We start from the raw sequence: 1153433 nt of genomic DNA, 5'->3' as shown, positions 1-1153433 counted from the left end.
CAAAAGCAGCTTTAGTCACTGACTGTTCATTTTTTCCATTTTAATTCTGTTATACAAAATATCATAGAATAAACAAGTAATATAAAAAATACTCTCGGAAAATTTCTGTGGGTTTTGTTAAAAGCACATCCAAATACTCAAGACCAATTCACAATAATGCTATTTTAAATACTAATTTTGAACACATGTATCTAGAATAATAAACATTTTCATTTAATTTTCAGTAAATGAAAGGTAATTTTAGATTGTAGAGAGGCAAATAGAATGAAAGTCTTGAGAAGGTGAGGCACTACTTTTGCTTGTCACTCACAGGTGGAAAACAGAGCTGGTACCCGGTATCCAGGATTGCTCCCTCCCTTTAAGGATTGATAACATTTTGGAACTCACAGGCAAATCAATATACTTTTCAAAGCACATTTTTCTAGAGGAAAAGGAAATGTCTTGGGTACTTAGAGGAGCTGTTTCACAAATTTATTAATTATTTTTAAGTCATTACAGAGGGAACTCTACTGACATAAATCTCTGTTTATATACCCATGCTATAGAAATTCCAGAAATAATCCAGAAATAATCAGGTTTGCCATACAAAACAGCTGCTTCTTCAAAGTGGCATGACTGGGGATTGGGTTATGTCCTCCCCAAATTTATATGTTAAAGCCCTAACCCTTATGTCACTGTATTTGGAGATATGGCCTTTAAGTAGGTAATTAAAGTAAAATGAAGTTGTAACGATAGAGCCATAATCCCACAGGACTAGTGTTCTTATAAAAATAGCAAAGAATACCAAAGCATGCCCCTCTGTTCTCTGTCTCTTTCTTTTCCCCTGCCCTCCCCTGACCCTCACTTCCCCCAGCCTGACACACTTATAGAGGGTAGGCCAGGTGGGGACTTGGAGAGAAGGTGGTCTTCAACAAGCCAGAAAGAAAGCCCTCACTAGAAACCAGCACTGATGGCACCTTGATCTTAGACTGCTGGCCTCGAGAACACTGAGAAAACAAATTGTTAAGCCTCTCAGTCTGTTGTATTCTCATATAGAAGCCCTACAAATTAATACACAAACGATATATGTCACATGTATGTCGTCAGCAGAACTTTGAGTCCTTAACTGCTCTGCCATTTTGGGTAAATCAATTAAACTCTCCAAATCAGCTTCTTTAAAATGGAAAGAGTAACACTTACCTTGCAAAATCTTACAGATTTGTGTCAAAAACCAAAATAGCAACATATATGAAAACACAATAGTATTGAAATATATTAATTATTATTATTCCTTGGCATTAGGCTAATGGAATTTATGGTGTATCATGGTTTTAGTGTTTTCACTATTTTCAAATTGATGATTTAATAACATCCTAGTGGCTGCACAGGCACATACTCCAAGCAGTTCAAAAGCTATTTCCTTATGGAAAAATGTAACTTCCCAATGTGTGTCAATGATCACTGCCTTGGATTGAGTTCCTAAAGACCTCTGACAATATCCCCATGGGAGGATTGAACTAAATTAAGCCAGCCTCACATATAGGATAAATGCCTAAGCATGAATCAAGTATATTATATCTATCTGGCAGTTTATTTCAAACCTAGGACACTGTTCTCAAAGGTCTACACACCTATATTGCAATTATCTGATGTACTTGCTAAAATGCAGATTTCAGAGCCCCGTACTAGATCTGCTGACTTAAAACTTTGACAATGGCATCTGGAAACATCCTCCTCCCTCACATTTATTTTTAATTTTCTTTATATAAGGAACAAAAATCATAAAGCCAAAGATATTTTTGCATTTATATACCACTGAGATCAAGATACACAATATTTCTTGTACCTTAGCAGGCTTCCTCATACTCACTAATAGCCTGCCCTCTAATCCCTATCCCTATAGACAGCCATTTTTCTATCACCACTCTTCACATTTTATAAACCTGGCATGGAAAACTTTCTTATTAATCCAAATAGTTGCAAAAAATCCAATTTCTGATTTACTTATATTGTAATTTGTGCTTTGAATTTATTTATATCAAAGTCTTGATTGCAAATTTTAAAAATTAAGATACAATTCACATACTATAAAAATGTACTTTTAATGTATACATTCATGTTCTTTTACAACATTTGCAAAGTTGTACAACTACCACTATCTACTTTTAGAACTTTCTCATTTTCTCTAAAAGGAACCTGGTAACCATTAGCAGCAGCTTTTTACCTCTTCCCACCATCCTCTGGCAACCACAAATCTATTCGTACTTCTAGTCACTATGAATTTTATTATTCTGGACATCTCTTATAGATAAAATCATATGTCTGCCTTCTTTTACTTAGCATAATGTTGTTTAGGTTTATGTGTATAGAACTGAATAGGTTTGGCCAGCGCCACAGCTCAATAGGCTAATCCTCCGCCTGTGGCGCCGGCACACTGGGTTCTAGTCCTGGTCGGGGTGCCAGATTCTGTCCCGGTTGCTCCTCTTCCAGTCCACCTCTCTGCTGTGACCTGGGAGTGCAGTAGAGGATGGCCCAAGTGCTTGGGCCCTGCACCCTATGGGAGACCAGGAGAAGCACCTGGCTCCTGCCATCGGATCAGCGTGGTGCGCCAGCCGCGGCGGGCATTGGAGGGTGAACCAACGGCAAAGGAAGACCTTTCTCTCTGTCTCTCTCTCTCTCACTGTCCACTCTGCCTGTCAAAAAATAAAATAAAAGAAAAAAGAAAAAAAAGAACTGAATAGGTTTATCTGAATAGAACTCCATTGTATGAATATATATTTTATCCAGTTATCAAATGTTGGATATTTGGGTTGTTTGCATTTTTTGGTTATTTTGAATAATATTGCTAGGAACATTCATGGATAAGTTTTTATGTGGCTATACATGAATTCTTTGGGTCATATATCTAAGATTAGAATTGCTAGGTTGTGTGGCAACTATGTTTAATGTTTTGTTGAATGTCAAGCTAAATGCCCACCAGGGTTCCAGTTTTTCCACATTCTCATCCAAATGGCTTATTGGCCACTGTGATATCTTCTTTGGAGAAATATCTATTCAACTACTTTGCCCACTTTTTAGTTGGGGTGTTTTCTTATTGCTTTATTTAATAGTTCTTTATGTATTCTGGATACCAGATACGCAAGTATTTTCTCCTATGGATTCTCTTTTCACTTTCTTGACAATGTCATCTGAAACATGAATGATTTTCTATTTTTCTCAGGTTGTTTTTGCAGAATATCTATATTTAACAAGAAAACCAAGTGATATGCTCACTAAAGTTTGAGAGCCATGTAGAAGTCAAAAGGAATTATAAACAGTAAGTTTTATGCCTTGAAAACCATCTAGTGAAATTATATGAGGTCCTCTAGAGTGGTAACAATGTCTAGGAAGGAAAAAGATACCTAATGTAGTCTCTGACATATGAGTTCCTGAAGAAAACTTTTTTGAGCAAACAGAGAAATAAAGCACAAATTAGAGTGCTCAGTTCAATCACTCCATATTTTTTGAAATGTTGACAATGATGTGCCAAATACTGTTCTCAACACTGCAGATAAATCAGTGGAGGGAAAAACCTATTCTTCATGGAGCTTACATGCCATTTGAGGAATATAGACAATAAGCAATAAATAAATTACATAGTATGTTACAACTTGATAATAATGGAAAGGCAGAAAAGAGAACAGAATAAGAAAGACTGGAACTGCTACAACAGTAGGGAGGTACCGGGCTCTACTAAATAGGGTGGTCAATGCAGGGCAAGATTTGATGAAAGATAGGGATGGAGCGGGCTCAAAGGATCAGTATCTGTAGGAAGCATTCCAGGCCCCAAGGGCCTTCACTGCTGATAAGCAGTAGATAAATGGTAAGAGCAGCAGACAGCTAAGGAGAAGAGGGAGGAGGTACACATATCATGTCCTACCAATCATTGCATCTTTTTTTTATTCTGAATTCCTCTGAATGAAGTAAAGTGCAAGGCTTTCATTATATGTGAGGGACCCTCAAAAGTGAAGCAGGGGCTGGCACTGTGGCACAGTGGGTAAAGCCAGCGCCTGCAGCACCGGCATCCCATGAGGGCACCAATTTGAGTATAAGCTGCTCCACTTCCAATCCAGCTCTCTGTTATAGCCTGGGAAAGCAGCAGAAGATGGCCTAAGTCCTTGGGCCCCTGCTCCTATGTGGGAGACCTGGAGGAAGCTGCTGGCTCCTGGCTTCAGATTGGTGTGGCTCCAGCCATGGTGGCCATCTGGGTAGTGAATCAGAAGTTGGAAGACCTCTCTCTCTCTGCCTCTGCCTCTCTGTAACTCTGCTTTTCAAATAAACAACTCTTTTTTTTAAAGTGAAGGGAAATGTGTAATGTGAAATAAATGATTTATAAATTTCAAAGTTTTTGTACCCAAACTGATAAATTTCATTTTCACATGATCTTTTTCAAGTTTCCTCATGTGTGTGTATACATATATGAAGTAACCATTAAACATTGTAAGCTACGGTTACAAACCTGATTGGGTACCCAAAGAACTCAGCATTCTTTATCAAAAGTTCAGTCATTTGGGAATGGCATTTTGGCACAGTTGTTTACACCACTGCCTGAGAAGCTGGCATTTCATATGAGTGCTGATTCAAGTCCTGACTGCTCTACCTTTGATCCAGCTGCCTGCTAGTGCACCTGAAAAAGCAGCAAATGATGGCCCAAGAGCTTGGAACCCTGCAACTCATGTGAGAGACCCAGAAGGACTTCTAGGCTGTTAGCTTTGGTCTGGCCCAGCCTTGTCCATTGTGACAAAGGGAAGTAAACCAGTAGATGGAAGATCTCCCTGCCACTCTCTCTATAACTCTGCCTTCTAAATAAATAAATAAATATTTAAAAAAGAAATTCAGTAATTTGACATCTCAAGCAGTACAGAATCTGAAAAACTTTATAATATATATGCCACAAATATACAACACATGTGAACCACTCCCATAACTGTAAGAAAGCAATGACAAGAATATCCTCAAGTGACAACACATTCTATGACAAGTAAGCCTGCCTGATTTCTTTTATACATGTATTCACCAGTATTTATTGAGTGCTTCCATGTTCCATGTACTGGGGAAAGCAGTTGCTAAGTAAAACTAACGTTCTCATAAAGCTTCTGGTGGAGTAAAGATAATAGGTAGTAAGCAAGAATTTAAAAAGTGCCACGGAATGTTTAGTATTATGAGAAAGAATAAAGCAAGGTAAGGCAAAAAGATCTGGCATGGTATAGGGATGGTCCAAGGCAAGCTTCCATGATAAGAGTCTATTTTAGCAAGGATCTTAATGAGGTAGGTAGTAAGAATTTTGGAAAATGGGAAACTGTTTTCCAAACAGAAGTTTTCTCAGGCACAAAGTGTCTGAGGTGGAGGATGTCGCTGGAGCCAGAGTGACCCATGACAAAATTCTGCCTTAGGCAATGTGCTCTGCTATTTTCTGAACATTTATGCCCCCCACCCTTAACTGCAATGCTGTAATCCTCATGCCCAAGGTGAAGGTATAGCTTTGGGAGGTGATTAGGTCATGGGGTGGAGCCCTCATGAATGGAATTAGTATAAAGAGATCTTAGATTCTCTCATCCTATCTACCACGTGAGTGGACAGTGAGAAGTCTGTGAAGCATACCATCCCCAGGCACCAAATCTGTCAATGCCTTTAACTTGGACTTTCCAGGCTTCAGGACTGTGAGAAATAAATTGCTGCTGTTAATAAGTCATCCAACGTATTACTTTGTTAAAGCAGCCTGAGCAGACCAGGGAACACTTCCCAATGAATTCAGTGCCATCTTCCCCTATAGCCATCCTCCTCTCTGGCTCTCAGTATATTTCTCAGAGGAATCCCAGAGATTATGTTTTTCCAAACAATCCCCTTTAGGGAAATTTCTATGGTGAAAATTTCTGGCTGGTGCCAGGGCTCACTAGGCTAATCCTCCACCTGTGGCACCAGCACCCCGGGGTTCTAGTCCCAGTTGGGGCGCTGGATTCTGTCCCAGTTGCTCCTCTTCCAGTCCAGCTCTCTGCTGTGGCCAGGGAAGGAAGTGGAGGATGGCCCAAGTGCTTAGGCCCTGCACCTGCATGGGATACGAGGAGGAAGCACCTGGCTCCTGGCTTTGGATCGGCGCAGCGCCATGCTGGCCGTAGCAGCCACTTCAGGGGTGAACCAACGGAAAAAGGAAGACCTTTCTCTATGTCTCTCTCTCTCACTATCTAACTCTGCCTGCAAAAAAAAAAAAAAAAAAAAAAAAAAAAAAAAGAAAGAAATAAAATTTCTAAGTGGAGTGAATCTTCATTTGGACATACTGGAATATGTAGAGGTGTAGAAATTCAAATTGTTATCTAAAAGACTTAATTAAAGGCTGAACTAAGTGAGAAGCTGCACTGATTTCAGCCAAAGAAAGATATCAGAAAAACAAAAGAAGGCCCATGTTTCCTGGACACTGATTAAGAGAAATTTTCAGTAAAGAACAGACAGAACAGAACAGAGACTCTCTGGCCAATACAGACAGACACACTGCCATCAGCCATGTTGCAGCCACTCCTGCATCTGCATGGCTGGTACCCAGTAGGAAGCACTATCTTGTGAGGGTAAGGTGAGAGGAAGCTGCTGTAGTCACCATCACTGGCAACTTTGACTGAAGGAGAATTCCATGCTCCCCAGTGGCTTTGAGTCTGGCTTGGGGAGTAGACTGGGGTTTGGGTGACCACATTGCTCCATGAAGGGAGATCACAGCAGAAAGCCTTAACAGGCATGGTGAGGCAGAAGTTGGAAAAAGACATTCCATGTAAATGGAAATCAAAAGTGAGCAGGAATAGTTATGATCATATCTGACAAAACTATTACAAGAGACAAAGAAAGTCATATGAAATGATTAAGGGTTTAATTCAACAACAAGATGGAACTACCATAAATACATAGGCTTCCAATCTGGGGGCACCAGGCTTTATTAAACACATGTTAATGGATCTAAAGGGAGACATAAGCTCTAGTATAATAATAATGGGGGACTTCAAAATGCTACTGTGTTCAATGGACAAATCAACCAAACAAAATCAACAAACAACAGAGCTAATCTACATTACTGACCAAAGGACCTAATAGGTATCTACAGAACATTTCATCCCAGAGCTGCAGAATATACCTGAGTGCATGGGAGATTTTCTAGGATAGACCACATACTAGGCCATAAATCAAGTCAATAAATTCAAAAATTTGAAATCATACTGCGTATCCTTTCTGACCACAATGGAATGAAGCTGGAAATTAACAACAAAAGAAACTCTAGATAATATACAAACACAAGTAGATTGAAAAACATACTCCTGAACAAATAGTGGGAATAGGGGAAATCGGAAGGTAAATAAAAAATTCCTTGAAATCAATTAAAATTAAAACACAATATGGAAAACTTATGGGATATAGAAAATAATATTAAGATGAAAGTTTATGGCAATAACTGCCTACATAAAAATTGGAAAGGTATCAAATAAATGGTCTGACAACATATACCAGAAAAATAAGAACAAACTAAATCCCAAATTAGTAGAAGTAAAGAAATAATACAAATTAGAGAATCAAAAAATCAGAAATCAAAAAATACAGGCCAGAATTGTGGCACAGTGAGTTAAACTACCACCTGCAAAGCCAAATCCCGTATAACCACTGATTTGAGTCCTGGCTGCTCTACTTCTGATTAGCTCCCTGCTGATGTGCCTGTAGAAGCAATGGAAGATGGCCCCTGCACTTGGGTACCTTCACCTACATAGGAGACCCAAATGAAGTTCCAGGCTCTTGGTTTCAGCCTGGCCCAGCCCCAGGCCATTGCAGCCATTTGAGAAGTAAACCAGCAGATGAAAGATTTCTCACTCTCTCTGTCTCTCCCTCTCTCTCTGTTAGTCTGATTTTCAAACAAATAAATCACACATACACACACACACACAAAAGATCAATGAAATGAAAAGCTGGGTTTTTTTTTGAAAAACATAAAATTGATACACAATTGGCCCAACTAACCAAAAAAAAAAGACCCAAATTAATAAAATCAGAGATGAAAAAAGGAGATGCTATAACTAATACAAAAGAAATACAAAGAATCATTAGGATTATTACAAACAGCTATGTGCCAATAAATTGGAAAATCTTGAAGAAATGGATAGATTTCTGGGTACATATTTAATTTACCAAATTTGAGGCATGAAGAAATAGACCGATAACCAAGGCTGAGATTGAATCAGTAATAAAGAGCTTCCCAAAAAAAGAAATATCCAAGACTGGCTGGCATCACTGCTGAATGTTAACAGACATTTAAAGAAGACCTAATACCAATTCCTCTTAAAATAGTCAAAAAATTGAAATGGAAGGAACTTTCGCAAACTTATTCTATGAGAGCAACTATAACTTAATTCCAAAACCAGAGAAAAATCCAATCAAAAAAGAACCACAGACCAATATCCCTGATGAACATAAATCCAAAAATTGTCAACAAAATACCAGCAATTGAATCCAACAACACATCCAAAAGATCCCACCCAGGGGCAGTGTTATGGCATAGCAGGTAAAGCTGCTACCTGCAACACTGGCATCCCGTATGGGCACAAGTTTAAGTCCTGGCTGCTCCACTTCTGATCCAGCTTCCTGTTACTGTGCCTGGGAAAGCAGTGAAAAATGTTCCAAGTGCTTGGGCCCCTGCACTCCTGTGGGAGACCCAGATAAAGCTCTTGGTTCCTGGCTTTGGCCTGGCCCAGCATTGGCTTTTGCAGCCATTTGGGGAAGTGAACCAGCACATGGAATCAATCTCTCTCTCTCTCTCTCTCTCTCTCTCTGTCTTTCTAACTCTTTGCCTCTCCTTCTCTCTATGCAACTCTGACTTTCAAATGAATAAATATAAAAAAAAAAATCACCCAGAAAGTAATATTTATTCCAAGGAAGCGGAGATGGTTTAACATATGCAAATCAATTAATGTGATATATCACATCAACAAAATGAAGGATAAAAAACATTTGATTATATTAATAGATGCAGAGAAAGCATTTGATAAAATATAACATCTTTTCATGATAAAAAAAATCTTAAGCAAACTGGGTATAGAATGAACATACATCAACACAATTAAGGCAATAAATGACAAACACAGCCAGCATTATATTGAATCTTCTACTAAGATGAACAATCAGGTAAAGATGCCCACTCTCTCCACAATTATTCAATATATTTCGGGAAGTTTTAGCTACAGGTATTAGGTAAGAAAAAGATATCAAAAGCATACAAATGAGAAAGGAGAACATCAAATTTTTCCTGTTTGCAGACAGCATGATCCTTTATGTAGTGGAACCAAAAGATTTTACTAAGAGACTATTAGAACTCATAAGGTAGTTCAGTAAAGTTGCAGGGTATAAAATCAACACACAAAAATCAATAACATTTGTATACACCAACAATGCTCTGCCAAGAAAGAACTTCAAAGAGCAGTCTCGGCCAGAGCCGCGGCTCAATAAGCTAATCCTCCGCCTGCAGCGCCGGCACACCGGGTTCTAGTCCCGGTTGGGGTGCCAGATTCTGTCCTGGTTGCCCCTCTTCCAGGCCAGCTCTCTGCTGTGGCCAGGGAGTGCAGTGGAGGATGGCCCAAGTGCTTGGGCCCTGCACCCGCATGGGAGACCAGGAGAAGCACCTGGCTCCTGGCTTCAGATCAGCGCAGTGTGCCGGCCGCGGCGGCCATTGGAGGGTGAACCAACAGTAAAAGAAGACCTTTCTCTCTCTTTCTCACTGTCCACTCTGCTTGTCAAAAAAAAAAAAAAAAAAAAGAAAAGAAAAGAAAAAAAAAGAAAAAAAAGAAAAGAAAAGAAAGAAAGGAAAAAAAAGAGTAGTCCCATTCACAATAGGTACAAAAACAATTAAATACCTTAGGATAAATTTAACCAAGGATTAGAAAGATCTCTACAATGAAAATTATAAAACATTAATGAAAGAAATAAAAGAATACACAAAAAGGAACTACTTTCCAATGTTCATGGATTAGAATAATTAACATCATCAAAATGTCCATACTACTAAAAATAATTTTTAGATTTAATGTGATTCCAATCAAAATCCCAAGGACATTCTTCACAAATCTATAAAAAATGCTAAACATTCATATGGAAACACAAATACCCCAAACAGCCAGAGCAAATTTTTTTTGACAGACAGAGTTAGACAGTGAGAGAGAGAGAGAGAGAGAGAGAAAGGTCTTCCTTCCATTGGTTCACTCCCCCAAATGGCCACTACGACTAGCGCGCTGCACTGATCCAAAGCCAGGAGCCAGGTGCTTTCTCCTGGTCTCCCATGCAGGTGCAGGGCCCAAGCACTTGGGCCATCCTCCACTTCCTTCACGGGCCACAGCAGAGAGCTGGATTGGAAGAGGAGCAACCGGGACAGAATCTGGCGTCCTAAGTGGGACTAGAACCCAGGGTGCTGGTGTTGCAGGTGGAGGATTAGCCTAGTGAGCCGTGGCGCTGGCCTCAGAGCAATTTTAAACAATGAAAACAAACTGGGAGACATCACAATGCCAGATTTCAAGATATTCTACAGGACTGTTGTAATCAAAACAGGCTGGTACTGGCACAAAAATAGACATGTAGACCACCGGAACAGAACAGAAGCCCCAAAAATTAATCCACATAATTACAACCAACTAGTCTTTGACAAATAAGCTAAAATCATTCCCTGGACAAAGGATGGTCTTTTCAATAAATGGTGCTGGGAAAATTGGATTTTCCACAGGCAGAAGCTTGAAACAAGATCCCTACCTTACAAATTATATAAAAATCAACTCAAATTGCATCAAGAATCTAACTTTAAGACCCAAAACCACAAAATTACTAAAGAAAAACATAGGGAAAATGCTTCATGACATTGATCTAAGCAAAGACTTCTTAGGTTAGACTCCAGAAGCACAGACAATAAAAGCAAAAATAGACAAATTGGATTCCATCAAGCTAAGAAGCTTCTGAACAACAAAGGAGACAATTAACAAGTGAAGAGGCAACTAACAGAATGGGAGAGAATACCTACAAATGATATGAATATATATATATACATATTTATACACACTTACTGTATAGAATATATAAGGAGGTCAAGAAATTCAACAGTAACAAAACAAACACTTCAGTTAAGAAAAGGAATATGAACAAGAATTTTTCAAAGGGTGGAATACAAGTGGCCATCAGACATATAGCCATCAGGAAAATGCAAATAAAAACTGCAATGAAGTATCACCTAACCCCAGTTACAATGGCTATTACCCAAAAATCAAAACATAACAAATGCTGCAGAGGTTATGGAGAAAAGGAACCCTAATACACTGTTGGTGGGAACACAAACTGACATAACCATTAAGGAAAACAGAATGGAGATTCTTCAGAAAACCAAAAATAGATCTACCGTACAGCCCAGATATCCCATTCCAAAGGATATATCCAAAGAAAATTAAACCAACATATGAAAGAGATACCTGAACTTTCCTGTTTAGAGCAACTCAATTTATAACAGCTAAGATATTTAATCAAGCTAGATGTCCATAACTGATGATCTGAGAAAGAAAATGTGATCTCTCTATATAGGATGGAATACTAGTCATAAAAAAGAATGAAATGCTGACATTTGCAAAAAACAAACAAACAAACAAATAAACTGGAGATCATTAGGCAAAGATAAACAAGCCAGGTCTAAAAAGACAAATATCACATGTATTCTCTTATTTGTAGTAGTTAATATATAGAGAGAATATAAAAATCATGTGAATGTCATATCATTTGGTATATGGTTATAAATATTTCTTCACTGAATCATATCATGCAGTTGCCAATATACTCTTCATTCTCATATTTAAAAAAAGGAAAGGAGAGGGGGAGAACAGTGAGGACTCTTGGGGTGCTAAAAATGTTTTGTTCTTAATTTGGGTGTTGGTTATTAGTGTGATCAGAGGACAAAAACTCATTTATCTGGATACTTAAGTGCACTTTTTGATACATATACTGTGTTTCAATAAAATGTTTATAAAAAACTAAAACTGGATTTTTAAAAAATATTTATTTATTTGAAAGACAGAGTTACAGAAAGAAAAAGAAAGACAAAGACAGAGAGAAATCTTCCATCTGCTGGTTTACTCCTCAAATGGCTACAACAGCCAGGGCAAGGCCAGGCCAGAATCAGATTCCAGGAGCTTCTTCTTGGTCTCCCATGTGGGTACAGGGGCCCAAGCACTTGGGTCATCTTCTGCTGCTTTCCCAGGAATATTAGCAGGGAGCTGGGTGGAAAGTAGTGCAGCTAGGACTTGAACCAGCACCCACATGGGATGCTGATATTGCAGACAGTAGCTTAAATCACTGTGCCCCAATGCCAGCCCCCAAAACTGGATTTTCAAAGACAATTTTGAAATTTATACATATACAGCCCATGATTTTAACTTAACAGCCATTTTCATTTTCTAGCTTTCTTAATTACATTAAAACTTTTTTAAAATGAAAAATGGAAAACACTTTCCTTCCATTTTCCCATAATCTTTGCCCATTTGAAAATATTGAACTATTGTTTATAAAGATTTTCTTAATGTTAATTTTGTTTATTTGAAAGAGAGAGACTGAGAAAAGAAACAGACTGACAGATCTTCCATCTGCTGGTTTACTCCAAAATGCCAAAAGCTGGGGCTGAGCCAGTCCAAGGCCAAAGCCAGGAACTCTATCTGGGTCTCCCATGTGGGTGGCAGGGACCCAAGTACTTGAGCAACCATCAGTTGCCTCCCAGGGTGTGTATTAGAAGAAAGCTAGAATAAAGAATGGAGCCAGGACTTGAACCCAGACACTCTGATATGGGATGTGGGCAGTTCAAGTGGCCCTGCACTAAACATCTGCCCCTGAGCTATTATTTCTGATGCATTACTTTTTTGTATTTATTCTTTCTCTCTCTCTTCTCCTTCCCTCTATCAGTTTTTAGAAGAAAATATTCACGCACATATCTATTCTCAAAATAATTAATACATTTTTATACAATTTCTATGTTCTCAACCTATGAATTCTCAAACTAGTTTGCTTCATACTTTCTTTCTTTGGGGGGAGGGAACATCTATTAATTACAAATAAGGGGGCTGCCGCTGTGGCATAGTGGGCTAAGCCTTTGCCCATATGGGCACTGGTTCATGTCTTGGTTGCTCCTCTTCCAATGCAGTTCTCTGCTTATGGCATGAGAAAGGAGTGGAAGATTTGCCCAAATGCTTGGGCCCCTGCACCTACAAGGGAGCTCCTGGCTCCTAGCTTTAGATTAGCTCAGCTCCAGTCATTGCTGCCATTTGGGGTGAACCAATGGATAGAAGACCTCTTTCTTTGTCTCTCCCTCTTTGTAATTCTACCTCTCAGATAAATGAATAAATCTTTTTAAAAAATTACAAATAAATAATGTCAATAAATATATCCACTTTTTATAAAAATATCTTAAAAGTGTTTTATTTCAAAATCATTTGAAGTCAAGCTAACAAGAATTAAGTCATTTAAAGGACATAGACTCAAAGAGATGCTTACTTTGAAATAGCCTATAAATCAACAGCTGTGCCTTAAATATGTGAAATAAAGCATTGTAAAGTTATAAAATATCATAGTGTTAAATGTTTTTAGAAATTATCTTGGTCACTGGCCTTTATAATATCAATCAGCTGCATGAATTTCAGAAATATAAATGAATATTTCTTTTTTATCCAGTTGTTGCCATGTTAAATGTTTCTTGCATAAGCACATTTAAGTAATATGGAGATTTACCTCATGAACCCAAAGGCGTTTAATTACTTCTTTAGTTTCTGCTGTTTCTGGTCTTGAAAGACAAATACCTTGAATGACACGTGAAAAATCACGGAGGTTGAACAAGTAGTGAGATTTAGCTGGAGTAGGCAGGAGATTCTTCATTGCCTCTTTATACAGAGTCATAGTGCCATTTACAATCTGTGTAGTCAGGTCTAGAAATTCTTCTGGAAATTTATAGCTTTACATATTTTAAACAAAACAAAGAAAAATATTAGAAAATACAGAACTATTACACATAAGTGATATATAGCATGAATTAAGTTGATCAATTTCATTCATAAATTATCATCTTATAATAATAATAAAAATAAAATATATATTTTTTTAATTTTTTTAACTTTTATTTAATGAATATAAATTTCCAAAGTACAGAATATTGATTACAATAACTTCCCCTCCATAACGTCCCTCCAACCCGCAACCCTCCCCTTATCCACTCCCTCTCCCCTTCCATTCATGTCAAGATTCATTTTCGATTCTCTATATACAGAAGATCAGTTTAGCATACATTAAGTAAAGATTTCAACAGTTTGCTCCCACACAGAAACATAAAGTGAAAAATACTGTTTGAGTACTAGTTATAGCATTAAATCTCAATGTACAGCACACTAAGGACAAAGATCCTACATGAGGAGTAAGTGCACAGTGACTCTTGTTGTTGACTTAACAAATTGACACTCTTGTTTATGGCCTCAGTAATCACCCTAGGCTCTTGTCATGAGCTGCCAAGGCTATGGAAGCCCCCTGGGTTCACTGACTCTGATAATTTTTAGACAAGGCCATGCTCAAAGTGGAAGTTCTCTCCTCCCTTCAGAGAAAGGTACCTCCTTCTTTGATGACCCATTCTTTCCACTGGGATCTCACTCGCAGAGATCTTTCATTTAGGTTTTTTTTCCCCCCAGAGTGTCTTGGCTTTCCATGCCTGAAATACTCTCATGGGCATTTCAGCCGGATCCGCATGCCTTAAGGGCTTATTATGAGGCCAGAGTGCTGTTAGGACATCTGCCATTCTATGGGTCTGCTGTGTATCTCACTTCCCATGTTGGACCATTCTCTCCCTTTTTTATTCAATCAGCTAGTATTTGCAGACACTATTCTTGTTTATGTGATCCCTTTGGTTCTTAGTCCTATCATTAGGATCAATTGTGAACAGAAATTGATCACTGGGACTAGTGAGATGGCATTGGTACATGCCACCTCGATGGGACTGAATTGGAATCCCCTGGTATGTTTCTAACTCTACTGTTTGAGGTAAGTCAGCTTGAGCATGTCCCGAATTGCACATCTCTTCCCTCTCTTATTCCCACTCTTATATTTAACAGCGATCACTTTTCAGTTGTTTCAGCACTTAAGAAGAATTGTGTATTGATTACAGTATTCAACCAAAAGTATTAAGTAGAACAAACAAAAAAAATACTAAGAGGGATAACATATTAAGTTGCTCATCAACAGTCAGGGTGAAATAGATTTTTATTTCTTTAAGTCTGATTTCCATTCACTATTTATGCCATGTCCAAGAGAACTCCATGACATAAACAGGAATAGCTTAATGTTTTTAAAACTATTCAAATAGGCAAAGAAAAGAGCCAGCCAAGAAATGCAAATGTTACCCTAAATCCAGTTGCTACCAGACAAATGCTTTCTAACCTCTTTCAAACTTTAGCATTCTCAACTACATATAAATAAAACCCATAATGAAAATTGGTGAAACAGATTTTTCATAATAAGAGAATAAAGAAATAAAAATACATGAAAAATAAGGAATACAGAGGGAATAAAAATCAAATAATCAACCAGAATTAAAAGGGAAAAGTGAGTGATTAGTGTAGAAAGAAGAAGGAGCAAGAATATTCATTTCGAAAGATCATCCTTGTTAATAGGAGGCAGGTATCCCCTCCAACACCACTACTTAGGGCAAGGAGTAACAATTTCCTGAGAATGGATCTCAGGGAGCTAAGACTTCTACTGCCCAGTCACCTTGGTTCTTGGATATCTATGCATCTTGTGCAGTAGCACAGAATCCTCAACAAGGATTATCAGTTCCCAGGGAAGAGGTTCCAAACCTATACTCATACTTGGATATGGATAACCTTTGTAGAAGTCAAGAGTTCTACTAGAGAGTATCACAGTCACAGGATCTACCTGGCATTTCTTTCCAGCATCAGTTGTATTTAGCGGTAGGAATTCAAATCATTGAAACATGGATAAATGATACAGTAGAATGCTCTAACCCCTTTCTTTTGTGCTGGAAGGTAAGAGGAACAGTAGGGACAAGGTACATGTTACCTTTTCCTTGTCTAGAATTGCTTTCATGGAAATGTTTGATAAGTACTACCTATATTACACTTCTAATAGATTTTATACTTCTTAAGAAAAAAACAAATATTAACTTACCATATTTTAAAATGCCAGGTTAAAATTCTAGAGAAGATTGTAAACATGGATTTATCACTGAACTCATTGATTGTTACAATATTGAAATGTCGCATGTATCGAGGAGTTATTGGATTTCGACCACCACCTAAATATTTAAAAGGGTAACTCTTAATAATGCTACTACAATATTTTCTCCAATATTTTACAATTTAAAATAACTTAAGAGATGGACAAATTCATAGCACCAAAAGAAGTTGACAGTAACCAACTGTTTGGATAATTCTGACATCAAACCATTTCCTTCTCAAATTCAAGGTACTGCCTTTATAGTTAAATTATCTCACTGAGTTAAATTATGTAGACATAAACTTGGGTTAAGTCTATGTCACCCAAGGCCAGACAGAATCACTAGATATGTTCTCCACAGTTCACAGCTCAAAGCAGAAAACTGCTACCATCCTTACTATGTGAGTTGCACGGTTGGCTCTTCTGAGTTTACTAATTTCTTTTGGAAAATATAAAAGATCTTTAAGAATTCATTCTTTCTGTAATTTCCTACTTAAATTCTTCCTAGTGGCCTCTCTACAACCAGAGACTGAATAGGGCTTAGTTGGGGTAGAAGAAAGATTATCTCTGAAGAAAGAATAATCTATACAGTTGAAGCATTAAGAAATTAAACAAAGGGAAAGGAGATGATCCAGGGAGATCTGGGTTCTCAGAATGCAAGGACAGGAAATGGGCAACAAAGTCCCAGAGGGTGAGAGGGGAAGAAAAAGGATTTGGAAGAGTTGGTGAAGAAATGGCTAGTCTCTGTGATGTATACTACTTTAGGTCATGATAGAAACACACAGAATATATACACAGCACTGTTAATTTCAATTGTTCAACTGGGTTTTTCTTTCTTCAGTTATTTATCTCTTTAAATATAGCTAGAGTGACTTTCCATCTTAATAATTCCAAATTCAGCAAATGTACCTGGAGGTCCCATAGCACACATGATCTGAATGTCCACAAGTTTAATCATAGAACAGTCTTTTAGGTCATACCAATTCCAGTGATCTAACCACTGTCTAAGTAACTCAATGGGAGGTTGAGCTCCATAAACCTCCCGAGCAGGCATATTCACATCATCTACAAAGACAACCTGAGAATAAGAAGAGAAGAGGCATTAGAAAATACCTTAACATAATGTCCAATTGTGTGAACAATGTTGAGGCATAATAGCTAAGATTATCTTCTTGTAGAGTACATATGTAGGAAGTGATGGTTTCTTTTCCAGACAAGAATAATATTCTTAGTTCTAGCTTTTAAGGAATAGCGAGACATTTTCTGTATTCCTTGTTTGACTAGAAATACAGAGACATTATCATCACTAATCTTTATAGGTTAATCACCTAAAATTAGTCATCCTCTTAGAGAATTTGGTTCTCAAAATAGCTGGTCTGTTTTCTTCTTCAACACTTAATTCACTAAAATAAATCATAAAGGTGTGATTTTTAGGTGATTTTAATAACTTTTGATTGGTGAGAGGGTGAAAAAGGTGTTCTTTGCAGAGAGACATATATAAGTCAACCGATACCTTTCTTGTTAAAGGTTCAGGAAAGTAAGCAGCAAAGTCTCTGCTGAGTAAAATGTTAGTGAAATAATTAAGGTAGATAATTTTCCAAATAAATATTGTACTTTCAATTCAAAGAGAGATTCTGGTTTTTAACTTCAAGTTGTTTAGGGTACATACAAGTAGAAAGACACTTTTAGGAAAACTTTTTAAACAGAATATGTGATTATGAAAACAACTATCAAAAGACTGTCAATCCTAGATAAATCTGGTTTCATTGTTCTGACTGCAATAGTAGACATGCATGAGACTGGGACTAGACTGAGTTAGGACAAAGCCTTTACCATTCTCTTGCCCAAAGGAGGGCCAAAAACTCCCTTTCTTCTTTTGTCCAATTTTGACATGATAATATTCTGAGTTTGAGCTGCTGTAGTTTGTGCAGAGAAGTTAATCAGCAGAGGTTTGTAGACATCTTTACTAAGTTGATTTAAAAGAAAATTCTATATAAAAGAAAATAAAAAATAAACCATAGTTAGAACTATGCTTTGATATTTCAAAATAAACTTGGAGCAGCATTGTTGACATACTTAAATTTAACCTCCTGTGTCATACCAATGTAAAAAGAGATGAACTCAACAGGTTAGCAGTTGCTATGCCAATAGAGTGTGTCTGTCCATCCAGGCCCTGATTTTCAAAAACAACCATCAAGAGCACACATTCCTCCTCCTCCTCCTCCTTCTCCTCCTTTTCTTTTTTAAAGATTTATTCAAAAGAGTTAAATACATACACACACACACACACACACACACACACACATATATATATAGAAAGAGAGAGAGAGAGAGAGAGAGGGAGGGGGGAGAGAGAGAGAGAGAGAGAGAGAGAGAGAGAGAGAGAGAGAGAGAAAGAGACACAGAGAAAAAGAGATCTTCCACCCGCTGGTTCACAACCCAAATGGCTGCAATGGCCAGAGCTGGGCTGTTCTGATGCCAGGAGACAGGAGCTTCTTCTGGGTCTCCTTCATGGGTACAGTGGCCCGTGGACTTGAGCCATCTTCCACTGCTTTTGCAGGTATATTAGCAGAGAGCTGGATTGTAAGTGGGGCAACCAGGGCTTTAACCGGCACCAATATGGGATGCCAGTGCAGCAGGCAGAGGCTGTACCCACTACACCACAGTGCCAGGCCCATCACACATTCCTTCTTATTAAAGTCACAGGAACTCAGAGGTTATGAGACTTGCCTGCAATTTCAGAAATAGGCTAGAATTCAGACTGCCATTTGTTTATTTCTAGAACAATGTCCTTTTTTATTATTACTAATAATGCACTTACATATCAAATTATCTTCCTGCAAGTTAGGAAATTTAAACAATATAATTGTATTTTGTACATGGAATTCACCAGAAATCAATTGGAATTGCCATTGTTTTTAGTCTTTATCTGTTACGGGAATGGGCATATCAGAATTTCCTGAGCTCTTCAAGTTTACCTCTCCTCCTCCATCCTTTTCCTTTTCCTCATTCTTTTTTTGACAGGCAGAGTTAGACAGTGAGAGAGTGAGAGTGAGAGTGAGAGAGAGAGAGAGAGAGAGAGAGAGAGAAAGCTCTTCCTTTTCCATTGGTTCACCCCCCAGTGGCCGCTGTGGCCAGCACGCTGTGGCCGGTGCACCGTGCTGATCTGAAGCCAGGAGCCAGGTGCTTCTTCTGGTCTCCCATGTGAGTGCAGGGCCCAAGGACTTGGGCCATCCTGCACTGCACTCTCGGGTCACAGCAGAGAGCTGGACTGGAAGAGGAGCAACCAGGACAGAATCTGGCACCCCAACCAGGACTAGAACCCAGTGTGCCAGCACCGCAGGTGGAGGATTAGCCTAGTGAGATGCAGCGCCAGCCTCCTCATTCTTCTTAAGAGCCCTGTACAAGGTATAATCTCTCCTCAGGTAAGACTCCATTTGTTAGAAAATCTTAAGTAAGTCACATCTTCTTAGTGAGCACTACAATCTATCACATAGGTAGTGGCACGCAAATGATGAGGTTTTGGTTTTCCTGTTCCAAACTTTACTTGCATTAAGTGCATTTACTTGCATTAAGTGCATTCAGCTTTATTGTGTATAAGATACCAGATTATTTTTTAATTTTAAAATTTTCAGTATGTCTGAAAGGCTGACAGAGAGAGGGGAGGGAAGAGAGAGAGAGCATGAGAGAGTGTGTGCCAGAGAGACCTTCCATCTGCTGGTTCACTCCCCAAAAGCCTGAAACAGCCATGACTGGCCCAGACCAAAGCCAAGAACTAGGAACTCAATTTAGGTCTCCCACATGGATGGCAGCGACACAACTACTCAAGTCAATCATCTACTGCCTCCCAGGTTGCGTTAGAAGTGAAGGCGCTGGGACTCGTATCTGGACACTCTGATATGGGATGTGAACATCCCAAACAATGTCTTAACCATTGCACTAAATGGTTGCCCCAAGTTATAGATTGTTAACCTAAAATATGAAATTGACAAAAGAGCTTAAGCTAGTCCCTTTTTCATGACATAATGTTACCACAATTAAGTAAATAAAGATTTGGAAAGTATATGTTGAAATGTTAACTTATTTATCAAGGCAATGCCTACATTTTAAAAAGAAACTATAGTCCAGTGCCATGGCTCACTTGGCTAGTCCTCTGCCTGTGGCACCAGTACCCTGGGTTCTAGTCCCAGTTAGGGTGCCAGTTCTGTCCCGGTTGTTCCTCTTCCAGTCCAGCTCTCTGCTGTGGCCTGGGAGGGCAGTGGAGGATGGCCCAAGTGCTTGGGCCCCTCACCCTCATGGGAGACGGGGGGAGGCGCCTGGCTCCTGGCTTCGGATTGGCACAGTGCACTGGCCGTAACGGCCATTTGGGGGGTGAACCAACGGAAGGAAGATCTTTCTCTCTGTCTCTCTCTCTCTCACTGCCTAAGTCTGCCTGTCCGAGAGAGAGAGAGAGAGAGAGAGAGAGAGAGAGAAACTACAATATTCCAGTAAAGACAGAGAGAAAACTAAGAAATGAGGGTAGGAACACAACTGTCATATAGCAAGTAATCAATACATTTTGGATGGATGGATGGATACATGGCCAGACAGATAAATGAGCACACTAAATGGAACAAAAATAAAAATAAATTCTTAACACACATATAAATTTTGGCATGAAAAGTTTGGCAGTGAATATTGAGACCATTTAAAAGCAGAATGAAATCTATCACAAACATAGTTATAAAAACAAAATCCATGTGTAATCAATATAAAACTGAAAAATTTGATGCACAGTATTAAAAATAATTTAACAATAATAAATAGAGATTTAAAAAATCTCAATCTTCTCAGAAAGTGCTGAAACAGAATAAGGAATAAAGCAGTAATTTCCCACTCTTTCTTGGTAACTGGGGAAGGGAACAAAGTTAATGGGTCATTTACACATACAATTTTTTTTAAAGATTGATTTATTTATTTGAAAGTCAGAATTATAGGTGCCAGGGGAGGGGGTAAGTTCGATCTTCCATCTGTTGGTTAATTCCCTAAATGGCCACAATGACTAGGGCTAGGCCAGGCTGAAATATGGAGCCAGGAGCTTCATCGGGATCCCCGATGTTAGTGCAGACACCCTCCACTGCCCTCCTAGGCAAATTAGCAAGGACATCGATCAGACGTGAGACTAGCCAGAACTCAAGCCAGTACCTATATGGGATGCCAGCACTGCAGGCAGTAGCTGAATCCCCTGTGGCACAGCACTGCCCCATTTATACGTAAAATTTGACTTTCAAAATGAGTTCTAATGAATTAACTTAGAATCCACATGGAGGAGGGGCCATCTGATAAGTCCTTCACTATCCTCTGTAGCCTGTATAAACCTACCATTTGGGATATTATCTACTATAGCAGCTAGCATCATCTTAACCAACATATAATGGGGTATGACTTCAGAAATCATTAAGGAAAATCAGTTTTATTACTACATAGTAATCATTCTTCAGATATAAATTAATGTAGAAAATCAAGTATTAAGTGTAATTAACATACTATTCAAAGGATATGAAATTGTCATCCTATATACACTATTTTTATTAAAATATCAGAAAAATGGGATAATAATTATGTGATATATATGAATTTTTCTAAAATAGACAATTACTAAAAAGCTTTCTGTGGCTCAAATATCAAAACTTGAACATTAAATGTTATTTAAGCCTACTATTTAAACAAATAATATTTCAGGAATATTATGCTCATTCTAATACATAGATTTTTATAATACTTACAATAATATAAACACTCTTTCCAGTTCCTGTTGGTCCTACAAATATTGAAGGTTTTTGATGGGTGGTCAGCAATTCCATTAATGCAGAGTATCGAATTGTGTCCAAAGTTGGTACAATGATTTCATTAAACAGCATATCCCTAGGAATTGGAGGAGCTCTTTCCAATTTTTTTATCCATTGTTCCCATCTGCCAATTCCCTGTTTATAACAAAAAATTCAATAATGAATGTTACAAGGTAAAATATTTGCAAACTATAAGGCCATGCCATAATAGAAAGACCAAGACAAAGGTATGCAGATACCTCAGAAATCTGCAAATAGATCTACTACCCAGCCATCCCACTTCTGAGAACTTACTCAAAGGAAATGAAATCAGCATATGAAAGTGTTATTTGCCCCCCATGTTTATAGCAACTCAATTCACAATAGGTAACATGAAATCAACCCAGATGTCTATCAACTGATGACTGCAGAAAGAAAATGTGGTATAAACACATGAAGGAATACTACTCAACCATAAAAAACAATAAAATCCTGTCTTTTGTGACAAAATGGATACAACTAGACACCATTATGGTTAGTGAAATGAACCAATCTCAAAAAGATAAATATCTTTTTATGATATGCAATATAGTTAATATAGAATACAAAAAACCACAATGTATAAGAATGAAACTGACATCATGATTTGATTATTGTTTATATCCCTTTATATTCCTGAGGAACAGTGGTATTTCTACTATTTACTTGTTGAACATTATGGTTAATGGTGAACTAAGCCTGTGATTACATAGTAAATTGAAAGTACTTTATTGCCAAAATTAAAGGAAAAAAATTAAAGGAGGGGGAGACTTAGGGTGGGAAGTACAGTTATATGCTTAGAACTGTATCTATAAAATACATGAAATCTGTAGTCTTTATATTAAAAATTTTAAAAAGAAAAGATCAAGATCAGCAAACCCCAATATTTATATATTTGTATTATCTTTTAAAACATTTAACAATTTGAAAATTAAATTTTAGGGCCAGTGCTATGGTGTAGTAGGTAAAGCTGCTGTCTGTGGTGCCAGCATCCTATATGTACCAGCTGCTCCACTGCTGATCCAGCTCCCTGCTAAAATACCTGGGAAAGTGGCAGAAGATGGTCCAAGTTCTTGGGCCTCTGCACTCATGTGGTAGACCCAGAAGAAGCTGCTGGCTCCTGGCTTTGGCCTGGCCCAGACCTGGCTGTTGCAGCCATTTGGGAAATGGACCAGGGGATGGAAGATCTCTCTCTTTCATTCTCTCTCTCTCTCTCTCATCTCTCTCTCTCTCTCTGTCTCTCCTCACCCTGTTCTCTGTAATTCTGCCTTCACAAATAAATAAATATTTTTAAAAAAAGAAAAAGAAAATTAAATTTCATGAGGAAATAAAAGAGAAACTATGTTTTTAGATGAAGAAAAATACAATGACAATACTGTGACATTTGTGCTGCCATGAAGCCAGAGTTTATGCTACTCCAAGAATTAATTTTTGTAGTCAAACATTAGATTCTGTAACAGCTTTGAGAAAACTACTAATCAATGGGTTAAGAATAAAGAATTCTATTCAATAATGCTAACCAATAAAGAATTTTGTTCTCCCTATATCAACTTCTGTTGCATATTGTTTGACTTTTACAATGTTATTTTGTAATATCAGCTCATCATTTCAGGAAAAATTTAAGAAAACATAAAGTTTGTCCTAGAAACCATTGAGTACCATTAAGTAGTTTTAACTACAGTCTCACTGCTCTGTAACAGTTCTAGAATGGATAAGATTTTTTTATATAATTGTTATTATTAATTAGCATAACATTATATCTTTTCATCTAAATAGTTTGTGAACTAAAATTTTAATTTGCTATGAAAGTGTTTATACAAAAATTTCAAAAATATCATGTTAACTCTCTCTCCTTGGAAAAATGCTACTACTGTCTCCACTCTTATAGAACAGAATTTAAACTCCTGGTCATTAGAAGCACATCAGGGCCAGAGCCGCAGCTCAATAGGCTAATCCTCCGCCTGTGGTGCCGGCACACAGGGTTCTAGTCCCTGTCGGGGCGCGAGATTCTGTCCCGGTTGTTCCCCTTCCTGTCCAGCTCTCTGTTGTGGCTCAGGAGTGCAGTGGAGGATAGCCCAAGTGCTTGGGCCCTGCGCCCGCATGGGAGACCGGGGGAGGGGGGGCGGGGGGGGGCTGGCTCCTGGCTTCGGATTGGCACGGTGCGCCAGCTGCAGTGCGCCGGCTGCAGTGCACCGGCCGTCGCGGCCACTGGGGGGTGAACCAACAGAAAAGGAAGACCTTTCTCTCTGTCTCTCTCTCTCACTGTCCACTCTGCCTGTAAAAAATAAACAAATAAGTAAATAAAATTTAAAAATTAAAAAAAGAAGCACATCAGAATTAAGACATTTCTTTCCTTCATGTATTCCACTGCTAGGCTTCACTGATAGGCCTACCGGCTCCACACATTCCCAGGACTCCTTGACTTTGACCCAAAGACTTACTTTGGTCCAGATGTGACAGGACTGTCTTCTAAAGAGATTATAAACTCACTGAAGATAGAACTGTATGCTTTTTCTTAATTTTTTCACTTCTGTATCTTTCAACACAGATATATATTTTCTGAGGGCATTAACTTTGCATAATATGAAAGTTGTACTGCAAAGAAATATCGCTAGAACTCATAAAGAAAATCCAGAAGTCATGTAATCCTGGGACAATCACCCAAGCTCCCTGAGCCCTATTCCCTAAATTATAAAATTTGCAAAATAATTCTTTTGTCCCTATTTTACCAAGGTGTTGGAAAACAAAACAGAAATAACGTTGGAAAGTTTAATAAATTGTGAAGTACTCCGAAAATTAGGTTTGTCATTAGTAATTTGAAATGAAATAAAATTAGCAAAGATAGAAGGATATTATCTGTGTTGGGTAAGGAGGAAATTCCCTGTTGAAGTGAGCTTGGCAATGCATCTCCAATGCCAACAAAATTCAAAAATCAATACAGTAATGCCTTACCGAGAAATCTATCTTAGGAGAAATCAGGTTCATGTACCATAAACTTATTCACCAAGCAGTACTCATTAAATTGAAAAGCTGAAAACTACAAATATAGCCCAATGACCAAGGGCAGGAAACTGAATAGATCATGGTTCATCCATATTGTAGACTACAGGAAGGTGTAAAAGACCTAAGTTTACTGAAGAAGCACTATTGAAATAGAAAGGAGTTCTCTTTATTAAGTAAAAAAGAACACAAAACTCTTCATTGTGGATATAGTGTGATCCCAGTTGTATTTAAATCTGAATGTATTTAAACATTTATTCTTGAACTTTGTTTTTGGTATAATATTTGTGAGAATTGTTACATAAAAATAAACAAGCAAACACCATCCAATTATTGTCATCCTTTTGGGAAGTACTAAATTAAATTTAAAGCAGCTGTGTTCCTACAGGACCTATTAGCACCTGAAGGTGTACTAACATGCATCATGAATCTCTAAGAAATAACCTTGAACAGTATGTGCCTGGTGCTGGACGAGATATCATAAAGTGTAATTCTATTTAATGAGTACATTTGGCCCATCAGGTATTTTATTATCACATTTAATCACCAAAACTATGTTCAGGGAAATTAACTAGTCCAAGGCTACACAAAAAGAAAGTGACTTTTACTGGGACTTAAAACCAGATGAGTCTTGGCTTTAAAGCTGATGTACCTCTCTTTAGCCCATGCTGTCTCTTAAAGTAAAAAAGTGATGGATAAAAGGCCAAAAAGCCATTACATGCTGTGTGTCTCAGAGGGAAATTTGCCTGGGTGGCAGTTGCAAATCTTACTTCAGAACTCTTACCTCAGTGACAAATTGATAATCATAAATTGTTCCTTTCTCAGGAAATGCCACAGTTAGTATCTTTGAGGTGGTTTGTTCAGTACCACTCTGCAATTTAAACCTGTTTCGAGTTAGATCTGAAATTGGACCTTCCATTAGTTCTCGAAGAATCTTATTAAATTTCAAACGATCATCATCTGTACAAGAAGCACCGACGGACCAGATCAATGAAAACAGAAAAATGCCCTACATTGGAGAGATAAGAAGATAAAGTATAATTAAAGAATAACTTTAATCTATCTTTGAAGCTTGAATCAGATCAGCCAGATTAATATCCGAAAGGAAATATATAAGCTGATAATATGATTTCATAATAATTAGTTTCTTAAAATCAAATTGAATGTCCTATAAAATCTTAAAGATGATAACACAATACAAAGTGTAAATTCTAGCCATAATGAAACTTTAGAATGATTAACCTAGTAAATCATGTAATATTTGAAATACATAGCAGAAAACTGATATTAAAAAAATTGATACAACTTTTTATTAAGGTATTAAGCACACCATAATAAGGCAAACAACCTACATTATATACTTTTGAGGTTTAAATCTTGATATGTCAGGTTTATTTTAAGCAGCATAAATTAAAATTTTTGATTTATAATAATATCTGAGCTTCAACTGTATAAATGAGAATTGTCATCCAAGCAAAAGATACTAACTTCCTTCTCACCTGACTATGGCAGAGGGAACAGGGTAGAAGACAAGGCCAACAGATTAGTGAAGAAAATCATCTTGCTTGTTTTAAAATCAAATCCATTTTAAAATGTAAAGTCAACAAAGTCTCACTTATACTTGTAGAAGTACATTCTCAGGGGAGAATTAGAGAAAGCAGCAGTGGGAATTGTATGGAAGGAAGAGGGACACTGTGGATTTGTGTGGAAGGTGCAGACACGTAGCAATGAGAACAGACACAACACACAACACAACAACCCCAGCATCCAAAAGCCAGAGGAAGTGTGAGCTGTGAGAGCAAGGTGAGATCAAGATGCAGCAGCTCATGCCACTGGTTTTATAGTCAGAGCAAGAGCAAGAGCCTGGTGAACTACACTGTCTTTGAGTCTGGTCTGGAGCATTAAAGGGGACATGGTACGTGCTAATTTAGTGGGAAAAAGGCGGGGCACATTTTTCTCTCTCCCAATCCCCACCACAACTGCACCAGGCAGCTGGCCGAGAGAAGGTGGATGCCATTTTGGAAATAAGCAGCAGGTCTGGCAGCTCTTGTGCACGCACCCAGCAGCTGGCGGGGACAAGACACTATGTTGAAAACAGTCGTGGTGGCAGCAGCTCAGGTACACAAAGGCAGAAATGGATGGGGAGGAGGAGCCATTCTGATGTCAGTACCAGCTGAAGAGGCTCTTGTGACCACCTGCAATTGGCAGGGAGAAGGTGCCATGTGAAATGAGTAGAGGTTGCAGCCAGCAGCTCTGGTGCACGCATATGATCCAAGGATTTTACTGGAAGGAAAAATCCATGTTCCCCACTGACTTTGATAGTGGCGAGGAGGACTGACAGGGGGCTGCTGGCTAGGATGTGGGGAAAAAGTTTCCATAATCTACTGTAGGTGGGAATGTATATTTTTGAAGCAACTGTGGAAGACAGTAGGGAGATACCTCAGAAAGCTGAAAATAGATCTGCCAAATTTCTCAACCCTCCCACTCCTGGGAATTTACCCAAACAAAATGACATCAACATATCAAAAAGTGATCTGTACCCCCACATTTATTGCAGCTCAATTCATAATAGCTAAGATATGGAATCAACCTAGATGTCTATCCACTGATGACTGCATAAAGAAATAATTATGGTATATATACACTATGGAATACTACTCAGTGGAAAATAAAAAAAGAAATCCTTTCTTTTTAACAAAATATATGCAACTAGAAAGCATTATACTTATTGAAATAAACCAGTCCCAAAAAGACAAATACCATATGGTCTCCCTGATCTGTGGTAACTACCAGAGTACCTAAAAGGTAATGTATAGGAGTGGAGCTGAGATTCTGAGATCTGATTATTGTTTATAGCAATTTTCTCTACTGTTAAGGAACAGTGCTTTTTTTTCATAATATTTGTTGAACTATTTACTTAGTGGGTAGGTTTAATCTTATGAGCATAAAGTAAGCTGAAAATAGATCTTTGTAAAAATTAAGAATGGGAATAGGAGAGGGAGGAGGAAGAAGGGTGGGATCATGGGTGAGAAGGAGGGTTGAGTGAGAAGTATCACTATGTTCCTAAATCTGTATGGATGAAATACATTAAATTTATATACCTTAAATAAAATTTTAAGAAAATCTAAGAACATTTTCTTGTGGTGTGGAGGAAAGTGTCACAGTTTTATGTTTCATGCTTTCCTAACCCTCTCTGAGAGTACAAACTTACATTTTAATGCCATTTTTCTCTGAACTTTTTGAAGTACCATTGTGTGTATTTGTATTTTAAATTTCTATTTCATAAAAAAGAAAATGCAAGGTAAAACAGCAATACATTGTCATGGTGTGGACAGGAGATAAATCATCACAAAGTCATTCACAGGCATTTTGAGAATGGCTCACATCTGATGCTTATGAAATCACACAAGATTTCAGTAGCATATTTGAGGTAATCACTGGGCTCCATCCAATCTCATGATGCAGCAGAAGTGTCAGCTGAAATACTTTGCCGCCAGCACTGGGTATTTTGTGCCTGGCTCTTTCCTCGCTCTTCAGCTTACTCCCAGTCTCTAGTTCCAGATCCCCAGTCTCCACTTTCAGAGGTAAAATGAGTTTCATAGTAGATGTCTGCCTTTCTACTGCAAGACAGAAAAGGCTATTACCTTACCTCAAGCAAAGAGTAAGCTTCTCGATCATTTCTCTCTCTTACTTTGCCTTCGTCAGCAAAATCATCCATAAAACAGTCTATTAGATTCATTAAGGATCGGACCAAGTTTGTATCTGAAGTAGGACATAATTCCTGAAAAGTTAGAAAGCATTTACAAAACAAATTAAATTATGCAATGGTTAAAATAGCGTCAATTCATCTTTATTGAACACAGTTAATATTAACAGTCATAATATCTATGAAAAGGTACCACTGGAATTTTAATCTTATGGAGGAGTTGGTTTACTGAAACACACATGAACTCCATTCCTAGAGTATGGCAGCACAGGGCCGGCCTTCACATTTAAGTAGTGTGTACACTTCAAATTCTCATGTCCAATCTCATATTTCCCAAAAATGTACTGTCAGTTAATTTAATCAAAGATATAGATCTATGTTATGCTGATTTTATAAATCAAACCATTAAAAAAGTCTTAAGAGAATGTAGTTAATTTGCACAACTATAACGCTTCATAAATAAAATCCATTTCAGGACATATTTTTAAGCCACGGAATTACTCATAATTCTGTGGGATGCAGTTCCAAGGAGCTCATAAAAATGTTGGAGTGCTGTGGTTCACAAGAGCCAGAATCTGGAATCAAGCCAGGTGTCTATAATCAGATGAATGGATAAAGAAAATGGAGTGCAAATATATGCATCTACACACACACACACACACACATACATACAGTGGAATATTATTCAGCTATAAAAAATGAAATATTTTCCTTGCCATCAAAATGGTTGAAACTGGGGGACACAATGTTGAGTGAAATAAGCTGGACATAGAAAGACAAACATTACAAGTTCTCCCTTATACATGGGATCTATCATTTAAAGAAAAATCAAAATCAAAAACAAAAAGAAAAAAGAAGGAAATACCTCTGTGTATCAGTACTGCTACATATATACTTGTATCAAGCTTCGTTAAAAACACCATACTACAGGGCCGGTGCTGTGGCGCAGCACATAAAGCCTCCGCCTGCAGTGCTGGTATCCCATATGATGCCAGTTCCAGTCCCAGCTGCTCCACTTCTGATCCAGCTCTCTGCTATGGTCTGGGAAAGTGGAAGAAGATGGACCAAGTCCTTGGGCCCCTGCATGCATGTGGGAGACCCAGAAGAAGTTCCTGGCTCCTGGCTTCGGATTGGCACAGCTCTGGCCGTTGTGGCCAACTGGGGAGTGAACCAATGGAGGGAAGTCCCCCCCCTCCCCCCGCCGCCACCTATCCTCTCTTTGTGTAACACTGACTTCCAAATAAATAAATCTTTTTTTGAAAAAAAGTGCCATACTACAATGATCTTTTGTTTCAAAGGCAGAGCTACAGAGAGGCAGAGGCAGAGGCAGAGAGAGTTTTCTACCTTCTAGTTCACTCCCCAAATGTTTGCAATGGCCAGAGCTGAGCCAATCTGAAGCCAGGAGCCAGGAGCTTCTTCCGGGTCCCCCATGCAGGTGCAGGGGCCCAAGCACTTGGACCATCTTCTATTGCTTTCCCAGGCCACAGCAGAGAGCTGGATTGGAAGTGGAGCAGCTGGACTTGCTCCAGCGCCTATTAGAATACCAGTGCCACAGGCAGAGGCTTAGCCCATTATGCTACAGCACTGGCCCCACTACAATGGTTTTAATGATCTGTGATTATTTTTAAAATTTGTTGTATATATGAGTTTAACTGACATCTTTTTATTTACTATTTATAGCTATATTTCTGCAGAAGTTTTTTTTGTTGAACTCTATTCAGTGGAACATTAGGTCTTTGACTACAATTGAAATTAAAAACTTTATCTCAAACAATGTTTAAAATGATACAATGAATATCAGTCCTGGCAGTTACTGTTCTGAATCTTGCATGAAGGAAGAGAGCAACATGCAAAATACCAGCTGTCTCTTTTCAGACCTCCCCAACCCTTTCTGAAGGACCACAACTATGATTTCTGTAGTGACCAGCATGACCTTTCATTTATGCAGCATGAAAAGTGCTGTAGTAGATTCTGAAACTTGTGAGATATGTTTATTTTTTTAATTTGAAAGTCAAACTTGGATAGCAATTGCTGTTGGCATTTTTAATGAAATGTTAGAGAGCCGTATCATAGATATATTATTTTTTGGCATCTCACCATGACAATGCATAAAATAAATGAGGAAACATTTACAGCTCCTAGCACCTTGCAGCACATAGCATGTTCCCAACACTTAAGATTCATGCTGCTGGGCTGGTGCTGTGGCATGGTAAGCTAAGCCTCAGCTTGTATAGTTGGCAACCCCCACGGGTGCCAGTTTGTGTCCCTTACGCTCTTCTTCCGATGCAACTCTGTTCTTATGACCTGGGAAAGCAGCAGAAGATGGCCCAAGTGCTTGGGCCCCTGAACCCATATATGCACCCTGGAAGAAGCTCCTGGCAACTGGCTTCAGAATGTCCAAGCCCTGACTGTTGAGGCCATTTGGGGAGTGAACCAGCAGATGGAAGACCTCTCTATATGTAACTCTACGTCTCAATAAATAAATTCTTAAAAAAGTGATTCACACTGCTCCATGGTTAATATGTAAAGATTAACTCTGGAGATGAGCAGTTACCCCAGCAGAAGATAACTGAAATGACAGCTGAGTATCTGACTAAGGATGGCACTCTTACTGATGCAATGCTAAAATAAAAATGGCTGCTATGGCCGGCGCCACGGCTCAATAGGCTAATCCTCCACCTGCGGCACCGGCACACTGGATTCTAGTACCGGTCAGGGCACCAGATTCTGTCCCGGTCGGTCCTCTTCCTGTCCAGCTCTCTGCTGTGGCCCAGGAGTGCAGTGGAGGATGGCCCAAGTCCTTGGGCCCTGCACCCGCATGGCAGACCAGGAGAAGCACCTGGCTCCTGGCTTCAGATCAGCGTGGTGCCATTGGGGGGTGAACCAACGGAAAAGGAAGACCTTTCTCTCTGTCTCTCTCTCTCTCAACTGTCTAACTCTGCCTGTCAAAAAAATGGCTATTACTACAAATAATACAGATATTTACTGTTACATAGTAGCAAGCATTCATAATTTCCTCAAGAGAGGACAGAAGTATATATTTTAGAAACTTTGAACAACAAGTTTTATGTTTTGCTATAAAAAGGATAAGTTCTAGTTATATGGAAAATTCAATTATTTGTTATACCTAAATTCTTTGAGAATTGAGGTTAAAATCTCATAGTGCATTTTCTTTTGACTCTCAGTTTATATAAACTGTTTTTTTAAAAGATTTATTTATTTATTTGAAATGCAGAGTTACATTTAGAGAGGCAGATTTGAAAGAGAAAGAGGGAGAGAGAGAGATATCATATGTTCTCCCTATCGGTGACAACTGACCGAGCACCAAAAAGGAAACCTGTTGAAGTGAAATGGACACTACGAGAAACAGTGACTTGACCAGCCCTTGTCCTGACTGTTGATGAACAACTTAATACTTTATCCCTTTTAGTATTTTTTTTGTCCTACTTAATACTATTGGTTGAACTCTGTAATTAACACACTATTATTCTTAGGTGTTTAAATTTAAATGAAAAGTAATTATATAAGAGTGGGAATAAGCGAGGGAGGAGATGTACAGTTCGGCACATGCTCAATCGGACTTGCCCCAAATGATGGAGTTAGAAATGTGCCAGGGTATTCCAATTCTATCCCATCAAGGTGGCATGTACCAATGCCATCTCACTAGTCCAAGTGATCAATTTCAGTTCACAATTGATCATACAGATAGGTCTAAGAGTCAAAGGGATCACATAAGCAAGAATAGTGTCTGCTAAAACTAACTGATAGAATAAAAAAGGAGAGAACAATCCAACATGTAAAGCAGGATTCATAGCAGACTCATAGAATGGCAGATGTCCTAAACAGCACTCTGGCCTCAGAATCAGCCCTTAAGGGATTCGGATCCAGCTGAAAAGCCCATGAGAGTATTTTAGGCATGGAAAGCCAAGACACTCTGACCAAAAAAAAAAAAAAAAAAAAAAAAACCTAAATGGAAGATCTCTGCGAGTGAGATCCCAGTGGAAAGAACGGGGCCATCAAAGAAGGAGGTACCTTTCTCTGAAGGGAGGAGAGAACTTCCACTTTGACTATGACCCTGTCGGAATAAGATCGGAGTCAGCAAACTCAAAATGCTTCCATAGCCTTGGCAGCTCATGACAAGAGCCTAGGGTGATTACTGATGCCATAAACAAGAGTGTCAATTTGTTAAGTCAACAACAGGAGTCACTATGCACTTACTCCTCATGTGGGATCTCTGTTCTTAATGTGTTGTCTAATGTGAAGTAATGCTATAACTAGTACTGAAACAGTATTTTACACTTTGTGTTTCAGTGTGGGTGTAAACTGTTGAATTCTTTACTTAATTTATACTAAATTGATCTTCTGTATATAAAGATAATTGAAAATGAATTTTGATACAAATGGAATGGGGAGGGAGCGGGAGATGGGAGGGTTGTGGGTGGGAGGGAAGTTATGGGGCGGGGAAGCCATTGTAATCCATAAACTGTACTTTGGAAATTTATATTCATTAAATAAAAGTTAAAAAAAAAGAGAGAGGTCTTCCATCCACTGGTTCACTTCCCAGATGGCCGCAACAGCCGGAACTGTGCCGATCTGGAGCCAGGATCCAGGAGCCAGGAGCTTCTTCCAGGTCTCCCACATGGGTGCAGAGGGTCAAGGATATAGGCCATCCTTTACTGCTTTCTCAGGGCACAGCAGAGAACTGGATCAGAAGTGGAGCAGCTGGGATTGGAACTGGTACCCAAATGGGATGCCAGCACTGCAGGCAGTGGATTTACCCTCTATGCCACAGTGCTGGCCCCAAAGTGTTTTTTAAAACCCGATTCATTCATATCTACAACATATTTCAGCTATCAGCCAAGTTTCTTGAAAGAGAAATCTACACCCACTGTCCTGTTAGTGTCTCTAATATTCCACAACCAACTTCCTAGGAGTGACTTATCTCTCCCCTCTGAAGTGCTTAGGCCAAGGTTCCTCATGATCTTCTCAATTGCCACATCTTGGGGACATGTATCAGTGCTTTCTTGTCTTGACCCAGGCTCCTACTCGTACTTGTTAATACTGACTACTTCCTTAAAATGTTCTTCTCCCTTCCCTCTTGTCTAGCCACAAGTGCACCTGAGATTCTATCCTTGGCTCTCTTCCTTATTTCTATGAGGTTTCCTTTTAGGTCATCTACATTTACATGACTTTAAATTGCATTTTCCAAAACTGTACCTTGAGTCAAACTTCTGCCCCAAGTTCTTCTGTTTTATATATATAACTTTTCCAAGCCAAAATGCATCTAGAAGACCTTTGGCCAACATCTGACAAAACTGAAATTAAGCATACTCTTCCTATCATTTCCAGCTGGGGCAGGCTAAAGAGCCTCACTGGTGCTCTCTAACTATCAGAGGCAGGAGATTTCTGCAGTCACTTTTATCCCTTTTAGTTTTTCCCCCAATATGCCCCAGGTGTAGTGAAAGAAAGACAGATGTGCCTATTTTAGGACTTCTTTGTAATCCTTCCACCATGAATTGGCTTATTTTAGGAACTTTGGAAAAGAAAGCAAACTATGAAGATGGAAATTATTTAAAATACAACATCCCATCAGAAATAAGAGATAATATTTTTGGGCAGGTTTACTAAGGCATGTTTATGTAGGCATTTGAGATTTTACTGTAAGAAAATAATGATTAGCACCAATAACATTTTCACAAACACTAAAGTGATACATTTAAAATTTTTTTAGAGAATAATTATATGAATTAAAGTCCTTTCATTTTAATCAGACGGTAGTTTTAACTCAAAGCAGTCAAAATACTTTAATATCTGTTAGTTGATAATAAAATATACATTAAAATTGCTATATTTGGTTAATTTGAGCTTCCCATTTTTTAAAGTTAAAAATCCCCATTCCTCTTACCTTTGTATGCTTTCTAATAAATTCAACAGAAATGGGGACCATTCTGTCAAATAAGCCTATTATAAATTCCTTCTGAATGTCACTGACTGAAGAAGGTAAAAGATTTATCCAAGACAACATCAGTGGTCTCCAGCCGAGCATGTGAGGCTCCATGTAAATCATACCACATCTGGAGACCTGGAAACACAGCAGTTCCATACCATCAAGGTGATGCTTACAAGGATAATGTAACTGGGCACATCTGTTTTTAATAACCTTCAGAAAAGTCTTGGGGAGAAAAGTCTCAATTTTCTATAATTTCACGATCACTATTTTCATGTATGACTTTACCAAATGGTCTCAGATAAAGAAGAAAATACCCCAACCATTTAACTGAGCAAACAGATACATCTGTTATTTGAGAATTACAGATTGCTCTTAAAGTGAATTCTACTAATATTTTTCAGAGTCAAAGCTACTAAGTGAGTAAGTACATTTAAAACATTTTGCAGTTTTTAGGCAGATGTCAAATTTGAGAACTTACAGTGGCAGGAGAAGCAACTTCTAAATCCATTGGTTCAAAAATAAGATTCATTTGTGGTGACATTTGAATAATCTCCCCACTCATCAGACATAGCTTTTTGTTGTCATCAAGCACAGTGTTCATATTCTCAATCCATACTGCATCAACTGGCCCATCAAAAATTAACCATTTCCTATCTGGAGTCTATTTTATGCATATAGTGAATAAAAGGCAAAAAGTAATAATGATAATGTAAGAAAGCAGTTCAATAATACTATTTCAAAATTTGAAACTATATCCCTATAATTGATTTCACCATAAAAATGTAAAGGCACTCTTTGAATAAAGAGTGTGTGTGTGTGTGTGCATGTGTTTTTTTTTTCTTTTTTTAACTTTTATTTAATGAATATAAATTTCCAAAGCACAGTTTATGGATTAAAATGGCTTCCCCCTCCCCCCCCGTAACTTCCCTCCCACCCACAACCTTCCCCTCTCCCGCTCCCTCTCCCTCTTCTATTCACATCAAGATTCATTTTCAATTATCTTTATATACAGAAGATCAATTTAGCATATACTAAGTAAAGCTTTCAACAGTTTGTGTGCATGTATTTTTAATTTGAAAAAGCCTATTTATGCCATGGACGAGGCAGAAATACAATATCATCCTTTTTTAAAAAGGTTAATTAATTAATTAATTTGAAAGTCATAGTTAAAGCCGACTCATTAATTTATGGGACAGTTGGTCTGTCTCTAGCTCAAGTCAACCTACGCCTTGGTAATTACCTCAAGACCAATTTGCCCCTGGGCTGTGGACTTCCCCATGCCTGTTCACCATCTCTTTAGGCAACACTGCTAAGTAAATAATACTGAACTTCACTGTCTGAAGGACCTTGCCTTTTCATTTTGCTTTACTAATTCTAAGCTATGTGACTTTGGATAAACTAATCTCCCTTTGATCAAGTATTTATGGGACATAACTTCCTGGAAAATCTAATACATGCTATATAATTGATTATAGAGATATCTCATAATTACTTCTGTGTAAGAGACTTCACGTGTTATCCTGAGCTAGAAGGTGTCCATTGTGGCAAGAGAGAACAAAAGATACAACATCAATAGTACTAGAGCTTCATTTTTGCCTCATGATTATTTTTATCCTCAAAATTATCAGAAAACCTTGATACTGGGCAAGATGTTTGACCCATAAAATTCAATCCTTATGTTACTCATTGTCCAAGGTCTTCTCATAAGTTCAGAGCTGAAATTTCTATTACACCATTGACTCATAAGTCATGGTCTACTGGGTCTTAATTGGGTAAAAAGCACCAAATTTAGAATTACAGTAATCAGAATAAAGAAAAGACCTATAGGGGATGGTGCTGTGGCATAGCGGGTAAAGCCAACACCTTCAGTGCTGGCATCCCATATGGGTGCTGGTTCAAGTCCTGGCTGCTCGATTTCCAATCCAGCTCTCTGCTATGCCCTGGGACAGCAGTAGAATAAGGCTCAAGTCCCTGGGCCCCTGCACCCCATGGGAGGCCCAGAAGAAGCTCCTGACTCCTGGCTTTGGATCACCACAGCACTGGCTATTGCAGCCATCTGGGTAGTGAACCAGCAGATGGAAGGCCTTTCTTTCTCTCTCTGCCTCTGCTTCTCTGTAACTCTGCCTTTCAAATAAATAAATAAATCTTTAAAAAAGACATCTATATAAAGAATGACTTAATAGTTATAAGCTAAATGCCTCTAGCATGCACCCTCTTCCTACACTACCAGTCTTAGGAAACTGTCTCCCATGTAGTAACACTACAGAGAACTTATTGAAATAGGGCAACTGAATTAACACCTAATGGCCTGAGAACCTTTCTACTGTGAGAGGAGACAACAACCACCTTGCAGAATAAACCAGCAGTAGTTAAGTGCTCCCCTCTTCTCCCATTCAGAATAGCCAGCAGCTCACACATTCTTTACTTTGTGGCTTTCCACAGGGCAGCCATTCTTTCCCTAGCACAATGGAAGGCAAGGATCAGAATTTTCAAGATAGCATTTTATAAAGGTGTGCAATTTCTTCTCTAAGCATTGTTATATAACACTCAGTGTGGATGACAACAGTAGTGGCTCAAAGTGTGGGAAAAGGAAGAACACCTCTGAAAAGGCAAAAGGGCCAAGTTACCTGGATAATCTCCCTCCTGGACCATCTAGCTTGAGAGAAGGCAATCAGAAATATTCTGCCCTGTCCTTTGGCTTCCTGCTCCCTTTTCGTAGAGCCCCAGGCCAAAGGTGCTTTCTGCCATGGTCCTTGGCATTTCTGTAAGTGCTAAGACTGTCCTTCACAGAAATGCTACCACACTATCCAGTTATGTCTTCTAAGTAATATTCATACACTATAAGTGTTTGTTTAAAATGTCTGAAAAAGTCAGAAATTGATCACAAGGCAATAACATTTAAAAATATGCATATAAAAGTATTAGTTCTTACCGCTGAAGAGGCAAATGCTCTAAAACTGACGGCAAGGATCCCATCAGACCACTCATGAGACACTAAATCAAACTGTCCATACAGCTGACCCATGGTGACAGACTTAGGATTTAAAACAGTTATTTGAACCTTGTTTTCCTCCATTAGGCCCTTAATGAAAATAAAAAGATAATTTATTTTGAAGAATATTATCTTTGTTCATAGAAAACATGTGTACACTGAAAATCCCAAGGATTCTACAAACTACCAGAAGTAAAAAGTGAATTTTATAAGGAGCCAGCATACAATGTCAATATATAAAAATAAATGGTATTTCATATATAATACCAATGAACAAAACTAGAGTTTTTAAATATTATTTATATTTCAAAGCTAGCAAAAGACTTAGGAAGAAATTAGCAAATATCATCCAAGATCTATGAATCTAAAACTAAAAAATAGAATTTGACTTTCTTTAGGGGTATACAACAAATATTACAGACTTTACAGGTTTCCTACTGTCTCTTACATACTGATGTTCTTTGTTTCTCTTTTTTAAGTATATCCAACTTCCTTCCTTCCTTTCTTTTTTAACAAATCCTTTATTTTTTTAGAAAGCTTTTATTTAATAAATGTAAATTTCATAAGTACAACTTTTGGATTATAGTGGTTATTCCCCCAAACCTGCCCTCACACCCTTAAAGCATCCCACCTCCAACTCTCTCTCCCTCTCATTCTTCATTAAGATTTGATTCATTTTTAATTATTTTTATATACAGAAGATCAACTCTATACTAAGTAAAGATTTCAACAGTTTGCACCCACACAGACACACAAAGTATAAAGCACTGTTTGAAGACAAGTTTTACTGTTAACTCTCATCGTACAACTCATTAAGGACAGAGGTCCTACATGGGGAGCAAGTGCACAGTGACTCCTGTTGTTAACAAATCTTTTAAAATGTTATCACCAGGGAGCAGCAAGATGGCAGAATAGGAAGGGAGCACACTGATAGTCCGGGAAGACACAGTTTAATAAAAGTGGAGATACTGCAGGTTCAAGGAAGAGTAGGGGAAGAAACAGCAGAGGAAACTCTTCCAGAACGAGTGATTCACAGTGGACCTGCATGGAGAGCGTGGGAGCCCACAGTTCGGGACACCAGCTGCAGAATGAACACACCAGTGCTGGAACGTGAGGTGAGCCGAACCTCAATAGCCCAAGACACTGGCGGGCAAGTGGAAAGAGGAGAGTAGAGGGAACGAGGCTTGAAACCCCATGGGGAAAAGTTCACCAGGCTAAGTAGAAGAGAGAGGAAAAAAAAGCGACCGATACGGACAGGAGTTTCTCTCCGCTCACCTCTCAAAGGTGAGCAAGACAAAGAGCAGGTGCCATTTTGGACATATGTCATAAGCAGGGCGACCTCAGGTCTCCACCAGCCCTCAGCCTAGCAGAAAAACCTGAGTCTGGGGGTGGGGGGTGAAATAATAGGAGATTAGGACCTAGTAAATGTGTGGTGCTAATGAACTGAGAATGTGAAAAAAGAGACGGTGGGGGAGAGAACTCACAGAATTCACCTGAGTACTCTCCAGAGATGCTACAATTCGGTAACCTTGGCAACCCAGTGGGAGACTGCAGGAGAACTTGAGCCCACACTGAGGGCAGAACAGATTCCCTGTGTGGTCCTTGGGAAAGAGCTTCCGATCTCTGGCTCCTGTGGGTATATCATTCGCCTGCTAACTACCTCCAATTTGGCTCAGCTGTGTGGAATTACTTCCCTTTTGAATCAAAAAAAGAAAGAGAGAGAGAGATTTACCACGTCTAACCTGGGAGTGTCACCTTTGGCACACCCTTAACCCTGAGGAACCAAGCAGAGCTCTCAGGCCACACCCATCTCAAGCCTCTAAGGCTCCATCCAAAGCAGACAGTCCACTTAATACAGTCATAGTGTTGGGCACCAAAAAATATGTTGTGCCCAGATAGTTAGATCCCCGCAGAGACCCTCAGAGAGTAGATCACACCAAACTGCAAAAGCAAGGTTTATTTGGGAGTACAAGCCGCGACAGGGACCCCATCCAACCAACCGGCACAGCAGAGGAAGGAGTGAGACCTGGTCTTTGTTTGGGAGACTTTTAAAGGAAAAAAGGGCTACATAAGCAGGAAAAAAGAGTTACATACAGCATGGAAGCTTTGGGTACAGTGAGTTACAGCGGGGGCTTACAGCACGGAAGCTTTGGGCACAGGGAGTTATTTTGTTCAGCAATCTCTACTGTGCTGTCCTTGGTCTACCGAGCTAGCTGTCCCTGGTAAGCTATGATATCTCTGGAATGCCTGAATGCCTGCTTTTACAAGGACCTGGATCTGCCATGGGAAATGGAGGCTGCTTTTTTTATTGTTTAAAAATGGAGTCACTTTGGTTCTTCAATAGTATAACAAGAAAAAACACCACAGCGAGGGAAGAAGAATCCAAAGAATATCTCCACGATGCCAAGCAACAAACACAGAAACTGAGGACACAAGAACAAGGAAGACATTATGATACCCCCAAATGAACAAGACACCCCAAGCCAAGATTATAAAAATGATGAGATGGAAGAAATGCAAGATATGGATTCCAAAAACTTTATGCTAAGAACAATTAGAAGTTTTCAAAAACAAATGCTTGATGTACAGAATTCCTTACTGGACAGGATAGAAAATCTCCTTTGAGAAAATGAAATCTTAAGGAGGAATCAAAATGAAACACAGAAACTAGTAGAACAGGAAAGTGTGATAGTGAAGAGAAATCAAAATGAAATGAAGAACTCAATAGATCAAATGACAAACACATTAGAGAGCCTTAAAAACAGAGTCAGTGAAACAGAAGAGAGAATATTGGACTTAGAAGACAGAGCACAGGAAAGTATACAGTCAAACCAAAGAAAAGAGGAAATTAGAAATCTAAAAAATATTGTTGGGAATCTACAGGATACTATTAAAAAACCCAACATTCGGGTTCTAGGAGTTCCTGAAGGCATGGAGAGAGAGAAAGGATTAGAAGGCCTTTTTTAGTGAGATACTAGCAGAGAACTCCCCAGGTTTGGAGAAGGACAGAGACATCCTAGTACAGGAAGCTCATAGAACCCCCAATAAACATGACCAAAAGAGATCCTCACCACGACATGTTGTAATCAAACTCACCACAGTGAAACATAAAGAAAAGATCCTAAAATGTGCAAGAGAGAAATGTCAGATTACTCTCAGAGGATCTCCAATTAGACTCACAGCAGACTTCTCATCAGAAACCCTACAGGCTAGAAGGGAATGGCGAGATATAGCCCAGGTATTAAGAGAGAAAAACTGCCAGCCCAGAATATTATATCCTGCAAAGCTATCATTTGTGAATGAAGGTGAAATAAAGACCTTTCATAGCAAACAGAAATTGAAAGAATTTGTCACCACTCGTCCGGCCCTGCAAAAGATGCTTAAAGATGTGTTACACACAGAAACACAGAAACACGGTCATCAATATGAAAGAAGGTAAAGGAAGGAAACCTCACAGCAAAAGATCACAGGGAATTCAAAGCATATATTAGAAAATATCTTTGGCAAATGGCAGGGCAACGTTACTACTTATCAATAGTCACATTGAACGTTAATGGCCTGAACTGTCCAGTTAAAAGACACCGATTGGCTGATTGGGTTAAGGAACAAAACCCATCTATTTGCTGCTTACAAGAAACACATCTTTCCAACAAAGATCCATACAGACTGAAAGTGAAAGGCTGGAAGAAGATAAACCATGCCAACAGAAATGAAAAAAAGAGTGGGCGTAGCCACCTTAATATCGGACAACATAAACTTTACCACAAAAACTGTTAAGAGAGACAAAGAGGGGCACTATATAATGATTAAGGGATCAATTCAACAGGAAGATAAAACGATTATCAATGTATATGGACCTAATTACAGGGCACCGGTTTATTTAAAAGATTTGTTAAGGGACTTAAAGGGAGACTTAGACCCCAATACAATAGTACTGGGGGACTTCAATACTCCACTCTCAGAAATAGATCGCTGGTGCCGCGGCTCAACAGGCTAATCCTCCGCCTAGCGGCGACAGCACACCAGGTTCTAGTCCCAGTCGGGGCGCCAGATTCTGTCCCGGTTGCCCCTCTTCCAGGCCAGCTCTCTGCTATGGCCCGGGAATGCAGTGGAGGATGGCCCAAGTCCTTGGGCCTTGCACCCCATGGGAGACCAGGAGAAGCACCTGGCTGCTGCCATCAGATCAGGGCAGTGTGCCGGCCGCAGTGCACCGGCCGCAGCACAATGGCCGCGGCGGCCATTGGAGGGTGAACCAATGGCAAAGCAAGACCTTTCTCTCTGTCTCTCTCTCTCTCTCTCACTGTCCACTCTGTCAAAAAAAAAAAAATAGAAATAGACAGATCAACAGGACAGAAGATCAACAAGGAGATAGTAGATTTAAATGACACTATAGCCCAAATGGATCTAACAGATATCTACAGAACTTTTCATCCTACACAGAAAGCATTTACATTCTTCTCAGCATTACATGGAACCTTCTCTAGGATTGACCACATACTAGGCCATAAAGCAAGTCTCAGCAAATTCAAAAGAATTAGAATCATACCATGCAGCTTCTCAGACCATAAAAGAATAAAGTTGGAAATTAGAACTCAGGAATCCCTAGAGCATATGCAAACGCATGGAGATTGAACAACATGCTCCTGAGTGAACACTGGGTCATAGAAGAAATCAAAAGAGAAATCAAAAACTTTCTGGAAGTAAACAAGGATAACAGCACAACATACCAAAACTTATGGGATACAGCAAAAGCAGTGTTAAGAGGAAAGTTTATATCAATAGGTGCCTACATCAAGAAATTGGAAAGGCACCAAATAGATGAGCTTTCAATGCATCTCAAGGATCTAGAAAATCTGCAGCACACCAGACCCAAATTTAGTAGGAGAAGAGAAATAATTAAAATCAGAGAAGAAATCAACAGGATTGAATCAAGAAAAACATTACAAAAAATCATCCAAATGAGGAGCTGGTTTTTTGAAAAAATAAACAAAATTGACACCCCATTGGCCCAACTAACTAAAAAAAGAAGAGAAAAGACCCAAATCAATAAAATCAGAGATGAAAAAGGAAACATAACAACAGACACCACAGAAATAAAATAGTCATCAGAAATTACTACAAGGACTTGTATGCCAGCAAACAGGGATATCTATCAGAAATGGGTACATTCCTGGACACATGCAACCTACCTAAATTGAACCAGGAAGACATCGAAAACCTAAACAGACCCATAACTGAGACAGAAATTGAAACAGTAATAAAGGCCCTCCCAACAAAGAAAAGCCCAGGACCAGATGGATTCACTGCTGAATTTTACCAGACATTTAAAGAAGAACTAACTCCAATTCTTCTCAAACTATTCAGAACAACTGAAAAAGAGGGAGTCTTCCCAAATTCATAGACGCAAAAATCCTCAATAAAATTCTCACCAATAGAATACAACAACACATCAAGAAAATCATCCACCCAGACCAAGTGGGATTTATCCCTGGTATGCAGGGATGTGTCAACATTCACAAATCAATCAATGTGATACACCACATTAACAGACTGCAGAAGAAAAACCATATGATTATCTCAATAGATGCAGAGAAAGCATTTGATAAGATTCAACACTCTTTCATGATGAAAACTCTAAGCAAATTGGGTATGGAAGGAACATTCCTCAATACAATCAAAGCAATCTATGAAAAACCCACAGCCAGCACCCTATTGAATGGGGAAAAGTTGGAAGCATTTCCACTGAGATCTGGCACCAGACAGGGATGCCCACTCTCACCATTTCTATTTAACATAGTTCTGGAAGTTTTAGCCAGAGCCATCAGACAAGAAAAAGAAATCAAAGGAATACAAATTGAGAAGGAAGAAGTCAAACTATCCCTCTTTGCAGACGATATGATTCTTTACTTAGGGGACCCAAAGAACTCTACTAAGAGACTATTGGAACTCATAGAAGAGTTTGGCAAAGTAGCAGGATATAAAATCAATGCACAAGAATCAACAGCCTTTGTATACACAGGCAATGCCACAGCTGAGGAAGAACTTCTAAGATCAATCCCATTCACAATAGCTACCAAAACAATCAAATACCTTGGAATAAGCTCAACCAAGGGCGTTAAAGATCTCTACGATGAAAATTACAAAACCTTAAAGAAAGAAATAGAAGAGGATACCAAAAAATGGAAAAATCTTCCATGCTCATGGATTGGAAGAATCAATATCATCAAAATGTCCATTCCCCAAAAGCAATTTATAGATTCAATGCGATACCAATCAAAATACCAAAGACATTCTTCTCAGATCTAGAAAAAATGATGCTGAAATTCATATGGAGGCCCAGGAGACCTCGAATAGCTAAAGCAATCTTGTACAACAAAAACAAAGCCGGAGGCATCACAATACCAGATTTCAGGACATACTACAAGGCAGTTATTATCAAAACAGCATGGTATTGGTACAGAAACAGATGGATAGACCAATGGAACAGAATAGAAACACCAGAAATCAAACATCTACAGCCAACTTATATTTGATCAAGGGTCCAAAACCAATCCCTGGAGTAAGGACAGTCTATTCAATAAATGGTGCTGGGAAAATTGGATTTCCATGTGCAGAACCATGAAGCAAGACCCCTACCTTTCACCTTACACAAAAATTCACTCAACATGGATTAAAGACTTAAATCTACGACCCGACACCATCAAATTATTAGAGAATATTGGAGAAACCCTGCAAGATATAGGTACTGGCAAAGACTTCTGGGAAAAGACCCCAGAAGCACAGGCAGTCAAAGCCAAAATTAACATTTGGGATTGCATCAAATTGAGAAGTTTCTGTACTTCAAAAGAAACAGCCAGGAAAGTGAAGAGGCAACCGACAGAATGGGAAAAAATATTCGCAAACTATGCAATAGATAAAGGGTTGATAACCAGAATCTACAAAGAAATCAAGAAACTCCACATCATCAAAACAAACAACCCACTTAAGAGATGGGCCAAGGACCTCAACAGACATTTTTCAAAAGAGGAAATCCAAATGGCCAACAGACACATGAAAAAATGTTCAAAATCAATAGCAATCAGGGAAATGCAAATCAAAACCACAATGAGGTTTCACCTCAACCCGGTAAGAATAGCTCACATTCAGAAATCTACCAACAATAGATGCTGGTGAGGATGTGGGGAAAAAGGGACACTAACCCACTGTTGATGATAATTCAAATTGGTTAAGCCACTATGGAAGTCAGTCTGGAGATTCCTCAGAAACCTCAATATAACCCTACCATACAACCCAGCCATCCCACTCTTTGGAATTTACCCAAAGGAAATGAAATTGGCAAACAAACAAGCTGTCTGCACATTAATGTTGATTGTGCTCAATTCACAATAGCTAAGACCTGGAACCAACCCAAATGCCCATCAACAGTAGACTGGATAAAGAAATTATGGGACATGTACTCTATAGAATACTATACAGCAGTCAAAAATAATGAAACCCGGTCATTTGCAACAAAATGGAGGAATCTGGAAAACATTATGCTGAGTGAATAAAGCCAGTTCCAAAGGGACAAATATCACATGTTCTCCCTGATCAGCAACAATTAACTGAGCACCAAAGGGGAAACCTGTTGAAGTGAAATGGACACTATGAGAAACAGTGACTTGATCAGCCCTTGTCCTGTTGATGTACAATGTAATATTTTATCCCTTTTAGTATTTTTTTTGTTCTAGTACTATTGGTTGAACTCTGTAATTAACATAGAATTATTCTTAGGTGTTTAAATTTTAACTGAAAAGTGAACCTTGTTAAATATAAGAGAGAGAGGGAGGAGATGTACAGTTTGGGACATGCTCAATCGGACTTGCCCCAAATGGTGGAGTTAGAAATGTGCCAGGGGATTCCAATTCAATCCCATCAAGGTGGCATGTATCAATGCCATCTCACTAGTCCAAGTGATCAATTTCTGTTCACAATTGACCACAATAATAGTTCTAAGAATCAAAGGGATCACACAAACAAGACTAGTGTCTGCTAAGACTAACTGATAGAATCCAAAAGGGAGAGAATGATCCATCATGGGAAGCAGGATACACAGCAGACTTATAGAATGGCAGATGTCCTAAATAGCTCTCTGGCCTCAGAATCAGCCCTTAAGGCATTCATATCTGGCTGAAGAGCCCATGAGAGTATTTTAGGCATGGAAAGCCAAGACACTATTGGAAAAAAAAAGAGGACCTAAATGAAAGATCTCTGTGAGTGAGATCCCAGTGGAAAGAATGGGGTCATCAAAGAAGGAGGTACCTTTCTATGAAGGGAGGAGAGAACTTCCACTTTGACTATGACCCTGTCGGAATAAGATCGAAGTCAGCACACTGAAATGGCTTCCATATCCTTAGCAACTCATGACTAGAGCCTAAGGAGTTTACTGATGCCATAAACAAGAGTGTTAAATTGTTAAGTCAACAACAGGAGTCACTGTGTACTTACTTCTCACAGGATCTGTACTTAATGTGTTGTCTAATGTGAAGTAATGCTATAACTAGTACTGAAACAGTATTTTACACTTTGTGTTTCTGTGTGGGTGCAAACTGATGAAATCTTTACTTAATATATACTAAATCGATCCCTCTGTATATAGAGAAAATTGAAAATGAATCTTGATGTGAATGGAATGGGAGAAGGAGCAGGAGATGGGAGGGGTGTGAGTGGGAGGTAAATTATGGGTGGGGGGAAGCCATTGTAATCCATAAACTGTACTTTGGAAATTTATATTTACTAAAGAAAAAAAAAAGGAAAAATAAATGTTATCACCATTCCAAGTTCATTGGCATTATTAAAATAGACTTTGGACTGAATTTGGCCCGTGGTTTGTAATCCATATTAGAGAGAAAGTAAAAAAAAAATGTAAATATAGAGAAATATGTATTTTTCATGGAATGAAAAAGTTAATACTGATAGAGACCAGCGTTGTGGAGTAGTGAGTTAAGCTAACACTTGCAATACCAGCATCCCATATTTTCCCATGAGAGTGCCAGTTTGAGTACCAGCAGTTCTGCTTCTGATCCAGCTTCCTGCTAATGCACCTGGGAAGGGAGCTGAAGATGGCCCAAGTACTTGAGCCCCTGCCACCCACATGGGAGACCCAGATGAAATTCCTGGCTCCTGGCTTCAGCTTGGAGTATTTGGAGGGTGAACTATCAGGAGAAATATCTCCCTTCTCTTTGTTGCTCTGCCTTTCAAATAAATATTGGTAACTATTAATTTTGGTAAAGCCCTAAATGTTAGTCTATGACATTATTAGAATAGAGGTTAATGCCTTTAGGGGATAAGGTTGGTTTTTAAACAATTATTATACTTTATATTTTTAGAGTAATTTCAGTTTACAGAAAACTTGAGGAGAAAATACAGAAATTTTCAAATATTCCCATGGATCCCCCAACAGTTTCTCCTATTATTAACATCCAGTATTGGTGTGATATGGTGTTGTGATTAGTGAATTGAAATGATACATTATAATTCTCTAAAATCTACCTTTTAGAGTTGACTCCATATTATACAGCTGTATGAATTTTGTCAAGCGTATAGTGCCATGTATCCACCAGTATAGCATCAAACAGAATAGTGCACTGCCCTAAAAATCGCCTGTGCTCTACTTATTCATACATTGAATTTTATGTATAATAATGTACGTTCAGCTCTTCCAAAACTGCCTTTTCATCTGCCATTTCCAGAGCTTAGATACAACCTGCCAAACTAATGAAAATATGTGGAAATACCCTTCAACAATGAAACAAGTTTAAGGTCTTTGATTTCTTTCTCTCTGTGCCCAGGAAGAGGATAATAACAGACCATCATAAATTCGGAAACATGAGAAAACTTTATCATCTCCTTATAAAAGATAAAGTTGTTGCCACAAAAGAAAAGTTTTTATCCCAAATTCAGCAAGGCTAGTGTGAGTCTCTAGGTTATATGTGGTGGCTAAAGAAGTCTGCCACCTTCACACAATGTCACTCTTAGAATTTCCTAGTAATGAAAAATTTGGATTTTACAAGTGAAACGTAAAACATTTTCATATCTTCATCATATTTTATTCAGAGCAGCACCATGTTTAGTTTTTTAGAGACTATTTTTATAACAAAGATAATTGCTCTATCTTACAATAAAACAAAAAAGAACAGGAAAAACACATATAACAAAACAAGAAAAAAGGCAGCAAATTGGAAGGGTGAAAAAGTGAAGACATAAAGAGACGGGAAAAGGAAGAAAAGCAAGGAAGTAACATGGAAGGATAAGAGCAAAAGAAACAGATGACAGAAAAAGTAGCTTACCAGTTTGTATGACAATAAATATAAAAAAACTCAAGTTCCCCTATGAAAGAATTAAGGCTATAGAGCCTGGAGAAAATAGAAATCAATCAAACTATTTACTTTATTTGGGGGAGATATTTTAAAACATTATTTAAGCTATGCAAGTTTCATGTATTTCATATATACAGATTTAAGAACATAGCAATACTTCCTAGCCCCATCCTCCCTCCCACCCAAGCTCCAACCCTTCTTGCTCCTCCCTCTCACATTCCCAGTCTTAATTTTACAAAAATCTATTTCCAGTTTATTTAATGACTGTATAGTTAACCCTATAGTAAGTAAAAGAGTTCAACAAACAGTATGAAGAAAAAAAAAAAAAAAAACACTGTTTCCCAACAGAAGAGACAAAACTATTTACTTTCTATAAAGGTAAATCACACTGTCATCCAAAGATACAATTAAAGATATTGGCAAATATATCTGCCAAGTAGAGGCAGCAATACTGAAATTAGACCATGGGAACACAAAGCACACAGAATAAATAATTTCATATTGATTGAAGATGATACACCACAATGGAGATATACAATGATCATAAATCTCATATAGGATATCCACATTGAAAGACATGAAGAAAAAATTTCAAAATCCAAGGAGAGGTAAACAGATATGCAGAGTTGGAGAATTTAAAACAGTCCTATTCTGTCGCTCCCCCTCTTCGTGGAGGAACGACACTAAACCCTGCCTAGGCTTCATATCCGAGTCACGGCACCATTATGTCGCTCCCCCTCTTCATGGAGGAACGACACTAAACCCTGCCTAGGCTTCATATCCGAGTCACGGCACCATTATGTCGCTCCCCCTCTTCGTGGAGGAGCAACACAAGACCCTGCGCTGTTCTTTCGTCTGCTCGGCCCTCCCCGGGTTTGCTGCTGGTTCTTCCCGGGTTGGCTACTATCCCTTCCACCTCCGTGGAAGGGCAGTTCCCCCTGGCCACATTCCCCACTTCCGCAGGGGAGCGGCACACCGCCGGCCGGCTTTCTTGGGGGCTGCACAGATGTTCCCCTTAGATGTTCCCCATAGATGTTCCTGGTGCATGCCGTCTCTCTCCTCCTTTATAGTCCTCCTCCGCCAATCCCAACTCGGCTGCCCACACGCCGAGTACGCTGCTCTCCAATCAGGAGCAAGTCCTACAGTTTATTAGTTGAACTGGAGGCAGCTGTGCGGAAGCTGTTTACTTCTCTCCCAGCGCCATATTGTGGGAGAGCAGATGCACAGAATAAGTCTTAATTCCAGTAACTCAGTCTAGTCCAGGTTGCTCCCCACAGAGGGAGAGCAGATGCATAGAATAAGTCTTAATTCCAGTAACAGTATAGTCCGAGTTGCTCCCCACACTATTCCTTCAGCATGTCAAAGCAGATCAAAATGTAATGTGCATTAGAATTCTGAGTAATATAATAGTCATTGCAGTCACATACATGTGTGTATCCATGCAGACACACACAATCCAATTCAATATCACTGGCAGACAATATGAGAAGCTTGCATTACAAATCTAACTACACAGAAAATTTTAAAAAAATTCTCCTAGAAGTATTAAAGGAAAAACCTGGAGATTTTTGTTTCAGACTTTTTTTCTAAATTAACATGTATTACATTAATAGTTAAAAAGTGAAAAAAGGTTAATTTAATATAAAAGCAAAGTTGTGGCTAACCTTTATACACTAACTTCCTGTTTCATTTTACTTCACAAATTTTATTTTCTCTTTGACTATTTTTCTCATGATCTTTGTTGTCCCTTTCAAAATATATTTTATTATGACTGTTACATTCTATTTTGCACAAAATTGACTACAAATAAATAAACCCATTAAGAAGATACCTACCTTTTCACATATATCATTTAATGCTCCAGCTAAGACACGATATGCACTTGTTTTTCCTCCAAATGGTTCTCCAACAATCATAAAACCATGACGCACAATCATCATTTCATATATTTGAAGAATCTTCTCAGTAAAGAATTTAGTCATTTGCAAATTCATGGAGACACAATTGTCTTTGATAGCTGCCAGCAAATCATTGTAATCTGGTTTTGGTAATTTTACTCCAGGAAACAAATCTGATGTAATTCCCTGGTGAGAAATGAAGTGGAGGATTCACATTTTATATATTTACATTAAATACATATATTTAATACTGATGGAGTCATTAATTCAACAGCATTCTAACAGCTTTATAAATTATCATTTACATACACAAAACTGCATATATTTAAAGTGTATGATTTGATCAACAACACAAGGTTACAACCAAGGTAACATCTAGCAGCCCCAAAATTTCCTTTTGACCTTTGCTAATCCTCCTTTCCCCCTCTGCCTGCTGCTGTCTACGCTTTTCCTCAGAGGACCACTGGTCTGCTTTTTGTTACTATTTTTATTTACATTTTGCACAATTCAGTATCAATGAAATTGTCCAGTATGGGTACTACTTTTTCTTTGGTGTGTATCAGTAGTTCATTGCTTTTTATTGCTTTTATTCCACTGCATTGAAGTACATCAGTTCTAAATCCGCTCACCTGTTGATAGACATATTATTTGTTTCTAGTTTTTAGCTATTAAAAATAAAGCTGCAGGAATGTTTATGTAAAGACTTTGAACAAATGCTTTCATTTCCTTGAGTGAATACTGAGGAATATAATAACTGGATAGCATGAGTGGGTGTTGAATATTTTAAGAAACTTCCTAGCTGTTTTCTAAATGCTTGTACTGTTTATATTACATCTAGCAGTGTGTGTGAGTTCCAATATTTTATGATTTTTTAAAAATTTTAGCCATGTTGTGTAGTGATATTTTATTGAGGTTTCAATCTATATTTCCCAATGACTAATTTCTTTGTGTTTATTTGCGATATATTTATCTTTGGTGAAGCTTCTTCAAATCTTTTGCCCATTTTTAGTCTATGTATTTATTGGTAAGCTTGGACAGCTGTTTACATATTTTAAATATAATTGTGTAAGTTCTTTATGCTTTTGGTATTTTAATTAATCAATTTTTGCCTAACTCAAAGTTATACAGGCTTTCTCCTGTTTTCCACTAGAAATATTACAGCTTGGGTTTACATTTAATTTTATGATATTTTTAAGTTAAAAGTTAGAAAACTAATACTATCTCATTTCAAGTCTTATTATAAAGACCATCATATTGGTATTAATATAACATATGTAATCAATGGAACAGAATAAATAGTCTATAAATAAGCCCACACATAATGAGTATATAAAAAACTGATTGCCAACATGGATGCAAGGGCAACTCACTGAAAGTCTTCTTAATAAATGGTGCTAGGACAACTGGCTATGCCAAAATATTTCAATGGATACATTGTCGTGGATTGAGTTGTGTCCCCCCACATTACATGTCTACCGAGGACCTCAGAATGTGAGTTTATGGGAAATAGGGCATTTCCAGATGTAATTAGTTAAGATGGCATCATACTGGATTCAGGTAGGCCCTAAATCCAATGACTGCTGTCTGTTTAAGCAAAAGGAAAGAGAGAGATTCAGGTGCAGATGCAGAGAGACACAGGGGAAAAGCCCACGTGATGCTGGAGGCACAAACTGAAGTGAATCAGTTACAAGCCAGGGAACACTAAGTATTTCAGAAGCTAGGATGAGACAAGATTGAGAGTCTTTAAAGGGCATATGACTTCTCAAAACTTGATTGTGAGATAGCCTCTAGAATTGCAAGAGAATACATGCTATTTTAAGTCTAAAGTTTGTGGTGCTTAGTTATGGCAACCCCAAAATCAATACAATCATAGAATATGTGTTTAGAAAGAATTATAACTTCATATTTAGTGTATATGATTTCATAAAGTTAATTGCAAGTTCTAAGAAAGTTACCTTTATAAACCAGTAAGGCTATCTTATCAGTATTACTACAACTTATGTGAGAAATATGATTACTTTTTTTACTCTAAAGGCAAAAGAGAAATTTCAGAAGTGTTTAATGTGAAAAGACATACTCAACTATACATTAGAATTTATGAGTTATTGGTTTAACCATCCTGACATTTAATCCTTTAAGTGCTGTTATGAAAAAGACATCCAATTCACCCAAGTGATAATTTTTCTTGAGGCAAAAGAAAGGAAAAAATACAGTATGGCTAAGAGGACTTGGTAGCTTGCGTGGGTGGTGAGAATCCCTGTCCCTTCATGTACTGATCATAAACACAAGTTACTTATATCTGTGGCTCAGTTACACCATATGTAAAAGAGGGATAATGAAAGCACCTATTCAGTTGGGTCATTTCAAATATTACATAAATTATTATTCACATAAAACTTAGATTAGTACCTGCTCCACATTAGGGACATAATGTTTGCTAAATAAACATCGTCTTTTCAGATCATTCAAATTGCTTATGCAAACCTCTGAAAGAAACAGATAACTCCAAACATATCTGTCATTCAAGGTTCTCACCCTGGCCGGCACCACAGCTCACTAAGCTAATCCTCCGCCTGCGGTGCTGGCACCCCTGATTCTAATACCGGTTGGGGCGCTGGATTCTGTCCCAGTTGCTCCTCTTCCAGTCCAGCTCTCTGCTGTGGCCTGGAAGTGCAGTGGAGGATGGCCCAAGTGCTTGGGACCTGCACCCCATGGGAGACCAGGAGGAAGCACCTGGCTCCTGGCTTTGGATCGGTGCAGTGCGCTGGCCATAGTGGCCATCTGGGGGGTGAACCAACAGAAGGAAGACCTTTCTCTCTGTCTCTCTCACTGGCTAACTCTACCTGTCAAAAAAAAAAAAAAAAAAAAAAAAGGTTCTCACCCAAGACTACCATCCCTTATTCCCTCACTCTCCTGCCAGGTGGAAAGTTTGAAATCTGTCATATTGTGAAATGTGCCTGTCGTTAAGGGAAAGGTCTAGGGCAGCAGGGAGGGGCAACATAGAATGCTTAATGGTCTGCTGTCCATAAGACAGCCATGTATAACAAGAGATTGTCCCAATTGAGGTACCTTTCTCTGAAGGGAGGAGAGAACCTCCACTTTGACTATGACCTTGTCTGAACAAGATAAGAGTCGGAGAACTCAAGGGGCTTCCATAGCCTTGGAAACTCATGACTGGAGCATAGGGAGATTACTGATGCCATAAACAAGAGTGTTAATTTGTAAAGTCAACAACAGGAGTCACTGTGCACTTACTCCTCATGTAGGATCTCTGTCCTTAATGTGCTGTACATTGAGACTTAATGCTATAACGAGTACTCAAACAGTATATTTCACTTTGTGTTTCTATGGGGGTGCAAACTGTTGAAAGCTTTACTTAATGTATACTAAACTGATCTTCTGTAAAAAAAAAAAAAAAAAAGAAGAAGAAGAAGAAGAAATTATCAATTCCCAACTTGACTCTCACTGGGATTAAACATGACAATAGGTCTGATCTGATTTCATCATCATTTATAAAATCATTTATTATTTTTCACTTTATGTTTCTGTGTGGTAGCAAACTGTTGAAATCTTTACTTAATGTATGCTAAACTGATCTTCTGTATATAAAGAGAATCAAAAATGAATCCTCATGTGAATGGAAGGGGAGAGGGAGTGGGAAAGGGGAAGGTTGTGGGTGGGAGGGACGTTATGGGGGGGGAAGCCATTGTAATCCATAAGCCATACTTTGGAAATTTATATTCATTAAATAAAAGTTAAAAAAAAGAGATTGTCCCAATTGTAAAACTAATCATGTTCCACTTGAGAAACACTGTTCAATCAATGTTCACCAAATGAATACACAACTGCATGAGAATACATTTAGTGAGGTACATTTCCCCTTTCCAAAAAAAAAAAAAAAAAAAAAAAAAAACCCAGCTTTTTCTCCTAGAATATCTGTACAGTGCACTAGGAAACTCAGAGAAAAACTTTAGAAAGAAAATCTGAACTCTTCCGTTGTTGATTTATTCCATAAAACATTTGTACTTCCCACTCTAAATCATAAGGAAAGCTCCCTTCAGAATGATGAAACACGACTGCTATGGATAGCTAATCACACTGGGCTAAACTAATGGCTCTGTCTTCTCCCCCTTCTCCGCCACAACCTGTCCAGTCTTTACATGCTGAAAGCTAATGCCTGTACTACAAGGCAGTGTCAACTACTACAACATCTAATGACTAGGAGGAGTCCACTGAGTTCCTGATGTCATCTACCTGGTATTGGGGAAAAGGACAACAGTGATATCAAATGATACTCTGGGAAATTAATATTAACACTTGCTTGCAAGGACTCATAATCCTATCTGAAATATAATAAGATTAAGTCTGGTTCTTATGTTAAATTATATAATTTCATAAAATTCATTTAAGGAAATTAACCTTATTTTATTCCTGCAGTCATAGTATACTAGACAAATTATTTTTCTTCATGGAGTCTATATTCAGATAGAATTTATAAGTGAAACACTTTATAATTTTGTGTATTGATTATATTCTGCAGGGAAAAACATGTACTATTTAAAAACCCCAAGCTGTTTAAAATCATCTGAAGCAAAAAAGCCAGCTAACTACACTTCAAATAAAACATGGAATGATCCATGTTGCTTGGAACCTTTTCATTTTTTCTATAGTGGAAGTTCCTCATAAATTTGCAAACTTGGACAATTTGATAAATACATCATAAGAGTTTTGATACGCTGGAATAATAAATGTCCTTACCTCAAAGAGTGGCAAATCATGGGATAAAAATTTTGGCAGATTTACATCAATAATAGATCTAAACAGCAAAATTTCTTCATTTTCATTTGGATATTTCAGCTAAAAGAAAACATATTCATTATGTTATCTGTAACTGCTGACTGCACCAACCTCAAGTGTGTACACACTTGTGTACAAAATGTTGCTCTTATTTTCATTTTATTAGATTGCTATTAGTTTTGGACACCAACACTGACATTTTGAATTTTTTTACTAGTCTATAATAAAAACCTAGGTTCAACTAATTACCCTTTCACTGTTACACTGAAAAAAAAAAAAAAGCCATTTTTGGCCATGAATTCATTATATCTTGGAATAAAACTTGCTTGTCCTATGTATTCAAGACCAGCAGTGGGTTGAGTAAGTGAAATCATTACAAGTGGTCAATCATCTTGAAAAGACACATTTACATGTAACACATATAAACATTCATTTATTTCCTTATGTTGATGTCAAGACTTCCTCTCTGAGTGTAAGTTTCTTCGTCCTTTCTCTCTCCTCATAAACACTATATCAATAATGGATCTATCCTCTTAAAAGATAATTTTAAGGAAATTTAAGTGTATTTTTTTAATTTAATTACAGCATGTAAATTTAATGTATTTCATATACACAGATTCAGGGACACAGTGATACTTTCCACTCTAGCCTTCCTCCAACTGACACTCCCACCCTTCTTCTTCCTCCCTCTCCTATTCCCATTCTTATTTTATACAAAGATCTATTTTCAGTTTATTTTATACTCATAAGCTTAACCCTACACTATGTAACCCTACACTAAGAGTTCAACAAAAAGTATGAAGAAACAAAAAACTCTGTTCCTCAACAGAAGAAACAAGGGCTGTTCAAAATCATCACCTCTCAAAGTGTCATTTTTCACCTATAGATTACCTTTTAGGTACTCTATTAGTTACCACAGATCAGGGAGAACAGGGAGAACATACGGTATTTGTCTTTTGGGGCCTGACTTATTTCAAATATAATGTTTTTTTTTTATCTGTCAACAGTTGATGGACATTGGGGTTGATTCCATATTTTAGCTATTGTGAACTGAGCTGCAATAAAAATGGGGGTACAGATCACTCTTTCATATGCTAATATCTTTAGATTTGGATAAATTCCCAGAAGGGGGAATGCTGGGTCATAGGGTAGGTCTATATTCAGATTTCTGAGGTATCTCCATATAGTCTTCTGGTGGCTGCACCAGTTTACATTCCCATCAATGGTGAATTAGGGTACCTTGTTCCCCACATCATCACCAGCCTTTGTTGTTTATTGATTTCTATATGAGAGCCATTCTAACTGGGGTGAAGTGAAATCTCATTGTGGTTTTGATTTGCATTTCCCTGATGGCAGTGATCCTGAGTATTTTTTCATGCGTCTGTTGGCAATTTGGAATTCCTTTCTTGAAAAATACCTGTTCAAGTCATTTGCTCATTTCTTAACTGGATTGGTTGTTTTGTTGTTTTTGAGTTTCTTGAGCTCCTTATTGATTCTGGATATTAATCCTTTATCAGTTGCATAGTTTGCAAATATTTTCTCCCATTCTGTCAGTTGCCTCTTCACTTTGCTGAGTGTTTCTTTTGCAGAAGAGTAGCTTCTCAGCTTGGTATGATCCCATTTGTCTATTTTTGCTTTGATTGCCTGTGCTTTTGGGGTCTTTTCCAAGAAGTCTTTTCCTATGCCAATGTTTTGCAGAGTTTTAACATTTTCTAATAATTTGATGGTATCAAGACATAAATGTATTGTTTTATAAATTTAAATTTTTTTTTCATTTTATATATTTTTCTCATCTACATCTAATTCAAAGTCAGTATTTTAGCATTTCATCTTTACTAAATTTTTCTTAAATAATGAACTCAGTTTTCATGGAAACAAAACCCTTCTTTTCTTGTTTAAGTACCATTGGTTTCCCCATCATGTAACTGGATGACATAATAACAGTACCACATCCAGCCGGCTTTAAAATGATTCATGAATGAGCATACTAGTTTTTGGTAAGGAATCTGCTCACCTGAGGGAAGCCAGAGTGGGACAGCAGAGCAGTGTGCTGCCTACTGGCTGTGTGCTCACTAGATTCTGTGTGTCAGTGAGCACAACAGAGAATGGAATAGGCTGGCTTACAAGCTAAGTCAGTTGAGTAGATGTTAAAGGGGTGTTAAAGAAAACTCTATATTCACTTCCAAAACATCTGAGGTATAAATGAAGTTTACTAGAAATCTGGTTGAATTTTAAACCCATTACTCATGTCCATAAGAGTGTTCACATAAAATTAAGAGAAATTTAAGTATAGAATTACTTCTCCCAGCTTTAATACTTTATCACCACCTCACTCCAGTTTCTCATACTATCACACATTTATTTTCCAGAGCCCTCTCCCTTTTCTATAGAATATTTCTGCCTGATAAATGCCATGTTCCACCTAACTGGATTAGCCTTGCAATAACTGCACAATGCTGGCTATCAGGTTTAGCCATATCCCAGTGCCAGTGAGCCCTGTTCCTCTGGACTTTTTATTTGATCAATCTGACTACACATAAATTACAAAATGTCACAAGTCAGCTTTGTTATTTGAGAGGCTGTTATTTTGAAGCAAATGTGCAAATTATTTCTTGACCTAAAAGAAACAAACTTTCAAATATTCAGGCCAACACATTCAACAATTCTGAATTAGCTTTTGACAAAGAATGATAGAATTCATTTGCAGGATTCATTTGCTCAGTAACTTTAATAGCTCAATTCCATGGTGAAGATTTCAGTGATGACATACACTAGGACAATGTATTATCTTTCCCATTATCTGACCACACTGGAATCCTGACATGCCAGTTTAATACAAATTGTTGCCTCTATTAACTTTTGTTTATTACAAAATACAATGACTTGAAGCTATGTTAGGCTAATGTGAAATAGAACATTACTGCTATATATCAGAATTCTTGATAACATTAGTACTGAAGATAAAAATGTATGTCACTGTTCTTAATCATGTAGATACATTTTAAAACCTGTATCTTCTACAAATAATGAATGTGAAAATTTTGCATTCTGCAAGGTCATATTTTAGATTTTGCTGTTAGGTATCACCTATCTTGCTTTCATAAGAAGCTGACTAATGTAGTTACATTTCACGGTTCCACAGAATATTTCCAATGGAAAGCCAACCATGTCTTAAAAGTATTTGAGTTCTTCATATATGAGAGGGCTTCTAAAAGTTTGTGGAGGCCGGCGCTGCAGCTCAATAGGCTAATCCTCACCTGTGGCGCCGGCACACCGGTTTCTAGTCCCAGTCGGGGCGTCGGATTCTGTCCCGGTTGCCCCTCTTCCAGGCCAGCTCTCTGCTGTGGCCCGGGAAGGCAGTGGAGGATGACCCAAGCGCTTGGGCCCTGCACCCGCATGGGAGACCAGGAGAAGCACCTGGCTCTGGGCTTCAGATCAGCACGGTGTGCTGGCCGCAGCTTGCCCACCGCAGCGGCCATTGGAGGGTGAACCAACGGTAAAGGAAGACCTTTCTCTCTGTCTCTTTCTCTCACTGTCCACTCTGCCTGTCCCAAAAAAAAAGTTTGTGGAAAAAAGATTTAAAAGTTTATTTTGGTACAAAAAAATGAGATTCATGTAATTTTTTCATTATATGCAGTTCTACAAACTGAAGATCCTTCTTATATACTTAATATCTAGATCATTTAATTTTTTTCATTTTTAAAATAATATTTATTTGGAAGGGAGAGAGAGAAAGAGAAAGAGAGAAAGAGAGAAAGAGAGAGAGAGAAAATTGGTTCCTATCTTCTGGTTTACCCCTCCAGGCTGAAGCTAGAGGGCCAGGCTGAAGTTGAAAGCCAGGAACTCAATCTGGGTCTCCCATATGGGTGGTAGTAATCAAGTACTTGAGCCATCACTTGCTGCCTCCCAGGGTAGGAAGCTACAATCAGTAGTGGTGCCAGGACTTGAACCTAAGCACTCTGAAATGGGGTGTGGGTATCTCAAGCAGTATCCTAATCACTAAACCAAATACTCACTCATCTTTTAATTTAAAATTTATTTATTTACTTATTTATTTGAAATGGAGAGAGATAGAAAGAGAAAATAAACACATACTCCCATATACTGGTTCACTCTCCAGATGCCTGCAACAGCAGGCCCAAATCAGGAGCTGGGAATTCAATCTGGGTCTCTCGTGTAGGTGGCAGAAACCTAATTACTTGAGCCATCTCTACTGTCTCCCAGTGTCTTTATCAGCAGGAAGCTAGAGTCAGGAACCTGAGCTAGACATCAGAGCCCAGTACTTTAATATGGAATGCAGGTATCCTAACTGGCATCTTAACCACTTTGCCAAACACCCATCCCTAGATCATTTTAAATGCAAACATTATACACAGCAAATCACTTACTGCTAGTCCACAACTAACTGCAATTGCATTATAGTTATATTTAATCATATTAAGTGATGTTGTTTATGGCTTTTTGAGCATGTTTATTAATTATACATTATTTATTTTAAATTAATTCAAGTTATATAGGATCAAAGCCTTCAAAATATTTTTCAGAAACAAGCAATTTTGTTGCTTAGTAATATTGTTTTATATTTTGAAAATTATGAGACAGAACTTAAATCACCAAGAATTACATGCATAAGGTTTTAGAAATCATCATGAAATTTCTTTTTTCAGGTGTGCAAAATAATAAATTGTTTTATACAGTAACTTATTTTTTCACTTAGTTAATGAAGCCAACTTCTAATTGAAATTTTGTAAAGATCTACAGTATTGAGCTTTATTTTATTTTTTAAAAAATCTATTTTATTTATTTAAAAGGCAATGTTACAGAGAAAGAAAGAGAGGGAGGAAGGGAAGGAGGGAAGGGGGAGATGGAGGAAGGGAGGGAGGGAGAGAGAGAGAGAGAGAGACTGAGACTTCCAGTGAACTGTTGGTTCACTCCCCAAGTGGTCACAATGGCTGAGGCTGGGCCAGGCTGGAGTCAGGAGCCAGGATCTTCATCTGGATCTTCCACATGAGTGCAAGGACCCAAGGACTTATGGGCCATCTTTCACTGCTGTTCTAGGTACATTAACAGGGAGATGGATCAGAAGTGGAGCAGCCAGGACTTGAATCAGCACTCCTATGGGATGCTGGCATTGCCAGTTACAGCTTAACCTGTAACACCACAATGCTGGCCCAGGTATTGGGCTTTACAAATGAGCAGTTTATGAATCAGAAACCCTCTAGTTCTCTACCTTTAAATTCCCAGCAGCAGTAAGCACTGACTTCACAGCTCTCATTCCATAGTCGTAGTGATGCTGAGATGATAACTGCTCTGAACACAACCGATAAGTAGCCACAATTTTCACTGACAGTGGCCGAGCAGTAACAAACCCACAGGAGTACAGGACTATTTCAGCAATCATGGCATAGTCAGGCACCATCATTGCTACTGTACGAAAGAGAGCCTATGGGTACAAAGAAAAGGTCCTGTTAAAAAGATGATAATAAATAAAATCCTATACTTTGTTTCATAACATGTTATAGCTTTTTGTAATGCAGCATCAAATTGTAATGCTGAAGTAATACAGATAAAAACACTCAAAAATTAGGTTCCTACTATGGTTATATAAAATATATCATTAAACTTTTGCATCACTTTTTTCCCATCTAAATGTTAAGTACCAATTAGGTTACGTTCTTTGGGGAAGCAACACAATACAGGGAAATGAACCTCAGACTATGCCAGGATTTCCACCAGCCTCTCATCTAGGCTGCTGACAAAGCATCTGCCTGTTTTGGGGCAACTGGGCTTCAAGCAAGGCTTTCTAGTGGTCTATTTAATTTTATAATCTGGGGATAAAAAGATAACCCATAATAACAAAGACTATATTAGACAAATGATATATTTTGAGATTTGCTTAAAACTTTTTTGTCTGTAGCCATTATCTCAGTCTTTCTTCAAGTATAATAAAGAAAGCTGGGAACAAATAACGGATGATTGCTACTGGAGTCAAATGAATTTTCAAAGTTGTGAAGATAATTTTTTCTCATAGTATTTTAAATACCATTAGACAAGTAAATGTCATGTGATGAGAAGTAAACATAAAACTGAGAAGACTAAAAAAGAATAAATAAGAAAATTTAAATTTGGAATATTAGTATGCTCATGCATTAAAATATCAAATTCTTGTACTAAAGAGAAAAATTAACAATATTGTAGGGGACCAAAGGATCACCTCAGATGAATTACAATCATATTCAGATAGTTTGTAAGTGCCTTCTGGGAATTACTTGAATTACCAGAAACATAGGTAGATAGAAAATAAGAACATCTTGCTTAAGTCAACATATTTTCTCCACACTGAGAAAAAATAAAATTTTGCATCAAGCAAGACCTTTACAATGTATTAATTTTCAGCTCAGACCTTGGTCCTGCAGTTTTGTCTTTCATTTATTTTAAATATTTACTTTTATTTATTTGAAAGGCAGAGTGACACAGAGAGAAAGAGATCTTCATCTGCGATTCACTCTCCAAACGGCCTCAATGGCCAGGGCTTGGCCAGGCCCAAGCCAGGAGGCAGAAACTCCTTCTGTTAGGCCACATGGGTGGCAGGGGCTCAAGAACTTGGGCCATCCTCTGAGTCTTTCTCAAGAGTGTTAGCAGGGAATTGGACTGGAACCAGAGTAGCTAGGAATCTCTAACAGGCAGTCTGATATGGGATGGCAGCATTTCAAGCAGCAGCTTAATCTTGCAACACAACACCAGTCCCTGAAATCTTGTTAATGAGGTTACCATTAAAGAATGGAAAGAATAACGTTTTAAAATACAGCTTACACAAATAACTTGGAAGAGAAGCTTAAACAAGCATTCTCAATCACTTCATCCATGAGAACAAAGAATACAAGAAAATTGCCATACACATGGTACCTCTTTTACAGTGTAGGCTCCCAACAACTACTTTTTTCTTAATGAATAGAAGAAGTAAGGACTGAATTAACAAATCAGTTGTTAACCTCAAGGTTAGGGTGATACAGTCTTTCTACAATAGCACAAATTACAACAGTTTAGAGCCAACATCTGTACATTGCTGTAGGTTTCCCTCTGACCACCTAAGGTAAATTTCCATTCACATTGTTTCAACACCATTAGCAATGTTTCATTGGTTGGGGAATACAATGAAACAAACTCCTCGGTATTTCAGACTTTTAGGTATTTCCATATATACTAAAAAAAAAAAAAAATAGATGTTCCATAGAAACTCTAATCAAGAACACTGTGCAATAGAAAGAACAACAACAAAGCTATCTGAATTTGTGAACAGCTTTTGACTTAATGCAAAATGAAACTATGTTACCCCAAGAACCACAAGATGTTTGCTTTGACATTTTTTTTCAACATATACACTGTGGAAAAGTCTGCAGACAGCATTAACAGATTCAACCAATGACTCCCAGATTTCTATGCCTAGCTACACAGAGAATTTTGCTTTTCCTGCTTTATAAATATTTATGCATTCGAAGGTTGATCCTACTGAATAACATAAGTGAATGTAAAAGAAATTGCTGCAAAAAAAAGCTTTCCAAACTAAATCTGCATTAAAAAGTCACAAAATGCTTATTAGGTAAAGTATTTACCAGTTTTCACTTTTTAGCCATAACTGTCTTCACTAAGGTACAAGTGCTAAAATCTCTGTTCCATCACCAAAAAGGGCATGGTGTGGAAATATAAAAGCACTTGGCAACAATTAGTCATATGAAAAGTCTTGGGAGGAAAGAAAAACTGCTCATTTACTCCGAGAAGCTGTCAGTCTAAGAATTGAATGGTGGAAAGAAGATAGGATTTATTCAGAATATTGGTTTTTTTTCATCTTCAATTATTACTGCATTAAACTTCAACATGGTTTTCCATGCAGAGGCAATAAATAAATGCAATTCAGTAGAAAAGACATAATGTGGCTGACAAAGACATGGAGAAAATGCTATATTCAACTATGAAAGTGTTTCAGTTTCTTATAATAAAAAATTAGTGCTGACTTGATGAGAATTGATATATGATGTAAATTCTTTCAACCTGTGTTAGAGGGCAAGTTAGCCACATGATTCTTGGTCCTATGACTCTACTTAAGGAAATATCTTAAAGTAGAGAAAAACCTCAAGTAAAAAACTGCCTATTTTGATATTATTTACAATGCAGAAAAACTACAAACCACCTAAATGTTCAACAATGAGAGTTATGTAAATTTATTTACAGTTTAAATTATGTTTATAATGATGGAGAAATGCTCATGTTACCATATTAACTTGAAAAAAAGCCGGCACCACGGCTCAATAGGCTAATCCTCCTCCTGTGGCGCCGGCACACCAGGTTCTAGTCCCCGTCGGGGCACCAGATTCTGTCCTGGTTGCCCCTCTTCCAGGCCAGCTCTCTGCTGTGGCCCGGGAGTACAGTGGAGGATGGCCCAAGTACTTGGGACCTGCACCCTCATGGGATACCAGGAGAAGCACCTGGCTCCGGGCTTCGGATCAGCGCAGATCAGCGAGGTGCGCCGGCTGCAGTGGCCATTGAGGGGTGAACCAATGGAAAAGGAAGACCTTTCTCTCTGTCTCTCTCTCTCACTGTCCACTCTGCCTGTCCAAAAAAAAAAAAAAAAAAAAAAAAACAAACAAACAAACAAAAAACTAAGCAAACACAATTTTCTTATTTCAACTGTATTTTTAAGTATTTATTTTAAAATTGGAGGAAAGAAAACTACAATATAGTAATCAATGGAGTACCATTTTAGTATTTTTCCATATTTTAAAATTTTCTGTAATTAGCATTATTTTAAAGCCAGAAATTTTGGAAACTGTACCTGGTGTGCATGTCTGTTTTCTACAGGTACTTAAAGTTTTGACGGGAGGCATTGGTGTAAAAGTGATGAGCACAGCTGTCTTCGTTTTAAAAATTCTCTCTTAGGATAATTTTCTAAATTATTATAATACTTAAGGACATCTATTTTCACAAAATTCCAGGGTAGCATATTCTTTCTTTTTATGTATTAACTTTGTATATCACAGAAAGGAAGTAGAGGATATCATCATTTCCCTCATACCTTCAGATTATCTGGCAGTTCTGATCGCCCAGCATACCCAGGGTTCATGGTTATGAACACAGCACATGTAGGGTCAAGTTTCAGTTCAGTTCCTTCAAATACTAGTATTTCAGCACCTGCATTAATACCTGTGGGTAGTCAGGAATGAAATGACTCAGTAATACACATATAAATGTGACTTGTACCATTCATTGCCTCACATATTTCTTCTATTTTCACATAACGCAAAGACAGACTAGTTCATTACCTCTTTGGATAGTAAGGATTTGTTGAGCAACCACAGAAAGTACTTCTAAATCAATTCTGTTAAACTCATCAAAGCAAGCCCAGGCTCCACAAGATAACAGTCCCTGTGAGAAAAGAGTAATGAAATTTTTCAACTTTATCTGATTATTTCATTGAAATGTTGCATTTTCACCTGATCTTTTTCAAGGATTTAATATCCTATCAAGGAAATTGCTTATTCACCTTTATCTTTAAAGACAGCTTATTTTTCATTACTGATTCATTATTCTCTATGAGTAAAGAGTTTGTTCAATTGAAAATTTTTCCCATTGACTTTTTACATTCCTTATATATCTTGGCATTTGGGTGTACATGTGTAATTTGAAAACCTTTTTATTTTTTATTTACAAGTTGATTATACTTGCTTCTTTCACATTAGTTCAATAGAATGGGTTAGAGAAGTTCTCTATATAAGACGACTTTTGCTGCCACCAAGACTGCTTTGTGGTCTGAGCAGCTTAACAGCCAACTAATATAATTTAAGGCCCCATTTGCAATCCTAACTCACAGCTACCCAGCAACATTGTGACATCTGGCGATAAGGAAAAACTTTAAAATCAAGCAGGAGTAGAAGCTCTGTCCAAATTCAGGTTTACTTTTTAAGAATGTACAACAATTAAACAAGTATTTATTAAAAACATGTTTTATAGATTTTGGTATGTGAGATTTTGGTATGTGCCTGGCATGATGCTGGGCACTATATACATATGCATGCATGTATAAATGTATGTATATCTATACAAGTGTATGTATCTATCTACCTATTTAAGAGGCTGAAAGGGCAAGTGCTCATCCATTGATTCACTCCCCGAAATGTGCATGAAGGCCAGGACTGGGCCTAGGCCAAAGTCCAGATTCAGCAACTCAGTATAGATCCCCAATGCAGGTGGCAGGAATTTAATTATTTGAGCCATCATCATTGCCTCCCAGGGTCTACATTAGCAGGAAGCTGGAGTCAGGAAGGAGAGGCAGGTGTTGCACCCAAATACTCCAAAGTGGGATGCAGGATCCTAACTGGCATTTCAAGTGCTAAGCCAAACATGCATCCCTGTATATATCTTTTCTGCAAGAAAAAAAGGCTAGAACAAGTGTTGCCACACAGTAAATAGTGGCTGACTTTAGATTTTTACACAGTTCATTCTACTGAATCAGGCTGTACTGCTCATGATGTCATAAGAAACAGTACCTTCTCAATATTTAGAAATTCTGTCCATGACTTCAACTTCTAATCAACAATGTAATCAAAGAATAGAAGTCACAGAGAAGAGAATGCTTATGAAGTCACATATTCAAACAGCTGTAGAGATTGTGAGGTTCTTGATAGGAATAATCATGTATTTTTAAATTTTGCATCCTCATGCGTCTTTAGACACTTAGTAATATAGCACCTATTTAAGCTATGTGTTGATTCTTTTAAATTTGCTATTTATTTCTTAAATAATCACCACAGTAAGACTGTATGTCATTTCAGAGGATAAATTAAAATGTTAATTGGCCATTTACATGTTTCTTCCTAGTTTATTCATTATCATTTCAATTGGCTTTTGAACCCACTCTAATTGTTTAAACATCATGAATACATAGTCTTCTACAACTCCAAATTTACTACAAAATGGCCAAGCTATATTCAACCAGGAAACATTTCACTGTATTGGGGAGGAGTCATATGTTCCTTTTGTTAGTGTGTTTGTTTTTTTAAAATGCCAACCTTTCCAAAGAAAATTTGGGAAAGAACATATTTAAGAATATTTAAAATGTATCTTGAAAAGTACAGAAAAATTACATAAATAAAAAGAAAAAGTTAATCTCAAATAGATCATTTTGCATTCAATTGTAGCACTTAACATTTTCAGGAATAACAGGTTTTAGCAAACAAGCTGCTAAAATGACCACATGTTTATAGGTTTACAGGCAGGCACTTTGCTGATTTCATGCCAACTTTTGGAATCCTATAGAACCATAAAAGTGCAAATCTGACTCAGTATAAGGAAAAAAGAATCCCATAAAACAAGACCAAGATTTAAAGTTCACTGAAAATTATTAATTAGAATATGTCTATAAAAGTAAGTTACTCATGGGGTGGGCACTGTGTTGCAGTGGATTAAGCTACCACTTAGCATGCCCAGATCCTATATCAGAGTCCCCAAGATTAAGTCTCACCTCCAATTCTGATACAGATTCCTGCTAATGTGCCTGGGAGGCAGCAGGAGATTGAGTCCCAAGTGGTTGAGTCCCTGCAACCCACATGGGAGACCAAGATGGAGTAGGGCTTTGACTTGGCCCAGTCCCACCTGTTGTGAGAATCTGGAGGGTGCGCCAGAGAATGGAAGATAACGCCCCTCTTCCCTTTTCATCTCTCCCTCTCTGTCACTCTTTCAAACAAATAAATTAATAAGTCTTTAAGAGAAAGTGAATCACTGGGACATAATACGTTTTTGAAAACTAAGATCTATAAGTTAAAGATGTCTTTAGATTCCTATAACCTTTATGTAAGGCAGAAGTCCTGAAACTTTTATCTGTCCCAGTGTATTTTAAAGACACCCTTCACTCTAAGCAGTAATAATGACCAATCATGGCAGGAACTAGAGAGATAGTTAGAGCTGCACCCCAAACAAGTTTTTCATGTAACATCACTTCCCTTGAGAATTACTGAGACAAGGTTTTAGTTTTTAACCTCTATTTAAGCCACAGAGTTTTTAATTTGCAGTCAGTTTCTCTTTATAAATAATCTTCCTCTATGATCAATTACTCTAGTATAAGGAAATGAGGAATAAATTCAAACCTTAAAGAATTTTCCTAAAGCCAAATAATCTAATCCATCAGAGCAGTTGAAAACAACACATTGTTTGGCCACAGCTTTTGCCAAGTCCTTAGTTGTTTCAGTCTTTCCAGTGCCAGCTGGACCCTCAGGTGCTCCTCCAAGGTGCAGGTGAAGAGCTCCAAATAAGGTTCTAAAATAGAAAAGACAGATAGTCTTTATATAATAGTATGCTTTTAATATATATATATATCAAAGAAAAGCAAACATTCAGACTGAGAGCCAAAATTTTGCACTTCCTCCTTAATAATTTCTTCCTTCCCACTAACTTTGGGAAATCTTCAACAGTATATTACTTTGATGTTGTATTTTGCTTCTGAATAGCTGTTTATATGACAAATTTAGCACAAATTCATTTTTGAAATTCAATGATGATTTCTGGTAAATATGGAGAATTCAGCTGATCCTGAGCCACCTAACCCCCCTTACTGCAAGCACATGAAATGTTGCATGAACAAAAACAAAACAGTAACTTTAAAATACACAGCCATTTTTTCTTAAAGCATGAAAGGAAAATCACCAACAAGAAGGGAATGCAAAGTTGCAAGGTAATGAGATACTCAGGCTGCAGAGACCCATATTGTTTTAGTATCCACACATAAACAGAAGTGGATTTATGCCCTCATAGAAACAGAAAACAAGTTCTCAGAACTGAGCAAGGTGTGGAGCTGGAATGGCTCCATCTGTATAAATCTAGAATCCACAAAATGCTGCCTTGGCTCAAAATAGAAACTAAATTTATTCCTGCAACCTAAAGGAGGTAGACAAAGAAGAATTCCAATCACAGAAGAGACATGGCAGTGTATCCTTCATGCAGGACCCGGTGGGATGCTACATAATTAATTTAAGGGAGGGGATTCAAACTTCCATTAGCATAGCATAAGATCCCAGACTAACAAATTAGCATTAATTTTTTTCTGGACCAGAGACAATCACGTAGCTCTCTTCAGAGATAATAGTGAAACTACTCCCTACTAAAGGACACCTTAACAACTAGGAACATACAAGATTACATGGGTAAACAACCACTACTAAAACAATTTCAAAGCTAAAACCAGGCAGAGGTAAAGGTTGAGTCAGACTAGCAATGCCAAAAACAGATGGACAAAGTCTGGAGGTGTTATAACATAAATGGCATCCTGCCCTCTTTGGATCCTGGTAGTCTATTAAATGAGATTTTAAACTGAAAAAAAAAATGACACCAGCAAATTGTGTGTGTGTGTGTGTGTGTGTGTGAGAGAGAGAGAGAGAGAGAGAGAGAGAGAGAGAGAGATGTCAGTTTCATAAGAGACAACTTGAAATGCTAGTAACAAAAATATAATCATAGTACTTCTGAAAACTCAATGAATAGGGTACATATTAGGAAAACATTAGGAAACAATATTGTACAGTGGAAGGTAAACAATGTTTCATAGATGCAGGGACTGTATATAAGAAAAGACAAAGTAAAAAGAAGAAAGTGGAGGAGCTGGTGCTGCAGCATAGTAGGTTAAGTGCCTGCAGCACAGTAATTCCATGTGGGTTCTGGTTCAAGTCCTGGCTGCTCCACTTCTGATCCAGCTCCCTGCTGATGGCCTGGGAAAGCAGTGGAGGATGGCCCAAGTCTTGGGCCCCCTGCAGCCACGTGGGAGACCCAGGGGAAGTTCCTAACTCCTGCCTTTGGATTGGCTCAGCTCCAGCCTTTGTGGCTATTTGGGAGGTGAATCAGCAGACAGAAGACCTCTCTGTAATTATGCCTCTCAAATAAATAAATAATTTTTTTTAAAAAAATAGTAATAGCAATGAATACCAGGAGAGTATTATCTTTGGAAGACTGAGGGAAAACTATTATTCATCTACAATTCTATTCCTAGCTAATCTATCATTTAATAATTGAGCTTAGGCCAATAAAAAAAGATAATATAGATGAAGACTGATAGAATTGATTATTTTCAGAGCCTCACAGAGAGAATTAGTAAAAGAAGTTGCCTAGTAAGGAGAAAATTAAACCAGAAGTAATATAAAACAAGAAGCAACAAGGAGTAAAGAAGATGATAAAATCTAGGGCAAACCAATATATATATATATATATATATATATATATATATATATATATATATATTAGCTGTAAAAATATGTAGGACTATACCAAATCTTTATTTTCTGTCTCAAAATTCTGACTAAAGTCCTGAGCACAAGAAATGTCAGATCATCCTATCTTATGGTCAATAGAAAAACTGTAAATGAGAGTCCAGAAGAGAGGATTTCTTTAGAAATAGCTATTGGAGTGTTACCTATTTTGCATCTCAGTGATAGAGAGAGAGCAGCACTCCTTCCTTTCCTAAGCTAATTGAGGGGCCATTAGACAATTACTTGAAGAGGTTTGGCTTGCCATGCACACCCCAGGGGATTTTTTGGAACACAAGAGCTGAGAGCTGACTCACAACTTAAAATATTTAAAGTAGAAAGAATTTTTGGAAATGCTAATAATACAGTGGGATACAAGAGGACAATATGATGGATGTACACCTATTGCTAGCAAAGCAAATGCGTATCATTTGGGCAGATCCATATTCCTCTAGAATGGAGCTAGATTTAGCCACACTGGATAAGATACTATACAGGAAGTCCAGCTGGAATGAGAAGACCCCAAACAAAGGGCCTGTGTAACCGACGTCAGCCAGAGGCTAAAGTGAAGTCACCAGCAACCAGCCAGAGACGCATAATTCTACAAGTGGGAGAACCCAGTGTCTGGGGGGCTCTCCATGTCCCAAACACTCCTTATAAGATCTGGCAGATCTGGGTTTATGCCAACACTTATAGCACTAAACTTGTAAGAAATAGTTGTCACATATACAAGTACATTTTCTTCCCTTCTCTCTCCCCTCCTTATTCCCCAATCCTGGGGGCACCAAAACATGAGCTGTGGAGGAATGAATGCCAAAGACAGGGGAAAAAGGACAAACGATTGATCATGTCTGCTCAAATGTAGGCTTTGAGCCTGAGTCAGGCTTGAACAGAGGGAAAAGGGAAGTTTTGATGGATGAGAGATGTTAACTTTGGTATTAAACCTAAGTGGACTTTTAGTATCTGAAAAATGTGACTTATAAATTAATATCTTAGAGTGATAAGAAAAGCTAGGGAATCTATCCTAGATTTTGTCTAGGAAATGGGAAAATATTTGATAGAACAATTTTAACATAAAAAAACAAAATGGCTTTCTGCATGAGCCCTGAAACAAGTATGTTCAATAAATTATTTAATTTTTTTAGAAATTAATTAAAAAACAAAGTTAAATTCAGTATTTGACAATAATTTGGAATATGGAAGAAAGGAAATTTGAGTTAAAGTAGTGAAAGTCCTTTCATTATTTAGAAAGAAGACAGAGGTACTTATTGGTTATAGACTTCATAATGAAATAAGCAATTTTAAAGAGTAAGGTAACCTTTGGGGGCCAGCATTGTGGCTTAAGAGGTAAAGCCTGCCTGAGATGTTAGCATCCTGTATTGGAGCCAGTTTGAGTCCTGGCTGTTCCACTTCCAATCCAGCTCCCTGCTAATGTGCCTGGGAAAGCAGCAGAGGATGGCCCAAGTGCTTGGACCCCTGCACTCATGTGGGAGACCAGAAGAAGCCCCTGGCTCCTGGCTTTGGATTGGCCCAGCTCTGGCAATGCAGCTATTTGGGGAGTAAACCAGCAGACGGAAGATCTCTTTTTCTCCCTCTCTTTCTCTGTAACTCTACATTTCAAATAAACAAATAAACCTTTAAAAAAGAGTAAGGTAACCTCAAGAGAATAGAAAGAATCCCATGCCATATTCCATATTGCGTCCATCTGAGATCAGAGAAATGAATAAAGATAATTATATCACTTAACAGAAGATAAGACAGAAGGAAAACAAAGCAATAGAAAATAAAAATTAAAGCTTTGAGAATAGAAAGCACAAAATACAATGATTTAGGTAAGTCCAAATAGTCAACTAATCACATTAAATGTAAATGGATTAAATTCTCTAGTCAAAAGATACATTACCCCTTAGCATTTTCATGTGGCTCAATCCCCTTCTCCTTTGATATAAAATTGCCACCCATATCTCGAGTAATTTTCATTCCCATCTGGGTTACATGTACCTGTATCATCTACTGTTTCACTCAGTACACTCTTTAGTAATCATTTTCTAATTTGCCTTTCCCATCTAACTGAGAAACATCTGAGTACAAAGACTCTATTGTTCTCTGTTAAGAGTACTACCAGAGCATATGGTATATAATAGCTAATTGCTAATGCTTCTTAAATGAGTAAGTAAAATTTAAGAATTTTTTTCCATCACACCTAAATGGTGGACACATATATATATATGTTAAATGTAAAGGAATTTCTATATTATAAAACCAATAATGGCTACAGCTGGGAATGGGGTATATAAGCAATAGTACTAATGTCAGATTTCAGGTAGATTCTTCAAATGACTGGGCCTGTCCCTGTGTCATGTAACTGGCAGAATATCAAAACATATTCCAGTACTACTGCACTGCTCTTAGCTTTAATCCTGAACTACTTTCCCCGATTCATTTCATATTCTATAAATAATAGTCCTGCCAGGACTATGAGGAAGACACAGGCATTAATCACCATCTTCTATCAGAAAGACATCAGCATTTTAAATAAAACACATGAATAGCCTTACAATTCACTAAAACCATTTACAATTCTAATCACTTTCTAGGAACCAATATAATTTAAAATTGCTGTTCAGTTTATGGGAATTAAATATATTTTAATAAATGCCTACTTTATGTCAGGAAATGTGTTATATTGGGTTACAAGAAAAATAAGATATAATCCTTGTCCAGGAAAAGATTGCAATCAAATATATCAAACATTTTGGGAAGTGAACTAGGAGATAGGATCTTTCTTTTTTCTCTCTGTATACCTTTCAAACAAAACAAAAATATAAAATAAACATATTTATAATCCATTGTGGTGAACAATAGAACAAGAGGGAGACACCAAGTGTGAGGGCAGTCATATTGAAATCTAACATAGATGAGAATGTCAGAAAAGGCTACTTATTTAATAATTGGTAATGTCCTAAAGGATTATACCTCCTTGAGGAAAAAATGAAGAATTTTCTTGGAAAATGAGATAATGTGTACAAAGGAATTCAATTGAGAAGCAAAATGGTATGTACAAGGAAGAGTTTGGCATTATTGGACTATAGTTGTCAATTGACAGATTATATTCATCCTCATATGCTATGGTTTTTTGTTTGTTTCTTTTGACAGGCAGAGTTAGACAGTGAGAGAAAGAGACAGAGAGAAAGGTCTTCCTTCTGTTGGTTCACCCCCAAATGGCTGCTATGGCTGGTGCGCTGTGCCGATCCAAAGCCAGGAGCTAGGTGCTTCCTCCTGGTCTACCATGCGGTGCAGGGGCCCAAGCACTTGGGCCATCCTCCACTGCCCTCCTGGGCCACAGCAGAGAGCTGACCTGAAAGAGGGGCAACTGGGACAGAATCCGGTGCCCCAACTGGGACTAGAACCCCGAGTGCCGGTGCCGCAGGCTGAGGATTAGCCTAGTGAGCTGCGGCGCTAGCCTGCTATGTTTGTTTTTAATAAATTGTAGAGGGCTATTAAGTAACTAGTAGGTCAGAGCTATTCAAGCAAACATGAAGAAAACAGTGTTGGGTGGAATCTTCCTATTCTTCCACTCATGTTAAATATATCAGTCACGTGGACAAAGTTTCCACCAAAATTTTCAAGTTTCTGTCCAGTCAGCTCACACCTAGGAGGTCAAATGCAGACTTGAACGGAAACCTGTGAAGTAGCGAGCAGGGTCACTATATGATTCTCACTCCTAATCTAAAATTGGGTGAGTTGACGTGACTGTTCTTTCTCTTGGATTCAGCTCTTCACCCATATGGAAAGTATGCTTAGCATTAAGGAGAAGAAAATAATTAATTGTTTTTATGCTAGGTATATTCTTCTATAAATATTGTACATAAGAGCTTTAAATTGATAATCAGATACTTGCTCACCTATTTATATACTAACGCTTTGCTTTCCATTGACTTAAGCTTTTTGGATACTCTGGATGGAAGAAAAACATAAACTCTAAACCCCTAACTCATATTTAAGGAACAGTTCTAAAATAAAATCAGATCTTTGACAAAGAAACAAAAGCAAAAAAATAAACAAAAGCAATTCACTGGAGGAAGGATACTCTCTTCAAGAAATGGTGTTAGGGTGCTGGTGCTGTGGTGAACTGGGTAAAGCTGCAGCCTGCAGGACCAGCATCCCTTATGGGCACTGGTTCAAGTCCCAGCTGGCTCTCTGATACGGCCTGGGAAAGCAGTACATTGAAGATAGCCCAACTCCTTGGGCCCCTGCACCCATGTGAGAGACCTGGAAGAAGCTCCTGGCTCCTGGCATCTGATCAGCCCAGTTCCAGCCGTTGCAGGCATTTGGGGAGTGAACCAGTAGATGGAAGACCTTTCTCTCTATCCCTCCCTCTCTCTGTCTGTAACTCTCCCTATCCCAAATAAATTAATAAAATATAAATAAAATGGTGTTGGTAAAACTGTATATCTACATGCATAAAAAATCAGCCCTCAACCTGACTGTTGATGAGCAGCTTAATATGTTATCCCTGTTAGTATTTTTTTGTTTGTTCTACTTAATACTTTTGGTTGAATACTGTAATCAATACACAATTCTTCTTAAGTGCTGAAACTTAACTGAAAAGTGATCACTGTTAAATATAAGAGTGGGAATAAGAGAGGGAAGAGATGTGCAATTCGGGACATGCTCAAGCTGACTTACCTCAAACAGTAGAGTTAGAAACATACCAGGGGATTCGAATTCAATCCCATCAAGGTGGCATGTACCAATGCCATCTCACTAGTCCCAGTGATCAATTTCTGTTCACAATTGATCCTAATGATAGGACTAAGAACCAAAGGGATCAATAAACAAGAATAGTGTCTGCAAATACTAGCTGATAGAATCAAAAAGGGAGAGAATGTCCAACATGGGAAGTGAGATACACAGCAGATCCATAGAATGGCAAATGTCCTAACAGCACTCTGGCTCATAATCAGCCCTTAAAGCATGCGGATCCAGCTGAAATGCCCATGAGAGTATTTCAGGCATGGAAAGCCAAGACACTCTGGGGGAAAAAAAAAAAAAAACTAAATGACAGATCTCCACGAGTGAGATCCCAGTGGAAAGAACGGGTCATCAAAAAAGGAGGTACCTTTCTCTGAAGGGAGGAGAGAACTTCCACTTTGAGCATGGCCTTGTCTAAATATGATCAGAGTCAGTGAACTCAGGGGGCTTCCATAGCCTTGGCAGCTCATGACAAGAGCCTAGGGTGAATACTGAGGCCATAAACAAGAGTGTCAATTTGTTAAGTCAACAACAGGAGTCACTGTGCACTTACTCCTCATGTAGGATCTTTGTCCTTAGTGTGCTGTACATTGAGATTTAATGCTATAACGAGTACTCAAACAGTATTTTTCACTTTATGTTTCTGTGTGGGAGCAAAGTGTTGAAATCTTTACTTAATGTATGCTAAACTGATCTTCTGTATATAGAGAATCGAAAATGAATCTTGATGTGAATGGAAGGGGAGAGGGAGAAGGAAAGGGGAGGGCTGCGGGCGGGAGGGACATTATGGGGGGGAAGCCATTGTAATCCATATTCTGTACTTTGGAAATTTATATTCATTAAATAAAAGTTTAAAAAAAGGAAAAAAATTAGCTCAAAATGGATCACTGAATTAAATGTTAAAATACAAAACTATAAAACTTCTAGAAGACAACATAAGAAAAATCTAGGCAAATTTTGGTTTGATGAAAACTTTTTAGATCAACACCAAAAAGCAAGATCCATGAAATAAAAATTAAAAATTGGACTTCATTAATATAAAAAAACTTATACTCCATGAAAGACACTATTTACAGATTGAAAATGCAATCTATAGATCATAAGAAGATATTATTCATAAAAGGCATATATCCAAAAATATACAAAGAACTCTTAAAGCTCAATGTAAGAAAACAAACAAACCAATTACAAATCAGGCAAAACATATGGGCAAAAACCTCAACAAAGAAGATATTATTTGGGAAACAAGCATGGAAAGAAGCTTAACGTCATATTCATTAGGAAATTCCAAAATAAAGCAAATTTACATTTAACTATACATCTACCAGAATGGCTACAATCCAAAACACTGGTAATACCAAATGCTGGCAAGGATGTGGAGCAATGGAATCTCATTCATTGCTGGAAGGAATGAAAATACTACAGAAATTTTGGATGCAGGCTAGGAGTTCCTCACAAAGTTAGATTTACTCTATGATCTAGCAATCATGTTACTTGGGCATTTATACAAGTTAAAACTTTTGTCCACACAAAAACCTGCACACAAATATATGTATCAGTTTGATTCATAATCACCAATACTTGGAAACCACCCAGGTGTCCTTCAATAGGTGAATGGAAAAACTGTGGTATGCCCTTAGAAAACATCATTATTCAGTAATAAAATGAAATGTGCTATTGAGCTACAAAAAGACATGGAAGAACCTTAAATGAACATTACTAGGTGGAAGAAGACAGTTTGTGATTCCAAGTAATAAAACTCTAGAAGACACAAAACTATAGTGACAAAAAGTGATGGCTGTCAGGGGCTCAGGGGGAAGGCAGGAGGAATGAACATATAGTGCAGTGAAACTATTCTGTGTGACACTGCAAAGATGGATGTTTGATGATGCATTTGTCAAAACCCATAAGGCTATACAACATAATGGACCTTGTAAACTATGGACTTTAGTCAATAATACGTTAATATTAGTTCATCAGTGGTAATAAAGTACTATAGTTATGAAAGATATTAATAATAATGGACCATCAGAAAGGGGTATTATTTAAGAATTTCCTGTACTTCCTGCATAATTTTTCTGTCAGTCTAAAACTGCTTCAAAAAGCACTTTCTTCATAAGGACAATAGAATGTAAAATAAAATTGTATTTATTTTTACCACATTTGAGAAGACAAAGAGCCTGGGAGGAAGAAGCCGTCAGATAAAAAGAAGTCAGAAATAGAGTTGAATGGATAATAACACAAGAGAGAGTTGAGAGAAAAAACAACAAAAGATAAATTTATAGTATGGAAGATGATTTTGTATTTTTAAGTGAATCAGTGATCTGGGGAGTGAGTGAACATTGTATCCAATAAATCGTTAAATTAATGGGTTTACCTGTAGCATCGATCAGTGAGTGGGGTAATAACCAGCCTGGGGGAATTACCCAGATACTCATATCCATATCGCAAACCAGCATTGATCATCTTTGTTTCTAAATGATTGTTCTAGGATAAGTCAGATAAGATGAAGTTAAAGAAAATTTTAAATGTTATAAAATCTCAACATCTTTAATAATAACAACTATAATACAGATAGTATCTTTAAAATTCATTTTTCAGGTACGATTTGATTCAGTAGAAGAATCTAATTTCTAGTTTCCATGGATAAGTAATTGAAGTCACTGGCTTCAATTTTCTCCAAAAAATATTTTAGCATTTTTCCCTTATCTTTCCCATGTTTTCAATAGTTTCTATTTTTCATTAGTTTACAGAAAAGAAAACTGATGCTTACAGGAATAAGTAACTTGCTCAAGTTACATATCTGCTAAGGAATGACAATTCTGGCATTAGAAACTAATTCAATCATCTGAGCTCCTAACCACAATATATACACACTGCCCCTCAAATGACTTCCCAAGATGTTATTTCTTCTTCTTGTTTTTTTTTTTTTTCAACAGGCAGAGCTGACAGTGTGAGAGAGAGACAGGGAGAAAGGTCTTCCTTTACTGTTGGTTCACCCTCCAATGGCCGCTGCGGCTGGCACGCTGTGGCTGGCGCACCGTGCTGGTCCAAAGCCAGGAGCCAGGTAATTATCCTGGTATCCCATGGGGGTACAGGGCACAAGCACTTGAGCCATCCTCCACTGCACTCCTGGGCCACAGCAGAGAGCTGGCCTGGAAGAGGGGCAACCGGGACAGAATCTGGCACCCTGACTGGGACTAGAACACAGTGTGCCAGCGCCATAGGCGGAGGATTAGCCTATTGAGCTGTGGTGCTGGCCCCAAGATGCTATTTCTTATCTCTTCTCTCCTCCTCCCCAGCAAATGTTCATGAAATCCTATCCAATGAGAACTTCTGAATCTTCATCTTCATCAGCTCTCTTTGTCCCTACTCAGTAGGCTTAATCTTGTCCACCATGCTGTTCCTTCTCCTGCTAACTTACCAATCATGATTACCATCACCACCTATCCAGATGACCTGATAAACGCCTTCCTTCTAGACTGCATTTCTAGCTCCTTCAACTGATCAACAAGGAGAAACTTTAACGACTAAGTCAGACCAAAAAGTTATTTCTACCTTCCTCAGATGCCTCCAGAATCTAAAAACACAATTTTAACTAGCCAGTCCCAACCTTTTGCATACTCAACAAGCATAATGCCTTATTAAAAGTGAGTAATTTTTGATAATTGTCATAATTTTTGTATATATATGTATTTTATATATACACATATATATAAAAAATACATTTGGCTACAGGCAAGGTGGTTATATAGATGTACAGAGATAGCTGTTGACTTCCTCACTCTTCAGTCTAGAGAAATGTTCACTTGTGTATAGTCAGCTATAAGCAAAAAAAATCCTTTGTTACTGATAATATTTCCCTTGTGAGCAAGCAAGCACAAATTAAAAAGCTATGAGCTGAAATTGCTGTGCAATAACATTCAATATTACTTACTTGCCAGTAGTACCTAAGCTGACTCAACCATTCAAAGTCAGAGTCATCACTAACTTTTTTCTTTACAAGTGTTGAAAGGACATCTCTAGCATGGACATCCAGTACAACAAGGGCTCCCAGGGTAACACGATTCTGTTTGGACAATTTACCACGGACCAAAGTGACAATATCATCAATTTGTCTGTTACATTTCTCCAAGTATGTCTCAAGAACCTGAAGGAAAATAAAGCAAGATATCTTGCTCAAAGTGGTCAGTCATTTTGAACAAAAACATAGTTTGAACTAAAGTTTAAAGAATACTCTCTGCATTTTAATCACAATTTTCCATATGATATATTTTGAGATAAGTTTTCTTACTACAAAGTGTTGGGTGAACTGACCCAATCTGACCCGATATAGTGAATACATGTTCACAGTCCTTTTCTAGTCTCTGTGTGGTTGGGTTGGACCACCTCCAGGACAACATGAAAGTAGGACTATGGGACCAACCACAGCCAATCAAAGTTCTTCCTGGGGACTGGTACACAGACTGAGAGAACAAAGTGCTTTTCACTAGGCTTTGGTATATGTGAATACGCCAACTCGAAGCTTCTGCAAGGTATCACCATCTCTGCAGGATAAATCCTTCCAAGGACTAGTAGAGATAAGGGACAATGATAGAGAGCAGTGATAAAGCCCTGAGTCCTGATTCTGTCTGCTCTTCTTTTGAACCAGTGAGTCCTATGAATCTCTTCCATGAAATTTCATTTTAAAAGAATTTTTATTTTATTTTAGCTATTAGAGAAAGACAGGAGAGGGAGAGGGTTAGGGTGAGGGAGATCTTTCACCCACTGGTCCACTCCTCAAATGCCTGCAACAGCCAGAGCTGGGGCTAGGCCAAAGCTTGGAGCTGGAAACAGTCTGTGTCTTACACATGGGTGGCAGGAACCTGAGTTGTGAGCCATCACTGTTGCCTCCCACAGTGTGCATTAGCAGGAATTTGGAACTGGAAGAGGAGCTAAGACTCAGACTCAAGCCTCTGTTTCAGGATGCAAGCATCCCAAGTGGTGTCCTAACTACTATGCCAAATGCCTGCACCTTATGTGTAAACTTTCTGAATGGGATTTGGGTCATTTGAAATGTAAAGATTCTAAGTCTAACGAAGCATTGAACATTTAAGTTTATGGTGAACTAATGCCGGTTTGGAGGGCCAAGCTTGCTTTGTCATCTCTTCTCTGGTAGATAAATCTAATGAACAGGCTTAAAAAGGAAAAACAGTTCATGATGATGAAAATAAAAATAGAATCAGTGAATACCACTGTGATGAAGAGAAGTGCCAATATGCTCAAGAGGCTAATATGGTGGCAATCTCCAAATTAATATTTAATAAATGTTGTATACCAAAATACCAAAGAATATTTTACTCTTTTAGTGCCATTACTAAGCAGTAGCAATGAAACAGAAGGTGAAGATTTCTGAGAATGAGAAAAAATTTAAAAGACAGAGTTGGGGACTACAAATTGTTTCTCTAAGGGAGATTTTTCTTGTTCCTTAAAATATTTTATCTTTTTAGTTATTCTTTTTTTTTTTTTTTTGACAGGCAGAGTTAGACAGTGAGAGAGACAGAGACAGAGAGAAAGGTCTTCCTTTCCATTGGGTCACCCCCCAAAATGGCCGCTACGGCTGGCGCCGCTGCAGCTGGCACGCTACACTAATCTGAAGCCAGGAGCCAGGTGCTTCCTCCTGGTCTCCCATGCAGGTGCAGGGCCCAAGGACCTGGGCCATCCTCCACTGCACTCCTGGACCGCAGCAGAGAGCCGGACTGGAAGAGGAGCAGCCCCAACCGGGACTAGAACCTGGGGTGTCAGCGCCACAGGCAGAGGATTAGCAAAGTGAGCCGTGCGCTGGCCCTTTAGTTATTCTTAAGAAAGTCCTTTCTTTTTTCAATGGTTTTATGGTTAAATGCTATTTTGTTTATATTATTCACATGGTTCATTTGCTATTACTTTGTTTCCCAAGAAGGAAAAAAATAAATCTCTGTCTCACCTAGGTTTAATCACATAACTATTTTAATTCCTAGAGCCAGTTAGTGAATTTTTGGAGACTGATTATATATACTAGTAAAATGGTTTTTATCCTAGGAACAGAAATTTTCCCTGTTGGGAAAACTCAGCTTCCTCACCATCGAAACTCAGGATCCCTAAGCACCTTACCAATTCTCATATTCTGACACAGAATAGTAGTGACACAGAATAAAAACTTATCAATTGGACCTGACATGACAAATTTTATGCATAAGAATTACTACTTATACTAGAAAAACATTTTCCTATATGAAAAAAGTAGATTTAGAGCTGAGATTTAGTTTAGGAACTAGGTTATATGAGTCAATGAAATTTTGATGAGCTAAATTGGAAAAAAAATCATGATATTGATAGCATTTTTGTTACATTTGTTAACCATTCTTATGATGAGCTAGTGAATCTGGAAGTAACTACTATTATACTCAATCCCCCAAAAAGGCTTATCTGAAATCAAATATTTGTATTATATTTGTATTATATTGAATATATATATATATATATATTCTACATACACCATGAAACACTGACTGAAAAATCACATTAATCTTTATAATATCCTAGCCTCTATAACAGTGGTAATTATTTATTTTATAGATCCTATAATGCTTTACACACACTAGTTTCACAATGAATACTCACTGAATAAATAAGTGAAAACACAGATCCTGAGGCGAACAGGCCTTCTGGGAGTGTGAGTTTACAGCATGATGGTATCATAGCTTTGAACTCCAAGACAGCTTGGGGTTTGCAAGGACTGGAAACACCCAGTCTTCTGTGAGACCTCTAAGAGTCTTCTGTTGCTCAAGCAAACTCATCAGTTTCAAATATGAACCATCTACTTAATTAGGGGGGAATTATAGAGTATTAAAACATCTGCTAGCTTCCCTTGATAGAACCACACATTGGATTTTTAAAAATTCACCAAATGCACCGGCGCCGCGGCTCACTAGGCTAATCCTCCACCTTGAGGCACCGGCACACCGGGTTCTAGACCTGGTCGGGGCACCGGATTCTGTCCCGGTTGCCCCTCTTCCAGGCCAGCCCTCTGCTGTGGCCAGGGAGTGCAGTGGAGGATGGCTCAAGTACTTGGGCCCTGCACCCCATGGGACACCAGGATAAGTACCTGGCTCCTGCCATCGGATCAGCACGGTGCGCCGGCCGCAGCACGCCGGCCGCAGCGGCCATTGGAGGGTGAACCAACGGCAAAGGAAGACCTTTCTCTCTGTCTCTCTCTCTCTCACTGTCCACTCTGCCTGTCAAAAAAAAAAAATTCACCAAATGCTATAGAATACTAAGATAGGGACTAGTCCCTTGAGCTACTATAGATTTGGGTGGTCTGAATATGTATGAAAAAGGAACAGGAACAAGGTAGAGAAAGTCAGAACAAAACAGGGAAATCACAAGCAGATGGAAAGAAAGAAATTGATTTTGAGGACATACTAAAAATATGTATTTCATGCCACAAACCTTAACTATGAAAGCACCATATTAAGGTTATAGTAGCAGCCACTCAAGGGAAAAGCACAGGCATTCATTTTGATAATCTCAGTGACTGTCTACACACCTATACCATTCCAATATTGTGGAAGCAAAATAGAAATGTACAGGCCTGATTTAAGCAACTCACTCTAACCTAAAATTGGTGGGTATTATCATAAACAAAACAAAAAATTGGGGTTGTAGGCAATGTGGTAAGAGTTATAGGTAGATAGTTTGAGCAGAGGACACATTAAGATGAATATTATCTACATTGCATGTATCCTGAGATGCAAATCATTCTGGGAAGTTAAGTGAAGGCAGGAAGGGACTATCATTTATGTCTTAATGCTTTGCCTCAACCTCTCCCTGTTCTAGTCTGCTTTGTATAAAACTAGATTTTGACAGAGTGGGTAGGGGTTTGACAAATACCACGTTTAAACTGAAGGAATCTGGAAAATGTACAAAAAGTTGTCTAATTTGCCAGTGTATTTCCTCCAGACTATGTCTACACTCTACATGTTAACAAGTGATAAAGTTGATGTGATGGTTTGGGGGCCAGAAAACACTAATAGAGATTCCAAGAGACTATTTATGTCCTGGTAGACTACCTTGGTGATGGAGCAACTGCCCTGTGCAGGGAGGGTGGTGAATGGTAGCTTAAAAGTGAAAAGACAATCCCAGCTCCTGATTTCAGCCTGGTCCAGACTTGGCTGTTGTGGCCACTGGGAAAGTGAACCAGCTGATAACAAAAGCTTACCTCTAGCCCCTCTGAAATCGCTGTTTGTACTTCTAGTGTCCAAAAGGTTTGCGATACACAGAGCACAGTCTGTCCAGGCCAATCTCTTACCCAGTTAATTCGTTCATTTTTTGTATAGGCAAGAATGGCTTCTCCAATTACCTAAAAGAAAAAGAAATTGCTAAAGATGAACAGTTTCTTGGATCAGCTCTATAACAAATAGCTAAACTCCTAAACTATATTAATTCATATTACTCATCATTTTAAAACATTCTTAGCCAGTTACAAAGACTCACTTAAGACATGTGATTAAAATATTTAAATTCAAATTTATTCATATACTTAGGAGCAAAACAAATATATCACATGACATGTTATTTTGCTGATACATTATCAATTTGTGTGAATCACATTATAACAATTATTTATTTAATCATATTTAGCTAAAGATACCTGAAATACATTTGGATTAAAAACAAGCATAAATAATTTATTGGTAAAACATAAATTCAAATATTTTTGCACTTAGATACATCAAATAACTCATAGATAATGATTTCCTTTTAATTCAATCTGATCTCCACTCAGCCATAGGCATGCATGTACATCTACACTCAGCCACATGCATATATGTACACACACAGCCACATGCATGAGTGTACACGCACACTCAACATGTACATGAGAATACATGTACACTTAGGAAAACTACACAATCCCTCCAAAGTTCCTTCTGTATTGCACTTACAGTGTGTTGCACTCACTCCCTCTCAGTCATATAGTGCGATGCCCAAGGCAATGATGACAGGGATAGATATGTAACTCATTCATACAGAGTGGAGGACTGCAAAGTCAGGTAGTCTAATTTTTGTTCTTTGCTACATGTTTTAAGTCTGGCCCATGTACTTTGCCACATATGTTCAGTGGGTTGACATATCTACTTTTTTTTAACCATCTATCAGTGGGAAACACTCTATTAAATGATTCAGCTAAAAATAATCCTGTCACCTAGGAGGTGATACACACTTCAATGTTTGAATTTCAGAAGAGATTGTCAAAATTAGATTTTTCTGACAGATATATAAGGATGCCCCCATTCTAAATTTTGAGTCTACCTGGGAGATTTATAGAACTGACAAAGATAAAGGGCAGAGTGCTGGCTATTGATAATAAAAGAAAAATTTTAAAGCCAAAGAAGTCACAGAAAGGGCAGGTGAAAATAGCCAACTGTGGGCTGAATAGAAAGGCTCAGCAGAGATATGTCAAGAACATGGAGTAAATATGTGTTCTAGAAGGACACTGTGGAAAAACAAGAAGACATCAAAATCTAAATTATAAAAGGGATTTCTATATGGATACATAGGAAGAAATAATATGATTATATAAGATTTCACAATATTATATATAAAGCTACCACCATTATCATCTCCCTGTAGTATCTTTTTTTTTTTTTTTTTTTTTTTGACAGGCAGAGTGGACAGTGAGAGAGAGACAGAGAGAAAGGTCTTCCTTTTGCCGTTAGTTCACCCTCCAATGGCCGCTGCGGCCGGCGCGCTGTGGCCGGCGCACCGTGCTGATCCAATGGCAGGAGCCAGGAGCCAGGTGCTTTTTCCTGGTCTCCCATGGGGTGCAGGGCCCAAGTACTTGGGCCATCCTCCACTGCACTCCCTGGCCACAGCAGAGAGCCGGCCTGGAAGAGGGGCAACCGGGACAGAATCTGGCGCCCCAACCGGGACTAGAACCCGGTGTGCCGGCGCCACTAGGTGGAGGATTAGCCTAGTGAGCCACGGCGCCGGCCTCCCTGTAGTATCTTATATATAAACATCCACATATATATGCAATAGCTCTTTAAGAAAACAAAACAGCACATAAATACATATATTTCCTATCTGTCATATTCATATTGCAGTTGCTTGCATATTTTACTGACAACAACCTTATATGTGAACATTTTGGAAAGATATTTATTTCTCACATAATTTTTGCCACTGCATCTTAATGCTTTGAAATGGCAACCAAAATATTTTCTTTAAGCATTGATAAAAACAATAAAAGAATAGTTAAAATAGTATCAGGTGTCCGCGAAAATAATGAGTTATCACTGTATACTACATCAGATAGCAAACCATATACTCCAAGCCAACGCTGTTAACTAGTGCTCAAAGAGAAAGTTATTTCATCGCTAACTGCCACATCAATTATAATACCATTTGCAACACAAATACTATTTCTAACAAGGCCTATAAAAACTGAACATTGCTGACCCAGTGTTTCTATACGTGAGAAATTATCATAAGAAAATAGTTCAATCAATGAAACAAGCTATATGCGTAAGTACACTCATTTAAATATAATTCATAGTAAGGAAGAAAATGAAAACTGCCCAAAAGATCCTACATTTACTGGAAAATATTATGCAGGCAAGCATTAAAACCATATTTAAGAAGAGAAAGAAACATAAGGGCACATAGAAACATCAAACACCTATATTCCAATTAATCTTTCCAAAAATGTGTAGGAGAATCAAAAAAAGTAATTAGCTAATTAATTAAACTCCTCTCATGCTTCCTGGCTCAATCATGAATCTTATTCTTGATGAATGAGGCCACATTTCAGTAAAAAGAAAGGGGGGTGGGGTGGGGGAGGCAGACATTTGGCCTAGAATTAAGAGACCAATTAAGATGCCCATACCCCATATCATGGTGCCCTGTTCCAGTTCCTGACTCCAGCTTCTTGTGGATGCAGAACTTGGCTCAGTAATCTTTGAGTTCCTTCCACATATCCAAGGGACTTACACTGAGTTTCCAGCTCTGGGCTTTGGTGTAGCTTAATCCTGGACATTGTGGGTGTTTGAGAAGTGAACTAGAAGATGGAGCTCTCTGTCCCTCTGTATCTCTCTCTGAGTTTCAGTAAATTTTAAAATAGAAAAAAGGGTAATTTCCTTTCCATAAATGAACTTGAATACTCAATCTGTATTTGTTAGCATAATTTTTAATTCTCTAATTACAAAAATAATTTCAAATGACAGTATGTTTTATATGAAGTGGAAACAATTAATTGTAGGAAGTATATATTATTTTATAGCATTTTGGTATGTATCTTAAATACATACAGAACAAAAAGATTTATACATGTTAAGGAAATTCATGTGAATCTGTACAGAGATAATTCTAAAGCAAGACTAAAAATAGACTGGTAGATCAAAGTGTTTCTAATCAGTGATGAAGGAATTAGCATGTAGCCACAAGAAATGAGATGTGCACTACAAAACCAAGTTTTCTGTGGTGCAGATGGTATTTTTCCCACTTTTAAAATGTCACTACAAAATTACTATCATAAGATGCCTTTGCTGTCACATTATCTATTATATTTGAGTTGGTAATTCATATTCCAATTTCTGTCTAAATAACGGTACATTTATCAATGACTCATTTATAATAAGATTAAAAATATATCATCTTTTTCTTAAATTAGTAACAAATATAACCAGCTACCTTGTGGATGGAGTTAATCATAATTCTTTCTAATTCAACCAACCACTTCTCCACTTGACCTCTTGCTTTGGCTGTTGAAATGGTCTCTACAAGTTCCACAACTTCTCCTTCACTACTCTTCATGTGAGTAATGTCTAAAGTTTCTGTAAATTCTACCTTTGCAATTCCTTCAAAACATTTCTTCAAGTGAGGTTGCACCCTATTAGGAAAAAAAGTATTTTTAAGAGAGTCAATAAAATTAAAATATTTCCTAAAAGCCAGTATTCTTTTGCACCAATCTTCATTTAAAATTCATATATGTGTACTAAGTATTAGGCTCATGCTAGATGCTACTAGGGATGAAGTACCAAGCATAAGCCAAAAACACACATACAAAAGAAAAACACAATCTTTCTTACATGGATTATATAGTCAAATGGAAGGTCAGCATTAATTGAATAATTACAAAGGGACATGTAAAATTGCAATCAAAGTAATAGCTACAGGGGCCAGCATCATGGCATAGTGGGTAAAGCCACAGCCAGAGACATCGGCATCCCCATATGGTTCGAGTCCTGGCTGCTCCACTTCTGATCCAGCTCCCTAATGATGTGCCTGGGAAACCAGCAAAAGATGGCCCACAGGTTTGGGCCCCTGCCACCAACATGGAGGACCTGGAAGAAGCTCCTGTCTCCTGGCTTCAGATAAGGCCAGCTCTGGCCATTGTGGTCATTTGGTGAGTGAACCAGTCGATGAAAGATTTTCTCTCTCTGTTTCTCCCCTCATACCGGATCTCCCTCCCCTCCATAGACTCTGCCTTTCAAATAAATAGATCTTTTAAAAAAATAAAGAATAAAAAAGAGTTACAGAAGAAACATGTATAAGGCTTCACTTTTAACACAATCATCTGAAAGTTGCTAAAAGTAAAATAAGGAGCAAATCCATTTCAACAGATAAATATGCTAATCTGAAGAATCTTCGAATGCAGAAATGTAGTCATTTCAACTGGGATCTTCAGAGGCTTCTTGAAAATTATGGGGTAGGTTTAGTGCTTTGAGTACTTCAGAGTTTACTAAATCAACTGCTTTGACATTACCCAACTGTTAGTCTATTCAACGTAATATAGATGGACTGACTAAACCCCTTATTTTGGTGCATTACCAATAACCAATGCCATTCATCTTTCAAGTGGGTAAAAAGAAGTAGAGTATAAAATCTCAAATAGAAATGTGAGAGTGAATTTATCTTTTTGTCTGAATTACTTGCTTCCTACTTTGAAGGCACAGATGCAAAAGTAATGAATTAACAAGTATCTATTCACTGCCTCCTATATATTAGAGGCTCCTCTAAAGACTGGGGAATCATTGCTGTGGGGAGAAAAAGTAAAAAGTCTTTGTCATCACAGAACTTACCTTCTGCTAGAGAAAGAAAAGCAGTAAACAAATAATTAAATTGATTAAATTGCAGGGTATACCAGATGTTAACAAGTATTCAAAAGGAAAATAAGACAGGGAAGGCAAGTTCAGGAAAGATGGCCAGAAAGTGCTAGAGGCATTGCCACTTTAAATATGATGACCAAGGAAGGCCCCCTTGATAGCAGATGCTTGAGCAGATTTCCACAAAGACCTACAGGAGGTAAAGGAAGCAGTCGTACAGGCATTTGGGCTAGGAGCATCCTAGGCAGAGAGCGCAGCACACTGAAGGAGGAGGCTGCCCTTTTTATGGTGGAATTGGAAGCAACCTGGTGAAGTGTAACAGAGTGAACAAGAAGATGACTAACAGCAGATGAACACAAAGGATAATGAGGACCATCTGTGTGTATCATTGCAAGCTATCGTGAGAGCTTCTGACTGTGATGTAAAGGAGTGATGTGCTTTGAGAATCTTGTAATAAAATAGGAGATAAGAAATCCATTCCCTAAGGTCATCACATTTGGGGAAAAATACCCTTCAATGATACCAGTTATGCTTTTAACACTTATTCAAAATCAATTTTTGACAATATTTAGAATATTATTAAAGAAAATTATCATACAAATGTGATTACATATATGTAGTTATATTCTACCTTATTCTAAAAGTTAAATTTAAAGCAGATAAATTTAGCCATGTGTTACAGCACATGTAAGTGACTTACCTGGTGGGATCTTTAGTCTCAGACAGTATCTCAAGAAGTTCATCATTTGACAAGAAAAAGAATCTGGGAAAGAAGAGACGTTTCTTTTCCAAATATTCATTAAGTCCTTTAAGAATGAGTTCTAATAGTTCATTAGATTTTTTCAGCCTTTCCAAAATTCTCTCAATAGTTACAACTGTCAAAACATGTTTATTCTAAAATAAAAAAAACCTTAAGATTATTAGATATTAACATATATCAAATTATAGTTGGAGTTATACATTTGATCATACAAGAATTATGCAAATTTTAAGGTGAATATTTATTTTTAAAAACTGATCTTCTGTATATAAAGAGAATTGAAAATGAATCTTGAATATGAATGGAAGGGGAGAGGGAGTGGGAAAGGAGAGGATTGCGGGTGGGAGGGAAGTTATAGGGAGGGAAGACATTATAATCTATAAGCTGTACTTTGGAAATTTATATTCATTAAATAAAAGTTAAAAAAAATAAATAAACAAAAAGTAGTCCTGCAAATTTTATGTCTACCTGGCCTCTTTAATTATGTAAAAGTCATGTTGCCTTGATCTTTAGACATCTTATTCATAATTTCTAACTTGGAAAGTATAAGAAGTAGAAAAATATCATACAAAAGGGAAAAAAAAGAGAATACAGTCTAAACTAACAGAAAAGACAGGGAAACAAAAAGAATGAGATGTGACCCCTTTTCTTTCATTCTTTAAGGACAGAGTACTCTAGTTATTCATCAATAATAATAATAATAAAATATAATATCTGTTTTATAACTATAGATGAAAAAAGAAGCCAGGGTAGAAGTTTTCTATAAAGATTTTATTTTGTAAATAACTGTTCTTGGAACTATACATGGTATAGTTCAAGATGTGCTCTTTCTGAACTCCCTACAACGTAAGACTTTCCACTTTTAAGGTTTAGAATTCTGAAAATGTCACTGTGAACTGTTTGCTTTAAAGTAGTTCAAATACAATCAACTACTTTCAAAATAGCTTTCTTTTATGCTGCAGGATTTAAAAATAAGCACTGCAACCGAAAGCTGAGCTTAAGAACTCATATTATTTAAAAAATAAAAGGAGCTTATTGATTTCATAAAATGTCCATACAGGAAACACTGAGTTTATAAAAATCATTAGAAATACTAATAGTTCCCTGCTATTGGCCAAGGAAAGACTGTAGAAAAGGATCCAAGTGGTTAGGTCCTTCTACCCACAAGGAAGACCCAAATGAAGCTCCTGGTTTGGGCCAGGGTTATGGCCATCTGTGGAGTGAAACAGCAGATGAAAGAGCTTTCTCTCTCTCTCCCTATAATTGACTTCCAAATAAATAGATAAATAAATCTTTAAAAATACATGTGTATACATATATATGTATGTGTATATATATATAAAATCTAGCTATAGCTGAAATGAAATTCTTTTTCTTTTTATTTACTGTGTGGTTCTTGTTAGCTGGGCCTATTTTTGGTCTTATAATTCCAAACTCAATGTTCACCATTGACAAAGTAAGAACATTTCTTCACAAAATAAACATAAAAATGTTAAAAAGAGTTGCTAAAACACAATACTGCAGAGATTTCAGTCATCATACCAAATAAGAAATGTCATGAGTACAAACCAGACATTTATTAATACATAGGATATTTTATAAAATTTAAGTGAAATTAAATAAATAGCATTTTTCCTAGTTAAAAATTAAACTGAATTTTTATATTACCTATTCAAACTTATTTTTGGTATTCAGTCACACCTGGGAGCTCAACCATACATGTCAGCTTAAGTTGTTTCACAGGAATTTTATTCCAGGGCAGAGGTCTCAAAAGTATTTTTGTTAATGTACTTTGGAATCTGACTAAAAAGGAAAGATATAACTTTTCTTCTTTGTTTTGAATTTGTCTTGGAAACACAGTAACTTGATAAAAAATAATTATCACTAATACTAGTTGTCTCAATAAAATAGGAATATATAAAATATGCAGTATGATTATATAAACTTTAAGGGTATAAAAATTTTACACGGCATTTTATTATCCTCCCTAACAGTTTTATGTTTCAAATAGACATTAAACACACACACTGCAGGACAAGGACTCAAGTCATAATTTACGTGGGCAATTCATCCAAATAAGGATAGAGTAGAACTACATGCTTAAATTCAAAAATCAAAAGAGTGTTCTTAGAGTGCCACCTTCTGGAAAAGTAGGCTATTCTTTGGGAGAAAAAAAAAAAAGCTGAATTGTTGCTAATAAATGAGAAAAACTCCTTTCACAAATTAACAGTATTTGTTTTATTCTCAGCCAAAGAATTTATTTCAATGTTATTGTTCCATATAAAAGACTCAAAGCTTAAAAAACAGTTATTGAAACAAAAGGTCACATTCCCTTCATCACATACTAAAATCACCAAGACAAGAACAACAACAAACAAAAAATCCTCTGGAAATACATAGCATTCCAGTAAAATATTTTCAACCATTAAGTTACTGAGGTCAAACCCATTTAACCAGGTAGCTCAATGACTCCGAACCAAATAAGCTACTCCTAAATGAACACAGGCATTAATCTATGTACCTGGGGCTGACGCTGTGGCACAGCAGGTAAAACTGCTGCCCGCAGTGCTGCTATTCCATATGGGCACGGTTTGAGTCCCAGCTGCTTCATTTCAGATCCAGCTCTATGCTATGGCCTGGGAAAGCAGTAGAAGATGGCCCAAGTCCTTGGGCCCTTGTACCCATGTAGGAGACCCAGAAGAAGCTTAAGCTCCTGCCTCCTGGCTTTGGATTGGCCCAGCTTCAGCCGTTGCGGCCATTTGGGGAGTGAACCAGTGGACGGAAGCCCTCTCTATCTCTCTCTTAGCCTCTGCCTCTCTGTAACTCTGCCTTTCAAGTAAATAAATAAATCTTATTAAAAATAATCTATGTACCTTTGTAGATGGGCTTTAAATATATTAAAATTATCATATCAAGACTGCAAATGAAATAATTCATTCTCTCCTAGTAAGAAAATGAGAATAGAGACTGCTTCAGATAAAGGAAAGAGCCTAAAATCAGTTTCTATTCCACACCCTGCTCCTTGGGAACTGGTGACTTTGCATGATCATATGCCTAACCTGAATCTTTTAATCTTTTCCTTATCTTCAAAACAGAGATAAGAGCCCTCTCTCAAAGCTGGCATGAAGATCAAAGTAGACAACATACTTGAAATGACTGATATAGTGCCTCAGACACATACACTTGAAACTACCCTTTTCATCTTCTCTTGGTCTGGGGGAGAGAGAGAGAGGGAGAGAAAGAGAGAGAGAGACTGACTGACTCTGGAGGGAGGAGAGAATGTGACATCTATATCACTCTATCAGTTTTATGGAGTTAAAATGAACATTTTATAACCCACCATCCTTCAAGCAAGATTATTTATCATAGTAAATATAAAACTAACTTTAAATCCTTTGCCATAAACTCCTGGTACAGAGTACGCGTTCTATGAATATTGTTGAATGCTTGAGTGAATGCAGGATGAGTCAATCCTGTGGATACACAGGGAACCTACAGCTCTTCAGGCTGAACTAGGGCTGGTACTCAGCTACAATCTAAGGACTTAACAATAGGATGTTGTAACATGAAGCCACTAGAAATTTGAAAAAGTATGACTTCCTTGATACTTTCTGTCTCCTAGAAGGGAAGAAAGGAATTCCCAACACATTTCCTAGTTAAACAAAAGATTTTACAACTTTTAGCTCTCTCTCTCTCTCTCCTTCAAAAGCATCACTAATTTCATCAATTCAAATGACAGTTTGCCAGTTGTCGACATTTCTAAACTAAATGACTGATACCAAGGGCTTCAAACCTCATTTGAGTGCATAGAGAGAGCTTTCTAATTACTGCTGCCAGGGAAGTTCATGGAAAACAGTTCTGTATACTCAGTGGAATTGAATTCAAGTCTGTTTAGTAAGTTTCTGGAAGCGAAACTTCGTGGACAGAAATCCCTGTACAAAAGAAAACTGATGGTTCTAGCATTGTGGCACAGCAGGTAAAGTCACCACCTGAGAGCTAGCATTCCATATGGGCATCAGTTCATGTCCTGGCTGCTCCATTTCTGATCCAGCTCCCTGCTTATGGCCTGCAAGGGCAGTGGAGAATGGCCCTGGTGTTTGGGCCCCTGCCATCCATGTGGGAGACCTATTAGAAGCTACAGGCTTCCGCCGGGCCCAGCACTAGCCGTTGCAACGATCTGGGGAATAAATTAGTGAATGTAAGATCTTTCTATTTCTCTGTGTCTCCTTCTCTCTCTGTAACTTTTTCAAATAAATAAATAAATCTTTTAAAAAATAGAATAAAGATAAACAAAAGAAAACAATGATAAGAACCTTATTAAATCTTTTCAATAAGGAAAGAAATGTGGGTCAACTGAGTAAAACTTTAAGCCCCCTTATAATTTTAAGATTCTTTGACCTCTGGGGGCAAGCATTTAAGTGTGAGTCCTACGGTTTTCTTTTCGGAGAAAGAACAAGTTTGTTTCTGCCAGGTTTCGAACCGGGAACCTTTCGCGTGTTAGGCAAATGTGATAACCACTACACTACGGAAACCACCATTGATCTTCTGTATATAAAGAAAATCGAAAATGAATCTTGATGTGAATGGAAGGGGAGAGGGAGTGGGAAAGGGGAGGGTTGCGGGTGGGAGGGACGTTATGGGGGGGAAGCCATTGTAATCCATAAGCTGTACTTTGAAAATTTATATTCATTAAATAAAAGTTTAAAAAAAAGATTCTTTGACCTCATCAGGAATAGAAATCCTTCGTTTAAGACCTAGAATCATTCTAGGATTAATATTTCTAGAAGTCAACTTACCTAATGCCAAATTTTCACAGGAAGTTTTTCAGAATAATTGCAGAATCTTCAGAACTACTAATTCAAGAATTAATCTCAATTATTAATTTACTCTTTTAAGAAATATTTTTGAGGTCCTGCTACATGCCAGTCACTATGCTAAGTGTTTGTGTGAAAACAGTGGTCAAAACAGACAAAAATCCCAGGCTCCATGGGTGAGACAGATAATAAATAGCAAGTGTAACCATTCATAAATTATATAAGTCAGGAAATGACAGATGTAAAAAAAAGTGAAAATATATAAGAAGTGCCAGGAAAGGCAAAAGCAGGTTGATTTTAAATAGATTGCTTGATGTGAACCTCTTTATAAAGGTGATATCTGAGAAAGATTTCAAGGCAGCAAAGCATTCACTCTGCAGATATTCAGAGGTACAGTGCTCCAGGCAGCAAATTCAACCAATGTAAAGGCCTGGGGTTCAGTGTGTTTGGTATGTGCTATTAAAGGAAAGAGAAGAAGGAAACCAATGTAGTTGGAATTGAGTAAACAAACTGGAAAGTTATAAGGAAAGAGAAGTTAAAAGATGGAGGGAACATATCAAGAACTTCCTATTCAATGAAACTAGTGAAACATCCCCACTAAGAAGCAGCTCTCCCCTGGATACTAATAGTAATGTAGAGAAAAAGCCATTACTAGATTTCAACTGGCAAAGCGAGAATCTTAATATAGAATGGGACTGGGAATGGGAGAGGGGAAGTGGAGAGGAAAGTGGAGTAGGAGTAGGGGTGGGAGGGCAGATATTCTGGGAAGAATCACTATTTTCCTAAAGTTGTACTTATGAAATTTATACTCATTAAATAAAAGGTTTCTTTGTAAAGCAAAATAAAAAACAACAACAATAAATAAAGATACTGAGAAGCGAATTGTTGCGGGTAGCTTATCAAGTGAACTGGTGAGAGTGTCATTCCGACTTTCACTCCTTAATTCCCAGACCCATGTAGCCTGCTGACAGGAGAAATCATATATTTGGAGCTGGTGGAGAACATACAGCATGTATACTAGAACTGCACCCCAAATAACTTTAAAAGGAAAAAGCAAAAAGACCCTAGTTTAGAGGAAATATAGGCAAGGGCTATAAAAAATAATTGAATATAAAGATTACCATTTCATCCATATACAGTAAATTTTAATTTCAGATCATTTTTAGTTTTAGTTTCAGATCATTGAAACTACTATAGAGTAAATTAAAAATATATTATCTTAGAAAGAAAGAGGGAGGGAGGCAGGGAAAGAAATATATTATTAAATCTAAGAACTATATTGAATCTGTTAAAAACTAAGAATAAAAATGTAAAAGAACTTCACTTCAAACTCACAAACTATTATCTTCCCTGAGATACAGTGAATGAGTCTTCAATATGAGCCATTTCACTTTTCCTAAACTCAATGTTCATAGCAGGACCTATTAATCTCATGTGTATCAATCAATTGCCTCACTTCCTTGCCATCTGAGTTCCTTGGTAGAAGCAATGTTGTGTGGAAATATGACAAAATGAATAAGTCGCTCAGGAAGTGAGCAATAGTGTTGGCTGGAGCTTGGGGTGAGGAAAAAAATTCATCTGTTACAAATTACTGCTCCCATCTCCACTGAGTCAGGACCATTGAAGTCAACTCCTAAAAAATGGTTACTAGGTCCCTCCAGGTGTGGCTCTGTATCAGAAATATTATGTTTCTAATAATTTCTGTTACTGGCAGTAGTGTAGATGAGGAGTAGTTTGTGATGATGAATCAAATCCCATAATTCCCCTCCATGCCATCATGACTTCTCTGTTTATAGCTAGAGTGGCCACTTATCCTAGTTTGATGAGGGGAATTCTGATTTATTCTTCATTTCCTATATTACTACTTATTTTAACTCTCAAAGGTTCTCCAGTATGGACAATATATTACATGACTCTTATTTCACAGCTCACTGTACACACACTGACATATGCTGGTTGACATTCACAAAATAGGTCAACTGATCAACCATATAATTAAATGCCTCCCTTTACAATGGCACCTTTTTTCAAGAATTCACATGGAACACCAATATGCTCACATTATAATCTATTCTGTGAACCCTTTAATTGTTCTCCTTTAGACATTCTTTTTCTGATCTTTCAATTTTGTTTCTTTTAAGTCCTTAATTATTCAGTGGAACTATTTTTTACTGACAATCATCAATGTAGATCCAAGAAAGATTAAAAACAAAAAACCTAGAACACTCATTGAAGTTGTGCCACTAGAAGGATTCCTTGCTCTTGTTCTTTAAGACCATTCTAAAATAGGGCTGTAAGTTCCAACTCTGAATAGTACAATCTTATTCTGTACAAAGATTTTAAAGTCAGTCTCTAATTTCCTTCAATTTCGTCAAGTATCTTTAACCATTTCACTCTCATTGAGATGGGCCATCACAAGCCAAGTTTAGTCAACAAAGCAAATAAAACAGAACAACTCACTTCTCTTGGAAGCACTTTGAAACCAGACTCTGGTAAGTGAACTCACATCAACAAATGTGACCACATCTAACTTATTTTCTTTCTTCCCTGAACAAGCACCACCACAATACACTTCCACCCATATTTCTACAGACATCTACCAAGGCATCTGGCAAAGACGGCAAAGGAGGCAGAGTTTGAGGGTCAGCATACCCAGAGTCAATCAAATCCACTCAACTGTCCCCATTTCCAGTTCTCACCATCACACTCTTCCCCAGTGAGTAACCTCTCTTTCGCATAAAATATCTGGAAAGAAGGTTAAGGACTAAGTTAAATTGCAATTTGGCAACTCATAACATTAGACTCTATCACTCTTTTTTGCCTATGTCAAACTTATAGCCATGAGAAATAAAAGGTTCTTTGAGGACAACCACAGAAGTTCCTCAGTTATCTGACCATATCTTTTATACAGAATTTGAAACTTTGAATCATGCCATTTCTTTAATTTCATCAATGCTTTTGGATGAATTCAGCCTATCTCATACCCCTTGTATGTCAAATTCCTACCATATTTATGTATTTCATTAACCATTTGGTCCAGCAAAGACTTGCCTATGAACCAGACTGTTCCAGAAGACAAGGAGCATCAATTTACATAATCAATTTTTGTACTGCATGCCAGGTACTACAAGTGTCCTTTTTTCAAAGGATGACATCATTACCCTAAACCCAACTAAGTAATTCTAGCTTCCATCCTTGAGGTTCTGATAATTTATTCAAGTTTAGTAGGGACTCTCTCTAGGTATATTAAGAAAAAAAGGAATTTAACAGGGAATGAATAACAAAATCTTGGAACAGCCATAAGGAATACATTCCAGGCTGGGCTTCCTAGAGGGATTTCAAAAACAGCATAGAGGGCTGGTAGCTGTGGCGCTGTAGGCTAGGCCTCTGCCTGTGGCACCTGAATCCCATATGAATGCTGGATCTTATCCTGGCTTCTGTTTTTCCAATCCAGCTCTCTGCTTGTAGCCTGGAAAACAGAGGAAGGTGGCCTAAGTGCTTAGGCCCCTGCACCCACATGGAGACCCAGAAGAAGCTCTTGTCTCCTGGCTTCGGATAGGCTCACCTGCAGCCATTGTGGCCATTTAGGAGTGAACCAGCAGATGGAAGTCCTTTCTCTCTGTCTGTCTCTGTCTCTCCCTCTGTAACTCTACCTCTCAAATAAATAAATAAATATTATAAAAATAAAAAGAATACTATGGAACTGGCCTTTTAGGGCTTACTACCTCTGCCTCCAACAGGACAAACTGATAGTACCACTGGACTACTGAGTTCAAGAAACTATAAGGGGGGCTGTGATTTTAGGATCAGAAGGTAGGATCAAGAGACTGCTATCACCAGTCTCTCAATACCCATAAAACTGATGGGTAGACACTGAAATCCTACTGGAAAAGTAAAGAAGTTATGTGTCCATAATCAGGATTGATAGAAATATCTAAAATGGCAAGAGGGCCATGGTTTTACTTATGTTTTCCATATCCCAAATGAGCATGTCCACTTGGAAAATCTAATTCATTTCCAGAAATTTAGATGCTAAACAGCCAGGGAAATGTCATTTCTAGCTTTCCAGCTCATCAGAAAAAGGTGAGGTGCTTGGTGCCAAGTGGTCATATTTACTATACAAAAAAAGAAAAAAAAAAAAGAATGACCCCAAAGTTTTTGTCTGAGCAGCACAGAGTATGACAAGGGATTGAACTAGAAGAGAAAAGGGTTTGAGGAGAAATTCAAGACTGTCTTCTGCCTTGGATGGAATACAAAATATTTGGCTGAGCAAAAATTCACAGTTGGGGGTGAAATGCAGTAAACATGAACAGAGATTATCCATTTCTCTCACCTCCATCTGGTGGGTAATTAACTGATTCCTACCCCTGAACCTTGGGAAAGGCACCTGAGAGTCATCATAAAGTTTTCACCTGCCAGAAAAGACAGACAGAGCATCTTTCCCAGCTGGAAGTCTGCTTAGCTGCCAGGTGTGCTGACCAGCTCCAGTGCTACCAGAACAGAAAAAGAACCATAGGAGAATGTGGTGTGATGGGACAGCCAGATGAACACAGGTGAGGACCAGGTGCTCAGGGTTATTAAGAGGTAATGAATTCTACTTTTCTCAGACTCCACTTTTGGGCTAAGGAAGGCAGGTGAAATTAAGGTGCAGATTTGTGAAATACTGATACACCATGGAACAAAAATACACATATATCAGAGCAAGTGGCAAAAGGCAGGTTTGAAGATGCTGCCAAATCTCACGGAGGATGACTAAACCCACATGGGTGCCCTGTTGGGTTCTTCACCTGTCTACACTGAGCCAATGGGTGCCTTTTATCTATCCACAACTGGTCAAAATGCATGACCAGTTATGATGACCAATAGTAAAAGCACAGTGCCTGGATGTCCACAACAGGAAGGTATCCATTTTATGATCTCTTACAAAGAAGAACAGCCAATTTTGCAACATCAGTTACATCAGGAAATGGGTTTTCACTTTTGTGATCTTCCTTCCTTCCTTCCTTCCTTCCTTCCTTCCTTCCTTCCTTCCTTCCTTCCTTCCTTCCTTCTCTTCCTTCCTTCCTTCCTTCCTTCCTTCCTTCCTTCCTTCCTTCCTTCCTTCCTTCCTTCCTTCCTTCCTTTCCTCTCCCTCTTCCTGTGTCTTCCCCATCCATCTGTCCCTCCTTCTCTTCACCTTATCCTTGTTCCAACACCAATGATGAGCACTTAGGATGCAGAGAATGAGTGCAGGAGAGTAGTACCCAACCAAGTCTCCCCAACACTGGAGCCTCAGGTTTCTCTGCATTGTGGAAGAAGCAGAGCTCAGAATAGAACACTGACATTCTGAAACAAGTACAGTAAGTCTTCACAGACTAAACTATATTAATAAGCAAAAGTGATATAAATTTTTGGATTACACTGGAAGGCTAGTAAGGGAGCCTCCTCCAGTGAGAAAGGGGGCTTTGGTCAAGCATAGTTGGTAGCAGATACCAAAACAGAAAATCATATCAGGTTTATACCTCAAGGAACCAAGATGTCTCAATCAAGCCAGTTATATTAACAATAGAAATTACATTCTATTTTTAATCTTTGAAGCTTTTTTTTTTTTTGCAAAGTAAGACAATCTTCATTAGAAACCCTTAAGAATGAAAGTGATAACGTTTTATACTGAGCAATTAATCCAGTGGCCTCCACTACCCAGATTGGCTCATTAGACTTCCTGAGAGGATACAGATTCATGTTTATTTTCAAACCTACGGAGGACATGAGCAAAAAATGCCTTGAATATTAATATATTGAGAAAGAGAAATGCAAAGAGTTGAGGAAGAAAATTGTCTTGCAGCAAAAACAAAAAAAAATTAAAATGCCACCCCCCCAAAAAAATCTCTGCTTACTTAGCAATGAGGGCAAATAATGTTTTGTTTGCTTTTAACTCAGAAATTTTATAAGAACAAAAACCTGCCTCCTTTATTTGTCAGTCCCAGCATAGCTGCCCCTTTCTAGGCACTGAAGTATCTATAAAATTCTTGAGCTACATGGAATTTTGAAGAATATTTTTATCAAATCTCAAAAAAGTTTAAAAAAGTAATGACACTAAACACAACATTTACTTTTTGCTTTTCAAGCCCACAAAAAATTTCTTCATCCCCTTTCAAATATAGTACATGTTATAAGTGTTTGTTTTGTACTGTAGTAAGAAAACTATATGAAAGACCAAACAGAAAATAAATTAATTAAAAGTAAGTATATTATAAAATGACTCACTAATAGATCCTTTAAATTTGAAATTAATTCAAGTGTGAGTAATTTTATAAAAGCTCTGTTTTATAGAGATTTAAGTATATATTTAAATAGAAACTAATTAAATAAATTCATATCTATCTGTCTGGATATTTTCCTGTCAAATAATATAGCTTATGTCAATACAGTATTATCAGTACTTAGGCAACTTTCAAAGCCTAAAAAATGAATATCTACATATTTCTACTTAGGGGAGGAAAATTATAATATACTACTACTCCAATCTTATATTATTGTATTTGATCAAAAATCAATGCAGAAATTATAATCATTTAATGAAATAATACCTATTTTTCTACTTTAACCTTAATTTTATAACACAAACTATGTGCTACAGGTAGTAAACAAATACCTTCTGAATTGAAGAAAATCTGTGTTTTTCAGTGTTATGGTTTTATTAAATTTTCTACTTAGCCTAAATTGCAAGGTCTCCTCCACAGAGTTTATGTATTTTTTACTACTTTACTGAAATGCACTGCATTTGTCGGACTCTAAAGATCTATTTGTCTTGACAACTCATCTTTTTGAAGTCCTTATCAGAGAAACTTGTTGAATGAGTAGCTGACATGCTGACATAATCCTACTGCAGACTATACCAGAAGCACTGTAGCCCACAGTCAGGAAGTCACAAAAAGATGGAGACAGCATGCACTGAGTACAGCACCTTTCTACCAGTACTTCTGCTAAGAACCACGAATAGAACCAAAGGTCACTGAATAACATACATTCAGTTTGGACCTTAAGGAGTAATCAGGACAAAATATCTACTTTTGTTTATTATATTTCTTGTTCCTAGTATTCTAAAATAATAGCTGAAAAGAAAACATAGAAAAAAAGATAATGACTTACCAAAACCACTAATTGGTTATACAGATTTTTGCAAGTCAACCAAATAATCATATTTTTGAAAAGTTTTACCTACTTGTATAACACTTTTCATTATATCTCTCCATGTTTTATCCACAGCTGTAAATCGTCTGCCTTCCTCAGGCATTTGAGACATGATGTCTGGAGAGCTGAAAATAGGCTCCAAATACAGCCACGTGGCTTGGACCTTAAGCCACTCATCCAGAATCTCCTGAAGCAGCAGGAGCTTACCCTCCCATTCTCTGAAAAGCAAAAAAAAAAAAAAAGTCAACACACAACACCTCAACAGCAGACCAAACAATGCATCTGATGACAAAACTCAGAGCCAAAACTAGATTGTCAATCTTTTGTACAATGTTGTTATTATTCCAGTTTCCTTTTATCTAGTTTCATTCAATGATAAATCACAAGATTTATCCTACAAAATCTATATTAAAATAATAACATCAACATTTATGCTTATACAGATATACTTGTACATGTTAACAGCCCACCTATCTACAAATGGGCTGGTTTCTGTATAAGTCATGACAATAAACTTTTCTAAGACCCAGTTCCATGGCTAGAGGGTACCAATTGAGAAATGAGATTTTGAAGATAATAAAGGTATTCTCAGGGCAAGAATACTCAGAACTTTGAGCCAATGTAACATATACCCAAAACACATTTCCTTTAACATTCTTTTTAATCCCCTTAATTTAGACCCTTAACAACTTATTTCTAGAAAAAAAAATTCAATTTCTAGGATGTAACTGGCATTCAAAGAAAAACCTACATACTCCTAAATATTAGTATGGCACTCAGGAGAAGACAACATATTTCAATTTTTAATAGATTATTAGTTTATTTCTAAATATGAAGAACATAAATACTGACTTAATTTCCTCAGGAAATTACATGCATAGTTCTAAGGTGTCAGTGTGTATTTACTCCATCTTCACAACAACCCTTTGAGGTAGGTTCCATTTAATATCTATTTATGGATGGGGATACTAAAGCACACAAGGGTAAATGCCAGGCCCAGCTAATAAATAAGAGAGCCAAGATTTGAACCTTGACAGCTGGAATCACTTTGCTATTAGAGATAACCTAGCCTTAAAGAATGACTCATCAATAGCAATAGAATATAAGAGTGACATCACTTTATGTACTTTGTGTACATACTAACACATTACTCTTGTAAATGATGATCCATAATTTTAGATTATTAAAAGCAACAAATGTAAATAGGAGCTATCCAAGTCACCAGGCAGGAATTTTCAAATTCGTTTTTAAAATACTTTCAATGTTTATAAGTGAATTTGCTTAACTCTATGCACAAGAAAACATGCATGTCTGTCCTTTCTTCTGCCATCCTTCCCTCCTTACCTATTACTCCATCTGATACAGAAAACTTTCCATTAGCTAATGACATTATGCATAGTCCCTAAAAATGCATCTAGATATGACTTTTAGAGTAGCTAAAAATTCTTCTATTGAATTTTGAACATTGGAGCAAGCTGGCAGGAGGCAGAAGAAGCAGAGAATGAGCCAACTCCAATGAGAGCATGCCCCTATTTATGATAATGTACTAGTAACCAGCAGTAGATAATACCAAGCACTTAGCTTTCCCCTGCCATGCAAATTCACATTAAAATTATAGTCTAATTTGTTTCTATTAGTTTTTAAGATAAAATATAAACCACTTGGCAAAAATTATAAAACACTGGAAACACTGATAGACAAGAAAAGACTTTGATGTATTTGGCTGTGTCTGATACTTAAAACTCCAGATTAAAACCATTATTTTCATTCTTTGCACTTATTAGCCATCTTCATGCATATGAGTAGAAATTCCAATAGATAAACAAGGATCATCTATGACAACTAATTAGTATACAGTCATGCACTGCTTTACCCCAAGGATACATCCTGGGAAATATGTTGTTAGCAAATAATGTTGTTTTGCAAACATCACAGAGAACACCCACAGAAACTAGGATGTCTACAATGTCACTCGGTTATATAATCATATGGGACAAGTGAAATACATACAGTCCATCTTGGACCAAAATATCATCATGTGACAGATGACTATATTTATTAAATGATATTATTACTTTCAGTTTCATAGTTTTTATGTTCTCTAAACTATGTTCACAGGCATAAAATTATTTTTAAAGCCCAAAAATAAGATCATATCGTGGGAAATAAAAATTAGTATCTGAACATTGATTTCTACTGCTCTTGTTATAAATATAGAAGTTAACAAAGGGGCCAGTGCTGTGGCATAGTGGGTTAAGCTACCACTGCAGTGCCAGCATCCCATATGGGTGCCAGTTTGAGACCTGGCTGCTCCACTTCTGATCTGGCTCTCTGCTATGGCCTGGGAAAGCAGTGGAAGATGGCACAAGTACTTGGGCCCCTGCACCCATGTGGGAGACCCAGAAAAAGCTCCTGGCTCCTGGCTTTGGATCGGTGCAGCTCCAGCCATTGTGGCCAACTGGGGAGTGAACCAGTGGATGAAAGACCTCTCTGCCTCTCCTTCTCTCTCTGTGTAACTCTTCCAAATAAATAATTTTTTAAAAAAAGAAATTAACAAAAAGGTTATTAAGATGGTAGCAAAGACAATGAAGGTTATGAACTACTTATATATATACTACTTAAAATATCATGCATGAAATTTAGAATCAACTCTCAGAAGAACTTTACATTAAATATTATAAGCAATTTTGATAATATAGCATAAAACACTGAAATAAATATCATTTTACCTCATTTGTTTTTCATAAGGCTTAATGAAAGGAGATCCTCGCATAGTTTGTGTTTTAATAATATGATCATCCAACAACATCTGAATTTCATCAACTGATGATAAAATATATGTCCCACTCTCTCTGTAAGGAAGAATGACAAATTCCATTCCATCCCACTCATTAATCATCTTCTCCAGGGACTTTTCAAGAGAGTATTCTTTGCTAGCTGCTTCACTAATGCCTTCAAATCTGTCTAAGTATGGTTCCAAATTCATTTCTAAAAAAGAAAACACAGTGGAGTCCTCGGATGGCTGTAGGGGGTAGCCAACAATGGCAGACATGGCATCCCAATGCCTGGGGCGCAAACCAGGATTGCAGATCACTTGAATCAGAGGAATGTGTTGTTTGAAATCTTCTACCCTTGCTCTTACTTTTTTTGTCATTGCCAATGCATTTGGAGAATCATGGAAGATTTTCTCCAGCTTGTATAGTCCTCGCCAATAATTTCCAACATCTGTTTCCACTTGGTCTGGATTCACCTTGTGATATGGTCCTTCTGTCCACATTCTGTGCTTGTTGCTAAACTCGACAGCAGTTTCATAGAGACGAAGATAAGGGTTCAAACCATCCTGGATTTTTTTACGTTGAGGATATGTTGACGTTATCCAACCAAATGCCTCCTCTTCAGCATTAAACTGCTCAATCTGAAAATACAGGCATAAAATATCTTCGTTATTTTGAAAGCAACAATAATGAAAATTAGGTTTTTTAAAAGTATGTATTTCAAATGTGACTCCAAAAACTCTCACTAAACAGTAAAGTTACATTTATAACCTGTTCCCTAGCAATTTTTAATTGAAAATAAAATTGTTTACATTTGTGATGTATAACATGATGCTGATATATGTATATACTGTGGGAAGGCCTAAATCAAGCTAACACTTGTATTACAAAAACATTTTTGTCATTAGAACACTTGAAATCAATTGTTAGCAATTTTAAAGTATATAATACGTATTTATTAATTATAGTCTCTGCTGATGTAAAATAGATTGCTTGAACTTATTACTACCACCTAAGCAAAAGTTTTATATTCCTTGACCAACATTTCCCCAATCCCTGTTAACACCTACCCAAAGCCCTCTGGTCCCTGGCAACTGTAATTCTAGTCTCTGCCTAGTTTGATTTATTTTTATTTGAAATGGAGAGAAAAAAGGAGAGAGATGAAAAGAGATCTTCCATCTACTGGTATTCATTTCCCAAATGCCTGCGATAGCCAGAAGCAAAGAACTCCACCTGAGTCTCCCATACGGGTGGCTAGGACTCAAGCACTTGAGCCATCTGCTGCCTCCCAGGATGCACATGAGCAGGAAGCTGGATCAGAAACAAAACCCTACAGTCCACTGATTTGGGATGTAGGCATCCCAAGCAGCATCTTAACTGCTGTTTCAAATCCCCGTCCCCAAGCTTGACGTTTTAAGATTCTGTATGATGGAGCCAGCATTGTAGCAAAATGGGTTAAGCCACTGCATGTGACAACATCATATGATATCAGACTATTTGTTTCAGTCCCAGCTATTCTGCTTCTGATCAGGCTTCATGCTAATGTGCCTGGGTAGGCAACAGAAGATGGCCCACAGAGTAGGGCCCCCTGTCATCCATGCATGAGACCTGGATGGAGTTCTTGGCTCCTGGTTTTGGCCTGGCTCAGATCTGGCTTGTTGTGGCAATTTGGAATATAAACCATCTGGTAGAAGATGTCTGTCTGTCTGCCTCTTTCTTTTTTTTTAAGCTTATTTGTTAAGTTATTTATTTGTGTTCAACACACATCCTGGTCCTTTCAAACTAATTAAGAGTAGCATTAATGAGCAAAATTGGAACAAAAACAAAAAAATCAATGAGATCTGGGTCAGAATTTTTAAAAATCATACAAATTGTTGCAATATGAATATAACAATATTATACAAACAATATATTCACCAAATAAGCAGGAGATAATTTAGATAAAATCATTGCTTACAATTTCTTTTTTTTTATTTGTCCATCATTTATTCTTTCACTCAAAACATGTTTATTGAATTTCTTTTTTTTTTAACTTTTATTTAATGAATATAAATTTCCAAAGTACAGCTTATGGATTACAATGGCTTCCCCCCCATAACGTCCCTCCCACCCTCAGCCCTCCCCTTTCCTTCTCCCTCTCCCCTTCCATTCACATCAAGATTCATTTTCAATTCTCTTTATATACAGAAGATCAGTTTAGCATACATTAAGTAAAGATTTCAACAGTTTGCTCCCACACAGAAACATAAAGTGAAAAATACTGTTTGAGTACTAGTTATAGCATTAAATCTCAATGTACAGCACACTAAGGACAGAGATCCTACATGAGGAGTAAGTGCACAGTGACTCCTGTTGTTGACTTAACAAATTGACACTCTTGTTTATGGCCTCAGTATTCACCCTAGGCTCTTGTCATGAGCTGCCAAGGCTATGGAAGCCCCCTGAGTTCACTGACTCTGATCATATTTAGACAAGGCCATGGTCCAAGTGGAAGTTCTCTCTTCCCTTCAGAGAAAGGTACCTCCTTCTTTGATGACCCGTTCTTTCCACTGGGATCTCACTTGCGGAGATCTTTCATTTAGGTTTTTTTTTTTTTTTTTTTTTTTTCCCCCAGAATGTCTTGGCTTTCCATGCCTGAAATACTCTCACGGGCTTTTCAGCTGGATTCGCATGCCTTAAGGGCTGATTCTGAGGCCAGAGTGCTGTTTAGAGACAGAATGGCAGATGTCTGTCTCTTTCTTTATCTCTCTCTGATTGTGTATGTGTGTCTGTGGTTCTGCCTTTCAAATAAACAAATAAAAATCTTTAAAAATTTTTTTCTATATGTAAGTATTATCATACTATATTTATCCTTATATATCTGGCTTATTTCACTTAGTATAACATCTGTTGTCCCAGGTGATAGGTTTTTCTTTTCTTTCCTTAAACTTGAAGAGTATCTCCCTATTTCTTTCTGATTATAATTTTCAGAGAGACATGCTTGATTAAGTTAGTTAAAAGTCAAATAAATTTGCATAAATAAAAATTTGTTGCCCTCCCAGACATACTGAGGACACAGCTTTATTCATTAACAAGAATGTGAGTACTTTCAATAAACATGCATTCTATTAAATATGGGTGAAAATTGAAAAAAAATTATATTGCAAAGTATCAACTCCAGTGAGTTAGTAATCCAGCTCTGGAGACAAACAATACATAGGTGGAAATATAAACAGCACTTATTTGATAAATCCATACGGCAAGAGAACACAGCAGTACCTGTTTCCTATAATATGAACAGTATACGTCAAAAATGTTAATGCTCTGTGGTACAAGGAAAGCATAGTCACAGGTGCTTCTGCAGGGAAGATGCGGCTGAAGCTAAGTCTTGAAGATAAGAAGGATAAGAAGAGGCAAGGAAAGTTCATTTCCCTTTATGATGTGAGTAGCTCAGAGGAGAAATCTATGGTATGGGAAAGTGTGAGTTAGATACACCAATTAGCAGTTTATTTAAAATTTCTGTGCCTTTGGTTTGAAAAAAAAAAAAAAAAACTAGCTTTTCTTTCCCAATTTAGATTGACAAACTTGGGATTATTATAAACTATTTAATTACCTAGATGGATAAAATATTAAAATCTTTTAACTTGAAAAAATGGGAGGCTATTATAATATTAATGTTTTCATATCTCTCCTTTTTATAAACAATCAAAATTTTCAAACCTCTTATCTGATAAGATGTATGGCTTTCCCTCCTCTAGCTTCTTGTAATAAGAAAACCAATTTCTGAAACAGCAGCATTGGGAACAACGTAGTTTGGTGGGAGAAAATTATGAGTTTAGTTTTAAAGCACAGCTGCCAAATCTAAGTTGGTCTCTATAAATTAGAAAAACTGGATACTAATTAGGTGATATTTGCCTGCTTCTGTTCAAAACTATGGATTCTCAACTATCATAGAACTATGATGTAACTGATTAAAGGACACCAAGTAAAAATTAAGCAGACCAATCCACAATTGTATTTTTAAAATAAAAGATGAAGGTCACTGTTTTCTATTGGTAGATTACAGTGATACTACAAATAGAAACCAGCAATATTAAGTAGAACAAACAAACAAAAAATACTAAGAGGGATAACGTATTAAGTTGTTCATCAACAGTCAGGGCAAGGGCTGACCAAGTCACCATTTCTCATAGTGTTCATTTCACTTTAACAGGTTTCCTTTTTGGTGCTCAGTTAGTTGTCACCGATCAGGGAGAACATATGGTATTTGTCCCTTTGGGACTGGCTTATTTCACTCAGCATAATGCTTTCTAAAGAGCCTAGGGCGATTACTGATGCCATAAACAAGAGTGTCAATTTGTTAAGTCAACAACAGGAGTCACTGTGCACTTACTCCTCATGTAGGATCTCTGTCCTTAATGTGCTGTGCAGTATGATTTAATGCTATAATTAGTACTCAAACAGTATTTTTCACTTTGTGTTTCTGTGTGGGAGCAAACTGTTGAAATCTTTACTTAATATATGCTAAACTGATCTTCTGTATATAAAGAGAATTGAAAATGAATCTTGATGTGAATGGAAGGGGAGAGGGAGAGGGAAAGGGGAGGGCTGCGGGTGGGAGGGAAGTTATAGGGGAGGAAGCCATTGTAATCCATAAGCTGTACTTTGGAAATTTATATTCATTAAATAAAAGTTAAAAAAAAAAGAAACCAGCAATATTATTCCTTGAAGCATGTCTGTAAAATCAATTTGAGTTACTTCTATTATATTCTAAGTAAATATAAACTGTTTTAGTTGGCTATTTTTTAAGTTTATTATTTTTATTTATTTGAAAGGCAGAATGACAAGAGAGTTAGAAAGACAAAATGACATCTTCCATCTGATGGCTCATGCCCTAAATTCTTCAACAGCCAGGACAGAGCCAGACTGACGCTCAGAGTCAGAAATGACATCTGGAAATCTCACACAAGCCCTTGAGTCATCATCAGTTGTCTCCCAGTGTGCACATTAGCAGGAAACTGGATCATAAGTGAAGGCAGAAATTGATTCCAGGTATTCCAATGAGATCAGGGTGTGCTAAGAGTAGCTTAAACCTGCTGAGTCACAATGATCATCCCTTTATATTTCTTAAAGATGAATATTAAACACAAATTCAATTATTTTGCAATTGAATAAATTAATCTCTTTATGAATTTCTAAATTATACCTTGTCTGCAGCTAAATCCAACTTTGCATTCAGTGTCTGAGCCTTTTTCAGGTACCGCTGTACATCCTGAAGGTCTCCAAATGAATAAAATTCTTCTGCTTGCTTAGCATAACTCTCCAGTTCCTCCACAAATCGTTCGCATCGTAACTAATAAAAATAACATTCATTGTTACCATTCATCGGCATCAAAAGAAATTTTAAATGTTTGTAGAAATTATCAAAATTATTATTACTATATTTTGTCATTGGCAAAATATAAAGAAAGACATGACCGGGAAGAGGATGGAGATCTCAAATATGCCAAACTTTTTAAATTTAAAAATAATGGGTTAAAATTCCTCTAATTCACAGATTAGGAAAAGTTTATCCAGTGTTTATTTATGTCAGAAGCTCTAACAGGATAAATTAAAACACATTAAATGGTAGTATTCTTTAATATGTTCAAGAACTTATGTTAACAAATGATTTGTAAACATTTGAAAAATCCCATAATAATAAAAAATTGGGCTAAATGAAAACTAAGATTTTTTAAGGATGTAGAGATATCTGTGGCATTATTACAAGCAGCTGGAAAAAATCTGCATTTCCCTTGTGTTTTGATAATCAGAAATCACTTCAATTAGCAATTCTAGAAGAAGATACCTCAGGGTAATTTCTCTTGCCCCATGAGTTCACTTCACAATAAATGTGTAAGGCAAATAAATCCAGATTTAAAAGCTTGAAAACTATAGTGTTCCAATATAAAGCAGATGTGAGTATGTTAATAAGAATGGTTTATTTTCACTGGCAAGGTATTCCAAATTAAATGGCTCCAAAAATAGCTCTTAATAACATATTCAAAAGTCAAATCTAGGTTATTCAAAAATAGATTTTTCAATTTTACAGATTATCTAGGTTGATTTCTGTCCCTTTTTATCTAGATTCCTGGCAAATTTATTGCTTTGGCTCAGTGGGAAAAGGAGAATGAGAGAGACAATTTATCAAAAATGCATAGTTTAGGCTCTGTGAAGCAGGGGGTTAATGCCCTGGTCTAAAGCGCCGGCATCCCATATAGGTGCCGGTTCAAGACCTGGCTGCTCCACTTCCTGTCCAGCTCTCTGCTATGGCCCGGGAAAGCAGTGGAAGATGGCCCAAGTCCTTGGGCCCCTGCTGGGAGGCGGCTCCTGGCTCTTGGCTTCGGATCAGCACAGCTCTGGCCGTTGCGGCCATCTGGAGATGAACCATCGGATGTAAGACCTCTCTCTCTCTCTCTCTCTCTCTCTTTCTTTCTTTGCCTCTCCTTTCTCTGTGTAATGCTGATTTTCAAATAAGATAAAATAAATTAAAATAAAATGTGTAGTTTATGGAATAGCATACTTTTCAAGAAAGGGTATATAACTGTAATGACCTAGCAATTTTTCTATTATATTATAACTTAAGCACCTAATATTTACTTTTTATTATGTTTTCCACAGGTTGTTAAGGATTCTGAAATGGCCTAATGAAAAAAGGAAATGTAGACTATAGTTTAAATTCAAAGGTTTGTTTTTCAAGTCTATGAATTATTCTCCAAATATCTTATACTGTCAATTAACAGTATTTGTTGTAGTGCAATAGGAGAACTGGGCTTTATGTCAAAAATCATTTTGACTTTCTGACCTGAAACAAGTTTCTCAATCTTTGAGAATCTTGGTTTTTTTCTTCTATGAAATGAGACTGAAAATACTAAGCTACTTATTCAGACAGCAGCAATGAAGTGTTCATGGGATTTCTGTATCTTAGCTGCTGTGTGAGCTACAGGGATATAAATGAACAAAAGACAAAAATAAACAAGGAAATGACCATTTAATAGGGAGATAAACCTGACAATAATGGCATAAGGATCAGATCACTAGCCTGGTTTGAAAAATGTTAAAGCAGCACTGATGTCTGACTGAGAGGGCTCCTCAAGAGACACATTAAGCGCAGACAGGCAAGCCCTGTGTGGTCAAGGTATGCTTTGGAGTAGATGGAGAGAATGTGCAAAAGGTGAGAGATGTAGGAGAGCAGAGACCTAGAAGTTGTTCATTATTTAAAAAGTCATGAGCAAGGGTTGGAGATGAGGCTAAACAGGTAGACAGGGGCAAGTCACAAAACATCTTATATGAATAACAATAAAAAATGTTAGAGTACTTGAATGTTAGAGCAATGATCCTGGCCACAGGGTTTAGGAGATTCTGAGCAATTTTGAGATAGGAAGGAACATTTCACAAAGGGAGCTGTGATATGCAGTTAAAGAAAAAATGTAAGTAGTATTGTAAACTGGGAAGATATATACCATTTTTACTAATGGTCACTAGTGGGCAATACATTCCAATAGTTTCTTCCTATTTCCTTGGACAATCAAGAAATGATCCTATATCAATCAATATATTACTCATTAATCATCCAGTAAGCATTATAAAAGATCCAATAAGTGTACTATGTTCTACTAAATTTTAATATGAGAAACCTAACATAAACATCCCATGAAATAAAGGCATTGACAATGTTAAAAAAAAGTTAAAATTTAAAGATTTCCAGAAAGTGAAAAATCATTTAAAATATCTATAACACTAACCTTAAGACCTTCTTGATATTGTTCTGTTTTTTCTTTAACGATTTTCCTGTGCTCATCAAAGATTTCTCCCATTCTTCCATACCACTGGAAAACATTATTATTTAGCCTAATATCTGTCGGAGAAAAGTTAGCATGCTCAATGAGGAAGGCAAGGCAGTTTTTGGAGTCCACTAATCTCTGTTCCAGCTCAAGCATATCAACTCCCTCCACTTTCTGAATGTACGCCTGGTGGAAAACAAAAATTACAAAATGTCATTTTGATGTGCAGCCTATGTTTTAAAAATAACCTTTGAAAATACATAATATAGATATGTATTTTGGTTAAGAGAAGAGACTGCAGCAGTTTACTTGTCATCTCTCCCAAGCAGTTCACTAAAAGGCAGAAGAAAGGTAGAAAATGCTTAAAACACATAAAAAAATCTTTGGAAAACCAGCACTGTGGGCTCCTGGGAGATATGAAGTATACACTGTCTGAGTGATATCATCTATTATTTTAGAGTAACTTTTTGTGCACCTGTTGTATGTCTGACACTGCCAGGTGCTATTAATTCAGCATGAAAAGAAAGATAAAAACAGATATGGGTCTTGCCCTCATGCAGTTTTTAGTTTCATCAGGGAAGCAGCTACTAATTAAATAACCACTAGAAAAAATGTAAAACTGAAAGTCTCAGAGAGACAGGTGATGCAAAGGAAAGGCACATTGCTTTGGAAGTATAATAAGGACCTGAAGCAGTTGGAGGTACAGGGTAGTTGCCCACAAGCTGGGAGCAGGAACATTACGTGGAGGAAAAGAAGCCATGTGGGATGGATGGAAGGAGAGGGAAGGGGGCATTGTATGAGCCTAATGACAAGAGGGAGCCTATGTGGCAGCCAGCAGAGTTGAAACAGAGCAGAAGATCAGGAGATGGGACCTTTCCAATTCACACAAGACACCACTGGGTCATGTGAGACCTAGTCAACAAGATAGTTTTTTTTTTAAATGCATATATGCTACAAGGTTAACAAAACTGCACAGAACAAACATTCAACCAATCACATGGTATAGATTCAAGAGAAGTAGGAAGAGTCCAGAATAACAGATACAAAATAGATGTAAAAAAATTAATAGTTTTCCTAAATATTAGTACTATTCAGTTTGAGAAACCACATTGGAAAACATCAATCATTCTTAACAGTATCAAAAACTAAAAAAACAATGATAGGCAAAGTTAACAAGAAATGTGTTAAATATATTTGAAGAAAACTATAATATTCTATTGAAGAACATTTTAAAAATCTGAATATAGAAAAACGTAAGACATAATATTGCAAAGATATACATTCTTTAATCAGTCTATAAAATCTATGCAATTTTAGTCTAAATTTCAATGAAATTTTCAAAAACTAAGTTTGATATTCTTTTTTTTTTTTAACGGTTTATTCATTTAGGGATTCCAAGATGATAGATTAGGGAACAATGTACTGCACTAGGCTGGGGATAGTTTTTTTTTTTTTTTTTTTAAGTGTAGGAAGTGCATTCTCAGAGGAGATTTAGAGAGAAATCCATACTGGAAATTCTACAACAGGAAGAGGAACACCTTGGACCTGCCTGGAAGGTGCAGACGCACAGCATGAACAGACACAACATACTGCTGCAGCAGCTGAGAGCTGGAGCAGGCGACAGCTTGGAGACAGAGGTGAGACCAGACTACAGCAAACCATAGTTATATAAATCAAGGGAGAGCTTGGCATGAGTCTGGACTAAAGCCCTAGGAGTGAGTGGTTACTAACGGTTACCCATGGATCCACTGGAAGTAAAACAAGCATGTCTATCTCACCCTATCCTTGCCACAATGATGTATGCTGCCTGGTTGAGGGGGGCACCACTATGGGATTAGGAAGCAGCTGCAAAAACATTGTGCATGTGCATAGCAAATGGCTGAGACAGGAAGCCATCTTCTTGGCAGTACTGGCAGCAGTGGTGGGGAGAGGGCAACATACGGCCAGTGGTTCTTATATACACATGTGATCCAGGGATTCTAGTGGAGAAAAAAATCTGCAGTACCCCATGACTTTGAGCCTGGCTGGGGGGATTGACAGGTGGCTGGGCATCCACATAGGTCTGTGCGGCACCCCCAGCTCCCAACATACCACAGGCTCCAGGGCTCAAGATGCCTAGGCAGAGCTGGCTCAGGGAATATCTGCCTCTCTGTTGGCTGGACAGGTTGGCAGGGCAAAGTAGAACCTCTGCACCGAGCAGCTGTGGGAGCCTTATGTGCTGAGACTGTGGGACATGGTAGCTACAAAAGAGGGTACAGGATATAGTGGGGTCTCTGGCCAATCCCTGGGTTGGGCTCCACATGCTGGGAGCTCGTGAGTTGCCTAGGGAAGGTCATGGTAGTGGGAACTGTCCTCAGGCTAAGGACTGTGCAGATCATTCATGCAGTTCATATGGCAGCACAAATGAGTGTTGTACCCAATGGGGGCTAGTACCCAGGCATTGTTCACCATGGAGGAGGGGAGTGGAGGAGGTGATCACACCAACAGAGGTGACCATTCCCCACTTCTGTTAACAAGAGGAGAACTACCATGCCCAAATTGGGTGTTATTGTGGATACTTACCCCACCCTGGAGCACTGTCCAGAGCCACACCTAGCACACACTTCTGAGTATTCACTGAAAGTGCAGACATTCCACTAAACCACAGAGGCATAGTTCAAAGATAAAAGCAATCAGAGGGAAAAAAAAAACAATAAGTAACTCCATAAATGCCCAAAAATAAATGCAGAAACTCAAGAAACATGAATAAAGAAGACACTATGAGAAGGAATTTTTCTTTTCTTTTCTTTTTTTTTTTTTTTTGACAGGCAGAGTGGACAGTGAGAGAGAGAGAGAGAGAGAGACAGAGAGAAAGGTCTTCCTTTTTGCTGTTGGTTCACCCTCCAATGGCCGCCACAGCCGGCGCACCACGCTGATCCAAAGCCAGGAGCCAGGTGCTTATCCTGGTCTCCTATGCGGGTGTAGGGCCCAAGAACTTGGGCCATCCTCCACTGCACTCCCGGGCCATAGCAGAGAGCTGGCCTGGAAGAGGGGCAACCAGGGCAGAATCCGGCGCCCCGACCGGGACTAGAACCCAGTGTGCTGGCGCTGCAAGGCGGAGGATTAGCCTGTTGCGCCAAGGAGCCGGCCGACAAGGAATTTCAATATTAGAATGTGAAGATGAAGAGATGATGAAACGCCAAAAACAGAATTCAAAAGATTAATCAAAGGATTACTTGAAAGTAATCAGAAGCTAATCCACAAACTAAAAAAAACTATACATAACATGAATGAAAATTTTCCACAAGAATTGAGACTTAAAGAGAAATCAAAATGAAATATTAGAACCGAAGAATTCAATAGATCAAAAAAATTTGGTGGACACACTTAACAACATATTTGGTGAAGCAGAAGAAAGAATATCTAAACTAGAATACAAACCTTTGGAAATCTTTCTATCAGATAAAAAAAAATACAAGAAGAAATTAGAAAAGTTAAAAACAGTGTTGGAGATATAATGGATTATTAAATAACCCAACATATGGGTCTTAGGAATTCCTGAAGGTATGAATGGAGAGAATGGACTAGAAGGTCTATTTAGTAAAAAAATTATGGAGAAGTCCCCCAGTTTAGAGAAAGAAAGGAACATCCAAGTACAGAAAGCACATAGAAATTTTAATAGACATGTCCAGAAGATTTTCACAATGGCACATTGTAGTCAAACTCTCCACAGTAAAACATAAATATTCTAAAATGTGCGTGAGAGAAATGCCACATTACTTTCAGAGGATCTCCAATTAGACTAACAACTGACTTCTTTTTTTTGTAGCAGAATGTTAATATATTTCAGACAAAGTATACCACAGGACAAAGAAAATTATCAGAGACATTAAATAATGACAGAAGTATCAATCTGTGAAGAAGATACCGGAAACTTAAATACATATGCACCAAACTGGAGAGCTGCAAAACACAAGAACTGATAGATTTAATGAGAAATAGACAATTCCACAGCTATAACTGGACACTTCAACACCCATCTCTGACAACCAACTGATAGAAAACTGTGCAGAAACTTAGCAAGAACACAGAAGAGCTCAACATTATCAACCAACAGACTGTAATTTATATTTATATAACACTCTGCCCAACCACAGAATATGCATCTTTTCCAATTGCCCAGAGGACATACAGCAAAATAGAGCATATTTAGGCCTATGACATAACCTGATAAATTTAAAATATTTTAAACCATGCAAAATATGCTTTCCAACAACAATGCAACCAAACCAGAAATCAATAATAGAAAGATAACATTAAAGTCTTCAAATAATTGAAAACTAAAGCACAAAATAATCCATTGGTCAAAAAGGAAGTCTTATATATATATAAGACTGTATATATATATATATATATATATATATATATATACACACAGAAGATCAGTTTAGCATATATTAAGTAAAGATTTCAACAGTTTGCACCCACATAGAAACATAAAGTGAAAAATACTGTTTGAGTACTAGTTATAGCATTAAATCACACTGTACAGCACATTAAGGACAGAGATCCTACATGAGGAGTAAGTGCACAGTGACTCCTGTTGTTGACTTAACAAATTGACACTCTCTAACAACTGACTTCTTTTTTTTTTTTTATTTATTTAATGAATATAAGTTTCCAAAGTACGAATAATGGATTACAATGGCTTCCCCCCCATACCGTCCCTCCCACCCACAACCCTCCCCTTTCCCACTCCCTCTCCCCTTCCATTCACATCAAGATTCATTTTCGATTATCTTAATATACAGAAGATCAGCTTAGTATACATTAAGTAAGGATTTCAACAGTTTGCTACCACACAGAAACATAAAGTGAAAAATAATAGATGATTTTTTTTTAATGATGATGAAATCAGATCAGACCTATTGTCATGTTTAATCCCAGTGAGAGTCAAGTTGGGAGTTGATAGTTTCTTTTCTTTTTTTTTTTTTTTTTTTACAGAGGATCAGTTTAGTATGCATTAAGTAAAGATTTCAACAGTTTGCACCCCCCATAGAAACACAAAGTGAAATATACTGTTTGAGTACTCGTTATAGCATTAAATTTCAATGCACAGCACATTAAGGACAGAGATCCTACATGAGGAGTAAGTGCACAGTGACTCCTGTTGTTGACTTTACCAATTGACACTCCTGTCTATGGCATCAGTAATCTCCCTATGCTCCAGTCATGAGTTTCCAAGGCTATGGAAGCCCTCTGAGTTCTCCGATTCTTATCTTGTTTAGACAAGGTCATAGTCAAAGTGGAGGTTCTCTCCTCCCTTCAGAGAAAGGTACCTCCTTCTTTGAAGACCTGTTCTTTCCACTGAGATCTCACTCACAGAGATCTTTTGCCAGAGTGTCTTGGCTTTCCATGCCTGAAATACTCTCATGGGCTTTTCAGCCAGATCCGAATGCCTTTAGGGCTGATTCTGAGGCCAGAGTGCTGTTTAGGACATCCACCATTCTATGAGTCTGCTGAGTATCTCACTTCCCATGTTGGATCACTCTCCCCTTTATTTATTCTATCGGTTAGTGTTAGCAGGTACTAGACTTGCTTATGTGCTCCCTTTGACTCTTAGTCCTTTCATTATGATCAATTGTGAACTGAAATTGATCACTTGGACTAGTGAGATGGCATTGGTACATGCCACCTTGATGGGATTAAATTGGAGTACCCTGGTATGTTTCTAACTCTACCATTTGGGGCAAGTCAGCTTGAGCATGTCCCAAATTATACATCTCTTCCCTCTCTTATTCCCACTCTTATGTTTAACAGGGATCACATTTCAGTTAAATTTCAACACTTAAGAATAACTGTGTATTAATTACAGAATTAAACCAGTCATATTAAGTAGAACAGACAAAAAAACTACTAAGAGGGATAATGTATTAAGTTGTTCATTAACAGTCAGGGCTATGCTGATCAAGTCACCATTTCCCATAGTGTCCATTCCACTTCAACAGGTTTCCTTTTTGGTGTTCAGTCAGTTGTCACCAATCAGGGAGAACATATGGTATTTGTCCCTTTGGGACTGGCTTATTTCACTCAACATGATGTGTTCCAGATTCCTCCATTTTGTTGCAAATGACTGGATTTCGTTGTTTCTTACTGCGGTATAGTATTCTAAAGAGTACATATCCCATAATTTCTTTATCCAGTCTACCGTTGTTGGGCATTTAGGTTGGTTCCAGGTCTTAGCTATTGTGAATTGTGCTGCAATAAACATTAGGCTGCAGACTGCTTTTTTGTTTGCCAATTTAAATTCCTTTGGGTAAATTCCAAGGAGTGGGATGGCTGGGTCGAACGGTAGGGTTATCTTCAGGTTCCTGAGGGATCTCCAGACTGACTTCCATAGTGGCTTGACCAGCTTGCATTCCCACCAACAGTGGGTTAGTGTCCCTTTTTCCCCACATCCTCGCCAGCATCTGTTGTTGGTGGATTTCTGAATGTGAGCCATTCTAACCGGGGTGAGGTGGAACCTCAATGTGGTTTTGATTTGCATTTCCCTGATTGCTAATGACCTTGAACATTTTTTCATGTGCCTGTTGGCCATTTGGATTTCCTCTTTTGAAAAATGTCTATTGAGGTCCTTGGCCCATCTCCTAATTGGGTTGTTGGTTTTGTTTTTGTGGAGTTTCTTGATCTCTTTGTAGATTCTGGTTATTAACCCTTTATCTGTTGCATAGTTTGCAAATATTTTTTCCCATTCTGTCGGTTGTCTCTTCACTCTCCTGACTGTTTCTTTTGCAGTACAGAAACTTCTCAATTTGATGCAATCCCAATAGTTAATTTTGGCTTTGACTGCCTGTGCCTCCCGGGTCTTTTCCAGAAATTCTTTGCCTGTGCCAATATCTTGAAGGGTTTCTCCAATGTTCTCTAGTAACTTGATGGTGTCAGGTCGTAGATTTAGGTCTTTAATCCATGTTGAGTGGATTTTTGTGTAAGGTGTACGGTAGGGGTCTTGCTTCATGATTCTGCATGTGGAAATCCAATTTTCCCAGCACCATTTATTGAATAGACTGTCCTTGCTCCAGGAATTAGTTTTAGATCTTTGATCAAATATAAGTTGGCTGTATATGTTTGGGTTGATTTCTGGTATTTCAATTCTGTTCCATTGGTCTATCCATCTGTTTCTGTACCAGTACCATGCTGTTTTGATTACAACTGCCCTGTAGTATGTCCTGAAATCTGGTATTGTGATGCCTCCGGCTTTGTTTTTGTTGTACAAGATTGCTTTAGCTATTCGAGGTCTCTTGTGCCTCCATATAAATTTCAGCACCAATTTTTCCAGATCTGAGAAGAAGGTCTTCGGTATCTTGATTGGTATTGCATTGAATTTATAAATTACTTTTGGGAGAATGGACATTTTGATGATATTGATTCTTCCAATCCATGAGCATGGAAGATTTTTCCATTTTTTGGTATCCTCTTCTATTTCTTTCTTTAAGGTTTTGTAATTTTCATCGTAGAGATCTTTAACGTCCTTGGTTAAGTTTATTCCAAGGTATTTGATTGTTTTTGTAGCTATTGTGAATGGGATTGATCTTACAAGTTCTTCCTCAGCCATGGCATTGTCTGTGTATACAAAGGCTGTTGATTTTTGTGCATTGATTTTATACCCTGCTACTTTGCCAAACTCTTCTATGAGTTCCAATAGTCTCTTAGTAGAGTTCTTTGGGTCCCCTAAATACAGAATCATGTCATCTGCAAAGAGGGATAGTTTGAGTTCTTCCTTCCCAATTTGTATCCCTTTAATTTCTTTTTCTTGCCTAATAGCTCTGGCTAGAACCTCCAGAACTATATTGAATAGCAGTGGTGAGAGTGGACATCCCTGTCTGGTCCCAGATCTCAGTGGAAATGCTTCCAACTTTTCCCCATTCAATAGGATGTTGGCTGTGGGTTTTTCATAGATTGCTTTGATTGTATTGAGGAATGTTCCTTCCAAACCCAGTTTGCTTAGAGTTTTCATCATGAACGGGTGTTGTATTTTATCAAATGCTTTCTCTGCATCTATTGAGATAATCATATGGTTTTTCTTCTGCAGTCTGTTAATGTGGTGTATCACATTGATTGTCTTGCGCACATTAAACCATCCCTGCATACCAGGGATAAATCCCACTTGGTCTGGGTGGATGATCTTTCTGATGTGTTGTTGCATTCTATTGGCGAGAATTTTATTGAGGATTTTTGCATCTATGTTCATCAGGGATATTGGTCTGTAATTCTCTTTCAGTGCTGCATCTTTTTCTGGCTTAGGAATTAAGGTGATGCTGGCTTCATAGAAAGAATTTGGGAGGATTCCCTCTTCTTCGATTGTTCTGAATAGTTTGAGAAGAATTGGAGTTAGTTCTTCTTTAAATGTCTGGTAGAATTCAGCAGTGAATCCATCTGGTCCTGGGCTTTTCTTTGTTGGGAGGGCCTTTATTACTGTTTCAATTTCTGTCTCAGTTATGGGTCTGTTTAGGTTTTCGATGTCTTCCTGGTTCAATTTAGGTAGGTTGCATGTGTCCAGGAATCTATCCATTTCTGATAGGTTTCCCTGTTTGCTGGCATACAAGTCCTTGTAGTAATTTCTGATGATTCTTTTTATTTCTGTGGTGTCTGTTGTTACATTTCCTTTTTCATCTCTGATTTTATTGATTTGGGTCTTTTCTCTTCTTTTTTTAGTTAGTTGGGCCAATGGGGTGTCAATTTTGTTTATTTTTTCAAAAAACCAGCTCCTCGTTTGGCTGATTTTTTGTAATGTTTTTCTTGATTCAATCCTGTTGATTTCTTCTCTGATTTTAATTATTTCTCTTCTCCTACTAGATTTGGGTCTGGTTTGCTGTAGGTTTTCTAGATCCTTGAGGTGAATAGAAAGCTCATCTATTTGGTGCCTTTCCAATTTCTTGATGTAGGCACCTATTGATATAAACTTTCCTCTTAACACTGCTTTTGCTGCGTCCCATAAGTTTTGGTATGTTGTGCTGTTATCCTCATTTACTTCCAGAAAGTTTTTGATTTCTCTTTTGATTTCTTCTATGACCCATTGTTCAATCAGGAGCATGTTGTTCAATCTCCATGTGTTTGCATATGCTCTAGGGATTCCTGAGTTGTTCATTTCCAACTTCATTCCTTTATGGTCTGAGAAGCTGCATGGTATGATTCTAATTCTTTTGAATTTGCTGAGACTTGCTTTATGGCCTAGTATGTGGTCAATCCTAGAGAAGGTTCCATGTACTGCTGAGAAGAATGTAAAATCTTTAGCTGTAGGATTGAAAGTTCTGTATATATCTGTTAGATCCATTTGGGCTATAGTGTCGTTTAAATCTACTGTATCCTTGTTGATCTTCTGTCCTATTGATCTGTCTATTTCTGAGAGTGGAGTATTGAAGTCCCCCAGTACTATTGTATTGGGGTCTAAGTCTCCCTTTAAGTCCGTTAACAAATCTTTTAGATAAACCGGTGCCCTGTAGTTAGGTGCATATACATTGATAATTGTTATATCTTCCTGTTGAATTGATCCCTTAATCATTATGTAGTGTCCCTCTTTGTCTCTCTTAACGGTTTTTGTAGTAAAGTTTATGGTGTCTGATATTAAGATGGCTACGCCTGCTCTTTTTTCATTTCTGTTGGCATGGTATATCTTTTTCCAGCCTTTCACTTTCAGTCTGTATGGATCTTTGTTGGAAAGATGTGTTTCTTGTAAGCAGCAAATAGATGGGTTTTGTTCCTTAACCCAGTCAGCCAAACGGTGTCTTTTAACTGGACAGTTCAGGCCATTTACGTTCAATGTGACTAATGATAAGTGGTAACTTTGCCCTGCCATTTGCCAAAGATAAGTTCTAATATATGCTTTGAATTCCCTGTGATCTTTTGCTGTGAGGTTTCCTTCCTTTACCTTCTTTCATATTGATGACCATGTTTCTGTGTTTCTGTGTGTAACACATCTTTAAGCATCTTTTGCAGGGCCGGACGAGTGGCAACAAATTCTTTCAATTTCTGTTTGTTATGAAAAGTCTTTATTTCACCTTCATTCACAAATGATAGCTTTGCAGGATATAATATTCTGGGCTGACAGTTGTTCTCTCTTAGTACCTGGGCTATATCTCGCCATTCCCTCCTAGCTTGTAGAGTTTCTGATGAGAAGTCAGCTGTGAGTCTGATTGGAGATCCTCTGAGAGTAATCTGACGTTTCTCTCTTGCACATTTTAGGATCTTTTCTTTATGTTTCACTGTGGAGAGTTTAATTACAACGTGTCGTGGTGAGGATCTCTTTTGGTCGTGTTTATTAGGGGTTCTGTGAGCTTCCTGTACTAGGATTTCTCTGTCCTTCTCCAAACCTGGGAAATTTTCTGCTAATATCTCACTAAAAAGGCCTTCTAATCCTTTCTCCCTCTCCATGCCTTCAGGAACTCCTAGAACCCGAATGTTGGGTTTTTTAATAGTATCCTGAAGATTCCCGACAATATGTTTTAGATTCCTAATTTCCTCGTCTTTTCTTTGGTCTGACTGTATCCTTTCCTGTTCTCTGTCTTCTAAGTCTGATATTCTCTCTTCTGCTTCTCCCATTCTGTTTGTAAGGCTCTCTATTGTGTTTTTCATTTGATCTATTGAATTCTTCACTTCAGTCACTATCCCAGTTTCCTGTTGTACTAGTTGTTTCGTTTCATTTTGATTCCTCCTTAATATTTCATTTTCACGAGAGAGATTTTCTATCTTGTCCATTAAGGATTTCTGTAGTTCAAGAATTTGTTTTTGAGAACTTCTTAATGTTCTTATCAATTTTTTGAGATCTGCTTCTTGCATTTCTTCTATGTCATCATCCTCATAATCTTGAATTGGGGTGTCTTTTTCATTTGAGGGCTTCATGGTGACTTCCTTGTTTTTATTACCTTGGTTTTTGCGTTTGTTATTTGGCATATTGGAGATATTTGGTTTCTTCACTGTGGTGCTTTTTCTTGTTATACTATGACTCTAGATTAAGTGGACTATCTGTTTTTTATGGAGCCTTAGGGCTTGAGATGGGTGTGGCCTGAGAGCTCTGTTTGGTGTGCCAAAGGTGACACTCCCAGGTTGGGCGTGGTAAACCTCTCTCTCTCTCTCTTTTTCTTTTTTTGATTCAAAAGGGAAGTTATTCTGCACAGCTGAACGAAGTTGGAGGTAGTTAGCAGGCAAATGATATACCCACAGGAGCCAGAGATCGGAAGCTCTTTCCCAAGGACCACACAGGGAATCTGTTCGGCCCTCGGAGTGGGCTCAAATTCTCCTTCAGTCTCCCACTGGGTTGCCAAAGTTACGGAATTGTAGCGTCTCTGGAGAGTGCTCACGTGAATTCCGTGAGTTCTCTCCCCCACCGTCTCTTTTTTCACAGTCTCAGTTCAGTAGCACCACAAATTTACAAGGTTCTAATCTCCTGTTAATTCGCCCCGCCCAGAGTCAGGTTTTTCTGCTAGGCTCAGGGCCGGTGCAGACCTGAGGTCGCTCTGCTTATGACGTATGTCCAAGATGGCGCCTGCTCTTTGTCTTGCTCGCCCTTGAGAGGTGAGCGGAGAGAGAGAAATCCGTGTCCATACCAGTCACCTTTTTTTTTTCCCCTCTCTCTCTCTTCCAGTTAGCTTGGTGAAGTCCCCCCCCGGGGGTCGTTCCCTCTAGTCTCCTCTCTCCGCTTGCCTGCCGGTGTCTCGGGTTATTGAGGTTCGGCTCACCTCGCGTTCCAGCGCTGGTGTGTTGAGTCTGCCGCTGGTGTCCCGAACTGTGGGCTCCCACGCTCTCCACGCAGGTCTGCTCCCCTTCCAGCGCCGATGTGTGGACTCGGAGCCCTGGACATCCCAAGTCTCCCCGCTGTTGCACTCCACTTTGAGCACTTGCACGCAGACCCTGCAGCTTGCGCAGCTCAGTCCCGCGGCTCCAACAACTGACTTCTAATCAGAAAACTTACAGCCTAGAAGAGAATGCTGAGACACACTCCAAGTCTTAAGAGAAAAAAAAAACCTGTCAACTCAGAATGTTGTACCCTGTAATACTTTCATTTATGAATGAAAGTGAAATAAAGACCTTTCATAACAAACAGAAATTGAAAAATTTTTCACCACTCATCCAGCCTTACAAATGATGCTTAAGAATGTGCCACATATAGAAACACAGAAAGACAGCCCTCATTATGAAAGAATGTAAAGGCAGAAAATCTCCCAGTGAAGTACAAAATAAATTCAAAGTAAACAATATTTATGGAAAAACAGAAGGGCTAAGTCATCAATTATCAAAGGTTACCTTAAATGTAAATGGTCTCAACTCTCCAGTTAAAAGACACAGAATGGCCAAATGGATTAAAAACAAGACTCACCTATTTTCTGCCTACAAGAAACACATCTTACCAACAAAGATTCATGCATTGAATGTGAAAAGATGGAAAGATATTCCTCGCTAGTGAAAAGCAAAAAAGGGCAGTTGTTGCCACCCTAATATCAGATCAAATAGACTTTAACACAAAAATTGTTAAAAGAGACAAATAAGAGCACTATGTAATGATCAAGAGACCAAATCAACCAGAAGATGTGATTATAATAAACATATATGATCCAATTACAGGGCCCTTGCTATTTAAAAGAAATGTTAATGGATCTAAAGGGAGACACAGGCTCCAAAACAATAGTAATGCGGGACCTCAATATCCCACTTTCATAGGGACAGATGAACTAGACAGAAAATTAACAAAAAACAAAAAAACAAAAACCAGAGCAAATTGACATTATGCACCAAATGGACCTAAATGATATCTATAGAACTTTTCACTACGGTGGCAGAATACTCTTCTTATCAATGCATGGAATTTTCTCTAGGATAGACCACAGGCAAACTAAAAAAAAATTGAAAACATACCATGCATCTTCTCTGACCACTGTGAAATGAAGGTGGAAATCAACAACTCAAGAATCTCTAGGTCATATGCAAACACATAGAGACTGAACAACATGTTCCTGAATGAATAATGAGTCATAGAAGAAATCAAAAGAGAAATAAAAAATTTCTGGAAATGAATGAAGATGACAATACATCATATCAAAACGTATAGGATATAGCAAAAGCAGTGTTAAGAGGGAAGTTTATAGTAATTGGTCCTAAATCAAGAATTGGGGGCCGGCGCCGCGGCTCACTAGGCTAATCCTCCGCCTAGCGGCGCCGGCACACCGGGTTCTAGTCCCGGTCGGGGCGCCAGATTCTGTCCCGGTTGCCCCTCTTCCAGGCCAGCTCTCTGCTGTGGCCAGGGAGTGCAGTGGAGGATGGCTCAGGTGCTTGGGCCCTGCACCCCATGGGAGACCAGGAAAAGCACCTGGCTCCTGGCTCCTGCCATCGGATCAGCGCGGTGCGCCGGCCGCAGCGTGCCGGCCACGGCAGCCATTGGAGGGTGAACCAACGGCAAAGGAAGACCTTTCTCTCTGTCTCTCTCTCTCACTGTCCACTCTGCCTGTCAAAAAATAAAAATTAAAAAAAAAAAGAATTGGGAAAGGTACAAAAGAAATGAGCTATCAATACATCTCCAGGACCTAGAAATACAACCGCAAATTGAACCCTGAATTAATAGAAGGGAAATAATTAAAATTAGAGAAGATATAAACAAAATTGAAACAAAAAAAATACAAAAGATCAGCAAAATGAATAACTGTTTTTTTTTGAAAAAAAAAAATTGATACAGCATTGGCCCAACTAACCAAAAAAAAAAAAAAACCAGAGAGAAGATCCCAATCAATAAATTCAGAGATGAAAAGGAAATGTAACAATAGATACTACTGAAAATAAAAGGATCATCAAGAATTACTATAAAGAGCGGTATGCCAACAAACTGGGGAACCTGGAAGAAATGGATAGATTCCTATACACACACAATCTACCAAAATTGAGTCATGAAGACATAGAAAACCATAACCAAAACAGAAATTGAATAAGGAATAAATACTTTTTCAACAAAGAAAAGGCCAGAACCAGATAGCTTCACTGATGAATTCTACCAGACATTTAAAGAAGAACTAATTCCAATTCTTCTAAAGCTATTAAAAAACAATTGAAAGGGAGGGAATCCTCCCAGACTCCTATGAAGCTAGAATCACCTTAATTCCTAAACTAGAAAAAGATACAAAGAAAAGTAGAACTATAAACCAATATTCCTAATGAACATAGGATGCAAAAATCCTCAAGAAAATATTAGCTATTTGAATCCGATAACACATCAAAAAGATCATTCACACGGAACAAGTGGGATTTATCTCTGGAATACAGGGATGGTTCAACATTCACAAATTAATCAATGTGATACATCACATTTACAAAATAAAGATCAAGAACCATTTGGTTATCTCAATAGATGCAGAGAAATCACTTGATAAAATACAACATCCTTCAACCTTAAGCAAATTGGATATAGAAGGAACATTTCAACACAGTGAAGGCAATTTATGACAAACCCATAACAGGCATCCTGTTGTATGGGAAAATGCTGAAAGCATTACCCCTATAAAGGTAACCAGACATGGATGCCAACTCTCACCACTGCTATTTAATATTGTCCTGGAATATCTAGCCAGATCCATTAGGCAAGAAGAAGAAATAAAAGGGATACAAATTAGAAAGGAGGATGTCAAACTATATTTGCAGAAGGCATGATTCTGTATACAGTGAATCGAAAAGACTCCACTGAGAGACTATTGGAACTCATACAAGAGTTTGTTAAAACTCTGGGATAGAAAATCAACACAAAAAATCAATAGCCTTTGTAAACACAGACAATGCCATGGCTGAGAAAGAACTTCAAAGATCAATCCCATTCACAAGAGCTCCAAAATTAAATACCTTGGAATAAATTTAACCAAGAATGTGGGTGATTCTGTGAGGATGCTTGTCCTGCCCATGCAGGAGGTTGAGGGGGCATGGAGCACCATGCTCCCCCCACCCCAGGGAGAGACCCCACAGTTTAGCTGCTAGCAGGCGATGGGAGCCCCAGGCACATTTCTCCCCACTCTTGCCTTCTGCCAATCAGGTAAACTGCTCCTGGTTGTGGCCCAGGCCCACCTGGAAAGTTACCCTAGCTATGTGACTTTCAAGCTGATTGGAGAGGCATATTGGCACCAGTGTCACTTCTGTCCTATAGAGTTAGTGTTCCCCTGAGTTAGTTACATCCAGAAGCCTGTCCCTGGTGCTTCTTGTGGAAGAACACTGTTGACCTGCTCTCCTTGTCTGTGAGGCCTTGCAGGATAAGTCTGCACAAGGAGGTCAAATATCTCTAAGATAAAAATTACAAAATATTAAAAAAAGTAGACAGGAGAAACCAATATGGCAGAATAGGTGGAGTCTTCAGTCTGAGCACGGACCCTGCAGCAATGATTCACCAGGAATCAGAGAGCCCTGAGCATATTGAGCCACCCTCAGTGATGGCCCAAAGACCTAGCCATATGCTGGGCCCTCACACACAGTCAGTGTTTTCACAATCCCACCACACAAGGCTTCTACAGTCATGAGCACTCAGCCCTCTGTCAATTCTCCAGCCAGACTCAGGTGTTTGGTCTTAGCTGGTTGCTGGGCATGTGGACATGAGCTAGCATAGCTGTTACATATGTCCAAAATGGTGCCTGCATCTCCAACATGGAGAGAGTGCAACCTCAGGGAAGAGTTAAGGGGAAAATAGCTGTGGAAACTCCATGCAAATTAGAGAGACACTGGATCTATGTGGAGGGTGCAGTGTGCCCAACTCAGGACCCCAGCAGCTGAGAGCCTCAGATCCAGCATTGGAGAGTGAGGTGAGACCAGACTGCAGCAGCCCAAGACACTGGCAATAAGGCTGCAGGAAGAGGCTGGTGTGAGTCCAGCTTAGAGCCCTGTGGAAGACAGTATACCTGCCAAACTAGAGAGGAAAAAAAAAAAGGAGGGCAGGTTTCTCTCTCCCCAACCACCCAGCACCAGTGCCCTGTAACTAGCTAAGAGGGGGAGGGCATCATTTTGGACGTATATAACAGCTGCATGCCCAGCAACCAGATGACACGAAATGCCTGAGTCTGGGAGAATTGACAGGGGGCTGGGTGCTCGTGACTGTGGGAGCCTTGTATGCAGAGACTGTGAAAACAATGGCTACATGTGAGAGTGCAGAGTCTGGCTGGGACTTTGGGTAGTCACTGTGTGCAGCTCCACATATTCGGAGCTCCCTGTATCCTTGTTCAGGGTCATTGCTGCAGGATCCATGCTCAGACCAAGGACTGCACAAATCCTTTGTGTGGTTCTCGTGGCAGCACAAATATTGTACACATTGGAGCTAGTAACCAGGCATTGGTCTCCTTTGAAAAGGGGAGGGGAGTGTGAGACTATACCAACAAAGCTGATTAAACCTCTCCTCTAATTAAAAAATAAAAAATATTTACCACACTCAATTTGGTTGTCACCTTGAATACTCCCCTCACTCTGGAGCACTGAACAGAGCTATGTAGCCACACCCAGCACACATGCCTCAGGGTATTCACTGAAAGAGCAGACACTCCACTAAGCCACAGAGGCATCATTCAAAGATGAAAGCCATCACAGGGAAGAAAAAAACCCAACAAGTATCTCTACAAATACCTAAAAATAGATGCAGCATTCAAAAAACAAGAATAAGGAAGACAACAAGATGCCCCCAAAGAACACAATACCTCAATACAAGACTGTGAGGATGAAGAGACTGAAGAAATGCCAGAGACAGAATTCAAAAAACTGATCATAGAATTACTTAGAAGTCATCAGAAGCAAATCCACAAATTAAGGAAATGCATACATGAAATGAATAAAATTTTTCCCATGAAATTGAGATATTAAAGAGAAACACAAATGAAATGCTATATTGGAAATGAAGAATTAAATATATCAAATAAAAAATGCATGGGGCCAGCATTGTTTTGCAGCAGGTTAACACCCTGGCCTGAAACACTGGCATCCTATATGGGCCCCGGTTCTAGTCCCAGCTGCTCCACTTCCGAACCAACTCTCTGCTATGGTCTGGGATAGCAGTAGAAGATGGCCCAAGTCCTTGGGCCCCTGCACGTGCATGGGAAACCCGAAAGAGGTCCCTGGCTCCTGGCTTCAGATTAGCACAGCTCCAGCCGTTGCAGCCAAGTGGGGAGTGAACCAAAGGATGGAAGACCTCTTTTTCTCCCTCTCTGTCTCTTCTTCTCTCTAACTCTGACTTTCAAATAAATAAATAAATCTTAAAAAAAACACAATGAGGTTTCACCTCATCCAGTAGAATAGCTCTCTTACAGAAATTAGAAAACAATAAAAGCTGGCAAGGATGTTGAGAAAAATGTACCCTAATCCACTGCTGGTGGGGATGTAATCTGGTGTAGCCACCATGGAAGACAGTATGGAGGTATCTCAGAAATCTGAATATAGACCTATCATATGATCCAACCATCCCATTCCTGGGAATTTACCCAAATCTAAAGACATACTCATATAAAAGTGTTCAATGTACCCCTATGTTCATTGAGGCTCAATTCACAATAGCTAAGATATGGAATCAACCCAGATGTCCATCAACTGTTGACTGGATTAGGAAACTATGGTATATACACACACGCACACACACTATGGAGTATTACACAACTATAAAAAAAGAAAGAAATCCTTTTTTTTTTGCAACAATATAAAAGCAACTGGAAACTATTATACTTAGTGAAATAAGCCAGCCCCAAAAAAACAGATACCATATGTTTTACTTGATCTGACGTAAATAATAAAAGTATTTAAAATCTAATGTGTTATACTGAAATGGACATTTTGAGATTTGATGATTTTTTACAGCCATTGTCTCTTCTTTTGAGTAACAGTGTTTTATTTTTTCTTCATATTATTTTTTAAACTTACTTATTGTCAGATTAACTTATGATCATTAAATAAACTGAAAGTAGATCTTTGTAACAATTAAGAGTTGGAATGGGAGAGTTAGGAGGAAGAAAGTTTGGTGCATGGGGGTGATGGAGGATAGAAGTATCACTATGGAGGGAAGTATCACTATGTTCCTAAATATGTAGTACTTGAAACTTAAATAACAAATAAAATTTTTAAAAAAGATTTATACATTTATTTGAGATTTTAACTCCTTTGTCAAAGAGCCCATGAGAGTATTTTAGGCATGGAAAGCCAAGACACTCTGGCAAACAAACAAACAAAAAAAGATCTAAATGAAAGATCTCTGTGAGTGAGATCCCAGTGGAAAGAATGGGCCATCAAAGAAGAAGGTACCTTTCTCTGAAGGGAGGAGTGAACTTTCATTTTGACTATGACCTTGTCTAAATAAGATTAGAGCCGATGAACTCAAAAGGCTTCCATAGCCTTGGCAACTCATGACAGGAGCCTAGGGTGATTACTGACGCCATAAACAAGAGTGTCAATTTGTTAAGTCAACAACAGGAATCACTGTGTACTTACTTCTCATGTGAGATCTCTGTCCTTAATGTGTTGTACAATGTGAATTAATGCTATAACTAGTACTCAAACAGTACTTTATACTTTGTATTTCTGTGTGGGTGCAAACTGTTGAAATCTTTACATAATATATACTAAATTGATCTTCTGTATATAAAGAGAATTGAAAATGAATCTCGATGTGAATGGAATGGGAGAGGGAGTGGGAGATGGGAGGGTTGCAGGTGGGAGGGGAGTTATCAGGGGGAAAAAGCCACTGTAATCCATAAGCTCTACTTTGGAAATTTATGTATATTAAATAAAAGTTTAAAAAAAGAACATTTCCCACAGGAAACACATCAGACTCATAGAATGACAAATGCCCTAAACAGCACTCTGGCCCTTCAGGCATTTGGATCTTGGATCTGGCTAAAAAGCCCATGAGGGTATTTCAGGCATGGAAAGCCAAGACACTGTGGCTTAAAAATGAACTAAATGAAAGATCTCTGTGAGTGAGATCCTAGTGGAAAGAAGGGGCCATCAAAGAAGGAGGTACCTTTCTCTGAAGGGAGAACTTCCAGTTCGATTATGGCCTTGTCTAAATAAGGTCAGAGTTTGTGGACTTAAGAGGCTTCCATAGCCTTGGCATCTCATGACAAGAGCTATGATTACTGATGTCATAAATAAGGTTGTCAATTGCTAAATCAACAACAGGAGTCATTGTGCACTTGCTCCCCATGTAGGACCTCTGTCCTTAATGAGTTGTACTATGAGAATTAATGGTAAAACTTGTCTTCAAACAGTTCTTTATACTTTGTGTGTCTGTGTGGGTGCAAACTGCTGAAATATTTACTTGGTATAGAGTTGATCTTCTGTGTATAAAGATAATGAAAAATGAATCTTAATGAAGAATGGGATGGGAGAGGGACTAGGAGATGGAATGGTGTGTGGGTGGGATGGTAGTTATGGGAGAAGAACCACTATAATCCAAAAGTTGTATTTTGAAATTTGTATTTATTAAATAAAAGTTTTCTATTAAAAACAAATAACTGGCTGGCGCCGTGGCTCACTAGGCTAATCCTCCACCTTGCGGCGCCGGCACACGGGGTTCTATCCCGGTCGGGGCACCAAATTCTGTCCCGGTTGCCCCTCTTCCAGGCCAGCTCTCTGCTGTGGCCCGGGAGTGCAGTGGAGGATGGCCCAAGTACTTGGGCCCTGCACCCCATGGGAGACCAGGATAAGTACCTGGCTCCTGCCATCGGATCAGCGCGGTGCGCCGGCGGCAGCACGCTGGCCACAGTGGCCATTGGAGGGTGAACCAATGGCAAAAGGAAGACCTTTCTCTCTGTCTCTCTCTCACTGTCTACTCTACCTGTCAAAAAAAATAATAATAATAACTGCTACTTTGTGACCAAAAGTAGGGAGGCTTAGAATGGCAAAGAGAAAATATAAAAAGAACTTGGGTTTCCAACCTTGTTTTTGAACAGTTCTATAGAATCCATTCTTGTTATGTGGGAAAATTTTATGTGAGAAAAATAAAATTCATATTTGTGTAAGCACAAAACAAAACAAAAAAAACGAAACAAAAAAAAGAAAGACAGTGTAATCAGGGGTGTGGGGTGTGGGAGACAAATCTTCCATCCACTGATTCACTCTCCAAATGGCTGCAACTTTTATGGCTGTGCCAGGTTGAAGCCAGGAGCCAGGAGCTTCATACAGCTCTCCCACATGTGTGGTAGGGGCCAAACTACTTGGGCCATCCTCTGATGCTTTCCCAGGCACATTAGAAGGGAGCTGGATTGGATGTGGAGCAACTGATACTTGAACCAGTGCTCATAAGGGATAGAGGTTGCAAGTGGTGGCTTGACCTACTGCACCACAATGCCAGCTCTATATAATTCTAAAACCAAAATAGCAACTATCCAAGAATAAGAAAGATAATCATGAAAAAGAAAACTATGAGACCACTCCTGTTAACACCAAAGATGTAGTAATTTATAGATGCAGTAGGTTAAATACTTGTGCTGCCTTCAGAAAAGAGAATAGAACAGAACAGAAACCATTCAGGAGAGATTCTAGAACATAAATGCAAATTTATAATGATAAATTGCTTAATAAATAAGGGAGTAAAATGGTTATTGATTTTGAGGAACAGTAAGAACACTCATTACCTATTTGTAGAAATACATGGAAGGTCTATTGTTTAATGAATAAAGTAGTTTATAGAAGAATAATAATTCTCTTTCTATGAATACAAATCTATGTATGGCATTTCAGGTAAACAGGAGAAATAAGTTCTAGAAATCCATGTACAACACGGGAACCACAGTTAATTACAACATATGATACTCATATTCTTGAAAGTTGCTGAGAGTCCATTTAGAAAAAATGAAGAATGTGAAGCAACTCATATATTAATTACCTTGATTTACTTATTACACATGGTATAAATACTTTAAAACATCATGATGTACATGATAAGAAAAATATAAAATTAAATTGATAAATTAGGTAAATTGTAAAAATTTACAAAAATTAAAATTAAACTAATAAATTAGGTAAATTGTAATCATCCTTTTCATGGAAAAGATATTTTAAAAGAAAAAAATCTATGCTTATTTTGTATTTATATATATGCAGGTGTACATTCTGTGTGCACATACATATAAATATTGCTCTCCCAAAAGCTATTTTAATACATATGAATTTATTAGTAATTTTAGTAGCATAAATTTCCAAAAGAATCCTACTATCCACAAGGAAATGAGAAAAGTGCAAATGAAGTCTAACTACTATATTAATTTCTTCTGTTATGTACTCAGCTCCCTGTCCATGAAGTTAAAAAAAAAACTAATATTTTTTAAAAATAAAAACGCAAAGTTCTTTTTAGTCTCTAATTACATCTTTGTGTCTGCCTCTTTCATTTCTCTTTCTCTAGCAATTTACATCTTTGCCAAAGCCAGGAAACTCAAACTCCATTCAGGTCTCCCACATGGGTGGCAGGGCTCTAAGCACTTGAGCCATCATTGGCTGCCTCCCAGGATGCATTAACAGGAAGCCAGATTAGAAGCAAAGGTGGGGGGCCGGCACCGTGGCTCACTCGGTTAATCCTCCACTTGCAGCACTGGCATCACATATGGGTGCCGGGTTCTAGTCCTAGTTGCTTCTCTTCTACTCCAGCTCTCTGCTGTGGCCTGGGAAGGCATTCGAGAATGGCCCAAGTGCTTGGGCACCTGCACCCATGTGGGAGACCAGGAAAAGAGCACCTGGCTCCTGGCTTTGGATTGGCATAGCTCCAACCATAGCGGCCATTTGGGGGGTGAACCAGCAGAAGGAAGACTTTTATCTCTCTCTCTCTCTCTCTCACTGTCTAACTCTATCTGTCAAAAAAAAATTAAAACACTGCAAGATATAGGTACCAGCAAAGACTTCTTGGAAAATACCCAGAAGCACAGGCAGTCAAAACCAAAATTAACATTTGGGATTGCGTCAAATTGAGAAGTTTCTGTACTTCAAAAGAAACAGTTAGGAAAGTGAAGAGGCAACCGACAGAATGGGAAAAAATATTCGCAAACTATACAACAGATAAAGGGTTGATAACCAGAATCTACAAAGAAATCAAGGAACTCCACAACATCAAAACAAACAACCCACTTAAGAGATGGGCCAAGGACCTCAACAGACATTTTTCAAAAGAGGAAAGCCAAATGGCCAACAGACACATGAAAAAATGTTCAGGATCACTAGACATCAGGTAAATGCAAATCAAAACCACAATGAGGTTTCACCTTACCCCGGTTAGAATGGCTCACATTCAGAAATCTACCAACAATAGATGCTAGAGAGGATGTGGGGAAAAGGGGACACTAACCCACTGTTGGTGGGAATGCAAACTGGTTAAGCCACTATGGAAGTCAGTCTGGAGATTCCTCAGACACCTGAATATAACCCTACCATTCAACCCAGCCATCCCCCTCCTTGGAATTTACCCAAAGGAAATGAAATTGGCAAACAAAAAAGCAGTCTGCACATTAATGTTTATGGCAGCTCAATTCACAATAGCTAAGACCTGGAACCAACCCAAATGCCCATCAACAGTAGACTGGATAAAGAAATTATGGGACATGTACTCTATAGAATACTATACAGAAGTCAAAAACAACGAAACCCAGTCATTTGCAACAAGATGGAGGAATTTGGAAAACATCATGCTGAGTGAATTAAGCCAGTCCCAAAGGGACAAATATCATATGTTCTCCCTGATTGGTGACAACTAACTGAGCACCAAAGGGGAAACCTGTTGAAGTGAAACTGACACTATGAGAAACAGTGACTTGATCAGTTCTTGTCCTGACTGTTGACGTACAATGTAATACTTTATCCATTTTAGTATTTTTTTTTTGTTCTACTCCAATTGAGTAGCAGGAACCCAGTACTGGGGCCATCACCTGCTGCCTCTGAGATGCATTAGCATGAAACTGGATGGGAAACAAGGTGGGACTCCATCTCAAGTGCCCTGATATGAGAAGTGGACACCTAATATAGGCATCCAAAGTGGCAGCTGAACCTGCTGCTCTACAAACTCACCCCAAGTAATGATTTTTAAAATTTATATATGTAATCATTTGAGCTCCTTTTATAATTTGTTCCACAAAACATGTGATGTACATGTTTTAATGGGTTCACAAATATTTTAGAATATAAAAATTAAAGTGGCTATATTTTGGATTTTGTAAATACTAGAAAATGAGAAACAGAATTCTGTGAAAGCTTAATAACTTAATACTTTCATTCTTATAAAAAGTTATAAGAATTAAGAGAATAAAATGATGATTAATTCATTTCTATCATTTTATTAGACTTCAAATACAGAAGTAATATGAAAAATAAAGCTTGACTTGCCTAATTTTCAGTGCCATAAACTCTATTTTCAAAGCATAATATACTTTCAGGCAATTATCATAGAAAATTTTAGTCTATTACAAAATATACAGAAGACAAAAAATAATATTTAAGGATTAAATATTTGTTGATCATAAAAACATAAAGAATGAAAGCCCATCTCAGGTTGCTCAGGATAGTTCTGGTTTATTTTTGCCTGTTAATCTGATAATAATTATTAATATTGCTGTTAAAAATATTCCCAGTAGATAACTGCATAATTGCTCTAATACTTCACCCCTCCAGTATCCAAGCCTTGTGGTGTACTCTCACTCTGACTTATTTTGGTCAATGAGTCATTTCTAATGTGACACAAGCAAAGATGTGAAAACTACTTATACAATTGGGCTCGTGTGTCTCTACTCTATCAGAAGAACATGCCCAGGTGAACCTCTGCTGGAGTTGAAGAGACAAGTAAAGCAGAGTCAAATTGCTGGAAGATAATTACACTAGTCAGCCCAACTGAGAGCTGATGGCTGAGCTGAGTGACACAACTGAGTGACCCCAATGAGGCCAGAAAAACTGTCCAAGAGAGTCTAGCCTAAATCACCAAACTGATGACTAATGCAGTAAGTATTTAAATGGCCCTTAATACTCATTTTTAGACACTGTCTCAAGTTTAGCAGGGATTTGTTCTGAATTATTGTGTCAATAGTCAACTGATACACACATAACAAATAAAAGAGTTTATGAACAATACCTTCATTTCCATTAACTCTGCTGTATTTGGAGGTGTACTCAGAGCTTTTTCAGCTATCTTCTCAAATTCATCACATAATCTAAAACACCAGACAAAGCCAATCTTACACATTTACAAGGAAATTTCATTCTCAGATATATTCCTGTGATTATTTATTGCATGAAAAATAAAAATTGTACCTTGACTACATGACATCTAGTGAATTAAAAACAAGTTTGTGTTAATTTACTTATTCAATAGATATTCAGTGACTATTACATTCTCAACTACAATATCAAGTGACAGTTATAGAAATTAATAATGTAATAATGGCTTCCAAGAAGCTCATAATCCAGTATGGGAGACAAGGCTATCAACAGTCATTTCCATGTTGGTGTTTTAAGGACTGGAGCAGAGTTAGTTGAGATGATACAAAGTAGCACAAAGGTAGGGAGTGATTAACTCTACTTGGAAGGAATAGTTAAAATGGGCCTCTGTGATCAGAAACTTCTGGTATTAATTTGGGTTGTGGACTGTCGCTCCCCCTCTTCGTGGAGGAACGACACAGGACCCTGCGCTGTTCTTTCGTCTGCTCGGCCCTCCCCGGGTTTGCTGCTGGTTCTTCCCGGGTTGGCTACTATCCCTTCCACCTCCGTGGAAGGGCAGTTCCCCCTGGCCACATTCCCCACTTCCGCAGGGGAGCGGCACACCGCCGGCCGGCTTTCTGGGGGCTGCACAGGCGTTCCTTCAGATGTTCCCCTTAGATGTTCCCCATAGATGTTCCTGGTGCATGCCGTCTCTCTCCTCCTTTATAGTCCTCCTCCGCCAATCCCAACTCGGCTGCCCACACGCCGAGTACGCTGCTCTCCAATCAGGAGCAAGTCCTACAGTTTATTGGTTGAACTGGAGGCAGCTGTGCGGAAGCTGTTTACTTCTCTCCCAGCGCCATATTGTGGGAGAGCAGATGCATAGAATAAGTCTTAATTCCAGTAACTCAGTCCAGTCCGGATTGCTCCCCACAGTGGACAATGTAAATAATGAACTTAGAGTAGAAAAAGAGAGTAGCAGTAGCTAAGGAAGGCCAGAAAAAATATGGAAAAATCCTTCAGAAAGACTTGCTGTAATATGAGAGGAAGGAGTAGCATGATGATGATATTAGACTGAAGTTGGGGGCTTATAGATGGAAAAGAGTTTTGAATCCTTGTTGTAAACCCTTGCTTGTAAACGGCAGAGGCAGAATCAACACAGGAGAGGGTTAAAATAATGGATACAGGCATGCTAACCTGTGGAGCCAGAGGGACTGGAAGCAGTGGGGTTGAGCCCATTGGTAGAGACACACACACTGAACAGTGCAACAGACTCCTGCCTCTGCAGTATGGGAAACAATTAGGAATGGCTTCATGGAGTGGTGAGTCAAGACACATAGGGGAAAGATGTTGAGATCATTCAAACCTACTGGTTCCATACTAATTCTGAGATGCCCTCTGTACATCCAGAAAATGCAGCATTCAGAGGGCATAAGAGGCAGGGAAAGTAGTAATGAACTTGAAATATTTCACCCAGAATGAAATGTTGAAGTAAAAGTCATTTTCATATTTTTTTCAATACTTTCAGAGGAAAAGATACTTTAGCTAAAATATGATTATTTTTCCTCAATTGTAGATCTCTTTCATACAATGCCTCCATCTTCAGCCTTCCCCCACACCTCTCTTTCCTCACATATCTGTGAAAGCAACACAAACCACTTCTGGTTCTTAGAATCCATCATGTCATTTTTCACACCTCACTGCCTGCTACATATTTTCTCTACCTGGAACTCTTTCACCCTCATTGTTCACTTTAAAGACTCTTCATTCACTCAGATAATTTTCCTTCAGAAAAGGAAAATTATTCCTGTCCTTCTCCATTCTACCCCATGGCTCAGGATGTACTGCACTCCACTGTAATGTGCTGGTTGTATGTCTATTTCTGCTTCTACCTTGTAATGTCCTCCATTAATTCTATTAATATTTAGAGCCTAGTCTTGGTCCAACACATAGTATTTGAATAAAGCTTCCTTTAGGCTTATTTACAGCTTGAAAATAAGATTTTATAATGATCTATCTTTTCTCTGATATCCGATATATTTTTCCCCATGTAACTGATAACAGAATGCCCACATGGGATGCCCTAATTCATTACTTTAAATGAGTGACAGTTAATTCTACTTCACATAGCCTCCCAAAAGATAGAAATATCACCAATCTCACATAAATACCTTGTATTTAGTTCCTGATGATCTTTGAACATCTTAGCTATAAGTTTCCCACAAAGTGCATCTGCTCGCTTCACCAAAGCTCTGATTAATTCCTCACAGTGCATTTCAAACATTCCTAAACGAATAGTCTGTAATATATTAAAAGTTTAATAAGTATAAAAATAAAAATTCTCAGAATTTTAGTATTCTTATAATATTCATTTCGTATGTGATCTAACAAGATTTAGCTTTTAAAACTTATGTGAAGCAGGGAGAGTCTTCAAAATTTTACAAGTATCTTTTGGGAAAATATCCTTGAAGAGTTTATTGTCTTGGAAGCCAATTCCATTCAATAATAATGATTTAAAAAGGGAGAATTGAGTTAGTAAATACATAATGTCTATTTCAACCATTATATTTGTTCTCCATAAAAATTATATATTCATGGTCACAAATCTGAAAAATGTAAATAATGGGAAAAAATTTTAACACTAGTATCCTACTAAACAGAAGTAGCTATACTTTGGTGTAATTGTCATATTTTCCAAAGAATTCATAAAAATTGAAATTTGGTGGAGGAGAAAAATTACACAAAATACTTAAACGGCAGAATTGCAGTAGTCTCAACTACATGAGCACAAGACTTGTCTCTGTTTTGTTTGCCTCCTTATATACAAGGTTTACCACACTGCTTGGCATATATTATTAGACCAATAAATATTTTCCTATTGATAGTAATAGTCTTTCACTTTATTGAAAAATGCAAGCTAATAAACTTGGAAAAGATCATTAGCCACAGATAACATTTGTACAAGCTGGAATGATTTACCTTTCTAGATGTGTATTGTATTTCCTTCATGAGTTTTTGGTATTTACGAATTTCTTCTATTATGTTCTCATAATGATGATTTTCTGCAAGGAAATTATCAACATCTTCCTCAGCCTTTTTGGTAACTAAAAAATCATACTTGTCATAGAGCTTGAGGTGCTCTATAGGTGCCATGCTCTCTCTCATAATCACTTCCTTAATCTTTTTTTTGTGAGCATCTACAATTTCATCCACAATTATGGGCTTCAAGGTTGTTAGTTTAGACTTACTTTCCTAAACAAAGGGGTAGGAGGAGAAACAATAGGTTACTTTAAATCATAGTAATGTTTTAAAATATAGATTTCATATTTTTTGTTTTCCTTAATGCTGCCAAGATGTGTTACATTTTTCTGTATAACCGAAAGAATGGTTTCTTGAATATATATACAAAATCAGATTTAGAAAATAAAAACAGAAAAATTCTCATTTCATTTGTGTAAGTGTATTATGCTAGCTTTATAAGGTAGCATTTGCACTGTATATCATTAAAAGAAAATAATCCAAGCTTAATGTCATACATCATACCCTTTAATCACTGTACTTTTTCCACTTCAGGAAAAATCTATCTAGGGCAAAGAAAGATTGTTAACTCATTCACTGGCCTTTAATCTTCTAACAACAACTAAAATAGACTAAAAAAAACCCTTAGTTAATAAGTTTGTATTTTGCTATTCCAATTAGAATAATGGTGGGCAAGAGTGGACCAGACAACAACTTTAAATAAGCAAACAAATAGGTCTCATCTTCCCAAATAAGAAAAATGTTTCTATGTGATTTATTATCTGAATCAAATTACTCTACACACATATACACACACACATACATCATTCAGAAGGGATTTTTAACTCTAAGCAGCAAAAATCATTGTCCATAGTGGATATTCTAAAACACTCAAGCTGGTCATGTCAAAGAATTACTTAGAATACAGAATAATTGGCTTGTTTATTCAGGGGGCATTTGCATGCTATTCTCCCTAGTTGAAACTTCCTCTTGCTTAGAGCTAGATGCTTGTGAGAATGTTAGTGAGTCCTACTACCACCAATACTAACACCATCATCATTTCACCCCTGTGCTCAGAAGATGTTTGGTGTAATCTTTTCTGAAAAAGAAATATTAGGTTAATACAGTGTATTTCATGTGCTGGGTGCAATGTGAACTTATTAGTTCTCATGTGAAGTCTATTAGTATTAATTATAGAATGTTTTTAAAATTTATTAACAGCCCCCTTATCTCTAAAGCCTACAGATTTTTCTAAACAGAACTATATTAGAAAGCAAAATTTTAATATGTATTCTAATTACCTCCTCTAAAGTTAAGAGTGATATTTTGCATGAGACACCTGAGATGTTTGAAAACATAATAAATTATATCATTAGATAGTGGTGTGCTTGGACTCACAATAAGCCAATTCTTACTGGTTTGCCTTCCCCCAAGAAAGTGTGTTTTGATTTACTTTCAGTTTCTATTAAAGGTTATATAATAGATGGCTATGTGAATTCCACTTCTGCAGCTGCTGTCAAAGATCACTGAGATTGTGTTCAATTATCTTACTCAAGTTACCCTGTTATTATTTTTTTCAAAAACTGACAAATTGCCAGAATCATCTAGGCATATTTTATCAGTGCTTATTTCTGAGTACCAACTCTGTCATTGTGAACCTGCACCTTTGGGATAAAAGAGAGTGGTATTGATGTTCCCTGGAATTTGTACATTTAAACTGTTACCAGGTAATTCTAACACATAAGGTTATCACAATCTACCTCATGTGTAATGCCCTGTGTAGGACTTAGCTCTCAAAATTTTGTCAGGAGAACTATTCTATTCCCTGGGTTTACATTAATTATTTTAATCCTAATTAAATCTTGTCATATTTTCCTCTTTAGAAACCAGAAAGCTTAGAAACATATTTTATAACCATAAAACCACAGCAACTATTTTCATAAAGATAACTTTAAGAGTCACTTTTCCCCACTTGGAGCTTTGTCTAGTAATTCTTATAACTTGCTATATTTTTTGCTTCTTAAACTACCTCAAATTATTATTGAAGAATGTTGGGTAAAAAGAATAGTAACAAATAGATAAATTGGAATTACACAATGGACAAAGTGTTCAGTAAGCTCTTGAGAGATTTCTACTTGTGGCAATATGAGAAACAGATATCCAGAAACCAAATACCTAGGTCAAAACACATAAATATGCTGGGGAAAATGCTACATTTATCTTTTATTGTACATAGCTAAAGGAGCAAAATCATAAGGGAAAGTCTAAGTGGCCAAAATCAGAGGAAGTATAAATTGGAGAGGTTGCTATGTGCAGAAATGAACAGCTAATTTGCAGACTCTGTTGATCATTATGGCCTAAGCTTTGCTTTTGAGCCTCCAGCAAGGTGGGTATACAGAAGCAGGGCTGAGAGAGTGGAGTGGATGTCAGGGAACAAGGCCTCAATCCTGAGCAAAGCTTCTAATATAAAATCAAGAACACTCCAAGATGACATACTTCAAAGTGAGGATTTGAGGAGACAAAACTTCAGAATGATGAAAGGTGGCCAAACCTTTGAATGATGGGAGTGGGAGAAATGCAAGGAAAATGTCCTGGTTTTGCTTTGTTTCACAGTAGAGGAGGGAAAAGGGGTGGCCTTAAGAATTTGTAACCATCAGCCTATCCTAGTACAGGTTTGGGTAAGTATTCATACTGCCAGTCTTACCCACAGAATTGTTAAGCAGGAATTTAGTTTAAAAATGATCACTGGTCTGTAGGGACCTCCACAGCACCTGTCAGGAAAATATGCAATTTCCAAAGGAATCAACTTAAACCAAGGCCTCAAAGACTTCCCTGTATGAAGCTCATATATCATAAACCCATTAAATAAAGAAAAATACCAAGAGAAATAAACCACTAGGAGCAGGAGTTATCAAAACCAAAATCATAATGACAAAGACTACAGATATTAGCATTATTTACCACAGAATAATATTAAAAATTTATATGTTGTTTAAAAAGGTAAAAGTTTAATGGACACACTAAATGAACACAAAATATTATCAACAATAACCAGGGTTTTTTTTTTTTTACAAAGTGTATACTCATGTGAGGCCCAGGCAGGGGCTTTGGGGGGATCCAGGCCCCATGCTCTGGGATCCCCTTGCTCAGGGAGCCCCTCCAAGGAGACACCCCAATCCCTTAAATACATACATAAGTTGAATGAGAATAATATCCTCAAAATGGAGAATTTTACAATGTTAGATGAAATAAAACAAGTAACAGATTACTTATGATTCCAGTTATATAAAGAGATGGAAATTCTAAACAGAAATTGTTATGGATATATGGTCATGTAGTAAGCCTTATTTTAGAAATTAAGAATAATACCTCAATATTCAGGATAGTGACTCTTATTGAAAGGTATAAGGATGGGGTGTGAGTAGAAAGGTATAAAGAGAGTTTAGAATATTACTAATATTTTATTTCCTCAGATGGCTATAGCTACCCAGGTATTAACTTTATTAGTGTTTAAACCTTTCAATATTAATCTCGTACAATTTAGTATTAGTGAACTATTTGAAAACTAGAAAACAAAAACTATTGATTGGACTTACAAAGTTTGCAAACCTTGTAAGCTAAAGAATCTTCAGATATACTTCTCTAATATAGACTGCAGCTGTCATAGACAGCATCTATGAGTTGAAGAGACTGAGACAGGAACTCTATTAATGGAAGAGGGTGTATGAGGAGGACAATCAAGCAACGCATGGTTTTACAAAGTATCATGGACGTCTACAATGCTCTATTAGTGCTACAGCAAATGGTATGAGAGTGACAGCAAACATTCATTCAAACCCAATAATAACTTTCATTTTTTCCCCTCAAAATATTCTCAGTGAAGCCCAATAATGGAAGACTGCACTAGGAAAGCAGGTAATTTTAAGAGTAGCTAATGGGAAATGGTATTTTTGAAATAATGTTTTCTGATATGCCAATATTACTAGGCCACTTATATTCTGTGAAGTAGTGAATACCTATCTACACTTTCCAGAAGCTATTGAAGTGATTATTATTATGTAAATTCAAGCAATCAGAATATCATTGTTACTTACCCACTTGGAATACAATTTTGTTTCAACTCTTGGCACAAAGCTGACAGCCTTAATCATGATATTATAAACATTTAGGAAGATATCTATATAGTCATTAAAGTCTGGTTCAAACTTAATGGTATCATTTTCAAGGATCAGCCTCATGATGAAACCTGGATGTTCAAAAGCTCTAACAGAATCCTGTATGGGGAAAATGTTCATACATGTAATACACACTTGTATATGCCAAGGAACTGTACTAAAACATGCAAAAATGATTCCAAGCTAGACATATTGGTATCTAATATCCATTTATCCCACAGCTCAACTATAAAATCTAAAAAAAGGAGGATGTGCATGAATAACAGTGGAGTTTTAGAATCATACAAGCAACAGCATAAGAGAAGAACATTTCAAAGCCAAACTCTTCTCACACTGTACCATGACCAATTTCTAGAGAGAGAAAACACTCCTTGTGAAAAATTTCCCCAGCATGCATAACCCAAGTTTCCTAACTATGGAAATTTTAACTTAGTATCCCTAATATTTACCTAATGTGATGATAATATATTCTTAATATGCAAGTAGACATTTTTTAATGGATAAGTGTAATATGTCTGAAGATTATTTTCTGGAGGCAGACAGTGTTGCACAGTGGATTAAGCTGCTACTTAGGATACCCACACCCAATATCAGCATGCCTGGGATCAAGTCCTAACTCCACTCCTCCACTGCCAATCCAGCTTCCTGCTAATGCACCTGGAAGACAGCAGATGACGGCCCAAGTACTTAGGTTCCTACCACCCATGTAAGAGACCAGAATAGCGTTCCTGGCTTTGGCCTGGCCTAGCCTCTACTGTTGAGGGCATTTGGGAATGAACTAGTAGATGGAAGATCCACTCCCTACCACTAACACCCTACCACTCACTCTGCCTTTCACATAAAAAAAATGGTAAACTTTCTGTTCTCTCACTGGTAAATGTATTTTATCCCTATCTGAAAGAATTTTAAAAATAATAAATACATAAGGGTATAACTGAACTGTACTTACAGGGGGTTGTGCAATTAAGTCTGTGAAATCTTGCATGGAGACTAATGCGAGGTCCTGCAGTTGTAAAGTCATAAGTGTAGCAGCACAATTGAAAAAAGATTCCAATTTGGTACTGCTGTCACCAGTTGGCAATTGCTTTTTTTTATTACCTTGGTAATAAATATTCTGCACTTCTGGAATCCACCTTGAAAGAACAAAAGACTTTTAAAAGTCAATACTTACAGTGAATTATTCCTTTTACATTAACCATTAACAGTAATTTCTGGACATACAAAGGTCTTCCTAGAGAGGTATAATGCTAAGTGACATTATCCACTCTCTGAAATATAAGTGCTACAATATTTCATTTCTCCTAGGGAAAGAAACTTAAAATCACAGTCAATAGGAAATGAATCAATGATGTGATTCTGTGGGAAAGATATAAATCTAACTTCTGGACTATGATTCCTACTCTTTTTGAAGAAATATGAAAACCAATTTTAATAGATATCCAAAGATACTTCCCTCCAGGATCTAAATGTTCTCCAAGAAATGTATTTGTTAGTTTAAGGCTAAAGTACGAAGAACAGATTAAATGAGGGGAGAGTTTATATCAAGTTAAACGCACCTGGTATTTCATGTTACTCTTTTTCACAATAATTTGAAAACAAGATACAAAATCATGTATTTTATTTCTTTTCATTTCCCTTAATATGAAATCCTGAAAGAGTAACTGATCTAAAGCACAATTTCAAATGTGTATGTGTCCTTGTAATAAAAATATAACTGAAGTTTCATATATAGATATATCATGATGATAACAAATGAAATTTTCAGCTTACAAATCTACTGCCCCTCACTACAGAATTATGGGATACTGGTACCTTCTTTCCTAAGAGAAATGAATTTTTTAAATAGTCAACATAATATCGGGAGTTGCCTGAATGTTGAAGAGAGAACATTTAAATTTTAAATACATTTAATTATTCCTGTGATGAGTCTGTACTGAATGTCTACTATCTGCTAGGAACAGTGTCACAGAAGACATACAAAATCATGATCATCACTTCTGTCATAACAATGAAGGTAATGTGTATAGAAGAAAAACAAATCTTAAAGCAAATGACAGAGATGTAATTTTTCATATAAGTAATGGGAAAGAGTTTTATAGTAAAGATGACAATTAATCTAAAGGACCAATAGAAATGAGAACGAGGAAAACTCTGAGAGATGGGTCTAAAATAGAAGTAAGATAAAAAGAAGTGAGATAGGTAGGGCTAATACATCTGATCATTTTACTCTTTAAAAGATACAATAGATCATAGAGACAGACTAGAAAACAGGAAGAAATAACAGGGTGTAGAACACGAAGCTGAAAATAAGAACTTGTGTCAGAGGCTCTAAGGAGAAGTCATGGATGATGCTTCTGCACTGGGATGTCTCTGTTATAGCAATAGGCAAAGAGGACAAGTAGCAGGTATAGGTAGAGAAGGATAGTATTAGCTTAAATAAGGGAATGGAGACTCTTCCAGCAGTTCTGGCAAGAGATGAAATAGGTTTGGGTTTGGAAGACTTGAAAAAAAGATAAGTAAAGTGCATTTTTAAATTATTCATTCATTCATTATCTCAAAAATATTTATACAATTCCCTATTATGTACAGAATGTTCCATGTAAAAACTGCTTCTAGACTAGTAAAGGAACATGCATAGAAAAATATCATAAAAGGAAGGAGTTATAAGACAAAAAAGTACCAGAAGAAAGAAATCACTTTTGATATGTAACAGTGTGGATCTTACAGAAGAATCATTTAGACTCAGGACTGAAGATCAGAAGAGAAGCTTTTCCAGTAACAAGTTGCATGAAACGTTGTAAATATTGCGAAGCATAAATATTTTGATGATGGTGTGCAAGAAGTCCTTATTTCTTTAACCTCTGATTGAATCATTATGATTATTTATGCAAAGATGACAATGCTAAAAGTCACAGAGTTTAAGAGAAAAGTCATTGGACAACTTTTGAAGTTTCCTAGAGTTCTTATCTCACAGAAACATACAAGAAGTAACTATTTTAAACATCAATAAGTGGTTAAAAGTGAGAAAAAGAGCATCAGATGTGGTCCTTAGGTGAATTTTTAGCAGTGACAGGGCATGGTTACAAACGAGTCACAGAATTCTTCCTGTTTTATTTATCAGGACCATTTCCACAGCCATGGCCCAAGATGAAAATCTCAGAAGTGAGGATGCAAATGACAGTTTTGTTCATGTTGCAGAAGATAGTAAAAAGCAGGTTAAGAAATATGGGATTATTTTGTTAACAAAATGGAGGCACTAAACTGGAGAATACTTTAAAATTCATCTGGCTAAGCTTGAAAGGGTAAGATACCAAAGACAAAGGGATATAGCATTTACTCATATTTTGCAATGGTCAACATGGGTGGACAAAAGGGCCTGCCAAAGGGAGTACCAGAGATAATTGGAACAAGGGGTAAGCATGGAAAACGCTTATGAGAGGAAGTCGAAAGTAGCTGGTGCTCATAAAATAAGTCTTAATAAATGTAAAAGGATTCAAATCATACAAAGTTAGAAATCAGAAACAGAAGAACACTTGTAAAAATCACAAAGATATGGAAATCAAACAACACACTCCCGTAGGCAATAAATCAAATAATTAAAAACACAAGGAAAATTAGAAAATAATTTTATAAGAAAGAAAATTATGAGAAATGTGCCAAAAATTCATAGAATGCAACAAAATCAGTGATCATATAGAAACTTATAACCATATAGTGTGCTTCAAAAAGTCTACGGAAAAACAAAATTCAAAGATAATGTATATTTTCTATGAATTTTTTAAAAAATTAATTTATTTGAAAGGCAAAGTTACACACACACACACACACACACACACGCAAAGCGAGATCTTCTATCCACTAGTACATTCCCCAGATGGCTGCAATGGCCAGCGCTAGGCTAGAACAAAGCCAGGAGCCAAGGGTTTCATCCAGTCTCCCATGTTGGGTGGCAGGAGCCCAAAAATTTGGGCTATCTTCTGCTGCTTTTCCCAAGCAAAGTAGCATGGAGCTGGGATTAGAAGTGAGGAAGTAGGACACGAACCTGCACCCATACAGGATGCTGACAGTGCAGGCAGCAGCTTTACCCACAATACCACAATACTGGCCCTTCTATGAACTTTTTTTTTTTTTTGCTTTCAAACTTTTATTTAATGAATATAAATTTCCAAAGACCAGCTTATGGATTACAATGGCTTCCCCTCCTTCATAACTTCCCTCCCACCCGCAACCCTCCCCTTTCCCACTCCCTCTCCCCTTCCATTCACATCAAGATTCATTTTCGTTTCTCTTTATATACAGAAGATCAGTTTAGCATACATTAAGTAAAGATTTCAACAGTTTGCTCCCACACAGAAACATAAAGTGAAAAATACTGTTTGAGTACTAGCTATAGCATTAAATCACAATGTACAGCACACTAAGGACAGAGATCCTACATGAGGAGTAAGTGCACAGTGACTCCTGTTGTTGACTTAACAAATTGACACTCTTGTTTATGGCCTCAGTAATCACCCTAGGCTCTTGTCATGAGCTGCCAAGGCTATGGAAGCCCCCTGAGTTCACCGACTCTGATCATATTTAGACAAGGCCATGGTCAAAGTGGAAGTTCTCTCCTCCCTTCAGAGAAAGGTACCTCCTTCTTTGATGACCCATTATTTCCACTGGGATCTCACTCATGGAGATCTTTCATTTAGGTTTTTTTTTTTCCCCAGAGTGTCTTGGCTTTCCATGCCTGAAATACTCTCATGGGCATTTCAGCCAGATCCGCATGCCTTAAGGGCTGATTCTGAGGCCAGAGTGCTGTTTAGGACATCTGCCATTCTATGGGTCTGCTGTGTATCTCACTTCCCACGTTGGATCATTCTCTCCCTTTTTGATTCTATCAGCTAGTATTTGCAGACACTATTCTTGTTTATGTGATCCCTTTGGTTCTTAGTCCTATCATTACGATCAATTGTGAACAGAAATTGATCACTTTGACTAGTGAGATGGCATTGGTACATGCCACCTCGATGAGATTGAATTGGAATCCCCTGGTATGTTTCTAACTCTACCGTTTGAGGTAAGTCAGCTTGAGCATGTCCCGAATTGCACATCTCTTCCCTCTCTTATTCCCACTCTTACATTTAACAGCGATCACTTTTCAGTTAAGTTTCAGCACTTAAGAAGAATTGTGTATTGATTACAGTATTCAACCAAAAGTATTAAGTAGAACAAACAAAAAAAAAATACTAAGAGGGATAACATATCAAGTTGCTCATCAACAGTCAGGGTGAGGGCTGATCACCGTTTCTCCTAGTGTTGATGGCCCTTCACAAACAGCTACATTAAAAAATAAGATCTCAAAACAATAAAGCAAAATTCCACTACACGGTAGAAAAAGAATAACAAATTAAACTCAAAATAAGAAGGGAGAGAATAACGATTTACATGGGAATGAATAAATAAGAATAGAAAAACAGTAGAGAAAATCAGCAGTTCTCAAAGTTGGTTCTTCGGAAAAAATAACCAAATGGACAAACCTATAGCTAAACTGACCAAAAAAAAGAGAGAAAACTCAAATTGTTAAAACCAGGAATTAAATGGGACTTGACTTTACATAAATAGAATTATGAGGGAATATCCTGAAAAACTATCTGCCAACACAGTTGAAATTCTAGAAAGGACAAGTTCTTTTAAAAAAAAAAAAGATTTTATTTATTTGAAAGACAGAGTTACAGAGAGAGGTAGAGGGAGAGAGAGAGTCTTCCATCTGCTAGTTCACTCCCCAGACGGCCGCAACAGCCCGGAGCTGCGCCGATCTGAAGCCAGGAGTCAGGAGCTTCTTCCAGGTCTCCCACGTGGGTGCAGGGGCCCAAGGACTTGAGCCATCTGCTACTGCTATCCCAGGCCACAGCAGATATCTGGATCAGAAGTAGAGAGGCCAGTACTTGAACTAGAGCCCATAAGGGATGCTGGTGCTTCAGGTCAGGGCTTTAACCCACTGCGCCACAGCACCGGCCCTGAAAGGACAAGTTCTTGAAGGACATAAACTATCAAATGATCAAATGACTCAGGAAGAAACAATACAAGCAGATATATAACAAGTAAACAAACTGAGATAATAATCAAAAAACTTAAAAAAAAAAAAGAGCAGGACCCAGTAGCAGAGGCTCCATTGGTAACTCCTACCATACATTTAAAGAAAAATTAATACCAACTCTTCACAGACCAAAATGGAAAAGAAAAGGGAACACTTCCTATATCATTCTACAAGTTACCAATACCAGATAAAGGCATCACAGGGAATAAACCTAAATAATAATATACCTTATAAGTATAGACCAAAAAACAAAAACCACCCTGAACAAAATACTAGTAAACCAAATCCAGTAGCACATACAAAATATTATACTCCGTGACTAAGTGAGACTTACAGCAGAAATGAAGGTTGCCTCTACATGAAAATCAAAATCAATGCAATACACCATAAAGATAGAATAAAGGGGGACAATCACATGATCATTTTAATAGATATAGAAAAAGAATTTGACAAAATCTAACACTACTTCATGATTTAAAAAAACACTCAAGAAACTAAGAATTCAAGGAACTTTCTCAGTTTGATATACTACATAGCTAACTTAAAGGTGCAAGAATGAAAGCTTTCCTTCTCAAAGAACTAAAGAAGGATGCACACTCTTGCCACTTCTGCTTAACATTGTACTGAAGACTTTAATAAGGGAAATTAGGCAAGAAATAGAAAGACCACATATCTAGATAGAGAAAGAAGTGTATTAATATTTTCTTTCTGTATTTGGGTATTCCAATATTGGGTATGTTTGTGTGTGTTATTCCTTCTTGCTGGAGTGAACTCTATCATTATAATGATCTTTCTGGTCTCTTTGTATTGCATCTGATTTAAAATATATTTTATCTGATAGAAATATGGCTACTTCTTTTTTTTTCAGGTTGCATTTTCATGGGATATCTGCTCTATCACTTTATGTTCTATCTATGTGTATGAATTGAGTTTCTTGTAAGCAACACAGAGTTGGGTCCTGGTTTTTTAATCCATTCATTCCCTGTGTCTTTTAATTGGATAATTTATTCCATCAACATTTAAGGTAGTTATTGATAGATAAGGACTTACTACTGTCATTTTGATATTTTGCTTTATATTTTAATTATAGTCCCTAAATTTCAATTTTCATTGTGTCTGAGTGATTTCTCCTGGATATATACTCTGGGTTTTTGTTTGTTTTATCCCCAGAAACCTTTTATTTAAGGAATACAAACTTCATGCATTTCATAAATACAACTTTAGGAATATAGTGGTTCTTCCCACTCTACTCACCCTCCCACATCTCTTCCTCATCCCCCTACTATTCCCATTCTTATTTTTAACTAAGATCTATTTTCAATTAATTTTATACACATACAATTAACTCTATACTAAGTAAAGAGTTCAACAAATTGTATGAAAAAAAAAAAACTGTTCCTCAACAACCAAGACAAAGGCTGTTCAAAGTCATTGCATCTTGAAGTGTTTATTTCACAGAGGCCGGCGCTGTGGTGCAGTGGGTTAAAGCCCTGGCCTGAAGCACCGGCATCCCATATGGGTGCCCATTCTAGTCCGGCTGCTCCTCTTCTGATCCAGCTCTCTGTTATGGCCTGGGATAGCAGTAGAAGATGGCCCAAGTCCTTGGGCCCCTGCACCCACGTGGGAGACCTGCAAGCAGCTCCTGACTCCTGGCTTTGGATTGGTGCAGCTCCGGGATATTGCGGCCATCTGGGGAGTGAACTAGCAGATGGAAGATCTCTCTCTCTCTCTCTCTCTCTCTCTCTCTCTCTCCCTCTCCTCTCTCTGTGTAACTCTGACTTTCAAATAAAGAGAGAAATCTTTAAAAAAGAAGTGTTAATTTCACTTCTATAGATTATGTTTTAGGTGCTCTATTAGTTTTCAAAGATCAGGGAGAATATATGGTATTTTTCCTTTAGGTACTGGCTTATTTAATTAAGTATGATGTTTTCCACTTTCATCCATTATGTTGCAAAACAACAGGACTTTTTTTTTTTACCGTTGTGTAGTATTCCATGTATACATGTCCCATAATTTCTTAATCCAGTCTTCAGCTGATGGGTATTTCGGTTGATTCCATATTTTAGCTACTGTGAGTACAGCTGCAATGAACATGGGGGTGCAGATAACTCTTTCACATGCTTATTTAATTTTCCTTGGGTAAATTCCAAGAAGTAGGGTGGCTGGGCCATATGGAAGGTCTATATGAAGATTTCTAAGATATCTCCAGACTGTCTTCCACAGTGGTGGCACCAGATTACATTCCCACCAACAGTGGATTAGGGTACCTTTTTCCCCACATCCCTACCAGCATTGGTTGTTTGTTGATTTCTGTATGAAAGTATTATAACTGGGGTGAGATGAAACCTCATTCTGGTTTTGATTTGCATTTCCCTGACAGCTAGTGAACCTGATCATTTATTTCAAGTGTCTGCTGGCCATCTGAATTTGCGCTCTTGAAAAATGCCTGTTCAAGTCCTTTGTCCATTTCTTAACTAGACTTGTTGTTTTGCTGTCGTTGAATTTCTTGAGCGCTTTATAGATTCTGGACATTAACCGTTTATTAGTTGTGTAGTTTGCAAATATTTTCTCCACCATTTTGTTGGTTGTCTCTTCACGTTTCTGAGTATTTCGTTTGCAGTGCAGAAGATACTTAGCTTGATGTAATCACATTTGTTAACTTTTGGCTTTGATTTCCTATGTTTCTGGGGTCTTTTCCAAGAAGTCTTTGCCTATGGCAATGTCTTGTAGAATTTCCCTAATGTTCTCTAGTAATTTGATGGTATCAGATTATAGATTTGGGTCTCTGATCCATTTTCAGTGGATTTTTGTATAATGTGTAATGGAGGGGTCAATTTCCATACTTTTGCATGTGGAGATACAGTTTTCCCAGCATCAATTGTTGAAGAGACTGTCCTTTCTCCAATGACTGATTTTAGCTCCTTTGTCAAATATAAGTTGGTTGTAGATGTTTGGATTGATTTTTGGTGTTTCTATTCTGTTCCACTGGTCTATCTGTTTTTGTACCAGAACTAGGTAGTTTTGATTATAACTGCCCTATGGTATGTCTTAAAATCTGTTATTGTGATATCTCCAGCTCTGTTTTTGTTGTATAGCCTGCTTTAGCTATCTGGGGTCTCCAGTGTTTCCATATGAATTTCAGCATGATTTTTTTCTATATCTCAGATGAATATCCTTTGTATTTTGATTGTTATCCTTAAACTAGTCAGGCTGCCTGTGCCATGCTGGTTCAAGATTCTGCAGAACATTTCTAACAGCTGCTTTGTCCCAATGAGGCCTGTAATAGTGAAAGTGTTTGCTGTCAGAGAAGCCTGAACTTTAGGGTTGTCAAAGTGGATCACTGTTCTTTGGTTTGTAAACGTATTCAATACCAGAGATATTGTTTATCCCTTATTTCTTTAAGGACAACTGAAGTTTTTTTATCATCTGCTATTGCTGTTCTGCAAACCAACTTCTTTCTGCAAGCAGTTCCTTTCCCACCAATGCTCACTTGTGCCTGCAGTTTGGTGAGTTTTTCCTGGTTCAGAAGAGTTTATTTCATTTTGTCTGAGCAGAAATGTGGCCATGCAGGGCACTAGGGTTGTCGCTCAGGGGTCTCGGGCAGACCAGCTGAGATTAAGCACACACACACACATGAAGCAACACACGATGGCACACAAGATGGCAGCTAGAGGGAGGCCGCCTTCCGTATTTTAAGTCTCATCCTGTTCCCTCCTGATCTGTGAGATTTTTGTTGAGAAGTCTGCAGTTAGGCAAACTGGGACCCTCGCCGTGTTATTTGCTTTTCTCTTATAGCTTTGAGAGTTTATCTTTATCTTTAACCTTGGAGAATTTGATTATTATTCTTCTTGGGGTAGACTTGGTTATGTTGAATCTGACTAGTAACTTTTGACCTTCCTGTACTTGGATCATTGTATCTTTCTACAGGTTTAGGAAATTTTCTGTCATTATCTCTGAATATGCTTTCTATCCCTTTGGCATTCTTAAGTCCCTCTTTCATCCCAATAACTCAAATATTTGCTCTTTTAAAAAAGAGGATTTATTTATTTGAAAGGCAGAGTTACAAAGAGGGATGGAGAGAGAGAGAGAGAGAGAGAGAGACATATCTTCTACTTGGTTCACTCCACAAATGGTCACAATGCCTGGGGCTGGGCCAGGTCAAAGCAAGGAGCCAAGAGATTTGTCCAGGTATCCCTGTGGACAGGAGCCCATGCATTTCCATCTGCCCAAAACCATCTTCCAATGCTTTTCCAGATGCATTAGCAGGGAGCTGGATCAGAAGTGGAGCAGCCTGGGCTAGAACCAGTGTTCATGTGGGATGCCAGCATTGCAGGTGGTATTTAACCACTGTGACATAACAAGGGCCCCTTCAAATATCACTCTTTTCATGCTATGCCATATTTTCCATAAACTTTCTTCATCTTTTTTTAAGCTTTATTTATTGGAAAAGCAAATTTACAGAAAGGGAGAGGCACAGGCAGAGGGAGAAGTCTTCCATCCACTGATTCACTCCACAAATGGCTGCAAATGCCAGGGCTGGGTCAGACTGAAGCCAGGAGCCAGGAGTTTCTTCCGGGTCTCCCATATGGGCACAGGGACCCAAGCATTTGGACCATCTTCTGCTGCTTTCCCAAATGCATTAGCAGGTAGCTGGATCACAAATAGAGGAGCCCGGACTCCAAACTGACGCTCATATGGGATGCTGGCACTGCAGATGGAAGCTTAACCTGCTATGGCACAGCTCCAGTAACTCTTCATTTCATTGTTCTTTTATTCTTTTTTTTCTCTTCCAACTGTGTCTTTTCAAGTACTTTGTTTTTGAGCTCACTGATTCTTTTTTCTGGTTATTCTGCTACTGATGACTTCCATCATATTTTAAATTTCCTTTAGTGTATTTTTTAGTATTTCAGAGTATTTTCAAATATTTCTGCTTGATTATGTTTAATTATTGTTATATCTTTATGAAATCTTGGTTAGAATAACTGAATTGTTTCTCTGAATTCTCCCAAATTTAATTGAGTTTCCTTAAAATGGCTATTTTGAAATATTCATCCATGCAGTTGGAAATTTGATATTGGTTTCTGGCACCTTAATTTGATCTTTTGGGCCGGTGCCACGGCTCACTAGGCTAATCCTCCACCTCGCGGCGCCGGCACACCAGGTTCTAGTCCTGGTTGGGGCGCCGGATTCTGTCCCGGTTGCCCCTCTTCCAGGTCAGCTCTCTGCTGTGGCCAGGGAGTGCAGTGGAGGATGGCCCAAGTACTTGGGCCCTGCACCCCATGGGAGACCAGGATAAGTACCTGGCTCCTGCCATCGGATCAGCGTGGTGCGCCGGCCGCGGCGGCCATTGGAGGGTGAACCAACGGAAAAAGGAAGACCTTTCTCTCTGTCTCTCTCTCTCACTGTCCACTCTGCCTGTCAAAAAATAAAAAAAAAAATTTTTAAAAATAAAAAAACTTGATCTTTTGGTGAGGTCATGGTTCCCTGGTATTTTCAAATATTTGTTGGAGTACAACATCATTGTACACTGAAGAATGGGTTATAGTAGTCTGGCTTTAGTTGTGGCTGTTACAGAAATCCTAAGCAGTCTGTTCTGTTGTTGTGGTAGGCTAGGGTTTATCTGCTGCTGAGGTGGACTCAGTGCCTAATGCTGAACCTATCAGACACCAGTAATTCTGACTGGGGTATAAGACTGCTCAACCAGGACCATGGACTCCCCTGGAAACTGAAGCATGTCCACAGGCATTGGTCTGGGACAGGGACCATTAATTATCATCTTATCAATGCTCAGTTTTATTAGCCTGGCACTGAATTCGAAAACAACCTTGCTGTCTGAACACGGTTGTAGGAGGAGTAATAGGGACAGCAACCTTAACAACACAGGCAGGTCCTAGGTGGGTCACACTTGAGTCTCAAAGTCACCAAGGCCTGCATAATCTTGGAAGTGCACACCAGGCCTGAGAGAAGCTGGTGGCACTACACTCCCAAACAAGTCTCTCTTACTAGGGCTCAGGTCTCTGCCTGATATTGCCAGAGACTCTGTCCACAGACTCCAAGCCATGGTCCTAGGCTCCCTCTCGTGAACTCTCCATGCTGACAGCTGGGGGAGGAGTGGCAGAGGCTGGCATACTGTGGAAGCTCCAAATATTCATTCCACAGCTCAGGGTCTAAGGAATGGGACAAGTAGGCCCAGCCCAGCTGACTTTTTTCACAGTGGGACTAGCACTGGGATTCAGGTCACTCTCCCTCTCTCAAGCAGCAGGCATCTTTCTATGGAGCTGAGGGAGGGGTGACAAAGGCAACTCTTTCTTCCTTGTATTCTTCAATGCACCATTTCTTATGGTAATAAGACTAGATATTGTGGTCTTTTATTTGGCTCCCAAAGCTTTTGGGAAGGTGATGTGGTGTGTGTATAACTGTTCACATTGGTATCTCATCAGGGAGATGGTCCCTGGAGTTTCTTATATAGCCACCATCTTGGCTCTACCCTTACAATATAATATTGCATGGCAACGAGAAGGAATGATGTGTTAATACATGCTATAAATTGTATGGATTCAAATAAAATGCTTACAACAGAGAAATCCATAGGGATCAAACATGTATTAGTGGTTTTCAGATACTTATGGGAGGAAGAATGTGAAATAACTGCTAACAGGTATAGAATTTCTTTTGGTGGTAAGGAAAATGTTTTGGAATAAGTGGTGATGGTTGCATAACATTGTGGATATGGCATAAACCACTGAATGTACCCATTAAAGTGGTAGATTTTCATGATAAATGAATTATATCTCAATTTTGAAAAACCAATAACAGTATACAGACAGGTATGATGTGGTAAATGTGCACAAGCAAGAGAGCCAAAAAGGAAGACAAGCAGTTAAAATGTTTACATTACATACCAAAGTGTTTGCACTCAATACCTGGCACTGTCATATGACTCCAGCTTCCTGCAAATGAGACCCTGGAGGGGGTGGGCAGCAGTAATGGCTCAAGTAACGGGGTTCATCCTACCTATGTGGGAGACCTGGACTGGACTACCGAATCCCAGCTTTAGCCATTGGCCATGCAGAGGCCTATGCAGGCATCTGTGGACTGAACAAGCACAGGGAGCTCTTTCCTTCTTTCTCTCCATCTCTCTCTTCCCTTCAAATAAAAATTTTAAAGAGACAAGCGGCCAGCACTGTGGCGTAGTGGGTAAAGCCACCACCTGCAGTGCCGGCATCCCATATGGGCACCAGTTCGAGTCCTGGCTGCTCCACTTCCAACCTAGCTCTCTGCTATGGCTTGGGAAAGCAGTAGAAGATGGTTCAAGTCCTTGGGCCCCTGCACCTGTGAGGGAGACCTGGAAGAATCTCCTGGCTCCTGGCTTTGGAATGGCCATTGCAGCCAACTGGGGAGTGAACCAGCATAATGGAAGACCTCTCTCTCTTTCTCTCTCATTCTCTCTCTTTCTCTCTCTCTCCTCCTCTCCTTCTCTCTCTGTGCAATTCTGACTTTCAAATAAATAAATAAATCTTTAAAAAAAGAGAGAGAGAAAAAAAGTCACCAGGTTTTCAACTTGGCCTAGAAAGGATCCAGAACACGCAGAGTAGCAGGTTTGAAAGAAAGGGAATGAGCACTGTTATGGTCATGATGAGACTCAGATGCTGGCTTTGGGTTCCTCTGAAGGTACTCAATATACTGTAATAATAAAGTTCAGCATACAAATAGGATACTGAGACACAGACACAAGTGAAACCACAAAATTATCAAGAGAATATCCAAAAATAGAGATACCAGCACAGCCCTGGAGAGCACCTACTTTTGGGGGTAGTATGCAGAAGTAAAACCAGAGAGAGGTAGCAAAGAACAGAAGGAACAGAGAAGCACAAAAGACAGGTTTCCTGAAGACTAGGTGATAAACCGTGGTAACTGCTGAGCAGGAATAGAAGATAAAGGAAAGAAAAGATATTTGATGTTAATGTGTATATTTTAATTAATCCTTTGTTCATTGCATATCAAATATGAGCTGATGTTCTGCCTTTTAGCCACAGGAAACAGTTTCAAGCTTTCTACTTAAAGTGTGGTCAGAGTTCCTCCCTTACAACCAAGCAGAAAGCATCAAGAAATACAGCTAATCAGTCTATATTTCTCTGCAGAAATTATTCCATGAAGGCTTGCACTCTAATCTGTACTTGACATTCATTTCACTAAAATTTAGCTAGTAATGTATTCCTGGTGTGTAATGCTGAAGTTACAGATAAAGATAATTTATTCATATTCTGTCCCTAAGGGGTCATTTTCTTCTCTGTACTTAATTATAGGATTTCATTCCTTGCCTCTCCTATATTTTCAAGTTAACCAAATATATTAAAGAAAAATCTAACGTTCTTATAAGTAATATCAGAAAAAATTGAAGGGCTGACATTGTGGCACAGTGGGTTAAGCCACCACTTGGAAAGCTGGCATCCCATATCAGAGCACTGGTTCAAATCCCTGCTGCTATGCTTCCCATCCAGCAAGGAAGGCCCAAGCCCTGTCACATACATGGGAGACTTAGAGGGAGTTCCAGGCACCTGACTTAAGCCTGGCCCAGCCCCAACAGCCATCTGGGAAGTAAACCAGTGGATGGAGGCGCTTGCTCGCTTGCTCTCTCTATCTCTCTCTTTCTCTCTCTCTCTTTGTCATTTTGCCTGTCAAATGAATAAATATTTTTTAAAGAAGAATTTGTTTCTAATACACTGAAGAAGAAAATATAAAGGAAAGATTTAATTTTAATTATCAAGATATAACTCAGATTCCAAGATGGTAGAATAGGGAACAACATAGTACTCTAGGCTAGAGAAAATAGTAAAAAAAAAAACAAAAGTGTAGGAACTATACTCTTGGGGAAAATTGAAGAGAAAACCACAGTGCAAATTCTATGGAAAGAAGAGAGGAATGCCATGGACCTGTGTGGAAGATGCGGATGCATCGCACAAACATGGATACAATACCTGACTGCAGCAGCTGAGATACCGAGCAGGCGGCAGCTTGGAGATGGTGGTGAGACCATACTACAGCATCCTGCAGTTATACAGCTGAAGGGAGAGTGTGGCATGAGTCAGGCCTGGAACCCTAGACACTAATGGTTACTTGTGGAGCAACTGAAAGTAAAAGGGGCAAGTTTCTCTCACCACATACTACCTACAATGTAGTCTGGTGCCTGCTGCCAGACTGAGAGAGGGCAGGCACCATTATGGGTTTGGGAGGCATCTGCAGAAGCCTTTGTGTGTTTGCACAACAACTGGCTGAGACAGGATGCCATTTCCTTGGCAGCACTGGCAGCAGTGGCAGGGAGAGGGCAACACTTGGCCAGTGGTTCTTGTGTATACTCGTGATCCAGAGATTTCTAGTGGAGGGAAAATTCTGCAGTCCTCACTGACTTTGAACATGCTGGGCAGATTAAAAGGAGACTGGGTACCCATGTGGGATTGTGAGGCACTCCCAGCATCCCAACATAACACAGGCTGGTGAGTTCAAGTCACCTAAGCAGAGCTGGCTTGGGCAACATCTGCCTCTCTTTGGATGGGACAGGCTGACTGGGCAGACTGGAACCTTTGCAAACAAAGCAATTGTGGGAGCCTTGTGTGCTGAAACTGTAGGGACTTGGTGGCTTCATGAGAGGGTGCAGGGTGTAGCTGGGTCTATAAGCAATCGCTGGATGTGGCTCCACATGCTCAGAGCTCATTGGTTGCCTGGGGAGGGTCATTGCAGCAAGAATCAAGGGCAAAGTAAGGACTGTGCAGATCCTTTTTGTGGTTCGTATGGTGGCACAGATGAATGTTGAACCCACCAGGAGTAACACCTGGACATTGCTCAGCTTGGAGCAGAGGAGGTGAGGGAGTGATCAAACCAACAGAGGTGACCATGCCTTCCCTTATATTAACAGGAGGAGATCTACCACTTCCAATTTGTGTGTTATCCTGAATACTCACCCCACCCCTGGAGCACTGACTAGAGCTCTCTGTCCACTCCCACCACACACTTCTTGGTGTTTATTGAAAGTGTAGGCATTCTATTAAACCACAGAGGCATAGTTCAAAGATAAAGGCTATCACAGGAAGAAACTAACAAGTAACTCCACATATGCCTAAAAATGAAAGTAGAAATCAAGAAACAAGAAGAAGGAAGACATCATGACTCCCTCATCAATGGAACAGATCAACATTTCAATATTAGAATGTGGAGATGAAGAGACTAATGAAATGCCAGAAATGGAATTGAAAAGATTAATCAAAGGATAACTCAGAAGCAAGTCCATGAATGAAAGAAAGCCATAGATGACATGAATGAAAATTTTCCCCATGAAATTTAGATTTTTAAAGAGAAAACAAAATAAATATTAGAAATTAAGAATTCAATAGATCAAATTAAAATGTGGTGGAAAGCCTTAGCAGCAGATTTGGTGAGACAGAAGAAAGATTATCTGAATTAGAAGACAAGTCTTTGGAAATCTTTAGGTTAGTCCAAAAAAAAAAAAAAAAAAAAAAAAGATGAAGAAGAAATTAGGAACTATAAAACAGTATTAGAACTAATGGGATACTATCAAAAGATTCAACACATGAGTTGTAGTAGTTCCTGAAGGTGTGGAAACAGAGAATGAACTAGAAGGCCTACTTAGTGAAATTATTACAGAAAACTTCTCCAATTTGGAGGAAGAAAGGGACATTGAAGTACAGGAAGTACACAGAACTCCTATTAGACATAACCAGGAAAGATATTCACCACAACATATTGTAGTCAAACTGTAAACCACAAAACATTTCGATGACTGTATGTGTGCTAGAACCTATCCATTTATTTTAGGTTTCCCAATTTGTTGGCATACAAGTCTCTGCTGTAATTCTTGAGGAGTCCTTTTATTTCTGTGGCACCTGTTGTTACATTTCCTTTTCCTTTTTTATTTTTTTGACAGGCAGAGTTAGACATTTCCTTTTTCATTTCATTCATGATGAAAACCTTAAGCAAACTGGGAATAGAGGAACATTCCTCAACACAATAAAGGCAATTTATGACAAATCCATGGCCAGCATCCTATTGAATAGGGAAGAGCTGGAAGCATGCCCCCTGTGAACAGGAGCTAGGCAAGGATGTCCACTCTCACCATTGCTATTTAGTAGAATACTGGAAATTTTAGCCAGAGCCACTAAGCAAATAATAATAATAATAATGATAAAGAAATCAAAGGGACATAAATTGGGAAGGAGGAACTCAAAATATCCCTATTTGCAGATGGTATGACTCTATAAATAGGGGATACAAAAGACTCGACTGAGAGACTACTGGAACTCATAAAAGAGTTTGGTAAATTGGCAGGATTTGAAATCAACACACAAGTCAATAGCTTTTGTATACATAGACAATGCCATGGCTGACAAAGAACTTCTAAGATCAATCCCATTCACAATAGCTACAAAAAATTAAATATCTTGGAATAATTTTAACCAAGGAAGCAAAATATCTCTATGATTAAAATTACAAATCATTAAAGAAAGAAGTAGAAGAAGACTTAACAAATAGAAAATTCTTCCATGTTCATGGATTTGAAGAATCAGTATAATCAAAATGTCCATATGACCGAAAGCAATTTACAGATTCAATGTGATGCCAATCAGAATATCAGTGACAGGGCAGGTATAATCAAAACATCCTGTTACTGTTACAAAAACATACATTTAGACTTATGGAAAAGAAAAGTAACTCCAGAAAACAGTATTCTCAGGTACAATCAACTTTTCTTTGACAAAGGAGCTAAAATCAATCCCTGGAGAAAAGAAAGTCTCTTCATCAAATAGGGCTGGGAAAACTGGATCTCCACATGCAAAAACATGAAACTAGACCCCTACCTTACACCTTACACAAAAATTCACTCAAAGTGGATCAAAGACCCAAATCTATGATCTGATACCATCAAATTACTAGAGAACATTAGGGAAACTCTGCAAGACATTGTCATAGGCAAAGACTTCTTGAAAAAAGACCCCAGAAGCACAGGCAATCAAAGTCAAAATTGACAAATGGGATTATTTTAAGCTGAGAAGATTCTTCACTGCAAAAGAAATACTCAGAAAAGTGAAGAGACAACCAATAGAATGGGAGAAAATATTTGTAAACTACACAACTGATAAAGGGTTGTCTCCCTTAAATCTATAAAGAGTTCAAGAAATTCAACAACAACAAAACAAACAATCCAGTTAAGAAATGGGCAAAGGACATGAACAGGCATTTTTCAAGAAAGCAAATTCAAATGGCCAACAGACACTTGAAAAAATGCTCAGGATCAGGGCCAGCGCTGTGGCGCACTGTGTTAACACCCTGGCCTGAAGTGCCGGCATCCTATATGGGTGCTGGTTCGAGACCTGGCTGCTCCATTTCCAATCCAGGTCTCTGCTATAGCCTGGGAAACAGTAGAAGATGGCCCAAGTCCTCGGGCAACTGCATCCACATGGGAGACCCGGAAGAAGCTCCTGAATCCTGGCTTTGGATCAGCATAGCTCCAGCCATTGCAGCCAATTGGAGAGTGAACCAGCGGATGGAAGACCTCTCTCTCTCTCTCTCTCTCTCTCTCTGCATCTCCTCTCTCTGTGTAACTCTGACTTTCAAATAAATAAATAAAATTTAAAAAAATGCTCAGGATCCCTAGCCATCAGGGAAATGCAAATCGAAACCACAATGAGGCTCTCCCCTAATGGCTCTCCTCCAGAAATCAACAAACAACAAAGGCTGGTAAGAATGTAGTGAAAAAGGTACCTTAATACACTTGGTGGGAATGTAATCTGGTGCAGCCACTGTGGAACACAGTATGGAGATACCTCAGAAATCTAAATCAGATTTAACATATGATCCAGCCATCACGCTCCTGGGAATTTACCCAAATCTAAAGACTTCAGCATATGAAAGAGTTATCTGCACCCCCATGTTCATTGCAGCTCAATTCACAATAGCTAAGATTCAACCCAGATGTTCACCAACAGTTGCTTGGATAAGGAGACTGCGGTATATATGCAATATGGAGTACTGCTCAGCTGTAAAGAGGAGAGGAGAGGGGAGGGGAGGGGAGAGGAGGGGAAGAAGAAGAGAAGGGAAGAGGAAGGGAAGAGGAAGGGAAGAGGAAGGGAAGGGAAGGGAAAGGAAGGGAAGGGAAGGGAAGGGAAGGGAAGGGAAAGGAAGGGAAGGGAAGGGAAGGGAAATCCTGGTGTGGAAATACTGTAGTCTCAATGAAGAGTTAAGGAAAAAACTGCAGAGGAAACTCTTCCGGAATTAGAGGAACATGGTGGACCTACGTGGAGGGCACAGGTGCCCACGGCTTGGGAGACCTTCTGCCAAGAGAGTCTCTACTCCCACACTGGAAAGGGAGGTAAAACAAAACCGCAGTAGCCTGAGAAACTGGCAGAAAAGTGGAAGGAAGAGCCTAGAGAGAACAAGACTTGAAGCCCCATGTGGGAAAGTACACCAGCCTAACCAGAGGAGAGAAAAAAAAAATAAAAGGGACCAGTATGGAAATGATTCTCTCCACTCTCCTTACAAAGGTGAGTGAGACAATATAAGAAGTGCCATTTTGGACATACTTAACAGCTGCGCCAGCTCAGGGCTGTGCCCGCCCTCAGCCAAGCAGAAAATTCTGACTCTGGTGGGGAGAAATAACAGGCGACTAAGACCTAGTGAACATGTGGAGCTTATGAACCAGGACTATGAAAAAAAATAAACTGAGGGTGTGTGGGAGAACTCACGGTGTGGCTGAGACGTGAGTAGCCTCAGTGGGAGATGCCACAAATTTGGGCGGCCTTGGCTATCCAGTGAGAGACATCGCAGGGGAATCTGAGCTTACACTGAGGACTGCACAGATCCTTTGTATGGTCCTTGGGGCAGAGCAGACAAAATTATACCCACTGGGGCTAGCACTCAGGCACTGATTGCCATTGAGGAGAAGAGCTCAGCTGAGCAGAATTACTTCCCTTCTAAATAAAGAGAGAGAGAGAGACAGATTTACCACGCCAAACCTGGGTGTGTCATTTGGCACACCCTTAACCCTGAAGAATTCAACAGAGCTCTCTAGCCACACCCACCACAAGCCTCTAGAGATTCACCAAAAGCAGAAAGTCCACTTAATCTAGAGTCATAGTATAACAAGAAAAACCACCACAGCGAGGAAAAAAAAAAAAGAAGAAGAAACCAAAGAATATCTCCACAAGGCCAAACAACAAACACAGAAACCAAGGAAACAAGAACAAGGAAGACATGATGATGCTCCCAAAAGAACATGACACTCCAATACAAGATTATGAAGATGATGAGATAGAAGAAATGCAAGACAGAGATTTCAAAAAATTTATGATAGGAACATTTAGAAGTTATCAAAAACAAATGCATGAACTACTGAAATCCATACAGGACAGGACAGAAAATCTCTCTCATGAAAATGAAATCTTAAGGAGGAATCAAAATGAAATGAGGAATTTAGCAGAACATGAAATTGAGATATTGAAGAGAAATCAAAATGAAATGAAGAATTCAATAGAACAAATGACAAACACATTTGAGAGCATTAAAAAGAGAATCAGTGAGATAGAAGAGAGAATATCAGACTTAGAAGACAGAGCACAGGGAAGTATACAATCAAACCAAAGAAAAGAAGAGGAAGTTAGAAATCTAAAAAATATTCTTTGGAATCTACAGAATACTATTAAAAACCCAAAATTCAGGTTCTAGGAGTTCCTGAAAGCATGTAGAGAGAGAAAGGATTAGAAGGCCTTTTTAATGAGATACTAGCAGAGAACTCCCCAGGTTTAGAGAAGGAAAGAGATATCCAAGTACCAGAAGCACAGAGAACCTCCAATAAACATGACCAAAAGAGATCCTCACCACAACACATTGTAATCAAACTAACCACAGTGAAACATAAAGAAAAGATTCTAAAATGTGCAAGAGAGAAACGTCAGATTACTCTCTGAGGATCTCCAATCAGACTCACAGCAGACTTATCAGAAACCCTACAGGCTAGGAGGCAATGGTGAGATACAGCCCAAGTACTAAGAGAAAAAAAACTGCCAACCCAGAAAATCATATCCTGCAAAGCTGTCATTTGTGAATGAAGGTGAAATAAAGAACTTTCATAGCAAACAGAAATTGAAAGAATTTGTTGCCACTCGTCCAGCCCTGAAAAAGATGCTTAAAGATGTGTTACACACAGAAACACAGCCATCAATATGAAATAAGGTAAAGGAAGAAAACCTCCCAGTAAAAGATCACAGGAAGCTCAAAGCATATATTAGAAATATCTTTGGGAAAATTGCAGGGCAAAGTCACTACTTATAAATAGTCACAGTGAATATAAATGGCCTCAATTTTCCAGTTAAAAGACACAGATTGGCTGAATGGATTAAAAAACAAAACCCATCTACTTGCTGCTTACAAGCAACACATCTTTCTAACAAAGATGCATGCAGCCAGAAGGTAAAAGGTTGGAAAAAGATATCCCATACCAACAGAAACCAAAAAAGAGCTGGCATAGCCATCTTAATATCAGACAAAATAAACTTTAACACTAAAACTCTTAAGAGAGACAAAGAGGATCAATTCAACAGGAAGATGTAATTATTATAAATGTATATGCACCTAATTACAGGGCACCGGTTTATTAAAAAGATATGTTAAAGAACTTAAAGGGAGATTTAGACTCCAATACAATAGTATTGGGGGACTTCAATACACCACTTTCAGCAATAGACAGATGAACCAGACAGAAGATCAACAAGGAAACAGCAGATTTCATCGACACTATAGTCCAAATGGATCTAACAGATATATACAGAACTTTTTCATCCTACACTTAAAGAATACACATTCTTCTCAGCAGTACATGGAACCTACTCTAGCACTGACCACATACTAGGCCATAAAGCAAATCTCAGCAAATTCAAAAGAATTGAAATCATACCATGCAGCTTCTCAGACCATCGTGGAATGAAGCTTGAAATTAGCAACTCAGGCATCCCTAGAGCATATGCAAACACATAGAGCATGAACAACATGCTCCTGAATGAACAATGGGTCATAGAAGATATCAAAAGAGAAATCAAAAACTCTCTGGAAGTAAATGAGAATAACAACACAACATATCAAAACTTATGGGACACAGCAAAAGTAGTATTAAGAGGAAAGTTTATAGCAATAGGTACCTACATCAATAAATCGGAAAGGCACCAAACAAATGAGCTATCAATGCATCTCAAGGATCTAGAAAAACAGCAGCAAACCAGACCCAAAACTAGTAGGAGAAGAGAAATAATTAAAATTAGAGAAGAAACCAACAGGATTGAATCCAAAAAAGAGAACATTACAAAAGATCAGCATAACGAAGAGCTGTTTTTTTGAAAAAATAAACAAAATTGACATACCACTGGCCCAACTAACTAAAAAAAGAAAATACCCAAATCAATAGAATCATAGATGAAAAAGGAAACATAACAACAGATACCACAGAAATAAAAAGAATCATCAGAAATTACTACAAGGACTTGTATGCCAGCAAACAGGGAAATTATCAGAAATGGATAGATTCCCAGACACATGCAACCTACCGAAATTGAACCATGAAGACATCAAAAACCTAAACAGACCCATAACTGATACAGAAATTGAAACAGTAATAAAGGCCCTCCCAACAAAGAAAAGCCCAGAACCAGATGGATTCACTGCTGAATTCTACCAGACATTTAAAGAAGAACTGACTCCATTTCTTCTCAAACTGTTCAGAACAATCGAAAAAGAGGGAATCCTCCCAAATTCTTTTTATGAAGCCAGCATCACCTTAATTCCTAATCTGGAAAAATATGCAGCATTGAAAGAAAATTACAGGCCAATATCCCTGATGAACATAGATGCAAAAATCCTCAATAGAATTCTGGCCAATAGAATGCAACAACACATCAGAAAGATCATCCACCCAGACCAAGTGGGATTTATCCCTGGTATGCAGGGATGGTTCAACACTTGCAAATCAATCAACGTGATACACCACATTAACAAACTGCAGAAGAATAACCCTATAATTAACTCAATAGATGCAGAGAAAGCATTTGATAAAATACAACACCCTTTCATGATGAAAACTCCAAGCAAATTGGGTATAGAAGGAACACTCCTCAATACAATCAAAGCAATCTATGAAAAACTCACGGCCAGCATCCTATTGAATGGGGAAAAGTTGGAAGCATTTCCACTGAGATCTGGCACCAGACAGGGATGCCCACTCTCACCACTGTTATTCAATATAGTACTAGAAGTTTTAGCTAGAGCCATCAGACAAGAAAAAGAAATTAAAGGGATAGAAATTGGGAAGGAAGAAGTCAAACTATCCCTCTTTGCAGATGATATGATTCTTTATTTAGGGAATCCAAAGAACTCTACTGAGAGACTATTCGAACTCATAGAAGAGTTTGGCAAAGTGGCAGGATATAAAATCAATGCACGAAAATCAACAGCCTTTGTATACACAGGCAATGCCACGGCTTAGAAAGAACTGCTAAAATCAATCCCATTCACAATAGCCACAAAAACAATCAAATAGCTTGGAATAAACTCAACCAAGGATGTCAAAGATCTCTACAATGAGAATTACAAAATCTTAAAGAAATAGAAGAGGATACCAAGAAATGGAAAAATCTTCCATGTTCATGGATTGGAAGAATCAATATCATCAAAATGTCCATTCTCCCAAAAGCAATTTATAGATTCAATGCAATACCAATCAAAATACCAAAGACCTTCTTCTCAGATCTGGAAAAAATGATGCTGAAATTCATATGGAGGCACAGAAGACCTCGAATAGTTAAGCAATTCTGTACAACAAAAACAAAGCTGGAGGTATCACAATACCAGATTTCAGGACATACTACAGGGCAGTTATAATCAAAACAGCATGGTATTGGTACAGAAACAGATGGATAGACCAATGGAACAGAATAGAAACACCAGAAATTAATCCAGACATCTATAGCCAACTTATATTCGATCAAGGATTTAAAACCAAATCCTGGAGCAAGGACAGTCTATTCAACAAATGGTACTGGGAAAACTGGATCTCCACATGCAGAAACATGAAGCAAGACCCCTACCTTACACACAAAAATTCACTCAACATGGAATAAAGACTTAAATCTATGACCCGACACCATCAAATTATTAGAGAACATTGGAGAAACCCTACAAGATATAGGCATAGGCAAAGACTTCTTGGAAAAGACCCTGGAGGCACAGACTGTCAAAGCCAAAATTAACTATTGGGATCGCATCAAATTGAGAAGTTTCTGTACTGCAAAAGAAAGAGTCAGAAAAGTGAAGAGGAAACCGACAGAATGGGAAAAAATATTTGCAAATTATGCAAACAATAAAGGTTTAATAATCAGAATCTATAAAGCGATCAAGAAATTCCATAACAACAAAACAAACAACCTACTTAAGAGGTAGGCCAAGGACCTCAATAGACATTTTTCAAAAAAGGAAAGCCAAATGGCCAACTGACACATGAAAAAATGTTCAGGATCACTAGACATCGGGGAAATGCAAATCAAAGCCACAATGAGGTTTCACCTCACCCCGGTTAGAATGGCTCACATACAGAAATCAACTAACAACAGATGCTGGCGAGAATGTGGGGAAAAAGGGACACTAATACACTGTTGGTGGGATTGCAAAGCCACAATAGAAGTCAGTCTGGAGATTGCTCAGAAACCTGAATATAGCCCTACTATACAACCCAGCCATCCCCCTCCTTGGAATTTACCCAAAGGAAATGAAATTGGCAAACAAAAAAGCTGTCTGCACATTAATGTTTATTGCAGCTCAATTCACAATAGCTAAGACCTGGAATCAACCTAAATGCCCATCAACGGAAGACTGGATAAAGAAATTATGGGACATGTACTCTATAGAATACTATACAGCAGTAAAAAAAAATGAAATTTGGTCATTTGCAACAGAATGGAGGAATCTGGAAAACATCATGCTAAGTGAATTAAGCGAGTCCCAAAGGTACAAATATCATATGTTCTCCCTGATCAGTGACAACTATCTGAGCACTTAAAAGAAAACCTGGTGAAGTGAAATGGACACTATGAGAAACAATGACTTGATCAGCTCTTGTCCTGACTGTCGAGGAACATCTTACTATTGTATTCCTTTCAGTGTTTTTTTGTTCTACTTAATACCATTGGTTGAACTCTGTAATTAACACACAATTATTCTTAGGTGTTTAAATTAACTGACAAGTGATCCCTGTTAAATATAAGAGTAGGAATAAGAGAGGGAGAAGTTGTACAGTCCAGCACACATTCACTCAGACTTACCCCTAATGGTAGAGATAGAAACATGTCAGGGAATTCCAATTCAATCCCATCAAGGTGCATGTACCAATGCCATCTTACTTGTTAAAGTGATCAGTTTAAGTTCATAATTGATCAAAAAGATAAGATTGTCAAAGGGATTACATAAATAAGACCAGTGTCTGCAAATAATTGATAGAATTAAAAAGGGGCCAGCGCCGCGGCTCAATAGGCTAATCCTCCACCTAGCGGCACTGGCACACTGGGTTCTAGTCCCAGTCGGGGCGCCAGATTCTTTCCCGGTTGCCCCTCTTCCAGGCCAGCTCTCTGCTGTGGCCCAGGAGTGCAGTGGAGGATGGCCCAAGTACGTGGGCCCTGTACCCCATGGGAGACCAGGAGAAGCACCTGGCTCCTGCCTTCAGATCAGCACGGTGTGCCGGCGGTAGTGCACCAGCCACGGCGGCCACTGGAGGGTGAACCAACGGCAAAAGGAAGACCTTTCTCTCTGTCTCTCTCTCTCTCTCACTATCCACTCTGCCTGTTAAAAAAAAAAAAAAAAAAAGAATTAAAAAGGAGAGAATGATCCTCCATGCGAAGCAGGATACACAGCAGACTCATAGAATGGCAAAAGCCCTAAAAAACTCTGGCCTCAGAATCAGCCCTTAAGGCATTCGGATCCGACTAAAAAGTTCATGAGAGTTTTGCAGGCATGGAAAGCCAAGACACTGTGGCAAAAAAAAATCTAAATGAAAGTTCTCTGTGAGTGAGATCCCAGCCCAAATAAAGGGCCATCAAAGAAGGCAGTACCTTTCTCTACAGGGAGGAGAGAACTTCTACTTTGAATATGGCCTTGTCTAAATAAGATCGGAGTTGGTGAATTCAAGAGGCAGTGCATGACAAGAGCCTCAGGTGATTACTGACGTCATAAATAAGAGTGTCAATTGTTAAATCAACAATGGGAGTCACTGTGCACCTGCTTCCCATGTAGGACCTCTGTCCTTAATGTGTTGTACTATGAGAATTAATGGCAAAACCACTGCTCAAACAGTACTCTATACTTTGTGTGTCTTTGATCTTCTGTATATAAAGATAATTAAAAATGAATCATGATGAGTAATGGGATGGGAGAGGGAGTGGGAGATGGGATGGTTGCAGGTGGGAGGGAGCTTATTGGAGGGAAAAGCTGATATAATTCAAAAGGTGTACTTTGGAAATTTATATTTATTAAATAAAAGTTGAAAAAAATAATATCAAAAAAGAAAAGAAATCCTGAGTTGTCAAACAAAATGATCCACTTGGAAATCATTATACTTAGTGAAATAAGCTAGTATAAAAAAGATAGATACCATAAGTTTTTCCTGATCTGAAGTAACTAATAGAGCACCTAAAATGTAATGTATTGGAGTGAAATGGCCATTTTGAGATACAATGATTTTTCCAGTCCTTGTGTCTTCTTTGAGGAACAGTGTTCTTTTTTTTCCATGCTATCTGTTGAATTCTTTTACTTAGTGTAGGGTTAATCTTAGATCATTAAGTAAACTGAAAGCAGGTCTTTATAAAAATTAAGAATGAGAATGGGTGAGGGAGAAGGAAGGGTTGGAGCACGGGTAGGAGGGAAGGTAAGGTGGGAAGTATCATTATGTTCCTAAATGTGTATATATGAAATACATGAAACCTGTATAAGTTAAACAAAATTTTTTTAAAAATTTTTAAAAAGATAGAATTCTGTGGCTGGCATTGTTGTATAGCAGGTAAAAGCTGCCACCTGCAATGCCAGCATCCCAAATGTGTGCTGGTTCCTCTCCTGACTGCTCCACTCCAAATCCAGCTCCCTAATATGGCTGGAAAAGAAGCAGAGGATGGCTCAAGTGCTTAGGCCCCTGCATCAAAGGGAGATACAGATGAAGCTCCTGGCTCCTGGCTTTGATTTAGCCTGGCTCTGACCATTGTGGCAATTTGGGGAGTGAACCACTAGATAGACAACCTCTCTTTCTCCTTCTATCCCTCTCTCAATCTGTAACTATGCCTTTTAAATAAATATTTAAAAAAATACATTTCTAAGTAACTTTTAGAAATCATAAAGCTCTGCCAGTTAATTCATGTCCTATTTGTTTAAATTTGATCTAATTTTAATGTTTTTATTTTAACAACTTAATATGATTAATGATATAAACAGTTTTCTTTTCTTTTTTTTTTTTTTTTTTTTTGACAGGCAGAGTGGACAGTGAGAGAGAGAGAGACAGACAGACAGAAAGGTCTTCCTTTGCTGTTGGTTCACCCTCCAATGGCCACTGCAGCAGGCGCGCTGCGGCCAGTGCACTGCCCTGATCCGGAGGCAGGAGCCAGGTGCTTCTCCTGGTCTCCCATGGGGCGCAGGGCCCAAGTACTTGGGCCATTCTCCACTGCCTTCCTGGGCCACAGCAGAGAGCTGGCCTGAAAGAGGGGCAACCGGGAAAGAATCCGGCGCCCCAACCGGGACTAGAACCCAGTGTGCTGGCGCCACTAGGTGGAGGATTAGCCTATTGAGCCATGGCGCCGGCGAATAAACAGTTTTCTATATGATTTCAGAATATATTGTCTGTTACATAATTATCATCTGTGATTATTCCTTCATGAATGGCCAATCCAAGAAGATGCTTAATTATCTTTTGATAATTCTAACCTCCAATGAGACTACAACCTCTTTTAAACAATATATTTTCACCAGCTAATCATTTTTTAACTTTTCCTGCATCCATCATCCAAAATAAAAATAAAGAGGCATAGTGCTTTACATGTGTTAATAGTAGATACCAAATAACTATCTGGAGAATGATTAGTTATGATCATTTCCACATGATATCCAATGCCATTCTCAGAACAAAGGCAGAAACCAAACAGAAAATAAATAACCACTCATGGTTATTATTTCAATTCCTGCACAATCTATCCCGTGTAGGGCATCTGGATAAACATTACAGACCACAGCAATTAAAACATTACATTTAACTCTCAAACAGAAATGATTCAAAATTTGTCAAAAAGGAATTTTTTGGTGTGGAAATACAATACACCACCAATCACGTCTGTAAACTTATGTTTTCCTACATGAAATTTTAAAAACTTTACGTTTTAAGTAGAGTCTCTTTTGCAGATTCCATGTGTTTCATGATAATGCTTTGAAAAGCTGACAGCTCTAATGCTTCTTGGCGATTGTGAAAGTCTTCTATATCAACTAAACGTAAATTTCTGCAAGAGATAAAAATGAACATTAATAAATATGAGGTACTTTGGGTATTTAATTATTTGCAAACTAGTAAAAAAAACCTGTGTTCCATAAAATTAAATATTTAGTAACATGAGATAGCATAATTTTAAGAATAATTTTTAATGAAATTTAATAGGAACAAAATATATCATGAAACTTCACTCTGAAGTAGAAGGTGGCTGCAGTAACTGAGATTGATAGACAGCGTATACTGGTTATTGCTTTCAAAATGGAATAATTTAAAATGAGAAAAGATATACTTTTTAGTGCTTAGGAGGATTCACCACTACTAAAACAAAAATTGCACACTCTCAGAAAATAGTCTTGAATAAAACAGAACAATGGATTGAGGAGTTTTCACACTAAGCTATAATGCATCAAAATATTTCAATTTCACAGATTATCTGAGTTAGCAGTTTTCAATACTTACTATCCTTTTTCTGACCACAAGACTAGGACTGTCTCTCTCTGTTTCTCTCTGTCTCTGTCTCTCTCTCTCTCTCCATATATATATATATACATATATATAAAGATATATATATAGATATATATATAAAGATATATAGATATAGATAGATATCTTTATAGATACATATAAAGATCTATAAAGATATCTATCTATCTATATACATATATCTTTACTCATCTAAGACTTCTCTATGGCAGATTAACTAAACTAAAAGAACAATATTAGTTACCACTAGTATCACTGTGTTATTTAATTCAGCTACAGATTCCCTCCCTACTGGAGAAACTGCTATTTAATTTCCATGTAATTAAGTAATTTTTATTGCATTTCCAATTTGGTCAAGCTGCTGAATTATTAAGAAGGTGGGAAATATTATCAGAAACTGTTCTTGCTTTCTCAGGTTGGTTCCTATAATGGTTTAGAAGTGGAGCAACAGTTTAAACTATTGGTTTAAGACAACAGAAAAGGTCTGGGAAAAGAATATTTGTATTACTGTACATTAGCTTGAATTTGGTTAGTAAATAGAAAATATTTTCTTGTTGACAGGTTTTATGATGATGACTCTTCTAACCACCAAAATCACGTCTTCATTTCAATTTTCTATAGTAGAATCATGTAGCTCCAAATCTCTCCAACTGTGAACCTTAGGATCTTCTCTTAACTCTTCCTATCCTTTATGCATCATATCCAATTGGAAGTAAATTTCTATAAAATCCTCTGTCAGTCATATTCTCTCTCCTGTCCTTACCTTTGCCATTTGAGTCTGAAATCCACTTCAATCCTTAGCTCCATCACTGATTTCAGGTAGGAGCAATTCTTGCCCAATACCTTGGACTCAACATCAAGTCAGTTTATTACTTTGTTCTCCAGTTCTCAAAACTAATCAATCTCATTCCAATCCCATTTCTTAGTTGTCTCAATTTTTCCCTTTCTTGGAGATATGTTTTGCTTCTACCAATTACTCTATTACTTTCAAAATAGCACTAAACAGGCAGTGTCTACACCTGCTGTTTTTACTTAATAAAAAATGTATCCTCGGGCCGGTGCTGCGGCTCACTAGGCTAATCCTCCACCTTGTGTCGCCGGCACACCAGGTTCTAGTCCCGGTCGGGGCACCGGATTCTGTCCCGGTTGCCCCTCTTCCAGGCCAGCTCTCTGCTGTGGCCCGGGAGTGCAGTGGAGGATGGCCCAAGTCCTTGGGCCTTGCACCCGCATGGGAGACCAGGATAAGCACCTGGCTCCTGGCTTCGGATCAGTGCCGTGCGCCGGCCATAGCGCGCTGGCCGCGGCGGCCATTGGAGGGTGAACCAATGGCAAAAAGGAAGACCTTTCTCTCAGTCTCTCTCTCTCTCTCACTGTCCACTCTGCCTGTCAAAAAAAAAAAAAATGTATCCTGCAGACCTTTCCAAATATAGCACATTGAGATTTTTCTCACCCATATTTTATAGCTATAATATTCCATTATGTAAATATACTATAACTTATTCAACCAATCCACTATAGATAGATACTTGGTTGTTTCCAGTGTTTTGCTGATAAACAAATGCCACGATACAGAATTTGATACCTATAGCATTTCAAACATTTTCAGGTGCATCTGTAGGTTACTTTCCCAAAAGTGAGATTGCTAGCATCAAGCATAATTTGTAAAAGTCTTAGTATGCCTGTGTTCCCTTCAAAAGGGAACCAGTTTCCAAGTTTCACCAAAAAAATGAGATGCCAAAATGCCTAAATTTTACCAAACTGAGGGGGAAGGAAGTAATATTTTTTCACTGTAGTTTTTATTTCAATCTCTTTTCATGTATTGTTTTGAGTTAGGCTAAACATCTTTTTAATGTGTTGACTGATTTAAGTTGTATCCTGAGTGCTGTACTCATAAAATAAATGAATTCATATATTTTATTCTAACAGTATTTTCCTGGGTTTACCATAGTCTAATCATGAAGTTTTAAAAATCCACTTTATCTTTTAAAATGAGCTTACCTTTCTTAGACACCTCCCATTTACATTTAATTATTGTAATCTATACTAAAATTTCTATATTTTGTTGGGATCCTCCTGTATTTTTCAAGCAAAAGTAAAAATTGTGCTATATAGATTGTGACTGCATGACAAGTGCTGTTTCTTAAGCTACTTCTGTACATGTAAATACCAAATGACAGGAATGTGCACATTCGCATTGATACAGCATCCCATCAAGTTTCCATGCCATTTATTTTAGATCATTCAGATGATTTTGGATACTAATATTTCCCCATCCACTACCACATACAGAGACAGAGATGTCCTATATTTTCAAGTTCTGCTGAGATTCAAAGCAAATGACTGCCACCCAGGGCATGGATAACATGTATATTCATTGCTGACTACTACTCAGAAGGGTAGCACTCATTAATGTCCACTCTACTCTTAATACTCAAATAGAGTAGCAAAACTATAAGCCTTCAAAGGTTGGTGGGGTTCTCTCTTCACCTACAGATCCCAAAACTTCTTTCTCATTTGTCTTTATTATCCTTGGAAAAAGACAACATCTTTGCCATGACAAACAGGAAGCTTGAATATTGTTTGTTTGTTTAAGATTCATTCATTTATTTGAAAGTGAGAGCTACATAGAGAAAGGGTAAGACAGAGAGAAAGAAAACTCTTCCATCCATTGAATCACTCCCCATACGGCCACAACAGTGGAGCTTGGCCAGGCTGAAGCCTGGTGCTCCATCAGGGTCTCCCATGTGGGTGGTGGGGTCCAAATACTTGGGCCAGATTCCACTGCTTTTCCCAAGCCATTAGCAAGGAGCTGGATTGGAAATGGAGCAGGCCAAACATCCTATATGGATGCCGGTGACAGAGCAGGCAGCTTTACTCACTATACCACATGCTGGCCCTTAGAGAACCTAAATTTTGGACACAACCACTATTCACTGCTTCTTATCTTGGCTTTATTACTCCCCTACCATCTCCTTTCATTTTCTTTTTTGTATCTTGTCTCCTGGCATTGGCTATACCCTTATGGATTGCACTGGGCCCCATCCCTCCAGTTCAGTGTGTTTGGGCATTCCATCTGTTAATGTATATGAAAGAAAGCAACTTGTAGAATTATTTTTAAATAAAATGTGCTAATGTATATAGACATTCTTTGTAAAAGTGACCTACTATATTGTATGACACATGACTGCATGCATGGCCCTTGTCAGGAGAAGGTATTTGAGCCCCAACAGCCCAAACAAAATAAATGAGAAAAACATGAGGCAATGAGATGGCCTCTTCATATTCACTGTAAGCCAAATTAAAACCAAGAAACTCACACCGAATAACGAAAAATTGGAAGAACTTCCTAGCAGTATGTAATATGACAACCAAAAGCCAGTTCTAAGAATCCTAGCCCTTCTCTGAAGTCACCATAGATATCTGAAGTATGAAAAAAAGCCTGGAATGCTTTAGAAACCCAGTGTAGTATGACCACATTCTACAGGCCATGGTTCATCCAGCAAAATTGGCTGCAAGGCTCCAGAGAGTTTCCTGGTATGCAACTGGGAATGAAGATAGAAGGCAGCAACAAACTAGAATAGCTAACTCACACATAGACGGTAGAACTTCCTGAAAATGAACTGGAATGAAACTTCCTGCTCAAGCTTTTCCCCAAAAGAGAATCACTCAAAATTTATAAAGCAATCCTGTACTAAGGGAAGTTACAGCGCATTCTGTAAACAGAAAACCTATATAAATAAAATCACAAACTCTTGCTGTAACACAAGCATAAGATCAAATATCAAAATTAATTAATTTACTAAATAAACATGCTTATTTTCCAAACTTAACATGAAAATTTAATATATTACAACAAGAATATAAGCATATTTTCTTTCTGTCTTTCCATATTTTGAATTAGATAAAATAGCCCTAAATTTAATAAGGAAAAATGAGGGGGTATTTGGTCTAGTGCTTCAGATGTACATGTCTCACATCAGAGTGTCTGGGTTCACATTCCAACTCCTCACACCAGCTTTCTGCCAATGCAGACCTTGGGAGGCAGCAGTGATGGCTAAAGTAGTTGGGTTCCTGCCACCCACAGAGGAGACCTGGATTGAGTTCTCACCACCTGGCTTCAGTCCCGGCCCAATCCCAACTGTCTGAGCAGTAAGCCAGAAGGTGGAAGCTGGCACACTCTCTCTTTTTTTCTTCCTATACCTCTCAAATTAAAAAAAAAAAAAAAAAGTTTAGGGGCCAGCACTGAGGCATTGTGGGTAAAGCCACGACCTGCAGTGCCAGCATCCCATATGGGTGCCGGTTCTAGCCCCCACTGCTATTCTAATCCAGCTCTCCACTATGGCCTGGGAAAGCAGTAGAAGATGGCCCAAGTCTTTGGGCCCCTGCACCCTCATGGGAGACCCAGAAGCTCCTGGCTCCTGACTTTGGATTGGCACAGCTCCAGCCCTTGCAACCATTTGGGGAGTGAACCAGCAGATGGAAGACCACTCTCTCTCTGCTTCTCCTTCTCTCTATGTGTAACTCTGACTTTCAAATAAATAAAAAAAAAAAAAAACGTTTAAAAATGAAAGGGAGCAGACATTTGGTATGGCTGTTAAGACACCACTTGGGATGCGCATGTCCCATATGAGAGTCTGAATTCAAGTCCTGCTCTTCTTTCAATCCAGCTTCCTACTAAAGCACACCCTGCAGCAGGTAATGGCTCAAGTACTTGCATCCCTGCCACTCACAGGGGAGACTCGGATGGAATTTTAGGCTCCTGGCTTTGGCCTGGCCCAACACTGACTGTTATGGGCATGCTGGGGGCAAACCAGCACATGGAAGCATGATGTTTTCCCTTCCTTCCTGCCTGCCTGCCTGCCTTCTTTCCTTCCTCTTCCTCTTCCCCTTCCCCTTCCTCTCTTTTTTTCTCTCTCTCCCTCTCTCTCTGTCTCCTTCTCTCCCTTCCTCTCTCATAAATAAAAATAAATACATATATAAAACTTTTTAAAACTAGCCAAAAAAAGGAGCCTAGAGGTTAAGATGCCCGCATTGGACTGCCTGAGTTTGGTTCCTGATTCTGGTCCTGGATCTGGTTCTTGATTCCACCTTTCTGCTAATGCAGAACCTGAGAGTAGGGGTCAGCAGTGATGGAATAAGTGGTTGGGTTCCTGCCACCCATGTGGGAGATGTGGATGGAATTTCTGGCTCCAGACCCCTGGCTCGGGTCCAGACTGGGTCTGGACCAGGAATTGTGGGCATTTGCAGAGTGAACCAGTAGACACAAGCTTTCAAATAAAATAAATCTTTAAAAAAACTTAAAGACAATTTAAAAGTTTTTCAAGGAACCAAGGAGATCCCACATTCAATTTACTGAACAGGAGACTTTCTTAACGAAGACTGGGAATTCAATTAGAAATGAGAGAGAGAGAGATTAACAATATAAAAATTTTTCAATTTCTGTACAACTAAGAGGATTATAAACTCAATCAGTGACAAAATTATAAACCTGGGTTTTTGTGGTTATTTGATTTGTGTATTTTAGATTATAGGCAAAGAATTAAAACTTCTATTATACTGAGATCATAAAATTGATAAGACAAAGAACTCAACAGGAAAATAGACAAAATACATAAGAGAATTCAAAATCAAATTCAAGTAGGCAACAAATATAAAAAAAGATACTCAAGTTTCCTAGCAGTCCAGCAAATGCAAATGGAAGTAATGACAGGATAACATTTTACACATTGATGGGACAGATGCTATAACACATACAGGTAGAGTTTTGGGAGAAGTTCTCATGCACTGTTAGTGAAATGTAAGGTATCAAACATTTCTAGAAATAAATCTAGTAATATCTACCAAAATGAAACACAGCAATACTTTGATCCAGGAGTCCTACTTTTGGGATCCTACCCTAATAAAACACAAGCACCAGGAAATAAGGACACACATACACATTTACTTCCTGATACATTATTCATTTTTTTAAAGATTTTATTTATTTATTTATTTGAGAGGTAGAGCTACAGACAGTGAGAGAGAGAGACAGAGAAAAGGTCTTCCTTCCGTTGGTTCACTCCCCAGATGGCCACAATGGCTGCAGCTGCACTTATCTGAAGCCAGGAGCCAGGAGCTTCTTCCTGGTCTCCCATGTAGGTGCATAAACCCAAGCATTTGAGTCATCTTCTGCTGCTTTCTCAGGCCAAGCAAAAAGCTGGATTGGAAGAGGAGCAGCCGGAACTAGAACCGGCACCCATATGGGATACCGGCATTGCAGGCGGAGGATTAACCTACTGCGCCATGGCGGTGGCCCCTGATACATTATTCATAATAGCAGAAACTGAAAGCAAAATGAATGTCCTTAATGGAGGTATAGCTGAAAAAAAATGATTCAACCATACTGTGAAAAATTGTAGGCCTTTGAGAAAGTATAAATTTCATTCACATATCTCATTCATGGGGGTTATTGCAAAATATTCTTGAGAAAATTAAATAAAATAGTATGTATGGGCATTTTTAAGGAACAAAAATTATATATGTATAAACTTATGCTACAAATGTATTTATGTGTGAGGGTATACAAATATATGTGGCCATATTAACACAAAGGAAATATGGGGAAATACCCACCTAGATTGTTATCATGTGTCATTTGGCTGGGTTTATGGAAAGTAGGATAACCATGAGGAAAACATATGGGTGGGAGTCAATTAGAGAAAAGAAAAACAAAGGCTGTACTTAAAGTGTGATCACATAAAAGTATGATCACATTTATGTAGTTATATAAATATTACATGTTTAATGCATCAAGAAATTTAACAAAAATTTGTTAAACAAAAGGAACAAGAGAACAAAGGAATGAAGGAGCCTTAGACACCACACAGTCTCCAATCATTGGGATTAGTGTGGGAAAACTGAGACCGGGGAGAAATTACAGATGGTGGCAGAACTGGGGCAAGCGAGAGGGCTTCATTTCCTGGAACAGGACCCAGGAGTAGGGTTAGGGTTAGGACTCAGTGTCCTCTGGAATCTGATGTTGGAAGCTAGCATATGTTTGGGAGGTTCTAAGGGCAGAGAGTCATAGCATTTAGCGCAATTTTAAAGGCAGCAGTTTTCCTTTAGCCAGTCTGGGACACAGAACAATGCATGCGCTCACTGTGCCCTCCTACAGGTAGGAAAACTGCAATGAAAACCAGGAGACCCTGGAGAGACACAGCAGAAGCTGTGGTTGGGGTGAGTGAGTAAGGGCTGGCCAGAACAACCCTCTCAACCTAAACTTTGGAAATCAGAGTGCCATCTCCTAACAAGGGCATGGACCCCTCTAGGTTTCGAGAAAGGTAAAAGGATGCCTTCTTTAAGAAAAATTCTGTAAATCTGTACTAGTTTTTGCAAGTTTTATGGAAACACAAGTCCACGTGAGCATTTTACTAGGATGCCTCTGGCAAGGGAGGGTGCATGAAATCACAGCTCTAATTCCAGATGGCAATCTCTTCTCCACCCCAGGAACCAAGCTCTCTTTCTCCAGCTGCACCACCTGCCTTCAACTCTAGCTCTGCCAAGCACTTCCCACACAGGGCTGCAAGGTCCCCCAAGACAACACTTAGGAGGGCAGGTCATGATCCCCAGCAGGAATTTCACTTCATGCCATTCACTCGGGCAAAACTACTAGATGTGTAAACTGTTTAGAGAATTGTAGTAGCTAATGTACCTTGCAACTTTAAAAAAGGTACAACAATTCAGCCCCTTAACTGTAATCATCTTGAGTATGGGCGATAACTGGATGGGGAAGAGGAAGGGCATAATTGGGTTTGAGATAAAAGGCAATGTTCACTTTTTATTTTATATTCATCTACATTGTTTATTTAAAACCTTGTTTTAATACCTACATTAAATTTTTAATTAGTGTTTTAATTTGCAGTTAAAATTGTAAAAGAAATAATTAAGATCTGATTAAATAACTTTCATGTCTTTTAAAAACCTCAATAAGACCATAAATACTCACTTATAAGTGCTGTGCCACAGAGCTAGCACAGCCAGCATTGTAGGGTTCATGGCATTCAAGTGATCCTTAATATAACTCTTTGCGGCTAAAAAAGATTTCCTCCATGGTTTTGGCAGAACTTCCATTCTAAAAACAAAGAGAAAATATTTAATTTTCTTCTTTAAAAAAGTCAAAAGAAAATACCTTTAGGGCAAATGTACTTTTTGAATAATGATTTTATTTTAATAGAAAATATATATCAATCATGGTGATAAAACATGCAATTATGTTTTAAAATATAAAAATACCATACTCTTCAGGGTTTGCAATAATTTAATTATAATAACAAATGATTGTAAAATTAGAATTGGATTTTTAACATGCAAGTTAACTCATTTTTGTCTCTAAATACCTAATCCTATTGACTCCACAAATACCTTACAACGATCAAACGGAAACAGCAACCAGCTATCTATTGTAGTTATCCTCAAAGATTCTCTATTTCAGGACACACAACATTTAAATTTTCACTTGATTTTAAAAATACTTTAAGGATACAATCCAGGCTGCCTGTGGAAATACCCTTGAACTTTGTCCTCTGTTAACGTATAAAGGTGATTTGCAAATCAAATCACAAACACTCTCTAATGTTCTTTTGTGAAAATACATTTATTCTGTAATGTCCATGACTTGAATAATCTTTTGTGTATTGAAAGATATGCCATCTTAGCTTTTCAGAGTGTAGAGAGCTCCAACTTATAATGACTCAACTTTACAAAATCAATTCACCTTTAGTAGAAACTATAAGTTTGAATTTTGATTTTCTCCTGTGTTAATGATAAGCATATGATACTTTCTTGTATGCTGGGAAGCAGCAGTGAACACAGATCTCAGTCACACAATCATGAAAGCAAAAACTAACACTTTAAAGTGTACTGTGGGGTTAAGCTATGACATGCAGTGGATTAGGTGAATTAAATGCAGTTTTGGCTTAAGATACTTTCAACTTAATGAGTTTATTGGATGACAATCTCACTCTAAGTTGAAAATCATCTGCATTATTTAAACACTTCCACTGCACAGCTATAATTTTTAAATTCTCAATGATTTTAAACTCCTAATCTTGCTTTATTACATAGTCAGCTTGATTCAATTTCACACATGTAGCCTTACAATCAACTTTACAAGTATGAAGGGTGATTTTTATCTTTCCCCAGGAAAAAAAAAGCTGTTTTCCATAGAAAATAAGAGGAACTGACAACAGTACTTTTTTTCGTCTAGTGGAAAACAATTTGGAGCTTTTTTAAATGGTGTCATACGAAATGAAATTGATTTGGTTACTTAGTAATATAAGTTCCATTCTTCAAATTATTTAAGAGATTTATTCTTAAATGTCATTTTTAGGGAAAATATATAGCAAGTATTTTTTCCATATTCTATATTATAATCCATGTAATAAATTGAAATATATTATGCATAAATTCTATAATGCGCCTGTCATTGGGTAAACTGTCATCAAGTTTTATGTCCCCCTCATATCTGAAGTCTGTGCTAGCTGTTGTGAAAATACAGTGAACTACATCAACTTCTGTCCTTCAGAGTTCTTCTGTTTTAACCATGTAATTGTCCACTTGCCCATGTGTCTATCTACTCATCTATCCATCAATTGGTAAATGTAGCCTATTAGGGCTTAAGTACATAAAGATCATAACAACTAGTTGGATATATGAAACATATACAAATGCATAATACTGCATCAATATATTTATACAAAATTATAAACATGTATATGAGAAAATATAACCAGTATAGAAATATATAAACAAAATAAAGAAATAGTCACATAATCAGTATTCTTAGAGAAACCTGATTGCTTACTCAGCACGATGGGGTAAAAGTTCACTTGTCTTTTTATCATCTTCTTTTTCCCTAGGATCTTTTAAAACAAAATCAACTGAAAGAAAATTGAAAAGTTCTGATAAATAACCTTATATTAATTACAGTGTATCTCCAGGAAACTATAAAACTAATTCTATTAATATCAAGCATCTAAATTATGTTAAACTGTTTAAATAATGAGCATCTTGTGTATTTATACATAAAAAGAAAATAAAATTTTATGAAAAAATCTTTCATGTCAGTATCTTTGAGAATGTTTCCTTTCTTAACAATATGACTCTGTTATTTAATTTGTAAATGATAATTGCTTTTAATATTATATTTTCTTTTATAGCTACTCCACCAAAAGTGTTCATTTTGAATGGAAGGTCAACAAAACAGAGAAGTCATTGGTTTCATCCACTAAGGAAAGGCACATATTACCAGGTTGCTCTCAAATTATGTAAGAGCATAAGACAATCTTGCTACAAAGTCAGTAGCAAAGTCAGCAAAGCTACCTTTGCTCTGTCATATTTAATTCTAATTATCTTGCTTGTATTTCAAACATGCTCTAAAATGTAAATGTGTAATTTCCTCTTAAAATACCTGAGACTCTCCTTTACCTTCAAATGCTTTTAAAAAAGAATAAAAGGCATACAGGGCCCTTCAGATTCTGTCCATTCCCCAAAGTACATCTTACACTTTTGCCATCAGAACTGCTTGCAAGTCTGGAATAGCCTTTCATGTACATGTGCCATCATTCACACCATCTCCTAGGCCAAGGACGTTCCCCAGTAAACTGTTCATCATTCAAGACTCAGTTCAAGGATCTCCAGGGTCTTTCCTTACAAGTATGAGATGTATGAGATTACCTCATCTCCCTCAGAGTATATCCTCTATTTCCCTCTTCATTGCACTTGCCACCCTGCTTTATAATTTAGTAATTTCTCCATCTCTCTCACTACACTATGAACAGTCTGAGGTCAGAAATTTGACTTTTTGTTTTCATTTTACTAGGATACTCAATAAGTGTCTTAGATGATACGAATGCCCTCCTCCTTGAAGGGTCCCCAGAGTACTCAAAAAGCATTCTAATTTTCCCAACTTTGAACATTTTTATACCAGGTTTACCAAGAAAACCAATTGGAGAATCTTGTTTAATATGCACATCCAATGTCCTAATCCAGGGGTTTTAATTCACTTGGGGCTGGAAATCAGTATTTTATTTTATAAATGATTCTTATGATCTGTCAACCTTAGGATCTCTTGTTCTGTATCATAGGTCAACAAACTTTTTACAGAAATGGTCACATTGTAACTATACCCATCTTTGTGGGCCATAAGAATTCTGTCACAGCTACCCAACTCTGTTTCTATAGTTAAAAAGCAGTCACAGACAATAAGCAAATAAATGAGTGTGGCTATGTTCCAACAAAACTTATGAAAACAAGCAGAAGCCAAATACGACCCGTGACCTATAGTTTGCCTACTTCATGTCAGTAGCAACAAATTATAATTGATCACATTCTAATTCATGACATCATAAAAACATTCATTATTAATGCTTAAACTGTTAGATAATTATTCATGTATTTATGTCTTACCTCTCACATCTATAGTAAAAGTTCCCTGAAGTAAGTGTCTATCTCAAAGAGAGAGACCATCTCCTAAATGCCTATGTTTTATATAAATTAAACACACAAATATTTTGAGGGGCTTAAATAAATACTTGATAATTTTATTCAGTGTTGCCATTCATTAAGGTGATTTTTAAAAATTTTTGTTGAACTTCATTAATAAAATTTGTGTAAGATTTTTAAATATATCATCAGTGTAAGAAATGGCATAATTAATGTAGTAGGTAGTTCCAAGTATAAGTATTAGCTTTCAACATCAAAAAACTATATTTAATGAAACACATACTCAGAAAAGAATAATACCAATTTACCTATAGATTTCTTTACACTAAGAAGATAATCTTCTCTCATTTCATCAGACAATACATTTATACTGTCAGTGAGGACTTTCAGATGTTGTGGAATTAAATCTAGTACATGGTTCAGCCAGGAATCTTCCATTGGGGCCACATGGTCTGTATCAATTCCATGGTGAATATAATAATAATACCTCTACAAAGAATAAGAGATGGAAAATGTAGACAGGTTTAGTAGTATAATAAAAGAGGCATGTCTATCAAAAATACTGAGAAAAATTTAAGTTTTAGAAGAACGAAGTATTAAAAAATTATAAAAATACATTTTGTATAATTCATGTAGGCATTATTTAAGATCTCTTAAAGATATGCTTCATGAAAATTAAACTCTTAGCTCAGTTCATATGTATACTGTAATATATGCTATTTTACCAAATATATGATGTATATAACAGTATATTTTTGAAATTTTTGAAAATGTGCTATTTTTTATTCTTGTATTACTGATAATCAAAAGTAGATATTGAAGCATAAACACATCAGTGCCCTTATATATTAATCCCAATATTATAAAATAGAATTTAAGAGATTTCTATCCCATACTATAATTCGATAATTGCTATGTATATGTGCATAAACTACTCATTTAGGATTATTTCTATAAAAGTGAATATTTAGCTACAATATATTTCACAGGCTTTTACATGTCAATATAAAAAATTTTAATATCAAACTACTTTCAAATTAGCAATGTTGTCTTTGTTATTTCCATTTTTTAAATTTACATAATTGGAATACTGAAGAATGACTATTTCTAAAGGAAGTTAATTTGCTTTGTAAAATGTACATTATATAATTAAGACAATTTCTCATAAAATAATCAAGGCATGGAAAAGCTATATATCACTGAGGATAGCTTTAACATGGGGAAAAAGTAGATTTGAGATTCTTTAATTGTGTTCTCAGATGGCAAAGCAAAGAATTATTTTTTCCATTGCTCTACTATAGCAGTTCAATGGAACTCCGTATTTACTCCTATGTCCTCAGAGTTCCACAAGGGATTGGAGCACGGAATAATCCCCAAAGGATAAAAGTAGCTTCAGCCCTTTCTTCGATGTTCAATTAAACTGACAAAAGAAATAGCTTGTTACCAGGATGTCTTTCTCTATTGCAGATGTTGTTGCTTTTGGTAATGTGCTTTCATCGGGTTCAGCAGAATCTAAACTTGCATCTTGTTGCCTAAGAAAATGATAAGCATGCCATTCAAAAGTATGTAAAAGAAAGAACACAGGGAATTTGGTACAAAACCAGCTGTTTTAGTTTTTTACTAAATCCTAAGAAAAATACTGTTAAACAGTTGATAGTGTACACATTTGTTTGGTATCATATTTTACCCCAAATAATTTCTCTTCATATCCATGGAGAGACAGTTAAATTTAGAATTATTTGCAATACCTTATTCAGAGGCTACACCTTTCTTGATGGCCTTTACTCATTCTTTGTTATTACTCCAAAATCAAGCTTTCTCAGCACGATTTTCTAAAGGAATATTCATGGATTACTTCTAAACTATGTATCGTTATTTATAAATATGGATTTTATTTTTTAAAGATGTATTTATTTATTTACTTGAAAGTCAAAGTTACACAGAGAGGAGAGGCAGAGAGAGAGAGAGAGAGAGAGAGAGGTCTTCCATCTGCTGGTTCACTCCCCAATTGGCTGCAACAGCTGGAGCTGTGCCGATCCAAAGCCAGGAGCCAGGAGCTTCTTCTGGGTCTCCCACACGGGTGCAGGGGCCTAAAGACTTGGGCCATCTTCTACAGTTATCCCAGGCCATAGCAGAGAGCTGGATAGGAAGCGGAGCAGCCAAGTCTCCAACTGGCACCCATATGGGATGCCAGCGCTTCAGGCCAGAGTACTAACCCACTAAGCCACAGCACCAGCCCCTAAATTTGAATTTTAGAAGGAACACTGATGGGCCAGCGCCATGGTTCAACAGGCTAATCCTCCACCTTTGGTGCCAGCACCCTGGGTTCTAGTCCCGGTCGGGGCGCCGGATTCTGGGATTCTGTCCCAGTTGCCCCTCTTCCAGGCCAGCTCTCTGCTATGGCCCAGGAGTGCAGTGGAGGATGGCTCAAGTGCTTGGGCCCTGCACCCCATGGGAGACCAGGAGAAGTACCTGGCTCCTGGCTTCGGATCTGTGCAGTGCGCCGGCCACAGTGTCCATTGCGGGGTGAACCAACAGTAGAGGAAGACCTCTCTCTCTGTATCTCTCTCTCACTGTCCACTCTGCCTGTCAAAAATAAATAAATAAAAAGCCTGCGACAAGGTGTAAAAAAAAAAAAAGGAACACTGATGGAAAGGACTTAAATGCCTTCAGAAGGCCTTTCCTTCAATTTCTACAGATATGAAGTTACCCAGTGACATGGAAACTCATACGTCCCTATGTATTTATTACCAGGGACATGTTCATTCAATGCTGTAATGATTGTGACCATAATTCAATTCAAAAATCTATGAGTCACATTTTGCAACCTATTCTGGGGGTCTACTGTGCAAAAGCATAGGTCACAACTTCAGGAAAAAATAGTAAGTTTTCTAGAGTAGTTTTAGCCTCTTTATCACTGAAAATACTGTGTTCTAGACACCAACTTCATTTGGGATTAGCACAGGTCAATAGTGCTATGAATTAAATATTCCTTTCTCACTATCTGGTGGCTGGAGACTGGATGTTTATACAATATTTGTCTGAGATATCACATCATATTAGGTACCTTGAAAGGATCTTCTAACTTACATTTATTTATCTAGGAATCCAGTATTTTGGAAATATCACCCTTATTTTTTTCATATGTATGAATGAGAAAAAAGAGTCAAGACTTTGTGTAATGTTTCAGTTTAATTCAATACATAGTAGATGTTCAATATATGTTTATCAAGTGAAGGGATGCAAGAACAAAAGTAGTGGGAGATCTTCAAGGTATTCAGTAGTAGGATAGAGAAGGATTGATTATTTGAACTATAAATTTAATCTCAAGTTATTGACTGCATAGAAAAGAAGACCAAACACAATAGTAATACATTTCAGGAATCAGGAAATCTAGATTGAGGTTCTGCCATTATAAAGTGTATGACTTTAGTAACTGTTTTTTTTTTTTTTTTAATGGCGTAAATGCTTGTTTTGCTGACCTTGTTGAATCATGAGAATTAATAAACTTCATCACCTGTGTGAACAATGGCAGCCTAGAAGAACGTGGCAAAGCAGGGTGGTAGCTAAGGAGGAAGATGATTGGGAGTGGTCAGAGTGGCTACAGATCGTCTTGCAGTCATAATGAAGATCCCTTCAGCTCTAAAACTCCTAAGATTTTGTAATTCTAGAGCTATGGGCAAAGATTTTGATCACTGGAAATAAGAATAGCAAGAGCTTTTTATTGTTCACCTACTCAAGTCTTCAATAGTTTCAGGGATATTATCTAATACTCACATCTATTGTTAAAAAAGTCACAATGACATAATTATCTCCATTTCACAGATGAAGAAAATGAATGGCAGAGATATTAACAATAAATTCCCTTTTGTCAGACAGCTAATTAGGTACAAAAAGGAGGATTTGCTCATCAACATGTGCCTCCAAACAGCCATGCTCTTTCTAATAGAACAATATTTCATTCAGAAACAAAACAACATAGGAGACACTTGGCCTGGTCAAAGAAAAAATATGATGTACTTTGTTTCTAGAAATGGAAAACAATTATATTGATTTTCCCCTTTTTCTAAAATTAATAGAGGATTTGGATTCAATATGCAGGCATTAACATCACTTTTTTAAGCTGTTCTGCTTAAAATGTGAAAATGGTACCAAAATAATTTTAACCCATGATTGTAAAGAAACTAGAAGGAAAGTCATCAGCCAAGGACATAGTTCAAAAAAATTTCTGAAACATGAAACATGAAAAGCAGACAAAGGACAGAGGAAACTGTTAAAAACACCACAGCCCACATGACATGCAGCAAAGAAAGCAATCTATCTGGAGACCCATAGGAAAGACTCTGGTCTCAGAGTCAGCAGCTACAAAAAGAGGGAATGCACATGAAAGCTGAGGTTATCTGAACAGCTCCATGACATTAAATTAGCTTGTGGAAAGAACACATTCCCACAAGGCCAAAATAAAATAAAATAAAATAAAAGCACCAAACATAATCTCAGAAGAAACAGAAAATCTGAACAAATCTACAACAATAGACTAATTGAATTAGTAATTAATAATTTTTCCCACAAAGAAAAGTTCAGGTCCAGGTGGCTTCACTAATGAATTCTATCAAGGAAGGAAGAAATAATAACAATTCTACCCAAACTCAGAAAAGAGAAGATGGGGGCTGGCATGGTGGTACAGTGGGTTAAGCCGCCACTTGCAATTCCAGAATCCCAAATCAAAGTGCTCGTTCCAGTCCTGGCTATTCTGCTAAAGTACCCAGGAAAGGTAGCAGGAAATGGTCAAAGTATTTGGGCCCCAACCACCTGGGAGAATAGGATGGAGTTCCTGGTTCATGGCTGGCCTGGCCTAGACCTTGTTGCAGCAAATGGAAGATATCTCTCCCTCCCTCCTTCTCCATTTCAAGTAATAACATTAATAAAGAAGTACTTGTGTTTATGGAAGAAAAAAACTAGAACTTACAATTAACATTGTACAAAAATGTGAAAGACTGAATACTTTGTTGGTAAGAGTAGGAATTCTAATCTCACCAATTCTTTTTAACAATGTCCAGTGCAAAAAGGAAAGGAAAAGCAAAGCATATAGATTGAAAAATAAAAAAGTAAAATTATCTTTATTTGCACTGTGACATTTGCATATAGGAAATTCTAAGGAAAATTGAAATGTTCTAGAAAAGCAAGCAAGTTTAACAAGGCCTCAGATGTAAGATCAATAAGCAAAAATCAATGGGCTTTTCTATCTACTGGCAAAGAACAATCAGAAAATGAAATCACATAATTTCATGTGCAATAAAATCAAAATGGAAAATACTTAGGAAAAAATATTTTAAACTCTTTGCAAGAATTGTACACTAAAAATTCAAAATAATGCTGAGAACAATTAAATAATAAGGTACATCAATAAATGGAGAGAAACAATGTGTTCGTGCACTGGGAGATTCAATATTATTAAAATGATAATTCTCCCAAAATTATCTAAAGACTCAATACAATGCCTTCTAAATCCTAGAATTTTCCTTTTTTTTTGCAGAAAATGGCAAGATCATCTTAAAATGTACATGGAAATGCAGAAGATTTAGAAGACAGTATACAATTTTAAACATGAATAATAAATTTTGAGGATATAAAAACCTGATTTCAAAACTGATTATAAAGCTAGAGTAATCAAGACAAGCATGATGTTAGTATAAAGATAGACAGACCAATGAAACAGAAATGGATCCTTATATATTAGAAATTCAAAAATGTTGATAGGAAAATAGGACTAAAAGATAAAAATAAAAAGGTAAATTTCTCAACGAAAGCTCCATCAAGTTCAACACACTTTTGAAAACAATAATACCAAACATTTAATCCATCTCTAAAGACTTGAGGGCCCTGAGAATTTAACCATGTAAATATAGACCTTTTTTGCAAAATTATCTCAAAAAAAAAGATGCCCTTTAGAGATTTTTTTAAGATTAGAAAACAAAAAGAAGTCAGACGGAGCCAACTCAGGATTGTAAGATAAATGTCTGATTTTTTCCCCACCCAAACTCTCACCAGACTGCCCTTTAAAAAAAAAAAAAAAAAAAGACTTATTTACTTGAAAGGCAGAATTACAGAGAGGCAGAGAGAGTCTTCCATCCGCTAGTTCATTCCTCAAATGGCCACAACAGCCAGAGCTGCGCTGATCCAAAGCCAAGAGCTAGGAGGTTCTTCTAGGTCTCCCACATGGGTGCAGGGGCCCAAGGACTTGGGCCATCTTCCGCTGCTTTCCCAGGCCATAGCAGAGAGCTGGATCAGAAGTGGAGCTGCCAGGTCTCTAATAGGCACTCATACAGGATGCTGGCACTGCAGGCGGCGGCTTTACCAGTTACACCACAGCACCGGCCCCAAAATTGCCCTTTTTGTGAGAAAAATGAGACGGACATCCTCAAAGTAGAGAAGGACCCTCTGGTGAAGTTTCCTGGGCATTTTTTGTTTTTGCTAGAGCTTTGGCTAGCTTCCTCAAAACACATTTTTTGTTTGTTTTTAAAGATTTACTTATTGGCTCAAAAGGCAGAGTTACACAGAGAGAGAGAAATAGGGAAAGACAGAGACAGAGAGATCTTCCAACCACTGGTTCACTCCTCACATGGCCACAATGTCTGGGGCTGAGCTGGTCTGAAGCCAGGAGCCAAGAGCTTCTTCCAGGTCTTCCATGTGGGTGGCCAGGACTCCAACCAGTGCCCATATGGGATGCTAGTGCCACAAACAGCAGCCTTACCCACTACACCACAGCACTGCCCCCTCAAAACACATTTATAATGAGCAGACATTATCACTTTGGTTCTCCAGAAAGTTAAACAACAAAATGCTTTTAGCAGACCCCAAAAAGTTTTTATGACCTTGACACTCAATCAGTACTTTAAAAAAAAAAACCTTTAAAAGATTTGACAGGTCGGGCCGGCGCTGTGGCTCAATAGGCTAATCCTCCGCCTTGCAACGCTGGCACACCGGGTTCTAGTCCAGGTCAGGGCGCCGGATTCTGTCCCGGTTGCCCCTCTTCCAGGCCAGCTCTCTGCTATGGCCCGGGAATGTAGTGGAGGATGGCCCAAGTGCTTGGGCCCTGCACTCACATGGGAGACCAGGAAAAGCATCTGGCTCCTGTCTTCGGATCAGCGCAGTGCGCCAGTCGCAGCGCGCCAGCCGCGGCAGCCATTGGAGGGTGAACCAACGGCAAAAGGAAGACCTTTCTCTCTGTCTCTCTCTCTCTCACTGTCCACTCTGCCTGTCAAAAAAAAAAAAAAAAAAAAAAAAGATTTGACAGGCAGAGTGACAAAGGGACAGGGAGAGACATAAAGAAATCTGCCACCTACTAGTTCACTCCCCAAATGCCCACAACAGACAGGGTTGGGGCAGACCAAAGCCATGAGCTAGGAACTCCACTGGGGTCTCCCACATGGGTAGCAAGAACCCAAGTGCTTTGCCCATCATGTGCTGCCTTCTAGGGTGCACATTAGTAGATTCAGTCCTTCCTCTTTTGCTTGTACTGGATCACTTCCACCTCTTATAGGCATTGTTTATATTGTGCTTTGTCTTCAGGCTTATGCTGGTAAAGCTATGTTTCATTTCTTATTCCAATTCTCTGAAGGAATGCTTCAGGATTTTGACTATGAAATTTTTTAAAAGGTAAAGCTACAGAGACAGAAAGCAGACCAGTGATTGCCTGGGACAACCAGTGAAGACAGGATTAATTGAGTTGGGCATAAGGAAACTTTTATGGATGATGAAAGGACAGTAGGTATGTATTCTAAAACTAGATTTTGGTGAAGGCTATACACTGCAGAAATTCACTAAAATTCATTAACTTTTACAATTAATGGGAGCAGGTGCAGTAGGTTAAGCTACCTCTTGGGATGCCCACATCCCCTATCAGAGGGCTGGTTCAAGTCCCAGCATCTCCTATTCTGCTCCAGTTTCCTGCTAATGCATCTAGGAAGATAGACAATAACAGCCAAGGTACTTGGGTTCCTGCTACCAAGTTGAGAGACCTGGACTGATTTCCTGACTCCTAGCTTCACCCTGGCCCAGCCCTGGATGTTTTGAGGATTAGAGAGTGAACCAGTGTACTGAAGATCTCTGTCTTCTCTCTCTTGCTCTAGTGCTGTCTCTTTGTCTCTGTCTCTTTTTTTCCTGTCACTTTGCCTTTCACTTAAACAAATTTTTAAAAGGATTATAAATCTTATAATTAACACAGATGAATTTAATTCTGTCTAAATTATCTCTCCAGGGCCGGCATTGTGGGGTAGCAGGTTAAGCTGTTGCCTACAGTGCCAGCATCCCATATGGGCACCAGTTCCAGTCCCAGCTACTCCACCTTTGAACCAGCTCCATGCTAATGTGCCTAGGAAAGCAGTTGGGGATGGCTGAAGTGCTTTGGCCCCTGTGCCCACATGGGAGACCTGGATGAGGCTCCTGGCTTCTGGCTTTGCCCTAGCTTAGCCCCAGCTGTTGCAGCCATTTGCGGAATGAACCTGCAGATAAAGACCTCATTCTATCTCTCCCTCTCTGTAACTCTGCCTTTCAAATAAACAAAGTGAATCTTTTTTTAAAAAATTATCTATCCATAAATCATTCTGAGGTCCTTGTGAGCTCTTCAGGAAGAAGACAGGCCAAATGAATTTTGAACTTTAAAAAATATAACTTAAACTATGTGGCTTAAAGCACTAGGTAAACTCTAAATCAATACAATTATATTTCAGGATCTGGCATCGTGGCACAATAGTTAAGCCATTGTCTGTTATCCCAGCATCCCATATGAGTTATAATTCAAGTCCTGGCTACTCCATTTCCCATCCATCTCCCTGCTATTGCAACTGGAAAAAGCAGTGGAAGATGGTCCAAGTCCATGGGCCCCTGCTACCCACATGGGAGACTGATGGAGTACCAAGCTCCTGGCACCAGCCTGGCCCAGCTCCACTGTTGTGGCCACTGGGGAGGGGAACTAGTGAATGAAGATCTCTCTCCCTCTCCTTCTATTTCTGTATGTGCATATATGTGTGTCTGTTTTTCGGGTAAAAAGACTACAGAAACTATAGATTGAATTTCAATAAGCCCATTTATATCCTACGTATGAAAGGTGCAACTAAAATGACATAAAATGGTTAAAAACAGGCTTCTGTTTTTTATAACACAGCAGCTAAGATTATCTGGAAAAAACTCTAGTCATAAATACTTTAAATGCAAAGCTGAGCTCACCAGAAAGAAACGGTATATTTAAGAGGGGAAAATAAATTAAATGGCAAGGCAGGAAAATCCTGAGGCTATGTTTGCCCTTGTTGGGTAGGACACTTGAATTTCATGCCCAGGTGAGGAAGAGATGAGTCCTTAGGCCTAAGTGATATGGGAACTTCAAATCAAGATCATGTATAAAGCTAAAACCAAGATCAGCACTGTGCTCAATTAAAAGCATAGAAAATCAGATTTGGGGTGTTTTTATCATAAATAAGTAAATATTTGAGGAGATAAGTAAATTTATCTTGAACAGACATTATACAATGTATACATGTATGAAAACATCAAATAGATGCCATAAATATGTGAAATTCATGACTGCCAAAATTTTTAAATAAAAATTAGTTAAAATAAATAAATAATTTTAAATGGAGGACCAGGTATAATAAGCACAGGAAGTTGTGCCAAGAAAGCCAGGGCTCCAAGAAGAAAAATATATTTCTTCTAAGAATTTTTAAATGGGAGGCATACCCTCCCGTTGATGTGAGTGCTTGTTTTAGACTGTTGTGTGATCTGAGAGTGTTTAATCCAAGGCCACAATAAAAGTGGGCCAAGCTGGTAATAGTTTCGTGGCACCAGGCAAAAACAAGCTCAAAGCCACTACAGAACTCTACTCACCTGCACAGGATTCCCACAAAATTCCCCATTGCCCTTTGTAAGCACTCCATACCACTGTACTCTTTTTGATGCAGGCATTCAGTGAACAGAGTGTCACATGGAGAAATCAGAACAGGATGCTATGGATGAGTTACTTACACCTTTGGGTTATGAAACTCCATTTGTTCCACAAATGGTAGTGTGTGATCAGAGAGTCAGGGTGAAACTTCAGAGGGTACTAAGTAACTGGCACAAAGCTGTGCATAAAAACGAGGCAAAGGGGAACTAGTAACTCACTTCTAAATCGCCCTCCCCACAAAGTTCTGAAATTCAGAGCAGCCAAGCCCAGGCCTTGGTCCCAATGCTGAGCATTCCATACCAAGTCCTTGTCTACAGTAAAAGATCCAAAATGTCAGAGGAGTTACTACATCACCTAGGCAGACAATACAGAACAGAAAAACTCCCCAAATCTTCCCCCAGCGATCACGGCTACAAACAGAACACTGGAATTTCTGCTGACTCAGTTGACATTAAGTGTGAGTATTAACATCCGTACCTTTGCAATTCATGATTGTTTAAAAATGGAACATGTTTAATAGGGTTAAACCCTATCTCTCATTTTTCAGTTATACTCTGACCTCAATCCAACAAGTCTTTGAGGCATCCTTAGAGATGCATCAAATTCTTATATTTTTAGATAAAATTTTCCCATGCGGCTCTAACTAGGGTAACACAAACTGGTCAACTTATGGAACTTACATAATGACATTGACAAGAGTACTTCTAAAGTTTTCTCGTTCTTTATGAGGAGATTTGCTTTTTGATTTGGAAGTGGACGGTCCAACACCACCATCATCAATTTGGTCGAGTAATTTGCCTTTTTTCCCAAAGTTTTCCATGTATTCAGCTTGAATTTTTTTAAGAAAAGACAAATTAGTAATTTACAAAGCAAGGTAGAACATTTAAGTACTTACAATAAAATACTAAAGCAACTTTCAACAAAAAATACATGCTATAAGTTCTCAAGTAACCCTAAGTATAATTTGCTTTCTTTTGCCACCAGGATTAAAGTTCTCATGTTTTATGTAATCATGATAGAAACCTCTATTTCAACAATATTCACTTGATTTATATTATGACTAATATATCAATAAATACATTTTAATATACAAATAAATTTGTCAATTATATTTACACAGAATCTAATATGAAAAAGATAAAAATTATAATAAAATAGAATGTAAAGCTATCCTAGATAATTTAAACTATCACAATGAAAAACTGTTAACATTAATGTAATCAGCCTGATGAGCACTATAATTAATTTTATTTATATATAATTTTATTTTAACAAGTCAAAATAAAAAAATTAAATTAACTAATTTGGAAATAATGCTTACAACTTACTAAAATCCTTGTTTAAAAAATTGAGTCTTTGAGGCCAGCACTGTGGTGTAGCAGGTAAAGATGCCACCTGCAGTGCCCACATCCCTTATAGGAGCCAGTGCAAGACCCAGCTGCTCCACTTCCCATCCAGCTCCCTGCTAATAAGACTGGAAAAGCAGTAGAGGATGGCCCACGTCCTTGGGCCCCTGCACCCCTGTGGGAGACTCAGAAGAAGCTCCTGGCTCCTGGCTTCAGCCTGGCCCAGCTCTGGCCATTGTAGCCATTTAGGGAGTAAGCCAGCAGACAGAAGAGTGATCTATCTCTCGCTCTCTGTAATTTTTTCCAATAAATAAAAATCTTTTTAAAAAATTGAGTCTTTGGTGAGAGGTAAATTCAAACTATAATAAATCAAAATTTTATGCTAAACATCCCAGTTCCTAAAATTTTGATTCTTACAGCAGTTCCAAGAGCCTGAAATAACTAAGAACTAGAAACAATTGTTTTCTGAGAGAGAATGAATGTTTAGGAGAAAATTTTCTACTTGACATAAATGTAATTTAGGTTATATGATTTTATTACTCTATGAACTACATGTTATACTTTTTTCTGTAGAAAATTTCCTTAATTTAAAATTTTCCTTAATATTTCCTAGCATTGAATATTAAAGTTCTTACCATATGATTGCTCATTCTTAACACTAAATTGTTCTGGAATCTCCTCATCCTGCTTTACATTCAAATGGAATGATGGAGCTGCCTGCTGCCACTGGGGCTTTGTACTCACCTAAAGGATAATTTTAAATGAATAAAAAATGTCAGAAAAAACTTTTTCCATGATATGTATACATAGTTATAAATAAAAACATTTTCTAAAATCAAGACAACTGAAAAGAAGGCAAAACCACTCAATGTTCTTCAACCTGTGAATGGATGTGGTGTTCACTATTTGGGAGAAATTACTAAGAGCCTTGATGCTAGTTTCAGAAACCTAAAACTGGGGTATTCATTTCAGAGAATCTTTTCACCCTCAGATTTTGGTACCTATCTCTAAGCTTTCTATTTTAACAAGAAGCACTCTTCACTGGTTTCCAGGGCTAATCAATTCCCTCTGCATCCAGCTCCAAGAGGTCTTTCCTGTTTTCACAGTTTTGAACTGCCCTGGAATTGATTCCATCACTTAGGAAGCATTCACAGATTCTTAATGCTTATACATCTTGAGAAGACTACTGATGATATGTAACTGATACTCAGGGTACATGCTGAGGGAACAACACTGTGTGATGGGAACTATGGCAGACAGGAGAGCACCCACATCTTAGAAAAGGGCAGCAACTAATTGGCTCTGTCAAATCACTCCAATACCAGAACACAGACTCACTATTGCTAGAGTCTAAAGTTCTTCAATAATCCCAATCAGGTGGATTTAAAAGAAATATCTATGCATTTTTAAAAATTCTTATGATTTAGTCTATTTCTTCCTTTGAGAACCAGACCACCCTGATAGTCCATGTATGTACTGGATTCTTCTTGTTGGTTTTATTCTAATTCCTTATTCTTGCTTCCCAAATAAACATCCTGCATGTAAGTCCTTGTTTCAGTATTAACTTCTTTCATAGGAAAACAGGCCAAGACAATTTATAAGTCAATGCTCTTCCATCGTTCTACTTGCCCTTCCAATTTTCCCATTCTCATCTTGTGCCATTAAAGATTTAGGCTTTGTGAAAGAGCTAAGTTAGGCATGCAGAACAGGTGCAGAACCAGGTCTTCAGATCAGAGGCTGGGAGCTAGCTACCAGTTAGTTATCAACTTGATTTCAGCTACAGAGGTCATCTCTAGAAGCAAGAAGGTCTACAAATGAAAACCATCCCAGGCCTTATAATTACTGCTTTTCCAACTGTAAACCTCAATATTCAAATGAAAATAGTTTTTTTTTAAGAAAAATCAATGGATTATTTTCTAAAATACCAATTTCTGCTAAAATTCATAAAACTCAAGAATGCTGAAGGAAAAAATGCATAATATGGACAAATATGAACACAAAATAAGGTTCAAATTAGCCAACTAAAGCATTTGAAACAATTATATGCTTCATTGACATGAAAAGATTATTATTAATCTCAGCCACAGACATTCAATAAGTAAATTTAAATTAAGTTTATGTTTCTAAATCTGCATACTAATAAGACAGACACAACAAAGTAAGGACAATTTTTCAGATTTAAAATGTTTTCAATGCTGAAAGAGAGAGTAAAATATTCCATTTTAGGAGTTTGTCTTTTATTTTTTTTAAAGTTTATTTGCTTGTTTTTATTTCTTTTAAAGAGCAAGAAGAGAGTTTTGGTTCAAAGAAAAATTTTCCACGCACTGAGTCATTTCCCCCAAATGCTTGCAACATCTGGAACTGGACCAGTTGGAAGCCAGAAGCCAGAAACTTCATCCTGGTTTCACAGGTGGGTGGCAGGGACCAAGTTCTTGAGCTATTATCTGCCACCTTAAAGGGTACACATTAGCAGCAAGCTGGATGGGAAGCAGAGGTAGCTTACTCCTATAAGGGATGTAGGCAGCCCAAACAGTAGCTTGACCTGCTACATGACAACACCCACCTCAAAATCTTGTCTTCTAAACTAGAAAGCTTAACATAGATTTTAGTACTAGGGAAAATGTTACAGCTCAGTTCTATAGACGTGATATGATAAGGCATTAATAACAGAACTATATTTTCAATTAAAATGTTTATTTTTAAACATTCAAGATAACTTATCTAAGAATATTAATTCTAGTTTCTAAATGAAAATGTCCTTAAATTCAAATTATCAGAATTGTCTCTGTGTAAAGTTATATAACTTCAATTATATAATTTTTTTCTGAGTTTTAAAATTATATTCCAAAACAAATAATGCTTTAGATGAACCTTAAAAAATTAAAATAAGCCAGACACAAAAACGACAAATATTGTTTATGATTCCATTTATAGAAGGTGTCTAGATTAGTCAACTTCATAAAGACAAAAAGTAGAATTTTGTTTATTTTTGGCCAGGGATCAGGAGAAGAAAATTGAGTAGTTACCATTTGATGTATACATAATGTCATTTTGGGAAGATGAAAAGATTCTGGAGATGGGTGGTAATGATGGTTACACAACAGTGCAAATGTACCAAGTGGCACTGAACTATATACTTAAAATGGTAATCACAATTAAAAAAAAAAAAAAAAACAGTGTTTGCACTACAATACCACTTAAGCTCAACTTCCAGAAGTCACATGAGTGTAACTCAATGGCATTAAACTCATCATAACTGCTAGACAGTAAATCTTATTACAGTAAATGAAAACTTGTCCATCACCCTCAACTGAAAATGCCTATTCATGGCCACAGGAAAATAAGTTATGGTCAAAATACTGAAAATGGGTAACAAGATGTATCCAGTCTTTTGTAGCACAGCACAGTAGTACTGGAAGAGCCATCTCCTCAGAAATCATCAAATTAACTCTCTGATTTTCAAGCACAGAATCTGAAGGTCAGAGAAGTAAATGACTCCATATGCAGAACCATGTGACAAAACGTAAACCCAAACTCTCATTTCCTGGATCCCACACTGAAATTCCTTCCGCTAGTCCATCTTGAAAATTATTTCATTCAGAGTACTCATATCCCATAAATATTAAACAATTATAGCTTGGAGTTATTTTAATAAGAAGGCATGCTTCATAATATACACTTTACAGAATTTTTCCATTAGAAAAGAATCCAATAAGGGCCAACATTGTGGCATGACATGTTAAGCCTTCACCTGCAATGCAGCATCCCATATGGGCTACGATTCAAGTCCTAGTTGCACCACTTCTGATCCAGCTCCCTAATAATGTGCCTGGGAAAGATTGCCCAAATCCTTAGGCTCCTGCCCTCATGTGGGAGACCTGGAAGAAGCTCCTGGCTCCTGGCTTCGGCCTGCTCTAGCTCCAGCCTTGCAGCATTTGGGGAGTGAATCAGTGAATGGAAAATCTCTCTCTCTCCCTCTCTAACTCTCCCTTAAGAAAATAATTAAACAGAGCATAAAATTCAAAATCAGAAATGCACTTACTTATTTTCAAGTTGGAAAACTAATAATAAGCATTCTTAAAAAGGCAAAAATCTTCAATAGAATGTATAGGTAAATTACCGTAGACAACTGTGGTAAAGCTCTTGCTAGTGCCTTGGATTTTTCTTTGCTGGATGATTTACCCTGCATGAAAAGTAAAAACCTTTTTATTCTGTTAATGCTAAAATTGATTCACTCAGCCAAATTTTAGATTTTCTACTATAAAGTAAAGCACATGCAAGCATATTCATCCTCTACTGTTTTTAAATTCTTACATATATTAAAATTGTTTTCTTTAGAGTAAGGAAATAAAGTACTTATCAGAAAGCTTTCAAAAGTGTGCAAAGTATTTTATTTATGGCCCTTTCTTCTGAGAATTTATGTCAGCCTAGTTAGTGACTGGGACTTCGTTGAGCTCTGCTTCTCTCCACTGCTAAAATATAATTTTTGTCCATATTGACAGATCACAATGGTCCACTCCCTAAGGTGACAATGCATTCAGGTTAATGCACCCTCAAGTTCAATTAACAGCCAGAGTTTTTAGTAGCACCTTTAACAGAAAAGTGCTGCTACCTCCTTTGCAGTAAAGAATAATTCCATAGGAGGAATTTTATCAAGGTCAGAGGAAGCACTGTCGACAGTGTTCCCAAAGGCAGAGCTCTAAGATGAACTACTGACCACATCAGACTTCACAGGAGCAAAGAGTAACCTTTGCTGGGCTACATCTCTGAGATTTGGAGGTCTGTCTCTTATGCTTGCTAATATTAATTACCTCAACTAACAGAGTCAACAACAATATTCCCCTCTATCTTCCTGTTAATTTCTGGGCATTTCTTCAAGGCCAGATAAAAAAATTTAGATTTTCTTTCTTAATGCCAACTGCAGGTAATCTCCTTTGAATATATGTAGTATTTAACATTTAAATTCTTTCTGAAATATAATCTGTGTGTGCATCTACCTTATTCTGTTCTTCTTACCCCTCATCCCCTTTCACCTCCATGTACTAATCCAGACTTGCAAAGCTGGATAAACTTACATTAAAATAATTTTAACTTCATCTTAGGGAATTAATAAAAGGTGAGCCAATCTCTAAAAAAGATACAACAAAATGAAGGAAAGGAGGGAGGGGGGAAGAGTGGGGAGCACAGAGGGGAAGGAAGGGGAGGAAGGATGGGAAGGATTGGAGGGATGGAGGGAGGCAGAGAGGAAAAGCAGAGAGGGAGGGATAGAAGGAAGAGAGAAAGGGAAAGAGGACAGAGAAGTGAGGGAAGGAAGGAAGGAACTCAACTTTGCAAAGTACTTCTGAAGACACAGAACCAAATTAGTGAATGTTTCCTACATAGCCAATAACATAGCCCAAATGGCTCTGTGTTCTACAATTCCCAGTGGACTACCTGCTGCCAGGGAAATATGAGCATTTTTCATGCTAAAAGATGGGACAGGTGTTCTCAAAGTTGAAGGCTTCCATTTGAGGAGAATGAGAGTATAGCAAAGGCCTGATAAAAATACAGTTATAAATGCTTAAGGGAAAGGCTCTTGGAGGTACAATACAAGTGTCCCAGAATTTTCATACCAGATACAGATGTAATTCAAATGAGATGTATTGTAATGGGTCCTCTACAAATATCCAAAATGCCTACTCAGCTTCAGCCTCCTCCACAAACTCCCTACTTATCCAACTTCTTAGGATGCCTATTATGCCTGCTGAACGATTTCCCCCAGTCTTATCAGCACTTTTGGTAGAGAAGGGTGGTAAGGACCTTAATGTTACCTTCTTATGCAGTAGTGAAGAATATATTATATTTTGTAGATTATTTTACAAATAGTGGTTCTCTGACTAACCAAAAAGAGTAGTCACATATAAACCAAAATATCATGTAGCTAACTATATGGCTCACCACATATCACATCCTCCTGGCCTCACCTCTAATTCCAGACATCACAGAGAGGAGCAGTTATGTGTTGGCTTCACCTAATATAGCAATGAGTGTTATACCTCAAGGAAATGCATTTTTCTTCCTGTGGGGGAGCACCTCCATTGCCATAGCACAGGACTCTAGGAATAGCTCACTCTGCCCATACACATGAGCAGCCAGAGAGTGTGGGAGTTAAAATCCCTAGGAGCATGCAAGATGAAAGATGATAAATGGTATTCCTGAATCCGCCTCATGCAGCAAATACAGGTAGCATTCTATATGCTCATAAGGCCATGGTAGGATTATCCTAGTTACCTTCTATAACAACCAACTTAAGAGCCCATGCGTGTATGAGTTTTTCTTCATAGCTTTATTCTCCCAAATCCCTTACTGTGTCTCCTCAGGTCACCTTCAAAATAAACTAGCTATATACAAATCCTTTTCTCAGGCTCTCTTTTCACAGGAAAACAAGTTAAGACAAATGAAAAATCAGTGCTCTCCCATCCATCTACCTGCCATTCCATTATTTCAGTCTCATCTAGTTCTATAAAGGATTAAGATTCATGGAAGTGCTGAGTGAGGTTTGCAGAAGGGGTAAAAAGCAGGTCCCCAGCTCACAGAGGTTAGAAGCCACCAGTCCTGGATCAACTTGATTGCAACTACAGGGCTCATCTCTAGAAGGGTCTGTAAAGAAAATCACTCTAGGTCTTAATTTCTCATAAAGAACTTTCATCCAAATGTAAACTTTAATCTTCAAATGAAAATACTTAAATCAGGGGCTGGTGTTGTGGCATAGTGGGTAAAGCTGCTGCATGTGATGCCTGTATCCCATATGGACCCAGGTTCATGTTCAGTCTGCTCCACTTTGGATCCAGATCCCTGCTAATGGCCCAGGAAAAGCAGTGGAAGAGGGCCCAAGTGCTTGGGCCCCTGCCGCCTACATAGGAGACCCAGATAATTTTCCTGGCTCCTGGCTCCTTGCTTCAGCCTGGCCCAGCCCTGGCTGTTGTGGCTATTTGGGGAGTGAATCAGTGAGTGGAAGATCTCTCTCTCTCTCTTCCTCCCTCCCTCCATCCCTCCTTCATCCTTTCTTCCTTCCCTCCCTCCCTTAATAAATCTTTCAAATATACAAATAGATCCTTTTAGAAAGGAAAATGCTTAAATCAATAAATTATTTTTAAATCTCTTTAAAATATGATTTCTCTTAAAAGACGTAAGAGTTAAAGAATTCAGAAGAAAATCAGAAATATATAGCAGAATATGAACTGAGTGAATAGTTTTAAATCAGCCAATAAAAGTATTTTAGACAACTACATGCCTTTGTTGGTGGGAATGGATTACTCATCTCAGGCACTGAATATTTATGCAGTAAATACATTTATATACTTTAAATGACAATCTAGAAAAATATCTATTTCATTTCACTTATTTGATTTATTAACTAGAAAAACTTACGGTAGTTATTTAAAAAGCCGGAAAATGATTCTGTGATTCTATTTTATAGAATTTGATGTAATAATCTTGATATTATCACACCATATGGTCACCACTAAAACACATACATTCAAATGTTCAAGAACATTCACTAAAAATTTTATTCAGGTTTTTTAAGCAGAATTTCTGATTTCAAATTATTGAGCATTGTCTCTGAATGCTGCAATGAAATTCCATTATAGAGTTCACTCTGAGCTTTTAAAATATATTTCAGGGCAAATTATGCTTGCATTGCAATTATGCTTAAACTCAACTTCCAGATATAATATCAGTGAATGGAATTAAACTCAACATAATTACTAGGGAGAAAATCTTATTACAGTAAATGCAAACTTGTCCAGCACTTTATCAACTCAAAATATCTATTTGTGGCCACAAGAAATAATTCATGGTCAAAATAATGAAAAGGGATGACAAGATGTATGAAATCTTTTATAGCACGGCATTGTAGTATTGGAAGGGTCATCTCCTCAGAAATCATCATATTAACTCTCCTGATTTTCAAACTCAGAATTTGAGGCAAGAGAAGTTAAATGACTCCCCAAAAGTCACATGGCCATCTGTCAAAACTTAAATCCATACTCATTTTCTGGCTCCCATACTGATATTCCTTCTGCTAGGCCATTTTGACAATTACCTAATTCAGAATAATCAAATATTCTGTAAATATTAGGCAATTCTAGTTTACAGTAATTTTTAACCATATAGTAATTTTTCATAATATGCATACCTCATAGACTTTCTCCACTAGAAAGAATCAAATGGAGCACAAAATTCAAAATAAAAAAATGTAGTTACTCATTTTCAAGATTTTAAAACCAGTCAACAACATAATTATAAAAAGCAGTAAGATATGTCATATTGGTAAATTACCTTAGATGACTGTGGTACAAATCGTACTGGTGCCTTGGATTTTTCTTTGCTGGCTGATTTATCCTGCATGAAAAATATGATAAAACTGTTTGTCCTGTTAATGTTAAAATTTATTCACAAATTCTACAGTGTAAAGTAAAACATATATCATCTAAAAGTATTCTAAAACATACACTCTATATAATATGGTCTTGTATATAGAAAATCCTAGGTAATTCACCAAGAAGTTATTGGAACTAATGAATGAGTCCAACAAGGTGTCAGGATACAAGATCAAGACACAAAAACCGTATGCATTTCTAGACACTAGGAAGGGACAACCCAAAGTTGAAATTAATAAACAATTCCACTTACAATCTCAGGAAAAGGAATGGAATACTTAGAAATAAATTTAACAAATTAAGTGCAAGACTTGTATGATGAAAGCTATAACATATCATTGGAAGAAATCAAAGAATACCTTAAAATCACAAAACATTCCATGTTCCTGGATTGAAAGATGAATATTGTTAAGATGCAATATTCTCCTAAAATTACCTATGGATTTACCAAAATTTCTATCAAAATTTCAGCTGTCTTTTTTTTTTTTGGTAGAAATTAACAAATCAACCAGAAAGTCCACAAGGAAAAATACAGAACCCAAACAGCCAAACACTATTGCAAAAGAAGAACAAAGTTTGAAGAGTCACATTTTCAGATTTCACGAGTTACTAAAAAATTAAGTAATGAAGACTTCTTGGTACTAACAAAAGGAAAAACATATAGATCAAAGGAAGGGCAATTGATTTTTTGCCCTAAATTTATGGGCAATTGATTTTTTTGTCTTTGGCAAGCGTGCCAAGACAAGTCAACGAGGAATGAGTTATACCTTCTGAGAATTTATTTGAATCTAACTTGTGTCCAAAGTTTACTCAGCCCATTTCATTTCCCCATAGCTAAAATTGCATTTTTTCCCAGAATCACCCACTTCCTAAGATGAAAATGTTTAACAGTTAACATTTAAGTTGCCATAGGTACTATTTGTACTTTTTAGCAGAATCTTTGAGAGAAAAGGACTGCAACTCCCTTTGCAGTGGAGAATAATTCTTCGGAAGAAATTTCACCTAGGTAAGAAGCACCTCTGTTAAAGATAACAGTGTTTTGATCTACAAAGTACATAATGTGAGTTGTTTTTTTTGGGCAGTTGCCAACAACTGTCTCTCAGCTCTGAATCTATGCATTTTGCTCCTCTTTCAGATATTTGACAAGACTCTAAAACATTTCCTCTATGCCAATTGGCATAATGTTACAAAGGATACTGAAGGAACAGTATGAAAGGAAGCAGTTTTCTTTCTGGTTATAGTGCCATTTTTCATTCCTCCCATGGTGTGGCTGCCAGTAGTCAGCATCCTTGTATGGGCACCTTCCCCCACTATAGTACATGGCTCACCTAATGGCAGATACCCTCCAAGTTTCACTGGCATTCCTGTGAAACTAGCTTTCCACCAGTTCCAGTGACACCACAGAGGGAGACTTCTTTTCAAACTTTCAGCATCCCAGGCCATGGTTTTCATCTCCCTGCCCAGGCCTGAAACACCCCAGAAAGTCTCTCTGCCACCCAGTGGACCACAGCAATACTATCTCCACTGAGGTCTCAACTAAGCTGCCGGCAAGCTATGGCTTTCTCAAGTTTTCTCCTTGAGCACACTCCCTTATACCTACAGAAAGTAGCTGTTCCTTATACCTGCTACTCCTCTATTCTTAGAGCTGCACTATCCAAAGCAATCCACTAGCTCCCACAGATGTTGACCACTTGGAATGTGGCTCATCTAAAGTAAGATGTGTCTAAAAGCAGATTTTGAATACTTAGAACCAAAAAAAGCTTATAAATTAATGCATTATATTAGTTTGCTAGGGCTGCCATTACAAGTACTACAGACTGAAGGACTTAAACAACAGAAACCTATTTCTCACAGTTTGAGATCAAGGTGTTAGCTGGGTTGGTTTCTACTTTCTCCTGGACTTGTAAAGGGCAATCTTTCCCCTGGGTTTTCTACCATCTTCCTCTTGTCAAATCTCCTCTTGTTATAAAGGTACTGGCCACACTGGATTATGGTCAACCATGATTTTCTCAGTTTAATTGAATCATATCCCTTAGAAACCCTATCTCCAAATACATTCACATTCAGATACACTGAGGATTAAGACTTCAAATTATGAGTTTGGAGGGAGGATGATGCAATTAAACCAATAACATTCATGATTCTTCATGCTGAGTACAGTACATTTTGATTGCATTGTGTGCTAAGCATTGTTCTAAGACATTTACATCTAAGAATCACAATATTACTAAAGTTGTACTTATGAAATGTGTACTCATTAAATAAACAGTTTCTTTGGGGAAAAATAAAAGCATAGAAAATCTGAAAACAAAAAAAATTGAGATATAAGAAAACTAGTATGTTTTGAGTTGAGATGTGAAACCCTAAAAACTCTGAAATAGTGATGTGCCACTTTCGTGCAATTGTATAGATGAGGACTTCATTTATGTTGTGTTTTTTCCCACACAGAGAATAATCAAGTTAATGTTAAATCTATTAAATGGGCCGGCGCCACATCTCACTAGGCTAATCCTCCGCCTTGCGGCGCCGGCACACCGGGTTCTAGTCTCGGTGGGGGCACCAGATTCTGTCCCGGTTGCCCCTCTTCCAGGCCAGCTCTCTGCTGTGGCCAGGGAGTGCAGTGGAGGATGGCCCAAGTCCTTGGGCCCTGCACCCCATGGGAGACCAGGAAAAAGCACCTGGCTCCTGCCATCGGATCAGCACGGTGCGCCAGCCGCAGCGCGCCGGCTGTGGTGGCCATTGGAGGGTGAACCAACGACAAAAGGAAGACCTTTCTCTCTGTCTCTCTCTCTCACTGTCCACTCTGCCTGTCAAAAATAAATAAATAAATAAATAAAATCTATTAAATGAAGATAAATTACTTGCATCAGAGTATTCTATATTTATAAATACTTTTCACAGTCTCTCCATTATCACCCCAGTTTTCTTCTCCAAAATAATGAGAAGGCTATTTTCAGTATGTCTCTCATTAATACTTTATCTGTCTTTTCTCTTAGTTTTAAATTTTTCTGTATTTTTTCTCTGTTTTCTGTTTACCTCATATGTGCATTTACTGTCTTTATGTTGATTGGGATTTAATGAACTTCTTACTTATCTATTAAAGGACATTGTTTTTGCCCCTGCAACTTGAAACTTTCTCTCATGCATCATTTTTTCCTACTCTGTGAATTCTTTTCACTGCCATGCAAGTATGCTACAGTAACTGTCATCTGAAACAATCTTTTTTTTTTTTAAAGATTTTATTTATTTATTTGAGAGGTAGAGTTACAGACAGTGAGAGGGAAAGACAGAGAGCAAAGTCTTCAGTCTGTAGGCCCACTCCCCAGATGGCCACAACAGCCGGAGCTGTGCCAATCCGGAGCCAGGAGCCAGGAGCTTCCTCCTGGTCTCCCATTCGGGTGCAAGGGCCCAAGCATCTGGGCCATCTTAACTGCTTCCCCAGGCCATAGCAGAGAGCTGAAGTGGATTAGGGGCAGCCAGGACTAGAACCGGCACCCATTTGAGATGCCAGCATCGCAGGCCGAGGATTAACCTGCTGTGCCAAAACGCTGGCCCCCTGAAACAATCTCAATCCTACATTCCTTCCAGCTACATTTCCATTTTTCTGCCCCAGTTTTTCCTGAATGTTCTCCCATGAGGTTTCTGTTCCTAATACACCACTCTCAACGGAGGCTCTGAATACCCCAATAATGCCAAGTCATGTGGTGGTGAACTCTTGGGTCTCATTTTACTCAATCCCCTAGGAGTGTTAAGACATAGTTGATCATTATCTCCATGAGCACTCTCTTCACTCAATTTCAAGAATTTTTTTTTTTGCTACTCCTAACACAGTGAACATTTTTTCTAAATTTCCATTGCTAATTCCTTCTTTTTAAAATTTATTTGTATTGAGAAGTTTTTGTATGGCAAAAGAAAGAGTCAGGAAAGTGAAGAGGCAACCGACAGAATGGGAAAAAATATTTGCATACTATGCAACAGATAAAGGGTTGATAACCAGAATCTACAAAGAAATCAAGAAACTCCACAACAACCAACCAACCAACCAACCCACTTAAGAGATGGGCCAAGGACCTCAACAGACATTTTTCAAAAGAGGAAATCCAAATGGCCAACAGACACATGAAAAAATGTTCAGGATCACTAGACATTAGGTAAATGCAAATCAAAACCACAATGAGGTTTCACGTCACCCCGGTTAGAATGGCTCACATTCAGAAATCTACCAACAACAGATGCTGGCGAGGATGTGGGAAAAAAGGGACACTAACCCACTGTTGGCGGGAATGCAAACTGGTTAAGCCACTATGGAAGTCAGTATGGAGATTCCTCAGACACCTGAATATAACCCTACCGTTCAACCCAGCCATCCCCCTCCTTGGAATTTACCCAAAGGAAATGAAATTGGCAAACAAAAAAGCTGTCTGCACATTAATGTTTATTGCACCTCAATTCACAATAGCTAAGACCTGGAATCAACCTAAATGCCCATCAACAGTAGACTGGATAAAGAAATTACGGGACATGTACTCTATAGAATACTATACAGCAGTAAAAAAAAAATGAAATCCGGTCATTTGCAACAAAATGGAGGAATCTGGAACACATCATGATGAGTGAATTAAGCGAGTCCCTAAGGGACAAATATCATATGGTCTCCCTGATTGGTGACAACTAACCAAGCACCAAAAAGGAAATCTTTTGAAGTGAAATGGACACTATGATAAACAGTGATCAGCCCTTTTCCTGACTGTTGATGAACAACTTAATACTTTATCACTTTTAGTATTTTTTTTTCTACTTAATACTATTGGTTGAACTCTGTGATCAACACACAATTATTCTGTTTAAATTTAACTGAAAAGCAATCTCTGTTAAATATAAGAGTAGGAATAAGAGAGGGAGGAGATGTACAATTTGGGACATGCTCAATCGGACTTGCCCAAAGGGCAGAGTTAGATATGTGCCAGGGTATTCAAGTTCAATCCCATCAAGGTGGCATGTACCAATGCCATCTCACTAGTCCAAGTGATCAATTTCAGTTCACAATTGATCATAATGAAAGGATTAAGAGTCAAAGGGGGCCGGCGCCACAGCTCATTAGGCTATTCCTCCGCCTTGCGGCGCCGGCACACCGGGTTCTAGTCTCGGTGGGGGCACCAGATTCTGTCCCGGTTGCCCCTCTTCCAGGCCAGCTCTCTGCTGTGGCCAGGGAGTGCAGTGGAGGGTGGCCCAAGTCCTTGGGCCCTGCACCCATTGGAGACCAGGATAAGCACCTTGCTCCTGCCATCAGATCAGTGAGGTGCGCCGGCCCCAGCACACCGGCCGTGGCAGCCATTGGAGGGTGAACCAACGGCAAAAAGGAAGACCTTTCTCTCTGTCTCTCTCTCTCTCACTGTCCACTCTGCCTGTCAAAAATTAAAAAAAAAAAGAGTCAAAGGGATCACATAAACAAGAATAGTGACTGCTAATACTAACTGGTAGAATTAAAAAGGAAGAGAACAGTCCAACATGGGAAGTGGGATACACAGCAGACTCATAGAATGGCAGATGTTCTAAATAGCACTCTGGCCTCAGAATCAGCCCTTAAAGCAAGTGGATCTGGCTGAAGAGCCCATAAGAGTATTTTAAGCATGGAAAGCCAAGACACTCTGACAAAAAAAGAAAAAAAGACCTAAATGAAAGATCTCTGTGAGTGAGATCCCAGTGGAAAGAACAGGCCATCAAAGAAGGAGGTACCTTTCTCTGAAGGGAGGAGAGAACTTCCACTTTGACTATGACATTGTCTAAATAAGATCAGAGTTGGTGAACTCAAAAGGCTTCCATAGCCTTGGCAACTCATGACTAGAGCCTAGGGTGATTACTGGCGCCATAAACAAGAGTGTCAATTTGTTAAGTCAACAACAGGAGACACTGTGCACTAACTCCTCATGTAGGATCTCTGTCCTTAATGTGCTGTACATTGTGATTTAATGCTATAACTAGTACTCAAACAGTATTTTTCACTTTATGTTTCAGTGTGGGTGCAAACTGTTGAAATCTTTACTTAATATATACTAAATTGATCTTCTTATATAAACAGAATTGAAATTGATGTGAATGGAATGGGAGAGGGAGCAGGAGATGGGAGGGGTGCAGGTGAGAGGGAGTTATGGGGGGGGAAGCCACTGTAATCCATAAGCTGTACTTTGGAAATTTATAAAAAATATTTTTAAAGTTTCAAATAAAATATACATATATAATTATGGTATTTTTATATGTGTGTACCACATGGTATTTTGATATTTGTATAATACAGAATGCTAAGTCAAGCTAAATAACATGTGCTAATTCTTTTCTTATTCTTTTGTAGTGAGAATGCTTAAAATCTACTCTCATCAATTTTTTTTTCACTTTAAAACATTTATTATGAATGCTCTCAGACATACTAAATAAGGTATTAAAGTAAGTAGTATAACAAATATACCGGTACAAAATACTTAGAAATAAAATGTTAACAACAGAATTGAATGTTCCTGTGTATCTCATTACATGGCTCCCCTTTTCCTTATGTAAACTCTTGGGTTTTTATCATTCTTACACATTTCTTGGGGAACAGTTAATGTTATCCTCTTTTTTTGCATGCTTAAATGTGTGAAATATCCTGCTGTAAATATGTATTCATCTAAAGAAAATAAAAACAGTAAATGTTAGTATTTTTAGAACCCAGAAGAGATTGTGGAAAACAAATTCCCTTTAGGAACTTGCATTGGTCTTCCTTTGCCATAGTGGCTCCACAAGCTCCTGAAACTGTCCCTCATGACCCCTATTTCAAGATCTAGATAACCCTTAGCTAGAAAGGACTCTATTCCAGGTCCTCTTGTGTCATAACACTTTTTCAGTATATATAATACATTGTTATGGACTATACCCACATTGTGTACAATAGATCTTTTTAATGTATTCTTCCTGTTCCTTCTCATCTTTTGATCCTCATATGACAGGCATCCTTCTGTTGTCAGTTATGTTTCCTTCCTAATTGACTCCATTCAGCCCAAATATTTCAAATATCCATACACTGAAATCTCCCAAATTTCTCTCTCCAGAATTAATGTTTATCCTAAATTCCTGATACATAGATCTGATTTTTATTTAGTTATGTCCATTCAGAAATCTGATACCTCCAACTTAACATGTTAAAAATATGACTTGGTTAATAAACACCTATATACCCATAACTTCCTCATATTTCACTGAACTCAGAAAATGGTATCACATTAACACTATTGTTCAATATAAAATCCCTGTTGCTATTCATGACTTTTCTCACATCATACATTTAATCCATCATCAAATCCTTGGAGTCCTACCTACAACCTGTATTTAGAAATCAGGCGGGGGGGCGGAGCCAAGATGGCGGAATAGTGAGGGCGCGCACCGATAGTCCGGGAAAATTTAGTTTAATAAAAGGGGAGTTACGGTAGCCTCAGAAAAAAGAACCAGGAAAATATTGCAGACAAAACTCTTCTGGATCCAGTGGGCGTGAATCGGAGGACCTACTGGGAGAACAAGGTCGCCCACCGCGCACGAAAGCCGAGCCGCAGGACCGAGCCGCAGGACTGAGCCGCGGAAGCCGAGCCGCGGGACTGAGCTGCGCAAGCTGCAGGGTCTGCGCGCAAGTGCTCGAAGGGGAGTGCAACAGCGGGGAGACTTGGGACGTCCAGGGCTCTGAGTCCACACATCGGCGTTGGAAGGGGAGCAGACCTGCGTGGAGAGCGTGGGAGCCCACAGTTCGGGACACCAGCGGCAGACTCAACACACCAGCGCTGGAACGCGAGGTGAGCCGAACCTCAATAACCTGAGACACCGGCAGGCAAGCGGAGAGAGGAGACTAGAGGGAACGACCCCCGGGGCGGGGGGGACTTCACCAAGCTAACTGGAAGAGAGAGAGAGGGAAAAAAAAAAAAGGTGACTGGTACGGACACGGGTTTCTCTCTCTCTGCTCACCTCTCAAGGGCGAGCAAGACAAAGAGCAGGCGCCATCTTGGACATACGTCATAAGCAGAGCGACCTCAGGTCTGCACCGGCCCTGAGCCTAGCAGTAAAACCTGACTCTGGGTGGGGCGAATTAACAGGAGATTAGGACCTAGTAAATTTATGGTGCTACTGAACTGAGACTGTGAAAAAAGAGACAGTGGGGGAGAGAACTCACGGAATTCACGTGAGCACTCTCCAGAGACGCTACAATTCCGTAACTTTGGCAACCCAGTGGGAGACTGAAGGAGAATTTGAGCCCACTCTAAGGGCCGAACAGATTTCCTGTGTGGTCCTTGGGAAAGAGCTTCTGATCTCTGGCTCCTGTGGGTATATCATTTGCCTGCTAACTACCTCCAACTTCGTTCAGCTGTGCAGAATAACTTCCCTTTTGAATCAAAAAAAAGAGAGAGAGAGAGAGAGAGAGAGGTTTACCACGCCTAACCTGGGAGTGTCACCTTTGGCACACCAAACAGAGCTCTCAGGCCACACCCATCTCAAGCCCTAAGGCTCCATCAAAAACAGATAGTCCACTTAATCTAGAGTCATAGTATAACAAGAAAAAGCACCACAGTGAAGAAACCAAATATCTCCAATATGACAAATAACAAATGCAAAAACCAAGGTAATAAAAACAAGGAAGTCACCATGAAGCCCTCAAATGAAAAAGACACCCCAATTCAAGATTATGAGGATGATGACATAGAAGAAATGCAAGAAGCAGATCTCAAAAAATTGATAAGAACATTAAGAAGTTCTCAAAAACAAATTCTTGAACTACAGAAATCCTTAATGGACAAGATAGAAAATCTCTCTCGTGAAAATGAAATATTAAGGAGGAATCAAAATGAAACGAAACAACTAGTACAACAGGAAACTGGGATAGTGACTGAAGTGAAGAATTCAATAGATCAAATGAAAAACACAATAGAGAGCCTTACAAACAGAATGGGAGAAGCAGAAGAGAGAATATCGGACTTAGAAGACAGAGAACAGGAAAGTATACAATCAAACCAAAGAAAAGAAGAGGAAATTAGAAATCTAAAACATATTGTCGGGAATCTTCAGGATACTATTAAAAAACCCAACATTCGGGTTCTAGGAGTTCCTGAAGGCATGGAGAGGGAGAAAGGATTAGAAGGCCTTTTTAGTGAGATATTAGCAGAAAATTTCCCAGGTTTGGAGAAGGACAGAGAAATCCTAGTACAGGAAGCTCACAGAACCCCTAATAAACATGACCAAAAGAGACCCTCACCACGACACGTTGTAATTAAACTCTCCACAGTGAAACATAAAGAAAAGATCCTAAAATGTGCAAGAGAGAAACGTCAGATTACTCTCAGAGGATCTCCAATCAGACTCACAGCTGACTTCTCATCAGAAACTCTACAAGCTAGGAGGGAATGGCGAGATATAGCCCAGGTACTAAGAGAGAACAACTGCCAGCCCAGAATATTATATCCTGCAAAGCTATCATTTGTGAATGAAGGTGAAATAAAGACTTTTCATAACAAACAGAAATTGAAAGAATTTGTTGCCACTCGTCCAGCCCTGCAAAAGATGCTTAAAGATGTGTTACACACAGAAACAAAGAAACACGGTCATCAATATGAAAGAAGGTAAAGGAAGGAAACCAAGGAAGGAAAGCTCACAGCAAAAGATCACAGGGAATTCAAAGCATATATTAGAACTTATCTTTGGCAAATGGCAGGGCAAAGTTACCACTTATCATTAGTCACATTGAACGTGAATGGCCTGAACTGTCCAGTTAAAAGACACCGTTTGGCTGATTGGGTTAAAAAACAAAACCCATCTATTTGCTGCTTACAAGAAACACATCTTTCCAACAAAGATCCATACAGGCTGAAAGTGAAAGGCTGGAAAAAGATATACCATGCCAACAGAAATGAAAAAAGAGCAGGCGTAGCCATCTTAATATCAGACACCATAAACTTTACCACAAAAACCATTAAGAGAGACAAAGAGGGACACTACATAATGATTAAGGGATCAATTCAACAGGAAGATATAACAATTATCAATGTATATGCACCTAACTACAGGGCACCGGTTTATCTAAAAGACTTGTTAACGGACTTAAAGGGAGACTTAGACCCCAATACAATAGTACTGGGGGACTTCAATACTCCACTCTCAGAAATAGACAGATCAATAGGACAGAAGATCAACAAGGATACAGTAGATTTAAACGACACTATAGCCCAAATGGATCTAACAGATATATACAGAACTTTCAATCCTACAGCTAAAGATTATACATTCTTCTCAGCAGTACATGGAACCTTCTCTAGGATTGACCACATACTAGGCCATAAAGCAAGTCTCTGCAAATTCAAAAGAATTAGAATCATACCATGCAGCTTCTCAGACCATAAAGGAATGAAGTTGGAAATTAGCAACTCAGGAATCCCTAGAGCATACGCAAACACATGGAGATTGAACAACATGCTCCTGAATGAACAATGGGTCATAGAAGAAATCAAAAGAGAAATCAAAAACTTTCTGGAAGTAAATGAGGATAACAGCACAACATACCAAAACTTATGGGACGCAGCAAAAGCAGTGTTAAGAGGAAAGTTTATATCAATAGGTGCCTACATCAAGAAATTGGAAAGGCACCAAATAGATGAGCTTTCTATTCACCTCAAGGATCTAGAAAACCTACAGCAAACCAGACCCAAATCTAGTAGGAGAAGAGAAATAATTAAAATCAGAGAAGAAATCAACAGGATTGAATCAAGAAAAACATTACAAAAAATCAGCCAAACGAGGAGCTGGTTTTTTGAAAAAATAAACAAAATTGACACCCCATTGGCCCAACTAACTAAAAAAAGAAGAGAAAAGACCCAAATCAATAAAATCAGAGATGAAAAAGGAAATGTAACAACAGACACCACAGAAATAAAAAGAATCATCAGAAATTACTACAAGGACTTGTATGCCAGCAAACAGGGAAACCTATCAGAAATGGATAGATTCCTGGACACATGCAACCTACCTAAATTGAACCAGGAAGACATCGAAAACCTAAACAGACCCATAACTGAGACAGAAATTGAAACAGTAATAAAGGCCCTCCCAACAAAGAAAAGCCCAGGACCAGATGGATTCACTGCTGAATTCTACCAGACATTTAAAGAAGAATTAACTCCAATTCTTCTCAAACTATTCAGAACAATTGAAGAAGAGGGAATCCTCCCAAATTCTTTCTATGAAGCCAGCATCACCTTAATTCCTAAGCCGGGAAAAGATGCAGCACTGAAAGAGAATTACAGACCAATATCCCTGATGAACATAGATGCAAAAATCCTCAATAAAATTCTCGCCAATAGAATGCAACAACACATCAGAAAGATCATCCACCCAGACCAAGTGGGATTTATCCCTGGTATGCAGGGATGGTTTAATGTGCGCAAGACAATCAATGTGATACACCACATTAACAGACTGCAGAAGAAAAACCATATGATTCTCTCAATAGATGCCGAGAAAGCATTTGATAAAATACAACACCCGTTCATGATGAAAACTCTAAGCAAACTGGGTTTGGAAGGAACATTCTTCAATACAATCAAAGCAATCTATGAAAAACCCACAGCCAACATCCTATTGAATGGGGAAAAGTTGGAAGCATTTCCACTGAGATCTGGGACCAGACAGGGATGTCCACTCTCACCACTGCTATTCAATATAGTTCTGGAGGTTCTAGCCAGAGCTATTAGACAAGAAAAAGAAATTAAAGGGATACAAATTGGGAAGGAAGAACTCAAACTATCCCTCTTTGCAGATGACATGATTCTTTATTTAGGGGACCCAAAGAACTCTACCAAGAGACTATTGGAACTCATAGAAGAGTTTGGCAAAGTAGCAGGGTATAAAATCAATGCACAAAAATCAACAGCCTTTGTATACACAGACAATGCCATGGCTGAGGAAGAACTTCTAAGATCAATCCCATTCACAATAGCTACAAAAACAATCAAATACCTTGGAATAAACTTAACCAAGGACGTTAAAGATCTCTACGATGAAAATTACAAAACCTTAAAGAAAGAAATAGAAGAGGATACCAAGAAATGGAAAAATCTTCCATGCTCATGGATTGGAAGAATCAATATCATCAAAATGTCCATTCTCCCAAAAGCAATTTATAGATTCAATGCAATACCAATCAAGATACCGAAGACCTTCTTCTCAGATCTGGAAAAATTGGTGCTGAAATTTATATGGAGGCACAAGAGACCTCGAATAGCTAAAGCAATCTTGTACAACAAAAACAAAGCCGGAGGCATCACAATACCAGATTTCAGGACATACTACAGGGCAGTTGTAATCAAAACAGCATGGTACTGGTACAGAAACAGATGGATAGACCAATGGAACAGAATTGAAATACCAGAAATCAACCCAAACATCTACAGCCAACTTATATTTGATCAAGGATCTAAAACTAATTCCTGGAGCAAGGACAGTCTATTCAATAAATGGTGCTGGGAAAATTGGATTTCCACGTGCAGAAGCATGAAGCAAGACCCCTACCTTACACCTTACACAAAAATCCACTCAACATGGATTAAAGACCTAAATCTACGACCTGACACCATCAAGTTACTAGAGAACATTGGAGAAACCCTTCAAGATATTGGCACAGGCAAAGAGTTTCTGGAAAAGACCCGGGAGGCACAGGCAGTCAAAGCCAAAATTAACTATTGGGATTGCATCAAATTGAGAAGTTTCTGTACTGCAAAAGAAACAGTCAGGAGAGTGAAGAGACAACAGTCAGAATGGGAAAAAATATTTGCAAACTATGCAACAGATAAAGGGTTAATAACCAGAATCTACAAAGAGATCAAGAAACTCCACAAAAACAAAACCAACAACCCAATTAAGAGATGGGCCAAGGACCTCAATAGACATTTTTCAAAAGAGGAAATCCAAATGGCCAACAGGCACATGAAAAAATGTTCAAGGTCATTAGCAATCAGAGAAATGCAAATCAAAACCACAATGAGGTTCCACCTCACCCCGGTTAGAATGGCTCACATTCAGAAATCTACCAACAACAGATGCTGGCAAGGATGTGGGGAAAAAGGGACACTAACCCACTGTTGGTGGGAATGCAAACTGGTCAAGCCACTATGGAAGTCAGTCTGGAGATTCCTCAGAAACCTGAATATAACCCTACCGTTCAACCCAGCCATCCCACTCCTTGGAATTTACCCAAAGGAATTTAAATTGGCAAACAAAAAAGCGGTCTGCAGCCTAATGTTTATTGCAGCTCAATTCACAATAGCTAAGACCTGGAACCAACCTAAATGCCCATCAACGGTAGACTGGATAAAGAAATTATGGGATATGTACTCTTTAGAATACTATACTGCAGTAAGAAACAACGAAATCCAGTCATTTGCAACAAAATGGAGGAATCTGGAACACATCATGCTGAGTGAAATAAGCCAGTCCCAAAGGGACAAATACCATATGTTCTCCCTGATCGGTGACAACTGACTGAACACCAAAAAGGAAACCTGTTGAAGTGGAATGGACACTATGGGAAACGGTGACTTGATCAGCATAGCCCTGACTGTTAATGAACAACTTAATACATTATCCCTCTTAGTAGTTTTTTTGTCTGTTCTACTTAATATGACTGGTTTAATTCTGTAATTAATACACAGTTATTCTTAAGTGTTGAAATTTAACTGAAATGTGATCCTTGTTAAACATAAGAGTAGGAATAAGAGAGGGAAGAGATATATAATTTGGGACATGCTCAAGCTGACTTGCCCCAAATGGTAGAGTTAGAAACATACCAGGGGACTCCAATTTAATCCCATCAAGGTGGCATGTACCAAGGCCATCTCACTAGTCCAAGTGATCAATTTCAGTTCGCAATTGATCATAATGAAAGGACTAAGAGTCAAAGGGAGCACATAAGCAAGTCTAGTACCTGCTAACACTAACCGATAGAATAAATAAAGGGGAGAGTGATCCAACATGGAAGTGAGATACTCAGCAGACTCATAGAATGGCAGATGCCCTAAATAGCACTCTGGCCTCAGAATCAGCCCTAAAGGCATTCAGATCTGGCTGAAAAGCCCATGAGAGTATTTCAGGCATGGAAAGCCAAGACACTCTGGCAAAAGATCTCTGTGAGTGAGATCTCAGTGGAAAGAACAGGTCTTCAAAGAAGGAGGTACCTTTCTCTGAAGGGAAGAGAGAACCTCCACTTTGACTATGACCTTGTCTAAACAAGATAAGAGTCGGAGAACTCAGAGGGCTTCCATAGCCTTGGAAACTCATGACTGGAGCATAGGGAGATTACTGATGCCATAGACAGGAGTGTCAATTGGTAAAGTCAACAACAGGAGTCACTGTGCACTTACTCCTCATGTAGGATCTCTGTCCTTAGTGTGCTGTACATTGAGATTTAATGCTATAACTAGTACTCAAACAGTATTTTTCACTTTGTGTTTCTATGGGGGTGCAAACTGTTGAAATCTTTACTTAATGCATACTAAACTGATCCTCTGTAAAAAAAAAAAAAAAAAAAAAAAAGAAAAGAAAAGAAAAGAAAAGAAACTATCAACTCCCAACTTGACTCTCACTGGGATTAAACATGACAATAGGTCTGATCTGATTTCATCATCATTAAAAAAAAATCATCTATTATTTTTCACTTTATGTTTCTGTGTGGGAGCAAACTGTTGAAATCCTTACTTAATGTATACTAAGCTGATCTTCTGTATATTAAGATAATCGAAAATGAATCTTGATGTGAATGGAAGGGGAGAGGGAGTGGGAAAGGGGAGGGTTGTGGGTGGGAGGGACGGTATGGGGGGGAAGCCATAGTAATCCATTATTCGTACTTTGGAAACGTATATTCATTAAATAAAAGTTAAAAAAAAAAATTTAAAAAAAAAAAAAAAAAAGAAATCAGGCTTCTCCCGCCGGTGCCGTGGCTCACTAGGCTAATCCTCCGCCTTGCGGTGCCGGCACACCGGGTTCTAGTCCCGGTCAGGGCGCCGGATTCTGTCCCGGTTGCCCCTCTTCCAGGCCAGCTCTCCGCTGTGGCCAGGGAGTGCAGTGGAGGATGGCCCAAGTCCTTGGGCCCTGCATCCCATGGGAGACCAGGATAAGCACCTGGCTCCTGCCATCGGATCAGCGCGGTGCACTGGCCACAGTGCGCCGACCACGGCGGCCATTGGAGGGTGAACCAACGGCAAAGGAAGACCTTTCTCTCTGTCTCTCTCTCTCTCACTGTCCACTCTGCCTGTCAAAAAAAAAAAGAAAGAAAGAAAGAAAGAAATTAGGCTTCTCACAATATCATAACTACAAACCTGGCCTAAGGTGATGGAAAGAAAGGGACTAGAGGATCTGGCATTGTGGTGTTGTGGGTACCCATATAAGTACCAGTTTGAGTCCCAGCTGGACTACCTTCAATCCAGCTCCTTCCTAATGCACCTGGGAAAGGAGCAGAAGGTTGCCCAAGTCCTTGGGTCCCTGCACCCATGTGGAAGACCTGGAAGAAGCTCCTGGCTCCTGGCTTTGGAATGGCCCAGCCCTTACCATTGCAGCCATTTGAGGAATGGATGAAAGATCTCTGTCTCTCTCTCTCTCTGTAATTCTACCTCCCATGGCAGTCCCTCTCGATGATTATTAGATATGGCACCACTTGTGAAATCTTGATTTTAAACTTGATTATGTCATCAGTATATCCTTTGCTTCCAGCAAGCATCATATGGTACCCTCCTCAAAGCTATATTTCTGTGCTTTCATTGAGAACTCAGAATCTAAATCTACCCCCTTTCTCTTACCTTTTCCTCTTTGCCTAGCATATATTCAATGGCCAGTGATCATAACTATACCATATTAAATACTCTCAGATTCCTATGTCTCACACATTTGACAAAAACTGCAATCCCACTGCAATTCAACTATTCACCTTCTCCATGCTTATACCTAAGTAAGTAGGTATATAATGTTGGATGAAAAATCACATCACAAACCCCACTGGACTCACTTTAAGTTCACAATTTTTTTTTTTTTTTTGACAAGCAGAGTTAGTGAGAGCGAAAGACAGAGAGCAAGGTCTTCCTTCTGTTGGTTCACCACCCCCCCAAATGGCTGCTACGGCTGGCGCACTGCGCCAATCCAAAGCCAGGAGCAGGTGCTTCCTCCTGGTCTCCCATGCGGGTGCAGGGCCCAAGCACTTGGGCCATCCTCCACTGCCTTCCCAGTCCACAGCAGAGAGCTAGACTGGAAGAGGAGCAACTGGGACAGAACTGGTGCCCCAACCGGGACTAGAATCCAGAGTGCCAGCACCACAGGTAGAGGATTAGCCTAGTGAGCTGCGGCACCGGCCCCTTAAGTTCACAATTTCTAATCTCTCATATGTCCTCAACATTTTTAAGTTTGTTTTCCTACTTTTTGAGTTGAACTATTATCCCCCAAATTTCTTATACATCATTTAATTGTTGAAAATGTCTTCATTTTTTCTGTAAGCAAACCTATAAATGTGCTTGCACCCATATTGTTCTTCTATCCTGCATCTACAAGCAGTAAAGACACTAATTTACCTTTTATCAGAGGCCAATCACTTGATCTCCTTTATCTCCTTTCACTGTGTTCTAGTAATTCCTTTTCTCTCCTAAATTAGTGATGCCTTTTATACTGGAACGTCCTCATCAACATTCAAGTAAAGAATTAATTTTTTAAAGTTTTATTTATTTACTTGAAAGGCAGAGAGACAGAAATCTTCCATCCACTGGTTCACTCCTCAAATGTCCACAAAGCTAGGTCTGGATCAGGCCAAAGCCAGAAGCCTGGAACACCATCCAAATCTCCCAATGGGTGGCAGAGACCCAATTATTTGAGCCATATCCCACTGCCTCCAAAGATGCATATTAGCAGGAAGCTGGGATTGGAAGCAGAGCTGAGATAAACTTGGGCATTCTGGTAAAAGATGTGGGCATTGTAAGTGTTGTCTTAATCACCGTGTCAAATAATCAATCCTATTTTTCAAGGGAAACTTTAATTGTACTTACTAACCCAGTTGTAAAACAAATTCTTTAATTTTAAATTTTATTTGAAAGGCAAAGAGACAGAGATATCCTATCCACTGGTTGAAAATGAAGACTGCTTCTAATTACAGTAATCTCTATGGTGGTTATGCTGTGTTTGCCCCAAATCAAATCACCATCCTTTTATTTCTTCTCTATGCCTGACCTGGAGGGTTGGAATCTTCTTTTGTTCTTAAGATTTAATTATTTATTTGAAAGTCAGTTACAGAGAAGGAGAGGCAGAGACAGACAGAGAGTCAGAAACAGAGAATCTTCCATCCGGTGGTTCACTTCCCAAATGGTCACAATGGCCATGGTTAAGCCAGACTGAAGCCAGGAGCCTGCAGCTTCATCTGGGCCTCCTACATGGGTTCAGGGGCCCAAGGATATAGGCCATCTTCTACTGTTTTCCCAGGCACATTAGCAGGGAGCTTGATCAGAAGAGGAGCAGCCAGGACTCAAACCAGCACCCACATGGGATACCAGCACTACAGGCAGTGGCTTTACCTGCTATGCCACAGTGCTAGCCCTAAAGGTTGAATTCTATGTATGGGCATCGTCTGGGCCCTCTACCCTCTGGTTTCTTCCAGGGATTAACCAATGAGAAGCAACAACAGGAGACTGAGCAGCAAGAGGAAAGAACTTAGGACATTTACTACCTAGTCTTGATAGTTACGCTAGTGGATGAATTCTTGAGAGCTCAGTTCCTCTCAGGAAACTATCATTTTAATCTTCAAGCTCTCACCAGATTGTGAGAATGCTGATCAGTATGGTGCATCCGTCAGGCCTAGGAGTGATAATCGTATCCAATTGCTACTAATCCCTAAATGCTTCACCGTTCTTGTTGGATCCCTTAATCTTGCCCATACCTCTGCAAATGATCTTTGTATAAATTTTCCTCAACTAAGTCCCTTCCATCATACCATTTATTTTCTATTGGGATGCTGACTGATGCAAGTTCACATTCTACAAGTAAAATGAATGAAGAGAATAGAAGGAGAGATCCAAGATGGCTGAATAGGGCGTAGCCACACTAACTTCAGCTGCTCTGGGATGTGAAAAGAACAAAGGAAGTATGACATTTCCAGCAGTCTGACAGAAATTTTCAGCAAAGAAGAAAATAAAAAAGACTCTGTGGGCAAAGAGAAGACAGAGAGCGCAGTCAGCCACATGGCACAGCCAGCTTCTACCTGTGAGCCACCATCTTACCACCTCAAGGTAGGAAGAAATTGCTGTGTACCCTGCTGCTCGCAGTTATAGCTGAGAGGGAATTCCATAGTAGCCCACTGACTTTTACTTCAGCCTGAGGAACTGACTGGGGTCTAAGCAACTGCCAGGCTTGGAGCAGGAAAGCCACATTGCTTTCCTTTCCTCCCCTCCCCAACCTGCACAGAGTGTCATAATTGGCATCAAAAAGCAATGCAGAGTGCTTCTATTCTACTAGCATTATAGTCAGAGTCAGGGCAACACATAGGGCAAAGGATGGATCCCCTGCATCCTGCAACTGTGGGAGTTTCTGGACATTAGCCCCAGAGCTACACTCGTGCATTCTATGTGAGTTGGGGGATTCACCTAAGCTGCTGGGGGCTTACACCAGTAGCAGCCTATAAAAAAAAATCCACTCCCACTCTGGAAGATCTGGGTAATGACCCCACTATACCCTGTAACACCAGAGCTATAACAATTTGCTCTAAATTTTTCAGTGCCACTGGAATCTACCCAGTGGATCTAGGAAGGAATTTATCTGAATTCCCTCTCTCTGGACTCATACCCTACACAATTAAAATCTGTATACCTTGTAGACACCCTGTAGGACTGGAACAGGGTTCACTTCACATCCTGTAGTCCTAGGGCTATTGGTATTAAAGCCACAGCACCAGTTGGATTCTCCTAGCAGGACCTGAGGAAGGGTCCAACTATGTCACACAATCCCAGAGCCACAGCAGTTGTTGCCACAGACCTGCATCACTCAGTCTTGCCAGCAGGACAAGGGGGCAGCCACTTTTGTCTCCCTCAGTGCCAATAACAAGGCCCTAACTGTCACATTCACCAGGGAGACTGACATCAAACTCTCTGTGGACCAAAGATATACACTGAAGGAAACCCTTACTCATCACAAAGCCACAATTATATCGCTATGAAGTGCAGCAGACTAGTCCACTGTGTCACTTATGGACAAAACTCATAATGATTAAGAAAAATCACTTGGGCTGGCACCGTGGCTCACTTGATTAATCCTCCACCTGAGACACCAGCATCCAATATGGGCTCTGGTTCTAGTCTCGGTTGCTCCTCTTCCAGTCCAGCTCTCTGTTGTGGCCCGGGAAGATAGTGGAGGATGACCCAAGTGCTTGGGCCCCTGTACCCACATGGGAGACCAGGAGGAAGCACCTGGCTCCTGACTTCAGATCGGCATAGCTCCAGTGGTAGTGGCCATTTGAGGGGTGAACCAATGGAAGGAAGACCTTTCTCTCTCTCTGTCTCTCTCACTATCTAACTCTGTCAAATAAATAATAAAAAAAAAGAAAAATCACTGAGAGACTATATATATACTCTTAGGCTCACTTAGAACCAATTAATCAAAAGTCTTCAACCAAGAAAAAGTATGGGACTTTATGGCTTTACTACTGAATTCTACAAAACATTCAAAGAGTAAGTAACACCAATACTCTTCAAACTATTCCAAAATATTGAACAGGGTGGAACTCTGACAAACTCTTTTTATGAGGCCACCATTACTTTGATACCAAAACCAAACAAAGACATGACATGAAAACTACAGACCTATATGCTTAACAAGCATAGGTGCAAATATTCTCAAAAAAATACTAGCAAATTGAATCCAAAACCACATCAAAAAGATCATATATCATGATCAAGTGGGATTTATTCCAGAAATGCATGTATGGTTCAACATTTGCAAATCAATAAACATCATAAATTACATCAATAGAATGAAAAACAAAAAACATATGGTCATCTTAATAGAGGCAGAGAAAGCATATCATCAGATTCAACACAACTTGATGATAAAAATCCTACAAAAATTATGTATAGAAGGAATATTCCTCAAAATTATGAAGGCTATATATGACAAACAAACAGCCAATATCATATTGAATGGGGAAAAGCTATAAGCATTTGCCCTCAGACTTGGAACAAGACAAGGATGTCCACTTTCACCACTCTTATTTGATATAGTACTGGAAGTTTCAATTAGAACAATTATGGAGGAGAAACAAAGGACATCAAAATTGGAAAAGAAGAAGTCAAATTATCCATGTTTGCAGATCATATGATGTTGTACATGGAAAAACCTAACCATTCCACCAAAAAGCCATTAGAGCTAATAAACCAATTCAGTAAAGTTGCATGTTACAAAATAAACATACAAAAAACAATACCTTTTTTGGTACACTGATGATTAGCTCACAGAAAGAGGAATCAAGAAAGAAATCCTCATTCACAATAGCCACAGAAAATTAGGAATAAATTCAAGCAAAGAAGTGAAAAATCTCTACAATAAAAATTATCAAACATTGATTAAAGAAGTCATCAAGGACACAAAAAAGTGAAGATATTCCTTGTTCATGGATCAGAAGAATCGATATCACTAAAATGTTTATACTACCTAAAGCATTCTATAGAGTCAATGAAAACTCTATGAAAACACCAATGACATTCTTTAACAAACTAGAAAAAGCAATCTTAAAATTCATATAGAATCACAAAAGACCTAGAATAGCAAAAATGATCCTGAACAAGAAAAATCAAGCTTGAAACATCACAATACTTGACTTCAAAGCATACTATAGGGGCCAGCACTGTGGCATAGCAGGTAGAGCCTCCACCTGCAGTGCCAGCATCCCATGTGGGCACCAGTTCAAGTCCTGGCTGCTTCACTTCCTGTCCAGCTCTCTGCTGTGGCCTGGGAAAGCAGTGGAAGATGGCCCAGGTTCTTGGGCCCCTGCACCCACGTGGGAGACCCAGAGGAAGCTACTGGCTTCAATCAGCCCAGCTCCAGCCATTGCAGCCATTTGAGGAGTGAACCAGTGGATGGAAGACTCCTTCCCCTTCCCCTTCCCCTTCCCCTTCCCCTTCCCCTTCCCCTTCCTTCCCCCTCCCCCTCCCCTCCTCCTTGTAGCATACTACAAGGCTATGGTAATTAAAGGAGCATAGTACTGGCATAAAAACCAATAAATAGATCAATGGAACAGAAATAGATAACCCAGAAATTAGTCCACATACCCAACTCATTTTGACAAAAGTGCTCAGACCATACAGTGAAGTAAGGTTAGTCTCTTCAACAAATGGTGCTTGCAAAACTAGACTAATATATGTAGAAGAATGAAATTAATCCATACCTATCACCATTTACAAAAATCAGCTCAAGATTGGTCAAAAACTTAAATTTAAAACCTGAGACTATGAAGTTGCTGGAAGAAAACATAGGGGAAACACTCCAAAACATCAGTGTAGTAGATGACCTGGTGCATTGTTGTGGCTAAGCTTCCACCTGCAGCACCAGCATCCCATATGGGTGCCGATTTGAGTCTCGGCTGCTGCTCTTCTGATCTAGCTCTCTCCTATGGCCTGGGAAAGCAGCAGAAGATAGCCAAGTATTTCAGTCCCTACACCCGCGTGGGAGACCCAGAAGAAGCTCCTGGCTCCTGGCTTCAGCTCAGCGCAGCTCTAGCAGCTGCAGCCATTTGGGGAGTGAACCAGCAAATGAAGGACCTTCTCTCTGTCTCTCCTTATCTCTGTCTGTAACTCTACCTATCAGATATATAAAATCTTTAAAAATAAATAAAGGAGATGACTTCTTGGACAAGACCACCCAAGCACAGGTTCAAAAGCAAAATTACATAAATCATACTATATCAAACTCAGAAGCTTTTGCATAACAAAGGAAATAGTGAAAAGGCATCCAACAGAATGGAAAAAAATATCTGCAAACCACCTGACCAAGGATTGATATCCCAAATATATCAGCAACTTATAAAAACTCAACAAAATAATAACCAATCCAGTTGAGAAATGGACAAAGGACTATTTTTTTTTTAAGATTTTATTTATTTGACAGGTAGAGTTACAGGCAGTGAGAGAGACAAAAAGAAAGGTCTTCCTTCTGCTGGTTCACTCCCAAATGGCCGCAACAGCCGGAGCTATGCCGATCTAAAGCCAGGAGCCAGGTGCTTCTTCCTGGTCTCCCATGCAGGTGCAGGGGCCCAAGAACTTCCGCCATCCTCCACTGCCTTCCCAGACCACAGCAGAAAGCAGGACTGGAAGAGGAGCAATCAGGACTAGAACCAGTGCCCATACGGGATGCTGGTGCCACAGGCAGAGGATTAACCTAGTGCGCATGGTACCAGCCCCGACAAAGGACTTTAATAGTTCTTCAAAGAAGAAATATTAATGGCCAACAAATATATGAAAAAAAAAATGCTCAACATCACTAGTCATCAGGGAAATGCTAATGAAAACCACAATGAGATATCACTTCACCCCTGTCAGATGGCTAAAATCCAAAACATGGAGAATGACAAACGTTGGCAAGGATAGGGGAGAAAGGGGAACACTTATACACTGTTGGTGGGAATTTAAATTAGTACAGCCACTATAAAAAACAATGTGGAGATTTCTTTGAAAGTTAGAAATAGACTTGTCATATTATCCAGGAATTCCACTAACAGGCATATACCCAAAAGAATCAAACACAATATATCAAAGAGATCCTGCACCACCATGATCATAGCAGCACTGTTCACAATAGCCAAAATTTGGAACTACCAAGGTGTCCATCATCAAATGAATGGATACAGAAAATGTGACATTTATACACAATGGAATATTATTTAGCTACAAAAATAATGAAATTCTACCATTTGAAACAAAATGGATGCAACTGGAGGACAGCGTATTGAGTGAAATAAAATGGACCTAGAAAGACAAATACCACATGTTCTCTTGTACATGTGGAAGCTAAAATTCAAAAAGAAGAAGGAGGAGAAGGAGGAGAAGGAGGAGGAGGAGGAGAAGGAGGAGGAGGAGGAGGAGAAGGAAGGAAGGAAGGAAGGAAGGAAGGAAGGAAGGAAGGAAGGAAGGAAGGAAGGAAGGAAGGAAGGAAGGAAGGAAGGAAAAGAAAAGAAGAAATGTCTCTGTGTATCAGTACTGTTGCAAATATAGTTTTGTAAAATGCTGGTTTATACCTTTAGGAAAGCAACAGTTAAAAATGATATACTATAGTTTTGTTTTTTTTTTAAGATTATTTTATTTATTTGAAAGGGTTGAAGAGAAGTAGAGCCAGAGAGAAAGAGATGTCTTCCACCTGCTGCTTCTCTCTCCAAATGGCCACAACAGCCAGAGCTGAGCTGATCCAAAGCCAGGAGCTTTGTCCGGGTCTCCCATGCAGGTGCAGGGGTCCAAAGACGGGCCATCTGCTTTCCTAGGCCATAGCAGAGAGCAAGATTGGAAGTGGGGCAGCTTGAACCGATGCCCAAATGAGATGCCGGCACTGCAGCCCAGGGCTTTAACCCACTGTGCCACTGTGCCGGCCCCATTTATACTATAGTTTTAATGATCTGTGGTTACTTTAAATTGTACTATATATGGGTGAAATGGTCATTTTTCCATTCAATTATTATTTATGGCTGTTGTTTATATTCAAACTAAACTAGTTTTGCTTTTTACTTTTCAAGCTTTCTTTTTTTAAATGATCTACTTTCAGGTGTTTTTTTTTTTTTTTTTTTACAGGCAGAGTGGACAGTGAGAGAGACAGAGAGAAAGGTTGGTTCACCCTCCAATGGCCGCCACAGTTGGCACGCTGCGGCCAGCGCACCGCGCTGATCCGATGGCAGGAGCCAGGTGCTTCTCCTGGTCTCCCATGGGGTGCAGGGCCCAAGGACTTGGGCCATCCTCCACTGCACTCCCTGGCCACAGCGGAGAGCTGGCCTGGAAGAGGGGCAACCGGGACAGAATCCGGCGCCCCGACTGGGACTAGAACCTGGTGTGCTGGCGCCGCAAGGCGGAGGATTAGCCTAGTGAGCCACTGCGCTGGCCCTTTCAGGTTATTTTAATACTCATAATATTAACCCTAAACTAAGTAAAAAAATTCAACAAATAGTAAGAAGAAAAAAACACTGTTATTCAACAGTAAACCTCTTACTCAGTGAAGTATGAAGCCTTTTTATTGTAATGTAAATTTAAAATATGGTATCTCAAAAACTAAAAAAAAAGAAAGGGAGAAGGAAGGAGAGTGGGAGGAAGAGATGGGGAGGGAGGGAGGAAAGGAGGGGATATCACTATGTTCTTAGAATCATATTTACAAAGTACATTGAATGTTAAAAACCAATTAAAATGATTTTTAAAAAACAAGAGAACAGAGTTTCCTTAGTCTTGCCTTTGCATTTAGTTTTTACCTTGCTTATCCTTCATCTCTTTGTCTATTGGAATGGATATTTTAACACTGGTATAAACCAAGTGTTACTATTATGATCAAATGACCAGAATGTACAAACAAGTCTGGTTAGATAACCAATTACCTTTCTACATGTAATACGGTCAATGTAAATTGAGTTATGGTTGTTAAAGTCAATACCATATTTTTGGCCTCATAACTATTTTTTCTCTCAATTCTATTTAACATAATGACAATAAAAGATATGAGGAAGGAAAGCAGAGAAGGAGCATCAAATAAATGCAAACTTATTTTGTAACTAGAAAAAGTGCTGGGGCCAGCGCTGTGGCAAGCGGGTTAAGCCCTGCTCTGCAGTGCCGGCATCCCATATGGGCATCAGTTTGAGTCCCAGATGTTCCACTTCCAATCCAGCTCTCTGCTATGGCCTGGGAAAGCAGTGGAAGATGGCCTAAGTCCTTGGACCCCTGCACCTGGAAGAAGCTCCTGCTCCTGGCTTTGGATGGGTGCAGCTCTAGCCGTTGTGGCCACTTGGGGAGTGAACCAGCAGAAGGAAGATCTCTCTCTTTCTCTCTCTGCCTCTCCTTCTCTGTGTAACTCTTTCAAATAAATAAATAAATCTTATAAAAGAAAGAAAGAGAGAGAAAGAGAGAAAACAAGAGGGAGGGAAGGAGGGAAAAAGAAAAGAAAAGAAAAGAAGGGAAGGGAAGAGAGGGGAGGGGAGGGGAGGGGAGGGGAATATGTTCTGGGGAAAAGCTGACAGCTTTTTTCCCTTCTCTGCTCATAATTTTTAGTGAATTTGTGGGGAGCTGCCTGGTCTTTGTACCTTTAAACCTCTGAATAGTTGTACCTTTAAACCTCTGAAAGTTCTTCAACTGAAACTCTAAATGCCTTATTTTAAGTTTTAATTAATTTAAAAATGAAATTAGACATCAAAAAGGGTTGTATATTTCTTTTAAATATGTAACTTAAGAGCCCAGTCGTCTATTCCTGTAAAATGTCACATCACTCCCAACCTTCCACTAATGAGATGAGTCTGTTAAAAATCTCCTTAGTAAATATGATTTTACCACCTGCACACTTCTTCAAACTGAATGAATACATAAGTAAATGTCACATGAAAATGCCACTTCCAAAAGTTTAATCCATTCTGTTTGTTTTAGGTTAAAATATAGAAACTTTTATCCTTTTAAAAGGAAAATAGCACTCTAAATTAGCATAAATTAAAGTATCAAGATGAGGTTTAAAATTACCAATCAAACAAAACAGTGGGAGAGGGCCCTCTGCTGTTTAAAAATTGTATGTAGAAGGTGAAAATAATCCTAAATGAGCTAACATCCATTCATTCAAGGTCCCATTGCCTCTTCACTAAAACATTAAACTTTTTTGAAAGGAGAGGACGACACTGCAAGTGTTATTTGCCAATATCACTTTTGTGATGATTATGGAAAACTTAGAAACTAACTTGCAGGTTTTTAGTGAATACTTTTTAGTTAAAGATGAGAAAATTATGAGAATTGTGAAATAACAGCTATTCAGAAGTGCCACTACAAATGTGATAACAGTGTGTTTTAAATTCCAACAATGCACAATACTGTTCACAATCAGGACTGAAGTGGACATCAAGCAAAGAAGCTTCTTAACCTATATGGATAGTGATCGTGTGTTATTTTTAATAGAATGTGATTACAACAGTATCACATAGAAAAAATTACTAGTGAAGCCTATAAACTAATGCTCCATTTTCTAGCATGTTTTTTTATTTTTGTTTTTTGCTTTTCCTTGCTCATTTGTTCTTTTACTAGTTATTACCTATTAAACTGTGGTATACAGATCGAAGGGTCTGTTTCTTAGTTCTTGGCTTATTATATTTCATTCAGAAAATGCTGAAACCACATTTTCTTGACAATTTAGATATTCCATATTTTATTAATTAATGAATTCGGGTTTTGACATTTTCTGTTAGTAATCTACAATCCAATGCACAGGGGACTATTTTTAACATAGTTTCCACAATAAACTCTAATACTACCAAAAAAGCATTATGAAGCAATGAGAAATAATTATAGTTCAGTATCAAAACAAAGAAGCCAAGCAAGTTTGGCAGGCTTTAAAACAACTTTTTCAAGAGGGATGTTTTCAATGTCCCTTTCTCTAACCCATCTCTACATTAAGAGCAAGGCCTTTCCATTCTGCGCCTGCATTAAGATGGACCCTGGCAGACCCTGGGATGCAGCTGGGATGCCTGATGTAATTGGATCCCTGCCACCCTGAATTCCCGGCTTCAGCTGCTAGGGGCATTTGAGGGAGTGAACCAGCGGATGAGAGCTCCATCTTCATCTCGATTTCTCTCCCTCTTACAATTAAAATTTTTTTAAAGGTAATTGATCATTGTTCTGTATTTCTTTTGGTTACAGGTGTTCTTAAGTTCAAGAGATTTTTTTAAAAGTAGATACTGCAACACGTATTTTTACTACGTTCGCGACTATTTTCTTAACAAGAGCCATCTGCCACTGATTAAAGATCTTTCATGCATTATAATTATTGCAAGGGACTTCCCCAATAAGCTTAGAAAAGGTGTTGTGACTTCTGCCGTCTGCATAAAAGCGGGAGAACGAAGCCTCAGACGCAGTGACCGACGCGGCCAAGTCACAGGTGCAGGAGAGGTGTGGATTCTCATTCCGGCGCCCAGCCCCACCGCGACTCCTGCGGAGGCTTCTCTCACCCCAGCAGAGCCACCATTAGCTCGCCGGGCAGCGTCCGGGCCAGGTTCAGCCGCGGCGCCCCCGTGAGGCTGACGCGCTTGGTTGTTATGACGACACGAAGGGCAAAAGCCCGGGAAAAGAACTTTGAAGGGCATTAGCGGAAAGCGCTCCCCACCCAGGTGGCCACCGGGGATAAGGGAGCCGCGCACCACGGGTCACAGCTGAGGGGTCGGAAGCTCAGGGTCTTCAAACCCCCTTCGAATGGCAGACCGAAGCGGCAGCGGCAGCGGAGGCGAGCCTGGCGGGAAGCCGCCCTCTCACCTGCTCGCTGCTCATGGCGGCGAGGACGCGCTGCCGCAGCGGCAGCTCCTGGATGCTCCTACTCCGCTCCTCCTGACCAGAGAGGAGACGCTCAGGCGACGACCCACACTCTCGGCTCCCTCCGCTCCGCGGCGCTGAGTTGCCTAACGTCCCCACAGCGTCCGTTGCTAGGCAACAGGCCAGCGCCAGCTCCACTTCCGGTCACCGGTTGCTCCCGGAACTGGGCCCGGGAAGCCGTCAGTGGGTCCACGCAGGAAGGGTTCCCACGAACTCCTTAGCGTCTCGGCAGCAGTGTGTTGGGGCGGCAAGGTGCGCGTTGAACTGCTGAGGACGGTGTCCTGCCAGGAGGAATGAATACCCTTTGATTAGTAATCACTTCAGCTGTCTTCACTCACACTCTGCAGCCTCTTAACAGCTGGGTGCAGGAACCGACCATTTGCCTTAAAACTCTGTTAGCTTTATCTGTGCCTGGAAGGTCTGTGAAGACTAGTGTAGTAAAATGATTGCAAATTTGAACGGTGCTATGGAAGAAGGAAATGAAGAGGGGAAAAAAAATGCATGCAAAGCTGGAGCCAGTAAGAACCTTTTCTTGTCTGCCTGCTTCCAACTCCTACTCTTCTGGTTGACTTCCCACAAACAAGAAAACTAGGCCTTGGAAGAGTACTCAAAAAAAACTGTCAGAAACTCGTTTAAACCAACATTCACAGATGGTTTACTACATGAAAAGTATTGTGCTAGGCACTAACTAGACATTCACATATGACCAAGACACAATCACTCAGTAGAAGCTAGGAGGAGGTTCAAGCAAGCATTATGCAGTGGGGAGAGTGTAAAGCACCAGTTTTCTCATGGAAGGGGTGGGGAAGCTGAGGTCTGAAGAAAGACAATGCAGAGAACGTTCCAGTCAGAAAGCACATCATGGAGGACTAAAACAAGAGAACGTGACTGCTAGAACTCAAGCATGGTTCAGAAAGGTTGAGGGGTAGATATGGATAAAGAGGGTTAGAAAAAAGTCTAAATGACCTGAGGTGGTAAGCAAGTATTGTATCTTAAAGATCTTATAAAACATGGCAAAAAAACAGTTTCTTTTCTTTTTTTTTTTTTTTTTTTTTGACAGGCAGAGTGGACAGTGTGAGAGAGAGACAGAGAGAGAAAGGTCTTCCTTTGCCGTTGGTTCACCCTCCAATGGCCGCCGCTGCAGCCGGCGCACCGCGCTGATCCGATGGCAGGAGCCAGGATCCAGGTGCTTTTTCCTGGTCTCCCATGGGGTGCAGGGCCCAAGCACCTGGGCCATCCTCCACTGCACTCCCTGGCCATAGCAGAGAGCTGGCCTGGAAGAGGGGCAACCGGGACAGAATCCGGCGCCCCGACCGGGACTAGAACCCGGTGTGCCGGCGCCGCAAGGTGGAGGATTAGCCTATTGAGCCACGGCGCCGGCCAAAAAACCAGTTTCAGAAATAGATGGTGGTATTGGATTCACTGCCAAAAAACCAGTTTCAGAAATAGATGGTGGTATTGGATTCATACCAAAGTGAATGGATTTAATGCCAAATGCCGTTGAGCTGTACACTTAAAATGGTTAGAATGTGGGCTGGGCATTTGTCAAGCAGTTAAGATGCTTCTTGGGATACCTGTATCCTTTGTTGAAGTGCTTTGGTTTGAGTCCTGCCTCTGTTTACAAATCAGCTTCAAGCTAATATACTCTGGGAGGCAAGCAGGTGATGGCCCAAGTATTTGGGCCCCTGTCTTCCACATGGGAGTCCCAGCTGGAGTTCTGGGCTCTTGGCTTCACCCTGGCCCATCCCTGGCTGTTGTGGGCATTTGTAGAATGAACCTGTGGATGAACAATGTCTCTCTCTCCCTTTTAAACAGATAAATAGTTTTCTCAATGGTTAAAATGGTAAATTTTATGTTGCAAACATTTTACAACACTAAAAATTGGGTTGCATATACTTAAAAGGAGGAAATCTGAACCAAAAAGAAGAAATGACAGGATTATATTTGCATTTTAGAAAAATCACCCTACCTTCAGTATGATGGAATCATAGGAAAAGGCAGGCGTAAATCCTGTTAGAAGGCTTTTATTTCAGTGAGAGATAAGGGTGTATAAACCTGGACTAATGACAATGGGAGTAGACTGAAGTGGACAAGACAAGATATTTACAGGATATTTGTTCTGTTAAGATGTGGGTACTTAAAAGGGAGAAGAAGTAGGTTGAGGGTCATTTTACTGCTTTGGATATTTGGCTGGTGGTGATATCATTCACTGAGGTAGAGAAAACAAGAGAAGCAATTCTTAAAGAGAAAGTGATTAATTCAGTGTGGAGCATGTTGCTTGTGAGACATCTATAGGACATGTAAGTGCTTGTATAGCCAGTAGGTATTATACATACTGATTAGAACTCAAAAAATCAATTCTGAGCTGCAGACATAGATTTGAGACTCGTGTATAAATGATATTTGAATCTATGAGCCAAAATGAAATGGCTCAGAGTATGAGGAACAAGAACAGAAGGGAATTGAGAAAGAAATATATTAACTAAAAATCTTAGCACTGCCAATATTTATGAGTTGGACAGAAGGATATCTAGCAAATGGGACTAAAAAAAGTATGCAGAGTAGAGGAACTCAAAGTATAGAATCACAGAAAGGAAGAGGTACAATATTTCAGGGATCATATATTCAAAAGCATCAAAAGCTTTTGAAAGTAGGTAATCTAAGGATTTAAATATAGTTATTGGATAGTGCAAAGCAGAAGTCACTAGTGAATGTGACAAAAACATTTCAGTATAATGAGGTGAGAGGATGTAAGACCAGATGCCGGAGGCTGAAGAGGAAGTTAAGGAAGACCACCAGTATACACAACTTCAAAAAATTTGGGCTATGAATGAGAGAGACTGGGGAATGGAGTAGTTCCTGGAGACAGAGTGTATTTTTTCAAACAGAAGAATTTTGTGTTTAAATGCAATTAGCAAGGGAAAAGATACAATAATGGGATAAGTGAAAGGAGAGGGGATTAATTCTATGTGAGACTCACGTTGCAAGAACATCTAGTAAAAGGAAGGGGAAGAATGAGTGGAGATGCTGGTGTTTAGAAGTTTGCTGGCAGGTAGTCAGGGTCTTCCCAAAAGATGAGTTTGATTTTGTTTGTGATATGGAAAGCAAAATCATCTTCTAGAAACAAGTGGGAAGGTGGTAGCCAGGAGAGTCAAAAATTTCAGGAAAATGCAGAAAATTTACCTGGCACAAAGAAGAGAGAATACAAATGATCAAAGAACTAGAAGAGGGCTCAGTTGAAGCCTACGAATTCATGGTGATGGCAATCCACCTGACTCTGTGAGACTCTCCAAAGGTCTTCTACAGAACAGGCTTAGGTTCAGAGAAGACCAGCACATGGAGATTTTCCCAGGCTGATACAACAGAAGGACAGCAGGAGAATAAAGAATGGAGAATTTGTAGTAGTGGGGTTGAGATAATCACTGAAATTAATACAGAAGGAAAGAGGGCTGTTAATGGGGAGAAAGGGAGTGTTAAGCAGCTTGGGCGGGAGTCTCATCAAGAGCGACAGATTGAGAGAAACTCTAAAAGCAGAAAGCTTAGGAGTGAGGGTTTAGACTGCAGTTTCCAAAGTGGAGAAGTTCCAGTTGTTGACAGTCCCCCTTTGGTGGCCATGGAAGTGGGTGACTGAAGTGTTTTGGCCATGGAGCATCAGGAACTAAGGTGATAAGGCCATGGCTGTTCCCATGGTTGCTGAAGTTGGAGAGTAGAGAAGAAACCTGCAAGTCAAAGTCTTCAACAGATGAAGCAAGTGATAAGGAGGGAGGATGATATGAGCCTAAATTATAAGAATTTGTACTGGAAAATGGCATAAATATTGCAGATCTGATCTCCCAAACCTGGAAAGTGGAAGAATTGAAAAGTCCACTTTGAAACTGAGGCTTAGGGGAAAGACAAATTTCAGTAAAGGCCTAGTCAAGGGAGAAGCCTGAGAAGGAGTTGAAGATGTAGGGTCAGTTTTTCTTTTCACAGCCTGAGGACACAGGGAAAAGACTCAAACTCCAGGAGTCAGCCGTGTGGGAACAAAAAGCACCTGGAATGCGAGAGCCCTAGAAGGAAAAAGAAATACTTCTGGGTTTATGCCACCTGTGAGAGAGGTATTCTGCCAACAGGCTGCCAGAACCAGTGCCATCAAGTCCCAGGTGTTTCAAAGGACTTTAAGGCCCTTGGCAGAAGTCCACTCTCAACTGGATTACTTCACGGAGGATGATAGTCCACGTGAAGGGGCCGCAAGACAGAGATAGATTCTCAGAAACAGGACTGGACAGAGACGTGCATAAAAGACTCAGCCATTCAACGCCTGCTCTTTCCCATCTACAAACTTTTTTTCTTCATTCATCCCACCCTCAAAAGTCTAATTGAAATTTACAAACATCCGGCTCTTCTGAATTTCTGCTTTGCTGCTGCTTGACCTGGTGTCACCTTCTTGTTTGCAGAATCTTTAAATTTGTCTTATGTATGCTAAACTGATCTTCTGTATATAAAGAGAATCAAAAATGAATCTTGATGTGAATGGAAGGGGAGAGGGAGTGGGAAAGGGGAGGGTTGCGGGTGGGAGGGACGTTATGGGGGGGAAGCCATTGTAATCCATAAGCTGTACTTTGGAAATTTATATGCATTAAATAAAAGTTAAAAAAAATTGTCTTCAGTAGAGTACTTTGCCAGAATGATGGAAGGAAAACGGTTTTATAAAAACTGGTGAAACAATGCTTTTATATTTGTTGAGTATCATGATCTCTGTCAAGCAAAAGGAATATGGCTCCTGGAACTGAATTCCCATACTAATTCTCACAGTAATCAGTGATACCACAGTAAGACTGAGCACTGAGATGAGAGCAATTAAAGTAATCTCTGTCCTCACTGCTAAGGTTAAGTCCAGTTCACAGAAATCACCATATTTCTCAAAATGTTTGTAATGAATTTTAGGTTAAAGATATTGGGCCACCAGATCTTTCAGATTATAGGAATGCACTTTATGACTGCCGCTACTTGTCTCCCTGAAATACTCCCTTTGCCCAGTTTACTTTGAATACAGCTATCTGTATGCTTTTGACTTACTAATCTAGAAATGTGGAAATCCATTTTAAGAGAAGGTATCCGGGAGCAGAAGCTGGTTTTTTCCCCCCTATTAAAGCAAAAAGGAAATACCAAATAGAGAAGAGAAATTGACTTGCTGATGTTTTGGTTCCCTGAGCATGAAGTTCACTTGTATTTATAATCTTGTCTTTTTTTCTCATGGTTTGGGTGGGGTTTTTTTTTGTTGTTGTTGTTGTTAAATTATTCAATTAGACATGAACCAAATGCTTGGTTAAGAATTTCATGCCCATATTTGTGCTAATTCTAATGGAATATTTTATGAGAAGATACTTCATTTTCCTTTAAAAATACATTATGTAAGCTTATACAGCTGCTGAGTTTTGACTTCTTATGCAGTTATTTGTTCCTACTTAATTTTTGGCCTCCTGATTTGAAAATGTATATGTGGAAGGGGACAAGGAGTGCAAGTGTTGGTAATACATTCACCTTTTGAGGCAAGGTGACAGATCTTTATTTATTATTATAGGGGGCATGCATGAGGTTAAGAAAAATTAGTCCAAGAGCTGGTATTTTTGTCTCTGCCCATACTTTTCTCTTTGTGAATCTACACACATCCTTATTGTGTTCATCTTGCTCAGTCACACATTTATTGAACATCTGCTAGGCATTGTTCTGGGCATAGGAGATATAGGAGACAGGTCAAGATCCTCCCTGTTGCTCTAGGAAAAAGAAGTGGAATATTAGCAAGGAAAGAAGGATATTAATAAAATAATTCCAGCTGGTGAAAAAGTATGAGGAGAAAAAGAGCCACAGTGATGGGAGGGAAATCGCTCCAAGGAAACATTTGAGCTGAGACCTGCATGACAAAAAGGAGCCTGCCATTCAAAGGTGTGGGGAATAAGAGAAGCAAGGAAGTAGGAAGTAAGAGAGCAAGTTCTAAGATCTGAATATGGGAATGAGATTCACACGTTTTCATTGTTTGTCCTGGAGAAGGAACATAGTGAGGATGGATCTTGTTTTAATTAGAAACCATAGACTGAAATGAGGCAAGAGTGGAAGCAGGCAGCTCAATTAGTAGGTTATTGGAGTAGGTGAGGGGAGTAACACTGGTGATTTAAACCAGGGGCATAAGTGCTGATGGAGAGAAGGCATGCATTTTGGAAGAAAACCTAAAGGGACTTGTGGGTAGACTTGATGCCAGGGTTAAGCATAAGGGAAAAGGACTTTCAAGTTATTTTGGCTGAAACACTTGGTAGATAGTAATGCCTTTTAAAGGGGAAGGCCAAGGAGAGGGCATATTAGAAGGGGAAAGAAAATTAAAAACTCAGCTTTAAACATGTTAAATATGAGACAACCATTAAAAAATCCAAGTCAGATGTTGAGGAGACAGGAAGCTCTACAACTCTGGGTGTAGCTATAGTTGGGATTTAGAATAGAATTCATCCAGAGCCAGATGGTCATTGAAGCCACAAGATTAGCTAAGGTCATCAAATGAGAGGGAGGGAGGGGGGAGGAAGGAAGGGAGGGAGGGAGGGGAGGAGGAAGGAAGGGAGGGAGGGCGGGAGGAAGGGAGGAAGGAAGGGAGGGAGGGAGGGAGAGAGAAAGGGGGAGAGAAAGGGGGAGGGAAAGAAAAGAGAAAGGAGAGAAGAAAGGAAGAAAGGAGAGAAGAAAGAGAAAGAAAAGAAAGAAAGGGAAGGAAGAAGAAAGAGGTTTAAGGACCAAGCTCTGGGGCTATTGTTTTCTCTATCTGGAAACTGGAAATTTAAAGATTATATATTTTATCAACCCTTTAACGAGATTTATGCAAGCACAAAGAGTTACAATAGATAACTTAGATCTAAAAGAACACTACAAAATGTGGTTGACAATTCAGGCATGTGGTATTTGTGAAAACATTGAGCTATATATGAACCACTTCCCATAAAAACAGGTAACGATGTTGCTTTATTACCACACGTTGACCTTCTACTAATCACAACCAGAGGAGAAAAACACAGCTACTTGTATTAGTTTCTTTCAACACTAGAGGGAGATATATTCACCTGCAAATCAGAAAGAAAAACTATTTTACCAGACTTAGACTGTTTTAAATTTTTATACTTTTGCAACCATCAAGAAATATAGTCATGTATTAAAGCTGGAAAGAATTACATGTTTGGAAAGTAACCTGACTTCTTTATTAAGGTAGATTTAACAAAAGATTATTTCATATATGCTAAAGATATAGTATATTTTAGGTAATACCTTTGTCATTTTTTGTGCATGGGGAAGCAACAATATATAAATAAACTGATTTTTATTTGGAAAAACATCAGATCTTATTCCCTGGAAGCTCTGGAATATGTCCTTCATAGGCCAAAGTGTCAGAACTTTGCCTCTCAACCTTCTGTCTATAGATTTCATAAATGTGCTGTACTTGACATTCCATATTTCACAAGTGGCTTAAAGGTCATTGGCACAGAGTTGATTCTGAACTTTTTATTTGCCCTATAAAGCTTTTCAACTTTGCTAGGTAATCACGTAGATAGGTAGTGTTTTCATGATTGCTTGGGGCAACTAGAAAACTTTCTCTTTATTTGCTTTCATAATCTTTCCAAAGGACATACAGCAAGACATTCTCTGTTCCTGGTCAAAGGTTGAATACAATACCTCTCCAAAAATTTTTAGTCTGTCAAATGTTTTATTTGACCTTGTAACTAATTTGGCAAGTTCTCTTCTCTGTAATTTCAACACTGAAATATTTCTGGTATCTAAAAAAAAAAAAAAGAATAAGTTTTCTGTATCGAGAGCAGGAATATAGTTTAGGAAAAGGAAGTATTTTCTGGATCAAAGCTAGTTTAAAACATGATTTTGTCTCAACTGGTTGGTAGGGTGGGCAAGTTACTCTGTGATTTAAACTACTACTTATTTTCTCTTCTCTGAATTGGTTCCACAGCATTTTAGATTGATTTAGATAATATATTCAAACATCTAGCTCAATTCCTAGTACAAATTAGGTTTCCAAGTTCCCTGCACCTTCGTTTTTCATTCCACCTGCAGTGCTTTATAGAATGACCCTAAAAATCGTAAGTTCATTAATTATGTACTCTGAAGTATTTGTCAAGTACTGATGATAAGTACACAGTGTGTCCTGTGCCAAATTTCCAGGACGAGCTTGTAGAAGTACAGAATGTGACCAGAGTTGTATTGCCTTGTACTGTACACCACTAGGCCAGAAACAGCACTGCAGCAAGGTCCCGTGTGGTCTAGGGTGAGCCCCTGCTATATGTAAGCTTGAGAGTGAGGAGAAGACAGGGAGGCAACTGAAAGTTGGGCAGGGATTGCTTTCCCTGAAAGGAATTGCTTTCCCTTTACCTTCACAAATGTAAATTACAACTTCCAGCCCTTATAAAGGTCCAATTCAAATCTTTCTTTCCCCAAGAGATGTTCCCAGCCTGACTGAACTCCCTCTCCAAACACCTATAACATTTACCCAAATCAATTGTCTGACAATGCACACTTTGCATTCCTATTTAACCACTTCATTTACTAGTCTCCCCCAACCACGAAGTTTCTTATCAGGCTCAAGCACACCCTGTTACATAGTGTATTACTTTAGTACGTATCACAATGCTGTACATGAAGTAGACATTCTGCACATTCACGAATAACTGTTCATGTCAGTTTTCCTTCAGTTTACTTTGTCTCATGCATTTTAGTAATAGAACTCACCAAGGGTAAGGGTACAAATACAGTTTGAATCATTTTGATAACATTTGAAAAATTGTCTTTTTCCTTTAAATTGTAGATTCTTAAAAAGAAAGAACCAAAAAAGTATACATGGTAAGAGACTTCTGTTTGTGCAGTTTACTCTGGTACTCCTGCCATGGTTTTTTCTGAGTATTCACTTTCAATCAGAATGAATTAAAGTTACTATGATATAACAGCCATCACCTACACAGGTAATGAAGCAAGGAGAGTGCGTGATGAACATTTTCATCACCAGTAAGCAAATTTTTTAAAAATCCTTAGTCAAATCATGTTATAAACATGTGAATGTTTATAATAACACAAGTCAAATCAAAAAACTTGTGAATGAGAACTTGACACATACAATAGTACTCTATCTTTACAATAAATAGGACTGAAACAGAAGCTGACATCTTATTATTATTTGTTATTCAGACTGCAGAATAAAAGGGTGCGGAAGCTGGAATTAGAATGTCCTTCAAGGTCATGAAGGATAAAGAATTACACATGAGAAGAATCATCTGTTCCCCAAGTGTCAAATCATAACATTAAGAAGTAATAATGCTAAATCCTTATTGCCTGTTAGCAGTTCTGTGACCCACTTTCAGTATGAGTCTGATTTAGGGCCGCCCCACATTTCCTGTAAGGAGCACCTGGGCAAGGTTCCATGTTCTTCAAAATATATATATATATATATATATATATGGACATACTTTCAAATACTAGTAATTGAAGATAGGTTATTTTCAAAATAATTGCATAGTAATATATTTTTAAACGAATATTCAGATAATGGCTACAGATCTTTTTTTTTAAAGGAAAAACAAAAAAAAGTCATTCAGAGTTTCTAAGCTGCTAAAATAGAATGTTAACATTTACTGTTAAATTCTATACCATTTTCTCCCTTTTTTAATCTCAAATCCTGAAATGGATGGTCTTTACCCACTTAGTCTATTTGTTCATCACCTGATCTTTTTTTGGAAACCCTCTACTATCTGGCTGCTGGTTCCACAGTCCATTGGAACAGCCTTAATATTACTAATGACATTGGTACACTTCTTGTTTTTCCTAACTACTATTCAGAATTTTATGCACTATCACCTGCTTCTTAAAATTATTTCATATTTTGTCCTAGGTGACTGGCTGCCTGATTTCCCCAGTTGTCTCACATTCCCTTTCCTGGCTTATCTTCCATTCCGTCCTTTCATTTGTTGATATTCCTAAAAAATCTGCTGGTACCCATTCCCCTCGGTTCTCATGCCAAAGTTTCATCTGCTTCCCCAGCAGATAGTGATAGGAGTGAGGGTGGGGGTGGGGATAGCTGAGAGAGAGAGAGAGAGAGAGAGAGAGAGAGAGAGATGGACAGAGAAAAAGCTGAACTTCTTAATTTTTTTCATTTTACCTTCAGCCTCACAGTCTTCTAAGCTCAATATCTTGATTATCTTGATTTTCTCTATGTTCTCCAAATTCAAATCCAGTCACTAATTCTTGTTACTAGTTTTTCAGAGATGTGTCTTATAGAGCCTCCCTCCTTTCTGGTACTACTACCACTTTTTAAAGCTAGGTTCTGAATACCTAGATAAGCAATTGTATTGGTGCTTTGCCTCTCTCTCTGCCTCTTTCTCTCTCTCTCTTTCTTTCTCTCTCTCTCTCCCTCTCCCTCTCTCTCTCCCTCTCTTTGTCTTTTATACTCAGTCTATCCAATGTACATTCTTAAAGGAAGAAAACACTCATATGATCCAGAATGATTCATTTTTGATTTGGTGTCATCAAACTCTAAGAAAACTGTCCATCAATTCTATCCTCCTTATCAAACTAGCCATATCTCCCACAGTCCTCTTCTCTAAGCAAAGTCTGTATATTGCCCATCTGCTCCAGTGTACTCTACCACATTTTGACTGAGTATACTTTTCTCTGTTTTTTTTTTTTTTTTGTCTAAATTTATCCCAACCCAACTCACCCGACTCCATCAATAAGCTTTTGCTCAAACATCCAACAATGGTATATTTTTTAAATCACAATTCACACAGTGTCATCTTCCAATTTATTAACCACGGTAGTTTTCATAAATGCTACTCTCTTCTTTTCCTTCTATATTTTGTTCAATATTTATTTATTCTTTAAGTCTCAGTTCAAAGTTCACTTCCTCTACAAAGTTTTCTCTGACCATCCAAGATTAAATTGTGACCCCAAGATGTACCTAGCATAGTTTTTTATGCATGTAATTGAATAGATGCTGAAATCTTCCAGTTGTTCTATATTTTGAAAAAGAATGACCTCAATGAAATTAATTGCTTTCTCAGACCCAAAGGATAAATACATAAATTAACAGGGAGAGATGATATTTTTCTAGGTTGAGGCATGGGTATTATTAGTAGATGCAATAAATGGAATGAACTCTCAGAGTTAGTAGAGTATCAATGGAATTAAACAATAACTCTTCATGTTAGACATGAAATACTTGTCATTATAGTTTATATAATAACCATTATTTTTGTTTATGTAAACTTTTCTCCAATTACAAAAATAATGAGCTGTTATTGCAGCAGTATATGTATTTGTCAATATATAGTTATCCAACCTATAGGATGTACAACATGGAGGGTGTTGTACACGTAAACCATGTACCTTAATAATAATATATAAATATTTGCTAATTATTGTAACAAACATTCCACACTAATACTAGCATTATTAATGATGGAAACTTGGATGAAGGAAATTGAGGTGATATCAGAACTCCCTGAACTTTACACTCAATTTTTCTGTGAACCTTAAGCTGTTCAAAAATAAATATTAATTAAAAATAACATTTTAATGAACCTTGGGTCATAATTATGTGACTATGTAGGTTTTCCAGTTGTAATAAATGTGCCACTTTTTAAACAAAGATTTATTTATGTATTTGAAAGTCAGAGTTACAGAGGGAGAGGAAAAGAGACAGCGAGAGAGGGAAAGAGAGATCTTCCATCTACTGGTTCGCTCTCCAAAAATCTGCAAAGGCTGAGGCTGGGCCAAACTAAAGCCAGGAGTCAGAGACTTCTTCCAGATCTTCCAGATCTTCCAGATCTCCCAGATCTTCCAGATCTCCCATGTGGGTGCAGGGACCCAAGCACTTGGGTCATACTCTGTTGCTTTCCAGGTACATTAGCAGGGAGCTGGATCAGAAGTGGAGCAGCCATGTCTCTAGCAAGTACCCATACGGGATGTCAGTGTCACAGGCAGTGACTTTATCCCCTACATCACAATGCTGACCATTACAAATGTGCCACTTTGGGGATGATGTTGATTATGTAACAGACTGTGCATATATTAGCAAGGTGTGAAGGGGAGGTTTATATGAGAAATCTCTGTACCTTCTGATCAATTTTGCTGTGAACCTAAAAGGACTCTAAAAATAAAGCTCAATAAAAAATTTTTGAATATACTTATAAACCTAAAAAGTAACATTTATTGGAAATTTATAGTAACATTTATAGGAATTTTAGGAAATTTTATTAATATTAAATATTATAGGAAATTTAGGATGCCATATAAAAAAGCAAAAGAAAAAATAAAAATTATCTTTAAGCCTACAGCTCTATCACTGTCAATATTTTAGTATCTTTCTAAACTATCCATTGCTCCATCTACCTGCTTGTATTTCTGTTTGTTTATCTATCTTTCTATTACTGGAGGACACCATACCCATTATTGATGTGACTTGTGTGTTTAACTATGTATCATACTCATATCCCCTGTCAGTAAATACTCTGCTACAACAAAATATTTAGTGATCACATGATGTAAACATCTCCATCTAAATGTAAAATTCTTCACTTTTCCCTTGGTCATAACTTCTGCAGCCTGAATAAGCTCATTACTACTGTCTGAATCTACATCATTATTTTCTTCATGGTATTCACAGCTGAGTTATTGATATCTCTTTCTCAGGATATTTTAGAGTGAGATATGTACAATACTTTATGACTTTCTATATAAAAATTCTTCACTCTCTTTGGGGGAGCACTAGCATTTCTTTTCTGAATATATTGCATCATTAGCCAAGAGAAGTTTTTAATATAAAGCAGCATACATTATTAAAATAATCCAACAAATCAATGTATTTACACTGATGCATATTTTCTATAACGTATGACGTGTCCCTGGATTTATCATTTGGGTTTTTTAAGTCACAATTTTGGGGGTGGAGGCTGGTTACAAGTAGTATCACACAGCCCCCGCATCGATGCACATGAATGGAAGTGATCCATGTGTTGTAACAAAACTACCCATTGATTCTGGCTCATATTGCTCCTGAGAAAGCAGTAGTTATTCCTAATACTGTTTAAGTGTATGTAATATGTCTCTTCTCTAGTTGCTTTTAACATTTTCTCTTTTTCAATCACTTTTACCCAGTTAAGAAGTGTATAAATGTGGGTTTTTTTGTCTAATTTGCTTCATATTCATCAATTTTCTTGAGTTAGATTTTTTCAATCAAATTGAAAAATATTTGATCTATATATTTTCAAATCTCTGTTCCAATATATTCTATTCCTGATAATCCAACATGATATATACCAACTGCATGCTGTGTTCCAAAAGTCACCAAGCCTCTTTTCACTTTATTTGCAGACTTTGCTGTCTCTAGTTTAGTTCTGATGGATTTTGTGGCCCATCTTCAAGATTTGGCTGCTGCAATGTTAAACCTAATGTGGTATTTTTGTTTTATATATTATATGTTTCCATTTTAGAATTTCTGTTTAATTCTTTTTTTTTTTTTTTTTTTTTTTGACAGGCAGAGTGGACAGTGAGAGAGAGAGAGACAGAGAGAAAGGTCTTCCTTTTGCTGTTGGTTCACCCTCCAATGACCACCGCCACAGCCGGCGCGATGCGGCCGGCGCACCGCGCTGATCCGAAGGCAGGAGCCAGGTGTTTCTCCTGGTCTCCCATGGAGTGCAGGGCCCAAGAACTTGAGCCATCCTCCACTGCACTCCCTGGCCACAGCAGAGAGCTGGCCTGGAAGAGGGGCAACCGGGACAGAATCCGGCACCCTGACCGGGACTAGAACCCGGTGTGCCGGCGCTACAAGGTGGAGCCTATTGAGCCACGGCACCGGCCCTGTTTAATTCTTTTTTAAAGATTCTACTTTAAAGATTCTGTTGAGATTGTTTTTTCTCTCAATATGTTCATGTTTTTCTTTTTTTTTTAAAGATTTATTTATTTATTTGAAAGGCAGAGTTACAGAGAGGCAGAGGCAGAGAGAGAGAGAGATCGTCCAGCTGCTTGTTATCTCCTCAGATGGCCTCAATGGCCAGAGCTGCACCCATCAGAAGCCAGGAGTTTCTTCCAGGTCTCCCAGGTGAGTGCAGGGGCCCAAGCACGTGAGCCATCTTCTACTGCTTTCCCAGGCCATCAGGAGGGAACTGGATCAGAAGTGGAGCAGCCAGGACTCAAACAAGTGCCCATATGGGATGCTGGCACTGTAGGCGGCAGCTTTACCCCGTACGCCACAGCACCAGCACCTCATGTTTCTCTTTAAATACTTAAATATATTTATGATAGTGGCCCTAAAATATCATTACTAACTTTATCATTGCCATTATTTGTTCTATTTCTAAGGACTGATTCATTTTCCCTTACTGTGTAATTGGAGTTGGCGTACCTAGAGAAGTTAGCAAAACACAACACTGAGTACTTGGTCTGTGGAGTAAGAACCATTATAACAGGGAAAACTAGAAGCCTCTAGAACTTTCCCTCATTCACCTCACTCCACAAGAAAGTATGTCAAAACCAGTATCCCAGATAGAGAGTTTGGAAGCTCTGTGCCTACCACCCACCTACACTTAATACCTGGCCCATTACATGGGTGTTCCTGAGTTGTTTTATTTATAATAAAACTGTGGTCATAATTACAGAACTTCTCTGAGTTCTTTGAGTCATTCTAGTGAATCATGGAATCTGAAAGGAGGTCATAGAAATCCCTGAATTCATCATCAATCAGAAACATACATTCTTACAGCTGGTGTCTTCAGCTCCAATTTCAGCCACCTGCCTTCCTTTATTCTGCTCATGAACCAAAGTCATGGTTAGTGAGTTTACAACTCCCATTTTCTTTCTGTTTTTCTATCCTCAATGACTAGGAGCCTTTTCTGGAAATCTACACATCATGACTCCTTTCTAGAATAGGAACCTTCCTGGTAACCCTCACATGGAACATACTTTGACAATTGCAGGCTCATTTCAAAAACATGGCATTGAGCAAGCTATTCTCTTTCTATCCCCTTAAGGATGTTAATTCAGTGCCCTTTCCCTAAGAGAGTCTTCAATCTATAATCTGAAGGAGAGAATTTCTCCAGCCATGTATAGGCCAAGCCTGGTTCCATCACCACTTTTTTTTTTTTTTTTTTTTTTTTAGATTTTATTTATTTAAGGGGTAGCAATACAGGCAGAGGGAGAAACAGAGAGGAAGGTCTTCTCTCCGCTGGTTCACTCCCCACATCGCCACAATGGCCAGAGCCTAGCCAATCCGAAGCCAGGAGCCAGGAGCTTCTTTCAGGTCTTCCACACAGGTCCAGGGGCCCAAGCACTTGGGCTGTCTTCTACTCTTTTCCCAGGCACATTAGCAGAGAAATGGATCAGAAGGGGAGCAGCTGGGACTTGAACCAGCACCCAAATGGGATTCCGGCACTGCAGGCAGAGGTTTAGCCCACTATGCCACAGCACCAGCCCCCATCACCACTTTTGACTTTGCCACTCCTCCAACACACACACACACATACACACACACACATTCTGCGTGCCACCACCCACTATGACCACTGTTTCCTGGCTCAGAGATACAAAATGCCGTTATGTTAAGAGATGACTAACATTTTCTTTTTTGTCACACAATCTCTATCAGTTGCCTTTTTGGATTTTTTAGTGATATGCTTACATGAAATATACTTACATAGGAAATGGTACCTAGCCAAAGATATCCAGAAGGTTTGTTCAAAACATTTCTTGTTGGGTCAGCCTTTATTAAATCCTCCCCAGGAGCTGATATTTTGGGAACAAAATATTACTGGTAAAGAGAAGCATGTGAAGTTTCCCAAAGCAAAAGCGTATGTAACCAATGAAAGGATAAAATTTCAAGGCCTGTACAGTAAAGCAGCTGTTAGATGATTTACTGGAAAATTCCTCCAAAACATAATAGAGGCTGCCTACTACAAAGAAAATATGTTTCCTTCATGTCCATAATATCAAAGTTTAATATGCTATGTACTCAAAATACCTCTCTATTAAAATTGGAATTTTGCACAATAGCCTTGACTTTAGAGACTTGAGTCTTATTCCATCCTTCTAAAACGCCCAGTACCACTGGTGTGAGATTCATGATGTGAGTTCTAAACTCCAGAGATTCATTCCTTCCCTGCAGCTTCCAGTATCAGTAACAGCATAAGACTTCATTTCTCAGGCATATGAGTGACTCACAGTAAATAAGCAAATGCAGTCACCTTTCACTTTCAATTAGAGAAATTAGCTTATACTTATCAGTGGGATTTACATGGCAGTGAGAACAACTGCAAAGCAATACTTGCAAGAATCATGATGGAAGAGAAAAAAAATAGGCCATTTGCAACTCCTTTCTTTTTTTCTTTTTTTTTTTTAATTTATTTATTTATTTTGAAGGTAAAGTTACAGAGAGGGGGGAAGGGGGAAACAGAGAGAGAGAGAGAGAGAGAGATCTTCCATCCACTGGTTCACTCCCGAAATGGTCCCAACATTTAGAGCTGGGCTGATCTGAAACTAGGAGCCAGGAATCTCATCCATGTGTCCCATGTGGGTACCAGGGCCCAAGCACTTGGGCCATCTTTTGCTGTTTTTCCCAGGCACACTAGCAGGAGCTGGATCAGAAGTGGAGCAGCCAGTACTCAAATTGGCACTCATGCGGGATACCAGCGCCACAGGCAACAGCTTTACCTGCTGCACCACAGCACTGGCTCCTCCAGCTCCTTTCTCAGTTTTGCACATGGCTGATCAGTGTGCAGAAGAACATCCCTAGATGCTGCTGTGTCTGTATGTTTTGGGAAAGCCCTGGTGGGGACCAGTAAAAGAGACAAGAGAGCCGAGGCAAGTCTAAGTTGTACAGCACACACCACAGTCACTGCTCCATATCACATGCGGGATTAAATGGGTAAAAGCTCTTAGTAGTGCACAAACTAAGGCTTCACTGTTCAACCTGGTCCTTGACTATGCCAACCCACAAGGTCATTTTTAGGAGTTATCAGAAACCTCTTGGACTCAAGCAATGTTGTGTTTGCACATAGAAACCATTTGGCTCAAACCTCAAGGAGGATACCACCTATGCAAAGGGCACCATGGTGCTGACCAAGGAGTAATCAGTCCAGAGGCTTTGATCTACATAGGAAAAATACAAATAGCAATGGAAAAGGATGAATATGGTGCAAACTTAAGTCAAAAACAAGATGTGTTGCCCATTAACTTGTTTCCTTTATTATTTTTAACACCTAAACTATTTCCTGCCCACACATCCTCACTCAATGTGCCAGAGGTGTGGGTTAGGTCCCTGAAGCAGGAGAATGCCTCCTGGACAAGCAGTTCTTTATATGGTTATTGACTGAGAGCAGGGAGGATGCTCTTTGTTTGGAAAGTCAGATAGTACGAGGGGACACTTGCTTTCAACATGTGCAAAGCCTCCAAGCTAAACAATCCTACTTTTCTTAAGAAATAAACATGGAAATGATAAAATGTCAACAAGAACATTCTTAAAGGAACTGTTGTGCCATATCTATGAATGACACATGAATCAGATACTCAGAGTTTTATTTCAACATAAACCTACGTGGTGGGAGGGGAGGGAGGACTGGGCTCTCTGAGAATTGGCCCGTGTCAATGACTCAGCTGTGCTCTGCTCACAGAAGATAAATTGGGTGTCACGTGCTTTATTCTTGGTGAAATAGATTATACTGGAAAAAAGCCATAGAAGGTAACGTTAAAACAAAATCCCAGTGAATATGCAAGGTCCTTATCTGAAAAGATGCACATTTGGCTTGCAATGAGAAATTTTTCTTTGCTTCTGAAAAAAAATTGTTTTCAAAGTTATCTGAAACTGTACTACATGGACCCTTTGAGTTGCACTGAAAGGGAGGGAATCAAACACCAATGGCAATAAAACTCTGCTCAGTCACCGCAAGCACCCTGCCTCGCATGCCACCAGCAGACTTGAGGCTGAGAAGCAATGGTGCAGGCTGTTCTGAATCATTGCAGCAGTCAAGAGAACCTATTAGTGACACATGGCAGGGAACACTTGAGATCAGTTATAAGGTTATTTTTTCATTTTACGTTCTACATTCTGTTGATGTGCATGTTCTGGAGAAGGCAGGCCTCCCTCTTTCCCTTCCTTATCCCTTTGCTAATAGATCCCTGGCTTTATTCAGGGATAAGGCAACAAAATGCCTTATGGGAAGTTAGACTTAGGTCCAGAGAAGAGTCATGATTGACTGCTCCCCTTTGCTCTTGAGTGGTGAATGGTTCAAGCCAAAATAGAAACACTGCTTAGGGGCTTTGCAAAGAGACTTTCTTCCCTAATGAGTCCTTGACATGACTTAGCTGCTGAATTAACACTGCATAACTTAACCTGTGGTGTTCTTGTTTGGAGAGACAGTAAACTCCTAATGGTTTAAACCCCATTGGATATAGTGAAAATTGCAGCTAAAAGTAGCCTAAGTGTTCTCAGTGGTAGGAAGCTGAATTTATATTTCTTGAAGAAGGATGCAGGCTATATGCTATCAACTTCTTCTTCTTCTTCTTCTTCTTCTTTTTTTTTTTTTTTTTTTTTTTTTTTTTTTGATAGGCAGAGTGCACAGTGAGAGAGAGAGACAGATCTTCCTTTTTGCCGTTGGTTCACCCTCCAATGGCCGCCGCGGCCGGTGCGCTGCGGCTGGCGCACCACACTGATCTGAAGGCAGGAGCCAGGTACTTATCCTGGTCTCCCATGGGGTGCAGGGCCCAAGCACTTGGGCCATCCTCCACTGCACTCCCGGGCCACAGCAGAGAGCTGGCCTGGAAGAGGGGCAACCGGGACAGAATCCGGAGCCCTGACCGGGACTAGAACCCGGTATGCCGGCGCCGCAAGGCGGAGGATTAGCCTAGTGAGCTGCGGCGCCAGCGGTGTTACCAACTTCTATATAAGTAGAGAACATAATCATTCTTAGTAAATTGTTTGAACTGAGAAAGTTACCATTGAATGTAACTGGATGCAACAGCAGTAATAATTTCAGAATTTCCTGGTGATTAATGTAGTACAGGTACAGTTCTTAATACAGCATGGGGCACAGGGGGAAGACTCAATTCAAATGTAAGTGTTATAATTATAGAGAAGAGGAGGCAAGAAGGCACTCACTTGCAAAGAAAAAGATTATTTCTGAGACTGGTGGCATGGTTACCTTGTAGTAAAACAAAAGCAAGGAGACAACAGTGTACCAGTGCCTCCTCACCTTGCTTACTCCCTCCACAAGAGTACACAGGTGATCTCAGAACTCTCATCCCTTTTGTCTTCAGGTTTGTGTCCTTTACCTGGTGTGCTGGGTTGAATAATGATCACCCTCCCCAAAGATTCCCATGTCTTAATACTTGCAACCTCTGAATATCAATTCACATGCATGACAAAAAGGATTTTTCAAATGGAATTACATTGGGGATCTTGAGATAGGGAGATTATCCTGCATTATCAAGGTAGGTGTATAAGGCCCTTGTAGAAGGACCACGGTATGGAGTGGGAGATTCCATAATAGACACATTAGATTGGAGTGATGTGGGGCCAGTGTTGTGGTTTAGTGCTGTGTGTGACATCAGCATTCTTATGAGTGCTGGTTCACATTCCTACTGCTCCACTTCCAATACAACTCCATGCTCATGGCCTGGGAAAGGCAGCAGAAGATGGCCCAAGCATTTGGGTCCCTGTCACTCATGTGAAAGACACAGATGAAGCTACTGACTTCGGCCAGCCCCAACCCTGGCCATTGCTGCCATGTAAGGAGTGAACCAGTGGATGGAAGATCTCTATCTCCCTGTTGTTCCTCTCTCACTGTCACTCTGACTTTCAAATGAATAAATAAATCTTTTTTAAAAAAAAGATTGGAGTGATGCTAGGAAGGGGTCATGTTATGGCCTGAATATTGATGTTCTCTCCCAGATTCATATGTTACAACCTAACACCCCTGGGGATAGTATTAAGTCGTGGGGCCTTGCTCTTATGAGTGGATCGGTGCCCTTATAAGAGGCTTGAGAGAGTCTCTTGCCCCTTTTGCCATGTGGGAACTCATCCAGAAGGCACCACCTACGAAACAGAGTCCTCACCAGACACTGAGTCTTGCTGGCACCTTGATCTTGGACTTCTCAGCCCCCAAAACTGTGAGAAATACGTTTTTTAAAAGGAATTACCTGGTTTAAAGTATTTTGGTGTAGCCACCCAGATATACTGAGATAGGCCAGAAGCCAGGAAGTTTCCAGGATCTGAAAAGGGGAAGGAAACAGAAACTGCCTTCAGCCTCCAAAGGATGATGGCCCTGCCAACAGGTCATCCTCAGACTTCTGACCTTCGGAACTGTAAGAGAGCACATCCGTGTTGTTTTAAATCACAAAGTTTGTGGTAATTTGCACACTGGCACCTGGAGCTAATCTACCTGAATCACCAAGTGAGACAAGCCCCCTACCTTGTTAATTTGGATATTTCTGCCGCAAGTAACAGAAGCTGCAATTCAGGAGGTCTTCCACAGTTAAGAGATCTATTACTCACATGTGAAAAGCAGAGTAACCCTGAGGGTGGTAAACGAAACAGCTTGATGACATCGTAGAGATCAGGGTTGTTTCCAGATTGCTGCTCTGCCATCCTCAGCACTCTGGCTGGCTGGTTCATGGTCAAAATTTACTGCATGGTTCCATGAACTTTACCTTTATACACTAATGTCCAAAGGTTGCAAGAGAAAACCACCTCTATCATGCGTCCTTTTTTAAGCACAGGGAATACTATGTTCCCAGACATCTCTCAGGTGGACTTTACTTCTTGTTCACTAGTTGGATTGAAACATTTGGCCAGTTCTAAACCAGTCATGAAGGAGGGAACCGGAATTCAGATACACTCCCTGGGACAACAGAAGCCTTGGTAGCTTAATTCGTGGTTTTTGTTAATAAGGAAAACTAGGAGAGGAGGATGGTATGTAATACACAGTGATAACAGCAGTGTCTGCACACTGTCCTCAAGTATCCTTTGAAAGTCAGTCAACCTTATCAAAGAGAAAAACCTTCCAAGATAAAGTAGGATTGTCTACTAGGTGAAGTGTGCAAACGTCTATAATGGGTACTCTGCTCAAAATATTCTGATGAAGGAAACGCATTTATTTTTTTCATATTTTTCTTTCTTCAAAGTAAGACCTTTGTTACTTTCTGCCTCTAATCAAATTGTTTTCTTACTGGTTAATTCTCAACAGTCTGGGAAGGTATTTAGAATCTGTTGGAAATTTCATGAGACACAGACATTTATATTATATTGAATAAAATTTAAAATACTAATGCTCAGGACAGGTGTTTGGTGCAGTGGTTAAGATGCCAGTCGGGATACCTGCATTCCATACAGCTATTCCTGGATTTAAATCCTGGCTCCACTTTCAGTTCCAGTGAATGTGCACCCCAAGAGGCAACAAGTGATAGTTCAAGTATCTGTGTCCCTGTCACCCACATAGAAGACCAAGATTGAGTTCTAGGCTTCTAGCCTTGGCCTGGTCCAGCCCAGGCTGTTGTGGGCAGATAGGAAGTGACTCGCGGGACGAAGATCCTCATTCTCATCCTCTCTCTCAGTCTCTCTCTCTCTTTACCCTTCCCTCCCTCTCCCCCATGTTTCTCTCCATTTTAAATACATTTTTAAAAATATCTTAATACAATACTAGCCCCTATGTAGAATTATCTTTGTGCGAGTCATTATACAAAGGATTTTACATAACTCATTTAATTGTAGCTGTATGAACTGGTACTATTTTTTATCAACATTTTATAGATGAAGAAACTAAAGCATAGAGACTAGAGAGGAAAACCTTTGCTAGTCCATAAATTCATACTTGGAAAGGTTAAGCAACAGCAAGGGGTATCTCTCTAACTGTGTTCTAAAAGGAAGAAAAAGAATTTAGGAAATAAGTGCCTGAAGTAGGATATAAACTGCAGAAGGATTTTACATTATACTTTAAAAAATTCTTTCTGATGTAAAATTAAACAGCATAGCAGCATTGAAAGCTAAACTGAAAGGTAGACAAAAATATGGGACAAAATGAAAAGTGTGTCTGTGGGAAAGAAACCAATATAAAGCTAAACTTTATAAATTGTGGTTGAAAACTCATTAGCTAGAGGAAAAATGTGAAACTTCAAGGAGTTATTTGGAATCAAGATCACTCAACTTTGCCAAGCTGAGGACCAACATTTTTAATGGTTTTTATGTTTGTAGAAGTATTTTGACCTTTCTCTGAACTAATGTCTTCTTTCAAAAATGTGTATGGAATCTTTGCTACAATTATTTTAGACTTAGGGGTCTAAAGTGTGTTTTGGCTGTTAGACTTTTTTAATCACTATTTATCCATCTTACTGCTATTGTATTTAGATATAATAGAACCAATGGTTTTGTCAATGCTTACAAATATAGAGAGGAAGGAACCAAAATACTGGCATCATTATGCTTATGTTGCTTAGCACCCCAGGAGAGAGCAAGATGTTTCTAAACAATCTATAAACATTTGGAGTTTCTATACCAAGTGAACAAAGGTAATTTTTTAACATTCCTCGTCTGAATCAGTGTGGACACAGATTTCAGAGCAGATAGTTATTTGAAGACAGAACATTGTAGATTACAAGAATAAAGTAAACAAAGGAATGCCTTCAAGAACACGAAGTCCTGAAACCCAAATAGGTAGCTAATTCATGATAAAATACAAAGCACAAAACACAAAAATCCCTAAATCAAAACAATTTTCATCATGGCAATATACTATTTTAATTCTAGCTCTATTTAAACAGATTAAATATCTATAAAGGAAAATAAAAAAAGAAAATAAAAAATATTAGTCATTTATCTGGATAATTCCAAATAGATATTTGATACAGCAGAAGGAAAATAGTAGTGATACAGATTTTCTTCTTTTCACAACTTTGTATCCAAAACTGCTCTTGTTTCAACTATTTCCCAAATGGAATGAATTAAAATAGTTCAATGATAATTGTCAATGTGCTTCTTTTTTTGCATTTAGTTTCCCCAGACTGCTGTATTCTTGTTAAGCATTTCTGGATGTACAATTTCCACTGAATAATTGGATTTTAAATTAATACTTATGTGACACACACTGGTGGGGTTTTAATTTGTCAAAGGTAGGGGCCAGCACTGTGGCATAATAAGTTAAGCCTCTTCCTGTGGCACCAGACTCCCATATGGGTGCCAGTTCAAGTCTTTGCCAATCCATTTCTAATCCAGCTCCTTGCTAATGTTCTGGGAGGGCAGTAGAAGATGGCCCAAGTGTTTGGGCCCCTGCACCCACGTGGGAGACCTGGAAGAAGCTCCTGGTTTCTGGCTTTGGCCCATCAGCCGAGCTCTGTCCGTTGTGGCCATTTGGGGAGTGAAGTAGATGGAGGACCTTGGTTTCTCTGTTTCTCCTTCTCTCTGTAACTCTACCTCTCAGATAAATAAATAAATCTTGAAAAAATTGTCAAAGGCATTTGGTAACCAATTTCACAGAATGTACAAATCTTGCAGTGATATTTTCCTTTTAAGTCTATGATTTCTAAATTAATATGATAACATTATACTTTTAATATGTGGAATAGAGGCCATTGTTGTGGCACAGTGGATTGAGCTGCTGCCCACAACACCAGCATCTTATATGAATACCAGTTTGAGTCCTGGATGCTTCACTTCTATTCCAGATCCCTGGGAAAGTAGTGGAAGATGGCCCAAGTGTTTGGGCCCTTGACACCTATGTGGGACACCTAGATGGAGTTCCTGGCTTTGGCCTAGCCCAGCTCCAGTTGTAGTCGCATTGTGTTCATTTGGGAAGTAAAGCAGAAGATGGAAGCTCTCTTCTCTTTCTCTCTCTCTCTCTCTCTCTCTCTGTTCCACCTTTCCTCCCTCAGTCTCTCTGCAACTCTGCCTTTCAAATAAATAAATAAATCTTTACAAAAATAAAATAAAATGATCTAGAAAATGTAAAGATTTTAAATATTCAAAGATATGTTATACCTGGATTTGGATGAGTTAGATTTACTAAATTAGGTTAGATAATTGAACCAAAAACTAGAGTTTAATTAACACTACATTGTTGTTACATTATCTGGGACTGATTTTGTTTTCTTAGTTTTGATGATTCAGATTCTTCTCTGAGAATCTGACCATACTGGACCCTGAATGTAACAATAACAAAGTATTACATTTTCTCATAGTAAGTATAATAGCTAATATTGATTTAATAATTAATTAATTAATATTACTATATGTCAGGTACTGTGCTAAGTACTCCTTGTGCATGTGGAATTTAATGCTTATAGTAAACATAGTAAACATATATATGCATATAGTAAACAGTAATGTCAGTAAACTGACATTATCGAAATTTGACAAAGGATAAAACTGGAGCACACAGAAGATCCTGCCCTGCCCTAGATCATTCAATTAGTAAATAAGAGAGCTCTAAATTTGGGCTGTTAATGTGGATAAAATCTCCTGAAAAGAAAAACCAAAAAAATGTTACCCAATGCTGATCTCAATAAACACATCCATCACCATAGTGGAAGTGAAGTAAATCTGAGAGGGGAGCCTAGGGTTTGGTTCTTAGAGCCATGTGTGATTTTTGGGGGGTGGTTTCCTAGGTTGAGGATCTGGGAATACAAGTTGGAGAAGTGCTGATTCCAAGGATATCCAGGAGGCAGAATATGAGAAATAATGTGCTTTGGGTATGAGTTCTGGAGCCATAACCACTGAGGTTTGCTTCCTTGCTTCCCCAGCTATTAGCTTTGTGACCTGGGAAAATAACTGGCATTCTCTGTTTTAGTGCCTATGGCTATGAACCCACCTCAGAGCCACTGTGTCTTTTAAATGAGTTCATCTAGAGAAAGCACTTAGAATAAGGCTTGACACATAGTGCTCATTATTTGTTAGCTATCGTAATTTTAGTGTGCAGCTTCACAGTTCTTGGTCTTACGCTCTCTCAGTCTCTATCCCCTGAACTTCCTTTCTCTACTTCATTGTATAGTCATATGTGGCTCTGAATTATTTGGCAGGTAAAACAAGTTATAAATGAATATAGATTGAAAAACAACCCGGGGCTGGCGTTGTGAAGTAATGGGTTACGCCACTGCCTGTGACACTATATGGACACTGGTTCGAGTCCCGGCTGTTCCACTTCTGATCCAGCTCCCCGCTAATGTACCTGGAAAAGCAGAAGAAGATGGCCCAAGTCCTTGGGCCCCTGCGTCCACGTGGGAGACCTGAATGAAGCTCCTGGTTTCTGTTTTCAGCCTGGCCCAGACCCAGCCATTGTGACCATTTGGGGACTGAACCAATGGATGGAAGATCTCTATTTCTCCCTTTCTCTGTGTAACTCTGACTTTGAAAAATAAATACTAAAAAAATACAATTACAATTATTAAAATCTACTTTTATGATATCGAATATTCAAAATGCATGCACTAGTAATCTTGTATGGTTGAAAGAGCATAACTCCAGGAATAGGAGACTTGAGTTCAGGTGTTGGTTAGGTCACTAACTCTAAGCTTGAATAAGCATCAACTCTGTCAGCCTCAGTCTCCTCATCCAGCAGGCAGGGACAACAGCGCCAGCCTGAAGCTTTACTCTGGTGTAAGTACAATCTGGTGTAGTACATCTGTTCCACCATTCACATTTACATTTGCTGAATCCCTGCTCCATGACAGACTCAATATTGAAGGCTAGATATATAGTCTTTCATACTTCGGGTGACTAACAGTGGATGAACATGCAAATGGCTATTGGAGTGTGTGTGTTGTGTGTATGTGTGTGTGTCTATATATTTCATGTATACACACACAGAGGAATAGGAGAGGAGCAGTGAAGTAGATATTCCTATTGCAAATGACAACTTTCAAATTCTGGAAAATATATTAACCACAAACAGGGGAAAAAAGGTAGCATTTGTATTGGCCATTCAGGAATGGGTCTTTTCTTTTTGATTGAAACAGATGCATGTTTCTATGGGACTTTCTACCTATAATAGCCCATATCTGCAATGTTTGTTTTGGAGATTCCATGAACCTTACTCCAGCTTCTCAGAATATTTGTTGTTTGTTTGGCAGAAATTTTTGCACTGCTCATGTTCAGTTATTGTTAGTTAGATTGAAAATATGATATTACTATTTTTCATGCTTATCACCCTTGACATTTTCCGTAAATAGAAACTTTGTTCATTGGCTGAAATCTGTTTAATACTATCCAATGTCAAAGGCAGGATTTGGTACACCAATCTCCTGGGAGAAAAGAATGTGGGTCTCTACTTTAATTACAGATGGAAATGAATTTGATAGCCCCAGATTACCTGCCAGCAATATTTTTGTAGCCACAAATGACCTGGTGACTGAGCATCTTAGCTTTGAATAAGGTCAAAAAAAGGTCTGTTTTGGGTCATATGAATCATTCACTCGCACATTTCTTCAAATGTTCATTTAGTGAGTGCCCACCATGCTCATGTTTGCTCATAGCAGAAAAGTCCACCAATCTGACCAAGGCCATGCATGTCTAGATGAAGTCAGACATCGAAGTATCTTCCAACTGCAAAAGTCTATTGCTTTGGTTTCTAAATAAAGGGAGGAGATTCCAGGAAAAAAAAGAAATCTTAATTTTTTAAAAATATATTTATTTTACTTGAAATCAGAGTTACAGAGAGAAAAGGAGAGGCAGAGAGAGAGAGGTCTTCCATTCGCTGGTTCACTCCCCACTTGACCGCAACGGCCAGAGCTGTACCGATCTGAAGCCAGGAGCCAGGAGCTTCTTCTGGGTCTCCCATGCAGGGACCCAAGGAATTGGTCTATCTTCTACTGCTTTCCCAGACCATAGCAGAGAGCTGGATCAGAAGTGGAACAGCTGGGACTAGAACTGGCGCCCATATGGGATACCGTCACTGCAGGCAGTAGCTTTACACTCTATGCCACAGCACTGGCCCCAGTCAATTTTTTATAATAGATGAGGTGATTGTGCACTGTTTCAGAGGACAGCCAAGATTTCAAACTTGCACTCCAGTCCATGGGGGGCAAGTGGAAGTGCTGACATGTGCAAGTACTATTGTAGTTGGTCCAACATGATAGAGGTAGAAAGCACTCTCTGACATCCAAGGTAGCCAGCATCAACTTCCTGTCTCTGCTCTTCATTGACTATTGGCATGGACTCAATATTTGTGCCTCTCCCAGAACACATGTGTAATAACATTTGGAGGTAGGTTCTTTGGTAGGTAATTAGATCATCGGGGTAGAACCCTAAAAAATAGAATTAGTGCACTTTTGAGAAAAGATAGTAGGGAAATTTCTCCCCCATGTAAGAATGTAGCAGGAAGACAACTGTCTACAGATCATGAACTGAGTGGAATTGCACCTTGATCTTGGATTTCTAACCTCCAGAATTGTGAAAAATAAATGCCTGCTGTTTAAGCTGCCTGGTTTGTTGTATTTTGTTATAGCAGCTCAGGCTAAGACAGCTGTGTAACCTTGGCTGATTGTAGTGCAGTAAAGCCAAGATGGTCATCATATTTACCTTACCATTTGTTATGAGATTTAAATAAGAAAAGGAGTGATAGATTAGAATTTATAGTACCTGGCAAATAAATATTCAATAAACTTTAGCTGCTATGACCATCAATACATTGATCACATGGCCAATACATTTGAAACCTGCTCAGTCCTATGTAGAAAACCTGAGGAAGGGATGCTAAGATAGGTCAACAGCCTCCCATGTTCCTCCATGTTCCTGTCACTGTCCAGGAAATAGAAAAATACAAGCCACGAAAAGGAGTTGAACTCGGAAATACTCTTGCATTCCTATTTTATTTTTGTCTGTATGTGATTATGTGAATGAGTAAGTGTTTGTGTGTGTGCATGTGTGTGCTTGCCTTAGTGGAATCTTTTCATTTAAAAAAAAAAAAAAAACAGAGCAGAAGAAACAGACACTGTCCACGCAGAGCCTTGGGAAATATATTTACTGCTTTTCTACTGAGAGCCCAGCAGGGATTATGCTTCAGGGGATCCATTTTGAATTGCACTGTTCTTTCTTATCCTTTAAAGTTATTCAAATGTTACCAAATGTTTAAGTCCCTGGATGGATGAAAATCTCTGAACAAATTGGTAAATATTGCTGAAGCCCCACGATGGGTTATCTGAGCACAAGGAACGACCTGAATTACTCATTGCATAGAACACAGGGAACAGTCACGACTTTAGCAATAAATTAGCCTGCTAAATCAATGTCCACCCCCAGAAAAAAAGCATAGGACAAGTGTATTTAAAAGGAGGAAGTGTTAGTGAATCCACTGTTACCTCAAGTAGAATCAGTAATCAAAAACTCTAATTCCATATTCTGTGCAGGGCAAGGAGGTAAAAAAAAAAAAAAAAAAGTTGTTTGCTTCCTGAAAAATACAAAAGTTCATTTTTCAGATCTTAAAAAAAGATACAGTTTTAAAACGGATAACCGCAAACAACACTTTCTGCTGAAAACAAAAACCAAAGCAAAAAAAAAATTATTTATGGACATTCCCAAGAAACCGCTGTGGCAAATCTCATTGGAACCTTAATTTCTGTAGAGGCTTTGAAACATCAGCACACAGCAGGAAATGAAAGGGCGTTTGAGGAGTAAAGGACAAGTACAGTTTCCCCTGTATCCATACGTCTGTAAATTGCAAAGAAAGTCTTTATTTTTGGTAAAATTGCTATCACATTGACACACAGCAGTTCTGGATGTGTGTCCACATTTCTGTGCCAAATCACCATATCACTGTGGATCTGAATCCTCCAGAACATTTTGTTTTTCAGAAGTAGTTTTTCCTTAAAATATATTCATGTGGAGAGTAGGGAATGAAAGCTCCACTGGATAATGAGAACTCTGCTCCAGAAAACAAGAGCAATCTGCAAGAGATCCCAATGAGTATGCTATGAAGAAAAGCTCTCTTTTAGCTCCCAGTGAATTCCTCAGCAATTAGTGGTTTGTCTTGAAATGATAGCAGTTGCGAGAACTGTGGCCAGAAATCCACTGCTTGCCTATATCATGGGAATATCCCCGGCCTCTTAGAAAAACAAACTGCATAGAGTTATTGTGGCATGGAATATGTTTCTCAAAACTGTATGACCTCTCTCTCTCTCAATAATAGATGGAGTGAGCAAGTACACTAAAACGAAGCAAAGAAAACTTGTCCTGGATCAGGATTTCATAGATATTACATAGGAGACGGGTGAATTAATATCATTAAGTGTTATTTCTGAACAAGGAAGTATATGTCAGTATGCCAAGTTACCCTCCAAGAACTTAGACACTTGGAAAACTTAGCCCAAGATAAATGGCTGTGGGATGTTGCAGGTAAAATGACTAACTTTCTGGTATTATTCAAAAATATAGAAGTACAGTGCCATGAAATACCATGCACTCCCCAAACCACCACATTTCCTTGAAGACAATCTGTTACTTTAGTTTTACAATTTTTGTGTTGCTGGTAACAGTTTTATACTCCTCCCTGCCCACCCAAATGCCACATTACAAAGGAAACTGCATGGAAAAAATATCACCTATGGTTGTCCACTTTTCCACTGAGAGCCCAGCAGGCTAGACCTAGTTGAAATTATACTGTATGTGTACGGAAGTGGAGAGATTAGCACTGAAGTGTGCATAAAGTTTCATCCCATGAATATGCCATTGTTTACTTAACTATTTCCTGTCTTTTGCACATTTTACACTCTTTGAATGTTTTTTTATCACAATTATGAGGAACATTGTGTACTAAAACATGAAGAAATTTTACCTTACTTTTCTGTGTGTATGTGTGCATATGTCAATTTTGGGTGTTGATACTAGATGTTTTATCTAGTATTTCTTTGATGCAGTTCCTCAAAACTTAAGGAGACTCATCTGTATCTATAATATTTAAACAACCCAGCAGTTCAATAATCAAAAGACAAATCCCCCAATTTTAAAATTGGCAAATGATTTGAAATTTCTCTAAAGAACGTATGCAAATAACCAACAAACACATGAAAATATATTCAGCATCACTAGTTATCAGGGGAAAGCAAAGCAAAAGCACAAAAAGAAACCACTTCACACCTAGTAGGATGGCATAAACAGATAATAACACATATGGGGAAGAATGTGGAGAAATTGGAGCCCTCACGTACTGCTAATGAGAATGTAAAATGATGCAGCTACTTTGGAAAATAGTGTGATGGTTCCTGAAAAAGTTAAACATATTAACCAAATGACCCAACAATTCCACTCTCACAAAAATACCCCCCAAAGAAATTAAATTTTAAATTATATATCCACACATGAATTTATACAGGAATGTTTATAGTGATATAATATTCTTAACAACAAAAAGTGGAAATAACCCAAATGTCTATCTACTAATGAATGAATAAGCAAATATGATATATCCATATGATGGAATATTACTCAGTAAGAAAAAGGAAAGTAGTATTGACACACACTACAACACGCATGAACCTTGAAAACATTATGGTAAGTGAAAGTGTTATAATTTGATGTATATTAGATATCTAGAATAGGCAATTCCATAGAGATAGAAAATTGAGAGGCAATGAGAAGTGGCTAAACAGATACAGTGTCTCTTTTTGAGATCAAATTTTTCCAGAATTAGATATTCCTATTGGTTGCACAACCTGTTGAATCTACTAAAAATCATTATGTTATATACTATAAATCTATAAATGAATGCATTGTATGGCAGATGGGTTATATCTCAATGAAGCAATTACTTAAAAAGTTAAGAAGTCTTAGTACACTGTGGAAAATGTTCAGACATTGGCTTATTTTCCATAATTTCAAGGATACCAAAAATTGACACACCACATTCTGCCAATATAGTTTTCCTAACTGCAAAACACTATTTAGTAACAAATTTCTTTATTTGAAGATACTTAGAAAATGCATGGAAATTCATACTGTGACAAAAACTAGCCAGAGATTACATGTTTGATGTGATCTTATATTCATAAAAGAAAATTTCTGAAGTTTTCTGTGAGGTTTTCAGTTGGTTTAATCAAAATGCCTATTGTTTTAAGATCAGAGTTTAGACTATGCTTCCTGGGTGAAACTAGAAAGTTACTTTTGAGAAAAATTAATCTAATTTGCCACCTTTTATTAGATAGGGAATGCTCATGTTTACATGTAGAGGTCACACATTTGACAAAAAATCTTGACAACAACTCTATAAATCCCACAGGGTGAGGCTATTTCCATTTCTAACCTTTCTAAAAATAAATGACGCCTGGCTGATTTGATTTAGCTGGCAATTCTTTGTTTAACTTTTCACAAGCATTTTGACAGCCTACAAATATCCTCTTGAGTATTTGTTCAGTCAAATGGGGATGGAGAGAGGAAGTGCAAGGTTGTGGAAGAGCAGGAGTGATCATATTTCTGTGTCAGTTTTTAGAAATATAATCTGCTATTGGAGAAAACTAAGTTTGTATTAGTCATTTTCTCTTTTATATGAATATACTTCAGATCCTTCATGAAAGGAGAATCTTTTTCTGACAGGCAGAGTGGACAGTGAGAGAGAGAGACAGAGATAAAGGTCTTCCTTTGCCGTTGGTTCACCCTCCAATGGCCGCCGTAGCTGGCGCGCTGTGGCCAGCGCACCGCGCTGATCCAATGGCAGGAGCCAGGTACTTATCCTGGTCTCCCATGGGGGTACAGGGCCCAAGTACTTGGGCCATCCTCCACTGCACTCCCTGGCCATAGCAGAGAGCTGGCCTGGAAGAGGGGCAACCGGGACAGAATCCGGTGCCCTGACTGGGATTAGAACCCAGTGTGCCGGTGCTGCAAGGTGGAGGATTAGCCTAGTGAGCCGTGGCACTGGCCCTGAGAGGAGAATCTTATGGTATGTAGAGGACCAAAACACAAAGCTTTAAAGGAATTGGAAAGAGCATAATAAAAGAATGAAATGAGGTACTTAGAGACCTATTTTAGCTACCTCTACTCCTGCACTACCCATAAACATGTGAGTGCTCAGTCTTCTACCCATTGAAGTAATTGTTTCTCTCTGTTGATAAGAATGCCAGGTTTCCAACAAAAAAGCTTTGGAATTTCCCCTACAGTTCATCCAGTCACCTCAGCCCATCCTATCTACCACTTTACTTTTCTGTAAGGAAGACTTGGTTTCCAAGCAAGTCACTAAAACTCTTTAATATGAAGACTTGAATAGTGGGAGAGATTATAGCACATTGCCCCATTTCACTGCTCTACTCTGAACTGGAGAGTCACTTCATTCAATCAGCTATGCAATGACAACACCTATATTCATATCTCCTTGGCTAGCCAAACCTCTGAGTTCAAAGCTGTATAAACAAAACCAGCATCACAATCAACACAACCGTAATGGAACCCAACTTCCATATGAATATGTTCCTTCTTCAGTGTCCCCTGAATGACTATATAGATAACCACTGAAATTGTTGACCAAAAGAACATTATGGGGGCCAGTGTTGTGGCATAATGGGTAAAGCCGCCACCTATGATCCAAGCATCCCATATGGGTGCCGGTTCGAGTCCTAGCTGCTCCACTTATGATCTGGCTCCCTGCTAATGTGCCTGGGAAAACACTGGAAGACAGCCCAAGTCCTGCACACATGTGGGAAACCTGGAAGATCTTAGCTCCTGGCTTTGTATGACTGGTCCAGCTTTGGCATTTGTGGCCATCTGGAGAGTGAACCAGAAGATGAAAGATCTCTCTCTCTCTCTCTCTTTCTGTAAAACCTTGCCTTAAAATAAAATAAATACATCTTAAAAAGAAGAAGAAAATCATGAAAATGATCCTTTCTATGATCCCTCATATTGCACATCCAAATAATTGGGAACTCTATAAGTTCTACCTTTCAGATCACACTTGTATCCATCTATTTTTCCAGCTTCCTCAGACACCACCATCCTCTTGCCAAAACCACTGAAATGATCCTCCTAAAAATGGCACCTTTGCCTTCAGACTTATCCCCTTTCAACCCATTCCCCACATGGCACCCAAACCATGATCCTTCTAAAACACAAAAACATGATTATGTTGAACTCTACCTGAAAACTCTTTATTAATGCACCCATGACCTTAAGGTATAGGGCCAATCTTATTAACATGGTCCTGTCTGTTTCTCCAACCTCTAGTCTCATCTCTTCCTGAAGACTATTTAGTTCCTTAAATGGAGTCAGCACTTCCTGCCTCAGAGCCAATGCTATCTCTTCTGGCTGGAGGAGCCCTTCCAATGAATGCTATGTTTGCAAGGTGTTCTTCAGACATTATAGATAGAGAATCATGGGAGACTCATCTTTACCAATTTCTAGTCTTCATATAGCAAGTTGTTTATCAATGTAAGAAATCTGTAGAGTGTCTATTTGTATAATACAAATGGTTGACCAAGAAATATTTTAGTGAATTGTTCCTGTTTCTTTCTTCTGTTTAGCAATACTACATTCTGTAGTGCAACAAATATTGCAATTCAGGGTATTCTATTCTAAATTGAATTAATTTTGTGATACACCTTCAGTTTTTAATCAAATCCAAGTAAATTAAACATTTAATCTAAATTTTATGATACAGATTCCAATTTCTTTCTTCTAGTTTTTGAATAATCTTGGATAATTTAACACATATTTGGTATATTAGGAAGTGCAAAGGCATTGGCAATCAGGTGAATTTGAGCTCAAATCCTAGCTGATGGTAATTAGGTAACTTTGAAATGTTACCTAACCTCACCTCTCTGAGACTCAGATTTGCAGGGTTATTGCAGTTTAAATAAAAGTAGCATAACTAAAGAATCAAATATAATTCCTAATTTATAGTAGACTCATGGCAAATTTTATGCTTTCTCCTTTAAGTATATATTCTATATCTCAGGATACAGGCATATCCACAAACAATTTTTTTTTAGGTAGACACACAAATACCCATTTTACAGAAATACATACCATAGCAACCAAAATTAAACTGGCTACTTAGAAATAATAGAATAGGATTTTTGTCATGTTGCTCAAAAGTACTGCAGCAAACTCAAAGTAATTAAATATCTAACAAATTTAGTAATTTTAAAGGCCCTAGCCATTAGTCATTGTACTTATTCTATTCTGAGAAGAAGGGAGATGGGGATATTTGTAGTATCCCATGCTTAATCATCAGTATTAAGTGTATTAGGACTAGAACTAATCAAAGAAGCTGTTGATCACTGCAGTTTTGTAAAAGAGGTACTTGATATTCACACAGGTTAAAGCAGCCAAAAAGGACTTTAAATAAATGATCAATTTCTTTTTCTTTCTTTAAACTTGTTTTTAATAGTCTTAGTCTGTGATTAAATATTCATTTATTTCAGAGGTCTTTTTGTACAACACCTAATTTATAATCCAATCACATTCTTTTAAATTGGGTTAACAAATGATTTCAAAGGAAGAAAAACTACAATATTAAATCCATAAAATTTGACTTTTTATGACTATATGCATAGTTAATTCAATGATACAATTTAGATATAAAATGATATGGGCTGAAACCAGGGAAGACCATGATTATTGATTTAGGGGGTAAGCAAGGGCTGTGATACACATTAGAGGACATGAAAATTTGTTACGTTTATTTCATCACTAACGCCATCTCATAATTTTCCCCATGTACATTTTGCACTCATTTCTTTGTTATTCAGCCTAACTAGACTGATTGTATGCTTACAAGGGTGGCTGTAATTGGTGACCCAGTTGCGTTTCATAGTCTGGCTGGAAATATCAGTATAATTAGCATATATCTTTTCTTTGGCCTTTCAAAGGGGTATTATGATCACTAAATTTAAATTCCAGTGGTGAACCACAGAGGGTGGAATCCTCACAACTAATTATAAAATAATCCCTTTTCTGCTTATTCTGAGAATTGACCACAGCATAAGGGTTGGCATAAGACCGAAACGTGAGAGATAATTCACTTGAGTCTGACAAAACGTGCACCCACCTTGTCCACTGGAGACATTATTGAGCTATTTCTTTTGTAATTTTCAGGGGAAGGACTTATGTATTTCAATCAGCTGGAAGATGGATTCATTTACTAGGAGGAGAAACTTACACTTCTATATTAGAAGATAGGAAATGTTGTGTGTGTTTTTATGTGTATGAAAATAATATGGGGGATTTATGTAACTTATTTATGCTCACAGGAAAGTTCTGATAAACAAAGTTAGAAGATATGGAAAGGCCTATGCTTTCAGGTCTAGAAAATATTACAAAAGGGGTAAGTTGACAGAGAAAGAAGCAGTGAGACCGGTTTTCTGGTTCTGGAAGCCCAAGAATGGCTGAGCTGAGGGTCTCCGGTTGAAGACCATGAGAATTGCATTATATCAAGGAAACAGCTAAGAGTTTGAGAAGCTGGTGTGGTGCTGCAGCAAGTTAAGCTGAGGCTTGCAACACCAGTATCCCATGTGGGCAAGCGGGTTCCAGGCCTGGATGACTCTGCTTCTGATCCAGCCTCCTGCTAATGTGCCTTAGAAGGCAGCAGACAATGGCACAGGTGCTTGTGCCCTTGCAACCCATGTAAGAGAACTGGATGGAGTTCCTGGCTCCAGGCTTTGACCTGGCCCAGCCTTGGCTATCACAGCCATTTAGGGAGTGAACCAGCGGATGGAAGATCTATGTCTCTTTGTCTCTCCCCCTCTGTCTGATGTTCTGTCTTTCAAGTAAACAAATAAATAAATCTCTTAAGAAAGATACTGAGGGTTCATCAGATCCAGAGTGTCTTGTATCAGAACCTATTGGTGGTTCCTAATAAATGTCCAATGCTATAAAGAGGACTACTGAAAATAGTCTTTCTTGGATCAAAATTTAGGAGACTGCTTTTCCAGCCCCTTCCCCAGTACATGAACTGATTGGTTCTCAGAAGATAACTGGATTTTTTTCCTAGAATAAAAGCCATATCTTTGGAAATCATTAGACTAAATTGCTTTGGTATCTGGTACTATGTCTTCCAAGTAAGTATCCATGAATAATATCTAAAAAGATGTTAGTATTGTCAAACTGATTCTGAAACACACTATATACTAAATTTTTCACTTGAAGATTCTGAGGAATCCTGCAATAAAAATGCAAGGTTTTTCAGTGTTGAACAAAGTGTTTACAAAACAGAATACTTTCTTTGTTTGCCACAGCAAACAGAATGTGAGTGTGGGAAACACAGATGATTTCATCAATCAAGATGCTTTCAGTTGCTAATGACAGAAAACACAAAAGAAAGTGGTTGCACAAAAAGTGCTTCCTTGTTTTTATTGCATGCTAACAAGTTGTGAAGAGGAGGATGGCCGCTATTGCTTCAGTGACTTCAGTGGATCCATGACATCAGGGCTAGCATCTCCAGGATTTCCTTGTCTTTTCTGTCAGTTATGAGATGGTAGAAATAGCCTCCACCTAAAATGATGGGGAGACAGGGACTGTCCACAACATTTCTAGTTTTCATCAAGAAATCAAAAGCCTTCAGAAGCCACCCAGCATGCTTCCAGTTCTTCCCTAACACCAAGTGACCTGGAATAGCTTCTATATTGGAGGCAGTTGAGAGAGAAGGGGCTAGGCTCTGACTAGGGATTAGCCAACCTACAGCATATTCAACAGAGGTAGAATTGCCTATAGGGACTTGCAATTTACCAGCAGCAATCAAAAGCTTTCAGTTTTCACCAAGAAACACTGTTAGAATGAGCTAAATGAAATCTGTTGTTTCTATAGTTAAAGAGTATTCTGTTCAGGAAGATGTTGTTCGAAGTCAGAGAATATGTTGTTCAAAGACCTACGTGAGAAATGTTTCTCAGCTCATTGCTCTTTCCTTCTCCCTGCCAGGCTCACTCAAGAGTCAAATTTACCCAGACACAATTCTTTTGTTTCTACCTTCCTCCTAAAGCCACATTTTTAAAAAAGATTTATTTATTTGAGTTACAGAATGAGGGAGAGAGAGTCTTCTATCTGCTGGTTCACTCCCCAAATGTCCACAACACCCAGAGCTGAGAAGACCCGAAGCCAGAAGCCAGGAACTTCATCTGGATCCCCCAAGATGCAGGGGCCCAAGCATTTGGGCCTTCTTCTGCTGTTTTCCCAGGCACATTATCAGGTAGCTGGATCAGAAGTGGGGTGCCGGTGCTGCAGGCCCGGGCTTTAATCCACTACACCATAGCACAGGCCCCTAGAAAGCACATTTCTAGTGCTGGGTCATTTTCTACAAGGTCTGGTGATATTCAGCAAGATTCTCATTGCGCTAAGACTCAAATATTTTTCTCCTGTGAATATGTCTGCAGGTGACTAGGAAATCTATTTTTTTCCAAAATAGACTTAATTATTTTCAAACAAAATCCCCAATAGGAAGTTTTGGGGACTTTTCTATGGTCTGCATATTTTGACTGCTACCATATACCTTCCCTGATGCAAAGCAGCAGAGTATTCAGACATAAAGGGTGAAATAGAGATTATAAATTAGTATTACAAAGACTATTTGGCTACACACTTTACACAATGCACTGTTTTTTAAAAGATTGATTAATTAATTAATTAATTTGAAATCAGAGTTACACAGAGAGAGAAGGAGATGCAGAGAGAGAGAGGTCATCCATCCACTGGCTCACTCCCCAATTGGCAGCAACGGCTGGAGTGGTGTCGATCCGAAGCCAGGAGCCAGGAGCTTCTCCCGGGTATTCCATGTGGGTGCAGGGGACCAAGGACCTAAGCCATCTTCTACAGCCTTCCCAGGCCATAGCAGATAGCTGGATCAGAAGTGGTACCCAAACCGGCGCCCACATGGGATGCTGACACTGCAGGCAGCGGTTTTACCCACAGTGCAGAGTGCCGGGGCCCCAACACAATAGGCAAATTAAGATGTTTACCTTTTAGTGTTTGTCTTTCTTTTTAGATCATAAGCTCTACCCATTTGACAAAAGTCTCAAGGACTCCTGTGTTCCTCACTTTTTGCCAGATTTTCACTCTTCACACTTTTCACACTTCATAATCCTTACATGACTTTATCGTGTACAGTTGACCCTGATGATTCCCAGACACCATATTAATGAATTCATTTACTAGCTAAAATTTATTTTTATAAATCCAAAATCAACACTGATGGTGTTTTCCTAGTCATCTGCAGACATATTCACAGTGGCTAAAGAAAAAAATGCTAGTCACCTGCCACAACGTGTTCTGAAACTGAGTAAGGCAACTTCTTCAGCTCTCATACTGTAAGACAAATATCCTTTTGCATGCTATTTAGTCTTCTTTCTGCATTTTAATACATTTTGTTGATTTCACAACTTAAAATGACCCTGAAGAATAGTATTTAAGTGCTGTATAATGTTTCTACACAAGACTGTGATGTACTTTATGGAGAAAACACGTGTTAGGAAAGTTTATTCAGGCATGACTTAACAATGCATTTCGTGATGTGTTCAATGTTAATGAACTGTGATTACATGTTAAATAAAATGTCTTTATAAAGAAACATATATAAAACAAGGCTACATTTTGATCACTTAACAAAAATGTTATGAACAGAGCCTTGCAGGAATCTATCCCTGTATTTCCCCTAGAAGCAATGTTTCAGCATTCACCAAGTATGGGAACTTTGTAGAACATGACTACAATGAATAATGGGAATCTATTTTACCTCAGTCCACGATCAGTTTAAACTTTCTTAAGAATTCCGTATTGGGGCCCGGCCCTGTGGCACAGCCCTGGCCTGAAGCTCTGGCATGCCATGTGGGCTCTGGTTCAAGTACCAGCTGCTCCACTTCCAATCCACCTCTCTGCTATGGCCTGGAAAGCAGTGGAAGATGGCCCAAGTCCTTGGGTCCCTGTACCCACATGGGAGACCTGGAAGAAGCTACTGGCTCCTGGCTTCGGATTGGCTCAGCTCTGGCCATTGCAGCCAATTGGAAGACCTCTCTCTCTCTCTCTGGCTCTAATTCTCTGTAACTCCCTCTTTCAAATAAGTAAAAATAAATCTTAAAAAAAGAGAATTTCTTATTCATTTTTATGCAACATGTAGGCATTGCCATCACTGGGACACTTTCTAAAAGTATCAATGATTATCATAGAATAGACCTGTTTGTTTTCTAACTTTTGTGGCATTTCCAATAGACAGAGTCTAATAAACATTTTTATATTGGAAAGGGGGTTCAAAGATGATGAGTCAAAGCTAAAATATTCAGGCAACCATTTAAGAACAGCAGATTTTAAAATGCTTCAAGAAAAATGATAACCACAAATGTATAAAAGTGCTTTTTAATGTTTAGCAAGAAGAATAATTATAATAAACAAGTTTTTTCTTTTACTACAGTATTCATAATACCAGCCAATATGCCTTAAGCAACACGATTATGATGGCACAGAAGTTGGAATTTGTGTGAAATTTATAAATTATTGTTCTTCAAAGTCCTATATGAAATAATAAATTGATAATAATCTCTTAAATTGTAAGTCAGATAATTTTAGTACAACTTGCAATTAAAGTACCAACTGGTTACACCACAATGAATAAGGATAAGTTTCCGCATTATATAACACACTGAAAATTCAAAAATAAACATAAGAAATGTAAACAGTTATAAAGGATCAACATTTATAAATGTTGCTTAGAGCAAGGCTATCAAAGGATGGCCCATGAACTATTTGTGACCCATTCAAAATGAAAATGCTTGTACCAGAATGAAAATCAATTACATCACTAATCACACTGGTGCCACTGACTTTTGTGATAAGGAAGCAATGTGTTGATTTATAGTCTGGCACATGTACCTTATCTCCTTACAGAGTGGAGAACAGGTACTTCTTTTAAAGTGCTATTATAATTTCATTGCTCAGCATTAGGTTAATTTTACTGAAGGGAAAACAATAAAATGACAATTTTAATTATCATCTATACATCATTAATTTTAAAATCTCATCTGGCAGGGATCTTTCTCATAGTATAAATTAAACTTTGCCAAATTATCATGATTTAACAGCTCTCTTCAGATGTATTTATGTGTTACTGATATTTGTTTTTTCATAGAAACTGTCTAGATTTTTACCTTAGTGAGATGGATCATCTGCTTTTGGTATATTTTTAAAAATTTGTGTTCAGTCTTGGAAGAATTGAGTCATTTGTTAATAAATTCTCTTGAAAGATTGGCTTATTTTCACATTCAATCAGTGAAAATATTTAACTTCACCTTTTGGAAGATTGGATTTTTATATTCCTTGTGCAGCCACTGGTTGCTTTCTTACAATAAAACTTACTGTTAGAAAACAGGCATGGAAATTTATGCCTTTGTGTAGTCTTTTAATTAAGGAAAAACAAACTATTTTAAGATTCCCCAGAGAAAAAGAAAGCTGGCATAAAATATTTAAGAACTAGTTTATAGTTCAAAATTTAAACATCTCTTGATTTTTATATTTTGTTATGGCATAATTTCTCTAAAAAACTTAAAACATAGTAACACAGTCTTTTGGAAAAGTAAATATTTCCTCATTATCCAATGACTTACTAAGCTTTCTCTAGATAATTTTAATACTGAAGGCAAATAAATGAACAATCAATAATTTAGACTCATCAGTTTTACATACACAAGAGCTCAATTTAGCTTCTGCAATGTCTAATTTATCAGACCAACAAACTGCTTCTCAAAGAAATTTTATGATATATATGTATATAAGACAAGAGCTTTTTTGGCACCTGAGTTGAGCACAATATACTAGAGCAAAAATTTCTAAGAGAAAATTGTCCAAAAACTATGTTTTATCGATCTACATATATATACATATACTTATTCGTATACAAATATGTGCGCACACACACATATATAAGTAGAAATAACTTTTCCTTAAAAACTGCTGATGGTATGAAAGGAATTCAATATTTAGTTAAATAAAGTGACCTGATGATTAAAGACTTCTAAGTTATTACTAAAGAATTTGCAGTCTTATCAAAATTTCGATATTTTAGAGTAATATTTGATTCAAAGTGGGGAATACCAGAGTTTTTCAAATATGTTTGATAAAATGGTAACATGGTCATAAGATTAGTTATCCTGACATAATAATACAATAGTTTTCTTTTTCAATTGTCACCAGGTAGAAACTCACCAAGAAGGAGTACATGTCCTCCCCCATTGGGACTGAATATAATCACTGGCCATGATTCTGCTCACCTTAGACTTAGCTGCACTGGTTCCAGTAAAAGCCCATAGTAAGAGGCTCTCTCTGGATAGCCTTATGCTGAGCCATCTCAGAAGAGCTTGATGTCATCATGTTTTATGATCATATCAATCTTGCTACTGCTGACTTTGACACTGTATCAATTAATAGTCCTACTGGTGCTATGATTTTTTTATGCATTCTTTTAAACTCTGGATGATTATCTTGTATTCCAAGACTTAGAAAACATGGAATTCAATAAGCTTACTAAAAACAGAACTCACTTACTTTTACATAAATACCTTCTCTAGAAATTCTGCAGACCGAAAACCTCTGCACTTGCCTACCATGTATTCTCTGCTTTCCAGACTTTATTGTGTCTGAAGTATGTTGCGTGTAGGCAAAAGATGTCTGTGTTAAAAGATGAAGCCATGCTGCTCTCCTCACTGCTCCAACATACAGAGAGTACCTCTGATCAGGTTTCTAATAGACTCCTTTGCTGTATTTAAATGGCCTCTATCATATAGCAGACCACATGCAAAAGAAATCTTACATGGTTTCAAATATTTGTAATTACAAAACATTTTCAAATGTAATTTCTCTTAAGTATCTATAAAGTAATGTGTATTTTGGTTGAAAGTTGGCACTGTTTTCCTAAACAACTTATGTCAATAAAGGTATAATAAAGGACTCAGTTTAGAGAGAACTGATTAAACTCCAACATCTTCATTTTGTTCAGTTTATCAACCATAATATAACCCAAACTTTTTTACTGACATGTAAAACATTTTCATAAGTTCATCTAAAAATGAATTGTTCATTAATATGTAAGCTGACATAGGCAATTTCACTTTTTGTCATATATTTAAATATGTCATTTTCCATAGAAGATGGAAGGAGATTATGCCAGCAACCAGCAATTTAACATTAAAATGCTCCCCTACATTCTCCTATACAAAAAATGCATTTATAATATAAACATGTCAGATAGAAGGCTACAAACCACAATCTCACACTGGAGTGGATTAAAAATTTCAAATTCAGTCCCAGTGAGTCAAAGGTAAAAGTGCTAACACAGCAAATCTGAAACAAGTTCATGGGGACTGGGTAATGAATCATCAAAGCGAAATCTTTTAGAAACCATGCTGCTATCCTCTGGGATATTTTCTTTGTCTTCTCGATCACCACAGGTTCCATTACAAGAGGATTTAGATGTCTTGTCTTCAGAAGACCTTACTGTAAGATCCTGAGTGTGAGAGGAAGTTGAAGTTTCTTCAGGGTGAAACAGGCTTCCAAAGTCCCACTGCTGTAGCCAAGAGTGAGAAAGGCAAATTTCTGCTGTTGGTCTTTTCCTTTGAAAGAATGCATAATGGGAAAAAGAACTAAAAATCAAGTTGCAAATGTCTTCAATTTGATAGATTTTTAGACATAAAAAATGCTATGAAAATAACACAGTATAAAATCCAAACAGTTCAGAAGAGATTAATAATGATAATAGCTACTAACATTCATTGTAAATGGTACAGTTAAGTGAAACCTTAATGTTGCAGTGTGTTCTTTTGAACACTGTACCATGTACGCTCTCATGAAGGTAAAAAGTAAAATTATCTTCTGTTCGCTTACTCCCCAATCCCACCTCTGGCTATTTTCTCTACAGACATAACTATGTGTGTATCCATACCACCCACACACAGAGGTTCATGTTTTTCTGCAATCTGCTTTCTTTATCCACTCAGGCTTCTCTCCACATTGGTACAGAGTGAACAGATTAACAGCTATATTATTTAATACTCTTTCACAGGGATTTATCATGATTTATTTCACCATATCCCCACTAATGCTCCCAGCATTTTGGTATTATACTGTTGCAATTAACCTTGAGAAGATGGTTCTTTTTTGATAACTTCTCTCATTATTTATAGAAGATAAATTACTAGTAAAGTTATTCAGCCTTTATATTTTGAAAGATGACAATTGACTTCTAGCTTTCACTCCTACCAATATCTTCTCTAAGTTTTTTAAATCCTTCCTTCTTATAGTACTATCACGATTTTGCTTTTTGAACTAAAATTTTCATTCTACCACCAACTTTTATTTATATAAGGAGAGAAGAAAAATAGCTTTATTTTTTCCAAAAAACCCTTTCTTGGAAAAAAACATTTTCTTACATAGAAAGGATTTTTCATGGACTAACCACTAATTTCTCTAATGATAAATCCCAATCCTAGTCTGTCATTGACTAGAAGATATGGAAAGTAGACTTAATTTTGAAATTTCCTTTTCTTAAGAAATACTTGCCTAACTTTCTAGGTTAAATGATACATTTTTTTTTTCCTACAAAGTAAAACTATTAAGTTCAAATGACTGATATTCTGTGCATTCCTTATCAACTCCAAATCTGAAACCTATTCATGTATGGATCCATTTTATATGTTAAAAGCGTTTCCTACTTGTGATTGCTGAAAGAAGAAAAACTGGAATACCCAGAGTTTCTTTAATTTTGACATATGCCAAAAATTCAACTTATCATAGAATTTACTAGTCAAAAAGCTTGAGAACATATGTTAGTCTGACAAAAGTAATAAAATTACAAAATCTGTTGGGTTTACAAACTTTTTGGAGGAAAATATTTCTAAGTAATTTATACTCTATTGTTATTTTGTATTCACAAAAGAGGCAACTATGAAATATTACAAAGTCCAATCATTAATAATGTTTATTCAATACTTTCGAGTTTTTAAGTTTTGTTTTCTGTTAATGAAAGTAATATCAAATATCACAATTTTTCAAAGAACATCTACCTATACTCCTAATTCCAACCTTCATGTAACTTCCTTTACTATTTAGGACATGTTTCTTTATTCTTTTGTTTCTAGGCACAGCTGTTTTCTGATTATAAAAAACCAAATGTTCTCTATAGACATTTTAGAATCTAGGAAAAAGATATGTAAGGAAATGATAATTGGTGCTGATGTTGTAGCGCAGCAGGTTATGCTGCCTGTGATGCTGGCATCCCATATGAGCTCTTGTTTGAGTTCCGGCTGCTCCTGTTTCCATTTAGTTCCCTGCTAACCTGTCTGGGAAAGCAGCAGATTATGGCCCAAGTTTTTGGTCCCTGGCTATCCCCACAGAAAACCAGGATGGAGGTTCTGGATCCTGGCTTTGGCCTGGAACAGCCCTAGACGCTATGGCTATTTTGGGGAGTGAGCCAGCGGGTGGAAAATCTTTCTTTCTGAATCTCTCTCTCTCTTTCAAATATTTGTAAGATTTAAGAGGTAGGAAGTTGGGGGGGGGGGGGCAGATATATATAGAGAGAGATATATATAGAGATATATATAGAGAGAGATCTTCCATCTGTTGGTTCACTCCCCAGATGGTTCCAACAGCCAGGGCTGGGTCAGACCAAGACCAGGAGCCAGGAGCTTCATCCAGGTCTCCCATGTAGGTGACAGTGACCCAAGTACTTAGGCTATCTTTCACTGTTTTCCCAGGCCACCAGCAGGGAGCTGTCTCAAAACTGAAGCAGCAAGGACACTAAACTGGAGCCCATATGGGAGGCCAGCATTGGAGACAGCAGCTTAGTTAACCTGTTGTGCCATGATGCTGGCCCCAGTAAAATGAATAAATCTTAAAAAAAGAAAATTAAACGGCTTACAAGTAGAAACAAGGCAGTATGATTACTATTTCTATTAAACAGTTATTCGTATCTAAAACTTAGGGAGTGAGTTTGTTTGAACTTGAATTAACCCAATAAAATAATTAAGAAAATTATAAGGGTTTCTTTTAAAAACAGGTAATAGACTGAATTCTCCATAAGGCTAAGTAATTGTCAGAGACAAAAGATCAAACCACTAAAAAAATAAAAATCCCAATTAAAGGTGCCATATTATAGCTTCTACACCATTTTAAAGTAAACAGGCCTGATCTCAACTACAGAAAAGGTCAGCTTTTCCCTTTCTTTCCTGGAAGTTGCCAAGGAGTAAGGAAGAGTCCTGAGCCAAGGTTTCAAGTCACTTCTTCAGGAGGCTGTCAAAGTGCATCTTATCCTTCAAGATTTCCCAATGGTAATTTATACTTATTACATAGATATAATTACTTAATATAAGCATTCACAACAGTCTTATAACCAGCTATGTGTATTGTAAATTTTCTACTAATTTTAGGCAACTTCAGGGATTAAAGGCCGGTTAAAAATTAAATAACCCAAATCTTCTCTTCACTCCAGAATTCCCTGTTGTATATTTTATACTTCAAGTTATGTGTTTGTTATTTAATAATTTTTTATGCCACCTCTCTACCCAGTTTATCTGAAACCGGAGCATATTTCTAATAATTTGATGACCATTTTAGAATATATCTTTCCTAACAGACACATGCTATTTATTTTGTGATAGTATTACAGAAATTAATGTTATTACTTACTCTGGATTTTTTACTAAAAGGCTCTGGATAAAGTCTGTGGCCTGCTGTGAAACTGATGAAAAAGTTTCTTCTGAATAATCTACATTAACTTGAGAAATATTGAGGTACGTTTCTTGATTGTCTTCTCCCACAAATGGTGATGTGTGAGTTAATAACATATATGCTATTATACCAATATTCCTAAAAAACAAGAGAATTTAAAATGTATGTTAACTTTAAAGCACTTATATAAAGTATAATGAATATTCTACATACTCCTTTCCTCAAAAATCAGTATTTAAACCAATTTTGTACAGATTTAAACCATTCTTCAAAGATCCTGTAATTTATTATTAAAAATACTGTGTTACCTCAAAGTATGCTTCACAGAAAAGGAATACAAGGAAATGCACATATATGTTTAGTGAGAGACCTTCAAAAAGTTCACGAAAATGTATATAAGGAAAAAATTATGCCATGGATTTAAAAAATTTTTACACCAAAAGGAACACATCTTTGAATTCTATTTTTTCCACAAACTTTCTGAAGTATCCTATTACACAAATATACTGTTAAATATTTATAATTATACTTTCAATCTAGCCTTCACACAGATACCTGTTTTTGAATATACAAAGTTGCTGCAGCATTTTTAAAATGGTATCCAATGATAAGGTAATGATCTATGAAATATAAGCAGGGGTTTTGTGCAAATGAGAGTCTATAAGTTTTGGTAAAGCACAAAGTGGTGCAAGTAAATTATTTTTTACTGCAAAAATTTTTCCAAGCTATAAATATATTAATGACAAGAACAGTGCTCTGGAGCTAGAAAAAGACAAGTACATGTGTCACAAACTGATTTAGCATAGGATTACTTTTCCTTGGAACACCTATTAGTAGTCTAATGGAGCATAGAGATTCAGTCTGTTCTCTTCTATTTGGTCAATGGAGTCAGTACCCACCACTGGTCCCAACCGAAGTTGCAGTATAAATTCTAGTTCCACTCCCTATTACACAAAAACTCATAATTACCTAGAGATTACCCTCTAAAACTAAACTTGTGTGCAAATACTTTCTCTTCATTCTTCTAGACCTAGGTCTGCATTGTTTGCTGTTTCTTCCATGCTTATTAAGCATTTTATCTTTATTACAGTTACAAATTTTAGTATAACACTATACCATGGCTATTTTGTTCTCTTATCCTATTAAGTCACCCAAAGCAGTGTTCCTATTTATTCCTGTACCACTGGCTCAGAGATTAAAAGCAAGGACAGGTGAATATTTTCCTGTGGCACGATAATGATACTGAGTAAAAATCTTTTCAAGAAAGTATCACTGGGGGCTGGCGCCGCGGCTCACTAGGCTAATCCTCTGCCTTGCGGCGCTGGCACACCGGGTTCTAGTCCCGGTTGGGGCGCCAGATTCTGTCCCGGTTGCCTCTCTTCCAGGCCAGCTCTCTGCTGTGGCCAGGGAGTGCAGTGGAGGATGGCCCAAGTCCTTGGGCCCTGCACCCCATGGGAGACCAGGATAAGTACCTGGCTCCTGCCATCGGATCAGCGTGGTGCGCCGGCCGCAGTGCGCCGGCCGCGGCGGCCATTGGAGGGTAAACCAACGGCAAAAGGAAGACCTTTCTTTCTCTCTGTCTCTCTCTCTCACTATCCACTCTGTCAAAAAAATGAAAAAATAAAAAAATAAAAAATAAAAAAAAGAGAAAGTATTACTGGGGCCAGTGCTGTGGCATGATGCTGCCTGCAGTGCCGGTATCCTATATGGGCACTGGTTTTAGTCCCAGCTGCTCCACTTCCAACCCAGCTCTCTTTTATGGCCTGGGAAAGCAGCAGATGACGGCCCACATCCTTGGGTCCCTGCGTGGAAGACCCAGAAGAATCTCTTTGCCTCTGCCTCTCTGTAGCTCTACCTTTCAAATAAATAAATAAATATTTTTTTTTAAAAAGGAAGTATTATTAACACTGGAATTAAAGAATCCCAGAATATACATTACCCAATTTCCAATAAAGGCATTTAGGTAGCTAACAAAAATCTTACCACATATCTGTTGCCGTGGTAATGGGATCATAGTTCAAGATCTCTGGAGCTGAAAGAGAAAACAAAATTCAAACTCAACTGACAAATTTTAAAACTTCATATGAAATTCAAACTGGACTCAATTTTGTGATGCCTAGAGTTAAGATATGAGATGGAAATTTCTGAGGCCAGAGTGCTATTTAGGACATCTGCCATTCTATGAGTCTGCTGTGTATCCCGCTTCCTATGTTGGATCGTTCTCTCCCTTTTTGATTCTATCAGTTGGTATTAGCAGACACTAGTCCTGTTTGTGTGATCCCTTTGACTCTTACACCTATCAGTGTAATCAACTGTGAACTGAAATTGATCACTTGGAATAGTGAGATGGCATTGATACATGCCACCTTGATTGGAAATTTAAAATATTGATTATCCTATGATAAACATTATCTAATTTCAGTAAATTACAGGACCAGTTGGCTCAGAAATATTGATACTGGGATAGGTGTTTGGCACAGCAGATAAGATGTTGCTTGCAATGCCCACATCCCTTATCAGAGTACCTGTTTCAAGTAACAGTTTTGCTTCCAATCCAGCTTCCTATAATGTGCACCCTGGAAGGCAGCAGATGATGACTCAAATACTTGGGTTCTGGCCATTTATGTGGGCGATCTGGATTGGGTTCTAGCCTCCTGGCCTCAGCCTGGCATAGCCCTGGCTGTTATGGAAATTTGGTGAGTAATAGGCAATTTCTTTCTATCATTCTCTACGTGCGTATATCTATATATTGTATACACACATACACATACATATATCTGCCTTTCAAATAAAATGAAAATAAATACATTTTTAAAAAATACTGATCATATTCTTGGAATAGCTTTGTAGTTAAACAACCACTCATTAGGGTTAATCTCAGAAACAAAATTATGAAGATATTAAATCCTAGAAGCTAGATTTTTAAATTTGTTGTATTGCTTTGTTAGGAATTAATTGACATTATTTTATTTGACTGATTTCAGAGTAAATAGGATGATAAGCATTTATAATAACATTATGAGTAATCATTCATCCTGGAAATGTTATATTTTCAACTACATTAAATATCATTTTTAAACTATTGAAATTTAATTTCCTAAACAATTTCTGTTGTCTTTTCCCTGCCAAAAAATGGTGCAAAATAAATTCTCAATATTTTCTAAAATTACCATATATTTCCAATAGTATTTATGACTGAAAAAAGATTTCACTTGGGCCAGAGCTATCATGCAGGTTAAGCTGCCTCCTTGACAGCGCCATCCCCTATCAGAATACAGGTTCAAGGCCTGGCTGTGTTACTTCTGATCCTGCTCCCCACTGGTATGCTTGGGAAGGCAACAGAAGATGGCCTGAGTGCTTAGGACCCTGCCATCCACATGGGAGACCCAGATGTAGTTCCAGGCTCCTAGCCTCAACCTGGCCCAGCCCCAGCCATTGCAGCCACTGGGGCGTAAACCACTAGAGGAAGATTTCTTTTTCTGTTTCTCCTCTATCTACAACTCTGCCTTTCAAATAATAAATTTTAAAAAAAGATTTTATGGTTTCAAAATATGATTTCATAATTTCCCCCAAAGAAAAACTGTTACCTAAAACCTAACATTTTTATTAATAAAGCATTTGAGTCACACATATTAATAAGCCACCTATGACCTTAGGTATTTCTGTGAGCTCAGTTATTAATAATTACAACCATTTATTTTAGGGTACTTTAGCTCATATTAGCATTCAAAAGTTAGTGATTTACTTTGATATTATTTTTGATAAACATGTGCCTATCCGAGTTGGTACTCTGTTTAGCCATATCTTTTCAACGCCTAAGTACAACAACCAAGAAATGTAAGAAGATTATTGCAAAAATTAAAAGGAAAAAAAAAAGAAGGAAGGAAGGAGGGAGGGTGGGAAGTATCATGATGTGCTTAAAATTGTACATATGAAATACATGATATCTATTCTCTTTTATAAATAAAAAATCCAAAAAAGAATTTAAATAAATAAATCATTTTAAATATAAATATATTTTAAATCAAAATATTTTAAATTCATATGCTGTTTCACATAAATTAAAAATACTTTATATGTATGATCTAATTTGAGGACTCTGTTCACTATTTCTAGAGTACCCAAACATAGTTTCCTTTTCGGTGCCTTTATTTTCAAAACCATCCTTTCATAACCTGCAAAACCTCATATTTTAAAGCGGTAGTATCAAAAAGGGTGGTATCTAGCTAACAACTTCTGTAAAACTGAAGACATAAGGGTGCTCAAAAGTTTATGGAAAATGGAATTAAAAGATGAAAATTAAAAACATAAACTTCTATTTTTTTAACATAAGCTGCATCAAGTTCAAGACACTTTGGAAATGATGAACCCAGCCATTTTCAGGGATAATACCAGTCCAACTGCAATGAACTAAGGATCTTCAGAATTTACCTATGCCAATGTAGTCTTTTTTACATTATTAACTAACGAAAAACGGGGGCCCTTTTACTAAGCACTTTTTAAGATTAAGAAACACAGAGAAATCAGAATGAGTTAAATCAAAACTATAAACTGGACGCCCAAAGGTTTCCCATTAAAATTCTTGCAAAGTTGCTCTTGTTTTATGAGACAAGTAATAGGAGCATTGTGGGACGGACAAGGATTCTCTGCTGAAGCTTTCCCGCGCATTTTTCTAGTAAAGTGTTGGTTAACTTGCTTACAACATTCTCATATTAAGCAGATGTTATCATTCTTTGGCCCTCCAGAAAGTCTACAAGTAAAATGCCTTTAGCATCCCAAAAAACTGACTTTTGCTTTGATTGGACCACTTTCAACTCTTGGTCACCATTACTTGTGCTTTGTCTTTAGGCTTGTACTGATAAAGCCATGTTTCAACTCCTGTTACGATGCCTTGAGGAAATGCTTCAGGATCTTGATCCCACTTGCTTAGAATTCCCTTGGAAGATTTGCTCTTGTCTGAAGATCATCTGCAGCAAGACTTTAGCAGTCAGTGAGTGGAAAGTTTGTTCCACTTTAATTTTCCAGTCAGAATTGTATGAGCTGAACTGATTGAGATGTCTATGGTGTTGGCTATTGTTTCTGCTGTGATTTCTCAGTCCTCTTCACTTAGGGCACAAAGAAGATTAAATCATTTCCTAGCACACTGATGTGGATGGGCTGTTGCTATCATCCTCATCTTCAACAGAGTTTTTTAAAAAAATTCTTATTTATATAAAGGGAACAAGTTTCATGTATTTCATAAATACAGTTTAAGGGCATAATGATATTACTCACCCTACCCTCCCTCCTCCTTCCTTATTTTTCTTTTCATTTTTACAATGACATACTTTCAATTTACTTTATAAGCACAAGCTGATCTCTCCACTGAATAAAGAATTCAAAAAATAATAAGTAGAAAGACTACTCTTCCTCAAGAGTATAGACAAGGGCTATATAGGTAATCAAATCTCAAAATGTCAATTTTGTTTATATACATTACATGCTTTTGTAATCTTGTAATTGCTTTTGTAATTTTGTAATAGTTACTACAAATCAGGGAAACATGTCTTTTGGGGACTTGCTTATTTCACTAAGCATAACGGTCTCCAATTGCAACCATTTTGTTGAGAAGGGCAGTTTCATTCTTTTTTTATGTCTGAGTAGTATTCCATTGTATATATATTCCAGCCACTAGTTATTGGAAATCTGCGTTGATTCCTATACTCCCACATTTATAACTTCTCTTCATTCCTTCTTAAAACAAGTTATCCATTCATAAACTGCTGATTTCTTTGGAGCATTGTCCTCATAAACTTTTCATAAGCCATCAGTGATGTTCACCATTCTTCTACTCAAGCTTCACCATCAATTTTTGATAACATGCTTTGATAGGGGCTCTTTTTAAACTGATGCCTTGTCCTTATTGCCTCAAACTAGTCTCTATTCAGAAAAGTTAGTATGAGTTTATTTTGAGGCAAAAATAATTTGAAATCGATGCAGAATTTCTCTTTAAAATGCATTTTCCATGAACTTTTTGTATTGCAAACAGCTGGGACCCGACAGATGTGGAAGTGTGATGTATCCAACACTCAGGCTTAAATGGTAATCACAGATGACTTGATTCTTTCACCTTTTCTTTTTCCATTTTCTACTCATCTCTGGCTTCCCTCTAACCCATTTCTTTTTTCATGATATACAAAGCCTTTATACACAAACAATAAACTTTCGCACTTATGTACTCAATGTCCTAAGAATTGCTGTGAACATTTCAATTCTCCTACATTCACTACATTTCCTTTAAAATGCATCATAAACCAAGTTTCAATGCACTTGAGCCAAATGAATCCTAGAATTATATGCTTTAATTTTTAAAAAGGTATCATCTTCTTATTAAATTTCAAAATAGTATAGAAAATAATAGGAAATTCTTACCTAAGTATTCTGGTGTTCCCATGATTTCCCGAAGTTCACATGCATTCCCTATTTTTCGAGACATTCCAAAATCTACAATTTTTATGTCCCCAAGAGGGTATATACTGCTCAATAATATATTCTGTGGCTAAATAAAGAACAAAAATTGATAAGTAATATGCTATAAAAATATTAGTTTCAGTATTTCCCCCAGGTTGGATGTAAATTAAGTGGAATTTATTGATTAGCTATTATATATTTCATTAAGACATTCATTAAACATTTACTGAACTATTTTTAGAAGCAGCTATATATTGAATGAGGCATAAAGTCAAAAACAAAATTCTGGAATTGGAGGACATAGAAAATGGATGGATAGGTACAAAGACTAGTTGGTCATGATGTGTAGAATATTCATTAATAAAGATAATACTACATAATTCTGTCCATAAGAAAGTACAAGATAGTTTTATGGCAGAGATATTGTATACAGTGAGTCTTAAAAGATTAAGTAGGAATATGCCAGATAGAAAGGGGTTCTGGGAATAGCATAAAAGGCAGCATGGAGTAATGAATGTACATATACTTACAGAGACAGAAAATGTTCAGTAAAATACGATGGTTCATTATGAGCTGTGTCTGACTGTCCCCAGGTTTGTAGTCTTGACAATAAGATGTTTCATCTGTTGCCTTTTAGAACCATGTGAATCTGCTTTATTATTTTAGGCTTATTAGAAAGTTCTCTGTTGTTTGGGGCCCAGCGCTGTGGTGCAGCAGGTGGGTTAAAGCCCTGGCCTGAAGTACCGGCATCCCATATGGGTACCGGTTCAAGTCCCGGCTGCTCCTCTTCCAATTCAGCTCTCTGCTATGGCCTGGGATAGCAGTAGAATATGGCCCAAGTCCTTGGGCCCCTGCACCCACATGGGAGACCCGGAAGAAGCTCCTGGCTACTGGCTTCGGACTAGCACAGCTCCAGCTGTTGCGGCCATCTGGGGAGTGAACCATCGGATGGAAGACCTCTCACTCTGTCTCTACCTCTCTCTGTAACTCTGTCTTTCAAATAAATAAAATAAATATTTTACAAAAAACAAAGTTCTCTGCTGTTTTCAAAATCTGTACACCAGGCAAGGTGCTGCTACCAGACTATGCAAAAAATCATAATAGCTTCCCAATTTGGAGGGAATATACAATAACTCTATTATTAAGTCACAGAGACTATCACAGGAGGAAAAAGTGAGAGGAATCAGCTATGTTGTCAGCTCAGTTATTGTTTAGATTCAATAAATACAGGTTTATATGCCATCCTTGACTTCAAGTGCTATGTGAGGCTATGTAACACACTTGGTTTGTCCTTAGCAGGAAAAATATCCAACAGGAAGTGGTGGGAATATGATTATACTGTCCTTGACCATGTTGTTTCTTTTTTAGGATTTTATCAATAGGATAAATGGAAGGATCCTAGGTGCTAAATACCATCCCTCCCCTCAACAGAGGGCCCCAATTCAGAAAAATAGATTTTTTGTTTGTTTGTTTGCAAAAGGGCTAAGATGGATACATGTACAAATTAAAGATTTTAAGGTCATCTAAACAGTATCTAATCTGTAGCTGGAAACAAAGATTTGGAAATTAGGAGACAAGCCTGGGCTGTAGATAGAGTGAATGATAATGATAATGATAATGATAATGATAATGATAATGATGGAGGAGGAGAAAGGTGAAGGGGGAAGGACAGAAGGAAAAGAAAGTGATAATGGAAGGAGAAGAATCCACTGCTCAGAAAGTAAGAAATAGATTGATATAGATTTTAAGAATTTTGTGTGGATGTGGAGGATGCCTAAGGGGGAAAGAATAACAACATGAGAGAGAGAAGCATCAAGGTAAAGTAAGGAGCCTGAATGACCTGGAAAAAAACCAAAAGACTAAAGCCAAGAGCCCAGGAGTTCCTGAGTTGCCCACACATGCAGTCTTCCGTTTGCCAGTAAAAAATCAAGTGCACATAGCACACAGGCAAAGAACACCCCAGTGCAATGCAGACAACCACAACCTGACTGCAGTTTCCTATCAACACCAACTTGGAATTGTGTACACCAAGAACTGAGAAGAAACACAGTTGTTCCTTTACTTTAAATCACATATTATTGTTACCTTTAAATCAAGATGTACAATGTTATTCTGATGCAGATAATAAACTCCTTCAAGTATCTGTTTAACAAGTCTGATAACATCATTTTCAGAGACCATTTCAGCCAGCTCAGGTAAACACAAGTTGAAAATTTCTCCACCTGCAGCACTGAATTAAAATTCAAATAACAGAAACTTAAAAATCATTCACCTAAAATGATAGCTTTTAAATTGAGTACACCTGTTAAGTAAAAGACACACAATTTGTGCACATAACACATTTAAAGACATAGCGGAAAGCAGGGGACCTTAAGGAAGAAAATAAATGACAACAATATTCCAAATTCTGAGTACTAACATTTGATATTCATTAAATAAAATTAAATTGCTTTAAAAAATCAAAAGGCTTTACATGAATATTTTTGAAGTACTCTCGTATAGATATACTCTTATTTATATATACTCTTATTTCACTTCAATCCCACCCCAGTCTCAAAACTCCTTGAAGAACTAATGACAAATTAATTTAAGTATCTGTCTCAAGGTAGTGTGGTAAAGACAATCTTAACATTAAAAATTGTGGTTTCCTCTTAAGTTTAGAGTAGCTATTCCAAAATAATTTATAGAAATTGGAAATACATTATTCATAAACTGAACAACTAATTAATTAATCTTCACAAATAATTAATATGCAGACTATCTCTAGTGATTCCTGGCTTGCATGTCAATGTTTACTTCTCACAGCCCTTCTCAAGGTCTCCTGGGGGAGAGCAGAAACCCATGGTATAGACTAGCAGAGACACTTTCTTTTCCTTTCTGGCTAAATTATTTAGTTTCAACTAAAACAATCCTTTCAAAACAGAAAATGGTCTGACTATATTCCTGAAAAGACTCTCAAGACAGTATGATTAATAATATTATATTAAGTAATATGAATAATACAATTGTAAGCAAATAAGAAAATGAAAAGAACAATTGGATTATCTTAGAGTAAGTTCTTGCTAGGCATTTTACAAGCTATAAATAATGACAATATAATCCTTTTAAGAGAAATCAGATCACATAATTTCAAATTATATAAAACTGTATAAAATATCAGTTTAAGTATTTATATCTACTATATACAAAAAATAGATCTGAAATGTCTATTGTACAGCAACATAAGTTATTTGATGACAATATGAACATTTTATGATTATTTATGTACCAACATGTACATTATAGTCACTAAAGTTAATTTAATAACGAACCCCTCCCAACAATTCTAAAATTCAAAACAATATAAAACAAATAAACAAAAAAACACAAAAAAGCAAACTGAAAAAACACTTTCTGGTACCTAAGATATAAGACACCTGGACAGCAGGGTACTTATTGGGTGCCTACTAAAGTCATGACTGCCTGTGTTTCTGTTCTAATTTTGTCACTAATTAGATACATGAACTTGAACATAGGCATAAATGATAGTTTCTACTTCACTAGTGTAAGATTTGGATAATCCATATAAAGTATTGAACACAATTAATGCTATGAAGATCAAAGTAGATAATCTATGTAAGTATTCATAACACTAACACCTGGTAAATAGTAAATATTACTATAATAAGCCAACAAATATTAATTCCAAACCAAGACAACATCCAGCCTTTCTGAATTTGCAAGTTTCTTGTTAAACTCTGATTTTGAAAGAAACTCAGGAAGTCTTTGTTAAAATTCACTTTTCAGAAACATTATATCCTTCATAGAAAAATGTGTATAATATATTCTTAAGTGAAAAAAGAGGTTAGAATTGAGTATGTCCAGATCACAATTTTGTTTCTAAAAGTACATATGCACAGATAAAACATAAGAATAATTTTTAAATATACCACAAAATAACCATAGTTCACAAATAATTTCTATTTGTTTTGCGTGTCTTCTAATTTAACATAATGAGTAGGCATTACTGCTACAACCAGGGAAGAGATCCCGAGGGTTTCTGATTTTGTTGTTTTTAGCTTGTTTCAGGAATAAGATCAAACAAAATGCTATGATTTTCAACCAACCACACTGTCTCTCCCTTTTTGTTTGGTAACTAAAAATGTTCTTTGTTGGACTACCATTTTTCACACAAAAGAGACACATAGACACATAGGTAAAGCTATGGGAAATAGAACCTTAGGAAGAGCTGAAGAGGAGGGAAAAAAAACAGGTAACCCAAGAAGCAGATTGTAAAAGTTAGCAGACACTTGAAAGTGAAACGGAAATAGTGAGTAGCAGAAAAGCAGATGCTGTAACAAAAGCTGCTCAGATCAGTGACTGCAAAAAAGAAAAAATATCTCGATAGTCAGAAAAGCCACTAACACTATTATCATTGCCCTGGCTGGTATCTTCAGGGTACTCCTACAGTTTCTCTCTTCACAAGAAGAGTTTGCCCCTAGAAGGGACCCCAACCCAAATTTTAGAAATTTGCAACATTTGTATTTATTTGCTTATGCATTTGTACATGTGTTATGTGTCAGTATATGTGATAATAGCAACCTACGTGCTATTTAGATATAATCTGTCTTCTACAGTTTCTGAAGCATTGTTCAAAAGTTAGTAGGGAAATAGAGAATATCTTTTAGAAAGATTCCTAAAATATAATAAAAATAATGCTAGTATATAAAATGTTAAAGTTATAATACTTTCCTATCAAAAATGATGAGCTCTGTGGGTTAAAGGAGGACAATATTTTCAATAAAACAAAGTATTATCTCAATTATCCATGAGATGCAAATATAGGCATATAATGAAAGCCACTGAAAACACTTTTTAAGTAAGTACTTATTTCTATTATCAAAATCAAATAATTTTTATATTGTTTATTTTAAAATTATATTCCTATGCTAAATGGGGGAAATAAAATCATAGAATTTTTTTCTTACAGATTTTATTTATTATTTATTTGAGAGGTAGAGTTACAGACAGTGAAAGGGAGATAGCAAGAGAGAGGTCTTCCATCTGCTGGTTCACTCCCAAAATGGCCACAACAGCCGGAGCTGAGCATATTCAAAGCCAGGAGCCAGGAACTTCTTCCAGTCTCCCAGGTGTGTGCAGAGGAACAAGCAATTGGGCCATCTTCCACTTTCCCAGGGCATAGCAGAGAGCTGGATCAGAAGAGGAGTAGACAGGACACAAACAGGTGCCCACATGGGATGCTGCCACTGCAGGCAGAGGATTAAGCTACTATGCCATAGCACCAATAGGATTTTAGAATGGAAAGAAACTAGGCAGAGTATTCCATTGCCTCTCTAAATTAGAGCATGTGATGTGATTACCAATTGCCCTTTTTGGAGAATTGTTTTATGAGTTAAATGGATTATAGATAAAATGTTTAACATAGAGCCTACTGTATGGTAAATGCCCAACATACTTTCATTGTTGAAATTGTTGAGACTATATTGAAATGCACTGCTGTAGTGACTGAGATCATTCCAGAGGATGAGGCTTTCTATTTTGCATGTTCAGTCAGTGTTCATCCTTTTCTGTTGGGTCAGTAATATATTTGGTATATGATAGACAATTTTGTAATTTCCTGACAAAAAGGAAATATGAATTCTCTCCCACATAATCTCATAAAGTTGTCTCCGATGAACAGAAGCAAGTTCCTCTTTCGAGGTTTGTTATTTCTAGGACAAAATATTTGTTCCATATTCTCCAAAAAAATAAGTACTCTTTATAATAAATTTTTTTTGTTTTAAAATTCAGCATTAAATCTTAAAATGTTCAATTAGATGATACCTTCTTTCCAGAAGTAAAATCAAAGATTTGCATATATTTTATATAATTCTCCAAATATAAATAAATACTTGGTCCAGCGAAGTCTTTGCCTCATGGAGAATGGAGATGAAATGACTCAAAATTTCTCCCCAGCTTAAAGAAAGATGTAGTATTACCTTCTAAAAAAGTAGTATTTATATTACTTCTCCAATAAATAGTCAAAAAAAGGACAAAAGATCATTTAGATGCTACAACTGGTAATGAAATATTTTCCTGTAGACTACATATTAAGATAAAAATGAAGTTTTAATAATTGCTTAAAAGCGACAAGCTGACTGCAAGGATGTAAATTTAATTCATAGAAGTCTAAGCAATTTAATTTGGTTTAAAAATAGGGTTAGATTAGGTAGAAGCAAAACAAAAAAAACAAACAGAATCAAAATACTTCTACTCATAGCTGTGGTATTTTAGAGGGAAAGTTTCAGACAGATTCATATAATTAACAAATGTAACAATTTTAAAAGGTTCCTTTTTAAAACAATAGTATGCCACTTACGTGGAGGGACATTTAGCAGCATCTAATACAAATACCTATGCTTTTACTCTTTGACCTAGTAATCATACTTTCATGAAGTATAGTAACACTACAACTCCACAAATAATGCACATCCATGGAAGGCTATCTGAATAAAACAAAATCCAACTATTCAATGGAGTGCTAAGCAGTCATTTAAAAACAGCTTTAGTAAAAATACTTAGGTTCTTATGAACTAATATAGGATGATTTCTGGCTAGTATAAGTTTTAAAAAGAAAGGTGAAAAGGGGTATTTGTAATATGCTAGTTTTTCTGTAAGAAAGGAAACATAAGTTTATAAAAATTTGCTCATGTTTGAAAGAAGTATAAAGAATGAACCAGAAATGAACAAATGTGCTTAACTTATAAAGGTTGGGTAGGAAGATAATAGAAAGTACAGGAAAGGAAGCAAGGTTTTGTAACACACATTTATATATATATATCTGAGCTTTGAATTATGCAAATCTTTTTTACAATTTCAAAATAAGAAACAGAAAAAAAGGATTTAAAGAATCAGATTCTAATACTGAATTACAGACAAAAGCAAATGTGTAACTATACACCCTTAGTGGGTTATATACTAAAGACAGAAAGAATGAAAAAAAAATCCCAACTTGATTAAGAAGTTTGCAATTGATGTTAGTATTAGCTTTGTTATTCTGAAACTACTTCTTATATATACATTTTGGACAAGGCAAATGAGCAAATATTGTTGTAAACAGTATTTTCACTGTGGGAGAAGGGAAATACAAATATAGAATAAAAGAGGTATTGAACAACCTTGTATTGGTGGACTTGAACTAGATCTACGAGAATGAATTCACAATTTTAAAAAATACGATTTTCTGGCCGGCGCCGCGGCTCACTAGGTTGATCCTCTGCCTGTGGCACTGGTACTCCGGGTTCTAGTCCTGGTTGGGGCACTGGTTCTGTCCCGGTTGCTCCTCTTCCAGTCCAGCAATCTGCTGTGGCCCTGGAGGGCAGTGGAGGATGGCCCAAGTGCTTGAGCCCTGCACCTGCATGGGAGGCTGGGAAGAAGCACCTGTCTCCTGGCTTCACATTGGCGCAAGGCGCCAGCCGTGGTGGCCATTTGGGGGGTGGGCCAATGGAAGGAAGACCTTTCTCTCTGTCTCTCTCTCTCTCACTGTCTAACTCTGCCTGTCTATATATATATATGTGTGTGTGTGTGTGTGTATATATATATATATATGATTTTCTAACATTGTTCTTGGAAAATACCTAGAAACAATGATACTCCTTTAAAAATAAGCATGTGTAGTACCCATCTTGCTTCCTAATTACCATTCCCCACTAAGAAGAACCGAAACTTCTTGGAGAGTTGGCTGACAAAATTTTGATGTGCATTAAGCAAAGAAATGCTCAAACACAAATAAGACCATTTCAAAAGGACAAAGGAAGTAGCCTGAAAGCCTATTTATGCCAGTAATTTTTAAAAATTTTTAGTTATTATTTTTATTTGAAAAACAGATACATAGAGAGTCTGCCAAGAATGAAACAGGCCAAGGACAGGAACCAGAAACTCAATCTAGATGTCACATGTGGGTGGTAGAGACTCAAAACTTGAGACATCACCTAATGACTCCCAGGGTACCTATTACCAGGAAGCTGGATCAAAAGTGGAGAAGCCAAGACTAGAATCAGGCAGTATGACAGGGAAAGTACAGTGCCCTAGATGGCAACCTAGCCAGTGCAACAAATGCCTGCCCCATACTTCTACTAATAAATTTAACAGTGATAAACTTGGGACAATTTAAACATGAAAAAAGATAGTGGTAGAAACTGATTAGAGCCAATTAAGTTAAAGCATAATGGTTTATTTTTAATGACTGATTTATTAGTTTAACAAAACCATGGCTATTCAAGTTTACTATAAAATAGATTTACTTTATTAAAAATTATCTGAACCTAAAGAATATTAAACCTAAATTTAGCTGATCTCTTATCTCTTCCAATTGTTACAGACATTCAAACACACATCTTAAATACCTGTGTATCAGACACAATAATAAATGTCAGACAATCATGCAATAAAGGCATTACTTAAGAGCTACATGCAAAAAAAAAAAAAAAAAAAGAGCTACATGTAGGTACCCTAACCATTCTCTAACTCCATCACCCCATGAATTGTTGAATATTTTTGTGTTTTCAATTTTTCACTAACTTGTGGCAAGAGATATTTTATTTCTTATTGTGACAATTCCTAACATAGTGTTTTAAACATCACACATACTAAATGTATTTCTTTAACAAACAATGTACTAGCATACCTTGATGCAATTTATTGTTCTGTTCTCCTTGGGTAATTTTCTTGGAGATGTTTTTCAAATAGGTAGACAAAAATATGAAAATTATTTCAATTCTACTTGTCATCAGATTGTTTTCCAGAAAAGCTCAAACAATTTCTCTTGCCATCAACAAAGACTATATATGCATTTCACTACATTTCCCAAATGTGTTTTTCATTCGTTTATTTTGTGCTGTTATTTTTTGTATGTGTGTGAAGCTGTACCTTTAGCCTTGTAAAAATATTTGAAATTAAACTACCTCTCTAATATTTTATGAACACTAATTTTTAAAGTTCTTAGCATAGTTTTATCATTCTTGACATCTCAATTCAACTTATCTTAAAGCATTAAAACTATATACTATAGATTTACTTCAATATATTAAAGTATCTACTTACTATTCCAATATCAAAATTATTTCACTTGCATTTTCATAAACCTCATGAAGATTAATCACACGGGGACAGGACTTTGCCAATTCAAGTACAGCAATTTCATGTAGGATCTCTGCCCGACAATCTTGTCCTCTTCTTCTCTTTTTTAAAAATTTTGCAGCATATTCTTGGCCAGTAGATTTTGATATACATTGTCTAACCACAGCAAATTTTCCTCTGAAGGGGGAAAGTAAAGACAACTTTAATTTTTCCATAGAGAATAGTTTTTCCATAGAGAATAAGATACTATTATATTATACCTTTAAAGTCAATTCCTTTAAATATTTGTGCCACTAGGTATTTATCTTTCTGTAAACTAAATCAAGCATTATATGTATTTTAAAGTGTTTTTAAAAATTTATATAACAAGAGACAGATAGCTCCCATCTACTAGCTTTATCCCCAGATGCCTACAACTGCTGGGGCTGGCACAGGCTGAGTCCAGAAGCTGGGAACTGAACCCAGGTCTCCTACATGGTGGCAGCAATCAATCACTTGAGCCTTTACTTGTTGCTTCCCAGGGTCTGCATTAGTAGAAATCTGGAACTATGTCAAAATCAGTACTGAAATTTAGGCATTCCAACATGCTATAAAGTGTCCTAACAGGCACCTTAGTCAAAAGGCCAAATGCATCCCCACTTTGTATGTATCTTTGTAAAATTTATGGTACTATTGCATACCAATGTAAATGCCAAACAGAAATAACAAGATAAGACAGAATTATATTTGTTCTTCACTATTAATATGAAGTATTATCATCATAGGAAAATAATATCATTTGTATACCAAGTCTATACCATACTCTTGATATAAATTATTGTAATTAAGTATTATAACAATCCCATATAGTAAATGTTATTTTGTTTTGTATACAATAAAGAAGATATTTAATCTGGTCAAGATGAAGATTTAAACTTGGGTCTTTTTTCCAAAGACTGTACCTTCCATAAAGATCATATTAACACTCTAATCAAAATAGCTTTTCGTCAAACATAAAAAAATAAAATAAATGCAAAAATGGCTATTTGACATATTTCATTTGTGTAATAATTTTGCCTTTTGATACAACTTTTAACAAGCTTTGAAATTTTCTATCACAATTTGACAGCAGTTTTACTAATCCATGTCCTAGTAACACACAGTCTATGAAGCCTATAATAGGCACGTAAGGATATGTATCCTATGGGGAGTATTCAAAGACATTTCATGATCAGCTAAGAAAACTAATGGTATCAACAGCAATGCATAGGGGACAACACTACGGTATAGTAGAATAAGCCTCTGCCTGCCGTGACGGTATCCCACATGGGTGCTGGTTAGTGTCCTGGCTGCTTCTCTTCCAATCCAGCTCTCTGCTAATGGCCTGGGAAGGCAATGGAAGATGGCCCAAGTACTTGGGCCCCTGCACCCAGTGGGAGCCTCAGAGGCTCCTAGTTCCTGGTCAGGTTGGCCCAGCTCTAGTCGTTGTGGCCATTTGGGGAGTGAACCAGCAAATGGGAGACCTCTCTCTCTCTTCTTCTCTGTCTGTAACTCTGCTTCTCAAATAAATAAATCTTAAAAAAAAAAGGACAGCTTTGTACAAACAGACTCATCAAGTCACATTTATCATTTTAGGAAAAAGTATGTTTCTAGCTCTCTCCAATAGTAACTCTCAGCATCTCAGCCAAAATTTAAAAAGACATTGAAAATAAGAGTTTCCATTGGAATATTTATGCATTATAAGCCTGCATTTAGCCAAAATTTAGTTTCACAGAGGCTTAAAGCTATTATGAGTCAAAGACCATTTTGAGAAACTAATAAAATCTATTGACTGTCCACAGAGAAAAATGTATAACTTCCCTTAAAGTAGGAAGTTTTACATACAATTCCAGAAGGTTTTCTGATTTTGAAGTCTGTCTATAAACCTTCTAAGCCTGAGTCAAGGAGATTCAAAACTAAGAACTTTTATCTGAAGGGCCAAGTTACTCCCTAATTTCTGGTAGTAACAAGCCAGGTATAAATAAAGGATCTTTAGAAAAGAACTTTTGTTCTACTACTCCTTGTGACTCAGTTATCTTCAGAATATGTCACCAACACAGCATATCCGGTCTAACAAGGAAAACAATTTCTAAGTCATTTGGTGTTTAGAGGACGTATGAGGGGAACACATTGCTTGATAGTGTTTGACTTGCTATTTCCAAGGACCAGTATTTCAAAGATTCCTACTCTTTATTTCCCACATCACTCCCCCAAATTGATGCCAATGAAAAAGCACTGGAAACCATACTAAAAAAATATAGCTAGGAATGAAAAAATCTAACAAGCTGCAATTTTACCCCTACATTTACTAAAATTTACATCAACTCAATAAATTTGCAAATACAAACTTGATGTTTGAAAGCAGTTTTTTAAGATTTAAAAATGCTTAACTATAAAATACTATCTCACTCTATCCAAAAGGAATACAAAATGCTGCATTTCAGTGAACACACAGAAAAGTAAATTAGTCCCTTTAAATCAAACCATTTTATAAATTTTTATAAATTTTATACTGCATAAACTGAGTCAGAATAAGATTAAATGACTCATGAAAGGTCACATGTGGAAAAGGAGTGCCAAGAATTAAACTGCGGAATCTAGGTTCCTAGTTTTCTGTTCTAACCACTACAAAACAATTCATCTTTTTAAAATTGTTTTTGAAAAGAAAGTTAATAAGTCATTCATGTCTGCTAATTCTTCCTCAGATTTAGAGGAAAAAAGGAAATTTTAAGTTTTATAAAAATAAATTCACCTTGGAAACTTTAGGAAAAAGAAAATTGTGCATCTGAAAAAAAATGTTTAGAGTACCAATGTGGCCATTTAGTTTGGCTACAATTTTATGATTAACCTATAAGTTGGAATTCTTGCAGAAGCAAAGAGGAAAACCAAAGAGTAAAACTTTTTATCTAATTGTTTCAGATATTCCTGAGAGGCTTTCTAAAACAAGTACGGTGCTCATTAATCCAAGGCAACAATGACGAAAAGATATTGATAATAATTTCTTCGTCAGTGTTCACCAATATGTAAAAGCTCCATGAAGGCAGGGATCATGTCAGCAGTTATAAAATCTACACTATTACCTTACACACACAGGAACTGAAATATCTGTTGAATTGATGTCAGAGTTATAACCTTCTATAATACCATATACTATATAATTTTGTATCCTGTACTTAACAGTATTTGTATTTTTAAAAGTTTATTTGAGATTCTAATAAATTTATATGCATTATATATTCATTTATACAGTATAAAGTAAGTAAATATTTTTACCACAATTATCAGATGACTTAGGGGGAAAGAAAGAAGTATTTTTTTTTCCATTCTGAGATGCTAGCTGTAGTTTAGAAGTATCAAAAAATAATCTTCAACATATAATGTTCCTGTATGAAATTTAGTAGAAACATTCAAGAAAATGTAAAACCCTTAACAATAATACTTAATTCATGCCCTAAAAAGGCAAGGCTGGTGAGATTTCCCAGCAGTGAAAAGGTCTAGTAGTTACCCTTCTGCATTCTAGAGCACACAATAAAATGTGAAGGGAGGGGGAAGGTAAGCCACAAAGGAAGCTGACGTTTATTTCTGAATCTGCCTCACCCTTCTAACCACAAGAAGTCCTATGAAATCTTGCTTCAATTGGGGGAGGATGAAAAAAGCTTAAACCAACATGTTAAAAAACAGGAACAATGCAAGTTTTTTGAGAATAGTCAAAAACGAACTGTTAACTTGCACATATTTTCCTTTAGTTTGCTAAGGGAAAATGAATTCTTAAACGCTAACCTCTTAAAATTAAAAAAACATAGTTGATTTACAAAGATAATTTTATCATTCACCAAACCACACGTTAGAATTATATACTTGAAAATGTACAGCTACATGAGAAATAAGATTATGATTCCAATTTCCATTTCACAAAAGCTTAAGATATTAAAATTGGTAACAATATTCAAAGAACCTGAAGCAAGTTTTTGGCAGATAAAGAGCCATGATTTCTAATTTATCAAGGTCTACTAAATAAACATTTCAATATTTGCCACATGACTCATTAGCCTATAACAAGTCAAAGAAAAATGTTACTTAGGTTTCTTTCAGAAAGATATTAGAAGATGGGATACTGGCAATCTGAATTTAAGTCAGATTCTGTCAAGAGTTTTTGCTCTAAAATGTTAAATAAAAAGTACAACTTTTTCAAGTTTATGATTTTTACGATGGCAATTTCTAAGACAATTCTGCATTATTCATCATATGTTTGAGTTCTCTAAAACCCTTACAGAAAAAATATTTTTATGAAATTTCTAGTTTCTCACATCCCTTAAAGAGTTAATTTAATAAATGTAAGAAAATTTGCCTATCAAAATAATAACAAATAGAATTCATTTTGTTCCATGCACTCTTCAAGGATTTATATATTCAATTACCTATTCAAAGCAATTTCTAAACATTTGTTATAATATACAAGGAAACTTTGAGACATTTATTAGTCTATTCTCTCATTTAAAAAGGACATCATACAACCAAGTAGATCACACAATTTTGGATCCAATCCTACATTAATCACATTTAAAGTACAAAAGGTGATGAATAAATAACTTTAAAAACTTGATTTATTTTTATAACTTTCATGTGTATTAAAATAGTAGTCTAAATGATCTCAATCATGTTACTCCTTGGTCTTATGGACTTTCCACTTTGGTAAACCTGAACAGAATTTGTACACACTTTCACTTGCAGAACATTCATTCACTGTGAAAAAGAATTTTACTATCAAATATGAATTAATTAGTTTCATTGAATTTAAGAGTAGGAGAATCTGTTTCTGTTTTTTGTAGCCCAGCACAATATCCTAGAAATTTAAAACAGATTATATAACAAAAACTTTATATCATTCTAAGCATTTTATAAGATTAACTAGTTTAATCTTCAAAGCAACCATGTAAAATAGATACAATTATATTCTTTCCTACTTTTCAGTTGAAGAAACTATGGCACTAAGAGGTGCAATAACTTAAATGAGGTCAAACAGCTAGTAAATGATGGAGACCACAACTGAACTCAGCAGTTCACAATGCTAAGTCTCTTCCCACTAACAGCCTCAAGTAAGAATGCAGATCTATCAGTGACCCCGAAGGTGGGTTGGATGTGCAATATAAACTCACTAAAGCCTACACAGATTAGATGCTGGCTTTCCTTTCCAATCACTGTAAATGGTCTAGAGTAAGTTTTATAGTACTACAGAAAGAAAAAGCCAAGATTTGAATTTGAACAACATATCATAAAGTTTCCTTACCTTCCTAGTTCTTTAGATGTAAGTGTATAGAAATTATTAAAGTTTTCCATTTTCATTGGGGTTTGAGGAGTTGTTGTTAGCATGCCTGAAATACTTCGGCAATCAAATCTTCTTCGTGACATGTTAGATGACTCCCAAATATGCTTCTTTCTCACTTATTTTCACCTATCTAAAAAAAAGAGAAAGCTGATAGATGAAATTACTTAAAGCACAATTTTTAAAAACATGCTATCTCAAGCAGGATGTACATGTATAACTCCAAATATGGCTTAAGATACAACTACAAAAGAGAAGAAACAGATTTAAAAACCACCTTCCAGCCACAAAGAATAGTGAAAAAAAAAACACACATAATCAAGTATCCCCACTATAACACTTGAATGAAGCTGCTAACTTCATTTCAGAATAAAACTGTAAAGATCCTCCCAAATTCTTAAAAATAGTTACCATACAACTATAACACAAGCAAACACTTCACTATTTTAAGCTCATTCTTTACAGTTATAGCTATCACATAACTAGGTGAGTTAATATAACAAGGTAATGATTACTCATTTAATTTTATATATTCAAAGTTGGTGGTAAACTCACATATTATAAATGAATCTACTAATGCATGAATGACTATAAGAAACATAACTTGTTTCTTGGATTCACCATATTTCAATACTAAATTCAGAAACTCTTATAGGCCTTAGAGTTTCTCCTTTGGCAGAACCTAGCGCAAAGGCTTCCATGTATAAAGAGCTCAATAATTTTGTTGAATGAGTAACTGACCACATACTGAGTCTTATTCCAAAATTCTAATCTGTATCTGAAGCTCACATTTTCTGGAACTTTGTGATATTTACATGCATGCAGTTTTAATATCCAAATTACTTTCATATTAACTGATTTTTTTTTTTTAAAGATTCATTTATTTAGTTGAGAGGCAGAGTTACAGTGAGACAGAAACAGGGAGAGACAGAGAGAGACATCGATCTTCCATCTGCTGGTTCACTCCTCAAATGGCCACAATGGCCAGGGCTGGGCCAGGCCAAAGCTAGGAGTCATGAGTCTCCCATGTGGGTGCAGGGGTCCAAGGACTTGGGCCATTTTCTGCTGCTTTCCCAGGTGTATTAGCAGAGAGTTGGATCAAAAGTGGAGCAGCCAGGACTTGAACCGGCGCTCACACAGGATGCTAGTATTGCAGGTAGCAGCTTAACCTACTATGCCACAATGCTGGCCCCCTAATTTTTATAATGTTAGTAAACAATATAAGATATTGCTAGGTTCCTGCTGTGCCTACCTAATAAAAAATCAGGTATTATTCTTCTAGTGTGATGATAGTGGAATGGAATTTTACTGCAACTTATTTTGCATTTCCCTGCTTATTAGTCAAGAAAGCTTTGATTGTGTTGCTTTTAAAATATGGATGATGACAAAATCAGTCTTACAGATCTCTAAGGGTTAAACTTTCAAAAATGATTAACTCATGTAGAATGACACTGGTATAGTGCTACTCGTGAGGGAACGTCTTGATTGTTCCATAATGAGAATACTAACATTCTACTCAAAGATGCTCTCTATATACTTTTTTTTGTTGTTGTTTTTTTTTTTTGTTTGTTTGTTTTTTTTTTGGACAGGCAGAATTAGACAGTGAGAGAGAGAGAGAGACAGAGAGAAAGGTCTTCCTTCCGTTGGTTCACCCCCCAAATGGCTGCCACGGCCAGCACACTGCACTGATCCGAAGCCAGGAGCCAGGTGCCTCCTCCCAGTCTCCCATGCAGGTGCAGGGCCCAAGGACTAGGGCCATCCTCCACTGCCTTCCCTGGCCACAGCAGAGAGCTGAACTGGAAGAGGAGCAACCGGGACAGAACCGGTGCCCCAACCGGGACTAGAACCCAGAGTGCTGGCGGAGGATTAGCCTAGTGAGCCACAGCGCTGGCCTCTCTATATACTCCTTTTTTTTTTTTAACTTTTATTTAATGAATATAAATTTCCAAAGTTCGATTTATGGATTACAATGGCTTCCCCCACATACCGTCCCTCCCACCCACTACCCTCCCCTTTATACTCTTGACAGGCATATTGTTGAGTAGCTACACCGTTTCCACATACAAAACGCTCCCAAGTTATCCTAAACTCAACTCAAATGTCTTTTTATTTTCTGTTTTGACTAATAATCGTGTATCTTGTGCATTCTGATGGCACTCAAGATACACTGGTCACATTACTCTCTGAAAAATCAATATGGATACTAATTTCTATGCTCAATTTTATTTTTCAGATCATCTTTGGACTTTTTAAAGTTTTGCTCTGAAATTAAAAGATCTATGAATATGTATGTTTATGCTAAAATTTACATTAAATGTGTGTAATAGAGAAAGAAGTAATATAGTTGGGCTACATCCCCAACACTTCATCAGGCTTTGGGAAACAGGAGAACAATAAGATGCCAACTGAATCATAGAGACAGAACATGTAAGGCTCTAGGTTCTCAATTTTCAGCTCACCTAAGTTCTGGGTTTTAAGATATTTACTTCATGTTGCAATGTGTCAGCTTTGAAGTGTATAAAAAACTAGACCTATTTTATGAGTAAGCATTTTCCACACCCCTTCCAAGATTCAATATGGGTGTCTTGTGGATATAGTCAGGATTTAGGTTCAATGAAGCATAATTTACAATAGTGAAAAAAATACCCAGAGAACTTGTTGAATCCATGAACTTCAAAGTCCAACAGTGAGGAAACAGTTAAATATATCTAAATAATACAATCTTATACATTCAATAAAAATTGTGCTTTCAAGCACTCTTTTTTTAATTCAATACTAAGTGAAAAAAGGAAGACATAACTTTATATATAGTGTGACCATTATGTGGTAAAATATAAAACCAAAGAAAAGGAAAAACTAGAAAATTGGCAAAATATTAATAGTGGTAAGATACAATTAAGCTTTCAATTATACAGGTACTACTAAAAATAATAGTACATTTGTTTTCCATTTTTTTTAACTCCCATTACGATTATCACAGTAAGTCATAAGTAGATCAGTGAAGGGAGGAAAGGAATGAAAACTCAGATTTGGGGCCAGCATTGTGACACACAGCTGGCTAAACTGCCACTTGGGACACCAGCATCCTACATCAGTGTCAATTCAAGTCCCGGCTGTTCCACTTGAGATCCTGATGCCTACTATTGCACCTGAAAGGTAGCAAAGTTGGCCCAAGAGGTTGGGCCCTGTCACCTACACAGAATACCCATGGGGAGTTCTTAGCTTTGGCCTGACACAGTCTCAGCTGTTGCAGGCATTTGGAGCGTGGACCAGCATCTATGGAACATCTCCCTCTCTCTTTGTCACCATACCTTTCAAACAAAAACTTTTTTTAAAAGAAACATTAGATTTGATCTGGGTCTTCCATAACTTACTTGAATGGAGAAAGCAAATATGATTCAATCAAAAGAAAAACAAAGTCCACCACATAGCTGTATTTTTAAAACATAATCATCATTATATTCATTTCAGCTATCCAAGAAAAATGTTTCAAAAAAATAGAATATATAATAATGAAAATGTCTAGAGAACTATATTGCCTGCTTTTTTTTTTTTTTTTTTTTTTTTTTGACAGGCAGAGTGGACAGTGAGAGAGAGACAGAGAGAGAAAGGTCTTCCTTTGCCGTTGGTTCACCCTCCAATGGCCGCCGCTGCAGCCGGCGCACCGCGCTGATCCTGGCAGGAGCCAGGAGCCAGGTGCTTTTCCTGGTCTCCCATGGGGTGCAGGGCCCAAGCACCTGGGCCATCCTCCACTGCACTCCCTGGCCATAGCAGAGAGCTGGCCTGGAAGAGGGGCAACCGGGACAGAATCCGGCGCCCCAACCGGGACTAGAACCCGGTGTGCCGGCGCCGCTAGGTGGAGGATTAGCCTATTGAGCCACGGCGCCGGCTCTATATTGCCTGCTTTGATTCCTTCATTAGCTCTCAGTTATTTATCTATAAACTAAAGACCCTTTTTTAAAAAAAGATTATTAATTTTATTTTAATGGCAGAGTTACAGAGAAAGAGAGAGAAGCTGAAGTCCTTATAACATGCCATATGTAAAACTAGCACACATAGTTTCATTTCCTGCCACATTTATATCTGAGTAATGCCTCCATATTTTTGTTATATTTCTCTGCCTGAAACATCCTTTCTACTTTTCCTTAAATGACAAACTCTTCTTACATAGTCTTTGTATCTCAATATAGAATAGCATCTCTCCCAGAAAGCTTTGCCTAAAACTCTTAAATTGACTTAAATGCCTCTCTTGTAGGCTTCACATAAGAGGACCCGTGGTATATTTCTTTGCCTCAAAAGGCACCATATTAGACTGTAATTTTGTTTGGTGTCAAAAGGACAGTAAGCTTTACTTTTGTGCCTTAGCAGCATTGTATCTGGTACGAGGCAGGAATTCAAAAAATGTCTGATGAACTGAATTAGCAGAACTATGAGATATAGCAAAAATAGCTTTTGGGTACAGTTTGTGTTTTCAAGGGGTTAGCAGAATTTGAGATCTGTCTTGGAAGTATAGTCCTGGAGCTTCAAACACAGCTAATCCCTGCTTAATTCAGTATTTGGCTAAATAACATAAAAGCATTTAAAAATATTATTAAGGAACTTCAGTTCAAAATAGGGTGGCCACAAAGTCTGGAACGTGGATAAAATTATTTTAACATATATTGTAATTTCAATAAATATAATGTCAATGGGCAATTTATTTTATATTTAACTGTCTCTCTATATTAGGTGATCACCTGTTTTAATGTAAATATCTACTTTAGCTAAAAACATCAATATTTCAAGGGATACCTCAGTCAGGAAATTCAGATACTTGTCCTATTAGAATTGATTAATCTAGATCTTCATGAAGTAATGTGAAAGGCAATGGACAGCAAAGTAAGTCACAAGATCGTAAGAAAGCAGACCTCTCCTACACAGATATTTACTGCATCACGTTTTTTCTAAGAAACAGAGTAACCGCAGAATTATGTATCTAGCACCCATCAAAAGAAAAGGAGGAATGTTCTGCTGGTGTGGTAGAAGGATCTAGTTTTAATTAATCATTAGTTAGAAGTAAAGGCATTGCTGTAGGGATGATGATGATTTTCAATTTCAGGGAAGAAGCTTTATTCCTTATATTACAGTACTTCAAAAAGTTCACAGAAAATGAAATTAAAGGATAAGTTTATTTGGTGAAAACAAAATTTTTAAACTCATGCATTATGTTTTTAGAACACACATTTTCCATGAACTCTCTGAAGGCTTTTTGTATGTATTGTACTAACATACCTTTTTTAAAATATATATTTAACAGAAAGTATAGCTGAAAAGTTTAATCCCTTGAAAATCATGATAGGACACCAGTAAGCTAATTCTAGTCCAACCAGTCTCTATTTTACTACCTCAGGGCTGAAGTCCCAGGCAATGACCCCAGGCCTGATTCTGTGCCAAGCCAACAAGGCTTGATGCTGTCTCTTTGCATCTTTAGAAAAAGAATTAAACCCTATAATTGTTAAGCTAGAAAAAAAAAAAAAAAGATGTTGGAAAACGGAAATATAGTGGGCCAACAAACTCACAGTAGTTGTCAATCATCAGACTGAAAATTAGGTTTCTGTTGTAAAATAAATTACTATTTACTTAATAGTACCATTTAAGTACTGTTTACTCAGTAACTATTACAATGCAAAATGGAATCTGATCTTTTAAGGATTCAAGAAGAAAATATCATCTTAATGTTAAAATTTGTTAACGTCTAAAGTAAAACTACCCCTTTTTTGGAGTAGTTGCAAAGAGCCTGGGATGAATCAAAAATATATTACATAAAAACAGTAAAAGAAACTGATTAATTCGTATGGTTAAGATCGCAGTGAAGTTCCAGGTTAAACAAAAAAGATAAATAAATCAAAGATAAAATTTAAATAAAATGTGCCTTGTAAATAGCAACATATTTAGATAAAATATGTGGTTGTGACTTAAATTTATAAAAACATTTTTAATTGAAATATTCAAAGATATATACTTTGACAATTGTCTATTATAGAATATAGACTATTTATAAACAAAATCATTGTCATCAGTATTATGGGAAAATGAGAGCAACTGGATACATCTGAAGTTTTCCCAAAGTGGAAAGGTAGTACATAACTGTTAATTTTTACATTCAGGAAATATGCACCACCATACACCACACATGCAAGTTTACAGCATGTGGATCGAGGACTGAGTGGAAGTGTTAGTCATTGATTTCCTTGACTTCTGGGTTTTTAATTGAGCCTCTCAGATTAAAATGGGGAAGTTTTGATAACAAAATTCTCCCTTATAAAAGCCAGGCAGCTTTAAAACAAACTTATTAAAAAATTAAAGGTTCACTTAACAGCAGTAAAATATTCTCAGTGCAAGCTTAAAAATAAAATTGATAAAAAATGTAATCCATAAAATGTATCTTCTTCAAATGTGTTATTCATATGTTGACAGTGATCAGTCTTCTCTAGTTCCATCAAAATGATTCTATCTTAATCAAGTTGCAATTCATCAATCAATGACCAAGAGAAGTTGTAACTATTCCATCTACACACAAAGTCTTGAAATTATTACAGAAAGCTTACTTTTAAAACATACCACCATGTAAGTAAACCTATTTTACTTCAATTTTAGATTCCTATTTTTAGAAAAATGATCTAAAATGTATAAAGTTGTATCTCAGAAATGAAACAGCTATTAATAACTCCCATTTTTAAAATAGTTTTTTTTAGTTGAACATCTCAGCTTTTAAAACACTACGCAATTTTCTTTAAGTATGTAGTTATAAAGCTAACATTTTAGAAGTTGTTCAATACTACTTCTGGACAGTTCATCGTACAACTACAAAATAGTGTATCAATGAGAGAGTAGGTTTATCTTTTCCTTCAATTAAATTGTGCTCTTGGATTCAAAATGCCAGCTTACACATGCCGTCACTTGCCCAGTCATTTCTACAGCCCATGCCGACTCAGCTCATACTTTCTCATGGACTTGAAAACTTACAGGGGCTACACCTTATCAAACATCCCTGCAAGGTTCAGCATATCATTGCTACCACAGAGGTAAACATTACATCGGCAAAACGATCAGTGAACGTGATCCACAGACCTAATGTCCGTAAATATTGAAATCTGATCTGCATTATGGCTGGGTTTAAAAACGTATTTTTCTTCTTAATTGCAATTTACAAACTGATGTTGGAGTTGCTTCCAGTCCCATCATAGTCAGACAGGAAGGACTAACACCAGCTATCAGCTGCCATAAAGTCTCAACTTTATCTCCACTTAGACCTCAACGAGGCGCTTTTCCCCACAATAAACCGAAGAACCCGGGCAAATGTCAAAATCATAGTCACCACGGAGCTGTACAGTTTGAGAATGGGTCATGTACACTATGTGCCTTATATACTTTATTATTTTTAAAATATTGCTTAAAAATCCCTGAAAATTCGACTTGTTCTCTAGTCTCTAGCGTTAAAAAAAAAAAAAAAAAATCTGGTTCACAAGAAGTAGCTGAAAGCTCCCTGCAAGATGAGGAGGAACTTCGTCGAGTACGAAAGACAGCTGTGAGCAGGCCGTGTCCGCGAGCCCAGACGTGAACACGTCCTGTGCCCCGAGGACCACGTCGGCAGGACGTGGAAGGGACGCGAGCCCGCCGCGAAGGGCTGCACGGGCTGACCCGCAAACAGGGCTCCCGCGGCTGGCAGGGGTGTCGGGAAGACCACCCCCCACCCCCAACCCGCACCCGACGGGGCCAGCGAAGCTGGACTCTGGCTGGAGCAGGGGGTCACCCGAGGGGCGGCAGGCTCCGAGCCCGTCTCCGCCGAGCCCGGGGTCCGAGAGGACCCCTCTGCTCCCCCAGCTACCCCGCCCTTCTCTCCAAGCCCACCTGCCAATCCCGACAGGCCCGCGGACACGCGAGGCTGAGGACACTGACCTCTCTGGCCACAGCAGGTTCTTCCGAGGCTGCCCCCGTTGAGGGGGCTCCTGTCCCGCCCCGCGCCAGGAACCGCGACAGGACGTGTTCGCCAGCTCTGGCCGGGTAGGTGGGAGGCTGGCAAGATCCACTTTTCCTTTTTCCCAACAGGAAGCTACAGTTGTGACCTGGCCCCCAGTGAGGAGACTCCCGGCGACCGCAGCACAGACGATGACCGAAGCTTACAGTTGAGGTTTGAAAACTGCAGCCGACTCCGGAGGCACTGCTGTTCGCCAGGTCCCACCCCCTGCGGCGTGAGGGCCAATGGAGGCGCTCGCGGAGGGTGGGGCTGTCACGTGACGGGCGGGGCGGGGCGCCGGCCGGCCGGCGGCGCGTGCTACGGGGCGTGGTCCCAGCGGTGAGAGGGTGTGGCCCGCGCCGGGCTGGTTGGCGGCGGCCGGACGACTGCGCTGGGCAGGTGGGGCGCGCTGAGGGGAGGGGTGAGGCGGCGCACGGAGTAGCTGTAACCTTTGCCACGCTGCTTCCCACCCTCAGACTAGTGCGTCCCCTAGGTACGAGGAGCGGTAAGAAGCCAAATTCGTCCCAGCTGCTTGCGACTTTTCACCAGACTTTTGTGCCTTCCCAAGAACTGTTCCCTGACTTACCGGGTCTACTTCCCTGTGCCCCGAAACTGCCCTCCCAGTGGAGGGCCCAGTTCGCTACAACTTGGTAGAAGTTCCTCGGAACATCAGCATTGCTTGGGGGATTTGTGGAGCCTGGGCCCCGCTGTGAAGTCTGCTCCCGCGAAGCGTGTCCTTCTGAGACAGGGGGAGTCCCGATATGTGGAGCTAAGGGGAAGAACGCACATGGCAACCCGCTCAGAATCTGAGACAATGAAAAAGCTGAGCGTTCTTACTTTACCTATAAAATCTAGGGTTGGTGGCAGAACATATTTACACTAGCTACAGCAAACTATTGGGAAAAGATGAAGGGAGTGGAATTGTCCTCTTCCTTTCGAAAGACTTTAAGAGCCATCATTTAAAGGGGAAATTTTCTTGTTCTGTCTCACGAAGCCAAGCCAATTTCCATCAAGCAGTTTGTTTTCTGCTCCATACTGTATGCGCCCCAAGATAAACGCAAAAAAAAGAATGCATCATCCCATCTAATGACATCCATCTGTCCTTACTTACACTGATTCCTCCTGGTTTAATGGGTCTAGCTTCTAAGCCTTGTCAGGTGGAGAGGATTACTTCCATCTGTCTAATTTCTTGTTGCTAACAATTGGCCTGACTGGAGAAGCCTAATGGTGGGATGGAAATAAAAAAGGAAGTTGCATGCTCAGCTGACTTTTCAGGTGTCTGCAAACCAATGACACTGTACTTGTCTTTTCTTTCATAAACACAGGTGCTGCCTGCCAGAGGTCTCAGCACCAGCACTGCAACCAGTAAGTAACCTCTTGGTGTGTCTGGAGTACATCGCTGTGGTGGGTTTTTGTGTATGTGATTATGTAATCGTGGACCTCCTTAATTTCAACATTTGACCAATTGCCAGCTGTTAGTAATCCTCTCACACAGAACCTGCCTTGTCCTTTGTCATAAACCCAGTCCAACATCACTTCACACCTGGACACAAACCCTTCTCTCCTCATCACCACTTCCAACCAATCCTCCCAGTCACAGACTCTGCTTCAGCCACCAAACTTCCTGGGGCATCTTAGCATGTCTTGCATTTTCTTTCCTCTGCCTTGGCTGCTGCTTTTCATTATCTTTTTCATCAGTTTCCAAGTCTCAGAAGGTAACTCTCTCCAGAAATCAGAAATCTTGGCTGATTTCTATTTTCCATTCCCTGCCCAGTCACCTCTTTGCTGTATATTACTGGATGTTTGGCCTACATTTGTTCCATGTCTTTCGGTCATGCTCCTAAACAGGCTGTGAATGGTTGTGTCTGATGTCAGAGTTGTCTACCAGAGCTAATCACACTCTTCCATAGACATTCAGCTACATTTGTTGGTCTCTGGCAATGATGCTCGAGTAACAAGAAATTCCTGCTGCTGATAAGGAGACTGAACCTACTCTGAGGGCTTGCAGGAAAATTCAGGAGACAGTACATCCCTGCAACCCTCCTCTTTTGCCTGGTCTCATTCATATCATATTGAAGCTATATATTCTTGCTCTCATTCCTTTGAGTAGGAAATCCCCATGTGACTTGACTGCCATTCTGTGGTCATTGCCTTTGACCACACAATCCATTAAATTGATCATCCTTTAGTGTTACATTTCTGACCAGCGACGTAAGGCTTGACGTTTGTTCCCACTCAATTTCTGTGTACTAATCCCCTCCCAGTACATCAAAATATAGCCATATTTGGAGATGAGGCCTTTAAAGAGGTAAATGAAGTAAAATGAGATAATATGGGTGGACCCCAATCCAGTATGACTGTTGTCATTATGAGAAGAAATTAGGAGAAAGTCCATACAGACCAAGGGACATCTACCTGCAGGCCAAGCTGTTTCAAGAAAAACTGAATCTGCTGACACCTTGATCTGGGACTTCTAGCCTCCAGAACGGCAGAAAAACAAATGTCTGCCATGTAAGCCATCTACTCTGTGGTGTTTGTCACAGAAAACCCAGCAAGCCAACACAGTGACCCTCCAGGTTGTTACCACACTCTGGCTTAAGGAGGGTGATCTTTCCAAGGCATTCCCAGTGAATTACCACTTGTAACCAGCGAGGGGGATCCCCTCTGATCATGGCACAGTACTCGCCATAGTCTGTCTAGGGGAGGTGACCTTCTGCATTCACAGCAGGTCAGTTACCACATGCTTACCAAATACTGACCAGGAGAGGTGGTTTGCCCCGGTCCCACATTTATCCCCTGTAGAGTCAGAGAAGGAAGATGGAATTTAGCAAAGAAAAGAAGGCCTCAAATTCATAACTTTCTCCTTCAGGAGAAAACCAGTTATTTTTTAAAAAAAAAAATTTTAATGACAAGATCATACAGTTTAATTTATGTGGAAAGAACAAAATAAGCACTGTCTATAGTTGTCTGCTACCTGCTATAAATCAGACATCTATGAACAGGCTAAAAGTAGTTAGACACCAGGGGACAAACAGCCTCTGGAAGGGCATGGCTCAGACCTCCACTTAAGAAGGTACTCATACTGAATGGAAATAGGCTCCTCCTAACGGGTCCCCTCTCTGGAGGTAAGAGTGCTGGATATGCTCAGATGGAGACATGACAGTACATTTATCCCCGGTGCCTATGGCCCATCCCAATTTGGGGAGCATTAACCAGAGAGACTCCTGGAGACCTCACATTATCTGACTCTATTGAAACAAACCCTGTTAGCAAGGGTAATTTAGGCAAGTCTTTCCTGATGAGAGTAGTGACTCAGACTGGTACAGGTGCCTTCCTTAAAGAGTGACACAATTCTTTTCTCCAAAACACCCATGATTGACTCAGCCCAGTATGCGAATCCAAACACCTACAATAGTTTATAGAGTTTAATGCCTAAAACTGTTCATAATAAATGTCAAAGACATTTGTAACCACATTTTGAGAAGTAAAAACAGATTGAATTAATATGTTTTATTTAACCTAATATATCCAAAATATTGCCACTTCATATAAACAATATAAAAATTATGGAGACATTTTCTTTTTTATATTGTCTTGAATCTTGTGTTTATTTTATACTGATAGCGTGCCCTAATTTGGAAACCAAATTTTCATCAAGAACATCTGATCTATATTTAGATCTCAAAAATTTTATTATTGAGAAAAGCAGAGTCACATCCTTAAATTGTTTAAAAGTAAAGGTTTTCAAAAACTGAATGCAGTATTAGTTTCTTAAATTTAATTAAGATGATATAAAATTTAAAATTCAGTCATGCAAAGTACATTTCAAGTGTTCCATGGCCACATGTGGCCACTATATTGATAACATACGTTAAAAGTCTTAGAAATGTACCTTCTAGTTATGTGTAAACCGCAAGTTGTTTAATGTAGTACTAGAGACAGTATAGGTTTCCAATAAATCATAGTATCAGAGAAGTTTGAAACTTCAACAGTTCTTAAGGTTCAGTAGCCCAATTCCCTTGTTATAGAAAGGAAGAAATTTAGAATAAGAGATGTGAAAAAACTTGCAAAAGATCCTTCACCTAAACTAATTGGTGTGTATCAGAAAAATAATTTAGAGCTCCTGACTTTTAATCCTGAGATAATTTCTACCTCTTTAAATCAGACATATTGGGCCAGGTGCTATGGCATAGCAGGTAAAGCCATCAGCTGCAATACCGGCATCCCTGTATGGGTACCAGTTGCAGTACCAGCTGCTCCACTCTGATCCAGCTCTCTGCTATGGCTTGGGAATGCAGTAGAAGGGCCCCTGCACCCGTGAGGGAGACTTGGAAGTTGCTCCTGGTTCCTGGCTTCAGATAGGCCCAGCTCGGCCGTTGTGGCCATTTGGGAAGTGAACCAGCGGATGGAAGACCTCTCTCTTTGTCTCTTTTCCTCTGCCTCTCTGTAACTCTACCTTTCAAATAAACGAATAAATACATAAATCAGACATACTTTGGGAAAAAAGATTTTTAAATTCATTTAAATAATCACTTCAATCATATGGGCAAAGGAAAGCAAGCTTATATCCTAATTACATCTGTATAATCTGATAAAAGTGCTTACAATGTTTAAGATAACCTCCTTCCACTGTGGTTTGGGGTCCAGGTGGCTGATTCTGTCAGTGCCTCCTACCTCAACTTGTCACTGCTTCCTCTTCTTGAAGTCACCTGACTGCACGTCTGTCTTACCCACCCGCAGAGCATCCGGCCACAGTTTTCTGTCTGCAGATGTCCTTTCTCAGCTCTCTGCCATAATTTGTTTAAGGTTGAGCTTCACAGAATCCTTTACATTTGCAAACCAAAATATTCACTAGAATCTTTAGCAAAATAGTAGATTGTTTGTACTTCAGCTACTAATATGCTGGGCCCTAAGGTCCTATCTCGTGAGAAATTGTGTGTGACACAGAGAGGATCTATGTGTGGTTAAGCTAGCATCTGACAGACCTGCAGTCAAGTCCCAATTTGGCCTATTCCTTGTATGACTCGAGTGGCTTTGAGCGATCTTCGGTTTTTCTCGTCTGCAAAATTGAACTATATTAATAGCCATGTTGATGAGATTTAAATATGATAGTGTATACAATGCAGTGTCCAACAAGAGCAAATTCATCTTATTCATGTTTTGTGTAAGCTGCTGTTATTTACCAGGAGTCTACAGGATTCTAAAGGAGAAGGACTGAATATGACTGGATCACAACCGAACCCAGCAATAAGCAAAATGCTTAATAATAGGCCTTATGTAATATTTGTCAAATGACTTTATTGGATACTAATAATTTCCCTCAAAGCTTATTCATCCTGGCCAGTGCCACGGCTCACTAGGCTAATCCTCCACCTGCAGTGCCAACACCCTGGGTTCTAGTGCCAGTTGGGGCTCCGGATTCTGTCCCGGTTGCTCCTCTTCCAGTCCAGCTCTCTGCTGCGGCTCGGGAAGGCAGTGCAGGATGGCCCAAGTCCTTGGGCCCTGCACCCGCATGGGAGACCAGGAGGAAGCACCTGGCTTCTGGCTTCGGATCGGCGCAGCGTGCCAGCTGTAGCAGCCATTTGGGGGATGAACCAACAGAAGGAAGACCTTTCTCTCTGTCTCTCTCTCACTGTCTAACTCTGCCTGTCAAAAACAAACAAACAAACAAACTTATTCATCCTAGGAGGAATCATTGGGGGAAAAATATGGTAAAGTTACTGGTAAAGAAAAGAGAGAAGGAAGTAACTGCCTTCCATTGCAGAATTTTCCTGGTGGGAGCAACAACTTCAAAATGAAGCTCTAAGGTTAAGAAGTGGTAACGTTCAGGAGGCTGTGTAAGATAAAGAAATTAGTCACTAGTGTCTAAAGGGAACTAGATGTTGAATGGAGCTAAGAAATATAGGGTGTAAAATTGCCATTTATTTGAGTTGAAAAGATAATGCCTACCAGCTCTCCCCCAACCAATCTCCTCCGTTTTCACTTTCCTAAGAAACTTCCTCTACCAGCTTAATATACCATGAAACATGACCTGGTATCATATTCACCAGAGCTCACGAAGGTAGAAATAGGGAGGCTTCAGGAACCCTTCACCGAGTGAGTCTTCTTAAAACAGGCAGTGATAGGTATAGATAAGGCAAAGCTAAATTTTAACCCCTACCAACTCCCCTGTAGGAGTGATCTTTGCCTCATCTCCCTTAGGGTAGCAAGCTGAGCATTGAGAAGGTCAGTTTACCCCACTAATTGAATTATTTCATGTTATAAAACTTGTGGTAATATGGTAAATGGTAGTGTTACTGGTTGTTACAGTGTCCAACATTGAGAGTATTCAGACCATCCTTGAACTGTTTTAGTATCTTAGGTTTATACAACAGCTTTTTAGAGCTTCATTTTTATAGAAAGAGTTCAGAGCTGTTCAGAAACTCCTGAAAGGTCACAGATCTAAGTATGATTCTGTTATTTACTAGATGTTCAAACCTTGAACAGGCTAGAAAATCTCATGCCTCTATTTTTTTTTATCTGCAAAATGGAGATAATAGAATACTTGCCCAATTGTGTACACAGTGATAACAGCTCATATAATGAGCCTAGTAATTTTCTAAATGTGCCTTTTCAGTTAATTCATTTAATCCCAACACTCTTGTGAGTTAAAGTACTGTATTTTTCTCCATTAAAAATAAGAAAAATCAGGGACATAAAATTTATACAATGGTACTTTTAAGTTTGTGGGAAAATGGAATTAAAAGATGTGTATTTCATGTAAAAATTTTGAAATTCATGAAGAGTTTTTTTTCATAAAATTCATTTTCCATGAATATTTGGAAGATTTTTTGTGTGTCTGCCTACAGTATCCCAAGCAGTAACTAGTGGGGCCAGCATTAACTGGTTCTTTACTGTGGATATTTAATAATTGCAGCTACTAATAAAGGAGGACAATTTCTTGTGTTTAATTCACCTTAATCCATTGAGTCCCTGTTTCATTCTAAAAATTATTTTGTTTCCTCTTACACCTGTCATTCCCAAATTGCTTACTTGTTAAAATAACTTTATAAGTATATATTTTTTAATTTAAAAATTTTAAACTTTTTTAAAAGGATTTTTTATTTATTTGAAAGGAAAAGTTAGAGAGAGGGAGATACACAGAGAGAGATATCTTCCATCCACTCGTTCACTCCCCAAATGGCTGCAATGACTGGGGCTAGCCCAGGCCGAAGTCAGGAGCCAAGAGCTTTATCTGGGTCTCCTATGTTGTTGCAGGGTCCCAAGGACTTGGGCCATCTTATGCTGATTTTCCCAGGCACATTAGCAGGGAGCTGGATTGGAAGTAGGGCAGCCAGGCCATGAACCGGTGCCAATATGGAATGCTGGTTTTGCAGTTGGCAGCTTAACCCACTATGCCACAATGCCATCCACACAAGAATATTTTTATTTTTCATCCCAGAAAACTTTTATTTAAGGTATATAAACATGCATTTCATAAATACAACTTTAGGACCATAGTGATTCTTCCCACAGTACCATCCCTCCCACCCACACTCCTACCCTTCTTCTTCCTCTTTCCTATTCCCATTCTTATTTTACTTAGATCTTATAGATCTTAGATTTACTAAGATCTATTTTCAATTACCTTTATACACATAAGATTAACTCTATGCAAAGAGTTCAGCTATTTTCAAATAGTATGGGGAAAAAAAGTTCTTCAGCAGGGGTAGGGGGCAGATGTGGTGGCTTAGTAGGTTAAGCCAGCTCTTAGAATGCCTCCATCTCTCTCTCTCCCACTCTCCTCTCTCTCTCTTTCTTTCTTTCTTTCAAGATTTATTTGAAAGATAGAGTTACAGAAAGGCAGAGAGAGAGAGAGAGAGAGATCTTCCATCTGTTGATTCACTGCTCAAATGGCCACAACAGTTGGGGCTAGGCTGGGCCAAAGCTAGGAGCCAAGAGCTTCTTCCAGGTCTCCCACTTGGATGCAGAGGCCCAACCACTTGGACCATATTCCTTTACTTTTTCAATGCTATTAGCAGGGAGCTGTATCAGAAGTGGAGCAGCTGGGATTTGAACCAGCACCCATATGGGATGCCAGCACTGCAGGCGGTGGCTTTACCCACTACACCACAGCACTAGCCTTATGACTGCATCTTTTATCTAGTGCCAGTTCAAATTATAGCTGCTGCTACTATTACTACTATTACTACACTACTATTACTCTTCTGCTTCTCTTCCACCCCTTCCTCTTCCTCCTCATTCTCCTCTTCCTTCTTTTTTTCCCCCTGCTTTCCAGCTACTCCACTTCTAATCCAGCTTCCTTTAATGCACCTGGGAGGCAGAGGATGATGGCTAAAGTATTTGGACCCTGCCATCCATTTGGGAGACCCAGATGGAGTTCCAACTCCTGGCTTTGGCCTGACCCAGCCCTGGCTGTTGTGGGCATTTGGGGAGTGAACCAGAAGATGGGAGATATATCTCCCTCCCCCCATCACTCTGCCTTTCAAATAAATTTATTTATTTATTTTCAAATTTATTTGAATGTCAGATTTACAGAGAGAGGGAAAGACAGAGAGAGGAAGAGATCTTCCATCCTCTGGTTCACTTCCCAGATGGCAGCAATGGCTGGGGCTGGGCTAGGTTGAAGCCAGTAGCCAGATTTATCCAGGTATCCTATGTGGGTAGCAGGGGCCCAAGCACTTAGGCTATCTTCTGTTGCTTTTCCCAAACCAAGCTGTTCTGGGCATTTGAGGAGTGAAGCAGCTGATGGAAGATCTCTCTCCCTCTCTGTCTCTCACTCATTCTCTGTCAGTGTGCCCTTTTAATAAATAACTAAATTAATTAATTAAAATTAAAAGTGGTTTCTCTGTAGTTATATATCCTGTTCTCATTTATACCATGAGCCTTTTGAAATTCGATAAATAAACTATGACTGAAGGAAAGACAATGTAAAATAAACTGTTTAATTAATTAAACATTTTATATTTTTGAAAGGTGAAAAAAAGTGTTGGCATTCTACTTACTCTTGTCATAAACCTTTACCTAGACTTTGGAATTCTGATCCAACTTTCAACTAGCACAGTGTAAGATTTTCATTGTGCTACTTCCCCACTATACAGTTTCTGTAAAATGTGCAAAAGGCTCTGAAGAAAATGGCTGGTGATGCCATGCCATGTACTTAGTTTATTAAACATCATCTCAAGTCTGAGGCAATCAAAATAGTCATGTTCCAATTCTTGTGAGAGTATCTTGTTTTATAGAGTGCTTAAGAAAGGCATGAAAAGCACACTAGATTTCAAATGTACCAAATCATCAAGAAAGGATTTTGGAACTGGTTTCTATTAGGTTACTTTTGATTATTATTTAATGTGATCTATAAAATATAATGCTTTGCTGTTGGAACTGCTTGGCCCTGGAAAGATTCTGCCTTCCACAATTTTACAAGTCAATTTTTAAAAGTATTTTTATTCTAGTTTCCTTTTTCCTGGACATCAAAAGTAAAATGTGTGTGGGGCAGTTAGGCTCTTCAGATCTTCCCATTTCATTCTAACTCAAATTATTAAGGACTTACAATTAATTTGGGGTAGAAAAAGCATGCTCTACAATTGAAATGCTATCACAGATGAAGTATTCCTAGAAGTTGTGTCTTGAGATAATTTAGGGAAAACGAATAAGGTAAGCAACCCATTGCTTCTTCTTGTAATCTTTGATTGTTGGGTTTATGTTTAGGGGTTCTGGAATCTGGTCTGTGTCTCAGAAGAAGGCTTGTATATAGTAGAATTGAGCAGAAAAGCATAAATCAGCACATCTCTCCTAGAGAAATTAAAAAACAGTCCATGTAATAACCAATGATAATCTATTTCTTGCAAGCCTAAATTAGGGGTGCATCCTTTAAAATATGAGGTTTTTGAGTAAAGATGATTGTTTTGGCATACTTGAGAAAAGCTGCATAGGCATAAAATCATTTGACTTTATTTCTTCCTGTCTGTCACCCATGGTATTTTTTTTTTCTCTTCCTGGCAAGAACAGGAAATAGCAGAAATAAAGATTTAATCAGGCCTATTACTTCAGTGAGCCCTGTTCAGTTTAATCTAGGTGAACAGAACATTTATATTTGCTCCCCAAATTAAACAAATTATTAGAATAGGCCAAGTTTGTGTAATATTTTATTTTCTGTTAATCTTCCAGCCCTTGAGTTCTCCTCAACTATTAATCCTAAAGTTTCTCTTTCAAAGTAAAAATAGGCAATACCTTTGAGAAACTTTCCATTACTCATTGACCTAGAAAAATCCCCATCTTATAGCTCCATCCTGAATAGGTCTAAAAGCTTCTAGGCCAGCTGTGCATGCTGAAAATGGCATAAAATATTTTAATATTAATTAATAGCACTTGAAATCTATACAGCATTTTACAGTTATTATAAGCTTTCACATGTAGTTTTTTATCCAAGCTTCAACAATCCTAAGATTACTGCAACAAGGCTAGTGTTACCCCATTTTATAGATGAGAAAAGGGACTGCCAAAGTGACTTGCCCATCAGACATCATGGCTTAGTCTACAGCTGCAGACTGTAGACCCTTTTTAGGCTACCTCTAATAGAAGGACTACAAAGAGAGCAAAAACATCTGACCTGCTTTCTCTCCTCTCTCACCACTCTTTACTGAAACACTTCCTTATAAGCTATGCTATGACAGATCAGCCATGGATAATGCGGAGTAATGGAAAATGCAGTTTATCAGGAGGACCCAAAGTCCAGATGGCAAACCATGCTGAGCTCCACAGCTGTCTTATCTGCAGCTGAGTACAGCGCTATCACCCCAAAAGTCAGTGTTCCCATCTCCCAACTGGCTGGGCCTCTTTCATTCCTAGCCACTTGCCCTGGGTTTCCTGAAGAGGTTTTAGATGGAGATTTAGGAAAATCAAGAATGATTTATTACCTGAAAGTAGTCACATTTAGCACTGAGCTAAAAATTTCAAATCAACAGACAAAATTAGAGGAAGATAATTTAGAGAAAGGAAAGTACTTGTTTTCAAGTTGGCATTTCCATAGTCAGACAATGTAAATAAGAGTACAATGAATTAATGGTTTTGTGGTGAATGGCAGATGGAAATGTTCTAAACAGAGTATGGCAATGCTTGTTTCATGCAAGATGCTATGTATATTTTATTTCACTTCATTCTTGGAACATAACCTAGGGGTAACCATCATTATTCCCATTTCTCAGATGAAAAAACTCAGGTTCAAAGCATTTGAATGACTTGCCTAAGGCCTTATAGCTCATAAGAAGGGATAGAAATTGAACTCAGACTATAAATCCCATGTCCTTTTCAGTATACTGCACTGCAATCAGGTTACCTGTTCTCCTTTTCTATTTCCCATAATGTCCCATCTCTGTAACACACTATATAATCAAGTTTGATTAGTGTAGTGGATACCCATTTTTCTGGCTGTAAAACTCCCAAGGAACAAGAAGTAGACCAAAAGTTCTCCTGAAGAGTAGAATAGATATTACAATGTTCATATCTGAGAAGAATTTCTCCTTGGCAGTGATTCTGTTTTTCATGTAGACTAATTATTTTTAATGTTTACAGGACTGCCATGGTAGAATACTGTGTAACCTTCCCTCTTCTCTTCCAGGGACTGACTATTCTTCCACCTTCACTTCTCATCTTAAATGTCACATTCTCTGACAGGTCTTTTTCTTGGCCCATTGTGACTCCCTGTTTTTTTTTTATTTTTTAATCTTAATTAGTGATCATGGATTTATTTGTTTATTGCCTGTCTTTCATGTGAGATTGTAAAGTCCCCAAAGGCAGGAACCAGGCAGTTTTATTGAACAGTGTTTTCCCAGCATTTATGGCACCTGGCCCAAAAGTAACAACTTAATAAATGTTGACTGGATGAATGGATGGATGAACAGATTTATGGATGGATGCATGGACGGGCAGATGAATCATTCCTAGAAGATCCCAAAAATATCTGAGGAAATAGATGACTTGGCCAACTGTTAAGGATCTTTTTGTGCTCCGGTAGAAATGTCACTTCTCACTACATTTAGAACCTGAAACCTGGTGGTTTCCCAAAGACAATACACAGGAACTACTAAGCTAATCCACCAGGACAAAGGGATAAAGGGAAGTAGCATCTACTGAACACTTGCCAAGTGCAGAGCAATATGCTAGATTTATATAATTTTATTTAACATAAACACTACATGAGAGGGGAAGTATCCCTATTTTGCATATGAAAAAAGAGACTAAGGTTGCCCAAGTTTACACAATAAATAAGTGGCACAGCTAGTATATGAAGCTAATTTGTCATATGTCAAGGCCATGCTTTTTGTTGTTGCTTTTTTCTTAAAAAGCAAATTTATTTAAGAATGTTTTTCTTTAACTGATTTATAACTTATATACAAGAAGTGTTCATATTTTAAGTGTACAATTAGTAAACTTAAAATACTTGTATGTATACCCTCTTGTAACCATCATCCAAATCAAGAAATAGGGCAATTTTAGCCTCTTATGTATTTCTTTGCATTTTTTCCCAGTCAGTATGTCCAAGACAACCACTATTTTAACTTCGATGTCCGTCATGACAGGCTCCTCTTGCCTGTTTTAAAACTTCACACAGGGCCGGCACCGCAGCTCAATAGGCTAATCCTCCACCTAGCAGCGCCGGCACACTGGGTTCTAGTCCCGGTCGGGGCGCCAGATTCTGTCCCGGTTGCCCCTCTTCCAGGCCAGCTCTCTGCTGTGACCCGGGAAGGCAGTGCAGGATGGCCCAAATGCTTGGGCCCTGCGCCCCATGGGAGACCAGGAGAAGACCTGGCTCCTGCCATTGGATCAGCACGGTGCGCCAGCCGCATCACGCCAGCCGTGGCGGCCATTGGAGGGTGAACCAACGGCAAAAGGAAGACCTTTCTCTCTGTCTCTCTCACTATCCACTCTGCCTGTCAAACAAACAAACAAACAAACAAAAACTTCACACAGGGGCATTGTGGCTCAGCAGGTTATCTGAGTGCCTGAGTTTGAGTTCCATTTCTGCTTCCAATCCAGTTTCCTGCTAATGCACATTCTGAGAAGGCAGCAAATAATTCCCCAAGGGCTTGGATCTCTGCCATCCATGTGGGCGCCCTGAATGGAGTTTCTGGCTTCTGGCTTTGGTATGGCCCAGCCCTGGCTGTCACAGGCATTTGGGAAGTAAATCAGTGGATGGAAGATTTCTCTCTCTCTCTGCCTAACCTTCTACCCCTCCATTGCACTGCCTTTCAAATAAAATAAACTTTTCAAAAAGCTTCACATAGATGGAATTTTACAAAGTGCTGATTTGTGTTCGGCTATTGTCTATGAGACTTACGGACAGTATTAGTTTTTATTTTCATTTACTTGAAAGATACAGAGAATGAGAATCAATCTTTTATCTGCTGGTTAAATCACTGGATGCCCAGAATAGTCAGGACTGGTCCAGGCCAAAGCCAGGAGCCCAGAGCTCCATCCAGGTCTCCCACGTGAGTATTAGGGCCCCAAGCACTTGAGCCATCATCTTGCCCAGGATGCATCAGCAAAGATTCCAGGATTTGAAGTGGCACACTGATAAGAGATGTGAGAGCCTAAGGAGCAACTTGTACCACAACTGTTCTACCACAGTGCTTACCCTGGTTATTTATTCTTTTATATCACTGAATTATATTTTGATATATTACTATAATCACCATCTTATTTATTCTACTATGGGTGAACATTTGTATTATTTCTAGATTATTAATAAAAGTGCTATGGAAATTCTTGAACATGTGTTTTTGGCAACATAAACACTCATTTCTGTTGGGTGCACACTCTGTTGTGAAGTTTCTGGTCATAGTTAAGCATATGTCTGGCTTTAGTCTGTGCTGAAAAACAGCTTTTTAAAGTGGTCACATCAATTTACACTCTCACTAGCAATGCAGAGAATTCCCATCATTCCATATTCTTGACACCACTGATGCCATCAGTCCTTTTAATTTTAGCCCACTGTGTTACAGGTCGGTCTTGCCTCTGTAAACTGTACATTGGTGCCTTATCATGGGACATGAACCTTCAGAAAAGGGACGATTAAGAGCTTATTTATGGTCCTTAGATAAAGCTGACATAATTCTACTCCCTGGCTTCTAGTATCTTAAGAAAATGAGGCTCATGTGTTTGGCCAGACTCAGCACATGTTTGAACACCAGAATGGGATTCTCTTGGGGGTTAGGTAAGGGACGGCTCTCTTCACTAGCAGGTCAGATATCAAAATTGCCACTATAGTCATCATATTTTGAGAATCGTCTTTGTAACAGACACGGTGCTTCATGTTTTATAGAATGCAGTGGTCAGGACTGTTGGTCTGTAAGTAGTAGAGTCTAACCTGATTATTGGTAAGATTTACTTAAAAGGGCAGCTATTTATTCTGAGATTATTCTCCTCATATATGTGTAAAGTTTGACTTCTTTTTATGTAATAATAATTAATGATTCATAATCAGTATGAATTTAAATGGTATGTTCATATTTTATGTTATAATCTAATACTATTTATTTTGTTGCTCAAATATTTCAAGCCTTGGCCACTGAAGCTCTTAGTTTGTTCTGGAGTGGGTTCTCTTGGTATGTCTAACATTTTTATCATATTTCAAAAAATTTATTTGAAAAGCAGAGTGGCAAAAAGAAAGAGAGTGAGCAACAGAGAGGACTGTCTTCCATCTGCTGGTTCACTTCCTAACTGTCTGCAACAGCCAGGGTTGGACCAGCTCAAAGCCAGGAGCTAGGAACTCCACTTGAGTCTCCATATGGGTGGCAGGGACCTAAGTATTTGAGCCATTATATGTCGTCTCCCAGGATGTGCATTAGCAAGAACAAGGATCAGAAGTAGATGTGGAGCTCAAACCCAGGCACTCTGATGTTGGATGTGGGAGTCCTAAGCAGTGGTTTAGCATGCTGTACCACAACACCTATCCTCTAATTTTTTAAAAATCACTTTCTTATTTCTGGCACTACAAGATGCTCCAGGTTCATTTTGTAATTTTTCTAGAATCAGTCATTTCTTCAAATGATAGGGTTAATTTTTGAAATTGATTTTATGTTTTCACTAAAGTCCTTATCTGAGGACAAGCTAAAGTTACTTAGGAAACACTAATGTGTACTCATATAACCTCCTCACACCTACACTACATAGTAAATTAGAAAACATATGTACATATACCCACCCGCAACACTACTGGTATTCCTGCTTGGTTCTGAGATTCAGATAGCCTGTTATCTTCATTCCTCCTTAAACATTATGATTGATGTAACAGACAGGTTAATTGCGTATGAGAGAACACAAACCCAAACATTTTGGCTCCAAATCATCAGTAGTGTTGTGTGAGAAAGGGTCTGATGATACAGACTTTGCTTTTGAAACCAATGTATACACATGTCCCTGGCCAAGGAACAAAATGGCATCTTGGTGGGTCACCACATGCGTTCAATAATTGAGGGGCATAGGAACCAGTTGTTATTAAAACTGAAGGTGAAAAACTCCTTATGTTCAAATTGAGACTAAGTTTGATATATGCAAAATTTACTTAAATAAATGAAACATGCATGCAATTTTGTATTAGTAGTATTCAACCTACTTCTCTGTATTTGAAGGGAACTCTATCATTATTGATTATTTGATAGAAAGTTTAAGAAATGCCAACATGGATTCCTAATTGAAAGTAGAGTAAATTAGCAGTAATTGGTGAATAGTTTATTAGCCAACAGTTAAAAATGGCTTAATATTCTTGTTTGTTTTGTTCTGGGAAGCCAATCAATCAGTAATAGAATTGGGCCTCAGGAAATAGTTCTTTTCCATTCTTTCCTACTCAATCCCCAAGAAGAAATATTATTCTGGATCAGCCAGCTTTCGGAATCCAGACTCATGGTTTGTTCTCTTTTTGGATTTTATTAAGTTTCTCTTAGTTTTCTAAGTCATGAAACTAGAAGGTAAGAGAAGGTACCCAGCTTAGAAGAGTATGATTTTACCCACCCAAAATTGGGGCCCCACTTCCTGGCAAATTCTAAGAAGCCCACCAAGTGTTGTCACACAAAGTAAGTTATTTACAGCAAATAAGGAGGCCGTGGTGAATAATGTCCAAAACTTTGACTCTGTGATTGGAGAAACATGTATCTTTTTGTATCTTTTATTTTAGAGGGAAATGAGTAAGTAGAAGGATAAGTTCTTGTTATTGCCTATGGTGTGGGTACAAGTCCACGAAGGCACAGTTCAGAAACACGCACCAGAAAAATTGCTGTTAGGTAAGAGGGATTAAGCTCCTCCTTGGGTGGAGATTTCAGTATTAAAATTGAGCATATGATGACATTTGGATACTTTTTGACCCACCTGTACAGGCGTTGCCCTTACAGTAGGGTCTGGACCAGTCCAGGGTGGCTGGAGATTGCATCTCTTGATGAAATGAGACTGGAAACCTGAAAGACAACTTTGAAGAATATCAGGAGCTGTTTGGGGTCTTGAAATAGAAATGAGTCACTGTAGACTTCTGAGGTATTCGGGCATTAGCCAGTGACATGAACACTTCACACTGGGGCTCTCCCATTTTTCTAGATCCATTGGAAAGACAGGAATTGTTTTCAGGCAGGACTTATCTGCCCTGAAAAGACTTGGGGTGCGTAATGCGCACCAGCTCTACTCTTAGTATTAGAAATACATTCTCTTGGCCGGCGCTGCGGCTCACTTGGCTAATCCTCTGCCTTGCGGCGCCGGCACACCAGGTTCTAGTCCTGGTCGGGGCGCCGGATTCTGTCCCGGTTGCCCCTCTTCCAGGCCAGCTCTCTGCTGTGGCCAGGGAGTGCAGTGGAGGATGGCCCAAGTGCTTGGGCCCTGCACCCCATGGGAGACCAGGATAAGTCCCTGGCTCTGCGCCGGCCGCAGCGCGCTGGCCGCGGCGGCCATTGGAGGGTGAACCAACAGCAAAGGAAGACCTTTCTCTCTGTCTCTCTCTCTCTCACTGTCCACTCTGCCTGTCTCTCTTACTCCTCTTCCTTGGCTAGCTTTTTCTCCCTGGGATTTGTCTTTCCTTTAAAATAAGTGATACAGAATGTCTAGCTCTAATATAGACTTAAGAAGAAAAAGATATAGGAAAACTCTTGGCCTCTTGGTATGTTAGTCTCTTCAGGTTGCTGTAACAGAAAATCAGATGGGGCAGCTTATAAATAATATAAATTTATTTCTCACAGTTCTTAAGGCTTAGAAGCTCAAGATCCAGGCTGTGAACCGTGGGTGTCTAGTGAAGGCCAGCTTCCTGGCTGTCTTTTCCCTGTGTTCTCACATTGGGGTCTCTTCTTTAAGGGCACTAATGCCGTTCAAGATAGCTCCGCCCTAATCATCTCTCAGAGGCCCTTCCTCTACACATTATCATGGAGGGGATTAGGTCTCTGGATAAGAATTTTGGGGCAACACATTAGAAAGCACTTGGTTTCTTTAGACCTGTCTCTACTGACTACAAAGGGTGTTCTTCATATGATTTAGTCCCATTCTAGAGAGATTGCACTGAACATTTGGACAAAAGTCTCATAGCAATGAAAAAACTGGCCTTTACTTGTCCTTGAAGTCAGGAATTTAATTTGGTGAAGGTGATATGGGGAAGGTGGTAAAGGCAAAGAGAGATATATGTTGGCAGTGTCATGACACGTTTCAAAAATTGTAATTGTGTGTGTGCACATTTCTGTCTTTTGAATAAAAATAAATAAATGGGATGGGCTTTTCATCTAGTGGTTAAGATACTGGTTTGGATAGAGATAACCACTGCTGACATTTTAGTGTTAACATTAGGGTTTTTGGTGTTTTTTTTTTTCTTCTGTAGACTTCCATAAATAAGTGTGTATTTTTAAACAAGGCAGGATGCTACATACTAGTTTGTATTTTGATTTTTGTAATAAGAAGAAAACATGACATAATTTTTATCAGTTAAGAAAGAAATAGTCTGGATGCCTGCATACCATATTGGAATGCCTGGATTTGAGTTCTGGCTCCCAATTCTAGCTTCCTGCTAATGTTCACTGTGGGAGGCAGCAGCAGGTAATGGTTCCAATTGGTGAGTTCCTACCATGCACATGGGAAACCTGGATCTGGATTGAATTCCTGATTCTCATCTCATTTTGCAGGCATTTGCGGAGTGAACCAGCAGTTTGGAGCTCTCTCTCTTTGACAGTCTCTCTCTGTGCCTCTTAAATTAAAAAAAAAAAAAAAAAAAAAAAAAAAACAACAACAAACCTTGAACTTGGGGTCTATTTTCTGATATCAGCTAAATACCAGCCTAGATATGAGTTATTATACTACTCAAGCATTTTCTGAAGATGTGGTATTTTATAACATTATTATAAATTGTCAGAGAAATATTTATTAGTGATTTATGTTTTCACAAATTCCTATATTTTCCTTTCTAGAAGAATAAGCAGTGAAAAAGAATCTTTTGGGAGGTTCTATCTGCATAAGAAATCTTAAATAATAGGCCAAATAAAGTATGTGAAACTCATATGTATCAATATAAGTATTATATTTTAATTGGATGTTCTCATTTTAATTTATTCTTGTGATTTCAAAGTTCATTTTGGTTGGCAAGTGTAACATTAGTGAAGTATCTATATGTATATATATATATAGAAAGAAAAAGAACTCATTAATAGGTAAACATTTTTGAGCAAGAAAAAAGAGAAAAGTTTGATGAGAAAATATTCCTTGATTAAAAGATTAAAGGCTTTTTTTCTACTTCATGGCTTAAGGGTGAAATAGAAAAAAAAAAAAAAAACTCAGCATGAAAGACTCCTGGGATGGTGGGTGGTGGGAATTATGCATTATTAAACATTCACTGATTTAGTGGGCTGAAGGTTTACATTAAATGATCATAATGAGGTAGATTTTTTTTATCATAATAAAAGCACATTGAAATCAAAGGGTATAGAAGGAATGTTGTAATTCAAAAACCAGGAAGCCAGTGCCTTGGATACAGTATCTTGCTCTTGCCTTCAATAACAATGTCAGACTTTGGTCAGGTACAGGAGATGAATCTTCTGCTTTTCCTGCTCTCATTTCATATGTTTAATTTCCAATCTAAAATAAATAATACTGAGTTTTATGGCACATCTCTTCCATGAACTCTTGACAGTGTTCCTCTTAATTCACTTGAATTAATATAGCTGGTTTTCAGAAAATACTGGGAGGGACCAGCGCTGTAGCATAGAGGGTAAAGCCCCTGCCTGCAGTGCCAGCATCCCATATTGGTGTAGGTTCAAGTCCTGGCTGCTCCACTTCTGATCCAGCTCTCTGCTATGGCCTGGGAAAGCAGTAGAAGATGGCCCAAGTCCTTGGGTGCCTGCACACGTGTACGAGACCCAGAAGTGTCTCCTGGCTCCTGGCTTCGGGTCGGCACAGCTCTGGCCATTGCAGCCATCTGGGGAGTGAACCAGCAAATGGAAGGCCTGCCTCTCTCTCTCTCTCTCTCTCTCTCTCTCTCTCTCTGCCTGTCCTCTCTCTGTGTAACTCTTTCAAGTAAAATAAAATAAAATCTTAAAAAAAGAAAATACTGGAAAACAGAGACCATGTTCAAGTGAACCCTTTAGTGACTGATTGTCCTCAAGGTATATATTTACCTTCCTCCCTTCCCCTATCTCTTCCTATTAACTGCCATGTCTCAGTAACACTTTAACTGATCAATTTATTTATACTATCAATCAACTATAAAAGATGATGTCGACTAAATCAAGGGTTTCAAATTGATGACCTACAAGGCAAATTCAATCTGTAGATCTATTTGGTTTGGTTCACGTTGTATTAAAAATATCTGAAACTATCACATAACAATTTGAATTTCTGGATGGCTCTTGAAAAGTCAGATGATCTTCCAATACTGTACCTCAATTTCATGCGGATGGGATCTGCTGGAGCAACTTATTAGAGTTCCTCCTTTAGGTAAAGCCCATCTCTGTTGCTCACACCTAACCAGTGTTTTCTCATTAAATATCTACCTCTCTGGTCCCTGTAGCTGTATGATAATGTGACTTTGGCAGGAAACTGGTATGAGTGGGGGTAGTAGTGGTGGTATATATACTTATGAAGTAAGCATAGGATCAAGATGGCTTAACAAATATTCCCAACCTATGTGAGTTAAGATATTATTATTTGTGTTAATTCATTCTAGTAACATTAATTGGTGGCCTATCACACAGTAAAATAATTTTTGCAGGGATAAAAAATATAGGTTCCTAATTATAAATATCATGAAAAAAGAGCTTCCTGTATTTACAGAGTTGCATATGACCCCTGAAACCTCTTACTCTTATTTTTGTCTTCCTCCTCCTCAGATTTTTTTTCCTCCCCAAAGTATGACAAAATCATACTTTATTTTTTTTAAAGAAGATTTATTTTAGATTAAGTGATTTCATGATGCAACATGGTTTTAAACAAAAATAGAGATCAGTATGAAAATAAAACAAATTGTACACATTAAAATATCTTTCCCTCAAAGCATTTCAGAATCATAAAAAATACAACACAGGAGTCAGGGGTTCAGGTGAGGATAATACAGACTTCCCAGAAAACAAACAACTCATCCACCAGTCAGAGACCTAGCCTCTATAGCATACACATGAAACATTTCTAGGATGTCAACAATCTGCATTATTTGCTTTGGAAAAAAAAATGAATTTAAATCTAAGGTGAAATAAGAGCTGTATAATCTTAATGCTAAAAGCAAATATCTCCCATTATTATTATTATTATCTATTAAAAGTCACATTGAATAAATATGAAACTTAACTCAACTCAACCAAAATAGAAATGGTGCTATTAACTGTGCTACATGGTATAGCAGACATAATGAGTGGGGTTGCTGAAGAGAAATGGAAAGGCTTAAAAAAATACACCACCTGTGCTCTACTGAAGTCTTAGAAATAAATGTGTTTTTTTTTTACAGAGCCTTGATATTAAAAAGTAAGCATTATTATAAAATTAGAGTAATACTTTCAGTAAGAGGTGAGAGAGATGCATTATTTTTATTCATTTATTTTGGAATGCCTGCATCCCCATTATAAAAACATGTAATCTTATGCACTTTCCAACATATTAACAACCCCACATTTTAATTATATAAAGAGAAATAGGTTGTAATTACATCTTTTAGAGCATTATGACCCTAAAAGAACATTCAGTTCTGTGTGTTTCCTGGTTAATCTTTCCAAGGTATTTCTTAAACATTAGCCATCCTTTTGTACAGAAGGTGACAGTAACCAGAAGTATACTGATGGTTCCTTACCTGCATCAGTAATAGGTGATTCAAATTGAATCATACAACATGCCTATCAACACTCCTTAGGGTTGTAATATCTTAAAAGAAAGTTGAATAGGAAGAGATCACCTGCCCAAGGCCACTAGACTGAAAAGCACATATACATATACATTGGATTCCAAGAAACCATACAACTAGGACTATCCTATCCTGCTGAATTGTTCAATCAGGAAAGCCAATAAATGACCTCGCAGATAAAACCTAACTAAACATATTTTGGTTTCAATTAATTTCAGGTCTCCAATTGCAATTCAGTTAACTTCATTCTTAAGATTTTGCTTTCTAGATTAACAAGGAACATTTAAACCACCAATAGAAACCATGAAAATGTCTCAAAAGAAATTCGAATGTCAAAGTATATCTGCTAAAAACCAAATTAAGCATAATGAAACAAAAGCACTCTTTCTTTTATTTCACATTGGGTGTTCAATAATAGTAACAATATTAAAAATTCCCAACATATTTGAATCCTAAATTGTGAAATCTCTTGATTGAGATATGGGCATCTTTAACACTTTGGGCTAAATCCATTTTTCAATACAGAAAATGTGAACCTACTGAATTTATAAAATGAGCATATTCCTCACAAAGCAGATTATCAAGCAGTGCCATCACTAGGCAGCATGGCATTCTTTTCCTCAAAGTCAGATACCAAACTAAAGTATGATGATGATACCCCAGCAGCATGCCCAGAGATGATCCTCCCACCCCTCAACCCCTGCTCCACTCCTATCCTTCCCCATTCTTCCACTCCTGGCTCAGAGAGCTGTGATACAGGCAGTGCGCACACTCATTATATCCTTTGTGCCAGCTCCTTGTCATGCAATTAGTGCTCCTGAATCTTGCCAATTAACTAGTAATTAGCATATCATTCTTGGGAGTGTCACAACTGCAGGACTCCTTTCTCTTATACCCCTTTTCATGGGCAGCAGTTGGCCTTATGCTGCAACTCAGAAAGCTTCAGTGTCTCTGGCATTCCTTTGTTTCCCTGCTAGACAAACGGATTTATCCAGAGAATACAATTGAACCAGAAATGAAATGGGTTTTTACAAAATCAGACACTTAATTAGAAGTGATATTCTCATTAAAACTCAGGTCTCATGGAATTATGATAGCTAAGATCGAGAGTGTTGTTACTCATCAACTAAGTCAGAAAGCAGATAACACAGAGCAAGAGGGCCCAAACTCAGACTAGGTTTGGAGACTGGACTCAGCTCTTCTTACGCACATTTTTATAATGCAGAGTTATTGATGCCTTTTTAACGATGGGACAGCATCATCTTCTTGCCTCTGCAGTTTCCTGAATAAGATAAAATTGGAAGGACTCAACATTCTTCATTATAAGATGTTAGCCTATTAAAAATGGTCACATCAGAAATAAAATTTGGGCAGAAAGATAGAAAAAAATCATTTGGATGAATATGAGATCTACAAGGAAGAATAGGGAACCTGCATTGTGGTTCTGTCATCCATATCACGGGAATTCAGCTGTCCAGCCTTTCTGAATACATTCTTATTAAAATTAAAAAAATAAAATAAGGCTTCTTATTAGTGCTGTTTTCCTATTATTTTGTTTGCAAATTATATTTGGGAAAATGGAACTACCATACTATATATAAATCTACCAAAAGCAACCAAATTTTGCCTCCTGTTTTTAATTTCTCATGACAAACTATAAAGAGCAAACATTAAGTTTTTGGGGAGTTTTTTCCATGAATGTACTAATTTCTTCATAGGCTGTTCAGATGGTGTTACAATTTAAGTGCGTTTGTTTAGGAAAATGAGTTTGGATAGACAAGGCATTTTGCACTGAAAATGGAGTATACTGGTACAAACACCAGTCCTCACATTTCTCGAGACTAAACAGAATTGTCTACAAAGTCCTAAAACATCCTGCCAGCTATTCTTGAAAATTAGCCTCAACCCAGATGGGACTTGATACTTCTATCATACAAAGTGAGAATCAATAGTCAATGTACCTGAAAGCACTCTGAAACTCCAAGTACTATGCAAACAGATGATACAAGTGCTGTTATTTTTTTGGAATGCATTTTTATCATATCTAATTGTTATGCAAGAGAAACAGATTTTCCTTTGATTACAGAATTTCTACTAAATGATAAAAATTGTGACTACATTCCTCTGACCAAAATCAATTTATTTTGTGTACAAGAGAAATATTTTAACCCCAGAAGTTGTTTTGAGTCAGCAACTGGGATATTTCACATTGAAAACCAAAGGTACATTGTGATTTAGATGAAGGAAACAGAGGGAAATGATCAGATTTGTTTTTTGCCATTGCTTTGATCATTTGAAGATGCTTGTGTTGAGTAGCTCCTTCACTTTTCAGCTCCTATGTACACATTTTAAACCCTCTTGTGTGAATGCACCCTAAGTTTCACCATTTGACAAGTATTGGCACACTATCACATGCCATGAGTTATCAACAGAAATTACATTTATGTGATTTACTTTTTGCCACTCTATCTCCCACAGATGAAGCCATCGTTGAATCTCCTACATGGAATAAGCTGTGTTCTCCTCACTTTTTCAATGTAAAACTTACAAAGTTTTGCTTACACTGCTTTTTTGGAACTTTGGTGTCTTCTCTAGTCAATTGTGAGCTTCTCGAGGGCAGGCTGAGAATCTTGTAGTTCTGTTTTCAGACACAGTGACTGCACAGAGTAAATGCCAGTGGTGTGCCTGTTCTCTTACTCAGGAGATGTTCTGCATATGTGAATAATATTGTGACTGTCTATGGTGGAAGGATCAGCACTTGTGATTTTCTTAAAGCAAATAAGCCCAGTTATCTGGGTTCATAGTCCATAAAAATATTTATGGGTATTTTTAATTATAGAATATATTAAGGTCTAATTTTGTCTGTGGAAATGTTATTTAATATTTTATATGGTTATTGGTTGCCTTTTATTTTACTAATGAATAATAATAGATAAGTTATCATGGTGTTCTGATATGCTAAGCACATCTTTGATAATTCCCAATTTAGAGAATAATATCAACTAGAGGATTATACTAATTAAGAATGTCTGCATACATTAAAGAGAACAGTTATTTGGGAATAAGTTGGTTGCCTTAACAAAGAAATATATTTGTTAGAAATTATTGAGATACATTTTATTTCAAACCTCTTTTACCTAGCAATATGGCATATGGTAACAAAGTGTCTCAAATCCAAATGAAAGGTAACACAGTCTACCAATGTATTTTTGAAATAAATGCAATGATCTACATCGGTTGCTTAGAGAACACCAGCTCTGAAACATCAAACATGCCATCAGAAACATGATTTTTAAAAAAAGTATGTCAGTGTGTTATAGTATTTGTCTTCATAATGAAAAAATACAAACAAGTAAAAAGTTTTTAAAATTAAATTATACTTATATTCATGATCAATAAGTACAAACTAACATTTCCAGTTAAAATTTTTTTGTCTTCCCCCAATTATGGTATACCAATAAATCTTCCCCTTTTTATTTCCAGATATCTGTAACCTTTTTTTTCTTCTTCAGAACATTCCCCTACACTGAAATATCTGCCTCTAATGCAGGAATGCAACATGAGTGACATTCTTCTTGAAGGTCCCAATAATAAACATAATTTAGCCCACAGGAGAGCAATCAGTTCCTACAAAACACCTAAGCAAACTATGCATATGACCCCTATAAAATATAAGATTGCCAACATCCCATAATGGGAATTCCATGGCTACTTAGAAACATAATTCTTAAAGAAATGTGTAAGCAATGCCTGTAAACCCATAGGCTGGAAAACCGAATGTCAATCCAATGATCCTATTACCCTCAATTTAACTTCACTGTATTGTGCGTCTGATTAGTTATGGCCATATGTTAAGAAATAAACAATGAGGTGGGGTAATCCCAAAAGCAATTAAAACAGGATATACCCTGTCATAAAATTAAGCAGAAATAAGGTTACTGATGTCATGCAGTTTTAAAGATTCCATAGAAAAACTGTTTCCTGATATTGATAAGAAAACTATGCATCAGTGAAAATGCAGGCTTAGAAATATAGTGCTAAGAGTTTCAATTCGTGATGTCTTCACTGATGAGAGAAAATGGGATTCTTATTACTAAAGAGAACTGATCTCCTCAGTGTTGCTGATGGCTCCCTAACTGAGCTCAGTGTTTAATGATGCTGTACAAATAAAAAGCAGTGGGGAAAATACGAAATATCAGTATTAAATGCCATCCGGTAAAGTATCTGATGGATGGAAGAGAGTCTAATGCATTTTAAATAAATGCATATCATACTATCACATATAGTGAGTCTTAAAAAATTATTACTTAGATGCACAGTCCTTGTAGTGGTAGACATGGCACTGTGAAGAAAGTTTGATTTAGAAGCTATTTTCTATTATACTTGTCAAGTGATGGAGTTGCTGTTACTCATATTGTAATATCCCTCAACTTTGGTACATTCAGTGCAAAATATTTCGGGGAGTTTTTTAACCTTTATAAAAATAAAAGGCCCTTTTGTTCCCTTGAGAGTGCTTAAAAGAATACACACTAGTATGATGCCCGAGTAAGCGTGGAACATGGAAATGAAACAGGTTATACATACAGTATAATAGGTAGGTTCTTATATACATCTTAAAGAACATAAATATAATGAACCTATTAAAAAATGAACTCACCGTGTACTTTTTCCTGATATGCTGTGATTAATTGCTAGTTATATTTAATTTTTTCATGCATTATAAAGCATAAAATCTGTCATTAGTAATTCATTGAATAAGTTTGTCTTCACTCATAATTACACATATACCACTTGCATATACATTGTCACAGACCACCTTATTGCAAATCTTTTAAGTTACCTCATAATGATGGTTTCATTTTCACTCGTGTCCCATGAAAGCTGAAACCTATGGTGCACACCATGCAGGCACTCATAAGCAAGAAAAGAATATTCTGTTATAACTTAGGGCTTAACTGAATGTACTTTCATGAAATATAGCTGTTTTTATTATATTATATAACTTGCACTAATTTGGAGAGTGGGCCAAGTGCTGCCAGTTTGGCTTGAAGCATGTTCAAGGGTAAGTTTCAAGATTCTCCTGAGTCCCTAAAAATTATCATGGAACTAGCTGATCATGTACAGGTTCATCTGTGTCTTGGAACATAACAAATGGAAAAAGTTTGGCAGTCAAGAACTGTTGATTGAAAGACTGTTGGGCTGTTCCCTGGGCATCAAGCTCACCCAAATCCTAGCAAGAAGACTCATCACCAGTCCTCAAATGTGATAGGGCGCATGTTCCTGCAATATAACAGCACTCAGCTTCACTCCAATTGAAGCGCACTCTTGAAACCAATGTTCAGTAATTCTTCTAGAGGGCAGTTCCCAAAATTGCTGAAATTACATAAAGAGCTGGGCATTGTGCTTCCAGGTCACTCAAGTCCAAAGGTACTGGTCTCTTCAACTGCTGTCAAGAGTTTTTCATAAAGCATGGAAAAGGATGGATATGGGGGCAGATCCAGACGGTTAAAACAAGTATGAGCCCTGCAAACAGAAGAAGCAAAACACAGTTTAGAACAATTCAAGTGAAGAGAGAATTGTGTGTGGATGTCTATCTTCCTGTTCAAATTCATTTGTTGTCAATTTTCACATTTGTTTTGGAAAAACTTTAAAAACATTTGGCTTTTAGAATTCAGAATTTGATTTCTATAAGAGAAATAGAATATTTAAAAATATTTTGGGGGCAGGCGTTTGGTGTGTCAGTTAAATTGCTGCTTAGGCTACTCACATCCAAATCCCAGCTACATTTCTGATTCCAGTTTCATGCTCATTCACACCATGGGAGGAAGTAGGTAATGATTCGTGTGTTTGGGTCCTTGCTACCCATATAGGAAACCCAGATTGAATTCCAGGTTCCTGGCTTTGGCCTGGCCAGTCCTGGCTGCTGCAGGCATTTGGGAAGTAAATCAGCAGGTAGAAGAACTCTTTGTCTAATCTGTTTGTCTCTGCCTTTCAGATTAAAAATAGTATACATTTTTTCTTTATATTTTCACAACCACCAAAAAGCTGTATCACATAAGACTTTTGTATAGTTACCATTTGTTGAGTTGTCCAAGAGTCACAAAGCTAAGGTTGGTGTTGTGTTTCTCTTTGGTGATAGATTTTTTTTTAAAGACTTGTTTGTAAATAAATAAATGTGTGTGTGTGTGTGTGTGTGTGTATAAAACTCACTTTCAGAGATGGCATTGATGAAAATGTCATCTCTCAGACAATCTGCATTTTATACTGTAGAGCAATAAGTGTCCCTGAGGAACCACCTTATGGCCTGGAGCTTGGGAAACTTCATGGCTGGCCTTTTCTGCCTGGCAGTAGACCATTGTTATCTCTTTGAATCCTGTGTATAATCTGTTTTCTCCCCAATTCCCAAAGCAAAAAATGACCATTTAAATCATTCTATTAAGTATTATTATTTAGAAATACCCCCACCTTTTGCCAAGATAGGAAAAAAATATGTTTTCCTGTTATTTGCACCTGAATCACAATAAGAAATGACAGTCTCCAAATAGCACATCTTATCAGAAAGCCAATCTGCACTTTTGACATGGAATAGGAAACGTTCTATTCTGAATGTACAACAGCTTGTTTGTGGGAGCTACATGATTTCGACTCCCGAAATAATATGAAATTTCAAAAACCATGATTACTTAGACTATTTCAACAAAGTCACATTCTTAAATTTTTATTCTTCTAAATCATTTTTACTTATGAAGTAAACATGATTAATATCCAAATATATAGTGCAGAATAGTGGGATGATCAGAGGTTTGGAGTTGGACAGACTTTGGTTTGAATTCTAGCTCTACCAGTCAGCTGTATGATTTACAGTGAATTATAAAAACTTTGAGCTTCAGTTTTCTTACCTGCAAAAGTACACTAATTTCATTTGTGTCAGAAGGATGCAAGGGTTAAATGAAATAACAGAAAAATGCTTAATAGGGTATCTATAGTGTTTAATCAATTAACAATAAATGTATTGTTAAATTTTATTCCCATCAGAATTATTTACTCTCACTGCCTTCAGTACATTGCCAAAAGTTCATAGTGACTCATGCAAGCTATAAGATAATACAGCAGGTGTGTGGCCATATGGAATAGAAATAAGAATGTGAAGGGACTCTGTTATAAGAATACCAGTGTTAGGACATAGAGGTAGAATCTGAATTTATCATTTCTATTACTACAAATTCTGGGATACACTGGTGTAAATGATTTAATTACTCTTTGATAGAAGAATTGCATTTACTATTGTCATTTTACCTCATTATATTGGAACCCAACCCCTAGACCTAAAGGAAAAGTGTTTACATCTTTTAAAATTCAACTAGTAATTTAGTAAAGACTTGGCATGGTCTGAAATCCATCTTTTATGAAACATGGGATAAAAATATTACATGAAGTTTTTATCTCTATAAGGGGAAGTAAGGAAGAAGCATGGAAGTGAAACATATTTTGAATAGAATTCTGTGTTATACACATGCTTTGTGCTCTAAATATGTAACATTCATTATCCCATTAAACTAACAGATGGTACCTCATTATGAATTTTCATTTATTTGTCACCAAAGTAAAGCATCTTTTCTCAAGATCACTTGTTTCATTTCCTGCTATATGATCTATATGCTCATCTCTTAGCCTGTTTATTTTTTTGTTTCAAATTTTTTTGTTGTGGGCTGGCACTGTGGCGCAGTGGGTTAAAGCCTTGGCCTGAAGTGCCAACACCCCATATGGGTGCCAGTTCTAGTCCCGGCTGCTCCTCTTCCGATCCAGCTCTCTGCTGTGGCCTGGGATAGCAGTAGAAGATGGCCCAAGTCCTTAGTCCTTAGATATTAGCAATTCTGCTAATATCTTAAGGAATCACCATACTTTTTTTTCAGTCTCTCCACTGCATCTGCGTGGGAGACCTGGAGGAAACTCCTGGCTCCTGGCTCCCGGCTTCAGATCGGCACAGCTCCAGCCGTTAAGGCATCTGGGGAGTGAACTAGCAGATGGAAGACCCCTCTCTCTCTGTCTCTACCTCTCTCTGTAACTTTATCTTTCAAATAAAAATAAAATCTAAAAATATTTACTGTTGTAAAATATATATAACATAAAACAGCATTGTAACCATTTATATGTGCACTCTTCTGAGGCATTAAGCACATTCATATTCTTCAACAACCATCACCATGGTCCATCTCTAGAACTTTATCATCTTAAAAAACTAACACTCCATACCCAACACTGGTAACTCCCACATGTCACCCTTCCCAATCCCTGGAAACTACCACTCTCCTTTTTGTCTCGACAATTTCAACTGCCCTGTGTACCAAATATAAGTGGATTCTTAAAATACTTTCCACTGTGACTAGCTTATTTCACTTAGCATATGTGTTCAAGGTTCCTGTTGTTGCACAGGTCAGAATTTTCTTTCTTTCTAAGGCTGAATAAATATTCCATGTATATTTACCATATTTTGTTTATCCATTCATCCACTGATAGACATAGACTGTTTCTACCTTGTGGCTATTGTGAATTGTGCCGCTGTGAACATGGGTGTACAAATATCTGTTCAGGTCCCTGTTTTCAATTTGGGGGGGGGGGGCGGTGGCTGGGTTAATATCCAGAAGTAGAATTGACAGGTTATATGGGAATTCTGCTAATATCTTAAGGAATCACCATACTTTTTTTTCAGACTGGTTTACCATTTTATATTCTCACCAACAGTGCAGAAGGGTTTCAATTTCTCTATATCCTCATTAACTTTTTTTTGTTTTTCCATTTTTCAGAATAGTAGCCATCGTAATGAATATGAAGCCCATTTATCTTTTAAAGCCTAAGGATTTCCTATTGATTTATATAAATGCTATAAATAAAGAGACCCTCACTATTGAATTTGAAAAAGCAAGCTGTCATAAATTCTACAATTGCAAGGAATGAATTCTGTCTCTAACCTAAGGAAGCCTGGATGCAGATCCTTCCCTAGCTGAGCCTCCAGTGAGAATGCAGTCCAGCATTCACCCTGGTTTCAACCTGTGACACCAAGTAGAAGGCCCAGCTGAGCTGGCCCTGGGCTCCTGTCCCATGAAACACTGAGATGATAAACATGTGTTTTTGTAAGCTGCTAAATCTGTGGTAATTTGTTTTGCAGTGATAGAAACACTAGTAACAGGTCTTAACATAGTTGAACAGTCCAAGAAGAGGTGGTAAATGTGATGATACTTGTGACATAACAGTCATCTGTCCAGGACAAATGGTAAAGCAAAGCGGGGAGGAAGCAGCTGTCCTTTCATTCTGCCAGGTTTCTGAGTGATTAACAGGAACTCTGTGTAACTCCTTGCAGTTTCTGGAGTATCCTTACAGATGCTAGAGTACTTTATCCAGGAAATCTACAAGCCTGGGTACTGGTTTCTGCTCTCAGCACAACAGGAAGGACTGTCCAGGTTTTTTTTCTCCTCTTCAGTCATAAGACATCATCTCTGTCACTGATTCACAAGCTAAGGCTATCACTGCTTCTTAAATGACCTCTGGTTGTATAAAATATGGTTAGCACAATATAATTCTCCTTCTGAATCAACCAAACAGCTCTTCTGGAAAAATGTTTCATGAGAATGCAGCAGGCATATATTGTGGAAGGGGAAACTCTATGGAAAGAATAAAGGTCAAGCTGAATCAGAGGCTAAACCAAGAATATAATCTCAACTATGGGTCTCCTAGGGGAAGTCCAACATTAAACTGAAAGCAGGCAGAGTGATGCTCACTTCTCCATCCTTTTACTTCTGCAGGCTGGAGTATTCATTTCATTCCACTCCTGAATCTGAACTGCTAGTTCTTAGCATCCTATGAGATTACATAAACTTTGAGGACAGAGATTTGCAAAATAAAGTTTCAGATATATTTTAGATGAACGACTCAATCACAATATGTAGTTTCTCTGGGAAAAATGACTGAATGACTGAGTCTGGGTCAGCCCAGAAAACCCTGGGAGATACCAGGGGATTTTTAAGTAATCAAACCATCTAGTTCAATCTTAGGCTTGCCAGAATGCAGATACTCAGATGGGTATTTCAGAATGCCACAGATTCACTGGAGGAGCTTGTTTACAATGGAGATGTTTGGTGGTACTCTAATTCAGAAGGTCTGGAGGTGGGCCTGGGGATCTGCACCTGAACAATCCAAGTGACTCTGACACAGGCAGTCTCCACCATTGGAAAGACATCAAGTGGATTAGAAATAAAATATCTACATTGGATATTCACACCAGCATTCTGTGTGCCTGCAAAAGTTTCAAAACTGCTTATAAATAAGACAGCATTGCTAATAAGGAAATTGAGGAATAGTGCGGTTAAATAAATTGCCCAATGTTTACCATCAACTGACTGTATAAGCCAAGAACAGGAAGAAAAAAAAAGGGCAAAACAAAACACAATTCTCTGAGGCTTTTCACACTCCCACCCCCGCCCCATTCCATGTCCTAAGAAAACTCTAGCAGCAAATAATGGGAGGGCCCTTGGACTGTGTTGGTATTGGCAGCAAAAGTGCATCCAGCTATTCAGTCTCAATAAAAGAACATTCTTCAAATCTCTAGAAGCGAGTCACACTAAAGCTATGATGAGTTTGCCTTACTTTAATTTATGCAGCCAGAACCACTCAAGGAGAGCGGGTCTGAACCCATCTTTGGGAAATCATGCTGGCATTACTATCAAGAAGACTTGAAACCATCCAGACATCTGGTCTGACTTCATAGATTCTTGATGCTTTCTGGATTCTTCAAGATCTCATGCTTACCCTCTCTTTTTCTTACAGATTGACAAGTAAATTATCCAAACCAGTGAAACAAGTATCTCAGTTACATTTTCATGACTTGGTTAATTGATTAATATCTCTCTCTCTCTCTCTCTCTCTGTGTGTGTGTGTGTGTGTGTGTGTGTGTGTGTGTGACAGAGACAGAGAATGTACTTTCTCATTCACTTATTTCCCCTTTTCCTGGAAATAATTCTTGGTACCTTATAAACACTGAAAATATAAGATAAACGAGATTACAATCAAAGTTTTAAAATGATGAGAAAGGATTAGTACATCGTAACTTCATTTTATCTAGTAGATGCAGCCCTAGAATATCTTTGCCTCACATAAATCCTTTTTATTTGCATTGTAATTGAGAAAATATCAACACTCTCATTTTCAACTGGCAATGGTGTATAACTCTTCTGATTTTAGTTTTCTTACTCCTATTTCCACCTCTTCATCAGGTAATTTGTAAACCAAAAACAAATACTCAGTGACTGCACATGCGGCATTGAGCTGTCCCCTGATACATGAGGATGAAAAGCCTGATTTCTGTCCTCAGGAGTTTACCTTTTGGCAGCAACATACACAGGTAAATATGCCAGCATGGCTCTGCACTGGGGGATCTTCCTGAGGTGAGTGGGCACTGAATCCAGCCTTCCATTGGCTCTGCTCACCAAACCACACACACGAGCTCACAGCTGTGTTTCTCCAGAGACTATGAGACTTCATTTAACACAAAAGGGTCTATGGGCTACTAGTGGACTGCACACGGTTATGTGACACTGAATTACAAGTCGACAGTGTGGTCAGAGGAGGCTTTATAGAGGATTCTATCTGTACTGAGCCTTGAAGGATTTGTATGTGAGCAGGGTTTCTCTGGATCAACAACAAGGAGAAGGATGTTCCCAGCAGATGGCCGGAAGTGTGAGAAAGCATTGCATCATCAGGAAACCTGGGAAGTGCAAGTGCTCAGGTGACAGGAGCCAAAACTGGACCTGAGGCCAGATGGGGAGGCAGGGCCATGTGAGGAAGTGATCATGGAAAGACCTTTTCCATTTATTTCATGGATGAAAGAGGGCTAAATAACTGGATGTACAGAGTAGGATGGCAGAGGTGGCATTATACAAGGCAGAGCATATAGGGAACCCACAGGTGATAAATTCATAGCCTGTAATCAGCATGAAAAAAAACCAGTGTTACCAATCACACAGAGTGACAAATCCAATTAAAGTAATAACTAACAGAATTAAAGGTATAACTTCTGTGAGGATTTTAAAAATGTTTATAATTTTTCTAATATCTTCATTAATATCTCCTTAGTCCATGGTTGACAGCAGAATTCCTGCTAAGAGTAGGTCACAAATATTTGTGTAACCAATGGTGGCACAACACAATCTTGATCTTTACCAGGTGTTCAATAAACTTAAACTAATGGAAAGGAATTCTATGGTACATACTATTCCAGCTACTCATTTGTCATATACCATTTGGTGGCCAATGACATTGTTGATCTGCTCATGAAAAGTTCTATTCCTTCCTTCCTTGTGTTTTAAGGCCCACATGGACAGAGATCAGTTTATAACTCCCACAGGCACAGGTTTTTCATATATTAAATGCATGATGAGTACCTATAGTATCTATTCCTCTATAAAGGAATTAGACCTGTGAACTAACTAATGTCTTATTTCTTATTTCAATGTCCCACACTAAGCCACCTTGGTGAAAATGTACCGAAATCTATAAATACAGTACAGAATGCTCCTATAGTGGGAATTCCTATACCTGGGGTATATAACAGAAGAAATTCTTAGAAATATGCATTCTTCAGTGGGTAATTTCTTTACCTGTCACTGGGTTTATGGAAAGATGAAGAGTAAATACTTTTAAAATGTCAGAATCTAAATTTAACAGAAAAAGTCTAGTGTGAACAGGTTCAGGAATGGGAACTCTTGGAAGTCTAAACAAAATATAAATATCCAGAGTGGATGTAGCACATTTCTCATGTATATAATGGTTGTAAAATATCATGCCAGCCCTGAAGGTTAGATATTAAGAGCAATAGTAATAATAGCTACATTCATTGAATGATGTGTTAGGCCTCATTTTAAGGATATTGCATGTGTTATTTAATTTACAAAAGTAGTTTATAAGGTAAATAAAAGGGGTCTTCAAAAACTTCATGAAAAATAGAATAACAAGATAAATTTATTTTGAGGCAATGGTTTAGTACAGCAGTTAAGGTTGCTGCTTTGCATCCCATATGGGAGTGCTTGGCTTTGACTCAAGTCTAGGCACTGCTCCCAATTCCAGCTTCCTGCTATGGTGCACCCTGGGAAGCAGAGTTTTGGCTCCTGCTTGGCCCAGCCATGGGGCTGCTGTGGGCAACTGGGGAGTAAACCAGCAGTGAATCTGGGAGAATTCTGTCTTTCTGTCTCTCTCTCTCTTTGCCTTTCAAGTAAACATAAATAACAATTGAAAAATTATTTTGATGCAAAAAATTTTGAAATCCACAAATAGTTTTGTCATAATATGTATTTTTCATGAAGTTTTTGAAGACCTCTTGTCCTGTGTTTCAGATGAGAATACAGAGACATAAAAGTAATTTGAAAGGTGGGGCCAGAGATGTGGCATAGTGGGTTAAGCTAGTTCTTATAAGGCCAGGATCACATATCAGCGCTGGTTTGAGTTCCAGCAACTCCACTTTCAGTCTAGCTTCCTGCTTATGTGCCAGGGAAGGCAGCAGAAGATGCCCCAAATGCTTGGCCCCTTCCATGGGAGATAAATATAGAGGTTCTTGGATCCTGGCTTTGGCCTAGCCCATATCCAGACCTGGTGGTTGTGGCCATTTAGGGAGTACGAAAGTCATTCTCTCTCTCAATCTCTCTCTCTCTCTCTCTCTCTCTCTCTCTGTTTCTCTCTCCATCTCCCTGCTCTCCCTGCAGCTCTGCCTTTCAAATAATTAAGTAAACCTTTTTTAAATAGCGATTTTTGAATATTTTGTCTGAAGGTGGTCTAAAGTCATCCCTCAAGTTTATAAATCCATTAAAAGCAATATTAGTTGGATGCTATACTGATTGGTGCCAGCACAGGGCTCTGTGTTCGGGGCAAAACTGCATTGAATTCAAAAAAGGTCCTTATTCTCATTGGAGTGATATTCTAAAGGGAAAGACAGAAAATCGGTAAGAAAACTGATAATTAAACATGAAGCTTGAGTTGGGGTAAGTCCTTCCAAGAAAAAAGGGAGACAGAATGACAGGTGTACTGGGGCAGAAGGCTTGTAGGCCTTTCTTAGAAGATCTTGGCTAAGCTGAGTTCTTGCAGATGAGAAAGTCAGTCATATGAAGAACCAGAAGAAAGAAGATTCAGCAGCAGATCCCAGAGTCTTGAGGCAGAACTGAGTTTACCATGTTCATGGAACAGCTAGAAGGAGGCTGGTGTATTTCACAGGTCGGGGTGGGGGGTGGGGTGGTAGCGGAGGTTTTTTTTTTGGACAGGCAGAGTGGACAGTGAGAGAGAGAGAGAGACAGAGAGAAAGGTCTTCCTTTGCCGTTGGTTCACCCCACAATGGCCGCCGCAGCCGGCGCCGGGCCACAGCAGAGAGCTGGCCTGGAAGAGGGGCAACCAGGACAGAATCTGGCGCCCCAACCAGGACTAGAACCCGGTGTGCCAGCACCGCAGGCGGAGGATTAGCCCAGTGAGTCGCGGCACTGGCCGGTAGTGGAGGTTTTAAATGTTGAGATTGGACTGGGAGGCCAGACGAGGTCTCCTACCTGGAAATCCATTGGAATAAGCCATTGGAGGGTGTAATCAGGGGAGAAAGGTGACCTGAGTACTTGATCATAGTGGTTGCTAAGTGCAGAATGAATGAATAACAGGGTCCCCAGGGTAGAAGCAGGAAGGCTGCCAGCAGGTTATGCAGAAGCCAGGTGAGGGTGATGATGTCCTGGACTAGTCTCAGGGAAACGGATTGACCTAAACTGTTTTTTGCTCTTGAGGCTAAGAAAAGGGGAGAAGCATTCTTTAACAGTTGTGATGTCTATCACTAAGAATAATTATTTAAAATATGACTGTGAATGGGTTTAACTTGGACTATTACTATCCTCTCTTGCCAGCAACAATTAAATCTCTTTTCACCCATTAAATAATCGCAAATTGCTTAGTTTTTACCTTTAGTGTTTATTTTAATTACTAAAGTGTTCCCTTTTAGACATAGTGTGTGTTTAAGATAAACTTACCTACCTTTGAAAGTAAAGAGCAATCCAAAAGGTATACCACATATAAGAATTTTTAACATAGTAGTTTGCAGTATCTCTGGCACATTTTTGTTAGTTCATGTTGATTCCATGGTAGAATAAAGTTAAAATTTAAAATATTACTCTTGATCTGAGAGGGAAGGCAGAGGGGAATGGAGCTGAAGAGGGTCCTGTATCTGAGACTGAGCTGTGGAGCACTCTAGGCTATGGGAGTCTACTGCCAGTTCCCTCCCAAACCAAAAAACACCTCAGCTGCTCAGCAGGAATAGGGAATTGGGGGAGCGAAGGAGGAACACCTCAAAGTAAATACACAAAAAGGTGGCATCAAGGGGACCATCCAGTGCTCACCTCTTTTCCTATTTTTTAAATTGAGGAAAGAGACATTATATTTCAGGACTTTTCAGATATGATTCTAGTTACTAGCTGAGAGTTCACCCTGACAGTAAGTAGACAATGCTCTCCATACCAGAGGAGAAAAATTTGAATTACTGATGATACTGTAGAGCAATATTTAATAACATAGGAAGATGCTCACGATTAGTGACATAGTATAAACAAGAAGCAGATTGCAAACAAGATGTGCAGTATAATTATATTTTTGCTTTTAAATGTATATGTGTGTGCACATAATATTTTGTAAAAACAGTTGGAAACATACTCCAAAATGTTAACAGAGCTTATCTCAGTAATGGACTTTTGACTAATATGTATGAATATACTTCAAATATATACTTAATATATTTTAATATGCACACATATTTCTTGGCATTTTTTGTAAATGGTTTTTTAATAATAAGAAGCAAAACCAGAGTTTTAAAGTGAAAAAAAATGCTGTCATATCTTCTTTTAAAAAACTATTTTATTTTCTAAAGTTCTAGTCCATTGGAAAAAATGTCTCCCTGAGACACCTATATCATAATTAACTCTTACATTTTATTTCTTAAGTTGGGTCAGCATTTCATTCATAATAATCTCCAGACACAGCCATTTTCAAAAAAGTAATGCTTCCTGCTTTGGCAAAAACTCGTGTTCCCCCATCTCCCCTACAGCTTGCCAACTGCTCTGCCCTATCACCCTGTATGGCAGGAACCTCAGAGATGAACACAGGAGTTTTACACAACATGATCGGAGAAGTGCACTACCCTATATCATCCAGACTGGCATGGGACAACCCACTTTTTGGACTATATGAGAGCAATTGACTTATAGTGAATTGAGTCTCATGAACTCCGGCAGAGCACTGGGGATAGGAAGTCTACAGAAATGCAAAATGCAGAGCTAACCTAACCAGCAACCACAAAGCAGAGGAAGTGCAGTCATGTGTTCAGGCTGAACGTCTCCATGGAGACTGCCAATGGTTTGCATCATTATTTATCATCTGGGTCTCAAGTTACTTTATTACCACAAGAGAGGAAAAAAAGAGCCATGCACTCAACTTGTGCCAGCTTCAGAGACAACCATATATACTTTAACCCATTTCTTGTCCCACACTGTGAACACTGCTATTCACTACTACTGCAAAATTAGAGTAGGAAACTGAGAAAAGAATGAGACACATTTTCCTGCTGGAAGGCTGACAGGCCCTGGGTCACCCTACAGACTAAGATGCTCTCCCTCATCCTGTCCAGCCCCTTCTAACTCTCCAGGACACAACCATCCATGCCCATTTCAAGATGATGCCAGGCTTCTTGGAGGATTCATTTTTTTGTTTTTTAAAGAAGGACATCCTTCCATTTTCCCTCCAATGTTTATGTATAACATCACACTGTAAATGCTAAACATAGTCTCACTAATAGGAAAAAGAAATACATTGGTGCTTACCAGCTTGGGACAGACCAGCTCTTCATGCAACCTATTTCATAAAAGGAGAGTAAAATGGCTCGAGTGAATGTGTTTCAATGGTGGGAAACATGGATGTGGTCATGTAAAACAATCTCTTTAAACCAGAATTAATCATAACCCACCCTTTTTGCACTTAAGGAATAACACATGGTTCTTAAAGGGTGATGATAATGTTTTCAGTAAAGAAATTGTATCTGATAGAACTATACTGTCATGTGTTAAAGTTTGTGTGTGTATACCATATTTTAATGGAGTAGAATAGTAGCTTATAGACATTTTGTATAAAAGTTTTAAAAACAACAACAAAACCAAACTAGCGGCTGGTGTTGTGGCACAGTGGGTTACACCCCACCAGGAACACCAGCATCCAATATGAGTACCAGTCACAGCAGAAGATAGCAGAAGTACTTGGGCCTCTGCCACCAACCATTGTGTCCATTTGGGGAGTGAACCAGTGGGTGGAAAATTTCTCTTTTTGTCTCTCCCTCTCTTTCTGTAACTCTGCCTTTCAAATAAATAAATAAGTCTTAAAAAAAAAAAAAGACATACTACCCTGAGGTCTTTCATATGCATTGTCTTACTCAGTTGTCACAATATTCTTTGATCATGGCATGGTTATTCCTACTTCACAGAGATGGATCTAGGCTCCTGCTTAGGATCATATGGCTCATGTGTCAGAAGGCTCAGATCTGTGCTTAGGTCTTTTAGTTTATATAAGCTGAATACAACGCTGATGTAGAATATTAGTCAAGTGATTTTTTTCCCTTTTATTCATCTCCTAGAGCTAGAGCTTGTTGGAGAGAGTGTCCTGCTATCATCTTTATCTGGGATATTATATAATTTAGGTAAAACTAGGAATGTAGTAGCAGTCTTAGATCATGATGAAGAGAGGAAGAAATCATTCCTGTTACCCAACTGTGTGACTGCAGTGACAATGAAGAACACCCCATTTACAATGACTCAGCATGTGAACTTCCTAGAGCTACCAAGAGAAGTAGAAATGTGAACACAGCCTGCGCTCCAAAATTCTGTATCAGCCTTTCAATGTTACTTTCTACAATCCAATCGAATTTACCAGCCCTTTCCAGTCTTCTACAGATGAGAAAACTGAAGCCTACAGATCAAGTGATCTTCAAAGTCCCAGGGTTAGCTGGTGGCAGAGGTGGGACGGACTAGAACCCAGGTGTTCTAATTGCCAACCCCATGCTCTTGCCTAATACGTGTTACAGGTGATGGTGACAGAATCACAATGACAGCTGCCATTGACTGGATGCTTACTCAGGTAGTAGTGAGTGTCTTACATGAATGATTTTAACCTTCAAAATCACAAACCTACAAGGTAGATGAAGAAAGAGATGCTCATAATTAAGCACATTCACCAAGAGCCCACTGAAGGTAAGTAACAGAGCTGCGATGAAGGTCAGATCTCTGTGACGCTAAAGCTACATGTGTGTATTAAATCACCTTTTACTTCCCACCAGGTTTGGGGAAAACTGCAGTGATTAAATATGAATAGCTGATATTTCTGCTTATTGTTACAGTTTATGCCACATATCTTAGTGATTTTAACAGAAATAAATTTCAACAAAAAGTTGACACATTTATCTGCCCTGTCTTGCTTCTTTGATGCTAATTCCTAGGTTTTTCAGGAGAGTGAAAAACCTTACTGTTTCTAAATCTATTTTGGGAAGACAAATATGTGCTGAATTAAGGAAAAAACCCATTATCCAAGCATAAATAAAATATGCTAGTTTTTAAATAAAGAAATTACAGCCTCCCACATTTGGAGCATCAGGTATGCCAGGTAATGCTTAGGTATTCGGATGTAGCACCTGTTTATGGATTGTGATGCAAGCAAGGTAGATGAGGAGCGTCACAAGCCTCTGAGTTTGCACTATTCATTTCCGTTTGTATTTTCAGTGTTCCCCAGATTTTTTTCACCTGTTGATGCTAAGAACACAGTTCTTAAGAATTTGTGTTAGGGCCGGCGCCGCGGCTCACTAGGCTAATCCTCCACCTAGCGGCGCCGGCACATGGGGTTGTAGTCCTGGTCGGGGCGCCAGATTCTATCCCAGTTGCCCCTCTTCCAGGCCAGCCCTCTGCTGTGGCCAGGGAGTGCAGTGGAGGATGGCCCAGGTGCTTGGGCCCTGCACCCCATGGGAGACCAGGAAAAGCACCTGGCTCCTGGCTCCTGCCATCGGATCAGCGCGGTGCGCCGGCCGCAGCGCGCCGGCCACAGCAGCCATTGGAGGGTGAACCAACGGCAAAGGAAGACCTTTCTCTCTCTCTCTCTCTCTCACTGTCCACTCTGCCTGTCAAAAAAAAAAAAAAAAAAAAAAAAAAAAAAAAAAAAAAAAGAATTTGTGTTAGGGGCCAGCGCTGTGGCACAGCAGGTAAAGCCTCTGCCTGCAGTGCCAGCATCCCATTTGAGCGCTGGTTCGAGTCCTGGCTGCTCCACTTCCTATCCAGCTCTCTGCTATGGCCTGGGAAAGCAGTGGAAGATGGCCCAAGTCCTTGGGCCCCTGCACCTGTATGGGAGACCTGGAAGAAGCTCCTGGTTCCTGGCTTCAGATTGGCATAGCTCTGGCCATTGCGGCCAACTGGGGAGTGAACCAGCAGATGGAATAATCTCCCTCTCTCTCTCTGCCTCTCCTTCTTGCTCTCTGTGTAACTCTGACTTTCAAATAAATAAATAAATCTTTTAAAAAAGAAAAGATATAGTTTAGGGGCTGGTATTGTGGGGTAGTAGGCTAAGTCTCCACCTGCAGAACTGGTCCCATATGGGTGCCAGTTTGAGTTCTGGCTGCTCCTCTTCCAATTCAGCTCTCTGCTTGTGGTCTGGGAAGATTGCCCAATGCTTGGGTCCCTGCATCTGTGTGGGAGACTTGGAAGAAGCTCCTGGCTCCTGGCTTCAGATCAGCCTAGCTCCAGCTGTTGCGGCCATTTGGGGGGTGAACCAGCTGATGGAAGACCTTTCTCTTTGTCTCTCCCTCAATCTGTCTGTAGCTCTACCTCTCAAATAAATAAATAAAATCTTAAAAAAGAGTTATAGTCTTAAGCAGTATAGAATACATTCATGATTTAGTATTTTTTACAAACCATAATGGTAGCTTTTAATGAAGGGATTCTAAGTAGTTATTAACATAAACTTAAAACTTGAACATCTGGAAACATCTAGATTTGAGCCACAATCATAAGCCACAAGTAGGATGACCAATGTTGCTTTACTTATGTGAGCAAATGCATTAATTTTGCGTGTGTTTTATAGTTGAAGGTAGGGGTGGATTTGCCCTTTTTATGGGAGACCTGGGAGATTGCCCTTCAACCCTTCCTGTAGAAAAGTAATCAGAGAAAAACTCACTCTACAAACTTCTTCCACTCTCCCAACCTTTTAACATAAAGTAGTAATTAGTCAATATGTAATAAATTACGGTCACTCGTAGAAATGTAATTTTCTGTTTTACCTGGGAAGAGCAGTAATTTTCCCCCATTTCTCCACACAGAATCTTCTAGGGCCATTGCTCCCTCGGAGAGAAGCAAATCCTTCATAGGGAATGCTGGATGTACCGGTAACAAACTATCAAGCCAAGAAAACAGAAAGGAGCTGGTGAAACCAGAGACCGGCAGGCAGGGAACCATGGCATCACATGGGTGCAGAGCGCCTCAGGAAGAGCAGGTGGGAAAGTTCGGAAGACAGAATTTTTTGGGTGTGGGATAACCATACACAGGAATTCTGACAATCAGCCAGAATGAAATACTAAAAAAGAACAATGCATTATAAAGGGAAAGTTATGGAAGCTTTCTAGAAAATAAGGGGTCCTATGAGCTCAGAAGCTAACCCAGGCATAGTTCCTACTATAGATGAATAAAGTGGTTATCAATTAACTAAGTCTATTAGCATCAGCCCCTGACCAACTCAGGGTTAATTACAAAGAAACAGAATTTCTAGGCCTGCACATTTGAAGTTCAGATCCTTAACCTAAAGGAGCTAATATGCAGTCTGCTTGTAAGGCTGTGCCCGAGCATGCAAGAGCCCGCCTCATGTCTGACAGCTCCTCAGCAGCAACCAAGCGGCAATTACCAGGGTGCCTATAAACAGCACAACAAAATAAAGACTTGCCAAGTGGTCTTGAATGTCATTGTTTTCTCAAATTTGTGGCAAGTTCAAAAAAGAAAAAGAATTCATTGTCAAGGAACTGGGTCCCTGCTCAAAGTGTTGAAGATCATCTTTTTGCTGCTAGGGATGTGGGCCTCTGGGATATCCTGCAGGCCTCTTGCCTGAGGGACCAAACTGCCCTGATGGCAGACGTTGTTCCTGGGATCCTGGTACTTACAGCTCTCGTGAAATGCTCTGACTCAGCTGGGCATGTTCTGCATAGGGACGCAGACACACAGCCCTGCAGAGAAGTCTGGAGCATTTCTAGATAAACATGGTATGTTTGTATGGACAATATTTAGCAATTATTAAAAATGTTGGGGCCAACATTGTTGTGCAGTTGGTTAAGCCCCTGCTTGTGACACTGACATCCCCTAGTAGAGCATGGATTAGAATCCCAGCTGCTGCGCCTCTGATCCAGTTCCCTGCTAATGCACCTGGAAAGCAGTGGAGGATGGCCCAGGTACTTGGGCCCCTGCCATCTGGATGGAATTCCAGGTTCCTGGCTTCAGGCTGGCCCAGCCCCAGCTGTTATGGCCATTTGGGAATTGAACCAGCACTCTTTCAAATAAATAAAATAGATCTTTAAAAACATACATTTCCAACAATAATCATACTGATTCAATATACAGATTTACTAGTGACATCTTACCTGTAACAACCTTAGTCGTTGTTCATTGTTGAATCTTTCCACTGCAGCCCAGAACCACCGAATTACAATATGATTGTCATGATATCCTATCAAACCAATCATGAAAGTCCATATTACTTTGATTATTTTATCCTAAGCCACCAAGATTAGCAACAAAAGACACAACCCCCAGACATAGACCATCACCTTGAATTCTTTAAACGTTGTCAGTGAATTAAGACTAAGGATAATCAAAAGATAAACAAAAACAAAACTAAATGAAACCAACATTTAGTGGTGACTAAATGAAACTAATGGCAAGAATGACAATAAATGAGTTGTTTGAACCAAATCATTTCTGAAAATTCTAATTGCTGTTACTGGAAATGCTTAACTCTTTTGATCAGCCACATAAAAAGTAATTTTCAAGTACCACTGCGCCTAACACAGCACTAAGCTTGAAGATACAGTGGCAAAGAAAATGGACCCTCACAGGGTTTCTAATGGAGGACAGACATATTTATCAAATAATTTATACAAATAAATATATAATTGGAAGCACATATATTTTAAAATCAAATTACTTTTGTGATGATTTACAAATAAAAAGCAAAATATCCTTTAATTCTTTCAACTAAAAATATCATAGTCATCAACTAAATTTTAAACTTTAGTAGAATTTAATAAAGTATTGGAAGTATCATTTATAGGATAGAGGAAGGCAGTGCTTGTGAATTCCAAACCTTTCAGTGAAAAAAAATTTAGAGAGAAGGCTGACAAGGATGATGGTACAATTAGTGATTCAAACCAATTAATAGACCTATTTTATGTACACAAGAACTGCTTTAATTCTGAGTCAATAGTTCCAAAAGAAGGTGAGTAGAAATCATTTTATTTCAGTAGCTGTAGAATCCGGGAGGACTCTCTCTCCCCATTTACCATTTCACTAGAGTTGCATGATCTTCTTTTAGAAAAGAGAGAGACCCTAGTGAAGGGTAAACAAAACTGGATTGAACCTAGTCACACCAGGGTCTGTGTGGAGCCTTTGATAAAGAACAGTTCTCTGGCACTGAGCAAACAGTTTTCTCATCTGTACAATAAATGCAGTGGCTCTTTGTAGCTTTGAAGTTTTCTGGCCTCATGAATCAGTCCTTCTTCTGCTCCTCCTTTGCTTTCCTGGTGCCAAGCCTTTTGGAGGAGGAGAAGTGCATGTGTCTCCTCATATTCTCCACACACAGCTGTGGTATGGACAAATGGCAAGTGGCCGCACAGCCACCTCCTCCGTCAGTGCCAGCTAGTTGAGTTAGCAAATATGGAAGCTGAGTATCTCATCCCTTCTCTGCCCTCTCCCAGGGATTTCATTTGAAAAGATTTATAATAACCATAGAGATAGATCCTTGACTAGTCAGATACAGTAAATACAATTTATACTGTGTAAATATAAAAATAGCCACTTTGATGAACTTCATTGCTATTAGAATATCCTGGAGAACAAGCTAACAGTCATTATTGTAAAAATCTGAGCTATGTTGCATGCCAGAGAAAGTATATTTTAGTTAGTAAAAATAGTCTGGTGAACACAATTGTAACCAGCACCATATATGGGTTATACATAGGGCCAATTGGAAAGACTTAGTTCAGCCACTGAACTTCAGAAATAGCAGCAATGGAAACTGCAATTTAATACAGTCTTTCAAAGAAAATGGGCAAACAAGTTAGCCATGGCAAAAGGACAGGAAAGAAGAGTTAAGCTCAGGCAAAACCAAAAGCAATTTACCAAATGTTAACACATTTTTTTTTCTCAAAACATGTCTTTCCCCCAATATCTGTCTCAAGTACATATAATTGGAAAATGGGTCTGCTAATTTATTAATTTGGTGACTATATTTTTTTACTACTGCTCAGCTTGCTGAATTTTAAGAACCCTGTGTTACTCCATTCAAGTGTTTCAACTGTGAATGACAACTAGTAAGTAGAACTGCAGAAAAACTGTGCTGATTAGGAAGCTCAAAGGGCGTGCCTCTTTGAGTTTTAAAATGAAAATGAAATAGGTGGAGTTTGACCAGCTGGCTATTAGCTCCCCAGTGCGTCACTAACAACACCATAAAGTAATTAATTACTGTTCCTCTGGTCACATTTCCAACCATTAAGAGTTATGACATCCTCAGATGGTGTGTAAACAGTCCTTCCCCCATCTGACAGATGAGGTAACTAGGAAAAGAAGGGAATGTACCTTGCCCAAAGTCTCAAGGGAGACTGCATCAGTCCTATGATTAGAGGGCAAGTGCTTTTGCCTCTCCTATGTTCAGATCAGCACGCAGAACCATACCTTCCTTTAATTTGAAACTTAAAATCCAATGTCTATAAACCAAATTTCACCTCCTCTATATTCCGTGTTGTTTCTCCAGTCACTTAGGTCTATTTCAGCTGTGCCTGCGATGACCAATTCTAGTTCTCTCGCATCAAAAACAGACACCAGTCTGGCATCCACCACCTGTGGAATAATAAGAATATGGGGGTATGGCTTAAGCACCTGGGAAAAATTAAGTCTCATCAGAAAAAGGAGGTTTCAGAGATTTTCAGGAATAATATGGATGTTCCTGTATAGGCACTTGGGAATTTTTTTTAGGATAAAGTTGATAAGACTTCACTCAACAGGATTTTGGTTTCATAATTAATACAGTTTCTTTTTCTCTTTTGAAAAGGAGTTAGAAAAAGTCACATGGAATACATGTAATAGCTCATTCTGACTCTCAGATAAGATTTCATATATCAAACACGTGGTTTGATTAAACATATCTAAGCATAAGTAAGGAGTATGACTTAAATATTATTAGTGGCCATAAACCATCACATGTTCTTTGAATTTGGGTCATAGTATGTTATTTCAGTGACTCATGTCACAAGTACATTAAGCTTTTTTGTGCTCTTGAAACATAAAAGAAAAAATATTGGATTTTTAAAATTAAAAGAAAATAGGTAAATGCAACAGAAGACAAAATGGAATTGTTCCACGCCGTACAGGGAGCCTCAGCACCACTTATATGAGACTGATAGCTATCTTTACCTCATAGAAGCCACGCACTAGGCTCTCTGTTTGTTGTACAACACCCCTTTCAATCCTCCACTTCACCATCCTCTCGATGTATTCCTTCTTGTTCTTCTCTGTCACTGGGATATTGGCACCCCCTGGCTTTAATTCTCGTTCAGTAATCTGAAATTAAAAAAAATAATAAACAAAACAAAAAAACAGGAGGACTGACCAAGGAGGAATGCTCTTGATGTCATAAGAACACTGATACCAAAGAGCTGACCTGTCCCTATCCTGCCCCTACATTGCATAAGCAGGCAGGGAGGCTCTACACAGACAGCACATGTAGGCACAGCACTCACTTAAGACTGGGCATTGGGCTGATGTTTGAGAAACTCAGTGGTTAAAAAATATGCTTTTCAAGTTCTAAATCCTAACAAAGTAAATCTTTTAAGATGTAAATGAATTCATTTCAGACACTAGCCCATTATTAGAAGTAAACATTATTAGAATGTTTAAAAAAGCCATTTCACAAATTCCTCTAAGGTTAAGAATCCAGAATGTCCAAATAGCCAATATCTAAGTAAAGGTTTACTTTAATGAAGCATAGTCATTCTCAAGTGAATGTTAATTGAAAATTTCATTTTTAAAACACATGAAATACAGCAATTCAGCCAAATATTAATGCCTAAATAAGACTATTACTTATGAGATACTATATGGTGGGGGGTATCTTTCATCTGCTGGTTCACTCCTCAAATACTTGCAACAGTGGGGACTCGACCAAAGCAAGGAGCCAGGAACTCCATCCAGGTCTCCCATGTGGAGGCAGGAACTCAAGTTCTTATGCTATCAGCTGCTGCCTCCATGGCTCACTAGGAGAAAGCTGAATCAGAAGTGGAGCAGCTGGGACTCAATCCCATGCACCCCATATGGGATGTGAGCATCTCAAGCACTGTCTTAATCCACAGCATCATAAAGTTCGTCGGGAAAGAAGTCTTTTAACCTACCCTTCTGTCAACATCAAAACAACAACAACAACAACAATAACAACAACAACAACATATTCTCTGTTTTTAAGGCTCCTCCAAAGTATGGTTTTTATTGCTTCAGCCTTAATACAATCAATTTTGATACTTAAATCTGAAACAGAGTTAACTACAAGTAGTGATTAAATAACTTAATATTCAACTCTGGGATAGCACAAACATTTAAACACTGTATTCTATCCAAGCATATGTTCAAATATTTGTGGATATTTTAGTTGACAGTAAAAGAGAGTTTGCTTATAACATACAAAGAGTTACTATAATTGGTAAAAGAGAACATCTTCATCTGCAATTAGCATTAGAATAATCTTTGTAACCAAGATTACCATCACATTGTATGATCTTGGGTTTAAATCAGCCAAGAGTTACAAATGTATAAGCATCTTTACTGACCAATAACCTTCAATTACCATACTCAGACAGCAGGTGTGCACATGTACAGACCTGCCCAAAAACTTCTTCATTCACAGTGAACGTGAGGTCCAGGATGTCATGGATGTCATTGTCTTTCATCCACTGCAGGCTCTGATGGAACTCTTCATCAAGGTATTCCAGATCACTCAGGTCACACAGACTAGGATAACAAATGGATAGAGACAAATGCATGAGGCTACGAGGAAAGAATCAAAGAATTAAAGGCAAGAACACCACCAAACAAATAGGCAGTGATTCCTGGAAAGTTCTTAGTCAAGTTCAGTAACCAAACCTGTGAAATAATTTTGAAATTTGGTGTATGTTAGAAAACCCTGGACATATAAAAATGCCTTAGGACTTACTCTGTCCTCTGTTTCACAGACATAGATCTGGAGGAACAGAATGTCAGTCAACACACATCCACAGTTAACACCAGATCAGGAACCGGATAGAACTCGAGTTGACAACTTGGGTCCAATATTTCTTTTGGCTGCATTACATTACCATAAAATTTTGTTTTCCTCATTTGAAATTATTTCTATATTCCTGCAATATTATACTTTTTTATTTAAAAAATTAAATTTTGTGATGTATATTCCTATATATCCCCTTTTCCTCCATGGTTCTTTTTCTTGTGCTTCTGAAAACAGTAAGCCACAGAATTTCTTTACAATTATAATGGCTTTCCATATTTCTACATTTTGCTTCATTGCATAGAGAGGATCTGCATGAGGTAGAGCAAGTATCATGGTCCTGTTGTAAGGTAGCAGTAATTAATTTGCTACAGTAGTTTTGAAATATTCTTCCCTCTCAGCCCAATTTGAAAGACATTTTGTGCGAGTCAGTATAAATGTTTATCGACATCTTAATGGCTATGTGATGAGCAGTCACTGTGCCCAGGAGCTACTGGTCTAGTTGGGGAAATGGACACACAAACAGATAGTTGTTACGGTAGTCTTTTTTATCTGTAGTTTCACTTTCCATGGTTTCAGCTACCTGTGTTCAACCATGGTCTGAAGATTTTTACTAGAAAATTCCAGGAATAAACAATTCACAAGTTTTAAATAACTTTTATTATAGTAAGTTGTTTTAATTTTGTCTATTTATTACTTATTGTTGTTAATCTCTCACTGGGTCTAATATGTTAAACTTTACCATAGGTATGTACAGGAGAAAATGTAGACTATACATAGTTCAGTACCACCTGCCATTTCAGGAATCCACTGGGAGTCTTGAAATGTATTTCCCTGAGGATAAGGAGGACTACTGTATAAACTGGTGTGTGATAATATGCAGTAGGTAATTTTTAAAATTATGTAATATTAAAAGCATATGCTACACATCAATTTTTAAAAGATTAGGTAGGTTCAGGTAGCTGTCAGAGCAAATGAGGGAGATCTGCTTTGATTTGGAGATTCAGGAAAAGCTTTCTAGAGCAGATAACATCTACATTAAAATTTTCAAGATGTTTAGAAGTTAGAGAGTCCAAAGCGAACAAATGAAGGAGAAGGGGGAAAGCAGGAGCAAGTAACATGAACTGCACACAAAGGCATGGAGTGTCAAGATACTCCCAGCTTAAGAGAACTTACCACAAGGCAGAATTTCCAGAGCACAAGGCTAGAAAGTCAGCTGGGAGCAGGTCATGAGTATCACGCTAAGGAATTGGTGATTCAGAACTATTACAAGGCCTGGAGAAGGCATGACAGATCTGATGTGAGGTGTGAGTCCTCTGGAGACTCAGTGTAGAGGTTTGTGGAGCACTGAGACGGAGCTGGTGGTTATCATTAGAAGGCGGAGAATAGTTAACAGACCACTATGGTAATTTGGCCAAAATTACACAAGGGGTCTAGTTAGGGGAGACTATCAATGGTGGAGAGAAGAAGAAGAAAATGAGGTTTGGGAGGCACAGGTGCAGAAATTAATGGTTTTATTGGGGGTTAAGTATAAAGAAAGATATCTAAAATTGGGGTGGCAAATGAAATCAGGTTGAAAACTGACGTTGCTTAATTGCCAGTCTTGACTGTCTGTAAGTTGAAACTATTTCTGAGGCAACAATGAGTTCTGTGGGAAAAAGTCCCCTGTGTGATTTTCGAACTAGATCATGGGAATGAGATCAGAAGGGAAGAGTAGAGCATGTACCGAGTGTTGGCCATCCCTGTTTAAGGACAACTTCCAATTTCTGAGTAGAGTGGAGAGTGTGGGTCCCACTTTATTGCAACTTGAGCACAGGAGAGAAGGTACATATTTTTAGGTTATGGTGAATTCAAGGTTTAGTTTTAACCATGTTGATTCTGAGGTCCCTGTGAGATATACAAGTGAAGGTATTCAGTGAACTGCTGACCATGTGAGCCTACATCCCAAGAGAGAGAGCAGGACTGAGGGACAGATCTGGGAGTCAACAGATGAAGCAGGAGAAGAATTTCTCCCACGACAGCGTATCAAGTGGGCAAAGCAGGAGCCACAAATGGACACTTCTGGAACACCCAGGTTTCAGGGCAAGGCGAGGAAAGGCCCTACAAGGAGAGCTGGGAGGGCACAGTGGTCTGGAGGCCAGGGGGAGGAAAGTCCCAAGAAAGAAAAGGGCAGGGGCAGTGCTCAGTGGTATCAGAAGCAGCAGAGTGGTCTGATACCACGTCCACAAAGTATTCTTTACACGCCTCCATGTGTTACAGGTATAAAGAAGCCAGGCTACTGTGCATTGAGGGTATGAAGTTGAGGCAAGTGAAAGCACTTGGCAAAGACCACTCATTCAGAAAGCATCAAAGAGATCAGAGACAAGTCAATGAAATGGGAAAATACAAAGTGGACCAGAGAGAGGGAGAGAACGGTGGCCATTACCCAGAGCTGTATGTGCTAAGGCACTGAAAGAAAGGAAGGCAAATGTCTTCCTCTTGACCCCAGGAAGGACCCATAGCAACATTCTGTTTGCTTTCATGTTAAGTCTAAACTTGCATTTTACAGGAAGCAAGTCCATGACCTCAGTGAGGGAATCAGCTGGATAGAATCACGCAGTAATTCAGGGCTCTCCCATTACAAGTTTGAGCTACTACCTTACAGACAGTTTCCTTCTCCTGTTCAGCCTTGTAAATGACTAGGTACTGATTACAGGCCAGACGTGGTTTGCTCTACATTTACAATCATTGCAATCTTTCATTATGATAACAATGAAGAAAAAGTTCTGTGAATGTCAAATTTTCAGCTCCCACCATAAATTACTATTTTGCATATAGAGTCCTCAGGAAAAGTATGACACTGTCCATTCTTAACAAATAAAAAATTAAACACAAACAAAACCAAGAATGAAAATTTGAACAGAGTAGATAGCTGAAAGTTTGCATAAAGCAAAATATAAAATGCATCTCATAATGAATGGGGGCTGTGAGTCACTAAGACTTACCCACAACTATTCTATTAATAATCAGCATTAAGACCACAAGAATTTCAGTGCTGTGTCTGAAGCATAATTGTTTTGAAGAAACATGTGTTGCAACAAACGAGAATAAATTATTGGGTAGAGAGCAAAACTAAGATGTTAGGGCTAGATAGGAATAAAGGGTCAAACGCAGGAAAAACAGTAACCATGAAATTGTATTAATTTCTAAAATCTAAAGCATTATGAAGTTATTGACAACAGGTTTGAGATAGTGAGCCAATAAACAAAGACTCTGACAGAAGATTCTTTCATATAAATACTACATTTTTGTATGCAAATTATATAAGCAAGAAAACTACTCTTACATTCTGAGAAGAGCCTTATAAAAGGGCCGTGTGAAGAAGGCATCCAACAAATACTGGTGTATTAGTGCAAGACCAAGGATCCTACCACTGAACCGGAACCTGCAGAGGAAACACATGAGACAGCTTACACGTCATGGGACAGTTTCTAAATGGTTCTATTTGCTTTCTACAATGCCTTCCAACTCTAACCACCTAAGTTTGTTCACGATTAACTTCCTACTAGGTCCATGAGAGTTTGTGTGCACTATAGGCTGTACCTGAATTAGGCCCATAATTCATATCTACTTGTTAAAGAAATCTGTGTCACTCTGATAAACACTGTTCCACATTTACCTTGTGCCAATAATGTCTACTAAGTAACACCCCACATTGCCAACTGAATCTCCCACTAGCATTTCAATGAAATTTCCCCAAACCTCTTCCAAGAGATGTTGACACAATGAGATCAGAAGAGATAAGGAAAATGTTTCCTGCTAGTTTGTGTGCGTGAATATTAGCTGAACTGCTCAAACACAAACCCAGCAGCAATTCTCTCATGAGGAAGAGCGCAGTCTCAGACTAGGAAAGCTCCATCCCTGTTCTCTCTGAAACTCCGCTCCTGAGGATAACTGTCACCATTCAAGAATTATGCATATGGACATTTGCAGGGATTTTCCTCGTGGGACATTCTGTTCCCTGTACTTTCGAGACTCACTTCTATTCTGAATCACTCTGGAAACTTTATGAAATATATCTGTTTTGACTGATTTCGCTGCCTGAGATGTACACTTATTTTCTTTTTCAAAGGTATTCAAGTTTCTAACTCTTTGAAAGCCTAATGCCTTCCAAAAGAGTAAATCTGTATGGAGACTCATATTCTCCGTTTGTAATTTTAGTATTAGGCAGCTGTTTTAAGATTAATGTCCAGCAGCTTTGCTTCTCTTTATTTCCACTTAATTCTGGCACAACTGTATTAGCCACAGTTAGGACTTCAAATCATAGCTAAACAGAAGTTAATTTGAAAAATAAGGCCTAAAAGTCAATGCCTTTCAAACATCAATATTAAGCTCATGTCTCAAAGAACTTTTTTGCGTGAGTCCTACTCATGTTACTTTGTTTATATCAGTGGATTTGACCAGGCACAAGGTAATAGGAGTTATGCAAATATTTAAAGTCTATAAATGCATGGATTTAAAAAGATGTAAGGATGTTTGGAAGGGGCACAATTTGAGATTTTCAGAATAAATAATCTCCAGCTGGGAACCTTAGCTAAATCAGGTTTCCTTGATGATTTTGTATGAGCAATTGGTTAAAACTTTAAATGGCTTCTACAGAGAATGGCCAGTGCTCGTGACTTCCCACTCCTGCTGTTCCTCCAGGTCACCCCACCTCCCCAGACCTCACTGCTACACTGGCAGCCAGACTCACGCCCTCCTGCTGCCCCGCCCAGTGACAGCCACTTCCCCACTGGGCAGCTGCAGAATCTTCCTGACTGCTGGGTGAGGCCCTCCCCCTTTTCACTCCAATCTGGGCTTGGCAACCATAGACAGCCACAGGTGAGGAGAGGGATTTAGGGCTCTCACTGGAAACCTATCATCATCTGTAACTTTCTTCCAGTGGGGAAAATCTTTTGAATTCTGCCCAGCTTACCTAAGAGTGCCTTTATGGAACATAATCTATTCCTAGCTTGCAGCCTGTTTGTATATTTAAATTTGATATCAAAAACAAAATTGAAATGAGGTATTTAACTGAAGACATGATTTTGTTCAAGGAAAAACACCTTAAAAGAAATCTGGCTTCCTATGGGGGGTGCAGTATCATAGATAATCAACTAAAGAAACTGTTGCAGAAAGACTTACCATTCATGGTGATTGTCTACAAAAGCAGACATGGGACTTATTTGTACTGTGTATGTGTCATTTGCTGAATATTCAAATAAGCCATAATATGGGTTAAAGAGTTCTCTGGATACCAGGAAGAAAAATTCCCTGGAAGGTCCACTGTAATCTAGCCTGTAAAAATGACAAACAGAATAATCAGTTATTTTTTTTCCTAGATATTGGGTACATTTTCTCCAGACATCAACTTTTTATACAATGTTAACTACAAGTCTAATTGTCCACATATCAAGGCTGCCCAAAACAAACTGAAAGACTATGGTTCCTGATTCAATCAAGTCTTGAACCAGAAGGGTGATGCATAGCCCAAACTAAGCTCCACATCAGAGAATACATATAACAGGCAAATGTCCTATTGATTTGTATGTGTATGCATAAAAGGCAGATCTTTTCAATGTCTGGAGTGAAGTTCTGGGGGATGGGAATACAATGGGAAAGCTTTATTAAACAGAGAAAAACCAGAGGAAATCAGCTGTGTACTCATGAGACATGACGTCCTCATGGATGTCTGAAACAGTTTTAAGTGGGGGAAGAGACTTCTGTGAGCTGGAGAGAGACCATTACAGACTCAAGACTCCTGAGGGAAATCATATGTAAAAAAAAATGGAATGATAGGATGCAAGTAAAAATTCTAAATACCAAGGAAAATTAGAAACAAGAAAGTTGAGGTGTCTAAAGCTTCCCAAGGAAGGAATTTGGAGAACAGGCTGAGATCGCAGCACCCGGACATCAGGGTAAATTTGACTGCATTTAACAAAGACATCAGGGTCAAAGTAAAACATAAGGAAAGATTGAAGTACGTTTAAGAATGACAAATGGCTGAAAGCAAAAAATGCAATAAACAGGAGTTCATTATAAGGCAATGTGATACGCTGAAATTAAACATACGAAGTACATCCATGATAAGCATGTGCACATCTAATGCAGTGTACACATCAGGGGAGGAACTCTGAGGGAAAATGAAGGCAACTGATTAAAAGATATTACTGTAAGACTTTTTTCCTTTACTCTTTCTTTCTCTTTTTTTTTGAATTTCTTCTCTGGGCATTGCTGTACTTTTTTTTTTTTTTTTTAAATGAAACAACCCAGTGATGGGACTGTGATAGAGAAAATGATCCAGTGACAGGTAGAAGTAGCAATTGGGATGCTAGCAAGAAAAATACATAAAAATGGCTTTTATATGTCTTACTTGAGAGTTTAATAGACTTTACATAAAACAATGTTCTACTACTCACATACTAATTTCCTCATTTTTGCCATGTGTGAAAATACTATTATTTACTTAATATCTTTCATTAAACCAGCTTTAAGTTGATTTGCATTTTCAGTATGGCTTTGGCTTGCATAGCACTTGTGACACATTGATGTGCTATTTTTCTAATATACATTAAAAGAAATACATAAATGTTAAAATAAAAACAATCAATTTTCATAGTGGCTGAAATCTTTTCACACATTTCAGTGGTATCAACACACCCAGACAGCACTGACAGGAAGCCTACGAGTGCAGAAAAATGCAAACACAGCAGACTCTTGGGAGGAAAGGGGCCTTAAGGTGGCAGACGTCATGGACGCTCTGTGGGGAGGCTGGACGCAGCATGCCAAACAGGTGGCCACAGAATGGGTGACACCATCCTCAGGTTACCCTGAAGACTCTCAAGGCGGAACTCAGGCTGCCTGCAGGTGCAGGAGTGCACAGCCCAGCCCTGGTCATGCCAGGACGCAGGCAGCCTCACTGAGAACAGGCAGCCCACAGGAGTGCTCTTCACATTCTCAGAGTCTTGCTGTCTCTGAGGGCTGACTACATTCTGAGTGCTAATCTACATCCTCAGCACAGGAAACTTCTCCCGAAGTCACTGTGCACAGGGAATCCAAGTTGAGCAGGTAGCATATCCCTGGCCTCTGCCCGCTCCCATCCCTTTGCTCATTCCTGTATGTTCATTGCCCTCCGCCCTCTTTCCAGGCAGGATGAGGGGTGGGAAGTCCCTTGCTTCCTCCGTGGCATCTAAGACTGATCACAACACTTGAACTGTGCTCATGTCAGCAGGGCTTAGAAACTCCTGGCCATGCTTCCCCACTAACGGGGCTAAAATTACCCTGCCTCTCAGGGCAGCCACTTTACTTTGTTGACTGCTAATGAGCGAGTCATCAGCTGAAGCTAAACTTTTCCCTCACACTGCTTTAACCAGGGACTCCCCACTCCTGTCTGCATGTAGCTTTGCTTTTTAAGACCAACATACTAGACTTATACTTCTCCCCTCTAACTTTGGGGGATTTAGTCCCCTGTGTCTTTCCAGAAACAGAGAATCCTGGTGCTCACCAGTATCTTAGAAGACATTTGTCCATCCCCTTGTTTTACAGAGAAGACAAAAGTTGTAGGAAATCGCTTGCTGACATCAAACCAGTGGAAGAACCAGGCCTTGTGGCCTTGAGGCAGGTGTCCTGATCCCAAGTTTAATGCCAGTTACTCCTTTCAACTTTCCTTCCCTTCAGAAAGTCTTAATGTTCATTATGACTGAAAAAAGCATTGCTAATACAGCAGAGTTTAGGCAAACTATGGCTTGTGGGCCAGACACGCCCCATCGTCTGGTTTTATAAATAAAGTGTTATTGGAACACAGCTGTGCCCCTTTATGCTCTCTCTAGAGCTGCTTTCTTGCTACAATGGCTGAGTTGAGTAGGTGCCACAGGACACAGACGGCTGGCAAAGACTAACGTATTTGCTATCTGGACCCGTACAGAAACAGTCTGCCAGCCCTTGTTAAACAAGACAGGACATGGAGGGAAATGTTACCTGATTAAAACACTAGCTTACTACAAACCCTCTTCCGTACAGAAGATTCCTTTGAGGAAACATAAAATGGCTATGCTCTCCCAGGGTGTACAGCACTTCAGGGAGGGGTCGCAACTACTCCTAAGTGTGAGACGAGGTGAGCAGCTGTCTGCCTTGGGCACTGCTCGACTCCAGCTTCCAGGCACAAGTGAGGCCTGTGACAGACAAGGGGTCACAGACAGCTGGAGCATGAGGCAAATAAATACTTCCGGAGTCAGTTTTTTTTACAGAGCGACAACTGGTATAAGTCATGTGGGTTACTTGCTTAAAATTAAACTGTGGCATTCAGTTAAAACGTGCATTTCCCCTGCGCTATAACTGAGGGTTTTACTACTACTGCACTCAGTAGAGTGATCGGTCCATGTGTCTGCTCCGCTACACACACATTAGGCTGTACTTGCTCTGAAGGCAGGCACTATATCTTACTCATTTTGGTATTCTAAGTCCTTTGCCTACCTGATAACAGACAGGGTTCCATATATATTAGTCAGTTGATGAGTGGAATTCTCCAGTGTGCTCTAAAGAAAATCAGCATCGTCTACACTGTTACTTGTCATTTAGCAGAAGGAATAAACTTGCGCAAGTTACCATGAGGTGGTATACTGATTCAATGACATGGAAAGGTTATGCTAGACTTAAAAGACAACTTGAAAATGGTGCCAGAATTTCACAAGTGAATTATGCTTAGAACATTTTGTGTGTGTAGTAGCTTTAATTACGGTAAAGTTTAATAAAGCCACAAAAACAGACCTCATTGATCAGTCCCTTCTCTATGAGGATAAGACATATTCCCTTAGGCATTAAACTGAAAAACAAAACTTTTTTTTTTTCCTTAGAACAAAGCTAATATTCTCTCAAGGAGGAAATGTGTCTTCAGCTGGTCAGGTTTTATCTGCTGTTCTTAACTCTGGAGCCACAGACGGAGTCACTGTAAAACTAAGACACCCTTTAAATGTTGCTCTGTTTACAATCTGAAACTCAGAACTGCATATCTGAGAGCAAACTGTAGATTACTATATATATATGTGTGTGTGTGTGTATATGTCTAGTTAATTCAATAAAACATGTCACAGCAGGGTACATGCCGCATGTACTTCCTGTAATGTCTTAGCAACCCCCTTCCATATAAATAGTTAATATGACTCATATCACAGGGATGATTTGTTACATTCCTGTTTTGCCAGTTAGGTTGGTTCCACAGCTAAAGACTTGGCACAGAAATACAGAAACCGGACAACGGGTGTGTAGCCACACAACAGCTGCATCAGAGGACATTTCTGAATAAGCACAGATGTCTTTTGGGTGGCCATGTAGTTTGGAAATCCAAGTGCTGATGAGGCATTTCAAACACTGTCACATTGCTGGGCTGGCTCACCACGCACATTGTCAGTGTCACTCAAGCTCTGTTAAAATCATGGATTGCACTCTGCCATTCTTTATTTCCAACTAAGAATTAAGGACAGCGAATTATTCCAATGGAAGTAAACTGCAAAATGAAAGAAGATGATGCCCTAGGAAGTCCACCATCGTCATTTCCTGCAAGCTAGCTCAGGCACACATGGCCCATGGACATCCTGATCCTCCCTCAGACATTTATAGCAGCAAGGCCTTGGTTCTTGAGTCACTTAGGAAGGCCTGGCAGCTGAGCAGGGGATTTTGATATAATCAACAAACCTTATACCTGGTGATGCCAAGGCAAAGCCTAGATAGAGACGCACCCTTATTTTAGTGTATTCTTATGATGTTTCTCTTTGGAAGAAGACAAGCAGCACATAAAGTTTAACTTGAAGCTTCACAGATGTCTGAGGAACAAATGGTTAATTAAGCTCAGGACCCCAAACAACTTCTAGTGCAGATCTGACTAGTTAGACATGAGAAGAAGACACAGAGGAGAACTGTTTCAGATCTCATCCTTTCTTCTGCCTGTCTCAGGAGAGAGATTACACAGGAGGTGCAGCAGAAAGAAAGAACAGAAAGTTTTTTTTTTAGTTTTTGACAGGCAGAATGGACAGTGAAGAGAGAGACAGAGAGAAAGGTCTTCCTTTGCCGTTGGTTCACCCTTCAATGGCTGCCACAGCCGGCGCGCTGCGACCGGCACACTGTGCTGATCCGAAGGCAGGAGCCAGGTACTTATCCTGGTCTCCCATGGGGTGCAGGGCCCAAGCACTTGGGCCATCCTCCAGTGCACTCCCGGGTGACAGCAGAGAGCTGGCCTGGAAGAGGGGCAACCGGGACAGAATCCGGTGCCCCGACCGGGACTAGAACCTGGTGTGCCAGCGCCACTAGGCGGAGGATTAGCCTAGTGAGCCACAGCACCGGCCAAGAACAGAAAGTTCTTAAACCCCCAAACCAAAACCATTTCCATATATCTCTTCCCTCATCTAAGTGTGACTTTGCAGATGATTGATGTCATATTGATGGCACCTCACACACAATGAACTCATTCTTTCCTAACAAAAAGGTGCCTTTTACAGGTTTAGCCATGAAGAAAAAAGTGCTGGAACAATCTCAATGTAAACATCTTCTCTTTCTCCAGCCTATTCTTTCTTTACTGTCTGGGGTCCTAAGAAGTTAATGGCTCAGGATGTCTTATCAGAACACATTAGTCTACGTAGCTAACACTGACATCAAATAACCTTCAGTTGTTGGAACTTTTAATTTAAAAAATAATATTCTACTGGAGAATATGTAGTATTTCACTGGTCCCTCTGTAGAAGAACAACTTCTAGGCAGACTGAAGCTCAACAGAAATAAGCAGCACTCAGAGTAGCTGACTCAGTTTCCAGCCACTCCACCACTGCCAACCTCTCCTCTCCTCAGCCTTGCAAGGGGAGATAACCACATCAAGTTGAGGAGAAATTTTAATAAATAGAACAAAATGCCCCAATGAAATCACTAATCACAAGACAATATACAGATACTATCTACCTTTTGTAAAAAGTCAAGCACAACATGAAGTATGAATGAGAAATAATAATCGTCAACTAAAGTATTTAATAGGTTCTAGGATTATTTTCATAATTTAAGAAATTAATTTCAATTTTATTTAGTTTTTAGTAGATTCAAGGTGTTTTGTAGATACAGTTCTAAGAACGTAAAGTATTCCCTTCCTTCCACTCTCCCTCCCACCATCTTTCTTTTTCCCTTTCCTTTTTTTTTTTTTTTTTTTTTTGTAATTTTCAATTGCATATAGGCATATAGGCATCTCCAATATTCTGGGATTAATTGTACCTCATAGGGAATTGATAGTCATCCTATAAATTTCTGACTCTAAATTTTCCTGTAATTCCTCTTGACCCTACTCTTATATTTCAAGGAAACATTTACATGTCACATTTCAGAAATATGCAAAGAAACACCTTAGAGCAGAACTGATGTCTCTCTGTGGGGAGCAACTGGGAGCAACTCGGACTAGACTAAGTTACTGGAATTAAGACTTATTCTATGCATCTGCTCTCCCACAATATGGCACTGAGAAGGGAGTAACAACTTCTATGCAGCTGCGTCTTGCCAGCTTGAATGATGACCTGCAGGAGCTGATCCTGCTCCTGATTGCAGGAGAGCAGCGTACTCGGCGTGTGGGTAGCAGAGTTGGGATTGGTGGAAGAGGACTATAAAGGAGGAGAGAGACAACATGCACCAGGAACATCTAAGGGGAACATCTGAGGGAACATCTATCTGAAGGAACACCTGTGCAGCCCCCGAGAGAGCCGGCCGGTGGTGTGCCGCTCCCCCGCGGAAGTGGGGAAAAGTGGCCAGGGGGAACCGCCCTTCCACGGAGGTGGAAGGGTTGGTAGCCAACCCGGGAAGAACCAGCAGCAAACCTGGGGAGGGCCGAGCAGACAAAAGAACAGTGCAGGGTCCTGTGTCGTTCCTCCATGAAGAGGGGGAGCGACATAATGGTGCCGTGACTCGGATAGGAAACTTAGGAGGGAAGAAACGGGAAGAAGTGGGAAAATACCGGAGAGAGAGACTAGCAAAGAGCCTAGGGAAAAGCCGGACGAAAAGGTGCCGGAAGAAGCTATTGAAAGCCTAGGCATAGACTCGGATATGGACTACGGGGGGAAGCTGGGAGAAATCTTTAAGGTCGAAAGCGAAAGTGAAAGCTAGAACAAACAGACTCGGATGCGGACTGTGGGGAGAAGCCAGGAGAAATGAGGGAGGAATATTGTTGGAAGAAAAGTTAGGAAACATACCGGGTAGAGAAAAATATGTTAGGGAGGATGAAGCTGCGGGGGCAGGCCGAGGCGGAGACGTAAGCCAGCTTGGAATTCTTCAAGTCAGCCAGGGGAGCAAAAGGCGAAAATCTGGAACCAGAGGCAGAGACGTGGGCCGCCAGGTTGGAATTCGCCAGGTTAGTCCGGGGAACTTGGACTGAATGCTAGTGGCGGAGACGTGAGCTACGCTGTGTGATTCGCGGAAGCCGCCACGTGCAGAGAGAGCATGGGGCGTGAATAGATAGGGAACGCGGGGCTGGCGCGAGGCCTTGGTGGGGGTGCGAAGGGCGTGGAGACCGAGGAGTGTGCGCGCGAAGCCAAGCCGCAGAGCCGGGAGCCCGCCACAGGGCGGGTGCCGGGAAGCCACGCAGATGAGAGAAGCGCGGGCTGAAGCGGCTCAGAGCCGGGAAGCCGCCGAGAAGCAGCCTCGGGGCGGGCGCCGGGAAGCCGCTGGGATAAGAGAAACAGAAGTTTAGAAGTAAAATGAGAGAAATAGGAATGCTGGTAGATAGAAGTAAAATAGGAGAGATAGGAATGCCCGGAGGTAGAGAAATAGAGAAAAATAAGGCCTCCCCTCAACATGGCAATGAGAGAGCTTGGATTCGGTCTGCCTGATTAGGGAGGTGGTGAGCACCTGCGGGCGGCTAGCAGCTTATGCGCCGCAGGTCACCGAAGACAGGCACGAATTAACATCAATAAGTCTCCCCACAATACCACAATGAGAAGGCTTGGATTCGGTCTGCCTGATTAGTAAGGCAATAAGCACCAGCAGGCAGCTCGACCAGAGTATGAGCTGCAGGTCACCGAAGATAGGCACGTTATCAACACCAATAAGTCTCCCCACAATACGGCAATGAGAAGGCTTGGATTCGGTTTGCCTGATTGCTAGGGCTTGTAAGCACCTGCAGGCAGTTCTAGCAGAGCAGAGCATGTGCTGCAGGGCACCGAACACAGGTATGCATCAGCGCCTAAAAACCTCCTCACAACATGGCGAAGAGAGGACCCGGATTTGGTTTGCCTGATTGATAGGACTTGTAAGCACCTGTGGGCAACTCTAGCAAGCAGAGCAGAGTGTGTGCCACGGGGCACCGAAGACAGGTGCGTATCAACGCCAAAAATAAAAAGAAAGGGGGATCTGTGGGGAGCAACTGGGAGCAACTCGGACTAGACTAAGTTACTGGAATTAAGACTTATTCTATGCATCTGCTCTCCCACAATATGGCGCTGAGAAGGGAGTAACAACTTCTATGCAGCTGCGTCTCGCCAGCTTGAATGATGACCTGCAGGAGCTGATCCTGCTCCTGATTGCAGGAGAGCAGCGTACTCGGCGTGTGGGTAGCAGAGTTGGGATTGGTGGAAGAGGACTATAAAGGAGGAGAGAGACAACATGCACCAGGAACATCTAAGGGGAACATCTGAGGGAACATCTATCTGAAGGAACACCTGTGCAGCCCCCGAGAGAGCCGGCCGGTGGTGTGCCGCTCCCCCGCAGAAGTGGGGAAAAGTGGCCAGGGGGAACCGCCCTTCCACGGAGGTGGAAGGGTTGGTAGCCAACCCGGGAAGAACCAGCAGCAAACCTGGGGAGGGCCGAGCAGACAAAAGAACAGCACAGGGTCCTGTGTCGTTCCTCCATGAAGAGGGGGAGCGACATCTCTCTGTGAATCTGATAATTCACATCCTTTTTAAAGGGCAATTAGATGTAGTACTCTTAACAATAAATCCCCTTTCCTTTATGTCCTAGCTATTCTGTTGTAAATACTCTGATCATGACAGACAGAAAACTTGATCATTGAGAGACTATCACAAATTGTAAAGTATTAATCCCTCAGAGATAACATAAAGGTGGCACAAAATATTATATATCTACATCTATATCTATATATCAATACCATACAGATTAGACATCCCACAGAACTTTCTCTACATATGTACTTATTACTCTACTGACCTCAGGTATAGACACAGATGGATTCATAAGAAAAAGTACTCTCCCTTGTCTCGACTGTTGAGGAATATTTTTTTTCATACCATTTGTTGAACTCTTTATTTATTTATTTATTTATTTATTTTATTTTTTGACAGGCAGAGTGGACAGTGAGAGAGAGAGACAGAGAGAAAGGTCTTCCTTTTACCGCTGGTTCACCCTCCAATGGCCGCTGCTGCAGGCGCACTGTGGCCGGCGCACCACACTGATCCGAAGCCAGGAGCCAGGTGCTTCTCCTGGTCTCCCATGCGGGTGCAGGGCCCAAGGACTTGGGCCATCCTCCAGTGCACTCCCGGGTGACAGCAGAGAGCTGGACTGGAAGAGGAGCAACCGGGACAGAATCCGGCGCCCCGACCGGGACTAGAACCCAGTGTGCCGGCGCTGCAGATGGAGGATTAGCCTATTGAGGCGCGGCACCGTGCCAGCCTTGTTGAACTCTTTACTTAGTGTAGGGTTAATCTTATGTATATAAAGTTAATTGAAAATAGATCTTAGTAACAAATAAGAATGGGAATAGGAGAGGGAGGAGGAAGAAGGGTGGGAGTGCAGGCGGGAGGGAGGGTAGGATGGGAAGAATCACCATGTTCATGAATTTGTATATATGAAATGCATTAAGTTTGTATACCTTAAATAAAAGGTTTCTAAGTAAAAAAAAAAAAATCCTACAGGCCAAAAAAAGAAAACGAAAAAGTACTCTGGTGGCATCTACTCACCAGATAGCAAGGTCATAAGAAAAGTCATTCAAGGATCCTCCCACAATCCTGACTACATGTTTCCTTTTAACAAACTTTATTTCATAATAGTTTTTGAGTTACAGGTATGTAAAGAGTACAGAGTTCTTGCATCTCCCATATTCAGTTTTCCTCTTTATTGACATGTTATTCACATGTCTAGTATACACATTGTATGCTAGTACAATACATTTGTTATAATTAATGGACCAATATTGATACATAATTATTAAGTGAAATCCATACTTCATCTGGATTCCTCAGTTTTTACCTAAGGTCCCTTTTCCACAGTTCCATCCAGGAAGCTACATTATGTTGAACTGTTATGTCTTCCTTTCTGACAGTTCCTCAGACTCCTCGAATTTTTTTTTTTAATAGCATGACGGTTTTAAAGAACACTGGTACACATATTTTGCACAACATCCCTCAGTTGTGATTTGTCTGATGTTTTTCTCATGGTTAAATTGGGCTATAGATTTGGCAGGGAAGGCCACAGAGGTAAGTGCCATTCCCATTATATCATATCAAGGGCACATATTACCAACATGACTTATGATTGCTAATGTTAAACTTGGTCACATGACTGAGATAGTGTTTTTATCCACTGCAACCTTACTTCTTCCTCTTCATACTGAACTGCTTGGAAGAAAGCCACTGTGTACAACCCACACTTAAGGAGTAGGGAGTTATGCTGAATTATGTGGAAATATTCTAAACAAGAGGCTTTTTATGGTACTCTATTTCTTTATTTATTCAATCATGTGTTTCATAAGTAAGCATATTTATTTTATACTTTGGGTTATAAACCAATACTATCTTACTTTTTTTGTTTGTTTATTTTTGTTGATCACGTTATTCCAGCTTTGGCCACTGGGAGCTCTTCAGTTGGGTCTTATGTCCTTGTGACATATCCCCATCACTGTGGGATTTTTGAGAACTTCTTTACTTTCTGGTAGGCACTACAGTATACCCCAGGCTCCATCTTTATATCTCCTGCCCCAGTCCTAGAATCATCCATTTTTCCAAGGAATCTTGGATTTTTTTTTTATTGAAGAATGATATTAGAAATCAGGATCTGAGTGCCTGACATATATGTTTTTAAATACACATTATGGGGCTGGCGCTGTGGTTTAGAAGGTTAAGCCTCTGCCCGCAGTACCAGAATCCTATATGGGCGTCAGTTTGAGTCATGGCTGCTCTGCTTCCAATCCAGCTCCCCACTAATGCACCTGGGAAAGCAGCAGCAGAAGGCCCAAGTGCTTGAGCCACTGCATCCAGGTGGGAGACCTGTAAGAAGTTCCTGGCTCTTGGCTTCAGTCTGGCCCAGAGCCAGCCATTGTGGCCATTTGGGGAGTAAACCAGCAGATGGAAGACCTCTCTCTCTCACTCTTTCTCTCTCTGTATCTGTACTTTTCAAATAAATAAAAATCTTAAACATATACATATTACTAGCTGTAGACATGAACAACTTACAAAAATGATACATTTTGTGAGCATTAGAACTGGTGAATGGAAAGTAACAGAAAACTTCCATTTCCACTTTTTACCAGTCAATGAACATGTTTGAGTAACTTTTCACTATGGGTATTTATTATAATTCAAAAAGAAAAGCTATGACAGCTTATTTTAATGTGATAGAGTCAATGTGCTTGAGAAGGTGGCAAATACTAAAATAACTCCTTAATTTTATACTGCTTTGAAGTTTCTATTTTTCAGCGAGTTCTGTTTTAATCTTTCAAAACAGTATGTGTATTTTCAGTGCCTCAATAGATGAAAAGCCTCTTTCTAACAATCAACATGTATGATACCGACATGACAAAGCCATGAGTCTAGAAATCTAGCTTCAATGAGCCATATGCACAGGGAGTAATAGATTTAAGAGACTGTCTCTGATAAGTCAGGTCACGCCCCAAAACATCCTCTCCCTTGTTTTCCCTCTGAGGTCACAGGAAGAAGACACATGATGCAGGCAGGAAGCATTTGGACATCAGTAGCAATCAAATACAGAGATGTCAAACCCCACTTAGGCCAGGTCTCCTCCTAGAAACCAATGTCATCAGTCTAAATTCTGGGGAACCATGGATGAACCAAGCAAGATAAGCATCTGTTCTATTCAAACTATATCAGTGCTTTTGAAGATTCTCCCCTATATTTCTGAGATCTCAACACACTGTGGTCCGATAATGAAAGAAGGCAGCTGGAGTTCTGGAGGAGGAAAAGTATTCTCCTCCAAACCAGACTGGTTATGTAAGGAAATACTTGGAATCCCATGCATACCTATGATTAAGCTAACAACATTTGCCTTCATTTCCAATCACGCACCTGCATCCTTAAGCCAACTAACACAAGCTGGAAGTTCATTTACGCACATGAATGTATAAACTTAAAGCCTCAAGTTTCTGCCCAAATTTTGTCATGTCATATTGTATTCCCAAATAATATTTTACTTTAATCTAGTCATAGTTGGGAGATTATACAGCAATGTATGTGACCAGAGCAGAAGTTATGAGTCAGAAGCTAGAATGGTGGAAAGGTTCAAGGATAGGAAAAAAATTCAGATAAACATGAGTTTAGGAGTTTTTCTTGTATCCAAGAGTACTGAATGAGAGACAAAGGCCTAATTTATAATCGTGACTTTGCTATTCTCTAGCTCCATTAGCATATACAAGTTATTTCCCACTTTGGAGTCTCCATTTTCATCAACTGTGTATCGAATGGCTGAATTTTGTTGGAAAATGCTACCATGATTCCCTAATCAAATGCACTTATTCCTGGGCATGACAAAGAAGGGGTAGCCTTAAAAACGGATCTAAATCAACAGAGTCAAGGACATGACCATAGTCGAGACAACTGGATGGTATTTTTTACATTCTCTTTGACAGCCGCTGGGAGCTGGCACCTTCTCAGGCGAGATACAACTGTTATGTCTCTGGTGCCGAAGGCTGTATAGGAGTCTCCACCCCTTCATCTCCTGTCTCTTACCCAGATAAGCATACTCACGGAAGAGTTACAAAAGGCCAGGCACATCTGTGTATGACAGGTGGTTACACTGGTAAGTGTGCTGCCCTCCCAAACCATGAGAAAAGCTGGAGGCAAAGCAGTGAGACCCAGGGTACAAAGTTACTGCTGTGGAAGCTTCCTGGTAGAACAGGAGGATTCTAATTCAGGATTCTGAAACAGATTTATCTAACAAGTGAAGCCCACTCTACTTAGCACTCCAGGGCAGAAAACAAGATTATAGATACTGAAACTCAATTCCTTGTTTTTCCCCTTTTAAATCACTTTCTTTTTAAGATGCATACAGAAAAATAACCAAACCAATCTTTGGCTCTCAAAATGATCTACAGCTATGAGTTTTTGTCAAAGAATTTCTATGTCAAATGATTTAAAAACCAGAGGAAGCCTAAAAAAAAAATCTAAAAAGTGTAAGCTATGAGAACAGCACTTCCTGCCAGAAGGATTTCCTGTTTCAGGCGACCACAACGACGTGGAGAAACATCCGGCCATGGCCACAGCCTAGTTCCCTGTGTCACTTCTCTGTTCTACTCACCCTTCCTCCCCGACAAAGGTAACATACAGCTTATTTCTCTGCAGGTCTTTTCTGGAGTAGCCCATAATCTGATTGAAAGCATCTTCTAATAGATGATCTCTGCGGATTATTAATCTGTTTGTAAAGAGACAATTTGAAAAAACAGATTATTTCCTAATCCTTATCTTTCTAGAATTTGGCACTTGCCATGTAATTACCATTTACTATAATTAGCTAGACAAGCAGAGGAGTTACTTCATATTACTGCTGTCTGCCATACAGTACAGATTTGTTTTTAACTCTTAACAGCATTAGCAAAAGTTACGTAAGAGAATCATTGGTAAATAGGGCACCCCACCTATGGCCTGTAAAAACAACTCAAGGGTCCTTTCTGAACGGTCTAATCATTCATCCCAGAGGGAAAATTATCATAGAACAACACACACACAACTTCGGGTTAGTAAAGAAGGAACAACCCTATGAGGTAATGTTTTCAGCCTGAATACATTTAGACAAGAATTCAATCACGAAGGGCCCAGAGGGAAGACTGAGAAGGAGGAGGAAAAAACTCCTCATTGTCCTCCAAAGCAGAGGAGCTTACACTGTGCTTCATTGAATATTTAAATTGGGTGATTCTTGAGATTCTCTGAGGGACAGACAAAAATGAACGATGCTTGTGGCAAATTAATCTACTTGTTTGAGGATGACAATGCAAATAATTTCTCCACTGATATCAAGTCAGCCTGAAGGTAAACAGACAAAGCAATGAGAGGAAGGCTGAACACAGGAAACCTGGGTCACCCAGATCTTCCCAAGTGAGGTGCGAGAAAAGGAAAGCTCAGGGAAGTATGGGGTTTGGGACAGGTCCATGTGTTTTGAGGGTGCTGAAAGTGAACTGAATGGTGCAAGCCCTCACGTATGGGGCAGTGAGTCACATGCCGCTGTTGCTGGCCTGGCCCCTGTCCCCTCTCTCAGGCAGCCAGGGGCGTGATCTCTACTGAGGATAGGGCAGAGGCGGTGGGGAGGGGGCAGGCTAGCAGCAATGGAACATTCTAGGCCAAACAACATGATGCTGCTTCCATTTCCCCATCTGAAGGGAGGTGGGTAAAGAATGGCAAAAATAACATGCATGGCCCACACGGTTGGACAAATGAAGTTTGCTTCACAGAACCAAGTAGAGGTAAGCACAATTCCTACACTCCAGGCAGCTCAGGGGTCAGTAACATACAAGACAAGACATGGTGATCACTTCATACCTAATAAATATAGTATAAATCAGGAGAAAAAAACATAAACTAGCTTTTTATTTTTCCTATATTTTTTCATGGAAAATAACAGTGCTTTCATGGCTTATTTAAAAACCTTAGGTTTAATCATGCTTAATTCCAGAACTATGTTTTAGAGTATCCTGAAATTTACAAAAGCCAAAATAACTATGCAGACCAAAACAAAAGCTAGTCATCCCAAGTCACAATGAATTTCCTAAATCTCCAACTGCATGTCCCACCTTTCCACCTTTGCTAAATCATGTGGTTTGTGTTGTTATCACTTTGAACTTACTTTAATTTCCCTGGGCCTTGTCCATATCCTTTTGTCTCTAACTTTCTGTAAAAGTTCCTCAGTTTGGCTTCAAAATCTCGTTTGTAAGGGGCTGGAGCACGGGCGTTGGCACGCTGAGTACCTACAGCAAACCACAAAAAGAAGACAGTCTGGATTTGCATTTTGTCTTTATGGTTATCACATCTTCTGCCATTTTCCCTTCTCTAAGTTGAAGGATATAACAAACCCTCACCAGGGTTTTAAGAGGTGTCTTCTTTGAGGAGAATAAAACTCCTGTTTAAATAGTACAGTGATGCCAAGTGTTTTCTCAAATGTGTTTCCCTTTTCAGTCCACAGAGTTAAACAGTTATTCATGTCTAGTGGAAACAGGAATGAAATGAAACTTATTTGCTATTGAAATGATATCACGGAAATTAGAGAGGAAGTTATAATGCAAAAGTATGTAGTATATAAGGCAAGAATATTGGGTTTCTATCACTCAAATTTCTCACCAAAAAAAAAAAATCCACAAAAAGTCCTTTTAGGTAAGTACTACCACCAAGAATGATTTTAGGCACGTAATTATATACATGTTACATTGCAGGCTAAAACAATCTTGTTAAAAAGCAAAATTCAGCTATAATTCCAGAAGGCATATGTCTCATTGTTCCCAAAAGAGTAAATAATACTAGTATTTATTGCATTTTTAGTATGTGCCAAGTACTGTGAATATATAATGGTGAACTAAATATATTTATGAGTTAGTCAACGACAAGGATCATTAACAAAATATAAAAGCAATGAAGTTTTGCTCCTCTTCTCATGGAAAAATTTAGTTTTGTGTCACCAGATGATTAAGCAACAAGCTGGGATGCAAAACTAATGATGAATGTGGGAGTCACACACAGAGCCTTGACAAAAACACTGGACATTTCCACCGAATATTTCTCCACTCAGTAAAAGAATCTAAAAGCAAAAAGTGTGAAGTTTCTTTCACTACACACCATGCAACTTAATTAAAACTTCTTTCAACAAATAAATCAACTAAATGGTTACTACTCATTCCTAATACTCTATTAGGTGGTTCAGCCATGAGGCACCCTAAGTGAGCAAGCTAATGTTGCCAAATTGGATATCCTGGTTGGGGAGGCAGGAAATAAAACATATCAAAGCCAGCGCCGTGGCTCAATAGGCTAATCCTCCACCTTGCGGCGCCGGCACACCGGGTTCTAGTCCCGGTTGGGGCGCCGGATTCTGTCCCGGTTGCCCCTCTTCCAGGCCAGCTCTCTGCTATGGCCAGGGAGTGCAGTGGAGGATGGCCCAAGTGCTTGGGCCCTGCACCCCATGGGAGACCAGGAAAAGCACCTGGCTCCTGGCTCCTGCCAGGATCAGCGCGGTGCGCCGGCTGCAGCGGCGGCCATTGGAGGGTGAACCAACGGCAAAAGGAAGACCTTTCTCTCTCTGTCTCTCTCTCTCACTGTCCACTCTGCCTGTCAAAAAAAAAAAACAAAAAACAAAAAACAAAAAACATATCAAATAATAAGAAAATAATTAAGTCCTAAACTAATGGTATATGATCATAAAGCAGAGTGGAGAAAACTATAGCCCTGGGTGTCGCTCCCCCTCTTCGTGGAGGAGCAACACAGGACCCTGCGCTGTTCTTTCGTCTGCTCGGCCCTCCCCAGGTTTGCTGCTGGTTCTTCCCGGGTTGGCTACTATCCCTTCCACCTCCGTGGAAGGGCAGTTCCCCCTGGCCACATTCCCCACTTCCGCAGGGGAGCGGCACACCGCCGGCCGGCTTTCTCGGGGGCTGCACGGGTTCCCTTAGATGTTCCCCATAGATGTTCCTGGTGCATGCCGTCTCTCTCCTCCTTTATAGTCCTCCTCCGCCAATCCCAACTCGGCTGCCCACACGCCGAGTACGCGGCTCTCCTCCAATCAGGAGCAAGTCCTACAGTTAATTGGTTGAACTGGAGGCAGCTGTGCGGAAGCTGTTTACTTCTCTCCCAGCGCCATATTGTGGGAGAGCAGATGCATAGAATAAGTCCTAATTCGAGTAACTTAGTCTAGTCCGGATTGCTCCCCACAGATCCCCCTTTCTTTTTATTTTTGGCGTTGATACGCGCCTGTCTTCGGTGTCCCGCGGCACACACTCTGCTCTACTTGCTAGAGTTGCCACAGGCTCTTACAAGTCCTATCAATCAGGCAAACCGAATCCGGGTCCTCTCTTCGCCATGTTGTGAGGAGGTTTTTAGGCGCTGATGCGTGCCTGTGTTCGGTGCCCTGCAGCGCATACTCTGCTCTGCTAGAACTGCCTGCAGGTGTTTACAAAACCTATCAGGCAAACCGAATCCAAGCCTTCTCATTGCCTTTTGTGGGGGAGACTTATTAGTGTTGGTTTGTGCCTATCTTCGGTGACCTGCAGCTCACACTCTGGTCGAGCTGCTCGCTGGCGCTTACCGCCTTAAATCAGGCAGACCGAATCCAAGCTTAATATTGTTGTATTGTGGGGAAGCCTTACTGATGTTAATTCGTGCCTGTCTTCGGTGACCTGTGGCGCATAAGCTGCTAGCTGCCCGCAGGTGCTCATCGCCTCACTTGATTAGGCAGACCGAATCCAAGCCTTCTAATTGGCATGTTGAGGGGAGGCCTTATTTTTCTCTATTTCTCTATCTCCGGGCATTCCTACCTCTCCCATTTCACTTCTATCTTCCAGCATTCCCATTTCTCTTTTACTTCACTTCCAAACTTCTGTTTTCTCTTATCCCCGCGGCTTCCCGGCGCCTCGCCCTGCCGGCAGCTTCACGGCTCCGCGCAGCTTCCCGGCGCCTCGCCCCGCCAGCGGGCTCCGCCCCGAGGCTGCTTCTCCGCGCCTCGCCGGCTCTGAGCCGCTTCAGCCCGCGCCTCATCTGCGCGGCTTCCCGGCTTTGCGCGGCTTGGCTCCGCGCTCCGCGGTCTCCACGCCCTTCGCGTCCGCACCACGGCCTACGCCAGCGTTCCCTATCTATTCACGCCCCGTGCTCTCTCTGCACGCGGCGGCTTCCGCGAGTAACACAGCGTAGCTTGCGTCTCCGCCACTAGGATTCAATCTAAGTTCCCCGGGCTAGCCTGGCGAATTCAACCCAGCGTACGTCTCCGCCCCACGGTTTGGCTTCCCGTCCTTTGCTCCCCGGGCTAATCAGACGGATCCCAATCTGGCTCACGTTTCAGCTTCTGGTTTCAACTTTTCGCCCCCTATTCCCGGGCTAACTTGAGAATCCCAAAGTGGCTTTCGTGTCCGCCTCGGCCTGCCCCCCGCGGCTTCAATTTCCCTAACACTTTTCTCTACCCGGTATGTTTCCCCAAGCTTTCCTCCAACAATATTCCTCCCTCATTTCTCCTGGCCTCTCCCCACAGTCTGCGTCCGAGTCTGTTTGTTCTAGCTTTCACTTTCGCTTTTGACCTTAGAGATTTCTCCCAGCTTCCCCCCGTAGTCCGTATCTGAGTCTATGCCTAGGCTTTCAATAGCTTCTTCCGGCACCCTTTTCGTCCGGCTTTTCCCTAGGCTGTTTGCTAGTCTCTCTCTCCGGTATTTTCCCAGTTCTTCCCGTTTCTTCCCTCCTAAGTTTCATATCCGTCCTAAGTTTCCTATCCGAGTCACGGCACCATTATGTCGCTCCCCCTCTTCGTGGAGGAGCAACACAGGACCCTGCGCTGTTCTTTCGTCTGCTCGGCCCTCCCCGGGTTTGCTGCTGGTTCTTCCCGGGTTGGCTACTATCCCTTCCACCTCCGTGGAAGGGCAGTTCCCCCTGGCCACATTCCCCACTTCCGCAGGGGAGCGGCACACCGCCGGCCGGCTTTCTCGGGGGCTGCACGGGTTCCCTTAGATGTTCCCCATAGATGTTCCTGGTGCATGCCGTCTCTCTCCTCCTTTATAGTCCTCCTCCGCCAATCCCAACTCGGCTGCCCACACGCCGAGTACGCGGCTCTCCTCCAATCAGGAGCAAGTCCTACAGTTAATTGGTTGAACTGGAGGCAGCTGTGCGGAAGCTGTTTACTTCTCTCCCAGCGCCATATTGTGGGAGAGCAGATGCATAGAATAAGTCCTAATTCGAGTAACTTAGTCTAGTCCGGATTGCTCCCCACACCTGGGGCTATGTTCAGGCCTATAGATCTGTTTTCTTTGTCTTATAATCTTTTCAAAAGATTGATAATCAACTGCCAACATTAAAATGTTCATTTATTTAAGAGGGAGGGAGGGAAAGAAAGAGAGAAAGAGAGAAAAAATGAGAACGAGAATGAATGAATATTTCCCATCTACTGGTCACTCCCCATATGCCTTCGATGGCCAGGGACAGGAACTGGAATACAATCCAGGTCTCCCACACGGATGGCAGGAACCCAAGTACTTGAGCAATCACCTGCTGCCTCCCAGGGTCTGCACTGACAGGAAGCTGGAGTTAGAAGCCAAAACCACGAATCAAACACCGACACTCTGATGTGAAACACAGGCATCTTGACTACAAAGCTGAATGCACAAGCCCTGCCAACATTTGAAAATTAGGATAGTTCAAGTGAAAAAAAAAAGTCCAGAATTTTCTCTTGAAAACTATTTGGGAAATCTGGCAACAGCTGGTTTGCCTTTCCTGGGGAACATGGTGGAAGCTGCTCCATTAGACAAGCACAAGCTCTCTACGCTGCTAGTCCTCCAACGACACCAGCTGCCTGGTGACCCTCCCCCTGCCAGGTCTCTGCATTTGAGGTCTGCATTATGGGAAAGTAATATTAATTATACAGAAAACGTATAAGTAGAGGTCAAAAAGGAGGGGTGGGTATTTGGTTCAGTGGTTAAACCTCTACTTGGTATATCTACATCCACATTCCATATCTGGGTACCTGGGTTGAGTCTCAACTCTGTTTCCAATTTCCAGCATTCTGTTAATGTACACCCTGCAAGGTAGCAAGTGAGATCTCAAGTATCTGGGTCCCTACCACCCTCATGGGAGATCCAGGTGGACTTCTCCAGTCCCAGCTGTTGTAGACATTTGGGGAGTGAACCAGCAGATGGAAGATAGCTCTCTCTTTCCTTCTTTCAAATAAAAATAAAAATAATTTTTAAAAGAGGAAAATACCTTAGGGAGGAGACTTAATGGAAATCAAAATTTCAAATGGAGGAGAATCTATGTTCTGTATGGGGAAGGGCAGGAGGAGCTAGAATAAGCATTGCATGGGTGTTCATGAAATATTGTGGCCCCATTAACCTAGCATGGAAACACAGTGCCAGCAGTAAAAAAGTTGAAGCCAAATTATGAGAAAAATTTTAAAAACCAAGCTGAGGAGTTTGGGCATGATGTACACAGCAAGAAGCTTCTGTAGGTTCCTGTGCAAGAGAATAGCATACAAGTGCTGTTTCAGTTAAGAAATTATTTTCAGAGTGTGTTGAATGGATTTATGGTGGGAAAGAGAGAAAGAGACAGGAGGGTGGAGACTGAATTAGGAGTTGTTGCAGCAACCAAGGCCTGAGGGGATAAGGACTAGACTGGAGTGTGGTGACTCAGAGGAACATTTACAGTGTGAAATGAGCATTGGTAACCGTAGATAAGTAAGCAAGAGGAATGGGAAGCCCTGATGATAATAAAAAGTTTTTAAACAATAAAAACAGCCATAATTTGTTAAGTGTCTGTTGTTATTAGGAAGGATGCACTTTATGTAGGGGACCTTGAGAAATCCTCACAAGTCTAAAGTGTAAATTATTATTACCATGAACACTGTTTTTAGAGCCAGGAAAATGAAGATGCTGTTTCCTGTTTGGGATTTGAGCCAGGTGTATCTGATGCTAAAAGCAGTATGAGCTATGACATTGGTGGATAGTGTCATGTGATGCTTTACCCATCCTGGGTTGGAGAAGAGAGCTGGCGAAGAGAGCTATAAGCACTATAGGCATGTGAAGACACAGATTGGAGTACAGCTGGAATGATCAGGCCACACTTCTGGATTAAATGAGCTAGTGTGTGATTGGCACTTTGTGCAGTCCCTGTAGCATGAAAAGCCACATATAAGCAAGTACTAGCTGCTATAGCTATCTGCATAGAATTGAATACTAAAGATACAGGGAAATGTCTTGAGGTCTTAAGAATGAACTTTTACAAAATTGGCTACTGATTACTAATATGTCTGGAGGTCTATTTGTATAGTTATGAATCTTCTATGCAAAGAGCTAGGAGTTATGCCATCACAAAAACAAATAATTTTGACCTTAAAAGACCTGAGAATCAACAAGACAGTTGTAAGCAGTTGTCCCGAATCTTCACTGCACAAGAGAATCATTCAGGAAGCTTTTACAGATCCCAGCGTCCAGGCCACACCCATGGCCCATGACATCAGATGCTGTGGGGGTGGGACCCAGGCAGAAGTGCTTACTCTCCAGATGTTTCCAATGTGCAGCCACAGTTGAGAATCATCCCTCCTTTCCAGGAAGGTCAGGCTCAACAGTGAAACGTGGGCAGCATCCAGGGAATAATACCGGGTGAATGCTTTCTGTGCACTTGAACAAGGTATTGCGTAGAACATGCAGCAGCCTGTGCTGCATGAGCAGAGGCTGCTCTCCTGGGTAGATGAGAGGTGGGCTGGCGCAGTGCAGCTGCACTCAGGGTGGCACAACAAAGCTGTTAGTGCCCTCGTCTGAGAAGGTGCAGTGAACCCACACAGCTCAGAAAGTGACTCAACAGCACAGAGAAGACAGAGAAGAAGAAGAAGAAAAAAAAAAAAAAGGACTGAATGAAAATCTCTCAAGACCCAAAAAAACATTTTTTAGTAAGAGTCGATCTTTTGGGGCTGGCGTTGTGGCACAGTGGGTAAAGCTGCTGCCTGTGACTCCAGAATCCCGCACGGGCACTGGTTTGAGTCCCCACTGCTCTACTTCCGATCCAGCTCCTTGCTAATGGTCTGAGAAAAAGCAGCAGAAGACAGCCCAAGTGCTTGGGCCCCTGGCACCTACGGGAAAGAACCAGATAATCTTCCTGGCTCTAGGCTTCTGGCTTCAGCCTGGCCCAGCCCTGGCTGTTGTAGCTATGTGGGGGAGTGAACCAGCAGATAGAAGACCTCTCTGTCTCTTCCTCTCTCTGTAACTCTTTCAAATAAATAAATAATTTTTTTTTTTTAAAAAGAGTTGATCACTTAAAAAACAGCATATACAAGGGGGATTCAAAAGTTCAATGAAAATTCACATTATCTTTTAATTCCATTTTCCCATAAACTTTTTGAAGCTCCCTTGTATATTATTGCTGCATACCTCAAGATGCTTCAAAGGATGTGGGAAATGCCATGAACATTCCATTCATATCAATTCAGACACAATAAAAATTAGATCTGAGTCTGTTTACACTCAGGGTAAAGGGATGAAATTAGAGACTGGAGACAAAAAATTGTTAAGTCCAAGAAAATCTATTGCTAATAGTTCTATTATGGGCAAATCATTTAAACATTATTCTATCACTTAAAATGCAGTAAATCATGCTATTGGTCTTTGTCAAATGAATACATGCCAGTTACAAATGCCAAATTGCCAGTCTGGAAATTTAAAAAGGTCTTACAAGATTGAGCTGACCGAGTTGTATGAGAACCACAGCTGCAAGTGAAGTCTAGCAGATAGTACTCTTACAGAGATGGCAACTGTTTTATGATCGTTACAGTCTTAAGGAAATCAGATACAAAAGGGCAGGGTTACATCTAGTATGTGATCAAATGCGGACTGATTTCATAGATTGTCAGCATTATGCTAATTACACATATTTGCAGGAGAAAATTCAGCAATGGATATTGAGGGTTTTTTCTTTGTCATTTTACTAGATAGACATAAAGAACTTCCTGATGGTGTTACATTACTTCCATATAATGTTACAGAATTGCATAATCATATGCAAACCAAAGAATTCTAGCAGACAAAATATTTCAGATAACACAAGAAAAATGTTAGCATCAAACCCCTAGGCAATGGGAGCCTTTGTGAGTCCCAGTATGAGCCTAAGGCCCATATTGCTTTCACGACCAGCACTTGCTCTGCACTGGACAAGAGTTGGAGCTTGCCGTAATCCAATATGGCTCTAGGCTTTTTTCCTGGGATGGCTAACAGCCTTCAACTCTCCTGATGCAGTTAGAAAAACAAAAAGTAAACAAACACACAAAAATAAATGAATCTCTATGGCTTTTTTTTCTAAAGAAAGTCTTTGTTAGTGAATAAGAACAAACCATCAAATAATTTCTGGAATACTCCATCTTTTGGGACAAAGCTCAACACAGGAAATTAAGGGGAAAAAAAAAAAAACCTCCTAAATAGCTCTCCCAAAGCACTGAAGTCCTTCCAGTTTTTCTTAATTCTCCAGGAGTAAAAGGCCCTCTGGTCACTTCTTGAGATTGCTAATTCATTTATTGAAAACAAAAACATGTGCTCTGATCTTGGCAAAAGTCTTGGCAATGACACAACTTATTAAAAAGGGAAAGCTGGGGCCAGTGCTGTGGCACAGTGGATTAACGCCTTGGCCTGCAGTGCTGGCATCCCACATGGGCACTGGATCAAGTCCTGGCTGATCCACTTCCAATCCAGCTCTCTGCTATGGCCTGGGAAAGCAGTGGAAGATGGCCCAAGTCCTTGGACCTCTGTACCCACTTGGGAGACCGGAAAAAGCTCCTGGCTCCTGCCTTCGGATCGGCACAGCTCCGGCCATTGCTGCCAAATGGGGAGTGAACTAGCATATGGAAGACCTCTCTCTGCTTTTCCTTCTCTCTCTGTGTAATTGTGACTTTCATGTAAAATAAATAAATCTTTTAAAAAAGGGGGGGGGGGCTGAAGGTCATGCCAATGACAAGCAGCCTGAAGGCTCTAGGGTTAAGGACAAGGGAGACCAACAACAACAACAAAAAAATCAAGTCTTTTCAGTTGACAGAAACAGTATCTGGGAAAAGAGGAAGAAAGAAGAAAGGATGGAGCAAGGGAGGGGAAGTGGAGAGAAAATGTTGGTGAAAAGAGTAGGAGATGAGGTAAGCAACTGGTAAGATGCTGTTGACTGTAGGAAGAGATAGAGGAAATGAGAATCCTATGGAGTCCCTTTATGAGTCGGGAGAAATAATGCCCTCAGCTCAAGACGACCTTCATCAGTGACCCACAGGGCTCTTCAGGCTCTCTCAGTCTCCCATACTCCTGATGGAAGTGACTTCATGCTGATCCTAGCTGCCAGGTAGTCCAGTCCTAGTCAGTGAAAAACAGCCCTGTACTATAATTTGTTGGCACAGTGATCTCCTCCCTAAACCATGAAATATTTTCAGTGCTGTATATGGGAAAGCAAGGAGATTAAGTATTTGTTAAAGGGTTCCATCATATAGTAGGTTAAACAAACTCTCATGTAGTTAAAGTCATAGCTTTGGTTACCTGTAATATCCACATAAGAGAGTACATCTCCAACAATGTTAGATAAATTAGGTGTTATTGCATTTAAATTCCTAGAAATGTGGAACTTAAATAAAGTTCTGAGTCCCACATTTGGCATTCCAAACCATATGGTATTTGGAAAGATCTGTTCCTCCTGGCATAGCTGAGGTAGAAATTGCCATTCTAATAGTCCTGGAATAACAAAATTTCACGTTTCAAAATTTTGACAAATTTTAGGTGAGAACTGTAACAGTTGCAAGAAGTAGTAAGTCAAAGTTTCCAAAGCCCCCCTCTCTCCTGTACTTGAAAAGTCATGTAAATGTGCTTGGAATGAGGAAAAAGTGTGGAAAGATTACCAGGTTTCTAGGCATTCTCAACAAAGATCATCAAAATTTATTATTGTCATAATTTTTATATTAGTCCCACACCGCAAAAAGGGGTAGAATCATAGAAGATGACAGATCAGATTACATAAAAAACATGTTTGAAATGTGGCTTTCAAAAAACCTTCTGGAATACTGGTAGAAGAAGTTATTTTATTCATAGAAACAGAAGATTCCTCCAGAAGGGAAATGAGGCTAGTAAGGCCTGCCCTTTTGCCATGTGGAATTCGTTAAGAGTTACGTCCATTGATATCAGGCAGTACATCCCAATTCCAAGATCAAACAAAGCCCACGAAACAGACTAGGCCAAAAATATGGAGAGAATTCTTCCTGAAAATTAAAACCACCACGAACACTGCTAGCAATTTAGATATATTTGGATTACACATGTCTTTGGAAAATGTTTAACTCTAAAAAGTTTCCAGAAGGCATTTTATGACCACTGTGAATTACTCATGGGCATTTGTGATGCTAAATGAAGACATGAACTTAGTCACCATTTAGAATGTGCACACAGTCTTGAAGAATGCTCAGCGAGGCATCAGGAACGTGTCTTTGGAGGGCTTGGGAAAGAAAGAATCTGCTGATTCTTTCCAGTGGAGGATGGGCCACAGAAAAATCTTGGCATGTGCAAGAATCCACACTACTTCCTTTCCCTCCCCATACAACACCGGATAAAGGAGAGTTCATCTTAAACCTCACACCGGTTCTTACCAAGATAGTGTTAAATATCAGATTAGCCAGCTCTTAGATCAGGAAGAAAAGGAGCACATACTCTGTTATGAAATGGTTCCAAGCATGAACAAACTATACTTCTCCGAATGAAATTTCCAGAGAGAAAGGAAAAAGGGATCAAATTAGTGTTTATTATATAGTTACGCTTAAGCCACCATGCAAGTTATTCTCCCAAAAATAACCACAGGAGGAGAGGTGATTATTACCAGGCCCATTTTACAGGAAAAGAAATTCAAGTTCAGGAAAAGTAAATGGACTAAAGTCACACCATTACCAAATGACTAAGGCCTGTTGTGAATGCCCATCAGTTTCCCCCTACTCTTCTAAGCTTGCATGTATTACCATAGATGTGTTTCCTTCATCCTGTCTCATCAAAATAGGTGCCTCTTTGTTCCCAAGTTGATCTGTGTGCTTCTGCCTACAGTGTTCTGCCTTCCCATGGGCCTGGGCTGCATTGATGGCTGCTGCTTTGCCTCATTCAACAAACCACCTTCCTTCCATCACATCCTGTGACCTCTGTACACACAGGCTCAACCTCCTATCCTAAAATCCCTTCTTTTACTCTTCTTCTAATGTCTGCCCTATTTCGCTTTTGGTCTATCTCCATTCTTTGTGAAAAGATATTCTACACTCCTGTATTTTACATTGGGTATCACGATCCAGTTCACATCACAATCCCATTTATAGCCTATTACATCACAGCACTGACCATTTTCAACTTCATGATATTCACATCCAGTACCCTCTTTTCAGACCTCACTCTTCCTGAACACTCTGAGCACTTGATTCTCTTAACCAGTTCTCCTGGAAAACTGGCTCCTTTGAACAGGCCTTCCTAACTGTATTCCAAAATCTGTTGGTTCTCTTTCTTTCACTTGCTTCTCCACCTCGACTTATCCCTTAGATATTGGGGTTCTTCTTGTCACCATCCTCCTTGGTTCTTTTAATCTACACTCTGGGCTTCAGCTGACATTAAGACACTGAGTTCCCAGCTAGCAGTCTCCCTTGGCCCCATGACTGTCTTTTAGGGTTGTCTTTCAGAATTTCTCTGATGGCCCCCAAATTCCTCACAAAACATGTCCGAACCAGGCTCATGCGGCCTTTCCTCTCCAGCCTTACCTTTTTCCTTTCCTAGCGGTTGATGCTAACATCTGCCTAGTAGTCAGGGAGTAAGGACCCTCAAATCTGTCTGGCTCTTCCCTGTCTGGACTCAGCATCATATATATCCCTTGAATTTATTCCCTTATCTCCATCTCCACTACCATGCAGCCTCTTATGTCTTCCAGGATAATGCAGCAGACTCCAAAACTTTTTTTCTCGGACTCTAGTCTATCTTGTCATCTAATCCATGTCCCTATTTCCACCAATCTGATCTGCAGAAAACAGGATATCACTGGTATTCCTTATTATAAATTCCCAGTGGCTTCATACAGACTACAGAGTAAGACTCCAATGACCAAACTGGCCATAGCCTACCTTTCGATCTGAGCTTTGAGAACTTTCCTTCACTTGTATGTATTAATTTACCCTGAACTATGATTCTTTGTGTTTTCATGCTTCTGTGGCACAACTTATACTACCACTTTGACTAGAATGTCCTTCGCTCTCTGGTCTGCCTGGTAATCCATTCATCACCCTTCCAGGCCCCATTTTACCCTGTTATTTCCATCTTTCCCCAAACACCCCAGCCTCATCCCTGGAGGGACAAGTGTTCCCACATTTATGTCCCCATACATCTCTTCATTACAGGACTAACTACAGAACTTTACAGAGCCATTATTGGCTCACTGCTCCATAATTAATCCTTCAAAGGCAAAAACTGTCTTAGTCATCTTTGTAGTATCAGGGTCTAATTTAGTGCTCAGAACATTGTTAGATGCTCAATTAATCTGTGTTAAATGAACAAATTAATAGACCTTTTTTCTGTTCACAGTATTCAATTAGGCTGTCACTTCATTACCATAGCAGTATGTGAAAGCACATGTTATAAATCAAGAAACATACAGCAGTTTTAGTTACACACACAGAGTTTAGATTTTTACTGAGCTAGCTTTAAATTCTAACAGCTGTTCCAGTGTAGATAATATATTGCCTATGGTAAGGATAAATATAGCTGATATTCTGTTAACATCATATTTACCCTCAAAAAACACTTATTTGCTAAGCTGAATTTTCTACTGTTCATTGACATCCACTCATCTGCCCCCTCATACCTTCACTTATAACTATCTCTTTCAAAAAGAGTTGTAACTTAACAAATTTGAGTGTATCTATCAATATGTTCTTTCTGTCCATCTATCACTATTCTTCCCATTTAAAGTAGTTAATAAACTTGGCAGGGGAATATATCCAATGCTATTAAACTGAATAATGTAAATTCTATATTATCTCTTGAGAGTTACATTACACATTATTTCTATTGTCTATCAAATGGTTTCCTAACTACCATTTTTTAAAATGCAGCAAACTAACACAGTATTTGGTTCCCTAATATTTTCCAGAATATATTAGGAATTAAATAATACAATAAAAAGTAAACTCTAAACCTGAGTATTCCATACCACTAACATTTATCTTTCTATTCACTATTTTTCTTCTGAAATCTCAAGGGAAACAAGCCACTTTTATGAGACAGCAAAGACCATGCAACAATGCACCTGTGGTAACATTAAAGATGCATCCAAAGTGTTCCCTTCCTGTGCTCTATGAAGGAGAGAGGTCTGACTTTAGGGTTCACTCCTGAGAATTCACTGTGAGCAGCAGGTAGACTTACCTGGTGAGTTCTGGGGAGATGACACTGGGGAGCCGCGGGGAGACTGACAGTAGCTGGGGTGGAGTAAGGCGTGTGGAGGCACATACGACATTATCTCTTCTTCAAATAAACTGTGGGAAGACAACAAACAAAATGTCTTAGCCAAAGAGGCACCTGCTTCCTTTCTCCCATAGGTAATCCTTGGCACAGAACAGCTGGCTGTTATAACTTTGGTAAAACCTACAGTTATTTTCCTTTTTCACTACTAACTTTGGACACTATGATCTCTATTTTACCATTTTAATATATGGGTTTCAGTGTATATGTTTGTTTGAGAACAGTACCTGAGGTTTTAGATTTGGAAATAAGGTTCAAACACAATAGAAAATGTTGATTGAGAACCCATGATACATATACAAAGTATCTCCATTCCAAGGACTATTTGTCGAGGTCTCAGCCTTCAAAGAACTCCGGATTTAATTGGAGAATGAAGAGTAAAGTAAAATAAAACATCTCCCAAATAATTACAACTGCTAAATAATTAGCTCCCTTGTTTACTCTGGCATTCTATTTTTTTTTAGATGTGAAGATTTTGATTTTAGATTATTCAATTGATCTTTTCTCTTGCATATCAATATTTTGGCCTCTAATACACTCCTAAAAGATAATAAAGAGAGACCTGAGATTTTGGAATCCTAAATGTTTCATTAAATATCATAGTAAAGAAAATCACTGCTGATAGGACTAAGCTAAAACAAATAATCTTGCCCAAAGAGCAGAAATATATTTATTTTTCCTCAAATTTATTCAAACCTAAAAACTTGTTACATTTTTAGAAAACATTCAGTAGAAATCACTACAGTTTAATCCTGCCAAGATTTAAGAAAAGACGATTCTCAACCAAGCTAATGGCTGAGCACAGTTTTGGTTGTTTTAAGAGAGGGAGGGAGTGCTACTGGCATCTGGTGGGTAAAAGTCAGGAGCTGCTGGACATCCTTTAATACAAAGGATAATTCCCTGAAAAGAAGAAGCAGCAGGGAGGAAGAACAGAACTCATCTATCCCCAAGTGTCATTACTACTAGAGTTGAGAAACCTTCAGATACAGCAGTGAAATAACAACCTGGTAATTCTTCCTCTGGTTCTTCATCCACATGTACACCCCTGCAAGACCACTGTAGCAAAAACATTCTACATGATTTGAAGCTACCATTGTACCTTTAGACTATAAGTCAAAGTCACTTAAACAGCAGTGGTAAATAATCTTACCTCTAATACAAAATTAAGCCCTGAAAAATCTAGCACTCTTTTTCAATAAATCAATAACTATCAGAATAACAAATTTAAAATTAGTTGCTAAGCGAAAGTCTCATGGAATAGTTGATACCCCAAAGATATAGTAACCTATAGCTTAATTTGTTAACAAGTAGGAAGCAGCACTCCTCAGACATCTACACTTCTGTTCATAACATTTATTCTTTAATATATATAAATATAACCAATAATCAGAAATCATGTATATCAAAAGATAAATTTCTTTACATAAAAAGTTTAATACATAAAAGAGACTATAAGACACTTGATGTACATCACCTAGGATTAATAAATATTAATTACCATTTTTTCATAAATAAATAGATACATAAATAGATCTGCATATATCTGACTCCATATATCTATGTAAGTGTGGATGTCATCCATATGTATATATGAAGTCCCTTTTATTCTCCTCTCTCATGATTTAACAGGTATACTTCCTTCCATAAATTTATATTTTATAACATATGTGTACAGATAAATAATATATAGTGTTTATAGGTTGTTAAAAATCACGTAAATGTTATGTAAGCATACTCATATGCTTGAGATTGTTTCTATTCAATAATACAGTTCTGATGTCTAAGCAGATACATAAGGAAATAATTTATTCCTTTCACCTGCTTTATAGTAGACCATTCTATGAACATATACTTTAGTTATCCACACCTCTTTTGAGAAATATTTACTTGGTACAATGAACATATTTTAGGTCAACTTTTGTACATGTAAAAATAATTTCCTTGTATAAATAAAGTATATATATATAAAAGTAGATCTGCCTAGTCACTATTATTTAAATGCCGTTTCAACTATACGTGGTAGCGTCAATTTGTACTCCAAAGATGTAGAAAATATAATCCCACAAAGTACAGACCATATTACGGCTCCTCTATCTCATTTGGTATTATCAGGCTTTTTGATTTTTACCAAATAGTGTGAAACAATGTCTCATTATTTTAAATTGTTTTTTCTTATTTATAGCATGTTTCCTTGAATTTAATGGCTAGTCATATTTCAAGGTTTATGAAATGCCCTTGAAATCCTTTATCTACTTTTCCTTTTAGGCTATCTTAATTTGAAGGTATTCTTTATGTATTCATGACATTTTTATTTTATGTATTGTGAATATACCCTTCCAGTTTATTACTTTTCTTTATGCTTTTATTTGTAGTATCTTCCACTATAATAATTTTAAATAGTCATTTCCTATATAACATAGAAAATTTTTCACTTAAATTAGTGACAATCAAGTCCATTTATACCAGAAGTAATTTATTTTTACAGAAATAGACAAAATATAGAAAAGACAAACAGTCTTTTGCTACATATATAACAAGTACCCTGTTTGAGTTTATATTCACCAATTCAAATTACTCTAACACAAAGGAGAATAAAATATAAAGAACTGATGATATGATTAAAATCCAACATTTTCAATAATCCTTAAATATTTTATTAAGCTTTCATATGTAATACATTGGTTTTTGTGTACTATTACTAAAATAATAAACACATTTTGATCAGAGGAAGTAAAAGTCTAGAAATGCTAATGATTACAGAACTATTATCCACACATTAAGTTTTTATACTTCTCCAAAGTCTCCTTAGCTTCCAAGTACATAGTTATTTTACCAAACAAGGGGAAATGCAGTCTTATTCTTTATATATGAATGAGTTTTCAAATACACAACCACATAACACATCTGCAACAGGTCCTGTTCATAGTCTAGTGAAGTTTCTACAGAGAGTGATTACATTCTTTTGAATTATACTTCAATTACATGGTAAAGGATAATAACTTTCTGGTAAAAATCAAGGGGGTAGTCAGAAATATGGGAATAGATACAGTAACTATCAAGTGGAGAGTTAGAAACGGTTAGGGTCAAGCTCATTATGAAAAACAGAAATCAGGTTGTTAGCACTTAGGGATAAATAAAACATTATTTGAATAGTTCAGCATACCATTCCTTTCAACTCTATGGAGGTTATGGAGTAGGTATCTCTCAATTACTGGGTACAGCAAAGCATTACTTTTATTTGGCTTGCTTACATTTTAGGGGTAATACTAAAACTAAGAAAGACTTTTCAAAGCTAAAGTTTTCCCTCTACACTACTCTAAAATTTAAAACCAAAGCTAGTCTAACATCAAGGGAAAAAATAAAATTTTTCAGTTTTATGAAGGACTATCAAGATGGCATGAGTACCAGTGATCAAATTTCAACTTTCTGATCTGATTTCCCAAACCCAAACTCTAAAAACAAAGAAATGTCTTGCATCAAAAATAGGAACAAAGCACATTTTGAGGAAAAATATTTGAAAGAAAATATAGAATGATTTCCCTTCTACACTGAAGGGTAAACTATGTGTACTATATTTAGATACCTTCTGTTCCATTCTCTGAGTGTGTCAATTCATTCATTAGTCTGTACAACTTTTCTTTCACCAACACTTCCTTTACCAGCAAAGTAAAAATAGAATTAAACAGATTTCAAGAATAACAAACACAATCTGAAACAAACTATCACTAAGTCAGCATCCTAAATCTTCAACATGAATATGTCTTTAAGAATAAAGGAAAGACATTTTTAGGTTACCTATTGCCATTAACACTCCATAATACCCAATGACAGGAGACTTTATATTGTAAGACTGTTGTCCCATACCTGAGCAACATGACAAGGTCTGCATCACTTGAGAGACGCACCAACCCTGGGGTCCCTTCAGTTCGGATAAACTGGATCTTCTCCCTATTCAAGCAAAGAAATAGCTCAGAATATATGTGGTAGGCTTTTGGGACATAACTCTGTGGTAAAACTGATTTTATAATGGTAATTTTTTTGTTATTTATTAATTGGCACTTATTGTGTAATACCCTAGGAACATACGTCCAAGAGACTTGGTCCCTGCCTTGAAGAATGACCTTGTGTGTTTCAAGATCTCCCAATTATAACACTGGGGAAAATAGATAATTTTAGTACTGTGATTATTTTGTTCCCTGAGTACTACAAGAAGTAGTAATACCATTCAACCATAAAACCAGTCCCTGCTTTGAGTTAAAGCTGGTTGTGGGTCTGAATTAAGCTGTGGTCATAGGATGATCCATCCTCTTCCAAAAAATAGTCAGGTTCACCCCTCACTGTTCCAAAAAGGGGTTGCATGGGTATATTTATCTGTTTTCCTAATGGTGTATCTTTAAGTCATATGTGATGAGTGCATTACTACTTTGAAGCAAATATGCATTATAACAAGTATATTCAATATAAGTGTATATAGCTTTTAAAATAAGCGAAAAACTCAAATACTTTTGGCTACTACAGTTGCTGAAGTAGATTGTGTGTAGACCTGTGGAAATGTATAAGTATATACATGTGCATATATATAAACACAATGTTACTTCTACTATTATGACACTCATTTTTCTTTTTGTTTTATGAGTCACTGTCATCTTACTATTTTCAATGAATTATATAAATATCATTTCCATAAAAATTCCCCAGCTGTTTCCTCTTATTTACATCATGCTATGTCAAAGCAGGGCTATCAATTTTTATAAGACGAGGAAAAATCTACAGTACTGAAACCATTTCATTTGATTGAAACAGAAAGGCCAAAGCAAATATGCAAGTTTATTCTGAGTGCTAAGGAGACAATAATCAAATTACTGAACTCTGAAGTAAATACCAACCTCTAATGTAAATATGTATTCAGATTTAGTTCTTATCTATAGAGCATTTTACTTTTCCATTTGCTGTTTTTCATCGATTCCCACTGCATTTTATATTTCTAAAATCTGAATTTTCTTAAGGTTACTTACTGGTCTGAAAGCAAGGAGGTAGAAGGCAAAGTTTAATTGTTCAGATGAAAACTTCCCTAATGTATAGAAAACTCAATTAATTTGCCCTTAACTATACATTATACAATGCATGATAAACATTTTAGTCTTTATTTTCTCCTAGCTAGTATCAGTTTGCATAATATTTTTGCATATTTCAGCTTGAAGGCTTGAACCAGGCCAAATATTTTCTTCCAAGTGTTAGAATCCTATGCCTGAGGCACATGATAGAAAACAAGGCCCATTATCTGGAGAATTTTTTTTTGATAAGAGATTGAAATGTTGAAATTAAGACACAAAATTATCTTGGAGAGAAATGAACTGAACCAAAAAGTACTCTTACAAGGGTCAATAAAAATATGCTTTGAGCTTGAAGAATCAAAAGCTATCTCCAACAAATAGGCAGTTTATTTTCTCAGTCTACATCTCGATGAATCCCGGCAAGTAGAACAAAACCCACAGACAGGCTGAGCACCCTCCCATCTCCCTTTACTAGAGCTAAACACAATGGGTTGAACGATGGTAACGATATTATGCTCTGGACAGTGGCTTTTAGGCTTCCTGTGAATAAGAAAACCATCATAGCTCCCTGAGTCACAAGGATGACAGAGTGAGGAAAGGAAAGCGAGAAGGCGCCAGAGGAAGTATGCCAACTGGGAAACTTTTCATCACTTTTCAGATACTAGCAACTAGGCAGTGAAAGCAACTGATCTTATTTTTCATGCAAGAACATACCAGAAGGCAGGCGGAGACTAGTTTTCTACCAGGCCAGTTAATATATCACAATGACAAGCTATGGGTCATATGCTTCCAGAAACCACACTGGAACATGTTATCTGATGTACCTCACGCTACAGGTACTTTCTTATACCACTGTTCGCTCATTCATCAGCACACATTTTCTGAGTCCTCACTTAAGTGCTGGACGTGGGACCACACACTGGGAATCCATCAGAGAGTAAAACAAAATCCCTAGTCAAGAAGCATGTGGTGCAGTGGACGAGAATGGCAACTGGCAATTCTAGTACTATGTGAAAATATTAACCTGTCTGTTCATTTAACTGAACTCTATTTACCCTTTATACCCGCTCCTCTGGTCATTTAAATGTGTCATATAGAAACAAAGAAGGCATTCCTTTATCAACTGTCACAGAGCAGATCAAGGCTGAGGAAGAGAGAAAAGTCACTAGACATCTGAAGTGTCACCAATCTTTTCTGAGAAAATAAAAAAAGGAACCCCTTGTTGTTATTAGGTGTTTACCCAATATTTTGTAGACCAGTGTTTCTCAACCTGGTGTCCTTGTCTAACAGTAATCTGCAGACATAATCTCAAATTCTGCAAGAAGCTTTTGTGTTTTCATGTTGATGTTCAAAAAGACTAAAATGAGATAAGTGTATTTAGTTTTTACTTACTTTGTATATTTTTTCATTCTATAGTTCACAAAAGCTGTTAACATAAGTGCATTCCTTTTGAAATACAAGTTTCCTGATGGCAGAAATCCTTACTCCTTTATCTTTGTGCTCCTCAACTACCAAGTAGTGCATGGTACTGTGCACACAATAAGTGCTTCCTAAAACGCAAGTCAGGCACCTGACCAACTAATGCCAAAATAACAGGTTTGGCTCCTAAAAATTTCCCTTAGTGGTATTTGGAATAAACAGCCTTGCTACCATTTTTTGCTGAAGCCAAAAAAAAAAAAAAAAAAAAAAAAAAATCCAGAAGCTGGTGTCAGATTATATACTAAAACAGAATCTACTATTAAGGGAAACCCAGAGAAGGCACAGAAGCATTCCCTTGGTGAGAAAACTCCCAACTGATAAAACAAGATGCTAATCTGCATAGTGATGACCTCAGGAAAGTCTCCCAGGACTCTCACAAATCTAGGCCTCTGTAGCCACTTCCCCCATCACCTCCACCTCCCTCTGGAAGATCAGCTCTGGCAGAAGATCATTTGAGGACAATAAACAAAGTCTCAAGGTTGGAATTCCCACAGAAACCGACCAACATTTTGGCGCAGTTAAAGAGGAGCACGGGTTCAGAAACAATCAGAAGCAGTTTTGCTCTAAACCGCAAAACACTGGATTGCAGACCAGGGTTTCTGCAGACACAGTTCAGTGACACATTCACAAATACTTAGGTTTCTAAAAACGCCTGAGGGAAGTTTTAGAGAAGTACTCCTGACTTCCCTAACAGTAAAATGTCAAGAAAAGAAAATTAGCATTGACCATTCATACTGATTATTACAGTCAGAAGACACTGGCTGACTTGATGGACAGAACCAAAAAGTAGAAAGTTTTTTCTTTCATTTCCCACTATATAGCTTACATTTGAAAATTCAAGTCCATTGCGATCATGTGATTCTTATAGATACCTAGAAGTGAAATGAACTACCCACATGACTAGGGGCAAAATTTGTCATAAATGGATGTAAAGTATCCCCTTGCTAGGAACTTAGAGAATTACTTAATTCTCTTAGGTTGTTTCCTCATCTTAAAATCAGCATAATTACAGAAGGTAAAGAAAATACCTAGCCTGGAGCCTGTATAGTAAGCACACAAAAATTTTAAACTACTGAGAATATTATTAGAAATGCCTCCTAATTCTGTATTCATTCTTCAACAATCAGCATAACTACTGAAAAGAAAGCCAAACTAGATTTCTGGTGACCCAAATCCTTTTGCTGTTTTCTGTTGTTAGCAAATTGTTCTAATCATGTTGTTCATCTTAGCTTATTTCATGAATATTTACTGAGTATTTCTATGATCTATAATAACCTTTCTATAAAATGGAAGCAATGTTGTATCAAAGAGATAATACATATGAACGGTCTACATGTCTCATAATTCAGTGGATAATGGGAAACATTATTCCCAAATGAAATAAAGTTCTACATTCATAAATAGCCCTCCCTTATCTACATTTTTTGCTTCCATGATTTCAATTCCCCATGGTCAACCATAGTCTGAAATTATTAAGTGGAAATTTCTAGAAATAAATAATTCATGTTTTAAGTAACTTTTACTATCATATATCGTTATAATTGTTCTATTTTACTATTAATCATTGTTGTTAATCTCTTACAGACCTAATTTGTAAATTAAACTTTACCATGGGTGAATATACACATAGGAAATACATAGCATATATAGGGTTTGGTGCTACATATGATTTCGGGCATCCACCGGGGATTTTGGAACATATCCTCTGTGGAGGAGGAAGCACTACTGGGAAACAAAACCATTTCGTATTCCATAAGAGGAATTCACACAAAAGCATCTACCATTCTCACAGTTGGAACCCAAAGTCCATTATTCTAAAGAATTAAGACCTAGGAATATACTGGAATGCTAACCTACAGAGTGATGGTCACATTTTCTTATGAATTATGATAATTTTTTCTGAATTTGGTAACAAGAATTTCAATTTTAAACATACTCAGGACTTTAAAATATATTATGTTATTATTTTATTCTTAAAAATACATACACAAAAACACAAAATATACATACCAAAAAACCCACAAAAATTAGTTACTATGAAACACTTGGAATGGGAAAACCAGCTGCATAGCTCATAAAAGGATTATTGGGATAAGGTAGTATTTTCCAAACAGTAACATAAACATCAAGGCAAAGGAAAAAATAACTTGAAGTACCAATCTCTGGAAAATAATACTAAAAAAAAAAAAACCTGGTAGTTGCTTATATTTTGGCAATCAATAAAAAAATTCCACCTACAACAAAAACATGAAACATTTTGTCAAAAAGCATTCAGTTACTACATAAAGAAAATAAGAAATATTTATTTCAAGAAGTAAAAAGATTGAAGACATGAAAATATAGTTGTAGAAGAAAAAAGGACAATTGTAAATATTTAATTGTACTCAAATTAATTCGAAAATAAAACATAATATTAATCAAATCCTAATGTAATTGAACATTATTCAAAATCATCTCAATACCCAAGATAATGCTATGTTTTAGAGAAATTTAGCTATCAAAATAAATAACTGCTATGATTTTTTGGGATATAAAATACATAGTAGAATATACAAAGATACATCAACTGCTACATTAAAAAGATGAATTCTGTGTCTTTATGTAGGTCACTCTGAGTAACAGAAATATAGCTGCTTGCCCACTGGAATAGTTTAAAGTGTTATTATTAATTCTCAGTTATACATATGGTCTCTGAAATTGATTCACTTAATAAATGCTTATCAAACATCCATTACATGCAACAATGTGAGAAGTCCTATTAGGATTAAAAAGATGAGCAAAACGCAGAAACTAACTTCATATAGCTTATACTACATTTGGGATACAAGTATATGACAATAAATATGGTAGGAAAGCACAGATATTTTTAAATATTTTAAGTGTATGCTATTTCCACTGTAATTTATAAAAGTAAGACACATATCATATCCAGTTCTCCAGTACACTGGCATTATGATGGATTTACAAACAATGTTTTCTGTGTAATGTATCTCTTCCTCCAAAGAATCTGAGGGTAATAACTTATTCAATGTGAAATGTTAATAGTAGCCACTTGTATGCAGGACAATGTGCAGTAAACAAGGTAATTTTAATTTAAGCAACACTGATGCTATGTCAGTTTTTCTGAAGAGAGTTTTCATTACTATCTAAGTCTGCTGCTAGAGGAAAAAAAAGAGAAAAATACTAACAGAGGGAATTCTTATTTTGTTTTCTTTGTAAGAAATACTTCTGTTTCACTAATAATTGATGATTCACTATAATACTAATAATAAATACATGTAAAAACTGATTTCATTAAGAGCATTTTATCCTATGTTAAGCGATACTCAGTGTTCCTTATGATTTTAGAAATGGACTAATTATGCTTGTGGGTTTGGGGAAATCATAGAGGCTGGATTCAGTATTATTTTGCTTTGGTCCACAGAGACTCCATATCTGACCAACTACCAACAAAAGGCAACATTTTACCACATTGTTTTCTTGATAACTGAAACAAAAATAAATGGCAAAATAAAAAGCAAAGATTAACAACTAAAAAGATACAACTAAAACATGTTTATTCCTCATGTGAGAAAAGACTTGAAAACCCTGTTTTATCAGCAAGCAAACATTTTGAAGAAATATCTAGTGGATAAAAATATTTACAATTTGGGAACCTCTCAGTTATATCAGGGAACCATATTTACAGGAAAACAATTTAACAAGTACTTGTTTGTGCTATTCTGAAAAGTATGTAAACTAATTTTGGCTATTAGAATTCTTGTTTGGTGACTTCTTATGTTAAGTAATTGACTAATCAGTATTTTTAAAACTAAAAGTTCTGTAGTTATGGCAGTCTATCCATGAATATACCAAAAGTACGTATACATCTAGAAATTAACATGTCTGTTTAAATAAAATATGAATGGCAATTGTTCCTTTTGCAGAAGTCACAGAACAGGGAACAATACCCCAAATCTCTCATTAGAACTTCTAAGTCACAGCAGGGTGACTACAGTTAACAGTAATTTAATGGATACTTAAATAATAGCAAGAGGAGAGGATTTTAAATATTCTCAGCACAAAGAAAGGATGGAGGAGATGGCTGTGCTAATTAACTTGATTTGATCATCACACATTTTACATATATTTATCAAATAATCATGCTGTACCCCATAAATACATACAATTATTAAAATTTTAATTTAAAATAAAACTAACTGCTTGTGATGTCTTCTGTCTAGGCATGAACTAATCAAGTCTGGTTTTACCATACATGTAAAAGACTTTAGAGTAAAGTTCCCCATCGAAAACTGTATAGGGACCAGTGCTATGGCATAGCTGATAAAACCGCTGCCTGTGGTGCTGGTATCCCATGTGGGCACCGGTTCGGTTCCCAGCTGCTCCACTTCCAATCCAGCTTTCTGCTAAGGCCTGGGAAAACAGTAAAAGATGGCCCAGGTTCTTGGGCCCCTGCACCCGCATGGGAGACCCAGAAGCTCCTGGCTCCTGGCTCCTGGCTTTGGATCAGCTCAGCTCTGGCCATTGTGGCCATCTGACGAGTGAACCAGCAGATAGAAAATCTCTCTCTCTCTCTCTCTCTCTCTCTCTCTCTCTCTCTATCTCTATCTCTCTCTGTCTATGCCTCTATCCCTCTCTAATTCTGCCTTTCAAATAAATAAATAAATCTTAAAAAAAAAGAAAACTGTGTAAAAACAGCTTTAGAAAAATATTCCACCCAGATGATAATCATGGAATGAAAGAGATCCTAGCTGCAGTTCAATTAGATTCACAGGACCACATGTTTCCACTTACAGGTATGGTCAGTCTCAGGAATAGGGATTTTGAGAATTAGAGTAAGTTTAGGGGCAAATTACTTTAAACTGTGTCTCATGGTACAAGGAATAAGTGAGGACTACTAATATAATTATATATATACATATATATAAAATTCACGGTATGCCTTCTATGCTTACACAATAGCAAGTGCTTGATATATATATACATATAATATATACACATTATATATATATATGTCCTTTTAATCTTCAAAGAAATCCCACAACTTAGAAATTTCTATCTTCACTTTACAAACGACAGTTACAACTTGGAAGGTCGTTAAATGCCACATTCAGAGTCACCTAGTGAATAATTTCAGGGTGAGAATCCAAGCCCAGGTCTGTCAAGGCCCACATTTGAGCTCTTAGGATCAAAACCTACTATCTGACCATTACTGCTGGTCTCCCAGGGAGTTATACTTGGGAACCAGATCATTCCACTGGCTTTGACTATGTAGTGTGAATTCATTATTTTAAGCAAGTATCCTTAACAATTCTATTATTATCCTGATGTAAAACCATAGAAAAATCTCAATCTAGGTTTCCCATTATTGAAATTTGGTACAAAAAAAGATCAAAAGATTGCCATGTTGGTCCAGACATCTGAGTGAGCAGAAATAAATCAGAGGACTGGGAGAGAGAGAGAGCAAATCTTAACAGGAAAATGCATAAGGACTCACAGATGTAAACTCATGCTATTTATACTAAGCAGTTAGATGTTAACTGAGATTAATTATTTCTACCCCAATATTAAATATAGAAAAAAAATTGCTATAAAGCTAGATGAGAAATAGGTTAGAAATTTTGAAATCTGGGGTTTGTTTTATGTAGGATAGTTTTTGCAAACTTTTAACTCTTTTTAAATTTTTTTAAAAGATTCATTTGTTTATTTGAAAGAAGAGTTAGAGAAAGAGAGATCTTCCATCTACTGGTTCATTCACCAAATGGCTGCAACAGGTAGGGCTGTGCCAGGCCGAAGCCAGGAGCCTCCAACTCTGTCTGGGTCTCCCATGTGGGTGGCAAGGGCCCACGTACTTAGACCATCTTCTGCTGCTTTCCCAGATGCATTAGCAGGGAGCTGGGTTGGAAGAAGAATAGTCAGGACCGGAACTGGTACTTATATGGGATGCCAGTGTTATAGGCAGCAGCTTAATCCACTGCACCACATTTATGGCCCCAGAAATTTTTACTTTTATTTAAATTTTTAGTCCATAAAAGTCTGTATTGCTTAATAATTCCAAAATGGGTAAATATTATTTTTAAACAAGAAAAGATGGAGCAAAATTAAACTACAATAAAACTTCAGGACTCTTAAAATACCATAATGGTGAATCCTAAGACACATCCATTTGCCTTTTATAGCTCAGAATTTCTTGACTTTCAAGTTACTGAATTTACTAAAAACATAAAATGTGGGATGGTCTTATTTACACAGATGAAAAAAGATCTCATTCTCATGGCAAGGGAATCCGTGTAGAAAGCATTCAAAGGGGAGTTAGCTTGGTGCCCAGAATAATTATCATCAATGCCTGGGGAGAGTGGGAGGGGTCGAGAGTAGACGGCTGGACAATGAGAGAGGAATCTCAGATCTCAACTCAGGTTATGACATCAGATGCTTTTTCATAACACAATATTGTATAAACACCAAAACCAAACATTTTATTGCATGCACATGTATTATATCATTTTGAGGTTGTTTTTAATTATTATTAAAGGTTGTTTTTAACAAGTTTTTCTGCATTTAGATACACTATTTACTACATTCTGTTTCAGTTTTTATTTTCTATGTCACAGTATATAAACATTTTAGTATGAGTAATCACACTCCCAATGAGAACCAAAGATAGTATATAATAATATATAATAATCCAATGGAATACTACTCATTAGAGGTAGTACCAAATTCTGATTTATTTATTTACTTATTTATTTGAAAGTTATTTTCAATGACAGAGAGAGAGTTAATGACAGAAAGACCCTTTATCTGGTTTACTCCCCAAATGCCCACAACAGCCAGGTCTGGGCCACGCCAAGGTCAGGAGACAGGAACTCCATCAGGTCTTCCCCATGGGGGCAGGGGCTCAAGCACTTGGGCTGTTTTCCACTGCCTTCCTAGGCGGAAGCAGGCAGGACTCAAACCAGTACTCCAATGTGGGATGCCAGCATCACAAGTGGTGGTTTAACCTATTGCACCACAACGCCTGCCCCATGTTGCTACCCACTTTTGATGCTGATTTTTCTCATTTGGAAAATAAGTTTCTTCTAAGATTAAAATGTAGAAGGAGAAAAGAAAAGCTTGGTGTCATTCACAGTTACACGACAGATGAAGTTGGAGAAAGCAGTGATATAAATACAGCCGTTGAAAGTAAAAGCCATGTCCTATTGCATGGAAAATCACAGTCATTCCACAGGGAAAGATAGACATGTGAACTCTTATGGAAGAAAAAGCTATATACAGACACAAACTAAATAAATTGCTTATTCTTCTCTGTTTTAGGAGGAATTACAAGAAAAACCCAGAGGTTCTCAAGTCATATCATTTATTTCCCCTTTATTTCATAGAGAAAATAAGCACGGTTCTTTCTCTTGAGTGACTGTGCCACAGATGAGGAAGAACGTATATAGAGTTACCATGGGATTGGTGACCCTTGCCCAGGTCCAAAGTAACCTCTGACACACAGATTACCCAGTATCTCTATGCCACACGTAAATCTGTTATCAGAAATATCATTAAAATGTGAGATTAAATATCTCCAGCTGTTTCTCTGCATTTGTGAGAATACTGATTACAATGCAATTTTAATTATATGAAACAGAATGTTCTTTCATATATATGAACTTCCTCTTATGTTGTTAATGATAAGCAAAATGCTTAACTACCAAAAACTTTGCAGAAAATCAAAGTGCAGTGTGATACACACTCAGGGTAAGAGGATCAGCATTCTCTCGTTGGGTTAAGCTCCTGCTTCCTTCTGCTTATTACTGCTGCATAGTCTTTCCATGGTCAAATTCTGTAAACTTTTCAGAAGTTAGAGGTGGAAACATATTTCAAAGCCTATGAAATAATTTCTTAGCAAGAAATTACCATGTGAGATCTATATTAGAAGATTAATCTTCAGCAATCCTCACGAGATTGGAGACATTTAGACTGAAAAAGCAGAAACAAAACAAAACAAAAAAAAACACAAAAGTTGCCAACTGCGGTCAGTAGCTTTGCCTTTTGTCAGGATTTCTTCAGGTTTCCACAGCTCAATGAAGAGTAATGATCAAGTTAGGTGCCCAGTCAGGTGGATTCAATCACCTAATTTCTCCAATGGTGACGATTTAAAGATGTGTTAACTGCATTAAACAATAATGTGGAGTGCTAGTGCTGAGAGTAAGTGGAAAACTTCGTGTGTGTGTGTGTATGTGTGTACTATCTGGAGCTGTTATCCTGTGCTTAACAAAAGAGGAGAAATTTTGTTTGCCCTGATTTGAAATCTGGAATCTCTAAGATCTTTAATTAGAGCACTGAACAGCTCATTTCTACAATTTTATTAACTAAAACTTCCTACGCAAGACTTTCTAGTGGACTAGGGATTACTGAGTGGATGCCATTAAAAACACACACACAAAATTCATACTTGGATAATTTTCTATAATCTTTTTCTGACTGAGAGGAGCATGCTTATGCTGGGGAAAGCACTAAAACTTGAGTTAGATGTTAACCCTGTGAAACTGTGATTTTTGTAATGTAAGCAACCCTTATAGTGTCATATTTGAAAGCCTTTGGAAATTTTAGAAGTTAATGACAATCTTAAAGACATAATAAACTGAGAACATTGCAAGAGTTATTTGTTAATTAATTTATTTTTAAATATTTATTTATTTGAAAGGCAGAGTTACAGAGAGGCAGAGGCAGAGAGAAAGAGAGAGGTGTTTCATCCTCTGGTTCACTCCCCAGATGGCTGCAACAGCTGGAGCTGGGCCAATCTGAAGCCAGGAGCCAGGAGCTTCTTCCAGGTCTCCCACATGGGTTCAGGGGCCCAAGGACTTGGGCCATCTTCTACTGCTTTCCCAGGCCTTAGCAGAGAGCTGGATTGGAAGTGGAACAGCTGGGATTCGAACCAGTGCACATATAGGAAGCTGGCATTGAAGGTGGCAGGTTTACCCTCTGCACCATAGTGCTGTCCTGGTAGTTTATTTTCCATCAACAAATAAATATATACAGTCACTAATTGCAAAGTGCTATTTTAGGTATTTGAGCAGTAGAGAATCGATGAGTTGGACCAGATCCCTATTCATAAGGATTTTAAAATATACTCGAAAAGAAAGCATAAGGATTTGAAATATCAAAGCATGGAAGTTGAATAGTCAAAAGAGTACAAAGCACACTTTGATACACTACATGATTAATCATCAAATTAGTGTCTAGACCAGAGGTGATTACACCTGGCTGTGCCATGAGAATTACATGGAGAGATTTTAAGAAAATAATGCTTGGCCTCTATCCAGACTTCCTGAATTATATTTCCAGCCAAGGTGTGGGAAGATAATGGTATAAATTCAGAGAAGAGAGAAGAGATAGAAGGGGTGAGGCTTGGAATTTTGAATTTTATAAAGCTCACTTTGGCACAAATGAACCAGTGTTTGATAAACACTGCTGTGGGCCAGGAGGGTACCATTGGGAAAATATATTTATGCCTGTACAGGTAACATGCAGACCAAATGGGTTATGTAATATTTTCAGCAGAAACTCCTTTTTCCACACCTACTGATGCCTAGCACACTGAAATTGAGACAGTCTATGCCAGATCATGAGTGAGAGTCCATAGCAGAGTTGAAAGATTTCAAGGAGGGGGAACTTGCACTAGGCTTTACAAGAAAGATCTCTCTTGTTAAATTTAGATGAGGAAACTTGTCAGAGAAGAGGAGCAGCCTGTCTTCAAGAAAATAAAACCTGGCTTCAAGCACAGTACATTGAAGAGTTGTTTAGAAGACAGGGTTCATACAAGGGAATGTTGGACTAAAGATCCGACTTACTACTTGTGTTCCCCTGTGGGGTGTGTGTGCGTGCATGCGTATGTGTGTAAAAATGTGAATACCAAGTCTAAGACTTTACCAATTTTAATTCAATAAACTCTGTTATTTTGGTTTATTCAAGCTATATTTCAAAAGGATAGTGTCTCATTATTTTAATTATACTCTGAACATCTACACATCGATGACGCATTGTAGCTATACGTTTTTGTTTGTTTTTTCATATCCCTTCTTTAAAGAGAATTCTAGGTGTTTTGGTTGAGCTTATTCAACTCTTATACTTAATGGAGAGAAGCCAGTGTTACAATGACTTGATGTTGATGACACAGAATACTTGTGCACAATATGCCTTTGTAAAGAATGGTAGAAGAAAAAGAGTGAATTCCCAAGGTGATTATCAGTGTTACTAAGACTTAATGGTTGAAACTTAGGCACCTTGAAGCAAGTGAATATTACAGTTACCTGAGTGAGTGATTCCTAGTGAGATCAGGTTGACGCTCCTGTAGAATTTCAAAGATATTGGGTTGACGGAGAAATGCAACAATCTTGTCATTATAAGCTGAAAAATATCAGAAAAGATAACTTTTTTTAGAAAATTTGTAATTTATTTTCTGGCTATGAATCCAAACTTTTAAAAATCTGGTTTTTGGACAAATATTCCTTGTATTCAAGCTCACAGCTTAGAGCTACAGTTTAACTACTACTATATTACATTCTAATTTGTATCTAACCTATTATCTGATTATTAGAAAACATCTGGTGGAAATGGTTTATTAAGCATTTTTTAACAAAATTTTATTTATTTGAAAGTCAGATTTATAGAGAGATCTTCCATCTGCTGGTTCATTCCCCAAATGGCTACAATGGACATGGCTGGTTCAAGCAGAAGCCAGGAGCCAGGAGCTTCTTCCAGTTCTCCCATGTGGGTGGCAGGGGCCCAGATGGTTGGGTCTTCTGCTACTGCTTTCCCCAGGCCATTAGCAGGGAGCTGAATCAGAAGTGGAGCGGCTGGGACACAAACCCATGCCCACATGGGATGCCAGCATCACAGGCAGGCCGCTTTATTCACTATGCTACAATAACAGACACTACTTACATATTTTTATTAAACCCATTTGATCAGCCCCATATTTATGATATTTAGTTCACCAGGAATACTGCTGACATTGATCACTTTAAGCTTACCAGGATCAACCTTACAACAAATGGTAAGTCAGAAGTAGAAAACCATCTTCTGGTCAAACTTCTGATTGAGTATCAGCCAGACAGAGGTTATGAGTCAGAACCAGAGTTGTCAAACTATAATAGTTGCCACTGACAGCTATGACTAAAATGCAGAAGACAGAGCACTCCCAAACTCTATGTGGAAATAAATAACATTAAGCCCCAAATAGTTCTTCACCAAACCAACAATATTAACAGTCATAAGTATCATCATCATCAACCATGTACAAAATATGTTTTTAAAATAACCACTATATCATAGTCAAGTCTGGATGAAAAAATTTAAAAATAGCTAATTAAAGTTTACTAAGGACCTATTAATATTGCTCTTGTCAAGAAAATAATTTTTAAAATGATTCAGTTTGGTTATACTTATTAATAATCGGAAGGAGGCACAAATTCACAGAAAACAGATTGACCCTCAAACAAGAGAGATCCTGGTGCAGTCAACAATTTTGTTTATAACTATAACTAAGAAATATGCTTTCCTAAAAATAACAAGCAATTAAACAAAAGTATGCTTCAGTATTTATGTATCAACTCAAATTTTAGCTACATCACACTATCTATATATATTTTAATGAAATATGAAAAAGACGTTTTAATAGATACTATCTGCTAAAATGGAATCCCACTGCTAACTCAGAGTTTCTCTAAATTAACATTTCATAACACATGAATAATGGAGACACTTATGTAATTGAATTGAAGTTTATATTCTACCCAAGAGCAGAGACTTGATAAATTTTAAGCAAAAATTGTATAGTATTTTAAAATTCGACATGCAATATTTAGTATTGTGTTAATAGTGATATCATAAACCACAAACTGCTAGACTTTGACCCTAGATTTCTTCCTATCAGTAGTTGTCAAACTTCTTTATGTCATGGCCATTATACTTCAAGATAAATTTTTTTAATTAAAAAATTTAAAGCAGAAGCAAACAAATAGAGAATTTCTCTAATTTAAGCTGTAGAGAAGAACTTGTACATTCCTCTATCCACCTGTCTACCCCACCTGCCTTAGAGATTCTATAATTGAAAATCACTGATTTACTTAAACCTTATCATTTAACAAATTTTTTAAAAAGACTGAGTTATTTATTTGAAAGTCAGAGTTACAGAGAGAGAGAAAGATCTTCCATCTGCTGGTTCACTCCCCAAGTGTTTGCAATGGCCAGGGCTGAGCCAGGCCTAAGTTTAGAGCTTTATCCCACATTGGGCAGCAGGCGCCCAAACACTTAAGCACTCTTTCACCACTCTTCCCAGGCCATTAGCAGGGAGCTGGATTGGAAGTGGAATAGCCAGGACTTGAACCAGCACCAATATGGAATGCCAGTGTTGTAGGCTACAGTTTTACCTGCTATGCTACAATGCTGGTCCCAAACCTTATTATTTTAATAACTATTCAAGTTGTTTTCTACTATATGCCTGCATTGATTTATTTTTAACTTTCTTTTTTTTAGGCTCTTGATGCCTCCAATTTGCTACAAAATATCTCAAGAATGTGCTATTGAAGCAGATATTTTGTCTAGTAGATAAGACACCAATTAAGATGCCTGCATACTACACTGGAATGCCTGGGTTCAATTTCTGGCTCCTGCTCCCAATTCCAGCTTCCTGCAATGCAGACTCTGGAAGGCATAATGTGATGTTTCCAGCCTTAGTCCAACTGGGGAGTGAATTAGTAGATGAGAGTCCTATCTCCCTCTCTGATTCTCTCAAGTAAAAAAAAAAATATGCTATCATTGTTTTTTTTAATTTGCGAGGCTATTACAGATTCCCACATCATCTAAATTCTGTCTCAAACCTCAAGTATACACTTGTCCAAATGCTTACCTCACAATGATTGCAAAATAAACAGTTTTCCTCAACTTCAGCAATATAATAGTTCTCAGAAATGGCAGAATAATAATAGTTTTAAAATCTCCTCCTATAGAATTTTGCAAGACAAAGCCCTTGGAGATTTAAGTCTCCAGGATTTGCTCTAAATTTCTTAAGGATAACGAGGCAATTTCTGAATGCACATCAAAAGTAGCAGGCGGACAACAAGGAAGTATTTGCACAGTATACGTGGTTTCCTCTGACATGAAAGCACAAAAGCTTCTGGAAAGGGGTCACATACCCACTGGAACCATGTCCTGGTACTGTGGCCTGCTGACTGTATTGAATGTACTGGATGGCCTGGGAAGAACTGGTGGTCCTGCATGTCGAGAATCTTCTCCTACCTGCAAACACAAGCATCATTTATGTTCTGTGCTCAGAGCTACAGAGCTTTCTATCAGCAATCTCAACCAAATTGTTCCAAGTACTTAACAATGAGCATGGTGAAATACCAAAGGACTGGAACAGCTGCCAGCTGTGGAGCTGAAACAAGGTTCTCAGTCCTTGAAAGCCCCACTTTAGTAGCTGAACAGAGAGAAGAATGGCACAGCCATATCCTTAAAAGGAGGTGGGATAGTGGCTATTTAGCACTGAAGTAGTTCAATATGCTTATGATTACTAAGAATGCAGCAGCTAAATAGCAGACCTGTTGATCAGGAATAACTTCTGCATTGACAGAACACAACCTGCAACAATACTGTCAATGGGAAGAACTGGGTGGTACAAAATATATTGGGACAGTGCCAAGATGTTCCTTCCATTGGCCAAGGCAGGCCAGAGAATTCCCTGTCTCAGCAGAGGAGGGATGAAGAGCAGCAATCTTCCTGTGGGGTTCTGAGTTAATGTATCATCTCCTTAGAAGCAATTTTACATGCCTATTAGAGCACCTGGCACAACAGCTCTTTCTGGTTTGAGCCTCCCACAACAGGGAGCTAACAGCAGCAGGTGTGGAGGAGCTAAATTGGGTTGCCCTAACCTGAATTATTTATTGTACTTATTATAGATTTAGAAACTCATACACAAAAGCAGATAGCTAAGTATACCCATTAATAGTCTTAGTAGAAAGCTCTAACACTAGTCTAGCTTTGCCTTAGCATTTCCCCCCAAATACTAGAGGTCTTTTAAGACAACAGTAGAACAGTAGAAAAAGCAGAGAACAAAAGGAAAAATAACATAGATTGATATATTGATATTTTTAAAATAGAGCTTGTATTCCCACCCACTGAAACCTTCACAACCATTTTATCATACTACATCAGTTAGCCGTTGGCTGAGGATTTTTCTAAAGATCTAACACAAGAAATATCTTCCCCACCCTTTGCTGCTTGCTTATCCCTCAAGAATGCTCTTACCCATTCTTCAAAGCCTGGTTCAAACAGTCCCTACTCAACGAAGACTTCTCTTCCCTTTGAGATCAAGTCAAATGAATCTCCTCAGAGCTTTTGCTATGCTTGATGTGTATTTCTAAAGTAGTTGTAATTATTAACAGTTTTTATTATTTATCAATTATACTTTAGTAAAGGCAGAAAGAGAAAGAAAAAAATCTATCATTATCTAAAAGGGTAAAGACACACTTTTCCTTCTCTACTATTATAAAAGTTTATAAAGCATTTTTCACTCATGTTTATTCATTTGTATTATGATTTTACAGATTCTCTCTCAATTAAGGAAACACATGTTATTTATTTGTGCCCCCTACAACATCAACCACCATGTCGAACACACGGAGTAGGTGTTTGGTAAGCGTTAATGTGTTGTATGGGAAAGATATCAAGATTTCTACTGACCAGAGGATGGGCTGAATGAGTAGGAGATGGAGGATGGAAAGACTCAGATATACAAGTAGGAGTTTTCTCACCTTGCTTGTTTTGAGTTAGTAGCTTAGAGTCACTCTCTGGGGGGATTCAATCATTAACTACACACTATCAGTCAGTCAGAAAATTTATGACCTCAATATGCTGAGATGTACTTTCCCTCCTGTCAGTAGGCTGCCATGTGTTTTCATTTCTGAGAACAGCCAGAGGTCTTCTCGAGACCTCACTTGTGGAATCAGATTGTGGTAAGGATGTGCACACTTCCAACAGCTGCATCAGAAAAGATGTCCCTGCAAAGATTTAGCAACACCATGGCTGAACGCTGTGTCTTGAGGGAGTTATTTCTGTTCTACTGGTCAGTTAATATCAATAGGATGAGAAATCTTCACTCAAATTTTAACAGACCCCTTAGGGTCCCTCCCTCACAACAGTCTAGTGCTGGACCATGAAAACAATTCCAGTTGTAAGGTAGAAGGTTTAAAAAGCAAGTATATCTAACTATCCTATGCATGTTTCCTAGGAAAACAGTCTTGATTGGCCTGAACAGTCAGACTCATGAACTCACAATAAGGGAAGTGGCTCAAGTGCACTCTCCATGTGAGAAGTCAGACAGTCATAATTATGCTACATATTGCATACAGGTCCAAAGGTTTGTTCTGCTTTTAAGACAAATGCTGCTAGCGTCATCTAGTTCACCACTAATGGTTTATATGAGAGCAAGGTAAAGATTTATTAGCTACTCATAAAACATAAATATTTTTTGTACATACCTCATCCCGCAAAAGATTTATATATCATTTTTATATGAGCTTCTCATGTATATTCTTCTGTGTCTACACTTAAAACCAGCAAGCACATGAGGCATTAGAGCAAGCATGTAAATTATGAAGGGAAATTCCAAGAGTGGAATTTTGATGAACCAAATCCAGTTATTTATTGCATTCATAATTTTTTCTTTTAACAGAAGCTATAAAAATATTGGCCCTACAATATAATATTGAAAATATGACATACACACAGATAGAAAAGGCATGCCAGAAAAGAATCTTAATTCTATTTATCTAAGGAAATTTTTAGAAACAATGTACATCAATGATGACATACACTTGAAGCATAAGCCCATATTAAAGGGGAGAAAATTTGTCCTAAAACATTCCTTCTAGTAATTTAAGCTGCTGAAGGAAAAAGTGAGATTTTTTTGGTCCTTTTGGTTAGGATATTAGAGGGCCCTCATGTGGTTACCATGGGTCACTGCAAAATGACAAAGTAGAGCACAGTAAAATTACAGTAATTCTTAGTTCAGCCAATTTTCTCCAGGCAACTCTCAGATGTATAATAATTTAAAGGAATACTAATGAGGATTCCACAATCCCACAGCCTTGGCTGAATATTTTAATGTAATCTAGCAAACCTAACTTAAAAATTTCTTCCCCATATTTAAGCAAATTTTTATCCCACTGTAACTTTCATTTCTTCGTATGGGGCTCTCCTTGGATGTGCAAAAGGGCTTATCAGCATCTTCTCTTGAACTTCCAGTCATTACTAATTCCTTCTTACTTTTCTTCAAATTAAACCAAATCTTTAATTCTACCAACCTTGCTTCATATATCCTCTCTTTTAAATGTGTAATTTAGGTTATAGGTATGTTCAGAGAAGCCCTGTCAATATCTCAGGGCTTTTCAGCCTCTGAACTACACCCTCTAAATCAAACCAGAAAAACAAAGCACATAATAAAAAGTCAAGCCAATTCCATAAACCACCATATTTTAGGCACTTACACCAACCGACAGCTCAGGCCCTAACGCATGCGACTCACCTCACCGGCACTGTGACTGCGTTGCCTTGTCAGGTGTTGCCGATGAACCAGCGCACTCGTGGGTCTGCTGCTCTGAAGTGGGAGCCGAGGGTCAATGAAAGTGGTAGTACGGGAGTTGTGGTCGACAAAAAATGCCTAGGACGAATCCACATGATTAACCGTCTCTACATGCTAAAACACATAGCTGATCTATTATATCACACATTCAGGAAAAGTTCCACTTTCTGCCAGAAATTTAGCATGCACTTTGGCTTGGGGTGGGGGGGAGGGAGGGAGAATGGTCCCATCTGCTGGTTCATTTCCCAAACGCTGGGACAGTTGGGGGTGGGCCAGGCAAAAGCCAGGAGCCAGGAACTCAATCTGGGTGTCCCATGTGGGTGGCAGCCCCCCGCCCCCGCATCACCTCTGCTTCCCAGGGTGCACATTAGCAGGAAGCAAGAAGCAGGACTTGAACCTTGAACCCAGGTACTCCAATAAGGGATGCAAGTGTACTAGCCAGTGTTCTGTTTTACCAAATGCTCACTCCAGACCCACTTTTGAGTAATAATCTTTGCTCCATGTTCTTGCCCTTGGACAATTTCCCCTTACCTTATTAGGACATATCAGAATAGAGAAAGTCATACTTAAATTGGGTTTAGAATAAAGAGAGTTAGAAGGGACATTATGGTTTTAGGAAATAGTGTTATAAGATAGTATCAAGGAAACGGTCTCAGAGAACCCCATAAAAACAGACAGTAAAGCTTCTTTTAACTGATGTTCTTGTCATCCATGATTATTTTGAAGCTCAATTAGAGCTTCGAGCATCATCAGTTTCTCTTGCTTTTTGCTTCTCTTCCTTCTCCTATGCAGTCAGCCACTAAATCCTTCCCATTTTCCCAGTGTAGTGCCCTCTGTTTGTCCTCTCCCAGTCTGAACTGCATTTGATTTGGAAGGGCTCTATCTTACACATATACATACTTGTAGTTCCTCAGTTGTTCCACGTATCTACCACCTTCATTCACTTATAGGTACCTTGCTAAAAGAAAACTCTTTCTAAACACTTCGTCACCACCCTAATCCAAAGCCCTAATGGCTACCTATCATCTACGGAAAAAACATCCCAATTCTTAGGTCAATTTTTCAAGACCCTAAAAATCCCTTTCATGCCTGGGAGGCCCAGTTAGCCGTCCTTTAGACATCTGTACAAACTCATCACATCGCATCTCCGACTTTGAATTAAATCACTTAAGTTCTCTGAGCTAAAGATTTCTTATAAAATACATATCCCTCATTCATAATAAATATTTCTCATCACAGTGTGCTAGGAGGGTGGAAACTATGTTGCTCATGTGTACTGCAGAACCTGGCAACATGAGATCATGAATGAGCATTAACCATCTATCCCAGTATTCCAATGAAGATGGAATATAGAAACGTTCTTCCATTTGTCTAGGTCTAAAACTCTACACCTGTGTAGAGACAAATGTTGTAAATTTTCATAGAAAATATTCACTCATGGTAATAATAAAACCCATTATCTCAAGTACATTTATAAATTCCATGTTTTCCATAATCAGATAAAGTTACTTAGGTCATCAAGAATGAAAGGGACTGTTAAGAAAACCAGGAGACTTGGTGCTGACAGAACGAGTGTCAGGGCATACGATGCATGCCAAATAACATAGGCCAAGGCAAACTGACTTTTCAGACTAATGGAGCTCAGTTTATAATGTTCCTTAGAAGACTAGGAACGGTGGCCAGCATTGCGGCACAGCAGGTTAAGCCACTGCCTGCAGGCTGGCATCCTTTACAGGAAATGGTTTGAGTCCTGGCTTTTCCACTTCTAATCGAGCTCCCTGCTAATATGCCTGAGAAATCACTGGATGATGGCCCAAGTGTTTGGGCTCCTTCCACTCACATGGGAGACTCCGATAGAGTTCCTGTCTCACAGCTTTGACCTGGCCCCATTCCAGCTGTTGCGACCATTTGGGGAGTGAATCAGCAGATGGAAGACCACCACCACCATCACCACATCCCCCTCCCTGTAACTTTGCCTTTCAAATTAAATTTATTATATTCAGTAAATAAATCTTTTTTTAAAAAAAACTAGGAATGAATACATCTGGGAAAATCCAGAAGCATATGGTATATACATGCCTATTAAGAAAACCATGTTCCTGTTACGAAAAAACATGTTTCTTCACACACATAATTAAAACATGGAGCAGGCCGGCACCGCGGCTCACTAGGTTAATCTGAGCACCCCGGGTTCTAGCCCCGGTTAGGGCACCGGATTCTGTCCCGGCTGCTCCTCTTCTAGTCCAGCTCTCTGCTGTGGCCCGGAGTGCAGTGGAGGATGGCCCAAGTGCTTGGGCCCTGCACCTGCATGGGAGACCAGGAGGAAGCACCTAGCTCCTGGCTTCAGATCAGCACAGTGCGCCGGCTGCAGCTCACCGGCCATAGTGGCCATTTGGGGCATGAAACAACGGAAAAAGGAAGACCTTTCTCTCTGTCTCTCTCTCTCTCTCTCACTGTCTAACTCTGCCTGTTTAAAAAAAAAAAAAATGGAGCAAAATAATCTGTAGGTAGCTCCCAGATAGAAAAAAAAACACGACAGCTTCATAAAGAAATAAGCGTAAGGTTAAGCAACAGATGCACTAGAAAATAAAGCAGAAAAATAGGATAAGAATTTTTCCCACACCTTCCTCTTCTTTTCCAATTTCAGGTACAAAGACTCAGTGAAATGGAGGTTCTGTGTGAGATTTTTGTCATCAGCTTAGCGTCTTGGGTAATACCCCTTCTTCTCTAACCCATCAAGTGAAACATCTTTCTTTTCAAGTATTTGCATAAAGCTATACCAGCAATAAACTCCACACATACTTGTACCGACAGGCCCTGCACCCACATGCCACATGAGCTTCTACAACACTTGTCCATTATTTCTGTCACTATTCAAAAGGCCTTAGTGTAGGGATTGCTTTGCATATATGAACATGGTGACTACCTAGTTAGGTACCATAATTAATCTCTTTATGTAAATTATACTTAACACGCTTTTTTAAATTTTTAAAATATAAACCATATTATTTAAAGCAAAAATATACGTAGTACTAAAATAGCATTGCCTATGTACCTAATTTCTTAGGAATGTTTTATAAGGCCATTAGAGTACAATGATGCACTTTTAATTAGAAGGACAAATGAGTGTCTACATTTAGGTTAATTGTGATTTGTATGTCGTGTCATAGCCTAACTTGATGTTAAGAGGCTGTCTAAAGTCTCTTCTCTGAAGAATTATATTGTAAAAGCCTTTAAGGGAAGGACAATTTCTTATTCATCCTATTATCCCCAATCGCTTTGGGGGCTGTCCCTAGGAGCAAGAGAGTGCTCAGTAAGGATTCCTGACTGAAATATAAAGAGACAACTCACCATTAACTAACCAAGTATTAGAAATTCATGTGCTTTGGGGCTGGCACTGTGGCATAGCAGGTAAAGCTGCTGCCTGCAGTGTCTGCATCCCATATGGACGCTGATTTGAGTCCCGGCTGCTCCACTTCTGATCCACCTCCCTGCTGATGTGCCTAGGAAAGCTGGGGAAAGTGGCCCAAAGTGCCTGGGCTTCTGCACCTGCATAGGGACCCGGAAGAAGATTGTGGCTCCCGGCTTTGGATCAGCCCAGCTCTGGCTATTGTGGCCATTTGCGAAGTGAACACGTGGATGGAAGATCTCTCTCTTTCTCTGCCTCTGCCTCTCTATGACTCTGCCTTTCAAATAAATAAATAAATATTTTAAAAATAAAAAAGAAATTCATGTGTTTTTACATAAGCACAGAAACACTTACAAAAAAAAAAAAAAAACAAACATGAGGGGTATGTGTGTGTGTTTTAGGTGAAAAGAGTGGAAAGCCAAAGACCCTAAGAATACAAACCAGACTAAAACCCAGTGTAGATATGAATAAACTACCAGGTTAACTATAAAAGTAGGAGGCAAACTGATGATTAAATATTTAGGAACTGGAAAAAGACGGGTCTGGTTGTGAGCTCTAGTCCTACCTACAAACTAATTAAATGTTTTAAACCTCAGTTTCTTTTCTATTAAATGAGGATGATATCCTAAGTTAAGTTAAAGGCTAAATAAGATGGTTCATATACATTTTTAACACAATGCCTGTGACTCCTCAAATGTGAGGTATAGCTTATTATTAATAATAGTTTCCAATTATAAAACATTTTTTAAGGATCACAATGTTCCTCGCTACAGCCCATAAACCAGTCTAAAAAAATAAAAGAACTAGTGAAAACTACACTTTCCAGGTTTCCATGTAGGTATGTATGGCCAAGACTAAGTTCTGGCCAATGAGACATCACACTTCTGAGAATTTCTCATTACAGAGAACAAGTTGAGACCTCCTTTTTTCTTCCTCCCTCACATACAGATGTACTAGCTGGAGCTCTGGCAGCCACATGCAGCCATGGAAATGAAGGATGGCTGAGGGGCCGGCGCTGCGGCTCACTAGGCTAATCCTCCGCCTTGCAGCGCTGGCACACCGGGTTCTAGTCCCAGTTGGGGCACAGGATTTTGTCCCGGTTGCCCCTCTTCCAGGCCAGCTCTCTGCTGTGGCCAGGGAGTGCAGTGGAGGATGGCCCAGGTGCTTGGGCCCTGCACCTGCATAGGAGACCAGGAGAAGCACCTGGCTCCTGCCTTTGGATCAGCGCGATGCGGCTGATTGGAGGGTGAACCAATGGCAAAAAGGAAGACCTTTCTCTCTGTCTCTCTCTCTCTCACTGTCCACTCTGCCTGTCAAAAAAAAAAAAAAAAAAAAAAAAAAAAAAAAAAAAAAAAAAGAAGGATGGCTGAGTGAAAAGTGAGAAGGAGCAAAGGGCTTTGGAAATTTGATGAACCGCCTAATAAACCCTTACTTGTTCACTTCTGAACTTCTCTATGTGAGAGAACACAATTGCGTGTTTTAGATTTTGTATGGTGTTCCATCACAGTAAGGCTAAGTTAAATCCTAACTGATAACAATGAAGTCTCTGCACTGCAGAAGAAAGAAATCTCTAAAATTTAAGCCAGAAATATGTACCACTATAAAGAAAGATTTTCATTATTTGATAATGGTATCTTTTTATTGTTCACCTTTAATGCACTGGGTTACAGTTCCCAAGCTAGGAGACATGTATGGTAGGAACTACTCAAGCTGGCCTGGTGGAACTATACTGTGTGTTGTAGAAACTAGTCATCCTCCTGTCTGACTGCAAAGCCTGAAGAATACTAACCTCTTCCCATCCCCACCCCCCGCCCATTCTGCTCATGTCTCTTCTTTTTTTCCACTCTGCTTTCTGCCTACCATCTTTTCTTTATGTTCTTCTACTCCTCTCAAGCCTTGTACGAGTTCAGCACTTGATTTTAGAAAAACATTTAAGTCTGTCTTGAATGAGGCTGACATTAACAGTCACTTGAAATATGGTGAGGCCATCACCATATTTCAACACTGCAAAGACTGCTACTACTGATCCCAGACAGCATATTTCACACACTCTGCACCATTCCCCTCGCTAACCTGCTGGAAGCATGACCTGGCATGGGGGCTTGTGTTTCAGAGTCAAATGGAATGCAGATAATGTTTACAGAGGCTTATCAAATCCCAAGTACTTGGGGCAGAAAGTTCTCCATGAAGACCTCTATCCATACCACACAGCTCCAGCGCTAAGAGAATACAGCACTGGAAGGAATTCCTTGGCGAGAGTGTGGCTCTGCCATGGGCCCACTGTGTGACCTTGGATATTTCCTTAGTGCTCTGCTTTATCCATGTAAAGGGGATTACTCAGGTCATAGCTGAGCTGTAAAAAAAAAAAATGTGTTCTATTTTACGGCGAAGAGAGCAGAGAAAAATCACTGTGAAAATTCTAGGTTTGCTATTTGTGACACACAATCAATTATGTCAAGAAAGTGGATCACTTTCCCTCAGGAAATGCTAACTAGTGCGAGCCAGTAACGAAGCTGACCTGATACTTTTTTTAAAAAAAAATTATTAATATAAAAATAACAGATTTCATGTTTTTCATAGATACAATTCTAAGAAGATAACTATTCCTCCCTCCCTCAATCCCCTCTCCTTCTTTTCCTTTAATTTTTACAATATCATAATTTCAATTTACTTTATAAACACAGGCTTAATGCACCACTAATCATAACATTCAACAAGTAAAAAGTAGAATGATCTTTAATTTGGGTCACTTTTATGTTGTACTTTTTGAATAACCTGCCATTATTTATGAAAGTATTTAGCATGTATTAACTGTCTGGATAGAGTGTGTTGAAGATGTACCTGAGATGAAAAACGCAAAAATAGATCTTTGTCACATGAGCCACCAACAAAGCAAATTTTAAACAACAGCAATTCCCTCCTGTTAAGTCTCATTAAAGACATTCACCAAGCCTTTTAGTGTGGGGCCAACTAAGACCAACAATGAAAAACTGAAAAGGAATGCAAGTGCACAAACTCAAATCTCATTTTAAAAAATTCTATCCTTTCACTGCTTCAGGGCATAGCCAGTGTCAGGAAATATGGGCTGGTTGGAGCCAAGTGGTATTTTAGTGAGGCCAAACAAAATACATTGCTCTCTTTACACAATTCTTCCCTTCTTTTTTTTTTTTAAATTCTATTATTTTAAGAAAAGAAAAAGCCATCAGTATTTGTGAAGAAATCCCAACCTCAGGCTCAACAAATCTAAGCTGAAGAAGTTTGAAATTGTTTCCAGTTAACATTTTGCCAAACCAGGAATATGTATTAAAAGGCCATGTAAACAAAATAAAACAAAAGTGCTTGTAACTATGCTACAGAAAGATATAATATCAAGTCTTCTATATTTCTCTCTCTAAAGAGCTATGGAAACAAAGAAAGGACAATGACTGTCAAGTCAGAAGTGCTGCATATTGGATTTGTTCTAAATTCTGGTTTTTTTCAGCCCTACAAATTCTCTGGAATATTCAAAAAGCAACATGTAATCTGTTTTAATTTTTATAAAGACTGTATTTATTCATCCATTCTCTCCCTTCCAAAATATAAATCTTGTCTTAGCTCCCAACCCTCATCCCAGTATCTCCCCAATTGCTTGGAATAAGCAAGCTATTATTTTCTCTATATTAAAGCTTAGACTTTCTCACCATAGTAGAGATGAAAAGAGCTGAATGAAAGAGTTTATTCTAAATAAAAATTAGCCATGTTAATTGGTTCTTTTGAAGGAACGAGTAGTTTCAAATATTTCATGACATTTGCATCAGTCACAAAAATAAGGTTAAAGGTTATTTTGTTAAAGTTCTGTGATCCTAGCTCTTAAGTTGCTAAGAGAGATCTATGATACTTGGCATAGTGTTCTGCAGAGAGCTGGTTGGTGGATGTGGGTAGGCACAATACAGCTGGCCCTCTGTGTCTATAGTTTCCACATCCTTGGATTTAACCAACTGTTCACAGAAAATATTGAAAAAGGGACAGGCATTTGCATGGTGGTTAGGGTGCTATTTGAGATTCCAGCATCTCATATTGGAGTGCCTAGGTTTAAGTCCTGGCTCCACCCCAACTTTCTAGTAGTATGCACCTTGAGAAGCAGTGGTTAATGGCTCAAGTGATTGAGTCCTTCTTGCCACCCACATGGGAGACCTGGATGGAGTTCCTGGCTCCTGGCTTTGGCCTGGCCCAGTCCTGGCCTTTGGGGCCATTTGGGGAATGAACCAGTGGATGGAAGATTCTCTCTCTCTCTCTCTCTCTCTCTGTGTGTGTGTGTGTGTGTGTGTGTGTCCTTCTCTCTCAATAAATAAACATTTTAAAAAACAGTTACAGAGGATCATATAGGCTATGTGCAAAAATACCAGCATATCACTGTGGAAGATTGAGAAGGGAATTACCCAAATTAACACATTAGGCAGAGTGGAAAGGCATTACCATGAAATTTTAAAATAGCATATTTAAAAAGACATCCAATACAAGTCATGAGGACAATTACTGACAAAGAAAAGCCCAAAGGCCATCTCCATACTTGGTCAGTTCCTTCAAGATTCCATGAATCTGGCACTTCACTCAGAAATACACCTACAAAACCACAATGTGTTCTATTATCTCATTCAAAAGGCATGCAGCCTTAGAAATGTACTTTATTTTTTGCCATTTGCTTTCTATTTGTGCTTACCTGTGAGTTATTTTTTAACCTAGCATCTTTTACTCCTTAAAAATAGACATGAGATCCTCAAAAACAATGTGCTATCTATAAATTTAGAGTTTAATTTCATCTCCAGCCAGATTGCTGTGTAACTTCTAGTAACTAAGACAGGGAACCACCACAAAGAGATACTAGTTATTGCAAACATATTAAGGAGATGTGCCACAGAAGGAACACATGAAGTGGCCAACAGACAAAAGACAATTTTGCAAAGCATAGAACTTGTCCTGCCCAGAGATGTTTGGAATCCACTTTGGGACCCTAAATATTAAGATGTATGTTACTCACTGAGATAAGTAGAATTAGACCCATCAGTGGCCATCAGTTTCATGTAGCATTGAAACTAGGGTTTCAGTTGTCCAGAGAAAATTTCTGCAACTGCAGGGCCATTAAGTTCTGGCAAAAGGAGAACTCTCAAGCAGGCTCAGCTGGTAGTAATTTCCACCGTACAACTATGTGTTCTGTTCTAAAATCTATCCTTATTACCACAACTGCTACTTGCTTTTGTTGTCAAAGTTGGTATTTGGGCCCTTTTGATGCTTGAACTCCCAATCTGATACCCAAAGTCACAAATACCTGGGGTTACAAAGCTTGGATATAGAAGAGTACTTCAAAAAGTTTGTGGAAAATATGTATTGCAAAAAAAATTCATGGATTTTAAAATAAATGTATATTGTACAGTAAAATAAATTTGTTTTAATTTCACTTTTCCATGGTCCCCTGAAGTTCTCTTACAGAAACGGATGCCAATTTAGCTAGGAGAGAGTATGGGGAGAAGATGACAGAGTAGGGAGGGTGCTTGCAGCTCTAGTCTAGGAGAAGATAGCTTAAAAAAAAGTGGAAAGAGTGCATTCTCAGGGAAGAATTCAGGAGAGAACAACAGAAGAAACTACGAAAATTGGAGGGACACAGTGGTCCTACGTGCAGGGGGAGGACACGCACCACTCAGTACTCCAACAGCAGAGGGCCTCTGCACCAGCATTGGAAAATGAGGTAAGACCAGACTGCAGCAGTCCAAGCCAATCGCAAAAAAAAAAAAAAAAAAAAAAAAAAAACCTGCAGGAAGAGCCTAGAGGAAATCCAGCTTGGAGTCCTGTGGGGGTTAGTGTACCTGCCAAATTAGGGGAGAAAAAACAAAGGTGGGGCAGGTCTTCTCTCTCCCCAATCACTCTACAACAGCATCCCGTGATAGCTAACAGAGAGAAGGTGCCATTTGGACATATGTATAAGCTGCTTCAGCTCATGTCCGCACCCAGCAACCAGCCAAGTAGAGGCTCCTGAGTCTGGTGGGGAGAACAGATGGGTCTGGGTGCTCGTGACTGTAGGAGGCTAGTGTGCTGGCACTATGAAAACACTGAGGCTGAGGGGGAGGACTCAGGGTGTGGCTGGGATTTGGGGCAGTCATTGTAGGGAGCTCCACATGCTCAGGGATCCCTAGTTACCTGGTGAGGGACATTGCTGGGGAATCTGATCTTACACTGAGGACTGCACAGATCCTTTGTGTGGTCTTTGTGGCAGAGCAGATGAATAAGATAGCCTCTGGGGCTAGCGCCCAGGCACTGGTCTCCCTTGAGCAGAGAAGCTCAGCTGAGTCTATACCAACAGACAAGAACAAACCTCCCCTCTGGTAAAAAAAAAAAAAAAAAAAAAGAAGGGGGGGCATTTACCACCCCAAACCTGGGAGTGTCACCTCAGACACATCCTTCACCCTGGAGCACCTAACAGAGCTCCCCGGTCACACCCATCACATGCCTCTAGGCATTCCCTGAAAGCAGACAATCCACTAATCCACTCATAGTCCAAAGACAAAAGCCACCACAGTGAAAAAAAAAAAAAAAACAAGGAAACTATTAAAAGAGACAAAGAAGGGCACTATGTAATGATTAAGGGATCACTTAAGCAGGAAGCTCTTTGTGTAAACTTGAGAAATAACAAATTTCATACCATTTTTCTTGTTATGCATGTCATTTCATAGCATTATCTCTGTTACACTCTGCAATGCAGCTTCCATGATTTCATTTGAATGTTAAGAGTCTCCTGAAATTCACCCATTATTTCCTCACAGGAGCAGACATTCTCTCCTGGTACTTTCCTTCTTTATGCCTCCCTAGTCCCATTTTCTTTCTCTTATAGTGTCTCTCTCTCTCTCTCTCTCTCTCTCTCTCTAAGATTTATTTATTTATTTAAAAGGCAGAGCTACAGAGAAGCAGAGGCAGAGGCAGGGGGAGAGAGAGAGAGAGAGAGAGAGAGAGAGAGAGAGAGGTCTTCTATCTGCTGGTTCTTTCTCCAGATGGCCACACCAGCTGGAGCTGTGCCAATCGGAAGCCAGGAGCTTCTTCTGGGTACAAGGGACCAAAGACTTGAGCCATCTTCTATTGCTTTCCCAGGCCATAGCAGAGAGCTGGATTGGAAGTAGAGCAGCCGGGACTTGAACCGGTGCCCATATGGGATGCCGGCACTTCACCCGGCAGCATTACCCACTACTCCACAGCGCCGCTCCCCCTATAATCTTTTTTTATCAAAATCCCGCTGATCATCAAAGGCTCAGCTAAAGCATTACTTCTGCTGTGAAAATTTTCCAGGTATTTCATGCCAGGAAAAAAGTCATTGTGCCCGGAACCTATGCATAACCTACATCAGCGCTGTGACACACATTCTTTCAAAATCCAGAGGAGAGGCATTCTGGGTGAGATGGCAATGTCTGTGGGAAGAGTGTTTAGTGGCCTCACACAGGTAGCATGTGATTCTATACAAATATATGGATCTGATTTCAATTCCAGTTGTAAGTTATATTTCAAGTATGTTTTTATTTTTTTTACTTTAAATTTCCTTTTTTTAGTTTTTAACAGATTCAATGTGATTTGTAGATACAATTCTAACAGGATAACAAAATTCCCTTCCTCCTTCCCTTTCTCCCATCCCTTCCACCCTCCTTCCTTCTCCCTTTCTGTTTTTTGTTTTGTTTTTGAGATAACACAATTCAAATTTACATTACATTAAAAAGGCTTAAGATTTCACCAAGGGGCCAGTGCTGTAGTATAGCAGGTAAAACCACTGCCTATAGTGCCAGCATCCCATATAGGTGCTGGTTGAGTCCTGACTGTTCCACTTCCAATCCAGCTCTCTGCTATGGACTGGGGAAGCAGCAGAAGATGGCCCAAGTCCTTGGGCCCCTGCACCCACATGGGCCAGGAGCTCCTGGCTCCTGGCTCCTGGTTTCAGATCAGTGCAGTTCCAGGTATTGTGGCCATCAGGGGAGTGAACCAGCGAATGGAATACCTCTCTCTCTGTCTCTCTCTCTCTCTCTCCGTGTGTTCTCTCTGTAACTCTGCCTTTCAAATAAATAAATATATCTTTTTTTTTTTAAAAAAAAAAAAGACCACAATATATCATTGTGCTTGCAGCCACATTAATAAAAAAGACTTCCAACAGCTAGGTATTTATTTTAATGTGACAGTGGAGTTCTGTCTTACAATAGACCTTGTCACAGATTCTTGGAAAAATCAGCCTTACAAAATAACTTATTCTAATAACCTTTAATTTCATTTCGTCTTCTCAGACTGAAAAAAAGGAAGAATTTGAACATTAGCAGAAAGAGCTGTAGAAAGTCTGCAAACCAACCATCACCAAGCTGTACCAGAGCGCAGGAGGCATGCTTGGGGGCTTCCCTTGTTGGGGAGTGCCTCCATGTGATGGTGCTTCCTCAGGCCAACATTGAAAAGGTTGATTAAGCCAATCCCAGTGTAGATGCAGCATTGTTCCACATGGTAAAACATGGAAGGACCCAAATTTGTAACAAATTCTGTGTCAGTTTTAAAGTTCAGCTGCTATAGTAAATTACTGGGCATTCCCAGTACTTGAATTTGGAACATGTGCACAGGGAAAAGAAATAACAATGCAGTTTATAAGCACTGTACCCTAAGTGGAAAATGTAATGTCTTAAATAAACATGCATTTAACATTGGCCAAAAACAGAGTAAGAAGTTTAACAAGTAAAAAGCAAAAAGACCCTAGTTTAGTGGGAATATAGACAATAGTCATAAACAATAATTGAATGGAAAAATAACCATTTCGCCAAAATACAGTAAATTTTAAAGTAATCACAGGTCATTAAAACTATAGCAGTATAATATTCTTAACCATTGGTTTGACAAAGGTGTAAAACAATATTTACAAAACTATATTTGCAGCAATACTGATATACACAGATATTTTGATTTTTGTTTGGTTTTTAAAACTTAGCTCCCACATATAAAGGAGAACATGTGGTATTTGTCTTTCTTGGTCTGGCTTATTTCACTCAACATGATGTCCTTCAGTTGTATCCATTTTGCTACAAATTGTAGAATTTTACTCTTTTTTTATAGCTGAGTAATATCCCATTGGGTATATATATCACATTTTCTTAATCCAGTCATCTGATGACAGACATCTTGGTTGATTCCAAATTTTGGCTGTTGTGAACAGTGTCGCTATAAATATGGTGGTACAGTGGCCAGCGCTGTGGCATAGCAGGTGGGGCTGCCGCCTGCAGTGCTGGCATCCCACGTGGGTGCCAGTTCGAGTCCCAGCTGCTCCAATTCCAATCCAGCTCTCTGCTATGGCCTGGGAAGGCAGTGGAAGATGGCCCAAGTCCTTGGGCCCTTGCACTCGCATGGGAGACCAGGAAGAAGCTCCTGGCTCCTGGATTTGGATCGGTGCAGCTCCGGCCATTGCGGCTAACTGGGGAGTGAACCAGTGGATGGAAGACTTCTCTCTCTGCTTGTCTTTCTCTATGTATCTCTGACTTTCAAATAAATATACATACGTACATTTGATAGACTCTCTTCAAGTCTTTTAGGTAGTAGGATTGCTGTCTTATGGCAAGTCTAATTCTAATTTTTAAAGAAATCTCCACACTGTTTTCCACAGTGGTTGCACTAATCTACATTTCCACCAACAGTGTATAAGCGTTCCCTTTGTCCACATCCTCACCAGCATTTGTTACTCCCTCTGTTTTGGATTTTAGCCTTTGTGACAGGGGTCAGGTGATATCTTATTGTGGTTTTCATTAGCATTTCCCTGATGGCTAGTGATGTTGAAAATTCTTTTCATATATTTGTTGGCCATTTGTATTTCTTCTTTTGAGTCTGTTTATTAAAGTCCTTTGCCCATTTCTCAACTTGTTTGGTTGTTTTTTGTTGCTGTTGTTGAGTTTTTTAAGTAGCTAATATATTCGGGATATTAATCCTTTGTCAGATAGATGGTTTGTAAATTTTTTCCCCATTATTGGATGTCTCTTCACTCTACTAATCATCTGCTTTGCTGTACAAGCTTCTGAGTTTGATATAGTCCCATTTGTATAGTTTTGCTTTTGTTGCCTGTACTTTGGGGTTCTTGTCCAGGAAGTCATCCACTACACCAATGTCTTTGAGTGTTTCCCCTACATTTTCTCCCTGAAACTTCATAGTCTCATGTCTTAAGTCTAGGCCTTTGATCATCTTGAGTTGATTTTTGTATATGACGAAAGGTATGGATCTACTTTCATTCTTCTACATATATACATCGCGTTTTGCCAGCACCATTTGTTAAAGGATTATCCTCACTCCACTTTATGGTCTGAGTACTTTTGTCAAAAAACAGTTTGGCTGTATGTATGTGGGTTAATTTCTGGGCTCTCTGTTCTGTTCCACTGATCTATTTATTAGTTTCTATGCCAGCACTATGCCATTTTAATTACTATAATTTTGTAGTATGCTTTGAAGTCAAGTGTTGTGATACCATTAGCTTGATTTTTCTTGTTCAAAATTGCTTTGGATATTACAGGTCTTTTGAGATTCCATATGAATTTTAGGATTGCCTTTCCTAATTTTATAAAGAATGTCATTGGTATTTTGATCGAGATTGCATTGAACCTGTAAATTGCTCTAGGTAGTTTAGATATTTTAATGATATTCTTCTGATCCATGAGCAAGGAATATCTTTCTATTTTTTTGTGTGTCCCTCATGACTTCTTTCATCAATGCTTGATAATTTTCATTGTTGAGGTATTTCACTTCTTTGGTTAAATTTATTCCTAAATATCTTATTTTTTGTAGTTGCTGTGAATGAGATTTCTTTCTTGATTCCTCTTTCTGTGAGTTCATCATTAGCATATAAAAAAGCTACTGGTTTATGTATGATTATTTTATATCCTGCAAGTTTACTAAATTGGTTTATCAATTCTAACAGCTTTTTGGTGGAGATTTAGGTTTTTCCATGTACAACATGATGTCATCTGGAAACATGGATAATTTGACTTCTTATTTTCCAATTCTGATGCCCATTATTTCTTTCTCCTCCCGAATTGTGCTTGCTAAAGCTTCCACTACTCTGTTGAGTAAGAGTAGGGAAAGTGGACATTCAAGGATGCTTTTGAAATTCTACCTTCATGACTGAAGTGATGGTAACTGCAATCACCTTGCTCTTGGAAGGCTACTGCTGAAGCAAGAGTGCAAGTCTAGCAGAGACACTACATTAACAACATTTGAGGTAGAGGAAGAGAGAGCATTCTGGGTTATTAGACAGGTTTAAGGCAGAAGAAAACATCCTTCAGAGGTCAAGAACAATGTACATAAAAGGATCAAAGAGGTAAAACTACATAATTCTAGAGAAAAATATAGGACTATTCATTTGTAGCCTTGGGCTACAGAATATTTTCTTAGATATAACACCAAAAATAAATTACAAACAAAAGAAAATACAAATAAACTGGACTGTATTAAAATTAAAAACTTTTGTGGTGGGTATTTGGTCTACTGGCGGAGATACCAGTTAAGACACTCACATCCCATGACAGGGTGCCTGGGTTTGCTTCTCAGCTCTGACTCCTGACAGTTCCTGTCAATGTAAACCCTAGAAGGCAGCAGGAATGGCTCATGGAATATGGTTCCCAGCTCCAGGTTTCAGCCCTGCCCAGTCCTGGCCCTTGTGGGCATTTGGGGAGTGAATCAATGGATGGGAGATCTCACTCGCTCTCTGTCCAGTACTCTCCTTCCCAACCTCTCTCTGTTTCTCAAATAAGTTCTTTAATTTTTAAATTGCCTCTAAAATAATACATAAAGATAATGAAAAACAACCCTGAGAATGGGAGAAAATATTTGCAAACCAGATACTGATAAGGGCCTTGTATCCAGAATATATAAAGAAATTCTGTAACTCAATAATATAAAGATAAAAACACATTTAAAAATGGGAAGGGGCTGGTGCTGTGGCGCAGCAGGTAAAGCCACTGCCTGCAGTCCTGGAATCCCATACGGGTGCCAGTTCAAGTCCCGGTTACTCCTCTTCTGATCCAGCTCTCTGCTATGGCCTGGGAAAGCAGTAGAAGATGGCCCAAGTCCTTGGGCCCCTCCACTGTGTGGGGGACCCAGAAAAAGCTCCTGGCTCCTGGCTTTGGATCAGCCCAGCTCTGGCCATTGTAGCTACTTGGGGAGTGAACCAACGGATGGAAGACCTCCCCCCCCCCCCCGCCTTTGCCTCTCTGTAACTCTTCCTTTCAAATAATAAAATCTTTTTTAAAAAAAAATAGGACACAGAATTTGAACATACATTTTTCCAAAGATATACAAATGGCTAATAAGAAAATGAAAAGATAATTAATCTATTAATTTTACAGATAAGAAGCCTCAGAATCAGGGAATTTAAAAGATGCCTCCCAAGATAGTTAGTGGCCCACTGAGTTCTAGACTAGGCTTGGTATTAGTTAAGTGAGTGTTGGTGTTATATACAGAAAGACCTAGATTGGTAGTCAAGATTTTCCCCTTACACAATTAACTTAGCCTCTTTGATCTTTGACTTCTACATATGTAATGAAATTATTTCTCAAGATTGTTGTAAAAATTAAATGAGCTAGTACAATGTCTATAGCATAGAGCCTGGTTATTAATAAGCCAACCATATAGGGTGAACTCCATTCTTGGCAAATATACTGCTTTCCTAGCATGAGGCCTTATGATATTTAAGCTCAAAGCCATGTATGTGATGTCCTCTGCTAGAACACACTTGTGATTCGACCAAAGCCTAAATGTATGATTCAGGATTGAACGGTACCAGTAATCCTAGCATCTGCCCTTGAACTTCTGTTCTTCGTGATGCTAAAGAATCTCTCATTTCCAAAGACCTTTCCTTCCAGTAGAGTATAGTGATTAAGAGTCACACTCCTAGAATTGAAATCCTGGATTGCTCACTTTCTTGCTAATGCATACTAATTAACTATTTGACACCTCCAAAGTAAAAGTAGGACACACTCCACCTACAGTAAAATGTAGGTAATAATAAAACCCACCTCATAGACTGCCATGAGGTACAAATGAAATATTCCATGGAAAAGTACCTAGTATAGTGCCTGGAACATGGTGCTACATTATTAAATACAGGCATAATCATCATCATTTTTCTAATAATACCCGATTCTCCGTTTTTGCTCTTTAATTGTAAATTTTAAATTAATATTTTGCTTCCCTATATATATATTTTTTGGACAAGCAGAGTGGACAGTGAGAGAGAGAGAGAGAGAGAGAAACGTCTTCCTTTGCCGTTGGTTCACCCTCCAATGGCCACCGCGGCCAGTGTGCTGCAGCCAGCGCACCGCAGTGATCCGAAGCCAGGAGCCAGGTGCTTCTTCTGGTCTCCCATGGGGTGCAGGGCCCAAGCACTTGGGCCATCCTCCACTGCACTCCCTGGCCACAGCAAAGAGCTGGCCTGGAAGAGGGGCAACTGGGACAGAATCTGGCGTCCCGACCGGGACTAGAACCCCGTGTGCCGGCGCCGCAAGGTGGAGGATTAGCCTATTGAGCCACAGCGCCGGCCCTGCTTCCCTATATTTTTATGTGACTCAAACACATTTTTCACCCTTCAACTTCCAGAGTACATCAGATATAGAATCTTACAAAATCTCATTCAATTTCAACCCTTGGCCATCAGTACAGAAAACTAAACAAAAACTCTTCCAAAGTTGAAGACTGCTAAAGTGCAGTATAAGCAGTTACCATCTTATTTAAACATGTAATGTGAAAAAAAAAAAAAAAAAAACAGCATAAGAGAGGTCAAATGGACCAAATCTAATAGCTTCTACTGAGAGTGTAGGAGGCAGAAGGAGCAAGAACGGGAAGGGATCCTGGAAACTTCGTCTTGGTTTTTCCAACAGAGATTACTCAATAACATGGAAACTACAGGTGACAGGTTTCATTCATCAACTTGTAAAAATCTTCTGGGTGAAAGGACTGGGTTAGAAGAAAGAATGATTCAAAGATAAATAAAACAACTCTCAGAAATGGGCTCCTCTGTTGGAGAAGGTAAGACATGTCAAAAACTGTACCAGGAGACAGATGGGAATAGCTGTCATGAGACAACACAAGCAAAATTACACTGGAATTCAAGAAAGATGCAGAGGACTATGCCTCACAGACTATGAGCAACTCAGCCATAATCCACCCTTGTATTCTATGTCCTTCTCAGGGTCCCCAAAGCTCTTACTGGCCATTGCAGCCATTTGGGGACTGAACCAGCGGATGGAAGATTTCTCTCTCTCTCTCTCTCTCTCTCTCTCTCTCTAACTGCCTTTCAAATAAACACATCTTTTGAAAAAAGATTATCAGAACTCAAGACAACAGTTTCAATGAATGTTTGAGGGTTCCTCGCATAAGGACATAGTCCTAAGGGCTTTTGAGGATGCTAAGGGAGCCTGGGGTTGGGACTTCAACCACATTCAAGGAGGTAGGAACTTTTACACATGTCATTTACGGGCAGCCTACTGGATGAATTGTTCTTAGCTCAACGGGCTTAGGAGCTCAGTCCCTCTCCTGAGTTTACACATGCCTGTAACAGCTATTTCTGACTGCCTGTAATTTCTGAGATGACAACTTGGAGCTGAATTTAGAATGAAGAAGAGGCTACTGTGGTATCATTGCTACAGAATACTTGAGCAGAAAGTAGCATTTGCTGAGTGCTGAGCATGTTCTATTTGCTCTGAAAGATCTTCCTCTAATATACTTTAATTCCCACTTTGTTCAAGTATCTGTTCACCTATGGCTTTACCTATAAGGCCTTCCACAACCATCCTATATAAAATAACATTCTCCATTCCTGCCTTTCTTTAGACCCCATCTCCTGCTTTATTCTCTAAACCACAGAATTAATCAGATCTGGGCAAACTGTTTCTTTAACGATTTGTCTGTCACTTGCCTCTGTCTGAAGAATGGCAGGTCAATGAAGTAGCTGGATTAGCTCTTTTGTGTAGGTGTTCAATAAAGATTTGTTGGACAAACAACCTGAGGATTGTTCAACCCTTTAAATATCAAGTCATTTTAATCATTCCTACTGTCCAAGTTACATATTCCAAGGCTTTTTATAGTCAGGAAAACTGAAGCTGGTTACTTACCACTTGGAGAGCACCACGCTGTACACAAGAGCACAGCCCCTTGAACAGAACGCCGGGCCAGAGCCCAGCTCAGCCCCTGCCTATCTCTGTGATACGCCACTGGGATCATTCTGGACCTGGGCTCCTTATCTATAAATGTGGTTTGCTGCTTTATCAAATTGTAGAGAGAACCTTCCACCTATAAACAGTTTAAACTATTCATGGATCACGGTAGGTGCTATATAAGAATTAAACAAATAAAACAAAAATCTCAGCTGAGAAACACCTTCTGGAAAGTACTAACTTTCTCATTCTGATTTTACTCATACAACAACTTCCTGATTGCAACCAGCCTTTCTGGTTAATCTGTCTACAAAGGAAGTACAGATGTGGTTACTCTGGCCTGTGTGACCCAGTTACCTATTTCTTGTCAAAAATTAATCAACGAGTCATGTTTAATGTGCTAACAAAATCAGGGTTCTGAACCAACACGACTGAGGCCCAAACCCAGACAGTATCATGAAGACACACCCTGTGTCAGGTACTTGTTCAGGGATGTCTAGGCATCTTCCCCAAACAACCCTACAGTTTTTTTACTCAAGTTTCTATAATATAAGCTGTACAACTAGCAAGAAGGAAGTATTATTGCCTAAGAAACTTTTCTGTAATCAGCAGAAAATAGTGAGAGATGACAGATGCAAGAACATCTAATGAAAAGCGCATCTCACCAACTTCATTACCTCCCCCCGCCCCATATACTACTTTAGAATGCTTTTGTAACTACTTGTCCTTACAAACACCCTGCTTGTCCAGGTTTCTCCTGGACCAGGCTGGAGCCAAGTACCAAAGCCACAAGCAGCCATTCTCAGGAATCACTCATTCAGCAGCTCCCTGTGGAAATTCCTGTGTTACCTTGCCCTGATGATCATGTTTCATTTCCCAGCCCCTTGGCAGCTCCAGCTGTTTGTTCGCAAACATGTTGAGGAATCCTACAAGGTCCCGGTTATGCTGGTAGCGTTCAAAGTGGTGGGTGTCCCGCCGGACTTTGGTGATCATGTGCTTCAAACACGTGTTGTTTGTAAACATGCGGTAGGCACTCTGGAGAAAAGAATGGAAAGCCAACATTAACGTGCTGGTGACACAGACATCATGAATACCACATATGGGTATATCTATTCTTCTAGTAGGAAACTTACATAAAATGCATATATTGGCTTCAACATAACTCTATAGATTTATATGCAGAAACATCAGACACAGCAAAGTATCTTGAACCAAATAAAATACAAAGACAGTAAAAGGTAAGGCAGTCTTCATCATTTATGTCTAGTTTCCTAAAGAACAAAGATGCTGTGGTTTCTCCTTTCACTAGGGGCATTAGGAGGTCCTAAAGTTGGTTTTATACAAAACACACAGTCAAAATTAAACCATGTTGGGGATGAATATACCACCTTACAGTGAACCTTGACACAGCCAGTTCTCCCTCCAGCATTAGACCAGATCCCTGGCCCCTCGGGTCAGCATAGTTAACACCTGGTGTCAAGCTGCATGGAAGAATACTTATCACATACTTGAATATTAGAAGTAAATGCAATGGAATGAGTTGTTCTTACTGGCAGCCATGTTCAACTGAGATCACTTTAGACTGAAGTTTTCATCTCACACCTTCTTGGAGGTATAAGGTCAGTGACTGAAAGAGTAGGCAGAACTGCCTGGACTGTATTATCTCCTTATTTTAATTTCCCTCTATCTCTCTCATTTTTCTGTGTATATGACATTGAATTTATATGGTTAAAACTCAATAAAACTCAATAAAAACTAATTACCTGGCAAAAGCTTTATATCTTTCATCTGTATAAACTCAAAGACTCCAAGGCATTGATTATAAGTCACGGGTTGTCCACAGTTGAGTCAGTCAACAGATACTCTTTGCATGATACCATGTGCCAATCAGCAGAAAAGGAACAACAGCATGAGAGCTATTTCCTTGTGATATTCATGGAATCGACCAGACCATGAATGATCTATATCAGAATTCAATTTTTTAATTTTTATTTTATTTTTAAAAAGATTTTATTTATTTATTTGAGAGGTAGAATTACAGAGAGAGGAAGAAACAGACAGCAAGGTCCTCCATCCTCTGGTTCACTTTCCAAATAGCCAAAATGGCTGGAGATGGATCAATCCGAATCTAGGGCCCAGGAGCTTCTTCCAGGTCTCCCATGTGGGTGCAGAGGCCCAAGCACTTGGGCCATCTTCCACTGCTTTCCCATACGATTAACAAAGAGCTTGATCAGAAAAGGAGCAGTGGGGACAGGACATATGGGATGCCAGCACTGCAGGCAGAGGCTTAGCATACTACACCAAAGCACCAGTCCCATTTAAATTCTTTTTAGATAGATTAAAAGGGCTTTGGATACCTCCTATCTTTAATATCTCCAGGACTTCATTCTAAGTCTGGAGGCCTTCAAACTTATCTTCATGGGTTCTGTAATTTATTTCAGTCTAAGACAACCCAAGGCAAAAACACCAGATTTCTTGGAAACCATTTCAATGTTCATAAACATTTACTGCTTTTGCTATGCCCACTACTGTGTTAGTTATTAGGAATAAAAGATAAATGAGTATTAGGATAATCAACATTACTCCATTCTTTCCATTTTCCCTCAAGACTTTTTGTGTACAATTCAAAACATTGATCTAGCCAAAATGAGTGCTTCTAGCATTTTCTTCCCTTGGGCACAGCAAGCACAGCCATTAGAAATGTTGATGTGCTAGCTGTTCCAGAGCCTGGGTCCCTGGGTCTCTGAATCACTTCAGGTATCAGAAAATCCTAAAAGCCCAATCTGGAAAGAGAAGCAAACCTGTGTTGGCTCAAAACACTGAGATTTGTTGGTCACTTTTACTGAAGTGTTACCTAAGCTATTCTCACTGACTCATCATCATCACATTCTTTTTGCTTCATATTAAAATCCAGGGGCTGGCACTATGGCATAGCAGGTAAAGCTGCTGCCTGCAGCACTGCATCCCATATGGGTGCTGGTTCGAGCCCCAGCTGCTCCACTAATGATCCAGCTCTCTGCTATGGCCTGGGAAAGCAGTAGAAGATGCCACAAGTCCTTGGGCCTCTGTACCCACATAGGAGACCTGGAAGAAGCTCCTGGCTCCTGGCTTCAGATTGGCCCAGCTCCAATTGTTGTGGCCATTTGGGGAGTGAACCAGCAGATGGAAGCCCCCCCCCCACCCCGCCTCTGCCTGTCTATAACTCTGCCTTTCAGATAAATAAATGAAATCTTAAAAAAAAAATCCTGTTCCCTAATCAAAAAAATGGAATGGAGAAAGGGAAAGAGGGGGAAAGAGATGAGGATGGAAGGAGGAAGAGAGGAAAGGAGGAGGAAGACCATGGTGATCCATCCTCAAATCTTAGCTCCTTTACATCTGAGAATAAAATACTCTGGGGTTGTATTTCAAGCTCAGTCTAAATGAGAGGAGGTTTTGCTTGTTGTGAGAGCAGTTGTGGAGTTGAGTGCACAGAGTGCTGCCAAAACAGGCAGGCCTATGCAGGGGCTCTGGGCAATTAGAAAGCATGAGAGAGTAAGAATGTGATACCATGAAAACCGAGAAGGAGACTAATAAAAGAAATTGGAGGTTGTCAGAGACAAACTGCAGCTAATAGTTTAACCTGTGGCTGACCCTGCCCTGGAGTTTTAAATGCAGTCAGTGAGGCGTCTGTTTTCTGCATTTGGCTCCATCTTGCCGATAGACTTTCTCATAGGCCACTGCAAGTCCAGGACCACACCAGTTTGTTGGCAATGCTAACGAGCTTTCAAGTCTTACACCCTAATAAGCTTCTTTGGGGACAAACTATTGTGGGCCGATTTTGTCACACAAATCATTCTTGCCATCAGCTGCTGTGCTAGAGAGGTGTAGCTCTTGGTCCTCCTCACTGATCCCCCTTCCATTAAAATAAGTAAATAGGCCACATCATGATGCTTTAGAGCACCAGAAATTCCTATAGGTTGCTAAAGAAAAGAAGCACAACTTCATTAGGGCAAGAAGTAGTGGCAATTAGGTGAAAGAACCCGTCCCAGTCTTAGGCTTGAAATAATTCCCTGGAGTTGGACAGCTTTTTAAGCACAGGAATCTTAAGGTCGGTCTTATAATTAATTATGTCCTTTCATCTTCCTCCTCTCCTCTCAAAGAGACACATAGTATGGTGCCAAGTTCGACTGATCTTTGCAGAAAGCAACTACCAAAGTAAATTAGCTGTGAGAAAGACTTCTCTCATTAGTAAATGGCAAACAAGCTTCAGAACCACAGCTTTTCAAGTCTGAATAACATGCACATGACGTGCAGGGTCCATATAAAATGCTGAAGTCCAACAGGAACATCCCTGTGGATTGCTATGTTTTTATAAAGAGACTATTCTTGACCAAACATACACATGTATTACAAATACTGTATACATACCCCAATGTAGTATATATTACAGAGTATACATAGGTATACATGTATAATCATATAGTATATGTATAAAGAAACAGCATCAATAGAGACAGATTAAAAAGTGAGAATTCAGAAAGGATATTTGCAGTCTAGTTCATACAGAGCTACAGTGAGGATTATAGTCACAGCTCTGTTACTCATGGACAGAAGCAGAGAAAGTTTCAATCTGTCTGCCTCAATTTACTCAGTTGTAAGATGGAATCAGAACTGCCCTCTTTCTTCATAGGCATGTGAGATTCAAATCCAATGGAGTAAAGGGTATAAATGTGCTTTGAAAGGGTAAAAATCACTATAAAAATATAGGGCATTACCTAGTAAAAGAACACATTTATACCTAGCACAACCCTATTATAACTGATAAATAACAGTAGTAAAATTTTTTTTTGTTTTTTTTTGTTTTTGTTTTTGTTTTTGTTTTTTTACTTTTATTCTTTGAAGATCTTGGGCCAGCATCCCACTTTCTACTAACTGAAGAGGGGTCTCAAAACCTTTCATTAATTATGTGCTAAGTCCTGGGTGAAAGCATGTGGACACAGAGATCAGCAAGGCCTGATCACTGGAAAGGAGGCAAAGGAAAAGTATAGGTGGAGGCGGGAGGAAGAGGACTGCTGGAGGCAGGTAGCTGGGAAAACAAAGAAACACTGAGGCTCACTGAAAGAGCTGGGGCAGCCAAGTGGGAGGGACCCAAAATGTCACATATGAAGCACGCGGGATTAGATGAAAAGTGTTCAGTCCTCACAGAAGCTGCCATTGACAAAACTGTGGGTTAAGAGACAAGGGGCATCTACATTCATCCTGCGGGGTTTAATGGTCTACCTAGGTTTGGATGTTTTTGTGTGTGTTTGCTTGTTTGTCTCAAAAAAAAAAAAAAAAAAAAAAGATAAACGCCTGTCTCCCTCTCTCTCTTTCTCCCCCATTCCTAAAACAAAAGTAGATTAGGAAAGAACAAATAGTGCCTATTTCAAAACATAGTGTCATGATAAAGTCTAACTGATATGAGTGATCTCTCCTGGAAAGCTGTTGCATGTGGATCCACAGGTAGATAAGGTGGGTTGGCAGTTGTTACCAGTAGACAAGGCCCTTTTAAAGGACACACAAGTTTTGTGTTCCTTTCAGGTGATTCCACATTTCCCTTTAGTTCTGCCTTCTTTATTGCAAAACTCCCTTTCCCAGCCTCCCTCATTATTGTTCTCATCTTCTCAGCAAAAATAAACACAGAACAGCTGAGTGAATGATCAACTGAATTTCTTCAGTGGAATTTTGTTAAAATAAAACTCTTCAGCACTTAAATGTGTTTTGTTTGGTTAAAGACTTTGAGGATTTACAAAGTAAAAAATACTGAGAGAAGTTGAGGGGAATTCTTGCTATTTAGTAGCAGAATGAGAAAATGCTATATAAATACTCAATTCTTTTTTTTTAACTTAAGGGGAGAATGTGTTTCATCCTTTATTTTCAAGGGAAGTCTGTATATTATTAAAACAAACATTTGTTATATCTTTGAATACAGAACTCAAGTTGCAAACATTTAACCATTTTCATCACACATCTAATGATCTAAAATCAAAATCACCTTGAAAGGCTACAGTCTTCCACAGCTTTATGAAAATCATGTTATCAGATTATGGTGACTACTATTTCTTTAAAGACACAATTAAAAATAAAACCCAGTAATATTTAACCAAAAGCATATCCTCATTTTCTATTGCTTGTTTTACAGAATAAACACTATATTAAGATTAAGCCTTTAGACATGAAACATGTCTAAACCCCCTAAAGAATATACTAGAAATAAACAAGACATTTGGAATGCTTTAATATTTCCAGTAAACACTATTTGCATCAGGAACTGCATTGTTGTAACTTTAGCATTTCACATAACTAGTCAGTAACGGCATTTTTAAAGGGTAGGAGTGAGAACAGAAGGACAAGAGATACAAGAATGGCAGGTTTCACACTTATGTTAATAACTCAAAAATCAAAATTACTTTCTTCTCTCTGCATCACAACTATACCACAGACTTGATGCATGTTTTCAGCTTTAATCCCAGGACTCATCATCAACTGGAGTGGGAGTTTGTGAAGTAGAAAACCCTGCAGTTAAATATTCAATTCTTTTCAATCAACTACAATACAAATAACAATCAATTATATCTTGTAAGTTTTTCAATTACGTTGTACTGACCCTATGTCCTGGGTTATGTGGCCCAGTTCTGATTTCAATTACTTTTTTTTAAGATTTATTTATTTATTTGAAAGGCAGAGTTACAGAGAGGCAGAGAGAGAGAGAGAGAGAGGGAGAGAGAGAGAGAGAGGTTGTCCATCCACTGGTTCACTCCCCAAATAGCCGCAAAGACTGGAGCTGGACCAGGAGCCTGGATCCTCCTCTGGGTCTCCCATGTGGGTGCAGGGCCCAAGGACTTGGACCATCTTCTGATTTCCCAGGCAATAGCAGAGAGCTGAATCAGAAGTGGAGCAGCCAGGACTCAAACCAACGCCCAAATGGGATGCTGGCATTGCAGGTGGCAGCTTTGCCTGCTACACCACAGTGTTGGCCCCATCACTTACTTATATTCTGTTCAGTAATACAGTGTATTGCTGATAAATAAAATCTACCTAATTTATTTTAGAAACCCTTCATGAATAGGCATTATGAATTTGGAGTTAGAAATAGCACCACTGTATCCATAGGAAATGTTTCTTATTTTCACAAAAGAGAAGGATTAAACACTGTAAAACATTCTTTGCTACAAAATCTATTATAAACAAAATCCAATAACATTGTTTGCATAAGATATTGCTAGGACATGGAAACTACCCTGTTTTACATAATCTATCTTAATAATATTTTTAATTGTAAAGATTTTACACCATTTTCATTTAACTAAAGAATAAAGAATAAATGGAGGTGACCTGAGCTATAGCACAGTGGATTAAGCCACTGTCTACCATGCTGGCATCCCATATGAGCTCATGTTCAAGTCCAGGCTGCTCTACTTCTGATCCAGCTTCCTGCTAATACACCTGGGAAAGCACTGGGGAATGGCCCAAGTACTTGGGTTCCTGCACCCATGTGGGAGACCCAGAAGCTCTTGGCTTCTGGCTTTGGCCTGGCCCAGCCCCAGCCATTGCAGCTGTTTGGGGAGTGAATCAGAGGATGGAAGGTTTCCCTCTGTAACTCTGACTTTCAAATAAATAAATAAATCTTCAAAAAAAAAAAAAAAAAAAAGAAGAGATGGAGCTAAATTTAAACTTACTAACAACACTAACTATAAACTATCAATTCACCTATTTTGCAATAACAGGAATTCTTAACTTGTATAAATATACTTACAAATTTTGGAGTAATACTTTTGTTCATTAAGAACTAAAGAATTTAGTTGATAACCCGAGAACGTATTTCTAGAGCTCATTAAAAGCCAGAATAGGGGCTGGCGCTGTGGCACAGAGGGTTAAAGCCCTGGCCTGAAGAGCCAGCATCCCATATGGGCACTGGTTCTAGTCCCAGCTCCTCCTCTTCGGATCCAGCTCCCTGCTATGGCCTGGGAAAGCAGTAGAAGATGGCCCAAGTCCTTGGGCCCCTGCACCCATGTGGGAGACCTGGAAGAAGCTCCTGACTTCTGGCTTCAGACCAGCGCATTTCCGGCTGTTGCAGCCATCTGGGGAGTGAACCATCAGATTGAAGACCTCTCTCTCTGTTTCTACCTCTCTCTGTAACTTTGTCTTTAAAATAAATAAAATAAATCTTTAAAAAAAAAAAGGCCATAAAAATAATTATTGGAGACATATGCTGTAAACATTATTCAGCTCATGTATTTATGCATGAAATTAACCAAACAGGCATACCAACTATAAAAGTCATGGCATTAATAACTAAAACTTGAGTTAACAGGAGATATAGTTTATGGAGAAAATTTTGGAAGAAATCTGATCATGACCAGCAGAGGGCAGTAAACTATATCTGAAAGCAACCACAATGCAAAAGAAAAAAAAAAATCCTGCAGGAGAGGGAACCCTGAAAATTTTGGTTCTCAAATTTTCCTTTAAGTTATGGCAGTCATATTGTTACTTAACTTTGTTTTTTTCAACAAGAGTTATATGTAAATTACTTCTGCATGATATTCACTTGCATGACTTTTAATATAAGCTGATATCTTCATATCTATAAAAAAGAATTAGGAAAGATTTTCAATTAAATACTACTTTTACTTGTTGAACACTTTCAGTCTGAACAAGGAATCCATGAAATGGTTATAATCATAAAAAATTCAAAGGAAATGATATAAAAAGAAAACCATAAAGCAGGAAGACCAAATACAGTTTGTTTTGATTCTGCTAATCTAGGAAAAAGAAGACATTCCACAAAGTAATACCTTCTACAAAAAAATTGTCTGACTTATCACCATTCATTCATACCTTTAGACTTTTAGCAAGAAAAATATAGCTACTTTATTTCCTGATATATATGTGTATATATATATATATACACACACACATATATGTCAGAGAAATAAGTCTTCCTAAACATAACTTAAATATTACAGAAATTCAATAAATGTTCAGTATGTTCAGTATGGATCACTGTTTTAGGGAATAATGATTGAAGTTAATGTTGAAGAAGAAAAAAATTAAATGTTCAGAAAGAATACTTTAAAACCAAGTTGGGCTGCCAGAGGAAATTTTAAAATCATGCCCAGGTAAAGGAAAAGACAATAATAACAAGAGAATAAAATAAAGAAGAAAATCTTTAAGGTCTCAACCATATTCTCAGACAGTTAAAATAGCTGTAAAAAGCCCACATGAATTATAATTGTGACAAAATTGGTGAAGTCACTTAATTTAACATCTCTCTACACTAGGAGATCCCAAATTACAAGGAATTCTTCTAATTGCACCAGAACTATGTATGAGGCTTGAAAGGAAACATCTAGGGTCCTTGGACCCACTCTAGACCTAATAAATCAGAATCTTTAAGGAACAAAACATATCCACTTATTTTTAAGTATACCAAAATTTAAAACCACAGCCTTATACCCTAACCCAATGACTGGTTATCTAGCCTAACATTGCACTGAAAAGGGCCTAACAAGGCAGCCTGAATAGAGAAACCAGAACTTGTGCTAAGTGATTTCACTGGCAGCTTGCAATTGGTCAATGCTACAAAAAACAGTTGATGCAAAGTAGGGCTTGGTTTATTGTTTTGTGGGCTGTCTAGGTCATGCGCTGTCTGTGTTTTTAAACAAAGCTTCCTTGGAAGACAGGTCCATTTGTTTACATATTATTCTTGGTCCAAAAGCCTAAAATATCTACTCTCTACTTGGCCCTTTAAAGAAGTTTGTCTCCTTCCATGTGCTTCCCCTCAGATTTAGTCATCACCCCATCAGTGTGTCTTCTAGAGTCTTGAGCTATTGTACTCATAACTCAGGGCATGGTACTGTAACATGTTGTCAAGTCTGGCATTCCAGGGCCCTCCACTGTTAGAACTTTTGTATCCCTAGTACTTAGCTCAGTGCCTGTTACATAATACAAAATCAATAAACTATTGCTAAATTGAATACCCTCTTGCTTGATGGGTAAGGACAGCTAGTATATAAAACCATTGGTCAACCTTCTCCCAAATCTTGACTGTTCCAAGCTAAATCTGTAAACTAGGAGATAATGATGATTACAGAAAACTGGTGCTTATACTTAAAAGCAAAGCTAATGAAGTGAGACAGAAATAGATCAACATCAATAAATATGTACATACTAATGACCTCACTGACAACTCCTGGTAATAAAACTGTGCTGACTTCCAATTTTTCCTATGATCTACTCTGTTTTTCCCAAGGTGTGTACATCATTTTGTTCAATTCAGTATGTTCCCTTTTCATTCCTTTAACAAGTTCCTCATTCTAAATGGCCTGTTACTTAGATATTGTTGTTTATTATTTATGTATTAACACTCATCTTCAGTTTCTCTTCTACTTAGCGACCAAATCTTGCTAACTCTTAGCCTGTCATGCCTCTGATGTTGGATCCCTTTTCTCTGCTTCCTTAGCTCCTAGTCCAGGCTCAATACATGCCATGATGAATGGATTATATACAGCTTGACTTCCATGGCCAATGTCTCCCTCCTTCTAAATTATTCCATGTTCGGCTAAGTCAACCCTCCTCTTATTAACACATCCTGCAAGTTACTTCATCTGCCTTTAGACACTGTGGGGGCAATCCAACTGCCATGGTCTGCTGGTGTACATCCCCTAAAATTCATGCTGAATCTTAACTCACTAGTGTGACGGTATTAGGAGTGAGGGAGGAGAGGGAAGGAGGTGATTTAAGAAGTGACTACGGCATGAGGGCTCCTTATTCATCTCCTGGAATTAGTGCTTTTATAAAAGAGACCTGAGAGAGATTCCTCAACCCTTCTACTCTGTGAGTCTAAAGTGAGAAGGTGCCATCCATGAACCAAGAAGTGGGCCCTTATCAGAGACCAAATCTGCCAGTACCTTGATCTTGGGCTTCCCAGCCCCCAGAACTGTGAAAAATTAAGTTCTGTTGTGTTTCAGCCTCCAGGACTATGGTATCTTTGCTATAGAAGCCTGACAACCTAGGACAGTTTGTTTGGATGAAGTGGATTAGAACACAGAGCACATAACACAGGGTCTGGTGCACAGTGGGTGCTCAGGAAACATTAGCTATTTCCCTTCTTATATTATTACATGAACAAGGATCATTTGTTTGCCCCTCGTGTGCTTTCAGATTTGCTACTCACAGGGTTAGAATGCAGCACGGTGAAGAACTCTGGGCTGATGAGGAACTTCACAGGGGGAGACTGTAACAGTAACGTGAGCCTGGATCTCGAGGTAGAGTGGGGCAAGACGTTCTCCCGTCGGAAATCTGCACAGACAGACCACAGAGGCATTTAGCGAGTGCTCCCTGCAAGCTGGAAACATCTATTCATTTCAGTCTCTATTTTAAAAGAGCCAGAGAATATCAATATCATTTGCTATTATTGTAATCCCCCATATTTTTTTCTTTGCTGTAAATTCACACATAAAACCCAATTGTTCTTAAGCACACTAAAATGGAATTAAATGTCTATTCATTATTAACATTTTAATACATCCTTAGATTTTTAAAAAATAATCCAATTCTGCTCTCCCTGAGATCCAGAGGTTAAGGTAGCTTATATATCTTAAGATTTCTTTGTTTATTTGAAAGGTAGAATGAAGAAAGAGAGGGAGAGGCACAAAGAGAGAGCTTCCATCTGTTGGTTTGCTCCCCAAATGGCCACACTAGCCATAGCTGAGCCAGGCTGAAGCCAGGAGTCAAGAAATCTGTCCAGGAATCCCACATGGATAGCGGGAGCCCAAGCAGTTGTGCTGTCTTATGCTGCCTTCCCAGGGATATCAGCAGGCAGCTAGATTGGAAGCCGAGTAGCCAGGACTTAAGCCGGCATGCTGATACGCGAAGCAGCAGCTTAACCCACCGCACCACAACACTAGCCCCAGTTTACAGGTTACTTGATTTGGGGTACTTTTCTTAGTACTAATGAAAGATTGAAGATTAGAAAAGGTTTCTGATGAATTCTATGTTTTGAAGATCAAATTTTATTCAAGCAAAGCCTTATTTCATAGAAATCCTTACTCATCTTTTCTACTTTTATGAGCTTCTAAAAGTACACAAAATCAAAGCCTCTTACCTGCACTGGCTTGGTGAAAGTCTGCCTCCTCCCCTGCCCCATCGATAGCGTTGGTATTTTCCTCAGGCCTCTCGTTAGTCATGGTTCTGCGGATACTCTGATAGCTAAAATCATAAGTCTAGAGTTACAGTCCAGCAGCTTCAGAAAGGCAGGATTCAATTGTTCCCCCAGGGCACAAACTTCCCACACATTTTCACTCTCAGCCTCAACTGTTTCCTCCTCAAACCTCCATTCCCAGACTTTATAGGCCATCTGTTGGTTAAGTACATTACATTGCACTAGATTTCTTCTGTTCATTATTTGTGGAACATTTTCCTGAGAAAATGACAAAAAATTTTTTTTCAAAAAAAAAAAAAACTATGGCTCTTAATAGAAAAAAAAAACTAAATTTTTACAGTGTTAAAGAAAGGAATGACTTTTATGTTCCATAGCAATTAGTTTTTGCAAAAAGAATGATTTAAAAACCTCGGGCTGGTATGAAAGATGTGTCAGAAATGGAGATTCTAGAGATCAGAAAAGGTATTTGATTTCAAATTGTAAATGTATATATTGTGCTTTGCTAAAAATCAGTGCCTTGGATTGATTAAGAGGGTCATTTATTTCCTCTCTAGTTTCCAAGCAAGGTGTGTATGTATGTGATTTTTTTAAGCACTTCAAGTCCACGAAAAGACTTCAAAAGAACTAACACCTACACCTTGATGACAGAACACCCAAAGATGAAAGCAGCGGCTGTGTCTTCTGCTTCCTAAAGCCCAGCCATACAATGGAACAGGAATAGCAAAAGTGCTCCTCTCACCGCCGGTTCAGCTGCTCCATTTGCTGGATGGAGTTGGATCTCTGCAGCACCTGTGGGGCCGGGGGAGCCGTGGGCCGCTGCCACGTCGTGGTCCTGTTGACATGATCCACATAGAAGATCCTGCCGTGGCTGTCGATGCGAGCCTCCCAGTCTAAACAGCAGTGAGGCACCGAGAGAGGGGTGAGGAGGAGGAGCTGACACCATTAATGTGGTTCAGTAAGTTCAGCACATGTTTTTTTCTCTCTGCCATGCTATAATTTGGGGCTAATAATATACACCTCACAACATAATCCAGCACTTTTCCCCAGTCCACTCTACACTTTGTTGTGAGCAGTTATTAAGCCTATCCTGTGTGTGTTAACACCAATCTCTGAGGAGTCTCTAAAGGTAAAGAATCTTTCTAATCTTCCCACAGTGCTCACCGTCACCCAGTATTCTAGAAACGTGTGTTCTGGGATCACAACTAGGATCACAACACTTCAGACAGCCATATCAAAGTTGGTATTGATGCTTATTTTCTCCAAAAATAATTTTTCTCTACTTTTTTTTTTAGCTTACATGAAAGACTCAAAGCTGGAAACTTCTTTGTGCATATTTACATACAACTGTAGTAAATTTAGTCTTCAAAAGAAAAGTAATTAATGCTAGCTTAGCAATCAAACAGTATCATTATCTACATACTTCAATTTGTGCCTTCTCAAAGATGAATACATTTTTTCAGGGCTTCTTGGCCTCCAATCTCCAATAAATACAATAAATACAAAGCTTTGTAAGGCTGTTTAGTTTAGGCAATTGCACTGATTAAGTGTGTTCATCTTTGTAAGTAAATGCCTAGTGTATGCTCAGTGAAAAATAGAAAGCAGTCCTGTCTTTGGAGCCAGACACCCACTTTTATAATGCTCTAAAAGGCCATATCCCAGTAAAATCTACGTAGCATGAGTTGATGTTTTCAAAAGGCAAAATTATGAAACTTGTTACAGTTGGCAAGAGTAATTTATACAAAAAATAGGAAAGCATCAGAATTCTATTCTTTACTCAGCAAAGCACTTTATATGTATATATTTCCATGTAAATTATTTGAAATTAATAAGCTCTTTCTCCTGAGTAGGTCAGTTATGCCAGATCAATTATTCTCCATATAATCACATGGCTTATGATTAACACCATGGGTCTAATCCTGAAAACCAAGGGAAGCCATATGCATTTTCTCCTGACCACCAAATGGCATTTGTTCTGGAGTGAACACAGCAAGTCCAACAAAGGCCTTAGGGTTGGAAAGACCTGTGTAGTAGATCCCAGCCTGCACTAGACCGCCATGGAGGGCTGCCACCCTCAACAGGAGTGGAAAGATATCTTGTGCTGATCTCAGTACATTGGAATTTATAAGAAATGGCAAGAGAAAAACTGGACTGAAGAAAAGCACCACAGAGACAATAAATCAATGCCACTCATGCTCCAAATTAATCCAGACTCATAATAAACTAGCCTGCCAAATCTGAATTCTTTGGACACACCTACAGCCCTATCAACAGGGGATTTCTGAAAGGCATTATGCTCAGCCTGACAGACAGGAAGCACGTGAAAACATCTTCAGAAACATTTTCCAAAACGCTTTGATGTAGTCCACTGTTTTGTTCTATTCCTTGAATGCTTTCTCATCTCAGAGATTTTGAGAACCCCCAGCTCATTCTTCCCTCATTACAACCAGGATAATTCAAGCACACACTACATGTCAAATCAAATACACAGGGGCTGGCACTGCGGCCTATGGGGTTAAGCCCAGCCTGCAGTGCGGGCATCCCACATGGGTACCCAGCTGCTCCACTTCCGATCCAGCTCTCTGCAAGGGCCTGGGAAAGCAGAAGATGGCCCAAGTTCCTGGGCCCCTGCACCCACATGGGAGACCCGGAAGAAGCTCCTGGCTCCTGGCTTCAGATCAGCTAAGCTCTGGCCATTGCGATTATTTGGGGAATGAGCCACTGGATGGAAGACCTCTCTCTCTCTCTCTCTCTCTGTAACTCTTTCAAGTAAATAAAATGAAACTTTAAAATAAATAAATAAATAAATACTTCTTTTTAAAAAAATCAAGTGCACATAAACATAAATGGCAATTCCTTCCCCTATGAATGTTTACATAGCTCACAACCCTCAACCTGTAGAATAGATCAATTAGGGCTAAGAAATGAGCAGAGATCAACTAAAGGAAACAGAAAGAGTACACGCTGCCAAGCTCTGAGAAAGGTTATTACTAAAATTTGGCCCTAAGTTTTTTGGCAGTTGAGGCAGAAAAGAAAACACATTGTTGCATACTTTCCATTTTCTTACAAAAGAAAGTTAAAAAATATATCTGCAAAGACAGAACATTTTTCTGGAACTAACTAAATAAGAATTTACCACATGAGATGGGTATGTGGCCAATCTGAGGGCTAAATGGGTAGCAATCTGAGCAGGTCAAGAGAAGGATCTCCAAATATATTCACCACTGTGTCTTGCACATTGTGTGTGTATACACACACACACACACGAATGCATGATTTAAAATGACATAAAGCCAGAAAAAGAATGATTCTTATATTCACCTTGCACAAAGGCCAGGAATAACCTTAATTTATAGCTTAATAAAGGTATTTGAATGGTCCATGGAGAGAATAAGAAAACAAGGACCACCAATTTGCTATTAACATGAAATGTTGATTGTGCATCAAGATCACCTCTGCCAAATACTGTCTCATCTAAGTGACATTGTTACTTAGGTTCCATTAACAGAAATTATAAACGTCTGATTTCAAGTGGATACTTGGCATTGGCTCTGCAAAGATTGTGATGCTGCCGGCTTATTTATGAGCTACATATGCAATCCTACCCAAGTGGTCAATACCCTTCCATCCAATGGCAGGAGGGTTACCTGAAGAAATGTTAGCTCTTTGTCATATCTACCACAGTTACTCTGAAAAATGTAAAACTGCCCTAACATCTTATGTCTTTATTTGGACCTGGTTTGATTTTGGTTTGAGAAAGCATACCAGAATTCTTTTCAGAGCATCAACATTTCTTGGAGATATACAAAGCTAAAATCAAATAATCAGAATTAGAAGACTGGGAGCTTAACATTTACGTCTTGTCTTGTTGCACTGTAAAACAGGGTACACTGTACGATAAACTTTTTTTTAAGATTTATTTATTTATTTGAAAGTCAGAGTTACACAGAGAGAGGAGAGGGAGAGAGGGAGGGAGGGAGGGAGGGAGGGAGGGAGGGAGGGAGAGAGGGAGAGAGGGAGAGAGGGAGAGTGCTTCCATCTGATAGTTCACTCCCCAGTTGGCAGCAATGGCTGGAGCTGCACTGTTCTGAAGCCAGGACCCAGGAGCTTCTTCCGGGTCTCCCATGCGGGTGCAAGGGCCCAAGGATTTGGGCCGTCTTCTACTGCTTTCCCAGGCCCTTGCAGAGAGCTGGATCGGAAGTGGAGCAGCTGGGACTTGAGGCCAGGGCATTAACCGGCTGCACACAGCACCGGCCCCCATATGATAAGCTTTTAAGACTCAGCAATGTATTGGGGGAGAGGGGTGCAGTGCACTAAATTGAGAGACCTGATTTCTGGCCATGCCTTGTCACACAATCTGCAAAAAGTCACTGCAGCTCTTTGGATAGCAGTCTTTAAACAGTAGAGGACAGAATTCAACTAAACTCCATTCCACTCCTAAAATTCTATATAATGATGCCCATTTTACTATATTAGACTCAGTAAGGACAAAGCAACATCTTAGCATCATTTCATACATAAGCTACAATTAATCAACTGAACTCTAATTAATTAAGCCTTACAGGGTCTGGGGCTCTGAGTTTCCTTAGGGGTAGGCCCTGTTAACCACTTACTGACCCCATGTGGCCATGGTAGCTCTGATATTATCTCTTATGAATACTAGTGTCCCACATAAGACTCCATTTGCATCACAAACTTTAGGACAGTAATAATGCTTGTAAACTATTAGCTGGAGAAATAGCAGGTAAGACTCTCTGACAACATGTACCATAATTATTTTGAAACTCAACAAAAATGCCAATTCCTAGGATACATGCCAGATCTTCAAAAACAAAGGGGGTACTCTAAAGGGGGACATTTAGTTATCAACGTCCCAGTTGATCCCTAGATATACCAAAATTTGAGAAGCACTGACAAAAATTGGTAAGAACTTAAGATAGCCACTAATTTTCTAGACAAACCCATTGAGCAAACATTAGCTTTCTCAGAGGTCATGAAGTGTGAATACATAGGAAACTAAACTTAATCTAAATATTCCAAACTGGCATCCAGGAATAAGTGGACTCTTAGATGCTCTGAGACTTAAATATAAACAGGTAACTTTAAATAGGCAGACAATAAGGGGAAGTCCAAGTTAGAAAGCATGTTAAGACTACTCCAAGGCCATTGTCACAGAACTGATACACCAGGCAGGACACAGAGGAAGGTAGGGAAGGAAAAGTCTTAAAAAGTTCTCAGTTTTTAGAATCAACGTATGTGAGCAAGTTGTCCTACGATCCCTCTGCTCACCTCATCACTTCTCTTTCCCCACTCCCTTCAAAGCTGGACCAGCCAGCTGGAGATCAGATGAGACATGAACACATCTCAGGGAGGGCTGAGTTAGAGACCAATGACTGAAAAAAAGGAATTACATATTGGAGAAGCCAACACTGCACTGTCTATGTGAATCAAGGGGGAAGGGATGGAGAGGGGACCTGAATTCCTTATAATTGATTCATAACCAAGTACCTGACTGCAGTGACACCCACTTGTAAATACACTATAAACATGACAATAACCAAAATGACAAGAAGGTGAAGTTATAATGACTTAAAGGCACTGTAGAAAATAAATAAATATATAAAAACTTTGTAATAGGCAACAGAAGGCAGTGTTTCCATGATTTTTTTTTCTTATTTTAGCACTCAAGGCATTGTGATTCCATTATGTATGATTTTGGTAGTCAAGGTAGCAGGCCTCCTTCCCATTGGGGGTAGAGGTGGCGATTGGCAGGGGCATCAAGACTGCTAGGGGGCTAATGACATGATGTGAGCTGCCTAGATGTGTTCAGTTGGAGAGAACTCAGCAGGCTGAAGGTGCTCTTTATTTCTAAGATTTATTTATTTTATTGATTTGAAAGGTGGACACACACACACACACACACACAGAGAGAGAGAGAGAGAGAGAGAGAGAGAGAGAGATGAATCTTCCATCCCATAGTTCACTCCCCAAATGGCCACAACAGCCAGGCCAAAGCCAAAATCCAAGAACTCCATCCAAGTATCTGACATGGGTTGGCAGGAACTCAAGTAATTGGCCATCTTCTGCTACTTTTCCAGGTGCATTAGCAGGAAGCTGGATCAGAAGTGAAGTAGCCAGGACTTGAAGTGGGACTCCAACATGGGATACTGGTGTCACACATGGGAGCTTTTCTCAATGCTCTACAATGCTGGCTCCATTAAGGGGCTATTTTCTGCATTTCTTATATTTGAATTAAAGTTTACAAAATTCAAATAGTTGTATATTTTGTCCCTAACTCTGATTTTTTAAGAAAGTGGCTTTTTAAAACTAAAAATATCAAGTTTTCCATCAAAACTAAATTTTAAATTTTTGGAGAATAAGAGCCTTTATTCCTAAATATAGTGGTAGAGACGTTGTTGTAGTGCTTTGAGGCCCAGGAAAGTTCAAGGAGTGCTCAGATGTCTCTCCCTCTTCCTCGGGGACAGGTGAGGAGACTCCTCAATTGAAAGAGAGGTAGGTGGCTACAGTGACCTTGTGAGCCACCATCCTGCGGCTTTGCCAGGTTTGCTCTGCTCTGTCTGGATCAGACTGAAAGCCTCTTCCTCTGTGCAGGTCACTCTCCCTACACCTGCAGGACTCGCTCCTAAAACAGGGCAACATGAGCTTGGACGGCTCCTATACCCAACTGTTTTTCTTTACTTTTTGTTATTACCATTGTTGCTTTTTGAGTTTTCTCTGTATGTGCATTTACGCAGAGCAATCCAGCAAACTTAGGCTTCTCTCTGAAGGTCTAAACAATGAACAAAGGGGACTCAGTGATGTCCTGTGTGGTGCTGCTTCAGTCTCACAGTAGATCACGTGGTGTCTATATGACAGAATGGCAATTTTTTTTTAAATTTATTATCTTCCTAGGTTTTTTTCTTGTCTTTTCTTTTTAAAGATTTTTATTTATTTATCTGAGAGGTAGAGTTACAGACAGCGAGAGGGAGAGACAGAGAGAGAGGTCTTCCATCTGCTGGCTCACTGCTCAAATGGCTGCAATGGCTGGAGCTGGGCTGATCCGAAGCCAGGAGCCAGGAGCTTCCTCAGGATCTCCCACGTGGGCGCAGGGGCCCAAGCACTTGAGCCATCTTGCACTATTTTCCAGGCCATAAACAGAAAGCTGTATCAGAGGAGGAGCAGCTGGGACACGAACCAGCACCCATACGGGATGCAGGTACCAAAGGTGGAGGCTCAGCCCACTAAGCCACAGAACCAGCCCAACGGTGGCAAATGAGTTTCTGCATCTGGTGAAGCTGTTTTTATTTCATGCTTTTTCTTTGTTTCTTTGCAGCTGCTTCCAGTCTTATTCTGCCTTCCTCAGGATCAGGCAACAGATCCTCAACCTGGAAGTTAAGACTGCTCAGCTGCTATGGGGATCTACTCACTGGTTCTCAAAAATCTTACTCTTGCCTTGGGCCACGAACAATGCCCTGTGAGCTTTGTGGGCTGTGCAACTTCAACCATTGGTTGAGAGATGTTTTGATGACTCATAGAAAATAAGAAAGCTCCAGACTTTGTAGGCGGCATGACACTGCTGAGATGCTTCCAGGGAAGCAGACTGCACACAAACTGAGTGCCTTAAGGAGTTGCAGTACCATCTCATTCAGAGGTCATCAGTGTGGCGGGGGGCTCGAGGCAGCCTGGGGACTGAATCCTATTAGACCATTATCAGCATGAGAGATGTTGGTCTTTTTAGAATTAAGATAAGTAAAGAAAGAGTGGCCAGTCCAGTCCTTTCCAAAAAATTCATTTTTCTGTTATTGACTCCAGTGTGATTGTCATGTATGGTGCATGGGAGACAATATGGGACTAGTTTATGTGTTTTTCCACAGAAAGGGGAATTTCTCTAGAAATAGGAATGAACTCAGGATAAACAGTCTGGATAAGCAGCCTCTGACAGGACCCCGGGATAACTGTAGTGGTGTTGACTAGATGAGTTCAAATGGACAGCTCAGGAAAATTCCAGGGGAATGCATGGCATGTTTTTGTTGCATGTTTTTATTATCAAAGCATCATCTAAAATTAGGCAGTAGACCTGAAAAGTATATTAACTGTTGGTATTATCAAACAACAGTGAAGGGCATTCAGTCTATATAGGAGTTGGTACTATTTTAAGTTTCGAGCATCCACTGCAGGTACTAGGATATATGCCTTGTGGATAAGGGAGGATCCCTGTTTACATGAAAAAAAAAAAAGCTTTCCCACAACTCTCGGTGTTCCTAATTCATTTCACTCTCATTATATTTTTCCAGAAATATTTTTCTTTATTGACTCTGATCTTTTCTCCAAAGGTAAACAAAAAGGAAGGTTTTCTCCCCTACCCTCCTCCATCTGCTTAACATGACATATGATTAATCAATCCTTTGGTCTATGTTTTTTAACTGCCAAAATATGTTTCCTCTAACAGCCTTCAGTTTTCCAATCCATGTATATGGGAAGGAGCTATACACAAGAGGATTCCAAAAGGCTCAAGCCAATATTCTGACAAACTCTACATGTAACCATTGGACTCTTTTGGTCAGCACTTAACAAAACTAACCACTTGGGGATTTTAGTCCTTTAAATACATACCCTCTCCTCATTTCATAACACCCTTGTGACAAAACAAAGGGGCAAAGAGTCTCTTGCCACGACCACAGATACAATGGGTAAGAGGAGAGGATGGATAAGAAGAGAAAGCCCAGGGAGAAGGAACCATCCAGTGTTCCCTGAAAGAGGTATCCACAGAGTGTTACAGTAACTCACCACCACGCTCACACAGCAACATCACTTTAGGGGATTCATTAAACAGATTTAACTCTGTTTAGATTTCACCCAGATTCTGACTGGCCATGGGTATCACTTACACCTCTGAATAACAGTTGTGTAACTGGTTCCCTTAGAACCCATAATCCTCAACCATGTTTTCTTTAGCTATGAAATGTTTTCTGAAAGTGCAAGAAATAAAATAAAAGTCTTTCAAATCCCCAGATAATTGTTATGTCTCAAACACACAGTGGAATAATTTCTGAAATTAATGATACTTTCTTGAATACCCCAAAGAAAAAATTCAGAACCTTGTTGTGAATGACTTAAAATGATGTGAGACCAAAAGAGGCAGGGTATTATACAGAATGAGGTTTTTCTAAGAGATTGTACCAATTTGTCTACAAACTGAATTTCATGCTGTTGTTAGGTATAATTTTAAAAAATTCTATTATGTACCCAATTGCCCAGAATACCTGGATCTACTTCCACGATTATAGTATTTACTCTGTGGGAGTACAGTATTTACTTTTTTTTTTTTCTTCTGCCCTTTCATGCAGTGGAATAATGCCAGAGAGGAATCATTGGCATAGCACTTTCTATCAAAATTACAAATACACCATTCCATCAAGTGGCCCCCAAAAATCCAAATTACACCCATTCCATCAAGTGGCCCCCAGCTTCCTCTTGAGTACCCATGGATCCATTTTTTTAAGGTCTGTGGAATATGTGTTCATCAGCCCTTTACCCCGTAATTAAGGTGGACCCTTTACTTAACGGATGCTCACTTGGTGGGAGAGCCTCATCCACCCTCTGGTACCGGCTAACATCCTGGCGCACTGAAGGTAGTGACCGCAAGGGCTGGTGGCCGTTGGCTTGAGAACCTAGGATTAAAGGTAAAGTGTTATTGGGGGATTGCTTTCCCTTTCAGGGTCAAAAAAGCCTTTGTGGAAAAAAAACACCTAACACATCCTGAGGGTAGTCTCTGCTCCCTGTAGCCTCATTTCCCACTTGAGGTCTCAGAAACAAGAAAATAAACAGGAGGTAAATGCTTCAAAGAGGACTTCCTGGAGAATGTCCCCAGCATGCAGCCCTCTGCTCCCCGCCTCTTTTCCCTCCCTTGCCCTCCCTGGCCCTTGTCCTAGTCACGCACCACGGATACTTCAGGGTCACATATTGGCCACAAGATAATGAAAGAAACAAAAACAAAACAAAAAGAGAGAGGAAGAAAAAGATAATTTAGATAGAAAAATAAATTACAGAATAAGAAAATCATTCCTATTTCTATGTCACTTAGTCATAAAAGTACTCTGTACTGCATCTATAAAAGGATTTTTAAAGGAAATTCTAGAAACCCACATTCATTGAGCTATAATACAAATGTGTCCTGTAGATTTACATTCTCTGACTGCTAAAACAGCTTAGTTTTCAAGTGTCAGAATGTTGCACCTAATTAAGTTGACATTTCTTCCACTGTTGAAGACAGATAATTACCTTTGTTGCAAAGCACCTATTAACTCGGTTTGCATGTTATGAAAGAGGTGTGATGTATGATGCTCCTGGTAACCTCTGCAGATAACATGAATGGTGAAGTTGCCAGCCTCTTTGATTTTGTATCTGCGAACCCAGGTCCCCCTGGAGCTTCCTGATTTAAGTTTGAGGGCAGCATGCTGTTTTATAGCCTCTTATCTCAACAATACAAGGATCCATTTTTTTTTTTTTTGTAAAAAATAAATAAATAAATAAAACCTACTGAACTTGAACTTGATCCTACCTGGATGCAAATCACACAGTCTTCTTCCCAGCTATGCAATGAATTAAGTCCCTTGGTTTCCCCAGCTCTGATAGAGGTCTGATCTACAGGAAGAGTTTCAGGTGTCCACATATTTGTTACCCGTTTGCTTTTCTTCCTGGCCCTGTTTTCCATCTTGCCTCCAACCCATCTAGCTCCCCCTTTGCTGAGGTGAGGAACTTCAGTCTTGCAGCCTGCAGTGTAACTTAAATTGAGAGAAAAACCACGAACTCCTACCTCCAGTAGCACCCTCCTCCTGGGCAGTGGCCCCTTCGCAAGTGCTGTGGGCATCCCCAGCATCGTCCTCTCCTTGCGGCTGGCTCTCAGCACCTGCAGCGGCTCCTTCCAGGCTCTCCCTCCGCTGCCAGACCTCCCCCAGCTCCTCCTGGGCAGGTGACGTGGCAGATTCTGCCCCTGGTCCTTCCTCTTCCCCACCAGGCACCTGAACCACAGGTAAAGGAACAGGTGTGCATATGGAATCCTGCGACCCTTCGGCAGGGCCGCTGCTGGTGGGCTCCACGGCACAGGCTCCGTCTTCCTCCTCCTGAGAAGAAAAAGCCGGAGTTTCAGGATACCGCGCGCTCTCCTGAGAGGAGCACCGTGTCTCCACCGAGGACAGCTGTGTGGTCACGCTCTCATTGCAGGAGCTGTCCGCGCCTTCCAGGTCACTCTCGCCCTCGGGCCTGGTGCTGGCTTCGCTCACACTCTCTGTCCGGGCAGGGTCACTGGGTTCTGTTTCAGAGGACACCTGGGAAGGCTCAGAGCCCTGGTCAAGGGACTCAGTCTCACTGATGGCTCTTCGGCTACCCCCGGACGTGTCAGAAGTCCCTGTGTCTGCCCCACTTGTGGGCTGGTCTACCTCCTGAGAGCCACACAGTTCGGAGCTGCCATGGTCAGCACCGGGTAGAGGCTCTGGGCCAGTTTCACTTTCCTCTGGGGCAGGGCCTGGGGCCGAGGTGCTGTCTGCAAGCTCTGGAGGATTTTCTGGCTTCTCCTCCAAAGAAGAAGCGTCCTGCACAGAGGCTTCCCCATTCTCAACCGGGGTGTCCTCTGGCTTTGTCTGGGATGCCAGGCTCCCGTCATCTGCTCTCGATGCCCTGCTGAACATAATCAGCCCCCCTTCCTCCTCCAAGGACGATGGGTAACCCAGGTCCTGCTGGAACTCGTGGTCCTCTTCATCTGAATCGATGTGAAGCATTGCATTGAGTCTCGTGTCGGTGGGAAAACTACTCCTTAGTTTGGGAGAGGCTCCCATGGGCCTCTCGGAGCAAGCGGCCGCCCCGGACCGGGAAGGGCCATTGTGCTCCAGAGCATCTAAGTAATCATTGAGTGAATCCTGGCGTCCACGGGGAGGTGAGGTCCGGGAGGAAGTGGAGGTGAGTTCCTCTGTGTCTATTTCCAGAGTGGAGCTAGTCCTGAAAGAATGCTTGGGGGTCCCGTCGGCAGCACTTTCCTCGGAAACCGGCCCATTAGCACAAATCGGGCTCCCGGGCATGTCCTCGTCATCTGAAGGGCTCCCCAGGTCTCCGTTTACAGTATTGACTCCCAGTATTGTGCCAACGGCTTCTGGAGAAGCATCTGCACGAGACAAGAGCTTTTATGAAAACGAACTAGAAATACTGAATCACCACGTAATGACCTATTGCTTTGCCATCCATCAGTCCCAACTATCTCATCTTCGCATAGAGGCCTCTTGGCAGGATGGCTGCCTTGCTGAGAATGGCTGCTCAATATCAAAGGAGGATATGGACGGTCAGTTTGGCATATGAAGGATGCATGTTGGTCCTGTTGGAAATTCTATAGCTTAGTTTCAAAAGGCAGATACAAACCTAAGAGACAGATTTTGATCAGCAGGCTTTCCTAACTGCTTCAAGAACTTTGTAATTATGTGACAGCTATTTTATTCTGAGAACAGGACACAAATTCAACTTTACTCAAACGTGAACTTACAATTGAATTAGTTAGCAACTTTTCCCTCTCTATACAGACTCACCTTCATGAACAGAAGACGTAACCTCTACTTTAAACTGGAGGTACCCACTCACGTGGTCAGCTGGAAGCCTCCTGCCAAGGTTGTAGCTGAGCATTTGATCTCTGTAAGAGGAGAGACGGTTCTTTCATCCTTATTACACTGACGTCACTGTCTTCCCACAGACCATTCCCAAATCCCGCTGATTTCTTTTAAAACCTTCAGACTCATAAGTAAAGAGAAATAAGACACTCAAGATACATATAGTCCAATGTAATGTTATTCATTTGCATAAATACACTTATAAACCCAAGGACAAGAGGAAATTGTTGTTATAAGGAAAATTATTAGTAACATCAGAAAATATAACACAGTATTATTTTAAGATTCTCTATAAAAGATGCTGATTTCTTTCTCTCACCTCTCAGCTAAGAACTTACACCTGACAGCACAGAAGGCTCTTTACTATAGTGCTCCAGAGGACCAAGAGCTGAGTTAGGAGACAGCAGCACAAGAACACAACATCCAGCCCTAGCCGGGTAGCAGCTCCAGCTGATCTCGCCTTCCTTGCCTGCAAGGCTGGGCCTATTGGCCCTTATTGTTGGGGAGCCTGGCCTATCAGGGATTCATGGGTGTCTTGTGAGAGATGCTAAGATGGTCTAGCTGGATGTGCCTCTGGGGTGGGGTCATGCCTAATTCCTAGAACTGTGCTAGAAGGGACCACACTGGGCCTGCCTAGTTTTTGATCCACCTTGGTCCCAGACTTGGACTTCCATCCTCCACAAGAATGGAGCTGCATATCTCTTTCAAGGCTGTGCCTGTTTATCAAGGTCAAGTGCAACTCATTTTTCTTGAATGCAAATAACACTTACTTGGAATCAAAAGGCTTATTCTTCATTAAGAAGAATAATCAAAAGGATAAGAACGAAAGCACACCATCTCTGCTCTCACACTGCCCTCTGCTGGTTATTTCAGAAGGAAAACACAATGCCTCTGCCTGAAGTGTTCATTATTGTACAACTAAGCACCTTTAAGTCAGCTATTTATTATTAGTTTACATAATTTTTTTTTGTTCTGAGCTCCTCAGTAAAATTCCACACTAATGTAAAATTCCAGTTCACCTCTTGTGAATTCCTCTGACTTCATAGCAAGAATTTCACAGAACAATGTGATTTTTTTCTTTCTAAAATTTTATTTATTCATTTATTTTGCAGGAGATTAATTTCTTTACCCTTTTCTTTTTCTACTCCATTCTGATGCTATAATAGGTTTTCCTTGACTGATGCTTTTTAAAATGCTTCATGCTGTCACGGTAATTGCCTAATATGTACCAGGCACACTCTGACAAAAGCTTTGCATGCATCACCTCTCTTCACGCTCCTAACAGCTCTGCAAGTGTCGGCCCTGTTTTTCAGAGGAGAGAAATAAGACATGGGGAGGATAAGTAACTCGCTCAAGAGGCCAGACAACTATTAAGTCACAGAGTGGGGATTAAACATAGGTTCCTCTGGCACAGAAGCTCCTGTTCTGCAGTCACTGTATCATGATCTCATTCGATGTATATTCTCAGTCATTCTCACGCTTTCCATAGCATGTATTTTAATGACAGACTTATTTATGGGCCACCTTACCATCACAATTGCTATCAAAATGCTTATTCAACTTAGAGGAGTGCTTTAAGAGAAATTCTTCTACAATGGGATACACAGGTATTTGTAACTGTTAGGCATCTCAGATATGTTAACTGTTCTTACATTAGAGTGCTCCTGTAACATCATGTAATAGCTGTGATCAGTCTAATGGCAAGCATATCTTTCTCCTACTCACCACTGTATTTCCAGCAGTTAGTGCCTGACACACAGGGATGCTTGATGCTTGATATTTGTCCATTAGTGCATCTGCCTAGCAACAAATTATATGGAACTGCTCTTGACATTGTTGGGCCTCTCCCATCTCTTTGGACATTCAGTTCTTTAATAATAAAATCCTCATTTCTTTGTGGGGAAAGAAAAAACTCTTTCCCTCTTCCCTGGCCAATCTAAGCAAAGTGGTGTTTTGTTTTGTTTTGTTTTGACAGGCAGAGTGGACAGTGAGAGAGAGAGAGACAGAGAGAAAGGTCTTCCTTTTGCCGTTGGTTCACCCCCCAAGTGGCCGCTATGGCTGGTGCATTGCGGCCAGCGCACCACGCTGATCCAAAGCCAGGAGCCAGGTGCTTCTCCTGGTCTCCCATGCGGGTGCAGGACCCAAGGACTTGGGCCATCCTCCACTGCCTTCCCCGGCCACAGCAGAGAGCTGGCCTGGAAGAGGGGCAAACGGGACAGAATCTGGTGCCCCAACCAGGACTAGAACCCGGTGTGCCAGTGCCGCAGGTGGAGGATTAGCCTAGTGAGCTGCGGCGCTGGCCTAGTGGTGGTTTTAATGATAAAGATTATAGAAGTGATGGATTTTAGCCAGGGAAGTGAGTATTTCATAAGAACTCTAAGGAAAGAATTATATCTATCATTTTTGCTCACTATCTCATCTTCAATTCACAACACAATGCTTGACATTTAGTAGGTACCTAATATATACATAATAATTAATTAACAAACAAGATTGTCTGGAAACAAGAATTTTAACTGGTTTCAGAGATGTTCACTGACAAGATACTCAGCGTAGCCATTCAAGCTATACATACAGGCAATCGCCTCTATTTGCCATAGACTCTAAGCCCAGAGTTTCATCTCATGCTAAGGGCCAGTCAGGGTATTCAGCTGCTAGTCTGTTCTTGCCCACTGTCATCCTGACTCATCCTGCCTCCTGCTGTGATACGTCATTAAGGAGGATATATTATCCATTACTGTGACATGTTATTGTTAAATATAAATGCCACAAAACTTTCACCAGCTGAGGCATTCTCTCACTAATGTAATGAGAGGAAGTGACAGAGCATGGGAAACCGATGTGCTTTTTTGAGAGAACACAGACCATGCTATCAAAAATGTCACATTCAAAGACATGCTTGAAATAAGTAATTAGTAAGGAGTTCTAGCTTGTACTGTAAAACTCCATCTTATAAGACTTCAACTATCTCAGAGTTGCAGTCATATCAAAGTGCAGCATTTTTCAAGATATATCAATGATGGGGCCGACACTGTGGCATAGTAGACTAAGTCTCTACCTGCAACACTGGCATCCCATATAGGCACCTGTTTGCGTGGCTGCTCTACTTCCCATCCAGCTCTCTGCTATGGCCTGAGAGAGCAGTGGAAAATGGCCTAACTGCTTGGGCCGCTGCCCCCACATAGGGACCCAGAAGAAGTTCCTGGCTCCTGGCTTCTGATTGGCCCATATCTGGTGGTTGCAGTCACTTGAGGAGTGAACCAGTGGATGGAAGACCTCTCTTTCAGTCTTTCCCTTTCTCTGTCTGTGACTTTGCCTCTCAAATAAATAAATAAATAAATAGTTAAAAAAAGAAAGATATATCAAGGACTTAATGGAAAGCCACAATCAGGTCAGAAATATGCTAATACATCTGAATGCTAACAGCTGACATGCTAATATGTGCTATCATTCTTATTTTTAATAAAGCAAATCACTGTATCAGGCAAGGCTCTAACTTTATAGAGAAATATCTCAAAATTCTGATATTTTACAAACACTGGACTTCCTTTCAATATACATGGAATCCAGGACTGGCATTCTCAGGGTGCTCAGTTCTTTACAAGACTAAATAAAGTCAGCAAATTAATCAATTATTTCAACCACTGTTTTGTTTTTCCTTGATCATTTTTATTGATATACAAAAAATAACACCTTTCTGAATATCATATATCATGTAAATTATAATTATATATATTCAGTGAATGACATATGAGGGAGTCATCAGAAGTGTATGGAAAATTGCACATTATCTTTTAATTCCATTTTCCATGAACCTTTTTAAAGTTTCTTCATGTGATATCTACTGTAGTTAATTCATACTCCAAATTCTTTTACGTTCTGTAAATACAACCTTTTTTTTTTTTTTTTTTTTTTTTTTTTTAGTTTTTTGACAGGCAGAGTGGACAGTGAGAGAGAGAGACAGAGAGAAAGGTCTTCCTTTTCCGTTGGTTCACCCCACAATGGCTGCTGCGGCCGGCGCGCTGCAGCTGGCGCACCGCGCTGCAGCTGGCGCACCGTGCTGATCTGAAGCCAGGAGCCAGGTGCTTCCTCCTGGTCTCCCATGTGGGCGCAGGGCCCAAGGACCCTGGCCATCCTCCACTGCCTTCCCGGGCCACAGCAGAGAGCTGGACTGTAAGAGGAGCAACCGGGACAGAATCCAGCGCTCCGACCAGGACTAGAACCCAGTGTGCCGGCGCCACAGGTGGAGGATTAGCCTATTGAGCCACGGTACCGGCCTGTAAATACAATCTTTTATTTATTTTTATTTATTTATTTTTATTTATTTATTTTTTGACAGGCAGAGTGGACAGTGAGAGAGAGAGACAGAGAGAAAGGTCTTTCTTTGCCATTGGTTCACCCTCCAATGGCCACCGCGGCCAGTGCGCTGCGGCCAGCACACCACGCTTATCCGATGGCAGCAGCCAGGTGCTTCTCCTGGTCTCCCATGGGTGCAAGGCCCAAGCACTTGGGCCATCCTCCACTGCACTCCCTGGCCACAGCAGAGAGCTGGCCTGGAAGAGGGGCAACCGGGACAGAATCCGGCGCCCCGACCGGGACTAGAACCCAGTGTGCTGGTGCTACAAGGCAGAGGATTAGCCTAGTGAGCCACGGCGCCGGCTAAATACAATCTTAAAACACTTTCTATATATATAATTTTAAGTGTAGATGAGGGAACTTCAAAAAGTTCATGGTAATGGAATTAAAAGATAAATTTATTTTGGTGCAAACATTTTTGAAATTCATGCACAGTTTTTATAAACTGCTTTCCATGAACTTTTTAAAGACCTCTTGTATTATTTCTAGTAGAACCTATAATCACTATTCTTAAAATAATTATAATTTCCCAGATTTTACCAGATAAACCAAGCTGCTAGAATTACACTATAATATTTCTATTACACATGAGCTGCTCAACCACAAAATCCATTGCCTAAGACAGCCAGAGAATTAGAATCCATTAGAATATCTTTCAGATTTTGAAAGGGTCTTAGATATCATCTTTCTGAACACATTATTATTCAGATGAGGAAACTAATTATCAAGAAAATCGTGATTTGTCAGAGGTAAACAGTTCATCATCTGCAGTGTAATTAGAAATGGTCAACCTTTCACAGGTTGCTAGAGTATGTCAGTCCTTAAGGTGTTGCAGAAAATCCAGGGTTCTAGAACGCACCAATGTGCTCAAATCCTAGCTCTACCACTTGCTCGCTAGTCTCAGATGCCTCATCTCTGAAATGGGTATTAATACACTGTGTACCTCTGAGAGATGTTGAACTTATGAGTATAATGCACACGCCTCTTGACGTAGGGTAAGCCCCTAGGATCATAGGTGATTATCATTACTAACACTAGTAGTAATACTACTGCTGCTAGTACTCACAGTACTGCTACTAAGGCTAATGCTGCTATTGCTACTACTGTTACTGCTGCTGCTGCTGCTCCTAGTACCACTACTATTGCCATATGTTCATAATGTTCTACAACGAGAAGATACAACATAAGATGTCTCCTAGTGCTACCTTAAGGCAGTCCTGTTCCTGAGTTTGCTGGTATTTACTATGTAAAAACACATGTAACATTTATAATAAGGGATGGAGGCAGTCATGATTTCTTAACTACTTTATTCACAACTTGGGAAAATGCTCACAGAAAGAAAGCTGACATCGAATCACATTTTAAAATTCAGTGAATTAATTCTAGTTGCCTGAATAGAATGTTTATGTCTAGGGGCTTGACTATTAATATCACGTCATTGTCTAGGTCTTATTTTAAAAGGTCCCTAAACAAGCTTGTCTGTTTTCAAAAAAAAAAAAAAAAAAAAGTCCTTTGGATGAGATCAGTCAAGATAAGATAACTATAGTCTGACACTAGAATTCTGTTCTATGCAGATGGTTTTACAGCAAGATTTCACTATACTCAAAAACAGTTGAACACTGAGATTTGACACTGAAATGCTATTGGGAGGTACCTCTGGGAAAAAGTAAACATATCCCCAAAAGGTAACTACTAATTTATTAATAATTCATTAATTTCATTTTAATTAAAACAAAATGCTTTTTGTCCAGTACACTTTAATGAGGGGATGAGTATTAAAGAATGATGTTACTACTTCTTAGCAGTCAGAAAAGTCCAAGGACTACTGTCATTTCAGTTGCTTCTTGCACAAACTAATCTGAGCAAGTCCTAAAAGTAAGGGCTGCTTACCCGATGGCTTGTCGCTCCAGCAGCCTCTGCACAGGAATGGTTAGTTTCCCCAGGAAACGCTTGATGATGGGACGGCTCTTGGCAAATTTGTCTTTAATTTCAATTTCTAAGACATCAGTAAGCAGTGCAAAAAATGAATATTTCTGAAAACAAAAATAGATAATATGTTGGCTCAAAACAAGGACTAATATTATATCATTTTATTACTGTAGGAAAGTCTATGTCATATTCTAATGATACACCCAGTTCACACTGCTACAAGCATCTGCAGCTATTGTCAATCCTTTACTCACTCGGCCTCATTAGCATTCAGAATTATGGAAACAGTGAAGAATCGTATGGCAAAAGAAACTCAGCCAACCCTGCAGTCTTTCTTGGTTTAATAGTTTCAAGAGATGTTATCAAATATTAAACTATGGACACTACAATTCTAGTATTCACTAAACTTACTGTATTCTAATGCTTTGATATTTAACATCTAGTTATAGGCTGGGTTAGGATTAACCAGTATTTTTGATTTATGGAAGTTTTATTTCCTAATCTGGGATTTTGAAGTTGCAAAGTGTAGTTAAAAATATTCCTCCATTAGTGGTTAAGGGAAGATCATCTGCAGAATATTCCAGTTTCTCTAATGAATATTAAAATAAAACAATATTGTAATGGACCTTTTACCTAATTTTAAATGGCACACAGGGGCACTTCCTCAGGGACAGAAAAATCAAAGTATGAGGTTGAGACAGGGTTTGCTGTTTTAAGAATGCCATTGGAGAAAACTGGGCTGATCACTAATCAGAATACTAAATGAGTAACTTTTCTCAGGTACAAAAACTTTTACATATATTATCTTTATTTCATCTCTACAAAAATAAATTTTTGAAGAGTCTCAGGATAAGTAAATGATACAGTCAGAAATGTAACGTAAATCATTCCACTCCTTCCCTGACGGCACCCATGCAACTGCAGTGATGGGAATAGGGCTGGGAAGCTTTACATTTAGCACCAATTAGTTTATTTAGTCATAACAGTTACACGTCATCAAAGGCATACAATCTGGCAGTCTACTTACTGGAACATGCACCAATCTAGAATAAGAAATGTGAATTCAGCCACACATTAGCCTTTGAGTGGCTAGTCACATAAACACAGTAAGACTCAGTTTTTTAATCTCCGAAATGGAGAGGTGCTAATCTCATCCCTTATGCTCCCCCATCAGGGTTGCATTGGGGATTTGGGTACACAATCTGCAAACATAAAATGTTCAAAAAATAAAGTTATCACTCATTTCATGACCATATCCATCATGTGCCTGCTGGAGCTCATACTGAGATACATTTTATGTCTCATAGGCTTGGAAATTTGTTACATTTAGGAGTACGCTTTTAAGAGTTACTGTCATTTTGAAATGACAATTGGATTCTTAGAGCATTTATAAGGATGCAAGCAATACCCACTTAGTTGATAACCACACAAAGTGCCAAGAAGGACCTTGCTGTGCTAGAAGGTCTCAAGCAGCCATATCTTTTCTCCAGTTGGTCTTAGATCCTCTGAAATATCTCTCTCCAATGAAACATTTCTACAACTGCTGGGGCATATTGTTGTCACTAAGCATTTAGGATAGGAACTAATTAATGGGGAAGTTCTAGGCCAAAAGAAGTTGACCCAGAGACATGCCAACGCTAGTAGGTAAGACCTGCCTCAGATCCCTGAGAAATGCAGGTAGAGCACATGGTTTGGTCACTCAATTAAAAACGATGCCTGGTGTTCCTTGTTTGACTTTCTGTAGTTCTAATGAGAAAAAAAAAAAAAAAAACTTTGCTTGACTTCATTAATATGGTGCACTGTGATGACTGGTAGCATAATATAGCTGTGAGGAAGTTTAAAAGATCATCAACACAATCACACAATCTGGTTTCACTCGGGATGACAACACCTTGTATGGCTCATCTAATTAACAAAACTTATAAACCCATAAAACGTTTGCCAAAGACCAAAAGGAAAGAAATCCCTTTAGTCTGTATGAATACATGCTAGAACAAAATACCCAAAATATAATCAGTATGACTGATTTTTCCTTTTGATTCAGGCTCTGCAACGGCTCTATTGAACAATGTCACTGATTCTGTCCTTGTTTAAAATTTTAATTTTGTTCATCATTACTCTTTGCATTACTTTTGATTTTCTTCAAATATGCATTAACATACTGATTTAAAGGGCCAGTATTGTGGCGTAATGGGTTAAGTTTCGACCTGCAATGCTAGTATCACATATGGGTGCCAGTTTGAGTCCTAGCTCCTCCACTTCCAATCTAGCTCCCTGCTAATGTGCCTGGGAAAGCAACGGAGGTGGCCCAAGTACTTGGCCCTTGCACCCATGTAGGAGACTTAGAAGAAGCTTTTGCTTTGGCCTAGCCCGGCCCCTGCTGTTGCAGCCGTTCTCTCTCTCTCTCTTTCAACTCTATTTTTCAAATAAATAAAAATAAATAAGTAAATGAAATTTTTAAAAAGATCCTTATTTTGATTCCTAGTCTTTTGGCAGCACATCAAGTTGTGCCCCTGCAGTGACAGCCTCGACTGTCCCACCCTAGACCTGGCTCCTCTGTACAACATAACCCTAAGACACCTTACTCATATTGCCCATACCCATAAATAGTTCAATGATGCAGGGCCCAGGAAGAAAGGTGGTCCTGCCAACTTCCCAGCAGTGAAGTCACAGACTCCTCAGGATCATCTTACCTCTCGGTGCCAAATGGGATTGGTGGTGTTACTGATGATAGTAGACCTTCTCTCCTGCCCATGGTGGGCACAGGTGGGGAAACTGCTTTTCTTTCCTGGCTGAATGGACATCTTAAGATAAGGGTCAGGATTGAAGAACATCCCTTTCTTTAGACCAACTGCCCTAAGGTCTTTAAAGAAGGAAAAGTGGAAAGAAGGAGGGAGACACAAAGAGAGAACAGGAAGGAGGGAAGGACAGAAGGTAGAAGGAAGAATGCATACAACTAGATTAGAACTAGCAGTTCAAAGACAATTTGCTCTTAAATAATCACAAAGGAAGCTCTGAACATTAATTATTTGGTAAAACAATAGGACAGTCATTCATACCATGGTTGTTTTCAGATAAGTGAAGACACTTGAGATATGGCAGGGATTCATGAATTTTTAGGAGATGCCTCTGCATGCATGGATTTCACAATCATTTTACACCAAAATAAACCTATCTTTTAATTCAACTTTCCACGAATGTTTTGAAGTACCCCCATATACATGAAAAGGAGTTTGGACTAAACTTAATTGGAGATAAAACTCTGGAGTGCACATTCATTTGTACCACATTCAAAATGTCATATATATTCCATGAATGTGATGAATGTTAGATTTAAAGAGTAGACCAGAATAGAATTTTTAAATGTGAATTCTGCCTGCTGTTTTAAATAATTATGCCATTACCTTTGCAAGAGTCTGCAAAGTAACTTAAATATTTGATGAAGGTTCTGTAACTCACCTTAGACTCGCCAGTTGTTGTTTCACATTACAAAAATTCTAGCTGAGGTCCATTTAGTAAGAGACTAATATTTTTTTAATGGTCAGGTGAAATGACACAAAAATGCCGGAGATAAAGGCTAGCTCCCCTGGATCATGCCTTTCTGAGAATATAGCTTGAATAAGACAGGCTTATGGACTAAGTGATTGTGGCCAGTGGGAAGAAGAAATTGTTTCTAGATAACTTCTTTTTTTTAATTTAAGGTAAACAAATTACATGTATTTCAAGTTAAGATCAACCTAGCATGCTCCTAAATACTTTGGTTCTTATAGCAATTCTGCACACACACACACATACACACACACCCCAAACCTCTAAAGACCTTTGGATTACAGAGGTCAGCTAGGGAACAAACCTTATATAGCGACCCTAAATTACTGGAGGTCACCAGAGTCATACCAGGCAAGCCCATTTCTGAAACAAAAGGTCTTTCTTAAGAGGAAAAAAACTGGTCTTGGGTTGCCCATAGAACCCTAGTCTCCAGAAAGTATGGGAAGGATTCAGCAGATGGAAGAGCTCACTCTCTCTGTTTCTCCCCTTTTCTTCTGTCACTCTGCCTTTCAAATAAACAAAAATTTAAAAGCGAAAAAGGACTGGTGGCCTAAATGCATGTCAGAAAAACAGACTAAGACTGTTTAACGACATGTAACTGGAAGGAGACGGGAACAGCTTAATCTATCAGTCAGTACTGAAATAGTCAGTGGAGAAGACCTGGTGTTAAGAATACTGCATGAAATATAGTAAAGTATTTGATCTGAAATCCAGGGGAAAAAGGAAAAGTAAGGAAACAGACAGGCACTTCAGAAAGGCTGCTGTAATCTCAATAGCCTTCCAGTCCCCACTCCTAACACTTTATAAACTACACACTCATTATTAAATGCAGCCTGGAATTTTATTGTCAATTTAATATTGCTACATGTTTTATTTAGCATAAAGTAGTTTTGAGAGGAAAAGAATTTACACATTTCCTTTGATTCCTTTCTTGATTATGCTTGACTTGGACTCAAATACAGAATGATATCCTTTAGACATCAATCTCCTTCCAAAGGGATTTATCTGTAGTAAATAAACAATAATACGGACAGAAATTGCTGCCACAAACTCTCACAGAGCTAAATCATTTACACACAAAAATTCCTTTGAACAAAGAGTATTCCACCTGATGGTTAAGTCACTGTGATGAGAACTGTCACAAACAGATAACTCTGATAGCAAACTCTTCCACAATGGAACACTGCACAAAAGATCATTAACAAATATAATGAACTATCAATCATTTATAATCTGATTATTCAGTTCCCTTTATCATCTCATTTCTGCCATTGCTTCTCTTTTGCCTTCTATATATTTTATTGCCCATAAATATCTACACACCTATTAGGCCAAAGAAATACTCACAGTCAAAGGCCAAAGACATACTAAATATCCTAATTAAAGTTACATTTGGAGGAAGTTTAAAATATTAAAATGAAATTTTTACTTTGGCTAGAGAATTCAATTACTCGGTCTCTACTTAACCATAATCAAGAATAGAATATTTGTAAGCAGCCATTCTACAAAGCTTCAATGTTCTCCAAAAAATATTATCCACTGTCAATATGCTACAACCAGATTATAAATAGAGAGGGAGGGGCCAGCGTTGTGGTGTTAGCAGGTAAAGCCACTGCCTAGACACCAGCATTCTACAGCCCTGGCCGTTGCAACCATCCGGGGAGTGAACCAGTGGATAGAAGAGCCTCTCTCTTTGTCTCCCTCTCTCTGTGTAACTCTGACTTTCAAAATAAATAAATAAACATTAAAATAAAATAAAGTTAACACTATATAATTACTTTCATCTCCCATAATTTTTAAACATTCTGCACTAACCAAAACTGTCTGACCATATGGTAGGAAATGAAACAGATTTAAGGTAACTAGTCTCCATGTGAATGGACGTGGGATGCCGGACAAAGTGTTTGAAGAAGCATTTGTATGTGTCCCAATGTTTATTTACCACTTTTTAGAAAATTCCCTAGGATTATTAACTTCCAGATGGTCATTCACCCATGGTGAATTAATAACATCCCCTCTCAAGTCAAAATCAACACAAGTTTCAAGTTCAGAATGACGTGGACCACTTAAAAGCATTGATTAATCATTCTAAATTAAGAATCCAATACTATATAAAAAATATCATGTTTTATACCATAAATATATAAAATTTTTACTTCTCAATTTAATTTTTCCCTATAATATATGGCATGATCCAAAACAAACTGTGCTGAGCTAATATGGGGTTTATTAATTGTTCTCTGTCTATAACCAGGGTTTTCAGTACCTGCAGGCCCTCAAGACTGTGAAGGTCTAAAGCAAATGTTGCCGGTCAAAGTGCTTTTAGGAAACAGATAAGGAGGCAGGGGAGAAGTACCACAGGCAGAGATACTTTAAGCATCTCTGTGAAAGCCTGGATATTTCTTAAATCTTGAGGGTACCGAAGAAAATATATTTATTGGCCAATTTTGAACCATAATCTACTACTGTACAACTTCAAAAATTCACCAGAGAACCAAAGCAAAAACTGTTTCCATATTAAGCAGTCTCATATTGGGGGAGAAGGAAGATGCAAAAACAAATACAGATGGAAGGCCACGGACTAGCACAAACTGACGAAAACACTTTTGTTGTTTGATAATTATGTATTGTACAAGTGTCTGTCTTTAAAACTTGAAATGTTGAAACTTGCTCTATTGGGAACATCTATTTTCATTCACATTTTTATAGACAGAAAAGGTGGATCTAATTTAAATTTGGGGAGCACTACACTAACAGAAAAATGAAAACAAAACATCTTACAGTGACAGGTATTTGTTAGACTTTGTCTTGTATGTCTCTTTTAAAAGTTCATTTCAAATACTGATTTTTTTTTTATCATACTCTTAGCTTTGTGACTGCCAATGCGGTTTTTAAAATCGGAGGGAGGGTCGGGTGGGGAAAGCATCACTATGTTCCTAAATCTGTATATATAAAATACATGAAACATATAATTTAAAGAAAATTTTTTAAAAAATTTAGAAAAACAACTCTGAGGAACACAGAGATGATCAAAACATGGACCTTCTGCTTAGGGAGCATCCAGTTTAACATTATGATAACTTATAATGGAGATACACACAGGAGAATAACCCCTCTCTCCCTCCCTAGACCTCCTTAACTAATCTAAATCTCTGTATGTCTTCTTCCTTTAGGATCTCTTTCTTTATTCCTAACATAGTCCCCTTGCTTTCTCTCACTTTCCTAGCCTCTTATACTTGTTCTCCTTCCAAAGTCATGTTTCATTTGGTTAGTTCTTATGTCATGGCTTTGTGTTAATAATCCACCAGAACTTAAACAAACATTGCATCTCATAAAACATAAAATAAAATAAAATCAGTGACTTTCAAACTTTCGTTACAGTGACCTATGTATGAAGCATATTTTACAATTTTTATATTGCAAGGCTGTATATAGGTATATAGACAAGTAAATTCCATGCATAAAGATTTTGTTAGTAGAAACTTGTGTTTCCCTTGGATGGTAAACTCTCATAATATTCTACTCTTTGTAAACTAATTACTGGTTTCAACTAAATCAAACTTACAAACTGTACTAAGTCCCAACTGACAACCCAAAAAGCAGTGTTTAAATTATATGATAAACATACAAGTGATTAGAACATTTGACTAATCAGAAAACAAACAAAAGTTGTCTTATCCATGTTCCAATTTTCATGTGTGTTCCTCTACAGAAGAAGTATCTTTTTCCCCTACTCTTTAAATTTTTCCTTGGTCTAGCTGAGGTAACTATATGTTTTTTTTAAAAGATTGGCTATAGCATAACTGTATTGTCAGTTTTCTTTTTTAAAAGATTTATCATTTATTTGAAAGGCAGAGTTACAGAGAGGCAGAGGCAGAGAGAGAGAGAGGTCTTTCATCTGCTGGTTCACTCCCCCAGATGGCTGCAATGGCCAGAGATGGGCCAATCTGAAGCCAGGAGCCAGAAGGTTCTTCTGGTTCTCCCACATGGGTGCAGGGGCCCAAGGACCTGGGCCATCTTCTGCTTTTCCAGGCCATAGAAGAAAGCTGAATTGGGAGAGGAGCAGGTGGGACTAGAACCGGCATCCACATGGGATACTGGCATTGCAAAATGGGCTTTACCCACTATGCCATAGCGCTGGCCCATAATAAATTGTTTTCAATTATCAAAGATCCTCAGTGGGATTAGCGTATGTTATATTACAGGTTTCTAAAGTAAATATACATAGTTATATAATTTTTAAGCATCAGAAACTTAGAAGGATAATTTCCAAATTTATATTTAAAATCTAACGTTATCATGGTCAAAGGTATTCTTGAATTTCTGGAAGTATAACCAAAAAGAAAATAAAAAATCATCTAGTTCCCATATCATATAGAAGAGTCCTTGGGAAAAAAGTGAGCATTCAAACCTTGGAAAGTACATACTCTCAGGTTGGGTGCCGCATTTAAAGGCTTTCTTACCTGACAGCGTAAAGCTCACAAGCTTCCGAGAATGCAGGTTTCCTGAAGCACTTCCTTCCATGCCTTCTGCCCCCATCTGAACAGAAAAAAAAATCACATGTCTGAGGTTTCATAGGAGCAGGATGCCCCTGAATGTCGCTGATACAATTATTTTTGTATCTAACATGTTTGAGAGTAGTTTTCAAAGCTCATGGAAAAAGGAAATTAAAAGATATAATTATTTTAGTAAAATTTTTGACATTAATACATAATTTTTTCATTATATGCATATTCTATGAACTTTTAAAAGTCTGCTTATATTGTAGCATATGTCTTTTCATTTCTAAATCGTAGAAAAGAGACACAAATAAGATTCTTGGGGGTAAGATAAAAGGTTATACTTCAATTTGATCTTTATCCAAAATATAAAAAAAGATAGGAGCTTCAAAATTCCCTGTGAAAATGAATCAACCCTGGATAAGAATACAGTTGAGAGATACATAGTAAATGTACTTAAACATTCCCTCAGGAACTAAATATCAATCTTCTTCAGACTTATTAGAAAACTTAGAATAAACTAAATGGTTGATTTCTATCAGACTCATGTATATCTACAGAAGAATCCTCCTTTGACAAATACTTCTGATTATCCACATAGGTGTCCTACCTCCCCTGCAGATTTTGGTTTTGTTGTGCTGCAGGTGCATGACACATACTATAATAATTAGGATAATAAGAACTTGCAATGCTAGTCTACTGACAACACTTCCTAAAAGCTTTTAAGTAAATTATACCTCACTTGAAACCAACAATTTATAGGTCACATAGCAAATTCAGATCTTTCTATCAATTTATGTAAAATTTATGGTATACTATATGATACGTTAAAAAATAAGTCTGCAGTATTATGATGCAACATTGAAGACAAACAATATTCTGAATAGCTGGGAAGCAGGAACCACATTTTAACCCTAAATTCAGATTAAGCTATCTTGACAAATACTCTGTCCTTGATCAAACTTTGATCAAGATCCTTGAGGCCAACCATTAGGCTTCCATCTCCATCCTTGTAATCTGCAAAATCCCACTAAGTCAGTTTAAAGAGAGCTCTATTCTTACTATGTGACCACCCTTGATATTAGACCAAATTCCTCATCCTCTATGAACCCCCTGGTGACATATGAGCATGCTGGCCTACCTATGGGAAGAATTCTACTAGGTTAGTTTAGCCAGAATTATACTACCCTTTTATTATACAACCAATGGCCCCATTCCCCCAATACCCACACCTTGGCTATAAATTCCCACTTTCTTTTGTTATATTTGGAATTGAGCAAATTATGTATCGAGGTCTCCTTTTCTAATTTATTTGAACACAGAGAAAAACAAAAATGGAGATATAGAGAAAGAAAGCTCCAACTTGCTGATTTAATCCCCAATGCCTACAACAGCTCGGGCTGGCCAGGGGCTGAAAAGGGGAACTGGGACTTCAATCCAGTCTCCCATGTGGGTGACAAGAACTCAATCATTTGAGGCATCACTGTTGTCTCCCAGGGTCTGCATTGGCAGAACCTGGAGTCAGGTGCTAGAAGTCAAACCCCGGTACTCCAATTTGGGGGTATATGTGTCTTTTTTTTAAGATTTCTTTTATTTATTAGACAGAGTTACAGAGAGAGGTAGAGACAGAGAGAGAGAGGAGAGAGAGGTCTTCTATCTGCTGATTCACTCCCCAGATGGCCACAATGGCTGGAGGTGAGCCAATCCGAAGCCAGGAGCCAAGAGCTTCTTTTGGGTCTCTCATGTGGGTGCATCCTCCACTGCTTTCCCAGGCACATTAGCAAGGAGCTAGATCAGAAATGGAGCAATCAGGACTTGAACCAGTGCCCATATGGGATGCTAGCACTGCACGCTAAGGCTTTAACCCACTGAGCCAACCACGGCATTGGGGGCACTTCTTCCATCTTATTTTGCTGCACTCCTCCTCATACTTCAGTAAAAATTATACCATCCACAGAAAAAAACTATCACTAACCCAGGCAAAGTTGAGAAATTACAAGAGCAATTGCATTCAAATTTTGAAATACAAATTTCTACTGCTGTCTCCGTAATTTCTGTATCTTAGACAAGACTATTTTGTGTGACAACTGCTTCTGATCATTCTGTATGTCATCTGAAACATTACGAGGGTATCCAGGCCAGGTATCTATTTCATTCTCTACATTAAACCAATCTTTAATAATCATAGAGTCAGTTCTCAAAAAAATACATGTATTTATTATATTGTACTGTACTCCTTTGACTCCTCATTTCCACATTAACTACAGCCGAGGAAGCAGCAATTGACCAGACAAGAGATTGCCATAACTATCCTGCCCTGCTTTCGTCACACTTGAGCCAGGAGAATAGTGAGATATTGTAGACCACAACTGAGACAGACACTCAGCAACTGCTCTTATTTTTGTGCCTGGGTACACTCAGGCAGCCAAAAAACCATGGATTCTCTCAGACCACACTGCCCAGTAAAATGTGCCACTCCTAAGAACATAACATCTCTACCTGTTATGAGAACTTCGGCTAAGTGAGTTAACTGAGACTAAAGAGACTCCTTGGTCTATCCTCATTTAACATCTATTTAAAATAAGAAACCATGAGAAAGAAAACAAGCATCCTTTAATTTTCCTTTGAAAAATGTAAATTCAATTTCAGATTGGCAAAAAACTAGTATGAAACAATTCTCAAAGAATTCACCAAAATAAGTGTCCTATATGACAACTTTGGTAAAATGCTCATCTGAAATACTACCCAAAGAATTCAGTTTTACCATTCATTACAAGAAAGCCCAAACCTTACCACTAAATACTGGGACACTGATGAAAATAACACATCTGCACTCAATGTTTAGAGAAGTTTTTAAATAAACTCACTGCATAGATTCATTCCAGGAAAACCCAGCAGCAACGCTGTCAACCTAGCAATGAAACAATGTGTGGTGAGTGATGGTAGCCTTAATCTGCTCCTGCAGCCGAGGGATTTCCTGTTCCAACTGGCTGAGACACACAACACTGTGTACTCTGATGAATGACAGTGACGTCAAAATACAAATAATAGAGAAGACACAATCTTTTTTTAATCCTTGATTCATTGTAAAAGGATATGTGAGAAAGGAGACCATATGATTAGGAGGTCAGCTCATGTTTTTTTTCTCCGAGGAGTTTCTCAGTGATTTCTTCCAGGTCTACTCTTTGTATCTGGTCAAGTTATAATCATCCTAAGTGGGCTTTGTGAATATCAGTGCTGCTCATCAGTCCCAAGAACTAAACACATCATGGATCTATGTGTGGCCATTGTGCTGTTACAGAAACACAGTGCTGACTGCTACAATGAGGTGTCCATGTGGTACAATCTTTCAATTTTGGATTCAGACCCAACTTTTTAAAGTTCCATCAGAAACTTATTGACCAACAAGTACATTATCCTTTGAAGCAAAATACTCATGAGTGCCAGTGTTGTATTGATGAAGCTTTTATGGTGCTCTGAACCTGTGTGAAGCAAATTAATTATCTTCAAACTATCCACAGGCTTTGACTGTGATCTCAATGCAAAATCAATACAATGAGATCAATATTCACCAGACCATTAACTTATGCCATTAATGGTATCTGGTTATTGAAATAGTTGGTTTTATTACAAGCAGGTCATTATTCTATTTTTGTAACCTTTTTTAGAATATCAACTAGAGTTAAGGCAAGCATTGTGGCTGAGCAGGGTAAGCCACTGCTTGGAACACTCACATTCCACAATGGAGTGCCTGCTTTGGGTCCCAGCTAATCCCCATTAGACCCAACTTCCTGCTAATGCACCTGGGAGGGAATGGATAGTGATTCAAGTGCTTGAGTCTCTCCCACCACGTGGGAGATCTGAATGTATTTCCTTGCTCTTGGCCTTAGACTGGCCAAAGCCCCTGCTCTAGAGGCGTTTGGGGAACAGGAAATCAATCTCTTTTTCACTTCCTCTCTCTGTGTGTCACTCTGCCTTTCAAATAAGTAAATCTTTAGAAAATATTAACAAGAGTAAAGTCTTTTCCAGTGTTTAATATGTGACATGGCAGGTTTTATAGTCAACTATGGTGATTTTACTTGTGACCCTCAAAGTATTTTTTAAATATTCTATACTATTGGTGGCTATAATGGAAACTCAAATATAGTTTTTAAAAATCTTTTAAAATTATTTATTCAAAAAGCAGAAAGACAGACAGACAGAACTTGTATTTGTTGGTTCACTTCCAAAATACCCATAAAGCTGCAGCTGGGACAGAACAAAGCCAAGGTCCAGGAACTCAATCCAGGGCTCCCATGTGGATAGCAGGAACCCAATTACTGTAGCCATCACCTACTGCCTCCCAGGGGGTGCAATAATAGAAAGCTGGAATCAAAGACAGATCTGGGACTCAAACCCAGGCACTGTGATATGGAATGTGGATGTCCCACCAATCACCTGAACCACTAGACTAAATGCCCATCCCTGATATACAATTCTAATATGAGCAGAGTAGTTAATTACTGAGGATTTAACATACATTGTCCCCTGTGCCTGAAGTGCTTGTCCTTCTTCTTTGAGCTTAAGTAATTTTTATTCTTCCTTCAGACTGTTGCTCATATGTACCTTCCTCAGGAAAGCCTTCCAGAACTTTCATGATCAGGATAAACCCTACTAGTCCATATTCTTCTAGCTCCATTACACTCCTCCTTGTACAATTATCACTCAAATAAACACAATTTGATTGAGGTTACTCTTCCCCACTAGACTAATGACAGCAACACTGTGGGTTCTTTCTCTATTTTTTCATCCTTTCCCAGTGTTAGGTACAATGAGTAGCACTTAGCAGGCATTCAATGAATATCTGCTAGGCAAAGACTGCTTGATACAGAGGCACAATCAGAGACAGCAGAGGATGTTTTCTGGACACCTTCAAAATGTCATGTGCAGAAATTACTTTCTGAATTTGAGAGTATCAACATAGCCTGTTGCTTATTTCCAAAAATATACTTGTGTTAGCACATACATATACATGCACACACACACACACACACACACAATGTTGTGAAGCTTCTGTTATGGGAGCCAAAACAACTGTCAATACTTTCATGACTTCATTTTTATTAATGATCAATAAAAACTACTAGGATTTATACATCTCAGAGTCAAACCACCCATGTATGATGGAGTTACATATTGAGAGACTGTTAAGAGTCCAAAGTGGTTGTACTGAGTGAAAAACTACAAAATTATGAAAAGCCAGTTCTATATTGGAAATGGACACACTTTCCCTCCAAAGTCCAGGACAATCAGTTTCCCTTACAACTAAATTAGGTATTTGTTTCTTCAACTGAAGGCCTGATGAGGAAGCTGATTTCCATTGAAAATACATGCAATATCTTTAGGCACTCAACCCCAATTCATTCTTAAGAGGGATCCAGTGTCAACACCTCCTAAGGAAACAGCATATTTATGACTCTTATCTCACACTCTCTTTGGGTCAAAGCCTCCTTGAACTGACTGGCGTGTGTAGAATCTCCCATTATTTAAATGGATTATTTTTCTATTTTACTCAGTGAATTCACATAAATTAAATTCCCAAAAGATGCAATGCCACTGATTTCTACCAAACAGTCTTCCAGACTAAGCTTCAAACCTTCCATGATGAGGCTCTTAGCTTTAAGAGCAGGTTTCCTGAAGAGCTGACTATAGACAGAACTTCTATAAACCAAAGCATATTTTTCTGCTGATTTACAAACAGATTCAGGTATGCCAGCCTTGTAAGTTATTTCCTTTCTTAAAACAGTGCCCGAACTGCTATGCATTTCCTTTTTCATTGTTCCTCATAATCCTGTCAGGGCTGCTCAGGCAAAAAATAGAAACTTGTTCCCACGTGGATCTCAGGAAGCAGCCAGTAAGGAGGGTACTCACCATCACAGCTGGGTTCTTCACAGTGATGCAGGGGGTCGTGGCCCGCAGGGCTCCACTAATGCCGTGGTAGTATTTGAAACAGATTTTTATCTCCGCTACAAAGCAATGGGAGAAAAACTGTAATTTAAACACTGAAGCAACACATTTAGGAATCAGCTGAGGAAATGTGCCATTCCATTTCTCTGACAATCCTACTTATGACTCTGAGTGATCCCTTGTGTTCTAGTCACAGGCAACAGACAAAATCCTGTTTGATTTTAGATGATCCTGGGAAATTGTTCAACAAAATCCAAAATATATTGGAAAAAGGATACACAAAACAACATGCCAAAATAGAAATAGTATAGAGATAAGTATAAGACTAGCAAATGTTTACTGAGGTGCTCTACAATGTGCCAGGCAGAGTGATAAGATGCATGTTCATGGTGTCATTTAACCCTCACTTCAACCTTGGAATGCAGAAGTTCCTGTTTCTGTATTACAGGTGAGGAGCAGAGGTTTGCTGTAAGTGAAATAAGCACGAAATTGACAGTGGGGAATCAAAGTCAATCTGATTTCAAAGTCCTCACTATTACCCTGTACAATACAAACTGGAGCTGTCGATGGAAAGAGAAGGAAAACATGGAGGTATACCATAGCAGATTCTCTGAGATTCTGTATTAATTTTCCAAGAGCTTTAAATATAGCGACCAGAAATTAAATTTAGAAACAATTGCTATTACATGAAATTCCATACATCTTATAAATTTTGTTCTAATAATCTGAACTTGATAAAAAGTGATACAAATGTCAATCATGGTTTTTGAAAAGTAACCACAATTTCAAAATGCATTAAGTCTAAGTGTGTCAAAGAGAAAACCCACAGTCAAAGCATTCCCCTACACTTAACAGCATCTGCATCAATGAAGTGTCACTGTGAGGTGTATTTTCGCAAAGTATTGTACTATACAATGATGCTGATGGGTAGGCCCTGGAGGGAGAGTCCTAAGCCGCTGGAGGGAGTTCCTCTCTCACAAGTGAATCTGGATCATTAAACTGGGGCTGCTGGTCGTATTTCACCAAGGAAGTTAATATTCCACTGACTTCCATGACTGCACAAAATGGCCTCCTATAGCATATTTCGTTTGTTCATCTTGAGAGAAAGATACAATAAATAAAAATCCTCTTCCAGAAATTTGTATCATTACATTATTCCTATCAATGACAAATACAAAATACTAACTTTCTTTTTTTTTAAGATTTATTTTACTTATTTGAAAGACAGAGAGACAGAGAGAGATCTTCCATCCACTGCTTCACTCCCCAGATGGCTGCAAAGGCCAGAGCTGCACTGATCCGAAACCAGGAGCTTCTTCTGGGTCTCCCACATGGGTGCAGGAGCCCAAGGACTTGGGCCATCTTCTACTGCTTTCTCAGGCCATAGCAGAGAGCTTGATCAGAAGAGGAGCAGCGGGGACTAGAACCGGCACCCATGAGGGATACTGGTGCTTCAGGCCAGGGCTTTAACTCACTGTGACAGAGCACTGGTGCTCTGTAACCACAATACTAACTTTCAAAAATACCATTCAACATGAGACGCAATATCAGCTCTAATATATATTTTAATCACTATGCAATAATCACAATGTAGTTAACATTATCATCCAAAATAGCTTTACTAGGTACCTGCCAAAACACATGCCCAGCATTTTACCTGACAGTCTAACAGATCAGGGACAAGTTTCTTGTCTAGCAGGTGTTTTATAGTTGGCAGCTCAGAAGACAATCACAGGCATGGCAAAACACAAAAGACAAACACTGAAAAGGAAACAAGAAAAGAGACCATGGATAAGATCAGTGAAGACACTGTGAAGTCAGAAGGAGACATAGAGATAATAGGTCTGAAATTGGGAAGGAGAAGGTCAAACTATCTATTTGCAGAGACATGATTCTATACATAGGGGATTCAAAAGACTCCACTAAGAAGCTATTGGAACTCATAAAAGAGTTTGGTAAACAGCAGGATATGAAATCAACACACAAAAATCAATAGCCTTTGTATACACAGACAATACCCTGGTTGAGAAAGAACTTCTATGATCAATCCCATTCACAATAGCTACAAAAAAATTAAATGCCTTGGAATAAATTTTACCAAGGGCATCAAAGATCTCTATGATGAGAACTACAAAACATTAAAGAAAGAAATAGAAGACACACACACACACACACACACACACACAAATGGAAAAATCTTCCATGTTCATGGATTGGAAGAATCAATATCATCAAAATGTCCATAATACCAAAAGCAATTTACAGATTCAATACCAATCAAAATACCAAGGACATTCTTCTCAAATATAGAAAAAAGGATGCTGCTGAAATTCATATGGAAACACAGGAGACTCCAAATAGCTAAAGCAATCTAATACAACAAAAACAAAGCCAGAGGCATCACAATACCAGATTTCAGGAAATACTACAGGGCAGTTATAATCAAAACAGCATGGTACTGGTACAGAAACAGATGGTAGACCAATGGAACAGAACAGAAACTCCAGAATTCAATCCAAGTTATCTACAACCAACTTATATTTGACAAAGGAGCTAAAATCAATTCCTGGAACAAGGACAGTCTCTTCAACAAATGGTGCTGGGAGAACTGGATCTCCACATGCAGAAGTATGAAGCAAGACCCCTACCTTACACCTTACACAAAAATCCACTCAAAATGGATCAAATACCTAAATCTATGACATGATATCATCAAATTATTAAAAGACATTGGGAAACTTGGCATAGGCAAATAGCTCTTATAAAAGATTTCAGAGACACAGGCAATCAAAGTCAAAATTAACAAATGGGATTACATCAAATTGAGAAGCTTCTGTACTGTAAAAGAAACACTCAGCAAAGTGAAGAGCCAAGTGACAGAATGGGTGACATTATTTGCAAATTATGCAACTGATAAAGGACTAATATCCAGAATCTATAAACAGGTAAGAAACTCCACAACAATGAAACAAACAACCCAGTTAAGAAATGGGCGAAGAACTTAAACAGACATTTTTAAAAAGAGGAAATCCAAATGGTCAATAGACACATGAAAATATGCTCAGGATCACTAGCCATAAGGGAAATGCAAATCAAAACCACAATGAGGTTTCACTTCACCCCCAGTAGAATGGCTTCAGTGGGGTGGCTTTCACACAGAGATTAACAAACAACAAATGCTGGCAAGGATGTGGGGAAAAAGGTACCCTAATCCATTGTTGTCAAGAGTGTAAACTGGCCCAGCCACTGTGGAAAACAGTATGGAGATACCTCAGAAATCTGAATATAGACCTACCATATGACCCAGCTATCCTATTCCTAGGAATTTACCCAAGGGAAATGAAGTCAGCATATGAAAGAGTTATCTGTTCCCCCACGCTTATTGAAGCTCAATTCATGATAGCTAAGATATGGAATCAACCAAAGTTCATCAACTGAAGACTGGATAAAGAAATTATATTTAGACACACCATGGAATACTACACAGTGGTTAAAAAAATCCATTCCTTTGCAACAAAATGGATGCAATTGGAAAACATCATACTTAGTGAAATAAGCCAGTCCCAAAAGGACAAATTTCATATACAGCATCTAAAAACATATAGAAGTGAAACTGACACTTTGAGATGCGATACTTTTAAACAGCCATTGTCTTGACTGTTGAGGAATAGTTTTTTTCTTCATACTATTTGTTAAACTCTTTACTTAGTAAAAAATTAATCTTATATGTATAAAGATGTATAATAGAAAGTATATCTTAATAAAAAATAAAAATGAGAATAGGAGAGGGAGGAAAAATAAGGGTGGGAGTGCAGATGGGAGGGCAGGAAGGGTAGGAAGAATCACTACATTCCTAAAGCTGTATTTATGAAATGCATGAAGTTTGTATACCTTAAGTAAAAGTTTTCTGGGGAAAAAAGAGAAAATAGGTCTGATAGATAAGAAAAACGGGGTTAAAGGGAGGTAGGACTAAGGAGTGGTAGAAAGCAGAGAAGCAGTAATGAACATGCTGGGTTTGAGGAAGACGACGACCGGCTCAGGAATTCCAACTTTATATTACTTTGCCTCCCTAAAAACACTTCTGCAAATGGCTCCCTTCTACTAAGACAAGTTTCGGGTTATTTTTGAAATAGCAATAGCTGGAAAGAACTGAGCAAACTTCACTCTTCCAATTGCTTTCTTCCATGACCAACAAATAGCACGTGTTCTGCAAGGACAGAGCTCAGAGGTGTGCATGATGTCTGTATTCTGTGGCCAGGAGCTCCTTAGTATCACACTCTGTTGGGCAACCAGTAGACTGTGGATTTGTCTGAGCAGTAGCTGAGAGATCAATCAATTATTAGCTATGGTGCAGGTAATTTTCCAATGAAGAGAAGTGCATACTGACAAGACATATTCCCCTAGCTCCCTCTCAAGCTCCCTCTCATCTCCTCGTTTCTAAAGTATTGGTGGTGAGCTAGGTAACAGACTCTGAGACCAAAAACTGTGACTGTATTTTTATTTGGAGGATGTTGATGATGAGGCCAGCCGACCAATTTGGAGTGTTACTTTATTTCTTGTTATGACAAAAATCTTCCATCCAGATGACAAATTAGAACCCATGAAACTGTAAGATAAATTTATGCTGAATTACACAAATGCAGATTCTGTGGGCATGGTCACCAGACACCCTGCAAAGCTGAGCTGAAGTATAAAGCTGAGGGGATTGACACAGATCATCCATTTCAAAACCAAACACACAGCCTGGGCACCAGACAGAAAACACGGTCCTGGACAGAACCCAGGAGAGAAACTAGCCAACTCCTTCAGCAGAAAACATGTGATATCTCCTTTAAAATAGAGGAATGTTCCATGTTGAGTGGGAGACTTCATCTTCAAATATGACAGTAGTCCCCCTCACCCATGGTTTTGCTTTCTGCAGATTCAGTCAACCATGATCCAAACAAACTAAATAGACCACTCTAAGAATAAGTAATTTATACATTTTAATTATGATTCTGAGTAGCCAGTCCTGGTTACTCCACTTCTGATCCAGCACCCTGTTAATACTACTGGGAAAGCAGCACAAGATGGCCCAATTTTTTGGGTCCCTGCCACCCTTCTGGGAGATAGAGTTCTTACCTGCTGGCTGCTTACTGGCCCAGCCCCAGCCATTGCAGCCATTTGGGAAGTGAACATGCAGATAGATGATCTCCCTCTCCTCTCTCCCCCCTTCCCTATCCCCTCTCCCTCTCCTTCTTCCTCTTCCCCCTCTTCCTCTGCCTTTTGAATAAATAAATAAATCCTTTGAAAAAAGATTTCAATAAATAAAAAGAAATATCATAGTTTAGCAGAAACATAGGCAAGGAGTATAAAGAATAATCAAATGAAAAGATGTTCAACTTCACTCATATACAGTTAATTTTAAAATAGTCACAGGGGCCAGCACTGGGGCATAGCAGGTAAAGCTGCCACCTGCAGTGCTGGCGTCCCATATGGGTGCTGGTTTGAGTCCCTGCTGTTCCACTTCCATCCAGCTTATTCTATGGCCTGGGAAAGTAGTACAGGATGGCCCAAGTCTTTCAGCCCCTGCACCTGCCTGGGGAACCCAGAGGAAGCTCTTGGCTCCTGGCTTCGGATCGGATCAGCTCCGGCCATTGCAGTCATCTGGGGAGTGAACCAGCAGATAAAATAACTCTCTCTCTCTCTTTCTCTGTAATTCTGCCTTTCAAATAAATAAATAAATCTTTAATAAAAAATAAAAGTCACAGATCATTGAACCTATAGTAATAGATACTTCTTTTTTTAAAAATTTATTTATTTATTTATTTGAAAGGCAGAGTTACACAGAGAGAGGGAGAGACAGAGAGAGGGGGAGATATTCCATCTGCTGGTTTGCTTCCCAAATGGCCACAATGGCCGGGGCTAAGCCAGGAACCTAGAGCTTCTTCCAGGTCTCCCATGTGGCAGCAGGAACCCAAAGACTTGGGCCATCTTCTACAGCTTTCCCAGGAGCACCAGCATGGAGCTGGATCAGAAGCGGAGCAGCTGAGACATGAACCAGCACCAATATGGGATGCTGGCATTTAAGGCAGCAGCCTTACCCACTATGCACAAAGCCAGCCATAGTATTATATAATTCTTACAATTTGTTTGACAAAGATTTTTTTTTAACTTTTATTTAATGAATATAAATTTCCAAAGTACGGCTTATGGATTACAATGGCTTCCCCCCCATACCGTCCCTCCCACCCACAACCCTCCCCTTTCCCACTCCCTCTCCCCTTCCATTCACATCAAGATTCATTTTCGATTCACTTAATATACAGAAGATCAGTTTAGTATACATTAAGTAAAGATTTCAACAGTTTGCTCCCACACAGAAACATAAAGTGAAAAATAATAGATGATTTTTTAAATGATGATGAAATCAGATCAGACCTATTGTTGTTTGACAAAGATTTAAAACAAAGTTTGACAAAACACTACATTTGTAGCAAAATGGATATGCACAGGCATTTATTTACTTCTTCTTCTTCTTTTTTTTTTTTTTTGTTCTTCTTTGAAACAGATAGTTGAATGGTTGCTTTAAAGTGCAATCTTACAATCACAGTTATAGAAACCCCTTTACCTAAGAACAGGTTCAAGTTTCTAAACACTGTCCAAAGTCCCTTCCTCCTTCCCAGCCTCCCCTGTAGTTAGTCTAAAGTGACAGCTTACAGACCTTTACCCTAACTCTTCGGTGTTGGAGGTGGAGTTGGTATGCTGTTGTCCTGGGAGATGTTTTCATTTGCATTAATGAGAGGTAGTAAGTTAAAAAAATCAAAAACTAAAGGGGCACCTCTGCGTTGTAAACACTTAAATTGAGGGTACCAAATCTTTATTTTAGTAACTATAAGCAAAAGTATCCTGAAAATTATTGAAAGGGACCAAAATATACGTCCTTGATTCATGACTGGCCCCAACCATTCTGTAGGACTGCAGCAGGAAGATACAACTTGAATCTTACTCTCCTCTTCTTGAACCTATATCTGGTTCTATGGGTTATGGCCCTTATGGGCTAACACATGAAGCCTCCCCCTTCTCACCCTTCTCAGTGCTCATTGCCAGCATTCATACGTGATGCCAGCATTGTAGGTGGCAGTTTAACCCACTGCACCATGTTGACCTCTTTATTTAATGGAGCATTAAGCATTTGACTATAATGTAAATTAAAAATATGCTATCTTGGGGCTGGCATTGTGGCATAGTGGGTAGAGCCACTGCCTACGAGGCCTGCATACCATACAGGTGCCAGTTCGAGTGCCACCTGCTCCACTTCCAATCTACCTCCCTGCTAGCGGCCTGGAAAAAGCAACATAAGATGGCCCAAGTGCTTAGGCCCCTGCCACCCAAGTGGGAAACCTGCATGAGGCTCCTGGCTCCTGATTTCTGCCTGGCTCAGCTCTGGCCATTGTAGACATCTAGAGAATGAACCGGCAGATGGAAGATCTCTCCCTCTCTTTCTCTCTCTGTTAATATTTGTGTGTGTGTGTCTGTGTGTGTGTGTGTAACTCTGACTTTCAAATACATAAGTAAATCTTTTAAAAATATATGACACCTCAAAAATAATAATTAAAACTGTACCGAATAATTTATCTCTGAATTTGCAAATGAATAAAATATTTACAGATAAAGAACACAAAACTGGTACCAGTGGTTGCCTTCAGGGTGGGGAAACCAGTGACAGGTCACAAAGTTGGGAAGACCTGTATTTTTACTTTGTATCTTTTAAATATTATATTTTTCTCATATATTACCTACTTAAAATTACTTCTTTTTTTAAAAGATTTATTCATTTATTTATTTGAAAGTTAGAGTTACACAGAAAGAAGAGAGGCAGAGAGAGAGAGAGAGAGAGAGAATCTTCCATCTACTGGTTCACTTCCTAGTTGGCCCCAACAGCCAGAGTTGTGCCAATCCAAAGCCAGGACCCAGGAGCTTCTTCCAGGTCTCCCACACAGGTGCAGGGGCCCAAGGACTTGGGCCATCTTCCACTGCCTTCCCAGGCCATAGCAGAGAGCTGGATTGGAAGTAGAGCAGCCGGGTCTCGAACCGGTGCCCATATGGGATGCCAGCACTTCAGGCCAGGGCATTAACCTGCTGTGCCACAGCGTCAGCCCCTTAAAATGACTTCTAAAAGCAATTTCAACTCAGCTACATTAACTCGCCTCATTTATGTAAGATTACATTTCAAGCGCTCTCTGAATAAAGATTCTAAGGCCACTCCCTGCAAGAAGGGATTTTGCTTCAAAGACTGGGATCTGGTCCATCACCTTAAATAGCTACAAGATTCACTTAGGCAGTAGTTAACAGCTTGTTCCTATTTAGAAAGTCTGGATTTTCCCCAAGTTTCTACAAGTTGAATATTTTGAACCATAAAGATGGATAGAATGCAAATGCCCTTCTTCATCATTTCTATTTCACTAAAATAGACTAATCTTAAAAAGTCAAGCTAATTGCAATTTATTCTTTAAACCATTACCCTACATGCCTTTATGAAACTTTTAATATTATGGTTCCTAGTTAGAGGCTACAAATTGAGACAAAGTAAACACATTTTGATCCTCAAGGTTTTAAGGAAATTTGCCCACATTCCCAGTGACATGCTCATTTGTCAGTTACATCATATGCAAGTTATTTTCTCTTTAACAAAGGCCAAGCGCAGTCTGAAATGGCCAAGCCTTCCTCTGCTGAAACTCAAAATAACAACTACAAAAATGAAAGATGGACAATGTTAGTGTAGATGGCTCAGAAGCTTAATATGGTTAGGAACTAAATGAACCTCAAACATAAATCAACCCAAGGGACAAAAAGACCCTTCTGATACCAATGGGAAGGGGCTTAGGAATGGTGAAAATTAGAATAGGGACTTTAACAGTAAAAATAAGAGATTAAGGCCACACCAATTCTCCCAACAAAAATGATCTCATAAGATATCTATTTTGGCAGGCACCAACCTGAGTGTCATCACTTGGAGATGAGACTTTCACTCACCATGCTAATGGCATCTCTAATGTTGTTTTTGAATTCTATAGCTACTTTCTAGGACGAAGATGTGGAAACGTAAACATTGTATAATTTATACAAACATCAGGGTTTTGTTATTATCCTTTTTGATCACAAAGCAATTCAGTACACAACAATGTGGAATGAAGTTTTCTGACTTTTAAGCTTATGGATCCAGGATTTACTGATTATCTAGAACAGCACCTGGCACAAAGTTGACACTCAAACACTTCTTAAAGGTTGAGGAGATGGGGAGAAGATGGATGGATAGATGTAAGGGAGGAAGGGAGGGAGGAAAGAAGGACAGACAAAAAAGCAGGCATGAATGAATCTATTAATAAGTGACCCCAATTTATGATAAAGACTATATAGAATAATTAGACATTCTTGAATTCTAGAACACCTTTTGAAACCTCTTGAATTTTTAAATTAAAGAATTCACACAGTATGATGAGCCATTTAGGTGCTGTGAGCAAACATGCCCTGGTTTGAGGAATATTTGACAGTTTTATGCCAAGTATGAGCAGATGAAGATGATTCTCTCCTTTAAAGCCCAGGAATGTCAGCTACCCCAAATTAAACCAGTCTTTTTCTTTCAAACCTACTCATGTACAACTTGAAATAATCTAAGTCTGGGCCTCCTGCCTCCTCTGAGATTTAACCAGGCAAATCAAAGCTGGCTTAAAAAAAAAAAAAAAGATTGATTTATTTATTTGAAAGGCAGAGCTACAGAGAGGCAGAGAGAGAAAAAGAGGTCTTCTACCCTCTGGTTCACTCCCCAGATGGCTCAGATGGCTCAGCCTGAGCTGAGCCCATCCAAAGCCAGGAGCCAGGAGCTTCTTCCAGGTCTCCCACGTACATGCAGAAGAAAAGCACTTGGGCCATCTGCTACTGCTTTCCCAGACCACAGCAGAGAGCTGGATTAGAAGCGGAGGAACCAGGACTCGAACTGGCACCCACATGGGATGCCGACACTGCAAGCAGCAGCTCTACTGTTACGTTACAGTGCCAGCCCCACCAAAGCTGTCTTACAGTCAGAAGTAAACTATGGGGTTGTTGTTTAGCCTATCAGTTAAGACCCATGTCCCACATTGGAGGACCTGGGATCAACTCCTGGCCTCCAGCTTCCTGCCAATGCACACCCTGGAAGGCAGAGGTCATGGCTCAAGCAGTTGGGTCACTGCCACCCATATGGGAGACCTGGATTCAGCCCTGGCTTCTGGCTTAATACTGACACAGCTTTGGCTGTTACAGGCATTTGGGGAGTGAAGCAGTAGATGAGATGGCAGCTCCTGTCCCTCTCCCTTGCTCTGTTTCTCTGCCAAAGAAAGAAAAATAAGAAAGGGAAAGGAAGAAAAAGAAGGAGAAAGAAAGAGGGAGGGAGAGAGGGGGAGGGGGAAAGGGAAGGAGTGAGAGGGGGAGGGGGAAAGAGGGAGAGAGGGGCAGGGAGGGAGGGAGGGAGACAGGGAAAGAAGGGCAGGGAGGGAGAGAGAGAGAAGAAAGAAGAAGGAAAGAAGGAGGAGGAAGAGGGGGAGGGAATGAGGAGGAAGAGGAGGAGAGAAAACTTGGATAGTGCTCAAATCCAGGTTTGCCCAGAAGTTGAATTTTCCTTTTTATAGATTTCTGTTGAGCTAAAGTGAAACACATTTTCTTTCTGGAGAAGAAAACAAAGGTTCTTACAAATCATATGTTTTCAAGATTAGAAGCTAAAAATATCAAGAATTTTGGAGGCCGGTACTGTGGCTAAATGGGTAAAGCCACCGCCTGCAGAGCGCCAGTTCAAGGCCCAGCTACTCCACTTCTGATCCATCTCTCTGCCATGTCCTGGGAAAGCAGTAGAAGATGGCCCAAGTCCTCGGGTCCCTGCACTCACATGGGAGACCCAGAAGAAGCTCCTGGCTCCTGGCTTAAGATCAGTGCAGCTCTGGCTGTTGTAGCCAACTAGGGAGTAAACTAGCGGATGGAACACCTCTCTCTTTGTCTGTCTCTCCTCTCTCTAAGTAACTCTTTCACATAAATAAATAAATCCTAAAAAAAAGAATTTTATAAGTTAACCCTCCCATCCCATTTTTTAAAATTTCTATGGCATCAGCTTCAGAGATTCAAACAAAATTTCATGATGCTGTAAAGTCCTTTTATGACTGCTATAGCTGTCTTTTCTTACATCTAAAATTCACAGACTTTACTTCTAAGCAGTAATGTAACTATCTCCCCAATCCATTTTCTTAACATTGCAGAACTGAAGATGTGTGTTTGGGCAGGACTCATTCTGAGTAATGAAGACAGGCTCACCGAAAAACAGAATATATTTGAAATTCCTATTCATTGTCCTGAACTTTAGTTTCTACTACTCTTCTTAGTCAAAAAATATACATTCGTGAATATTCTAGTTTTACCATCAGGCTACACAATGCTCCCAATTTTCTGTGTGAAGAATTAAGGCAGAATCACTAAACAAAAGTAAAAAAGAAAAAGTAAAAAAAAATCTTTATTAATTCCCAATTCCTAGCTTCAATGTCAAGTCCATTTCTATTAAATAATAGAAGGATTTATGGAGAAAATGTTTGTCAAGACAGAGATATTTACTATAGCCTAATGAGCCAGGCCATTACAATCTGTCAACACTTTTGGAGGAGAAGGAAAATCAATCATAGCAAATGAGAGACTCTGTTTAAGTGTTTTTTGTTGTTGTTGTTGTTGTTTTTTTTTTTTTTTTTTTTTTTTTTTTTGCCTCACATGATGCTCCAAACTACAGCAGCATGTGACACTGACTTCTTCCCAGGTGTTCACAAAGCCCATAATAGAAATCTGCACCTTCCATAAGCACTCAGTCCTTACCAGCAGCCTTCAGCACTTGGGATCCAGCAGGAAGATGGTTTCACCTTTGCTCCCTGAAGTTCAGTTGGTAATATTTCTCAGTTAGACCAGCCTCTTAAACCCTGGATTCCTATCACAGGAGGAATGTCACTGGAAGTAAAACCAGCGATTCCCCATTTCATTCCCCCTGCATGTTTTCTATCATGTATTTCCCTCACTACTTAGATGGTAATGCCAGCTAAGCCAATGCTGACAAGTTAAGCAGAAAAGACCAAGGAATCACCCATCATTCCAGAAACAGCCTTGGTCTACATGGTGGCACCTTTTCTTCCAAGCTCTTCCCAATATGCTATGCTTTTGGCTGGGCCTATGCTGCCTGTATCTGGCTCCCCTATAATCCAGGACTCACCTCTGCATTTTTTTTAAGATTTTATTTATTTATTTGAGAGGTAGAGTTACAGACAGAGAGAGGGAGAGATGAGAGAACGGTCTTCCATCCGCTGTTTCACTCCCCAAATGACTGCAATGGCCCAGGCTGGGCCAATTATGTGCCAGGAGCCAGGAGCTTCTCTGGGTCTTCCACATGGATGCAAAGGCCCTAGGACTTGGGCCATCTTCCAATGCTTTCCCAGGCCATAGCAGAGAGCTGGGACAGGAACAGGTATAGTTGGGAAATGAACCTGCCCCATATGGGGTGCTGGCACCACAGGTGAAGGCTTAGCCCACTATGCTACAGTGCAGGCCCTATCACCTCTGCTTCTTATGGAATCACAAGTGTTGCCTTAAAACCTGCATTCCATTTCAGATTTTAAGACAGAATATAGCCAGAAAACTCAGACTATAAAAAGAAGGCATTTCTTGGGGGGCAGAAACAGGATTTAGAGAAAGCTCTGGAATGCTAAGTGAGGATGGTAGAAAAAATTACGATATCTTTGAAGGGAATTCAGAGTAATGAATGTTGACTTCAAATATGCTTCAGTAAAGATATTCTTGCAATTGGTTTTCATTTAATAAAACTGAACTATGTATTTTAAGGCTTAACAAGTACATACCATCTTTCAGTACTAGTCTACACGTACTCTTCTTGCACAAAGAAATCATAATTCTTATATAGAGCTCAACAACTCAGAAAAATTTTAGAGTCCATCTAATCTACATTAAAGAAAAAATCAATTCTGTAAATGTACAAATTAACCTAACTAGGAAATCATTTATTCATTCATTTTTCTATCTATTTCACAAAAATATATGGAGTATTTACTATGTTCTCAATATTAATGGCAAATAAAAACATCCCCTTTGCCCAAAATAAAAAGGTGTGCAATATTTCTGTGGGCTATGTACTATTTAAGTATTTCCTTAACTGGGCAAGGGTTGAGTAATTTGTAGTCAATTTCTTATTCTAGTAAGTTGACCTCTACAGTAGTATGCATCAGACTATCTCATCAACACTTTGAAAAGACCAAGATCCAAATGCACAAGTATTTTGCTCCTGGCAAAAGTAATAAGGACATGTTTTGAAGTAAAATAACATTCTTAAATTATGAAAGCACTGAATCATTCCTTCAATTTCCTGAAATTAAATATTATAAATATTTGGATGGGCATTTGCCCTTTGGTTAAGATATCCACGTCCCCTATTAGATGGCCTGAGATCAAGCCTTGGCTCAGCTCTTGAGTCCAGCTTCCTGCTAACACACACCCTGGGAGGCAGCAGGAGATGCCTCAAGCAATATGGTCCCTGCTAGTCATAGGGAGATTTCCACTGAATTCCCTGCTCCTGGCTTTAGCCTGGCTTAGCTCCAGCCATTGTTGGTATCTGGCTAGTGAATCATCAGGTGGAAAGTCTGTCTGTTTGTCTCTTTGTCTCAAATCAATAAATAAACAAAAATTTAAAAAACAAATATAGGTACAAAGGTATATTCAATTTATAAAGTATTAAAAATAACCATAAAATGTATATGCCACACATTCACAAGGTGTATGTAAATATGTATATATATTATCTACATTTACCTTTATGTGTATGCAGTTGTCTAAATTTGTGTGTGTGTATATACACATACTTTTTTTTTTTTTTTTTTCAAAATATATTAGTATCCTAGAATGAGCATTTTATAAAATGCTACATTTTCTAGTTTTGGACTTCATGGCACATATGTGTAAATCAGAACCAAATCTTTTAAAATACTATTCAGAAAAGATTCCATGCAACATTCAATAGTAAGTTTATATTTCACACTCAGCTACTTACGTTCCATGAAATAGGGCCCAGGCTCAATTCTCCACACAATTTGCCCTTTCTGTGTTCCTGTCACACCCCTGTTTTTAGAATCCCAGAAGTTGGCTGGAGAATTCTCATCTGGAAAAACGAAAGAAAAACATTTTAGCTAATTATAACCTGTCTTCTCTTAGTTCAAAGACTAATATGAGTTCTAAAATAAGGAGAAAAAAAGGCAAAGAGGAAAATATTAATGAGCGCTCTGCTTACTGACTTGCTCCCCACAGATTATCATGCTGAATTTCTTTTCTTTTGGATATATTTTTCCAACATTTATTTAATAAATATAAACTTCCAAAATAAAACTTTTGGATTATAGCAGCTTTTCCCCCCATAACCTCCCTCCCACCCGCAACCATCCCATCTCCCATTCCCCCTCCCATCCCATTCTTCATCAAGATTCATTTTCAATTATCTTTATATACAGAAGATGAATTTAGTATATACTAAGTAAAGATTTCAACAGACTGTACCCACACAGACACACAAAGTATAGAGTACTGTTTGAGTACTAGTTATGCCGTTAATTCATATAGTACAACATGTTAAGGACAGAGGTCCTACATGGGGAGCAGGTGCACAGTGACTCCCGTTGCTGATTTTAACAATGACACTCTTACTTATGATGTCAGTAATCACCCAAGGCTCTTGTCATGAGCTGCCAAGACTATGGAAGCCTCTTAAGTTCACCGACTCTGAGCTTATTTAGACAAGGCCATAGTCAAAGTGGAAGTTTCCCCTCCCTTCAGAGAAAGTTACCTCCTTCTTTGATGGCCCATTCTTTCTGCTGTGATCTCACAGAGATCTTTCATTTAGGTTTTTTTGTTTTGTTTTGGTTTGGTTTGGTTTTGTTTTGTTTTGTTTTGTTTTGTTTTGTTTTGTTTGCCACGGTGTCTTGGCTTTCCATGCCTGCGAAACTCTCATGGGCTTTTTAGACAGATCCGAGTGCCTTAAGGGCTGATTCTGAGGCCAGAGTGCTGTTTAGGGCATTTGCCATTCTATGAGTCTGCCATGTATCCTGCTTCCCATGTTGGATTGTTCTCTCCTTTTTAATTCTATCAATTATTATTTGCAGACACAGGTCTTATTTATGTAATCCCTTTGACACTTAATCCTATCCTTTTGATTAATTAAGAACTTAAACTGATCACTTTAACAAGTAAGATGGCATTGGTACATGCCACCTTGATGGGATTGAATTGGAATCCCCTGGCATGTTTCTAGCTCTACCATTAGGGGTAAGTCTGAATGAGTATGTGCTGAACTGTGCATCTCTTCCCTCTCTTATTCCCACTCTTATATGTAACAGGCATCACTTTTCAGTTAAATTTAAATGCCTAAGAATAATGGTGTGTTAATTAAAGAGTTCAACCACTGGTATTAAATAGAACAAAAAATACTAAAAGGAATAAAATAGTAAGTTGTTCCTCAACAGTCAGGACAAGGGCTTATCAAGTCATTGTTTCTCATAGTGTCCATTTCACTTCTACAGGTCTCCTTTTAGGTGCTTGGTTAGTTGTCACTGATTAGGGAGAACATATGATATATGTTCCTTTGGGACTGGCTCATTTCACTCAGCATGATGTTTTCCAGATTCTTCCATTTTATTGCAAATGATGGGATTTCATTGTTTTTACTACTATAGAGTATTCTATAGAGTACATATCCTGTAATTTCCTTATCCAGTCTTCTGTTGATGGGCATTTAGGTTGATTCCATGTCTTAGCTATTGTGAATTGAGCTGCAATAAACACTGAGGTGCAGACAGCTCTTTTGTTTGCCAATTTAATTTCCTTTGGGTAAATTCCAAGGAGTGGTATGGCTGGGTTGTATGGTAGGGTTATCTTCAGGTTTCTGAGGAATCTCCAAACTGACTTCCATAGTGGCTTTACCAATTTGCATTCCCACCAACAGTGGGTTAGTGTCCCTTTTTCCCCACATCCTCGCCAGCATCTGTTGTTAATTGATTTCTGTATGTAAGCCATTCTAACCAGGGTGAGGTGAAACCTCATTGTGGTTTTGATTTGCATTTCCCTGATTGCTAGTGACCTTGAACATTTTTTCATGTGCCTGTTGGCCATTTGGATTTCCTCTTTTGAAAAATGTCTATTGATGTCCTTGGCCCATCTCTTAAGTGGGTTGTTTGTTTTGTTTTTGTGGAGTTTCTTGATCTCTCTGTAGATTCTGGCTATTAACCCTTTATCTGTTGTATAGTTTGCAAATATTTTTTCCCATTCTGTTGGTTGCCTCTTCACTTTCCTGACTGTTTCTTTTGAAGTACAGAAACTTCTCAATTTAATGTAATCCCAATTGTTAATTCTGGCTTTGACTGCCTGTGCCTCTGGGGTCTTTTCCAAGAAATTTTTGCCTGTGCCTATATCTTGCAGGGTTTCTCTGACATTCTCTAATAATTTGATGGTGTTGGGTCATAGATTTAGATCTTTAATCCATGTTGAGTGGATTTTTGTGTAAGGTGTAAGGTAGGGATCTTCTTCATGCTTCTGCACGTGGAAATCCAGTTTCCCCAGCACCATTTGTTGTATAGACTGTCCTTGCTCCAGGAATTGGTTTTAGATCCTTGATCAAATATAAGTTGACTGGTGTTTCTATTCTGTTCCATTGGTCTATCCATCTGTTTCTGTGCCAGTACCATGCTTTTTTTTATTACAACTGCCCTGTAGTATGTCCTGAAACCTGGTATTGTGATGCCTCCAGCTTTGTTTTTGTTGTACAAGATTGCTTTAGCTATTTGAGGTCTCCTGTTATCATGCTGAATTTCTACACTTGCATTTAAATGTGAGACAAGGAGTGCAGGATGGAGAGAAGATGACACCTCTGGGCTTAGCCAGGGTTTTCAATGTTTTCAACAGACCATAAGGCAAACAGCAAAGGCTACAGCTGCAGCAGCTCCAGCAATAAGTTGACTTACAAGAACAGGGTAGAGGTGAGCTCCCATCTACAAATCCTTCCTAAAAAAGGAAAGGAAGAGCAAGACTGGGAGAATATTGCAGAATTCAAGATGGGATAAACTAGAGGGACATTAAGCTTTGCAACTGACTTGAGATACAGCACAGCTTTTGTTTGTTTGTTTTCCCAAAGAAACCTTTTACTTAAGGAATACAAACTTCCTGCATTTCATAAAATCAACTTTAGGAACATAATTATTCAGCACAGCTTTTCAGGATCATTGTTCAGGAGACAGTGGACAAGTCATCGCCTGAGCTAGGGATGTCTTTTATGAAAGGCAAAAGGCAGAAGGTAATCGGCCTAAGTGAACAAAGGAAAGGGAGAGTGTGTGCTTAAGCTGTTGTGTGGAAGAAAGAAAGGACACGGGTGCAAAACACAGGCCTGAAAACAGAGTTTCCCAAGTTCCCTAACCTCGTGGCACACAGAAAATGGTAGTATTTCTCTGTCACACTGTGGGAAATGGGAGATCTGCTGACCATGTAGGATGACAGGAAGGGATATTCTGGCTCCTCCAGGCTCTGCCCCACCGCATGGAGGCTGAAGGATTCATAACCCTGAACTTGCTCCCATCACTCTAGTCTGAAGCTCACAGAGGCACAGAGGAGAGACTGAAACTAGAAAACATGAAAAGGAGAGTTGTATAGGTTCAAACAAAATGATGAGACAGGTTGTTCAGGTCACATGTACCTCCTTGTGTCCCCAAAGACCTTCTTATCAGAAACAATGAGGGGTCTACTTCATGAGCTGGGATAAAGCAGAGCCAATAACGCTACAGAAAGAAAAGATGGAGAAGGTCCAAAGGAAGAGTCCTGAGAGGAAGACCCTCTCTTCTTTTGAGCATGGAAGAACATGGAAGTGGGCCAAAGTGAGGGGCCATGTGGATTTTGGTCTATGGTTGACCCAGAGGCCCACTGATTTCACCTCCTTCACAAGCCAAAGAACCCTGGGAGGGATAGTCCATTAACATCATTTGCCTTAAGTACATAAATCAAAGATTCCTTGGTGTAACAGACTAAGAGGCAGCCTCTGCTCCTTCTAAGAATGGAACAGCATAATCCACTCATGGCATTGCCTCCTCTCCTAGACAAACAATGCAACCAAATATCTCCATCACACCACAGAAGTACCACGATGATGCTGATATTAGTAGGCACTTACAAATGAATTTGCTTAAAAATGAATTTGAAAGATGTCATGTGGCTCCTTGGGGCAGGCACTGCATGCTACCAACCATTGAGCTTCTTCACTGCCAGGGAAACCCAAATAATTCTGGTTGAGGCAACAACGTGTCTAGTTTAAAAAGACTCAGCTCAGGAGCCAGCAGTTAGCTTAGCATTTACGATACCGCAGGTCAGGTCACCCACATGCCATATCAGAGACTTGGACTGAGTTCCTGGCTCCCTGCTTCAGCCCTGACCCAACCCCAGCCATTGTGGTAATTTGGGATTGTACCATTAGATAGGAGTGTTCATTCTCTCTCTCTCACTGGTTCTCTCCCTCTTCCCCTCTTAAAAAAAAAAATCCTCACTAGAATTGCTTGCAGTTAAAGGTGGCGTGTGGCCTAGTTCTGGGCAGGGAGATATAAATGGAAGTCTACTAGGCAGGACCTTAAGGAAAACCATTATTTTTTTTACTAAGGATAGATTCAACATCTTTGTACTCTTTCCGTGCCATCTTCTTGGATGAGAGCCACATGCTAAGGACAGCAGAGTAAGAAGGTAGGAGTGATCATGGTGATTTTCTGAGACTGAGCCACTTGCCTCCAGGCTTCTAGCTATCTAGGAAAAAACAAATTCCTATCTGATGATTGTCTTCTATTTCCTGAGGCTGAACACAATTCCTGACAGATATACCCACTATCCTAAAAACTTCTTAATAATTTAGATTTGCCACTTCAACTTGGTCTGGAATCCCTGTGGTGGCCTTACTGCTCCAGGATGGACAACAAGTGTAGTTGCTTCACCTTTTGAAATATGCTTTAATGGGAAAAGATGCTTGGATAGAGAGAGGGAGTCTCATGTTTTTACAAATAAAGTGAATTGTTAATTAACTGGTCACTTGGAAGGCACAGAAGGCTGGACCCTAAAGGGAACAGAACACAGGGAAAGGAAGTAGATGTCCACATATTTAAATGCTTTTTTTGGGGGAGGGGAAGTGGCTATGCAAAGGAAAAATTTTCTAAAAGAGCATTTCCTCTTTAGTCCACGAGAAAGAAGAGACAGCTCAAGCTCTGATTTTAAGGAACAAGCTCTAGGACCATTATAACAAAGGCCAAGGGTAAGAAAATCGCTTGTGTTAATGTGGCCTCATTGTAAGATATTTGCACTGTTGGTATTACTGAACTCTTTCTCTGCTAAGCCATTTTTGACAGAACAATTTTGGGGAGATTGACCACTGAGGAGTAGAAACAAAATAGACCAGCAACAATGGATAAGGAGTATAAATGTCAGAGTCCAGAGCCCTAGACAGAGGGAATCCCTGAGGCTCAACTGAAGCCCTCACAGGGTCCCAGAAGGGAGCTTGGACACAGAACGTGACATCTCTTGTTCCAAGAGGATCACTAAAATCACTCTCTTTGTCAGTCACATTCACTCCAGTGTAGAAATCTCACATTGCCTGAATATCTTGGCTCAGATGCAGGATGTAAGACAGAACCAGTGACGCAGGCTTCCTTCCCAGACCCTTTACTGAGAAACAGACCTATAATTATGAGTCCAGCTCCTGTGGGTTGGTATATAAACTATGAACTCCTGACTTCAATTCCCCTAGTTCGTTCATAGGCTATGTTGAAAACTCCATTTGGTTTAATGTAGGACATCTAAAGAAATAAAGGCTGGCCCTTTGAAGCCAAGTGTCTAAAATATATCATGAGTGCTCAAATTAATAGAGAACATAAATGTTCCATTTACGATGAAAAATAGGTCAGAATTTGGATAAGAGCAGTCTCACAGCAAAAGCATGATATGCTTGCTCTAATTTGAAAAACCAAGTTCAGTGGTCAGCATTGTGACACAGCTGGTTGGGGCACTCAAATTCCATATAAGAGTACCAATTTGAGTCCTAGCTACTCTGCTTCCAACTCAGCTCCCTATCAATGCAGGGAACAGCAGATGATGGTTCAATTACTTGATTTCCTGCCTCACACGTGGGAGACTTGGACAGCGTTCCTTGCTCCCAGCTTCAGACTGGTCCAGCCCTGGCTTTAAGAGCCATTTGGAGAGTGAACCAGAGGACAGAACATCTCTCTCTCTCTCTTTCTCTCTCTCTCTCTCTCTCTCTCTCTCTCTCTCTCTCTGTGTGTGTGTGTGTGTATGCCCTTCAAATGAATAAATAAATCTTTTATAAAAAAAAGTCTAAAGGCCACAGCATAGGACAATCTTTCAGCCTTCATGGAGAAGGAAAGCTTCTGTCTTGTTCCCCACCAACCACAATGTTTGCCAAGTAGCAGATATCCATGCTGATTAATATTCTAGATATGATAGATTGAAAATTTTCTTCGATAGGTTATAGAACTGAAGAACTGATAATTCATCATTCTTGACTGATACAAACATTTGTGCCACCAAGACACCCTTCAATGCAAATATAAAGTACCTAGAAATAAACCAGTTTAAGGGCACAAATAATTCAAATTATTTTGATATGACCACCACAACCCCAACCACTACTGCTGTTCCTACTGCTGGTAGCAGAGCCCGGGACAGTTTCAGGTATACCATACTAAAGAATGTCTAGGATGACTTATTCCTTTTCTCTGTTCCAAGAATAGCAATTTTAATTGCTACTTCAGAATAAAACTTTTTAAAGAAGATTTTTTTTATATATATATGGAAGGAATAGAGAGAAGGGAGGAGAGACTGATCAATCTTCAATCTGCCCGTTGATTCCCCAAATGTCTTCAAAAGGTGGGGTTGGGCTAGGTTTAAGCCAGGAACCAGGAGCCAGGAACTCCATTAGGGTCTCCTCCACGAACAGCAGAAACTCAAATACTTGGACCATCCTCTGCTACCTCCCAGGTATGTTAGCAGGAAGCTGGATTGGAAACGGGTGGGACTCTATTCCCAACACTTCCTCCAATATGGAATGTGGGTATCTCAAGCAAAGGCTTAACTCACTCTGCTACAAGGCTCACCCCAACCTTTTTTGTTGTTGTTGTTAGCAGATTAACACTTTCCTTCAGGTAGTAGTCAATTATAGTCTAGCCTAAGAATACTTTTACTTTAATAGCATTTCTCTGCTTAGAGTTATTTTTCATGGATTTCTGAGGACAAATACCTTTTTATTAGATGGTACGAATTCTTCTTTACTTTCATGTAACACTTATATGAGATGATTTGTTTTTTTAAAAACTGCCCAATCTCAAAATAAAAACAATAACTCAGAATAAGATGGTATGCTAAAGAAAGAATTCAACATCTCTTACAAGTATTATATAGAAGGTATTACACCTCTATGTTTTCTTTTAACTGAGTAAAGATTTTGACAGATCAAAGAAGTGCCGTTAGTCTTTAAAGCAAATTATCTGTTGTTTCATTTACACTCGGTCACTTCCTTTCCCTATTTCCCTTACGAATTATTCCAAAACTATCCCACTAACTTCACAATCCTTATCTCCATTTCCACTCTCTAACTTGGAGCAGGACAGATCCTGTGCAACTTACAGCATTCCAATCATGGAGGACAACAGGCCTGGACTCCTTTGGTATCTCAGTCTCCCTATCATCTTTTCTTGATCAATACCTACTGCTTGACTTCCGCAGAGTGGTAGCCTTTTACACCATCCTCCACCAACCACTTTTCTCCCCTTAATCTTTAACCTCTTCTTTAAGACCTTATACTCAATCTCAAAACTTCTCATCTTTCACAAGGCACCTGCTGCTGATCCTGTCTTTGTTCTTTAACTGCTGTCTTCTTTACTCCTCTCCCATCCTCAATTCTACCTCCCTTTCTACTAGGATTAAATTGTCAATTTTTTCAGCTGAAGTTGAGTCTATACTCTAGGGGTGTCTATTCTGGACACTTAAGTAACATTTTGCTGAAAATGTTTAAAATATATATCTAAATTCTTTCTTTAAATTTAGTTTCAATTGGTAGGGTATATACAAAGCTTATCCTTTCATGTTTCACATGTATTCATTGTTCTAAGTCTAGCTGGGCATACATTTTCTCTAAATAAAGAAGCAGATGGGGCCAGCACCATGGTTCACTTAGTTAATCCTCCACCGGCAGCGCCAGCATCCCATATGGGCGTCGGGTTCTAGTCCCAGCTGCTCCTCTTCCAGTCCAGCCCTCTGCTGTGGCCCAGGAGGGCAGTAGAGGATGGCCCGGGTACTTGGGTCCCTGCACCCACATAGGAGACCAGGAAGAAGTGCCTGGCTCCTAACTTCAGATCGCGGCAGCAACAGCTGTGGTGGCCATTTGGGGAGTGAACCAACGGAGGGAGAACCTTTCTCTCTGTCCCTCTCTCTCTGTCTGTAACTCTACCTGTCAAATAAATTTAAAAAAAAAAAAAAGGCAAAATACACACTCACATGAGCATATACACATAGCTCTAAAATCCTAATATAACTGTCATAACTATTTGTAAATATCATGGGACCATGATTAAGGAAATTCAATAATCTTGACCATGGCTATACTTTAGCAATATTTTCCCAAAGTGATTTTTTTTTAGTTTTAAAAATTTATTCTTTAGGGCTATGCCAATTAGTCCTGTTATTAATACCTGAATTATTTCTGTTAAATCTGCCTCTCTAAGGGAGAACAAAGTGTCTGGACCCAGAAAATAAAGGAGATATAAGATTACACTACATACAACTTTCTTTATCAATTCTGTGTGTGTGTGCGCGTGTGTGTGTGCACGCGCATGCATGCTCAGAGAACTTTTTTAGAGTTTTGTTAAATGAGAAATATGGCCCTTTTCCATAATTCAAATCATACAAATTTTAGGAAGACAAGTATGGATCCTTAACAAAATCTATATATAAGAAGACTTAGAAGTATCTGCACATTCACTGTCACCAATCATCACTGGCTCTCTTCTCTTTTAGTTTATTGATCCTCCTTGACAATGACTGTCCAACTCCATTATTCACAATCTCTTAAGGGCGTCTTTAAAATGCTAATTCCTGTGCTGTTCTTCCAGAGATTTTGATTCAGTAGGCTTGAGCCCAAATACAAGAACCTGAATTTTCACAAGCACCCCAACGAGGTGATTTTGGTATAGATACTACATAAGAACTACACTTAGGAAAATTCTGCTTCCTGGTTATTTTCAGGGAAGCTGAACGACCACAGCTATGCTGGGCCCATGCACATCAGCTGTCTTTCATGTTTCTTAGCTTGTCAATTCATTCAATCATTCATTCACTTAGCAGCCATTTATCAACTGCCAACTAAGAGAATATTTCTTTCCTGCCGTAGGAGCTGACAGCACAGTGGGAAATGATTGGCTCATAGATAAAATGTAACACAAAGAGTGCTATGACAGAGGTGAACATATATTGTTTTAAAGAATGGAAAAATGAATGATTAGTGCTTCCTGTGATAGCCCATGATTAATTTGGCCCTGTATCTGTTAAGTCAGAAGGGTCTTTGGGAGATGCTAATGGAGATATCCTTTGTGAGATCTGTAAGTCTACATCACTCATCAAATTTCCCTTCATTTCCTATACTTTTTTAATCTCTCAGGATTTATATTTTTTGTTCTATGATTGGTCATCAGAAGAAATACAATTAGCCATATTTAAAGCTGAATTCAGCAGCAAAAGTTATCATTGCTGCATAGGTCCTGAGACACTACCTTTTGCTTACTTGGAAGAGTTGTATTATCTTAATCTGCAATATGATTGCAAACAACAATTTTTTAAAAAATAAAATAATGATTTTTTAAATACCACAAAATTTAAAATGTAAACATAAAGACTTTTAATTTTTTTCAAATTTTTCCTTATAATTTTTTCATACAGAGAGATGGGTGTGAAATTATTTTTAAAATATTATTTTTCCTTGTAATTTAACTGAAAAGTGATCTCTGGTAAACATAAGAGTGGGAGCCAGCGCCGCGGCTCACTAGGCTAATCCTCCGCCTTGCGGCGCCGGCACACCGGGTTCTAGTCCCAGTCGGGGCACCGGATTCTGTCCCGGTTGCCCCTCTTCCAGGTCAGCTCTCTGCTGTGGCCAGGGAGTGCAGTGGAGGATGGCCCAAGTGCTTGGGCCCTGCACCCCATGGGAGACCAGGATAAGTACCTGGCTCCTGCCATCGGATCAGCACAGTGTGCCAGCTGCAGCGTGCCGGCTGCGGCGGCCATTGGAGGGTGAACCAACGGCAAAGGAAGACCTTTCTCTCTGTCTCTCTCTCTCACTGTCCACTCTGCCTGTCAAAAAATAAATAAATAAAAAAAAAAATTGTAAATGACATGCAAAGTAAATTGGCCCAAAGAAAGAATAAAATTAAGGAGACCTGACATTTTAATAGACTTGTTATTCTACTGAATACAATTTTTTTTAATTTATTTTGAGAGAGAGAGAGATCTTCCATCTGTTGGTTCATGCCCAAGATGCCACAATGCCTAAGCCAGGAGCCACGAGCTTCATTTAGGTCTCCCACATGGATGTTGGGGACGCACACACTTAAGTCATCTCCTGATGCTTTTCTGACATCATTAACAGGGAGCTGGATCAGAACTGATGCAGCCAGGACACAAACTGGTGCCATGTGAAGTGCCAGTGTCACAGGCAGCAGCTTTACCTGTTTGGATTAGGAAACATTTCAGTGTCTCTATTAATATCTCCAAAACCCTTTTAAAGTACTAGAGATAAAATAGAAACAAAAGTATTCACATTCCCAACTTCCTACAAATCAACCCAACAGAGCTGAAAACAGATGAGGAATTTTGTCAAAAAGATGGCATTGGCTGATTGTGCCAAGTAAATGAAAGCTCTGCTTACAAATTTTCTTTTGGTTTATAGCAATGTCACCTTCTCTCTACATTTTCTCAAGAAATTGGTATGAATATCTAAATTGATTTTCCATCACCATTTGGATACAAACTGAAAACTGTATCCTGACACTGGATATAAGGAAGCCCAATTTATCCTGGCTACCCTGAGGGACTGAATTCCCTGTCTAGGATTTGGTGAGGAATACTAAGGTATAATTTTCATTAACTGGAATGTTTTAGAACTCAGCGAAGAACACACCTGCACAGCAACTGCCTACATGTTAACAAAGTGCAAATTTGCCAAACATGTTAGGTAGGTTACACAACATGCAAGGAAAGCTCCAGCAATGAGCTTGAGATCTGAACCAAATTTCAGATGAAGGTGAGTCTTGACCACTGAATGTACCAGGCAGAACATCCATTTTACTAAGCATTATGAAAATTCACCAACGAACTTCCTCAGGATCTTGGAAACTTAGCATTAGTTTCTAATGCAATCACCCTTAGACGTCCATCCCTTACACTGAGGCCCTCCCCAGATGGCGAAGGGAATATGTCAGACAATTTCACAGATGCAATCATGGCACACCAGACTGCTTACTAAGAGTACACCCAATGGCAACATGGCTTTGAAACTACTTGAGTGGGTATTTCCTTACAAATGCCAGAGAGATTTGCTGATAATCATATGCCAGAGATGGGAATAAAGTACGCCAGCAGAGTACACAGCAGAAAAAGCAAAAAAGGCTGAGGCGAGCCAGTAAGTCTGCAAGGTCTGACCTTGCTGTCATTTGCATACTAGAAGGTGTATGGACATCTGCCTCTAAAAAGGACCACAGCACTTCTCTGGAAAGGAAAACTGGCAGAGTGACGGAGCGGGATGCACATGGTGAATTCAGCACCACGCACCACCACCAAGCCTGAGAGAGATGGTTCACTGCTGTCTCCCTCTACAGGAGGCTGTCTGTAAAGGGCAAAAGGGACGGGCCAGAGGGCACCTGGAAAATGTGAAATACTTCATGAGAGCCACACAGGGACACTGGTCATACACTCCTGGGGAGGCCTGAACACTCACACCTCTCAACTTCCGACATAAAATACCTGAACCTAAACTATTCCCTTAAACACTCATTTTGACAAGCAAGTAAGTCACTGACAGACTCGTGAGACTCATTTCAGCAAACACCTGCTAAGAGTTTCAGTCATGGTGCAGAATACCAGCCAACATGGAACCATTCACATATGCCCCATAAAAGAATCAATTCCAAACACAGGAGATACCAACATGTTGAAATCTGTCTCTCCTTTGTGTTGGGGCTCCCTATTTGTTTCATAAAAATTCAAAGTTTTTATGAAGGTTTCCATGTGCTACAGGACACCAGGCTGTCTACTCCCCTTCCAGTTACAGCTCTAACATCATCATTCCATGTCCCCTCCCCCTCTCTCCTCATCCCACCCTTGCCACACTGGCATCTTCGATATCTTCCAGGGTGTAGTCAGCATTCTTCCTCAAGGCCTTTTCTCTGGCCATTCCATTTATCCAGAAGTTTCCCTCAGATACCCATATGGCTCAACCCTTCTCCTTCTATTTTCCTGCTCACATATCACCTTCTCATGAGGCCTATCCTGAGAGTCCCTTTTAAAGCAGCAATTCTGCCCCTTGGCATTCCTGGACTACCTTACTCCCCTTAATGTCTTTTTCATAACCTGTCAACTTCTTACATGCTACATAATCTACTTAAATGTCTGGTATATTGTTTAGCCTCTTTAGAATATAAACTCCAGGAGGTCAAGGATTTTTGTTTATTCTGTTCAGTGATGTCTACCAACTGCCCAGAAAAATATCTGGTACCTAGAGGGCATCTTTGTATATTCTTTTAATTATGATGTGATAACTAGATGTTAGTATTATTTTATTAAAATACACAAGAGACAAAATATCATCATCAAGGAATAAATACACCTCTATTTTGTTCAGAGCAGAGAAAAACAAAGACAAATTCCATGGTAAGCTTCACTACACTATTCAACAAGATTTAGTATAAACTCTTAATTTTTTTTTTTTTTTTTGACAAGTAGAGTGGACAGTGAGAGAGAGACAGAGAAAAAGGTCTTCCTTTGCTGTTGGCTCACCCTCCAATGGCCGCCGTGGCTGGCGCGCTGTGGCTGGCGCACCGCACTGATCCGAAGGCAAGAGCCAGGTGCTTATCCTGGTCTCCCATGGGGTGCAGGGCCCAAGCACTTTGGGCCATCCTCCACTGCACTCCCGGGCCACAGCAGAGAGCTGGCCTGGAAGAGGGGCAACCAGGACAGAATCCAAAGCCCCAACAGGGACTAGAACCTGGTGTGCCGGCACCGCAGGCGGAGGATGAGCCTATTGAGCTGCGGCGCCAGCTAAACTCTTAATTTTTATGACAAGAATTTCCAATTGACATTCATAGTTAAATCATTCTGCTGAGCTGTCATTTAATGTACAAAAAAATATAGTGCCTCACCTAAAACTACATTATTGCAAAATTTCAGTTACAGGCCTTTGGGACATCTTTTAAAAGTTCCTTCTTGACAAAGACTCAAAGCATTAAGCATTTCTAAATTAAGATTTTTTTTTTCCAAACTGAATAGCTTCCTATAGAGGATTTATCAGAATTCAGATTCTTTGATAATACTTCAGATGGAAACATGACAAATGGCTTACTTTTATCAATCAAGAAACCTATATTTTATTTACCTATTATAAAACTTTCCAACAAATCTCATTATGAAAATAGAGTAAGTTATTTGCAATAGGCTGTATCAACTTTGTGCCAAAAAAAAAAAAAAGTTAAAAGGAAGCAGGTGCTCTTGGTAAAATATGAGGTTTAAAATTTTCCAGTCTCTCTCTCAAGTACACATTGCACTCAGGACATATATTCTTTCTTTCTTTCTTTTTAATATTATTATTTATTTATTTTAGAGGTAGAGTTATATACAGAGTGAGATACAGAGAGAAAGGTCTTCCATCTGCTGGTTCACTCCCCCAAAGGCCACGATGGGGGCCGGCACGGTGGCATGGTAGGCTAGGCTCCAACTGTGGTGCCAGCATCCCACATGGACATTGGTTCGAGCCTTGACTGCTCCTCTTCTGACCCACTTCTCTGCTTATGGCCTGGGAAAGGCCCAAAGTGCTTGGGCCCCTGCACCTGAGTGGGAGACTTGTAAGAAGCTCCTGGCTCCTGGCTTCAGATCAGCCCAGCTCTGGCTGTTGTGGCCATTTGGTAAGTGAACCAGTGGATGGAAGACCTTTCTATCTGTCTCTCCCTTTCTCTGGCTGTAACTGCCCCTCAAATAAATAAAATAAAATTGTTTAAAAAATGGCTGTATAAACATGTAATATAATGTCAGGTCATGGCAATATGGCTTAAAAAGACAGCCAGGGGTCAGGGAGGAGGGGGAAGCAGGAAGGAGAGTAAGGTTTTACATAGGTTAGTCAGAGAAACCTGACCTGATCAAGGGAATCAACCACAGGGGGACTGTGTGCAACTGAAAACACAAAAACACCAAGACCTGAAATAGGAACAAGTGAACCCTGTTTAAAAGGAGGAACATCAAAGTGATGCAGCTGGAATAGTGTGAATGGGGCAGACAGCAGAGGAGAAGAGAAATAGGGATCAGCTTGTAGATAACAATAATGATAATGATAATAAACACACTTTAGAGTTTCCCATGTGCCATGCACTGTTCTACTGGTATAACTTTGTTAATTCATTAAAGCCTCCAACAACTCTTTAAGGTAGAAATGAGTATCAGATTTTTAATGATGAGAAAATAGGCACAGAGGGTTAACAAGTTTGTCCAAGCACATAAGATTAATGTGCAGGGTGAACCTAGTGTCTTTTTCTAGAGACCAGAATACTATACGACACCATCAGTCTCACCCACAAGCTGAGGATGACAGAAAGCCCATGGAGGGAGTACAGCAGGGGAGTGCCATGACAATCACTGTGGTGGTGTTGTGTGGAGCAGACTGTGTTAGGGCAGAAGACGGCTTATGATGTTCCATGCCTAGACTAAGCACCAAGCACTGGAGCCATAACCTGAACACGACCTCCTCCTGTCGCCATCCTTCCTGTGCTGCAGCAGATATAAATATCCATCCTTAGAGCACAAGGTCGTGACCCAACCTCAGCTGCTTCAGTCCAACCACTCTGGGAGGTGTGACTCATCCACCTCTAAGCCCTCTCTGCTTCAAACCACTGTCCCCTAACTTCACTCCCAACTCCAACATACTCTTTCCTCCCTTTTCTACCAAACCACCTCCGAAAGTCTAACCTTCCCACACTCAACCTCAATCAGTCAAAATATAAAGTTCCAAATTCTCCATCACTTAATAACTCAGTGAAGCCCTTAATACAATACATTTGCTGTTATTACTGGGATCTCACCCACACAGACTCTGTATTTACCAAAACAAATAGGTTTTCTGTTTTAAGGACATATTAAGCACTACAGGCATGATGAGAGAAATAGGAAAGGTCTTCAAAAGGTTCACTGAAAATACATATTATGAAAAAATACATAGATTTTAACAACATTTTGCACAGAAATAAACCTATGTTTTTAATCCCATTTTCTACAATCTTTAAGTACCCTCGGACCATGCTTAACATTAATTTTGCCAGGCTATACCATTCAGTGACAGCAGATCTAAGTCTAAATTTCATTCTTCTGATTTAATGGATTCAGGACTTTGGGGAAGGCTGAAACTGAATTTCCCTAAACTATGAAATGACAATAATGTAGTTCAGAAAGCTGTGAGGAATACATGTGCATGGTCCCTGAACCTGGCAATATTAGGAATTAAACAAGTGAGTTTTAAAAAACAATTTTAATTTCTTCCTTCTTGCAGAGGGAGCTCCACTTTTATATTAATACTCAAAAGCACACTCTTCTCATTTCCTTAGTTATATTTTTAAAATTTGCTTTATTCTAATTTCTCATAAACATACATAAATTAAAACAAAAGAAGATTTACATATGTTTCTGAAGCTCTGCTTTCTTAGTCAACATATGCTGAAAGTTGAGGCCTCCAAGATAAAATTTTTACTGAACAGTCATCATAAGCTAAGCCACTACGAGCATGACACAGTGTCACACATAGCCTTTCCATACTCCATGGGTCTTGGCTGGAAGGTCATCGAAAGGTTAAAATTCTGTCAATGAGTTTTAAGTCAGGTAGAGACACTCACATCTCCTTACACAATGAGACCTGAACATTGAATACCGACTTCAACTTGAGAATCTGTCTGGAACTGTGTAAAAACTTACCAGGTGTGATAAAGGAGTTGAGATTACACATCCTACTTTTTTCTTCCAAATATTTATTTATTTTTGGAAAATTTATTTATTTATTTGAAAATCAGAGTTACACAGAGAGAGAAAGAGAGGCAGAGAGGCCGAGAGAGAGAGAGAGAGAGAGAGAGAGAGAGAGGAATCTTCCATTCGCTGGTTCCCTCCCCAATTGGCCGCAACAGCCGGAGCTGCACAGATTCGACGCAGGAATCAGGAGTTACTTCTGGGTTTCCCATGCAACTGCAGGGGCCCAAGGACTTGGGCCATCTTCTACTGCTTTCCCAGGCCATCGCAGAGAGCTGGATTGGAAGTGGAGTAGCCAGGACTCGAACCAGCGCACATATGGGATGCCAGCACTGCAGGCAGTGGCTTTATCTGCTACAACACAGCGCCGGCCCCATCCTCCAATTATTTAAAGAGAACTATGCATACTATGCACACCTTTTACTTCTAATACCTTTTACTTCTAATTTAACATCAAATTCTGGGTCCTTTAAAGTGTTAATTTTACAATGCACCTGAAGTTAAAGATTCTGAGAAATATACAATCATTATAAAATATAATGTTTGGAGGCTGATGCTGTGGCAAAGCAGGTAGAGCTGCCACCTGTGCTGCTGGCATCCCATATGGATGCCAGCTTGAGTCCTAGCTGCTCCACTTATGATCCAGCTACCTGCTAATGGCCTGAGAAAAGTAGCAGAACATAGTCTAAGTGCTTGGATCCCTGCCACCCACGTGGGAGATCTGAATAAAGCTCTTGGATCCTGGCTTCAGCTTGGCTCGGCCCTGCCCAAATAGTCACTTGTTCATCCAACCAGTGGACGGAATACTTCTGTCTCTCTGTCTCCCTCTCTGTAACTCTGACTTTGAAATAATAGTAATAAAAAAAGTCTTTTTTAAAGAAATACAAGGCATGACACAAAAACATCCTTTGGTTACTAGGAATAAATTATTACTTTGATCTTAAAGAGCTCATACAACCTGGATCAGGAACTTTAATATGTAACTTTGTTTGAAGGGGGTTACTCATATTCAACTACACCAAATACTTGCTGGAGTGCATCTAAACAGTCTGATAGTGTTAATTAGAAGTACTTCAGAGAAATATTTCTGAAACATTCCTTGCTCTTGAGCCTAAAGAATAATTTCAAAATGCTGGATGCTCCTTGTGGGTCCCTCCCCCAAACTGCTCTTACCAGAAACGAATGCTCTGTCCAGCAATTAGACTGCTCCCTGAATCTTTACTAAATCGCCAACTTACCATTCACTAAACTGAGCTCAGTGAGAGTACCACTGGCATTCTACTAGATAATTTTTTGTGATGGTCTATCCAGTGCACTGAAAGAATGTTTGCAAGCCCTGGCTCTTGGGTACTAAATGCCAGTGGCCACTTACTTTTTTTTTTCACCAGAATTTAACAATCATCTTTTATTTATTTAATCATATACAATTCTTAAAAATGCATGAAGTAATCTGAACACCTCTTTTCTCTTAGACTCCAGAATAATAAAACCTGACTGAGTAAAACTGATAGGCAAGAGGGTGTATTCAGGATCATTAAGCACAAAAGCAAACTAGCAACCATCTGGAAGACAGCTTCAGTAAGCACTCTGAAGGTGTTCCAGCCAGGCAGAGTACCTGTACTAGCTGACACACATCAGTGAACACAGTGTGCACAGGCCCACACTCAGACAGAGGTCTGTGGAGTATGGAAGATCCATGAAGCAAGTGCTACAAGCATACCACCCTCCCAAACGTCACCACCACCGTCCTTCCTGTGTGGACCCCCTACACCATCAGGTGATTTCTAGGGAATACTAAAATCTGGTAGGGAAATTTGCTGAGATTCACATTTCAATGTGAAAAAATAACATCATCACCCCTTTGATTGGTATTTATACCTTAAATAAAAATTCCCATTGGACAAAACTAATTTGTAAGGGATTAGAATAGAACTGAAATTTTGTCCTGGATTCACCCTGGCTTTTACACAACAAATTAAAACAGTTTCTGCCTGTACATTCAGAAGCTTGATAGAAAATGAGGTCAGTTTGCCACAGTTGCCACAAGAAAATACCTTAAAACCATGCTTTTATTCTCGTTAGTGTTTTGCTATAAAACTGTCATGAAATCAACAGTCTCTAGAAAATGAATGTCCATAAATACTTGTCCATATAAATTTAACCTTAAAAATAAAACTGTTTTAATATCTCATTCCTTGAGAGAAAAACTTCAAAATTCGTCCCCAAACACTATTATATAGGGGCAGATAACCTATGATAAGTCCTATGTAGACTCAATCGAACACCATTTTCAAAAGCATTCTTCTAAGTAGAACCTGTAATTAACTTCACACTAAAGCAATCCATTTAAAAGCAGAGGGACCCTAGAAATTCACAGTGAGGAGACTGCATTTTTATTTCTAAAAGGCTCGCATGCTTTAATCACAATAGCGATCTCTGATATCGAGTTGTCACAAGACTAAACATCATAAACACACCACACAGTTTGCTAACTATCCGTAACCAAGCTGAGAGAGGACCATATTTAAGAAGTTTCAAAAGTAAAAGGCAAAGAGGACTACAACCCCCAAACAGCTGGAAAAGGAAATCAGAATGCATTCCCCAGATCTTCCAGACAGCTTACCTCATGGAATTCCAAAGAGTTTCTTTCTGCTTTGGCCATGATTGGATCCATCATTTCAAAGCAGATTTAGAAAGCAGCAAGAAGATATATGTTGAATTCTCCTTAAAAATCAGGCACTTGGCCTACCTACTTGGCAGCTTCATTCATTGCAGTGGCCAGGACTGAAGTCACAGGGGCCTGGTGTCCTAATGCGATTCTGACAGTTTCCGGAGATCACTTCACTTCACTTCACTTCTTGCTTCTCCCCCTCCTCCAAAAAAAGTGCTAAACATGAAATACTAGGTGGAATTTGCACAGGCCTCTACCTGGAGACTCCTGACCAGCTAGGAGCAACACTGAAAGCCAATCCCGCCTCTCATCAAGTCCTATCACTGTTCAGGCATCCTAAGAAAAAAAAAACATAATGTATTATGTCCCTTTGGCTAAGGCAGTCATGGCCACACCCCTGTGAAGGGTACAGGATGCAATCGCCCCATCCTCCCCTCAGCTTCCTTCCTTTGCTTTTCCATGGGAGAATTCCAAAGAATGTGCTCTGCGTACACACACACACACACACACACACATCCACATACAGAGTGGGCTGGTGTCAAATAAGCTGACTGCTGTCACAGAGAGGGGAGTTTGCTGTTTCATTTTCTCAGAATAGAATGGCCACTATCTGGGATCTCCGGCTCACTGTCACCACTGATCAGACGAAGCATTCGTTGAAGGTTATTCAAATAGGCTTGACACAGCATTCACTCAAGGTTACTCATATAGCTAATCCAAAGTGGAGTTTGTGGAGGACAGTATGGAGATATCTCAGAAAGCTAAAAATAGATCTACCATATGACCCAGCAATCTTATTCCTGGGAATTTACCCAAAGGAAATGAAATCAGCATATGAAAGAGTGATCTGTACCCCCATGTTCATTGCAGCTCAGTGTACAATAGCAAAGATACGCAATCAATCCAGATGTCCATCTAATGATGACTGGATAAAGAAATTGTGCATGTGTGTATGTGTGTGTAGTATAGACTACTACTCAGCCAGAAAAAAAAAAAAAGTGAAGCCCTGCTTTTTGCAACAAAATGATGTAACTGGAATAAGCCAGTTCCAAAAAGACAAGTACCATATACTTTCTCTGATCCATGGTAACTAATAGAATACCAAAAATGTAATGTATAGGTGTGAAATCGATATTTTGAGTTTCAGTGATTATTTATAGCCCTTGTCTCTACTGTTGAGGAACAGTGTTTTTTCATCTTACGATTTGTTGAACTCTTTACTTAGTATAGGGTTAATCTTATGAGTAAAGTAAACTGAAAGTACATCATTTTAAAAATTAAGAGAGGGAATAAGAGAGAAAGGATGAGGAAGAGTGGGAGCACAGGTGAGATGGAGGGTAGGGGAAGAAGTATCACTATGTTCCTAAACCTTAATGTATGAAGTACATGACATTTGCTTACCTTAAATTAAAAAAATAACTAAAATTTTTTCAAACACTACACAGCTTTTATGAAAATGCAAGCATGTGCTTATCAATCCAGAAATTATTTTCAGACCTCACTTTTAATGCAAACATCGATACAATCATCAATCTAGACAGGGCACCTATGCTGCAAACAGCAGGGGTGGGGGAATCCCCAGTTCAGACCACTTGTTCATTCAAGGACCACCTGAAGCTGTTAGCCCACCTGCAGCAGCCACTGCAATCATTAAGTGCTGGCTGAATGCAGAAGACCATCTTCTTCCAGCAAAAGATGAAATGTCCTCACCTGTGACATGCATTTCCTGTGAAGTGAGAAACACTGATTTCAGCTCTATGCTACCTTTGGTGGCAATATCCCTGAAACATCAGGGGCCACAGCGTTGGGCCGTTCTGGAACCGGATGAGTTAACACAGAAATCCTGGCATTCCAGAGGCTTCTTCTGGACATACAAACCCAGTCTCATTTTAGAACAAATCACTATGACTTTCCAGTGTGTCTTTGCAAATAAAAACAACAGCAATTATGTACAGAATGCCAACTATGCGCCCTGGACACAAAAAGGTGCTCTTAAAATAGTTTCTAATGACTGCCACTGTACTCCAAGGATGAGGTCAGGAGCGTTATCAGGTGCATGTTACAGTTGAGGAAACTGAGGCTCACAGAAAGGTAGTGACAGCAGCTAGGATTTGAAGGCAGATATGAATGATACCCAAACCCAAGCTAGTTTACAATGCTCTGCCCCCTCAAATAATACTCCTGAAAATGCCAGCAACCTCACTGATTCACAGGTAACCAAGGAGTCTGTGGTGGCTTCAGTCACCATTAGAAAATTTTAAAAAATCAACCTAGAATGGACTAATGAAATCCTCTTATTAGCATCAAAGGTGTTAGGGTCTATAATCAACAAACAGGCATCTCAATCAAGTAAGCATCTCTTTTTCCACCCCTGGTTAAGGAGAGTGTTTAATGCTGAACTCCCGAGTTTCTAGACCACTTTCTAGTTATTGACCAACAGATTCTGCTTGGGATAAAGGTTCACTCAATACTCAGGGCATTGCTCTTTCTAACACCCACTTCTGGTCTCTGGACCCCACCTGCTGCTCCCACCACTCTGGCCATTCAAGCCATGATTCTTTGTCTTGCAAATACTTTTTGCCAGATAGGCCACTTTAACTGCACATAAGGTTCTGCTCCACCCATGTGTTACCATCGTCCGTATGTGACAAATAGGCTATTTCCCAGTAGAGAGGAGACTATCTTCCACCAGCACAAGCACTGTCACAATCAAACTAGATTTTTTGCTGACTATAAAACAGACTTAAAGTGCAAAGCAAAACAGCTTAGACGCTTATTGGGCTTATTTCTAAGGCCATCGTGGACATTTACTCTCTCATGGGTTTTTTAAGATTTATTTATTTATTGGAAAGGCAGAGTTACAAGAAGAGGGAAAGAGGAAGGGGGAAGGGGAGGGAAAGTGTAAGGGAGAGGGAGAGGAATCTTGCATCTGCTGGTTCACTTCCCGAAATGGCTACAATGGCCAGAGGTGAGCCAGGTCAAAGCCAGGAATCTGGAACTCCATTGGGGTCTCCCATAAGGGTACAAGGGCCCAAGGACTTGGGCCATCTTCTGCTGCTTTCCCAGGCACATGATCAGGGAACTGGATCAGAAGTGGAGCTTCCAGGACCTGAACTGGTACCCATATGGGATGTTGCATCACAGGCAATGGCCTCACCCACTGCTCCACAACACCAGCACCAGTGGCTGTATTTTTTAAACACATTTATTTTAGCCAGCACCTTTTCAGTCATAGGATATGGATAGAACTGTAAACTGCAGAAGCTGCATGAATGAATGACACAACTAAAGTAGCCTAAAGTAGCCTATTCCCCAAAGTTTGCAGAGCACATACTGTGAGGAAAGCAGGGAAGAACAGAGACACAATCCTTGGATTACAATACAACCAGACAATGGAAAAATTCAGCAGTGTCTCCATCTGTCTTTATGCTGGCATCAAAAATACAAACCAGAACCAAGGTTAGCACATCAGGAAGGAACAACCCTTTTCCTGAAAAGCCTATTATGAATTTCCTTTGTTTTTATGCATTCTGCATGCCTCTGAGTATGACATCATTCGTATACATTATTTAAGCCTCACAGCATGTGTCTGCCTGTCTGCTGCAATTTTTATTTGTGGTTTTTTTCTTCTGAACTTGTATTCATAAAGTAGCCAGATGATTGCTCATCTTATTGACACTCTGTTGTCAAATTTCCAAAATCGTCCAGTGTAAGTACATATCGGTTTGTCTAAAATCCAAAAGATTTTTGAAATATCTGAAACTATGAGATTGCTACTAAAATATCAAGGGTAATATACTAAAACACCTCAAATTGAAACCCAAATTGGCCCAGACATATGAAATATGTGTCTTTAAAATTTAGCTTAGGAAGTAGTAGAGAAACAAATTCAACAGAAATAATAATGTCTACTATCTGTAAACGATTAAGAACTTACTAGAAGAGCACTTCAAAATGTTCACAGAAAATGGAATGAAGGGGTCAGCATTGTGGCGTTGTGGGTAAAGGCATCAGCTGTGCCACCAGCATCCCATATGGCCACTGGTTCCTGTCCCAGCTGCTCTACATCTGATCCAGCTCCCTGTTAATGGCCTGGGAAAAACAGCAGGAGATGCCCAACTATTTGGGCATCTGCCACACATGTGGGAGACTCAGATTAAGTTTCTGGCTTCAGCTTGGCCCAACACTGGTCATTATGGCCATCTGAGGAAAGAACCAGTGGATGGAGGATCTTTCTCTATCCCTCTCTTTCTGTAACTCTTTCAAAATGAATAAATAGATCTTTAAAAAAAGAAAAATGAAAGAAAACAGAGGGGTCGGCACATAGTATGGTAGGATAAGCCTTCACCTGCAGTGCCGGCATCCCACATGAGTACCGGTTCATATCTGGCCACTTCTCTTCCAATCCAACTCTCTGCTTATGGCTTGGGAAAGCAATAGAAGGTGGCCTAAATGCTTGGACCCCTGCACATGTGTGGGAGACCTGGAAGAAGCTCCTGGCTTCTGGCTCTGGATCAGCCCAGCTCCAGCCTGTTGCGGCCATTTGGGGAGTGAACCAGTGGATGGAAGACCTTTTTGTCTCTCCCTCTGTCTGTAACTTTACCTCTCAAATAAATAAAAATCCTTGAAAAAAAAGAAAAGAAAGAAAAAGGAATGAAAAAGTAAGTTTATTTTGGCGATAAAAAGTTTTGAGACCTTGCTTAGGGGCAGACTCGAGAACGTGGTGTACCCCACAATGACGGGACCTGGGTGGAAGGGTCTGAGGCCACGGGGCTGGAGGGGACTAAGCTGCCTAGCAGCAACATGCAGGTGAACTCCGTGTGCCAGGGCCGCAGTCAGCTCCTGGAGCTGGACACCACCTTCAAGATCTTGGCCAGTAATCACGCAGACGCTCACAATCCCATCCATTCCTCCCAATCCAGAATTATTTTGAAGCAAATCCCAAATCAGTAAGAACCACAAATATTTCACTCAATTACTTAATGCTGCCAAAGGGGAAATTGGGAAGAGGCTAAATCTGGAGAGGAACTATTCACTGAAACTCACGAGGATGACGTCTCTAGGATTGATTCCCCCAGACACACATATAAAATTTGAAGCTCCTCCTCCTTCCTCAGTGCACATAGGCTAACTTTTGTGCTGAGTGCCCCATGGAAGACAAGCACAGCATTCCTTTGGGGCAGAGCTACACTTGGGAGGTCAGATGTGCTGGAGGGACTCTACACCTCGAGATCCTTCAGCTGGTGCTTCAGAGTCTCTGCCACTCGCTCCCCAGGAGGTGCAGAAGGCCTCTCTATTCCCTTGTGTGGCCCACGCATGGGGCTGTCTGCTTGATGATGTCTACACAAAGTGCTAATAGCTTCTCTTGGATTGGGCAAGCAACCAGTGGTGGCACCTGGAGAACTTCTGCCAAAAACTTCCTCACAGGATAGGTGTGGAGAACAGCAAGGCTGAAGACACAAGAGGTGGCAGCAGCTCCTGTTCCATCTAGCCCCACTGCAATCCTGAGGAGCAGTGAACAGATGCTGCTAAGTTTCTACTGATGACTCTGGGATCCTGCTTGGGTGTCCTTACGACTTCACGAGAAGTGATTTTTATTTTCCTTAGGGGAATGTTTTCCTTAATGACTTTAATATTTGTTTTATTTGCAAAAAGATTGACAGTAAATTTGGGTCATATTAAAGAACACATGTTGGCGGCCGGCACCGCAGCTCACTAGGCTAATCCTCCGCCTTGCGGCACCGGCACACGGGGTTCTAGTCCCGGTCAGGGCGCCGGATTCTGTCCAGGTTGCCCCTCTTCCAGGCCAGCTCTCTGCTGTGGCCAGGGAGTGCAGTGGAGGATGGCCCAAGTGCTTGGGCCCTGCACCCCATGGGAGACCAGGATAAATACCTGGCTCCTGCCATCGGATCAGCACGGTGCGCCGGCCACGGTGGCCATTGGAGGGTGAACCAATGGCAAAAGGAAGACCTTTCTCTCTGTCTCTCTCTCTCTCTCACTGTCCACTCTGCCTGTCCAAAAAAAAACAAAAAAACAAAAAACAAAAACAAAAACACCCCACATGTTGGCAATGGCGAAAAAAAAAATCCACAGAAGCCACTTTGTTTTGAAGTATCGATGACAGTTACCATGCAGCACTACCAGCCCTTGTCATAGTCATAACTCCTCCCACGCTCCCTTTCCTTTGCCCCCCTGAAAACAACTAATTTAAACAACTAATTTCAATTAGCTTTTTTTTTTTTTAACTTAACAGAGCTGAATTGAGACCAATGTATTTTTCCTGGATTTTCTCTATCTCAACTTCCTGCATTTAAACTGTGAAATAGAAACTTTTGTCACTACTGACTGAGATGATGAGATGTTTGAGACACACAGTTGCATAATGTAGGAAAATGACATTTAAGGTTTGCCTGGTTGCCATGTGATGTGATCAGAAGCTTGAAATTAGACTTAATTCTGAAATTTGACTTGATTGTAATTCTCACTTGATTCTGGTACTGAATGCTAGCTCTTCTCTGTGTTAGAGATTTGAAATGGTGTTGGTACTGGTTGAGATGTTATAGAAAGATTTACTTATTTGTAATAAAGGATTTGTTACAGTCTGATTAAAATTGTTTTGAAATCCATGCATAGTGTTTCCTGGAATGCATTTTACATGAACTTTTTGGAGACCCCCCCCCCCAATGCCAGGCAATATATGTATATATCCATACTCCTTCATTTAATCTTCATAGTAGCCTTCTGGGATAGCCACTACAACCCCCAATTCACAAATCAGGCAAATGGGAGATAGATTAAACATGTTCACAAACAACTACATGGCTAGACACTAGCTGGATTTCAAATCTATGGTCTCATATGATGTCTAAGATCATCCACACTTTTGCCACTGTTCCCCCCATGGTAACTGACCACCATTCACCAAGGATCTAGAACTTCATTCGGTATTTCAGAATCATTCACCAACAGATTTTGGGCAGAATTTTTGGAAGTGTATTAAGCATTAATATCCCCAAGATGAGGAAATACAGCTCACAGAATTTTATATTTAATTAATTTTATTTACTTGAAGGAAGCAGAGATGTCCTACCTGCTTGCTCACTTCTTCAATGCATATAATAACCAGTAATGGGCCAGACTGCAGCCCAAAGCCAGGAACACAATGTCAGTCTCCCACATGGATGGCAGGGACTCATCTACTTGATTCATCTTCTGCTGCCTCCCAGAGTGTGTTTAGCAAGGAAGCTGGAATCAAGTAGATTGGGAACTGAACTCAGGCCCTCCAACACAGGATGTATGGGATGTAGCTGTCTCAGAAGGCATTTTTAACTCTGCCAAATCCCCATCACCAGACAGTTCCAGTAACTATCAAGGGCACACAATAGCAAAGCTGAAAGATACAAAGGAAAGTTTTCCAGGATTCTGTACAGTTACATACAACAACATTGCTGTACTATTCTGAGTTCAAGAGGAATAATTATGGGCATGTTATATTTCTAGGGTTTTGGCTGTTTTTAAAAAAAAAAAAACTGGGAAAATATTAACATGCTTCAGAAGGGAAGACAGCCTCTAACAGACTGATTTTCTCACGTTAGGTGGACAAGGAAATCTCTTCAAGCCAAATAACCAACAATGGGATCCATTGCTTTTTGAACAAAAGTAAATGCAGATGCAATGTGCCAAAAACTTTAACAGGTATACACAAATAAGAATGAATAAGATTGTTTTCCTTTCAGTTAATTCCACCACAGAAATGAAAACTCAGCTAAAGCAGAGTCTGCTTTATTTGACTGGTACATTTATTTAATCTCTCAAAACACTTTTCTGTATGGGCAAATTTCATAGTAACATCTAATCTATGAGTGTTATATTTTTCCTTGGTGATAAACTTATTAAACCCATATTAATGTAAAGGCAAGAACTTTTAAGTGAAATATTAAGATGTTGATATATAATCTCACTTCTGTCATTTAATTTACAACAATTTTGTACACAGTTAATGAGTTCATACCCTGCTACATTTATTCCATATAAAATTTTATTATTATAAATCATGGGACATTTAAATAAATTTTAAGCATGTTAAAATATGTAATAAAATGAAACCAACAGAGAAGAATCGAAAATTATTTCATTTGTAGATGTATGTTCTTTGTTTCTGTCTGTAAAATGGGAACATAACCTTTTTCCAAAAATGTTTTACATATAGATGAGATAGCAACACACCCAATAATATTTCCTGAAGTTATTCTGCTGAAGGAAAATATTTAGAGACCATTACATTCTAACTAATAAATATTTTCAAAATTGGCATTTATAATTTTGCCCTTAAATTGGACAATTCAATTCCAACAAGACATACAGATTCTGAAACCCTGAAAGAGTAGTTCTCAAGTTTTATTGTACATTAGAATTATGTGAGACTCGTGTTTAGAATTCCAACTCCATAGAGGAAAGCATGGAAAATATGATTTAGTCAGTACAGGATAGGTCTTAAGAATCTACATTTTAAAAAATCCAGATAATTCTCATACAGATGAACTTTGAGCCAAATTCAGAGGCCCCAGTTTAGAGTCTAAAAATCTAATATCCCATTTATTAATGAAGACGTGGATGTGAATGTCATATTTGACTTTGGATATTCATTTTATTAGAAAACTCAAGGGGCTGGTACTGTGGCACAGCAGGTTAAGGCCCTGGCCTGCAGCATCAGCATCACATATGAGTAGTTCAAGTCCCAGCTGCTCCACTTCTGATCCAACTCCCTGCTCGTGTGCCTAGGAAAGCAGCAAATGGCTCAAGTCCTTGGGCCTCTGCACTCACATGGGAGACCCAGAGGAAGCTCTTGGCTCCTGGCTTGGGGTCGTCTCAGCTTCGGCTATTGGGGCCATTTGGAGAATGGACCAACAGATGGGAGACCTCTCTCTCTTTACCTCACTCTGTAACTCTTTCAAATAAATAAAATAATAATTTTTTTTAAAAAAGAAGAAAACTCAAAAAGAGGCATGCATCCTCACACTTGCAGAATGTGCCCTACCCTAACAATTCTCATGCTGATCATATTCCATACACTTTTAAAAGAAGACTAAAGGAGCATAGTAGAGGACAACTAAGTACAGGAAAAATAAATACAGGAAGGAACACTAACATGAAACTAAAAATTTTAGTCTGTATTTAAGTTGAGAGCAGCAGTCCTCAAATAATAGGCCATGGGCCAGCGATGGTCTATAAACTGGCTCTTAGTGACTTGAGCTGCATACAGAAACTTTAGAAGCCTTTAGAAACATTTACAGAAATTCATCACAATAATTTTCTATCTATTCAATCTAATAAAATTTTGAGCTTGCATTTTATAATACTGTTTTTATTTCTTTTTCTACTAGTTTATTTTTATTCCATTTTACGAAATATAAATGGCCATGATGAATTTAAATGAGCAAAGATAATCTGAAAGGCACTGGTGGTCTCTACATTAAAGGATCTAGTCATTCTTGGTCAGCACAGGGAGCCTCATAGCCCAGGATTCTGATTTAAAGTGTCTTTCTGTGCTATCATATCAAAAGTCTATGTAAGGCTGGTGCTGTGGTATAGCAGGTTAAGCCACCACCTGTAGTGCTGTCATCCCATGTGAGTGTCAGTTCAAGTCCTGGCTGCTCCACTCAGTTCCAGTTCCCTGCTAATGTGCCTGGGAAAGCAGCAAAGGATGGCCCAAGTGCTTGAGCCCCTGCACCCATGTGGGAGACCCAGATGAAGCTCCTGGCTCCTGGCCTCAGCCTGGCCCAGCCCTGAGCCAGCAGATGGAAGATCAAGATCTTGATATTTCTTTCTCTCCCTCTCTCCCCCCCTCCCCCTCCCTCCTTCACCCTCTTCCTCTCCCCCTCTCTCCCTCTCTCTCCTTCCTCCTCCCTCTCTCTCCTTCCTCCTCCCTCTCCTTCTCTGTACCCCTCTCCCCCCTCCCCTTCCCTCTCCCTTTCTCTCTCCCTCTTCCTCTCCCTCTCTCCCTCTCTCCCTCTCTCCTTCTCCCTATCTCTCTTTGTAACTCTGTCTTTCAAATAAATAAATCTTTTTTTAAAAAATTCTATGTAATCACAAGTGATTTATTAAATAATATTTGAATGAACATCCTTAACATCTCATCATAATAACCCACTTGGAATCTCTCAACAATCTGTCTTTTTTGGGAAATCTGTAAGTTTATTAAAAAATCTTGTACCATCCTTCAGAATAATGTTTTAGTACCTTTCCTAAAAGTTTAAATTGAACAGGCTAAGACACCACTTTTAACCTTATTATAATTGTATTTCTTTCAATTTTCAAAGAGACTGTTGAGCTTCAATGTTTGAAGATTCAGCAATGAACACTGACATAGCTATATCCCATCTATGCATCTTTACTGAAAATCAACTATGGTTTCAAGGCTGTGCTCAAAAAGCAAGTCTTTGTTTTGTTTATGCTAGTGCAGGCCCTTATTAGTTATCTCATGATTTTCTCACTATCTGGAAATGACAACAGCAATAAGAAACACAAAGTGTCAATAAATTATTCTAACAAATACATGGGACACAGATCTCCTCTTGCAGTTTTCCTGCCTCCTAGTAAACTTTTAAAAATAACCCTTTCCCTTACTGGGTACCTGCATTCTAAACTTTTACAGTTCCTGCCTCTAGTCAGTATATAGCTTGGTGGTCCCCTGCAGTGTTGACGTTTGCCATATGAGTGTTGCCAAGAATAACTTTCACCATTCCAAGTTAAACATGCTGTTTATAGAAGGTGCAGGACAGAGAAGCTAGGAATAGTCATCTGTGGATAGAAAGGGTAAAGCCATCTCAATAGCAACCGCAGTCATAACTGCCAAGCTCTCCATCAGGCAAAAGGAAAAATGAGGATTTTTTCTTTCTTACCTATTTGTATATCCTTTTAAAAGATAATAAAGTAAATCTCTAAGTATCTAAATTTCATCAGTGATGCTTAAAAGCTCTAAGTTAAGTCACATGCTAAATATATTCATTACATTTTAGTATTTTTTAAAAATCCAAATTAATGGAGCCAGCACTGTGGCATAGTGGCCATACAATGGCACCCAGCAACTGGCTGAGAGAAGGCAGGCGCCACTTTGGGCATACATAAGTAGGTAGCAATTGCTGCAGATCTTTTGCGTGCACTCAGCAACTGGCAGGGGACATGTCTCCATCTGGTCACTAGAGCCAATGCGGTAGCTCCAGTGCATGAGCCCAGAAATGGGTGGGGAGAAGAAGCCATTCAAACAGTAGTTCCTACTGAAGAGACACTTGTACATGCCCAGCATGACTGTGAAATGAGTAGGGCTGCAGCCAGCAGGTATTGTGCACATGTGTGCTCCAGAGATTTTACCAGAGGGAAAAATCTGCACTCCCCACTGACTTTGAATTTGGCTGGGATGATTGACAGGGGGCTGGACACTCACATATGACTATGAGATGCCTGCAGCCTCTCACGATATCACAGACTCTGGGACTCTGGGGTTCAAACTGCTGAGGTGGAGCACCCACAGACAGCTGGCTCTGGGAAGGTCTCAGCCTCTCTGTGGTCGGGACAAGCTAGCAGGGCAAAGTAGATTCTCTACACCCTGTGACTATGGGAACCCTGAGGGCTGAGACTGTGGGAATTCTGTGACTGCATGAAAGAGTGCAGGGTGCAGCTGAGTTTCTGGGCAATCACTGTGTGCGATTCCACCTGCTCAGAGCTTCCTGATTGCCTAGGGTGGGTCATCACAGTGGGATCCATGCTTACACTGAGGACTGTTCAGATCCTATGTGCAGTTCATGCAGAAGCACGGCTAAGTGTTGCACCCACTGAGGGCTAACACCCAGGCACTGATCAACTTGGAAGAGAGGAGATGATGGTGTGATTATGCCAACAGAGGTGACCACACCCTCTCTTCTGTTAGCAAGAGATGATCTACATTGCCCAAGTTGGGTGGCACCCTGGACACACCCATCTAAAACTGGAGCACTGACCAGAGCCCACTGGCCACACCCAGAATACACTTTTGGGTGTTCACTGAAAGAGCAGACATTCTAAGAAACCACAGAGGCATAGTTCAAAGATAAAAGGCATCAGAAGAAAAAAAATCAACAAGCATCTATACAAATGCCTAAAAATAAATGCAGAAATTCAAGAAACAAGATTAAAGAAGACAACACGACACTATGAAAGGAACACAACAACACTTCAATATTAGAATGTAAAGATGAAGTGATAGATGAAATTTCTGACACAGATCTCTAAAGATTAATCACAGAATTATTCAGAAGCAATGAGAAGCAAATCCACGAACTAAAGAAATCCATACATGACATGAATGAAAATTTTCCCATGAAATTGATATTTTTAAAGAGATGTGACTATTATAAATGTATAACGTACCTAATTACAGGGCACTTGGTTATTTAAAAGAAGTGTTAATGGCCTAAAGGGAGACATAAACTCCAACACATTAGTAAGAGAGGACTTAAGACACCCAACTTTCAACAATGGACAGATCAATTAGACAAAAAACAAAGAAACAACAGAGCTAATTGGACACTATGGCCCAAATGGACTTAACTGATATATATATAGAACATTTCTTCCCACAGTTGCAGAATACACATTCTTCTCATTTGCACATGGAACTTTTTCTAGGATTGATCACATGCTAGGCCATAAAGCAAGTCAACAAATTCAAAAAATCAAAATCATGCCATGCATCTTCTTTGACCACAATGGAATGAAGCTGGAAATCAACAACTCAAAAATCTCTAGATCATAAGCAAGCAAATGGAGACTGAACAACATGTTCCTGAATGACCAGTGGGTCAATCATAGAAGAAATCAAAAGAGAAATCAAAAAATTTCTGGAAATGAATGAAGATGACACGACATCATATCAAAACTTATGGGATAAAGCAAAAGCAGTATTAAGAGGGAACTTTAGAGCAATCAGTGCCTATATCAAGAAATTAGAAAGGTACCAAATAAATGAGCTATCAATGCATTCAAGGACCTAGAAAAACAACAAACCAAACCCAAAATTAATAGAAGGAAAGAAATAATTAAAATAAGAGAAGAAATAATCAAATTTTAAACAATAAATATAAAAGGTTAGTGAAATGAATTTCTGATTTTTTGAAAAAAATAAAAAAAATTGATATACCATTGGCCCAACTAACCAAAAAATGAGATCAAAATCAATAAAATAATTGATAAAACAGGAAATGTAACAGATACCACAGAAATAAAAAGAAACATCAGGAATTAATACAAAGAGTTGTATGCCAATATACTGGGAAATCTATTAGAAATGGATAAATTACTGGGCACATAAAATCTATCAAAATTGAGTCCTGAAAACAGAAAACCAAAACAGACTAATAACCAAGATGGAGACTGAATCAGTAATAAAGACCCTCCCAACAATGAAAAGCCCAAGACCAGATGGTTTCACTGCCGAATTCTTCCAGACACTTAAACAAAAACATATTCTAATTCTTCTCCAGCTATTGAAAACAACTGAAAGGGAGGGAATCCTCTCTAACTCCTTCTATTAATCCAGCATCATCTTAATTCCTAAATCAGAAAAATGATACAACAGAGAAAGAGAACTATAGACCAATATCTCTGATGAACATAGATACTGAAATCCACAACAAATACTAGCTAATCAAATTCAACAATACATCACATCAGAAAGATCATTCACACAGTCCAAGTGAGATACCATGGTATGCAGGGATGGCTCAAAATTTGAATATCAATCAATGTGATACATCACATTAAGAAACTGAAGAACAAAAACTATATGATTATTTCTGTAGATGCAGAAAAATTACTTGTTAAAATACATCATCCTTTAATACTGAAAACCTTAAACATTTGTTTTAAATAGCCAGGTGTCATGGTATTGGGTGCACTGGGTGCATATACATTTACTATAGTCACATCTTCCTGTTGAATTGTTCCTTTAATCATTACATAGAGCCCTTCTTTGTCTCTTTTAACAATTTCTGTGTTAAAGTCTATTTTGTTGGCTATTAGGATGGTTATTCCTTCCCTTTTTTGCCTTTTGTTAGCATGGAATATCTTTCCATCCTTTCACTTCCAGTCTGTGTATATCTTTGTTAGTGAGATGTGTTTCTTGTAGCCAGCAAATAGACAGGTCATGTTTCTTAATCCATTCAGTTAGTCTTTATCTTTTAATTGGAGAAATTAAGCCATTTACATTTAAGGTTATCATTTGATAGGTAAAAACTTGGCCCTACCATTTTCCCACAAATATTCCTATTGTTTGCTTTGGCTTTCTTTTGTAATTTCACTGGAAAATTTTCTGCCTTCCCATTCTTTCATAATGATGACTATCTTATCTGTGTTTCTGTGTACAGCACACCCTTAAGCATCTTTTGTAAGGTTGGACAAGTGGTGACAAATTCTTTCAATTTCTGCTTGTTTTGGAAGGTCTTTATTTCACCTTCATTCCTAAATCAGAGCTTTGCAGGGTCCAGTATTGAACTATGCCTCTCCATTCTCTCCTAGCTCGTAGGGTTTCTCTGAGAAGTCAACTGTGAATTTAATTGGAGATCCTCTGTAGCATTTCTCTGGTGCACATTTTAGAATCTTTTCATTATGTTTTATTGTCAAAATTTTGACTACAATATGTCATGGTGAAGATCTTTTCTGGTCATGTGTATAAGGAATGCCATGTGCCTTGTGTGCATGGATATCTCTTTTATTTTTATCCAAATTAGGAATGTGTTCTGTAATTATTTCACTGAATATTCAGGCCTTCTAATCCATTCTCTCTCCACACTTTCAGGAATTCCTAAGGCTTGTATGTTTGTTCATTTTAGTATCCCATAAATCTCCAACACTGTTCTTAATTTTTTCTAATTTATTCCTCTTCTTTTTTTTTGGTATGACTGAAAAACTTTCCAAGATTTTTCTTCTAGTTCAGATTTTCTTTCTTCTGACTCATTGAGTCTGTTAAAGCTTTTTGACGTACTGAATTCCTTGTTTCTAATATTTCATTTTTATTTTATCTTTTTTCATTTTATCTTCAAAATATCAATTTCATGCAAAAATGTTCATTCATGTCATGTATGGATATCTAACTCATGAATTTGCTTCTCAATGCTTCTGAGCAATCATATGATTAATCTTTTGAGTTCTGTTTCAGATATTTCATCTATCTCTTCATCTTCACTTTCTAATATTGAAGTGTTGTTGTGTTCCTTTCATGGCATCATTTTGTCTCCCTTAATCTTGTTTCTTGAATTTCTACATTCATTTTTAGGCATTTATAGAAATACTTGTTGGTTTCTTCTCTGATGACTTTTATCTTTGAACTATGCCTTTGTTTAGTGGAGTGTCTACTCTTTCAGTGAATACTAAGAGGTGTGAGCTGGGTGTGGCCAGGGGGCTTTGGCCAGTGCTCCAGTTTAAAAGGGTGTATCCAGGGTGACACCCAAGTTGGTCATGGTAGATCTCCTCTTGTTAAAAAAAAAGAGAGTATGATCACTGCTGTTAAAGTAACCACACCCTCACCTCTTCACCTCCAAGGTGATTAATGCCCTGGTGTTAGCCCACAGTGGATGCAATACTCATCTGAGCAGCTACATGAACTGCACAATGGATCTGTACAGTCCTCAGTATGAGCATGACCCCACTGCAATGATCCACCCCAGGCAATCAGGGAGCTCTGAGCATGTGAAGCCACACACAGTGCTTGCCCAGAGACCTAGCTACACCCTGCACCCTCTCAAGCAATCACAGAGTTCCAAGAGTCTCAGCACACAGGGCTCCCACAGTCATGAAGTGCTGAGGATCCACTCCACCCATCTAGACTTTCCTGTCACAGAGAGGCAGAGACCTTCCCAGAGCCAGCTGCTTGTGGGTGCTCCACATTAGCAGTTTGAGCCCTGGAGTCTGTGATATATTGAGAGACTTGGGGCACCACACTGTCCTACATGGGTGCCAAGTCCCCTGTCAATCCTCCCAGGCAGACTCAAAGTCAGTATGGAACAGAGATTTTTCCCTCTGGTAACATCCTTGGATCACATTTGTGTGTAAGAGCCACCAAACACTGCCCCTACTTGTTTCACAATGTGCCTTTCCCCCACCAGTTGCACTGCATTCACAAGAGCCTCTGCAGCCAGTACTGAGGTCAGAATGGCTCCTTCTCCCTGCCTGTTGCTGAGTGTGCGCACCTGAGCTGCTGCTGCTGCTACTGCTGTCAAGATAGTGTCTTGTCCCCACCAGTTGATGGGTGCACACACAAGATCTGCTCCAGCTGCTATGTATGTCCAAAATAGCACTCACCCTCTCTCAGCAGATTGCTGGGTGCCATTGTGGTGGTAATGAAGAGAGAGAAATGTGCCCCCACCCTTTTTCTCCACTGGGTTAGCAGGAACCCTGCACCCCTCAGGGCTATGGTCCAGACTCAAAGACAGTGAAGTCGGCCAAGCTATCTCTCTGGTTTTATCACCACTGGCAGGGGCCACTGCAGTCTGATCTCAGCTTGCTCTCCAAAGCTGCCAGTTTCTCCAGCTCAGGCCTGCTGGGATGGTGTGGTGTCCTGCTCATTGCTGTGCTTCTACACCTTCCACAGAGATCCCCAGCATCTCTCCTCCTTAAGTAGAATCTCTACTGCAGTTTTATCTCTAACTCTCCCCTGAGAATGTATTTTCTCTTCTTCTTCTTCTTTTTTTTTTTTTAAATATTATTTCCTCCTAGCCTAGACCAGTATGCCCACTCCCTATTCTGCCATCTTGGAATCCTCTCCATTTTCAAAAGACACATGAAATGGCCAACTTATGCATGAAAAAAAATGCTCAGGATCACTAAATATTCCCCTAATACACTGTTGGTAGCAATGTAAATTAGTATAGTCATTGTGGAAGACAGTATGGAGATACCTCAGGAAGCTGAAAATTAATATACCATATGACCCAGCAATCCCACTTAAGGGAATTTATTCAAAGGAATGAAATTAGCATATGAAAGAATTATCTGTACCCACATGTTTATTGCAGCTCAATACACAATAGTTGAGATATGGAATCAACCCAGATGTCCATCAACTGATGATTGTACAGCATGGAATAGTACTCAGCTATAAAAAAGAATGAAATACTACATTTGCAACAAAATGGATGCAACTGGAAACCATTATAATTATTGAAATAAGTCAGTTCCCAAAAGACAAACATCATATGCTTTCCATGAGCTGTGGTAACTAACAAAGTATCACAAATGTAATATATATGGGCGAAATTGACATTTTGAGATTTGATGTTTGTTTACAGCCCTTGTCTCTACTGTTGAAGAACAGTGTTTTTTTTTTTTCTTACTATTTGTTGAATACCTTGTTTAATGTAGGGTTAATCTTATGAGTATAAAGCAAAGTGAAAATAGAGCACTGTAAAAATTAAGAGGTGAATAAGAGTGGAAGGAGGAGAAAGTGTGGGAACATGGGCGAGAGGAAGAGTAGGGTGAGAAGTATCACTATGTTCCTAAATCTGTATGTATGAATTACATGGAATTTGTTTACCTTAAATAAAAAAAGGAAAAAAAATCCTACAGGTACACACACTCACCTACTTCCCTCAGAAAACCCCCAGTGCGGTCCTTGTAAGCATTCATTGTTACGGGCATCATTTCCAGTTTCTCTGAAAAGAAACCTGGATAGATGCTACCAGAAACAGTTGTGTGTTTTTCCATCAATATAACATTTTCTTTAAATTAGAGAGGCAGGGAGAGAGGGAGAGTAACTCCCATCTGTTGGTTCAGTCCCCAAATGCCCACAGTGGCTGGGGATAGATCTGGGAGCCAGAAACACAAATTAGGTCTCCCATGTAGGAAGCAGAAATCCATCTTCACTTCCTCCAAGGCTGCAGCAGAAGCCAGAGCTAGGAACCAAATCCAGGCTCTCCGATATGGGGACAGGTGTCTTAACTGCTAGGATAAATATCTACTCCCAAGATAAAATTTTTTAAAAAACTTACATGCTACTACGAATTAACTACAATTCAAAGTACCTTCACATATGCGGCTTTCATCTTTCCCTCTTATACTAGTATTGCAATAATCTGGTCCATTTTGTTAGACCGTCATATCCAATTCCCTCTATCAGTCTAAGTTCTTTAAGAATAAAACCCATATTTTACTAATCTTCATATTCCTGATAACTATCCAGGCTGGAAAGGACTATACACATGTTTTTTGTTGAATGATTAATAACAGATTCTGTGTCTTACTCTTTATTTCCCTCAAACTTTGCCCTAAGTATCTTAAGTGTGAAGCACTTCAAGACTTACTGGTTTCTAAATTTATGTATTCAGAGCAAAATTTGAAGAGATATAAGAATGTAACAGACACAAACTACATTTAAATAATTCCATTTTATTGGGAAGTAAAGGATATTCTGATAACAAAACAAATTAAAATAGTTTTTCTTCCTTTATGGGGAAAATATAAAGAGCCATAAACTATAACAACTTGAGCAGATGAGGAAAGTCTTGATATCTTTAATTCCTAAATCAAATAGAAACCAGGTTTCCTGAAGATAATTGGTGCCAAAGAAAAATAGCTGGTTTTTATAGTAATAAGGCAATAAGTAAATTCTTAGAACCCTAAAGAGAGAAGTCTCAAACACAACAGTAGAGGCAAATGATACTATGATCATTTTAATTTTCAGCAGGTTAATGCTATCTACTTGAAACAGCTGTATTCTTGATTTAAGGTACTAAAAAGTTTCCTAATGCAGATTTTCCCAAAATATCCTCAGAATAATTAATGTATGGATGAAGTAAAGTTTCCATTTCACAAACTGCTCATGCAATAAGAATTCTAACATCTGAAAGGGTTTACAATAAGTTTTTTTTTCTCCTCTTTCTTACTTTCAGGTTAAGTCAAAACTTCTAAATCAAATGTAGAAAACATGACCAAAAAAAAAAAAAAAAAAAAACTGAGAGAAATATAAGACAAAAAAAGAAAAAAGAGAGTATTTATTCTAAGTACAAGTTTAGCCGTATACATCCATAAAGAATTTCTGCAATTCTTTTAAAACCACATTCCATCACTAATTCTTTGTTTAGAGTACTTTTCCAATGTTACTCTGAGAGTAATAAAATAACAATGCTCCTCTTTTGTCTTTCCTCAGGTTTGTGAGTCAAGTAAGCTTAGGAGTCAGATCACCGAGTTAAAATCCAGGCCCTACCATGTCATCTTTTTGTCACCTTGGCCAATTCACTTTAACAAAACTGTATATATTCTGTGCACACACACAAACACACACACACTTCCATACAATTTGCTCTTATTTATGAAAAGAAACAGGAATGATAAAGAAGTCACCACAAATGATTACCTACAGAGAGAATATGTTTCAGGGTGAAGATATCAGATATAGACTATAAAAATACTCTTAAAACACCTTCTTATATAGTTCTTTCCACTGTCCCAAGTTGGATATTTAAAACACCCTACAATTCATTAAAATACATGAAATAGTTTTCTAAACAAGAATTCATAAAATAAAGCAAGCCTCATTTGTCACAATTGCTACTAAATGCTCACATACTCTACAAATTCTCAATGGAGATTAAAGAATTGGCCATTTACTTTGCCTTTCTGATATGAATTGTACTTCAGGGGAAGTAAAGAGATACAGCTAGTGAGAAAAAGTGTTTTGTACACGAGAATTCCAGGAAATAAATGTAGAAGAAATTTAAAAATGTGCAACTTATCAAGTTCTAAGAAAATAATACAGTTGAAAATATTAGATGAATTGAAACTTTCTAATGAGGACGTTAGGCTGTTACAACTCGAGTCCACACATCAGTTTCAGCAACACAAAGAATAGAATAACGAGACATTAAGTTTCTTATGTACCCTTTGAAGGAATACAAGTGTTACATGCACAGCACCATAAATGAAGCACTGGGGGAGAGGGAGTGTACAGGGGTCAGGGAATGAGCCCAGTTCTAGTCAAGAACTTTGTGTTAACACCCAACTTACAGGAAAAATGGGGAGATGGTGGAACAAGTGCGGACACTACCAGGGAACACAAAAAGCAAATCTATAACATGAGACATTCTCTAGGACAACTGATAACAGTTGTCAATGTCACTGAAAAAAAATGAATAGAAAAGAAGATAGCAAAAGAGGCCAGATAAAAATAATATACCCTACATAACTCTTTTTTAATTGTTCAAAAATGGACACAAATAATCTATGATTTTATAGGTCAACCTTTGGTTGGACTGTGACTTAAAGAGTCTAAGAAGGGGGCTGGCACTGCGGCAAAGTGGGCTAAATCATTGCCTGCAGTGCCAGCATCCCATACCATCATAGATTTCAGTCTTGGCTGCTCCATTTCTGATCCAAGTCCCTGCTAATGTGCTTGCGAAAGCAGCAGGAGATAGTCCAAGTCCTTGGGGCCCTGAACCCACATGGGAGACTGTGGTAAAGCTCTTGGCTCCTTGCCTTGGCTTGGCCAGCCCTGGCTGATACAGCAATTTGGGAGAGTGAAACAACAGATGGAAGATTCTCTCTCTCTCTCTCTTTCTGTGTAACTCTGCCTTTCAAATAAGTAAATAAATCTTTTTTTAAAAAAGTATAAGAAGGACTTCTGTGGTGCTGAGAATATTCAATATCATAATCTGGTGATAGTTAAGTGGGTGTGTCCATATGTAAAATTCATCATGCCATACTCTTTAGACTAAGAAACCTGAAGGATTTGCCTAAACATGTGCTATTCTTCAATGAAAACAATAAGAGATGTATAACTAGTCTATGGTGTTACATATCAGAACAGTGGGTGCCTTTCCAAAGGAACATGATTGGGATAGCCAGGAGACGAACCTCTAGAGCACTAAAATGCTATTTCTTGCTTCAGGTGCTGTGACCACCAGTGTTCACTTAACACTGCAAATTTATGATGGCTTTTTTTGCATGTATGTTATTATCCAATAAAAAAAGAATAAGGCAAAAAGAGGAATTGCTCTGTAGTAGAGGTGACATAAAGAATTGCTTCCTAGATTTTAAGTAAATCAACTGATTTTTGAGAAACAGTGAAATTTCAATATTAGCTAATACTTATGTTTTATTAAATACAACAAATGCATCGTGCATGTATAAGAAAACAGTCCTATTAGAAATTTATAGGGGTAGACAGTTGTCATGTGTGGCCACTAAAGTCTGCTCAAATCACTCAGTGATCAGACATTGAGACAAATTTCTTTCCGTGTACTGAACCAGCAAGTCTCCCAGCCTACACCGGAGGGTCTACATAGATGACGGCTCACACCTTGTCTAGTAGTTTATAGATCTGCCTTAGCTCTACTTCCTGGTTACACAGAGCCTCAAGGTCAGGCAAAGAAGAAAAATGAAGACCCTTTAAGGTCTTTCCTGAGTATGTACACAGTCCTGAATATGTATCTGGGTTTCTATTTTTGAAATATTTTTATTGCTTTCTTTTTGTTTGAAATGCAGAGAGAAAGAGGGAGATCTTCCACCCACTGGTTCATGCTTTGTTCAAATGCCTGCAATAACCAGGCCTGGATGAGGCTGAAACCAGGAGCCCAGAACTCAATCTGGATCTCCCACATGGGTGAAAGGGATCCAGGTACCTGAGCCATCATCTGCTGCCTCCTACAGTATGCATTAGCAGTAAGCTGGCCTGGACATGGAGTCGGGCTTTAAACCTAGGGATTCCAGTATGAGATACGAATATCTCAAGCCTCATCTTAACTGCTGCACCAAATGATCTCCCCTTATCTGGGTTTCTTAAGTCCAGGGGATATATTTGAAGTTTTCAAAGCCTCCAATGACATCTCTTCCTCCACATTTTTTTTTTTTTTGACAGGCAGAGTGGACAGTGAGAGAGAGAGAGACAGAGAGAAAGGTCTTCCTTTGCCATTGGTTCACCCTCCAATGGCCGCCGTGGCCGGCGCGCTGCGGCCAACGCACCACGCTGATCCGATGGCAGGAGCCAGGAGCCAGGTGCTTATCCTGGTCTCCCATGGGGTGCAGGGCCCAAGCACTTGGGCCATCCTCCACTGCACTCCCTGGCCACAGCAGAGAGCTGGCCTGGAAGAGGGGCAACCGGGACAGAATCCGGCGCCCCGACCGGGACTAGAACCCGGTGTGCCGGCGCCGCTAGGCGGAGGATTAGCCTAGTGAGCCACGGCGCCGGCCTTCCTCCACATTGTTCTTTAATGTTTCTTGTCAGCTCTTTTCACGCCCCAAGTGATACTGCCACTTCCGGAAGATGGCAGTGTTAAACAATCGCCACTGATTGTTTTTGACAAATGTTCTATCATGAAGACTGACTGTACAAAATAAGCTCCCAGTTGGATTAAAGAAAGAGAAGCCCTATGGATAGGGCTATGTCAGACAGCTTCCAGACATGTCAGGTAGAGACAGTTCTCTAGGGATGAGGTTTGTGAAGAAGCCCCAAATATATTCTTCCACCTTGAGTGGAAAGGAAGGTGTTGAACTTCATGGCTTTCATGGTTGCTATGCTATTGGTTTCCAAAGCTACTGTGGAGCTGGGGAGAAAATGATGTGAAACAAGGTAAGTTCAACCACCTCACATAGTTAAAAACCTTTGATTGATTCCCAGAGTTATAAAAAGGTTGATTTTTCACAATTTTCCCGTGTTCCCATTACTTTTTGGAGGGCCTTACTCTATTGTCCCAGAAGGGCTTCTCCTCACCGTCAAGCCTTGAAAAAGATTAGATCAGGGTTTCCCTGTTGGCCTTTCCAGTTCTTTTAACTTTCATTTACAATAAGCACAGTTGCTTATAATGAGATATGAAGAAAGTAAAAAAAAAAATCCTTGTAGACACTATTTTATGACCATAAACTTCACTGACAACCCCACATTATTATCATGTCACTGATTCTAAAGGTCAGTTCAGCACAGTCACCCTTCCTGTCACAAAAACAGTTAAGAACAACATGCCCTACTGACCATGTGGGATAGGCCACAATTTCTATGAAAGTTACATCTTCACCTCGTAAAGTTTAATGTTAATAAATTATAAATCAATATAGCAAAATAAAATCCACATGAAAGTCTCACTAAACATGAATCAACAATGAAATTTTCAAGCCTGTCACTGGTTTCTCAATGTATCAGACATGACAAAGGAACAGATTGCAATCTATTAATAGCTAGAAAATTTTCCTTATATCATAATAAATAAAAGCAGAGGAGAAGTTCTGGGAAGCCAGGAAGCAGACACTTACCTCCTATCAGGAGGGCAAAAGTTTCCCAGAAACCAGACCCAGCTGAGGCTGGAAGCGTCATTAGTAAAGCAACCTCCCTATGCTAAGGCTCTTAAAGGATCATGTCTTGGATCTAGTGTGATATACGGAAGTGTCATCCTAAGCTTCCCCAGGAGGGTACCATCAAATACAGGGCACCACTGACATTGATTCTTCAACTAGTTTAAACTGAAAGAAAATTAAACACAATGGTAAACAAGACAAAAGTCCTTTAGAAATTAAGGTCAGGAGTCAGCGTTGTGGCACAGTGGGTTAAGCTGCAACCTGCAATATCAGCATCTCACATAAGCACCAGTTTGAGTCCTGGCCGCTCCATTTCATATTCAGCTCCCTGCTTATGGTCACTGTGGCCATTGGGGAGTGAACCACTGAATGGAAGACCTCAGTCTCTCTCTGTAAATGTGCCTTTCAAATAAATAATATTTTTTTTAAAAAAAGACATTAATATTAAAAAGATGTGAATAGATATACCCCAATATCTCCACTTATGGCTAGAAGCAACCTTGCTTTATAGCTATAAACAAAGACCTTCACCTCAATTACTTGGAGCCTTAAACGGAGAACTTTAAGGACCATAAAACTTATGAAATGGTAGACAAACTCTGTATATGTATGTCTATATTTTATTTTTATGAAGAGAAGGCCCACAGTATCCATCATAATCTCAAAGGATTAATTATTCATGCCATAGGAGTAACTGGCTCACAAACTGCCCTAGGATCATATTAAAGGGATTATACACCAGAATCAAGTGGAATTTGTCCCAAGACTGCTAATATACCACATTATTAAATGGAGGAAAAAATACATGATGATCTCAATTGATGCAAAAAAAAGCATCTGAAACAATCTTATGATTTAAAAAAAAAAAAAAAACTACTTAACAAATTACAAACAGAAAGTGATAAATTCCTCAACCTGATTAGGGTATTTATGAAAAATCCACAGCTAACATCATACTCAAAGTGAAAACCTGAAAGTTTTCTCCCTAAAATCAAGAATAAGACAAGGGTATCACTTTTACCACCTCTATTCAGCATAGTAGTGGAAGTTCTAGCAAGAACAATCAGGTAAGAAAGAAAAATAAAAGACACCAAAATTGAAAAGGAAAAAGCAAAACTATCCCTATTCATAGATGACATCATATTGTATATAATAAATCCTAAAGAATCCACACATACACACATTTTATTAGAGCACTCAGTAAAAGACTGAAGACCGAAGATTTAAGAGTATGAGTGTGAGCTGAAGTCATAGGAATAGATGTTGACTATTCAGAGTACCAAGTACAAAAAAAACTAAAACTATTTTCCGCTTTTCTCGATTAACATTTTAGTAGTATCCTTCCGAGTGATGTTATCTGAGTTAAAGTAGTTTAAGTATGTTAAATTGTGGATCTTTTACACCACACCACAGTGAACACCTTGGGGAGATGTACTTTTTTGGAAAACTCAAAGGTGCTAGATCCCTAATTCAAAGAGAAACATTTCTCATGTTTGTTCATTCTAGTTTCTATTTTCATTTAAATCTTTTAGGTTAAGTTTAAGCTTTTTAAAAGTTAGTTTTGAGAATTGAGACACAATACTAATACTGTAGGAATTGGTGAGGCCTTGACTTAAAACTTTCTTTGTACTGTGATTTCCTTTGGGGTGTATTTTGCTAAGTGAAACTTGTTAAATTTTTTGTTAACTAAATTTTTTTCTTAAAATAAAGACTTTTTCACAATGACTGGCACAGATTATCTGCTAAGCAAAAAAGGTGGCAAAACTGGGTGGTTGAAAGGAATTCATTTTAATCGTAATGTATTTTGGTGTGAATTTAAATTTAGTAAATCTATGATCTCCCTTATATTCTTACAATGAGGCTAAAATAAAAGTCTAATAAAAGATGAAGAAAAAAAAAAAAAAGTGACAAGCCAGCAGGACACCAATATTTAAGGTAGAAGAAGAGACAGTAAAGACAAAGTAGAAATAAATGTAGGCAGGTAACTGGAACAGAATGGACTTATTGTAAGGATAAAGAATATGCCTTTCGCCAGCGCCGTGGCTCACTAGGCTAATCCTCCGCCTTGCGGCGCCGGCACGCCGGGTTCTAGTCCTGGTTGGGGCGCCGGATTCTGTCCCGGTTGCCCCTCTTCCAGGCCAGCTCTCTGCTGTGGCCCAGGAGTGCAGTGGAGGATGGCCCAGGTGCTTGGGCCCTGCACCCCATGGGAGACCAGGAAAAGCACCTGGCTCCTGCCTTCGGATCAGCATGATGCGCCCGCCGCACCGCAGCGCGCCGACCGCGGCAGCCATTGGAGGGTGAACCAACGGCAAAGGAAGACCTTTCTCTCTGTCTCTCTCTCTCACTGTCCACTCTGCCTGTCAAAAAAAAAAAAAAAAAAAAAAAAAAAAAAAAGAATATGCCTTTCAACAAGGAAAAAGTGAGATAAACAGCATCAAATTCTGCCATGATTAAAGATTAAAAAAATCCTAATGCATTTAGCAATGACAAGCTCCCAAGGACAGTAGTAGGTAGAGTGTCAGTTAAATATTGGAGTCAGAAGCTATGCTGAGGGGAGTTGAGAAGTAAATTGGGAAGCAAACATTTCAACTATGAACACAAAATTATTCAACAGTGAACTTCCAACTTCCACACTGTGTATATATAAATCCTTTATTTCAAATAACTAATAGGTGAATATAGAAATCATATTCTCACCATTATTTCATGGCAAAAAGTTTAAGCAGTTTAGTAGAGTGGTTAAATATGCTCCTTGTATTCAAATTTCATTTCTATCACTTGTGTGACATCGGGCAAATAATGTAACACCTCTGTGTCCCGTGTTACTGATCTATAAAACAGTAATAGGAATGATACAGCCTCAACAGCTTGTTGAGGATTACATGAGATAATGATGCAATGCAATTAGCTTAATGGCTGTTTATTAAGATTAAGATTTATTATATGTCCTAATTCTTCTATCTGAACAAAATCAAAAAGAAATTAATTGTGCATCTACCCAACTGAAGGTCTAATGATTTTAAATAGTCATATTTAGGATTGCTCATTAAGCTTATTTGTATATTTGACAAACAATATTCGTTGTTACCTTTAGAAGACAAGTATGGGCCAAGTATGTGCTAAATCTTGGGGACACAAAAATAATTAAGTTTGATCACTGCTCCCAGAGGTCAAGAGAAGCAATTGGTATATTTTTAAAAAATCATAAGGCAGCAATTAAAATAACAGAAGTATAAAGAGTTATATATAAGAATTATGGGGAAGCAAACAAAAAACACAAATTTATAAAATTTATACAATAATAAAAATACTTGTAACACCTCTACCTAGAATTTGTTGCAGTCCTTCATTACAATATCCTAAATTAATTTATTTTAAATGCTTTATAGAATGTCAATCATTTGTTATAAATATTCATACTTGATTTTATTTTTCTTTACATTTCTTTTTTTTTTTTTTGATCTTTTATTTAATGAATATAAATTTCCAAAGTACGACTCATGGGTTACAATGGCTTCCCACCCCATACCGTCCCTCCCACCCACAACCCTCCCCTTTCCCACTCCCTCTCCCCTTCCATTCACATCAAGATTCATTTTCGATTATCTTAATATACAGAAGATCAGCTTAGTATACCTTAAGTAAGGATTTCAACAGTTTGCTCCCACACAGAAACATAAAGTGAAAAATAATAGATGATTTTTTTTTAAATGATGATGAAATCAGATCAGACCTATTGTCATGTTTAATCCCAGTGAGAGTCAAGTTGGGAATTGATAATTTCTTTTTTTTTTTTTTTTACAGAAGATCAGTTTAGTGTACATTAAGTAAAGATTTCAATCGTTTGCACCCCCATAGAAACACAAAGTGAAATATACTGTTTGAGTACTCGTTATAGCATTAAGCCTCAGTGTACAGCACATTAAGGACAGAGATCCTACATGAGGAGTAAGTGCACAGTGACTCCTGTTGTTGACTTTACAAATTGACATTCCTGTTTATGGCATCAGTAATCTCCCTATGCACCATAGCACTCTGGCCTCAGAATCAGCCCTAAAGGCACTCGGATCTGGCTGAAAAGCCCATGAGAGTATTTCAGGCATGGAAAGCCAAGACACTCTGGCAAAAAGATCTCTGTGAGTGAGATCCCAGTGGAAAGAACAGGTCTTCAAAGAGGGAGGTGCCTTTCTCTGAAGGGAGGAGAGAACCTCCACTTTGACTATGACCGTGTCTTTACATTTCTAAATAGCTCTAAGATATTAATAATAAATCGCCTGAGTCACCTGTCTCATGGTTTTTCTATATTCCCTATGAAATAAATCATAATGCAATCTAATTAAGATAGTAGAAGCATTCTCTGCCTTAGAGATACCATCTCATTTATTTTAACCAGAACATAAAAACTCTAATTACTTAACAAAACGTATTCAATAAGTCATTGAAAATGGCAATATTAAAGCAAATCTTTTAATGTGACCTCAGTAAACAGAATTTCATTTTCCAACTTGAAAAATTGCTTCCTAAGAGCCTGTATCAGCAGCCATCCCTATCCAATCACAACCTATAACCTGAAACCATAGACCTCTTATTAAAGAGTGCTCCATTCAACAGGACTCTAAAGACTTTGTAAGTTTTAGAGAAGCACATTTTCATTTGAAGCCAATTGTTTAATTTCCCTGGAAATTTAGTGAATGGGGGCTGCAAACACTTGTTTAGCACATTTCAAGGTCACTGAAAAAAACACCCAAAGAAATTTTCACCAAAGTTGCTCTTCAAGCTGTCATTTGTAAAACAAATGCAAGTCTTTTATTAGAATGTAATTTGCCTGAATTAAAATAATTGCTATAGAGTTTGTTTTGTTTTCTTAACTACTTATATCAAATTAGTTCAAAGGAAACTAACCTGATTAGAAACCTACCCATAAATACCTATTGTATCAGTCAGTTTTTTTATTCCTTTAACAGAAATATCCAGGAGGAGCTTCTTGGGAAGGAAAAGGCTTACTTTGGCTTACAGCTTGCAGGGTCACAGTCAGGACCAGATGCCCCCTTAATGTGGTGTCTCGTGGAGGCTGTTCATGGCTGAGGAGGTGTGGAAGAAAGGTCACATGGTGAGCCAGGACAAAGGGCGAGAAGCCAAGCCAAACCCTGCTTAACCAAGCAAACCTCTATCAAGAACAACTTTCCAAGGGCAAGTCCCCAATGACCTAAAGACCTTCCACTGGCCCTCCTCCTAGATGCCATAATTAGATCAAGACTCCACACTAATCCATCAACCAACAGCGTTAATCTGTAAATGTTAACATTTGACTTGGATTTAAACTTCTGCAAGAGTTTGGGCAGCCAAATCCTGTCCAAGTCATAATATCTATTATTAAACATGTTTCATGTAATGTAAAATGCCTTATTTAATATGCAAAATGTCAAAATAGTATAGGGCTGCATATCCTGAACTTCTTTCAGCTAATACAAGTGTCCTTCAAAACTTAATAGAGAAGAAATTAAAAGGCAAATTGAGTGTCTACACATTTCTAAGCGCTTGGGGGTACATAAATGAATTTAAAAAAAAAAATGACTATTCTCATGCAGCAGGAAATGGAAGACAGAGGTAAACAAAAAACAAGGAACATACTAAGATAAATTTTATTTAGTGTATTGGAAGATGATAAGTGTTCAGGGAAAAAAAAAAAACCAGAACAGGCTAAGGGGCTCAAGAGGAAGGAAGCAAGGCGGGTCTCATTCAGAAGGGGACATCTGAGTACAGAACTGAGTGAGGTCGAGGAGTGGCCCAACATTCCAGGCAGAGAATGATGTGAAAAGGCCCTGCCAGACATGCTTGAAGAGCAGCCAGAAGATCAAGGGCCAGGGACAATAACTGTACATAAAGAAACAGACCATCTGTCTGAATTAGATTTTCATGGCAACCACTGAGCACAGTTTGGCTTTGCCTTGGTTGATAAGCTAGACACCCCAGTACTGCAAATTACGAAAGGTGGGGAAAATCGCCTTCCATGCTCAGGTCTCTATTCAAGCAAAATGAAGGGCTCAGGGCCAAGACAAACTCCTCCCAAGGCAATGTTTTTTGAATAGGACTAAGAGTGGAAATCTCATATGAAAGGAAAAAAAATTCTGTCATGATACCTAGTGTATATAAGTTGTTTTTATCACAGTATCATTACATATAAATATATAACTTAATGCCAATGTGTTAAAGAAATTCACAAATTAAAAACAATCTGCATATTAAACATAAGTTAAAAAAGGAAGCTAGTCAAATCTGGATTACCAACACTCATTTACTGTGACTGATGAGGTTGGTTGCTGGAACAAAAACCATGGTTGATTGTCGTGAGGCACTGATTTTCACAGCAAGGTTATTTTTGAGTTCATCACAAGATGCATGCATGATACTGGCAGATTTCTCTCTCTCTCTTTTTTTTTTTTTTCATTTTTCTCTATTAAACTATCATGAGGACAGGCATTTAGCCTAGCAGTTAAGTTTCTGGTTAACACACCCACATCCCATATCAGAGGACCTGGGTTCGATACCAATCTCTGGTTCCTAAACCTAGCTTCCTGCTAATTTCAACACTGGGAAGCAGTACTGATGGCTCAAATGATTGGGTTCCTCGCACCCATGTGGAAAACCTAAATTGAGCTCCTGCCTCTGGCTCTGACCTGGTCTAACCCTGACCACCATGAGCATTTGGGGAGTGAACAAGAGGATGAGAGAGTGCGTGCTCACTCGCTCACTCGCTCTCTCTCTCTCTCACACACACACACTTTCTCCCTTCCTCCCTGTCTCTGCAATTTTTTTAAAATTACTTCTTTAACTTCTGTCAAGTCTTTGTTTTGGCCCTTTCTTGGCACTAATACATAATTTACATATTAAATTATCTCTTCTCTTTTCTTAGAAGCTGAGACAATTAAAGCAGTATTATGTGGTGACAGCAGTATTATAGCTCAAATGCTATAAGCTGATGATCTCAATTAGTCAGGATATGCTTAAATACTCTGTGGTTTAAATATCTATGTCCTCCTATAACCCACATGCTGAAATCAAATTCCCAACACAACAGTATTAAGAGACAGGACTTTTAGGAGGTAATGAGGCTGTACGGGTGGAGCTCATAAATGAGATCTGTGTTCTAAAGGAACCTGAGGGAGCTTGCTCAACTCTTTTTGCCTTTCTGCTCTCCCATCTCAAGAGGATGCAGAGGAAGTGACATCTATGGGGACCAGGCCCTCACCAGACACCGAATCTGCTGCTGCCTTGATCTTGGCCTTCTCAGCCTCTGGAACTGTGCACAACCAATTTCTGTTGTGTATAAATTAGCCAGCATAAAGTGCCTTGTTACCATAGCCTGAATAGATATCAACAGGTGGATTATCTCTGGAAAAAAAAAAAAAAAAACACAAAGTTTACAACTTCTCGTGAAACAAAAACCCTGAAAAACATGCTTATATTATATCTGGGGATCAGAATCTTGTGTCCTCAAGTCAGCTATGCAGTCCGTAATAGAGAAGAGACTACTGGGTCTGTGTGGTACGTGTTCCAGGTAAGAGAACAACGAGCCAAGATAGAGCATTTGGCTTCCTTGCTATGACTGAGGGTATCATCTGGCAGCTTCCTTATTTCATTCACGAGTAGCAGCACTAAGTAACTTTATCAGATCTAAGCCCTCATCTGCCTCAAGTAAATTAAATAAGGGTTATAAGACTGAGCTCCTCCTCCAATCCAGCTCCCTGCTAATGCAGCGGAAGACAGCCCAAGTGCTTGAGTCCCTGGCACCCATGTGGGAGATCTGGATAAAGCTCTTGGCTCCTGGCTTCTGCCTGGCCCAGTCCAAACCACTGTGGCCATTTGGGGAGTGAACCAATGGATGGAAGATCTCTCTCTCTCTCTCTCTCTCTCTCTCTCTCTCTCCTTCTAAATCTGTGTGTAACTCTGCCTTTCAAATAACAATCAAAAAAAGAAAAATAGAAATCTCTAAAGCAAAATAGCATGGTCATTTTTCAGAAGTGAAAATGTTAAGATTATTCTATGTGTATACTTCTCAGATACAAAAGTCAGTGGTCCACAGAGCTGCTTCTTGCTTATAATATAACTTAATTTTGTTGGCAGGGAAGAGCACAGCTGTTTCCATGATGAGGAGCACCCCTGTGAAAAACTGAAGAGGAATATTAACCTCTCCTACAGGGCAACTTTTACAGGTAACATGAAAGCTACAGTTCCTAGAATCTGAAGCATAAATACATTAATAAATTATGATCAAAGTGTAATGGACACTATGAGAAACAATGACTTGATCACCCTTGCCCTGACTGTCGAGAAACAACTTAATATCCCTCTTAGTATTTTTTTTGTTCTACTTAATACTATTGGTTGAACTCTTTAATTAACACATAATTGTTCTTAGGTGGTTAAATTTAAATGAAAAGTGATCCCTGTTAAATATAAGAGTGGGAATAAGAGAGGGAAGAGATGTACAGTTTGGCACATGCTCACTCGGACTTATCCCAAATAGTAGAGCTAGAAATGTGCCAGGGGATTCCAATTCAATCCCATCAAGGTGGCATGTACCAATGCCATCTCACTAGTCCAAGTGATCAGTTTCAGTTCATAATTGATCATAATGATAGGATTAAGAGTCAAAGGGATCACATAAACAAGACTAGTGTCTGCTAATACTAACTGATATAATTAAAAAGGAAAGAACGATCCAACATGGGAAGCCGGGTACACAGCAGACTCATAGAATGGCAGATGTCCTAAACAGCACTCTGGCCTCAGAATCAGCCCTTAAGGCATTCAGATCTGGCTAAAAAGCCCATGAGAGTATTTCAGGCATGGAAAGCCAAGACACTGTGGCAAAAATAAATAAATAAATAAATAAATAAATAAATAAATGAATGAAAGATCCCTGCGAGTGAGATCCCAGTGGAAAGAGCAGGCCATCAAAGAAGGAGGTACCTTTCTCTGAAGGGAGGAGAGAACTTCCACTTTGCCTATGACCTTGTCTAAATAAGATCAGAGTTGGCGAACTCAAGAGCCTTCCATAGCCTTGGCAACTCATGACAAGAGCCTCGGGTGATTACTGACGCCAAAAACAAGAGTGTCAATTGTTAAATCAACAATAGGAGTCACTGTGCACTTACTCCCCATGTAGGATCTCTGTTCTTAGTGTGTTGTACTATGTGAATTAATGGTATAACTAGTACTCAAACAGTACTTTACACTTTGTGTTTCTGTGTGGGTGCAAACTGTAGAAATCTTTACTTAGTATATACTAAATTGATCTCTGTATATAAAGATAATTGAAAATGAATCTTGATGAAGAATGGAATGGGAGAGGGAGTGGGAGATGGGATGGTTGTAGGTGGAAGGGAGGTTATGGGGGGAAAAAGCCACTGTAATCCAAAAGCTATACTTTGGAAATTTATACTTATTAAATAGAAGTTTAAAAAAGTGCAATCTGATGTGGATTAGTCACTTTATGGAATATTTAGGACAAATTTCTCACCCATATCTGGTTTTTCTCCTCATTCAGTACAGCCATCTCACACCACCAACCAAAGAGTATTTCGTGCACAAAATTAATCATTGTATTGCAGAATTCTCTGCTGCAGGCAATGGATGTGCTACCAAGAAGGCTTACAGAGAGATATTTGCTTAGTGCAGCATTTTCTAAACTACATTTTGAGAAATGTTAGTGCTTTGAGTTACTAGTGAAAAGAGCTCTTGGTCAAATTAAAAGTAGGATGTGGTGGACACTACACTCCCCTCTTGGTGGTACTGAACAAATGTGAAACTGCCTCCAACAATCCATGGCAAATGGAATTAGAAGATATGTTTAAGTGACAGGTGGTCAGCCTAGTGGTTAAGATGCCCACACACGAGCCGGCGCCGTGGCTCAATAGGCTAATCCTCCACCTTGCGGCGCCGGCACACCGGGTTCTAGTCCCGGTTGGGGCGCCGGATTCTGTCCCGGTTGCCCCTCTTCCAGGCCAGCTCTCTGCTATGGCCAGGGAGTGCAGTGGAGGATGGCCCAGGTGCTTGGGCCCTGCACCCCAAGGGAGACCAGGAAAAGCACCTGTCTCCTGGCTCCTGCCAGGATCAGCGCGGTGCGCCGGCTGCAGCGGCGGCCATTGGAGGGTGAACCAACGGCAAAGGAAGACCTTTCTCTCTGTCTCTCTCTCTCACTGTCCACTCTGCCTGTCAAAAAAAAAAAAAAAAAAAAAAAAATGTAGAACTTCCTTATACCATTTTTGGGTACTGAATTGGAATTATACTCATACTTTTATACTCTCATGATTATATATTTGAAATTGTACAATCTCACATTTAGAAAACTTTGAGTGAAGCACCATAGTTTTTCCACTTTTCAAAGTATAGCTCCGGGGACAGGCATTTGGCTTAGTGAGTAAAGCCACTGCTTGCATTGCTGGCAGCCCACATGCACGCTGGTTTGAGTCCCGGCCAGCTCTCTGCCATGGCCTGGGAAAGCAGAAGATCCTGGCTTTGGATTGGCACAGCACCAGCCATTGTAGCCAATTGGGGAGTGAACCAGTGGATGGAAACCTCTCGCTCTCTCTCTCTGCCTCTCCTTCTCTTTCTGTGTAACTCTTTCAAGTAAATAAAGAAAGTATAGCCCTACTTTTTTTCTGTCATGCTGCACTTTAATTCTAGTTCCAGATTCTGCATAAGTTTTTGGGGTCAGCGTAACAAAGTACCACAAACTGACTACATAAACCGCAAAAAGTTATCAGCTCGTTGTTCTAGAGGCTGCAAATCTGAAATCAGGGTGCTGGCAAGGCCATGCTTGCTCTGAAGGCTCCAGAGATGCACCCTCCCTTGCCCCTCCTTAGGCTCTGCTGGTTGCTAGCAATCATTCACGTTCCTTGGCTGCAGCTTCATCACTCCAATCTGCCTCTGCCATCACACGAGCTTCTTTGTGTCTTTCATTATATCCTCTCCTCTTCTTTTAAGGACAACAATCAACAGATTAGGATTCACATTAATCCAGTATGACCTTATTTCCACTAATTATATCTGCATAATCTCTACTTCCAAAGAAGGTCATGTTCTGAGGTTCAAGTAGACATGAATTTTGGAAGTGATTCTATCTGAACAACTACACACTTGCTATGTAAATATATGTAAATAATTTCTTTATTCAGTTTCTTTATTTGTAAATGGATTATATTAAGATTGATAATAGAATAAAATAGAAATACAAACTTTGTCTATTGCCCTTTTCAGACATTTCTAATTACTTACACATTTTTTCCAGAACGAGGCTATAATCATTGTAAACATAGCATTACATGCACTCTCTTTTATCCAGTTCAGATGGGCATACCAGATGAAAACTGGTCTCTACTCCAGGGCTATATGGTCCCTAGGGATCCTTTCGGTTGATTTTAATTTTTATAGTCATTGATTAAAATTCTATGTACAGAAGCTTAAGGAAAAATTTTTTTTCACTGATAAATGTCTAAGTCAGGGACCTACAATATTTGTTGGTGATTTTGTTGGTAGTACTACACAACCACATTCTGTCTTCTAAAACAGCAAAATAGTACTTTGTAAATCTCAGAAGCAGGAGAAGGTAATGCAAAAGCATGAGTCATTCCCCTTAAAAAATATGAAACATTAAAATGTCAAATGCCACCACTATGTTTCAGAAATACTGCTGGCAAACATTAAAGAAATATAAAAGCAAGAGAAATCCACACTAAAACAGCAGTTAGTAAATAAATGGAGAAAAGGCAGACATGAAAACACCACTGTATGCATACAAAACTTCTGTGTATCTAGAAAACGACCTGCAGAAAATATTACAGGTAGTAAGAGTGAACATAGAACAGAATTTATCTTTATTTTTCTTTACATAAATTACAGATTACATAATCACATAAATTATAAGACAAGCCAGTGAGCTGAAGGGAGACTAATCCGCTGTTCATTCAGTTTCAGAACAAAGTGCTTCCACTAACTATGTCTCAATTTGGGGCTGGTGTTGTTATTTTAGCATGTCAATAAACTCTACCCCTTCAAGTCTACGACAAAATTCAGATCATCTAGCGATAGATACAAGAGTCAGAAAGATTGATTATCTACCCAATATCCTTCAGAAAGGTCAGTGAACTGATCACAGATCAGGTAATTAGCATGAAAGATAGATCTAAGCTCAGGTTTATACAATTTGTAGGCCCAATGAATGCATCGCAATGTCTCTTAGAGAAAATATGATTTTCAAAATATATAATTTTTTTAACTTTTATTTAGTAGATATGAATTTCCAAAGTACAGTTTATGGATTACAATGGCTTTTCCCCCCCATAACTTCCCTCCCACCTGCAACCCTCCCCTCTCCCGCTCCCTCTCCCATTCCATTCACATCAAGATTCATTTTCAATTATCTTTATATACAGAGATCAATTTAGTATATATTAAGTAAAAATTTCATCAGTTTGCCCCCACACAGAACAAAAAGTGCAAAATACTGTTTGAGCACTAGTCATAGCATTAATTCACATTGAACTACACAGTAAGGACAGAGATCCTACATGAGGAGTAGGTGCACAGTGACTCCTGTTGTTGACTTAACAAATTGACACTCTTGTTTAAGGCGTCAGCAATCTCCCCAGGCTCTAGTCATGAGTTGCCAAGGCCATGGAAGCCCCCTGAGCTCGCCGACTTTGATCTTATTTCGACAAGGCCATAGTCCAAGTGGAAGTTCTCTCCTCCCTTCAGAGAAAGGTACTTCCTTCTTTGATGGCCTGTTCTTTCCACTGGGATCTCACTCGCAGAGATCTTTCATTTAGGTTTTTGGGTTTTTTTTGTTTGTTTGTTTGTTTGTTTGTTTGTTTTTGCCAGAGTGTCTCAATCCATTTGAACTTCTATAATAAAATATAAACTAGGTGGCTTATAAATAACAAATATTCACTGCTTATAGTTCTGGAGGTTGGAAAATCCAAAATCAAGGCACCAGAAGCTTTGGTGTACCGCGAGGACTTGCTTCTTCATGGCCATACTTTCTCACTGTGTCCTCATATGGTATAAAGGGCCAGATAGTTCTCTGGGATCTCCTTTATAAGGGCACTGATCCTATTCATGAGGGCCCTCCCTTATGATCTAATCACTTCCCAAAGGCCATCAGTTTGGATGTTGGGATTTTAACACAAGAATTTGACTGAGGTGGAGATGGATGAACGGATAGACCACAGCAGAAAATATTTGCAAAACATATATTTTATGAGGGATTTACACCAAGAATATAAATCAACCACAAACAAAAAAGCTGGTTTAAAAAATGGGCAAAGTACTTAGTTCTCCAAAGAAAATATATAAATGACCAATAAACTCATAAAAGATGTTCAACATCACTACTGATTAGGTAAATTCAAATTGAATTGAATCACAATGCAATATTATTTCTATCTATTAGGACAACTATTAACTTAAAAATAGAAAATAACAAATATTGGTGAGGATGTAGAGAAACAGTTTCAAAATCTGGTAGAGGACCCATCAGTCAGACATGGCAACAGCTACCAGAGGAGTAAAGAACAAATACTCTAAGACCATTTTTTTAAAAAGATTTATTTATTTACTTGAAAGTCAAAATTACACAGAGAGAGAAGGAGAGGCGGGGGGGGGGGGGTGGGGAGAGAAAGAGAGAGAGAGGTCTTCCATTTGCTGGTTCACTCCCCAGTTAGCCTCTAACTGCTAGAGCTGTGCCAATCCAAAGCCAGGAGCCAGGAGCTTCCTCCAGGTTTCCCACGTAGGTGCAGGGGCCCAAGGACTTGGGCCATCTTCTACTGCTTTCCCAGGCCATAGCACAGAGTGGGATTGGAAGTGTTGCAGCCAGGTCATGAACCGACACCCACATGAGATGCCAGTGCTTCAGGCCAGGGCATTAACCCACTGAGCCACAGCACCGGACCCAACATACCTTGTTTTACAACCAATAAAATCTCACCCATTCTTCAGATTCTAAGTCCTCTATGAACTTCTATGAAACCACTGTGAAGCCACCTCTTCCAGTCCAAAGCTTCTTTCTATCTTAATGAGGTCATTTACTATCTAGGCCATTTCTTTTTTACCTAAACATAAGCCACTGCATGTAAGAATCTTCTGATAACCTTGTTTCCCCACATCTGGTCTCCTGACTCACAGTAAAAGGTTTATGCTATCCTGTAAATACTAAAGGTCAGTAACTCTGAGGATGGATGGATGGATGGATGGATCAACTGATGGGGAAGTGTGGCTTCCAAGCCAACAAAATAATGCACAACAATGCAATATTACATGATTTGGTTGCAATCTTAATCTCAATGCCAATTACATACAATCCTCAATAGGTCCTAAGATTCTCTCAGGTGATGGCCTTCAAGTTGAGTATGTGCACTTGAGAAGTCATACTGGTATGCTGCCTCCCACCCCAACCTTTCACCCTCAACCCCATTAAAAACAGGGACCATATTTTTGGAGGCTTTTTTCCCCCAGAAATTTGATGAAGAGAAGCACCAAACCACACTGAGTAATTTAACTGGTAATTTTAAAACAGCATGTCTATATCAAAACGTAGGAATATTAACAAGGTAGTGAACATACAACGAGACTCTAAATAACTTCACCCTCATAGTAGACTCAATTTACAGAGATCAATAATCCTTATTCATGATATTCTGCAGCAGACATACTCTAGTGGAAAACTGTGGTATTCCGCAAAAGTAAGAAGAAGTGCCAACTGCAACAACACTGACTGTGCAAAGAATTCTTCCCCTACATCAAGCATGGTGCTGTGCATTTTGCACACGTCATTCACTCTTCCTCCAGGCTCACAAGTGCTGTGGTGCTCATTTGACAGAAACTGTAAGTTTACATAATATGCCCAAGCTCAGGCAGCTGGCTAGCAGTTGACAAAGGTGGGATTCAAACTCAAGCCCATGTGAACATCAATGCTGTTCTTTCTAAGCACGGAGTCTCCTAAGAAGGGCTGACAGATACTTGGACCTCTAGGCCTAACTATTCTCAAAAAATTACTTCAAGTTAAAAGCAAATATTAACACATCATTGAACAAGTGGATATTTCAATAGCCTTTCATTGTTTTATCTGTTGACACTTTCTAGGCAAGAGAATATTGCACTAGATGCTGCCAAGCTCAGTTCTCAGTACAAGAAAATAACCACTGGATTTAAATAAATTCTTAATATTGTAGGTCCTAACATAGTAGGTACTCAGCAATTACATAATATATAATTGAATTTTAAAAATAATAACCAGATACTAAGATAATAAATTATACTCGAATATGGCAGCATGGAGATTTCTTACAGGAAATTAACTGGTGGGGATAGTGTTGTGGTGCAGCCTGAGACATCAACATTACATATGAATACCGATTCAAGTCCCAGCAGCTCCACTTCTGATCTGGATCCCTGCTAATGGACCTGGGGAAGCAGTAGAAGATGGCCTTTGTCCTTGGCCTCTGCACCCATATGAGTGACATGAATGGAGTTCCAGTCTCCTGGCTTGGGCCTGGCCCAGCCCTGGCCCTTGTGGCCATTTGGGGATTGAATTAGCAGATGAAAGAAAAATCTCTCTCTCTCTCTCTCTCTCTCTCTCTCTCTCTCTGTGCGACTGCCTTTCAAATAAATAAATACACTCTTTAAAGGTAAAAAAATAAATTAACTGGTTTCCTTCCTATGGCCAGTGTCATAGGAACTGTGTCATAGATCTAAGAACCAAATCTCCAATTTTCAACATTTTTCTAATCACAGAGCAAAGAGTATTCATTATGTTTGTAATCCTCACTACGAGATTCCTGAGGCCTTTCCAAAAGAGATAGCCTAATTATAACTGCCAACATTACAGAGAAATTGCATCACTCCTGTTACATACATCAGCAAGGAAATGGGACAGACAGAGGAAGGATTTTCGTGTTGAGGGAAGGAGAGTAGGGTATATGACTAATGCCTGCATACCTCTGGAAAAGATATAGCACTTTTGCTCTTGGGTGAACAGATAAGCTTGTGTATTGTATTAAAATCAAGCCCTTTGACTGAGACAGGATAGCCTAGAAATAGTTCAGAAGCATGGGATACTTGAAAGTTGAAAATGTACTTTCAAAGAGGTTATTTTTATAAACCAAATATGCACAGGAAATTTTGTTATTCTACTCCTATTCCACAGCCTACAGATCTGTATTGTCCCAGCACAAAGACCTTCTTGGACTGAATCCCAGTCATAGTCTGCTTACTTAAAAATCATGAAAACCTCACTAAATATCAGCTTGTTCCAAACAGTATCTTCCTAAAAAGATACCCTTCACTCACCACCACTCTGTTTCCAAGAATGAAATGCTGACTCCTTGGGTCCTTTTTTTTTTTTTTTTTTTTTTTTTTTTTTTTAGATTTACCTGTTTGAGAGGTAGGTAGAGAGAGAGAGAGAGAGAGAGAGGTCTTCCATCCACTGGTTCACTCCCCAAATGGCTACAACAGCCTGAGCTGGGCAGATCTGAGGTCAGGAGTCAAGAGCTTCTTCAGGGTCTCCCACATGGGTGAAGGGGCCCAAGTACTTGGGCCACCTCCCACGGCTTTCCCAGGCGGCTTTTTCATCACTTACTCAGTCTCCTTGAGAGATACTACACTCCACAATGTTTCCCTGTGATTCTCTGAATAGCCTTTTTCTGCATATTGAATGAAGTATTTTCCATGATATCTAATACAAATGACAACAATGTGTCTTTAACACTTATTATGCAATACCCAACCACCAGCCAAGAAGAAATTATAAGAAAGCCCACAAAATTTTTTGTAGACAACAATTCAATTTGGGAGACCAAATATGTAGTTGTAAAAAAAATTCAATATTTGTAAAGCAAATAAAAAACTAACAAATGTACCTCTTTGCCTTGGGGTTTTTATTCTTCTTAATGGCTCCCCAATTAAGGACCCATTTTAACCATGATGGAGAGAGCACAGCCATAGGCAGAGAAAGAGCTAATGAGCACTGAACAACCACAGACTACCAAAATGCACTTAATTAAACGCTGAATTTTGATACTTTGACAGTTGATGTAAGGTACAAGAAAGTGTACAACAGATGATCAGTTAAGGAACACCATCATACTAATAAAGCAACAGACATTAAATGCTTCTGCTTTTCACATATACTGGGTTAGACACAATGACTATTAAACAGATTTCCAGGGAAAAGTAGACTTTGTCATTAAAATCCATTGCCAAGGATGGACATGTGGTATAAAGTCCGCTACCACTTGAGATGCCCAGACTCCAGGCAAAACCAGATTGAGTTTCCAGCTTTAGGCTTCAGCCTGGTCCAGCCCCAGATGTTGCACATACTGGGGCAGTAAACCAGCACACACACATACACACACATCCCCCTCATCTCCTTGGGATGGGTATTTCATCTAGTGGTTAACACACCAGTTAACTTGCCCACATCCCACAACATTGTGCCTGGGGTCAGTTGCTGGCTCTGACTCCTGATGCCAGCTTCCTAATAATGTAGTCCCTGGGAAGTAGTAGGTGATGTCTTAGTAACGGGGTCCCTGCCACCCACATGGGAGAAATGGATTGAGTTTCCTGCATTTGACTTTGGCCTGGTCCAGCCCCAACCATTGTGGGTATCTTGAAAGTAAACTAGCATAATTAACACACAACTATTCTTAGGTATTTAAATTTTAACTGAAAAGTGATCCCTGTTAAATATAACAGTGGGAATAAGAGGGAGGAGATGTACAATTTGGGACATGCTCAATTGAACTTGTCCCAAATGGTAGAGTTAGAAATGTGCCAGGGGATTCCAATACAACCCCATCAAGGTGGCATGTACCAATGCCATCTCACTAGTCCAAGTGATCAACTTCAGTTCACAATTGATCACACTGATAGGTCTAAGAGTCAAAGGGATCACACAAACAAGACTAGTGTCTGCTAATACTAACTGATAGAATAAAAAAGGGAGAGAACAATCCAAAACGGGAAGTGGGATACACAGCAGACTCATAGAATGGCAGATGTCCTAAATAGCACTCTGGCCTCAGAATCAGCCCTTAAGGCATTCGGATCTGGCTGAAGAGCCCATGAGAGTATTTTAGGCATGGAAAGCCAGGACACTCTGGGAAAAAAAAAAAAAAGACCTAAATGGAAGATCTCTGCGAGTGAGATCCCAGTGGAAAGAACAGGGCCATCAAAGAAGGAGGTACCTGTCTCTGAAGGGAGGAGAGAACTTCCACTTGGACTATGACCCTGTTGGAATAAGATCAAAGTCGGCGAACCCAAAAGGCTTCCATAGCCTTGGCAACTCATGACTAGAGCCTAGGGAGATTACTGATGCCATAAACAAGACTGTCAAATTGTTAAGTCAACAACAGGAGTCACTGTGTACTTACTCCTTATGTGGGATTTGTCTTTAATGTGTTGTCTAATGTGAAGTAATGCTATAACTAGTACTGAAACTGTATTTTTACACTTTGTGTTTCTGTGTGGGTGCAAACTGATGAAATCTTTACTTAATATATACTGAATCGATCTTCTGTATATAAAGATAATTGAAAATGAATCTTGATGTGAATGGAATGGGAGAGGGAGTGGGAGATGGGAGGGGTGCGAATGGGAGGGAAGTTATGGGGGGAAAGCCAATGTAATTCATAAACTGTACTTTGGAAATTTATATTTACTAAATTAAAAAAAAAAAACTGCCGCCTGCAGTGCTGGCATCCCATATGGGTGCCGATTCGAGTCCTGGCTGCTCCACTTCCGATCCAGCTCTCTGCTATGGCCTGGGAAAACAGCAGAAGATGGCTCAAGTACTTGGGCCCCTGCACCCACGTGGGAGACCCGGAAGAAACTTCTGGCTCCTGGCTTCAGATCACTGCAACTCTGCCCCTTTGCGGCCAAATAAGGAGTGAACCAGTAGATGGAAGACCTTTCTCTCTCTTTCCCTCTCGTTGTCTTTAACTCTACCTCTCAAGTAAATATATATATGAAATAGCATTTTATACCAGTCAGACTGATGAAATAACAAGTCTGAAAACATTAACTGTTGGCCAGAATGGCAGTAGGAGCTTTGCATCCCTAATAAAGCTAAATCTGTGACACACACACACACACCAAGAAAGAAAGAAAGAAAGAAAGAGAGAAAGAGAGAAAGAGAGAAAGAGAGAAAGAGAGAAAGAAAGAAAGAGAGAAAGAAAGAAAGAAAGAGAGAGAGAAAGAGAGAGAGAAAGAGAGAAAGAGAGAGAGAGAGAGAGAAAGAAAGAAAGAAAGAGAAAGAAAGAAAGGAAAGAAAGGAAAGAAAGGAAAGAAAGGAAAGAAAGGAAAGAAAGAAAGAAAGAAAGAAAGAAAGAAAGAAAGAAAGAAAGAAAGAAAGAAAACTAGCATATGGGAACATTCGGTGTAATATGTGGAGGTGGAAGTGTGGATGTATGTGTATGTGGGTGTGTGCTTGTGTACCACATACATAATTTTTTAAAGATTTATTTTTATTATTTATTTGAAAGTCAGAGTTACACAGAGAGAGGAGGAGAGGCAGAGAGAGAGAGGTCTTCCATCCACTGGTTCATTCCCCAGTGGGCCACAACAGCCAGAACTGTGCCAATCCAAGGCCAGGAGCCAGGAGCTTCTTCTAGGCCTCCCACATGGGTGCAGGGGCCCAAGTACTTGGGCCATCTTCCACTGCTTTCCCAGGCCACAGCAGAAAGCTGGACTGGAAGTGGAACAGCCAGCTCTCAAACCGGCACCCATATGGGGTGCCAGCACTGCAGGCAGCGGCTTTACCCACTATGCCACAGCACCAGCCCTTATAAATCTTTAAAGATCATCTTCTCATATGAAAGAAATTCAGTAAGTACAAACCTTCAGATCTTTAAGGTGCCATAATTTGTAAAATGTCCTTTTAAAAAGACATTTATATGATGCAGCTCGTTTCTGCAAGATGTGACTTGATTACAAAGCCCTCAGCAACTTACATGATTTATTTTAAGAGACTGAGTCACTGCCTTAAAGTTTTACAGCTATCTCTTGTCAGTGAGAAAATTCTAATGCTTAAAAGCTCTCAAGGAAATGAACCAAAACATTCTGGAAAATTCATTCTCTGCAGGGAAGATAAGAGAATCATGGCTCTAAGACCAGTCAGCCTAAGGAAGTACATGGGGAAGAAGATTGATAACATGTAAGAGAGCTTCACATATTTTGAAGGAAATTTAAAGTACATAAGAGAAATCTACCACTTACACATATGTAACAGATTGGATGTCAGACATTGTTTCAAATTTTCACTTAGGATGCATAGCAAGCATGTTGTCCCACTGTCTTTCTACAGCACGCAGGCTTTCTTTTGAAATTATGTCACAGTGATGTGGTTTAGGCCTCACATTGACTTAAGGTCAACAGTTTCCCAGTACACAGTGGAACCACTGTGGCTTTGGTTGGCTAACCATGTCATATAAGACTTTATCAGGGCTGGCACTGCGGCTCAATAGGCTAATCCTCTGCCTGCGGCGCCAGCACACCGGGTTCTAGTCCCGGTTGGGGCACCTGATTCTGTCCCGGTTGCCCCTCTTCCAGGTCAGCTCTCTGCTATGGCCTGGGAGTACAGTGGAGGATGGCCCAAGTTCTTGGGCCCTGCACCCCATGGGAAACCAGGAGAAGCACCTGGCTCCTGGCTTCATATCAGCGAAGTGTGCTGGCCACAGCGTGCTAGCCGTGGCAGCCATTGGAGGGTGAACCAATGGCAAAAGGAAGACCTTTCTCTCTGTCTCTCTCTCACTGTCCACTCTGTCTGTCAAAAAAAAAGACTTTATCAGATTCAATGAAGTCCAGGGAAAGGGGAAGGTCTTCTATATGGTTCCACATAATAAAGAGCTTTCTTACAATTGGAGGGTCTGTAGCAACTTGCAGTGTCCACATGGGATACACTTGACATCTTTTGTCATTGTGGATAGGTGATTAGGAAAATGGTATTGGAGCTAGAGACTGCGTGTGAGTCCCATTTTGTGAACTTTAATACTTGAGAAGCATAATCCCTCTGTAAGAATCTCCCCATGAACATTTATTTATTTGTCCAAAGTCACTGTGTATTAGTCACACTTCTTTGTGCTTTGTCTGAAAGGATTGTGTATGAATTAAGAGATTCTTCAAAACTTCTTCCTAGATCTCTTAGAAGAAAACAATTTTCTCATTTTCCAACATCCAATAATCCTGTCCAGATCAGCCAAGAACAGAGGGTTTCCTAATGCCTTCTCTAGTTTAAGGTCCACAAACATGAGAATAAAAATCACTGTTGCAAAAACTCCACTGTTCTTATGTTAGACTCATGACAACAAATACTGCATGGGACTCAATACTACCAGACAACTTGCTACGTTGCTGTAATCTATGTACTCTCTCACTTCCCAAAGTGACAAAGTCACATTTGTACCCCTCTCCTCTCCCTAACCTCACCACCTTCAGATGCATAAAAAACAGAAGCAAACATTCATCTTCTAATTGCCAGATCTGCAACTCACCTGCTTCCAGGTTCCTCTTCTCTGCACTCCCTCTTACTGTTCAGGATAAAATGTCTTAGCTCCTATTGAAGTTCAAGCCTTGGGCTTGTGCTCTAAATCCCATCTGCTCTTTCTCGAGGATTTATTTCCTACAAGTATCCCCTCTTCTGTATCATCAGTGTCATCTGGAAAATGTCTATGGGACCACATCCATTCATGTGCGAACACACAGATGCCTTCACTTTACTCCAAATCCCCCTGCAGGCACTTCTTTAGCCCCACATTAATCATCTTTTCATTACTATAATGAAGCAAGTAACTTATGAAGAAAATGTTTATTTTTAAAAATGTTTAATTTATTCTTTAAAAGATTTTTAAAATTTATTTTAAAGTCAGAGTTACAGAGAAAGAGAGAGAGAAACAGAGAGACACAGAAAGAGATCTTCCATCTACTGGTTCATTTCCCAGATGGCCACAATAGCCAGGGCTGGGCCAGGCTGAAGCTAGGAGCCAGGAGGTTCTTCCTAGCCAGGAGCTTTTCCACCTAGGTAGTGGGGGCCGAAACACTTGGGTCATCTTCCATTGCTTTCTCAGGCCACTATCAGGGAGCTGCATGGGAAGTGGAGCATCCAGGACACAAACTGCTGCCCATATGGGATGCTGGTGTCAAAGGCGGCAGCTTTACCTGCTATGCCACAATGCTGGCCCCTAGCTCACAGTTTTGACAGTTCATTTCTGTACTCTCAATGCCTAGCACACTGTCTGGCACATTGGAGGCATTTAAATTATTATTGAATGTAACTGAAACTCACATCAGAGCCAAGTCTTCCTTTCAATGGAAAACAGATGGGTTATTCCATATAAATACTGAAGACTTCACTCTGAATATATAAAACCCTTAAAGATTCTTTTGAAAAGCCCCAAATTTCACTTTATCCAGTACCTTCTGTGTCCTTTCACTGGCAACTTTTGTGCCAGAAGATGAGAGAGATTAAAAGAGCAATACATAGTCCTCCAAATCAGCACTCCAATGTACTTCCCACTTCTAGAGTGAGCAAAAGAGCAGGTAGAAGAATCTAAAATATATTCAACCTGAAGTCACAGGCTCCTGACATATGATATATTTTTTTTGTCATTGCCATACTCTGAATGTGGTAGAAAACAATTAGTCATAATAGTGTAATGGAAGGAACACGGAATGGGTTTCAAGAATCCCAAGATAAGATTGCATTGATGACTCCCAAAGTGGTGTGATTATGTGCAGGTTTCCATCAGTCTCTCAGTTCCTCATCTACAATATAAAATAATGAGCATCTCTAGGGTCTTTCCTAGCTCTAAAATCATTTATTTTCTAAGTAGACATGATTTTTATGGCATTGCCTCCAGAATCTTATTCTCTGTGGTCACTAAACTCAAAACAGATACATGGAGGAGTGCCATCATTAGGTTTGGATATGGTGGTAATAGTCGAATACAAGTTAAAGAATGAATGAGGAATGTTCTAGACCTCTCCACTAAACTTTCTCTCAAGATGCAAAATAGAAGCAGAACCTTTATAAACAGCAAGTTCCAAGTCCTACAACACAACTGTTTCAAAATTATTGAGAACCAAAGGAAGCATCTCCCTAACTCCCACCCTCAGTATCCAGGATGCTACTCAAAGAGATTCGGAGTCTTATAAAGAGTCTAGAATCCAGGGACTGCTAGACTCATTGAACTGAACTCATCAATGAAATGGGCCTTTCTCTTATGGTCACCACTTTATCTCCATCACCACAAGAGGCCTGCCTATTCCACAAGGTATTGATTACTGATTTGCCATTTGCTACCAAAAATGCCAAAAAGAGCAGGCAGGAGAACTCAATTAATGGTTATGCCTACTTTCAAATGTTTTAGGAATCTTGTAAGCTGGTTATTGGATTGTTAGGGGCTTGAAATTGGTCATGGTGTAAGTATTTATACCATGGAAATCTACCAACACACAAAGCAGGATTTTTCATTCAATTTTGAAAAAGCCAGTTTATCAACAAACCACTGAACACAGTGTCTGACTTGAAAGACTCTGGGGAAAACAGTGTAACACCAAGAGAGAATAATAACAAAAAAAGATGCATAGATCAGGAAATATGAGGTTTAGACCTGATATCCCTACTAATTGGCTATGAAAATCAGAGGAAGTCTCTGAACCTCTGTTTTTCTTTACTGAAATGTAAGAGAAGTTAAACAAGCAAGTTCAAAGATCCCTTTAGGATATAAAACTTAGGATTTTATGGTTGTCTGTCTAAGCCATACATGTTCTATGGAATGAAAACTGGGCAGTACCAAAACACTGATCAACCTCCCCACACCTGCTACAGAACAGTTTGGTGCTGTTTCACTCTGTGATCAAACCTGGTCATAGTTAAAAAGTTCTTAGGATTTCTTTTTTTAAAAAAACATTTATTTATTTTTTGAAAGGCAAAGTTACAGAGAGGCACAGGCAGAGAGAGAAAGAGAGCGAGATCTTCCACCCACTGAATCACTCCCCAAATGGCCACGATGGCGGGAGCTGAGCCAATCTGAAGCAAGGAGCCAGGAGCTTCTTTTAGGTCTCCCACATGGGTGCAGAGGTCCAAGGACTTGGGTCATCCTCCGCTGCTTTCACAGGTGCATTAGCAGGGTTCTGGATCAGAAGTGGAACAGCCATGTCTGGAACTGGCATGCACATGGAATGCCAACACTGCAGGCAGTGGCTTTACCCACTACACCACAGCGCTGGCCCCCTTAGGATTTCTTAATTTGGGGTTGCATCAAAGAATATTTCAGCAAGACTTGATCTAACCAAAGGGTTCACTTTAGACTTAGGCTACAGGTCTGTAGAGCATTTCTGGCCACATTTGTCAACTATGCACTACTACTATGCTCTGTTTCAATGGTGAGGTTCCATAAGGAACCCTAATACCAGGGGCCAGTCTTGATTCTGCACCACCACCTTGAGTCCACTACACAGTAAGTCCCCTGAAGGAAGAGACTATGTTATCACTCACATACCTGGCACAAGAATCATGAAACATTTGATGAAGTCAATTCCTTAGTTTGCTAGAGTCAGGGATTATCAATCTGAGATTGGTAAATGGGCTCAGATAACATTTAGTTAAATGTTTCTCCCACAGCAGCAAAGGATTCCTCAAAATAGCTGCTCCCAACAAGACAGCACAGATTTATCCAATAATGTAGGATGGCAATGTCATCATGCAAAGTTTGATCATGAAAAAATAGAAATGGCGTCCCAGCTCTTCCAAGTGTTCTCATTTTTAAACACAAGGGCTTGTAAATATCATCACGGTTCTGTTTTCTTGCTGTTTAAAAGAAAAAGGCACACAACATGTTTGGTGGTAAACTATTCAAGTAGTAAGTGGCAACAGTACATTTGGACATAGTAATCCTTAAAGTGATGAGAAATACAACATCATCCAGCAGAATCTGCCAGTGTCCTGGCTGCCAGATTTTTAAAAATCCAGTCATAGACAGAAGAACTTAAATATAGACAAAGTGGTTTAAGTTTAGAAGGGATTCTAGAAAATGGTCATATGTATCTAATCTAATTCATAGAAATCAATATTAAAGCGATTATGGCAAGAATGAGGCATTATTTCAGTTTGCTGTGTCTGATAGATCAATACCTAAATCAGCAGGAACTTAGCATTGGCAAAGTCTTGGACACACAGTTCATGACTAAAAGCATTCTCAAACTATCAAGGTCCTAGAAGATTTCAGATGCATCAGATCACAGAAGCCAATTGTATGCCAAATGGAAATGCAGCCTACAGGATACTGAATCTCAGTTTTCCTTTTATAATGCTCACTGATTTGACAATATTTTATTGAATTTATATTGAGCACTATGCACTGGGGGTCCAAACCTGATTAAAACTTGGCCAGTCTGTAACTTGAAGAGTCTACAGCATACAGTGGAAAGTTAACACACCGAGCGAGAAATGCTGATGACAGAGCTACGCTGAGGGCTGTGATAAGAGCTCACACAGAAAGAGACATATTCTGAGCTCCGAATGCAATGCTAGGCAACAGCTCAACTGGAAGCAGCCGAGTCTCTTAATTAAGGGCCAGGCTCTGCGGTGAATTCAGTGTTGTTCCTTTTTGGTGGGTACCACCACTTCTAAAGGGAACGAGTCCTTTTGGGTTACAGGTAGTTAAAAAAAAAATCCACAAAGCAGTAGAAGTTTAAAACGCAACCTCGATTCAGCACAAAGGCATATAGAAAAGAGAGTGGCCCTTGACATGACTCAGGGTGGCAAAGTCCAGACATCTAGGGCACTGGATGTGAAAGGACACACAATGGGAGGCACCCAAGCTCAGGAGATCGTAATGCAAAGGCAGCAGGAGCATTGAGGAAGAAGTGAGAGAAGGAGCAATCAATGAGAGCCTTAAATCTCAAGCATTTTTAATTTAGAGTTTGGAATGACTTTGATGAAAAATATACTGGAAGACAAGCATGTCATTCAGTTTAAGAACTATTAGTTATACTCCAAGTACTTAATAAAAAACCTACTGTATTCATTTGCTAGAGTTGCCATGGTTCTTCAAAAAGTTCATGGAGAAGTATATTATGAAAAAACTATGAATGAATTTCAAATTTTGTCTGCACTAAAAGAAAACTTATTTTCAGTTCCACTTTTCCATAAAGTTTTTGAAGTACCCGGAAAGTACTGGCTAACTTAAACAGGAATTTATCGTATCGCCAGTATGAAGGCTACAAGTCCACAATCAAGGTGTTGGCAGGGTTGGCTCATTCCAAGGGTTGGGAGGGAGAATTTGTTCTAGGCTCCTCCTGTAGCTTGTAGATGATTTCTTCTGTTCATAGGGGATTTTCTCTATTCATAACAATAGCAGGAGTAGTGAATTAAGATTTATCCCAGTGACTCATTTTAACTTGATGACCACCAGAAAGATCCTATCTCCAAATAAGGCCACATATTAATATATTTGCCTCAATCTATAAACTACACTCAGCTTCCCCTGGATCAGCGCGGTGCGCCGGCCGCGGCGGCCATTGGAGGGTGAACCAACGGCAAAGGAAGACCTTTCTCTCTGTCTCTCTCTCACTGTCCACTCTGCCTGTCAAAAAAATAAAAAAATAAAAAATAAATAAATAAATACCTCATATTAGTATAATATATTTGTCTTTATGAGTTTAAAATCAATTGTGAGATCAAGACTTAGCCACATGGGGCAGGCACTGTGGCACAGTCAATTAATCCTCCACCTTTGGTACAGGCATCCCATATAGGCACTGGATTGAGTCCTGGATGCTCCTCTTGCCATCCAGCTCTCTGCTATGGCCTGAGAAAGCAGCAGAAGATGGCCCAAGCACTTGGGCCCCTGCACCCATGTGGGAGACCCAGAAGAAGCTCCTGGCTTCAGTTCAGCCCAGCCCTGGCCATTGCAGCAATTTGGGGAGTGAGCCAGTGGATGGAAGACCTTTCTGTCTCTCTCACTGTCTGTAACTCTACCTGTCAAATAAATAAATAAAAATCTTTAAAAAAAGCCAATTGTGAGGTCAAGACTTAGCCACATGACGTAGCAAGAGCAACATTCAGAAAATGTAATCATTACAAGCCTATGTTTTGATCAATAAGCTTTAGGGCAGTGGTTCCTAAACATCTGTATAGTCCCCATTCATAGTTGTTGCCACATTTCAGTACCACCATTACATGATGCTTTATAATTTTTACTTAAGTTTATTTTAGTCCATTAATAGAAAAATCAGTATTCTTATCAAAAGCAAAAGGCAAACTTAAAAATATATTACTATCAAATATTTTAAAACTGCCCATAAACTATCTAAAATCTTTTCAAATCCTTTCACCCCCACTTTAACATAGTACTGAAGGCTAGCATTGTATCCTGGGAAAAGCACCCCAAATTAGGAAATTATAAGACAACTTTGGTCATAATTCTGTCCCCATCCACCTTAACTTGAGTAAGCAACTTGTCCTGTTTAGCTTCCTCCTCTGGTTTCCACCATAAGGTGGCAGAGTTACCAGGTAGACAGAATTATATGAAATAATGTTTTGAAAGAATATGAAAGCACTATAAAATACTATCACAGATAAATTGGAGGGCAGACCAAAGGCTTATCCTGGCATCCTACCATCTTTCCTATGTTCTCAGTTGGAGTCCTCCTTTTTTTTTTTTTATTTGAGGTTTCCTGGAGTTACACAGTGTACCCCCACCACCTGTCCCTTGTCTTTGCCTATAGGCTTGTGCCGGTCTTTACAGGACTGGAGCTGTTCTTAGGGACAGGTGACCTCATTGCAGTCACCTCGAGCTTCTTGTCTCAAGAGCAGAGGCCGGTCCTGCCTTTAGCATTTGTTGGCAAGAATCAGTTCCCTTCCATCTCAGCTGTATCCCACCAATAAAAAGTTATCAGAAAGCCCAGTGAAGACAGCCTCCTGATTTTTCTCTTTTACACTGCTTTGGAGTGAAGCATTTTGCTTTCCCATAAATAGTTCAGAGCCTGACGCCACATGAATTTTTCTTCAAAGGAGGTTCTCTCCAGGGAACCTCAGCACAGCTGTTGGTCAGCCTGACTTAAGCACCAGACCACAGAGAGACAACATTTGCCCCTACAGAACCATTTGCGGTCAATGTTACCTTTCTCATTTTCCCCAGGGGCATTCAACTGTAATTCACCTCTGAATCTAACACTGAAACCATGCCTGGCCTCCATGCCTATAACATCTCAATTTTCACTTTCAAAGTTTTTATTGTAGTTCAGACACCAACCAGTCCTCTGCAACTCTCATACTACAGAGGACACACATAAAGCTCTTGGAGCAGTTCCCTTGACACCCCTCTCATTTGACATGAGGTGGAGAGAAGCACCCCCAGCCCTTCTTTGACAAAGAGCAATGTTCCCCAAACATTGACAACAACTCAAAGAGCAGTGTTAAAAAGAAAGGCATCTCCAATAAAGCCTGAAGAGTATTTGGGAGGAAAGGACAGAAAGAAGCTTTGGTGGAGAAAGACCGATTGGCCAGAAAACTGCAGCATCCAAGACAGTGTCACAGTCAATGGAAAAGCAAGCCTCAGAAAGAGGAGGCAGCAAACAGCAATAAAACCTGGGGCTGACGGGCACAGAATGATGGCTGAAGATTAAGGAAAGGTCTGATGTCTGACTTTTAAGAGTTGCTATTTACTTGCAAGTGCATGGTTTTGGTAAATAGTAAGGATAGAGGGGTTAGTCCTAACCTCCTATAAATATAAATGCTTCATGCATGTCATCCATCACTTCAAATTTTCTTCTAATACAGATAGGAAAAACTGTCACTGAATTTTTCAGCTGGTATACATTTTTAGGTAGTACTCATATCACTTTCACAAAACAGTAAATTGCATCAGTTAGAGAAAGATGAGTAGATTGAAAATTCACAGCAAAAAAAAAAAATGTTTATATGACCTATAGTAGTATTACCTCATCTCAGCCTTTCCCGTGCCTGGAAGGTTATACAAGCAAGCTCTCAGTCCCACAGATGTAAAGTCCCAAAGACGGAGTGGGTGTTGTGGAGAAATGGATTAGGTGCTGCTTGTGCCAGTTTGAGTCCCAGCCAGTCTGTTTCCAATCCAGCTTCCTGATAGTACATCCTGGGAGCAGCAGATGATGGCTCAAGTAGTTGGGACTCTGCCCTCTACATAGGAGATCTAGATGGAGTTTTGGGCTCCTGGTTTTGGCTGGCTCAGTTATTTTGGGCATTTAGGGAGTAAACTGGTAGATGGAAGACTGATCGATCAATCTGTCTCTGTCACTCTCTCTTTCTGTAACTCTCCCCCCCTCTGCTTTTCAAGTAGATGTAAATACATAAACATTTAAACATAAAATAAAATCCAAAGTATGGATTGCTGCATTACAACAGAAACCTAAGAGATAACACAAAAAAGTATATCTGTGTATCTAATAACATAAGTCACTGAAAAACTGCAACTTAAAGCCTCTTTGACTATAATAATGCTCATATAAACTGACAGTAAATATTAAAGGAATATTTTAGATTATAATATAAAAACTAGTTAAAAAGACTTACAGATCTTTATAATCTTGTGCTAAAGGAACAGAAACATCATATGCTACTGAATCTTCAAAGATGAAATGATATTCAGGGGAGGCTCGGCAAACACTCCTTTAACAAACTGCAGTGTAACTGAGGCAGGATAGGAACAGGACTCACAAAACCAAGCCCCTCCCAACCCCACAAGTATCATCTTCCCTTGGAACATGTATCCATCTTCCACTGCAGGTCGTTCCACCCAGCTCCAAACCAATCAGAAGCAAAGACCATCAACACCCTAGCTGCAAAAGTCCCCCTGCTAACTGAGTGCATACCCAAAGAAACCCAATGGGACCAATACATGACCTTGCTGGGATGGTGGCAGTGGGCAGCACTGCCATTTTGATCCTGTCATGTGCAGGAGAAACAGCAGCACCTGTGCAGAACACCACGCAGGGTGCAAATCAAGATGCTGTGTGTCAAGGTACTGCCATACCTCCTCACCCAAAAAAATAAAAACATGAGCAGTTCCCCTCATTGAGCCAGTCAGTGGAACCTCTTTCCACCATCCTGTCTCCCCTGTACTCAAGCACAAGCCGCCAATAAACCTAGTCTGGGTTGTATGTTGGCCTCTTCTCAATTTCCATTGTACTTTGGCCTTATGTCAATTTCCACAGAAATGGAGTTTTAAAAAAACCCTCATAACTGCACAAGCTTCCTGGGTACAAGAGGTCAGCATCGTAACAGGCAGAAGCTTGCTGGGTTCAAGAGGTGAGATTGAGAAATACAGTAGTCTAAGCAGCATGGGGGCCATTCCAAAGCCCAGTGAACACCTTGATTGGGACCATTTAACAGGCAGGTCTTCCAAGCACCCCACAAGGCTGGGTGGAACTTTAGCTTTTAATGATAGGATTTTGTTGCGGGTAGTGGTGGTGGTGGTTTAAAAAAATTTTTTTAAATTGAAACAGTCCCTTTACATAAGCTAACTTCTTCTCTGGCACTCAATATTAGAAGCAATGTTGGAAGGAAAACTGGCTATGTTGGTTGTGGTGCCCTCCTAAAGGGTTTGTAAGCTTTACAAAATCAATGACAGAAAGCAACTGCAGCACCTAACTCCTTTTAAGAAGCAACTTCATGGTGAAGGAAATTTCTATTAGACACTATATTTGTTCCCAGAATTTTCCTGAGCGACTATAGGTACATTACTTAATCTGCTGAGCCTTCAGTTTCTCATGTATTAAATGAGGCCTGTAGTATAAAACCTCTATGACTTTCAGTTTTAAAATAAACTTCAACAGACAAGTGGTATATTTTAAGGATTCCATGTGACAAAAATGTAGTATTTTGCTACCAGCATTCTATTTCCCTGAATAAGTAACACAGCTAACTCACTCTTGAGTGAAATGTACTTAAAATTCTAGGAGTTCCAAGGACAGTCACATATAATACTGAGATGATAATGTTACTGCTTATCTTACCAGCATTGATACAGTAAGAAAGAATTTTATAATTAACAAACATTCTTTTCTCTCTCTTTTCTTAAAGGTTTATTTATTTATTTGAAAGGCAGAGTTACAGAGAGGCACAGGCAGAGAAAGTCTTCCATCCACTGGTTCACTTCCCAAATGGCTTTGATAGCTGCAGCTGTGCTGATCCAAAGCCAGGACCCAGTGGCTTCTTCCAGGTCTCTGACACGGGTGCAGGGGCCCAAACCTTTGAATCATCTTCCACTGCTTTCCCAACCCATTAGCAGAGAGCTGGATTGGAAGTGGAGCAGTCGGGCCTCGAGCCAGCTCCTTAATGGGATGCTGGCAATGCTGGTGGAGGCTTTACCCGCCAACTCCACAGCACCAGCCCCAACAATCATTATTTTCAAAAATAAATTTTATTAGTTTCCTAGCACTCCCTTCAGAAAAATGAATCACATGATGAATCAGAAAACTCCAGTTACCTGACATATGCTGACTTATCACCTTGCTCCAATCAGCAGTTACCATGGGTCATGTGCACAGTACAGTTCACCTTGAAATATCTCAGAAATGACAGGTTTTGGCAGTTAAAGTAAAAAATGAAAAAATGGGGCTGTCACAGAGCCCAAAACTAAGAATTTAACCTTCTCCAGATGTTAGCTGAATTCTTAAAGCTTTCTTTTCCACGTGGAATGTTTTATATCAAAAATATGCCATGGATTTGTACCCAACAAAAAACATTTACTTATTGGGATGCCTTAAAATACATGTAATAAATCTTTAGAATCCTCTCAGTGAATTTACCAGCTGAAAACTTCCAGGTGTTCATTTTTTTAGCATTAGTCATTCAATAACACATTTCTTCTTAATATTATAGTTTAGTGCTATACCTACAATCCCTCAAAAAGCAAGATGTGTTGTTTCACAGTGAAAGGGTGATAACTTACTGATCCACCCAAAAGTTCCTAAAAGCACTTGATTATACTCAATATATAGCAGATATATTGTGAATACACAGGCACATATTTCATAAAATTAGAAATGCTACTACCTTCATGCCAAATAAGATACCCTTTCAGAAAAATAGATGCATATTTGGGGAAACAAGAATGAACCCAAAACAACAACGAGCCCCCCCAAAATGAGAGTACATCGAAGTAATCACTCTGAATACATGGGAAAATGTTTCAGTATTTGAACATACAGTACTTTCAATATTGAATCCCTAAGTAAAGAAAGAGGGAGCCAAAGCCAGTACATTGTATAATAATGAGAAAAGCTAGAATGTCTATTAACTATGATCTTAAATATAGAAGACGGTTTTGAAATTACTCCAAATACCTGGTACCTAGTTAACTACTGCTGAGCAAATGAATGAATACTGAAAATACTCTGATCAATAAAAGCATTAGGAGAAAACTCTATGAAATAATATTCAACTTAAAAGTATTTATTTTTGGATCCTAATGACTCTAGCCTAAACTTACTCTTTAACAAAATTAATTAAACTGCATGGATAATGCAGCACAGAGAGCTGGATAAGAAACTCAGTGTCTAGGATGAACGGGGCATAGTTAAGGAACTAAGAGAGCACTGGAAGTATAAACACTGGAAAAGACAACTTTCAACACAGTGTAATCAGCACTGAAACAGTGATAGGAAAACATTCCCAAGGAAGTAGAAAAACAGACCAACTGGCTCTCAGAGTTAGGGGGTGCATCACAGACAGGATGGCTTCTCGTCCTCTCTAAAGTAAGGCACACAGAGGTCAGCCAAGCAGAAAGCAGGATGGGGATGGGGGCCCAGCCTTCAGTTCAGCATGCACTAGCCCTTCAGAAGAAAAATGGGCACGTGCAGGTGCAATTCCACCTCCTGGAATGACCTACTTTTACGTGTGAACCCTGGACAAAAATCCCTAATTCATGCTAAGTCCAAATATCAACATCTTGATAAAGGCCTTTCAATATTAACGCCACCTCTGAACCCAGCCTAGGCACGAAACTGCTTCTTCTCCATGCTCTCACAACCTCTGTCATAGAAGGGTCTTCAAAATGTTCGTGGAAAATGCATGTTAGAGGAAAATTATATATGCATTTCAAAAAATTTTCACTCTGAAATAAATTTAACTCCATGCCCCACGGACTTTTTGAAGTATCCTCATATTGTTCTGAACACACTGTATTAGGATTCTTAACTCCCTATCTATATCTCACTCCACAAAACTGCATGCTGCTTCATACATTCATCTTACTGTCTAGTGGCAGACAAGTGGTAGGCTCTCAGCAAATATTTTATGGGGATGTGGCTGCTGGCTGCTTCCTATACAGCAGCAGTGCATGTGCACACAATTACAAATGTTACCTTGTTTTATCACCTTTGCAATGTTATGAAGTTGGTGTTATCTCATTTTATACAGGAAGAAAGTGAGGCACAGAATGGTTCAATAACTCTCCAAGCACCAACTCAGCAGCAAAAACTGGAATCCTGTTCTGTCTCATAACCCACTCCAAAGCCATCCTCCTAGCCACTCGGCCACCTGATCCTGAGGTTACTAGATCCAGGATTCTACTCAATTCAGGCTTTGTTTGTAGGAGAGGAAATAATGTAGTTCCAATAATGATTTTATGAAGCATAATAAATTGAGAAAATGTGACTGCTTACAATACTTGTCATTCTGTAAATTTTTGGTAAGGAAGAAAAAAATTAGGCTTTCTCAATGAGGATACATTGGAAGTTCTGTAATTCACAATTTAAGTAAAATTAACAGAAAAATTAAGACTAAGGACTTGGAGGAAGAATCCATTAATGTCACCATTAAATCTGAATTCTCACACTCTGGCCTCCACAACTTAAAGCAAACTTGAAAATCCAAGTTGCTTTATGTAGTTTCTGTGAGGTCCATGTGCAGTGTACCCTACTGTGAAGTGAGGCTGTATTTACTCAACAATAATTGTCAACCAGATTGTGAGAACAATTGATGGAAACAAATATAATGACTTTGATAGTAATCACAGCTGGAGCATAACCCAAAGACTGCCAATGTAAGGCTGGTTCTAGGACCAGGACTTTGTAAGTAATGAACAAATAGATACAGCAAAATTATAAAACATTTAAGAGCCCATCAAGGGGAAACCCCACCAGAGAAAATTGGGAAGATTTTGGACATATTTGAAACCTTTTATCATAAGCAATACTAATTAGGGGGAAAAAGATATTCTTTGCTTTGGTGAATGAACTAGTTTCGGGAGTTAAATTTTTAAATTTCTCCTATGTTCAATCTATGTTTATAATGAAATTTTAGCTGTGTTTATGTGCTTTGTGAGAAAAATTAAACCCAACGTACTCTAGTGTTGCTGATTAAGATTCGTTGAGATACTTCTTTTTTCAACATTTAATTGCTTACTTATGCAGTAGACTGTTGTTTTAACCTACTGTTTTGTGCAGGTTTATTATGCAGAATATGTAACTGTAACAGCCCTTATCTATTTAAAAGACCACAACAATAATAATGACCAATGTGGAAGAAGGGATTTAAAATGGGAGGAAATTAAATGTCAATAATGAAAAAGATGTAGAGGGAAGAGATTGGGATGGAAAGATCCTAAGATTCTCATACAGTTTGAAGCAGCTAGGGATACTGATTCATTACAGCTTCTGTTAATTCAACTTTACATGTCAAAAACTTAAATAAACACCAATAGATTATAACTAGAATGTTTAGATTCAAAGAAAATAGACTGAGGAAGGACGTACATGGACAGAATAAAGAAAACTTAGCTTTTCAGTGGAGGGCATTAAAATAAGAGGTAAATAACTAAGAAAAAGCAGAATGCGTATAAAATAACAGAGAAAAATCCAAATACATAGAAAACAACAGCAAAAATAAAAACACTCAATGTACCACTTTTAAAAAACGCTCAGACTGAATCGAAAATCATAATATTATGGATTATTTACAGTAGATAAATTTGAAGCATGATGGATGGCTGAAGGCAAATCAGTGAGAAAAGACTTGCCAGCCAAAGCTAACCAGAGGGAACAATCTAGCAGGTGATAACAGAGGAGACAGACTTTATGAAAGCTATCAGGATGAAAAGAAGGCATTATAAGCATCCATCCATTGTTCATAAGTGTGCCCACTATTTAGTCCTTAGAAAATCATGAAAACCCTATTATAAGCTTTAAAATCAGCATGTGTGAGTAAACAATTATTTTGTGAGTCAATAATGGGTTTTATCAGAACGAAAAATTTCTAAACATACCTATGCCATCTCCACTCCATCACAAAATATTTACAATTACTGAATAGTTATGACAATATAAGCCTCCTGTGGAAAAATGATATAAATCAACAAAGGGCAGGGATGGGGAAACTCAGCATTTCTCAACTAACTGGTAGGGAATAAAAATATCTCGATCTGTGGACAGAAAAACATCTGTTTTAAGTGGTGCTGCAACCACTGTGTTAAGGAATAAAATAAACCAATAAACTTATTTAGATATTAGAACACTGACCTACACAATTTTCAAAAATCTATGTAATGTTCAGGGAAGTCTCTTATAAACATTTTGGACACATGGACTCCTCTGTGATCCAGGTCTTTGACATGCATTTAAGAAACAGCCACAATGATCTGAGACCCCAACATGATACTGTGAATTCAGATTCCACTAATGCTACAATGCCTCTGTAACGATCAGGCACTGCCTTGGGACTGCTCTGGGTATGTCCCTTCATTTGGCCCTCTTGGAATATGTCTCACAAAGTATGATACTTTCTAACCCCCACCATATTTTACTGCAGTGACCATACAAGAACATCTTAGTGGACCAGAGGACCAGAAAGGCTGTTAGCAAGGCATATCCACTATGGACGAGACATTGCCAGCAAATACTCAAGAGCTCCTCCGCATTAGCCAGTCCCCTTATAGTTAGACAGAATCAGGCTAACAATACTGAACAATGGGCTCTGAGCAGAGGTGAAATGTGTCTCCTTGATGACAAAGCATTTAAGAGCCAGTATAAGTCTACAACTTTTTCTTCCCCTGGTACCTGTCTAAGGAGCCATGCATTCTCAATGTCATAATGAGAAGATGGATGAGCCTTTAATTATCCGGGATGACAAAAATAAAAATGGTGGTAGGCCTGAGTCCCTAAGTGACACAAATGACTGAAGTCCACTGCCAGCCCATGTTGGATATATAGTATTTCCAATAGAAAGTCTTTTGTTCTGTTCAGTCACTAAATAATTGCAGCACAATATGACCTATCATGACTAATGGTACAAGGTAACAAAAATTAATTTAGAGTTCTTATTCAAAAAAATAAACTTCATGTTCAAAACTCTTATTTTCTAAGAGCATTTTAAAATTTTAAAGATATAACTATACATAACTTTTGTTTGGTAACAATCCACTAAAAATAGCAAAAGAACTTATGAACAGCATTCAACTATATTTGATAGCTATTCTGAAAATGAAATACGTAACACATTAATGTTTTGTTCCATCTCATTGAATTTTGTATTAAATTGCAGATTTTCTATTATTTTGAAAAGCATATTGATTGAGAGCTCACAAAATACTCTATTATTGAGTATTCATATTTTAAGTATTTACATAGTTTCTACGGCTGCATTTCAAAGAAATGGATTTGTTTTCTGTAAATAGAAATAGCACAGTGAAATTCCTTCTTGTGGCTTCACTCCATGAGTAAATTCCTACAGCAGCTTTCAGGTCACCAGTTTCATTAACAGTAGCCAAATGACAGTTTTGTATACAAGTTATCATTTAATCCTCATGAAACTGGTACTTTTCTTAGATAATTTTTTATAGATAAGGAAACTGAGCTTTCAATAATTGTTTTAAAATGAATATATAAATTGATTTATTTGAAAGGCAGAGACAGACAGAGGGATGGAGGGATGGATGTAGGGATGAAGCAGGGGGAAGAATGGAAAGAGATAAACATCAATAATCTACTGGTTTACTCCCCAAACACTCACAACATCAGTGATGGGGCCAGGCTGAAGACAGGAGGCTGGTACTCAGTAAGGGTATCCCACATGAGTGGCAGCAACTCAAGTATTCGATCCATCACATGCTGCCTCCCAGAATGTACATTAGCAGGAAGATAGAATCAGAAGTGGAGCTATGACTCACTCCACATATTCCAATGTGAGATGCAGGCAGCATTTTTAATTAATTTTTCCCCAAAGACACCTTTTATTTAAGGCATACAAACTTCATGCACTTCATAAGTACAACTTTAAGAATATAGTGATTCTTCCTGCCACATCCACCTCCACTCACACTCGCACCCCTATTCCTCCTTGTTCCATTCCCAGTCCCACTCTTCACTAAGATTCATTTTCGATTAACTTTATACACAGAAGACAACTCTATATACTAAGAGTTCAACAATTTTTATAAAAAAACTATTCCTCAACAGATGAGACAAGGGCTGTTCAAAGTCATTGCATATTGGGGCCTGATCTATGGCATAGCAAGTAAAGCTGCTGGCTGTAGTGCTGGCACCCCATATGGGCGCCGGTTCAAGTCCCAGCTGCTCCACTTCCCATCCAGCTCTCTGCTCTGGCCTGGGAAAGCAGTAAAAGATGGTTCAAGTCCTTGGGCCCCTGTACCCATGTGGGAGACCCAGAAGAAGCTCCTGGCTCCTGGCTTCAGATGGGCACAGCTCCAACTGTTGTGGTCAATTGAGGAGTGAACCAATGGATGGAGGACTTCCCCCGCCCCTTCCTCTCCTTCTCTCTGTAACTCTGACTTTCAAATAAATAAATCTTAAAAAAAATTCATTGCATCTTGAAGTTAATTTCCCTTTTTTCTTTTTTTAGAAACTTAATTAACTTTAAAGAAGCACCCAAGAATGACACATCTTTTGTGAGCACTTAGACATAATTAGAATAGAACTCTTTGAGGACACAGGTCCTGCATGGGAAGTCAGTACACAGTGATTTCTGTTGTTAATTTAACAATTAGCACTCTTATGGATGATGTCAGTGAATCACCTGAGGCTCTTGACATGAGCTGCCTAGGCTATGGAAGCCTTTTGAATCCAAAAACTCTGTCAGTTTTAGACAAGGCCATAAGCAGAGTGGAATTTCTCTCCTCCCTTCAGAGAAAAGTACCTCCTTCTATGATGACCATTTCTTTCCAACAGGGTCTCACCAACAGAGGTCCTTTATGTAGGACATTTTCTGCCATAGTGTCTTGGCTTTACATGCTTGAAATGTGCTTTTCAGCCAGACTAGAATGCCTTAAGCACTGATTCTGAGGTCAGAGTACTACTTAGAACGATTGTCATTCTCTGAGTCTGCTGTGGGGACTGCTTGCCATGTTGGAGCCTTCACTCCTTTTTAATTATATTTATTATTATTACCAGACACTTAATCGTATCCATATGATCACTTTAACACATAAGATGGTATTTTTAACACCCAGCTTAAGGGGATTTGGGGTCCCAGTGAAAGTTTAAAGTTGTAATTATGAAGTGTATGAAGGTTGCAACTGTAAAGCTGTATAGTTCTGCATACATTCCTACAGATTTACTTCTAAGGGTGCAGGCAGCATCTTAATCACTGTGTCAAATGCCTGCCCTGAAAACTGAGGTTAAAAAGATTAAATAATTTGCCCAAGGTCATTTAGCTAGTCATTCACTGAATTTCCTAGTCTGTGTGACTGTTGCACCTGTGCTGTCAACCACTGCTAACTCCAGAGTTTCTCAAAGTTTGCTGTTTGTGACACTCCTGGATGGTTCACAGACAAATGCAATTTCTTAGCAACTGATGTATGTTGGAAACCAAAATATCTAACATAGCAAATCCTTCCCTAACACCAATGCTCACAGCAAGGTCAGGGTTGACAGCTAGTTTGCTTTTTTCTTAAGACATGGGTTATTTCATTTAACATAATTTCCTCAGCTTCACTCTTGTCACAAGATGATAGGATTTTCTTTGTTTTAGTGGTTGAGTAATGTTCTATTGTGTATATCAACCATACTTTTTAAACCATTCATCTACTGATGGACATGATAGACACTAAGGTTAATTTCATATTATTATGGCTATCATGAATAATGCTGCAATGGAAGTGCAGAAATCCCCTCAACATACTGATTTTATTTCCCTCATATACATACCCAGGAGTGGGACTGCTGGATTACATGGTTGTTGTAGTTTTAACTTTTCATGTAATCTCCATTCTGTTTTTCTTAATAACTTTGCTAATTTACATTCCCTCAACAGTCTGCAAGGGTCACCTTTTCTCCACATCCTCACCAGCAGCTTTTATATCTCATCTTTTTGATGATACACATTCTAGCAACTATGAGGAGATATGCTACAATGGTATTAATTTATATTTTCCTGGTTATGGATGTTGAGCGTTTTTTATATATCATCCACTGGCCATTTCTGTGTTATCTCTTGAGAAACATACATTCATGTCCCTTGTTAATTAAATGGTTTAAAGAGGAATATTAATTGTATAACTGATAATCCAACATTGCAAAAATCAAGACATCAAGACGGCGATAAACAAATAACTAAAGACTAGAAAACATTGGACTACATTTCCAATAGAGGAAAAAAGCAAATAACAACAACAAAGCCTAGACAGGACTATTCTGTCCCAGCCTTGAATCTGTCCCTGACAAGTTGAATGGTATCACCACTCTGGACATTATTTACAAAATATCAGCTTAAATTTTGGGATCTTAAAGCTCTCGAATTCATAATTATAACTATAATGTCTTGGTTCACTATTGCAATCCTAGTTTATTTTACTGTACAAATGAAAAAAAAAAGAAAAATGTCATAATACATTATCCATGATACTTTTTTAAGACAAAATATAATTGTTCTGTCATTCATCTTTGAAGATATAATCAATGCATGGATACAGAGAAATATACTTAAAGTGTATTTCAGATAAATTCTGCTAAATTATTTGTTACTGGTCCATGAAATTATAAGAAACTGGAGCCAGAATATGAAATACCTACAACAATAAACTTACTATTTACAGTAGATAAAATTTTTCCATACAAAGATTTTCTCAATGAAGGAAGCAGCACATTAATGTACAGTCTGGAAAACATGCATTGTGTTTTCACAGAACAGTAACTGCAAAGCAGCACTTCAACTAGCACTAATGTACAGAACAGTTTATGCTGAAAATATACCTGAAATTGCCTACCAATGAGAGCAACAAATTAAGCCTTTTGAAGTATTTACTTTTCTTTTGAATGGCCAGAAAAATAAGCATAAGACTAAAGGTTAAAGAGGATTAGGTGGTGAGCCTGAAACATATTTAATATGCTTGGCCTCCTTTTTAAACTGTAACCATCGGATTTTTCATTAAAAGCTGTTTGTGTTGGGTACCTTAAGTGTTATGCACAAGTTAAGAATTTGGTTATTCTACTTGATGAGCGTGGGAAGAGGCAATGGGTAGCACTGTCAAATTTGTTAAGGGTCAGTTTTAATTTTGGACAAATCTAGTGATTTCTGAAAAGCATCAATAAGGCATTCGCTGTTGTAATTTGGAGATTCTGATCTGTAGCTACATTGTGCCCATCTCTAGAAATCTTGGGATCTATACTAGATGTTTCAGAGGAAGTAAATGTAATTAGCATATGTTTTGAGAGCCATGTTCACACCACACTTTCCCCCAGATAGTGGTTTGGTACCTTCATTTTTTATTTATTTATTTATTTGTATTTCTAATAGGGCCTATTTACTGCATTTACAAGCCTTTTTAAAAGACTATTTTTCCAATCCATATCAATGTATTTTCCCTCCAGATTGGTAGTGCTAAAAGTCATCTGGAGTGAGTTATACAGAGCAAAACATTATTAACAATTAATCAAACAAAAACAAAACTCACACTTCTAGAGGGGAAGAAAAGGTAAGCCAAGAGAAACACAATCAAATGCAGAGTGTGCCAAGAAGCCACACCTTGCCAGCACAGTGTTCCATTAAATTCTTTCTCCATGGGGACTTATTTCTATAGAGACCATCTCTCTGTTCCATAAATAAAACTAGAAGTTGCTAGGACACAGTCCTAGCAGGCTTCTCAGGACATAACTGAAGGAGAGAGGCTGCATCCTGCCAAGAGGCTTAGAAATCTGAAGCTATTTCTGACACACGTGCTATTGTTATGAAACAAGATCCTCAGCGCATTTATTTCACAGAGCACTAGAGAGAATTAATTATGCATACCACTGTTTAGCCATAAAAGCCTTAATTTCATGACTTAATTTAGACCCCAAAATCTTTTCCCATCCTGATCTCACATTTCCCGTTTTCTTTAAACTCCTCCAAATCTATCACTTTGCTTGGTTTCATTTAATAGAGCCCCCCCCCCCAAAAAAAAAACCTATCTTGCCTATTGTTAAGTTACTAGTTACCCATTTGAAAGATTCTTCCCATCGCTATTTGTTCTATTAAATCTCTGAAAATTCCCATATGGCTTGGAGTTGCTTTCAAAATTTTTGCTACTTCCTTTAAAAACAACCTAGTGATGTTTACCTATATTAAAACCATCCTAGGCATTCTCCACGGAGAAGTAACTACTGAACTGAAGTAACCCATTCACTGCTCACCCTGCATTTGCTGCAGCAGTTAAGACCCAGTTCAGGATGCCTGCATCCCCTATCGGCATTCCTGGGATTCACCTCTCAGCTCTGCTTTCAATTCCAACTTCCTGCTAATGTACACCCCAGAACGCAGGAGGAAATGGCCCAATACTTGGGTCCCTGCCATCTGTGTGGTAGACCCAGATTGAGTTCCAGACTCCTGGATTTGGCCTGGTCCAGCCCTAGCTGTTGCAGGCATTTGGGTGTGTGGGCAGAGGCGGACCAGATGATGGAGGATCTTCCTGTCACTGAGTCTGCATTTTTCTGTGCCTTTAAAATAAATGGAAATAAATAACTTTTAAAAGATTTAATTTTTTATTTGAAAGTCAGAGTTACACAGAGAGAGGAAAGGCAGAGACAGAGAGAGAGACAGAGAGAGAGAGAGAGAGAGAGAGGTCTTCCATCTGCTGGTTCACTCCCCAGTTGGCTATACCAGCTGGAGCTGCGCTGATCCAAAGCCAGGAGCCAGGAGCTTCTTCCAGGTCTCCCATGTGGCTGCAGGAGCCCAAGAAGTTGGGCCATCTTCAATTGCTTTCCCAGGCCATAGCAGAGAGTTGGACTGGAAGTAGAGCAGCCAGGACTTGAACTGGTGCCCATATGGGATGCCACCGGCTTTACCTATTAAGCCACAGTGCCAGCTCCAACAAATAAATTTTAAAAAGCAATTGTCATCCCCCTATTTCCATTTCTCATCTTTCTAGCAATACTACAGACTAATTTAGAAGCAACTTCCAGTATAATTAAGCCTAACTATGGGTGGGGATTGTGGCAGAGAGTTAAGCCACCACTTTAGATACCCACATTCCATATTAGAGTGCCAGTTCAAGTGCCAGCTGTTCCACTTCCAAATCAGCTCCTTGCTAATGTGCCTGGGAAGCAGCAGATGACAGCCCAAACACTTGAGTCCCTGCCACCCATGTGGGATACCTGGATGAAGCTCCTGGCTCCTGGCTTCATCCTGGCCCAGCCCCAATCATAAATTAAACAAAAAAGGGATTTTTTTCCCCAAAAAATAACAAGAACTTTGGAGTGCTTGTCCAAGCACTTTCTATCTTGTCATGCTCGTGACTGATGCTTCATGGTTGCTGCACGGATATAACTGCTCATGACATCATATCCTTTCGTCACAGTTTCAGGTATAAGAGAAGGGAAACTGGCTGGCGCCGCAGCTCAATAGGCTAATCCTCCGCCTAGTGGCGCCGGCACACCGGGTTCTAGTCCCGGTCGGGGCGCCGGATTCTGTCCCGGTTGCCCCTCTTCCAGGCCAGCTCTCTGCTGTGGCCCAGGAGTGCAGTGGAGGTTGGCCCAAGTGCTTGGGCCCTGCACCGCGCCCTGCTGGCCGCGGCGACCATTGGAGGGTGAACCAACGGCAAAAGGAAGACCTTTCTCTCTGTCTCTCTCTCTCTGCCCACTCTGCCTGTAAAAGAGAGAGAGAGAGAGAGAGAGAAGGAAAATTTAAAAGACTCAGGTTTTTCATGGGGAAGTGATGTTCCCCCATAGTCTTCCCCTTGCATCTCACAGGACAGAACTGAATCATGTTCTCCTCCTAGACTACTCAATATTTTGAATGATACAGATTTAGAACTTCCTTGAGTCTGGGGAAGGCATATCCATCCAGGAATCAAGGACTGGTTAGCCAGCCTCCTGAGCATGCCAGGGCTCTGCTGTAAGGAGAACGGAGCAAGAAAGGTCAAAACCACAGTTCTGTCACACATCCCTCTCTCTATGGAAAGGCAAAGCCTTGTAGAAGTGAGAAGACTGTCTCTTCAATGAATTATGAGGTCAAAAGGACCCATCTTAGCACCAGGGGAGAAATGCCTATCTCTGATTAAGATCAGGTCTCCATTCACTCAGTTGAGGGCCAGGTAAATAAATCTTACTGTTAAACATGTCTGCAGTTCTGTAACTATCGTGATAAGCCATATTTAGCATCCAAGACCTGAGATCTGGGATTTTTAAGACCACTCATCGTGGAAGATCTGCTAGGGAAAGGGCTCTAAATCAAATAGAAAAAAATAGTAAAAACTGACAAACACTTGAGAACCAAGCAACCAGTTTTTTTCCAAAGCTCTATGAAAATACCTAGATAGGAAAATTAAATGAGACTTCTTACCTCCCTCATATGTGAAAAGTATGGGAGGAAAATCTGCTTCAGGCCATGATGAAGTAAACAGCACCACACTAGCCTTCCCTTCCTAATGTAAACAAACATAACATTGGGAGGCAGTGGTTTTCAGACACTGGATAGCAGGTGGTAGAAGACTAATTCCAGAGAGAAAATAAATTTATGAGATGACTCCAGATCTCATCCGGGGACAATTTCCTGAGTACACTATAAAGAGCTGGAATCCACAGCAGTTCCTGCTGAGCTACACAGGCAGAGCAGAGTGTGGGTCGACTGAAGTCAGACTTCCCAGTCAGAGCACTGCAGTGGAGAGAACCATGAAGTCAAAGTCCATATGAGGGTCCCTTACAAAGCTTCAGCCAAGCTGCGCATGCTCACAAAGAGAAGCTTTGTAGAAAGCTGCTGCTACGGGCCAGCGCCGCGGCTCACTAGGCTAATCCTCCGCCTAGCGGCGCCGGCACACCGGGTTCTAGTCCCGGTCGGGGCGCCGGATTCTGTCCCGGTTGCCCCTCTTCCAGGCCAGCTCTCTGCTGTGGCCAGGGAGTGCAGTGGAGGATGGCCCAGGTGCTTGGGCCCTGCAGCCCATGGGAGACCAGGAGAAGTACCTGGCTCCTGGTTCCTGCCATCGGATCAGCGCGGTGCGCCGGCCGCAGCGCGCCGGCCGCGGCGGCCATTGGAGGGTGAACCAATGGCAAAGGAAGACCTTTCTCTCTGTCTCTCTCTCTCACTGTCCACTCTGCCTGTAAAAAAAAAAAAAAAAAAAAAAAAAAAAAGAAAGAAAAAGAAAGAAAGCAAGCTTCTGCTACAAGGGCTGAAGAAGCAACAGAATTACTAGAGCTTAAGCATCACTGAGAACACTGGGGCTACAGTCCAACCAAATAAAGAGACTTGCTTAACATTCTAGGTAATGAGGTCAAACATGAGAAATGTTTGGGAATAAGTACAATGTCCCAGATTAAGGTATACCATAGGCCCTCCTTAACAAACTCCAAAATCAAGATATAAAAATATCAATAGGGGAGAGCAAGTTTAAAGGCTCAATCCCACCAAGTCAGAAATTCTGGGTACTACACTGGCATTCCATAGATCCCTCCTAACAAAATGTAAAATCAAACCTACAAGTTCAAGCAAATAAGTCTCAATACTAGAAATTTTGCAGAATTTCGGCAACACAGAATCCTCAATATCCAGTATAAAAGAAAAACTGCTAGCTTTGCAAAGAAGCAGGAAAGTGGGAACCATGATCAATTGGGAAAAAACAGTCAATAGAAACTGAGCCTGGAGCAGGCATTTAGCCTAGTGGTTAAGGAGCCAGTTGGGGTGCCTGGGTTCAACTCCAGCTCCTGACTAATTGCCTCTTAACGAAGGCGGTGGTGGAAGTTCAGGTGGCTGGGTTCCTGCCACCCCCCAGGGAGACCTGGATTGAGTTTCAGGCTCCCAGCTTTGATACCAAACTAGCCTGGGTCATTGCAGGCATTTGGAGAGTAAAGCACAGACAGTAACAGATAGTAACTATCTTTCTTCCTCTCTCTCTCCCTCTGTCTCTCTCCCCTCAGACCCCACCAGCCCATCTCTCCATCTGTCAAATAATTTTTTTAAAAAACACTAAACAACCAACAAACCTGACCCTGAGATTGTCTAGATATTGAAATTAGAAAACAGAGACTTTAAAGTAATGGTATTCAATTCAACTGAAAGTATGGAACAAAAAATTATCTGAATGAGTTAACATTCAGGGACTGTTAAAAGATAGGGAATCTCATCAAAGAAGTAAAAACTATAAAAATTGGGAAAAATACAGATTCTGGAAGTTAAAGTCTAATCACCGAAATTTTAAAATCCAATGGATGGGACTGACAACAGAACAGAGATGAAAAAGAAAAAAGTTAGTGAATTTGAAAACAGCTAAGAATAAGTGATCAAATTTGAATTTCAAAGAGAAAACAGATTAAAGGAAAATGAACCAGAACCTCAGGGCCTTGTAGGACAACATGAAATGATCTCAGAAAAAAAGAAGCAAAAAGTGAAAAACAGAAAAACACTTGGAAATAATGGCCAAAACTTTCCTGAAATTCACCAAAAATAATTAATTTACAAAGTTGAAAGAAACTCAACCAGGATAAATGAAAAAACTGCATCTAGGTATATTGTAAACAAACTGCTGAAAACCAAAAATAAAGAAGAAATCTTGAAAGCAGTCAAAGAAAAATAAGACATGCTATCAACAGGGGAAAAAAGATACATTAATTTATCTAAGAATAATACAGAAGCTTCTTGAAATAAACTGAGGAAGAGTTGGCACTTTTTAAAAGAGACTTAAAGTCCTACTTTTGCTTTCCTAGTGATATCCACGCGTGACTTTCAGACTTGGTACACTGATCTACAGTTCCTCTAGAAAGCAAAATGAAGAGCGCCACAGTTTTGTTGTCTGGGTCTCTTGGAGACAAGGGGAATTGTGCTTTGGACTCCTTAGGTTCTCCGTGATTAAATTTACACAGAGAAATACAGGAAGTGAGGTGGAGAAATATAAAGGAAGGTAGGGAAAAAAAAAGGAAGTAATAAAAGTCAGTATTTTAAGGTATTCTCGCATCTTACAAAACAAGTTATTCACAAACAAAATAAATCACGTTATGTAAGGAAAGTTAAATTGATTATTCCCAAGGGAAATACCTCATAAAACATTTTTAAAGCACAGAAACACAATCTGCTATCTATAGTCTCATGTTAAGATTTAGATTTAAATATAAAATGAATAAATACATGATATATAAATATAATTTAAAATAGGAAAATGTTATGAGAAAACTTATATGAGATCCAAAAGGGTGAATTTAGGGGTTAGTGTTTGGCCTAGCAGTTAAGACACTGGTTAGGATGCCCATGTCCTATACCGGAGTACTTGAGTTTGATTCTAGGCTCTAGCCCCTAACTCCAGCTTCCCTTTTACTTCAGACCCCGGGAGCCAATGGTGATGGCTCAAGTGGTTGGATTCTTGACATCCATGTGGGAGACCTGGATTCAATTCTCATCTCCTAGCATCTGGCTCATTTTGGGAGTGAACCCAAATTCTGGGCATTTTAAGAGTGAACATGGGAGCACTCTTTTGCGCTCTCTCTTCTTTCTCGCTCTCTCTCTCTAAATATATAAAAATAAATAAAACAAGAGTGGTAAATTATATTAAAACCAAAAGGGTTATTATAAAGTCCCATCAACACTGTGAGTTTATGACCATAGAAATACAGATAAAATATTAAATCATATATCTTCCTCAATGTGAATGTGTATATATATATATATAGACACACATGTAGAAAATGCTGACTATAAAGACTTTTCTTTTTTGTTGCCATAAGAGAAAAAGGAGCCTAATTCACAGAATTCCTTGTCATTTTAGATTTCTTATTATCTACCATGATTAAGCAATAAGAGTTACATGAGAAAATATAAACCCAATTTTTAAAATATTTTACTCAACACAAAATTCTCTATCCCAGAAAACCATAAATTTTAGTAGATGTAACACTCTAACAAAATTTCAGAAAGGATGCTCCTTTGCTTCAAACCAGTACTTGTCAACAGTAGACACTATGGACAGCTCCTCGCTGTGGGGAGTCTCTCATGTATACTGCAGGGTGTTTAGTAGTCACCAATTCTCCTCCTCCCAGTGTGATAACCAAAAATGTTCCCAGGCATTGTGAAATGTCCCCCATGGGACAGAACTACCATTGGCCGATAAGCACTGCTAAGAACAGATCTTGTGTTCCTCTAATTTATTCACTTTAAAAAAGGATATTTGGTTTATAATTTACATTGGAAGCAACCTTGCTTTACTAATAAGGTATCTGGTATTAAATTTTGAAAGCAATGTCCTCCACTCAGTGAAAAAATTCTTATTACTGGGTTGGGTTTAAATTTCTTTATGGTTAGTTAATAGGTTCTGATTTTTACTTTCAAATAAAGCAGACTTTACACTTTCTGTAAGGCTTCATTCAGCACCTGCTCACCTATGAATAGCAGATACAACTCAGCTGAACAAAGCTGGAACAAATAACAAGTATTTTTAAGTCATTTGTGAGAGCATGATACTGTCTTCACGTTACTCATCTAGGACACATTCAAGGAATTTTGAAATAAAAGATACCTTAGATTGCAAGTTGTTCTTAATGAAATTAACCTTTCAAAAATATAGTATATTTTTCATACAGGTTACCAAAATTTCAGCATCTATTTCATTAAACATTATTTCATTGTCTTAAAACACTAGCAAGTGTTAAGAAGCATGTTTTTCCAAAACAAGACTATTGATCAAATGCAAAAATACTGTAATATCCGCTGGCTCTGGCATTTAATTAGCAAGAGATGTAACCAGAAAATTCACTGAAGAAAAAAGATATTTATAATTGTTGACTCTTCCTTTCATAAAGATGAGAGAAAAATCCTCAAATCTTGCTGTGTGTGTTAGCGTGTGTGTATTTTTTTTTTTCCAGGAGAAAACACATGGCAATGTCGGGGTAAAAATACAGGCTCTGAGTCACATGCAAATCCATTTCATTTGACTCACCTATATGATAAAGTCCGATCCAATCACTGGGGTCCACCTCCTCTTTAATGTCCCAGAAGATGATGAGGTTCTGGGCTTGCCCCAGCGTGTACTCATACATGCTGGCAGTTAAGCTGGAGCGGCTCTCCGAAGTCACCAGGTCCGTGTCGCTGTTGGCCCGCTGCAGGGTCATGTTCTCTGGCAGGGAACTCTGGGCCGCAAGGCTCTGCAGGTTCTCTGGGCTCAGTGTGTACCGCATCTGGGGATTTCGCCGTCGCACAAAAAGCAGATGCTCCCGGGCTGAGCTAGCCATCCCGTCTGCCTCTCTGAGGATGGTTTCCTACAACGCTGCAAGAAAGACAAGCGTAAAACATCACTGCCACAATGCAAAGAATTAGACTGCAGCTTCCCAGAAATAAAGCCTTGAGGAATGTTTATGAAAGCCCAACCATGAGATAATCTTCTGCTGTCAAAATAAAATCTATTATTCTACTGTCAAGTGACAAAGTCAGGAGCAACCGCCAGACTCTGAGGTCACATGACCCCAAAGCGGTCAAACACCTGTGGGCTCAGTCTCACTTGGCACAACTTCATCCTGGCAGTTAGAGAAGAGGGGATATCTCGACCATCCCTTTTAGGTCTGCCCTTTCTCAAGCACCCCACCTTCAGATATGGCATCCTTTTTTCTTTTTCCTTCCCACACACGGATTTATTTCATGCTGCAATTATATTTTGATACAGCAAAACAGAATTTTAACACATACTAAGTACAGCTTTAAAAAACTGAACACAATTTCCTTAGCACAGGAATGTAATTCATGAAAGGATTTTTGGGCAAGTCGGGAAGCTTTCTCAGATGTCACCTCTTAAATACAACAGCCATCATATGTAAAACTACAACATCCCAGCAATCCTCATTCCTCTTTTCTTGCTTTATTTTTCTCTGTAGCAGTTAGTATGATGTGATGTGCTTCAGAACTTACATATTTAATTGGTTATTGTCTACTGCCCCCAGCAGGAAGGTAAGCCTCACAAATACAGGGCTTTTCATCTCTTTTGTTGGCTGCTTTATCCCCAGTGTCTACAGCCCTGCCTAGAACAGGGTAGGTGTGGCTAAGTGTTTGATAAATGAACTGATGAAGGACTGTGGGGAGCAACTGGGAGCAACTCGGCCTAGACTAAGTTACTGGAATTAAGACTTATTCTATGCATCTGCTTTCCCACAATATGGCGCTGAGAAGGGAAACAGCTTCTACACAGCTGCCTCCAGTTCAACCAATAAACTGTGGGACCTGCTCCTGATTGGAGGAGAGCAGCGTACTCGGCGTGTGGGTAGCAGAGTTGGAAGAGGACTATAAAGGAGGAGAGAGACGGCATGCACCAGGAACATCTAAGGGGAACATCCGAAGGAACACCTGTGCAGCCCCCGAGAGAGCCGGCCGGCGGTGTGCCGCTCCCCCGCGGAAGTGGGGAAAGTGGCTAGGGGGAACCGCCCTTCCACGGAGGTGGAAGGGACGGTAGCCAACCCAGGAAGAACCAGCAGCAAACCCGGGGAGGGCCGAGCAGACAAAAGAACAACGCAGGGTCCTGTGTCGTTCCTCCACGAAGACGGGGAGCGACAAAGGACAGTGAGCATCACTCTCCTACCTGGAGACTCCCCAGCATGCCTTATAATTCAAGTGCCTTTTCTGAATCTGCTTCTCATCATCCCGATTTTCTGTCTGGTCCATACCCCTTCAACCATCTGGATCATGATAAGCTACTTCCTCCAGCTCCCACTTAGCCTCCCAACCTAAGGAACAGGGCCTTCCCTGTTGGAACTGACATAGAGCTCCTTGTGGCTTGCATTGGCAGATGCGACCAGGATCCTTGCAAGACTTCTGTACTTTAATCCAGTACTTTGGAGGCTCTATCTGTTAGTATCCTCTGGTCTGCCCACAGATTCATACTACCTTCCTCAGATCCTATTGGCCTTAGATAAAATGAATCTGCTTCTCTGGAACATAACTGCTTTCAAAACTACCTAAGCCACTAATGTATTTATGGATTTAACATTAATTCCGCACCACTAGTTTGTGCTGGCATCTTCAATACATTTTATTTTATTTAAAGGCAAACTCAATTGGGTTCTGGAAAGTCAGCATGAATTTCCATTTAAAGAGCAAACTAATGGGCTGGCGCTGTGGTGCAGCAGGTTAAAGCGCCAGCCTGCAGTGCCGGCATCCCATATGGACGCTGGTTCGAGTCCCAGCTGTTCCAATTCCTATCCAGCTCTCTGCTATGGCCTGGGAAAACAACAGAAGATGTCCCAAATCCTTGGGCCCCTGCCTCCATATATGGGAGACAAGGAAGAAGCTCCTGGCTCCTGGCTTTGGATCAGTTCAGCTCTGGCTGTTGTGGTCACTTGGGGAGTGAACCAGTGGAATAGAAGACTTCTCTCTCTCTCTGGCTCTACTTCTCTTTGTAACTCTGTCTTTCATATACATAAAACAAATCTTTTTTTTTTTTAAAGAGCAAACTGAGGTGGGCATTGGTGTAGCCATTAAGACGTTGTTTGGGAAGGCTGAATCCCCTATCAGAGTGCCTGGGTTCAAGTACCAGCTCTGTTTCTAATTTTGGCTTCTGGCCCATGTACAATCCATGAGGCGGGAGGTGCTATCCCACACACTTAGATCTCTGTCACTCATGTTAGAGACCTGGATTGAGTTCGGAGCTTCTGGGTTTTGGCCTGGCCCACCCCTGGTTGTTGTGAGAATTTGGGAAGTAAACCAGCAGATGGGCAAAGTGTGTGTGTGTGTGTGTGTGTGTGTATGTGCATGTATGTCTGTGTGTGTCTTTCAAATAATTTTGAATAAAGAAATTTATAAAAGTAATAATAACCTCACTAACCTTGGGTGCAACAGTGCATTAAAACTAACAACCTTAGATAATGAATCTGAGAAGGGGGTGAAGAGGTGTAGAGTTCCCTAGTTTCATTCCCTCATCCATTTCAATCCATTTCACAAATTCATTGGGTAAAGAGGACATATTTCCATTTATAGGGCTGCTGTTCTACAAGTATATTTATTCAAGTAGTTTCATCCATTAAGTCAATCTCATACTTTTAACACAACCTCTTGAATTGAAATAACTTGGGTTGGTAGGCAAAACATCCTACATGTAAAAGACAGAAAAAAAAAATGAACAGAGAAGTCAATCACCCATTTTAAAGGTATTAGTCTCAGACCTCTCTTCATAAATCTAGCGCTTCTTTTATGTATATGGTCTGCAGTAACTCCAACATCATAATATAACCCAAAACTGTCAGTCAATCTACAAACCGTGACAACTAAAATAATAGTAACTTCCAATCTGAGGATGTCATGAAATGCTATTTTGTGGATTTCAGCAGACTTTAAAACTCAATGAGTCGGCCACCATATCAGCTTCAGCAAAAATTATAAATAGATAGAAGTGATAAAAACCAGATTGTGTAGATTTGAAGTGGAAAGATCAGTGGGGTCAGAGTAAAGAGTTCAGACTCTTCTCCAAAGGTTGGACAGTAAAGGTAAAGAGGCAGGTAATGAGTTCGCCTACTTTTTCATTCTGTTTTGTATTCAGATTTTGTATGTTTATAATGAGAACACAGAAACTAAAAATAAGGAAGTATTGTTGAATGACTGAAAGAGAAAAGGGTCAGTAAACAGGAAGAAGGAAGATGTAGGAAATATATATATTTATAAAATATATATTATATATTTAAATATTAATAAAATATTATATTTTATATAAATTTATTTGTTTATAAATATATATATATCACTGAGGGAGACCACTGAGGAAGGACTAAAAGTCAGAATACTTAGAGCATTGCGCAACAGAAATATAGTGAAACTCATATATGTAATTTTCAGTCCATATTAAAACATGAGAGGTGCAAACTTTAACAACATGTTTTATTTAACTTAACATACCCAAACTATTAGTGTTTCAACTAATAGTTGGATAACAATAATTCAATTTAGTATAATTATTAATATTGAATTTAGTATAAACTATTAAGGTACTTTTTTATAAATTTTGGTACTTAGACTTTTAAATACAGTGTGCATTTTACACTTAATGCATATTTCAATTCAAACTAATCATAACTAAGTAACTCAAATAGCCACAGGTGGCTGGTGGCGCTTGGAATGGACAGTTTAAATGTTAGCCATAGAAGTACCTCCAGGTTTCCAAACATCTTGCTTCCTTTTCAACTCGCTCCCATTAGAAAGGTCCTTGGGGAAGTTAAGAGGAAAGCATTATTGAACTAGCTGACATTCGTGTTTGAATAACCAAGGGCCAGCATTGTGGCACAGCAGGTTAAGCCACTGCTTGGGATGTTCGCATCCTATATTGGAATGCCAGTTCAAGTCCCAACTACTCTGCTTCTAATCCAGCTCTTTGCTAAGACATTCTGGGAAGCAGCAGATGATGGCTCAAGTAGCTGAGTTCCTGACACCCACGAGGGAGAGCTAGATGGAGTTCTTGGCTCCTGGCTGTAGTCTGACCCAGTCCTGGTTATTGCAGCCATCTGGGGAGTAAAATAGTGTATGGAAACACACTCTCTCTCTCTCTCTCTCTCTCTCTCTCTGTGTGTGTGTGTGCGTGCGTGTGTGTGTGTGTATCTCACTGCCTTTCAATTAAATACATAAATCTTTTTTAATAAAAGTGTGTTTATAACCAAGAGTTACTTAATCCTTCCAAGGATTCTTACGTTGCATTTTAGCAGAAAGTGATGGGCCACATCTCTATATGGAGGGATTTTGTCATCCTATCTATGAAGATAACAATCTGGGGGTAGGAGGAGGGTTTTCTAGGGAGAGACTTGAGGAAGGGATGTTGACAGGCACCAGGAGTTCTTGTGGACTCCTTCAGCTTCTCTTATTCTGCCCTTTAAGCTGCACTCTCTTTAAAAGCAAGAACAGGGGCCAGAGCTTTGGCGTAGTAGGCTAAGCCTCTACCTGCAGCAACAGCATCCCATATGGGTACCAGTTCATGTTCCAGCTGCTCTTCTTCCAATCCAGCTTCCTGCTATGGCCTGGGAAAGCTTAAAAGACTGTTCAAGTGCTTGGGCTCCTGCACCCACATGTGAGACCCCGAAGAAGCTCCTAGCTCCTGACTTCAGATCGGCACGGCTCTGGCTGTTGCAGCCATTTGGAGAGTGAACCAGAAGATGGAAGAGCTTTTTCTTTGTCTCTCCCTCTCTCTATCTGTAACTCTACCTCTCAAAAAAATAAATAAAATTTTAAAAAAGCAAGAATAGGGCCCCAAAGGGGCTTGTGTATGTCAGGGAAGGAGATAAAATTGAGAAAGAGTGTATATTTTTTTTAACAAATACTCATACAGCACTTATTCCTTCTAAGTAATTTACAAATATATATGTTATTTGTAAACCCTAGGTCAAAAATTAATAACTGTACTATTTATACTTAAGTGTCATACTGCTTTCATATATTCATCTATTCAGTGGAAGTAATTTATATGTACACGCAAGATTGCAGTAAGGATTAAAAGTATCATGGTGAAGTGTTCAATAGAAAGTAGCTACTGGGGCTGGTGCTGTGGTGCAGTGGGTTAATGCCCTGGCCTGAAGCGCCGGCATCCCATATGGGCACCAGTTCAAGGCCCGGCTGCTTCACTTCCAATCCAGCTCTCTGCTATGGCCTGGGAAAGAAGTAGAAGATGGCCCAAGTCCTTGGGCCCCTGCACCCGAATGGGAAACCCCGAAGCTCCTGATTCCTGGCTTCAGACCTGCGCAGCTCCGGCTGTTGCGGCCAATTGGGGAGTGAACCAGCAAATGGAAGACCTCTCTCTTTCTCTCTCTCTGCTTCTCCTCTCTGTGTGTAATTCTGACTTTCAAATAAATAAATAAATCTTTTAAGAAATGTAGCTATTGTTATTTCAGTAGGCAAATAATGTAATTACCAAATTAATGAATGCATTATTTAGTTTGAGGAAGCTATCTAAGTCTTAAGAGACTGAAAAGAGAAATACCAGGATTTAGAAGACAGTTAATAGAAATCAAACGCTAAGGACCAACTTCATGCATGAAAATCACACATCCTGCCTTGTACTGGATGGCCCCATACTTACAAAGAAGAAAACAGCCCATCCTTCCCTGCCTCCTATTCTACTAGGCTGCTGGCCTCCAAAGTTCAGAAACCATCCACATTACGGTACACGGTCCTTTGGGTTATGGCTTAGCAACTCAACCACAGTGCTGACAGCATTGTTTTTGCACACAAAATTCATTCCAACTTCCAAAAGTTGTAAAAGAACATTAGAGCCCCCTACTCACAAGCGCACCACAAGACAAGGTAATGTTAGGAAAATCTTGAACACAGAATGTGAAGCAATTCAGTTGGAAATGTACCAATAGCAGTGGGGGGGGGTACCAGTCAAGGATCTTAATCATACAAGTGAAAGTATGAAAGATCATTTGGAGAAATACCTCCTGAGAGTTTGTGCAGGGATAAACAGGATAAAAACTGAGGAAAGTCGATATTGGAGAACTCGACATTGGGGAAACCTGATAGAAGCTGACCAGTCAAGGCACAGGGCATTGAGTGCTGAAGAACAAATTTTAGAGATGCAAAAAGAAATATCAATCAAGAATATTTCAAGGAAAAAAATCCAAAGACTTGGTGACAGATTGAGTATATAGAATAAAAGTGAAGGGAAAATTATGACTAAATTATGGATTCTCAGTGTTTGTGACAATAAACCCACAGGCTGAACAATTCAATACCATTTGAGGTAAGTTTGAAGTCAACACAACATATCCAAATAAATATTTCCTAGAGTCTTGTGGCAATGGACCTACTGGTTATTGTGGGACCAGGGATAAAACAAATAGTCAAATGCAAGATTCTGATTACTAATATCCTTAGTATTAATTAAAATCGACTACGCCAATGTGTCTCTAAAAGGCTTAGCTCAGGATTTAAAAGCATTTATATGGTTATTTTCCTTTACATAACTTAAATCAACCAGAAAAGAAATAAAACCAAAATGCTTAGATTACAATGAGACTATTACCAAATCTGTTTTGAAAAATTTAATCTTTCCCCTATAAGAAATGTGTTTTTGGGGCCAGCTCTGTGGTGTAGTGGGTTCAACTGTCATCTGCAGCACTGGCATTCCTTGTGGGCACCAGTTCAAAAGTCCTGGTTGCTCCACTTCTGATCCAGCTCCCTGTTAATGGCCTGGGAAAGCAGTGGAGGATGGCCCAAGTGCTTGGGCCCCTGCACCCACATGGGAGACTTGGAGGAAGTTCCTGCTTCCTGGTTTCAGTCTGGCCCAGCTCTAGTGGTTGTAGCCATTTGGGGACTAAACCAAAAGATTGAAGATATCTCTCTCCTGTCTGTCTGTCTGTCTCTCTCTCTCTCTCTCTCACACACACACACACACACATGCACATACACATATACTCTCTGTGTGTGTGCATGTGTGTGTCCCTCTCTTTGTAACTCTGCCTTTCAAGTAAAGTAAATAAATCTTTAAAAAAAGAATATATTGCTTTAAAAGAAATGTGTTTTCCATAGTAAATAATATCCAATACAATGCAAAACTTAATTCTCCAAATTTCAATAAAGTTATAATAAATCAATGCACTCTAAAGCTTCACTCAAAACTTTACCTTGTTTGATGCAGTGTCCTCATCTGGGTAAATGACTCAGACAGTAGGGATGGACGGCTGTCACATGTTTTTTCCTACTGAAATCTAAGAACTCTTAATTTCCTTCTTGGTTTCCTACCTATGGTTTCTGCAATAAGACAGCCAAATCTTCAGAAAAATTATTCCGAAAAGCTACAGAAGAGAAAGCTGATGGTAAGGGAAACTGACCATTATGCATTGTGTTTATTGAACAGAAAGCTAGTCCTTCAAGGTTCCTTGACAATCCATCCCTCCCTCATAGAATCTGTGCTATGGCTGTGGCCCACTCCCAAGAAACACACCTGAATATGATGTAGCACTTCTTTCAAAACCATCCTTCTTGTAAGTATGATTAGGTCTGCACCATGCTGCTCTCTCAGATAACAGACATCTGCTTAAACAACAACTGAAAACAAAAATCATTTTTCTTCCAGAGGTCAAGAGAGATTTAATTACTAAGCAAATAATAAAATGCCACAATGCACAACTTTCACTTCCAAATCCAGCAGATTTTGTTCAAAAGACACAGACAGTAGCAGATGACAAAGACATTCAGCAAGTGTTTTACCTAAAACATTTTTCTAAAGAATCCAGAGGTGAATGTCAATTTCCTAAAACTCACCTGAGGGTCAAATACTGAAATTAGAATTACTTGTCAAAAGATATTATATAGGTTGACAAATGCATCTAAGAATTTTAACTTTCTGGACTATACACTGATAAACCAATAGTAATAATTAATAACTTTAATTCTTCAAATTCCCTAAAACTATAGCATGCCAATATACACACTTGTTCAAGTATACTATGCCCTCAAACTCTATTTTTCACTATATGAGTGAGAAAAACAAAGGAGAAAAAACTAATTTTAAAGTCAAGAGACACTGAAAAAAGTAAAATTGGCCTGCAATAAGCAGAGATACAAGCAATTTAAGAGAAAACCATGTGAGCCAGCCACAGCAAGGCCAGTTCACATCTGAGATGAAAAAAGCCATCACCAAATTCTCAACTAAAGATTCTGCTCCAGTGGGTTTCCCTGTGTCTGCTAAGTGAAAGCATTTAGAGTCATTTTGTTGTGTTTATCATAGATCATCATTACCCAAGGTTTAGATTATTTGACAAGTATATGCTAGTAAAATGCTTAAGAAGACCAGAAAAATGCCTTTTATACAACCTGTCAAGAAATGAGAATTTGATACAGGGACTGCAGTAGCTAGAACTAGCCCCCAAGTTTACTCTCTTTCAAGGTGGAACAGTATCAGAAAACACAATTCATCCTAGAGGCACCTGTCCTTTAGGAAAAGCCTATTCTGTACCTAATTTTTTTAAAGATTTATTTATTTATTTACTTACTTATTTATTAATAAAAAGGCAGAGTTATGGGGTTGCGGAGAGAGAAAAAGAGAGAAATCTTCCATCCAGTGGCTTACTTCCCAAATGGCTGCAACAGCCAGGTCTGGGCCAGGCTGAAGCTAGGAGCCAGGAGCTTATGAAGGAACACAAGGAATTGAGCCATCTTCTGCTGCTTTCCTGGGCATGTTAGCAGGCAGATGGACTGGAAGTGGAACAGCAGGATCACAAACCAGAAATGACTTAACCTACTATTTTACCAAATAATATGTTATGATCTACAACATAAAAATAACCTGATATAAATCTGGGAAAAGGATGTATAAATAGAAATAATTTTAAGTTCCAAAAGTTTTAAATTATAAAGACTGAGTTAACCAGTACTTTCAAGACACTAAATTTTGCTTTGGATCACTAAATATGTGACCAAATTAAAATGAAAAATTAATTAGTTTAATTTGAATTAGAGTCAGGAATTTGGCGTAGCAGTTAGGATGCCTCTTATCTGCATCGCATATCAGACTGTCTAAGTTTGAGCCCAGCTCCACTACCAGTTCCAACTTCCTGCCAATGCACCCCCCAGGAGGGGAGGTGGAAGCGATGGCTCAAGTTGTTATGGTTCTATCACCAGACAGATTGAGTTGCTGCTCCTGATTTCAGCCTGGCTCAGTGCAGCTGCTGCAGGAATTTGGGGAGTTGAAAACTATATAGGTGCTGCCTTTCCCTCCCTCTCCCCTACCCCTGCCTCTTAAATAAACAAACACAAATTTAGAAGTTTAGTTACTTAAGCTCAATAAGGTTTTTATTAATTTTTGCAGCTACTATTTGATAATTTGCAGAAGAAAAAATTTAAATAATTGATAATTATATATCAAATAACAGAACAAAAATGGAAAACTTTTTTGTTGTCCATTAAAATGTCAATGTTTGAAAACAACAGTACTCAAGTGGAAGTGTTTAGGCAGAAATTCATCTGCAGCTGAGAACAGTTTTACAAAGCTTTTTGGACCTTGAATGTGCTTAATCTTCGACCCAGGGCTCTAGTCTAAAGAAAGAAGCAGAAATGCTGGCAAAGATTTATGAAATGATGCTACTGCAACATCATTCATAATAGAGAACAAGTTGAAAGCAAAATAAATTTCCAACAATGGAAGAAGAGTCAAATTATGTAGATTTAGGCTATATATGTAGACTATACTTTTCAGACTTTCATGAAGCCACTGAAAGCATATTTTTAACATTTAAGTGGAATTGTTCACCAAGACATAATGGTATACATAATCAAATGGAGCCATGCACCACTGAATGGTGGGAATATGTTCTGAGAGATGTGTTTTTAGGCAATTTTATTGTCTCAGGAATATCACAGAGTGTACTTACAAAAACCTGGATGGTATGGATCACGCAACACGGCCTCCTGACACAATCAGGAGAAAACATGAGAGTATGAGGCTCTTGCTGGTGTAACACAGTACTGCTGTAAACTTTTTTAAAAAATAGAAAGTCTACACTCTAAAATGATGATTGAAAGGCATAGTAAACACACAAACCAATATCATAACTATTTACTATTATTATCAAATATTGGGTATTGTACAAAATTGTATATGTTGCACAATTTTACCAGTAGATAGTATAATAGGTTTGTTTATACCAGCATCCACAAACACACTGAGTAACGTGTTGTTTTACTACAATGTGATGGCTACAATGTCACTAGGCAACAGAAACTTTTCATCTCCATTCTAATCTTAGGGGACAGCCATCAGGTATGAAGTCCTTGTTGACCAGGACATCATTTTGTGGTACCTGACCATACTGTTACAAACACAATATAATGACGTTGTTTAAAACACATATAGAACAAAAGAGGACACTTTTCAGTAGTGTCTTTTATCTAATGGTACCATATCATTAATGGACCTTCCCTGAACACCTTCCGAAAAATTTCAACCACTCCAACACCACCTATCCCATATTTCACTGTGTTATTTTTCCATCAGAGCACTTTTCATATTCTTCTGTACAGTAAAATTTATTAGTTTATTGTGGATGTTTTACTAGAATGTATGTTTCATAAAGAAGTGTAAATAACAAGTATCACTTCTAAGCTGGCAATTGCACCTACATGGTTTTCTCAGTAGAGTGCCAAGAACAATGTCATTCAATTTAGTGATCAATTACTATTTTTAATATTACAAATGTTTTGACACACAGTAAGATTTCTAACCACAGTGATTTCATTGTTAGAATGCAATGGTTGTGGCGCCGCGGCTCACTGGGCTAATCCTCCGCCTTGCGGCGCCGGCACACCGGGTTCTAGTCCCGGTCGGGGCACCGGATTCTGTCCCGGTTGCCCCTCTTCCAGGCCAGCTCTCTGCTGTGGCCAGGGAGTACAGTGGAGGATGGCCCAAGTGTTTGGGCCCTGCAGCCCATGGGAGACCAGGATAAGTACCTGGCTCCTGCCATCAGATCAGCGCGGTACGCCGGCTGCAGCGCGCTGGCCGCAGTGGCCATTGGAGGGTGAACCAACGGCAAAGGAAGACCTTTCTCTCTGTCCACTCTGCCTGTCAAAAAAAAAAAAAAAAAAAAAAAAGAATGCAATGGTTGTGACCAAATATTTCAAACACACAGGTTAAATTTTGAAATCCAAGACTATCACCTGCTGCTTACCATTATTACAGAAGTTAACAAAAGGTACATTAAACCAGAAAAAAAAAAAACATCAAAAAGGGATAGAATTAAACAATAAGAAGTAATGACAATTTGGAAAGAAGTTGCACATAAGTCCACACTCAGAGTAGCAAACCTTCCTGACTGTTCATAAATAATAGTCATGCAATGTCTACCAAGTATGAGGCAACTGTATTAATTCCAGGGATACAACAAATGAAACAGACTCTATTCTCAAGGAACTTGCAATCTTAAGGTTAAAAAAAATTTTAATGGGAATTCACAAATTCCTAAACTCCTTCTCAATAGGGCAGAGAATCATTTGGAAGAATCAAAAAATTAAATGAACATCAATATACAGCATGCAGATAAGAAAATAGTTTCATTCAGTAATATAATTTCTAATTCAAATATTAGGGTAAAAATGTTTGAAGGAGTGAACATTTTACCTAGTGTTTAAGACACTCACATCCTACATCAGAGTGCGTGGGTTTGATTCCCAGCACTGCATCCTAACTTCAGCTTTCTGATAGCACAAACCTGTGAGACAACAGTAATGGCTCAAATAACTGAGTTCTCAGCCCTCCCACCACCCCCCAGCTCTGGCCTGGCCCAGTCTCAGCTTTTGCATTTCTTTAGGAGATGAATTAGCTGATGTGCCCTAGAGTTCATTCTTTCTTGCTTGCTCTCTCTGTCATAAATAAATATTTTTCTAAAAATGCCTCAAGACTTTTCTCAAAGGACTACCTCCATAGTATTAAAGTTTTCAAAGAGTTTTTGACCAAGAAGAAATGTTTTTATCTAAGTATTCATTCCCCAGCTCTACTTCATTAAGGAGCTGAAGATGAAACCAGAAAAGTATCACCAAATAGTGAACTAAAGAGTTTTTAAAGTAATTCCCATTCAACTGTTTATTCCACCTAGTGTTAGAGTTTATCCCTGAAAGTCATTTCTTTTTTTTTTTTTTTAAGATTTTATTTATTTATTTGACAAGTAGAGTTACAGACAGTGAGAGAGAGAGAAAGGTCTTCCATCCACTGGTTCACTCCCCCAATGGCCGCAACAGCCAGAGCTACACAGATCCAAAGCCAGGAGCCAGGTACTTCTTCCTGATCTCCCATGTGGGTGCAGGAGTCCAAGAACTTGGGCCATCTTCTACTGCTTTCCCAGGCCATAGCAGAGAGCTGGATTGGTAGAGGAGCAGCTAGGACTAGAACCGGCGCCCATATGGGATGCCAGCGCCAAAGGCCATGGTGCCGGCCCTGAAAGTCATTTCTGTTAGTCACTCTCTGAATGTCAGATGTCGCACAGTAAGCTAATTGCAAAGACAAATTGCATGAATTTATAAAAGACTCAGGAATTCACAGAAATCAATAAAGTGAGCTGGGAGAATCATTTCAATCATGCAAAATTACAGATTAATAAGGATATGGCAAAATTAGGACAATTAGCAAGTGTGGAGAAAAGTTTAAATAATGTGAATGCCGTAAGAGTAAAGAGAAGCCTGAAAAAGTCACTTCAGCCATACAGTAATTTTTGCAGTAATGGCTTTATGATCGTGATGAGAAACCATAGTGTGTACCCATAGAATTCTCATGGAAAAGAAAATTGATTCCCTCAACCCTCTAAAAGTTTTCACATCTTATTTGCTCTTTTTTCCTTCTAATAATTAGGCTATAATTATGATTATAATGTAAATTTTGTCATAAATAAACTGATTCTCATTGTGTGAATTTTTGTTAAACCCATGGGTGCTGGCAGTTAGCCTAGTAGTAAAGACACCTATACCCCACATCAGAATACCTGGGTTTTATTCCTAGCTCCAGATTCCTGCTAATGCAGACCCTGAGAGGCAACAGTGATTGCTCAAACAATTAGGTTCCTGCCACCCACATGGAAGACCTGGATTAAATTCACCCACATGGAAGACCTGGATTAAATTCCTATCTCCTATCTTTGGCCCTGGCCTAATCCTGGCCATTGCATGAATAATTTTCTCTCTTGCTCTCTCTCTCTCAGTCTCCCTCCCTCTATACCTTTTTCCCTTCCTCCCTCTCACATAAATAATGTTTTGAAATATCATCTCATTTTTTTCTCCTCTTTATTATGAAATTTGGCTTCTCAACGTAAATGGTAATTTTTCTGGTCCCTCCTGCCTATCCTCAGCTCCACTCCCCAGCTTCATGTTATCTCCACAGCTACTCTTTGAAGGAGCTGTTGATCGTAGATATGATTTCCAGATGTGGACACCAAGCTAGTGGTAGCCCTACAAATGACTGGGTTGCCAATGCAACATCATGTGGAAATTAGGCTTACCCACAGAATCTTGGAAGAAAGAAAGATGAAACCAAGTTTTAGCTTTTTAAAGTCTTAAAGTCAGTCCCTCAAAACCAGAAGCCAAGTAGGACTCCTGAATTGCCTGGTTTACTTTTCTGATTCTCCCTTACTTTCTCTGTCACAATTTTGGTTCACCTACAGTAAGTTTTGTAGACATAAAAAGTAATATATACGGATATATATGTATGTGTGTGTGTGTGTATATATATATATATATATTAGCTTTCGTTACCCATAGATTTAATGCATCACAATTATAAACCCATAATATCATGGAGAAGCAGAAATTTCCCTTCCTGAAGGCAGTGTCCAAGGGCCCTGACAACTCACTGATGGCAGCATGATAAAGAGGCCCAAGGAGGATCAGCTGATGGGAGACCTTCCTGAGCAGGAACTCAGCAAAAATCACACCATGCCCATTTTTTCCATTCCCCATTCACCTCCTCAATTTTAAAAAGGGTAATGGCTTCCTAAATAAAAGGAAAGCAACAGGTGAACGTTAGTATGTAAAAATCCTGAGAAGAGAAGTTCCTCCTAACCATGGCAATGCTGGGGTAGGTTTCCATGGCACTTAGGTATGTGTAAAAGGAAGAAAATGGTGACAGTCTTCTTAGCCAAAAGATACAGAGAAGAAAGAAGAAACTGGTGCTACGAAGTCTGAGGACTTTGCCTGCCAAAATGTAGTACGAAGTTTCTTCCACCTATTGCATGAAATCAGTTCTCAGCTCTCCAGCTGACTTCAGAATTGTATGTAGTAGGTTCTCACACAAAGTATCTACCTCTTCCTCTCCCCACTAGTTTTGTCAGAAGTCCAGTGCAATGGCAGAAATACTGTACTCGCTGAAAGTAGGTCAAATGAAAATTTATGAGTAAAGCAAGATTTGAAGTTTGGTGGAATTTCTATAGAATAGAAAATTCTTACAAAATACTGAGAGCTGAATCAACCCTTAAGGCATTCGGATCCGGCTGAAAAGCCCATGAGAGTATTTCAGGCATGGAAAGCCAAGACACTCTGGGAAAAAAAAATGACCTAAATGAAAGATCTTCACGAGTGAGATCCCAGTGGAAAGAACAGGTCATCAAAGAAGGAGGTACCTTTCTCTGAAGGGAGGAGAGGACTTCCACTTTGACTACGACCTTGTCTAAATATGATCAGAGTTGGTGAACTCAGGGGGCTTCCATAGCCTTGGCAACTCATGACAAGAGCTTAGGGTGATTACTGATGCCATAAACAAGAGTTACTATGCACTTACTCCTCATGTAGGATCTCTGTCCTTAATGTGCTATACATTGAGATTTAATGCTATAACTAGTACTTAAACAGTATTTTTCACTTTGTGTTTCTATGTGGGTGCAAACTGTTGAAATCTTTACTTAATATATACTAAACTGATATTCTGTATATAAAGAGAATTGAAAACGAATCTTAGCCGGCGCTGTGGCTCAATAGGCTAATCCTCCACCTAGCGGCGCCGGCACACCGGGTTCTAGTCCCGGTTGGGGCGCCGGATTCTGTCCCGGTTGCCCCTCTTCCAGGCCAGCTCTCTGCTGTGGCCAGGGAGTGCAGTGGAGGATGGCCCAAGTGTTTGGGCCCTGCACCCCATGGGAGACCAGGAGAACCACGTGGTTCCTGCCATCGGATCAGCGCGGTGCGCAGGCCACAGTGCGCCAGCCGTGGCGGCCATTGGAGGGTGAACCAATGGCAAAAGGAAGACCTTTTTCTCTGTCTCTCTCTCTCACTATCCACTCTGCCTGAAGAAAAGAAAAGAAAAGAAAAGAAAAGAGAAGAGAAGAGAAGAGAAGAGAAGAGAAGAGAAGAGAAGAGAAGAGAAGAGAAGAGAAGAGAAGAGAAGAGAAAAGAAAAGAAAAGAAAAGAAAAGAAAAGAAAAGAAAAGAAAAGAAAAGAAAAGAAAAGGAATCTTGATGTGAATGGAAGGGGAGAGAGAACGGGAAAGGGGAGGGTTGTGGGTGGGAGGGAAGTTATGGGGGGTGGAGAAGCCATTGTAATCCATAAGCTGTACTTTGGAAATTTATATTCATTAAATAAAAGTTAAAAAAATAAAAATAAAACAAAATACTGAGAGCTATTTCAGTTAGGTAATGTATCAGAGAAAAGCTGCATTACTTTAAGAGAAATTATAATTTCTTTAAAAGGCTGAAAATTTCATTTGTTTCAGTGACTCAAATTATGTTGACTGATTAAATTTGTAGAATCTAATTGAATGCTCCCAAATTCAATATACCATAAGAAATTTGCATTTTAATTAATAGCTTAAAATCTGTCTAAAAAAGGAATCTATTTAGCTTATAAATAAAATTAAATACTATTTTTGCTGACTGCTGCACTATTAAAACTAGGAAAATATCATGGCTTTAGATGATAGTTGAAAATGAATTAAAATTCCATAAAAATGCAAACCAATTTTAATGGTGAAAATTTTTCCAAACACTATGTACTTATCTATTACCTCACTAATCAATTTTTAAAATCTTTTTAAGTACTAAAATTTTAAAATTTTTTAAAAATTTTTATTAATATAAAGAGAACAGGTTTTACGTTTTTCATAGATACAACTCTAAGATAGTCATTCTTCCCTCCCTCCCTCAACCCTGTCTCCTTCCAACCTCTTTTTTTCCTTTAAATTTTTCAATGATATAATTTCAATGTATTTTATTTACAGTCTTAATGTACCACTAACTATAATGTTCAACAAGTAAAAGAAGAAAGTCCGCTGTTCCACAGGAGTATAGACAAGAATGAAAAACAATAATCGAATCATAAGATGGCAGCTTCATTCTTATACACTGCCAACGCAGAGGAAAGTCCTTCTGTCATAAGGCATGAGTAATTGGGGAAAAGAAGAGATTTTGAATCAAAAGCATTAGCACTCTTCCTCTTGTTCTGTAAGAGGAAAGCTTCGCTGATCCCTTTTGTGATTTTGCATAAGAGAATGTGGATTAGGTTTCTGTCACAGGTTTATTCCCAAAACTTGTGCCACTCACTTCTGCTTAGACAACAGAAAGAGGCCTTAGCTGTTCTCTAAGCTTCTAACATCCCCACCAAAGAATTATGAGAATCACATCCCATTTCACAATCCATAAGATAAACACAAATGATTTCCTGGTGATAGGACTTCAAAGGATTTTAATTAATCTTCATGACCATGATGTACGAAGTATTGGTCTACGTTCTTACACTGACATCAAGTACAACAGTTTTGTTGCATTACCATTTTTGTGACATTTCATTGTCTTAAGCAATAGCACCAATTCAGGAATGGGCATACATAGCTCAATAATGATCCAGCAGTGCAGTGTCCAATACAAGAGCTACTTGCCACATATGGCTATTGAGCATCTGAAATATTTTTAGTCCAAATTGCAATATGCTGCAAGTCTGAAGCATATGTCAGGTTTTAAAGATGTGTTACAAGGGCCGGCACCGCGGCTCACTAGGCTAATCCTCCGCCTAGCGGCGCCGGCACACCGGGTTCTAGTCTCGGTCAGGGCGCCGGATTCTGTCCCGGTTGCCCCTCTTCCAGGCCAGCTCTCTGCTGTGGCCAGGGAGTGCAGTGGAGGATGGCCCAGGTGCTTGGGCCCTGCACCCCATGGGAGACCAGGAGAAGCACCTGGCTCCTGCCATCGGATCAGCACGGTGCGCTGGCCGCAGCGCGCCAGCCGCGGCGGCAATTGAAGGGTGAACCAACGGCAAAGGAAGACCTTTCTCTCTGTCTCTCTCTCTCACTGTCCACTCTGCCTGTCAAAAAATAAAAAAATAAAAAAATAAAAATAAAAAAAATTAAAAAAAAAGATGTTACAAGAAATAATTAATGAGATTTATATTGATTAAGCACTAAAATGATAATGTTTTAGATATACTGGATTAAATAAAATATACTATTATAACTAACTGTTTCCTTTTTAATGTTTTACTGTGGCTATCTAAAAAAAAAATTAACCTGTGTAGTTCACATGATAATTCCAGCAAATAGTGTTGGATGAGCAATAACACCCCAATCAAGGGTAAAATTTAAACTTAAATTTCAAATATGAAAGCAATATTTGAGTTTCATATTTTTAATCAATCCTTGGTGAATATAATTTCTTAAAATGAGTTTCCTGTGATAATTTGGCAATAGGAAGTTAAAGATAATGTCTACTAATATAAATCCAACCTTGAATATTTGACACATGACTATGGGCAAAGCCACTGGGAAGAGTCTCCACCATTCATGAACACAAAGGAAACTGATTGGCATATGCGCCTGCACAAAAGGCTGTTCTTCTCCTGCATGGAAGGGAATAGAGATTATTTCTGGGCAAGAGCTTTCTCAGAAAACAATCTGAGGCTTCATCTATTCATGGCCAAATGACTAACTGACCCCAAAAGCTCTAAGGAGAAAACAGGGACCCAATAAACGTAGCCTGGCATATTTTTGTAGCAGTGCTTATGAATGGGCCATTGCCCAGTGAGACAATCCTCTGATTTCAGTAAATCAATTTCAGATCTGGGAATATAAAAAAAAATGTATCTAAGAACCATCCACAAGGACCAGAAAAATCAATGATGAAATAGTGGCATCTGACAAAAACTACTTTATTTTCTAGGAAATTCACTTTCCCTGGTCATTAGTTCTATTCTAAGTATTATGTGTAAGCAACTCAGCAATACCTTTATATGCATTCACTCTGCCCACAGAGACTCTGTAAGCAAATAAATCCACTAACATAAGAAATAAGCAGCAGGCTTTGTTTCTCTTTAAGAAAATAGACTGGGCTATCTGAAATAAATCAAAGTAACAGCTCTGTCTTTTACATTCTAGAAGTTTAGGGTCTAAGACTGAGGTAATGTTAAAAATCTGCTTGATGATTAATTATGTCTAAAGAAGACTTTGAAAAAAGGCATCCAACCAAGTTAGTTCTGTGCATACATATGTGCCAAAGTCTGAGTAGAAAATAAAGTGCCCAGAGTACTTCAATACTATCCAGGACCAAGGTGACATGGGTGGAGGGATGGAAGTCATTTCACTCTAAGATTTAGGAAGAAAGAGCATCATATCCAGCTCCATATATATGATTGTGAGAGAAAATTTCTGATTCCTTCACAAAATATTTCTGATTATTAAAGCCACTTGTTGATTTTAAATGCACCAAAAAATATAATCTGCTGGTTGGATAACAGGTACCAAAACATAAATAGAGGCCAGCGCCACGGCTCACTAGGCTAATCCTCCGCCTAGCGGCGCCGGCACACCGGGTTCTAGTCCCAGTCGGTTGGGGCGCCGGATCCTGTCCCAGTTGCCCCTCTTCCAGGCCAGCTCTCTGCTGTGGCCAGGGAGTGCAGTGGAGAATGGCCCGAGTGCTTGGGTCCTGCACCCCATGGGAGACCAGGATAAGTACCTGGCTCCTGCCATCGGATCAGCGTGGTGCGCTGGCCGCAGCGCGCTGGCTGCGGCGGCCATTGAAGGGTGAACCAACGGCAAAGGAAGACCTTTCTCTCTGTCTCTCTCTTTCACTGTCCACTCTGCCTGTCAAAAAAAAAAAAAAAAACATAAATAGAATGAATAAGTCTTGGTATTCCAAAATAGAGTGGAGTGACTATAGTTCGTGACAAACTATTACATGTTTTATGGAGAAACAGAAAAGAGAAGCTCATAGTTTCCAAAAATTAAGAAATGATAAATAAATGGAAATGCTAATTACCTGATTGCTAAAAATATACTGTATGCATGAACTAAAATATTGTACCATATTACATAAAACTGCACAAATACATATTTAAAGTCTCTTAGCAAATAAATTGGGATAGCTCCTTGGATGAAATAAAAAGACCATGTATACAAAAATATTACATATTTATATACAAGATCTGCTTTTAATGTTGAGTGATAGTTTATACTTAATCACATTAATAATTTTTCTATCTTATATAAATTATTCTACAAAAAGTCATGGTAAATCAGGAAGCCCATGCAAACTATGGTAGGGACCTGCCATTCAGAGCACATCTAAAGTTTGTTGGGCCCACCTAATGACAGCACACCAAGATTTCTGTAGCAGCTTTGGGATAGGGATTGAATAACCTCTTTAGTTAAACTTTGAAAACAAAATTCTGACATGGAGTTTCACAGAAAACCCCCTGTAAGTCTCCCTCAACTTCAAACAGCATGAAACCAAGTGAAAACTGGCCAAACTACTTTATTACAAAATAGTAAGACATCAGGGCACAAGAAAATAGTTTTATATGGCATTTCCCCATTATAAAAACAACATAGATCCAGTATAAAATTTCAAGGAAGAAAATATAAAAATGAAATTAAATATCCACAGGCTAGCACCCAGAGATGACAGTCTGCAGCATTTTGGTCTATGAATACATGCCAGTTATAGAGATGTATAGAAAGATTGGCACTACTACAGAGCAAAACTGTCTTGTGGCCTGATTTTCTTTCAAACAACATAATGCATTCACATTAATAAATGCAGCACTATCCCATCCTTCTTAATAGGCACTGAACACTGCATGGTATGATACACTATAAATCAGTTAGCTCCATCAAGATGGTCATTTAGATCATTGCTAGAGATTTATCACAACCAACCTGCATGTCACCCTGGATTCTTGCCTCACACTTCACTGTCCAAAGCACCCTGGCCACACCCAGCACATGCCTCTGGATATGCACTGAGGAGCAGACATTCCACTAAGCCATAGAAGCATTGTTAAAAGACAAAAAAAAATCAGAGGAGAAAACCAACAGGTGTTTCCACAAATGCCTAAAAATACACACAGAAATATAAAAAACATGAACAATGTTTCAATATTAGAATGTTAAAGACAAAGATTGATGAAATGCCTAAAAAGGAACTCAAGAATGATCATAAGATTACTCAAAAGCACAGTGAAGCAACTATATGAGATAAAGAAATCCATAAATGACATGGATGAAAAATTTTGCCAATAGACAGAGACACTGAAAAGAAAGCAAGCTGAAATATTAGAAGTTGAGAATTCAATATATCAAATAGAAAATACATCAGAGAGCCTTAACAAAAGATGTGTTAAGGGAAAAGAAAGAATATCTGACCTAGAAGACAAATCCATGAAAATATCTCAGGAAGGAGATAGATCTCAAGAATGAGAAGAAGAAGAAAGAAAAAGAATGAGAAGGAGAAAGGAAGAAAAGCAAGAAGAGGAAGAGGAGAATGTGGAGGACGAGGAGGAAGAGAAAAAGAAGGAGGAGGAGGATAATTTTAAAAAAACTTAAAACAGTGTTTGAGATGTATGGGATACTATCAAAAAATCAAACATGCCTTAGGATTTCCTGAAGATGCAAAACTAGAGAATAGATTACAAGGCCAACTCCATGAAATAATAGCAAAAAACTACCCTCAATTGGAGAAATATAGGGAAATCCAACTACATGAAGCACACGGAACTCCTAATAGACATGAACAGAAAAGATCTTCCCCATGACATATTACAGTCAAATTTTCAACAGTAAAACATAAAGAAAAGATTCTAAAATGTACACAAAATGCCAGATGACATTCAGAGTGTCTCCAATTACACTAACAGTGAATTTCTCATCAGAAAACTCACAGGCTAGGAGAAAATTGAGAGACATAGTCCAAGTCCCAAAAGAAGAAAAGTCAACCAAGAATACCCTGCAAAGCTTTCACTTATAAATTAAGATGAAATAAAGACTTTCAAAACAAACATAAATTGAAAGAATTTGTCAACACTGATACAGCCTTACAAATGATACTTAACAATGTGCTACAAATAGAAACAGAGAACAACAGTTATCATTATCAAAGAATGTGAAGACAGAAAATCTCCTAATAAAAGCACAAAGGAAATCCAAACAAACCATAGAAATATTTATGGAAACACAACAGGACCACATCATTACTTATCAATAAAAACCTTAAATGTAAATGACCTAAATTCTCCAATTAAAAGATACAGACTGGCCGGCACCATGGCTCAATAGGCTAATCCTCCACCTTGCGGCGCCAGCACATCAGGTTCTAGTCCCGGTGGGGGCGCCGGATTCTGTCCCAGTTGCCCCTCTTCCAGGCCAGCTCTCTGCTGTGGCCCGGGAGTGCAGTGGAGGATGGCCCAAGTGCTTGGGCCCTGCACCCCATGGGAGACCAGGAGAAGCACCTGGCTCCTGTCTTCAGATCAGCGTGGTGCGCTGGCCACAGCGTGCTGGCAGAGGTGGCCATTGGAGGGTGAACCAATGGCAAAAGGAAGACCTTTCTCTCTGTCTCTCTCTCTCTCACTGTCCACTCTGCCTGTCAAAAAAAAAAAAAAAAGATGCAGACTAGCTAAATGGATTTAAAAACAAGACCCATCTATTTGCTGCCTACAAGAAACACACCTCAACACACACATTCTGAAAGTGAAAGGATTGTAAAAGATAATCCATGCTAAAGGAATGCAAACTCAAGCAGTTGTAGCCATCCTAATATCAGACAAAATAGACTTTAACACAAAAACTGTTAAAAGAGACAAAGAAGGGCAGCACATATTGATTGAGGATCAATTCAACAGGGAGATGTGAGTATAGTAAACGTATATTCACCCAATACCAGGGCACATGGTTACTTAAAACAAATATTAATGGATCTAAAGAGAGACACAGACTTCATTATAATAATAATGGGGGACTTTTACACCCCACTTTCATCAATGAACAACTCAACTAAACAGAAAACCAAGAAAGAAACAACAGAACTAATCTACCCTATGGATAAAAAGGATCTAGAAAAACAAGAAAAAAAAAAAACAAAATTAGTAGTGGTAAAGAAATAGTTAAAATTAGAGAATAAACAAAATTTGAAAAAATACAAAAGATTAGTGAAAGGAAGAGCTGATTTTTTTTTGAAAAAATAATCAAAATTGATATACCTTTGGCCCAACTAACCAAAAAAGGATGGAGGAGGAGAAGATCAAATTAATAAAATCTGAGATGAAAAGGAGATATTATGCTATATACCACAATTAAAAGAATAATCAGGCAGTATTACAAACAGCTATATGCCAACAAATTAGGAAACCTAGAATAAATGGATAGATTTCTAGATGAGAACAACCTAAAAAGTTGAGTCATTAAGACATAGATAATCTAAACAGACCAATAACCAAGAAATTCAATCAGTAATAAAGATGCTTTCAACAAAGAAAAGACCAGGACCAGATGGCTTCAGTGCTGAATTCTACAAGACATTTAAAGAAGAACTGACTTCAATTCTCCTCAGACTATTCAAAACAATTGAAAGGGAGATAATCCTCTCAAACACCTTCTATAAGGCCAGCATCACCTTAATTACAAAGCCACAAAAAAGATGAAAATAAATGTAAAAATCTTCAACAAAATACTAGCTAATTAAATCCATCAACATATCAGAAATATCCTTTACCCAGACCAAGTGGGATTCATCCCTGGTATGCAGGGATGGTTCAACATATGCAAACCAATAAATGCAATACATCACACTAACTGCTGGTGAGGAATTTCAGCATGTTGCCAACAACCGGGATGCCTTGCCCCTGGTAAACCACAGCTCCTAAAGTGTGGCCACAGGGAGCTTCATGGGGAATCCATGGCCCCAAAGCAGCTGTGGCCTTATGCTTAAGTCAGGCCATTTCAGGACAATCTCATGCCCTCATATGAGGAGAAGATCCAGATGTCTCTAGTTTCTTTCTGGGGCATGTAGAGGGGAGTGATGTGGTCTGGCTCCACTTGTTTGATATCCATAAGGCATGTTAGAACCAGATTCCTCAAGAGCAGCTCACAACTCAAGATGTTCTGGAGACTTACCAGAAGGTTTTGAATTCACTCAGAGACACTGCGATGTCACAGACAAGAGAAATGCTGTGAGACCAATCCAGCCACTGAGAGGATGAAGGGCTGAATCTGAAGCTTTTAGCTTGAGCTTCATGGTTTATTATTCTTTCCTATTCAGCCGTGTGGTTCTTCCTCTACATCCACATGCACATTTTAGTGTGTTCTACCTCTCCTGGCAACCTGCATGTAAGTTGCTAATAGGAGCTGACTAAGCCTGGTTTTTCATCTGGCTCACTTTCCTAAGGCCAGCTGCTTCCTAGTGAGGATGCACAGAGGCAGTGGATCTAACCAGCATTGGAAGGAAGTAAAAAAAAATGTAGCCATAAAGAGGCTTCCCCTACTCTCATGATTGAATATATACACTTGCAAGAAATACATACAGAAGGATTTTTACATGGTAGTCTATGAAAGAAACACATAATAATTCTTCAAGGAGCATTTCTCCCCTAATTTAAAAAATGTTGTTGACCATGCAGGGTCCCTAGGATTTAGTGGTCTGTTTCTGCTGGCACCCAAGGAGGGCCTTTTCATGCTGTGGATGATCATCCAATGAAGCTCACATGCCATCTTCTTCACATGAATGAAGAAGCCATGTTAGACCCTCCCAGAGGTTTTGAATGGACAAGAATCTTTAGAACAGCAAGTGTGAGGGGAAACAGTAACCTATGTTGCTGTCTCTGGTGGTGCTTGTGAAATTCCTGTTGACCTTGCAGCTGGGATTTCTGTGTCCAAAACTGAACATTTTCCATAAATATCACCTGTCACTGGGAGATATCAAGACCTTCCACTCGACATGGGTGATTCAGTTCTTGAAAAAGTTCTCTGCAATGAAGCTGTCATCCTTCCTGCAAGGAGTGAGTGGATTTGGTGCACTTTGATGATCACGAATAAGATGGTGAGTTGCTGTGAACTTTGCAGTAGACTCTGCCTTTCTCAAACTCAAGTAGGCATCAGAATCCCCTGGAATAATGGAGCACTTGGTCTCCGGCTCAGTGGTTTTGGGGTAGAATCCAAGAACCTGCATTTATGACTGTTTGCTACATGATGCCAACAATACTGACCTGGAAACTCTAAGGAGGGCCCCTCAGACAATACAAGTAGGGCAGTGTCATCCCTATGGGATGGGGCGGATTCGGGAATATGCTTGCCTGGAGTATTTCCACTGTCACTGCGGAGTTCATGGGAGCATTCCCTTCATCTTGTGTTTGGTTTTTTTGTTATACAAACTCATAACATAACTTTCTAGGGTGGCTATAATCTAATCTTGGCAGGAGAAACTGGGACCCTCATTGTCCGTGGGAAAGTAGAAAATGTAGAAATGGTACAGCCATTTTGGAAAACAGTCTGGCAATTTCTCATAAAGTAGACTTTTCATGTACCAGCAGTTTTCCCAAGCATGAGGGTTCTTCAAACAATACAATTCAAAATGTATATTATAACAACACCATATATAGATTTCAAGATTACTTTGCATCAGGTGTGGGTATTTGGTATAGTGATTAACACATTGATTAGGGTGCCTGTATCTAATGTCAGAATGTCTGGGTTTCCAGCTCCAGCTCCTGATTCCAGCTTCTTGGGAGGTAGCAGGAGATGGCTGTAGCAGTTTGGTCCCTATCTGGATTGAGTTTCTGGCTCCTTTATTTGGCCTGGCCCAGCCGTGGTTTCTGAGGGTACTGAGAAGTGAAACAGTGGATATGGAGCTCTCTCTTTGTGCCTCTCAAATTAAAAAAAAAAAAATTTTGCAACAAAATTTTTAATTCCATTTTCCATGAACTTTTGTAGTCCCTTCTTACTTCCTAAGAGAACAGAAAACATATCCTTGCTATATGTAATGTTCGTGGTAGCATTATTCATAATAGGCAAGAGGTAAAAACCTAAATGTCAGTCAGCCAATGAATGGATGTGTGGCATATCCACACAATACAGCATTGTTCAGCCTTAAAAGGGAATGAGGCTGCATGCTAAAAAATGGGTGACTTTCTTTTAAAAGAATGTTTCTTTTTCATCTATATGAAAGGCAGAGAGACAGAAAGGGAGAATCTTCCATCTGCTGGTTTACTCCCCAGATGCCCACAATGAGCATGGCTGCACCATGCTGAAACCAGGTGCCTGGAACTCCCTCTAGGTCTCCCACATGAATGGCAGGGACCCAAGCACTTGAGTCATCATCTGCTGCCTCCCAGGATGCATTAACAGGAAGCTGGATCACAAGCAGAGGTGCTGGGACTCAAACCAGCACCCTGATATAAGATGTGGGCATCCTGAGCTTCACCATCTGTGCCACAACATCTGGCCCCATGGGTGAACCTTGAAAACATTATGATAAGGGAAAGAAGTCAGTTACAAAAACTATATACCATATGATTCCACTTACATGAAATGCCAGAATAGGAAAATCCATAGAAATGGAAAAGTTGGTGTTTTCCAGGAGTTGGCAGGGTGCTGGGCATGAAAAATGAAAACTGACTGCTAATGGTTGGGTGGTGATGATAGTATTCTGAATTTGAATAGCAGTGATGGTTGCACAATTCTGTCAGGCTACTGAATACACTGAATTGTATAAAAAGGGCAAATTTTATGGTATGTGAATTATATCTCAATATAGCTGTTCATGGAATCAAAAATTCTGCCGTTGGGGCCAGCGCTGTGGCGTAGGTATTAGAGACCCTGTCTGCAGTGCCAGAATCCCATATGGGAGCCAGTTTGAGTTCCAGCTGTTCCACTTCCAATCCAGTTCTCTGCTATGGCCTGGGAAAGCAGTAGAAGATGGCCCAAGTCCTTGGGCCCCTGCAACCACATGGGAGACATGGAAGAAGCTCTAGGATCCTGGCTCTGGATTAGCCCAGCTCCAGCCATTGCCACCATTTAGGGAGTGAATCAGGGGATGGAAGACCTCTCTCTCTCGCTCTATCTCTGCCGCTCTCTCTGCTCTGCCTCTGCCTCTCTGTAACTCTGCCTTTCAAATAAATAAATAAATCTTTTTTAAAAAATAAATGCTTAAAATTTAAAAATTATAAAATGTGAAAATGATTTTTTCTATATATTTTTCTTATAAAGTGTCTTGTAAATAGAAATTCTGTTTCTAAATCATGGCATTCTCCTTGGGGGAAAATACCTCAATATTTTCTTCTTTATTAACTGAAGTTAACATACACTTTTAATAAAGATCAAAGTAATTTTAACAATGGGAATATAAAGGATAAGAACAAACATTATATTATTCAAATAATTAGCAAATTTAAAGAACAATGTAGCTTGTTCAATGCCCCCATATCCAATACTTTTTTTAAATACATACATAATATAAATAACAGAAAAAAATTAGAACACCATCTGCAACTAAAAATATTGAGTCCTTTAACTTTAAAAGGCTATATTTTGGTCTAGTATTTTTTTTTCACTCCTCTTGTTTTCACCTTAAAACAGCACATAAGCTTCAGAAAAAAAAAAAAAAAACTCTGATTCTCACAATTCACAATGCCACACTCTCAGCCTGAGAAAAAACATTAATTATTTCTAAAAGTCTTCAGTATAAATCATATCCCTAAATTGCTAATCCCCAAAATGAGGAATACAGAAGCCAAAAAATATTTCAGAACTTTTTAAAAAGTCAAACAACAGAAAGAACACTACTAAAACTCTATACTAAATCAAATATTCTGGAAGTCTTTTCCCAAGCTTTAAAATAAAATACATAACTGCTCTAGAGCCAGAATTGTAAAACTGAATAAAAACACATATACTGACCAGCTAAAATGAGCCAGACCCTATGCTATGAGCTCTCATACGTGATCAGTAATTTACCTTATCCAGAGAAGGAAAATAGCAGACAACTGGCTTCACATTCGCTCTGTCAGTCTTCTAAATGCACATTCTATAACCAGATTACAAATGGCTTCTTGGGAGTCAAGACTGACTGCCCGTACTCTGAAGAAAGGGTGGGGAAGTCTCAGGGCCTCAGCACTGCAGATGCAGTGTGAGCTCGGGCTGGTGAAAGATTACTCAGAGATCACTCTGGTCAGCAAGTAAGACTAACCATATCCCAGCATGCAGTGACAGGGGACAAGGTACAGCAATACTTCTAAGTAAGACCAGATGGTCTTCCTGTTTACTACCCTCATAGGACACTTTCCTTGAATAAGAGAGAGCACATCTTAAAAAAAATGTAAACTAAGGGAAAAGTTATCAGGAAAAACATACCAGTTCAATAAAACTAGCCACAGAAAAGGTTTTGGTGCTTTTCAATAAAAAATGTTTTAAATTGAAACAACAGGGTTTTCTTCGTTTTGTTTTTACTACACCAACATTTCTATCACATATATGAAGTAATCATTTGGAAGAGTCAAAAAACTTTCAAATAACACGTTTTCTGTTTCATATACGTCTATTCCTGTACCAAGATCTAAGAAAAGAAAGGATGTCCAAATTACACCTAAGAAACAGGAATTATCTGGAAAAGCATCAACAGTGCCAAATAAATAAATATGATATGAAATTCTAAACTCTGAGTTGCTCATATGCTTCAGAGAAACATGTAACAGTCTCTGCTCTGATATTATCAAGTTTTGATCATAGCAAATCTCAGTGGTTTCCTATTGCTTTATTTTATACAAAATTTTAGAATTAAAAGCCCTCAGAGAGGAGCTAATTTATTCATTTTTGAATGATAACATTCTTAGTGTTCAATGACCTTTTTCCAAGCTCATACAACTTATAGGTAACACATCTGGAATTAGAACCTATGTTTCTTAACTACATGGTATTTTCACTTCTCAGTCACACTTATTCTCCTCTCCATGCAAAGTTGCTGTTCAGTGTTGCCCAATGTATTAGCCTATAAAATATTTTGAGACTTTTTTTCAAAATTGCACTTTTTAAAAATGTGTGAATTTCTCAGTTATCTACCCACAGAATAAGACTTTCTACAAACTGGGTCAGAGAACCCAGAAATACCATATGTTGATTAATTCAACCTATTCATGGTATTATCCTATTCCTAACTTCTTATGTAAGTCACTTGACCATACTGGTACTTGATTTTCTTATCTATAAAAATGAAAGAATGGACTGCATGATCTCCAAGATACCACTAGCTTTAAAAATTTTACACTTTGTGATGTGTTTACAAATCAATATTATAATGTATTCTACTTCTGTTCTCCTTTTCCTCATAGCAAACTCAGATAATACTACCAGTAAACCTCAAGAGCTGAGATACTGAAGCATTCCTTATTTAGGAAACATGCCACAACATGCCAAAGTGTTTATCAATAAAACATGCTGGTATTTGACCCAAATGAAAAAAATCAAAAAGGACCATTGCCACAATTTTCAAAAGCATGGGAGGGCCGGCGCCATGGCTCACTAGGCTAATCCTCCACCATGCGGCGCCGGCACACCGGGTTCTAGTCCCGGTCGGGGCACCGGATTCTGTCCCAGTTGCCCCTCTTCCAGGCCAGCTCTCTGCTGTGGCCAGGGAGTGCAGTGGAGGATGGCCCAAGTGCTTGGGCCCTGCACCCCATAGGAGACCAGGATAAGTACCTGGCGCCAGCTGCAGCAGCCATTGGAGGGTGAACCAATGGCAAAGGAAGACCTTTCTCTCTGTCTCTCTCTCTCACTGTCTGCTCTGCCTGTCAAAAAAAAAAAAAAAAAAAAAAAAAAAAAAAGCATGGGAGTCTAATAAACTGAGAACTATGTCTCCTTCCTGTACTTTCCATCAGTTCCATTATATACTCCACCCGAGTTACCCAGCCTCTAAAAATGAAAGGTCTTAAAATACTGGAAGTATCTGGATTTTACTCTTTTAAACACACACACACACACACACACACACACTCCTCCACTCCAGGGAAGAAAATCTATAACCTGGCATGAGTAAGTACTGAGGCATATGGTAAAGGATCCAAAAAGTTCCATATGGAAAACTATAAAACAAGATGATAAAAATGACAAGGGTAAACACACTAACCTAGCAACCATGTATCCAGATGACTAATTAACTGCTGGTTGTTCATTAAGCATTTATTACATGTCCAATACTGTACTTGACACTGCAGATAGAAAGGAAAGGGGACAATTCAGCCCATGATCTCTAGGAACTTACAGTCCAGTTGGGGAGATAACCCAACAATAAACAGCACAGGACTACAAATAATTAAATGTTAAATTATGCACATAAGTGATGCAGTGTTTTGGAGAACAGGAGGGCTAGGTAACATCAGATTAGTTAGGAAAGCTAACTTTGAGATAGGAACACTGAGCTGAGTCTGAACCTGAGGAGTTTTAGCTGAACAGAGGCAGGAGAAGTCCTAGGTTCAGAGGAATACATCAGCCTCCATATCCATGTTTCCTCATCCACAGATTCAACCAATCATGGATTGAACTTTTGCAATCAATAATGATTACTACTGGCTGAGAGTCACAGAAGGAGTTTGGATTAAGGGTACCAAAACATAGTTAGAATCAGTAAGTTCTAGTGTTCCACTATAGTCACCCTATAGTTCACAGTAACATATCATGTATTTTATGAATAAACAGAAGGGAACCTGAAGCCTCCAAATATAAAGTAATGATAAGAAGAGGAAAGTTAATCACTTGACTTGACTAGTATACACTATACGCATTTATTGAAATATCTCAATATGAAAAATTAAATAATACAAATTTAATAAAACATTCAAAAAATTGCATCAGCACTGGAGACTTATAAAAAGAAATAGAAGAAGATACCAATAAATGGATGTCGCTCCCCCTCTTCGTGGAGGAACGACACAGGACCCTGCGTTGTTCTTTTGTCTGCTCGGCCCTCCCCGGGTTTGCTGCTGGTCCTTCCCGGGTTGGCTGCTGGTCCTTCCCGGGTTGGCTACCATCCCTTCCACCTCTGTGGAAGGGCGGTTCCCCCTGCCACTTTCCCCACTTCCGCGGGGGAGCGGCACACCACCAGCCGGCTCTCTCGGGGGCTGCACAGGTGTTCCCCTTAGATGTTCCTGGTGCATGCCGTCTCTCTCCTCCTTTATAGTCCTCTTCCACCAATCCCAACTCGGCTGCCCACACGCCGAGTACGCTGCTCTCCTCCAATCAGGAGCAGGATCAGCTCCTGGAGGTCAGCACTCAAGTTGGCAAGAGGCAGCTGCGTAGAAGCTGTTTTCTTCTCTCCCAGCGCCATATTGTGGGAGAGCAGATGCATAGAATAAGTCTTAATTCCAGTAACTTAGTCCAGTCCGGGTTGCTCCCCACAATGGAAAAATCTTCCATGCTCATGGATTGGAAGAATCAATATCATCAAAATGCCCATTCTCTCAAAAGCAATTTATACATTCAAAGTGATACCAATCAAAATACCAAAGACATTCTTTGCAGATCTGGAAAAAATGATGCTGAAATTCATATGGAGACACAGGAGACCTCGAATAGCTAAAGCAATCTTGTACAACAAAAACAAAGCCGGAAGCAACACAATACCAGATTTCAGGACATACTACAGGGCAGTTGTAATCTAAACAGCAAGGTACTAGTACAGAAACAGATGGATAGACCAATGGAACAGAATAGAAACACCAGAAATCAATCCAAACATCTACAGCCAACTCATATTTGATCAAGGGTCCAAAACCAATCCCTGGAGTAAGGACAGTCTATTCAATAAATGGTGCTAGGAAAATTGGATTTCCACGTGCAGAAGGATGAAGACCCCTACCTTTCACCTTACACAAAATCCACTCAACATGGATTAAAGACCTAAATCTACAACCCAACACCATCAAATTTTTAGAGAACATTGGAGAAACCCTGCAAGATATAGGCACAGGCAAAGACTTCTTGGAAAAGACCCCGGAAGCACAGGCAGTCAAAGCCAAAATAAACATTTGGGATTGCATCAAATTGAGAAGTTTCTGTACTTCAAAAGATACATTCAGGAAAGTGAAGAGGCAACTGACAGAATGGGAAAAAATATTTGCAAATTATGCAACAGATAAAGGGTTAATAACCAGAATCTACAAAGAGATCAAGAAACTCCACAAAAACAAAACCAACAACCCACTTAAGAGATGGGCCAAGGACCTCAACAGACATTTTTCAAAAGAGGAAATCCAAATGGCCAACAGACACATGAAAAAATGTTCAAGATCACTAGCAATCAGGGAAATGCAAATCAAAACCACAATGAGGTTTCACCTCACCCCAGTTAGAATGGCTCACATGCAGAAATCTACCAACAATAGATGCTGGAGAGGATGTGGGGAAAAAGGGACACTAATCCACTGTTGGTGGGAATGCAAACTGGTTAAGCCACTATGGAAGTCAGTCTGGAGATTCCTCAGAACCTGAATATAACCCTACCATTCAACCCAGCCATCCCACTCCTTGGAATTTACCCAAAGGAAATCAAATTGGAAAATAAAAAAGCTATCTGAACCTCAATGTTTATTGCAGTTAAATTCACAATAGCTAAGACCTGGAACCAACCCAAATGCCCATCAACAGTAGACTGCATAAAGAACTTATGGGACATGTACTCTATAGAATACTATACAGCAGTCAAAAACAATGAAACCTGGTCATTTGCAACAAAATGGAGGAATCTGGAAAACATCATGCTGAGTGAATTAAGCCAGTCCCAAAGGGATAAATATCATATGTTCTCCCTGATCGGTGACAACTAACCAACCACAAAAAAGGAAACCTGTTGAAGTGAAAGGGACATTATGAGAAACAGTGACTTGATCAGCTCTTGTCCTGACTGTTGAGTACAATGTAATACTTTATCCATTTTAGTATTTTTTTATTCTAGTACTATTGGTTGAACTCTGTAATTAACACATAATTATTCTTAGGTGTTTAAATTTTAACTGAAAAGTGATCCCTGTTAAATATAAGAGTGGGAATAGAGAGGGAGGAGATGTACAGTTTGGGACATGCTCAAGCTGACTTGCCCCAAATGGTGGAGTTAGAAATGTGCCAGGGGATTCCAATTCAATCCCATCAAGGTGGCATGTACCAATGCCATCTCACTAGTCCAAGTGATCAATTTCAGTTCACAATTGATCACAATGATAGGTCTAAGAGTCAAAGTGATCACACAAACAAGACTAGTGTCTGCGAATACTAACTGATAGAATATAAAAAGGGAGAGAACGATCCAACATGGGAAGTGGGATACACAGCAGACTCATAGAATGGCAGATGTCCTAAACAGCACTCTGACCTCAGAATCAGCCCTTAAGGCATTCAGATCTGGCTGAAGAGCCCATGAGAGTATTTTAGGCATGGAAAGCCAAGACACTCTGGGGGAAAAAAAAAAAAAAAACACCTAAATGAAAGATCTCCAAGAGTGAGATCCCAGTGGAAAGAACGGGTCATCAAAGAAGGAGGTACCTTTCTCTGAAGGGAGGAGAGAACTTCCACTTTGACTATGACCTTGTCTAAATAAGATGGAAGTCAGCAAACTCAAGAGGCTTCCATAGCCTTGGAAACTCATGACTAGAGCCTAGGGAGATTTCTGATGCCATAAACAAGACTGTCAAATTGTTAAGTCAACAATAGGAATCACTGTGTACTTACTCCTCATGTGGGATCTCTGTCCTTAATGGGTTGTCCAATGTGAATTAATGCATAACTAGTACTCAAAAAGTATTTTACACTTTATGTTTGGTGTGGGTGAAAACTGATGAAATCTTTACTTAATACATACTAAATCAATCTTCTGTATATAAAGATAATTGAAAATGAATCTTGATGTGAATGGAATGGGAGAGGGAGTGAAAGATGGGAGGGTTGCAGGTGGGAGGAGTATTATCAGGGGGAAAAGCCATTGTAATCCATAAACTGTACTTTGGAAATTATATTTACTAAATAATATTTTATTGCTGTAAAAAGAAAAAGAAAAAGCAGTAGATCATAAAATTTGGGAAAAATGGGGAAGAAAATGAAAGAGAAATAAATTATTAATTGTAAATTACATGCAAAGTAAATTGACCCCAAAAAAGAATAAAATTAAGGAGACCTGACATTTTAATAGACTTGTTATTCTACTGAATACAATTTTTTTTATTTATTTTGAGAGAGAGAGATCTTCCATCTGCTGGTTCATGCCCAAGATGCCACAATGCCTAAGCCAGGAGTCAGGAGCTTCATTTAGGTCTCCCACATGGATGGTGGGGACCCACACACTTAAGTCATCTCGTGATGCTTTTCTGACATCATTCACAGGGAGCTGGATCAGAACTGATGCAGCCAGGACACAAACTGGTGCCATGTGAAGTGCCAGTGTCACAGGCAGCAGCTTTACCTGTTCAGCCACAATGCTGGCTCCAACACAATTTTTCTTTAGTTCAAATTCTATTGTATGACATTTCTGGATGCACTGATAATGCTTTACAGATGAGCAATTTCCAGAAATGCTTTAACCAGGTGTTAACTGAACAGAATCTTACAATTTAATACATTATACCTTATAACCAAAACAGGTTTCTGTCATTTTTTTGAAAGATTTATTTAGTTACTTGAAATGCAGAGTTACAAAGGCAGAGAAAGAGACATAGAGAGGACTTCCATCTGCTGGTTCACTCCTCAACTGGCCGCAATGGCCACAGCTGTGCTGACCCGAAGCCAGGAGCCAGGAGTTTCTTCTGGATCTCCAACATGGGTGCAGAGGCCAAAGGACTTGGGCCATTTCTGCTGCTTTTCAAGGCCATAGCAGAGAGCTGGATCAGAATCGGAGCAGCCAGGACTCAAACTGGCACCCATATGGGATGCTGGCACTGCAGGAGGAGGCTTTACCAGCTATGCCACAGCACAAGCCCCACATTTCTTTTATTAACTGATCTTCCTTTAAGGCAATTATTTACAAAGCAGATTGTTCTGAATATTTTAGTAAATAACAAACTTGTAAATCTCTGAAGGAAATTTCCAGCCACCAATACCCCAAGAAAACATGTTGAACAACATGAAACAATCTTTCATTGTGATTAACAATTCCGAATGGGGCAAGCACTGTGGTGTAGCTGATAAAGCCAGTGCAGCACCAATATCCCATATGGGTGCCAGTTTGAGTTCCGGTTGCTCTACTTCCAATCCAGCTCCCTGCTACTGTGCCTGGGAAAGCAGCAGAAGAGGCCCAAGTGAGAGATCCAGAAGAAGCTCCTGGCTCCTGACTTAAGACTGTCCCAAATTCAGCCATTGCGACCATTTGGGGAGTGAACAAGAGAATGGAAGGTTTCTTCTCCTCTCCTCCCCTCTTCTCCTCTGTACCTCTGCTTTTCAGATAAATAAATTAATAAAAACAATTCTGAATAATGTTAGATATAAATCAGATCAAAGCAACCATACTCTTACATCTCAAAAAGAAGTAGAAAATAAAATGTAAAGGAATGTCCTAAAGGAGTGCCTTTAGCAGGAAAAACAAAAAGTATCAGCACAATATAAGGGAAACTAGCTCTCACCTTCTCATTTTTCCTCTATTCAAGGGAGTCTTCTACACCAGAGAGAAACGTCCCTTCTCTGTCCACACCAGTAACGAAAGAAATAGCAATTTCTGCCATTCTGCAGTGGCATTATGCCAGGGCTTCTGAGTCCTGGTAGCAATTTAACTCAGAAATTCTGTAGTTGCTTAACAGCCATTAGTAACAGAGTATGAATTAACCCAATGCTGTCTTCCCTGGTGGTCACTATTGATAGCTCCAGTACTTCTTTGGGAGTAGAAGGGGTGTCTCACCTCTTTGACATTAGAAGGAAGGAACAGGAGTAATGATTATCACAGGAATTAGTGCTATAAATTGTAACTGTGAACATAGTTTAGTGAGTGAGGAATGAGTTCTCTAAAACTCAGAAGAGCTGACTTACTGTGGGGAATGTTTGGGAATAGCCTGAGACAGATCCAAAGCAGATTCATCATGCAAGTCAGGCTGCACACCACCCACCCACCACCACCCAGCACCTTGTACAAAAAGAGAACACAAATTGCAACAGCAAAGGGAGAATTTTAATAGACATGAAATTTCAAAACTATGGGGCTAGGATTCTTCAGAATACTAATGTAGCTGGCACGAGTTTGCATTCTGACTCCAACAGTAGTAACTGCAGAAAGAAGTCTAATTTTTTCATTGTTGTTTTAAACTTACTTATGTAATATTCTACTTTATATTACAAGGTGGAACCGTTTCCATTGTTCCAATAATTGAACAACTTATTCCCTGTGTTCTGTGAATTCTATTAAGCACGTGGTTGTTTCCTACAGTCTCCCTTGACCTGAACTTTTCTACATTTTATGTTGCTCTGGCCTGGTAGAATCCTCCCTCCCCCAAAAATCCACAGAGCAACTGAAACCACCCACTACCACTCATTATATGGGCTTCATTTTGACCCAGGAAATAAAAATCAAAGTTTTCTGAAGGCTTCACATAATTGAGAGTGAGTTCTATTTTTAGTTTCTTCTCCATCCTCTACCTGCAAAGAGAGTTAGATTCTTTTATTTTACCTTTATATCCTTCTCTAAGCTCTTCCTTTTTTTCTATTGGAAGCTCTTTTACCAATACTTCTAAAGAGGGATACATGAAAATTGCAACCAACTTTTGCAACCATTATCAACTCAGCTGCTTTCAATTTTACTTTGGCGCTTTCAACTTAAAACATGAGAAAAATGGCACCCAAGAAAGCATGTGCTGCAACTTTATCACCAACTGTTACTGCCTCACCTTAATGCTCTGTGTGTGTGTGTGTGTGTTTATCTTTCACTTTCTTTAGAGCTCTGCCTTTCACATAAACAAATAAACCTTTAAAAAAAAAAGAAACTAAAACAGACCTTACTTCAAAATATCAATTGACAGGTTTCTGATAGCTAAGCTCAAACTTTTTTTTATCAAAAAACAAGAAATAAAGAAAAAGTCAAAGGAAAACCCTAACTATATTTCCCAAGATTTTACAAACAAGAGGGAAAAACACATCTATAATTATCCCATTGGCCATGCTCAAACAATAAGAACTCAGAGGTGGCAAAAGTTTAGTGCCATGATAACTTTTTATGCACCTGTTAGGAAAGAGGGTGACAAACATGTACATGGGATAAAAATTCTATGCTTGTAAAGCATGTGCTCAAAGAAGGGGGCGGCAACGTACTGATTGGCCAATAATCCTAACAATCTCCATATGCCTCTTCCTCATGAACAACCAAAGCACAGTTTTAAGAGTAAACGTGTTTTATTTCTTACCAACAAATTAAAGTATTTGGCAATAAATTTTAGGCAGATGGATTGGAATATTTTGGGAAATGCTAAGGGGTTGATTTTCCATTGCTTTTTAAACCTCGAGTCATAAAAATAAAATTTTGGCTAATCTAGTCTTCCTTCAAATTAAAGGAAACAGACATTGCTTTAACTTTCTTATCTGCATTAATCTGTGGAGCAGTTGTTAGCTTTAATTGGAAATTAAAATTCAAATAATTAGTAATACTGGATTCAGTACCACTAGTCCTCCAACAAAAGAAGAATGATTTTTAAAACAACCATGTACTTAGGATATTTTGAGGTCTAATCACCTTTTAGGGAACCTGTATTATCCTTTACATTGTCTATGTCAAAATTGAATAATTTTTTAAAGATATATTTATTTTTAAAGTCAGTGTTACAGATAGAGAGAGAGGGAAACAGAATGAGAAAACCACTGGCTCGCTCCCCAGATGATGGCAGCAATCAGTGATGGGCCAGGCCAAACCGAGTTGTTTCATCCGATTGTCCTGCATAGGTGGCAGGGACCCAAACACTTGGGTCATCTGCTGCTGCTTTCCCAAGTGTATTAGCAGGAGCTAGACTGGAAGTAGAACAGCTGTAATGCAAACCAGCATCCATATAGGATACTAGCATCTTAGTTGGCAGCTTTACCTGATACATAGGATGCTCCCTCATGAGTAAAATTTCTATACAAATATCTGTGTTTATGTTAAGCAGAAAAAACTCATGTTTCTTACTGGTACCCCACAAATCATTGGTCATTCTTGTTGACCATCTATCCAAAAAGACATTACATAAAAATAAAGCTTCACAGTTCCTTATGCAATTCTACTAGATATGCAATGGAATTATTCCTGTTTTAGGACTCTTTAGATCAATCACAGGGCCAATATTTACTGAATATCTGGTATTCATAGACCTTCATAAAAATTATTTTCACAGGCTGTCTTAATATACAGCTATAAAGAATTGTTCAGACTGACAATCTCAGTCTCTTAACATAGAATCTTCTGGGGCCGGCACTGTGGCATAGCAGGTAAAACCACCACCTGCTATGCTGGCATCTCATATGGGTGCCAGTTCGAGACCCAGCTGCTCCACTTCTGATCCATCTCTCTTCTGTGGCCTGGGAAAGCAGTAAAAGATGGCCCAAGTCCTTAGGCCCTTGCACTCAAGTGGGAGACCTGGAAGAAGCTCCTGACTCTGGCTTCGGACCGGCACAGCTCCGGCCATTGCGGCCAATTGGGGCGTGAACCAGTGAATGGAAGACCTCTCTCTCTCTCTCTCTCTCTCTGCCTCTACCTCTCTGTAACTATTTCAAAAAAAAAATAAAATCTTTTTAAAAAATCTTGTAAGAATACTTTTTAGAAACCTGAAAATAAAAATAAATCTTTAAGAAAATGCAGAAAGCCTAATGGTTAAGAATTTTCTTCACCACACACGTAACAGAACACAATGGTCAATCACAACCAGTCCTTCGTATTCCAGTATGAGGTTGATCTATTAATATTTTGTTCCTGATATTTGGATGATGACAAAAACCTAAAAGTGGAAGGGGGATCCCTTTAAGTGGTGTGCTGGAAGTGTCTCTCACCAGCTCAGGAGTCATCTCTTCCAAACCTTCAAATATCTCAAGTTGACAGCTTGAAGTAAGTCACATTGAAACTATTTACACCTCTATAACTTCCCCCCAAATACTCCCCTCTCCAAATAGTTATACAAATTTTGTCTTTTTGTCTATTCCAGGGCTCATTTTAGCTAGCAATGGTTATTTTGTACATAAGAAACCAATATTTTTTTTTAAAAGTAATACCTTGTAAGAACAGAAAATTGTGGTGATCACCATTGTGGCTTAGTTGGTTAAGGCAACATCCGAGAAATTGGCACCCCACAAGGGCACTGGTTTGTGTCCCAGCTGCTCCATTTCTGATTAAGCTGCCCACTAATGACCTGAGAAAAGCAGTGGAACATGGCCAAAATAATTGGGTCTGTGCCACCCAAGTGGGAGACCCAAATGAAGCTCCTGGCTTCTGGCTCCTGGCTTTGGCTTGCCAGCTATTGCAGCCATCTGGAGAGTAAACCAACAATGGAAGACATCTGCCTCTCCCTCTCTGTAATTCTGACTTTCAAACAAATAAATAAACCTTCTTTAAAAAAGAACAGAAAAGCACTAAGATTCCAAGTCTTCAGGGAACTTCCAAAAGATTCAGAGGGAGAAGACATGAGAAATGCATTGAGAGGCAGGTGCATAAAATACACTGAAGATGATGAGAGAGAATGCTGAGCAGGAAACTGCATCATTTGAAACCACTAGGAAGAGTTCACAGAAGGAGGGGAAGGGAGATTCAAAGATCTTAACTGATGGTTAAAATTTTGGTTAGCTGGAAACAGTAGAAAGCATCATCTCTAGTGGAGACACTGGATAGACTGAAACACAAGTAAAAGAATCAGGTGAACTGGCAATGGATATCGGGCAAGTATGAGGATGCCTGGCCAGACAGAAAGACAGAGGGAGCTACTCAAGTTCTGTGAAGAGAGAAGAGTTTAGGATACAAAGAGTTTTAGGATATCTCGATTTTGCTCAACTTTCTTTCTAATCTATGATAACCTCATATCCTTTACTTCTCAGACTTGCTAGACTAGAATTCATACACTACCACTAGCTTGGTGACCACTACCAGGTAACTCCCAGACTCCTGCTAGGACATAACAAGTACCAGGTGATGCCAGCTTTTACCTGAAACAACCATTGTTAGAGGTTCTCAAAGAAATGGTTTAGGTATACATTTCAGTCTAACCTTTGTCTTCAGGAAATTGTCAATTATTGTAATTTAAATGTGGTGATTCTCACTGTCAATATTTAAAACAGTATCAACATGCATTTTTAAGCCCTTCACTTAAAACCCCAAAGGACTCTTCCCACGAAAAATCACTTCTTCTTTATTGTTACATCTTATAAACATCTCTACCACTACTATTATTCTTAGTATTGTTAATAGCTTCCACAGACCCTGCTAACAGAAAGCCTGGGAAAGATGAAATGGAAGGGGAGGGAATGGGGAGAGAAAAGGGGGAGGAGGAGTTGATGTTACTTATCCAGAGCCTTCCTAGGCCTTTTTGCAGGTTACAGCTAACCCTCAGTAACTGTGAGATAGGAAGGCATTCAGGTTCAAGTCAATACTTTCATTAATGCACTTAATATGCATGCTTTCTTCCTTTTGGTTTGAGCATCTGACTCACTTCCTAGGCTTTAAGGACCCCAGGCTCTATGTACAGGAGATGGCTGCTTTGTGTTTGCAAAACTCCAGCTAACAATATGTCCATAGGGGTATTTAATAGAAAATTTTTGAATGGAAATAATGTTAGGAATGGTAATTAATTTTCCAAGTTAAATTCGAAAAGTTAAATGAAAAAAAAAATGGATCTTGACAAAAAAATTAGTGCAACATAAAAGCAAGAAAATGGAAGGTTTTCTCACCATTTCTGAGCAAAACTCCCATGCTATCATTATCCCTCCTAATCCTTATTCTTACTAAATAAAGTTGATGCTTCTCTAGACTTCTTAAATCCCTTTAACACAGGCCTAGCTCTCCATAATGTCTCTTTCACAAAAATTACTTTCACTCCTCTTGCTGAGTGTTTCCTTATAGAATGATAAATTGCAACAAAATGCAAGAATCATCAACATACTAATAAATAGCAACTCCTTCATTCTCCTAGTTGTTTCTTGAAGAACAATGTTTAGATTAATTAGCAACAATGAATGTCTCACTGGTAGAGCTCAAATTGTATCATGCGTATATGAGTATTATCAACATCCACGAACACCCAGGCCTCTGTAACTTTGAAAGAAGACAGGATGGCCGGCGCCGTGGCTCAATAGGCTAATCCTCCGCCTGTGGTGCCGGCACACCAGGTTCTAGTCCCGGTTGGGGTACCGGATTCTGTCCCGGTTGCCCCTCTTCCAGGCCAGCTCTCTGCTGTGGCCCAGGAGTGCAGTGGAGGATGGCCCAAGTCCTTGGGCCCTGCACCCGCATGGGAGACCAGGAGAAGCACCTGGCTCCTGGCTTCGGATCAGCGCAATGTGCCGGCTGCAGCGTACCGGCTGTGGCAGCCATTGGAGGGTGAACCAATGGCAAAGGAAGACCTTTCTCTCTGTCTCTCTCTCTCACTGTCCACTCTGCCTGTCAAAAAAGAAAGAAAGGAAGGAAGGAAGGAAGGAAGGAAGGAAGGAAGGAAGGAAGGAAGGAAGGAAGGAAGGAAGGAAGGAAGAAAGGAAGGAAGGAAGGAAGGAAGGAAGGAAGGAAGAAGAGAGATGGGAAGGGGGATAACAACAAAGCAAATGCCAGACTATTAGGAGGAAAGAAATAAGTAAAACTAGAGAAGAAATAAACAAAATTGAAACCAAAAAAAAAAAAAAAAAACAATAAAAAAGATCAGCAAAATGAAGAGCTGGTTTCTTGAAAAAATAAAATTGACACACCAATGGTTCAATTAACCAACAAAAAGAGAGAGAAGACCCAAATCAATAAAATCAGAGATGAAAAAGGAAATATAACAAAAGATACCAAAGAAATAAAAAGAATCATCAGGAATTACTACAAAGAGCTATATGCCAAAAAATCGGGGAAACTAGAAAAAGTGGATGGACTCCTGGACACACACAATCATCAAAACTGAGTCATGAAGACATAGAACACATAAACACAGCAATAACTAATAAGTATATTGAATCAGTAATAAAAACCCTTCCAACAAAAAGAAGTCCAGGTACTTATGGCCTCACAGCTGAATTTTACCAGACATTTAATGAACTAATCCCAATTTTTCTCAAGCTATTCAAAACAATTGAAAGGGATGGCATCCTCCCAAACCCCTGCTATGAAGCCAGCATTACCTTAATTCCTAAACTAGAAAAAGAAACAACACAGAAGGAGAACTATAGACCAATTTCCCTGATGAACATAGATTCAAAAATCCTCAACTAAATACTAGCCAATCAAATCCAACAACACATCACAAAGTTCATCCACCCAGACCAACTGGAATTCATCTTTGGTATGCAGGGATGGTTCAACATATGCAAATCAATTAACGTGATAGATCACATTAAAAAACTGAAGAACAAAAATATAACTATCTCAATAGATGCAGAGAAAGCATTTGATAAAATACAACGTACTTTTATGCTGAAAATCTTAAGTCAATTGGGTACAGAAGGAACATTCCTCAACATAATGAAGGCAATCTATGACAAATCCACAGCCACCATCTTACTGAATGGGGAAAATTGGAGGTATTCCCATTAAGATCTGGAACCAAGCAAGGATGGACACTGTCACTACTGCTATTAATATAGTCCTGGAAGTTTTAATCAGAGCCATTCAGCAAGAAAAAGAAATAAAAGGGATACAAATTGGGAAGGGGGAAGTCAAACTATCCTTATTTGCAGATGATATGATTCTACATATAGAGGATCCAAAAGACTCCACTGAGAGAATATCGGAACTCATAACAGAGTTTGGTAAAGAAGCAGGATATGAAATCAACACAGAAATATCAACAGCCTCTGTATAAACAAAAAATGTTATAGCTGAGAAAGAACTTTTAAGATAAATCCCATTCACAATAGCTACAAAAAATTAAATACCTTGGAAGAAATTTATCCAAGTATGTCAAAGATCTCTATAATGAAACTACAAAACATTAAAAAAAGAAACAGAAGAAGACATAAAGTGAAAAAATCTCCCATATTCATGGATTGGAAGAATCAACATCATCAAACTGTCCATACTACCAAAAGCAATTTATAGATTGAATGCAATCCCAGATCTACAAAAAAGGATGCTAAAATTCATATGGAAACACGAGAGACCATAAATAGTTAAAGCAATCTTCAAAAACAAAAACAAAGCTGGAAGCATCATATTACCAGATCTCAACACATACTACTGGGCAGTTCTAATCAAAACAGCCTGGTAATGGCACAAAAACAGATGTGTAGACCAATGGAACAGAACATAAACTCAAAAGATAAATCCATAGATCTACAACCTACCTAGCTTTGACAAAGGAGCAAAGACAGTCTCTTCAAAAAATGGTGCTGGGAAATCTGGATCTCCACATGCAGAAGTATAAAACATGATCCCTACCTTAAACCTTCCACAAAAACCCACTCAGAATGGATCCTTGACCTAAATTTATGACCCAGTACCACCAAATTACTAGAGAACATTGGGGAAACCCTATAATACACTGGCATAGGCAAAAACTTCTTGGAAAAGGCCCCAGAAGCATAGGCAATCAAAGCCAAAATTGAAAATGAGATTACATCCAACTGATAAGCTTCTGTACTACTAAAGAAACACTCAGCAAAGTGAAGAGGCAACTGACAGAAAGGGAGAAAATATTTGCAAACTATGCAACTGATAAAGGATTAATTTCCAGAATCTAAAGAGCTCAAATCAACAATAACAAAACAAACAATCCAGTTAGGAAACGGGCAAAGGACTTGAACAACTACTTTTCAAGAGTGGAAATTCAAAGGGCCAACAGACACATGAAAAATGTTCAGGATCCCTAGTCATCAGGGAAATGGAAATCAAAACCACAATGAGGTTTCACCTCACCCCAAGTAAAATGGCTCTCATACAGAAATCAACAAAGAAGAAATACTGGCAAGGATGTGGGGAAAAGGTTACTCTAATCCCCTGTTGGTGGGAATGTAAACTGGTGCAGCCACTATGGAAGACAGTAAAGAAACACCTCAGAAAGCTGAATATAGACCTACCATATGACCCAGCATCCCATTCTGGGAATTTACCCAAAGGATATAAAATCAGCATATGAAAGAGTTATCTGTACCCCCATGTTCATTGAAGCTCAATTTACAATAGCTAAGATATGGAATCAACCCAGATGTCCATCAGTTGAAGTCTAGATTAAAAAATTATGGTATATATACACTATGGAATACTATACAGTAGTAAAAAAAAATGGAGTCCTGATATTTGCAGCACAATGGATGCAACTGGAAACCATTATATTTAGGGAAATAAGCCAGTCCCAAAAAGACAAATACCATATATTCTCTCTGATCTGTGGTAACTGAGTACCTAAAAGGTAATCCATAGGCGTGAAATTGACAGTTTATGATGTGATGATTTTGAACAGCCCTTGTCTTGACTGTTCAGAAATAATGCTTTTTGTTTGTTTTTTCAATTTTCTTCACACTATTTGTTGATCTCTCTACTTATTGCAGGGTTAAACTTATGAATATAAAGTTAATTGAAAGTAGATCTGTGTAAAAAATTAGAATGGGAATGGCAAAGGGAGGAGGAAGAAGGTTGGGAGTATGGTTCCCAGCAAGGCAGGCAGGATGGGAAGAATCACTATATTCCTAAATTTGTATATAAGGAAAGCATGAAGTTTGTATTCCTTAAATAAAATTTTTTAAAAAGTAAATAAAATTTTTTTGTTAAAAGGCAGTCTTTGGGAAAGGTGTGTGGCCTATCAATTGAGCTGCCACTTGGGACACCCACGCGCCATTTCAGAGTGCCAGAATCTGATTCCCAGATCTGACTTCTTCTGATTGCTACTTTCTGCTAATGCAAACCCTAGGAGGTAGCAGGTGATGACTGATGTAATAGGGTCCCTCCCCATCTACATGAGAGACCAGAATTGAGTTCTAAGTTCCCAGCTTAGACTCCCCAGATAGTGTGGGCATATATATATATATAAATAATGGAAAGTTAAACTGTGGTGTTCTCAAACTTCAGAGAATGGGGCTGATGGTTAGCCCAGCAGTTAACACACTGGTTAAAGATGCCTATGTCCCATATCAGAGTACTTGAGTTAGATTCCCAACTCCAGTTCCTGATTCCAGCTTCTTGTGGACGAAAGAAGGAAGTGATGATTGCTCAAGTAATTGGGTTTCCACCACTCACAATGGAGACACAGATTGAGTTCCCATCTCCCAGTTTTGGCCTAGCTCAGTCCCAGCCATTGCAGGCATCTGGGAAGTAGACTAGTGGGTGGAAGTGCTCGTGTGCTCACTTGCGCTCTCTCTCCCCTTGCCTCCTAAATAAATAATTTCCTAAAAACTTGAGAGAATGAAGCTGTGGGAATGAACAACTAGAGTTACTCATAATCAATACATACGAGGGAGGAGACTTGTAGACAAATATATACTGTATAGTGTATGTGTATATGGCACAAAGTTTAAAATGCAAAATGGTAATTAACTGTTTGAGACCTGAACATAGGTCTATAGTTGCATAGTAATAAGAAGCACAATTTAAAAATAGTGGATTATTCTGCAGGAGAAAAGTAATGTTTTACTTTTCAAGATGGTAGAACAAAACAATGTTTTTCACACTATATATTATACTTTTTTGTATGTTATGTATATCTCATAATAAAATTGCAAGACTTTATCCTGATGAATTGGTAACCACAATCCTTTAATAGACAATTGGTATCAACTAATAGTGACTAGAAGCTTTATTCATGTCACATTCATTCTGAAGTTTACTAAAAAACACATATTGTGAAAGTCATCAAACTTAGATTAATGTTACAGCTCAAAAAGAACCACTTGAGAGTTTAAGCAGCATTCCTTTGATTTACTTCATAAGGAGCATGTAGCCAGGCCCCTGTAACAACCATGTTTCACAACCAATATGACAAGGACAACACTATTTAGAGCCCTAAAGGTAGGATTTATCCTTTGGATATGCAATGGAAGCTATTAAGCAAGGTTCGGATACCATTGGTCTGAGATCAAAAACCCTGACCATATTAGTTCTGTTGAAGAGGGCAGTTAGAACTTAAACATTCAGCAGGCTGACAATCACCAGTATCTCAATTTTGGAGTTGTTGATGCTAAACTGTTATGTAATTTTAGGCACCAGGAGTGTTTGGCTTCCAGATTTGTATTTGATAGACCACTTTCTTTTTTTTTTTAACTTTTATTTAATGAATATGAATTTCCAAAGTACAGCTTATGGATTACAATGGCTCCCTCCCCATAACGTCCCTCCCACCCACAACCCTCCCCTTATCCACTCCCTCTCCCCTTCCATTCACATCTAGATTCATTTTCGATTCTCTTTATATACAGAAGATCAGTTTAGCATACATTAAGTAAAGATTTCAACAGTTTGCTCCCACACAGAAATATAAAGTGAAAAATACTGTTTGAGTACTAGTTATAGCATTAAATCTCAATGTACAGCACACTAAGGACAGAGATCCTACATGAGGAGGAAGTGCACAGTGACTCCTGTTGTTGACTTAACAAATTGACACTCTTGTTTATGGCATCAGTAATCACCCTAGGCTCTTGTCAGGAGTTGCCAAGGCTATGGAAGCCCCCTGAGTTCACTGACTCTGATCATATTTAGACAAGGCCATGGTCAAAGTGGAAGTTCTCTCCTCCCTTCAGAGAAACGTACCTCCTTCTTTGATGACCCGTTCTTTACACTGGGATCTCACTCGTGGAGATCTTTCATTTAGGTTTTTTTTTCCCCCAGAGTGTCTTGGCTTTCCATGCCTGAAATACTCTCATGGGCTTTTCAGCTGGATCTGCATGCCTTAAGGACTGATTCTGAGGCCAGAGTGCTGTTTAGGACATCTGCCATTCTATGGGTCTGCTGTGTATCTTACTTCCCATGTTGGATCGTTCTCTCCCTTTTTGATTCTATCAGCTAGTATTTTCAGACACTAGTCTTATTTATGTGATCCCTTTGGCTCTTAGTCCTATCATTATAATCAATTGTGAACAGAAATTGATCACTGGGACTAGTGAGATGGCATTGGTACATGCCACCTGGATGGGATTGAATTGGAATCCCCTGGTATGTTTCTAACTCTACCTTTTGAGGTAAGTCAGCTTGAGCATGTTCGAATTGCACATCTCTCCCATCTCTTATTCCCACTCTTATATTTAACAGCAATCACTTTTCAGTTAAGTTTCAGCACTTAAGAAGAATTGTGTATTGATAACAAAAGTATTAAGTAGAACAAACAAAAAAAAATACTAAGAGGGATAACATATTAAGTTGCTCATCAACAGTCAGGGTGAGGGCTGATCAAGTCACCGTTTCTCATAGTGTTCATTTCACTTTAACAGGTTTCCTTTTTGGTGCTCAGTTAGTTGTCACCTATCAGGGAGAACAAGTGGTATTTTTCCCTTTGGGATTGGCTTATTTCACTCAGCATAATGTTTTCCAAATTCCTAACAGGGATCACTTTTCAGTTAAAATTTAAACACCTAAGAATAATTATATGTTAATTACGGAGTTCAACCAATGGTACTAGAATAAAAAAAATACTAAAATGGATAAAGTATTACATTGTACATCAACAGTCAGGACAAGAGCTGATCAAGTCACTATTTCTCATAGTGTCCATTTCACTTCAACAAGTTTCCCCTTTGGTGCTCAGTTAGTTGTCACCGATCAGGGAGAACATATGATATTTGTCCCTTTGGGACTGGCTTAATTCACTCAGCATGATGTTTTCCAAATTCCTCCATCTTGTTGCAAATGACCGGGTTTCATTGTTTTTGACTGCTGTATAGTATTCTATAGAGTACATGTCCCATAAGTTCTTTATCCAGTCTACTGTTGATGGGCATTTGGGTTGGTTCCAGGTCTTAGCTATTGTGAATTGAGCTGCAATAAACATTAAGGTGCAGACAGCTTGTTTCTTTGCCAATTTAATTTCCTTTGGGTAAATTCCAAGGAGTGGGATGGCTGGGTTGAATAGTAGGGTTATATTCAGGTTTCTGAGGAATCTCCAGACTGACTTCCATAGTGGCTTAACCAATTTGCATTCCCACCAACAGTGGGTTAGTGTCCCTTTTTTCCCACATCCTCTCCAGCATCTATTGTTGGTAGATTTCTGAATGTGAGCCATTCTAACTGGGGTGAGGTGAAACTTTCTGTCTCTCCTTTTATATCTCTAATTGAAAGCAAGACGCAGATACAAACCCAAAGATATGGCCACAGACAATATGGTTTATGGTTACTTACTAATTTTTATGATGATATGTGCCCTCACATTTTCCAAACCTGTCCATTTGTTAACTATTTTAGAGTGCAGAGTTAGGTCCCCTGAAGTTTTCTCAATGAGTTCATATCTACTTAGGAAGAAATATGTATGAATTTATAGAGTATAATATAAATAAACTGATTAAAAATTGTTAAGATGCATTAATAGAGACACTTCCAGAAGTGCAAGACCTAACAACTAGAAAGAATGTTTGAGCTGATCATCTATGATGATGATGTTATGCATCGGTCCTGGAAGGTCTTGAAGAAAGAGCACAGAGAAAGTCATGGCCCGCTCAACCTACTAATGAACCAGCAGGAAAAGGCTGCTTGGCCAATGGAGCAGTAGATGATAAAGCAGTCTCTGTGTATGTTATCAACTATGTAAGAAGACAGGAACATAGACTGAGGATAACAATCTATGCTTTGAACCAAAAGATAGAGAGAGAGGTGGACTGGTATGTTGGTATGTTGTAGGAATTTTTCCAGATGTGAGATTTTTCCAAGCAACCTCATTAAACCATATAATGAGTAGATTTTTCTTTAAGAGGATATGCATAATGCATAATCATTTTGCAGACAGCATGAGTATCTGTATTAATGCTTACTGTCTTTGCAGTTTTAAAGACAACTGTCAAAACTAAAGAACTATTTAGGTGCACTGAATTATCTTTTGCTTTGTAAATCAGTGGCCACCAAAATGGAATGCATTGGTCTATAATAAAAAGATATTCACAAAATCCTTTAATTTCTAGATTTCTTCTGTTGTATAACATACATAATAGACACAGTAGTATACATTATTCTGTATAATATATACTTGCACAGTAGTATGTGCACGTGATTCATAAATTTTTCTGATCGGGGTGCAAAGATAAAAAATATTTAGAAACCATGGTTCAGGATGGCCACTGATTTGGAAAAACCACCCATCCAAGTAATTTATACACAGAGCCTAAAGGTTAAAACTAGAGGTCTTAGAGGAGGACTCGATGTTTAAGACAGAATTTATTAGTGAAAAATATTTTGAACCAGATGACTAAAACTGCAATCTAAAAGGAGCCCAAGTCTGCCAACTTTATACAGACCAATTTTTACATCAGGCTTTAAGTCAAAGGTTTAAAAAAATGCCAAACAGTGCAGCTAAAGGCCTGGCTTCATTAATGTTAAATGTTTTGTTTAAAAAATAAAGGAAATGAAAAAGAAAAAATAAACCATTTGGAAAACCCACATGGGAGCAGGACACAGTCTAGGAAACTGAGAGCCAATCTTTAATACAAGCACTACATTAACATTCTCCAACTTCTTCTTGCTATTGATATTCATTTTGGAAAAAGCAGGCCATATTTAGAAAATGGCACATCACCAGAAAATGTGGGTGAGGGTGTAGGATTTTGCCCAATTCAAAGTGACTAAAATTTTTTCCAGAACTAACTGCAGGAGCCAGAAAATAAACTGTTTCACAAACCCTTTAGATTAGAGTTCAATCCTCCAGTAAAATAAACTATATGAAATCAAGTAGTATCATCTTACTGTAAATAACCATTTAAACAAGCTGTATTTTAAAATAAACTCCTTTCATTCAGTGACCTTAGTTACTGCCAAGTACATTCATAATAAAAAGAATATAGTTTTACTAAATGTTTAATGTTCCTAAATATTTATTTATGAAATGCATGAAGTTGGTATCCTTAAATAAAAGGTTTCTGGGAAAAATAAATAAACACTTAATAACATATTATAAATATACCCTTTTGAGAAAATGAGATTATTTACTCACATATGTCATTTATTAATTTAACAATGCACAGGTAATCTAGGAATGTGACTGACCATCAACCAGCTGTGGCAAACACTTGCATTTTTGCAGAAGAAGAACTAGAGCTTGGCAGGTACTACAAGTAACATTAAGCCATAAATGGTGGGAAATTAATATACTTTTTAGAACAGCATGAATTTTACTCTAATGGGTAGATACTTAAAATGTGTGGAAAACTGAGTAACATGATAATTTGGGGGGCACAAAATATTGTTAAGATTTATGAATGTAGGGAATTCTTCAAAAAGCTCATGAAAATGAAAATTAAGAAATCTGTGCATGGATTTAAATTTTTTGCACTAAAATAAGCTTCTCTTTGAGTCCATTTCCCCTGAACTTTTTGAAGTACCCCTTAATACTAATGTTCTCATGCCAAGCAAAAGAAAGTCTTCTCAAAGAATCTTTCACAGATATTAATTTGGACACCAGTTCAGAAAACCCCACTAAAGGTCACAGGTCTTTAACAATCCAATTTATAGAAACATGTACTTTGTGATCGCACAGCTCTACAAAAAATACACAACTTATCTAGAAAGCTATCCATCATTTTATATCTGATAATGGAAACAATTTCTATCGGGATTCTATAGCTATCTACTTTTTTAGAATTGATTCCTTGATTCCTACAAGGTACAGTACAGAATATAATAAGTCGTCACAGGATAAGTTTTTCATAAAAGCATTTTCTAGGAGTACTAATTTCTCTCAAGTGCATGAAATTAAGCAAATTAATCACTGAAATCCAGGCTCTCAAGCATAGTTCCTTTTATTGAATGTGTTCAGTACAGAAAACATGGTATGTACCACACTCCTACACCCTATTTTCAAATCCTTTGGGCCCACAGATGGGGCTCCAATAGCCACAAATATGTTCTGATGTACAACAGTGGCTTTGTCCATGATCTCATGGCTCTACCTCCCAGAGACAATCAATGACCAACATCCAAAAAATCCAGTTAAGAAATGGGCAAAAGATTTGAATAGACATTTCTCAAAAGAAGAAATTTAAAGGGCCAAGACACATGATAAAATGCTCAGGATCACAAGCTATCAGGGAAATGCAAATCAAAACCACAATGAAGTTTAACCTCACCCAAGTTAGAATGGCTCTCATACAGAAATTAACAAACAATAAATGCTGGCAAAGATGTGGTAAAAAGCTATCCTAATCCACTGTTGGTGGGAATGTAAAATAGTACAGGCATGGTAGAAGACAGTGTGGATATACCTCAGAAATCTGTATATAGATCTACCATCTACCAAATGCCCCAGCCATACCATTCCTGGGAATTTACCTAAATGAAAGAAAATCAGCATATGAAAGAGTTATCTGTAACTTTCATGTTTATTACAGCTCAATTCATAATAGCTAAGATATGCAATCAACCTAGAAGTCCATCAACTGATGACTACATAAAGAAATTATGGTATATATACAATATGGAATACTGCTCAAATGAAATTGTGGGCCAGCGCCATGGCTCACTTGGTTAATCCTCTGCCTTGCAGCACTGGCATCCCATATGGGTGCCAGGTTCTAGTCCTGGTTGCTCCTCTTCCAGTCCAGCTCTCTGCTGTGGCCTGGGAAGGCAGTAAAGGATGGCCCAAGTGCTTGGGCCCCTGCACCCGCATGGGAGACCAGCAAGTAGCTTTGGCCATGGTGGCCATTTGGGGGGGTAAACCAATGGAAAGAAGACCTTTCTCTCTGTCTCTCTCTCTCACTTTCTAACTCTGTCCCTTATTTGTGGTAACTAATAGAGTACCAAATATATAATGTATAGGAGTGAAATTGACATTTTGAGGTTTGATGATTGTTTATAGCCCTTGTATTGATTGTTGAGGAACAGTGGTTTCCTTCTTCATACTATTTGTTGAGAATTATTTACTTAGTGTAAGGTTAATCTTATGAGCATAAAGTAAACCAAATATAGATATTTGTAAAAATTAAGAGTGGAAACAGAGGGAGGAGGAAGAAGGTTGGGAGCATGGGTGGGAAGGAGGGTGTGCTGGGAAGTATCACTATTTTCCTGAATCTGTATATATGAAACACATGAAATTTGTAGACCTTAAATAAAAATTTATAAAAACAGAATGTGATAAAATATTTGTAAACTATGCATGTGACAAAGGATTAATATTCAGAAAATACCAAGAGCTCAGGAAATTCAACAACAAAATAGTCCAGTTAAGAAATGTGCAAAGGAAATGAACAGGCTTTTTTCAAATGAAGAAATACCAATGGCCAACAGACATGAAAAATTCTCAAGATGACCAGCCATCAGGGAAACACAAATAAAAAATATAATGGGGTACCATTTCACCCCAGTCAGAATGGTTACTATCCAAAAATCAAAAAATAACTAATGTTAGCAAGAATGTGGAGAAAAGGGTACCCTAATACACAGCTGATAGGAATGCAGATATGTACAACCATTATAGGAAACACTATGGAAATGCCTCAAAAAATTAAAAATGGATCTACTATATGACCCAGCTAACCCACTTCTGGGAATACATCCAAAGGAAGTGAAATCAGCACATGAATGAGATACCAGCAATCCCATGTTTAAAGGAGCCCAATTCACAATAGTAATGATATATATATATATGTCCATCAACTGAAGAATAGATTTAAAAAAAAAAACTCTTTTTTTCTGGAATTCTACTCGATCATGGAAAAGAAATGAAATTCTAACATTTACAACAAAATAGAACTGGATGAAGACCATCATGGTAAGTGAAACAAGCTGGACTGAGAAAGACAAATATTCCTTGTATTCTCTTATGTGTGGGAATTAATATTTATAGATTATAGAAACTGCATGGATGGCATATTATTTGGTACATGGTTTAAATATTGCTTCACTGTATTATATAACTTACGTCACAATAAGTTACATCACAATATACCCTTCTATCCCTACTTTAATGATCATTGTCATACATCTTTTATTTTGTGATATTAATATCACAGCTTTCAAGAAAAAATAGTATATACGTGTATGAATAATATCTACATATGAAATATGGAAAATGCTAACAATTGATGAATCTTAAAATCAAAAAGAGGACCAGCACCGTGGCTCACTTGGCTAATCCTCCGCCTGCAGTGCCAGAACCCCGGGTTCTAGTCCTGGTTGCTCCTCTTCCAGTCCAGCTCTCTGCTGTGGCCCAGGAGGGCAGTGGAAAATGGCCCAAGTGCTTGGGCCCTGCACCCACATGGGAGACCGGGAAGAAGTACCCAGTTCCTGGCTTCGGATCAGCATAGCACTGGCCATAGCGGCCATTAGGGGAGTGAACCAATGGAAGGAAGACCTTTCTCTCTGTCTCTCTCTCTCTGTCTATAACTCTACCTGTCAAATAAAAAAAAAATCAAAAAGAAAAATACACAATCATGCAAAAAGAAAAAGAATTCACAAGTAAGTGAAGACATAAAATTTTTCTGTTAAAAAAGTTTGCCCAATAAATTAAAGTATTAAACCATTTGTATGAAATCTTGTATGCTTTCTAAAATAAAAGAAACATTTCTCCCAGGCAGTTCTCAGCTTTCAAGTGTTTCAGGAGGAAAATTCTAAGTAGGAGGCAAAATGCATTTTCCCCAAAATCCTTTCAAATGTCACAGGGGATTTCATTTTCAATAGTACCATAATTTAATACAAAGCCTATGTTATTAATTGATTTCCCTTTAATACTTTCCAAATACTCATTGTTCAAAACTTGAATATTTCATATTTATTTTAAATAAAATTGGAATAACATGCCTGGCACATTCTAGGCTCCCACTGCAAGCCTGATGGGTTGAAAGGCAGGGGGTAAGAGGACCACCCAGTCTTCCAGGAGAGAGCATAGGCCCACTAATGAAACAAGTCTCCTGGTCTGGCGCTGTGGCATCGTAGGTTAAGCATCCCCCTGTGGCACCAGCATCCCATACAGGCGCCTGTTGGAGTCCCGGCTATTCCACTTCTGGTTGAACTCTCTGCTGATGGCCTGGGAAAGCAGTGGAGGATGGTCTGAGTGCTTACCCACCCCCCGGCATCCACGTGCAAGACCCGAAACAGGTTCCTGACTCCTGGCTTTGGATCAGCCCAGCTCCAGCCATTGCAGCTATTTGGGTAGTGATCCAATGGATGGTAGACCTCTTTCTCTGTCTCTCCACCTGTCACTCTGCCTCTCAAATAAACAATTTTTTAAAAAATGAAACAAATATCTAAAGAGACATAAATGCTGGCTTATGAGGCACAGAAACAGCAAGAATTGAAAAGAAGAAACCAGAATGTCCCCAATATTAACAGTGGCTTCAAGCAAAGAGAGGACTTGATGTAGGCTCTGAAGAGAACTAAGATTAAGACAGGCAAAATGGAGGGAGGGAAAAAATCCCCTGAAGACCTTGTTAATTCACAATGGTTCTTATGACAATGAACGCATTTCCACAGCTTTGTCCCCTTTTACTCAGTAATGTAAAAAGAAGGCTTTATATTGCCCAATAGCTCAGCAGTTGCTGTTGTCTGACTACATGGTTCATTAAAGCAAGCTTGAGCATTCTGTTGCTTAGATCCAACAGTTCAAGTGGATATAGAGGCCCATCAAGGGGGAATGTTTATTATCACTATTCATCTTAACTTTACTCTCAACTGTTATTTTACCAAATATTCACGAACACTTTCATAAAGAATACTATCAAAAAAAAAAAAAAAAAATCAAAGGAGCCAGAGCTTGAAGCTACAATTGTCACTAGAAAAAGCAACCCAGTCCTGCAATTGAGAACAGAAAACACCAGAGCTCTGACTTTGTCTTTATTTTTTGACTCAGGAAATTTTACACTGATCTGTATCCCAAAACAAAAGCTCACTACAGCATCTGCAAGAACAGGCAGCAGCCTAGGCCTGGGAAAAGACCACCTCTACCTTATGGTACCTAGAAGAGTACAAAAAACTTGATGATTATTGGGTTTCACTCAGAGAGAAAGAAAAGGCCAAATGGCTCCCATTAAAACCCCACCCAGTAAAAAGTAGGACAGCCAATGTCAGGGCAGAAGAGCAGGGTACATAACTGAAAAATGGCCACAAGATAAACTCATTCCACCAGGACATTATTACTGAAGAGCAAAGCCACCCCTTCTTTCCCAGGTAATGGATAAAGAAGAAGAGGTACAATAAATTTTCCGCCATGAGCACATACAACTTGGTGGCAGAACACAAAAGTGAACCTAGGGCCTTTCACATCACTTCTAGCTCTATCTCATCCATGTGTCTTCTCTCCCAAAAAGAAACTTCTTATCTAAAATCCCAGAAATACCCGCAGACCTTGGAATAATACTCATCACTCCATTACAGACATAAAACAACGAGTAAAGATTTATGCTGTCAATGACATTGCATGCTCTTGACTGTCAAGGTCCTTAGGCTGTTCTTGATATTCTGAACAAGATGTACTACTGATGTTTGGGTGACACACTTCTTCCTTGTGCAGAGATGTTTCCATTATTACAGGAAAGTGGCCCCTGAATTCCAGAAGTCCCACCCAATGACGATCAAAATTGCTTCCAACACATTTCTCAAACTGCCTTTGACTAGAAGTCACTGGGTCATCGAATCACAGCTGTCCACTCCATACCAGAGCTGAGTTTCCGTCTGGTCTTAACCAGTACTCATCAACCCAGGCCCTTTCCCGCCAGCAACCTCTCCGGACTTTCCTTATTTCAATAAACATTTCTGAAGGACTCAACTGGTCTCTGTTCTTCAGTGCATGCTGAAAACTTCCTCAGTCTGTCTTAACAGCAGCTATAGTTGTGTGTTACTCATACTTCAAAATATCTCCAAGACTCCTCTTGCCTATGAAATTGCATACCCTTACCTAGTAGTTGAGATCTTTTATAACTCCACCCCAGTGTTCCTGTCACCCCCCCCCCAAAAAAAAAAAAAAAACACCTAGTCTCAAATCTCTTGTTCTTCCCTTACCAGGTTCCTACCTAAGCTATCTGCTTTCACATCTCTCCCAGTAATAGGGGTGTCTGCCTCAAAATTCTCTCTCTGCACATTTCTCGTCAAATCACATCAGTTTTGGCAGTCCCTCTCATGTAACTTTTCCAAATTCCCCAACATGAGATTTCTTTCTCCTTCATCCACCTTCCCACGCAGTACTTTACACTTTCTTATCCTTAGATACTTATTTTCGTACTCAGTTATTCACTTTGTGAAAAAAATGTTATACTGAATTGTTTACCATGTGGCAAAAGCCTTGACTTCTGCTGGGTAAGCCGTCTCTCCTGCATTTCAGTCCATTAGAGTCCTCTCCTCAGGCCCCGAGGGTATTGCAGAGGACCCCAGCCTCAGGCAGTTGGCATATTCCATCCCCTAGTCATAGTGACAGGGTACAGGATGTGCACAAGACAACCAGGCTTTTCTTCGGGAACTGGATAAAGCACTGAGTAGGGAGGATGGAAAGACTGACTGGCTGCAGGACACAGAGCTGAGAGATGAGAGACCTCCTCCTTAACATCACTGTAGGGTCTGACACTGTGTTGTAGCAGGTAAAGCTACCGCCTAAAGTGCCAGCATCCCATATGGGTGCTGGTTCAAGTCCCAGCTGCTCTGCTTCTGATCCAACTTTCTGCTATGGCCTGGGAAAGCAGTAGAAGATGGCCCAAGTCCTTGGGTCTCTGCACTCGCATTGGAGACCTGAAAGAAGTCCCTGGCTCCTGGATTCGGATCAGCGCAGCTCCGGCAGTTGCAGCCAACTGGCGAGTCTCTGCCTCTCCTCTTTCTGTATAACTCTGATGTTCAAATAAATAAATAAATCTTTTTTAAAAATCACTGCTTTCAGTAAAAACTATGAACTTCTCACTTAGGCAAGCTTGAAGGCTCTCACTACCACTGAGTTCTACCTATGCCATCATTCTATTGTCAGTTGGCATAAGGTCTGACCTCTCATGTTACCTCCATGCTTAGCTCAGCTGGGCCACTATACACTATGCCTATGGACATAAACACATAGGCACTGAACTTGTTAAGTGCTCAAGAAATGTTCCTGGCATGAATTTGAGAGTAAATATTTTATTTGGGAGAGGAAATAAAGGATTTAATTTTAGCCCTTTGCAGTCTCTCTCTAGTCATCACCTTATCACTTATAGTCAGTAGACAACAAAAAGCTTTCATTAGCAAATTCCAAGAGGCTTTTGTAATTAAACTCTTCTGTGAAAACCCATGCTTTCTTTCAGGATTACTTAAGTACTTGTGGCATATGGCAAAGCAGGTGTCTGGCAGCAAATGTTTTTTTTTTTTTTTTTTTTTTTTTTTTTTTTTTGGACAGGCAGAGTGGACAGTGAGAGAGAGAGACAGAGAGAAAGGTCTTCCTTTGCCGTTGGTTCACTCTCCAATGGCCGCCGCGGCCAGCGCGCTGCGGCCGGCACACCGCGCTGATCCGATGGCAGGAGCCAGGAGCCAGGTGCTTTTCCTGGTCTCCCATGGGGTGCAGGGCCCAAGCACCTGGGCCATCCTCCACTGCACTCCCTGGCCACAGCAGAGAGCTGGCCTGGAAGAGGGGCAACCGGGACAGAATCCGGCACCCCGACCGGGACTAGAACCCGGTGTGCCGGCGCCGCTAGGCGGAGGATTAGCCCAGTGAGCCGCGGCGCCGGCCAGCAAATGTTTTTTAAAAGATCATCTGAAGACCAGAAACTTGCTTCTCATTTCTAAATTTAGGTGAAATACCACAATTTTAACTTGGCTTCCCCAATCCTTTCAAGTACATATTAATTTCATCCTATGTAGAAGCCATAGGCTTATTAGGTGCTGCAAGAAGAGAGACAGAGTTGCTCTGTTCTAGGTCCAAGCAATTTTCACAGTTGCTATTTGTGCCCAGAACATAAATACATTGGAAAAATAAGCACAGATATGCCCTGCCACATTGGGATGCTGTGGAATTACTTCCAGAGGAAGGCAGCAGCAGACCATCCCCCAAGAACCACATCACTGGGTGTGATTCATTTTGAGACTAAGTGACCTGATTCAAGTGCGCAAAACTCTCGAGCTTGCAAGCTCAGAAACCTCTTTGTGCCAGCCCACCAAGCTAATGCATCTTCAAAGGCGGCTTCCATAAAATAAACTCCTGGGCCAATATGGGAACTCAAAATGTCAATTAGTTTACAATAAAAAAAAACTGTCGCGGGAACTTGAAAAACTGAAATTCATCTGTTTACTACATTCTCTCCAGCAGCTAAGGTATGTGGAAGACAAATAATAATCATAATACTTCAGTGAACACTAAAATCAAAGAAAAAGGATTTAGATGCCTTTACAAAGTGTACCTCATATGAGATAGCTTCAGAGACTTTGTTACTGTAAAGATACTTGCAGTTGACCACTACTTGCTCGTGGGGGGTCAATTTTCTCTATGCTTTCTAACTACCTTCTCTTCAGTATAAGCTACTTAGTTTATAGGACTCAATCAAAAATAAAAATATGCAGTACCCTTGTTCAAATTGTGGTGGAAAAGTGCCACTTACATGTATTAAAATAGAGGCCGGCATTGTAGGTCAGGAGGCCATCACCTACAATGCCAGCATCCCATACGGGCACTGTTCAAGTCCTGGCTGCTCCATTTCCAATCCAGTTCCCTGCTAATGTGCCTGGGAAAGGAGTAGAAGCTGGTCCATGTACTTGGGCCCTTGCCACCCACATGGGAGACTCAGATGGAGTTCTGGGCTCCCACTTTTGGCCTGGTCCAGCTCCAGCTCCTTCTCCTTCTCCTCCTCCACCTCCTCCTCCTCCTCCTTCTCTTTCTCTTTCTCACTCTCTCTCTTTCTGTCTCTCTCTCTCTCTCTGTGTCTTCTCTCTCTCTCTTGCTTGCTCCCTCTCTGTGACTCTTCCTTTAAAGCAAATAAATAAATCTTTAAACATAATAAATAAAGGTACCAAAATACAGTAGCCCCCTTCCCCTTATCTGCAGTTAAACTTTCTGCAGTTTTAGTTACTTGGGGTCAACTGCATTCAAAAAATACTACATGGAAAATTCCATAAATAAATAAATCTTTAATATATATATATATTTCACATCCTGTGAGATACCTTCACTCTATTGATTGTTTCTTCTAATATAAAATGCATAATATCTGTTCTTTGCATATTAACACAAATTTTAAAAGTTAAAAAAATAAGCTTCTGAGTTGGAAGTAAAAAAAGAATACATTGATCTCTAGTAATTAATTTAGTCAATGGATATTTAATGAACCTTATATGCCTATATGAGGTATATTAAATTATTTGCTACAGAAATGAAAAATTATGCAATACCTTGAAGAATTCACTTTAAATGAAGAAGACATCCATGAAAGCAAACATTTAGTCTGATAAGTGTTATCAAATCATTTGGCACAGATGTACAAAGGAAGGGCAGCCCAGCACAGTGGGGGTGGCATGAACCTCTTCCAGACTTGTCCCATTAAGTAATGAGAACATTCTGCCAAGAAAACTGATACCACCTAGAAGCCACATATTCCTACTCCTTCAAATTTTTGGACTCTAGGGTATGAGAACATACTACCATCTCTGAAAAATGACACAGTTGTGCTGAAAAAAAAAACCCAAATTTGTTCATGTCTACAGTTCTATCAATTCACAAGAAATACAAGGGACAGGGGACTATATTAATCTAACCACAAGGAATGCATTCAGCAAAATTCAGACTATGGGAAATTCTATGGGGAACTGATTTCTTCAAAAATTAAATTGCAAGCATAAAATAGGTAGAGGAGCACTTATTAAAAGTAAAAGAGACTTGGGGCTGGTGCTGTGGTATAGTAGGTTAAGCCTCCAGCTGCGGTGCCTGTCATCCCATATGGGTACCAGTTCAAGTCCCAGCTGCTCCACTTCCCATCCAGCTCCCTGCTAATGGCCTAGGAAAGCAACAGGGGATTGCCCAAATGCTTAGGGCCCATGCACCCACGTGGGAGATCTGGAAGAAGTTCCTGGATCCTGACTTTGTATCATTCTAGCTCCAGATGTTGCAGCCACTGGGGAGTGAACCAACAGATCAAAGATCTCTCAGTCTAACTCTCCCTCTCTCTCCGTAACTCTGCCTTTTGAACAAAATAATTTCATAAATCATTTGAATGTAAAAGAGACTTGAAAGTCATATCAACCAACTGAAAACTATGCTCTCATATGAATTTTTTTTGAATCTTTGGGGAGGAAAATTATGACACTTAGGAAACCAAGACATTTAATGAAATCAAGGAACTGTTCATTTTTCAGATGTGATATTAGCATTATAGTTAGTATTCAAGAGGTAACAGAACATAATGGTTCAGGGTGTAAGAATATATTTCTTGGTTTCAAATTTCTCTTTTGGGACTGCAACAAGTATGGATAAGTTCCATGGCCTCTCAGTTCAACAAGAAAAATAATGGTTCCTACTTCATTAATGCAGACTATGAGTTGTAGCAAGAAAACGTGCTAGTACAGTGCCTGCTTCACAGGAGGCATCCTTCAATGTCTGCATCACCAGTGAAGTGATGAGGTACTTCTTAAAACTTTTGCTTTTGATTTCACTCAGCACAGTTGCTCTAGTATCTGAACAATGTTTTTCCTCTTGCATCATTATATACCACACACCTATTAAACAATCAAGACTTAGTCTACCTTTAAAGTTTGTGTTAAAAATAACTTCATTCATAATCTTTCTAAAGTTTTACACCAGCCTGGTCCCAAGGGCTGTCAAGCACACACTGAAGCCTGGAGGACATCACTGAATGGGAGTTCACCACTCACATCCTTGCCTTGGTCATTCCCTGCACAGTTACCCTCATCTGTTTCTGCTGTCCCAGCTGCCAAATTCACATTCATTATTCCTATTATTGTCCTAAGGATGTGAATGTTCAAGTACCACCCCAAGAATCAAGGAGTGTCCAGAAATGTCCTGGTTCATATCCTAAGCTTGGCCTACTTGGGAAAAACTTTTTCAGTCCACTCACCCCTTAATTCATACACACAGGATCCAGGTACTCCCAACTTCAAGGAGCAACAAACTCATGCCTCTTTCCCTTTAGGCTTGTGCTCTGTATTTTGTGATTTAACAACATTCACTGTTGCTGCTTATGTCTAGGGCTACAGAAGTCCCTCCAAGTTTGGAAGTCCTCCCCTCCCTAATTCTGCAGCAATCCTGACCCTTTCTACACTGCACAGTAGAGAAGGGAAGAACCCTTGATAAATCCTTAACATCAAGAACAGTGTGATTATCTTTTGCATTTTTCAAAGCCCACTTATTTGGTGACTTATACACTGAAGCATTATCAAAACTCTTGCTGAATTTTTCTAGTTGCTGCAGTAGTTTAGAGAGTGAACCCCTGAATGGAAGATCTCTTTGTCTCTCCCTCTCTCTCTAACTTAGCCTTTCAAATAAAATAAATAAATCTTTTGGGGAGGAAAAAGGACACCAGTGACTGCAGCACCATAGTAACACTTAACATGGAGGTAAGCCATAGAGCACAGTACAAGCAGAGAACCAACTTAGCATCAGGTGTTAATGCCATCTGAAAGGCATTTAGGAGAGCACCCTAAACATCTAAGGGCATACAGAGCAATACTCATCATTCTTTCTTCTGAAATGAAAATTTATAATAATTATTAACTAAAATTAGGAAAAGAAACCCATGTCTTCACAGTATTAATTAAAATGTCTGCCATTTCCTTTATGAAGGTGCCTATTTCACAGTTACGTTAAAGTACACTTAAAATTATGTAAGAAGCAATGCCTTTAGGAAAAAATTTAATTTGCATTACACTTCAGTTTAAAGCTTCTAAGTTGAAGTCTGCAATCTTAGAGAAAGTGAGTAGCCAGAAGGAATTCAAAAAGAAAAGAAAGTACAAACAGGTTAATGAACAGGATAATGGACTTGAATAGAAGGGAGGGTCTTTGAAACACAAAGTTTAGCAACCTGAAGCTTACATATGGGACCTTCAAGGAAATACCATTTGGTTATCTGACAGTTTCTTAATTAGATCATTATTTGTACTTTTCTTGAATAAGCAACATAATTGCTTCACAATATCAAAAAATTTTATTAAGAAAATGTCACAACCCAGTTAAAGTCATTTACCAATAATCATAATTTGTAGATTTTCTTTTGCATTCCATTAAAGCCAAATCTGGAAATGTGAGGATACAAAATTTCCCAAACCAAAGCTCAGGTGTCTAAACAAGAAGTAGATTACCCGGAATATATTCTAACCCCAGGAAAGCATAATCTTTCAGTCAAGAGAAAGGAAGCTTATATAGAGAGTCACCACAAACTAAAAAGCAGTTCTTCTTCTACCTCTTAAGTCTTCATAGGTGAACTCAAAAGACACGGCTGCTTATTCCTGTGACCTCTCCAAAAAGCAGGAAGCAAAGCTAAGCTTTTGCTCTCATCACATCAAGACTGCTGCACCTTAAGGCAAACATGCTGTACCTGCCTCTTCTTTTGATTTTCTCTGAGAGCTGTTATAGACAAAAAAACCTACTTAATGGGTTCTTCTATTATAATTCTCTATGCCCAGGCTAAATAGTTTTATAATCTGCATAAGGGTAGCCTATCACCACCAACTATCTGGGAGTCTATAAGATGTTCTTTCCATCTTCAGGGGCACTCTACTTGCAATTGTTTTTGTTCCAGTTTTCCTTATGCTGATGATATACTTAATATGTTTCAGAACTCAATGACTTCTGAGAATAACTGACCATGCAGGGGACACAGCCATTGATGGTGACTGAAAATTCTCCAGCTCATCAAACAAATTTGTTAGATTAGAAAGGCAGAGACTTCCAGACCCAGGACAGGTAGGACCGACACTCCTGATAAACAGGAAGCAGCTATAGAAGATACAATGATCTCTTAAGATTAAGGTCTGGAATCTCTGACGGGGGAATGATATAAGCAGGCAGATAGGATTAAATTGATTATGTTTGTGAGCTGGAGACCACACCCCCTGTATGCTCTCACGTCCCTACCTGACCTCACCTGTATGCCCATTTGCCCATTTGCAAATCAGACTACATAACCACTCCCCTTTGAATGTAAATTAAAGTCCTGGAGCATGGTGGGCCCCTCCCTTGTTGTTCCGCACACCCAAGAGTGCAGCCTTCTGGCTACCCGCTCTCTGCTTTCCTGCCTGCACGCTTGCTCCACGTTCCACCTGGCCTGCTTTCTGCCTGGCATGGGCCCTGCTTGTGTTTCTAGACTTCTTTCTCCCCTAAATAAAGCCCTCACCGTCCTGTGCATTTCTCTCACTGAATAAAAAGTTAAAATTTACCAAAAAAAAGTTAGCAGGGGAACTCACAAGATAATCATTAATTCAACAGTATTAATATTGTATGTTTTCTATTACAGTAATGAATACTACGTAATAGCAATATTTTCTCACAGTTCTGAAGGTTAGTAGTCCATGATGAAGATGTCAGCAAGGTGTATTTTTTCTGAGGCCTTTTTCCTTAGTTTTATATGACTGTCTTCTTCCTTCATCCTCACATAGTCTTCCCTCTGCATGTCTTTGTGTCCAGTTATCTCTACTATAAGGGCCCTATTCATGTGGATTTTAGGGCTCACTTTAATGATCTATTTATAATTTAATGTATTTTTTAAGATTTACTTATTTGTTTGAAAGTCAGAGTTAGAGAGAGAGGAGGGATAGAGAGAGAGAGATCTTCCATCTGTTGGTTCACTCCTCAAATGGACACAATGACCAGGGCTGGGCCAGGAGGAAGCCAGGAGCCTGAAACTCCATCTGGATTTCCCACATTAGTGGCAGGGGCCCAAGCACTTGGGGCATCTTCTATTGCATTTCCAGGTACTTTGGCAGGGACCTGAATGGGAAGTGGAGCAGCCAGGACTCACACTGGCAAATCACATGGGATGCTGGCATTGCAGGTGATGGCTTAACCTGCCATCTGTACAGTACAAGCCCCTGTACAACATCTTAAAACTTCATAAAAATCCTCTCTCTAAATACAGCCCTTCTGAGTACTGGGGCTTGGGACTTCAACATATGAATTTTGAAAGGGCAAGATTCAGCCTTTACACATACATGCCTTCTGTGTGCCAGACACTAGAATGGAGACTAGGAATACACTTGAGGCTGCATCACCACTGTTTCTTCATCTACCCCACTGGCCCTTCAGTTTTCATCATTCTCTTTCAGAAGTTAGTCACATATATATAGCAAATGAAGGACAGAAAAATAAACAGACATGAAATCTAATGAAGTGCAGATTATAACTGATAAATCATCTGACCATTTTGAAAAAGAAGGTTGGAAACAGGAAAGAAATGAGAACTACAGAGAAGAAATAAGCTAACCTGGTCCTCTACAGCTGACCACCCTACAGCAGAATGGTCAGCCTTCACCCCAGTCTCTACCCATGGGTTCCCAGATTCCTGCCTAGAAACTCACTGGCTTCGATAGCAATAAGGCCACCAAACAGCATTGAACACATACTGTTCAAGTTAAGTAAAATGCTATCTGAAGGGAAGCTCAGGTTGGTTTCTATGCTCTAAACTACTGTTAGATTGTCTTATAGCCTCACCTTAGTAAGTAGGGTTAACCACTTGGGCCTGCTACTACCTTGTCCCTAACACATTTCCAGGATCTGTATGTGTCAGTAAACACATTTACCAGAGAGTCCAGACCACAGAAATCACATTAAGATTACTATCACCCTCCCAGTCCAGCAACTCAATAGTCTTTATTTTCTTTTATTCCTTTTGTTCTTCTACTTGGGGCCATGAGTTGTACTCACTGTAGGCTCAGAAGGGAAAAATAATTATTTCATCATGTAGTACAACAGGCCAGAACTTAAACTAACTTCATGAGAACAATGATTTAATTACCTTTAAAATATCGGAACAGTAGGAGTGATGGAAAGTAGTACATTTCTGCAGGGTAATTTAGTAATATACATCAACTTATTATCCTTAAAAATTTCATTCTTTTCCAATTTATAATTTCATGACTAGAAATTTTCCACAAATATGTGTGTAACAATTTGAATACCATAATGTAATTTACATCATTAAAATCTGGAAACAATGTTAGCTCCCAAGATACTTGTTTAAAAACAAGTATGGGGGCCAGCGCCATGGCTCACTTGGTTAATCCTCCACCTTGTGGCGCCAGCATCCCATATGGGTGCCGGGTTCTAGTCCCGGTTGCTCTTCCAGTCCAGCTCTCTGCTGTGGCCCCGGAGGGCAGGGGAGGATGGCCCAGATGCTTGGGCCTCTGCACCCACAAGAGAGACCAGGAAGAAGCACCTGGCTCCTAGCTTCGGATCAGCACAGCACTAGCCATAGCGCCCTTTTGGGAAGTGAACCAACAGAGGGAAGACCTTTCTCTCTGTCTCTCTCTCTCACTGTCTATAACTCTCAAATAAATTTAAAAAAAAAACAAGTATGGAACATTTAAAAGAATAATAAATCCTCATTAAAAATATTTAATAATATGGAAAATATATAATCTACAGTTAAATTTATGACTTAAAAATATTAAAAACTACTATAATATGATCTCACTCTTTTTAACTATCTTACATTTATTTCAGATATGAATTTTCCTTGTGCCCTGACTAGAATATAATCTTTGCTTAAGATGAAATCACATACATCAATTTAAATATATGAAAGTTATAAAAGTTTGACATTAAAACAAAAATGAGTAAATCCTGAAAGTCAACTGGAACATTTTTGGATTCTCCCTTGTTTTCAAGTTATCCTAAAGGCAATATAATCTGAATGCTAAGGCAGCTACATATGGACTTTCCTTTTATTCCTTACTTTTATCTAGTGCAGTGGGTTATATCCATAAAATCTTCTATACTTTCTTTTATGGTTAAGTCAAAAGATGTTTTTTCATGAGTGCTTTGACTGAACCCCTGGTGACTACCATAGATACATAGAGAGTACATTCTTAAGTACTCCAAATTTAGGAACAATCATGGCTGATTTAATTATCTAGTTTCTCATTGAAAAGTGGATAGAAACACCACCGTAAAATAGGCAGGGGATGGTTGGCTGCTAAATGCAGGCTCAGAGGCAGCAAACTCAGGAAAGCAAAAGGAGCTGGAGCTCCAGAACCAAAGAAATGGCAGGGTGCTTAATGTAGTTGAACATCCCTTATCGGAAAATCCAATATCTGAAATGCTCTACAACCCAAAACTTTGGGCATCAGACAGAAATAATATTCATATATATTACTTATGTATTTTGCAAATGTATATAAAGTGCACAAATTACATGTATTTCATATGTACAGATTTAGGATCATAGTGATACTTCCCACCCTACCTCTGCTCCCACCCTCTCTCCTTCTTCCTTTGTTATTCTTTCTCTTAGTTTATTTTTTTTAAAGATTTGTTTTATTTATATGAAAGGCAGAGTTACAGAGAGAGGGAGAGACAGACAGAGAGACAGAGAGAGAGAGAGATCTTCCATCTGCCACTTCTCCAAATGGTCACCATGTTCGGGGGCTGGGCCAAGCCGAAGCCAGGAGCCAGAAGCTTCTTCCAGGGCTCCCACATGGATATAAGGGCCCACGAACTTGGTCCATCTTCCACTGCTTTCCCAAGTGCATTAGCATGGAGCTGGATCAGAAGTGGAGCAGCCTGGACTCAATCCAGCACCCATATGGGATGCCTGTGCTGTAGGCCATGGCTTTAACCCACTGCACCAGAGCTCCGGCCCTATTCAGTTTATTTTATAAGCATAAGCTTAATCCTCCACTAAGAAAAGAATTCAACAAATAGTAAGAAGAAAAAACACTGATTCTCAACAGTAGAGATAAAGGCTATAAACCATAATCAAATCTCAAAATGTCAATTTCATTCATATACATTTTTTTAAGGATCAGCTAAATACACACCGGACTAGTGGTGGAATTCCAGGTTAATATATTACCTCCCTGTGTTTTTCCATGACTAACAATAATCAAAAGAAAATATAACCTTAAAAATAAGATAGTAGAGGGCCAGCGCCGCGGCTTACTAGGCTAATCCTCCGCCTTGCGGCGCCGGCACACCGGGTTCTAGTCCCAGTCGGGGCGCCGGATTCTGTCCCAGTTGCCCCTCTTCCAGGCCAGCTCTCTGCTGTGGCCAGGGAGTGCAGTGGAGGATGGCCCAAGTCCTTGGGCCCTGCACCCCATGGGAGACCAGGATAAGTACCTGGCTCCTGCCATCGGATCAGCGCAGTGCGCTGGCCGCGGTGGCCATTGGAGGGTGAACCAACGGCAAAGGAAGACCTTTCTCTCTGTCTCTCTCTCTCACTGTCCACTCTGCCTGTCAAAAAAATAAAAAAATAAAAAAAATAAGATAGTAGATAAGATTTTCTTTTTTCATAAACACCTGATCCCACCTTCAAGGAGGCTAAACAAACCTCATTTATCTAGTATTTCCTGTTAACAATCCAGATCCATTCCACTCCTGATGTGGTCCTCAGACAGCAGCATATGTGACATCTTTTTAGCATCTTTAGAGGCCTCCTCTTAGACTTGCCAGTCCCTACATTAAGCAGAGTGACAGAGAAGCAGAGGCAGAAAGATGGAGAGAGAGAGAGGTCTTCCATGTGCTGGTTCACTCCTCAAATGGCTACAACTGCCAGAACTGGGCCAATCTGAAGCCAGGAGCCAGGAGCTTCTTCTGGGTCTCCCACACGGGTGCAGGGGCCCAAGGACTTGGGCCATCTTCTACTGCTTTCCTAGGCTATAGCAGAGAGCTGGTTCAGAAGCGGAGCAGCTGGGACTCAAACCAGCACCCATATGGGATTCCAGCACTGCAGATTCCAGCTTTTACCCCCTACACCACAGCATCGGCCCACCATAATTTCTTTATCCAGCCATCAGTTGATGGACATCTGAGTTGATTCTGTATCTTTGCTATGATCATGGGGGCACAAATCATTCCTTCATATGCTGGTTTCAATTGTTTGGGTAAATTCCCAGGGGTGAGATTGTTGGGCCACATGGTAGACCTATTTTCAGATTTCTGAGGTATGTCCACACTGTCTTCCACAATGGCTGCACCAGCTGACATTCCCACAAACAGTAGATTAGGGTACATTTTCACATACATCCTCACCAGCATTTATTGTTTGATTTCTGTGAGAGCCATTCTCATTGGAGTGAGGTGAAACCTCATTGTGCTTTTGATTTGCATTTTCCTGATGGCTAGTGATCCTGAGCATTTTCTCATGAGTCTGTTGGCCATTTGATCATTTCAATTTTCTCTTTTGAAAATGCCTGTTCTAGGGGCTGGCACTGTGGCACAGCAGGTTAAAGTCCTGGCCTGAAGCACTGGCATCCCATAAGGGCACTGGTTCTAGTCCATATTGCTCCTCTTCAGATCCAGCTCTCTGCTATGGCTTTGGATAGCAGTAGAAGATGGCCCAAGTCCCTGGGCCTCTGCACCTACATAAGAGACCAGGAAGAAGCACCTGGCTCCTGGCTTCAGATCAGCGCAGCTCTGGCCATTGCGGCCATCTGGGGAGTGAATCAGCAGATGGAAGTCCTCTCTCTCTGTCTCTACCTCTCTCTGTAACTCTTTCAAGCAAATAAAATAAGTCTTTTAAAAAATGCCTGTTCTAGTCCTTTGCCCATTTCTTAAGTGAATTGTTTTGTCATTGTTGAGTTTCTCGAACTCTTTTTAGATTCTGTATATGTGCTGATGAAGCAAGCACATCTTTATAGATTCTGGATATTGATCCTTCATGATTTTCACCATTTGCAATATTTTCTCTTATTCTGTCAGTTCCCTCTTCACTTTGCTGAGTGTTTCACCTTCATTCATAAATGAGAGCTTTGAAGGGTACAGTATTCTGGGTTGACAGTTTGTTTTTCTGTTAAGACTTGTACCATGTCTCTCCATTCCCTGAGCCTGTAGTATTTCTGATGAAAAGTCAGCTGTTAGTATAATTGGAGATCCTCTGAAAGTAATCTGAAATTTCTTTCATGCGTATTTTAGAATATTTTATCTTTAACTGTTTAAAGTTTGACTGCAATGTGTCATGGTGAAGATCTTTTCTGGTCATGTCTATAAAGAGTTTTACATGCCTCATGTACTTGGACGTCACTTTCTTTCTCCAAATTAGGGAAGTTTTCTGTAATGATTTCACTGAATTGGCTTTCAAATCATTCTCGTCCCACACTTCAGGAACTTCCAAGACCCATATGTTGAGTCATTTGATAGTATCCCAAAAATCTCCAGCACTGTTTTTATTTTTCCAATTTCTTCTCATTTTTTCGGTTTGACTGAACAATTTCCAAAGATTTGTTTTCTAGCTCAGATATTCCTTCTTCTGCATCACCAAGTCTGTTTTTAAGATTTTCCACCTAGGCCGGCGCTGAGGCTCACTAGGCTAATCCTCCGCCTTGCAGTGCCTGCACACCGGGTTCTAGTCCCGGTCGGGGCGCCGGATTCTGTCCCGGTTGCCCCTCTTCCAGGCCAGCTCTCTGCTGTGGCCCAGGAGTGCAGTGGAGGATGGCCCAAGTGCTTGGGCCCTGCACCCCATGGGAGACCAGGAGAAGCACCTGGCTCCTGCCATCGGATCAGCGTGGTGCGCTGGCCGCAGCACGCCAGCCGTGGCGGCCATTGCAGAGTGAACCAACGGCAAAGGAAGACCTTTCTCTCTGTCTCTCTCTCTCTCACTGTCCACTCTGCCTGTCAAATAAATAAATAAATAAAAACGACTTTCCACTGCATTTTTCATTCCACATGTTGAATTCTTCATTTCTAATATCTCATTTTGATTTCACTTCAAAAATCTTTTTTTTTTTTTGCCCGGCAGAGTTAGACAGTGAGTGAGAGAGAGAGAGACAGAGAGAAAGGTCTTCCTTCCATTGGTTCACACCCCCCCCCCCCCACAATAGTCGCTACAGCCGGCACTGTGCTGATCCAAAGCCAGGAGCCAGGTGCTTCCTCCTGGTCTCCCATGCGGGTGCAGGGCCCAAGCACTTGGGCCATCCTCCACTGCCTTCCCAGGCCACAGCAGAGAGCTGGACTGGAAAAGGAGCAACTGGGACAGAATCTGGCGCCCCAACCAGGACTAGAACCCGGGGTACCGGCACTGCAGACAGAGGATTAGCCTAGTGAGCCATGGCGCTGACCCAAAAATCTCAATTTCATGGGAAAAATTTTTATTCATGTCATATATGAATTTCTTTAGTACATGAATTTGCTTCTCATTGTTTTTGAGTAATTCTATGATTAGTCTTTTAAATTTCACTTCAGGAATTTCATCAATCTTCATGTTCACATGGTAATATTGAAGTGTTGTGTTCCTTTGGGGGGTGTCATATTGTCTTCCTTATTATTTCTTTAATTTCTGCACTTATTTTTAGGCATTTGTGGAAATTTTTTTCCTGATGGCTTTTATCTGAATTATGCCTCTGTGGCCTAGTGGACTGTCCACTCTTTCAGTGAAAACCTAGAGCTTTGTGTTGGGTGTGGCCAAGGAGCTCTGGTCAGTGCTCCAGTGTGGGGCGAGTATCCAGGGTGACACCCAAGTTGGGCATGGTAGATCTCCTCTTGTTAGCAGAAAAGAAAGTATAATCACCTCTGTTGGTTCAATCACACCCTCACCTCCTCTCTCCAAGGTAATCAATGCCTGGATGTTATCTGACATTGGATGCAATACCCGTCCACACTGCCATATGACTCACACAAAGGGTCTGTGAGTCCTCAGTGTGAGGCATGGATCCTGTTGTAATGACCCACTCCAGGCAATCAGTGAACTCTGAGCTTATGGAGCCACTCACAGTGACTGCCCAGAGACTCAGCTGTACCCTGCACACTCTCATGCAGTCAGAATCCCCACAGTCACAGGGTGCATTGGATCTACTCTGCCCTGCTGGCCTTCCCAGCCACAGAAAGGCAGAAACATTCCCAGAGCCAGCTACCTGTGGATGCTCTGCCGAGGCAGTTTGAGCCCCAGAGCCTATGATATGTTGAGAGGCTGGGGCACCTCACAGTCCTACATGGGTGCCCAGACCCCTGTCAATTCTCCCAGCCAGACTCAAAGTCATTGGGGAATGTGGATTTTTCCCTCTCGTAAAATCCTTGGATCACATGTGTGCCCAAGAGCTGCTGCTTGCAGCCCCTACTCCTTTCACAATGGTGCCTTCTCCCTACCAGTTGCTGAGTGCACACCCGAGGTACTGCCACCACTACTGCTGACAAGGTGGCATCTTGTCTCAGCCAGTTGCTGGGCATGCGCACAGAGCTGAAGCAGCTGCTAATTATGTCCAAAATGGCACCCGCCCTCACTCAGCCGGTTGCCAGGTGCTGTTGTCAGGGGATGGAGAGATAAAAATGTGCCCCTTTTTTATTGCTGGGTTAGCAGGTACACTATGCACCCCAGGACTCCAGGCTGGACTCATGCCAGGCCCATTTCCTGGCTATAACATCAGTGGCATGGGCTGGTGCAGTGTGGTATCACCTCACTCTTCAAAGCTGGCACTTTCTCAGGCTCTCAGATGCTGGGGGCATGTGTCATGCTTGTGCTGTGCATCCACACCCTCCACACAGATCAACAGTGTCCCTCCTCCTTAATCAGAATTTCCAGTGCAGGTTTCTCTCTAACCCTTCCATGAGAATGGACTCCCTCCACTTTATTTCACTCTAGATCTCAGTTGTCATAACTTCTTTACTTTTATGTAGTATTATAATATATCCCTAGTTTATATAGGTATATTATATATATAAATATATACCTTATATGAGGGTATTTCAAAAAGTTTTTTGGAAAATGAAATCTTTTTTTTAAGTTCCAGGTTCTTTACATTTTATTTTTTTTATTTATTTAGTAAATATAAATTTCCAAAGTGCAGTTAATGGATTACAATGGCTTCCCCCCCATAATTTCCCTCCCACTCACAACCCTCCCATCTCCCGCTCCCTCTCCCATTCCATTCACATCAAGATTCATTTTCAATTATCTTTATATACAGAAGATCAATTTAGTATATATTAAGTAAAGATTTCAACAGTTTGCACCCACACAGAAACACAAAGTGTAAAACACTGTTTGAGTACTAGTTATAGCATTACTCCACATTGGACAACACATTAAGGACAGATCCCACATGAGAAGTAAGCACACAGTGACTACTGTTGTTGACTTAACAATTTGACACTCTTGTTGATGGCGTCAGTAATCTCCCTAGGCTCTAGTCATGAGTTTCCAAGGCTATGGAAGCCTTTTGAGTTTGCCAACTTCAATCTTATTCTGACAGGGTCACAGTCCAAGTGGAAGTTCTCTCCTCCCTTCAGAGAAAGGTACCTCCTTCTTTGATGGCCCCATTCAGAAAATGAAATCTTAAAGAAAGTTATATGAGTGCAAGAAAATTTTGAAATCCACACATTTTTTCCATAAAGTTTTTGAAGGTTCTTTGTATAATTGCAAAGACTTTTAAGCCATTGTAATCTAAAGATCAAAGCATGTTTATAACGGATCTTATCAAGTTTAGCATTATAAAAATTATATCACTTCCTTCACCAAGGAGAAGTTTACAATCATATCCTCCAATTCCAAACTCAAGGCCCTCATATCCTGTGAACGTATGTTGAATTGCAATCAAACACAGTGGTTAGAAGCATATACTTTCAGGACAGGCAACTCCAGTTTGAGTCCTTGCCCTGTAACTTATAAGCTGTGTGACCTAGGCAAAACCCTTTACCTCTCTGAGCCTCAGGCTAGTCATCATCAGTCAAATGTTGGTTCCTATCCCCACAACTTGTCAAAGGTTTTCAGAGCTGAGAAGTAGCAGAGCCAGGATATGAACAGAAGCACCTAACTCTGAAACATTTGAAAAGACTGTTTTCATTTATCTTGTTTTTTTTAGATATGCTAATATTGTGCATAATTAAAAACCTCCTTTTTCTGCTCCTTTAAATGAGCAGGAGTGTATGACTGTGTCTATAAATATATATGAATAATCATATATAAACATATATGTACATATACAGATATGTGAGGGCTCTGGACTGTCATCTGTAAAATGAAGATAACAGTATCTAACTTGCAGGGATTTTGTGAAAATTAAATGAGATAGTGTAAAATGCTTCCTATGATGCTTTTAAAATGCTCCAAGAAGCACTCAAAACATGACTATTTCTATTAATCTAATTAATTATTCAAATATTTCTCTATCAATTGAACAGCAGAGATCAACATTACTTGACTGTTTGCATCTAGCCGTCTATGCAGCTGTAGAAAGCATTACCATTTGGGTAAAGCCTGTGAATAATTCTGGATGTTACTCTTAAGCAAGTTCTTTTGCCATGGCAAACTTGTACATATTCTGGACGAAAATATCACAGGGAAGCCAGCAAGAATGTCAACGACACTGTAAACTTTGAAAGAGCATCTGGAGTCTGTGCATTTCCCTAATAGCTACTTTTAGTCACGAATCTGCACATTTTGAAGTGTGATCATTTGCTATTTGTTAGGTTTATGCCAGGTTCAGTTTGACTCCAAAGAAGTGTAAGACATTCCTTCTATTGTGCGTGACACACCAGGACGTGTATAGGCAATAGTTCTCATCCTCACTACATTTAAAAATTATCGGGGGAGAGGGGCTGACAAAAACAGAATCTCAAGTAGTTTAAACCCACAGTACAGACTGAGAACCCCAGGAGTTCAAAGAAAGAAGAGAGGCAGGCAAGCAAATCTTAGAAGGAGAAATCAGACCAGTTCGTGGAAAGTTGTAACTGTCCAATTACAGACTTAAAAGTGTTACTGCCGGCTGCCCCTCTTCCAGGCCAGCTCTCTGCTGTGGCCCGGGAGTGCAGTGGAGGATGGCCCAAGTACTTGGGCCCTGCACTCCATGGGAAACCAGGATAAGTACCTGGCCATCGGATCAGCGCGGTGCGCCAGCAGCAGCACGCCAGCCGCGGAGGCCATTGGAGGGTGAACCAACAGCAAAGGAAGACCTTTCTCTCTGTCTCTTTCTCTCTCACTGTCCACTCTGCCTGTCAAAAAAAAAAAAAAAAAAAAAAAAAAGGTTACTGAGGGCCGGCGCCGCAGCTCAACAGGCTAATCCTCAGCCTAGCGGCGCCGGCACACCGGGTTCTAGTCCCAGCTGGGGCACCGGATTCTGTCCCGGTTGCCCCTCTTCCAGGCCAGCTCTCTGCTGTGGCCAGGGAGTGCAGTGGAGAATGGCCCAAGTGCTTGGGCCCTGCACCCCATGGGAGACCAGGAGAAGCACCTGGCTCCTGCCTTCGGATCTGCGCGGTGCACCGGTCACAGTGTGCAGGCCGCGGCGGCCATTGGAGGGTGAACTAACAGCAAAGGAAGACCTTTCTCTCTGTCTCTCTCTCTCACTGTCCACTCTGCCTGTCAAAATAAATAAATAAATAAATAAATAAAATAAGAAATGTCAGTGTGGCAGTGGCCACATTACCTAAGGCGAGGTCCCCCGTGTTGCAGCCAGCTCCAGCACCACTGGCTTTGATTTTCAATTTAAAAAAAAAAAGTGTTAAAGTGTTACTGAGAATTCTTAAGAGTGATGCAATTATATACAACATAATTAATCACTAGGCCCAAAATGAAGTAAAATAATGTATGGTCAAGATTCTATTGCTCCTGCTAATGGAAGTGCTATATGGTATCAGATTTTGGAACAACTTGAATTCTAGAACAAACTAAAGATTTATAAAGGAACTGCAAGACTTTGGGGAGAGATAGGGAAGGTCCAAGAACTGGATCTACAATAAATGTCACATCCCCTTTCTCTGGTAGTGTACACAGGGCATCTCTGAGTCTCATGTGACTATGCCACATGAGAAAGCCAGAGAAGAGGCAGAAGATCAAGACATTCTGTGAGCATAAAAGCCACGCCTACTTCACCACAGAAGTTCCACACTTCATGAGTATGGCTGATAGACGATGGCAGATTAGGGCAAAACAGAAGCAGATAGCCAGCCTGGCAAACAGGAGTCACGGAAGGAATGTTTTGGCTCAGAAGAAGAAATATGAGACAAAGAATGTGAGGAAGAACAAATCACAATAAGAATGAGACCGACAATTAATTACTCATCAGCTTACAACCCCAATACTTAGTTCTTTGCAGTAGGAGGCCAAGGGTAGTACAACTACCAGTAGGCAGGCAACACAAGACTATACAACCAAATAACCCTTTGACTTGGATTTGAATCACAACTCCCAGTCTATCCTGTGTCCACAGGATGGCAAGTGATAGAAGTGGCTTCTCTTCTATGGGTACTTGCATACTCAAGGGCCCCACATCTTTTCCTTCATCACCAGTGGTTGTCAGTCCTTAGTTTATTTAATTATTTATTTTTTTGACAGGCAGAGTGGACAGTGAGAGAGAGAGAGACAGAGAGAAAGGTCTTCCTTTGCCGTTGGTTCACCCTCCAATGGCCACCACGGCTGGCGCGCTGCGGCCAGCGCACCGCGCAGATCCGAAGGCAGGAGCCAGGTGTTTCTCCTGGTCTCCCATGGGGGTGCAGGGCCCAAGGACTTGGGCCATCCTCCACTGCACTCCCGGGCCACAGCAGAGAGCTGGCCTGGAAGAGGGGCAACCAGGACAGAATCCGGTGCCCCGACCGGGACTAGAACCCAGTGTGCCAGCGCCACTAGGTGGAGGATTAGCCTAGTGAGCCGCGGTGCCGGCCAGTCCCTAGTTTCTTATAGTCATGCTCTGGTTTGCAAATAGTTTCTCTCATTTCACATATTGCCTTTACACTCTGTTGTTTGACAGAAGTTTTAAAGTTTGATATAGTCTCATTGGTCCATTTTTGCTTTTGATGTCAGTGCTTCTGGTGTTATCTCCAAGAAATCGCTGCCAAATGTGATGTCATGAAGCTTTCCTCCTACATTTTCCTCCAAGAGTTTTATAGTTCCAGGTATCCTGTTTAGGTCTTCAATCTACTTTTTGATAATTTTTGTATAGCATGCAAGATAAGTGTTCAACTTCATTCTTTTACAAATGGATATCCATTTCCCAACACCATTTGTTGAAAATACTGTCTTTTCTGCATTATGTAGACTTGGCACTCTTGTAAAAGGTTATTTGTACATATATGCAAAGCTTTATTTCTATCTTATGCCCATTTAACACAGAGAAAGCAAAACTGTGTTCCTCTCATGTTGAAGGCTTAGTCTTCAGCATTTTAGTGGGACATTTAAGAGGTGAGACATTGTGAAAGGTCCTTGGATTGATTGGGGCCTGTCATCAGAAGGAACTGTAGGATTCCAGACTCTCAATGGCTTCCTATTTCAAAACGTGATCTCTCCCTCACACATGTTCTCCTGCCATGATGTGAGTGCCCTCTTTAGGGCTGAACCAATGCAGGTGTCATAGCTTTGAACCTCCAGAACTTTGAGATAAATAATCCTCTTTTCTTCATAAATAGCCTGCCTGAGTTATCTAGTTAAAGTAGCACAAGATGGACTGGTATAGGTTGAGGAACAGAAATAAAATGTCTGGCCGGCGCCGCGGCTAATCCTCCGCCTAGCGGCGCCGGCACACCGGGTTCTAGTCCCGGTCGGGGCGCCGGATTCTGTCCCGGTTGCCCCTCTTCCAGGCCAGCCCTCTGCTGTGGCCAGGGAGTGCAGTGGAGGATGGCCCAGGTGCTTGGGCCCTGCACCCCATGGGAGACCAGGAAAAGCACCTGGCTCCTGGCTCCTGCCATCGGATCAGCGCGGTGCGCCGGCCGCAGCGCGCCGGCCGCAGCGGCCATTGGAGGGTGAACCAACGGCAAAGGAAGACCTTTCTCTCTGTCTCTCTCTCTCACTGTCCACTCTGCCTGTCAAAAAAAAAAAAAAGAAATAAAATGTCATCTAGACCAGTGCCTGGCATACAGAAGGCATTCAAATATTTATGAATGAATGAATGAATGAATGAATACATCTGTGCCCTAAGTGAATTTACAGTCAGCTCAGTTAAAATGCAGACAAGTGAAAAAATCACTACAAAGCAGAATGATAATTATTACAACAGGACTACGGTCACAGTGAAGAGAGAAATGATGCACAAAATACTTAAAAGAGCATCTAACACTCAAAATGTAGTAGTTTTCTCCCAGAAGAGATTATGCCCACTCTGAGCCATAAAGAAGGACCACAAGACTAACAGGTGGAGAAGCAAAGGAAGAGTAATCAGGAGGAGCACATGACAACAAAACCAAATCAACAAAGAAAAAGTATGCTATGTTCAGGGAACCACACCAAATTCATCTGCAAGGGGAAGTAATGTAGAAAGAGTACATGTGTGTGTGTATTTGTGCCCATCTGTGTGTGAGGGTATTGTGCATATGTGAGGATGCTTGGGGATGAGATGTACATGGCAAAACAGCAACCCAGGACACAGAGAAGGCATGAAGAAATCAAATCACAGAGGACTTTGAATGTACATTCAAGAGTTTCAACTTCAAACTATGGGAGCCACTAAGGAATTCAAGCAGGGAAGTTATATTTTCAATATGGTAAATAAGTCTCTGGCTGTACTTTCCAAGCGAGTGGCAAAACTGGAAACTCGAAAGGATCTATTGTATGATTTTAAGTCAAAAGTGAGGGAAGTCTAACTCATTGCAGCAGGAGGATTGGCAAGGGGGTAGGGGGTAGGGGAGAAGACAGCACAGTTATCAGTTATTAAGGACGAAGAGCTAACAGGCTTGGCATGTGACTGGATGTGGTTCTGGGAGGAGGAAGAGTCCAAAACAACTCCTTGTTTTCTGAAAGACAGGACCAAAAGAGAAACAGGTGCTGGAGAGAGAAAACAGAAGAAAGCGATGAGTTCCATCTGGGGTATGTTGATTGTGAAGTATCTGTGAAGGAAAAAAGGAGAAGCTGACAGAAAGGTGCAGTTTAGAGAATCTGAGTTGGGAACACAGCAGAGTTGAAACCAGGAAGAGAAAAACATCAGGTCAATAACAGGAGAGAACATGGTCTTTCTGCTGCTATAACAAAAATAGCTGAGGATGGAAAAGAACAAATTTATTTTTCACACTTGGGTATGCAAAAGTCCAAGATCATGGTGCTGGTAGGTCTGGTGCCTGGTGAGGGCACAGACCCGCTGCTTCCAAGATGGCACCTGTTGCCAGGTACTAACATGACAGAGGCAGAAGGGAAAGAAAACAAAAAGAGCCCAAGCTACCACTCCTCAGCCCTTTCAAAAGACTAATCATTCCATGAGGGCAGAGCCTTTCTGACTGATCATCTCCCAAAAGCAGCATATGCAGATGAAGTTTCAACATCTGAATTTTGAAGGACACATTCAGACCACAGCAAACATCTATGCATAATAAGTGGACTGAATAAGATATATCAAAGAAAACAACTGGGAAGGAAATAGCCAGAGAGAAGATAATAAGGAAAATAGGGAAATGATTTATCACCATAAAAGCCAAGGTTTAGAAGACCAATTACACGTAGGCACTTGGGCTAGTGGATAAGATGCAGGGTACAACACTCACATCCCATATACCGGAGTGCCTAGGTTTGAGTCTCAGCTTCACTATTAATAGTGAAGCTATTAATACTTCCTATTAATAGGCACGGTGAGAGGCAACAGGTGATATAGTCCAAGTGGTTAGGTCCTTGCCATCAACTTGGGAAACCTGGATTGAGTTATGGGCCTCAGGATTCTGCCTGGCCCAACCAGCACCAGCCATTGCAGGCATTTGGGGAGTGAAACAGCAGATCAGAGTGCCCCAACACCACCACAACCTTTGCATTTCAACTAAACAAATGGTTTCTTTTAAAAAAATGAATTAGAGGGCGGAGCCAAGATGGCGGAATAGTGAGGGCGCGCACCGATAGTCCGGGAAAATTTAGTTTAATAAAAGGGGAGTTACGGTAGCCGCAGAAAATAGAACCAAACAAAAATTGCAGGGGAAACCCTTCTGAATGGAGCAGGCGTGAATCGGACGACCTACTGGGAGAACAAGGTCGCCCACCGCATGGAAGCAAAGTCGCGGGACCCAGCCGCAGAAGCCCCAGGGTCTGCGCGACAGTGCTCCAAGGAGAGTGCACGCCACACAGAAAACAGCGGGGAGACTTGAGACGCTCAGGGCTCCGAGTCCACACATCGGCGCTGGAAGGGGAGGTGAGCTCAATAACCCGAGACATTGGTGGGGAAACGGGGGTCAGAATCTAGAGGGGGGCCGGAAAGTGCAGCAAACTCACTACCGGAAAGAAGGAAAAAAAAAAGCTTCCGGGTTTCTCTTCCCCCTAACCTTGCAAAGGTTACAAGCCTGCAAGACTTGAAGAATTCCCAAGAGACAAAGAGCAGGCCTCCTCTTTGGATTTACATATCAGTGGGGGAGAGTTAAGGAACTGAGTCACTACAATTCAGTAGCCTAGGCAACCCAGTGGGAGTCCAGAGGAGCCAAAGACTGGAAGCTAAATACCATCAATTCTGCACAGCCCTGCCCTGCAGTGTTACTTACCCCCTGAATAAATAAAATAAATAAATAAATAAAAAGAGAGAGATTTACCACGCATAACCTGAGGGTGTCACCTTTGCACACCCTTAACCTGGAAGAACCAGGCAGAGCTCTCAGGCCCCACCCATCTCAAGCCTCCAAGGCTCCTCCAACAGCAGGCAGTCCACTTAACACGGACACAGTATAAAAAAAAAAAAAAGAAAGAAAAAAAAAAGCGCACTGTGACGCAAGAAGAATTAACTATGCCGAGTAACAAACACAGAAATAGAGGGAGCAAGATCAACGATGACACTATGATGCCTCCAAATAAGCAAAACACCCCAAGCCAAGAGTATGAAGATGATGAGATAGAAGAAATGCAAGATACGGATTTCAAAAAATTTATGATAAGAACATTTAGAAGTTTTCAAAAGCAAATCCTTGAACTACAGAAATCCTTAATGGACAAGATTGAAAATCTTTCTCGTGAAAATGAAATTTTAAGGAAGAGTCAAAATGAAACTCAGAAACTAGTAGAACAGGAAAGTGTAATAGTCAAGAGAAATCAAAATGAAATGAAGAGCTCAATAGATCAAATGACAAACACATTAGAAAGCCTTAAAAACAGAATGGGTGAAGCAGAAGAGAGAATATCGGACTTAGAAGATAGAGCACAGGAAAACATACAGTCAAACCAAAGAAAAGAAGAGGAAATTAGAAACCTGAAAAATATTGTTGGGAATCTACAGGATACTATTAAAAAAACCAACATTCGAGTTCTAGGAGTTCCTGAAGGCATGGAGAGAGAGAAAGGATTGGAAGGCCTTTTTAGTGAGATACTAGCAGAGAACTTTCCAGGTTTGGAGAAGGACAGAGATATCCTAGTACAGGAAGCTCATAGAACCCCCAATAAACATGACCAAAAGAGATCCTCACCACGACACGTGGTAATTAAACTTACCACAGTGAAACATAAAGAAAAGATCCTAAAATGTGCAAGAGAGAAACGTCAGATTACTCTCAGAGGATCTCCAATCAGACTCACAGCTGACTTCTCATCAGAAACCCTACAAGCTAGGAGGGAATGGCGAGACATAGCACAGGTGCTAAGAGAGAAAAATTGCCAGCCCAGAATATTATATCCTGCCAAGCTCTCATTTGTGAATGAAGGTGAAATAAAGACCTTTCATAGCAAACAGAAATTGAAAGACTTTGTGGCCACTCGTCCGGCCCTGCAAAAGATACTTAAAGATGTGCTACACTCAGAAACACAGAAACACGGCCATCAATATGAAAGAAGGGAAAGGAAGAACACCTACCAGTAAAAGAGCATGGGAAGCTCAAAGCATATACTAGAAAATATTTCCGGGAAAATGGCAGGGCAAAGTCACTACGTATCAATAGTCACATTGAACATTAATGGTCTGAATTCTTCAGTTAAAAGACACCGTTTAGCTGACTGGCTCACAGAACACAACCCAACTATTTGTTGCCTACAAGAAACACATCTCTCTAACAAAGAGGCATGCAGACTGAAAGTGAAAGGTTGGAAAAAGATATTCCATGCCAACAGAAACCAAAAAAAAGCAGGTGTAGCCATATTAATATCAGACAAAATAAACTTTAATACAAAAACTGTTAAGAGAGACAAAGAGGGACACTATATAATGATTAAGGGTTCAATTCAACAGGAAGATGTAACTATTATAAATGTATATGCACCTAATTACAGGGCACCGGTCTATTTAAAAGATATGTTAAGGGACTTAAAGGGAGATTTAGATTCCAATACAATAGTACTGGGGGACTTCAATACTCCACTCTCAGAAATAGACAGATCATCCGGACAGAAGATCAACAAGGAAACAGCAGATTTAATTGACACTATTGCCCAAATGGATCTAACAGATATCTACAGAACTTTCAACCCTACATCTACAGACTTCACATTCTTCTCAGCAGCGCATGGAACCTTCTCTAGGATTGATCACATACTAGGACATAAAGCAAATCTCAGCAAATTTAAAAGAATTAGAATCATACCATGCAGCTTCTCAGACCACAGCGGGATGAAGCTGGAAATTAGCAACTCAGGAAACCCCAGAAAGTATGCAAACACATGGAGACTGAACAACATGCTCCTGAATGAACACTGGGTCATTCAAGAAATCAAAAGAGAAATCAAAAACTTTCTGGAAGTAAATGAAGACAACAACACAACATATCAAAACTTATGGGATACAGCAAAAGCAGTATTGAGAGGCAAATTTATAGCAATAGGTGCCTATATCAAGAAATTGGAAAGGTACCAAATAAATGAGCTTTCAGCGCACCTCAAGGACCTAGAAAAACTGCAGCAAACCAAACCCAAATCTAGTAGGAGAAGAGAAATAATTAAAACCAGAGAAGAAATTAACAGGATTGAATCCAAAAAAACATTACAAAAAATCAGCCAAGCGAGAAGCTGGTTTTTTGAAAAAATAAACAAAATTGACACCCCATTGGCCCAACTAACTAAAAAAAGAAGAGAAAAGACCCAAATCAATAAAATCAGAGATGAAAAAGGAAACGTAACAACAGACACCACAGAAATAAAAAGAATCATCAGAAATTACTACAAGGACCTGTATGCCAGCAAACAGGAAAACCTATCAGAAATGGATAGATTCCTGGACACATGCAATCTACCAAAATTGAACCATGAAGACATCGAAAACCTAAATAGACCCATAACTGAAACAGAAATTGAAACAGTAATAAAGGCCCTCCCAACAAAGAAAAGCCCAGGACCAGATGGATTCACTGCTGAATTCTACCAGACATTTAAAGAAGAACTAATCCCATTTCTTCTCAAACTATTCAGAACAATCGAAGAAGAGGGAATCCTCCCAAATTCTTTCTATGAAGCCAGCATCACCTTAATCCCTAAGCCAGAGAAAGATGCAGCACTGAAAGAAAATTACAGACCAATATCCCTGATGAACATAGATGCAAAAATCCTCAATAAAATTCTGGCCAACAGAATACAACAACACATCAGGAAAATCATCCACCCAGACCAAGTGGGATTCATCCCTGGTATGCAGGGATGGTTCAACATTCGCAAATCAATCAATGTGATTCACCACATTAACAGACTGCAGAAGAAAAACCATATGATTATCTCAATTGATGCAGAGAAAGCATTTGATAAAATTCAACACCCTTTCATGATGAAAACTCTAAGCAAACTGGGTATAGAAGGAACATTCCTCAATATAATCAAAGCAATTTATAAAAAACCCACAGCCAGCATCCTATTGAATGGGGAAAAGTTGGAAGCATTTCCACTGAAATCTGGCACCAGGCAGGGATGCCCACTCTCACCACTGCTATTTAACATAGTTCTGGAAGTTTTAGCCAGAGCCATCAGACAAGAAAAAGAAATCAAAGGAATACAAATCAAGAAGGAAGAAGTCAAACTATCCCTCTTTGCAGACGATATGATTCTGTACTTAGAGGATCCAAAGAACTCTACTAAGAGACTATTGGAACTCATAGAGGAGTTTGGCAAAGTGGCAGGATATAAAATCAATGCACAAAAATCAACAGCCTTTGTATACACAAGTAATGCCATGACTGAGAAAGAACTGCTAAAATCAATCCCATTCACAATAGCTACAAAAACAATCAAATACCTTGGAATAAACTTAACCAAGGACGTTAAAGATCTCTACGATGAAAATTACAAAACCTTAAAGAAAGAAATAGAAGAGGATACCAAAAAATGGAAAAATCTTCCATGCTCATGGATTGGAAGAATCAACATCATCAAAATGTCCATTCTCCCAAAAGCAATTTATAGATTCAATGCAATCCCAATCAAGATACCAAAGACATTCTTCGCAGATCTAGAAAAAATGATGCTGAAATTCATATGGAGGCACAAGAGACCTCGAATAGCTAAAGCAATCTTGTACAACAAAAACAAAGCCGGAGGCATCACAATACCAGACTTCAGGACATACTACAGGGCAGTTGTAATCAAAACAGCATGGTACTGGTACAGAAACAGATGGACAGACCAATGGAACAGAATTGAAACACCAGAAATCAACCCAAACATCTACAGCCAACTTATATTTGATCAAGGATCTAAAACTAATCCCTGGAGCAAGGACAGTCTATTCAATAAATGGTGCTGGGAAAACTGGATTTCCACGTGCAGAATCATGAAGCAAGACCCCTACCTTACACCTTACACAAAAATCCACTCAACGTGGATTAAAGACCTAAATCTACGTCCTGACACCATTAAGTTATTAGAGAACATTGGAGAAACCCTTCAAGATATTGGCACAGGCAAAGAATTTCTGGAAAAGACCCGGGAGGCACAGACAGTCAAAGCCAAAATCAACTATTGGGATTGCATCAAATTGAGAAGTTTCTTTACTGCAAAAGAAACAGTCAGGAGAGTGAAGAGACAACCGACAGAATGGGAAAAAATATTTGCAAACTATGCAACAGATAAAGGGTTAATAACCAGAATCTACAAAGAGATCAAGAAACTCCACAAAAACAAAACCAACAACCCACTTAAGAGATGGGCCAAGGACTTCAATAGACATTTTTCAAAAGAGGAAATCCAAATGGCCAACAGGCACATGAAAAAATGTTCAAGGTCACTAGCAATCAGGGAAATGCAAATCAAAAGCACAATGAGGTTTCACCTCACCCCGGTTAGAATGGCTCACATACAGAAATCTACCAACAACAGATGCTGGCGAGGATGTGGGGAAAAAGGGACACTAACCCACTGTTGGTGGGAATGCAAACTGGCTAAGCCACTATGGAAATCAGTCTGGAGATTCCTCAGAAACCTGAATATAACCCTACCGTTCGACCCAGCCATCCCACTCCTTGGAATTTACCCAAAGGAGTTTAAATTGATAAAGAAAAAAGCGGTCTGCACCCTAATGTTTATTGCAGCACAATTCACAATAGCCAAGACCTGGAACCAACCTAAATGCCCATCAATGGTAGACTGGATAAAGAAATTATGGGATATGTATTCTTTAGAATACTATACCGCAGTAAGAAACAACGAAATCCAGTCATTTGCAACAAAATGGAGGAATCTGGAACACATCATGCTGAGTGAAGTAAGCCAGTCCCAAAGGGACAAATACCATATGTTCTCCCTGATCGGTGACAACTGACTGAACACCAAAAAGGAAACCTCCTGAAGTGAAATGGACACTATGAGAAATGGTGACTTGATCAGCATAGCCCTGACTGCTAATGGACAACTTAATACATTATCCCTCATAGTATTTTTTTTTTTGTCTGTTCTACTTAATATGACTGGTTTAATTCTGTAATTATCACACAGTTATTCTTAAGTGTTGAAAATTAACTGAAATGTGATCCCTGTTAAACATAAAAGTGGGAATAAGAGAGGGAAGAGATGTATAATTTGGGGCATGCTCGGGCTGACTTGCCCCAATTGGTAGAGTTGGAAACATACTAGGGGATTCCAATTCAATCCCATCAAGGTGGCATGTGCCAATGCCATCTCACTATTCCAAGTGATCAATTTCAGTTCACAATTGATCATAATGAAAGGACTAAGAGTCAAAGGGAGCACATAAACAAGTCTAGTATCTGCTAACACTAACCGATAGAATAAATAAAGGGGAGAGTGATCCAACATGGGAAGTGAGATACTCAGCAGACTCATAGAATGGCAGATGTCCTAAATAGCACTCTGGCCTCAGAATCAGCCCTAAAGGCACTCGGATCTGGCTGAAAAGCCCATGAGAGTATTTCAGGCATGGAAAGCCAAGACACTCTGGCAAAAAGATCTCTGTGAGTGAGATCCCAGTGGAAAGAACAGGTCTTCAAAGAGGGAGGTGCCTTTCTCTGAGGGGAGGAGAGAACCTCCACTTTGACTAGGACCTTGTCTAAACAAGATAAGAGTCGGAGAACTCAAGGGGCTTCCATAGCCTTGGAAACTCATGACTGGTGCATAGGGAGATTACTGATGCCATAAACAGGAGTGTCAATTTGTAAAGTCAACAACAGGAGTCACTGTGCACTTACTCCTCATGTAGGATCTCTGTCCTTAATGTGCTGTACACTGAGGCTTAATGCTATAACGAGTACTCAAACAGTATATTTCACTTTGTGTTTCTATGGGGGTGCAAACTGTTGAAATCTTTACTTAATGTACACTAAACTGATCTTCTGTTAAAAAAAAAAAAAAAAAAGAAAAGAAATTATCAATTCCCAACTTGACTCTCACTGGGATTAAACATGACAATAGGTCTGATCTGATTTCATCATCATTTTAAAAAAAATCATCTATTATTTTTCACTTTATGTTTCTGTGTGGGAACAAACTGTTGAAATCCTTACTTAAGGTATACTAAGCTGATCTTCTGTATACTAAGATAATCGAAAATGAATCTTGATGTGAATGGAAGGGGAGAGGGAGTGGGAAAGGGGAGGGTGGTGGGTGGGAGGGACGGTATGGGGGGGAAAGCCATTGTAACCCATGAGACGTACTTTGGAAATTTATATTCATTAAATAAAAGATAAAAAAAAAATAAATAAAAAATAAAAAAAAATAAAAAAATGAATTAGAAAATAAAAAATTTGGGGAAAAAAAAAGGGTGATCAAAAGCGTCAGGCAGGAAGGAAAAATATTTCAAAAATGAAGGGAAAAAGTCAAAAATGTAAGAACAAAATCACAGGAAAATAAATCCTTGAACCAGTTCATAACTAAGTAATTTTCATCAACTTTCATTAGTCTAATTTCTCACCAATATCAAACATAGTATCAATAATTTCCCCACCTATATCACACAGAAGTAGGAGGGGAAACACGGCAACTCTTGTTGATTCTGTAAGGGTCCTAGTGAGATTCTAAATTCAGATTCTGGCACCAGGGAGCAACTCTGCCATCCCTGTGATGGCTCATCTCCTGGTATGGCAGCACCTGTCACAGGTCTCAGTCTTACAGACTTTTGGAAAGGAAGGAATGAAAGAAGGGAAGGAAGGAGGGAGGGAGGGAGGGAGGGAGGGAGGGAGAAAACAAGCTAACTTAAAGGCAAAGAACAACTCAAACAGTAAGAAAATGTTCTGGAAGCTCTAGCAGGAGCCCTCACGTTGGGTCGCATCTCTGTTTGCTGACTAAATGGTATTTTCTTGCTCTCATGAGTCTTCTGCCAAGCTGATTGCATATTTTCTAATTTTAAGGGTGGCCAGTGGGACTGAGTAATCAGAGGTTCTCATAATGTCCCAGTAGAGCAAGGGTAGCCAAGCTTCACACAGTCATGAGCTGCAGATGTAACCCTCTGGGCTCAGAGAAAAATTATGACATGGAAAGCCCTCAAGCCTATGCATTTTGCCAGCATTATACACATGAGTGTATAATTAACTAAGTGTAAAATTAACTAAGCAGCAACACAGAGATTCATCTAGGGTCCAGGACATGGGTGGCAGCCTTTGTCTGGAAGGGACAGATATAGGAAAAAGACATGTGGATGAAGCACCCTTAATTATTACTGAAAACTCTGCCTTATTTTAGACAGGCTTAATGAATGGAATGATAATTTAACCTGGTAACAAAGACTAGGAACCAACACGCAAGCGGACTATCAAACAAAAATAGAAATCCTCAGTAACTACCTCTTACCCATTAGATTCCAAATATAAGTACAAAAATTCAAGCAGCCTCACAAAGTCTACTCACTAATTTAGCAAAGTGTGACTAATATTAAATTCTCAAGGATTTAAATTAACTGCTATTATTACCAACACAATGCCATGAAATATGGGTAATTATTACTACATCAGTAATAAAGATCTAGTACTCAAGCTGGTGCCAGTACTGGGTGCCAGTACTCAAGCTAGCTCATAAAGAGAAAAAACCCTGGGTTTTTTTCCCCAGGGAAATTTAACTCTACCCAGACCTTGCTGACTAATGGTCCAATGTACTAATGTTAAGACCTTAGTACTGACATGGAATACCATCCCTCTCCCCAGTGAAAGAAGTTAATGCAACAGCCACAGCACCAACAGAGGAGTCTCCAAATAACTGCCTCCCATAACACCCCATACCAAGCAAGGCTTCGTCAAAGAATTTGACTTTGGCACACAAAGATGGGAACCAAAAACTAGATGAATTTAATCATCTCAAAGCTCTAGTACTGACTACAAGTGCATGGCCCAAACATTTCAATATTTTTATGAGATAAAATTTCCATATAAAAATAGCAATTCCATTATATCAACATATTTAACAGGCAGTATTCCCAAAGGTATAGTAATGTTTGTCTACAGTGCATCAGCTTTAAGAGTAGTCTTTAGCTCTTTCAAGACATTTTATTATTAAATTAGCAGACCCAAAGAATATGAATAAACCTTACTTAATAAAACAGTAATAATAAGGTATAGCCCTAAAACTAAAAAATTAACAACTAAGATCACTTCTAAGAGGAAAGTAATTTTGAAACCTCATTTACTATATACTTCTTTTTTAAAATGAGAAACTGTATGTGCAGACTCTAACATTGGCAGTATTCAAGAAGAGTATCATGACCACAAGGAGCAGTAGAGCTATATAGATATAAGTCAGCTTGCTCATATTCTCCAAGGCATCCCATAAAGGAGATAAGAATAGGAAAAAAAAAAAAAAAACCCTCAAAGCAAAGACATAAAATAGTGATTCTATCTCTTCCTCTTCTTCTGAGTTGACCAAATCACAACAAGCTTTATTCCCTTTATAATATACAAGGGAAATTGTTCAACTGATATTACAAAAGAATATATAATGGCATGGGAGAAATAGTCACTCCACTATATATTGTTAAAATAATAAAAAGCACTTTTCAAAACAGCATATACTGCCCCAACAAAAAACATACCTGCATCCATAAACCATAGTGGGAAAAGGGTACAATTAACTCTTCCAAAATATTATCCCTACATCACAGGACTCCTAATGATTTTTTTCTATTTACTTCTCAGGGTTTTCCCATTTTTCTAAAATGACCATGACTTTTAGGGTCAAAATAGCATCTAACTTCAGATAGAGTATTTGTGGAATTTAAATTAAATGTTAGTTGGGTATAGCACAAATCTCAGCCTACACATAGTAAGCATCTGATGGAAATTTATGTAAAAATTTAGTGCAGTGGCTAGTGTTGTGGCATAACAGTTAAAGCCACTGCCTGAGATGCTGGCATCCCTTAGGGGCACCAGTTCAAGTCCCATATGCTCCACATCCAATCCAGCCCCCTACAAATGCACCTGGGGAAGCAACAGAAGTACTTGGGCCCTACACCCACATAGGAGATCTAGATGAAGTTCCTGGCTCCTGGATATGGCTTGGCCAAGTCCTGGCCACTGCAGCCATTTGGGAGTGAATCAGCAGATGGAAGATCTCTCTCTCTCTCTCTCTTTCTCTGCTCTCTCTCTCTGTAACTCTACCATTCAAATAAATAAATAAATAAATCTTTAAAAACTAAAATAAAAATTGAGTGCATAAAAACTGACATATACAAGGGCCAGCGCCTTGGCTCACTTGGTTAATTCTCCACCTGTGGCGCTGGCATCCCATGTGGGCGCCGGGTTTTAGTCCCAGTTGCTTCTCTTCTAGTCCAGCTCTCTGCTTTGGCCCAGGAAGGCAGTGGAGGATGGCCCAAGTGCTTAGACCCCTGCACCCACATGGGAGACCCAGAAGAATCACCTGGCTCCTGGCTTCATATCAGCGCAGCACCAGCTGTGGCAGCCATTTGGGGAGTAAACCAATGGAAGGAAGACCTTTCTCTCTCTCTCTCTCTCACTGTTATAACTCTACCTGTCAAATAAATAAATAAATAAATAAATTGACATATACAAAAATTAAAAAGCAAGGGTAAAATATTACCTACACAGACTGTCTTGTATTAAAACTTAGTTTGACTAAAATAAATTTTAAGAAATTTGGGAGTAATGCAAATAGTTAGTTCTCCTTTATTCCAAATAATCTTAAATTTGAGTTTTTAAAGATATTCTTAAACAGACATATGATCTCAAGTAACATGGAATTGGCAGAGGCAGTGAGTCCCTGGTTTGTTCTCACTTGGTTAATCAGAAGCCAGTATGAGGGGCCGGAGCTGTAGTAGTAGTAGGCTAAGCCTCCGCCTGTGGCACTGCAATCCCATATGGGTACCAGTTTGTGTCCTGCCTGCTCCTCTTCCTACCCAGCTCTCTGCTATGGCCTGGGAAGCAGGGAAAGATGGACCAAATGCTTAGGCCCCTGCACCAACATGGGAGACCCAGAAGAAGTTTCTGATTCCTGGCTTCAGCTCTGGCCTTTGCAGCCATTTGGGAAGTGAACCAGCAAATGGAAGACCTCTTTCTCTGTCTCTCCCTCTGTCTATAACTCTACCTAACAGATAGATAAATAAATAAAATCTCCTAAAAAATACCAGTATGAGATCATAAATTAGAAGGCTCATGGAAGCATATACTGAACAAATCTTTTTTTTTTAACTTTTATTTAATGAATATAAATTTCCAAAGTACAGCTTATGGATTACAATGGCTTCCCCCCCCCATAACTTCCCTCCCACCCGCAACCCTCCCCCCTCCCGCTCCCTCTCCCCTTCCATTCACATCAAGATTCATTTTCAATTCTCTTTATATACAAAAGATCAGTTTAGCATACATTAAGTAAAGATTTCATCTGTTTGCACCCACATAGAAACACAAAGTGAACAATACTGTTTGAGTACTAGTTATAGCATTAAATCTCAATGTACAGCACACTAAGGCCAAAGATCCTACATGAGGAGTAAGTGCACAGTGACTCCTGTTGTTGACTTAACAAATTGACACTCTTGTTTATGGCATCAGTAATCACCCTAGGCTCTTGTCATGAGTTGCCAAGGCTATGGAAGCCTTTTGAGTTCGCCAACTTCGATCTTATTCCGACAGGGTCGTAATCAAAGTGGAAGTTCTCTCCTCCCTTGAACAAATCTTTTAACATAACGCTTTGTTTTATTTTTTTTTATTAGGCAGAGTTAGACAGTGATAGAGAGAGACAGAGAGAAAGTCTTCCTTCCTTTAGTTCACTCCCCAAATGGCCACTACGGCCAGTGCACTGTGCCGATCCGAAGCCAGGGGCCAGGTGCTTCCTCCTGGACCCCATGTGGATGCAGGGGCCCAAGCACGTGGGCCATCCTCCACTGCCCTCCCAGGCTACAGCAGAGAGCTGGACTGGAAGAGGAGCAACCAGGACTAGAATCCGGCGCCCATATGGGATGCTGGCACTGCAGGCTGAGGATTAACCAAGTGAGCCACGCCGCCGGCCCCAATAATGCTTTATTTTTATGATATTCTAGAAATGGTAAGGTTTTTCAAGGACTGAAAAAAGAATCTATAACCACCGTATCATAACAAAGTTACATTTTCCATCACAAAGTACCATTTTTCTTCCAAGGTCCTCAAAGAAAACTATTCTCCAAGATGCTGTGATAATTCAGTCGTGTGTTGGAAGAACTAGCAGGTAGCCAGAAGAAAGATTAGAGAACCAAAATCATAGATCCACACAGTAATGAAATTAACCTCCATATGGTTAACATGCTCACTCCAAATCCTTTCCTTCAAACTATTAAACAAAAATATTCCAAACACAAGGAAGGAGATCACAAATCAGGTTGCAAATGTTTACCCCTCACATACTCATATTTGCCTTGACTACTTTAAATCCAGGATGGCCTATCCACTGGGGCCCAGTCTTGGGAAAAAGGTATTATTAACAACAAAAAAAATAATAATAATAACCCAAAGAGACACTCGGGAGAATGCACAGCAAAGCAGAGAAAAATAAATGCACAGTCCCCTACATTCTTCTTTTTATTGGATGGTCCTTTTATTAAGTTTTTATTTATTTATTTGAAAGAGTTACAGATAGGGACACATACACACGGGGGTGGGGGGAGAGAGAGGGGGAGAGAGAGAGAAAGAGAGAGAGAGAGAGAGAACAGCCAGGGCTGGGCCAGACTGAAGCATAGAACCAGGACTTCTCCCATGAGGTCTTCCAGATGTGTAAAGGGGCCCAAGCACTTGGGCTGTCCTCTGATGCTTTTCCCAGGCCATTAGCAGGGAGCTGGATCAGAAGTAGAGTAGCCAGGACACAAACCCACACCATATGGGAAGCCAGTATCGAAGGAGGCAGCTTTACCCTCTAGGCCACACTGGTGGTTCCGATGGTACTTCAACCTCCATGATTTTAGCTGAGGCTCAACTGCAGAGGGAAGAGCCAGGGAGGATGTGGTAACTGTGGGTTAGGATGGCCACAGGACCTCAACCGGTTTACAAGGTCAAGGTAGAGACAAATTTCAAGCCAAAGCACTCTGCTATATCCCACATGAGAGCTCTTTCACACACACTATGCAGGATCAACTCCACTCTTACTATGACCATAGCCAAGTAAGGGAGGTCAGAGCTCTACCACCTCACACTCAGCCCACTGAGGAAAATGCTCCATTTCCCCACAAAAGACAGAGTTGCCTCATTGCCTGCCACATGCCATTCACTTCTGGGCTGGGCCCTTCTTGAAAAGGATATCATGTAACAATGTGTGATAAGCTCTGAAAAGCCTACAATTAAAGTGCAATTACGCAGTAGTTGTTATAAAGAAGGAGCATAAGAATGTCCCTGCCTCCATCCCTTCCTTTCTATTTTACCTTTTTCATGAAAGTGGATACATTCCCTCATCTGTAGCTTGACAATGAAGATACACTTGCCCCAAAACTAAATTCATTCACAAATTTGCTCTCATCTGACCTAGAAAGTGCTTTTCAAAGCATTTTTAAAAGATTTATTCCTAGAGTGGACACTATGGCACAGCAAGTTAAACTGTGACTTGGATGCCCACATATCCTAACAGAGTCCCTGGGACTAAATCCTGCCTCCGCCTCTTGATCCAATTTCTTGCTAATGCCACCAGCAGAGGATAGTTCAAGCACTTGAGTCCCTTCCACCCACGTGAGAGACCCAGATGAAATTCCTGGCTCCTGGCTTCAGCCTGGCACAGTCCCAATTGTTGCAAGCATTTGGGGAGTAAACCAGGAAATGGAATTACTATTATTCCTCTCCTTCTTCCTCTCCTCCTCCTCCTCCCTCTACCCCTACTCTCTTGCTCTGCCTTCAAAATAATTTTTTAAATGTTAAAAAGGAATGAAGTAATAATATGTGCTACAATTTGAATGACTTTAAGTATCATTATGCCAAGTAAAAGAAGACAGAAACAAAATAGCAAAACAGTGGTTACCTGGGGCTGGGAGTGGGAAAAGGGATTAATTGTAAATGGTCACCACGAATTCCACTGTGGTGATGAAAATGCTCTGAAACCGGATTGTGGTGATGCTTGTATGACTTGGCGAGTTTACTAAAAACCAAAGAATCATACAGTCAAAATGCATGAATTTTATGTCGAATCAATTATATCTCAATAAAACTGTAAGGAAAAAGTTTGTGGTATATAGATCATTTAAAACAAGGTTTATTTCACTCCTGCAACATTCAACAAAATTATAGTAGAATTCTAATTTTTAAAATATTTTTTAAAACAGAGAAATTTAAGGCTTCTGAGTGATATATTAACGATGAGCTTTGTGTCTATAAGAAAACAAAACAAACCAAAACTGATCAAAATGAATTTTCAAGATAGCTGATAGAACTTAAGTTCCGAACTTTTCCATATTATATCTCTACTAGTGTAACAAGAAAAACAAATTTATCCCCCAAATATTTATTGGCTTCTAAGATAAAGGTAATAATTACAAGGAATAAACGCACTATAATCACATATTAGCTCTTCTAAGATTTCATTTACAGTCAAGATAATACTAACAGAACAAAGAAACAATTTCCTTTAGATATTTCTCAAAAAGGTGGATTACATCTCTAAAACTGAAAATGCCAAGCATAAAATACAATATTGATTTTAAAATAGCACATACCATTTAATGCTTAAAATAAAAATATACAATCTCTTAAGGGAAATGATTTAACATAGGGCTATTATTTGAATACTGTGTCCTCATAGTTTATGATGAGATTCAACTGCCACACTAAGAGTATTAAGCAGTGAGGCCTCATGGGAGGTGTATGGGTCATGAGGGTAGAGCACTCATGAATGGATTAATGCCATTATCATAGACCTGGGTCAGTTACCATGGAGTGGGTTAGTTACAAAAGAGGAGAGGAGGGGTTCACTACGTTTCCTCTCTTATGTGTACTCTCTTGCTACGTGATACCCCTCACCTTGCTACAACACAGCAAGAGGGCCGACATCAGATGCAGACTTTCAGTGTTGAACATCCCAGCCTCCAAAACTGTGAGAAAAAATATTTATTTATAAATCACCCAGTCCAGAGTATTCTGTTATAGCAGCATAAAACAAATGAAGGCAAATCAACATTGTTGCAAATAGAGAAAACCAGTGTTTGTGTTTGAAAGTAATGCTTCTTAGGGCTGGTGCTGTGGCACAACGGGTTAAAGCCCTGTGAGGTGCCGGCATCCCATATGGGCGCCGGTTCTAGTCCCAGCTGCTCCTCTTCCAATCCAGCTCTCTGCTGTGGCCTGGGAAAGCACTAGAAGATGGCCCAAGTCTTTGGGCCCCTGCACCCTAGGGAGACACGGAAGAATCTCCTGGTTCCTGGCTTCGGATCGGCGCAGCCCCAGCCGTGGTGGCCAACTGGGGAGTGAACCAGCGCATGGAAGATCTCTCTCTCTGTCTCTGCATCTCTCTGTAACTCTCTTTCAAATAAATAAAATAATTTTTTTTAAAAAGAAAGTAATGCTTCTTAGGAAAAATAAATTTGCAGCCATTGCAGAATTTTCTGGATATAAAGGGTACACTGTGATCAGCAAGGCTGACATAACAAAGGACATCAACTAGGCTGCACAGCTTCCCAGATCATGAGATCCCATGCTGCTGGACAGAGATGTTTCTGGCCCCCACGAACACTCCTCAACTCTCATAACCATCCTGGAAAACATCCAGCATCATATGGAATGGCAAGACCTGAAAGCAAATTAGGGTAGACTAAATTGAAAAAAAAAAAAAAAAAATATATATATATATATATATATATATAAAGCATCAACCTGGTGAAGAATAAATTATCAAACTGAAATGATAAAACTCTCTGGCAAATTTATCCTCAACCAGAGGCCACAGGACTAGAGGCAAAGGACTCAAATTAAATACATTTTTTTTTCTCTAATGTACTAAGTCAAGGGTGTTACTGTTATTACCCAAGTATTCTCTTTCCTGAATTTTAAAGAAAATTTAGGAGATAGAACAGCAATCAAAAGAGATTAACACCAGTAGCAGCAGGTAAGTATTGTCACCTTCATGGGCCTCATCATCTTTCATCTTGTATTACATACCTTTGAAGTAGGCAAACTGTTGATTTGACAAAAATTTCACAAAAAATATTCCAAAGACTTATTTCTACTGACAAAGACAACAAAGGCCTTTCCAGCTTGTGATGCTAGAGAACAGAGCTGTAATTTTAACAAGCATCTTCACTCTTAAAAAATAAAGACAAAAACTTCGCTGTAAAGTTATATGAGAAGAGTGAGGATGACTGATTGAAACAAGCACATTCAGGAGGTTTCAGGGCAACCTGCTTGCACATTTCCAACAATATCAGAACTGGATGATATAATCAACAGAAATTCAGATAGATCTTTGCCACTGAATACACACTACTAGAAATATTTTTAACACTGAGTCCCTGGGTATTTGAATTTTCAATCTGATTATCTTTTGAAAGAGTAAAAGAAGGATAATACTGTATAAGTACTGTCCATCTGTTTTAAGTATATGTTTCCAAGAAAACACAGTATGAAACCTTCATAGTAAATGCACAAGTTCAAAAACAATGTGGACTCATTCACCAAACAGCCATTTTAAGTGAACAACTTTAAACAATTAAAAGAAAAAATGTTTATGTTTCTCTTGTCCGTGAAAAGCACGATTGGCCATAATTTAGGCTAGAGACACAGAAAAGTAGCATTTGCCTGGTACTTAAAGTGCTTTGTAAAAAGCAAAAATTGAGAATTAAATGAGTGAGATTGTAAACAGATTTATAACACAGTCAAAATTAGCTCCTAAATTTAGGGGGAGGAGGAAAAAAAAGCCTATGTATTACTACTGAGGACAGGCTTCCCAATGTAAGCATTAACCGAGCAACTGTTCAGTGGTTACATGCCTGGTACTAGACTACAAAGACAAGTTGCTCATCATCTAAGAGGGGAAACAGTCATCTCGGTAGATAACTAGAACTCAATTTTAAGTATGAATCAAACTGAAAACATAGAAGATGGCGGGAATTCAGTTATATCTCCTAGAAGTCAAGGCTTTTGAGTTCATTCTTCTTCTTTTTTTAAGATTTATTTATTTATTTGAAAGGCAGAAACAGCAACTGCAAAAGAGGGAAGGAAGCAGGGAGGGAGGGAGGAAGAAAGAGAGAGAGAGATTAAAACACTAGTTCTAGACCTGCTTTTAAAAACTGGTTGAAATTCCTACAGCACATGCTTGCATATATATTTCTTACTTTAATTTGTGTGTGTTTACATGTGTGTGTGTTGTATCACTAGGAAAGTATAAAGTCCTTCAGCCATGATGGCCTCAGAGACTAGTATAGTTTTTTGGAAACAATGTTCAGAGAATATTTATTTTTAATAATGTTTTATTTTCATTAATAACTGTAATATACTATGCTGATATGAGAAATACCAATAAACTTTTTCCATATATATGTATATGTAATACATATATTTATATATGCACACATACATATATAGTAATTCTCATGTTTATATCCCACCAGGATGACTAATCTCATGCAGTTTTTATAATTATCACACATAGAGCTCATATATTTTTACAGCATGTTTTCATCCAAATCTTAAGTCCTTTCTCACTCTTCATTTGCCATTGAACTCCCACTAGAGTTAAAAATAACCAAATTTCCAATTCAGATATGTATAGCACTTTTCTTCCAAGAAGCTTATGTTACTTTATAATTTGTCTCAAGATTGCTAAGTCCTTGAGAGACAGTAGGTATGAAATACTATATAACCTCCCTTTTCTGAAAAGAGAAGTAAATGTTCTCCCTAAAAATTCACCCCAGAAGAGTGACAGCATTTCACAAGCCATGACTTTTGCATGTTATTCAAATGTCAACCAGTTTTTTCTCAACCCACATATTCTATACAATTTTATTCTAATTATAAATATATCAGCAATTTTTTCCCATTTATTGAGTACCAATTATTTGCCAGATGCTATGAAAAACTAGGCAAAGGAGTTAAAAGATTAGTAAATCTTGGTACCTGCCTTTAAGAAATTCAAAATTAAATGGGGAAGACAGACATATTCCCTATTGATAGCACAGACTAATACAAACCAAACTTGGTCATTAAGAGTCCACAGGAGGCGGAAATATATATACAACTTTAATAGCATATCAAATTTCACTCCCAAATCTCAATCCTAGGATCTAAAGGGTGCTCCAAAATATGCCTTCTAACAATGTTCTAACCAAATCACTTACTTAAGATTTCCCAAAAAGAGGTTGGAATTGTGGTAGAGTAGGTTAAGTCACCACCTGCAACACCAGCAACCCATATAGGTGCTAGTTTGAGTCCTGGCTGCTCGACATCAGATCCAGCTCCCTGCCAACGTGCCAGGGAAAGCAGCACAAGATGACCCAAGTGCTTAGGCTCCTGCACCCACATGGGAGACCCAGATGGAGTTCCAGGCTCCTGGCTTTGGCCTGATCCACCCTAGATGTTGAGGTCATCTGAAGAGTGAACCAGTACATGGAAGATTGATCTCTCTGTGTGTCTATCACTCTCTGTAATTCAGCTGTTCAAAAAAATTACTAAATTTTTCTTTAAAAAATTTTTCCTGAAGTAACTTGTATTTCCTGACTTCTTTTCTGTTATTAATAGTTTGCAGCACCTTGATCCTAAAGCAAGCAAAGCCTTTAATCTAGGAGAGAAATCCAGGCTGTGACATTTGACCAGAATGTTAGAGCTTACTAGTAAATATGTATGAGTAAATATCAAGTTTGCATTCAAATACTGTAGTTCCTAAGTTAGTCATCTTTGTGTCTCAGGGACCAGCTCAATATCTAGCAGAGTATACTGGAAATGAATGACTGCTGATTTAACTGAATAAATCATAAGGCCACTATTAGACAAAGATAAAATACTAACTAACCAAGAAGGGAAAGGAATCCTGGAACTTCGAGAGCTACTCTTACTCTTAATAATTGAAAGATGTACAAATCTTAGAACCTTCCTTATTTTTTCATCTGATATTCTAGCATAAGTGTTCTCTCATTTAATTAATAATTGCCAGCATGCATCATTTTAAAAACTATATAATGATCTTATTCTTTGACTACATCGGAATTGTACTAGAAATAGAATAATAGTTAATAATAATAACAGTAAACATCTTTGTGAAATAAAGGTTTGTATAAGAACCAGAAATAGAAAGAAAAAGGTCATATTTTTAATTGTCTATGCTTATAAATTACAAATAAAACCTTAAATTCATTCTCACTATAGGAAAAAAGGTACTAACTTTACTGAATCTTTGTCAGCATTAATTATTCTTAATTTTTTCACATTTAATGCTAGTTTACTAACAAATACTAACAATGTATTTTATATTAGAAATGTGGATTATGCCCTGTGCATATAACAGCTTCAAAGTAAGGGTGCCCTTTAAAGAGAAAACAAGGATATGGGCTATTTAGATTGGGGCTTAACTTGAAAAATGGTGTTGGGCTTATTCATAGACTTTACAGTCAGTGTCAGTCTCACTTTATCCTTACCACTAACCTCAAAGGCAAACTGAGGGTCCTTCACTCTAAATTTTCATATTATATTAATTCTAGGGCTTGCTTCTCACTGTTGGACTCAATAATATATTAAATACATGTACATTTTAAAAGGACAAATATATTTAAAGTACTTACACATTAAACACTAATGTTGACAAAGCCCCAACATAAGTTCTGGAGATCCAAGATGGCTGAATAGAGTGTAGCCAAACTTGAGCTGCTCTGGGATATGAAATGAGCAAGGGAGGACCGTGTTTCCAGGGACCTGACTGACAGAAATTTTCAGCAAATTACTGAAAACACAATGAAGACTCCATGGGACAAGAGGAGAGAAGACAGAGACACTGCTGCAGCCAGCTATGCAGTGCAGCCAGCTGCCAGCTGTGAGCTGCCATCATACCATGACAAGGTAGGAAGACATCATTGCACACCCCGCTGCTTGCAGTTTTAGCTGAGAGGAATACCACAGTCATCCACTCACTTTTACTTCAGCCTGGGGAGCTGACAGGGGTCTGAGCAACTGCCAGACTTGGAGCAGAGAAGCCAACATGCTTCCTCCCCTCCTCCCCTCCTGAAGACCACTATACTCTGCAGCAAAAGTTGGGTAGTGCTCCTCTCTTCCACGACCAGTATCAGAATCAGCATCAGGAGGAGACACCAACTTCTTAAAAAGAAATGAGAAGTGGGGCCGCACTGTGGCTCAGCGAGTTAAAGCCCTGGACTGAAGCGTCAGCACCCCATACAGGCACCGGTTCTAGTCCCAGATGCTCCTCTTCCAATCCAGTTCTCTGCCATTGCCTTGGGCTCCTGCACCCACGTGGGAGACCCAGAAGAAGCTCCTGGCTCCTGGCTTCGGGTCGGTGCAGCTCCAGCCATTGAGGCCATCTGGGGACTGAACCAGCAGATGGAAGACCTCTCTCTCTCTGTCTCTCTCTCTCTCTGTAACTCTGTCTTTGATAAAACCTTCTATAACAAACACAAATTGAAAGAATCTGTCACCACTAATCTAGCATTACAAATGATGCTAAAGGATGTGCTACACACAGAATAACAGAAAGATAGTCATCATTATGAAAGAATGTAAAGTAGAAAATGTCCTATTAAAAGTATAAAGGAAATGCAAAACAAACAAAAGGAATATTTATGGGAAAATGGTAGGACCAAGTTGTTACTTATCAATAACAATCTTGAATGTAAGTGGCCTAAATTCTCCAATTAAAAGATCCAGATTTGGGGCCAGTGCCATAGCTCACTTGAAGGTTAATCCTCCGCTGGTGGCGCCGGCATCCCATATGGGAGCCAGGTTCCAGTCCCGGTTGCTCCTCTTCCAGTCCAGCTCTCTGCTGTGGCCCGGGAGGGCAGTGGAGGATGACCCAAGTGCTTGGGCCCCTGCATCCACATGGGAGACCAGGAAGAAGCACCTGGCTCCTGGATTCAGATCAGCACAGCGTGCCGGCCGTGGCTGCCATTTGGGGGGTGAACTAAAGGAAGGAAGACTTTCTCTCTGTCTCTCTCTCTCACTGTCTATAACTCTACATGTCAAATAAAAAAAAAATCCAGATTGGCTGAATGGATTAAAAAATAAGACTTATCTATTTGCTGCCTGCAAGAAACACACTTCACAAACAAAGATAAACACAGTGAAAGCATGGAAAAAAGATATTCCATTCTAATGGGAAGTAAAAAAAAAATAGATATGTAGCATCCTAATATCAGATCAAATTAACTTCAACACAAAAATTGTTAAAAGAGAAAAATAAGGGCATCAAGTAATGAATGCAGGGTCAATTGAAGAGGAAGATGTGACTATAATAAATGTACAGGCACCCAATACCAAGACACCTGGCTATTTAAAGGAATTGTTAATAGATCTAAAGGAGACATAACTCTACCACAATAATAATGGGGGGGGGCTGGCACCACAGCTCAATAGGCTAATCCTCCAACTAGCGGCACCAGCCCACCAGGTTCTAGTCCCGGTCGGGGTGCCGGATTCTGTCCCAGTTGCCCCTCTTCCAGGCCAGCTCTCTGCTGTGGCCCAGGAGTGCAGTGGAGGATGACCCAAGTGCTTGGGCCCTGCACCCCATGGGAGACCAGGAGAAGCACCTGGCTCCTGCTTTTGGATCAGCGCAGTGCGCCGGCCGCAGCACGCCCGCCATGGCGGCCATTGGAGGGTGAACCAACAGCAAAAAAGGAAGACCTTTCTCTCTGTCTCTCTCTCACTATCCACTCTGCCTGTCAAAAATAAATAAATAAATAAAAAATAATAATGGGGGACTTCAAAACCCCACTTTATTTTTTTTAACTTTTATTTAATGAATATAAATTTCCAAAGTACAGAATATGGATTACAATGGCTTCCCCCCCATAACATCTCTCCAACCCACAACCCTCCCCTTTCCCACTCCCTCTCCCCTTCCATTCACATCAAGATTCATTTTCGATTCTCTTTATATACAGAAGATCAGTTTAGCATGCATTAAGTAAAGATTTCAACAGTTTGCTCCCACACAGAAACATAAAGTGAAAAATAATAGATGATTTTTTAAATGATGATGAAATCAGATCAGACCTATTGTCATGTTTAATCCCAACGAGAGTCAAGTTGGGAATTGCTAATTTCTTCTTTTTTTTTTTTTTAACAGAAGATCAGTTTAGTATACATTAAGTAAAGATTTCAACAGTTTGCACCCCCATAGAAACACAAAGTGAAATATACTGTTTGAGTACTCGTTATAGCATTAAGCCTCAATGTACAGCACATTAAGGACAGAGATCCTACATGAGGAGTAAGTGCACAGTGACTCCTGTTGTTGACTTGACAAATTGACACTCCTGTTTATGGCATCAGTAATCTCCCTATGCACCGGTCATGAGTTTCCAAGGCTATGGAAGCCCCTTGAGTTCTCCGACTCTTATCTTGTTTAGACAAGGTCATAGTCAAAGTGGAGGTTCTCTCCTCCCTTCAGAGAAAGGTACCTCCTTCTTTGAAGACCTGTTCTTTCCACTGGGATCTCACTCACAGAGATCTTTCATTTAGGCAAAACCCCACTTTCATCAACTGACAGCTTAACTAGACAAAAAAATTAAAAAATCAAAGACCCAAGCTAAGCTACACTATGGATCAAATGGACCTAAATGATATATGAATAGTATTTCATCCACAGATGCAGAATACACATTCTTTTCATCAGTGCAAGGAAAATTCTTTTGAACAGACCATATGCTAGGCCATAAAGCAAGTCTCAACAAATCCAAAAAAACTAAAATCATACCATGTGTTTTTTCTGACCACAATGGAATGAAGCTGGAAATTAGCAACTTCAGAAACTACAGAAAATATGGAAACATATGGAGACTGAACAACATCCTCTTGAAAAAACAATGGGTCACAGAATAAATCAAAAGGAAAATAAAAAAGAAATTCCTAGAAATGAACAAAGATGACAACACAGTATATCAAAACCTATGGGATATAGCAAATGCAGTGTTAAAAGGGAAGTTTATAGCAACTGGTGCCTACATCAAGAAATTGGAAAAGCATCAAATAAATGAACTATCAATGTATCTCAAAGACCTAGAAAAACTACTATAAACCAAACTCAAGTAGGAGGAAAGAAGTAATCAAAATTACAGAATAAACAAAATTGAAACAAAAAATACAAAAGATCAGTGAAATGAAGAGCTGATTTTAAAAAAATAAACAAAATTGATAGACCATTGCCCCAACTAACCAAAAAAGACCCAAATTAATAAAATCAGGGATGAAAAAGGAGAGGATACAACAAATATCACAGAAATAAAAACAATCAGGAGCTACTACAGCTATATGCCAACAAACTGGAAAATCCAGAAGAAATGGATAGATTTCTAGACACATACAATCTACCAAAAGTGAGTCATGAAGACCCAGAAAATCTAAATAGACCAAAAAATCTAAATAGATGGAGATTTAATAAGTAATAAAGACTCTTCCAATAAATAAAAGCACAGGCTTCATTGCTGAATTCTACCAAGCTTTTAAATAAGAACTAATTCTAATTTTTGCAAATTATTCAAAACCATTGAAAGGGAGGTAATTCTTCCAAACTCCTATGAGGCCAGCATCACATTAAATCCAAAACAAACAAACAAAAAAAGATACACAAACAAAGAGAACTATAGACTATAGACGAATAATGCTGATAAATATAGATACCAAAATCCTCAACAAAATACTAGCCAGGAGCCGGTGCTGTGGCCTGAAGCACCAGCATCCTGTATGGGCACCATTTCTAGTCCCAGCTGCTCCTCTTCTGATCTGGCTCTCTACAATGGGCTGGGATAGCAGTAGAAGATGGCCCAAGTTCTTGGGCCCCTGCACCCACGTGGGAAAACCAGAAGAAGCTCCTGGCTCCAGATCAGCGCAGCTCCGGCCACTGTGACCATCTGGGGAGTGATCCAGCGGATGGAAGACCTCTCTCTGTCTCTATCTCTCTCTGTAATTCTGTCTTTCAAATAAATAAATCTTTTAAAAAATACTAGCTAATCAAATCTAACAACTCATCAGAAAGATCATTCACCCAGACCAAGTGGGATTTATTCCTGGTATGCAGGGATAGTTTAACATTCATAAATCAATAAAGTGACACATCATATTAACAAACTGAAGAATCAAAACTATATGATTATCTCCATAGATGCAGAGAAAGCATTTGATAAAATATAACATATTTTCATGATAAAAACCTTAATTGGATTTCTGGGGTTTCTATTCTGTTCCCTTGGTCTACATGTCTATATTTGTGTCAGTACCAGGCTGTTTTGATTATAACTGCCCTATAGAATGTCTTGAAATCTGGTATTGTGATGCCTCTGGCTTTGTTTTGTTGTTTAAGATTGCTTTAGCTATTTGGAGTCTCTGTCTGCATATGAATCTTTGTGGTTCCCACTAAGAACAATATCAGAATTCCTTATTTAGTTTTATATTATGAGTTTTTCACATGTTTACATACCCATTTGAAAAAGACTGTGATCTCCCCACATCAGTGTATTTTTTTTTTTTTTTGATTAAGATCTTGTATTAGGCCCCAACAGACTAGGCTAAACATCAAAATGGAGTCGTTCACACTGAAGTTCATTAACCAAATTTCCCAAACTAGCCAATCTTTTTTTTTCAGAAACCTTTTTCTTAAGTAATACAAACTTCATGCATTTCATAAATACAACTTTTGGAACATAGTGATTCTTCCCGCCATACCTGTCCTCCCACCCACACTCTCCCCCCTCTTCCTCCTCCCTCTATACCCATTCTTATTTTTTACTAAGATCTATTTTCAATTAACTTTATACACATATGATTGACTGTATACTAAGTAAAGACTTCAGCAAATAGTATGAAAAAATAATGTTCCTCAACAGTCAAGACAAGGGCTGTTCAAAGTCCTAACATCTCAAAGTGTCAACTTCATTTCTGTAGATTACCTTTTAGGTGCTCTATTAGTTATCACAGATGAGGGAGAACATCCATATGAATTTTATTATTGTTTCCTATAGACATGAGAAGAGTGTATCCCTTTGATTTCTTTTTCTTGCCTAATGGCTATGGCTAAAACTTCTAGGACAACAATGAATGGTTGTGGTGAAAGTGGGCATCCTTGTCTGGTCCTGGATCTTAGTGGAGATGCTGCCCACTTTTCCCCATTCAATAAGACACTAGTTGTGGATTTGTTATAAATTGCCTTGATTGTGTTGAGGAATATTTCTTCCATACCCAATTAAGCTGCTGCCTGCAATGCTGGCATACCATATGGGCGCCGGTTCAAGTCCTAACTGCTCCACTTCTGATCCAGCTCCCAGTTAATGGTACTTGGGCCCTGAATTCCACATGGGAGAACTGGAAGAATCTCCTGGCTCCTGGCTTGTGGCCATTTGAGAAATAAACAAGCAGAATATCTCCCTCTCTCTCTCTCTCTCTCTTTCTCTCTCTCTCTCTCTCTCTCTCTCTCTCTCTCTCTCTTTCTCTCTGAACCTCTCTCTCTTTCAAATAAATAAATTTTTAAAAAATGATGCTACCTCTATGACTCCAAGTTCTAAGGATGAAATAGGATAATGCATATAAAAATGCCCCCAAAGAGCTCTACAACTTTCCATACTTTTTACATAGACCCAAAACTTCGAATATTAGGGAAAAAAAAGCAAACTTAAAGCTCAGTTTCCCATGCCATGACCTCAAGAAAACATATGCATTGGCAGTAGTGTTGGTCTATGTCATACATACATATTCATAACATACACATGTGTACATAAAATCTTCCACCATTGAAGGAAGTGAGCACTTCAAATAATTTGAACACAAACAATTTCACTGCTAGGAAAAAAGAAAATGCTGGTAAAGTAATTGCTACTATCACTAAAAGAGTTAGTGGTAGATTTCTGGGATAGATACACAGAAGAGTAAAATTTCCAAACACACTTTCTGGACAAAGAAACTGACTTTCTGTCAAAGTTTAAAAAAAAAACTAGTACAATTTATTTCATTTTCTAAAATTGCTTAAGTTGCTTTAATAATAACAACCACAATCCACTCCCCACTACATCTCCATTTCTTGTCCACATTCCCTGCTACTTGTTCCCTCTGTCCATCACCCAGTGTCTGTCAATAAGGCCAGTCATCTATCTGGGACTTAACACATCAAAAACCAAGGTCGAGGCAGGCTTGCTTGGAAGGACACAAAACCCAGAGACAGAGGACAAAGTTCCAATCATGGGGGCATCCTTATTTTCCTGCCCTAACTGGCGGGGTTAAATCATTTCCTAAAATATTTTTCTCTTAGAAATGTAATACAGAAACAAAGCAGAATAAAGAAAGGAGATAAAGTGAATATAAGCAACAGTGTAAAGAAACTTCTGACTTAATCCTTATTTAGGAGGTGATCTTTTCAGAAATTAAAGTAACAATTTTCATATAAATTAAGTAATCTAACAATATTGTCAAAAGCATATTTTCTTTAACTTTTATTTAATAAGTATAAATTTCCAAAGTACAGCTTTTATATTACAGTGGCTTCCCCCCCATAACTTCCCTCCCAACCTGCTTCCTCTCCCATTCCATTCACATCAAGATTCATTTTCAATTCTCTTTACATACAGAAGATCAATTTAGTATATATTAACTAAAGCTTTCAACAGTTTGCACCCACACAGAAACACAAAGTGTAAAGTACTGTTTGAGTACTAGTTATAGCATTATTTCACATTGAACAACACATTAAGGACAAAGATCCTACACGAGGAGTAAGTGTACAGTGACTCCTGTTGTTGACTTAACAATTGACACTCTTTTATATGGCATCAGTAATCACCCTAGGCTCTTGTCATGAGTTGCCAAAGCTATGGAAGCCTCTTGAGTTCTCCAACTCCGATCTTATTTAGACAAGGTCATAGTCAAAGTGGAAGTTCACTCCTCCCTTCAGAGAAAGGTACCTCTTTCTTTGATGGCCCGTTCTTTCCACTGGGATCTCACTCGCAGAGATCTTTCATTTAGGTTTGGTTGTTTTTGTTTTTGTTTTTTTTGCCAGAGTGTCTTGGCTTCCCATGCCTAAAATACTCTCATGGGCTCTTCAGCTAGATCCGAGTGCCTTAAGGGCTGATTCTGAGGCCAGAGTGAAAAGCATATTTTCTCTATCATCTCTTTTTTAAATTTTTTTAAATTTATTTGAAAGGCAGAGTGACAAAGTGAGGCTCATAGACACAAAGAGAGATCTTCCACTCACTGGTTCACTCCCCAGTTGCCTAAAATAGTCAGGGTGGTACCAGGTGGAAGCCAGAGCCAGGAACTCCATCTGTGTCTCCCAGAGGGGTAATAGAGACCCAAGCGCTTGGGTTATCATCTGCTGCTTTCCCAGGTGCACTCGTAGGAAGCTGGCTAAGAAGTGTGACACCAATATGGGATGCAGGCAATTCAAGTGGCTTAAGGTACTGAGCCTCAAGAGCCACTTCCTTTGTTTCTTTAACTAAAACTCTAAAATATCAGAATAGCTTTTTTAAAAAATATTTATTTATTTATTTATTTGAAAGTCAGAGTTACACAGAAAGAGGAGCGGCAGAGAGAGAGAGAGGTCTTCCATCTGATGGTTCACTCCCCAATTGGCTGCAACAGCCAGAACTGTGCCAAGCCAAAGCCAGGAGCCAGGAGCTTCTTCCAGGTCTCCCACGCGGGTGCAGGGGCCCAAGGACTTGGGCCATCTTCTACTGCATTCCCAGGCCATAGCAGAGAGCTGAATAGGAAGTGGAGCAGCTGGGACTAGAACTGGCACCCATATGGGATGCCGGTGCTTCAGGCTAAGGTGTTAATCTGCTGCACCACAGTGCTGGCCCCCCAGAATAGCTTTTTTATTATTATTATAAAGAGCAACTAAGATTTTTTAAATTGTCATATATATTCTCCTTTCAAATGTTGCATGGTACTGAAGAAACTGTTGGAAGTAATGCTACAATTATAGAAATTGAAAAAAAAGGAAATTTTTAGGAAAAATTACTAATTTTCAAATTGGAACTAAAAACTTAGTTTTCCATGTGTTCACATTTATATTTATTAAAGCACAGAGTTTCTTCTGCTTTGACTTTTTCAAAAAATTCTTCTTGAATGTAAAAGACTCTCAGTATCTAAACTCATGAGTACTATCATAAATTAACACATTAAGTGACTTGGGCTTACTTGTAATTAAATATAAGAGGAAAATAATATCTTCTGGTTTGGAACTATCAATGTTTAAACTTCTCTTGAGCATAAATTTCCAAAGCCAGAAACAAGAATGGTAAATTAGAATTCACTAAGCTACAGCTACCGCATGTCCGCAGAAGGAAACAGGACACAAGATGCATCCTACTTCACTTTCTCTTTTAGCACACTCCCTGAATCCCCAAAAATAATTAAGATTACAAGCAAACTTCATTACTCAAATCCCATTCATGTAGGTGTTCTTCAGTGCAAGAGTCCTGAATTTCCCTGAATCTAGTTCACATAGTTTTGGTTATCTTAAAAATGCTTTCAGGGGTGGGCCAAGTTGCCTCTTGGGACACCCATATCCTGTATCACAGTGCCAGTTGCAGTCTTAGCTTTTCTGTTTCTAATCCAGTTTTCTCCTAATGCACACTCTGGGAGGCAGCAGATGATGGCTCAAGTGTTTGATCCCCTGCCACTCACTTGGGAAACTCAATGGAGTTGCCCTAGTTGTAGCACATACTTGGGGAGTGAACCAGTGGATGGATGGATGGATGATATCTCTCTCTCTCTTTCTCTCTCTCTCTCTCCCTTTCAAGTAGATGAAAACAAACTTTTTTTTTTTTTTTTGACAGGCAGGGTGGATAGTGAGAGAGAGAGACAGAGAGAAAGGTCTTCCTTTTTTTTTTTAACTTTTATTTAATGAATATAAATTTCCAAAGTATAGCTTATGGATTACAATGGCTTCCCCCCCATAACGTCCCTCCCACCCGCAACCCTCCCCTTTCCCACCCCCTCTCCCCTTCCATTCACATGAGGATACATTTTCGATTCTCTTTATATACAGAAGACCTTTTTGCCGTTGGTTCACCCTCCAATGGCCGCCACGGCTGGTACGCTGCGGCCGGCGCACCACGCTGATCTGAAGGCAGGAGCCAGGTGTTTCTCCTGGTCTCCCATGGGGTGCAGGGCCCAAGTACTTGGGCCATCCTCCACTGCCTTCCCCGGCCACAGCAGAGAGCTGGCCTGGAAGAGGGGCAACTAGGACAGAATCTGGAGCCCCGACCAGGACTAGAACCTGGTGTGCCGGCGCCACGAGGTGGAGGATTAGCCTATGGAGCTGCAGCGACGGCCGAAAACAAACATTTTTTAAAAGCATTTTTTAAAATGTTTTCAGAATAGTGCTAGTACTTACATGAAAACCTGCTTAAAACATTCAGTCTCAATGATCAATAGCAATTACAACATTTTAAAATGACATATTTCTTACTTCTTTGTCTTTACTTAACCAACTTTTGTGGTTTGGAGTTCTGTTTGTTTCAGTTTACTTTGTTTCTTCCAACCTAACTGAGCTGCATATCATCTTACAATAGGTATTTGTGATGAAAATCCAAATTAGGAAATTATTGTGACTTTCCCTTCCCTCAGAAAGAAGATATGTCACAGAGTCAAATAAGAACATATTGTCAAATTCATATAACAGACTCCCTAATTGATATACAAAATTTCAAATTTCGTAAGATTCAAGAGGAAAATGGATATGGAGGAGAGCATCCTGCAGCAGCTCTTTGGCCCATTACACGCAGTGTAACAGCAGTGTTGGGAAGGGGACTTCCCTTTTCTTCCCTCGGGCTTCTGAACAATTCCTTCCCTTCTACTACTGCTCGGATGCCATGACCTTTCCTTCATTTAACAGCTGCACACCAGGCATTGGCCCTGACCCATGGAGCTTACATCTGGAAGGAGAGGCATGCTCTTCATCCAGCTGGATCCTCCCAAAACCAACAGGCAGTAAAGAGTGGGAATGGGGCACTGTGTTTACACAAGCCCACCCTGAATGTTCTGCATAGCTCAGGGAAAGAGTGTACATGGAGGCCCACACCCATATGTCTAAACGTATGCTTAGGCATTTTTAAAAGCTATAAGTCAAGCTAAAAAACACCCACATGTTCTATTCTTTTACCTTGACTTTCACAATGGCCTCTGGGCCTACTGCCCAGGTCTAAGGACAGAATTGTGATCATGAAGCACAGAGGTAGCTTCTATTTTGCAGTGTCAGTTAAGAGTAGTTCAGAGAGGACAGAAGTGAAGAACCAGAGGCCTGGACTGTGCCACCAAGTAAGCCCTACCACCACCCCCACACCGGCGTTCCTCCCACTCATCCAGCCAGCCAGCAGCAGCAAAGCAAGGGGAAAAGGGAGATGTTACATAGACTGCCGCTGCAAGAACTGGTGTTCCTATAAGAGCAGAGAACACAGCACAGAGCCATCACGAGGAGAGAAGGGGAAGAAGGGAGTTGGGAGGAAATTAATGCTCAAAGTCAATTCTACCCAATTCAGAGGGACAGAAACACAAACACAAGAAAACACGAGCAGCAGCATTTAAAGAGATGCTTATTCAACTATACCAAAATGTCAGTATTTTTAATTTAAATTTTAATATATTTGCAAAAATACATAAACATATATACAAAGAAACTTTTTATTTTTGTCATTTTTAAAAGATTTTGTTTATTTATTTATTTATTTGAAAGGCAGAGCTACAGAGAGAAAGGGAGCGACAGAGAGATCTTCCATTGCTGGTTCACTCCCCAAATGGCTACAGTGGCAGCACATCCTACGATGATGGGTACTATTATGGAAAGTGAAGACAGTTAATGGAGAGACGAGGAAGGGGGCATGTCTTCCCAGACACAGTTAGGGAAAGACAGAGTCACAGGGGTCAAGAGGAAAGGAACTGGTAAGTGCTCAGCCTGTTCAAGTTCAGCAAGGATAGTCACAAGGAGAGGTATGGTTTCCATGATCTGAGGTACATTTTGAAAGAAGCATTTTAAGGAAAAAAAAAGACCCAAAAGAGGTAAAAATACTGTACAGCCATAATTATAGGAGAAATTAGAAAAATTATTTTTTAAAAAGGGTCCAAATGACTTTTTAGGTGACTTCTATCATGCCTTGGAAGAACTGATTATGAGGTTCCCAGAATCTGTAAAACAAACCAGACCTGGGTATACATATCACCACCATCACCCCTGTATCTACTGCACATGCTGTGTACTCCCAGTTACACATTTACTTTATAAGCCTATGGTCCCCAAACTTCAGTCATTCAGGTGCCACCTTCACAGTTTCTGATGTTTCCAAATATCATCTATAGTACATAAAAATCATATTTAATGTTTATTTAAATTGACTACCTCAAAAGGTAAACTTACATTACTATCAAAAATCAGTATCACTTGTCAAGATCAATTAAAATAACTACATAATTATTATAATGTTTTAAATATTTTTCTGCATAAATACCAAAGAGTAGTTCAGTCTCTTCCAATATTTGGAACTGGCATAAGGACAATATTTTAAGAAATATTGCTATAGGTCAAGGCCACTTAGGACACCAGGTATAAAAATTTTAAATATAATGTTGGAAATTCTACTACATAGTAGGTCAAGTTTTATGTAAGAAATAAATAGAATACTGGAATAAAAGAATGACGTGGCATTTGGGATAAAGATGATACGTGCCTATCAAATATGTACACAGAGAGGGATATAGGAATATATTACAATGCATATTTCAAAACCATTCATTATCACTTGTGAGGTGAGAGGTGTAATGTCATATAATCAAGTTCCTAGAATTCACACTTAGTGCTGTGGTTCTCAACCGGAGATGATTTTGTCCTCCAGGATTCACTTGGCAATGTCTGAGGACATTTTTAATTGTCACAGCTAGGGAGGCTACTACAGGCATCAGGTAGGTAGAGGCCAGAGATGCTGTTAAATGTCCTATGTTGAATGCACAAGACAGTTCCTGGATGGTAAACAATTATCTAGTACAAAATTCCAATAGTAATGAAGTTGACTGACTTATAAAAAATGTAACATCTGATTCCAAATCTAATTCCAAGTCCACTGCTCTTTTCATTACACTATATAGCATCCCCACCACGGAATTACAACATTATTTCTGGGGCACTGTTGTTCAACAGGCTAAGCCATATGCCCACATCAGCCTGCTGGGAGAACCAGATGTAGTTCCTGGCTTAGCAGGAACAGTTCCTGTTGCAGACATGTGGAGAATGGAGAGCAGAACAAAGATCTCTCTCTGTCGCTCACTGTCACTCTACCTTTCAAATAAATAAATACATCTTTTTAAAAATACATTTTTTTCTTTTCAACTTTTATTTAATATATATAAATTTCTAAAGTACAACTCTTGAATTATAGCAGCTTTTCCCCCTATAATCTCCCTCCCACCCACAACCATCCCATCTCCCACTCCCTCTCCCATTCCATTCTTCATCATGATTCATTTTCAATTATCTTTATATACAGAAGATCAATTTAGTACATTCTAAGTAAAGACTTCAACAGGCTGCACCCACAAAGACACACAAAGTTTACATACAGTACTGTTTGAGTACTAGTTTTACCATTAATTCTCATAGTAACAACACATTGAGGACAGAGGTCCTGCATGGGGAGCAGGTGCACAGTGACTCCCGTTGTTGATTTAACAATTGACACTCTTATTTATGATGTCAGTAATCACCCAAGGCTCTTGTCATGAGCTGCCAAGGCTATGGAAGACTCCTGAGTTCACCAACTCCAATCTTATTTAGATAAGGCCATATTCAAAATGGAAGTTTTCTCCTCCCTTCAGAGAAAGGTACTGCCTTCTTAGATGACCCATTCTTTCCACTGGTATCTCACTCACAGAGATCTTTCATTTAGGTGGTTTTTTGTTTTTTGTTTTTGTTTGTTTGTTTTGCCACAATGTCTTGGCTTTCCATGCCTACGAATCTTTCATGGGCTTTTTAGCTAGATCTGAATGCCTTAAGGGCTGATTCTGAGGCCAGAGCGCTGTTTAGGGCATTTGCCATTCTATGAGTCTGCTGTGTATCCTGCTTCCCATGTAGGATCATTCTCTCCTTCTTAATTCTATCAATTATTATTTGCAGACACTGGTTTTTATGTAATCTCTTTGACACTTAATCCTATCTTTTTGATCAATTGTGAACTTAAACTGATCACTTTGACTAGTAAGATGGTTGGTAAATGCCACCTTGATGGGATTGAATTTGAATCCCCTGGCACATTTCTAGCTCTACCATTAGGGGTAAGTCCGAGTGAGCATGTGCCAAACTGTACATCTCCTCCCTCTCTTATTCCCACTCTTATATTTAGCAGGGATCACTTTTCAGTTAAATTTAAATGAGTAAGAATAATTGTGTGTTAATTAAAGAGTTCAACCAATGGTATTAAGGAGAACAACAACAACAACAACAACAACAAAACACTAAAAGGAATAAAATAGTAAGTTGTTCCTTGACAGGACAAGGGCTGATCAAGTCACTGTTTCTCATAGTGTCCATTTCACTTCAACAGGTTTTCTTTTAAGTGGGGCCGGCTCTATGGTGTGGTACATAAAGCTGGTATCCCATATGGGAACCAGTTCACATCCTGAGTGCTCCTCTTCTGATCTAGCTCCCTGGTAATGGCCTGGATAAAGCAGCGGGAGATGGCCCAAGTGCTCTGTTACCCATGTGGGAGACCCAGAAGAAGCTCTTGGCTCCTGGCTGAGGCCTAGCCCAACCCTGGCTATTGCAACCATCTGGGGAGTAAACCAGCAGATGGAAGATATTTTATCTCTCCCTCCCTCTCACCCTCCCTCCAACTTTTTCACACAAATAAATCTTTTTTAAAAATACATTCTTTTTAGGGGAAAATGTATTTTGCTCCACCTGCACTGTCATGTAAGTACCGCGCACTCACCGATTGTGCAACTGGAGCTCTTGGGGGAAAATGTATTTTGAATTCCAATGAACTCTAAGATGTACCTAAACACTATACCTACGTGAACAGTCACGACTGAGAGAGAAGACAGCTCACTGTGAAAGGAGTGTTCCTCCTCCAGAAAAATGACTTTGACACCAGAAAGTTAATGCATTCCTTCCACCACCCAGCCATGCCAGATGCTTTAACAGCAGTCCATCAGAGTGCCTGTCCAGCCAATTTTCTCCTGTGACATGAACATTCCTCGTTGACCTCAATATGTTCTGGAAACCTGGGTTCATTATTTTCAGCTGTCCTGAGAAATCTTGTCACAGGCTAATGTGTTTTAAATACTGTTTGCTTGTGCCATTTGCACAATTTATGTACCAGGGGAAAACTGGACTACTTTAAACAAACATATTTTTATCCCTCTGCAACTGTTCTAAAAGAGTACTGCTATTTGAAAAATGGAAGGAGGCATAAACACGTTACTTTATTTTTCTTCAGTTAACTACCTTGACCTACTTTTTCTAACGTGTTTCTATTCCTTTACTCCAACTGCAGAGAGGTGAAGAAAACAGTTAATAAGGTATTTTGTGTCAAATATAGAATAGCTTGTGTCCATCAATCTCTGGGTATGCTAGAGGCAAACATACTAAATATTTCCACCCTTCCGTGTGGAGCAGCTAAAATACAAATTATAAAACTAAACCACGAAACACAGCCTTCAAGATCACAATTTAAGAGCTGGCAAAAGAAAGCTATTGGATTGAATTCTCACTGCAGCTGATAGGCAGGAAGTGTTTGATTCTCAAAGTTCACGGATTATAAAAAGCTTCACTGTGTGTGCAGAGGGTTGAGTGTAGGATGAGTAGGTGGGGTATAATAAGAAAGAACACTATTTTGGTTCTTTAGAGGATTTAATTCCTTTATCCTAGCCTTCCACTAATATTTGTGAGGATATGCAAAGCACCCCAGAGTATCTGTCCCCAGGTCTGTAACTTCTGCCCTTTCCCCTCCATCACCTTGTACCCCAGAGGCACCCTCCCTGATGAGCACAATCATTCCTTTCCTTCATCTCTCCTCCACTTTTCCCTTTCTAAAGATAATGCCAGTACTTCCTACAGAGTTTCTTATTAATATTTTTTAAATTTTTTAAAAGATTTATTTATTTATTTATTTGAAAGTCAGAGTTACACAGAGAGGAGAGGCAGAGAGAGAGAGAGAGAGAGAGAGAGAGAGAAGTCTTCCATCCATTGGTTCACTCCCCAATTGCCCCAACAGCCGGAGCTGCACTGATCCAAAGCCAGGAGCCAGGACATCCCTCCAGGTCTCCTATGCGGATGCAGGATTCCAAGGACTTGGGCCATCCTCGATTGCTTTCCCAGGCCACAGAAGAGAGATGGATCAGAAGTGGAGCAGCCAGGACTCGAACTGCTGCAGGCAGCGGCTTTACCCACTACACCACAGCACCGGCCCCTCCTTATATTTTCATCAATTTAAAAAAAAAAAAAAAATTACTACTCTGCACAAAAAACTCTACCCATTGCAAGACAAACATGAATTATTAATTGTTTAAATGAGCTTCCAACTCAAATGTAGGAAAATTAAAAAATGGTTTAGTTATAGAATTTTCTTTCTTTTTTTTGTTTTTTTTTAACTTTTATGTAGTAAATATAAACTTCCAAAGTACATCTTATGGATTACAAGATTACAAGAGGACTTAAATGAAGGATCTCTGCGAGTAAGATCCCAGTAGAAAGAATGGGCCATCAAAGAAGGAGGTACCTTTCTCTGAAGGGAGGAGTGAATTTCCACTTTGACTATGACATTGTCCAAATAAGATCAATGTCCACGAACTCAAAAGGCTTCCATAGCCTTGGCAACTCATGACAAGAGCCTAGGGTGATTACTGATGCCATAAACAAGAGTGTCAATTGTTAAGTCAACAACAGGAGTCACTGTACACTTACTCCTCAGGTAGGATCTCTGTCCTTAATGTGTTGTTCAATGTGAATTAATGCTATAACTAGTACTGAAACAGTATTTTACACTTTATGTTCTGTGTGGGTGCAAATTGTTGAAATCTTTACTTAATATATACCAAATTGATCTTCTGTATATAAAGATAATTAAAAATGAATCTTGATGTGAATGGAATGGGAGAGGGAGCAGGAGTTGGGAGGGTTGCGGGTGGGAGGGAAGTTATGGGGGGGAAGAATTTTCTTTCTTAAAATGACCTTGTCATATTTCAAAACTTTTTAAATAAAAACATTCGAGCCCTGAACATTAATGATGCTAAGCTTTTCTTAGATTGTATTATTTTGTATTTATCTGAAAGGCAGAGTGACAGAGAGAAGGAGATCTTCCATCTGTTGGTTCACTCCCCAAATGGCTGTGACAGTCAGGCCTGGGCCAGACTGAAACCAAGAGCCAGAAACTCCATTCAGGTTTTCCACATGGGTGCAGAAGTCCAGGTATGTGGACCATTTTCTGCTGCTTTCCCAGGCACATTAGCAAGGAGCTAGATCAGAAGTGGAGCAGTCAGGACACTAAATCGGCACTCCCAGATGAGATCCAGCATTGCAGGTGGCGGCTTAACCCACTGTACCACAACGCTGGCCCATCTAATTTTTTGAGGTAGGATTATTGTAGTGATTTTCCACAAATGCGGGATTTTTTACCTTGCCATCTATTTTTTCATATGGTGCGATCAAAAGCCCAGAAAAGCTATAGACCAGCACTTCTAATTATAGTGTAGTTCTGTGGTTTTAATTAGTAGTATAAAACTAATTTAACAGTGACTTACTTTTCCCTGCATATTTATAACCACAAGCAATTAGCAGTAAGGACTGTGAGGACTTCTCCCCTGCCCTCTTGAAAAATCTCTAAAAATTAGACCTTGTAATCTAGTTGATGATAATGCAGATTCAGTAAATAACTTATTTTGGAACTCTAAAATATGAAATTTCTAAATGTGAAATCAAAAACACTAAAAGTACAATTAAATAAACTTATCAAAATATCAATAAATAATTCCATTCATTTTCTGAAATCAATAAAATAGCAGTGGACTTTAAAACCAAATGATGTATTGCACACTGCAGAGGTAAAAATTGATTCCACAACCTATTCTCCAGCCTGCTGCACCAATACCTTCATACTATTCATCCAACAAACATGTGAATGTCTACTATATGCTAGAGAGGGTAGTCAGGGTTCAGAATTCAGTGGTGAGCAAAACAAAGACCATCTCAGAGCTTACAGATTGAAATAAAATAAATAAGCATATTATGGTAGGTGTGACTGCAGAGGCAACAGTGCTATAAAAAAAAATCCCAGAACAAAGAAGACTAACAAAGACCAAACCATGGTTACTGTATGAGAAAGCTGATGATGGTATGGTTTTACCGTCTAGAGTAATCCACCTGATGAATAGTCAGTAAACATCTACTACGTGTTCAGCACAATGCCAAGCACCTGTCCTCAAACAAAGCTTAATTCTAGTTGGTGAGAAAATCATCCATTTACAATGAGAATACAAAACATTAAACAATGACATACTTAGCCATGCACAACAAATGAACATAGTAAGAAACCACAACAGTAGGCTAGGTTAATGGAAGAATTTGATAGGCATGGAAGATGGGGAAAATTCATATGTGGAGATGTACGGTGGATAAAAATTTCATCCACATCATTGCAACTCAAAGAGTGGTCTACATACCGGTATCCATTGGCAAATGGTTTGCCATTGGTCTATGATGTTAAGTACAGAAGGAGAAAGCAGTCAGAAATCTTTCTAACATTTGAAATTGCAAGCTCACAGCCCATGGACTTCACTTAATGAGCAGATCACAGACCAGTAAGGGCACTATTCAAATTCATGGTCTGGGACATGTGTGACATGAGCTGCCAGTGTTGTGCAGAACATTATGACATATAATACTTCAGGCTAACCCAGAAGTTTATAAAACCCAGAAACCATTTATGTCTTCAAGAGGCAAGTCATTATTTTCAAATGGTTGAAAGTGGTTCTTGAGAAAGAATAGAAGATTAATTTTGAAAATAATAGCTTCACTCTAGACAAAAGTTTAAAATGAATATCCTAAGCTTAATAAATTGTTTTTAAAATCTCTTCTTTGAGAGAACATAAACATCCCTTCTTTGAGATAGGTTTCTGTGTTTTAAATGTCATTAAAATAAATCTAAAACATTTTTAGGTATGAATTAGACCTTCTGAGAAGCATTTATCATCAGTTCAACCTAGATGAGAAGTTAACAAGCAGAGAGCAAGCTCATTTGTAGCATTAAACAATTTTAACACTAGCATGTTTCAAGTTATATTTATAGTGTACATATGAATTTTTAATTTGGTAGTCACTACTTCATTTAAATATAGTTATAATTGTAGGACAACCAAGTTATGAATTTAATAAAAATTCTCATTGGTTTCCTAAATGCACTTCCAAGGAACATGTATATAGTTTAAGTATATTTTTGCACTTTTTTCCTTTTTCCTATATTATTTGGGTTTTTTGATCTTTTGTTATTTATTGAAATGTAATTTTGTCTGCTTAATTTAATACTAAAAAGTCCAGGCTTATATTTTGTTATATCTGGTTTTTGCTTTATTTTGTAGTAGTAATTCATAGTATCAGTCCACAATGTGCTGGGAAGTAAAATTTAGAAAAAGAAAAACTGGTCCTGCTCCACAGATAATTTGAGAAATACTGATCTACTCTAGCCTGCTAGAAAACCAGCCGGAGTTATACAATTATAGCTTTCCCTAGGGCCATATTTTCCAAATTCAGGATGTGTTGCTTGGTAACAGACTAGGCATTAAATTACCTGGAATCAGACAGGAAGAAAGTCATTGCAAGCTGGTTTGTTTAGAAGAGGTCTGAGACTTTTAGCAAGCATCAGTTATGCTAGATAAAGGCTGTACATCCCATGGCTCAAGAGCTTGCTACCAGGCAGTTATTAGAATGAAATCAAGTCACAGACTAAATTCAGCCAAAGAAACATACATTATCCAGCAGGCACAAAGTCTGTTTTACAGCTTGAGGAAGTCCACTTTCTTCTTCAGTTACTTCCTACTATTATCTAACATAATAGATAAACCTCCAGAGAAATGTGGGGGTGCCTGGTGACTGGACAACCCAGTGTCCTGGGGCCACTGCAACATTGGCAACTCCTGGGCTTCCCACAATGCATCCAAACAAAGTAGCACACATTTCCCAGATGAAAAACCATTCCTCATGTCCCTTAGGCTAATTAAATCTTTCAAGGCAGAGTTCTACAACAATATTTGAAGTTCTAGATATTCAATATGGAAGGTGTGAATTCCTTATTAGGGAATGTGAAATAATACCTCCCCCATCTAAGGGGAAATCAAGGTAAGGATCATACCACTTATAATAATTCACTTTCTATTTTTTTTATTTTTATGTATTTATTTTATTTATTTATTTTTTTTTTTTTTTTTTTTTGACAGGCAGAGTGGATAGTGAAAGAGAGAGAGACAGAGAGAAAGGTCTTGCTTTTGCCGCTGGTTCACCCTCCAATGGCCACCACGGCTGGTACGCTGCGGCCAGCACACCGCGCTGATCCGAAGGCAGGAGCCAGGTGCTTCTCCTGGTCTCCCATGGGATGCAGGGCCCAAGCACTTGGGCCGTCCTCCACTGCACTCCCGGGCCACAGCAGAGAGCTGGCCTGGAAGAGGGGCAACCGGGACAGAATCCGGCTCCCTGACCGGGGCTAGAACCCAGTGTGCCGGCACCACTAGGTGGAGGATTAGCCTATTGAGCCATGGCGCCAGCCAATAATTCACTTTCAAACTAAATTAATACATACACAAAGTAATAATTTTATTTCAATACTGCTACTGACACACAGTCTGTTTAATGAAGGTTGTCTTTAATAATTCTCCAATATGACTAATCTTTCATGTTAACAAAGGGTAGAAATTCAGTTTAATGCCTATGGCAAGACTCAGTATCCAGTGAGAAGTTTGTTTTCACTGTAACGATGTTACAGGTACCTTCCTTATTAATGAATAGGCGTGCAGAGTTATCTTCTATAATCAGTTTCCTTACATTAAATAAAAAGTAAATATAAAGAAAATATTAGATAATCGGTAGTAGAAGCAGTATTATAAGGCAAAAACTTGTGGAAATTCTCCTGTTCTCATTTAGAAATCTTCCTAATCTACCTTCCCAAAGCCTCACAAATATCAGCTCACACGAGTTTGTGGAGGACAGCTAGTGCTAGAAAGCCTGGGGCTCAGAGTTTCCCATAATCCTTCCCCAAAGGTAAATCCCATGGGCTAATCCCTCCTCGCTGCAACTCTTCCCGCTTTAACACCTATTAGAGAGCATGTGATTCTCAATTCGTTTATGTTTGTATTGTTGGGATTTGACTAGTCAATGGAAAATAAAGTCAGACATACTATTCTTAATCATAGAAATTAAGTTATACGTAAGCTACATTACCACCATCCTGTTCTTGTGGGAGGTACAACATGCTGGGCGTCCCCTATTTACAGTTTGTTGCCTCAAGCAGCAAAAAGCTCATAGATTTGCAAAATCATCCCTGATCGTCAATGGCAGAAGCACCAGGGCTAGAACCCTGACAACCTGGCATTCTACTCCCAGCTCCACCAACAGAACATGATGCTCCTTCAAAAAGCAAAGCAAAACAAACCAAAAAGCACAGAAGGCTTTTCTATTGTGCACATCCCAGGCATTGTCAACACATCACTGTTCCATTGTTCTGCCCATTCTTCATCAGAGCAGTCACAACTGCGTGGTCATGCCTGGTTCCTTTCTTAATTCTAACAGAAGCAAGAGGAGAGAATTCCACATCCCTACAACTTTTCATTGTGTAGAACTCCAAACTCCCTATTTTAAAGTTTCATTCAAAGGCTTGGCTAACAGAATGAGTAGTCACATATCTGGAAATTCTATGGCTTTCTCTGATCTGTTTTAGTGAAATGCTCCCAAAACTGTCAACTGAGATTTCCTTTATCTGTGCAGAGAAGTTGTGGTCACCCAGAAGCAGGACAGTGATTTGACTAATGAGAGCAATTCTGGCCATCACACACTCTGTTTTCTCAGAAACAGATATTGAATGAGGTTGAGGGTTATAACCACATGCAGAAACCACACCATATGGAATCAATGTTCCTGCACACAATTAAACAGTAACTTTTAAGACAGAAAAAGGTTCTGGTACTGCCAGAGCAAAACCATCCTGCTAAGTACCCAAAGAACTGTTGATTTCTATTTCCCTAAGTGATGCTTGCATTGATGGAGAACAATACTTTGGGGGCAGACATTTGGACCAGTTGTTAAAACTCCCCCATCTCATACCATATAGGTTTGACACCCACCTCTGGCTCACTCCTGCTTCCTGCTAATGCAGCCCTTTGGTGGCAGCAGTGATGGCTAAAGTAATCGGGTCTCTATCACCCTTGGGGGAAACTGCAATTGAGTTCCTGGCTCTGGGCCTCAGCCTCAGCCCAGTTCTAGCCATTGCAGACATTTGGGCAGTGAACCAGCAGATTGGAGCACTGTCTCTCTCAACTCTCACTCTCTGCCTCTCAAATAAATGAACAAATACATATTTTTAAAAAGAATGATACTCTGAAAGGGTATCTCTAGGTATGTCTAGGAAGAAATATATATATATTATTATCTCTTTTCACAATTTGGTGACTCAATTTTGTTTGGCAAGAGGAACTCAAATTATCATAAATATATTTAAGTGGCATTTTGTTATTATTAAAAGAGAATTAGGGGCCACTGTTGTGGTGTAGTAGGTTAAACCACCACCTGTGACAAGACATCCCATGTGGACACTGGATCGTGTCCTGGCTATTCCACTTTCATCCTAGTTCCCTGCCAATAGTCTGGGAAAATAGCATAAGATGGCTCAAGTACTTGGGCCCCTTCACCCACGTGGGAGACCCTGATGAAGTGCCTAGCTCCTGGCTTCAGCCTGGCCCAGCTCTGGCCATTGCAGACATTTGGGGAGTGACCCAGTGGATAGAAGATCTATCTCTCTCTCTGTCTGTCTCTCTCTCTCTCTCACTTTGCCTTTCAAATAAATATATAAATTTTTTTAAAAAGAGAATTAACATGGATTTTGATCTTTCTGCCACCAATTCCCTGTGATCTCAGGAAAGTCACAACCTATCTGAACCTCTGAACCTTATTTCTTTACTTGTCAAATCAGGCTCAAAAAGTTATAAGGGAAAAAATGTTCAAGGAGATATTCTTGGGAAATATATGTAAATATTAGTGGTTGTTATGAAGATATGGCCAAGGCCTAAAGATAAGGGGCATGCTCATGTCTGGCCACCTGACTCACTCACATTGGAACTCTGTCGCATGAAAAACAAACAGCTCTGCCCTCTTGGCCACTGTATTATTGGATTTCTTTGTTACATCAGCCTACTTTAACTAATGCAGTTATTAGGACCTAAAACAGAGGTTACAAATGAACCGAGACAAACTAAATCCCATTTACAGATATAATTTGCTTGATCTTTTCAGTGCTTGTCTACACAATATTCTATATGTTTAATTTCTACTTAGTTGTCAACATTTAAAGATGAGGACATTTTACATCCAAGATTCTTTGGGGAAAAAAAAAAGGATCTCACAACAATGAGTTCTTATTTACAAAATAATTGGAAATATAACACTTGGGTGGAACTAAATAGACTTGTCCCCTGTGGAAGGCCCATGCTCTATCTAGTTCCCCATAGCCTCCCACTATTATAGCAGGCCTGCTTTACTTAGTTTTCTTACTCTAAGCAAGTCCTAATAAATATTTCACTGTGCAAGACTCATTATATAAATCTGTGAACATTTAAACTTGGGAAGGGGGTTATATAATGTCATGAAATTTGAATCCAAGGAGCAATATATTAAAATAGTTAATTTCTACCAAATTGCTCTCCACTAAGTTTGGCCTGTTCACCACACTATAACTAACAAATAACCATCCTTACATAGTATAGACCACAATATCCCTTCTCACCTGGTTTTAAAGCAGTAGTCTTCCAACCTTCTATCTTATCGACCTATTCCCTCACAGCATTAAAATCATAGTCACTTTCCAAAATTATAAACTTAGTACCCTCCTTTGCAATAGTTTTATCTGAACCTTAGGATAAATCCTAAACTTCTTACCTAAACTGCTAATGCCTCACCATTGTTTGGGGAGCAGTCTTAAAATTTACTTCCAAATACAGTTATCTAGTGAGATAACAGATCAGGGAAGGAGGGAAGGAAAGAAGGAGGGAGGGAGGGAGAGAGAAAGCGAGAAACCAGAGACAGTTAACATTTCAGTTTCCTAATCAGAAATGTACTTCTGTCAACACTGCAAAGACCCTATGCAGGTATCCATCCTCTAGAAATTACTATCCCAAATCCTGACTGTCCTGTGGGAGGGGAATAAATGTGTTTTAGTTTAAGTCACTCTAACATGTGATCTCTTCCTTGCGGCACCTTACATTAGGCCCTAACACTACACCTAGTGTTTTCTGTTCTTTCAACACTCAGGCTCCCTCTTACCATTAGTTCTTCGTATTCTTCCCTCTCCCTGGAACTTTCCCATCTCCTAATCTTCATGGGACCAATTTGTTATAAGATTAATTCATTAGTTAATTAATTAAGCAAAGGGACAGAGAGGGAAGGAGAGACAAAGATCTTCCATCCACTAGTTCATTCTCCAAATATCTGTAACAGCCAAGACTGGGCCAAGCCAAAGCCAGGAGCCAGGAACTCCATCCTGGTCTCCTGCAAGGGTGGCAGGGACCCACGTAATTGAGTCATCGTCTGCTGCCTTTCTCAGACACATTAACAAGGAATTGGTTCAGAAGTAGAGTAACTGGGATGCCACCTGGCACTCTGAAATGCCAGCCTTGCAAGCAGTGGCTTAACCCCCTGTGCCACAATGCCAGTCCCTGGGCAAGTTTCTACTTTAGCTCTCACTTCCACTGAAAGATTATCTCCAGTCCTAAGACTGAGTCCTAAGACTGTATCCCCTTGATACATATTCCAATAACTTCCAGCCACCATTTTATGTACCAGTGGTTCATTAGTCAGTATGAGGCATGCCAGAAGTAATTTTTCATTAGTGAAATCAAGATTAAAAGAGCCTGAGTTCCTGAGCAATCTTTAAGAGTAGAACCAGCCATCTACCCTGACCTGTTGACCAACTCCAGGCTATTTCAATGTGGGAAATAAAAGTCTTCTTTGTTCAAGCTACTAAAATTTGCAATGATTTACTAGAGCTACTCAGCTTGTACCTTAATACACTTACTATATTAAATGTTCTTCAGGACTACAAACAGACCAGTGTTCTCTCTCACCTGATTCTTCATATGCTGTTTTCTGAGCCTGGAATATTCTTCTTACCTCCAAATGCTAACCTAGCTTACTACTAGCCTGACTGCAGCTTAAAGATAATCTTCACAGAGATATTCCCTGATCTTGAAAGTCCACAAGATCTTCACTGAGTACTCCAGTATTAGACTCTGCATACTTCTCATCATTTTGTCAACACACTCTACAGCTTAAAGATAATCTTCACAGAGATATTCCCTGATCTTGAAAGTCCACAAGATCTTCACTGAGTACTCCAGTATTAGACTCTGCATACTTCTCATCATTTTGTCAACACACTCTACTGCTCCTAGATTGCTAATAGTCTCTTTCCTGAGAAACATTAAGCTGCTTGCAGTGATAGCTACATCTCACTTGTTCACTGCTATACTGTGGCATCAACCCTGTGCCCCACACACTACTGCATCCTCACACTGTGATCACACAGGGCACGTCCCTCTAGCATGGCCACAGCAACATCTGGAAAGATCCTGTCAGTGACCAGGCTGTAATCTATTGTTCCAGATGTTATTGTATTTTACTTATAATAGTACTAATAAGAAGGAGAAGGAGGAGAACATAAGAGGGGGAAGGAACTGAGGATGGAGGAGGAACAGGTTAGTTTGGCATCAACTGACATGGCTTAGGGAAGTCTTCAGTGTAGGCTGTTCCCCAAAATGTCTTGCTAAGAAAATACATTCGAGGCCGGCGCCGCGGCTCACTAGGCTAATCCTCCGCCTTGCGGCGCTGGCACACCGGGTTCTAGTCCCGGTCGGGGTGCCGGATTCTGTCCTGGTTGCCCCTCTTCCAGGCCAGCTCTCTGCTGTGGCCAGGGAGTGCAGTGGAGGATGGCCCAGGTGCTTGGGCCCTGCACCCCATGGGAGACCAGGAAAAGCACCTGGCTCCTGGCTCCTGGCTCCTGCCATCGGATCAGCGCGGTGTGCCGGCCGCAGCGCGCCGGCCGCGGCGGCCATTGGAGGGTGAACCAACGGCAAAAGGAAGACCTTTCTCTCTGTCTCTCTCTCTCACTGTCCACCCTGCCTGTCAAAAAATAAAAAAATATATAAAAAATAAAAATAAAAAAAAGAAAATACATTCGAAATATTTTGGGGAGGGAATTGAAGAAAATTAACAAACATATGGTTTTCTTTAGCTAGAATTTATTTCATATCCATAGCATATAATTTTTTAGTATGGAAGCCAACTAAATGCCCTTTTACTATCTTCATCCCAGATAGAACTTCAATTGCATTTTAGCTGTGTTGTTTAGCTGTGGTGGGTATTGTGGTACAGCAGGTTAAACTGCTGTTGGGACACTGCATCCTTACCAGACTGCCTCTGTTTAAGTTCTGCTTCCACTTCCAATCCAGATTCCTGCTAATGTGCACCCTGGAAGGCAGAAGATGGTGGCTCAAGCACTTGGGTCCATGCCACCCATGTAGAACTGGATGGAGTTCCCAGATTCTGGCTTCAGCCTGGTCCAGCCTGAGATGTTGATTGTGTGTGTGTGTGTGTGTGTACTAATAAATTATAATTCTATGAAAATGTCCAACCAGAAGTCATCTTACCTCGTGGAGAGAAACTGTAGGAAAATCCTTACACTGAGAATTAGCAGCCAATGTCATTGCAAAGTTTCTAACACACTAATGCTCATTGCTGACATGGAACATTCTGGAGCCTCTCTACATTAGGAAACAACTTCATCTACCACAAGTAAACCTTGCCCTTTAAATCATTAGGAATCACAGTAGCCACCACAGTTTTGTAACCTTCTCACTTCTCTTTCCACCTTCCTGCTTTCCCCTTCATTTGCAGGCTACAGAAAAACAGAGCTCCTATTCCTTAATCTCAGCAAAATCGTATGTATTCTTGTCCATCACACAGGAAAGGGAACATACAGATGTAATTTCAATCTTGATCTTCCATTAGCAATGTATTTAATTAGGCAAGTAGCTCTGTAATCGTCATTTTAAACCAGGCTGACTTTTTTCTGGCTCAATTTATTTCACTAAAATTATCGAGTAGATGTTAGATTCTAGAATTTAATTAAGAGCACAAAATGAAAGCTTTATAATTACTTCCATTTTGCTTTGCATCAAAAATAAGACAGATTTTGCTTGAGATAAAAATATAATACTAGCCTTGTGGAAAATGATTGTTGTACATAATTTATATCCTCATTCCCATGAACTATCTGACCCAGTGTATCTGCTACTTTGATATTGTTCATGAGCTATCAGCTTGGCTGTGGATTTGATTTGTTTCTCTATGACTGCTCTGATTTACCGTTGCACACTATTCCCAGATTCGTGATTTCATCTGCTTTTACTGATAACGTGTCTGCTAAGATATCCCAACTTTGTGTCCTAAACTAAAGGAGATCAGACAACTTGAAAGCAGAATCACAGCCTTTAACATCCTTTACAATCAGCCACTTATAGTTCTGTCTCATAGATGTAATTCCAGACCACAGGAAATCTTCAGTCTGCCTGTAAATGAGTCTTCAGTGTGTGTCAGGGCCTCTTGCCCTAGTGCAGCAAAAAATCTTGGCTTTGCTCCTAAATAATGCAGCTCTTCTCAACCACAAACACTAAACCACTCATATGTCAGCATTAATAAACAGGCATAAATTACTGGTAGCAACACACTGGGAGATCTGAATTCAGTGAGTGTGAAACATCAGGGAGAAATTTGTCACTTTTCTCCTCTTTAAATAATACATACCTAAGGACCAGGAAAGAGTATTTTCAGCTTTAGAAACAAGAGTGGGGGTTGAAATGATAGCTAATCCTCTTCTATTCTCTTATGCTTCACTCTATCTCCCATAAATATCAGAATAGATTCTGCATATTCTAGTAAATGTAGGCCAGCTGCTGTGACGCAGAAAGGAGATTTGGGGCTTTGAGATATAAATTTTTCAAAGAGCTAAAAGTAGCTCCCAAGAACCTGCCTAACACAACTGCCTGCCACAGCCTCAGACAGTGTTTCCATGGTCCTGCTACTGTGAAACAAGGGGAGTGCTCACTGTGCTTATTCCAGCGACTTCCCCTAGCAGGGCAAGGTTTGACCAGAATAAGCCAGGTAGGGGCAAACATTTCCCAACAAGCCCAAGATTCCAAAATCTGATCCTATTTCAATTGCCAAATTGTCCCCCACATCTAAATGGAGACATTTTTGAAATGGCAAATACTAAATTAACAAAGTGGCTAACTCCAAAGCTAATGAGTATTTCCTTCCATCTATACCAATTTTCACAACAAAATGAGAAAAAAAGTTGTCCCTATAACAATCAAAGATCTTCATTCTTCTTCAATTGCTAAAAAAGCTAGCCCCTAAAATTTATATTTAAAGCTTTGTTGGTTGGCTTCATTTCTCACAACATAAAAGAGATTCCCAAATTTGTGAAGATCAGTGCTGCTTTCAGAAAGTTAGCAAAGACTTCAATTGAATAAACACAAAATCAAGACCAATATTAAATTCTTGTAGGTAGGCCCTTGCTACCAGAGAGAGAAATACAGGATGTTTACCATGTTGGTTTTGTTATTTCTTAAGTTCTGGCTCTAACATAATACATATCAAAGTATTCCAAATGCATCAATGTTTAGAAACAAAACTATGTCACATCAAATTCACATTACAAGAGTTTGGATGAGTTCAGTATAGTACTTTAGATGACATACTGAAAGATAAATAGGCTTGTTAAACACAAATTATAAGGCAATTTAATTATAAGCTACAAGTTCTGTTTACTTAGAGACTATATGTAAGAATGCTGCGTCAAAATCCCTTATCCCCTGACCATATGCCTAGGTCTCATATTTGTGACCCAGTCAATCCTAAACGAATATACAATAGTCCCAGCTATCCTTTCCTTCCCCTCTGCTTACCTATCCTCAGTCACTACAGCTACTTTGGAAATATAGCAATACTTTGAGTTGAAAAAGTAGCAGAGGAAAAATCAGAGAAAGAAGAAACAGTTTATAGGATTAGACCTCTGGGACAAGCTGTCATAATTCATTATGTTGTACTTTAACTTTTATCTAGAATGTGTGAAATTGCTTGTTTCAATATGGTACATTGCCTCTGGTATCATCAAATAGAGATTTTAGTAACAACCACTAATTATACCTGCAAGGAAATCACTAAGTTATGAAGAAAATAATATCATTATTTTGTACTCTAGCACCTATCAAAGAACGACTAAAGAAGAAGAAAAATGGATGATTGCAGCTCAATAACTTGCAAGCACTTTATGCAATTTGGAAAGATAATATGGGCCCTGGGGCCTATATAACATCCTAAGAGCTCAAGTTCTTGGAAGTTAAATACTTATTTTTCTAGATGGCTGAAGGCAGGTATGATACATTGACTAAATCAAGGATTAGTAGGCTTATAGGTTGACAACCTAACAATCCATCTCCCTCTGGTTTTGTCCAATTTTGAGTTCATTAGTTTTCTTGGTACATGGTTCATCACTCTGAACTGTGACAGCATTCTACATAGAGGACTAGACCAGACCAGAGAGCTAGCTAAAAAGATCATAAATGTCAGTGGGCACTTGCTTTCCCAAGTTCAGGCATAAAAGCTGCCTCTCAAAACCCTTGCTTCCTATGTATCTCTGTTCTCATCAACTTCCAAAATTCTGTTAATAAACAGTAAGAAGAATAAAATTTTTTTTCTGAGTCACCAGAAGAATCTACCATTTTCCTCCCATGATTCAGATCATGCTTGAAAGGAAAATGGAGATTACACAGCTCAAACGTCACACAGAAAATTATTTTTAGAGGGTACATGATCCAACTCTCTGGACAAGGTTATTAGAGCAACAAGGTCACCATTAACCTGCCAAATGGCCATGAATACACTGAGCATTGACCTACCAAGTTAGAAGGCCATTACCATTCATTTAATCTTGTATGGTAATATCAGCAATGCTATTAAGTAGAAGACAGAATCAGCTGTAACCAAACAAATCCAGAGCTCCTACGATTTAGCAGGGGCACACATCAGCCACATTTCAAAGGTTGACTGCCTAACTGCAAATAGAGAAGCCAGGAAAGGTGGATCTAGGCAAAGTAGAGAAGGAGGCAAAACCAACTCCCTTCTGCTCAATCTTGCCTAAACTCATTCTCATTCCAGAAAGAAGAATGCTATTCTTTCTTCTCCCTCCATATCACAGCCCCCTGCTCCTAAAAACAAAAATTCATTTACTATATGAGCTGCATCAGCTTTGGTGGAAAAAAAAAAGCAGGAATATCTAAATACTCCAACTGAGTTTCCAAGAAAACATGCTCCTAACCATAAACAAAAAACTTACAAAGGATATTGGGAAAACTTGTTTACAATGTGAGAATGTGCTGTGGATGTATGGGGACAGGGTGGAAGGTAGGAAGATAGAAAGTCTCTGAATGGAAAGCAATGGACCCCAGAGGAATTCGAATATCCAACCTCGCAACCAGCCAGGCAGATCTGAAAAAGTCATAATTCAACTGAAGCAAGGAATTGGGAGTGGCAGAGCCCTTGGCCTGTCAAGCAGACCCGACAGGACACAGATGATTGTAATTCTGAAAAACTTCTCAGAAAACCAAGGACATCATGAACTAGGGCAGAGAACAGGCCAGGCTAATGTGTGGCTTAACAGCCTTCAAAAGACAGACTAAGAAGTCTAACAGAGATGGTCAAAAACCCCAATTATGGGGCCAGCACTGTGGTGTAGCAGATAAAACCGCCGCCTGCAGTGCCAGCATCCCATATGGGTGCTGATTCAAGTCCCAGCTGCTCCACTTCCAATCCAGCTCTTTGCTCTGGCCTGGGAAAGCAGTAGAAGATGGCCCAAGTCCTTGGGCCCCTGCACACATGTGGGAGACCTAGAAGAAGCTCCTGGCTCCTGGTGTCAGATAGGCTCAGCTCCAGCCGTTGTGGCCATTTGGGGAGTAAACCAATGAATGGGAGACCTCTCTCTCTCTCTCTCTCTCTGCCTCTCTGTAATTCTACCTTTCAAATAAATAAATAAATCTTTAAAAAAGAAAAACTCAAATTATCTCTGCCTTACAGAGATTGTTCTCCAGTAACCTCCTCACCCTCTTCCACAAAGCAGTTGAGTCTTAGTATATCCCAGTGTTTTGCAATAAAGACAAACAAGAGAAATGATAAAGGAGATAGTGATTGCCAAGTTTTAGAGTATCTATGAACATTTGGAGAATTTGTTTAAAATGCACAACCTGAGGCCCAATCCCAAGAGATTCTAATCCAGGCAAATTCTGTTCCAGGCAGGCAGTTATGGACCACACTTCGGCAAACACTAAGTGACTACGAGGGCAGTAAAACTGAGACAGGCTAGAAACAAGACTCACAATCAAACCCCACCTAACCCCACATGTATCCATCTCCCGTGGGAACACATATCCATCTCTGACCACAGGTTGTTCCACCACCTCCAAACCAATCAGTAGCAAGGAACAACCACCTTCAAACTGCAAAAGACTCCCTACTGCCCTGTTAGAGATTTCCCCAACCCACATGCATGCCCAGAGTAGCCGAGGATGACCAATATATGACCCTCCTCATACACTTGCATGTTATGTGAAAAGAACCAACTGCACTTAGAATATGGAGCCAGGTGCCAATCAAAGTGCCATGTGCTTCTGAGTGGAGACCAAGAGGTCATAGCCATCTCTCCAACCTAGTAAAACCCTATTCAACTACTGACAAGAAGCCAACTGGTAGAAGTACTTCCTGCCATGTTGTCTGTTTTGTGTGCAAACATAAGTCCCCAATAAACCTTCTCAAGGTTGAGCACTGGCTTGTTGCCACGTTCTGTTTGTAAGAGAGCCAAAGAACCATGGGTTGGTATCAAAAAGGGCAATTTGCTATCTAGCATAGCAGTCTTACATTCCTCTAAGTGGCATAAAAAGTGTGCCATGTGTTCTGAAGTCATGGGAAAGGTGTTGGAAAAGGAGTTTTTCTGAACTGGTCCCATATTACAATTTACAATAGACTTGTGACTATGACTTGAATTACTCTTGTGGCAGGCCAGCCACCATCTTGGAACTAAGTCGGTCACAGAGGGAGTCAGTACCTCTCCAAGACCAGGCTTGAGTATTTAGAAAAAAATTACTTTTCATATCGAAAACTTTCATGGTTTTAAGCTACACAATGATTTTATGAACCAACATGTTCTGATGCTTTTACTTTTGTATGTGTTGAGTTTTTCTCCCAGGTACCTTCATTTTTGTATGAAGGGTAACTCTGGTGGCAAGAGAAAGAACAGAGGCTGTCTTGCAGGCATCAAAATTTATCCAAAATATAAGCTTAGCACTCACATAGGAAGTAGCCATCTCTTCCATACCAAATGCAACCTACCACCATAATGGCTCTCTTGGAAGCTTAAGTGCCATCTGAAGGTGGGAAAAATATAGTATTTTCTAAATACCTCTGAACAAAGACACCAAGTCCTTTCAACAGTGAAAAGTGGTATTCTGAAAAGTCTAGCCAATTTTTTTAACTATAACAGTAAGAAAATATTGCCCAAGTGTTATGAATGGTGTCAGAGTGCAAAAGTACCCCAAAGTCCTAAGCTAAGAATAAAGGTAGATTGTAGAGAAATTATTATTTTTAATGTGACAGACAGAAAGAAAGCAAAACTGGCAGACAGCTCCCATCTACTAATCCACTTCCCAAATGCCTACAACAGCTAAGGCTGAGCCAGTTGAAGCCAGGAGTCAAGAACTCAAACCAGATCTCTGACATGGATGTCAGGGACACAGCTACCAAAGCATCACCTGCTGTTTTCAAGGGTACTCATTAGCAGTAAGCCAGAATCAGGAGCAGAGCAAGGACTCAAACCCAGGCACTCCAATATGGGATACAGGTGTCCCAGTGGCATCTTAACCACTAAGTGAAATGCCCACTCCTGTAGAGAAATTCTGAAGATTCCTAAGTTCTTGCTGACGAGTTCAACCTCTGTTGGATATTGGGCAAATCACTTAACTTCTGATGCTCATTTTACAAATGCATAAAATGAAGATAATATTCTCTCCCCATCCTCCTCATGGAGAGAGGTCAGGCTTCAGTGATAGGAAGCATTTAAGAGTTTTCCATAAAATGTTTTTATCAATAAATAAACAAATATTTTTATCACCATGATTGTTAGTCCATCGAGACTTAAAAATCAAAAGAGCAAGTAATTATTTTACCCACTAATGACTTCCTTATTAATTTTTAAATTATATTTCCAAGGAAATCTGTTAATGTCAATGAAACTGATTAGAATATTATAAACTGGCCAGCGCCGCGGCTCAATAGGCTAATCCTCCGCCTTGCTGCGCCAGCACACCAGGTTCTAGTCCCGGTCAGGGCACCGGATTCTGTCCCAGTTGCCCCTCTTCCAGGCCAGCTCTCTGCTATGGCCCAGGAGTGCAGTGGAGGATGGCCCAAGTCCTTGGGCCCTGCACCCACATGGGAGACCAGAAGAAGCACCTGGCTCCTGGCTTCAGATCAGCGCAGTGCACCGGCCGCAGCATGCCAGCCACGGCGGCCATTGGAGGGTGAACCAACGGCAAAGGAAGACCTTTCTCTCTGTCTCTCTCTCTCTCACTGTCCACTCTGTCTGTCAAAAAAAAAAGAATATTATAAACCAAGTATGAGAGAGGAGGAACATTTGTGCATAAGGAATCTAAATTTCAAACACCACTTTGTTTATTATACATTTTTCTGAAACAGAAATCACTATATACATATATTATATATATATAGAAGTACAATATTTTTTATCCCAAACCTTCTCCACAGAACATTCACACAAAGAAAGATTAGTCATCTTATTCAGAAATAAAGAATATGAATAACAGAAACTAGAAAAAAAAACAAGCTGTAAAGTTAATGTTGTGCCAAGAGATTGAACAAAAAACCATCCTCAGTTTACCTATGGCCTTCCAACCATTGGTATCATTATACTAAAAATTCTCTTGCCAATCTCCTCCATCCCAGCTTTCGCTTAACCCACTACCCTACATAGCCAGTGCTCTTCATTCCCTCCATAAAATACATTGAGCAATGCCCTTGGACCTTCTGAGAACTGAACTGTAGGCCTCTTATGCACTTGTTCCCACCAACTGAGTGAGTTATAGACTCCCAAAAACCAACTGCGCTTATTCCCAAATCTGTTTATGACAGTTCTACTTGTTGAAGTAATCACATAGTTTAATTACACAATGAAATTAACAATGTGATTTACTGGTAGAATTTAATGATATGTAAACTACTGCAATTTGAGAAAAAGAGTGACTGTATCTATCAAAAACAAGTTAGATGCTTTAGACAAAACTTTTGGCAAAAAGAAAATAACTAAAAATATTTCTGTCAAATAAACAGGGGGAATTGGGGCCACCACTGTGACAGAGTGGGTTAAAGCCCCAACCTGCAGCACCAGCATCCCATATGCGCACCAGTTGGAGTCCCAGCTGCTTCACTTCTAATCCAGTTCCCTGCCAATGCACCTGGGAAAGCAGTGGAGGATGGACTGAGTGCTTGGGCCCCTGAACCTATGTAGGAGCCTGGGAAGAAGCTCCTGGCCTGGCCCAGCCCTGGTCATTGCAGCCATTTCGGGAGTGAACCAGTGTGTGGAAATTCTCTCAATCTCTCTCTCTCTCTCTCTCTCTCTCTCTCTCTCTCTCTCTCTCTGCCTCTACCTCTACCTCTACCTCTACCTCTACCTCTCTACCTCTCTACCTCTCTACCTCTCTACCTCTCTACCTCTCTACCTCTCTACCTCTCTACCTCTCTCTGTAACTCTGCCTTTCAAATAAATAAAAATAAATCTAAAAAAAAAGAATGGTGGAATCTTAAAATTCTAGAATTTTTTTCATTTTTAAAATATTTTTAGCCATTCCTTTTTTTATTTATTTGAAAGGGAGAAAAACATAGAAAGAGATCTTCCGTCCATGGTTCAATTTCTCAAATTTCCCCAAATGCCCAAGCTGGGCCAGGCCAAAATCAGGAACCTACAATCCAACCCAATTCCTCCATATGGCTGGAAGGGACCTAACCACTTGAGCAATCACCTGCTGTCTCCCATGGTGTAAATTAGCAGGAAGTCAGATTTAGAAACAGAGCAAGGACTCAAACCCAATATGAGATGTGGGCATACCAAGAACTACAACACCAGAAGCTTACACCAAAATTCTAGAAAAAAACTGTATTTCAGTTTTTTCCTAAGAGTCTTTAAGTATATTCTCTAATGAAGAAATGAGTTGGAAATCATGGAGGAAACATTATGGGTATGGCCTAAGTAAGAAAGCACATGAGCAACTCCAATAAGCAGAAACATACTCAAAGAGAAAACATCAGTCCTACATCAAAGAAGGAGGTACCTTTCTCTGAAGGGAGGAGAGAACTTCCACTTTGACTATGTCCCTGTTGGAATAAGATCGAAGTCGGCGAACTCAAAAGGCTTCCATAGCCTTGGAAACTCATGACTAGAGCCTAGGGAGATTACTGACGCTATCAACAAGAGTGTCAAATTGTTAAGTCAACAACAGGAGTCACTGTGTACTTACTCCTCATGTGGGATCTGTCCTAAATGTGTTGTCCAGTGTGAAGTAATGCTATAACTAGTACTGAAACAGTATTTTACACTTTGTGTTCTGTGTGGGTGCAAACTGATGAAATCTTTACTTAATATATACTAAATCGATCTTCTGTATATAAAGATAATTGAAAATGAATCTTGATGTGAATGGAATGGGAGAGGGAGCGGGAGATGGGAGGGGTGCGAGTGGGAGGGAAATTATGGAGGCAGGGAGCCATTGTAACCCATAAACTGTACTTTGGAAATTTATATTTACTAAATAAAAGTTAAAAAAAAAAAAAGATTGGTGAGTGTGCATACAAAACACCTTAATAACTTCCAAATCATCAAGCCCCAGAAACCAGAGAAAGACTATATCTCTTGAAAAACAATTCCCTCACATTCGGATCTGACTAAAAGGTCCATGAGAGTCTCGCAGGCATGGAAAGCCATGACACGGTGGCAAAAAACAATCTAAATGAAGGATCTTGGCGAACAACACTCCAGCAGAAGGATCAGGCCATCAAGGAGAGAGGCGCCTTTCTCTGAAGGGAGGAAGGAACCTCCACTGTGATATGGCCTTGACTAAACAAATTCAGAGTTGGTGAACTCAAGGGGCCTCCATAGCCTAGACAGCTCATAGCAAGAGTCTCGGGTGATTGCTGACGTCATAAATAAGAGTGCCAATTGTTAAATCAACAACGGGAGTCAATGGGTTCATGCTCCCTTCGCAGGATCTCTGTCCTTAATATGTTTATCTATGAAACTCAAAAACAACACTACTAGTCGAACAATACCCTATACCTGGTTCGGTTGTGTGAGTGCAACCTGTTGAAATCCCTGCTTAGTATATACTAAATTGATCTTCGGTATATGAAGGTAACTGAAAATGAAACGTGATGAAGGGGGGAGAGGGGAGAGGAAGTGGGTGAGGGGAGGGCCACGGGAGGGAGGGAGGTCGGGGGGAAGTCACAACAATGCAAAAGATGCGTTTTATATTCTACTTAAAACTATTGGTTGAGCTCTGTAATTAATACACAATTACTCTTAGGTGTTTAATTAATGCTATAACTAGTACTCAAATAGTATTTTACACTTTATGTTTCTGTGTGGAAGCAAAATGTGGTAATCTTTACTTAACATACGCTAAATTGATCTTCTGTATATAAAGATAATTGAAAATTAATTGTGATGTGAAGGGGAAGGGAAGAGGGAGTGGGAGAGGGGAGCGTTGTGGATGGGAAGGAAGACACGGGGTGGGGGGAGGAGGCTATTGTGGTCCATAAGCTGTACTTTGGAAATTTATGCTTATTAAATAAAAAAAAAAAAACTGCAAAAAAAAAAAAAAAAAAGAAAGAAAAACAATTCCCTCAAAACCCAGGCACCCTTTTCCCAGCATTCAATTCTTCCACAAAAGAGCCCCATGTTTCACATTTCAGGACTTTGCTAGGCAAAGAGGATATAGAGACAAAAGAGGCCAAGTGACTACTTCAAGCAGCTTTGAAGATAGTACTATAAAAACCACACCCAGGGGCAGGCATTTGGTACAGAGGTTAAGACCCTACTTGGGACGACCCTACCCTATCGCAGAGGGCCTGAGTTCAAGTAGCCATTTCACATTCAAGTGGGGCTTCTTGCTAATATGTAAACCGGGAGGTAGCAGGTGATGGCTCAAGTACGCAGGTCCCTGCCACTCACACAAGATACCTGGAGTTCCAGGCTCCTAACTTCAGCCTGAGCCGGCCCCGGCTGTTGCAGACATTTTGAGAGTGAACCAAAGGATGGAAGGTCTGTCTGTTTCTGTATCCATCAATCCATCTATCTTCCTTTCAAATAAAATGAAAAAAATAAATTAATTTTTTAAACCATGGCTTCTTTAGAAAACAAAGACAGTCAGCATTAAGGAAAATAACCCATCTGCCTGAGGAGAGTCAGCATGGCTCAATTCAGATCAAGACAACGTGAATCCTTGCTCCTCACCCAAGCCCTAACACAGTAGCCCTGTGAGATGACAGGCACCAGCCCTATCTCCAGCAGAACAACTGCCCACTACAAGTTGGCCTCCCTCGCTGAGCTCAATGGGCCCCTGAAAGGCCAGAGTGAAATGTTTACCATCTGGGAAAAGCCAGAGGTCCCATTTGTCCTTGAGCTAAGAAACATGGCTCCCTTACTGCAAAGGGAATGCAGAGCGAAAATGGAAAGGGTAGGGCTGCACAGACATTCCTCCCTCCTCTCACAGCTCACTGTCATCCCCATTAAGTCTCAACCCACATCTGCCAAATTACCTCACAATTCCACAGGTACCATTCCTGAGGAATGAACTACATCCAAAGTCATATTTGTAAAGCATGATGCAAGAATTGGAAAAATAATAGTGCTACTTCTTAAACAGCAACTCAAACTGGACGTCTCTAGAGGGCATTTCTATTCAACACAAAGCTGGCTAGATGACAGGCTTGATTCGCTGTGGCAATTTCCTCTTCCCATGGCCATGCCCTTTTTGAAAACTGGCATTCCACACACCCAGTGTGGGAATGCGTGGGAGTTCCAAAGCAAGAAACAACAGGGAGGAAGGGAAAGAGACGGCACAGAGTCCTGAACCTCACACCTTGTTTTCAGCCAAACCCAGACCTCACATCTCAGCCCGAGAGGCTTTGGAGACTGACTGCCTACCACGTGCAGAGTATATCCCTCTCTTGGAGGAAAATTCGTCTTAGTGTAAGATCTACACATATGGCTGAATGTGTCATCACACACACAAACTCCCTCTCTCTCACACACACACAAATACCAATGTATTAATTCACAGGAAAAATTCCTTCCACAGGCATATCACACACAAATCAAGCAACAGTCCTAACTGCAGAGGAAGGAACCCTGCTACTTCTGCCTATTCAAATCATTCCCTTTTATTCAGATGACAAAGTTGTATGTGTGGGAGCTCATCCCCCATTATGATAATTTACAATTTATATGGTTGGGTGAGTACATGTCCCCAGACTGACCTGTCCCAGGGCTGAAACTGCCCTAGTGATTCATAAAATTGCCAAACTGTGAGGATATGAGCTGCTACTTGCAGAGGCCACCTCAGAGAGATAGTATGGACTGGAAACAAAGTCCAATAGGTGGGCAGAGTGAAAGGACAGAAGGTAGCTGTATGATAATAAGGTTTAAGATGGGAGTCAACCCATGCCTGTAACCAGGGTACCCTCTGAACTTCACCTTTATGAAAGGCAATGAATTCTTCCATTTGCTTAAGGCAATATGAGGTGGGCTCATCTTCTGCAAACAAAAAGAAGTCCTGATTTACACATGAGAGTTTTTTGACAGGAAAAATATACTAGAGTGGGAGTTTAAGTTTTTAGCATTTGATCTGCATTAGTTTGGAGTAACTGAATGCATCCAAATCTCTACTAGGGTGCATCCTTAGATACTCTTCTCTGCTGACCAATCCAATCCCACTTGCTACTGACACATTCTTTCTTAAGCCATACTCACATACCAAATCAGTCTGGCAGACCTCGGTCATTCTGTCTCTGCTCCATTACACAGCAACTTTAAATTCAGAAGGCAATTGGGTTTCCATTGTTCCCAAGTTCTTAAGGGGATGCGTCACTAGATACCAAGTACTGAGAGTAATCAAAAACCACTTAGTAGATTATTAAATTGTATGTTGCCCAAAAGAACTCCTTAAAATTAAATGCAATGAATTCCTTCCAGTGAATTCTAGCATCAAAAAATCATTTACTTTAAAAAAAAAATGATCAACACCAATATTTCCAAGTATCAGGATATATCTAGGGTATTTTCAATTAAGAAGATCTAGCTCTCACACTTCGATTAAGGTGATTTAAAAAAAAAACTCATTATTTCAAAGACACAGGGATGTTTACACTCACTGATATAACAAATTCACAGGATAAGACAATAATAGTACAGAGATTCCAAAATGGCTGAATAGGGAAAACATGCAGCAGTGAGTAGGGATACCAGCTGCAACTTCTGCAGCCAGAGGCTGGAGGAGACACTTCTGAGAGCGAGATGAAAGCAGACTGCAACAGCCCATGCCACTGGTGATACTGCTTGAAGGAGAACCTTCTGGACCTCATGGAGTTTGAGTCTTCCCTGGAGCACTCGTAGGGGACAGGGCGCCCATCTAAACCAGTAAAGCAAGAGCACATTACCTGCTTCCCATCTCCCTCAACAAGGGATCCAAGCAAATAGTAGGGAAGAAGTGCTATCTTACAAGGCAAGTACAGGATGCCGTGGCTCACGCACATGTGACTAGGTGATTTTATCTGAGGGATAAATCCATGGTCCCTCCTGAATTTGAGTCTGGACTAGAGGGATGGCAGGGGACAGGGTGCCCACTTAACCCTGTGAGGTGCTCTGCTACCCTCTATATCACTGGTGCCTGTACTCAAACTACCAGGCAGGAACATCAACAGGTAGCTGGTTCCATTGTCAGAGGAGGCTTGCAGGGCTGAGAGTGAATCCAAAGCTCCCTGTGACTGTGGGAGCACTGAGTGCTATAACTGTGGGAATTCTGTGACTGCACAATAGGAAATACATAGCTGGGTCTCTGAGCAATCACTGTGTCTGGCCTCAGAGGTTCAGAGCTCCCTGACTGCCTGGGGTGGGTCACTGAGGAGGGTTCTGATCTCACACTGAGGACCACAGATCCTCTGTGAGGTTCATGCACCTGCAAGGGTGGGGTTAAAGCCACTGTGGGCTAACTCCAGGTATCGACCACCATGGAAGAGAGGAAGTGAGGCTGCGATTGCACCAGCAGATGTGATCAGGTACTCCCTCCTGCTGACAATAGAGGAGATCTACCACGCCGGCTTGGGTGTTACCCTGAACTCTCATCCTACCCCTGGGCACTGAACAGAGCTCCCTGCCCCCCTCCCCCCGCCCCAGCACATGTCTCTGGATGTCCCCTGAAGGAGCAGACACTCCACAGAGCCTCAGAGGCATAGTTCAAGGATGGAAACCATCAGAGGAGTAAACAAATAAGTATTTGCATAAATACAAGAGGCAGGAACAAGGAAGAAATATGACTCCACAAGAACACAATACTTCAACGTTAGAATGTGAAGATGAAGACAATAATGAAATGCCTGAAAATTAATTCAAAAGAATAAAATTACTCAGAAGCATAGAGAAATAAATTCATGGGATAAAGAACTCCATACATGATATAGATGAAAAATTTTGCCAAGAGATGGAGATATTGAAGAGAAATCAAACTGAAATATTAGAAATAAAGAATTCAGGGCCAGTGCTGTAGCTCAGTAGGTAATAGTACTGGCATTCCATATAGATGCTGGTTCAAGTCCCAGCTACTCCTCTTCTGATCCAGCTCCCTGCTGATATGCCTGGGAAAGCAGCAGAAGATAGTCCAAGTCCTTGGGCCTCTGCACTCACATGGAAGATCCAGATGTAGCTCCTGGCTTCAAACTGGCCCAGCCCTAGTCATTGCAGCCATTTGGGGAGTGAACCAGAGGATGGGAAGATTCTCTCTCTCTCTCTCTCTCTCTCTCTCTCTCTCTGCCTCTGCCTCTCCTTCTCTGTAACTCTATCAAATAAATTTTTTTAAAAAAATGAGGACTTCAATATGTCAAATAGAAAATACAGTGGAAAACTTCAACAGACTTGGTGAGGCAGAGGACAGAATGTCCAAGCTAGAAGACAAATCCTTATAAATATCTTAGACACAAAAAAAAGGACAGAAAAATTGAAAATTTGAGATTTATGGTATACTGTCAAACAAACATATGTGTCTTGGGAGTTCTTGAAGCCCTGGAAAGAGACAATGGATTAGAAGGTCTATTCAGTGAAATGGTAGCAGAAATTTCCCTAATTTGGAGGAATAAAGGACATCCAAGTACAGGAAGCACATAGAACTCCTAATGGATATGGTCAGAAAAGACCTTCACCATGACATATTATAGTCAAAATTTCAACAGTAAAACATAAAGAATAGATTCTAGATTGTACACAAGAGAGACACCAGATTACCTGCTGTGGATCCCCAAAAGGACTAATTGCTGACTTGTCACTGGAAACTGTACAGGCTGGGAGAGAATGGAGAGATATGGTCCAAGTCTTCAAAGAAGGAAAATGTCAACCTAGAGTACCATACTCAGCAAAACTCTCATTTATAAATAAATGCAACCATTTGGAGTGTGAACCAGCAGATGGAAGATTCTCTCTCCCTCTCTTTCTCCCCCTCTCTCCCTCTCTTCCTCTCTCCCTCTCTGCCTCTGCCTCTCTGTAACTCTGCCTTTCAAATAAATAAATAAATCCTTAAAAAGAAGAGACAAATGCTAGTGAAAACAGTTTAAAAAAACTGTTGAAATAGACAAAGAGGGGCATTATGTAATGATTAAGGGATCAATTCAAAAGGAGGATGTGACTATAGTATGTATATGTGCACCCAATCCCAGGGCACCTGGCTATTTAAGACAAATGTTAATGGATCTAAAGGGACACATAGACTGTAATACATTAATAATGGGGGACTTTGGACCAAATGGACCTAACTTATATCTACAGAACCTTTCATTCCACAGCTGTTGAATACACGTTCTTTCCATCAGTGATGGAAATTTCTCTAGAACAGACCATATGCTACGCCATAAATTAAGTCTCAGTAAATTCAAACAAATTGAAATCATATCTTGTATCTTTGCCAACCACAATGGAATGAAGCTAGAAACTAATGAATTAAAAAACTCTAGAAAACATGCAATCAGATATTGACTGAACAGCATGCTCCTGATTGAACAGTAGGTCATAGAAGAAATCAAAAGGGAAATCAAAAAAATGCCTGGAAATGAATGAAGATAACAGCCCAACATATCAAAAATTATGGGACACAGCAAAAGCAGTAAGAGGGAAGATTATATAAATCAATGCCTACATTAGGAAATTGGACAGGCATCAAATAAACGATCTATGAATGCATCTCAAGTTCCTAAAAACATAAGAAAAAAAACACAACCAAAATTAATAAGAGGAGAGAAATAATTAAAATTAGAGAATAAACAAAATTGAAATAAAAGAGACCAAAGATCAGTGAAATGAAGAGCTGATTTTTTGAAAAAACAAAACTGATAACACTTTGGCCCAACTAAAAAAAAAAAAACAATAACGGCAAAAGAAACAAACAAACAAAAAAAAAAAGATGGAGAAGGCTCCAAACAATAAAATCAGATGAAAAAGGAGATGTAGCAATGGATACCACAGGAATAAAAAGAAACATCAGGAAATACTATAAACAGCTACATGCTAACAAATTGGAAAATCTAGAAGAAATGGATAGATTCTTTGACATGAACAACCTATCAAAATTGAGTAATGAAGACAAAGAAAATCTAAATATAGCAATAACCAAGACATAGATTGTATCAGTAATAAAGACGCTCCCAAAAAAGAAAAAACCAGGACCAGATAGCTTCACTGCTGAATTCTACCAGATTTTTTAAAAAAGAACTAATTCCAACTCATCTCAAACTATTCAAAACAATTAAAAGGGATGGAATCCTCCCAAATACCTTCTGTGAAGCCAGCATCACCTTAATTCCAAAACTAGAGACAGATACAGCAAACAAAGAGAACTATAAACCAAGATCCTTGATGAACACAAATGCAAAAATCCTTGACAAAATACTAGCTAATTGAATCCAGCAACACAACAGAAAAATCATTCATCTGGATCAAATGAGATTTATCCCTAGTATGCAGGGATAGTTCAACATATGCAAATCAACAAATGTGATACATCACATTAATAAATTGAAGAATCAAAACCATATTATTATCTAAATAGGTGCAGAGAAAGCATTTGATAAAATACAACATCCTTTCATGATAAAAACCTTAAGCAGATTGGACATAGAAGGAACATTCCTCAACACAATCAAAGCAATTCATGACAAACCCACAGCCAATTTCTCACTAAATGGGGAAAAGCTGGAAGCATTTCCACTAAGATCTGGAACCAGACAATGATGCCCACTTTCACCATTACTATTCAATAGAATCCTGAAAGTTTTAGTCAGAGCCATTCGGCAAGAAAAAGAAACCAAAGGGATCAAATTGGAAGGATTATCCTTATTTTAAGATGACATGATTTTATATATAGGGGAATCAAGACTCCAGTAGGAGACTATTGTAACTTGTAAGAAAGTTTGTAAAGTTACAGGATATAAAATCAATACCTTTGGGACGGCACCACGGCTCACTAGGCTAATCCTCCACCTGTGGCACCGGCACCCCAGGTTCTAGTCCCGGTTGGGGCACCAAATTCTGCCCCGGTTGCTCCTCTTCCAGTCCTGCTCTCTGCTGTGGCCCCGGGAAGGGAGTGGAGGATGGCCCAGGTCCTTGGGCCCTGCATATGCATGGGAGACCAGGAGGAAGCACCTGGCTTTGGATCGGCGCAGCATGCCGGCCACAATGCACCAGCCGTAGCAGCCACTTGTGGGGTGAACCAACAGAAAAGGAAGACCTTTCTCTGTCTCTCTCTCACTGTCTAACTCTGCCTGTCAAAAAAAAATCAATACCTTTGTATACACAGAAAATGCCAGGGCTGAGAAATAACTTGTAAGATCAGTACCATTCACAATAGCACAAAAATAAATTGGAATAAATTTAACCAAGGAGGTGAAAGATCTCTACAATGAAAATTATAAAACATTAAAAAAGATAAAGATGACACCAAAAAATGAAAAATGTTCTATGTTCATAGATTGGAAGAATTAATACCATCAGAGCGTCCATCCTGCCAAGGCAATTTACAGATTCACTGCGATCAATGACGTTCTTCTCAAATATGGAAAAAACTTTGTTAGAATTTGTGTGGAAACACAGGATATTCCAATTAGCTAAAGCAATATTAAACAACAAAAACAAAGCAAGAGGTATCACAATACCAGACTTAAAGACACAGTACAGGGAAGCTGTGATCAAAACAGCCTGGAGTTGGCACAAAGGTAGACATGTGAACTAATGGAACAGAATAAAAACCCCAGAGGCTTCTATAACCAACTAATCTTTGACAAAGGAGCTAATATCAATCCCTGGAGAAAGTCTCTTCAATGGTCAGTGCTGGAAAAATTGGATCTCTGCATTCAGAAGTATGAAGCAAAATCCCTACCTTATACATTGTACAAAAATCAACTTGAAATGGATCAAGGCTCTAAATCTATGACCCGACACCATCAAATTACTAGAGAAAAATATAGAGGAAACCCTGCATGACATTGGCATAGGCAAAGACTTCCTGGAAAAGACCCCAGAAGCACAAACAACAAAAGCAAAAATAGATAAATGGCATTACATCAAACGAAGGAGCTTCTGCTCTGCAAAGATAACACTCAACGAAGTAAAGAGGCAACCAACAGAACAGGAAAAAACATTTGCAAACTATGCAAAGATAATATCCAGAATAAAATCTCAAGAAACTCAACAACAGCAAAATAAACAATCCAGTTAAGAAATGGGCAAAACACATGAACAAGCATTTCTTAAAGGTTGGAACACAAATGGCGAATATACACATGGAGAAAGGCTCAAGATTTCTAGGCATCATGGACATGCAAATCAAAACCACAATGAGACATCACCTCACCCTAGTTATGAAAATCAAAAATAAATGCTGGCAATGATGTGTGGAAAAAGATATCTTAATCCATTGTTGGTGAGAACGTAAACTAGTACCATCATTATGGAAGACAGTATGGAGCTTCCTCAGAGTTCTGAAAATAGATCTACCATATGACCCAGCCATCCTACTGCTGAGAATTTAACCAAACAAAATGAAATCAGCAGATGAAAGAGTTATTTGTTCCTTCTATGTTTATTGCAGCTCAATTCACAATAACTAAGATACAGAATCAACCCAGATGTCTATCATCTGATGACTGGATAAAGAAAATACATTACAGAATAGTACTCAGCCATAAAAAAGAATGAAGTCCTGTCTTGTAACAAAATGGATACAACTGGAAACTATTATGCTTGGTAAAATAAATCAGTCTCAAAAACACAAATATCATGTTTTTCTCTGTTATGTGTCAATTAATATAGAATATCAAAAAGTGTATAGAAATGAAATGGTTTATTTGGGATATGATTGTCATTTTTAGCCCTTATTTATACTCCTATGGAATTGTGGTCTTCCTATTTTTTACTTGTTGGATATTATGATTAATGGTCTATTAAGCCTGTGAATATAGAGTAGATTAAATTGTGTTTTTGCAAAACTGATGAAGAAAGGGTAGCAGAGAAGGGGATTTGTGGTGGGTCAGGGAAGTGAGTGGAAGTTTGGGTGTCTTCTGGGAACTATACCTATGAAATACATAAAATTTGTTCTCTTTATATTACTAAAAATTTTTGAGATGATAGTATATGCACCTTTCTAAGTTTAGCTCCCATTCTAGCTGACTTTATGCAAATAAATGCTGCAGTATATTACTTTTCCTCTTCCTTTTAGGCACAAATCTTATCTGTGGTTAAAATCTCAAGGACCTCCCGATAACATTGTTTCCCCCATCCCCTGTCCTAATTAACCTATGCCACAGAGACAAGCACAGGGTTGCTTTTCCCTCAAACAACTGCCATCACTTGTTTGCAAGTCTCCCACACTAGACTTAGCTCTTTGGAAGACATGATGACTAGTCTAGCACAGTGTCTGGCAGCCACTCTATAAACATTAGTTGAGTGGATTTAATTAACTACATCTGTCAGAATTTTACCAGAATATCAGGTTTGTGGCCTATATATCAACATTCAGCGTCAAACATCAAGGAAACCACTGCAGAGAAGTCTTAGAAATTTGTTTTCCTTTCAAGAAGAAGGGGTATGTAAACAGATTCTTGTGCACAAGTTTTCAACCTGTGTGAAGTATACCTTGTAACCCTAACTGCAACGATGTGTATCGGGCTCCTGCCTGACTTAAAGGTGTCAGCACTAGACTGGACATGACAAAGATCTCTGGCGTTCAATGTGGGCAAGCATGAGAGCTCCACCCCAGGAAGGATAAAGTAGTATGAACAGTGATTAGGCAGCTCAACAATTCTCATTTGAATGTGACTCCTACAGAGAGAACTATCAGAAGAATAGAAATAAAGGAACTAAACCTAAAGCAGCAGAAGCCAAGAACAAGCACAAAGCACAAACTATGACGACCACAGGAAGAAGGAGTTGGTAAGACTGCAGAGAAAGGGAGGTTAAGGAAAAGACATAGAAATAAGCTGAGACAAATATCAGGAAAGTGCTACAACTACTGTGATGTGGTCTGAAATTTCCTTGACAATACAGCATGAAGAGTCAATGAATCAAAAGGCCACATTAAGAACAGCTCCTACAAGTTTCCAGCAATCTTTTATTTATTTATTCATGCATTTATTAGAATGACAAAGAAAGAGACAGACAGGCACAGAGAGAACGAGCAAGGGAGGGAGCAAGAGAGAGCTTCCATTCTCTGGTTCAATCCCCAAAGGTCTGCAATGACCAGGGCTGGGCCAGGCCAAAGTCAAGAACCAGGAGTCTGATCTGGGTTTCCCATGTGGGTTGCAGGAACCCAGCTGCTTCAGCATCACTGCTGCCTCCCAGGTTCTGCATTAACAGGAAGCTTGAGTCTGTTTGTTTGTTTGTTTGCTTGTTTTGTGTTTTTTTTTGGTTTTGTTTTGTTTTGTTTTTTTGTTTTTTTGTTTTTTTGACAGGCAGAGTGGACAGTAAGAGAGAGAGACAGAGAGAAAGGTCTTCCTTTGCTGTTGGTTCACCCTCCAATGGCCGCCACGGCCAGCGCTGCGCTGATCCGATGGCAGGAGCCAGGTGCTTCTCCTGGTCTCCCATGGGGTGCAGGGCCCAAGGACTTGGGCCATTCTCCACTGCACTCCCTGGCCACAGCAGAGAGCTGGCCTGGAAGAGGGGCAACCCAGACAGAATCCGGCGCCCCGACCAGGACTAGAACCTGGTGTGCTGGTGCCGCAAGGGGGAGGATTAGCCTAGTGAGCCACGGCACCGGCAAGTCTGGAATAAGCTCAAGGTGCTCCAAAATGGGATGTTGGCATCTCAACCACTATTCTAAACATTAACACATGTCTTCAGCTATCTTTTTGTCTAATAAAGGGCTGAGGCTGTCAATTATCAAAATGAATATTTAAATAAGATTTTTATTGTTGAAATTTTATATGATCAAGACATCAATTGGCTAGAAATATTTCCAGGGCACCCAAATATTCCATGAAGGTATTAACAAGTTCAAAAGGACAGACTCAGGAATAGGGCCCCAGGCCAGATACTGCACTCAGGTAGTATTTATTTGAGAGATTCCAGTTGTCCAGTGCCAACTCTAAGTCTGAATCCTGTCTCTACAATATTATCATATTTGCCTCAAATGAATCTCTTCTGCAAACAAGAAGCACCTAAAAGGACAGAGATATAGACTATTAAACTTACCAAACTTTATATTTTGTGCCCTCTTACAATAAACCTTTGCTTTCATGTCTAGAGGTGGCGGTGCTAGTGAGAAGCCTTAGAACTCTCCTACCTCTATGTATCAGGGTACATTTACTGGGGGGATAGTCTCAAAGAAACCAAAAGGTGAAGTAGCTTGAACAAGGGCAGCATTTATGTTTTACATTTAATAGTCCTGAGGAATGTAATCCAGGTAGAAAAGGCTTCCACCTACAGCTCCATACAGCTATTTCAAATCTATCCACTGCATTAGAAAGTAAGAGAAATGGGGCCAGTGTTGTGGAGCACTGGGTAAAGCCACCGCCTATAGTGCCAGCATCCTATATGAGTGCCAGTACAAATCCTGGCTGCTCCACTTCCAACCCATCTCTCTTCTACGGTCTAGGAAAACAGAAGATGGCCCAAGTCCTTGCACCCCTGCACCCACATGGGAGACAAGGAAGAAGCTCCTGGCTCCTGGCTTCAGATTGGCTCAGCTCTGGCCATTGCAGCCATTTGGGCCTCTGCCTTTCTGTAATTCTGCTTTCAAATAAATAAAAAAAAAATCTTGAAAAAAATAAGGAAAGAAAAATGGGGGACATACTCTTTACCCACTAGTTAGACTTTATGACACAATCATGCCCAGATTCAAGGCAGCAAGGAGACTAATGTACAATAGCAGCAACTAAGCAGTCTAAATGGAACTAAACTATAATCCATTATGTGCAGATATTCTTCTCTGTGTCATTCTCATCACCTGAGGGAACCTGAGTGAAGTCTGTCCCTCACTACATGGGAGTTTTTTATATTAATTATTTGCATTTATTTGAAAGAAAGAGACAAAGATGCAGACCAAGAGAAACAGAGACACAAGGATGCACTAGGCTGAAGCCAGGAGGCTGAAACATAACTCAAGTCTCCCATGTGGTTGACAGCAACCCAAGTACTTGAGCCACCACATGCTGCCTCCCAAAGTTCACATTAGTGGTAGTTGGAATTAAAAGCCAAGACAGGACTCAAATCCAGGCACTCCTGGATGGGATGTGGCTGTCCCAAGCAATTTCTTAGCTGCCATGATGAGCACCCATCATGGATGGGTGATTTTAATATAGAATTGCAACCCATTGCTTAAATAATACCAGTAAGACATCCATCACAAACTTTGATATAAAATACATGTTTACAAAAACAGAAATGGCCAAAAAAAATCAAGTCTCTGAATCTGAAAGATAGGCAACTATTATATTACACAAAAGCTGGATGATCTATAAATAAATCACATCCTTATGCCTAGACTTTCTCAATTACCTGGGAACAGCAGCTGTCCCTGCTCTACTTTAAAAAACCCCAAACAGGCCATTTTAATCAGTAAAGCCACTGATTAAAATATAAAATAAAATCTTTATTAGTCTTTTGAACTGCCTAATTTTTTTAGGGTCACCATAAAAAATAACATAGACTGTCTGAATTAAACCACAAAAGCTGTTATCCCTTCAGTTCTGGAGGTTAAAAGTCCACAATCAAGATATCAGCAGCACATGGAAGCACACATTTATCCTACTGCCTAAGAGGCTTGCACTCCACATCAGAGTACCTGGGTTCAATTCCCAGCTCCTGACTCCAGCTGCCTGCCAACACAGACCCTGAGAGGCAGCAATAATGGCTCAAGAAATCGGGCGCCTTTTACCCATGTGGGAGCATGGATTGAATTCCTGGATACTAGATCTTGACTTCAGTCCCAACCATTGTGAACACATGGGAAGTGCGCCAGCAGATAGAAGCGCACTCACTCTTTTTCTCTCTATCCCTTTCCACACTCCACTGTCTCTCAAACACATTCAGATATCAACAGGGTTTGGTTCCTTCTGATGAGTGTGAAGGAAGGATCTGTTCCAGGCCTCCACCTTGGCTCATCCATGGCTGCCTCCATCCTATATCTCACATGGTCCTCTGTGTCTGTCCAAATTTTCCATTTTTATAAGGATACCAATTATACTTCATTACTGCCTGCCCTTAGTGTCATTGTAACTTGATTACTCTATAAAAACCTTTTCTCCAAATAAGATCTCATGCTGAGGTACAGGGGATACATATGAATTTATTGAGGGCAAACAATTTAAGAGAAACTTAGAAGCCCTTTGAGGACCAAAGACTATACCTTCACTACAGGTTGTTTTTGTTTTGATTTTTGTTTTTCGGGTTTTTTTTTTTTTTTATGACAGATAGAGGTCAACAGTGTGAGAGAGAGACAGAGAAAAGTCTTCCTTCCATTGGTTCACTCCCCAAATGGTCGCCACGGCTGGCGCTGCGCTGATACGAAGCCAGGAGCCAGGTGCTTCTTCCTGGTCTCCCATGCGGGTGCGGGGTCCCAAGCACTTGGGCCATCCTCCACTGTCCTCCCGGGCCACAGCAGAGAGCTGGACTGGAAGAGGAGCAACCAGGACTAGAACCCGGCACCCATATGGGATGCTGGCACCACAGGTGGAAGATTAACCAAGTGAGTCACGGTGCCGGGCACCGACTATAGTTTTTTTTTTTTTTACTTCCTTTTTTAAGTCTTTTTACTGTACAATATAACAGATACCTAAAAATGCTTATGACATAAGTCTCCATAACATGACGACAAGTCTAACAGCCATTCAGGTCAAGAAGCAGTGCCTTGTCAGCAGCCTGGAGCCTCTGCTTGCACCTTCCTGATCAAATATCCCTCCTTCCACCAGGAGGTATCCCTGTTCCTTTCAGGAAAACAACTTCCTTCCTTTAGGTCACGGTCACAGTTTTAACTACTTTTTTTTTTTTTTGACAGGCAGAGTGGATAGTAACAGAGACAAAGGTCTTCCTTTGCCGTTGGTTCACCCTCCAGTGGCTGCCATGGCCGGCGTATCGCGCTGATCCGAAGCCAGGAGCCAGGTGCTTTTCCTGGTCTCCCATGCGGGTGCAGGGCCCAAGCACTTGGGCTATCCTCCACTGCACTCCCGGGCCACAGCAGAGAGCTGGCCTGGAAGAGGGGCAACCGGGACAGAATCCGGCGCCCCGACCGGGACTAGAACATGGTATGCCGGCGCCTCAGGCAGAGGATTAGCCTATTGAGCCGTGGTGCCTGCTAGTTTTAACTACTTTTAAACACATCCTAACTAACAAAGTTTGGCTTTGCCTTTTACTGAACGCAGTGTGTGGAATTCCACTGTAATATATTATTAGGATCTTCTTTCACTCAGGGTTTTTTTCAAGACTCATCTATGTATTTACCTTTATTTTTATTTATTTATTTACTTGAAAGAGTTACAGAGAGGGAGAGGCAGAGACAGAGACAGAAGTTTTGCATCTTGCTGGTTCACTCCCAGATGGTCACAACAGCCAGGGCTGGGCCAGGCAGGCTGAAGCCAGAAACCAGGAGCTTCATCTGGGTCTCCCACGTGGTGTAGGGGCCCAAGTTCTTGAACCGCCTTCCACTGCTTTCCCAAGCACATCAGCAGGGAGATGGATCATTAGTTGAGCAGCTTGGACTGGAACGGGCTCCCATATGAAATGTAGATGAGGCTTAACCCGCATCATCACAGCAAAGGCCCCATATTTACATTTCTAAATAGTTTCAAAGAACAGTCCAAAGGCCAGTGTTGTAGTGTGTTAAGCTGCCACATGTGACACTGGCATCCCATATAAGCACAAGTTTGAGTCCCAGCTACTCACTTCTAATTGGCCTCCCTTCCAACACACCTGGGAAAGCTGCAGAAGGTGGCCTAAGTACTTGGACCCCTGCCACTCACATGGAGACCTGGCCTGGCCCAGCCTCGGTCTTTGCAGCTATTTGAGGAGTGAACCAGCAAAAGGAAGCACTTTTTCTGTCTCTCACTTTCTCTCTGTCACTCTGTCTTTCAAATTAATAAAATAAATGTTTAAAGAATTCTTCATTAATCTACATCCCACTGAACTAGTCAAAAACCACATCTTCTTGATATTTACCAGTCTCACTTTTTAACAACCCTACATCCTCCAATGTCTACATCAAAGTTATATCTACACATATGGACTCTAAGCCTTTCAGTTTTTATCATACGAAAAGCATTTTTTGTTTAAAGGTTCTCAGGAAGTGGATCATAATACAAGCAATTTTCCTCAACACTGTCTCCACAGACTGTTTCTCAGAAACACTGAAAAAGAACTGATACTCACAGCAAAATATTTACCAACCAGCCTGATATGTTCCAGACAATGCTGTAGTATCCAGCGCTGGCCCGGCCATGGACCCTTTCTCCTTGGGTGTGTGAACTGCCAGGTGAAGGGGAAAAAGGGCATGATTCCACCACTTGAAGGGACAGGCATTTGTCAGGCTCTGGTTAACAGGCTTCCCTGATGAACAAAGGTCCTCGAAGAAGCAATGTAGCCTGCTGGGCTATCCTGGCCTGGGAGGTTTGCACAATTCTTGGTGGGTTTTCAAAGATGAAAGAAGATTTGCTCTTCTGTTGACATAATGTGAGATTTGCTCAATAGTCTACACTTGCCTACTTGCTGATTTTTAAAACCAGACTGTATCTCAGTCTGCAGTTCTGATGGGAATCTGACACCAATTTGTTAACTCACCTACTGTTAGTGCCCTGGCCACATGGAGGTATCCCCAATAGAACGTCTACCTTTTGCTCTATAGTCTAAGCTAGATCTGAATTCCTACTTCAGGCTTCATCTGGACTTCATGGGATAATCAGTTTTGTTTTCTGATCCCAACTGAAATACAATTTCTAACAGCGATTTTACTCCCCCCAGAAATGAATCACAATTGCAAGTTATTTTCTCTGTCATTTCAAATGCTTCAAGGGGGCTTAAAAATATTCATGGAAATGAGTACTATGAAAAAATAATGCATGAACTTTAAATTTTTTGCAAAAAAAGCACTTACCTTTTAATTCCATTTTTCTATGAAAATTTTTAAGTATTCATACTTTTGTAAAGTAAAAATAAGTAAAAAAAGAAATAAAAAATTAAGGAAGAGAACATCACTACAGTTTTTATTCTCTATAAATGTTATTAGGAATGAAGAGAAGGTGATCCTCATCTCTAACACTCTGAGGTGACCACTGTTAATGTTTTGGCATATACCCATACAAACTTCCTTTCTTATTCATAAAAAGGTAAATAGGAAGGAAAATAAGATCAAGATATAAATACTACTTTATAACTACCTTTATTGCCTTAAAAATATATTGCAAAGGGGCTGGCATTGTGGTCTAACAGGTAATGCTGTCGCCTGTAACACCAGCATCCCATATGGAAGCCAGTTCATGTTCCTGCTATTCAACTTCCAATCCAACTCCCTGCTAATGGCCTGGGAAAAGAAGTGGAAGATGGCCCAAGTGCTGGAGGCTCTGCCACACACATGGAAGACCCGGATTAAACGTTTGGCTCCTGGCTTTGACCTGATCCCAGTGCTGGCCTTTGTAACCACTGAGGAAGTGAACCAGGAGATGGAAGATCTGTCTCCTCTCTCTAACTCTGACTTTCATATAAATAAATAAATCACACACACACACACACACATATAAGATATCATTTTATGGTAATAATTTTTTTTCTTGACAGCATCATTTTAATGGCAAAGTAGAATTCCATTTTAAGAATGAACTACAATATATTAGACATACATCTACTTAAGGTGTATGTAATCAATGAGAATATAGAACTCTTATCTTCTGCCCTGCAAAGTTGCTACAGCTTAAGACCAAATACGGTTAACTAAAACAGATGGTGAAAGAACTTTAGTTACAACCAGGAAGATTAATATCTAAAAAGAATTTCCAGTAAGAATAAACAAAGATTTTAAATCTTTCATGCCTTATTGCTGAAATGTATCCAAGATAATCCTAACAATCAAACTTCCATTTAGGATGAAATTAGACATTTGTCTTTTTGCCCAATAAAAATTCATTTGTCTCCACAACTATAAAGTTAAATGAAATCCAAAGGTTCCTCTCATCTCCGTCACATCTCTATAGGCTAAACAAGTTCAAAAGAAGCCAGAGAAATGCAATACCTCAGGGACCAAAAAAAAAAATGAAAACAGCTAAGAGATACACCTCCTTCATTTTATTAGGAAGAAACACAATAAAGCTTACCGCTAAGGACAGGACTACTGATTGAAAAGAAATGGAACTAGGTACTGTTTTTCACAAATATTTATATAAGACTTCAAACAAACACTTTAAAGTTTTTAAAAAATGACACATTGTAGAAAAAACAGCAGTTTGAATCACTTCACTCTAGGAAGTAAAAAGACTAATTTGTGTAGACACAGTCCAGCAGAAGTTGCCTTCTGTTTACAGCTAAAAACTCTATTCCCAATAATTCAAAATACACAAATGCCTGGATTTAATATGCTTCTTTATAAATGTATAATCTTTCCCCACACATTCTACATAAAGACTTATATCTCTTCAGTACTATATCTCAAGCCTTCTAAATATAGTATCTCATAATTGTGTCTAAATGGTAAACATTATTATCAACTTCTTTTAAACTTAGCTAAAAAGTACACTAAATTTTCTTCAAACAAAATAATACTTAGCCATGAATTATTTTCAGAAGCCTTAGCATTAGAACTTCAGGTTCCAAATCCTGCCTACAGCTCTCCTCTCTAAAGTCATCAGTGGCTTCCTTCATACCATATATATTACTTCTCATTCCTAATTTTCTTTTACTAGTATTTCTTACTGTTGACTACCACTCTTTCTTAACATTCTCTATGCCCCAGCTTTCATGCTAACACACAATCCTGAATCACTTCCCACCCTTTTTTTTTCTATCTCAATTAATTCAAACATTACCCAGAGCCTAATGTAAGATGGGAACAACCTGGATCCTACAGATAAAGTGGAAATATGCAATGCTACCTTGAGTAGGTAGCTGTAGGAAACTAATATTTCATCCCAAAATGGTAAGAATTAAAAGGTATGGCCAAGTTGATATGAGAGTACTAGGCAAAATTAAGTCACAAATCAAACATGAGGGTTTATGGTCAAAGAAGGCTTCTTGGAGGATGTTGATGGTTGACCAATTAGGATTGTGTCAAAACATATTTATATTCTCCAAAGTTATCCTCGGGCCTTTGACTGCATGGAAATTGTTCTAGATTTTCTCTCTATAGCTTTGCACTTTCATGGCAATTTTTTTTTTACTATCTCCATTCTCCAAACTTCCAGACAACCTCTATCTGTCTCACTCATGGAAAATGACTAACCTCCAACTTCAGAGAAAACAGAGATCCAATCCATTAGCAAGAAAGACTTAAAGCATAGAGTAAGGAGGATGTACAAAATAGTTCTTTGTTCCCTAAGTCACAAGTTCAATTCCTAGCATATTCACTTTGAAAGGAGAAAGGGTGCCCCTCCCTCACTATGACCCAGGCTCCCTGTCATCTTCTGCAGCTGGCCAAGAGTCCCTACCAATTGACTCCATTAGAATATCCTTGTATGGAAAGATTAGAGACCAGAATGGCAGTGAGGACCTGATCCTTCCTCTTGACAAAATGAAGAGGAAAAAAAACTGCAGGTGCATTCTCAGAGGCATCCTCTTGACGAGCCTCTTAGCATAATCCTAGAGGCCAAGATGTGTCCAAGTTTCCATGTCACCTTATCCAGACTCTTTCTATTGCCTAGCTTGGTTAAGTCCCTGGAAGGGAGATGATTACATCCCAGGCCCCAGGAAGAGGAGAACCAAAGGGAAGAGAATCCCATCCTTTCTCGTGGGCCTCCACATTTCACTATAATTTTTCCCTAGAAATCAAATTTAGATAAGCTAGAAGATAATCTAATTAATTTTAAGATTAGTCACAAGCCAGTCACATTTCACATCTGATTGTTTTTCTCTAGAAAAACCATTTGTCCAAGCCCTCGCAAGGGTTTTGGAACCCAGTTAATGTAAGTCACAGGTTAACCTACAAAAGTCAAAAATTTAAATCTAAAAATTTCCTATAACCTGTAGGTACTGGAACTCTTTCAAGTTCATTCATTCATTCAAAAAAATCTCCATGAAGCACCAGATAATGCTCTAAGCAGTGGGTTCACAGCAGACAATTAAACAGATATGCCAGTGCTTCAAGACTATTGGGAGGACAGATAGTAAACAAGTTAGTAAGTAAACAGAGCATTACAAATGGTAATAGGTGTTTGCATTATACCCTTCAACAAAATTATACTTCCAGGCACTACCAGACTATGATCAGATGCCTTAGCAGGATGAAAGAGTAACCAAGAGTACATAGTAGAAAATTACAGAAAATTGTTGGTCTACAAGACATCTGCACTTAGACTCTGATTTGCAAAACAACTGCTTATAGAAGTCTTCAGGCTGATGGCTCACTAGACCAATGGGCCTTCTTAAAGAATTGTATATTCAATCAAATTGATGTCCTACATATACATAAGTTTTTAACCTAAAAGATCATGGACTGGAGTCATCAATAATACCCAGTTCAAACAAGCTTCAAGATATATAATATTGTCATTTCCATAAGGCCAATAATAATAAAACTGATCAGTAAGTAAACTTGTATCTCACTCCAACAAAATGATCCAGCCCCAAGCTGTACAGAAGCCAAGACATTCTTGCCAAGGGTGAATGTCTCTCAGACATCTGAGATAGGAGTAGAGGGATTTTTTTTAAAAAGGATTTCTGAATAACAATGGCCAAAAGAAGGCAACACTTACTGGCTCATCATTGTCTCATTGATGTTTTCAGAGTCCTGGAGATTTAAAAAAGGGCTCAATGACCTCTTAAGAAACTGAAGAAACAGCTGCTAACAGAAGTTCATTTGATACCTTAAGATTTAAAACAGAAAGTTGGGGGGGAAGGACAAACAAGAGAATTTTCTCCACCTATCCAAAATATGTGCCCCACCTCCCAGAAGCCAGGCCTTGAACACAAAGGGAAGCGAACTACTCCCTCCTGATACTTTCCAGGCAGAGGGGAACTGCTTCCTTATCATTACCCCTTTCCTTCTACCAACTCCATTTTGATTTGCACCAACTTCACTGCCCAGCATACAATGGTATTAAGGTCATTTTAATCTCAAGATCTAGCTGATCACTGAAAAAGTTTGGCCTACAAGGACAATGAGCAGTGGGCTCTATAGTGGGCTCTCAGTTGTTGGCTGGAAGGTTTTCACATCATCCAGGAATAAAGTCTCACCCACATAAAAAGATAACTAGGACAAGACATCAGACAATCCCTGCTTTTAACAACAGACCTGTAACCAATAAAGACTACGATCAAACAGAGTTAGCTCTGGGCCGTGCTCAGTACTTAGCCTTACAGTTTAAAAGACCAAAAGGGGACTCTAAAACATACAAGTCCACCTGTTCCTGAACACATGGCTCTCTCTGCGCTCTCTGCTCTCTCTCCCTAGCCTCCCCTCTCCGCTCCTGCTTCTCTGCCTGCCCTACAGCAAAGTTTTAAAAGGACCTGTCCCTGAACACACGGCCCTCCCCCACCAGTCTGCTTGGTTTTCCCCAATAAACCCTTTCCCTTACTCCGGTGTTCGGTGTGTTTTGTGATGACCTTACACTGGTGCTGTGACTCGGATAATCTTACACTGGGTAGTCATAAACACCAGAAACTCATTTCTCACAGTTCTGGAGATTGTGAACTTCAAGATCAAAACACAAGCGGATTGGCTGTCTGGTGAGATCTCATTTTGCCTCACATGATAGAAGGGTCAAGGTAGGTCTCTGGGGCTTCTTTCATAAGGGCACCAATCCCATTCAAGTGAGTACTATATTTATTACCTAATCACCTCCCAACTGCACTACATTCAAACACAATCACATTGGAGAGGTTTCAACATAATGGATTCTGGGGGCACACAAACATTCAAACACAGTCCTATCAAATATCTTACTTCATAAAAGACAAAAGTTACATGTAATATATGATTACTACAATATAGATCAATGAAAAAAAGGAAAAAATTTTTCAATAAAAAAATAAAGACTGGGGCTGGCTTTGGGTGCAGTGGCTTAAGACACCACGTGGTCGGTCGGCACTGCGGCTACATAGGCTAATCCTCCGCCTAGTGTCGCCGGCACACCGGGTTCTAGTCCCAGTCGGGGCACCGGATTCTGTCCCAGTTGCCCCTCTTCCAGGCCAGCTCTCTGCTGTGGCCAGGGAGTGCAGTGGAGGATGGCCCAAGTGCTTGGACCCTGCACCCCATGGGAGACCAGGAGAAGCACCTGGCTCCTGGCTTCGGATCAGCAGCAGCCATTGGAGGGTGAACCAATGGCAAAGGAAGACCTTTCTCTCCGTCTCTCTCTCTCTTACTGTCCACTCTGCCTGTAAAAAAGAAAAAAAAAGACACCACTTGGGATACCTGCATCCTGCATCCCATATCTGAGACCCTGGTTTAAGTCCTGACTACTTTACTTATAATCCAGCCTCATGCTAGTGCATATCCTGGGAGGCAGCTGATGATGGTTCAAGTAGTTGAGTCCCTGTCACCTTGTGGGAGACCTGGATGGAGTTCTGGGATCCTGGCTTTGATCTGACGCAGTCATGGCTACTGCAGGCATTTGGGAAGTAAACTGATGGATGAAAGATCTCTCTGTGTATTTCTGATTCTTGTCTGTCTCTCTCCATCTCTGCCTTTCAAATTTAATGAAAAAGCTTAAGTAAAAAATTTGTTGTAAAATGAAGAAACTGGGGCCAGCATTGTGGCACAGCAGTGGTTTGAGTCCTGGCTGCTCTGTTTCCCACCTAGCTCCCTGCAAATGCACCCAGGAAAGCAGAAGCACATGGGTCAAGTGCTTGGGCCCCTGCCACCCACACAGGAGACCTGAATGGCACTCTGAGCTCCTAGCTTCAGCCTGGCCCAACTCCCAGCCACTGTGGAGTTGAACTGAACCAACAGATGAAAGATCTTTTTTTTCTCTCCTTCTCTGTCACTCTGCCTTTCAAAAGAATAAGACAGATCTTTCTTAAAAGTAAAGAAACTATGATTAACTACTCAGAAAGAAAATCTGTAGTCCTCAGAAAATAAACTCCAAATGGATTAGAGTTACATATTTTGTTAAAGAAATCATCATGTCATCTACCCTGAATCTCTTCCTTAAATCGCATCAGTGGTTTCCCACGGCTCTCATGACAAGAGATCAAAATCCTTAACAGGACCTACAAGTCTTTACACGGTCTGGCTTTTCTCCAGCCATAATCCTGAAGTAATCCTGCTTCACCTTAAGGAATCTCTGTGACACCTTACCATAACTGAGCTATAACCTTGCTTCAGGGTTGAACTCAGCCATGCCCCAGGAAAGTGCTCCAGACCTCCCTGAGCAGACCTGTCACTCTCATTAGGCATTTTTAGATCACAGTTACCTCTCCTTCATAATACTCACCACAGTTTTAATTTTATTTGTGCAAATTTTAAAGAAATTAATATCTATTTTCTTTCTTGCTTGCTTTATTGAAGTATAATTGTCAAATGAAAATGATATATACTTAAGGTATATAGTAAGATGTTTTGATATGCATATACATTAAGAAATGATTACCATAATCGAGCTAAGTAACATAGGGAACCCCTCACAGGCACTTTTTTGTGTGTGCTAAGATCTATTCTCAGAGCAGATTTCAAGTAAACTTTACATTATTATTATTATTATTATTAACTATTGTCACCATCCTGTACATGAGGTCTCCAGAATTTATTCACCTTAAAACCCAAACCTTGTACCCTATGACCAACACCCCTTTATCTGCCCCAAGCCCTAATTCATGATAACCCCTCTTCTGCTGTTTCTATGAATTTGACTTTTAGATTCCATTTATAAGTGAAACCACATGGTACTTCTCTTTCTGTGTCTAGTTTACTTCACTTAGCATAATATCCTCCTTAAGATCTATTTTCTAGTAAACTGAAGGTATAAAAAGGTAAAAATTCAGGGGCTGGTGCTATGGCGTACATGTAGTGCTACCATCACACATGGGTGCCTGAGTCCCAGCTGCTCCATTTCTGAGCCAGCTCTCTGCTGTGGCCTGAGAAAGCAGCAGAAGATGGCCCAAGTCCTTAGGCCCCTACACCCATGTGGGAGACCCAGAAGAAGCTCCTGGCTCCTGGCTTCGGATCAGCCCAGATCTGGCCATTGTGGCCATCTGGGGAGTGAACCAGAAGACAGAAAATCTCTCTCTGCCTATGCCTCTACCCCTCTCTAACTCTGCTTTTCAAATAAATAAATTAATCTTTAAAAAAAAGGATTAAGTTCTTAAAAAAGGGGGTGGGGGTTTAAGATTCTATCTTTTTTCTCTCCCTATTGACTCAACACTGCCACATTAAGACTCACTCACTGAATACTTGTGGAACTAAAGTGTGTGATAGAAAAACTGACCTAAAACACAGATGATCACATAATCTAGGAGTGGAGGCAGACATCCTAAGTTTAACACAGAAGCAGACACGGTAAAGGAAAAGACTGAAATACTACGAAAACCCAAATATCTCCATCAAGAACATTATGAACAAACTTAAAATATAAACTGAAAACTGGGGAAAATATTAACAATATCCTTGATTAGTAGCTGATTGCCTTAAAAAATAAGGAGCTTTTAACAGATCAGTAGCTTCCAAAAATGTGCAAAGGACATACACAAGCAGTCTCAGAATAACAGTTTCTACAGAAATCCAACATCATTAGAAAATAAAGGAAACTTTCACGCAAAAATATTTTTATCAAATTAAGAACTTCTGGAAATTATAATGCCTCAGTGTTAGAAAGAGTAAGCATCAAATTTTATATATTTTAAGTGGGAATACAAACTTATAGAACTTACCTAGAGGGAAATTTTATAATTTGTACAAAGTATGTACAGTTTTAGACTCTGTAATACCTCTCCAAGAACTTTTAGATCAAGGAAAGATAATAGTCACTACAGAATTACTAACAAATAATGAAAGATTAAAAACAACACAAAATATCTAACAATAGATGAAGCAAGTTCTAGGACATACACAAACTAAAATGCCATTAAAATCATGTGACGGAAGATTAGTCAAAGACATGAGGAAATATTACTAATATAATAAGTATAGAAAGTGGGTTTCAAACCAGTAAAATTGTGGCTTCCACATCTAAAAGATACATTTCATGTAGGAAAAAAGAAACAAGACTGAGTAGACTAAATTGTCAACATTAGGGACAAAGTCATTGTAAGTTAGAGTTTATGGTGATTTTTAATTTCTTTTCCTTATTTTACATTTTCTACCATGAACATTTATGTTCTGTAATCAGGAAGAAATTAATTTAAAAATTAATAACACCTCATTCTTTCCTAAAATGTACTTGTGGTATGTCAAATGCTATACTAAACACTTTACATAAATTACCTTGTTAATCCTATGAGACAGACATTAACCTATGAAGTAGGTACTATCATTTTTCCCAGAGATGAATAAATGTAATTTAATCAAAACAAAAAATGTTCCATGTATGTTTTCTTTTTTTTTTTTTTTTTTTTTTTTTTTTTTTTTTTGACAGGCAGAGTGGACAGTGAGAGAGAGAGACAGAGAGAAAGGTCTTCCTTTGCCGCTGGTTCACCCTCCAATGGCCGCCGCTGCAGCCGGCGCACCGCGCTGATCCTGGCAGGAGCCAGGAGCCAGGTGCTTTTCCTGGTCTCCCATGGGGTGCAGGGCCCAAGCACCTGGGCCATCCTCCACTGCACTCCCTGGCCACAGCAGAGGGCTGGCCTGGAAGAGGGGCAACCGGGACAGAATCCGGCGCCCCGACCGGGACTAGAACCCGGTGTGCCGGCGCCGCAAGGTGGAGGATTAGCCTATTGAGCCACGGCGCCGGCTCCATGTATGTTTTCTTAAATCTGATTAAAGTTACTTATGTAACATTTTCCAAACATCAACCACTTAAAGTTAAAAAAAATCAGGGTATTACACCTGTATGTAAAATCAGTCTCTGAACTCAGACTTGGACTATGAGTTCAGATTCAGGAGGAGATCAGAGAAAACCATCATCAAGTATTCAGTTAGAACACTGATAAATTAGGGACTTTGTGCCAGACCTCCTAGTTTCCAGGTGTAAGCAGAATCCTGAATTTGGACTGACTGACATTGAATTCACCACATTTCTCAATTATAAAGAAAAGTGTCCTTTCCAGAGGATTATATCAGCACCCTCTTTGAAACTTGCATTTTATAGCTGTCTTCATAGAAAAGAATTCCAAATACTGCAACCATTCAAACATGAGTAATTCACCAAAGCTCTTTTCACAAACCATTATTGTTTCAAACACATACTCTCTTTTTCTTGACTTTGACTGACATGTTGACCTATCCTCTGTGTTAGATGGAATATTCTCAGCTTTCTGGATGTGTCATCCCTACTGGCTATGATCCAGCTGATGAACCTGCCAGACTGAAGGTCTCTGAAGGCCAGTATCTGCTGTGGTGGCCATTAACAGAAGATGATACTTACCTGGCAAAGAAATTATTCAGAAATATATTTGATAGACAAAACTACCAGAAGCTATGTAAGTCCTTCTTCAGTTTAGCTGGGGCAGACATGGAAAAAAAAAAAAAAAACTAGTAAGGAATTATTTAAAATACCAAAGATATGTAGTAATGTGTACTTACCACTCAATGGGCATTTTCTCTACACCAGGAACTACATTGGGTTCTTAATACATTAGCCTAACAACATCCCTGGGAGGTATAAATTAATCCCATTTTAACTATTATGAACTCAAAAATCAGTGGTTAAATAACTACTACTAGGCCACAAAACTAATAAGCAGAAGAGTTTGGATTCAAACTACATCCAGCTAATTCCAAATCCTTTTCAATACACCATACCGCTGCCCCTCTGCCAGCTCATTGCACCTACCAGCGTCCCACTGGGGCCAGCATTGTGGAATAACTGGTAAAGCTACTGCCTATGATGCTGCATTCTATATGGCAATGGTTCATGTCCCAGCTGCTCCACTTCCAATACAGCTCCCTGCTGGTGGCCTGGGAAAAGCAGCAGAAGATGGCCCAGGTATCTGGGCCCCTGCCATCCATGTGACAGACCTGGATGACACTCCTGGCTTCAACCTGGCCCAGACCTGGCAATTGCAACTATCTAGGGAGTAAACCAGCAGATGGAAGACGTCTCTCTTTCTCTAACTCTTTCAAATAAATAAACAAATCTTAAAAAAAAAAAAAAAAAGAGTTCCCAATAGTCCCTCCCACCTGAGAGCCAGTAAGCTGTACCTGCAGTTTGGCATAGGCTTAAAGGATTTTCTTCAACAGCACATGAGAAAATCAGCCCATCAGTCACACCTGACCCACCCACCGCTAAATTCCTTCCACATCCCTCCCCAGATAAAAAAAAAAAAAATCTAGAAAGTCAGGAAGACCTGATTTCTATCAAGTTTCGATCAGCATTACTGAAGCTAATGCTGCGCTAATGCCAGGTGCTAACAGCTGATTACTACTCACAGGGTTATGCAGAAAATCAGCAGCTCCACCCCAACCCTATAGTGCCATGGAATAAAAGGTGGCAAACAGCAGAGGCACAGCCACAGCTGGAGCCTTCTTTCCTGGAATTTTCCCTCCGTGGTGAAGCACACCTTTAACAATTTAACCACATGGTATCACCATGCAAAGGATCTGTAAAGCAGAGAAAAGGAAGAGTACTCTAGCTTATGAGTAGAAAATGACTACAAAAGTAACTTTCTGAAAATACTATTCTTGGTATTTGGAAAGCTCTCTTTAAATCTTGGAAGGAGCGGTGTGGAGAAGGTCATCATCCAACAGCTGTACTGAGCCAACAGGTCACAATACATGCTTCCACTCTAAAATGACAGCCCTAAATATGCTATTTGGTAATTGTGAGGAATCTCATCTCTCAACTAGTTAACCTGCAGAGGGACACACTCATGAGAAGGATTCCCAGTGCTTCTCAGAGCTGATTTGTATGTGAACCACCTGAAGACAGTGGTTCAGATTCTGACTCAACGGGGCTGGGGTGGGGCCTAGGAGTCTGCATTTCTAAGAAGCACCCTGGTGGTGCTTCTGCTGCAGAGAACACTCTGCAAGGGTCCCAGTGCTTGTCTCTTCACTGAGATCCTGATGTCCCTGTACTCCCATTCTTGCTCTAGGGAAGTGAGCTCTAAGAAACCCCTTACTGCAAGCCTATTTTTTCTCAATCTAAAAAAATACATATTTTACCATTCAATTCCAAGACTTCTCCTTTACTCAAATAGTCAACAGGCATTTCCAGAAAAGTAGTTTAAGTCAGCTTTTCTCAAAATGGACTCTATAGACATTTTCCTGATCCATCAACAAGAATAATTTTCCTGTGAAAGAGGCGCAAACAGCGGCTTCTTGATCAGACTGCTGTCTCAGCAGCACAGCCAACACACAGCTGCAGGAACAGGGCTGATGTCTGGGGATGGGCAAAGGTTAGGAGGAAGGGCAAGTTCAGAAAACCACAGGGCTTGAAGTCCCACCCGTGTACCTCTAAAGTGGATTAATAAGTGGTTTAGGAGAACTGAGGGACAATAAAAAGAGGCATTCAGCAGAAGCCAGCATGGTTTTGAGAAAAATATATTCTGCCAAATACTTTATTTCCTTTTTGACAGGATTACTCATATGAGAACAGCTAGTTATGATAATGCTTTAGACATCATATCTAGATTTCAGCAAGGTATTGAGTCTCTTAAAACATTCTTGGAGCCCACAGAGAAATGCAGTCTAAATAATGTGCTGAATAGATTCACAGGTGGTTAAACAGAATTTCCATACACAACACACCGTGGAATAAATGTCAGGCTAGTCAGATTCTTTCAGTTCCTTCCCTTTCCCACCTCCAAACTCTCCCAACCTCCAACCAAATTAGAAATACCACCACAAGTATATGTACTGGCACTAAACTTTTACAAATACCATAAAAAGATATAAAGAAGAAAGTCACTTACATCAGCACTTTACAAAACAGGAATTTAATGCAGTATACTTAACCGCATCTATTTCTGATAAGACTTCACTCCTTAAAATGTAATGATACTTTACCTGTATGAGTTTTTTATTTAAACTGTTTTCAATGGCAACTTCAGTGGTTAATACTTAGAGAAAGGCAGAAATATAAAAAGGAGGAGAAGTGGATATAGAGAAGCTACTGAGGTTTTTCCAACTAAAATGTGGGGTAGGTAATTGAAAATGAGCACCAATAAAATGTATTTCCAACAAGCAGATAAATTGGAAGGACAAGGAAGAAGTGCACGTGAGCACTGCCCCAAAGATCTGTTTCCATCTTAAGCTTCTATGTTATTTGTCTCTCCGGGATCACGGAGGGTCTCAGGAGGCAGTATGCTGGAGCTTTTATTCTGGATCACAAATCAGAAAAGGACCAGCTTCAAGAACCACACCCAAAACTGGTCCCAGAAATGCTGATCATCTTCAATATATCAAAGCTATATACTCATCACTAAAACTATAGGAAATGAGAATATCCCATTAAAATGATAGAGGAAATTAATTGTGTAAAATGCCTAAACTACCTTTATTTACTTTTATAAAATAGAGGTGAGTATTTAGTCTAGCTGTTAAGATGCCAGTTAAGACTTCTGCAACCCATATCAGAGTATCTAGGTTCAATGCCCAGCTCCGGTTCCTGAGTCCAACTTCCGCTAATGCAGACTCTAGGAGGCAGCAGAGATGGATCAAGTATTCAGGGTCCTGCCACCCACTTAAAGACCTAGATTGCATTCCTGCCTCCTAGCTTCAGGCTGATCCCATTTTTCCCCTCCTGATTTCCCTATTTTTCTTCCTCTCTCTCTCTCTCTCTCTCAAATCAATCAAAAAACAATTTTTTAAGATACTGTAACTTTATTTTATTCAAATAAAAATGTTCTTTCCCAAATAAGGAAGCATTCAAAGGCTACAAGAGTCATGTGTAATGAACACAGAAGCTGGCTTTAAAAGGCACCTACTAACTACACATAAACAATCTGTGCATCTATAATATTGATAATGAATTATAGCAGGTTTAAAAACCAATTAATCTATATTAAAGGCAAGTGGAGGGATGCAAGGAAAGTTCTTGCAGATGTCATCTATTAAATGAAAAATAAATGACAGAATTAGAAAATAATCCCTTCACAATCTCCAATGTAATTAATTCAGGTAAGAATTATCTACGCATGCTAAAAGTACCTCGGAAAAAAAGAGTGGGTTACAGGGCATCTGCATGATCACAAGCATTGTCCCACAGAAACTAACCAGAAAAGGACAAACGTACTTGCATGTGGGAATGCTACAGTGGTCACCACTAAACCAAGTGATCCCTCCACAATCACCCACACCAGGCTGCTCAGACATCACATGCTTCCCAATGAGATGGAGTAAGTGGCCATCACCTCAGATGTCTTCTTGCCAAAAATGCTTACCCCAACCTAAAACTTGAGAAGCAGGCAGACAAAGCCAGAATACAGAACATGCCTCAACTGGCCTAAACTCTCCAAATTAGTCATCATAAAACAAAACAAAACAAAATACAGGGGACTTTTTCTAGATTAAAAAGAAGACACATGACAGTCAAATGCAATGTGTAAAATGCTATTGCATCCTAAGTCAAAATAAACAAAAGTTGTGGGATAACTTCGAAATAAAATATACATGAGATATTATTGAATTGAGGTTAATTAGGTTAAAGTTCAGCAACAATAATAATCTCAGGGGGGACAACATGGAGAAGCTGGTAACTCTTATCAGAGCACCAATTCAAATCCTACCTGCCCTGCTTCCCATACAGCTCCCTGTAAATGCTTCTGGGAAAACAGCCAAACATAGCCCAGGTACCCAGGTCCCTGACACCCATACAGGAGATCAGGATGAAGTTACAAGCTCCTGACTTTAGCCTACCCCTGCCCTGGCTGTTCAGACATTTGCAGGGTGAACCAGCAGATGGAAGATCCCTACCTGTCTCTCTCTGTCCCCCTTCCTCCCTCCCTTTTTGTCACTCTACCTTTCAAATTAATAAAATAATAATAATCTTAGGAGTGGTAGGAAATGTCTTTATTCTTAGGAAGTATTCAAGTATTTATGGGTAATGTTTAATAGTATCTACAAATTATTTTAAAAGGTTCAGAAAAAATGTATATACAAAATAACATATTATAGAATATTAACAATTGATCTAGATGAAAAGTATTACGATTATATATGTTTTCCTTTTATTCCAACATTTAGCAATTTTTCAAAATTAAAGACTAGATAGAGGCTGGTGCCATGGTATAGCAGGTAATGCCGTAGCCTGCATTGCCTGCATCCCAAATAGGCACCCATTTGAGTTTCGGCTTCTCCACTTCCAATCCAGCTCCCTGCTAATGGCCTGAGAAAGCAGATGGCCCACGTGCTTGGGCCCCTGCACCCACACGGGAGACCTACAAAAAGCTGCTGGCACCTGGCTTCAGATCAGACCAGCTCGGGTGGATACAGCCATTTGGGGAGCAGACCAGAAGGTGGAAGATCTCTCTCTCCATCCTCTCTCTCTCTCTCTCTTTAACTCTTTAAAATAAATAAATAAATAAATATTTTTTAAAAAGCTGGAGAAAGAAAAAACTTTAAGGATTCATTAATATTTTTCCTTATTCTCTCTTAATTTTTCCATATGTTCTTCAACTTCAGGCCTCCTACTATAGATCTTTGCAATATTAACTTATACTTGAGGTTTGATAGTAAATATAATTATCTCTAAGTGAATCATTAAGTATTTCATACTTATATAGACAGTAATAAAAATTTTTAAAATAGAGTATCAAGTAAAAGTTTAATGAGCAGTATAGCCTAGTAAACAACATAATGAAAGCTGAGTGGTAATTTCTGTTTTTGTGGTTTTTTTTTTTTTTTTTTTTTTTGAGATAAGCATTCCAACTCCTTCTTCACAGACATAAACAGAGCCTAGATAATAATGTGCTAATTAAACAGAGAAAGCATTGGGTAATTTTCAAAACTCTGTTTAGTCCAGTGATGTCCACTATGTTCACAATGAAATCCAACATAACTGATCACAAGGCTGGTGGCTGCAGTAGCCCAGTCCCTGTTTCATTAAACTTAAAGAGCATCTTCAGCTCAGCCACAAAATAAGCCAGAAGCTGTTCCAGAAATCAAGAAAACAAGTACCAAAAGCTGCAGGTTAAATCAGTGAGAACTCAATCTAAATTTGGCAGATTTAATCTAAAATTGTTGATGACAAAGCAGATGGTACCCATATTCTCTCAGCATTTTGCCCAAAAAATAGCAAACCAAAGAAGGATTCTTATGCAACAAATGAACATGCTTTCAAGATGCTAAATTTAAAAAAGATTTTAAATTTAACATGTTCTTCATTTTGCTTTATTTTTTATATCCTCATTAAAGAAAGCAGGGGGTTAATGAACAGAGATTTAAAGGTCAGCTTCCTCATCTTTAAACACATTTCCAATGGATTTATACTCTGATTTTAAAATATAAACATATAATTTCACAAAGCTAATGAAAAGCCTTGATATCTACATAGTCATTTTTCATCATTCTTGACAAAGAACTTAGTCTACCAAGAACTGCTTTCAAAATATGAAATGAATGATCCTTAACAACTGATAGGTTGATATTAATGTGTAACAAAACCAAAACACAAAATAATTTGTTCAAAAATAATTGTCTATAAAAAATTAAAGAAAGCTTTGTCATGAAGTTAAATGTTTCTTTATCAATGACAATTCAACCCAGATCATTTAAAACGTAAATTCTCTCTACTTGTGTGTTATTTGATCATTTTTCATCTTTTAGTTAGAGGCTTTCTATTTACTTCCCTGAGCCAAAGGCCAGAAAATAACTTCACACATTACAGAGGCATTTTACAATTTTCTCTTGTGCAGCAAATCATATGCTAAGAATATCTTGCCATATAAATAAATGAACTGCTTCTAGCGATGACCCATTTTAAAAGAAAAAAACTAAGATTTTTGAAAGTGAAATTAAATTTACTCTAATGGACTACTTACCTCAAAACCTACTTATATTTTATCTGCATAAAACCATTCTAAGAAACAGTGTGAAAGGTAATACCATTAATAATACTATTTAAAAATAGTTTAAAGCAAACCAAAAAAGCCACTCTAGGTGTTAAGGGTCTCTAGTATAGTTTCTATGTGTTTAAGTTTTATTGCTTTAAATAGTATAATTTTCCTGAAGTCAAATAAACACTGATTATGAATTCTTTAACACTAAAATGAAAAAATAAAGATATACTCTTATCATTAGAAAAAAATTATCTCCTGAGTTAACATTTGATATATGTTATGTATCAGAAACTGTAAACAGTATTACCTTTCCTAACCCTCAAGACAACACACTGAAGTAGATGCAATTATTCTCACATTTTAGCAATTAAGAAACCAAGATTCAGAGAAGTTAAGCAACTGTGGCAGATTACCAGGTGTTGCCCAAAATCTCATTTTTCCTTTTTTCCTAGTAGCAGTTTTAGCTGCTCCCATGGTCCATGGTTGTCCACTGAGAGACTATATCTACCAATCTCCTATTGAGTTTAGAAGTGGTCAAGATAAAGCTCTAACCAATGGACCACGAGTGGAATTGTCACGTGTGATTTCTGTGTCATGTGCTTCCCACAGGCTGGAACACAAACATCTGGAACTGAGGCAACTTCAACCATGCAGAGGATGACAGCACAACAGAAGATCCAAGAGCGATCAAATAAAAGAAATGAGCATCACTCAAAGAATCTGTCCTTCCTGAACCACCTGTTTGCCTTAAACAGAAACAGAACATAAGACAAAAATAAGCTTCTATCTTCACTGGGCCACAGTGTTTTGGTGCAGTGTCTATTACAGAAGCTTAGGTCATACCCAAACAATCACAGAAACCAGTACCAGAAGTGGGATGCTAACGTTACATGTATATAAATATGAGGCACTAGTTAGCTGTTGAATGCTTCATAACAAGACAGTAGAAACTGCTAAATTTTTTAAAGATTTATTTATTTATTTATTTGAAAGGCAGAGGGGGAGAGGCAGAGGCAGGGAGAGGCAGAGGCAGGGGCAGTGAGAGAGAGAAATCTTCCATTCACTGGGTCACTCCCCAAATGGCCGCCACAGCCAGGGCTGGGCCAAACAGAAGCCAGGAGCCAGGAGCCAGGAGCTTTTTCCAGGTCTCCCATGTGGATACAGGGATCCAAACACTTACGCCATCTTCCTGTGCTCTCCCAGGTCTATTAGCAGAGAGCTGGATCAGAAGTGGAGCAGCCACAACTCAAACCAGCAGCCATATAGGATGTGGGTATAGCAGATGGCGGCTTTATACACTATGCCGAAATGTCGGTCCCAGAAAGTGCTAATTAAAAGGGGTCATAAACTAGTGACCCTTTGTATACCAGGGGACTGGCAGGCTAATCTGTCACCTGAGACAAACTGAAGAGCTTAGCGTATCACACACCTATAGTACCCATTTAACTAATAAAAGTGGATGGGAAATGCAGTAATAAGATATTTCTGTATCCAGTTGTTAGAGTAGGATTAATTATCAAAAAACGATATGGGTCACTTTCACAAAGAAATCCTGGAACTAATTATGTTCTTTAGCAAAACATACAGATTTACCATGTACAATAAATATGTCAGTAGTAGGTTACCTTATAAAATCTGTTTCTAGATTAATTTCATTCTTATATTAAAAGAAATTCAACAGCACTGACTTGATTTCCATTCACATGTCGGAACATCAATGAAACTCATGATGAAATGCTGGGTTAGTTGCTTATTCAAAATAACAACAATAATCCTTTTCCCTGTGCTCTTATTTTTATTTAGAAAAATAATAAAACAAGTAATTGAAAGATTCACCTAGGAATCATCAGTCAGATTACACTTAATTTTGTAATTTACTCATTCACTAATCCCTGACATAGCTTCATGTCATTTAAATGTTTTACTTTTAATAAACTTTAAAAACAAGAGAGTATTTCAGGCATGGAAAGCCAAGACACTCTGGCAAAAAAAAAAAAAAAAAAAGACCTAAATGAAAGATCTCCACGAGTGAGATCCCAGTGGAAAGAACAGGTCATCAAAGAAGGAGGTACCTTTCTCTGAAGGGAGGAGAGAACTTCCACTCTGACTACGACCTTGTCTAAATAAGATCAATGTCTGCGAACTCAAAAGCTTCCATAGCCTTGGCAACTCCTGACAAGAGCCTAGGGTGATTACTGATGCTATAAACAAGAGTGTCAATTTGTTAAGTCAACAACAGGAGTCACTGTGCACTTACTCCTCATGTAGGATCTCTGTCCTTAATGTGCTGTACAGTGTGATTTAATGCTATAACTAGTACTCAAACAGTATTGTTCACTTTGTGCTTCTATGTGGGAGCAAACTGTTGAAATCTTTACTTAATATATGCTAAACTGATCTTCTGTATATAAAGAGAATAGAAAATGAATCTTGATGTGGATGGAAAGGGAGAGGGAGTGGGGGGGGAGGGTTGCGGGTGGGAGGGAAATTATGGGGGGGGGGGAGCCATTGTAATCCATAAGCTGTACTTTGGAAATTTATATTCATTAAATAAAAGTTAAAAAAAAAAAGAGAGCAGTGAATTAATCTCTAATGTCTGGAACAACGAAAAAACAACAACTACTTTCTATAAGGAAATTTATTAAATAGAAAAATTTGAGAAAAATCATTAAGTTTACTATCCTACTTTAAAAATCATGAAGTTGGATATCTCTCTGTAGATACCTCCACACCAAAAAAGGAAAAAAAGAAACTATATACCCAAAAGACTTGAAAACAGTGTCTCAAAAGAGATAGCTGCTATGCATAATAGCTAAAATATGAAAGCAACCCAAGTATACATAAAAGAAAAAACAAACAAGATTTTGCATAAAAATATAATATTTATATTATAAATATAAATACAAATATAAATAAAGTAACATTCGATCTTAGGAAACTGACACATGCTACAACATGGATAAACCTTGAGGATACTATTCTAAATAAAATAAGCCAGTCACAAAAGGACAAACACTGCACAATTCCACTCATATAAACTACCTAGAATAGTCAAATTTATAGAGAAAGAAAGTAAAATGGTGATTTTCAAGAACTAGGGAAAGAGATAAATTGAGAGTTTTACTTAATGGGTGCAATTTCAGTTCCATTAGATGAAAAAGGTTTTAGAGATTGGCTGAACAACAATGAATGTACCTAACATTACTGAATTATATACTTAAAAGTAAACAAGAAGGAAAATTTGGTGTATTAAAATTGACTGAATGTTTGTGTCTCCCTAAAATTCATACATTGAAATCCTAAACCCAATGTGATGATATTTGGAGGAAACTAGGTCATGAGGCTCCATCCTGATGAATAAGATTAGCACCCTTACACGAAGAGGCCAGAGAGCTAGCCAGCTCCTTTACCAGCATGTGAGGACATAGCAAGAAAACAATTGTCTATGAACCAGGAAGAAGGCTCTCACCAAGAAGCCAACCTTTGCTGGCATCATAACCTTGGACTTGCAGCCCCCAGAACTATGAAAAATAAGTATTTGTTGTTTTGGCCACCCAGTTTATATTATTTGGTTGCAGAAGATACAAATGATTAAAGCATGTATTTTTACCACAATCAACTTTTTCTTAATTTTCACACAGACTTGGGGTAAAAAAAAGTATATACCCATAGGAGGGGTGAAAAAAACAAGGATGACAAAGATGAAATTGGTGCTAATAAAAAATATGTATTAAAATCTTTTCTTAAAAAAAGAAAACTGAAAAAAATTAATTATAACATCATTAAGAGTGGCAAGCAATTTTAAAATTCAATAGGTTGAGAAAACACTTCTAGAATGACTAAGGACTTTCAGAAAAGCCAGAATGCTGGTAAAAACTGTCAAAATCAACTTTTTCATAACTCTGGAAATTAACAGATGTACAACATTACAAGGAAGATCTATTTGAAAAAAATGGTTATGTCATAGTATGAACAGTGAACTTTGTGACTTTTAAATTCATCCTACTTCCATCACTCTCTCCACAGCATCATGAAAACCAGGATCCTTGCAGCCATGGTAACTATGAAAGAACTCTAACAAGCCACTGGAGGAGGCAAAATAGGTCTGAAGATCCTCCAAAAGGCCTTATCCCAGAGAAATGTCACTATTTGACTTGGCGGGTATCTGGAAATGCCCCACTCTCAGAATTTCTCTTTATCAGAACTGACCCAATGTCTACTCAGAGGGAAAATCCTATCCCCACAGCTTTTGTCAGCTTCAATTGTTTAACACTGCAGATGCCTAAGGCAGCAATACCAGCTGTGGCAAACAAAAGTCTGGCAAAAGAGAGCAATTAGACAAGAAAAAGAAAAGGCATTGAAATGAAGAAGTAAAATTATCTGTTTGTGGATGATAGGATCATATATGTAGAAAATCCTAAAGATTGAAAAAGAAACTATGAGAAATAATAAATTCAGTAAAGTTGCAGGATATAAAATCAACATTTACAAAGTGGTATTTCTCTATACATATAACAAACTAATTGAAAAGAAACAAGAAAACAATCTCACTTACAACAGGGAAAAAAATAAGACACGTTGGAATAAATTTAACCAAGAAAGTGAAAAATTATGAAAAATTATGACATTAATAAACAAAATTAAAGATTACACAGATTATCTGAAATACATCCATGACCATAGATTGAAAGAATACTGTTAAATTTTTAATATTAAATGGTGATTTACAAATACAATATCTTCTATCAAAATCCCAATGACATTCTCTAAAGAATAGAAAAATAATCCTAAAATTCACATGAAACCACAGGAGATCCTAAATAATCAAAGAAATCTTGAACAAAAAGAATGAAACTGAAGGTGTACACTTCCTCAATTCAAAACACATTACAAAACCACAGTAATCAAAACAGAAGGGACCAGCATAAAAAGACATATAAACCAGTGGAACAGAATAGAAAGTCCAGAAATAGACCTACACACTTACAGTCATCTGATCTTTGAAAAAGATGCCAAGAGTACCCACAAAATGAAGAAAGGAAGGTCTCTTCAATAAATAGTGTTTGGAAAACTCAATACTCATATACAGAACAGAACTGAACCCTTACCTCACACCATATAAGAAATCAACTCAAAATGAATTAAATATCAAATGTAGGGTGGGCATTTGGGAAACGGATTAGGCCACAACTTGGTATATCTACCTGCATTGCATATTAGAACGCCTGAGTTGGAGTCCTGGCTCTGATCTCCAGGCCAGCTTCCTGTTAATGTGCACCTAGGAGGCAGAAAGTAAAGCCCCAAGTAGTTGGGTCCCTGCCAACCATACAGAAGACAGGAACTGAGTTCTAAGAGTTCTAAGGTCTTAACTTGACTTGGCCCACCCTTGGCCTTTCTCTCTCTGCCTCTCCCCCTCTCTCCCTCCCTCCCTCCCTCTCTCTCTTCTTCTCTCTCTCTCTCTCTCTCTTTATATCTCCTTCCCTCCCTCCCTTTCAAATAAATTTAAAGAAAAACTTGAAGAACACACACAAAAACAATCTTTTAATACAAGACCTGAAACTATAAAATTACCAGAAGAAAATAAGGAAAAAGCTTCTTGACATTGACCTAGAAAATAATATTTTGGATATAACACCAAAAGCCCAGACAACATAAGAAAAAAAAAAAAGACAAATGGAATTGCATCAAACTAAAACTTCTGCACAGCATAAGAAAACAATAAACAGAGTAAAAAGACAACCTATGGAATGGGAGAAAATATCTGCAAACCGCATATCTGAGAAAGTCAACATCCAAAATATAGAAAGAATTATTCAATTGCAAAAAAATTCAAATAATCCAATTTTTAAATTGAGCAAAGGATAAGAATACATATTTCTCAAAATAAGACACAGGGTATATGTCTAACAAGTGGTAAAATACCCAGCATCACTAATCATCAGGGAAATGCAAATCAAAACCACTATGAGATATCACTTCTCATCTATCAGAACAACTATTGCCAAAAAGACAAGGGAGAGGCCAATGTTGTCGTACAGTGGGTTGGGCCACTGCCTAAACTATCAGCATCCCATATGGGATTTCAAGTCCCAGCTTCTCTGCTTCTGGACCAGCTCCCTGCTAGTGTACCTGGGAAAGCATCAGACAACAGCATAGGATCTTGCGCCCTGGCCAACCATGTAGGGAACCGGATGAAACTCCTGGATCCTGGCTTCAGCCTGGTCCAACTCCAGCCTTTGCAGTCATTTGGGGAGTATACTAGCAGATGGAAGATTTCTCTCTCGGGGCCGGCACTGTGAAGTAGTGGGTAAAGCCACTGCCTGCAATGCCGGCATCCCATAGGGCACTGGTTAAAGTCCCAGCAGCTCCACTTCCAATCCAGCTCTCTGCTATGGCCTGGGAAAGCAGTAGAAGATGGCCCAGGTCCTTGAGCCTTTGCAACCTTGTGGAAGCTCTGGAAGAAGCTCCTGGCTCCTGGCTTCGGATTGGCACAGCTCTGGCCATTGTGGCCAACTGGGGAGTGAACCAATGGATGGAAGATCTCTCTCTCTCTCTCTCTCTCTCTCTCTCTCTCTCTCTCTCTCTGCCTCTCCTCTGTCTGTGTAACTCTGAAGGTATGAAAACTATCTAAGCTTCCATCAGTAGATATATGAAAAAGGAAAACATTACACACACATACTCTCCAAATATACATATATGAGAGTACTTTAAAATGCTTGTGGAAAAGAACTTATTTCGTTGCAAAACAAACATATGAGAGATGTTCAAGAAGGTGATAGGAACGTATAACATAAAACAATTATTCATAGATTTCAAAAAGTTTTTGCACCAATATAAACTTGTACTAACGTCTAACATGCCTGGAAAGGGTCTAATTTGAGATATCAAAGAGATAAAATATTAGTTTGAGAACAATCCCTCAAAAGTAACACAAATTCTATGAAAATTGAAGCAACAACAAACATCAAATTGATGTGAAGCTTGGGTGGAAAAATGGTAAAATCTTTGATACTTTAGAGAAACTTTATGTAGAGAGTATCCCAATGAAATGAGAGCTTTAGAAATGAATAATTCATTTCAAGAAGAAGTGAGATGATGCTGAAGATGAAGCATGTGGAGCTAGCATTATGCCATACCAGGTTAGGCTGCTACCTGCAATGCCAGCTTCCCATATGGGTACCAGTCCATGTCCCAGCTGCTCTACTTCCCATCCAGCTCCCTTCTCATGGCCTGGGCAAAGCAGCAGAAGATAGCCCAAGTGTGTGGGCCCCTGAACACATGTGGGGGACCCAGATAAAGCTCCTGCATCCTGGCTTCAGTCTGGGTCAGCCCTGGCCATTGCAGCATCTGGGGAGTGAACCAGTGGGTGGAGGAGCCCTCTGGTTCACCCACATCAGTTTGCAAGAAAAAAAGTAATCTTGTTCATGCTCTAATTGAAGAGGACCAAAGATTCACAGTAGAAACAATAGCCAACTCCATCAACATCTCAACTGTCTCACCTTATATAATTCTGATTGAAAAGTTAAGCTCAAGCAAACTTTATCCTCCATGGGTGCCAAAATGGTTGTGTCAAATCGGCTGCAAACAATATAGCTTTCAATGGAAATTTTAAATAAGTGGAGTCAAATTCTACAGCATTTCTTGAACGAATTGGAACAGGAGATGAAACGTGGCTTTACCAGTATAATACTGAAGGCAATGCACAATCCAAACAATGACTACCAAGAGGTAGAAACGGAGGAATAAAAGGAAAAGCAAACTGCTCAAGAGCACAGGTTGGGAAAACGGTTTTTTGGAATGTTTAAGCCATTTTGCACGTGTACTTTCTGGTGAGCCAAAGAACAATTACATGTGCTTATTTAGAGAATTGGCAGGAAGGAGGGTGTCAATTAGCCAAACACTTAGGAAAAAAGTCCAGGAAAGCTTTACCAGGAAATCTTTCTCCACCACAACATTGCTCATTCTCATTGATAAAAGGACAATTTTGTGAGGGTTTTGGTGGGAAGCCATTAGGCATCCACCTTAAACTCTTTTGTTCCTTCTTTTTTTTATTATTTTAAAAAAAATCTTGACAGGGTGCCCATTCTCTCCAGTAAGTAATATGAAAAAGTTTGCACTGATGTGGTTAATGTGAGATCCTCAGTTCTTTTTTTAACACTGTTTTATTTATTTGAAAGGCAGAGTTACTGAGAAAGAGGGAAAAACAGAGAGAAACAGATTTACATCTGCCAGTTCACTCCATAAAAGGCCACAATGGCTGAGGCTGGACCAGGCTGATGAACCATCTACTAAATGGATAATCTGCACCCCTAAAAATTGTTTTGAAGCTGATGAAGGTTATGTTGAGACATAAAGTCTATATTTTTATTTTTATCTTTTAATTTCACTACCCATGAACTTTCAAAATCCCCTCATATATACACACACACAAAATAAAACATTATTCACTCTTTAAAAAGAAAGAATGCTACAATTTAGAACAACCTGGATGAACCTGAAGGATATTACACCAAATGAAATAAGCCAGACACAGAAGGACAAATATTGCATGCTATCACTTAAATATGGAATATAATCAAATTCACAGTACACAGTAGGAAAGTGGCCATTAGAAGTTTTGAAGAGGAGAATTGGAGAGATGTTGGACAAAGGGTATAATATTTAATTTTTAGAAGATGAGTAAATTCTGGAGATCAAATATACAACACATTACCTGAGGTTAACAATTCTGTACTACATGCCTGAAATTAGCTAGGGTAGATCTTAAGTGTTTTCATCACCAAAAAAAGAAATAATAAATATGTGAGATTTCAGATACCTTAGCAAATTTGCCTGTAGCTATCATTTCAAAATGGATACATGTATCAAACCCCAAATTATTTATCTTAAATATATAAAATTTATATATTATACCCCAATAAAGCTGGAAAAGTTTATTAGATAAAAAAAGGAAATGAATGTAGATATGCAAACAAACCACTGGATTTATAAATCTATCTAGCTGGAATCATCTAAAAGTAAAAAATACCTTACAAATATATAGGAAATAAGATGGCTGAGAGGCCAGCGCTGTAGCGTAATGGTTAAAGCTGCTGCCTGCAGTGCCAGCATCCCATATGGGGGCGGTTCAAGTCCTGGCTGCTACACTTCTAATCTAGCTCTCTGCTATGGCCTGGGAAGGTAGTAGAAGATGGCCCAAATCCTTGGGCCCCTGCACTCATGTGGGAGACCACGAAGAATCTCCTGGCTCCTGGCTTCAGATCAGCACAGCTCTGGCTGTTGCAGCCACCTGGGGAGTAAGCCAGCGGATAGAAGACCTCTCTCTCCCTCTCTCCATCTCTCTTTCTCTGCCTCTACCTCTGCCTCTGCCTCTCTGTAACTCTGCCTTTCAAATAAAAATAAATAAATCTTTTTAAAAAATGGATGAACCCTCTTCAGCAAAATGATTTCCAAATATTTTAAGTAATACATTTTGTTGATGCCAGTGCAGGAAGCCAAGCAAGTAGGCAATCATAAGCTAGAACTTATTAGAGATATATTTACTCCTACAATCTATATTTACCAGATGAATATTTTCCAAGTTCATAGATATCATTTGAAAACACATGACTCAGCAATTTCACTCCTCGGTATATAGTCAAGAGAACTGAAAATATATATTCACACAAAAACATTCACACGAGTATTGATAGTACATAATTCACACAAGTATTGATAGTGGTATTATCCACAATAGTTAAAAAGTAGAATATCCCAATGTCCACCAACTGATGAATGGATAAACAAAATGAGCTAGTCATACAGTGAAATATTATTTGGTCATAAAACGGAAAGTGGTGATATATGCTACATCATTCACAAACCTTGAAAACATTATACTAAGTAAAAGATACAAGTAACAAAAGATGACATAATTTCATTTACATTTAGTGTCCAGAAAAGGCAAATCTATGGAGACAAAAATTAGAGTATTAGTTGACACAGACTGAGAGCAGAAGTGGAGAGTGATAATGGGTATGAGGTTTCTTTTGTGGGTGGTGGAAAGGTTTCAGAATTAGTAGCAATGGTTGTACAACTCTGTGGATGTACTCAAAACTACCGAACATATCCTTTAAAATAGTGAATTTTATGGTAAATGGATTATATTCAATAAATCCGTTACTTTAGAAAAAATGGGGAGAAGTGAATACCTGCAGAAGAACCTCCCCATTTAGAAAAAAAATTAATCTCTCTTATAATCAGTACAGGTCAAGAAATATTCATTGACCCAACTGTGCTAGGTGTTTTAGAAAAAAAGATAAAAATAACCCAGTCTTACCCTTAGGAAATTTGGTCTTTAACAAGAAATGAAATTGCAAGCAAGACTTTAGACGGAATTTTGATTCCTTCCCCTAGTTTTCACTCTCAAAATACATAAAATGCTAATTTTACAGTAAACTTTTACTGAATATCCAGCAAACATTATATATGAGCAACCACCTAAATTCTTTTTTTTTCTTTTTTTTTAACTTTTATTTAATGAATATAAATTTCCAAAGTACAGCTTATGGTTTACAAGGGCTTCCCCCCCATAACTTCCCTCCCACCCGCAACCCTCCCCTCTGCCGCTCCCTCTCCCCTTCCATTCACATCAAGATTCATTTTCATTTCTCTTATATACAGAAGATCAGTTTAGTATATATTAAGATTTCAACAGTTTGCAACCACATAGAAACACAAAGTGAAAAATACTGTTTGAGTACTAGTTATAGCATTAAATCACAATGTACAGCACACTAAGGACAGAGATCCTACATGAGGAATAAGTGCACAGTGACCCCTGTTGTTGACTTAACAATTTGACACGCTTGTTTATGGCATGAGTAATCACCCTAGGTTCCAGTCATGAGTTGCCAAAGCCATGGAAGCCTTTGAGTTCACTGACTCTTATCATATTTAGACAAGGTCATAGTCAAAGTGGAAGTTCGCTCCTCCCTTCAGAGAAAGGTACCTCCTTCTTTGATGGCCCATTCTTTCCACTGGGATCTCACTCACAGAGATCTTTCATTTAGGTTTATTTATTTATTTTTTTCCAGAGTGTCTTGGCTTTCCATGCCTGAAATACTCTCATGGGCTTTTCAGCCAGATCTGTGTGCCTTAAGGGCTGATTCTGACACCAGAGTGCTGTTTAAGACATCCATCATTCTATGAGTCTGCTGTGTATCCCGCTTCCCATGTTGGATCGTTCTCTCCCTTTTTTGTTCTATAGGTTAGTATTTTCAGACACTATTCTTGTTTATGTGATCCCTTTGGCTCTTAGTCCTATCATTATGATCAATTGTGAACAGAAATTGATCCCTTGGACTAGTGAGATGGCATTGGTACATGCCACCTTGATGGGATTGAATTGGAATCCCCTGGTATGTTTCTAACTCTACCTTTTGGGGCAAGTCAGCTTGAGCGTGTCCCAAATTGTACATCCCTTCCCTCTCTTATTCCCACTCTTCTATTTAACAGTGATCACTTTTCAGTTAAGTTTTAACACTTAAGAATAACTGTGTATTAGTTACAGAATTAAACCAGTAGTATTAAGTAGAACAGACAAAAAATACTAAGAGGGATAACGTATTAAGTTGTTCATCAACATTCAGGGCAAGGGCTGATCAAGTCACCGTTTCTCATAGTGTTCATTTCACTTTAACAGGTTTCCTTTTTGGTGCTCGGTTAGTTGTCACCGATCAGGGAGAACATATGTTATTTGTCCCTTTGGGACTGGCTTAATTCACTCAGCATAATGTTTTCCAGATCCTCCATCTTGTTGCAAATGACCAGATTTCATTGTTTTTTACTGCTGTATAGTATTCTATAGAGTACATATCCCATAATTTCCTTATCCAGTCTACTGTTGATGGGCATTTAGGTTGATTCCATGTCTTAGCTATTGTGAATTGAGCTGCAATAAACATTAAGGTGCAGACCGCTTTTTTGTTGGCCAGTTTAATTTCCTTTGGGTAAATTCCAAGGAGTGGGATGGCTGGGTTGAATGGTAGGGTTATCTTCAGGTTTCTGAGGAATCTCCAGACTGACTTCCATAGTGGCTTGACCAGTTTGCATTCCCACCAACAGTGGGTTAGTGTCCCTTTTCCCCACATCCTCGCCAGCATCTGTTGTTGGTAGATTTCTGAATGTGAGCCATTCTCACCCGGGTGAGGTGAAACCTCATTGTGGTTTTGATTTGCATTTCCCTGATTGCTAGTGATCTTGAACATTTTTTCATGTGCCTGTTGGCCATTTGGATTTCCTCTTTTGAAAAATGTCTGTTGAGATCCTTGGCCCATCTCTTAAGTAGGTTGTTTGTTTTGCTGTTGTGCAACCACCTAAATTCAACAACCAGATGCTAAAGGTAAATTAACTCAAATTTTAGCTCCAGTCACATTTCTCTTCCAGCACAAGAAGACTGAAGCTGTGGTCTGCCCTCCTGGTCCTGACTGCCCCACTGCAGTATGCAATCCTAGCTTGCGGATGTGAAGTACTTTCTGTATCCATTCATTCACCCCTGCCTCAGTCTCATGCTTACTTCCCTGTCTGCTTTTAAGGAGCTAAGTTTCATTCTTTCAGGCCTACTTCTTCAAATACCATTGAAGTTCTTCAGAAATTACATATTTTAAGTCACACCATTAAAGCAAATGCAGGTCTTTTTTTTTTTTTTTTTTTTTTTTTTTTTTTTTTTTTTTGGTGCCTTTTTTTGGAGGGAAGGAGGCCCCTACCAGAACCAAAAATCTTCTTCCTGTGTTTGGTGCCTGTCATTGACAAAGTCGGACATTTGACACCATTTCGTATGTTCTGTTGACACAGAACAGGGGTTACAAATCAGATACAGGCAGCATATGAGTTTTGATTGGCATGAGCCATTCTGAAAACATTTTAATTACTTACTAACAAATTACATTCAAAGACATTTTACATACAAACTTTCATTCTTTAGCCTCATCTGAAAAATCTGAACAGTCAGCCATTTTGGACCCAAGCTTCCATGTTGTAACAATGGGGTAACCCAAGTGGTGATACTTTTTTCTCCTTTGATGACACGTCTCTCCATCATCCTTCCCACTCCACAGGTTTCTCATGCACAACACGTCCAACTGGTTTCATTTGGGACCTGCTGGCTCTGCAGGTGTTCGAGTTTAAAATGAGTCCAAGTCCAGGGAGTTAAAAGTTATATCTAATTATAAGGGGAAAACCTTTTCCCCCATCGCTTGCTTTTAGCTTCCATAGCCTTGTTCCTCTACCTTTGCCAGCCTCTCCCAGTTTCTCACTTTAACAACTGCTTCATCTTCCTGTAATCACCATCATGTCTAACATCTAAACATCATCAGAGACCTGAATTATTCCAACACTGTCCTGCAGAAGCATTTTCTGGACAGAAAAGTGCCTACATGAAACAGAAGAACTCAAAGCACACAGCAAAAAGCACAGAGGGGGCCAGCGCTGTGGTGTAGCAAGTAAAGCAGCTGCCTGCAGTGCCAGCATCCTATATGGGTGCTGGTTTGAATCCCCGCTGCTACACTTCTGATCCAGCTCTCTGCAATGGTCTGGGAAAGCAGTAGAAGATGGCCCAAGTCCTTGGCCCCTGCACTCATGTGAGAGACCTTGAAGAAGCTCCTGGCTTCTGGCTTCGGATAAGCACAGCTCCGGACATTGAGACCAATTGGGGAGTGAACCAGCAGATGGAAGATGGACCTCTCTCTCTCTCTCTGTGTGTGTGTAAAAACTGACTTTCAAATAAATAAATCTTTAAAAAAAGAAAAGCACAGAGAATCTCATCCACAGATCAACGAGACCTTAGTTTCCAGATGTATGATTTGTTGAAGATAAACGTTCTCCATAATTTATGAGATCTGATGAGTTAAAACAATGCTTCTCAGGCCGGCGCCACGGCTCACTAGGCTAATCCTCCACCTTGTGGCGCTGGCACATTGGGTTCTAGTCCCGGTCGGGGCGCTGGATTCTGTCCCGGTTGCCCCTCTTCCAGGCCAGCTCTCTGCTGTGGCCAGGGAGTGCAGTGGAGGATGGCCCAAGTGCTTGGGCCCTGCACCCCATGGGAGACCAGGAAAAGCACCTGGCTCCTGCTTTTGGATAGGCGTGGTGCGCCGGCCGCAGCGCGCCGGCCATTGGAGGGTGAACCAAAGGCAAAGGAAGACCTTTCTCTCTGTCTCTCTCTCTCACTGTCCACTCTGCCTGTCAAAAAAAAAAAAAAATGCTTCTCAAACTTTACTGTGCATACAACACACTTGGGGGTCTTGTTAACAATCAGACTCTAATTCCACAGTTCTGGTACAGAATCTAAAATTTTGCATTTCTAACAAGTTCCCTGGTAATGCCACTTATGCTGGTGGTGTAGGGACAACACTTTGAATACAAAGAAGTTAGAAGACTTAGAAACGAAGAAGGTTACTGTGAAGAGAACTATTTGAATTAATTAGAACCCTAAAACTGGATTTTCTGCCATCTGAAATGCAAAAATGTCCATCTTCTAGCATCTAGTGCCACTTTATCTGATTTATACAAGAAATAGCCTGTCATAATGGTCTGTGAGTAACAGGTGGTTCCTTCAGCCATTAGGCAATGACTATTATATATTCTCTACATGATCAATACTGGACACTATACAGAAGCATCTGCCAAGTTTCCATACTTATAATCTAGTTGGCAAAAAGACAAATAGGAAACAAAGTAACTAGGGCATCATCTAAAAACAGCAGATCAAGAACTTAATGTTTATAAAATAATGATTCCCAAAGGAGTGACATAACAGCACCTAAGAAGGAAGACACCCAACTAAACAAGTTCCCCATCCCCTCCCTGGAGATTGGGATAGTCACTTTACCCCTACCTTAATTGTCAATCGTTGACAAGTTGAGCTTCATTTGGACTGGTAGGAATGCCATATTCCTCATTAGGATAATCTGCACGGGGAAATTATGCAAACCACTCTTTTTAAGTTGTATGTGGAAGGGCATGGAGATATGGACTTTTAAGAATAAACAGAACTGCCAGCGCCTCAGCTCAATAGGCTAATCCTCCGCCTTGTGGCACCGGCACACCGGGTTCTAGTCCCGGTCGGGGTGCCGGATTCTGTCCCAGTTGCCCCTCTTCCAGGCCATCCCTCTGCTATGGCCCAGGAGTGCAGTGGAGGATGGCCCAAGTCCTTAGGCCTTGCACCCCATGGGAGACCAGGATAAGTACCTGGCTCCTGCCATCAGATCAGCACGGTGCGCAGGCCGCAGCGCGCTGGCCGTGGCGGCCATTGGAGGGTGAACCGACGGCAATAGGAAGACCTTTCTTTCTGTCTCTCTCTCTCACTGTCCACTCTGTCTGTCAAAAATTAAAAAAAAAAGAAAGAAAGAAAAAAAAAAAGAGTAAATAGAACTAATGGGTACTCTGGGTAGGAGGTGTATCCTGAACCAAAAGTACTGAGAGTGAGGATGAGTTTGGGATATTGGTGGGATGGAAAGGCTTGCCTAGTTAAAGCAAATCAGAAGGCTCCACTTACTACCACTCCATTCTAGGTGGAGAAGCACAGAAGCTATTTCCTAAGAACTCGAGGACCACCTGTTAAGAACACTGAAAAGATAGTTTATTTATTTATTTCTATTTGTTTGAAAGCCAGGGCAATGGGGTGGGGGTAGAACTGCAATTCACTGGGTCACTCCCAAATGCCCACAAGAGCCAGGGCTGGGACAGGCTGCAGCCAGGATCCATGAACTCTATCCAGGTCTCCCATGTGGGTAGCATGATAAGCCTTCATCTGCTGCCTTCTAGGATGTGCATAAGCAGCAAGTTGGACTGGAACCAGAGGAGTTGATAAATTCTTTACAAGATAGGCACACCGGTTTTCCTCTCAAGTTCTTTCCAGTTTTTCCTCAACTGAAGAACAGAATTCCAATTTTCTTTTAACACACAGTTCTAACCTGAATCTTGTCTTGCCTTCTGTTGGTCATGGAAGACAGGGAAGAGAATGCGGATGCGTTAAAAGTCCCCATACACCTAAGGAAAAGACAGCCTTCATCACTGTATCAGGTTAAGCATTCCTCTACTGCTCAGCATCCCAGTTCTTGGAGACTGTTCTCATAGGTTTTATTTTTAACTCTGTCATCAATCACTTTGTGACTTTTCTCTGAAACATATCTGAATTATCCTCATCTGTCTTACATAGGCAAGTGATGAATTATATTTCAAGTTTTCCCTGACTACTCCATCTAAGAAAATCCTGTTATACCCCATTCTCTACCAAAGCCTCTTCTACAAAGCACTTACCACACTTCCAACAAGCCTTTCATTTTCTACTTATGAAATATTTCAAATATATGTTCAGAAATTCATACAGTTCAGAAGTTAACATAAAGTAACCTATATACCAACAAGATTTAGCACATTTAACATTTTTGCCATCTTTGCTTTGCAATTATGAATGTATTTGTTTATTCTGATCTCTGCTGCCTGTGTCCCATTAAATTCTCTTTTTTAATCTAGGCAGAGCCATGGCTGATTATTAACCTCTTTTATACCCATCACAGCCTGGCATATATAAGGCTCTCAATGCTCAGTGAAAAAAATGCATGAATGACCTCTATCCTAGCATTAAACAATGGCCATCACCACAAAAGAGTTACTAGACAAAAGAGAGTGAATGATTCCATCTATATTAAAGTCCAAAGGGGGAAAAAAGGATATGTGTCTTTATTGATGAATGGAGGTTTAAATTAAATACATGCTATAATTAGATATCATATGTTTTAGAGCGGGTTACCTGAGCCAAAAAAGAACTTCCCTTCCTTGGAGGCCCTTTTCCATCTTGCCCTGGATAGCACACACACTCAGCCTAGACGTGGTGATATAGGAAATGAGCTGTGATAAAGTCACTTCTAGCGTACAGATGCCAACTCAATGACTTAAAAAAAGGAAAGACAAAGAAAGAGAGGAACAGAAAAAGATAGGGGACAAGAAGGGAGGAAGACCTGTGGGGAAGAATAGAAGATCACTATAAGACCCCTACAGATCACTCTTGTTTGTTTGTTTGTTTGTTTGTTTTTTGGCTCAGGCAAGGGCAATAAGAATATATGATATCCCAAAAACCTGAAATAAGCAAAGCCTAAAGAAAAACTATAAGAAAGGCCATGTCCACTTATCAAATTTCATCACCTCCTTCCATGTGAACTATGGGGAGCAACTCAGACTAGACTAAGTTACTGGAATTAAGACTTATTCTATGCATCTGCTCTCCCACAATATGGCGCTGGGAGAGGAGGAAACAGCTTCTACACAGCTGCCTTTCACCAACTTGACAAGCTGCAGGAGCTGCTCCTGATTGGAGGAGAGCAGCGTACTCGGCGTGTGGGTAGCAGAGTTGGGATTGGTGGAAGAGGACTATAAAGGAGGAGAGAGACGGCATGCACCAGGAACATCTAAGGGGAACACCTGAGGAACATCTGAGCAGCCCCCGAGAGAGCCGGCCGGCGGTGTGCCGCTCCCCCGCGGAAGTGGGGAAAATGGCAGGGGGAACCGCCCTTCCATGGAGGTGGAAGGGTCGGTAGCCAACCCGGGAAGAACCAGCAGCAAACCCGGGAAGGGCCGAGCAGACAAAAGAACAGCACAGGGTCCTGTGTCGTTCCTCCACGAAGAGGGGGAGCGACAGTGAACCTCAGGCATTTCCTATTATTTTACAAAATCCTAAAATCTGGGGTTTCTCCCACTATAGTTCTCCACACGTTCTCAAAGCATGTGCACTTACCAAGCATACACTTTTACCTTCTCCCCATCAAAATTAACTGGGTCCAAGTCTTATTCCTTTGCGCTCTTATTCTTCTAGTAATTCACTGAGAGACAATATGCTTATTATTTGAGGAAAAATCCACTATTGAACATATTATTCCTTAACCTTTTATAGTCAATGTGGACCTCTAACTAAGGAGAAAAAAATCATAATATAAGAGTGTGGTATATTATATTGCTTTATCCACTAACAATTCTCCCTTTCTACTCTGTCCTTGTTGTGCATGGTTCACTGTGAGTTAAGTGCTTTACTGAGATATGTCACTGGATATAACAGAATAGTTTCTAATCAGTGTCAGTAAGAAACATTTTTCTGCACTTCAAAAGCATCATACTCCATAAATAATATATCATATGAGCCCCCATTTCCCCTTCACAGCCAGCATGCGTCAGCGAGGAGAAGCAGATTTATACTCACTGCTCATCATGTCACATAGCACTCACCTATACTCAGAGGCCACAGTTTGGTTCCATCCTCAGTTTTTACTTTTTCTTTCAGCAATTCCTCAAGATCAGAAAGCACCACACCCTTGTCTGTGAATTAGGTAGCACATAGGTTGTCTTCTAAGTATAACTTCTTTCCTTCAGGAAGCCAACCACTACTTTGTCAGTCCTGTCCCCTAGGCAACTTTTCCAATCTCATAAATAATGGTCAACCAAAAGAAAAATCTGTTCCCTTATAGCATGAGTTTTCAGTGATAAATGAACAAAGCATCACCAAGTACTCCTCCATGAACAAAAGCCAAAAGCTGATTCATTCTCTGCATGACATCGGTGGTTTAATCCAACCATAAAATGAAATATCTGCTAGCATGTACTTGATAGTAATCATTCCTCCACACTCTACTCTACTGATATGCAACGGCCAACCATGTCATTTGACAAAGGAATTTTGTCAATAACTTCTGGTTTCTAAGGATAATGTTTGTCCTTAACTTTCTAGCTAATTTTCCAAGTGTCTCTTCAATAATATGACTCATACTTACTTTTGCTACAAGGACGCTTTAATGATATTAGTAGAGTTACAGTCTCTTACCTTCCTTTGGCAATATAATAGAATAATTTTGTAAAGGAAAACTGTGTATTTATCCCAGGAAACTTCAATAGTGTAACAGAGAAGCCACTGTGCTTTGTTCGAAAATGACACAAAAACATTCATGGCTTTATGCCACTATTGGAGAAAGCTTCGTAACAGGCAATGATTAGGGATTCACTCCTAATGGAGATTAAACAAATGAATGGCAAACTCAATAAAAAATTAACAGTTTTGAGATAGTTATTGTCTCAATTCCATTTGTACTTTTCAGTTTCAGCTACTGTTTTGAACTTATAACTCTCACAGATTCCTTTGTCTCTACACATACAGATTCAAATTACTATTTATAATGGGATTCAGTCTAAGTCTGTTTATGGAATTCTGAATTATAGCACTTGCACTATTATCTTCATTATTTTTACATGCCAATGAGTAACTTTTGAAACATTGAATTATTTTTGTGATATAGAATACAAATTAATGACAGCATCAAACAAAAAATAAGAAAATGATATAGAAAGTATACTAACCAACATGAAGTAAACCACTACTGAAATATATGCCATATACACTGACCAGTGCAGTTTTTGTAGCACAATCTATAATAGTATAATGTGTTTCTAAGAAAATGGAATGTCTGTGGAAATCATAATTACTCTCATATCTCAGGGTCTTAGATGTTCTACCAACCCCATACTACCTTTCTGACCTTCCTGGTCAACACACTTTATCATGTTAGTCTTCTTGCCAATCTTTGAACACGTTCAGACACATTCGTATCTTAAGGCCTTAGCATTGGTTATTTCCTCTGCCTGCAAATCTCACCCTCAGGGAACTAAATAAGAAACTTCTCTTAGCTCCTTTTAAGTATTTGCTTAAGGTCTCTTTCTTCATCAAGACTACTCAACTACATGTATACTGGTCTACTTTCTCTTTCTTCCAAAGCATGTACCTCCTTCTAGCATGTTATATAATTTACCCATTTATTTGATTTATCATCTTCCACCCCCAACTCCCCTGGCCCAAAAATAAGGTTAGATACCTTTGTTCTATATAGTGGCATATCCCCAGTACCTAGATCAGACACTAACTCATAGAGGGAGCTAAATAAATAATAGTTGAATTAATGAATGATTCTTTCATGATTTGTCCTTTCTACCTGCCAATAGATCTTAATATCAGACTTAAACAGAAAACAGTAAGCCATCAAGAGTTTTTTAAACAAAAGAATTATACCAACAAAAGAGTATTAAAATTAGACAAAGTCAGGAGATGATCTAAAGTTTAGAGAGGCAGAGTGCAGAGAGTCAAGTTAAGAAATTAAACTGTGAAAGATCAGGAAGGCCATAAATTCCCAATGACTAGACTTTCTTAAGTGGCAGTGCTTATCCATTAATCTAAGGCCAATACAAATTGGGACAACTCCAGTGATGCAGAAGAATAGTTTTTACAAGGTTTTGCAGAATTGATGATTACATGGCTCTTGCAGATATGAATGCAATTTTCAAGATCTAATGTGTGGTACTATTCTTACATATTTACTGCAATTCCAGAACACAAGTTGTTGTGAAGACTTGACTTCATAATCTCTCAGTTTCAAGGATCTCTGGGCCATGAGAAAAATAGGAAGGGTCTTTTTCCCCCTTGTACTCTTTTGTCTACAGTGTTGGGTTGGGATCTCAGCTTTTCATAGAGAAGGCTTACACGTAAGGAGACTGATGTATCTGTTCCCAGCACGAAAATTCTCATAGGGATTTCAGATGATGCAGGTGAGTTGGTGAGTTTGGGTTCTATTCCAAAGATATACGAAGTGTGGCATCAACTGTGTTCCTTTGCTAAAGAATCACAATGCTGGGTTCTGTTTGTAATTTGTTTGTAATAGTTCACTTTCAGTGCTGGCCAAGAGGTGTTACAATTAATTATGGGTGTCACCTTTCCTGCATTCACTCCACTTACATCCTCAAAAGCTTGGTCAGCATGCCTGAATCAGAAGAAATGTATGTATCTCCTTTGTAAGTAGGATGACTATGTAATTTTTTGTGCAAAAGGGACACTCTGAAGAATAAAATGTATTTCTAACTGGAACAGACACCAGATCAAGAAGCAAAAACTGAGACTAGCCTAAGAAAACTAGAGTACATTGTAGTCAAACTCTGACTCAAGTTATTGGGTTTTTTTCTATGAAACATATCCATATGATGGAAAAATGTTCTCAGATTATTCTAGATTTGTTCAACATATATGTTAATGTGTGTACTGGCATATTTGTACACACCTTGATCGTAGATATAATTTTATTGTGATTGAAAACAATAATATTACAATCTCATAGCTATGATAGACAATGAATTAAGAATAAAACTTATTCCCTATATGTATAAACAGATAAATGATTATTTCATTCTCCTATCTTCTTCACTATTTCTTTTTTTTCCTTATGCATTTTTCAGGTTTAAATTTATCTTATTTTTTTTTGTCTTTGTATCTAACAAGTGAAAGCCTGAAATAAAGCAAGACTCAAAATCAGGTGTCAGAAGAGGGGTGATGGTGAAAGCAGTTAAGATTCCTTAAAATCTAGGGTAACTGTAACTATAGACCCTATAACTAGAGTTTGTGAGTCAAACCAGGATGCTTTTAAATGTGATAGAAGCACTTTGTTAATTAATATAATTCAACAATAATAAACTAGTCTATCACAAGCAAACCAGAAGGTCATCACCCTTCTAATTTCTCATTCACATCCCGATACTACAGGGAACATGCGTGTAATGAAGCAACTTCTGCCTCTGTTAGAGCAACTGAACTTCAAAGACAGTCCTCTCTCTTTCAGGCCAGGCCTGGCTTTTGATAACACAGCTGGAAAGGTTTTCACTCAACGCTGCCACTCCCTATCCAGCACACCAAGCCAAAGTGGTTCCATTTTTTTTCCCCCCGAAAGCAGGCAGCAATGCACCAGAATGTGGATAAAGGCCAGGCCCACAACTAGCCACAGGCCAGGAACCTCTGGCTTCTCTGCAAGGAACACTTCAGCAACAGAGGTGGTCATCCAGTGAGAGGACACACAGACACTAACCATACACTGAAAAAGTATTTTGTATGTCAGATCATTTTGTATATGCCAGGGCACATATCAAAACTGACCTGAGCCCAAAAGCCACCTCTCCTGCAAAACATAACCATCCAGAAGAAAAGACCATAGCATTTTTCCTCAACTACATGTCACAACCTTGGTATCTTTGTCTTTTGCTGGAATCAGTGGTGCAAAAGGCTTTGATGAAAGAAAGAAAAGGTATTTTTCTCCCAACACCACACTGCTCGAGTTAAACAGAGCCAATGCTTACTTCCTGTTCAGGGGGACCAGACCCACTCATGGTTTTATTAAATGTGGTCCTGTTGCTGGTAAACATGAACTTAGTGGAATATTTTTCATCATATTCATAAAGAGAGAAGACCAATTTTGTGATCTAGTTGCAATCTGGGGCCGGCGCCGCGGCTCACTAGGCTAATCCTCCACCTAGCGGCGCCGGCACACCGGGTTCTAGTCCCGGTCGGGGCGCCGGATTCTGTCCCAGTTGCCCCTCTTCCAGGCCAGCCCTCTGCTGTGGCCAGGGAGTGCAGTGGAGGATGGCCCAGGTGCTTGGGCCCTGCACCCCATGGGAGACCAGGAAAAGCACCTGGCTCCTGGCTCCTGCCATCGGATCAGCGTGGTGCGCCGGCCACAGTGCACCAGTCGCGGCGGCCATTGGAGGGTGAACCAACGGCAAAGGAAGACCTTTCTCTCTGTCTCTCTCTCTCACTGTCCACTCTGCCTGTCAAAAAAATAAATAAATAAATAAATAATAAAAAAATAAATAGTTGCAATCTGCAGCACACAAAAATCTGTAACAGTGGTAGAAGCAGAAAACTCCAGTTGGCTTATCTTGAATGTCCAGAATGACTGATTTCTTCACTGGCACCACATTCATACTAATGGATGCCTAAGGCTGTGATGGGGGTGATGTAAAGCAAATGTGTTACATTGGGAAGTCATCATGGAGACAGGTGCTGAGAGTAAGGGGCCAAACATGGGGGGTCAGGGAACCAACTGCCATTTAGATGGTGAAAGAAACTGCATTCAAACTAACACAGATAACACTAAAGTCTTCCCAGCTAGGGGACCCCATGAGTCCACGGAGCCATTTATATACAACAGTTAAGGAAGGCACAACTGTTTTTCCCCCTAGAAGTAGTACAACAATTTTAAGTTCGAAGACTTTTTGTTAATATAACCGCTTAAACTGCTTCACGTAACCACAACAGAGGCCAAAATGTGCCAATGTAATAATCAAAATACATAGCTCAATGATGACTTTTTAAATGTTCAAAGGAAGAAAAAATTAACGGGTTAGGTTGCTGGGTGTTAAGGTCAGGATGTCTCCATTGGGAGAAAAAATTTTGTTTTTCCCACCCTCCACCCCACCCTTGTCCCACCTCCCAGTAGTGAAGTGGGTGATTTCTGAAGAATACAATGACCCTTTATGCCTGGCTTCTCTTGTCTGCTAGAGATGCCATCTGTCTCCCACACTATATAAACAATCCCTGCAGGAATCTTCCGATGACCAAACAGATTAGCCAGCTCCAGATTTTCACACCACTAAATAATATCTCCATCCAGAGTAGGACTCTTGTGTGTCAAAGAGTAAGACACACTTAATAACTGGCCTTCCTTTATAGCTAATCAGAGTGTCATTTTAAGGATAACCTCTCTGAACATACAGCCATTGTTGGGGAGTGGAGAGGGGGCGAGGGGGCGGGAGAGAGAAGTTCTCTCTAGGCAACAGAAATGAGTTCGTGAGGGACTAACAGAAATAGTAAAAACAAAATCATATGTCTAAAACAAATGCACGAAATTTCACCAGTCTAATAAAATACTAATTTCTCTGAGATATTTGTCTTCTAAATGATAAACTCTAGAATGCCATTCAGTAAAAGACAAGTTTCACACTTTGACCAGGGGAGCTGGGAGTTTGCACGTCTCTAGCACAGCGGAAGCTCCCATTACATCCAGGAAGGCTAAATGCCCCCACGAAGTTTGCCTGCTGTCCACCTCCCTAACAATCACCGAGGCTTCCTTCTCGAAGTTTAACATCCAGCGGGCCCTGTAACTCTGTGAAATCTCTGCAGTGACTCCAAAGACTTCCAACTCTAAAGATGTTCCTCAAATGAATAGTAATACACAACGAAAAGCAGCCGAGAGCGGCGAACGGAGAAGACAAGACATGAAAGAGTCAGACCTCTGCGGTTCCACGTCCTCGGAACGTCTACGTCTAAATCTGCAGCCCCGGCTTCCTCCAGGCCCTAGGCTTCAGCAGAGGATGCTCACGGTACATTCCACGCCGACAGAAGATGAAGCCTCTTCTCCCCCAAGTGATGCTCAAACAGATCCCCAGTTCCCAGCTCCCCGGGTAACCCAACCACCAGGCACGTCCGGGGCTCGCATCCGCGTCTCAGGGCAGCGGAAGCTGAAATGTCAAATGAATGACCGCGCCGGGGCGCGAGCGAGAAAAACAAAGCCACCTCCCGGGGCTGATACCTGCGGCGCGGGGACCGGGCTCCGGCCGCGAACTCACCTGGGCTCAGCGGCAACGGCGGGCTGCGGCTTGGGGGCCCCGGCCGCGGGGCGGGACGGCGCCCCCGCAGTCGCCCGGACCTGCAGCCCCGGTGCTCTCCGGCTGGTGCGTGCACGCCGCGGAGAAGGCAGGCGGCTGGGGGCGCCGCCGCGCGTCGCCTGCAGCTCTTGGCTGCGGCGGCCGCTGCCACACAGCACAAGGAGCCCTGCGCTGCTGTCTCCGGCCCCGCGACCGGAGAGACGCGGCGCCCGAGCAGAGCGCGCCCGGAGCGCCCCTCAGCGGCTCTCCCCACCGCCCTCCGCAGCGGGCTGGGTCTCGGCTTGCCTTTGTGCTGGCATCTTGCTCGCTCGCCACGCACTCGGTGCTCTGAGGCGGCTCCGCGCCGCCGCCCACCCCCGGCTTACGCTGCGCCCCTGGCACGACCCGTCGCGGTTGTCGAGTCAGCGGCAGCGGGGACGCGCGAAGCCATGTCTGCCGCCCGCGCTCGAGTGGGCGCCGCCGGGAGGTTTGCGGCCGAGCGCGGCGCGGCCCCGCAGCGCCCGGCTGCCGGCCGCTTTGCAATCCAGGAGTCGGCCGCGAGCAGCGCGTCGGCCTGCCTGCGTCGCGTCCCTCTCGCCGCTCCCCGCCGGCCTCCCTCCCGCCGCCGCCGCCGCCGCCGCCCGCCCAGCCCCAGCGCCCCGGCCCGCTCACCTCCAGCGGCGCCGCGCCCCTCCCGCTAGACGCCGGGGCGGCATCTGCCCTGGCGACCCTGGAGGCGCTTGGCTGGGGGCTGCTTGCCCGTCGGGACCAGTGGAAGCGAAGCGCTGTGGGGAGAGGACGAGAGAGACAAGCAGACCTTGGCCCGTGGGACGTCCCCTGAGGAAGGTGCGGGAGAGCAGGGCGGCGCAGCTGGGCGGAGGACGCGTCCCGGGGCTGCGGCGGAGCCTGAGCTGCTCTCCCTCAGAAGGGAAGCCGAAGGGCAGGAGGAATCCTAGAGGCGTCGCGGGGGATGGCGGAGACCCTCGGAGGTCACGCAGGCAGTACTGTTTCCAGATGCCACCCAAATGCCGAAGAGGGAGTGTCGTGCCTCCGTTTCCCCAAGTGCAAGGGCAAGACGGTACCCGTGTCACCTACGTAGGGTGTGGTCACGTGGAAAAAAAAAAATGGATTACTGAGGCGTTCCGGGATGCTTTGCCTAAACAGGACATAAAAACCAAAAACCGCTGTATTGATACGTTCGCCCTTATAGCATCCTCACTGACGCATTCCCACTTTGGAGAAAAAGTAGAAATGCTGACATCCAAGGGTGGTATTCCCGCCCCTTTGCGTGTTGTCTTACCCAGATGTGAGAGCTTTACTCGATTTTACAATGTGTGATCCGGTGGAGCGAGCCCCAGGACACATCCCCCTAATAATGGCGTACATTCTTTGGGGGTGTTTGAGTACGTATGCTATTACCCTTCTCTCCCCGTTTTCTGGTCTGGCAGGGGCAGTGGGTCCTCGTGGTGCTGGGAGCAGACACCTCCGGGCCTCGCTCCTCAGGACCCACCGGTCCTCACAGTCCAGACCACGGTGACGGCTTCCGGGATGGGCACGCTGGTTCAGGAACTCGACCTGGAGCTTTTGTTAGATCAGGTCGGAAAAAAAAAAAAAAAAACACCAAACTCTTGAACTAAGGTAATGAAGTCAGAAGGCTGTGAGTGATGATAATAGGGACCACCAGTGAGTGCCAATGAAACCTAAACGAAGAAAAGCTGAGGGGAAGGGCTGAGTCGCCCAGGAACTTGGGGAGGCAAATGTGTCTTCAGCGAACTCTATGCCTGAAGCCAATAAACCTCTCTTTGTATTGCCCCAAGTCGGCTTCAGCTGTGTTCTGTCACATGTCAGGAAGCGGCTTAGTCCTCTGGATCTGTCATCCCAGCCATCATTGTTAGGCGACTCCAGAGAGCTAAGGAGCCCCTCCCCCTAAAGGTCCGGTTCCAATTCCTACAGGAAGCATAGGGATCCCGGGGGATGCCACGCTATTACTCTCTTTATACAGCTTACTCAGATCCAGCGATCCCAAATCAGCAACCCTTGGTCTCCTGTATTGATTACCGCTTTGCAATCCATCTTTAAAGTAAAAAATGTAAAACTGAATAGAGGTAAAGTGGCTCACTACTGCTGCTTTAAAAACAGCTGGATCTTTAAAACTTTATACATGTCAAGATTTAAAACTAATGGCAAAGTCATCCTAAAACCCCAGATTTGCCAAGATATGTAAATATCTTTCCTACTGCACTCCCCATTCCCCATGCCCCCTTATCCAACATGTGTCTCCCCTCACAGGATTCCCTGATGGGTCTCACCTAGCCTCTATCTGTACCATTCCTGTAAAAAGACTGCAGTATTTCACAAGAGGATCAATTCTATGGTGAAACAGGCCTAACTTTAGAAAATGATTCTTTATATACTTCTTTGACTTTTGCAGAACTCCCAGCTCTAAAGAAAACCTTGTGACCCACTTGAATTATCTCTTTTCCTACATCTTTGCATGGTCCTTAACTGCTTATCATATTTCTGTAGTCTTCTGATTTTGTAAAAGTTTCAAAAGATATTTTTTTATCTCAAAAGATTTATAATGGCCTGAATGTTAATCTTCCCCAAAATCGCTGAATATCTTGAAATACATTGAAAGTTAACCTTCAGAGTGATGGTATTAGATGATGGGCCTTTGGCAGGTAATTAAGTCGTGAGGATAACCTGAGAGCTCTCTTGCCTTCTTTCTACTTCATAAGGATACAAGGTAAAAAAAAAAAAAAAAAAAAAAAAGACAATCTTTAACCCAAAAAGGGCCCTTCGCACTGTGACCATGCTAGCACCCTGAGCTCTAATATTTAGCCTCCAGAATTGTGAAAAATAAACTACTGTTTATAATACCCAGTCCATAACATTTTGTTACAGTAGCCTGAACTAAAACAACATTGCTGTCTCTTTTCATTCTAACATCCACTGTAACGTATCCCCCTATGTCTGGTAGAATTGGAGTAGTTGAGGGCATATTGGGGATCTGGCTAAGGGGAAGTTGAGTCAGCTAAGTGGAATATGTTTAGGTGTTTCTTGGGCATTACTATTTGAAGGCTTACAGTGACCAGTCAGTGTTGTGACATAAAGACAGAGGGCCAGAAATCATATCACCAAATGAATGCATACTTCAGGACCTGTCACAGAAGTATATGGGTAAGGCAATGTTTGGAGGTTGTGATTTTTGGGAGAAGAGGGTGTTGTTTGGAAATATATGAATCCAAGACTAGAAGGTGGAAAATCCTCTCATATCCTGTTATGTAATGTGAAACAAATTTCATAGATATTCACAAATATGACACCAATCCTTATACTGTATTTGACTTTCCTAATAATGCATTATGGACAAGAAGGAAATTCTTCCACAATATCAATAATAACAAATTTTGATCAACTTTGCTAGAGGAAAGAGTGAAATATTTGTTAACTCTATAGGATATGATGTAACAAAATTGTTTTCATGAAGAAAAATCAAACAGTATAAATCCAAAATAGGAGGGAAAAAGTATCATAGAGGTTATATCAGGCTGTTAATTAATTTATAAAATTGTGGGGATTTTTCCCTTGGGATTGCTAATGTCTTCTTATTATATAATCTGTGATTTTTAAATTTTAAATAAATATTTTTGTACTTCATTTTGTATTTGTAATGTGTATTTTTTTTCTTAGAGAATGCCCTGAGTTGTGTAATCTTCAGTCCCCACAAAATCTGGAACTGTCCCGAATTGAACCTGATCCTCTGAATGTGGCCTAATCAGTGTAGCATTCAGGGAGTGGGAGCTTCCAATTAAAGAAATGACTAATTTCAGCACAGTATTTCTTTGAAACATCAGTTCCTATAGTATTTCATCTATCAAACATCATAAGGGAATGAATAAATAGTTACAACTGGGGAATTGAGGGCATGACCAAAGGATATACATTAAATATCAAAATACACTTCTAAATGTGTTATGACTTTTCTGCCTTTCTAAATAAACATACTAAACGTAATTAGTGTATTATTTTCATGGTAGCTCTGATGTATTTATCATGCTATGATTCAGTGATGCCTATAGAAGCTTGTAGGTATTTTTTGGTAGGTGGCTTTTGCCCCTACACCAAAAGGCCTCAGGCTACTAGGGGTTTTTCTTGTACTTTAAGAAAAATTATTTTCCTTAGAATCCCACATTTTTTCTTAGCTCTCACCTACCATGTTTTCTTTCCTTAATCTTTTAAAATCTCAGTTTTAAGTTCCTGCTTATGGTCTGCTTTGGAATCGATAGACCAAGTAAATATGCTATTAGAACTTTATCTAAAATGGTTTGTGGGAGGGAAGAGATTCAGTGAGTAATGTACATGGAATTTGGTGCATAAATTTTGTGATACTTGTTTTGGTTACTCAGAATCCTTTCTTATTGTCTTCTTATTTCTCAGTCAATACCAACAGTAAGAATCTTTGGAATCTCTCTTTCACATAGTCTTTAAGTAAATATTTAATAATCACTTACTATGAGACAGGCAATCTTCTAAGTATTGGAGATTCAAAAGAGAAAGAGAATAGACAAAAATCCCTGGGCTGGCACTGTGGCACAGTGGGTTAAAGCCCTGGCCTGAAGCGCCAGCATCCCATATGGGTGCCGGTTCAAGTCCTGGCTGCTCCTCTTCCAATCCAGCTCTCTGGTATGGCCTGGGAAAGCAGTGGAAGATGGCCCAGGTCCTTGGGCCCGTGCACCCACGTGGGAGACCCGGAAGAAGCTCCTAGCTCCTGGCTTCGGATCGGCACAGCTCTGGCGGTTGTGGCCAATTGGGGACTGAACCATCAGATGGAAGACCTCTCTGCCTCTCCTCTCTCTGTGTAACTCTGACTTTCAAATAAATAAATAAAATCTTAAAAAAAAATCCCTGGCCATATGAAGCTTATATTCTAATGGAATAGGAAAGGAGAAGTCAAATAATAAACAAGATGTAACTGGCAACATGTCCATGCTTACAAAATCCGTATTATCTTTTACATTCTTTAATGTTTAGGCTAACCATGTGACTATCTCTGGCAAATAGAATTTCAGCAGCAGTGATGGATATTGCTTCTGGTTGTGAAGATTAAGAATCAAGTGTCACTTCTCTCATTCTCACTTTCACTTGAACCCATAAAGATGATGTACTGAAACAGTCATCGCAGATGGAAGGAGTCTTCATCCCTGAGCCATTGCTCGAAGAAGAGCTGATGGGGAAGTGATGTGAGCACCACATGAAGAATTAAGCTACCTAGATGAGGGGCTGTTTATTGTAGCAGTCACGATTAATGACCCTGACTAGAATCGAAATTGTTGCCTTGAAGTAGGATACTGGTACAATGAAAATTTAAAATATGGGGCATTTACCATGAGAGTATTTCAGGCATGGAAAGCCAAGACACTCTGGCAAAAGATCTCTGTGAGTGAGATCCCAGTGGAAAGAACAGGTCTTCAAAGAAGGAGGTACCTTTCTCTGAAGGGAGGAGAGAACCTCCACTTTGACTATGACCTTGTCTAAACAAGATAAGAGTCGGAGAACTCAGAGGGCTTCCATAGCCTTGGAAACTCATGACTGGAGCATAGGGAGATTACTGATGCCATAGACAGGAGTGTCAATTGGTAAAGTCAACAACAGGAGTCACTGTGCACTTACTCCTCATGTAGGATCTCTGTCCTTAATGTGCTGTGCATTGAGATTTAATGCTATAACGAGTACTCAAACAATATATTTCACTTTGTGTTTCTATGGGGGTGCAAACTGTTGAAATCTTTACTTAATGCATACTAAACTGATCCTCTGTAAAAAAAAAAAAAGAAATTATCAATTCCCAACTTGACTCTCACTGGGATTAAACATGACAATAGGTCTGATCTGATTTCATCATCATTTAAAAAAAATCATCTATTATTTTTCACTTTATGTTTCTGTGTGGGAGCAAACTGTTGAAATCCTTACTTAATGTATACTAAGCTAATCTTCTGTATATTAAGATAATCGAAAATGAATCTTGATGTGAATGGAAGGGGAGAGGGAGTGGGAAAGGGGAGGGTTGTGGGTGGGAGGGATGGTATGGGAGGAAGCCATTGTAATCCATAAGTCGTACTTTGGAAATTTATATTCATTAAATAAAAGTTAAAAATAAATAAATAAATAAAAAGAAAAAAAAATATGGGGCATTTACCGTATTATATCCAGTAGAAGCAAGTCACATGTCCCACACACAGGGAAATTGAAATGGACCGTTATCTGTCACTCGGCTCATTTGTCTACCCCAGAAGGTAATATTTTGGCCCTTACCATTGTGTGTGTGTGTGTGTGTGTGTATCCATATATTTGCCAGGCTGTCTGTTGTTAAATGGCCATGTGACTAGTTCTACCCAATGCAATGTGAGCAGAATTAATGTGGGTCATACCTGGGCTAAGATAATCAATTATATGATAACCCTTCCCTGTCTCCTCTTCCCACTTCCGTGAAGATCAGGAAGGCCACAGTTGAAAGATGGCATCATTGCAACATGGAAGAAACCTGGTTTTCTGTGTGTACATAAGAGAGGAGACAGAATACCTCCACTTGTCCCCAGACTGTAATGTGAGTAGGAAATAAAACACCTCTTTTGTTAAATCACTCATATTTGGTATTTATTGGTTAGATTTCTAATGTTGCTTATCCTTATTATCAGTAATAAAATGTAAATTATGGCAGATTATAAGTGCTAAACAAACTTAAAAAGATGGAGATATGAAAGATTTTGAGGAAATGGCATTATTTATTTATTTATTTAAATTTTATTTGAAAGGCAGAGAGACAGAGACAGAGATCCTCCATCTTCTGATTCACTCTCCAGATGCCTGTAACACCTGAGGCTGGGCCAGGCTGAAACCAAAAGTTAAGAATTTACTTCCTATCACCCATGTGTTTGGCAAGGACCCAACTACTTGAGCCATCATCTTCTGCCCTGCACGGCACACAGGAGCAAGAAACTGCAATTGGAAATGGAGCTGGGATTTGAAATGTGATAGGGGATGTGTGTATCCTCTAAGAGCAGCTTAACCTCTCTGCCCAATGTCTGCTCCTTAGAAGATGGCTCTGAAATAAAGTCCTGAGACAAATGAAAAACCAGCTAGGCAAGTTTGCCTGGAAGAAGAAAGAGCAAATACAAAGGTGCTGAGAGGTGTGAGATGGATAAATAGCATCTGACAATATCAGAGATTCACCCACAATCAAGGTTTTTAAGATTTTTTACAATTTTGTTTAGAGTTTCATTTACTGAAAGAGAGCCGTAAATAAAATTAAAAAATTTTTAAATAATTTCAAAATATCTAAGTGTAGTGGGGACAAATTTGTGATTCTATTGCAAAATTATTACTATTAATACTTCTAAGTTTATTTTGGGTTTTCCGTCTCTGGTTTGATTGTTCCTGCTTAGTGACAAAATATTTTTTTATAATCTAAGGAAAAAAACCAACCTGATAAAATTAGTCTTATAAAATAGTTTAAAGAGCCTCCTTGGATTTACTCTCAACTTCTTTAGTTAGAAAAGGCTCTCTCTCCCATATTTGGCCACCACTCCGAAGCTAGCGCTTGGGAAGAAAAGTGGCAGTGGTGGCTTATGTGATTGCGTGGCAGCCGCTGGGTTGCTGGATCCAGATGTCCACATGGCAGGCATTTTTGGTGTGCCGGCCTCTCCTGGGGAGTGGCCATCTGGGCTTCCAGGACTGCAGAGAGTTGACTGGTCCTGTGTCTGGGCCTTCAGTGGGTGGGTGGTGGCTGAAGGAAGCCTGTGGCTACTGTGACTCACCACGTGATCCATCAGCTTGCGCTGAGTGCAGCATTGCTCCCTGGCTGGCTTGGACTTCTCGGAATTGCTGCTACTGCTACAAATGCCTCTAAATTTCAGTCATTTGAGCCCTGGCCCAGGCTCAACAAAGTTAAACTTCATATAATTACGATGTTGTGCCTCTGAGTTTACTTTGACATGGTTGCCCTCAGGTTGATGCCAGGGTATCCTATGAGGCAATGTCCTTACCAGCCCTTACATAGGAAGCATGGGTTTCCTGCCCTAATATAGCCTCCTCTTCAAATCCCAGAGGGGCAGTCTTTCCTGCCCTGTCTACCTTCTTCCATGACCCATCAGAATGGAATAGGTGTTTTTTCTTTTACTTTCTCTTCCTGTCTGTAGGATATCCACTGGCTACAAGTAGAGCCCTTATAACATCTCCCCCAAATCAGCCTCACTGCTAACCCCCAATAGAAGCAAGAATGGAGGAGAAAGGTCTACTCACCAATCAGAGAAACTAAATCAGTAGACCTTTTAAAAATGTTACATTTACATTATTAGCAAAGGATATTGAACTTCTCAATAACTTCAACATATAATTTCTCATGTGAGGAATTTCTTCCACTATCATTCCAACTTAGCAGATGAGGACAGTGGTGCACAGAAAGGCTGAGTAATCTGCCAGGACGAGGACCAGGTCTCTGATCATCAGTCAGTGTTTTCTCCACAATGACTGCCTTTCAGTTAAAATAACTTTTTATTTCTTCTCTTAAAAATATTTATATATTTATTTATTTATTTGAAAGGCAGCATGACACAGAAAGAAGAAACAGAAAGATCTTCTATTTACTCCCCCAAACAGCCAGATCTGGAGCAGGCTGAAGCCAGGAACCATGAACTCCATCCAGGTCTCCCACGTGGGTGACAGGGACTCAAGTCTTTGAGCATCTTCTGCTGTCTCCTCAGGCACATAAGCAGAAAGCTGGATTGGAAATGGAGCAGCCAGTACTCAGCGTAGCACTGAGAAATGGGATGCCGGTATTATCCCAAATGGTAACTTAACCTGCTGCTCCACAATGCTTCCCCAAATTTTATTTCCTTAAAACTCCTAAAATTGACCCCATTCCCATTAAACTCAGTCACCTGCTCAGATCTCTTTTGCATTTGTTTAGTTTCCTACTTTCTTTTTGTTTTCATCTTTTCACAGCATCTTTAAAAAAGATTTATTTATTTATTTATTTATTTATGTATCTATTTATTTGGAAGGCAGAGTTACAGAGAGGTAGAGAAAGAGAGAGAGAGGTCCTCCATCTGATGTTTCACTCCCTGGATGGCCACCATGGCTGGAGCTGCACCAATCCGAAGCCAGGAGCCAGTGGCTTCCTCCAGGTCTCCCTCGCAGGTGCAGGGGCCCAAGGACTTGAGCCATCTTCTACTGCTTTCCCAGGCCATAGCAGAGAGCTGGATCAAAAGTGGAGCAGCCAAGACCCAAACTGGCACCCATATGGGATGTCGACACTGCGGGTGGCAGCTTTACCCACTAATCCACAGTGCTGCCCCCAGTATCTTTCTTAATACTCCTATTCCATACAGCATTTTCAATAATATTAGTGTAATCTTAGCCCCAAGTCCCTGGCTGAATGACTTTATAGCTCCACATGTTCTTCAGTTGAGAAGCCAAAATGTGCTGAAAAGACATGAAAAGAGATCCCCTGCAAAAATATTTGGGTTGTGGTTCTAAGGAATACCACATTTTTAATATACTTTGCCTGTTTTTCTTGTTAATGAACAAATACATCAGACAACTCAGCATTTCCACTTGGCTCCAAATTCCAACCCAAAACATGACTGTGCTTGTTGAGAAGACTGTGAGTGATGCTACAGCTTTTGGCCAAAGAAAAGACGCTGTTCCCAGAAGCTGTATCATTGAAACCTGTGCCAGGGAGTTTTTGCTATGATTTAGTTCAAGGTCACACAGAGGTGACAGGTGATGCAGCAATTAATCTAAGAAAACTAAAAGTGAAACAGAAGCCTAGAAAATACATTTCAAAATTGAAAAACAAGGTTGTTGTCCTGGAAAAATAGTATAAATTAATATAAAAAGTTGAATTATGGTACCCTTTCAAGTGTTGTTCTTTGCCTATGCCCTGTGGCTAATGTTACATAACAAAAATACTGATCCTTTTCACATTGAGTTTCTCTGTGTGCAGGTCCTCTGGTCACCCACGTTTCATCTTGATTTGGGTCTTGGGAGGCTGGCTGAGATCGCACCACAAGTTGTGGTGCTGAAGGAGGTTAGAGGGGGAGTAGGTATTGTTCCCTGCCTCATTCCTTCATTCGGTGATGCAGTACTAATGTCCTCCACTAGGCAGTCCTCCTTCCACTCTTCTGGTCTTCTCTTGGCTCCAGGAATGCCACTGCCTTCCCTTGTCCCTTTGGACCTATGCTTAGCTAGTATCTTCCCACTGTTGCTGGTCACTGGGTAACTCAAAATTCCTTGCTGGTTTTATTAGGTCTGCCCAAGTCTCTGTAAAAACAAAAAACAAAAAACAAAAAATAAATAAAAAAAATAAATTTTTAAAAAAATTGTCTATTTGAAAATCAGAGAGAGAAAGAGATAGAGAGATCTTCCATTCACTGATTAACTCCCTAAATGACTACAACGGCCAGGGCTGGGCCAGACCAAAAGTAGAAACCAGGAGCGTCTTCCAGGTCTGCCATTTGAATGCAGGGACCCAAGCACTTGGGCCATCTTCTGCTGCTTTTCCAGGTGCATTAGCAGGGAGCTGGATTGGACTGGAGCAGTCAAGACACAAACTGGCAGCTGTGTGGAATGCTGGCCTCACAGGCGGCGACTTTATTTGCTAAGCCACAACACTGGCCCCAAAAAATAGATTCTAGTAACATTCTCTGTGATATTTCAGCTCATCTTGCCTTCTATTTTCTGCTGCATTCCTGACTGGCATGTTTTTTCTGGTATTTACATTGAAAAATGATAGATTCACATACAGTTAGAAGTGCATTTGGGGTAGACAGTCTTTATAGTCCAGATCAATAGAGTTCAGGTCAACAAAGCCAAATCAATTGCCATTAGGTAATTTCAGACCTAGCTTCATTGAGAGTTTTTAGCCTCGGTTTGAAGATTCAAAACCCCAATTTTATCAATTCAAATGGGGATGAAAGAAACATTGGAAATTATGCAGGGCAGACACACTCATAGGACACGGAGTATACTTCCAAGTCTTTCGTTAACTTGTAGAAGAAAATCTCCAGTATCAGAAATATTAGGCCATCAACCCATAGTTCTCTCTTCTAGTAGATAATGTCATTTAGAGTCTCAAATTACTGATCAGGTGATTATATCATGGTGAGAACTGAGAAACAGAGGCCATTAGTATTTTAAAGGCACTTCCCATGAATTTATGTTGACATATAAATTACTTTTACACACTACAGTTATCTGCCTACATTTTTTAAAAGAATTATTTTATTTATTTGAAAGACAGAGAGAGAGGTAGAGCCAGAGAAAGAAAGGTCTTCCATTCTGCTGGTTCACTCCCCAAATGACCTCAACAGCCAGAGCTGAGCTTTTCTGAAGCCAGGAGCCAGGAGCTTCTTCCAGGAATCCCACACAGGTGCAGGGGCCCAAGGATTTGGGCCATGTTCTACAGCTTTCCCACGCCAAAGCGAAGAGCTGGATTGGAAGTGGAGTAGCCAGTACTCGAACTGGCCCCCATATGGGATGCCGGTGCTGCAAGCTGGGGCTTTAACCCACTGTGCCACAGCGCCAGTTCCAACATTTTTTAAAAAAACAGTATCTACATAGAATATTATACGGTAATGGAAATGAACATATTACAGTAAGACTATGGGTGAATTTCACAAGAATAATGTTTAGTGAAAGTAGATACAGGGGCTGGCTCTGTGGTGCAGCAGGTTAAGCCACTATCTTCGGGGCTGGCATCCCATATGGCTGCTGGTTCACAAGTCCCAGTGGCTCCACTTCCAATCTAGCTCCCTACTAATGCTCCTGGGAAAGCACCAGAGGATGGCCCAAGTACTTGGGCTCCTACACACACGTGGGAGACCAAAATGAAACTCCTGACCCCTGGCTTCAGCCTGCCCCAGCCCTGGCCATTGTGGCCATTTGGGGAGTGAACCAACAGACAGAATATTTCTCTCTTTCTGTCTCTCTCTCCCTCTCTCTGTAACTCTTTCAAATAAATAAATGACTTTTTATTTTTATTTTAAAAAAAGAATTTACAAAAGAGCCTATATTGGATAATTCTATTTATGCAAGTACAAAACAGGCAAAGCCAATGAATACCAATTAGAAATCAGAATAGTGGTAGTGGTGAGGAGGGAGCCTAAAGCTGGAAGAGAGCCATGAGAGGGGACTCTGGGAGGATGATGATGCTCTTACTCTAGGGGCAAGTTACATAGGTGGGTTAGTTTTTGAAAATGTATTTGTTAGGGCCGGCACTGTGGCATAGCAGATAAAGCCGCCACCTGCAGTGCCGGCGGCATCCCATGTGGGCGCTGGTTTGAGTCCTGGCTGCTCCATTTCCTATCCAGCTCTCTGCTATGGCCTGGGAAAGCAGTAGAAAATGGCCTAAGTTCTTGGACCCCTGTGCCCATGTTGGAGACCCAGAAGAAGTTCCTGGCTCCTGGCTTCAGATCAGTGCAGCTCCAGCCATTGTGGCCAATTGGGGAGTGAACCAGCAGATGGAAGGAAGACTTCTCTCTCTCTCTGACTCTCCTTGTCTCTCTGTGTAACTCTGACTTTCAAATAAGTAAATAAATCTTAAAAAAAAAAAAAAGAAAATGTATTTGTCTTCACGTTTGCAAGAAGGATATACTAACCCCTTCCAAAGGTCTTATCTCCTAACACTATCACACTGGATATTAGGTTTCAGCTTTCAGCATTAGAATTTTGAGGAAACACAGCAATCAGACAGTAGCATGGATTTTAGGTACAAAAGATTTGACTCAGTAGATTGAGGTTAAATTCTAGAGCACATTTCTATTTACCAACCACCGCCTGATATATCCAAGAGGCACATAAATAATGAGATTAAAAAAAAAAACATTAAGACATCAACAAAACTCTCTCTAGAAATAACCCAATATAAGAAATGATTTCTAAGCATTTTATGAATGGGGCCAGAGTGTTATCATCTGGAAGTGTTATGCATCCTCTGGAAGACATTCAAAAAGTATCAGATGCTAATGTAAAATAGATGTGATGTTGGACATTAGTACTTGGGGTTATGTCATGATAGAAATTTTCAGTGCTGTCAACTAGTACCCTACAGGAGAAGTAGTGTTGGGTGCCATTTGGTCAGTGGATCTACAGCCTTGTCCAAAAGAGGGTAAGCTCTGGTGCTAAATAAAAGACTGGTATTGGTGATATAATTTTTTACCTTTTTATTAAAGTACAACAAATGTTTTACATTATTTTACACAAAGTAAGGGTTTACACTATTGAGGGAAGACCATAAAGTAAACCCCAGGGCCATTTGAGAAACTCACTTGAGCAACTTCCCACCTGAAGGTCAGTATTTCCCTCAGCCTCTCATGTGGAAAAGGATCTCACTGTGGTCACTTCTGTCCTTGTCTGTAAGTAGTTTGTCTGGATGTTGACTTGTAGAATCAAGCATTCCTATAGGCTACAAATGGTTCCTCCAGCGTGTTGATTAAAAGCAGCCTTTTATGTTAGTAAACTCCTTAGGAAGCTAAGCCCTGCCTGGCAACAGTTGCCATGTCAGAGACATTGTTTAAACAGCGTCCAGAAACATCACTAATGAGCATAAAAGAAATCCTGCAATAAAGAATTTCATTCCATTTTGTCTTGACTTTTCTGAAAAAATTATATTTTTTCTCAGTACAATCATACATTTGTTCCTAATAATCATAGTGGTTTATGATTTAGGCATTTGTTTTAGTAGAGTTTGTTTATAATAAGACATATCTTATCACTCAGCTGTCAAATAAAACAGGAAAATCTTCATAGTCTCTCCTTTTGGGGAAGAACTCTGATTTATTATGACTTCATTGAGGTATATTTAACATACAAAAATTTCTGAAATGCTTAGTATGTATCAACAACATTAGAAAATTACACTGTGATTAAAAATGTCCAAATATTCCTTTTGTAACCATTGTATTCATGACAACCAGACATTCAATAGTAGATTTTCTAGTATAACTGAAAACTCTCTAATCTATAGTAAACATATTTTTCCCCTTTATTTAACTAGAACTGTAGCAAATACAAGGTGCTATTACTCCTCTCCCCAACCATACTACCCCCTGCACCAAAAGAAAAAAAAATTGTCTTTTATAAGTTGAAGAATTGATGAAAGTATTATGTGGGGACTTTTCAATCAACTGTGGTTCCAAATCAAATCACATTGATATAATAAAGACGATTATCTCTTTAAGTGAGCCAAACCTTTCTGATTAGAAGATTGTAATGCTAATCATCTTATAAATGAACTGTCCCTGAGCAACAATGGAGAATGTATAACACTCTCAACCCTTTTTACCTCCCACTCCAGAGGAAACTGAGAGAGCTTTATTTCTTGACAACAAAACCTTGAATTTATCTGGGGTCATTTTGTAGTTTCCTATTTCTGCTATAACAAATTATCTCAGATTTAGTGGCTTAGAAAAACAAAATTCTTATTTTGCAGTTCTGGAGGTCAGAAGTCTAAAGTCAGTTTTACTGGACTGAAGTCAAGCTGTCAACAGACCTGCCTTCTGTAGGCCTCAGGTGAGAATCTATTTCCTGGTCTTTCATTTCAGACTTATTTATTTGAAAGGCAAAGCAACAGAGAGAGAGGGAGAGGGAGAGACACAGAGAAGGACAGATTCTCCATCCACTGGTTAATTCCCCAAATGACCACAACAGCCAGGTTGAGGCCGAGGAGCCAGGAACTCTATCCAGGTCTCCCACTCAGGTGGCAGAGGCTCAATCACCGGGGCCATTGTCCCAAGTGCCTTCCCAAGCACATTAGCAGGAATGCTGGATAGGAAGTGGAGCAGCCCGGACTCAAACCAGCACTCTAACATGGGATGCCTGTGTCGCAAGTGACAGTTTTAACTCAGTATGCCTCAGGCTGGGTCCTGTTTCCTGATCTCCAGCTTTTAATGATCACCATATTCCTGGGCTTGTGAATTCTTCCTCCATCACCAAACTCATCTTCTAATTCCATTGTCCCATATCCTTTTTCTGCCTTTAACCCTCTTGCTTCTCTCCCATAAGGATACCTGGGGTTATAGTAGCCCACTAAGATAATTTAAAATAATCTTTCTATCTCATTATTCTTAAAGTAGTCACATCACAAGGCCCATTTCGCCATGGAATGTAACATGTTCTCAGGTTTCAAACATTAGGATAGCCATTATTCAGTCTAGTACAAGTAGCTATATCTATAGCTGAAACACTGCACTTACAAGCTTCTCTTCCAAATGCAGTTATAATATTAAATTTTGGCCAATGGTCCATAAACACATGGGCCTTCTGAGATGAATGGTTAAAGGATGTTGATTTAGCCAGAAAACATACTCTTTTTTCTTCTTCCCTTTTATCTCAAACACAAATTTAATGGCTGGTGTTCAGCAGCTATATTGGATCCTAAAGTTGAATCTGTGAAAGTAGTCTATGTCTATGATAGGGAAGCACAAAAAGTTGAATATGCCTGGGCCTTTTCAGAGTCACCGTACTAAACTCTGAACTTACTGTATATAACAGAACAAACTCTTGAGTACATAAGCTACTGTTTATGCCCATCAGCCAAATATAATTCTTGCCTAACTGGCATCAACAACCTGATTCAGCAAATCTACCATGTTTGTTGGTCTGAGGGTATTTGTTGAGAGTCACACTGCTCTATGGGCCTCTGTGTTAATTGGGTTCTCAAGCAAAATTTGGCAAAAGAAGAGAAGTAGATAGTGAGGGAAGCAAGAAGAGGAAGGGAGAAAGAAGGAAGAGGAGGAGGAAGGCCAAGGAGGAGAAGAAATCAGTGTGAATCCTTCAGTTAGGTCTAGCAACAGGTACAGCCTGACTTTAGGCAAAACTGCAATACTGGGACCCAGATTGACCTTGCCACCCTGTGCCTTCATCATCAAGCCAGCACCTCTTATAGTGTCAAGATGGCTGCTACCTTTCCATCTTCCTGAAGCCCCTATAAGAGCTTAGGTTTATTGAGTCTGATTAGGTAAACTGCCTATTTATGAACCAGTCTTGGGAGAAGAGGGTTGGGATAGGTTGATTTTTTTGTTTGCTTTACACCAATCAGGATCTACCCCTCCAGATGGAGTGGTGTCCATCTCACACAAACAACTTGAGGAGGGTATAATAAAATGCCAAAGTAAGTGAATTCAGAGGAAATCTAGGAAATTTAAGATGTCATCATGCCAGTTCCTTTTTTTCTAACTTAAAATTTGTGAGGGAGGGAGAGAGGGGGATGGGGAAGAGTGGGGATGCCCACAGCAGCTCAGGTGGGGCTGGCCAGCTAAGGATTCAACATAGGTTTCTCATGTAGGTGGCAGGAACTCAATTACTTGAGCCATTAGCGCTGCCTCCCAGAGTCTGCCTTGGCAAGAAGCTAGAAACAGGAGGTAGGGATAAGTATCAGACCCAGGATATGTGGGACACAGGAGACTTAAACAGCCTCTTCACTATTAGGCTAAACACCCGTCCCAGCACATTAATTACTTAAAAGACTTCTCCAGGAACCCAGAAATATAATTTGAGTCATCTAATGAGAACAATAGGAGCTTATCTTTGCTTTCATAAGTACAGACCAAGTTGTGTGTGTGTGTGTGTACCAGTCTAAGGTCTTAAATGTTCACTTCGTGTTTCTTTCATTAGTCTATGTACATCAAATTCACATTCATTTTCACAACCAGCATGCTATGCAGGGTAAGTTCTTTGTTCAATTAAAAAAAACTTTTTTTTTCATTTCTTAATTTTTCAAAAATACAGAACGGAGACATCTATGTGTTCATGACTGAGACAAGTTTTCCAAATTTATTTTAGATCTTTCTTTGGAAGTTAAATACTACTCCCAGAACTAAGCAGTTTATATATAGCCCAAGAGCCCTAATTCCCACTTTACTGCTTTCCTCTGTTCCTCAGAAATAACCAGTACTCTGAAGTTTGTGTGAATCATTGTCATCATTTTTGTGGGCTTTTGTTTATTTGGGTCACATTTTTCTTCATGTGTATATATTCAAATACAAGATATGTTATGTTCAATCAATTAGGTCCCAGCAAGACAATGATGGCACTCACAAAAAGTTAATCACAGGATACTGAAAGAGATGATGGACTGTTTACAGAGGTACGGGCAGTTTCAAAGCACAAAAAAAACATGGTAAAACATCCAGAGAGTAGTAGCAGTGGACAGCCCTTACCACTTTGGAACTTGGACAGATAGAGGGGGGGGAATTCCAGAGCTTTGTATGAGCTGCAGCATTGGGATCGACCTGGCGGGATCTTAGACCCTCAGGAGAGGAATCAGAGGATCTTAGTTGTTATCTAAACCAAAACCTACCAAGGAAACTAAATACCAGGTTCTCTTTCCCCGTTCTCACATCTTCTGTCCATGCCATCCATTGGCCACAACTGTATGGAAGCCAGGGGACGCTGTCCATAAAGGTTACTCTCTGGAACAGAACAGGAAGAAAGGTAGAAAATGGGTCTGGAAAAGCAAATAGATAATCAATATAAATGTTTTGCCATTAATATTTTATTTTTAGAAAGGCATAAAGAGGGAGAAAAGTAAACAGAAAGATCTCCCGTTGTTGGTCCACTGCCCAAATGCCTGCAACAGTCCAGGCTGGGCCAGGCTGAAGCCAGGAGACTGGAATTCAATTCAAGTCTTTCATGGAGGTGGTAGGAACTCAAGTACGTTGAGCCATCACATGTTCCCTCCTAAGGTGTGCATTATCAGGAAGCTGGAATGGAGGGTGGACCTAGGACTTCAACCTAGACACCCTGATGTGAGGTGTGGGTATCCCAACCATAGCCTAACCTCTATGCCAAATGACCACCCCTCTTTTACCTGTTTTTAAATAACATAAACATTATCAGGTACCCAGGAGTTTAAGATGGCTAAATGAGGAGAAGCTACATTAACTTCAGCCACAGAATGATTTAAAAATAAATAAACAGCCAAACAAAGGAAGGACGATGTTCCAAGGAGATCAAATGAGAGAACAGAAGTGACAGAACAGAGCAGAGACTCCATGGAACAGTGAGGAAAGCAGACAGACATACTGCCTCCTCTACATGCAGCCAGCTGCCAGCTGGGAAATGCCATCTTCCCAAGTCAAGGTAGGAGTAAGTTGCCATACACCATGTCATCAGCAGCTTTAAATGAGAGAGAAGTCCACCATCCCCCACTTACTACTCCAGCCTGGAGAGCTGACTAGGATCTAAGAGATTACTTTACTCTCAAAAAGGAAACCACATTGTTTCCTAAATCTCTAAGCCCCACAAAGTCCCAGAGTCAGTTGGCTGTGTAGAGTCACATAGCCGATCTCTGTTGCACTGTGACCAAAAGCGATCAGAGGCAGAGTCAAGGCAACTTAGAGAATCACGAGTAGACACCACCTGCCCCCTGCAACTATCAGAGCTTTAGACATAAGCCTTGGAGCTGCATTCACTCACTCGGTAGATCCAGGGGGAGTTCCCGTCAACGTCTTGGGGCTAACACCAGCCAAAGTTCATAATAATCCATACTCAGCCTGGGGAAGTTTACTCTGCACCTCCTGGTTCATGGTGCTGGGAGCCCCTTGCATAAACCCAGCATCACCCAATCAACCAGCATGCTGTATGAGAACTGTGCCATGCAGAACTGGGATGGTTGATGTTGGAATAATTCACACTCACTTGCAGTATCTGGAGTGCTCTGTCTGAATCACTACTTTAGACAGGTGGCTACCACTATCTCCAACACCTGGCTCCCATTGTGGGAGTATATCCTGCAACACCAGTACTGTAATAATCAGTGCTAATTTCCTAAAACCCATGTGAATCTACTCAAGTGGAATCTAGCAAAGAATTTTCCTGTGTTCCACCTCTCTGGACCCATACCTGCCAGTACAAAACACTTTGTAGTCACCCTGTAGGACTAGAGTAGATTTAAGCTTACATACCCTAGTCCTGGGGCTAGAGATTTTGACATTATAAGCCCCAGTACCAGTTGCACTCTCTCTACAGGACCTGGGGAAAGGCCCATCCACATCACACAGTCCTAGAACCACAGACATGTGAGCCACAAGCCACAGCATCACTCAGGCTTGCCTGTGGGACAAGGAGACAGCCCCCTTTGTGTCCCTCAGCACTTAGAACAAGGTCCTGACTATGATAATCCCTGGTGCAACTAACACAGAATACACACCCTAGAAAGTCCACGTTCACCTCAAAGTCACACTTCTGCTCCTATGAATTGCTGCAGACTAGACCACTGTGCCTCTTATAGACACAGCTGACACTGATTAAAGCCATAGAAATTCCTTTGACACCTCTGGATTCAACTAGAACCAAAGCCAAAGCAACAAGCTAAGTGATACTTTGTGTTTCAACTAAACCATAAACTGTTTTCCAGTAAAACTTACTCCATGTAGGAGAAAGGACTAATATACCAGATAAGCATATGTCAACTTAGAGACATAGGAAACATTAAGAAGCAAGTTAGCATGACACATCTAGAAGAACAAAATAGTTGGGGCTGACATTGTGGCATAGCTGGTAAAGTGACTGCTTAACTGCCATACCATATGAACAATGGCTTATATCCTGGCTGCTCCATTTCCAATTCAGCTCCCCACTAATGGCCTGGTAAAAGCAGCAGATGATGACCCAAATATTTGGGCGCCTGCCACCCATATGGGAGATGCAGATGAAGCTTCTGGCTCCTGGCATCAATCTGACCCAGTGCTGGCTGTTCTGGCCATCTGTAGAGTGAACCAGCAGAAAGAAGATCTCGCTATGTGTCTGTGTGTCTCTCCCTCTCTAATGCTGACTTTCAAATAAATAAATAAATCTTTGATTTGAAAAAAAAAAAGGAAAAACAGTTCTTCAGAAATAGACCCTGATGTGAAGGAAATATATAAAATGCAAGAAATGGAATTCAAAATAATGATTGTAAGGAAACTCAGTGTGATGCAAGAGAAGATAGATTGCTTAAAGAAATGAGGAAATCAATAGGGTACAGAATAAAAATTCACTAAGGAGATAGAAATCATTAAGAACCAAATAGAGGCCGGCGCCGTGGCTCACTAGGCTAATCCTCCGCCTTGCGGCGCCGGCACACCGGCTTCTAGTCCCGGTCGGGGTGCCAGATTCTGTCCCGGTTGCCCCTCTTCCAGGCCAGCTGCCTGCTGTGGCCAGGGAGTGCAGTGGAGGATGGCCCAAGTCCTTGGGCCCTACACCCCATGGGAGACCAGGATAAGTACCTGGCTCCTGCCATCGGATCAGCGCGGTGCGCCGGCCGCAGCGTGCCGGCTGCAGCGGCCATTGGAGGGTGAACCAACGGCAAAAGGAAGACCTTTCTCTCTGTCTCTCTCTCTCACTGTCCACTCTGCCTGTCAAAAAAAAAAAAAAAAGAACCAAATAGAGATGTTGGAAACAAAAACTTCAATCAATGAAATAAAACAACATGATTGAGAGCTTTAGCAGCAGAGTAGACCAAGTGGAGGAAAGAATGTCTGATTTGGAGGACAAGACTTTAAAATAACTTAATCAGATATAAATAAAAAGAATGAAAATAATGAAGTCTATGTGAAATATAATTGGATACCATTAAGCATCCTAATATTCATATTATGGAATTCCTGAAGGAGAAGAGAAGGAAAAAGGCACTGAGTACCTAAAAAATGAAATAATAGTTGAAAACTTCCCAAGTCTTGAAGAGATATGAACATCCAGATACAAGAAGTTCAAAGGACACAAGCAAACACAAGCAAAAAAGAGCTTCTCCGAGGCATACTGTAGTTAAGTTGTCAAAGTTAAGGATTAGGAGAGAATCCTAAAAATGGTAAGAGAAAAGTTTCATTATGTATCAAGGAAAATCAATTAGACAAAACAGCGGACTTCACAGCAGAAACCATATAGGTCAGAAGAGAATGGTATGATATATTCAAGGTATTAAAAGAAAAATAGTTAAAACCAAGAATATTATATCCTTTAGAAGTAAAGGAGAAATAAGGTATTTCCCAGATAAGCAAAAATGGAGAGGATCTACCACCACCAGACCAGCCTTATAAGAATTTATTTATTTATTTATTTATTTATTTATTTATTTATTTTTTTGACAGGCAGTTTAGACAGTGAGAGAGAGAGAGACAGAGAGAAAGGTCTTCCTTCCATTGGTTCACCCCCCAAATGGCTGCTACGGCCAGCGCACTGTGCCAATCTGAAGCCAGGAGCCACGTGCTTCCTCCTGGTCTCCCATGCAGGTGCAGGGCCCAAGTCCTTGGGCCATTCTCCACTGCCTTCCCGGGCCACAGCAGAGAGTAGGACTGGAAGAGGAGCAACCGGGACAGAATCCGACACCCCAACGAGGACTAGAACCCGGGGTGCTGGTGCTGCAGGCAGAGGATTAGCCAAGTGAGCCACGGTGCCGGCCTAGCCTTATAAGAATTTCTGAAAGGAGTCCTACATTAGAACAGACATCATGAAAACACATGACACTACCAATTCACTAACAGAGCAGGTAGAATCAGTAACCAATCAACAAAATGACAGGTGTTAGTTCTTATCTATTGATACTAACCTTGAATGTAAATATATTAATTTCCCTAACCAAAAGATTTAGTTTGGCTGAGAGGATAAAATCAAAGATACCACTATATTCTGCCTATTATTAAAAATTCACTTCATTAATAGAGATACATAGATGAAAGTAAAGACTGGAAAAAATATACCAGATAAATTGAAACCAAAACTGAGCAGGAGTAGCTAAATTCATATAAGATAAACCCACCTTTATATTAAACACTATAAAAAGAGACAAGGACATTATATATTCATAAAAATTGATTCAGCAAGAAGATATAGCATTCATAAATGTATACATGCCCAACACAAGACCACCTATATATATAAAGTAAATACTACTAGAACTAAAGGAGAGAGAGAGGCCGGCGCCACGGCTCAATAGGCTAATCCTCCGCCTTGCAGCGCTGGCACACCGGGTTCTAGTCGTGGTCGGGGCGCCGGATTCTGTCCGGGTTGCCCCTCTTCCAGGCCAGCTCTCTGCTGTGGCCAGGGAGTGCAGTGGAGGATGGCCCAAGTCCTTGGGCCCTGCACCCCATGGGAGACCAGGATAAGCACCTGGCTCCTGGTTTCGGATCAGTGCGGTGCGCCGGCTGCAGCATGCCAGCCGCGGCGGCCATTGGAGGGTGAACCAACGGCAATGGAAGACCTTTCTCCCTGTCTCTCTCTCACTGTCCACTCTGCCTGTCAAAAAAAAAAAAAAAAAAAAAAGGAGAGATAGATACCAATGTAGTAATAGTGGTGGACTTCAACCCCGCAGCACAATGGACAGATCATTAATACAGAAAATCAACACAAAGATATATTGGAGTTGAACCATATTCTATTGAGCAAATGGATCTAACAGACATTTACAGAACCTGTCCACCTACAGCTACAGAATACATATTTTTTTTTATCATAACAGGCAACATTCTTTAGGACAGACCATCTATTAGGCCACAAATCAGGGCTCAGTAAATTTATAAAGATTGAAATCATGTCTTATATGTTCTCAGACCACAAAGGAATAAAACTAGAGATCAACAGCAAGAAGAACAATACAACATTTACAAATGCATCAAAATTAAACAGCATGGTACTGAACGACCAATGGTTCATTGAAGAAATTAAAAAATAAATAAATAAAACACTTTCTTAAAATAAATTAAAATTAAAATACAACAATTTAAACCTGTGGGATACAGAAAAAGCAATATTAAGGGAGAGGTTTATAACATTAAGTGCTTATATTAAAAAGAGAAAAGATATGCTGGTTTCTCTTCAGATTGTATAAATCTTTCACCTTGTACTAAAAAAGAGAAAAGCCTGAAATAAATAACTAAATGGTCCACCTAGAGGACTTAGAAAAACAGGAAAAAACCGAACCCCTAATTATCAGGAGGTGAAAAATAATAAGGACCAGAGCAGAAATAAGTGAAATTGAAACTAAAAACAACAATGACAAAACCCACAAAAGATCAACAAAACAAAAAGCTGGTTTTTTTGAGAAGATGAACAAAATAGACAAAACTTTAGCCAAAGTAACAAAGAAAATAAAGAGAAAAAAACTCAAGTAAATAAAATTAAAGATGAAAAAGGAGACATTACAACTGACACCCCTGAAAAGCAAAGGATCATAAGAAACTACTATGAACAACTATGCACTAACAAATTGGAAACCTCAAAGAAATGTATAAATTCCTGGATGCAAACAACCTACCAAAATTAAATCAAAAAGATACAGAAAGTCTACAGAGGCCCATTAAAAGCAACAAGATTGAGACAGTAATTAAAAGTCTTCCATGGGGCCAGTGCTGTGGCATAGCTGGTAAAGCTGCCACCTGCAGTGCCAGCATCCCATGTGGGTGCCAGTTTAAGTCCCAGCTGCTCCACTTCTGATCCAGCTCTCTGCTGTGACCTGGGAGGGCTGTGGAGGATGACCCAAGTGTTTGGGCCCCTGCACCCATGTGGGAGACCTGAGGGAGGCTCCTAGCTCCTGGTTTCAGTTCGGCGCAGCTCCAACCATTGTGGCCATTGGGAGAGTGAACCAGTAAATGGAAGACCTCTCCCTCTCTGCCTCTGCCTCTATCTCTCTGTAACTCTGCCTTTCAAGCAAATAGGTAAGTCTTAAAAAAAAAATTCTTCCATTAAGGAAGAGTTCAGGACCTGATGACTTTACTTCTGAATTCTATAAAACATTTAAAGAGAAACTAATTCCAATACTCTTTAAACTATCCCAAAATATTTAACAGGATGAACTCTGTAAAAACTCTTTTTATGAAGCCAACATCACTTTGACACCAAAACTGAAAAAAGATACCAAAAACTATAACCTATATCCTTGATGAACACAGATACAAAGATTCTCAACAACGTACTAGCACACTGAATCCAAAATCACACCAAAAAGCGGTGTATCATAATCAAGTTGGATTTATTTCAGATATACAGGATAGTTCAACATTCATAAATTAATAAATACCACAAATCACATCCACAGAATGAAGAACACAATCCATAGATGATGTAAGCAGGCAGACAGGATAAAATTGAGTAGGTCTGTAAGCTAGAACACCATGCCTTCCCCACGCCCTGTGTGATCTCATGCCCCTGCCTGACCTCACCTGTATGCCCACCTGCCAATCAGACTAATTAACCACGCCCCTTTAGAAGTGGATAAAAGGCATGGAACATGGTAGGCCCTGCCCTTTTTCTTGCTGCCCTTTCTTTTCCGACATTATGGACCTTTGTTGACCTGCGTCTTCAGGGCACGTAGCTTTTGGGCCGCCTGTGCTCTCTGCCTTCGCCTCGCAGCCCATGATAAGCTGCTAATAGTAGTTGCTCTTAACCAAACGCTTGCTGCACGTAGCTTTTGGCCTATTCTAGGCTTGGTATGGATCTAGGTTTCTCTTTCTCTCTTAGATAGAGCCCTCACTCTTCTATGCATGTCTCTCACTGAATAAAAAGCTCAAAAACTTACCAGGTCGCCTGGTCTATTTAAGCCAGGATTCAGAATTCTTCTCTGAATACATGGCAGGAACTCACACAACTTATTGATTTCAGAAATATTAATAAGCAAATCGGTTTCAAATAGTCATCTCAATAGAGGTGAAGAAAGCATTTGGGCCTGTCCAAAAAAAAAAAAAAAAAAAAGATTCAGTGTTCCTTCATGATAAAATTCTCCACAAATTAAGTATAGGAGGAACCAACAGCCAATATGATCCTAAATGAGGAAAAGCTGAAAACATTTCCCCTCAGATCATTAACCAAAAAATGGAAATATATTCCTTTCTCATTGATTAGAAGAATTAATATAATTAAAATGTCTATACTACCTAAAGCAATCTTCAGATTCAATACAACACTTATCAAAATCCCATTGACATTCTTTACAGAAGTAAATAAAATAATCCTAAAATTTGTATGGAATATGGAATCATAAAAGAACCAGCAGATGGAAGACTCTCTCCCTCCCTCCCTTCCTCTCTCTCTCCCTCTGCCTCTCCTTCTCTCTCTGTGTAACTCCGACTTTCAAGTAAATCAATACATATATTTATAAAAAGAATACAAATGGCCAAAAAAATATGAGAAATTTTCAGTATCACTAGCCATCAGGGAAATGCAAATCAAAGCTACAAAGATATATCACCTCATCCCTGACAGAAAGGCTATTATCCAAAAGACAGAAAGTAGCAAATTCTGTGGAGGATGTGGAGAAAGGGTAAAACGTATATGCTGTTGGTAGAAACGTAAATTAATGCAGCCAGTATGGACAATGATGTGGAGATTTATTTCAAAACTAGAAATAGACTTGCCATAAGACCCAGCAATCCCACTACTGGGTATATACCCAAAAGATATGGACATGTTGTATAAGAGATACCTGCACCACCATGTTCAATGCAATACTGGTCACAATAGCCAAAATATGGACTCAGCCAAGGTGTCCATCATCAAATGAATGAGTAAAGAAAGTTTGTATATGCATATACAGATGAATGAGTAAAGAATGAATATTATTCAGCTACAAAAAAGAATGAAATTCTACCAAGTGCATCATATAGATGCAAATGGAGGATATCATATTGAGTGAAATAATCCACAGAAAAACAAATACCACATATTCTCTTTCATGTGTGGGAGCTAAAAATTTTTTTAAATAATAAAAAAAAAGAAATGCCCATGTGTATCAATATTGCTATAATATATCAAACTTTGTCTTATATATTTTTCAAGCAAATGCTTAAGAATGTTATACTACTATAGTGTTAATAAGAACACAATAGTGTTAATGTTCTTTGATTATTTTCAATTTACTGTTTATGAGTGAAATTGATAACTTTTCATTTGATTAGTGCTTGTAGACCTTATCTTTAATCCTTCTTAACCATAATCTTATCTTTTTTTACCTTTTGAACTCTCTATTTATCAGAGCATTAAGCCTTTGACTAAAACGTAAATTAAAAATATGTTATTGTAAAAATTTCAAAAGGAAGAGAGAGGGAAGGAAGAAGGAAGCATCACTATATTCTTAGAATTGTGTGTTTGATCATGTCAGCTGCCAGCGCCCGAGGCCTGCGGGCCGCCTACCACCGGCTCCTGGATAAAGTGGAGCTGATGCTGCCCGAGAAATTGAGGCCATTGTACAACCACCTGGCAGGTCCCCGCACAGTTTTCTTCTGGGCTCCAATTATGAAATGGGGATTGGTGTGTGCTGGATTGGCTGACATGGCAAGACCTGCAGAAAAACTCAGCACAGCTCAGTCTGCTGTTTTGATGGCTACAGGGTTTATTTGGTCAAGATACTCCCTCGTAATTATTCCAAAAAATTGGAGTCTATTTGCTGTTAATTTCTTTGTGGGGGCAGCAGGAGCTTCTCAACTCTTTCGCATTTGGCGATATAACCAAGAACTAAAAACTAAAGCAAACCAATAAAAGAGTTCCTGACCACGTGGACAATCTAAATATGGATATAACCACTGGGACCTATTTGATTATTGATAAGGCAATGCTAACTGTGCTAAATTTTAGAGGGCACACAAAAAAATTTAACTAACTGGTAGCTAGTGCTTGATTCAACAGAAAAATAAAGGAAATTTTTAATAAAAAAAAGAATTGTGTCTTTGAACTACACTGAATCTGTTCTCTTTGTATTAAATTCACATTAATGTGAGAGTTGTGATGCAATAATTACCATGCATTTGCTGTGATCTTGAGAATCTAATGTATCAATAAATTCCTTTTAAAATTATCAAAAATACATAGTTAACTGTAAAATTATACATTAACTGCTTTCTCCTATCAATCACAAATTAAAATTTTAATTACTAAATTAAAAATTTTTTATTTGAACACTACAGTTATTAAACAGTATGCACTAGGTAATACAAAAAAGAAAGAGATGGAGAGAGATACAGAGAGAGAGAGAGAGAGAGAGATCTTTGAAGAGCATGGTAGATTTGTCTTTCCTCAATGACAACTTAGAGAAGCATCAAGAGAATAGTAGATTCTGGCTTCTTGTCAATTGAGCAACCTTAGAATTGCTGGTGTTCTATCCATTATCTTGCCTTAAATGGAAAACAGAGATGTGGCAGTTGGAACAAATGCTGTTAGTAAATAAGTACATTGCCCCACTCTTCTTTTTGAAAGTTTTATTAAGATAGAATTCAATACAATTCACTCACTAAAAGTGTGCAATTTGATGGTATTTAGTGTGTTCACAGGCTTATGCATGAATCACCACAATTTAGGGAATTTTATTACTCCAAAGAGAAATTCCACCTTCTCTTAGCCCTCACTTTATACCCTTTCTTTTTAAACTTCTTTTGATTGTTTACTACAACACTGAAACAACTAACATTACTGTCTAGTTTATATAATTCTGTAAGTTAAACACTTTACATTTTTTTATTAATTCTGACTAAATCTAAAGAGCCAAACCAAGTATGTCATTGTAACCTATTTAATGTAATATACTGAAATAAGTAAAAGTTCAGAGAAAAGCAAACAAAATAAACAATGGCATAGGTAGGGTGAAAACAGAAGTGGGTTTTGTTTTACTGTGAAAGAAGATGTTAATTCACTGCCATCTCCAAAGTGGGCTGCCTTCTTTCAGCATACACACTCCTCCTGTGTAATTTCGTTTACTTCCACTATCTGAGCCACTGTGTATAGATCTACAAGTGGATTCTGGATTTACAGCTTTGTCCCTAAACCTCTCTTCTTGTTCCAGGCTCAGATATCCCATTGGATATTTTTTCTTGAATGTTAACATGAAATTCAGCATTTCCAAGTTGAACTCATCTTTTCTCCCTGTGACAGACAAAGGGGATCCCTCGATCCTGCCTCATGTTCACACCTTTGTGAACCTCTCTCCCCTTGAATATGGACAAGCCTTGTGGTCACTCACTTCTAATGTGCGGAATACAACACAGGTGATGGGAGATCACTCCTGTGCTTAGACTATGTTATATAAGATTCTGTCTTGCCAAAAGAGTCACATTAGAGTCTTTTTACTTAACAATGTAAGTAGCCATGATGGGAGAGCCTATATGGCAAGGAGTGGTAGCCAAACTCTCTTTGTGATCTCAAGGAGGTGAAGGTCGGCTCCAGATGACCATCCACAAGAAGCTGTAGCTTTCAGTCCTACAACCACAGGATATGAATTCTGCCAACAATGGTTTGCAGACTTGTGGGACCCTAAATGTAGGACACAACAAGCATGCTTAGCTATCTGACCCACAGAAACTATGAGATACTAAAGCTTCTAAACTTGTGAAAAATTTTTACTTACTAATAGATAACTAAAAGACCCCAAAACCTCATCCTTCCTCTTTTTTCTTTCTCTTTAAATGGCTCCATATTTTACTGCTCACCAAGCCATCCTGAATTCTTCCTTCTCACATTCAACTAGTCTCTGTGGATCATTATTTCTTCCTACTTAACAGCTTCCTAATCCAAACACTTCCAAACTACATTCCATAGACTGTAAGATATCCCCCAGCCACCCACAAAAACAAAATCAAGTGTCAATTAAGTTTGCCATATGGAAATTTTGGTCTTTAGAATCATTTCTATGGATACTGCTATGGCTTTTTTTTTTATTTTTTGAGAAGCAGAAAGTCAGAGAGAGGGAGAGAGGGAAAGAGGGGGACAGAGAGAGAGAGAACTGGGACTGTAGCTAGGAGTCAGGAATGAGGACCACAGTCCACATCCCCCATGTGTGTGGTAGGAATCCAATTACTTGAGCCATCGTTGCTGCTTCCAAGAGTGCACCTTAGCAGGAAGTTGGAAACAGGAACTGAAGCAGGAATTGAACCCAGGTACTCCAGGGCGGGATCCAGGCATCTTACAATTAAGCTACATGTCCATCTTCTGTGCTCTCTGAGCCTCCTGGACTGTCCTCAATCACAGGAGGTGAATTGTTTGCATTTTAGTCTCTGCAAGACAGTGAATTTTATATCTTTTGGAACTTTGCTTTATTATTTCCCCTTAGTGTCTGATTTAAGCAAAAAGTCATTCTTTGATTAATGAATTCAATCAGCCCACATTTCTTAGGCATATAAAAGTTGGAAGAAAATGTAGTTGTTAACTTCACAGGGAAAGGCAAAGATTCTTGGAGTAAGATGTGAAATAAGAAAGAAGTTTTCCCTGTGCCCTCAGCTCAGGACTGAGCTCCCATTCCAAAGGCATATTATTTGGAGGTGCTTCCCTTGTGCAAAAACTGCTGGTGGGGAATTGAACATGGTTCTTTGAGCAGAGTCTTGGATCAACGCAGATGCAAGATCTCTGAAGCACTGATGGACATAGTAAAAAGTTTAGTGTAAAACCTAATATCCTGTGACAGCTGCAATCAGGTTTTGTATATTGGAAAATGCTAAGAATTGAATGCAACTTTGATATGGATTATTTCTTTAATTACACAAAAGAAAGATGAAGCCTATGTAAGACTTGGTAGATATTAGATGTTCTGATTCTTAGTTTTGGTTTTCCCAATTCATGAATCTGAGGTAACAACACCACAGCCAGTGCACAGTGCTGATCCGAAGCCAGGAACCAGGTGCTTCCTCCTGGTCTCCCATGCAGCTGCAGGGCCCAAGGATTTGGGCCATCCTCCACTGCACTCCCGGGCCACAGCAGAGAGCTGGACTAGAAGAAGAACAATCAGGACAGAATCCGGCGCCCCGACCAGCGCCGCAGGCGGAGGATTAGCCTATTGAGCCGCAGGCACCGGCCCTGAGTGCATACTCACAATGACCTAAGGACCTCCCATGGGGCTGCACACCCTAAATGTTCCACCTACTCCCAGTAGCATAGCCTAGGGACCAAGTGTTTAAGCATGGACTTTTCAAGCAAAACCCAAATCAATATCAACCATAGCACCAAAATGATCCTTATATATTTTTCATTATGAGATAATTTTATATTTACTGAAGAGCTATAAAAGCAGCATAAAAATCCCCCAGGTTCCACAGATGTTTCCATCTTACATAATCAAAAAGCAATTATGAAAAACTAATAAATTAATACCAACACAATACAATTAAATAACAAGACTCAAATTTCACCAGGTGGTTCATTAATTTTTTTTTTTCTGTTGAAGGATACAACATAGAACCCTAAACTGCATTTACTTGTCCTATCTGCTTCTTTAGTCTTTGTCTTTCATGAGCTACAGATTTTTGAAGAGGTCTGGTTAATGATTTTGTAAGATGTCCTTCCACTTGGTTTTGTCATCATTTCTTATGATTAGATTGAAGTTAAGCATTTTGGGGAGACTATTATGGAAGTGATATGGCACATAATATATCTGGGGGTACATGATGTTCATGTCTTATTACTGTTTAAATTAACATAGATTACTAAAAGTGTGTCTACCAGGGTTCTCCAATGCAATGTTACTATTTTCTCTCAGTAAATAATATTTGGGGAGAGATACTTGGAAGTTGTAAAAATATCCTGTTTCTCTTTAAACTTAAGTAACTGCATAAACAAAAATACAAGCAAAAAGCACAACTCTTCCCTACAAAAGAATCCCAATTAAAAACAGAAAGTGGAAAGTTGACATTAGCACACCCTAATCATAACTGCTACTGGTAAGATGCACCAGCTAAAAATTTTGTGATCCATACACATGAAGGATCTTCAAAAAATTAGTTAAAAATACATATTATGAAAGAAAGGTGGGCCTGGCACTGTGGTATAGTGGGTCAAGCTGCCGCCTGCAGTGCTGGCACCCTGTGTGGGCACGGGTTTGAGTCCTGGCTGCTCAACTTTCAATCGAGCTCTCTGCTATGGCCTGAAAAGCAGTAGAACATGGCCCAAGCTCTTGAGCCCCTGCATCGGCATGGGAGACCAGGAAGAAGCTCCTGGCTCCTGGCTTCAGATCAGCCCAGCTCTAGCCATTGTGACCATTTGGAGAGTGAACCAGTGGATGGAAGCTCTCTCTCTCTCTCTCTCTCTTTCTCTCCCTCTCTGCCCCTGCCTCTCTGTAACTCTGCCTTCCAAATAAATAAATAAATAAATCTTTTAAAAAATCCATGAATTTCAAAAATTATTTGCACCATACGAAGTTATCTTTTTTATACTTAAAAATTTTTTTAAGTTCTACAAAATTTCATTTATTTCATATACACAGATTTAGGAACATAGTGATACTTCTCACCTTACCCTCCCTCCTGCCCATGTTCCAACCGTTCTGCCTCATCCCTCTCCTATTCCCACTCTTAATTTTTACAAAGATCATTTTCAGTTTACTTAATAATCGCAAGGTTAACCCCACACTAAGAGTTCAGAAGTCATATTTTAATTTCAATTTTTCACAACCTCTCTAAAGTGCCCTTGTATTTATCAAAACTGAATGAGTGGGGCCAGTGCTGTGGTGTAGTAGGTTAAGCCTCTGCCTATGGCACCAGCAACCCATGTGGGCACTGGTTAAGGTCTTGGCTGCTCCACTTCCAATCCAGTTCTCTGCTTAATGGCCTGGAAAAGCCCAAGTGCTTGGGCCCCTGCACCAAGTGGGAAACCTGGAAGAAACTCCTGGATCCTGGCTTTGGATCGGCCCAGCTCTGGTAGTTGTGGCCATTTGGGGAATGAGGCAGCAGATCTCTCTGTCCCTCTCTATATAATTCTACCTCCCAAATAAATAAATAAATCTTAAAAAAAAAAGAAAGAAAAGAAACAACTGAATGATTGGCTTGTTCTGTATTCCCAAGCTTTAGGTTTTGTTTGTTTGTTTGTTTTGACAGGCAGAGTGGACAGTGAGAGAGACAGACAGAGAGAAAGGTCTTCCTTTGCGTTGGTTCACTCTCCAATGGCCGCCGTGGCCAGTGCGCTGCGGCTTGCGCACCACGCTGATCCAAAGGCAGGAGCCAGGTGCTTCTCCTGGTCTCCCATGCGGGTGCAGGGCCCAAGTACTTGGGCCATCCTCCACTGTACTCCTGGGCCACAGCAGAGAGCTGGCCTGGAAGAAGGGCAACCGGGACAGAATCTGGTACCCCAACCGGGACTAGAACCCGGTGTGCCGGCGCTGCAAGGTGGAGGATTAGCCTATTGAGCCGTGGCGCCGGCAACCTTTAGGTTTTATAACATAAATTATTATCATTACAGATTTGACCATCTTTTATTGTTTATATTCTTCTTTGCCTATTTTCCAATTCATTTGTGGCATCTTGCATACAAAGAAAGTAAATTGCAACCTGCTATGGAAAGTCAGGATGAAGTAAAAGGAGATTATAGATATTCTGTACAGGTTATCACTGGGAACTCTTACCTGCTCTGTTCCATGAAAACCTGTTCCGAGGGCGGAGCCAAGATGGCGGAATAGTGAGGGCGCGCACCGATAGTCCGGGAAAATTTAGTTTAATAAAAGGGGAGTTACGGTAGCCTCAGAAAAAAGAACCAGGAAAATATTGCAGAGGAAACTCTTCTGGATCCAGTGGCCGTGAATCGGAGGACCTACTGGGAGAACATGGTCGCCCACTGCGAGGAAGCCGAGCCGCGGGACCGAGCTGCGCAAGCTGCAGGCTCTGCGCGCCAGTGCTCGAAGGGGAGTGCGTACCACACAGACAACAGCGGGGAGACTTGGGACGTCCAGGGCTCCGAGTCCACACATCGGCGCTGGAAGGGGAGCAGACCTGCGTGGAGAGCGTGGGAGCCCACAGTTCGGGACACCAGCGGCAGACTCAACACACCAGCGCTGGAACACGAGGTGAGCCAAACCTCAATAGCCCGAGACACCGGCAGGCAAGCGGAGAGAGGAGACTAGAGGGAATGACCCCCGGGGGGGGGGAACTTCAACAGGCTACCTGGAAGAGAGAGAGAGAAAAAAAAAAAAGGTGACTGGTACGGACACGGGTTTCTCTCTCTCTGCTCATCTCTCAAGGGCGAGCAAGACAAAGAGCAGGCGCCATCTTGGACATACGTCATAAGCAGAGCGACCTCAGGTCTGCACCGGCCCTGAGCCTAGCAGAAAAACCTGACTCTGGGCGGGGCGAATTAACAGGAGATTAGGACCTAGTAAATTTGTGGTGCTACTGAACTGAGACTGTGAAAAAAGAGACGGTGGGGGAGAGAACTCACGGAATTCACGTGAGCACTCTCCAGAGACGCTACAATTCCGTAACTTTGGCAACCCAGTGGGAGACTGAAGGAGACTTTGAGCCCACTCTGAGGGCCAAACAGATTCCCTGTGTGGTCCTTGGGAAAGAGCTTCCGATCTCTGGCTCCTGCAGGTATATCATTTGCCTGCTAACTACCTCCAACTTCGTTCAGCTGTGCAGAATAACTTCCCTTTTGAATCAAAAAAAAAAGAGAGAGAGAGAGAGAGAGGTTTACCACACCTAACCTGGGAGTGTCACCTTTGGCACACCAAACAGAGCTCTCAGGCCACACCCATCTCAAGCCCTAAGGCTCCATCAAAAACAGATAGTCCACTTAATCTAGAGTCATAGTATAACAAGAAAAAGCACCACAGTGAAGAAACCAAATATCTCCAATATGCCAAATAACAAACGCAAAAATCAAGGTAATAAAAACAAGGAAGTCACCATGAAGCCCTCAAATGAAAAAGACACCCCAATTCAAGATTATGAGGATGATGACATAGAAGAAATGCAAGAAGCAGATCTCAAAAAATTGATAAGAACATTAAGAAGTTCTCAAAAACAAATTCTTGAACTACAGAAACCCTTAATGGACAAGATAGAAAATCTCTCTCGTGAAAATGAAATATTAAGGAGGAATCAAAATGAAACGAAACAACTAGTACAACAGTAAACTGGGATAGTGACTGAAGTGAAGAATTCAATAGATCAAATGAAAAACACAATAGAGAGCCTTACAAACAGAATGGGTGAAGCACAAGAGAGAATATTTGACTTAGAAGACAGAGAACAGGAAAGGATACAGTCAAACCAAAGAAAAGAAGAGGAAATTAGAAATCTAAAACATATTGTTGGGAATCTTCAGGATACTATTAAAAAACCCAACATTCGGGTTCTAGGAGTTCCTGAAGGCATGGAGAGGGAGAAAGGATTAGAAGGCCTTTTTAGTGAGATATTAGCAGAAAATTTCCCAGGTTTGGAGAAGGACAGAGAAATCCTAGTACAGGAAGCTCACAGAACCCCTAATAAACACGACCAAAAGAGATCCTCACCACGACACGTTGTAATTAAACTCTCCACAGTGAAACATAAAGAAAAGATCCTAAAATGTGCAATAGAGAAACGTCAGATTACTCTCAGAGGATCTCCAATCAGACTCACAGCTGACTTCTCATCAGAAACTCTACAAGCTAGGAGGGAATGGCGAGATATAGCCCAGGTACTAAGAGAGAACAACTGCCAGCCCAGAATATTATATCCTGCAAAGCTATCATTTGTGAATGAAGGTGAAATAAAGACTTTTCATAACAAACAGAAATTGAAAGAATTTGTTGCCACTCGTCCAGCCCTGCAAAAGATGCTTAAAGATGTGTTACACACAGAAACAAAGAAACACGGTCATCAATGTGAAAGAAGGTAAAGGAAGGAAACCAAGGAAGGAAAGCTCACAGCAAAAGGTCACAGGGAATTCAAAGCATATATTAGAACTTATCTTTGGCAAACAGCAGGGCAAAGTTACCACTTATCATTAGTCACATTGAACGTGAATGGCCTGAACTGTCCAGTTAAAAGACACCGATTGGCTGATTGGGTTAAGGAACAAAACCCATCTATTTGCTGCTTACAAGAAACACATCTTTCCAACAAAGATTCATACAGACTGAAAGTGAAAGGCTGGAAAAAGATATACCATGCCAACAGAAATGAAAAAAGAGCGGGCGTAGCCATCTTAATATCAGACACCATAAACTTTACCACAAAAACCGTTAAGAGAGACAAAGAGGGACACTACATAATGATTAAGGGATCAATTCAACAGGAAGATATAACAATTATCAATGTGTATGCACCTAACTACAGGGCACCGGTTTATCTAAAAGATTTGTTAACGGACTTAAAGGGAGACTTAGACCCCAATACAATAGTACTGGGGGACTTCAATACTCCACTCTCAGAAATAGAAAGATCAATAGGACAGAAGATCAACAAGGATACAGTAGATTTAAACGACACTATAGCCCAAATGGATCTAACAGATATATACAGAACTTTCAATCCTACAGCTAAAGATTTTACATTCTTCTCAGCAGTACATGGAAGCTTCTCTAGGATTGACCACATACTAGGCCATAAAGCAAGTCTCAGCAAATTCAAAAGAATTAGAATCATACCATGCAGCTTCTCAGACCATAAAGGAATGAAGTTGGAAATTAGCAACTCAGGAATCCCTAGAGCATACGCAAACACATGGAGATTGAACAACATGCTCCTGAATGAACAATGGGTCATAGAAGAAATCAAAAGAGAAATCAAAAACTTTCTGGAAGTAAATGAGGAGAACAGCACAACATACCAAAACTTATGGGATGCAGCAAAAGCAGTGTTAAGAGGGAAGTTTATATCAATAGGTGCCTACATCAAGAAATTGGAAAGGCACCAAATAGATGAGCTTTCAATTCACCTCAAGGATCTAGAAAACCTACAGCAAACCAGACCCAAATCTAGTAGGAGAAGAGAAATAATTAAAACCAGAGAAGAAATTAACAGGATTGAATCAAGAAAAACATTACAAAAAATCAGCCAAACGAGGAGCTGGTTTTTTGAAAAAATAAACAAAATTGACACCCCATTGGCCCAACTAACTAAAAAAAGAAGAGAAAAGACCCAAATCAATAAAATCAGAGATGAAAAAGGAAACGTAACAACAGACACCACAGAAATAAAAAGAATCATCAGAAATTACTACAAGGACTTGTATGCCAGCAAACAGGGAAACCTATCAGAAATGGATACATTCCTGGACACATGCAACCTACCGAAATTGAACCAGGAAGACATCGAAAACCTAAACAGACCCATAACTGAGACAGAAATTGAAACAGTAATAAAGGCCCTCCCAACAAAGAAAAGCCCAGGACCAGATGGATTCACTGCTGAATTCTACCAGACATTTAAAGAAGAACTAACTCCAATTCTTCTCAAACTATTCAGAACAATTGAAGAAGAGGGAATCTTCCCAAATTCTTTCTATGAAGCCAGCATCACCTTAATTCCTAAGCCGGAAAAAGATGCAGCACTGAAAGAGAATTACAGACCAATATCCCTGATGAACATAGATGCAAAAATCCTCAATAAAATTCTCGCCAATAGAATGCAACAACACATCAGAAAGATCATCCACCCAGACCAAGTGGGATTTATCCCTGGTATGCAGGGATGGTTTAATGTGCGCAAGACAATCAATGTGATACACCACATTAACAGACTGCAGAAGAAAAACCATATGATTATCTCAATAGATGCCGAGAAAGCATTTGATAAAATACAACACCCGTTCATGATGAAAACTCTAAGCAAACTGGGTTTGGAAGGAACATTCCTCAATACAATCAAAGCAATCTATGAAAAACCCACAGCCAACATCCTATTGAATGGGGAAAAGCTGGAAGCATTTCCACTGAGATCTGGGACCAGACAGGGATGTCCACTCTCACCACTGCTATTCAATATAGTTCTGGAGGTTCTAGCCAGAGCTATTAGGCAAGAAAAAGAAATTAAAGGGATACAAATTGGGAAGGAAGAACTCAAACTATCCCTCTTTGCAGATGACATGATTCTTTATTTAGGGGACCCAAAGAACTCTACTAAGAGACTATTGGAACTCATAGAAGAGTTTGGCAAAGTAGCAGGGTATAAAATCAATGCACAAAAATCAACAGCCTTTGTATACACAGACAATGCCATGGCTGAGGAAGAACTTCTAAGATCAATCCCATTCACAATAGCTACAAAAACAATCAAATACCTTGGAATAAACTTAACCAAGGACGTTAAAGATCTCTACGATGAAAATTACAAAACCTTAAAGAAAGAAATAGAAGAGGATACCAAGAAATGGAAAAATCTTCCATGCTCATGGATTGGAAGAATCAATATCATCAAAATGTCCATTCTCCCAAAAGCAATTTATAAATTCAATGCAATACCAATCAAGATATTGAAGACCTTCTTCTCAGATCTGGAAAAATTGGTGCTGAAATTTATATGGAGGCACAAGAGACCTCGAATAGCTAAAGCAATCTTGTACAACAAAAACAAAGCCGGAGGCATCACAATACCAGATTTCAGGACATACTACAGGGCAGTTGTAATCAAAACAGCATGGTACTGGTACAGAAACAGATGGATAGACCAATGGAACAGAATTGAAACACCAGAAATCAACCCAAACATCTACAGCCAACTCATATTTGATCAAGGATCTAAAACTAATTCCTGGAGCAAGGACAGTCTATTCAATAAATGGTGCTGGGAAAATTGGATTTCCACGTGCAGAATCATGAAGCAAGACCCCTACCTTACACCTTACACAAAAATCCACTCAACATGGATTAAAGACCTAAATCTACGACCTGACACCATCAAGTTACTAGAGAACATTGGAGAAACCCTTCAAGATATTGGCACAGGCAAAGAGTTTCTGGAAAAGACCCGGGAGGCACAGGCAGTCAAAGCCAAAATCAACTATTGGGATTGCATCAAATTGAGAAGTTTCTGTACTGCAAAAGAAACAGTCAGGAGAGTGAAGAGACAACCAACAGAATGGGAAAAAATATTTGCAAACTATGCAACAGATAAAGGGTTAATAACCAGAATCTACAAAGAGATCAAGAAACTCCACAAAAACAAAACCAACAACCCACTTAAGAGATGGGCCAAGGACCTCAATAGACATTTTTCAAAAGAGGAAATCCAAATGGCCAACAGGCACATGAAAAAATGTTCAAGGTCATTAGCAATCAGGGAAATGCAAATCAAAACCACAATGAGGTTTCACCTCACCCCGGTTAGAATGGCTCACATTCAGAAATCTACCAACAACAGATGCTGGCGAGGATGTAGGGAAAAAGGGACACTAACCCACTGTTGGTGGGAATGCAAACTGGTCAAGCCACTATGGAAGTCAGTCTGGAGATCCCTCAGAAACCTGAAGATAACCCTACCGTTCGACCCAGCCATCCCACTCCTTGGATTTTACCCAAAGGAATTTAAATTGGCAAACAAAAAAGCGGTCTGCAGCCTAATGTTCATTGCAGCTCAATTCACAATAGCTAAGACCTGGAACCAACCTAAATGCCCATCAACGGTAGACTGGATAAAGAAATGATGGGATATGTACTCTTTAGAATACTATACCGCAGTAAGAAACAACGAAATCCAGTCATTTGCAACAAAATGGAGGAATCTGGAACACATCATGCTGAGTGAAATAAGCCAGTCCCAAAGGGACAAATACCATATGTTCTCCCTGATCTGTGACAACTGACTGAACACCAAAAAGGAAACCTCCTGAAGTGAAATGGACACTATGAGAAACGGTGACTTGATCAGCATAGCCCTGACTGTTAATGAACAACTTAATACATTATCCCTCTTAGTAGTTTTTTTGTCTGTTCTACTTATTATGACTGGTTTAATTCTGTAATTAATACACAGTTATTCTTAAGTGTTAAAAATTAACTGAAATGTGATCCCTGTTAAACATAAGAGTGGGAATAAGAGAGGGAAGAGATGCATAATTTGGGACATGCTCAAGCTGACTTGCCCCAAATGGTAGAGTTAGAAACATACCAGGGGATTCCAATTCAATCCCATCAGGGTGGCATGTACCAATGCCATCTCACTATTCCAAGTGATCAATTTCAGTTCACAATTGATCATAATGAAAGGACTAAGAGTCAAAGGGAGCACATAAACAAGTCTAGTACCTGCTAACACTAACCGATAGAATAAATAAAGGGGAGAGTGATCCAACATGGGAAGTGAGATACTCAGCAGACTCATAGAATGGCAGATGTCCTAAATAGCACTCTGGCCTCAGAATCAGCCCTAAAGGCATTCGGATCTGGCTGAAAAGCCCATGAGAGTATTTCAGGCATGGAAAGCCAAGACACTCTGGCAAAAGATCTCTGCGAGTGAGATCCCAGTGGAAAGAACAGGTCTTCAAAGAAGGAGGTACCTTTCTCTGAAGGGAGGAGAGAACCTCCACTTTGACTATGACCTTGTCTAAACAAGATAAGAATCGGAGAACTCAGAGGGCTTCCATAGCCTTGGAAACTCATGACTGGAGCATAGGGAGACTACTGATGCCATAGACAGGAGTGTCAATTGGTAAAGTCAACAACAGGAGTCACTGTGCACTTACTCCTCATGTAGGATCTCTGTCCTTAATGTGCTGTGTATTGAGATTTAATGCTATAACGAGTACTCAAACAATATATTTCACTTTGTGTTTCTATGGGGGTGCAAACTGTTGAAATCTTTACTTAATGTATACTAAACTGATCCTCTGTAAAAAAAAAAAAAAAAAAGAAAGAAATTATCAACTCCCAACTTGACTCTCACTGGGATTAAACATGACAATAGGTCTGATCTGATTTCATCATCATTTTAAAAAATCATCTATTATTTTTCACTTTATGTTTCTGTGTGGGAGCAAACTGTTGAAATCCTTACTTAATGTATACTAAGCTGATCTTCTGTATATTAAGATAATCGAAAATGAATCCTGATGTGAATGGAAGGGGAGAGGGAGTGGGAAAGGGGAGGGTAGTGGGTGGGAGGGACGGTATGTGGGGGAAGCCATTGTAATCCATAAATCATACTTTAGAAATTTATATTCATTAAATAAAAGTTAAAAAAAAAAAACATTAAAAAAAAAAAAAAAAGAAAACCTGTTCCCCTTCCATGTGACTTAGGGATTTCCATTTTCATACATGGTTGGTTCTCCAGGAATGTTTCCACCACATCTACAGCTGATATCTCTTCCACAAAATTTTCAGCCACGAAAACCTACACCAAAATGGGAAAACTGATGAGGAATAAGATTCATAAAGTAGTTATTTGGAAGTCGGTATCTAGATAAAATGTCATCATAATTGCTGTCAGGACACCGGTTCATTTGTTCCCGAAACTTAGCTGCATTGTTGCATGTTTAGTACATTCTTGAATTCTGGGATCAATAAATCAGATGAATAGAATAAAACTGTTTTATTTGTGGAATGAAAAAGTTATAACACTTCTCCTCCTGTGTGTTTGGGAAAACATCGTTATCTCTTAATAACACATGAAAAACATATCCATATACATACAGATTTTAAGAAACTGATGTGGTAATTAAACACAAGTAATGTATTCAGATAAGTATTCCTGAAAAGAAAAGAATGCTCCTGGTTATAGTAATCAAGACTGAGACTGGTGTTGTTGCAGAGTGGGTTAAGCTGCTTCCTGCAGTGCTGGCATCCTATATGAGCATCAGTTTGGGTCTTGGTTGCTTTATTTTCTATTTTTTAAAAAACATTTGAAAAGAACAGATTTATTGGCCGGCGCCGCGGCTCAATAGGCTAATACTCCACCTAGCGGCACCGGCACACCGGGTTCTAGTCCCAGTCGGGGCGCCGGATTCTGTCCCGGTTGCCCCTCTTCCAGGCCAGCTCTCTGCTGTGGCCAGGGAAAGCAGTGGAGGATGGCCCAAGTACTTGGGCCCTGCACCCCATGGGAGACCAGGAGAAGCACCTGGCTCCTGCCTTCAGATCAGCGTGGTGCGCCAGCCACAGCACGCCAGCAGTGGCGGCCATTGGAGGGTGAACCAATGGCAAAAGGAAGACCTTTCTGTCTGTCTCTCTCTCTCACTATCCACTCTGCCTGTCAAAAAAAAAAAAAAAAAAAAAAACAGATTTATTTATTTATTCAAAAGGCAGAGTTACAGACAGAGAGAGATTTTCCATCACTAGTTCACTCCCCAAATGGTGGCAACAACTGAGGCTAGGCCATGATGAAGCCAGGAGCCAGGTGCCTCCTCCAGATCTCCTATATGGGTGCAGGAACCCAAGTGCTTGAGTCATCTTTTACTACCTTCCCAGGCACATTAATAGGGAGCTGGATCAGAAATGGAGCAGTGAGGACTTGACTGGAGTCCATATGGGATGTAGGTGCTGCAGATTGTGGCTTTAACCCAAAGCACCACAGTGCCAGCCTGGCTGCTCCACTTCCGATCCACCTCCCTGCTAATGTGCGTGGGGAAGCACTGAAAAATGGCCCAAATACTTGGGCCCCTATACCCATGTGGGAGACCAGGACTGAGTTCCAGGCTATTTGCTTCAGCCTGGTCCAATGCTGGTTGTTGTGACCATTTGAAGAGTGAACCAGCAGATGAAAGATCTGTTCTGTAACTCATCTTCCAAATAAAATAACACAAATCTTAAAAACAAAAACAAAATTAATATAAAAGATCAGAGTAATCTAGCCCTTCAAAAAATATAAGGCTATGAGATTAGCTACTTATCAATATTTAAAACAAAAATATGTCTCACTAGAAATGGAGGAAATTTTTGGCAGGTAAAAAAAAAAGTGGTAAGCAAAATAATACTTCCTCCAGACATTAAATTCTATACAGTTTATAAATCTTATTTCTCAGAATCTTTTTCTTATTGTGATGGTTCTCAGATTCCTTTATAAATCTTAATTATATTTAGATATACATGGTACCTTTATGTTATAGTAGTGATAAGCCTTTACAGAATACAAATAGGCAGGTATATGTTTCTCCAAAAACATTTAAATTGAATTCAATGCATCACTTGGATATCTTGGTGAAACAATTTTCAGATGGTAAAATGGTAAATCTATATATAATATTCTTCAATAGGATTATATTATAAAGTAGAATTGTTTCTCCTCTGGCCCCTAACAATAGAAAAATCAATATTTACATTGCTTTCATTGTTACATTCCCATAATAATCAGTACGGAAGACCTGCCAAGCTAGTAAATCAATCAAGCATACTGACAATAAAATCAAATTTCTACATTAGCTCTGAAATGCATATTGTCTGTTGAAACCTTTCACAGCCTGGCTAGTTTCATTTTCAATCCCTATATACACTCTTCCTGGAAAGCATCCTGGCCTCCTAAAATAACTTCATAGAAAAGTTTCTCTTTAGCTACAGTACTACCAAGATACACATTTTTTCTTATATAAACTGGATTTAATAGATTCAAAATAGCTACTCTTTAATAAGATAATGAAAAAATCATGTTTATGTGTTCCTTATTCTACAATTGAGGTATTAAATACTGTTTCTTAATTAGAGATCTTTTTTGTCCTGAAAAAATTAACCAATATGCCTGGTTTACTGCTTACTAGCTATACAATCTTAGCTAAAAATCAACATAAATAACCATTCCACAAATCTTCTATTGTTACTAATACTCAATAACTCTACTAATAAATATATTATCACTCAATAGCTATAAAACTCAATGTCACACACAAATATGAATTTATTCTCACATTCACAATATCTGCAAATTGACTGGAAAATTCTTGTTCCATGGTTCCCTTCTGGGCCCAGGCCAAATGAATCAGTGATTATGTAAAGCATACTGTTTTATTTTTTATTATCTCTGATAATCATGATTTTAATTGTGAGATACATTTTTCATTCTATCCAGATGCTTGGGGGAGCAGAGCACTTCTAAAAGTATTTGAGTACTTTTTGTGTTTCTTTAAGCTTATTTTAGATATAGCGTTTTTCTGTGTTAAAATTTATATTTTGTTCTTTTGGTAGTTTATGAGTTGACAAAGTTCTCTTTGCACTTATTTCAAGAGTGTTTGCCTTTACCTCCTGGAATAAGGTTATAAAATCTGCTTAGTAGTCTTTGTACAATATTTCCAACATCTATCCAGGTTAGAAGTAAGGAAGCTAGAGCCTATGAGTCAGATCAACCCATCATCTGCCTTGTATGACTCTTAAGCAAAGAATTATTTTGCTTGTACAGTTTTAAATGGTTGAGAAAGAAACTGAAAGAAAACTAATATTTTGTGACATATGGAAATTATATGAAAATCAAACTTCAATGACCATAAATGCAATTTTATTGGATCACAACCATTCTTATTCATTTATATTGTGTGTGACTTTTTTCTAATATAATTATTTTCTCTGCAACTCCAGAGGACTCCTCTCCCCAGTCCTATTCCTAGAAAGGTGGGACTTCCCAGATACAGTTGCCCGTGCTACACCCTACACCCACATATAAGTCGTTCTTCAAGTTTTGACTCATCTCCACAATGGATCTTCCTTTTTTTCTCCCAGAATCATCAGGTGGCTGCCCATTGAGCACAGTATTTTGTATAAGGTGTCATCCCCCTGAAAATAAGTAAGGGATTGAGATTTCCAGAGACTAAGAACAAAGTCTTAATAATTCTTATACCACCATTTGGTAATAATTTTATTCTAAAATCTTGGACTACTTGGAATTAAGAATATGCAAAAGGTGATATCATGATCAATTTACCTAGGAGCATCAATGCTAAAGAATACTGAAGATCTTTACCAGACTAGAGTTGATAGATCAATTCCTATGACAAAGCCAACCTTACCTGAATAAAGAGGTTTACAGGTGATGGGAATCTAAATGAGCTCAAAGTATTTATTCTATTAGATTTAACATGAGAAGGTACAAGATCAGTGATGCCAGGACTTTTGTTTGCAAGTAGCAAGAAGAGAAGAATACATTTTTTCAAGTTCAAGGGTAAAGTCAGTGTGATAGAAAGATTAACAGTCCTCCAAACTTTTCTACATCCTAATCTCATATATATATGATATATATATGTTATTATATATGTTAACATATATATTACTTTCCATGTCAAAAAGGATTTTTTTAAAGATTTATTGATTTATTTGAAAGTCAGAGTTGCACAGAGAGAGGAGAGGCAGAGAGAGAGAGGTCTTCCATCCGATGGTTCACTCTCAAAATGGCCGCAACGGCCGGAGCTGCGCCGATCCAAAGCCAGGAGCCAGGAGCCTCCTCCGGGTCTCCCACGTGGATGCAGGGGCCCAAGGACCTGGGCCATTCTCCACTGCTCTCCCAGGCCACAGCAGAGAACCAGACAGGAAGTGGAGCAGCCGGATCTCGAACCGGCACCCATATGGGATGCCGGTGCTTCAAGCCAGGACGGTAACCCACTGTACCACAGCACCGGATTTTTAAGTTGAAGATAGGAACCAAGAGATGGAAAGTTTATCCTGTGTTAATTGATCTCAATACAATTACAGGGTCTTTATAACAGAAAGAGAGAGTAAGTGTGTTAAAATCATAGAAGGAGATGTGATGTTGGAAGTAGAGGTCAAGGTGATGGAGACAAAGAGAAAGGGAGAGGGAGAGAGAGAAAGGATATTTGAAATGCTATGCTACTGGCTTTAAAAATGGATAAAAGGGCTATGAGCCAAAGAATGCAAGTAGCTTCTAGGATCTGGAATAAACAAGGATCTAGGGATCTAGATTATCCTCTACAATCTCCAGAAGGACCAAGCCCTGCCAATAACTTGATTTTGGTCAGTGAAATCAATTTGGTATTTCTGATCTCTAGAACAGTAAGATCATAAACTGTATTGTTTCAAGCCATTAAAGTTATAGCAATTTATTGCAGCAGCAACAGGAAATTGATACAGTTAGTTCAGGTTCAAATGGATCCTTGGACTTAAATTATGTCATCAAGTCTTGAGCTCAATGTCTCTTTCCTCTTCTCTCTCCCCATTTACTCCCCCCCCAACCCCGTTCCCAACCACTTCCACCAACTCACTCTCACTTTTGCTCATTTCTAGTTGACCTAATTTCTATTTCAGAATCAGGCTTTTCTCACATGGTGGGGAACATGGCAGCAAGCAGCACTGGTTTCACTTTTCTCTAGCTTTGTGATTCCAGAGTCAAAAGGGGCTTTATTGTCTAGAGCCATTTAGAATAACTTCAGAGAAGGACTTTGACTGGCTTACCTTGGCCCAACTGACCAATCAGCTCAATAAATGAAAAAGGACACACTTAAAAGCCAAAACTGCCTGTTACTAAGGCGATGATAATGTAATAGTTCTGCTCCAAGCACATGGAAATAGTAATAAGTTCTCCAAAGGCATGAGAGGTGATAATCAGACAACCAGAACAAATGTCCACAATAGTTGGCCATTTTACTGAATTGATCCAGGAAGGCCATGGCCAACACAATGTCAATACTAATCCCAAATTTCCATTGAGACTACTAATTTATCACACCATTTTTTAATGTCATAATCTATCCCTTTTTCCTTCAGCCTGTCTACACTCACTTGCCTGCTTTACTAGCTGTATTGATTAATATTGGATTTTGCTTCAAATAACAGTAAATGCAAAACAATGATGCTTTAAATAAGATGTGAGCGTGTTTCTCTCTTACATCAGTGATATCTTTAGGCAGATGGTTCAAGGCTGACAGGTTCCCTGTTGTGCTTGGACTGCAGACAATTTTCAATCTTGTTTACCATCCTCACAAGTGACTTTCACCTCATGGTTCAAGATGGCTTCTCAGGTTCTGGCCCTTCGTGTCTGTATTACAGGAAACAGAATAGAAGAAATAAAAAGGAACACATCCGGGCAGAAGTGAATGAAGGGAGATGGGACATGAAAAGAAAGCAGACAAACAAAAAACATTATTTGATCTTGATTTTCAAACCACTATCCTGCCGGCTCCGCGGCTTACTTGGCTAATCCTCCACCTGTGGCTCTGGCACGCCGGGTTCTAGTCCCGGTTAGGGTGCCAGTTCTGTCCCAGCTGCTCCTCTTCCAGTCCAGCTCTTTGCTGTGGCCTGGGAAGGCAGTGGAGGATGGCCCAAGTCCTTGGGTCCTGCACCAGCATCGGAGACCAGGAGGAAGCACCTGGCTCCTGGCTTTGGATCGGCGCTGCGCACCTGCTGTGGCCGCCATTTGGGGGGTGAACCAACGGAAAAAAAGGAAGACCTTTCTCTGTCTCTCTCTGTCTAACTCTGCCTGTCAAAAAAAAAAAAAAAAAAAAAAAGAAAGAAAGAAAAGAAAAGAAAAGAAAAGAAAAGAAAAAAAAAAACACTATCCTGAAAGACAATGGGAAAAATATGGCTCTGTCACCTTTCTAGCTTTTTAACTTTGGGAAGTCAGAGACAGTTTCCTGATCTAAAATTTGATGGTGTGCTGGTTAAAAATATTTCTTTTTTAAGAAAAGATTTTATTTATTTGAAAGAGTTACAGAGACAGAGAGGGATCAACAGAGAGATTAAAATGATTTCTAACTAGAAAAAATCCCTATTATTTCTTTAGATTCAGCAGAGTGTTTTTAACTAATTGTTTCCATTTCTCTTATCTGTATATCTTTAGGCTCTGTAATTGGTAATCAGCTTTGGTGTTTTCCTTTAATGGCCATCTGGAATGGCATTTCTGACCTCCATTTGGCAGAATCTTAGTGACTTTTTTTTGCATTCATTCTTCCTGACTTCCCTGCAGTATATGACACAACTGACCACTCTTATCCTGTTGGGCGTACCAGTTCACCGACTTTTAGGATAGAGCACCCTGAATCAAGCACAGGTAGACTCACAGTCTCAAAACTGAGATGAACCTATGCTCTGTGATGTAACACAACTTGACCGAGTTTCACTACAAACAATTGGCTACCAAATATGAGTGCTTTAGTAACTAACCATGGTTCATCAGTGAGATGCACTTCTTCCTTATCACCACGTGTCTCTTTGTGGCAGAGGCCCCTTTCCTACATAACTTATCAGGTGCTTTATGTGCACTGTTGGAACTCAGGCCTAGAGAGGTGGAAAAAAAAAAGCCCTACTTAAATGTGGTGGAATAAGAAGGTGAAAAGGTCATGCCAAGATGGCCACTGAGGTGAGAAAATCATGCCAAGATGGCTGCTGACAACACGAACTTCCTGGCAACAAACTGTGATTGGATGGCTTTGGAAACTGCCTGGCAACAGGCTGTGATTGGTTAGGGCACAGACCGCCTCTTGACCAGATTGGCTACCTTGGCTATATAAGCAGCTGTAGCAACTGAAATAAATGAGTCTGTGGGCTGCTTGCCTCTGGCCCGCTTTCACCCGACTCTTGGGGTCTGTGTGGTGACTCCTCACCTCTTGCCCCCACCACGCTCCTCCTCTCAGAGCGAATCCTCTCAGTAGAAATCAACTTCAACACTTAATGTCCTTCTTTCCCAGGATAACTGACAGTGGAAACAAGCACAGCTTTCATAGTTATTTTGTGCACAGTCGTTAACATGATACCTTATCCCTGAATTAATCCACAGCATTGATACAGGAACTGTACACACAACAGCATCAGCTTTGCAACTTTAGATGCTGTATGTCCATATAGAAGAGGCAAAAAATGTTCATAGCTGTCAATCCTCTGTTGTCATAATTAACAGCACATGCTAGGGAGCAGCAGTTCAGTCCAAGGTGAGCTTTCCCAAACTCAATCTGGTTCCTTTTATGATGTGTCTCCAATGTGAAATGAAGAAAATACCTCCAGTTCTTAGGGTTATAGTGATAACTGCTCAAATGAGAATGCAATCATCTCAAAACCCAGAAACATTCTGTTGGCACAGGGCAGTTCAAATTTATTTGCAGAAAACATGTCTTCAAAGAGAATATAGACTGTAGAAATTCAGCTCAGGTTATAGCATGGAGAAAAATTCATGTTCATGAGTGTAGTTTAGTCTCTTAGAACACACAGCAGTTATTTGGGTGCCCTTATTATTCCAGCACAGCTGTGGTGGACAACTCCAAGCACAGCGCAATGTCCAAGCTCAAAAGTGGGCAGTGACATCTCTCTGCCTTTGCACCTCAGGGCTTTTTCTGAAGCAATAGCTGGCCATTCAGCCCAACCTGGCTTAGCTGGAAAGTGTGGGGAATAGGTCTGTGAAGGTGATGGTTAATACTCCTTTGGGAACCTTAACTAATGGTGAAAAAGACGTAGAGAGTAACAGTTCACCTCCAATTTTTTTAGTGAGATAATTCTGGGGCACATTCTATATGTTCTTCAGAGGGTTCCATGTGCAGTCAAACTCCAGCTACCTACAATTCAATGAGATATCCTTTGTTGCTTCTTAGCTTCTTTTTCACTTTCTTCAGCACAGGCCGTAGCAGCCACTTGGGGGGTGAACCAATGGAAAAAGGAAGACCTTTCTGTCTCTCTCTCTCTCTCACTGTCTAAATCTGCCTGTCAAAAAAAAAAAAAAAAAAGAGAGAGAGAGAGAGAGAGAGAGAGAGAGAGAGAGTATGCACTCAGAAGGAATTGTGTGACACCAGTCTCTCTGTCTCTGGAGATATGATATATTTGCTAGGACACACAATCCTGCCACTGCCATCCACCACTTACCATGAGGTAATGCAACCAAAGTGAAGTCCCTGAGCCTGTGCTGTGCTGTTGGGAATTTCAGCCTCCAAAATTGTAAGCTAAATAAACCCTTTTTCTATAAAGTTAGCTGCTCAGGCATTTGTAGTAATATAAAGCTAATGAACTTGGTTTGAATAAATAATAAGATAATTACTTTTACTAGTTTATTATATATTCTCCCTCTGCTTGTTTATAAAATTAAAAAATTCATACCCCCCATTGTTACACAATACCTTGTTTTTTCAATTTGAAATACGTCATGTAGAACTTCTTGGGTAAGTCCAGAGATTTTTTTTCCAATCTTTTATCATGAAAAAAATTTTAGACATACAGAAAATGTGTAAGAATGGCATTACAAACACCCACATATCATCACCTAGATTTCCTTATTTTCCAAGTGTATGAAATTACATTGTTTGGAGTTAATTCGTACATTTCTTAACAGTTAGATACTGAAACTTCCATCTTACCTCATTGGTGTCAGAATAAGATAGACTCAAATCTGGGGCCGGTGCTGTGGCACAGTGGGTTAATTCCCTGGCCTGAAGCATCAGCAGCCCATATGGGCACTGGTTTGAGACCCAGCTGCTCCTCTTCCCATCCAGCTCTCTGCTATGGCTTGGGAAAGCAGTAGAAGATAAGCCAAGTCCTTGGGCCCCCTGCATCTCTATGGGAGACCCAGAAGAAGCTCCTGGCTCCTGGCTTTGGATCGGCACAGCTCCGGCCATTGTGGCCAATTGGGGAGTGAACCAGCAGATGGAAGACCTCTCTCTCTCTCTGCCTCTCCTCTCTCTGTATAACTCTGACCTTCAAATAAATAAATCTTAAAAAAAAAAAAAAAAAGATAGACTCAGGTCTCAATAACCAGTCTACCACTTATTGGCTAGATAGCCCTAGGCAAATTACCTCACTCCTGTAAAGCTCAGTTACCTTATTAGTAAAACAGGAACTACCATATTTTAGGATTAGTCTGAATCACATGAGGTAATCATATATATATGTAAATCAATATATCAAAATTATATATTACACATACATATAAAATCACCCAGTCCAATAGATGGTGGATTCAATAGGTGGTAGACCCAGTTATTATCAGTCAGAAATATCAGTAATGTGAGGTAGCTGATGTGTGTAAGCCAATTTAAAGAATACTCCTGCTGCTGCTTTTTGCTGACTATGTGGCACTCTATTGAGACCAGAACAGTACTTTAATCTTAGGAAATGTAAAATAGAGCTGCAACAACATCACCATAACCTTGAACTTATGATTCATAAGTTTGGTTCATAGAACAAGGTGAAAATCTAGGTAACCACAAAATTTCATTGGTTGAGCTAACTGACAGAGATCTTATAATCAGCATTGCTATTCTTGGACAGTCCAACTAACAACTGTTTTGCAGCCCAGGGATAATTCAATAGTTCATTAAAAAGAGACTCCTTCAAATCCTCTACACTCAGAGTCAATACTTTATCAAAAGAGTTGGATTGTCTACATAAGGTAAGGAGCCAGTTAGTGAATTTGCCATTCTTTTTTTTTTTAAGATTTATTTATTTATTTGAAAGGCAGAGTTACAGAGAGGCAGAGACAGAGGCAGAGAGAGAGAGAGAGAGACCTTCTATCTGCTGGTTCACTCCCCAAATGGCTGCAACAGCCAGAGCTGGGCCGCTCCAAAGCCAGGAGCGTCCTCCAGGTCTCCCATGTGGGTGCAGGGACCCAAGGACTTGGGCCGTGTTCCACTGCTTTCCCAGGCCATAGCAGAGAGCTGGATGGGAAGTGGAACAGCCGGGTCTCGAACCAGCACCCATATGGGATGCCAGCACTGTAGACAGTGGCTTTAACCACTATGCCGCAGCGCTGGCCCTGAACTTGCCATTCTTATTTTTCCACCTACCAATATGATATGAAAACCTTTTCTGTGTTTGCATTTCTTTGTCCACAGAATACATTTCCATCTCCCGGGAGTGAGGTTGCAGGTAGTTTTGCTGTCATTTGTGTTATTGCAATGTCAAATCAATGCCAACTCTGGAAGAAAGCAGATGCCTTTTCCTGGCCAACAAACAGAATATAGGAAAATGAAAAGGTCTTGATCAGTAGAAGCATTCAAATTTTACTTGTTAATCTGTTCACATAAGAGTTTTCAAAGCCTCCAGGATGTGACAGGCATTGTAGTTGGTATAGAAAACAAAACCACAACATTCTTGATCTTAATTAGCTTACAGCCTAAGACAATGACAATTACCAAGTGCTTTGAGAGGAAGAACATGCCTGGCAGAGTGAGCAGTGCTTGCAAACACAAAGACATGCTACACTAGTAGTCTTTTTTTTTTTTTTTTTTTTTTTTTTTTTTGACAAGCAGAATTAGACAGTGAGAGAGAGAGAGAGAGAGAGAGAGAAAGGTCTTCCTTTTTTCCGTTGGTTCACCCCCCCCCCCCAAATGGCCGCCTCAGCCAGTGCGTAGCGCTGATCCAAAGCCAGGAGCCAGGTGCTTCCTCCTGGTCTCCCATGCGGGTGCAGGACCCAAGGACTTGGGCCATCCTCCACTGCCTTCCCAGGCCACAGCAGAGAGCTGGACTGGAAAAGGAGCAACTGGGACAGAATCTGGCGCCCTGCCTGGGACTAGAACCCGGAGTGCCCGCGTCGCAGGCGGAGGACTAGCCTAGTCTTGAGTGCAGGCTTCCACTAGGGAGGCTGGTGGATTAGGATGTAAAGGACAATAAGGCGCACAAGAATGTCCCACTTCCTCCCTCCCACCAGAGACACCCCCCCCACACACACACAGACACTCCTTTGCTTCAATAAAGAAACCTGTCTCTGTTGAAGATGGTCTTTGCCTCTTTCTTCCATCTCCCTCTGGGGGCTAAGAAAGGCCAGAACCCCAAGGTATTTAAACCTAGCAGAGTGAACACTGTTACCTCTTTTATCTTCATCCTGTTCAATGGAAACCTTTTAGTTCAATGGCGGGGGTGGGAGATGTTAAATGATCTTAAGCACAGGCTGAGATAATCAGATTTACTTTTTAAGAAATTTCTAGCAGTTGTATGAAGGCTGCCTTGGAAACCATGATAGAAAAACCCACATAGGAGGCTATTGTAATGAGATAGGAAATGACCTTGTTTTATGAATATGATACATATTTTAAAACTATTAATTGAAAATCAAGAAGCAAATCAGAAAAAAAGAACATGTTCAGGCACTTAATAAAATCAAACTCTGGTTATAATGATTTTCAGCTATTCAGAGACTAGTTCTCTGGTAATGACTTATTTTTTCTAACTTTGTAATTAAGTTCTTATCTGGTTTGCCAGATGGTGGGAAGAGGAAAAGAACTGAAAAATGCTAAATTTAGTCTATTTGGCTCTCTAACTACTGCTTATTATGGAGATCTGAGATGGTGAAAACTCTTTACACTGAAGTGTATGGATTTTCTGTGGAACGCATACATGTATCCCACATGTTCTAATTCTACATACAATCAGAGGTCAATGCAAGAAAATGTTTGCAGACACAAAGGGTCAGTTTGCTTAGGTTTTTACCAATTAATCAGGAATTCCTCAAAGCCAAGATTTATTTACGTGGGAGAAGTAAAGGAGACAGTGGAGAGGCGGAGTTCTCTAAACAACCTGCCTCCCTGAGAAGCAGTTTCCGTGGGCTTTTATAGCAACTGTTAGGCATGTCCGAGATGTAGAAATGGAATAGGAGGTCTCTTCCTGCTCAAGCAATATACATGATTTGTTCAAAAATCTGAGTCAGACTGATTTTTTTCAACTTTCCTGGATTTGGTGGTCTGGCCCCTTCTGAGTTCAACGTTGCAAGCTAAGTTTTCCTGGAACTTTCTCTGAAAAACAACATCATATGAATAAACTGTTTGCTATTCTCTGCCCCTTTTCCCTCTTGCCAAATCCTACACTCTTGGTTACAAAAAGAAAAGAAAGAAAGAAAAAAAAAACCATACACACTGCAAATAATTGCTTGCTTTGAGGCTTTAAAATACATTTCCACCTTCTTCCATTATTAAAAGTTTTTGACCTCTTCAAGTGAAATGCGGTGTTCATTTCTCTTTCATTGTATTGCCTAGTTTGATGAATAGAGCTTACAGCTGCGGTTTGATGGAACGCTGTCCGGCTGAGGCTTGATCAGAAGAATCCGAACAGCCAGATCCAGTTCAGTTAGGAATCTGCTAAGAAAATGAGGATTCACCTCGGGGTGGGAGGGGTGCGGAGGGAGGAGACTGTTTTCAATAGAGGGCTTAAGGGGTACTCAGCTGTGCCTCAAGAAGAAGAGAGAAAAGCTCCAATTGCTCTGGCGTTCACAGGTGTTCTCTCCAGCCACCAAAACGCAAAGCCATGTTGTTTTCTCACCATGAAAAGATTTTCATAGATGCAAATACACATTCTGAAAGTCAAACTTAGAAACGGCTGCAATTTTATTTTATTTTTTTCAATGTTCTCTTCCCATAGCTACTTCGCACAGATTTAGATTTCTCCACAAGGCAAGAAAGAATTGAAGAAACAAAAAGATTTTTTGTTTTACTCTTCATGTGGCCATCAAGGATGAAGAAATGGTACTTCGTTTTTCCTTTAACGAGAGGAATGTTTGAGTTCTGAATTTTTCCCTTTTTTTTTTATGCCCATTAACAAAATAAAACGCCGCTCTTTCACCAGAAACGAGTGACTCTACAGGACCGCCAGCAGGTGAGTGGGCTGAAACTACATATCCCGGCGTACCCCGCTCTCGAGCACAATGGAGACTGTCGTCATCCGGGTCACGGGGCAGCACGTTTGCTGCGTGCCGCTGGATTCCGGCCTGGGTTTCGCCCCGGGCCGAGGGCTCGCTTGGGCTAAGAGAACTGCAATTCCCGGCATGCCCTGCCGCGGGTGCGCCTGCGTACTCGAACAAATGCGCCGCGGAGCGCGTTGGTTTGAAGCGCTGTCTTAGTTCCATGGAAACCGGCGCTCCTGCAGTGGGACCGAGCGGCCGGCGGACTGATGGACTGTGGGGTGAGGCTGCTGGACCTTGGGCGGGTGAGCTGAGGTGGCAGGCGTGGGGCAGAGTTGGCGGTTTAGGAAAAGCCATTGTCAACTTTTCCTCCGCTGTAGCCTCCTCTCTCCGGCGGAGCCCAGTCCTGCTCCCTGGAACTCGGGACCCTGATTGCTGGCGCTTTTGCTTTGGGTACCGGCGAAGACCATTTAGGAGTGAAGTCTTCCTTGACCTATCTCTACCTGGGGGAAAGGGAGTGTAGACGCTGAATTTTCCGGATAATCCCAGTACCACCTTTCCGTATTTATACGTTTGGTTGGAAGTGATAGGTCAATAGGAAGGCTATTTTCTTAGTTTATGTTTGTTTTTTTACCACCATTTATCCTCTCAGGCCTGCTTGCTACAAAAATAAGAATTAACATTCGTCCTTTGCTGTTTCCCCAGGACCTGGAGACAGTGGTTAAATTTTTGTTAATTATCCCCATGTGTTTGCCATCCTCAGTGCCCCAGGCTCCGTGCTCAGCCTAAAGGATGGGGAAAGGATTGAGTCTTACCCTACGTAGTACAAGGTCTCAATCTGTCTGGAACACACACATACTCTTTTTGTCCCTCATTTGTTCATCTTGGAGCTCTCAAGACTAGGTCCTTTAAATCTTTGTGTTCTCTAGTGTCTAGTTTTGTGGCTTTATAAGCCATGCATATACTGAAAACGCCAGAGTTTATATCTCACGTCCACATTTCTCACCTGAACTCCAGCTCCACAAATGCAGCCGTGTATTGGGCATCTCTCCCCTTTTAAATTTAGCATTTCAAAAAAAAACGCTTTCACTCAAACCAATTCTGCCTTAGTAAGTTTCCACTGTCTCGGTGTTAACACCATCCTTTCAGTTGCTCAAGTCAAAGACCTTGGAGTGATCTTGGCTGCTTCCTTTGTATCCTATCATTAATCCATCTGTGAAACATTTTTAAACTATGTCTGGACTTGGGCCACTTACTATTTCACTGCTGTTACCCTGATTCTAGCTTGCAGCATCACCTGCCTTGGTTGTTTGCAGCAGTCTCAACTTCCTGCTTTTGTCCATGCCCTCCTACCATTTGGGGAGGAAGGGAGCCAGGGTGATTTAGTTAAATGTCAAGTTAGGTCACAGTGCTCCTCAGGTCTAAACTGTCCAATGGCTCTGTGAGTCACTGAGTAAAAAACCAGACCTATACAGTGGTCTTTAAGGCTCCATGTAGTCTGGTCGCATTGTTATCTCTGACCTCACCTCCAATCATTTCCTCCTTCACCTGTTGCTTTCCCACCAAACTAACCTCTTCACTGTTTGTGTGCCCAACAGGTGTTCTAACTTAGGGTTTTGCACCTGGTGTTAGCACTTTCTGGCGCTCACTACTGACTTCCTTCATAGACACGTCTACTTACGTATCTCAGTGAGACTTTCTTTGACCACTCTTTAAAATGAAAATATGTGCCAGGATCCCCATCCCATGGTTTTTCCAGTTTTTTTAATTGCACTTATCACCAGTGAAAAAACTATTTTACCTAATGTTTATCACCAAGTGTAACAGCTCAGTGAGGGTGAGGAGTTCTATCTGTTTTGTTCACAGCTGTACTACCCAATGCCTAATAGTATATGGCTCATGGTAAACATTCAGGAGATATCTTTTAAATGTATGAGTGAATGAAGATAGCATTTTTGAGCAAATTATTTTTCCAGTGGTTGTGATAACATTGAATCCTTGCCCAACTACTTTGAGACACATAGCATATAGTTGTAGCTGTTACTAGATTCAGGAATGTAGCCAGTGTCCACAAAAGCAAGTGATCCCTTTCTAAAGTCTTCTGGCTTTTACTAGTGTATTAATAGTGACATTGATCTTTTCAATGCATGCTTTTGTTGAGGTTACCAGCCTCAATACTCTTTCTGAACATTGGGATAGAACTGTGTTACTTTGATAATGAAATACTTATGGAAATTAGTTGTGAATGAACTTTTAAAAAAATATAGGTGTATGTCTTAGTATTGTTTATTGTTACTATCAAGCATCAGGAATTGGGTCCAAGACAGCACTCTGTATTTTCTCCTTTTCAAAAACAACAAAGCACAGATACATTAAAGCCATTCTATCTTTGCTGGAATATTAACAATTAGAAGCAGATTCTTTAAGACTGTACTTCTTCAACTATGGTTTCTAGAGCTATGACTTATGGAGGATCTGCCTAATGGCTAGTGGATTGTGTGTGTGTATGGGAGTGTGATGTTTCTGATACCCAGCTGGGAAGGGACAGGCAGGGATATGAGTAACTGCAGTGAAAATGAGCATCTTCTGACTTTAAGCCCTAACTTGGCAGACACATTCTCTAGATCCCAAATCCTACCTCACACTTCCTTTAACGGCCTTGCCCACACTTAGGAACTGTCCCTAGTGGCTATTAAGGCTGCATTTCTGCGACTTGATCTGACTTGATCATCACTGCTCACTCTCTTGCTTCCTGGGGCTCTCTTGACCTTGTCATTGTTTGGGTCAGGCAAGCGGGATAGAGTGGGGAGAAGGAGGTGATGATTTGTTTTGGGTGGGATAGGGTTTTCTCCTAATCCTGAGATCTATTTTTAATAAATGCCCAAGGGCAAGATTGGCTTGTTTAACTTTTGAGTCAACAGCCTGAACGATCCTCACTGACTAAGAGAATATTTCAAGGACAGCACCATGTATTTCACACCAAATGTTGTCCCTGTCCACCATAAATGAATGTTTACTTTTGGTCTCCCCTTCCTTAAAGTGATATTTTCTATAAACTTACTTCCCCTCAAAGTCTGGGGCCTGAGTTGGTTCCTACTTTTTGTTTGAGAATTTTTTTCTTCTTTCTGGAAGACTGAGAAGCCCTAGTATAGAGCAGGGTTGAGTGGATGCTGGGGTAAATCAAATTCTTATTCCCACATACACACTTTCTCTGCTGTAAGTAAAGGAAGCAATTTAATTAGTTTTATATTCCATTTTGTTTTTATGGCTGAATGGGCAGATTCCCTATAAAATGAATGTAAGCATTATATAAATATCATAGGTACCCTAGGGAAATATCAATAGAACTAGACATTTCAACAATTACATGAAGATACTTTAGGTGAGCATCTGTATCCTATTTTAAATATATGGAAGAAGGGTCTTCATTTCCTATAATTTTTTATAAAAGTAGTCCATTGCTGTTTTTATGGTAGTATTATGTTCTTCCAATATAAATTAGTAGACAGTCCTTCCTATTATAGCCAGCTACTTGGGCCTCATAGGGTACCACAGAAATTGTCCTTTCTATGCTGCTGTTTGTAGTTTTCTTTACTTTCTCCTCATACTTGTTTTTCCATGAGCTTTTGTCTGGGAATACCATGAGCATACTCAAGGAAAGTGATTAAAAACGAACAAAATAGGGGCTGGTGCCGTGGTGCATTGGGTTAATGCCCTGGCCTGAAGCGCCAGCATCCCATATGGGCGCCAGTTCAAGACCCAGCTGTTCCACTTCCCATCCAGCTCTCTGCTATGGCCTGGGAAAGCAGTAGAAGATGGCCCAAGTCCTTGGGCCCCTGCACCTACATGGGAGACCCGGAAGAAACTCCTTGCTTCAGATCTGCACAGCTCCGTCCGTTGCGGCCATCTGGGGAGTGAACCAACAGATGGAAGACCCCTCCCTCCCTCCCTGCCTCTCCGCCTCTCCTCTCTAACTCTGACTTTCAAATAAATAAATCTTAAAAATAAAAAATTTTTCTCACATACACAGTTTGGAGATTACTGGTTTTGTCTAAAAATGCTGGATTCAGCCGGCGCCGCGGCTCACTAGGCTAATCCTCCGCCTGCGGCACCGGCCCACCGGGTTCTAGTCCCAGTCAGGGCGCCGGATTCTGTCCCGGTTGCCCCTCTTCCAGGCCAACTCTCTGCTGTGGCCAGGGAGTGCAGTGGAGGATGGCCCACGTACTTGGGCCCTGCATCCCATGGGAGACCAGGATAAGTACCTGGCTCCTGCCATCGGATCAGCGCGGTGCGCCGGCTACAGCACACCGGCTGCAGTGGCCATTGGAGGGTGAATCAACAGCAAAAGGAAGACCTTTCTGTCTCTCTCACTGTCCACTCTGCCTGTCAAAAATAAATAAATAAAAATAAATAAGTAAAATAAAAATGCTGGATTCATCTGAGCTTCTCTGGCATTTTCCTTGTGTTTCTCAGACATGGGTGATCCTTAGCTCTTTGTATTTAATACTGGAGTGCTGCATGGCCAATGAAAGATCACTCACAGCTCTGGGCATCATAATAGGGAAGGAAAGGACAGGTACAATTATTTCTGTCCTTTATATCAGAAAACAGGCTACCCTTTGCAAACTTCTGTCTAAAGTTTCATTAGCAAGGATGTATCACATGGATGTGCCAGCTGTAAGGGAGGCTGGGACCATGAACTTTTCAACTTCTTTTATTTAGAAGACAGAGGAGTTCTGAAAGCATGGTACTAGCCTCTGGTGAGGGCTTTATTGCTACCTCATTACATGGCAGAGCACCACAGGGAAAGATGGAACAAGTGTGCTAGCTTGGGTCTTCTTATAAAATCACAAATGCTTACATTAGGTTCTACCCTGGTGACCTTATCTAATGCTAGTTACCTACCAAAGGCCCTAACTTCCAAATACTGTTAATATCTGAATTTGGGGATGAAGTTTCCAGCACATGAACTTTTGGAGGACATACTCATTATAGCAAAAGATATTGGAGAGCTATTTTAGGATAAAGAAATGTCCTCAATGGATATAGCACTGGTATACTGTCAAGAATATTAGTCTCTATACCCCTACCTGCCTTGCTTTTTGCCCCATTAAATCCTGCCACCATTCCTTCCACTTCATGATTTCCTGCCCTGGATCCTAGGGACCAACTTCAATGGTAGGAATTGAGATAGTCCCTACTTTCACTGCCTGGGAAATGACAGGGAGGGAGATAATTACACAGCAAGTGGGAAGAAAGGCAAATTCCTGATATCCCAAGTTGGATGTCTGTGAATCCATTCCCACAGGAACACTGTTGCTAGAGATGGTTTTGGTTTACAGTACAATTAGTATAGAATATCTATACAGAATAGAGTTACTGGAAAATATCTTTGAAGTTTCCACCAATGACCTTGTCATTGAACATGATTCATTTACCTGTTGAGACCATGTATAAGCTAATTTTTCTTCTGTTGCTAATACCTTAAAAGAATAGTCCCACCATTCTAATTTTTATTTTATTTAGCTTCATGATTTTATGTGATGTATTTTGGGGAGGGGAATCATGCATTAGTAAGTACAAGAGAAAATTCAGATTAACTTCATTTTAGATGTGGCTTTTTTCCTTTTTTTAAAATCAGCATAATTGTATATCTTCAAAGGTACTGTGAGGTAATTTGATACATGTGTATGATGAATAATGATCAAATCAGGGCCTGGTACTGTAGTGTAGTCGGCTAAACCTCTGCCTGTGGTGCCAGCATCCCATATGGCTGCTGGTTGAGTCCTGGCTGTTCCATTTCCAATCCAGCTCTCTGCTACGGTCTGGCCTTTGTGCCCACATGAGACCCAGAGGAGACTCCTGACTCCTGTTTTTGAATCAACCCAGCTCTGGCCATTGCAGTCATTTGGGGAGTGAACCTGTGGATGGAAGACCTCTCTGTAGCTCTCTCTCTCAAAATCTTAAGATCAAATCCGAGTAATGAGTATTTGTTTCCTTAAACATGCATCTTGTGTGTATGGGGGGTGGGGGATATTCAAGCTCCTCTCTTCTCATAAAACATGATTTTTTGTCAACTGTAGTCATTGTGTTATGCTGGAGAACTTTAGAACTTATTTCTCCAATATACACCTAAATTGTTGAAACTTGAGGCCTAATATGTAGTCTGTTCTAAAGAATGCTCCATATGCTGACGAGAAGAATATGTATTCTGCAGCTGTTGGATGAAATGTTTTGTAAATGTTGTGGTTGTTGCTGTGGCGCGGTGGGTTAAAGCCCCAGCCTGCAATGCCAGCATCGCATATGGGTGTTTGTATGAGTCCTGGCTGTTCCAGTTCCAATCCATCTCTTTACTATGGGCCTCACAGGGTGGGTACCTGTTAACTACCAGTTAAGTAGCAGAAGATGACCCAAGTCCTTGGGGCCCTGTACCTGCAAGGGAGACCTGGAAGAAGCTCCTGGTTCCTGGCTTCAGATCAGCTCAGCTCTGGCCGTTGCGGTCATTTGGGGAGTGAACCAGCGGATGGAAGACCTCTCCCTCTCTCTCTGCCTCTACCTCTCTGTAACTCTTTCAAATAAATAAAAAATGTCTGCCAGGTCCATTTGCTTATAGTATACTTTGATATTTCCTCGTTAATTTTGTGCACTGGTGAGAGTGGGCCTTGAAGAAATATTGTATTGAAGTATATCTCTCCTTCAAGATCTAATGTTTGCTGTATATAATTGGGTGTGTTGGTATTGGGTGCATATATAAAAGTATTTACTATTATTATTTTCTCTTATTTATTGACCCCTTCATCACTGTATAGTGGTCTTTGTCTCATACAACTTTTTTCTGGGAAGTCTATTTTATCTGAGGTAAGTATAGCTATTCCTGTTGCTTTTGGTTTCTGTTTGCATGGAATATCTTTCTATTCCTTCTCTTTCAATCTTTGTGAGTCTTTACCAAAGAAGTGAGTTTATATAAGTAACATCTTGGTTCTTGTGGTTTAAAAAAAAAAAAAAACCATTTAGCCAGACTGAATCTTTAATTGGATAATTTAATTTGTTTACATTCAATGCTGTTAATAATAACTAAGGTCACCTCTAGTCATTTTATTAAAGGTTTCTGGTTGTTTTATATACCCTTTGTTCCTTTCTTCCTCTCATTGTTTATCTGTCATTTTCAAAAATATATTGATAAAGTTTGATTCTATTTTTTGTATTCTGCTATTGAGTTTTATAATTTTCTGTGATTTCATGATGGCAGAGTTATTGAACTTTTGCTTCCAGTATACAACACCCTAAACATTTCCATAAAGCTAGTCTTCTTGTGATGAATTCCCTCAGTTTTTCTTGTCTTAGAAGATCTTTATTTCCTCTTCATTTCTGAAAGATAGCTTTGCTGGGTATAGTATTATTGGTTAGCAGTTGTTTTTTTCTTTTGTAAATGTGGAATCTTAGAATATATTATCCTAGGAGCCGGTGCTGTGGTGCAGCGGGTTAAAGCCCTGACTTGCAGCACCAGCATCCCATATGGGTACCAGTTTGAGTCCCGGCTGCTCCACTTCCGATCCGGCTCCCTGACAATGCTTCTGGGAAAGCAGCAGAGGATTGCCCAAGTGCTTGGGCCCCTGCACCCACATGGGAGACGTGGAAGAAGCTCCTGGCTTTGGCCTGACCCAGCCCTGGTCATTGCAGGCATTTGGGAAGTAAATCACCGGATGGAAGACCTCTCCGTCTCTACCACTCTCTCTAACTCTGCCTTTCCAATAGAAAAAATAAATTTTTTTAAGAAAAAAAATCTTATTCTCTTTTTGCTTGTAAGATTTCTGATGAGAAATCTTCGGATAGTCTAATGGAGATTCCTTTATATATGACTTGAAATTCTCTTATGTGAATTTTCACTTCTGTGTTTACAGTTCTCTTTCTTTTTGTTTTTTGATCAAGTTTATAATATGCCTCAGAGATCCTTTTTTGGGTGAATCTATTTGGGGTACTTTGAACTTTCTGGTTCCTTTATATAATTGAGTGTTCTGAAAACTATCTAAATCTTTGGAAGTATGTCCTGGATGTCCATATTTTTTTCAACCTTGAGTCATTTTTCAGCAATTATTTCACTGAGTAGGTTTTCTCAGCCTTTTCCCTTCCCTTCTGGAACACCCATAATACAAACATTTGTTTGTCCAATGACATCCCTTAAGTCTTGTGGACTTTCTTCAATTTTTCCTTTCATTCTTTTTGAGTTATTTCAAAAGACCCATCTTTAAGTTCAGAAATTCTTTCCTCTGCTTTAATATGATCTGTTGCTGAGGCTCTGACTGTGTTTATCTCACTGATTGAGTTACACAGGTCCAGTGTTTCTGTTTGATTATATTTTATGACCTAGAGGTCTCTCTTAATTTCATATTCAGATCATGAATTATCTTCCTAGTTTCGTTGAATTATCTGTCTATGCTGTCTCATCTCATTGTTCCTTGAAATCATTCTTTTGAACTCTTTCACTCTTTCAGGCAATATTTCAACATTTTTTCTTTAGGGCCTACTGCTAGAGACGTATTATGTCCCTGTGAAGGCGTCATGTTGCCTTTTATGTGCTTCTTGTGTTTCAGTGTTGATGTTTGCAAACCTGAAGGAATCAGCTGCCTCTACCAATTTTATAGAGTGGCTTTCATAGTAAAAGACTTTCTCCTGGGAATGTGTCCTAGGAATGTTGGTTGGGTAGGCTGTGTTGGTTTTAGTTCCTGGGGAGTAGGGAGAGGGAAGCACAGTACTATAGTATCTGTGTAGCTTCTTTAGCTATAATCAGCATCAGCAATACCTGTGGGTGTCTCAGTGGCCTCAGTTAAAGATGTTTGCTATGGGAATGCTCTACCATCTGGATGCAGCTTGTTTAAGCAGGGCTTAGCAGCTCTGAGTGTGACAAGTCTTGGTACATGCTCAAGGTTCCTGTCAATTTCTGCAACTTGCCTTAGAGTGTGACTGCTCTGGTGGGCACATGCAGATGATGTAAAGCTGGTGCAGCAGCACAGGCAGGGCCTTTCAGTTTTGGAGGGGTCTGTGGAGGAGCAGGAACATTCCGGTGGGCATAGTACCTGTTAGTGCTGAGGATCCTGTTTAGGCCAGGCCACACTGGTGAGCTGGGGGTAGGCACCTGTCGGTGTCTAAAAGATACACAGGTGCCTTCTTGGTAATGAAAACGCTGATAATAGAAGTAATAACTCCCTCAGACAAATCACAGAGCTTAATATGTGACTAATGCTAGCAAATGAGGTAGCCTAGATTATGACACAATAACAAACTACTCAACAATCTCAGTGGCTTACAACGTGTATGTCTTGCTCATTCACACTATTCATATGTCACAGATGAGTCATGAATCTGTTTCATGTCATCTTCATCTAGGACCCTGGCACATGGAACAGGCACTAGCTGGGCTTTTGTGGATCTCATGGAGTAGGGAAAACAGAAATGGTGAACAACAGGCTGGCACTTAAAGCTTCCACCTGCATTTAATTGACCAAAGCAGTACACATGGCCGTACCTGAGTTCTACAGGACTGCGATGCATAGTCAGTAACACACTTAGAACCCCAATATTTTTTGATTAATCTTAGGTGCATATGGAAACTACAGTGTGCAGACCAGTCCTTTCTCCAGCCCACATCAACGCTACAGCTTCTGAAACATTCACGGTACTCCAGCAAAGGATGAGAATAGTCGAGGAACAGACCAGTTCTCTGAGGAATGACCTAATAATGTTGGACTATGGTGAAAAAAGGTAACAAAAAGGAACTAGATCTCTGTAGTTTGAATGTTTGTTCTTTACTTAATATAGGAGTTAGAGTAGTTTGGCAGATAAGAAAGGTATTTAGGAAAGAATTGAACAGTTTCCATTTGAACTTTAGAAAATATTTGCAAGCTAATGAGTTGTCATGCTGTGATAAAGCTACCACAACTATTTACAAACATGTAATTTTTCATGTAACTAAATATATTGGCATTCTTACTGTAAAATCAGTTAAGGTGAAAATCTTAAAAATTAATACCATTTTATATTCTTCCACATTTATTGTAAATTAAAAGATGTAAAGTTTTTTTAAGATGTCATAATTTAGAATGAAGTGCTCAAAAAACAACTACTTTGTCTTCTGCTACTAAGGAAGTTTTTGACATTAAAATTAGATTATATGGCCTGAGGGATTTGGGTACTTTGGCAGCCACCACTGAATTTACTGTTTTGTTTTGCTCTTAAGATATAATTTTATTTCTTTGAAAGGATGAGAGGGAGATACAGAGATCTTCTATCTGTTGATTCACTCCCCAAATTGCTTTAATGGCTGGGGTTGGGCCAAACCAAAGCCAGGAGCCTGGAACTCTGTCTGGGTCTCCCATGTGGGTGGCAAGGGCCACAGGTGCTTGAGCCATCTTTTCCTGCTTTCCCAGGCACATTAGCAGCGAGCTGAATTGGAAACAAAGCAGCAGGAACTCAAACTGGTGCTCTGATTTGTTATGCTGGCATCGTAGGCAGTAGCTTAACCTGCTCTACAACACTGGCCACATTTTATTTTGTATTTATTGCTTTAATTAGGAAAAATAAAGATTCATGGAAAATTTTAACTAAAAGAAATTAAAAATTTTCAGCTGCATCAAGTTCAAGAAACTCTTGTAAGTGATGATGCCAGCCATTTAGCCCATCCTTAATGAACTCAGGGTTTTGGGAATTTAATGATGTTAATTCAGTCTTTTATTATATTATTACCTGAAGAAAAATATGCCTTTTAATAGTTACTAAGAATTGGAAACAAAACTCCTAAGATGTCAAGTGAGGACCATAAGTTAGAAGCTTAATGATCTCCCTTGAAACTGCAAAATTACTCATTTGATGAGAGGAATGAGCAGTAATATTGTCACAATGAGGGACTCTCCAGTGAAGCTTTCCTCTGCTAAAGCTTTGGCTAGCTTTCTTAAAGCACTCTCTGAATAAGCAGATGTTATTGTTCTTTTGTGCTTCAGAAAGGCAACAGGCAAAATAAGCATCCCAAAACATTGCCGTGATCTTTGCTTTTGACTGAACCAGTTTCATCTCTTGGTAACCATTGCTTTGACTGTGCCTTGTCTTTAGGATCGTACTGATAAAACCATGTTTCACCTTTCCCAATTAGAAATGCTTCAGAATCCTGATCTCACACTAGTTTAAATTTGCATTGACATAAAATATAACTCTGCATTAGTGTGCATCTGGTCTGGCCATAATGTTGTTGGCACACATTGAGCAGAAAGTTTGCTCAACTTTGGTTTTCCAGTCACGATTGTATAAGCTGAACCAAATGGATAAATATGGTATTGGCTATTCTCTCTGCTGCAAATGAATGTCCTGTTCATTTAGGGCATGAGCTAGATTAATTTTTTCCTTGCAAATTGAATTGGATGGTTTGCTGCTGTAGGAATCATCTGCAACATTTTCTTGTGCCTTCTTAAAACGAGTTATCTAGAAACTGCTGACCTTTTTTTTAAAATTTATTTGAAAGGGAAAGTTACAAAGAGGCAGAGAGCGAGAGAGCGAGAGAGCGAGAGAGAGAGAGAGAGGTCTTCTTTCCGCTGCTTCACTCCCAAATAGCTGCAATGACTGGAGCTGTGCTGATCTGAAGCCAGGAGCCAGGAGCTTCTTCCAGGTCTCCCATGTGGGTGCAGGGGCCCAAGTACTTAGGCCATCTTCTACTGCTTTCCCAGGCCATAGCAGAGAGCTGGATCAGAAGTAGAGCAGCCAGATCTTGAACCAGTGCCCATATGGGATGCCGGCACTACAGGCAGTAGCTTTACTTGCTACACCACAGGCTGGCCCCAGCTGCTGACTTCTTGATTTTTAAAAATTATTTTTCATTTGAAAATATTTTTGAGTTTTAAAAATTTTAATTAATATGTGGTATTTGTATATTTTGTGGGATACAATACAGTATTCCAATGTATGTAAACCATTCAAACCAGGTAATTTCTTTTTCCATTTTCTTTCTGTTCAGAGTCTACCATCCATCCTCCAGATCTTTATACAGTATAATACCTGGTTGTGAATTCGTCACTCCACTGTTATGGAATTCTAGACTCTATTAATTCTACATGAGTGTTTTGGTACCCATTATCTAACCTCCCTCTCTTCCCCCTGCCTTCATATTACCCAAACTCTAGTGATAATCTGTTTCAAGTTCAAATTGACTATCCCTTTAACTTGCACATATGTGAGATAAACGCAGTATTTGGATATCTGTGCCAGGTTTATTTGATTTAACATAAAGATTTCTCCACTCATTTTGTTGCATTGTCAGGATTTCATTTTTTTATTACTGATAATATTCCATCGTGTATGTATATACATACACATACAATATATTCTTTATCCATTTGTTTATCAATGGACATCTAGGATTATTCCATATCATATTATTGTGAATTGTGAATGTAGGAGTGTAGGTATCTGTTATTATTTTGTTTATATATTATTTATGTTTTTATATGTTGATTTCATTTCCTTCAGATATATACCCAGAAGTGGGATGGCTCAATCATATGGTAGATTTGTTTTCAATTTTTTTGAGAAACTTCTGGACTGTGGCTTTACTAATTTGCATTTTCAGCAACAGTGTATAAAGATTTCTTTTCTCCACATGTTCACCAGCTCCAGCATTTTTTTTTTTTTTTTTGTCCTTTTGGTAACAGCCATTTTAACTGGAGTAAGATGATATATCTTTGTGGTTTTGAATTGCATTTCCCTGATAGTAGTGATATTGAACATTTTTCATATATTTTCCATTTGTATTTCCTCTTTTTAAAAATTTTTTTAAAAGTTTATTTAAGGTACACAAATTTCACATATTTCATATATACAGATTTAGGAACATAGTGATGTTTCCTACCCTACCCCCAACTTATCACCCTTCTTCCTCCTCTCTCTCCTATTCCCACCTTAATCCTTTGCAAAGAACTATTTTCAATTTACTTTATACTCATAGATTGACCCTATGCTAAATAAAGAGTTCAACAAATGTTATGAAATTGCTGTTACTCAAAATTATGACTTAGGACTATAAGATACATAGGAAAAATGCATTCTCAAAAGCATAAACCCAACACCATTGTAGCAGAATTTTACTTAATGCTTCTTTTGTTTCTAGAAACCTTTTATTTAAGTTACACAAACTTCATGTATTTCATATATACAAATTTAGGAACATAGTGATTCTTCCCACCTTCTTCTCCCTCACACTCACACTTCTACCCTTCTTCCTCCTTCTCCTCCTATTCCCAGTCTTATTTTTTACTAAGATCTACTTTCAATTAACTTTATGTAAGATTAACCCTATACTAAGTAAAGAGTTCAACAAATACTGTGAACAAAACAAAACACCATTCCTCAACAGTCTAAACAAGGGCTGTTCAAAATCATCATATTTAGAAGTGCCAATTTTACTTCTATATATTACATTTCAAGTATTTTATTAGTTACTACAGACCAAAGAGAACATATGGTATTTGTCTTTTTGAGACTGGCTTATTTCACTAAGTATAATGTTTTCCAGTTTCATGCATTTTTATTGTAAATGACAAGATTTCATTTTTTTTTTACCACTGTGTAGTATTCCATGGTGTACATGTACTGTAATTGTTGATGGGCATCTGGTTGATTCCATATCTTAGCTATTGTGAATTGAGCTGCAATGAGCATGGGGGTACAGATCACACTTTCATGTGCTGATTCCATTTCCTTTGGGTAAATTCCCAGGAGTGGGGTGGCTGGGTCATATGGTAGGTCTTTTTGCAGATTTCTGAGGTATTTCCATACTGTCTTCCACAGTGGCTGCCCCAGTTTACATTCCCACCAACAGTGGATTAGGATACTTTTTCCACCACATCCTCACCAGCATTTGTAGTTTGTTGATTTCTGTATGAGAGCCATTCTAACTAGAGTGAGATGAAACCTCATTGTGGCTTTGATTTGCATTTCCCTGATGGCTAGTGATCCTGAGTATTTTGTCAAGTGTCTGTTGGCCATTTGGATTTCCTCTTTTGAAAAAATGCCTTGGGGCTGGCACTATGGCACAGTAGGTTAAAGCCCTCACCTGCAGCACTGGCATCCTATATGGGTGCCAGTTTGAGTCCCAGCTGCTCCACTTCTGATCCAGCTCCCTACTAATGCTCCTGAGAAAGCAGCAGAGAATTGCACAAGTGCTTGGGACCCTGCACCCATGTGGGAGACCCAGAAGAAGGTCCTGGCTCATGGCTTCATATCAACTCAGCTCTGGCCATTGCAGCAATTTGGGGAAGACCTCTTTCTCTCTCTTTCTCTCTTGCTATCTACCCTTCTCTGTAACTCTGTCTTTCAAATAAATAAATTCTTAAAAAAAAAAATGCCTGTTCAAGTCCTTTGCCAATTTCTTCACTGTATTTGTTTTGTTGTTGTTATTCTTGAGCCCTTTATATATTCTTGATATTAATCCTTTATCAGTTGCATAGTTTGCAAATATTTTTTCCCATTCTGGCTGTCGCCTCTTAACTTTGCTGAGTGTTTGTGTTGCAGTACAGAAACTTCTCAATTTGGTGTAATCCCATTTGTTAATTTTGGCTTTGATTGTCTGTGATGTTGGTTGTAGATGTTTGGTTTGTTTTCTGGAGTTTCTATTCTGTTCCATTGGTCTACCCATCGGTTTTTGTGCCAGTACCAGTATCACTGCCATGTAGTATGTCTTGAAATCTGGTATTGCGATGCCTCGTGCTTTGTTTTTGTTGCATAAGGTTGCTTTAGCTCTTCAGGGTATCCTGTGTTTCCATAAGAGTTTCAGCACCAATTTTTCTAGATCTGCAAAGAATATCATTGCTATTTTGATTGGGATCAAATTGAATCTGTAAATTGCTTTTAGTAATATGGGTATTTTGTTTTTGGGTTTTTTTTTTTAAAAGATTTACTTGTTTATTTGAAATTCAGAGTTACATAGAAAGGGAAGGAGAGGCAGAGGGAGAGAGAGAGGTCTTCCATCTGTTGGTTCACCCCCAAATGACTGCAACAGCCAGAGCTGCACCAATCCGGAGCCAGGAGCTTCTTCTGGGTCTCCCACGGGGGTGCAGGGACCCAGAGCCTGTGACAAGCTGGAAGGGTTGGGGCACCCAGCCATCTCACAGTCCTATGAGCCAGATTTGGGAGTCTCTCCACTGGTTATGGAGTGCATGGACACAAACTGGTGCTGCTGTTATGTATGACCAAAATGGTACCTGCTCTCTCGGCTAGTTGCAGGGCGCTGTGGTTGGAGGGTCAGGGAAAGAGAAATGTGTCCCTTTTATTCCTCCCGGTTGGCACGTACAAAGTCCCTCTCAGGGCTGCAGGCTGGATTCCACCAGGCTCTCCCCACATCTTTGTTGCCAGTGGCTTGGGCTTCTGCCATCTGGCCTCACCTCACTCTCCAAAGCTGGTGCTAAGGCTCTTGGCTGCTGGGGTCCTGTGTTGTATCCATGCTCGTGTTTTGTGTCTACACCTTCCATGTAGATCCACGGTGTCCCTCTAACTTTCGTGGAGTTTCCACTGCAGTTTTCTCCTTAACTCATCCCTGAGATTGTACTCTTCCCCTCCCTGCCTTTTTAAACTATATTGCCCTAGACTAGAGCAGTAAGCCCCCCCCCCCCATTCTGCCATCTTAGAATTTCTCTGTATTTCTTCTTCTGAGAAATGTCTATATAGATGCTTTGCCCATTTTTTAACTAGCTTTTTTTACTACTGAGTTTTTTTTATATATATTATAGATATTAATTCTTGTGATTGGATGAATAGCTTGCAAATATTTTCTCCTATTGGTGTTGATTATTTGTTTTAAAAAATTGCTTATTTGAGAGGCAGAGAGAGATGGCACTCCCATCCACTAGTTCACTTCCCAAATGCCCACAAGAGCCAGAACTGGACTGGATTAAAGACTGAAGCTGGGAATTCAATCCAAGTCTCCGATGAGTGTTGCAGAAACCTAATTATTTGAACCATCACCTCTGACCCTCAAGGTTTGCATTAGCAGGAAGCTAGAATCAGGAATCCTATCTGATTTAGCAAGGCTAAATGCCTGCTTCCTTTTTTCTTTGTGATGCTGAGGCTTCTTTGATTTATCTGTTTTTTGCATTTGTTGCCTGTGCTTTGGGGTTTTATCCAAAAATTTTTTTGCCTATGCCCTTGTTTTTTTCATATAGTTTTCCCTTTGTTTTCTTCTAGTAGTTTCATAGCTTCAGTTTTTTCTTTAAGTATTTGATCCTTTGAATTGATTTTTGTATAGGGGAATTTTTGCTTCTATGTTCATCAGGAATATTAATTTTTAGTTGTGTGTATGTGTATTCTTGTTTGCTTTTGAAATCTGGCCTTGTAGAGTGAGTTTGAAATGGTTTCTCCCTTTCCAGGTTTTTAGAAGAATTTAAGAAGAATTGATATTAGTTCTTGGAAGTTTGGTAGAGAATTTATAGTGGAGCTATTTGGTCCTGATTTTTACTTTGTTGGGAGTCTTTCAATTACTGATTCAGTTTGTTACTTGTTATTTGTTCAGACCTCTGTTTTCAGTTTTGATAAGTTATATATATTCAGAAATGTATACATTCCTTCTAGGTATTCCAGTTTGTTGAAATATTGTTGTTAAAATGGTCCCTAGTGATCATATTTCGTTTGTCAGTTGTAATATATACTTTTTTATCTGATTTTATGTATTTGAATCTTCTTTTTTCTAATGGTTTATTGGTTTTGTTTGTCTTTTAAAAAAATCACTTCTTTAATTCATGAGTATTTTTGTTAGTCTGTATTTCATTGATCTTTGATAATTCCTTCTAACTTTGGGTTTGGTTCTTGTTTTTCCAGGTCCTTGAGATGCATTGTTAAGTTATTAACTAGCTTTCTATTTTCTAGGCACTTATTATAAACTCTCCTGTTAGTATGGATTTTCCCTATATCATGTATGTTCTGATATGTTATATTTAGTTGCAAGGAATTTTTAAGCTTCTCTTGATTCTTTAATGATCCATTTTTCATTCAGAATCATGTTGTTCACTCTCCAAAATTGGAAAGTTTACTGTAATTATTTCACTAAATAGGCTTTCTAGTCCATTCTCTCTTTCCACACCTTCAGGAACTACTAAGACCCATATGCTGTGTTGTTTGATAGTATCCCATAAATCTCCAACACTATTTTTAAGTTTTTTAATTTCTTATTTTTTTTTTTTTTGGTCTGACTGAAAGATTTCTGAACATTTGTCTTCTAGCTCAGATATTCTTTCATCTACCTCACCAACTGTATTGTTAATGCTTTCCACTGCATTTTTAATTTGATCTGTTCTTCATTTCTGATATTTCATTTGATTCATTTCTCTTTAAAATCTATATTTCATGGGAAAAATTTTCATTCGTGTCATGCATGTTTTTCTTTAGTTCATGGATTTGTTTCTGATTGCTTTTGAGTAATCCTATGACTATTTTTTGTGAATTACATTTCTGCCATTTCATTAGTCTCTTCATCCCCACATTCTAATATTGAAATTTGTGTTTGGGGCTAACGCTTTGGGGTAGCTGGTAAAGCCACTGCCTACAGTGCTGGCATCCCATGTGGGCACCAGTTTGAGTCCCAGCTGCTCCACTTCCAATTCAGCTCTCTGCTATGGCCTGGGAAAGCAGTAGAAGATGGCTCAAGTCCTTCGGCCCCTGCACCTGTGTGGGAGACCCTGAAGAAGCTCCTGGCGTTGGGTCAGTGTAGCTCCAGCCATTACAGCCAATTGGGGGGTGAACCAGTGAATGGAAGACCTCTCTCTCTCTCTTTCAAATAAATAAATAAATAAATCTTTTTTTTTAAATGTTCCTTTTTTATTTGCAAAGTAAATTGGTACCTTGTAGTATGACAAGACTTTCTTTTATTATTTTACTTATTTGAAAGGCAGAGTTACAGGGAGGGAGGGAGGGAGGTATTCCATATGCTAGTTAACTCCCCAGATGCCACAATGGCCAGAGCTGTGCCAATCTGAAGCCAGAAGCCAAGAGCTTCTTTCAGGTCTCCCATGCGGGCGCAGGGATCTAAGGACTTGGGCCATCTTCTGCTTTCCCAGGCCATAGCAGAGAGCTGGATGGGAAGTGGAGCAGCCAGGACTTGAATGAGCACCCATATGGGATGCTGGCACTGCAGGTAGTGGCTTTACCTGCTATGCCACAATGCTGGTCCTGAAATGTCATGTTCCTTTGGGAGGGTCATGTTGTCTTCCTTACTCTTGTTTCTTGAATTTCCACATTTATCTTTAGGTATTAGTGGAGTTAATTGTTTCTCTCTTGTGGCTTTTATCTTAGAGCTATGCCTCTGTGGCTTAGTGGAATGTCTGCACATTCAGTGAGTACCAAGAGGGGTGTGGTAGGTGTGGCCAGGGAGATCTGGTCATTGTTCACAGTGGGGCAGTTATCCAGGGTTAATACCCAAGTTGGGCATGGTAGATAGCTTATTAACAGAAAGGGTGGGGGATGGTCACCTCTGTTGGTATGATCACCCCTAACCTCCTCTCCTCCAGGCTGAGCAGTGCCCGGGTGTAGCCCCAAGTGTGTTCAACAGTCATCCACGCCACTATATGATCTGCCCAAATAATCTGCACAGTCCTTACTGTGAGCTCAGTTCTCACTGCAGTGACCTGCCCCAGGCAACCATGGAGCTCCAAGTGATTACCCAGAGACCCAGATACATCCTGCTACCTCTCATGTAGCCACTGAGTCACTCCTCCCAGCGAGGCTCAAAGTCAGTGGGAACTGCGGATTTTTCCCCTCGCTGGAATCTCTGGGATCACAGGCACACACAAGAGCCACTGGCCAAGTGTTGCTGTCTTCCCGCCACTGCTGCCAGTACCGCTGAGGAGATGGTATCCTATCTCAGCCACTTGCTGTGCGCAGGCATAAAGGCCTCCCCAGCTGCTGCCCAAACCCAAACTGGTACCTGCCTGTTCTTAACCAGTCAGCAGACACTGTTGTGGGGAGGTTGGCCTGAGATAAACGTGCCCTGTCTACTTTCACTGGGTCTGCAGGGAACCTCTAGCAACTGCTAGTGCCCCAGGGCTCCAGTCCAGACTCACTCCATGCTCTCCCTCCGCCTATAATACCACAAGTTGCTGCAGTCCGAAGCCAGGAGCCAGATGCCTCCTCCTGGTCTCCCATGCAGGTGCAGAACCCAGGGACCTGGGCCATCCTCCACTGTACTCTGGGGCCACAGCAGAGAGCTGGACTGGAAGAGGAGCAACCGGGACAGAACCGGCGCCCCAGCCGGAACTAGAACCCCGGGGTGCCGGCACCGCAGGTGGAGGATTAGCCTAGTGAGCCGCGGCACCGGCCTTGCAGTCCAGTCTTAACTCCGTCTCCAAACTGCTGCCCCTTCTGGCTTTTGGCTGCTGCAGTTGTGTGTTGTGTCCATGTTTGTGCTGCATGTCTGCACCTTCCACACAGGTCCGTGCTTTTTCTATTGCTGAGATGTTTATACAGTTTTTCCTTGTTAATATTCTGAGGGAGATAAGATAGACTGCAGAACTCCGCTTGCAGCTGGAGAGAGTGCGGTTTTAGTTCTTTCTATGCTCAGGAAGAAACCAACAGCAGCTGGCGCTGCGGCTCAATAGGCTAATCCTCCGCCTTACGGCGCCGGCACACCGGGTTCTAGTCCCGGTCGGGGCACCAGATTCTGTCCCGGTTGCCCTTCTTCCAGGCCAGCTCTCTGCTGTGGCCCAAGTGCTTGGGCCCTGCACCCACATGGGAGACCAGGAAGAAACACCTGGCTCCCTGCTGTGGCCCGGGAGTGCAGTGGAGGATAGCCCAAGTGCTTGGGCCCTGCACCCACATGGGAGACCAGGAGAAACACCTGGCTCCTGGCTTTGGATCAGCGCAGTGCGCCAGCCACAGCGCGCCGGCCGCAGCAGCCATTGGAGGGTGAACCAACGGTTAAGGAAGACCTTTCTCTCTGTCGCTCTCTCTCACTGTCCACTCTGCCTGTCAAAAAATAAAAACCAACAGCAGGCATTGATTTCCCACTGTCTTCTCACTAAGTCCGCACTTCCATTCAGACTTTACCCTCCCAGAGGTGGTGAGCTGTCCTCCTCTTTCTGTGGTAAAGGAATCCCAAGGAATGCATAGCCCCATCCACTCTCAGAACTAGGTGGTTAAGTAAAAGTCTCTTTGGTTGGAGCTGTAGAAGTTGTGGTGTTACATCTTTGTAAACAAAGATGTAAAAAAATCTTTCAGGAAGGATCTATAGACCTAGAATTGTCACTAGAGTAAGCTACAGGTGAGGGTTTGAGAAGTACCTAGTTCTCATCTGGCTCTGTTTGTACCCAGTAACTACCCTGTGCAAGTTAATTAGAAGCCAGGCCATTAAGTAGCCACTAAAAGAAGGTGCAGCGAAATTCCTTCCAGAGAGAATGTGGGGGCATTTTAACTCTTTCTCTGTACTTCCCCAAGGGGTATAGTTACTAGAAGTGCTTATATGCCCATTTAAAAGCACCTGTTAGAGGAGGGTGCTGTGGCTCAGTGGGTTAAGCTGCTGCTTGCTTGTGATGTCTTCACATAAACCAGAGGGCCTGAGTTCAAGTTCTGGCTCCATTCCTGATTCCAGTTTTCTGCTAATGTGTACCCTGGGAAGTAGCAGATATTGGCTCAAGTAATTGGGTCTCTGTCATCATGTGGGAGACCCAAGTTGTGTTCCCAGCTCCTGGTTTAAACCTGGCCCAGCCTCGACTACTGTGGGCATTTAGGAAGGGAACTAGTGGATAGGAGATCTCTGTCTCTGTCTTTCAAATAAATGAAAGGAGAAAAAAATCTACCATTTCGTTCTGTGGTCGAGGGAGGTGTATATGCCTAATCCCTTATGCTTCTAGAGCTAAATGAATTAAGCAACAAAATGTAGAGAACCATAGAGCTAGGGTTCCATTTGTGTTGTCCAAACTATTCTCTCCTCAACCAGATGCTAAATCTTGGGGAATCGTTCCTAACTGTAAAGCTCAATGCTTAGAGTGGGATGTACCCAAGTGTGCCTTAGCTTTTCCTACCCAGTTGATGTGGATTTTTTTTTTCAGTTTCCTGGTGTATACGAGTTTCACCTTGTTTCTGGCTTTAAGGGAATTGTTTTCTGTGTTGGAATTTATTTGGTGCATTTATTAGTGGAGGATTTCACTGATATCACTCCACTCCCTAATGACTAGTCTTCTAAGATGAAATGGTTGGGATTACCAAAGTACAAATTGTATTGCATAACTTTTTTTTTTTTTTTTTTTTTTTTTTTTTTTTTGCTGGGATCTTTGTCTAGAGGTCAGTTGGAAGCTCCAAATTATTTAGAAGACCCTGCCAGCCAGAAGGTCATTAGTCCTGTCCATAATGAAGTTATTTGCTCAGGAAAAACAGATATTTTATGGAAGAACTGTGAGTTTCTGGTAAATCGAATGTGCCATCTAGAAAGCCTCATCCAGTCCTTGAAGATGAATATTTTTCGTATGCAAACTGAAAAGGATTTGACTCCACAGAAAACAGGTATTTAAAGAAGAAAATCATCAGAAATCTGTTCCGTGATAGTACTTTATAAGCTTATGATTCTTTTCCTTTCCTGACCTTTTTCCACCATCTGATGTTCTTCCTTTGCTGTCCGGTAGCTTTTCTGAAGGATCGACTTAATGTAATACAGGAGGAGCATTCCAAAGACTTGAAGCTGTTGCATCTTGAAGTGATGAATTTGCGCCAACAACTGAGAGATGTAAAAGAAGAAGAAGATAAGGCACAAGATGAAGTACAAAGGTTGACTGCCACTCTGGAAATTGCCTCAGAGACAAAGGTTTGAGACCAGAGTTCTGAACTACAAACTCAGTGTTCTATATTAGCTGGCAGAGAGAACAATTTCAAAAAACTGACTTGTAAAGATAGGTAATGTTAAAAAATGTCTGTTCTTGGGATTGGGCATATATCTATGTTGATAACCTAGACTACTGGGTGCTATCAGTAATTATTTATGGAACCCTTACTCTGTATAAGGGATAAGGGTCCAGAGATAGAGCCTGTGCCTTTCAAGTGCTTGTAAGCTGATAAAGAGCACAAGACATAACTTGAGAAACAAAAAAATAACAGCATGGGAAATGTTACAGGCTCAATAAGTTACTCAATAAGTGAATATTGCAGAGTAAGGGCTTTGTATTCAGATGTATTTTTTTAGGTGAGGATGCCTATCTAGTATAGATTAGGTAGGCTTCAGAAAAAAATTAAAGGACTTGGATTGAACCTTTAAAAGGTGAAGTGGAGGACTGAGGGCATGTCAAGGAGGAGACACAGAGGCAGCAAAGACTAGGACTACTGGAAAAGAAATTAACACTATCATTTTCCTTCCATGAGCCAAGCAGCACATCAGGTATTCAAAGTGGGTTTTTCTTTTTTAATTTTCATTTATTTGAGAGAGAGAGAACTTCTCTTCACTGGTTCACTTCCCAAATGCCTGCAGCAGCTAGCGTTAGTCCAGACCATAGCCCAGAGTTGGGAATTCAGTTGGGATCTTCCACATGGGTGGCAGATACCCAAGTACTTGAATTTGGTTCTGCGGCCTCCCTGGTTTCACATTAGCAGCAAGGTGGAATCAGGAGAAGAGCTGGAACTCCTACTAAGTGGTGTCTTAGCTGCTGTGCCCAATGCCCACCCTCAAAGAACTATTTTGCTTAATGTTTGCAAAATCTATTAGGATATTATTGCTGCTAATTTTAAAAACATTTATTTACTTGAAAGGGAGAGTTACAGAGAGGCAGTGGCAGAGAGAGGTTGGAGGAGGGGTCTTCCATTTGCTGGTTCACTCCCCAAAAGGCTGGAGCTGTGCTGATTCTAAGGCAGGAGCCAGGACCAGGAGCTTCTTCCAGGTCTCCCACACGGGTGCAGGGGCCCAAGGACTTGGGCCATCTTCTACTGCTTTCCCAGGCCATAGCAGAGAGCTGGATCAGAAGTGGAACAGCCAGGACTGGAACCGGTGCCCATATGGGATGCCAGCACTGCAGGTGACGGCTTTACCCACTATGCCACAGTGCCAGCCTCATTCTGTTTTTAACAGTAAGAGTACTGGGGCCCAAAGCAAAGTCATTTGTCCTAGATCACACATGCCAATCTTCTTCCTATAACCTAAATTTGAACCTAGATCTTTCCAATGGATGCAACTGTGGACTATCCTGACAAGAGTGAGAATTGGTGGGGAAATAAGTTAGATATTACCTAGAAATTCTATTGTAAAGTACCTCAAAATCAAGAATAATCAATAGTTACGATTCATCCTATTGAGCATGGTTGATTTTTATTTTTTATTATTTTTTTTAATTATTTGTTTTGACAGGCAGAGTGGACAGTGAGAGAGACAGAGAGAAAGGTCTTCCTTTTCCGTTGGTTCACTCCCTAGTGGTTGCTGCGGCCAGCGTGCTGCGGCCGGCGCACCGCGCTGATCCGAAGCCGGGAGCCAGGTGCTTCTCCTAGTCTCCCTTGCGGGTGCAGGACCCAAGGACTTGGGCCATCCTCCACTGCACTCCCGGGCCGCAGCAGAGAGCCGGCCTGGAAGAGGAGCAACTGGGACAGAATCCGGCACCGCAACCGGGACTAGAACCCGGGATGCCAGCGCCGCAGGCAGAGGATTAGCCTATTGAGCCGCGGCGCCAGCCAATGGTTGATTTTTAATGTAGAAATGACAATGAAAACAGTAAAACTAATTTGACAGTATTATACAGCATCAATTACAGAAGAGGTTTAGGAAATCATTGAATTATCTGAGTCGTGAGCCGCCCTTTCCTAGGGATGTGGCATTTTGAAAGGAAAGGGGTGTTCTGTGAAGAAAGATAGTAGTGGGCTGAAGGCAGAAAAGACAAAAACAGTTCTAAGGTTTACATCTGGAAATTATGCCATTAGTAATAAAAAAGAATAAGGAATCAAAGCTGTGTTTTTCATCCTCAACTCCTAAGCATGAATAATAATTGAAGTTAGAAGAAATAAAGTTCTTAGAAAATAGGGGAATGTATGTATACTCTGTAGGAAAAATGTCTGTTACCGACTTGTCCTCTAATTATTGGATTTTACCTAGGACGTGGGTGAGATTATTTACTACACTACTGTCTAAAAGGAGAAATGACAGAAATCATAAATAAAAGCCATTGTAATAATCCTGCCAGACATGTTTTTACATATAACCTTATTAAAAATAGCATGTGTAAGTTGTTAAGAAAAAAAAACCCTTGGTTTGAGCTGATATTCCTATAGATGATTTCTTCCTGTCATTTCAGATTATTTAGAACCTTTTCTCCTTCTACTTTTAGAAGAATGCAGCCATTATTGAAGAGGAACTGAAGACCACAAAACGTAAAATGAACCTTAAAATTCAGGAGGTAAGACAAAATGATGCTGGAAGGTGAAAGAAGTATTAAAATTGCAGAGGGGGAAACTAAGTAGAAAATGAAAAACTTTTGAAGAAGAAACTATGTGACTGTGGACCAGGAAGACTTCAGACTATGGCATGTATAATTCAAGTGATAGTAATTGCCTTTATATGACATTTATATTTCCCTTTGCCTCAATACTCCTATAAAACTAAAAATAAAAAATAAAAAGCTGTGTGAACCATGAGGGATAAGTTACCACATGTAGTTGCCTATATTCAAGTGATTGCCCATATACTACATTTAAGTTTCATGAAAAGGCCTTTGACTCCAAAGCGGTGTTTTAAAAACATTTAGGGGACAGGCATTTGGCCTAGTGGTTAAGACACTGGTTAAGACTCTCATGTCCCATATTGGAGTGTCTGAGTTAGATTTCCAGCTTCTGCACCTCACTCCAGTCTCCTGCTAATGTGGACCTTGGGAGGCAATGGTGATGGCTCAGGTAGTTGGGTTTCTGCCACCCCCATGGGAGACCTGAATTTGAATTTCAGTCTCCCAGTTTTGACCCTCTAGCCCAATCCACAGCCAGTGTGGCATTTGGAGAGTGAACCAGCAGTTGAGAGTGCATGCTGTCAAATAAATTTAAAAAAAAAAAAGCTTTTGGGCTAATTCTGCTAATTTAATTTTATCTGGAAACTTATACTTCAGCATAAGTTTTGGGAATTAGGAAGTGTGTAGTTGTTAAAAGTTGTTAGGCTAGAAATTTACAGCTGAAAACAGTGGGAAAATCAAAGAATTACTAATTCAATTTATGCTAACTACAACCTAAAAACCTCAATATTCTGTGGCAGCATAGTAACTGATATAGTTCAAAGCAAAAGAATCAAATTAAGTTTAAAACAGAGATGAGCATGCTTTTAAGGAAAACTATTATGCAAAACTGTTTTGAAAATTGGTAAGCATGGCTATCTGGAAAATAATGCTATGTAGAATACTGTTTTTGCCAGTAGTTACTGATAAGAACATGGTTGTTCATAGTTAGGATAGATGAAGTTTAAAAAAAAAAACTTTTAATAGACTATTTTTAGAGTTGGAGAGTTTTGGATTACAGAAAAATTACAAAAGACAATTATCTTATACCCATTCTACCCTACCCACAGTTTCTCTTATTACTAAGGTCTTGCATGGATGTGGTATTTTTTACATCTGATGAACCAGTATTGATACATAATCTAATTAAAGTACACAGTTTATACTAAGACTCACTCTTTGTGCTGTACAGTTGTGTGGGGTTTTATAAAAGCATGATGCCATGTATCCACCATTACATAGAAGCTCAGGGAGTAGTTCCACTGCCTTAATGATGCCCTGAGCTTCAAATACTCATCCCTCCCTGTCTCTTTCCCTTATCCCTGATAGCCGCTGATCTTTTCATTATCTTTATGTAGATTTGAATTCACACTCTAATATCAGATGCAGACATCACAAGCTGCAGCTTTACCCACTGCACCATAACACCAACACAACTTCAATAAAGTCTAACCAACTGTTGTTTTTCATGGATTTAGTTTTGGTGTCATATCCAAAAAGTCATCAACAAACCCAAGTCTAGGTTTTCTCTTAAATACCTTTTAGAAGTTTAGTTTTGCATTTAAGTCTTTGATTCTTTTAAGTTAATTTTTGTAAAAGATGGAAGGTTTTTGTATGCATATGGATTTCCAGTTCGTCTAGCACAGTTTGGTGAAAAAACTACGCTTTTGCTGTTGGATTGCTTAGCATTATTTTTTGTTGGAAAAGTCTTATTTGCAGGTTTTAAAAAGATTGTTATTTATTTGAGAGAAAGAGAGCTATAGCAAGCGAGAGAGAGAAAGGTCTTCTATCCATTGGTAAACTCCCCAAATGGCTCCAATAGCAAGGGGTAATCTAGACCAAAGCCAGGAGCTTGCAGCTCCATCTGGGTCTCCCACATGGGTGGAAGGGGTACAAGTACTTGGGCCATTTTCTGCTGCTTTCTTAGGCTCATCAGCAGGAGCAGGATCAAAAGTGGAATAGCAGGGACTTGAACAATTGCTCCAATTTGGGATGTTGGAGTTGTAGACATTAGCTTAGGTCACTGTGACACAATGCCAGCCCCTTGTTCTTGATTTTTGCAGAGCTGCAGAAAGACTATACTAGTCAATTAGACATTTTGAGGAAATGTGGAGCAGGAAGGGTGTGTTATTTGCTGGGCTGCTGTAATGAAGTCCAATACAATGAATGGCTTCATCAGAAATTTCTCATGGTTCTGGAGGCTAAGAAATTCAGTATCCAAGTGTTGGCCAATTGGGTTTCTCCTGAGATCTTCCTCCTTGGCTTGCAGAGGGATGCCTTCTTGCTGTGTCCTCACATGCCCTTTTCTATGTGTATATACATCCCTGTTGTCTGTGAAATGTCTTCTTAGAAGTCCACCACTAGAGAGATTGGATTAGGGCCTACCCTAATGGCCTGATTTTAACTTAAATCACTTCCTTAAAGGTGATTTAAAGGTGAGGTACTGGGTTTTAGGCTTTAGCTTAAGAGTTTTGGGCAGATAAAATTAAAGTCTTTAACAGAAAACTATAGAGACACTATACAGAGACTATACAGAGACTGAGTAAATATGGCAAATAATTTCCTAAGCGATAAATTATTTTATATTCTGATATATGTATTATGTATCACATTATATCAGATTTGTATCCATTAAATATTAAACATGGACTGATTTCCCTTAATAAAGTACTGCAGAAATGAATGTCTCAGTGTTATAATTATCAAAGATTCTCCTTGTGAAGCCTTTTTGTATATTTTATGAATGCCATGTATAAAAGAGACAATTGTCTCTTTATAAGGATGGCTAGCTAAATCCTTTCAATTCTACAATTTTTTTACAATTTTTTTTTTTTTTTTTTTTTTTGACAGGCAGAGTGGACAGTGAGAGAGAGAGACAGAGAGAAAGGTCTTCCTTTGCCGTTGGTTCACCCTCCAATGGCCGCCGCAGCCGGCGCGTTGCGGCCAGCGCACCGCGCTGATCCGATGGCAGGAGCCAGGAGCCAGGTGCTTTTCCTGGTCTCCCATGGGGTGCAGGGCCCAAGCACCTGGGCCATCCTCCACTGCACTCCCTGGCCACAGCAGAGGGCTGGCCTGGAAGAGGGGCAACCGGGACAGAATCCGGCGCCCTGACCGGGACTAGAACCCGGTGTGCCGGCGCCGCTAGGCGGAGGATTAGCCTAGTGAGCCGCGGCGCCGGCCATCAATTCTAAATAATAAGAATGATAAAAACTTTTCAAAAAAGTAGTGTCTAATTCTGGTTGAACTAAGATTGAATCACATTGACTGATGCAGCTATAACACAGATGAGATGATTTCATGAAGAAGAGCTCTGGATCTTTCCAGAAACAAATTATCTTGAACAAGTTATATTTTATTTTGATCCAGGGCTTAGAAAAGTATACTGGGGCCAGTGCCATGGCATAGTAGGTTAAGCCTTTGCCTGCAGTATTGGAATCCCATATGGAAACCAAGGCTCTGATCCAGTTCCCTGCTGTTGGCCTGGGAAACCTGGGGAAGCAGTGCTTGGGCCTCTGCACCCATGTGGGAGACCCAAAAGAAGCTTCTGGCTCCTGACTTCTGATTGGCCCAGTTCTGGCTCTTGCAGTCATTTGGGTAGTGAAACAGCTGATGGAAGACCTCTCTCTCTCTCTCACTCTCTCACTCTCTCACTCTCTCACTCTCTCACTCTCTCATTCTCTCATTCTCTCATTCTCTCTCTCTAACTGTGCCTCTCAAATCTTTTTTTAAAACAGTATATTAAACTACTCTATGATAGGATGATTATAATATACTAGAAAAGACGTAAGTGAGAACTATGGTTTATTCTTACATAAGATTGTAATATTTAACTTATCCTTGAATGAGTAAGGTATTCTTTTAAGTTTGAAAACAAGAAGTAAAATTATTAAACTCAGTAGATTAGCCACATAAAAATTTAAAACTTCTATATGTAAAAATCAAAATAAAACATCATAATAAAACTTACCTGACTTTCCACCCACACTCGCCCCTCCCCCCCCTTTTCCAGTCCCATTCTCCATTAAGATTCATTTTCAATTAAGTTTGTACACAGAAGACCAATTCTATACTAAGTAAAGATTTCAACAATTTGTATACACACACACACACTGAGAACAAATATCTCAGTTAACTCTCATAATACAACTCATTGAGGACAGAGGTCCTGCATGGGGAGTTAGTGCACAGTGACTCCTGTTGTTAATTTAACAATTAACATTCTTATGTATGACATTAGTGACCACCCGAGGCTCTTGACATGAGCTGACTAGGCTATGGAAGAATGTATTTTTCATTTATTAAACTAGAAAAGACTTAAGAAAGAGATAACTCATGCTGCTGGTAAGAATTCTTCAAATACTACTGCCAGGAAGAAGAATATTAGAATGAAAAGTATAATATGTATCTAAAATCTAAAAAATGCTTATACCTACAATCTAGTGATTCATCTTGTAGGATTTTTTTTTGAAGAGGCAGCTCTTTTATTAGAAATCAAAACAATAGCAAACCATATTTTTTTCCTAAGATTTATTTATTTATTTGAAAGTCAGTTACACAGAGAAGGAGAGGCAGAGAGAAAGAGGTCTTCTGTCCACTGGTTCACTCCCAAGATGGCTGCAATGGCCAGAGCTTCACCAATCCGAAGCCAGGAACCAGGAGTTTCTTCCAGGTCTCCCACACGGGCACAGGGGGCCCAAGGCCCTGGGCCATCTTCTACTGCTTTCTCAGGCCATAGCAAAGAGCTGAATTGGAAGTGGAGCAGCCAAGACTCAAACCGGTACCCATATGGGATGCCGGCACTGTAGGCAGTAGCTTTACCCACTATGCCACAGTGCCAGCTTCTCAAACCATATTTCAAAGTTCATTTTTATTGGATACTTAGCTATGAGGGTCCTTTAAAAGTCTGTGAAAACTAGAATTAAAATATAAGTTTATTTTGGTGCAAAAGAATTTGAAAGCAATACATATAAATGCTCATTAAAAAATCATGGAGGGGCCAGTGCTGTGGCGTAGCTGATAAAGCCTCTGCCTGCAGTGCCGGCAATCCCATGTGGGTGCAGGTTTGAGTCCCAGCTGTTCCACTTCTGATCTAGCTCTCTGCTATGGCCTGGGAAGCAGAAGATGGTCCAAGTCCTTGGGTCCCTGTACCTGCATGGGAGACCAAGAGGAAGCTCCTAGCTCCTGGCTTCAGATTGGCAGCAGCTCCAGCCATTGTGGTCATCTGGATGGTGAACCAGCAGATGGAAGACTTGCTCGCTCGCTCACTTTCTCTGCCTCTGCCTCTCTCTAACTCTGCCTTTCAAATAAGTAAATCTTTAAAGTAAAATAGTAGAGAACATGTATTAGGAAAAAACTGTGAATAGATTCCAAATTGTTTTGTGTATGCCAAAATAAACATTTTAAATTTCATTTTTCCATAAACTTTTTGAAATATCCTATATAATATGTGCCTGTTACTTAGTCTTTTATATACAGCATGTGGGTTATCATCATGGGGACCCTTAGAATTAAGTCAACCCCTGGCTGATATAATTTGTATCTGGAATTTTTAAAAGGTGAAATTTTGAGTAAGTTCATTAATGTATTTTGCTCAGGAAACATTTCTTTTTTGTTTATCTTCTTATTTGAGAAAAACAGCTCCTTGACTGTAACCATTATTTAGCCTAAGTGTCAAGTGTTAAATACATGATATTATATTATGGATGTTTAAAACTCATATTTTCTTTTTAATTTTTTAACTTACTTTGAAAGAGTTAGAGAGGGGAAGAGACATAGAATGATCCTCCATCTGCTGAATCAGTCCACAGATGGCAATGGCCAGCAGTCAGCCAGACTGAGGCTGGTAGCCAGGAACTTCATGTGAATCTTCCATATAGATGGTAGGAGCCAAACACTTGGGCCATCTTCCACTACTTTTCTCAGGCCATTAGCAGGAAAGTGAGTTGGAAGTCAAGCAGCCAGGACTCAAACTGGTGCCCACAGGGGATGCCAGTATCGCAGGTGGCTGCTTTACCTGCTATGCCACAATGCTAGCCACCCCCCTTTTCTTAAAGATTGATTTACTTATTTTGAAAGTTAGAGTTACAGAGGGAGAGAGTGAGAGCTTTGTTTCTTAAGGTATTTATTTATTTATTTATTTATTTATTTATTTTGACAGGCGGAGTTAGATCTTCCTTCTGTTGGTTCACCCCCCAAAATGGCCATTAAGGCCGGTGCACTGCGCAGATTCGAAGCCAGGAGCTAGGTGCTTCCTCCTGGTTTCTCATGTGGGTGCAGGGCCCAAGGACTTGGGCCATCCTCCACTGCACTCCCTGGCCACAGCAGAGAGCTGGCCTGGAAGAAGAGCAACCGGGACAGAATCCGGCGCCCTGACCGGGACTAGAACCCGGTGTGCCGGTGCCGCAGGCAGAGGATTAGCCTAGTGAGCCGCGGCGCTAGCCTCTTAAGGAATTTATTAATACATTAGATTCTCAGGGACATAGCAAATGCATGATAATTACTACAACAGGATTCTCATCAATTCTCATATTAATGTGATATTAATACAAAGAGAACAGATTGAGTATAGTTTATAGATACAGTTCTAAGAATATAATGATATCTCCCTTCCTCCTTTATCCTAAGAAAGTAATCAGAAATGTGATGAAAGATTGACAGACATATTGGGTGAAACAATATTCAGAATAGTGAAAATTGCTAAGCACTTATATGTCCAATATCAGGAATATGATTAAGAAAATCAGTATTTCCAAATTGAGCTATCTTGTAGCAATTTCATTCTAACACATTTTTTTTAAAGATTTTATTTATTTGAGAGATAGAGTTAAAGTGAGAGGGAAAGACAGAGAAAAGGTCTTCTTTGTGCTGGTTCACTCCACAGATGGCTACAATGGCGGGAGCTGTGCTGATCCGGAGCCAGGAGCTTCTTCCTGGTCTCCGATGTGGGTGCAGGGGCCCAAGCACTTGGGCCATTTCTACTGCTTTTCCAGGCCATAGTAGAGAGCTGGACTGGAAGAGGAGCAGCCAGGACTAGAACAGGTAGAGGATTAACCTGCGCCACGGCACCGGCCCCCTAACACATTTTTAATCTTTTTTAATTTCAAAAACACTTAAAAATTATAAAATTATATAAATTTTCATCAATAGAACATGTAAAATATGTGTACAATTTAGAACATAGTTACAAGGTATACTCTGTCATCTTCACTGTTTTTTTTTAAGATTTGTTTTATTTATTTGAAAGAGCTACAGAGAGAGAGGTAGAGCCAGAGAGAGAGGACTTCCATCTGCTAGTTCACTCCCCAGATGACCACAATGGCCAGAGCTAAGCTGATCTGAAGCCAGAGGCCAGGAGCTTCTTCTGGATCTTCGACCTGGATGCAGGGGCCCAAGCACTTGGGACATCATCTGCTACTTTCCCAGGACAAAGCAGAGAGCTGGATTAGAAGTGGAGCAGCTGGGACTTGAACTAGCGCCCATTTGAGAAGCTGGTGCTGCAGATCAGGGCTTTAACCCACTGGTACCATAGCACCAGCCCCTTCACTGGGGTTTAAAAACAGAATTTCTGTTTGCTATCATGTCATAAAAGGAATAGAATTATTTTCAGTATAATTTATGTAAGTTGTATTGGAACTCTTTGCTTCATAATGAAAAAATCCCAACCTTTATATCTTCATCTGATTCATTTTATAGTCTTTTATTTACAGTAGTAATATCAATGTACCTCATAAATAGGAAACAAAAACTAAGTGTGTCTTCCTTTTTCTTACATACAGTTTAACATGACACTTCTGACACAGATGTGTAGAGATTCTGCATCAGACACCAGCTAGGTGTCTTCTAACTCAATTCTGTTATTGTCTACCTGGAGAAAAGCATTTGATCGTACAAGTTAAGGGCTCAGATTTCCTCACCCAAACTTCAGATGCCAATCACAAGTCCCATATACATAAACATTTCATGAAGCAATATGTAACCTTACTATTGCAGTTGTTTTCTTTGAATTCTATTCTATCCTTTCCTTTTTCTAAGTGCTGCTTGCAGCTTACTGATGGGTCCTCACACCCAATTTGGAGAACAGACTTGAGGGCAACAAATTTGACTACATTTCTTAAAAGGTTGTCTATCAGAGAGAAGCAGAATCATGTTTTGGTAAACTTGCTAGGGTGTTGTGATCTTTGTTAAGCTAGTATGATATTTAGCTGATTTTGCCTGATCACAGTGTTGCTCTATAGCTAAGGAGACAACTGGCTCAGGAGAAGCACATCAGAGAATCTCTTGAGAAATCTGGATCAGCCATGCTCCTCAAAATACAAGAAATGGGATCAACTGTGGAGGTGGAACGGAAACAGGTAGAAAGATTTCCTGTCGTTATTTCTATGAGGCAAATTAACCCCCAAAGGAAAAACATACATTTTCTAAAGATTTAGAATTTTGCTTATTTCCTATGGATTAAGTTATTTGTTATTTTATGATAATCACTTAAAATTATTACTTCAGTTTTTTTAAAATTTGTGCAAAATAGAAAGGACTCTAATGTCATTTAATCCAAAACTCAATTTATAAATGAGGGAGCTTAGGCCAGAGAGGTTCATTTTCTTCAGACTTTATAAAAGTAAACTCTTTGCTTCTAGCATAATTTTCCCCAGGGATGGGGAACATCCAGCCCAGTGATCACAAAAGCCCTGCCAAGGCAACCACAGGCAGGACTTGAAATTCAATAAATCTATAGCAGGCTAATTTTTAAGTTGATTGTTGTGTGTGACCTGTAAATTATGTTATTAATATCCAAATAGACCTTGGCCGAAAAAAGCTTCCCTACCCCTATCCTGTACTATATAATCTCTGCAGTAGGCATTGATTTTTGAAGATATTGCCTTGGTTTTGTGCTATACATATAAAGAAAATAAAGATTTGAAATAAGGAATATCAATAAGTAAGATAATCAGGAATATGTATACTGTTATTGATCATCATTATTTTACACAATATTTTTGCTTTCATTATAGGTGTTATTTGAAAGACCCACATAAATCAATATTTTTATATTTTAATACCTATAATTGGATTACATAATTTTTCTATTTTAACTAATGATTGTCATTAACAACTGAAATATAAAAAGGATTCGACTTAATGGAATTTGCAAATGATCCTTTATTACTATCACTTATAGTATAGTATCATATACAGCCAGTATGGTAGCCATGAGACACATACGGCTATTTAAACTTAAATTAGTTAAAATTTGAGATTCTGTTTTGCACTCTGGCTGCATTTCAAGTGTTCAGTAGCCAGTTCTGATTAGTGATTGTTAAGTTGGAGAGTGCACATAAGTTCTATTAGCATTACTGTAAACATTAGATTGTGTTGATATATTAAATGTTACGTTTCCTTCTCTGTTCCCCTCAGTGATGTTAAAACTGAAAATTCTACCTTATGCATGTTGTAAAAGGTAGTTTATTAGAATCTTTATCTTACAGAAAATGAATTTTTCTTATACAATTTCAGGTGCACATTTTGCAGCAAAACTGTATTGCCCTTCGTGGTTCTATACAGAGCACCCAAGAACTCCTGGTACAGGAGCAACAAAAGAAAGGACAGTTGGAGACTGCTACTTCACAGCTCAAGTTTGATCTAAGTATGAAAAAAGATGCTAGAAATTACACTTTTATAGCTTTTTGAGATGATGTGCATAAAAACCTCTTAAGATCTCAAACGCTTGAAGTTGTCAGTGTTATTTCCCAGTCCTGAATTAAAAAAAAAAAAAAGTGCAAAAAAAATGCTGATTTCCTTTACCTGTAGCACTGAGACAAAAAGGAATTTGTTAATGAAATAGAATTTGGTGCTCTAATTGGAAACTATTCTTTTTTTCCCCTGATTTATTTGTTTGTAGATTTGGGAACATTTGGTTTCTGGAAATCTGTAATGAATATTGGATGAAATTAATACAGCTATTAATAAGACTAATAATCCTTGCTAACTGTCACTCCCCCAGTCGCGGAGGAACGACACAGGACCCTGCACTGTTCTTTTGTCTGCTCGGCCCTTCCCGGGTTTGCTGCTGGTTCTTCCTGGGTTGGCTGCCGAACCTTCCACCTCTGCAGAAGGGCAACTCCCCCTGCCACTTTCCCCACTTCCGCGGGGGAGCGGCACACCACCGGCCGGCTCTCTCGGGGGCTGCTCAGATGTTATCTGGATGTTCCTGGTGCATGTTGTCTCTCTCCTCCTTTATAGTCCTCTTCCACCAATCCCAACTCTGCTACCCACACGCCGAGTACGCTGCTCTCCTCCAATCAGGAGCAGGATCAGCTCCTGCAGGTTATTGGTCGAACTGGAGGCAGCTGTGTAGAAGTTGTTTACTCCTCTCCCAGCGCCATATTGTGGGAGAGCAGATGCATAGAATAAGTCTTAATTCCAGTAACTTAGTCTAGTCTGAGTTGCTCCCCACAGCTAACTGTTGTTTCTGTAAGTTCATCATGTCAGACTATTCACTCTTCAGGTTATCAATCTATTGTATAGTTTATATTTGTAGAAATAGATGGTTATAAGGCTATCTTCAAGATAACTTAAGGTTAATCTCCTCATTATATAGATGAGTCCTCAAAATGGCAAATCTAGAAAATGGAAAACCTGGACTTGGTCTCAAGCTGCTCCAAGTTGTGTTTTGATCAACCCATCAGCCCATTATCATATTACTACTTGTTAACATGTCATTGTAAAGCAGTTTTCACACAATCTCAACTACAGAGATTACAGAGAGTTATATCATATGGTGCTCACATGATTAGCACTCCATGGGTGATGTAGAGCTTTCATGTAATACAGTTATCCATACTTCCCAGAGTTACAAAAGGAAAAACTGGTGAAGTGGATCCCAACCCTGATCTTCCAATTCCATGCCCAGTGTGTTTTTTTCTAGTTGCCTCCTCTGTTCTGTGACTGTGGGAGCAGGGAATACCAAAAGAGAAATAAAAATTAAAAAGAAAAAATAAAATAAAGAGTATTCTATTCACTGCATTCTATTCTAACATCTATTCAATGTTTTGATTTCCTGCTTTTGGCAGAAGATACTGTAGTCTTTGTTTTATAGTTGGTGAATAGTGAATTACTAAGTGCCTTTCTTGTTAACAATGCCTCCAAAATAATTTCCTATTTTTGCACATGCCTGAAAAAAGACATTCCATTTTATGGTGTTTCCACACTCTCCCATTTGAACCTTACAACATCCTTGTCTGAAAGATAAAAGAATTTTCCTATTCTATAGATAAATAGAAAGATGTGTACTCAATAGGGAAATTGTACCTAAGGAGCCACAGCAAATATTATAGGACTAAAACACACATCTTTTTGTATTATTTGACCCTCAGATTGAGTATTTTATGTTACTTTCTCATTTGATTAGTGCAAGTTTTTAAATTTTGTGAATAATACATGGAAGACCATTAAAAGTGAAGATTAAAACAGCTAATTCAAACTAGAAATAGGAAAAGGAATTGGAATACCAATTATTGCCTAAAATTGAATTATAAGTTCTATACCATGCAATTTTATTTAAGATATAGTTATTCTAGCTAGATTAATAAAAATGCTTTTGAATATTTGCTTCAATAAATTAAAACATGTAATTGTTTATTAAACTTACTAACAATAAACAGTTGTATGCTATTCATTATTTAAAGTGATTACAATGTTCTCCCAAGTGATGAAAATACTCCCTTGTGATCCTCACTTTGATTAGTAGAACTGTTAAAATAGATCATCTACTTTGTCTTTTTGACCCTTCACATATTTTAAACTAGAGTTCAACAAGTTGTAGATTTAAGTGTTCAGTAAGTAAGTATGGTTTTTCTATCTTGTATAAAATGTGAGCTTCATTTGTTTTGTAATTTTTATTTGGTTGCCCTGTAGATAAATCAAAACACACAAGAAACTTAAGTACTTCATACATTCTCACTTATTCCATCCCCTAAACCTGTTCTTTGCCCCGCTTTCCTCCTCTATTTGAAGAATCTACCCTGATATCTGTCTGCATTCTCCTTGATTCACTTGTTGCTTTTATCCCACCATAAGCCACTAAGTCCTGACAGTCCTCTTTCATGTTTCAAATTCCATTTTCCCTGCATCCCCATTGTCGATTCTGATGAAAAGTCAGCCCTCCATTGTTTTACACATCAGTTTCTGCAACAACCACTAAGCTAACCTCCCTGCCTTTACTGAACCTTTCTTTGTTAGCACAATCTAACAACAACAACAGAAATGCTTGGTCATGTCTCTCCATGGTGAAAAGTCCCTCAAAGAATCATCAGCTAAATCTTGAGTTAAATGTGATATCATTGACCATTGCATGGACTGCAGACCGAGTTTCTTGATAATTCCACAACTTAATTCCAGTCTGTAAAATATGATAGGAATACTTGAGTCCTCCTTATTGCTACAAATAGACTTAAAAAAAAAGTTAAGCTTTCTTGGGAAAAAATATCTATGATTTCAATGTAGTAAATTATTTATTATTATCATAGTTATGTGGTCTTTTTGTTTTTAGTTTCTAGAGATGATCTCATTTCGAAGTTGGTCGAAGAAAATAAGGTAAGTTTCCAGGTTGTGAAGTACAGAGGTAGACTTTCTTTACTAAGCTATATTTCCTTGTTCTTGATTTATAGCACTGATTTTCCTAAAAATTTACTTGAAAAAAATTTTGCTTAAATGAGTTATTCAGGGTAATACTGGCTATTAAGAACTAAGAAATGATTTTATGCAGGTTATTATAGTTTGAAAAAGGTGAATTGACAGAAATAACCTTATTTATTTGCATATTTCAAATTAATTTTTATAAATTAAACTTTAAAATGAATATAAGAAATCAAAATGCTTTCTGATGGTAGTGATTGTTAGGAAAAGAGTGCAGATTGGTGCCTCCTCACATGAGGCTCCAAAATATTAGGAAAAGAAGTGTAGAACAGAGAGGAGACAGAATACGAATTCACAGCCAGACTGAATTTATTGTGAGAAAATAAATCCACAGAGGTCGACCAATTGCCATCATGCTCATAGACCGAACATGTGGCAGAGGCCTCACCCTAGCAGCTAAAATATCCTAGGTGGGCTAGGGATGGAGGTGGGAGGGCAGTAGGTGGAGATGAGCTTCTCCATACTGGTTCTTCAGGTTTGGCCTACTGGCTTCTAAACCTGGGGAAGAATACAGTGTGTGAGACAGAACAGATCTCTTGAAAGAAGGCAGGGGTAACAAGAAACCTAAAATTGATATCGAGATTGGCCTCCTAAAATATGATATCAGAATTTGGCCCCCTATCAAAGAAGAAGGTACCTTTCTCTGAAGGGAGGAGAGAGAACTTCCACTTTGAATATGGTCTTGTCTAAACAAGATCGGAGTTGGTGAACTCAAGAGGCTTCCATAGCCTTGGCAGCTCATGACAAGAGCCTCGAGTGATTACTAACATCATAAATAAGAGTGTCAATTGTAAACAACGGGGATCAGCTGTGCAGCTACTCCCCATGTAGGATCTCTGTTCATAAAGTGTTGTACTATGCAAATTAACGGTAAAACTACTACTCAAACAGTACTTTATACTTTGTGTATCTGTGTGGGTGCAAACTGTTGAAATCTTTACTTAGTATATACTAAGTTGATCTTCTGTATATAAAGATAATTGAAAATGAATCTTGAAGAATGGGATGGAAAAGGGAGTGAGAGATAAGATGGTTGCAGGAGGGAGGGAGGTTATGGGGGGAAAAAGCCACTGTAATCCAAAAGCTGTACTTTGGAAATTTATATTTATTAAATGAAAGTTTAAAAAGAGAATTTGGCCCCCCAAAAGTTCCATCTGGGGTGCCGTATGAAATCGGAATATGGGGTGCCATACGATACCATGTGTGCTTATTAATAAATTCCCAATATTAATAAGCCTGTGTGGGTTCTTGCCTAATATTCAGAGAAGAATTCTGGATACTGGCAGCATGGTACATTTTAAGCTTTATTCAATGGAAAGATACATAGGAGAGTGAGGGCCCTATATCTATAGGACAGAGGTAAATCTGGGTTCATACCAAGTACCAGGAAACAGCCATGTAGAGGAGCATCTAGGCCAGGAAGCAGAGGACAGGTGGCCCAGGGCCACAACAAGCCCCTGGGCAAAAGGCCAAAGCAAGGGAGGGAGGGAGGGGCGGACCCTCTGTGTCCCAGGCTTTTAATCCACTTTCAAAGGGGAGTTGTTAATTAGTCTGATTGGCCAGTGGGTGCAGAGGTGTGGCCAGGTAGGGGCATGAGGTCACACAGGGGCGTGGTGAAGGCGTGGTCTTCCAACTCACAAACCTAATCAATTTTATTCCATCTGCGTGCTTACATCAAAATGACTGAGGCTTATTTCCTTGTTCCATCAGTCATGGTGGCGGTTCCACATAGTGTGAATATATTTAATACCACTAAACTGTATACTTAGAAATGATTAGAATGATCAGCTTTATGTTACATATGATATTGCTGAAAGTTCATGATAAATATATTTTTAAAATAATTTACTTTTATACATAGTTGAAAACCATGGGCCGGCGCCGTGGCTCATTTGGCTAATACTCCACCTGCGATGCCGGCACCTCAGGTTCTAGTCCCAGTTGGGGCGCCGGATTCTGTCCTGGTTGCTCCTCTTCCAGTCCAGCTCTCTGCTGTGGCCCGGGAAGGCAGTGGAGGATGGCCCAGGTCCCTGGGCCCTGCACCCGCATGGGAGACCAGGAGGAAGCACCTGGCTCGTGCCTTCACATTAGCGCAGCCTGCCAGCCGTAGTCACCATTTGGGGGGTGAACCAACAGAAGGAAGACATTTCTCTCTGTCTCTCTCTCTCTGTCTAACTCTGTATGTCAAAGAAAAAAAAATAAAAATTAAAAATAAAAAAAGAAAGCATGAATGCCTGCCTCTTAAGGGAAGGGTTGAATAGAATGCGATATGTGATAAAAAAAAAAAAAAAGAAAACCATACAGTTTTCTTAAAATATACATTTTCCATGAATGTTTTGAAGAACACTTGTGTATTTTACCATAATTTTTATTTTTATTTGTATTTTTTTGACAGGCAGAGTTAGACGAAGAGAAAGGTCTTCCTTTTTCCGTTGGTTCACCCCCACAAGTGGCTGCTATGGCCAGTGTGTTGCGGCCGTGCACTGCGCTGATCCAAAGCCAGGAGCCAGGTGCTTCCTCCTGGTCTCCCATGCGGGTGCAGAGCCCAAGGACCTGGGCCATCCTCCACTGCACTCTCGGGCCACAGCAGAGAGCTGGAGTGGAAGAGAAGCAACCGGGACAGAACCAGCACCCCAACTGGGACTAGAACCTTGGGGTGCTGGCGCTGCAGGCAGAGGATTAACCTAGTGAGCCGTTGAGCTGGCCAATTTTTATTTTTTTAAGATTTATTTATTTATTTGAAAGTTACATAGAGAAGGGAGGCAGAGAGAGAGGTCTTCCATCTGCTAGTTCACTCGCCAATTGGCTGCAACAGCCAGAGCTGTGCCGATCTGAAGCCAGGAGCTTCTTCTGGGTCTCCCATGTGGGGCAGGGGCCCAAGGACTTGAGCCATCTTATACTGCTTTCCAAGGGCATAGCAGAGAGCTGGATTGGAAGTGGAGCAGCCAGGACTTGAACCAGTGCCCATATGGGATGCTGGCACTGCAGACAGCAGCTTTACCCAGTATGCCAAGTGCCAGCCCCCATAATTTTTAAAAAGAATAAAAACCTTTTATATTTTATTACATGTCTAAATCTCTTTATGTGTAGATTCCATTTGGAATAATGTTTCTGAATACGGTCTCTGATATATAATATTTATATTTCTTGAGATGCATCTGCTGTAAAGTAGATAAGTGGTTCTCTCTGAAGGAGAGGATTGATACTTTGTCCTGCCCCACTATACTAAGGAATCCTTGGGATAAGAAGCCCAACCCCCAATCAGCAACTCAGATTTCTATCACCTTTCTCTCAACTCAATGAGAACTAGCTTTTTTCCCTCACAAAGCAAAGAAAGGTGCTTTCTTCTGTTCCACCTCTAGGAACTTCTTGATGAAAATATTATCTTCACTTAGAACTTTAAAAGATCCTTGAATGTTTTCCTTTGAAATCACATGATCTAACTTCTAATAGGAAAAAATATGTATGTAATAGAAGACAACAAATATTTAACCTTAGAAAATACCCTTACTTGATGCAAGGGTACTACATAAAAATTTAGGGTATGATTATAGACAAAATCTTACTAGTTGGAATCCCATTCTAAAACTAGATGTAATAAACAGATTTTTTTTGACATAGTTAGAGACAGAGAGGTCTTCCTTCCGTTGGCTCACCCCCCAAATGGCCGCTATGGCCAGCGTGCTGCGCCAATCCGAAGCCAGGAGCCAGGTGCTTCCTCCTGGTCTCCTATGCGGGTACAGGGCCCAAGCACTTGGGCCATCCTCCACTGCCTTCCTGGGCCACAGCAGAGAGCTGGACTGAAAGAGGAGCAATGAGGCAGAACCGGCGCCCCAACCGGGACTGGAACCTGGAGTACTGGTGCCACAGGCGGAGGATTAGCCTAGTGAGCCACAGGGCCAGCCCAATAAATAGATTCTTAAAAAAACAAAAACAAACAAACAAAAAACTTTATTTGGTTTTAGGTTCACAGAAATATTGAACAGAAGATACAAAGATGTCCTGTGTACACTCTTCCCTATATGTACAATATCCTCCCCCATTATGAGCATCCTCCACTAAAGTGGAACATTATTAAACTGATAAATCTACATTGACATTAATATCACCATAGTTTACCTTAGGGATCAGTTTTGGTGTTGTACATTCTATGGATTTGGGCAAATGTATAATGACCTGTATCTGCTATTTTCATGTCATACTGAGTAGTTTCCCTACCCTAAAACTCCTCTGTGTTCTGTTTATTCATCTCTCCTCCCCTAGCCCTGTTAGCCCCCAGTGCATTGCAGTCACTGATCTTTTTGTTGCCTCCATAGATTTGCTCTTTCCAATATCATATAGTTGGAATCATGTATGTAGCTTCTTCAGACTAGCTTCTTTCACTTAATAATATTTTTCTTCCATGTCTTTTCATCACTTGATAGCTCATTCCTTTTTTAAATAATTTTGAAATAATCTGAATGTACCACTTCAGTTTATCCACTAATCCACATAAGGACATCCTGACTTCTTCTAAATTTTGGCAATTATGAATATAGCAACTATAAATATCTGTGTGCAGGATTTTATGTGGACATTAAGTTTTCATCTATTTGGAGTAAATAACAAGGGATATGGTTACTGGATTGTATGGAAAGAATATATTCAGTTTTCTAATAAATCACAAAAATGTCTTCCAAAGTGACTGCACCATTTTGCATTTCCACCAGCAGTGGATGAGAATTCCTGTTGTTGCACATCCTTGCCAACAATTGGTGTTATTTTTTTTTGGATTTTGGCCATTCTAATAGGTGTATAGAGATACTTCATAATTGTTTTAAAGAAACAATTTTGGTAAGTAATTTAGAAATAAAGACAAATTGGAAAATTAAAGATACTAAGACTTTCTTAAAAAATCTTCAGAAGATACTTGTATATCATTGGAACTTCAGCTGGTACTGGCCAAACTATAGAAAAAGTATTTTTATGCATACACACATTTGAAATAGGGAATAAATCTCTTTTCCCCCTATAGAATATGCAGATGTCTTTAGACAAAGAACATGAAGAAAATGCAACTTTGAGGTCCGAAATCACAGCTCTTCATGAAGAATCAGAAAAAGCACAGGTAAATCTTTCTCATTAATTTTTAGATTCTAATTTTGTTCAATTAAAGAATCATGTTAAGTCCTGATTATATAAATTTATACCATCTCTATCATCCAGTGTTATTTTTTCCATAAGATTTACTTCAGCTAAGAAGCATTATTGAATTAACTTTATTTCTTATTTTATTCTTCACTTCCTATGTCACCTAAGTTTACCTGGTACACTATTTTATAAAGCATACACTAGTTTATACTTTGCCTTTGTTTCCTTTCTAACTTACTCGTTAAATATATACCTTTTGGCCCTCTGCCAGTGAACTTACATGCAATTCAATAGCAAGGGTCCTTTACTTTATCTTCATTGCAAATAGCACAATTTGGTGCCTAATAAACACTTGCTGGATTTTGAAGTTAGATATAAACATTTTCTGTGGGATGGTGGTTTCAATGAAGTGGTGTTTATCATCTAATGTAACTTTATTGGTACAATTTTTATTGCATCAACATTAGAATCATAACTTTTTACTAAAGTGCAAAATGTGTGTACTTTTACAAACTAATTACTATCACTCTTTCTATACTAATAGTAGTTAAGAATTTTAATGGAGAAGGAGCCAAGATGGTGGAATAGGGAGGGAGCTTACTGATAGTCTGGGAGAAGACAGATTAATAAAACTGAAGATAGTGTAGTCTCAAGGAAGAATTAGGGAAAAAAACGGCAGAGGAAGCTCTTCCATAATTAGAGGGACTTGGTGGACCTATGTGGAGGGCATGGGCGTCCATGGCTCAGGATCCCAGCTGCTGAGAGGCTCTGCACCAGCGCTGTAAAGAGAGGTGGGGCGAATCTGCGGTAGCCCGAGACACTGGTGGAAAAGCAGCAGGAAGAGCCTAGAGAAAATGAGGCTTGAATCCCCATGGGGGAAAGTACACCAGCCTAACTAGAGGAGAGAAAAAAATTAAAGTGATGGTATGGACACAATTCTGTCTCTCCACACAACTTAGAAAAGCAAGCAAGAAAATAGAGCAGGTGCCACTTGGACATACATAACAGCTGCGCCAGCTCGGGGCTGCGCCTACCCTCAACCAAGCAAAAAAACCTGACTTTGGTGGGAAGTAATAACAGGAGACTAAGACCTAGTGGATGTGTGCAGCTTATGAACTGGGACTGTGAAAAAAAAAAAAAAAAAAACAACTGAGGGTGTGTGGAGAACTCATGGTGTGGCTGAGAAGTGAATAATCTCTGTTGGAGACGCCATAAACTCCGGCAACCTTGGCTACTTGGTGAGAGACATTGCAGGGAATCTGAGCTTACACTGAGGACTGCACAGATCCTTTGTATGATACTTGGGACAGTGCTGATGAATATTATACCCACTGGGGCTAGTGCTCAGGCGCTGGATGCCATTGAGGAGAAGAGCTCAGCTGAGTGGAATTACTTCCCTTTTGAAAAAAAGAGAGAAGATTTTACCATGCCAAACCTGGGTGTGTCACCTTAAACCTGAAGAACTGAACAGAGATTTCCAGCCACACCAACCACAAGCCTCTAGAAATTCACCAAAAGCAGACAGTCCACTTAATCTAGAGTCATAGTATAACAAGAAAAGCCATACAATGAAAAAAAGAAGAAAAAACCAAAGAATATCTCCACAATGCCAAACAACAAACCTAAAAACCAAGGAAACAAGAACAAGGAAGACATCATGACATTCCCAAATGAATATGACACTCCAATACAAGATTATGAAGATGATGAGATAGAAGAAATGCAAGATAGGGAATTCAAAGAATTTATGACAAGAACATTTAGAAGTTATCAAAAACAAATACATGCCAGTGCCGCGGCTCACTAGGCTAATCCTCCTAGGCACACCGGGTTCTAGTCCCGGTTGGGGCGCCGGATTCTGTCCCGGTTGCCCCTCTTCCAGGCCAGCCCTCTGCTGTGGCCAGGGAGTGCAGTGGAGGATGGCCCAGGTGCTTGGGCCCTGCACCCCATGGGAGACCAGGAAAAGCACCTGGCTCCTGGCTCCTGCCATCAGATCAGCACGGTGCGCCGGCCGCAGCGTGCCGACAGTGGCGGCCATTGGAGGGTGAACCAACGGCAAAGGAAGACCTTTCTCTCTGTCTCTCTCTCTCACTGTCCACTCTGCCTGTCAAAAAAAAAAAAAAAAAAAAACAAAACAAAACAAAACAAAACAAAAAAAAACCAAATACATGATATACAGAAATCCATACAGGACAAGACAGAAAATCTCTCTCATGAAATGAAATCTTAAGGAGGAATAAAAATGAGATGAGGAATTTAGTAGAACATGAAATGAAGATATTGAAGAGAAATCAAAATAAAATGAAGAATTAAATAGAACAAATGAAAAACACATTTGAGAGCATTAAAAACACATCAGTGAAGAAGATGAGAGAATATCAGACTTAGAAGACAGAGCACAGGAAAGTATACAGTCAAACCAAAGAAAAGAAGAAGAAATTAGAAATCTAAAAAAATATTGTTGGGAATTTATAGGATACTATTTAAAAAAAACCAACATTCGGGTTCTAGGAGTTCCTGAAGGCATGTAGAGGGAGAAAGGATTAGAAGGCCTTTTTAGTGAGATACTAGCAGAGAACTTCTCGGGTTTGGAGAAGGAAAAAGACATCCAAGCACAGGAAGCACATAGAAGCCCCAATAAACATGACCAAAAGAGATCCTCACCACGACACATTGTAATCAAACTCACCACAGTGAAACATGAAGAAAGGATTCTAAAATGTGCAAGAGAGAAATGCCAGATTACTCTCAGAGGATCTCCAATTAGACTCACAGCAGACTTCTCATCAGAAACCCTACAGGCTATGAGGGAATGGTGAGATATACCCCAGGTATTAAGAGAAAAAAACTGCCAACCCAGAATATTATATCCTGCAAAGCTGTCATTTGTGAATGAAGGTGAAATAAAGACCTTTCATAGCAAAAAGAAATTGAAAGAATTTGTCGCCACTCGTCCAGCCCTGCAAAAGATGCTTAAAGATGTGTTATGCACAGAAACACAGAAACGTGGTCAACAATACAAAAGAAGGCAAAGAAAATCTCTCAGTAAGAGATCACAGGAAGTTCAAAGCATACATTAGAAATATCTTTGGGAAAATGGCAGGGCAAAGTCAGTACTTATCAATAGTCACATTGAATGTAAATGGCCTGAACTCTCCAATTAAAAGACACACACTGGCTGAATGGATTAAAAAACAAAACCCCTCTATTTGCTGCTTACGAGAAACACATCTTTCCCACAAAGATGCATGCAGACTGAAAGTGAAAGGTTGGAAAAAGATAATCCCTGCCAACAGAAACCAAAAAAGAGCTGGTGTAGACATCTTAATATCAGACAAAATGAACTGTAACACAAAAATAGTTGAGAGAGACAGAGGGGCACTATATAATGATTAAGGGTTCAATTCAACAGGAAGATGTAACTATTATAAATGTATGTGCACCTAATTACAGGGCACCGGCTTATTTAAAAGATATGTTAAGGAACTTAAACGGAGACTTAGACTACAATACAATAATTTTGGGGGACTTCAATACTCCACTTTCAGCAATAGACAGATCAACCAGACAGAAGATCAACAAGGAAACAGCAGATTTAATCGACACTATAGCCCAAATGGATCTAACAGATACCTACAGAACTTTCCATCCTACACTTAAAGAATACACATTCTTCTCAGCAGTGCATGGAACCTACTCTAGGATTGACCACATACTAGGCCATAAAGCAAGTCTCAGCAAATTTAAAAGAATCAAAATCATACCATGAGTATTCTCAGACCACCATGGAATAAATCTGGAAATTAGCAACTCAGGAATCCCTAGAGCATATGCAAACACATGGAGACTGAACAACATGCTCCTTAATGAACAGTAGGTCATAGAAGAAATCAAAAGAGAAATCAAAAACTTTCTGGAAGGAAATGAGGATAACAGCACAATATACCAAAACTTATGGGATACAGCAAAAGCAGTGTTAAGAGGAAAGTTTATAGCAATAGGTTCCTACATCAAGAAATTGGAAAGGCACCAAATAAATGAGCTTTCAATGCATCTCAAGGATCTAGAAAAACCGCAACAAACCAGACCCAAAACTAGTAGGAGAAGAGAAATAATTCAAATCAGAGAAGAAATCAACATAATTGAATCAAAAAATTACAAAGATTAGCAAAACGAAGAGCTGGTTTTTGAAAAAATAAAATTGACACACCATTGGCCCAACTAACTAAAAAAAGTAAAGAGAAGACCCAAATCAATAAAATCAGAGATGAAAAAAGGGATGTAACAACATACACAATAGAAATAAAGAGTCATCAGAAATTACTACAAAGAATAATATGCCAACAAACAGGGAAATCTTTCAGAAATGGATAGATTCCTGGACACATGCAATCTACCTAAATTGAACCATGAAGACATAGAAAACCTAAACAGAGGCCGGCGCCGTGGCTCAATAGGCTAATCCTCCACCTTGCGGCGCCGGCACACCGGGTTCTAGTCCCGGTCGGGGCGCCGGATTCTGTCCCGGTTGCCCCTCTTCCAGGCCAGCTCTCTGCTATGGCCAGGGAGTGCAGTGGAGGATGGCCCAGGTGTTTGGGCCCTGCACCCCATGGGAGACCAGGAAAAGCACCTGGATCCTGGCTCCTGCCATCGGATCAGCGCGGTGCGCCGGCTGCAGCGGCGGCCATTGGAGGGTGAACCAACGGCAAAGGAAGACCTTTCTCTCTGTCTCTCTCTCTCACTGTCCACTCTGCCTGTCAAAAATAAAAAAAAAAAAAAAAAAAAAAAGAAAACCTAAACAGACCCATAACTGAGACAGAAATTGAAACAGTAATAAAGGCCCTCCCAACAAAGAAAAGCCCAGTACCAGATGGATTCACTGCTGAATTCTACCAGATATTTAAAGAAGAACTAACTGCAATTCTTCTCAAACTATTCAGAACAATCGAAAAAGAGGGAATCCTCCCAAGTTCTTTCTATGAAGCCAGATTCTTGAACCTGAAAAAGATGCAGCATTGAAAGAAAATTATAGATCAAGATCCCTGATGAACATAGATGCAAAAATCCTCAATAAAATTCTCGCCAATAGAATGCAACAACACATCAGAAAGATCATCCACCCAGACCAAGTTGGATTTATCCCTGGTATGGGTATGTAGGGATGGTTCAGTGTTCGCAAATCAATGTGATACACCACATTAACAGACTGCAGAAGAAAAACCATATGATTATCTCAATAGATGCAGAGAAAGCATTTGACAAAATATAACACCCTTTCATGTTGAAAACTCTAAGCAAACTGGGTATAGAAGGAACATTCCTTAATACAATCAAAAACCCACGGCCAGCATCCTATTGAATGGGGAAAAGTTGGAAGCATTTCCACTGAGATCTGGTACCAGACAGGGATGCCCACTCTCACCACTGCTATTCAATATAGTACTGGAAGTTTTAGCCAGAGCCATTAGGCAAGAAAAAGAAATTAAATGGATATAAATTTGGAGGGAAGAAGTCAAACTATCCCTCTTTGCAGATGATATGATTCTTTATTTAGGGGATCCAAAGAACTCTACTAAGAGACTATTGGAACTCAGAGAAGAGTTTGGCAAAGTAGCAAGATACAAAATCAATGCAGAAAAACATCATGCTGAGTGAAATAAGCCAGTCCCAAAGAGACAAATATCATATGTTCTCCGTGATCAGTGACAACTAACCAAGCACCTAAAAGGAAACCTGTTGAAGTGAAATGGACACTATGAGAAACAATGACTGGACCAGCCCTTGTCCTGACTGTCGAGGAGCAACTTACTATTTTATTCCTTTTAGTGTTTTTTGTTGTTGTTCTACTTAATGTCATTGGTTGAACTCATTGGTTGAACTCACAGTTATTCTTAGGCATTTAAATTTAACTGAAAAGTGATCCCCATTAAATATGAATGGGAATAAGAGAGGGAAGAGATGTACAGTTCGGCACATGCTCACTTGGACTTACCCCTAATGGCAGAGTTAGAAATGTGCCAGGGGATTCCAATTCAGTCCCATCAAAGTGGCATGTACCAATGCCATTTTACTTGTTAAAGTGATCAGTTTACGTTCATAACTGATCAAAAAGATAGGATTAAGTGTCAGAGGGATTACATAAATAAAACCAGTGTCTGCAAATAATAATTGATAGAATTAAAAAAGGAGCGATTGATCCTACATGGAAAGCAGGATACAAGCAGACTCATAGAATGTCAAATGCCCTAAATAGTGCTCTGGCCTCAGAATCAGCCCTTGAGGCATTCAGAGCTGGCTAAAAAGCCCTTGAGAGTTTCTCAGGCGTGGAAAGCCAAGACACTGGCTAAAAAAAAAAAAAAATGATCTAAATGAAAGATCTCTGAGTGAGATCCCAGCAGGAAGATCAGGGCATCAAAGAAGGAGGTACCTTTCTATGAAGGGAAGAGAAAGAACTTCCACTTTGAATATGATCTTGTCTAAACAAGATCAGAGTTGGTGAACTCAAGAGGCTTCCATAGCCTTGGCATCTCATGACAAGAGCCTCGGTGATTACTGACATCATAAATAAGAGTGTCAATTGTTAAATCAACAACGGGGGATTCACTGTGCATCTGCTCCCCAGGTAGGACCTCTGTCCTTAATGTATTGTACTATGCAAATTAACAGTTAAACTACTACCCAAACAGTACTCTATACTTTATGTGTCTTTGTGGGTGCAAACTGTTGAAATCTTTACTTAGTATATATTAAATTGATCTTCTGTATACAAAGATAATTGAAAATGAATCTTGATGAAGAATGGAATGGGAGAGGGAGCAGGAGATGGGATGGTTACGAGTGGGAGGAAGGTTATGGGGTGTGGAAAGCCACTATAATCCAGAAGTTGCACTTTGGAAATTTATATTTATTAAATAAAAGTTTTAAAAAAATTAAAAGAAAGAATTTTAATGAACACATCCCACATTCCAGGCACAATTTTGAACACTTACATTACTAACAAATTGTAATTCTCACAATAACACTGTGAAGTAGAAGCAGTTATTCACTATTCACATGTTAAAGGCAAGGAAGTTGCCTTTAATACCACAGTGAAGTAATAGAGGTGGAGTTTAAGCTCAAGAATTAGCCTTTAAAAGAATTAGTATTTTGTTTTTATGGGGGCAAGGTGTCTCCTCTTTCTTCCATGTATTTTTTTTTTTTTTTTGGCAGGCAGAGTGGACAGTGAGAGAGAGAGACAGAGAGAAAGGTCTTCCTTTGCCGTTGGTTCACCCTCCAATGGCCGCCACGGCTGGCGCGCTGCGGCTGGCGCACCGCGCTGATCCGATGGCAGGAGCCAGGAGCCAGGTGCTTTTCCTGGTCTCCCATGGGGTGCAGGGCCCAAGCACCTGGGCCATCCTCCACTGCACTCCCTGGCCACAGCAGAGAGCTGGCCTGGAAGAGGGGCAACCAGGACAGAATCCAGCGCCCCAACCGGGACTAGAACCCGGTGTGCCGGCGCCGCTAGGCGGAGGATTAGCCTAGTGAGCTGCGGCGCCGGCCATGTATTTCTTGAATAATTTGTACATCTGGTTAGGATTTCACATGCCCCTGAATGTCTTCCTAACTGTTGTATACTATACATATTACTTAGGAAACTTACTCCTTCATCTATTTTCCTGTGTTGTTTTGTGTTCTTATCCTATTGCTCCTTCAGAGTTGTTTGTCCTTGGAGAGCTTGTTCATTAAAACGTAAGATACTTGCCAAACCTATCTTGCAAAAATAACTGAGATAAATATTTTTTACAATGCAAGCTTCAAAATATCAGAGGACAAGAAAATTATTAACTGACTACATGTATCATAGTTCTGTAGCACTAAAGATTTTGTTTATTCTGAAAGACTAGTTTTTGATGGAAAAATTCACCTATTTTTTGCTTTTATGAATACTATAGTTATTGGTAAAGAGTCTTAGATATTTTGTATTACCATCTAAATAGTTTTGAAATTTCATCATCTAATTATGGGAATGGATTTCTATAATATTGGCTTAGCACCTGTATTATAAACTGCATTCTGCTGATATCTTATTCTGACAAAACTGTAAGGAAGAAATCAGTAAAACAACAAATGGCTCAGTTGCTTCACCAAATCTAAAACTCTCTCTAAATAATTTAGAATTGTTTAGGTATTAACTAAATATTTGAAAGTTTTTATAAATTAATGAGTTATCCATTAGTATAAATTAATGAGTTATCCATTAGAGACAGGTTAAATAAATTAGACTTATATATGTATAGTGAGATTGCAAATAATTAAAATATCATTAAAAATAATGATACATAAGTCAAAGTTTTGTACTGGAGAGACCTGTGATCTGCTCTGTACATTGTCTTAGGTTTTGAATGACCAATTGACTAGAAAATGTTCAGAGCTGAACAACATGCTTCAGACTGTTAGTATGGAAAATGCCAGAATCATCGCTGACCATCAAGCCATTCTGCAGGTATGCATCTAACACTAGCAATCTTTAAAGATTGACCTATTATCTAACTATATGTTTGTCTATTTATTTGAAAGGCAGAGCCAAAGAAAGAGGGCAGGGATATACTAAGAGCTCTTCCATTTGCTACTTTACTCTCCAAATGGCCGTAACAGCCAGATCTGGACCAGGAACCGGAAACTCCATCCTGGTCTCCCACATGAGTAGCAGTAGCCCAAGTAGTTAGACTATGTTCTGCTGTCTTCCCAGGACCGTTAGCAGGAAACTGGATTGGCATTGGAACAGCCAGGACTTGAACTGGACTCCAGTATGCAATGAAGGTGTCACAAGCAGCGGCTTAACCCCTGCTGCAACACAGCACCAGCTCCTTGTGCTAGTAAACTTCTGTTGGTTAAAAAGACTATTTTAGCAATCAATTTCAAAAAGTTTATTAGATTATTTAAATTTTGATGAATGGCTTTCAGTTTTCATCAGAGGAGTGATTTGGTCTTACATTTAATGCTTTTTAAAGGTTTCTTCTCAAATGAAATTACTTCAGAAAAATAAAATATTGATAGAATTATGAAGAACATTTATGATGAATCCCAAAATACTTACCTTTTCCCCCAAACATAATGCACTATCACATTATCCTTAAGCCATTCTGTATGTTGAGGATGTCTTAATCTCAACTATTTGAAGAACTGTTTATTTGGTAAGACTCATTTTTATCACTAAGCTTGATCATTCCACTGAAAGATGGATGAATTTTCCCTTTCATCTTTTATTCTCCAGATACCATTCGGACTAATATAATAATAGCTCTTGTGTTTTCCTTTTAGCATATACCTAGCACTGTATTAAGAACTTTACATATATTACCTGTTTTAGTTGTAGCAGCTATTAACATAACATACCCTCATTTCATAAATAAGAGAATCGAGGTTGGGGCCATGGCCAGCATGGTGGCACAGCTGGGTAAGCCACTATTTTGGGACACTAGCATCCCATATAAAAATGCTAATTCTAGTCCCTGCTGCTCTGCTTCCCATTCAGCTTCCTGGTAATGTGCCTGAGAAGGCAGCAGTAGATGGTCCAGGTGTTTGGGGCCCTGCCACCCATGTGGGAGACCAGAATGTAGGTCTTCGCTCTTAGCTTCAGCCTGGCCCAGACCTGTCTGTTGTGGCCCCTGGGGAGTGAACCAATGGATGAAAATAATAAGTCAATCTCTCCCTCTGTCTCCTCCCCTTCCTGCCCCCCATCACTTTGCCTTTCAAATAAATAAATTTTTTAAAGAAAAATGAGGTTTATTGAAATCAATTAACTTGCCCAAAGTCACCCAACTAGTTAGGAGGAAAACTAGATTAAAAACTAACTCTGACTCCAGAATCAGTGGTGGTTTTTTTTTTTTTTTTTTTTTTTTTTTTTCCCAGATTTATTTTATTTTTTCAAAGAGTTACAGAGGGAGAGACAGAGAGAGAGGTCTTCCATCCACTGGTTCACATCCCAGATGGCCGCAATGGCCGGAGCTGCGCCAATCTGAAGCCAGGAGCTTCTTCCGGGTCTCCCACGTGGGTGCAGGGGCAGAGAGCTGGATAGAAAATGGAGAAACCGGGACTCAAACCAGCGCCCATATGGGATGCCAGCGCTTCAGGCCAGGGCTTTAACCTACTATACCACAGCGCCGGCCCCATAGAATCAGTGTTTTTAATCATTAGATTATGCTGGCTCCCTATTCTGCATTCTCTACTAGAGAATTTGTGTGCGTGATTTATTGCCTGAGTTAGATTTTGAGCTTCCTAGAAGTAAGGACATTATATATCTTTGTTATTTCCCATACTGCTAACCATGTTTTACATATAGTAATTATTCAATAAATATTTTTCATTAATTCAGTAATATTTAGTGTTTACTCTGTGCCAGTATAATGGTAAATCTAGTTAGAATTATAGCAGTGAAGGGGCCAGCACTGTGGTGTAGTGGGTAAAGCCGCCATCTGCCATGCTGGCATCCCACATGGGCGCTGGTTCGAGTCCCAGCTGCTCCACTTCCGATCCAGCTCTCTGCTACAGCCTAGGAAAGCAGTAGAAGATGGCCCAAGTCCTTGGGCCCCTGCACCCACATGGGAGACCTGGAAGAAGCTCCTGGCTCCTGGCTTCAGATCAGCACAGCTCTGGCCATCGCAGCCAATTGGGGAGTGAACCAGTGGATGGAAGACCTTTCTCTCTCCCTCTTTCCCTCTCTTTCTCTCTGTATAACTCTGACTTTCAAGTAAATAAATAAATCTTAAAGAAAAAAAAGAATTTATAGCAGTGAAAAGACAAAAATCCCTGCTTTCATAGTTTTATAATTTAGTGGATTGAATAATATAACATGTAACACTGTTTCAAACATTTCAAAATTTTGATACGTAATACATTTTACCAACTGAGTTGTAAAAGTTTGCAAATATTGTTAAAACAGAAGTGTTTGAATATGTTACTAAAGTAATTGTTCATATTTACTCTGTTTGTAAAATCTTTCTGAATTATAGTTAGAAATATGTATTAAAATGTTATGTTTGGAATTATAGTTAGGGGAATAGGTATTAAAATGTTACATTTGGGGACATGTGTTGTGGTACAGCAGGATAAGCTGCTGCTTGGGATACCTGCATCCATACTGGACGGCAGTTCATTGCAAGTCTTGACTAGTGATCCAACTTCCTGCAGATGCAACTGGGAAGGCAGCAGGTGATGGCCCAAGTACTTGGGTCCCTGCATGCACTTGGAAGACTGAGTTCTAGGCTCCTGGCTTCAGCCTGATCCAGCCCTGGCTGTTGCAGTTCCTTGGGGAATGAGTCAACAGATAGAAGATACCTATCTCTCCCTTTGTCATTTTGGCTTTCAGATAAATAAATCTTAGAAAAAAAAATTTTAATGTTATTTTAATTCCAAAACTGGGAGCCAGAGTAAATAAATTTTGCAAAGCAGTGATAGTATCTGAATACAATTTAAGATATTCTTAAAAGAGTTCACATCAAACTATTAAACATTATTTTTTTGAAGGGAGAGATTGAGATGAAGAGAACTTTTCTCTTTACATTTATATTTTACTTTAAAATGCCATACTAAAATTTAAAAATACCAAAGCATTCTTAATGTATTTTGTCCTTAAAAGTTTGTTTGTGTTTGAAGTTTCACAAATACTCTAGCATACTGGGTAAATAATGCATCCTGGGTAGGACAAAGGGAAAGCTGGCCATTAAAACAAATTATTTGTAAAAAGAAGTATTCTTTATGTATGTAAAACTTGTGTTTTGTAAATTAATTTAGTGTCTTTGATCAGTTACCCTGTCACATTTTGAAATAACTTTCTGTCATCTCAAGCTCTTAATATTACTCCTAACATTCAGGTAGGGCAGAAAATGATGACGCAGACATTTCAAGAACAAAATCTAATACTGGATGCAGCGCATGCGACTATCACCAATGAACTACAGACTGTAGAGAATGAGAAAACCCAACTCCAAGAACATCTGTAAGTAAATAATGAGCAACTTCTTAAGTGTATTTTCTTCTTCTTTCATTTGTATTTTTTATCTTTAAAGAAAATGTTTAAGTCCACATTTGCTGGGCTGACCACAAAAGTAAAATAAAGACTCTGCCCTCAAGGAACTAGTTTTGTTAGAAAACTCTGGTATCTGCTCTCATGTAAAAGGTATGTGCTGTAAGAATGTTTACCATTCTTTGTTACAGTAAAAATCTTGTTTAGCTCTCCTGTCTTCTTCTTTTCTACCTGCAGGGACCATTTGATCCTTGAGCATAATCAGTGTATACAGAAAGCACGGGATGCAGAGAATAGGACAGCTTTGCAAAAAGAGCTTCTGGAATCAACCATTGCAAGGTTGCAAGGTGAATTGGAAGTATCCATACAAGAAAAAAAGTCTCTGCTAGAAGAGAAAGAAAGATTTCAGAGAGAGGTAGGTAGAAATAGATTTATACTATCCCCTAGTTCTGGTGTGATGATGTTGCTTTAAAATTGTACTCTTGGGGCCTGAGCTGCAGCGCATCGGGTTAACGCCCTGGACTGGGGCGCCGGCATCTCATATGGGTGCTGGTTCGAGGCCCGGCTGCTCCACTTCTGATCCAGCTCTCTGCTGTGGGCTTGGAAAGTAGTTTAGGATGGCCCAGGTCCTTGGGCCCCTGCACCCACATCGGGAATCCAGAGGAAGCTCCTGGATCCTGGCTTTGGATCTGCACAGCTCTGGCCATTGCAGCCATCTGGGGAGTGAACCAGCGGATGGAGGACCTCTCTCTCTGTCTCTACCTCTCTGTAACTCTGTCTTTCAAATAAATAAAATAAATCTTTAAAAAAAAAAAAAACTGTACTCTTCAGTTCAAAAGACAAAAACAGAAGTAAAACCCAGATGTGGTTTTCCTGAGTTGTTTATTAAATCTCTAAGTGGCTTTATCTGTGCCTTTTAGCATGTGAGGTGATCTGTGCCAGACAGTACAGTTTACCCTAACAGAGCATTAATGAATGTCAAAGAATAATTCTTACATCCTCTTGTTAGTTAAGGGGTCAGATTTTAAAAAATTACTTCCCTTGGAGGAGTGGGGCAGAGGTTAAAGGAGAACAGCCCTATCTCCTAATTAGGAAGGGACCAGCAGAGTCTGACGTGCAGACGTCTTTCTAATTTCAGAGCTATTTGTGAAGTCTGCTCTGCCTCCAAGATTCCCTCACTGGCCCCTTTTCTGAGAGGATGTGCTGTCTGCAGTGTAGGTATTCATTGACTTGCAGGATGTGTGGTTGTACTGTCAGCTGCAGTAAAATTGACCCATTTGCTTTTTTTCCCCTCCTTGGGCAGGTTAATAAAACAGAAAAAGAAACAAAACAAGAGAAATCCAATATGGAAAAGGAATTAGCTAAAAACAAGGTATTCCACATTTTGTTGATTTGCCACTGTATTTGTTTCTTTCTGTATTGCTGCCTACTGTAGGAACTTACCTTAGTGAGGAGGTGGGTAATTTTGATGAATATGAAGATGTGAGGGGAAAAGGATCCACAAAGCCAATGCTGTTCAGAGCATCTGAGAAAGGGGGCTGGGGGTGTTGCTTGTTGAGCCTATGGGATTTGCCAATGAGTCATCTCTGCCCTGGCCCTAGTGTTTACTAAGCATTTTAGCCAGGAAGTCCCCTGAGAATGAGCTAAAGGGCCCTTGAGAAGCAAAAGGATGCTTCTGACAATGCTGGTTTTTATTTTTTCTAAGCCTGCTTAGGCTTCCAAAGTACCTATTAGCACCGGCACTTTATTTTCGAGGTAACCTTTTCTGGGTTCTGAAAAAGTAGAATATCCAGAGAAATAAGCAAATTCTTATTTAAAAAAAAAAGCCAATCTTTATAACACTACTGTTACTGTCTCAAAATTTCATGAGATTAGATTATGTATCACTGTCATCTAGAGAACATATCTGGAGCACAAGGAGTCTTAGCCTGTCCCAGACCAGAAATCCAGCAGCAGTTGTTGTGGAATAGAGTCATCAAGCCTCATTGTTTACTTCTTGGCTTGTTCTTGGTAATACAAATACTATATATATATGAATGAAATTTTAAGAATGGGAAGGAAAAAAGCTAAATTTTGAGTGCAAACTCAAATACAGTTGTTATCAAGCTGGCAGGTGCCTCCTCTGTTTAGTCATTCATATGTAGTGATATGAAAATAGTCCACCCTAAAAATCCTTGTCAGAAGCCCACTTCCTGTGGCAAAGACTTTGCTGATGCCAAGTTGGCCTCAGATATGCTTTGAAAGTTGGGCAAATTGGTGGCTACTATCAAAGTTGTTGTATTAAAATGAAATCCTGTCTTTTACAACAAGATGGATGCAACTGGAAAACATTATGTTCAGTGAAATCAGCCAGTCCCCAAAAGAAAAATATCATATGTTTTTGCTAATCTGTAGTAACTAATAGAGTACAAAAAATGTAATGTATATGAGTGAAATTGACATTTTGAAAATTGATTATTCTTTATAGCCCTTGTGTTGACTTTTGAGGAACAGTGTTTTTTTTTTTTTTTTTTCCTTCTTACTGATTGTTTACTTCTTTACTTAGTGGAGGTTAAGCTTATGATTATAAAATAAGCTGAAAGTATGTCATTGTAAAAATGAAGAAAAAATAAGAAAGGAAGGAGGAGGGAGGGTGGGGAGTGTGGACAGCAGGGAGAATAGGGTGAGAACTATCACTATGCCCCTGTGTATATACAATACATGAAATTTGTTCACCTTATACAAATAAAAAAATTCCTTAAAGGTTAACGAGTATTACATGGATAAGGTAACTGCTGTGAATAAGTCTAGGATAAAAATATAGCATCATTATTTTGCTTGCCTGGTTTCATTTGTCTTAATGTTGGCCAAATGTAAGTTAAGTTCATGGAACTAAAATATACTTGCTCTTTAGAAAAGTTCTATTAATCCAAATAATAATCCTTGTACAGAGTCCCAATTTTGGTCTAAATTGGTTTTTTAAATGTGTTTTCTTATAAAGCTATTTTTAAAAGTTAAGGTTATTTTAACTTACGTACAGTGAAAATTATCCTTTTTATTGTACAATTATGAGTTTTGACAAATATATACTATCACATAAGTATCATCACAATCAGAATATGGAGCATTTCTGTGATCCTAGAAAATTTTCTTGTGCCATTTTGTATTCAACTCCTTCCTCCTCCACCATCTGGCAACCACTGATCTGTTTTTCCTATTCCTGCAATTATATCTTTTCTAGAATGTCATACAAGTGGAAACACACAGCATATAGCATTTTAAATCTAACTTCATTCATTTTGCTAGGACTTTTTTTAAAAGATTTATTTATTTGAAAGTCAGAATTACAGAGAGAGCTTCCATCTGATATTCCTCAGATGGCTGCAATGGCCAGTGCTGAGTCAGGCTGAAGCCAGGACACAGGAGCTTCTTCCAAATCTCCCATATGGGTGGCAGAGACCCAAACACTTGGGCCATCTTCCACTACTTTTCCCAGACCATTGGCAGGGACCTAGATAGGAAGTAGGACAGCTGGGATATGAATAGACACTCTAAGGGGATGCTGGTGTTACAGGTCGCAGCTTTACCCACTATGCCACAACACCCACAGCACATTTGAAATTTAGTCATATTGTTGTATGTATTAGTAGTTTGTGCTCCACTGTATAGAAATATCACAGTGTCCATATCCAGTCTCCATTTGAAGGGCATTTGGGTTATTTCCAAATTTTGACATTTATGAATAAAGACTCTGTAATAATCAAACATGCATATATACTTTTCTCTTGGTAAATATCAAGAGTTAGATTTTTGGATCCTGTGGTACATATGTGTTTAATTTATAGTAAAACTCAGCTATTTTCTTTTTTTGTTTGTTGTTGTTGTTTTTTAACTTTAATGAATATAAATTTCCAAAGTACAGCTTATGGATTACAGTGGCTTCCCCCCCATAACTTCCCTCCCACCCGCAACCCTCCCCTTTCCCGCTCCCTCTCCCCTTCCATTCACATCAAGATTCATTTTCAGTTCTCTTTATACACAGAAGATCAAAAACTCAGCTATTTTCCAAAGGAAGTACACATTCTCACGTTCTTTCCAGTAACTTAGGAATTCCAAGTTCTCCACATTCTCATCAGCACGTTCAGTTCCCTCAGTTTCAGCCATTCTAATTTGTCTGTAGAGGTCTGTCATTGTAGTTATATTTTATGTTTTCTAATTAGTAATATTGAGTATCTTTTCATATGCTTATTTGCCAATGCAAATAGAAATGTCTCCTCAAACCATTTTTTATATTAGTTGTCTTACTGAGCTTTCAGATTTTAAAATATTTTTTCATGATAAGTAAAATATCCTATTTGTTTCTATACAAATCTTTTGTCAGCTGTGTTTTTTAAGTATTTTTTTCTATTGTATGGTTTGTCTTCATTTACTTTTGATGAATAAAACTTTTAAATTTTCATGAATCCTAATTACCAATTTAAAACTTACAGATCTTTTTATATCATATTTAAGACATTTTTGCCCAACCTAATATTACCAAGATTTTGCTCCCATGTTGTCCTCTAGAAGACTTGTAAGTTTAGGTTTTACATTAGGTCTATGTTCTATTTTAAGTTAATTTTCGTGTATCATACAAGGTGTAGTTCTAGCACATTTTATTTTCAATTGGATGTCCAGTTGTTTTAGTACTTTATTTGTCAGTTGATGGACATTTAGGTGATTTCTATTTTTGCTGTTAATATGCTGTGAATATTTGCATGTAATTTTTTGTGAGCCTTTTTTATTGCCGTAGGTATATTTTAATAGAGGAAATACTGGGTTATATAGTAACTCTGTAGTCATAGTCATATAATTCTATAGTCATTTTAAAAGCATAAAAGTTTTTCCAAAGTCGCTACCCCATTTTATAATCCCTCCAGTTATGTGTGAGAATTCCAGTATCTCCATATCCTTACCAACCTTGTTATTGAGCACATTTAAACAAATTTTGTTTATTTTAATTTTATTTGAAAGGGGGTAGGGAGAGAGACATTGAGATTAAGATTGATTGAGATCCTTTGCATGTGCTGTTTTTCTCCCTAAATGGCTTGCAACAGCCAGGGTTGGCCCAGGCCAAAGCCAAGAGCCTGGAACTCAATCCAGGTTTCCCATGTGGACTGCAGGCAATCAACTACCTGAGCCATTGTCTGCTGCTTCCCAGGGTGTGTACCAGCAGGAAGCTGGATTGGAAGCAGAGCTGGAACTTTAACCAGGCTCTGTGACATGGAGTATAGGTGTTCGCAGAATTGACCCAACTGTTGTACCAGCCATCTTCCCCTAAATTTGTTTTATAACTGTCCCTAATGGTTGTGAAGAATCTCATATATGTGTGTTTTTTGTTAGTTGAGATGAAACTCACATAAGGGGAACTTAACCGTTTTAAATGAAAAATTCAGTGACATTTAGAGAACGTTCACAATGTGGTGCAGCCACCAACCATCACCTCTGTCTAGTTCCAAAATCATTTCATCATCCCAAAAGAAGACAGTGAATTCTTTAAGTAATCACTTCCCATTTCATCCTCCTCCCAGCCCCTGACAATCACCAACTGGTATTCTTTCTCAATGGATTTACCTATTCTATATAATCAAACAATATGTGATCTTTTGTGTTTGATTTCTTTCACATAGTGTAACATTTTTGAGGTTCATCCACCTTGTAGAATATATCAGTACTTCACTATTTTTCGACTAATATCATATAACCCATACATGTCACAATTTGTTTTAACAGTTAATCTGTTGATGTACATTTGCATTGTTTTCACCTTTTAGCTTTTGTGATCAATTCTACAGTGAGTCTGTATTTACATGTATTTGAGTACATATTTTCAGTTTTTAGGGCTATACCTTGGAATGGAATTTCTGGGTTACATGATAATTTTATGTTTAACTTTCTGAGGAATCACCAAGCAATTTTCCATAGCACTAAGCAATTTTACATTCCACCCAGCAATATCCAGATGTTCTACTTTTCACATGTCCTCACTGACTGACATTTTTTTTCTTTTTTTTATTGTAGCCTTCCTAATGGGTGTCAAGTTGTACCTCACTGTGGTTTTGATTAGCATTTTTAATGACTAATAATGTTGAATATCTTTTTATGTGTTTGTTGGACATTTGTACATCTTTGGAGAAATGTCTGTTTAGATCCTTTGCCTAAATTTGATATAGATTGTCTTTTAACTGAGTTGTCTTTTAATAGAGTTGTATAGATTTCTTCATATATTGTACATATTACACCCTTACCAGATATGTGACTTGCATATATTTTCTCCCAGTCTGTGGACTATATATTTACATTTATAATTTCCTTCGGTACATAAAAGTTTAAAATTTTTTTCAAGTCTAGTTCATGTATTTTTTCTTAGGTTGCTTATATATTAAGTGTTAGACCCGAGAATCTGTTGCCTAATCTATGATCATAAAGATTTATATTTTTCTAAAAATTTTATAGTTTTACATATTGCATTTAGGTCTTTAATCCATTTTAATTAATTGTATATATGATGTGAGGCAGGTGTTCAAATTCATTTTTGCTTGTGGATATCCTGTTGACCCAACACTGTTGAAAAGATCACTCTTCCTATTGAATTGCCTTGGCTCCCTTGCCAAAAGTCAATTAATCATAAGTGTTTGGGTTTGTTTCTGGATTCCCAGTTTTTACATATTGATCTATATGTCTAGCCTTATGCTAGTACCATACACTCTTGATAACTGTACTTTTTTTTTTTTTTTTTTTTTTAGACAGGCAGAGTTAGACAGTGAGAGAGACAGAGAGAAAGGTCTTCCTTCCATTGGTTCACCCCCCAAATGGCCGCTACAGCCAGCATACTGTGCCAATCCGAAGCCAGGAGCCAGGTGCTTCCTCCTGGTCTCCCATGCGGGTGCAGGGCCCAAGGACCTGGGCCATCCTCCACTGCCTTCCCGGGCCACAGCAGAGAGCTGGACTGGAAGAGCAGCAACTGGGGCAGAATCCGGCACCCCAACCGGAATAGAACCCGGGATACCGATGCCACAGGTGGAGGATTAGCCTAGTGAGCCGTGGCGCCAGCCCGATAACTGTTAATTTTGTAGTAAGTTTTTAAAATTTTTTATTTATTTAAGAGAGAGCTCTCATCTACTGAATTACTCCCAAAATGCCTGCAAGGGATGAGATTAGGCTGGGGCCAAAGTCAGGAGCCATGAATGCAATCTGTGTCTCTTTACACAGGTGGTAGGAACCCAACTACCTCAACAGTCATCTGCTGTGTTCCAGGATCTGCACTGGCAGGAAGCTGGGAACTGGGAATCAAGCCTACTCACTCCAGTGTGGGGCCCAGGCATCTTAAGAACTAAGTTGAATGCCCACTGCTCTAGCTCCTTTTTTTTTTTTTTTCTTTTTTTTGAGAGACAGAGAGCCCCCATCCCACTCGTTAACTTCCCCCAACTTCCTGCAATGGTTAGTGCTGGGCCAGGCTAAAGTTCTTAGCTCTTGCTAAGAACCCATCAGTGCTGTCTTCCAGGATCTGAATTAGCAGGAAGTTGGAGTCAGGAGCTGGAGCCAGGTGTCAAACCCAGATATTCTGATTTGGGACTCAGGTATCTTAACAGACATCATAACTGACATCTGAACTGGTTACTAACTGCCCATCCCAATCCAGCTCTTTTTTGATAACTGTTTACATGGTGTATATTTTCCATCATTTTACTTTTAACCCCATTGTTTATTTAAAATATATTTTTATAAAAAGAATACAGTTGCATCTTTAAAAAATTTATTCTACCGCCAGCGCCGCAGCTCACTAGGCTAATCCTCCGCCTTGCGGCACCGGCACACCGGGTTCTAGTCCCGGTCGGGGCGCTGGATTCTGTCCCAGTTGCCCCTCTTCCAGGCCAGCTCTCTGCTGTGGCCAGGGAGTGCAGTGGAGGATGGCCCAAGTGCTTGGGCCCTGCACCCCATGGGAGACCAGGATAAGTACCTGGCTCCTGCCATCGGATCAGCACGGTGCGCCGGCTGCAGCGGCCATTGGAGGGTGAACCAACGGCAAAGGAAGACCTTTCTCTCTGTCTCTCTCTCTCACTGTCCACTCTGCCTGTCAAAAAAAAAAAAATTAAAAAAAAATTTATTCTACCACTCTTTTATAATGTGAGTGGTTTAATGCATTTAACATAGCTAGAATCTACATCTACTGTCGCTCCCCCTCTTCGTGGAGGAACGACACAGGACCCTGCGCTGTTCTTTCGTCTGCTCGGCCCTCCCCGGGTTTGCTGCTGGTTCTTCCCGGGTTGGCTACTGTCCCTTCCACCTCCGTGGAAGGGCAGTTCCCCCTGGCCACATTCCCCACTTCCGCAGGGGAGCGGCACACCGCCGGCCGGCTCTCTCGGGGGCTGCACAGGTGTTCCCCTTAGATGTTCCCCTTAGATGTTCCCGGTGCATGCCGTCTCTCTCCTCCTTTATAGTCCTCCTCCGCCAATCCCAACTCGGCTGCCCACACGCCGAGTACGCTGCTCTCCTCCAATCAGGAGCAAGTCCCACAGTTTATTGGCTGAACTGGAGGCACCTGTGTAGAAGCTGTTTTCTTCTCTCCCAGCGCCATATTGTGGGAGAGCAGATGCATAGAATAAGTCTTAATTCCAGTAACTTAGTCTAGTCCGAGTTGCTCCCCACAATCTACCTTTTTTTTTCTTTTCCTGTATTTCTCAATTACTGCCTTCTTTTAGGATCAGACATTTCTAGTGGACCACATTTTTTTTAATTATATTATTTGAAAGACAGTGACAGAGAAGGAAAGACACAGAGTGAAAGAGATCTTCCATCCCCAGTGGCCACAACTCCATCCAAGTCTCCCATGTGAGTGATAAGAGCCCAAGTACTTGGGCCATTTTCTGCTGCTTTCCCAGGCACACTAGCAGGAAGCTGGAGCAGAAGCAGAGCAGCCAGGACTCAAACCACCACTCCACATGGGATGCTAGTTTTGCAAGTGGTTTAACCCACTGTGCCACAACACCAGTCCCTTAGTGTACTGTTTTATTCTCTTATCTTTATTTATATGTTTTGGTTTATAGGTAGCAAAAACAGTTCTAAGCAAAAATATATTTACAGTCTCTTTCATGTATACCTATATTATATGTGACTATTATGGTTACTGTCTAGTGCTCTTTTTATTTCAGACTGAAGAGCTCCTTTTTTGTCACTCCCCCATTCGCGAAGGAACAACACCGGACCCTGCGCTGTTCTTTTTGCCCGGCCCTTCCCGGGTTTGCTGCCAGCCCTTCCCGGGTTTGCTGCCAGCCCCTGCGCCTCCGCGGAGGGGCGGCACCCCCGCCACTTCCCCGCTTCCGCGGAGGAGTGGCACACTGCTGGCCGGCTCTCTCAGGGGCTGCTCAGATGTTCCTCAGGTGTTCCCGGTGCATATTGTCTCTCTCTTCCTTTATAGTCCTCTTCCACCAATCCATGCTCTGCTGCCCACACGCTGAGCATGCTGCTCTCCTCCAATCAGGAGCAGGATCAGCTCCTGCAGCTCATCAGTCAAACTGGTGAGGCAGCTGTGTAGAAGTTGTTTGCTGTCTCTCAGCGCCATATTGTGGGAGAGCAGATGCATAGAATTAGTCTTAGCTGTTCCAGGAATTTAGTCTAGTCTCGGTTGCTCCCCACACTTTTTGTGCTTTTTTATATTCTTTCTAACACCATAATCCATACCTCACCAAAAGTGAGAACCCTGATAAAATGCCTTATACTTTAGTTTGGGATTTTCAAGGGCCACATCTTCAGGAGTATGTTTAAGCCAGAAAAAAAAACCCTTTAATGAATTCTTTCATTTTTGTTTATCTTGGAATATATTAACTTCTTTGTCTTTTTTTATTATTTGAGAGGCAAGGAGAGAAAAAATAAAGTTGCCATATACTGGTTTTCACCCCAGATACCCTCAATGGTTAGGGTGGGCCAGGCCAAAGCTGGGAGCCAGGAACTAAGTCTCTTCCATCGATCAGCTCCCAACTACTTGAGCCATCACCTGTTGCCCACCAGCATGTACATTAGTAGGAAGCTGGAGTCAGCAGCAGACCATGGTTTGAACCCAGGCACTCTGATAGGGAACACAGGCATTTAGAATTCTTAAGTGTTTTTTTTTTTTCTTTCATCTTTTTGAAGATAGCACTCCACTGCCACTACTTTCTGATGATAAATCAGCTATTAATCTTACTGAGGATTCCTTGTACTTGATGAGCTATTTGTCTTTTTCTGCATTCTAGATTCTCAGACTCTTGCTTTCAACCATTTGATTATATACATTTGGGGCATGCCTTCAACATTCTTTCAAACAGATGACAACTCTCCTTTGGCCTTCTGATTGCACAGCAGTCAAGGTCTTTCTCACAGAGGTGGGATTTTAGGACCTTTTCACATCTTTTCTAAGCATGCACACAGCTCTGGATATATACAAAACCCTATACCCATTCTTGACTTTGGCAGAGTCCCAAGAATATGTCAGAGCCCTTCAAAGTCTCCTTTGGTTATCTCATAACATAAATTTTTCTTTTGAATTTTTTGGTTAGTCTATCATATGCACAACTCTTATCTACTACCTCAAGCAACTGCAAAGGTAACCATTACTTATAATTTTTTTAAGATCTATCCATTTACCTAAAAGACTTTCAGAGGGGCAGAGGCAGAGAGAGAGAAAGGTCTTCCATCTGCCGGCTCACTCCCCAAATGGCTGCAATGGCTGGAGCTGCACCAATCTGATGCCAGGAGCCAGGAGCTTCCTCCAGGTCTTCCACATGGGTGCAGGGAGCCCAAGGACTTGGGTCGTCCTCCACTGCTTTCCCTTGCCATAGCAGAGAGCTAGATCAGAAGAGGAGTGGCCAGGTCTCAAACCGGTGCCCACATGGCATGCTGGCACTGCAAGCAGCGGCTTTACCCACTACACCACAGCGCCGGCCTCTATAATTGTTTTTAACATTTGCTTCTGTGAAAAAGGCTTTTTGTATTGAATGAGCCCCGAGTCAGCCCAAATCAAGGCAACCTTGCTTGTGTGGCCTTTCAGGGAGTCACCAGAATGAACATACATGACAGTGCTTTGGGCATGAGGCTCTGAAGGTACTACAACCCTGTTTTTCCCCTCTGGTGACTGCCAGGCTATTGGTTGCTTATAGGACATTGATTTACTGCATAGCTGGAGAATGGGAACGAGGCAAGTTGAAATATCACAAAGCTCACTGGTTCAGCCCCTTTTTTTCCAGTAACCATTCCCTAGGTTACTGGTTATCTTTGTTGTTAATTTCCAGAGTTCTGAAAAAAAAATTTCACTGTGACAGTATTTGCTGGTGTTTTCATTGCTTCTATAGAGAAAAGGATTTTTGCTGATGTCACTCATCTAGTAGCATCTTTTAATATACTGTTATTGCTCTATTTAAATTGCATTGGCACCCTTGTTGAAAATCAATTGACCATAAATGTGTGCGTTTGCTTCTAGATTTTCTATTTGTTCCATTGATTATGTGGTTTTCTTCTTTCAATATGAAATTCTTTTTTAAAAATTATCTTTTAATTCTATTTTATTTGAACAGTTTTCTTTTCCCTTTTTTATTTATTTATTTGAAAGGCATAGTTACAGGGAGAGAGGGAGAGGGAGAGAGATAGCTCGCTTTCATCTGCTGGTTCACTCTCCAAACGGCTATAACAGCTGGGGCTGGCCAGGTCGAAGCAATGAACCTGGAACTCCATCTGGTCTCCCATGTGGGTGCAGGGAGATCATCACTTAGACCATCTTTGCTACTTTCCCAGGTGCACGAACAGGAAACTGGTCTTAAGTAGAATAGCCAGAACTTGAACCAGCACTCATGAGATGTCTGCATTGCAGGTGAAAGCCCAATGGCACAATGCCAGTCCCAATTTGAAATTCTTGATTATGATAATTTTGTAGGTCTTGAAATTAGGTAGTCCTCCAACTGTGTTGGTTTTTAAATTGTTTTACCTACACTCGTTCTTTTGCCTTTTCATATATGTTTTAGAATGACCATGATTTTTACCAAAATACTGCAGAGATTTCAATTGGGATTTAGAGGTCATTAACATCTTCACACTATAGAATCATGTAATACATAAACTATACATCTTGCCATTTTATTTAAGTCTTTTATTTCTTTGAGTAATTTGGAATTTCAGTGTCTCAAATCTTGGACATATTTCATTACATTTGTACCTAAGAATATTTTGGTTTGGGAACTGTCATAATTGACAGTTTTTAGAAATAAAAATTTCTGGCCAGCGTCGTGGCTCACTAGGCTAATCCTCTGCCTGCGGCGCCGGCACACTGGATTCTAGTCCCGGTTGGGGCACCGGGTTCTGTCCCGGTTGCTCCTCTTCCAGTCCAGCTCTCTGCTCTGGCCCGGGAAGGCAATGGAGGATGGCCCAAGTGCTTGGGCCCTGTACCCGCATGGGAGACCAGGAGGAAGCACCTGGCTCCTGGCTTCAGATTGGCGCAGCATGCCGGCCATAGCAGCCATTTGGGAGGGTGAACCAACGGAAGGAAGACCTTTCTCTCTGTCTCTCTCTCACTAACTCTGCCTGTCAAAAATAAATAAATAAATACATACATAAATAAATAAATATTTCCTCTTGCAGTAGGATGAATATACCAGGTTCTCATGTTTTGCAGCACAGCAGGGTGTGGCCCATGGTGATATATAATATTCTGCATCAAGAACTTGGACATGAGGACTTTGACGAGCTTCTACTGCTTTCCCAGGTGCATTAGCAAAGAGCTTGATGGGAAATGGAGCATTCAGGTCTCAAACCAGTGCCCATGTAGGATACCAGTGTCAGGTGGCAATTTTTATCTACTAAGCCACAATGCTGGCCCCTGGATGGGAACTCTTAGCTGTTTTTCTTGGAATGAGTCATAAGAAGGTTATGCAGAAGGTAAATCTGCCACTTGGGATGCTCACATTTCATTTCAAAATGAAATCATTAAAAATTTAATTATATACTTTAAGTAGATATATTGTATGCTGTGGAAATGATATCAATTCAAAAAAAAAACCCTAAATTTCAAAGACAAACACAGAATAATTCTGGTTTGTTTAAAAAAAATAGGTCCTAAATATTTCCTTTTAGATTAATTCCCATGTATTTTCTGTGTTGTTATGCTTTGAGAATATTTTCTATTATATATAAAAATTTGCTATTGAAATTCGTACTATAATGTAAAAAATAGAAATTTCTGATTTTTGTTAGTATAGTCATCCTTCGTATCTGTAGGTTCTGTATCAATTGATTCAAACAACCATAGATCAAAAATATCTGGGGTGCCAGCACTGTGGTATAGAAGGTTAAGCCTTTGCCTTTTTTGACAGCATCCTATATGGGTGCTGGTTCGAGTCCTGACTGCTCCACCTCCCTCCCAGCTCTCTTCTGATGCACCTTGGGAGGTAGTGGAAGAAAACCCAAGTGCTTGTGCCCTTGCACTGGAGGAGGCTTCTGGCTTCAGCCTGGCCCAGCCCCAGATGTTGCAGCCATTTGGGAAGTGAACCACTTGATGGAGAATCCCTCCCCCTCCCCTCCCCTCCCCTCCCCTCCCCTCCCCTCCCCTTCCCTCCCCCCTCCCCCTCTCTCTCCTCTTTCTCCCTCCCCTTCCCCCTTTCCCCTCTTCCCTCTATTTCCTTTCTCTCCTCTCCCCTCTATCTGCCTTTCAAATGCATAAATCTTATATAATTTTTTTCCAAAAATTTTTAAAAGTACTGAACATTTTTCTTGTCATTATTCTCTAAAAATATAGTATAAAAACTATTTAGCTGGCATTTACACTTAGCTTATTCTAAGTAAGCTAGAGATCATTTAAGATATAGGGGAAGATTGTGTAGGTTATATGCAAATACCACAATGTTTTATATAAAGAACTAGATCATCTACAGATTTGGTACTGAGGGGGGTGGCTCCTAGAATTAGTAGGGATGATGTGTGTGTGTGTTGTGTGCGCGCGCGCACATGCGCATGGGTATTTGTATAAAAATTTGTGTTTACTTTGTATCTTTCAAGTGTGACAAATTCACTTATTCTAGTATCTTTTTTTTAGATCCCTCAAAATTTCTTATATAGACAGTTATGTCTATTTTGAGAATTTTATGAAATAACTTAAGTTTTTTATATTGTTGCATCTGTTTTACCAATGTTTTGTGGAGGATTTTACATATATATAAACTTGAATTTAAGTAAATAGTAGAAGGGCTTCCACTTCTAACAAAGGTAAACTATGTAAATTGCAATAATAACCCTCCAGCTGATGAACACAACTAGAAAAAAATGAAAAAGAAAGATTTTTAAAGCATGTCAGAGTTGCCATACTGACTAGTCAAATCCCTAGAGGTAGATGGAGGGAAAAGATGCATCAGGTGCCTCATTTTACAGTTACCATTATCATTTTAAAAATAAGATTTTTTGGATCTGGCATAAATGGTTTATTTTCATTTTATTTTTCAAAGGTAGACATAAATGCATTAAATGAAAACCTGCACACTCTATTGGAAGAAAATAAGCACCTGACAGATCAAATGGCTTCCCTAGATGTTCAGCAAGTCACTTCTGATTACCATGGGGTGGGTATAAAAAGGTCAGTCTAAAGTAGGAATTAACGATTCATGAGTTTAAAAAAATCTGAAGATAGGAGATGGATTTTCTTTGTGTTTTAATAATTCTCAAAATTCAGGATAGATATGATAGAGATTTCTGCAGTATCCAAACAATGCAGGATTTAAGAAAATAAGAATTTAAGGCATTTGCCTACACAGATGATCTATAAAACTGAGAAGTACAAACATATCTGTTTAACACATTTCCTCTTCCATAAATTATGAGGAAGAAATTTGCATTTCTTCTACTGACGGTACCCTCTGTTAGGTAGTCAGTAAGCTATCTGACAAAGTCTGTGCATTACAAATAAATAGCAGAATCCTTAAAATGTGTTCTTTCAGTGTAGAAGATTTAGAAAAATTATCATTCTGCTAAGAAGCTACTAATTACCCTGTGTGCTTTTTAATATTTGAAACAGAATCATTGCCTTTATAATATGCAGCTAATCTGAAAGTTCCATAGAAGGCCTTGATGTGTTTCTTAATCTGAGGTAAATTCTAACTTTGTCGTAAGTTGCTTTTCACTTTAAGTATGAAAAATTGCACAGACTAAGCCAAATCTTACTACGTTTTCATGACTTTTGAGCCAGACTTTTCAGGTTTCAATTTTGGCTATGACCTTAGGAATGATCTTTAACTTTATTTCTTTAATCTTGTCAAAATGAGGCTAATAATACTATTACTGTGAAGCTATTTGAAGATTAAGTTAGTACATGGAAATCATGTAGCAAGTATCTAACATTTGCTGAATTCTAATTATCTGAACTGTCCCAGGAAAAAAGTCTTTTAGAATGGTAAAATCCATTAGCTGTAATTTTTAGTATTACCCCAGATCAACCCTCTCAGGATTAAAGATTAGGCTTTGTCATTTGTTGTACAGCTGGGCTTATCCAGCCTTCTAGTTTGGGTCCCTCTGGAAGACTATATCTCATTATTTCCTGAACATACTGGCAGTGAAGAGGCCTATGGTCCTACACTGTTAATGACTTTGACAGATGTTGCCAGTGATTTGGTCACTGTCTATTTTTGGATGCTGACTACATCTCTTGTCTGATACTTAGATGGTCATAAAAGTTAATAATCCCCTGAAGCCTGATATTGGATCTGAATTTTTGTAACAAATGTGCATACTTTTAGGGTAGGTGAATCACTCTTTGTGGCATTTTTATCAAATCTAGAATGTGTAAAATCCAAGTTCTTTTAGCTAAGGCAGCTAGCAAGGAGAAAACAATGCTCTAGACTCGTGTGCCTTCTCTTAGGACATACTCTATCCTGAAAAGATTTCGAAGAGATAAAAAGGAGTTATTATATAGAATTTAGTTCAGAATGTGATTTTATTTTCTTAAGAAACAGGTGTATTGGATTCACAACACTAAAAGTGTGATAAAGTGTACTACAAAATGAATAAATCATGCTGAATTGATGGCTAGGGAAGAGCTGTGATGATATTGGAGACAGTGAGGAGCATCTCTTGTGTAAATCAGTACCTTTACATACATGGCTTCATCTTTATCAGTTTGTCCAAAGTTGAACATAAAATGTCTAAATTCTTTCACTTGAAATTTTTAAAAGACCCTCTGTTCTGTTGCTCACAGATTAAGCATATATAAGCCAGAAACAGTGAATTGTGTCAATATAGAATGATGTATAGTGTTCCTAGAACAGTCTATGAGTGACTGTTCTCAGTCATGTTTTCTGTGTATTGTCCTTGTATTTAGTTTATGAAGATCATTTTGACATATGGAAACTTCTAATTATTTCCTGTACTAAGATACAACATTGACTTTGATTATGGAAGGTGAAAATTTCCATATTCAATCACCATAATTGTACTCATATTTTATAAAATAAGTGTAAGTAAGGCTCAAAATTTAATGAAAATAAAACTATATATTTTTCTGACAAAGTCTAAAAAAAGAACACCTGCAAATTTGTTAAAGGTTGTTGAAATCATGAATATGTCTTTGCATTAAATATAGAACTTTCAGTAATGTTTGTTTCCAAAAACATTGTGTTGAGTACTTGATCAAAAAATGAATTTGAGTCTCCAATAAACATTGTTTAGAGATTTTTTTTTGCTGCTTTTATTGTAATAACTGAAGTGTTATCTGTTAGTAGTATTGTCATTTGCAACTCTTGTTTCTTTAAAGAACTATATAACGCTCCTCAAACTTCCTCATGCAACTATAACATGTCAAGGTTGGATCAAAACCACAAAGAAATAATCAACATAAAAAAATCAGTACACAACAACAAACCCTGGGAATCTGAAAGCTTCATACTTTTGTTAGCAGTTTCTGTATTTGTTCCATATTAGCAAGGTAATCAACTACCTAGGATAGCAATAGCAAATAAAAATGAATCTTAATCTTACTACTACAGAAATTTGACTATTTATATTAAAAAGAGAAATGATTATTTATGTGCCAAGAGTTACTAATATCTGTGTTCGAATTATCAGCTGGCCCACCAGAAGGTGGAAAAAGTCTTGGGAAAAATTACCGAAAGTAAAAATAAACTGGCCTATGAAAAGGGAAAACTCCAGGTATGAGATTTATTTTCTGATTTTTGTTGTCTAATCTTTTTAAATTTCTCTTAAAGGCAGTTATTGACAATTTTAAAAGTAAAATTTGAAAGATGGTATATTAAATTAGATACATTAGAATAATATGTTTTGGGGCATGCATTATGACTCAGCATATTAAGCTGTCACTGGCAATGCCTGCATCCCATATCAGAGTCCTGGTTTGAGTCTCAGCTGCTCCACTTCTGATCCAGCTTCCTGGTGATGCATCCTGGGAGGCAGTAAATGATGGCTCAAGTGCTTGGGCTCCTGCCACCCACATGGGAGATATGGATGAAGTCCCAGACTCCTGGCTTTGGCCTGGCCTACACCTAGCTGTTGTGGGCATTTGGGGAGTGAACCAGCATCTGTAAAATCTCTATCTGCCTTTCAAATAAATTTTTTTAAGAAATAGAATTTCATCTGTTAGCATGGATAAATCTCATCTTATACTGCATGTTGTTTAGGGATGTGTATATAGTAAAATTATTTTTTAAAGAATGGATGTGATAAACACCAAATTCACAGGAATTAACTCTAGGATTGTTGCTCCCCCTCTTCGTGGAGGAACGACACTAAGCCCTGCCTAGGCTTCATATCCGAGTCACGGCACCATTATGTCGTTCCCCCTCTTCGTGGAGGAATGACACAGGACCCTGCGCTGTTCTTTCTGTCTGCTCGGCCCTCCCCGGGTTTGCTGCTGGTTCTTCCCGGGTTGGCTACTATCCCTTCCACCTCCGTGGAAGGGCGGTTCCCCCTGGCCACATTCCCCACTTCCGCAGGGGAGCGGCACACCGCCGGCCGGCTCTCTCGGGGGCTGCACAGGTGTTCCCCTTAGATGTTCCCCTTAGATGTTCCTGGTGCATGCTGTCTCTCTCCTCCTTTATAATCCTCCTCTGCCAATCCCAACTCGGCTGCCCACACGCCGAGTACGCTGCTCTCCTCCAATCAGGAGCAAGTCCCACAGTTTATTGGCTGAACTGGAGGCAGCTGTGCAGAAGCTGTTTTCTTCTCTCCCAGCGCCATATTGTGGGAGAGCAGATGCATAGAATAAGTCTTAATTCCAGTAACTTAGTCTAGTCCGAATTGCTCCCCACAAGGATAGAGATAAGAGACTAGATTTGGATAGAATATACAGAAAATTGACTTATACTGATAATATATTTAAGTTGAATGATGAATAGATAGGATTTACCATTCAAGGGATCTTGAAAAGTTTGTGGGAAATGAATATTATGGAAAAACATGGATTTCAATTTTTTTTACACAAAACAATCCCATTTTTCCACGAATCTTTGAAGTATCTTCCTATAAGTCTGAAATACTTCTAACACTTTCTAAATTGTTCATAAACATGGGTCAGTTTGAATTCTTTGGATTGCTCAAACCTACAATCGGCTCCAACACTTAGAGTGACTGGAGTCAAGTATGTCAGCAAGCCTGGCTCCTATAAACAACCACACTTGTTTTGTTTTGTCCCGTTTTTCATTTTAGTAAACTTTTTATTGAATTGTTAGTGGAAACCACAGGTCTGTTCACTTGAGGTATCACCAAATAATCAGCCTCCTTTGGGAGCTGTTTAAGAAAAACTTTGTTTACTTGTGACAAGTAAAGGAAACAGTGGGAGGATACAGTTCCCTAAAGGAACTATCCCCCATGAAAAACAAATTGCTAGAGCTTTTATATAGCAAGGGTCAGAGAATGTCCAGGATATAGAAAAGTGGGAGCTGGAAGGCAGTTCCTGCTTGCAGTACAAGTCTACATATATTACATGTTCAGAAATCTGATTCAAAATGGTTTCTTGCAGCTTTCTTACTTGTGGTGGTCTCACTCCCTCAGAGTAAAGTATGCTTTCTTGGAACATCCTCTGAAATAGAAGCTCAAGAGAGTAAACTACTTCTGCAGATTCTCGGCCTTTGTTCCAGTTCCCTGTTTTTACTTGAATCCTATACTCTTGGATACAAAAGCATGACATATATACCAAAAAGTACACAGGGTATAACCTGATTATCAAAGTTAATGTGCCTATCTAATCAACACCCATATCAAAAAACCAACATTCCCAACACCCAGAACCCACTTCCAGAACTGTCCTCCCCGAAGGAAGTTACCGTTCTGATTTCTAACACGTTAGATAAATTTTACTTGTCTTTGCATTTCGTATAATCATATAGCATATACTTTTTTGTATCTTGTTCTTTTACCCAACATTGTAATTGTGTTATTTGTTGTGGTTCTTTGGTTGGGCATGAATATTAAAGTGAGGCTTTAAAAAGAACTGTGTATGCTGTACTAAAAAATGATCACAGTTTCCTCAAGATACATTTGTATTTTGAATCAAAATATGTAACTTTGACCGAATAGATTTTCATTTCTGAAGCCCATTTCAACCTATAAATGAATGACATTATAGACAAGCCCTATTTTGTTTCAAATTTACAATATTTCCAACAAAAAATATCTTGTAAAACTTAATTGAATTACTTTAAAATACTTTGATTGCAAAACATTTTAAAATGAGGGTTCCTTTTCATTTCTTAGTTATTTTCAACCTTCAATAACATTATTTAAAGATTTATTTATTTGAAAGGCAGAGTTAGAGGACGAAGTGAGAGAGAGAATGAATCTTCCATCTGCTGATTCACACCAAATGACAGCAACAACTGAAACTGGGCCAGTCCAAAGCCAGGAGCCCAGAACTCCATCTGGGTCCCTATGTGGTACAGGGGCCCAAGCATTTGGGACATCTGCTGCTGCTTTCCCACAGGCATTAGCAGGGAGTTGGATTAAAAGTGGAGCAGCTGGGACTAAAACTGGTGCTCATATGGGATGCCAGGGACATAGGCAGAGTGGCTTACCCTGCTGAGCCACAACACTGACCCCCATGTTGTTACTTTGATAATTTCATGAAATATTTATGGCTATATCATAGATCATTTGAAACAATGTGAGGATATGCCCTTGCTGTTCCTGAGACTAGTTGATAAACTTGTTAGAGAAACTGCTTGATTTTAATATCACAGAAACACCAGACCTCTAAGAGCCAGCGGTATTTACTTCTGACCTGTCCATCTATATACTTTTCCATGTTGAATGTCTAATGTTAGAAATTCTACCAAATGAGAAACTGAATCTGAAGAGTAAGGTGTGTTATAGATGAGAACATGCCATATGATGAATCTCACAGGACACTTTATTGGATACTGAGAGGAGTAGGGTAATATATGAGGACTGTTGGGAAATGAGGGCATTCTGTGTTTCCTTTGGTGAGAGGCAATTAAGTCTGCAGAGTCAGATTCAACTTTCCCTTGGGTTATATGGGTTAACATCAGTTTGTTTATATTTAAAATGAGAATGAGTGTTATACCAATACCTCCATTTATTGGCAGCCATTTTAATTCTGAAACTTAAATGAAAAGGATGATTGTTACAGATGGCCTTAGGGAGCCATGTGTATGCTTTATGCTCTACCTAAGCAGCAACAAGCTGGCGAAAGTCAAAGAAGGAGTCTGCTGATGGAACAGGGGAGGTCCATCTGAGACAGTGTAGACTTTCCAAAAAACTTAATATCAGTACTTCAATTTTAAAACTTCCTGAAAATGTTGGGTAATTACACCCAAAGAGCTATTTGCCCTCCAAAGATACGAAATAAGAAAAGATATTGCAGAGGGAAAAAAATTAGGTAAAATTTTGGATGAAAGTTTTATTGATTCAAGATAGACCCCATAATGTTAATTGTTGTTTTATATGAGAAGTTTGGGAATAAGAGGAGGAAATATGGAAAAACAGAATTTGGAGATTTATATGAGGGAGGTCTTTAAAAATTCATGGAAACTACATATTTTGGAAAATCTATGCATAGATTTCAAAATGTTTTTGCACCAAAATAAACATCTTTTAATTCCATTTTTCCACAATTTTGTGGAGTCCTCCTGAATTAATGTTTTTTTCCCTGCAAAATTATTTGATTTGAGGAGAAAAATGTGAGTACTCATCATTGTTTGTTTTAAAGTATAAATCAGCATAAAAATGACTTTCTGTTCAACTTTTCTGATTCTCTCTCAGCAAAACACAAGATTCTATTTCCTTCTTGCCTACTAACAATTCTAATTATTCATATTCAAAAAGGTTTTTGAATGCCAGTTCCCATAATTTCTTGAAAGATATATTAACCACAAAATTTCATGGCTATATTTATGAATTGTGTCCATTTGGGGTTTCACTTAAGTACTAGTAATCAAATGAGTTATTTGAATGGATATAGGCTACTTTTAGCTATAAATTGAAATAGCTTTCTTTACATGAATAGAAAAACTTTGAATTGTTTGTTACAAGTTCTGTTATCTGTACTTTTTGCAATATGCATGACTTTTTTTTCCTTTTGGAATATATGATGTTTATTTTATTATCTTTCTATTTTTTTCTTAGATAAAAGTTAAACAGCTAGAAGAACAACTACATTCTCTTACTGAAACCAATCTACAGAATGACCATCTGTGCAAGCTGAATAAGACGTTAGAGGCCAAATATGCTCAGGTGTGATTAATAGCTGCAAAAGCAGATTGCTGTTATAATGTTGAGGGTCTTTTTTTTTTTTTTCTAAAGATTGATTGATTGATTTGAAAGACTGACACAGAATAAGAAGGAGAGACACAAAGAGGTTTTTTTATTCCATCTGTTGATTCACTTCCCAAATGGCTGCATCAGCCAGGTCTGGGCCAGGCTGAAGCCAGGAGCCAGGCACTCCGTCCGAGTCTCCCACGTGGGTGGCAAGGGCCAAGGTGTTTGGGCCATCTTCTGCTGCTTTCCTAGGAGTATGAGCAAGAAGCTGGATCTGAAGTAGAGTATTTGGGATGTGAACTGGCAGTCCACGAGCAGCAGCTTAACCCATTGCATTACAATGCCAGCCTGTTTGAGTTTTTAAGAAATTGATATTTTTGGGCCAACGCCGCGGCTCACTTGGCTAATCCTCCGCCTGCAGCGCCGGCATCCCATATAGGCGCCGGGTTCTAGTCCCTGTTGCTCCTCTTCCAGTCCAGCTTTCTGCTGTGGCCCAGGAGTGCAGTGGAGGATGGCCCAAGTGCTTGGGCCCTGCCGCAGCGGCCATTTGGGGAGTGAACCAATGGAAAAGGAAGACCTTTCTCTCTCTCTCTCTCTCTGTCAAAAAAAAAATTTGATATTTTTGAACATACTGTGCAGTCCCAGAAAGATGAGTATACTCTTACCTGACTCAGTTCAACAAAATTTTTTTAAACACCTTCTGCTAAGCCATGAGGGAATTCATAAAGATCCCTGAAGCAAGATTGGAACATTTAACTTCTAAAACGATGTTTAGGAATGTATTCAGCAAACTTTATTATGGAATAGAAAAGGATTCCTTTAATAAAAAAAGACTGTATCAATGAGTGCTCATAGGGAACATTGTTAAAATGAGAAGCAGTGGGAAACACTGTCACAGACAAAGTGGCTTTTAATTTGAGCCTTAAAAATGTTGGGAGATGTTTTTTGAATTACAGGCAAACTCAGGTCTCAGTGCCAACAAAGTATACTTGCAACAGACAGATGCTGTCCTGAATGATGTATCAGTTGTAAATATGCTTGTTTATCAGCCTGCTGGCTATTGAAGCTGAAAATCTTTATAGGTCATGTAACATCTTAAAAGATGCATTTAGAAAAATTGAACAAGCAACATATATAAAACATTTAGTGAAGAGCGTAACCTAGACATTTGTTACAAAAAGGGATTTGTTTCAATCATTTACAAATTTACCATATATGTAATTAGCTTGAATATTTAAAAAACTCTAATGTCTGATATTTTATATATATACTACATGTATAAAGACATATCCCTAGTAACCAGGATGCTAGAATATGCCTTTAAATGGAATACTGATAGGGTTCTAACCACCTGACTCCACTGGTTGTTGATGAGGTCATAAAGTTAGTAAAGGGGACACCAGTAGATACACTGCCCTGCAGAGACTTTGGTTTAAGGTCTGTTTCTTCACTAGATTGTATGGTAAAGTGTGATCTTTTCCTTCTAAAGGCAAAGGAACACACTTGCAAACATATTTTTTCACTGTGACTTCTTCCAGAAAATTGTGTATATTGTTTAGCCTAGTAAAGTGAGTACTTCTTGGGAAATAGCTTCAGATTTTAGTTGATTTTATTGTTTTTAATTGGTGATGCCTCCAAGAAAAAGAAAATCTCCAGAGAGGCCTGCATCTTCAAAATCCCTTGAAAGCTCTAGGCCCTATGTAAATTCTGTAAAGGAAAGAACATCAGTTGGTTTGCCCAGCGTTATTCAAAACTCAGCACGTCGTGTGAGCTTTGCACCTACCTTGCCTTCAGTGAGAATGTCTCAGGAGATTGGAGACTCCAGAATCTCTCTGAAGACTCTTTTGAATGCCATTAAAACCATGGAGGGAAGACTAGAAGGGAAAATAGACATTCTTGCCTCAAGACCATTACTAAGTGATGAATCACCAAGTTTTCTTAAACGAGATTCGGTAAGTGAAGACCAAGTGAAATTTTATGGAAATTTCATATTTATACAAGAATGAAGGTAAGTAGTAACAATCCAGAGAGATCATTCTTGAGGACAGGAATAAGAAGGAAATTTGATTTTTCACAAATGGGAAGAATTGATGTTGAATGGTGTAGATTGAAACCATCATCCTGATTACCATTTAACTTTTTAAAAATTCTGTATTTATTTGAGAGGCATAAAAACAAAGACAAAAAGAGAGCTCCCATCTGCTGGCCCATTTCCCAAATGCCTACAATGGCTGGGGCTGGACTAGGGCCAAGCCAAAAGCCAGGAACTCAGTCTAAGCAGGCCATGTAGGTGCCAGGGACCAAACTACGTAAGTCATTGTCTACTGCCTCCCAGGATATGCATTAGCTGGAAGCTGGATCCAGAGCTGGGCATTAAATCCAGACACCCAAATTTGGAATACATGTTGATATGGGACTTGGGAATGCCAATTGAAGCCCTAACTACTAGTTCAAACAGCTGCCCCTACATAATTAATTTTTGTGTTGGGCATAGAAAATTTGATTTAACAATAGCAATTAAGTTTTTTAAGGTATTTATATATATATATTTTTTTTTTTGACAGAGTGGACAGTGAGAGAGAGAGACAGAGAGAAAGGTCTTCCTTTTGCCGTTGGTTCACCCTCCAATAGCCGCTGCAGCCGGCATGCTGCGGCAGGCGCACCGCGCTGATCCGATGGCAGGAGCCAGGTGCTTATCCTGGTCTCCTATGCGGGTGCAGGGCCCAAGCACTTGGGCCATCCTCCACTGCACTCCCTGGCCATAGCAGAGAGCTGGCCTGGAAGAGGGGCAACCGGGACAGACTCCGGCGCCCCGACTGGGACTAGAACCCGGTGTGCCAGCACCACAAGGCAGAGGATTAGTCTAGTGAGCCGCAGCGCCGGCTTTAAGGTATATTTTGATTTTTAAAAATTTCTATCTAAACAATTGAGCTAAAATGCTAGATAAAACTTGATTTTTGGGGAGGGAGCCAGTGTTATAGCACAGCATGTTAAGCTGCTGGCTGTGCTACAGGCTTCCCGTTATCAGAGTGCCAGCTTGAGTCCCCTGCTTTACATCCAGATTCCTCCTAATATGCCTGGGGAGGCAGTAAATGATGGCCTAGGAACTTGAGCCCCTGCTACCCATGTGGGAGACCCAGATGTAGCGCCTGGGTCTGGGCTTCAGCCAAGCCCACACTTGACTCTTGGAGTCATTTGAGGAATAAATCAGTGGATGGAAGATATATATCTCTCCCTCCCTGCCTTCCTCCCTCCCTCCCTCCACCTTTCAAATCTTTTTAAAAAAGGACATGTGGCCATTTTAAAAACAAAAATAAATTAATCCAAAAGCCCCAAGAAACTGAACATTTGGAAATATTTTCCAGAGAAAACTTTGTAGATCATCATCCATCTTTGCTTGATAATTAAAAATAGAAAGTACTGTAGCTCATCTTCTAGAGTGGACTAGGTACTTTCTGTTAACTTTTTTTGTATATATGTCTTATGCTAAAATTTTAAAACTGCATTATATACTTTTCTACAATAAAATCCAGTAGATTTTTTTGAAGACTTGCAACTTATGTTCTTTCATACTATTTTAGGGTTATTCCAGAAAAAGTTAAAATATTTTAAACGATGCAAGTTAAATTCTAAAGTTATAATGTCAGGGGAAACATAGTGGGAAAAATTCTTTGTTGTCATTGAGAATGTAAAATAGTACAACTTCCTGTGGAGACCGATGTGGCCTTGCTTAAAAAACTTGACCCCACAATTTTTTTTCTAGGACTGTTGCATACAGATACACTTACTGGAACATGTGACATGTTTACAGGGTTACTTACTGAAGTACTATTGATAAGTAGCAAAAGACTTGAACCAACCAAAATTTCATCAATAACGGACTAACTAAATGAATCATGCAACCGTATAGCTTGCAATACTACTTTATAATATTTGCATGCAAAAGCCATAGGGAGGGAAAGGATATATATATATATATTCACATAGGATATCTCTTAAGCTGAATCATAATAAAAATCAATCATATTAAACTGGCAGTATTATTTTGAGAAGGAAAATAGGTGACCAGGAGATTTTTCACTTTATACTTTTCTATGAGGAATCTCTATACTTTGTGTGTCTATGTGGGTGCAAACTGTTGAAATCTTTACTTAGTATATACTAAGTTGATCTTCTGTATATAAAGATAATTAAAAATGAATTTTGATGAAGAATGGGATGGGAGAGGGAGTGAGAGATGCAATGGTTGTGGGTGGGAGGGAGGTTATGGGGTAAAAGCCGCTATAATCCAACAGTTGTACTTTCAAAATTTATATTTATTAAATAAAAGTTAAAAAAAAACTACTTTGTTACACCAAGAAAAAAGTTCATGGAAATTTATACTATGAAAAAAACTGTGGGTTTAAAGTTTTGTTAACAAAATACTCAAAATTTTAATTCTGTTTTCCATGATCTTTTTTTTTTTTTAAGGATTTTATTTGAGAGGTGGAGTTACAGATAGAGAGAGGGAGAGACAGAAAGATCTTCCATCCACTGGTTCACTCCCCAAGTGACTGCAGTGGCTGTAGCTGGGCCTATCAGAAGCCAGGAACTTCTTCTGGGTCTCCTGTGTGGGTGCAGGAGCCCAAGCACTTGGGTCATTTTCTGCTCTCCCAGGCAAGAGCAGAGATCTGTATCCAAAAAGGAGCAGCCAGGACATGAGCCAGCATCCATATGAGATGCCCATGCTGCCGGCGGAGGCTTAACTTACTACATCACAGTGCTGACCCCTTCCATGAACTTTTTGAAGTACCCTTGTACCTTAAGAATAATGTGAATACACTTACCTCTTAAAAGAATTTTATAAACATTTCATTTTCAATAAAATTGAAAGGAAATAAAGGAGGATGGTCTTTTCAATAAGTGATGTTAAAGTAATTGGATACCTATAGGCAAAAACAAGTCTTTGATCCGTACCTTCCACTGTATGTAAAAATTAATTCAAAATGGATCATAGATCTAAATCTAAGTTCTAAAACTGTAATAACTTCTAGAAGGAAACCTAGGAGGAATTCCTTGTGACCTAATATTACACAAAGCTTTCTTTGATATCAAAAGCATGGTCCATCAGTTAACAAAAATGATAAATTGGGTGGCTGGGGCCGTGGCTCACTTGGTTAATCCTCCGCCTGCAGCACCGGCATCCCATATGAGCACCAGGTTCTAGTCCCGGTTGCTCCTCTTCCAGTCCAGCTCTCTGCTGTGGCCCGGGAGGGCTGTGGAGGATGGCCTAAGTGCTTGGCCCCTGCACCTGCATGGGAGACCAGGAGAAAGCACCTGGCTCCTGGCTTCGCATCAGCGCAGTGCCGGCCGTAACGGCCATTTGGGGAGTGAACCAATGGAAGGAAGACCTTTCTCTCTGTCTCTCTCTCTCTCACTGTCTGACTCTACCTGTCAAATTTTTAAAAAATGATAAATTAGACTTTATCAAATTGACAACTATAAGCTGGGAGAAAATACTTGCAAGTCACATATGTGATTAACATCCTGTTTCGAGAATGCATAAAATTTATGTAAATCTCAGAGAAAATAATTCAATAAAGAGGACTGGTGAAATATTTGAATGAGGGGATCAGCGTTGTGGCACAGCAGGTTAAGCTGTTGCTGGAGATGCTAGCATCCTGTATTGGAGTGCAGGTTTGAGTCTTGGCTGCTTCACTTCTGTTGCAGCTCCCCGCTAATGTGCTTGGGAAAGCAGAAGATGGCTCAAGTGCTTGGGCTTCTGCCATCCATGTTGGAAACCAGGATGGAATTATAGCTCCTGGTTTCCACCCTGGACCAGCCTTGGTTTGGGAAGTGAACCAACAGATAAAAGATCCCTCTCTCCTTCCCTCCCTCCCTCCCTCCCTCCCATCCCTCTGACATTCTGCCTTTCAAATAAATCTTTTTAAAATTTTTGACTAAATATTTCATTAAAAATATACAGATGGTAAATAAGTGCTTGAAAGATGTTAAATTCAGTCATTAAAGAAATGCAAATAAAACTACAAGACGCTATTACAGGGGCCATTAGCAGGTAAAGCTGCCACCTGCGGTACCAACATCCCATATAGGCACTGGTTCAAGTCCTGGCTCTACTTCCATCCAGCTCTCAGCTATGTCCTTGGAAAGCAGTATAAGGTGGCCCAAATCCTTGGGCCCATGTACCCCTGTGGGAGATGCAGAAGAAGCTCCTGGCTTTGGTTCAGTGCAGCTCCAGGCACTGCAGCCAAATGGGGAGTGAACTAACAGATTGAAGACCTATCCCCATCCCTCCCTCCCCCCCTCCTTCTCTCTCTGCCTCTCTTTGTAACTCTGACTTTAAAATAAATAAATAAATCTTTTTTAAAAATGCTATCACATACCTAGTAGAATGTCTGAATTTTAAAAACTGATCATATCAGGGGCAGTGAGGAAATAGAGCAGCTGGAACTCACTGCTGAAGGGAATGTAAAATAGCGCAACCACTTTGAAAAATAGTTTGGTGGTTTATTTAAAAGTGACGTATACTACCACCATATAATATAGCCAGTTCACTCTTTAAATTGCCAAAGACAATGAAAGCTTGTAAGACTTGCACATAGTGTTCACAGCAGCTTTATTTGTAATAGCTTAAATCTGGAAACAACTCAAGTGACCAAAAAGCAAATGGATAAGTTAATTGTAGTATATCAAGATAATATGATATTAAGCAATAAAAAGGGGTGAACTATGGATACATGAGTGTATTGAATTAATCACAACATAATGCTAAGTGAAAGAGGCCACTAAAATGCATGTAGTATGATTCCATTTGTATTAAATCACAGGAAATGCAGACTGTTGTAACAGAAGACACATCAGTGATTGCTTTGGGTACACGTGTAGAATCAGGAAGACACTGGGTTGGAGAGAGATTACAAAGGGACATAAGGAAACTAGGGGTAATGGAAGTGTTCCATAGCCTATGCTCTTAAGGTTTTATATATATGTCAAAACTTAACAAATTGTACACTATTAACTTTATGCATCTTAATATATAGCAATTGTAACCCCAGTAAAGCTGTCAAAAATTCTTACTTATTAAACTTATAGTTAAATGTTTAACATTCTTGAAGAGAAAAAACTAGAGATAGAGAATGATTAACAATTATTAGAGAATGGGGTGGGTTTGGAAGGGACTTGAATCAAATGAGGAGCTTCTTTGTGGTGGTGAAGTAGTTGTGAATCTTGATTATGATTATGGTCATGTACTTTGGATCAAATTAATAGAACCATGTGTGCATGCATATCAACCCACAGTCATTCACCCCACCATAAGCATGGATGTTTGAAAAAGTGGTGTTTAACCATGGATGGTTAAAAAAGGTGAAAAACCAAATAGTTCCCGTAATTTAGTTTTCCATAACATACCAGTGTCAGTTTTCTGGTTTTGATGTTGAACAACAATAATTAGATGTTATCATTAGAAGCAAGATGAGGACTTCATGGAACTCTTTGTACCATATTTGTTTTTTGTTTTTTTAAAGATTTATTTATTTGAAAGAGTTACAGAGAGAGGTAGAGACAGAGAGAGAGGTCTTTCATCCACTGGTTCACTCCCCAGATGTCTGCAATGGACGGAGCTGAGCCAATCTGAAGCCAGGAGCCAGAAGCTTCTTCCGGGTCTCCCATACCGGTGCAGGGGCCCAAGGACTTGAGCCATCTTCTACTGCTCTCCCAGGCCATAGCAGAGAGCTGGATCGGAAGAGAAGCAGCCGGGACCAGAACTGGCGCCCATATGGGATGCCAGCATTTCAGGCCAGGGCTTTAAACCACTGTGCCACAGTGCTGGCCCCTGTACCATATTTGTAACATTCTATAAATATAAAGTTCAAAATAAAAAGTTTAAGAACAGTGTTGTTTAAAATGATATTAGCTGAAATTACTGTGTGGATCCCACAAAAAATATCACGAGATTTAAAGTTCTAATACCTCAAGTTATGATTTATTCTGCTGAAATGTTGTATAGACACTATTTAATACTTATTTGTCTTTGCTTTTATTAACTTGGGTATTTGTATTTTCAAAAGGAGCAAGTTCCATGATAATTTCCTATCGTTTTACTTTTCAGCTGGATAGATAGGCTCATTCTCCCTATTGTGTTTTCATGAAGATTGACTAATATATTATTCAGATATTCTGTTATTTTGTGGTTTTCTTTAAAGGAACTAGCAGCTAATATAGAATTATTTATAGTAGTAGATAAACATTTAGTTAAACATTCCAAGTTTTCCTCCTAAATTGCTGTATCTTATTCTAATCACTGTATTATGTTTTAGTGTTTTAGGAAGTTATTTACTGTTTCCTTTTTTTTTTCTGCTAAGGTGAAATCTATTCTTGAAAAAAATGAAGAGGAGCTGTCGCAGGCAGTGAAGTCTCGTGATGCAGCGCTTAAGGAGAGTCAGAGGCTGAAAGGGGACCTGGAGGCCTTGGAGGACAGAGAAAGCAAGAAAGTGAGGCATCCACCCATCTCAGAGGCTGTTACAGAGATGAAGTGCTTAGGAACTCTCTCAGGGGCTAGATGCCTTCATTTCTTGTTTCCATTAGTAAGAAATGATAAGAGGCAGGTTTCTTTTTCTAGAAAAATGAAATTTTAGAATGATTTTAAAATATTTCTCTTAAAGGTACATTATGTAGTTCCAGTGTCGTAGGTGGGTTTTTTTTTTTTTTTTTTGGAAATGTCTTAAAATATTCAAAAAAAAGTTCTCATTTTTTCTTAAAGTACATCTGACCTTGGTAGTAATAATGACCTTCATAGTGATGTTTTATTAACCTAATAAGCATTGCTATGATGCTTTCTCCTTAACATTACTCTGATGTAGACTTTGTGGGAGGGAACAAATGTCACATCCCAAGCTTCTTTACAACAGGTGCTGGATGTTGCCCCTCTGAAGGGGGCGCGAGTCACAGCTGCTTCTGTAGCTTCTGCTTTCTCCTCACACATACTAATTCTGGTGGGTTTTCCCGCACACATACTAATTCCGATGGGTTTCAGATGTGCTCTCCTTTGTTGACCCCCTTCAGAAGACAGCTGAGAGACCAGCCTGGGAGACCCTCAGGACCCAAGTATGTATTGATCTCTCTGTGTCTGATTAATCTATGTGCCGTGGAGATGACAATGGTTGAAAAGCTGCAGTGTTCTCCACAGGGTCTGAAAGCTACTTTTTTCTTTTTCTCAAAGGCACAATAACTTAGGAAACAACATAAAAATGAAATATCCTGTAATTATTCCTCTGAGCATTTAACCATGCCTGCTTGTCTGCTTTCCTGCTCTTTGCTAGGAGTAATGGGATGCAGAAGTAGAAGAGTAACCAGAAAGGGCCAAATATCTTTTCTTGTTTAATTTTCTAATAGGTAGGAAACTTTCAGCGGCAATTGGCAGAGGCTAAGGAAGACAACTGCAAAGTCACAATCATGTTGGAGAACGTGCTGGCCTCTCACAGTAAGATGCAAGGTGCTCTGGAGAAAGTTCAAATGGAGCTTGGGCGCAGGGACTCGGAGATTGCAGGCCTCAAGAAAGAAAGGTACCTTCATTAGCTTTCTGTTCTTGAGACTGTACTCAAGCAGTCTCCACTGTACACTTGTGTACACTGTACACAAGCAGTGTCCAGTGAGGAAGTGAAGTCACTTTATATCACTTCCTTTGTGAGAGACTATTAAAATGGTGTTCAAATACCTACAGGTTAAGGAGAATCTGGAGTCAGAAATGAGTCTGATTTCTAAAAATTTTAAATTCCTCAAATGTGTCATGATTTGAAGGAATATGCGGCTTTGAAATTCAAGTGCTTTATTCCTTTTTTATCCTTGCTGCTTGCAGTACCATTTAAAACTAATTCTGCCCTTGGGTCTACAGAATGGTAATTGCCTAGATAATTGAAGTTAAATCTGTACTTTAGTTTGAATTAATTATCCATTTATTACTGTCCTGTTTCAAAATTAGTAACTATTTTAGGTAAATCACTCTAAGAACTACTTCTAGTTGTGTTTTATGAATAAACTCCTTTGTTTCAAAAATTACATAAATTTTTCCATTTAAGTAAAGAACAAATAATCTAAGTTTAATATGGTCCCCTAAAATATGTTGTATGTCACAGTGGTACAGATTCCCTCTGTATTATAAGAGAACAAGTGAATTTTATTTTTTTATTATGTTTCTCTTTCTTTCTCTCTTTCTCTCTTTCTTTCTTTCTGGCAGAGTGGACAGTGAGACAGACAGACAGAGAGAAAGGTCTTCCTTTGCCGTTGGTTCACCCCTCAATGGCTGTTGCAGCCGGCGCATCATGCTGATCAGGAGCCAGGAGCTTCTCCTGGTCTCCCTTGTGGGTGCAGGGCCCAAGTACTTGCGCCATCCTCCACTGCACTCCCTGGCCACAGCAGAGAGCTGGCCTGGAAGAGGGGCAACTGGGACGGAATCCGGCGCCCTGACCAGGACTAGAACCCGGTGTGCAGGCGCCGCAAGGTGGAGGATTAGCCTATTGAGCCGCGGCGCCGGCCGTTTCTCTTTATTTTTACATATTATGATAGTAAAATCTTTAAAAATCAAGAGAATGGAATTAAAATATTTGTAAAAATATTGTGTTTAGATAGTTGATATATTTTGAAGCAAACATTTTAAAAGCAAGCCAATACTGGTAGAGGTAACTTTTTAACCAGTGAAATGTTAATGTAAAATTACTGGGCTATGACTTGATCAGGGGCATGTATTGATTCCCTAGTGTATCAAGCCACATTGAATCATGAAAGGGACAAGTTAATTCCTAGGAGTTTCAGCTTCTTAACCTGAAGTTGAGGTTACTAAGTTCCATCTACCAACTCTCAAACATTTTCAGCATTCATGACCTACTATATATGATGCTATTTGACCTTCTGGGAAGAAGATTGTCTTATAACTTCAAAGTAGTGTCATTCCTAGGTGATTCTTTTCAATATTCACTCTTCTGCTTTCTATTTTTAGGGCTATAAATCAACAAAGGGTACAGAAACTCGAAGCCGAAGTGGACCAGTGGCAAGCTAGAATGCTTGTCGTGGATGCCCAGCATAGCAGTGAGGTAGAAGCTGGGTTTTTATGGATGATAACATTGATATTTTTAGTCTTATTAGGATATTACTTTTTAGAAAAATGAAATTAAACAATCATGACAAATTTCCTTTTCATTCAAGTCTGTTTGGGATAGTTACATATTTACAAATGAGAAATGGACTTATGTTCTTACAGTGAGTCATACCATTTATTGGCAAGCTAGAATCACAGTTTTCCTCATTCTCTTTGTCCACATTCCTTTCACTTATTAATGCACAATTGATTTCAGGAGCTAAAGGGCTTAGAAAGTAACTTATAGTACTAGTCAGAAGTAACTAAGGTGATCCAACTGTGAATGAGGAGACACATTTACATGTGTGTACTTGCTGGCAAATACAGTGAATATGTGTTCGTGTAGGTACATACACATATGTAAAATACGCATGGTTGTTTCATGTAAATAAGCTTCTTTGAGAAGAATCTAAAAGGAACAATAGATAGTTTTTTGGTTTTTTTTTTTACCTTTTATTTAATGAATATAAATTTCCAAAGTACGACTTATGGGTTACAATGGCTTCCCCCCCATACTGTCCCTCCCACCCACAACCCTCCCCTTTCCCACTCCCTCTCCCCTTCCATTCACATCAAGATTCATTTTCGATTATCTTAATATACAGAAGATCAGCTTAGTATACATTAAGTAAGTATTTCAACAGTTTGCTCCCACACAGAAACATAAAGTGAAAAATAATAGATGATTTTTTTTAAATGATGATGAAATCAGATCAGACCTATTGTCATGTTTAATCCCAGTGAGAGTCAAGTTGGGAATTGATAATTTCTTTTTCTTTCTTTTTTTTTTTTTTTTTTTTACAGAAGATCAGTTTAGTATGCATTAAGTAAAGATTTCAACAGTTTGCACCCCCATAGAAACACAAAGTGAAATATATTGTTTGAGTACTCGTTATAGCATTAAATCTCAATACACAGCACATTAAGGACAGAGATCCTACATGAGGAGTAAGTGCACAGTGACTCCTGTTGTTGACTTTACCAATTGACACTCCTGTCTATGGCATCAGTAATCTCCCTATGCTCCAGTCATGAGTTTCCAAGACTATGGAAGCCCTCTGAGTTCTCCGACTCTTATCTTGTTTAGACAAGGTCATAGTCAAAGTGGAGGTTCTCTCCTCCCTTCAGAGAAAGGTACCTCCTTCTTTGAAGACCTGTTCTTTCCACTGGGATCTCACTCACAGAGATCTTTTGCCAGAGTGTCTTGGCTTTCCATGCCTGAAATACTCTCATGGGCTTTTCAGCCAGATCTGAATGACTTTAGGGCTGATTCTGAGGCCAGAGTGCTGTTTAGGACATCTGCCATTCTATGAGTCTGCTGAGTATCTCACTTCCCATGTTGGATCACTCTCCCCTTTATTTATTCTATCGGTTAGTGTTAGCAGGTACTAGACTTGTTTATGTGCTCCCTTTGACTCTTAGTCCTTTCATTATGATCAATTGTGAACTGAAATTGATCACTTGGAATAGTGAGATGGCATTGGTACATGCCACCTTGATGGGATTGAATTGGAATCCCCTGGTATGTTTCTAACTCTACCATTTGGGGCAAGTCAGCTTGAGCATGTCCCAAATTATACATCTCTTCCCTCTCTTATTCCCACTCTTATGTTTAACAGGGATCACATTTCAGTTAATTTTCAACACTTAAGAATAACTGTGTATTAATTACAGAATTAAACCAATAATATTAAGTAGAACAGACAAAACTACTAAGAGGGATAATGTATTAAGTTGTTCATTAACAGTCAGGGCTATGCTGATCAAGTCACCGTTTCCCATAGTGTCCATTTCACTTCAACAGGTTTCCTTTTTGGTATTCAGTCAGTTGTCACTGATCAGGGAGAACATATGGTATTTGTCCCTTTGGGACTGGCTTATTTCACTCAGCATGATGTGTTCCAGATTCCTCCATTTTGTTGCAAATGACTGGATTTCGTTGTTTCTTACTGCGGTATAGTATTCTAAAGAGTATATATCCCGGGCCGGCGCCGCGGCTCACTAGGCTAATCCTCCGCCTAGCGGCGCCGGCACACCGGGTTCTAGTCCCGTTGGGGCGCCGGATTCTGTCCCGGTTGCCCCTCTTCCAGGCCAGCCCTCTGCTGTGGCCAGGGAGTGCAGTGGAGGATGGCCCAGGTGCTTGGGCCCTGCACCCCATGGGAGACCAGGAAAAAGCACCTGGCTCCTGGCTCCTGCCATCGGATCAGCGCCGGCGCGCCGGCCGCGGCGGCCATTGGAGGGTGAACCAACGGCAAAGGAAGACCTTTCTCTCTGTCTCTCTCTCTCTCTCACTGTCCACTCTGCCTGTCAAAAAAATAAATAAAAAAAAAGAGTACATATCCCATAATTTCTTTATCCAGTCTACCGTTGATGGGCATTTAGGTTGGTTCCAAGTCTTGGCTATTGCGAATTGAGCTGCAATAAACATTAGGGTGCAGACTGCTTTTTTGTTTGCCAATTTAAATTCCTTTGGGTAAATTCCAAGGAGTGGGATGGCTGGGTCCAATGGTAGGGTTATCTTCAGGTTTCTGAGGAATCTCCAGACTGACTTCCATAGTGGCTTGACCAGTTTGCATTCCCACCAACAGTGGGTTAGTGTCCCTTTTTCCCCACATCCTCACCAGCATCTGTTGTTGGTAGATTTTTGCATGTGAGCCATTCTCACCGGGGTGAGGTGAAACCTCATTGTGGTTTTGATTTGCATTTCCCTGATGCTAATGACCTTGAACATTTTTTCATGTGCCTGTTGGCCACTTGGATTTCCTCTTTTGAACAATGTCTATTGAGGTCCTTGGCCCATCTCTTAAGTGGGTTGTTGGTTTTGTTTTTGTGGACTTTCTTGATCTCTTTGTAGATTCTGGTTATTAACCCTTTATCTGTTGCATAGTTTGCAAATATTTTTTCCCATTCTGTCGGTTGTCTCTTCACTCTCCTGTTTCTTTTGCAGTACAGAAACTTCTCAATTTGATGCAATCCCAATAGTTGATTTTGGCTTTGACTGCCTGTGCCTCCCGGGTCTTTTCCAGAAACTCTTTGCCTGTGCCAATATCTTGAAGGGTTTCTCCAATGTTCTCTAGTAACTTGATGGTGTCAGGTCGTAGATTTAGGTCTTTAATCCATGTTGAGTGGATTTTTGTGTAAGGTGTAAGGTAGGGGTCTTGCTTCATGATTCTGCACATGGAAATCCAGTTTTCCCAGCACCATTTATTGAATAGACTGTCCTTGCTCCAGGAATTAGTTTTAGATCCTTGATCAAATATAAGTTGGCTGTAGATGTTTGGGTTGATTTCTGGTGTTTCAATTCTGTTCCATTGGTCTATCCATCTGTTTCTGTACCAGTACCATGCTGTTTTGATTACAACTGCCCTGTAGTATGTCCTGAAATCTGGTATTGTGATGCCTCCGGCTTTGTTTTTGTTGTACAAGATTGCTTTAGCTATTCGAGGTCTCTTGTGCCTCCATATAAATTTCAGCACCAATTTTTCCAGATCTGAGAAGAAGGTCTTCGGTATCTTGATTGGTATTGCATTGAATCTATAAATTGCTTTTGGGAGAATGGACATTTTGATGATATTGATTCTTCCAATCCATGAGCATGGAAGATTTTTCCATTTCTTGGTATCCTCTTCTATTTCTTTCTTTAAGGTTTTGTAATTTTCATCGTAGAGATCTTTAACGTCCTTGGTTAAGTTTATTCCAAGGTATTTGATTGTTTTTGTAGCTATTGTGAATGGGATTGATCTTAGAAGTTCTTCCTCAGCCATGGCATTGTCTGTGTATACAAAGGCTGTTGATTTTTGTGCATTGATTTTATACCCTGCTACTTTGCCAAACTCTTCTATGAGTTCTAATAGTCTCTTAGTAGAGTTCTTTGGGTCCCCTAAATAAAGAATCATGTCATCTGCAAAGAGGGATAGTTTGAGTTCTTCTTCCCAATTTGTATCCCTTTAATTTCTTTTTCTTGCCTAATAGCTCTGGCTAGAACCTCCAGAACTATATTGAATAGCAGTGGTGAGAGTGGACATCCCTGTCTGGTCCCAGATCTCAGTGGAAATGCTTCCAACTTTTCCCCATTCAATAGGATGTTGGCTGTGGGTTTTTCATAGATTGCTTTGATTGTATTGAGGAATGTTCCTTCCAAACCCAGTTTGCTTAGAGTTTTCATCATGAACGGGTGTTGTATTTTATCAAATGCTTTCTTGGCATCTATTGAGATAATCATATGGTTTTTCTTCTGCAGTCTGTTAATGTGGTGTATCACATTGATTGTCTTGCGCACATTAAACCATCCCTGCATACCAGGGATAAATCCCACTTGGTCTGGGTGGATGATCTTTCTGATGTGTTGTTGCATTCTATTGGCCAGAATTTTATTGAGGATTTTTGCATCTATGTTCATCAGGGATATTGGTCTGTAATTCTCTTTCAGTGCTGCATCTTTTTCCGGCTTAGGAATTAAGGTGATGCTGGCTTCATAGAAAGAATTTGGGAGGATTCCCTCTTCTTCGATTGTTCTGAATAGTTTGAGGAGAATTGGAGTTAGTTCTTCTTTAAATGTCTGGTAGAATTCAGCAGTGAATCCATCTGGCCCTGGGCTTTTCTTTGTTGGGAGGGCCTTTATTACTGTTTCAATTTCTGTCTCAGTTATGGGTCTGTTTAGGTTTTCGATGTCTTCCTGGTTCAATTTAGGTAGGTTGCATGTGTCCAGGAATCTATCCATTTCTGATAGGTTTCCCTGTTTGCTGGCATACAAGTCCTTGTAGTAATTTCTGATGATTCTTTTTATTTCTGTGGTGTCTGTTGTTATGTTTCCTTTTTCATCTCTGATTTTATTGATTTGGGTCTTTTCTCTTCTTTTTTTAGTTAGTTGGGCCAATGGGGTGTCAATTTTGTTTGTTTTTTCAAAAAACCAGCTCCTCGTTTGGCTGATTTTTTGTAATGTTTTTTTTGATTCAATCCTGTCGATTTCTTCTCTGATTTTAATTATTTCTCTTCTCCTACTAGATTTGGGTCTAGTTTGCTGCAGTTTTTCTAGATCCTTGAGATGCGTTGAAAGCTCATCTATTTGATGCCTTTCCAATTTCTTGATGAAGGCACCTATTGATATAAACTTTCCTCTTAACACTGCTTTTGCTGCGTCCCATAAGTTTTGGTATGTTGTGCTGTTCTCCTCATTTACTTCCAGAAAATTTTTGATTTCTCTTTTGATTTCTTCTATGACCCATTGAGGAACAATAGATAGTTTTTATCTCTCTAGGGTGTTGAGATGAGAAGCTGATAGGAGATCAGGAAAGAGAATTTAACTAGTTTAAAATGTTTTTAATTAGGATAAATTAAGCTGGCTCTATTTTCCAAAACTCACAGGTGAGTAATGGAACATACCTTTCCTATTGCCTTCTAAATGCCTGCAAAGCAATTCTATAATAAGTTCTCACATATAAGGCACCTGGGATCTTTGCTTCTAGTTCCAACTGATTATTGTTACAATGGTATTTGATTATACAGGGTAAGGAGTGAATATACAGTGATATGGAAGTGGTGCATCTATTAGAGTGAAATTAAAATTATTCATCTCTTTCAGATGGAACCTCTACAAAAAGCTCTGGATATAGCTAGAGAAGACAACAGGAAACTGGCTATGAGCTTGGAGCAAGCTCTCCAGACAAATAATCACCTACAAACAAAACTAGATCACATTCAAGAAAAATTGGAAAGCAAAGAAATCGAGCGGCAGAATTTGGAAACCTTCAAGTAAGGGTGGTATCATCATAGTAAAATAAGGGATGAAACTCTGGAGGAAGAAATCTGGCTCATTCCTGCAAACCAGTTAAATCCTTTTCTCCTTTTTTATACTGGTACTTCCAGCAGAGCTGTGCTGAGCAACCATTATAGCTGAGCATCAGGAGATTCTAGGGGCTGGAGTATGCTCATTGGTTTTTCCTTTTCTGCTCTTCTCTTATTTTAACCTTCTTTACATGAAGATTAAACCATTTATTATATTAAAAATATTGGTTTGGAGGGACATGCAAAGGGACAGTTTTCTGCAAAGCTTATGTGCCTTTCAGAAGCATGATTTGGGGGTGGGCATTTGGTGCAGCAAGTGAAGTTGCTGCCTGGGACGCTTGCATCCTGTGTCAGAGTACCTGGTTCAGATCCTGCTTATTCTGCTTCCAATCTGGTTTCCCAGTAATGCACACCTGGTAGGAAGCAGTGGCTGGCTCCAGTACTTGGGTCCCTGCCACCCACGTCAGAGACCTGAATTGAGTCCTAGGCTCCTGGCTTCTGCCAGGCCCAGCCCTGCTGTTCTGGGCATTTAGAGAGTGAACCACCAGATGAAAGATTCTTTCCATCTCTCTCTCTCTCTCTCTCTCTCTCATACACACACACAAATAAAATGAAAATGAATTTTAAAAATTTGTAACAGCGGTGTGGGTGAGAACAGTCCACCCAGGAATGGATGACTCCATCTAAGCAGATGTTGTCATTAATGATTTTCAGTTTTGGCTTGAGACTAGTCAGGTCAGTCCAGTCAGGTTCAGGTCAAGCCACTAAAGTTTTGTCTTTTAAGTTAGTGAACATATTGATAAAAGTATAAGCTAAAACAGGAAAGATAGTTTTAATATATGTGATGTGTACACATTTTATATTTTGGTGAAATGTTACTGCCTTGAGACTATTCACTACTGGTTAAAATGATGTTGTATATATAGTGATTGACAGCATCATTTAAAACCCTTTAAGTTTAGGTAGGTAGTCATGTTTTAGATGGCTTGTAATTAATTGTTCCAAACCATGAAAATTCTGAAAGTTCTTAACAAAATATAGTCACTTCCATTACTGCTTTAAAAAAAAAATCATGGCTTGGGCATCTGTAGGAAAAGGATAAGTTCAGGGCCGGCGCTGTGGCTCACTAGGCTAATCCTCCGCCTAGCGGCGCCAGCACACTGGGTTCTAGTACCAGTTGGGGCGCCAGATTCTGTCCCGGTTGCCCCTCTTCCAGGCCAGCTCTCTGCTGTGGCCAGGGAGTGCAGTGGAGGATGGCCCAAGTGCTTGGGCCCTGCACCCCATGGGAGACTAGGAGAAGCACCTGGCTCCTGGCTTCGGATCAGCGCGATGCGCTGGCCGTAGCGCACCAGCCGCGGTGGCCATTGGAGGGTGAACCAATGGCAAAAGGAAGACCTTTCTCTCTGTCTCTCTCTCTCTCTCACTGTCCACTCTGCCTGTAAAAAAAAAAAAAAAAAAAAAAAAAAAAAAAAAAAAAAAAAAGGATAAGTTCTCCTTGGAGCATTTGCCACTGCTTAAAATAGTTTGTATTTTCATCAATGATGAGTTATGCTTTACTTGAGACCTACTAGCCTCCCAAAGTTATATGCAAAATTGTACTGCCAGTGTACACAGAAAGATTGTTTCAAGGTGAAATATTTAATAGAGTTAGAACTGTAGGCCTACATCTGAAGTAAAATTAGTGTATATTAAATTGCTATAGAAGTATACAAGGGAGAGAACCAATGTCACAACCTGGGAATCCATTGCATTTCAGGGGAAGGGAATAGAGGCCAGAGAGGGAGCATTTAGGGAAGGAAAAAGTGAGGATATACTATCACTGAAGGCGAAGATGAGTGAGTCAGGAGCTGCAGAGTCCAAAGGAATGAGACCTAAGAAAAAGTCATTGAATTTTGCAACTGATATTTACTGATCCTACACCAGATGGTCAATTTCTGTACATAGAAGAAGTTTTAAAAAGTAAATGGTCAAAGAGGAAAGCCAAGGAGATCAGTGGGTGAAAAGAAGGAAGATCAGACAGAAGCTCACCTAAGGGCCAGGAGTGGGGCAGGAGGTTCAATTGCAGTTACTACCTGCTGGATTCATCTCTAAACTAAGCCAGAGAGCCCAGTGGACCAGTTGAATCCATTATTAGAGGCACTTTCAGAGACACATGGACAACTAGCATATGTAATCTACCTTAGGACATGAATTGGTGAGGAGAGAGAAGGACAAAGAAGATTTCATGTCTGGGCAGGCTCCTCCTACCCTTGAATATGTGTGCATTGTTTTCAGATGCTTCTGTGCCAAAGTAAACTTTTAATTCTATTTTCAATGAACTTTTTGAAGTATTCTTATACTGGTAACTCAAAGAGTAGTTGTACATTAAGTTCATTTTTTAATGATTTTTAGAGTCACTTACTCTTGAAAGAGTCAAAAGCAACGTACTTACCTATCCACAACATTTTGTCTCTCGCTTCAAGGAATTTGAGCATCCTCAGAAGCCTAGGCACAGATCTTGACACAGGAACCCAAGTTAAGACTGCTGATCTAGTAATATAAGGCTCTCAATTTTTAAGAAACACTTTTATTTTCATTTCATTTGAAAAGCAGTGAGGGAAAGAGAGAAAGTTGTATCTTTCATGCACTGGTTCACTCCCCAAATGCCTGCAACAGCCATGGCTGGGCCAGGCTGAAGCCAGGAGCAGGGTACTCCATCTGATCTCCTGCATGGTTCAATGGCTCTCACTTTAAGGATAAAGAAACAATATAATTAGAAGTTAATACTTATGGAGTACGTAGCTGATAGCAAAAAGACATAGTAAAAAAAACTAAATACCTCTTTTCCAGTATGACTGCTTCCTCTAATATTTTTCCCTGAAGTGGGTTTTTACTGTTTATATTGGATCTCTTCTTACAGAAAATGATATTTCGTAAAATGGCGGATGTGCTGTACATTGAGATTTAATGCTATAAATAGTACTCAAACAGCATTTTTCACTTAATGTTTCTGTGTGGGTGCAAACTGTTGAAACCTTTACTTAATATATGCTAAATTGATCTGTATATAAAGAGAATTGAAAATGAATCTTGATGTGAATGGAAGGGAAGAGGGAGCGGGATAGGGGAGGGTTGTGGATGGGAGGGAAGTTATGGGAGGTGGAAAAAGCCATTTTAATCTATAAGCTGTACTTTGGAAATTTATATTCATTAAATAAAAGTTTAAATGACATTTTTGGGTTTTTATTGCTACAGGTAAATGTGCCGCTTTTTTCTTGTTAATGAGCTCCGGGTCAAAGGGCTTCATCTGATGACTAAGCCACTACTTTGTGACTTGGTTTTGTAACTCATATTTTGGAGCAGTGCACATTCCTCTCCAGATCTTTCTTACCACTTACAATGAGTTCTGAAAGTGATTTATCATCTGTCTTTTTCAAAACAGAGAACGGATAACTGAGGAATCCAAAGTGGAAGCAGAAATGCATGCTGAACGTATAGAAGCTCTAAGAAAGCAGTTTCATACAGAGAGAGAAACTACAAAGAAGGCGGCACAACGGGAAGTGACTGAGGTCAGTTTCCTTCAGAGTGTAGTCCGAGGATCGCAGAGAATGTTCGCTGACGGTCTTTGACTCTTCTGATTCTCTAGGGGCTCAGCAAGTTGAGCCGAAACTCGGTGCTATTTGTAAAGCAGTGCACAAGAGGACAGTTCTGACATACAATTGTCTGCCCAGAAGGAATGCCTTGATGCGAGCTTTCCCATCACAGAGTGGTAACTGAGGGACGGAGGACTAAGGAAACCCATCTGACAGATAAAGTCACTATCTCCTCATCTCCTTTAACTAACATCCATCATGCAGCACCCATATCCTGGGAGGCATTCAAGGGCAGTAGTCAAAGATGAAGTTCGAGTCTGGTTGTGCTCAGTGATCCTTATTTTACTGTAATCTCCATATTGGACACGAAATAGAAAAAGCATCAGAGAACATTTCCTAGGTAGCTAGAATCTGTGTACAAATTTGAAAGAATTCAGAGTAAGAGAAAGATTATAAAAAACAAATTCTGTGGGACCACAAAGTGCATTAAATGTGGAAATGCATCTTTAATCAGAGCATTGTTCAGCATACTTGCAAAGCTGAAACCCATTTAGCAAGGATCAGTGAAGATGGTGATTTTGGGAGGGGACTCAGGAGAGTGAGTGTGACTTCATGGAATAGTAAGCAGCATCTGTGGGCTCTTAGAGTTGCGTAAGCCCCAGCTCTGCCCATTACTAGCTATGTGTTAACTTGTAAATATTGTAACTTCTGAGTCTTAATTTCTTCAATCATAAAATAGGAATCATCACTACTTTCCAGGTTTGTTTTGAAGATTACATTGCAACGTGTTTGTGAAGAAATTATCACGGTGCCTAAGCATAAGTGCAAATAAGTGATACTTGGCTTACTTAGTCTTTCACACAGCAGTAATTTTTTTTTTTAAGATTTATTTACTTACTTGAAAGTCAGAGTTACACAAAGAGAGAAGGAGAGGCAGAGAGAGGTCTTCCATCTGCTGATTCACTCCCCAGATGGCCGCAATAGCTGGAGCTGCACTGATCAGGAGCCAGGAGGAGCTTCTTCTGGAACTCTTATGCGGGTGCAGGACCCAAGGACTTGGGTCATCTTCTACTGCTTTCCCAGGTCATAGCAGAGAGGTGGATCAGAAGTGAAGCAGCCGGGATTCAAACCAGCATCCATATGGGATGCCAGCACTGCAGGTGGTGGCTTTATCCACTACGCCACAGCGCTGGCCCCAGAAACAGCAGTAATTAACAGTATATGATCTAACAGGAGGTTAGTTGGGTGGTCATAAAAGACTGGTATAAAGCCAGGATCTAAGCATCGTGACACAGCAGGTTAAGCTGCAGCCTGGGTTGCTGGCATGCCAGATCATGGCTGCATTTGGAGTCCCAGCGGCTCTGCTTCAGATCCAGCTCCCCGCTAATATGCTTGGGAAAGCAGCAGCAGATGGCCAAGTGTGTGGATCCCTGCCACCCAGGTAGGAGAACTGAAAGAGGTACCTAGATCCCTGCTTTGTCCTGGATCAACCCTGCCATTGTGGCCATCCAGGGAGTGAACCAGCAGGAAGGAGATCTCTGTCCCTCTCTTTCTCTGTTGTTCTGCTTTTCAAATAAATGAATAAAAATCTTTAAAAAAAATAAAAATTGGGACCTAAAGGAAGGAACTAGTCTGCCAAGAAAAGGCACAGAGAGCTTTGACACCATTCTTTGATGTGTTAAACACTCCCAACCCTAGAGAATGCCTCCTTCCTGACTTCTCCCTTTTCAACTGCCTCCTCCTTGAAGTTCAGGTGGCACTCATTGCAGGAACATTTGAAGGAGAAGAATTCTGCAATCACTATGCTATTCTTTATGCTAGAAATTTGTTGACAATCCTTATTAACAGAAAGATAAAAATACTGTGATAGTCGGTAGCTGATGAGTAATTAAATGAACTACTTGGAGTGTAGTTTTTACTTCCATAGAAAGGAGGTTGCAGGTGACCGACAAGAAAAGATGAAAGCCTGGTGATGATTACTGAGCATGACTGCGCCAGGCTCTACCTTTTCTCTATGTTACCCTGTTTGTCAGATGTATTCTATGAGATAAGCTGTACACAGACTTTTCAGATGATGACCCTGAGGCGTAAAGAAGTAAATTACCTAAAAGCAGTCAACTGATTTTTACCTAAAATCAGTAATAAAGCTGCAATCTGAGTTTAAGTCTGACTCCCAAGTCATGCTCTTAAAATGCAAATTTGAGTATTTATTTATGTTCTTTATCCATTCCAAGATTTTGTCCTTTAGAGTTAAAAATTATGAAAATCACTTGATCTGTTCCATGTATCTGCTTAATCAGACATTATTATTGCCTTACTTAGCCTCCTTTTTAAAGAAATATCCAAAGAGAATAAACCATAGAGATAAAACTAAACAAGCTTCTCTAACTGAATGGAAGGTAAAAATATTCCAATTTGTTTCCTTTGTGTCCCAAGCTGAAGAAAGCCCTTGATGAAGCCAACTTCAGATCAGTGGAAGTGTCCCGGACCAACCGAGAGCTGCGGCAGAAAATTACAGAGCTGGAAAAGTTACTGAACAGTAACAAGGAGAAAATAAAGAATCAAAAAGCCCAAATTAAGCTCTACTTGTCGGCTAAGGCGAATAATGTTCAGAACATTGAGAGGATGAAGGTTGTATGAGAGACCCTCAGCTTCCCCTCACTTAGTTATCCTTTGCACGTCCAGGCAGCTGGTGAAACCTGGGGAAGACAGGTTTCAGAGCCTGAACAGCAGCCGGTGTCCTTGGGATTACAGTCACAGCTGGGAAGCGGGCAGACTGCCTCTGGGAGGGAGGCTGTCTCTTTTCCGGTGGAGGGGCTGCTATATAAATGTTTGTTTCTCATTAGCTGCCAGTGTCTCATTCTGGCTCCCCATCTGTCTTTTCTGTGTTAATTGACATGGACTTTGCTCTTTTGGGATCAGTAGGCCAAATGGGAAGAGAGCCCAGCAGGAACTGATGCCTTTGGGTCTCATATGGGATTCTATCATCCTATAGCCAAAAAGAGCAAGCCAGGTTTTCCACTGGTCATCTTTTAATGTTATTTGCACATTTATTTTCAGCAAATAGAAACGGAATTGAGGCAAATGGAGCTAATTAAGGATCAATATCAGAAGAAAAACTTTGAACAGGTAGATGATTTTCACAAACTCTTATTTTAAGCATTTATGCAAAATCCCAAATTCAGATGGATTCAACAAATGTCTCCCTCTTTGTTGCCCCCCAGTCATTAAGTATCCAGAGATTTGTTTCTGAAATGAGTAACCTGCAGAAAGAGATGCAGTTGCTGGCCAAGAGCCAATATGATACCTCAGCACGAAATAAACAGCAAGAGCTGCGACTCGAGGCAGAGCGGAAAATAAGGCAGGAATTAGAGATTCGGTGTCGGGTAAAAACATTTCTTAAGATCCATCCCAAAGATTTTCAGTAAATGGCATATACCAAAACCTAGCTTTAGAGCACAAAGATTTTAATGACTCTAACGTGCACAAGCTTTTCATCCTAGCTAGCTCCCTAGAATTAATAGTATCTAGGAAGAATCCCGTAGTCTGAAAATGGCAAATGTTCTCCAGTTTCAATTTTTTTTTTTTTTTTTTTTTTTTGACAGGCAGAGTGGATAGTGTGAGAGAGAGAGAGACAGAGAGAAAGGTCTTCCTTTTGCCGTTGGTTCACCCTCCAATGGCCGCCGCGGCCGGCGCACTGCGCTGATCCGATGGCAGGAGCCAGGAGCCAGGTGCTTTTCCTGGTCTCCCCATGGGGTGCAAGGCCCAAGCACCTGGGCCATCCTCCACTGCACTCCCTGGCCACAGCAGAGGGCTGGCCTGGAAGAGGGGCAACCGGGACAGAATCTGGCGCCCCGACCGGGACTAGAACCCGGTGTGCCGGCGCCGCTAGGCGGAGGATTAGCCTAGTGAGCCGCGGCGCCGGCCCTCCAGTTTCAATTTAATAAAAGTTATGTTCATTTTTTTAAAAGATTGATTTATTTGAAAGAGTTACATAGAGAGATCTTCCATCCACCCATTCACTCCCCGAGATGGCCACACAGTTAGGGCTGAGCCAAACAAAAGCCAGGAGCCAAGAGCTTCCTCTGGATCTGCCACATGGATACAGGGACCCAAGCATTTGGGCCATCTTCCACTGCATTTCCCAGTCTACTGGCAGGGAGTTGGATCAGAAGTAGAGTACCCAGGATACAATCTGGCTCCTATGTGGCATGCCAGCATTGCAGGCAGTGGCTTTACCTACTACACCACAACACTGGCCCCTGTTGTGTTCATTTTTGAAGAATAAATGCAAAATACCAATTCCTAAGTAAAGCTTCTGGATTGAATTTTGTAGTCTTTCAGGAACTTTATCCTCCTTAGTTCTTGCCTACAACAAGATAAAGTTGTTGCTCTTACGGGACTCTTAGCTATTCCTAGCCTAATAAAAAGAATAACATTATGTCCCTGAAATGAAACTTAAAGAGATCATTGAGCTCTTGTCTTCAGTAGGGATTGTCTTTTATGAAAAATGGCCCACTAGTTCTGGAAAGAGATGTTAATCACTTTCACCAGAAACCATAAATCAAAATCAAAAACTGTAATCATATAGTTTATAAGGTATTTATTTTGTATATTAATGCCTGGAGTTAGAAAGTACCTCATCTAACTCCCATAATTTGGTTTCCATTTATTACAATATTAAGCGTTTTGCTTCCATATGATACATTGGATGTTCATAAAAATCTTTGTGTCATGTTTTCAGGAATTGGAAGAAACTATTAGACACCTGAGGAAATGTAAAGAGGCAACAGAGAATAAACTGAAAGAAGCCAGTGTGGAATCAGAACAGGTGAGCCAGACTTGGGTCACAACAACCCTGTTACATACATGTCAGTGAGAAATATTTCATTAACCTGGTTGACAGGAAAGCAACAGGCAAGAACCATTAACTTGCTAATCATAATCTCTATTGTAAAGAATAAGCACCTCTTAAATTAAGATTCTATGCCCTCATGATAACAAACTGCTAGAATATTAATTAAATCTGAAGTCCAAGTCCCTTCTCCAAGTATAAGACCAGCATATGCATGCAGATCTTAATGTATTATTGTTTGACATGAACCAACAAAAGTAGGAAATCTTTGTTCAGTCAGTAACTAGAAGTGTAAAGTAGGCTCTATTCAGTTAATTTGGGGATATGCTTTTCTGTTCTAAACTTAAATTGGTCTTATTTTAAAAAGAAGACAGAGCTGCATCAGCCAGTTCACTCCCTAAATGCCGTCAATGGCCAGGGCCAAAACTAGGAACACAGGGACCAGTGTTGTGGTGTAGTGGTGTGGTGCTGCCTGCAGTGCTGGTATCCCCTATGGGTACCGGTTTGAGTCCTGGCTGCTGTACTTCCAATTCAGGTTCCTGATAATGTGCCTGAGAAAGCGGAAGCCCGCCCAAGTGGTTGGGCCCCTGCATCCATCTAGGAGACCCAGAAGAAGCCCCTGGCTCCTGGCTTTAGCGCTAGCTGCAGGAATAAACTAGCAGATGAAAGATTTCTCTCTGTCTCCCTCTTTCTCTCACTCTCTAACTCTGCCTTTCAAATAAATAAAAAGAAATATTTTAAAAAGAAATAAACAAAGCCAGGAACACAGTCCAGGTGTCCCACATGGATGGCAGAAATCCAATTAGTGGCTATCACTGCTGCCTCCCTGGATATGCATTACCAAGAAGCTGGAGTCACGAGCTGGGAATCAAACCCAGAGAGGTCCAGTGTGGGACATAGGTGTCTTAACCACAAGGCTAAATACCTGCTCCTAGATTAACCTTTAAAACAAAACAAAAAAAAGGTTTGTTTATTTATTTATTTATTTGAAAGGCAGAGTTAGAGAGAGAGATCTTCTATCCACAGCTTCACTCCCCAAAAGACCACAACAGGAGCCAGCAGCTCCAGCCAGGTTTCCCATGTGGGTGGCAGGGACCCAAGCACTTGAGCCATCTTCCACTGCTTTCCCAGGTGCATTGGCAGGGAGTTGGATTAGAAATGGAACAGCCAGGACTGGAACAGGGCATTCATATTGTATGCCTTCATCACAGGCAGCAACTTAACCAAGTGCACCACAATACCAGACCCAAAAGTGGCCTTCTTGAGAGAATATAAAAATCATATATTTTGAGCTAGAAAGAATCTTTGAGATCATTCGTCTATCACAACCACCTCTCATTTTTCAGATAAGAATACAGAAATTCTTAAGATATCACAGTGATGTTACTATCAGTAGATCATGACTTGCCCCCATTATATCCATTAAGTTACATGACAGTATGACTCACAGGATGGTACATTAATAGAATATGGACTATGGCAAATCCAAGTTTGAATACCCTCTGTGACACTGTGCCCTTAGGGAAGTTATGTTTACTTTTTTAATGCATCAGTTGCTACCTCTGTAAGGAAGTTAATTCAGTATCTATTATGCTATTACTCTGATTATCTCAGAGTAAATTTCAATGAATGTTAGCTCCCTTCCCATTTACCATACAGTAGGGGACGTGAAGTGCAGTCTACTCCATTCCTGATAAAGAGTGCGGGGGAGGCCGGCGCCGCAGCTCACTAGGCTAATCCTCTGCCTGCGGTGCCGGCACCCTGGGTTCTAGTCCCGGTCGGGGCACCAGATTCTGTCCGGGTTGCCCCTCTTCCAGTCCAGCTCTCTGCTGTGGCCCGGGAGGGCTGTGGAGGATGGCCCAAGTGGTTGAGCCCTGCACCCCATGGGAGACCAGGAGAAGCACCTGGCTCCTGCCTTCGGATCAGCACAGTGCGCTGGCCGCACTTTCTCTCTCTCTCTCTCTCTTTCTTACTGTCCACTCTGCCTGTCAAAAAAAAAAAAAAGAGTGCTGGGGAAAGGTTGGGTTTGGCTTGTTTGATTTGCTTTGATTTAGGTGGAGGTATTGTAGCTGTCATCAGGATACACAAACAGAACTAGAAAATACTTATATTTTTCCTCTGTGGCTTCTAAAATTAAATGACACTATCAAAGCTAACATGGGACAAGTAGTTTTCAGTGCACATTTGTTGAGGACCCATTGTGTCATACTCTGCTAATGAGCGAGATACACGATAAGCTAGAGAGAGGCTCTTTCTGCCTTCTCCCAGCCAAGACAGAAATAGGAATGTACCTCATAAAGTTCTTGGAAAAAGGGATTAAAATGTGTATTTTGATAGAAAAAGTTTTCAAAATCTCTGCACAGTTGTTTATAATATGCCTTTTTGCATGAATTATTTGCAGACTCCTTATGTAAAAAACTTATTCTACTTCAAAATACCAAAGTATTTCAAGAATGTAGGAAAGTGCCAGCTACATATCAAGGCTCTCAGTAAATACTCGTCAGACACACAGATACTGACTCCAAGTCATCATCAACTGCAAATTGTTAGGGGGATTCTTTTCAAGTCTAAAAAAAATCTGGGCCGGCGCCGTGGCTCACTAGGCTAAACCTCCGCCTAGCGGCGCTGGCACACCGGGTTCTAGTCCCGGTCGAGGCGCCGGATTCTGTCCCGGTTGCCCCTCTTCCAGGCCAGCTCTCTGCTGTGGCCAGGGAGTGCAGTGGAGGATGGCCCAAGTGCTTGGGCCCTGCACCCCATGGGAGACCAGGAAAAGCACCTGGCTCCTGGCTCCTGCCATCGGATCAGCGCGGTGCACCGGCCGCAGCGTGCTGGCCGCGGCGGCCATTGGAGGGTGAACCAACGGCAAAAGGAAGACCTTTCTCTCTCTCTCTCTCTCTCTCACTGTCCACTCTGCCTGTCAAAAAAAAAAAAAAAATCTGGAAGTTTTTGGTTAGGAGCTAAAGTGTAAAATATTTTGATGATAAAGGAAATAAAATAATATAATGTACACTAAACTGGTCCGGTTTTATATTCATCCCACTAGTTTATGAAGCACAACAGTAAAACCCAGTCTTTACAGTTTAGGGACTCCTGAGAAATATTTAGTTACAGGGAACTCAAAAATTCAAAAGATACTTTTAACTACCACATTCTAAGAGTTCTTCGTGTATATACTTTCATTTTCAATGCCATCTTTCTTTTTTTTAATTTTTGACAGGCAGAGTGGACAGTGAGAGAGAGAGAGAGAAAGGTCTTCCTTTTTTCCCTTGGTTCAGCCCCCAATGGCCGGCCGGCGCGCTGCTCTGATCCGAAGCCAGGAGCCAGGTGCTTCCTCCTGGTCTCCCATGGGGTGCAGGGCCCAAGGACCTGGGCCATCCTCCACTGCACTCCCGGGCCACAGCAGAGAGCTGGACTAGAAGAGGAACAACCGGGACAGAATCTGGCGCCCCAACCGGTACTAGAACCCAGGGTGCCAGTGCCACAGGCAGAGGATTAGCCTATTGAGCCGCGGCGCCAGGCCGACTATTATTTCTTTTTTTCTGGTTCTGTCTTACCGTACTTCTATAACCAAGAGACATTAAACAAATATATGAAAAGCAGCAACCCTGAATGCATTCTTTACTCAGAAATTACTCTCTTGACGTGTTATTAAGTATATTCAATAAATAGTTTATAGTCCAAATTTGAATCTTTTAATAACTAGGTAAAAAATCTTTTGAACTAATACACAAGGAAATTTTAACTGCTTCTTTGTAGCAACTTTCAATGATAACATTTACCTGTTCAGATAACAGCTAACCTGGAAGAAGCTCACCGCTGGTTCAAGTGCAGATTCGATGGCCTGCAACTTGAGCTGACAAAAAACCGGTTGCAAAGGCTTCCCCGGGAAGACAGGTGGCAGGAAGAGGTATGGTTAAGATATGACTGTCTTAAACAATTTTGGATTTATTTATTTTCCGATTTCTAATTACAGAAGTTTTCTCGTCATCTAGCTGCCATCTCCACAAGTCTTTAGATTTCTTTAATCTACTGCTAGGAAACCAATGAACTAAATGTTTTTCTTAAATATTCTGCCTCTCCCAAACTGTCTAGATTAGAACCACCCATCCTGGTGAATAAATGACATTCATAGAGGCAAACCGTTTCTAAGCACTGCAGTTAGTTTTGAACAGCTAGTGTTAGATGTGTTTTCTTTCCAACAGGACCAAGATATAAGGCAAGATAATATGCCCGAGCAGTCTGCTCTACATCGATGGGAGACTAAGCAGAATCTTAGGCTTATGCCCAAGAAGTATCATTCTGACATAGAGAAGAAGTGATGTCCTTGACAAAGGAGCTTCTTCCTGCATTGCTACACCTCCGTGATTTCACCAGCCCAGCAACTAGGGCTGACCTGTTTCTGCATTCATAAGAACGTGAAGTTTTTGATGTGGGCTAAAGATTTCGGACCATAGTTTATCTTTTTATGAACTCTTTTATATCAGTACCAAACCACCCATCTTTATTGTCCTTTTCCCCATTTTCCACCCAATAAATTTGTATTAATTTGTTATATGCTAGGAGATGCTGTTGCATGCTACATCTTGGGTCTTTCTTTCTTTCTTTCTTATTTATTTTTGAAAGAGCTACAGAGAGAGAGGGAGAGGCAAAGAGTGAGAGAGCGAGCGAGTGAGCTCTTCCATCCTCTGGCTCACTCCCCAGGTAGCTGCAACCGACAAGGCCAAAATAGCAGCTGCTTCTGGGTCTTCCACTGGGACCATCCTCCATTGCCTGGCCCCAAGTGCATTAGGAGGGAGCCGGATCAGAAGTGGAGCAGCCGGGACATAAAGCAGCGCCCATACGGGGTGCCAGCCCTGCATGCAGCAGCCTTACCTGCTATACCATGAAGCCAGTTCCTATATCCTGTTGTTTAAAGTAATTTTCAAAAAAAAATTTTTTTGAAATCCATGCATACATGAGTCTTCAAAAAATTCTTGGAAAACATGTATTATGAAAAAACTGTATACATATTTCAAAAACTCCTTGCATCAGAATAACCTTTTAATTCCATTTTGCCATGAACTTTTTGAAGTATTCTTCATACATATCAGTGCTGGTTAATAACCAGCATGGCTTTCTTAAATTTTTAAAAATTTTTAAATTCTTTAAAATTTATTTGAGAGACAGAGATAGAGAGCAAGCACTTCCCCAAATGCCCACAATGAACTGGGAACTCAGTCACGGTCTGTCTTGTGGGTGGAGGGATCCAGATACTTGAGCCATTACTTGTTGCTTCCCAAGTCACATTAGCAGGAAGCTAGAACTGTGAACAGAACCAGAACTTGAACCCAGGTATCCAGTATGAAGTGCAGACTTCCCGACTGGCTTCTTCACTGCTAGCCCAATTTCTGGCTCCAGCATAGCTTTGATAAGACTAGTATCTCTATCCTTTTATTTTAAGATTTATTTATTTACTGGAAAGTCAGAGTTACACAGAGAGAGAGAAGGAGAGGTGCAGAGAGAGAGAGAGAGGTCTTCCATCCACTGATTCACTCCCCAGATGGCTGCAACAGCCGGAGCTGTGCTGATCTGAAGCCAGGAGCCAGGAGCTTCTTTTGGGTCTCGCACGCGGGCACAGGGACCTAAGGACTTGGGCCATCTTCTACTGCTTTCCCAGGCCATAGCAGAGAGCTGGATCAGAAGAGGAGCAGCTGGGACTCAAACCTGCACCCAAATGGGATGCCAGCACTTCTGGCAGTTGCTTTACGGGCTATGACATGGTGCCAGCCCTGTTATCTCTATACTTTTTTAAAAATATATTTAATTAATTTATTTGAAAAGCAGAGAGGCACTCGGGAAGAGAGGAAAAGAGAAGGAGGGAGATCTTCCATTCTTTGGTTTACTCTCAAAATGCCCCTAATAGCCAGGGTTGGGCCAAGCTGAAGCCAGGAGCCTGAAACTCATTCCAGGTCTCCCAGATGGGTGGCAAAAACCCAAAGTACTTGAACCATCATTTGCTGCCTCCCATGGTGCACAATAGCAGGAACATGGGTTAGAAGCAGAAGGGGCAGGACTGAAAAAATAAGAACCCTGGTAAGGAAGCACCAAACACCTGCCCCAGTACCTCCATTCTTAAATAGAAGTCTCAGAGTTTGTATTTACAGCCTTTACCATTTGAAATGAAGGTTGTGGTTGTTGAGTGCATCAGTTTACCTTGGTCAAGGAGACTATGGCTGACCAGTGTAGCTCTTCCTTATTACTGTATGAGATATATTCAGTTTGGACTTTTTATTTCAGATATTGAGTGGTACATTTTAGGTGATCCAGACTTAACATATGTAATTGGCTGACATAATACGTGGCTTAATTAATGCTCAAGTAAAGGTGGTGATACTGACTTTGAGGTTCCTGACTCACTTGTAATAGAAATTAACAGGCAGTTAACATTCAAACTATACAAGGTTTATTGAGGGCTTATCCCTATCACAAGGAGGACAGCACATGGAAAGAGGTTCCACCAACTGGCTATCCACTGGGAGCTAAACAAGGGTTTTTATTGGATTGAGGAGGCATGGCTGTACTCTGTGAGTCTCTGGTTCATCCCCCTCAGAGGTCTGCACATTGCTTTTGCACAAAACATACTCCAAATGGCAATGTTGTTCACTGCCATCTCCCCAGGAAGGTTATTAATCAGTTGTGCTGGGATTTTTCTGGACATGGGTATAGGTTAGGAGCGTCCCTAACATTACTGTAGGGTGTGTTTTGTGGTTAGGGTCTGCCCAGCTCCTTTCTCCTGATTGGTTTGGAGCTGGTTGAATAGCTTGTGGATACATGGACAGGTGGAGGGGCTTGATTTAGTGAGTACTGTTTCTGTCCTGTCACAGTAACTGTTTGATTCTGTCGGGACTAAATCAAGTACGAAATTAAGGAAATAATACCAAATATAAACTTCCAGGGGTTGATATGTCCACCATTCAATATCTGAAAGAAAAAGACAAAACAATGTGTAGCCTACCATGCAGAAGAACAGAGATGCTCAGGCCTGGTCCTCCTTGAGTAGAGCAGACTACTGATCTCCTGTGGGGCTTGGGAACATGGAATTCAGGGACTTTCGGGACTTGACATGGGGTGACATTGTAGAATAATTACTTGGGTAAGACTGTTTGTTGTTCACTGAATGGCGTACAGAGGCATGTTTATCGAATGGGTCCCTTCCTCTTTGGCTTTCAGAAGTGAGGCCCTGTCTAGGAAGGGTTTGTGGAAGCATATACACTAAAGCAAGTTTGCCTTGATCTAGTGGATAAGCTTAAAACTGATTCTGACAGCTGTTTGTTCCCATGGCTTGAGAACAATATATTCCTCAGAGGGTAGGGACGTTTTAGTCTTTGTACCCCTTTTGGTCATCATAGCATATGTTAGCACAGGTTCTCTCTGGAAGCCTTGAAGACTGAACAGCAGGGGCTATCATTGTGGCAGAGTAGGTTAAGCTACCCCTAACAACACTGGCATCCCATATCAGAGCACCGGATCAAGTCCCAGCTAAACCTTAAAGAACAAGAAAAGACTGGACAACAGACATCAAAGCACTGTTTGGTTTAGCTATATGCAGTATGAAATGTTAGCACTAGTGCAGACAGTGCAAACTTTCTGATCAGAAAAATACTATCCTATTACCCTCAATTTTTTGATGCTACAGTTTGGATGTGTTCCCTCCAAAATTTGTGTTGAAACTTAATCTCTTTATTAAGAGATGTGACCTTGGGATGGGCATTGTAGTACATTAGGTTAAACTACCTCTTGGGTTGCCTGCACCCCATATCACACACTGCCTCTTTCAAATTCTGACTATTCTGCATATATATATATATATATATATATATATACACACACACACACACACACACACATATACATATATATGGCAGAGTTACAGAGAGAGAGAAAAAGATCTTTCAGCCACTGGTTAACTCCCTAAATGGCTGCAACAACCAGGGGTGGGCCAGGCAGAAGCCAGGAGCCTCCTCCAGGTCTCCTACTTGGGCACAGGGGCCCAGCCACCTGAGCCATCCTCTACTGATTTCCCAGGCACATCAGCAGGGATGCTGGCTCAGAAATGGAGCAGCTGGGACCCAAACTGGTGCCCATATGGGATTCTGGTGCTACAGGCTATGGCTTTAACCCACTGTGCCACAGCGCTGGCCTCCTGACTACTATGCTAGTGATCAGCTTCCTGCTGATGCACTCCTGGGAGGCAGAAAGTGATGCTAAAGTGATTGTGTCCCTGCCACCCATGTGGAACAATTGAATTGAGTTGTGGGCTCCTGGCTTCAGCCTGACCCAGCCCTGGCTATTGCAGGCATTTGAGGAGTAAACCAGTGGATGGGAGGAATGTCCCCACCACCTCCCTCTCTCTGCATTCTAATAAACAAAAATAAATAAATGAACTTTTTTAAAAACGAGGTGTGACCTCATGAATGGACTAGTGCCTTAATCAAGGTCTGGAGGGAACTTGCTTCGCCCCTTTTGCCTCGCACCATGTGAAGACAGCATTCGGCCCCTCCAGAGGATGCAGCGATAAGCTGCCATCTTGGAAGCAGAGAACAGTGTTCTACCAGACATGGAAAGTGCCAGTACCTTAATCTTGGACTTCTCAGCCTCTAGAACTGTGAGAAATATAAGTGCACAAATGAACTAATACATTCAGATAAGGAATTTATACTCATTTACTTGGTGAGCCAAAGTGACCGAATACTTTTCTGATGATGATCTCAAGTTGCCTAACTCCATGGGATAAGTCACTATTACTAGGAGTCTTTTCCGGAAACGAGATTTAAGGAAATAATTAATTGGAGGTATTGGGGAGTCACAGTCTTGAAACAGTCTAACCAAGAGCCCTCGGAATAATTAACCTTGGTCCTGGATTGACCCTGAAAACCTTGGTCCTGAATTCTACATTGGAGAAAAAGATCCCAGTTATTTCACAAGAGAGCTGAACACCATAATGAACTATAAATGTATTGCCTCTGAGAGTTGTCCTATCACAGTTGGGCTAACGGCATTTATATCCTCATCCAGAACAAGGACATTTTCTTCACTTATGTATTGTACCCAAAGGGCATCATTATTGATAAAGTTAGGGTAACGTGCCTCTTTATTATTTGTAGGTTTGTTATACCAACTTGGGAGAAGAGAATCACAGACTGATTTCTAGTAAAGCTTGTAGTTGTTATTAGGAAGAGGAGCATGATAACTATTTCAGAACGATAAAAGCTTAACCAGTAAAGATTATGACCAAATGAATGACAGAGAAAAGTATACAAAGGAGAGTGTGATGGAAGAATGTGATGGTTGTGGGCTGAAGCTGCCTGTTGTGTGTGGCCGTCTTGTTCAGAGGTTCTTTAGTTTCATCAGTCAACTTCTGAAGGTCATCTGCTTCTGGAAGAGCCCTAGGGATCTTTGAGATCTCTAATGGGTATAATTTTCTATTTAGGTCTTCAGTTTTTCCAAAGGATTGAAAGAAATATGGGAAATAAGGATTCTGAGTAAAGAGAAAAGCTTGTATAATTCAGACCATGAATAACTGCCCCTGTATCATTCAATGGCGTGTCCTTAGTCAGAAACACAAAGTCTAGTCATTTTAGCCAGTGTAAGTTCTGTGGCTTTTTGACAGGGGAGCACTTCCATCCAGAGAATAAATGAACCATTATTGATGTGTATTTACAACACAAAAGATGAAGCAATTATATAAAATCCACTTGGATATACTCAAAGAGCCTTTTAGGGTGTGGTTCTAGTTCATATCCAGTTTTAAAGATTTATGTGGCTGGTGCCACAGCTCACTAGGCTAATCCTCTACCTTGCGGCGCCGGCACACCGGGTTCTAGTCCCGGTCAGGGCGCCGGATTCTGTCCCGGTTGCCCCTCTTCCAGGCCAGCTCTCTGCTGTGGCCAGGGAGTGCAGTGGAGGATGGCCCAAGTGCTTGGGCCCTGCACCCCATGGGAGACCAGGATAAGTACCTGGCTCCTGCCATCGGATCAGCGCGGTGCACCAGCCGCAGCGCGCCAGCCACGGCAGCAATTGGAGGGTGAACCATCGGCAAAGGAAGACCTTTCTCTCTGTCTCTCTCTCACTGTCCACTCTGCCTGTCAAAAAAAAAAAAAAAAAGATTTATGTGTTAATTTCATTACAGATGAGGCATGATCTAGCCACATTCTTTTGCCATGCTAAAGGCTTCCATTTTAATATTGTGGCAAAATTTTCCCTACTGTGCTAGGTTGTTTTATAGAGGGTTTTAGTCTATTTGAGGTTTTTATCTGGTGCTACTGGGTGTCCATTCTAGTTTGGCTAGAGCGTATGCTCAAGGAGCTTATAACCTGATCATTCCTAGTGTTGCTTTGTGAATTTGGTTATAGGGAAGATTTTGTGCATTTAAGACAGAGTCCTTGAACAGTGCCCTGGATTTGTCATTATTTTGTTTTTCTGTCATTGCATATGTGTCTTTGTGTAAGGACTTTCATTAGAATAGCCTACTTAGCGTGATGGTTTGGTTATATATTTCTGATTTTTAAGTATTTCTATAATTTGATAGTGTATGAATTGTAAGCCTATACTTTTATGACAGCAGAATGTTAAAGTGATACTGAGAGTAATACCAAGGCATCAACTAAGTCATATTTGTTGTTCCTTTTTTTTTTTTTTTTTGACAGGCAGAGTGGACAGTGAGAGAGAGAGACAGAGAAAGGTCTTCCTTTTGCCGTTGGTTCACCCTCCAATGGCCGCCGCGGCCGGCGCACTGCGGCCGGCGCACCGCGCTGATCCAAAGGCAGGAGCCAGGAGCCAGGTGCTTTTCCTGGTCTCCCATGGGGTGCAGGGCCCAAGCACCTGGGCCATCCTCCACTGCATTCCCTGGCCACAGCAGAGGGCTGGCCTGGAAGAGGGGCAACCGGGACAGAATCTGGCACCCCGACTGGGACTAGAACCCGGTGTGCCAGCGCCGCTAGGCGGAGGATTAGCCTAGTGAGCCGCGGCGCCGGCCTGTTGTTCCTTTTTTAAAAAAATTTTGGGGTTGGACATTCGACACAGCAGTTAAGTTGCCACTCAGAATGCCTACATCTTGAATCAGAGTGTATCTAGTGTGGGTCTCAGCAACTCTGCTTCCTATCCAACTTCCTCTCGTAGGAGGCAGTGGGTGATGATGACTCAAGTAATTAGTTCCCCGCCACCCACATGGAGACCTGGATTGAGGTCTTGGCTCACGGCTTCAGCCTCACCCAGCCCTGGTTATTGCAAAGATGAAAGATCTCTCTCTGTCTCTGACTTTCAAATAAAAAATGAAAATAAATTAAAATTTTTAAATTATTTACTTACTGAGAGAGATGGGTAGAGAAAAAGAGAACTCTTGGCCGGCGCCGCGGCTCACTAGGCTAATCCTCCACCTTGCAGCGCCAGCATACCAGGTTCTAGTCCCGGTCGGGGCGCCGGATTCTGTCCCAGTTGCCCTCTTCCAGGCCAGCTCTCTGCTGTGGCCCGGGAAGGCAGTGGAGGATGGCCCAAGTGCTTGGGCCCTGCACCCCATGGGAGACCAGCAGAAGTACCTGGCTCCTGCCATTGGATCATCACGGTGCGCCGGCCGCAGCACGCCGGCCACGGCGGCCATTGGAGGGTGAACCAACGGCAAAGGAAGGCCTTTCTCTCTGTGTCTCTCTCTCACTGTCCACTCTGTCAAAAAAAAAATAAAAAAAAAAAAAATAGAACTCTCATCTGCTGGTTCTCTCCCAAAATGCCTACCATGAATGCCAAAACCAGGAATTTGAACCTTTCTCTCCCATGAACCCAATTACTTGGGCTATCACCACTGATCCCAAAGGCTGCATTGGCAGGAAGCTGGAGTCGGGAGCCAGGGCCAGGAAGCAAACCCAGGGACATCCACTGTGGAACGTGAGTGTCTTAACTGCCAGCTCACACCTGCCCCTATTGCTCATTGTTACTACCTGAGGAGATTAAGAAATTTATTTTCTGTAGCATTTCAAAGCGTAAGTTCTAAAAGTGTCATAAATATCACAGCTACCAATGTGTCTATTCATTCTTTGTTTTTCACAATTTTTCAAGCCCCACAGAAGTCATTTGAACAATGTGGCCTCTGGCAAAGGGCTAAATTATTGAAGATACTTGATGGCATTATACAATCAAACTGATGTTGTCCTTGTCTGTGTCGCTCCCCCTCTTCATGGAGGAACGACACTAAACCCTGCCTAGGCTTCATATCCGAGTCACGGCACCATTATGTCGCTCCCCCTCTTCGTGGAGGAACGACACAGGACCCTGCGCTGTTCTTTCGTCTGCTCGGCCCTCCCCGGGTTTGCTGCTGGTTCTTCCCGGGTTGGCTACTATCCCTTCCACCTCCGTGGAAGGGCAGTTCCCCCTGGCCACATTCCCCACTTCCGCAGGGGAGCGGCACACCGCCGGCCGGCTTTCTTGGGGGCTGCACAGGCGTTCCCTCAGATGTTCCCCTTAGATGTTCCTCGTGCATGCCGTCTCTCTCCTCCTTTATAGTCCTGCTCCGCCAATCCTAACTCGGCTGCCCACACGCCGAGTACGCTGCTCTCCTCCAATCAGGAGCAAGTCCTACAGTTTATTAGCTGAACTGGAGGCAGCTGTGTGGAAGCTGTTTACTTCTCTCCCAGCGCCATATTGTGGGAGAGCAGATGCATAGAATAAGTCTTAATTCCAGTAACTCAGTCCAGTCCGGGCTGCTCCCCACAGTCTGTTGTTCTTGTTCTTATTTACTTGTTTTCATTTTATTTGAAGGTCAGAGAGACAGATCTACCATCTTCTGGTTTATCCCCCAAATATCCACAACAGCCAGAAATGGGCTGAAGCCAGGAACCTGAAACTTCATCTGGGTTTCTCACATGGGTGGCAGGGACCCAAGTACCCAGTATGCACAATAGCAGGAAGCTAAACGGGAAGCAGAGGAGCCAGGACCCAGACTTGGCACTCTGGTATGGGATATGAAGTTCCGGGCTCTTGGCTATGATGTGGCCTAGCTCCAAGCCTTGCAGGCATTTATGAGAGAACCTGCAGGTGGAAAGTCTCTGTCTCTCCTTCTCTCTCTCTGCCTTGCAAATAAATTAATCTTCAAACAAACAAAACCTGGCATGGACCAGATTAGGCCTGCAGGACAGAATATAAACCCAAACATATTAAACATGACAAAGCAGGATATTTCTTAATGCTAAAACCTAAATTCAAATAAAAAGTATGACAGTTATACATAATTATACAAAAAAGAACAAAACAAATGTCAAGCACACAACTATCAACAAGCCCTTGTTGGATTCAGGCAGGTTATTATTTACATAAATGGTAAAAGATAAAAAGTAGTCAAATGTGCCAGTTCCTACATCCCTTACACAGCATGGCATTGAAATAAAAGGGGCCAGATGGCTTCAACACAGATAACTGAGTATCCTGTTTCGGAGGAGGCAGTGCCATGCTGCAGCAAACTAGCGTTGTGGCCTGCAGGTACACTGAAGCTTCACAGCGCATCAGAACCTGGGAGGTGATATGAAACAGTTCATGACAACTGCCTTGGTGGTTAAGGAAGCAAGTGAGAGACGGCCTTGTAGCAGCACCTCACATCCCTCGCCTGCCTTCATGTTCAGGACCACAAGGAATTCTGCCAGGATTTACATCAGCTATGGTTCAGGTGCCAGCATGGCCTATGTGGATATGTGCAAGATCGTGGGTGCTGGCTACAGAGTTGTTCCCCTCTGAAGCAAAAAATTAATCAAAAAACAAAAATGACAGGTGCTGCAAGAAAATAGAATCTGTGGGATGCATCTAAAGCAATGATCAAAATAAAATTCACAGCACTAAATATTTTTATGAATAAAAATTTTAGAAAAAAAATAGAAAAAAGAACAAAATGAACCAAAAGAAAGTACAAAGAAGGAAATGTTAAAAGCAGAAACTAATGTGGTGGAGAATAGAGAAACTATAACTAGATCTGTCTAACAAATGAAAATCTTATTAAAAATTAGCAAAATAGACTAATCATTAAATAAAGAGAAAGCACAAATGTACAAAGAAATGACAATGTAGAAATAACCATTGAAGTAGAGGAAATTTAAAAAATCCTGAGACCTCTTTGCACACCACTCTGCAAAAACATTTGGAAACTTAGATGATTAGATGATTTCCTATGAAATTTCCTAGGAAAATATACATAACCCAAATTGACTCTTTGGTTTTAAATGGGCCAATTTTCATAGATGACATATTCCAGAGCATTGAAATAAAGGAAAACTCTAGTTCATTTTATGAGATCGGTATAACACTGAGAGACCTAAATGCTGGTATGTCATAACACTGATACCTTGAAGATGGTACATTAGTGCCCCCTTATCTCTGGCTTCAATTACCTGTAATCAACTATGGTCTGAAAATACTACATGGGAAATTCCAGAAATAATTCATAAGTTTTCAATTGTGTGATATTGTGAGTAGCATAATGAAATCTTGTACCATTCCTCTACATCCCACTTAGGAGATTAGTCATCCCATAGTCCATCATATCCATGCTATGTATGTTACTTGTCTTTTAGCTGCTTAGTAGCTGTCCCGGTTATCAGATCAATTCTTGTGATATCTCAGAGGTTGTGTTCAAGTAACCCTTATTTTATTTAACAGTGGCCCCAAAGCACAAGAGTAGTGATGCTGGCAAATTTATTACAGTGTATTGTTAGTAGTTGCTCTATTTTATTGTTGGTTTTTGTTAATCTCTTATTGTACCCATTTTATAAATTTAACCATCATTGGTATATATATATTGCTAAAAATGTAATATATATAGGATTCAGTACTATCTTCAATTTTGAGCATCCACAAGGCATCTTTTTTTTTTTTTAAGATTTATTTATTTGAAAGAGTTACAGAGAGGCAGAGAGAGAGAGATCTTCCATCTGCTGGTTCACTCCCCAAATGGCCACAATGGCTGGAGCTGGGCTGATCCAAAGCCAGGAGTCAGGAGCCAGGACCTTCTTCTGGGTCTCCCACATGGGTACAGGGGCCCAAGGACCTGGGTCATCTTCCACTGGTTTCTCAGGCCATAGCAGAGAGCTGGATAGGCAATGGAGCATCCAGGTCTCAAACTGGCACCCATATGGGATGCCAACACTGCAAGCAGTGGCTTTACCTTATACGCCACAGCGCTGACCCCCACAAGGCATCTTTGAACATGTCCCCCTTCAGATGAAGAGGGGCTGCTGTACAAAGAATACCACAGACCAATATCACAAGAAAATACACCATGCCCAAGGAGGATTTATTCCAGGAATGTAAGGTTACCCAATATTAGAGTATTTTAAAACATCATACACCATACTAAAAATTGAAAGGGAAAAATTATTTATCTCCACTGATGCTGAAAAAGCCTTTAATAATTTGAATGTTCACAGAAGAAAATAGGAACTAAGAGATACTTTCTTAACATGATCAAATACACAGACAACATGAGGATAATTCAAAAGTTCATGGAAAAATAAGTTTTATTTTGGTGCAAAATATATTCTCCCACGATGGTGGGAGAAGGGAGAACAGTAGAAGTCCAGAAGGAGTTGGAAGATCATAGAAAAATCACTAACCAGCCTCTGACCCAGAGGAATCTGGGAAGTTGGGCTGGTGCAGCAGCCAGGGTGGGTGTACAGAGGAAGCTGGTGAAACTCCAGAGCGAGCTGCCACGCCTGGTGAGAGGTCTGCTCTGCTTCAGGGCAGGTGCACTGACAATAAGGAAAAAGAGTTGGATGCAGAGCAGGGTAAGGATGAATGGAACTTCCCCACACTTCTGCATTTGTCACCACATTCAGTTGCCTTAATCATCACAAAGTAACGGCTACTGATTGACTTCTCACTCTTCAAATCTCACACAAATTCCGTGGCCAGCGCTAACATGGAAACACAGAGAAGCAAGGAGCCACATGGGGAAAGGGATTCTGGAGTACATCCATTCCACCTTCACCAGATTGCCACGGTTCAGGCCACAGAGGGCATGATGGCTAGGAATGCTAAGGTAGCCCAGAGGAAGTAGCAATATTTTGTTTACTGATTTGGGTGGCGATTTCATGGTTTGGTTGTATTCACTTGGAAATAATTAACCACTATGCTAATCATTTGGACCCTTTTCCCTAAGTATATTTTCACAAAGAGACGCTGTAAAAGTTAAAGTTAATAAAATAATCTGACACTGCCTGAGAAATAAACAGATTCAATGGAACAAAGTAGGATGTCCAAAAATAGTCACCACTGGCAATTGGTTTGTGGTAATGACATTGTAAATAAAGTTAACAAAACCTTCTCTCCTTTTCCATGAGGGAAAGCCCTTGGGTTTACCACCTCTCCCAGCATTATTTGCCTGGAAACCAAATAGATTGACTATCAACTGTTTTTTCAGGCCAGGTTTCTTACAGTAAAAATGACCCCTGGTGAGTAAACCGCACGTGGACAGGGAGGACTGGGAATGGACGTGAGGCCTGGTGGGAAGCAGGGGCTCCAGGCTTCCCTCTGCGGGCTGACTCTTGTAACGGAGTGCATCCGCCCTTGCAGGGCCCTGGAAGTGATGTTCATGGGCTCCTGGATAAGCAGTGTTGGTTCCTGTGTGGTCTTGTTCCTTACACCTGTGCTGTCACTTATGAGCTGAAACTGACTCCTGCAAGCAGGCATCCTGGCCGATGACCTATCTGAAGCTCTTCTGCTGGCTACTGTAATTTCTGTCCCAAATCTACCTGTAGATTGAGGCTGATGCTAGGTGTGACCTAGTGGTCTTGTGAGCGTCCCACCCACTGAGCAGAGTAGACATTGATGATGGCATTGCCACAGTGGAGAGAGATTATTCAGGAAAGGCCACTGAGACAACAAGCGAATCAGTCAGCCTTTAGAGATGCAACAGTGGGTTTCCACCTCACCTCCGCCATACTCGGACAAGGGGTCTTCAAAAAGTTCATGGAAAATGTGTAATATGAGAAAATTCTGCATGGATTAAGTGGTTTCTTGCACCAAAATAAATGCTTAACTCCATTTTTCATGAATTTTTTGAAGTAGCCTCACATAGAAGTCCTTGGCTTGTCCTGGCAGAAGCAAGTGAGAAGACTTCGACTTTGTGATGAGACTAAGATCATTTTTATGTAACATAAAGCTAAACACCTGCTAGAGAGCCCTTAGTCAGTCAAGCCTATAGGCTGTACTCCGCTGTATTTCTAATCCTTACAACATCTCAAAGGATCCTTCAGAGTCCACCTCTGAGAAGTGCAGACCCCCTTCTGTGCACACCTCTTCCTCCCCCAGCGCTCGCGTTCTGCCTCAGAACCTGGTGGCATGCTGCACTGGCTGCCTCGGGTCTCCCTGCTCCCTACTGCTATCCGTCCAGGTGAAGGTGCTTTCTGCTAGATCCTCCTACGAATTCACTTGATTTTTCCAGGATCTTCCTGTCCTTCCTAAACACAGTCCTACTTATTTGAAGTTTCATGTTGGCCATAAAGGGAAAAAATGGATAAATTTGATTATACAAAATGTAAGATGAGTTTTACAAAAGACAAAGTAAGAAGACTAGTGGCAAAAGCTTAATACTATATTAAAAGTGCCTACAATTCAGTAAGAAACATAGGATGCAATTTTTTAAAAGTAAGCAAAGAATACAACAAAAGCAGTTCAGAGAAGAAAAAACATCAAGAAGGTTTGTAAATAAATGAAAAGACTTCAGTCCTACCAGCATGCAGATGAAACAACTATTTTTCACTTATCAACTGGGTGAAAATACCAAGTTTTAAGCAGCCATGGGGATACTAGTATCCTCACACATCTGGTACAGCCATTTGGGAGTGCAATGCAGCAATATGTATTAAAATGCATGTACCTACAATCCAGTAATTCTATATGTACTGTTCTTTCTTCCTTTCTTGAAAAGACGTAGACTCAGTTCCTATAAATCCTATGCATCCTTGAGGGAAAACTTCAGGCCTGTCCACACGAATCATCTGCAAGACACAAACCTTTATATTGTTAGTAACTAACCAACACTCGCAACAGAACTTTGTGTGTTAACGTGTCACTGTGTCTCTTTTTTCTCAGGCTTACCAAAGTGATCCTCTAGAAAATGAGTGGGTATGGGAAGAGAAGCAAAGAGATTAAAGAGGGGAAAAAACTTACTCTGTCATTTAACACTGATGAATTCATCAGGATATTTTTAGGCTTGGATAATCTTCGGGAAATACAAAGTCAATGTAAATGGTTCATCACCCATTCCAAAGCTGGCTTTAATCTGCGACTTGAAGGTAATGCTTTCCAACCTTGTTCATGTCACGGCACAGGGATAAAACAGCACCATTTGTGGAGCACAGTGGAATCAATGACACAGGCCACTTTGGGATTTGCTGACCTCCAAGGGCCTGACAGGTAGACCAGCTGTTCCCAGCCCACGGCCGTTGAGCACCGGGGAAATCCGTGTAGATCATACCCCCTCTGGTGGTCAGATTCACATCCTTCCTCTTCTCCTCTGCTCAGATGACTAGTCCTGAAATGGAGTAAAAATGCAGTTTCAGTGCTTCAGCCACAACACAGAGGTACCAAGCATCTCTGTCCAAACGAGAAAGAGCAAGAACTAATGATGTAAAGCATGCTGTTAGAAAATACTTGTTTCAGCTCTCTGAAGGTATGTTTAAATAAGAAACATTAATTGTGTTGCGTGCAAGCCCGTCTGAAATAGAGTCTAGATCAACACTGACCAGCGTTAGGAAAAGGAAACGCGACGGATGACCCTAGAATTGGCTGCAGCGGCATTGGCTTCCCCCGGTCTTTGTTTGTGCACTGCAGATCACTGAACCACAGGTACCCATTTCTTGGCTTGCTCTTCCCTCTCTACACTTGCTTGAACCCCCTTCTCTGGACATGGTCGCCTCATTGTCTTTACTAAAATACCACGTAGTCCTGCTGATTCCCATTCTAACATTAATCAGCTTGCTTAGCTTGAGTCTGCAAACAGGGTGAGTCTGAAGTTGATCATTAGTGTGGTAACTAGATTTTTCCTGTGCGATATGGTTACCTGGATAGCTGCTAGACATTTTTTGGTCTTGGCTGAAAAACTGGGTGGTAAGAACGGTGTCAGGGCTGCAGCTTCTCTCCACGCAGGTGGGGAGCAGTAACAGGGAACGGGATGTTTTAGACGCTTTCTCAAACAGGGAGGGAATATGGAAATCTTTTCCATCCCTACAAATAAACAAAAATAGACTTAATGTTTTTCAAAGATACTAGAAGTTCCCAAAGTGTATGAAAACAATGGAGTTATAAAATACAGTTTTAAATTCATAGAAATGCTGCCATCTAGCGCATACAAAATCGTTGCAGGAGTTATGTTCTTCCCCCTAGAACTACTTATAATCCAGTAATCACACATCTTAAATGATCATTTGTGAGACATGGTAGCTGCCACAGAGGATTTATGATTTTGCTTATTTTGTAAACCTAATTTTCTCATCTGAAATGGTCTCATCTCTTCAGTTTTCCATTTTATCTTTTTAAATTCTATTTTCCCCCTCCTTTATTAATTTGGCGGTTACTTTTTTTTTAATCTCAGAAAGCTCTCATTCTTTTAATTCAGTCCTGTTTATAGCATCCTTATTTCACGTGTACAACATTTTCTCATGTGGAGGGATTACCTGCACTTTTTTTTTTTCTTTGGACAGGCAGAGTGGACAGTGAGAGAGAGAGACAGAGAGAAAGGTCTTCCTTTGCCGTTGGTTCACCCCCCAATGGCCGCCGCGGCTGGCGCGCTGCGGCCGGCGCACTGCGCTGATCCGATGGCAGGAGCCAGGTACTTATCCTGGTCTCCCATGGGGTGCAGGACCCAAGCACTTGGGCCATCCTCCACTGCACTCCCTGGCCACAGCAGAGAGCTGGCCTGGAAGAGGGGCAGCCGGGACAGAATCCGGCGCCCCGACCGGGACTAGAACCCGGTGTGCCGGCGCCGCTAGGCGGAGGATTAGCCTAGTGAGCTGCGGCGCTGGCCCCTGCACTTTGTTTTTAAGATTTATTTATTTCAAAGGCAGAGTTACGGGGTGGGGGCTGGATAGAGATACTCCATCCACTCCCCAGTGACCGCGACTGCCAGGGCTGGGCCAGGCCCAAGGCAGGAGCCAGCAACATCATCCCAGTCTCCCACATGGGTGGCAGAGGCCCAAGTACCTGGACCATTTTCTGCTGCTTTCCCAGGCACATTAAGCAGGGAGCAGGACTGGAAGTGGAGCATCCAGCGCTCATATGAGGTGCTGGTAGCACAGGCAGCTTAACCCACTGTGCTACAACGCTGGCCACTATGTTGTTGTTCTACTTCCTACATTTGTTCTCTGTCCTTAAATCCCCATCTCCACCCCTGTTTGCTTGTATGGCTCTCTTGCATTTAGGAGGTTTTGCTCAAATATCTGACTCTGAGCTGGCCTGCATACTAACAGCAAGGTGCCAACCAGCTGGTTGGGCTCTGGGCTTTGGAGCTTCCTTGGCCAGGATGGGCTATATCCTTAGGAACCCCCAACTGCCAGTATCTGTAGGAACTTTTTGGAGGCAGGATTTTCTCTCCTGCTTAGGGGATATGCATGTAATACCGCTTTTCTGGGAGTTAAATAGGGGGGAGCTGGGCAACTCACTGTCCACTGTGTAGCCTTTCACCCAAGCCTCTGCATTCATGACAACCTGGCCTTCATCTGTGCCTAAAGTTCCTGAATCCACATCCTGACTGGACAGCCTAGGAGATAAATTACCAGGTTCCATAGGCAGTGGAGCAGGAGAAGCAGGTGAACCTGCAGGGTCTGCCTCTGCCCGTGTCTAACCTCTGCCTCATCTGTTTTGGTGGGCACCTGATCCCTCTGATGCACAAGCTTTAGGCCGTAACTCACCTCGCTCCTGGCTACCTCTCCCCCACCTCTTCCAGAGACGGGGCTTTCTTTCTTCTCATAGTCACCGACTAACTGTTGTCTTTCTGGTTTCTAAAATTGCTTTGTCACCTGCCTGTTATCTCCTTTCCTATTCTCTTTGGCCTTGAGTTTGTACTGTTGTTTCATATGTTTTAATTTTGGGGGTTTGGGTCTTTAAAACCTCTCTTGTGGCTCTTTAGAACAGGATTGTGGTTAGTTAACGGACTTCAGCTGTTAGTAACTTCAAGGTATACATACCTCTGCTTCTGAGCCAAGGTCATGCTCTTGTCACGGAGGCCCCCAGCTAATGACTAAAGATGCAGAACAGAAGGACCTAGCAGCCAGCACTGTGGCTCAATAGGCTGATCCTCCACCTGCGGCGCCAGCACACCGGGTACTAGTCCCGGTCAGGGCGCCGGATTCTGTCCCGGTTGCCCCTCTTCCAGGCCAGCTCTCTGCTGTGGCCAGGGAGTGCAGTGGAGGATGGCCCAAGTCCTTGGGCCCTGCACCCACATGGGAGACCAGGATAAGCACCTGGCTCCTGCCTTTGGATCAGCGCGGTGCGCTGGCCACAGTGTCCATTGAGGGGTGAACCAACGGAAGGAAGACCTTTCTCTCTGTCTCTCTCACTGTCCACTCTGCCTGTCAAAAAAAAATTTAAAAAGGACCTAGCCTCACCCACTGTAATGGGATTCCTCTGACAGACAGTCTGCTCTAGGGCTCTGTCGGACTGCAGAGACTAAGTCCAGTCTGATGGTTCCACCTGCCCCAAGCCTGTTCCTGCCTTTCACTTTGACAAGAGTTACTCGCCAATGTGCCCTTTGTATTCCTCAAAACCTGCTTCCTGGAGAATTCAACCAGCATATTAGCTTAAAAAAGAATACTGGAGGGAAGTGGAACTTTTAAGCGATTTATTTTTCTATTTGTTTTATTTGAGATGTAGAGTTATAGAAAGAGGGAGAGACAGAAAGGTCTTCCATCCGCTGGTTCACTCCCCAAATGGCCACAACAACTGGAGCTGGGCGGATCCGAAGCCAGGAGCCAGGAACTTCTTTTGGGTCCCCCACGTGGGTGCAGGGGCCCAAGCACTTGGGCTGTCTTCTACTGCTTTCCCAGGACTTAGTAGAGAGCTGGATCAGAAGAGCAGCCAGGACACAAACTGCGCCCATATGGGATGCTGGCACCACAAGTGTAACCTGCTAGGCCACAGCGCTGGCCCCAGGGAAATGGAATTTACTTATGAGAATCAGATAATTCATTTGTGAAGCAAAGTTCCCCAGGAACCTCAGCAGCAGGGCTCTGCCAGCCTTTTCCTTAAGTTACTAGCTAGTATAGTCTAGATCCTGAGACACTGAATTTCATAGCTCCTTTGACCAAACTTCAGAATCCAAGAACATGATTGGCCCAGCTTGGGTGAGGTTCAATTAGCAGTGGCTTGAACTTGGTCTTAATGATGGTCATTTCCAGAAGAGTGTGAACCCATCAACATTCAAAATCTATAACTGGTAGGCAAGATGCCTGATTGTCACAGATGTTAGAGATGATAAGTTAGAAATAATATTGAGGCGGATTAGATGGTATTTAATAAATCAAGGGTAAGCTCTCATGTGCCTGCCCTTGACAGTTTGAAGACCCAGCACGTCCCCTTTCAGGCATTGTGTTCTGGGCTGGGCATCTTAATTTCCTTCTATACTACTCACTTTCTCATTTGCCATTTTCTGGAGACTATGTCAGTTGGGTTCTGATCACAGTGAAGAAACTCTTACTTTCCCCTACTTTGATTAAAGCTGGCTAGTATCACCTTGTCAAATCAGAGTGCTATTAGCTAAAGCCCCCAAAGAATTGGCAAGCTAGTTCCCATCTAAATTTTTGTTTTCTCCTTGACTGTTATTTTTAGTTACTTTTCAAACCCAAGATTTTTCATTCTTGATTAATTAATACTGGTGCATATTTTCACTTCTAGTTTTCTCCCATGCAACTCTGACAACTTAGATCTCACCCAAATTGTTGATGTTAACCTGGTGGCATATTGTTTCCAATTTTTTTCAAGTTGCATCAATCCAACACATATTCTTTCATTCTAGTTATCCTAATGAGTGAAGAACTGACCACATTTCCCTTTGAATCCATAAGCGTATCATAGTAGACTTCCTCAAACTCTTGGCTAAAATCCAAATACATTTAAAAACTAAGGTAACTCCCTGAGCTACCAGTCTAGTGCCATTTCCAAGGACAAGGAGTAAGAACTCTCAAGAACATTACTTCTACCTACATACACACACAAACTGATGAGAATCAAGCCAGGACCAGCATGCTCAAGTGCTCTCCAGAGAAGCCTCACTGTTCTTTCTCAAAGGAATGTGTTAACTGCTAGCCAGGCCTTAAGGCTCTGAGGTTCCAGCCCCCAGACAGACTACCTCAATTTAAAAATTCTCGGAGGACGGAGGAAACACGGGATTGGCGCAGCTTGTTTAGGAGCTGGAGCAATTGTGAACACAGGTAATCTCAGAATCACACTGCTCAGATGAGGAAGGCAGATGTTTTCTAAGGGACTTTTCATAGGCTGAAGGTCTGAAAGAAAAAATAACTGCTGCTCCCCTTGTTCTAAGACAAGCATGTTTCATGTTTATGTTGCTACTCAGATCTAGAGCAAATACTGAGTCTGAAGGAACATCTCTGCACAGAAGTGGCTGCTGGTAATGTCACACAGGCCGCTTGACCCCCTCAGAGAAAGTAACGATGGCAGTGCAAGCACAGTAGCACCTAAAGCTAATGTATCTGAGGGATCCAGCACTGTACTGATCAGCACATGGTAGCGAGCACGGTACAAACCCGGAAGTGGCAGCTGTGGTTTTAAATGCTAAACAAACTTGGGCAGCATCAGCTTCTTTTTTTCTTCTCTTTTTGAGACTGCTAGAGGGATTATTGTTTCTCCAAGGCTTTCAGCAGATACTAGGCTCACCACAATGAGTTTATTTTTTTTTAAATATTTATTTATTTGAAAGTCAGAGTTACACAGAGAGAGGAGAGACAGGGGTCCTCCATCTGCCAGTTCACTCCCCAACTGGCAGCAATGGCCGAAACTGCGCTGATCCGAAGCCAGGAGCCAAGATCCTCCCACGAGGGGTGCAGGGGCCCAAGGACCTGGGCCATCCTCCACTGCCCTCCCAGGCCACAGCAGAGAGCTGGACTGGAAGAGGAGCAGCCGGGACCAGAACCGGCGCCCATATGGGATGCCGGCGCTTCAGGCCAGGGTTATTAACCCACTGCGCCACAGCGCCGGCCCCACAATGAGTGTAAGAGAAACTCCTGAACACAGAATGCTCAGTTTCACAGAATTCTAAGATATAAATCTATCACAGGTAGCTTCATTACCCATAAATGACATGAAATAAAAAATATATAGAAGTATATGAAACAATTAACCTTGATTATAAAAATAAAATTTATTTAAGTTACACACAGAGTACACATTTACTTATTACATACAAATTCCACTTTTCAACCAGTAAACTACGTATAAACAGTGGTAAGAAAAGTCTTTTACTTATTTACATACACTAGTTGGGCTGGGTCTTTTTTTTTTTTTTTAAAGACTGACTGACTTATTTGAGAGGCAGAGTTAGGAAAAGACAGAGAAGTATTTCATCTGCTGGTTCAATTCCCAAATGACCAGAGCTGGACAATCCGAAACCAGGGCCCTCGTGCGGGTTTTCCATGTGGGTGCAGGGGCCCAAGGACTTGGGCCATCTTCCATTGCTTTCCCAAGCCATGAGCAGGGAGCTGCATCAGAAGCAGAGCAGTTAGGACTCGAACCAGTGCTCCTATGGGATGCCAACACTTCAGGCAGAGGCTTAACCTACTATGCCACCGTGCCAGCCCAGGCCTTATAATCCATATGCACATTTATTAGATGTGTTTTCTTCCCTAAAAGGCTATTATTGTTTAGCTGAGATTCAAGAACATTCAATGTGTGAAATGAATAAAGATTTTTTTTTTCCTTTTCAATGATAGTTTATCCCACATGTAGTTTTCCCACTCTTGCCTACATGCCTACTGACCTTTAACTAGAAACCATGTTATATTATTGAACATAATACTCTTCTCTATTTTCTTGTCAGGAAGCCACATATAGAGAATGTATATTTTAATTTGCCTTAAGGCAGGATACTTTGAATTGAATTAAGCCCAGCTTCCCAAATATCAGTCTGTGTAGCTAAGATACATGCAAGTGAAAAGTGATTAAGCCAATTATTTTTCCTGCACCTTATAACCACTTTAAATAATTTTACAGGTAACTGTCTTGACCTGTTAGAGTCTCAATTTGTCTTAATTTGTCTTTCCTTTAATAAGCAACTTCTTTTGCCACATTTTTGAAAAGAGGTTTTTATAAAAATAAGGCTCTATAAAAGGATGACTGACAATGACACAGAAATGTAACAAATTTTTGTTTGCATTTAAAAAACTGTAATAAGTGGTAATTATCTCTGAAGTCAGCAATGTACTCTAAATACTATAAGGACAAGACCACATCTGTCTTACTACCATATTCCCAGCACCTATCACAGTGCCTGGTACCTAGAAGATGTTAAACATACAGTATTAAATGCCCAGATAAGTAGATGGTGTGCATAAAAAGCAGTATATTCAACTTCAAGCTGGGTCAAAGGCTAATACTGTCCATTTCCACTCTGGGGCATTTTTACCATAGGATATTAAAGGAAAATGATGATAATATACAAATTCTTGGAGGAATGATAATTTTGCATATATACCCAACATCACTGTCACATATTAATAGTGAAATACACTGTTAACCCAAGACTACTAAGCCCTGAGACAGACGACACTGGTCCCCACCCAGCAGCTGCCGAATGCTCCTTTTTCAGTTCAGAGTCTTTATATAGAACAGTAAGTATACAACAGCTTCTGAGCCATCCCGGTATTCCCGCTGCTCTGATAAATGAGAGACAAGTTGTAGGCAATATCTCTTCGTAAGTCTAACTGGTCAACTTCTATACCCTGCAGGAGGAAAATACAAATATGTTTATGTTTTAAACAGCCAACCAGGACAGTTTTACAGCAAATAAACAGTTCAAGTAAAGGCTTTCAAAATTTAAGAGTCATGTAATATTAAAACAGATTATATCTTTTTTATTTTTTTTATTTTTTTATTTTTTGAGAGGCAGAGTGGACAGTGAGAGAGAGAGACAGAGAGAAAGGTCTTCCTTTGCCGTTGGTTCACCCTCCAATGGCCGCCGCGGCCGGCGCGCTGCGGCCGGCGCACCGCGCTGATCCAAAGGCAGGAGCCAGGAGCCAGGTGCTTTTCCTGGTCTCCCATGGGGTGCAGGGCCCAAGCACCTGGGCCATCCTCCACTGCACTCCCTGGCCACAGCAGAGAGCTGGCCTGGAAGAGGGGCAACCGGGACAGAATCCGGCGCCCCGACCGGGACTAGAACCCAGTGTGCCGGCGCCGCTAGGCGGAGGATTAGCCTAGTGAGCCGCGGCGCCGGCCAAGATTATATCTTGACTCAATGCTTATTCAGTTAATCATCACAGTAACAATATCAAATATTTCTAAATGTCCAGTCAATAAGCTATAGGACAAGTCTCACTAATTCATATACAGGACAAGTCTTAATTCACAGCAGAATAAACTTAAGAACTTGAGAGTAGAGGCTGGCAAGGTAGGGCAGATGAAGCCACCTGTGATGCCTCATCTCCTACTGGAGTGCCAGTCGAGTCCCAGCTGTTCTGCTTCTAGCCCAGCTCCCTTTAATGCACCTGGGAAAGCAGCAAAAGACGGCACAAATACCTGAACCCCTGTCTCCCATCTGGGTCTCCCAGAGTTCCTGGCTTTTGGTGTTAGTCTGGCCCAGCCCTGACTGCTGTGGCCTTTTGGGGAACAGAACCAGCAGATGGAAGATCTTTTTCTCTTCCTCTCTACCTTTCAATTAAGTCTTTAAAAAATGAAATGTTTTAAAGAACAAAAAATCACAAAATAAAATACAATTGATTAAATATAATCCTAGGTAGAATGTAATAAAAGTAGACACTATATAGAATACTTATTTTATGGAATAAAGTATTGTCTGATTCTAGTATAGAAAATAAAGCCAATGAAGACTTAAAGCTAAGTGTTACAATTTTGTCCTTTGAGAGATCAGGCCATCAATGAAGAGATCTGAAGACGACCGCTTAGGAATGCAGGAGTGGTCCCGAAGACCCCCTTTGAAGTCTCCCATCTTCCTTGTGAGGCCCAAAATCTTTCTTGAGCTGGATTGTACTCTTTGTGTACTGGGTCCCCAGTCTTTTTGGCTTTGGGTTACTCGGCTTAATTTGTGTTGTGAGAGATCTCGAGACCTTGGGATACCAGTGTGTGTGTGTATGGGAAGATGGCACAGGACTCTGGAGTACCAAAGCTTAGTTTGCCTTGTGAGAAGGAGTTTTCCTTTTGATTTGCTAGTAGTTGTAAAGGTCACAGGCAGCGATGGCAGCACTGCAGAAGGCGTGAACACCAGCTCCCAGAATCCACAGGAATGTAGTTCTGTCCTCTCCATTTCTTCTCCTTGTGTGGTTAGGTAAGGAAGGCCACCAATAGCATCTAACTGAAAAACTGACTAACTTAATCAAGAAGGTGTCAGAGCCAAAGCCACACTTTTGGGCATGACTTGGGCAGCTAATTATTTTTATAAACATGTGTATCCATTATTCAATTGACATAGAATTTGTATACATTTATAGGGTTTACTATGTTACAATACACATCTAGGGTCATGATCAGACTAGGGTAGCTGGCATATTAGATATACACTGCGTTGGAATCATTCAGAATCCTATAGACTATTTTGTATTATTCAATAATTGTTAACCCTAGTTTTATCACTGTGCTACAGGACATTAGATGATACTCCTCCTGTCCAACTGTACCCTTCTGCCACTATTCCTCTCTCCTCCTGCCTTTCTAGGCTCTCATAACTACTATTCACTTGTGGAGATCAAACTTAACTTCCACTTATAAGTGAGAGCGTAGTGCTTTATTTCTCTACCTAGCATATTTCATGTAGCAGTGTCCTCCGGTTGCAACCACGTGGCTGCAACTGACCGAACTTCATTCATTTTATGGCCAAATATTTTCACTGCTTATGTGGGTGGTTTAAAAATGTTTCTGGCCGGCGCCATGGCTCAGTAGGCTAATCCTCCGCCTTGCGGCGCCGGCACATCGGGTTCTAGTCCCGGTCGGAGCGCCGGATTCTGTCCCGGTTGCCCCTCTTCCAGGCCAGCTCTCTGCTGTGGCCAGGGAGTGCAGTGGAGGATGGCCCAGCTCCTTGGGCCCTGCACCCCATGGGAGACCAGGAAAAGCACCTGGCTCCTGGCTCCTGCCATCGGATCAGCGCAGTGCGCTGGCCGCAGCACGCCGGCCGCGGCGGCCATTGGAGGGTGAACCAACGGCAAAGGAAGACCTTTCTCTCTGTCTCTCTCTCTCACTGTCCACTCTGCCTGTCAAAAAAAAAAAAAAAAAAAAAAAGTTTCTGGGCAAACCGAATTTAAAGAGGAGTTTATTTTGGTGTAAAAAATGTCTTGAAATCCATGTATAGCTTTTTCATAATACACATATTCCATGAACTTTTTGAAGACCGCTGTTCGCATGGATTTCAAAAGTTTTTGGTACCAAAATTAACTTTTTAATTCTGTATGTAGCCACAGCTCATTTTCTTTATCCATTAACCTGTCAATGGAGACCTCGTTTGATTCTGTATCTTGGATACTGCGAATAGTCCTGCAATACACATCCTAGTGCAGATGTCTCTTAAACATACTGGTTTCGTCTCCTTTGCATATACATCCAGTAGTGGGGTCACTGGGTCATATGCTAACTCTGTTTCTACTTTTCTGGGGAACTGCCTTACAGTTTTCCAAACTGACTGTACTGGTTTACATTCCCACCAATAGTATATGAGAGAGTTCCCCTTTCTCTGCATTCTTGCCAACATTTTTTTTTCTCTTTTTGATAACAGCTATTCTAACTGGGGTGAGCTGGTATCTCATACTGCTTTGAATTATCTTTCCCTGATATTAGTGACCTTAAGCATTTTTTCATATACTTGCTGGCCATCTGTATATCCCCTTTTGAGATGTCTATTCAGATCATTTGCCCAATTTTTATTGAATTTTTTTTTTTTTTGCTGCCAAGTTATGAGAGTTCCTTATATACTCTGGAAATTGTGTGTCAGATGAATAATTGAAGAAAATTTTCTCATATTCTGTAGGTTGCCTCTTCATTGTTGTTTCCTTTGCTTTATAGAACTTTTAATTTGATGCAATCCTATTTGCCAATTTTTGCTTTTGTTGCCAGTACTGTCAGGGTCACATGCAAAAATATTGGCCTAGACTAATCTCCAGTAGTGTTCCTCATGTACTTCTGTCCAAATATCGGGTGTTAACACTGTCTTTTATTCATATTGCGTTGTTTTTGTATACAGTGACATGGTGGTGATGGGGGCGGGGGGAGATGTCTACTTTTTTCTTCTGCACATGGATACCCAGTTTTCATAGCACTGTTTACTGAAGAAACTTTCCTTCCTCCTATATATACACTTGTTACCTGTTAAAAATCTGTCTAAATAAGTAAATGGATTTATTCATAGGTTATCTATTCGGTTTAGTCTCTGTCTGTTTTTATGCCAGTACCATGTTGTCTGGGTTATTATAGCATTATAGAATTTTTTTTTAAGTCAGGTATTGTAATGCCTGCAAGCCTTGTTGTTCTTGCGCAGGAATGCTTTTGTTGTTCAAGTGTGGTTCCACTTGAATTTTAGGATTTTTTTTTTCTAGTACTGTCAAGAATGTCATAATTCAATAGCAATTGCATTGAATCTAGATTTCTTTGTGTAGTATGGACATTTTAATAATATTCTTCTAATCCATGAACAAGGGAGGTCTTTTCATTTTTTTTGTATCCTCTATAATTTCATCTGTTTTATAATGTTCACTGTAGAGATCATGCATTTCCTAGGTTAAATTTATTCCTAGGTATATTATTTATTTGTAGCTATTGTGAATGGTATTGCTTTCTTCATTTCTTCCTGTGCAAATTTCATTTGTGATGTCTACAAAACCTGACTTTTATATCCGGAGACAACTGAATTTATCAGTTTAACAGTTTTGTGGTAGAGTCTTTAGGTTTTCCCATAAATGCATAAAATCATATCTTTTATAGACAGGGATAATTTGACCACCTTTCCTATTTATAAGCCCTTTATTTCTTCCTTCCTCTTGTCCAAGTGCTATGGCTAAGACTTCCAATACTATATCTGATGAGAGTGGACATCCTTGTCTTATTCCTGATCATGGAGGAGACTGTTTTCATTTTTCCTCCACTCAGCATGACACATGCTGTACATCTGTCACATACAGCCTGTATTGTGTTGAAGTACGTGTCTACCTACTTTTTTGAGGATTATCATGAGGAATGTGGAGCTTTACTAAGTGTACTTTCTGTATCTACCGATGTGATCACATGATTTTTTTTTTCATTCTGTTGATATGATTTATGTATCATTTGTGTATGTTGAACCTTCTTTGCATCCCTGGGATTAATTTCACTTGATTGTGGCATATAATTATTTTTATGTGTTGCTGGGACTCAATTTGAGAAATTCTGCATTTATGTTCATCAGGGATACTGATCGTAAGTTTTCTTGTTTTGTTGTGTCCTTATCTGCTTTTGCTGTGGGGGTAATGCTGCCCTCATAGACGTACTCTGGAAGGGATAATTCCTGTTCAATACTTCCCAACAATTTTAGAGGAACAGGTATTTTTTCTTCTTTAAAAGTTTGGTAAAATTTAGCAGTGAGGCCATCCATTTGTGGACTACTGCTTTGTTGGGAGACTTCACTACTGATTCACTCTCAGTGCCCATTACTGGTCTATTCTTTGTTCAATTTCATATGAAGGGACTTCAAAAGTTCATAGAAAATAGAATTAATGATGCTGATTTTGGTGTAAATTTCTGAATTTTTAATTTCCACATTAAAAATTATACTGTGAGCAAGCATGTATTTACAGAAATCATGAAATGGTGTTAAGTCTATAGAACACTGGTTCACAAACTAACCTGATAATTAAAACTAGAAATTACAATCCCACTAAATGATTCTGTAAATGAGGAAAGATTAAGGGGGTTATTTGGGATCTTGTTTTTGCTTGTCCCAAAGTAAGAGGGAAGGAAGGTGTAGGGCTGGCTAATGGGTGGAGGATGACCTATATGAAAGTAATTTTATATGGACCTAAAAGGGAATTTTTCTAAAAATTGAGCATTGATTTTGAAAGTACACTTATCTGAAACTAGAGTAATCCTGTGTTATTCAGACAGCATAGTTTCCTGGAGAGCTAATCTGTTCTTTTTAACATTTATTTATTTGAAAGGCAGAGGAGGAGAGACAGAGAATGAGATCTGCAGCTTCATTCTCCAAACGGCCAGCCTGAAGCCAGGAGCCTGGAACTCCATCCTGGTCTCTCCCACATGGGTGGCAGGAACCCAAGTACTTGGTTTTTGTACCCATTTTTCACTGCCTTCCCAGACACATTAACAGGGAGCTGGATCAGAAGCAAAGCAGACGGGACTCCAACTGGCACTGTGATATGGGATGCAAGTATGGCAAGCAGTAGCTTAACCTGCTGTGCCAAAACAGGGGCCCCACTGGTCTGTTCTTAACAGGAAATTGTGTAAAGGTTTTTACCTTTTAGGCAGATGCTGTAATTTCTTCCCATGCTTTGTGTCTTTTAAAATCTTTGCTTTTATTTCAGAATGATCTTTTGCTTTAATAAGCCTTTTTTTTTTTTTTTACAAACTTCCCAAAATTAAATTCTAAAACTGTTTTTCTAACCTTGAACTAATTTGGGATTTCCAGAGAGCCCCTGGAAGCCCAAAAGACAAAGATTTATCTTGATTTGTTAAATTATACGTGAAGCTCTCCTTTCAAGTAAGAAATTATATTTAACCTTCTTTGGGCTGTATTTGTTGCAGATATGTTAATATGTATTCCAAAAATTATAGAAGACTCCTAGGAATCCATTATGGTTTGCAGGTATCAGTTATGATCCCAATTATATTAAATTATTACATATCACAAAATAAATTCTGGTGAGTTCTAAACAATGCCTATTTTAAGTCTTGTCTACAGTTAAGCTGCCGCATCTCTTGTCTTTTTGGGACATTTTTTTGCATACAACTATAATCATAAAGTGTGTGTCTTCAAGGAGGTTCACAGAAAGGATGAAATGAACTTCAACAAGTACAAGTTTCAGTAGCACTAAAGACACTGAAATGGGTAAGAATTCCAGGATGCTCATGGAAAAATTGGACTCATAAAATTGCTATGTTAAGATCAAGAACAAGAATTACAGAAACTAAAGTGATGAAAAAGAATTATAGGTTTTTTTTTTTTAAACATTGGTAATTTTTTTCAAGTGTTCTGTTTCTCCTATTTAAGGGAACATTTTCCTTTAAAACTATACATAGTTAAACTTTGGTATAAAATAGACTTTTTTTTTTTTTTGACAGGCAGAGTGGACAGTGAGAGAGAGAGACAGAGAGAAAGGTCTTCCTTTGCCGTTGGTTCACCCTCCAATGGCCGCCGCAGCCGGCGCACCGCGCTGATCCGATGGCAGGAGCCAGGTACTTCTCCTGGTCTCCCATGGGGTGCAGGGCCCAAGCACTTGGGCCATCCTCCACTGCACTCCCTGGCCACAGCAGAGAGCTGGCCTGGAAGAGGGGCAACTGGGACAGATTCCGGTGCCCCAACCGGGACTAGAACCCGGTGTGCTGGCGCTGCAAGGCGGAGGATTAGCCTAGTGAGCCGCGGCGCTGGCCTAAAATATAGTCTTGTAAATAAAAATTTAAAAACTTTTTTTTCTCATCCCTTCAGAATTTGGAAACTCTTCATGCATATCCTCACTTTGATATTAATAAGTTTGTTCTTTTTTTAACATGATTCAATTTGAAATGTTAAACTTGGCTTTAATGATTTTTTTTTTTTTTGGACAGGCAGAGTTAGACAGTGAGAGAAAGAGAAAGGTCTTCCTTTTTCCGTTGGTTCACACCCCAACCCCAAAGTGGCCACTACGGCCGGTGTGCTGCGCCGATCCGAAGTCAGGTGCTTCCTCCTGGTCTCCCATGCGGGTGCAGGGCCCAAGGAGCTGGGCCATCCTCCACTGCACTCCCGGGCCACAGCAGAGAGCTGACTGGAAGAGGAGAATCCGGTGCCCCAACTGGGACTAGAACCGGGGGTGCTGGCGCCACAGGTGGAGGATTAGCCTAGTGAGCCACAGCTCCGGCCTTAATGATGTATTTAGAAACTACATAGTTCTGTTTAGCTTTAAGGGTTCCTAGCCTTACAAGTGAGTAAGGCCTGTCACTTTCTGGCAGGCCCAAGAACGTCAAGATACCAGGTGCTACAGATACTCTGCCTTATTTGGCTCTCTAGCCTTTAAGGTTTTAAAAGTCCAATCTAAGATTCCTTGTCAAAAAGGGACCTATCTTCTTACTCTGTATACACATATGGAAGTAGGCAGGAGACATAGATCTGTTTTGCAAACAAACTGATCTCATTTTCTTTGATTAAAATGGGCAATGATTATAACCAGAAACTATAGTATAGGTGTAATTATTAAGGTTGTGCCTTTGTTAATTGTTTGAGTTTTTATGACCTCCCTATAAACTAAACTGGGTTCTGAATTCTAGTTTTCTTTAATAACAGACTGCTTGGTTCATGAAACCATATAACTCAATGTAAATCTCAAGGAACAAGTCTTAATGCTTGAAGTGTGAGCTTCGGAGAATTCACCCACCACCAGAGATGTTTACTACAAACCACAACAAGAAGTTGCCAATTTCATGCTGTGGTCAGCTTTTCCCAAAACCATCAGAATAAGACTATATCATAATAAGACTTTTATAACTATAAACTATAAAAGGGAAGGTTGATAACTTCAGTAAAACTAAAAATTATAAATGCAGAGGGAGAAAAAATATCAGTTCTATATATAGCACAGAAAGGTCTATACAGAGTAGGTCTAGGAAAGCATTATAATTACTTCAGGAGTGTTTTTAATTACCAAAAAATATAATAAGCAGAGGCTGGCATAGTAGGTAAAGCCACTGCCTACAATGCCAGCATCCCACATGGGCACCAGTTTGAGTCCCAGCTGCTCCACTTCCGATCCAGCTCCCTGCTAATGGGAGAGCAGAAGTTGGCCCAAGTCCTTGGGCCCCCCTACCCACACAGGAAACTCAGAAGAAGCTCCTGGAGCCGGCGCCACGGCTCACTAGGCTAATCCTCCACCTAGCGGCGCCAGCACACCGGGTTCTAGTCCCGGTCGGGGCGCCGGATTCTGTCCCGGTTGCCCCTCTTCCAGGCCAGCCCTCTGCTGTGGCCAGGGAGTGCAGTGGAGGATGGCCCAGGTGCTTGGGCCCTGCACCCCATGGGAGACCAGGAAAAGCACCTGGCTCCTGCCATCGGATCAGCGCGGTGCGCCGGCTGCGGCGGTCATTGGAGGGTGAACCAACGGCAAAGGAAGACCTTTCTCTCTGTCTCTCTCACTGTCCACTCTGCCTGTCAAAAAAAAAAAAAGAAGAAGAAGCTCCTGGCATTGGCGTGGCCCAGCTCCAACTGTTGTGGCATTTGGGGAATGAACCAACAGATGGAAGACCTGTCTCTCTCTAAATTCTGCCTTTCAAATAAATATGTAAACATACCAATGAGGGAGATTAAATCTGTGTTCCTAATCTTCCTTTTTGGATCACATGTAAATAGATCTGCAACAAAATACTACCTATAAAATTCAAGTAGCAATATGTAAAGATATTTATGAAATACAAAAGAATATAGTTTTTCAATATAACTGTAAAAGTATATATTCATTTGCTTAGAGTAAAGTTGAATAAGGCTAACAGAAAACAACTGAGGGATTGTGTGTGAAAAAGAATTTCAGGTATATCGCTATATCTGTACATTAACAGTGAAAACACTCATACTTCAGTAATTAAAAAAATTATCAGGCTTTAAACATAGGCCATCACAGGGCAACACTTATACCCTATTTTAAACTACATTAATACTCATCTTTTAATTAAGAAACTTGTGGAGCCGGCGCCATGGCTCACTTGGCTAATCCTCCACCTGCGGCGCCGGCATCCCATATGGGCGCCTGCACCCACATGGGAGTCTAAGAAGAAGCACCTGGCTCCTGGCTTTGGATTGATGCAGTGCCAGCAGTGGCGGCCATTTGAGGGGTGAACCAACGAAAGGAGGACCTTTCTCTCTCTCTGTCTAGCTCTGCCTGTCAAATAAAAATAATAATAATAATAAAGAAACATGTTAGTTATATTTGAATAATCATTCTGTTACTCAAGCTTCATGTCTACCGTCTCCTGTGTGTTGAGTACAGGGGCTATCTTGGGATAACTGAAATGGTCATTTATGTTCACATGGTTGCTGCTCAAGTCATATGGCCAGCATGTCAAAAATCTGCCTGAATTATATAAATATTTTCACCTACAAGCTATGATTTGTTTTGCCATCTGCACTGCAACACTTAGCTTCATCTGTAGGTAAGGGCATTTAACTAACTCCTCAATTTAAAAAATACATTATACAATACCTCTACCACAAGTGGCGGGAGCTCCAGAGCCTTCTGATAATAGTGGATTGCAAGATGTGTCAGCCCCAGTTGATGAAGGCCACGGCCTAAATTGTAGAATGATTCTTGGCAAGGTCCACGTATACTGAGGTAACGATTAAGAAAGGAAAAGCCCTAGCAAAAAGAAAAAAGGTCAATAATTGTTTCACTGAAGTTATGTATTAAACCACTGCATGTGCCAGGTACTGGGGGAAAAAAAAGTCTTGCTCTGAAAAGAACATAATAAAACAAATGTAATCATGAAAACTAACATATACAGTAGTGAACAAGACAGACAAGATCTCTTACCTCTTGGAGTTTACATTTTTTAATAGCTATTTAATAAGAATACAAACAAGGAAAGAAAAATAATTTCAAATTGCTATAATAGAACCAAGAAGAAAAGTTTGAAAGAACAGTTCATTGGTAATGGTGTAAGGAAACAGCAACACTCATTATTATTATCATATTTATTAAATTGAGTCTTTAGGACCTAGGTTGGCTAGAGGCCTTGGGGCTCCAAAGCATCATGGATTCCTGCAGATGCCACCTGTGTCCTTTCCCTCTATTTTCCAGCTAAAATTATATCACTGTAATAAGATTGAGCCATAGGGCCGGCACTGTAGCTTAGCAGGTAAAGCCGTTGCCTACAGTGCCAGCATCCCATACGTGCCCTGGTTTGAGTTCCAGCTGCTGCACTTCTGATCGAGCTCAATGTTATGGCCTGGGAAAGCAGTAGAGGATGGCCCAACTCCTTGGGCCCCTGTGCCCACGTGGAAGACCCAGAAGCTCCAGGCTCCTTGCTTAGGATCTGCTCAGCTCTTGCTATTGCGGCCATTTGGGAATGAACCAGTGGATGGAAGACCTCTCTCTCTCTGCCTCTGTCCCTCTCTAACTCTGCCTTTCAAATAAGTAAAAAACTCTTTAAAAAAAAAATTGGCCATGAGCACAACTAAATGCTGAGTCCTATAAATGCAGAATGTAGGAATAAGTCCTGGATACTCCCAACATATACTTTAAAGAGGTATTAACTTTTGAGGTAGGATTTTTCAAAAGCATTAAGTATATTTATTTTCAAGGAACATGAATGAGAAATCCAAATGAATTACCTGCACAATCAGAGCATGTCTTCTTAATACACACTTCTGAGATGCCATGTGAATGAATGTTAGGCCTATACAAAGGCTGTAAAGAGGTTCATTGGGACATGTGCGAAAAGCTTGCGTGTACTGTCCTGGAAAATAAGCAGCAGTGTCACATGGTATGACAAGAACAGAGTTCCTTATTTCTTTACATCTATTTAAGTATATATTTAAAGCTAAACAAATATAATTGATTTCAACATTTACAAAGGTGTATGTCCTATGTTAAATATCAATCAAGATGCACATTAATTTGAACTGTAAAGCAATGTATAACATAGAATTTTTCCATAAATATATCTTGACCATGAAGATTGAGTAACAATAACTTTAAGAGACACAGCTGACATTTCCATATAGAGCAGTATTTTCAAAATAATTTATTGACTGTGACCATTAATCTATTTCATGATCTTAACTATTTTAAAAGCACTGGGGAAATGTACCTTTGGTGAATTCTTTTGTAAAGTTAATTTGTTTTGTAAATATCTATGTGGATTATGGAGTGAGAAAAGAAATCACAGCTTTGTTGTATTCTTTAGATTATGGGTAGTTTTCCCCAAATATAGCAACTACTTTATTTTTCCTGAGAAAACCTAAATGTATCCAATATTACAATAATTTGGGGTTTTGAACACTATGTATTCCATTTATATAATTATGTCAGAAACATAGTCATATAAAGAGAATTTATGTAATTTTTATCTCAAAGGAATAATCTATGATAGATCATGAGTGCTTCCATAAGGACTTCTATTTCTTCTACCTTCTATTCTAGAAGGAATGGCAGCTCAGATCTTTTTAAGCAAAGATGACAAACTGAAATTTGAACTTTTCTAGTTTCACTTTCTATAAAAGTTTCTAACATAGGAACTTTCTATAAAAGTTTCTAACATAAGAAAATACATCCCTATTTCATACTTTAATATTAAACCAATAATTCAAAAAAGCATACACAGTAAAAGAAGGTGTCAACATCTGATATTCCAGGTTACTGGCTAAATAATTTTAAAAATACCAGCTATACACAAAGAAACATGAAAACACTAAATAGCAAAATCAGTTTATTCAGAAGACAACAATATTAACTATCAAGCAGTAGGAGCTACCTGCCTAATTTTAAGTTTAAATGTTTGGTGAGATATTTTTCTTGTTTCTTTTTGATTGCTCATTACAGAAGTTTCTTATTGTAAGTGATTAATGAATTTTCCTTAACTGGAATTAGTAAGCACTATGTATGTAAATTTTGATTTATCTTTGAATCATTAGCAAACCTTAAGTCCTATTTTGCACTACAGCAAACTAAAATTGAGTTGCAAAAACATCCATACTTAATTAAAATTATTTTAAAAACAAGCAAGCCTAGGCAGGGAAAATTACTGACCTTCAAAATTAATTATAAGACCACTTCAACGTTTTAAAATCTAAAGCTTAACACATTAATCATTACCATTACTGTTAACACTAAATGCACCAGGCATAGTTTTAAGCATTTTAAATTAACTTAATTTTCATAATAACATATAAGGTAGGCCCAATTATCTTCATTTTAGAGATAACTGGGGGTGGAGGGAGGATTCCATTTAAACTCAGGCACCCCTTCCAGTTTAGGCTCTTAGCCACCACACTGTCAATGACAAAAGCTTATGCCAGGACACTTACCAAGTGCATGCTTGAAGCTACCAGACACAAATGCATTGTGTCCATTTAAGACACATAGAGCATGATTATCCGGGTTTTTAAGCATTAGACGGAGACAAAAGCGATGGTGTCGTACATCTTGGGAGTGCATGGTAACTTGATTGAATATGTTCCAGAGCTGAGGTTTATTAACATTTTCCATTACCATTATTCTAAAATTTATAAAGAGAAAAATGTGAAAAAATCTTCCTGAATTCTAAGAATAAAATTCTTTAGTGTTGTCCTTCTAACACTAATACATACCATTCCCCAACAGAATAAATCACTATCCCAATCTGTTTAGGCAAAACTTCTCAACACAAAAGATTTTTCCTAGAAAAGGCTGCTTAAATTAACATTTCTATATCTTATTTCTGCTTTTCAACAAAACTTTTAAACCCAGAAAACACAATCAAGTAGTTAAGCTTCACTTTTTCTCTCCTTGCCCATTACAGCTGCAGTACCATGAGCAATGAACAATACTCCACAGGAGGCATTACTAAGAGGCTCTCTATGTAATCTTTAACCTTCAGAATAATCCTGTGAGGTGGCAGTATTGTTGATATCCTGTTATAAATGGGGAGACTGAGGCATAGGAGGTCAAGTACCTAGCCTGAGGCCATACAGTTAACTGTTAGGGCTGGGATTCAAACCAAGGAAATTTAGCTCTAGTATCCATGCTCTCAGATACCACCTTTGAGAATCAACATACAATTGAAACAACCAATAAGCAACAAGAAAGCTACAAGTAAATTGAGTATGAGAAAAATCAAGATAAGTGTACATACTCTATTTAAGTATTAAAAAGTCACCTGATATAGTTGTATGCCTTTCTGAAATTTTTGTCCAGAATTGCAGCAGATAGACCAAAGTATTCTAGTTCTTTACGTTTTTGCCTATCATCATAAAATGAGTAATATTCCAATGAAGAATCTACAAGTAACTCAGCCTCTTGAAATCGGGACAGGTCACATAAGGAGTATATGGCCTTTAACAGAAGGTTCCACCAGTCATCTTTTGTTAAGACACTTGTGAGTACAGCAAATATTGCTAAAATGAGATCAGTGAAAACAGATTAGCACACAGTATTTCCAGAAATAGCAATAATAAAAAATTATCAGTTTAATTAATTCTAGTCCTACGGGCCTGAATTCTTGTCAACACTAATGAAAAAATGGGGCAGTTGCTTGTTTATACTTCTACACTATTCCCTTCTGCTTGCTTAAGAATCCACAATCCCAGGTAATTCTCACTCTGACTTGTTCTCCATAAAGTCCAACTAACCCTATTTGCATTCCTCAGTACTAGCTGGGACAAGATAGAAAAAAAGGTCCTTTCTCTGACTGTGGACAGATAAGGGCTTCTGTACATACAAGGCATTCAAATATCTGTTCAGAGGAGGATGTTCAGCTCAGTAGTTGACTGTGCCCTACATCAGAGTACCTGGGTTTGATATCTGCCTCTGGTTCCTGACTGCAGCTTCCCGATAATGCAGACCCTGGGAAGCAGCTGTGAGCTGTGGTGGTTTAAGTAATTAGGCCCCTGCCATCCAACTGGGAAACCTGGATTGAGGTCCAGGTTCTCCGCGTTAGCACCCAGCCCCTGAGACCTTTATTAGGCATTTGGGGAGTGAACCAGTAGATGGGGGTGAGGAAGAGTTAATTTTCCCTTTCTCTCTCCCTCCCCCACCCCATGCCTCTCAATCAATAAACAAACTACTGAGCAAATAAATTCAAGTTATTTTTGTAATCCCAATTTTTTCTGCCTTCAAATCTCAACAATTTCCCTTATTTCTAGAAGCCTCCCTGTTATAACCCTTTTAAAAAAATTCTTAAAATTTGTTTTGGTGCCGGCACCGCGGCTCACTAGGCTAATCCTCCGCCTAGTGGCGCCGGCACCCCGGGTTCTAGTCCCGGTTGGGGTGCCGGATTCTGTCCCGGTTGCCCCTCTTCCAGGCCAGCTCTCTGCTGTGGCCAGGGAATGCAGTGGAGGATGGCCCAGCTCCTTGGGCCCTGCACCCCATGGGAGACCAGGAAAAGCACCTGGCTCCTGGCTCCTGCCATCGGATCAGCGCGGCACACCGGCCGCGGCGCGCCAGCCGCGGCGGCCATTGGAGGGTGAACCAACGGCAAAAGGAAGACCTTTTCTCTGTCTCTCTCTCTCACTGTCCACTCTGCCTGTCAAAAAAAAAAAAAAAAAAAAAAAAATTTGTTTTGGTGCAGTAATTCTGGGGATATATCCTAAACAATAAAAATGTAAACAAAATTGTATGAAGATGCTTAGCATATTACTACTTTAACAAAAGAAACTTTTCAGAAGCAGTCATTTATCAAAAAAAGTTCATCCAGTGGATTGCATATTTCTTAAATATTACAGCTACTAAGAGAAAACAGAGCAACAGGAGAAGCTGTTCAATGAAAAGATCAGAGTTAGAAAGTTAAATATAATGGGGCTGGTATCGTGTCATAGCAGGTAAAACTGCAGCCTGTGATGCCAACATCTCATATGGTGGCCAGTTCATGTTCTAGCTGCTCCACTTCTGACCCAGCTCCTGGCTAATGGCATGAAAAAGGCAGCAGAAGATGCCGCAGGTGCTTGGGTCTCTGCTACCAATGTGGGAGACCTGGATGAAGCTCCTGGCTTCAGCCTGGCCCAGCCCTGGCCATCAATGCCATCTAAGGGGTAAAGCAGCAGATGGAAGACCTCTCCTCTCCATCTCTTCCTCTCTCACTGTAACTCTTTCATATAAATAAATCTTTAAAAAAGAAAACAAGTTGCACATATTGTGGCTGGTACTATAGCAGAGCAGTTGAAGCCTCCACATGCAATGCCAGCATCCCATACAGGCACTGGTTGGAATCCTGCTGCTCAACTTCTGATCCATCTCCCTTCTAATGCTCCTGGGAAAGCAGTGGAAGATAGCTCAAGTAATCCTTGGGCTCCTGCCGCCCATGTTGGAGACCCAGATGAAGCTTTTGGCTTCGGCACAGCTATTGCAGCCATTTGGGGAGTAAAACCAGCAAATGGAAGATCTATGCCTCCTCTAACTCTGCCTTTCAAATAAACAAGTCTTAAAAAGTTCCATGTATCTTATAAAAAGGTTCAGCTCCAGCAGAAGGAAGACCTTTCTGTCTCTCTAACTCTGCCTGTCAAAATAAATAAAAAGGTTCAACTCATCCTATCCTGGTAGACCAGGGTAATGTGAGCATCCCTACCATGATGAAATTAACAGACCAACAAAACTGGATGAGCCCAAGAAAAACCAAAATGAACTGGAAATGAATCACTGAAAGAAAACAGGCAGGATTAGATATGAAGAAAAATACAACATGGCCCAGAATACAGGCTTCAGAGGTAGAAGATGTTGACATAAACCCAGAATCTATGAAAACCAGAGCGACAGCAGGGTTCTGTGGCATTTATAGCTTAGATTATAAGCACCTATGCCATTTTGCCTTCCCTTTGAGTTTAGTAATGCCTATAATGATTTAATAAATGTTGAACTAAATCACCTTCTACCAGACCGACCTCTCCAGCCTACGTCATTTCCACAGTTCTCTCTCAATAATACCTCACCCAAACATACTTGATGCTTTTCCAGCTAAAAACAGATGTCTTCTGAAGTTATTACTTGAGACTGGGTCACGGCAACTTATTTTCAAAGAATTTCTCTAATTACTGCTACATTTGTCAAAAATGAATTTAACAGAATGGAATCAAAGTGACTGCACAAATAATCTAATCTTCACAAATTTCATATATTCTTAAAAAGTCAAAATTAACAGTTTTATATTTTCACAGAAAACTCAAGCACTTTGTTTTTAAAATTTATATTTAGCTTTTCCTTTTTAAACATCAAATAAGTTTGATACACTTGAATTTTAATTAGAATATTTTACTTTAAAAACTGTATTTTCAAAATTAGATTACTGTCAAATGTTAATGAGTCAGTTCAGCCAAGTCATAAAAAAGTAAATGAAGTAGTTACCTTTTGCGTCACAGTTGGCTGTCTCTTGGTCATTGCTGTCTGATATTTTGTCTCTTGATACTTTAATAAGGTAGAGATGTCGCTCTCCAGATTTGGAACTGGATATCAAACAGACTTGGGCTCTATTCATTGCTACCTAAAATAAAGGTGGTAATTTCAGGATCTTTAGTAATATTTTAAAGAAAACCAGTGGACCACAAGTAACACAAGTGTGACTGAAAGCTTTTTCTAAGGAAAAATGTCAAATTACTTCTGGAGGAACAAAACACCTAAATGTAAAATGACTTTTTTTTTTTGCCTTTTTTTTTTTTTTTTTTTATCGCTCACAGACTTATTTTCGCACCAAAGGAATTTTTGGTGACATTACTCACCTTAGGAAAAAATAAGGCAATAAACATTAACTTTATAACATGTACACACATACATACATACACACACACACACACACCCCTCTCTACAGAAAAACCAGACTCAAAGGATGTTAGATTTGGAAAACATTTTTGCAAACCAAACCATTTGGCCAATAACATAGGGCCAATAACTGTTAATACTATGTACTAGGAAAGATTTTAATTAACAATGTACAGTGAAGTTCACAGGACCATGTACAACTTTCAGATACATACTGTTAATCTCAAAATCTTTTTACCTGACTTTCACTTTAAGTAGTCTGTTTAATAGAGTAAGATTATTACAGCTAATATATAACACCTATGTTTAAATCAATACTAAACATGTAAAAAGCCAACAAGGCTGATAAGGAAAAATCATTACCCACCTTTAAAAGCATGGCTAACATAGTAAGTAAGGTATCCACATAGCCATATATTTTGCCTTGTGAAAACAATAGAGTAGAACGATGAAGCAATAATTTCAGTTCCTAAATAAATAAGCACATAATGAGTATGACAAGATTCCTTTCTTAGAAAATGTTTTATTTGCAAAGAAATATATTTAGAAACTAAACATTAAGAACATTTGTGTTATGATCTTTGACAATAATTATGATCCATTATTTTAGAAACTAATTTATAATGTCTATTAAGAAGCCAAAACTTTACTACAATGAAGTAAAATGCTGAAATACAAGCTATGAAGAGATCCCTAAGGAGAAAGCTCTAAAATAAATTCAAGAAAAAATTTTTGTTACAGAACCTACCTGCTGTGCAGCATTTGCATCCTGTGCTAAAGTATCTGGATCATACATTGGTTCCAAAGCTTCAAGAGCTTTCTCTGGACGGCCTAGCTGTTGCTGAAGAGTAGAAAGTGAGATTCTTGCATCCAAGTGGAGGGGGGCCAAATCAACCACCTTGCCATAGCTCTCAGCAGCACGTTCCATGTAGCCTAGGGCCTTTAAGCATTCTAAGATAATATTAAAACAAAGCATAAATGTGAACTGTAGATTTTTAAATTATCCAAAATTATTTTTCCATTTCAAAAGTTATCCCTTATAACTATATTAATTGAAAATCTATCATTCATTCAAATTGTTATAAGGATGTAATAAGTGTATAACACACAACTTGGAATTCTGTTTTATTCATTAAGTACTATGCTGTAAGCATTTTCCCATGTCTTCATTAGAATTTTGAAGGCTTACATAATATTATTTATTAAACCAGAGTATCTGACATTTAGTTTCTAAATCCTCACTCTAATAAAACCACAGTAAGCATCTTCATGTATATAAGCCACAGTGCACAATTAACAGACATATTTAATTTCATCCACAGATGTATTTTATTAACAATGTTTTACAAAAATTTTAACACTTATTTTTTATTTTCATCTGCGTGAAAGGCAGGGCAACAGAGAGAGATCTTTGATTCACTGGTTCACTCCCCAAATGCTCCCAATAACCAGGAATGGATCAGGCCACAGCCAAGAGCGTATGCAATGAAGCCTTATCTGGTGCCTCCCAGAATGCATTAACAGGAAGTTAGATAAGAAGTGTAGTAGCTAAGACTCAAACCAGCACTCCAGTATGGGAAGCAGTCATCCCAAGTGGTGGCTTAACCAGCTGCACCACAATGCGTGCACCTTAAGAATTAATTGCCTACAGTGTTTTAAATTAAGATTTTTATAAAATCCAGATATTGGACTTTCTAGCTGCCAGTCTCACATGGCATATCAGCCCACACTGTGAAACAGCCTTTCACAAAGGCTCTCCGGTCCTCAGCCCTCTCTACTATCCTCACTTGTCCAATTCACTCATTTTGTTGCTACCTGCCAGACTCCTGAATTTTCAGGTTCCCATAACTACCACACCCACTCAATTAGTTCCTCAAAGTAAGTTCTCAGAATAGCTGTAACACTAACCCAGGCCCTTTCTTTGCTTTAATTTTCTGAGGGTGCAGGGTGGGTATCCGGATGGAAGACTTATTTATTTGCAATCACAGAGAAAGTGATCTCCCGCCCTTGGGTCATCCGCCACTGCTTTCCCAGTATTACTAGCAAGGAGGTAGATCAAAAGTGGAGCAGCTCAAACATGAATCAGTGCCCATACGGGATGCCAGCAGTGCAGGCGACAGCTTAACCCACTACACCACAACGGCCCCCTTTTTCACTAATCTATTAACTAATATTTTTGTCTCCAACTGCTTTCTCAAATCTCAACATTTTTAGGTTCAATTTTGATGACCAAGGAAGAATACTAATATGAATGGATCATCACAATGGCATTTCTTATATTTTTTAGTTTTTAAAGATACTTTGTTATGCTACAAGTATTACATTTCTCTAATATTTCTTATATACTGATCTCAAATCTTTGACTTTTGGACGACCATGAGGTGTTGTTTTGTTTTTTGTTTTTTGTTTTTTTTTTTCAGGCAGAGTGGACAGTGAGAGAGACAGAGAGAAAGGTCTTCCTTTGCCGTTGGTTCACCCTCCAGTGGCCACCGCGGCCGGCACGCTGCGGCCGGTGCACCGCGCCTATCTGAAAGCAGGAGCCAGGTGCTTCTCCTGGTCTCCCATGGGGTGCAGGGCCCAAGCACTTGGGCCATCCTCCACTGCACTCCCTGGCCACAGCAGAGAGCTGGCCTGGAAGAGGGGCAACCGGGACAGAATCTGCCGCCCCGACCGGGACTAGAACCTGGTGTGCTGGCGCCGCAAGGCGGAGGATTAGCCTATTGAGCCGTGGTGCCGGCCAACCATGAGGTTTTATTTTCCACTCATCTCTAGCTACACAAGCTCAAAATGGAAACATTTATCAGAATCATCATTATAATTAAAAAATCTGTACAGTATCTACTGGGGTGGGTTTTAGCCTAGTGGTTGGGACACTGGTTACAATGCCAGCATCCCACATCAGAGTTCCTGGGTACAATACCTGGCCCTAGCTCCTGACTCCAGTCTGCTAATGCGGACTCTGGGAGGGCAATTGTGACACCTCAAGTAACTGGGTCCTAGGCCTGGATTGGGTTCCCTGCTCCTGGCTTCCCTTGCAAGCATTTAGGAGTGAGCCATTAGATGGCAAGCTCACTTTGTTTATCTGCTTCTCAAATAAATAATAAAAAATATTTACTATTAGTAACAGTCTAAATATCACAGCCTTAGAAAGGCAATTAAAAACTCTGCTCACGGCGCAGCCAAGATGGCGGAATAGTGAGGACGCGCACTGATAGTCCGGGAAAAGATAGGTTGATAAAAGAGGAATTACGGTAATTACAGGGAAATGCTCGGGGGAAAAAAAAAATGCAGAGGAAACTCTTCCGGATCTAGTAGAGGTGTCTGTGGGGAGAGCAAGGACACCCACGGCTCCAAGTCTACACATCTGCGCTGGAAGGGGAGGTGAGCTCAGTAACCCGAGACATTGGCGGGGGAAACGGCAGACAGAGCCTAGAGGGAACTAGGCTTGAAGCCCCACTGGGGAAAGTTCACCAGACTAATTACAGGAGAGAAGAAGAAGAAAAAAAAGCGGGGGGGGGGGGGACAGTACGGACGAGTTTCTCTCTCTGCCCACCTTGCAAAGACGAGGAAGAGACAAAGAGCAGGCGCCATTCTGGATATACATAAAAGGTGCACATCCTCAGGGCTCTGCACGACTTCAGGACTGTGTGCGACCTCAGAGCTGTGCACGACCTCAGGGCTGTGCGCGACCTCAGGGCTGTGCGCTAACTCAGTCAAACAGAAAAACCTGACTCTGGGGGGCGGGGCGGGGGGGGGGGGTGAAATACCAGGAGGTTAGGATTTAGTGAAAGGGTAGAGCTAATGAACTGAGGTGGGGATAAAAGAGACGGTGGGTGAGAGAACTCACGGAGGTCACGTGAGTACTCTCCAGAGACGCTACAATTCGGTAACCTTGGCAACCCAGTGGGAGACTGCAGGAGAAATTGAGCCCACACTGAGGGCAAAACAGATTCTTTGTGTAGTCCATGGGAAAAAGCAGACGAATGATATACACACAGAAGCCAGAGATTGGAAACTAACTACCATCAATTCTGCTCAGCTGTGCGGTATTACTTCCCTCCTGAAAAAAAAAATAATGAATAAATAAATAAATAAATAGAGAGATCTACCACACCTAACCTGAGTGTGTCACCTTTGGCACACCCTTAACCCTGAAAAACTAAGCAGAGCTCTCTGGCCACACCCATCTCAAGCCTCCAAGGCTCCTCCAAGCAGCAGACAGTCCACTTAACACAGTCATAGTATAAAGAGCGAAAAAAAAAAAAAAAAAAAACCCACACCAACATAAGGGAAGAAGAATTCACAGAATTCCTCCAAAATGCCAAGCAACAAACACAGAAACCGAGGTAACAAGATCAACGAACACATTATGACACCCCCAAATGAACAAAACACCCCAAGCCAAGATTATGAAGATGATGAGATAGAAGAAATGCAAGATACAGATTTCAAAAAATTTATAAGAACATTTAGAAGTTTTCAAAACAAAATTCTTGAACTACAGAAATCCTTATTGGACAGGATAGAAAATCTCTCTCGTGAAAATGAAATCTTAAGGAGGAACCAAAATGAAACGCATATACTAGTAGAACAGGAAAGTGTGACAGTGAAGAGAAATCAAAATGAAATGAAGAACTCAATAGATCAAATGACAAACACATTAGAGAGTCTTAAAAACAGAGTCAGTGAGACAGAAGAGAGAATATCGGTCTTAGACGACAGAGCACAGGAAAGCATACAGTCAAACCAAAGAAAAGAAAAGGAAATTAGAAATCTAAAAAATATTGTTGGGAATCTACAGGATACTATTAAAAAAAACAACATTCGGGTTCTAGGAGTTCCTGAAGGCATGGAGAGAGAAAGGATTAGAAGGCCTTTTTAGTGAGATTCTAGCAGAGAACTTTCTGGGTTTGGAGGACAGAGACATCCTAGTACAGGAAACTCATAGAACCCCTAGTAAACACGACCAAAAGAGATCCTCACCACGACACGTTGTAATTAAACTCACCACAGTGAAACATAAAGAAAAGATCCTAAAATGTGCAAGAGAGAAACATCAGATTACTCTCAGAGGATCTCCAATTAGACTCACAGCAGACTTCTCATCAGAAACACTACAAGCTAGGAGGGAATGGCGAGACATAGCACAGGTGCTAAGAGAGAAAAACTGCCAGTCCAGAATATTATATCCTGCAAAGCTCTCATTTGTGAATGAAGATGAAATAAAGACCTTTCATAGCAAACAGAAATTGAAAGAATTTGTCGCCACTCGTCCGGCCCTGCAAAAGATGCTTAAAGATGTGTTACACTCAGAAACACAGAAACACGGCCATCAATATGAAAGAAGGTAAAGGAAGAAAACCGACCAGTAAAAGATCCTGGGAAGCTCAAAGCATATACTAGAAAATATCTTTGGGAAAATGGCAGGGCAAAGTCACTACTTATCAATAAGTCACATTGAACCTTAATGGACTTAACTCAACAGTTAAAAGGCACAGACTGGCTGAATGGATTAAGGAACAAAACCCATTTATTTGCTGCCTACAAGAAACACATCTTTCCAACATAGAGGCATGCAGACTGAAAGTGAAAGGTTGGAAAAAGATATTCCATGACAACAGAAACCAAAAAAAGCAGGTGTAGCCATATTAATATCAGACAGCATGAACTGTAACACAAAAACTGTTAAGAGAGATAAAGAGGGACACTATATAATGATTAAGGGTTCAATTCACCAGGAAGATGTAACTATTATAAATGTATATGCACCTAATTACAGGGCACCGGTTTACTTAAAAGATATGTTAAGGGACTTAAAGGGAGACTTGGATTCCAATACAATAGTACTGGGGGACTTCAATACTCCACTCTCAGCAATAGACAGATCAACCAGACAGATCAACAAGGAAACAGCAGATTTAATTGACACTATTGCCCAAATGAATCTAACAGATATCTACAGAACTTTCAATCCTACATCTAAAGATTTTACATTCTTCTCAGCAGTGCATGGAACCTTCTCTAGGATTGACCACATACTAGGCCATAAAGCAAGTCTCAGCAAATTCAAAAGAATTAGAATCATACCATGCAGCTTCTCAGACCATAAAGGAATGAAGGTGGAAATTAGCAACCCAGGAATCCACAGAGCATATGCAAACACATGGAGATTGAACAACATGCTCCTGAATAAACAATGGGTCATAGAAGAAATCAAAAGAGAAATCAAAAACTTTCTGGAAGTAAATGAGGATAACAACAAAACATATCAAAACCTATGGGATACGGAAAAAGCAATGTTGAGAGGAAAGTTTATAGGAATAGGTGCCTAAATCAAGAAACTGGAAAGGCACCAAATAGATAAGCGTTCAGTGCATCTCAAGGATCTAGAAAAACTGCAGCAAACCAGACCCAAATCTAGTAGAAGAGAAATAATTAAAGTCAGAGAAGAAATCAACAGGATTGAATCCAAAAAAAATTACAAAAAAATCAGCAAAGTGAAGAGCTGTTTTTTTGAAAAAATAAACAAAATTGACACCCCATTGGCCCAACTAACTAAAAAAAAGAAGAGAAAAGACCCAAATCAATAAAATCAGAGATGAAAAAGGAAATGTAACAACAGACACCACAGAAATAAAAAGAATCATCAGAAATTACTACAAGGACTTGTATGTCAGCAAACAGGGAAACCTATCAGAAATGGATAGATTCCTGGACACATGCAACCTACCTAAATGGAACCAGGAAGACATCGAAAACCTGAACAGACCCATAACTGAGACAGAAATTGAAACAGTAATTAAGGCCCTCCCAACAAAGAAAAGCCCAGGACCAGATGGATTCAGTGCTGAATTCTACCAGACATTTAAAGAACTAACTCCATTTCTTCTGAAACTATTCAGAACAATTGAAAAAGATGGAATCCTCCCAAATTCTTTCTATGAAGCCAGCATCACCTTAATCCCTAAGCCAGAGAAAGATGCAGCATTGAAAGAGAATTACAGACCAATATCCCTGATGAACATAGACACAAAAATCCTCAATAAAATTCTTGCAAACAGAATACAACACATCAGAAAAATCATCCACCCAGACCAGGTTCAATGTTCACAAATCAATCAATGTGATACACGACATTAACAAACTGAAGAAGAAAAACCATGTGATTATCTCAATTGATGCAGAGAAAGCATTCAATAAAATTCAACACCCTTTCATGATGAAAACTCTAAGCAAACTGGGCATAGAAGGAACATTCCTCAATATAATCAAAGCAATTTATGAAAAACCCACGGCCAGCATCATATTGAATGGGGAAAAGTTGGAAGCATTTCCACTGAGATATGGCACCAGACAGGGATGCCCACTCTCACAACTGCTATTCAATATAGTTCTGGAAGTTTTAGCCAGAGCCATCAGGCAAGAAAAAGAAATTAAAAGAATACAAATTGGGAAGGAAGAAGTCAAACTATCCCTCTTTGCAGATGATATGATTATTTATTTAGAGGATCCAAAGAACTCCACTAAGAAACTATTGGGGCCAGCGCCGCGGCTCACTAGGCTAATCTTCCGCCTTGCGGCGCCGGCACACCGGGTTCTAGTCCCGGTCGGGGCGCCAGATTCTGTCCCGGTTGCCCCTCTTCCAGGCCAGCTCTCTGCTGTGGCCAGGGAGTGCAGTGGAGGATGGCCCAAGTCCTTGGGCCCTGCACCCCATGGGAGACAAATATAAGTACACTGGCCCCTGCCATCGGATCAGCGCGGTGCACCGGCTGCAGCGCGCCAGCCATGGCTGCCATTGGAGGGTGAACCAACGGCAAAAGGAAGACTTTTCTCCCTGTCTCTGTCAACTCTGCCTCTCAAAAAATTAAAAAAAAAAAAAAAAAGAAAGAAAGAAAGAAACTATTGGAACTCATAGAAGAGTTTGGAAAAGTAGCAGGATATAAAATCAATGCACAAAAATCAACAGCCTTTCTATACACAGGCAATGCCACGGTTGAGAAAGAACTGCTAAGATCAATCCCATTCACAATAGCTATAAAAACAATCAAATACCTTGGAATAAACTTAAGCAAGGACGTTAAAGATCTCTACAATGAGAATTACAAAATGTTAAAGAAAGAAATAGAAGAGGATACCAAAAATGGAAAAATCTTCCATGCTCATGGATTGGAAGAATCAATATCATCAAAATGTCCATTCCCCCAAAAGCAATTTATAGATTCAATGCAATGCCAATCAAGATACCAAAGACATTCTTCTCAGATCTAGAAAAAATGATGCTGAAATTCATATGGAGACGCAGGAGACCTCGAATAGCTAAAGCAATTTTGTACAAAGCCGGAGGCATCACAATACCAGATTTCAGGACATACTACAGGGCAGTGGTAATTAAAAGAGCATGGTACTGGTACAGAAACAGATGGATAGACCAATGGAACAGAATAGAAACACCAGAAATCAACCCAAACATCTACAGCCAACTTCTATTGGAACAAGGATCTGAAACCATTTCCTGGAGCAAGGAACAGTCTATTCAATAAATGGTGTTGCGAAAACTGGATTTCCACATGCAGAAGCATGAAGCAAGACCCCTACCTTTCACCTTACACAAAAATCCACTCAACATGGATTAAAGACCTAAATCTATGGCCCAACACCATCAAATTATTAGAGAACACTGGAGAAACCCTGCAAGATATTGGCACCGGCAAAGATTTCCTGGAAAAGACCCTGGAGGCGCAGGTAGTCAAAGCCAAAATTAACTATTGGGATTACATCAAATTGAGAAGTTTCTGTACTGCAAAAGAAACAGTCAGGAGAGTGAAGAGACAACCGACAGAATGGGAAAAAATATTTGCAAACTATGCTACAGATAAAGGATTAATAACCAGAATCTACAAAGAGATCAGGAAACTCCACAACAACAAAACAAACAATCCACTTAAGAGATGGGCCAAGGACCTCAATAGACATTTTTCAAAAGAGGAAATCCAAATGGCCAACAGACACATGAAAAAATGTTCCAGATCACTAGCAATCTGGGAAAGGCAAATCAAAACCACAATGAGGTTTCACCTCACCCCGGTGAGAATGGCTCACATTCAGAAATCTACCAACAACAGATGCTGGTGAGGATGTGGGGAAAAAGGGACACTAACCCACTGTTGGTGGGAATGCAAACTGGTCAAGCCACTATGGAAGTCAGTCTGGAGATTCCTCAGAAACCTGAATATAACCCTACCGTTCAACCCAGCCATCCCACTCCTTGGAATTTACCCAAAGGAAATTACTGGCCAACAAAAAAGCAGTCTGCACCTTAATGTTTATGGCAGCTCAATTCACAATAGCTAAGACCTGGAATCAACCTAAATGCCCATCAACAGTAGACTGGATAACGAAATTATGCGATGTGCACTCTACAGAATACTATACAGCAGTCAAAAACAATGAAACCCGGTCATTTGCAACAAAATGGAGGAATCTGGAAAACATCATGCTGAGTGAAATAAGCCAGTCCCAAAGGGACAAATATCATATGTTCTCCCTGATCAGTGACAACTAACCGAGCACCAAAAAGCAAACCTGTTAAAGTGAAATGGGTGCTATGAGAAACAGTGACTTGGTCAGCCCTTGCCCTGACTGTTGATGAACAACTTAATACGTTATCCCTCTTAGTATTTTTGTCTGTTCTACTTAATACTGTTGGTTGAATTCTGTAATTAATACACAGTTATTCTTAAGTGTTGAAACTAAACTGAAAAGTGAGCCCTGTTAAATGTAAGAGTGGGAATAAGAGAGGGAAGGGATGTACAATTTGGGACATGCTCAAGCTGACTTGCCCCAAACGGTAGAGTTAGAAACACACCAGGGGATTCCAATTCAATCCCATCAAGGTGGCATGTACCAATGCCATCTCACTAGTCCAAGTGATCAATTTCAGTTCACAATTGATCACACTGATAGGACTAAGAATCAAAGGGATCACATAAACAAGACTATTGTCTGAAAATACTAACCGATAGAACAAAAAAGGGAGAGAATGATCCAAGATGGGAAGCGGGAAACACAGCAGACTCATAGAATGACGGATGTCCTAAACAGTACCCTGGCCTCAGAAGCAGCCCTTAAGGCATTCAGATCCAGCTGAAAAGCCCATGAGAGTATTTCAGGCATGGAAAGCCAAGACACTCTGGAAAAAAAAAAAACCTAAATGAAAGATCTCTGCGAGTGAGATCCCAGTGGAAAGAACGGGCCATCAAAGAAGGAGGTACGTTTCTCTGAAGGGAGGAGAGAACTTCCACTTTGACTACGACCTTGTCTAAATAGGATCAGAGTCAGTGAACTCAAAAGGCTTCCATAGCCTTGGCAACTCCTAACTGGAGCCTACGGAGATTACTGATGCCATAAACAAGAGTGTCAAATTGTTAAGTCAACAACAGGAGTCACTGTGCACTTACTCCTCATGTAGGATCTCTGTCCTTAATGTGCTGTACATTGTGATTTAATGCTATAACTAGTACTCAAACAGTATTTTTCACTTTGTGTTTCTATGTGGGTGCGAACTGTTGAAATCTTTACTTAATATATGCTAAACTGACCTTCTGTATATAAAGAGAAATGAAAATGAATCTTGATGTGAATGGAAGGGGAGAGGGAGCGGGAAAGGGGAGGGTTGCAGGTGGGAGGGAAGTTTTTTTTGGGGGGGGAAACCACTGTAATCCATAAGCTGTACTTTGGAAATTTATATACATTAAATAAAAGTTAAAAAAAAAAAAAACTGCTCACTTCTTTAAAATTTGAATTCCACAAATATAACATTTAATATTACATTTGTATTTGTCACTCATCTAAACAAGTACTCTTGCCAGCGCCGCGGCTCACTAGGCTAATCCTCCGCCTTGCGGCGCCAGCACACTGGGTTCTAGTCCCGGTCAGGGCGCCAGATTCTGTCCCAGTTGCCCCTCTTCCAGACCAGCTCTCTGCTGTGGCCAGGGAGTGCAGTGGAGGATGGCCCAAGTGCTTGGGCCCTGCACCCCATGGGAGACCAGGAGAAGCACCTGGCTCCTGCCATTGGATCAGCGCGGTGCACAGGCCGCAGTGCGCCGGCCGCAGTGCGCTGGCCACAGCGGCCATTGGAGGGTGAACCAACGGCAAAGGAAGACCTTTTCTCTGTCTCTCTCACTGTCCACTCTGCCTGTCAAAAAAATAAAAAAATTTTCAAAAAATAAAAAAAGTGCTCTCTCCTTCTTTTCAGTGAAGTAAAAAAATTACCATACTGAAATGTGAACCATTTCTTCTTTAGTTATAGAGAACATTCTGCCTTCTTATAATATTTAGAATGACTAGAACTTTGTGCCATCAGATAGTATTTTTAAGGATTTATTTACTTAATTGAAAATCAGAGTAACAGAGAGGAGAGGCAAAAGAGAACGAGAGAGAGAAGTCTTCCATCCACTGGTTCACTCCCCAAATGGCCGCAACGGCCAGAGCTGTGCTGATCTGAAGCCAGTAGCTTCTTCTGGGTCTCTTAATAGGGCTGCAGGTGCCCAAGGACTTGGGCCATCTTCTACTGCTTTCCCATGCCATAGCAGAAAGCTGGATTGGAAATGGAGCAGCCAGGACTCAAACCAGCACCCATACGGGATGCTGGCACTACAAGTGGTGGCTTTACCCACCATATCACAGTGCTGGCCCCCATCATATAATATTTTATACCAAGCCAATTCAAATTTTAATTTTAGTGCATCTTTTATGTTGAGTCAATAGGAAATATTATTAACTGCTTTCTTAAGTTTCTGCTAGATAAATTTTTTTAAAAAATTGATTTACTTATTTTAAGGCAGAGTTACAGAGAGGGAGAAAGAGAGAGATCAATCTTCCATCCACTGGTTCACTCCCCAGAGGGCCATGTCAGCCAGTGCTGGGTGAGACCGATGCCAGAAGCCAGGGGCTTCTTCAGGCTCTCCCACATGGGTGGCAGGAGCTCAAATACTTGGGCCATCTTCTGCTGCTTTTCCCAGGCCATTATCAGGGAGCTGGACTGGAAGTGGAACAGCTGGGACACAAACTGATGGCCATATGGGATGCAAGCAGTAGCTTTATCCACTATGCCACAACGCCAGCCCAAGTTGTGTTTCCTAAGGTATTTTTCCACTATAAATGATTTATTCCAGATTATTGTAGACTTAAGCACACTGAACTAACATGATTAAAGTCGATCTTGAGCATTTATATATGTTAAATATTTTCTCAAAACATTAAATATAAACTTAAAAATTCTTCAAAAGATTTTACCCCAGGTCTGACAATGCATTACTGGAAACTAGAGCCTACTTCATTTAGAACATTATATGAATTATTCTTCCCAAGCATTAATGAGGGGGAAAAATCACTTAGAAGCATAGTAAAATAATTAAAATAAATAATTCAAAACATAACTGACTTAAAACAAAAAACTGTACTGCAACTAGAATTACTTTCACTAAGATATTAATATAATAATTATTATCATCTTAGAAAAATAAGTTCATATCTACTTACTTGGTTAAGTACAAGAAAAAAAGTATTACCTGCATGCCGAAGCCAAACTACTGCAAGGTTGTATCTTTCGGAGCAAACTAGTGCACTGAGGAGGGGAAGTGCAGAACTGTATTCACCAACATCCAGAAAGGCTTCAGCAACGTCTAAATAGAGGTCTCCCATATCCTCAGGATTCTGTTCCACCAGTGTTGTCAAGAGAGGCTAAACCCCAAATAAAAGCCTAAAGTCAAACATCATCACCAATGTGCACAGCTATAGATACCGTTTTTTAAACTTAACAGTTATATGAAACAAGTCAAAAAGCAAGGCTTAATGAAAACAGCTTTAGATGAGTATTTTTCTAGTTGTCTACCTCTTTTTTAAAAAGTCATATTCTATCATGAACATAGTCAACACATTTTGTGTTAAAAGGCAAACACTGCAGGAACTAAGACAATGCTACTCTGTTATACTCTTCCTCCAACAAGCCAAACATAATTGTACCTCTGTTTGCAGATGTTTTTGGAAAGCTATTCTCTGAAATCTCCATGGTTTAATTCCCACTTTTTTTTCCATCATAACTATTTTTATTACATTACAATAATTAGGAGTACAGTTTGTGACAAAAAATATTACAAATTTCATAACACTTCACAGCACATATTCTTATAAATATTTATAGGAATAAAGAAATGTAAGTATTTATTTCCTTTAAATATTTATAGGAATAAAGTTAATTTTAAGGGGCTGGTGCTGTGGCGTAGCATCATATGGCCGTTGGTTCAAGTCCCGGCTGCTCCACTTCCAATCCAGCTCTTTGTTATGGCTTGGGAAAGAAGAAGATGGCCCAAGTCCTTGGGACCCTGCAACCACATGGGAGGCCTGGAGAAAGCTCCTGGCTCCTGGCTTCCGATGGGAGCAGCTCCGGCCATTGCCGCCATTTGGGGAGTGAACCAGCAGATGGAAGACCTCTCTCTCTCTGCCTCTCCTCTCTCTATGTAACTCTTTCAGATAAATAAATAAATCTTTAAAAAAAGTTAATTTTAATTAAGAGTGGTTACTTTAAAACTTAATATTTTATATGACCAACATTCCTAGGTCAGCATAACCAAAGGATAGAAAACAACTGGATCACACACTGCATATGTCCCACAAAAAAAGCACAATGTACAAAATGTGCATGTTTCAGTTTTCACTATACAAAAACAGCTAAAATACATTCCAGATAAACATGTTACATGAAGAAGTAGTACTAGTAAGAAACTGACACTCAAAGGAAAAATGCAGAAGTATTTTCAATATGAAAGCACAAGAGGCCGGCGCAGCGGCTCAATAGGCTAATCCTCCACCTAGAGGCGCCGGGTTCTAGTCCCGGTCGGAGCGCCGGATTCTGTCCCGGTTGCCCCTCTTCCAGGCCAGCTTTCTGCTGTGGCCAGGGAGTGCAGTGGAGAATGGCCCAAGTGCTTGGGCCCTGCACCCCATGGGAGACCAGGAGAAGCACCTGGCTCCTGCCTTCGGATCAGCGTGGTGCGCCGGCTGCAGTGCACCAGCTGTGGCGGCCATTGGAGGGTGAACCAACGGCAAAAGGAAGACCTTTCTCTCTGTCTCTCACTCTCACTATCCACTCCGTCTGTCAAAAGAAAAGAAAAGAGAAGAGAAGAGAAGAGAAGAGAAGAGAAGAGAAGAGAAGAGAAGAGAAGAGAAGAGAAGAGAAGAGAAGAGAAGAGAAGAGAAGAGAAGAGAAGAGAAGAGAAGAGAAGAGAAGAGAAGAGAAGAGAAGAGAAGAGAAGAAGAAAACACAAGACAGTGGAACTGGAAACTTGGATAAACATCACATAACTCACTGAGCGCTGATGGATGTTTCTGCAGGTAATAACTTTTGTCTTTTCTAAGTCTATCTAAATTACCTATCATCATCCCAAACAGGCACCTCAAACTAGTAAACTAAAACACAAATCTTCATCTAGTTATGACTATACCTCAAAAACTAATGTGAATTAAGTCATTATTCAAATATCATCCTTTCTGGGAGGCCTTTTCTGATTTCCCTGTTGAAAACTGCAACCTTTCTTGCTTGGAGCAGTTTATCCACTGATCAATATCCTATGTATTTTATGTATTTATTTTATTATCTGTTTAATTCCATTAGCACCAAAGATCCATGCAACTAGGGATTTGTATTTTTACTCAATACCTTTTCCTAAGGTCAATGGAGCAGATACCTGATATATTTTCCATTCAATAAAATACTGACCCCAAAGCAGATATAAGAGAACAGCTATGAATTATTACCAATTGTCTGACAGCCCAATTTCACACTCTGATTCTAGATTGTTTTCGTTTTAAGAGAAAAATTATTACAAGCCCAATTCCAAAATCACTAGACTTTTTGAGACATTCATACAAAAATAATTCAATGCTTACTGTGAACTTCCAGGTTATTAAGAAATGTGAAAAGCTAGGGTCAAGTAATTTCTGTCATCTAAAGAAAATAGACTGGGTTTGATATGAAGTATCCCAAGTACAGACCTTAATGCTACTTACATTAAGTGGTTCAAGGATATTGAGATGTACAAGGCAGACCATCAACTTCACTGTGATATCTATTGGCACGCCATCAGGGATAGTGTAGATAATATTCTCACCAGCTGCAGAATAAACAAGAATCAGTTCCTATATGCAAGCACAAAACGTGGAACAGATGACATACACTGTGTCCCCTACATAAGATATCAATTACTTCATACAAGGCAAATGATTTTATGGCCAACTCTATTACTGGCTCTCAAACCCCCTTCAGTCTTCCTTCAGATGCAATATGTTTTGTGTTTTGCTAATACCTTAGGTACTTACAAAAACATACAAAAATCCTCAACCTGCTATCAAATCTACAGAGAACTAGCAAGACAAAAATGACCAGGATGTATAAATTCTGTTTTTCTTCTTGAATTCAAAAACCTCCTTTAAGTCCTTACAACAAGATGCTAAGAAAAGGATAATATTGTTTATTTCCAAAATCTTCATTATAGCAAAACCATTTATAACATTCTGGAAATTGGCCGGTGCCGCGGCTCACTAGGCTAATCCTCCGCCTTGCGGCGCCGGCACACCGGGTTCTAGTCCCGGTCAGGGCACCGGATTCTGTCCTGGCTGCCCCTCTTCCAGGCCAGCTCTCTGCTGTGGCCAGGGAGTGCAGTGGAGGATGGCCCAGGTACTTGGGCCCTGCACCCGCATGGGAGACCAGGATAAGTACCTGGCTCCTGCCATCGGATCAGCGTGGTGCGCTGGCCGCAGCGCACCGGCCGCAGTGGCCATTGGAGGGTGAACCAACGGCAAAGGAAGACCTTTCTCTCTGTCTCTCTCACTTTCCACTCTGCCTGTCAAAATAAAATAAAATAAAATAAAAATAACATTTTGGAAATTGGTTAAAGGAATTTCATACACATTTAAAATATCTTGTATTTTTTTTAAACCCAGTAAATTTCAAAAAAAAAAAATTTACATGTCTCTATTTCAGAAAAACTAAGTATAGGACAGCAGAGGTGTATCTTAAATGGTAAAGTAAAATTTAAAACTACTTGGGGCAAGAGTTGTGGCATAAGCAGGTAAAGCTGCTGACTGCAGTGCGGGATCCTACATCGGTGCCGGTTCGAGTCCCAGCTGCTCCACTTCCAATCCAGCTCCAAGGTAATGTGCCTGAGAAAGCAGTGGGAAAATGGTCCAAGTCCTTGGGACCCTGCACTCACACAGCAGATATGGAAGAAGCTCCTGGCTCCTGGGTCCTGGCTCTGGCCCAGCCCTGACTGTTGCAGCCATTTTGGGAGTGAACCAGTGGATGGAGGATCATGCTTACTCTTTCTTTCTGTCTCCTTCATCCCTCCCCCAAACCCTGTCTCTCCCTCTCTCCATAACAGTACCTTCCAATTAAATAATTTTTTTAAAAAAAATTTAATTATTTTTAAAATTAAACAACTTCATCTGTGTTAGAGAATTTGTCAAATTGTAGTACTGCTTAAAATCACCCATAGGACAAATTTAATTTAATTAAGAGAATGTTTTTAAAGATTGAGTTCCAACACAGTAACTGTTACTAGAAATTTTAGATTAACTATTCTGCTTTATGAGAAAGCAGAATTTTTTAAAATTTACTCACACTACTTCATAATAAGCTCCATGAAGCACCACGTCTGTCTGACAAAGCCAAATCCATAGCACATTTTTCTGTATATTGTAACCATGGCCACCTCTCTCAATACAGGCTCAACACAACGCACTCATTTCAATGACTTTACTAAAATGGGATTCTACCTATATTTTATATGGGTTCTAAACTCTAAACTCTTATCATTTTGGTTTTCTTTCTAGAAATACCATTTGTGTCCCCCCCAAATTCCTATGTTGAAACCTAATCCCCAAGGTGATGGTACTAAGAGGGGCGTTTGGGAGATGATCAGGTCACAAGGGCAGATTGCTCATGAATGGGATTCGTGCCCTAATAAAAGAGGCCTGAAGAAGCTGTAAGACAGCAGCAAGAAGGTGCCACCTATGAGAAAAGGGCCCTCCTCAGACACCAAGTCTGCTGCTGTCTTGATCTGGAAGTTCCCTACCTGAAGATCTGTCAGCAGTAAATGTCTGCTTCTGAACTACCCAATCTAAGGTATTTTATAGCAGCCCAAAAAAACTAAGAAAGGTAGTGTTGATAAAATATGTTTAACTTTCATCAAGGAAGATATGTTATAGTGCAAGAAATACTCTAAATCTCAGCATAACCATTAAAGATACATAGCAAAGGGACTAGCACTGTGGCTTAGTGGGTAAAGCTGCCACCTGCAGTGCCAGCATCCCATATGGGTGTCAGTTCAAGTCCCAGCTGCTCCACTTCTGATACAGCCTCCTGCAAGTGTGCCTGAAAAATGCATTGGAAGATGGACTAGTGCTTGCACCCAAGTGGGAGACCCGCAAGAAGCTCCTGGTTCCTAGCTTCAGCCTGGCCCAGTCCCAGCTGTTACAGCCATTTGGGGAGTGAACTAGCAGATGCAAGACTTCTCTCTCTCCTCTGCCTCTGCCTCTCTGTAACCTTTCAAATAAATGTTTTTTAAAAAAGATACATAGTAAACTATATTAAACAAAAGGACTGATTATATCTATAATTAGAACTTGAACCTTCTATTTCCTTAATATTTCCTGAAACAAAGGACAATGAAAAAGAGCCTAAGTTAATGAGAAATACCATGGTTAAATGGGCATACTGAGAAATAAAGGACTCAAATTTTTAAAAGATTACTTGCAAACCAATATTCACAAGAAAAAGATACAAAATCTTGAGGGAAAAATGCTTCTTGGGAATACTTGTTATGAGAAAACTATCAACTCGAAATACCACATTGTGAGAAAAAGATTATATACTCTTTATGATGCAAAAGAAACTACAACCTGTATTCTCTTCCAAGGTGCCATCTTCTGCAATTTTCTTTTCCAGCATTATTCCAGAAAAATCTGTAATTACCTAAAAGAATGGCAGGCAGAGAGGAATAAAGAAATATAATAGTTATGTATATAAAACATTTTCATAATGCAAAAATTTATACACAGCTAATTCAAATAATCCTTACAACCTAAAAATGGGCTATAAAATGGACAGTAAGTCTTTTTATAATAAGGAACCCTATGACATATTAGCATTTTTATATCATATTTAATAATGCTAACTAAACATATATAATTCTTCTCTAGCAAAGCAACCTACTTTACCCAACAGCTTGAGAACTGAGTTACAGGAATTGGTCTTGACTTTTGGGTCAAGCTACCCTGAAGTACAGACATACTTGGGACCAGGGATAATGGTGATACTGATATCACATAGCTACATTTTATATTTGATATGGAATTACTACACAATCTAGAAATCTACTGTCCCTATGAACTTTAAGCATGGAACTAATAACCAAAATGAGGAATAGTTTTTAAGAATTTCTAGAACACATTCAAAACCTAACAGAAATACAAGAACTCCTACCTCTAAAGCTTTGTCATATTGCTTATTAGAAATATAAAGTTCAGCTGCTATGTTAACATCTTCCATAGAGACTAGGCCTTGGTGTTTTGAGAACGCTTCTTCAATTACATTAATAGCTGAAATAACATCATTGGCTTCATAGTAACTCCTAAAAAGGTAAATGATAAAATGAATGCTTACTTCCAATCATAAAATTCATTTCCTTGCTTAAGTCCTCTAACAGTTAACTATGATTTTCATGAAAATATACACATATTTAAAATTTTTACCTATTATTTTCACTTCATTTGTAGGGCAGAGACAGAGAGAAATCTTCTATTTGCTGGTTCACTCCCTAAGTATCTGCAACAGCCTGGGCTTTTCCAGGCTGAAGCCAAGAGCCTGGAACCCAATCTGGGTCTCCCAGATCGGGGGCAGGGACCCAAGTACTTGAACCATCATCTGCTGCCTCCCAAGGTATGTATTAGCAGGAAGCTGGATCAGAAGCCAAGTAGCAAAAACTCAAGCCAGGCTCTGGTTTTGTGGGAATCCCAAGTACCAACTTAACTGCTGTACCAAATGCCCATCTCAAATTTTTAAATTTGGGAGAATAATTTCTTCAAAATCATACTCAGAGCTCATCTAAAAAATATGCAGTATCCGTATAACAATGTCATACTTAAAAAAAAAAAAAAAACTAATTTTCTTTACTTGAAAGGCAGAGGCAGAGTGATAGAGTGAGATCCCTGGCAAAAGCCTGGCAAAAGCCAGGGATTGTCCAGGCTGAATCCAGGAGCCAGGAACTTTGTCCATGACTCCCATATGGGGGGCAGGGGTCCAAGCATTTGGGCCATCATTTGCTGCTTTCCCAGATACGTTAGCAGGGAGCTGAACTAGAAGTGGAGCAGCTGGGACCTGAACATCCCACATACTCCCAGGACAGCTACTTACTTACTGGTACCCATGTCATCTCCTCTGCTTTCCCTTTTATCAAGAATGAATAATCATTATACATGAGGCCAAACAGCTAGATCCTATTCCCCTAATCTACTTAAGGATATCACTCAAGAAATTGTCTCTTATCTCAAAAATCTTCAATATGTCCCTCAATTTTGGATTATCCCACTTAACATACAAATACAATTTTCCTCAACCTAAAGAATTCTCTTACCTCTTCAACCCATTCCTCTGTTCTTGAAAAATCCTCAAGTTGCCTATTCTCCCACCCTATCTCCAATGCCTCGCCCAACCCCTTTCTCCCTTAAACTAACCCAAACAACTTTTCCCCTCAATGCCCTGCCAAAACTTCTGATCCCCAGGGTGCTAAGTTTCACTGTCAATTCTCAGTCCTTGTTTCATGCTCAGTATCTCACTTGGATGACCACACCATGCCACCTCACTGAAGCACTTTCTTCAACAAAATATGAGAACATCATGTTCTCTTAGTTCACTCCTTTTATGCCTTTGAGTATCCCTACTGTTTCTTCCTCTTCTCCCGGACTTCTAAACACTGGAGTATCTCTCAGGATTCAGTCCTCAGAATTCTTCCCTTTTATTTTTTCTCTTCCCCTCACTCCCATCCCCCATGCATGTGCACACAAGTGTATCTCCCTCCTCATATCCAATACTGCAGAAAATCTTCAGAGCTCAGCCTTCAAATTACAGAATGTGACTATTCACCACCTCCTGCTGTCTCTAGCAACTTCAGTATTTTCCCTTCCAAGCATCATTACAATAATTTCCTAAATGGTCTCCCTGCCTCCTCCCTTAGCATCCCTCATTCTATTCTTAAAGCAGCAGCAAGAATTGACACATGTAAATATAAATCCTATCATGTCACTCTTGTACTCAAAACCCTCTGATTGCTTCCAAACTCAGAGTAAAAGCCAACACCACACCCTTCTAACAGCCAGATAATCTGATCTGTTCCTCTGATACCTCTATGCCTTACCTTTAAGCTTCCCTGATGCTTCTTGAAAATATCTCACACCTACCATTTCCTTTGCCTACTTCCCTAGTTATCTGTTGCCTTCAACAGACTGACCACAACACAAGGAATTAAGTCATTTTCTCATCACCCTATTTTAAAATAATATACTTTATACCTAAATTCCTATCCCTTTTCTCTGCTTTATCGTTCTTCCTATCACTTTGCAAAATCTGACACACTGTATAGATTTAGTTGTTTAATGCCTGTTTGCCCCAATGTAATATATACTACACAAGAGTATACACAAGAGCAGGGGACTTAAAATTTCTTCAATACCTTATATCCCAGCTCCTTATAAAGCACCTAGTGCATAAGATGTACTCAATAAATACTTCTGAAAGGGAAAGTGGCGGGGGGGGGGGGGGGCATTATCAATCAAAAGCTACAGTAACAGAATTCGATATAAAAAATACTTCTATGATAATGGCAAGGGTGGTCATTACCACTTTTACCCAACAAAAACATGTTAAACATAACACAATAGATACAAAACAAATTTACTGTCACAGACAACCTAACAGTTCATTAGTTAAAGGCTACTGGGCTAACTATTCACACATCCAGAAATTTAACTAAGAACACGGGACCTGGAAAGATCCTCAATGTTCATGTTATCATCAGGGATCTACTTGGGTTGCTCCACCTCAACAAATTTCATAAGAATGTTTCTAATATTCCTACATACTCTATCCTTAGGAAGGTAGAGGACAATTTTTCATAGCAAAGCATCAACCCAATAAAGGTCACAGAACTCTACAGTAAACCCTAATGTACCCACATCAAGACAGTTAGTCGTAAATGAAAATATTATATACTCTTAGAATTCAAAGTGTTCCACAATACATTACTTAGAAAATATGTTTCCTACTTTGTTTTGCCACACAGCATATCAGGGCAGTAAATACAGTAGAGCATACTTCACAATAAAGTACACAGCATGGTAACATAATGCCAACTGTAAGAGAAACTCTCTATTCTTATTCTGATACTAGCTCAAGAGAAAATGACTAGAGAAAACACCAGATCACAAGCATTTCATTGGCATATCTGAAGGTACTGTTCATCTACCAACACAACTGAGTTTTCAGTTGAATAATAAATAACAAAAATATTTTTTAAAAATATTACAGACATAACAAAATTTCAACTAAATTGCAGAAACCAAGGGACCTAACCATCCTTCCATACATGTCTTATTTTAAAGCTCTGAGCATTTGAAATGTAACTTTACATGCAAAATTTCCTAAACAATCACAGTTTACTTGGAAAGAGAAAAGTACTTGAGGGGAACCACCTATATTCAGGCACAACATAGAATAAAAAACGCAAATACATTATTGAACCTCAATGAAAACTACAGACTATTTAAAATGCATGCTTCTATTTACAAGACAATAAGATCATCTGTTTATACTTCACTCAAAACTTACTTCGCCATATCTCTAGCCAACTGCATAAAACGTTCTCCATCTGATGGAGACAAAAGATTTAAAATACGCCTATAACCATCCATGGCCATTTTATGATCACCCATCTGTTCATAAAGGCTTGATCGCTCCCACAGGTAACGGACATTAGTAGGTTCATATTTAAGAGCTGAAAAGAAAGCAGTATAAATTATATACTTATCACAATGTGACCCAACATGTCAGAAACTTTAATAAACACTTTAATTCTCCAATGGAACCAAGGGAGTTATTCTGGAATAAATCTATTTTCACAGGAACTCTCATATAGGTTTGATCTCAAACCAGACAGAAACAATCTCCAATTCAATCTTCCTTTCATTACTCTAGCTTGAAATTAACCCATAAAGAACAGCCTAGATCCAACACTGATCTCAGTGGAAAACTGAAGGTACTGTTCATCTACCAACACAACTGAGTTTATCAGTTGAAAAGCTATAGATAAAGAAAAAACAGACTTCAATTACTTACCTCAGGCATAACAGGATATAAGGTACAAATATATTTTGGCAAGCATCACGTCCAAAGTAGCAAATACAATTATCAAAAAATCTATTATGTAACATCTAATCAAATAAGGAAAAACATCTTACCTTTTGTATAGCAAAAGCTAGCCTGCTTAATATTGTCTTGTTCCAGAGACATTTCCGCCAATCTAACCCATTCTTCTGTGTCACTGGGATTTAAGTGTGCAGCAATCAACTCAAACTGCAGTGATTTTTCCATGTCTCCTTGGTCTTCATATATCATGGCAAGAGTAGAGAATGGCTCATAAGCCAGAGGAGCTATAATGAATTTAAAAATTAAGTTACATTTGCTGAGGGAAGCAATTTGAGCTGATGTCAATCACATGGTTCAAACTGTGGATTTTTTTTTTTTTTTTTTGACAGGTAGAGTTATAGACAGTGAGAGAGACAGAGAGAAAGGTCTTCCTTCCGTTGGTTCACTCCCCAAATGGCCACTACAGCTGGTGCTGCGCCAATCCGAAGCCAGGAGCCAGGTATTTCTTCCTGGTCTCCCATGCGGGTGCAGGGCCCTAAGCACTTGGGCCATCCTCCGCTGCCCTCCCGGGCCACAGCAGAGAGCTGGACTGGAAGAGAGGCAACCAGGACTAGAACCTGGCACCCATATAGGATGCTGGCACCGCAGGCGGAGGATTAACCAAGGGAGCCACAATGCCGGCCCCGAAAAACTCTACTTTCCACCACCTTTTCTTAAGAAAACCCCCCTTCACTATTGCTAAATATGGCTCGATAACTCCCAAATTTATCCCCCTCAGCATAAGCCACATCCGTGCACTGACTCTTCTGGATCTGGCTCCCACATCATAAAGTAGGGGATGAATGAAGAGAAAACACCTAAGCAGCACATCTACTCAGGATGGCACAGTGAATGGTTAACCTTACCTTTCTGCAACTGTTTCTAAAACAAAATGCGAAGATTACAAAGGATTATGGCAGTGATCACTAGCAAAAATAAACAATAAAACTGAAATAAGGAACAGGTAATATTGGAAAGCAGGAAACAAATGAAATACCCTTAAGGAAGATGGCTAATCTTAATTTCTGAAGGAATAATTTAAAAAAAGTGACCTCGGCTGGCACCGCGGCTCACTAGGCTAATCCTCCACCTAGTGGCGCCGGCACACCGGGTTCTAGTCCTGGTCGGGGCGCCGGATTCTGTCCCGGTTGCCCCTCTTCCAGGCCAGCTCCCTGCTGTGGCCAGGGAGTACAGTGGAGGATGGCCCAAGTGCTTGGGCCCTGCACCCCATGGGAGACCAGGAAAAGTACCTGGCTCCTGCCATCGGATCAGCATGGTGCGCTAGCCACAGCGCGCCAGCCGCGGCAGCCACTGGAGGGTGAACCAACGGCAAAGGAAGACCTTTCTCTCTGTCTCTCTCTCTCTCACTGTCCACTCTGCCTGTCAAAAAAAAAAAAAAAAAAATTGTTGTCTTCAACAGTGGTACAGTGGGTTAAGCTGCTATCTGTGGCACCAGCATCCCCTATAGATATATTTTTGAGTCCTGGCTGTTCCACTTCCAATGCAGCTCCCTGCAGATATGTCTGGGAAAGCAGCAAAAGACTGCCCAGGTACTTGGGTTCCTGGGCCACATGGAGGGCCACATGGGAGACCCGAATGGAATTCCAAGCTCCTGGCTTAGGTGTGGCCCAGCCCCATGGCAGGCATTTGGGGAGCAAACAAGTGGATGGAAGATCTTTCTAATTGCCTTTCAAATAAATAAGTCTTTTTAAAAAGTAAAAAGTATAAGGCCCCATTCTTTATAAAAAAAAAAAGTATCTTTTCCCCAAAAATAGGTTAAAATCATCTAGCACTGCCTGAGTTAGAAAAATGCAAAAAAAAAAGGAACATCTTTCAAGTGGTTTTAACATAATGTATCTACCATATTTTAAAAAGACTAACACTGCAAAAGTCTAAATCCCTTAACAAAGCACCTCTTAAAACTTCAATAAATATTAATATTTCACTGAATCACACCCTGTAATTTTTATTTTCTTGGTAATAACTCCTATTCAATGTAAAAACCAGCAAATTACCATTAACACAATCACCTCCAAGCCTCTGAATATATTTTCCAAAGAGTACAGTGAAGTATACCTACTATTCTTTTACAAGTCAGACTGTTGGGGCCAGTGCTATGGCATAGTGGGTTAAGCTGCCGACTACAGTACCAGCATCCCATATGGGCACTAGTTCAACTCTTGGCTGCTCCACTTCCAGATTCAAAACTCCCCATTAATGCACCTGCTAAAGCAAAAGATGGTCCAAGTGCTTGGGCCCCTGCACTCACATGGAGGACCCAGATGAAGCTCCTGGCTTCATCCTAGCCCAGCCCTGGCTGTTGTAGTCATTTGGAGTATACCAGTGGATGGAAGGTTTCTCTCTGCCTGTGCCTCTCCCTCTTTGTAACTCTGCCTTTCAAATAAATAAATCTTAAAAAAAAAAAAAAGTCAGACTATTACACTGCTGTTACCACTGAACTCGCCACAGAAAATACCTTGTCTTATGATTTCCATGCACATCAATACTGCCTCCTCACGTTCTCCCCTAGCAAAACGAATATTGGCTTCACCCATGAGACCTCTCAGAGCTCTGGGAAGTTTACTCCGAGGCCTTTTTTCCTGCGTAGAAGAAAACACATTTAGATTAAAACAGAATCTTAGATTTCAACTTCAGTCATATTAATAAATACAGAACATAAAGGACCTAAAAACTTCCTTTAAAACTTTTCAACATTCTACACACAGAACTAGGAACTACATGGCTATAATTCTGACTTTAACAATGAAATCGACATTATGGGAAAAGTCTAAACCTCAACCACAGGAAAGAACAGAATTCTATGATACTTCCCAAAGAGCAGAACCTCAGAAAGTTAAAAAACAAAAAGTCCTACAGTAAAAATTTCAAAGCATAGTAAAATATATAAAGAAAGCAAAAACCAAAGTGGCAGGAATTACTAAACTACTAATTAGAATAAATTATCCTATAAAATGATTAATATGCCAGGTGACTACAATATAATCTAATAAAGATCCTTCTTTCTTTTTATCCATTCAAAATGAATTTAGTTTAAAAAAATCAAGTTTTAGCATGCACTTTTTAATTAACAAAATTATAGTACATTTTGACAAATGCAATAAAGGTTACATAAAAATTCTCTAAAAGGAAACATGACAGAATTCCCTTTTTTATAGTTCAAATTGCTTCCCAGCTGCAATTTAAAGATCTTTTATCCATTTTCCTTCATCCTATTGATAAACATGAAAATAAGTTACAACTTACTTTCATCATTTTCTTGGTTTCACGATTGAGAACCATCTCCAATACAAAGACATCGCCTGCAGTGGGTTGCTCAGGTGTTTCCTCTTCCTCTTCCTCTTCTTCCTCCTCCTCTTCTTCCTCCTCATCATCTTCATTTTCTCCAAGCATGGAAGCAAAGACCTTGTGAACTGACTTACTCACTCCATCTGATGTTTCCCCTAAGAAAAAACACAAGCAGGGAAGGGGTGGTGGGAAACACTTTTTTTTTTAAGAGTATAAATTTCTACCCCAGCCATATCCATTTTGAAAGTAATAGTAAATGAATACCCTCAAAAACAACACAAAGAAGAAAACTGTTACAAAGCCATATATTTTCTCTGTAAGAATGGCTTACTTAGGGCAAGCATTTGGTCTACAGCTGGGACACCTGCTTCCCCTTTTGGAGTGCTGGGGTTCAAATACTGGTTCTGCTCCTAATTCCAACTTCCTGCTAAAGCACACCCTTAGAAGCATTAGGTGTTGGCTCAAGTACTTAGGTCCTTGCAACCCGGGTGGGAGACCTGGACTGAGTTCCCAGCGCCCAGCCTTGGCCGATACAGGAATTTGAAGAGTGAATCAATGGATGGGAGCTTGCTTGCTTTCTCTGCCTCAAACAAAAAAAAATTTTTTAAATAATAGCTGAACCAGCCTCTAGGCCTCATTCTTATGTAAAAGCAAAATTAAGTGGAAAATCAGAAACACAAGCTGTTAATAATCAAAAAACAGAAAAGAAAACAAATAAAAGAATTCTATCCCGCCGCAGCAGCCATTAGAAAGTGGCAGTCATAGCTCTGCGCTACCCCATGCTCGTGGTCCTCAACAAAGGCCACAAAGTGACTAAGAGCATGAGCACATCAAAGTATATAGCCGCTGCCACTGGTGCCTCACCAAGTACACCAAGTTTGTGCAAGACATGATCCAGGAGGTATAAGGCTGTTCCATGGAGCTGCTCAGGTTGCCAAGGACAAAGGGCCCTCAACTTCATTAAGAAAAGGATAGGGACACATATCTGTACCAAGAGGAAGAGGAGGAGCTAAGCAGTGTCCCAGCCACTATGAGGAAAGCAAGCAGCTGCCAAGATGGACTGACCCCCTCCCCTTGCATGATAAAGCTTTCTAAGCTCTCCCCCAAACCCCAGTGCTCTCCTGTCTGGGCAGTGAGAGAGAACTGGGACATAAAGCAGTCAGTGATACTGGAAATGGCTTTTAATTGTAGTTAAATAGCTCATATGTACCCTCTCCCAACCTCTCAAATTATAAAATAAAACCCTAAGAACTAAACAGCTTAGTGTACAGAAACCACATACTATGGCACAGTGATTAAATGCATGAGGGATTGTCGTGGAAAATGCAGTTTATGAAACACATACACAGATTTCAAAACTGCTTGTGCCAAATAAACATCTTCTAATTCCATTTCTTCCATAAACATTTTGAAGTATCTTCACATATATGTACTCAAAAAGTACCCACCATCAGGCAGGTGTTTGGCAGCAGTTAAGTCACCACTTAGGAAACCTGTAGCCCATATCAGAGTGCCAGGCTTACACCTCATCCATTCCACTTCTGTTCTAGCTTCCTGCTAATTCACACCTTAAAAGGCAGGAAATGGGGGCCTGGTGCCATGGCTCACTTGGTTAATCCTCTGCCTGCGGCACTGGCATCCCATATAGGCACAGGGTTCTAGTCCTGGTTGCTCCTCTTCCAGTCTAGCTCTCCGCTGTGGCCTGGGAGGGCAATGGAGGATGGCCCAAAGTGCCTGGGCCCTGCACCTGCATGGGAGACCAGGAGTAAGCACCTGGCTCCTGGCTTCAGATCGGCACAGCGGCCATTTGGGGGGTGAACCAACGGAAGGAAGACCTTTCTCTCTGTCTGTAACTCTACCTGTCAAATAAATAAATAAAAATCTTAAAAAAAAAAAAAGGCAGGAAATGATGGCCCAAATACCTGGGTCCCTGCCACCCATGTGGGAGACCTGGACTGAGTTCCAAGCTCCTGGCTTTGGCCTAGCCCAGCCCTAGCTGTTGTGAACAACTGGGGAGTAAACCAGCAAATGGAAAATCTTACACCCTCCCTCCATCTCTGCCTTTAAAAAATAAAACAAAAATTTCTTTAATGTCCAGCATATAGTAAAGGCTCATTGAATGCTATTAATATTACAATAGCATTATTACCTCAGGTACAAAATAACATTTCATTTTCATCTTAGGATACCACTACAATGTAATTTTTTAACATGTTCAAAATGATGACCTTTTATGATCAAGAACACATTAATTCAGAAGCCATTTTTTTCTTTAAACAAAGCAGACACATTTAACATATTTTAGAAATGCTCCAACAAAATAGTTCAAATTTTAAATATACACGTATGAGAATATATCAAATATATCAAATGAGAATGTATCATATATATGTGGAAAAACTGAAGGAAAAGTTTATTTTGTTGCAAAAAATTTTTAAACCCAATCATAGTTTTTTCATTTAAAGAAAAAAAGTTAATGGAAAATGCACAATATGAAAAACTAGGGGCTGGCACTGTGGAGTAGTGGGTAAAGCCCCTACTGGTGACACCTGCATCCAATATGGGTGCCAGTTTGAGTCTTGGCTGCTCCATTTCCAATCCAGCTCCCTGCTAATGCACCTGGGAAAAATAGCAGAATACTGCCCAAGTCCTTGGGCTCCTGTACCCACAATGGAGACCCAGAAGAAACTCCTGGCATCAGCCCAGCTCCAGCCACGGTGGCTATATGGGGGGTGAACCACTGGGAAGAAGATTCTAATTCTGCTTTTCAAATAAATAAAAATCTTAAAAAATATATACATGGATGTCAATTTTTTTTTGCACTGAAATAAATGTATCTTTAAATTCCATTTCCACAAACTTTTTGAAGTATACTTGTGTTCATGGGAATAAACTGTTAAGCCTTTGGACTCATGTGAAATATTTTAAACAAAATACTAGATAAATGAGATAATATTTAAGGAAAAACAAATTTTAAAAGCTACATGTTGTTGAGGCCAGCACTGTGGAATAGCGGGTAAAGCCGCTGCCTGCAGTGCCGGCATCCTATATGGGTGCCCGGTCAAGTCCAGGCTGCTCCATTTCCAATCCAGCTCTCCACTACAGCCTGGGAAATCAGTAGAAGATGGCCCAAGTCCTTGGGCCCCTGCACCCATGTGGGAGACCCAGAAGAAGCTCCTGGTTCCTGGCTTCGGATTGGCACAGCTCAGGCCATTGAGGCCATCTAGGGAGTGAACCAACGGATGGGAAAACCCCCTCTCTCTCTGTGTGTAACTCTGCCTTCAAATAAATACATAAATCTTAAAAAAAAAAAAAAAAAACTACATGTTAGGGCCGGCATTGTGGTGCACTGGGTTAAGCCACTGGCTGCAATGCCAGGATCCAATATGCATACCAATTAGAGTCCCAAGCTGCTCCACTGCAATCCAGCTCCCTGCTAATGCAACTGGTAAAGTAGCAGAAGATCACACAAGTGCCTGGGCCCCTGCAACCCACATGGAAAACCTGGATGAAGCTCCTGGCTTTGGTCTGGCCCAGCTCTAGCTGTTGCAGCCATTTGAGGTATGAAACAGTGGACAGAAGAGCTCTCTCTCTCTCCCCTTCTCTAACTCTGCCTTCAAAAAAACTAAATATATCTCTTTTTTTTTTTAAACAAAAAGGTACATGTTCTGAGCAATAAATATGTCATTATTATGAAATCACAAGGATCACATATAAGAATGACGAACCAATAGGGATGAAATGTGTAAAATACATCACACAAAAAGAAGCAAAAGAGAAAAATCATATGATCATCTTAACAAAAAGAATCACTTAATCAAATTTAATACCTGTTCCTAATAAAAATTATTAACTATAAATGAAAATGAGTATCTTTAATTTAATAAATAGTATTTTCAAAGTTTTCCACACAGTTAATGGTGACTCAATGAAAGTTACTGGGAATGAGATAAAGATGTCTGCTAGTACCAACCTGCACTAAAGATTTTAATGAATGTCTTAGTTAATGCAACAAGGAAAGAGAAATAATCATAAAGATACAAAGATGGCTAATTAAAATTAATGTCAGATATTACATATGTAGAAGAAGATCCAAAAGAATCTACATACAAACAGAATACATGAATTTAGCAAGGTTGCTTGAAACAATGTCTATAAAAATAAACTGCAGTTTATATACTAGCAACGGTGAACTGAAACCGCCCCTTGACCGGATTGGCTATCTTGGCTATATAAGCTGTTGTACCAACTGAAATAAACGAGTCTGCGGGCTGCTCGCCTCTGGCCCGCTTTCACCCAGCTCCCAGGGTCTGTGTGGTGACTCCGCGCCTCTTGTCCCCACCACGCTCCTCCTCTCAGAACAGATCAACCTCAATACCTATCTACACAGTTGTAGGGAAGTCACTCGAGAGCAAGAATTTAGCAGTGGCATTCAGCAGTGACCAGGAAGAAAAATTACAATGATCCTGGAGGCCATTAATTCCATTTAGTAGACTTCACCAAAACTTGTGCCTGACTGACCCCCTTCTTCTGCCCTGAATACATGCTCACACCAAGAACCTTAGGAAAGTTACGGAATGCTTCTCTCCAAGGAAATTGGCAGCTTTATATCTTAACTGATGGAGTCATCTGAGCTGAGGCCATCTGAGCTCCCGACAGGCCAAAATACACTCAGCTGACTCCTTTTTTTTTTTTTTTTTAAGGAAAGCCTGATGGCTAGCTCTTAGGGGCAGTTTGAGGCATCGTGACTGGCTGGCAGACACCCACTGGTGCCTGTGACTACAGCTGCACCTCAAAAACCTGGTAATGGAAGAACATCTCCTCTCTTGGGCAGATGAGAAAGGACCCCCAGCAAGCTGCCAGACATCACCTCCTTGTCCAACTCACTTGTTGGGCAAAGCGAGAAACTATAACCTTATTTTTCTCTTTTTCCAAACCCCTTCTTCCCTACTTGGTCCAAAGGTAGGAATAAAGTTTGTGTTTTCAGTGTAAAATTTAGTTTAGTTCTTAATCAGATCCTATACAGGAAGCTACATCCTAATTAACAGTTTAGCATTTCAAGGAAACTTGACATGGGTGAATGACTACCATGTGCAACTGATCACTACAAAAGTGGATAAGTGGAAATTAATAACTTTGTATACTAGTTCATCAATTAAACTGTGCCAGGTTTAGTCAGTCTGGATGCACTATCAAACTTAAGTATCTGGACATGTAAAGCTGAGGTCGGGATCTTAGAATGAGGTCACATACTGAAATGCGTGTGCTGTGTGTGACATTCCATCTGGGCAGCCAGTTGACCTTCCAGTCTGACATTCCTAGCTTATGTCACTGTAACTAAAGCAGGGGTTTGGAAGTCACTTTGCACAGAAGTATAATTCACTACAATGGGGCAGAGAAAATAATTTGGAAGCAATTTATCACCAAAGGAGTAAAAAAATACTAATTCTAAAAACAGCCTCCTCCAAATACTAATGTCAGTTTGAAATACTTTTCCAACACCAGAATTCACAAAAATAACCATCAGCAATCATATTCCGCATGTCAACAAATACTTATTGAGTACTGTGCTGGGTATAAACCAGGTAATCAACAGGAGAATATCATCAAAATGAAATAAAATGAAAATGAAAAAACATTTTTCATTGAATTACTTTGCTTTGATACTCTTTAACATTTAATGCAGGTGGCAAATGATCTTAACATACCTTCATTGTCCTGGAATTTGGTAGAGTCAATTCCAGATGAAGATGGGACTTCAGAATCATTTGGATTTTCTTCAGCTGGTAACTTTCCTTTTTCCTGAAGACTCTGTGAATAAACATTAATAAACCCCCAAACGGATGCAGATTTAGCTCTTCCCAAAATTTGCCTTATTTTTTTGTTTCTATACAACTTGAGCTATGCATCTTACATAATATATACGGAATCTAAAAGCATTTCAAAGTATTTAGGTCTTATTCCATCAGAATACATTATATGTAAAAAGTTAATATTAATGATTTAATTTGCATATTGTATCCTAATACTTTAAATTAAGACACCTAACACTACTAGTCACATGAATTAGGAAGGAATCGCCAACTAATTTTACAAGGTTCAGTTACTTCTTATTTTCCCTTGTATGTCGAATAAATGCAAAAATATGCACAAGGTTCATATAGTTCCTAATTAGTATGAAAAACATAGGTAGTACAAAAATTTGTTATTACTAAAGCTCGCTTTCTTGGTGGAAGATTACATAACTCCAATAAAGCCTCCTCAAAAATGGAAACCTAATCCCACTGGTTTTGAAACACAGAAACTGAGACCAAAACAGAGGTGGGTTGCCCACTCACGATCCCAAAACGACTTCGTGGCAAAGCCAGAACTACAATCGAATACTCCACTCTCTCCTCCCACCCGCCATTTAACTTCCCAGAGTTCAACTACCATGAAATTAAAATTTAGTATTCAGCAAAAACAAGGGCGGAGAGGGAGTCGGTTACCACGGAGACAAAGGTGTGGGGAAGTAAGAGACACAAACTGGATTTCTGGTAAGGAAGAGAAGCCGCGGGGGCGTTCCTGGGCACCCTACCCCAGCCGAAGGGGTCGCCTGGGCCCCCCACCCACTCTGTACTGGGGCGACAGGGCAGACGCATCCCGGCCTAGCACCGCCTCACTTTCTTCTCGCGGGTCTTTCTCTCCTCTCTCCGCCTCTCGAACTCCTCAAAGGAGATTTTCCCTTCCAGGTAATCGATGAGCTCCGGACTGAACCCCGACATGTCTGTAAATCCGTCAATACAGCCCTAACAGCTGGCACAGCCAACCAGGACGGCAGCGCCTGCAGACGCTAACCAGCGCGGGGGCGGCGGAGAAACCGGACGCCGCGTTCCCCAGGCAAACCCGCCCGGCCTGCGCCGCAGCCACCACGCTACCGTTCCGCCTGCGCGCAGGCCGGATGCGTGGCGCAGGCGGCAGCTTTTGGGCCGAGCCTTCCTCACAGCAGTCTTACCCACCCCACAACGCCTCCTTTAAGCGTCTTGTTTTAAGTAAATGAGGTCTTTGTAGAAAAGTATACTTCAAAGAGATAATTTTCTCAAATCTTTAAGAAAATATTTGTTTCCAATCTCACTCCTATTCCATTTCTTTCTCCGAATGTGCTTTCATTTGGTGTTTGCTGTAGCGACAGTTCCCCTTGATTTAACCGTTTGCTCTACCACGTGCATGTTTCACTTTGCCATTCTTCCCCGCGGGAAAGCTAAAATCGGCCCCTAATTTAAGCTTTAAATCTCATCCCCGCTGGCACCTTCACTTTTCCGCTTTCTACAAAGGCTCGAATTCTCCCTCCTTCAGACTCTTTCTCATTCTGTAAATATGTTCACCTGGACTTAATGTTCCGCTGCTAACTCCCCTCATCTTTTACAGTCAAGCTTTTAGAAGGAATCAAAAACTGGATATTGCTGTCACACACTGTTTCCCACTTACTATAGACAAGCCACTGTGTTATGCACATCCTTTAAAATAGAAATATTGTCTCCTGTAGAACAGGGAGCAGATTTGTTTTCCAACTCATAATGCTTTCGTCTAGGGCAAAGGTTGGGCATGTTTTCTAGCAGCCTCATTATAAATGTGGAGATTTCCTAAATTTGGACTTCCTCAGCTTTTGTATAAACCCACTTGTGCCCAGCATATGCCTAGCCCACATTAACATGCCCCCCTTTGATACGTGCTGAACAAAGAGAACCACTGTGAATGTAAAACTCATTCTGCCTACTGGACCATGAGAAAGTGGTGAAGTCAGTTTGTCTCTGATCTGGGAATCTCTCTGCCAGAATCAGTGAAAATGTAGACAGCTAGTGTGTGGCTTGCAAGAAGAGCAGAACTCTCAACAGCTCGTAACCACACTAAATCTCAGAGAGAGATCTGGAGAAGGGGATCCTCATTGAAGAAAGTCAGAATCATTATTGAGAGACTACTGAGAGCCTATGTAGAGTAGTGCCACAGACCCCTTGAACACCTGCAGAATATTTATTTCCATTGGAAGAAACACTACAACTTTGGTCTTATCCTACCAATACTCCACAGCCAAGAACAAAATCGCTTCTTGAGTGGGCTTTTAGAAATATATGTAAGGTGGTTTTGGTTGTCTAAATGATATGGCAGAGGTGACGAACTATCAATATACAGTGTCTGAGTGTCTGGGGACCAGGTGTACTGGATGGTCACACACACAGTGAGGACTTCGGCTACCCCAATTGCCAATAGCTCTGCCACTACAGAACTCAAGTCAGTGTGGGCCCTGAGCTTCCATCAACAGCTGCGGCCAATGGTGAAGAATTTTCCAGCTAAATAATGCATGCTCCTACCCCAGGTGAATGCCCTCCCTTATCAAAGGCCTAGAAATAGGTAAATTTCTGAGTCTTTGACACCCATGGGGAGGGGGGTGTGAGAAACAGGGAAAACAAAAAACACTGGTAGTTGATTAGAACTTGAAATTGGTGAAGTGCTTCCTACCACTATCATTTCTCTAAATCAGCTATATTTTTATGAGGCATAGCTCATTAATAATTACTTGGTGTTTATTTGTAAAAAATTTGACATTAAAAGCAATTGCAATTACTGTGTGAATGACACAACAACACATTTATTTCAAGTCGACAAGTATTTACCAAATAGAAGCTAGGCATTGTGCTAGGTGCTGGGGAAAAAAAAAGGTGGATTCGATATGATCTCTGCCTACAAAGGTCTCATGACACTCCATGGAAAACAAACACAAATAAAACTCATTACGACAGAATATATTAAACCAGACACAATCTGTTCTTGCACAAATATTTTATTCTTCTATCAATCATCCATGAAAAGAACCATGGTACACTATTTTAGAACGTGTAGACCAGTGTTACAAGGACACTTATATTTACCTTCAAAGAGTACAACATTCCTTCTGCAGGAATCATAGAAAGAATGATGCAAAGATACAGGAAATATAGCTATCCCAATTGAGAATCTGGGGATGAGACTAATTCAGCATGAGTGGAAGCAAGGAGAGAGGGATGGCTGGAAAAGAAGGGAGATTCACCTTTATCTATCCTCCATTCTTGAAGAGGCTATATGCTGCAGAGGGAGGGGTGGGCTTAGCAAGGATATTTGGTGCAGTACTATGTGCTCCTCTGAATGTATTGGCAGCAAACATCTCCCAGAGACTTTAACAACTTCTAGAATCTCATGTTTCTTTGCTTTTCATTTCAAACTTCTTTGTGACTATCTGTCACTTATTCTCATTTGGCATGAAATTAACACTGTGGAACTTTAAATAACATGCTGAAACTTGATTCTTTTTAGGGAATAAAAAAGCTAACTTTTAAATCCAGACTCCTCCTATATATAATAAATCATGATGAAAATAAGCAAGGTCCCTTTCAAATAAAATATTGATGGATAAAAGGTAATAAATATAAATGACAAGTTTTAAAAGCCTAAAGAAAACATCTACCTGAAAAGATTATCATCTCTTTTTACTTTGTGGCATTTTTTTTAGCTTCTACAAATACATTCAATGTTCTATGTTAATATTTACTTAAGGAAGGACAAAACACTCCGAAAACATATACACAAGTTACTATGTCCCAAAGGTCCATCTATTTATATGTACATTTGGAAATGTGGAACAAAATCATTACAAATTGATACAAAATGGAGGGGAAAAATAACAAACGTGTAGGAAAGACCGTGGTTGAATTTTTCTAATGAGAAGCTTCATCTGCAGTTTTAAAACAGCCAGATACCTGAAAGAAAAAGCAAGTGTTATAGGAATCGAAGACCATACATACAATCAACACAAAGATCCCCAAATCAACATATTTTCAATGAAAACTCTTTGTTTTCATTTTCTGGCTGAAGATGTTGGGAACACAGAGCTTCTAAATGAAAAACACACTCCAAACGGAAACTCTGCCTTGGGAGGGAGCAGTGGTTAAGACACTCCTGTACCATGCTGAAGGACCAGATTTGACTCCCAGCTTCAGCTCCTGACTTTAGTTTCCTGCTAATGCAGATCTTGGGAGACAGTGGTGATGGCTCAGATAATTGAGTTCCTGGTACCTAGATGGTGTTCCTGGCTCCTTGCTTCAGTCCTGAGCCAACCCCAATGATTCCAAGCATTTGGGAGCTCTTGCTCTTTTCCTCTCTGCCTCTAAATAAGTAATTTTTTTTAAAGTTTTAAAGCTCTGCTTCTTTTCACAAAGTTAAATAGTTCCTATTATATTACAATGCCATCAAGTGGGTACTTTCTCAGTCTCCTACCCTTAAACATTACCTCATTCAATGGTCACATGAAAGTTTTTTTTTATGTTTTCTATGATTATTTCTGAGGTAGAAATAAGTATCTGTAATTTATAAGTGAAGAAAGTAAAGCTTACCAGCAACTTATCTGCTCACACTCAACTAGGTTCTATGGTATTAACAATTATTCTCTCTTTTAGTGCCTGATAGCATCGTGCTCAAGTGTGAAAAATAGTCAAGGGAAAACTTCACTAACTTCTCTTCATTCCATTCTATTTTCTTATTTTTGGACAGTAGTCAAGCTCCTACTCCATGTGGTAAATTGCTGCTTCTTTTTGGAATAACAACACTTTTTAAAAAAATCATCATATTTAAAAGAATAATGAAAATCTGTGTTTCACAAACACAATGAAATACAACAATGTTATGCTTCCTAACAATTTTATCTGTGCACTTGAGGAATAATGGGGAAAGATTTTAATTATGATTCTATTCTCTTTATTATTTGACTAAACAAAAAGTTAATCAACTAGAACCAAAATGTATTTGTTTGGAATGCACCATACCTGTTCCTTTTCAAATGACAGATATTTATTTGACAGGAATGCTAAAGTTATAAGAATAATGAAATCTAAATTATAAAAGTAAATACACTTTCAATTTTCTTCCTATTGGAAAAAATGCTACATTTACTCATATTCTGTCTTTTCCTCCCCTAGTTGAGGAAGTTCAAACTCAAATATATGCACGACTATCTTCCCAAAAAAAACTATTCTTTGAATTTTTATTGCTACTTACTCCAGATGCTCAATTCAAAATATTGCTTTATTCATGATTTTCTATATAACTTAACTATCTGATCTGGTATGAAAAGGATATAAGTAAAAGTGAGTGTTGTTTCATTTATTTAATAATTCTGTTAAGATTGGCAATTCTATTATTTTATTTCTCCTCAGAAAACTATGCTTAAAAATAATAATTTTCATTTCATTTTAAAACCAGTCCATGAAATACCTGGAGCTAATCTAAATGATGAGTATAATCAGAACTGGGCCTTTATTTCTATGAGAAAATAAAATCATTTTTCCAATAAATGCTTTCAAAATATGTGCTTTATGAATGAGTTGTATGTTTGGGTAGATCCCAGAACAAAGGACTAGGCTTACCTGAGCTCAGAAGAAACTTCAGCCTTTGAGGTAACTGGGAAAGGAGTTTTTCTGCTCTTCATAATCCGCAAATGCAGAAGCGATAAGATCTGATTGGAAAGAGAGAGGTCTGGGATTCTCATTCATGGAAAATGTATTTGGAAATCTTCCCAGATCAAGACCTCTGCCCTTAAAATATGCCTGGAGACTTCTGAAAAACTAAAGAGAGAAAGAGGATGATCAATGCCACATTTGAAACACCAAAAATATTCAGACTATTTTCCCTCTTTTCCCCCTGAATTGTCTTTAAGGTTAATCTAACAGGTAGGAGGCTGAAATGAAGAAATAGAAGTATAAGCCTCAGCTACTTCCATTCTCTTCCCTGTTGCCTTCTTTCTGACTTGTCAACCCCAAACAAGCTGAGTCACCATTCTCGGTGAAAATGGAGGGAGGAATATCAATGACTTAACAGTATCCCAGTCAGAGGATTCATTGTGAACCCTTTCTTAGTACCAAGGTCAGGACGTAATTGAACTCCACAATGGTCAGCTATGTGTCACAGTTGCTGAAGGAGAGAACCCAGCCACTGCCTGCTGCAATAGCCTCTTTCAGACATGAGGTTTTCCAATTTCCTTTGGGAATAAACACAGAGAAGCTGTGCAAAATGCCATGTATTGGTTTGATTATTTTAGTCTTATATTACTCTGTTTCACATCATTTTCTTTAGATAAACTTTATTTTGAAATGATTGCATCAACATCTTCACTGTATTTGGCATCTTTTTAAAGAGGATTTTTAGTGATATTTTCAAGTTTTATTTTCTAGATAACCATATGCTGAAAGTATGCCTAGTAACTTGAGAATCATGAAGTCAATTTTCAATTTCTGCAACTGAACTTTGCAAGTGATTATATGATAATCTGTTTTATCATCAGATCAATCCAAACTGTGCAAAAAGCAATTCAATCTGGGTTGTGCAGAAAGCAATTCCTTGGTATGATCCTGATTTTGTATATGTATCACAAGTCTACAAAATGTGTCTAAGATCATTTACAAAAGTCATGTGCTGTGTATAAGATTGTTCCTAAATGTTTCTTCTTACAGAAACAAGTTTGAATCGGCTGGATAAAAAGCAGAACACCCCCTACTAGGCTAGAAAAACCTTGGTCTGGTCCTGCTGGGGAGCCTTCTGAGCCCTTGGTTGCCTTCCCTCCCCTGTGCCCTGGAATGCAGAGTGCCAAGCCCCAGATAGGTCCCAGATCCACCCTGCAGCCCAGCACTTCCTGGGATGTTCTTACCAGATCTCGGTTTCTGGGGTTGCTGAGTGGTTTCCATTTATCTTCATTTCTCAGAGCGTTTCCATACACGGGCCCAATTAGCCCCAGGGCAACACACAAGAGCAGAAGGGGCACTTTGGACATGGTGGAATGAAGCTGACTGAAGGAGGGGTCGGGAGAATGTTGGTGATCACTCAGAGATAGTCAGTGAAGAAAGAAAGTAGAAATAACATCCGTAAGAATTAGCATGTTTTCTGCAGCCATCATTTCTCCAGATTAACTAGCAAGTGAGGTCCCCCAATGCAGTTGATTAGTTTAAAGTAGTCCATGATGATGAGAACACTCTACAGTGATGTGCAAAGCAATTATGAATATAACCTAGAAATCTGAGCATGATTATCATTTTTGAAACAAATGCACACTTTATTGTCTCCAAAGAAAGTACAATATCTGTCTTCAAATAAAATATTACTTCAGATACCCTAAACTGAAATGCACCTTACACACACTTCTGAAACAGACACACACATACCACACCAGTGTGAGCAGAGATTGTCTTCTACCTCAAGGTGTAGAATGGAAGCTGAAACACATAGAAAATGCTAACAAAGCTTACCAGGGGTTTGGCTTTGGCTGGTCCTTGTAAGTTACCCTGCCCACAGTCTGCAAGGAGATTCATGGGTACTTATAACCAGAGGATCCACTGCAGAGGGTAGTCATTGACGTGAGCAGAGGGAGTTCAAAGATAATGATTTCATTTTCAGCTTCAGCACAAAGGCCATTGAGAGTCACATCTTCAAGCTTCTTCCAGGGAAGCATTGAACCAAATTCTCTGATAAATGCAGCCGTCTCTCCTTAAACCACCGAACATTTTTTTGTGGATTTTACAAAACACATAAGGCACTTGCACACAGCAAAGTAACTTTCTCTTTTTTCACTTTTAAGAAGGGGTAGATACACTGCAGCTGGAAATATGACGAAGATGATTTCACCTAATAGAATGTCCTCTTGGAGACGTCAGTTTTTTTAAATTAACAGCAATTTTTGAACAGGAAATGCTACTGCAAGAGAAAAAAATCACTCTTTTTGACTTACGTCTTGTATTTCTTCTGAGAATCTTATGAAGTTGTACAGGTTTTCAATAGTGGTGTGGTTTATCATAATACTCCTTGAGAACTGAACAAGATAGCATGTGCTTCATGGAAAAAAATAACAATTACTCTGCCTTCAGCATCTTCTGGCTGAATAAATGTCATCTGTAGAAAATAGTAGGTTCAAGAAATTGATCTTGATGAATCGTGAACTTGCTTTCATGCCAATGATTCAGAATCAAATTCAGGACAAGCTCTGTGTGGAGAAGTCTGGGGATCTGACTATAATCACTAACTATGGTCTCAGCTTTAACCATGGGCATGGCACTGTGACACTTATTTGTTCATTCAGTCAGCAAACTTTTATTGAGTACCTACTGTGTGCCAGGCAGTATACTAGGCTTTGAGAATAAAATGTTAAGGATAATATAGTAAATTACTGCTGAAAGTAATGCCAAGTGATTAAAGGGTTTTAAGCATCCAAGCAGCTTGACTTGACTTGCATTGTTTGATATCACTAAGGTAGCAAACAGAGCCACAGGGGAGTGAGGATCTTTTCACTCACAACATGTTAAGTTAGAGGAAGCGAGGCCGGCACCATGGCTCACTAGGCTAATCCTCCGCCTTGCGGCGCCGGCACACTGGGTTCTAGTCCCGGTCAGGGCGCCGGATTCTGTCCTGGTTGCCCCTCTTCCAGGCCAGCTCTCTGCTGTGGCCAGGGAGTGCAGTGGAGGATGGCCCAAGTACTTGGGCCCTGCACCCCATGGGAGACCAGGAGAAGTACCTGGCTTCTGCCATCGGATCAGCGCGGTGTGCCGGCCGCAGTGCGCCAGCCGTGGTGGCCATTGGAGGGTGAACCAATGGCAAAAAGGAAGACCTTTCTCTCTGTCTCTCTCTCACTCACTATCCACTCTGCCTGTCAAAAAAAAAAAAAAAAGTTAGAGGAAGCTGCAAACTCCAAGTGTAGTTGGAGAGTAGGCAACCATGTACACAGATCTGGAGCTCAGAGGAGAGGATGAGGAAAGAAACGTAATTTCGGAATTGTTTGCATGGAAAAAGATAAAATTACCACAGTAAAGTTTAGAAAATGAGAAGAAAAGGGGACCCAGGTCTTGAACTTTGAGCAATGAAAATGAGACAGGGATCTACCAAAGAGACCTGGATGTGGGCAGAAGCCAAGAGAGAAGGAAAGCAAGAGAAGGGGCAAGCTGGATACCACGAGGCCTGGAAAGGGCGCATGGTGCCTCAGCATTGTTTTGGTCAGTGGGATAGAAGTCAGATTACAAAGCTTGTGGACGGAGGGGGAAGGGGGATGTGAGTACAGCATGCTCTTGGGAAGTTTAGTTGTGAGGCGAACCCAAGGTGAAGGGGTTGTTGTTGTCAATGTGAGACTAGAGTTTGCTTAAATGTCAGTGATTAAGTGACTGAATATCATGGAATTTCACTACATCACTTTCCTGAAACATTCAGGACTTTGATGTTAAAGCATCTGATAGGGCTGGTGCCTTGGCTCACTTGGTTAATCCTCCGCCTGTGGCGCCAGCATCCCATATGGGCACCGGGGTCTAGTCTGGGTTGCTCCTCTTCCAGTCCAGCTCTCTGCTGTGGCCTGGGAAGGCAGTAGAGGATGGCCCAAGTACTTGGGCCCTGCACCCCATGGGAGACCAGGAGGAAGCACCCAGCTCCTGGCTTCGGATTGTGCCATTTTGGGGGTGAACCAACAGAAGGAAGACCTTTCTCTCTGTCTCTCTCTCTCTCACTGTCTAACTCTGCCTGTCAAATTAAAAAAAAAAAAATCTGATAACACTGAAGGGTTAAACTGTGAATGAGATTACAGCAAAGTCACTACACTGTAAACTCCTTACACAATGCTTTTTTTTTTTTTTTTTTTTTTTTTTTTTTTTTTTTTGGACAGGCAGAGTTAGACAGTGAGAAAGAGAAACAGAGAAAGGTCTTCCTTTTCCATTTGTTCTCCCCACAAATGGTTGCTACGGCTGACACACTGCGCCGATCCAAAGCCAGGAGCCAGGTGCCTCCTCCCAGTCTCCCATGTGGGTGCAGGGCCCAAGCACTTGGGCCATCCTCCACTGCCTTCCTGGGCCACAGCAGAGAGCTGGACTGGAAGAGGAGCAACCAGGACAGAATCCAGTGTCCCAACCGGGACTAGAACCCAGAGTGCCACACCGCAGGCAGAGGATTAGCCTAGTGAGCCGCAACGCCCGGCCACAATGCACTTTTTAAATGGGAAAGACTGACTGAATAAATTAAAATAGATTGTCATTTACCTGTGAATAATTTCAATTTTAGTTTAATTTCTATGAAAACCCAACTCATTTGTCCTCCTTTTTATAGGTATAGGTATAGCTCTTTAAAGGAATAATGAGCTAAAAGGAACACATACATAGTTTAGCCACATTCATTAACACTGGAGTGTCCTTGATGGATAAAAGGAATTACATATTAAAATAAAACACTTTGTAAAATTCTTTTGTTTCTTAATTTTAAGTTAGAAAGCAGAATATCCTATTGACAAAGCTGATCACGTTATTTTCCTCAGAATGCATCAATACAACACTAATTGAGTATTTTGCCATTACTTAGCAAATGGCCAGAGAAGAGAGAAAAAATGATATTTTGGGTTCCCAAACCATTCGTCTCTGGTCTAAACCGTACCATTGGGCCTCCATAGTGACGGCACAGCCTTTCCTCATCCTTACCCTGGTATGCTTGACTTCAGACATATGCAAGATGCTCCCTGACATGACGGGTTTACCTCCTGATAAGCCTGTTGTAAGCTGAAAAGGTTTCTTGAGTCAAAAATACATCAAACACAGCTAATCTACCGAGCATTACAGCTTAGCAACATAGCACACATGGCGTATTGGTTACTTCCCTCATAGTCATGGGGCTCTGCTACCCTCAGCCTTACAAGAGAGGATTATCCTGCACATCACTAGTCCAGAAAATACCAAAATTCAAAATCTAACCTCTGGTATTTACTAAATACATATTGCTGTCACATCTGGTAAAGTCAGAAATTGTAGGGGGGGAAGTCTGTAATTAAATTTGTCATTCAATTAACATCTTTTTCTGTGATGGTCACTGTTCTTCTTCAAGAATTATGTATTTATTCTTCTTGTCTCTGTTAGAAAAGAAGGGGGAGCAGATGCAGCTATTTAGCTGTATCAGGAAGAGGAAGAGAATTCAGTCTCTTCTCCCTCCTCCATTATTTGTAATGTTTCCTTAATGATGATGAGCACTTCAACAATAAGGGAAAGGTGCTCATGTGATTTAATAGGGTGAGCCAGGCAGCTGTATGCTCATAGCAAAAACTGCTTTTTGTGTGTGGCAGTGCTGGATTTCAGTTTGAAGATGGACTAAGGAGGAGAAGGGAGAAGACAGCTAAACCCCTTGCAAAGCACAGAAGAACAGTGAAGAGCTGTGAGTCGAAGTCACGGTGACCTTGATGGGCAGGAGAGGAGATGCTCACCCACCGTGTTGTGGGGCCACAAGAAGCTCCCAGATGCTGTGAGAGCCTGGGGAAGTGAGGGAAGGCCCACGACACACCATAAAGGAAGGAGGGCCTGTGCTAAGTGGCTGGCCATCCTTCTGTGGGAACGTTAGCTCTCAAGTCCAGCCTGGCCGCACAGCCTCCGCTTTCATCAGCTCTTCATTACCATCCGCTGGGCCGGCGGCAGCCTCTCCTTCCTCCTCCTGCAGTCTGACTTCCTCACAGCCACCAGCCGTCCCAAAGCACAAATGCCATGATTTGGGCTAGTTACGGGGTACGGAGGGGCAACCATCACATATAGACCTTAAAATCCTATGAGAGGCTGGTGCCGCGGCTCACTAGGCTAATCTTCCACCTGCAGCGCCGGCACCCTGGGTTCTAGTCCCGGTTGGGGCGCCGGGTTCTGTCCCGGGTGCTCCTCTTCCAGTCCAGCTCTCTGCTGTGGCCCGGGAGGGCAGTGGAGGATGGCCCAAGTGCTTGGGCCCTGCACCCACATGGGAGACCAGGAAGAAGCCCCTGGCTCCTGGCTTTGGATCAGCGCAGCGCAGGCCGTAGCGGCCATTTGAGGGGTAAACCAACGGAAGGAAGACCCTTCTCTCTGTCTCTCCCTCTCACTGTCTAACTCTGCCTGTCAAAAAAAAAAAAAAAAATCCTATGAGAGCTCCTGCTATTTCGCCTGCAACTGAGATAAAGGAGTAGAAGCTACAAAAGGTGAAAATCCCAATAATCGTGCTTGAGTTGAGGCCAGCTCAAAGAAAAAGAGAAATAAACTAGATAACTAGATTCACCCAGTGACTGAAATAAACTGAGCTCTTCAAATGTGGCTTTGAGAAGTTGGTATCCAACACCCTGTCTCATCTCTAGCCACACTGAGATCTCCAAAGTCATAAAAGGAGGAAAAGATTTTTCCTAAAATATAGAAGGTTAAAACATTTCTTAGGACTTTGCTTCTGGAAAGAGCCTGAGTGGCTTGCACCACCTTTGGCTTCGCAGCTGACCCCGGAGCAAAGACAACAGAGCAACAAGGCACCACTGCTAAGGAAAAGCTTCTTGGCATCACACACACTTGTTTAGCCTCACATACACTGGTTAGAACTTCTTGATGCCTCTAAGCTAAAGTCTAAACTCTTGACAATGATGTAAAGGCCCTCAATGTGACCCAATCCTACCATTCCAGGCACTGACCTCTCCAGTAACCACCACCCACACTTGTACCTCAGTGCCTTTGCTGCTGTCTGGAATGCCTCCTTAGCCTTTATCTTTCTTCATAAGTTCTCCCTGTCCTTCCAGACTCAGCAAATGTCACATGTTTTGAGAAAAAGAAACCACTGAGTCACTTCAACAGCTCTTACCATGTTGAGTTAATGTAATAGACTGAATGTTTTTGAAACCCCCCAAATTCATATATTGAAAACCTACCCCCCCGCCGGTGCCGCGGCTCACTAGGCTAATCCTCTGCCTTGCGGCACCAGCACACCAGGTTCTAGTCCCGGTCGGGGCACCGGATTCTGTCCTGGTTGCCCCTCTTCCAGGCCAGCTCTCTGCTGTGGCCCAGGAGTGCAGTGGAGGATGGCCCATGTCCTTGGGCCCTGCACCCCATGGGAGACCAGGAGAAGCACCTGGCTCCTGGCTTCAGATCAGCGGCGGCCATTGGAGGGTGAACCAACGGCAAAGGAAGACCATTCTCTCTGTCTCTCTCTCTCACTGTCCACTCTGCCTGTCAAAAAAAAAAAAAAAAAAAAAAAGAAAAAAGAAAATAAAAAGAAAAGAAAACCTACCCCACAATGTAATGGTATTAGGAGGTGGAGCCTTTGGGACATCATTAATTCATGAGGATAGAGCTCTGATGAGTGGGATTAGTGTCTCAGAGAGCCCTCTTGGCCTTTTCCTACCACATAAGGATCCAAGGAGATGGAATTCAGCAATCCAGAAGGGGGCACTCACTAGAACACTACCATGCTGGCAGTCTGATCTCAGACTTCCACCTCCAGACTGTGGTTATAAACCACCCAGTTTATGGTACTTTGTTACAATAGCACAAACTAAGGCAATTAGGATGACTACTTTTGCTCACACAAGTCTCATGGTTTACAAGGTGAGCTTCCTGAAGTAGGCACTGTGTTATGTTTAATCATTGATTCTTCAGAGCTTGGCATAGTACCTGGAATAGAGCAGCCATTTCAAAAATGTTTATGAAGGGGTTAATGTTGTGGCATAGCAGGTAAAGCCACCGCCTGCAACACTGGCATCCCATATAAGCACGGGTGCGTGACCCAGCTGTTCCACTTCTGATCCCTACTAAGGACCAGGGAATAACAGTGAAGATGGTGCAAGTATTTGGGCTGCTGCCACCCCATGAGAGACCTGGATGAAGCTCCTGGCTCTTGGCTTCAGCCAGGTCCAGCCCTGGCCATTTTGGCCATCCGAGGAGTGAATTAGCAGATAGAAGATCTCTCTCTTTGCATCTCTCCCTCTGTCTGTAATGCTCTCAAATAAATAAATATTTGAAAAAATAAGAATTTTATACCATATGAAATTAATTATTCTTTAGGTAAAATTTGACCTTGAATTCATATAAAGTGAAATGAGCCTGGTTATATTTCTATTTTGCATAGTTCGTCTAAAAACTTACAAAATATCATATTTCTTTTTTTTTTAATTTATTTGAGAGGTAGAGTTACAGACAGTGAGAGGGAGAGACAGAGAGAAAGGTCTTCCATCTGCTGGTTCACTCCTCAAATGGCCGCAACAGCCAGAGCTGCACCTATGCCAGGAGCTTCTTCCAGGTCTCCCACGAGGGTGCAGGAGCACAAGGAGTTGGGCCATCTTCTACTGCTTTCCCAGGCTGTAGCAGAGAGCTACATGGATGGGAAGAGGAGCAGCTGGGACTAGAACCAGCGTCCTTATGGGATGCCGGCACTTCAGGCCAGGGCTTTAACCTACTGTGCCACAAAGCCAGCCCCCCTAATGTCATATTTCAATAAGGATGGGAGAGATAATTGTAGGTGGCTAATAAATATCTGTTGAATTGACTTGAATAATGGGCCAGAAAATGTAAATATTTGATCTAGCTTTTTTTTTTTTAATTTGACAGGCAGAAATAGACAGTGAGAGAGACAGAGAGAACGGTCTTCCTTCTTTTGGTTCACCCCCCAAATGGCCGCTACAGCCTGCGCTGCAGCCGATCTGAAGCCAGGAGCCAAGTGCTTCCTCCTGGTCTCCCATGGGGTGCAGGGCCCAAGTACTTGGGCCATCCTCCACTGCACTCCCGGGCCACAGCAGAGAGCTGGACTGAAAGAGAGGCAACCGGGACAGAATCCGGCGCCCCGACTGGGACTAGAACCCAGGGTGCCGGCACCGCAGGCGGAGGATTAGCCTAGTGAGCCGCGGTGCTGACCTGATCTAGCTCTTGCACACAAAAGAATGGAGATGAGGACTGTGGCATTTTTACAAGCATATATACTTTCCTATTTAATTTGTGCTGGCAGAATAAATTGTCTGAGTACAGTCTATAAGAAATAATCCATATTCAGTATGATAGTCCTCCATTCAGAAAATGGACTGGGGGCCAGCACTGTAGTATAGTAGGTAAAGTTGCCACCTGCAGCACCGACATCCCTTATGGGTACCAGTTCAAATCCAGGCTGCTCCATTTATGATCCATCTCCCTACTAATGAACCTGGGGAAGCAGCAGAGGATGGCCCAAGTCCTTGGGCCCCTGCACCCACGTCAGACACCTGGAAGAAGCTCTTGGCTTTAGATTGGCCCAGCTCTAGCCGTTATGGCCATTTGGGGGAGGAACCAGCAGTTGGAAGATCTCTCTCTCTCTCTCTCTAACTGTGCCTTTCAAATAAATAAATCTTCAAAAAGGAAAAAAGAAGATGGGCCGACCAAAGTAGAAGTGAAAAGACGGCAGAACAATCGGGAAGAATTATTCTTGGTGCAGCATGCGCTTCTGCTTTCAGAAGCAAAGCAGTCTTTCTTGTTTTGTTTTGTTTGTTTTCTCCAGGTATATGGATGCTACTGACCCTTCTTGATGTAGGCCTGCCATGAAACTGTCCAGGCACTCAGCCCCATTGAGCTTACCTTTCATGCCACTCTATGAAGAGTTCTCTCCTTAGTCACCAATGAAGAGCACCTTGGGGGTTCTTTTCTTTTGTTATTTTTCAATAATTATATTTAATTTATATATTTGTGGCTTATCATCAAACTTTAAACACAGCTTGTCCCTATATAAAAGATGATAAGCATGGTATTTATTGAATACATATTAGGTGCTAGGTTCTCAACTAGATGGCTTCCTCACCTATCATTGTTAATTTTCACAATGACCCAATATACAGACTCTATTTTTCTCACTTGATATATTGGGGTTGGGTAGAGAGGTTACATCTTCAAGGCTGACTTTCCAGCTTGTTATTTAGTGCACATCTCTTCAGTACTAATTTGGTCCTAGATTTGGATAGGCCTCAGACTTCAAAAGGAATAGGCAATATATGAACAAGAATTCCATGAACGTACTCTGAGATGATTTGGGGTTGCAATGAAACTGGGAGTGCGGATTTAAATTTTAGATTCTCCCTGAGGATCTGAGCATCCTAGGATACATATTACCCAAAGTAGTCTGGTGCAATAGGGGATGGGAAAGACTGCAAATGCCCTACCCCAAGACATCAATCTTAGTCATTGTAAATGAAAGATTATTTGGGGAAAAAATGTTCTCTGTAGATATGATTAAGTTCAGGCTCTTGAGCTGGGGAGACTGTCATGAACTATCTTGATGTGGTCTTGACACATTCAGTGCAACTCTTGTGCCTCCAGAAGAGAAGCAGGGGGGGATTTTGCAGGCAGATGGAGGAGGCAGCCACAGGAGTGCAGCCAGGGATTGGAGGACGCTGGCCTTGGTGACTGGAGTGGCATAGCCACAGCTGTGGAATGTCAGTCGCCAACAGAAATAAACAAATTCTTTCTTAGACTCGGCAGAGGCAGCATGGTCTGCCCACCCATTGGTTTTGCCTCAGTGATTCTTTTTTTTAAAAAAAGATTTTATTTATTTATTAATTTGAGAGGTACATTTAGAGTCAGTGAGAGGGAGTGACAGAGAGAAAGGTCTTCCTTCTGTTGGTTCACTCCCCAAATGGCCGTCACGGCTGGAGCTGCACCAATCTGAAGCCAAGAGCTTCTTCCGGGTCTCCCATGTGGGTAAAGGGGTCCAAGGACTTGGGCCATCTTGCACTGCCTTCCCAGGCCACAGCAGAGAGCTAGATTGGAAGAGGAGCAGCCGGGACTAGAACGGGACCCATATGGGATGCCGGCGTGGTGCCACAGGTGGAGGAGTAACCTACTGCGCTATGGCCCCGGCTCAGTGATTCTGACTTCACACCTTTAGCCTCAAAATTATGAGAGAACACATTTTTTGTTTTTGTTTTAAACCAGCTAGTTTTGTTTTTTTTTTTTTTTTTTTTTTTTTTTAGTTTTTGACAGGCAGAGTGGATAGTGAGAGAGAGAGAGACAGAGAGAAAGGTCTTCCTTTGCCGTTGGTTCACCCTCCAATGGCCGCCGCGGCCAGCACACTGCGGCCGGCGCACTGCGCTGATCCGATGGCAGGAGCCAGGTACTTATCCTTGTCTCCCATGGGGTGCAGGGCCCAAGCACTTGGGCCATCCTCCACTGCACTCTCTGGCCATAGCAGAGAGCTGGCCTGGAAGAGAGGCAACGGGACAGAATCCGGCGCCCCGACCGGGACTAGAACCCGGTGTGCCGGCGCCACAAGGGTGGAGGATTAGCCTAGTGAGCCACGGCGCCAGCCATTTTGATTAAAAAAAAAAAAAAACCACCACATGTAAGGAATACAGAGGATGCTGAGACATCAGTCAGTTATGAAAGAGGAAGACCCACGTCTCAGCACATTGAATACAGGCTTGGATGTTGAATCCAAATTCTGTATTTCCTTTTAAGAGAGGCTGGATTTCTTCTGTTATCCAATTCACAATACAACATGGCTTTGAGTTGAAATTCTACAGGTGTTGTGAACTATACTTTAATGTATCTTTTTGATATAAAAGGGATGAGAACAGGGTCCACGTCAGACATTAAATTAGTTAAGGCCCTACTCATGAGTCACATAACTTTGTCATGAACCACATATTTTAATCCATTAATAAAATTATTTAAGTATTTAGAATAAGCAAGATTCTTCAAAGATAACCTGAATTTCTAGGTACATATTTTCTGCAATAAAATGAGTACTTTTAGAGGAGAAAAAATGAAGATAATTCAGATTGTGATTTCCTTGGATATTTTGAGGGGCATAATTTGGCCAATGACTCTCCTTTTCATTGCTATTCATCATTGTGAGCTCTGAAATAGAATCAGTGACCTTTCATCCCAAGGGTAGAGTAACAAAAATTAAGCCCCAAAGAGTCCCCTAAATGAGGGTTAGTTCCTAGCATTCTGAGAGTACTTTTGCTACATAAAATATTGTCCATTTAAATAATTAATTTATTTATTTTTGACAGGCAGAGTTAGACAATGAGAGAGAGAGACAGAGAGAAAGGTCTTTCTTCCGTTGGTTCACCCCCCAAGTGGCCGCTAAGGCTGGTTCTACGCCGATCCGAAGCCAGGAGCCGGGTGCTTCCTCCTGGTCTCCCATGCGGGTGCAGGGCCCAAGGACTTGGGCCATCCTCTACTGCCTTCCCGGGCCACAGCAGAGAGCTGGACTGGAAGAGGAGCAGCCAGGACTAGAACTCAGCGCCCATATGGGATGCTGGCGCCACAGGTGGAGGATTAACCAAGTGAGCCACGGCACCGGCCATCCATTTAATTTAAACAAAATAGCCTAACAAATCTTTACCTTCGCCTTTCAGAAGTACATTTTGTAAATATAGCTTTGGGAAAATTCATGAGAAATTTTAGTAGCAGAGATGATTTCATCCTCACCTTCAAACAACAATAAGCTCTCACAAGCCAGTGAGGAGATTCTAAGTTTCTGCCGACTTTTGCTTTAAAAAACTGGGTTGTTTGATGTTTTATTATTGAGTTGTCAAAGTTCCTTAGATATTCTGAAAACAAGATCCTTGTCATAAATGCATTTTTCTGTGTGCTTGCTTATTGATGATGCCTTTCAATGGGCAGAAATCTTTAATTTTTAAAGATCTATTTGAAGATTTATTTGAAAGACAGAGTGACAGAGAGAGGGAAATACAATTATCTTCCAACTGCTAGTTCACTCCCCAAATGCCTGCAATAGTAAGGCCTAGATCAGGTTGAAGCCAGAAGCCAGAAACTCCATCCAGTCTCCCACATGAGTGGCAGGAGGCCAAGTATTTGGACCATCTTCCAGCTACCTCCCAGGCACATTAGTAGGAAGCTGGTTCAGAAGTGTGGAATAGTGAGAACTCAAACCAGGCACTCCAATACGGGATGCGGGTGTCCCAAGCAGCTGCTTAAACTCTGCATGACAATGCCTGCTCCATGAAGTCTTTACTTTTGATGAAATATAACTTTCCAGTTTTGAAGAATCATAATTGCTTTCTTTATTCTAAGCACCCTTGCTTACCACCATGTCACAATGTGTTCCCTTAATATTTTCATATGGTTTTAAGGCTTAGTTTTACATTTAGATCTAATTTATGTATAAGATGTGAAGAAATGTCAAGGTTTGTTTTTCTCCCACTATATGTTGAAAACTTTGCTTTCCCCATTGAATCACATATCACTTTGGAGAAAGTTGATATCCTAATAATAATGACACTTCTTTTTTATTATTTTTATTTAATGATTTATTTTTATTTTTGACAGGCAGAGTGGACAGTGAGAGAGAGAGAGACAGAGAGAAAGGTCTTCCTTTTGCCATTGGTTCACCCACCAATGGCCGCCGCAGCCGGCGCATCGCACTGATCTGAAGCCAGGAGACAGGTGCTTCTCCTGGTCTCCCATGGGGTGCAGGGCCCAAGGACATGGGCCATCCTCCACTGCACTCTCGGGCCACAGCAGAGGGCTGGCCTGGAAGAGGGGCAACCGGGACAGAATCCGGCGCTCCTACTGGGACTAGAACCCCGGGTGCCGGTGCTGCAGATGGAGGATTAGCCTATTGAGCCGTGGCGCTGGCCAATAATGAGACGTCTAAAAAGTGAATGTTGTACCTCTATTTACCTTAAGGTTTTTAGAATTTCTCTGAGGAAAATTATGTTGCTTTCAGTATAGAGGTCTCCCTATTTTTTTTTTTAAGATTTATTTTATTTATTTGAAAGAGTTACAGAAAGAGATAGAGACAGAGAGAGGTCTTCCATCCGATGGTTCACTCCCCAGTTGGCCACAATGGCTGGAGCTGGGCTGATCCAAAGCCAGCACCCAGGAGCTTCTTCTGGATGCAGGGGCCCAAGGACTTGGACCATCTTCTACTGCTTTTCCAGGCCATAGCAGAAAGCTGGATCGGAAGAGGAGCAGCCAAGACTAGAACCGACACCCATATGGGATGCTGGAGCTTCAGGCCAGGGATTTAACCTGCTGCGCCACAACGCTGGCCCCGAGGTCTCCCTATATTTTAACTTATTCCAGGGTGTCATATTTTTGTGAAAACATAAATGGCATTTTTTAAAGATTTATTTATTTTATTTGAAAGAGTTACACAGAAAGACAAGGAGAGGCAGAGACAAACAGAGGTCTTCCATCCAATGGTTCACTCCCCAGTTGGCCATGACGACTGGAACTGTGCCAGGAACTAGGAGCTTCTTCCAGGTCTCCCACGTGGGTGCAGGGGTCCAAGGACTTGGGCCATCCTTTAGTGCTTTCCCAGGCTACACCAGAGAGCTGGATTGGAAGTGGAGCAGCTGGGACTAGAACCAGCACCCATGTGGGGTGCAGGCACTGCAGGCAGTGGCTTTATCCACTATGCCACAGCACCGGCCCCCATAAATGGCATTCTAAAAACTGATTTTATAATTGTTGATACTTGTGTATAGAAATACAGGGGTTTTTGTATATTGGCCTTCTTGGTATTCTGTGATCTTGCTATATTCAATTATTTCTGGTAGTTGATTTATACACTGCTGAAGATTTTCAAGATAGACAGTTATTTCTGTGTGGGTGCAAACTGTTGAAATCTTTACTCAATATATACTAAATTGATCTTCTGTATATAAAGCTAATTGAAAATGAATCTTGATGTGAATGGAATGGGAGAGGGAGTGGGAGATGGGAGGGTTGCAGGTGAGAGGGAAGTTATGGGGGGAAAAAGCCACTGTAATCCAAAAGCTGTACTTTGGAAATTTATATTTATTAAATAAAAGTTAAAAAAACAAAATAGACAATATGTCATTTGCAAATAAAAATCATTTACAGGCCATGCTGTGGCGCAGTGGGCTAAACCTCTACCTGCAGTGCTGGAATAACATATGGCCGCCGGTTCTACTCCCGGCTGTTCTTCCAGTCCAGCTCTCCGCTATGGCGTGGGAAAGCAGTGGACGATGGCCCAAGTGCTTGGGCCCCTGCACCCACGTGGGAGAACCGGAAGAAGCTCCTGGCTCCTGGCTTCAGATCGGCTCAGCTCTGACTGTTGAGGCCATTTGAGGAGTGAAATGTCAAGTTCCAACCAGCGGATGGAAGACCTCTCCCTCTCTCTCTCTCTTTCTATCTGTCTGTAACTCTACCTCTCAAATAAATAAATAAAATAATTAAAAACATTTTTAAAAATCATCTCCTTCTTTTCTGACCTTTATGTTCTTCCGCACTTTCTAGGATCTCCAGCACAATGTGAATAGAAGTGATGAGGGTGCACAACCATGCATTGTTCTTTAACTTAGGAGAAAAATGTTCAGTATTTCACTATTAAATGATGTAATCTGCAGACTTTTTTGTGAAATAGTTTCCCTTTATCCTTAATTTGTTGAAATTTTAAAATAAAAAACATGTTAAATTTTGTCAAATATGTCTTCTACATCTATATGATTATACTTTTCCCTTTTGTTCTATTGTTATATGAACTTCAAAAATATTAACCTAATGTTTCATTACTAGGATAAATCTCGCTTGATCATGATGTAAGTGCTCTATTTATGTAAATGTTTATATTTATATATATATCGCTGAATTTGATTTGCTAATAAAAGGCCACTTCAAAAAGTTTATGGAAAAAACAAATAAAAGATAAGTTAACTTTGTTGAAGAGTTCCGTGTATTGTTCTACAATTCACATCTCCACGGTCTTTTTGAGGATTTCTTATATGCATATATTTCAATAATTTTTTGCATTGAAATAACATCTTCAATTTCATTTTCCAAGTGGTATCACTGGCTCCTATGGTAGGTGTATATAACTTTATAAGGAACTGTCAAATTGTCTCAAAAAAGTGAGCTACCATTTTTGCATTCTCTCAAAGCCAAAAAAAATGGAAATGACTGCAAGCAGTTCTCTGTAGCAGACTATTAAAACTGTCACAGTTTGGGCTTGTTATAGCAAGGAAGTCTAACCTAGTCTGGTATTGTCTCCTCTGTGAGACAAGCCATTATACAGATCTAAACAGTGTAAAAACAACAACAACAACAACAACAACAAAAAACAACCAGAAATGAATCTCCAATAAAGGGACTTTTATTCAGGAATAAGGAATAAGATTGCAATCTAGGATACACCTGCACAGGTTTGGTGGTGGTGGTGGGGGAGGCTCTGGAATGTCTGAGAACAAAAGAAAGGTTGGGGTGTATTAGAACAGAGAATTCTACCTGCATTATTCTGAAGGAAAGTTCATAGACACTTTCCACGCTTGAGGGAGCTGGGCAAGCTGTTCCTTCCCAGTAGTGGTAGCTCCCATGTAAACCGAGCTGTACAGTCACGGTTGGCAGGACAGACCATTTTACTGCTAAGTAAAAGCAGTCTTATAGAGAGGGCAATCTGTTTCATTGGATTGGTTCTGCAAGATCATTCCTGGAACAGGCTTGACGATCGGAAGTTTCCACTTCTTTACCACTCCATTTTGTTTGATGAATTTTCACACATTCTCTACAGTAATGTAAAAGAATTCTATTTGTTTCACATCTAGTATTGCCAGCTTTTGAAAATTTTTGTTTTAGGCATTGTAGTTTTAAATTGCATGTTTCTTTTGCTTTTTAAATTTATTTATTTGAAAGGTAGTTAGACAGAGGCAGAGAGAGAGGGAGCTTCCCTCTGCTGGTTCACTCCCCAAATGGCTGCATCAGCTGCATCAGGTCTGAATGCAGCAGTCAGGAACTATTCCGGGTCTCCCATGTTGGTGCAGAGGCCCAAGCACTAAATCAATCTTCCACTGTTTTCCCATGCACATTAGCAGGAATCTGGATCAGAACTGGAGCAGCCGGGACTTGAACTGGGGCCCATATGGGATTCCAGTGCTGCAGGTGGCAGCTTTACCTGCTGCTCCACAGCCCTGGCCCCCAATTTTCATTTTTGTAATGACTATGTTGAGTACCTCTTTATATGCTTATTTGCCATCCATATATCTTCCCTGCTGAAATGACTGGGTATTTTGCTCATTTTTAAAATGAGTTGTTTTCTTATTGTTGAATTTTGATAGTTTTTTAATGTATTTTGGACGTAAGATCTTTTTCACATGTTTGGTTTTCTCCTGCCTATGATTTATCTATTTTCTTAATACTGTTTGAAGAAGTTTTTATTTTCAATGAAGTAAAATTTATTTTCATTTATGGGTTGGTCCTTGGATCTAATTTAATGTTAATGTTCTATTTAAAATTTCCCTATTGGCATTTTAGCTGTACCTCTTTGTATTATTGTAAAGGTTACTTTAGGAATTATAATAAATAATCTCACACAAACTTAAAACTATGAGAAATAATCCTTTGGAATTAATTAGCACTAACTAAAAAAAGAAGGCCTCTTTTCAATTATTTTTGAAGCTTTAAAAATGTACTAATCTACTTAGTAAGTATTTGGCTCACAATTAAAATTCCTTTTTTGGGTAAAATCCCAACATGTATAAAAGTAAACAGAATGCAGTAATACAAATCCTATACTTACAACTTAATTTCAACAGCTATCAACACGGAGCCTATTTTGATGTAGATGTAACTTTTTTTGTTAACTCCATATGTTGGAGTATATTGGTGATTATTCTAATAATTCATTTGAAAAAATATTTAACAAACTTCTACTATGTAAAATATACATTACTACTTGAGAAAATACCAAAAGGTACATGGAAAGGGCCATGCACTGCCAGCCAGGAGGAACAGTCTACATGGAGAAACAGCACAAAGTGGTGGCGTTTCAGAGCCACATTTACTCATATTCAAAGGCGTACCCACAGGGTAGACAACCTGAGACTGAAGAGCTGGGAAGACATCACCTATCATTTCTTGGGCACCTAAAATGTGGTACTTTATCTCATTGAATCCTCACCCTGGGTTTGTAAGACGGATATCACTAGCCACAATTTATGACAGAGGATTCAGACTCAGAGAGGCTAAATATATGGCCACTGACATACGGAACTGACGTGAGTCATCCACCAACAACATAACAGAAGTCTCAGGCGGTAGCAATCTCTGCAGGAAAGTATAGAAAGAATAACAAACCAGGCTGCGGGCAGACCATTGGAAATCATCATTTTCAATGGAAGAGGAATACCTAGTATGGTCAGAAAATAATTTGACAACAAAGTAAGACAAAATAATATTACAGATTACAGTTTTTCAGTGGAAGAAGTCTATTTCTTGGAGTTTGAATTCTACCACAGGAAAATTACTTAATTTCTCTGGGCCTATTTCCTTTCTTGCGATGTAAGGATAATAATCCTCCCTCGAAGGTGCTGTTGTTTTGTGATTTTTTTTTTTTTTAGAATGAAATGAGAAGCTGAATGTGGATGTGCCCGGCATGGATTCTGGTATAGTAGGGACTCAGTGGATGCCTGCCCGACAGGACAAAGTTCAGGTGAAAGGAAGTCTGTACATACCCCACAACTTGGCCTGGAAGGTTTGTATTAAAATAAATTACTTAGGCCGGCGCCGCGGCTCACTAGGCTAATCCTCCACCTTGCGGCGCCAGCACACCGGGTTCTAGTCCCGGTCAGGGTGCCGGATTCTGTCCCGGTTGCCCCCCTTCCAGGCCAGCTCTCTGCTGTGGCCAGGGAGTGCAGTGGAGGATGGCCCAAGTGCTTGGGCCCTGCACCCCATGGGAGACCAGGAGAAGTACCTGGCTCCTGCCTTCGGATCAGTGCAGTGCGCCGGCCGCGGCAGCCATTGGAGGGTGAACCAAAGGCAAAAGGAAGACCTTTCTCTCTGTCTCTCTCTCTCTCACTGTCCACTCTGCCTGTCAAAAAAAAAAATTTATTTAAATCTTTCAATTTTCTTATGATTTGTTTCCTTTTCTTCAAAGATGAGTTGCCGCACGGATTTCTGATTAAGGATTTCAGTTAATTGCATTTGGTATCTAGGGATCTTATTGCATTTTATAGTCTCACTGGAACAATAAACCTTTTAAAAGCTAATTTAGAACTGTAAGGTATGGCAACAAAATGAAGAGAGAAAAAAATGGAGATTTTGTATTCTGTTCCCTGTAGTTATGCACCTAAGATCTTGGAGATAATAAAAATTAAGACAGCCATCTGGTGGCATCTTAAGAGATTTAATTGTGTTCACAACATCCCACACATCATGGGAGTCAGGCCAGGTGCCCGCTCAAATCTCACACAGAGAGAGGTTTTCACAAACTTCATTATTAGAAAAGAACTATTAGAGTCAAGTCTGCCAGATTCACTCCCACCTCCCCCATGCACTAGATCATAACCAGAGGATTCTAAGTCACGGCATAGAAGTTACCCTGATATGTTCTTCAAAACACTGAAAATGGGTCCGGCGCTGTGGCTCACTAGGCTAATCCTCCGCCTTGCGGCCCCGGCACACAGGGTTCTAGTCCTGGTCAGGGCGCCGGATTCTGTCCTGGTTGCCCCTATTCCAGGCCAGCTCTCTGCTGTGGCCCGGAAGTGCAGTGGAGGATGGCCCAAGTGCTTGGGCCCTGCACCCCATGGGAGACCAGGATAAGTACCTGGCTCCTGCCTTCGGATCAGTGCAGTGCGCCGGCTGCAGCAGCCATTGGAGGGTGAACCAAAGGCAAAAGGAAGACCTTTCTCTCTGTCTCTCTCTCTCACTGTCCTCTCTGCCTGTCAAAAACAAACAAACAAACAAACAAAAAACACTGAAAATGGAACTACCATATGATCCAACAATCCCACTTCTGGCTGTATCTATCTATCTATACATAGATATACATATACACAAAAGAAATTAAATCAGTATCTTAAAGCTGTATATGCAGTCTCATGCTCATTGCAGTATTAGTTCTATCAGCCAAAATTTGGAACCAACCTAGTGCCTATTGATGGTTAAGTGGACAAAGAATATGAGGTACTTATATATGTGTATGTGAACACACAATGGACTATTGTACTGCCTTTAAAAAGAGGTACTGACATTTGTAACACAATGAATAAACCTAGCAGGCATTATGCTAAGTGAAATAAGACAGACAAAGAAAAACAAATATTTTGTGGTTTCTCCTACTTGTGGAATCTAAAAAAAGCCCAGGGGTATGAAGTCCTGGGGAGATGATGGTCAAAATGTACAAAGTTTCAGCTATATATGATGAATGCGGCAATCTAACGTAGAGCATGGGGACTACAGTCAGTAATACTGAATTTTATACTTGAAGTTTGCTAAATGTGTAGGCCTTAAATGTTTCCACCACACACAAATACACAAAAGGTAACTATAGAGGTGGTGGATATGTTAATTAGCTTGATTTTAGTGATTATTTGTTTCTATATATAAAATACAAATACAGTATATAATACCAATATAAACATAATTGAATAAAAAATCTTATATAAAATCAAAACATAATGCTGTATACCTTAGCATTATTTTTTTCCAATTATGCTTCAACAAAAGAGGAGGAAAAGAGATAACCCCAGAGTTACAGATTATCCGCTAAACTAGGTTTCTCCAAAGTGGAGAGGGAGTGTCTGTGCATTCTAAGTGACATGCAGCACAACACATCGGTATGTTAGAGAAAAACGTAATTCATGTTCATGTTTTCAATCTGACGAGTGAAGCTACTCATATTTCACACACGGATTGACATTGATGTCCTGGCTGCACATAGAGTGTGGGGTTGCACGTGCCTTTGATAGCTCAGCTGGTAGAGCGGAGGACTGCAGAGTGTGGGGTTGCACTGAGAGAAGAGTACAAGTTCTACTGCTTGTAGCAGGATGACAGGTTATCGTACCAATTTGCTGTCTGCTTGTTCACTTTAAGAATACTGTGACAGGGCCGGTGCCGTGGCTCAATAGGCTAATCCTCCACCTTGCGGCGCCGGCACACCGGGTTCTAGCCCCGGTCGGGGCGCCGGATTCTGTCCCGGTTGCCCCTCTTCCAGGCCAGCTCTCTGCTATGGCCAGGGAGTGCAGTGGAGGATGGCCCAGGTGCTTGGGCCCTGCACCCCATGGGAGACCAGGAAAAGCACTTGGCTCCTGGCTCCTGCCATCGGATCAGCGCGGTGCGCCGGCTGCAGCGGCGGCCATTGGAGGGTGAACCAACGGCAAAGGAAGACCTTTCTCTCTCTGTCTCTCTCTCTCACTGTCCACTCTGCCTGTCAAAAAAAAAAAAAAAAAAAAAAAAAAAGAATACTGTGACATTACAGGGTACATGAGACACTTAAGAGATTTATGGATCATTTATTATATTATCTAGTTTTAACTAAACCATTGCAAATTGAATAAGCAGCTATAAGACACTTCTTCCAAGAAAACACAGGTTGAAAATGGCTGTAGTACAAGCACAAACCAACAGAAGACAGCACTGATACTTGCACTCCTTTGTCAGCCTCACGAGCATTAAAAACAATTATGTCATCAGATTTGATACTTTAATGCTACCTCTCCCCATTAACAGTTACCAAGACTTGAAAAACCAATTTATCTCCATTGTTGTCCTAAATATATTTTGTCTTGTGATATTAGCTATTAATAACATGGAAATATTATAATTAGCAAAATATTTAAAAATGTATACTCTTTAGCATATCCTTCTAAATTTTCTATTACACATTTCATATTTATATACTATAGCAGATGTTTATGGGGGGAGGTCAAAAATCTTTGTTAATAACAGTGTGCAATCAAAAATGTTTGGAGAGCATTATCTAAAATGATGTATTTTTTTGTACCTTGTGAATCTATACTCTAAAAATATAACTAAATGTTTATTACTATCACAGAGACAGGATGATGGTTATCAGCGGTTGGGTAGTGGGGGGATGGGTCATTATTGTTTAATGTGCATAAAGCATGGAGTATGGAGATGGATGGTAGTAAAGGTTGCAGAACGTTGTGAATGTATTTAGTACGACTGAACTGTATACTTTAAAATGGTTAAGGGAGTTGGTGTTTAGCTTAGCAGTTAAGATGCTGGTTAAGATGCCCACATCCCACATCTGGGTACCTGGTTCAACTCAGAGCTCTGGCTCCTGACTCCAGCTTCCTGCTAATGCACACCCTGGGAGGCAGTGATGATGGCTCAAGTTAATGGGTTCCTGCCACCCATGTTGGGAGACCTGGATGGAATTCCCAGCTCTCTGCTTTGGGTTGGCACAGTCCTGACCTCTGTGGGTATTTAGAAACAGCAGATGGGAACATTCTCTCTCAAATAAATGATTAAGATGTTAACTTTTATATTACACATATTTTACCACAATAAAACACTAGAGAAAAATACTAGTCTGAACAGAGTTTTCTTAAAAATGCAGTAAATGTTATACATTCCTAATTAAAATGCAGACATACTGCAATTGTTTTCTTAGAGTATAAACTGGTTTTTCTTTCAATTTTCCTTCAAGTAGATCAAACTCTTTATGAATCAAATCCCTTCTCTCCTATTTCCCCAACTCCTGTACCACCTTCTTACACTACCTATAGTAACCCCGCTGTGCAACAGAACCCCAGAACTTCTTATCTCTACCCGTAACGTAGTAACTGTTAATCTACCTTTCGTCAACCCTTCCTTCCAGATTTCCCTATTCTCCACAGCCTTTAGTTACCACCGTTATATTTTTAACTTCTGTGAGGTCAATTTTTTTTTATTTCACGCGACTGAGATCATGTGACATTTGCCTTTTGGTGCTTGGTTTATTTCACTAACATTGTTGCTAATGTCAAGATTTCATTTTTAATGGCCGAGCAGTATGCTTTGCGTATATTTGTATTTTCTTTATCCATTCATCAGTGGATGCTTAGGCTACTTCCATGTCTTGGTTATTTTAATAGTGCCACAATAAACAGATGCTTGTCTCTTCGAGTGAGTTCATATTCCTTGGATGTGTATCCAGTAGGGGGACAGCTGGATCATATGGGGTAGTTCTGTTTTTAGTTGTCTGAGGAACATAATGTTTAATTGACGTGCAAGAGTTCCCTTTTTTGCACATCTTTGCCAGCACTTGTCATTTTTTGTCTTTTTTCTAATAACCAATTTAACTGGAGAACAGTGATACCTCACTGTGGTTTTGATGTTCATTTGCCTGGTTATACTGAACATTTTTTTTTCATATTTATCTTCCTTTAAGGGAGTTTTCTTTTGAACTTCTACCCATTTTAAAATTTATTTTTTTGCTATTGAGTCAATTATATACTCTGATTATTAACTCCTTCTCAGATATATAACTTTTTTTTTTTTTTTTGACAGGCAGAGTGGACAGTGAGAGAGACAGAGAGAAAGGTCTTCCTTTTGCCTTTGGTTCACCCTCCAATGGCTGCCGCGGCCGGCGCGCTGCGGCTGGCGCACCGCACTGATCCGAAGGCAGGAGCCAGGTGCTTCTCCTGGTCTCCCATGGGGTGCAGGGCCCAAGCACTTGGGCCATCCTCCACTTCACTCCCTGGCCACAGCAGAGAGCTGGCCTGGAAGAGGAGCAACCGGGACAGTATCCAGCGCCCTAACCGGGACTAGAACCCAGTGTGCTGGTGCCACAAGGCAGAGGATTAGCCTAGTGAGCCGGGGCGCCGGCCAGATATAACTTGTATATATTGTCTCCCATTTTGTAGGCTCTCTCTTTGCTATGTTGACTGAGGCTCTTTAGTTTGTTGAAATTCTATTTGCCTATTTTTGCTTTTATTTTCCTGTGGGTTGGTCCCCTAATAAAAAGCAATTCTCGCCCATCCCAATGTCTTCATTTTCTCCATATTTTCTTCTATTCACATTTAGGTCTTTAATCCAGTTTTAGCTGACTTTTTCACATGATGAGAGATGGATGAGGAGTGGTTTGTCTAGATTCATTCCGCATGTGGATATCCAATTCTTTCAGGATCATTTATTGAAGACTCTTCTGAAGAAGGGATTCCGCCTAGCAGTTAAGATGCCCACTACCATTATTAGAGTACCTAAGTCCAAGTACCAGCTTCAGCTCCCAATTCTAGCTTTCCACTAATGTGCTCTCTGGAGACATGTCAGGTGACGGATCAAGTGGTTGGGTCCTTGCTATCCCACTAGTAGTTGCCACTCCCAGCTTTGGCCTGTCCCAGGCCCAGTCATTGTAGGCATTTAGGAAATGAATGAGCAGATGGGAAGGTATGCTCGCTTTTTCTCTGTGTGTTCTTGGCATCTTTGTCAACAACCCGTTGATTGTAGATGTATGGGTTTTATTTCTAGGGTCTCTAATCTGTTCTATTGATCTATGTATCTCTTGTATTCCAATACCATGCTGTTTCAAGTACTACAGCTTTGTAATATATTTTTTAAAGATTTATTTGAAAGGCCAAGATATGTATGTGTGTGTGTGTGTGTATATATATATAGAGAGAGAGAGAAAGAGAGAGAGAGAGAGAAATAGTTTCCATCCTCTGGTTCATTCCCCAAATGACCACAACAGCCAGGGCTGGGCCAGGCAGAAGCCAAGAACAAAGAGCTTCTTCTGGGTGTCTCACCTGAGTGCAATGGCCCAAAGACTTAGGCCATCTTCTGTTTTCCCAGGCACACTAGCAGGGAGCTGGATAGGAAGTGGAGCAGCCAGGACTGGAATATGGAATGCTGGCATATTCCATTCCAGCACAGCACCAGCCCCCTTTGTAGTACATTTTAAAGTCAGGTTAAGCAGAACAACTTCTGTTTTGTTGTTCTTGCGTAAGAATGCTTTGGGTATTCAGGGTTTGTGTGCCTGCACACAAATTTTAGTAAGTGTTTATTCCAATTATGCAAAAAAAAGTCACTGGTATTTTGACAGGGATTGCAATGAATCTGTACATCATTTTAATAATACTGATCCTTTCAGTTCATAAACACAGGATGTTTTTCCATCTGTTTTCTTCAATTTCTTTCATCAATGTTTGTTTCCATCAGAGACCTCTCACCTCTTTGGTTTATTTATTTTTTTGGTTGATACTGGAAATGAGATTGGTTTCTTAATTTTTTAAAGAGTTCATCTGGCCGGCACCACGGCTCACTAGGCTAATCCTCCACCTTGCGGTGCCGGCACACCGGGTTCTAGTCCCAGTCAGGGCGCCGGATTCTGTCCCGGTTGCCCCTCTTCCAGGCCAGCTCTCTGCTGTGGCCAGGGAGTGCAGTGGAGGATGGCCCAAGTGTTTAGGCCCTGCACCCCATGGGAGACCTGGAAAAGCACCTGGCTCCTGGCTTTGGATCAGCGCGATGTGCTGGCTGCAGCGCGTCAGCCGCGGCGGCCATTGGAGGGTGAACCAACGGCAAAGGAAGACCTTTCTCTCTGTCTCTCTCTCTCTGTCTACTCTGTTAAAAATAAAAATAAAAAATAAAAAAAAAGAGTTAATCTGTTCTGGTATACAAGGATGCTAGTTCTTGTTAGTAGACTTTGTATCTTACAACTTTGCTGAATTTATTAATTCTTAGTTTTTTGGGAGTATTTGAGGTTTTCTCTGTATATAAGATCCTATTATCTGCAGTAACAATTGACTTCCTTTTTCCAATATTAGTGCCCCTTCTTTTCCTGCTTCTTGTTCTGGCTAGCATGTCCAGCACTATATCAAGTAAGAGTGTTAAAAGTGGGCATCCTGGTTCCTGGTTTTAGAGAAAACCCTTCAGCTATCCTCCATTCTGATATTACCTGTTGCTTTGTTATATAGGAACTTTGTTATGTTGAGGTACATTTCCTCCACACCCAATTATTTCACTTTTTTTAAACCATGAAGTAATGTTGGATTTTATCAAATGGCTTTTCTGCATTTGATATTTTCATGATTTTTGTTTCATTCTGTTGATGTGGCAAATCACATTTATTGATCTGTGTGTGTTCAACTATGTTTCCATCCCTGAAATGTAATCCAGTTGATCATGGTGAATAATTTTTAATGTGCTACTGGATTGACTTTGCTAGTATTTTGTTGAGGACTTTGCATCCATGTTAGTCAAGGACATTGGCCTGTAACTTTCATTGTTACTTACTTGTTTAGCTTTGTTATCAATGTAATGTTAGTCTCATGAAATGATTTACAAGAATTCCCTCTTTTTCTATGATTTGAAAGAACTGGTTTTAACTCTCCTTTAAATATGTGGTTGAATTCAGCTGTAATTATCCGGTCTGGGGTTTTTCTTTGATGGAAAATTTTTTATTATTGTTCAATCTCACTATTCATGATTAGACTGTTTACTTACTATATTTATTTTTTAAAAGATTTTTTTTTTATTTGAAAGAGTTACAGAGAGAGATAGAGAGAGAGAGAGAGAGAGAGGTCTTCCATTCGCTGGTTCACTCCCCAGATGGCCTCAACGGCCGGAGCAGCGCCGATCAGAAGCCAGGAGCCAGGAACTTCTTCTGGGTTTCCCACATGGGTGCAGGGGCCCAAAGACTTGGGCCATCTTTTACTACTATCCCAGGCCATGGCAGAGAGCTGGATTGGAAGAGGAGCAGCCGGGACTAGAACTAGCACCCATATGGGATGCCAGCGCTTCAGGCAAGGGCTTTAACCCGCTGCACCACACCACTGGCCCCAGTACTATATTTCTTAATGATTTAATCTTTATAAGGTAGATACATCCAGAAATTTGTCCATTTCTCCTAGGTTATATTTGTCACCATACTACTCATAATCCCTAACAACCCTTTGCATTTCTGTGGTGTCAGTTGTAGTGTCTCCCTTTCCAATTCTGACTTCCAATTTTCATTTTGCTTTTTTCTTAGTCTAGCTAAATGTTTGTCAGTATTATTTCTTTCCAAAAAATCAGCTGTTTCATTCATCACTGTACTGTTTCCAGTCTCTATTCATTTCTGCTGAGGTTTTTAAAATTTCCTTCACTAATTTGGGGCTTGATTTGTTGTTTCCTACTTCCTTGAGACTCAATGAGTTACCTGAAATGTTCCTGATTTTTTTGATGCAAGTGTTGATTGCAAGGAACCTCCCTCTCAGTACAGATTTTGCTGCATCCCATTAGTTTTGGCATGCTTTTTCCATTTTCATTCACTTCAACAAGTTTTTAAATTTCTAACTTAATTTCTTCCCCATTGGCTGCCCAAAACAAGTTGTTTTCACATATTTTGTATTCTTGTAATTTCTAGTTTTATTGCATTGTGATCAGAAAATACATGGAACATGATTCTGACTAGTTCTGTGATCTGCCCTATGATGTATCCTAGAAAATGGTTCAGGTGCTGTTCTGAAAACCTGTGTTCTGCAGCTGCTGGATGGCATGTTCTGTAACTGCCTGTCGTATCTAACGGATCTTGGGTGCAATTTAACTTTGCTGTTCCTTCAGCTTTCTGTCTGGACGATCTGTCCATTTCTAAAGTGGCCTATTAGAAAAAATGCTTCAGCTCACAGGCGACATCCAAATTCTGACTGCTCAAAATCAACAAAACAGAACAAATCCATTAATAAAAATATTCTCCCTCTCTCACATAACATGCCCAACAGCCCAGGGGTAGGGGCTTTTCCTTCTCTTTTAGAGCTATATAAATTCATTCAGTGAATAGAGAGGCTTTAACATCTTACATTTAACTAATCGGTTCTCTGAATTAAAACTACAGAAAATATTAAGCATAACAATTTTGTAAAAGATGTTAGCTTCATGTTATGCATGATATGCAGATTTTTAAACTGTCCTCAAGATTCGCACCTGCACTGCACGCTTCGTAATAAACCCCACTCCTTGACTGTGGGTGGCATCAGCAAATAGGATGGAAAATGATTACATTACCTTATGTGGCGAAAGGATTTTTTTTTAAAGATTTATTTACTTAAAAGAGTTACAGAGAGAGGAGAGGCAGAGAGAGAGAGAGACGTCTTGCATGCGATGGTTCACCCCCCAGTTGGCTGCAATAGCTGGAGCTGTGCCTATCTAAAGCCAGAAGCCAGAGGCTTCTCCCAGGTCTCCCACGTGGATGCAGGGGCGCAAGCACTTGGGCCATCTACTGCTTTCCAAGGCCATAGCAGAGAGCTGGATTGGAAGATGAGCAGCTGGGATTTGAACCGGCACCCGTATGGGATGCACTGCAGGCAGCAGCTTTACCCACTACGCCACAGCACTGGCCTCCCAAAAAGGATTTTGACGATGTAATTAAGATTTACTTTGAGTTAATCAAAAGAGAAATTATCTCAGTGAATTTAAAATCTGGATCTAAGGGTCAGAAGCAGAGGAAGTTAGAGTGACAAAGTGGGGGCTGGTGCTGTGGCGTAGTGGGTAAAGCTGCCACCGGCAGTGCTGGCATCCCATATGGGCACGGGTTCTAGTCCCTGCTGCTCCACTTCCAATCCAGCTCTCTGGTGTGGCCTGGGAAAGCAGTGGAAGATGGCCCAAGTCTTTGGGGCCCTGTACCCATGTGGGAGACCCAAAAGAAGCTGTTGGCTCCTGGCTTTGGATTGGCACAGCTCCGGCCATTGCAGCAATTGGGGAGTGAACCAGTGGATGGAAGCTAGCTCTCTCTCTCTCTCTCTCTCTCTCTTCCTCTTGTTCTCTGTGTAACTCTTTCAAATAAATAAATAAATCTTAAAAAAAAAAAAAAAAAACCTGACCAAGTGGAATTTTTCTGTTGGTCTTAAAAGAGCAAAATGCCACGCTATGAAGGGATGTGTAGCAGAGCAAACACCAGAGCTCAGCCAGCAAGAAAACAGGGACTTCAGCCCTGTAACCACAAGGAAGTGAGTCCTACAAACAACTTAAATGAGCCTCAAATAAGACAGCAGTCCCACCCAAATCACTGATTTCAGAAGTAAGGCTCTGGGTAGAGAATCCAGTTGGGCTATATTCAGACTTCAGAATTGTGGGCAAGCAAATGGATAATTTTTTTATATAGAAAACTCTTATTTAATATAAATTTCAAAAGTCCAACTTTTGGATTATAGCAGTTATAGGTAACGTTTTAAGCTGGTAAACGTGTAATGATTTGCTATGCAGTCATATATATATGTATATAATATACACAATGTGTGTGTGTCTACCTATATATATGAGAAAGGGGGTGAAAATGAAGAAGTTGAAAAAAGGGGGACAAAGCTAGTGGTAAAGACACATCAGGTTTTCATGTTGTGAAGTTGGTGGTTTCTAAATGGGGTTGGTTTCAAAATAGTCCTTTAGGTATCCAAAGCAAATAAATCTTCTACTTAAATACTTTCCTTCCTTTAAAATATATTTTTGGAGCACATTTAATAACATCTAATGCTATTATGGGTATATAATTCATAATGTTCATAAATTTATGGATGCTCATTGAAATAATTTAGAAGAAAATCATCCTTAAAATACATCCTATCCCATTTTACTCCTCACTCTCATTCCATAGTAAAGGCTGAATCTATGCCTAATCTCAAATTCTTTAATGCTTCTTTTGGCACATTATAGTCCTAAAGACAGTCTTTTTAGTTGCTACTAGGATCCCTAACAAGTGAATTCTACTGACTAACATATTATCCACTAACCTTGTTTGAAAATTATTTTTGGGGCACTGGCAAAACAGAACCTCAGGCTTGTTACCTAAAGATCAAATTCAGTAAATCTGGAATAAACTTGAAACCTGTCTACAAACTATGCATAAATGATTCTCATTCTGACTAAATTGGGAACACAGTCACCCAAGAGTATATCAAATAGCATAAGCAAAGTGGAAAGCAAGGTTTCTGGAAGAATTTTAACTGTGTAATCCTTAACATAGAATATGAACCATGAAATGTTCTTGCAGATGCATGTGGGGAACTACAAAATACAATGTTGGAAAAATCCCATAACTTATCTTGCTTCTAATGTTTACTTGTGATATGTCATAGCCCATCCTGATTAGGCATTCTAATTTCTGAAACGCTAGAGGACATTATAAAGAAACCACATTTTAAAGGTTTTCTTCTATGAGAGTACTGTGGAGAGTATGTGAACTGGGAAGCAATCTTTGCACCACATGTGCTTATTCACCAAATTTATTTTTGAACGCCCAGAACACCAGATGGTAACAGATTAAAAAGAAAGCACCAAGAATGGCTACACATTAATACCTGAGCGGAGACTGAAGGCAAATATTCATCTATTAAACCTACACCATAATGTTGAAACTCAAGTAAAAACATTCACAACACTCTACAGAGTACAATAAGTAGCACTTTTTGTGAATTACAACCAGTTAAATGTAATTATGTCAATTATACCATAAGAAAAATACACACAAAATTACACATAAGGGTATTTAGTACACCATACATTGTACAAAGTACTAGAGAAAATCATGCGTGTTTAAATGGAAAGATCTGCAAGGTGACAATCATGTTTCCGTATACGCAACAGGACAAGTTCCTCTGCACTGCTAAGTATTGGTACTAAGCAATGTATTTGCTGTATGAAACCAAAATTAATTTGCAAATAAATGATTACTTTACTGAGTCTATCTCAGCGTAACAGTTTGTCCTCTAAAATTTTAACTATAGTATAAAAATTAATGTAAGTTGAGAGCCATTTATTTTATTACATATTCTTGATGAAACTACTTTTTTATCAATTTGTCCATGCTTTAAGGAAAGATATAATTTCTTTTTAGATATTTTGAGAGAAACCTTTTTTGGGGGTCCTTTGGGGGAGATACTAAAGAGGAAATAGGAAGAAAACAAGTGTTATTATGTCCAAATTTGAAATTGAAAAATATATTCTTCAAGTACACAGACATGTAGGCATCTTTTAACAAAGACCATGATTATCCTATAAAAGGAATAATTTGGATTTTAAATAAGCACAGCAAAAATGTAAGACTTTGTGTATTTTTTTAAAAGAACTATAGCCTTAAATCTTAAAAAAAAAAAAAAAAAAAAAAAAAAAGAACCTTGATCTGATACTTTAAAAATAATTAGGAAGGAAAAAGAAAGATAAATGGTGTAAAATAATATTAAAAATATATTAAATGAATCTCAGTAATTACTGAAAAACTACAATTGGGTAAATTAACTTTATTTGATGTATACATACACAAACCTCAATAATCTGAGGAAAAACGAGAACATGTCTTAGCAAAGAATTCATGTCTCTGATATTCATTAATAAGACAAAAATTACAAATGAAAGTTTCTCCATGTGAAATAAGTTCACAATAGAAGAGCCACCATCTTCTAAAATAATTTTTTCAGACACATTAGCCAAACTTTATTTTCTACATCTATGTAGCTTACTTAAGTCAATTAAAAAGAAAAACTACAGAAATTAAGGGAGAATTCTAGAGCAATAGTTCTGTAAATATAAGGGGGAAGTACCAGTATTTTTATTTCACCAACCTCAAATAAAAAGATTTAAGACCAATTTGCAAAGACCACCCATAATAAAATATAGTTATAAACCTGCAGGGCATTCCTTTATCATTTTAAGGCACAATCTGTTTTATCCCAAATTACTACAAGTTCAAGGTCACAGTGATGATTATATATTCGATTTTGGTCTGGTTTCTCATGGGTACATTGCTACATTTATATTTAGTCATGATTTTCAAAAACTGCAATACAATCACTTCAAAACAATGTTTACATCATTGCTCTGTATTTTAAAAATGTAAATACATGATACAGTTTCCTAACTTAGATACACTACAAATTGGAGCCTTTTCTCCCTCCCACCACAGAGGAGGGAAAGGTTATATAACCAATATTCCAACAAATAGATACTTGACTATAGAACGCATTACATTAAACACAGCCATCTCCTACTAAGGCTAACATTACTCAACACAGAGGACAAACTCATTCCAAAAAAAGTGTACACTGAATTTACGTCTTGTACATCATCTCTTTACTAATATCACCCATAGCTCCCATTATATAATTGGGTCAACTATCACTATATCAAGGCCAAATATTTTAATATTTGGCTTTATGTGCTGCCTCTTCACCTCAGGGCTACTTAATGCAAACTGTACGAACACTACTGAGCAGAGAAACAGTAAGTGTAATAAATGATGGGGCAAACTACGAGGGGCTGAAATTTCCTTAGAATTTCAATGGGGAAAAATTACAGCATTTAAGCAAATAAACAGCAGTTTCTGAGACTACACTATTTCTACTTGTCTCTCAAGTACACCACTGTATTAATGTTAACACTTTAGCATTAACATCTTGATTTTCTAGAATATTTTCCTTTAAGAAAAACACTTTAAAAAAGTTTTACTTCACTGAATTATGTTAGGTCCTAGTTAGGGATAATTTCCCCTGGTGAAACATGTGACTGTATAAAGGGATTAAATGGAAACACAAAGAAAACAAAAGAAATTCCATAATAAACTTTCAATTATATAAATGAGATACCTATACCAAAACAGTTTATACAATAAAAATTAATGTTTCATATCACAAATGAATTTGAAGCATAATTACTTCAAATGATCACTTCAACTAAATGCTGAAAGATCATTATTGTATGAATTCTTATACTTAATAAAATCTGAAAAGAAAAGAAATCAGGCAAAATAGGACATACTCTGCAATAATCTTAAATATTTTCAAAAGAAAAATTGGAATATGGAATAGAAGCTTTTATGCTTTACATATTTATTAAGTCCTAAATAATAAATACTGAGAAGATTATTTTTGTTTTAATTCCAATATGCTAAGAAAAGTTCATTGGCACAAATATCCAGAGGTATTTTACAGTTTCATTTAGCTTTGGTGGCAAAGTGTGTTTTGCTAACCATACGAATACAGTTATATAATTTCCAATGCAGAGCTTTATGCTAAGAATTTTTTTCCTATAAAAGGGATGTAAAAAGTCCAATATGAAACAGAACAAGTGCAACATGAAATACAAAATATGCCTATCACCTAGGCTTTTGAACAGTTAATATCTCTAGGCTTTGTCTATAAACTTTCGAAAAACATTACTACTATATAAATACTAAAAACCAAAACATTAAAAAAATAGCATATGAACTTTACCAAAATGGTTACTTTTAGACTTTCTAAACTAAGATTGAATTGAAATATGTAAATAAACAAACTAGTTAAAATACACCAACAGATACAGTTTCTTTTAAGTGTTCAAAGTCTTAATGTACAGTGATTACAGATCGATTCTGACTCGTATTTACCAAGTCATATAGAAAGTCATCAGAAACTAACTGATCACTTGATATTTCAAAATTTTTGGCAGGATAATATGCCAAATGTTTTCACAAAGTATTTACTAGATTTAAAAATTATCAACCATATACAATTTAATCAAGAAGTAGCTTAAAATATCACCAAGCTTTTGAAAGACATGTTATCAATTTAGGTATTCTGTCAAATTTATACTATAAATGGAACAATAGCTTGTCTATTCTCACTACTGCCAAATTTTATGTTGTTCTCAAAACAGAATTATTAAGCATATAAAATCAGGACAGTCATTTTTTTTAAAAAAAGTATGAGCTTTTGAGAATTTACAGTACATACATCTGAATTTGGATTACTGATCTGACGTTTCCTTATAAAAACCAAAGAGCATAAGTAACTTCACAGCCTTATTTCCTCGATCTACTAAAATTTACTGAGAAACAATGTATGAGAAGTATGTATAAATAAAAGTTCATTATAGAATTTGAAATGTTCTTTGTTCAGAAAGACTGGCCTAAAATTTTAGCTCTCAATCACCTTACAATATTGTAAAAAATATCTTCTATGTTTACCTTATTTGGCAAGAAGTTTCCTGGCAGAGTCTAATTTTCTATTACAAATACTTTTACTGCGTCCTCTCATCTATTGAGTGTCACAGTCTCCAAGCTGATTTTCCTCAGTAAACTTCACAAGGTATCTTGTTTCCTATGATATAAAGTTTGTAAGTACTACACATTTGAGAGAACAAAAAGTGACAAGGAAAAACAATCAAAAATACCTAGTCACAGAAGGTCCCAACATACTAAAAATTTTTTCCCAGATGATTTTAAAACCTTTTCCTAAAATTTCAAATGCAGCATTGAGAAGTGTTACACTAAAACCTTATTAATGGGAAACATTACACTGACTGAGACCTAATGTCTAAGATGAAAGCACAGGCCAACTGGTTTACGTGGGCACTCAGGAGACAACAGCCCTAGTTTACCTCAAAAGAACTGAAAACTGAGTTTTACTTCCCTGTATTCCCCTTGGCCACTTTCTACAAAAGGTGCTAACAAGTAGCAAAGAGGAATGAATACATCATGTTCTGAGAAGTCCAAAGAATTAAGAAAATGTAAGAACTGTTTAATGAATAAATCATCCCGGCCGGCGCCGCGGCTCACTAGGCTAATCCTCCGCCTTGTGGCACTGGCACCCCGGGTTCTAGTCCCGGTCAGGGCGCCGGATTCTTTCCCGGTTGCCCCTCTTCCAGGCCAGCTCTCTGCTGTGGCCAGGGAGTGCAGTGGAGGATGGCCCAAGTGTTTAGGCCCTGCACCCAATGGGAGACCAGGAGAAGCACCTGGCTCCTACCATCGGATCAGCACGGTGCGCCGGCCGCAGCGTGCCGGCCGCGGCAGCCATTGGAGGGTGAACCAATGGCAAAAGGAAGACCTTTCTCTCTGTCTCTCTCTCTCACTGTCCACTCTGCCTGTCAAAAATAAAAAATAAAAAAATAAAAATAAAAATGAATAAATCATCCCACATAAATTTGAGTGTTATGGAAATGTGTAGTGTCTACAAAAGTGATAACTAACAACAAAGATCTATTAAACCCAGTATAGTTCTTTATGTCCATTTCCTCATTGAATAATCATGTAGATATTAGTATAGTTCACTCAATAAAAGGTATCCTGTTATACAATCTGAATTTAACTAACCAAAATATGAAAACGAAAGATTGATTGTTATTATCTGTATGTATTAAAGAAACTCAAAATCACTGTTAACCAGGCACAAATGGCTTTTTCTTAGAAACACTGCCTTAAGTATTTTCATTCTAATGATAAACAAGGAAAGAGTTATGAAAACCTGTTTAATTTCTGGCATAAAAAAGGTCCAGAAAAAAGTGTCAATAATCTCCATCATACTGTCAGTTTTAAATTACAATAATAACCCCAGAGGAGGCCTTAGAAACATTCTAAGTACCCAGTGTTTTCCTTTCCAGTTAGTGTTTGGTCTATTCATCAACAATAGAGTCCAGGAATTATTTTATAAGCTCAATACTCAAAACACAACAATTTCTAAATAAAAATGCCCTAAGAGTAGAGTTCAGAAATTTGCTGAATTAGATAATCTCTTACTGCCACTGAGCAGTCAGATGCTGCTAAGAGGGCTGTACTGTTTTGCCAACTAATACTATAGGTTGTAAGCATGAGAAAAACAGTATGTAATCTAAAGGCAAAGGATTTTTTTTCCCAAGTGTGCATGTCCTACGATTTTGCTAATCTTAGGACACAGTCTACCTTCTCAACTCTGGTAGCAATTTGAATTTAAAGTGCTTGATGAAGACCCTGTCAAAATGAAAGTGTATACAAAGTATATGAAAGTGTACATATAGAATTCAAACTGAATTCAAGAAACGAGGACCTGAGACAGGCCAATATAGTTGGGGGCACTGTTCCAGCAGAATAAGGGAATGATTGTGAAAGAGTGAATGTGCATTTATACTGAGTTTCATTTGTCCTAAATTCACAAATGGGGTATTTTTATCATAGAGGACTGAAAAAAATCTAGAAACACAAATGAAATCTACAAAACATACTATCTTCTTTTACCTTCTATTTCTTCATTTTTCAATACCATTATATATATATGTGTGTGTTAGTATATAAATATATATAATGGATAAAGCCCCTACCTATTTATAAAGAGTTTAATCGGAATTCTGTCATCTTTAAAATGAAATATTTTGTTGGCACATATAGTACTTAACGGATTGGAAAAACCACACTCACGTGAAGACATTTTAGTGAGAATTAGTTTGCCTAGTCTAGTACTTTAAAAAGCAAGTGCACTCCTCACAAATGAGAAAAAGTTTGAGTCTCACTTTATTCATGAGCAGTAGTGACTGGGTGAAACTTTAGATCATATAAATAATGATTATGCCTGTCAACAGAAGATAAAAATTAATGAAGTTCTTTCTATATGTAGATATAAGTGCAAATTCAGAAACAGTTAAATGACATATTTAACTTGTAACTAGAGATACAGTGGCAAACTAAAAGATACCACATGTAAAAAGTTGTTTATAAGGACATGTAAAGCCATAGGCAGAAGTGTCCTTAACTTAAATATGCATGTGGTATGTCATGAGATAAGTATATAATAAATTCTGCTTTCCCTCAGGGACTGAACACACAAACACTAATATTTTATCCCTTTTGCTAATTCTTTCAAACAACCAAAAGCCTGATGTGGCTGCCACATCTATTATGAAGTTATCACTTTCCTTTAATAGGCTCAGTAAGTGAAAATATACATACTGAACAACAGGCATGAAGCTGGAAAAAGACAACAATGGAATCAAACTTGTAATCCTCAAATAAAACAGCAAGACTTTCTTTAAACTGATGCTTGAAAAGCAAGAACCTGAGAAGAACTGAGAAATGAGGTAAACCTCTACAGGCAGTAACATCTGAGAGCCTGCAATGGAATCCAGAAGCAACGGCAGAAAAAATGAAACTGGTTCTCTAGGACACCCCTGGGTACTAACAAGGACACAAGTTCACAAGTGTGGGCTCACTTTACTTGAGAGATTTTAGATATTTACAGTATACACATCTACAAGAAGGGCTACACGAGCCAGGTGCTAGCTCAGCTTGAGTTTATGCCATCCAAAAGCTAAGACTACTATATTCTTTCATCTTGTTCCATTACCTTCTTCCCACTCCTTTGCAGCTAAGAATGAACTGAAATTCGAAATGAAATAGAAATGTTACTCTCTTATTTGTCAGTTACCCTATAAGTCATCTGGGAAAATCAAGATTCCTCTGTTACTGGCTAAAGTCTCAATTTATTCAGGTGTACTGTTGACATTTATACTACTAAATATTCATAGCTTCATTTTATACATCAAATATAAAGCCACACTTGATCATGTTGATATTTTCCCACAGATTAAAAATGGCACAAACCTAGAGTTTTCCAACCAATGGAATTTAGTTACCAATTTATCATGACTGGAGGCACTTTTAGAAACCATGGGGAAAATGAATTATATCAAATGGCATAGACCGAACAACTGAACTCCTTCAATGCCAGTAAGTAAATATCTATGAGAATTTTCTTTATATTTAACAATAGATCTCTTTAATGGTCTCCTAGTATTCACCAAGAATACCTAAGATTCATTTTTGAAAATAATAAGAATATTTCACTGTTTCAAATTTGAATCATGTTTCCATCCATCAATCTTGCACTGGTTACCAGGAAATCCTGTCTCCTTACAATTCAAAGCAGTGATTTTCATGGATGCTAAGAAGACAAAAAATCTACTAGATTCCCTATAGCTGTCAAAAACTGACCGAAGACTCTTCGTGGCTATTTCACTTTTGAGAAACCCAACAGCTGTAAATTTCATCAATCTTTTAAGACTTATTTTCCAAATGTAAACCACAACAAATATAAAATAACCCAGTTCTCAGAAGAGAGCATGGTGAAACGAGCAGAGTGTCTGACATGAGATTATAATGCTGTAGCTACTGAGTCTCTATGTGAAAATCTCTGGCACGATGATGAAGCAGAGTAGTAGATAATGCACTGCAGTCCTCAAAGATAGTGGCCAGCACATCCTTTCAGTAATTTTTCAAACATGACTATTACCAGATATTATACCACAAAACAAAACCATGCTTCAACTACTTTTCTCAAGCAGTACAAAACTAATTTCCTATTTTTCAATACTGTAAAAATAGACTTGTCTTCTCCAAAGGACCTCGCTGTCCATGTTGATGGATCTGTATGTTCATTCTTCTTACGGACCCTAAAGGCATAAATCATCTTCATCATTCCTTATGTCCACCCTTACATAAAGTTGCACAATGCATGGAGTAAAAGAGGAATGAAGACAAAGCATGGAACCCTGTATAAGTGTGCTGACCCAAAAGCAATTACACCAACAGCCAGAGGAAGTGGAAACTGTGAGGCAGTCTTCAATAACTTACTGCAAAGAGAGGAAAATAAATGTTATGCAAACTACATTGTGAGCTAAAATAAAATGTCTGTTTCTATCCAGAAAATAGCCAGCTTTGTTTAATCTTTCACATTTTAACAACATAAAAATATTAGCAGGGCTTTTATTCAGCAATTCTATCTTTAGGAATGTGTTCTAACAAAAACAATCAATAATTTTCAGTAAGACACAGCTGCAGGAATGTTTATCTTACTCCTACTTAAAAAGCAAAAACCTAGCCAAACAAAAAGCAGTCATATTTAATTTGTAACAAAAGGCGCACATAAGACAAAACACTAAAATTTTTAACAGAATACTACTCTCAGAAAAGACTATCACGTTTTGCTCTGAAAACAGAGAAACTAAGGATAATATGGATTAAGAAACTTGCTGAAGGATACAGAGCTAGAAAATGGTGAGTCAAGCTTTAATCCCAGGTCTACTTAATTCTAGAATATCTGCCAGAATCAACAGAAAAGGCCTCCAGAGCAACAACCGGTAAATAAAAAGCCAAGTATTACTTCAGAAAATTCCAAACATATACAAAAGTAAGCTGCATAATGAGCCCTCACGCACCCATGACCCTGTTTGAAAAATTATCAAATCAGAGCCAATCTTACTTCGTCTATCTGCTTCCACTCCTGTACTTTTTGGAAGCAAATCATTCGTATCTTTCAAGGGTTAACTTTTAAGGAAAAAAACCTGTATAATTACAGCCTAACAACTAAGACCTAAAATTAAGAAAACAAGGATAACACACTTGCATATAAACTATATCTGCTTATAAATCATAATATTGTTGTGGCTTTACTTTTAGGAATAGTCTAATTCATTAAATTAAAGAGTATGTTTCAGAAATAAAATAAAGGTGATAAAGGCCAGAAGAAATATGAGGAAAGAAAGATTAAACTACTGTACCTTGATTTTACTGAAACAGTGTAAGTATTTCCAAGAATTGCCATAGTCGGAATAAGGATAAATGCCAAAGGCTTACATGGATCAGGATTAAGTTTAAAATAATACCTGTAACAATAAAAATATGAAACATAAGTCAACAAAACAGACCAGGTCATTTTAAATTGTTAGAATAAAATTATATAATGTTTAGAGTATTACAGTAGCAATATATATGAGAGTTCTAAACAGCTCATGAAGAGTCTAGTAAGTAATTTTTTATTCTAGATTATTTTTATACCCAATACTTTATATGTAAAATTATGTTTACAAATTACTAAAGGAAATGATAATATACAGTATGAAAGCACTTCCTTTTTACAATAGGTTTATGCCCAAAAAGAGGGCAGAGGGGAAGAGATACTGATTGATTGGGTGAGAGTGATCTCTGATCTGCTGGTTCACTTTCCAAATGCTTAACATCCAGGACTGTCTCATGCATTTATTGACAGTAAGTTTCTACAGCCTTCAGAATCACAAATTTGTGTTTCTCAAATAATTCTGACTGCAAATGTGTTAAGAAAACAGTGGGCACTGACTAAAAAGAGGGACAATAGAAGGATATTAACATCTGGTAACCTTTGACTTAACTTACTGAATTTATTTTTGGTTTACCAACTTAAAGAAATACTTTCCATATTTAGATAAACTGAAAATTTTATTTTTGATAACTATATTTAGTAGTGAAGGGTTCAAATCCTACTGGGATGAGGTCATCTTTTACTTAGTAATTTTTCAGTAGACAAAAATACAATTTATTCTTTTTTGGCTGATTTTTGGGGAAGTTTATTCTCATGGTAAAGAAGAGAATGTTAATGTACTAAATACAAATTTCAGGTAATATATAATTGTGTGTGTGTGTGTGTGTAAGATTTTTTCACCTACATGAAAGACAGAGTTATAGAGAGAGAGAAGAAGAGACAGAGAGAAATCTTCCACCTGCTGGCTCACTTCCCCCAATGGTCACAATGGCTAAGGCTGTGCCAGGCCAAAGCCACGAGCTAGGAGCCATCTTATGTTGTTTTCCCAGGCACACTGGCAGAGTTGGATGGGAAGCAGAGCAGCTGGGACTCAAACAAGCGCCCATATGGGATGGTGACGCTGCAGGCCGCAGCTTAACCTGCTGTGACATAGGCCCCAAACTTGTGTTCCTGAGGAATTTTCGTGGAGTATCAGGAAGAAGTCTCTATTTAAAGATGTTTATTGTTTGAACTACATAAATAATAATTATATACATAAAACTCACTTAAGATTCTTTAGCCAATAAATTAAAGACGGCATGCTGAGTAACACTATCCATGTTAGTAAGTTAATCACAGTACTGTGCATACGAAGGCTGTCTTCAGCATCATTAGCAGATAAACGAAGATGGTGTACTGCAGAGTCTTTATGGTGATTAGATTTTTTTTCACTTCTTCTAGAATGCTTGGGATTCTATAAAAGCACAAAGTAAAAATATCAAGATGCTAAGTAAACAAAAATAATTTTAAGATATTATTTATTCAAAATCAAGCTCAATTACTTAAAAGATAAACAAGTATATCTTTCCATTACCAAAGTGACATAAATCATTACAATTATTTAAAGACACTTTAAAATGGTTATAGTTACAATACTTTTTCATTCCTTTGACTTTCTATTCTCACAGCTGAGAATATGAGTGTGCTTCAAAAAGTCTGTAGAAAAATGTTATTAAAAGGTAAGTTTATTTTAGTGTAAAACACTTTGAAATCCATGCATACAAGGGGACTTTAAGAAGTTCATGAAAACGTGTATTATGAAAAAACTGCATGGATTTCAGAATTTTTTTTGTTCTGAAATAAACATTCTTAATGCCATTTTCCATGAGTTTAAAAACAATTTATTTGATATTTGAGAGGCAGAAAGAGACAAAGACACAGATAGACAGAATGTGTTCCCATCTGCTGATTCACTCTTCAAATGTTCACAACTGCTGGAGGTAGGTGTGGGCAGAGTTAAATCTGGGAGCAAAGAATGCAATCCAGGGTCCCAATTACTTAAGCCAATAAGGCTGCCTCCTATGGTCTGTGTTAGCAGGAAACTGCAGTCAGGAATCAAACTCAGGTTCTTTGATGTAGATGTGGACCTCTTAACTGCTGGGTAAACACAGAGTCTTTTTCATGAGCTATTCAAAGTATCCTGTATATCCCTATCTTCCAGGTAATTATCAAAATAAAATTCAAAAGATCTCATAATTGTGTTATATTTTCAGCAGTGTGATTTCAGATGCTCATATGCACCCCTCCACCTATCGTCTCCATCTTTTCTGCTCCTCCTGAGAAGTTAGGGCAGATGGATTAATGTGAGTACCAGGAATGTGAGTCTTTAAATAGTTATAGTGGTGATTTATAAACAGGACAGTAAAAAGTCTGGTTTATAGTTACCCTGGGGTAATATCCCACAACTTGGGGTAGGAAGCTCAGGACTTTTTTTTTAAGCTAGTCATTTAAAAAGTACAGTGTATTTTTTTGAATGACTGGAGTCTGAACAATTCTGAAAAAACAAAAATCCTGTTGGAATGGTAGCAACAAAAACTGTGTAACTCATTGAAGCAGATGAATAATTTTGCATTTTAAAAGCTTAGCGAAAATTCAATTAGAAATTATTCCAAACTGTCAAGTATCATAAGCTGGTATTTAAGATGCTTGTGGCCGGCGCCGTGGCTCAATAGGCTAATCCTCCACCTTGCGGCGCCCGGCACACCAGGTTCTAGTCCCGGTCGGGGCGCCGGATTCTTTCCCGGTTGCCCCTCTTCCAGGCCAGCTCTCTGCTATGGCCAGGGAAGGCAGTGGAGGATAGCCCAAGTGCTTGGGCCCTACACCCACATGGGAGACCAGGAGAAGAACCCGGCTCCTGGCTTCGGATCAGCATGGTGCGCAGGCCGCAGCGCGCCAGCCGTGGCAGCCATTGGAGGGTGAACCAACGGCAAAAGGAAGACCTTTCTCTCTGTCTCTCTCTCTCACTATCCACTCTGCCTGTCAAAAAAAAAAAAAAAAAAAAAAAGATGCTTGTAAATACTATTTATGTTTTTAATTTTGTAAAGATTTCTTTTTAACCAAAAAAAATTCAAAAGATAATTTGTAACAATACCAAAATGACACAGTAACTGATAAAGATCAATTTAGAATGACTTAAATTTATTTTAGTAGTGTTTACTTTCCTTAAAGTTACTTAAATTCATAATACCTTTTAAACACTGTAAGATCATAATTTTTTTTTTTTTTTTTGACAGGCAGAGTGGACAGTGAGAGAAAGACAGAGAGAAAGGTCTTCCTTTGCCGTTGGTTCACCCTCCAATGGCCGCCGCGGCCGGCGCGCTGCGGCCGGCGCACCACGCTGATCCGAAGCCAGGAGCCAGGTACTTATCCTGGTCTCCCATGGGGTGCAGGGCCCAAGCACTTGGGCCATCCTCCACTGCACTCCCGGGCCAGAGCAGAGAGCTGGCCTGGAAGGGGGGCAACCAGGACAGAACCCGGTGTGCCGGCACCGCAAAGTGGAGGATTAGCCTATTGAGTCATGGCGCCGGCTAAGATCATAATCTTTAAAACATTATTTATCTGAAAGGCAGAGGGACAGAGTGGGAAAAGACAGAGAGAGAGAAATCTTCCAACTGGTTCACTCCCCAAATGGCCACAGGGGCTGGGACTGGGCCAGGAGCAAGCCAGGGGCTTTATATACAGGTCTTCCACATGAGTGCAGGGCCCCAAATACTTGGGCCATCTTCTGCTGCTTTCCCAAGTGCATTAACAGGGAGCTGGATCTGAATTGGAAAAGCCAGGAGTCAAACCAGTACCCAAATGGAATGGCAGACTGCAGGTGGTGGCTTAACTCACTACATCACAATGCTGGCCCTGAGATCATAACATCTTTTAAAAACAGAATCTTACTATTCCACATGTTATTTCACATTGAAGTTACATACAGTTTTGAAGATAAAACTCACCACAGGCTGGTTATTTTTAAAAGTTGTTAGGCAGGCTTGCAAATGAACGATCTAGGAAAAAGGAATGACTTGTACTTTAGTTTGAAACAATGAGTATGAGCCTTTCTACTAAAAACTGAGAAGCAGTTTAATCTGGAATTTACAAAACCTAAACAAATGAAAATTCACTTAAACATTATTTTAGAAAAGATGATAACTACATACACTTGCTATCATGGATTTAAAAAAAAGTAGAAAACAAAATAATACAAATTTCCCAGTTATGTTGTGCCTAAGGTATACTGCAATACCTTTTATATTCTGTGAACATACGTCTGAATGATGCCTCGGTACAGCATCTTAATGGATCTTATCAGACAAATACTTGATTATATTCAGTAGGGTAAACAAACTTAACATGGTTCACATATTCTAAATCTTTGAAAATCTAATTTGAAAATCTGATCATATATAGTATTGAAATATTTCTAAGAAACTGAAAAAAATCTGTATATTTAATTCATTAGGTTTCTTTAAGTGAGAAAGTTTTGCTTATTGGGTCAGTTGTTTGAAATACATAAGAAAAATCAAAGTACCTACAAATAGTTTTTTTCAGATGCATATAAATTTCCTTTGGAAAACTGGAAATAATTTACAATTTCCATGCATGTATTGGTGTTAAAAACAGAGACAAATAAATCTTTGTTTAAAAATGAAAAATTTATGCACAGGAATAATTTTATGCAGATGGCTTAATATCTAAATGAACTTAATTATTATCCTGTATCCACACAGGAAATATTTAGATGCTACATTGCCATTGGTTCTATTTCATTGAAAGAAATTATGAATGATTAATTGACAAAAAATATGTATATGAGTCAAACAGTCATTTTTTCCATTCAATTATTGTTTATACCCATTGTGTATATTCCCACTAAACTAGGGTCTTTTGCTTTTCACCTGTTAAACTTCTATTTGGGTGAAGTATGAAGCCTTTTTACTGTAATATAAATTTAAAATGTTATCTCAAAAACTAAAATAGAAAAGTAGAAAGAAGAAGAGTGGGAGGGAGGAAAGGAACATCATTACAGTTTTTGGACTTGTATCTATAAATCATATTGAATCTGTTAAAAATTAATTAAAATGAACATGAAAAATGAAAAAAAATTACTACTTTAAAAATTTATTTATTTGAAAGAGAGAGAGAAGAGACAGAGAGAGATAGTCTATCTACTGGTTCACTCCTCAAATGGCCACAATGGCCAGGGTTGGGCCAGGTTGAAGCCAGAACCAGGAGTTCTTCCCAGGCCTCTCAAGTAGGTGGCAGACACTCAATGGCTCGGGCCATCTTTGCCGCTTTCACAGGCACATTAGGCAGGGAGCTGGACTGGAAGTGAAGCAGCTGGGACTCAAGCCAAAATGAGATGCCAGCACTGCAGGCGGAGGCTTAACCTGCTGTGCCACAATGCTGGCCCCAGAAAAAATTATTATCTAATCTAATGTCAGCAATCTGTCCTTAAGAATAATATGGGGAGTACAGAGCTGGATAACTTCCTGGATTTTCCTGTAAGCTGTCAGTCTTCTTGGAAGTGTTTTTCACTTTTTCAGCAACATTACTAGCTCAATTATTTTGATCATTGTGTTCTCTTTGGCAAGTTTTCTAATATTTTACATTATCTCAGCATGATGGATTGATCTTATTAATTTATTAACTCACCCATGTAAAGAGAGGTATGAATAAAAACTGCTCTAGCAAAATGTTTTTAAAGAGGAAAGAACAACTTTAAACAAATAGTATTCTCTCCCTTTCCTTTGTTTTTTTTTTTTTTAAATAAGAAACCCCAACTCAGAATAGTAACTTCTGTTCTATAGTTAATTTATATAATTTAACTAACTAAAATGTTTTTAAAAAAACCTTTAAATTTAAAATTGTTATATAACAGAAGGCTACCACAGCAGCAATTAAAAATTTTGTTAACAACACCTTCATGACAATCTAGGTCTGCCTAATACAAAGCCCAGTCATATTCTGGCTTTACTGATTAGACATACCTTAAACACATAGTAAAAATAAGAAAGAAGTATGGCAAGTGCTCCACAAGTTGTCCAACTAACTATGATCAAAACAATTGTCAAAAAGGGCAAGTCTGGAGATAACATCTTGATATCTTTGGGAAGTTCAGAGGGTCTGGAATAACAATACAGTTAGAAACATATGAATAGATATTAATACAATCACATATAAAAATAAAATTACATATAAATTATATACAAAATCTGAACTGCCTCCAAATCCAACTTTTTGAGCAATATGTTATCACAAATAGAAAAGAATATTCCACATTTGAGCTCAAAGTAACAGGTTGCAGCCAAAACACAGGTACACTAAAAATATTTTATAAAATTACCTTTGAAGGTATGTGCATAAAGTGCCTATAAAACACAAATGCATTTTTGCTTAGACTTGGGTCTCATTCCCAAGATAACTCATTATATACATGCAAATATTTTAAAAAATCCAAAACACTCTAGTCTCAAGCATTTTGGATAAGAAGTATTCAATCTATACTACTCTGCCCTTCTTTCTTGTTTATTAGTAAACAAGTACTATGAGGTAAACTGTAAGGTATTTTTAATTAAAGGCAGTCATCACATATCTTTGATTGTAAGTTCTCTTCTACCTGTAATAGTTCCTCTTCCAATTAGAAACACTAAAGCAGAACTTGTACTAAGGAACAAAAAATGCTACCAAAGATAACCACTAATTACAGACAAAAATATTGTGCAATACATCTTCAATCTTAACAGCATAAGGAGCAATTTTCGATTTCTTAAACACTCAACATCACACAGATGCTTGATGGCATTACCATCAGAAACCTCCACCAGAGGCACTGCAGAGAGGTGGTGGGTGGGGTATCACACCACAATTCAAACAGGGACAGTAAAACACATGTCTGGTATGAAGGAGTGGCTATGGAAGCTAGACTGGTGCTTTACCAGGAAGACAGAGTCTCTGGACTCTAAGAAAATTCCAGACAATATTTCTGGAACTTTTATACATCTCATCTAATCTGATGCTAAGTATCTTGACTGAAGTCTTTTCCCTCAGGTTTGATTACAGAAGTCAGCATATAAAAGCACTGTCAGAGAAACAATTCCTCCTGGGAAAAATTTACAATAGTGAAATTTAAAAGTACCTTTGGTCAAACTTTTCGATTAATTCTTTACCGCTAAAGTAAAAATTAAATGTAGCATTTAATTTGCAATAAATGATTAGTTTTACCAAAGACATAACTTTGAACACTAACCCATACTTTTGCTAGTTATACATCTCTCCTTTATTGAAAATAATTTTAAGGTTTCACACTGGAACATAATGTTTTTAATTAGGAGCAGTAACAAAGCTTTGAGTCATTCATTTTTTACCTTTTCATAGCTAGCCACAATGATGAAAGGAGTTTCACAGATGTAGAAGAGACCAGGCCACTCCAATAGGCAGTACATGTTCCAAATAAAAAGAGAATCAAGGAGACAAGGGGGAAACACATGCTCTGACTAGTTAAGACAATGGCATCTAATTCTGGCAACATTAGTGCATCCCATAGTTCTTTAAACCATTTATACCTGTGGATAAAAGAAAACATAGAAGAAAAATTGTATAAATAAATAGATAAAACACAAATCCAACAATAGACAGTTAAGAATTAATGTTTGACCATTTACTAGAGCAATACTTAATGTATAATTATACTGAAACATGTTTCAATTCTCTGTAAATAATATGTCCTTTAATTTCCAAGTGAGCCTCCTAGTCTTCAAGGATCTGAGGCCTGAGTCTCAATATTGCATTTCTGACCTCCACTTACCCTTAAATAAATTGTTTTTTTCTTCAGCTAGAAAGCCAATAGTTAGTTGTAATGATAAAAGAAAAGATATCTAAGTAATTTTTTGAGTTTTTAAAATTTATTTATTTGAGAGGCAGAGACAGTGAGAGAGAGAGCTCTTATCTATGATTACTTCACAAAAATCCATAATGGCCAAGGCTGGGCCAGGCTAAAGGTGGGAGCCAGGAGTTGGGAGTTCAATCCATGTATCCCAAAAGCATTGCAGGAACCCAATTACTTGAGCTATCCCTGCAGCCTCCCAGGGTCTGCATTACCAGGAAGTTGGAGTTAGGAGCCAGAGCAAGGACTCCAAACAGCTCCTTAAGTAATTGTTCTTAGCCAAAAAACACAAAATGTGTTGGCCGGCGCCATGGCTCACTAGGCTAATCCTCTGCCTTTCGGTGCCAGCACACCGGGTTCTAGTCCTGGTCGGGGCGCCAGATTCTGTCCTGGTTGCCCCTCTTCCAGGCCAGCTCTCTGCTATGGCCAGGGAGTGCAGTGGAGGATGGCCCAAGTGCTTGGGCCCTGCACCCGCATGGGAAACCAGGAGAAGAACCTGGCTCCTGCCATCGGATCAGCGTGGTGCGCCGGCCGCAGCGCGCCAGCCGCGGCGGCCATTGGAGGGTGAACCAACGGCAAAGGAAGACCTTTCTCTCTGTCTCTCTCTCTCACTGTCCACTCTGCCTGTCAAAAATTAAAAAAAAAAATTTAAATTTAAAAAAAAAACACAAAATGTGAATAAATTAACAATGAAATGTTAAGCTGGGTAGAACGCTCTAAAATATACTTTGTATGCTAAGTAAGAGAAAGAGATCAGAGGAATTATTTCATCAATACCTCATAATTGTTTGTGTTTGTGAATTTGGAATAATATTTAAGGATCATGGACCATATATAGCCATTTGCAAATGTTAAATGTTTAGCATAAAATTTAAAATCCTCATTTAGCTTGATATATATATATACATATATGTAAATTATTTCTGAAATGATTATACTATGGAAATAAATCTTGATATACTTAAGCATTTTCCTAAGAAAAATTCCCATTTAAAGAAACAAGCCAATTGCCAAATCTATATGACAATTTATACTGCATTACACAATCAAGTATGTTTTCTATATTAACCAAAATTAAAATCATTATCATAAATAGTAAAACTTACCCCAAAAGAAACTTAACCATAATTACAAAAGGATCAACTTTGTAAGGTTTGGCTTCTTTATCCAACATAACAGCATACTCCAAGCAAGAACCTGGTGATTTAAAAAATTACATACAATAGAGAACTCACAATAATGAAGTATGAGATATATTATGTCCTATATCATCTATAAGAGCAACATATTTTATGACAGAGAAAGTAAGGGTCTTCATTACTATCATTACTAATCTTCTTGAAAGATTAAAAATTAGTGCAATTCAGTTGTTCTTTTATAAGGGTAAACACATTCAATCATTTGTGAAGCAAATCTGGGGTATCACAAAGCCCCTTGTGTGATTTTTTAAAAATGGCTTTACTGAGATATAATTCTCATACCATACAATTCATCCGTTTAAAGTATATATGAGCCAATGGTTTGTAGTATATTCACAGAACTGTACATTCATCAACACAATCAGTCATATCACATTTTATTTTATTTTTTTATATTTATTTATTTATTTGAAGGTCAGAGTTACACAGAGGAGAGGCAGGGAGAGGGAGAGGGAGAGAGGGGGAGGGGGAGAGAGGGGGAGGGGGAGAGAGAGAGAGAGAGAGAGGCCTTCCATCCGAGGTTCACTGCCCAACTGGCTGCAAGGGTTGGAACTGTGCCGATCCAAAGCCAGGAGCCAGGAGCTTCCTCCGGGTTTCCCATGCAGGTGCAGGGGCCCAAGGACTTGAACCATCTTCTACTGCTTTCCCAGGCCACAGCAGAGAGCTGGATGGGAAGTGGAGCAAACTGGGGCCTATATGGGATGCCGGCGCTTCAGGCCAGGACATTAACCCACTTTCCTGGGTGTTAACCCATTTTCATCACCTGTCTGGAGGCAACCACTAATCTACTCTCTGTCTCCATAGATATGCCTATTCTGAGCACTTCATCTAGATGGAATCATATCATGTGTGGCCCTTTGTGACTGGTACCTTTCACCTGGGATCTTTCATGGTTCATCCAAATTGTAACATATAACAGCACTTCATCCATTTTCATTGCCAAGTAACTTCTCCATTCATTAACTAGTGGACATTTGAGTAGCATCCACTTTTTAACTATTATAAAAAATACTCCTGTGAACATGTATGTATCCTTTCATTTCTCCTAGGTATATTCCTAGGAAGGGAGATGCTGAATTATGAGGCAACTCATCTGAAGAATCATCAGTTTTCCAAAGCAGCTTTACCATTTACATTCCTCCTAGCAATGGATAAGGGTTCCAATTCTCTCATAACCTTGTTAACACTTGTTACTATCATTTTTATTATAATATTTCTATGGGGTATGTTTAATAGTAATTTTTGATATGCACCCTTGGTATACAACTACCACTTTAACTTTTGAGATATAATCCTATACTTATATCTTCTAGAATAACATCAATTATTCCTGGAGTCTCAGTGGACTATCTAGATATAACTTCCATGTATTTAAAAATCAGTTATCAAGCCAGTTTAAACTGCGAATGATGTGTCTCTTTAAGACTTTCAAAACATGACGGACATTTATATTGCCAGAATAATTTTTTAATTAAAAAAGTTGAGTCTGGGAGAAATTACACTACATATTGAATCCCTCTTCCTGGAATATAGGTTAACTCGGGTTAAAATGAACAAACACTGAAGACAGACTTCAAGTTGTGTAAGTCATTGAAAGGTACCAGGTAGCTGAAGTACTCAGCCAGATGGAAATGGTGGATGTTTATGGACTGTTTATCTTTCTTTTTCTACTTCTTCTTCTTCTTCTTCTTTTTTGGAAAAGTAGACAGAGATCTCTCACTTACAGGTTTACTCTCCAAATGCCCACAACAACAGGTGTTAGGCAAGGCCCATGAACTCAATTTGGGTCTCCCACATGGGTGGCAGGAACCAACCACCTGAGCTTTTACCGACTACTGCCAGTGGTGTGCATTATCAGGAAGCTGCAATAGGGAGCCAGACCCAAGACTCAAACTCAGGTACTCTGACACAGGATGCAAACATACCAATCTGTATCTTAACCACTGTAGCAAATGCCCACTCTTATGGACTGCATATATACTTATTCTGGATACACTCTTTTTTCCTATCTCCAGCCTCCCCTGATTACTGTCCAAATATAACAAAAAAAGTTTTGGGTACAGGCAAATTGTCCTATTTGCTATGCGCTAGGGAGGACCTTGTCCATTGTACCACACATCCTGCATCTACCTTCACCTTCCTCTGGCTCTGGAGGGCTGAGTTCTTGGAACTAGCTTCTAGTAAGGTTAAGTACAGGGAGGCACTGGAAGAAAGGAAGGCAGGAAGAAATAAGGTCAGTGTATATATTTCTCCATTTTTCCCCAGCTGAGTCTCAGGCTGGCAGTGGATGCAATGTTCCCGTATCCAAGTCTGCGGCTCAGTAATGTTCCCCATTCCTACAGCTATCTAGGTTTTATCTCTATCTTGCCCTGGTACCTGGAAGTATGGTTCTGTCGCCAGTCCAATACTTTATCATCTCTTGTTGGTTTCCCTTAACCCTACACATACCTTTGAAATAGTCCCTTCATCAAAAAAATCTCAATTATTCCATTCAGCATGCCAGGACCTAACTGACACAGTTGATACAACCCAAATATTGTATTGAGTACCTACTGTGTGCTTGACACCACGTCACGCAGCAGGAATAGAATGAAGAGCAATGTGCCTTTGATGCGGCACTACATTTTAAGAAGTCCTCAGAATACACAACTTCAAATGCCATGGTAAAAAATACAGAAAACAAGTATGGCATTTTCTTAAGTATGTCTTAAAACACAGGATTCCAGAGCCTAGCAAACTTAGGAAGACATGGGCCACGAATTTTCAAGAAATTATCTGTCATAAGCAACATGTAGAATGAAAAAACAGGAATGAAGCATTGGTCCACCGAAAGCAGGAGAGAGAAGGGGGTTAGGAAGGAAGTAGGGAGGTAGGAAGGGAGAAGGCAAAGGAAGAAGGAACAAAAGGAACAGAGGGTCAGAATAGGGGAGTGCAGGGAAGAAAAGAGCTTGGAGGCAGGTAGAAGACACACACCAGGATGATATGAAGGAAATGAGGGAGTGGCAGCTTCCTAGGACAAATATACACAGTATGAAATATTCCTGCAGGAGCAAAAGATGGGTTAGAGTGGGTGGGAAAGAACCTGAATACCATCACGTACAAAGCTCTAATTACCAATATATGCAACATACAAAAGACAGAAGAACATATTAACTCCATTATGGGTAGCAAAATCTACACTCTAGTAAACTGGGGACTGGCGCTGTGGCGTAGCAGTTAAAGCCACCACCTGCAGCGCCAGCATCCCATATGGGCACTGGTTCAGGTCTTGGCTGCTCTACTTCCCATCCAGCTCTCGGCTATGGCCTGGGAAAGCAGCAGCAGATGGCCCAAGTCCTTGGGCCCCTGTGCCCACGTGAGAGACCCAGAAGAAGCTCCAGGCTCCTGGCTTTGGATTGGTGCAGCTCCAGCTGTTGTGGCCACCTGGGGAGTGAACCAGCGAATGGAAGACCTCTCTCTCTCTCTCTCTCTCTCTCTGCCTCTCCTTGTCTCTCTGTGTAACCCTGACTTTAAAATAAATAAACAAATCTTTTAAAAAATTAAAAACAAAAACAAAAAGAACACTTAGAAAAAAACTCAAGGAAACTCAAAAGTACAAAAAGCCCAATTTGTTTAATAAATTATAGGTAAGGAAAGATGGAGGTTGGAGCCTACAGTTTAAGGCGCTTAATGTTTAAACTTAATGATCAACTACAATGTATGGATCTTATTTGGAAACTGCTTAAATTATTTAAATCATTTGATACTATTAGGGAATTACTGTTATATTTTTTGGTATGTTTTCTGGTTAATATTTGTTCTCTTTTAAGACATAAATACTGGAAAAATTGTAATATGAAAAATTCATTGTTCAATCCCTATGTACTTTTTAAAAAGTTAATTTGTTTAGATTTAAAATAACTACTTTTTGCATTAAAAAAGACACTGACAGGAAAGTGAGAAGTTAAGCAAATATTAATAATTCTTACATCTTACCACCACAAACTCAAAGTCTCTGGACTTTCAGAGAAAAAAGAAATCTCAGTACTTTTTTTTTGCTTTTAACTAGTTTAAGATTGATGGTCGATAGGGTTTTGGAAAGTAAGTAAGATGCAGAGAAGACTGGTTATAAAATCACATGCACAAAATCACAGTAGTAGTTATAGCCAAGAATTCCCTTATTATAACTTCTAATTAAATACAATTAAATATACATACAAAACTAATAGTTTTCTACTTTTAATATTCATAAAAAAACATGAAATTATAAACATTCTTACCTGTTGAGAATAGAGAATATAACTGCCCTCCATATGCAAGAAGGATACTAGAGATGACATAAGCAGGCAGAGCTCCACCATGAAATCTAACTACCTAGAAAAGAGGCAAATCAATGGGAAACTTCTGAATATTCATATTGATGAAGTAAACGTACTTTCCTATGAAATAGTTTATTTTATGACTTTCTTGACACAGTCACAAAGATATTTCCAATTGTGTAAAAAATTCTATATAAAATAATTATTGAAAATATTCATATATACCATATTAGAAACATATCTCCATTTTTCATCAAAAGCATAACTGTGAAACATATGCTACAAATTTGCTTTCCAAGGCATATTTCCTGAGCACGTTATGTTCCAGGTACAATACGAAACACTGCATATGCATTATCTCATGCTCTCTTCCCATAATCCTTTAAGGTAGTTTTTATCCCTGCTTTACCACCACGGAAATTCAGGCATGGGAAGTGCTAGTAAGTTGCACAATTAAAAATGCAGCAGACTGAGGGGCCAGCATTGTGGTACAGCAGGGTAAGCCACTGTCTGCAACACCAGCATGCCATCTGAGTGTCAGTTCAATTCCTGGCTGCTCCACTTCCAATTCAGCACCCTGCTAATACTCCTGGGAAAACATTGGAAGATGGTCCAAGTGCTTGGACTCTGTCACCCACGTGGAAAACCCAGATGGAATTCTGGGCCTGGCCCAGCCCTGGCTGTTCTGGATATTTGGGGACTGAACCAACTGATGGAAGATATTCTGTCTCTCTCCTCTTTCTCTCTCTACAACTCTGCCTTCCAAACAAACAAATAAATATATAAATCTTTCAAAAAGAAATGTAATAGACTGGAGTAGGTTTTGTGGCACAATGGGTTAAACTACTGCTTGAGACAGATGAATACCATACCAAGTGCAAGTCCTAACTACTTCTCTTTTTGTCCCGCTCCCAACTAATGTGCCTAGGAGGCAGCATGAAGGAAGAACATTTATTTTTCAATGATTTTAGATTAACAACTCAATCACTACAAATGCTTTATTTGACACTTCAAAGTACACATCTTGGTCATGTAACACCAGTATATTCTTTAGAAAGAGTTCCACTTATGAACAAGATTGAGTCTGTCTTCTTCGGGTGCCTGAGTATATAGCACCAAGTTACCAGCATGAATTCTTCTCTTATAGTACAAGTCCTTTAACACTTCAGAATATTTTGTATTACTATCCATAATGCTGTTTTCCACCTTGTACTAACATTTCACCTTACCTTCATAATGTAGCACAAAAAATTTTAATGTTAACTTAGAATTTTATAATGTTGACAAATTTAATAATCACCATCTAATCGTCATTGGGTTATTATAAGGATCAAATGATGTAATGCATATAAAAATGCTTCTGATTTAATTTTTTTGACAGGCAGAGTGGACAGTGAGAGAGTGAGAGAGAGAGAGAGAGAGAGAGAGGAAGGTCTTCCTTTTTCCATTGGTTCACCCCCCAGTGGCCGCCGCGGCCAGTGCACCGCACTGATCCGAAGCCTGGAGCCAGGTGCTTCTCCTGGTCTCCCATGCAGGTGCAGAGCCCAAGGACTTGGGCCATCCTCCATTGCACTCCCAGGCCACAGCAGAGAGCTGGACAGGAAGAGGAGCGACTGGGACAGAATCTGGCACCCCGACCGGGACTAGAACCCGGTGTGCCGGTGCCGCAAGGCGGAGGATTAGCCTATTGAGCCGCGGAGCCGGCCCTGATTTAATTTTGAGTAGTGAGCTTTACTGTAATTACATTATAATGACTTTTTTTTTTTTAAAAAAAGAAAGATTTATGTAGTTGAAAAGGCAGAGAGCTAGAGGGAGGGACAGAAGGAGATCTTGCATCTGCTGGTTCATTTCCCAAATGGCCTCAAAGGCTAGGGGTTGAGCCAGGCACTCCACCCTGCTTTCCCACATGGCTATCAGGTGCCTATGCTCTTGGGCCATCTGCTGCCTTCCCAGGTGCATTAGCACAGAGTTGGATAGAAAGTGAAGCAGTGAGACTGCTGCTTCACCAGCTGGAACTGGTGCTGATATATGATGCAACTGTTGCAGAGGGCACCAGCCCCAGTATGATTTAAAGTAAAGAAATAAAATTATGGTATGCCTGAATGACAAAATGTAACAGTCCAAGAAATAAAATTGATAAAAGCTCTAAGATGGTGGCTGGCACCGTGGTGCACTAGTTTAATCCTCCACCTGCGGCGCTGGCATCCCATATGGGCGCCGGTTCAAGTCGCTGTTGCTCTTCTTCCAGTCCAGCTCTCTACTGTGACCTGGGAAAGCAGTGGAGGATGGCCCAAGTGCTTGGGCTCCTGCACCTGCATGGGAGACCAGGAGGAAACACCTGGCACCTGGCTTTGGACTGGTGCAGCCCCGGCAGTTGCAGCCACTTGGAGAGTGAACCAATGGAAGGAAGACCTTTCTGTCTCTCACACTGTCTGTAACTCTGCCTGTCAAATAAATAAATAAAAAAAATTTTTTTTGACAGGCAGAGTGGACAGTGAGAGAGAGAGACAGAGAGAAAGGTCTTCCTTTTGCCATTGGTTCACCCTCCAATGGCCGCTGCGGCCAGCACGCTGTGGCCGGCGCACCGTGCTGATCCAATGGCAGGAACCAGGTACTTATCCTGGTACCCCATGGGGTGCAGGGCCCAAGCACTTCGGCCATCCTCCACTGCACTCCCTGGCCACAGCAGAGAGCTGGCCTGGAAGAGGGGCAACCAGGACAGAATCCGGCACCCCGACCGGGACTAGAACCCGATGTGCCGGCGCCGCAAGGCAGAGGATTAGCCTAGTGAGCCACGGCGCCGGCCTAATAAATAAAATCTTTAAAAAAAAAAAAAACTATAAGAAATTTTACTAAATTTTAAACTCTGACTAACCAGTATTATCTTATTTATGTTGAATAATATCTGTAGTTCTAATTAATACATAATTTCTGTAGTATTATTTGCAAGTTATTTTCAACATTTATCTTTTTTTTTTTTACAAAAGACACTTGTTTTAATTTTAAAGATATTTACACCTTAGTATGTTTTTTAAATTTTATTTATTGAATATAAATTTCCAAAGTACAGCTTATGGATTACAATGGCTTTCCCCCCCCCCCCATAACTTCCCTCCCACCCGCAACCCTTCCCTTTCCCACTCCCTCTCCCAGGCATTCACATCAAGATTCATTTTCATTTCTCTTATATACAGAGATCAGTTTAGTATATATAAAGTAAAGATTTCAACAGTTTGCACCCAAATAGAAACACAAAGTGAACAATACTGTTTGAGTACTAGTTATAGCATTAAATCTCAATGTACAGCACATTAAGGACAGAGATCCTACATGAGGAGTAGGTGCACAGTGACTCCTGTTGTTGAATTAACAATTTGACACTCTTGTTTAAGGCGTCAGCAATCTCCAAAGGCTCCAGTCATGAGTTGCCAAGGCTATGGAAGCCTTTTGAGTTCACCGACTCTTATCATATTTAGACAAGGTCATAGTCAAAGTGGAAGTTCTCTCCTCCCTTCAGAGAAAGGTACCTCCTTCTTTGATGGCCCGTTCTTTCCACTGGGATCTCACTCGCAGAGATCTTTCATTTAGGTCATTTCACTTTTTTTTTTCCAGAGTGTCTTGGCTTTCCATGCCTGAAATACTCTCATGGGCTTTTCAGCTGGATCTGAATGCCTTAAGGGCTGCTTCTGAGGCCAGGGTACTGTTTAGGACATCCGTCATTCTATGGGTCTGCTGTGTATCCCGCTTCCCATGTTGGATCATTCTCTCCCTTTTTTGTTCTATCGGTTAGTATTTTCAGACACTAGTCTTGTTTATGTGATCCCTTTGATTCTTAGTCCTATCATTATGATCAATTGTGAACTGAAATTGATCACTTAGACTAGTGAGATGGCATTGGTACATGCCACCTTGATGGGATTGAATTGGAATCCCCTGGTATGTTTCTAACTCTACTGTTTGGGGCAAGTCAGCTTGAGCATGTCCCAAATTGTACATCCCTTCCCTCTCTTATTCCCACTCTTATATTTAACAGGGATCACTTTTCAGTTAAGTTTCAACACTGAAGAATAACTGTGTATTAATTACAGAATTCAACCAACAGTATTAAGTAGAACAGACAAAAAAAAATACTAAGAGGGATAACATATTAAGTTGTTCATCAACAGTCAGGGCAAGAGCTGATCAAGTCACTGTTTTTCATAGTGTTCATTTCACTTTAACAGGTTTGCTTTTTGGTGCTAGGTTAGTTGTCACCGATCAGGGAGAACATATGATATTTGTCCCTTTGGGACTGGCTTATTTCACTCAGCATAATGTTTTCCAGATCCCTCCATTTTGTTCAACATTTATCTTTTTTTTTTTTTTTTTTTTTTTTTTTTTTGACAGGCAGAGTGGACAGTGAGAGAGAGAGACAGAGAGAAAGGTCTTCCTTTGCCGTTCGTTCACCCTCCAATGGCCGCCGCGGTAGGCGCGCTGCGGCCGGCGCACCGCGCTGATCCGATGGCAGGAGCCAGGAGCCAGGTGCTTTTCCTGGTCTCCCATGGGGTGCAGGACCCAAGCACCTGGGCCATCCTCCACTGCACTCCCTGGCCACAGCAGAGGGCTGGCCTGGAAGAGGGGCAACCGGGACAGAATCCGGCGCCCCGACCGGGACTAGAACCCGGTGTGCCGGCGCCGCTAGGCGGAGGATTAGCCTAGTGAGCCGCGGCGCCGGCCTGTTCAACATTTATCTTTAAAAGATAAGATTATTCTTACCTTTCACAAGCTGAGCACGTACAACATAATAAATCTTTGAAAATGTTCATTTCTTATGACAGAGCCTATAGATTTTATTGTACTATGATCATACTGTAGTATGAGCAACATGAAGTCTTAATATGACATTCATTTAGGCAAAAAGATTAACTCTTGTGGGTAATCAGGTATCAGCTGACATTTCTAGATGTATCAAACATGAAAGCATTACCTTAAGGCAAAGTTTGGCCAACTTTGGCCTGTGGGCCAAGAATGGTTCCTATGTCTTATTAAACTAGAGGTAGAAAGAAAACAAAAAACAAAACAGCAGCTACAGCAACCAAAGAGATCGTATATGCTGTTAAATCAGATTACAGAGAAAGTTTATAATTCCTTCCTCACAGTATTTATTCACAAGGCAATAATCAACCAATAACCAGAAGTCTCTCTTACCTGTCCAAGTATTTGTGAAAAGGAAGTCTTAACTGTCACCTAGTTTAAAACAATGATTAAAAAAGGTTATTTTCTTTTAACTCCTCTAGTTCACATTTCATTAAACTGAGCACTTCTACACATTTTTGAGCATAATTAATTTTTATAATGATAAACCTAAAGATATTCAAAAGCTTAAATAGTTTTATCACTTAGCATGCATTCCCATATTCTAATTCATCAACAACTGGATAAATATTTTGGTATCTGTGGTAATCCATTACTAACTAAAATATTTAATTAATCTGAAGACGTTATTAACAGATCATGCCAGCTAAAGGAATTCAAGTAAATATATATAATACTTCAAAAAGAAATTCATACTAATTATATATGCCACAAACAAAGCTTTTTTGATAAAAAGAAGTCTTGGAAAAGGAAATAGATTTTTCTTAGGGAAGTTATAAAATGACTGCATTTTCTCAATATATGGGCTTATTGAAAAAATGCATTTGTAAAAACATGGACATTTTGAGATCACTGCAGAATATGGAGTAAATTATTAACAAAATTTTTAGTACTGTTTTAATGCTAGAAATAAGATACAAGTTAAAAACCATGTTAGCCCATTGTTAGAAACATAATGCAATCTAAATTCATCTAATTCAGATACAACTAAAATTTTGTTGTATGAACAGATTCTATTAATTTGACATCAATCCTAGAATACCCTAAGAAAATTAATTCTAATAAAGAATTCAAATATTTAAGCAAAAACAGAAGACTGCTCTGTTGCTACCATTGAAATACTACTTTAAGCATTTAAATTTGAAGTCACAGAACCTGATAATTTCTGAAATAGGGAGGGACTATTCATGAGATCTGTAAATAAACAAAATGTTACTCTCAATTCTGGTTCCTTCTCTTAGCATGAAGAGGTCCTCTTGCATTATAAAATAAACACAGTAGGTACAACTGCACATATTAATGGCAAATAGAGTTTAAATAATCAGTGAAAAAGAAGGAAGACCTGGTTTGTGTTCCAGGCTCATGATTTCAGGGTGGCCCAGCACCTTAAGCTAACCCAGGAGCAATGTAAACCAATATGCATCATGTCAATTACTGTGTAAAGCCAAGCCATTTGACTTCATGAGGTTCTTTGACTCATGAAAGATTCTGGATTTTGGGCCTCCAAACTTTCAAGGTTAATCTGAAGCCTCAATTTTTTTTTTTTTAATTTTCTAGTGTTTAAGATGGATACACTTTCAAATTGTCCAACTAAGGGTACAGTGAGATGGTGCTAATATGCACTAATGGAGAATTGTTAAAATGTTTTAAATGTCTATTACTTACATTTACTAACTTCCATAGTGCCATATCTGCAACTAATATAAAAATATTTCTAGCTTATGCTGAAACTAAATCTTACTTAAAGATTATACAGTCAACGGCCGGCGCCACGGCTCACTAGGCTAATCCTCTGCCTTGCGGCGCCAGCACACCGGGTTCTAGTCCCGGTTGGGGTGCCGGATTCTGTCCCGGTTGCCCCTCTTCCAGGCCAGCTCTCTGCTGTGGCCAGGGAGTGCAGTGGAGGATGGCCCAAGTGCTTGGGCCCTGCACCCCATGGGAGACCAGGAGAAGTACCTGGCTCCTGCCATCGGATCAGCACATTGCACTGGCTGCAGCGCACCAGCCACGGTGGCCATTGGAGGGTAAACCAATGGCAAAGGAAGACCTTTCTCTCTCTCTCTCACTGTCCACTCTGCCTGTCAAAAAAAAAAAAAAAAAAAAAAAAAAGATCATGCAGTCAACCTACCTCATACTGACAGTCTGATGATGTATACATTTTTAATAATGCCACATGGCTGTCATTTTCTGGTTGAGCAATATGAAGTTTCAGAGAAATTTCTGTGGAAGATGGAACCCTGAAGAGATAACTTAAATATCAATTGCCAAATACAAAATGCCATGGTCAAGTTAATCCTCAGCACAATAAAATGAAATAATGTAGATGAAGCTAGATATCAGATACACTATTATGAATGGCCATTTTTTCAATCATATCTCAAATGTTTCAACGCTCCCTCAAGCACACAAGGGTTGAGGGAGAGTGTGGAAAGATGTGCATATTTCAAGTATGTAAGGCTTAAGTACTATATTATTTAATAAGAATACTGTATACTATATTAAATTCTGTGCATGCTAAAGGATACATACATTTTTATCAAGAGGCATTTTAATAATTCATAGGATTTAAATAACTAAACTAAGCAGAATATCTATTTTTCAAAAATATCAAAATTGAAAGTAAATTCTTTCATATGCTTACTGTGCAATAGTTAGTGAATCTTCATAAGACCAGGGAATATGAAGTTTATAGATACTAGTTATTTCTTCTGTTAAAACAAAAAAGAACCAGGCATTATTAACCATGTATCACCCTAACTGTAACCTAAACTACTACAACACCTAACTAATCACACAATCACCCATTTAAAAAAATACTCAGTAACTAAGTATTTATCTTATATCACAATATAAAAAAAAGTTGAGAATTCCTAAAACAATGATTTAATTAGATATTCAGTATCTAAGCTAACTGGAAAGACACTAAACAGTTGAATCTGAATTACTATTACAACAAGACATACAGATATACAGTATTTTTGAAATGTGGATATTTTACCTGAAACAGATAAAGATATTTTACTCTTAAAGAGTTTCTGCTAAATCCCTTTCCTATTATTACCATTTTATTTTATTTCATAAAAAAAGTACTTTTAAAAGTAATATAGAGGCCGGCGCCATGGCTCACTTGGCTAATCCTCCGCCTGCGGCGCCGGCACCCCGGGTTCTAGTCCCGGCTGGGGCACCAGATTCTGTCCCGGTTGCTCCTCTTCCAGTCCAGCTCTCTGCTGTGGCCTGGAAGTGCAGTGGAGGATGGCCCAAGTGCTTGGGCCCTGCACCCCATGGGAGACCAGGAGGAAGTACCTGGCTCCCTTGGATCGGCGCAGCGCGCCGGCTGCAATGCATCAGCCGTAGCGGCCATTTTGGGGGTGAACCAACAGAAAAGGAAAACCTTGCTCGCTGCCTCTCTCTCTCTCTCTCTCACTGTCTAACTCTGTCTGTCCAAAAAAAAGTAATATAGAAAACTCAAGTGAAGACCTATTAATTCTTCAAATGACAATACTATTTATTTTTCAGAAAATACATTTACCTCTGACTCCTGAGCACTTGCTTACCACGTTGATCTTAAATGCTTGATAAATCTAAACAGAATTTGACCACAAAAAGAAAAGAAACAGAATTTAGTTGTTTGTTTAAACACAAAGTAAATTAAAATCTGTTTTGTTATAGTGAGGATAATAACCTGTCCGAAGTTCAGAAGCTCTATATTGTAGTACAGGCCGCTTGTATTTAAAACCACTTTCCTTGAAGATAATCCTATTGAATTAAAAATGTTATATTATTTAGACTATCAAAGACTCTTTCAAAATGTATTGATTGTTTAAATAACATTAAGAAGATGTCAACAGACTTTCTTTTATATTAAAAGTAGATTACAGGGCGCAGGCATTTAGCCCAGTGATCTAAGTCACCGACATCCCACACTGCATTACCTGGCTCGATTCCCAGCTCCAGCTCCTGATTCCAGCTTGCTGCTCATGCAGACCCCGAGAGACAACAGTAACATCTAAAGCAATTAGACTCCTGCCACCCATGCGGGAGACCTGGTTTGTGTTCCAGGCTCATGGTTTCAGGTGGCCCCGCACCAGCTAATACAGGTACTTGGAATGAGAATCAGTAGATAGGAGATCTTTCTCTGCCTCTCAAATAAATAACATTTTTTTTAAAAATGTATAATACCAGTAACTCTACTTGCTGGACCAGACAAACCAATGGGATGCTGAAATTAGTGGATGATTTTGGAGGAAAACAAGATATATACATGATCAAAATACCTTCTCAAAGATATTTATTAAGACAAAAGGAAACGCAGTAACTTTATAGTGGAGAAACCAAGCAGTCACCACCTTAACCAAGAGATCAAGATTCATATCACCAGCAATTACATATGTTAACATCATGTGTCTTCTGAAATTACACAGGGAAATGCATATCATTCCTATGGTATTCTTGGCAAAAACACACAGCCTCAATCTAATCACAAGAAAGCATTAGAGAGAACCAAACTGAAGAATATTCTACAAGATAAATAACCAGTACTCCTCAAAAGTTTCAAAGGTATGAAAGATAAGGCAAGGCTGAGGAACTATCACATATTAGAGGAGATGAAGGAGATATAATCAATAAATGCAATGTAGGACCCTCAGGGAGGAAGGACATCAGTGGAGAAATATGAAAACCAAAGAAAGCCTGTAGTTTAGGTAATAATATTGCACCAATGATAATTTCTTAAGTTTTAAAAAAATATATTGTGTTTATTTTGAAGAACATTAGGGAAAGTTGGGAGAAGAATAGAAAAAGAAACTTTGTACTCCTTTATAATTTTTCTGTAGTTCTAAAATGATTTCAAACTAAAAGAATAAAACATAAAAGAATATTTAGCGAAATCTTATAATTTTCATAATGCAGGTAGCATTTATATCATAATAAAAATTTTATTAAAAGGGCCAGTATTTAGTATAAATTTCACATAACACACATACACACACAATTATCTGCAAATACACTCCTGTGTGATTACACACACTCATTTTAAGGTTCACTTTTCAGAGAAGATCATTACTAGTCTAGTATCAAATGTGAATCAGGACATTAAACATCAGATGGTTACTTGAAATATATAGTATTTAACATTCCAAGGCTCTACTTTCCTGCAATTAACTGGAAAAATAAATCCACAGTTAAAAATAAAAGCGATTCTTAAGATTTCCAAAAATAAAGTACTTACCAAAGGAAAAGAGATGAGTTACAGGAAGCTGTATGGATCTTGTCTCTTTTTTAAAGAATTCACAATCTACAACAAACTGAGATAGAAAACAATGATTTATTGGAAACAAATAGAATTAAATTTATAGTAAAATATCTTCACTCCATGTTTCAGAAAAAAAGTCTATAAACCTTTGGAGAAAGGTTTCTTTGGAGAAAGTAACTATGATACTGTTAACTGTTTACACTTAGGCGGCAACAGGTTCCTCAAGGACAGATGCTTTGCTGAGAAACTTGCTAAATGAGCTTAACTTATTAACTTAAATTAATAGAGGGTCATTTCTGTAACAACATACTCATATAAGTTGTCTTCTAGTTAGGTTTAGGTGTTTGAAGAAGAGAGATATTAAAAGATGGATCAAGGGGATGGCGCTGTGGCATGTAGGCTAAGTCTCTGCCTACAGCACCAGCATCCCATATAGGCGCTGGTTCACATCCTGGCTGCTCCTCTTCCAACCCAGCTCTCTGCCTATAGTCAGGGAAAGCAGTGAAGGATGGCCCAAGTGCTTGGGCCGCCCCTGCACCTGTGTTGGAGACCTGGAAGAAGTTCCTGGCTTCAGATTGGCTCAGTGGCCATTTGGGGAGTGAACCAGGGGATGGAAGACTTTTCTCTTTCTCTCCCTCTCTGTAACTCTACCTCTTGAATAAATAAAATCTTTACCAAAAAAAAAAAAAAAAAGGATCAAAGCATTAACCATCAGGGCTAATTCAAAATTAGTTAAGGATTTAGATAACATATCTTTGAGCACTTTCAGTCAAAAAGAGAAATGTAATTTTGTTAAAGACCTTTGAAAAAGTCTACATTTATTAAGTATTTATAGCTTAAGGAGACTATAAAGGCTTTTGGATACCTACTAACATTCATCTACAGATGGCTAATGTTTTTCATGTAAGATTATTTCTGGTTAAATACTTATTATAAAAATAGAAAAAAAGGCTTACTATATATGAAGCAAGATAAAGAAATGCTTTTCAAAAAACTAACTGTATAATGTGACAAATGCACCATTACAATTATTCGTAATGGCAACATCTTTTTATCAATAACATTGCTAAAGCTGTGTAAGAGGGGCTGGCATTGTATTGTAGTGGTTAAGCTGCTTGCTATACCATCATTCCATGTTGGAGTGCTGGTTCAAGTCCTGGCTGCTCTATTTCCAATCAAACTTCCTGCTAATGAGCCATGGAAAGCAGCAGGTGAAGACCCAAGTACTTGGGCCTCAGCCTCCCATGTGGGAGACCTGGATGGAGTTCTTGGAACCTGGCTTTAGGCTGGTCCAGACCTGGTTATTGCAGCCATTTGGGGAGTGAGTCAGTAGACAGAAGATCTGAGTCTCCTCCCTCTCACTCTGCCTTTCAGATACATAAATAAATCCTCAAAATAAAAAACAGCGTAAGAGCCTTTGTTTTCAGTATTATGCAGAGGAATTGTTCGGATAAAGATATAACTTTACTAAAATAATCTCTACCATGCAATCAATTTATTTTGATCTATAAGGAGCCAAGAAAAAATTTGATGCCCCACTTTAATTAGTAAGTAACCTGATGTCTCCAGAAAGTACAAGGCCTGTGGAGTCTGTCCAAGGCTTTTCTGACAACTAAACTTGGGATCTCTGAAGTGGTGTTATTTTGTTTGCCTCATGGATAGATTTTTCTTTATTGTTTTTTAAAGTAAGAAACTGATGTGGCAACTTGTTATTAGACTACAGTCCACACGCTGGGGGATAAAAGAAAGAAGTTTGTGGAGTTTTTCGTTTATTTTTCCTCCTTTACTCACAAGGCAAAGAACAGAGTCAGATATTTTCATTATAATAAATAGCTGTTAGAAGATTAGAGACTCATTTATTGAGTAAGCTGAGCCATTACCAGAGACAGGGAAACAGCTTTTGAAGTCAACTTAAATCATTCTGCACAGGTTTTTATTTTATTAAAGATTTATTTATTTATTTAAAAGACCGAATTAACAGAGAAGGAGAGACAGAAAGAGAGTTATGTTCCATCTACTGGTTCATCGCTGAAATGGCCATAATGGCCAGGGCTCGTCCAGGCTGAGGACAGGAGGCCAGAACCTCCTTCAGGGTCTCCCTGTAGGTGGCAGCGGCCCATGTACTTGGGATAGAAATCTGCTGCTTTCCCAGGCACATTAGCAGGGAGCTGGACCATAAGTGGGATGCCAGATGACAGGTAGTGGCTTAACTCACTGTGCCACAACACCAGCCCCCTGCACAGATAATTTAATTAGTAGGATTTTTATTATTACATTAAAAATTTGGCTATGCACTTAGTTTTGTATAATGGAATAAATCTTTACCCAATAAAGAATTTGAAGTGTGTCTAAAATATCCAACATAAGTAGATTTCTGATGGGTTTAATTATTTTGATTTCTGTCATCAAAAGAATATAATTACATTTCCATTTCCAAAAACCTATTAAGATATCAGTTAACTCAAACTTGTTTAATATTGCCTATTTGAATACATGTAGCCTTCTGATGATGGGCTGTAAAATAGACATGCAAAAATCATAAAAGATCTTTATTATTCTAGTGGAATGGGGTTCCAGAAAAAGAGTCAGCAGCATTACTTTTCAAAGAGCATTAAGACATATTACACATTTATTAGACTACTAAGACTGTCTACTTGCAGAAAGTTTCATTAATTTCTTAGAATAACCAGAGAGGGTCTTTTCAAGTTTGAGAAAGATGTTAGATTCATTCAAAACCAACTTACCTGACAGAAAAACCCTTAAAGAGAGCTTTTAGTATTGAAGATGCTGAATTACCTCTCACTTGAGCTAAGCAAAACAAAACAATGAGTCCATTATAAGGTACTTGTGAGATTCAGTCTTTGAGAAGACTCCCAACTACATCCCATTTTCCTTTCCCTATTTCTTTAAAATTTTCCTAGCTATTTTAGACACAAATCTTACCGACTTCCTCAAAGAGAAACATTTTTGATCATTTATGTGGTAGTCACTAAAGGCTGAGGATGCAAAGTAGAATAAAACCTATGTGGCTATTACTCTTACAGAGTTCATAATAGAAAAATGCAATAGAGACAAAGAAATTATAACACAAAGAAATAAGTTCCTCAAAGAAACTATATTCAAAACATCATGAGAGTAAGTTTAAAAAAAATTATCATGGGAAGGGCCTGGGAAAAGAAAAGAGATACAGTTTGGATCTTGAAGGGTAAGGAACAGAGAGGCCCTTTGACCTCCATGGGCCTTTTCCCCAATCAATTTCCTCAAAATCATGCTTTTCTTTCTACTCTCAATTCCCTAGCACAGGCCCTCATAATCCCTTACATGGTGCTTTGTCTCTTTCTTTTTCACCTTTCCTACATCATGAATACACTGATGTTCTAAAATAAATTCTTTCTGATCCGACTACTATGGGGAAAAATTTTACGTCTTGCCACAAACTTGAATTCTATAAAGTCCTGAATCCTCCAGTCAAGGCCTCCACAATATGACAGTGACCTACTCTTCCTGACTTTTCTTCATTGCTATTCTACTCATGGTGGCCACTCTTTCAAAATTATTATTCAAATTATTATTCACTGTTTTCCAAATATACACTAGGCTTTCACACTTCTATGCTTTGCTCTCACTATTCTTTTTGCAATTATGTTACTACTGAGCCTTTGGAATGTGGCTGATACATATAAGAAACTGAATTTTAAATTTTACTTAATTTTAATTGGTTTAAATTTAATAGCTACAAGTGCTAGTGATTCTCATATCGACAGCACAGGTCTACAATGTCCATTTACCTATAAAACTATCCTTTAAGCACACTTTAAATATCACCCCAATATAAGGCATTCTTGATTCAATCAATCAGAAATATCTCTTCCTTTGATATCTTTCATCTACCTGCTATATTCTGGTTTGTTTTGTATGAGTGTGTATGGTCTTTTTATTCAACAGTATGGAGCATCCTAAAAATGGAATTCATGTCTTCCTGATTTGTGCACCTCCTATACTTCCTGGAACATAGTCTTGTACATAATAGAGTACCTAGTAATTAACAGTTTTTAAAGACTTATAAACTAGAACACTAGCTCTTAGTTGGAACAAAGGAACTTGGGTTTATTCTGCTTAGTTCAAGTTGAAGCAGATGATCCTAATAATTTAAGAATTTTAGGTGGATCACTAAATTGGCATTGTTTTAAGTAAGCCCTATGTAGAACTCATCGGAAAAAAAAAAAAAGCTTTAAAAGTTAGAAAGAATATCTCCAAAACATTCTGATAATAACCTTAATTCACTTGTTACCTTACTTCCATGAATAGACGGTACATAAACAACAAGGTGAGACAAAGATGGATAGTCTTGAAGCCTTAAGGTCAGAAACTAAAAAAAAGAAAAAAAAGGACATAAAAAACTGCTTTTATTTCTTACAACAGAGATTAATGCTTGTTTAAAAAAGGATAAATAAGATACATTTCTTTCTAAATTTGCTATTTTTAAAAAATGTCAAATTTAAGTCCAGTGTATTATAAATGCCCATGTTTACATTTCCAAGTCAATAATCCCACTGAAATTCAAATTTCTAGTACTTACATTAAATATTTAGAAATTTTAATATATTAAAATTTAAGCATTTAATAATTTAATGATGTTTAATAATTATTTCCACATTTGGTTTTGTTTCTTATTATAATTTGGCAATCTGTTGCAAATAGCATTACAATATTATTTCTATATTTTGGTAATACAAGACAAATAGCATTCAGTAGTTGACAAATGAAATAGCTATAATTTAATCTCAAATAATTCTGACCTAGTCAAGTAGCAAAGAGTTGCTGGGTAACAGTATTTATGAATATCACCCCCTGGTCTTCATTTAGTAAATGACAAAGATAGAATATGGTAAACAATGCACCTCACCAAATGAGGTTCTTCTCAATATTAAGACCAGGTACTATAGTCCATATTTTGAGAAATGAGTTAAGTAGAAAGACTGGTCTAATTAAATAAAAGTAAAGCCACTAAATTCAGTTTCTTTAAGATTTATTTATTTATTTTATTTGAAAGGCAGAATTACAGAGAGGGAAATACACTCACAGACACATATACACACACAGAGATTGAGAGTGAGAGATCTTCCATCCACTGGTTCACTCCCTAACTGGCTGCACTGGCCACGCCTGGACCAGGATGAACCCAGGAGCCAGGAGCATCATCTGGTTCTCCCGTGCAGGTGGCAGGGACCCAAGTACGTGGGCCATCTTCTGCTGCTTTCCCAGGCCATTGGCAGGGAGCTGGACTGGAAATAGAGCACATGGGACACGAACCAGCACCCCTATGGGACACCAGTGTCGCAGATGGCAACTTTATCCTCTACGCCACAACACTAGCCCTCAAAATTCATCTTTAATCCATTTTTTTTATGGAAGCTATGTGGGGTGGGAACCGTTAAATATTATAGTATATTGAATTAAAAATTTCTAGACACTTAGCTTTCTCCACTTTTCAGAAAGATCAACACTGACAAGTTGGACTGAGCTAATGAAGTTTAAAAGCTGTCAATGAGTGGTCCTCTAAAAAGCTGACCAGATTTATGAGGGAGTGTTTGTTATAGGATTTTCCCCAAGTTTGCAAAGTGTCTGCCTCAGACTTGTATGTACTAGTGTAAATTAAAGGGCCTCAAAAGGATCACAATAACCACAAATACAGGGAGATGAAATCCATCAAACAAATGGGAGACAGCACTAAAGATATATTAATCAGGAAGAAGGTGAATATTTTGTATAGCTATCCATTCTGATAACTCTAAAATATAAATTCTTAACAATGACAAAGTACTGTATTTTATGTGTTTTGCTAGAGTGTTGCATCTATTCATTAATAGTCAGCAGAGATGCCAGAAAGTGATGGGATTCTCATCTGACATTACTTTTATTGAGATGATATAAATACAAATAAAACCTACAAAACTTTTTCATTTTATAATCCCTTCAACTTTATGGAAAATAATTTTGTATGTTGCTTATAAATTAATAACACACATTACATAAAATTTTTGTTTTTATTGTAATGAAAAAGGTTATTTACATTTCATAATTGCAATCCTGAATGGAGAACATCCAAAATTGTAGAATATTATGATTCATGTTTCCTAACTTCTTTCTTTCAGCATTCACTATAGCTTGTTCTGCTGTTCAGTCAGCTGCTTCTTACATTCAGAACAAACATAGGGACCTAGCGCTTGATGAACACACCAGTTTAATCTTCAGAGATTTTTAAAAATAATGCAAGACTTTATGGTTTAATAAACACATTTTAAAAATATAATAACATGGGGCCAGCACTGTGGTATAGTGATTTAAGTCACTGTCTGCAGTGATAGCATCCCTTTTGGGCACTGGTTCAAGTCCTGGCTGTTTCATTCTGAGCCAGCTCCCTGCTAGTGCACCTAGGAAGACAGCAGAGGATGGCTCAAGTTCTTGGGCCCCTGCACCCACATGGGAGACCTAGAAGAACTCCTGGCTTTGGTCTGGTCCAATCCTTGCCATTGCGGCCATTTGGGGAGTGAACCAGTGGATGGAAGATTGATCTCTCTGTCTCTCCCTCTCTACATAACTCTGCCTTTCAAATAAATAATTGTTTTAAAAAATATATAAGAACAAAGTACATTTTATCAAGTTTTAATTAATAATGCATTCCTAACTCTGAAATTATTGCCTGGACAGATTGTTTCATGAATAATTGATCAGTACATATATCCTAACACTTTGTTTTGCTTTTGGCTTGGAAGGTTAGGACCAACCACATGATGTTACTTTTAACCATATGAGTCTAGCATTAGGAAAATATACTTTATATTTAATACATAGACTTATTTGAAAACTATCGATCCTGGCCCAAGATAATCAGTTATAATAAATACAATAAGAAAACAAGGACAGATATTTTCATCACATCCTATAATTATTTTCCCTTCTCAAAAATAAATTTTGAAAGTATGTAAATTAAGCTTATATATGAAGATCTGTTAACCTACCATAATTGCTTAAGGAAAATACTAAAATTACTAAATAAATCTCTGCTGTGATTTATTACCCTGAATAACTTAGGTAATGTAAAGTTATGCAAGTGCTTGACCACAGTGATGCTGAAATTGATGTGGAAAATTACTTCAGTTCTCTTCAAGATGCCCACTTCCCTACCCCAAGTCATTCCTCCCAAGATGAATTCTGTATACAGAACACTATGCAGGTTCTATTTTAAGACAGACCATCCAAGCATACTTTCAGTTTAATTTAAAAAATCTATAAAAGCTCTTTTTGGTAGAGTCCTATAACCTACAATCATTTAACAGATTAACTTAGTTTTTATTTCTGAAAGTAAAAAAAGTAACATTAATTCCAAGCTATTCCTAATTAAATGTATTTCTAACAAAAGTATTTCTAAGATTTAGGTTAGCAAATCTGAAGTCTGTTTAAGATCGTAATAAAAGAGTAGACTAAAATGCCTATTTGATTAAGTATTTTTTCACCTGGACTTTACAATTCTAAATCTATAATTTACCTTAATTGTTGGCAGTAATTCAGCTTTCCAGGATAAATCTACCCCTTGCCGGCTTTGAAATAAATATAAAAATATAATTAAAGGAAAAATACATTGAAGTATTGCAACTTATCAGTAAACATCAGAGGAAAAAGAAACTATCTATAGACCTAGCATACAGATTTATAATGAATTGAAATCTAATTAAGTCTAATCAATAGACTATATCTACACAGTCTGGCAAGAAAAAAATTGTTTTTCCTAACATCTAACTACATTCAATAGTTACAAAAATTCTTAGTATATTCATTTTCTTTACTTTTCATTTTAAAATCAATACTATAACACAGCCACAAAATATGTAAAAGAATATATGAAGCTAACCCTATGATTCCTGAGTATTGTTTATACTAAGAAAACTGAACAAGGGAGGACCATAAATTCAACACTTACCACATAGAAGTGCTGTTTATGCAGCCAAAAATCCAACTATTTGTATCCTATTAATAACATAAAACACATTAAATATTATAGAAAATAACTACTTAAAACAAACATCTTCAACACTTTTTGGCAACAAGATGAGTAACAGTAGAAAAACATAAAACAGCAGTTTGTTACTGAGAAACATATACAAGATGTTCTCCAAAGTCAAACAAAACACGGAAGGGATGGGCAAAGAATCCATTCGTTAGCACAGATAGGTAGGTAATCAGTTAACCCATGCTAACCTTTTTCATTGCATTCCAATTTTAGTAAATATGCTTCTGAAGGAAGCAACTAACATTAACCAAAAGAAAGAAAAGAAACGCCTAGCACAGTAGGTTTTCACTGAAAAGATACACACAAAACCATTACTCAGACACAGTTACGTCCAGATAACACTGATTAACAGCACTTTACTATCTGAGAGAATATTTGGCATAAGAAGTACTTCAAAAATTTAATATGGACCTCAATAGGAAAACAGGATTTTCTATACAAAATTCCTATAACTGCTTAATTATACTTATTCTTCAAAGTACTAATCGAATTTAAGAATTAAAGGGCCTTAGAATTCAATTCCGTCATCTTGAAAAGAGTGAAACTATACCAGAAAGAGTAAAAGACCTAAACTAGAACCAAAGGTACAAATTGGTAGTATGTTACAGCTGTTTCTACCATCTTGGAATTTGGGAGGCCTGCTGGGAACAGGACTTCTAAAAGGCTAATCTGTCTGGAAGATTGTGGTTTAAAGCCATTTCTATTGGCTATACATGAATTAAAGGGAGCACACAGTGCTTCTTAAAATTGAAAGTGTTTATGCTCGAGATTAAACTGATTTCTGTTTGGGCAAGAGATATGCTTATGTGTACAAAGCAAAGAACAACCCACTGGCTCCTGGAGGCAAACCTAACACAACCAGAGTAATCTGGGAAAAGGTAATTCATTCTCACGGAAACAGTGGCCTGGTTCATAGTTCAAATTCCAAAGCAACATTCCTGTGAAGGTCACTGGACATAGAATTTGTGTGATGCTTTACCCCTCAAAGATTTAAAATTGAAAAGTAAATAAGTGAAAGTGGAAAAATATTACATTAAAAACATTTTCATGACTATTTTTCGATCAAAACATTTTCAAATATTTTTCAACTAATTAAACTTAATAACAATAGTTTATAGCTAGATTTACCAAATAATAGTTGAATCTGAAAAACAAGTAACAGTCTTTCAAATTACATAAAATGTACCAATTATCTTACCAGCATGGTGCTCTGACAATAGACATGAGTGTAGATTTTTCTGTGATTTGCAAGAGGAAATGTAAAATATATCTTATCAGATTCCTAAAAAATAGAAGGAAAACACACAATATAGCTTTAATAAGTGGAAAATTAAATCACTCAAGAATCCAGATAAAGTGAATGAGTAATAATCCTAACCTTATCATTCTTAGAGTTGTTAAGAATCAATATTCTAGCAGTAGGAGGAAGAGAATACAGAGGTACAACATTTATGTATTCTCAGAGATTAGGTATAAACTCTTAGTATTGAATTTGTCCTGGAATTATCTGTATGAACACATTTTCTTGTTTCATTGTGGTTTCGGACCTTTTAGTTACATTAAAATACATCTCTTAGGTCTGGCCACTAAAAAGGCCTACAAATGTCAACTGAGTAGCCAAAAGCATCTCTATAGACACATTGTGGTTTTAAGATATCATTTCCCAAATAAAAGAAATAGTTCCTTAGAGAAATAACAGATCCAGGGACTGGTGTAGAAAATGTACAAATGGAGTTGAACTAATCTAGACAAACTGGACAAGGACGAAACTATTAAAGACAACAAAAAGTTCTATCAGAACGACTAAGGAGTGAAACTTGCAATGGCTTGCATTGGGCAAACATAGAACAATTTTAATATCAATGAACTGAAGCATAAAGTTAAATCAATGAGTTTATAACAATACTGGGGAAAAGCACTGCTGATGGAGGATGCTTATAAGCCAATTCACTATTCTGACAACCAGTAAATACAAGGTAAGATCCAAAGATGTAAGCAATTATCATTATTTTCCCTTATGATTTGTTCCATGTCAGATAAACTGAGTGGATAAGGGGCAGTTTTTCTAGATAATATCTCAGTTAATAAATGAAGAAGGAATAATAAATAAGAGTATCACCATTTTTGCATACTCCTAAGTGAATTAATAATTCCAGGCATTCCTCAACAGCTGCTACTAAAACAAAGAGAAATAGTCTAGTAAAACTAAGAACAACAAAAAAAATCTAAAGCCTTAATCTGATCAAGCATCTAAACAGAAAAATCATAGAAAATGTGTTGCCATACTGAATAACGGCAGGAATGCAATCAAGACTGAGACTCTAATCTATAACTGCCATAGGAATAGCAAAAATCAAGACCATGAGGCTCTATAGGACAACTGACCTGTTATTTTTTCAATAAATAAATTAAAAAAAAAAGAGGGGTGGACAAAGTATTACAGATTAAAGAGGAATATAAGACCTATCAATCAATAACAATGTATAGGCGTTGTCTAGATTCTAACTTAAAAAGACAGAATTGAAAAACAAAGAGAATCAACCAAAATAAAGGTAAATTTACAATAAAACTGTAAAACTGAACACTGACTAGAATTTTATTAAGGAATTATCAAATTGTGGGAAAACAGCACAAGTTAAGATTCTTTTTTTTTTTTTTTTTTTTTGACAGGCAGAGTAGACAGTGAGAGAGAGAGAGAGACAGAGAGAAAGGTCTTCCTTTGCCGTTGGTTCACCCTCCAACGGCCGCCGCGGCCGGCGCGCTGCGGCCGGCGCACCGCGCTGATCCGATGGCAGGAGCCAGGAGCCAGGTGCTTTTCCTGGTCTCCCATGGGGTGCAGGGCCCAAGCACCTGGGCCATCCTCCACTGCACTCCCTGGCCACAGCAGAGAGCTGGCCTGGAAGAGGGGCAACCGGGACAGAATCCGGCGCCCCGATCGGGACTAGAACCCGGTGTGCCGGCGCCGCTAGGCGGAGGATTAGCCTATTGAGCCGCGGCGCCGGCCACAAGTTAAGATTCTTAAGAGTCTTTAGCTTTTAAAGATAAATATTGAAGTATTTTTGAGAAAAAAACCATTATACTTACATTGTAAGCCACATAAGTCCACCTGGACACTTTTACTGGAACCCACATAGATGTCCCTTAAGATAAATAAAATTAATTTATTTGCCTTGTTTTGATACTAATAATTTTTTTGACTCTGTGTGAAACAATTCTCAGGCATAACAAATAAACTCTATTAATATATTATTCTCTATGTATTCATCACTAACTAGCATTCACATCAAGTAAAATATTATAAATCTATTTGGTGTCTTCAGCTATGTGAAAATAGCAACAGAAGGAAATATTTTATTTCCAAATAAAACATATAATTGAGTAGATCATAAAATAGTATTATTATGTTTATTTAAAAGCAAATTTTACCAGCAAAAGATAATGCTGGTAATCTAAAAGAAGACTGAAGAACAACTGAGATGAGAAACTTAGAAAGGAGTCATAGACAGAAAGCACTTATTTTATGTGACTGCCAGGAGAATAAAAATATGTATTGCTAAAAGTTTTTCATCTGTCATGTTATTTTCAAGTCAAAATTTTTATCAACACCTTAAAAGTTGCTTTTCTATTTTGCCTTTCCTAACTAAGAGCTTCACCAGTACTATCATATAGGAATTAATAAAAATATTAATAGGATTATAATATTTAAAGTATCACAGTTTCAAAGGTTTTAATAATAATATATTTATCTAAAAATAATGAGGAAATCTACTTAAATATAAGATATACTATTACCACCAACCTGTTAAGTCAGAAATTATTGATGGATTTTCCTCAAAATGTTTTGCTGGATGTCTTATAAAGTGGTGATTCAAAACTGACAATTTCTTCTTGGGGTTTTGAGTTATCTAGAAAGAACATTGATATATTTTATATTGTTTTATATCCTGACAGTTCAGTGAAACACTGTTTTAAGTAATAATGACAAGAGCCAACACTTGCTTATTCTGAGCTAGAAACTGTTCTAAGACCTAAACATACTATTAATTCATTTAAGCAACATAAGCAACACAAGAATTCTAAGAGATAACATTATCTGCATTTTAATTATGAAGAAATTAAAGCACAGAGAAATTAAGGAACTTGCCAAGGTCACACAGCTATAAGACTCTAAGCTGTGATTCAAACCCTATTCTAGCTCTAGAGCCCATGCTTTTACTCATTATACAATGATACTTCTGAAGGAACACTAAGAATAAAACATTATAAAGATGTACAAAAATAGAAGACAACTTAAGAGATTCCAACACACTGGTTCCCGAACTCAGAAAAGTGCCAATCCCTCAACAAAGAATTCAACAGTCACTAGAATAAAGTATGGTTTGCCAACTGTCATTCCTTGGAAACTACACTCTAAAAAATATATTTATTTTATTTATTTGAAAGGCAGAATTAGAGAGGGGGGTAGGGAAATCTTTCACCCATTAGTTCTCCCCAAACTGCCACAATAGCTGGGGCTGGACCGGGCCAAAGCCAGGAACCAGAAGCTTCTCTCTGGTCTCTCATGTGGGTGCAGGAACCCAAGCACTTGGGCTATTCTCCACTGCTTTCCCAGGCACAATGGCAGAGCTGGAGCCGAAGTAGAGCAGCCGGGACCATAACCATTGCTCAAATGGTACACCAATGCCCATACTGAAAGCCAATGCTACAGGTGGTGGCTCAAGCCTCCACGACATAACGCTGGCCCTGGAAGCTAGGCTCTTTTACTCTACTTGCTTTCTTATATCTTAATGCAATAAAAGTTGCTAACTTTATATAAACTTCTCCCTTTAAAAAAGAAAAATGTACTGGGCTATAAAAATCCATTTGCAATCTATCACTATTTAATTCTCTAGTTTAAGCATTGAGGCCTGATATGCAAATGATTTTCTCATTAACAACACAATGAGATAATGGCAAAGAAATGACAGTGACAGTGAAGACCCAGGAATACTAAATCTTCCCTTAGGTAGTTTCCTAGCATTTGCATGAACATTTCTCTTTTTTTGACAGGCAGAGTGGACAGTGAGAGAGAGAGAGAAAGGTCTTCCTTTGCCATTGGTTCACCCTCCAATGGCCGCCGCGGCCGGCGCACCGCGCTGATCCGATGGCAGGAGCCAGGTACTTCTCCTGGTCTCCCATGGGGTGCAGGGCCCAAGCACTTGGGCCATCCTCCACTGCACTCCCTGGCCACAGCAGAGAGCTAGGGCCTGGAAGAGGGGCAACCGGGACAGAATCCGGTGCCCTGACCGGGACTAGAACCCGGTGTGCCGGCGCCGCAAGGCGCAGGATTAGCCTAGTGAGACACGGCACCAGCCTTGCTTGAACATTTCTAACGAGCTACTTTGTAAAACAACACATTCCAATTTGAGCAAATCTTACCAGGAGAACATTCTAACCTATTTAGAGCAAATACCTGATTTCCTGTTCTCTGAAATATTGAGGATAGTTTTTCCAAAATTTGAAGACTATTATGTTACCCATCTAAAAATGTGTTTCTTCTATGGTTTATATTAAACAACTTGACAAATACATCAACTTTTTAATGCAACTCAATTAGTTCCTTTGCCATCCTGATAGCCTCTCCTGGATAAATTCACATTTGTTGATGTCCCCCCTTAAAAGAGGGCACACAGAGTAGTATACCATTCACCAGGTATGGTGTAATTAGAGAGGACAGTGGAATTTTTCTATTCATTGATACAAACTCTATAATCAGTTTGGTCTAACAGTTTGACTTGTTAAAGCAGACACATCTGTTTGCTATCGATTAAAAGCATAAGTTTTTATTCCAAAACTTTCATTAAGCCAAGACCCTATCTTCTTTACTCACTCTTTAAGCAATTACACACAAGTTTTCAACTGACTTTTATGCTAATACACACCAAAAATAATCCTCTAATTCTGATTCCTGATTTAGCACTACATGCTTGGGACTAATTCAACCCTGAGTTAAAGTTTCCCCATATTTATGTTCTGTTCTCCTGTTAGACTACATGCTTCTTGTACACTGGAAATCATTTGCTAAATTTTTACTTCATAGAATTTAGTCCAGAGTATTATATATACAGTCATCCCTCAGTGTCTGTGGGGATTGGTTCCAGGAACCCTCCTCCAACGGAAACCATATCCCTCACATAAAATAGCATAGCATCAACATATAACTTATGTAATCCTCCCATTTACTTCAAATCATCTCTAGGTTACTTATAACACCTAATTTAGTGCAAATGCTATAAAAATAGTTGTTTTACTATATTTTTTAGGGAATAAAACATGTTTAGTTGCCGGCGCCGTGGCTCAGTAGGCTAATCCTCTGCCTTGCGGCGCCGGCACACCGGGTTCTAGTCCCGGTTGGGGCGCCGGATTCTGTCCCGGTTGCCCCTCTTCCAGGCCAGCTCTCTGCTGTGGCCAGGGAGTGCAGTGGAGGATGGCCCAGGTGCTTGGGCCCTGCACCCCATGGGAGACCAGGAGAAGCACCTGGCTCCTGCCTTCTGATAGGCGCAGTGCACCGGCCACGGCGGCCATTGGAGGGTGAACCAACGGCAAAGGAAGACCTTTCTCTCTGTCTCTCTCACTGTCTACTCTGCCTGTCAAAAAAAAATTTTTTTAAAAATTAAAAAAATAAAAAAAAAAACATGTTAAGTTGATATGCAATTTTTTTCCCAAACATTTTCAATCTGTAGTTAGTTAAATCCACAAGTACTGATATAAAGGGCTGGTTGTAATGAATATGTTAAGTAAAACTCAGTTTCATAAAATAGTATTGTATTTTGATTCTTAGCAGTGTAGTTATCAAAAATTTCTTTTTTGCCCCTTAAAATGTGTCTGTAAAATATGTATCAGAATTAAAATTTACTGTATGTTAGTATTAGGGCTTTTGTATTATGTTACTAGAAAACATGATTTTATTAAAATTAGTTTTACATACAATTTTTAAAGGAATATACTTGTCTGAAGTACTTCTTTGGTTGGAATAAATTCACCAAATATTGGTTCAAGTACAAACTGTTCTTTCAGTTTTAATTGATTCTACTATTGTATCTAATTGCACTCTCTCAAGTACACTTAAAATGTTTTGCCATAGACTCTCAATTAAAACAATGTTAATAAACCAAAAAATGTTTATGTTCTACAACCAAGTCACAGTGTCAATTCTATGATGCTTAATTTACTCAGTAAAGATATTATCTCAATATGAAATCTTGTGGCTTAGGATGTGGTAAACCAGAATAATCTGGATCCTCAAAAGAGATAAAAATCTATAATTCTCTATTAATAGTAGTTACACAACTTTGAGACTTACAGAAAAAAGACACTTTTCCCACCCTTGAAGAGAATACAAAAGTTCTGACACACAATGATAAGGAAACTACTGCCTAGAGACCTATTGAGAAAGATATCATGCATACGGTGGCCTCTCGAAGAACTGGAGCCTGATTCCCAAAGTATTTGGGCTGCAATACAATGCCAGAATGAAAAAGGCAACTTAAAAGACAGGGAGAAGGCAGAGTCGCAGTTTTTAAAACATATTTCCATGGAAAGGTGATAAACTGCAAGACAACCTGAGGTAAAAAAATGTTTAAAAAATAATGCAATTTGTTACAACTCACAGGAAAAGTTTAAGTTAATGGATAGAATTCTCTGAATTTGGCTGAGATCCTTGGTGCCTGCTCCTATTTACTTGCTAGCAGACAAGACAGAGATGAAAGGGTGATGAGGACACTATGATTCCAAGGGTTCTGCTAATTGGACAACTTGGAAAATGACTAGTTTGAAGAGTTTATACTGTGAAATTTCATTACAGAAAAGCTCAATTTGTGGATGTACATATTTAAGTTCTCATGAGCTTGGGGTTATTGAATAAATGTACATATTTTGATCTTATCATAAAGCTAAAGATATTTTTAAAAACATGGTTTAAAAATGTCTAATGAGATAGGTGATTATGTTTACATTACAGAGAAAAAGTATTATCAAGCAGCGTGTATTTCCCTTAATTTAAAAATAGATATATACCAAACTTTAAACAGTAAAGGGATAACTTGAGGTAAGATTTAAGGTATCCTATGACTTTTCATTTACATTGCATCCTGTGAATTATTAACAGTTGTCATAATATTATCAGAAAAAACACAAAATATTTCCATTTTAGAACAAATTAAAATTGATAAATTTTTCAAAGTAAAAAAATGCATTACATCTATCACTGCTATAACAAAGGTTTTCACTTTGATGAAATAATTTTTAGCTTAAAAATACATACTTGTTTAGTATCAGCATCAATAAGATCAAAGAATGCTCGAATTGTAGTCAATTGCAATTGTTTACACCTAAAGAATAAAGTAAATGTTACAAATGAAACTTTCTTAAAATATATACCAAACACATGAGTCTATTATTTAATGGAATATTTGGATTTATTTTAATGCTGTACAATCAAAAATTAACAAATCACTCTTATTAAGTATGTGTCTTAAAGTTGACACTCATAAAGCAAATTAAATCTGGGACATTTGATAGAATTGTCAGGGTCCTTCTGTATTCCCTAAATTTCCTAGCTATAAGCATACTATCTGCCCCATCTTTATATGTCTGAACTGTTGCATTTCTTCAGATCCTACCGCTGGTACAACTAGAGGAAGGTCAAAGGGAATCTTTAAGCCACAACATGTAAATATAAATACCAGGTCTGCCTATTTCTTGATCCATTTATATGGATTTTATATTAAGGGTAAGTCTAATTTATTGTAGGTTTTCCATGTGTTGCTAGCTAGAATTGTTACTGCTGCATTAACCAAGTACCCAAGAAAGGTGATCAGCCAGGAGTCCTACCAGTGGCACATTTGATCTCTCCCACCTATGATAAATTCTAAAATTTTGGTATTTGATGCTAACTTCATTTGGGATAGATGCTTCTGGTCTTTTTAGGAAGTGATGTTATAGATTATAAAGGGGACCCTGATCAAACTGAGACAAGAATCAAAGCTAGAGTACTAAGTCCCTGAATTAATCTTTCTCCCATAAACTTAATTATTTGTAGGAAAGATTGTAAGAAAGCTAATGAACCAATTAATGCACTGATGAGAAAAGAGCACCATACCATATTAACAAAATAAATTATATTAACTTACCACACAATGGAGAGGTGGTCTGTTGAGACCCAGGTCTTAGGCACTGCTGAACTCTAACAGGAAAAGAAAAAAAAAATCAACTTGGGAAAAACACAGTTGTTATTTACTGAAAGGTCTGAAACTCCTACAATATAATAATTAGAAACACACTGGGGGCCAGCGCCGTGGGTTGGTCCTCCACCTGTGGCGCCAGCATCCCATGTGGGACCGGTTCTGGTCCCAGTTGCCCCTCTTCCAGTCCAGCTCTCTGCTATGGCCTGGGAAAACAGTGGAGGATGGCCCAAGTGCTTGGGCCCTTGCACCCACATGGGAGACGAGGAGGAAGCTCCTGGTTCCTGGCTCCTGGCTTCGGATCAGTGCAGCTCCGGCCACTGTGGCCATTTGGGGAGTCAACCAGAGGATGGAAGACTTTCTCTCTCTCTGCCTCTCACTGTCTGTAACTCTACCTCTCAAATAAATAAATAATCAAAAAAAAAGAAACACATTAGTCTCACTATGATATGTTGATATATAAAAATGATACACTCTTGTAAAGGGTCATCAAAATATATTATTTCCTGCAAAAAATATCACAACTCTTTCTAAATGGTATTACTGGCCAGTGATGCTTAAATTATTTTAAAAATGATTAAAGCATCCACAGACTCTGTATTTAAGTTTAATGTCTAACTTTTAAATTGATAAAAGGTTGTGTTTTTCTTTCATATATCAATATTATTTGTAAGTTACAATAGATATTTCAGTACTTTTGGTTTTCACTCAATTACCACTTGGTAGAATCTAAGATGTTACTTCTTAATCAGGGGTGTATATGAAAAATACTTAGGCCTAGAGATATTTTTAAAAATAATTATGCTTGATCATAATTTTGAGACTACCAAGTGGTATCAGGCTTCCTTATTTTGAAAAAAAAATCTCTTATTTTAAAAAAAATTTAGTATGTATACTGCTGGTTACAGACATAAAGGCAAACAGCTCCTGGAAAACAGGATCACTTGCAGACTTCCTAACCCCTTCATAGCTGGTAATGACCTCTCTCTGAACAGCATCTTACTCTAACAGAGCTCATTCAATAAGCCTAATTCTATTTCTCATAGCATCTCTCTCTGCACTGTCAAAGAAACAATGAGCTGCCACCAACACAACTATCAGAACAAAACAAAAACAGGAGACCATCAGCTTGGTTGTGTGAAAATTGAGGTCTTAAAAATGTTTCCTTAATAAATGAACTAATAAAAAATATGTATACCTTCTAAGCATCCATCATTACCCTTGTACTCTAGAAATAATGTGTCTCTGGGTTCCAGTTTCTGAAGCGGGAAGAATCCATAGCTTGTCTGTTACATAAGAACTTGATATATTTAGAAATTACTGCTGATGGCTTACTTGAGTTTACTGTGGTTTTTAGATTAGATGCTAAGTTGAAGAAGAGATCCCAATAGACAGTATGTACCATTACCAAGAGAATGCAAAATGGTTAACTTTCAATTAGTTTAACGCATGTGTGCTAAAGTTCAAAAAAGAAAGGCAAAACACAAAAAAATTAGTTGCTCATGACTGTTGTGATGAAAGGTGCTAATGTCCATCCAAATCCCTTCTGGTACATTTGGTAAAACTACATCTCTTCACCTGCCTTGTTTTAAGGTGTAACTGAGTTTCTTCTAATGTTATGTGAGCAGCAGTGGCGTGTGTTTCTTCCTATGTTCTCTCCTCTATCTTGAGAGTTGAACTAGTAATGACCACAGAAACCTTGCAAGTAAAACATTACAGATGGAGGGCCTGCTGTAAACCTGGACCTTCAATGGAACACTTAGAAAATCATGCAGTTTTGCCTATCCTACCAATACAATTATGGTCTTTAATAGTTTTTCTATTTCCAGTGAACATAAATGTCACCTAGCTGTTTGAGATAGTTTTTTCAAAAACTGTTACTTCTTAATAATAGTTAATATATTAAGAGTCAACATGCATGTAGATACATGAAAGACTACAGATTATCTGGGGCTGAAACAATAAGGCTGGAAAATACTCAGCTTTGAGAAAGCTTCAAGAACAAAATATTTTCATCGAAGGTTCACGAATACAAGCTGTCTTGAAAGCAATACATTATGAAATGGATTAGAAAAAACAGGAATGCATACACAGAGAAGATTTAAAAGACCAAAGTTCTTTAAAAGATAAGCTTCAGGGGCCGGCGCCACGGCTCACTAGGCTAATCCTCAACTAGCGGTGCCAGCACACCGGGTTCTAGTCCCGGTCGGGGTGCCGGATTCTGTCCCGGTTGCCCCCCTTCCAGGCCAGCTCTCTGCTCTGGCCCGGGAGTGCAGTGGAGGATGGCCCAAGTGCTTGGGCTCTGTACCCCATGGGAGACCAGGATAAGTACCTGGCTCCTGCCATCGGATCAGCGCGGTGCGCTGGCCGCAGCGCACTGGCCGCGGCGGCCATTGGAGAGTGAACCAACGGCAAAGGAAGACCTTTCTCTCTGTCTCTCTCTCTCACTATCCACTCTGCCTGTCAAAAAAAAAAAAAAAAAAGACAAGCTTCGGGATGTGTTATCTAGCCAGGCCAGGTTCAGAACCTAAGTTATACGTAATTTTATATGACTAAATCACCTATGTTTACTGAAGAGTTGACATTTAGTTGTTTGAGAACTTGAATTTATTGGGCAGCTATTCATTCAACAACAAATAACAGGTTTAATACCACAAATAATGAGGTCTGAGAGATTTATCAATTTATTTCCAAAGCGATACTGGCTACAATCCACTTCCTCCAGTTATAAGAAAATGATGCCGAATAGCTTAGTATTTTTTCTTCACATATAGCACAGTTCAGTAAATATCTATTTAATGAATACATAGTGATCTAAGGTGAGGTAACAGCAAATAAGATGAACAAAGGAGCATGTGTGAAAAGGAACAAGTATGAAACAGTGACTTTCTAGCATTATTTCCTAAAAAGCAAAAGGAATGGACTGACTGCACTCTATTGACTTTCTCTTGAGAAAGTAAATTAAGTTATATTTGGAGGTGATGTATATACTGAATTAAAATCTTAACTGAAGACTTCAAGGTTAAATATACAAGAAAGAAATCCTAAAAGGAAACTTGAGTTCACTTCACATAGGCTGGGTATCCCTGTTAAAGATCAAATACATATTTCTTAGCAGGGAAGAATAATTAGCAATTAATTAATCAGTATCCTATTAATACTTTTCAAAGCTAATCATTTTACTTTAAAATTGAGAAATCTTCACTCAAGTTTAGTGTTCAGGACTATGTGAAACATTTGATATTATATCACTACTATATAGACAGCATTTACAGACCATTATATATATATATATATATATATATACAGGCAGAGTTAGACAGTGAGAGAGAGAGAGAGAGAAAGGTCTTCCTTCCGGTGGTTCACCCCCCAAATGGCTGCTACGGCCAGTACGCTGCGCCGATCCAAAGCCAGGAGCTAGGTGCTTGCTCCTAGTGTCCCATATGGGTGCAGGGCCCAAGCACTTGGGCCATCCTCCACTGCCTTCCCGGGCCACAGCAGAGAGCTGGACTGGAAGAGGAGCATCCAGGACAGAATCCGGCGCCTCGACCGGGACTAGAACCTGGGGTGCCGGCGCCACAGGCAGAGGATTAGCCTAGTGAGCCGCAGCACTGGCAGACCACTGTCTTATATTTACAACTCTAATCAATAGGTAAACTCTTATTTTAGACAAGAAATGATTATTCTGCAAAAACAGAACTCATTTTCAGAAAAGTTCTAAAATCCTATTTACTTTCTATGAACATAAACATATAAACATATAAAACTCTGCCCTCCCAACATATTCACATGCATTCATTCATATTCCCTATTCTCTTCTATCTCACATACATGCACTGAAGAGCAGCAAGCCCACAACATCAACTCAGCAGTACATATTACTTCCCCATTCATGTTCCCCTATGTCCATCATGATTCTGCTTCAGTAGCATCTCAAAAAAAAAAAAAAAAAAAAAAAAAATTACCACAACAGATAAGGCACTGGTATGATGGCTTAATTTTGGTAGAAAAGTCAGTCCTGAACGAACTTGGTAATCCCGGAATCCTCCAGCTACAGAAAGTGTGGTTAGATTTATGTGTCGAGCATTTAGAATCCAATAGTTGTTTACAGTCATATAAAAATCTGGTAGGGAATGAAAAAGAGACATTTAAAAGTATTGTAGTAACAATATCTACAATATTTAACTGAATTTTTAACCAGTATTTAACTGAATTTTTGCTTAAGATATCTGGTCTATAAACTGTGTTATTCACATTTTGAGAAAAATCAGCATCTTTATACACATCCTGGTTTACCCTATTGATTCAGAGTATCAATACTAAGAGTTAAAAATACACCAAGAAAGAAAAAAAGATCCAGATTTTACTGGCTTTGACAAATTCACACGCAAGCATCTCTCTACATTCCACAAGGGTAATGCTTAATCAGAAATCATGTGGTATAGTAAGAAAAGAAAATTATAAAATTCTTCCAAAGAACTTATTTTGCTAAAGACATTTGTGCTGTTTCATGGTATGTGCATGTTTTCAAACCCATGAAATTACATCTATTAAATATGTGCAGTTTTTAAATTACTTGATAAAGTGGTCTTAAATAAAAAGAGTTCCCTATGATGGCAGGGTCCCTGTTTATGAGGTTTAGCAACTCCATTGTGGCCAACGGTCACTGTACAAGGTACTTTAAATCTTATAACACAGGGTATCAGGACAGTACCACTGACACTAATCTTAGGACTGTGCTGCTGGAGTTCTACCCATTTCATTGTGAGAAGTAGTTCAAAGGGAAAAGGCTGAGATAATGTTTCCCTTTGTCTCTGGAAGGTCAGAAAATTTTAGAGTCAAAGATAACTAAATTGAGATCATTTCTTTCCTGTTTATCAAAATTTAATCCATTTATATCCTGGCATTTGATCAGAGGGCTCCAAACATTCAGTAGAGCAAGCTGCTCTCTTTAAAGCGCTCAGCAATATTTACTTAGAACACTATCAACCTAACAGAGCCCTAACACTTGGAGGTCTTGGGACAAGAATACCAGCAGGGGACGGACATAAGTCATATGTCTAAATATTCAAAAGTCAAAAATCCAACTGCCAAATTGTTAAATAAAAAATGTTTCCTTTTCCTACCTTGACAAATGTATCACTGAAATAACCTGAAAGGACAAGTTCAAATCAAGAATTCTCAGGCGCTTCAGAGTTGAACAATGAATATGGCAGCACAGAGAGAAGAGATCTCTGGTCCATTACTGTGCTATCCTTTCTCTCTTCCCATCCCAATTCCACCCTGCATTGGAAAGGCTGTGTGTATACACACACAGTCTTTCTGTAGTTTCTGTAGAACCACCACTGGCCACAACTCAGAGTTAGGATTATGCATACCTACCCTCAGAAGAACTAAGCCAGTTAGGCCCACAGAGGCCCTGGCATTGGGCTTGGGGCATATGGGCAAGAAATTATGGAGGCTTAATTACCTGGATCATAGTCTAAAAGTAATCGCATAAGCTACAAATGGGAAGGCTGCTTAGCCTGCACATTTCTCACACTTCAGAAAAAGGAGAGGAAGTGTTCTTTTCAGAAAAAGGAGAGTGCAGAGCCCAGTACAGGGCATCCTTCCCTCTAAAAGCAGTAATATCACCAAGTACGGTTATAAACAGGCAATCTGCTTCTGAAGGTCTTCTGAGTCTCTCTTTCCCAAAACCTTAAAAACCCACTGCCCTCTGAATTAGTTCTTTTTTCATCCTAATCTTGACAATGCAATGAAAAATAAATGTGGAACAAAAAGAGGCTTACTAATTACAAGAAAGGTAGACCCAAAAAATCACTTTCACTTGAGCCATCACCATCCTTCAATATAATAAAACTTGAGATTACTGAACATTCATCCCTCAAAGAATATTTTTAAATGCATTTTTATCCTTTAATTTTGTTTCTAAACCTATGGTCACTTATAATTATTAGAAGTAGTTGCTATTTAAACAATTTCATTGAAAAATTAAATTTTTGATATTAAAAGATTTTTATAAGCAAAGTTTCAAATGTAAATAATGGGGGAAAATCACACTTTTTTGAAAATACTGTTGCATCAGATATTTACAGCAAATAAATTATTCCCTTGCAATGCTGTTAGTTAAGGAGGACATTTTAGGGAACTACTTTGGTTTATATCCACTAGGGGATAGTTCTAACTTACCACAAAGAAATTTGTCATGAAAATCAGGATTATACAAATTTTGACAGATAAGAAGTTTATCTAAAAGTTATTTCTAATGACTGTTTCCTACTCATATAATAGTCCTATAAACAACAAAGGTAATAACTGACTTTGTCAAAAAAGTTAAGATAGTAGATATTTAATTCTTATTTTTTTTTAAAGATTTATTTTATTTATTTGAAAGACAGAGTTACAGAGAAGCAGAGAGAGAGAGAGAGAGAGAGAGAGAGAGAGAGAGAGGTCCTCCATCCACTGGTTCACTCCCCAGATGGCCACAACAGCCAGAGTTGCACCAATCAAAAGGTAGGAGCCAGGAGATTCTTCTGGGTCTCCCAAACAGGTGCAGGGTCCCCAGGACTTGGGCCATTTTCTATTGCTTTGCCAGGCCACAGCAGAGAGCAAGATTGAAAGTGGAGTGGCCAGGAATAGAACCAGCACCCCTATGGAATGCCTGCACTTCAGGCCAGGGCTTTAACCCACTGTGCCACAGCACCGGCCCCTATTTGATTCTTATTCTGCATCATTATCACTATTGAATTATATGACACCAATCACAAACTCCTACTGTTCACTCAAAATTCCCTGCAACATTATAGTATTATCCATCACTTTATTTCCTATGTTATAGTAATGTACCTCAATCAAGAGACAGTACAGCACACAAAGGTTAAGGGGACAGCCCAAGCAGTAAACCTGCCATGGTCAAATGCTAACTCCAATGCTTTCTTCCTGTATGATGTTGGGACAATAACTTTATCTTGGCCCTTTTTTGGTATCAGATTAATTGCCAAGAGAATTAAGTGTGGTAATATATCATGTAAAGTCCTTAATTCTCAAAAAGAGTAACAGCCCAATAAATATTAGTAATTCTGCCTCAACTACAGGGATTTACTTATTCACTAAGTTCTATTAGTAAGTACTATTAAACAACCATTTATTTTAAAATTGGAGCAAGTGGTTAGCCAAAGAGTTGAGACACCTACGTCCCATGTCAGAGTATTTGTGTTCAAGTCCTGGCTCCAGCTTCCTGCTCATGTGTACCCTGGGAGGCAGCAGTGATGATTGCAGTAACTGGACTCTAGGATGGGAGACCTGGATGGAGTTTCCAGCTTCAGTCCAGTCCAGCACTGCCCCAGCCACTGCCAGCATTTGGAGATGGGGCCAACACACATGCCTCTCAAATAAATAAAGGAAATTTTAAAATAAAAGCTAGGGGTCGGTGTTGTGGCGTAGCAGGTAAAGCCGCCACCTGCAGTGCCGGCATCCCATATGGGTGCCAATTCGAATCCCAGCTGGTCCACTTCCTATCCAGTTCTCTGTTATGGCCTGGGAAAGCAGTAGAAGATGGCTCAAGTCCTTGGGCACCTGCACCCATGTGGGGGACCTGGAAGAAGCTCCTGCCTCCTGCCTTTGGATTGGTGCAGCTCTGACTGTTGTGGCCAATTACGGGGTGAACCAGCAGATATAAGACCTCTCTCTCTCTCTCTCTCTCTGCCTCTCATTCTCTCTGTGTGTAAATCTTTCAAATAAATAAATCTTAAAAAAAAAAATAAAAAAATAAGGCTGCACCGCGGCTCACTTGGCTAATCCTCCGCCTGCGGCGCCGGCACCCCGGGTTCTAGTCCCGGTTAGGGCACCGGATTCTGTCCCGGTTGCTCCTCTTCTAGTCCAGCTCTCTGCTGTGGCCTGGAAAGGCAGAGGAGGATGGCCCAAGTGCTTGGGCCCTGCACCCGCATGGGAGACCAGGAGGAAGCCCCTGCTCCTGGCTTCAGACTGGCGCAACGCGCCGGCCGTAGCGGCCATTTTGGGGGGTGAACCAACGGAAGGAAGATCTTTCTCTCTGTCTCTCTCTCTCTCTAACTCTGCCTGTCAAAAAAAAATTTTTTTTGAAGTAAACAAAATAAAAAAATAAAAGCTACATATTGTTATTATTTTACTTAAATATAAGATAATTTTGAAGAAACCTGAAACAGTTAACAGCACAGAAATTTAAATGTATTTAAGAAACAGGGAATTATCCTCTGGGAAAAAGAAGCTGAAGCCCAGGAATTAAAAAACACACGTCAAACATGTTAAGAAGTTATTCACAGAGAAAACTAAGAGTAATTCAATCATGGGCATAAGCTGAAAGACACAAGATGCTCAGTATTGGAGGTGCTGATCTGCAACGGAGCCATTGCCCACAGAGGAATTTGTGGTGCACCCTAAAGGGCACTGCTAGAGATTTACTTCACTAATCCCGAACAACAATGGGGAAGTCAGTCAGTGTTTACGTCAGCAGCACTCACCCGTGATGAAGCGATCTAATGGCATCACAGGAGCAACATGAGGTGTGGCCTGTGTAATAAGAAGGTTTATCAAATCTTGTTTAAAATTCTTCAGTGTAAGCAATGCTCTTGCAACAAGGCCACCCATAGAATGACCAATTATTGCCACACTTTTTGGAGCGAATTCTTGACCCTGTTTCAAAAAAAATCACCAAAGCATAATTAAGGTTTAGTTTAATAAAATATTAAAAAATATTCCTCTCTGCAGGAGCAAAGTTACAGAAAACAGGAAAGGTAAATTATATTATCTTTCATCATAAAGTATAAAAATATTTTCATATGATTTCAATTACTGTATTCATGCCATTTTGTGTTCTGCCAAACATTTTTAACAGGTATACTTTGGAGTTCTGAACCAAAATTGGAATACTTGATTTAGCAAATCATGTTCGTATCATTTGTTATGTTGTATATAATCTGAGGTATAACTATATTGATATAAGCCAGAATATTAGATTTTATAACAACAAATCATTAATTGCAACTGAAACCACCACCAAAAAAGTTGACAAATGTAGTTGCTATAGCAATATCCTACCTTATCATGTTAGTATTTCTTAACTCACTGAATTGTTTCTCTACTGTGCACTAGGGTTTACCAGTAAATAAGCATTCCAAACATTCACTGACAACTATGTTTCAAATTAAAAGAATATAGATATTGCTTAATTGCTTTTTAAAATATCTTTTGTGTTTCCAGCACTATCCTCAGTCCCACTAACAAGCTTTGTTTTTTAAGTTTTATTTTTAATTGACACATGATCACACATATGTATATGGTACAATGTGATGTCCTGATCTATGTACACACTGTGCAATGATCGAATTGAATAATTAGCATATATATCACCTCAAACATTTAACATTTCTGCCGGCGCCGCGGCTCACTAGGCTAATCCTCCGCCTAGCGGCGCCGGCACACCGGGTTCTAGTCCCGGTCGGGGCACCGGATTCTGTCCCGGTTGCCCCTCTTCCAGGCCAACCCTCTGCTGTGGCCAGGGAGTGCAGTGGAGGATGGCCCAGGTGCTTGGGCCCTGCACCCCATGGGAGACCAGGAAAAGCACCTGGCTCCTGGCTCCTGCCATCGGATCAGCGCGGTGCGCCGGCCGCAGCGCGCCGGCCGCGGCGGCCATTGGAGGGTGAACCAACGGCAAAGGAAGACCTTTCTCTCTGTCTCTCTCTCTCTCACTGTCCACTCTGCCTGTCAAAAAAAAAAAAAAAAAAAAAAAAAAATTTAACATTTCTTTGTGGTGAGAACATACAAAATCCTCTCTTCTAGCCATTTTGAAATGTATATTATCTATAGAAGTCTTGCTGTGTAAAAGGGCACCAAACTTGTTCCCTCTAACTACAACTACAACATTGAACTTACTCACCTCTCCCCATTACCCCACCTCCCACCCAACCTCTGGTAATCACTATTCTAATATGAATTCTTTGAGACCAACTTTTTAAGAGACCATATATAAGTGAGATCATGTGGTATTTGTCTTTCTGTGTCTGGCTTATCTCACATAACATAATGTCCTACAGGTTCACCCACGTTGTTGCAAATAACAGAATTTCATCTTTTTTAATGGCTGAATATTATCCCAAATGTAAAAATATAACAAAGTTTCTTTATCCATTCAGCTATTGATGCATACTTAAGTTGATTCCACATCTTAGTTATTTTGAATAGTGCTGCAATAAAAATGGGGGTGCAAACATCTCTTCAATATACTAATTTCTTTTGCAAATATACCCAGTAGGATTGCTGGGTAACAGGGTAGCTCTATTTCTAACTTTTTAAATTTAATTTAAAAAATACTCTTGGGGCAGCGCTGTGGTGTAGCGTGTAAAGCTACTGCCTGCAGTGCCAGCATCCCATACGGGCACCTGTTTGAGTCCCGACTGCTATACTTCCAATCCAGCTCTCTGCTATGACCTGGGAAAGCAGTAGAAGGCCCAAGTACTTGGACCCCTGCACTCATGTCGGAGACCTGGAAAAGGCTCCTGGCTCCTGGCTTTGGATCGGCTCAGTTCCAGCCGCTGTGGCCGTCTGGGGAGTGAACCAGCAAATGGAAGACCTCTCCCTCTCTCTGCCTCTGCCTCTCTGTAACTCTGCCTTTCAAATAAATAAATCATTTAAAAAACAAAACAAAAAAACTCTTAGGCCAGCGCCATGGCTCACTTGGCTAATCCTCCACCTGCAGCACCGGCATCCCGGGTTCTAGTCCCGGTCGGGATGCTGGATTCTGTCTCGGTTGCTCCTCTTTCAGTTCAGCTCTCTGCTGTGGTCCGGGAAGGCAGTGGAGAATGGCCCAAGTGCTTGGGCCCTGCACCCGCATGGGAGACCAGGAAGGGGCACCTGGCTCCTGGCTTTGAACAGGCGCAGCGTGCAGGCTGTAGCGGCCATCTGGGGGGTGAACCACCGGAAGGAAGACCTTTCTCTCTGTCTCTCTCTCTCACTGTCTAACTCTGCCTGTCAATAAATAAATAAATATCAATCAATAAAGTAATACTCCTATCCCCTCCTTGCCTTCTACTTTACTTAAAAAAAAACTCTTAAAAACACAAATTTGAGAACATTTTTATTTTTATTTTTTAATTTTTTTTAAGATTTATTTATTTATTTATTTGAAAGGCAGAAAGAGAGATAAGGAGAAAGATCTTCCATCCAGGGGTATGATTTTTAAAATGTAATTTCTTTTTATTTGACAGATAGACAGTGAGAGAGACAGAGAGAAAGGTCCTCCCTCCATTGGTTCACCCCCAAAATGGCCGCCACAACTGGCGCTACACCGATCCAAAGCCAGGAGCCAGGTACCTCCTCCTGGTCTCCAACGTGGGTGCGGGCACCCAATCACTTAGGCCATCCTCCACTGTCCCCGCCCCCCCCCCCCCGCCCGGGTCACAGCAAAGAGCTGGACCGGAAGAGGAGCAACTGAAACCAGAACCCGGAACCCATATGGGATGCCAGTGCCACAGGCAGAGGATTAACCAAGTGAGCCACGGCGCCGGCCCCTAAAATATAATTTCTTATATAGACACACAATTCAAAAATTTGTGTTTCCTTTTCTGTTTTCTGAATTTGCCATTTTTAAAGAAATATGTGCATTTTATGTGGCATGCCAAAATTACTGGCATAATTGTTCAACGTGTTTTTTAAAAATTAAAAATTGAGGGGCTGACACTGTGGCATAGACAGTTAAGCCACTGCATGAAGGGCTGGCATCCTATATGGGCACCAGTTCGTGTCCTGGTTGCTCCTCTTCAGATCCAGCTCTCTGCCTGTGACGTAGGAAAGCACTAGAAGATGGCCCAACACCAGATGGGAGATCCAGAAGAAGCTTGTGGCTCCCGGCTTCAGATGGGCTCAACTTCAGCCGTTGTGGTCATTTGGGGAGTGAACCAGCGGAAGGAAGAGACCTTTATCTCTATCTCTGCCTCTGTCTGTAACTCTACTTCTCAAATAAATAAACAAAATCTTTTTAACAAAGGCCCCTTAGATAGCTAAGGACCTAAATACTACTTGGTATTTAAATCAGAAATAATAGCACAATAATATATTCTTTTAGAAAACAAAGAAAGATAAAACACTTTCCAACTCATTTTAAGAACCAACATAACTCTGGCATTAAAACCTAGTAAATACAAGAAAAATAAATTATAGAACTATAGTCCTTAACTAAGGTGAAAAAATCCTTAATACATAGAAAATCAAATTCAGAAAGCAAAAATAAAACATGACTTTTTAGAATTTTCCTTTTTTCTTTGAGTGGTAGAGAGACATAGAGATCAAACTCCCATATGCTAGGGGACTTCCCAAATGCCCACAATGGCTGAAGCTAGGCCAGGCCAGAGCTGGGAGCTGAGCGCTCCATCCAGGTTTTCCACTTGGGTGACAGGGACCCCACCTACTTCCTGCTGCCTTCCAAGGTATGTAGTATAAGGAAGTTAGAGTTGAGACCCAGAGTCAAGACTCAAAACCAAGCACTCCAGTAATATGGGATGCAGGAATCCTAACCAGCAGCTTAACCACTCAGCCAAACACCCACCTCTCTTTATCTTTTGTGTATCTGCCTGCCTTACTATTGAGATTTGGACTTTTGTGTGTTTCCATGTTATCATTCGTTCACTTCTAATACAGGAATCCCTTAAGCATTTCTTATAGGGGTAGTCTGGCCATGATGAATTCCTTCAGTCCTTGAAAGTCCATTTCTCTTCTTTAAAAAAAAAAAAAAAAAAAAAAAAAAAAGGTTTGTTTATTTGCGAGGCAGAGTTACAGAGAGAGAGAGAGAGAGAGAGAAAGAGAGAGAGAGAGGTCTTCCATCCGCTGGTTCGCTCCCCCAATGACCGCAATGGCCAGAGCTGGGCTGATCCAAAGCCAGGAGCCAGAAGCTTCTTCCAGGCACTTTCAAAATGGCCACAACAGCCAGGGCTGGGCCAGGCTGAAGCCAAGAACCAGGAGTTTCTTCTGGGTCTCCCATGTGGGTGCAGGGGTCCAAGCACTTGGGTCATCTTCCATTGCTTTCCCAGGCTATCAGAGCTGGATCAGAAACGGAGCAGCAGAGATTAGAACCGGTGCCCATATGGGATGCTGGCACCACAAGCGGAGGCTTAATCTACTACAACACAGCACTGACCCCTTCTTTTCATTTCTGAATGATAGTTTTGCTGAGTGTAATACTCATTTTTCGCAATTCAGAATAGTTTTAAATTTATAAAACAAAAATTGCACAGAATTTCCATATACTCCATACTCTGCTTCCCTATTAACATCTTACACTGGTGTATTTGTCATAGGTAATGAACTACACTCAGCTTCTCCTAATTTTTTTAAGCCAAATTCCTACTATCCTTCCCAGCTTCTAGTATAGATCAGATTTTTGTTGTTGTTTCTTTAGCGTCCACATAAAAGAAAGAACAGGCAGCATTTGTCTCTGTGTCTGGCTTATTTTAACTCAACCTGTGCCATCCGTTTTGCTACAAATGACAGGATTTCATACTTTATAATGGCTGAAGAGTATTCCATTGTGCATATATATACCACATTTTTTTATCCATTCATCTGATGAATATTTCGGTTGAGTATCTTGGCTACTGTTAATAGTACTGTAATTAACATAGAGGTGCAGGTAACCTTTTGATATATATAATGATTTCATCTATTTTGATAGTATTCTTGGCAATTTTCATTCAGAGCTTTGTGAACACTTCATCCTACTTTCCTGGACTACCGTTTTAGCCTAAAAATTTACTGTTAGTCATTTTGAAGGACTTTTTAGATATGGAATTTTAGAATGAGTCCCCTCAACACAAACATTTCAAGACCTTTAAGATGTTATTATTTTCTTTTATTACTTCTGATGAAAAATTAGTAGTAATTTTTTTACTTTCTCTGTAAGTAAAGGATCTTTCTCTGGTTGCTTTTAAGATTTTCCCTTTATTTTGGTTTTCAGCAGTATGTCTATGATATACTTAGGTGTAATTTTCTTGTGTTATCCTACTATTTTATTTTTTTTGTTTTGATTTTTATTGTGGTTAAAAAACATAGCGTAAAATGTATCATCTTAATAATTTTTAACTCTCAGTCCAGTTATGTTAAGCATATCCACTTTTTTTTAACTTTTATTTAATGAATATAGATTTCCAAAGTACAGCTTATGGACTACATTGGCATCCTCCTCCCTCCCGATGACTGCCCTCCCACCCGCAACCCTCCCCTTTCCCGCTCTCTCTCCCCTTCCATTCATATCAAGATTCATTTTCAATTTTCTATATATACAGAAGATCAGTTTAGTATACATTAAGTAAAGATTTCAACAGTTTGTACCCCCATAGAAACACAAAGTGAAATATACTGTTTAAGTACTCGTTATAGTGTTATCCTACTAGATACCTGTGGACTTCTTGGATCTATGGGTTGAAAATTTGAAGTCATTATTTCTTTGATTTCCCCTCCCTATTTTTCTTTTATCTAGGATTCCAATTATATATGTGCTAAGCTGCTCAGTGCACAGAGTTTCTCAGTCTCTGTCCTTTTCATCTTTTGATTATCTGTGTTTAATATCGATTAGTTTTTATTTTCCTGGATGGTGCTGTGACACAGCAGGTAAAGCCACCACCTGTGACACCAGCATCCCACATGGGCACTGGTGTGAGTCTCGGCTGCTCCAATTCTGATCCTGCTCCCGCTAATGCACCTGGGAAAGCAGTGGAAGATGGCTTGGGCCCCTGCATACACAAAGGAGACCCAGAGGAACTCCTGGCTTCTAGCTTCAGACTGGCCCAGCTCCAGCCACTGCAGCAGACAGAAGATCTCACACTCTCTGTTAACTCTGACTTTCAAATAAATGAGTAATCTTAAAAACAAAAATATACAAAAACAAAAACAAAAAACCTAGTTATCTCTTCTGTAATCTTCAATCAGGTTTAAGCTTACTTGCTGAATTTTTCATCTCTAATACGTATAGTTTCAGTTCCAAACTTTCTCTTTCATTTGTAGTTGCCGTATCTCCACTGAGAGGCTCCATCTATTCCCTTATTACATGCATTTTTACTTTAAATCTTTAACTCTGTTTGAAATTTTTGAGGTCTGTATTTTAAGCATCATTAAGACGGACATTGAAGTAGTGCTTAATTTAGGACCAGAGTAGTCCTATTCTAAATTGTGTCCTTTCCGAGGTCTCAGCTGATAGTGCTCAGATAGTTTCTTCCACTCTAGCTGGCCAAAACTTCTATTTCTCTGCACTTCACAGCCTCTGAAATCTCAACTCATCTTCTAATTCCCCAGCAGCTGTTTTCTCCAGGACTTGCACAGTGTCATGTCAAGGGAGAAAGCAGCTCCAGCAGGTAGTTATAATTTAGTCCCAAGAACTGCTGGTACAGAATGATTTTTACTTTGCTTTGATGCTCTTTGAAATTCCTCTAAAGACATAATATTCCTTCTTCTTTCTTTTATCTTAGGTGGACACTCAGTGAGTATCAATGTACTCTCCTAGCTCTCTACCTACTTGCTCCATGGTCTTCTAAGCAGAAAGCTATGGCAATGACAAAACTCACTTTTTCAGAGAGCATGGTCCTTGGCCAACATCTGCAAATGGGTGCTTCAGGTATCTTGCTTAGTCTCAATAGAGTCTAATCTAGAATCTGTTACTCCACCATGGATAGAAGCAAAAATCTGTACCAGTAGCTTTCAAGACAACCATTGTGCTCCTAATTTATATACAAAGTCAAAATTTTTTTTTCTTAGTTAATTAAAGGAAATCTTCTTGGGGAAGGTATTTGGCACATCATTTAAGATGTTGCATGAAATGACCCATATCCCACACGGAAGTTCCTGGTTCAAGTCCTGACTACCCTGGTTTTGATCCAGTTTCCTATTAATGTGCCCCAGTGGAGGCAGCAGATGATGGCTCAAATACTTTGGTCCCTGTCAACCAAGTAGGAGACCCAGATTGAGTTCCAGGCTCCTGACTTCAGACTGGCCAAGCCCTGGTTGTTGTGAGCATTTCGGAAATGAACAGTGAAGAGAAGATATCTCTCTTCCCCTCTCCTTCTCTTTCAAATGAAATGTAAATAATTTTTTAAGAAAATTTTAAAAAGGAAGGTTTCTTGTAAACTGAATTTAAACTTCAAAACCACCACCGAGTTCAAAATGCCAAGCTCTCCAAAAAAAACAGAAAAGAAAAAAATCAACAAAACACCTGTGTCATCTTTGCTTCAACTTCCATACAAACAAATACATGATTTAAAATATAGTGAAACCCAGTACTGTGGTACATTAGGCTAAGCCTCTGCCTGTGGTGTTGGCATCTCATATGGGCACTGGTCTGAGTCCAGGCTGCTCCACTTCCGATCCAGCTCTCTGCTGCAGTATGGGAAATCAGTAGAAGATAGCTCAAGTCCTTGGGCCTTGCACCCACGTGGGAGACCTGAAAGAAGCTCCTGGCTCCTGGCTTCAGATTGGCCCAGCTCCAGCTGTTGCAGCCAAATGGGGAGTGAATCAGTGGATGGAAGACTTTTCTCTCTGTCTGTCCCTCTCTTTCTGTCTGTAACTCTACCTCTCAAGCAAATAAACAGATCTTTTAAAAAATAACATAAAATATAGTGAGTCCCTTTAAAAAATAAAAGACGGTGACTGGCCACTATACCACTACAGAGCTGCATGCTCATCATTTACCTTGTAGAGTTTAAGAATTGTTTTAATGCACTCATGCACAAACTTGGTCTGCTTCTGAAGACTGCCACCATACAGTGCCACCAGTTCCTCATTGAAGTTCACACTAAAGAAGTCAAAGTGGTACTTGAAGTCAATGTCTTCTGCTTTTCTAAGTGCAATAGAGCCAATAGAACGAACTGCAGAGAAAAGTACACATTTACCAAAAAGTTTTAAAGTTTCATCCATTCTTGCTTCAAAATTTCTTAATAAATAACTTTATCATCCACTAATGGTACCAACATAGAAGAGCAAACAACAATAGCTGAATGCTTGGAATACAATATGCCCTAAATATTTTTTAATTAAATAATTAAAACACAAACAAGTCACTCATAGTCTATCACTTTCCCTTCATTTCAGGCAGCAATAGCTAAAAAGGAAGGTGAGGATTCTTTGGTGAATAGGAAATAAGAATTTATCACATTAATGAGGATTTTAAGAACAAGAAGGTTCCCACAAGAAATATCTGCTCATCACTTGGTTTGGATACTCACCCTTGACTTCTTTCTCTTGCACTTGACATCTAATCCATCAGTAAATCCTGCCAGGCTCTACCTTCAAATACATTCCCAGTTGAGGCTTCTGATCATTTCCACCCTACATCCCTAATCCACATACCATCACCTCTTGTCTGTCACTCCCAGTTTTTAAACATATACTAGACACACTAATTTACATATTATACAAGTTACCACGTAAAGTACCACCTCTAACATGCATCATACAGCCGTATCTGAAGTTTAATGTTATCACATTTTTTAATCATCTCAAAAACAAAACTCTGTGACTATAAGCAATCAGCTTTCATTCCTCCACCTCTCCTAACCCCACAGCAAGCACTAATCTACTTTCTGTCTCTACAAATTTGCCTATTCTGGACATTTCATTTAAGCAGTCATATAATATATGGTCTTCTGTAACTGGCTTCTTTCACCTCCCATTACATTTTCAAGCTTCATCCATGTGTAGCATGTATCAGTACTTTATTTCCACTGTTTGGCTACTATGAGTAGCTTTTCATGGCTACTATGAACATTGGTATGTAAGTTTTTGTGTGGATGGACACTTTGATTTTTTCTTGAGTGTATACCTGAGAGTAAATTGCTTGGTCATATGACAGTTCTATGTTTAATACTCTGAGGAACTGCAAACTGTTTTCCAAAGTGGCTGCACTATTTACATTCCACCACAACTGTATCAAAAAGTTCCCAAATTTCTCTCCACATTATCCAATAGCTGCTAGTGTCTGTCTTCTTGATAACAACTATCTTAGTAGGTTGGAAGTGCTGAACATTTCAATTTTCATTTCTCTGGTGTCTCATATGTTCAGTATCTTCTCTGTTTCCAATCTTGCTCTTTTATAACAAATTCTCTTCAAAGCCAAGCCAGAATGATCATTTTTTAGAGTAAATATACCTACTAAATAGGTTAAAATTTTAAAATATGACAGCGCCAATGTTGTTAAGGATGTAGAACAAAGGGAAATAGTAGTGGGAATACACATATAAGTCAGCACAGTCGGAATACTGTGAAAAGATACACAGGACATGGAATGAATGCCTGTAAGTATGCATCCTACGGAAATACAGGTTTATGTGTCCCAAGGTACATGTAGAAGAATATTCATTATTATTAATTTCCAATAAATGTAAACAACCCAAATGTCCAAAGACAGAATTGCTAGACTATGTTATGGTCATACAACAGAACAATATAGATCAAGGAAAATCTATGAGTCACAACTCATATGATAACATGAATGAATTTTAAAGATAATGCTGAGTGGAAGAAGACAGACACAAAAGAATACATACTTAATAATTACATATTACAAAGTTTAAAAATACCTCTAAATAAACAAGTTATATTAGGGAAGCATACTTAGGTATTACAGCTACAAAGAAAGTTAAGTAAATTACTGTCTTAACATTAGCATTCTGATTACATCTAGAAAGAAGAGAGGGAGTTTTAATCATGAAGGGACACAAGAAATTTCCAGGATTTTGTAAATCTTCTGCTTCTTGGCATGGGTTTTGGTTCTGTGGTAATTCACTTACAATAATTTTAAAGTGAATATCTATATTCTATATATTTCTCTGAATATGTATAATATTTCAAACACAACAGTTAACAACAAAAAAAGATTACAAAATTTCTTACCCAAAGCTCTCTAATGGACCAAAATTCTAAGTCTTTTCCATAGCTTATATGATACAAAAATACTTTAAAAAGTTCATGGAAAATTAAATTAAAAGATAAGTTTATTTTGTTACAAAAAATTTGAAATCCATGCATAGTTCAGATTTTTTATAACACGCATTTTTCCATGAACTTTTTAGAAGACTCCTTATATTCAGAATTTCAAAATTTGTTTTTATTTTTTAATTTTAAATTTTAGCTATTCTTTAATATATTCAGTGATTTGTAGATACAATTCTAAGAATATAATGATATTCCCTTCCTCTCTCTCTCCCTCCTACCCTCGCTTCTCCCTTTTATTTTAGTTTGAGATAATATATTTTAAAATTACGTTACAGTGGCCGGCGCCGCGGCTCACTAGGCTAATCCTCCGCCTTGCGGTGCCAGCACACTGGGTTCAGGTCCTGATTGGGGCGCCGGATTCTGTCCCGGTTGCCCCCCTTCCAGGCTAGCTCTCTGCTGTGGCCCAGGAGTGCAGTGGAGGATGGCCCAAGTACTTGGGCCCTGCACCCCATGGGAGACCAGGAGAAGCACCTGGCTCCTGCCATTGGATCAGCGCGGTGCACAGGCCGCAGCGCGCCGGCCGCAGCGGCCATTGGAGGGTGAACCAACAGCAAAGGAAGACCTTTCTCTCTCTCTCTCTCTCAGTCCACTCTGCCTGTCAAAAAATAAAAAAAATTTAAAAAAAAAATAAAAAAATTACATTACAGTAAAAAGGCTTAATCCTTCATCAAATAAGAAGCTTAACATGTAAAAAGCTTTTACTATTTCCACTAAACCTTAGTGGAAATATAGATAATGGCTATAAACAATAACTGAATACAAAAATACAAAAATTTCTCCCACATTGTATTATTTTAAAATAATAAGATCATTATAATAGTATAATATTCTTAACCATTGATTTGACAAAGTTATAATACAAAGTTTTACAAAACTGTATTTGCAGCAATACTGATATACACAGACATTTCTTTTTTCTTTCCTTTTTTATTTTTAAATTTTAGCTCCCACATACAAGGGAGAACACGCAGTAATTGTCTTTCTGGGTCTGGCTTATTTCACTCAATATGATTTTTTTTTTATATTTATTTCATTTTATGTTTTATTTCATTCTTTTTTATAGCTGAATAATATTCCATTGCATATATAAACATTTATCCATTCATCTGACGATGAACACCTTGATCAGTTCCAAATTTTGGCTACTGTGAACTGTGCTACTATAAACATGGTAGTGCAGGTATCTCTGAAACACTGTGTTCAAGTATATACCCAATACTAGGATTGCTGGATCATATGGCAAGTCTATTTCTAGTTTTTTAAGAAATCTCCACACTGTTGTCCAGTGTCTGCATTAATTTACATTCCCACCAACAGCACATAAATTATCCACTTTGTCCACATCCTTGCCAGCATTTGTTACTCCCTGTGTTTTGGATTTTAGCCATTTTGTCAGGGGTGATTTTAGCCATTCTAACAGGAGTGTCAAAATTTGTTGGCACCAAAACAAACTTCTCTTTTCATTCCATTTTCCCATGGACTTTCTGAAGTAACCACGTATAACTAGTGGCTACTCTTCTATTCTCATTTCTCTTTTCTTAATCTAGTCACAGTGCCTTGGATCAGCAGGCATGTGCCAGCCTCAGAGCCTTCCCCCAGTCACACCCAATCCCTTGTTACATTCAAACCTCTTGCCAAATGTCATCTCCTCAGTGGCCTTCCCTGATTACCTAGTATAAACTAGCCACCTCCAAAACTGTTCAACATCTATCCTCTTCCCTATTTTTCTTTAAAATTTAACGTTATTAACATATTTGTCTGATGACTATCTTCCCAGCAAGAATTTAAGTTTGAGGAAGCAAAGACTACCTCTCTTGCTCTGCTTTAAATCCCTAGTACTAGGAATATTGCCTGGTTCATTGTAGGTAGTCCATAAAAAACTGCTAGACGAATAAACAAGCACATAAGTAATTACAGTACATGTTGAAACAATTCTAGTCTCATTACATAGCAACTCTCATCCATTTAATAACCAAGAAAGCAGATTTTAGTTGAAAATAAAATTACTTCCAGATTACTTGGCTGCTAAGTGAGAAATAACTGCAATATCTCTAAGTCAACATTCAGTTAGTAATCTGTACATATAACTGTAAACTGTACATAGGATTTCCCTACTCTGTGTTCCCCTCAGTACCTCTACATCTAACTTCAAAAGCTCCAAAAGGAAGAAACCAATCTCCTCTTTTGTTCAGCATAACATAAACCATGAACGGACTTCCCTAATCATTGCTTCAAGTTCTATTCTTTGTACATTCTATTTCCAACAGAAACAATTGGCTAAATGGATTCCTGAAATCCCAACACCTATGTATCCCACCTCACAATTCTTTCTTCCCCTCCTTACTCTTTGCAAAGTAGTCTTCAATTGCTCTTTTAGCAAAGTAATCTTCAATTGTTCTTTTCCACGAACTTCTCACATGTACATTCTCTCAGAGAAAATGTCACATATTTGGGTCTCCTAATAAGCACAACACAGTACTTAATATGGAGTAACCATTTCATTCACTTTATCTGATTCACTGAGGATGCACGATTCAAATACTTCAATTTAACTTTAGACCTTTCAAAATTTACTTACCCTGTTTGTAACTTCCAGCATTACCAGGAAGAAAGAGAACTGGAATACCCGTCAAAGGGAGAATTTTGTGTTCCTCAGCATAGGATCCTTCTCCATAAAGATATAACTCATATGCTGGATAGCGTTTTGCCAGTTTCTTTGGAAGTTCTATTTTCTATAAAAAAGAAAAAGCACTTTCACTTTAAACATTTTATAAATACAATTCAGCCTCATTGCATGTAATTCTGAATTATACAATCTGAAATAGCATACTATAAAATATTACTGATGATAAAACCACACCTAATGCACAAAATAAGTTATAGGTTTTTCATATAGAGAATTATTCCAGAACTACATGAGTTTTGATGAACCATATAGTCTTCAGAAAAGTGTAAAATGAGACCCCTAAAATTCTAATGAATACAAGTTACGAAAACAGCCCCTGGCAATGACAGAAAAGCACTGTTTGTCAGAAAATTAAATGTTAACACCACTGGAAATATACTTTATTTAATATCAGTACCAATTACACTTAGAAATGATAAAAGCTTTCTATTATCAAATCAATTCCTTTTTTGCAAATTTAAACTGTTTCTCCTTTCACTCAAACCCAACAGTATATTTCAGCTGTAACACCTTCAAATGAAAGTAAGTTTGTTCTATAATACAAATCTCTGACTTCTCAATTAATTATGTTTTGACCTGTAATCTGTCCAACAAATTAATCTGGTCCTGACAGCCATGTTTTGGTCAAGACACATATACTCTTCTTACCATAAACATTTCAGTTAATTAGCATCTGCTTCACTTTTCATGGATCAGGTGCATGGTTTGTCAGCAAGCATTAAACTACTCTGTAATTTATATTACTGTATGGCAAAGGAGCCATGGGTTTGTATTTTTTTTAACATAATATAAATTAGGTCATCACAAAAAGGTAGGCATCTATATAAGTAGTACTAAAGAGTAAGCTTTTCTGGTTTTTTTTTTTTTTAAGGATATAACCCATTAGAATTGAACCAATTACACCGGACAATAGATTTTACTTAAGTAGACAATAATAGATTAATAATCTGTGGGGCCGGAGCTGTGGTATAATGGGTAACATAAACCTCTTTCAAAAAACAAAAATGCTAACAAACTACCAAGTGCCCAAAAAATTCTGATTTAAGAAACTAAAATATTTTATGATACATTTTTCAATTGTGAATTAAAACTGCAACAAAAAAAAAGTCTGATCTCCATTACTAACCAAACAGAAAAACAATTTTTTTTTTTTTAATCAAAAAGAACACAGGCAGTTTTAAAAGTCTTACAAAGAGCTGTTAGCTCTTTGTTCACCAACCCCTAAGAACAACCCTAGGGACTCTAGTTTGATTTGAAAAAATAAAGATCTCAGGACAAATGAATCATTCAGATTGATCTCCCCTTGTCATAATTCCCCTGCTACAATTCATAGACTGAATTGTTAAGAAAAAACCTTGCTGAAGCATACATCATATGTGTTTTCTCACTGCATACGTATTTAAGGCTTAAAGAAAGAAAGAACTTAAAAATCTGGCTCTAATTATTCTTCCATACTTTCTCATAACTTACACGTCATTTTTTTTCTGACAGGCAGAGTTAGACAGTGAGAAAGAGAGACAGAGAGAAAGATCTTCCTTCCGTTGGTTCACCCCGCAAATGGCTGCTACGGCTGGTGCGCTGTGATCCAAAGCCAGGAGCCAGGTGCTTCTCCTGGTCTCCCATGCGGGTGCGGGGCCCAGGCACTTGGGCCATCCTCCACTGCCTTCCAGGGCCACAGCAGAAAGCTGGACTGGAAGAGGAGCAACCGGGACAGAATCCGGCACCCCAACCGGGACATGGGGTGCCGGTGCCGCAGGCAGAGGATTAGCCTAATGAGCCGCAGCGCTGGCCACACGTAATGTTTAAGATTCAAGAGGGTGTACCATTGGTCCTTCAGCCATCCAGTTGCCCTAGCTAAGAGGGACGAATATTATCAGTTTGTGCCTGCAAAAATATTTTAAATGTACACCAGCAATGTTACATATATTCAATCTAATATATCTATAGTTTATTTTCTTCTCATATAAATAGTAGTATATTACATATATTTCACATGCAATGTGCTGGGTGCCTTTTTACCTTCACATATGCTATATATACTTGCAATTTTCTTATTTCTGCACTGTATAAAATATATACCCTGAATAGCTCAATCCACTAAAATCTTTCTAATGCCAGTGAATATCCAATACAAACTTGCATGCTCTCTCTTCTCTGAAGACTACTGTAAACATTCTCTTAGGATAAAATTACAACGCCACATTATATTGTAACTATATATTACATTCCTGTCTCCCTTCTTATATCATAAAAACATAAAAGCAAAAGGTTTGATTTGCTGCCAATTCCCTCTCATCCACACTAAGTATCTAGATATACCTAGCATAAAGTTGTCATTAAATAAGACTTGCTAAATAAACACCCCCACTTTATTAACAAAATACAATTTATATTTTTAAGATTTATTTATTTATTTGAGATGGAGAGCAACAGTGAGAAGGAAAGACAGGGAGAGAGATCTATCACTGGTTCACTAACCAAATGGCCACAGAAGACAGGTCTAGATTAGGTAGAAGTCAAGAGCCAGGAATTCCACCCTGATCTCCCACATAGCCGGCAAGGGCCCAAGCACCTTGGCCATCCTCTGCTGCCTTCCCAGGCCCAATAGCCGGAAGCTGGATCAGAAGCAGAGCAGCCATGATCCAAACCAGCACTCCAACATGCGATGTAGGTATTCCAAGCAGCAGTACAACCCACTGTGCCACAACACTGGTCAGTTTCCATTAAGAGCTACCATGCAATAACAGATATGAGGGGAGCCAAACACACTGCTGTATGAGACAACTCAAAGTCTTCTCAAAACTACCTTTCTCGGCCGGCGCCGCAGCTTAATAGGCTAATCCTCCGCCTTGCGGTCGGGGCGCCGGATTCTGTCCTGGTTGCCCCTCTTCCAGGCCAGCCCTCTGCTATGGCCCGGGAGTGCAGTGGAGGATGGCCCAAGTCCTTGGGCCCTGCACCCGCATGGGAGACCAGGAGAAGCACCTGGCTCCTGGCTTCAGATCAGCGCAATGCCCCGGCCGCGGTGGCCATTGGAGGGTGAACCAACAGCAAAAGGAAGACCTCCATTGGAGGGTGAACCAACGGCAAAAGGAAGACCTTTCTGTCTCTCTCTCATTGTCCACTCTACCTGTCAAAATAAAAAAAATAAACTACCTTTCTCTAAAATAGTCCTCTGCCAGATAAAAGTTTTGCCTTAGAACCATAAGGCAAAAAGCTTTAAAGGACAATGTATACTTTTGCCTGATGGACTTGAGTTCATAAGATGTTCAGTAAACTCTGAATGATGAATCTAGGAAAATCGTAAGTAGAGGATGAATAAAGATAATTAACTTTCAATTCAAGCTTCATTTTTGCAAAGAATTTCAAATTCCTGCACACTTTTATTTTAATGGAGAATAAAACTGATAACACTTCAATTTCCTTTTCATTTTCTCTTTGCTGGATAAAAAGATGCAAGTGAGCAGTAAAAACGAAGAAAGGCATCAAGAAAGAGAAGAAAACTCAATGATGAGGACATCACACATGTTGGTTATTAAGCTGTGCACAATTAGAAAGCTGACTATAAACTATAGTTAGAAATAAGCAATACCTAAAATACCTTTAGAACATTTTTATACATGAAAACTACTTGGTTCTTAAAAGAAGGATCTCGTTTATACAGAAATCTAAGTAGCCATATTAAAAATTACTCTTCTATAAGCAGATTTTAATTGTATTTGCCAAATAAAACAACCTCATATGCAAAATAAAAGGACCAAGAGTCAAATATAAATATCGTAATGAACAAAGCTTTGTATAACAAAAAATCTGCTGAAGATATAGATCAAAAACCCCTGCCACTGACATTATTAATATACTAACAGAGTTGTATCACCCCCAGAAAGGCAATCTGAACCAAAATAACTACAGATTACTCAACCATAACAAAAAAGCCAAATGGCACTTTTGCATGAACTACATCAATTTCTGTCTGTCAGGTCAATTTTATGAGGAAGGACTGCAACTGTGAGATCCATATGCTTTGTTCCCAACACCAAGGAAAGCAATTTTTACTACTGCAAATACTAATATAGCTCCAATAATTCTAGGCAATCCAAAAATAAGTGGGAATTAGCACTATATTGTTCCAAAATGATTTTATTTTAACCAAACTCTTCAATGCAGTACAAACTAAAGTGACCTACTTCAATTATTGGGAGTTACCTAATTATAAACCATAGACAATAAAAGGGGATTATAATAGCTCTATTTCTAGTTTAAAAGAAAAAAGAAAAAGCCCATGTCCTTAACTGCACAGCCTCTGATGCATTTTTCGAGCATTCTGGCTCACACATGAACAAAATTAACTAATGTGTTAAAATATTCCCCTTCAAACGTTTCCACTCCCTTACAATCACAGATGCAATACCAAGGTAAGGATCTCAATACAAGTGAAATCCAAATTTCCTAGAATTTTATCCATTAAAAAGGATGCTCTTCAGCAGTTCAAACGGTAGTTTCCCAATCTAAATAGTAAGCAGCATAATCAAATAACACATTTCCTCCATAAAATCTTGTACAAAGAAGCAATCCCAAATCACATTCTCCTAAAGCAAAAAATCTCCTATGGTTTTAAAAGTATACAAAAAAATGCATTTTATGCGTATGTATGAGTCCATATACATTTTATGGAAGAGATGCACTCAGAAAAAAAAATTCATCATTCAGGAGAGATTTCTATGGACAGTTGTGTAATGTGTCACCATCTCTTTTTACAGCTGGTCATGAATGAAATTCTAGATTCTACTACGTCGAACTAACGAAGCAATTAATTGGGAACATTCAAATAGAAAAGAAGAGGTGGGGCGGAGTAGAGGGAGAAAAAGAGCCGGTTCTCGCTCCAGTTGAGAACACAGGGAGAAAACAAAAATAACAGTGCGAAACAGATTCTGCACGCAACTGGTAAGAGGCCCGGCTGCTCGGCGAACTGCAGAAACACAGGTGTGCTCGCACACGCACGGAGCCAGACCTCCCGAAACAGGTGGACCCATAACATCCCTGCACGAAGGAGAACCCGGAGAGTTTCCAGTGCAATTATTTACCAGGTCGCGTTTCGCCCACAGTAGAACCCTGGGGCCTCCACGACAGCCTTGGCAACTATCTAGACCGTATTCTCGTGCGAGCGCACTCTGCAGAGTCTCGGTTCCTTTCTAGAAGAGCGAGATCTGACGTCCAATGCTCCCAGCGCGTGGGAAGCGAAGGAGGGGCCCGGGGGCACCTGTTCAGGCAGGAACGCGAGGAGGGAAGGTGGGGTTTGGATTTGGGAAGGGCTGAGGTGAGCGAAGGATGCGGAGCTAGGGAGGGAGCAGAGGGGCAGGGGAGTCCCTACGGCGAGGCCGGGGAGGACGCTCGGGGAATCATCTGTCAAACACCCCACCACGAAGAGAGCACACAAAAGGCAGGTGACCCGGGGGTCTGCGGAGCCTTCCGGGCAGAGGAAATACAGACGAGGTTTGGACGAGGGACGCCTACACAGAACCAAGGTGGCGGGAACCAGCGGCAGCTCCAGGCTCCAGGGGTCGCGAGTCCCGGAGCACTCCGGCGAGGCACAGTCTTACCTGATACTCCGGGTACTCAAACATGTAGCTCATACTGCACTTGTTCTCCTCGAAGCCGAAGAAGACATCCCACAGCCCCACAGTCGCCATGAAGACCATAAACACGTAAAACGCCAGGTTCCAGAGGTTGACTGAGTGAAGAAACATGGTGCTGCCGCCGCCGCCGCCGCCGCCGCCGCTGCGGGGCCAGCAGCCCACACGGAGCGAGACGGAGAACGCCCGGCTACCAGCGCCGGAGCCGAGCCGGAGCAGCGCGCGCGTGCGCGTAGCCAAGCTGCCCGCGCGCCCGCCACGCAGTGCGCCTGCGCGCAGCCCGCCCGGCGCGCCTCCGGCCTGGAGTCTCGGGGAGAGGAGGGTGGAGGCGGTGTTTTCAGCGGGAGCGCGAATCTGCGAGGAGGAAGAGCGAGAAAGTAGAGTGGGCTGGGCTGGGCTGGAGGGTGTAGGGAAAAAGGGGAGGGGGCGAGGAGAGGGAAAAAGGGGAGTGAAGGGTGAGGAGGGGCAAGAGAGAGGGGGATGGGAAGCGCCATGGGAGCGCTGGAGGCGAGAAGAAGGGCTGGGGGATCGGTGGGGAGTGGGTTAAACGTGGAGAAGGGGACTGAGCCCCGAGAGACCATCAGTGACCGTGAGAGGCCAGGCATGGGGAGGAGGCAGCCAGGGCCGAGTGACCACCAGCTGTCACCTCGCAAACACCTCTCCCTGCTGCCCTTTAAAAACCTTTCCCGTTCCGTTTTGGCCTCCACGATTTGGGTTCTCCGTCTGTAACAGCGCACTCACAGTCCTGTGGACCGGTTAGCTGGAGGAGGGAAGAAATGGCCTTCCTCCCTCTCGGAGCGCCGATTTCGGCCCACTAGGTAACAGCGCCCCAAATCACCAGCTTCTTAAAAAACCAAAACCCCAACAGGCCGCCGAGATTGTCCTCTGGGGCACAGCATGAAAGCCGGACTCGAAAGAACCGGCCTTACTCGTTGGCAACGTTGCCCGAACGTCCATTAGCACCGACGCCCCCAGCAGGTACACCTGCGTGATGGGTTGGGCGCTGACTTGCCCTGCTCCAGGGAACCCGGCCCACGCTCACGGGAGGCGTGTTCGCTCAGGCTTCCACTCAGACTCCAAGCGACTTGATTGATTTTGCATAATTTGGTTTTGCACGAAGCAAGGGATACATGGCAGCTGAAAACCGTTCATAATCGGTAGGAGTGTTAGAAGGAGAAAGACAGGTATGGCTCGTTAAAGCGGACCCATGGCAGACTGTGTGTGTGCTTCTAACTGAAGAATTCCCCTTAGAATGGTTTTGACGCTGACAGAAGTGATCCTGAAAGTCTAGATGTTCTTTACACGAAACAATTGCAAGTCTAAACAAATACAGCCAGCTACTAGTTAAGGAATGTTGAAGAAAGAAGAAATGGGGAACTGCAGAGAGGAGGCTCTTTGCATGTAGGGAGATAAATTTGGAAGAACAGGAGTAACAGGTCTGAGACGGGACCATTGATACTATTGATCAGGAGGGTAATTGTTAAATAATATGAGTAACCTGAGATGTGTACTGTATGAAGTTCCCTGTATGGTGGTGAGTTCACTTGAGAATGTTTATGTCTTTAATATTCTGTTGATAGGATTAGGATGTGTTAAATTTGACATGCTTGGATCAAGAAAAATCCATTTGGATAAGCAAGATGGGGAGAGATAAGTGTGACAAACGAGTTTATCACAGGCTCACTTGGCTAATCCTCCGCCTGCGGCGCCGGCACCCCGGGTTCTAGTCCTGGTTGGGGCACCGGATTCCGGCTGCTGCTCCTCTTCCAGTCCAGCTCTCTGCTGTGGCCCAGGAAGGCAGGGGAGGATGGCCCAAGTGCTTGGGCCCTGCACCCACTCCTGGCTTCGGATCAGCGCAGCGCGCCAGCCACAGCAGCCACTGGGAGGTAAACCAACAGCAAAAGGAAACCTTTCTCTCTGTCTCTCTCTCTCACTGTCCACTCTGCCTGTAAAAAAAAAAAAAAAAAAAAGAGTTTATCACAGTTTCACAGTTTCAACATAGTTCAGCCCACAAAAGAGAGCACCTGCAGTGTGGGCAGACTCTCCAGTTCATGCAGAGGATTACAAATCACTTGGGGGAGGATTTGAGTTATAGATAAAAAGGGGAATACATTGAATTACGAACTCGAGAACATCACAGACAGAACATCTTTTAGCATATTATGAGCAATATTATGACAAATCAAAGGTGAGTGCACACTCCCTTATCTGCGTATTCCGGTGCTTCTTAAACTTAATGTGCATACAAATCCCTAGGAGATTCTGTTAAAAATCAGGGTGATTGAATAATGCTACCATGGGGCCCAAGGTGCATTTCTCACAGAACTCCTAGGTGGTGCTAATTATGCCAGTCAGTGGACAGCACTGAATAGCAATGATCTGTTCTGCCAGAGCATTCGCTACATGGAGAAATCCCAGAGCCTAAGATGACAGACATAACTCTTCTGGTGGCTTTCATAAATTGTGGCAACCTACTGCCTTGATTATCCAGTCAAGTGGGATAGAGACAATGGATTTTTTACATTTGTCATCTTTCTATTCTTCTTTTAAACTTTTTTTATCCCCATCATTTCTCCATCGTGACTTCTGTTTATAGCTAATATACCCCTACTGCACATCACTTCAACCACTCTACCAGTCTGTCAGTTTCCTCAAACTAATTTATCCGATTCACAAACACACAACCATGAGTCAGTATAGTCTGGCTCTGAGCTCTGACATTAATGGATTGAAGTACTTATGGAAAATATGATAAAAATCATTTGAACTACTGTTCAAACACTTGTACATGTTTCTAGTCAACTTCCTCTCCTTCAGACCAGCATTCTTAAGCTACCAATTCTCTTCCTTCTTCTTTTATATAGATTAGTACATACCATATCTCCATATTTACTGACATTTTGATTTTCAGGTGCATATTGCTTCACCTCATTCCCAACTTCATTTTTAATTTAGTTTACCCAGTTTTAATTCATTTAATACAATGAAAGTTCTTGGAAGAATGTCTAGCATTATAAATGCTAGTTGGATTTTAGTTGCCATTCTATTCCTTATTCTTTTCAGGAAATCAATTCTGTCAGTTAAAGTCTCTGTCAATCTCTCCCATTCTATCTTCTCTAATGCATATAAATATGCTTAGGTTTTGCATCTGCAGCCCTTCTCATCCCAGTCAGGGTTCCTAAAGAAGTGATATATACTTATCTCCAATTTCTTGTGTTCTATGTGTGCCTCAACACTATAATTTTTGTTCCCTCATCCACCCAATGAAACTTTTCTTGCAAAGGTAACCACTGACCTGTTAGAAAATCCAACTAGGGGGCCACCTGCAATGCTGGCATTCCTTCTTGCTCATTCAAATACCAGCTGTTCCACTTCCAATCCAGCCCCCTGCTGATGGGTCAAGGAAGTCAGCAGAGGATGGCCCAAGTCCTCAGTCCCATGCCATCTACATAGAAGACCTGGGTGGGGTTCCAGGCTCCTAGTTTTGACCTAGGCCAGCCCTGGCTGTTGCACATATTTGAGGAGTGAACCAGTGGATGGAAGATCTCTCTCTGTCTCTCCCTCTCCCCTCCCAATTTTGCCTTTCAAATAAATCTTTTAAAAGAAAAATCCAGGACGGCACCATCCCTCACTTGGCTAATCCTCCGCCTGCGGCGCCAGCACCCTGGGTTCTAGTCCCGGTTGGGGCGCTGGATTCTGTCCCAGTTGTTCCTCTTCCAGTCCAGCTCTCTGCTGTGGCCCGGGAGGGCAGTGGAGGATGGCCCAAGTGCTTGGGCCCTGCACCTGCATGGGAGACCAGGAGGAAGCACCTGGTTCCTGGCTTCGGATCCACGCAGCACGCACCAGCTATAGTGGCCATTTGGGGAGTGAACCAACGGAAGGAAGACCTTTTTGTCTCTCTCTCTCACTGTCTAACTCTCTGCCTGTCAAAAAAATTAAAAAAAAAAAAAAAGAAAAATCCAATTGATATTTTTGTCTTGATCTTTCTTCTGAATTTGCCACCTTCTTAAAACACAGTTCTTCATTGTCTTCCTTAACCCCATTTTCCTACTCATGTGGCCTCTCAGTCTCCATCCCATGTAACCTACTTCTGCCCATCCCTTAAATGTTATTAGTCCCATGATTTAATTCACAGACATCATTCTGCTTTCCAACATAAAATCCAGTGATTCCTTAGTGCTTAGACTCTAGTCAGGATTCCATTGGTTGTGAGAAACACAAACATTTAGAAGGGATTTTTTTTTTTTTTAATAAAAAAGATGTCAGGACTTCAGGATAAGCTAACAAGTCAGGATACACTCTACCTTCAGGGCACACACAGCTCCCTCATGGCCATTTGCATTTCCAGAGCTAGCTGACCTTTCAGCTACTCACCCTGACTACAAATCCTCTCATCGGTGTAGTGTGGAATCCTGCTTTGGAATAGGGGTGGAGGGTGTCGCTCTCATCTAGTCTAGATTTTGTAGTAAATAGGATTGGAAAAAGAAGCCCAGAACTACAGTAGTCAAAAATAGACAAAGGAATGGAGTTTAATGCAGTAGATAAGTGGAAGCTTGAACATTTATAAAACGGGAAGTATTAAAAGCTAATCGTTCAGATCGGCGCAGCAGCTCAATAGGCTAATCCTCCACCTTGAGACGCTGGCACACCAGGTTCTAGTCCCGGTTGGGGCGCTGGATTCTTTCCCGGATGCCCCTCTTCCAGGCCAGCTCTCTGCTGTGGCCCGGGAAGGCAGTGGAGGATGGCCCAAGTGCTTGGGCCCTACACCCCATGGGAGACCAGGAGAAGCATCTGGCTCCTGCCTTCGGATCAGCGCGGTGTGCCGTCCGCAGTGCGCCAGCTGTGGTGGCCATTGGAGGATGAACCAGCAGCAAAAGGAAGACCTTTCTCTCTGTCTCTCTCTCTCACTATCTACTCTGCCTGTCAAAAAAAAAAAAAAAGTAATCATTCAAAAACACTCATCTTACATCAATGTCTAGCTGGAATGAACAGCATGGGGTACTCATCCATTCTCACAGGAGGGTGTGGATTTAGTCCAGGTAGAAGGATCAAGAAACAGTTCATGTTACTCTCCATTATAAAGAAATATAAAGAATATTTGCCTAAGTAATGAAGAATAGCTCAAATAACTAATATGGAGACATCTCCAGGATATATTGTTAAGGGAACAAAATAAGACAGAACAGTTACATGCTCCTATATTTAGTGTAACACAGAGAAATACTGAAGAATAAATGAAATGTTATCAGGATGCAAAGGGAATGATGTAAAGGAGGCCAGAGTAAGAAAATACTTCTCTATTGATTTTTTTCTTTTTATTTTCTGACAAAGAACCATAAAATGCAATGATCAATCAAAACAGTTTAAAATCCTATAATTAAAAACTAACTGAAGGCTGGCACCGCGGCTCACTAGGCTAATCCTCCGCCTTGAGACGCTGGCACACCGGGTTCTAGTCCCGGTCGGGGCGCCAGATTCTGTCCCGGTTGCTCCTCTTCCAGGCCAGCTCTCTGCTGTGGCCAGGGAGTGCAGTGGAGGATGGCCCAGGTGCTTGGGCCCTGCACCCCATGGGAGACCAGGAAAAGCACCTGGCTCCTGCCATCAGATCAGCGAGGTGCGCCAGCCGCGGCGGCCATTGGAGGGTGAACCAACAGCAAAAGGAAGACCTTTCTCTCTCTCTCTCTCTCTCTCTCTCACTGTCCACTCTGCCTGTCAAAAAAAAAAAAAAAAAAAAAAAACTAATTGAAACAGTGAATTTAACTATGTAAGGTTAGCTTAAAATAATAATAAATTTCAGAAAACAGTACTTTGTATATCCTTAGATGCATTCTGAGGACAAAACCTACAAAGAAATTTTAATCCTATTAGATCTGTTGTAAATGGCAATACTATATTTGTTATCTGGGAACTATTTTCTTTGTATTGTAGGATGAATAAATACTTGTGATTAACTTGTTATGAAGTAAGATTTTTTTTTTTGGTAGAATAGAACAAAAGTACAGTTTAAATTCAAAGAATTTATTTATTTATTTATTTATTTATTTATTTATTTTGACAGGCAGAGTGGACAGTGAGAGAGAGAGAGAGAGAGAGAAAGGTCTTCCTTTGCCGTTGGTTCACCCTCCAATGGCCGCCGCGGCCAGTGCGATGCGGCCGGCGCACCGCGCTGATCCGATGGCAGGAGCCAGGAGCCAGGTGCTTTTCCTGGTCTCCCATGGGGTGCAGGGCCCAAGCACCTGGGCCATCCTCCACTGCACTCCCTGGCCACAGCAGAGGGCTGGCCTGGAAGAGGGGCAACCGGGACAGAATCCGGCGCCCCGACCGGGACTAGAACCCGGTGTGCCGGCGCCACTAGGCGGAGGATTAGCCTAGTGAGCCGCGGCGCCAGCCAAAGAATTTTTTTAAAAAGGTGATGTGTCCCCAGTCTCTTAAGTTTTTTTTTTTTTCTTTTTTTGAAGATTTTAAGTTTTCAGTAGGCAGAAAGAGATAGTGGTGTGGGGGCGGAGTGTATGGGTTAGTTATCTCCCATCTACTGTTTCATTTCCCAAATGCTTAGAACACCAAGAGCTGGGCCAGGCCAAAGCCAGGACCCAGGACCTCATTTCAGGACTCCTTTGTTGGTGGCAGGGACCCAACTACTTGAGCCATCCCTGCTGCCTCCCAGGGTCCACACTGACAGGAAGCTGGAATTAGGAGTGGATCCAGGACTTGACCTCTGGCACTCTGATAAGGATGTAGGCACCTTAACCCATTAGGCCAAACACTATAAACAGTAGTCTAAGAGATACAGACTACCATTTCAAAAGGACAGTAAAAAGGATAAGGAATAATTTCTTTTAAAAAATCTGTAATCTACACATTTTGCTTTATACTTGTCTAAACTGTTATTGCTTAAACATAAGATCATAAAAAGTCAATAATAGCCCATTTGAGATTATAGCCTTGAAAAGAGAAGAAACAAAAAAAGAGGCAAAACAGGAGAAACCCAAAGGGCTACTGACTAAATGTATCACTGGAACACTAGAAAAAAAAAATACAGAAATGATTGCAAGGTTCAAGCCCTGCTGGCTAGAAGAAATGTAGTGCTATGTGTATAAATAACAGGAAAACCAGAGAAAAGATTAATTTGGTGGAAAAGGTGTTTTCTAATTTAGACATAATTTTAGTTGAATATTTTCGGTGGACAATGGAAAAGTTCAGGTCCAGGAAAAACCTTTAGTAGAAATACTCATGTAAGAGTTGAAGAGATTTTACAGAGAGGGCAATGTCCTAATCTCAGGAATATAAAATAATGGGAGCAAAGAGAAAAGCATGAGAAGACTGGCAAAGTGTATTCAGATCAGTGGGAGAATCAGGAGAGTGTTATTTCATGAGAGGCAAAGGAGATATTAGCCATCTGTGTCAAACAATTCATGTAAAGAAAGGTGACTACAAAATAATAAACACAGTTAGTGATCAAAAGGTCACTAACAATTTCTCATCTGGGAATCTATTCTTAGGAAATATTCCAAAATTTTGTGTAAAAATACATTAAACTCAGTATTTTGTAGTGTCAAAAAATTTAAACACTTTATAGGTCTAGTGATTAGGAAACAAATGTTTGTGCTGTGGAATACTGTGCAGCAATTAAAATGATGTTTTGAATTTTACAACAGAGGATATGCTAAGGAAAAATGCAGGAATCAAAATTATATATATAGTATGTTCTCACCTACACAAAATACATAGAAAAATGTTTTCAAAGAATGTGAAAAAGTGAACATTATTAACATTTACCTCTCACTAGTGGGATTATGAGTTGTTTCAGCCTTTTCTTATTTCTTTCCAAAATAGTTATAATGGATTAATTTTAAATCAAAACTGTCTTCTTACTAATACAATCACTGTCATCAATGATAAATCAAAATGTGGTTCAATGTGTTTGCTGATATATTCTATTAGATGTTAGAAGATTTGTAGAGATCTGCATTAAATGACACATGGAAATCTCTTTAGACATATATCTCATGAACTTTTTTGGTTTTCTGTTTGACATTTAAGGAGAGATTTCCTAGTTTATTGGGAGAGTAGCTGATTAGATATCACTTTGGCATCTTCCTTTTACTTGGGTAGTGACAAGAAAGAAAGCCTACAAATACATTAGCTATGGCATTTGCATTGTGACATGTATAGCTTCTGATATTCTATTCTTCCATGCAGAGTTCATGTCCACTCTTGTTGCATTAGTCCTTTGGTAGTTCCTTCAAGAGGGGGGTCTATGGATAACCTGTCTTAGAATATATATGTTTGAAAGCATTTTTTTTTCCTGAGGATAATAATTTAATTTAGTGTAGAATTCTGAATAGATGGTTCACTTCCCTCAGTACCTTGAAGATATTTTTCTGTTGTTTTCTGGCATTTGAGAGTGCTTCAAAAAGTTCATGGAAAGATGTAATTAAAAGATAATTTCATTTTGATGCAAAAAAGATGGAAACCCATGCATAGTTGTTTGATAATATGCATTTCCATGACTTTTTTATAAAAAATTCATTTTATAAAATTTTATTTATTTATTTATTATTTATAAATAATAAATACTAATTTATAAATGCTAATTTATAAATAAAAAATTATTTTATAAAATTTTATTTATTATTTATAAAATATTTATTTATTTGACAGGTAGAGTTACAGACAGTGAGAGGGAGACGGAGAGAGGTCCTCCATCTGCTGGTTCACTCCCCAAATGGCTGCAACGGCTGGAGCTGGGCCGATCCGAAGCCAGGAGCCTGGAGCCTCCTCCGGGTCTCCCAGACGGGTGCAGGGACCCAGGCATTTGGGCCATCTTCCACTGCTTTCCTGGGCAATAGCAGAGAGCTGGATCAGAAGAGGAACAGCCTGAACCAGAACCAGTGCCCATATGGGATGCCAGTGCTGCAGGCTGAGGATTAACCTACAGTGCCACAGTGCTGGCCCATCCATGACCTTTCTTGAACACCCCTCATATACTGTTGCTGCTACATCTCTTCTCAGATTGCTGCTGCTTTGTAGAAATACTGCCTTTCATCTCTAATTACTTAAAAGATTGGTATCTTTCCTTGATATTCTATAATTTCCAATATGATGCTTAAAATTGAGTCTTTGTTTGTTTTCCTTAGGATTTAACATGCTTTTTAAATTTGTGGCATCACTTTTTTTGAATTCTGGAAACTTAACCATTATTCCTTCAAATACTGCCTCTTCTCATTCTTCTTCAATACTGTTAAATATATTTTGGAACATCTCATCCTATTGTCCAACAGATCACTAAACTTCTTATATCTTTGTACTCATCCATGTATGTTCTAGATAAGTTATTTAAATCTGTCCTTCCAATTCATGCTTTCAAATAGTGTCTATTGTTTGTACCATTCACTTAGAAGTTTATTAGTTCAATGACTATTTTTATGTCTAGAATTTCTGCTTTTTTAATTCAAATCCATCTGTCCCTTTTAAAAAAAAATAGAATACTCTCTTCTTACCTCATGGAGTCTATTCCTATATTTAAAATCTCTTTGAGGGGTTGGCATTGTGGTGTAACAGGTCCCTGCTGTTGAGTCCCAGCTATTCCACTTCTGACCAGCTCCTTGCTAGTGTGCCTGGGAAAGCAGCAGAGGAAGCCCAAGTCATTGGGTCCCTGCGCCAATGTGCGAGACCTGGGTGAAGCTCCTGGCTCCTGGCTTCAGCTTGGCCCAGCCCGGCCGTTGCAGCCATTTCAGGAGTGAACCAGTGGAAAGAATACTTTTCTCTGTCCTTTCTCACTCTGTCTCTCTCTCTCTCTCTCTCTCTCTCTCTCTCTCTCTCTCTAACTCTGCCTTTCAAATAAATGAAAAATAAATCTTTTTTAAAAAGTCTCTGAATATTTTAAATATACTCATTCTTTTTTTTAAAAGATTTATTTATTTATTTATTTGAAAGTCAGAGTGTGGGGCGCAGGGCCCGCCTCCCGCAACATGGCAGGGTGCCCGGGAGACAAATAAGTACTAAGACTGTGGACAAATAAATACTGAGGACAAATACTGAGATTACCAAGACTAGACTAAACTACTGGAACTGCTAAGACTAACTCTATGCATCCAATCTCCCACCATATGGCGCTGAGAGGGAGTGAATAACTTCCACACAGCTGCCTCACCAATTCGACTAACAAGTTGCAGGAGCTGATCCTGCCCCTGATTGGAGGGGAGCAGCATGCTCAGCGCGTGGGGAGAGAACGCCAGCAGAGTTGGGATTGGTGGAAGAGGACTATAAAGGAGGAGAGAGACAACATGCAGGAGGAACATCTGAGGAACCCCTGAGAGAGCTGGCCGGGGGGGGGGGGGGGGCGGGAGTTGCCGACCCTCCGTGGAGGCAGGGGTGGGGAGGGTGGCAGCTAATCCAGGGAGGACCGGGGAAAGAAACAACAGCAAATCCGTTGCCGCTCCTCCGTGAGCCTGTGGAGCGAGCAACGTCAGAGTTACACACAGAGAGAAGGAGAGGCAGAGAGAGAGAGGTCTTCCATCTGCTGGTTCACTCCCCAGATGGCCACAATGGCCAGAGCTGCGCCGATCCGAAGCCAGGAACCAGGAACTTCTGGATCTCCTGCGTGGATGCAAGGGTCCAAGTTCTTGGGCCATCTTCTACTGCTTTCTCAGGCTATAGCAGAGAGCTGGATTGGAAGTGGAGCAGCCAGGTCTCGAACCGGCACCTATATGGGATGCCGGCACTGCAGGCGGCAGCTTTACCCGCTATGTCACAGAGCTGGCCCCTTAAATATTTTCGTTCTAAAGACCATTTCTATACGATGTAGAGTTCTTCATTGTTAATTTTTTCTGTATATTGTATATGCTGGCCATATCTCATGATGTCAGATTTCTTCAAGTGCTTTCTAATTTTGGTTTGTGAACTTATTTCTAAAATGAATTATATCTCGCATGGTCCTGGGCCTCCCTGTGTCATGAAGGTATTTCTGTGGCTGGGCCTATTTGTATTAATTTTTGGATTCTGGATTTCTGCATAATAAAGGTAGTCTGATAAATTGGAATCACCCCCAAATATCATGTGGTCTGGTGTGCTAATTTTTTTTTTAATTTTTATTTTTCCCAGTGATCACTGTAGGCTACAGAGATTCAACACTGTTGTGGGTTTCTTTCTGTGGCACTTAAAATTTTTTTTTCTCTATATATAGTTCAGTGATACAAGAAAAGAAAAAAGTTACCTGGAATTTCTATGATTCTGCATGGGGGTAGATAAAGGAATGAGGAGACAAATTTCCTTTAAGTTAGTTCTTTGGGCATTATTAACCAGCACTCTTTATTCAACTTGTAAATCACAGAAGAGAAAAAGCTAATTCAAGAATGTTATTTCATTTGAATAGTGAGAAGAGGAGAGAAGGCTGGAAGCACACCAACGTACATTTAAGTGGATAGGGAAGCTAGTGAGAAATCATCTTAGATGAACAGGATAAGGAAGAGAAACACATTTTTTCAAAAACATGAAAAGGAATAAAATTGAGATGGAGATTAAGGTGAGGAAGCTCTCACTTGATGATTAAAATCTCTATGTGGGAATAAAATTTAACAGGTAAGAATAAGGGCTTAGAGGGAAAATCATTACTCAAAGACAGTGTAAATATTTGGGACTTGCTGTTTTAGAACATGATACAGCAATCAATAAGATTTGATCAATAGGGAGGGTCCAGTTACAGTGTTCTGTTCTGTTCCCCAATTCTCTGGTCTTCTGCATGGACATAGATTTCTTGTTTTCCTGCTTTTCTCTCATAAAGGCAAAAACAAAAATAGAGATTAGACACAATCCTGACATCAAGGAGCTAATAGTCTAAAGGTAAGTTCAAAACATAACTGCACTACAGTATGTTAAGTATTAGAATAGAGATACAAATAAGGAGTGTTGGAACACAAAAGAGGATATCTTTAACTGTGAATGGGGAAAGGGATCCCAAAGAAAAATAAATTATGCACACAATGTTATAAAGAGGATCAAGGATTTCTTATTGAAATATTGAGTGAATGAGGTAGTAGATAGATGGCTGTGGTTTTTTGAATCAGGAAGATAAACTTCCCACAATTCAAGGTACCAAGAAAGTTTTTGATCATTCAGATATTGTTTGTTTCTGACACTTTCTGAAAAGTAGGCAGAGTCACAGTTCACTGAAAACTTATATATGGCCATGAAGTCAGTTTGTCAGTTCTATAATTTGGATACATGATCATATAGTGTTCTTTTCAATAATGTACAACTTTTTGGGAACTAGCATTGTGGTGTAGCAGGTAAAGCTACCTGCAATGCCAATATCACATATGGGTACTGGTTTGAGTCCTGGATGCTCACTTCTAATTCAGCTCCCTGCTAACATGTCTGGGAAAGTAGCACCCACTTGAGAGACCCAAATGGAGCTTCTGACTCCTGGCTTCTTCCTGGCCTGCCCTGGCTGTTGCTGCCATTTGGGGAGTGAACCAATAGATGGAAGCTCACTCGCTCGCTCTCTCTTTCTCTCTCTCTCTTCCCCCTCTCTCCTTTCCCTTTTTCTCCCTCTCTCCTTTTCTTCTTCCCTCCCTCTTTTTCTCTGTTACTCTGCCTTTCAGATAAATAAATCTTTTAAAAGTAGAGATTTTTAAAAGCAATATATGAGTTCCTAAGACTTGCATGAAATTAAAGTTTTAGTAAATTGAACCCTCAGTGAAGATGTAGTGGATCAGGAGTTCTGAGTTCTAGAACTTCCAGTTCTACCACCCATGAGTGATTTGGGGCAAGTGTTTCCATCTCTTCAGGCCTGTTTTTCGTATGTAAGATTAATATATCTGACAACTGATTTCTGAAAGTTTATAACTTTTTTTAATGAATGAAATCTTTTAAAATGTAATATAATTTCCATAAAGGAAAATATTATAATCATTTACAATGACTCACAATTGAAATATTTTGTAAATTCATTAACATGTCAGTTTCTCAGAAAACATTTGAGGTTTGATTAAGAATCCTTTAGTTTTTGTTTATTTGTTTTATTGACAGGAGGCAAGATCTGTCTTCCCAATACATGGTAACCACCATTATATTGCCTCTAGATTTGATACATAGGAAGAAGGAATCATACCATTTCGTATAGGAATTTAATTGTTTACTAAAATTAATTTCATTAAATTATACTGGCCTCATTCTGTAAGTTTTTTTAAAATAAGTTTTATCTTTTTCAAAAATCCAAAATATATAATATATTGGCTCTTAGAAACTAGCATTTATTCCACTCAATTGATTTAAACCTGTTTCTTAAACTTTAGCTAGATATATCTCCTACTGCTTTAGATGTAACAGGCATTCAGTAAATATTTATTTTTAATTCATTTGAAAGTAAGTCAGATTCTATAGCTACAATCATGAAACCTCACCTTTTCTTTGATGCTTCAAAGCTTGAAAAGAAAATAAGAAAACATAATGCCAGCAACTCTGTGGCTGCTAGCTCTGTTTCCAAGGAAACAGAGAGTAGATCATCAGAAACAAAATAAGGATTTTCAACCTGATTACCCTTTTTCCACCAGTTCAGTCTCCACTGCCGTAAAATGAAAGGGAATATAACCTCAGCCTTGCATTCCGAATTTTTAATTCTGTTTGTGCTCTTACTATTAAAACCAGGCAAAAAAATTTAATCTCTCGGGTTGTTTGTTGTTTTCCTTGTAGAAAGAACTAAACTCCTTCACAAGGATGAAGAACACCTTGTGAATACAAAGCACTATGTACATTTACTGAAATGCCTAATATGTTTTAATCTCTAAACTGTCAAATGTTTACATTATAGAATTTCAGAATTATATTCCTAAGGAATAATATAGGAAAGTAATGAGAATTTATAAGAAAACGATAAAGGCTTCTAGAACAAAATGTTTTATTTAAAGTGATAAGGGTAGAGGGAACAGGATACAAAAGTGATAGGAGACAAAGGGAAAATAATTGGATTTTCATTCAAAGGAGCAAAATACCACTAACATTCTTTGCTACACAGATTTATACCTACTGTGGATAAAATTATGATCCTTAAAAATAACAGCTATAAATAACAAAAGTTTGATTTAGCACTATTATATTACCTAGAGGTTCTATGTCCTTTATTCAGCTTCTATGTATTTTATTGCATTTAGGCAATATTCCTCTATTTAAAATTTTTAGTTAAAAACAGAGAATTCTCTTTGCAGTGAAGTGCACAATAGAAATTCGCCTGAATGGAAGTACAGTCAAGAGGCTTTAGGTGACATATTAATATGTTCAGTTAATGAATACCGAAACTCAGATAACAGCTCATATCCATTTTCTGTTTTACGTCTGTTTCACCCCACAGAACTCAAAAAGCATAGGCCAGCTACAGGATTGATCATTTTTTATGCCTAAGTCTTATACAGGATTTTGTAATTAGAAATACTCCATTATTATTTTGAATAATTTTTCATTCACCTAAGTAACACCTTATATTTTAATTTGTGATTTTAACTACATTTGGCCTTTTCCCTATGAAATGCAAAATTTATAATTATTGAACCACATTTTAATTATAAACACTAATAGTTGTATCTATGAAATTCATGAAATCTTTTCTCCTTATATTAATAAAAATAAAAAACCCAACAGTCAAAGTAGATTATTTATTGTAAAACTATTCTCAATACTTAGGTTTTTTCCAAAACTTGGAGAATAAAATATTAATCTGGAAAATTAGCTTGACTAACATGAAAGAATTTATGTTAAAAGAGAATATCAATAAAATGTGGTTATGTTAAAAGGAGGATAACAACAACATATGGAACAAATGCTTGTTGTTGTAAGAGCATTAAGATACATAGGAAAAGATGGTAAGTTTTGGGTAATGTATATGTTGGTATATTTAGGCAAAGCATGGAATTTGAGAACTATGGAAATATTAGTGAAGGATCCGAAATGTGTTCTGATCCTTACATTGAGGAGAATGGACTAAATATGTGATCAGCACACTTTCTGTAAAGGGCCAGATAATAAGCATTTTGCCCTTGTAGATTATAAGGTTTCTGTGACAATCAACTCTGCCATTGTAGTATGAAAGGAATACAGACAGTAGCTACTTTCTAATAAAATTGTATTCACAGAAACATATATTAGACCAATAGGCTATGGCTTGCCAACTCCTGAACTAGAAGACACTTAATTCAAAATTCTAGATTCAATTTTATCTGTGATATTTGACATTAGCCAACATGCATTTTCTGATTTACCAAGCTCATTAGACATTGCTGAAGAAATATCACCAATGGTAAGATTAGCAGACATATGTAGGCTTTAAATGGAATTCACACTTTAGCTAAATATGTGTCAGTTTAACCAAGGTTCTGCCTAGTTAACATCACTTTTGTGGCATTGCTAAATGTAGTATTATGACTAACCTTATTAATAGATAACTCCTATTTTATGAAGCATATTCAAACACATATGGATATAGAAAATCCCCCTATGGAACTTTCACATAATATAAATGCCTTAAGTTAATCTTTATTCTTAAGCTTCCTTTTAGAGGTCTAGGGGCCAACAGAATTGCCACTTAAATATTAGGATATTTATAGAACACATCATAGGAGCCATACCTGCACAAAATTCTATCTTTGTCATGCTTAACAAATGCAAGTCATATCTATAAAATTCTTTTTTTTTAAGATTTATTTATTTGAAAGTCAGAGTTAAACACAGAGAGGAGAGGCAGAGAGAGAGAGGTCTTCTATCCGCTGGTTCATTCCCCAGTTGGCTGCAAAGGCTGGAGCTGCACTGATCCAAAGCCAGGAGCCAGGAGCTTCTTCTGGGTCTCCCTCGAAGATACAGGGTCCCAAGGACTTGGGCCATCTTCCACTGCTTTCCCAGGCCATAGCAGAGAGCTGAATCGGAAGTGGAGCAGTGGGGACTAGAACTGGCACCCATATGGGATGCCGTCACTGCAGGCAGCGGCTTTACCCACTACACCACAGCACTAGCCCCCTATAAAATTCTTAATGGATACCTTTCCTTGTCCTGATGCTAGGCCACAGAGGAAAGCATATGGTTTTTAAGAAATTTTATGCTACAAACAGTGCTTCTATTATACTTGAGGGACAAATGCCTACTTAAGACATGATCTTAGAAAAGGTATGTAGGTAAAAGCAAAGTAACACTGTTAGAAGGACTTTTGTGGATATCTTGATGTCATTGATTAGTTAGCTTGTTAGTGCCAAATTACTTTTGACTTGGTGAGAAGCAGAGTGACTTTCCAATGAATTCAATTTCTGAAATAAACTCTTGATTATTAGTGTAACATAAGGAGCTTGGTTAACTTCTTAAGGTCTGATCACTGTTATTATGATTTTAGAAGTTACTTAATTTACTCATCTGCAAAATGGGAAGAATGATTCCACCCTGGGGATTATTGAGAAAGTTGCAGATATCTATATAAAGTACCTGATATGGAATAGGCACTCAAATACAGTAGCTATTATTATTATGAGCTTTATAGTACTCACCTATTTAGAAAAATTGGTAGGCATACCAATAAAATAAAAAAAAAATTTCTGGTACCAAAAGGTAAGGTAAAAGGAAAGACAAATAGTTTATTGAACACAAGGACCATCATCTTTCTATCTGTCAAAGAGATGAGCATAATGTTTTGCATAACATTCAGAAATACCGGCTTAATGAAAGAAGGTAGGAAGCACAAAAACGAGAGGTGAGCACACTTCACTTACAGGAGCAGAAAGGTAGTGAATGTTTTTATTGGAGTCTGAGGAATACCTCCAAAGTAAGCACGAAGGGACAGAGTTTCTACGGATAGCTGATTTTGAACATGTGGCCTAAAGCAGTTGTCTAGCACATTTCAGTTTGGTGGCTCTTCCTTCGGTTGTGTGACTCTTATTCGTGTATTGCAAGGCAGAAACTGTAGCTGCTGTTGTGCATCCCAAGGCTTCTCCGCTGGGCACTTGCCTGCTGCTAAAGTTCTGCTTGAAAGTCTTGGACAAATGGAACACATGGGAACAGTGTAGGCTCACATGTCTGACTGTTGCAGAGGCTAACCATACACTGAAGGTAGGAAAACCGAAGTCTCCTTGGCTCTGCCTTTCTCTAATCCCTCAGTTCTATGAGTCATATCACACAAGCTCCAGAACTTCTCCGTGGGAGGTTTTGCATGATTAATATAACCATTTGGTTCTTTGCATGGACCAGAGCCAGCAGGGAATCTGTCTGGGAGGGGTTTGCTTGCTTTCCCACCTGTTATTTCTTTTCCTGTGACTTATGAGTAAGTCACATGGCATGGGCTTTAGGAAGACAGATAGATATGTGCAAGTGCCCTTTATCAAGCCAAACAATTCCTGCCCAGTTCTTCTGACTTCTGATGTCTAGCTGGATGATGGGTCATGGATCCTCCTTCTTTGATATAACTGGTACAGAGAAGGATCCCTTCAAGCATTTAGTGAAAAGAATTCAAAAACAGGGGCCAGATGGAGGTCAGATTCTGAAGAAGTGACAGGTTGCCATAGTCAAGAAAAACAGACTCTTTGCATTAATAAAAATTTTTTTTAATTTACAAAAAGGGAATGAAGAAAGAAAAAGCAGACTGAGGAGCAGAACAGAATTAATAATGAAGTAAAAAACCAGAAACTCCAAATCTGAACAGAAGAGAACTGGAGTCTAATGAACAGAATAAAGATGACTGCTGGTGGCCGGTGCCTTAGCTCACTAGGTTAATCCTCCGCTTGCAGCGCCGGCATCCCATATGGGCGCCGGGTTCTAGTCCTAGTTGCTCCTCTTCCAGTCCAGCTCTCTGCTGTGGCCTGGAAGGGCAGTGGAGATGGTCCAAGTGCTTGGGTGCCTACTCCTGCATGGGAAACTAGGAAGAAGCACCTGGATCCTGGCTTCGGATTGTCGCAGCACCGGCCGTAGTGGCCATTTTGGGGGTGAACCAACGGAAGGAAGACCTTTCTCTCTATCTCTCTTTCTCACTGTCTAACTCTATCTGTCAAATAAAAAAAAAATTTTTTTAAAAGATGCCCGCTGGTGAATTCTGGCAGAGACAAGAAGAAGGGAACTGAAAATGTGCTTGTAAGTTATGTTGGCTATAGAGCAATCCACTGTGGGTAGGTACTAGAATCTCTTACAGGCTCAGGATATGCTCTGTGGACTTTTCTCATCCATATCTACTTTTCCATCTGAAATGTAGGTTATTATATTTATTTATATATTATCACGGGTTAATATTTGCTCATAACACACATAAAAGTAGATGATTCTTGAGTAGATATTTGTATATCCATGTTCATAGCAACATTATGCAACAATAGCCAAAAGGTAGGAGCAAAACAAGTGTTCAATGACAGATGAATGGATAAATGTGTTTTCGTGTGGTTTTTCCTCTTAGGGACAAGGAAATCCCCTCAAGGGAAACACACATACACATACAATGGAGTATTATTTGGCCTTATAAGGAAGGAAATCCTGACACACACACTACAACATAGGTGAATGTGGAGGATATAATGCCGAATGAAATAAGGTGTATGTCCAATTACAAAAAGACAAATACTGCACGATTCTACTTATATGAGGTACCTAGAGTAGTCCTATTCATACAAATAGAAAAAATAGTGGTTGGCAGGGGATAAGGGAGAGAATAAAGACTTATTGTTTATTGAGTTCAGAGTTTCAGCTTTGCAAGATGAAGAGTAGACACATGGTGGTGATGGTTGTGCAACAAAGTGAATGTGCTTCATGCCACCAAACTGCACATTTAAAAATGATTATGATGGTAAATTTCATGTCACATATATTTTACCATAATTTTGAAAAAGTGAAAGATGGCTTTGGGGTGCTATGTTTTGTATAACAGTGGGTAACTGGTGTGAATTAAACATGAATCCTGTCTTCAAAGCATTTCTGGTGAGAAATCCAATGACTCATTCTCAAGAAAGAGAAACTGTAAAAAGTTATTTTAACTAATTTTTAGGAATTTCTTTCATATAGAAGTGTCTTTCTTTTGATGTCACCAAGAAGCCAGTTATTGTCTGCCAAAATGATATTTTCCTGAGGAGTAGTTAATAACCCATCCTACTAGGAGAAAGCAGGAGAGGAAAAGAGAGGACAGTGTGTTAGGCAGAGTATAATATGCTAAAAAAACATTCAGAGGACAAAAAATGGGGAAATGAAGAGAACAAAGAGTGAAAAGCAAAATGCTGCATAAAATCAGAGGCTAAAGAAGAAAACACAGCAAGAGCTCTCTTCCACCAGTCTGTAAGCTGCTAGCAGCAAGCATAGCAACAAGGACTGTGAGATAGTAAGGTGCTGTAATCTCTCAGCAGAAGAGTTCAATGGAGAAGACACTGTGAAACAAAACAGGACTAGAAACAGTAACTGAGGCATGGACCTCAGCCATCTCTGACCAGAAAGCTGCTACTACCTTCTATAGAAAAAGGAGACCTAAATGATAACCATATGCTCTCCCTAGAACAAAATTTTATGTGAATCAGAACCACCTGGAGGGCTTGTGAAAATAGATTGTTGTGCCCACACCCAGCGATTCTTCTGCGTAGGTCTGGAGTGGGGACTGAAGATTTGCATTTGTAACAGGTTTCCAGATGATGCGGATGCTACCCGTGTAAAGACCACACTCTGAGAATGAAAGCTCTAGGATTAAAAACCTTGTGTTCCATCTGATCTCTTAATGCAGTGACTACGGGTGTGAATGCTGGAGTCAGAACCGGGCAACATCACTTTCTATCAGTATGCTTTTGAGTAAGTTATTTAACCTTTCCATACTCCATTTTCTTCATTTTTAAAATTAGGATAATATAGTACAAGCCCAGTGGAGCTTGGAGAACAATTAAATGACTGATGCAAGTGTAAGGATTAAGCACAGCACCAGAGCACATGGTAAGTGTGGTTCACATTTCTTTTTGGCAACCCAGCATCCACCTCTGGTGATTTTGTACCAGCTTCAATTACTTGTCCACTTTGGTGTACAGCCTTTTAAATCTGAATCTTAGGAACACAGCCAAGATAATAACTTGCCATTCTGATCCTCACAACGTACCATGGAAACCACTTCAGCCTGTGGCAGGTGATTTATAGGCAAAGATATAAAGATATATATTGCCTTTATGGAAATATTTAGTCCTTGGGTATTCCCTCCAGTGGATTCTAGAGACGGAAAAAGATAGCTCCCAAGGTTTCCTGAGTGAATTAATTAGCTTGAAATTGCAATATTATGCAATATCTTGAATTCATAGCAGTGTGCAAGAAGTGTTTCAAGGGAAGCAAAAGGTTTCTATCTTCTAATTTGATGAAAAGCTGAATCTAGCTGATAGGACAGAATGCAATATTTTATTATCTGAAAACTCAATAAAGGTAATTGATTTGGGACAAGAATAAAATTAATTTCAATAGGACTGAAATAAAAGACCAGTTTCAGCTCCTTCTGCTATAGAACGTACTTTAATAGTAGTTGGGAAGTGACCAGATCCATCATTACCTTAAATGTATCACAAAAGAACACCCTGGACTGTGATTCAGGGCTAGTCTGCATGCTATAATCTCTTGGGGGAAGGCAAATCTTTGTCTTCTATGACACCTGCTCCCGTCCTTTCTCTTTTAAGACAAGCTCTGATTTGGTTCTATTGGGTAAGTCCGCTCCCTAGGGACCCAGGGACACACAAATGGATTATGTGCTTTTAGGGTTGGAGTTTTTGTTTTTAAATGGCTTTTTTTTCCAGTTATGTCTTTTGGGTGACTTTGAAGTAGTAGGCACCTTTGGTTTCCCTGAAAACTTAACTTTTGCTCTCATATAAAGTGATATACTTTGGGAGAACCCGGGTCCAGTCTCAGCTCTGTGAGGAGAGGGGTGGAGTAATATTCTTTATCCTTGATAGACATGTGACAAGAGCTTGTGACCCAGTTCTGGCTATGACTGAAATGAGGGGAAGTCTAATGGGGACATATGGGAAACTTTTCCTTACTGGTAAAAGGAGCACATAAGGAAGTGGCCCCTTTTTCTGTTGGGCATGTTTATGGCTGTATATGAATGGGATAAGGAGGAAGCCTTAAACTAGAAAAGGAACTAATCTGAAGGATGGATGGCAGAATGATATAAAAATTCTGGTACTTCGATGGTGTCACTGAGCTACTGGATTCGATGATCCTTACCTTCCCCCAAGGCTCTTTGTTAAATATCGTAACAGGGGTAGTGTTGTGGTGTAGCAGGTAAAGCCTCTGCCTGTGATGCTGGCATCCCATACGGGCACCAGTTCATGTCCCAGCTGGTCCATTTCCAATCTCGCTGCTCACTAATGGCATGAGAAAAGCAGCAGAAGATGGGAACTATTAATGCAATTGAGTTAGAAATTCATAATAAAAAGGAAAATAGAATAAACCCATTTGGAATTTTTAAAAATAGTTACAGAAAATTATGGGTCAAAGAAAAAAATGATAGCATTTACAAATCTGTTAGAATTAAATAATGAAACAATATATAACAAACCTCATGAATTAACACACAATTATTCTTAGGTGTTTAAATTTAACTGAAAAGTGATCTCTGTTAAATATAAGAGTCGGAATAAGAGAGGAAGAAGATGTACAATTTGGGACATGCTCAAGCTGACTTGCACCAAATGGTGGAGTTAGAAATGTGCCAGGGGATTCCAATACAATCCCATCAAGGTGGCATGTACCAATGCCATCTCACTAGTCCAAGTGATCAATTTCAGTTCACAACTGATCACACTGATAGGTCTAAGAGTCAAAGGGATCACATAAACAAGACTAGTATCTGCTAATACTAACTGATAGAATAAAAAAGGGAGAGAACGATCCAGCATGGGAAGCGGGATACACAGCAGACCCATAGAATGGCAGATGTCCTAAACAGCACGCTGGCCTCAGAATCAGCCCTTAAGGCATGTGGATATGGCTGAAGAGCCCATGAGAGTATTTTAGGCATGGAAAGCCAAGACACTCTGGCAAAAAACAAAACAAAACAAAAAAAACCTAAATGAAAGATCTCTGAGAGTGAGATCCCAGTAGAAAGAACAGGCCATCAAAGAAGGAGGTACCTTTCTCTGAAGGGAGGAGAGAACTTCCACTTTGACTATGACCTTGTCTAAATAAGATCGAAGTCGGCGAACTCAAAAGGCTTCCATAGCCTTGGCAACTCATGACTGGAGCCTAGGGAGATTACTGACACCACAAACAAGAGTGTCATTTGTTAAGTCAACAACAGGAGTCACTGTGCACTTACTCAGGATCTCTGTCCTTAATGTGTTGTTCAATGTGAATGAATGCTATAACTAGTACAGAAACAGTATTTTACACTTTATGTTTTGTGTGGGTGCAAACTGATGAAATCTTTACTTAATATATACTACATTGATCTTCTGTATATAAAGATAATTGAAAATGAATCTTGATGTGAATGGACTGGGAGAGGGAGCGGGAGATGGGAGGGTTGCGGGTGAGAGGGAAGTTATGGGGGGGAAAAGCCATTGTAATCCATAAACTGTACTTTGGAAATTTATATTTATTAAATAAAAGTAAAAAAAAAAAACTCATGAATCAGCTAAAGTGTTACCAAGAGGTTTATAGTCTTTTTTTTAAAAGATTTATTTATTTATTTGAAAGTCAGAGTTACACAGAGAGATATGGATAGGAAGAGAGAGAGAGAGAGAGAGAGAGAGAGTCTTCCATCTGCTGGTTCACTCTCCAACTGGCCACAATGGCCGGAGCAGTGCTGATCCAAAGCCAGGAGCCAGGAGCTTCTTCCGGGTCTCCCACAAGGGTGCAGGGGCCTAAGCACCTGGACCATCTTCTACTGATTTCCCAGGCCATAGCAGAGAGCCAGATTGGAAGTGGAACAGCCGGGACTTGAACTGGCACCCACATGGGATGCAGCACCACAGGCGGTGGCTTTACTAGCTATGCCGCGGCACTGGCCCCAAGGTTTATAGTCTTAAATCCTTACCCAAGAAAGTGAGGGCTTGATGTTATTAACCTAAGTCAGAAAAAAAAAAAAAAGAATTAGTGAATATAAGGGAAAAAGAACAGAAATTAATGAAGTCAAGAAATACACATAACAGAAAAAATCAACAAAAATTGGTTCCTTGAAATGACTAATTAGACAAACCTAAAATTACAACAAAACCCCGACAAAAATACATGGAGATGATTTGCAAGACAGTAGATGACAGTGATTCCCAAGAGATGGACAGCAAACGAGCAGAGCCACATGGCTTCCCCAACTTACCATCTAGAGAGTTCCCAGGCCTGGCGCAGGGAGGAGGATCACAGAGGAACCTGGCAGATTCCCAAGTTGCTGAGAAGTTGTTTCCTGCTGCAAACACAGAGCTGAGAGTCCAGGGAGAACAAAGCAGCTGCAGTTTTCAGGACAGAGTGCAGAGTGGAGAGAGCTGCGCAGAGAACCCAGGACGGCGGCACGTGAGCATCAGGAAAATACCTGAGGCCAGAGAAAGGAACACCTGCCAGCTTGAGTTCACGAAGGACCAGAAACAGTGCCTGCCCCCAGCAGTCAGCTGGAAAACTCTCCCAGTTTACCAGATGCAGCATTACGAAAGGATTACAAAAGAAAGAAGCAAACCTCTGGAAGGGATGGGCATATTCCCAATCTTGATTCTGGTGGTGCTTTTCCTGGATACGTACATGTATTAAAACTTAGCAGATGGCATACTTTAAATAGTACAGTTTGTTACCTATCAACTTTATCTCAATAAAAATGTTTCAAAAACTTTTTAAATGGGGCTGGTACTGGATGTAGTAGTCAAGATGTTGTTTGGGACACCTACATCCATATCAGAGTGCCTGTGTTTGACTCCTGGCTCCTCTCCTGATTACAGCTTCCCGCTAATGCATTTCTTGGAAGGCAGCAGGTGATGAATCAAGTAATTTGGTCCCTGCCACCCACATCAGAGACCCAGATTGCATTCTGGGTTTCTGGTTGTGGCCTGGTCCATTCAGCTGGTGTGATTTTCTTGGGAGATGAGCAAACTCACTCTGTTTCTCTCTGCCTTTTAAAAATAAAGGAAAAAAAAAAACTGAAAAGTAATTAAAACTCAAAAACTTTAAAACATCTCAATCTAGGTCATAAATATACAGTGTATTTTATATCCTTAAATATTTATTATTTATATGGACAACTTTATACAATAAATTTGAAAATGTGTATGAAATAGATTGATTTCTAGAAAAGTTTAACTTGCCAAATTGATTCAAGAAGGAAGACAGCTATACCTATTAAAAAAATTAAAGCAGAATTTAGAAGTGTTCCAAAAAGAAAAGCACTGTGCCCAGAAAACTTTTCAGGTATACTTTAGCAAATGTTCCAGTTGAATTAAAAATAAAAAACACCAAGAAACAAGTGAAGAATAAACGACCTGTTCAATATTCACCGTAATATAAAACCCACTAAACAATTATGATTTTACAATAATATCAATAATTGGTAATGCAGACACAATGATGATCTAAACAGCATATTTTCAATCCTTACACAAATAAGTCTAGAGAAAATAAAGACTTCTGGGGTGTGTGGTTAACCTGAACAGTTAAGACATTGGCATTCCACAACACAATGCCTAGGTTCCATTCCCGGTCCTGGCACCTGGTTACAACTTCCTTACTATGCAGACCCTGTGAAGCAACAGTGATGGCTCGAGTAGTCGGGATTCCTGCTATCCATGTGTGCGACCTGGATTGGATTGCTGGCCTCACTCTGGCACTTGCCCTGCACAGTCCTGGCTGTTGTGCGCATTTGTGGAATAAATGAAGAAATCAGAGCTCTTTGTCTCTCTGCCTTTCAATTAAATAATTAGAAAGAAAAGATTTATTCTATATTGAACCAGAGATTCTAGCCAGTGTGCAAATTCATCTTCCTGGAGATAAAAGTGGCAATGAAAAAAATGTTTAATTATTCAACATAATTTATCTTTTCCACTCATCTTTGAAGTTATTACTCAGGTTCTACAGTTTCCAGAAGCCTTCTGTGACTCCTGCTAGCTAGATTAGATGTTGTACTTCAAGACAACTGTAATTCCCTACTATTGCACCTACATGATACATGTTAGCAATATATTTTTCTATTTTCCCACCAGAATCTTGTTTTAGTCATCCAGGATGCTGTATCCTCAGTTTGGCACATAGATGTTAACTAAATATTTGCAAAATGGATGAATGAAGGAGTAGAGACAGAACAACTGAATATGGAAATGAATGTATCTAGAGCCAGAAAATAGTAGGTGGAGATAAAAATAGGCAGAGAGGAAGGAATCAACCCAAGAAACTCAATATGACATTAAATTTTCCTCATTTTATTATTTCTTCCAAATTGCCAATATACCTTTAATGTATTTTACATTTCTTTTTTTCCTAATTAAAATTTTTCAGGATATCACTGAAGAAAGGCATAGCAGTGATATCCACTGTGTCACATACATACCACCCAATTTTCCTTCCTGTGTTTTGAAGAGTAGGCATGGGATAAGCTAGATGGAGGTCAACCTATCATTGTGATTACTGATAAACAGTTATTGGAAAATGTGGTCTATGTCTGTGAGAAATTCAGAACTCCAGAATTAGGCTGACATTCCTTCCCAGAAACAGATCACCACTGACTGCCCACATGGTGCCCAGCTCTACAGCACTAGCCAACCCACGTGCTTCTTGTGGGCAGTCAGTCCCTAAGAAGAGGAAAGAGGGAGTGTGGGTCTCTGGTTGCCTACTTCTGGCCAGGTCACTGCTTCCTTAGGGTGGAGTGTGCAGAGGGATCAGAAGGCTTACACTAATTGAAATCCCTCCACATGGAAAACACCAGGAGTAGAGAGTAAATGTTCCTGTGAATGACATCCATTTTATAGATACAGCAAAACAAACTATCCTTGCAATAGTCTACTTAGCGATGGGTATTACTTGAGGTTTATCATCACCAAAACCAGGCAGGTTCAGGTCAACAGCAGATGAGAGAAAGAGGACAGGATTTAAGAAACAATATACAGACCTAAGAAATGCTCTAGGGGCCACCACCTGCAGTGCTGGCTTCCAATATGGGTGCTGGTTTGAATCCTGGCTGCTCTACTTCCAATCCAGCTCTCTGTTATAGCCTGGGAAAGCAGTAGAAGATGGCCCAAGTCCTTAAGCCCCTGCACCCCTATGGGAAACCTGGAAGAAGCTCCAGGCTTCTGGCTTCAGATTGGCCCAGCTCCAGCCATTGCGGCCATTTCGGGAATCAACCAGAGGATGGAAGACTTTCTCTGCCTCTGCCTCTCTGTAACTCTTCCTTTCAAATAAATAAATAAATCTTTAAAAAAAGAAATATACTAAATACATGTAGTTCAGCAATTACTTTAGCATTTTTAATAAACCTTTTGTGAGGAATAATTATCACATGGATATGACACAAAATTCACAAGGTATAAAGCAGCAAATCTTTCCTTCTACCCTGGCAGGTTTTAAGTCTAATTATGTTTCATCAGAGATATATTTTATTTCATTTGCTTTTTACTTTTGATTTGATGAGTACAAAGTCCTCAATTTACAAATGAATTTTTGGAGTATTATATCATTGCAGGTCCTTAAAAATTCAGACTGCATAGTAAATTTCTAATTTCTTAACATAGCTCACTAGCTTCTAATTACATTTCCAACGCAGCATTATGCCCTTCTAATTTTTTTTTTTTTTTTTTTGACAGGCAGAGTGGACAGTGAGAGAGATAGACAGAGAGAAAGGTCTTCCTTTGCCGTTGGTTCACCCTCCAATGGCCGCCGCGGCCGGCGCACCGCGCTGATCCGATGGCAGGAGCCAGGAGCCAGGTGCTTTTCCTGGTCTCCCATGGGGTGCAGGACCCAAGCACCTGGGCCATCCTCCACTGCACTCCCTGGCCACAGCAGAGGGCTGGCCTGGAAGAGGGGCAACCGGGACAGAATCTGGCGCCCCGACCGGGACTAGAACCCGGTGTGCCGGCGCCGCTAGGCGGAGGATTAGCCTAGTGAGCCGCGGCGCCGGCTATGCCCTTCTAATTTAATCACATTCTTTCTATGCTAACTTGTGTTCTAAGTTCTGACTTAGACTATCGGAAATAAGTCCAATTCTACTCCATTTCACCTATTCCAAAAATCCCAGTCAACACCATGCCTCTTCTCTCTCAGTCTCTGCACTGGAACTTCAGACTAATTCCCAGGGAGGTAGGGGTAAAACAACTTGTCTATGGCAGCAGTTGGGGTGGTGACAGAACTTCTGGAAGGGGAGCCACCTGCTAATTGTGGATTGGGCAACTGGACCACAGTGATACTACTATTTAGTAGCACTGTTAGGATTGGAGGACATACAAGGGAGCTTCAAAAAGCTCTAGGAAAAATAAAAGATAAGCTTATTTTGGTGAAAGAAAAAAACACTGAAATCCATGCACAGTGTTTTCTGCTTTGAAAAAAAATATTTATTTATTTGAAAGGCAGAGTCATTGGAGGGAGGAGAGACACACAGAGAGAGATCTTCCATCTGCTGTTGCATTCCCCAGATGGCCACAATGGCTAGCACTAGGTCAGGTTGAAGTCAGAAGCCAGGAGCTTCATCTGGGTCTCCCATATGGGTGGCAGCGGCCCAAACACTTGGGATATCTTCCGCTGCTTTCCCAGGCCATTAGCAGGAAGCTGGAGTGGAAGTGGAGCAGTCCCAACATGAACCAGTGCCCAAATGGGATGCCAGCATCGCAGGTAGCAGCTTTACTGGCTACACCACAATGCTGGTCCCATGTAGTGTTTTCTTTCTTTTTTTTTTTTTTTATTTATTTGACAGGTAGAATTATAGACAGTGAGAGACAGACAGAAAGGTCTTCCTTCCATTGGTTCACCCCCAAAATGGCCACTACAGCTGGTGCTGCACCAATCCGAAGCCAGGAGCTAGGTGCTTCTTCCTGTTCTCCCATGCAGGTGCAGGGCCCAAGCACTTGGGCCATCCTCCACTGCCCTCCCGGGCCACAGCAGAGAGCTGGACAAGAAGAGGAGCAACCACGACTAGAACTCGGCGCCCATATGGGATGCCGGTGCCGCAGGCAGAGGATCAACCAAGTGAGCTAGGGCGCCGGCCCCATGTAGTGTTTTCTTAATACACACTGTCCACAATGTTTGAAGATTCCCTTAAAGCATTCATGGGTCTCACAGAATCTAGCTTTCTCTGGAGTAAAAGGTCAGAGGTGGTAATAACTTTTGTGTACATAAATATCTTTAACTTATAGAAACAATTGAAAATGCCCAATCTGATTAATTACATACCATGGTATTCTTGCTGTAGTTTGGTTTTAGTTGATACAACTCAAAAAAGAAGTCTTCAGGTCATTTTCTTGCTTTACCTCAAAGAAGTATGAAAATTTTTTATAGTATGTTTCAAAACCAACTCATTGCCATGATATGTGGCAAATATTTTGGCTAAGAAAATCAGAGTAGGGAAATTGCAGTATACGAACCCTGGAAATTAAGACAGCAACCTCAAGTGATTAGGTCAAGCATTTTCTTTTCAGTCTCACTCAATTTATTAAGCAGATACATTAGGACAAGGAGGATGCTTGAAGAGGACTCAGAGTCATGGGATGAATCAGACATAGAAATGACCAAGATTTACAGTGTCAAAAAAAAAAAAAAGTAGCAAATTCTATCTGGAGGTGGAGTGAGGAATTGAAGAAAAGAAGGCACTTGGCCGGCGCCGCGGTTCACTAGGCTAATCCTCCGCCTTGCGGTGCCAGCACACCGGGTTCTAGTCCCTGTTGGGGCACCGGATTCTGTCCCGGTTGCCCCTCTTCCAGGCCAGCTCTCTGCTGTGGCCAGGGAGTGCAGTGGAGGATGACCCAAGTCCTTGGGCCCTGCACCCATGGGAGACCAGGATGAGCACCTGGCTCCTGCCTTCGGATCAGCGCGGTGCGCCGGCCGCAGCGCGCCGGCAGCAGCGTGCCGGCCATTGGAGGGTGAACCAATGGCAAAGGAAGACCTTTCTCTCTGTCTCACTGTCTACTCTGCCTGTCAAAAAAAAAAAAAAAAAAGAAAGAAAGAAAGAAAGAAAAGAAAAGAAAAGAAGGCACTCAAGAGAGTCTTCAATGGAATGACACTTGAAAGGAAGCTTCCTCCTCTGTCCCTAGGAAGAGCAAGCTGGGCTCTGGACAGTGAAACACCCTGCTATGCCAGGAACTGCAGCTTGACGGGGAGTGACTTGGCATAAGGAACACGGGTGGCCAGAGGCAAGTCCCAAAGCTCTGGACTGTCAGGAATTATGTTAACACCTTGCGCCATCATCCTCTGGAAATCTTCTTATTATTCCTATTATGAAGTAGTTTTAAGTTTTATAAACTTATTCCTAAAACTCAAACAGGAAGTTAAAGTCAAGGTTGCTCTCTCCACATCTCTATCCAACCACCCTTATTCAAATTCTTTTTTCATTTATAGAATATATTACAAAAATATTTCAGAAATGCATCTAGGTAATAACCTTTAGCTCTTCTATCTGTTTCTTTGTCTTTATGAGGCTATTGAAATACATACTTCCTTACAAACTTTTAATACTTATGCTAATTTTCCTCTCATTTTTTATTTTTCAGATACATTGTTATACATGAAGAGATCATTTTTAATATTCTTTCTAATTCTTGTGTGATTAAATGCTTTCTGTTGTATCAGCTAATAGTCCTGTTTCCAATGTTAAATAGTAATGGACATGTTGGTCTTCACTGTTTTCTTCCTACTTTTAGAAATGTATATTTCCCATTAAGTAAGAAGCTAGCTTTAGGGCTCAAGTATCCCCCAATTCTTATTTAATTATTTTTAACATGAATGGATGTTGAATTTTGTCATGTGCCTTTTTGATATTTATGTAGGCATTAATCTAATTTTTCTCCGTGGCTTTATTAATGAAACTTATTAATTGATGTCCTATTGTGAAAACATTCTTCTAGTCTTGTAAAACACTTTACAATAATATTTTATTTTTAAATGTGCTGTTTGTTTTCATTGCTAATATTGAAAATTAGCATTATCAATATTTATAAAATAATTTTACATCTCATAAGTGAGATTGGTTTACAGTTGTCTTTTTATGCTTGGTATTTCTGGCTTGGTATTAATGTCATTTCCAGCAATAAAAAAGAAATGAAGTAAAGTATTACAACATGAATAAGCCTTATATACATTTACGTTGAGAAATCAGCCACAAAAGATCACACATTGTAAGATTTCGTTCCTATGAAATGTTCAGAATAGGCATCTCTACAGGAACAGAAAACAGACTGTGGTTGCCTGGGACCGAGGGAGAAGAGGAGAAAATTGAGAATCCCTGCTAACAGGCACTGGGTATCTTTCTGGAATGATGAACATCTTCTAAGACTGTGGTTATGGTTGTACAATTCTGTGACTACACTAAAAAACACTGAATTGTACACTTCAACACAAAAGTGAATTTTGTGATATGTGAATTGTATCCCATCAAAGCTGTTTGTTCAAAAATGCCTACTATAGCATGGATCCTATATATTTCACTCAGAGGACCAAATGAATGGTGATGCCAATTAACAAAATTGGGGGGCCGGCACTATGGCTCACTTGGTTAACCCTCCGCCTGCGGCACCGGCATCCCATATAGGCGCCGGGTTCTAGTCCCGGTTGCTTCTCTTCCAGTCCAGCTCTCTGCTTTGGCTGGGAAGGCAGTGGTGGATGGCCCAAGTGCTTGGGCCCCTGCACCCACGTGGGAGACCATGAAGAAGCACTTGACTCCTAGCTTCAGATTGACAGAGCTCTGGCCATAGCGGCCATTTGGAGGGTGAACCAATGGAAGGAAGACCTTTCTCTCTGTCTCTCTCACTGTCTAACTCTATCAAATAAAAAAAAAAATGGGAGTAAAGAAAGAATAGATTTGGACAGAAAGCTTCTGAACTTGGCTTTAAACGAGCTGTGGATAGTAGTCCAAACAATGGAAGGGGATAAAATTACATAAGATGAAGGCAAGCACATAAAAGTTATAGGATCAAAGGCATATTCATTCTCCACAAATTATCCTGAAAGTATATACTGAAATAAATTGAGCTTCTAAGTTTTTAAATATTAACTGAGCTTTCCTTTTGCCTATTTTCTTTTCTTATTTGTTAAGGTTTATTTGGTTTACTTGAAAAACAGACACACACACACACACACACACACACGGAGAGAGATGGAGAGAAATAAAGAGACAAACAGACAGAAAGATCCATTTGCTGGTTCACTCTCCAAATGGCTGCAACAGCTAGGGATGGGCCTGGTCAAAACCAGAAGCCTGGAACTCCATCCAGGTCTCCCACTTAGGTAGCAGGGGCACAAGGACTTGGGTTATCTTCTGTTGCCTTCCCAGGTGCATTAGCAGGGAGCTGGATGGGAATTGCAGCAGCTGGAACTCAAACTGAGGCTCATATACCGATTCTCATATGGGATGGGGGTGTTGCAGGTGGCAGTTCCAGGACACCAGCCACTCCATTTTCTTATAAAGATACTTGAGTAGTTTATTGCAACCAATATTCAATGGAATGTTAATTTGAACTCAATATAATTTTCATTATCAGATAATAAAATAACAAAATTAAACTATTTAAAAAACCTTAACCTAGTAGTGAATGTTTAAAGAGTTATCTCCTGGGGCAATTGTGGCACAGCAGGTTGGGCTGCCTCTAGGGATCCCTGCATGCCATATCAGAAGGCCTGGATGGAGTGCCACCTCCACTTCTGATCCAACTTCCTCCTAGTACACCCTTGGTTACAGCAGATGATGGCTCAAGTGCTGGGGCCCCTGGATGCCCGGGCATCCACGTGGAAGACTAGAATGGAGTTCCTAGCTCCTGGCTTCTGCCTGTTCCAGCTCTGACCATTACAGGCATTCAGGAAGTGAACCAGAAGATGGAAAATTTTTCTCTTTCTCTCTGCCTCAGCCTTCCAAATAAATAATAAAGAAAATTTAAAAACTTAAAGAGTTCCCTTGTGACATGACAAAGAGGAAAAACATCTCGTCTATGACTGGGTTCCTTTGATGGTTTATGAAAGTTTGACCTGTATACATAAGCCCTGTATACATTTATATTGAGATATCAGTTCTATTTGACCTATTTGTAGCAGAATGGGAGTGACTGAATAGGGTGTACATTCAGATGAATGAATTTGGGGCTGGCAATGTGGTTTAAGTTGCCACCTGCAGCACCAACATCCCATATGAGAACTGGTTTGAGTCCCAGCCACTCCACTTTTGATCCAACTCCCTGCTAATGTGCCAGGGAAGGCAGCAGAGGATGGCCCAAATATTTGGGATCCTATACTTCCATGGGAGATCTGGGCTCCTCACTTTGGCCTGGGCTAGCCCTGATCATTGTGTCCATTTGGAGAGTGAACCAGCAGGTGGAGATCATTTTCTCTCTCTCTCTCTCTCCTCTGTAACTGCCTTTCAAACAAATAAATAATCTTTTATACAAAAAAATGAATTGAAAACTAAGATTAAAACCCCAGCCTCAGAATGAGTCCAACAATAGAGGATTAACTTGTTTCTGAAGTTTTGTTATTTTTGTTGGTTAAGGCTTCAAACTGATTTCTCACACGGAAGCTGCAGGCAGATTCTCCAGCAAATTGGCATCCTGGGGAGAGCTAGGTATTTTGAAAATTTCTAATTAGGAGGAGGTAAAGGTTATATAAGCCCAGCTGCCAAATTGACTGCCTGACCTTAAAAACCAAACAGAAACCTAGCTTCCTTTTCTTCTCCTTAGCCAAGGTCTCATTTAGAAATAAATTTAAAAATGTAAACAGGAGTTCCATGATAAATCAGGTCTGAGAACTAGGAAGGGGCTTGTTAGTTACAGTTAAGCAGACTTTGATGACTATTCAAAGTCTCCGCCTCTGAGAACTCGATTCATAAGTAGCTCTACTTTTGGCTTCTATTTCAAATAATACAGGAAGAGGACAAAAACGTTCAGTAAGTAATATTGTATCCACAGAACTTTGTCTCCTAAACATGTTTAGTACACTTTTAAAAACAGGCTAGGGGCCAGCTCTGTGGCATAGCGGGTAAAGTCGCTGCCTACAGTGCCGGCATCCCATATGGGCTCCAGTTCGAGTCTCGGCTGCTCCACTTCCAATCTAGCCCTCTTCTTTGGCCTGGGAAAGCAGTAGAAGATGGCCCAAGCTCTTGGACCCCTGCACCCATGTGGGAGACCTGGAAGAAGCTCCTGGCTTCTGGCTTTGGATCAGCACACTTACAGCCATTGCGGCCAATTGGGGAGTGAATCAGCAGATGGAAGACCTCTCTCTCTCTCTCTCTCTCTCTCCCTCTCCCTCTCCCTCTCTCTGCCTCTCCTTCTCTCTTTGTGTAACTCAGACTTTCAAATAAATAAAATAAATCTTTAAAAAAAAAAAAAAAAAAAGGCTGGCTGGCGCCACGGCTCACTCGGCTAATCCTCCGCCTGCGGTGCCAGCACCCCGGGTTCTAGTCCCGGTTGGGGCACCGGATTCTGTCCTGGTTGCTCCTCTTCCAGTCCAGCTCTCTGCTGTGGCCCGGGAAGGCAGTAGAGGATGGCCCAGGGCCTTGGGCCCTGCAACCGCATGGGATACTGGGGGGGGCCTCCTGGCTCCTGGCTTCAGATCGGTGCAGTGCGCTGGCCATAGCAGCCATTTGGGGGGTGAATCAATGGAAGGAAGACCTTTATCTGTCTCTCTCACTGTCAAAAAGATTTTAAAAAAAGAGGCTAATTTCAGTCTGTAATTATAGATCTTATTGCCTACAGAAAAATCTAGTCAAGACCATGGCCCAAATTTATAAGTGATGTTATCCCTGCCCAAAATAAGGCCAGGAGATCACCCATTTACTAAGGTTATTTTACTTTTAAATTACTAAGGTTATTTTACTGATAATGGTTTAGAAAATATTCTTAACCCAGTGTCACCTATAAAAACAAATGTAGTCACACATTACAGCTATGTGTAAATTACAATAGATCCAAATTCCCTCTTCTTTAACAAGGAGCCATTTTTCTCCAAAATAATCCTAGTTATTTATGGGAATCCCTGAACACATGCCTTCTCTACATTCACAATCTGTCAGATTTCCTTACTACATGGACTCATTCATCCACCCAACTAATACATGCTGAGTGCCTTCCATATGAAAGGATATGGGAGAATCCCACACACATCTCTGTCCCAGTCCTTTTGGGCTACTCGTAGTGTGTTTACTTATCTGTCTCATTTCTTATTTAGCAATATTCATTGCTAGTAAGTGACTGGAAGATGTTTCTATAAACATCTCTGTTGAGGAAGTCCTCCGTGAAACATTTGTCCAAAAATATTCAATCTTATGGGCCAGGAGAATGTTGTATTCCATTGGGAGGTGAGAAAAGTGGCCCTCACCAACTCCATGCCACTCTTTGACATGTTGGGCCCTAAACAAGGCTTCTTCATGAAAAAAAAAATATTTGTTACAGTTCTAGGGTCTTGTAGACAGCTCAGTGTCGTGTTATTATCTCCATCATTCTCATCATCCCTCTTCCCTGCCCCAACCACAGTTATCAAACGCAAAAACACCTGGATACGTCAGTGAGAACAAATGTGTTTTGGGTGTTGGTGGCTGTATTTATTTATTTTTTTTAAAGATTTATTTTATTTATTTGAAAGAGTCACAGAGAGAGAGAGGTAGAGACAGAGAGGTCTTCCATCTGCTGGTTCACTCCCCAGATGGCCGCAATGGCGACTGTGCTGATCCAAAGCCAGGAGCCAGGAGCCTCCCCCAGGTCTCCCACATGGTGCAGGAGCCCAAGGACTTGGGCCGTCCTCCACTGCTTTCCCAGGCCACAGCAGGGAGCCGGATCGGAAGAGGAGCAGCCAGGACTAGAACTGGTGCCCATATGGGCTGCTGGTGCCTCAGGCCAGGACTTTAACCTGCTGCGCCACAGCGCCAGCCCTATGGTGGCTGCGTTTATACTAGAAGTGTGTGGACCCCTGCTGCAATGGCCTGTGACATTATAGAGCATATCTCAAAAGCCTGGCCAGCAATCTGGCACATAGAATGCAACCATCTGAAGATTTTGCCCAGAGCTATGGCAATACAGCACACAGCAGCAGTTCAGAGAACTCTATCCATTCTTTAGCCTGGCCAAAGCCCAGGATGATGTGGCCAGACATTTCCACATTAATCGCGTTACCTATTTGGGGGTAGAGATGAAAAAACTAGGAGTAGACTTTAATTTTTTGGCACCAAATTTAGCTCATGTTAACTCATTAAAACATGTCTTTAATAGGATCTAGTTTGAGGTAGTAGGAAGGATAAGACATCAGTTTGAAAAGAGCCCCTAGCTAAGCAACGTGAATTCTGCTAAAACTGAAGCGAAATGAACATCAAATTGATAGTGAATTTTGTGTGGAAGAATGGTGAAAGCATTCATGCTTTATGCAAAGGTTATGGTGAACAATGCCCCCAAAGAAACTAACAGTTTACAAATGTATAACTTATTCTGAAAGGAGTGAATCAGTTTTGAAAATGAAGCTACAGTGACATACCATCTGTGTCAATTTGCTAGGAAAAAGTTGATCTTGATGGTGTCCTAATTGAAGAGAATCAATTAGCAACATGAAAAACAAGAGCCAACACCACAGACATCCTAACTGGTTCAGTTTACTCAACTCTGCTTGGAAAGTTAAAATGGAGTATACTTTCTCATTGATGAGTGCCAAACTGTTTGCTCAGATCAGCTGCAGAGCTTTCAATGAAAAATTTAAGCAAGTAGGATCAAGATTCTGAAGTAGTTTTCCAAGGAATTGGAAGCGGAGATTAAACATAGCTTTAAACAGTATGATCCTGAAGACAAAGCACAATCAAAGCAATGACTACTAAAAGCGGTTCAATCAGAGCAAAAGTAGACCAGTCAAAAAGCAAAGGTCACGGCAAATAGTTTTATTGGATACCCAAGGCATTTTGCTTGTTGACTTTCTGGCTGGCCAAAGAATGATAACATTTGCTTATTATGAGAGTGTTTTGAACAAATTAACCAAAGGTTTGGCAGAAAAAATGCCCAAAAAGCTTCATCAGAGAGACAAAGCTTCTGTTCATTCCTCTAATCAAACAAGGGCAATTAAGTGAGAGTTTCAATGGGGAATCAGGAGGCATTCGCGGTGCAGTCCTGATTTGACTCCTCCTGAGCTCTTTTTATTTCCTAATGGTAAAAAATCCTTAAGGAGCACTCATTTTTCTTTGGTTGCTAGTGCACTGACATGGTAAAATTCCTAGGAACTTCAGTTCTTCAGGGATGTGTCACAGCACAAGACACAACAAAACTTGAACTTGATAGAGGTTAGGTTGAAAAATAAATTTTATATATTTTATCTATATCTTTTAATTCCATTTTTCTATGAATGTTTTGAAGTCCCCTCATATGTCTTCCTTCCAGACCATGGAGGCATACTAGGTAAAGTTTTCTGCAATTTGGTTTTCATCATTAAATAATTTAAGTTGGCTATCTTTCCCTATGAGTAAATAAAGGGCTATACCTTTTTTAAAATTCCTTTATTACAACCCACTGTATTGATATAACATTATTTATTTATCCAATCCCCCACTGATGGACATTTGGATTATGTCCAATTTTTTATTATTAGGTATAGCGCTACAGTTAAAACCCTTACACATTCATATCCATGAATTATGCAAGATAAACCCCTGGAAATTGATTTTTTTTGGCCAGATGTTATGTACCTTTAGAACTTTGATAAATATTCCCCAAATTACCTCCAAAATGTGAGCACCAATTTATACTCCCATCAGTGATAACTGCTATAGGTGCCCATTTCCTTGCATGCTCACCACATTTTGTATCAAGCAATTGACTTGTTGGTTTAGGAACTGTGTCTTCTGCTTCCAAAAGACATGGTGATAAAGGCCATATCTGATATTCTTATCTTCCTTTATTTGCTTTTTACTTTTCATAACTGCCATTCAGTCCTAAGTGGGGAAGGAAGGTATTTTTGGTTTTTAGGATATTCCTCAGAGTTATGGGTATTTTCTAAGTTATGAACATCTATCATATATATATGTATGCTATATACTATACTGTATGCTATATATACTATACACACACACAACTTATAAAAAACTCAAATTTAAATGTAAAATGTGCCCTACAGGAAGGAAGATGCCCTTTCAGATTTTAAAGATGGAAGAATATAGTCCTCATATTTCCTTGAAACTGCTTGATCCATTCATTTTTTTTTTTTTTTTTTTGGACAGGCAGAGTGGACAGTGAGAGAGAGAGAGACAGAGAGAAAGGTCTTCCTTTGCCATTGGTTCACCCTCCAATGGCCGCCACGGCCGGCGCGCTGCGGCCGGCGCACCGCGCTGATCCCATGGCAGGAGCCAGGAGCCAGGTGCTTTTCCTGGTCTCCCATGGGGTGCAGGGCCCCATTCTCCACTGCACTCCCTGGCCACAGCAGAGAGCTGGCCTGGAAGAGGGGCAACCGGGACAGAATCTGGCGCCCCGACCGGGACTAGAACCTGGTGTGCCGGCGCCGCTAGGCGGAGGATTAGCCTAGTGAGCCGCGGCGCCGGCTTCCATTCATTCTTGTATGTACGAGGTAGTCTTGCAAAAACTCATGGAACATGCATACTATGAAAAAACTATGGAGTTCAAAAGTTTTGCACCAAAATAAACTCATCTTTAATTCCATTTTATGGAACTTTAAGATGCATTTTCACTTCATTTGAAAGAGAGAGGGGTTTGGGGTTGGGGCACAGCAGGCTAAGCCACCATCTGCAACCCTGTCACCCCATATAAGCACAGGTTTGAGTCCCAGCTGCTTCACTTCCAATCCAGCTCCCTGCTAAAGCGCCAGGGAAAGCCGTGGAAGATGGTTTTGAGTGCTTTGGTGCCTGCCACTCATTTGGGAGATGTAGACAGAAGTTCTTGGCTCCTAGCTTTAGCCTGGCCATGTCCCCATGAACCGGAGGATGGAAGATCTCTTTCTCTCTGCCCCTCCCTCTAACACTTTCAAATAAATAAACAAATAAACAAATAAACAAATCTTTAAAAACAAAGCAAAAAGAAAGAGAGACAAATACAGATTTAGATAGACCTTTCATCTACTGGTTCACTCTCCAAATTCCTGCCCAGACAGGGCTGGGTCAGGTCACAGCCAGGAGCCAGGAACCTAATCTGAGTCTCCCATGTGGGGGGCAAGCACCAAAGTACTTGAGCCATCATCTGCTACCTTCTCAGGGTGGACATAGCATGAATGTTTTGAATTACTTTCACATGAATCCAAGTGTTAGTTCATTCTTACATCCACGCATTTACTCAGTTCACTTTAAATCAGCTGAGTTTTGGGGACCCTGCCAATCACTGTGGGTATTGAGATGAAATATAATCTCTGCCTTCAAAGAGATGACAATCAAACCTGGTGGAAAAGATAGAAAAGGAAACTAACAGAATAGAGTGGGAAAGTGCTTTCATGTCAGGGGCCCCATGAGTAAAAGGTTTTATTTGTGTGTGTGTTTTTTTTTTTCCCAAAAAAAGCTTTTTATTTAACGACTACAAATTTCGTAAGTACAACTTTAGGAATATAGTGATTCTTTCCACCATACCTGCCCTCCCACCCCCACTCTTCCACCCAACCCCTTTCTCCCTCTTCCATTCCCCGTCCCATTCTCCATTACAAAAAAATAAAAATAAAACAAACAAACAAACTGTTCCTCGACAGACAGTTAAGACAAGGGCTGTTCAAGTCATTGCTTCTCAAAGTGTCAATTTCACGTCTACAGATTTCCTTTTAGGTGTTCTATTAGTTATCACAGCAGGAATCTGTTTCTGAGGGTAACTGTCACATTGAACTTGGGCAGGAAGGAAGTGAGTAAAAAAACTCATGAAGAGCATCCTTCCAGACTCTCTGTGTTTATACATTCACAAACACAGATACGAATATATAAGAATTTCTCTTGTGAGAGAAAAATTAAAGCACTGCATAAATTAATCAACATGCATAATATTTTAATAAATGATTTTCTTATAGAGAATGCATAATTCATTCATCCCAGTTCAGCAACAGCCCCTCCCAACTCACAAATGTGGCTGCTTATATTCAAGAAGTTCAGGGTATCTATTTCTCTGCATTTCCTTTTCCTCTAGGGTAGGTTTTGTTTGCTTGCTTGCGGTTTGTTTTTTGTTTGTTTGTTTTTGATAGGCAGAGTTAGACAGTGAGAGAGAGATAGAGAGAAAGGTCTTCCTTCCGTTGGTTCACCCCAAAACGGCCGCTACGGCCATTGCACCGCGCTGATCTGAAGCCAGGAGCCAGGTGCTTCTCCTGGTGTCCCATGTGGGTGCAGGGCCCAAGCACTTGGGCCATCCTCCACTGCCTTCCCAGGCCACAGCAGAGAGCTGGACTGGAAGAGGGGCAACCGGGACAGAATCCGGTGCCCCAACCGGGACTAGAACCCGGGGCGCCGGCACCGCAGGCGGAGGATTAGCCTAGGATTAGCCTATTGAGCCTTGGCTCCGGCCTCGTTTTCGTGTTTAGCTTTCCACTTTTGTCTTAGCTTCGCTGCTGACTTTTCACTTTGGAGCTTTGCTTCACAGTTCTGCTACCCTGGCTCTCTGGCCCTTTCTGGCGGGTAGGAGCTCAATGCTTGCAATTTTGTGTCATCCCACAGCTTCCAGCTAGTACTACCTGCTCATAGTCCTGGCACCAATGTCACCAGCCCAGCTGCTTACCTACCTGGGAAAGTTTTATGTAGAGGGGCTTATTGGACTTAAGCGATAAGACTACCAGTTATTTGGAGCTTCAACTCTATACTCAAAGAGAATCTGCAATAATGACTCAAATAAAGTGTAGGGGTGCATGTAGTTTGAAAAAGAATATTCAATATTGTGATTTTAACTTCAAAATATTAAATAAACCTCTTGTTTTGTATTAGAACCTTTAAAGTAAAGCTTACAGATGTATCACAATAATGTTAATAATAGAGGAAACTGGGTATGGGGTAACAGGAACCCTGTAACTCTTGTAGTCTCTGTCTAAAACTACTCTAAAATTAAAAGTTTATTTAAAAACATCTAGGGGTTGGCGCTGTGGTAAAGTGGGTAAAGCCACTACCTGCAGTTCCAGCATGACATATGGGCACTGGTTCTAGTACAGGCTGTTCCATTTCTGATCCAGCTCCCTGCTAATGCACCTGGGAAAGCATTGGCAGATGGCCTAAAACTTGGGCCCCTGCGCCCACGTGGGAGAGCTGGATGAAGCTCCTGGCTCTTAACTTCGGTCTGGCCCAGTTCTGGCCGTTGTGGCCATTTGAGGGGTGAAACAGTGGATGGGAGATTCTCTCTCTCTCTCTCTCTCTCTCTCTCTCTCTGTGTGTGTGTGTGTGTGTCTGTCTGTTTCTGTCTCTCTCTCTCTCTCTCTGCTTCTTCTTTGTAACTCTGACTTTCAAAAAGATAAATAAATCTTTTTTTTAAAAAAAAAGAAAAACATCTAAAGCTTGCAAACTCTTACTGAGAGTAAACTCAAAAGTCAGAAAGAGTCCCAGCGAGGTATTTCTGAGAGACTGTACAGGAAATCCAAACATATAACCTGGTTACAAGCATTATATAAACTAAAAATTCAGAAATAATCAGAAAAGTAATCTTAACTGGAAAACATACCAACAGAGGGCAATTCCAGTTGTGAACTAGCTAAGAAATAGAATTTCTATAATATATTTTTGCATGCATTGACTTCCAAAAGAGGCACAAATTTTGCATTATAAGAAAATCTCATATTCAATAGCTAAAATAAAAATTTTAGAAAACAGGGACATTTTTCAAAGTGTGTCTCATAAAATAGGAACAGGTGTTTCATAAAAAATGGAGTATCAGGTTCAAATAGCTTGAGAAATACTTAAACAAAATGAAACCGTATTTCCTCCTTTCGGAGCTCTGCAGAACCTTCTGCTGCTGCTGAACACGATGAGTCACGGAGAGGACGAGGGTGTGTGCAAACCTCTCTGCAAAGATGAAAACGTTCTATTGTCTGTTAGCCATCATTGCCTGTTGAACTCTTCAAATGTGGCTGGTGCAACTGCACAGCTGGATTTTACATTTTATTTAACATAATGCAAACAGTCAAATGTGGCAACTGACCGCCACGTTGGAGCAGGCGCCAGTGGAGCGTCCCCAGGGCCCCATTTCCAGGGGAGATGCTCTGGGAAGCATTTCTACAGAGTGGCTGGTCTCAGACATTTTGGCCGCAGGATCCCTTCACCACTGAGGACTTCAAAGAACTTTTGCTTATGATGTTAGAAATCAACGGGTTTTTAAAAATATTTATTCATTAATTTAAAAATATGCTCAGTTTTCCTTCCAACAAAATGTCTGTCAAATAGCCAAGTCTGAGTGCAATCATAGTCTACCTTGTCGGTTGTATTTTCAAATAAAAATGGTATCCTGGGGTAGGCATTGTGGCATAGCAGATAAGAGTGACTTTAAAGTAGATAAACACATCTTAAAAAAAAAAAAGTGTCCTGTGAAACAGCAGGTAATTCAGCTAGCAACTCCAACCACTGCGTAGTGCTCAAACTGTTATATCCCAGCATTAACACAAGCATTTTATATGTCCTTTTACTTTTTCAAGGACTGAAGTTTAATAAAATAGTTAATTTTTATTGCATTTTTTTAAACAGCAAGTGTGTGACAACATTTAATACAAGGACAGCTAGTCCAGTTCCAGTGCACTCACATTCATACCAAAGCATGAGCAGTTTTATCTACTACAAAATTTGCTTTGGCACCATCAGTGAAAAAGGCAGTTAGTCTTGGAATTGTTATTAAAATCATTTTTAGCCTCATGAAACTTTCATAAGGTGTCTCTGGGCACCAAAGGTCTGCAGATCACATTTTAAGAATAGCTGATATAGAAAAAGAGTGTGGGAGATGAGGAGAAGGGATTGGGAGTGAATAGAATTCAGGAACTTGAACCTTTAACTGAGATTGATAAGAAAACTGGTGAGAGTTCAAACTGCTTATGACAAACACTTAAGTAAGAAGGGCAGGGAGAACTCTAAGCAGACTTGATTTCTGGAAGTGAGTATTGTGGCAAATAAAATGGGGGTACCAAATATTGCATTCCTTGAAATGTGACTGCCATTTCAAGCTATTCACTTAAGGAAAGCTTAATAGTATAAATTAGCTAACATGAGGTCACAAGAGCTCATGCATTACAGATGAAATACTGAAAAAGAAAATAAGGCAAAGAAAGAATGTCATTTTGTGCAGTGTTGGAAACGTGATAATTTAATTTTGTAAGCCCAGAGCCCATTTCAAAATACGATCAGCTCTTTTCCACATTCATTCTTGAGTTTCTACTTCCTGATTTCCTTCTTTTTTCATAACTCAGGCAGGATTTATTTTCTCCTTCGCACATCAGTGGATTTCAATTCCATCAGGCACATCTCTTTGCACACCGCACTTGGCTTTCCCCTCTACGCGTTCCAATGTGAACTTTGGGGCACATACTTCAAATGATTTTCCTTCTTTCTACCCATCTTATCTCCTTTCATTTTCATTGGTAGGCATACAAATAATATACAAAGGGAGTGAGG

At 39.5% G+C, this 1153433-nt stretch overlaps 8 protein-coding genes, 3 long non-coding RNA genes, 1 other non-coding gene and 3 pseudogenes across 29 annotated transcripts in view; 7 read left to right on the top strand and 8 right to left on the bottom strand.

The window, feature by feature from the left end:
- Window positions 1-229666, bottom strand: part of DNAH7 (dynein axonemal heavy chain 7) — a gene marked incomplete in the record, with an annotated part of 367056 nt that extends 137390 nt beyond the window's left edge. Inside the window, 40 exon segments of the mRNA XM_070070446.1 lie at window positions 13780-13999; window positions 16216-16342; window positions 17173-17341; window positions 18097-18252; window positions 22029-22226; window positions 25894-26118; window positions 28759-28890; window positions 34721-34897; window positions 35244-35426; window positions 37698-37847; window positions 49951-50199; window positions 54772-54870; window positions 60041-60253; window positions 63881-64008; window positions 64128-64230; window positions 66948-67116; window positions 76222-76331; window positions 77782-77994; window positions 82081-82221; window positions 85554-85752; window positions 87669-87862; window positions 99747-99933; window positions 102445-103130; window positions 107675-107821; window positions 110253-110477; window positions 134359-134437; window positions 136595-136722; window positions 137403-137675; window positions 141536-141715; window positions 142566-142749; window positions 170153-170272; window positions 178730-178855; window positions 180587-180662; window positions 182535-182715; window positions 183671-183758; window positions 192847-192994; window positions 194148-194256; window positions 197633-197695; window positions 201835-201897; window positions 229469-229666. Coding sequence (XP_069926547.1) covers window positions 13780-13999; window positions 16216-16342; window positions 17173-17341; window positions 18097-18252; window positions 22029-22226; window positions 25894-26118; window positions 28759-28890; window positions 34721-34897; window positions 35244-35426; window positions 37698-37847; window positions 49951-50199; window positions 54772-54870; window positions 60041-60253; window positions 63881-64008; window positions 64128-64230; window positions 66948-67116; window positions 76222-76331; window positions 77782-77994; window positions 82081-82221; window positions 85554-85752; window positions 87669-87862; window positions 99747-99933; window positions 102445-103130; window positions 107675-107821; window positions 110253-110477; window positions 134359-134437; window positions 136595-136722; window positions 137403-137675; window positions 141536-141715; window positions 142566-142749; window positions 170153-170272; window positions 178730-178855; window positions 180587-180662; window positions 182535-182715; window positions 183671-183758; window positions 192847-192994; window positions 194148-194256; window positions 197633-197695; window positions 201835-201897; window positions 229469-229483 — 6633 coding nt within the window.
- Window positions 229667-268801: 39135 nt separating this feature from the next.
- STK17B (serine/threonine kinase 17b) lies at window positions 268802-304301 on the bottom strand. The gene is made up of 8 exons (XM_002712358.5): window positions 304021-304301; window positions 296047-296215; window positions 290706-290918; window positions 283710-283854; window positions 281586-281712; window positions 277158-277206; window positions 275133-275312; window positions 268802-272062 (listed from the first exon to the last, which is right to left on the bottom strand). Exons 2-8 carry the CDS (start codon window positions 296166-296168, stop codon window positions 271780-271782), a joined length of 1119 nt encoding a protein of 372 aa, XP_002712404.1. The 5' UTR covers window positions 296169-296215; window positions 304021-304301; the 3' UTR covers window positions 268802-271779.
- On the top strand, window positions 304301-350359 carry LOC103348804 (uncharacterized). Of its 3 annotated transcripts, none has more exons than XR_007920619.2 (5): window positions 304301-304571; window positions 305404-305443; window positions 336689-336816; window positions 343105-343717; window positions 345826-350359. It is a non-coding gene; the product is annotated as an uncharacterized lncRNA (long non-coding RNA). The 3 variants fall into 3 exon arrangements; XR_007920618.2 differs by having other exon boundaries at window positions 341530-343717; XR_517106.4 differs by lacking the exon at window positions 343105-343717.
- On the bottom strand, window positions 324457-769691 carry HECW2 (HECT, C2 and WW domain containing E3 ubiquitin protein ligase 2). Of its 11 annotated transcripts, none has more exons than XM_051849334.2 (29): window positions 769547-769691; window positions 577035-577361; window positions 486388-486495; window positions 472254-472348; window positions 466308-466383; window positions 460989-461158; window positions 458257-458399; window positions 451933-452033; window positions 450177-451517; window positions 448936-449031; window positions 440103-440253; window positions 439307-439410; window positions 438377-438501; window positions 428032-428217; window positions 408547-408681; window positions 405158-405260; window positions 402272-402368; window positions 389305-389388; window positions 385345-385454; window positions 372072-372192; window positions 370533-370646; window positions 357180-357332; window positions 355342-355440; window positions 351634-351763; window positions 350177-350323; window positions 349489-349603; window positions 347131-347216; window positions 345787-345899; window positions 324457-330944 (listed from the first exon to the last, which is right to left on the bottom strand). In XM_051849334.2, the coding sequence occupies exons 2-29, from the start codon at window positions 577324-577326 to the stop codon at window positions 330833-330835; spliced, it is 4707 nt and encodes a 1568-aa protein (XP_051705294.1). In that variant the 5' UTR covers window positions 577327-577361; window positions 769547-769691; the 3' UTR covers window positions 324457-330832. The 11 variants fall into 11 exon arrangements, with proteins under 11 accessions (XP_051705294.1, XP_051705291.1, XP_051705292.1 ...); XM_051849331.2 differs by lacking the exon at window positions 769547-769691 and adding an exon at window positions 769402-769542; XM_051849332.2 differs by lacking the exon at window positions 769547-769691 and adding an exon at window positions 768712-768852.
- LOC127491725 (uncharacterized) lies at window positions 688579-709893 on the top strand. The gene is made up of 4 exons (XR_007920620.2): window positions 688579-688690; window positions 691468-691776; window positions 692138-692273; window positions 701564-709893. It is a non-coding gene; the product is annotated as an uncharacterized lncRNA (long non-coding RNA).
- A 25162-nt stretch (window positions 769692-794853) lies between the features above and the next one.
- On the top strand, window positions 794854-795400 carry LOC100347734 (mitochondrial pyruvate carrier 2 pseudogene; annotated as a pseudogene).
- Window positions 795401-820672: 25272 nt separating this feature from the next.
- Window positions 820673-823282, bottom strand: LOC127491724 (uncharacterized). Of its 2 annotated transcripts, XR_007920617.2 has the most exons (3): window positions 822883-823282; window positions 821255-822379; window positions 820673-820995 (listed from the first exon to the last, which is right to left on the bottom strand). XR_007920617.2 is itself a non-coding variant. In XM_051849344.2 (2 exons), exons 1-2 carry the CDS (start codon window positions 822920-822922, stop codon window positions 821694-821696), a joined length of 726 nt encoding a protein of 241 aa, XP_051705304.2. In that variant the 5' UTR covers window positions 822923-823282; the 3' UTR covers window positions 820673-821693. The 2 variants fall into 2 exon arrangements, 1 of the variants encoding a protein (XP_051705304.2); XM_051849344.2 differs by having other exon boundaries at window positions 820673-822379.
- On the top strand, window positions 822022-948197 carry CCDC150 (coiled-coil domain containing 150). 5 transcript variants are annotated; one of them, XM_008258861.4, is made up of 27 exons: window positions 822022-822157; window positions 831472-831635; window positions 843175-843395; window positions 843515-843693; window positions 846188-846256; window positions 854572-854688; window positions 855848-855977; window positions 858882-858925; window positions 864042-864134; window positions 872532-872639; window positions 876010-876134; window positions 876399-876576; window positions 877465-877533; window positions 890642-890755; window positions 893250-893333; window positions 897780-897887; window positions 906275-906403; window positions 907305-907474; window positions 908905-908998; window positions 914624-914793; window positions 918248-918374; window positions 920835-921029; window positions 921459-921527; window positions 921623-921784; window positions 923143-923229; window positions 927041-927160; window positions 927456-927805. In XM_008258861.4, the coding sequence occupies exons 1-27, from the start codon at window positions 822146-822148 to the stop codon at window positions 927570-927572; spliced, it is 3255 nt and encodes a 1084-aa protein (XP_008257083.2). In that variant the 5' UTR covers window positions 822022-822145; the 3' UTR covers window positions 927573-927805. The 5 variants fall into 5 exon arrangements, with proteins under 5 accessions (XP_008257083.2, XP_051705299.2, XP_017198487.2 ...); XM_051849339.2 differs by lacking the exon at window positions 927456-927805 and adding an exon at window positions 941356-948197 and having other exon boundaries at window positions 822107-822181; XM_017342998.3 differs by having other exon boundaries at window positions 822107-822181.
- LOC138848955 (uncharacterized) lies at window positions 868586-1024843 on the bottom strand. The gene is made up of 3 exons (XR_011387180.1): window positions 1024798-1024843; window positions 884140-884216; window positions 868586-868794 (listed from the first exon to the last, which is right to left on the bottom strand). It is a non-coding gene; the product is annotated as an uncharacterized lncRNA (long non-coding RNA).
- On the bottom strand, window positions 947617-998804 carry GTF3C3 (general transcription factor IIIC subunit 3). Its single transcript, XM_002712362.5, has 18 exons — window positions 998571-998804; window positions 997617-997719; window positions 991867-992063; window positions 991079-991202; window positions 988656-988847; window positions 988027-988192; window positions 984628-984775; window positions 984045-984117; window positions 981156-981259; window positions 978662-978833; window positions 966841-967043; window positions 966460-966561; window positions 965682-965817; window positions 962506-962743; window positions 961676-961866; window positions 959981-960105; window positions 958854-959006; window positions 947617-949211 (listed from the first exon to the last, which is right to left on the bottom strand). The coding sequence occupies exons 1-18, from the start codon at window positions 998670-998672 to the stop codon at window positions 949089-949091; spliced, it is 2652 nt and encodes an 883-aa protein (XP_002712408.2). The 5' UTR covers window positions 998673-998804; the 3' UTR covers window positions 947617-949088.
- Window positions 992165-993103, top strand: LOC108176907 (large ribosomal subunit protein eL36-like; annotated as a pseudogene).
- On the bottom strand, window positions 1000529-1007241 carry C3H2orf66 (chromosome 3 C2orf66 homolog). The gene is made up of 3 exons (XM_017343220.3): window positions 1004618-1007241; window positions 1003341-1003538; window positions 1000529-1001678 (listed from the first exon to the last, which is right to left on the bottom strand). Exons 1-2 carry the CDS (start codon window positions 1004738-1004740, stop codon window positions 1003359-1003361), a joined length of 303 nt encoding a protein of 100 aa, XP_017198709.2. The 5' UTR covers window positions 1004741-1007241; the 3' UTR covers window positions 1000529-1001678; window positions 1003341-1003358.
- LOC127491910 (small nucleolar RNA SNORA28) lies at window positions 1019602-1019723 on the top strand. The gene has a single exon (XR_007920837.2). It is a non-coding gene; the product is annotated as a small nucleolar RNA SNORA28 (small nucleolar RNA).
- An 8744-nt stretch (window positions 1024844-1033587) lies between the features above and the next one.
- Window positions 1033588-1111069, bottom strand: PGAP1 (post-GPI attachment to proteins inositol deacylase 1). The gene is made up of 27 exons (XM_002712363.5): window positions 1110764-1111069; window positions 1105059-1105212; window positions 1100180-1100355; window positions 1091974-1092145; window positions 1087441-1087598; window positions 1083425-1083477; window positions 1082557-1082623; window positions 1078054-1078159; window positions 1077339-1077394; window positions 1075453-1075536; window positions 1074165-1074211; window positions 1073733-1073784; window positions 1070475-1070552; window positions 1066160-1066235; window positions 1064615-1064688; window positions 1064462-1064513; window positions 1063574-1063640; window positions 1063061-1063169; window positions 1061266-1061304; window positions 1056040-1056133; window positions 1051688-1051778; window positions 1050064-1050261; window positions 1048687-1048822; window positions 1046653-1046703; window positions 1043935-1044122; window positions 1042653-1042757; window positions 1033588-1041725 (listed from the first exon to the last, which is right to left on the bottom strand). Exons 1-27 carry the CDS (start codon window positions 1110908-1110910, stop codon window positions 1041587-1041589), a joined length of 2769 nt encoding a protein of 922 aa, XP_002712409.2. The 5' UTR covers window positions 1110911-1111069; the 3' UTR covers window positions 1033588-1041586.
- Window positions 1074350-1075248, top strand: LOC138849127 (large ribosomal subunit protein eL33 pseudogene; annotated as a pseudogene).
- Window positions 1111070-1153433: the final 42364 nt, after the last annotated feature.

Source organism: Oryctolagus cuniculus, chromosome 3 (genome assembly GCF_964237555.1).
Source record: "Oryctolagus cuniculus chromosome 3, mOryCun1.1, whole genome shotgun sequence".
NCBI classification, from domain to species: Eukaryota; Metazoa; Chordata; class Mammalia; order Lagomorpha; family Leporidae; genus Oryctolagus; species Oryctolagus cuniculus.
This window is presented reverse-complemented; position numbering and strand designations above follow the sequence as displayed.

Coding starts and splice junctions, on each gene's coding strand:
- STK17B (XM_002712358.5), bottom strand. CDS start 296,168: ATGTCACGAAGAAGATTTGATTGCCGAAGTATTTCAGGCATGCTAACA. Junction 283,855..290,705: donor ATAATTTTGATATTGGAATA/GTAAGTAGATAC, acceptor ATTTTAATTCAG/TGCTGCAGGTGGAGAAATTT. Junction 275,313..277,157: donor ACCACGGCAACAGATATGTG/GTAAGATTTTTG, acceptor CTTGTTTTTTAG/GAATATTGGTATAATAGCAT.
- HECW2 (XM_051849334.2), bottom strand. CDS start 577,326: ATGGCTAGCTCAGCCCGGGAGCATCTGCTTTTTGTGCGACGGCGAAAT. Junction 486,496..577,034: donor GATCGGACTTTATCATATAG/GTGAGTCAAATG, acceptor TCGTTTTTCCAG/ATGAGAATTCTCCAGCCAAC. Junction 385,455..389,304: donor GACCTTGTCATGTTGCTCAG/GTATGGGACAAC, acceptor GTCTTCCCACAG/TTTATTTGAAGAAGAGATAA.
- CCDC150 (XM_017342998.3), top strand. CDS start 822,146: ATGGACTGTGGGGTGAGGCTGCTGGACCTTGGGCGG. Junction 914,794..918,247: donor CAGAATTTGGAAACCTTCAA/GTAAGGGTGGTA, acceptor TTTTCAAAACAG/AGAACGGATAACTGAGGAAT. Junction 923,230..927,040: donor CCAGTGTGGAATCAGAACAG/GTGAGCCAGACT, acceptor TTACCTGTTCAG/ATAACAGCTAACCTGGAAGA.
- LOC127491724 (XM_051849344.2), bottom strand. CDS start 822,922: ATGCCCAATACACGGCTGCATTTGTGGAGCTGGAGTTCAG. Junction 822,380..822,882: donor TTTGTGGAGCTGGAGTTCAG/GTGAGAAATGTG, acceptor CCTTTCCCCCAG/GTAGAGATAGGTCAAGGAAG.
- GTF3C3 (XM_002712362.5), bottom strand. CDS start 998,672: ATGTCGGGGTTCAGTCCGGAGCTCATCGATTACCTGGAAGGGAAAATC. Junction 988,848..991,078: donor CATGGAAATCATAAGACAAG/GTATTTTCTGTG, acceptor AATTCATTATAG/CTCCTCTGGCTTATGAGCCA. Junction 962,744..965,681: donor AGCCAACTGTGACGCAAAAG/GTAACTACTTCA, acceptor ATCTCATTTTAG/CAATATTTGCTGTACTCACA.
- C3H2orf66 (XM_017343220.3), bottom strand. CDS start 1,004,740: ATGTCCAAAGTGCCCCTTCTGCTCTTGTGTGTTGCCCTGGGGCTAATT. Junction 1,003,539..1,004,617: donor ACCCCAGAAACCGAGATCTG/GTAAGAACATCC, acceptor TTCTCTCTTTAG/TTTTTCAGAAGTCTCCAGGC.
- PGAP1 (XM_002712363.5), bottom strand. CDS start 1,110,910: ATGTTTCTTCACTCAGTCAACCTCTGGAACCTGGCGTTTTACGTGTTT. Junction 1,082,624..1,083,424: donor GACCACCTCTCCATTGTGTG/GTAAGTTAATAT, acceptor TTTATTCTTTAG/GTGTAAACAATTGCAATTGA. Junction 1,073,785..1,074,164: donor ATAAACAGCACTTCTATGTG/GTAAGTGTTGAA, acceptor TTTATTTCAAAG/CCGGCAAGGGGTAGATTTAT.